This window comes from Pleurodeles waltl, chromosome 3_2, assembly GCF_031143425.1.
Source record: "Pleurodeles waltl isolate 20211129_DDA chromosome 3_2, aPleWal1.hap1.20221129, whole genome shotgun sequence".
Taxonomy (NCBI): Eukaryota; Metazoa; Chordata; class Amphibia; order Caudata; family Salamandridae; genus Pleurodeles; species Pleurodeles waltl.
Genome location: NC_090441.1, coordinates 61576479 through 62729911, shown reverse-complemented (window position 1 = coordinate 62729911; position 1153433 = coordinate 61576479). Strand labels below are relative to the sequence as shown.

At 46.1% G+C, this 1153433-nt stretch overlaps 1 protein-coding gene across 1 annotated transcript; it reads right to left on the bottom strand.

Moving 5' to 3' along the window:
• Window positions 1-262426: 262426 nt before the first annotated feature.
• TMEM132E (transmembrane protein 132E) lies at window positions 262427-1144190 on the bottom strand. The gene is made up of 9 exons (XM_069226765.1): window positions 1142888-1144190; window positions 561733-562639; window positions 486180-486320; window positions 429963-430155; window positions 401472-401615; window positions 359718-359923; window positions 302688-302967; window positions 274039-274230; window positions 262427-270101 (listed from the first exon to the last, which is right to left on the bottom strand). The coding sequence occupies exons 1-9, from the start codon at window positions 1142946-1142948 to the stop codon at window positions 269049-269051; spliced, it is 3177 nt and encodes a 1058-aa protein (XP_069082866.1). The 5' UTR covers window positions 1142949-1144190; the 3' UTR covers window positions 262427-269048.
• Between the last annotated feature and the right edge of the window lie 9243 nt (window positions 1144191-1153433).

The following is a 1153433-nucleotide window of genomic DNA, read 5'->3' as shown; positions in this document are numbered from 1 at the left end:
TGCAGAATCAGATCAGATACGGCCATCCTTCCGCCTCGAAACATGCTTGATTTCCTTCCAGCCACCATTCCGCTTCTGTAAAAAGTTAAAGCAGTTTTTATGTTTCTTTGTTTTAAAATAAAGTAAGCCGATTTTGGCTAAAAGCTTTATAAAACTCTGCCTGCTAATTCTTCCCAGCTGAAGCCTGAAGTCAGTGAGCACAAAACTGGGCGACCTTGATTTTAAAAGCTATCCATCCAAATCAGTGAGAAATTTTGGAACGTCATCAAGGAGGAATCCAGGAAGCTTCCTTTCCCATCAAGAAAGAGATCCATAGAAGAGCATTGCGAATTACTTTTTTTATTATGAAAGAACAATTCAAGTTTAGAGATACCAGGTCATAAAAGGATGCTAAATATTTGGGACTCTTCTATACATTGAGTGCGTATCTGCTTTTAGAAGAGGGAATAATAATAAGTGTAATTTGACCAGGAACATTCTGAAAAGTGTAATGAGCTACACCACATTACAGATGCAGCGTTGGTCGTAACCTTTGTAGCGAAAGAGGTCGATACTGGAGACCAGAGACGTTGTAGGTAGAAACAGGTTTATTTAGATTGACCCCAAGAAGCAGCTGCCACTTGCATGCCCAACATTCATCTGTCTCCAAGGTTAAATCTCAACAAAGACTCTAGAAAGGAACACACAAATTAATGGAACCAGCAGTGTGAATGCAAAACATACCCAGAACAAGCTACTTAAATTCTGCAAAGTATCCAGAAGTACATCAAATAACATATGCAGCATTTATAACAATCTTTGACCCATGTCAGCTTAACAACATGAATTTGTTGAAATCTACAAACTGTGACCAGATAATAAATTGGCTGTAAAATGTCTAAAATCCTTAATTTTACTAAGAACACTGTAACCAATATATCACAGAATTGAAATCACCTTGATCATAATCAAAGCATGTCATTAGGTTTGTTCTGCCCTGCAAGATATTTATTGTATTAATAGTTTTAGAGAGCATCTATGATTTCATGTTTGAATAAACACTTTCAAAGCTCACTACATGACCTGACATTAAAAAAAAAACTCTAGAGAAAATCGGTGTACTGGCAGAAAGGATAGGGACTGAAGTGTCAGCAAACAACTACAACATGTGGACCGAGATATATAAAATACATACAAAAATATGGGAGGCGGTCAGGAGGGTGGAAGCACAGTCATTGTTAAATGAAGGAATGGAGAAAGCAAAAGGTCTTCCAGGTCAGTAAACTCATGCAATATATGGGCCAGGCTTTCGGAATTGATGAACCAACACGTTTGCAGACAAGACGTGGGGCATGCAAGACCATTTAAAAATGCAGACCAGAGTTATCGATAAAGCATTGGGTGTATAAATGATACAATCAAAAATAATAAAGGAGATTAGATAAGCAGCAGCACCAACATTGACGGTCTTCTTTGATCACTCTGTAGAGGTCTGAGAGGTTCAGAAGGGTTGGAGAAGGGCAGGTGTGATCATATTCCAATAAATTACGTGTAGTATATGGGGACTGACAACCACCTCACATAAATGGTTTAGGGAAATAAGGGAATTGCTTATTTAGTCGAATACCTTGAAAAGAGATGACTCCCTGATGTTAGGTGATTGTATACAGCTTCACAATAATGAGACTTTCCAATGTTTTTTCTCATTTGAATAAATATAATTTGAATGGGATGCTCATTCCACAGATTGCAAATGTCTCCACGTACATACTCTCAAATGCACGGATATCAACAACTGAAGCACAAATGGATTCATTATAGTCACATTTAACCAACCAAAATGACACTCACAGAATGTAAAGTAGCTCCACAGCCATGAAAGAAATCAAGCCGTAAACAATATTGCTTAGATGTGCAAACCTACACATAATAAATCCAATTCTTCAGAACACAGAATGAATTCAGGAAAAAGCATCTGAGCTTCCTAAATTCTCAACAAAAAGTAACTCTACAGAGATGTAAGGTTGTCCAGTAAGGTTGTTTGCAACTGCTCAATTAGTCTTGAGGAGACCATGGACTAGGTTTACTAAGGGATTGCGTTGCCCATGTGTCATGCAAGGCAATGTAATCTCTTAAATCAGACTTACTAAGGGCTTGTGTTGCCCATGAGTCATGCAAGGCAATGTAATCTCCTAAATCAAATTTACTAAACCACTCAAAGCCACCTTGCATGGCTTTGCGTGGCTTAGGAAATCTAGAGTAACGCAAGGCAACGTAAGTCATTGCCTTGACTTATTCTGTGCTATGAAGGAGTTCCCTGGGTGAAGTGGGATTGTTCCTACCCATCTACCCATGGATTGTGGGGCATTCCCAGATGTACTAAGAATAGTAAAGCTGGAAAAGTGTCAAAATGCTACACCATCCCAACAGACACATTAAAAATGATGTTTATTTCTCCTCATTATTTAGTCTTTCCACTTGCTACATTCTGCAGCACACATTGAAAGAGGAAAATGCCTTGGAGGATTCTTTTTTTCTTTTTTTTGCATTAAGGTGTCCCTTCCTTCCTGCACAAAAATAATCCTGCATGTAATGCAGACACCCTTACACCATGGGTCAAGGGTTCCTGTGTTGGCACTAGGAAGCACTCAGTGCACCAGCAGAGAGAGAGCAGGAATACACCATATTTTAGTAAATATGGGGCATTCCTGTGTTCTCCACTTGACATGTTGCAACAAATGTTAGTAAATCTGCCCCCATGTTTCCAGTCCAGGGTTTTTCTCTTACATCTTGTTGTTATCGAGTTTGTAGTCCAAATAGTCCAATGGAAGCAACTGTTACCATCATTTCCAGAACACATTATCTCACACACCTAGCCGGTGCTGTAAATTATTTGGAGGCAAACAGCTAGAGGTGGTAGGAACCACATTGTGGAATAACTTGCCAGTCACCATCCTGCCCATTAACAAACTCATACAATACACAGAAGGAGACAACAGGATGCTTAAAATAAATCTAACCACTGGTAATCACTCTGTAGCACTCTAACCTGTTGTTCTTTTGCCCACCAATAGGAACAGTGAAGTCTGAGCTACCAAGCCAGGTCCTCTCTGAGCTAAGACAATCAACCCAAGGCAGCCTTCGCCCTGATTAGGACTCTTCAGTTTGGTACAGCTAAGTTTCAGTGGCACAGTGAGCAAGGGACCCTTGTCTGGGTATACCCTTGGCCACTTAGAGGGGTACATAAAACACACAAAAGGTGCTGAGAGGATGCTTGCAATAAGTCCAAACACTGCCAATCACTTGGGGTAGCATTTCAAACAATCTTTCTTTTACCCCCATGGCACTTCTGATTTGACTTGGGCATATGCAAATCAGCCTCAACCCTGCTCCAATAGGACCAGTCTAGTCCGAACTGCCAAGCCAGGCCCTTACTGAACCATAACACAAGCACCCCAAGACTAGTTTACCCTGATTGGGACTCTTCAGTCAGGTGTAACTTGGTTCTAGTGGTTTTTATTACACAAACTTAGATATTTTAAAGAAGCCTTGAGGTTTTTTTTCCTAAGGGATGATTGAGTTCAATTATGGGTTTAATTTATATGTGGATTTGATTTCATATAACTCTTTTATTTGTTTATTTATATTTTAGTTGAACATTAGAATGTCATCTAATTTACTTCCTTTAGCTTGAAGGTGAAAGTGAGTCGAAGTAATATGGATTTTGAAAGTCTGTATTAGGATCTTGCGCCTTTGACATAAGTCATCATTACGAGGTGGTCACTATTAGATTTAATAATTAATGCACCAATAAAAACCAACACCGCGATGTTTGCTATTTATTGAGTGCAACAATTATTGACTACCACAAGTTTTGGGGGAATAGCATGTGGAAGAGGGTCTTAACACATCAAAATCCTTATGTTCTGATAACTACTGGGCATTTTTCTCCTGAGAAATATTTGCAGTTTGACCAACTCCTATTTATCACAAAGCTCATAATTGCAATAAAGGCAGTAATAGGAGTTACCGTTTTGTTCAGTAGCATTCTGAGCAGTTTAAGGCATTGCATAGAGACACAATATCTTCATTTATGCTGCACAGAAGAACACCCATAGATGATATTCTAATCAGCCACATATTTGAGCCTGTTTACATATCAGGGTATACTCATGGCCTCTGGAATTAAGTGATACTGCATCCACGAGAATTTTTGCATAATTATGGATTCACCACATTTGCCAGGTAAGCCGTCATCTGGCACATAATCTGCAGATTTTAACAAGAAAATAGTTTATAGCTCAAACAGATCAAAAGTTACAAAAAATATGGTGACTCAGGTTCTTGTGCACTAGAAGGCTTTTTGCAAAGGTTGACTGGTCATCGTTCAGTTGCTAATTTTAGCAGTTGTGTGTTCAATTGGTACTAATTAAGGTTAACTCTTTTCTCCGACACTGTTACCAGGTGTAAAAATTACAAAATAATGAAGTAACACTATCACAGAATGTACTGCATAATTTGCCTTTTCTTGCCTCATAATTTAGTCAATCATGCTGCATAATTTGGTCGTCCCTCAGGACAATTCCAGTGGTCCTGGGTATAGTATAACATGTTTTCATGAGGAAAATCTTTCATGAAGCTATTGACTGGATGATCAAGACAATATGCAAAATGAGGTGGAAATGATCTTCTTAAACCTATTTCACAAGAAGATCTGAAAAGGTTAATCTGCTGTAGGATGCCAGGATAGTAAATTGGGCTGAGTGGGCTGGGCACTGTCTTTAGTACCTTGAGTTCCATCCCATTAAATGTAGTGCAGAGCGGAGACACATAATTTGGTTCCCTGAGGGTGCTCTGATCTGTTCTTAACTAAAGCTGCACTTGAGTAGGTTGACATGGTGTGCTTTTCTGTTTTTTTAAAACATTTTGTGTTACTGTATCTGTTTCAACAGCACCTACATCCAGTGGCGGCTCCTCCATTTGGGCATGGGAGAGTCGTCCCCCGTCAGCAGCAGAAGCTGCAATGGGGTGAGGAGCAGTGAGGGGAGTGCACTCCCCTCACTGAGCATGTATGTTTGGCCAGCCAAACATACATGCGCAGAGGGCTCTCTCCAGCTGGAGAGAGCCTGCACAGTCTCTCAGTCTGCCTGGCAGTGCCCTAACTGGGCGCTCCCAGCCAATATTGATGCTTTTCTGAGCAGCATCAGGATTGGCCGCAGGGCAGGCTGGGAGCCTGTGTCTGAACTGCAGGACGGAAGAGAGGAGCAGTGCGGTGAGAAGGGACGCAGAGGTAAGTTTATTTATTTTGTTTATTTTATTAAAATTCCTTTACCCTCCTGTCCCCCCACTCCCCTTGCTCCACCCCTGTAACCCTGGCGAGCCGCGACTCCCTAGGTCCTTATTTAAGAAGTTAAATCCCATTTGAAAAGAAGCCGTAGGGGTCAAACATCAAAAAAGCTCTCACAACAGAGCAAACTAAAACATACAGGAGAGGAAGAAAGGAGACGGAAAGGAGGCACGTGGGAGGCAGCAGAGGAGGGGGGACAAGGTCGGCTTCACTGACTGGTCGTCTTACACCTGATAGCATAGTCATACTTCTTGTGTGTGAGTCACACTCTTAGCAGCTGACTTCCACTCGGTATTTAAGGGCCTTACTCTGTGGATCACAACCTCACTCATTTGGAGCAGGTGTCACACCTTAGTGTCCCACACCATAATGTGCAGTCTCACTGGGTCTGAGTGTCATGTCTTGCCACACTGAGGGGCATATTTACAAGCCCCTTGCGCCTCCTTGCACCATACTAGCATCATTTATTTTAATGATATTGTGGCGTTAAGGAGGCAATTTCCTAGCGCCATATTTACAAAGTGGTGCAATGTTACAAAGTGGTGCATTGCATGCATTGCGCCACTCTGTGAACCCTTGCACCACATTATGCCTGCGTGAGGCCTAATATATGCATGGGGGCACTCCCCCACAGGCAGGCCTGAAAAACTGACGCAGTGAAATTTACAAGATTTCACTGTGCTATTTTTTCCATCATTTTAACACCTGCTTAGAGCAGGCGTTAAAATGGCGCAACCATAATAACCTATGGGAGTCTCTGTCCTTTGCTGCACTAGCATCAAAACTTTTTACGCTAGTACAGCAAAGTGCCACAATAGCATCACAAATTCTGAAGCTATTGTGCTAACGACTGTCATGGTGCACCTTATGACGAATACAGCGCAACCCTGATTGGCGGTAAGGGGATGCAAGAAAAGTGGTGTATTGGGACCGATGCGCCACTTTCTTGTAAAAATGCCCCGAGTGCGATTCTTACATCTTTAAGAGCTTTCTCATACTTAAAATAGACGAGAAAAAAACGGGATGGAAAACATCATTACCAAGCCACTGGTTCTAGAAGGAAGTGGAAGTACCCATAAACAGAGGAGCCTTCTGGGGTGGAAACCACCAGCCTCGATAACAGCCTTTGTCTGCCTCAAAGCTTCCAGTGATGCAGACCTAGAGGAGGTTGAAGGCAGCTGGGAGGCAACAGAGAGGTGGAGAGAGAACCAGGAGATAACTGAGCACCTCCCCAAAAACAAAGCAAAATACAACCTGTTGGGTGGAAGGACGCAGGCAATGAGGAACAATGAATGGGACATAGGAAATAACCTAATCCCACGAACACATCATGGCATTTTTAGCAATAACAAAGCAAAAAATAAAGGAGAGCAAACAAGTGGCAAAGACGAAACAGACTATGCCAGGGTAAAGATAGGCAGAGTGGCATCTTGGCTTTAGCATCTCCAGCGCCAGCTGTCGGAAAGCACTGGCACTGGGCAGTTGGGTGCCTCAGAAGCAATGAATGGGCAGTGACCAAGGCTAGCCTGGGATTGCGTTATGCAAGTGAAAATGCCCTGGTCTTCTACTTACAGGTGATGTGAAGAACCTTCTCTAATTGTATGGGAGCACGCCACTGTCACGTGAGCACCAGTCCTGCCAACTACATTATGGTATATGCAGTTCACTGTAGTGTTGCACTCACAATTAAAAGTATTCCTCGTCCAATATCAGTGCAGCCAGTGCTGGACATCTGTGGACACGTGTTTCATGATGGTCGCTGCTCATGAATGGAGCGCGGTCCTTTGGTTTGGAGGGCTGCTATAAGTCCCTCAAGTTAAGCAGCACTTCAAGCTCAGGTGCATCCTAGATGGCCCGTCAGCCACGCAGCCACGCTCCTCTACAGCTGATACCTACTGTGTACTGATAAACACGTGGCTCGAAATGAGTGTGGGTGGCTGAGGGGCCGTGTTATGTTATGTAACACGCCCGCTTCCACAGGCTTTTGGTAGTAATCTGGTATCCAGTGACGAGTGAGCACCCCAATGACAATACTCATTGTTTAGCGGGGGATATATGTTTTTGCAGGAGAATTTCAAGATGTCACACGCAGCTAAGGAGATCCATAGCTTGGCAGTCAGATCTTAAAAAAGCTCCTCATTCAATGATGCGGCACCCAGAGTTGATGGACGAATGACGACCCCCAAGTGAGAAAGACTATTGGCGAAGAGAATGGCACCACCTGAACAGAGATGCCAACGGGATTTATAGAGAGATGAGGATTCCATTTTACTCCTGAAGGTAAGCAATGCAGTGTGAGTGACTGACGCGGAGAGATTCAGCAAGAGGCAGGAGGACACATTTTGCATGATTGACAATTACGGATGGAAGGGACTGAGTGATGGCGACTGCGAGAGATGGTGATTCAGCCTGTGCGGAGTCTGATCGTAAGTGCATTTAGTATTCGACGAGTACCACTTATGTAGGCCAACAAATTAAGTGTCCCGGGTTGCTTTATGCCCAGAGGATGAGGACTGTGTTTCATATATACAAGATGTTTCAATTAACCTAAGGCCTGCCCATCAACAATGTCCTGGTTATACCGCCCTCATGGGAATACAGTGGAGATCTACAGAAGCGGTTTCTAGAGTTAGATTGGCTCTGACAATCAACTACTGCTACAGACAGCAGTTTTAGAGACCTACTGTAACTTTAAATAAAGAGACCAATACACACCGCCAGTAAAGGCTGTAATGGGAGTAGGCGACAGTATACCCAGCAGCTATATTGAGAGAATGCCTGCTAATTTTGTCCACATCATCACCCTTACTCCTGCAGCCTTTAAATACTAGAAGCATTTGCGGATGTTACCAGGAGGGTGCAATGTTTCCTTTCCACCTCATTGTACATTTCTGCAATTGTTGTAATGCACCAGAGAGAAAAATATGTTCAGTAACCTGGTCAGGAAAAAAATGTCAAGTACGTTTTTTTTTGTTCTGCTGCATTAATGGTTGTGTTCCGTTCAACATGACCCTGCTTAATGGTGCACCGCAACAGTTTGCAGTAGAGTTAATTGTAGGCACTCTCCTGGCCGATGTAGGGCTAAGCTTTGTGTGATGTGCATTCTACTTCAGTTTATTTTTTCTTGTCTTTTATCGCACATTGGCACTCGGAGTGGAACGCTGGGCAGCCACTGAGAATGCTTCCTTTGTGGATGATAATATAACTGTATAGCCCGCTCCTGAGGGCTCTACAACTTATTAAAGACTCTGAACCCTAATTATAGGCCCCAGCAACAGGCAAGGGCTTATAATGAGGGAGAGGGACAAGTTGTGTAGCCTAAAGTAGAAGGGCCATAAGACTATTAGGAGCATATTTATAAGAAAGTGGTGCATCAGCTATGATGCGCCACTTTTCTTGCACCCCTCCGCTTCCCCCTGAACATCACCACGGTAGCATCGTATTTACAATATGGCGCACCATGGCACAAGTTAGAGCACTAGCATCAAAAGTTTCGATGCTATTGTGGCGCATTGGTCGTCTAGTGGCAAAAATGATGGCCTAGTCAATGTGTCATACAAGGCACCTATTCTCCGCTCCATGGCCTCCAGCAGTCCCTGGCTGACATCGCTGGTGTCATGAGGCAGAGGCATGAGCAAATGCTCTACCAAAGTGGCACCTGCAAAGCTGCCAACAAGCTGGGGGCAATTCAAAACGTCTTGGAGTCCATGGGGCAGGAGCAGGATTCCCTCATTGCCAACATAGGTGCCTTCCAGTGTGATATTGCTGCTGTGTTGCAAAGCCAGCAGATTCTCCATGCTGCTGTATGTGTTGTCATAGATGAAAGCTGCCATGGGCACGGGATCCACATCTTCTGCCCCTCGTGTGTGTACCTCCCTCTACTTCTACACCTACAACACCACTGTCATGGGAGGCACCACATACATCAGAGGGGGAAGATGTGGGATGCACATCTTTCACCAGAAAAACTGCCCAGTAGCATTTCTCTACGGCACATACCCACTGTCTCCTTTGTTCTGTGCTTAAGATCATGCCAGTGTCCACACAACTGGCACTGTCCTCAGTTTGACTCTTCCTCTGTTAGAAATGGGGTCTTTGGTTGGCAGTCAGGTTACCCCCTGTCCAAGCAAGGACCCTCGCTGTAGTCAGGGTAAAGGAGAATCACCTTTAGTTAACCCCCACTCACCCCCTTGGTAGCTTGGCACAAGCAGGCAGGCTTAACTTCAGAGTCTAGGTGTAAAGTATTTGTACCAATACACACAGTAACTCAGTGAGAACACTACAAAATGGCACAACACAGGTTTAGAAAAATAGGAAATATTTATCTAAACAAAACAAGACTAAAACAACAAAAATCCAACATACACCAGTCAAGTTATTAATTTTAAAAGCAACAGTCTTAAATCCTTTTGTAAACATGTAAAACACTGTTAGCATTGAAAAGTACCTGGGTAGTGTCAAAATAACACGCACGAGCGAGTGTGAGTTGAAAAAGGTTAGCAATGCGTCGATTTCTCACCCGCAAGCAAGACCGTGCGTCATTTCTCCTTCTCCAGTCTGGTCAGCGTGTGTTGTTTTTCCTCTCCACAGGAGACCGATGCGTCGATCCGGGCAGCACTCGGGTCCGGGCAGGCATTGCGTCTTTTTTCCACACCCAGCAAGGTTTGCGTCAAAAATCCTGCCGCAGGGTATCAGCAAAACCACAAAATGTGGGTTGCAGCGTTATCATCCTCCGTCAGCGGGTGTTGCGCGTTGTTTCTCAAGCTGCATGCGTCGATTTTCCAGCCGCAATGCTGGTGAAGCATCAATTTCTGCTATGAAGCCGGCAGCGTGTCGTTTTTCAGCCACGTCTCGGAAGGTGCATCGATATTTTCCCCGCATGGCGGTCTGTGTGTGGATTTTCAGTCTTGGTCTACCAGCTTCACCTTCCAAGGCCCCAGGAGCCGGATAGGGCACCACTTGGCAGGGCAGGAGTCTCAGCAGAGAGTGCAAGTGCTGGCAGGAGAAGTCTTTGATGGCCCTGAGACTTTAACAACAGGAGGCAAGCTCAGGACAAGCTCTTGGAGACTTCTTCACAAGCAGGAATGCACAACAAAGTCCAGTCTTTGTCCCCATGCACAGGCAGAAGCAGCAACTGCAGGATAGCTCCACAAAGCACAGTCACAGGCAGGGCAGCACTTCTCCTCAGCTCTTCTCCAGGCAGAGGTTCCTCTTGATGTCCAGAAGTGATCTAAAGTCGGTGGTTTTGGGTGCCCATACCCATTTTGGCCTTTGAAGTAGGCTTACTTCAAAGGAAAGTCTCTCTTGTTTGTGAAATCCTGCCTTGCCCAGGCTCGGCCCCAGACAAAAACCAGAGGGTTGGAGACTGCATTGTGTGAGGTTAGGCACAGCTCTTTCAGGTGTCAGTGACCACTCCTCCCCTCCCTCCTAGCACAGATGGCTCATCAGGATATGCAGACTACACCCCAGCTCCCTTTGTGTCACTGTCTAGAGAGAGGTGCAAACAGCCCAACTGTCAAACTGACCAAGACAGGGAATCCACAAACAGGCAGAGTCACAGAATGGTTTAAGCAAGAAAATGCCCACTTTCTAAAAGTGGCATTTTCAAAGACAAATTTAAAACCAATTTTACTAAAAGATGTATTTTTAAAATGTGAGCTCAGAGACCCTAAACTCCACATGTCTATCTGCTACCAAAAGGAATCTACGCTTTAATCATTTTTAAAGATAGACCCCATGTTACCCTATGGGAGAGATAGGCCTCCCAACAGTGAAAAACGAATTTGGCAGTATTTCACTGTTAGGACATATAAAACACATTAGTATATGTCCTACCTTAAACATACAGTGCACCCTGCCCATGGCGCTACCTAGGGCCTACCTTAGGGGTGTCTTACATGTAAGAAAAGGGAAGGTTTAGGCCTGACAAGTGGGTACACTTGCCAAGTCGAATTGGCAGTTAAAATCTGCACACACAGACACTGCAGTGGCAGGTCTGAGCCATGTTTACAGGGCTACAAATGTGGGTGGCACAACCAGTGCTGCAGGCCTACTAGTAGCATTTGATTTACAGGCCCTGGGTACCTCTAGTGCACTGTACTAGGGACTTACCAGTAAATTAAATATGCCAATCATGGAAAGCCAATTACATACACATTTTATACAAGAGCCCTTGCACTTTAGAACTGGAAAGCAGAGGTAAAGTGCCCAGAGTAACAAAAATAGCAAAAACAGAGTCCAGCACACATCAACAACCTGGGAAACAGAGGCAAAAAGTTAGGGGAGACCACGCCAAGGACGTGACTTAACTTAACCTAACCTATCCTATACATTTAACACCACATTATAAACAACAACCTCCCTTAAAACATATCTGCAGACAATGACAACAGTAACTGTCTATAAACTAACTAAACATCTAGACCTCAACAAATATATATATTTATATTTTGTATGGTTTTATTTTTTTGTGTAATTTTTCATTTTATATAAACACATACCTTACATATCAACCCCACCAACTAAAAACTCCTAATAAAACCAAAACCCTAAAAATGTACCCACCCCTACTAAAAACTACAAAGTACTAAAACTAACCTATACTACACTAACATACCTAAATTAAGCTATCTAAAAAGAACTACAATAAAAACAACTATCTACAAGGGGAAGGTAAGAAAGGGTCCATTTGGCTCATCCTGCCCCTCAGTGTCTCTGCACGGCCTGCTTGATTTCCCAGAGTAGAACGTGCACGCTGTCCATCTTGTGCTCTAGGCTAGAGACACGAAACCTTAAGTCCACAAATTCCTGGCACAAGTCCTGATCAAAGTCATGGGAAAGTACTTGTGTTGGGTCATGGGAGACTTCTTGGGCCATGTGACTGCTGGTGGAGGTGGATGGTCCTGCTCCTGCAGACCCATCCTTGTCTGCATTCCAAGCCTTATTGGTGGTAGTTTGTCCCTTTGTAGGTACACCTTGGGGAAGGGCCCTCCAAAACCCCGATTCTTGAACGCCTTGTGCACTTGCCTAATGTGCATGTAACGTTCCTTCCTCAGCTGGTGCTTTTTTTCTGGGCTGGGGTCATGTTCCCTGTGTAATCGTAAAGAAAACATGTCATACAAAGGTTAACGTGGTAAACGAACATCAATCATGCCATGTAAATACTATCTCCAGGCATAACATGTTGCACTTTACATATTCCAAATACAGCTTGAAGGTCAACGTGCTTATACATCTGGACAATATCCATCATCTCACAATTCACTATGGTCACAATACCAAGGCTAAGCTAATGTTGCATATAGCAATGCACCGCCTTGAAACATCTAGGCATGACCATGTCAGCATTGGGTACGCTTGGGAACAGTGCTGTTTTGTGACCATGGTATGGCACACTCTTCATGCTGTATTGATCAACAGCATCCCATCTGCATCCTGCAATGCCCTTGATTCCATTGGTATTAGCCAAACTAAGTTGAGCAAGGACTGCAAGTTACTTGAATTGTGTCACAACACTGGGTGCCTGATATGGCAAGGATACATATTAGGACACATTGCTATATAGAATCTGCATGTGCCAGGTATCATATATGATAACGAAGTGTGGATAGCTCACTCACATCACACAGGGATATATGAGACAACTCCTTTATCAACTCCTGTTTGTACATGGTGGGCTGTTCCACAACTTCTTGTATAGTCCCCAAGTAACTGCATATGTTCCATTACATAGCCCATTAGCCCATTGCCTGTACATACGTGTCAGATATTCATGTCACCTTGCTGCACACCAGCACTCTGCACAACCATTTGATGAGTGTGCATGTATTCTCTACATCTCATCTGCACAGGGATCTTGGGATGGAAATGGCTAATGCTGTTCCTAGTATGATCTTGCTTGCAGTACATTTTGAGACTAAAATGGCCAGCACTATCTGAAGATGAATTGGACATTGGCATGTTGCATGGCAATGCTGTGCAGACATTCCTCCGGCCCAACACACATTGCCATATCTGTGAAGATTGCAGGGAATAGCAATGTTAATCCATCCAACAGAGAGAATGGGGCATCACAACACATGAGTGGGCAACTCAACTGCAGTCCCAAGTGTGGAATGGTGACCTCTGTCCTGCTACACTTAGGCCCTAATTCACAAGTCTCTCAGTCCTGTAAGATCATCATTTTCTGTGATGGCCCTGTGGCACACACACATAGCAGGAGCATAATGTGAAAACAACATGATGCCACAGTGCATGGTTTGTTGAGACCCTGTAATTCTGGCACATGTCCTTACTCTCATTACTGTGTTGTGACTCATCCCCCCGTAAGCTAGCCATTCACATCTGACATAAAGTGCACTGTGAGCAACAACAGCAAATATGTGCATCTGTGTTAGACTTGGCATCCTTGGCGTGGTCTCCCCTAACTTTTTGCCTCTGCTTCCCAGGGTGTTGGTGTGTGCTGGACTCTGTTTTTGCTGTTTTTGATACTCTAGGCACTTTACCACTGCTAACCAGTGCTAAAGTACAAGTGCTCCTATGTAAAATGTGTGTGTAATTGGCTTATCCATGATTGGCATATTTGATTTACCAGTAAGTCCCTAGTAAAGTGCACTAGAGGTGCCCAAGGCCTGTAAATCAAATGCTACCAGTGGGACTGCAGCACTTGTTGTGCCACCCACCTGAGTAGCCCTGTAAACTTGGCTCAGACCTGCCACTGCAGTGTCTGTGTGTGCCGTTTTAAACTGCCAATTCGACTTGGCAAGTGTACCCACTTACTAGGCCTGAACCTTCCCTTTGTATACCTGTAAGGCACCCCTAAGGTAGGCCCGAGGTAGCCCTATGGGCAGTGTGCAGTGTATCTTAAAGATGGGACATGCACTGATGTGCGTTACATGTCCTAACAGTGAAATGCTGATCAACTCAGTCTTCAATGTTTCAAGGCCTATCTTTCTCATAGGTTAAAAAGGGGGCTGCCTTCAAATAGTATTAAAGTGCAGATGATTCCCTTTGAGGGCAGAGAGAAATATGGAGTTTGGGGTCTCTGAACTCACAATTTAAAAATACATCTTTTAGTAAAGGTGTTTTTTAGGTTGTTCGTTTGAAAATGCCACTTTTAGAAAGTAGGCATTTTCTTGCTTAAGCCATTCTATGAGTCTGTCTGTTTGTAGATTCCCTGTCTGGGTCAGTTTGACAGTTGGGCTGTTTGCACCTCTCTAGACAGTGGCACAAAGGGAGGTGGGGTGTAGCCTGCACATCCTGATGAGCCATCTGTGCTAGGAGGGGAGGGAGGAGTGGTCACTCACACCTGAAAGGGCTGTGCCTGCCCTCACACAATGCAGTCTCCAACCCCCTGGTGTGTGTCTGGGGCCTGGCCTGTGCAGGTAGGATCTTGTGAACAGCAGAGACTTTTCATTGAAGTTGGGCAACTTCAAAGGCAGAAAGGGGTATAATTATTGGACCCAACCCCCCTAAAAATTAGATTACTTCAAGGATTCAAGAGGATCCTCTGCCTAGAGAAGAGCTGAAGAGCTGAGAAGTGCTGCCCTGGCCGGTTGTGCAAGGGAACAGAGACTAGACTTTATTTTGCATTCCTGCTTGAGAGGTATCTCCAAGGGCTTGGAGTGGAGCTTGCCTCCTGTTTTGAAGCCTCAGGGATGCAAAGGCTTCACCATCCAGTTCTGAGGCTGCATGCTGTGGACTCTTGCCAGAGGGTGTCATTCCAGTTCCTGGGCCCCTGGAAGTGAATTTCTGGGGAAAACCTGTCTAACAACACCGGACGACGCCATCCGACTTTGCTAAGTATGGCACTGCACGGAACCTACAACACTGCCTGCACCTGAAGCCATGGACCTCTCAGAAGCGCGGCGACTCCGCAGACTTTGCGTTTCCGGAGCCGATGACTCTGCATGAATTCGCTGACATTGGAGTGTCGTAAGTCCGCCATCTGTGACATCCGATGCCATCGCAGTGGCCCTGTAACATCATCGCGACCCTGTGAGATTGCCCCCAGCATCATGACTTTGCCGAACTTCTTATCTGCCAGAACCAAGGGACCAACACTTCGTAACCGATCCCGCCTCATCTCCCCAGCTCTGCAATAAGGACCCGACGCCACTGCGCGACGCCTCTGCTCCACAGCACCGGAAATGACGCTGCATCAGATTCAGTGATGCCTCACTCCCTAACTCCTTGCACCGACCTGTTTTCTACTTGTTTACTAAGATACTGTACCTGGGGGTTGTATGACTCGGTAAACGGTGCCAGTGGCGTAGCATTGTAGGAAATTACTCCCTCACGACGATGCTTAACATAAAATTACAGCATTTGTGCTTCTAGGCACTATTTTTGAGTTTTAAGTGCTAAAATCATATTTTTAACGGTGTATTGGGGATTTTTATTGTATTTGGCCTTGTTTATTTAAATAAAATATTTGCTATTTTTTTAAATCTGTGTTGTATCATTTTGCAGTGGTTCACTGTATTACCATGTGTTTTGGTACAAATACTTTACACATTGCTTCTGATTAAGCCTACCTGCAAGCTACCAAGGGGGTGAGCGACCTAGCAAGTACATATTCACACTTGCATTAGGGGTTGTAGGGGTTCTTCTTTACTTGCAGGATTGTATTTGTGTGTACAGGTGAACCTTCCCGCCAAGGCTGCTGTCTCAGAGGCATGGTTAGTGATGAATGTGTGTAGCATTACACCTCACACATGGGAGATGGGAGTGAATTTGGTGATTATTATACATTTGTACAGTTCTATATCACTTGTCCATGAGCTGTGCTTTGCCACCTTACATCTAGTTCCTGGTGTGGGAGCCATGACATGGCTGATGACCCATGTGTGTTGCATGTGAACACCCCTCAGTGGACATGGTACACCTCCCTTGCACATAATGATGTCAGCAAGATTTCCTGCCTGCCATGCATGGCTGTGTGCCTTTACATTATGCAACATCTGCAAGAATGGCTTCAGATGTATTCCCAGGTATGTCAGGGTAATTTGCACTGTATATGTAAACTGAAGCATGGTGCATGTACGTGGAATGGCCCTCAACCCTTTTTCCCTATCTGTGTAGGCAGACAGAGAGCTGTGTATTGTGTCCCCCAAATCTATTTGTTGTTGTGTCTATTAGGTATTTGCTGCTTATTTATCTACAAGTAGGCCATTCCCATATTGCCCATCATGGAATCGTTGGTTGATGATGGAGTGCCGGAATATGAATACATCATGCACACTGCCTGGGTATTTTGCCACCACATTTGTGATCAACCCACAATGGTCAACAATGGCCTAGATGCTGATGGAGTGGGGGTGTTTCCTGTTGTGGTAAAGATGGGCAGTTACAGCAGGAGAAACGAGTTGCCATGGCACCCAGCACATTGGAACCCAGCAATGGCATAGAATCCTTGCTTAATCTCCTGCTGAAGTTGCTGGGTGTTGAGAAACAAGATGTGTTGGCATGTGAGTTTGGATGATGGCATCCAGAACAGAGGGTAAGAATGGTGTGAATGATGGCTGTGAGATTTCGGACACTCGGGCTGCATCTGTCTGGAAGGACCCCGTGGCCAGCATGTGAAGCACAGCCGGGGGCTTTGTCTGTGTTGGAATGTTGGTAACCCTGTCGACTGTTGCCTGTAATCTTGGCGCACTCAGGTGTAGCAGTTGTACAATGGACTCCTTCCTCATACGGTAATAGGTGATTACCTCTTCCTCCATGAGTCAAAGTAGTGAGGTATGCTGTCAATACATATGCGCTCTGTTCCCTTGCGCTGCCTCTATGGTGCAGGTAGTGAGGATTGTGGTGATGATGGTGGTGGTTGTGGTGGTCTTCTTTGTGCTCTAAGCTGAAGTAAGAGAAGGTCCATGGTGTCCTAGAGCTTGCCAGGGTGATTTGGGTATGTTTTCCCTATGTACCTGTGCCTATGCAGCCTTTTTATGCCTGGTCTGCCAGGCGTTATTGTTTTGACGCATTGGACACTCTGCGTGACTTTTGCAAAGGGTGCATCATTTTCTAAAAAGCTTGTAAACTTGGCTGCTTCAGTCCTAGGTGATTTTTTAAAGGGCGAACGACTACCTTGCATATCCTCGTCTGTATCTGATGCAGCCAGATCCAACCCTATGAAAAATGATGCACAGGGGAAAAAGTGATGCTAGAGGCCGTTAGCGTCAGTTTGTAAATATGCAGTTGCTATAGCGCAGCTGCTGCATCAAAAAAAATTACACAGCGGAGGCACAAGGGCCTTGGAAATGACGCCCAATGTCTTTTGGTACTCAGTAACCTGCTTGAATGACTCCAAAATAGTGACGGAAGGAGTCAGAACCACACAGACAGAGTAGGCACTCTTGTAGAGTAGGCACTCATGGAGAGGATAGACAGGACAAATGGGTTTTGCTGCCAGGAGCATTGGATAGTAAAAACACTAGTTCCTAACAATAATTTAACCAGAACATCAACCATGTAGCCATAGCAATTCCCTCTTCAGGTGCTCTTCTGCCATACCACTAATTGTTGCACAGATTTCCAAAGCGCTGCAATATAATGACAGAGGCATCTTTTTCTCAATATGTATTGCACACTGAAGGCAGATATATGAAAGTGCTGTTGCACCGAGTGCAGCGCCACTTTCCCTGCGCCCCTTAGCATCCCCCTACTGCCACCATGTGTGTGCCGTATTTGCAATTAGGAATCTTAGAGATTTCCTTGCACCATTTTACCGGCTCCCCTAACAGGGGAACACCCCCTTTGTATACATTATGCCTGACGCAAGCATAATGTAGCACAAAGGGTTACAGAGTGGCGCGATGCATGCTTTGCGCCACTCTGTAAATCTGGCGTGGGGATTTTGACCTCGTTGGGCCACATTAACATCAAAATAAATTATGTTAATGTGGCGCAAGGTGGTGCTAGGGGCCTATAACTATGCCCCTGAGTTAGATGGCTCTTCATTTAAGTGCCCTAGGATTAACTTGTTCAATATTAATGTCCTCTTGTCAACTTTCACCACTACAAGCGGTAATCTTAGCTTTGGGCAATGAAATCCCTCAATTAGGTTTTAAATTGTGAGCCGACAAGAAGTTGAATACTGATATGTGACGATTTTAATTCCACTTTAACTGCGCAAGATCTGTTGCGCTTCATCTATGTTGAAGTTATGTCTTGAGGTGTACGTGAAGCTGACCTTTGCCTTAATAGTCTATCACAACATGGCTCACTTTAGACTTTCTTTATAGCTGATTGTGGAGGTCCAGCACCTTAAGAGATCTACAACATCAAAGTGTGCAGCAAGATATACTTTCAATGCATGCAATAAAACAAGTCTGATTGATTACATTCTACTTAATCTAGATGCATGGCTACCATCGCTATGGATATGGGAGTTTTTGAACACCCAGAAAGTGATCATAACCCATTAGAGGCAACTCTAGCACTGTTCACGAAAAAAAACACTTCACCCTTTTTCTCCCAGTTCCAGCTTTGAGAATAACTATATCTGTCCCAGCAATAGCAAGTAAGGTTCTGAAGTGGGAAAATGCTAATTTTACTCTACATGCTCCATCAATATTTCAATCAGTTATGAATTGGAAGGGGTTTTTCTCTCCAAAGGCAGCTCTAATACATATTCAGCTATCAATTTCTTTGAAAAAAGAATCTCTAAAATAGCGTAATTTTTCTCCTACATAAAAGGAGTGATCATTTTACTTCCAGGAATATTTGTGACTGGTACAATGACGAATGCAGACCACCAACATCTTCTTTGTGAATATTAAACAGAAAATGTTCTAGGTTCTCGTCGAGAGGTTGGGAAATAAGGTGCAGTAACAAACTATAAACAACTGTTGACAAGAAAGAAGCAATCACATCACAATATGATCTGGAAGGAATTGAAAAAGGCTGCAGATCTGAAAGATAGTAACAAGTTTTGGGAATTAGAGTTTTGGGTTTACAGGTGTCAGCAGATCATAGTGGAAGACCACTCAGGGCCAAACAAATGGGTTGACCTCTTTAAGCAATTATGGGCCAGACATACTGACATTAGGTATACCGATTTCCTAATTGCGATTCTCTCCAAATCCAGGTGGGTCACAAACAGACCTACCTCATGCATTTTATAGATGGTGGTCTGCTGGGGTCAGCAGACCACCTTGTCTGTGATTGCATTTTATTAAGCCAATCTTTTTTTAATGCAGCCTGAGAGAAAGACAGAATGCATTTTTAAAAAAGTCCTCTGTATATAAAGTTTCACCATGGTACCCTTCCCACATGGGAATATTTGGCCAAATGTTATCCATCTTAGTATCAGTCTGGAATCTGTGTCTTTGGTAGAGGCATTAAAGACACCATACTTCATTCTATGACTTTTTGGCGTAAATCTTTCTCTTTACGTGAAATGTGGTTGCTGAAGCTTTTTTTGTTTTTTAACATCTCCTAATACAAACTGGCCTTTGTCTTGTGTAACAGAAGGGATCTTCAAATAAACCATTGATCAGTTGCCTCAAGTATGTGGGGAGCCTGGATATTAACTGCCTTACAGTTACGAATTGCTGTATTTTAACTTACTGTGTTTTATATTGTATTATAATTTAGACTCTGTATGTTGAAATGGCATTTTATAAAGCTCTGTACAATAAAGAATAGTGAGTTTGTAACAGTGGTTGCCACCATGTGCAGGGAGTGTTATCCACTGTTAATGCTGTCAGCACTGGTCATGCCAAAGCGGTCTGTACAGATGGCGGAGTGTCCTCTCTAGGGACTGAGAGGTTTTGCAGTAGCTCATGTGGTGAGGGTGACCAGGGGAACGGTGCTGTTGCCGTGCTCGAGAGGGCAGGCACGTGCTTCACTGACTGAGGAGCGCTGTCTCAGTACTTCTGAGTTAGACTGGTTTGGGAGATGTTAAATGTATTTCCCGCTCTGTGAAAGAACTTCTGGCGAGGTTGCTGCATTGTTAAGCGAGCCCGGAAAGCCTTAGAGTGCACTGCACACCGTCTCCTTGTTGATTTCCTTGTCATGTTCCCTTTTTCTTTAGTTATATGAATTTCTTTTACTCTGCTGCCAATCCAAGCCGGAGGCAGTTGTGTTCTTTGATCCCTGGGGCCTCACACAGCTGTTACTTACTGTGCAGAGTGACAGTCGATGAAAGGTACAGATGGAGAAAAGAGCAGGCGGAAACGAGGACAGAGCGAAACAGGAGAGGCGAGGAAAATGAGGGGGAGTGAATGAGATGGGGAGAATGGGGGAGGCAGGAAGGAGGGAAAGTAGGGGACACCGGTGGAGAGGGCACGCGACAAGCGATACTCTGGAAAGAGAGTGCACCAAGTGGGCCTATCAGAAAAGGGGATTGGGAGAGACAGATGCATTGAGACATGCCTCTTCATCACCAGCCTAGCTTTATTGAGGCTGCCCATGGGTACCAAAGGGGCATTTCTTGCGATTCGAGTACAGTGGTACTGAGTCACTTATGAGATTGGCAGCCCCTCTTGGCTTGCAAGGGGCCTGAAAGGGGCCCATTCTAGTCGTCATAGTGACTCTTACCTGCCCAAATCTAGTATATGTTATTTCTATAGTGCTCAAACCCAAAAGACACCCAAGTGCATACCCATTTAAACCTTTAACAGACTTGAATCGCTTTGATTTTTTTCTTGAAATAATGCAGGGTCGTAATTGCTCAGTCTATGAATGAAGCTTGCTCCAAAGACTACCTGATTACTTTACCATCAAAGGTATTTCCACTAAAACGTATGACCTTGAGGAGTGTCCGTGTCCTGAAAGGAAAATGCTTCTGAAATCACAACCTTCAGTGGACAAGAGAGTTCTGATGATTAACAAGTAACAGCAAATGGACAAAGTATAGCCTTCAAAGACAAGGTAAGACATAACCACACCATACAATGCCAGCCACAACCCTCCTGTTGGAAATGGGTCTTGCTGCAGGATGACCCTAAACCTTTTGCCTTCTTCCTCCTATTTTTGCAGAATTATTTTTTGTTGGCGTTTGGACTCTTTATCACTGCTAAGCAGTGCTTAAGTGGATGTGCTCTCTCTCTCGCCATAAAAGACTGTACCATTTGCTTATACCCAATTAGCAGATTTAATTTACTTGCAAGTCCCTAGTAAAGTGGCACCATACATGCCCAGGTCCTGTAAATTAAATGCTACCAATGGGCCTGCGGCACTGATTGTGCCATCTCCTTAAAGAGCTCTTTAAACATGTTTCAGGCCTGCAAATGCAGAATCGGTGTGTGCAGTTTTAAACTGCCATGCCGACCTGGCAAGATAAACCATTTGCTGCGCTCAAACTGTCCTTTTTAATATACGTAGGTCCCCCCTAAGGTAGGCCCTGGACAGTCCAGATGGCAGAGTGCAATGTATTTTAAAAAGTTGAACAAGTACTTTTGAGTTTTACATGTTCTGGTAGTGAAAAAAATCTTACAATTGTTTTTCATGACTGCAAGGCCTACCTCTCCCATGGGCTAACATTGGAGTTGCCTTATTACATTTTCTAAGTGAAAATTTCAAATTGGAAGAGATGCTTGGTTCATGTTTGGTGTAGTCTCTGGACTCCTAATTTAAAATCCTAGTTTATTGTGAAGTTGGATTATAAAATACAATTCTGAAATCCACTTTTAGAAAGTTGTGAAAACAACAAGGTGATGGATGGAATGCATGAATTAATCTTAGCCACTAACAATCGCTTGGGGCCACATCCCAATCCATTGTTTTTCACCCACCACGTCACCTCAGTTTGGACCCAGTCATATTCAAATCAATCTTAACCCTGCTCCTCATGGGAACAGTCTAGCGTGCCAGTCCAGGTCCTACCTCAACCAGAACACAAGCAACCTAGGGCAGCTTTTGCCCTATGTAGGGCTCTTCAGCCAGCTCCAGCTTGGTTCCAGTGGCACAGTGAGCCCGGGACCCACGTCTGGGCATACCTGGTGCATTTAGGTGGTAAGATACAAAAACAACAAGGTGATGGATAGAAGGCTTGAATTAATCTCAGCCCCTGCTACTCATTCAGGGCTGCATCCCAATCCATTGTTTTTCACCTACCATGACACCTCAGTTTGGACTCAGCCATATTCATATCTGTCTTGACCCTGCTCCTCACAGGAAGAGTGCAGCCCGAACTGTCACAAACTGTCAGGCCAGGTCCTCTCTGAACCGGAACACAAGTAACCTAGGACTTGTTTCCCACGGAACTCTGTCTGCCCATAAAAAATAAAAGCAAATGTTTCATTTCTTATTGTTGAAACGCATCCAGTTGCATTTCAACACAAAAAACATTATTCAAAGGCAATCACAAACATGGTGGTTTTCTGACCCTAGCAGGCCACCATCCCTGTGATGGATATGATTCCTAATGAGTTGCAAACTGTGACCAACCTCATTTTTATTCATGATGATGTATTCATGAGGTGGATTTATGACCCACTAGGAATCACAAGTATGAAACAAAAAGTTTCATACATAAGGAATAGTAATTTCCAAATAGCAATTTGGATGAAATCTCTATTTGGAAATCACTATTCCTACTCTTTGTACAGGTGACCTCTGGTGCCTGTAGCCTGTCTCTGATCACATGACAGCCTGTCTCTGATCACATGACTGGGTGTAGTTTGCAGTTGGGCTTTGCGTATTCCTCCTAGACACCTACACACAATGGAAGGTTAGATATTACTACATGACTAAAGGAGGAATGGGACCCAGCCTCACTTACACTTGAACAGTGTTGGCTGGTGACATTTGAAAGTGGTGGGGTGTAAATGTCGAGAAGGCGTGTTGTAGCGCGAGCGAAGCAAGCGACGCTTGACAGTGGAGCTCTCCCCCAAGAAAATGTGGGGAAAAAAGTAGCAAATGGTGCAGTTTAAAGCAAATGTCAGACAGCAAGAAGATATATAAAATAATTGTAAACATGTAGGGGGTCATTACGACCCTGGCGGCCAGCGGTACACTGGCAGTAACATCGCCAACAGGCTGGCGGTAATCCGCCAGTGTATTACGACCGTGGCACATTAGCCAGGGCCATACCGCCGGCCCCTCTACTTGACCTCCATGCTTCCGCCAGGCGGTCATAATCCCCAACCGCCAGTCTGTCCATGGCGGTAAACACGGCCATGGAAAGGCTGGCGGTAAGGGGGACTCCGGGTGCCCCTGGGGCCCCTGCACTGCCCAGGCCCTTGGCATGGGACAGTTCAGGGGCCCCCAGGCACAGCACCATCATGCATTTCACTGCCCGAATTTTAGGCAGTGAAATGCATGACGGGTGCTGCTGCACCCGCTGCACATCAACATTGCTGCCGGCTCTATTATGAGCCGGCTGCAATGTTGATGTGACTTTTCCGCTGGGCCAGCGGATGGAAATGCTGTTTCCGTCCGCTGGCCCATGGGAAACGTCAAAATATGGAGCCACAAGTACTGCCAGCATTGGCGGTATTGTGTGCCCACGGTTTCTTTTTGTAAGACCGCCAAAGTCGTAATGAGGGCCGTAGTATTGAAATATTATTGCATTAGTTATGTTCCACAATTACTCTAGTGTGCAAATTATACACTGTGAAAAGTTTTCATTCCAGAGACTGAGGCCCTCTTTATGTTCTTGGCGGTCTGGACCGCCATGCCGGCGGTGGCGGGAACAATGAAGCCAGGGAGGGCTGCCATAGGTGGCCCTCCTCCACCGCCAGGCTGCCTCCGATAGGCAGCCTGACGGTGGAAGCCATCATTGTCCGACCGGTCAGCACTGCTGCCCCTTGGATAATTATCCCAATTCCCCCAGCCTTTCCCTGGTGGGTTTCCCCGCCTGAGAAAGGCTGGAGGAAGGGGTGCTCTGGGGCCCCTCTGGGGGCCCCTGCACTGCCCGTGCACTTGGCATGGACAGTGCTGGGGCCCCTGTGCAGTGCCCCATCGCGCAGGTCACTGCCCGATTTACGGGCAGTGATCTGCGCGGCAGGTGCAGCTGCACCCACCACACAGAGGCATTGACGGCGGCTCCATGTGGACCGCCGGCAATGTCCTGGCCAGGCATTCTGCTGGGCCGGCGGGCGGAAACAATGTTTCCGCCCTTCAGCCCAGCAGAATGTTTGTAATACGTCCAGCAGGGTCCCAGGGGGGCTGGCGGTTGATAGAAAGACCGCCAGCCTGAACACGGCGGTGAAAACCGCTGTGTTCATAATGAGGGCCTAAGAAATCATTGTCGCACTTCTATGCAAAACCTCAAAAGAAAATACAAATTTCTTTGTCGGTGTTTGTTTAAGCTGGTTTAAGATGGTTCTGTGTATTCCTCATTCCTGCTCAAATCCATGCCATCAATTTAGCCTGCCTGCAATATTTTAAAACGGCAAGGTTGAAAATAAAGGCCCCAATAGACATAACTCTTGATTTAGCAACACATAGGCCTCTCTTGATGATGCGAGTTAAAGAGAAGTAACTCAGGAATGCTATTGGCGCTCCCTGTAAACGCAAATCACCAACATTTTAAAGTGGCTCCTTTAGTGGGCCTTTCACAGCTTAGCTGCGATGCTGAAATGAAATGCTTGTTTTATTTGAAATGTATTAGTGTTGCACCAGCAGTGCATTAAGCGCTTTAATCATTGCCTGCCTACATACTGGCCAGTTTGCGATGGGCCTCTTAGCAGTGTATGTTGGCAAGATATTTATGGTGCTAGACTCAGAAGTATCAGCTGAGTGAGATAAAGAGCATCCATTCTCTGTAAAACCTGGGCTAGATCTGATGAAATATTAAGATACTCCTGACCCGCAGCGTCAAGGTGCTGCATCTGTCAAGGAGAAGTGGCTGGTTTAAGCCTTCAGATCCAGACAGCCTTACCTCAGGAATCTGATTATTTGGAAGCAAGGGAAGGAAAGGATTTGCAGTAGGCTTTGTGAATGATCCAGAACCTTGCTGGGGCACAGTGATAGCTCTGCACACCTCACATGAAGGAAAGACCCTCATGATACTTCAAGTGCCCCTAGTGACAAAAGCAATAGTCTTTGTCCACTATGCCACCTATGGATCCTACATGGAAAAATATGTATTAAGCAATTTTCCTCTAAGGCAAACTCCTGTAGTACTTTCCTCATGTACTGAGGATTTAAAGTGGCATCTCAAGACTGCAGGGAAAGCAAAAACCAAGAAACTAAAATACCACTGCCAGAAGTATTTTTGCTAGCCTGCCGCCATCGAAGACCAATTTTTATTTCCATCAGACACATGAAAAGTAAGCAACAGATTATGATGTCACTTTGTGGCTTTAATAGGCAAGCATTGCCAGCATCCTCAGCTCTCATTATTGCTTAAGGTAACAGATCAGGTGGCTCCTAAGCGCTGCTCTGAAAATGAGCTTTTTGAAACCCCTTTTTACAGTTCGTTTTCTTCTCACTTCGGAGAATTTTCACCTGTTACATTCCTGTTTTTTCAATAACCTTTTTGTGTTTTGTATTTTTCTTTCATGTTTGGTGAGTGGGGTTTTCTCATCCCTGTTACCTCTCGGCATTCCTCTTTTTGACCTAGTCATTTACTTTTCTTCTATGTTTCCTGTTTTGCACTAAAATCCTGATGCTCTTCCACCCCCCTCCCATCATTGCTGACCTGATTTCAGGCCAATTTATTTGCTTTAGCCAATGTACTTATCTTTCACCCTTCAGCACAGTGCTCAGTGGATTCACAGGACAACAGAGCAAGCATCTGCTAATTACCCCACAAATGACTGCACTCATTACATCTTGTAAAGATCATTGATTACATCAGTGTAATATTTGCAGTAACATTTTTGATGAAAAAACTGTGCCTGGTGGGGGTGCAAGTTATTGTTACTTGAGATAACTCTAACAAGTGAATTTCTATAGTTTTGTACGTTTAAAATGTGAGCCAAACTTAACGTCCCTGCAACCTTTGTTTTTTTGAAATTGAATTACTATGTTTTTTAAATTCTGTTTCCTAACTATAATGCCCCTGTAATGTTTAGTTTTTTCAGTAAAAAAAAGCGAAGGCTACAGGGAAGTTATAGGCCCTGCACCCAAAAGATTATAAGCTCCCAACCCCACGCCACACATGGCCTTTGGCCATGGGCAGCAGGAGTTGACCACTGGGTCTGTCTCTGTCAGTGGATCTGTGAGTGGGTGCATGAGTGTCTGTGTGGGTCTGAAAGTGGGTGTGTGAGTCTATGAGTGGGTCTGAGCTGGTGGATGAGTGTCTGAGTGGGTGTATGAATGGGCGCATGAGTTGCTGAGTGCATGTAGGAGTGAATTAATTAGTGTATGAATGAGTCTGTGAATGTTTTTTTTTTATTTCTTCTTGCTTATTCTTGATTAATCTCGATTAATCTCAAATATCACGCATGGTGAAGAAAAATAATTTGAAACCCATAATTTGACCCTCAAACACCCCTATATCACACCCCTGGGGTCAGGGTACCTACACCCTTACCCCTTATACTACTTTTCATTTTGTTTTTCAGGCCCAGGGACCGTCTCCAGGGAGCTTAAAATGGTGGCTGCAACATTCTGCTCAGCTTGTGGCCAGCCAATTACACCGCTTCTATTCGCATGCGCATTCATGAAAAATATTTGCAACCTCCGATGTACAAATCAATTTTCCCTTCAGTATCTCAAAAACTACTGAACAAATTTACACCAAACACCCAAAAGCACAATCTGCATACCAACAGCCAGCTTTCTGCCAAATTTGGGGTAATTCCACCCAGTGGTTCGAGCTGTAGTTGTGTTCAAAGGTCCTATGAGAATTAACATGAGAAACACAATTTTTGACGCCCTCTTTTTCTCAGCCCCCGCGTGATAGATCAAACTCCAACTTTCCATGCACAACAAGAATCACAGAGGCACTTTTTTTTAAACATTTCATCAAGATTCGTTAAACAGCGCTAAAGATATAGGCAATACAAAAAACGCTTTTTCTGTGGAAACATGGTCTGAACTATAACTACCTGCCGGCGACCGCCAGTATGATATATATATATATATATATATATATATATATATATATATATATATATATATATGTAGCTTTAAAAAAATTGTGATCGTACTACAAATTCCATGAGTAACACCTACCAACATACCCAGGTCCATCAGATAGTGATACTTGGAGAGACGGGATGGGGAGTTCTGTGCGCCGCAAAGAGGAAAGTATTTCATAATGCCATTACACGCTGTTCAATTGCTTTCACTTTTGGTTGACTCCAGTACCTTTAATCAAGCTGGCATTTATCTCTCTGCACAGATTCTATTTTCTATGGAATCATAATTCCTGTGTAGATAATGTTGTTACAAAAAAAGAAATTGTCAGCACCAGATGAGTAGAAGTACAGTACTCTATGGTGTGGAGTAACTGCTGGTGATTGCTTAAGTGAGGCGATTAACTCTGTCAGGCCACCTCTCACCCTAGGCCCTCATCTTTTCCACGTCTTTGCCTCGTGCATGACAAAGAAGAAACAATAGAGAGTAGAGCAATAGTCAGAAAATGGCCAGTCACTGGACGGCTTTCTAATAAGGCTATGCAGTGATTGAGGATATTTTGGAAACCCACGCACCTTCCTCCAATGCGCTGACTCTGTCATGTACCAGGCTAGACTAGGTCTACTCGCTTCCCTTGAGCCAATTCAGATACTGCTCTTATGTTGTTTATATTAGAAAACAGCATGAAAGCAGCACTAGGATTGGCAGGAGCAGGCAAAACCAGAGCTCCTAGTGAGACCGTGAAGGCTACTGTTTTAATCCCCAGCTTACTAGGTGTTTAGGTAGGAGAGGCCTCAAGTGCACATGTCAGGTTGGTCATAGAAAGACACCTGTCCAACCCAACATGTGCACTAACATTGCACTTAAGTGCAGACTCAGCCAGCCTCTCTGCTACCAATAATTAAGCCCCTCCTTCACCAGCAGTGCAGAGAAGGCATCTGTTTGCTGCATGCATACAACTCGCCTGCGTCAGGGCAGCTGCAATAAAAAAGGACCATGGCCAGAGGAAAACAATTTAGTTTTATTTGACATTTTTAATATGGCGCCATGGGCAGAGGGGCAACAAAATCAGAGAGGCAGCATCTATTGCGCCCTCATATAGGAACTGCCGCTGCACTTGAATAGACTATGGGGGTCATTACAACGTTGGCGGTAAAAGCCGCCTACCGCCGTGAAGAAGACCGCCAACACACTGCTGCGGCCGTGGAATTCCGCCACAGCTATTATGACCCACATCTCGGAATCCAACAAAATTCAGACACCCACACAAGTCCGCCACACCAAAGGTCAGTGATAAACTGGTGAAAACAAAACCAACACCATCACGCCAACAGAAATACGCCCACACTATCACGACACACGAATCCACATGGCGGTCTTTCAACCGCGGTATTCCATTGGCGGTACACACCGCTGCGCTTAAAATACACACACATCTCCAAAACACCACCACATTGGACAATTCGAAATACACACACCTGATACACATACACACACCACTCCCACACACCCAATTCAATATAAAACACACACCCACATCACCTACAAACCCCTACGACCACAATTACAGAGAGAAGGCCAGAGAGAGACACCACCATCAACAAACTAGCATCCACAGGCACACAACACCATCACCCACACAACTTCCACGCACAAAACACCACACACCACTACATATCCCCACACTTATCACCACACACACAACCCCACACATCACCTACACCACCCCATGGCACGGCAAAGATAGCCCAGGTTCTCGGAGGAGGAGCTCAGGGTCATGGTGGAGGAAATCGTCCGGGTAGAGCCACAGCTATTTGGATCACAGGTGCAGCACACCTCAATTGCAAGGAAGATGAAGCTATGGCGAAGAATAGTCGACAGGGTCAATGCAGTGGGACAACACCCAAGAAATCGGGAGGACATCAGGAAGAGGTGGAACGACATACGGGGGAAGGTGCGTTCCGTGGTCTCAAGACACCACCAGGTGGTTCAGCGGACTGGCGGCGGACCCCCACCTCCCCACCCACAACTAACAACATGGGAGGAGCAGGTCTTGGCGATTCTGCATCCTGAGGGCCTCGCAGGAGTCGGTGGAGGAATGGACTCTGGTAAGTCAAATCTTAACTATTACATCCCCCACCCTACCTGCATGCTATCACATACCCCCACCCTCGCCCCCACCCCTATCACTCCAACTCCTCACAAATGTACCAATATCACAAACCACACATCCCAACACCAAGCCCTGCATGCAACAACAACACATGGACACCCATCACTAAAGCATGCCCACTGCACATAACCATATACCCCCCCAAACCATCATCACACAAGCTCACACACAGGAATGCCAGCATTGGGGTACACGGTCACCCACCCATTGCACACCATGATACACACAGATGCAATAATCATGCCTTTCCACCCCTGCAGGACCACTACCCAACGTCACCAGACAGGAGGGTCCAGACATGTCCACTCCACCCAAAGAAGAGGCCCACAGTGATGACAGCACCTCTGTCCACCTGGATCTAGATGACCAGCCCGGACAATCAGGGCCTCGGGACAGTCGGTTCCCCTCACACAGGCACAGGCCACCAAAGACATTCCCCCTTCAGGAAACACAAGCACAGCACCCACCCAGCGGGCCCATACCTCCATCCCCAGGACACGTCAATCAGCTGTGTGTCCACCACTACAGGGAACCCAGGATAACCCACCACTCCAACAACAACAGGGACCTGGGGGCAGTAGCAGTGGGCACACAGGGGAACTGGGAGGGCTGCTGTGCGACAGGGGGCGGACAGGCCAAGGGAACCCACTCTCCACGAGGCCCTCTCCTCCATCATGGGAGCCTACCACCACTCCCGGGAGACGATGGCAACGGTACTGGCCAAGTTTCAGGAGACCCAGCGAATGCAGGAGGAACAGTATATGTGGTTCAGGGAGAAACTCAGAATCATCAGCTCCGCCCTGGGCACCATCGTAGGGGTGCTGAAGGAACTACTCAACACCAGAAGGGACACTGTGGCACTACAAGGGGCCCCTGACACTAGCATGGACGATGAACTGCTTACCACCTCCGCCGGCGCCAATGGACAGGAGGCACTGCCACAGGACCACCACACCAGCACCCCACCCCCTGCAGACGGAGAACCACCCCGCAACCGGTCCCTGAGATCCAGGAACAAGGCAGAGCACGATGCCAAGACCCCCGCCAAGAAATGAGACCACCCTGAATGTCATCCCACTGTCCCACTTTGTCACCCTGTCCATATTGAAACTGCCCCAGCTCCACTTCCTATGCCCATATGGGCAATGCACCTGTGAGACTAATAGACTGGACTCTGCCATGGACACTCCTCCGCCATCACCCCTCACCATTTAACTTCCCCCTCCAATATTTTGTGTTTAAATAAACACACCTAAAGCACTAACAGATCTGGAGTCTGTCTGTGATGTCGAAATAGTGAATTTGCAATTACAGTGACAAAATGTTCTTGAAATAGTAATGTCAACATACCTATGTCACACAGCTCTATTCCATGAGGAATTTAAGCAGATGACACACGTTGGGACACACACCTGTGAAACCGTAAGGGAAAGTGACAACTCAGTGACCATACACTGGGTGAAAACGACAGACAGGATAGAGGTAGAAGTGTAAAAGTACATGTAGTAGGCAGGAATGTATTCTCACCTGTGTTTCACTGGAAATATTGCTGGATCACTGAGTCCCTGTTCTGCATGTCTTCTTCCTCTGCTTCCTCCTCATCACTGTCCACAGGCTACACAGCTGCCACAACACCGCCATCTGGACCATCCTCCTGCAGAAAAGGCACCTGTCGTCGCAAAGCCAAGTTGTGAAGCATACAGCAGGCCACGATGATCTGGCACACCTTCTTTGGTGAGTAGAATAGGGATCCATCTGTCATATGCAGACACCTGAACCTGGCCTTCAGGAGGCCGAAGGTCCGCTCGATCACCCTCCTAGTTCGCCCATGGGCCTCATTGTAGCGTTCCTCTGCCCTTGTCCTGGAATTCCTCACTGGGGTCAGTAGCCATGACAGGTTGGGGTAACCAGAGTCACCTAATAGCCACACACGGTGCCTCTGGAGTTGACCCATCACATAAGGGATACTGCTATTCCGCAGGATGTAGGCGTCATGCACTGAGCCAGGGAACATGGCATTCACATGGGAGATGTACTGGTCTGCAAACATACCATCTGTACATTCATGGAATGATAACTCTTCCGGTTCCTGTACACCTGTTCACTCCTGTGGGGGGGGGGGCAAAGCTACATGGGTCCCATCAATGGCACCTATGATGTTGGGGATATGTCCAAGGGCATAGAAGTCACCTTTCACTGTAGGCAAATCCTCCACCTGAGGGAAAATGATGTAGCTCCGCATGTGTTGCAGCAGGGCAGACAACACTCTGGACAATACGTTGGAAAACATAGGCTGGGACATCCCTGGTGCCATGGCCACAGTTGTTTGAAAAGACCCACTTGCAAGGAAATGGAACACTGATAGCACCTGCACTTGAGGGGGGACTCCTGTGGGACGGCGGATTGCTGACATCAGGTCAGGCTCCAACTGTGTACACAGTTCCTGGATTGTGGCACAGCCAAACCTGTAGGTGATAATCAAATTTCTTTCCTCCATTGTCGACAGGTCCAGTGGTCGGTACACCGGAGGATTCCGCCATCTCCTCACATGTCCCAGCGGACGGTGTCTATGAAGGACTACAGCGACCACAGAGTCAAACAACTCAGAGGAATGTACCCACAGTCTACACAGAACACCATTCATACACAAAAAGTGGCCTGTATGTGTGTTGAGACTAGGCCTAGGTATGTGTGACGCAGTTGGTAATTAGGCCATGTGGGCCCCTGAAATGGCGGCTGCCTGACCTGTAAAGTGGGACAATGGGATGTGAGGTAACTGCGCTGGCGTTGTACACCGTCGTGGTAGGCGGTCGAAGACCGCGGCGCAATGCTGCATGGGTTAACATTGGACCCTATGTGTCCCAGGAGCCAATGACGATGTACGCCGGCGGTGATGGTACGCACTGCCGCGGACGTCACCGCCGAGGATGTGACCGCCATTTTCTATCTGTTGAATCACTCGATACCTGATCTTCGACAGGAGAGGACCTACACTGAAAGTGCTGCTGTGACCTCGGTCTGGAAGAGACAATGGCTCGTGCATCTGGGGAAAGGGCCCCTGCTTTCACATCGGAGGAGTTGGAGAAGCTCATCGATGGAGTCATCCCCCAGTACACGCTACTCTACGGTCCTCCAGACCAACAGGTAGGTACACAGGGAGCATGTTGTATGGGCTATGCCTGTGTGGAGAGGGCTGGTTGTAAGAAGGAAGGGGGCAGAGTTCTGCGTGCATGAAAGACGGTGGGTGCATGTGCCACATGGCAAGGGTAGGGATGGGGCCACTCATTTTGATGGCGCAGTTGGTAATGACTTCTCTTCTTCCCCTGTACATTTCATGTAGGTCAGCGCCCACCAGAAGAAGGATATTTGGCGTGCCATCGCCAAGGACGTCCGGACCCTGGGGGTCCACCACAGACGGAGCACCCACTGCCGGAAAAGATGGGAGGACATTCGCTGCTGGAGCAAGAAGACGGCGGAGGCTCAGCTGGGGATGGCCTCCCAACGTGGGAGAGGTGCCCGTCGAACCATGACCCCCCTGATGTTCAGGATCCTGGCGGTGGGCTACCCGGAGTTGGATGGGCGCTTGAAGGCATCACAGCAGACACAAGTGGGTGAGTACACTCTCATTCAGCTGACTTTGCGCGCAGTGGAGGTGTCTGGTGGGGAGGAGGGCTGTGGGTTTCCCTAGGCCAGGGCGAGTTCCGTAGGCAAGTCCCTTCCGTAAGGCATGGCCCTGTGGCCCCCCACCCCACCTCTGTAGAGTGCCAAGTACAGCTATTCATGCACCTGTGTCATCTATGTGTGCAGATGTTGTCCATAGCCTTGTAGGCCATTTCCTATGAATTGCACTGTAGAGCCCAACAGCGCAACGCAGTGCAGGGGGCTTCTGTGTCTTTCTTGTCCGCCAACGGTAGCGGTAATCCATGCACTCAACATGTCTTTCTCCTGTTCCCCCCCCTTTTTTGTGGTCTCCCTGTTCTTGTGTGCATTAGCATCATCAGGCGGAGGAGCAGTGGCACCGGAGCACGAGGGAGCTGCATCCCACATGGCCATGGAGGGCCACACTACGGACTCAGAATACACCAGTGGGATGGAGGGTGAGGGAAGCACCACGGCAGGGACAGGAGCTGAAACCAGCGACACGGACTCGTCCTCCGATTGGAGCTCCCTTGTGGTGGCGGCAACATCTGTGCCCCCGCATCTACAGGTACAGCCGTCACCCCCCCCTACCAGCATCGCCCACCCAGCAGCCCCTCAGCCTTCGCCCCGTGTCCGCTCACCCAGGAGGGTGGGCATCACCTTCGCCCCAGGCACCTCAGCCCCTGCCCCTGTCACCCCTGCTGTCCTCAGTGAGGAGGCCATTGACCTCCTCAGGTCCCTCACTGTTGGGCAGTCTACCATTTTGAATGCCATCCAGGGTGTAGAAAGGCAGTTGCAACAAACCAATGCATTCCTGGAGGGCATTCATTCTGGTCAGGCGGCCCTTCACCAAGCCTTTCAAACTCTGGCCTCAGCACTGATGGCAGCCATTGTCCCTGTGTCTAGCCTCCCCCCTCCAACTTCCTCTACCCAGACCCAATCCCCTGTACCTCTGCCTATCCCAAGCACACTATCAGACCAGCCTGCACACACCTCACCACACAAGGGAAGCTCAGGCAAACATAAGCACCACACATCCCACAGTCACTCACGCAAGCATCACACACATACAGAAACACCAACATCCACAGCCTCCACTGTGTCCCCCTCCTCATTGTCTCCCTCCCAGTCTCGTCTACACTCACACCTGCATGCACTACCTCTACAGCCACTACGTCCCGCACCAGCACACCCACCACCACACCCTGCTCACGTGCAGTCACCACCCCCACTATCATACACACGTCCCCTGTGTCCTCTCCCAGTGTGTCTGTGACGCCCCCTCCGAAGATACACAAACGCAGGCACAAACCCAGCCCAACAGCCATCCACCTCACGACAGCCTCCAGCGCATGCACCTGCACCCAAAGCCACAAAACGTACACCTCCTACAACCACCACCTCTTCCTCCACTCCCAAACCCCCTCCAGCTACCCGTCCCAGTGTGTCCAAACAACTTTTTCTGTCCAGCCTTAACCTGTCCCCCCCCCATCCAACTCATAGGTCCCGGACTTGCACCTCAGCCAGAACATCTCCGGGACCAGTGGTGCCTGTGGTCACAGGTATGTGGAGTGCACCGGCCACCAGGATAGCCAGTGTGTCACGGAGCCACAGCACAGCCGGTCCCCCACCGTGAAGCACCAGAAGTTGGCCAGTGCCCGGCGGGAGAGGGGGAAGACTCCAGCCACCCAAGCCGCTCCCAGGGGTCCCGGTGGGAGTGTGGACTCAGCTGTGACTCCCCCCAAGGTGGGGAAGGGCCACAAGAAACCCGGCAAGTCTGGGAGGAGCAGCACGGCGGAGAAGACCGCCATCATCCCCGCTGCCCAGGAGGGCCCCACCAGCCCCATCCTCGCTGCCCAGGAGGGCCCCGCCAGCCACAGCCCAGCTGCCCAGGAGGCCACCGCAAGCCCCATCCTCGCTGCACAGGAGGCCACCGCCATCCCCATCCTTGCTGCCCAGGAAGGCCCGCCAGCCACAGCCCAGCTGCCCAGGAGGCCACCGCCAGCACCATCCTCGCTGCACAGGAGGCCACTGCCAGCCCCATCCTCGCTGCCCAGGAGGGCCCCGACAGCCACAGACCAGCTGCCCAGGAGGGCCCCGCCAGCCACAGCCCAGCTGCCCAGGAGGGCCCTGCCAGCCACAGCCCAGCTGCCCAGGAGGGCCCCGCCAGGCACTGCCCAGCTGCCCAATGAAGGACCGCCAGCCCCAGCCCAGCTGGGCAATGAAGGACCGCCAACTCAGGCACCGCTGAACAGGGCACCGCCAACTCAGGCACCACTGAACAGGGCACCGCCAACTCAAGCACCGCTGAACACGGCACCGCCAACTCAGGCACCGCTGAACAGGGCACCGCCAACTCAAGCACCGCTAAACAGGGCACCGCCAACTCAAGCACGGCTGAACAGGGCACCGCCAACTCAAGCACCGCTAGCCCATGAGCGGCAGGGGCACCGACGCAACTGTGACCGTCACGGGGTGCGAGATGCACTCTGGGCACCAGTCCCCCTCCAGAACCAGTGGAGACATGCATCCACAACCTCTGTCCTTGGCAGGATGAAGCACTCTGGGCAGCAGTCCCCCTCCAGAACCAGTGGAGACATGCATCCACTACCTCTGTCCTTGGCAGGATGAAGCACTCTGGGCACCAGTCCCCCTCCAGAACCAGTGGAGACATGCATCCACTACCTCTGTCCTTGGCAGGATTAAGCACTCTGGGCACCAGTCCCCCTTCAGAACCAGTGGCGACATGCATCCACTACCTCTGTCCTTGGCAGGATTAAGCACTCTCGGCACAAGCCCCCCTCCAGAACCAGTGGAGACATGCATCCACTACCTCTGTCCTTGGCAGGATGAAGCACTCTGGGCACCAGTCCCCCTCCAGAACCAGTGGAGACATGCATCCACTACCTCTGTCCTTCACAGGATGAAGCGCTCTGGGCACCAGTCCCCCTCCAGAACCAGTGGAGAAAGGCATCTACCTGAGAGACTGTGGCTTTGCACTCCCTAGGATGAAGCAGTGGGCAAACCACCCACTGTAGAGACTTGAGAGACTGTGGCTTTGCACTCCCCAGGATTGAACAGTGGGCAACCCACCCACTGTAGAGACTTGAGAGACTGTGGCTTTGCACTCCCCAGGATTGAACAGTGGGCAAACCACCCACTGTAGAGACTTGAGAGACTGTGGCTTTGCACTCCCCAGGATACATCATTGGGCATGGAGCCCCCTCGTGGATCTGGCGTCGTGCACTCATCCGGCTGAGGTGCCCCCCCTTCCCTTCCCCCTGAGGTGCCTGTTGTATTTCTATCTGATGCCCCTGCAGTGTTCTCTCTGTTTTGATCTGGTATTGTGTGTGGGCCTCGCCCATGCATTTTGGGCCCAGTGGTCCACGGACTATAAATGGTGCAATACCTGGACTACTATTCTTGGTGTATATTTTGTAAATAGTGTTTATATGTATATTTTTGAGTACTGCATTTTAATGTATTCCAATGGTTACACTCATTTCCTTTTGTCTTTGCATTCTTCCGGGGGGGTTGGGGGGTGTTACTATAATGTATAGATATGTATTAGTGTGTGTGTTGTAGTGGGTGAGGGTGGGGGTGTTGCGTGTGTGTGTCCCTGTTTTTTGCCTCCCCTCTCCCCTGTGTCGTAGGTGCAGTATTCACCGTGGTCTTCGCCCCCGGCATTGGTGCTCCTGGTACAGGCACAGGAAGAGTATCGCGGGTAGGATTTGGAGTTCCGGGTCCATGGTGTCATCGTTCCTTGTGGAGTGTGTTGAGGTGAGCATTTTCCCATTGAAATTCCTGTTTCCGCCGTGTTTTTATCCTCGGTGAATCCGAAGGTGGCGGATTGGTAGGTTGTGATACTGTGGGCGGTACTTTGTCTTCCGCCTGTCTGTTGGCGGTGACCACCATGCTGTTAGTCTGTTCCGCCATGGCGGTCGGAGTGTTAAAGTGGCTGTGTTTGTTGGCGGTTTCCACCACAGTCGTAATTCCAATTTGTTTACCGCCGGCCTGTTGGCGGTCTTACCGCCGCTTTAACACCAACCGCCAGGGTTGTAATGACCACCTATGTCCTCTCTCCACACAAAAGGCTTAATGACCCTGTGTTGTCACTTCAGACTGCTTGGAGCCAGGGCAGGGGAGGTAGATAATCCCATGTGCTTTAAAGACACTGTCTAGAAGCCTCTCCAACTTTTCAGAACCAGAGCACTAGTGTATAAAAGAAGGACCTCAGGCACCACCACTTCAGTACACATCTGGACCTGTGGATACTCTGGCAGGAAGAAGGACTGTGGAGCTGTGCTGCTGAAAAAACTGCCACTTTGCTGGAATGCTATGCTGAAGGAGTTGCTGCCGTGCAGTGCTGACCTGTTCCATGCTGCGCTCTTGCCTGGGGATGAAGAACTGGACCTGCTACTCCGTCTTGAACCTAGAAGCCCAGAGTGGTTCAACGGATAGTCTGCTGGCCTCCTGATCTGAGCTTCAGGGACATAATATTGCATAGTTTCTACAAATTCAGTAGAACTGGGTAATGGATCTAGAAAACTTCATAATATGGGTACTAAAGGCCTGATTTAGATCATGGCAGAGGGGACTACTCTGTCACAAACGTGACAGATATCCCGTGCTCCTTATTACAATCCTATGATATCCGATGGAGATCGTAATAAGGTGGACAGGATATCTCTCACATTTGTGATGGAATATTTCCTCAGCTAAGACTTAAATCAGGTCCTTAGTCTTCTTATATAATCAGTAAGTGTTGGTTCGGCTAGCTCACAGTACCACATCTAAACTCCTAACCTTCCAAACTTATAGATCTTATCAGGAACCTCAATCGTGACCACTCTGCTGCCCAAAGAATTCATGGAAACAGATCTACCCTTTCATATTTCACCATTGCATGCCCAAAATTTCACAAAGCAAGGTTTATTGTGAACAGATAATCCTTATAATAAAAACATTAAACACCTGACATTAGACAGATGAGGCACATTACTGTAACAAGCATTATTAGAATGGTGAAAACCACAAATAATTCAACCATATTGTTTTGTACCTAAAATTACTCCTGCCTAGCACTAAGAGTCCTGTACCAGCGAGGGCATTCTGCCAGACTTAGCTGGAATGATCTAACCCCATACATTGTTGTAATGCCCCAGAAAGCCGGATTCTGTGCATTAACAAATGGACTCTGTCTCGGCGGGCAAATGGGGCCTGCAAGGCTGCATTCTCATTGACAGCTGTCTGCAGCAACATCCATGATAATTCTGGTGAGAAGTGCCTCTTGCTCGAATTCAGCACAGACATTGTTTAATTAATGAAATACTGGCCTTATCTAATTCTGAAAGAGGCGCAGAAGAACAGCTTTACTTAGTCTGGAGGAAAAGCAAGGACATTGTGCTCTAAAATTTGTTCCTGAAACTAACAGTGTAGGCTACAAAAGAACAATGTCTGAAATAAATGCTTGCATGGCATTCTCTTATGTTAGTGAAAAACATGTTCAAACCACCATCTTAAAAGATGCTAAGTTATAGGAGAAAACTAAAATGGAGACTAAACACAACCCCTATAACTCTCCCACAGCTCCTGCACCTGTCTTCATTGAGTAACCCACAGCTCCTGGACCCATCTTCAGTGAGTTCCTGACCTCCAAGGGGTGGTTATCAGGTGCTGGGCCCTTGGTGTGGTTCTCAAGCTCTTAAATTCAAGCTTTTGGGCTCCCAGCGACTGTGAACAGACCTGTTTGCACCAGAACCGCACTGCTCGCATGGAAAATCAACACTAGCTGCTGCAACCTTTGACCCTGCTTCTGCAGGCAGGTCGCTCCCCGCTCCACCTTCCGCGCCACCTCCATCCCGTTTCCTCCACCTGCTTCTTTTTCCAGCCGCTGCGTCCCGTCCCGCCTCCCCCCTCCTTCTCACCGTTTCCTTGCCTGCCTCTTTTTTCCCCGCGCTGTGTACCCTGCGTCCACACCCCCCAGCCCTCTCATTCGCCAGGCCCTCCCGCCTCCCAGCTGCCACTCCCACCTTCCCCTCCTCTTATGGCAGCTGCTGGTGCGCCGAAGGCAAGCCTGTCTGCGCCCGTCTGCGCCTGGACCGCGCCCAGCTCCAGAACCCCTGGCCCTGGCAACAGCCACCCCGTCAGCATTCGCTATAATGCCGACACCCTCCGCGCACTCAACACCAGCCGAGACACCACCTGCTTCCAGGCCTCTCCAAAGAGCACGCATGGACCCTTCTCCTGCGCAACTGCAGGTTCACCTGCAGCAGAGCCCAGACACCTCCAAGGATCAAGACCAACCACCTCCGTTGCATACGCCTCAACACCCGCTCAGCACGCAAGCATGCCATTGAAGTCTGGGACCTGCTCGACTCCACCTCCCCGGACGTGGCCTTTCTAACCGAAACTTGGTCTAACGGCTCTTCAGCACCTGACCTCGCCATAGCCATCCCGAACGGATACAAAGTTGCGCAACGAGACTGCACCAACAGAACCGGAGGAGGCATAGCCATCGTCCACAAAGCCACCCTCGAAGTCAAAACCACCTTGGACGACTCCTTCAGCGCCGCCGAACTCCTTCACTTCCAAGTCCGCACCGACCCCAACACCACGCTCAGAGGAACACTCATCTATAGACCCTCAGGACCCAGGGCACCTTTCAGCAACGCCATCGCCGACCTGGCCAGCACCCACTCACTCACCTCCACGGACTACATCCTCCTCAGGGACCTGAACTTTCACCTCGAAAACAACAATGACACCAGCTCCATCACCCTGACCGAAAACCTCGCCAACCTCGGCTTCACACAGCTCATCAACACACCCACCCACACAGCCGGTCACAACCTTGACCCCATCTTCTCCACAAGCAACCACATCACCTTCAACCATACCACCGAACTCTACTGGACCGACCACCACTGCATCCACTTCACCTTCAAGAAACAGACAGAACATCACCTCACCAAACACCCACCACGCTGTTGATGAGGCAAAGTCACCGAACTTCAACTAACCAACGCCCTAGCCCAGAAACCACCCGTCAACCCCACCGACCCTGACATTGCAGCACACACCTTAAGCTATGGATCAACGACTGCGCTGACTGCCTTGCGCCACTCAGAAAACCCTCCAACAACCACATCAACAAAAAAGCCTCCTGGTTCTCCGACGACCTCCAAGCCTCCAAACGCCACTGCCGAAAACTCAAGCAAATATGGCTACTCGAACGCACTCCAGACAAACACACGGCACTCAAGGATGCCACACGCAAACACCACCAACTCATCAGGGTAGCAAAAAGATCCTCCTTCAAAACCCGCCTAGAAAACAATGCCCACGACTGCAAAGAACTTTTCAGCATCGTAAATGAACTCTCCAACCCAAACGCCACCGTCAACGACATCACCCCCTCCAAAGACCTATGCGACGCCCTAGCAACCGCCTTCCACCAAAAAATAACGGACATCCACGACAGCTTCAACTCCCCTCACACTCCGGACGCTCCTACCCCACCCACCACAAACTCCACCCGCTCCAGCCGACTGACCTCCTGGACCAACATCAGCGACGATGAAACCCGCAAGACCATGAACTCCATCCACTCCGGATCACCATCAGACCCCTGCCCACACCACATCTTCAACAAACAGACACAGCCATCGCACCACACCTTCGGAAAGCCATCAACATCTCCTTCGAAACTGCAAGATTCCCGGAAAGCTGGAAACACGCCGAAATCAACACCCTTCTCAAGAAACCAAAGGCGGACGCCAAGGACCTGAAAAACTTCTGGCCCAGCTCTCTGCTCACTTTCCCGGCGAAGGTCATCGAGAAAATCGTCAACACTCAGCTCACTCGGTACCTCGAAGAAAACAACATCCTCGACCCCTCCCAGTCCGTTTCAGACGCAACCACAGCACCGAAACCGCCTTCCTCGCCGCCACAGACGACATCAGAAGCCACCTCGACAATGGAGAAACATCAGCCCTCATCCTCCTAGACCTATCAGCCGCCTTTGACACTGTCTGTCACCACACCCTAAAATTCCGCCTCCACGCAGCAGGAATCCAGGACCAGGCCCTCGAATGGACTGCATCCTTCCTCGCCTGCAGAACCCAAAGAGTCCGCCTCCCCCATACAAATCCAAAGCCTTCAACATCATCTGCAGCGTACACCAGGGCTCATCCCTCAGCCCGACGCTGTTTAACATCTACATGGCCCCCATCGCACAAGTGGCCCATCAGCACAACCTCAACATCATCTCCAACGCAAACGACACCAAACTCATCCTCTCCCTCACCAAGGACCCGCACACCACCAAAACCAACCTCCACGAGGGACTAAAAGCCATCGCCGACTGGATGAGAGACAGCCGGCTAAAGCTGAACTCGGCCAAAACAGAGGTCCTCATCCTTGGGTGCACCCCCTCTGCCTGGGACAACTCATGGTGGCCGTCGAAGCTGGGTCCCCCACCGACACCCACCGACAGCGCACGAAACCTCGGCTTCACCCTCGACTCCTCACTCTCCATGTCAAAGCAGGTCAGCGCCATCTCCTCCTCCTGCTACAACACCCTCCGCATGCTTCGCAGAGTTTACAAATGGATCCCAACAGAAACAAGAAAAACAGTAACCCAGGCCCTCGTCAGCAGCAGGCTCAACTACGGCAACGCCCTCTACACCGGTATCTCATCCAAACTCCTCCAACACCTCCAACGCATCCAAAACACCTCCGCCTGACTCATCCTCAACATCCCTCGCCACTGCCACATCACCCCCCCACTAAGAGACCTTCACTGGCTCCCCGTCAACACGAGGATCACCTTCAAGCTCCTCACCCACGCACACAAGGTACTCCACAACACCGGACCATCATACCTGAACAACTGACTCATCTTCTACACACCCACCCGGCATCTCCGCTCCGCTAACCTCGCCCTCGCCTCCATCCCCCGCATCCGACGCAAATCTTCCGGCGGCAGATCATTCTAGTACCTCGCCGCCAAGACCTGGAACACCCTCCCGCTGGATCTACGACAGACCCAGGACCTTCTTTCCTTCAGAACACTCCTCAAGACTTGGCTCTTCGAGCAGTAGCAGCACCCTTACCCCCCCCCCCCCCCCAGCGTCTTGAAACCCTCACGGGTATGTAGCGCGCTTTACAAATTGATTGATTGATTGATATCCGTCTCTTCCCACCGAAAGCATCAATCAGGTCACCAATGTGAATCTCCAGCCCACCCATCCATGACATCGGGCTGCTCCACACACCACACTGACCACCTCCAGCAATGCTCTCCTTACTCCTGGCGATCTTCTTCCACGCAAACGGGACTCCTGGCACAAAACTTGCAAAGGTAAACCTTCAGTGGCTCCAATCTGGGACAGTGTCTGACCCATGCTCAGTAGTGGTCGGCTTGAACTTTTGAATTTGATCCAGTCCAGCATGACCAGGTATTCCCGGCTGGCTTCATATGCTTTTAGGCACTTTTCTTTACAGTTTATTCTTAAAAAAATTATATCTCAGGTTCTACTGATTGGAGTTTTGGATTTTTGTTGTTTTGGTCTACACCTGGTGTGGGATTCTTTTGTGTGGTGTTTTTTCTGTTTTACTATTTGAAGTGTTGCACAGATACTTTACACATTGTATGTAAGTTAAGCCTGACCAGCGGGTTGATCCTAGGGTATTTTGGGGTTTGCTTGTGCCTTGCCCAGAGTAGATCTGTGGTTCTGGTTGACTGGGATGTTTGCACCACAGTGTTGCCACTGTACAATGCTTACAGCTGTATCATTTTCCGAGTATATTGTCATTTGTCACTGAAAAAGAAAAGAGAGAGCGAGAGAGAGCTAAAGAGAGAGAGAATCTTTGTGTGTATTCTTTCATTAAAAACACCAAGCGGGCCTGAACCCCAAACTGTGGACTCTTTCTCTCATGATCTGTCTTCACCTGCCAGGTTTACATCGCTCTTTGCATTCCTCTGACTCGCACTTCAGGCAGCAGATTTATAGGAGCAGAACTTACTTCTGAAAGCCCTCTAATTGGTCAGAAGGGAGCGTGGTGCATTCTTGCATTTCCCACGGTCCACTTAATGATGCTGATGTGTTAACTCATGGCCAACTGCTCATGACATGTCTTCTGCAGCAGAGCCGGGCGAACCTTGTTATTATCTGTGATCTTATACGTAGCTGCCTGTCTACCTTGTCTTACTCACCTGAGCCTGTACTGGCACATCACCTCTTTAGCCACTGTTTTTTTTTTTTAGAGGTAACAGAATTCTTAGAAGGTACAACTATCCTGTCACTTTTTCTCTTTCATAACATCTGAGGCGGAAAGATGGTTAAAAATGTGCAGCTTGTAGGCAGTTATAGTAAGCCAGAATTTCGACAGAAAGAGCATTTTTGATTTGCTAATAGCCTTGGCACCGTTTGACCCATCTTTGAGAAACTTTCCGAAACAAACTTCATCCATCTCAGCTCCTTCCTGGAAACTTTCAAGGTGATCTATCAAGAAGGTGGCTGAGACAAAAGGGGTTGGGGCTCATTCCAAAAAATTTTTCACTGCCATGCAATTTTCATAGGAAAAATTTGAAAATAATACAGAACAAGCATTGGCAAAGCCAATAGGTCTTGCCTAAGCTAGAGCCATTGGTTTTGCCAATGTGCTTTAGCTATGTTGTACACCAGTGTGACTGCTGTTCAGCATGGCTAAACGTTGTGGCATAGAGGAGCATTGAGTGTTTTAGAGTGGCATTGAGTTACATAGAGTGGGGTAGAGTATAGTGTCATAGAGTGGTGTGTCATAGAGTGGAGTGTCATAGAGTAGAGTAGTGTAGCATCATAGAATGCAAAGGTGCAGATTAGAGTGGTACAGAGTAGACTACAGTGGCCTATAGAGCAGTGGCATAGAGTGTAGTGGTGCATAGTGAAGTGGTGCAGAGCAGAGTGCAGTGGCATAGAATGCAGTGGCATTGAGTACAGTGACTTTGAGTACAGTGGCATAGAGTGCAGTGGTGCAGAGTAGATTAGAGTGCAGTGCCTTAGAGTGCAGTGGCTTAGAGTATTGCAGAGCAGAGTGGCATAGAGTGCAGTGTCATAGCTTGAGGTGGAGTAGTGTAGAATGGTGCAGAGTAGAAAAGAGTGGTGTAGAGTGTAGTGGCATAGAGTAGATAGGTGCAGAGTAGTGTGGCATATAATTTAGTGGCGTAGATTAAGTGATAAAGAGGAGAGTGGCGTACAGTGTAGTGGTGTAGAGCACATTGGCTTAGAGTGCAGTAGAGTGGCATAGAGTAGAGTACTGTAGAGTAGAGTGCAGACTACAGTGGCATAGAATGCATTTGCATAGAGTGCAGTGGCATAGTGTTGAGTGGTGCAGAGTAGAGTTGAATGGTGTACAGTACAGTGGTGCAGAGTAGAATGAAGAGGCATAGAGTTCAATGGTGTAGAGTTGTGTAGAATGCAGTGGCATTGAGCACAGTCGGCATAAAGTAGACCTGTTGTATAGTTGAGTACGGTGGCATAGAATGCAGTGATGCAGAGTAGAGTGGCAAATAATTCTGTGGCTGATAGTGCAGTGTTGCAGAGCAGAGTGGCGTAGAGTGCAGTGGTGTCGAGTTGAGTGGAATACAGTGCATTGCCAAGAGAGGCAAAGAGTGCAGTGGTGTAGTGTAGAGTGGTAAAGACTAGAGTAGATTGGCGTTGAGTACAGTGGTGCAAAGTAGAATAGAGTGGCATAGAATGCAGTGATGTAGAGTACAGTGGTGTAGAGTGGACTGCAGTGGCGTAGAGTACAGTGGTTTAACCTGTTCTGTGCCGCGGACGTAATGGTTACGTCCTGTGGCACAGTGCTTGTGTGCCCAGGACATAACCATTACGTCCTGGGCACAGAGCCCAGAGGGAGCACTAGCGCTCCCTCTGTGTTCTTCCCTCCAACCCCCCAAAGGCAGCCCCCCCAACCCCCACACCCCTCGTGACGTCAGCGCGTGATCGCGCGCTGACCATCACAGAGGCCTCCTGCCATCGCGCGATCGGAAGAGAAATGCTCAGCATTTCTATTCCGATCACGTGGAGGAGGCCTGAGAGGCTTCAAAGGGAAGGAAAGGAATTTCCTTCCTTTTGAAGTATCTCTGAGCATTTTACAATCCGGCTGCTAAAATGCCCACTAAACACCAGGGATTTATTTTTGATCAGAAAGTGGCATAAGGAGAGCGACTCCTTGGGCAAGGGTCGCTCCCCAGGGGGGCATTTTTTTAAGACCTTTTCTGCCCCATCAGCCTATTATTAGGCCGATCTTCCCCCGGGGGGGGGCAGAAACCTCTAGGCGCCAGGGATCTTTTTTTGTTTTTGTTTTTTTGTTTTTTTAGAGGTGGGGAGCGACCCCTTAGGCAAGGGTCGCTCCCCTAGGGGGCAAATTATATTTAGGCCAATTCTGCCCCCCTTGGGGGCAGATTGGCCTATTTTTATGAGGCCAATCTGCCCCAAGGGGGACAGAAACCACTAGACACCAGGGAGTTTTTTTTTACGTGAATTTCATGCAAGGGGAGCGACCCCTAAGGCAAGGGTCGCACCCCTGGGGGGCAAATGTATTTTAGGCCATTTCTGCCCCCCTAGGGGGCAGATCAGCCTATTTTAATTAGGCAGATCTGCCCCCAAGGGGGGCAGAAACCACTAGGCGCCAGGGATTTTTGTTGTTGTTTTACAGATGGGGAGAGACCCCTTAGGAAAGGGTCGCTCCCCTGGAGGGGCAAATTGTATTTAGGCCATTTCTGCCCCCTTTGGGGGCAGATTGGCTGATTTTAGGTCAATCTGCCCCCAAGGGGGGCAGAAACCACTAGGCACCGGGGATCTTTTTTTTTGCGCCAATGTCACGCAAGGGGAGCAACCCCGTAGGCAAGGGTGGCACCCCAGGGGGGTGGGGGGGGACAGAGGGGCAAATTTATTTTAGGCCATTTATGCCCCCCCCTGGGGGCAGATCGGCCTATTGTTATTAGGCGATTCTGCCCCCGGGGGGGCACAAACCTCTAGACGCCAGGGCTAATTTTTTTGTGTGTTTTTTTTTGGTTTTTTTAGAGATGGGGAGCGACCCATTAGGCAAGGGTCGCTCCCCTGGGGGGCAAATTGTATTTAGACCATTTCTGCCTCCCTTGGGGGCTGATCGGACGATTTTAGGTCAATCTCCCCCAAGGGGGGCAGAAACCACTAGGCACCGGGGATCTTTTTTTTTGCGCCAATGTCACGCAAGGGAAGCGACCCCTTAGGCAAGGGTCGCTCCCCGAGGGGGGGGCAAATTTATTTTAGGCCATTTCTGCCCCCCCAGGGTGGGCAGAAGCCTGTAGGTGCCAGGGATGAATTTTTTTTTTATTCTTTTTTTTAGAAGTGGGGAGCGACCCCTTAGGCAAGGGTCCCTACCCGGGGGGGGGGGATTTATTTTAGGCCTTTCTGCCCCCCCTGGGCAGATCGGCCTATTGCTATTAGGCCGATCTGCCCCCAGGTGTGGCAGAAACCTCTAGGCACCAGGGATAAAAAAAATGATTTTTTCTTTTTTTGTTTTGTTTTTTAGAGGTGGGGAGCGCCCACCTAGTCAAGGGTCGCTCCCCTGGGGGGCAAGTTGTATTTAGACCATCGGCCGATTTTTGTTAGGCCAATCTGCCCCCATGGGGCAGAAACCACTTAGGCACCAGGGATTTGTGTGTGTGTATGTGTGTTTTCTTTAGGGGTGCAGCCCCTTGGGTAAGGGTCGCTCCCTATGGGGGCACATTACTGTTGGCCATATCTGCCCCCCATTGGGGGCAGATGGGCTTATTTTTGGAAGGCCCATCTGCCCCCAAGTGCGGGCAAAAAGCCCACCAGAGGCCAGGGAAGTTTTTAAAAAACAAATAAGAGGGTGGGGGTATGGTCATACCCCCACCCCAAATAAATGGGGCCAAAGTTGTTCTGCCCACCAGTGGGCAGATGGGACAATTGCCCCTGATCCACACCCCGGGGGGCAGAAAGTCTACTAGATGCCAGGGAATTTTAAAAAAATTAAAAATATTGGGGTGGTGGCTACCAACCAGTATGGGCCTGATTACGCCCCTACCTCAACTGAAGGGGGTAACAGTCTTTCAGCTCTCCCCCGCACTCTAAAACATCTTATCCCACAGCAAGCAAGAAGACATTTGATTATTTTGGGTTTTAGTTTTGTATTTTTGGGCCATGAGAGCTTGGCTTACTCTCAAAATCGTCCCATTTGGAACGGTGAGGGATGCACTTTATGGACTTTGGGATGCTGCCATGTAGAAAAATCCACATGACCTAGACACATCTGAAAACTAAACATCTGGATGATTCCACGGTGGTGTGTTTCACATGCACCCCGCACCATTTTTGTACCCACAATACCCAGAAAACCTCCAACTTTCTTGGAAATCACACATTTTTCCCTCGTTTTTGTGATGGAACCTTCCGGAATCTGCAGGAATCCACAAAATTCCTACCACCCAGCATTGTCTCATCTATACTGATAAACATTCTGCTGCTCTTGTCAGCCTAAAAATGTTTTTTTGCAAACTGCCCTTTTGGGCCCCCTTTGGTTCCCCCTCAATTTAGACATGTTTTCACAAGCACTTGGCCCACCTACACAAATGAGGTATCATTTTTACCGGGAGACTGAGGGGAACATTGGGTGGTATGAAATGTGTCCCAGTGCTGTGAACCCACACAGAAATGTGGTAAAATGTGATTTTTTAGCTAAATTTGTGGTTTGCTTAGGGTTCTGGGTAAGAAAACATTGGGGGATCCACGCAAGTCACACGTCACTGGACTCCCTCGGGTGTCTAGTTTTCAGAAATGTCTGGGTTTGGTAGCTTTCCCTAGAAGGCTGCTGGGCCCAGGACCAAAAACGCAAGTGCCCCCACAAAAACAGGTAGTTTTGCATTTGATAATTTTGATGTGTCCAGATAGAGTTTAGGGGCATTTTCCTTCGCAGGCAGCAGGCCCACCCACAAAAGTGAGGTAACATTTTTATCGGGAGACTTGGGGGAACGCTGGGTGGAAGGAAATTTGTGGCTCCTCTCTGATTCCAGAACTTTCTATCACCGAAATGAGAGGAAAAAGTGTTTTTTGGCCACATTTTGAGGTGTGCAAAGGATTCTGGGTAACAGAACCTGGTCAGAGCCCCACAAGTCACCCCATCTTGGATTCCCCTAGGTGTCTAGTTTAAAAAAATGTGCTGGTTTGCTAGGATTCCCCAGGTGCTGGCTGAGCTAGAGGCCACAATCCACAGGTAGGCACTTTGTAAAAAACACCTCTGTTTTCTGTGAAAAAATGTGATGTGTCCACATTGTGTTTTGGGACATTTCCTTTCGTGGGCGCTAGGCCTGCCCACACAAGTGAGGTACCATTTTTATCGGCAGACTTGGGGGAACGCTGGGTGGAATTAAATTTGTGGCTCCTCTCAGATTCCAGAACTTTCTGTCACCGAAATGAGAGGAAAAAGTGTTTTTTTGGCCAAATTTTGAGGTTTGCAATGTATTCTGGGTAACAGAACCTGGTCAGAGCCCCACAAGTCACCCCATCTTGGATTTCCCTAGGTGTCTAGTTTTCAAAAATGCGCTGGTTTGCTAGGTTTCCCCAGGTGCCGGCTGAGCTAGAGGCCAAAATCCACAGGTAGGCACTTTGTAAAAAACACCTCTGTTTTCTGTGAAAAAATGTGATGTGTCCACGTTGTGTTTTGGGCCATTTCCTTTTGTGGGCGCTAGGCCTACCCACACAAGTGAGGTACCATTTTTATTGGCAGACTTGGGGGAACGCTGGGTGGAAGGAAATTAGTGGCTCCTCTCAGATTCCAGAACTTTCTGTCACCGAAATGAGAGGAAAAGTTTTTTTGGCCACATTTTGAGGTTTGCAAAGGATTCTGGGTAACAGAACCTGGTCAGAGCCCCACAAGTCACCCCATCTTGGATTTCCCTAGGTGTCTAGTTTTCAAAAATGTGCTGGTTTGCTAGGTTTCCCCAGGTGCCGGCTGAGCTAGAGGTCAAATTCCACAGGTAGGCACTTTGCAAAAAACAGCTCTGTTTCCTTTGTGAAAATGTGATGTGTCCACGTTGAGTTTTGGGGCATTTCCTGTCGCGGGTGCTAGACCTATCCACGCAAGTGAGGTACCATTTTTATCGGGAGACAGGAACACAGAAGAGCAAAACAAGTGTTATTGCCCCTTGTCTTTCTCAACATTTTTTCCTTCCAAATGTAAGACAGTGTGTAAAAAAGACGTCTATTTGAGAAATGCCTTGTAATTCACATGCTAATATGGGCACCCCGGAATTTAGAGATGTGCAAATAACCACTGCTTCTCAACACCTTATCTTATGGCCATTTTGGAAATACAAAGGTTTTCTTGATACATATTTTTCACTTTTCATATTTCAGCAAATGAATTGCTGTATACCCGGTATAAAATAAAAACCCATTGCAAGGTGCAGCTCATTTATTGGCTCTGGGTACCTAGGGTTCTTGATGAACCTACAAGCGCTAAACATCCCCGCAACCAGAAGAGTCCAGTTGACGTAACGGTATATTGCTTTCAAATCTGACATGGCAGGAAAAAGTTAAAGAGTAAAACGTGGAGAAAAATGGCTGTTTTTTTCACCTCAATTTCAATATTTTTTTATTTCAGCTGTTATTTTCTGTAGGAAACACTTGTAGGATCTACACAAATGACCCCTTGCTGAATTCAGATTTTTGTCTACGTTTCAGAACTGTTTAGCTTTCTGGTATCCAGCTTTGGTTTCTTGCCCATTTCGGTTACTAACTGGAAGGAGGCTGAAAGCACAAAAAATAGTAAAAATGGGGTATGTCCAAGTAAAATGTCAAAATTGTATTGAAAAATTGGTTTTTCTAATTCAAGTCTGCCTGTTCCTGAAAGATGGGAAGATGGTGATCTTGCCACCACAAACTCTTTGTTGGTGTCATTTTCAGGGGAAAAAACACGAGCCGCCTTCTGCAGCCCTTTTTTCCCATTTTTAAAAACAAAACAAAATTTTCACAGATTTTGGCTAATTTCTTGGTCTCCTTCGGGGGAACCCACAAAGTCTGGGTACCTCTAGAATCCCTATGATGTTGGAAAACACGGAGGCATATTTGGTGTGGGTAGCTTATGTGAACAAAAAGTTATGAAGGCCTAAGCGTGAACTGCCCCAAATAGCCAAAAAAAGGCTCAGCACAGGAGGGGAAAAGGCCTGGCAGGGAAGGGGTCAAAGTAGAGTGTGGAGGGGCACAGTGGCATAGAGCAGAGTGGTGCAGAGTAGAGTAGCATGTTATAGAATGCAGTGGCATATCGTGGAGTTGCACAGCATAGATTGAAATGGCGTAGAGTGCCGTGGCATAGAGTGTAGTGGCACAGATGGCAGTGGCGTAGAGTGGATTGTTTAAGAGTAGAGTGAAGTGGCATAGATTGTAGTGGTGCATGGTAGAGTGCAGTGGTTTAGAGTAGAGTGCAATAAGGTGCAGCGGCATGAAGTAGAGTGGTATAGAGTGCAATGGTGCAGAGTAGATTAGAGTGGCACAGACAGGAATGGCGCACAGTGACATGGAGAGGTACAGAGTAGAGAGCATTGGTGTAGATTGTATTAGCATAAACTGCAGTGGCATAGAGTTCAGTGGCATAGAGTGCAGGATTACAGAGTAGAGTGGTGTGGAGTGGCATAGAGTAGCATTGTGCAGAGTATAGTGGCATAGAGTTCAGTGGCATAGAATTTAGTGGGGAAGCGCAGATTGAAGTGACATAGGGGGTGATTCTAACCCTGGCGGTCGGTGTTAAAGCGGCGGCCAACCCGCCAACAGGCTGGCGGTAAAAAATATGGGATTCTGAGCCTGGCGGGAACCGCCAACACAGACAGCCACTTTAACACTCCGACCGCCACGGCGGTACAAACAAACAGCGCGGCGGTCACCGCCAACAGCCAGGCGGCAGCCAATGTACCACCCACACTATTCCAACTCACCAATCCGCCACCTTTTCCGGGGCGGGAGCACCGCCGATAAAAACACGGCGGAAACAGACTACGGACGGGAAAACGCTCACCACTACGCACTCCAGGAGGAAGGAGGACAGCATGGAACCCGAATTAAACATCCTACCTGCTCTCGTCTACCTTCTCATCTACCACAAGTACGAAGTCCGGCGCAGACGACAACGGTGAGTACTGCACCTACGACACACGGGAGGGGGAGGACGAAAGGTTACGGGCACACACATATGCGACCCCCCCCCCCAACTATGTACACACCAATGCAGAGCAACAAGTCACAGTGACACCACCCAAACACCCCTGAAAAATGCTAGGACATAATAAAATTTGGAATAAATATTTATGTACCAAAAAGCTCCAGAAAATTATCGTACAACCATGAAAGATATTCACAAGAAAACTAATGACATACACATCAGTGTATAACTGAAGTAACAAGTCCTGCACATCCTACGAATTCATCATGTCCGTGGGCCAAAGTCTTGAGAAATAAGGGCAAAGCCCACACAGGAGACCTGAGTCCTTTGGAGAGAACACTGCAGGGGCATCAGATGTAAAAACTACAGGCACCTCAGGGGGAAGGGAAGGGGGGGGCACCACAGCCACATGAGTCCACGACGCCAGATCCACGAGGAGCCACCATGCCCACTGTACCATCCTGGGGAGTGCAAAGCCACAGTCTCTCAATGTCTCTACAGTGGGTGGGCTGCCCACTGGACCATCCTGGGGAGTGCAAAGCCACAGTCTCTCAATGTCTCTACAGTGGGTGGGCTGCCCACTGGACCATCCTGGGGAGTGCAAAGCCACAGTCTCTCAATGTCTCTACAGTGGGTGGGCTGCCCACTGGACCATCCTGGGGAGTGCAAAGCCACAGTCCATCAGGTGGATGACAGTCTCCACTGGTCAAGGAGGAGGCATGGTGGGCACAGTGAACCATAAACAGTGATTGAGACAGCGGTGCCCAGCGGAGCGGTGCTTGAGATGAAGGGCCCAGCGGAGCGGTGCTTGAGACGGCAGTGCCCAGCGGAGCGGTGCATGACAGGAAGGGCCCAGCGGAGCGGTGCTTGAGACGGCGGTGCCCAGCGGAGCGGTGCATGACAGGAAGGGCCCAGCGGAGCGGTGCTTGAGATGAAGGGCCCAGCGGAGCGGTGCTTGAGACGGCGGTGCCCAGCGGAGCGGTGCTTGAGATGAAGGGCCCAGCGGAGCGGTGCTTGAGACGGCGGTGCCCAGCGGAGCGGTGCATGACAGGAAGGGCCCAGCGGAGCGGTGCTTGAGATGGCGGTGCCCAGCGGAGCGGTGCTTGAGACGGCGGTGCCCAGCGGAGCGGTGCTTGAGATGAAGGGCCCAGCGGAGCGGTGCTTGAGACGGCGGTGCCCAGCGGAGCGGTGCTTGAGATGAAGGGCCCAGCGGAGCGGTGCTTGAGACGGCGGTGCCCAGCGGAGCGGTGCATGACAGGAAGGGCCCAGCGGAGCAGTGCTTGAGACGGCGGTGCCCAGCGGAGCGGTGCTTGAGATGAAGGGCCCAGCGGAGCGGTGCTTGAGACGGCGGTGCCCAGCGGAGCGGTGCTTGAGATGAAGGGCCCAGCGGAGCGGTGCTTGAGACGGCGGTGCCCAGCGGAGCGGTGCATGACAGGAAGGGCCCAGCGGAGCGGTGCTTGAGACGGCGGTGCCCAGCGGAGCGGTGCTTGAGACGGCGGTGCCCAGCGGAGCGGTGCTTGAGACGGCGGTGCCCAGCGGAGCGGTGCTTGAGATGAAGGGCCCAGCGGAGCGGTGCTTGAGACGGCGGTGCCCAGCGGAGCGGTGCTTGAGACGGCGGTGCCCAGCGGAGCGGTGCTTGAGATGAAGGGCCCAGCGGAGCGGTGCTTGAGACGGCGGTGCCCAGCGGAGCGGTGCATGACAGGAAGGGCCCAGCGGAGCGGTGCTTGAGACGGCGGTGCCCAGCGGAGCGGTGCTTGAGATGAAGGGCCCAGCGGAGCGGTGCTTGAGACGGCGGTGCCCAGCGGAGCGGTGCTTGAGATGAAGGGCCCAGCGGAGCGGTGCTTGAGACGGCGGTGCCCAGCGGAGCGGTGCTTGAGATGAAGGGCCCAGCGGAGCGGTGCTTGAGACGGCGGTGCCCAGCGGAGCGGTGCTTGAGATGAAGGGCCCAGCGGAGCGGTGCTTGAGACGGCGGTGCCCAGCGGAGCGGTGCATGACAGGAAGGGCCCAGCGGAGCGGTGCTTGAGACGGCGGTGCCCAGCGGAGCGGTGCTTGAGACGGCGGTGCCCAGCGGAGCGGTGCTTGAGATGAAGGGCCCAGCGGAGCGGTGCTTGAGACGGCGGTGCCCAGCGGAGCGGTGCATGACAGGAAGGGCCCAGCGGAGCGGTGCTTGAGACGGCGGTGCCCAGCGGAGCGGTGCTTGAGATGAAGGGCCCAGCGGAGCGGTGCTTGAGACGGCGGTGCCCAGCGGAGCGGTGCATGACAGGAAGGGCCCAGCGGAGCGGTGCTTGAGACGGCGGTGCCCAGCGGAGCGGTGCTTGAGACGGCGGTGCCCAGCGGAGCGGTGCTTGAGATGAAGGGCCCAGCGGAGCGGTGCTTGAGACGGCGGTGCCCAGCGGAGCGGTGCTTGAGATGAAGGGCCCAGCGGAGCGGTGCTTGAGACGGCGGTGCCCAGCGGAGCGGTGCTTGAGATGAAGGGCCCAGCGGAGCGGTGCTTGAGACGGCGGTGCCCAGCGGAGCGGTGCATGAGATGAAGGGCCCAGCGGAGCGGTGCTTGAGACGGCGGTGCCCAGCGGAGCGGTGCTTGAGATGAAGGGCTCAGCGGAGCGGTGCTTGAGACGGCGGTGCCCAGCGGAGCGGTGCATGACAGGAAGGGCCAAGCGGAGCGGTGCTTGAGACGGCGGTGCCCAGCGGAGCGGTGCATGACAGGAAGGGCCCAGCGGAGCGGTGCTTGAGACGGCGGTGCCCAGCAGAGCGGTGCTTGAGACGGCGGTGCCCAGCGGAGCGGTGCTTGAGATGAAGGGCCCAGCGGAGCGGTGCTTGAGACGGCGGTGCCCAGCGGAGCGGTGCATGACAGGAAGGGCCCAGCGGAGCGGTGCTTGAGACGGCGGTGCCCAGCGGAGCGGTGCTTGAGATGAAGGGCCCAGCGGAGCGGTGCTTGAGACGGCGGTGCCCAGCGGAGCGGTGCATTACAGGAAGGGCCCAGCGGAGCGGTGCTTGAGACGGCGGTGCCCAGCGGAGCGGTGCTTGAGACGGCGGTGCCCAGCGGAGCGGTGCTTGAGATGAAGGGCCCAGCGGAGCGGTGCTTGAGACGGCAGTGCCCAGCGGAGCGGTGCATGACAGGAAGGGCCAAGCGGAGCGGTGCTTGAGACGGCGGTGCCCAGCGGAGCGGTGCTTGAGATGAAGGGCCCAGCGGAGCGGTGCTTGAGACGGCGGTGCCCAGCGGAGCGGTGCTTGAGATGAAGGGCCCAGCGGAGCGGTGCTTGAGATGGCGGGGCCCTGTTCAGCGGTGCCTATATCCACGGCGGGGCCCTGTTCAGCGGTGCTCTTCTGCACCGCGGGCCCTGTTCAGCGGTGCCTATCTCCACGGCGGGGCCCTGTTCAGCGGTGCTCTTCTGCACCGCGGGACCTGTTAAGCGGTGCCTATCTCCACGGCGGGGCCCTGTTCAGCGGTGCTCTTCTGCACCGCGGGACCTGTTAAGCGGTGCTCATCCAGCAGGTCAATGGAGCCAGACCTGGCCTGGACTCCCGTCTCAGTCGCCCTCGGACCGTGACGTTTCTGGACCCTTCGGGGACGGACTCCTGGCCTCCTTAGTGTCCTCCTTCCCAGCTGGGATGTGGCATGTGGGGTCCACCTTCTCCGCGCTCCTGCTGCCCTTCCGCTCCTTTGATGGGGCTCTCGGGCCCTTGCCTCCCCTAGATGGTGTGGGTGGTGAAGTGGCCGCACATTGCTCCTTGGGGGCAGCCCTGTCGGTCCTCGCACGGCGGCCCTTGTTTTTGCGGGTCCTCTTGCCGGGGGGGGGGGGCTGGACGTGTCCTTGCTGCTGATGGATGTGTCACTGCTGGCAAAGGGTGGGCTCCAGAACCCATGCACAACAGTGACACCCGAAGCTGGGCTGGTGGTGGCTGCGGTGCTCTTGGGACTCTTTGAAGATGGATGGGGGAGCTCATCGGGGGGAAAGAGGTCAAGGTTAGCCAGGAAAAGTTTTTTAGGGCCAAGGTAAAAGGGAGGAGAAGTGGAGATGGAAGTGGAGGTAGAGGAGGTGGTTGTAGGAGAGTCAGGTGTGCTGTCATTGGGTGAAGGTGCTGGTGCTGTAGGCTGTCGTGAGGTGGATGGCTGTTGGGTGGGTGGCTGCCTGCATTTGTGTGTCTTGGAAGAGGGGGTGACAGACACAGTGGGAGAGGACACAGGGGACGTGTAAATGGCAGTGGGGGTGGTGACTGCACGAGTGTGGACTGTACTGGAGGGTGAGGTGGTGATGGAAGCACTGGCTGATGTTGGGGTGCATGCAGGTGTGAGTGTAGACGTCACAGGGAGGGAGGAGGGAGACGAGGAGGAGGGGGATACAGGGGTGGGAGTGGCTGTTGGCATGTCTGCATCTGGGTGTTGCTTGGGTGAGTGTTTGTGGGATCTGTGGTGCTTGTGTTTGGATGAGCTGCTCTTGGGTGTTGAGGTGTGTGCAGGCTGGTCTGATGGTGTGGATGGGATAGGCTGAGGGACAGGAGACAGAGAAAGGCTGGAGGCAGTAAGAAGAGGGAGGCTGGAAACAGGGACAATGGCTGCCGTCAGTGCTGAGGCCAGAGCAGTGAACGCTCGTTGATGGGCAGCCTGACCCGAATGAATGCCCTCCAGGTACGCATTGCTCTGTTGCACCTCCCTTTGCACACCCTGGGTGGCATTCAAAAGGGTCGTCTGCCCAACAATGAGCGTCCTTACCAGGTCAATGAGCTCCGCACTGAGGGCAGCAGGGGCAACAGGGGCAGGGGCTGAGGTGCCTGGGGCGAAGGAGACGCGCGCCTTCCTGGATGAACCGGCACGGAGTGAAGACTGAGGGGCTGCTGGGAGGGCGGGGCTGGTGCGCTGGGTGGCGGCTGTACCTGTAGAGGCAGGGGGCACGGATGTTGCCGCCCCCGCTCGGGAGCTCCCGTCCGAGGACGTGTCGCTTTCGCTGCTCTCACCAGCGGTCCCCGTCGTGGTGCTCCCCTCGCCCTCCGGATCACTGGTGCCCTCGGTGTCTGTTCCTGGGCCCACCGGGGCCTTGTGTCCTGCAGCTCCCTCGTGCTCCGATGCCAAGTCTCCTCCGCCTGATGATGCTAATGCACACATGCACAAGAAGATGAAGAGAAAGGGTGGGGGGAGAAAAAAGAAGACCAGGTTGAGTGCATGCAATGTCAACACCGTTGGCGGAGAGGACAGACACAGGAGCCTAATGCACTAAGCCGCGCATTCGGGGTACACTACTCAGTACTACTGACTAGGACAACAGGCCAAGAGACGTCAAACGCGCATATGGGAGATGCAGGACCTTCAATGGCTGTACTTGTCACCCTACCGAGGTGGGGGCCGGGGGCACAGGGCCATGCCTAAGGGAGAGGACTACACTACAGAAAGCGCCCTGGCCTAATGTCACCCACAGCCCTCCTCCCCCACCCAGACGCCTCCACTGCGCAGAAAGATAGGAGAATGTGCTGATACTCACCCCCTTGTGTCTGCTGTGATGTCTTAAAGCGCCCATCCAATTCTGGGTAAGCCACCGCCAGGATCCGGGACATCAGGGGGGTCATGGTGCGACTGGCACCCCTCCTAGGTTGGGAGGCCATCCCCAGCAGTGTTTCTGCGGTCTTCCTTGTTCCGCAGCGGATGTCCTCCCACCTCTTGCGGCAGTGGGTGCCCCGTCTGTTGTGGACCCCCAAGTTCCGAACTTCCTTGGCGATGGCACGCCAAATCTCGATCTTCTGATGGGCGCTGACCTATTTGACATGTACAGGGTGGAAAGGAGGAATTCATCAATGACCTGCATGTTAGATGTGATTGGCCCCCCCCACCAACTTTGCCATATGGCACATGCTCTCATGTGTCGGGCGTTGCACTCCTCATTCGCCCCCCACCCCACCAACTTAAATCCACCCCAATCCACACAGGCATAGCCCATTCCATGTGCACCCGGTGTACTCAATTGTTGGTCTGGAGGACCGTAGAGTAGCGCATACTGGGGGAGGACCCCATCCACGAGCTTCTCCAACTCTTCAGACGTGAAGGCAGGGGCCCTTTCCCCAGTCGCAGCAGCCATTGTATCTTCCAGATCGAGGTCACAGCAGCACTTGCAGTATAGGTCCTCTCCTGTGGATGATCAGGTCTCGAGTGATTAAGCAGATAGAAAATGGCGGTCACGCCCGCGGCGGTGCGTACCGCGGCGGTGCGTACCGCGACCGCCGGCGCACTTCGTCATTGGCTCCTGAAACCCATAGGCCTCAATGTTAACCAATGCGGCTTTGCGCCGCGGGCTTTGACCGCCTACCGCCACGGTGTGCCCCGCCAGCGCATTGACCTCACATCCCATTGTCCCACTTCACAGGTCAGGCAGCCATCATTTCAAGGGCCTACATGGCTTAAATTTTGACTGCGACACACAGGCCTAGGCCTTGCATTGCCACACATACACGCCTTTCAACCCATTGCCATTCTTTAACTGTGCAAGCTGTCTGTACGTACCTGTGGTTTGGCTGACTCTGTGCTCCATGTTGTCCTTCCTAGGCACCGTCCGCTGGGACTTGCGATGAGAAGGAGGAATCCTCGCGTGTACCGCCCGCTGGTGGACCTGTCGACAATGGAAGAACGCCACATCATACTACGATACCGACTTGACCGAGCCACTATCCATGAACTGTGTGCCCAGCTGGAGCCAGCCCTGATGTCCCCCATCCGCCAACCCACAGGGATTCCCCCTCTGGTGCACGTTTTGTCAGTCCTCCATTTTTTGGCGAGTGGGTCATTCCAGACCACAGTGGCCATGTCATCTGGAATGTCTCAGCCTATGTTTTCAAAGATTTTGAGTAGAGTGTTGTCTGCCCTGATGAAACTCATGCGGAGCTACATCATTTTCCCAGAGGAGGGTGACTTGCCTACAGTGAAGGGTGATTTCTATGCCCTTGGACATATCCCCAACATCATTGGTGCCATTGATGGGACACATGTGGCTTTGGTACCCCCAAAAGACGATGAGCAGGTGTACCGAAACAGAAAAAGTTATCATTCGATGAATGTCCAGGTGGTCTGTTTGGCTGACCAGTACATCTCCCATGTAAATGCCAAGTTCCCAGGGTCAGTGCATGACGCGTATGTGATGCGAAATAGCAGCATCCCCTATGTGATGGAGCAGCTACAGAGACAACGTGTGTGGCTAATAGGTGACTCTGGTTACCCCAACCTGCCTTGGCTACTGACCCCAGTAAGGAATCCCCGGACCAGGGCAGAGGAACGGTACAATGAGGCCCATGGGCGAACTAGGAGGATCATCGAAAGGACCTTTGGCCTCCTGAAGGCCAGGTTTAGGTGCCTGCATATGACTGGGGGATCCCTGATGTACTCACCAAAGAAGGTGTGCCAGATCATCGTGGCCTGCTGTATGCTTCACAATCTGGCATTGCGACGTCAGGTCCCTTTCCTGCAGGAGGATGGTGCAGATGGTGGTGTTGAAGTAGCTGTGGAGCCTGCGGAGAGTGAAGAGGAGGAAGACTCAGAGGACGACACAGACAACAGGGACAGAGTAATAGCACAGTATTTCCAGTAGCACACAGGTAATGATCACCCATGCCATTTTACATTTCCTGAAAGCCTCCTGCATCTCCACTTTGTCGGTTTCCCCCCAGACCTATGGACATGATGTTTGAATTTCCCTTGCCTTTTCTGTGCTGTATGAGCCACTGCGTGACCTCGGCTTGGTTGGCCCATGGACTAATGCTAAGTTACCTCGGTATGTGTAATTCACAATGTTCACAATACGTAATTGATATGTAATGTGTCATACTTTTGTAAATAAGACAGCCAGAGTCCTGATTGATTTCAGTGCAATGTGTGATTTATTATTAGTGCATAGATATTGGTACATGATGGTGAAACAGTGATGGGTGGGGGTGGAGTAATGTCCATGGCGGAGTCCAGTTCTCAGTCTCACAGGTGCATTGTCCATACGCCTGTGGCAGGATGGAGCAGGGGCAGTTCAAGGTTTGACAGGGTGGCCATGTGGGACAGTGGGAGGACTTCAGGGGGTATGTGATGCTGGCGGGGGACTTGACATCCTACTCTGTCGTTTTTTTTGATCTCAGGCTCCTTTTGCGGGGCGGTTGTTGTTCAGCAGGAGGTGGGGTTCTGGGGGGCTGTCGTTGTGGTGGGGCCTCCTGTCCACTAGCGCCGGCGGAGGTGGTAGGCTGTTCCTGTTCCTGGGTAGTGACAGGGGCCCGGTGTGATGCCACATGGTCCCGAAACGTGTCCTCTATGCGGTTCAGGGCCTGGACTATGCTCCCCATAGCGGTTGAGATGTTGGTTAGTTGGTCGCTGAACCCCATGTAGCGTTGCTCCTGCTGTGCCTGGATCTCCTGGAACCTGGCCAGTACCGTCGCCATCGTCTCTTGTGAGTGGTGGTAGGCAGCCATGATGGTGGTGAGGGCCTCTTGGAGAGTGGGTTCCCTGGGCTTCTCCTCCCCCCCCTGTCGCACAGCAGCCCTCCGAGTTGCCCTGTTTCCCTGGGCCTCTGTCCCCTGGACGGTGTGCCCACTCCCACTGCCCCCAGGTCCCTGTTGTTGTTGGGTTGGTGGGTTACCCTGGGGGCCCTGTAGTGGTAGACACACCGCTGCTTGACCTGTCCTAGAGACAGAGGCATGGGCCCGCTGGGTGGGAGCTGTGCGGTTGTTCCCAGAGGGGGTTGGGTCTGCAGTGGCCTGTGTCTGGGTGAGGGGAACCGACTGCCCAGAGGTCCCCGATGGTCCGGGCTGGTCGTCAGGTTCCAGGTCGACAGAGCTGCTGTCATCACTAGTGGCCTGTTCCGGGGGTGGGATGGACATTTCTGGTCCCTCCTGACCGGTGTGTTGTCGTTCGGGTCCTGCATGGGGTAAGAGGGTATGGTTATTGTTTCTGTGTGTGCATTAGCTTGCGTTTTATAGGTGCCCTTGTCCCCCAGTGCTGGCATTCCCTTGGGGGAGGTGTTGTGAGGGTGTTTTGTGGGGGGGGGTGATGGGTATGTGCAGTGGTCATGCTTAGGTGATGGGTGTCCATAGTTTGGGGGTGGCATGCAGGGGTTGGTGTTGGGTGGGTTGTGCTGGGGAGACATTCTCAGGGAGGATGTGTGCTGGGGGGTTGGGGGTGAGGGTGGGGGTTAGCATGCTGGGGGTGGGGTGAAGTGGTTGGCCTTGTACTTACCAGAGTCCATTCCTCCGTGTACTCCAGCGAGGCCATCAGGATGCAGGATGTTGAGTACCTCCTGCTCCCATGTTGTGAATTCGGGTGGAGTGGGTGGGGGTCCCCCGCCAGTCTTCTGCACTGCGATGTTGTGTCGCGAGACCTTCGAGCGCACCTTCCCCCGTAGGTCGTTCCATCGTTTGCGGATGTCCTCTCTATTTCTGGGATGCTGTCCCACCGCGTTGACCCTGTCCACGATCCGCTGCCAGAGCTCCGCCTTCCTTGCTATGGTGGTGTGCTGGACCTGTGAGCCGAAGAGCTGGGGTTCCACTCTTATGATCTCCTCCACCATGACCCGGAGTTCTTGGTCCGAAAAGCGTGGGTGCCTTTGTGGTGCCATGGGGTGGTGTGTATGAGGTGTGGGGTGGTGTATGTGATGATGTGTGTGTTGGTGTGTGGTGCTTTGTGCTTCTATGTGGTGTGTGTGATGTTGCGGTGTGCCTCTGTGTGTCTGGCTATCTATTCTCTGATGTGTGTCTCTCTCTCCTTCGTCTCTGGTTTTTGTTGGTAGGGGTTTGTGGGTGATGTGGGTGTGTGTTTTATATGGTATTGGATGTGTGGGAGTGGTGTATGTATGGGTTTCAGGTGTGTGCCTTTCAAATTGTCCAATGTGGTAGGGGTTTGTAAAGGTGTGTGTATTTTGACCGCGGCGGTGTGTACCGCCAATGGAATACCGCGGTTGAATGACCGCCGCGTGGATTTGCGGGTCATAATGGGATGGGCGTATTTCTGTTGGCGTGGCGGTGGAGGTTTGGTCTTCTCCAGTTTACCGCTGGCCGCTGATGTGGCGGACTGCAGTGGAGGGCGGATTTTCGGAGGTTTTGCAGTTGTGGGTCAGAATGTCCGTGGCGGCTGACCGCGGCCGCGGCGGTATTGTGGCGGCCTTCTGACCGGCGGTAAGCGGCTTTTACCGCCGAGGTCAGAATGACCCCCATAGAGTGCAGTGGCAGATAGAGGAGAGGCGCAGAGTGGAGTGACACAGAGTGGAGTAGAGTGGCATAGAGTGCAGATGCATAGAGTGCAGTGGTGTAGATTAGATTGTTTCAGAGTAGATTGAAGTGGCATCGAGTGGAGTGGTGCAAGCTTGTGTGGAGTGGTGCAGGGTAGAGTGCAGTGGCTTACAGTGGATTGGTGTAAAGTGCAGTGGCATAGTGTAGAGTGGTACAGAGTAGAGTGGTTTGGCCTAGATTTGAGTGGTGTAGAATGTTGGGGCAAAAACTGCTTTGGTGAAGAGTAGACTAGAATGGTGTAGACTGCATTGCATAAAGTGGAGTGGTGCACAATAGAGTAGAGAGGTGTGAAGTGGCAAAGTGGCATAGAATGGAGTAGTGCAGAGTAGAGTGGAATGGCGTGCAATTGATTGCCATAGAGTGGAGTGTTGCAGAGAATAGTGCAGTGGTATGGAGTGATGTAGAGTAGAGTGAAGCAGCGTAAAGTGGAGAATGCATGGTGTGGTAGCACTATGTCATTACAGAAAAGACACTTTCAATAGAAATGACCATTACATGTGTCCTAACATACATTTTCACTGGTAAAGGTACACAGCACACAAACAATAATGTGTGGAAATGTCATCCCCTATGTCAGACTTACAAAAATGTACTTCATTTGTGCTTTGCTAATTCTGATATATTTTGACATATATATTTTGAAATATTTGCACAGTTTATTTACAGACATTTACAGACATTTAAATTTTGTTGTGTGCTAGAAAAAGCCTTTATTTCACAGCAAGCGTGTCACATCCTCTCACTTCGAAGTCAGAGAAAGAAAACTAAACATCAAGCTCCCTCGGAAAACAGAGTCTGGCATTTGACCTCTGTGTTGGAATGCACATTAAATGTAAAAAGATAAGAACAATATTTAAAGGCTGTTTACACAAAAAGAAGCACCCGAAAGAATGCAGTAAATAGGCAATGATCAACGAGAGGGACAAACTCAGGTCGGAAAGCCAAAAATAAATAAAGCCAGCAAATACAAAGCAAGCAAATGTGACTTGCAAACCACAAAGCCAATGACAAGTAATGGGCGCAATGCATTCCCAGGGAAGCTCTCCGAATTACCCCAAGATGCCTTTAGCATATCAGACGTCTGCACTGTCTGATAGGCTTTCACCAAATTACCAAAAAAGAACAGTTTCTGTGATTTGGTAGAAATCTGTTCAGATGTTTTAGAAAAATGTATGTTAAAAATATAGCAATATCCAGCACCATGAAACTCCAGGGAAAGTAATGTGATACAAAGCGGCAAAAAATAAAAAACATTCTGATTGGTTGGACCCTTGGGACTGAGACAAGTCCTATGGGAGCAAAAGCTGTGATTTGCTGTCTGTAACATTAAAAGAAGTGTTGCATCTGCTAGTACAACACTTGAGGAATCAGTTCCCGAGTCCCACAGACTGATGTAAAACAAATATGTGAGAAAGGCAGTGCAAGGATATCCTGCCACCCTAGCCCTTGTAGGAGGGTTGGGGGGCCCAAAGGGACACTCCCTCGGGACAAAATTTTTAAAAAGTGAGTTGTCACCATCCCCCAGGAGCCAGTGCAGCCCTTGTGTACTCCTGTAGAAGACTGTCAAAAGAAAGCTAAGCAAAAGCTAATGTGAGGTTGGAATCTGTCGAGTGTTTTCCACCTGCGGAGGTTAGAAATGCCATCTACCCCTGTTAATTAGTAACAGAAAACTGTAATTGGGATGAAGAAGCGCTCTCAACCTCTAAGTGCCTGGTGCTTATCCACCTCTCGATGAAGGTTAGCCCTTACAAGGGCTAGTGTTCTAACACTCTGGAGCAAGAACCTAGTAAGTGTGCCGATACGAATTAGAAATTCAATTGAACTGCAACCTGAATAGAACCCTCTGAGCAATACTTTGGTGGTAATGATCAGTGACAAGATAAGTTTAGGAACCCAGTGGAACGCCAAACCCTCTTTGTTTAATTAATAACACACTCAAGGATTGTGCTAAGAAATGGAATATGTATTTTAAATGTTTATTTTAAAATTCCTATCTAGTGCATAAAATATAAATGGTGACCACACAGAATATGAAAAGTAATGCAGCGAAATATGTTATGGATAATGAAAACAGCACTAACATTGCTATTGATTTGATATTAACAAAACACTCTCAAGCTCTCAAGTGTTACACTAAGGTTTATCTAAAGCCATAAATAGCAAGCCTGTTTTCGAGTTTTAGAGAATGTTCACACAGAATCCTTGTGTTTTCTTTATGAAATAGCAAATATTGCAGTTTGTATGAGCCTAAAGCAAACACAGCAACCAGCTAATGGCATCTTCTCTCCACTGTCAGCTAACTTCATCTTCATAGGATGGTCCAATATTTGGTTGATTATCAATCTTCCCTTGTATATTGAAAACAATGATGGGAATAGTAGACAATAAACTAGCCTTAGGACAAAGCAATCATAGCTATCCATGTTTCAGCTAAACCCAGAAACACGTGTCCAGAGATATACAGCACTAGCTGCACCTACTAAGGTGAAAAACTACAGACTACGTTATGGAGTAAAAACAAATTTGTAGTGCATTTGCCATGATGCAATGGGGCTGAATGCATGCTGGAGTATGAGGCAGGGTGCTCCCATCTGTTTCCTGTTTGAGAAGGCTCCCTTGAGCCAGCGAGTTGACGAGCTCTGGTCGAAGCACCTGTGTGCCAGTGAGTGGTACAGAAACCTGAGAGGACTTTTGGCAGCATTTCCAGCAACCCCACAGACAAAGCTGCTCTGTGCTGATGAAGGGCTAAACCCAGAAACACATGTCCAGAGATATACAGCACTAGCTGCACCTACTAAGGTGAAAAACTACAGACTACCTTATAGAGTAAAAACAAATTTGTACTGCATTTACCATGATGCAATGGGCCTGACTGCATGCTGGAGTGTGAGGCAGGGTGCTCCCATCTGTTTCCAGTTATGGGCCGTGCCTGTAATTCTGGCTTCCTTAATCCATTGAATGAGAATAGGATGTGAGACAGTGTCAAATGCTTCACTGAGATCAACCATAATCATGACGGCTGAGCTACCTTGGTCCAAAATGGCCAGGAGTTCCTCTGCAGCTATCAGCAGAGCAGTTTCAGTGCTGCTTCATGGTCAGAAGGATGGGGCATTGAATGCTTGTCTTAAAAGCTGAAAAGGTCCTGATTGACGTGTTTTTCCAACACTGTACCTGCTATGAGAAGTAGAGAGATCGGTCAATAGATTTCTGTCAGAAGCACATCAGCAGTAGGCTTCTTCAGTTAGGGTTTCACTTTGGAATGTTTCCATGTAGGAGGAACATTGCTGCTAGCCAAGGAACTGTTAAGGATTAGTAAGATAGCAATACCGCCTTTTAGCAAACAATCCGGTGGAGCTGGATCTAGCTGCTAGCCTGACTTTATAGAAGCTAGAATCCCTTCTGTATCTTCCTTGTTTAAGGTGGGAAAATAATTCAAATGGCCTGTGGTAATTGAGGCCCATATTTATACTTTTTTTGCGCCACTTTTTGACACAAAAGCGGCGCAAGCGTCCAAAATACAATTGTATTTTGTAAATTTGTGCCGCTTTTGCGTAAAAAAATGACACAATTGCGGCACTAAAAAAGTATAAATATGGGCCTAAGTCTCTAAAGCCGGTAGGGATTGGTACTTCCATTTTTGGCAGGGAGTTAAAGATGTGTATTACTTTATTAGTGAAGGCATTTGCAAACATATCACAACAGTTAATAGAAGGAAGGGGGCCTATTGTACAGGTACAGGTACAATAAGCTGTTTGCTATCCTTCACAATTCCTTAGAGGAATTGTTAGCCTTTTCTGTTTTTGTGTAAAAATGGGGGATTCTGGGCTATCTTATAGCATGTTGGTATGTATTTGTAGCTTTTCTGTAAATTTTGTTTTTAAGAATATCGTATGATTTCCTCCAAATTCTTTCAATTTTTGCCTCTTTCTCTAGTTCTGAAAGCTCAGTAGTACACCACAGAGCCTGGCCACTAGTCCATTTGGGCGTTTGTGAGTTTCATGGGACTAGGGAATTCAAAGGCTCCCTCAGCCAGCTTTCAAATGTTTTATACATTTCTGAGGTGCCTCCCTTCATGGCTGTGGTGGATTCATTAAGGATACTCGTCCCATCACCCACATCAAGTGTGGACCATGCCTGTTTGGCATTCAAGGGGAGGAGCTGTTTGTATGCTGTCCTAAGAATATCTAAACAAAAGGGAACTATGTAGTGATCTGACCATAACATAGGGGTTGCGTCTTCTGTGGCTATACTTGTTATGTTTGTGAAAAACGGATCAAGACGATGACCACTGCAATGTGTAGGCATTTTAATAATTCGGTTCAGTTGAAGTGCCACAAGATCTTGCACTAACCTAGTAGCTGTTACATCACTGTTATCCTAGAAGTCTAATTTGGGGTCTCCTAGCAAAGTAAAATTTGCTTTCTGGAGACTACGTTCTGCAACTTTTTCTGGACGTGTCTGAAAAAAATCCCCGGGGGATAATATGTAAGGATGCATGAGAATGTAAAAGTAGGAGGGAATTCAAGTGAAAATTGAAGACACTTAGGGGGTTATTACAACTTTGGAGGAGGTGTTAATCCGTCCCAAAAGTGACGGTAAAGTGACGGATATACCACCAGCCGTATTACGAGTTCCATAGGATATAATGGACTCGTAATACGGCTGGTGGTAAATCCGTCACTTTTCCGTCACTTTTGGGACGGATTAACACCTCCTCCAAAGTTAGAATAACCCCCTTACTATCCTTGAACTCAATAGGTACAAAAGATCTCTTAAAATTATCTTTAAAAATTATAATTAGAACTCCACCCCTTTTATCTTTTATGCCACTTCTAGTGATGGAGTAGCCTTGGAGGAGGGACATTACAATGTCTGTGGTTGATTCGTCTTTGAGCCGTGTTTCGGTGAGAACCTTATTGTCAGTTCTCTTGTCTTCTAGTAAAACAAATAGCTCAGAACAGTGACCTACAATTAAGTAAATACATGTGGACTAATGTTTATGCCTTGATGGTATATTCTGTTTCATACTAGTTACTATATTGACTGGTTTACCTTATTTCTTCTTGTAAAGTGTGAAGTGCTACGATGCCCCATGGCTAGTTTCACATTTAATTATTTCAATTAAATAAAATATCTATTAACCTGCCAGATAAAAGTGTCAGTGTTTTTCATTTTGTCACAATGCATACTATCCCCCAGTAGTTATCTGGTCAGATACTAAGGAGATGCCCTAACACAGCTCTTCCATGGTGCAAGCCTTATGTGTCCATGGTACACATCAAGGGCAGGAAGCTCTGATACAAAACGTGAGTTGAAAACCCCATTTCTGATGAGCAGGTCTTCTATAATCAACCTATCAAGGGCAGAATTCTGCCTGATTTGTAGAGGAGTGCCAAGGAATGGATATTATTCCTTTACCTATACAAAAAGTCCTGCAGGAAACAAGAAGTTGCTGAGGGGTTGGAGAGAGGAGTATAGGTGTGGAGTGAGGTGGCAGTAAAGGAAAGTAGGACAAGGAAAAAGGACAGATCACAGGTGGTAGAGGCGAAAGAGGAGAAAACGAGGAGGGCATCAGTGGAGACATAGAAGAGCAGAGCAAAGAAGAGAAGCTTATCAGAGCCATTGGAAGATGAGACGAGATGAAGAGTAGAACAGCGGAGGTGGTGGAATCAGAATGACAGTCTGCCTCAAATGTCAGTAGACATCAGCTGGCCTCCAACCAATGCAGTCATTTGAAGCACTCATGACCTATGTTGAGTACTCAGATCTTGGAGTGAAAGATATTCTCACTTGCTCCACTGCAGGCATAGAAATAGGGAAATATAGGTTCTAAAGACACAAGGAGCGAACACCAAGTGCATTAGGGGAGAGCTATCTCTTGCACATGGAAAAACATTACTCTAGGTAACACAAGCCCGAGTTTTCCTTTGAGGTTGTTTAACTCCAACCCAGGATATTATCTAGTACACTGTTGGTTGTTTTATTTTTTTTACAAAAGTTCAGTAAGGATCACTTTGAAAACCTGCCATTTCTTTATCCTTACCTTTTCTTTATTTTTGAAGGGTGAAGAGTGATGAAGACATTGGCCAGTGTGGGTTACCTCCAGGAAATACCAGCCTGTGACTGACAGCTGAGATCCCCAGATATAGGTAGGGATTACCAAGAAAGCTCGTCCCTCATTTATAAAGGTCCTTCTGTTTTACCTGATTTGATCTGAACTTCTAAAAAAACATTTATTTTATTCTGACTTCATCTGGTGTCTCCCTATTTATATCACCCACCATCCCCAAAGCGATGGAGCTGTAGATCATTAAATAGTATCATAAACGTTCTAAATGGTACAAGCAGACAGGAACCTTTGGAGCAAAAAATATCCTCTAGATATGACAGGAGAATAATTATCTGTACTTCACGACCTGCTTTCTGAGGAACTACATCTAATGGAAACACAATAATAGCCATTTTCTCCACGTTTTACTCTGTAACTTTTTCATGCAGTGTCAGATTTTTGAAAGCAATATACTGTTACGTCTGCTGGACTCTTCTGGTTGTGGGAATATATAGGGCTTGTAGGTTCATCAAGAACACTAGGTTTCCCAGAGCCAATAAATGAGTTACACCTTGCAATGGGTTTTCACTGTAAATCGGGTATACAGCAATTCATTTGCTGAAATATAAAGAGTGAAAAATAGGTATCAAGGAAACCTTTGTATTTCCAAAATGGGCACAAGATAAGGTGTTGAGAAGCAGTGGTTATTTGCACATCTCTGAATTCCGGGGTCCCCATACTACCAATTTCTCAAATTGTCTTCTTTTTTACACACTGTCTTATATTTGGAAGGAAAACATGTAGAGTAAGACAAGGGGCAATAACACTTGTTCTGCTATTTTGTGTTCCCCCAAGTCTCCCCGATAAAAATGGTACCTCACTTGCATGGTTAGGCTTAATGCCTGCGACAGGAAAAGCAACATGGACACATCACATTTTTACATTGAAAACTGAAGTTATTTTTGGAAAGTGCCTACCTGTGGATTTTGACCTCTAGCTCAGTCGGCACCTAGGGAAACCTACCAAACCTGTGCATTTCTATAAACTACACACCTAGGGGAATCCAGGATGGGGTGACTTGTGGGGCTCTTACCAGGTTCTGTTACACAGAATCCTGTGCAAACCTCAAAATTCGGGCAAAAAACACTTTTTCCTCACATTTCGGTGATCTGGAATCTGAAAGGAGCCACACATTTCCTTTCACCCAGCGTTCTCCCAAGTATCCCAATAAAAATGGTACCTCACTTGTGTGGGTAGGCCTAGTTCCCGTGAAAGGAAATGCCCCAAAACACTATGTGGACACATCAAAATGATCAAATACTCAACTACCTGTTTTTGCGGGGGCACCTGCGTTTTTGGTCCTGGGCTCGGCAGCCATATTGTATTGTATTGTATTGTAATCGTATTTATATAGCGCTTACTACCCCTGACGAGGCGTCGAAGCGCTTTTCGATGAGTAGCACGCTACTCCGGAACCCAACAAGAATTAGTGATGGATTAGTATCGTTTAATAATGAGTACAGTTTTTGTATTATTATGAGTTAATTTGAGCCGCGGATATGAGAGTTTGTTAGTTAGATTGACTGGAGTAATGGAGGGGTGGAGGAGGAAAGAAATCCAGAAGTGTTAATTGGGAGTATATCCTTCATTTACTCAACCCAAAGGCTTGGGATGAATAAAGGGGGGCGGAGGGGGAAGAGTATGTGGAAGGGTTAGGGAGAGCATAGTAGCAGGGTGAGATGAATGCAGGAGAATTTAGTAGGGTTGTGTGGGAGGTCACAGAGGTAGAGTGAGGTTTGGTGAGTTAGATGTGGAGGTGGAGGGAAGAGTTAGGCAGAGATATTTAGGAGATGAAAGTGGTAGAAGGGATTTGGGATGAGTCAGAGCGAGAATGGAGGATAGTTTGATAGGGACATGACAATAGAGTGATGAGTAGATAAGTGTGATAAGATGAGAGCAAGAATTCATAGATATCTAGTATAACAACCCAAAAACCAGGAGCCATGCAATGATCCACGAACATGCCAAGCACAGAAACAACATATACACATACATACACACACACATATATATATATATATATATATATATATATATATATACACACACACACACACATGAATACACACACATATGCACATACAATACATAATTAGAATCATGGGTAAAAAAATACTTAGTCAGACAGGTTTAAAGAGTGTGTGTGTATTTTATTGTTATGACAGTAGCAATACATCTTTTCCAAAGAAACTATAAATAAATAGAAATATACATATAATCTGAAAAAAATATTTATCCACATAGGCATATGCTGTTCATAGTTGTTTGAAAAAGGTGGTTATGAAGGAAAGAGCCAACTCTTGAGTAGTTTTCTGAAGACAAGAAAGTTATCTGTGGCTCTTATAGTTGGGGGTAATGAATTCCATAGTTTGGCTGCTTGGACAGAGAAGGATGTACCACCTACAGTCTTTTTCTGGTATGGTGGTGTTCTAAGGCGGGGTGCCAGTCTTAAGCGGAGGGTTCTTTGTTGGATGTATTTGGTAATTTTCTTTCTGATAAAAAGTGGTCCTGTTCCATGTGTAGCTTTGTGGGTGATACAAAGCAGCTTGAAAGTGCATCTTCTGGCAACGGGTAACCAGTGTATTGCTCTCAAGGCAGGGGAGATGTGGGCTTGCGGCTTTATATGTAGTAGTAGTCTGGCTGCGGAATTCTGGATACGTTGTAGTTTTTTCATAACAGATAGAGATGATCCATGGTAGAGGCTATTGGCATAATCCAGTTTGGATAGTACAAGCGAGATAGTAGCTTGCACCTTGTGTGGAAATCCGAGGTGGGGGAAGATGCGTCGTAAAGTCTTTAAGGTGATGAAGCTTGTGCGTGCTAATTTGTCTACTTGGGCGTTCATAGTTAGCTTGGAATCCATTGTGATTCCTAGGTTTTTAACTTCCTTGGATAATTGAGGAGGTGGTCCGAGATCGTCAGGCCAGACGCACAGAGGGTCATAATTTTTCCAGTCACCACATATGAGTATTTATGTTTTGGAGGTATTTAGTTTGAGATGGCTCCAGGTCATCCACTGATCAACGGCTCTGAGGCAACTGAAGATTTGTGAGTTTTCAATGTTTTTGGGGTCTTCTAATTTAAGTAGTATTTGTGTGTCATCTGCATAGTTGTAGCATGTGAGATGGAAATCATTGATCAGTTCTGGTAAAGATATCATGTAGATGTTGAAAAGCAAAGGTGAGATGATTGACCCTTAGGGAAACCTACCAAACCCAAATATTTAGGAAAACTAGACACCCGAGGGAATCCAGGGAGGTGGGACTTGTGTGGATCCCCCAGTGTTTTCTTACCTGGAATCCTCAGCAAAACTCAAATTTAGCTAAAAAATCCCAACATTTTCCCACATTTCTGTGTGTGATCACCGCACTGGGGCCTAATTCCTACCACTTAACGTTCCCCTCAGTCTCCCAGTAAAAATTATACCTCACTTTTGTAGGTGGGCCAAGTGCCTGTGACAGGGAAGAGCCCAAAATATTTTTAGCCTCACAAGTGGGCAGAATTTTTAACGGTATAGATGCAACAATGCTGGATAGTAGGAATTTTGTGGAGTCCTGCAGATTCCGGAAGGTTCCATCACAGAAATGTGTGAAAATGTGTGATTTCCAGCAAAGTTGGAGGTTTTCAGGGCATTGTGGGAAAGAAAATGGTGCGGGTGCATGTGAAGCACACCACCATGGACTCACCTAGATGTTTAGTTGTCAGATGTTTCTAGGTCTTGTGGATTTTTCTAAATGACAGCGTCCCTAAGTCCAAAAAGTGCAGCCTTCACCATTCCAAAAGGGACGATTTTGAGAGTTAGCCAAGCTCTCATGGCCCAAATGTAAAACCAAAACCACAAATAATAAAATGTCCTCTTGCTTGCCGTGGGATAAGATGTTTTAGTGTGCGGGGAGAGAGCTGAAAGACTGTTACCCCCTTCAATTAGGGTAGGGGCATAACCATGCCTGTACTGGTTGGTAGCCGCCACCACACTATTGTGGAGCAGAAATGGCCTAAAATAAATTTGCCCCTCTCAGGGGAGTGACCCTTGCCTAAGGGGTTGCTCCCCTTGAGTGAAATTGGTGCAAAAAAAAATCCCTGGTGCCTAGTGGTTCGGCCTACTAAAAATAGGCCAATCTGCCATCAAGGGGGGGGGGCAAAAATGGGCTAAAATAATTTTTCCCCCCAGGCGAACGACCCTTGCCTAAGGGATCGCTCCCCTTTCATGAAATTAATGCAAACAACAAAAATCCCTGGTGTCTAGTGGTTTCTGCCTCACTTGGGGGCAGATTGGCCTAATAAAAAAAAGTCTGGGGCTCAGTGGTTTTTGCCCCCCCAGGGGGTTAGATTGGCCTAATTACAATAGGCCAATCTAAAACAAATTTGCCCCATGCAGGGGAGCGACCCTGGCCTAAGGGGTCGCTCCCCTCACGTGAAATTGACAAAAGAAATCCCTGGTGTCCAGTAGTTTCTTGGCCTAATAAAAGTAGGCCCATCTGCCCCCAACGGGGGCAGAAACGGCCTAGAGGTAATTTTGCCCCAGGGGAGCAACCCTTGCCCAAGGGGCCGCTCCCCATGTGCATGAAAAAAAAATCCCTGGTGTCTATTGGCATTTCTGCTGCCCGATCGCACCGCGTTCGGGAAGCAGAAATCAGAGAGAGACATGAAAGGAGAGAAAAGGCCTTTCCTCTCCTTTCATGCCTATCTCGCCCCCTCCATGTGATCGGAAGAGAAATGCTTTTGCATTTCTCTTCCGATCCGAGGGGTAGGCCTCTGATGAAGTCAGCGCGCGATTGCACGCTGATGTCATCAGACACCACGGGGTCAGGAAGGGAGGGGTGGAAGGGGAAGCAATTCCCCTTCCATCCCTGCCCAGGGGAGTGGGGTGCTTGGCGCTTGGGGGGAGCGCTACCACTCCCCCAAGGGCCCATAGCAGAATGAGCTGATCTCGTCCTCGGCACCGGGCAACTCATCCTGGGCACCCGAGGGGTTAATTCATTTACAGCCACTCCCCACCCATTCAGCTCACTCTTGCAGCTTTCTGTTTTCTACCTTTGTGATGCTTTCCCTTTTACCTCTTCCTCCGTCTTTTCCATATTCGTCTTTTGCTCGCAGGAAAAGCCTGATGCAGAAAAATAAGTGCCGGTGCCCCGCACCGGAAACCACTGGCTAAACTTAAGTAATGTCTAAAAAGCCTATTAAACGTCCCATGCTTTCAACACACTCCACCACTGCATATGTAGTTTTTAGGACTGTTATGTCAGAAACTAGGATCTAGGCCAACAATTTTTTTCTGGGAGCAGGCTTTCGAAAACACATACTTTGTGGTGACATTAAAAATTAATTTTCCTGAACTCCCTATCTTTATCAATTGACACCGCAACAACCAAAATCATTTCAATTTGTAGTTGAGTGTGAATGTTGGTTTAGCTAGAACTCTGGCAATAAAACATTAAACAGTACATAGATTTTTTGTATTTTTTTAAACATTCAGAGTGTATTACAATATATTGTTAACATCTACTGTGTACATTTACAGTACGAATACTATTTAACAAAGTTTTGCTTACATAGAAATCACCTATTGCCTTGCTCAAACTAAATAGCCATGAGTGGTGCTGTGATAATAAAGGGGGGAAGCAATCAGGTAAGAAGTAGGCGACCACACAACCGGAAGACCAGTGACCAACTGACTCGGGGAACTACAACTGTCAACAATTCCAGATTACATCATACAGAACATCAAGGTAAGCATGTGCACAGCATTTTAAAGCTAACTATGATATGTTCTAACTATGTTATGTGTAGAAAGTATAACACATCTCTCTCCTTTAGACAACAAAAGTAAAACCAACAGAGAAACCAATAATGAAAACATTAATCAAGATAATATGCACAACAAAAAGTGGCATAAGTAAAAACAGTTAATTAACTGACAAAACCCGAATTAGATATAACTTGTAGAAACTCTTTATCATTCAAAGAATGGCTAAAGAAGTCAATCGAAAATAAAATCATTACATTTTTTCAGTGGAACAATGTCTCTTTTAGGGTTACCGTTTTGCTCTGAAGAACCAGAAATGGTATAATTTCCCTCTGTGGACGCATTGACCTCTTTGGCGATACTCTCATTAGTAACATCCAACAAATTTACTTGATCATAAAATAATGAGTGAGACTCGCATGCACTTACAGAATTATTTTCATAGTAAATATTGGGGTTGGAATTCGAAAAAAGGGGAAAATTAAACTAAAATCTACAACATCAAGATCATCAAGACTTTCACATTCATTATGATTTTCCTTCATTTCGTAATTGTTTTCACAACTAAACAAACTATTATTAACTTTAGCCAATATGTTCAAACACCAGTAGGAATCATTATTAAGTTTTGAAGATGATTTATCAACCTTGACAACTTTGAAAACTTGAACATTTTGATTGATTGGAAATTTAAATTTTTCACAATCTCCTATTTGCATTTATATTTCTCTGTGACTATTTGTATTCCTGTTACTATTTCCTGAACAAACATTCTTATTAGGCAAAATATTTTTCTTAGCAGCATTATACATATAATTATAATCCAAAATTGGTAATGCTTTTTTTATCCAAAATGGAACTTAAACAGTTCTAGGTACTCAGCCTTTGAGCATGAGTGATATTCCCAAATCGTCTCCTTAACAAACTCCCTAACATCAATTTTGTGAGCAATAGCAGCTTGGGTGGCTTCTACCACTACACTATTAAACCTTTCAACAAGTCCATTCATACTGGGAGGATATAAAAAAGTTCTCAAATATGTAATGTCATTCTTCTTAAGAGAGCTTTGGAATTTCCGGGAGACAAATTGCTTCCCATTGTCAGAAACAATGCTACTTGGTAAGTCTTCTTTATAAAAGCATTCTTGTAAAAATTGGACAGCATTGTGTGTGGTAGGATGAGAAACCCATTTGAGCCTTGACCATCCAGAAATCCAGAAAAGTAATCAATAAGACCAAAAGCATACCCATTTTCCGTGGTAAAAGTATCATAGGTTCAAGAAATATCCAAGGCCAGTTTATCCCATGGTCTAGATGGAAATTCTGAGTAATTGGAATTTATCTTGTTTGTGATCAACATTTTATCACAATTAATCAAGACAGCACACTGTTTAACAAATTCAGAAATCTCTGAATCCATGTAAGGCCACCAGAAACCTTTTCTGACCCTCTTTTGTGAGAAATAAAATTCACACAAGCCTAGATATGATCGTAACTGATCTTTATCAGTAGGTATGGCCAACCTTTCAGCGTTTTGAATAAGACTGGGTTTTGGTGAGATACCCTTTGCAGAAATGATGCAACCAAGATATTCCACTTCCTGAGTCTGAAACTTCCATTTTTCCATTTGCAAAGTCATACCTTTGTTTTGTAATATCAACAACTCTACTGGTAGCCTTGAGTTATGCAACTCTATCATCTCTGCAAACACTAAAATATAGTTTTGAAAAGCCATGACCTTTTGTATCCCCTTGAATAATCTAAACATGGGTTTTGAAAAACAGACGCAGCCGAGGCTAGTCCAAAGGGCGTGCAAACATACCAGGAGTGATAAACGTGGTATGATGTCTACAACTTTCTCTCAATTCAATCTGATAATATGCAGAATTAAGATCTAAAGAAGTAAAATACTTTGCACCCTCTAATTGAGCTAGTAACTACTAGATTTTAGGTAGTGGGTGACAATCCACTATTATCTCTTTATTGAGTAATGTTAAGTCTACACATAACCTCAATGATCTGGATTTTTTCCCTATTAAAACAATTGGAGAGACACATTCAGTTGAATTCACAAGTTCAATCACTCCATCTGCAATCAGTTGCTGCAATTCAAGACTGAGCTCTTTCTTGCACTTAATAGAACATTCCTAAGTTTATACTTAACAAGATGTGCCCCAACCTTCTATTTGGTTTCATGTAGAAAGCCATTCACCCTTCCCAGTTCTTCCCTACATATGTATTTATAACTAAAATGGCACCTTCAATACCTTGTTGATGAATAGTCCTACAATACACAGGAAACACAGAAGTGGGGTCCAGAATGGTTCCAAGATTTCCTTGATGCCTCTATCCTAGTTCATGTTGGCCATTTTTGGTAACATCATTTTTTCCTACAATGGTGAAAGATGACACTGAAATTGAAGTAATAAAATAACTGATGATGTTAATTTGAGCTTTGTCATTGCCATATGCTTTTATTTAATTTTTTTCAATATTTCTGTCCTTCCAATGTCCCTTGAAAAACGCTTCTGAAAACGGTGATCCAGAATCAACCAGAATTAGTAATTTTACTCCACCACTAGTAATTTCGCAGGTAGGAGCTTTGCAGCTATCAGAATCTACAAATGTGAAAAGAATATCCATTTCTTTTCTAGTGTTTACAACCATTACAATCATGTTTTCCTTTTCCAAAGACTCTTGTGGTTCCTCAATTTTTTTCTCCATCACTAAGTTTATACTGCTTTGCGACCTACAAATGCTTGAAAAAGTTCCAGATTTTCTGCATTTGAAGAACTTTTTAGGAAATGCTGGACACACCATTTTGGTATTATGTGCATTAGAACCACAACTGGAACACTTGGGTTTGTTAACTAATTAGCTTGTGTTTCCTCTACTGAATTTAATCTTCCTATTATTTCATACCAATGCAATCTCTTAATGAGTATCATCACTGAGCACTCTGCATGATCTTGCAGATCTCTCTATTCCTTTAGCAATTTCTATTACCTCAGTAAGTTTGGGGTTCTTGTGTTGCAAAAGTTGTTCCTGGGCCTTTTTGTTAGAACAGTGCATAAAAATATGACCTCTATTGTACTGATCAGCTAAAGTGTCAAAGTCAAATGTTGATGCTAGGATACCCAGATTTGCTACATAGCTTTCAATAGTTTTGTTAGTTAGCTGATGATGTGAATAGAAATATAACTCTCCATAACAACATTAGGTTTCACACAAAAATGTAACTTCGGCCTCTCAATTGCTTCATGGAACTCAATATAATCCTCAACACCAATATGTTAAAAAATCTCTTGTGCCTCCGCACAGTTACAGAGAATGAATTGGCATCAATGGCAATCATAAAGTTATTAAATAAACCTAACTATTTATTCCACTTCATTGGTTGAGCTCCCGGATTTTGAAGTAAGAGAGGTGGATGATTGCAGTACTTTTGAATTTTGAAATATTAATTAAATGTATGTACCACAATTAAAATGAGCTAAATGAAAGAATATGGAGAGACTAAGAGGGTATATGAGTAATATATTTAAATATTGCAAAGTTCTTGTGAATTAAATTTGCAGTCAATCAAGTAATAGGTAATATATTTCTGAATGTGCAACAAATACTTTTTTGGTTTAATAATAAAGTGAGTATCTTCAGCCTACCTCCCAGTAGTGATGCATAATGTGTGAGCCAACAATGTATGTATGTGACTACGGGCCATATGTACAAACACTTTTTCCCATAGACTCAGAATGGGTAATCACCTTTGCTACATCTGGCCCTACACGAGTACAACAACCTCGAAGTGCGCGTCACCATGAAATGATAGACAGTCTTGTAGATTTGCAAGATGGAGGCATGTAAACGGGTGAGCGCCGGGTGGCCCGAGGTGTAGATATACACCAAGAACGGCTGACCAAAGAGAAAAGCGTTCCTAGCTTGTTGAATACTCACAAAATGGCAATATGTTTGATGCCGAGTATTAGAAATCTGGTCTCTATCTCCCAGAGGCTTGCCCTCTGTCCAAGTAGGGACCACAATCCTAGTCATGGCAAGTAAGATACACACTAAAAGTTTACCTGTGCTCACCCTCTGGTAGCTTGGCACAAAGCAGTCAGGCTAAACTAAAGAGGCAATGTGTAAAGTATTTTTGCGCACACACACACACAGTAACACAGTGAAACATCACAAAAGGACTCCACAACAGTTTAGGAAAATAGCCAATATTTATCTGAGTTAAACAAGACCAAAATGACAAAAATCCAACATACAGTCAAGTTATGAATTTTCAAAGATCAAATCAAAATGCAGTGCTTAGAAGACAATAGCTCCAACCAGGCTATCTGGTCACGCTGGACCTGGCAAATCCAAAAGTGCAGTCCTACTGCGATGGAGCAATGGCCGCATACAGGAGTCACATAGACCCTCTGACAGTACCTTTGGAGCGTTGATGCTTGGTGAGGATGCGTTGATCTAGAGGAGGGAATGCCCCACACTTGCAGGCGATTGTGTAGTTTCCTGATCGGGTAACGGCATTGATGCGTTGATGTCCAGAAGCAATGAGTACTGGTTCAGGTGCATTGGTGCTATATCGGCCAAGCCCGGGCTGCGTTGTAAGTCGGAGTCATTGCGTCATGCAGTCAGTGAGGGTGTCTGCGACTTCGGTGCAGGCAGCAGCAAAGCAGCATTTCTGCACCAGCCAGAATACATCTGTTTTAAGTGACGTGCTGGTGTTGTTGCGTCAGTTCTTGTGTTGAAGCACCATACTCATCTCCAAAGGCACAGGACTGGATATGGCACCCCTTACCAGAGCAGGACTCATAACAGACAAGCCCAGGTGTTTTTAGCAAGATAGAGGTGAAGTCTTTGATATCCCTGAGAGTTCAGAAACAGGAAGCAAGCTCAGTCAGGCCCTTGGAGAAACTTTAGATTGCAGGATGTAGAGAGTTAGATCCATTGCTCTCACTCCCAGGCAAGAAGTAGCAGGCAAGAAGTAGCAGACAGCAGGCCAACACAGCAGAGCAACCAGCAAAGTGGCAGTCCCTCCTGATAGCAAAGCGGTCCTTCTTACTGGTAGAATGTGCTCAGTCCAGAGGTGCTCTGAGTACATGGTGTCAAAGGCCTTTGTTGTAGGGGTAACTTCAAAAGAAGTCCTGAAGGCCACAAGGTTCCCTTACAACCAGCCCTAGCTCCAGACTACCAGTAGAGGGTAACCTGCCCTTTGTGTGATGGCAGGACACAGCCTATTCAGATGTAAGTGTGAATTGCTTCTTCCTCTCCCTGCTCAGGATGAATATCAGTATGCAGATATATCTCCTGTCAAACGCAGCCCTTCCTGTTTGTGACTGGACCAAATGCACAAATGTAGCTGTCACCTAAACCCAGTCATGTATTCAGAGACAGGCTAAGGCACAGAATGGTTAAATTAAGAAAATGCCACTTTCTAAAAGTGTCATTTTCAGACCTGCAATTTAAAAAACAACTTTACCAAAATATGTATTTTTCTCTAGTTCAGTAGGACTAGAGTAATCAATAAATGGATATGTAAATACATAGTAAGGGAATATATGTGCAAGGAATATAATAATGGGTATAGTAATATGAGAAGAAAAAGTAGTATTGTATAAACACGGACTTTCAAGGTTTGTAATATTTGAAGTTAATTAATAAGTGTAATTTTCTAACATTCATTTATCTTTCCTCAATTTTTGAATAGTGAAATGCTTATGGTAATAAAACATTTTTATAATTGTGATATCAAAATGAAAGCAGGCATTCATTAGTATCAAATATAGCAACTTATCTAGGAGCTATGCAATGACCTATGAACATGTTAAGAATCGAATAATATACACATCTATATGTATATACACACACATATATACATACACACATGCACACACACACATACACACACATATATATATATATATATATATATATATATATATATATATATATATATATACACATGAGTAAATATACATTTGTTAAACAGGCTTAAAGAGTATGTGTATAATTTATTATGTGAAATAGTAACAATACATATTTCTTAAAGAACTATACACATCTAGAATATACACATAATCAGATTATAAATATTTATCAACACAGGCATATGCAGTCCATTGCTGTTTGAATATGGTGGTTATGAAGGAAAAAGCCAACTCTTTAGTAGTCTTCTGAAGGAAAGTTATCTGTGGATCTTATATTTGGGGTATTGAATTCCATAGTTTGGCTGCTTGAACAGAGAAGGATGTACCACCTATTGACTTTTTCTTGTATGGTGGTGTTCTAAGGCGAGGTGCCAATCTTGAGCGGAGATTTCTTTGTTGAATGTATTCAGTTATTTTGTTTCTGATGAAAAGGGGTCCTGTTCCGTGTATAGCTTTGTGGGTGATGCAAAGCAGATTGAAGGTGGATCTTCTGGTAACAGGTAACCAGTGTAGTGTTCTCAAGGCAGGGGAGATGTGGGCTTGCAGCTTTACATGTAATAGTAACCTGGCAGCTGAGGTCTGAATACGTTGTTGTTTTTTCATTACAGATAGAGATGATCCATGGTAGAATCCAGTTTGGATAGTACAAGAGAGATAGTAGCCTGCACCTTGTGTGGAAATCCGTGGTGGGGGAACATGCATCGCAGAGTCTTCAAGGTGATGAAGCTTGATTGTGCTAATTTGTCCACTTGGGCATTCATTGTTAACTTGGAGTCCATGGTAATTTCAATTTTTTTAACTTCCTTTGATACTTGAGGAGGTGGTCCGAGATCGTCAGGCTAGGTGCACAGTGGGTCATCATTTTTCCAGTCGCTACATGTGAGTATTTCTATTTTGGAAGCATTTAGTATGAGATGGCTCCAAGTCATCAAATGATCAACGGCTCTACGGCAACTGAATATTTGTGAGTTTTCAATGTCTTTGGGGATTCCAATTTTAGTAGTATTTGTGTGTCATCTGCATAGCTGTAGCATGTGAGTTGAAAATTATTGATCAATTCTGGTAATGACATAGGGGGTCATTCTGACCCCGGCGGTCTGAGACCGCCGGGGCCAGGGTCGGCGGGAGCACCGCCGACAGACCGGCGGTGCCCCGCAGGGCATTCTGACCGCGGCGGTTCGGCCGCGGTCAGATGCGGGAAACCGGCGGTCTCCCGCCGGTTTCCCGCTGCCCTTGAGAATCCTCGATGGCGGGGGATTCTGACACCCTCTACCGCCATCCTGTTCCTGGCGGGTCTCCCGCCAGGAACAGGATGGCGGTAGGGGGTGCCGCGGGGCCAATGGCATGGGCACTGCAGGGGCCCCCGTAAGAGGGCCCCACTATGTATTTCAGTGTCTGCTATGCAGACACTGAAATACGCGACGGGTGCCACTGCACCCGTCGCACATACCCACTCCGCCGGCTCCATTCGGAGCCGGCTTCCTCGTGGGGAGGGGTTTCCCCCTCTTAAATTCTTAAATTCTGTTAAGTTTGTGTAGCTGAAATTTGTCTTGAATACTATTTGTTTTGAGCCAGGTCTGTTGCAACCTTCTGATTTGTTGCTTTATCTTTTTAAGTTCTGTGTTTCTCCAAGGTGTTGGTTTTCTTTTGTCCTGTTTAGTTTTTCTGAGTGGCATTAGGATATCAAAAGCTTCCTGTAGCCACTCATACATTTTTGGAACAGCATTAATTGTATCTAGATCTGTGTTGGCTGTTAGTTGTGTTTCTAAGGGCCAGATGTAGGTACAAAAAAATTAGCGACTCGCAATTTGCGAGTATGTGCGACTCGCAAATTGCGTGTCGCTAATAGGAATGCAGGTACAATGTCCGTGTACAATTTGCGACTCGCACCCGGAGTCGCAACGCATATAGCGAGTCCGCTGTTTGCGAGGTCGCTTTCTGCGACCGCGCAAAAAACGAACTTGCAATTTGCGAGTGGGTGTCGCAAATTGCGAGTACCATGTAAATTGATTGCAGGTGCTGCAGAACACTCCAGAAACCACTCCAGAACACTCTGGAAACACTTCCTGGAACATGATGATGACATCACAACCAGGAAGTTTACAAATACACCTGGGAGGAGGGAGGACCACACCCATTTTAAACTGCTGAACTGCAAACAGGAGGAACAGCAGCTACAATGGCTGAAACACCTAGAAAACGAAAACTAAAATTCTCTGAGAAGGAGCTGGAGGTGCTGACAGAAGAATGCTGTCAGCACTATGATGAACTATTCGGAAAGGCAGCCCTCAATGTGCCAGAAGCCACCAAAAAACAACTCTGGCAGGAGATCCAAGAAAAAGTGAACTCCCTGGGGGTGAGCCACAGGAGTGTGGAAGAGATAAAAAAACGGTGGTATGACCTCCGCTCCCGGACCAAGGAGAGGGTGGCAGAAAGGCTCCGGGAGATGAGAGGCACAGGAGGGGGACCATCATCCGTACCCCCACCCACACCCCTGGAAGAAAGGGTGGAGGAGACCCTGGAGCAGGAGGCAGTGTCAGGATTTGGAGATCTGGACACCTCTGAGCCCACTACATCAACCGGTGAGTACCATGTGATATGCCTGTACCCCTATCAATGCCATACCCCCCACCCACCATGTACACAGGGGCATGCTCAACCAAGATAGCTCCATTTCAGGGTAGCAAACACCAGAATGATGCATTATGGGAAATGTAGTCAAGTAGGCAGTTCATAGGCAAATGTTTATTAGGAAGTGTGCAACAGATAGTAGACACTGACAGTCTGTTCCCCATGTCCCACAGGTCTCCCACAAGCCACAGCAGCCAGCCCCATGAGGACAGCACAGGAGCTGCCACCACTCCCACCTGCACGACCAACACCATCCCTGTGATGTCCACACCTGCTGCAAATGGGTTTCAGGAGGCTGCGCCAGCAACAGGCAGGAGTGCCACAGTAGAGCACACAGGGCATCCACCACTGCGCAGGCGACGCAGGTACAGGAGAGCAGGGCTGCAGGCTGCGTCCGGCTGTCCATCTACCACCAACAGCGAGGCACAGCTGCTCCGTGGTCAGCGCCTGCAAAACAATATATTAGGGCGGATTAGTGGTGTGCTGCACCGCTTTGTCAGAAACAACGAGGCCAGCATGCAGCAGCTAAATTCCCGAATAGACGTGATTGCCACAAACACTGGGGACCTAGCCCTGTCCATGAGGGATCTGGTGGCAGGACTACTGGCACAGGGCGAGGGTGGGCTGCGCATGGACCGTCAGCTGCTACAGAGGCTTGACAGGATGGCCACATCAATTGGCAGACTGGCTGTTAACACCACTGGCCAGTCGAGAAGGACAGTTGGCCTCCAAGTAGAAATGGGCCATTTTGCAGGGGATGTGGCTAGAGGCCTGGGCCGAATCACACACGTGATTGACTTAATGGAGGCACGGTATCTGTCCAGGGGCACAGGGGACACACCCCAGGACAGCGAGGAGGGCTCTACAGTGAGCAGTGTCTCTGCCAGTGACACTAGGGTGCTCCGGAGGGGGAGTACCAGGCAGAGCACTGCAGAACCACCAGGGACCAGCCAGGCTGGCAGAGGCCGCCGTAGGACATAGACAAAACCCTGTCCCTGATGTTGGGGCACATGACAGCAATGTGCCCCATGCATGGTTTGCATTTAGATGACCATGAACAGTTAGTATTTGTAAATAGTTGTATTTCTGCACATATTAAATAGTTTTTTTTTCCACTTGACAAATGGAGTTTTTGGTCAGTAGGTGAGTATGGTTGAAGTTGACACGTACCTTCCAAAGTATTGGTTTGCGATGTGTTCCCGTCTCAGTCTGCCTTGATTAGCTATACTCCGATCCCCATGAAGGCGATGTGGTTGCTCTTGCTCTTCATCCTCAGGATCTGGGTCTGCAGGGGTGAGAGGTAGCCCACGTCGGGTGGCAATATTGTGCAGGATGGCACATGCGACAACAATTTTGAAAGCTGTAATGGGGGTATACTGGAGGGCACCTCCACTGCGGTGGAGGCATCTGAATCTTGCTTTCAGTAATCCGAAGGTGCGTCCAACCAGGTTCCTGGTCCTCTTATGTGCACTGTTGTATCGCCTCTCTGAATCATTGCTGGGTGTTAAGAACGGAGTCATTATCCATGGCCGTAGAGCATATGCACTGTCACCTGTTGGGCACAAACATTACACTGTTAGAAAGTCCTGGTTGGTGTGCACAGTGACCTGTGTGTATGTCTGCAAGGTGTATGCAGCTCTACCTAGGAGATATCCGTCTCCAAACTCCCCACGTTCCAGGCGTTGGTGTATCTCACTGTGCATAAAAATGTAGGAGTCATGGGTACTGCCTGGAAATTTTGCAACAATGTCAGTGATGACATAATGGGCGTCACAAACAACCTGAATATTGAGTGAGTGGGTACACTTTCTGTTGCGGAACAGATGTTCCAGGTTTGCAGGGGGGCATATTTGAATATGTGTCCCATCTACACATGCTATGACATGGGGAAAGTTGGCAATCCGGTAAAAGTCCAGCTTGGTGCTGTTAATTTCTGCCTCATTCCTGGGTAGGTATATGAAGTGAGACATGTGTGTGAGTATGGCATCTAGGAAGGCCCTGAGGAACCTTGACACTGCACTTTGAGATACCCCATCTGCCACAGCAATGACCCCCTGAGAGCTCCCTGAGGCCAAGAGGTGCAGTGAGCATAGCACTTGCACATGCGTAGGGATGGCGCAGCCGCGCAGAGTCTGGTGTTCTAGCTGTGGTTTTAGTAATTCAATTAATTCTAGTATGGCTGCGCTGCTAAGGCGGTATTTATCGTATATCTCTTCCTCAGTTTGCTGGAAAAGAGTCTGCCTTGTTCTATAAATCTTCTCCTGTCTGTGGCTCCTCCTCCTCCTCTGCTGGGCTGCGTGGACTCTCCTCCTCACTGCTATCAGGTATATCTCCACCATCTTGAGTAACCCAGATGCCTTCTGGGTCTCCTTTTATACTTTGGTAATGATTACCACCTGCTCTGAGTTAGTGGTAAATGGGACATGCAAACTGGGCTTTTTGCGATTGCATATGGTTTGCGACTCGCAAATTGCAACTTCCTATTTGCGGGTCGCAAAATGGGGTTGCAAATTTTGCGAGTCGGAAACGGCTCGCATCGCTTTTTGCGAGTCGGAAATGGGATTTTTGCATCCCATTTCCGATTTTGCACAGTCGCAAATAGCGATTCGGGCCATTTGCGACTCGCAAAACTTTGCTACATCTGGCCCTAAGTCTTCAAAATTGAGTTTGCTCCATGGTCGATAGATGCATGTATGTAAGTTGCTATTGGGTGTGTTGATTTGTGGTGTGCTTTGTAGACCATGCAGAGGACCTTGAACCTTGCTTCCACCAGGATCCAAAGTAGCTAGTTTGGAGCTGGATAGATGTGTTCACATTTATGAGGGTTCAGGCACAGTGTACTTGTCTGGTTTTGTAGTCTTTGAGTCCTACTGACAAACTACTTTGGGAATCCAGTGTAAATGGCTTTGTAATAGCTAAAACATAGAAAGGCCAGACATCTTGGAAGGTTCAGTCATGGTAGGTTTGAAGAAGAGGAAGGATTTTCTGTAGAATGGTTAGCTATATGTCGACTATTTTAGCTCAGATATTGACTTTGAAGGCAATTCCTTGGTTTTAACCTGTTAGTGAGGGAGATGGATTCAATGGAGGCTGGGTGAAGAATATAGAGTCAGGTTTTTTCTAACCATGTGTCTGAAACACACCCCACACTTGCCAGCACTTGCTTGTCTGTCTAAAACTACAGCTAATTTTCTAAAATGTCTACATTAACTGTCATACGAGTTCTTTCATGTATGCCCTTGCTTATGTCTTGCTGCTAAGGTGCCAAACTTTTCAGCTGTCCAGTTGGTTCAACAGGTGGGTACTGTGCACCACTATTTCAATATTAGTGCCTAAATTTGCAAAATGCTTTATAATAGAACACTTTATTACATACTAAGCAGTCACCTTCCATCTGCTTGATTCCCTTCTGCCAGAACCTATGCCCGATTGGGTGAGGCAACTCAGAACTGGGCGATACAGAACAGGAAGCTTACTCACCCTGTGTATTAATGATGCCAGCTTTGTTAGCGCCATCCATTAGAGCCACAAAGGTGAATCCAATTCCAATACTTCACATTCTGGTCCTCCCAATCTTAGCTCTAAAGTCATCATTCTGGACCTAAGCATGTCTTCCACTGTTCACTTGTGACATTGTGATAATGTCAATGTAGTTAAACATTATGATGCTGCAAGGTGGTTAATTCACTACAGGCACTTGCCTATATGTCAGGAAAGCCCATATCTACTTTTCTATTGTCACTAGTAGCCGCAAACCTTTGGTTAATTTTTCTTCCTCCTTCAAACCCTTCTCTGCCTGCACTTCCCTGTTTACTAGTTTAAATATATGAACTAATTCCCCTTTCCATTTTTCACCTTTTTACCACTATCAAATAAGACCCTAATGGCTTTGTTATGCCCACATCTTCCTTTACTCGTCCTCAGCCAGGCTTTTCACTCTTCATGCAGTGCTACACTTTTTTGCAGACAGACCCAGACGTCTGCTTCTCTCTCTTCTCAGGAAAAGACCAACATCAATCTCTCTCTTAACGAAGCACACCCTGCAACACTGTTCTGTGTCCTCCAACACCTTGATCGCCCACCATAGCCACCTATCATTACGGTCTGCTCTTGTATCAGCTGCCCGCTGCCACGCACGGACTACCTTGGTCCTAATTTCTATTTCTTAAAAGGTGTCCCCGCAAGTCCCCCATCATATTCCTGGGTTTCCTTGTACTGCTGCCACCCTGCCACCCACTTATCCATCCATCAGATAGGTAGTATGCCCTCCTGTAACACCCACACTGTTTCCATCACTGCAACTGACATTTCAACCTCTAGCTCTACATCCCTCCCAACCACAAACCTAAGCCCCCAATCCAAAGCCTAAGCCTAGTTTGCAGTTTATAGGGCATATTTACAAGAAAGTGGTGCTTCGGTCCCCATGTGTCACTTTTCTTGCGTCACCCCTGGCCCACCTAATGACACCATGGTTGCGCCGTATTTTCAATACAGCGCACCATGAAGGTCGTTAGGACAATAGCATCAAATTTGTTTGTCGCAATTGTAGCGCTTTGCTGCACAAGGGTCAAAAATGTTGACACTAGTGCAGCAAAGCACAGGGAGGCCCATTAATTAAAATGGGTGTGTCATTTTATTGCCTGCACTGAGCAGGCGTTAAAAATGACAGAAAAAATGGCACAGTGAAATCTTGTAAGTTTCACAGTGCCATTTTTTTGGACCTTCCTGCATCGGAACGACCTGCCTTGTATATATTATGCCTGACGCAGGCATAATGTGCCGTAAGGGTTTGCAAAGTGGCGCAATGCAAGCATTGCACTTTTTTGTAAATACGTTGCAGGGGAAAAGTCACCTTAGTGGTGCTGTAGAGTAGGAAAAGAGTGCCGCTTTGGCAGTGCAAGGTGGTGCTAGGGGCTTGTAAATATGCCTCAATGTTCTTTATGTTCTGCTGAGTAGGTTCTTCTCTCGATCATCACGTCCTTAAAAATAAAAAAAATTCACAGCGATTTTCACCCAAAAAGTACATCCCCAAGTAATACCCAGTCATCTGAATGTATATGCAAATGGATTTTCCTGATGGAGTATTACCTCCCAAAGACACAGGGACCTGAATCTTATTCATAGAGCTGCTGTCTAAATTAATATATAGCAGGAGAGGGCCAGCTTTGCAGTTGTTCTGGTGAGAAGAGACTGTGATTGTTCTGCTGGAAGTCTGTGGCTTCTTTGATAAATGTATTTTGCAAATCTCTTTGTGGTGCCTAGTAAATTAAGGACTTCAGTGTAGATTACTCCTCCCTCCCAACTGTGTATTTTTCCCTTCAGTGCGCCTCTTAGAATCAGACTACTACTTTCAAAGTGTGTGCTGTATCAAAGGCTCAAGATTAGGCCGGCGTGAGATTCAGATTTTAGGACAATAATCAGGCTGGCATATAATGTTTAAATACATTATAGGACAAGCAGGGTGCATGAGAGGAGCCTAAGGGGCAGTGGAAAGGAAGAGGAATGTGGATTGGTAAAAGTACTGAGAGAGAAAACACAATATTTTGAGGTCTTTCAAAACAGAGAAGGAAAGAGTGTGTGTGTTTTTTTCTCTGTGTTTGTAAATATCCCTGTCGAACTTTTCTCTCTTTTTCACTGGGGATGAGCACCTGTTCCCAACTATGTATCAGAAAATACATTTATTAGGGTGTGTAACACCGTAAACACCCAAATGAAGCTACACCCCTGTCTGCAGGCAGCCTGTCTTCCAGAAGGCCAGGGGGGTGCTGTGACACCCTGTAGCAGTACACGAGGAATATAAAGGTCAGTCAAAAGCTGGAGAAGATGTGGCCTGGTCAGAGCTTCAAATTTTGGAAATAGGAAATCAAGTTCAAATCCTTGTGTCGGTCAGCTCAACATTGTACGATTCTGGGAAAATCAATTCATCCCCGTGCCTTTAAATAAAAATGATCATTTGACCTTACGTAATGTAATCTGCCAATTAAATAATGAATATAAGCTAACAGAAGGTGGGTGAGGGTGGGAGGTTTGGTGTCAAGGATAAGTGAGGTGACTTCCTGTACCCAATATGTTTTGGCACATCGCTGTCCATTTGCAGAGATCAAGGGGCATACTTATTAATCTTTGATGCAATGTAGGGCAGCAAGCAAAGTTGCTGCACTGTGTTGTGTGGAAGGGAGAGAGCACAAATGCTCAATATTTAGGAAGATATGGACTATTTCTGCTTCTCTGGTGCACTGTGTGCTGTCTGGCGCTAACATGGTGCAAGGATGCCTGTGATATTGTCAGGATTGTATTTTGTGGGGGAAGAGACACCTTCCAGCATGAAAGGAATGCAAAGAAATTTCTCCTCAATATGCCTCATTGACGAAGGCATAGCATGTTGATGCATACCCATATTTACTAGCATTATTAAACCTGGGAATTCTCCAAAATACATAGGTGGATGCATGGAAACGTCCATGCTCCACCCACGAAGCACCTCTCAGCTTGAAATAAAACATAATGAAGTGCAAGCACCTGCATCGTGTTGCATCTCTTTAGGGCATTATAAATATTACTGAAGACTGCATTGTCCTACGCAAGGATAACGCAAAGGCTTGATAAATCTGGCTCTAAAGATATTAACACTGGAGGCAGAGGCTGTTTAGAAGGGGATTGCCAAGAACTAGTGAGATCAGCGGGTCTGACATTTTCTTTAGCTTTTGTAGGCAAAAGATATCAAGACGTTTCCTCGTAGGTGGTACTGCTGGAGGCTTGTGTTGAAACATTAATGCTTTCAGTCAAAGCCTGTGACTATTCATGCATCATTCATTGATGGAATAAAAATGTGCCTTTGTTTGGGTTTGCTGTTATTCATCTATTTAATTTATTGTTGTTTTGTAAGGCTCTATTTTGCTTCCAGCTGCTTCAGAATGTTTTGCAGGGAAAAGGAGAAGTGGGCGGGATTCACAGGAGTGAACTGTGAAAAAATGGATGATACACCTAAGGATTATGTGTTTCATATCTTAATCATTTTTATAAAAACATTTTATTAAAAAATAATCCTTGTATGCCTTCAATGTTGATTGGATTAGGTAAACAGAATATCTCCATAGAAACATAAATAACACACAGATAAATAAGCAGGAGGATGCTTACACGTTTACTTACTTACTTGTTATATTGATTTGTATATTGAACTAATCACCTGAAAGGGTATCCAGGCGCTTGGGAATGTGTGTAGTTTTGTGGTCCCCAAGGTGCTCATACGAAGAGCCAAGTCTTCAGCTTCTTGAGTAAACTCAAGAAGTGAGGAGGAGTTTCTGATGTGTTGAGGGAGGTGTTACCATGTCTTGGGTACGTTGTAAGACAATGAACGACATCTAGTTTTGATTTTGCGGATGCGGGGAATGTGTGTGAATGAGAGTGACACAGAGCCTAGGTGTCTGGTGGATTGGTGAAAGTGTATTTGGCTGTTCAGGTATTTTGGTCTGTGTTGTGCAGGACTTTGTATGTGTGCGTGAGAAGTTTGAATTGGCTGCGCTTGTGAATGGGGGGCCAGTGGAGCTTCCTGAGGTGCGGTGTGATGTGGGTGCAGTGTAGGAAGTCAAGTATGAGTCTTTCACTGGTGTTCTGGGTGGTCTGGAGTCTGTGTAGGAGTTGTTTGGAGATTCCAGTTTAGAGAGTGTTGCTGTAGTCCAGCCTGCTGGCGATGAGTGGTTGTGTGACGGTGTGCCTAGTGTTCTGAGGCAACCATTTGAAGATTTTTCATAGCATGCGTAGGATATGGAAGCAGGACGGACACACTGTATTGATTTGAGCCATCATGTTGAGCTTCTCATTCAGAATAATCCCTAGATTTCTTGCATGGTCTGTGGGTGAGGGTGTCGGTCCTAGCTCAGACAGCGTCCAGGTGGAGTCCATTGAGGAGATCTTTTTGCAGAAGACCAGAATGTCTGTCTTGTCAGAGTTCAGCTGCAGGCAGTTGATTTGCATCCAGTCTGCTACCATGGTCATGCATTTGGTGAAGTTGGTTCTGGTGATTGTTGTTTTGTCTGTCAGGGAGAGGATGAGTTGGGTGTCACTGGTATAGGAGATGGCTGTGATGTCTTGTGATTGGATTATATAGGCAAGCAGTATTGTGTATATGTTGAAAATGGTGGGGGTGAAGGATGATCCCTGTGGGACTCTACGTATCAATATCTTGGTCTCTGATGTGAATGGTGGCAGCCTGACCTTTTGGGTTCTTCCTGTTAGGAAGGAAGAGACCCATTTGAGAGTGGATTCTTATATGCCAATCTTGCGTAGTCTTCTGATGAGGGTATTTATGGGAGACAGTGTTGAAGGCCACAGAGAGGTCAAGCAGGACGGGGCCGCTGTTTCTCCTCAGTTCCGGATGATTTGAATGTCATTGGTGGCCGCGATGAGTGCTGTTTCAGTTCTGTGGTTCCTTTGGAATCCTGATGGAGTGTTGTCTAGCAGATGGTGAAGTTCAAGGTGGGTTGAGAGTTGCTAGTAGATGGCCTTCTCAATCACATTGGCTGGATACGGAAGCAGGAAGATAGATCAGAAGTTGCTCAGTTGATTCTGGTTGGCTGTGGGCTTCTTGATGAGGGTGTTGATTTCTGCAAGTTTCCATTCATCCGAGAAAGTAGCAGACGTGATGGAGGTGTTGATGATGTGGGCCAGGGTGGTGCTGATTGGTGATGTTCCCAGGTTGTGGATGTAGTGGGTCCATTGAGGCCCCTAAGTGGGTGGTCTGCATGATTTCTGCTGTTTTCTTTCTAGTGAGGGTTGTCTATTTCATCTGGTGGCCATCTTGGTTGGTGGTAGGTAGGTTGACAACGTGTTCGCTGAGGTTGGGTTAGTGTGTAAAGTTGTTGTAGATGTTTACGATTTTTCTGTGGAAGAATATGGATAGGTTGTTGCAGAGTTGCTGGGAGGCAATATTGTTGGTGATAGCGGCTGAGGGCAAGATGAAATCCTTGACGATTGAGAAGATCCCCTTGCAGCTGTTGGAGCTTCCTTTGATGCGATCCACTAGTGTTTTTTTCTTGGTGGCTCTTATTTGCTGGTGATAGCGTCAGAGTGCAGCCTTGTAGGTAGTTTTGTTTGTGGTGTCATGCCTAGCTCTCCATTTCTTTTTTAGACGCTTAAAGTTTTGTTTGGTGTCTCAGAGGTTTGTTGTGTACCAGCTGGCCTGCTTGTGTGATCTGCTATGCTTGTTAGGTTTGATGGGTATGAGGGAGTCCCCGCTGTTCTTGATCCAGTAGTTGAAGTTGTTGATGTCCTTGTCGTGGTTATCTGTGGGGCTAAATTGATCAATTCTGAGAGCGCTGAGCCAGTCTGCTTCTGGGATTTTGCCCCAGCTGTGGCTTGAAATGCTCAACCTGCTAGGTGTGATGACTTGAGGTGTGTCGATTTGGAGGTGGATGATGGAGTGGTGAGTCCATATGAGCAATGTGGTGGAATTGTATTTGATGCTGTCGCTTGTGGTAAAGATAGAGTCCAGTGTGTATCCTGCGGTGTGCGTTGGGTCTGGCACAAGCTGGGCGAGTCACATGTTGCTCAAGCTTTTGAGGAGTGCTGTGGAGCAGGGGTTGTTTCCGTCTTCCAGGTGAAGGCTGAGATCACTGAGGAGAATGTAGGCTCTGGAGTCGATGGTGAGTGGAGCAAAGAAGTTGGTGATAAGGTTGGCAAAGGTGGCTCATGGTCCAGGTGGTGGGTAGGTGAGGGTTTCGTTCGGGGTGAAGTTTTCTGAGATTTACAGGTTGAAGTGCAGTTGTTCCACGAATTGGGCTGTGGCCTATGTGGATGTTGTGCATTTGATGGATTTGTTGTAGGTTATAGCTAGCTCTCCTCCTGGCTTGTGAAGGTGGCCCTGTTGCACGATCTTGTAGCTCACTGGGATTGCTGGGGAGATGTCCAGAAGCTGATGAGGGCTGATCCAGGTCTATGTGATAAAGAGGATGTCAGGTATGTCACTACCCAGCAAGTCCCATATTTCGGTTGTATGTTTGCCGAGTGATCGTGTCTTGAGAAGCATGCATACAAGTGAGTGTTGTGTGGGTTTGCTGTGGCATCTAGTGTAGGGTGGGGATGAAGGTGTTGTTGATGCTTGTGTGCTATATCTGTTGGGAGGTCATGTATAGGGTGTTATAAGTATTTGTATGGGGGGTGTCAGGGTGTGGCTGCTGGAGAATCAACAGTGGGTGCAGGAGAAAGCTCCTGCCCTGGTGTGAGGCTCAACACAGAAGCAGTTGGGGGAATGGCGTCCTGGGCATAGCATCCGAAGGGGTGCTGCTGAGTATCGCTGGGTGGTGATCAGACCAGGGTTCCTGGCGCTGGGTGCAGTCCAGGCACACACTTAGCCAGTCTCTTCCACATCAAGGCAGATGTGCATTGCCTTCTTGTTGCCATATAGCACTTTGTGTTTCCTCATAACATGAACTTTTTCCACTGAATGATTTGAAAATAAATGATGAAACATGATAAAGGATTATAGAAGACATGCTGAATCTCCAAGTCCCTCCTAACATTTCTCATGGCCTATATTCATCTACTGAAAAGTATTAATTCATCTTTTGCAGGCATCATGATAGACAGTGCATTTAATCAGCAACCCAGAGCTGTGAATCTAAGGTATTTGGCCATTCTCAGGTGTTTGCCTGGAACTCTGTAGATCTATATGGTAAATAAGACTCACAATTTTCAATTTGTACTGATTTTTAGGAATTAATACAGACAGAAAATTATGAATTTCCATGTATGTATTTTTTTTTAATACAGAAAGGAACGGCAAAATGGTCTTCTTCTGTCGGATTCTCTTTGCTGTAAACAATGATTGCCAGACCAATAACAGGGAAGGGGAGTTTTTTGGGAAAACAGACGTCGCATCAAATAAGATTTGTCTTCATTTTTAAATAAGCATTTTATAAACTAGTCAGTGAACAAAAATGTGCAAATTTAATGGTGAAATATGCAGTAAGGTCACCCCTTAAAACTTGCTTGGCACAGTTACATTTGTAAACTTTTTACGACTACTTAATTGATTCACGCCTAGGGTTGCTGGGCCTATGTTACAACCCTATGTGATTTAAAATGAAGAAACTTTATTGTAGGAGCCCAATAACTTTGATCTTCAGTAATCAACCTGCTTGTAGTTGTCAACGATGCCCAAAAATGAATTCAGTTATTTTTTAGAAAGCGTAGTGCAGATGTGTCAAACACCACCAGAGTTAATAGTAAAAGAAACGACTTTACATTTGGACCCAGCAATCTATCCTTAACTATAGAGGTGCTGCTACTGTCTCTGTAACATACACCTTTCACAAAAAGTTAAATGTTAGTTTGTTCATTCAACTGCGTTGTAATGTGTTCTTTTATCTTTTTGTCTGTCTTAAATTTTTGCATCAATCGAGTACCAAGATGCCGACTAGGTGTGTGTTTCTCATTTTAAGTGACCTTTCCTTCCTATGAATAAATAATAGAACATCTGCAGAATTCAGTATAATTGTAATAGAATAGAAAAATGTGGAAATACATACAAAAAATAACAAACTATGTCAAGCTGCATTTACTGTATTCATTAGCTTTCAGTTGTGCGTAGATTAAAATATTTAGGTTTCATGTACCTCACCACACATTCTCAGCCATTTCATTTAATTTCCCTGCGTCAAGGCCTCTGTCCACCGCGTACAGCTGCCCTCACCCAGGCACCTCTGCTCCCATTGGTGTGTTTCCATCCACAGAGCGCACACATCACGGTACGTCATAGGCGTCTGGGGACAGCATCCCCGCGGTGACTCTGGCGGATGGCTTCCTTGGAGCGGTTCATGGAGTGAGTGCCACTGCTCAGCCTAGTCTTCAAGTAATCTAACCTGCACTACAGTTAAATTATCGTATTTCATTTTATTATGTTGGTTTTATATTGCGTTCCTAAAGGGCACCAAAGCGACTCAAAGTAATTAATGAAATTTCTAAAAATCATTTAAGCGGAACTATCATCATTTGAACAGCTTCATTTTATTGATTTGACATTTCCTATAGTGCGGACCACATCACGTAGACGTCACAATAAAAAAATCAGCATTAGAATTTAATACCTAAAAAGAGCCACAAAATGTAGTCTACATTTTAAAAATTAATCATACCGATACTAATTTTCCCAGGAAATGGGGTTAATGTCGGCTTAAAATGAGCTTATAATCATTTTATTAAAGAAATCATATGAGTACAAAATAAAATACGGGATTTACAATAAATTATTTGCAATAGACAGGAACATTTCAGGAATGGAAGTGCATCCGCAGCTTTGCATTTACATTTCGATGGGTTTGTCCCAGCTATCTAAAGACATTACATGGCTATCCCATTCTGTATGTACATTTTAAAACATCCTTTACGATCAGAAATCTGATGTATCATTAAGGGACAAGGTCAGATTAAATTAATAAAATATATTTTCAGGTTGCATTAGAGATACAGGATACACTTGCGGGATTGCCAAGGTATTGTGCTAGAAGGAGCTTGTTCAAGGAGCGATGAATTGATAGCTAGAGTGGGCTAGTCTAATGGATAGGGGTGTCTGAGTTCTTCAATAAGTAAAGTTAGACCTGATGGTGCTGGTCTGACAGCTCTATCATATCCTGAGTCAATATGACATTGCTTTATAAAATGGTGTCATTTCATAAAGTGAGGCACTTTGGGTGAAACCACCCAGCAAGAACCAGAGATCTGTGAAACAACTTGGCTAATGTGGTTTGGTAATAGTGTTTTTTGTCAGCGTCACTAACTTTTACATAATTTTTTGATATCAGTCTCGCTGCTGTGGCCTACATCAGTGCTTGTCTGACAAGATTGTCCCGTCACAGCCCTTTGCCATGGACGGTGCACCTCAGTCGCACTAAAGTGCACATGTGGGTAGTGATATTCATGAGTCAGATCGCAATTTGCGACCCACTATGAATGGCTACAATCACAGGAATGGTGGTCTGCTGGGGTCAGCACACCACCATGTATGTGATTGCTTTGTCAATAAAGCAATTTTTTTCAATGTAATTCAGCCTGTTTTCCATAAGGGAAAACGGGATGCATTACAAAAAAAAAAACAAGCATTTGCAATGCAACGGGTCTCACGTTTGCTTGAGTTAGAGCTATTAGCGTTGTAAACTCCGAACCTGACTTTTCTTGCGACAAAAATTTAAAGAGAAAAAAGAGCGAGATCGCGCTATGTAAAACCCAGCTCAATCGCGCTTCGTGGAAAATAAAAAGATAAAGTAGTGCAGAAACCAGGCTGAAAACATGGAGCCTCGTATGTTGTCAGTAGTTGGCCGATGAGCTTGAGGAGGGCTAAACACTGGAAAAGGCGTGATGTATGCATACCTTTTCACTAAAGAAATCAAGGGGATTCTAAAAGGCAAGCCCACAAACCAATGAAAGCAACAGGCGTGACATGGGTGTGGTTAAAAGCCCAAAGGGAGATTACAACAGGGACGGATCGCTTGTGCGCTCGACCCAAATGAAAAGTTTTCTTTTCATTTTTTAAGAGTAGGCAGTGGTCTGCGGGACCACTGCGTACTCTTAAAAAATGTTTAAGAAATGTAAAAAATGTTTTAAAAAAGTGCTGGCAGAGAGAAGTCTTTGCTGTCCCCGAGACTTCAAACAGCAGGAGGCAAGATCAAAATCAAGACCTTGGAGATCTTCACAAGATGAAAGGCACACAAAGTCCAGTCTTTGCCCTCTTACTCTGGCAGAAGCAGCAACTGCAGGATAGCTCCACAAAGCATAGTCACAGGTAGGGCAGCTCTTCAGCTGTTCTCCAGGCAGAGGTTCCTCTTGGTTTCCAGAAGTGTTCTAAAGTCTGTGGTTTTGGGTGCCCTTCTTATACCAATTTTCTCCTTTGAAGTAGGCCTACTTCAAAGCAAAGTCTCTCTTGAATGTGAAATCCTGCCTTGCCCAGGCCAGGCCCCAGACACTCATCAGGGGGTTGGAGACTGCATTGTGTGAGGGCAGGCATAGCCCTTTCACGTTTGAGTGACCACTCCTCCCCTCCCTCCTAGCACAGATGGCTCATCAGGAAATGCAGACTACACCCCAGCTCCCTTTGTGTCACAGTCTAGTGTGAGGTGCAACCAGCCCAACTGTCAAAATGACCCAGACAGGGAATCCACAAACAGGCAGAGTCACAGAAATGGTATAAGCAAGAAAATGCCCACTTTCTAAAAGTGGCATTTTCAAACACACAATCTTAAAATCAACTTTACTAAAAGATGCATTTCTAAATTGTGAGCTCAGAGACCCCAAACTCCACATGTCCATCCGCTTCCAAAGGGAATCTACACTTTAATCAGATTTAAAGGTAGCCCCCATGTTAACCTATGAGAGGGACAGACCTTGCAACAGTGAAAAACGAATTTAGCAATATTTCACTGTCAGGGCATATAAAACACATAACTATATGTCCTATCTTAACCATACACTGCACACTGCCCTTGGGGCTACCTAGGGCCTACCTTAGGGGTGTCTGACATGTAAGAAAAGAGAAGGTTTAGGACTGGCAAGTGGTACACTTGCCAAGTCGAAGTTATAGTTAAAACTGCACACACAGACACTGCAGAGGCAGGTCAGAGACATGATTACAGAGCTACTTATGTGGGTGGCACAATCAGTGCTGCAAGCCCACTAGTAGCATTTGATTTACAGGCCCTAGGCACCTCTATTGCACTATACTAGGGACTTACTAATAAATCAAATATGCCAATCATGGATAAGCCAATTACATACACATTTTGTAAAGGAGCACTTGCACTTTAGCACTGGTTAGCAGTGGTAAAGTGCCCAGAGTAACAAAAACAGCAAAAACAGAGTCCAGCACACATCAACAACCTGGGAAACGGAGGCAAAAAGTTAAGGGAGACCATGCCAAGGATGAAAAGTCTAACACGTGTCCCCCCCAGCTGAAAGTGAAGAGCAACTACCCAACCTCATGGGAGTTCTCATCACTAAGGCGGAAGAACCTGGACAGACCATCAGCACTGGCGTGTTCTGTACCAGGACAGTGTTCCACCATAAAATCCATCCCCTGTAGGGAAATGGACCACCTCAACAGTTTTGGATTCTCACCTCTCATCTGCATTAGCCATCTGAGGGGCCTGTTGTCAGTCTGAACTCGGAAGTGAGTCCCAAACAAGTAGGGTCTTAACTTCTTCAGTGCCCAGACCACAGCAAACGCTTCACTTTCTATGGCACTCCACCTACTTCCCTGAAGGTTCCCTAGTAACCTCCTGCTAATGAAGGCTTCGGGTTGATCTAGGCCCCCTTCATTAAGCTGTGAGAGTACTGCTCCAATACCATGCTCTGAGGCGTCTGTTTGCACAACAAACTCCTTGGAGTAGTCAGGTGCCTTCAGCACAGGTGCTGTGCACATGGCAGCCTTCAGGGCATCAAGAGCGTTCTGGCAAGCCTCTGTTCAGATGACTTTCCTGGGTTGCTTCTTTGAAGTCAACTCAGTCAAGGGGGTAACAATGGTACCATACCCCTTGACAAACCTCCTGTAATATCCTGTGAGACCTAAGAAGGCTCTCACTTCAGTCTGGGTCTTGAGGGGTTCCCAAGCCCGAATGGTATCGATCTTAGGCTGTAGGGGTGCCACCTGGCCACTCCCCACCTGGTATCCTAAGTACACCACAGAACCCTGCCCTATTTGTCATTTGCTTGCCTTAATAGTGAGGCCTGCCTTCTGCAGGGCCTCTAACACTTTCCAGAGGTGTTGCAGGTGTTCCTCCCATGTGGAACTAAATACAGCAATGTCTTCCAGTTTGGCGGCACTGAACTCATCGAGCCCAGCCAACACCTGGTTGACCAACCTCTGAAAGGTGGCAGGGGCATTCTTCATCCCAAATGGCATGACTTTAAATTGAAAGCGTCCATCTGGGGGTAGAGAATGCTGACCTCTCCTTGCCCCCCTCAGTTAAGGCAATCTGCCAGTACCCAGATGTTAAGTCAAACGTACTGAGGTACTTGGCAGCCCCTAACCGGTCAATGAGCTCATCAGCTCGGGGGATGGGGTGTGCGTCAGTCTTGCTGACCGCATTGAGTCCCCGGTAGTCCACACAGAACCTGAGTTCTGGAGTGGCACAAGGTGCAGCAGCCTTCGGGACCAATACCACTGGGCTGGCCCAAAGACTGCTGGAGTGCTCAATAACCCCTAGGGTAAGCATTTTGGATACCTTATTCTTAATGCATGCCCTGACCCTGTCAGTCACCCTGTAAACTTTCTGTTTAATAGGTGTATTGACCCCAGTGTCCACATCATGTGTGACTCCTGGGATCAGGGAAAACAGTGAGGAAAACTGTCCCATCACATGGCGACAGTCACCTTGCTGCTCCTCAGAAGGGAGGGGGAGAGGATCACTCCCTCCATTGACCCATCTTTTTCTCCTGCAGACAGGAGTTCAGGAAGAGGCTCACTCTCCTCCTCTACCCCATCATCTGTCGCAAGGAGCATGGACAGTTCCATCTGCTCAAAGTGAGGTTTGAGGTGGTTGACATACAGGACCCTTAAAGGGTTCCTTGGAGACCGCAAGTCCACCAGGTAGGTGACTTCACTCTTGCGCTCCGCCACCTCAAATGGCCCAGTCCACTTATCCTGGTGCGCCCTAGGCTCCACGGTGCCATCAACCAAACTTTTTGTCCAGGTTGAAACTCGACCAGAGTGGCATTCTGGTCATACCACTGTTTCATATCCTCCTGGCTTGCTTCCAGCTTCTCCTGAACGAGACTCCTCAAGCGGGCAGTCTGGTTTCTCAAAGCCAGCATGTAACTGAATACATCCTGGGGGGTGTACTAGGAGCTTTTTCCAAAGCCTCCTTCACCAGACTCAAAGGTCCCCTCACAGGGTTGCCATAAATCAACTCAAAGGGACTAAACCCAAGTCCCTTTTGAGGCACCTCCCTGTAGGCAAACAGAAGGCATGGCAAGAGGATGTCCCACTTCCGCCTCAAGGGCTCTGACAGGCCCATGATCATGCCTTTCAAGGTGCGGTTCAATCTCTCAACCAGACTATTACTTTGGGGGTGGTAAGGGATGGTGAACTTGTAGGTTACCCCACACTCCTTCCGACAGGGTCTTCATGTATGTGGATATGAAGTTGGTACCGCTATCAGATACCACTTCTTTGGGGAACCCAATGCGGGTAAAAACCCCCATCAAAGCACAACCCACCACAGGGGAAGTGATTGATCTCAAAGGAATGGCTTCTGGGTAGCGGGTGGCATGGTCCACCAAGACCAGGATGAACCTGTTGCCCATGGCTGTCTAGGGATCCAGAGGCCCCACAATTTAAATGCCTACCCTCTCAAAGGGAGTACTGACAACAGGTAAAGGTTGGAGGCAGACCCAACTTCTTCAAGTGAGACCTGTGTTCTACCTCCTTCCAAGGGGAATCCTCCAGGTCATTGCCTAGCAAACAATCAACAGACATGGTTGGACTCACAGCTACCTTCGAGGAACCTGAGACCGCCCCCCATTCAAAGGGAATCTGTGCAACTCTGCACAGGTGCTCTGGGTTGTCCACTGCAACTACTTTGAGAAGTACCCGGGGATCAATCTGCTCGTCATACACCAGCTGACTCCACACTGTAGTCATGCTGGCTCCTGTGTCTCTCAGAGCCTCCACCCTATGTCCATTAATGGTCACCCACTGCCTGTACTTCCTAGTGTTTTCAGTCACAAGGGTTCTCTGGACCATCTCACTGTCTCCTAGTGAGACAAGGGTCATCTCAGCTGGTTCCCACCCACCTGAAACCAACTCCTCCCCAAGCGCTACACTGGCCAAACCCTGGGACGGCGCACAAGTTGGTGCCGATGTACTTTTGGGGCATTTGGGGTCCCCCCTCACATGACCCACCTGGTCACATGCATAGCACTTACGTGGGGGACTACCTGCCACTTGTTTCCCTTTGACGAACCATGGCTTCTTCTCACTGGGGGGTTGGGAATCCTTACCCTTGGAATCAGTTTGGGGCCCTTTAGAGAACTCCCCCAGTTTACCTTTACCCCACCCCCCCCATTTCTTCTGAGAGGGACCCTGCCCACCCTAGGTGTGGTCTCCCCCATATCTCTTTTGGACCCTGGTGCTCTCCCAGTGGTCCGCTTCCTGCGCAAGCTACCTGGGGTCAGTCAGCTTGCTGTCAATCAGGTGCTGGCACAGCTCTGGAAAACATAAACTGTACAAGTGCTCCCAAGCAATCAGATTCTAAAGTCCCTCCTATGTAGTTACCTTACTGCCCTTCACCCAACCATCCAGGGACCTGCAATAAGAATCAACACATTCCAACCATGTTTGAGATTCCTTCTTCTTGTAGGATCTAAACCTATCCTTGTACTTCTCAGGGATGAGACCATACCTTGTGAGTAGGGCATCCTTCATGCTAGAGTAGGTGAGATTCTGAGCATCCCCTAGGGCTGTTAGTGTATCCCTCCCCTCTACATGAAAGTGCTTCCACAGACCCGCCCCCCAATGAGCTTTAGGGACCAGATTTATATGGAGAGCAGAGTCATACCCCTTAAACCACAAGCATATGTTAGAACAAGATGGCCACAGCACACAGAGTATAAAGTCCAATGGTGTGACAGGGAAAATATTCCTGAAAGTGTATTTGTTGAAATGGAAAGTAGACTGGAGTCCAAGCTCTTGTTTTGCAGATGTAGCCTTTAATTGTAGATACCAGAGATCATTGTGTCATCAACGAGATACAGCCAACACGTGTTTCGTCACACAAGTGACTTCATCAAGGCTGGGCCGTCCGGCCAGAATGGTATGTAACAAAGGTAAGTAGAGAGGGAGCCCCGTGTTCAGTTAGCTGGGCTCCAGAAGGTCAATTGTAGCTTCTATGAGTTGAACTGTCATTAGTGTACCTGGGTAGGTAGTGAATACGTGAGAGGAGGACAATGGTAGTAGTAGACCCTGATAAGCCTATGGTCAAAGAAACCTGTAGGTCGAGGAGTATGGCACCAAGTAAGCAGAACGTATATGTTGTCCTCTCTTCTATAATTCTTCACAAGATCTTTAGGAATGTGCGCTCTCCTCTCAGGCTGCACTGTAATGTGGCTGCCACCATCCCTACTAGACTGTCTCAACTAATCTAGCTCCCTCAAGCTGAGCTTATGAGCCAACAGCAACTTTTTCTCTTCAATTGCCATCCTTATTTTCTCCAACTCCCTCTGGTGCTCCCTCTCTGCCTGTCTGTCCTGCAATTTTTCAGGGGTCAGACCCTTAGATGAGACACTGCTACCTGCCCTGGAGACCCTGTCCCTGGACATAACAGGCCCACTCACAATACCATTGTGTATGGACTGCCCTTCCTCCTCCTCATCCTCTGTGCGCCCTTCAGTGCTCTTGGCTGTCACCCAGGCCCTCAGTGCCTTTTGCAGCTCCTCTTTCTTGGATGAGCTCTTAATGGGACAGTCAAAACGTTTACAGAACTGCTTTAACTGAGCCTTGGTTTAGCTTTCCAATTTCTCCAGGTCAAAAGCAGCTCCAACTGATGCATCTCCAGATTGGAACATGATGAACAGTCAACAAAATTGCAAAGTTAAAAAAAGCAGAAAACAAGTTCCCAGATGAAGTTCTGAAGTCAATCAAAGATTACCACAAAAATAAATGTAGGGAAAAATCTAAGCAAAAGAGAAAAATCAAAGATCACCAAACAAGTAGTATGTGGTCACGTAGTGGTCTGCACTCAAAACAGTAGTGTACACTTAATTACTGTATGTCAAGTACAAATACAAGTCCAATCCCAACCGCTGATCACCAATGTTAAAAATGGGGTCTTTGGTTGGCAGTCAGGTTACCCCCTGTCCAAACAATGATCCTCACTCTAGTCAGGGTAAAAGAGAATCACCCTCAGCTAACCCCTGCTTATCCCATTGGTAGCTTGGCCCGAGCAGTAGGCTTAACTTCAGAGTGCTAGGTGTAAAGTAGTTGTACCAACACAAACAGTAACTCAATTAAAAACTAATAAATGACACAACACAGGTTTAGAAAAATAGAAAATATTTATCTAAACAAAACAAGACCAAAATGACAAAAATCCACAATACAAAAGTCAAGTTAACAATTAAAAAGCAAAAAGAGTCTTTATTTAGTTTAAAACACACACTAACATTGTTAGCGTGAAAATGTACCTTGGGTGCATCAAAAATAACCCCGCACGGGCGAGTGTGCGTCAACAAGGGCTTGCGATGCATCAATTTCACTCACGAGTGAGACCTTGAGTCGTTTCTCCTTTCGTCGGGTCGGGCATGTCGTTTATTCCCTCTACAGGAGAGCGATGCGTCGATCCGGTCAGCACTATCGGGTCCGAGCAGGCCTTGCGTTGTTTTTACACGCCAAGCGGTGCTTGCATCGGAAATCCAGCCGCACGATGATCCGAAAACCAGGCAGCACGGGTTGCGATCTCCCCAGCCTCCGTCAGCAATGCTGCACGTCACTTCTCCAGCTCCGTGCATCGATTCTTCAGTCGCATTACAGGCAAGCGTCGGTTTTCAGCCGCGAAGCCGGCGGCGCGTCGATTTTTCAGCCGCAGAACGGAGTTGCGTCGATCTTTTCCCCGCACGGCGTTATGTGCATGGATTTCTTCCTATTAGGCTGCCAGCTTCTCCTTTCAGGGTCCCAGGAACTGGATGGGCACCACTTGGCAGAGTAGGAGTCTCTCCAGGGACTCCAGGTGCTGGCAGAGAGAAATCTTTGCTGTCCCTGACACTTCAAACAATAGGAGGCAAGCTCTAAATCAAACCTTGGAGATCTTCACAAGATGGAAGGCACACAAAGTCCAGTTTGTGACAGGCCCTCTTACTCTGGCAGAAGCAGCAACTGCAGGATAGCTCCACAAAGCACAGTCACAAGCAGGGCAGCTCTTCTTCCTCAGCTCTTCAGCTCTTCTCCAGGCAGAGGTTCCTCTTGTTTCCAGAAGGGTTTCTAAAAGTCTGTGGTTTTGGGTGCCGTTCTTATACCCATTTTCTCCTTTGAGGTAGGCCTACTTCAAAGGAAAGTCTCTCTTGAATGTGAAATCCTGCCTTGCCCAGGCCAGGCCCCAGACACTCACCAGGGGGTTGGAGACTGCATTGTTTGAGGGCAGGCACAGCCCTTTCAAGTGTGAGTGACCACTCCTCCCCTCCCTCCTAGCACAGATGGCTCATCAGGAAATGTAGACTACACCCCAGCTCCCTTTGTGTCACTGTCTAGTGTGAGGTGCAACCAGCCCAACTGTCAAAATGACCCCGACAGGGAATCCACAAACAGGCAGAGTCACAGAAATGGTATAAGCAAGAAAATGCCCACTTTCTAAAAGTGGCATTTTCAAACACACAATCTTAAAATCAACTTTACCAAAAAATGTATTTTTAAATTGTGAGCTCAGAGACCCCAAACTCCACATGTCCATCCGCTCCCAAAGGGAATCTACACTTTAATCAGATTTAAAGGTAGCCCCCATGTTAACCTATGAGAGGGACAGGCTTTGCAACAATGAAAAACGAATTTAGCAATATTTCACTGTCAGGACATATAAAACACATTACTATGGGGGTCATTAACACCCTGGCGGACGGTGTTAAAGTGGCAGTGAGACCGCCAACAGGCCGGCGGTAAAAAATTTGCAATTATGACAGTGGCGGAAACCGCCAACAAAGACAGCCACTTTAACACTCAGACCGCCACGGCAGTACAGACAAACAGCTTGACGGTCACCGCCAACAGACAGGCGAAGACAATGTACCGCCCACACTATTATGACAGGCCAATCCGCCACCTTTTCCGGGGCGGATACAACGCGGATAAAAACACGGCAGAAACAGGCATTTCGAATGAAAAACGCTCACCTCTACACACTCCACGAGGAAGGAGGACAGCATGGAGCCGGAACTTCATATCCTCCCAGCGCTAGTCTTCCTGCTCTTCTACGAGGATCACCAACGCCGGCGGCGAAGACCACAGTGACTACTGCACCTACGACATAGAGGAGGGGGAGACAAAAAACAGGGACACACACACTCAACACCCCAAACCCCACCGACCCTCACCCACTACAACACACACACCAATGCTTATCAATACATTACAGTAACACTTCCCAAAACCCCCCCCCGGAAGAATGCAAAGACAAAAGGAAATGAGTGTAACTATTGTAATATATCAAAGTTGAGTAAGCAAAAATATACATATATATATATATACACTATAAACAAAATGTATACCACGATTAGTAGTCCAGGTTTTTCATCATTCATAGTCCGTGGACCAATGGGCCCAAAATGCATGGGCAAGGCCCACACAAGATACCCGAACATGACGGAGAGAACACTGCAGGGGCATCAGATAGAAATACAACAGGCACCTCAGGGGGAACGGAAGGGGGGGCACCTCAGCCGGAGGAGTGCACGACGCCAGATCCACGAGGGGGCTCCATGCCCATTGATCAATCCTGGGGAGTGCAAAGCCACAGTCTCTCAAGTCTCTCCAGTGGGTGGGTTGCCCACTGCTTTATCCTGGGGAGTGCAAAGCCACAGTCTCTCAAGTCTCTCCAGTGGGTGGTTTGCCCACTGTACCATCCTGGGGAGTGCAAAACCACAGTCTCTCAAGTCTCTACAGTGGGTGGTTTGCCCACTGCTTTATCCTGGGGAGTGCAAAGCCACAGTCTCTCAAGTCTCTACAGTGGGTGGTTTGCCCACTGCTTTATCCTGGGGAGTGCAAATCCACAGTCTCTCAAGTCTCTCCAGTGGGTGGTTTGCCCACTGCTTTATCCTGGTGAGTGCAAAGCCACAGTCTCTCAAGTCTCTCCAGTGGGTGGTTTGCCCACTGTACCATCCTGGGGAGTGCAAAGCCACAGTATCTCAAGTTTCTACAGTGGGTGGGTTGCCCACTGCTTTATCCTGGGGAGTGCAAAGCCACAGTCTCTCAAGTGGATAACTTTCTCCACTGGTTCTGGAGGGGGCTTTGTGCCCAGAGTGCTTCATCCTGTGCAGGACAGACAGAGTGGATGGATGTCTCCACTGGTTCTGGAGGGGAACTGGTGCCCAGAGTGCTTCATCCTGTGCAGGGCAGAGGTAGTGGATGCATGTCTCCACTGGTTCTGGAGGGGGACTGGTGCCCAGAGTGCTTCATCCTGCCAAGGACAGAGGTAGTGGATGCATGTCTCCACTGGTTCTGAAGGGGGACTGGTGCCCAGAGTGCTTCATCCTGCCAAGGACAGAGGTAGTGGATGCATGTCTCCACTGGGTCTGGAGGGGGACTGGTGCCCAGAGTGCTTCATCCTGTGCAGGACAGAGGTAGTGGATGCATGTCTCCACTGGTTCTGGAGGGGGACTGGTGCCCAGAGTGCTTCACCCTGCCAAGGACAGAGGTAGTGGATGCATGTCTCTACTGGTTCTGGAGGGGGACTGGTGCCCAGAGTGCTTCATCCTGTGCAGGACAGAGGTAGTGGATGCATGTCTCCACTGGTTCTGGAGGGGGGCTGGTGCCCAGAGTGCTTTATCCTGCCAAGGACAGAGGCAGTGGATGCATGTCTCCACTGGTTCTGGAGGGGGGCTGGTGCCCAGAGTGCTTCATCCTGCCAAGGACAGAGGTAGTGGATGCATGTCTCCACTTGTTCTGGAGTCCGACTGGTGCCCAGAGTGCTTCATCCTGTGCAGGACAGAGGTGATGGATGCATGTCTCCACTGGTTCTGGAGGGGGACTGGTGCCCAGAGTGCAGCACTCACCCTGTGACGGTCCCAGTTGCGTCACTGCCCCTGCCGCTAATGGGCTAGCAGTGCTTGCCATGGCGGTCTTTGCCCTGTTCAGCGGTGCTTGCCCTGTTCAGCGGTCTTTGCCCTGTTCAGCGGTGCTTGCCCTGTTCAGCGGTGCTTGCCCTGTTCAGCGGTGCTTGACTTGGCGGTTCTTGCCCTGTTCAGCGGTGCTTGCCATGGCGGTCTTTGCCCTGTTCAGCGGTGCTTGACTTGGCGGTTCTTGCCCTGTTCAGCGGTGCTTGCCATGGCGGTCTTTGCCCTGTTCAGCGGTGCTTGCCCTGGCGGTCCGTCATTGCCCAGCTGGGCTGTGGCTGGCTGTCCTTCATGGGTCAGCAGGGCTGTGGCTTGTGGGGCCCTCCTGCGCAGCTGGGCTGTGGCTTGCGGGGCCCTCCTGGGCAGCTGGGCTGTGGCTTGCGGGGCCCTCCTGGGCAGCTGGGCTGTGGCTTGCGGGGCCCTCCTGGGCCTCTGGGCTGTGGCATGTGGGGCCCTCCTGGGCAGCTGGGCTGTGGCTTGCGGGGTCGTCCTGGGCAGCTGGGCTGTGGCTTGCGGGGCTCTCCTGGGCAGCTGGGCTGTGGGTTGCGGGGCCCTCTTGGGCAGCGACGATGGGGCTGGCGGTGGCCTCCTGGGTAGCGACGATGGGGCTGGCGGTGGCCTCCTGGGCAGCGGGGATGATGGCGGTCTTCTCCGCCGTGCTGCTCCTCACTGACTTTGCAGGTTTCTTCTGCCCCTTCCCCACCTTGGGAGGAGTCACTGCCGAGTCCACACTCCCCCCGGGACCCCTGTGAGCGGCTTGGCTGGCTGGAGTCTTCCCCCTCTCCCGCCGGGCATTGTCCAACTTCTGGTGCTTCACAGGGGGGGGACCGGCTGTGCTGTGGCTCCGTGACAGACTGGCTGGCCTGGTGGCCGGTGCACTCCACATACCTGTAACAACAGGCACCACTGGTCCCGGAGATTTTTTGGCTGAGGTGCTAGTACAGGACCTATGAGTTGGAGGGGGTGGTGGGAAATAGGTTAAGGGGGGACAGGAAAAGTTGTTTGGACACACTGGGAGGGTAGCTGGAGGGGGTTTGGGAGTGGAGGAAGAGGTGGTGGTTGTAGGAGGTGTAACTTTTGTGGATTTGGGTGCAGGTGCATGCGCTGAAGGCCGTCGTGAGGTGGATGGCTGTTGGGTGGGTGTGTGCCTGCGTTTGTGTATCTTCGGAGGGGGCGTCACAGACACACTGGGGAGGACACAGGGGACGTGTGAATGGTAGTGGGGGTGGTGACTGCACTTGAGCGGGGTGTGCTGGTGGGTGTGCTGGAGAGGGACGTAGTGGCTGTAGAGGTAGTGCATGCAGGTGTGAGTGTAGACGAGACTGGGAGGGAGGAGGGAGACGACAAGGAGGGGGACACAGTGGAGGCAGTGGATGTTGGTGTGTCTGCATGTGTGTGATGCTTGCGTGAGTGCCTGTGGGATGTGTGGTGCTTATGTTTGCCTGAGCTTCCCTTGTGTGGTGAGGTGTGTGCAGGCTGGTCTGATGGTGTGCTTGGATAGGCAGAGGTACAGGGGATTGGGTCTGGGTGGAGGAAGTTGGAGGGGGGAGGCTAGACACAGGGACAATGGCTGCCATCAGTGCTAAGGTCAGAGTTTGAAGGGTTCGATGAAGGGCAGCCTGACCAGAATGCATTTTTGTGTTGCAACTCCCATTCTATACCCTGGATGGCATTCAAAATGGTAGACTGCCCAACAGTGAGTGACCTGAGGAGGTCAATGGCCTCCTCACTGAGGGCAGCAGAGGTGACAGGGGCAGGGGCTGAGGTGCCTGGGGCGAAGGTGATGGCCACCCTCCTGGGTGAACGGGCACGGGGCACACGCTGAGGGGCTGCTGGGAGGGCGGTGCTGGTAGGGGGGGTGGCGGCTGTACCTGTTGAAGTGGGGGGCACAGACATTGCCGCCACCACAAGGGAGCTCCCATCAGAGGACGAGTCTGTGTCGCTGGTTGCAGATCCTTTGACCGCCGTGGTCCTCCCCTCGCCCTCCGTCCCACTGGTGTATTCTGAATCCTTAGTGTGGACCTCCATGTCCATGTGGGATGCAGCTCCCTCGTGCTCCGGTGCCACTGTACCTCTGCCTGATGATGCTAATGCACACAAGAACAGGGAGACCGCAAATAAAGGGGGTGGGGGAACAGAAGAAAGACAGATTGAGTGCATGGCTTACCGCTACCGTTGGCGGACAATACAGACACAGCAGCCCCCTGCACTACGTCGCACTGTTGGGCTCTACAGTGCAATTCCTGGGAAATGGCCTACAAGGCTATGGACGACATCTGCACACATAGATGACCCTGGGACATGAATAGCTGTACTTGGCACTCTACAGAGGTGGGGTGGGGGTACACAGGGCCATGCCTTATGAATGGGCCTAGCCTACGGAACTCGCCCTGGACTAGAGGAACCCACAGCCCTCCTCCCCCACCCAGACACCTTCACTGCGCGCAAAGTCAGCTGAATGAGAGTGTGCTCACCCCCTTGTGTCTGCTGTGTTGCCCTCAAGCGCCCATCCAACTCAGGGTAGGCCACCGCCAGGATCCGGAACGTCAGGGGTGTCATGGTTCGACGGGCACCCCTCCCATGTTGGGAGGCCATCCCCAGCTGAGCCTCCGCTGTCTTCTTGCTCCAGCGGCAAATGTCCTCCCATCTCTTCCGGCAGTGGGTGCTCCGTCTGTGGTGGACCCCCAGGGTCCGGACGTCCTTGGTGATGGCACGCCAAATATCCTTCTTCTGGTGGGCGCTGACCTACATGAAATGTACAGGGGAAGAAGAGAAGTCATTACCAACTGCACCGTCAAAGTGAGTGGCCCCTATCCCTACCCTTGCCATGTGGCACATGCATTCACCGTCTTTCATGCACTCAGAACTCTGCCCCCTTCCTTCTTACAACCAGCCCTCTCCACACAGGCATAGCCCATACAACATGCTCCCTGTGTACTTACCTGTTAGTCTGGAGGACCGTAGAGTAGCGTGTACAAGCTTCTCCATCTCCTCCGGTGTGAAGGCAAGGGCCCTTTCCCCAGACGCACGAGCCATTGTCTCTTCCAGACCGAGGTCACAGCAGCACTTGCAGTGTAGGTCCTCTCCTGTCGAAGATCAGGAATCGAGTGATTAAATAGTTAGAAAATGGCGGTCAGGTCCGTGGCGGTCACGTCCGCGGCGGTGCGTACCATCACCGCCGACGTACATCGTCATTGGCTCCTGGGACCCATAGGGTCCAATGTTAACCAATGCAGCATTGCGCCGCGGTCTTCGCCCGCCTACCGCAACGGTGTACAACGCCAGCGCAGTTACCTCACATCCCATTGTCCCGCTTTAGAGGTCAGGCATCCGCAATTTCAGGGGCCCACATGGCCTAATTACCAACTGCGTCACACATACCTAGGCCTAGTCTCAACACACATACAGGCCACATTTTGTACATGATTGGTGTTCTGTGCATACTGTGGGTACATACCTCTGAGTTGTTTGACTCTTTGCTCTCTGTTGTCCTTCATAGGCACCGTCCGCTGGGACATGTGAGGAGATGGCGGAATCCTCCGGTGTACCGACCGCTGGTGGACCTGTCGACAATGGAGGAAAGACATTTGATCATCACCTACAGGTTTGACCGTGCCACAATCCAGAAACAGTGTAGCCAGTTGGAGCCAGACCTGATGTCAGCAATCCGCCATCCCACAGGAATCCCCCCTCAAGTGCAGGTGCTATCAGTGCTCCATTTCCTTGCAAGTGGGTCTTTTCAAACAACTATGGCCATAGCATCAGGGATGTCCCAGCCGATGTTTTCCAACGTGTTGTCCAGAGTGTTGTCTGCCCTGCTGACGCACATGCGGAGCTACATCGTTTTCTCTCAGGTGGAAGACTTGCCTACAGTGAAAGGTGACTTCTATGCCCTTGGACATATCCCCAACATCATAGGTGCCATTGATGGGACCCATGTGGCTTTGGTCCCCCCCCACAGGAGTGAACAGGTGTACAGGAACCAGAAGAGTTATCATTCCATGAATGTACAGATGGTATGTTTGGCAGACCAGTACATCTCCCATGTGAATGCCATGTTCCCTGGCTCAGTGCATGACGCCTACATCCTGCGGAATGGCAGCATCCCTTATGTGATGGGTCAACTACAGAGGCACCGGATGTGGCTATTAGGTGACTCTGGTTACCCCAACCTGTCATGGCTACTGACCCCAGTGAGGAATCCCAGGACCAGGGCAGAGGAACGCTACAATGAGGCCCACGGGCGGACTAGGAGGGTGATCGAACGCACCTTCGGCCTCCTGAAGGCCAGGTTTAGGTGCCTCCATATGACAGGTGGATCCCTATTCTACTCACCAAAGAAGGTGTGTCAGATCATCGTGGCCTGCTGTATGCTTCATAATTTGGCTTTGCGACGACAGGTGCCTTTTCTTCAGGAGGATGGTCCAGATGGCGGTGTTGTGGCAGTGGAGCCTGTGGACAGTGATGAGGAGGAAGCAGAGGAAGAAGACATTGACAACAGGGACTCAGTCATCCAGCAATATTTCCAGTGAAACACAGGTGAGAATACATTCCTGCCTACAAGTACTTTTACACTTCTACCTCTATCCTGTCTGTCGATTTCACCCAGTGTGTGGTCACTGAGTTGTCACTTTCCCTTACGGTTTCACAGGTGTGGGTCCCAACGTGTGTCATCTGCTTAGATTCCTCATGGACTAGAGCTGTGTGACATAGGTATGTTGACATTACTATTTCCTGGATATTTTGTCACTGTAATTGCAAATACACTATTTCAAAATCACAGACAGACTCCAGATCTTGGTGCTTTAGGTGTGTTTATTTAAAAGCAGAATATTGGAGGGGAAAGTTAAATGGTGAGCGGTGATGGCGGAGGAGTGTCCATGGCAGAGTCCAGTCTTTTTGTCTCATAGGTGCATTGCCCATATGGGCATAGGAAGTGGAGCTGGGGCAGTTCCAATATGGACAGGGTGACAAAGTGGGACAGTGGGTTGACAATCAGGGTGGTCTCATTTCTTGCCGGGGGTCTTGGCATCGTGCTCTGTCTTGTTCCTGGATCTCAGGGACCGCTTGCGGGGTGGTTCTCCATCTGCAGGGGGTGGGGTGCTGGTGTGGTGGTCCTGTGGCGGTGCCTCCTGTCCACTAGCGCCGGCGGAGGTGGTGGGCAGTTCATCGTCCATGCTAGTGTCAGGGGCCCCTTGGAGTGCCACAGTGTCCCTCCTGGTGTTTAGTATTTCCTTCAGCACCCGTACGATGGTGCCCAGGGCGGAGCTGATGGTTCTGAGTTCCTCCCTGAACCCCGGATACTGTTCCTCCTGCATGCGCTGGGTCTCCTGAAACTTGGCCAGGACCGTTGCCATCGTTTCCTGGGAGTGGTGGTATGCTCCCATGATGGAGGAGAGGGCCTCGTGGAGAGTGGGTTCCCTTAGCCTGTCCGCCCCCTGTCGCACAGCAGCCCTCCCAGTTCCCCTGTGTTCCTGGGCCTCCGTCCCCTGGACCGTGTGCCCACTGCCACTGCCCCCAGGTTCCTGTTGTTGTTGGGGTGGTGGGTTATCCTGGGTTCCCTGTAGTGGTGGACACACAGCTGATTGACGTGTCCTGGGTACGGAGGTATGGGCCTGCTGGGTGGGTGCTGTGCTGGTGTTACCAGAGGGTGGAAGGTCTGTGGTGGCCTGTGCCTGTGCGAGGAGAACCAACTGTCCAGAGGCCCACGATGGTCCCGGCTGGTCATCTGGATCCAGTTGGACAGAGCTGCTGTCATCACTGTGGGCCTCTTCTGTGGGTGGGGTGGAGATGTCTGGACCCTCCTGTCTGGTGACATTGGGTAGTGGCCCTGCAGGGGTGTAAAAGCTTAATTATTGCATCTGTGTGCGTTATGGTGGGCAATGGGTGGGTGACCGGTGTACCCCAGTGCTTGCATTCCTGTGTGGGGACTTGTGTGATGATGGTTTAGGGGGTTGTATGGGTATGTGCAGTGGGCATGCTTTAGTGATGGGTGTCTATGCGTTGGGGTTGCATGCAGGGCTTGGTGTTGGGATGGGTGGTTTGTGATAGTGGGGTATATGTGAGTTGGTGGAGTGCTGAGGATGAGGGTACGGGTAGGAGTTTGTGATGGCATGCAGGAAGGGTGGGGGATATATTAGTAAAGGTCACTTACCAGAGTCCATTCCTCCACCGACTCCTGCGAGCCCCTCAGGATGCAGAATCGCCAAGACCTGCTCCTCCCATGTTGTTAGTTGTGGGGGAGGAGGTGGGGGTCCGCCGCCAGTCCGCTGAACCGCCAAGTGGTGTCTTGAGACCATGGAACGCACCTTCCCCCGTAGGTCGTTCCACCTCTTTCTGATGTCGTCCCGATTTCTTGGGTGTTGTCCCACTGCGTTGACCCTGTCGACTATTCTTCTCCATAGCTCCATCTTCCTTGCAATTGAGGTGTGCTGCACCTGTGCTCCAAATAGCTATGGCTCTACCCAGACGATTTCCTCCACCATGACCCTGAGCTCCTCCTCCGAGAACCTGGGGTGTCTTTGCTGTGCCATGGGGTGGTGTAGGTGATGTGTGGGGTGGTGTGTGTGGTGATAAGTGTGGTGATATGTAGTGGTGTGTGGTGTTTTGTGCGTGGAAGTTGTGTGGGTGATGGTGTTGAGTGCCTGTGGATGCTAGTTTGTGGATGGTGGTGTCTCTCTCTGGCCTTCTTTCGGAATTTTTGGTCGTAGGGGTTTGTGGGTGATGTGGGTGTGTGTTTTATATTGTAACGGGTGTGTGGGAGTGGTGTGTGTATGTGTCTCAGGTGTGTGTATTTCGAATTGTCCAACGTGGCCGTGTTTTGTAGAAGTGTGTGTATTTTGAGCGCGGCGGTGTGTACAGCCAATGGAATACCGCGGTTGAAAGACCGCCGCGTGGATTCGTGTGTCGTGATAGTGTGGGCGTATTTCTGTTGGCGTGACGGTGGAGTTTTTGTTTTCGCCAGTTTATCACTGACCTTTGGTGTGGCGGACTTGTGTGGGTGTCTGACTTTTGGCGGATTCCGAGATGCGGGTCATAATAGCTGTGGCGGAATTCCGCGGCCGCAGCAGTATGTTGGCGGTGTTCTGCACGGCGGTAAACAGCTTTTACCGCCAATGTTGTGATGACCACCTATATGTCCTACCTTAACCATACACTGCACCCTGCCCTTGGGGCTACCTAGGGCCTAACTTAGGGGTGTCTGACATGTAAGAAAAGGGAAGGTTTAGGCCTGGCAAGTGGGTACACTTGCCGAGTCGAATTTACAGTTAAAACTGCTCACACAGACACTGCAGTGGCAGGTCTGAGACATGATTACAGAGCTACTTCTGTGGGTGGCACAACCAGTGCTGCAGGCCCACTAGTAGCATTTGATTAGAGGCCCTGGGCACCTCTGGTGCACTGTACTAGGGACTTACTAATAAATCAAATATGCCAATCATGCATAATCCAATTACAAACACATTTTGCAAAGGAGCACTTGCACTTTAGCACTGGTTAGCAGTGGTAAAGCGCCTAGAGTAACCAAAAGAGCAAAATCTGAGTCCAGCACACATCAACAACCTGGTAAACAGATGCAAAAAGTTAAGGGAGACCACGCCAAGGATGAAGAGTCTAACATGAGGTATCACTGTAAAAGTGATATAAAGTGTCTTTAGTCTTTAAAAAGCAATAAATGTGTCTTTCAAGCACAAAGTACCTGGTTGGCGTTCAAAATCTCCGCAAAGAACCGCAGAAAAGGAGATGCATGGAAAACAAGTGGGTGTGCATCGATTAGTTTTCACGCAGAGGTGGCTGTGCATTGATTTTCGGCGCTCGGTAGTGGATACTCTTCGGGTTGCGGGGTTTTCGGACGCCCCAGGGACGATGCGTGGATTTCGGGCGCTGACACGATGGTGGCCGTTGCGTGGAAATTTCTACTGCGGGTCAGGCGCTGCGTCGATTCCACTCTGGAAGTCGGGCTGCGTCGTTCCGGCTTGGCTGTGCATCGATCCAGTGGGTTGTGCGTAGAATTTCCGGTCACTACGCTGGCGCTACGTCGATCTTCTCGTTGCGAAGTAAGGCTGCGTCGTTCCAGTTCGGCGTGCAGTGAATTTTTCACAGCGATGGAGGGTGTGTGCCATTTCTGGCAGGCTGTGTGTTGAATTTCGCCACGCAAGGAGTCCTTCTTTTAGAGATGAAGTCGTTTTGGTCCTGAGACTTCAGGGAACAGGAGGCAAGCTCTATCCAAGTCCTTGGAGAGCACTTCTTCACCACAGCCAAAGAGCAGCAAGGCAGCAGGGCAACAGCAAGGCAGCAGTCCTTCACAGAAAGCAGACAGGTGAGTCCTTTGGGCAGCCAGGCAGTTCTTTTTGGCAGGATGCAAGTTCTGGTTTAGGTTCTCTTCTCCAGGAAGTGTCTGAGTTGGTAGGGGCAGAGGCCCTGTTTAAATACCCAAATGTGCCTTTGAAGTGGGGGAGACTTCAAAGAGTGACTTAGAAGTGCACAAGGTCCCCTTTCAGTTCAATCCTGTCTGCCAGGGTCCCAGTAGGGGTTGAGGCAGTCCTTTGTGTGAGGCCAGGCTACAGTCCTTTGACATGTAAGTGTCAGGCCCTCCACCCTCCCACCCCAGGAAGACCCATTCAAAATGCAGATGTATGCAAGTGAGGCTGAGTATCCTGTGTTTGGGGTGTGTCTGAGTGAATGCACGAGGGAGCTGTCAACTAAACCCAGCCAGACGTGGATTGTAAGGCACGGAAGGATTTAAGTGCAGAGAAATGCTTACTTTATAAATGTGGCATTTCTAAAATAGTAATATTAAATCCAACTTCACCAGTCAGCAGGATTTTGTATCACCATTCTGGCCAAACTAAATATGACCTTCCTACTCCTTTCAGATCAGCAGCTACCACTCAAACAATATATGAGGGTAGCCCCAATGTTAGCCTATGAAGGGAGCAAGCCTCACAGCAGTGTAAAAACAAATTTAGGAGTTTTACACTACCAGGACATGTAAACTACATAGGTGCATGTCCTGCCTTTTGCCTACACAGCACCCTGAGCTATGGGTTACCTAGGGCAAACCATAGGGGTGACTTATATGTAGAAAAAAGTGAGTTTTATGCTTGGCAAGTACTTTTAAATGCCAAGTCGAATTGGCAGTGAAACTGCACACACAGGCCTTGCAATGGCAGGCCTGAGACAAGGTTAAGGAGCTACTTAAGTGGGTGGCACAATCAGTGCTGCAGGCCCACTAGTAGCATTTAATCTACAGGCCTTGGGCACATATAGTGCACTTTACTAGGGACTTATAAGTAAATTAAATAATCCGATTGGGTATGATCCAATGTTACCATGTTTAAAAGGGAGAGAGCATATGCACTTTAGCACTGGTTAGCAGTGGTAAAGTGTGCAGAGTCTTGAAACCAGCAAAAACAGAATCTAAAAAGTGGGTGGAGGGAGGCAAAAAGTTAGGGGTGACCATCCTAACACTTTCAGGTCTAACAATTGGCATGAGATTTTCAAGTGGAGAAGAAAAATATGTATACCTGGTGTAAGGCTCCTCCCCTTTACTTGCGCCCTACTAGCTTTGAGCACATTAGAGGTCAGCTAGTGGACTACTTTAACTTACTAAAGTGGAGGCTCAGGACTTTTACAGCTCCTGGTGTATGATAGACTCACGGGAATAATGCAGACATTAAGGGCAACTTTATGCAACAGATAATGAGGCCAGGAAAAGTAAGTTATGTGTCACATTCAGTGTAATTATTATCCAACTCTTCTGACAATCAAACACATATTGAAAGAAAAGCGATCAAAACACTACAGAAATACAAAGGTGGCTTAAGAAAAATTAACTAACACATTTTGTAGATCCCATTCAAAATGTTATCCACCAAAAATGTCTAGAGTAAAAAAGGTCTGTGTAAAACGTAGAATGTTGCATTCAACAGAAGACAAACCAAGCTATCCCTGCTTCTTGTAGTCGAAGGAGTGACTCTTAATCTGCTCATCCCAAAAAGGTTTTAAACAGGTCTTCAGTTCTGGGTCTATTGTGCCTAGTTCATAAGCACCCCTTGGCATTAAGAAAAAAACAACACACAGAAAGGTTGTATGATGCATATGTACAATGTAGGTGTCTGACTAGGAGGTGATGTGAGATTCAAGATTTCAGACTTTTCAAGAAGTAAAATGTTTGGGACTTTCCTGCACTCTAAGGGCCAGATGTATCATTATTTGAAATAGCGATTACCTAATTGCGATTCTCTGCGAATCGCAATGAGGTAATCGCTATTTGAATGTATGAACCTCCATGGGATAGATGTACAAAGCGAAGTTTGCCATTTGCAACCGCTAAACAGCCTTGTTCCATGTACCAACCCTATTTTGTGAGTCAGTAATTTATTACCGACTCGCAAAATAGGGTTTACGACTTGTTATTAGAAAGGGGTGTGCCAAGGGCCTCCAATCCTAATAACGAGTAGCAGGGGGACGTATGATTGTTTTGCAACCAGGAATGTGGTTGCAAAACAATCACAGTTACCACCAATTTCAAATTGGTGGTAACCCATTTGGAAGTGGAAAAGGGTACCAAAGGGACCCCTTCCCCTTTGTGAATGAGGGTGCCAACATTTCTTAGAGCAGGCTGTGGTCCCCCGGACCACTGCCTACTCTGGAAAAATGAAAAGGAAACTTTTCATGTGTTTTTTTTTTGTAATGCATCCCGTTTTCTTTTAAGGCTGTGTTATCAGTTATCAGTTAAGGAATGCGCTTTCACTGCCAAAAACCCTGGCTCACACGAAAGCTCAGTGCAGCTCGGAGCTGTCTTAACCCCCTCATTACTGGAATGGGACAAGAAAGATTCACCTACAACAGCATTTTTATAACTTTCAGTCTTATTTCGAATTATTGTATCCTGGGTAATTTGCTCACGTAAATTCCTATTTTCATGTTCCAACTGCCTACATTTCTCCTGCATTTCTCTGTAAGCAGATAAAGGTATCCAGACCTTTCTGTCATCATTACTTCCAAAAGACACTTTTTCTACATATGTACAACAGAAATTATTTCTCAAAACACTATCAGGCATTTTAGCTACACATGCATTTTCAAAAATGGTCTGCTGTGCTTCTGTAATTCTCCAAACAGAAAACAATTCACAGTTTTTCTTAGCACCATCGGGCAGTTTACCAACACATGCATTCTCAGACATGGTCTGCTGTGCTACTGTGATTCTCCAAAAAAAAACAATTTCTGTAATTCTCCAAACAACAAAAACAATTACACTTTTAAAGTGTGCACTTAGAAATCTACCAACTCGTCAACACCCTCTTAATCACCTCTTAATGACCGACCCCACGACTCCTGGTACCAATTGTAGTGCTTTCCTCTTAGCTAGTTTTTAAGCACTAACATAACACAACAGAAATGCACTTCTGAGGTCAAAGAAGACTTTTATTGTTGTTAATTCTTCCCCAACCCCAATTTTTATGTATGACGAATTAGTAGCTTTCAAGTCCGCGTTAATCAAACAAAATATATCAGTTTGCAATATACACAGCAGGTTATATTTATAAGATATTGAATGCAAAGCAAAACAAATACTTCACTGTGTGGGAAACTATTTACAGCTTCATCTTTCTAAGGTCTGCAAGCTGATGACCCCTGTCAGCCGCGAGAAAGAGATTCATCTACCCACACAGGATTGCTGGCAGCTGGCGCCAAGCTCCAGCACGAGGTCCGGCAGATTCGAATCTGACTCTCTGCAGCCTGTTACATTCGTTACAAAGGTGTGCCCCCTCCTCTCAGACCTGGGAAACTGAGCAAGCCTTTTGGAGACTGGCCAGGTCTCCAAGACTACTCCTGTTCCCAAGCTCAAGCGAAGAAAAACAACACCCATGTACTCTCTCTTATCATGTCTAGTCTACTGTGAGAAAAACATCTTGGTTCTCTTGTGCAAAAACACAGCTTGGAAAAATACAGCTTGGATTCTCAACTGCAATGTCTAACTCCACGTTAAAGGCAATAGGCAGCTAACCTAAATATCAAATGCAATGTCTAGTGTCATGTCAAAGCCAATAAGCATCTAAGCTGAATACAAAATGCAATGTCTTATATCATGTCAAAGCCCATAGGCAGCTAAGCTGAATATAAAATGCAATGTATAATATCATGTCAAAGCCAATAGGCAGCTGAGCTGAATACAAAATGCAATGTATAATATCATGTCAAAGCCAATAGGCAGTTAAGCTGAATATAAAATGTAATGTATAATATCATGTCAAAGCCAATAGGCAGAATATCTAATCAAAGTCAATAGGCAGTTAAACTGAATACATCATGTCAAAGCCAATAGGAATGCAATGTCAAAGCCAATAGGCGGCTAGACTGGATACAGCATGTCAAAGCCAATAGGCAGAATACAGAATGTAATGGCTAATGCAATGTCAAAGCCCATAGGCGGCTCAACTGAACAAAACATACCATGTGCTACTGGTGAACATTGAGCAACTAATATGCGCAGTGGTGAAACACAAAGTCATTGGTCAAAACAAACTCCATCAAATGGCAGTACACAATGCAGTGGGTCTCTCATTTGCTTGAGTTAGAGCTATTAGCATTGAAAATTGATAATTGGGCTTTTCTTGCCACATAAATTGGTCAACCCTTCTTTATAATTTGGCCTTTTCCTGCCGCATAACTCCAGTGGCCCTGCATTTAACTAACGCACTTCCATTTACCTTCTTCCTCTATCTGCAGGAAAAAATGAAAATGTTGCCATTTAGCATCCTAATTTAAATCTGGCATGCTGATTCCAATAGAATATCACTTTCACCACCCCACTATCAGAGTTGCTGGCTTTGTAACACAAAGCATTATGAATGCTCCCTGAAAGTAGTCATGGTGATGTTTAATGGAACATTGTGATTTATATGAATCTGCTCAAAATGAAGGATTTCTTTTTTTAGCCCCGCCTTCTGGTGAGACAGTGGTACATTAGGAATCCACCCCTTATACACATCAGTATTCAGAGGACTCTTGGCTGTACATGTCTACAGCTGAGAATACTGCTGATGGTTAAAATGTTTCAGAAAGTATCACTGAAAAGTTCATCCTCGCGTCTGTATGAATTTCGGGACATTCTTAAAAGAACATGTACTAATGGGCGGTGCCATGCCGTCTCAAGCATCAGCTTATTTACCTGGCACAGGGCACAGCGTTCCCCTGGAGAGCACGGATACTACTGGCGCAGTGTACTGCGCTCCCATGGACAGCATTGATTCCATTATTCATGTATTCATCATGCAAACTGTGGGGAGGCAGCAAGTGTTGCATTTTGCATGGGTGTCCACTGTCAGCAAGGGATCCGTTGCCATTTAACATTCAAGCAGCACATCTGAAACAAAGCACCTCACCACAGGCCTTTTTCTCGAATATGTGTGCTATGAGACCTTACAACTGGCAGGAGAGCACTACACAAGCTGACCTGGTGTTCCAACTTTTTACTACCTAAAGTATTTCTGTTAGAAAGTTTTCCGATCTTAATTCGTGTGAACAAACGATTCCATAGAAACAAGGGTGACCTTTAGGGAGAGCAACTGTAGATAAACAGAAAGTCCCAGGTGTCTTTATGGAAAAAAATGTATCCTAAGCAGCAGCAGCACTTTCAACATGACCAAACAACGTACCCTGCAGCACATTCAGACCAAAAGCGAGGCCATACCAACTTTTACAGATATAAAGGGCATTGTAAAACTCGGCTGCGTTGCGCCAGAGAAGCATTTAACATTTTGAAGAGCTCTTTCAAACTCACCGCCCCCACCAAGAGAGACCGACATCAAACACTGGGCTTGTTCATCAACAAGAGGTGCGCGTACAAAGCTGAACTATGAAACTCCTGTAAGGTGAGCCCAAGGGTAGAAGAATTTAAGGAGCGAGACCCACATTCTAGAGAAACAATGAGCCAAAACAGTGTTTTGCACCATTGTTGTGTTTTTCACTCTCGGAAACTAAGTTAAAAACACTCCGGAACTAAAATAAGAAGAAATACGCAATATAGGCGCATCCAATTTAATTACATTCAAGAGAGGAGCACAAGGGGTAGAGACACAAACTGAACCAGATCATACGGAGAGGATTTCAAGATGCGGTGGGGCATTCCACATGATGATGGGACTCACCATGAAGATGACTGGGTATTTGTGTGATCACTTCCCCTTTTGACTGTCTGGTCTGAAACATCAGCTGACCTTTCAGCTTGGTTTCGATTCATTCTTTTTGGATTTATGCGATCTGAACCTGCTAAAGTTGTGCCCTGACTTACTTATTTGAGATATAAAAAGTACTGTTATGCCTTTTTCGTGAAAAATGTCAAAATTTCACAATTGTAACAATCTAAACACTTATACTTCCATGGATAGAATTGAGATGAATGAATAGGTGTCATCTAGGGTGAAAACCTGCATCAATTCCACTGCTTGCAACGTTTGTGGCTGCTTCACCCTCTGATCTGCCAGTGAACCATTCACGCAGCCAGGCAGTCCTCTCCATGCCATACCTAAACAGCTGCTAACCTGCTGTGCTGAAGGACAGACCCTGGGACTGCACTCTCTATTGAAGCTACTACTATAGATACCCAGCATTCCAAACTTCCCACCCCAAAACTGTCCACCACATGTGGAATACAGCTGACCTCTCCATCTCAGTCCTTTGGCAAGTGGGGTACAAGGCTCATTCATTCTTCATTCACGCCAACAGAGTATGCTTTGCTCTGAGAGACAAACATAAGCAGTGTCACATATGTACTGAAATTTAAAAGTTCAGAGACAGAGATTATAGTTCTGTAGATAATACTTTCCATGGAAATTCCATGCCTGGGTAGCTACTTGAGCTGCATGAAAGTTCAAAGAGCTATGGCTGCCATAAGCATGAGCGCAAAGTACACAGACAAAAGAAAAAAGGAGTTTGCTTGCAGTAAAGTTTATCAGCAATCGTGCAATTATCCATGAAACAGGGTCGGTCCCCAAGGCGGTAACAAAACAGTATCATGGCAGGGGCAAACGTAAAGCATTTACTAATGACACCAAGGGATTTTGAAATGCAAGCCCATGATCGAGTTAAAGTGATAGGTGGGAGGTGGGTGTGGCTAAAAGCCCACATAACTTACAACAGGTTGGAAGCGCTTGTGCGCTTGACCTAAAAAATTGCTTTATTTAAAAGGGAGTCACAGACTGTGATTGTAGCTATTCACAGTGGGTCGCAAACTGCAATCTGCCTCATGAATATTAATGCAGCAGATCCCTTGCAACCCATTTGCAAATTGCAAACAGTGTCTGAGACACTGTTGTACATTAGCTTTTGGGACTTGCAAATTGTGAGTCACTAAAAATCACAATTTGTGAGTCACAAAAGCTGAACGTCGTACATCTGGCCCCATGAGTTTCATTTAGCATTTCCTAATGGGTCGCAAATTGACCTACCTCATTATTATTAATGAGGCAGCTTACAATATGCGACCTTTTAGGAAACACTAAAATCACAAGGATGGTGGACTATGATTGCTTTTAAATAAAGCAATAATTTTTTTTTAAATGCAGCCCGCTTTCCTTAAAAGAATGCAGGATGTGTTTAAAAAAGAAAAATGAAAAGTTTTCTTTTCATTTTTTTAAGAGTGGCTGGCTCTTAAAAAACGATTTTCATCACAAAGGGAAAGTGGTCCCTACTTGAAGTAGGTGGTAAAATATGAATGTTTTACAACTGCATTCGGGTCACAAAACATTCCTTTGTACCCCTGTGATTAGGTATTGGGAAGGGATGCCCTGAACATTCCCTTTTCTAATACCAAATCGGTATGTATGCGCAGTTTCAAATTGCGATTCGGTAACATGTTACCAAATCGCAAATTGGAATTCATACATACCAAAAAGCAGTACTGCAGTCGCAAACGGCCAGATTAGGCAATGGAAAAAATGCATGATACATTTGGCCCTGAGTGACTTCTTGAAAGAAATGCTGCTGCAGGGCAGTGTCAGTAGTGTAGCAGGAATTTGCATGAACAATAAAACAAAACATTGCATTTGCAAAAATGAATCATTATTTTCACGTTTTTTCACGTTTTCAATTACAGTTAGCTACAAACTGCTTTTTTTCATCCTGCAGACAAAAACTCCTTTTCCAGTGAAAATTGGGATCTTTGAAAATATATAGACAACCAATATCTGGACAATACTTTCACCCCTTTACCACCTGTTTAATATGTTAATACATCACTAACCGCTAAAAGGTGACCGGCTAACCTTAGAAAGGTGTGTGTTTAGTAACTTTTGATCCGTTTCAGCTAGAAATTATTAGTGTTGAAATTTGCAAATGATACAGCAGGTGGCAGATTATATGACAATTGCGTAAAAAAACAACATAGTTACGCAGAAAAAAACAAGTCAAGCAGAACTGTTACTTTTCAGTGGCTTGCAAAAGTGGAAGTATAAAACAGGTCTTTAGAACCCAGGCCCAGATGTATGATAGTCAGCTTTTGTGACTCCCAAAATGTGATTTTTAGTGACTGGCAATTTGTGAGTCACAAAAGTTGATGTACAACAGTGTCTCAGACACTGTTTGCGATACGCGAATGGGTGGCAAGGGACCTCCCTCGTTAATATTCCTGATGGGAATGGCCAACACTCACAGGGATGGTGGCCTGCTGGGGTCAACAGACCACTAGGTCTGTGACTACTTTTTAAATAAAGCAGTTTTTTTTTCATGCAGCCGGTTTTTCTTAAAGGAAAACGGGATGCATTACAAAAAAAAAAATGAAAAGGTTCCTTTTCATTTTTTCGGAGTAGGCAGTGATCCGTGGAACCACTGCCTGCTCTGAAAAAATGTTGGCACCCTCATTCACAAAGCTTTGCAAATGGGTTACTATCAATTTGATATTGGTGGTAACTGTGATTGCTCTGCAACTGCATCCCTGATTGCAAAACAATCATACATTCCCCCTGTGACTTGCTTTCAGGAATATACGCCCTTGGCATGCCCTTTCCTAATATCGAGTTGCAAACCCTATTTTGCGAGTCGGTAATAAGTTATTGAGTCGCAAAATATGGTTGATACATGGTACAAGGCCATTTAGCGGTTGCAAACGGCAAATTTTCCGCTTGCGACCGCTAAATAGAATTGTACATCTGGCCCCAAGTTATTTGCAATAATGCCATAGTTATGGAAAAGAATTATAGCACCTGATAAGGGCCCTGGGAAGCATAACACGTGCAAACAATGTGCAAGGAAAATAACAAAGGCAACTGATGCAAACCTCGCTGACCACAACCCTCTCCATTACTTTATATACAGTAACACCTGTAATTGCACACCAGTCTGCTTAGTCTATATTGGACATTTGTAACATTTCAGATGCTCCCTGAAAGTTTCATTCCCGGACATGTGATAGAACTCGGATACAAAATACAAAGAAAGAACATTTAAAGTCGGCTATTTATTTTAATGCATAAAATGTGTTTTTACCTCCAGGCGCACGACAGGCAAACTGCAGCAGCACCTCAGGTGAACAGCCGTTCAGTAAAATGCCTGATCTTCAGAAGAAGGAAGGTGCTGGCAGGTGTGCGCTGTGCTTTTAAGAGGAAATGTTCTTATTTCACTTTCGTTTTGTATCTACATGCGTCTTAAAATGAAGGATGCGTTTCAAAAAGACATCCGGTTGCCTGTAATTTTGATTTCTGGCTAATTTTTAATTGTTGGGCGGGGTGGAAGCTTGCTAAGCTTTGGTGAGGAGGTGAGCTGCTCCAGTTGCCTCATTCTTCCGTCCCGTGCCTCAGTGGAGTAGCCAGTGAAACATCATGGACCGTAGCGCGAGAGCGGAAATGGCCCCTACCTGCCATTTGCATTGTAATATACAGCAATAATCAGGGCTCAGTGGGCCCCTCAGGCATATGGGAGCCGTGCCACTGCACCAATGGAAGCTACGCCCCTGTTCGTCCTATTTAGCCCACTCCCCCTTCTCTTTTATAACAGAGGACCCTCTTTGCCGATCGCCACTCTTCACTCACGCCCACATGCGCTCAGTCATTCAGAGGACAACTTGTCCATTGGTTGCACTAATGTGAGGCTGAAGGTTCTATGGGCCATATGTACCAACGCATTTTCCCATAGACACAGAATGGGTAAAACCCTTTGATACATCTGGCCCTAAGCCCGGCTCTGGAAACTGAATAACAATTATGCGATTCTGGAGCAAGTCACTTAATCCACCTGTGCCTACAATAACAAAAATGTGTAATATGTGAAATGTGCTTGAGTAATTCATAGGTAAAAATCCCCAGGTGATGTACAGTCTGTTCGATCTCCCGACATCACATATCACGTTTCTTCCCAGCTGGGTTTACCCTCTATAAAAGAGCAATTTATACAGATGCCTAAACATGGACATCTTCCTTTGCAGCTCTCAGGCCTGTTTGGCCTGTTTCAATTGGATCCAAGCTACTGAGGCTATTATTAACACCATCCCCCCTGTGGCACTCTGCCCTCACTTCATATTGCTCTGTTTTGCATTTTGCTATCTGCTACCTGCAGGAAGGATAGGGATTAGCATTTTAATACAGAAGCAGAGCAGTACCCAGGGCTATTAGGAGCCTGTGAGCCTCTTCCCTGGGGGCTGGCCTGCAGGCAGGAGCTTTGCTTCACCGGAGCCTCTCGCATTAAGAGTTTCGCCGGTGGAGTGGGTGCCAGAAGCAACATCATTTAGCCTTGTGAAGTAGTGATTCTGATTGACATCACTACTTTCAGCCCACTTCTAGTGGCTTTGCTGCCTCACGAGCCAGGTTGCGGTGGTGGACGGGGAGAACTCTCTAATTTGCCATCTCTGCACGTCTGGATTCCTAAACACCTAGAATTACCTCAAAGGTATTCCCATTGCTGCAAGCTGTCTCCTGATTTGATAAACTTGATCCCAGCCTGTTGACACCTCCCTTTGCTAAGACATTGACTGCAATATGTTTATAGAATTTTTTTTAGGTTGCAGACCCTGACCAATACTACTAACTTGGATCTTTAAATACCTATACTTTAGCCTAGAACTTCATTAAGGCCTTGGGGTGTGCTGCTACATTCATTATTTTTAATGCACTTTGTTTGGTATTGAGTAAAAAGAAAACAATATATTTCTAGTTCTCCACTGGGGAGTGACCTCCAGACAGTGGTGACTAGTGGACTTGAAAAGTGGTGTAGTGCAATGGTTCAACCAGTGTAATCAGGAGCGTATCTTTGTGGGGAGTGTATCAATCAATCAATCAAAAAAATTTATTAAGCGCGCTACTCACCCGAAAGGGTCTCAAGGCGCTTTGGGGGGGATAGGAGGGAGAGAATGCCGTTTACTGCTCAAAAAGCCATGTCTTGAGGTGCTTTCTGGAAGTCATGAGGTCCTGGGTCTTGCGTAGGAGGGTGGGGAGGGAGTTTGAGGTCCTGGAGGCGAGGTAGGAGAAGGATCTGCCTCCGGAGGTGGTGCGTTGGATGCTGGGGACTGTGGCGAGGGCGAGGTCAGCAGAGCGGAGGAGTTGAGTGGGTGTGTGGAAGTTCACTCGTTCGTTGAGGTAGGCTGGTCCAGTGTTGTGGAGGGACTTGTGAGCGTGGATGAGGACTTTGAAGATGATCCTTTTGCTGATGGGCAGCCAGTGAAGGGATCTGAGGTGAGCGGAGATGTGTTTGTGACGTGGGAGGTTGAGGAAGAGACGTGCGGCTGCATTCTGGATTCGTTGGAGTTTCTGCTGAAGTGTGGCTGTGGTACCAGCGTAGAGGGTGTTTCCGTAGTCTAATCTGCTGCTGATGAGTGCCTGAGTGACGTTTTTTCTGTTTTTTCTGGGAATCCATTTGAAGGTCTTCCGTAGCATGCGAAGCGTGTTGAAACAGGAGGATGACATGGTGTTGATTTGCTGGGCCATGGAGAGAGATGAGTCTAAGATGATGCCGAGGTTGCGTGCGTGGGTGGAGGGTGTTGGGGGTGGTCCTAAGGTGGTGGGCCACCAGGAGTCATCCCACACTGTCTTGTTGGGGCCGAAGATGATGATTTCTGTTTTGCTGGGGTTGAGTTTGAGGTGGCTTGCTGTCATCCATTTGGCGGTGTCGAGGAGTCCGGCGTGGAAGTTTGTCTTGGCGGTGAAAGGGTTCCTGGTGAGGGAGATGACGAGCTGGGTGTCATCTGCGTACGAGATGATGGTGATTCCGTGGGGGCGGAGGATGTTGGCGAGCAGGGCCATGTAAATGTTGAAGAGGGTAGGGCTGAGGTAGGACCCTTGGGGGACCCCACAGATGATCTTGGTTGCTGGGGACTGGAAGGGAGGGAGGCAGACTTTCTGGGTTCTTTCAGCGAGGAAGAAGGTGAGCCAGTCCAGGGCATTGTGTCGGATTCCTGCGTCGAAAAGGCATGCGCGGAGGATTTGGTGGCAAAAAGTGTCGAAGGTTGCAGAGAGGTCCAGGAGGATGAGTGCAACGGTCTCGCCCTTGTCAACTCTGGCTCTGATGTTGTCAGTGCAGGCGATGAGGGCGGTCTCAGTGTTGTGGTTCTTGCGAAATCCAGACTGGGAGGCATTGAGTGCGTTGTTTTCCTCTAGGAAGTGAGACAGTTGGGCGTTCACTATCTTCTCAGCGACCTTGGCAGGGAAGGGGAGAAGAGAAATGGGGCGGTATTTCTTGAGGTCTTCCGGGTCTGCTTTGGGTTTTTTGAGGAGTGCGGTGACCTCAGCGTGCTTCCAGGTGTCTGGGAAGGTTGTGGTGTTGAAGGAGCTATTGATTATGGCGTGGAGCTGGGGAGCGATGATTGGGCTGGCCTTGTTGAAGATGTGGTGGGGGCAGGGGTCTGTGGGGGAGCCTGAGTGGATGGAGTTCATTTTTATTTTTGGTTTCTTCGTCGTCGGTAGGGGTCCAGGTGTGGAGTTGGTTGGTGTGGGGGGGTGTGGTGTTGTTGGTCATGTCGGTGGTGGTGATGGTGGGTGCGGATGGTGTGAAACTGTTGTGTATGTCTAAGATTTTGAGGTGAAAGTAGTTAGAGAGGGACTTGCAGAGGTTTTGTGTGTGGGGGGTCGATGGTGCAGGATTTGGGTTTGGTGAGCTCTTTGATGATGGTAAAGAGTTCCTTGCTGTTATGTGAGTTACTATCCATGCGTTCTTTGTAGTAAGCCCTTTTGGTGGTCCAGATGAGTTGGTTGTGTTTGCGTATGATAGTTATGAGGGTGGAGAAGTTGTTCATGGAGGGCTCTTGGTGCCATGTTTTCTCAGTTTTGCGGCATTCACGCTTGGAGTTCAGTGGTGAACCAGGGGGCGGTCTTGATGTTGCAGGTGTTTTGTTACTTTTCAGTGGGGCGAGGGAGTCTGTGCAGGTTGTTAGCCATTGTGTGAGGTTGCGAGCAGCGATGTTGTGGTCGTTGGTGAAGGGGGGTGGAGCTTGTGTGAGCTTGGTGTTCAGGTGTTCTATGGGGATCTTGTACAGCATTCGGTAGGGTGTGGTGTGTTGTCGGTAGTGGGTGGGGGTTATCATGAAGGAGAAGTGGGTGCAGTGGTGGTCAGTCCAGTGGAGTTTGGTGGTGTGTGTGAATGTTATGTGGTTGCTGGAGGTGAAAATTGCATCCAGCGTGTGTCCTGCTGAGTGAGTGGGTGAGGTGACCAGTTGTTTGAGTCCTAGGTTTGTGAGCTTGTCTAGCATGGTTGTGGAGTTGTGGTTGTGGGTGTTTTCCAGGTGAAAGTTGAGGTCACCAAGGAGGATATATTCTGTGGAGGTAAGGGTGTGGGAGCTGATGGTATCAGCAATGGCGTCACAGAAAGGGGGGCGGGGTCCTGGTGGTCTGTAAATGAGGGTTCCTCTGAGGGTGGTGTTGGTGTTTATGTGAACTAAGAATTGTAGGTGATCTGCGCTGTCTAGGGTGTCGTGGGTGTTGGTGGTGATCTTGATGGTGCTTTTGTGTATGATGGCAATGCCTCCTCCTGGTTTGTTTATGCGGTCTCTACAAGAGATTTTGTATCCTAGATAGAACACCCTCCAATCACATTTAAGTGTCGGGTCACAGCTGTGCTAGCCAGATCGAATCATCAAAGCGACATCAATGCGGTGTGGCATTGCTTCATTTGAGCCTATGGTTTCCAGGGCTCAACACCAGCACTTGTCAACACCAGCACTTATATCAGTCTACCAGATGATGGTGCTGTTTGTCTAATTTAGAGATGAGCAGAATAACGGTTGTTTATGGAGTCAACATGCATCAAAAATTACTAATATCTGCTGCCCAATCCAAGCCTAGAATAGTCTGAACTGTCACACTTGTAGAAGTGTGAGGGTTAGTTGTGTTAGTACTGTCATTGATGGAGCTGGAAGGTTCAGTGGGTGGTGCAAGCAGCAATCGCCTCCTGCTGAGGGCCCTGGCACTTATTTTTTTTTACAAATTGGGCACAGCGGTCTTGTGATACTTCACCTACTTGTGCGATGTGCATACAGGGTTCTGTAGAGACCTGGTGTGGACCTGACTATAAAATTGTGCACTGTTCTGACAGGGTGACCCCAGTTTCCTGGCCTGATGCTCAATGGGGAGACTTCAGAGTTACACACTGGGGACCTCATTTACTAAGTTTTGGTGCGGGCAAGCCTTTTTGATGTGCCGCACTGCATCAAACCAAAATGGCAGGAATGCGCCATATCTCTAAGATATAGCACATTCCTGTCCTTGTCCCCTGTGCTGGTGCACAAATTGCTGCCTAGCACTAATGCACGCACCCTTAAACCATGGTGCATTGCAGGGATGATTGTTTATGTGCAGGAAGGAACACCTTCTTGCACATAAACAGTGGTGTTTTCCTCTTTCTATGTGAGCTATAGAATGCAGCACACATATAAAGAGGAAAAAACGGAGAGCAATAATGTTAGTTCTCCCTGTTGTGCCACTTTAACGCTACCCCTGAAGTGGCATAGGTCTCTGACTCATTCCCAGACTTGTAAATCTGGGAATGCATCAGATTTCATGGGATTCCACAGGTATTGCGTGGGAACACCCACAGCAACACTCATGGAATGCCTCTTTCAAGCTGTGTAGTATGTGAAAGGGGTCCATATTAACCAGGACATGAAAAACCATGCAAGGTGGCTGGCCTTGAAAACATGGGACGGCACAGTGCATCACTGGAACGTAAAAAGAAATGACGATCCGGTGTGCAGTGTGCTGCTAGGGCCTCCCAAATGAGGCCCTGCATGTATTATTTTTTGTAGAGATACTGCTCAGGTTGGTTCTCAGGTAGACATTGCTCCGGGCAGCCAAGAGATGTCCAGCCCTAGACTGATGCTCTGTCCCCAGCTCCTGCACCAGCTTTCTTCTCCTGTCCTTATGTGTAACTGTAGTTTTGAATTAGTAAGGGAGGATAGTCTGGCGCAGTTACAGGGCTGGCGGGAATTTGAAGAAGAAAAATCTCAACTGTTATTAGACTAGGTTTATGCTCCTGCAGAGCACTCCATTTCAAGGTGTCCCCATGTTCTAGGAGAAGTAAATGTGATAATAAGGCGAAAAAGTGAGGCTATTTAGGAGGCCATAAAATGCAGTAAACATAGCTTCAAAATAGGAGTGAAACTTTTGATTTTTTTAAAGCTAACATGAACATAATATTAAAACTTATATTTCTGCACAGTGTTTGACAAAGCAAGGAGCTTGTACACAGCAGAGAGATGAGGGATTTTAGCACAGCTGGAGCACAGATTCTCTCTTTTGAGGGTGTGCCATGCCATTTTGTGAACTGACGACTATTGGCTCAAGACCCAGACTTTAGCAGCTGAAATGACTGATTCTTTCAGAAGACTTTGCTATAAGTATCAGTGTGCAACTTTAAATGAGGTTGATTTAGTGGCTTTTCAGACAGGGAAACAATCCTTCCGTTGGGGTACATTAGGGGGGTAGAGGCCCCCGTTGAATCCTTCATCTCCTAGTCCAACAACACCCCACCACCCGGTGTGCCTAGTCCGCGGTAACCTAATGCACTTGGAGTCACAATGAATTCACTTTTTGGAGTCACAGTTCTGTGTGTAATCTCTGATCGCATGTCTGAATTCTCATAAAACTATTATAGGGTTAATGTGCCTGCTCTAGAGCATTCCATGTAATGTTAGGTCACAGATTGTATTTTAAATACAACTTGTCATTAGGTTAATACTTTCGTTGCAAATATAACTCACTGAGTCACGCATGCAGTGTAAATAGCTGACTGGAACGAGCAAAGCATACACTAGCATCTTTGCAGGTTTCTGCTCGATGTTTTTTCCAAAGGTTTAATACAATTGGCCCGGTTGTATAGTAATAAATATCAAATGAAAAATGTCAGCGTGTACTGAGCTGTGTGCATAGACATCAGTACAATAATGGACACATTTCTGCCAGTGCCACTGGCTTCCTAGCTCTGCCTGCCATTTGTGCGGGTTCCCTCTGGCATGGTCTGCAGAGGGAGCGGGATGGGGTACCTCATCACGCTGGCGTGTATTTGGGTGGTGGGTGCAGGGCGGGGAAGGTCTGTCTTCATGTTTAGATGGTCCTTGTTTCAGAAGTGGCGGGAGTTGCAAGTGTAGGTTCTTGGCTTGAAATCAATGTCTCCTACCTTTCCACCTCAGTTTGGTACCATCTGCACTTATTATTATCTGCCTAAAAGTTATACTCTTCCAAACAGGGACTGAAGCTCCTTATCCAGCCCTGCTCCATTGCTAGCTGGTGAGGAGTTAAGGGATATTAAGGCCCATATTTATACTTTTTTAAATGACGCAAATGCGGCGCTAAAAAAGTATAAATATGAACCTAAATCCTTTATGCATATTTTGGGTACACCTGCGAGAGATTGTGTTCAAGAAAGAACGCCTTGTGCAAATGAGTGAATGTATACAAATTTGCCAGTCTTCTGCGACCAAAACAGGTAGATTCTCTTCTTTTTCAGTGTTAAATATTCCCTTTAGCATTATATTCCATCACCTGTAATAACATCATGTGGCTCGGTACCGATGGTTTCATTATAGGATAATCCCATCACATGATATTGACCAGATTAGAGGAATGATATTAGGACTCTGATCCAAAATTACAGTATAAGGGATTAATCATATGACATAACTGATTGAGTCTGAGTACCATGGCTAGCCTTCACCTCATTTATATCTCTTTGCACCAGCACATATATGTGTTTGTGGATATAAGCAGTCCAGTGGCAGGTAAGCAAGGCGTGCATTTAAAGTTATTATATCCTCTTCGGAAGGTTGTATGTGACTTGTCTTTCTGCTTTGGTAGCTGTCGGTACCCTATTAAAACCTAAATTCACAAATTTCTCAAAATAGTAGGATACCTACAAAGTCAGCCTTCTGTAAAGTAATCTGTAGCGTGCTTCCTATATCAGTAGGCTTAGACAATATTTACTCTCACAAGTGTGACACCGTGTGAGCTGGTACACAGAGGCCTTTGATGGACCATAGCCGCCAGCTGCATTGTTTGATGCCCATTTCAGGGTCACCTCTACTGGAGCACTTGGTATTAAGATTGGCTGACGGTGGGGGCTGTCAGCCCCCTGTGGGATGGTATCATTCAGTGAAATGCCAATGTTACCTTTTGGATGAGTGAACTTCCAAGGCTATACTAGATTTTCGAGGGCTGTCATCATGGAAGGGAGCTTCCATCCAACGCTTCTAGCAGGCTGACAACCTCCTGCAATTCCTGTTAAGTGCTCTGAACATGCCACTTTTTGTATCACGCGGTCCTCCTGAAAGATTGCCAGCTCCTCTTCAGATGTGGAAGCAATGAAGAATTATGGAGCAATTGCATTTCTGAAGAGTTGGGTCCTCGGAAATGCCTGTAGAGCAAGTAGGTCCCACATTTTGGGTTTTCGTGTCTTGAATGCACCACAATCAAAACGAAGACAACCAATGTCAGATTGTTTAGTCTGTTTGCTTATGAGATCTATGTCCCGTTGGCCATCCTGATTGTATATCCTTTTTCCTTATGCTTCTTATCCACATGACAACCCTATACCTAACAAATCTAAGTGGTCAGAACACCTGCACTGAACTGACAGTATACTGCAGGGCGGCTCCTCCACTATGGCATAATAAACAGAGTTTATTATGTTTTTACTATAAAAGGGGCAGGGCCACGGGTGTGACAGGGACAGAGGGGGCGTGCACAGCACCACCCTCGATGCACATGTATGTTTGGCCGGCCAGCTTGGGCCGGCTAAACACACATGCGCACTGGGCTGTCTTCAACCCGGCACTGTGTTGCTGGGTTGGAGTGAGCAGGCAGAGACTCCCACTCTGCCTTGGTACGTCCTGGCTGGGCGCTCCATCCAATTCTAACGCTGCTTTCAAGCTGCCAGAAGCATGAAAGAAGCAGTAGGATTGGATGCAGGGCAGGCTGGGAGCCTTCGCCTGCAATGCAAGGCGGAGCAGAGCAGATTGGATGGAGCCTCGTGGCGCAGAAAAAAGGTAAGTTTTATTTTTTTATTATTATATATATTTTTTTGCCCCCTCATCCCTCCTGCCACGTGCCACGTCATCCTTCTTCCCTCCCGCAAACCGTGCCTGTTATACTGTAGATGGGAATTCTCATTGCAGAAATTCCTCCCCGAGTGTGGAGACTCCATGACTGCAACCCTCGCTCACCAGCTCAACTGCACATCCAGATGCCTTACTTGCACTTTGCATACAACAATAAAATACATCGTGCACAACTTCTGACACCAGCATGAGAATCTCATGTTACAAACCATAAAGTTGGCTAAGAGTTTGTCTCCTCCATGATCATACACTGATGGTATACTGATGCCTTTAAAGTTCATCACAAATCTACATACAAGGAGTCCTAGAGAAGTTTAGTTACACCTACCAAACCTACATACACATAGAATGGCATCAAAACAGCATCTTTCTGTTCACGCTCTAATATAACCCATCATGACTATACACTCTTTATAATATATAATATAAAGCACACACAAATACAGTACCAACACACCACTTAGACTCTGGTAAATGAGAATACCAGAATTGGAAAGGGTGCAGATTCTAAATGTGCTTCAGGGCAATACGAATGGTGGGACTGCTATAAAAATGCATATAACATAGCAGACCTGACATCAATGCCCAGAACACATTTAGCTATCTTACTTTGTTTGAGAAAATCAGAAAGACTTTCAAATGTACAACTTGTGATGTGACATGGTGAATGTGTCTTTGTTTTGTTTGATAGGCAGACCAGTCTTGTGACAAGGTGTGAGTCTCCAGCTGGACCCTGCTTGACCCCCGAGTGCTCCTAGTCAGGACCTGACACGGATGAATGTAATTAGTGACTGTCCTTAAGGTGAGTCATTTGCAGTTTGGCCACACTGAACAGTGAAATAATAGCCCTTCACTCCCCTATGTTTGTTGCTACACATGGTAACCACAATGAATGTGTTCTGACAATGCTGCAGGCGACAGGATATCAACATGCTGCAACCGGAAACACGTAAGCGGGTGCCACCCTCAACCTGGTGTTCAAGTGCAAGAATAACTGCCCGAAGCAGAAACTCTGGCTTTCATTCAGTGCGAGCATTGACCATTATCACACCACCCTTGCGACTTAAACATGGTATAGGAAGGCTTCCCATCTGTTACACATAGCTGCCAGGTGCCCTCACCCTGAATAGGATTTGGGCCATTGTCTTTTTCAGCGCATTCTTTTTAGCTCACATCATTTTGGTGTTTCTTGTTACAGAATTTGTTTGTATTTACTCTACACGTAGTAGGAAGGGTGGATTTTCAAATCCCACAATGCAGAGTTCTGGTGGCTTAAAAGCCATGTTGCTAAGCTATGAGACATGGGACCCGCGTGGGATAGCCCTCATATTCTATAGACATCATTCCACTGTCCTCTCAGTTGGAGCGATAGTCAGATCCGTGACGTAAGTAGTAGAGTTGCATTTCCACTAGGTAACCTCCTGATATCATGATGTTTGTAGCTGCTATGGCCAGTGGTCTGCGGTTACTTCCTTGTTGAAACAGGTGACTGGGTGTTTTCACATTTCAGTCGCCTCACAGCATACACAGTCAGCACCACCTAACAAGGGTAACACTTTCTAGACAGCTTTGGTGAAAGTGAGATGTGTTGTCAGGACGTCACCTCAGAGAAAGGTGATTGTTATAACTGTTTGAACGGCTGTGCTATAGAATGAGGATAAATGGGTCATTATTTCACTTGTAAATGAAGATTGAAAGATTGAAAATCCAAATGAAAAGGACCACTGTAAGGGCAACATCTATCAGAATGGTACAGCGCCCCCTGAAGGCAGTTTCCACTGAGGGAGCACACCCGTGAAAGGCTATGTCCTGCTTTGTGTGAGCGCTACCACAGTCGGACCTGGGATCATTGTCAAATCTGAGCTGTATGGCTTAGAAGTTTATCAAAGTTTAGCAGAAGTTTATCAATAAAACGTGACTGTCTTGCTGGCATGAAAAACCATAGAACGCTGCCGATGTGTATATTAAAGGATGCAGAATGACAAGAGATCGGTTGTATACAGAACATTGCCTCTAAATGCACAAAATATTTGAAGTTGCCAAATGAAAACTGCTGATATCTGTTTAGAAGTGTGCTGTCATGTTCTTATTTACAGGGTAAACATTTTTTGGTAATAGAATACTTCAGTATGCAAATACATAATATGTTATGTTAATTTCGGTTTCATTATATGCCTCTATGTGTATATTAATGCTACCGAGAATGTCACTACTTTCCAGTTATAAGTATAGCCCCTACATTGCCCATTACACCACCTTTGTCCCCCCTCACACTCCATTCCCCAAGACCCCCCCCCCCCTCCCCCCCACTATCCTTTTTAGTTGGGTATACAATGCAGTTTGTTGGGAAATCTCAGACTCACCCCCTAACATTATTGTCTAAGCTGCCCCCCTGATGAGGAGTTCTAAGTGACACAAAATGGGGAGCGGGGGTGGTGTTTAGGATGCCACCCACCCTACCACCGTTGGCTACTCCCTCACCTTCCTGACCAAATATTAAAACAAAGAAACAAATACCTGGATTTTACCACCACGACCACCTTCTAAGCCTCCCTCCCCACATGAAGGTTGTGATTTTCTTTCCCTGTGTGAGAGCAGAGAGCTGGGGCCTGCTCGCAGCGGCTCCAACTGCATCCTCTCATCGTAGAGCTGTATAGAGGGACCTGCAACAGACACAAGAGGTAGCGGTTTCTCACATGAGACAGTCAGAACCAGTGGCGTAAGGCAATATGATGGGGTCCACTTGCAGGATGGGCTCAATGTGGGCTACCTGAATAGTTGGACTCCCCCCCCTACATTGCAGCAACCTGCTCCGTAAAGCTGGTAGCTTTCCCGTACATTTAATTATTTCTAATTCCATACCATACAATCGCACACATTCAGCAAGGCATTCAATCGCATGTTTTAGAGGGTGAGTGACACCAGGGCCGGCTTTAGTGCTGGTGGCGCCCTGTGCGACTATTATATTTTGTGCCCCCCCCGTCCCATGACAACCTCCTCGGATTCCCTCACTACCACCCGGCAACAGTGCCCCATATCTTTCCATAGCCCCCCTCCCTCGTACATTTCATTTGTTTTAAAGCACTGGTAAAGGCTGTTTTTACACATAAAATACAGATCTGTTAATTGTAGCAGGCACAATAACCCTCTGCCCTACTTTATGGCAAGTCAAAGCTGCTGGAGCTCCATCACTCTCTCTCTAGCAGGAACATTAATCACAAGAGTTACCTTGACATTTTTATTGCTTCCTGAAGGCTGGAGCAGGAGGAAGTCTGCAGCAGGTGCTTTTAAATTGCACGTTTCGTGAATTATTGGTAAACACAGCGTGTCCCTGAGGTCAGCGCCCAACACCCCCATTCAGGTCAGCACCCGTTGCGGACCCACCGGTTGCACTGCCTTAAAGCTGGCCCTGAGGGCCCCTTCCAATATGAAAACACTGGGGATCCCCCCACAACCCGGGGCTGCGGGTGCCTTCTCTTAAGCTCCTGGTCCGCAGAGCGAAGGGGGATAGGAGAGGTGTGCTTCCCTTCCACCGTCTCCCTTGTGTATGTAGAGTCCCAAGAGATGTGGACAAAGAGGGGAGACCATTAACAGGGGTCTGACATTCGAGAGCCTTCTTAGGGGGCTCAGAGTTCCAGGGGAGTCAGCGGATCAATATGTGCCAGAGCACTGGTTTCAGAGCCTGCTTTTTTCACTGCTCTGACATAAGAGCAATGAAAAGCCTACTTGATTTTTGTTGCATTTAAGTCAGAGATGTAAATAACTGGGGGCCCAGATGTATGTCCATTTCATTTTACGAGTCTATAATTGCGGATGTTTGCGAGTCGTAATTAGAGACTTGGAAACCAGTGGCGGCTGGCAGCTTTAGGAGGGAGGGGGCTGGCGGGAAGCACACACACACTCATTTTTTCATACACACACACGCACGCACATCCATTAACAACACTCATAACATTCAAACATGCACGCATGCACCAAACATTCATTTTAAAAGATCACACACACACACATTCTTTCACACAAACACGCACGCAAGCACATCCATTAACAACACTCATAACATTCAAATATGCACAAACGCACCAAACATTCATTTTAAAAGATCACACACACACACACTCATTCTTTCACACACACACGCACATCCATTAACAACACTCATAACATTCAAACATGCACACGCACCAAACATTCAATTTAAAAGATCACACACACACACACTTACCTTCAGCCACGGAGGTCCCAGGAGGGTTGGGACTGCTGCCTTCCCTCACTGGCTGACCTTAGGTCAGCCAATGAGGGAAGGCAGATGTCCCAGCCTCGTCACAGAGTGGGATGGGGTCAATGAGACTGCTGACCCCACCCCACTCTGTGACGAAGTGTCACTGATTGACACTCGCCCTGGGCGCTTCAGGGCTTAAACCTGAAGCGCTCAGGTCGAAGTCAATGGGTGACGCTTTACTCGTCACTCAGGGGAGGGCCTCGAGGCACCTTTGCTGAGCCAAGGAGGTCACGCCCATAGGAGGTGTGACCTCCTCAGCCCAGCAAAGTTCAGCTCAGGCAGCCAAGGGTCTGCCCAAATCATGCATGTCTGCTCCTGGCTGCCTGACCTGAACATGAAAGGATGACCTTTGTTCAGCCTGACAGACACTTTTCATGAGGGGCAAAAGGTGGGGGGGTGGCCCCTCCGCCCTAAAGGACGTGCCGCGCCTGTTGGAAACTGAAATTTACAAATGTGTCTCAGTCACATTTAGCGATTCCCAATGGGGTTGCAAAAACCTACCTCATCAACATTCATGGGGTAGGTCGCAATTTGTGACCCCATTGGGAATGGCCACACTCACAGGGATGGTGGCTTGCTGGGGACAGCAGATCACCATGTCTGTGACTGCTTCTAAATGAAGCAGGTTTTTTTAAATGCAGACCATTTTCCTTAAAGGAAAACGGGATGCATTTCAAACAAAAAAAATTAAAGTTTTGTTTTCATTTTTTCAGAGTAGGCAAAAATATTTACGCTTCCATTCACAAAGAGGAAGGGTTTTCTGGGTTCCCCTTCCCGTTTGTGAATGGGTTACCACAAACATGAAGTTGGTAGTAACTGTGAATGTTTTGTGACTGCATTCACAGTTGCAAAACATACCAGTGCGAGGTATTAGGAAGCTACGCCCTGAACATGCCCCTTCCTAATACGGAATTGCAAAATGCGATTCGGTAAACAAGCTACTGGTACATCGAAAAATGCTTCGTACATCTGGCCCTGGGTTTTAGGCTTCCAGTGGAAGCAATGCACAATGCTTGACTTGCTTAAGAAAGCGAGTTATATAAATTCCAGCAAATATACCTTCGTTCATAAAAGCATTTAAAAGAAAAAATAGGAAAGATTTTATATTATGGTGTTATTAACCACGTGATTACTTATGAAGGTGTCCTGGCGCTAAGAGAGTGAAACTGACACTGATCAGCAAACGGCTATTACCCTAGGATCTGTATACAGGCACTACATAATTACAGTCTGTCCGGCAAAAATTATAGCACTAACATTCAACTATTTGGCAGCAGTCACCAAGAAAGCCCTACTAGATGTTATATACTGGCTAAGTGTTGTGGACTCATACATAGATCCCATTTTGCATACTTGAAAGACAAAAATAAAAAAAAGTAATCAGTTTGTTTCCTATGTGCCTTAGTGCAAATGTAATTTCTTCCATTGACTATTACTGAGAAGCAAAAATGGTAGAAATGCATTTGCGCTTTAAGGTAATGGTATTTCCTATCACAGATGCCCACCTAGCCTTACTTAAGGAAGTAAGTTCGAGTAACTGTGCACTTAGGATGCACATTCTCCCTAAACACTCTGGCATTTAGAAGGGCTGAAGGTGTGCTGATTTCTCCACAGTGAAAAACGTTTTTTAAATCATGTATGAAGAATGGGGCAAAACAAAAAAAGTGTAATTACACATTTTCCTGTAGCCCTAAACCTGTGGATATTTAGAGACTGCTTCACAAATAGCACCTTGTAGTAAGTTTGTAATATTACAGTAGTACTACAAAATGCATCACAAAGTGCTATTCACAAATTGCATTTTTGTTGTAACACACTTTAGAGTAAGTTAACTACTTTTCGGTATTCACAAACTGCACTTCTGCAGTATCTTACATTTTTGTAGTAACTTACACTTTGGTAGTAAGTCCCTACCTTGATTATTTTCTATGGGAGGGTGTTGCAGTACCAGTGGTTGGCCATGTTTAGTGCTGGGCTTACTACAAGAGTGTAATTGTACTACAAAAGTGTAAGTTACTACAAGAGTGCAGTTCGTAAATATTGAAAAGTAGTAAACTTACTCAAAATTGTAAACTTCTTCAAAAGTGTAAGTTACCTTTGTAAATCAGTCCCTTGTCTGAAGACAATCCACAGTACTGAGATAAGACTTTATCTGTGGCCTTTTTAGATTGCAATATCTACTTCTTTGAGTATTGTGAATCCACACAACTCTCAAAATCTTCACGGTTTAGGTATAATGCTTATGATGCATGGATTTATACATTGCTAAAAAATAGTAGCTCCTTATGGGGTCATTCGTTGAGGGGTATTATCAAAAGGTCAAACTCAGGCAGACATCTTCAAACAATTCTGTAATTCAAACAATTCTGTAATGCCTAATGTTGGTGTCAGGATGCACTATTCATTGTGCTCTGAATCCAATGGGAGTGATGTACTTTTCAGTCTCTCACATTTTCACAAGTGACCACATGCACGAAGACATGACAGAGATATGGGGACCAGTGGTAGCAATGACTCCAGAAAAAGTACAATAAAACAATGTTAGTATTCTTTTTTTCCCTAATATTTACCCGTTCTGTGTACATATTAGAAATCAAATGACTTGTATAAGCATTCACATTACATGAGCAACATAGTCCAATTTAAGATTTCTTCCTGTCCCATCACAGGATAAACCTTAGAAAAAGCTAACAATGCACATTCATACAAATGTTCATGAATTAGTAAAAGTCTGTTTCCATCCAATACCTCTTTAAATTACGAATTCATAGGAAGCAATTACTTTAGTGAGGAAATTTAAGATCTGTGTAGCAAGCTCTTGGTTGTAGCAACATTGTATCACAATTGCCTACCAAAGACATTGTGGGTCATGAGAAAAGTTATACCCAGGCATCCAAGATGGTTGCCATCCCTACAGAACACCTGAGTGCTCATGGGTTCCTGGGAATTGTTGGTCATTGTCAGAGCTCTGCTTCATAGTGCTTTCTCCAAAATTATACAGCCTCAGTCCCAAAAGTGGTGACACCTCATGGATATGACCAGGCTTTCTTTCCTTTAAAGGAATTTTGGAATATCGCTTCCCTCCACTCCCGCTACACTTCTTGATAGTTGGCAATTGTTAGCTGTGTAGGACTGGTACAGACAGCTGTTTTGTTTGTACAATGGAATGCACCGTTAATGTTTTGAGTAACTAAAAATGTAAGAAGAGCTGACATTTCAGTGGTTATTGTGTATTTCAAAGATATGTGTCATTGATACATTCATAACACATTGCTATAATTTATATACTAAAGAAACTCAACTTAGACCCCTCTAATCAGAGTCATTTTAAGCCAACATCTTTGCTACCTGGAGTCTCCGAACTCCTGAAGACATATGTAAATAAGCATCTCTCTAGCTTCCTTCAATTGAATGTGCTGCTGCATTACACTCAGATGGGCTTTCATCCTCTCCACAGCACAGAAACTGCCTTATTGGCACTGGTTCAGAAGCTGAGAAGTATTCTTGATTGAAGAGATTCAATAGCCATCATCTTGTTGGATCTCAGTGCTGCCTTTGACAATGTAGACCATCCCACTCTCTTGCAGAGGATCTCTAAAATCGGTGTCGCAGACAGAGCTCTTGATTGGCTCTCCTCCTTTCTACAGAACTGCTCCTTCCAGCTCCAAGATCAGCCTTTTCTTTCGACCATCCTCCTGTTAGGTTGTGGGGTGCCTCAGGGTTCCTGTCTGAGCCCCACATTATTCAATATCTATCTACTTCCTCTGGCTGAGATAGTCCAAACTCATGGGCTATCATTTGTGTCTTTCGACGATGACACTCAGCTGGTTACGTCAATCTCTCCTGACATAAACTCTAACTGTCCTTCTCTGACTTCTTGTTTTCAGGAGTTTGCTAGATGGATGTCAGACTGTAAGCTTAAACTAAACAAGAACAAAATGGAGGTTATGATGTTGGGCAACAATCTTAGCCATCGAGTTCCTCTTTGGATTATCTTAGTAAACTGCCCAGTCCAAAGACTCTATAAAGAGCCTCAGGTTCTGGCTGGCCAAAGGCCTGACTATGGATCATCATGCCAAAACTCTTGCTGCCAGTTGCTATGGTATTTTGAAATTATTGCAGAAGGTTCTTCACCTTCTTCCTGTTACCGCCAAGTGAATTGTCATCCGGGCTCTTGTGCTATCTCATCTTGATTATGGAAATGCCATGTTCTTGGGTTCACCATGCTGTGTCACCAGGATGTTACAGACTGTACAAAATACAGCTGCATACCTTTTGACAAACACCCCTAAACATGTCTCAGCCTCCAAGGCTTGAGAGGATTGCACTGGCTCCTGGTTAAACATTGAGTTCAGTTCAAGGCCCTCTGTATTATGTACAGGGCTCTTAATAACAAAGGTCCACTTCTGTTAAGATTTCTATCCTACCCGTATCTACCAGGAAGACTTATTCGCTCCTCGTCTGCCCACCTATTGAAGGCTCCTACGTTCCTTGGTTCGCGTTGGGATGCCGGTCTATTTCTGATTTGGCCCCGACTCTGGAACATGTTGCCACTGGGATTGCCCCTTCTGGAGCATGAGTTAGCTTTCCTTCAAGCCTTAAAGGCTTATCTTTTTGACATGTGAATCTCCTGTATCCTCTACCGACCACCTTAGTGTCGTTGGCAGTGCTTAGAAGCCTTCGGGTAGCCAGGCGCTATATAAGACTCCAAGAATAAAATGGAAAATAATATTTAAGCTAGTTAAAACAATTAAAAGTAGGCTTTTAGAAGTGTAATATTCATTCAATATTCAAGATGTTTGTTGAACATTTATTAGAAGGATATTTTCTCTTATATTTCTACTGCACTAAATACACAGGAGGCCATACGTGCACCTGCTTGTTTTTCCATACTTCTATTGTTTAACATTTATGAGCTAGTTCAAAATTCAAATCTTGGCTGGCAACCAGTTAGGAGTGTAACATTAGAAGTACTAGATGAATATGCCACTTGCACCTAGTTCTTGATTGCCCTTAGGTGAAGCATAGCAACCACCAAAGAAATTTTTTGTTGGAACAAGTGCTTCTCCACCATGTGGTGCTGTGGAAAGAATGGTAGGAGACTGTGGTCCTGATTGTCAGTTTGGCAGGCAGGGTACTCTGTCGTAACGGTGACAGAGTACCCTGTCCACCAAACTCTTGGTCTGTCCGTCCAATTCAAAGTCAGACGGACCCCCAGGTTTATGGCAATGAAGTAAAATTTATGTAAATGGAGTAAGGTTCACTCCATTGCATTTAGAGTGGGTGGCTGGATGTCTTTCTTCATGGTGTTGAGGCCATTAGTTTGTTTTTTGTTTTCCAAAAACAAATTCCTACTTTGGGAGGTTGTTTTTGGAAAAGAAAAAAACTTTAAGATGGCTTTGTATGAACGCTGTGACTGCAGTACATACAACCTGAAAGAGTTTACTGCAGGGCCAGCAATGAAGCCTAAATTTGGTGGACGGAGTAAAGTCATGGTGGTGGACGTAGTCCTTTGCCACACTGCTTCCTTTACTCCATCTGCCAAAGTGTAAATCGGGCCCCATGTAGTTTGAACAGTGAAGACAGCAGATTTACAAAGCTGTCACACAATGCAGTGCAGCATTATAGGAGTTGCTGTGCTGCATTATAGGAGAGAGAGAGAGAGCAGAACAGTGCCCTATCAACTGCGATTTGGAGCTGTCCTACTCGCTCTCTAGCGCAGGCACGCAATCAATAAGTGTCTGCCTGGCATCACACACAGAGCTAGTGAAAATAAAAAATTGTCTGTGTCTAGTCACAGCTCTCAGGAGTTACCAGGGGCGGTGTGGCAAGAGGGGGTTAATATTATTAATATAAAAATATTAATGAAAAAAACTTACCTGAGCACCACACGATCGCTCCTCCGGTCCCTTAGCAGGCACAGGGTCCATCCCTGCCCTGCGGCCAATCCTGACGCTGCTCAGATCAGCATTAGGATTGGCTGGGGTGCCCAGCCAGGGCGCTCCCAGGCAGACTGCGAGCCTGTGCCTTTTCTCTCCAGCCCAGCAACACAGTGCCGGGCTGAAGAGAGCACAGTGCGCATGTGTGTTTGGCCGGCCCAAGACAGCCGGCTAAACACACATACGCACTGTGCACTCCCCTCGTCCCTGTCATCCCACATGGACATGCCCCTTTAATAACCATCGATAATAAACATAGGAGCATATTTATAATGGCCTAGCGCCACCTTGCGACACATTAACGTAATTATTTTTTATGTTAATGTGGCCCAACGAGGACGAAATCCCCACGTCGTATTTACAGGGTGGCACAATGCATGCATTGCGCCACTCTGTAACTCTTTGTGCTACATTATTCCTGCGCCAGGCATAATGTATGCAAAGGGGGCGTTCCCATGTTAGGGGAGCCAGAAAAATAGTGTAAGGAAATCTATGAGATTTCCTTGTGCCATTTTGTACGGCACTTTTAACACCTGCTCAAGAGCAGGCATTAAAAGGGGGCTTCCTTTCTTTAGAATGGGGCCCTATGTACTCTGCAGGAGTAGCGCTAATTTTTGGTCGCTACTCCTGCAGAGTACATCAATAGCGTCATGAGAAATGACGCTATTGCCCCCTACCCTGTGCCGCCACGGTGTGCCATATTTTTTATACGACGCACACATGGCAGCGGTAGGGGGTGCTAAGGGGCGCAGGAAAAGTAGCGCTGCGCTCGGTTCAGCACCACTTTCCATAAATCTTCCCCATAATTTATTATCCTTTTGTTGTTTACAGCTGGTGCTGCTGGCGGGGTGCGACACTCCTCCGCCATAGCGGAGGTGCACCTGCTGTCTGCATCATGACTAGAATACATTTGGTTTGGAAGGATACCACTTCAGTACAACGTACTGTGCCTAAACTTTAAAACTTTTCCCACTTCGGAGTGTGCTGCATAGGGCAGTACACATGCATGGCAGAAAATGTTTGCTGAAATAAAAAAAAAAATCCTTTTGACGCCTGCCTCAAAGAGGAGGAATTTTTGGGTGCGAGACCCTGTCTACTGCTATTGGTAGACTGGGCTTTGCGTCAAAAAACACGGGTGATTGTAAAGGGAACGGCCATGTACCACCAACGGAATGCCCTATTGATGCAATGTAATGCAAAGTAATACAGAGCTCTACATTGTACTACTTTCCAGGAAACAAGTTGCGCGCAGGAAAATAAATTGCAAATAAGTAACCCTTTTTTGCAGCAAACCCAGCGCAAAACATTTGTAAACCTGCCATGCGGACTTTTTTATTTTTTGATACGTCAGCACCGTTTAAATTTGAGGCACAGGGGAAAGAATGATTTGCACAGAATCACAAACATATGTTTAGCTAAGTGAGGGTGCTGTGACACGAAGCCGGGTCCTACAGGTTCCAAGCAGAGCTTCCAGAACATGTGACCACATCGCCAGTCACGATGCTGAGAGCTGGCTGCTTCATAAGTAAATTAATATCCATGTTGATAGTCTAAGTGTGAGTTGTCCTTAGAGAAAAAGTATTTCTTCTTATCGTTGCCGGAGTTCTGTTCCAAAAGAGTTTTTTAAGCTACAGCCATGACCCAATCCATCAATTTGATCCCATTAAAACTCATATTCAAAGCCAAAATCATTGTGAAGAACGGACTATCCCTGCTTGGCACATTTGTCACATTTGTTCCTTCATTGCTATTAGGGTGCACTGAGCAGCAGTTGGTGTGCCTAAGTGCCTTTACGCCGTCACTCTAGTACGATCTATAACTATGTAGGAGCCAGCTGTGATGCTGAGTGATCAAGGTCTGGTTGCATATGAAGTTTCAGAGGCACAACAGGAGAAACATTGACTCCTTGCCCAAACTGGCTCTCATACAAGTGACTGGGCTTCTTACCCAAGTTCATACATAATGTGGTGACTTTGTAGGTAGAGGGGTAAAAAAGTGTTCATCGCTCCACAAGCAGTCAGTGCTCAGCAGTGGCCAATTTTCTCCATTCCTTTGGTCCCATGTTTACTGAATGCAGATTCATGAGATGAGAGAGAAAAATAGCCATCAGTGTTGTCTCTTCGTAGGCTTCACACTCACTTCATTCCTTCACACCTCAAGGTTTTCCGACTACTATGTTTCAGATCATCATTCAGATATACACATTTTCCTGGTCATCTCCTGGCCCATAATACTTTTCTTCTTGAACATGAGGGTAAAGGAGAAAACCCTAGTTGCAGGAAGATGTTCTCCTTCAGGGATCTCTCTTCATATTGAGTGGGATGTGTGAGCCCTGTAAGGCCAGTGACTGCTTTCTGCAAGCTTTGGAATTACTCCACACAGATAATAAGCACCAGGCTTTTCCTTAACATGATAGCAGATTTCAACAAACAGGGTTCTCCCAACCCAGCTGGAGAGACTTGTCTCCATGGCATGGTGAAGTGCATGGGATGCTTTCTTGATCATGGTCCATTGAGGATCCATCCTGAAGGGATGTCCTGTAACAAAGGCACACAACCATGGAACGTCCCACAAAGCTTCCCACTTCCCTTTTCATCTTCAATATCTACATGACCCCCACTTATTTATCAACCATGGAGTATCACACTTATCTTAATGATAGGTAGGCATCACATCCTGATGGTTCCTCTAATTTACTGACCATTTGATATGCACGATTAAACTCAGGATTAGTTTAGACAAAAATAAAGTATTTTTTTTAACTTAAAAGGGCTGCAGTTGTTCTCAAGACTCTTGCAAAATCCATTATTGATCGTGACCCATAACTTGTGTCCCATGCTTTAGCCACAGTATAACATTGTGCAGTTGACCATTTAATCTTGCTTGATATGGCCCCACTGTCAGTATTCAAACGTAGGAGATAAAGAAGGCGATAAAGAAGTAATGTTCCTCATGTCTTACAGTCTTTACAGACTTAGGACATGTGAAAAAGGAGTTTCAACCTATTTAATCCCACTGGATGTTTCTCTTTTTTAACCACCTAGTTCTAGGTGTCTGGTGTGAATCTCACTCACTGCAAGCTCTGTTATATTGGATTTTGAGTGCTAACCACCAGTGAAACACTGTAGGAAAGTACCATCTTGCCTGGCATGTTACCCCCGTATTTCACTGTATATACATTGTTTTACTCTATGTGTCATTGGGACCCTGCCAGGCAGGGCCCCAGTGCTCATAAGTATGTGCCCTGTATGTGTTCCCTGTGTGATGCCTAACTGTCTCACTGAGGCTCTGCTAACCAGAACCTCAGTGGTTATGCTCTCTCTGCTTTCCAAATTTGTCACTAACAGGCTAGTGACAAAATTTACCAATTCACATTGGCATACTGGTACACCCATATAATTCCCTAGTATATGGTACTAAGGTACCCAGGGTATTGGGGTTCCAGGAGATCCCTATGGGCTGCAGCATTTATTTTACCACCCATAGGGAGCTCTGACAATTCTTACACAGGCCTGCCACTGCAGCCTGCGTGAAATAATGTTCACGGTCCTGAAATCCACTGTTGTTGCATTGCTGGTGTTTGTTCTTCCTGCAGAAACCCCCTATCACGACTTCTGTGCTCTCTGGGGGTAGTAGGTGCACTTTACACCTACCTTTCAGGGTCTTAGGGTGGACTATTTTTCTAACCCTCACTGTTTTTTTACAGTCTCAGCTACCGTCTACAAGCTCACATAGGTTTGGGGTCCATTCGTGGTTCGCATTCCACTTTTGGAGTATATGGTTTGTGTTGCCCCTATACCTATGTGCTCCTATTGCAATCTACTGTAATTCTACACTGCTTGCATTACTTTTCTTGCTATTACCTGCATAATTTTGGTTTGTGTACATATATCTTGTGTATATATCTTATCCTCATACTGAGGGTACTCACTGAGATACTTTTGGCATATTGTCATAAAAATAAAGTACCTTTATTTTTAGTACTTCTGTGTATTGTGTTTTCTTATGATATTGTGCAAATGACACCAGTGGTATAGTAGGAGCTTTACATGTCTCCTAGTTCAGCCTAAGCTGCTTTGCCATAGCTACCTCTATCAGCCTAAGCTGCTAGAAACACCTCTTCTACACTAATAAGGAATAGTTGGACCGGGCACAAGGTGTAAGTACCCCTGGTACCCACTACAAGCCAGGCCAGCCTCCTACAAACACCTTTTAAGATAAAGGCCCTCATTACAACATTGGCGGTAAATCCCGCTTACCGCCGCGCAGAAGACCACCAACACACTGCCGCGGCTGCGGAATTCCGCTACAGCTAATACGACCCACAGCTCGGAATCCACCAAAATCCAGACACCCACACAAGTCCGCCACACCAAAGGTCAGTGAAAAACTGGCAATAACAAAACCTCCACCTTCACGCCAACAGGAATACGCCCACACTATCACGACCCACGAATCCACGCGGCAGTCTTTCAACCGCGGGAAACCATTGGCGGTACACACCGCTGCGCACATTTACAAAACACAACCACATTGGACAATTCGAAATACACACACCTGATACACATACACACAGCACTTCCACACACACAATATAATATAACACACACACCCACATCACCCACAAACCCTTACGACCAGAATTGCGACAGAAGGCCAGAGAGAGACACCACCATCAACAAACTAGCATCCACAGGCACTCAACATCATCACTCACACAACATCCACGCACCTCACACAACACATAAAAACACATCGGGAATTGTTCAGTTATGCATGCAGAATGCTTTAGTGTGTTATACACTAGAGGTGAAATCTGCACCACAGTACAGTTTCACCCTACTTAGGCCTAGAGATGAATGCGAAGCACCAATTCATTGGTAAAATCAGGATACTGAATGCAGATCTGACATTACTTTCCACACATCTTCACTTCTTGTGAACCTTCAAAATTTTTCATTTGTCTTTGACTCAATTCCTAATTAGATTTGGGCCTTTGAAACACCCAAGTTAATTATTTTAATGGATCAAAGGTCTGCCCACATAATAGGTCAATTAGCTAGTAATTAGGCATGTTGCTGGAAGAGGAGAGGGTGAGGATGGATGTCCCATGCGCAAATTACTTTTCACTTCACTTGGCCGGGAAAGGCTCACCCACACAGAAACAAAGGAAGGTAGCCAGACCTCTGGGCCCAGTCATAGGACGTCTGATCCTTTGATATTTGGGAAGGAAGGGACCAGGCAGCAGTGGCAGCTAGGGGCAAGACTTAGGGTGTCAGAGAAAGATCTTTCAAGATACCACTTAAGTGCACCATCTTAGAAATTCCTATAACGCTGAGCAAGATGGTTGGGGTAGGGGCGGAGTGATGATGCATCCCCCTGGTATTGGACAAAGGTGTCTACCTTCTGAAACTTTCCATCCTCACTTAAAAACCCCTGCAGTAGGGAGAGAATTTTGAGAGCAGTCTGGACCTGGAGAAAGTGAGAACGGAGGAATGTACAGGTGTTGGAGAGAAGATAACCAACCCCCACTGCAAAGATGGACTCAATGACTTCTTATATTCAAAACCCAGACCCAGGAGAATAGGCGCGTCTCCTCCTCTAGGGCGAGGAGTGTCCCCCAACTGCCAGCAGCAGCAAACCTTTTAATACAAAACAATAATAAATTACTTTTGTTATCATTTTGTAACAAAAGGGATGGGCACTGAAGGTGAGGAGCACTGTGGGGAGTGCACTGTGCACTCCCCTCATTGCGCATGTATGCTTGGCTTGCTGTCTGGGGCTGGCCAAACACACATGCGCATAGGGCTCTCCCCAACCCGGCACTGTGTTGCCGGGCTGATGAGAGCCTTCACAGGCCCCTAGTCTGCCAGGGAACGTCCTGTCTGGGCGCTCCCAGACAATCCTGATGCTGCTCTGAGCAGCATCAGGATTGGCCGCAGGGCAGGCTGAGAGCCTGTGCCTGCAGCCTGGAGCGACAACGGAGGAGCGGAGAAGCGAAGGTAAGTTTTTATTTTTTACTATTGTATTTTATTCCAACCACCAGAGCCGCGCCGCCCCGCCCTGCCCCTTTTACCTTCCACAAGCCGCCACTGCAGGAGAACCACCAGGAAATGGATCCTTTGTAAAGAAGGAGAGCAATAACAATCAGACTCCCTAAGATACCACCTTAAGCATCAAAAATTATCTCACAAGGCCAGAGAAATGGGGTAGAGTTTAGTGCTTTGGGGAACCAATCAGAATAGGGCAATTTCTATCAAATGTCTCCAGGTGCCCCATCTCCCTGGGGACTGCAGCAAAAGCAAGTGGCATGGGGGTGCACCTGTACCACCTCTTATTTACATTAAAATTGTTCCAGAGGGCCCCTATCTCTCTGGGGATCAAAGAACAAGACAGCAAGCTCTGTCGTGGTCTGACTAGAACAAGGCTCTTAATAAAAGCCAAACCCAATGGACCATCAATGGGGGCTCTCCCCAACTTCCTATGTCAAAGTCTGGAAATACTGGGAGGAATACAGTACATCAATGTCTACCTGGGCTGACTATTGGTGTGTTCTCCCCACCTACATGTATAGGAGTGCAGACAGAGGAGAGGATGTTGGCTCTGTGCTGACCCACAGCAGCTTTGTTGGATGGAAGGAGCTGGCCAGGACACGTGGAGTAGGCACCCACGTGGCCCACTTTTGGAACAAGCTGGGTGAGCCTTTGAAGGGGAGCAAAGCAAAAATATGGTGTAAAAAGAGAGGTTGCACCTGAGAACACATTTTGATTAAAACAATAAAACCGGAAAGAAAACAAAGTAATTGGTGCAACACGAGTTGAATATACAATGCCACAAGCAAAATGAACATTTATCTGGTTGTATGGAGCCTAGGGAGGACAGGGGCACCACCAATGGTTTCTATGTGTTTTGGGAGCTGCCGATGGTGCAGCAGGTCAATAGGAGTGGCTTCACGAATTTATGTAAATACACACTAAGGGGCATATCAATGGGTAAGTCATGCAGTGCAGCACAGAGTCACCTTACTGCGCCGCACTGTGTGACAGGGAAAGGGCAGAAATGCACCATATTTAAGGCAATAGAGCACATTCCTGTCCTTTCCCCTGCACTGGCGCCTTTTTGGCTGCCCATGGTGCAAGGGTGCCTGCGTTACATTCAGGAATGTTTTTGTGAGTGAGGGTCTTATTCCTCCTTCTATGTGTGCTGCAGGATTCAGCACACATAGAAAGAGGAATAAATGAGGAGAGATATGGATATTTCTCCTCGTTCTACTTCCCCTGGAAAAGTGTACGATTTTGGTGCATTCCCAGGTTTACAAGTTCTTGTAAATCTGGGAATGCGTCAAAACCATGGGAGTTTCCCAGGGCCCAGAGCAGGTAAAGCAATGCACCGATTTGTGCTGCGTTCAGTTACTCCAAATTTATGAAGCCACTCAGAGGCATGCAAAGTGGCTTTGAGTGGCTTCAAAAATCTGAGTTAGAGGTTTGCGTCACACATATATAATGTTGCATGGTGCAAATGCCACACAAGCCTCCCATAAATATTTCCCTAAGTTTCCCAGAGGATTGAGTTGGTGATCTGAGAGTATCACAGAGCTAACTCCTGGTGGAGAATCTTTGGCTATGGCTCAGCACAGTTGCCCAGGTTTCCACCCTTCTATTCTGCCACAGGTATGGACAACCCCTTTCAGCAACCACATTGCTTCCAACACTAGGTGACACCTTAGCAGGAGGTACCTTCCAGAAAAACCCTAAAATGGAGGAAAAAGGCCAAGTGCAAAAAACATCTGAGAGGACAACGAGGTTCCAAGACTTACATAGAGACAGACGCTCGAGGTTCGAGACACAGCTGGAGAAGAAGAGAATCTTCCAGAAAAATTCTGAAGAGGAGTCTGGAAAGGAATGGAGGACCAGGAGGAGTCAAAAGGGTGAAGGAAAAAGGATAGGAACTGAAAACATCTGTGGAAAAAACTGAAATTCAATAAAAAGTGGTAGAACATGGTGACAGGATTTCACAAAGCATTGTGGTGCAAGCAGTGAACCACTTTCCTTCCTTTCATAGATAAAAAAAAAACTGGAAATACCTAAGAGTTCATACTGGATTGGGATAATGCCATAGGATACAATACTATGCAACAGGCTATATATAGTTTCTCAGAAATTCTCAGTAATGATCCTAAGAGAGAGAATACTATTGAGACTCCAATGATGTCTCTTGGCAGAGGCCTCTCAAGAAGAAGAAAAGGAGCACAGACAACAGCACCAGTGGGTCAGCAGACTAGAGGTACATTTTAACTGAGAGCATAGTAGCCTACCATGAGGAAGCTGCCAGTCTCTTCCGCTCATGCGCTGACACCAGGCAGGATGCCAGCAATAGCACAACAGCATGCCTCCCTGTGGAAGCTCCTGATTTGTTTGGAAATCATCTGAAAAAAGTTGAACCAGCACTGTCTTATAAACAGAAAAAGAATCTCCGTAAGACATTTCACTAGAGGGACCACCCCGCTAGTTAATTATTTGTTTTATTTCTTCTTAAAGAAGAATGAATCGCAAATCTTTTGAACTTCAAATTCTAAATAATTTGTCAACAAACTAGATGGAGGCATAACAATGGATTTAGAAAAGGATTCACTCTGTAAGGTTTAAATTGAGAGAATGAAACACTGGATGTATCTTCCAACTCAATGGAACTGAACCTGAAAGGCAACTGGATTAATGATTTGGATGGTCTCAAATGGCCCATAGAACCAAGGGATACATTTGTTCAGGAAAAGATGAGAATGTAAAAACCTAGATGATAACAAAATCTTAATCTCAATATTATAATAGGAGAATGTTTATGGCACTGGCATAGAACTTAATTATCTTTTTAGAATCTTGAAGAATGAACAAAATCTAACGTCCAACAGTTTGTACCTGTCTAACAAAGTTTGCAGTCATAAGGACCATGATTGGACCTTGAAAACCAGAAGGCAAAACAAGAAGGGAATGTTCGGGGTGAAGCCCATAAAGACAAAAGAATGGTGAAGACCGAGTGAGATTATGAACGATGTTTTTATAGGAAAACTCAGTCAGGTTTAAAAAAGGAAGACCAGTCACTTTGAGTGTAATTACAAAAGCATCAAAGATATTGTTCCAGTCCCTGGTTAAGTGGTTCAGTTTGATCATTGGTCTGAGGGGGAAAGACAGCAGATTAAGCAACATCAATCTGAAGAGATTTGTAAAAGGACTTCCAAAAATGGGGGATATACTGAGGGCCACAATCTGAAACAATAACTTGAGGTAAACCATCTGAAACAATAACTTGAGGTAAACCATGCCAACAAAAAATGTAATGTAAAGAAATTGTCCCACGATTTTAACAGATGGTAATGTCTTACAGGCCATGAAATAAGCTGCCTTGCAAAAAGGAATCAACAGTGACCATGAGAACCCGATTTCCTTCTGAAGAATACAATAGTGCTGTTAGTAGAAATAGTATGCCATGGCTCTGGTGGTAATGATAAGGGCTGTAATAATCCAGAGGACTGAGAGTGGAAAATCTTTTTCTGGGCACAAATGGCACAGGACCTAACATAAAGTACAGTGTCACCTTGAATTGAAGACCACCAAAAAAAATGAAAAATGAACTCTGGAGTATATTTAACCCCTCTGTGACCAGAAGCAGGTGAATCATGGCACATTTTGCAGACTTCCAGTCTTAATTGTTTGGAGGGAATGAATAAAGAATTTTGTTTGAATGTAAAATTTGCTTCTTTATGGGTTTGTTCCCTCATAGTTTCCCAATCCTTTCTGGAAAATGTGGAATAACTGGCTTGGGATCTTTCAAGGAAGGATTGTGCGACCCCAAAGATCCTTTGTGGAGATATTTTGACTAAAAGTTGGAGGAGATTTGGGATATCTATGTGTGTGGCATGAGGACAAGGCCAGGAATGTGAGTAATAAAGAAGATTGTTCCTACACTGCATATTCGTGAGGCACTGCAAGTTCCGGAAATCAGTGTGAACTTTGAAGGGTTCACAAGCTCCCATCAAAAAATGTCTCATCTCAGACCAAGCCATTTTCATAGCCAGACAATTTCTCTATAAGACAGAATAATTCCTTTCTCAATCGGACAAAATGGGAGAGAGATAAACAATTAGAATGTTCTATCTCTCATCTTCTTGTATTTGCAAGAGTACAGCATCAATGGCCCAATCAGAGGTATCAGCCTCAAAAGTACATTTCTAAGTTGGATTTGGATGGTGTAAGAGTGGGGCTTGATTGCAGGTTTGTTTCAATTACCTGAAGTCTGGAAGCATTGGCTAAGCATCTCCTTCTTAAGTAAATGGGTAATGTTACTAATTAATTGAGCAAAATTACCTACAAACTGCTGATAGGAGTTGGAAAACCCAAGGAAACACAGCACTTCCTTGAAGCTAGAAGGGGTGGGCCAGTCCAGAATGGCAGATACTTTACATGGATCCTTAGAGATTACAGTGTTGTACAATCAGTAATCCAGCCATTCAACTTTGGATTGGTCAAACTCCTATTTTTGGGGATTGCAAAAGAGTTGATTCAGGCAGAGTCTGGTCAACACTTGACTGACATGCTGGTTATGAAACAGGGGATCACTGGAATAGACCAAGATATGATCGAGATATATTACAACAAATTGATTAAGCATGTCAGCAAAAATGAGGTCCATGAAACACTGAAAATTGGCTAGAGCATTGCTTAAACCAAAATGTATAACCGAATATTCAAATGACCCAGCAGTTTTCTAAAGGCAGCCTTCCATTTGGCCCCTTCCTTTATCCTGTGAATATGATATGCTCTATGAAGATCTAGCTTGGTAAATATCTTAGCACCCCTAACTGACTCTAAAATACCTATCAATTTCAAATTTTTTCGATTTTCAGCTTTACTTCGGCAAAAAAATACCATAAAAGCATGCTAACAGAATTCATACTTTTCTAATAAAAGAATAAAAACACTTTAAGAAAATCGATAAAATCAAACCCATCATGATATTAAAAAATCTAATCCAGGACTCCCCCAAGGCCATGTGATACAAGTAAACAAATTGCCAATATAAATATTGTAAAAATAAGCAATTTGTCAATAAAAATATTCTAAAGATACACAATACACATCACCATAAAAAAATTATGACATAACTATAATTACAAATCTTCTGTACAAAAAACAATGGGTATTGTGATGTTACTGTTGGTAGCAATAACTACGTTCTAGCAGATAAATTCACTTAGTCTCTAGAACTATGAGTGTGCACAAGTATGGTCCATCGTGAAAAATAGAATTTATGCTTATTTGGAAAGACATTTGCCTCTGACACACCACATAGCCTCTAAAACCCTTGCCAATGTGCATACCCCCATCACATATGGACTTGTTTTGTAATTTCTAAGAGCTGAGTGGCAATCCCTAATTCCCAACAATTTACATAATGGTCTTATCCAATAAGCCCTCTGTTTTTGCCTGGCAAAAAAATAAAACATGTGCAACACTCTCTTGGATCATGCATCCCATTGGACAAAGATCAGTTGGATTTTCCGTTTTTTCCCATCTTGATGTGAAAGCCCACAGAGGCAATGATCCAAGTCTAAGTCTAAAATAAAGTGCACGTGCTAAAGGTGAGGTAACTATGTCTAAATAATGCTCAAACTCATAGTGGTACTTAGTTAATAGAAAATCCTCTGTCAGACTGGAAGATGGAACTAATGCCATCTCTTCAGCTTATCGGCTCATCAAGTAAGCATCCTTCAAGATCTGGTTAGCATTCTTTGGAAGATGGATAGGATCGTACCAATACAGGCCTAGACCAAGTTTATGGAAGAGTGTTTTTAATTATTTACACCACAGGACTTTCTCTATGTGGGGGGGTGCTAACACTGCTCTAAGCCAGACTCTGTACGGGTCTAAAGTATCTATAGACATCAATCTGATCTAATATTGAAGTGGCCTTAGAGCAGCATTCGTATAGGCAAAATGGGAGAGCTAGAAGGCACTTTTAATAAAGCTTTTAAATACAAGTTTTCTGCTCTCTCCAAATCTTGCAGATTACAATACCCCCTTAACTCTGGACCATAGGTGACTCTTCCTCTAACCTGACTTTTATAAATTTCCATTGCCGGCGTAATGGAATATCTGGGTGATCTAGCAGCAAATCTCAGTATACCACCTGCTTTTTGTTTCAGTGACATAATAGACTTGAGCAGATGGGCTGGCCATTTGTGTGAATCATCCATCCTCATTCCTAGATAATCAAAATCCGTTACTCTTTCTAAAATTTTCCCATCAAGCATTATTGTTTTCCTCATCCTACAATCTAAGTCCCCAAACACCATCTATTTGGTCTTGGAAGAATTAATTTGGAGGCTGTGATCCCTACAGAACCCCCAAACATTCTCAAGAAGCCTAGTTAAACCTGTAGCAGTTTGTGAAAGCAGTAAGGTGTTGTCCACAAACAAGAGGCATGGTGTCTTAACTCCATCAAATTTCGGGGCATTGTTTTTACAATCAAGCAAGTAGGGTATGCATGCATTTGTAAAAAGTAAAAAAAAAGTGTGGGGGCTAATACGTATTCCCGTCTCACGCCTTTCTGTAGGGGGAATTCCTCTGTGAGTTCGCCATCTGTTCCCCATCTTATTCTGGCATAACTTCCAGTATATAATTCTAGGATCAATTTTAACAGGGGTCCTGGGACTTCTATCTTGCCCATAATTTCCCATAGTTTTTCTCAGGGGACCAGGTCAAAGGCGGACTTAAGGTCCACAAAAGAGACAAAAAGGCTCCCTGCCTCTAAATAAACAATGTTCCATTTTATTGTTAGAAAACAAAACATCTGATCTATTGTGCTTGTTTTCTGCCTACATCCTGCCTGCAGATGGCTTAGGGCGTCATTGTCCTTTATCCAATCCCTACGCCTACCCAAAACTTGATAGAAAAAAAATATTTTGTAAATTGTCTTTTGAGGATTATTGGTCTATAATTACCTGGAATGTCCTGTCTCCTTTTTTATGGATTGGGACTATTTTCGCACCTCTCCATGTTCCGGGAATTTGTTGGGACACCAAAATTTGGGGTCAGATTTAAACACATTGCAAGGAATTCCATCTAAACCTGGTGCCTTTCCTGATTTTTGTGCTAGAATTGCTTTCACTGTTTCCCTTGGGGTAAATGGTGTGAGCATGTCTTTATCCAGTATATCTATCTCTAATGTGCTCTCATTACATACAGAAGGAACCGTTTCTATTTGTAAAGATCTATAAAATATTGCATCCAATTTTCGGCAGGGATATGGCAATCAGGTCTAGGATTTTCATTGCGCTCTGTAGTAGCAATCAAAGACCAAAATTGTTTGGAATTGCTATCTTTTGCTGCTAGTAGCAGTTCTTGCCAAGTCTCCTCTTCCCAATTGGACTTGCAGATCTTTGTTGTGTGCACATACTTGCGTCAAGCTAAAATTAGGTTCTCTCTGTTATTTGTCCTTACTGCCTCCAAGAGTCTGCTCTTGGCCTGTCTACACTTGCTCCCCGTACACTGTTTTTCCCCTTGCAAGCACTGAAGAATAGGTCCCTCAAAGAGGAATTTTTTTTAAATTTAAAATGTTTATCCATGAGCTGCGTAGGTGGATATATAGACGGTACGACCACAGTGGAGTACTTAAGGGTTAAGTCATGTATTTTGGCCATTAACCCACTGGATTTAGCGAAGGTCTCTCATTTTATTGAGCGTTTGTTGTTTGCCACTGTAATAGGGAGCATACCTTCACATTCCCGCTGCGTTAGCTTTGGTCGAGAGCCAGCTCTCACACCATACTAAAGGGAGTAAATGGTCACTACTGCATTGTTCCCCCACCTTAAGATCTTTAAATCCATGCCAGATCCTAACATCAATCAGGACAAAGTCGATGGGGCTGTTGTAACTCCCTCTAAAAAAGGTCGATTTAGAAGGTATGTCGGAGGTAAACCGCCCATTTCCAGGATGAAGACAGTGCATTAACATAAAGTCAATCACCTGGAGAGCCCTAGTACTGCATTTAGGCTGGTTCCTTGTTGAAGAGAAAGGGGGAATTCCCCATGAGGAATCCTCTAATTGAATTAATTCAGAAAAAAGAGTGTTTGGCTCGAAGGACACATTCAAATCTCCAGCTACAAGAACGTAATGGATAGGGAGAAATTCCGAAACCAATGCACTCAACGTACTGATGTTAGTAGTAATTTGGTTTGGGGAACCTGGTCTATTATATACATTCAAAAAATACAGAATACACTGTTCCTAATAAAGGTAAACACTGGGCAACCCTTAGGTTAGAAGCTAATGCCCTCACACATCCAATCGGATGTCATGCTTCATCATCGGGCAAGCTCCTCGTCAGACCGGCGCTGGGAGAATATGCACTGGACCTTTAATCTCCCTGTCCCTCTTTCATTTATTTATCTATTATATACATTGACACATAAAAGCTTAGGGCCCTGAGTTAGCTTAATTGAAATTGCCAATATGTCACATGAATCAACATATATTTCCCTCATTTCCCCGGTAAGGAGAATGTTTATCCTTGTCATATGAAATAAATCCCTGCCTATAAATATTCGAAATAGACCAGGTCTCCTGAAAAAGACAGACATTGAAAGTATCAATGAACTGCCCCCACCCAGGATCAATGATCTTGCTACGGATGCCTGCTACATTCCATGAAATTAATTCAGAATCAAAAGTGCCTGGCCCCACAGAGTTACCCATTGTACGCTCGTGGATAGGTATAGTATTTGGCTGCTTATCAATGACTGCCACATTTGCGAGCTCTTTCTGATCTATGCTTCTGGATGATGTCTGGTCCAATGATCATTGGAGACCTGTCTCTGATGATGGATGGACAGTAAAGGGGGCAAGAGATGGGGACAGTCAGTCAATATCAGAAAGATTATCAAGTTGCAATGAAGCATGAGTCCCAGGGAGGCTTTTTCCCTCAGAGCCATACGCCTTTGTGTGTGCCATCGGAGACGAGGAAACACTCACAAGCCCTGTCTCATTGGGACCCCAATGCAATTCTCTATAAGCTCTCAGTGTGTCAAGCGATTTGGGACCTTTTCCAGAAGTCGTGAATTGCTCCCTCTCAAGTACCATAGCAGATGAATGATCCATGGGATCGAGCACAATGTCAGAAGCAGGGGGATCTGCCAAAGCGCCTGCATGACGCTCCAGACGGGAAAGGATAAAAACAATGTTCAAACTATTCCTAAGAGGATTTCGTAGCTCCAAGGATAGCAGCCCTTCCACTAGTGTAGGACAAGTAAATGTTATTTCTATTGTATCCCAATGCTCTGGGGTTTCTGTGTGACGCATGACGGAAATAATTTCAGAATGTATTATAGAATCACAATGCCTAATGTGTCTGATCCAATGCATGACTTTGTTCTTTAAAGACAAACTACTTTCACGTGTGGTAGATGGTACTGACGGTACATTACACATGAAAATTTGGTTGGTCTTGTCATGGATTTTAGTGGGTGGCTATACAAAAGGCTGTTTGGGAGATCTGCTCACTCGAGGAACAACCACTGTGTTGAATCTCTTCTGAACACTCGGTACAATAGCCAGGGATGATCTTGTTACAGCAGCCCAGCTTGGAGGGTGTTTGGTCATTGTGGGCCTCTAAATTTCATGGGTAGACAGCGTGGGGGCTGGGCAATCACTTTGAGTCCTTGGTTTCTAGTGCCCCTTCCCGGCTGTCATAACAGATTAAGCACCTCCTCCATCATTTGTCTGAGCTCACTGATTTCTTCTCTTAGGTTTAAAAAAGCATAACCCATGTCTTCCTGGAGGGGGACTTGAACGAGCGAATGACAAGATGTTTGCACGCCTTGATCCGGCTTGTCAATGCCCGATAAGTCATCAAGAGTCCCCAAGGGTAAAAAGAGATTTACGCAGGGGATCTCATAAGTGGTTGAGCTAAACAGGGGTGCGCCCCCCCCAATCTCTCAAGCAATGGATTGGTGGTCCCACTTTCAGTAATAAAGTTATCACAAGCCCCTGGGGTAGGCACCACAATTACCGTTATTGCTTTAGTACCCACTTCTCCCTTATTCTTTGGCTTGGGTTTGAAAAAGGAAGAAAGTGGGCCACTTTTTTTCCTCTCATAAGCATACTGGTCTTTCCCCTTCAACATAATCTCAACTTCTTCAATCAGTGTATCAATCTGGTTAGTAACACAGTTTTGTAAATTGCAGAAAGTAGTGTGGATTTTGGGAACTTTAGACAAAGCTGCACCCGTTGCAGGGCTCCCTTTAGCCTTACGCTTGCCCATGCCCAATTAAATAACAAAAATCAAGGAAGGTTTTGATGGACTGAAACACTCTAAGGATTAATATCCCGATTTTACCTTGTGTCAAAGGGGGGTGGCCCGCCCGCCCTCCTTCGGTCTCTGATGAGCGCAGATGGGCCCGTCTTTGGCCCGGGCTTCGCCCGGGTGCAGCCCACGCATGTTCCGTGTTGCAGGGCAGCGTGATGCGCTTTGAGGCGTTCACGGTCCTGGCTCTGCCACCCTCACGCCAGTAGGATCCTGGGACAGGGAGTCCCCAACGAAGAAGTGGTTTCCCGCGTTGCGGGGTGGCCTGATGCGCTTTGAAGCGCTCACGGTCCTGGCTTTGCCCCCCACATGACGATGGGATCCTGGGACAGGGGGTCCCCAACGAAGAAGTGGTTACCTATCAATAATCAAAGGAAATGAACCTCTCCTTTATTGTGACCTAAGTAGGCCCAGGTGGAGCATCTATGCACCTGATCCCACCCGACCCTGCTTAATGCTTCTGAGATCAGGCGCAAGTCTCCCTGCACACTTCCTTCCACCAACTGCCCTACTTCACAAACTTGCTACGGAGGGCCAAGCCCACCCCCTGTCTTGCACCATTCTTGCAATCACTTCCTCTGCACTTTAACACACAGCCTCAGACTGCCCTTTTTTTAGGACTTGGCACTAGTCAGCAGCAAGCCATCTCACCACCAGCAGCCTGGTGTTTTCACAAAGTGCTTAGCCTGCTCGCCACTGGGCTCTAAAGCACTCTCTCAGGCCACACACATCTCTGTCTGGCAGTGGCTGCCGGACTACCACTCAGCTGCTGATGCTCCCCCAGTCTCCAGCTCTCCCTCCTGGCCTCAGCACCGTACCCCATAACACCACTTCTTTTCCAAGGTACTCTGGGGAGACAGGTTGTTTTCAAGTGGAGCTCTAACTGCACTTTTACCAAGCACAGACCCCACCCCTTCATATGCAAATACTACTGTCCATGCCCAGTGACTGCCCCGTGTGCACACAGAAGAGAAAATGAACAAGGGTCTTGCCTGCTGGGTCTAGCGTCCAGGGTCCCCGTTGCCAGCGGCCTGGCTCTTTGCCTCTCTCTGCCCCCTAGCTGCTGTGGACAGTGAAAGGAGGAAAGCCTGGATCCGGAACCAACCCCAGTGCAGCTTCTCAGCAGCAGCTCCATGCCAACCAGCAGAATGCTCCCTCTGCCCCACGCTGTTGAGGACAGTGAAACGAGGGAGGCCTGGATCCAGAGCTGGCGCCAGTGCAGCCCATCAGCAGCAGCTCCACACCGACTGGCAGAATAAGTTGTGCAGCCCAGTTATGAGCCACACAGGGCAACTGTAGATTGTCTGTGCTTGCGCTGTGTAGCCCATAACTGGACTGCAGACTAGTTATGGGCCACACAGTGCAAGTGCAGACAATGTATGCTTGCACTTTGTGGCCAGTAAAAACTAGTGTGGTGAGCTCCGCTCCGCTCCGGGGCTAGCCGAGTTTTTGGCCAAACTCTGCACTCTAAGTAGAGCACGAAGTGCCAAAATCTCCGTTAGCACCGTGAGCAGGAGTAGAGCTCACCAGCCATGCTTAGACCTAAGACAAGTTTCAAATTCAAATATGATAAACCTACTTCAAGGTATGCCTGCTCAATACTAGAGTATGCGGAGCTCTTCAAAAAAAGGAGTTGATGCTGCCTTCCTATCTGGATTTTGATTTGTGCCATCCCTATTTAATCCAGAGCAACTATTTCCTTTGGAAGAATGCATTCTCTGTCTGAGTCTGAGAAAGAAGTCCTAAAGCAGTACTGCAAAAGAAAATTTATAGAACAGCCTAATAACATGATCTCCCTCTCCAGCCGGTGCTTCCATAATTTTTGTCCTGAAGAAATCTAATGAATTGAAACCCAACATACATTTCACATGGTTGAACACGAAGCTGCTTCTTTGGGAGTCCATTCATTTTCCAAAGAATAAGAATTGTTGTGGCAGAATTGAAAAGAATAGGAAATCGATCTTATCTCCTGGTTCATAAAAGGATCATGGCAGGTAAGCAAAGGAATCCCCAAAATTGCTGTTTGATTGGAAGAAGCAATGAGGTTAAATGATACAGTATCAAAAGTCATTCTTAAGGGCACAGTCATCTCCTTAAATGGACCGAAAAATAAGGGTGCCCCATACACAGTCTACACTTGCTCCAGAGAGTCCTTAGATATTCTTGAAATATTTCTGTCTTTTGCCCAGTTCTCATTTAGGTACAAGCCAGTAGCTCCACAATCTAGTTGTTTCCTTAAATCTAGAAAATCTACTAAGTCTGGAAAAATCAAAAGTGGAACATGAAGATCTGTGGACACTCCAACAAAAGGGACTTGTGGTGTTCCGGTTCTTCTCCCTTCCACAAAGAATGGATCTGGCATGTCCCAAAGGTTTCTGAGGATGGATTGGGCAAACCCAGATCAGATGTTCCATAATACATACATACTTAAGCCATACTTATGACAGTGTTCTCTTTCTGATTAGAAAAGGGAGCCACTACAGAAGGTTGAGTGCTCTTTGGAAGGAGCTTCAATCTTCCATTCAGGAAATTAGAGTCCTCCAGCTGCTGATGAGGGCTGGACTCTTCACCTTTCAGGCAGGAAAAGATCCCAACCTGACAAAGCAATCCAACTACTCTTTAATTTCACCTCTGAGGCCTCTGTAAACAAGAGTCATCAGAATTCTTTCTACCACAGTGGTTTTGGTTGCCAGCAGGTGATCTTGGGTAATGTAAGTCAAAACATCTTGTCCACCCTGTCGGGTTTTGCAGAGACCATCCTCAGCCAAGATTTCAAGGCCAGGTCTTTCAAACAACCATTTAGAGGTGGTCAGACAAATAGAATAATTGGACAACCAGGGATCTTCTACAGACACTAAAGGGGTTGCCCAAGCTAAGGCTGGTACAGGCAAGGGACTAATTAGATACCCTACCTTGACTCAATCTTGAGAGAACTAAGCTGAATGGAAGGCAAATAAGACAGTCAAAGAATCCAGGAATTCTTTCAGTTTATCTGGATCCCCAGAGAAATGTGGAGCAGCTGGAGAAACTACTGGAATGTAACCATGGGTGCTGACACCTGATATTTATCCTAGAGCTGGAGCTTCTTACCTGGAGGTTTGTTAGACCTATCATCATTAGGGTGGTCTTCCCCCAAACCTTTTGTTTTACTCCTCCATATATTTCTGATCTCTGTTTTGTTGGCTATAGTACTCTGTGTACTTTGTACTGCTACCCAGTGCTAAAGTACATGTTTTCACTCCTTGGAACATGGTAACATAGGCTTGTCCCTAATTGGTCTATTTAATTTACTTGTAAGCCCCTAATAAAGTGGCACTACCTGTACATAGAGCCAGTAAATTAAATACTAATAGTGGGCCTGTAGCACTTGTTCTACCCATTGAAGTAGCCTTGAAAACCTGTCTCAGGCCCGCCATTTCAGTCCATATGTGCAGTTTTGAACTGCCATGTTTACCTGGTAAAATAAACCTTTAGTTTGGCCCACACCTGTCTTTTCCTACACATAAGCCACCCCTAGACTAGGCCCTAAACAGCTCACAGGGCAGGGTGCAATGTATTTAAAAATTAGTCTATGTGATTTCAAGTTTTACATGACCTGATAGTGAAAAACCCTTAAATTAGTTTTTTCACTATTGAAAGGCCTACCTCTTCCATAGGATAACAGTACAGTTTCTTATTACACATAATATGGACATCTTCCAGATGGGGGAAGATAAACAGGTTGTGTTTGGTGTCTTTGGAATTGTAAAGAAAAATCTCTTTTATGGTAAGATAAGATTTTCAATTATAATTTTAAAAATGCCACTTTTAGAAAGTTGACATTTTCCTGCCCTAGCCATTTAGCTCTTGCAGACTGTCTCTGGGTCACATAATTGGGGTAGTTGGTAGTTGGTCTTTGTGTATTTGTCCTAGACAGGCCACACACAATAGAGAGCTGGGTGGGCCATCACTGGCAGGACGGGAGGGCAGAGTTAGGCACTACTCCACTTACACCAGTATAGACTGTGTCCTGCCTTCACATAAAGGATTGCATACCCTCAGTATTTGGTATACAGCCTGGGCAGGGGAGGCCGAAAACCTGTGCACTTCAAAGGGAAACCCCTAGTAGCTACTCCCACTCCAAAGAAGGCACCAGGGACCATATTATGTACGCAGCACACTTTCCCTGTTTGCACCATGGTGCAGCGTTCAAAAGGCACGCTGGGCACACACAGCGACAATGCACCATATTAGAAAGAATGCTGTGCTGCCCTATGGACAATGCATTCAAGTGAAATTTGGAGTGGCTGCTTTAAAACCACTCAATGTTTCACAGTGCATGTGGCATGCTGTCTGCACTTTGAAGAGGGAAGAGAGATCCCCTTTCAGGTGGGTGCAGTGAGTGATTGCAACTGCTTATAAGGGGATGTCTGGAGGTTTAGTGGTGCACCCTTTCTCCCCTGCAGAGGACTGCCTTTTGGAGGTGCACTGAAAGTGTGCCAGCTATTTGTGGCGTAAGTTCAATGCAATTCCTAAGGGCATGTTTGCCTCTGTATCTGATTCCATCATACGCCAGGGTCGCTGAAGCAAAACTATTCCCTCTTTTTGCATGGGGCCACCCCCCATGCAAATGAAGAAACGCTCTCTCATAATAGTGGTGATGCCACATGAGCACCATGGCTATAGGTATTACAGGTGTCTGCAGTCCCTTTTGTAAAACCATTGTGCCCCAGGTGCACACAAAGTAGGCACGAATGCCCATTGCCCCCAGGGGCACAATGTATAATACGGCCTCAGACATACATATTGGACCTCAGATACCAACTCTTCAGTACACTTCTGGACCTGTGGAAGACTTTGCCAAGAAGAAGGACTGACTGTTGCACTGCTGAATGGACTACCACTCTGCTGGACTTCTGCCCTGAAGGACTGCTGGCTGCTGTGCTGACCTGCTGCCCTGCTGCCCTGCTGCCCTCTTGCCTGGGTGAGAATGACTGGACCTGCAACCTGTACCTAGGCTACTGCAAGGGCTAGTCTCTTGTAACCAGCAACTGGGCACTGCAACTGCCATTCTTACCATGCCAAGTAGTGCCACCCCAGCCCTGTACCCTTGGACGTGGGTCTGAAGGTGATTTGCCGGCTACCTGTAGATCCAGCAGAACTGACAAATCTCTTCTGCTGCATTGCACACCCCGAGAAAAAACATCTAATTGCCTCTGCTGCACTGACTTTCCCAGCACCAGGACTTCGCAATGTAGCCCTCAGCTTTTTTGGAACCACTGCTGCACAACACACCCTCTATGCGAGCCGTCACATCAAAAGTCCCTTGTTGATGGCAGCCTTGATGACGACGCAGGACTTCGCATCACAAGCCTGCAACTTCTTCGGAACCAGATGGTGCACGACGCATCCTCAAAGCAGCACTCCACATCACAACCCACTCTCATTGACGGCTTCCTCAATGATGATGCAGGACCTCGCATTCCAAGCTCACAGCTCCCCAGAACCATAATCAAAAAGAAGAATGGAGCACACTATTATTAATTTACTTCCAATAATGATTGAAACCCTGAGTCCTTTGGTTCTATTTAAACTTCAATAGACAACCATGGTACAGTTCAAATACATAATGAGTTCTACATATTGGCTACACTATTTGAAATTCATATTTAATACAAATAGAAACACACCTATACAAATAAAACTAATAATTCAAAATAACAACAGAAAATTAAAGAAATAAATATCACAAATTTGACACAGCTCATCTAGAAAGTCCATATCATTGAACTCCAGAGACTTAAAAGTCAAAAGACACCCAAGTCCAAAAAGTCCGTGACAAGGGTGTATGTTGTCCCATATGTTGACTTGAAGCAATGCAGTTTCTTAGTATCCAATGCGAAACAATTCGCTGCAGAATCCGAACCAAATTCAGCCGACACGTGTTTCGTCCCTAAAGGGACTTTTTCAAGGCTCGTCCCTTCGCATTTGGTATGAACTTTTCAAAATCTGTTTATCCAGTAGGGTACAGGGGTGCTACACATCTGTACTTATATCATTTCCAGTGGAGAGAATCCCGATGAACCGTAATATTCTAACCTTACTGCAGGCAATCCCGTCGGGGAAAAGCGTCTTCTCGTGCCGAAACCGCAAAACCAAATGGGGTGCAACACATCTTCAGCCTGGACATTGCATCACCACGGCTTTATGATACATCCTTGACGCAGGACCACATTTGATGCTTCTCAATCAGGATTTAAGGTGCTATTGTTCAGCGGACCCAAGTGTGTTCCTGCAGCCAGCCCATGCTCCTTTGGGTTGGCCTGAACTTGTGACTTTGTCCCAATCTGATTGAACCGATAACCACAGTTGGTACTTTGTGCTTTTTGACGCTATTTTCATTTAAATCTTTAAACCTGCATATCTCAGATTCTACTGATTAATTTTTTGTTGTTTTGGTCTTGTTTTATTTATTAAAATTCACTCTATTTTCCTCAATTATTGTGGGCTTCTTTTTGTTTCCTGTTTTCACGTTATTACTGTTTAAAGTGTTGTACAAATACTTGACACATTGGCTCTAAGTTATGTCTGACTGCTATGTACAAAGCTATCAGAGGGTTGATAACAGGTTAATTTGGGGATCGTTGTCAATTCACACTGACAAGGATTGTGGTGACTTCTTGACTAGGATTTCACCCCACCTCAAACAGTAACCCAATTTCTTACAAGGTTCTACAATGCAAGGAACACCTGTTGGTGGGTCCTAATGCTGCACAACAGCAGATATAAAAGTAGAAAAAGATTCAAGCATCCAGTTTATTAAAAATCGGAATGCTTTATTGACAGTCACAAAGTCAGTAGTGGATCATTACATGGTTTAAAGTAAATGCTTTATTGAAAATCCTAGAGTTAACAGTAAGTCATTGCATGCCCTAATAAACGTAATTGTCAAATGGTACCATCCTTAGTGATTAGAAAGGCATTGCATTTGTATATTGTGACATATTTCTGCTATTATTAGTGTGGTGACCTTTTGACAAGCAAGTAAGCAGTAAGTTTTGATAACTTCACCACATATTTTGTGTCTGGTATATGTGAGGAGTATGGTGGATATAGGGTTCCGAGATATCGGGGGGGTGTGAACTGCTAGTATAATATCACCTGCAATCATGTATATATTTGTAAATTAATGTGTGTTAATGAGTAGTATGTGTTTCAAAAAGTACTATTAATTACATAATGTTCGCTGCTTGTCAGCAGACTGGGGTTGTAGCCCCTGCCTGCTCCCCACAGTAGGCCTTGGACCACTCTGCTTCTTTCCATGAGAGAATAAAGCCCTACAATCGGGGAAGTTAATTCCCAGTAGACGGACAACTACTCACATTATTTATTAGGTATATTTTTGCAACTAATAACTCACTTTCTTACAGGACACAACAGCGATATCCCTTCTCTCATACAGACCTTACAAGCTTGGAACATAGCAGACCTATCCCTCCTGTGTTTACAGACCTCACAGTCTTTGGACACTGCAAAGCCATCCCTCATTCTACTGATAATTTTACATCTTTGCTATATGTTCCTGTTAGATACTGGAATGTGGTGACATGTTTGTTGCCTAGTGATGTGGGGTAGAAGCTGGAATGTTAAAGCTGCTTGTTGGCAGCAGGGACTAAGAACTTGCCAGGGTTGGTTGTATCTTTGAAGCTGAAATAAACTAAGGCGATGTTACCCAGAAAACGACGTTGGAGTATCTTTTCAGTGGCGACTATGGTGGGATGCCTAAGTGTATACAGTGTACCAACCCTGGCAGTGTAAAAAACAGTGTGGAAGATTGTTGAAATCAATCACAGCAGCGCTGAAGTGTCGAAGAGGTCTGTGGCACGTTTTTGGAGGCGTGTAGAATCGAGCGCTAACTGGGACTGACACGAGTTATCGCAGATACATTGAGAAAATCAAGCACGGCAGCGCTGAAGTGCCGAAGAAGTCTGTGGCACATTCTTGGAGGCGTGTAGGATCGAGCGTGGGAGCACCGAAGAGCCGGAGAGGAGTGCAGGCATATTTGTGCATACAAAGTCGTACCTGGTGTGTGCGAGGAAGAAACATATTAGGTAAATATTGTTTATTTACCTGCAGCGGCCATTGAGTCGCGCGGATAAGCTGCGTGTGAGCGCGTGGATGATGTCCTGTCTATAACGTGCGCTGACGTAGGCACGTGGACATCTGGCGTCGAGCATCTCCCTGGCAACGTGTAAACTGAACTGGGAGCGTGTAGCGCAGTGGATCGGATCCATGCACAGCGGATCCATGTGTCAACACGCACATGTTTAGAGGAGGTGAAAATACAAAAGAAAATCCACGCGTCGGAGGATTGCCTGCTTCAAAGCCATTGTGAATGAGTGAGTGACTTTGGACAATATTTCAATTTTATTTTGGACAATATGTCGATATTCACTTTGGAAAATTTTCACTTTGGACAAAGTTTTTTTTTCTCAAAGTTTTTTGTTGTTGTTGCGGAAGTTTTGTTTTGTTGTATACAGCGTTGTCAACAGGATTAAAATAAAAAGGGAAAATTGTACATTTGAAGCAAAGGGGGTAGCAACAAGAAAAAAAAAGGAAGAAACACAAGAATACTGTAAATTAATTGTTGAAAGAACGATGAAAAATGCAATAGTACCACCTCCGGTATTTTTAAGTATGCCAGTTGAACCATGCATGCCTTGGGAGGATTGGCGTGAGGCATTCGAGACATATCTGAAGGCTTTAGGTGGGGCTATATTTCGGAAAAAAGGAAATTGGCCTTGCTCAAACATAATTTAGGTGTTGAAGGGAGGAAAGTATTGAAAGCATTACCCAGTAATGAGGAATCAGTAGCTAATAGGGATGTTTCGGACGAAGAAGATGAGAATAACGATGTGTATGCCAGAACTATGACAGCTCTGGAAGAACACTATTGTAGGAAATTTAGTATTGTTGTGGAACGACATCCGTTTTTTTCAAGAATCCAATTCCCAAACAAATCGGTGGATCAGTATGTGTGTGCATTACGAGCGTTAGCCAACACATGTAAATTTAAAGATTTACATGAAGAAATAATACGGGATCAATTAATATGCCATACCAAGGACAGAAAAATTCAAGAAAAATTGTTATCTCTTAGGGACCCATCGCTAGATGAAGCATTGTCAGCAGCGAGGCGCATAGAAGCAACATCTAACTATATAAAGGAATTCGTGGATGAAAATGGTATGAATGTTCAAAAGGTGGATAAGATTAAGTGTGGAAGTGAGCGACCACTGACCCTCGGGTAGGTCGCTCCCCTGCTCACGCAGCGCCACCAGTCCCTGACTGCCCTCCTCACCGTTCTCATCCTGTGAGTGTGTGCGAGTGTCCCCCCTCTTTACCCGTGTACCCCGAGTGCTTGTGCTGACTGACTGACCGGAATCCTCCTTTCTTCCCGTGTATCCCGTGCGTGTCCCCCTGAGTGCCGTGTGCCCCCTCCTGCCGTTCTCCCTCATTTTCAGCCCCTCCCTTTAGAGTTTTACCTGGCCTCTCGCCGTTTTTTTGCCGCCGTTCTTTTTGCCGCCTTTTTCGCTGCTTTTTCTTTTTCCCGCCTCCAGATTCCCCCGCCCGCCCGCCTCCCAGCTGACCCCTCCTCCCCGGCTACCCTTAAATGGCGGCCGCTGCGAGGCAGAGGTAGCGACCACTGACCCTCGGGTAGGTCGCTCCCCTGCTCACGCAGCGCCACCAGTCCCTGACTGCCCTCCTCACCGTTCTCATCCTGTGAGTGTGTGCGAGTGTCCCCCCTCTTTACCCGTGTACCCCGAGTGCTTGTGCTGACTGACTGACCGGAATCCTCCTTTCTTCCCGTGTATCCCGTGCGTGTCCCCCTGAGTGCCGTGTGCCCCCTCCTGCCGCTCTCCCTCATTTTCAGCCCCTCCCTTTAGAGTTTTACCTGGCCTCTCGCCGTTTTTTTGCCGCCGTTCTTTTTGCCGCCTTTTTCGCTGCTTTTTCTTTTTCCCGCCTCCAGATTCCCCCGCCCGCCCGCCTCCCGCCTCCCAGCTGACCCCTCCTCCCCGGCTACCCTTAAATGGCGGCCGCTGCGAGGCAGAGGTAGCGACCACTGACCCTCGGGTAGGTCGCTCCCCTGCTCACGCAGCGCCACCAGTCCCTGACTGCCCTCCTCACCGTTCTCATCCTGTGAGTGTGTGCGAGTGTCCCCCCTCTTTACCCGTGTACCCCGAGTGCTTGTGCTGACTGACTGACCGGAATCCTCCTTTCTTCCCGTGTATCCCGTGCGTGTCCCCCTGAGTGCCGTGTGCCCCCTCCTGCTGTTCTCCCTCATTTTCAGCCCCTCCCTTTAGAGTTTTACCTGGCCTCTCGCCGTTTTTTTGCCGCCGTTCTTTTTGCCGCCTTTTTCGCTGCTTTTTCTTTTTCCCGCCTCCAGATTCCCCCGCCCGCCCGCCTCCCGCCTCCCAGCTGACCCCTCCTCCCCGGCTACCCTTAAATGCGGCCGCTGCGCGTCTGCGCCCGTCCGCGCCTGGACCGCGCCTAGCGCCACAACCCCTGGCCCCCGCGACCCCCACCTCCCCCGCCTGACCCACAACTCCGCCTTCCTCACTGCTCTCAACCCCGGCCGCACGCCGGCCTGCTGCCGCGCCACCCCGAAGCGGACCCACGGACCCTTCACCTGCCGCAACTGCCATTTCACCTGCCTACGAACTCACACCACACCCAACAGGAACGACTCGCCCAGAAACAACCTCAACTGCATCCTGGTCAACACCAGATCCGTCCACAGGCACGCCATCGAACTGTGGAACCTCATCGACTCTACAAACCCGGACATCGCCTTCCTCACCGAGACCTGGATGAACCCCTCCTCGGCACCCGACATCGCCATAGCCATCCCCGACGGCTACAAAATCATCAGGAAAGACCGCACCAACCGCACCGGAGGAGGCATCGCCATCGCCCACAAGAGCTCCATCCGCATCTCAACCTACACCGACAACTCACTGCCCGACGCCGAGCACCTCCACTTCTCAATCAACAGCGACCCCAAGACCACCCTCAGAGGCACCCTGATATACAGACCACCAGGACCACGCACAAAGTTCAGCGAAGACATCGCAGACTTCATCAGCCCACACGCACTCCCGTCCACCAACTACATCCTCCTAGGGGACCTCAACTTCCACCTGGAGAATCGCACCGACAACAACACCACCGCCTTATTGGCCAACCTCGCCAACCTGGGACTGAAACAACTAGTCAACACCCCCACCCACTACGCCGGACACACGCTGGACCCCATCTTCTCCTCCAGCAAACACATCTCTTTCAGCCACACCACTGTACTCTCCTGGACAGACCACAGCTGTGTCCACTTCAGCTTCAAGAAAACCAACGTACACCACCACGCCCAACAACCACCAAGAAGACAGTGGAACCGAATCTCCTCGGAACAACTCATATCGACCCTCTCTCAGAACCCACCCACCAGCACTACAGACCCCAACGAAGCCGCCAACAACCTCACGAGCTGGATCTCAGACTGCGCCAACCTCCTGCCCCCCCTGAAGACCCAAGCAAACAGAAACAGCCACAAGAAAAATTCCTGGTTTACCCCCGACCTCAAGGACTCCAAAAAAGAATGCCGCACCCTCGAGAAGACTTGGCGCCTCAACCAGACCGACGAAAACATGTCTGCTCTCAAAAACGCCACCCGCAAACACCACCAACTCCTCCGCGCAGCACGAAAATCAGCCTTCCAGAACAGACTAGACAGCAACGCCCACAACAGCAAGGAACTATTTGGCATCGTCAAAGAGCTCTCCAACCCCGATGCCGAAAACAACTCCATCCCTCCCTCACAGGACCTCTGCGACTCCCTCGCAGCTTTCTTCCACCACAAGATCACCGACATCTACAACAGCTTCACCACAACCAACTCGAACCCTCCACCGGAACCCGCCACCGACAACACCACCATCCACACCTGGAACTCAACCTCCACTGAGGAAACCACCCGCGTCATGAACTCCATCCACTCAGGATCACCATCCGACCCCTGTCCGCACCACATCTTCAACAAAGCCGACAACATCATCGCACCCCACCTCCGAGACGTCATCAACACATCTTTTTCCACCGCCACCTTCCCGGAGAACTGGAAGCACGCTGAACTGAACGCCCTCCTAAAGAAACCAACAGCAGACCCCACCGAACTCAAAAACTTCCGGCCCATCTCGCTCCTACCGTTCCCCGCCAAAGTGATCGAGAAAATCGTCAACGCCCAACTCACCACCGCCCTGGAAACCAACGACTCACTCGACCCCTCACAGTTCGGCTTCAGAGCTAACCACAGCACCGAGACCGCCCTCATCGCAGCCACGGACGACATCAGATCCCTGACCGACAAAGGAGAAACCGTGGCCCTCATACTCCTGGACCTCTCTGCAGCATTCGACACGGTCTGCCACCGCACCCTGATACGTCGCCTAAGCAACGCCGGCATCAGAGGCAAGGCCCTGGAATGGACCACCTCCTTCCTCTCCGGAAGAACTCAGAGAGTCCGCCTCCCCCCCTTCAGATCCACGGCTACGGAGATCATCTGCGGCGTCCCCCAGGGATCCTCCCTCAGCCCCACCCTCTTCAACATCTACATGACCCCCCTGGCGAACATCGCACGCAAACACGGACTCAACCTCATATCCTACGCATACGACACCGAGCTCATCCTATCCCTCACCAACGACCCCACCTCAGCAAGAACCAGACTACACGAAGGCATGAAGGAAGTAGCGAACTGGATGACAGACAGCCGGCTTAAACTGAATACAGAGAAAACGGAGGTCCTCATCCTCGGCCCTACACCTACCGCCTGGGACGACTCCTGGTGGCCTCCTGCCCTAGGCAGCACTCCCCAACCCACCGACCACGCACGCAACCTCGGTTTCATCCTGGACTCTTCCCTCTCCATGACCAGACAGGTCAACTCGGTGACCTCAGCATGCTTCAACACCCTCCGCATGCTCAGCAAGATCTTCCGCTGGATCCCCACCGACACCAGGAAGACCGTCACCCACGCCCTCGTCACCAGTCGCTTGGACTATGGGAACGCTCTGTACGCCGGCATCACCATCAAGCTACAGAGGAAACTACAACGAATCCAGAACGCTGCTGCACGACTTATCCTGAACATACCCCGCCACAACCACATCTCCGGACACCTGAGGAAACTCCACTGGCTCCCAGTCAACAAGAGGATAACCTTCAGACTCCTCACCCACGCACACAAAGCCCTGCACAACCGCGGACCAGAACTCATCAACCACCGCATCTCCTTCTACACTCCTCCTCGCACCCTACGCTCGACCGGACAAGCCCTGGCAGCCGTACCACGCATTCGCAAAGCCACTGCCGGAGGCAGGTCCTTCTCTTACCTAGCAGCGAAGACCTGGAACTCCCTTCCCAGCCACCTTCGCGCCATACAAGACCACCTTCACTTCAGACGGCAGCTCAAGACCTGGCTCTTCGAGCATTGAACCCCCCCCCCCACAGCGCCTTGAGACCCTTACGGGTGAGTAGCGCGCTTTATAAATGCGACTGATAATGATGATGATAAATTGAAGGATGGAAAAAAATGTTACAGGTGTGGCAGTGGAAAACATTTGGGGGCATATTTATATTCTGTTTGCGCCGAATGTGCGTCAAAAATTTTGACGCACATTCGGCGCAAACACTGCCCCATATTTATACTTTGACGTCCGATCCCGCGGGCGTCAAAGTTCCACCATGTGCGTCATTTTTTAGAAGGGGGAACCAGCCTTGCGTTAATTATATGCAAGGTAGGCGTTCCCTTCCAAAAAATGACTTTAAGGCCTGTGCCCCATATTCATACTGTGACGTCATTTTGACGCACAGGAGGGGGCAGGCCTTAAAAAACGGCGTTTTTTAATGCCTGGGTCAGGGCAGGCGTTAAGGGACCTGTGGGCTCAGAAGGAGCCCAGAGGTGCCCTCCCATGCCCCCAGGGACACCCCCTGCCACCCTTGCCCACCCCAGGAGGACACCCAAGGATGGAGGGACCCATCCCAGGGAAGTTAAGGTAAGTATTTTTTTTCGTATTTTTTTTGTGGCATAGGGGGGCCTGATTTGTGCCCCCCTACATGCCACTATGCCCAATGACCATGCCCAGGGGACATAAGTCCCCTGGGCATGGCCATTGGGCAAGGGGGCATGACTCCTGTCTTTGCTAAGACAGGAGTCATTTCAATGGGGGTTGGGCGTCAAAAAGAATGGCGCAAATCGGGTTGAGGCCAAAATTTTGCCTCAGACCTGACTTGCCCCATTTTTTGACGCCCAAGCTCCATTTTCCCCTATGCCGGCGCTGCCTGGTGTGAGTCATTTTTTTGACGTACACCAGTCCGCAGCACCGGCTAACGTCATCCAATAAATAAGGCACCCGCATGGCACTTTGGAATGGCGTTAGCCGGCGTTAAACTTTTTGACGCACAACTGCGTTGGCGCAGTTGTGCGTCAAAAAGTATAAATATGGGCCTTGGTGTTCTCAATGAATTGTCCAGCCAAGAACAGCAAGTGTTTCAAATGTAATAGAATAGGACATTTTTCTAAAGTTTGTACCCAGAAGAAAGTAGGTAACAAGAAAAATTTGAACTATTTATGTGATGAAAGTACTTCAGATGTTGGTGAGTGTTGTGAACAAGTTGAAGTGCTGATGCTTCAAGATGTAGTATCGGAAGACACATCTGAATTTAGTGATGTGTGGATGATTGGAAACGACGATTATAAACCTCCAAGATGTGTGGTGGGATTGAAAGGAATACCAGTGAAGATGTGGGCGGATTCATGTTCCCCACATACCTTGGTTGATAAAGAAACGGTGAGGTGGAGTTGTCTAAATCCAAAGTAAGTCTGATAGGTTATGGAGGAAACCAGTATTAGGTTGTTTCAAGGAGAAATTGAGTTCAAACAAAAAAAGATCTCTAGTGACATTTATGTGGTGGAAAGTGGAAGATGTTTGTTGGGCTGGAGTGAACAGAGAACTCTAGGGGTTATACTGAATCCAAACACAGAAGAACAGGTGTTGCTGGTGGAGGGTGAAGATAAGAAGTCAGTTAGATGGAAGTCAGAATATCCTAAGTTATTCAGCGAGAAGCTGGGGTGTTTGAAAAGATTCCAACATAAAATCATATTGAAGGAAGGGGCTGTACCTAAGGTGCACAAGGTGAGAAGTGTTCCGGTAGTATTAAAGGAAGCTTTGAAAAGTGAGCTGAAAAGATTGTTGGAGATGGAGGTGATAGAGGAGGTGGAGTCCTCAGAATGGCTGAGTCCAGTGGTTTTGGCACGCAAACCTAATGGTAAAATCCGTATGTGTGTGGATTTGAGAGACCTAAATGAAAATATCTGGATGGATAGACACCTGATACCAAACATAAATGAGCTGTTGGCAAGTATTCAGGGTGGTGAGGTTTTTTCTACTATTGATTTGTCCAATGCGTACCATCAAATCATGTTACATCCTGATTCGAAACATCTAACGTCTTTCATAACTCCGGAAGGGGCGTTTAGGTATTTACGCATGCCTTTTGGTTTGGCATCTGCTTCAGCGGTATTCCAAAGAGTCATGCAAGGTTTGTTGGGTGAAATTAAAAATGTTAAATTCTTCCAAGATGATGTGTTCGTATGGGCAAATAATGTAGAGGAACATGATATGTTAATGAGGAAGGTATGTTCCATATTAGAGGAAGCTGGACTAACGGTGGAAATGAAGAAGTGTAAATTTGAATGTAAAACTGTCGAATATTTGGGTCACACAGTATCGGGAGGAGGTATAAAGCCGAAAATGAATTTACTGGAAGCAATTGAAAAGGCACCAATTCCTTCAAATAAGGACCAACTAATATCTTTTTTGTGTCTAGCGGAATATTACACTAAATTTGTAAAACATTTTGCTGATGTGGCCCAACCATTGCTTTCTATAATGAAAAAAAATCAGAAATTTGAATGGTCGAAGGAATGCCAACAAGCGGCCATGGAGCATGGAGTTATGTTTGTTAACTATAATCGTTTTCTTTTGTAGAGTAAATGGGGGAGATGTGTTAGATACTGGAATGTGGTGACATGTTTGTTGCCAAGTGATGTGGGGTAGAAGCTGGAATGTTAAAGCTGCTTGTTGGCAGTTGGGACTAAGGGCCAGATGTAGGTAGGTTTAAAATTGCGACTTGCAATTTGCGAGTCCGTGCGACTCGCAAATTGCAAGTCGCAAATTTGCCATGCAGAAAGGTGTCTCAGACACCTTCTGCAACTCGCAATGGGGTCGCAAAGACCCACCTCATTAATATTAGTTTGCGACCCCATTGCGAGTATGGGCACTCACGGGGAAGGTGGCCTGCTGGAGACAGCAGACCACCATGTCCGTGACTGCTTTTTAAAAAAGCAGTTTTTGTTTTATTTTCCATCTGCAGGAAAACGAGCTGCACTTGGAAAAAAAAACGAAACCTTTAGTTTCGTTTTTTTTCAGGGCAGGCAGTGGTCCATTGGACCACTGCCTGCCCTGAAAAAATATTTTTTTTTCCATTCACAAAGGTGAAGGGGTCCCATGGGGACCCCTTCCCGTTTGCGCCTGGATTACCATCCACTTCAAGTGGATGGTAACTGCGATTTCATTTGCGACCGCTTTTGCGGTCGCAAATGAAATTGCATTGCATTGCGAGTCGCAAATAGGAAGGGAACACCCCTTCCTATTTGTGAGTCGGAAATGCATTTTGCGAGTCGGATCCGACTCGCAAAATGCATTTCTGCATACCGGTGAGGCTTTTGCGACTCGCAAACGCCTTTTTACATCTGGCCCTAAGAACCTCCCAGGGTTGGTTGTATCTTTGAAGCTGAAATAAACTAAGGCGATGTTACCCAGAAAACGGCGTTGGAGTATCTTTTCAGTTCCCATCATCCTTACTCTACTTTCAAAATAGATCTTTCAAGATGGCTCTTCCAGAGCTTTTTTCAAACAAATTACTTTAATTAATTTTTTAATTTCCACCTATATCCACTTTTTGAATCTCTATAATAAGATAACATACGATCTGCTCTGAATTTGACTTTTGTCGTTTTCAGGTATTGTTTGTCAATGTTTCAATGAATGTCGGTATATTATGTATATACACACACCTGTAGCTTCAGAATATGTCACCCTTAGTTTTACTCTAGGTTTACTTCATTTTATGGGATCAATATCTTCTTGGCCGCCCTATAGTTTTTGCTGTAAAGAGATCTAATGCCCTGGGCCAGGCCCGCTAAATAAATAAATAAACTGGAAGGCACCTGCGGTAAGATGTACCAAACATTTTGGTACAGGAGAAATTATTTTTGCCATGTTCCAGAGGCAAAATGCGACTGGTAACTTATTACTGAATTGCATTTTGCTTTTGTGATTCAGTATTAGGAAGAGGCGTCTCTAGGGCGTCCATTCCTAATATCGAATAGCACTGGAACATATGAATGTTTTGTGGCCTGAATGCGGCCGCAAAACATTCATATTTTACCAGTTTTGCAGATGAGGTGATAACCCATTTGCAGGCGGCATAGGGACCTCAAGGGACCCCTTACCCTTTGTGAATGTGGAGGCCAACATTTTTTAAGTTTAAGAGCAGGCAGTGCCTACTCTTAAAAAATTAAAATTAAACTTTTCATTTTTGTTTTTGTAATGCATCACATTTTCCTTGAGGGAAAACAGGCTGTGTTACGAAAAACATTTTGGTTCATTTAAAAAAGCAATCTCAGACATGGTGGTCTGCTGATCTCATTAGGCCACCATCCATCCCTGTGATTGTGGCCATTCCCAATGGATCGCAAATTGCGATCTGCCTCATGAATATTGATGAGACTCATTTGGGATTCAAAAACAGTGTCTGAGACACTGTTGTACATCGTAGTTTGCAATTTCCAAATTGGAATCACAAAGATTTGCAATTAGGAAATTGCAAACTGGAATCCCAGAACATCTGGATCCTAGTTCTTGTGTACTGCAGATAAATACACGCATCCATCAGAAGCACAGCAGCAACTCAGTTGTTGGGGTTATACAGGTTCCTGTCAGAGTCAGGAAATGAAAGCTGTAAAGGCTCAGTCTTACAAAGCCCATATTCCTTTAGTGACACAGGGGGCATATTAAGCATTTTGGAATCTCTGCCGTTCTGACGTCTAGGCTATCAGGCACTGGCATAACTAAACTTGAGGGGGCTCCCCCTGCAAAGTACATTGAGGGGGTCTCCTCCACGGCCCACCACTTACCACTTTTGATGAGAGGCCTCCTGGAGCTCGGCCCCACCCCGTACTGCTATCAGGTTAGACAGCAGAGCTATCCTTCACACCGCGTGCATTTACCAGGCACATTTTACATAAAATGGTATGGCTGCAGATTAGGAAGATTACACAGGCATATCGCTTACTGAAGAGACATCCGTCAGGGTATGTTTCATATTTCACACTTCAGACCATTTTTCCCTCAATTTGAAAGCACTTACCGTTCCACCCAGACCTACATTTGTCAGACCTGATTGCCAGAGAACATATATAATTTAAATCAAATAGCAGTGTATAACGTAACAGCAAGTTCTGTAACTGTAGATTTTTTTATTAATGTTAACTGGCGTTTGAACGTGCGCCTTTTAGAACGTTATTGACATCTGTTGTAGTTGTGAACCATGACCGGCAGTATAATTCTGTCCAGTGGTGCTCATTTTATCATCCTCAGAAGAATGAATGAATGAATTAAAAGTATGTCTAAAGTGCAGCAAATAACCTATGAAGAGCAGCATGACGCTGGGCAATTAGGAGGTAATCAAGATGGTTATTTGAAAAGCAAGGTTTCCAACAACTTCTCACATTGCAAGAGGTTGGAAATTACCCTAAAGCAGTCACTGTAGGAAATTCCAAAGTTTGGCTGCAAAACAGAAAAGGATCTGTCGCCGGTGCTGCTGTGCTGGATATGTGGTACCGTGACTACCACCTGCTGATGAAGAACGTAATGTGCGAGAAATACACAGGTCAGTGTTAAGATGGTATGGTGCACATACACAGTGCTTCAAGTAAATGTTTTTCTTTTTATTGGGAGCCAGTGGATATCTTTTAAGTGTAGTTGGTGGAAGCCAGTCATGCTGATTAAATAAGAGCTGAGCAGCCAACTTCTGTACAGTTTGCAGCCTTTCCAAGAGGTGAGAGGAGAAACTTAGATAGAGAGAATTGTTCTAGTCAAGTAACGAAGCGGTGCGCGCTTGTCTCACCGTCCTATGGAGACTGGAAGAAAAGGAATCATTTTGTGAAGCATTTTAGAAACAAAGAGCAGATTTCCACCATCTGACTAACATGTCTAGCTGGCAGGACCATCAACACTGTATGCATAACTTGTGGTCAGAGTAGGAGAGGTTTTGTTATGGGAGGCAATCATAGTAGATGGACACAGGCATAAGGAACATTTATAGTTCCTTACATTTAGTCATTCAGAACATTCATTTAGTGAATATTAATTTCATGTAATATTAAATGCAGATTTAAATAATGTTCTATACTTTAAAATAAAAGCCAAAGTGGTGAGTGCTTAATGTATCATTTACAAACCAAGATGGCAGCGACATAGTGAGGGTCCCTTTCCAAAGGAGAACAAAAGTGAACTAGAATGTGACTTTCATATTTTAAACTCCAGTATATCAAGGTCCTTGAGAACCTTGTTTCCGAGTGGCCATTTTTGTCTGCTCATGTCACCCTCAGTTTGAGGACTGAATCGTGCTATGACCATCTCTGGAAAATCCTTTATGTGGCATTAATTGAATTTCTTACGTGGAATTAATTGTTGTTGAAGAGTCCCCTTCAGTGTTTATATAGACTTGGACATTTCTTTAAAGGTGTTATTGTTTAATGACTGATTCTATTGAGCAAAATCTATGTTTCATCTGCAGAGTGACAATCTCCAATTTCTTCAACAAGCTTTGAATGTGTACTTGGTTTGATTTTCTGAAAGTATAAACGGCATTAGATATTATTTCAAGGTGAACCATTTATGTTTCTAAGCACTCACAGCTGCAGAGTGTTACCCATCCCTAAAAGGGCTCGAATACTTGAGACAAATTCATACTAGGTAATTGAGTGGGTGCTACCCAGTGACAGGTGACTTTCCAAAATCTCCTCTCCCACTGTATTGTTAGGAGTGACATTTTAGCCTTCTCAGAGTACAAGAAGGTCAAGACAAACTAGCACTTAAGTGGAACTGTGAGACTGACACAATCAAAAGGGAATTTATAGGTAAATGTTTTTCCAAGATTCCTGGCTGATTGGACCAAAGAATGCAGAAGACCAAATAGAATCATTGCCACATAGTCTGAGGATTAACATCTTTTCCCACTTAATTTGAGGTCACTGAACTGCTTCCAGCTAGCAAATTCAGACATGCAGCTGGTCTAAGTCAAGGCAATATTATTGGATACGGAGATGACAATGTGTGTGCCATCTGCATAAGACTTATTGCCAAATCCATAGGCTCTAATCAAGTCTGGTAGAGGAGGGGTATAGCAGTTAAAACGTGTGGAGATAAGTAAGAATACTTGTTGGGCCCCACAATTGATTGTTTTGGATAGAGAACAGATATGGATATGGAGATGACAATGTGTGTACCATCTGCATAAGACTTAGGTGGTCATTATGAACACAGCGGTAAACACCGCTGACCGCCGCGGCAGCGTTGAACAGAAGACCACCGTTGGCGGTGAATAGAAACATATAATGAACCAAAATCCCAAACCCGCCAAAAATCACCAGTCCACCAGTCACCGCCAGGACCCTGTCTGCGGAAATGCTGGACCTTCCACCCCGCCACCGCCGAGCACACCCACATCCCGCCCTCACAAATCACCTTGGCGGTCAGTGGAAGTCGAATGACCATTGGCGGTGCCGACCGCCACAGGCGGCAAGTGGACCAACAGCAAGAAGTGCACACATTGGAGAATCTAGAAACCCACACACCTGACACACATCCACAACACAATAAAACACTGACAGACACACCCCACAACCCTTTGCAACGAAACTAGGCAAACGAAGACAGAGAGTACCAGAAGCAGACACCGAAAGCCACTATACACGAGACTCACACCGACCCACAGAAGAGCACCCTCATCGTAATTCCAGCCCCGACACCATTCACCACACACACCACGCTTCACAGAAAGGGAGCCAAGGACCATGGTGGAAGAGATCCTGAAGGTGGAGCCGCAAATATTCAGGGCTCAGGTGCAGCACACACCCATCGCCAGGAAGATGGAGGTATGGCAGACCATTGTCAACAGGGTCAATGCAGTGGGACACCATCCACGCACCAGGGATGCCATCCGCAAGAGATGGAATGACCTGCGTGGGAAGGTCAGGGCCATGGCATCCAGGCACCCCATTGCAGTCCAGAAGACTGGGTGAGGACCACCACCAACACCACCCGAATACAGACTGGGAGGAAAAGGTACTGGCCATCCTGCACCCTGAGGGACTCACTGGACTCACTGGAAGAATGGGCTCGGGTAAGTCGTCTACATCTACCACATATACATCACACCTGGAATGCATGCACCACCCTACCCCCTCCAACACCCACTAGGACCACTACCCCACCCAGGCCAAAATCACCACATCCAGTCCCCCTGCATGCCCACAAACCCACTAACAGGGCCACATCCCTCCCCCTGTGCACAGCCACCTACCCCTGCAAGGATTCACAATGCCACTACACCACCCACAAATGAACTTCACATCCTAAGCAAAATGCAGTGCAAACCTCACAAAGGCACGCTGCACGGCCCCAAAATGAAACACCTGCACAAAACAGCCCAGCCCTGTGCACCCCATCCGATCATGCATTTGTAACAGACATGTCCATTTCGACCAACAGGCACCACCACCCATGCCACCCTGACAGACAGGACAAGGAGTGCTAGTGCCCCCCAGGGAGACAGAGGCACCTCACAGGACACTGGGGGTGGATCCCTGGACACTGATGAACAGGCTGGCCCCTCACACAGTCCTGGACTGTCACCATCCAGCAGCCCCACCCAGGATACCACTGACACCCCTACCACCCAGGCAGGAACATCAGCCCACGGCAGCAGTCCCCACACCAGTGTATCCAGGCCACAGACTGGTGGAACACAGGTACAGAGGCCACAGTCACCCCCTACCAACAGGCAGGAAGATGATGGCCCCAGTACAAGTGGCACCGCCAGACCTGTGCAGGGGACACAGGCACAGGGGGCCAGGCCGAGTGAGAGGGCATCACTGGCCCAGGGGGGAGGCCACAGGACGGATGCTGCAGCCCAGGACGTGATATCTGAGGGCCTGGGGGCCCACAAGCATACCCATGACAGATTGGCCGAGATAGTATCCACCCTGGAGCATAGTCAGAGGATGCAGCATGAACACCACCAAGAGGCCATGGAGCAGTGGAAACTGCACAATGCCACAATGGCCAACATAGCAGGAGATCTGCTGCAGCTGGTACAAACCCAGTCTGTGGCCCACACAGGACAGGAGGCCCCCACTACAGCACAGGAGACAGACCGGACAATGACAGCATCAGCAGCAACGTTCCACAAACTACCCTTAGAGGAAACACAAGGAACAAGCATATCATCCCCTCTAGGTCAACAGCAGGCACCCAAAGGGACCCTCAGGCCAAGATATGGGACTGGAACCCCTGCCAAAAACAAGGCCCCCTCAAAGAAGTGACTCTGCAACAATCTGCCCACCAACCATCCCACACAATCAACCACCAAACAGTGCCAATAATCAATAAGAACTCATGTAAGCATACATGGGCCCATCAATACTTACAAGGCTGCCACCATGTTGGCATTGAGGACAACCACCCATGACCAACTGCCATCACTGTAATTTGCACTACTCAATCCCTGCCCCAAATAAAACACATATCACACCTGTAACACTGTCCCCTGTCATAATGTGTGAACAAAGTGAAGTATGGATGCAACTGGCTGATAAGTACTTTATTTGTATTGCATAGCATGAAAGTACACCTGTGTGCATAAATGTTGTCGAAAAAATAACCACTAAATTGTATTTGTTACCATGCAGACCTGGACCCAGTTGCAAATAGTAGATTCAATCCCCCCAGATGACAAACCACACTGACAGTATGTTTCACAAACACCAATGTCAGCCCTTAGTCCCATATAGTTACTGGAAGTAGAGTTGTATCAGTTGGGTCCTGGAATTGACATCTTCCCCTTCCTCATCATCACCATCACTCTCCTCCCCTCGCTGAGAAAGCTGGTCAGGATATACAGCACCATCCACCTCCAAGAGGGGGATAGAATTTCTCACTGCCACATTGTGCAGCGTGCAGCAGGCCACCACTATTCTATACACCTTTTCAGGCCCTTAGGCCAGGGAACCCCCAGAGATATGTGGACAACGAAATCTAGCCTTCAGGAGACCTATTGTGTGCTCTATTGCCCTCCTAGTACGTCCATGGGCCTCCTTGTAATTCCTCTCTGCATCTGTCCCAGGATTCCTTACTGGTGTCAGGAGCCACCGCAATTTGGGATAGCCAGAATCACCTAGAAAAATGTGCAAAACACAGCAGTCATTGTCAAGCCTCTGAGTCAGACAGCCTGGCTGTCTGCTAGGTGGCAGTTACTGACAGAAACACCTACCTATTATCCACCCTCTGTCGTCTTGTAGTTGTTCCATCTTGTGTGGCACACTACTGTTCCTCAGCACAAAGGAATCATGGACTGAACCGGGGAACATGGCATTCACATGTGAGATGTACTGGTCTGCAGTACATACCAATTGGATGTTCATGGAGTGAAAGTTCTTTCTGTTTCTGTACACCTGTTCGCTGACTCTTGGGGGTATGATAGGTATGTGGGTACCATCGATGGCACCTATCACATGGGGTATGTTTGCAAATGCATAGAAGTCAGATTTGATGGCAGGGAGGTCAGTACTTTGGGGAAACCTCACATAGGACTGCAGGTGTCGTACAAATGCATTTAAAAATCTTGTCAGTACCATGCTGAACATTGGCTGTGAAAATCCTGCACCCATGCCCACTGTCACTTGAAAGAAGCCCGTGGCCAGGAAACGGAGTGCAGAGAGCTCCTGCACTTCAGTGGGGATGACATGCTGATTACGATTTGCCGGAGTCAGTGCAGGATCCAGTAATGCACAAAGTTTGAGAATAGTTGCATGGGTGAGTCTGTAATTGATTATGATGTGACGCTCCACCATGGTCCGCAAATCAACAAGTGGTCTGTACACGGATGGAGCCCTTCCTCGCCACAAGGGTCGGTACCTAGGAGGGACTTGAAACACGTGTGAGGAACACACATACATAGGCACACATTGTCATTCATTGTGCACTGCTGACTTGATTGTAGGGACTCAAAATTAAAATCTGTTTGACAGAATTTCATCTAGACCATAATGAGTAAACAGGGTTTGTTATGTGTGGTATTGTTAATGGTCACATGCATAGGTGTGTTAGGTGAACAATAGGGCCTGCTTTGTGAAGATATCATTTTTATTCATGCGTAGTTAAGTCCAAAATGTCTGCCCCCTGTATTCCAGAACTGTCGTTGTGGAAGTGACCTCATACCACTAGTGGTTGATGTAACAGCGTGAGGCGGTGTTTACCGCCGTTCGCACAGTCATTGGTTAACATGGATGCCAATGGGGAATCCTGGCGTATCATGATCGCCTCCGGGGGTGATGGTGCACACTGCTGTGGTACGTACGCGAATTAGTCACCACAACTTCACTTGACTCCCTGATCTCATGAGAGCAGGTACTCCACTGAGTGTACTGCTGTGTCCTGCCTCTGGTCATGGAAGTGGATCGTGTTGCAGGGGAAAGGGCCCCGGCCTTCACCCAGGAGGAATTGGAGAGGCTAGTCGACGGGGTCTACAGATGGCCAGAGGTACAGGTGAGTCGGAGGTTTGGGGGCAATGGTTGTGTGTAATGGATGGTGTTGGAAGTACATATGTGTGCACCTCTGACTCTACATGGGCCATGGTTCATGCTATGCTGCGTGTGGATGTCCTGTAAGTCTGTTAGTACTCTCCATCCCATAGTAGACATATAGCCAGCTGTACAGAATTTCCAAGTGCCTGACCTCTGTGTTACATTTCTGTGTGTCCATTTTAGGTCAGCGCCCACCAGAAGAGTGCACTTTGGCATGCCATCGCCAAGGAGGTGCGGACACTGGGGGTCTACAACCGGCGGAGCACCCACTGCAGGAAGAGGTGGGAGAACCATGGGTGCTGGGTGCGAAAAATCCATGAGGCCCAGCTGGGGAAGTCCTCCCAACGTGGAAGGGGTGCCCTGTCGGGCACTGATCCCACTCATGCTACGCATCCTCGCAGTGGCGTACCCAGACCTGGATGGGCACTTGAAGGCTGCACAGCAGTTACAAGGGGGTGAGTACACATATCCTAATCTTAACCCTTGATGAATGTCTGTGTGGGCATTAGGGTTTATTCTGCTTAGTTGCAGGGACTCTGACTGAAGTCCATCTACATGATGGCCCCGTAGGGTGTAGGGGTGTTTGCGTCAGGTCTCCTACACGTCGGGTCCTTAGGTAGTTCAGGAGATGGGTGTAGAGCAGGGTTCTGGTCACTAGTCAGGGGCATGGCCATGGGCATAGTGGAAGGTGCTGCCTGTTGGGGGGGTCTTCTGGGTGGGTGCATGTTTGGCCACTATGTTCACTCCTTTCAGCTATTTACAAGTGTCTCTCCTGTTTTGTCTACCCATCCCTGTTCTCTTGTGTTGTTTGTGTACATCAGCATCATCTGGCGAGGGAGCTGAGGCACCGGCGAGTGGGGATGCAGCGGCCTACGGATCCTCGGAGGCAGAGTCATGTGACGCCAAGGGGACCAGTGGGTTGGAGGGCGAGGGGAGTACCACGGGGAAGACAACTACCACTGTAGGTAGTGACTCCGATACCTCCTCCGATGGGGGCTCCCTGGCAGTGGCGGACGCTAGTGGGCACACCCCTACAGTATCATCTTCTGCCACCCCCTTGCCATCACCGCCCTCCCATTTGCTCCCCACCAAGTTGCCTGTGCCCGCTCACCCAGAAGGGTGGGTGTCTCCTTCGCACCAGGCACCTCCTCCCCTGCCCCAGTCATCCCTGCTGCCTTCACAGAGGAGGCTAGAACCATCTCTGTAGGGCAGACAACCATCGTCAGTGCCATCCAGGGGCTAGCATGAGAGATCAGAGATGCAGCAGACCAATGCCTATCTGGATGGCATTCACGGTGCCATGTCTGGCCTACAGAGATCTTTTCTGGCTCTGGCCTCCTCTTGGACGGCAGCCAGTTTCCCTGGTCATTCTGTCCCCCCTCCAACCTCCTCTACCCCTTCCAGCACCCCAACCCCTTCACCCGTCCAAAGCGCACAATCTGACACACAGTCAAGCACCTCAACACACAAAAAACACACTTCTAAACACAAGCACCACACCTCCCACCACAAGCATTCACACAGCCAACATACATATGCACACACAGCAACATTCACTTCCCCTAGCGTGCCTACCTCTTCTGCCTCCCTGTCTGTCCCCTCTACATGCACGCCCCCAGGCACTGCACCTTCAGTCACTGTTGCTGAGCCTATTCCTGCACTCACCACAATAGCAGACATCCAGACATGCACCCCAGACACCACACCTGCACTCACCACAAGTACTGTAGTTGACACATGTAGCACACTCACCAGACTTGCAGACACCCACACAACATACATCTACAGTGGCAGCCTGTCTTCTCCCACTGCGTCCTCCTCCCCTCCTCCAAAAACACACAAATGCACCAAGACACCCACCCATCACATATCCACCACACCTCTGCATACTGTCCAGTCACCTGCACCCACAACACGCACCCCTACACCACTTACATTCACACCCTCTGCCTCCACTCCCATGTCCCTAAGCGTGCGCACCTCCTTGCCCTTTCCACTCCTTCCACTTCACAGCCCGCCCCTGTCCGCCCTTCACATTCCCATGCCCCTTCCCCAGAGATGAAGAAGCCCCGTGCAGAGCCAAGTCCATCTGGCTCCACCCAGTCGAAGCACACACCCTCATCTTCCAAGGCCAAACCCAAACCCCCTCCACTTTCCGAACGCAGGTCCAAGCCCCACCCCCGTCGCAAATCCCCACCTCCACCACCACCTGCCCTTGTTCCCTGAGGTGCCTTGATGCCCCATTGTTGCCCAATTAGATGGAGTACTGGGCACTTTTGGGAGTCAGGTTGGGGCCATTGTAGCCCAAACACGTCTGGCACTATGGACCGGCCATTGGCCTTGTTGTGAATAGTTAGCTCTGTGAGCTGCAATAAATATTTATGTGTGGCCTGTGTTTTGGGGGCATACTCTTGAACCCTGGTCTCATGTTTCATTGTTTGGGGGTGTGGGGCATTTTTATGTACTATGGTCAGGTTGTATTTGCCTTGTGTCGGGTAAGTACTTCTTGCTGTGGGATGTATGGATTTTGCTGCTGTGAAGGGTTGTGGGTACGTTGCAGGGTGGGTGGAGTGGGTGTGTATGTGACTGTGCCCTTTCTTCCATTTTTTAGTAGGTTGCAGTACTTACCGTCGTCGTCTTCGTCGGCGGTCTCGGTCATGGAGGTATATGGCAAGGAGCACGGCTGGCATGATCTGCAGCTCTCTATCCATGTCTGCTTTGGCACGTTGTGTGGGCCTCCGGTGAGTGTTTCCTTATATTAGGTTTGTTTCCGCCTGCCTTTGCGTGGCAGTGGTTCCCACCCCGGAACTGACGGCGGTGTAGTGGTTCATTATTTGATGGGCAAGTTGAGCCTTTCCGTCGGCCTGTGGGCAGACTCTGCCGTCTTCGGGACTCCTCTACTGGTGGTGGGTGGTTTTCAGGATGCCTGTGTTTCAGTTGGTTCATTATTTGGCAGTCCGGACCGCTCCTCTGCTGGCGGCTTTTACCGCTACCGCCGGCGGCGCGGTTTGGACCGCTGTGTTCATAATGAGGGCCTTAATGCCAAATCCATAGGCTCTAACCAAGTCTGGTAGAGGAGAGATATAGCAGTTAAAAAGTGTGGAGATAAGTAATAATACTTGTTGGGCCCCACAATTGATTGTTTTGGAAAAAGAACAGAATGTAAGTAAAGAGATTGGCTGGAATCTGGATGTTAAAAATGAGACAAACTGTTTAGGAGCAAATTGGCTGATGGCAGAGACATAAATGTTACAGATGAGATGGGGTGAGAAACATTGTCAGATGCTGTGGAAAGATCTAAAAGGAATGAGGTCCAGGATTCTCCTTAGATTATCTGTCACAGAAAGGAGAGCAGACTCCCTGCTGTGATGCGGATGAAAGCCAGATTGAGATTGATGAATTTGATCATCATTTTCAAGGTAGTTGGAAAATTAATAATTCATGGGTTTTTTCAAGTATTTTAGATGGAAAGGAAGCAGAGATATAGGCATATGGTTGGAAAGGACAATAGCGTCAGTTATTGTTTTTTTGAGTAGTGGAGTGATCACGTGGATTGGACGATGGCTGACTACAAAGAGAAATTACATAGACTAAGAAAAATAAAAATTACATCTGGAAGTAGTGAGAACATATGTGGGGGACATTGAAGGGAGAGCCAGAAGTAATAGAGAGAATTACTCTTGAGCCAATCTTTCATAGAGACTGACTCAAAATTGAACAGAGAAGATCCCTTAGCAGAGACAGAGGGAAAAACTGAGCAAGGACTAGCCCTCAGGGAAAACCGGCTTGGATGTTGTCAATTTCTCCTTGAAAAAGAAGGATAAATTGTTACAAAATCCCTGCTAGTAGCTACTGGATGAAGGAAAGTTTTGACAATCAAGAATCCTTTACTAGGAGAATTACCACAAATTCAATTTCGTTGGCAATGTAAGTCCCTTGCTTAGAGTGAATGAATTATTGATTATTCTTAATGGCTGTAAGATATGCCGCTTTGACATTGAGCTCAGAGGTGTGCCTATGTTATCTCACAAGGACTTTGCAATAATGTTTACTTTTGCCTAAGTCCTCAGTATATCATCGGGCAGAGAGAGTGACCCCCTGGGATTTAGCAATATTAAGATGCTGATGGCCATTGCCATCCAGTTGTGATAATTTCTGGCTGATTTAATGTCATCTTCAGATGCTTCAAGAGAACTGGCGCACAGCCAAACAATAAGGTTAGATGCAGTGATTTTGGCTCAGGTGTGCTTTGCAATGGGAGGTTTAAAAGGGAAGCCAGAAGATTTAAGAAAGCTAGACAACATAGAAAAGGGAACTGCAGTGATCAGTCCAAGGAAGAGGAAGAGGAGGAAAGGGTTTAAGCATATGTAAGTTTATAAACATAGGGTCCAACAAATATGCCTCTGAGTAGGTGGGGGCCTTGTAGGTTAAAGTACGGTCATGGGAGTTGAAGGCATCTCTGAGACTGGAGGAGTTGTAGGAAGATAGTGTATCTACATGATAACTCACGTTGACTAGAGCCATGAAACTGTTGCTTTTTTATGGACAGGGATAAGATGTCCTGCTATTCCGAACTGGAATTAGATCTATCATCTGCAGATTACATTTTTGTCTCAGATACAAGCCGGCTCTGTGCAATTTTACCTGTGATAAATTTCGAAGTTTAAACGTTTTTATTAAGTTAGTATTCACCGTTTTTGTCAAGGCTTTGTAATTCATACTTTTTTCATTGAGACTCTTTACAAACACAGTATACTTAGCAGTATTAACACCTCTGTTACAGACATAATAAATGGTCTGCATTATTGAAATATTTACCTTGTTAATTTAAAATGATGTCAGTATTGGAAGGCAAATGTAGAGCATGCACTGGAGAAAGCTTAAGGACAGGTGGTAGTAGAGCTTTCAGATTCATAATACATTTTATCTATAGTGCATCTTTTGGTTTATCAGCATATGATTCACCAGTGGTATATTTGCATATGATTTCAAACTGATCAGCCTCATATTCTTACTCTTTACTCAACGTGGGTAGCTCTGAAGGTCAATTCATGGTGGGCTCCTCATTGTCCGCCAGTTTGATGCAAAGTTGATGAGAAAGGTAAAAGGTATGAAGTAATGTTTTTCTGGACAATCACAGAACTTACTAAATAATACAAACAGAGTTTTTCTTCCTTTCTATTTATTCTATTGTGTACTTATTCAACTTCCCAAGGAAGCCCTTTAAAGGGGCCATCCATACTTGGTATAACACGCAGAACCTCAAAAAAACTAATCAGCAAACAAAATCCTAGATCTGGCATTGGTACTGGCAAAAAGAAGCCTAGCCATGACTTGGAAATCCCCAGTTTACCGCCGGCATCGAGATGGCTAACTGACTTGCACGCGGGGATGCTGGCGGAGCAGCAGGCACTTACATCATTGTACGCTACATTTGGCCCCCCTGCGGATCCCCCTGATTGGGCGGGGGTGCTTGCGGTGATAGAGGGCGAGTTGAGCCGACCGGCGGGGTGGTGGGGGGGAATCGCCTCTCCCCTGCCCCCTTTCCCCTCCTTTCTGCTCCCCCTCCCCTCCCCATGGGCGTGCTGATGGGCTACTGGTGTCCCGCCCGCTGCACCCTCCTCTGCCCTACTCATAAATAATAACTAGTAAACCGCTACCCTGTCACGGGGGTCCTCTTCAACGCTCCCTTGGCGGATCACTGCGGCACGCCTACTCAGTCCACTGCTGTTTATTGTAGATTATGATAGATGTTTTAAGGTTTGAGGTTCTATTGTGTTTTTTACAGATATTCCTGTATTCTGCTTATAGTGTAACATTTGCACAGTATTCACCGGGCTTGTAACTGTTATCCGGTAATTGTCTCTCACTGCTGCTGCCTTTTATTCCCAGTCCACTAGGACTGGCTACCTTTGTGTGTTGTATTGGATGTTAATACTCGAAATGGGCAGTATGTTGCTGCAGCTTCTTGTTTTTTTTGTCCTTATATACTGTATAGATCCATCATTTGGATTGTCTTCTTATTTACAGTAAAATACAATAAAGAAATATGGAGAAAAAAAGGGGCCATCCATTGTAGGGAAGAAAGCATTTCCCTTTGCCCGGATCTACATCCTTAAGAGTCCCCAACAACTAGCATTCTAGAATGGTCATCTGATGGAGATTTGATGCATACTATGACATTATTCACCAGATGGCCACTTTAGTGCAGTAGTTACAGCTGGGGGTAATCATTTACTCTCAAACAAGAAATATTTGTTTACAGCAACACATGATCATACTGATTAGCTGTCCATGCATGATGTCACTAAGATTTTAAAATGTGTTGATACCTGCTCAGAAATAAGTTCGCAGACTACTTTGAATAAAATGAAGATCAGTATCTTCTCGGGCATCCCTGTGGGAAGCAGTTAAAGAAGTTGTGAAAGGACATGCCAGGAGGCAAGAATACAGAGAGGGAGCAGGAAGGTGGAGGAGATGGAGGAGCAAATTAGATGACTTGAGATGCAGCCTAGCTGCCTGCAGACAGATTTACAATCCAGACAGCTCTAAATTCTAAACAAATCCCTAAAGAGGGGAATGCTAGACTCTGCCTACTATGCTTGGCTACATTCCCAGCACAGAATATAGGATTATGCAGATAAAGCAGGCAAATTGTTATTCTGGCTCGGTAGTACAGAGGTAGAAACAAGTCTGATTCATTGGATACAGAAAGAACCAGGACAACTAGTTGCACATGTTGTTGAAATTACAATTATCTTTACACAGTACTACACAGCTTAATATGCTAGGGAGGGTACCCACAGAAACAGCAAGCCCCACATAGCAACAGGTCCACTGATGGAGGTGCTGTCAAATACAGTCCAAATATAGCCTGACTTCCCAATTACAGCAGAAGAGATTCACTGAGCCTTCATAGACATGCCTTTTGGTAAGGTCCGCAGTGAAAAGCCAAAAGGATTCCCAGTGGAATTGCAGCCACATTTACAAGTGCTTTTTGAGCCGATACACCACTGGGAAGCTCCCGCAGGATCTGGGGGGCCCTAATTATAGTGATTCTGAAACCTGGTAAGCCCCCCACAAAGTACTGGCCCACGTCACTAATAAAAGTTACAGCAAAGCTTCTTGCCACAATACTTGCCACAAAACTGGCTAAAGTGATTCACGCTCTGGTGCACAATGACTGAAATGGCTTTATACTGTGTAGAAGCATTAGGCTTTACAGATGGTCCTTGGGCACTCATGCAATCTTAGTAGCCTGGCAATACTCTTGTCCAGAAGCATTTGATAGGGTCCATTGGTCCTTTGTACATTAGGTTTTGCAGAAGAGAGCCTTTGGTCTCCAGTACTCGAGGTATGTTGCATTGCTCTACACAGACCTCTAGGCTCATGTCTGAGTGAATTGAGTGCTATTCCATTCTTTTGCCATTGTGCATGGCACACATCAGTGTAGTCCACTCTTGTTGCTCCTCTTGCCCTGATGGTTGAACCCTTGGCAGAGTGGATACGCCATGACGCATTTGCTGATGACCTGCTTCTGTGTGTCCAACAAGCTGTTGAATACATCCCACACATAATTCAAATGTTAGATATTTACACCACTGACGTCCAAGTAAAATGGAAAACTACTGGGAATTAGACAGTGTATTTCAGATAATGACTTTAGATATTTGGGTATGGGGTGGCATATGAGGAGAGGAGATACAGGGAATTGAGTATTGCCAAATGAACCAATAACTAGCAGGGTGGGGAGCTCTACCATTATCTATAACGGGGCAGGGAGTGCTGTTTAAGATGATAATGCTCCATCGCTTTCTTTACATTACACAGAACTATTTCTACCCATTTGCAGTGCAATTTATCGGCCCATCCAGTCACTGCTCTCCAACTTCCTGAGAGCTGCCATTGCACCAGGATTCTCATTTGAAAAATGTGTGCAATTCCTTTCTGAAAGTAGGCTTGGAATATCTGATGTCCATCAACAGTATGGGTCCTTAAAGTCAATCAATCAATCAATCAATCGGGAATTTGTAAAGCGTACTACTCACCTGTGAGGGTCTCAAGGTGCTGAGGAAGGGGGGGGGGAAGAAACAGGGGGAAGTGCTGTTACTGCTCGAACAGCCAGGTCTTGAGAAGTTTCCTGAAGGTAAGGAGGTCTTTGGTGTGGCGCAGGTGGGTGAAAAGAGTGTTTTGGCGGCGAGGTGTGAAAATGATCTACCGCCGGGTGTAGTTCTGCAGACGCGTGGGACTGTTGCGAGGGTGAGGTCAGCGGAGCTGGGATGCCAGGTCGGGGTGTAGATGGAGAGTTGTCTGTTGAGCTATTCTGGTCCGGTGTTGTGCAGTGCTTTGTGAGCGTGGGTAAGAAGTTTGAAGGTGATTCTCTTGTTGACTAGGAGCCAGTGCAGGTTTTTCAGGTGGTCTGTGATGTGGCAGTGGCGGGGGATGTCCAGGATGAGACGTGCGGAGGCATTCTGGATGCGTTGCATTAATGATTAGCTCTTTTAAAACAGATCAGACTCTGCAGTATTGTTAGAATTAGATCTCTTAGAGCTGAATGATTTACATGCTTTATTGTAAGATGAGCCCTCTCCCTACGCTTTACCACCCAATAACTAGAACCCCACTGATATGCTGGAGTGTAGCTTTGAAACAGATCACATGGCAAGGAAAAGTCACTCATGAAACTCCATTGTAGCATGGAGCATAGTTTACACAAGTAATTTCCTGATATGTTTCCATTCATGGGACCCCATTGGCATCTTCAAACTGGGGGATGTGTAGACATAGAGCCATATTAAAGCTTTTGAGCAATTAGCAAGCAAGTTCACTCTTAACAGAACCTAATTCTCACTTTGCAGTGGAGCCATACCAAGAGAAATTAGAGATAGTACCCTAACTGAATCCACTAGATATCAAGATAACAATGGAACAGATAGGTAGACGGGGGCATCTCCAGGGTATATAAATCACTGCTACTTAATGCGCCCGGTCCTCTCCTGCAGTTGAGGATCAAATGGAAAAGCGATCTTGGGCAGCTTGAAGATGGTGAATGGGCAGTGGCAAAAATGTTTTCAAGCACTTCTACCATTTCCTCCTGTCAGGATTTGTATGGCCAGATTTATGACCTTGTGACACAGTGCAGCACAACACCCAAAGTTGTAGTGTTGTTGTGCGCTGTGTGACAGAGGGGAGGAAGCCACCCTATCTACACAGATATGGCACTATCCTTCTCTCTGCCAAGTGGTGGTGCACAATCAGGCTGCCAAGCACCATGCCCACACCTTTGCACTAGAGTGCCTGCTTGAGTCTAGCATAGGTTTTGTACTGGAAGACTACCTTTTCAGTACAAAATACTATGCCTAGAAAAACTTTAAAAACTCGTCCTACTTTGTATATGTACTCTACAGTACAGCACACATGCAAAGTTGGAAAAGAAAAGGAAAATAAAAGTATTTCCCCTTTTGACGCCAGTTTCAAAATGGCTTTTTGGCGTGAAACTCTACTATTGTTAGTAGTTAGGGATTTGCATCGTAAATCAAGGGTAGTAACATGCACCCATGTACCACCCATGTACCAACCCTCTGACACAGAGTAATACAAAGCAGGGGTTTGTGCTGCTTTACGCTACTTTTAGGAAACTTTCCAGTGCAAAAACACATTTTGAGCTGAAAAGTAAATCCAACAAAAAAAATTGTGCAAGTTTGCGTCACTTTTACGAGACAAACCCAGTGCAAAATGCCTGTAAATCTAACCCCAAGTTATGGACAGAGGGCCGGTGTAGTTATACTCTGGAACAATTGTATAGGTGTTGTAGAATTGTGAAAATATAATGGCTGAATTCTTTGTGTATATACATATATTTTAGTGAGGCAAAATAGTTGGATCTCTGAAGAAGTGGAAAGCTCTAGATGTTTTAACAAGGTTCATGCAAGTTGTGGTCATTGTGGCCATTTTGTCGTGCCTAATTTACTTCAGACGTGCTCGACGTAGCTGGAGCGCCAGTCGGCAGTTTGTCTATGGATTGACCAGTAAATACAACAACAGCCCCTGCAGCCCCTGTGGTGTGGAGCGGGCCCCAAGCTCCGGGGGTGGAGGGGGGGGGGGGAAGGGGGCTGTCAGTACAGTACACTGTGCAAGGGTGAAGGCCCCTCGCCTAAAAGATCCTGACTAGGTCGGGGTTGGGGGGGTCCCTCCATCTACTTTTCAAGGGGGGGGGACTCAATTTTCGTTACGTCCTGGAATTGACTTTGTACTTACCTGAAGTCCTCAGTTTCAGAGTCAAGGAAGGAGGACTCAGCCCCTCGTCCTTTGTTTCGAGCAGGATGTTACTTTAAGAAGCAAGCATTTTATTTTGTTAACACAAAGAGGACTGAGATGCTCAAGAAAGTGTTGGTTAAAGGTTTGCAACACTGTTTGGTGACAATAACTATTACTTCTACAAACGTTCACACTCTAGGGCAGTTACTTATTGGAGTCAGCAACGTATCCAAGTAGATGCTGTGACCTCTATGGGCTAGATTTACCAACAAATCACAGCACGCGGGCCGGCAGCCAAAAATGTTGCACTGCGTGACAGGAATGGAGAAGGAGCGTGCCATATCTATAGAGATATGACACTCTCCATATCTATAGAGATATGTCAGTATCTATAGAGATGTGACACTCTCCATATCTATAAAGATGTGACACTCTCCATATCTATAAAGATATGACACTCTCCATATCTATAGAGATGTGACACTCTCCATATCTATAGAGACATGACACTCTCCTCCCCTCTACCTAGTGGCGGTGCAGAATTTTGCCGCTGTGCACCACGCACACACCTTTGCACCATAGTGCAAGGGTTCCCTTCCACTACAAAATGCTATAATACTATGCCTAGACAAGTTTTGAAGCTTTTCCTACTCTGTCTGTGTGCCTTACAGTGCAGCACACATGCAAAGTCAGAAAAGAATGGAGAAATTAAAACATTTCTCCTCTCAACGCCTGCTTTCAAATGGAGTTAATTTCGGAAGCAAAACCCCGTCTTAGGTTTTTGGTAGATAGGGTTTTGCATCAAAAAGGCCTGGGTGGTTGCATAGGAACGTCCATTAAATGCCCCTTGATGCTAAGTAACATAAAGCAGGGTTTTGCTCTACTTTGTGGTACTTTTAGGTAATTTCCAGAGCAAAAAAAGCTTTGTACTGGAAAGTAAATAATATTTTGTTTTGCTGATTTGCATAACTTTTGTGATGCAAACACAAAATGTGGATATATCTGCCCCAAAGTATAGGAATATTTGAAGTATCTTTAGTGATGTTAATTCAAGATGACATAGGTTTGTGTTAATTTACATTACTAGAAAGGAGGCAGGTAACCATAGGGAGTTACAAAGGTTACATACTAAGTTTATGAGGACCCTCATTAAAACTGTCATTATTTAAAATCTCACAGATGGTGAAACGGATGGGCAGGTGGTGACATACACCGGAGCACTACATAATATCTGGCGGAATATCATCCATCGGGGAAACGGGGTACGTTGTAGGCGAGAAATACCAGTGAGGCCTAGAATATTTCCCAGCAAGTGTTTAATTAATTAAAAACACGTCATCAAAACACACGTTGTTTTCTTTTGCAGCATATGGCATAGTGAACATTAACCCACCTGAACATACTCCCGGGGAACTCCAGTGCGCTCCAGATAGAGAAGGGCACATCCATGCAGACATCTTTTTTGTTTCATCCAGTTCCCCTTTCCCCTGTTTCCCTGTTCCTCATCTTCTCAGAAGATGTGCGGGTGGGGGCAGTGCTTAATTTAATTTGGTGGTTTCAGGTGCAGGGCACTGGCACTTAATTTTGAGGGCTGGTACTTATTTTTCTCCTTCAAGCATTTACTGCGAGCAGAACACACATAAGGGAAAGATGGAGGAAAAGAAAAAGAAAAAAAGCGTAACAAGGGAAGAAAGCTGCAAGAGTGAGCTGAAGGGGCAGGGAGTGGCTGTAAATGGATTAAAGAGGCCAAAATGGCTTTAGGATTACGTTGCCTCAGTATTCCGTGCTCGCATATTTAAAAGCAGCACCCGCGTGTTTCAAAGGATAGGTTGGGCGCCGGCACATTTTTATTTACAAATTAAGCACTGGGTGGGGGTAAAGGAAAGATAGGACATAAGTGCATCTGAAGAGAACACTGCCTATGAAGAACGTGGGAGTACAAGCACTACCAGAGAATTTGGAGTTCATGCCAGCAAGAATGGGTCTCAGCTGATATTTTTTTTAAGTGTTAACTCTGACACATACTACTTACAAGACCTCAGCAAGAAGATGTAGATGTGTGGGGAGTGGGAGAAGGGAGGAACGGAGAGTGGTGAACTCGGTATACACTGCTTCATATACCGCATATTGTCGATTGTATGCACAATACCTGTATTTATTTTTTAAAGAAAATCATGGCCGAGTTATTAAAAAAATAAAAAGTAATTGTGAAATAATTTTGCTAGACGGATGAAATGCATGGAACATGACTTGACATATGCCTAAGGTTCCAATAATTTAAAGGCAATGCTAGAATACAGCTTATGTTGTTAGGGTGTCCATTGTAGGTCCCGGAGAGCCCGGACCATCCCGGATGTTTGTGGATATCGGCTGACTTTTTAAATGGTTACCTTTTGGATTTCTTTTATGTACATTTATCTTCTTTGGATATTCTGAAAACCTGCCATGGAGCTAGCCCGCCTGGACGTGTGTTAGATGTCTGAAAAGGGCATATCCTTTTTTTAATTATGAAAGTGCGACCAGTATTATACATATATACATTAGGTCATTCAAAAACAAAGTACATCTATAGTGCCCAAATATTCATATTAAACGCTATGTCGTTGATTGCACTCACACAGTTATCTAAAATCATACGGCTATAAAAGATCACAGCACTACAGTTAGGCCTGCATCTTGTTCATTGGCTCGGTGTACTCTAAGGTCCATATTTATACTTTTTGACGCTAAACTGCGCTAACGCAGTTTAGCGTCAAAAAATTTAGCGCCGTCTAACGCCATTCTGAAGCGCCATGCGGGCGCCGTATTTATGGAATGGCGTTAGCCGGCGCAAGCAGACCGGCGATGCCTGGTGTGCGTGGAAAAAAACCACGTAGACCAGGCAGCGCCGGCGTTGGGCAAAAATGACGTTAGGGCGTCTTAAAATGGGGCAAGTCAGGTTGAGGCAAAAAAATCGCCTCAACCCGATTTGCGCCATTTTTTTACGACGCCCAGACGCCATTTCATGACTCCTGTCTTAGTAAAGACAGGAGTCATGCCCCCTTGCCCAATGGCCATGCCCAGGGGACTTGTGTCCCCTGGGCATGGTCATTGGGCATAGTGGCATGTAGGGGGGCACAAATAAGGCCCCCCTATGCCACCCAAAAAAAATAAAAAAATATAAAAAATTATACTTACCTGAACTTACCTGAATGTCCCTGGGGTGGGTCCCTACATCCTTGGGTGTCCTCCTGGGGTGGGCAGGGGTGGCAGGGGGGGTCCCTGGGGGCAGGGGAGGGCACCTGTGGGCTCATTTTGAGCCCACAGGCCCCTTAACGCCTACCCTGACCCAGGCGTTAAATAGTGGCGCAAATGCGGGGTTTTTTGACCCGCCAACTCCCGGGCGTGATTTTTGCCCGGGAGTATAAATACGACGCATTTGCGTCGCCGTCATTTTTTTAGACGGGAACGCCTTCTTTGCATCTCATTAACGCAAGGAAGGCGTTCACGCAAAAAAATGACGCTATTTGCCAATACTTTGGCGCTAGACGCGTCTAACGCCAAAGTATAAATATGGCGTTAGTTTTGCGCCGAATTTGCGTCAAAAAAACGACGCAAATTCGGCGCAAACGGAGTATAAATACGGGCCTAAATCTTTTGAAATTGCTTGATTTGCGTTGAATCTATAGAGTGGGGTCGCCAATTAATTACAGTCTATATATTGTAAACCGCAGGTGTGGGGGGTTATGCCACTTAGTAGCAATGACGAACCTGGTGGTTTGTGGCGCCACAACACTGAATGTGTCACCCACAGAGGCAGACTGATGAATCGCCAACATATTTAGTTCATAGGTGGGTAATACTTGGATATAACATATGCAACTTAATTGTAAAAAAAGAAAGAAAAAAACTTGCCTTCAAAATTATTGTGTGAGTGGGCATAGGGCAAACACGTTTGTGCACACACATATACATTTTGTAAACCCGGCCCTAAATAAACTACTGATGTTGTGTTAAAGTTATGTGGTTTTGCCATCACCCATTGGCTATCTGCGGGACGTGGCGCCCCCTGGAGGCAGGGCCACCGCTGTCTCTTTGCACGGGCCTGCACGGTGATTCTCTATGTTTCTTCTCCCTTCCTCGCGCTCCCTTGTTGCCGCAGGTGTAAAGAATTAGTTTGTTTCTGTCTCATCTCCTGTATTAGAGTTAACATTTGTGAACACACAAATTAGAGCGGAAGGCGGAAATGAGCCTGAGCACAAAAGAGGCGCATTAAGCCGCCGCAGATGGGGATCTGAGCTTGCGAGACACCGGCACCAACGCCTTAACGTCTTGCAGGCAAGGCTTTGCTTCAAAGGTGTGAGATGAAAAGGGAAGCAATTGTCAGGACTCTTTGTTCCCGTATGATTGCTGGTGGGATAGTTATTAAAGCTGAGGCAGACCGAGAAGTCTGGAGACATTGGGTGGCACTATACTTCTGTGACGACTGACGAGATACACTGTATCTAAGGGCCATGCTTGTAAGCTATGATGGAGGACACCTATGCTTAATGTGTTAAAAATATATAAGTGCAAAGATTTCCTAGGAGGGCACCACTGTTGGTGCTGAATGCCTTGCTCTCCAAATACCAAGGCTGTCCAATTCTGACAACACCCACGTTTCTTTCTTCCATGACACCGCACTTCCGGTTCCTATGCACTGAGGAAAGTTTCTTTTCATCTCTGCTTCTCCCTTCCTCGCTGTTTTCGTATGTTTCTCCTCCTTCTTTTTCTCAAAGTGTTGCCTCTCCCTTTCCTACCTGTTTCCACCACTTGCACAAATTAAGCACTGGTGGGCGCAGCCATAGAAAGCCCAGAGAAAATGGCAAGAAAGGTTGTATGGCTCGGTACACGGAGGCAGATTGTCTCGTCTCTATGATTCCTGGCTCTGTAGTGTGAATATCAGACAGAACCTCTTTCCTGCAAGGCTTAGGAGACCTCAAAATTGGCAACGTTGGGGTGAAAGTGATATTCCAAAGAAATAATTAAAATAAATATCTATTCTTTTGCCACTGCTTCTGAACTTCCCCAACATTTCCCAACATTTTTGACATCTTTTTCCCAGATAGGTTGGGAAAGGTTCCCACAGATTCTGCAGATGTAGCCTGCCTCTGGCAATATGCAAATAAAGGGCAGGATACGTCCAATGAGGAGTCAGGAAAGACATGATTTCTCATGAGGATGTATAAGAATGTAGGAAGAGGAGAAGGCTAATTTCAGAGTCCAGGGAGCTACATTGGAAGGGGTTGGTAAGCAGTTGAAATAATATCAGGAGAAAAATAATTTGACATGACTAATTCATTTGTTTTTGCTACAAGCATGCCAGCTGCATGGTTGAGGCTCAGTACTATAATGGCGTTTTTGTTTCCTTTCTCCAAGTGTAAACTGTAGGGTCTTTTTCCAGGTGTTATGCACTGCAGGCAGCACCAGAGGCCTACAACATATTAATTTAGTTAGATTGACACTTCTCTGCTAGTGATCTTGTTGCTGGGCCATCACATCACTGGCAGAGAAGTGTCAGTCTAACCAAGTTAAGGTGCTGGAGGGATGCTGTGACTGCCTGCAGTGCAAAACCGCACCTGGAAGCGTTGTGTCCAGCACTATCTCAAGAAACAGCCTCCAGTGCTGTTCAGGGACAGCCAAGATACAACCTGACCACCAGAACGAAGAGCTGAACCACAAGCATGAGAAGAAAGTACAGAAGTTGCTTGACCAAAGGAAGACCTTCATTGGCCTTTTCAGTGGGAGACTGAAATGGGAATGGGATTTTGCCTATCAACTTTTTATGTTATTCGTATCTGTTTTTACTGTTAAACTCTGTGTTTATTTACTTCAGAGGTTTTTAATTTTTTTTTTTTTTTTGCTTTCTTTGCTGCAAGGTAACAACTTTTAATTAGTATCACCTAAAAGAGTCTTCACTTATATGGCAATTTCATATTTGTTTCGTTTCTGAAGATCTCTATTGAGTTGAATTTAATTTGCCATTGGGTCATCACATTTTTAATTCAGGTAGAAAGTCTCTGAGAACAGTGTAGACAGAAATGACAGGAGTGAATCATAGGTCACAGTTACCCATGCAAGAAGTCCTAATCAGATTATGTTGCAAACTAAGAAACTAATTTCTATGCAGGTTGTGATGCATATATCACAAGTATGAACCACTGACTGATTTAGTGCCCCTAGAAATGTTATACCCTGTGCAATAAACCTCACAATCAGAGAAGTGTGTTTGATGGGACTTGCGGAGTTTGAAAACTGTTTGGTTGGTGTCACACCACTCACACTAAGGCGCATCTGCACTGGATAGATGAATGTATACATATACTACAAAGTAATCAGTCACTGTTGCACCATAACTTTCATTACATTTATCTGTAAAGCAATTTGCACTATGAAACCAAATATGTGTTACTTTTACAACCTTAAACTTTGCTAATTGTTAGAAGATTTAACTTCAAACTGATGAAGTTTGTCATAATCCCGGATCCTGAGGAATCTCGGAAACTATTTGAACACATGCCCAGCTAGTCTTTATGCTATTTCTCATTGTCAATTGGATGTTAAATTATTGGCGTTCCCTTTAAGCTGCATGAGGAATTCTGCAAATCAAAAAACTGTGGGCTACCTGAAAAAGTAAATGAGAGCAATTATTGGAAAATGCAAAATGTGATGTCATGTGGGTGAATACGTTTTAAAAAATCCTCCTGCCACACATTCTAACATTCAATTAGACTTGACTAGCAGAATGGTAAGGAAACTGTAAGAAGGTAGTCCGTTCAGTGGGGGTGCAGGCTGATAGATGTGCGTATTCTTATTCCATGTTCTAGATTATTTGCATTTGTAATCTTTTAGGTATTTTCAGAGCTTTGCACCCATGCAATAATGTTTTTGCTATGGGTGACAATTAACTTTCAGTTTCCCTATTTACAGTTGCCCATTACACATTTGATATCAGTAAATGGTAAAGTTAGTAAATAGTAGAGATTTGAAAAATGAGCATCAGGAGCCAAGGATGCTCTGGTTCCCTCCACAGTGAAAACCATCACCATTTGTCTTCGACGTTCACTATGACAACGCTTTTGCTCATAGTGAACTTTAGCTCAAGAAGACAGCTATGTGTGGGTGTGGGCCATTTTATAATTTTATGGATGAAGAAACCTAATCAAAACAAGAGCTTAACAAGCAAATCAGAAGAATATGGCATAACTCCCAGGGCAAATATGATGTGTTCTTAAAATAGACTCAATAATTCATGTTTTTATTAAATCTATGTGCTTTTACATCAGACACTTGTGAACAATGACATTTTACTGAAGCAAGGGTTTGTCTGGAGGATAGTGAAGGTAGAAAAAAGATTAGGGGAAAATGTACACTTCCCCAGAACGATCAAATGAGTAAACAGAACATTACAACCTTAATCAGTAAATTTATTTGATTCTTGTGACAGAACTTCTGCATATTTACAAGGGTTAGCTACTGTCTACCCAGTTTCCGCACCAATAGCCTGTCTGACATTTTAGGTTGACAAACTGATCCATCTGTCAACAGTGGTATCCTCCATCTCACTCATAATACACCCAGACCATACACACACATCAAGCCGCAATATACATTATGTTTTATGTCTCCTTCACTCTGACAACTGCTCCAGGTTACCAAGCAAATAATGCACAGCAACTTGATCCAAGGCAAATTATGAATTTTCATTTGGATACTGCTTAAACTTTGCCTCCGCTGGCCTTTTCCATATTTTCATACATCCAATTTGGTATGAAGCTGCCAAGAATCCAAAGTTTAAAAAGTTTCCTAGTATGGTATTGATCTTTAAACTTCGGGATATGTGAGGAGCAGCTGCTACCTTTAAAGGCATGGATAGGCTTGACCTAACCATCTCATACTACTGACTGGTGGACACCACTTATGAAAGGGTGGCAGCAGTGATACGGGAAACGCTCTGTGCAGAGGAGGATGAGGAGGTGTTTTTCCTATTCTTCTAACAGCCTGAGCTCTAGGCCTCTTTGTTAGTAGGGTTCAGAATCGTCTTTTGGCGTTCTACAGCAATAGTCTCTAAACAAGGTGGAGATGTAGGTAATGTGGATTTGTAATATGGATCCGAAATATTAACACAGATGTGCTTTTTGGAGGCTAACATCCCCAGAAGTACTTAAGTGACTACAGCTAAAGCTTCCCTGTAACCAGTCTTTTAGTTGTTTGCACCTCATCAGCATTGAGCCACCCTGCAAGTTAACTAGAGAGGAATGGCATGGTTCATATTAGTGACTGACTGTGCAACAAATACAACTGCAGTGAATTACTTCAGGCTTAATTGATGTTGTTCTACTCTAATCACCTAATATCTCTTCAAAGCATTGTTGCGCAGTGTGAGACATTCTACTGGTAGCACCTCCCAACCACAGACTAAAATGCAGCCAAGTTTATCTGTGGGTTAAGAAATGATGCCAATAAGTTTCAATATTGCTCTCCATACCTCCTGTGCTTACATTAGCATGGAAGGTGAGGTTAGCACTCTCACGAGTCTGCTTAAGCTGCTTCACTGGCTAGCTTCAATATGGAAACTGTCATGTCTGCCAAGTATAACAAAAGATCTCACAGCATTTTGTTTGGCTGCCATGGCTGGTAGCCTCCTGAAGTGGCTGAATCACACGACACACATTGCTTAATAGATGGTACAGCCAGGTTTTAACTGCAAAGGTTTGGCGCCATGTGGAATGTGGACTTGAAGGAGATTGGCACTGCTGTTAATATAATGCCGCTGCACTAAGTTCAAAGTACTTGAGTTATTGCATGACTAACTAAAAGTTTTCCCCCTGGGAAGACATCATCCCCCATACCTGAGCAAGGAAGCCTGTTGTCTAGAACGATGCCCTCCCCAAATGGGCCAGGGATTCGGCATTCTAAGTAAGCAGCTGTAGCAAATACATTCAGAAACTAGCATGCAGTCATGGTCATCTGGCTGAAATCTCCCATAAAGCCTATCTTTACATCCATATACATTCTATAATATTTTATTGATCTCTAGTGCATGGATAGACAAAAACAAATTAAATTACACAAAATAAAGACAAGACTTAAACATTCAACATATTCTAAGTGCCTGCAAATAACTGGAGCATAAGTGATGCCATCAATGATGTCATTTGAGATGGCATCAGTGATGTCCTAAAAGATGTAATAGAAAATGTCATGAGTGATGTAATATGTGAAGTCATAAGCAGTGCATGCGGGAGTGCAAGTTATAGTTAGCTCTGCTAAATATTCCTTGTGAAGTTATGTGTTTTCTTCGTTCAAAATGTTGATGGTGTTTCTGACATATTCACCTAACTATATCGTTACTTAAACATTTGGGTGTTTCAGTGACTTTCTAGGTTTTTTAAATGTAAAGTAATATTTTATTATGAAACGTAAAGCCAACCCCCACTGTGCCCAGCCTTCGGCTGTGAGTGGTGGATGGTTGCTTTGAAAAGGGGGGAATGTGCCCCCCCGAGACCTCATCCCCCAGCTCTGTTATATTTTTAAAGTGGAAGGGGCCAAGTAGCCCACCTCCTCAAGCCTTACCACAGCTTGGGAACCACATCCCCTAGGGCCTTTTTGTATGAAAGGGAAGGAGGGCCATGTGACCCCCCTCCTGGAGCTTTATTAGGCTGTTGGGACCCAATCCTCAAGGGTCTTTTAGTTTTATGAAAGGAGTGGGGGCTGCTTTTTCCCCTCACATCTTCCAGGGCCATTTTTTATGCAAGGGGATGAGGGGCACGTGGTCCCCCTGCATGAGTCTTCTAAGGACCTGGGGACTCCACCCCCAGGGTCACTACTAAAATTAAAGGGGAAAAGGGCTGCACGTTCCTCTGTCTCCAAGCTTTTTCTTGCCCTGGGAACTCCATCCCCCAAGGCCCACTTTACTAAAAGGTGGGTGCCCTGGTGCCCACATTTGTTGGTGGCCATGGGAGGAGCCCCAAGACCTCTGTGGCTGAGCCAGTACACTGCATGCAGTAGGAGCCGGCATTGCTCCACCCCGCAGGGAGCAGCTGCTATTTCTGCTCCTTCCGGATGGAAGCAGTATTTTGATCTGTTAACCTGCCTGTAACAGTGCAGGGTGGGAAACACATCAAAAGTCTGCTTCCTGTCGGTGGAAGGATTTTTAACGGTCTTGTCCGCTGGGAGCAGGCTTTGTGTTTGCTCCAGCTTGGTGGAAGATTAAAAAATGCTCCTGCCAAGCGGGAACAAACACAGCTTTGTCTGCCCTTGCGGACTGGGAAACCGCTATGTCCTGGGGGTGTGCTCCTCGGGACATAGGTTGTGAGGGTGATAGGGTCCCTGGGCTTTATTAATGTCTCAGGGAGGGCGCTTCTCTTCCCATTTTGAAAAATGTCAGCTCTGGGGATAGGCTCCCAGGGCCTCTGATGGCTCGGGAGGGAGGCCAAATGGTCCTCCTCCCCATATTCAATTATTTTGGCCCCAGGGGTGGGCTTTCCTCCCATAAAAGGCTAGGGGAGGGGGCAATGCACTCACTCCAATTAATTAAACAAAGGGATGCTGGCCCCATTAAATTTTTTATATGATTCCACAGGAGTCCCACTTGACCATGGCAATTTTCGCCAAATTTAAATTTTGTTTTTGGCCTCTTGGGGTGGGTCCTTTTGGGTCCCCCAGGAGGACTAGGGGGTCGGGTTATCCCTACCCTGCCCCTTATATGTTTTTTTTAAACATATTCAGGACAACGGACTAAGGCCCATATTTATACTTTTTGACTCAAACCAGCGCCGGTGCTGGTTTGAGTAAAAAAAAGTACCGCCTGCTAACGCCATTCCAATACCCCAGGCGGGCGTCTTATTTATGGATTGACGGTAGCCGGCGCTGCTGGCCGGTTAGAGTAAAAAAATTACTCTAACCGGGCAGCGCAGGCATAGGGAAGAATGGGGGTTGTGAGTCAAAAAATGGTGCAAGTCAGGTTAGAGTAAAAAATCATGGCTCTAACCGGACTTGCGTCATTTTTTGACGCACAACCCCCATTGAAATGACTCCTGTCTTAGCAAAGACAGGAGTCATGCCCCCCTGCCCAATGGCCATGCCCAGGGGACTTATGTCCCCTGGGCATGGCCATTGGGCACAGTGGCATGTAGGGGGCCCCAGGTTAGGCCCCCCTATGCCACTTAAAAAAAAATTAAAAATGACTTACCTCAACTTACCTGTACTTACCTGGGATGGGTCCCCCCATCCATGGGTGTCCTCCAGGGGTGGGTGATGGTGGCAGGGTGTGTCCCTGGGGGCAGGGAAGGGCACCTGTGGACTGCTTCCATGGTCAGAGACCATGGGAATGAGCCCACAGGTCCCTTAACGCCTGCCCTGACCCAGGCAATAAAAAACAGTGCACATCAGGCTGTGCGTGAAAATGACGCAGGAGTATAAATAAGGCGCACAGGCCTTAAAGTCATTTTTTGGCCAGGAATGCCTACCTTGCATGTCATTAATGCAAGGCGGTTTCCCACACCCAAGCAATGATGCACACTGCTAAATTTTGACGTTCGCGGGGTCGGACGTCAATGTATAAATAAGGTGTTAGGTTTGCGCCGAATTTGCATCAAAAATTGTGATGCAAACTCGGCTCAAACAGAGTAGAAATATGCCCCTAAGTCCCTGAGTCCGGTAATGGCTGCCTGCAACATTTTCTTATGTTTGTGGCAGCCAATCAGAGAACTCGCTCCCGCAAGAGTCGCTGGAGCGAATTGGTAGGGAAAAAATATCCCCGGCCTTTCAGGACGCTCTATTTTATAAAAGTGGGCTTGAGGAATTCCTGTGAGAGACTCTTGAACCCAACCATCCAAATATCTACATTTTTTAAAACCTTACTATCTCAAAAACTACTGAAAGTATTTACACCAAATAGCTTCTGTATTTGTAGACCTGGGGAAGTAGCAATCTGTGGGGGCGGAAGGGGTCTGCAGGACCGAGGACGAGGCATGCCCCTCCTCATTTAATACACTGAAAAAGGACATTGCCCTGGGGAGGTGGCGGTCCCCGGTGCATGTGGGGGATGCGCACCCCGCATACAATACACTTAAGAGGACATTGCCCTGGGGAGGTGGCAGTCCCCGGGTACAAGCTTGTGTGTAGCAAATCTGTTAATGAATAGTTCAGTACTCTTCTTAGTGTTCCAGAGAGTTGTTTATTCGGACCCATAGTCGTGTGTCCAGAAATACAGTCAATCAAGCACAGCCAACAAGTGTTTCGTCACAACAGTGACTTTATCAAGGCTGTAGGAAATATACAATACAGAGGTTCAACTAAATGTATTAATACTGAAACGGTAGACATAAAGGAAAAGAGCTAAATAGTAAGTTTATTGACATGACAAAAGTGACCGAGTGTGTGAGCGTGAGGTACCAACACGTACATAATAATAGTGAAACTCGATCCAAGGGTGAGAGAGAGTGGAGACTGAAATAGCGCATGATGAACCGTGAGTATTAATCCAAGAAACTCCATAAGATTAAAGAAATAAAGAGACCGAAGTGTATTTAAAAGCAAGTAATTACGATATCAAGTGTATCCCAAGTAACTTCTAAGTGAATCGATAATGTAGAGTAGTCTGGTTGAAAAGCCTACCTCGACTGGTAATAAGTGGATGGAATATTCCATTTAGGAGAGGTAGGATAGCGCTGTGGGGACTGAAAAGAGAGAGAGGAGAGAAGGGACAAAGAATAAGAAGGGAGATAAATGATTTGGTAGGTGAAACCCCATGAAAAAGGGGAGTACAGAGTATAAGTATCCAAAGGTACGACTACCTGTGTCCTTATTGGATGGATAAGGAGGTCCATCCTTAAGTCTGCAGTCCTCGACAGGGCGTTATCGGATAACTTCCTTGCCCTTTAAATAATTTCCTTTACCTGACTCAGCCTTACTGCTTGGTATATGCATTCCGTTTTATTCCTAACACAAATGAGTTGGTACCTCATTTTGAATAAGTATTCCACAATTTACATATTTAAAATTCTAATAAATAATTTACAAATAATAATTAATGGTTAATTATTACTTAACTAACTTCCCACCTCATACCCCTACAAACCTAACAATGCATAATTAAAACATAAGTAAAATTAATCAGTTAACAATTAATATTAAATTGTTAATTATTACTTAATTACCTTCCAAAACAACACATCGCTACAAACCTAGCAGCCCGCAACTAAAATATGAGTAAAATAGAAACTTATTCTATAAAGTACATTATTTACAGCTAATTAAATAATTAACAATTCATAAGTAATTGTTACTTAATTATCACTTAACTTCCCTCCCTATATCACTACAAATGTGGCAGTCTGAAAATAACATATAATGAAAATAAAACAGTATTACACAAACTACGCAATAAATATTTATCATGTAATTATGTACTGTAAATTACTATCAAAATTTAATAAATGTCAGCTTAATCATTTGAAATTACAAGTCATATTTTAAATGCAATGAATACCATGTATCTAAACAATAGGAACACATAAAATTAATATATCAACTAAAACATATTAAAATAATTTTAAAACAATATTTGTAACCACTATATTAGTGAAAACATATTAAAACCATTCATATTATTTACAGCAATATTACTTACCTCAAAAAACAATATTTTTGGCAACAATATTTGTGCATCACAATATTTTGTCTAAACACCCCTCATGGGTGATTAGAGTGGTATACAAATACACATGGCATACAAACGTAAAGCCAATTCTCTACGTATGAGTATGGCAAGCGGTATGCATTAATCAGGCCTGCTCTTTTATTTTCTTAGAACATTTTTGGCCATCCTCTTTCATAAGAGCCTGGACAATTGATGATAGTTTTTTTTAATTTTTGTGTTGCACCTACTTTCGCTATTGGTACTACAGAAGGTGCTGGTGCTAAGCTGGGTCCATTAAATGATTGTGATTAGCTAGGCTATTAGTTCAAATGAGACCTGCAGGTTATTGCTTGGAGACCATCAGTTTGGGGATTTTGTTATCCCAAATGTGAGAGTAATGCCTCCTCATTTGGTTACGCATAGACAGGTTGCACAGATATGGCCCAGGATTCCTACAGCTTGCATTCTTAAGGCACAGCATGCAGATGAAAATAAACATCCTTTTCATATCCTGTATGAAAATGCATCACAGCCAAGAAGCACAGTGTGAATTAAGACGGGACCTCCTCCATTCTGCACTATTCGACAGACGCTGTAGGCCAGCAGAAAAGACATTCCCTGATCAGAAAGTGCATCACACTGTCAAAACAGTAGGAGTGAGAAGCACTGACCTTTCTCTTGATTTCCTGCAAATAATTCCTGGCTGTCTGCCAGACAGTTGAAGAGAGCTGGTTCAAGCTCTGGGTCAGATGCATTAACACTTTGTGCCAGTTTTGCATTATAAGTGACACCAACCAGTTCAACATTTTGTATTGTTATTTACTTTCCAGTGCAAAACTTGAAGCCCTAAAGTAACACAAAGCAGCACTATGTGCTATTTTGCAGTACTTTGAGTCACAGTCATGGGTGGTCGTGGGTATTCCCATACAAGCACCATGGACTTTGACACAAATCCCTATCCACGTGCATTTGTAGATAGTGATTTACATAAAATATGACTCCTCTTCAAGGCAGGTATAATCAGGGCCACAGGAAGTATGTGGCAGGGGAAGGCCAAATTATGCTGCAAAGTTGACTAAATTAAGCAGTAAGAAAAGGCAAACTATGCGACCTAATGCAGCACAGTTTGTGATAGTATTAAAAAGAAACTGATAGATGACCAGTCTACATTTGCATAGGGCTTTTGATCTATTTGAGCTAGAATTTTGTTGTTAAACTCTGCAAATTGTGCAGCTCATGGTGGACTATGTGGCAAATGCAGCAAAACCATAGGTATGCGGAAAATGCTGCAGAATCGCATGGAGAAATGTTTTCTCTTTTCCAAACCTTTCCAACTTTGTATGTACATCACACATAGAAACTTGGGAAATATTAAAGTATGTATACGGATAGTGCTTTGTACTGGAATGGTTACCCTTCAGTACAAAACGAATGCTAGACATCACACGCACACTCTTGCACTGTGGAGCAAGATGTGTGTGGGGCAAAACAGCCAAAAGTGTGCCAGTGTAGGGAGAGAGAGAAACAGCACCATATCTTAGTAGATATGGAGTTGTTCTGCTGTCTCCCTTTTGTGCAACACTGCACAGCAACTTTGGCTGCTGTGCTGCATTGTGTTGCTTCTTTGTAAATTTGCTATGGACCTCTGCCTTCCAGCACTCTTATTCACAATAATAGCACCAGTTCCTGCCTTCGGGTCTACAGGGTCTATCAGAGGAACTTACTCCAAGAAGCCAGAGTGCTAGGGAGGTGGCATGTTGAAAGGGGACAGGGAGGAATGTGCCTTGAGAAAACCGGGAGTTGATAAGGCTAAGAGTTTGTATTCAAAGATAACTGTCATGACAGAGTGCTAAAAAGGCGTTGGTTCAGTGAAACTAGCCCTGAAAAAACTTTAACTGTACTGGAGATTTATTAGCAGTCTCCTCAAGCCAACAATCCATTCAAACCAACCCCATTGAACCAGCATCAAGTCACTGCTAAAATATTTATATAAAACATTGCTTGAAGTACAAGACTTAAACCAACCAGCATCTGGTTTTCATCAGGTCTTCATCCCATAGTCATTCAACCTGCACTTGTCTCACCTTGCTGGAGCTGCATCTCCAGAGCAGAGATTGCAGTCCAGTGGTAGCAGGTGTTGGGTTACAAGCTCAACATGCGCAACCCACCCTTGGTGTTCAGTTTCCTGCCAAGTGAGCTTAATTTTACAATAGGCAAGTGACTTCTTTGAGCCAGAGTGTCAATGCTACATCCTGCATCCTCAAGCTTTTGAGCAAACCGGCCATCAGTGCTTTACAGCATCAGTGGATAAGACAGCATGTTTCAACCCATTGTTCTGAAGACTATATTCAAACTGAACGATAATGTAGAGTAACATTGCACTATTTTGGCCTATTTTAATGTCAAGTTTAAGTGCTGGGTCTCATGTACACTTTTAGTATACATCTTAGGTCTTAAAGTGATTTCATTTGTTGGTTGCAGTGTTCTTTAAAAAGTTTTGCTTGCTGGTGGTCAGTTCTGCCTTTTTTGCCCTCCTTTTTCTTTTCAGAGCAGTGACCAACTACTGTATTATTACACTTTGGTTTCTTTATCTGTTGCTGTGATGGACTTTTTTTTTATTTCTTTGTTGTTGCCTTTTTTTCACTGTGGGTGTTTTAGGCTGGTAGCTGCCTGTTTTATTGCAGCACCCTGTTCCTCCCACCTCCTCCCATGTCGCTTTTTTTGGCTTTATTCCAGTGCTGCCCTCATTTATCTCTGGCTCCTAAAATAACCTTATTTTACAAAAAAAACACACAGTTGTTTAGCTCACTGCTCACGAAAACCACAATGCCCTTTCTGGTAGAATGTAGCTAAACCTAAAAGCAATGATGTGAAACTTGCTTTGCCTCGCAAAGTCTCTCAGTCCTGGGCCCCTCCCTGCCAGTACTCAGGACATGGCACACAGGGCATTGCTTATCTCCTTCATTGGGGCCATAAATCTTCTCAGGTTGCTCTGCTATTGTTAACTTCATTAGAGCTTTGGTGAAATGCCAGGCAAGAACTCTTGCAAGACTTTTCATTCTGTTAAACTAAAAATAAAATACTTTTCCAGCCTTATTTTCCAATTTCCGTTCAGACGTTTCTGATGTCAGGAGCCGCCAGTGATCAGCAAAACATGACAGGAAAACACAAAATTATGAGACAGGGTTGACCAATTTATGTGGCAAGAAAAGTCCAGTTCTGAATTTACAAAGCCAATAGCTCCAACTCAAGAAAATGCGAGACCTATTGCATTACAAATGCTTGTTAATTTTTTGACCATTTTTAATATTTTTAGAAAACCACTTTTATAACATTTTACCCACAATTACTTAGTGTGTGATTTGACCTATTTTATTACATTTAAAAATGTTCAACTAACTCAGGTTTTTACCTTTAAATTCTTTATATCTTACACATGTTCCTGTATGGTTATGAGTTGTAGATTTACCACTCGTATTTCTTTGAGGGGGCCTCCCTATTTATGCTAACTTCCATCTGGGCCTGTATTACTTACAGGGCGTATTTTCCCTCTTTGCGCCACTGTTCACCTTTAAACAGGTGCGCCGGCTACAAACAGTGAAATTGCACTCTATTGTCATGAATGCGCTGCCCTAAGAGCAACAGCAAACTTGCACTGGCCTGGGGGCAGCAGATTGAAATATGGAGCAGTTGTTTAAAAGCTGCTCCTGTTTCATATTGCAGGCGGCAACCCGATTAGAGATCCCTTTGCAGGAAGGTGCAGTGAGTGCCTACACCCGCCTGCAAGGAGATGTCTGGTGGGTCCATGTGACCCCCTTTACCACTCAAGAAGAGGGCATTCAGAGGGGCGCACTGACAGTGCTCCACCTTTTTAAAGCGCAGTCAGTGTTCCACCCAAGAACATGGGTGCCTTTCCGCTCCTGTCAGTAATATGGCATGAGCGCATAGTCAAAGTGATTCCCTTTAAGCATGGGGCCACGCCCCCATGCTAAAGAACCAGCGCTATCAGTGTTACAGAAGGGAATGCACAAACATCTGCAGCCCTGCCTGTAATTCCAAAGTGCCCTGTGCGTGCACACAGCAGGCACACATCCCCTGAAGCACTGCCTGTAATATGACCCCTGGTTCTTTGTTCTTGCCTCTTTTGGTGTAACATATTGAAGCCAATGGCCCTGACCTTCTCCTCACAGATAAGCGCTCTTAAACTACGATGTCTTCCTTCACAGCGTCTATATATCACCATAGCAGGAGCTGTGTGCTACCTGATATCCATTTCTGGACAGAAAACTGGATTTGAAATTCACACCTATGAGGTACCTGGGTATGGAAAAAATAATCATTAGTACGAAATAACTCGATAATGTCTTGTTCATGGCTCTCAACATAATCTATTGAGAACATTTAACTATGTGTCAAGGGCCAGAAGTTATCTACATATCTTTGAAAATCTTCATGTTGGTGGACCGTTTGTGTGTGTCCTTGGCTCTTATGTGGCTTGCTTTAAAGTTCTAGTATAAATGCTGTTGAGCAAAAGAAAAATAGTCTACCCTGAAATAAATAGGGATAGACAGTGACTAGAAATTTCTGAAAGCCTCCAGATAGTGAGTCTTGGAGTTACTGGTAAGTAGCTACTACACACCACTTAATGTAGTTAATTCCTAGTATTGGGGACTTATTAGTCAAAATAATGTACTGTGAGATAGTGACTTTATAAGGTTTAGGTGTACGGTTTTCAACTAATAGCTGGTAAGTTGTGCAGCCACTCTGCTGCCAGCCTCCAAAGAAAAATACTACCCATGCCAGCCTCCAATAAATCATCCAAAAAGTCCTGAAAACAAAATGAGAAACAAACCAGAACTGCCAACAAGAGTAGCTCCAGACATCCTCTGCTTCAAACACTGCTTGCATATCACCCAGACCTACATGTGGAACTCCTCCCTGAACTCAGCCAGACGAAAACAGAATTTATTTTATTTACCAAGAAGCAGTACAAACCTGGCTCGACAACATGAAGCTTGATGGCTTCCAACCCCAACTGTCACCAAATTTCAAGTCACTTGGATTCACTTTGGACACCAACCTCATCCTCAAGGAGCGCTTTGGCAAAAAAATACAGATGGCTTGGTACCAGCCCTTTCTTCTAAAGAAAAAGTTAAACCAGTTCTTCCAGAAAGAAACATCAGAACTGTTTTTAAAGCCCTTGTAGCCTTGCATAGGGATAGTGTTTTTCATGGTTAGACCTGGGTAAAATTTTAATTATGGAGGCATACTTTGCGTAATTTGGGGAATGTTGTGTTACGCTTGTTACACAAAGTTCCATTATGCCAATTTGCATAATTATGCACAATTCATAATAAAAATTTACGAAAAAAGCCATTTATGGTAGACATTGACCACAAACAGAATGTGTGTAGCTGCTGTTCACAGTGCTTCTGTTAAATGCGTCCTTACACCAAAAATTGATGGGAGGATGTACTTCATGCTAAAATATAGCACGGAATGAGGTATTTGTATTGTGAGTAATTATGGATAATTTTGTCAAATGTTTGCATATTTACACAAAAAAATTACCTGAATTTCACATACACCTAATGGTGGCAATACCCTGTTCCATGACCTCCACATTGGCACCCCTATAGAGCATTCTATGCACTGTAGCATGTCTCATCCACCACCAAAAGAAATATGACTCCTTTACCACAATTCTGATGGAACTCTATTAGCCCTGCTTACCATCTCTGGTGGTTCCCGCCACCCTCAGCCATGACATCGTCAGACTGGATATTAAGAAGTGTTATAAAAAATCCAAAATAAGGCAGCAGGTTTTTCCTTCTATGTACCAAAGATCCTGAACAACACCCCCTATCCATAACGACTGCCCTAAAACCGCTGTAATTTGGGAGAGTTGAAAATGCACCTCTTCAAATAACACTACATCACAATGCAGAAAACATCCAATATCCAGAAAGCTCTCCTATCACTCAACTGTATGCTTACCTTTCACCTTGCCAAGTGGTCTGCTGCTTTTTTCGCTCGGTTTGCAGCATGCAATTGCCACATACATATATACAAAGCAGCTTCAGTGGCAGAGCGATTCCAAAAGCACAAACAAACAATGGGACTGGATAATTCAGGCATTCATAAATGGGGCGTTCACATGGGGCCTGTAGTGTCCTGCTGGACACGTTCTAGTGTTTGGCCAGCCTCTCTGCTGAGGGCTGGCCTCCCACATACACCCCACACCCACCCAACACAGGCGTCACCGGTCAGGCTGCTGGGGCCGCGCATAATGTCGTAAGAAGTGAGGGGAGGAAGCAATGTCGAGGCCGGCCGCCCCTGCCCCAAGAAGATAATGCGGGCCGCAGCGCGTGCCATGCCGCTGCGGCCGCGTGTGAGGAAGAGCATGGTGCTGCCACGCACCATAACAACAACTAAATAGAAAATGTCCAGGGCTACCCCCTCAAAAAAATGATCGTGGTTAAAGCATGGCCCGCAGCGTGAATAATGGCTGTTGCGGCCGCGGAAAGGAAAGGTGCTGTTGTGCACCGAAGTGAAATGCCCGGAGCTGCCCCCCCCCCCACGTGTCAGCTAAAGCGCACAAGAAAGAAAAATGCTACCATTGTGAAGCATGGTGCTGGCATGCACCAAAGACAAAAGAGAAAAGAAAATGCCCTGAGCCAAACAAATGCACTTTACCCAATCCTTTATAGAAAGAGATTCTGGATTTCCTAGTTGGAGGGATAACTCTTCGAGCAGAAATCTCGTGTAGAGGAGTTGCGCTAAACGTGAACCAGGGGAGATACTCTATATATCTATTTCTGATTACTTGAACCAATCAATCATAGAAGCGAGGTGTTCTATACCTGTTATTCAAGAGCCAACATGTCCTACAGGTGACTCTTTAGACCAAACCATGGGACGAGAGGCTCTGAACCCCTAGGGTAACCACTCATACAGATGAGAGGTCTGGTGGCCGTAAGGGTACACGACAACCCTGTGCCACTGTCAGGCAAGGGGATATGTGTCTTCAGGTGATCCGTCTATCCTCTACTGTGCCCCTAGACCGGTGCCCCCTTTCAGGACCGAAGTAACTGGTTGGGATGTTTGTATGTGTGCGAATCCCTCATTGTCTTAACATAGTCCAACCACAATGGTAACACCAGTAACTTTGTGAACATAAGATGCAAATATGGCTTGTAATAGAAACGTAATTAGAAGCCATAGCCAGCTTGTGCCAGGTCACAAGTTAACACTGTAAGTGTAATGGAATGCAGCTACATGTCTCTAAGGTTACAGCCAGTCTTGGTGTTAAGTGCTCACAGCACAAATCTAGCATGAGGGATCCTTGCCATGTTAGAAACATTACTTCCCCCCTATTAACATTGTAATTTAGCATGTGGACAGAGCAAATATGTCATTACTATAGCGTCATAGCACCTTTCAGTAGTTTAGGTATGCCTTTTGTAAGAGATTCGTTAGCATCTTCAGTGTGATTCGGTTTTGGGTGTGTGCGCAGTCAGTGCGTTGTGCCAATGGCAATGAGCTGTTAGGTTTAGGTGGGTGGGTCCGACAGGCATTGCCACATTGTTTATTTGAAGTTATGTAGACTCCGGTATGATTATATTTTCCTTGCAACTGTATGTTTTCTGTACCATAGATTAATCTAATAAACGTTAACACCGAGAATGTATAAACCACTGCCTAAAAGCATGATTTCTGTACTGTAAAATGTAATTCTTAACTAGTCTCGAAGAGTTGGGGGTTTGCTAGAACAATACTATCAATGTTATGTTTTTCTATCGGGAAATACCTTTACGATGGAAGATCTTTTGTTTCTTGGAGGAAATGTACTTCCTTCCTAATGGGGATGGATGAGTGGAGGCCTTCGCGTGTGTATCAACAGTCAGATTAACTTCAACATTTGAATAAATGACGCACAGAAAATAATCTGATTCCCTTTCAGCTAGGTGTTTCTCGAGCTTGTTGTAGTACAGTTGATAATATATTGTGCCTAGGACTAGCTATATGCTATTTTCTTTGACGTTTTCAAAGCTTTCAACATGATTGCTTGTACCACTCTGGATAAATTGAAGTTTTAGGGAATCCCTTCAAACATCCTAAATATTTTGGTATCTTTATATCCCACTGACTAGATTTGGGTATTGTATTGTTCAAACACTAAAACAAAAGTGTTTTTGCATCTCTGTTGTTCTTGTACACCACGGAATGTGGAATTTTAAACACTGTGAGAAGTTTCCTACAACTTTAGAGCGGGAGTTTAGTCACCTCTATCTGTAATTATGTAAGTGGGTGATGTAGTTCTGCTAGTCCTTACTAAAATAGGGCTCCAAAGACAGTTAAATGTCTTGGCTAGTAATGCCCCATAGAATAACCTGAGAATAATGCAAAAGACAAAAGTTATAAAGCTTTCACTGTATTGATGGTGGCTAAAGGGAGAGAAGCTAAGATTGTTTAAACAATATTGTTATCTTAAGGTTTTTCTATCAGAAATGTGTCTTCTATGTCACAATTAAAGATCCAAATAACAAAAACTATTTCTGTTGATATGGGTCCCTCGCGGTTCTTTAAAGCAATGGTTAAAAGAGATATTGAGGCACTAGCAAGAGTGTATTCAGTATCCAATATTGGCCCTTTATGGCATAGAACATCAGTTGTCTAGGGCTTTTGACTCCTTGTGTAAGGTCAAAGGAAAGCTGTGGTGCAAACATCTTTCAATTGGGGCTAGGATAGGTTGAGCTAGTTGGGGATTTTGTGGTTATGCATAAGTTATATAGAAATTCTTACGACCTTCATCATGTGCCATGGGGTCTTGGATGACATAAGTGGTAATTTTTCTTTCACTTTACTTATATATTATTCTCTCTCGTTTCTACAAATAAACAAATATGATGTTTTGTTGAAGGTATATTTAAGGCTGTGATTGAGACAGATTGTAAAATCTCAAGGTTTTGAAAGTGACTTAGTGCACTTCTTACAAATGAGAAGCTGACAAAAGAATTAATTTGGATCCTGAGGTGCAACACTTATTTGTTAATTTTGTTACTTGTGAATATCCTCTTGGTGAGAAGAACTGGAAATCTGTAACAGGCGGATTGATTGCTGAAAGCTGTACATTATGCAAATGTTAAGTTGAGGATATTATGCATTTATTGTCCAGAATCACATATCATCTGAAAAGTATTGTTTAGACCGTTGTTTATTAAGTGGGACATATGTAAAATAACAAATGCAATATCACAGTTGTAGTCACCCAATGTGTTAGAAATGGGTTTTTTTGGTTGGCAGTCAGGGTGTTCCCTGTCCAAACAAGGAACCTCACTCTAGTCAAGGCAAAGGAGAAACTCACCCGACTAACCCTCGCTCACCCTCCTTGCTAGCTTGGCATGAGCAGAAAGGCTTAACCCAGAGGCAATGTGTAAAGTATTTGTACCAACACACACAGTAACACAGTGAAAACACTACACAATGACTCAGCACCAGGTTAGAAAAATAGCTAATATTTATCTGAGTAGAACAAGGCCAAAATGTCAAAAACCCAACATACACAGGCAAAGTTATGAATTTTTAAAAGATTAAACTTCAACATAGCACTTAGAAACCCATTTGCTTCCAATTGGTGATATCACGGTGTTGTGATGGAGCCGTTCCCAACAATACGGTGCTAATGGCCACAAAGTCACATGGACCCCCAGGAACAGTACCTGGTGAAAATGAGGAAGCAAGCCGGTCCACAGAGTAGGGGGATCGAGGCGTAGCTGGATCCGGTGCAGGGGTCGGTTTCGGTGTTGTGTAGCGAAGGAGCGGAGGTGGCGTGCAAGACGTCGGGTCCTTGCTGCAGAGCAGTGGAGGTGAGGCGGTATCAGTGCAATGTGTTGGATCAGTGCATTTTCGGCGGGGTAACTATACGGCGGTCACGACGTGGTGCAGCAAAGTCGGGTTTCACAGAAGTCAGTGACACAGCACTTCGGGACTCACAGAGTCGTGGATTTCGGCAAGGGCTTGCGGGTCGTCACACTCCAGCGAGGACCATGGCTTCAGTTGCAGGCGCGTCGCAGAACCCGGCAGCTGCATCAGTCCAGGGTCTTCCGAAGTCAGTGCACTTGGTTCTTCTTGGTTTTCCACCAGCTTCTCCTTTCAAGGGCCCGGAGACTGGATTAGGCACCACTTGGCAGTGCAGGACTCTCAGCAGAGAGTCCAGCTGCTGGCAGAGGAAGTCCTTGATGGCCCTGAGACTTCAGAACAGGGGGCAAGCTCAGTCCAAGCCCTTGGAGATACATCACCAGGAGGACTATACCACAAAGCCCAGTCTGTGCCCCCTTTCTCAGGCAGAAGCAGCAACTGCAGGTTAGCCCAACGAAGCACAGTCACAGGCAGGGGCAACATTTCTCCTTCAGCTCTTCACCTGACAGAGATTCCTCTTGAATCCTTGAAGTGATCTAAAGTCTGGGGTTTTGGGTCCAATACTTATACCCCCCTTCTGCCTTTGAAGTTACTCAACTTCAAAGAAAAGTCTCTGTTGTTTACAGGATACTGCCTTGCCCAGGCCTAGCTCCAGATATTCACCAGTGGTTTGGAGACTGCTTTGTGTGAGGGCAGGCACAGCCCTTTCAGGTGTAAGTGACCACCCAACCCTCCAATCCAGCTCAGATGGCCCATCAGGATCTGCAGGCTACACCCCAGCTCCCTTTGTGTCACTGTCTAGTGGAGATTCACAAACAGCCAAACTGTCAGTCTGACCCAGACAAGGAATCCACAAACAGGCAGAGTCACAGAATGGTTTAAGCAAGAAAATGCCCACTTTCTAAAAGTGGCATTTTCAAACTAACAATCTAAAAACCACCTTCACTAAAATATGTATTTTTAAATTGTGAGTTCAGAGACCCCCAAACTCCATATTTCTATCTGCTCTCAAAGGGAAACTGCACTTTAAGCCCCCATGTAAACCTATGAGAGAGATAGGCCTTGCAGCAGTGAAAACTGAATTTGACAGTATTTCACTGTGAGGACATGTAAAAACACATAAGTACATGGCCTACCTTTAACATACACTGAATTCTGCCCATGGGGCTACCTAGGGCCTACCTTAGGGGTGCCTTACATGTATAAAAAGGGAAGGTTGAGGCTTGGCAAGTGAGTGTACTTGGCAAGTCGAATTAGCAGTTTCAAAACTGCACATACAGACACTGCAGTGGCAGGCCTGAGATATGTTTACAGGGTTACTCCTGTGAGTGGCACAGTCAGTGCTGCAGGCCCACTAGTAGCATTTGATTTACAGGCCCTGGGCACCTCTAGTTCACTTTACTTGGGACTTACTAGTAAATCAAACATGCCTATTATGGAAAAGCCAATTACACATACAATTTCACATAAGGAGCACTTGCACTTTGGCACTGGTCGGCAGTGGTAAAGTGCACAGAGTAACAAAAACAGCAAAAACAGAGTCCAGCACACAGCAACAACCAGGGAAGTAGAGGCAAAAAGTTAGGGGAGACCACGCCAAGGATGCCAGGTCTAAACCAATGTGACCAGTATCTGTCATTGATTGCATAAATATTTTAATTGTTTTTAAGTTGTAATATATTGTAATGCTTCTTGTCGTCTGGTATAGATCTATTGAATGGTATGCCATTCTCAAGTCTCATTAGACATTCTATTAATCACTGAAGTTCCTTCTATGTAGGCACGGTAGGTTAGAAATTGTGCCACTTTTTGCAGTTTTACCGTTCTCCATATCCTCTCACCTGCGTTCTTAGACTCTTTAAAGGATATTTCCGTTGAGTTTTCCTCTTTTCACCTTTCAGACTGTTTCGTTTCGTTGTGAAAAGCACCTCATCTCAATAAAACTAACTGTTGGTGCTTTAGATTTATGCTCATTTTTGATAAACGGTAAAACACATCTTATAATCTAACTAATTTTCACAGGGAAGCCTTAACATGACTTCATCAGAAGCTCTTCTACAATCATGGATACCAACTTGTCTGGAAAAGCCAGACTTAGATAATTCTTAAAAGATACTTCAATTAAATTAAATGGTCTACAATGGAAATAACTAACATTAGGTAGACCCTTAGTCGAAGATGTTGGGCTTACAGATGACAAATCTTCCTCAGGAAAGCAGTCTCATATTATCCACCATTAACAAGGCTTCCCTGTGGAAAACCTCAACATACTGGGGACAGAAATTTGTAAATGTGAGAAAAGTGTTGCCACTAGCAAGTAAGTGATGTGGGATTGTTTATAGCTCCTAGCCTTCTTACTGTTCCTACTTCTTCTGATAAGTATGTGCTGCCTATGAATCTTTTCACCCTAACTGCATGTCAAAGTTTAAATTAAGTTTACAGCATTATGAATATCCCCAAGGTGACTTAACATGCCCATTTTCTGAGACCTTCGGCATTGTGGTGAAAGAATATGTTGACCATGCTAGGTTTGTGGATGAAGCCAAGTGTGGCCATGGATACCATACTGCAAGCCATTCCAGCTTCACAAAATTTTCTGGAAAATAAGATTGGTGAGGTGGCCACAGAAGAATCTTTGAAAATTGTTTACCAGGTGATGACTGCAGGAGATGGAAGAACTGAGACAGAATTAGGTTTGTTACGCTCAAAGAGATAATGGCGTCTGGCTGGTGACAAATTATGAGTGTTGAACAGAGCATGGAAGAAGAGGAGAAACACACGAGGAGCAACAACTTGATAACTATAGAGGTTTAGGTGGAAGCAGGGGGCTCCCGGTCCACGCAGTTCTTGTGCTCCTGGGTTGAGTCACGGAACCCTAGAGAGGAGTTATCTGCCTGACTTTTGGTTGAGCAATTAAAATGTGCCCGAAGGCCAATCATTCCCAGACTGTTGAAGGTAGAAACAATATACTCCGGTGGCGTGCCATAAGAGTGAAATCCTTTACATGTAGTGATGCTCTTTTCTGACTACGTGAGTCAAGTCTAGGAGCAGAGGAAGACCTTAATAGTCATCAGAAAGAAAAACATTGTGTTGCACCTGGAGTATAACCTATTATTCCTTACCAAGTGATCCTATGTGGTAAATCCCACTTCTTTGACGTCCTGGAATCACCACAGAAATGGGATGAGGAACAATCCACTCTGTGCCCTCCAGGCAAGGACAAGGAACAGAGATATTTGAAGTACCTAGCGGTAAGGCCCCTAAAGACTGGGAGGTGCAGGCACGGTGGAAGGCAGAGGAAGAGACGACCAATGCAATGGTTTGTCTGGATAGGAAGGAGACACATGTACTACTGCCAGAGAACTTTCCTCATGCCTGTAACTAAAGAAACAGATGGCCTGGGAAACGACTTTTAATTCACAGTTGTTCTCAGACTCCCCCTTTGTTTTGCTCGTCAATTGACATTCTCATACATGGATTCTCTCTACAAATTTTTCTTGGGTTCATGTATGTCTTTAATGTGTGCCTAGTTGTTGTATGGCACAATATGAATGAGCCAGTTCTGGATGGAGAAGTGGAGAATAGGGGTTGAGGGTAGCCACTTATTTGTTCTGGTGGACAAACGACTCTTTCAGTTGGCTAGGTGTCATCCATTTATGACACACAAAAATTCCATGGCCCTTACACTCAATAGTACGTCAATGGGTGTCAAAGAGATTTGGGTAAATAGTCAGGTAAGCGTGTTGTGGCTGAGACCAAGGAAGATGGAGGGAAACAGTCTGGGGTCTGGGAGGGGGGGTGAAAGATTGATTACAACTGTGCTTGGAGTTGCAATAAAAGAGGGAAGGCAAATAATGCGACCTGGTTTTTGACCTGCCCAGTTGTCTGAACATTACTGAACTCTATAGGAAGGATTTGAGGGATAACAAGATGAACACCTGTTTTTCCAGCAGAAATTGCATGATTTACGACACACCATGGGGTGGATAGTTTGTTTTAGTTTGGAGTTTACGTAAAACATCTGCACATTTTGACAAGTTTTTACAGAGTTGGGGTACCGATGCTTCTGAAGAGAAACTGTAGTGTAGAACGGAGTGCAGGTGGGTTGGTTTTTGAGTCGTCCTCATGCATAGTGTTCATGATTCAAATTTTGGAACGCACATAGTACTTACACTGTGACAAACAGGCAATGTTAGATGAGAATGGTTAAGAGATAGCCCAATTCCAGATAAGATTGTAAAACGCTAATGGGCTGAATGACTAAGAGGAGGCATTCTAAAGCTTGTAATGCAGCATTCCTTTGTGGTATTGATGCTCCAAGAGACCCATCTCTTGGGAAACAAATTTATTTTCCTTGTTTGTTTTGGTTATACAAGGGTTTATCACACTGGATTTACCAGGAGTCAGCCTCCATCTCCACGGGTCATTCCCACTCACTGTCAACAGCGGACTCCAGGGAAGATTCCTCTCTGTTTCTGGGGCGCCAACCATGGACACTCATGTGTGTCTATGTCTCTCCACCTGCATTGCACCCTCATTTGGACAAGGTGATCATGGTAACACTAATCTCAGGAGCCCCACTAGAGGTTATTGTTATAGGTGGAGATTGTCATGCCATCATGGACAGAGATTCTCTTCCTACCTGGACAATATTCTTGGCTCTGTTGACATTACACCTGCTTCATTCTCATGCAGTATTTCCTGATTCAGCCCCCTCATATGGCCTGGGTGAAATCCTTCCCAGAGATTTGTCAGGTCACACACTGGTGGTGTTTTGCCTAGCAGAGAGCAGTGTACTGTTCTGCAGCATTTGAAGACTGAACTGCACACTAAGTCAGGGAAGACAATGCACTCTGGGTCAGGGAAGCAATGCATGACTTGGTACCTATGTTCAGGCCTTTGCAAAAAGCTACTGCAAGTTCGATGAAGTGCGCCCAACAATGGACTCAGTAGTATGGCACGAGATGGTGGCAGAGATGATACTCCCTCGCTTTGCAAATGTGATGCATGGAGAGCTGGACTTTCCCCTGACTTCTGAGAAACTATTGAAAACATTAGCTGCCGCAAAAAGTATTATGTATTATGACCCCACCCCCAGTGGCACACCACATTAATTTTTCAGTGGTCTGTCCTCATTCATAATGCACCACTTATGCCCATTAGCACACTGGTATTTTAAAAACCTTGGAAACAATAAACAATCCATTTAAAGATAGGAAAAAATGGAAGAAAAACAGAATTCCTAGGAACCTCATGTTAATGAAGACCCTCTGCATAACACACAGATAGCTCATCACATCAGCCAGGGCAAAACCATCACTATCAGTGAAGCCATCAATAGAAGCAGAACACTGTTCAAGACAATCAAGCTCTGTATTAACCCCCTGCCAGGCCAAACTAAGCAGCAGAGAATAGAAAAGTGGAATGCCATCAATCTCTTCTTCAGTGAAAAAATACAGAAAATTCAACAGCACATGCATCATCTGTCACATCTTCCCTTTCCCATAGAATCCTACAATGGAAAACCTCCAAAGCCCCCATCTCTCCCAGATCTGGATGACATTCTCAAGGCCCTTGAAGCATGATTTTACATCTTCATCCTTCACCAAGTCTCTCTGTGGATGCTCTATTGCCCCTATTTACCATTGCCAATGCCTCTCTCACTCACATCTTCCCAGAAGATCTAAAAACAGGCCAGACCCTTAAATTACTAAAGAAACCTACACTAGACCTTGATAACCCTGACAACAACCAGCTCATCAGCGTTCTACCATTCATTGGCAAGATCACTGAAAAGTAGTCCACGTTGAACTCCAGGATCACATCAGTGCTAACCATCTCCTACATGACTACCAGTTTGGCCTAATATCACACTGCAGCATGGAGACGCCACCTTACATATCATAGATGCACTCTTCACCACAGCCTGTATTGCTGGACCTCAGCTGATACAGTTGATCATACAATCCTCATATGCACACTTGAGTCATAAGTGGGATTCACTGGAAATGTTCTTTACTGGCTCTCCTCCTTCTTTCCAACCTGCACTAGTCTGTTCACATGGAAACAAAATATCTCGGTCACATGTGGCGTCCTTCAGGATTCCATACGTTCTTGTGACATCTTCTGACCTTTACATAGAGCTGCTTGGAGCTTTATACACAGATAACAGCATCAATAGTCACCTCCGTGCCAACCATACACAATTCTATCTGAAAATCTCATCTGTGTCAGACATCCAACGCCGCAAACACTGCTTGCACATCATCCATATCTGAAAGCCCAGAGCCTAAAAGAAGCGCAACGCAAGATAGAATTCCTATTACTTACCAAGAAAAATAAAAATGAAACAGTAAAAACCTGGCACAATGACATGCACCCTGACAGTTCTGAACCCCATCTCTCACACAATGCCAAATCACTTTGTTTCACCCTGAACACCAACCTTTCTTTCAAGGAACACATTGCTAAAAACACAAAGACAGCCTGATATTAGCTCTCAATTCTAAATAAAGTCAAACTGTTTCTTTCAGAAAGTGACTTCAGAACTGCTATTGAAGCCCTTGTACTCCTGCATATGGATGGTGGTAATGCCCTACTCCATTGCCTCGCACACTTCACACTGGAATTCCTTAGAGGCATCCTACTCACTGCAGCATGTATCAGCCATAGCCTGAAGAAATATGATCACATCACCCTCATCTGGTGTAACTCTATTGGCTCCCCTTGCTGTCCCGCACCATCTTCAAAACCAGCTGCATTATGTACAATACCAGCATCCCCACTTATCTTGCAGACAAAGTCACAATGTCTAGTGGTCCTTGGGACACCCATAGCCAGGGCACCATTAGACTATGAAGTGTTAAAAAGAAAAAGTAATACAAGCCTTTTTCATTTATTCACCCAGAATCTGAAACAACATTCTCATATTCATAAGGACAGCCTGAACGCTGCTAAAAGTTTGGAAAGAGGTGAAGACACATCATCTCTTTAAAGATCACAATGCATTAACCATCCACAGCTCAGCTTGGTATTCAAGAATGACATATCTGAGCACACTACAATGAGTTTGTAAGGGACATAAGTCTTAAAATATGGCACATGAGTGATCCATATACAGATGGTATTTACTTGCATATGATGGAGAATAACTTGGGCATGTGCCATTGATTGGAATGTGATGAAACATACCTTGGCAAGTGCCATCGACTGTCATATTTGGTGTGCCTGGGAACATGGCATTGACTGGCATACGATTTGGCATACCTGGCCATATGGCATTGACTGGTATTTGGTTGATGTTGGGTAGATGCCATTGACTGGACGTTGAAGGGGAATAAGTGGCCAAATGGCATCAACTAGTTTATAGAAAAATATTTGTGCAAATGCCATGGACGTTCATATGTTTGATTATACGTCATCTCATAGCACTTGATAGTAATGACTCACGTATAGTGGATGTGTGGGCTCATGGCATGACTGCCGATGTACCTGACACTGACAGAACATCTGAGTATAAGGCATTGACTAGTATATGTGAGATACCTACGACTCGATATTTCGACATGGACTAGAGTATAGTGGTGCAGACATAAGCAAATGAAGGGTTTGACCGAGATATGGAGAATGGTGGATGAAAGGGATTGATTTAATTAGGCATATCTAGACACATGGTATTGACTGCCTCCATTCTGTATGCCCCAGAGATGCTTTATTTTTCTGCACTGTGTTGCTTCTTTGTTAATGCAAAAATATTTAAATAAAAAAAGTTTGCAAGCCACTGTGACAGCCCTACAACATACACATGCGGGGCTTTCGTGTTTCCCTGGCTCATATGTAAGTTACTTATCCAGCCCAGGTTTTTTGTTATGCATCCCACTACAAGTTCCAGAATGCAAACAAAAATCATGGGCTGGCTACATGGGTTACTCATGCATGCATATGGGAAGCTTGTGCTTTTGTCTCTGTGCTTATCCCAATTCATACAATCCTAAAGTTGGAACGTTCTTAATGCAAATGCCCATTTCTGAAATCAGCCTCTATTATGAGTGGCAGGAAAACACATGCATGCCTGTTCCACTCCGTTGAGCTGAGAAGGCCTGAAGGTAAAATCAAACTATTTCCTTCGATTCATAAACCTCCTCTGCACACTTCCCCACAGGAGCACTTCTCTCCACAGCCTCGTCCACATTAATTGTTACATCAGCAGCAATAAATAATTTGATTTTTTCTTTCCATAAACACTAACAATAAACCAGCTCTCTAAATGAAGACAAATGTTTTCTATTTTCTTCCACCCCTCCCCTTAGCTGTAATCCCCCTCAAACTCAGATGGAACAGGAAAACCAGGCTTTGGAGACATGCATTTTCTCAGCCCGCGCCTGTAATTGCATTTTCCTCATCTGAAATGAAACGAGATTTCTACTGGGAAAAGAGATATGGCAAATTAAAAGGAGGAAGAAACAGGCGCCAGTGAAAACGCTGAGCGTGGGTAAAGTTACTCAAAAGGCCCAGTTTCCATTTCTGAATCCGACCAGGTTCATGATGGAATGATGCTTCCACTGGTACCCAGTACATCATCTTAGCCGCTGGCTGTTGGTGGTGGGCTCGGCGCTCATTTTTGAGGACTGGGCCAGCAAACTTTGACCCAGAGCAAAAGAAATAAAGGCAGAAAAAGGGGAAACGAGGAAGAGAAACAAGGGAAAAAAACGTGCAAGGGACGGAAAGTATAAGGCAGAGGAAGAAAGGCATAAGTTGGAATTGAGCAGAGCTGGTGGCAGGACCCTAAGAAACACTTTGTAGTTTGGATCTTGCACTCATTATGATTTACTTACTACTTTTTAAGTTTGTTTTTATGAACAAAGCACTATCTCTGAATAGAACCAAGCTCCTAAAGTTGTGTGAAGTTATCATTGTTCAGGCTCAGCCTAGATCCAGGTTCTTGTCAACATAGGCACAGAGAAGGAAAGCTGCTACTCTGCACAGGGTAACAGGTCTCAGATGAACATCTTAAAATCAGTTTCAAGTTCATTAGGGACCATATATCGCCTGCCCCCCCCTTGTTACTCTGGCTCCCAGACCCGAAAAGCACTGAATTTAACATTATGCATGTCATACCAGACGTTTTAGGGAATCGGGCCTGTTATTCTCCAGCAGGAAATTAATCATGACAGGCCGCAATGCAAGTCACGATTAACTACTGATCTCTACTTAAGTCAATGTAATTCAGTTTCCTGACAGATGGTTCTGGGGCCTAGGACCCGAACTTCTGATTGTTATGCCAACTGATATTCATGAAATTGGCAACTGAGTTGGGGAAACGTCCTTTATGCCGAAGTTTTGATAACAAAGTCGTGGTTAACGAAAGCGGGAACAACGCTTTCTTTAACCACGACTCCGTTATTTTGTGCCTTAACTACGCATGTTCTGAACAACAAACATGCGTGGTTAAGGTACAAAGAAGTGAGTCGGCTAAGGAGGACGACACAGGTGACGAGGGGACGACTAAGGTAAGTGGGGGGTTTTAGGTTTTGGGGAGGGGGTGGGGGTTCAGGGGCTTTTATGTTTTGGGGTGGGGTTGGGGTTGGGGGAGTGGGGCGTTTTTGGTTTTGGGGAGGGGGTGGGGTGTCAGGGAGTTTTAGGTTTTGTGGTGGGGTTGGGGGGGTGGGGCGTTTTTGGTTTTTGGGAGGGGGTGGGGGTCATGGGGTTTTAGGTTTTGGGGTGGGGTTGGGGGGTGGGGCGTTTTTTGTTTTGGGGAGGGGTGGGGGGTCAGGGGGTTTTAGGTTTTGGGGTGGGGTTGGGGGGGTGGGGCGTTTTCGGTTTTGGGGAGGGGGTGGGGGGTTTTAGGTTTTGGGGCGGGGTTGGGGTGGTGGGGCGTTTTCGGTTTTGGGGAGGGGGTGGGGGGTCAGGGGGTTTTAGGTTTTGGGGCGGGGTTGGGGGTGTGGGGCGTTTGGTTTTGGAGAGGGGGTGGGGGGTCAGGGGGTTTTAGGTTTTGGGGTGGGGTTGGGGGGGTGGGGCGTTTTTGGTTTTGGGTAGGGGGTGGGGGGTCAGGGGGTTTTAGGTTTTGGGGTGGGGTTGGGGGGCGTTTTTGGTTTTGGGGAGGGGGTGGGGGGTCAGGGGGTTTTAGGTTTTGGGGTGGGCTTGGGGGGGTGGGGTGGGGTGAGGGATGCAGGATCAATGGTGCCTATTACTAATGCTTTTATCAGGAATGCCTTTACAACGAAATATCATTGTTAAGGCATTCGTGGTAAAGGCATTAGTAATAACAACGAGGTCGGTGTTCCGACCTTGTTGTTAAGGCACTAGTTGTTTCGGAAGTCGGTGTTCCGTCGTATAACCACTAAGTTGTAGCCTTGAAGGAAGTGTCAAAAATGTATTGCCAAAATAGGGAATGTATGAGGTTGGTCAGGGGCAGTCTGTTCCCACTGTATACTGCACGAGCCCCACACAGCTTTCTGAGTGCGTATGCAAATAATAAATGCACTTAACAAAACATGGCTTGATAATCAGATTTGGTGGCCAAGTGGCTTAAGGCACAGGCAGATGTCCAAACAGTAGGGCTGCTATGTTGCCCAGATAACTCATTACAAATTTGCCTTAATTTTGTTTAAGGATACCACCATTATTTGATTTTCTCTGGTATACATACACCAAATTCTGGCTATATTAAGCTTTGTCCGCAGAATGGGGAAGAACTACACAGATCTGTAAAAAACAAGTCTTTTTCAGTGTCGTTCTCCACAATTCTGTTGAAAAAGCTGGCATTTTGCACCCGATCAGATCAGGCATGCCCTTGTGCTCTTGTATTGGATTGGGACTGCTCTTCCTTGGGGGCTAGCAAGGGGAAGAGAAAGCCTGTATTGGAGTGGGGGGTGCATTGTATGCTTACCTGTGAGCAGGGGCAGGGTGATGCTCCTGCCTTCAGCTTCTGCAATGGTTTCACCAGGGTCTTCGTTACAACCAGCACCCTGGTGGCGTAACAGGCATGTGCTCCTATTTACTTTGCCATCAGTGCACTATAGTATTGTTATAGATTCCTGATGTAGTAACAAAACTGCTGGATTTTAGGCAGCAGCACCACCGAGTATGGGGGACTGAGTCTGATACCACACCGTGTGACAGCTGTCAGCCTAAACTTTCTGGCTAGCTAGCAGCAACTCAGCAATACCAAAGGTAAAAGTGATTTGTGCCAGCCTATCGCATAACACTCAGACTCCTCAGGGAAGTCACAGTGGAACAGATTGTACCCCTTTCTTTCAGTTATATGAATCTCATACATGCAAGGACAAACAGAAGCTGGATCTTGGTTCAATATATATTTTATTGAAGCAACTTTTTTCTACGTAAAAAGGCACAAATTGTGATTATGGGGATAATTAAACACAGCGTTATCACAGCAGTGACCAGGAAAGTGAAACACAAAAAGAGCCCCACAAAGTTGTCACAGTAGTGTCCCCAATATCCCTACCTACACTTCTAAGTTTCCATAGGAGAGAAAATAGCAGTGACAGCCCTAATCTCCCCTTCTGGAGTCTTCCCACACAGACAAAGAGGAACAAAAAGATTTCTGCAGAAGATATGACGACGTGCAGCATGAGATGGCAAGCTAGCTGGAATGTCCCCTACACCCTGGTGTGGGCAGTGTGGTGTTTTATTATAACATATCTGTTATTCTAAGAATTGCCCTGATGTGACAACATGTATTTTTCTGTGTAGGTTAGACAATGTCCTCTTTGGACTGGCATTACTCGGCAAATATTGTAAACAGCCTTGGGTAGAGCACAGAATGAGAATGTTGTGCAAAGAAATGAATAACAAATTCTGCGTGAAAATGCAGCTGATAAAAGAATAAAAACATCTCCACTAAAATGAAGCTTTGCTAAAATAATAAAAGGACAGGGCTAGATAATGTGCCTGTGTAAATGCTAAAATACACTCACAACAGAAGGCGCTGGTGCTTGCGTGCCCTCTTGTGTAATACAGATAGCTCCAATGCACATAGAGTGCTGACACTCTCTTCAGGGGTCATTCACTCATTAGCATGGGGGGGATCCATGGTAATGAGGGAAAAACATTGCCTCTGCACCCACATCCTGTTATGGATAATGGCACAGAGGCAAAGAGGCATTCCCTGAGTGTGGCTCCTGTAAGGAGGTAAAGGGGGTCCCATGGACTCTCCCAGACATTCCCCTAGAGGGGGAGGGTGCAGTCCCTCACTGCACTTTCCTGCAGGTAAATCTCTGTCCCCTCTTTAAAGTGCAGGCGAATGCTGCCTGCACAGAGAAAGGCAGAGAGGATGATTAAAACAGCTGCTAAGTATTTCACTGGTGCACACATTTGTGGCTGCCCTGTGGCCAACATATTATTTGTAATAATAATAATAATAAACTTTATTGTTTTCAGCCAAACCGGCAATAGCAATTAGTATTACATTTTACAATTTAAAACATGATAATCATGGTTAAAACTCACAATTAATTCTTAAAATGTCCTCAATTAAAAGAAATACAATACAATCAACAGTCAGTACAGTAGTGCTAGTGCATTTTGCCTGTCCAGTGATAGGCCCAACAGCAGCTGTCAGAAGACAGAGTATTAGAGTGCACTGGACTTAGAGTGTTGGTGCTGCCGAAAAACAAATTATCAGCCCACCTTAACATTGGGACAAAAGTGCTGCCAATACATTTAAAAAGGCCATAAGGCCCATCTTAAACAACCTTCTTATGACAGTAAGGCATATGCAGCATAACAACTTTAGGAGTCAGTTGATCTCTTTCTTCTGGTCTTTAAAGAAACTTTAAAAAGTGCTTAAGTGCTATTTACTTGATGTTAGGACCGTGCTCGGGTTTTTGATGGAAGAAATGAATCAAAATTTGGCGTTCTAGCAACATGAAAGGCACAGTTACACAGTTTCCTGTAAGCTTTCATAGATGCCAAACCTAAGCTGGGAAGATTTAATAAACATCATAAAAACTATTTGCCCAGCCATGGTTTCATAGACATTGGCCCTCATTCTGACCTTGGCGGTCTTTTCGCAAGACCGCCGAGTTACCGCCGCGGTGAAGACCGCCGACCGCGGCGGTATGCCGCTGTGCGCATTCTGACCGCTGGGAGCGTTCCGCCGGAAAACCGCCAGCAGCCACACTGGCGGTCGGCGGGAAAGTGGAGACTGGTCAACCTCCACCGCCACGCCAGCAGAACACCGCCCACAGAATTACGACCCACATTTCTGTGTGGCGGTCTTCTGTTGGCGGTCTTCTGTTGGCGGTCACCTCCCCATGGCTCCCGTCGCCTCCCGGAGGACCAACGCACAAGGTAAGTTGACCGTCCGTGAGGGGAGGGGGTGGGGGGGTGTTGTGTGATGTGGGCGTGCATGGGGGTGTGCGTGTGAGTGTGTAGAGGGGGTGTGTGAGTGCGTGTATGCGGGCGGGGGGTGCTGCTGTGTCTATGGGTAATGTGTGCTGTTCGGCAGGTGCGCATGTCGGCATGTATGTGTGCGGGTATGTGTCCCCGTTGTGTATGTGTGTGTAGGGGGTGTGTATATGTGCATGTTGGGGGTGTGTGCATGTCGGGGTGCATGTATGTGCATGTCGGGGTGGGGGTGGGGAGGGGGTTCGTACCACCTCTGGGGGGTGGCAGGGGGGTGGAGGGTGTGGGGGGAGGACTCGGGTGGGTAGTGGGGGGTGGGGGAGACCCCTATCAGTGCCAGGGAAGGAATTCCCTGGCCCCGATAGTGCTTACCGCCATGGTTCGCACGGCGGTTCCCGCCCGCAAGAAACCGCGGCGGTAGGCAGGGTCATAATACCCTTGGCGGTCTTGGGACGACCGCCGGGCCGGAGTGCGCAAACTCCAGCCCCGCGGTCATGACCGCCGTGGCGGTCGGAGTGGAGAAGTGGCGGTCGGTCGCGGCGGGGACCGCCGCGGTCAGAATGCCATTTTTAATACCGCCGGTCTGTTCGCGGTCCGACCGCCGTCTCTCCGCCGACCGCCAGGGTCAGAATGAGGGCCATTGTCTGTCTGTGTGCAACTTTTTCAGCGCTTCTGCTCTTTGTTTCCATGCTGCATATATGTAGGATGAAACAACCAGCACAATGTCTCTGCCATCAGACCTCATACACAGACTCTCACCCTCGTTGCACTTTCTAACCTTAAACTTTAAGAAAAGTGGGTGTAGCTATTGCTTACCAAGGCATTGCATAAAGTGACACAGCAGGAGGGGTTTATTATAGACCTTAGAAGTGGTTCGCAGTTTCTGCTTTTGATTAAGGATTATATATTTTGTTTTCCCAATTTTGATGGTTAATCTTTTGGCAGTGCCGGTGCAAAAGGACTCGAACCCTTCCAGCAATGATGCCTCAATATCTCTGTTCTAGCCAACAGCACCGCATCATCAGTGAAAAGCAGTATTGTTATGCATTTGTTAGTTAATTTAGGCACATCGAGATTGAGATAATTCAAAGTATTTACAACACCATTTATGTGACAATTAAAGAGAGTCCGCGTTAAGATACAACCTTGTTCAACGCCTCGCTGTATTGGGATCTCTGTTGTATATTCCCTTCTAGTGATATATCTGATCCTAGTAGTATTGCCAGAGTGCAGTGCGATTCGCAACTTCAGAATCTTTTCTGGAACTCTCATCTTCCTTAAGATTCACCATATTATGAGGCAGTAGACGCTGTCGAAAGCTGTTTGGAGGTCAACAAATACCAGATATAATGGTGACTTTTTTAAACATTTATATTTTGAGCACATTAAATTAATTCTAAATACTTGGTTTACTGTACTCTAACCTCTCCTGAGACCTGCGTGGTACGGTCAAATTAGATCTCTTTCTTCCAACTACCGATCCATGCGAGTTAGTAGCAGCTTTCCAAATATTTCGCCAACGCCATCAAGCAGCAAAATGACCCGATAATTGGACACACGGTCTCTGGAGCAATTTTTGTGCGCAGGCACAATTATCAATTTTCTCAATGATGAAGGAATTTCTTCCAGGGACCAAATGTTATTATAAGAACAAGTCAGGATCGGTGACCATAGTGTTGAATGATTGTGATAGACATCTGAAGGAATATTTATTCGGATCAGCTGCCTTATGAGGCTTTTGAGCCTGGATTGCTTGAGCTACTTCCTTTTCACTAAATTCATGCAGTTGCTCTGGAATTAAATGATTACCAGGGATTATTGTGACTATCATAGAAAGTGTGTGGTATGAGATGTACTGTTTTAAGACTTTGTGCTCATTCATTATTGAATTTAAGTCTGATTTACCACTCAGGTCTTCTGTTTGAGGTGTCTCTTTTAGGTTGGGGTGCCCTCAGTCATCGCCTAATGTTGTGCTGGTAGATCGTTCAATCCATACAGCAGAATATCACCATCTCTCTGGTACAGAGTACTAAAGTGGTGTATCCAGAATTGTGGGCTAATGTTCAGCTCCGGGTTCTTCGTATGACCTTTGCAATCTCCATCTGATATTCTTCCAGAATTTCTTTGGCTTTCGTGAGGATATTGCATCCAACAGATCTTGCCAGAGGTTGTGTGAGTGATACTTCTTTTTCAACTTTAATAGCCACGTTATACTGCTTCCTGCTATCAAGGAAAAACTGTTTGTTGGTTTCAGAAGGATGCCGTTTTTCAGAGCTAGTGACAATGCTTTTTTTTGTTTCATGCATTCCTCATCAAATCAGTCCTAGCTCTCAAAAGAGGAGTGTTCAGGGACAGTATTGATTCTGTTTTTTCGTTCTACGGTTGTCTGTACCAGCAGCGTCTCAAACTTTTGCAACTGCTGCAGCTGCTGCATCACCTTGTTTCCCGGTAGGGTTGAGGTCGTGGTATATAATACTTGAGCATTTGTGACTGTTAGAGTAGATATTTAGGTCGCACTTTTCATAGACCATGACAATGTTTTTCCTGTTTGAATTTAAGGAACTTTTTGGGCTGCTTGCTTGTCGGCTGGAATTTGGCACCAGAGAACCCGAATTTGGATGCACAAAAAGTAATGGGCCATAGTTGTGTTCAATCCTACCGATTACTCCCATATCAACAACAAGAAGCCATGCTTCAATATGTATTGCCATGTAATCAATGATGCTTTGCCTGATGCCAATTCAGCTAGAGGTGGATTTAGGGGATTTGTCTGATGAAGCGTGGGCCATTCAATGGGGGTGTCCTTCCCTCGACTAAAGCTTCGAAGACTAATTCACCCTTCTATGTGCTAATGCAACACCCCCGTGGGTGGTAAAGGTATATTCCATACATTGTTTTCATTAATTATTGATTGGTCCCACAATAGGGGTTAACGTTTTGTATTAAAATCACCGCAGACCAGAGTACAGTTATTTTTAGACTGAGTAGGCCCTCCTGGCGTGATGTTGAGCTGGGGCTTCGGTGACTCTTCCAATCTTTTCATCAGGGGATGTTCCTCGAAAGGCAGGTTGTCAAGTTTGACTTGGCCCCTGCCGCCTCTTGGGAGGAACACATTCATAATCTCAAATGACCATGCCTTACTTCTTAAATTAATGATTTGAGTGTTCTTATTTAATATAGCATGAATTATTTCAGTATATTTAAGCAAAGACTTTCTTATCCAGGTACCTTTTTGCTGTTTAATTGCAAGTAGATTATATGCTGAGTAGCCATCTAGATCAATAGTATCTATGGTCCATGTTTCCTGGAAACAGCAGATGTCTTGTTGTGTTAAAAAAGACAGCCAATCCTTATCCTCCACCTTGGACTTTAAGCCTGTTCTGTTCCAGCTCATAATGCTTAGCTGCTTTTTTGACCTAGTTCCCAGTTTGAAAGTTTTAGGTTTATCCTACAGACTTTCTTGGTCGACCAACGACAGTCTTAAAACATAATGCAGTTGATTATGTGTTATAATATTTACTATGCAAAGCTTCAGATTTACCAAGATGGCCTGTTTAGGTAGCCGCTGATGAGAATTCGATGCATCTTGTAATACTGAACCTGAGTTTTGGTTACCCTCAAACTTATTTCATAAATATTTGTACTTGCTCATTTTAGAAATATAAGCAGGTACGATTCCTTTCTGGGAGGGGTCTATGCTAATGTCTCAAGCCTTCATTTAATTTGTGTGATTAAAGATTTCATTTGTTATCCATGTGCTAGGCCATACTGTCTGTGTAGGCTCTCTGTAACTTAGCCTTTTTAATTGGACAAATTTTACCACCAGTAGATCATTTGATCTACATGCTGCAAGCCAGGCAAGGAATTTATAAGATGCAGAATATTGCTTCTATTGAGGATGTCTCCTTCTGGAAGTGTATTCTGGAGTGATTATAATCATCCCCTGATCTTTAATGGTGCTTAAGGTATCTTTGACTACATTACATTGGGTGAATGCCTATGTATGGCGTTGCCTAGGTTCCTTTGTAGATTAGCTCATGGGATCTAATATGGATGGTTGCATTGCTAAATGAGCCCTATCATGAAACCAGTTAGCTGAGTTTACTCAGGACCATGCAGCCTCAGAACAGGCTTGGTCGGATGGCAAAGTTAAGCCTCACAGAGGTGAATCATCAGGGCTTCCATGAATACCCTTTCTGATGTTTAATCCTATATGTTCCAGCTTGGAACTCTGTTTTGGCCTCTGTTGTTGGTGATGTTCCCCCATTGTCGATTTCCAGTTTTAATATAGAGATTGACATGAATCCTGTTGGTATTTGTTTTTTTTAATGTGAGAGTGAATAGTGCATGATTTGCTGCACAACAAGCCTCGATTTAAGAAATCACCATCATTCTGATCGTTTTTTACTGTACTACTGACAAGATTGTTTATTCCACTTCCTTGCTCTTGGGTCTCTAAAGGCCAGATGTAGGTAGCATTTTGCATGGCGTAAACTGCGAAAATCGCAGTTTGCGCCATGCAAAACGCACATTGCGATGCTCATTCACACTTTGCAAGTCGGTACCGACTCGCAAAATGTGTTTGCGACTCACAAATAGGAAGGGGTGTCCCCTTCCTATTTGCGACTCGCACCGCTATGCTAAATTGCTTTGTGACCGCGAATGCGGTCGCAAAGCAATTTGCAGTTACCACCAGTGTCACACTGGTGGTAACCCATTCGCAAAAAGGGGACCCCTTCCCCTTTGTGAATGTTGCCAAAAATGTTTTTTCAGAGCAGGCAGTGGTCCAATGCGATTTGCGATTCGGAAATTGCGAGTAGCACCGACTCGCAATTTCCGAATCGCAAATTCGGGAATTGCTACATCTGGCCCTAAATCCGCTGTGGTTTGCATCTCAGTTTGAGATAGTTCTGTTGTCTTTGACTGGAAGGAAGGGTGTTTTGATTTTTTTAGAGCACCCGTTTTACTTTTGATTTTATTTCCGGTGGCCTTGATTTTTATTTTTGGATTGTTCCTCTTGTTTCAAGCCTTTCTTTTGGGAGGTGATGGTGTACACATAGGATATACTTAGGGGCATATTTATACTCTGTTTGTGCCGAATTTGCGTCAAAATGTTTGACACAAATTCGGCGCAAACCTAGCGCCATATTTATACTTTGACGCCCGACCCCACGAACGTCAAAATTGAGCAGTATGCGTCATTTTCTGGATACGTGAAACCGCCTTGCATTAATGACACCCACCCAAAAAATGACTTTTAGGCCTGTGTGCCTTATTTATACTCCTGCGTCATTTTGACGTACAGGAGGGGGCGGGCCTTAAAAAATGGCGCCCAGGCTGATTTGCACTGTTTTGTAACGCTTGGGTGAGGGCAGGCGTTAAGGGACCTGTGGGCTCATTTCCATGGTCTCTGGCCATGGAAGCAGTCCACCGGTGCGCTTCCCTGCCCCCAGGGACACCCCCTGCTACCCTCGCCCACCCCTGGAGGACACCCATGGATGGGCGGACCCATCCCAGGTAAGTACAGGTAAGTAGAGGTAAGTATTTTTTTTATTTTTTTTATGTGGCATAGGGGGGCCTAACTTGGGCCCCCCTACATGCCACTGGGCCCAAATGCTGGCTCTGAGCTAGTCGTACTTTTGACAGCGGGCTCTCTACTGGCATGTTGGGCACTTGTCAAGTTTTTAAGATTGTATCTGCAGTCCTCTGTGATGTAATTTATTATCATTGGAACTTCTAACAGTTTCTCGCAACTTTGGTTTTCTTTGGGCCCTTGAGTGAATTGCAGCCTTAGGTTTTTCTTTACGGCATCCTGCACTAGGGCAATCCTGCAGTCAATCGTCACTATTAAAGATGTAAATTGTCTGGTAAGCTCTAGTTCGGTGTCAAGTTTCGAGGATTGCGTCATAATCATGTTCACAATTTAATCCAATGTTGTGCACATAACCTTCATGATGCTTAATATCAGTTGATCCAGTGAATACACATGCTCCTTTAAGGCGTGGTCCAAGTGTTGGTTCCACAGCTCATCCCTTACATGAACTTGTTCATTTTTTTTCCCAAAAATTAAAATTATTCAATGTTATACTTTTCATTTCGTAATCTGTCCTGTTGCTGTCAATGTTATCTAATATGGAAAGCTCCAGGTTTAGGGGATCCAAGCCCTGTATGTCTAGAACATAGCAATAATTTTCATCTGGAAGCAGAGGAGACACTAACCCCTGCTGGTGGCTCTGATTCATTGTCCATGGTGTTTAGGACAGCGATTGGGGTAGCAGATTTAGGTGGATCTGATGTTAACAGAGCAAGGGACTTCCTTATTTCTATCACTTCTATGATGGAGCCTTTAGTGGATTCCTGAGACTGAAGTCTACTCCTTTCAGAGCCAGATTCATATTTAGATTTAAATTTAGCATTAGAGTAGAACGATGTTCCTGGAAGTATACCTCAGGACGCCTGGTTCAATATTTGTTTTCCTGTTGATTCTGATTCTCCTGTTACTTCATTGAACTTGAAAGAGCGTAGCGTGGCTGTGGCACTACGTCTCTGGGAAAAGAAAGTGAGAGGGTGATCATTTTCTGGTGGTCACAAGACGGTGACCACATTTTGTGTAACAATTAATATGATTCATTTAATTCTTGCACTGCAAAGCATGTGAGTGGAGTGCATCTTTGTGTATGGCATATAATCAACATTTTATGAATATCTTTTTGAGACTGTTTTAAAAGTATTATTTGCATACTCATCTTGTATATTCTTACATGTATTGTTTAGAATTCATTTAATTTGAAAGTATATTTGTGTTTTGTTAGCAAGGCCTACATATATCATTTTTTTCCACTTAACATTCATTGTGGAGTTGTTTTCTTAAATGTTTCTTTTGAGTAGCAGGTGTCAGGAGCAGAGACGGAGTCAACAAGAAGGTCATTTTGCGTGAAAGAAAAGAAAGCCTGGGACCAACTATGCAAAGATGAAGAGAGGAGTGTTCTGGAAGCTCGGTAGTCGTAACTCTTTTGAATTTGCTGAGACCGAAGAGTATCAGGATGGGATGTGCCAGGGGTTGGAAATTGTAACTTCCAATTCATTTTAATAAGGGTTTCATTTGAGAAGCTGCAACTGTGATGTTATCATCCTGGGAAATTGTGATTTAAGGAGGGTTTAGTTAGTAATGATTCAGACCCTTTCCTATCTTTAGAGCTGAACGGACCCTTCTGAGATATAGACCTCATACTTTGTGTGGCTTCATAACATCACACCTCTCTGAACAGTATATTATACTGAATTTCTGTTTGCAGACCTTTCACAAATATTTTAGTATTAGAATGGTTAGAGTTTAGTTTAAATGGTTGGGTGGGAGAGTTTGGTTCTCGTGAAAAAGAATCATATGCTTTTCCTGATCTTTTGTACCATTGCAATAGAAGTTTTAGTCTTGTATATGCTAACTAGGTTAAACATTGCATGACGCTTTAATTATCCTTTAGTGGTAATATATGTTTATGTTATGGATTTGAGATTCATTTATGTAGCGTTGACTTTGAGTCTGTAAAAAAGCCTCGAACCCTCTGAATTGACACCAAATGTTATTATGTGACATTTGGGTTATAAAGAAACTGTTTGATGAAATCAAATTTGTTACTCTTCACCTCTCAGAACTTAGAAGAAAAGATTCATCAGACCCCAAAATAAGTGAAAGGGACCCAGGCTCTATCAAACTCCTAATTGGGGTCATTTGAGTCTAGTGATGGTAAAGATATTGTGGACTGCTGTCTGCCATGGACGCTCTTGGTTACTTCAGCATATTGGACTTTCTCAGTAGTGAGCTCCCCAAGCTGCTGGACAGTAGCATTGTACAGAGTGTGGGGTGAAGCAACATCAGTGCTGCATAATAATAGCAATTCATTATGGTATTTGCTGGACTAGGGCTCTTAAAGGTGAGACATGATAGTGTCGTTGGTTGTGATTTTGGTACTATTTGATGGGAGCTTTTTGTCCCTTATTTCCAGGGATCGAGTAGATCCAGCGATGATGTTAGATGCAAGTTAATTACGATACTGCACTCCCTGAACCATACATCGCTGTACGCGGTCCTCTTAGACCTTACAGAAGGTAAAAAGTGCTGTGATGTGCATTATTGCCTGCAGCTCAGGCTGGGACCTGAGTCTTTAAACTCCTAACACTCTAAAAACAACACACAGCAGTGCAAGATTTTGAAGGTTTTCATTATTGTCAAAGAGTGGAAAATAATGTGCTTGAACAAAGATCTGGGGCCAGATGTATGAAAAGTTTTTGCACTCGCAAACGGTGCGAATCGCATAAATCGGCCGTTTGCGAGTGCAAAAACGTGGTCTGCGATGCATGAAAGGCATTCGCAGACCAAAAAAAAGAAATCGCAAAAATTGCGATTTTTTGCGGTGCGACTGGGTTTTGCGAGTTGCATTTTGCGATTCGGTATTTCCAGTAAGAAAATTGCTAGGTGCAAAATGCGAATCGCAAAATCCGAATCACAAAGAGATGCATCAAAAAATCGCAATTTGCGAATTTCCGCAGAATGGCATTTTGCACATGCAAAATACCACTAAGTGAAAGCAGGTGGTAACCAGGTGCAATCTATATAAAGAGGCCCAGAATGCCTCAGACTCTCTACCACATTGGCTGCACTCTACGTCATGGCGAGGAGGATGAGGATCCTGGCAGGTTTGAGGAGAGGAAGGAGGAGACAGGAGCGCATTTTCAGAGTGCGCATTACACTTTTTGACCTGACAGAGGAGGAAATATATGAGAGGTATAGGTTGAACTCAGCCATGATACTTGACCTGATAGCTGAGCTACATCCCATACTGCAGCGCAGAACACTAAGGACACATAGTATGCCCACCCATGTGCAGGTATTATGCTCCTTACACCTACTCGCCTCAGGGAGCTATCAAGGGGTTATAGCAGTGGCTGGGGGGGTGTCACAGAGCACCCTCTCCAGATTCTTTAATGCATTTATCAACGCCATGCTAAGCAAACTCCAACAGTACATCAGATTCCCCCACACCCCACAGGAAATACAGCAGACAAAAATTGACTTTTATCAGATAGCACAGTTCCCCCACGTCCTAGGTGCCATAGATGGCACACATGTGGCAATATGTCCACCTTCTGTCACAGAGTATGTGTACCGAAACCATAAACACCAACATTCCATGAATATACAGGTGATATGCAATGCCTCCTACATCATAAATGATCTTGTAGCCAGGTACCCAGGGAGCACACATGATTCATACATCTTTCGCCACAGCGGCATTCACACAAGACTGCTAGCTGGGGAGTTTGGTGAAGGATATCTACTAGGTAATGTCACTCTTTACAATGGCGCATAGATAACAAACCCTTTTCAGATGGCTGAGGTACTCATCAAACCTTCTGTCCCTTTCAGGAGACAGTGCCTATGCAGTGCGCACCTACATGATGACGCCCTACCTCAATCCCACCACACCGGCAGAATGGAGATACAATGCAGCACACAGGGCAACCCGCAATGTGGTGCAGCGCACATTTGGCCTCCTGAAGAGTCGCTTCCGTTGCCTCCACAAGAGTGGAGGGGCACTACAGTACAGTCCAGAAACCACATGTAGAATAGTGGCTACTTGTGCAATCTTGCACAATATAGCTACAACCAGGGGCATTCCTATAGAAATCAGTGACACTGAATCAGATGAGGATGACGATCCCATACCACCTCTACAGCCAGCAGACAGGACCAGTGCAGCAGAGGGACGGCAAAGGCATGCTGACATCACACACAACCATTTCAGACGTGAGTATGTATAACAAAACTCCACTGACAACTGTAGCTGTAGTGATAGAAATATTTATTCCCTTACGTCAGGTTATTAATTGTGATAAAAGAAGTAAAAAGGTGAATGATAAAAACGAAAATCAACAAATGAACTGAGTCCCACACTATTACTTCATAGTGGGGACACCAGAGTCAATGTGGCAAGAGTCACTTCCTCCTCCCTCGCACACCACTGGGGTGCCCAGTTGACTCACTGGCACCCTGAATGTCAGCCTCAGTGGCAATGCTGCGCCTGGCACTGCGCCGTCTGGTGTCTGAAGCAGGTACGTGCACACTACTGAGGCTCGAAGTGTCCTCCGTGTCCCCCAAGGCAACCTCACTGGGAGTGGCCGACCTCTGTCCCATTACTAGTTCTATCACATTGGTGATTTGGACAAGGCCCTGGACCACATCCCTGCTGGTGTGTGCAGCCTCCACCTGGGCTGCCACAGCACGACGGGCGATGAGGGCGGTGGAGTTGGCCATACGATTTGAGGACCTGCAGTAGTTCGCAAACATGGTGCGAAAACGGTGCTCATGTCTGCGTCGACTCACTCTTTCGTGTCTCAGCTCCTCACACAGGTCACGCACTGCACTGGTCAGCTCCCTAGTGTCCTGGGAGGCCTGCACCTGTCCCTCACGCAGCTGGTTGATATTTTCGTTCAGGGTGTCAAGTCTCCGATGCAGGCCAACCATATTTCTGTTGTGGACTCTAAGGTTCCTGTCCAGACTCAGTATTCTTCTGTTTTGCAGGCGCTGTTGCTGCAACATAGCAGCCTCAAGTCCACCAAACAGGGATGTACCCTCAGCTGCCTCCTGCAGTTGCTGTTGGGACACTGTGGCACTTCTACGATGCGCTGAATGACCCCTGTCCTCTGGTACCTGGCTGCGCCTCTCGGGTGCAGATGGTGTGCCTGGCCCCTCCTGCTGCACATCGGAGTCACCACTGAGGTCTGGAAGTGGCAATGGCCTGGGCCTGCGGCGCACAGTTGAGACATTGATGGACCCACTAATGTTGGTGTCAGAGGGCAGCTGTGTGTCCGTCTCCCCTACACACGCAATTTCTGTGGCTGCTGTGCCAGGCCCACCTGCAACAACAATATGCAGCATGTCAGTTCTGTATGTTACATTCTCTGTCCAGAAATGGGAATAAAGCTATAGGTACTGCTCTACATGGTGTAGTGTGTGTTGTGTTACCTTGGGTGTCACTATGCTTGCTTACATTATCATGCCACTGTCTGTACTAGTTTGTGGACCACGACTCCCATAATGCATTGTTGTGCTGCTACTAAGATGTGGAGTGGACTACTTCACACACTACTTCACATTACATGCTAATTCCTAAGGGGCTTTTATGCATGCACATATTGGGTTCACACAACAACATTGCACTTACCTTGGCTGGTACTTGGTTGAGCGGAGGTGTCTATATCTGTGACCCCTGTCACTGCTTCCGGTAGGAGTGTTGATTCCACCAGGTCCTCCAGTGGTGTGGCAGGTGGCTCGGTTGGTGGTCCTCCTCCTGTGCTCCTGGCCTCTGCAAGTGCCTTGCCACCCTCTCCTTTGCCCGGGACCGCAGGTCATACCAGCGTTTCATGATTTCTTCAATGGAGCGCTGTGCCACTCCAATTGCGCAGATTTTACTTTGGATTTCAAGCCAAAGTTTTCTCTTCTCACTCTCTGGCACCTGGAGGGATGAATTGCCAAACAGGCAGTCATGACTCCTCACCACCTCTTCTGTTAAGACCTCCAGCTCCTGCTCACTGAACTTCATTTTGCGCTTCCTCTCCTGCTTCTCAGATCCTGGACCTTGGGGCTCCATTGTGGCTCAGGTGATGCTGCTCCTTCACAGTGCTGCTCACAGTGGCTGGGCTGCTCTCACTCAAGATGCTGGTTTGGGTGTGGCACCTGTAACTGCCTGGGATGACTCATTTCCTGCTGGTGATGTCATCAGGCTCCTCCAGGTGTGTATTCTCGAACTTTCTCGCATTTTGCGATTTTTTACCGAATCGCAAAAAAATCGCAAATTGCGAGAATGCAAATTGAGATTCGGTAAATGGGCCTCGCAAACCACAAATAGCGATTTTTAAGAAATCGCTAATTTCGAATCGCAATTTTGTTACATGGCCAATTGCGACTCGGAAATAGCGATTTCTTAAAAATCGCATTTTGCGATTCGCAGACCCCAGTTTTCATACATCTGGCCCTTTGTTTCTGTGTTTTGAATGTGTGATAATGTGTTATATCATTTTCTCAGAGGAGTCAGTGTCAGATGATGTCACTTCCTGTCGTGTCACTGATCAAAGAGTAGTTATTTGATGTCACTTCTGCTACCCCTGGCATTTTGGTGAATTGATGCTCATGTCATAGCTAATGGCAATATAAATAGAGTCTCAGGGGCCTATTCACAATCTGCATTTTGCAGTACATTTAGTATTACTACTATTGTACTACTAACATACTACAAAATGTGATTCTCAAACCTATATGCTAAGGTCTCCGCCGCTGTCTTTCTGATCTTTCTGCCTCTCTTATCTTTCCAGTGCAGAGACCTCCACGCCAACAAAAGAGATCTCCTCACATGTACACATTTAGGCTCTCATTTTGACCCTGGCGGACGGCGGTATTTTGGAGAAGAGTACTGCCAACAGGCTGGAGGTACTCTTTCCCAAAATATGAAATTGGCGGTTTGGTTCAAGCCAAACCGCCAATGTAGCACTCTGTCCGCCAGGGGGGTAACAGCCGCCGTGCTGGAGACTTCAGTCTCCAGCCAGGCGGCCGTCACTGTCCAACCCGCAGGATTATGACCCCGCCTACCGCCATGGTTTTCGTGGTTCCCTTACCGCCACGAAAACCATGGTGGTAGGCACTATCAGTGACAGGGAATTCTTTCCCTGTCACTGATAGGGGTCTTCCCCGCCTCTCTCCCCCTCCCAAGAGCTCACCCTCCCACTCCAGACCCCCCACGACATACACGCACATTCACGCACCATCATACACATGCATACACACACTCATACCCACATTCAACCACGCATGCATGCATCCGTTCACACACACATCCACACACACTGACATGCATACATGCACCCACGCATTCAGACAACACAACATACACTCACACTCACAACCATGCATGCACACACGCATTCCACATGCCACACACCCGCATGCACCCACACACAACGATACACCCACACCCCCACACACACACACCACCCACCCCCCTCCCCTGTCGGTGCACCCGACTTACCTTTTATGAGGGGGTCCTACGACAGGAGACGGGATGGGGCGCGGCTGCCAGCAGCAGCGTCCACCAGCAGAACACCGCCAGGCCATATCATGTGTCATGATACGCTCTGTGGCGTTCAACTGCTGTGGTGCTGCTGCTGGCAGCAGTGTCACCTTACCACCCTCTGCCGCCATGGCCACAGCTGGAATTCCGCCATCCTTCTGTCGGAATTCCGGCTACGGTCATAATATGGCTAACGGTAGGTAGCCACAGCGAATGTGTTTTGGCAGCCATCGCCGCGGCGGTAGACGGTCAATACTACTGATGTTATAATGAGGGCCTTAGTCTTAAATGTGGGAGGGACTGAGGTGTGGCTGGAAAATGAGGTATATTTCCTACTAAATGGCTTTCTCACAGTTCGTGCAGCTTGGTGGGGGTTGTCAAGCTTCCAGTATTAGGAGACTTGGCGGCAAGAGCTGCCAATGCAGACACAGCTGCTTCTCTCCCAGAGGCACTACAAAGGGCTTCATGGCATCTCGCTGCACAGGTAATGCTCACAGTTCATGCACATTGGTGGGGGGCTGTCAAACTTCCAGTACCAGGAGCCTTAGCAGCAATGGCCGCCAACTCCGACACACCTGCTTCACACCCCAGAGGTTCTACAAAGGGCTTCACGCATCCCACTGAGTAGGACGTGCTCAGAGTTCATGCAGCTTGGTGGGGGCTGTCAAACTCCCAGTACCAGGAGCTTTAGCGGCAAGGGCCAACTTACACCAACACACCTGCTTCACTCCCAGAGACAATACAAAGGGCTTCACAGCATCCCGTTGAGTTGGATGAACTCACAGTTCGTGCAGCTTGACAGGGGCTGCCAAACTCTCAGTACCAGCAGCCTTATCAGCAAGGGCCGCCAATGCTGACACAGAGGCACTTCAAAGGGCTTCATGGCATCCTGCTGTGCAGGATGTGGCCAGGCCTGTGCCCGGGTGTAGATCGGGCCAAGACCCATCTGTGCCCATCCAAGGCTGGACATGTCTGGGCTGGGCCCACTCTCTTTCGCCTGGCAAATTTGCTTATATCCAGCTTTTTGAACCCCTCTACAGTTTGAGAAGGTACATTTTAGATAGGAACATTATGGGCAAACGTAAGACGGCCAGGGGCCCTGCAGGGATGTCCATTTCTTCATGTCCAACTACCTCCATTGAGAATATGTTGACTCAAGCAATAGGTATTATCTCAAAGGAGATTATATTGACTGAGCGGAGGATGTTGCTACAATATGGTCTCCCCTGACACTATGGGGGTCATTCCGACCCCGGCGGTCAAGGACCGCCGGGGTTGGCGGGAGCACCACCAACAGGCTGGCGGTGCCCCGCAGGGCATTCTGACCGCGGCGGTTTGGCCGCGGTCAGAACAGGAAAACCGGCGGTGTCCCGCCGGTTTTCCGATGCCCTGAGGAATCTGCGCCGCCATGGGGGATTCCGACCCCCTCACCGCCATCCTGTTCCTGGCGGTTCCAACCGCCAGGAACAGGATGGCGGTGAGGGGTGTCGTGGGGCCCCTAGGGGCCCCTGCAGTGCCCATGCCAATGGCATGGGCACTGCAGGGGCCCCCGTAAGCGGGCCCCACATAGAATTTTAGTGTCTGCATTGCAGACACTGAAATTCACGACGGGTGCAACTGCACCCGTCGCACCCTTCCCACTACGCCGGCTCCATTCGGAGCCGGCGTCCTCGTGGGAAGGGGTTTACCGCTGAGGTGGCGGGCGGCCTTCTGGCGGTCACCCGCCAGCCCAGCGGGAAACACAGAATGGCCGCCGCGGTCTTTTGACCGCGGTGCGGTCATTCGGCGGTTCCCGATAGGCGGGCGGCTCCCGCCGCCCGCCGGGGTCTGAATGACCCCCTATGTCATTTATAGGGATTCAGCTAACTTCCCATATCATTGAGTCGTTGGATTGCTCACAGCCCCAGGTTCAGGTTGTTGTTTCGGATTTAGCCAGCAATGGTGTAGATAAAGCTCTGTTTGTTGTAAATCCAGCCAGGAGTTGCTCAGAAACAGAACCTGCAGTGAACCAAAGGAAGCCCCTAGGAAGAGAACCCGCAGGGTGCAATAAACATTGTGCACAGCACCAGGGTCAGCTCTCCTCCTAGGGTTTCAAGCAGTATAACACTCGGGCAATGCAGACTGAGTTTGAAGCACCTTTGGTCAACAGCAAGCCCGATCTTGATTATCTTTGTGAGAAGCTTATTGAAACTCTGGAGGAAAACAGTGTCCCAAATTCGAAATCAATTGCAGCGCATTGAAAATAGAGTAACCGATTTCCATGGCAAATTGCCCCTCTTGGAGACTAAAATGATTGTATCATCAAGGATTGAGGCACCTGATAATAGTGGCAGGATTTTTCCATGTATTAGATCTTTTGCAGATGGAAGCCGTCCTTCCAACGACCCCCTGGGTCCACTTCTACGATATCAGCAGGTGTACTGAGGGGGCTGGCTGGGTCTTTTAAGAGCGGAACAGGGGTTAGCCCCAACGGGCAAGGCAAACATGGACTCGACCTTGAACCAAGCATAGATCGTTTAGACTTACTGCCTGCTTCTCGCCCTTATGTTGTGGTACTGGCTGGGGTTCCCCCTCTTAAGGCCTCTCAAACTGAAACCTGGCTGGAACTCCAGAATGTGTGCAGATTGGCTTGTCAAATATAAGCATTTCAATTTAAATAATATTAATAAGATAATAATGGCCCAGAGAGTTGGGTGGTTGGGTCATTCCAAAAAAGTTATAGCAGGGGATTGCATTGTAGTAAACTTTAGGAAGCTCTCTTTTGCAAAAAAAGTGTTAAAGTAGTTGGAAGAGTTTACTCATAAAGAAACAGGGATCAGTCCACTCTCTCTTTGGAATTTTTATAGTCCTGATATGGTGGTAAACTGTAGGGGTAGTAGTAGGAGACATCTGTCTCCCCCACAACCTGACTTTCATAGTAGGTTCTCTCCTTTGAATATTATTGATGATCAAGATTGACTGGTGGGTAGTGCTGTTGTTGACACATTCGCTGTACCAGTCACCCCAGCTTCAAATGTAGGTTCATCACAACACGATACAATTGTTGTTCCCAAGACTCCCCTGGGTTCCAGTGATACAATATTTAGGATATTGAGCTGGAGCATAGCTGGTCTTTACTCTAAGATTGCATTACCAGAATGGGTATCTTTTATAAGACGTTACAATGTAATTATGTTTCAGGAAACTTTGGCATTGCATGATTTGTCAATCGATGGGTTTGAGTGTTTTAGTATTTCAGCCACACCCTCCCATTCAGGACATGCTGTGGGTGACTTGTCAGTTTGGTTGAACCTTTCTGCTGGGGGGAGTTCAAAAGCTCTCAATACTAAATAGGAGAGTTTTCAGGTCGTTAAATGTAAGAGAGGAGTGACATTGTATATATTTAATTTTTATAATAATGATTTAGTAATATTCCGAACTCGAAATTTTTTGATTTTATTTAATCCTTGCAAAATAGGGTTGGTACTGAGGGGAAATCAGCAGGCTATTGTCTTGCGAGTGATTTCAATGCTAAATTGGGTATCCATACCAAGCCCATGGAGGGTCTTGCAGAAATAGTTCATGACCCTATGTGTCTGTGGGAGATGTTGATTCTTGGGAGCGGAGTTGTCGGGTTATCTGGCAGCCTGTGAATTTAATAGTGTGATGGATGTAGCCCCCGTTTGATGCGCTCTGTTACCAACTTTCAGGGGCCATGGATGCTCCTCAATAATTGATTACTTCTTTATATCATTGAATTTGGAAGATCTACTGTTGTATGGCAGGGTTGTTCCCTCCAATTGTGGGGATCATAACCCGATAGAAGTGACTTTTATATTATCCCCTAGACCCAGTTATAGACAGGAGCACGTAATTACTACAATCCAGCCATCCACTGATGCTCTGCGGCTTGTGTGGAGGGTGCCAGATCCCTGGCTACTTTTTAGGAACCTAGAAGGGGAGAATTTCTTTCTGGTTGAGGTTTGTTTGCCTGAAAATTGAGCCAACGTAAATAGTATCAATGCCTTCTCTAAGTTGTGTGGATGTATTAGAGCAAAGTTGATGCATCCTCTATGTGCCGTAGATACTTTGTCTGAGTGGTTTGACCAGGAATGTAGAAGGGCTAATTGTTATTTGCGTATGACATTGACACACCCATCCAGGGATCGGGTAGAGGTGGCCTTCAGGCTTATAAGCAGGCAGTTAAAAAGAGGAAGTCAATAGTTCTCCAGTCTCAATGGGACGTCCTGGCCTCAGCGACATCAAGAAAGGATAGTAAGCTTTTCTGGGTAGCTGTGAGGAACATGAAACATTTAAGTCAGGTTGCGCCTCCAGTTAGCTGTCACGTTTCTAGTGGGGCCTGGGAGTCTCATTTTGCTAAAATATTTGCTGCTCCCAAAGGCTCTAGCGGGTTTATGATTGCACCTAATTTGGGAGCTCCTGAAGTAACCTTGGACGAGGTACATGAGGCAATTGCCCAGAATTCATGGGGTAAGGCCCCCCGGGCCTGATGGTGTCCCAATCACTTCATAAAGCTTATCCCAGAGTTTTGAGCCAGTCTGTTGGTAAATGTTTTTAACAGTTTAGCTCACATCCCCCTAACAAGCTCTTGGACAACTTCTATAACAATCTCAATTTTTAAAAAGGGCTTTTGTTCGCAGCCGAGCTGCTACAGGCCCATCTCCCTGATTGATGCAAAATCTTGGGTAAAGTTTTGTTTACTAGGATAAGGTAGTGTGCTGAAGAGAGCCAGTATGGTTTTAGGAGTCATGCTGGGACTACGGAGCAGTGTTTAAACTTGTCCTTGGTGACTGGGAAGTAGCCCAACGTTCCCCTTTGTCTCTGGCTTTTATGGATTTGACCTCAGCATTTGATTGTGCAAACCATTCAAAGCTGTGGTCATATCTTTTAATTTGTGGGCTGGTGAAGCATTGGTCCACTTTTTGGCCTACCTGCATATGGATATGAATACCAGGGTCAGATTCAAAATGAATGGTGAGGTCACAAATGATATAGAGGTTCACCGTGGTGTGAGGCAAGGATGTGTTCTTGCCCCTCTTTTCCTCATTTTATACATAAATAGGGGGTCATTACAACCTCGTTGCGGGCGCCAGAATACCGCCATTTCTGGCGGTATGGCTGGCTCCCTATTTTGACTTTTCCGCTGGCCCAGCGGAAAAGTCACATCAACATTGCCGCCGGCTCTTAATTGAGCCGGCGGCAATGCTGATGTGCACTGGGTGCAGTAGCACCCGTCGCGCATTTCACTGACCGAAATTCGGGCAGTGAAATGCGCGACGGGGCTCTGCCTGTGGGCCCCTGCACTGCCCATGCCAAGTGCATGGGCAGTGCAGGGGCCCCCAGGGGCCCCCTGAGTCCCCTTACCGCCAGCCTCTTCCTGGCGGTGCAAACCGCCAGAAACAGGCTGGCGGTAGGGGAGTCATAATCCCCAGGGCAGCGCTGCCCTGGTGGATTATCACCGCCGGGGCTGAAATGGCGGTATACCGCCGGCCCCGGCGGTGCGACCGCGGCGCTACCGCCGCGGTCCAAATACACTGGGAGGCACCGCTAGCCTGTTGGCGGTGCTCCCGTCGTTTTGGCCCTGGCGGTCAAAGACCGCCAGGGTCATAATGACCCCCATAATCTTTATCCTTTTTTTTTAAACGTAACCCTTGATGTTTCGTTTATTATTGGTTCCCTGTTGCCTTTGTTGTTATATGCAGATGATATCGTGTTGATAGCTCGTACTCCCAGAGCACTCCATCTTTTAGTTAATGGATTTTTTGATTGCATGAGAGATTTAGATGTATTAACTAATTTTAACAAATCTTATATTATGGCTGGTGGTTTTAAGAAATGTCATCTGCCAACTATGACGATCATATCCAATACTTTGAAATGCACCAGCACTTTTTCTTATCTAGGGGTGTTATTTGCAAATACGGGCAGCTGCCCAATGCATATAGCCCACTGAAGGGCAAAGCTAGCGAGGGCAATTTCCTCCCTGTTCAATTTACCTCAACCAAGGGACAGAGGTGCTCTTGTCCCTCTTTTAGAAATGTATAATGTGCAATGCTTAGCATCTGTGACATATGGAGCAGGGATGTGGGGTCTCCAGAAATGTGAGGCAATTCAACTCGAGGGGAATAGGTTTTGCAGGAGGGTTGTGGCTGCCCCCATTTCCTCCTCTAATGTGATTTGCCACAGAGAACCGGGCCTTCATTTTGTGGAGGATCATATTGCCACTCGCCTGCCCCTGTTATGGCTGGCAGTTTGGAAGAACAAAGATGCACGTCTTATAAGGGACATTATAAAGGATTGACTTAGTTGTGACAAGGGCATGGAGATTCTCTGGATATCTTGTGTGGTGTCACATCTGTGTAAGTCGGGCTTTTATAATGTTTTTAAGCACCTGGATGTTGTCCCTAATATTAACAAAGAAGCAATTACATCGGGCATTGTTCGATTTGAGGGTTGCTGAGAGGCTGACCTAAGAGAAGGAAAAACCTACAGTAACCACCCATTTTGGCTCATTATGCCAAATCAGTTAGCAGGGTACATGAAAAGACCGATGGGCCGTTGGGTGTGGAGCCTGTTGTTCAGATTTAGGGCAGAGATGATGAAATATTTGTTATGCTTCCCCTTGGGTTACAATGCCAGTCTCGATCGTAGACGTTGACTATGTGATGGGTCAAACTATGATGCACTTTATGTTTTTCTGAAAATACTATTCTATATATTCCAGGCTTTTATTGATACCCCTTGTTAAGAGACATGAGATTCATAATTTTTGGGTAGCTTTTAAGACTCTTTCTGAGGTGGCTGATGATGAGGTAATCGCTCATGTTGGAGCCTTTTTGATAGAAGCAGCACGTGCCCGTTGCTCTTTGTATACGGACTAAGGTTTTCTGCAGCATTACATTTGAATAATAATTGATCATTGTTTGTTATTTTAAATTGTCTATTGTATGCTGTGACCCTTTTTAATGATAATATATATTGTGTTGTATTTTTAATATACTTTTATGGACACATTTCGAATTTGAATAAAGTTTAATCAAATCAAATTATTACCACTAAATGGGAGGGGTTAATGGACGAGCATGGAGGGGATTTGGGAGGGACATGCACGCACCCTCTAAAGAGTAAGCTTACTGCTATTCACAGACTGCCCTTCTATATTTTCTGCAGCCATGAAGGACCTAAATCAGTTGCAAATGTACAGCACAACACATGGCCAACCAGTGGTACTGCAGCACATTCCTATAGAAAGTAACTGAGGTAGGGACTTAAAATAAAACCTCCATAGCAAGTAATGTTAAAATACATTACAATTTTTAAACTATTTGAAAATATAAATACATTGAATTGAATGCTAACACATTTTCCTTAAATAAAGCAATTGTTCTTTTATTTTAAGAATGTTTTATTGGTGTTTTTACATTTTAACATTATTGTAAGAGTAATGTCTATTAGAAACAATTAAATTACTTTTGATTGATAGCATACACTACTTGTAATTATTTTTAATGCATAATAAAAATGTATTTTTTATGTTAGGTAGGATTTTTTTAATGTAAACTTCAGAACGATATTTAATATATTCAAAATAACTATGTTTTAAATGTATTAATGCTATATTTGTATATTGTTCTACATATAAAAACGATCTAGCAATAAATTATATTAATATTCAACATAAATATATTTGTATATATTTTTTAAAAGTTTAATACATTTTAAACTTTTCCTTATACTTTACCATAGGGAAATCACCACCACGATTGTAGAATGTCAAATGCAGTTGTAAAGTTACTACTGTTATCAACTTTACATGGTATTTGATATTTTTACTGACTTCACCCGCTATTTCAGAGGTGGGTACATTTATGTTTAAATGGTGAATAGCCAAAATTAGTACTTACTCGAAAGCATAAGAGTAAATATACTTGCATTAAATCTACAAGTGTAACTTTACCTTTGTGAATAGGCCCCTTATTATGTAGAACAGAGTGATCATAACTGGGGTGTATTGTAGTTCAGCATTAAGAGCTTTAAGTTACTCAGGGGCATATTTACACTCTGCGCTAAATGTGCGTCAAAAATGTTGACGCACATTCAGCGTAAATGATGCACCATATTTAAACTTTGACGCCCGAGCCTGTGGACGTCAAAATTCCTCCGTGTGCGTCATTTTTTGGATGCGGGAAACTGCCTTGTGTTAATGACATGCAAGGTAGGGGTTCCCACCCAAAAAATGACTTTAAGGCCTGTGCGCCTCATTTATACTCCTGCGTCATTTTGACGCAAAGGAGGGGGCAGGCCTTAAAAAACAGCGCACAGCCTGATGTGCGCCGTTTTTTAACGCCTGGGTGAGAGCAGGCGTTAAGGGACCTGTGGGCTCACTTCTATGGTCTCTGACCATGGAAGGAGTCCAGAGGTGCTCTTCCCTGCCACCAGGGACACCCCCTGCCACCCTCGCCCACCCCTGGAGGACACCCATGGATGGGGGGACCCATCCCAGGTAAGTACAGGTAAGTTGAAGTAAGTATTTTTTTTTATTTTTTTAAGTGGCATGGGGGCCTAATTTGGCCCCCCCTACATGTCACTGTGCCCAATGACCATGCCCAGGGACAGAAGTCCCCTGGGCATGGCCACTGGGCAAGGGGGCATGACTCCTGTCTTTGCTAAAACAGGGGTCATTTCAATGGGGTTTGTGTGTCAAAAAATGGCGCAAGTCCGGTTTGAGGCATGATTTTTGCCTCAAACCTGACTTGCACCATTTTTTGACGCACAACCCCCATTTTCCCCTACGCCGGCGTTGCCTGGTTTGAGTCATTTTTTTTTACTCTGACCAGTCTGCTGCGCCGGCTAACGTCATTCCTTAAATAAGGCGCCTGCATGGCGCGTAGGAATGGTGTTAGCCGGCGGTAAAATTTTTGAGGCAAACCAGCGCCAGCTCTGGTTTGCGTCAAAAAGTATAAATATGCACCTCAGTGTGTATGTTTATTCTTTAGTTCCTAAGCACAGGTGTCCAAAACTAGTCCAGGGTGGCTGAACTCATGCCAAGTTTATAGACTATCAACATGAACTATATTTACCTACAAGCAGTCTAAATAGGAATCATGTACATAGTCAGTGGTAATCTGAAAACCTGACATGGCTCTGGCCCTCGTTTACCAATACTCAACACCCGTAGCCTAGGAACTGGCTGCAGGGCTTAACATTTAATGCTGTGAATACATTACAATTGGTTGATGTTGTAGGAATATCTAAAGTAATTAGAGGTATTTGTGGTGTGAGGTAGATGACACTCTTCGGTAGGTAGAGCTGTGTGGCCCGTCAAATAAGGATTTAGAGATGACAAGATTTTGCTTTGGCTTAGTACATTGGATATATATGGATATATATGGTGTGAAGCAGATTCTTATATATTTAGATAACTATGCATCAGTGGTTTCTCGAGGATACTGTGCTTTGCAGGCCATTTTCAGGCACCAATATGATAAAGGGAAGCAAGAAATGGGAGGAAATACAGTAGTAGCACAAACAACCTTTCAAGTCCATATGGGTATAAAGACAGTTCTGATATCACAAAATGAATAGACTTAGCAGAGTAGCATGTTTTTCAAGTTCTTCCAAAGTTTATAGAGGTCTTACTGCTGTTTCTCTGCAGAGCATGGTTTGGTTCACGTTGGACAAATGATATGTCTCAGACAAATGGCCCCAAGATCCCCAAGTACCTTGTCTGGCTGAAGGTTGCTGGTGAGGTTGTGTATTCATTTTCGGATCTCAAGTGGGTTACAGGTGGGTAGATAGTGCCAAGTCCTTGTTCTGTGGCTAGTGTGTAATATAATAATAGATACCCTCTGTGCCATTGTGAGCCAGACAGTTAAGGGGACATAATTCACATGTGGTATGAAACCTAAAACAAGTACAACTGAGAGTTTGAATGAACTGGAATTGTTTTAGGTTTTGATAAGGAAGACCCATCTCTGTGCTATTAAGGTAGTGTGGGTTAATGGCACAAGAGCACAGACTAGATCCAAATAATAATGAAAGCCAATAATGAAAATAACCTTTTTTAAACAACTTGGCTACAGACACTGTTAGCCGCCTGTTACCAAGACCCATTGTTTCCAACACATTACACGTATTTAGATTGTGCTCTGGATTAGACACTTGCTTCTGATTGGGTGGCTTTGTTGTCAGTCTCACTTACCTGCTCTTGATTCAATGGCTTTCTGCCCTATTCTTGCAGTTGTCCTGTCCACTGACATTTCAGTTCCACAGTGCTCTAATTCGATAATGTAGTCTCCAACTGCTGAAATCAGACCTTGCTTTTCAGTGCCAGGGTGAGGCTATTTTCTCTCCCTCTAGCTCCTCATTCCCTTATTTACCTCTTATCCCCCCCATCCAGCATCATCCTGCCCCCCACCCCATAATTTTGACACCTGCTGTGCATTCATTGGGTAAATGTGTTAAAATGTTTTGGACTTTTGCAACATGGCTGCCCGTGAGTTTGAATGTGAGGTAGGCACCTTTCAAATGGTTTATTTCAACAAACCCCAATCAAAGAAGGTAATTGCAGAAGCACACACGTGCAAGGTGGCCATCCTTGAAAAGGATTTGTTAAAATAAACCAAAAAATGCATTTAAAAATGAGGATCCATGTCTTTTTTTTTTTAAAGAATTTGTTAAAACATGACAAATGCATTCAGTGATGGCTGCCATAGGTGCACACATACCAGATGTGACCATCTTTGAATACATGACTAATGGTTTAAAACCAGTTTTAAGATGGCCACAGTGGATGCAAATGCATTCACGGCTGCTAGCTAAGCCAAAATAAAACACTGGCAAAGTCAAAAGGTTTCACTGTCGAGACCTACCAACTGTGCCAATGCTCACTAATACAGCACCTTATAACACGCTCCTGTCATCTCAAAGTGCTTTCAGTAACAGGTGCTACTATTAGCTAACTTAATTATACTCAATTTACAGACCTTGGAAGGATGACAAGCTGAATTGGCCTTGAAGGGATTCAAACTTGTGACATGGAAATCACTGCATCGCTCAACTATAAATATGGAATAACCATTAAGGATTGAACAAATGCACGTGTTTCAGGACTTTCCTGATAGTGTTGTACTTTCCTAAAGCCATTCAACTGGCAGCTGGGTGGGATGGAAAGTGCTAAATGAGAGAATCTCTGTTTCGCACCTATTTGGGCAGGGAGTTTGCTCTCTCATCCATTCTCACATATGAGATATGTACGATTACATATTGACCTATTTTCTGAGGGTTTTTTCAAGCTGGAGCATTTATCTGTGCATTTGCAGCACATTGTTGAAAGGATATGTTGACTTCTTTTATGATACCGGGCAGCTTACATGATCAATAAAAAGCTGCACGGTAAAGGTTGATCTGTGAACCCTGACAGCTATCTCTCAGATTTCTGATGTGAATGAGTCAATATTTGTTTGCTGTATTTGCATCCATTATTACCAATCCTAACCGGGGTACTGCAGCGAGCTCATTGTAGTGCTGGAAGCTGGAGTGACATGCAGTGTTTTTTTGTGGCATTCATAGTCATGTGTCACCACAAGGGCCAGTAAAATAAGGCTGCTACTTTGTCTTCATCTCTGGCTCTTGGTACTCCTAAACTAAAGTCTGCAAGTGAGGTCTCCACACTCCATCCAGCTCTCCAATCTGAATCCCAACTGTGGGTCACAGAGGTAGGTGTTTGCCTCAGTTTTGTTGTTGGTTGGTAACTCCGCTAGCAAGTATTTTTTTCAGTTCGGCAGTATGATACTGTTTGAAGGTTTGTTGGGTCATGTATTTCTGCTTTGACGTTTGTTTTTTGGGGATCAATGATGGTGGAAAACAGAGTGAGGACAACACCCACCTCCACCACCCATGCCAAGAACCTCTGGATCGTCATCAACAGCATAGTCTAATTGACTACCCAAGTCAATGAGGTCGCCACTTCATGCTTCAATACCCTGAAGATGAGGATGATTTTCAAATAGTTTCCAATCAGCACCTGGAGAACCGTCACACACGTTCTGGTCGCAAGCAAGCCAGACTATGGGAACACTCTCTTCTGGTATCAACAAAAAACTCACTAGAAGGCTGCAGATCTTTCAGGACTCTGTGACCAGAATTACCCTCAACCTCCCATGCTGCGGTCACATCACACCACACGTGAAGGAGCTCCACTGGCTCCCTATACACAAACAGGCACAATTCAAACTCCTCACCCACACTTTCAAAGCCCTGCATAATACTGGTCCTTCCAGACACCTGCGTGCACACATCCCACACATATAAATAACAAGATCCGGTGGTCAGGACTTCTCCTACATCATTCCTAAAGCATGAAGAGACCTTCCACTATACAAAAAGAGCCTCCTGCTCACTTCTTGAATTCTAAAAGAAGATGAAAACCTGGCTTTTCAAGAAGTCTCACTAGGCCCTGGGTTTGTCAGGCTCACTCCTGCTCAGCTCTAGGATAGCCTCCCGGGTGGTAGTGATCTCTACAAATCTACCTAACATAACGACATAACAGTGATTAGTTTTGGTTTCGAAAAGCCACACCTAGGTACTTTTTTTAAATTGGTCTGAGTACTATGTCACATGAGTTCGAGAGTTTACGTGGACATGATTTTAAAGGATATAGCTAGTGACTGGAAATAGCTGTTACTTTCTTAAGCTCATAAAAATGGATACCAGGTCAACAGGTAGTTCTGACATAATACCACATTCTTTCTTGGCTCCATTTGATAATTTCTTGGTGTGCAAACAGTTCGGCAGCTTTATCAGTAACTCTGTAATTCTAGGCACTCTTCTTTCAGATCACTCCTCTTTGACATCTGTTTTCATTGATCATTTATTCACCATTTAACTTTGAGCCTTTACTGCTTTGTTTTTTGGAGTTGAAACTCTTTGTTGAACCTCTGTCAGTGCCTTAAACTCCAAATGTTATGTATCTAGGACAGCAGAGTAAAGACTGCCTTCAATTTCAGCATGCAATTTGTCCAAGAGCTCACCTCAGCAAGCTAGGATGGGGAGTGAAAAGTGAGCAGAGTGGTCAGGCTGACATTGCACAATCACCTCCAGATTTCCATCCTCTTCATCTAAGTTTTATATCAGATTGAGTAGGTAATTGTGTAGAGGTGATATGTTCCCTGTAGCAGCTGGGGCCGCCCAAAATTAAGAATCTTGGCTATTAAGATGTATGTACATATGTTTGTGGAACCTCCCACCTATTAATTCAAATCTTCAAGCATTAGGAATTGAAAAAATGGAGCATGCAGTTTTACACTTAAATGTAGGAGTATATTTATTTAATTCATTTTTAAAGCACTGGCTTGTGACACGTCGAGACTTGGTGGTACTAGAACTGTCTTAGTCAGGTGAACTTCTCATGGCATCGGATGGTGGATGGCGACTGAACGTGCCAGTGGACCTTGGGAGAGCTTGATGTATATGCTAAATAGAGGCCCGTCCCTCATGTTAGAGGGGAATGTTATCCACAGATGTCTTACAAACAGCAAAGGTCTCTTTGAAAAGGCTTTCTTGCAGGTTGTTCCTTGAACAGCATTAGGGCCAGGAGCTATCTTAGGTCTGGACTCAGTAAATTCAACAGGTATCCTCCTAGTTTTCTGAATGTGCGTTCTCTGTGGGATTGAACCATCAAATGTGCATGGCTTGACCTACGGATCCCATTCAGTGTGTAGGACATAGTTAGGTCTTATGGGTAAATCAGGTGTTATCCCTCGTGAGATTTGCAGAGTGTGCATTTGAGTTTGAACTTATTTCTCTTTGCCGCCAGGAGCCATGCGAGGCTTTTGACAGCTGGTGTGGTGTGCTCGGATTTCTTTGGACTGAAGCAGATTCTGACTGCTGTTTGTTGTATCCTCTGATATTTCTGTGGGTTTTTCAAATTAGATAGAAATGTTTTTCATATGTAGACAATGGTTCAGTAGTTGAATAGAGGCAGGATCTTGGCGTTGGTACGTTTGATCTGGTAACTACACTGGGGAAGAGGGGCGATCCCTCTGATCATCATGAGCGGTCTGTTGAAACTCTTGACAACTGTTGCCGCTTGGTATCATATTACATAGAGTACCCTGGGGATGCAACAGACATGTGTACAGATTTTTGTATGCCAACAGGGCACTGCAGTATTACACAAATGGCCACAGATGCTTAAGAGGCCCCTTCTGTAACACAGATTGTGCTGGTGCACATACAGCACACATGAAGGTGAGAGTCATGCAAATGAGGGAAGCACATTACCTATGCACCCTCATCGTATTATAGATACAGGCGCAGATACAAGGAGGATGTCAGAAGGCACAATGACTGCACCACAAAGAAATGGCACACAGTCACTGCATCCTCAAGGGTGTCACCTGGAAGAGGGGGAATAGTGACTCACTGCACCTGCCTGCAGGGTGATCTCTGTCTGGGTGTTGCCTGGACTGTGAGAGATGGAGTGGCTGCTTAAAACAATTGCTCCACCTCTCACCAATGCACTGCTCCTGGGGCAGCACACTGTCCATGTTTGCATCTGGCGCAACTTGTTAAAGGTGCAACCTGGTGCAACCTGGGACAGTGAGTCCTAACTGTAATTTACTCACTGGTATTTGAATGAAAGGCTTTTTGTCAAGCCAAATGCTGAGGCTTCTTATTAATTGATTAGGAGTTTGGGATGTGGAGGCGACACCTCGACTATCCTTCATCCAGTGGTAGATCTATTTTAAGCATGTTGACACGCTTGTACTTTTAATACAGGATACTTTTAATAAGGACTCATACAACTAGAGAACATAGGAAGAAAAATGGTTATGGTAAGTGGGTGTTGGTTTCATGAGTATTTAAGTATTTTAAAGAGACCAGTTAAGTAATGGCACTACACACACACAGGGCCAGATTTACAAACCTTCCGCTCTAGGTTTGTGTCAGAAAAGGGACGTAATCCTGTGCAAAGAGGGTCATATTTACAATAAAGTGGTGCAGGGCAGCACAGCAAGTGATCTTGCTGTGCTGCCCTGCATCACACAAAAAGGGCAGAAATGCACTGTATTTACAAAATATGGTGCATTTATGTCCTCTCCCCCTGTGCTGGCATCCTTTTGGCTGCCTAGCACCACCATAGGCACCCTTGCACCATGGCGTTGCATGCAAGACTGTTTTTGTGCAGGAAGGGACACCTTCCTACACAAAAACAATCAATGGAGGCATTTAGAAAGAGAGATATTTCTCCTCGCTACGCCTCCCCTGGGGAGGTGTACAGTTTTGACACATTCCCAGGTTTACAGAGCCTTGTAAATGTGGGAGTGCTTCAAAAGCCATGGGTGTTGCGTGGGAAAACCCCATGCAATGTTCATGATGCAGATTAAGGTAACGCATCGCAAGTTGCCATAGCTGCGAAGACATGAAAAACCACACAAAGTGGCTTTGCGTGGCCTCGAAGATTTAGGTCTGCACTCTGCGCCTCCGGCGCATTGGGCAAAACTTGTTGTCTGCACTGGATATTTAGCTAAAAGTAATGCAAAGCACTGGCTTGCGTTACTGTGCTTCACCTGATTGGTACACAGGTGGTCCTGTCCTGCCACCCATGCTTTTTGATGCAAAACCATATTTACTAAAAATAGTCGTGTTTTGTGCCAAAAAATAATGCCATTTTAAAGCAGGAGTTCAAATGAGAAATTATTTTCTTTCTCCTTTCTATTCCGAATTTGCACAGGTGGTGCACTGTGCAGCACACACGTAAAGTAGGAAACGTTTTACAGTTTGTCTGGGCACAGTAATTTGTAGCGGAAGGGTGCCCTTCCAGTACAAAACCGCTGCTAGAGCATGGTGCAAAGGTTTGTGTGGGCACTCGGCAACCTGTTTGTGCACCAGCCCTGGGGACAGGGGTGGAGAGAGCCTTATCTTTGTAGATGGCTCTTTGATCCCCTCTCCCTGACCTGCAGCAAAGTACAGCACAGTGCAGTAACTTTGGATGCTGCAGCGCGTTGTGTGATAGGGTCGTAAATCTGGCCCAAAGGGTTTATGCTTCTGTTAAAACACACCGGCAAGAGTTTGTAGAGAATACATGTAGACGTTAGAAACAGCAATTTGTTTTCATTTAAGTAATTTAAAGATTTTTTCATTGGTCAGATATTGGAAGCTCATTCTATTTTTTTTGGTGGGGGGGGGGGCAAATTGGGGAATTACCAAGTCTGTTTCAGGATCTTGGTATTATCGATTGGGATACTGTCCTGCAAGCCTAGACTGTCTGTACCATGTCCAGATGTATTTGTTTTTCCTTACTGGATATGTTTTTTATACTTTTGCACTGGTGGGGAGGGTGCTGGCATCGTGCCTCCCGGGTATCAGTACAGCGTTTGTCCATTTTGCCTCAGAATGTATGTAGTCATGTATTTTTGTTTGAAGTGACCTGTTTTTTTTACCCGGGAAAGCAAGTGGTGGTAGGGCAAGTTGACTGATGTGAGCATGTCCGGTGGGCCTATAGTCTGACTTTATGTTAGGTGGGGGGTTAGGAGTGGTACTGAGTTCAAATCTGTCCGGTGATGACGTATAGGATACTCTAAAGTTTTGTTTACTCTCATTAATTCTGGTATGATTATGGGATTTATGAACTAGATAGAAAGGAGTTCCCTGGCTGGCCTGTTTCCTTTTTTCATGGCCACTATAATTATGGCAGTGTTGTCTTCTGTTTAAGTCGACTTTCTTTCTAATATCGTTGTTATGGCTGTGCTGTTCAGCAGATGCATGGGCCGCCTTTATTTTCTGACTAGTCTTTCTCAAAGGTCAATGATACTTGTTGACTGGTGTTATTTTTTTCTTTTTTATTCCCTCAGACAACGCTCATTTGAAGTCTCTATTGAATGAGTTTGACCCAGGGTTCTTGTCTTGATCACGATTGTACAAAACCGGTGGATGTTTCTTTTCTATTGTGTTAGGTGGTAACAGCGATCTTTGAAACGACAAGTAATTTCCCACCTTGAAGTTGTGCTTTTGTACAACAACAGCAGAACCTCGAAGGGTTTCTTACATGCTGTTTGTGGATTTGCTGTTGTGACTGTCTTCTGCAAGCACTAAAGCGTAGCTCTCCATTATACACTTTTCTAGCATTACTTGATTTAGACGAGATTATGTATAATGTTTTCAAAACTTTGGTCTTCGAGCCATTTCACTGTAATGATATCTTGCCACTTTTGGACTGCTAGAGATAGTTTAGTTGATTGTGGTCCCTTGAACGGATCAGACAAGTGTCCTCTTTCAACGTCTGGAGGACGCAAGGAGGTGGTGTGACTGATGACTACTTTCCAGAGGAGAGAAGGAATATCATCACCCTCTTTGGTTTTCGGAAGCAAAAGAGTGAGGATGGGGGTGTTTATTCTTTTGAAGCTGATGTCTTCATCCTCCTACATGACTGAGAATATTAAGGGATGTTGACTTGGAGGTGCTCTAGTTCTCTCTGCCGTCTGCTCTCTAGTCACCTCTATGCTCTGCAGATACATGTATTAGTTTGGGAAGAGAAAGAGACAGTGCATTTCTATGTCCACTTCTTCGGTGCTAATCATCTTTACTTCAGTCCATCTTGCAAACCGACTTATTTCATTCTCTCCTCTAGATCTTGACCATGACTTCTACGATGAGCTTAGTTTTAGTTTCTTCAGTTTACCACAGTTTCGTTATAGTAACAGCCTATATTCTGCTAACCATGGAGGGGAGGGCATTGCCACAACAGAACCCAAAACTTTATTGTTGACTATAGGGCAGCTGTATGTATCTATGCATCTGTGTATGTCACTGAGACATCAGAGGTAGAGTGGGAGAGATTGAGAGACCATGGGAGAGGGAAAGGAGGAATATGATTGTCCTTCCTAGTTTTGGCTAGTCAAGTAGATACCTAGTGAATATGATAGAGGACCAAAAACTTCAAGGCAGCACATGGCTCAGTAAAACCCTCCAGGTCCATTGTCCTGCAGCATTTTCTTACACGAATGTGCATCTTTGTACCATCTGTTGATATGGCTTTGTGCTTCTGTGTGTCATGAATCCTCCAGTGTGGAGAGAAAGGATCAACAAATAAGAAAAACACAGACATAAGCTTGCCCAACACCCACCCTCAATCCAATTAAGCAAGAAACATACAATAAACTTACAACAATCTCAGGGCATGGCATCGCCCGAGGCATGTCCATTTTATTCTTTATTTAGGAAAAAGTAGACACAATAGTGGGTAAATTTAAACAGAGAAGTGTGAGGTCTTTTACAATGTCTCTCCTGCCACTCCTCGTTGCCTTCTCCCACACCAGCCCCTCCAGGGCATGGCCTACAACTCGCATTGCCAGCAATGGTGAAACATTTTAGTGAGGCATGGTGGCACACCCAACAGACGTCCATCAAAGATCTGGGGTAGGTTTGCCTTCGCTCCACCTTCGCAGTGGAGAAAAGTTCCAAGTTGATTATCAATGTTCATGCTAGTGTCACAAAAAGTCACTGAGATATTCTGGAGGCAGCAAGTCTTTAACACTGAGGCAGTGTATACGATTCACGGTGTTCATTGGATGTGGTTAGCATAGACATCAAGGAACATAAGGGAGAGAAAATATTTCAACTCTTCAATTAATGAAAGGATTTCATAGCTTTAACCGCAGTGGAGTCCCTGTTCTTCCTTAATGCAGCTGCCTCATAAGCACAGAGGGGGCTCTAAGTGAAGGGTGGTGGGGCATTACTATTAATAATCCCCATAAATGTGTGAAAAAACATTTAAGAAATAGGCGATACAAATGAACGACCTTATCAACTTATCACCTTGTGTTTGAGGGTGGTCAGCATTTACTCATTCTGTGGCGTATGGAATAAATGCATGCATAGACAAAAAAGTATTATGAGTGGAGCCTAACATTAAACACCGACAGACAAAAGCCCTCAACCATTTCCCAGGAAAGGCCGCTTCTTGTGAAAGTGACATGTAATGTTAGAGATTTCATTTTTGGATATTGAACCTGACATTCAGATGCAAACTGGCATATAACTTACTAAAGTAAGTTCTGAAGCAGAAGCAAGTCACTATGCTGTTTTCTTATAGGAGTCAAAGGCCAGAGACTAAGGTGTCAAAGGCAGAACACAGGGACCTTATGGAGATGGGGCATATAACCTGGAGGCCTTTACTTCAGACCTGGAGCTGGCATAAACACCATAGTTTAGTGGACGTTGTGCTCTGAAAGGTACAGTGAATATAAACAGCCCACACATGTTGAACAGGAGCCTCCTAGAGCAGGCACACATAACCATGAGGCATTTCATGCCATCAGAGCTTACAAACACAAGCTGCAGGGCAGAGTTGGACCTCTAAATTGAAAGACGTGTCTCTAGAACAAGGGGACACAGAGAGTCCTATGTACTCACTGAGATTCCTTAATCTAACTTGAAATATAATCCTTGATGATGTAATGCAGACACACGGTGCCCAATACTTTCACCTTGGAAGTCCTAGAGCGTACACAAAACTTAAAGATCTTTCCTAAGAGTCTTAAATCACATACACTGGCACAAAGGCCACAAGTTGAAATCTTAAGAACTACAGAGTAGATTTAGATAGGCAAGTAGTCACACCTTAGGAATGTGGAAAGTCACACAGAGCTGCGAGTTCTAATTCTGAGGGGGCTGATCAGGCACACTTAGGAGATCTCAGTCTGGGATCCTAGAGCAGACCCTACAGATCTTATTCCGAGTGTTGTGGAATAGAGTCAGAAAGTTTATTCTTCTAAGCCAAAGAGCTCATGTACATAGCATAAAGGTCAAATCATGTGAGTGGATGAAGAGTCTCAACTTCTTGTGTGAAATATGAGATCAGAACTTTGAAGCCTAAAGGTCTAGCCCTGTGTATTCTAGTGCAGACACATATATTCACATAGTTCATCCAAAGTGTTACAGAGAAGATACACTGAGCTGCGAGGTCTTATTCAGGGAGACATCAAGCAGGCACACATGCACCCTCATTGCCTCTTTCTATGAGCGCTGGAGTCTCATGTTAAGCGTCCTAGAGTAGATATAGAGATCACTTGAGATACTTTTGCAGACACAGAGGCAATGGCATTGTCATTAAGGTCGTTGAGCAGACATTAAGGGTCTAATTCAGAAAGATTTTTGTGGTCAGTAGTAGGGTGCTAATGTCGCACCACAGAGGAAGCCCATAGACTTCAGAAGTAAAAGGCCTGGTCTTAAAGGAAGACCCAACCCTCATGAACTTGAATCTGTTGTGGAATGAGTGAAAGAGCAAAAACCTGGACTGTTATATTCTAGTAAAGGCAGCGAAGGGAAGGGTTCTCAATTTTTTTGTGGCTTCTTTTGTTTCAAACTGAGCCTCAGAACATGCTTGGGAACAATTTATGTGGTGCAACCGACCTCGCTTATTTTCTACCCCTTCTTTTTCATGATGAAATTTTCTCTCTTTGCCTCGACTCTCCCGATACCACAATGAGGTGGAGGGAAATTGACTGAGACTGCATTATCCATATTTGGTCTATGTGCATACGAGCACTCCAGCTCACCAACAAATGCAAGAACATTGCATGGCCGGCTGACAAAGGAGGACTGTCAGGAAAGGTTCTACAAAGGGGGTGTGCCCTTGCAAAAACTGAACAGGAAAGCACAATTCACCACCCATGTTGGCTTATCTTTTAAGTTGGATCTACTAAGGTCTTTGCACACAGACCTTAGGGAATACATCCTCTTCAGAAAACGTGGGATGTCAGTGATTGGTATCCGGGCACAATGGAGGATTCTGCTTATTGGACAGTCCACTGTTGACCAGGATCTATTTCATGCAAGTAATATTGCTGTCCTTGCAGTCCTGTCGGAAAAATTGCAGTCTGTTGACGGGGAAGGGAACCAGGGAGTACATACAGGGGAAAGGCCAGAAAGGGGATTTCAACTTAAAAGTAGAACTTTATGGACTGACTCTAGTTTGAGTGTTTTTTCTTTCTCACATGTGGAATCCATTTAAATGTCTAAGTTGAATATGTTTAAATACATATGTACCATACAATACACATGTGAATCTCCCTGCCCAAGTCTTCCTGATCCTCCCAAGGCATCGGTCTGTTAGAATTGTTCCCAGCTTACGAAAACTCCGGCTCACTTCGGACGCAAGTCTGTATAAATTGTTATTCACTAAGATGGAAGTATTAAAAATGAAGTGAGAAACAGGGATTGATTTTACAGAATTGAAGTAAAAAAAAAAAACGTAGACAGAGCTAAATATAAGCATCCCGGATTTTATACAGCATGTAAAGATTTGCAGGATTGCCTGGTGAATGGTAACCCATGCTGCACCTTATTGACAAGGAGCGATCAGGCCAACAGGTGTGCCATCTGCTGTCTCATGCAGAGGCATCAATGTCCAGCAGCTCAGGTCAGATGTTTGTTTTTCAGCCAAGTTGGGCTGATTTACATGCGATTTATCTCCTGTGATGGTAGAGGGGTGCAAAAAAAAGAGTACAAGTACACAAAAGTATTCGAAGTTCAGAAGCATTAGCTCAAACACTTCCCTCCCATGTGTGTGCACAGCCATGTTGCAGCAGACAAAGCATGCGACGTCTGAGGTATAGAACAGAAGTCATGCTTCACTGCCGCCGCCCACCTTCTGCCGCTGCCATGAAAAGCTGAAAACAAACAGTGAGTCACAAAGGCCTTCCAGGGACAAATGTGCAGAGGAAAGGTTAGAGAAACACTTTCCCTCAACTTAAAAGCGAGGAGACTCATCTGACACACACCAAAATACAACAATACACATCCAGTCAGTTGTCAGCACTGTACAGTGTCGGACTTCTGCTTCTTGTCAGTGGTCCCACTGTGGGGGTGCGCCACCTGATCCCGGGGGTGGGCCCCGTCTGGTGACACACAGCTGTGGCCTAGCAGAGTTCCCTTCTGTGAAGCCTCAGGTTTCTCTTGTTCTTGTCCTCCAATTTTTGGGGGAACCCCTCTCTTGCTCCACCCACAAACCACTGGTCCCTTTTCACATTAGTGGCCTGTTTTGACTGTGCTAACAACAGAAGATAACTAATACCACACGCCTGGTTGTACGTTTTGCTGCACCAAGCTGTAGCCGATGGCCTGGGTGCAGGTTCTTTGAATCACCGAGGGCAGTGGCCTAACTCCCTCCCTTTGCTAGCTTGTACCTCCTGAAATGTAAGCCTGCCACCTAACCGGAGAACTTTACTGTTTCATCTCTTCTACATGCTCAAGTATTTTTTTCAACCTGCTTCTTCTCCTGGAAGTTTGTTTACCCCTTTAACTATTCACTTGCTTGCTCATCCTCACCCTGCTCAACTCCTTGCTTTGTACTTCAGGGCTCTGACGCTTCTTCTCCCTGTGCTTTCCCTACATCTCCTCTCTGCTGTTCGCCCATAAAGGCCAGCTCCTACTCTAGCAGGCGACGCTGCTCCCCTTGCTGTTGCTCATTTACATGTGGCTATATTCGCTCTGTTTCTCGCCAGTGGGGTTGTGGTTTCCTTGTTATTGCAGCCTCTAGGGTTTAACCTCGGGATACATCGCATCCTTTCTCTGTAATCAAAGGTCCTGCTGCTCTTCTGTGTCGTGTGCTTCTGCCTCTGGACCAATCATGACTCTCCAGCGTGTTATTTCAGGCTCTCTGCCTCCATTCTGCCATTAGCGCTTTGGTTTTAGGTTCTGTATTTATCAGTGGTTTTGGCTCTGTAACTCCTTGGCCTCCCTCTTTCCTTGGCTCACCCGACCCCCCAGCAGGCTAGGACTTAGCTGCTCATTGCTATTTAATACTGTGCTGAGCTGCTTGGTTTGGGCAATCCTCTTTACTCTATAATTTTACACATTTCAGCTCTACCTCCTACTCGATGTTTCCTCATTGCCCATGAGCTTGTACATTTCCAACTCTTCCGGGGCTGGATCTCACACGTTCATTGCTATTTCTGCTTGGGCCTGGTCATCCCCTTCCTTACCCTGTTATTCCTAGCATTCTCCTCTCCTTTCTCTCATCTGGCCCTTTTGCCTGGTCGTTTTAGGTTCTTCTAGGGATGGGCTTCACATGTTTTTTTCTAATTAATGCTCTGCTACCCTCCTTCGTTTAGATCAGCCACTTCCCCGTTCTGCTTCGGGCTCTGCATCTCTCCTTGGGCTTGTCTCCATTGTCTTAGGTTGGGCATCTCTTCTTGTTTCAGGCCTGGAGGTTTCTTTCGTTGTATCTGACTTGACAGCTTTCTTGAGTCACCTTTCTTCTGCTCTGCCAGACTCTGCCTTCTCTTTATTGTGGGCTTTCGCTGCCTGTTTGCTACTGGCTTTCATGCCCTGATGCACTACAGGGGGTAGGCTGGACTGGTCCATCCAGTACACCACGCTGCTGTCCCTGGATTTGCGTGGACAGGTCCATCAGGTACGCCAGGCTCTGTTACTCTCAGTGCAACTGCATGGACTCTTCCTTCCGGCTCTACTGCTATCACTAGGCTCGGCGTCTGCCTTTCCTTTCTCTTATATGACTGCTGCTCACAAATCTGGCTCTTATATTTGCTCCTTTTGGTCTTGCCAAGGGCTTTATGTTAGTAAAAGGCTCGGCACTACTTATTGTTTAAGGTAGCCAATGCTCCTGAATAAAAAAAAGTCCAGTCCTAGGTAGAAACATCATTTTGTCTGCTATTTTAGCTCCACCCATCCTTCAGGTATGCCACCATATTTCCCAGTTATATCGTTTTCTACGCCCTTCACTGGTTGAGCATATTCTGGATCCGCTGCACTCCCTGGTTCAAGCCTGCACCTTTTCACGGTTGTTTCAGGCCTCATTGTGCTCCTGGTTTATGCCTGCACCTCTTCCTGATTACATCATGCTCTGCTACACTTCCTGCTCTTGTTGGCTTTCCATTCAGTTTATTTTGAACCCTGATGGCATACCTGAGAAAGGCCGGAAACTTTTCCAGTTTAGTCCTACCTCTGTTCTTGTCCCTGGTCAAGCCCCAGCCTCTGTTCAGGGCTACCGTGGTGTGATGCCAGCTTCTCTCTACCCGCTTTCCATACACTAGGGTGCCCAATTTCCTGCTGCTCTCTCTGAGATACACGTCATTTCCTGTCCTCTCCCTGGGCTTGATGGATCTTCTTCTTGCTGCTTTCAACTGGCTAGCACAACCTTTCGCCTGTTGTCCTCCTTGGGCCAGCTTGGTGTATTTCCCACTGCATTCTTCACTGTTCGTCTCAGTGGCCTAGCTTAGCCTCTTTCCTGCACCTTTTTCTTGAGCAGAACTGGTGTTTTTCCATTGCTTCCTGAGTTATCCCAGCTTCTTTCCCACTACTCTCCCTTGTATAGCCAGGACTCTTTTCTGATACTCCCTTTGGCTAGCACAAACACATTCCTGCTGATTTTGCAGTACTGGTCTGGCCCTTTCCTTAATTCCTTTCTGGGCTAGCCTGGCCTCTTTTCTGCCGCCATCTCGTGGCTAGGCACCCACAGTTCTACTTGACTACTTCCTGGCCACTCATTTTGCACTTCACCTCGGCTTCACCTCTTAACTTTTTATAACATTTTTAATACATTCTTTTCTAAAAAAAAAAATAATAATAATAAAATAATATTTTGGGTGCTTGATTGAGTAGGGCCGTGCGACTTAGGCCCTTGTGCAAAAGAATGAAGGAATACAAAAAAAGGCGGAGCCACAAGTTAGTATATGATATTTCCGCAGAGTCTCTCAGTTTTAGGTCTGTTTCTGTGTTCCCTTTAAGAGTAAAAGCAGCAGTTTGTCCCTTGGCTGTCCATCCATGGGTGCTAAGCAATCTCCTTTATCCTTCGGATGTAATCATGCAACTGCTCTGGGTCCTGCAGCCCCATATCCTGGCACACCCACTCTAGGTCCTCCTCGTCGGCAATGGGGATGGAGTTGTAGGCAAGTTCTTCTGAGGGCAGTGTGGTAAATGTGGTAAACTTGACCCGTTTCCGCTTGGAGGTAGGGGAGTTCAAAGGGTCCTCGTTGTGGTCCCGGGTGGATCCCCCTGAAGATCCATCCCCTCTGCCATGGACCTGGCTCTGTACACTGGTCTGAGAGCTACCACTGCTGTGATGGTCCCCATGGCAACATGTCTGGACAGTCTCCAGTGGGTTTCCAGGGCTCTCTTGTTGAGGGGAAAGGTCATTCTGGGCACGAAGAGGCTGCCCGTTGCCCAAAAACACCCAGTGGTGTGAGTGGTCTGTGTTAGCTTGCCCCTCAGGTGGTATGCGCTTGTGTCTGTATTTCAACACAAAGACAATGCAGTTAATAAGGAACACCAGAATGGCCAGGCAGAAGACACCAAGTAGCGCGTACATACCAATCTCTAGATCTGTCAAGCCCCGGGCTACATGTACATAACCTGGAGGGATGGTGGGAAAGTCATCGGTTGCCTCGGGAACGGTGGGCACTCCACTGTCCTGACTGGGGTCTAGCGTCTCCTCCACAGCAGCCCTTGCCGTGGTGCCAGCTGCCCTGGAGCCCTTGTCTTCATGCCCACCTGGCATGTCGCTGCCCCCTGGGTAATCTACTTGCTGCCCATCTTCCTCCTCCTCAGAACCAAAATGTACACGCACATGGGCCATGGCGGTGGACAGCACGCTCCGTCGCTTTGTCTTCTGACATGCTTCACAGATAACAAGCTCCACGCGCAGCAGGTTGCCTGAGCCTTCAGCCTCGGATGCCACCACTATGGGGAAGGCCTTGTCTGGGGTGACTGACACCACTTTCTCATCCAGGCTGCTGACTACCAGGTTGTAGTCTTTGGGGTCATACAGAGAAAGGGGGGCAGCAGTGCCATCGCTGTAGGTGATCCACACATTCAGCAGGCTCTCCTAAACAAAGAGAAAAGAAAATGATCTGAGTAAAAATTCAACAAGAAGACAACTATCATCTCAGCGGTAGCACACCATATTTAGTATCAAGCGGTTGTCGACACTGGACTGTTAATTGTACTACAATACTGTGCACCTCTCCATGGTGTTAAAGGGCAGAGACATACGCTCTTGGAACTGGGTCATTCCCTGGCCTAATTTGATTGAACCCCATCTATTAATATAGAGATATAACTCTACCATTAGAGTCTTTTGCAATGAGTAAATGTTGTTTAACATACATTCAGAAAACAGAATTATTTTTAACTGTTTACTAAGGGTGTGGGAACGAAGGAACTCGACAGCGATGTACTCCACTCTGCCGGAGGACCACTTCTAACTGCTAATTCAAACATTTTAGAGAATTGGAACAGTGCTTGTTGTTTACATCTAGAGTTTGCTTAGCTCTTTGACCACTCCGTTGCCGGAGCAGGGCCACTCAATAATTTGCTAGCCTTTAAATTGCTTTCATTTCAGAAAGTAGAGTTTGGTTCTTTTTAAACTGGCCACACCGCTGGTATGCCTTTGATCAGATCTACTGATGTGGAAACAAGGAATGTCAGTGAGAAGAACTTGTGATCAGGAAATAAAATTATGTAAATCCCGCTATGAAAAAACAGTAGAAACAACACATTTTAATTAGGTGTGGGTGGAGTTAGTGACCAAAAAACTCTGCCGTGCTATGCGGCGTTCCGCAATCATGGAGTGCGTTTAATCATGCAGTTCGCTCTGATATTTGATGCCGGGTGTTTGTCTTGCACTGAAAAATCAGCGCAAACAGCACCACCTGAAATGCAGGAGGGTGTTCCTTCTCTTCTGCCACTCAGATAGTGTTTCTACTCGAGCTGCACTTTCCTCAACACAAAGGGAATGTTTCTCAACGTGAGCAGTAGCGACCATCCGCGACCGCCCGCACTGAGAAATCACGCTGGGAGGTGGTCTGAGTGAGATTTTCCTCGCTCGTCAACTTAACGTTGGTGAGCTCGAATGAGAAAAAAAAACTAGTAATAATGTGAAATATCTGTAATGGAAATAAAAATAACTTTGAAAAGATATTATGATTTATCAAGGGCATTATACCTGGCAAAGGGATATTATCTAATCTACCATATAATCCATTGCATTTTTTAGTTATGCCATCTGTGGTAATAGCATTATTACAACGAAATGACATCACAAACATTTTCATTTAGGAAACCCTTCTATATCGAATACCAATCTGAAGTAATGAAGAATGTATCATCCTATGTTGTCCCTTTTTAATGCACAAAGTATATCACTACATTAATTGTAACTTTTAAGTCATGCTTTATTTAGATTCAAAACAGGCTTTATAATGGAGCACATCAATATGTAGACATGCTACTGATGGGAGACTGTGCCTACAGTATCCTAACAGTATCTTTATTTCAATCCTAGTAAGTAACATCATCCCGGGTTACCAAAGGGATGTTTTGTATCTGTTTCTCCTGTTGAAGAGAGTAAACTCAGATAACGTGGATGTTTCTCCCATTGTAAATAATCAGAACATAAGGCCATATCATGCCCCCTAAACATACATTTTAATGTACTGCACTACTCATTTCATCTAACATTACTAAATAAAGATAACACATCTGCTAAATTGCCCAATCTTACCATGGCTGCTAATCATTTTGTCTTGCTATATTTCTAATATCTTTGTTTGAGAAGGCTCCCTTGAGCTAATGAGCTGACAAGCTCTGGTTGTTTCACTTGTGCCCAGTGAATGGTACAGAGACCTGAGAAGATTTTGGGCAGCATTTCCAGCACCTCCAAAACGATAAGTTGCTCTCTACTAAAAAAGCACAATTATTCAAAAACACATGTCTAAAGATACACTGCACTGGCTGCAACATCAAGTGTGAAAAACTAAAGACTGTCACTGAGGAGTGTTATCCTGCACTGCATTCACCATAATGCACTGGGCGAACTGAGTGCTGGGATGTGAGGCAGTGTGCTCCCTCCCTCGCTTTATATTTCTAATTTGTCATCATAATCTGTTGTTTTTCATACAGTCAATCACAGATTTGCCTCAGAGAAGGAATGATAACCCTTGTTCTCTGCTAGAATGAGCCAAACTGACCTCCTAAATCAAAGTGTCTCATATGCTATCTTCTTTTCAAAGAGTTGGGATTATGGTATTTAGGTGTGGCCAGTTTATTTTCAGTGGTGTATTTTACATGAGAGCCAGAACCAAGGATGAACTCAAGATAAAAAAGATACTTTTGTACTGGATAGTTCATACTGAAACTATCACATTGAAGGTTACATATTGTGAAATAATGATTTAAATGATATGTATCAAATTGTAAGATTGTTAGCTATTGGATTTACGATTAAGGATTATTTTGGCATATTTAAATTAATATATAATTTGTAGTTATTTTGTAATAATTTATCTCTAAATAGTGTACATGATGTTAACTACGTTTCAATTAATATTGAGCTCCAACACTTACCGGAGGTTTTACATTGTGTGTACAATGCATACAAATCAACATACAAACTGTAGTGTACATTTAGTTAGTATAGAAGATGGTGAATTGTGTTTCTACGTATACGATGTGTAATACTTACCATAAGTCTAACACTTTGAGGGGGAGGCTGCACTGACATGCATATGTAATTGAAATGTAATTACAGATCCAGATTCTTGCAGAAACAAGTGACAATTTGATATATGAACAGGTGACTTACCTTTGATAGTGCTCTTTCAGGTGCATACTCTATCTAATCATAGATTGCTCCTATTTAGAACATTACCATGACCTCAAACAGCATAGAGATATTTTCAAAGAAGTGCTTCGCACATCAAGCCGCTCCGCGTTAGCCTTGTTCTGATCTGAAAATGACGGAGTGGAGCCACATGTAGACGCCACCCCTGAGCGCTACAGTCAGTTTTGTGAATAGCTCTCTTTGTGCCATCAGACAGGGAGCCCAAAAAAGATTATTGGTACCAGTGTACTGATCTCTAATTTAGGAACTTTTCAGATGATACCGGGAGTGGGATCCCATGTAAATTCCTTACTCTCCTGCCACAAAGGCTACTGGAACACAGGCACTCTCGTGTTCAAGAAGTGTATGGTGTGTATTATATCTGTTGAGTTTCACTGGTTTTACGCATTTCAGCTACAACCATCTCATTTTAAATGTGTTTTCTAGTGAATGTCATTGTTTTTTTATGGTGTACTTAATTTCCAACCAACACAATGGATGGATGGCCTTTGGACTTGCTCAGCAGAGGTTGGCTTCAAGGCTGCTGCTAACCTGAGTAAGCTGCTAACCTGAGTAAGCTGCTAACCCTTGCTGTAGGAGACCCTGTGCTCAACCTGGTGTGGGCGGTCAAAAAATACTGGACACATTTACACCAAACTAGTGAAAGTGCGCTTTCCAGGTAAAGTTCAGCTTTCATGCCGAGTCAGGCGTAAATTCATTCAGTGGTCGAGCTGTAGACACAAGCAAAATTTCCTGTGAGAGCCACTCCTCCCCCTCACATAACTTTCTACCCTGCATAGATTCTTTATGAAACTTGTTGCACCAAAACATAGCTAAGTGGATTGCCAAATTCCATGCAAATCCGTACATTGGGTTAAAAGTTATACCCAAATCAAAAAATGACTTTCAATGCCAAGCGCAACCAAGACATAACTACACAGTGGCAACCACCACAGTACAGCTCATAGAAATACATGGAGTTAGGCATTTGACTTTGGCCTGTGGCACCTCAGGGAGATGCAAGGCTACTTCAACCTGCCCCATGGCTCAAATCTGTCTCCTGAATGGCTAGATGTTTCAGTGGATGCTTGTTAAATGTCCAGTACTCTCCCAGCATCATCCTGTCTGTAATTTCCTCACACTTCTTTTCTGTCTTACTCACCTGTTTAGGAAATTTCAGTGTTTGCTGTGCGGTTGTCTTCGCAATAAGAGTGTGGCTGTTTCCAGGACTGGGATGGAGGGAGAGAGACAAGCCAGACACCACCTGCGCCGTGAGATCTGTGATGCTGACCTTCTCATCGGAGACAGTGATGGGGGTCTCTCCAAGGATGGCCTCCATGAGGGGGGACACAACCTATTGAAAAAAAGACAGAGAAATGTAAAGTATTAGTACATCATATTGATGAATTTGCTTTGCAGTACATTACCTCCCTTTAAGATTTATTCTACTGAGGTCAAATAACCAGTCGAGGACATTAAGCCGGTCCTACAGCTGAACAAAAATTACATGCTACTCTTTGCAACATTCGTGTGTTTATGATATTGATACCGTGAGGCCAGTGTCCAATGTCTACAACTCAAACACCACACCCTGCAAAGCTCTCCCTAAATACCCTTTCCAGCCAGGCTCCATGGGTATGGTCAGTTAGAAGGCTGTCTGCCAGTATCAGCTAGGCACACCATCTACCAGTGCATGGACACACCCATTCATCACAGAACACAACCATCAGTCTGTTCCTTCCCATGTCCGGGGCCATTGTGTACTATCATACAACTTTCTCAGCTGGACAGTTTCGCCGAAACTATAAGGCACTGTCGTTCATTACCCACTTTTGCCATCAAAGCTGTGTCATGAAGAGTCAAAGGCGCTTTCTCCTGACTTTAGGTTCTGCTCACTCGAGTGAACAAACGTGCTTTCCTTTTTTCCTCACTCTGTCCAGAGCCTTTTACACGCTTTGTGCTTTCATGGTTTTCAAGTTCCCTGGAGGTACAGAGCTGGAGAGTAGCAAAGCAAATCTAATATCTAGATTTGGGTTCTCTCCTCTTCCAGACTTTGCTCGGCCCAGTTCCAACGTTCCCCTGCCACTCCTCGCCACGCTAGTGCATCGTCAGTGCGCATGTTATACACGCGTACTTCCTTTCCCCTTTGTCTCTTATGGGGAACTGGAGTTACCAAAGTAGGTTCAGTAGGGCCTGAGCCAGACAACATTTTCAGCTAACAAATTTGCATAATGTGAATTTATAATTAAGTTATTTACATAGTCAGTGGTTATCCTGAAAATCTGGTTGCCCTGGACCAAGGGTAGACATGTTCAATTGAGAAAATGTCCAAATGAGTTTCCCAAACAGAGACAAGTATCCATGTTGTACTTTACATGGATACGAGCCTGAAACAACAGAAGATTGATACATTTCCACCTCCTTTTGAGTATGGTATTTGTTGTACAGGTTATTTTCTCCCTTAGGGGCTCTTCAGTACAGGCCCGATTCTAGCGGGTGGGCATGGTGGGCCAGGCCCACCCAAACACAACCTTTGGCCCTCCTAGTTGACAGAAATGGCCATGGAGAACGCACCTGTGAAATGCTTCCTCATTGCGAACAGCAAACCCTATTATGCTTTTTCAGTTTGTTTACATTCATTATCAGTAAGAAATAGGGTCGCCACTTTTCTAAAAGAAAAATACCAGCCATTTTCTGTAGCTTTAAGAATGTGCAAAGGCCTGCCCATGATTCTAAATAGGACTATAAATAAAAACCAATGTATTCATTTGTAACATGATTTTTCTGTCTTTATTAGTCAGGAATCTTTGCAGCTCTAGAACACACTTCAAAGTGTTTTCTATTTGTATTTGCTATTTGAAGTATGTACAGGAAAGGGCTAAAAATACCGTCTTCTGGTGATTTTGGTTATTTTTTCAAAAATAATGGTGGTGCCAGAAGAAGAGATGCCAGGTGGCAACCCTAATCAGGGGTCATTAAAGAACCTCTAGAACACATTTTAAAGTGCATTATGTACAGAAATACTTTTTTAAGTATGTACTGAAAAGGGGAAAATGCAGGCTTTGCATGATTTTCTCTATTTTTGTACTGGCTGAGACGTTAAAATATTTATGTCGGAAGAAAATGGCCCCGTGGCAACACTAGTTCGTGTCTGAGGCAAGCTGCTGTTGGGCGGTGTGTACTGGGTGAGTAGGGTCAGGGTGTTACCTGCCAATGATGCAGCAGGTGCAGTGGCACCAGGGACTAGGGCTGCAAGTGTCCTTCTGAAACTCAATTATGTCTTTTTCTGTATGACATTTCTGAGAGTTTTTATCAAGACTTCGTGGCACTGAAAAGTCACACAAAGTGACACAAACAGGTGTAAAGTTTTGAAAAGCTATTTGCTTTTCAGTGCAAAACTACTTTTGCATTGGAAAACAGTCTCGAAGTAGAACAAATAATCATTTGTGCTGCTTTTCACTACTTTGCACTGTGTGAGCATGACATGGGCTCTATATGGGTGTTCTCACTCTACAACCTGGTGTTGTTGATGCAAAGTCCTGTCTACTAAAAAGGTTAGACAGAGCTTTGCACCAAAATAACATCTTCTTGAGGCAGGTGTTAAGTTGGAGGAATGTTTTAATTTGTTCTAACTTTTTACACTTTGCATGTGTGCTGCACTATAGAGTGCACATCCAATGTGTAAAAAGTTTTAAAATTTGTCTAGGTACAGTATTTATCTGTCAAATACAAAACTTATGCTAGACATCAAGCATATACTTTTGTACCTTAGTTCAAAAGTATGTGTGCATGATGCTAGGCAGCCAATGTGTGCACCAGTGCTGAAGAAGAGAGCATCAGTGCCATATCTTAGTAGATATGGCTCTACAATGCTCTCTTTCCCTAGTGCATTGCAGCATAGCAACTTGTGAATGAGTGAATATAAGTGAGTATCAGTGAGAATGTGGTGTTATGCTTAAGAGTGTGCCCTTGACCCTGGCATACTGAAGGTAATTGTTTACTTAAAGACACACTCATGGCAAAATTATTGCACTAGCATTCTGGAGGCAGTTTTTTGAATGACAATCACCTGAGAGAAAATGCTAGCAAACTAGGGCACACTAAACGTAAAACTTAGCATATGGGGAGACCTATGGCAAAATGCTGGCACCTGAATATTGGACGCAATTTGTTGGATAGGGAAAAATTGCTGTCATACTAAATAAAATTCTTGGCATAGGGACCCCCGTGTCAAAATACTGGCACACTAAAGGTAATTTTTGGCATAAAGGAGGACAACCATGGTATATAGGAGGGGGCAATTATGACAAAGTGCTGGCCCAGACAAACTAGCCTTTTGACATTGGAATCACCCATGGTTTATGGATGGCACTAATAGCAACATTCTGGCAGTGGCATATTGCATGTAATTTTTGGAATCAACGGTCACATGGTATATGTGGAGTACCCATGACAATATACTGTATCTGACACAGTTGAGGTCCTTTTTTTCTGTATGGAGCATCTCAAACACATTTTGGATAAAATGGCATGAACTCTTCTGAGCATCAAGCTAAATTGGCCTGGCACATCATGAAAGCCTTGAATATTTAATGAGAGCTGAGCCTTTGGTTTTTTAGCAAATGTATGTGAAGACCCTTCTTTAAAATGCACTATTGGTCCCATTTTTTCAAAATGTTCATCAGGGTAGCTTACCGGAACCATTCCTAGACGATGTCAGGCTCACTCACTTCATTCTCTACAATTCAGGGCAAGAATTACTACTCATCACTTTCAAAAATCACCACCGCGACTCCAAGGACAATAGGTAAACAGTGTCCTTAAGAGCACTGCTTACTTTTTGCAGCTTTCACTGGTATTGGGATATTACACGTTAGATTTAGTTAAAAAAAAAAAATCAGCAGTGCAATGTGCACTCTTCTGATTAAATAAAAATAAACTAAAAACAAACTTTTTTAAACAATTTGTTATGATGTTTCATTAATGTGAATACACTAAAAATTAGGTGCCTGGATAAAACCTTCACTTCTGTGTTTCACATGAGTGATAGAACCTTGCAGGAGATCTTTAATCAAAATGTATTAATAGTAAAAAATAATTTAGGGCAATATTCAATATATGGTCAACTCTACATCAATTAATACATGTGGACATGACTAATATTTTATTTAAATCCATGTTTTCCTCTTCTTATGATTTATCAATATATTTCTCATTGCAGTATGCAGTAGGGAAACTATAAAACAATGACAGTTTTTTAAGAAAATTCACATATTAGGGGTGTGTGGCACCAACAACTCCCACCCCCAAATCCCCTCTCGGAGCTACACCCGTGCACATCACGTTCAGTAGTGCAGCATCCATGGCATGGGAGGGGATGCATATTCTCACACAGCAGTCCCAAAAGTACTGCCCCTCGTGCCATGGAGCACCAGCAGTCGCCAGAGATCCCACCTGCAAGGGGACACTGGCATTCACCGCATGCCATGTCAGGACACGGAGAGTCGGTCGCGACCGCGCACTGTAGGCTGACATTCAGTGCACATCCATGCCAGGCGGACAGTGTTTCGCCAGCCGCGAAGCACTGACATTTTGCCATCAGTGGCGTCTCTTCCGACGCTGCACTGCCATTGACCACACACCATACCCAGCACCCCAGGGGACCCTCTCCCAGCACTAGCCTGTGCCAGTTAGAAGCGAGGCCCGGTTACCGAAGCCAGCAGTGCCATTCATTCACCAGGCATTGCAGCGCTGCAGCACGCGGCTCTGCCAGTCATCGCACGCCATGCACCACTCACGCGAGGCTTGTGCCTCCCATGTCACGAGACGCCTCCATTCGCCAAAAAACATGTTCACTGGCAGATGATGACGCAGAAAAAGAGGGTCCTACATATATTCATACATATTGCATAATCAAACTAATAATATAGAGTGATGTTAGTAAAAGAAATAATATACGAGGGAAAATGTGCCCTCGGGGTAGTTCGCCATCATTGTAAACGAGCTTTATTAATCATGAAGTATTGAAAATGTAGTAATCCGTCATAATCGCAAATGTATGCCATGATTTCTTGTTTGAAAACTGTTTTGCTTAGCTTAAATTTAGTATAGGCTTTGGCCTAGTTGCTTGGCTTCAAATTCTAACTGCGTGATTCTTTTTTTCCTTGAACTAATGAAACATATATTCTTGCTTGAAGTTGTATTTTTCCAGTAGAAACTGGCTGGTACACTTATCTCCAAGGTTTCGTGCTAGGCCGGTTACATCCCCTTTGATACAAGGTCAGTCTCTGCAGGTGTGGACAATGAAGGTACAGATACCAAAAATAATTGGCAAACCATGAGACAATTTGTGTTCCAAGGCTCCAAGGCTAATGTATGCACAAATAAGTTCTAGTAAAAGAGAATTTTTCATTGGACAATTTGAAGCCAACCTATGAACCCTCCAATGGAGGACCCTGCAGAATTTGGAATGTTTCTTACTTAAACCCACCGGACAAAGAGAAGTCAGCCATTTTCCTCGATGCCAGTTTGAAGCCTGATGCCAGACTCCATTTTGGACGACACCCTGATACCCCTTTCTCTATTCGAGAGAAAGAGACTTGAGAATTCGCACCCTAGAGACTTTAACTTTGACTTGCCCCGTCTTGCCTATGCAGTAACTTTGCCCCATTCTCCTTGCCGCTGCAAGGAAGTTTGCCTTTAACTTTGCCCCTTCGAAACTTGCCCCGTGCTGATCGAACCGGTACCTGAAGGACGAAGACTTTTCTTGAATGCTGATTGTATTTGGTAAATATGAAAGGATAAATGTATTATGCATTGTGTTTTTCCATTTAGGTACCAACTGCTATTTTGACAGGGCCCTAGCTAGAAGTTTTCCAAATTTGTGTGACTAAATTCGTTTCGCATGAAGCCCCACATGCCAATGCTAATTAGAGGTTAATCGAGGTATTCATTCAATGTATCATGAAGAATTGAAATCTTGTTATGCTGACCGAATGTATGCAATTAGTCAAATACAGTTAGTCACATTGGTGATTTGCATTGCTATAACAGAGTGTATCATCATCCAGATTTTGCGTAGATTGCGTTTCTTCCACCGTTATGGACAGCTAGTAATGTTCATATACATATATCAATTGGTGTTGAGACACATATATATCGTGCTAGCTTTGTTAATATAGGGAAATAAATTCACTAACTTTTAATAAACTGGTGTGGTTATTCATGACTGAAAGGTCATGGTGCGCCGAAATACCAACTGTTATTGATTTCTGATGTGCTATATTGACCTATTAATTGGGTATTGATTACCGATTACAGTGGTTATTGATTTATTGATCTGAGTGACTCGACTATTTTAGGATGAGGAGAGCCCGACTCGGTTAAAAGATTCACCGACCTCCAACGTGTCCAGGTACAGGTAATTTTATAAGGGCTGGACGCGTTACCAGTAGATGGTAGCAGAGATTGATGGTTTTGCCCTTTGGGACCCCATCCGAACAATAGACAGAGTCAAGTTAGAATTTTTCTTTGATAAAACAAGTCGGAGAGATGATGATGCCCTAAGTCCCCAATGACTTTCCCGGGATCTCGGAGCTTGCGAATGGAGGACATGGAGGTGTGAGAATGGTCTCGGCGTTTCTAGTGACGGTATGAGTGAAGTTAGGGTTTCGCGCTTGCACAGCTTATCGCCGCAGATTAATTGAGAAGTTTGTGAGGATTTAAGGGGTTAAAAGATATTAGAGGACTGTTCCTCCAAAGGTGTGAGAGTAGGGAAGTCGTTGAACTTCACGTGTGTGTAGCGCTTTGAGCAGAGAAAAATTGTCCACGTGGTTGTTGATGTTGAGACGGGCCCTGCGAGGTCAAGAGACTCCGGAGTATGTTGAAAAGTGTATGTGACACTTGTTTGATGTTGTGATCTGGTCGGTTTAATAGGTTGATCGGGCGTGGTCAACAAGTCGGTATGAATGTTGCAGAGTGAAAGAAAATTTCGACTTTGAGATTTGACGAATTCTAAAGTGCACTAGAATAGTTCATTGATCAGTTGAGAGTAAAGTTTGCGGGTCAAATTTTGCTTGCGAAAGTGGGAAACCGAGAAAGATGGAATAACTGCCGAGGCTAGTGAAAAATCCCTAAGGTTTCTGAAGCGATTGTATTACCTTTCCTGTAGTAAACTGACAGATCTGTTTTATTCTTTTGGTTAAGTGCTCGCGTTAAATTGCAGAAATTAGTTTATGAGTGAAGCCGAATGAAAAGAGGACAAGCCGCAGGACTTTGTCAGCCGCAGTGTGTGAGTGTGACGTCACTAGGAGCCGCGCTGGGATAGGTCGGTTGGTGAGAAGGGTCGCGCACGGATTGGACGCAGTCCGTGAAGCGCAATTGGAAGGGGAAAGGCAAGCGAAGAGTATTCCGGGAATTAAAGTCACTTATTGATCGCATATTTTTTTAGAAAAACAAAAGACGGAAAGATGAAATTTTTCAAAGCATTTAAGAGTGCCATGAGGGGAGATGTTTATATTAAAGCAAATGTAGGAGAAGAAACACCGCCTGAGGGTACACCAGCTTACATTGTCATTGAAGAAAAAGGTGTAGCGCCATGTCTTTGGCTAAAGCAATGGTGCAAATTGACAGAAAAACATGGAAGCGTAGCGTTCCCTATCCACGGGTCGTTTAACCTAAGGGTTTTAGAAAATCTGAGGTTTGCGCTATACGACATGAAAGTACCCCCAAGGCCAGCACAGTTTGAGGCATTGGCAATTTGGGAGCTAATAGCTAGAAACCAACAACAAAAGAAATTTGAGACAAGAATAAGAAAAGTAGAAAAGACACTAGCGGATGATAGATGGGACAGTACACAAAAGGTTTGGAGATCGGACGTATTGCAGGGAATTAAATTGTTTCCAGCGATTGCCGAGGAAGCGGAGACGGAAGGAAGGAAAGCCACCTGTAAGACAAACAGGAGTCAGTCCAGAGAGGGAGAGAGCAATAGAAACTCGAAAAGGGGAGACGAGTCAGATGATGAGGAGTTCATTATACAATTGCTGAATGATCGCCCACCGCCATATGTGGAAAGCGAAAAAGGCTCAAGCATTAGTACTGCCCCTCCAGAACCAATACAGGGTAATGTAACGCCAAATTTGAGAAGATCTCAGAGGCCGAACAGTTCTGACATGCCTTTCTCACCACGAATACCACGGGTTCAGAGGATGTACCCAGACGTGCCAACATTGAAACCTGCTGATAACTATCAGCCACAGGTTCAAAGGCACTGTTGTGATGAGCATAACATGGGAATGACTTCCGATTCAATGGCGCAGGGAGGGCAAAACTATCAGAGACCGACATTGATTCAAGCTGAATCAACACAGTTCTCGATGCCCCAAAAGCAGACACAAGAAGTGCGAGTAGTAGAAAGCCAGTTAGGTATGCCAGCAATGATGAACCACAATGTGGGGATTAACATGCCACAGAATTCGGGGAACAGACAGAATCCAGACGCAATATCCCTACCTATCACTGTAGGTCCACCAGTACCACTGTATATACAGGCAAATTCAAGCACCAGCGACCAAGGGTTAATGATACAGAATGGGACAGGGAGAAGATGCATAGAAACCACTCCAGAGACAACTCCAATAGCGGCACTGCCAAATGGATCTGGGTCCTTGTCGGAATTTAGCCCAATTCCAATTTGTGCTCCGTCAACCGTGGTAAGGTCACATCCACCACTATTAGTACCATTAACCTCACAGACTGAAACATTACAGAAACCGTCAGTGGCAGTTGATGTAACTGCTACACTGATGGGACTGAACGCGCAACAGCTAACACAATGGTTCAACAGCTTGAACTCCCCACAGAGTGTATCCAGCGGGAAGGGAGAAGAATACCTGAATAAAATAAGGTTGGGTATGGAGGCAGATGAACTGGTTGAGGGAACAATGGGTTTGAACAGATTAGAATCATACACGGAGGAAGAACTAAGATACATGTGCCCTAGGATTACAAGAGAAGTGAGCAGCATACATAAGAAATTACAAGAAATTGCAGACAGACACGAGATTGATATAGGTAAGACTAAACACCTGAGTAGGAGTTACAGGTTAGACTTCGACACAAAAGACTTTGAACACATGAGATCCGCAGGGATGAAAACACACCTTAAAGAGATACTGCAGAGTGCACAGGTCTGGAGATGTTTAGACAAGTGGGAAAGCAGGTGGGTCAAGAAAAAGGATAAAAAGAAGGAAAATACTTCGGAACGAAGTGAGAAAAAACAACAGAATGACGATCTGATAACCATATTACCAATGAGAGAGACAGCAGGGGGAAAACTTGTGCATGTACCATGGCACAGGTGCGATATTCAATCCTTTACGGACGACTTTCCCAAATTGAGAGAAAAACCGATCGAGTGGTATCAACAAACAGATAGATTTGTGAAACTCGCGAAGTGTCTCTGGGAAGACCTGAATACCTTGTTCGAGATTGTGGTTCCGGCTGATTTGTGGGAAGATTGTAAAAGGGCTGTAGGTTGGCCGACGAGTGAACCAGAGAGAGATAGGGACACAGGTGCGCCATCACCTACGGTAATGAGTTTGTACCACAAGGTGATCGAGCACTTGAAAACCAAGGTTGCGTCGAAAAATGTGGATTGGCAAAGGATTGACAGGACCGCCCAAGAGATTAAAGAATCTATACACGCATATTATGAGAGGTTGTTGAAAGCGTTTAAAAATGACAGTGGCACGGAAACGATTGAGCCAAAGGACATGCTTCATTTTGTGTTCAGGTTTGTGGAAGGGCTGAGACCTGAAATTAGCCAGATGATTAAATCGCATTTGATTTGTTGGCAGTCAAAGTCGATTGATGAAGTGTTGAATTATGCAAAATACTGCAGTGATGAGATTGAGACAAAGCAGAAAAGATTGAAGGAAAAGGTGATGGTGATGCAGCTCAGAGCAGCTCAGACAGGTTTACAAGGTTTGCAAGGGTTTCAACAACAGATGCCGCAGCAGCAGCAACAGGGAAATGCTATGTTTCAGCCGCAGATGAGAGGCAGAGGCCGAGGAGGTTTTGTGAATAATGGTCCTGATTTGAATACCGTTATGATTCCAAATGGTATACAGGCAATGAAGAAGGTGATGCCATGTCACACGTGCGGAATTGTCGGGCATTGGAAACGGGAGTGCCCAATGATGGTGCAGGAAGGTGTAGGTCAGCAAAACAATGATGTCAATGCATTTCAAACTATGAGAGGACCGAAACTGAGAGGTCCGAACCCAAATTTCCAAAACAATATGAACCAGATGCAGGGTCTACAACCCATGCAACCGCAGCAGGTGCAAATGCCCCGTGTGCAAATGACACAATTGCAGCCAATGCAACAGCAGTTTCCCATGGTACCTAATCAGCAAATGCAAATACCCTTAGCACCAATGAATCAGCAGCAAGCAATGCTTCCTCGACAGGTCACGGGTCAGGGAATGAGTCAAAATGACACAGTACACCAATTCCCACTACACAGCGAGAACGGAATAAACGATGTATGGGAGAGTGGAAGTTCAGATGAGGAGGGAAATTGTGTGCTTGCAGCATCTTTGGAAGTTGATCAAAAGGGTCCGTATGTGGAGGGAAGAGTTATGGGTCATCGCGTTTCATTCTTGGTTGACACAGGAGCTACACGTAATACTGTTAGGAGCATTGAAGTGCCAAATCTGCCACTTTCAGGGAGAACAGTTCAAGTAGTGGGAGTAGCAAACAGGTACCTGACAAACCCAATCACAGATCCAGTACAAGTCAGAATTGGCAACTATCAAGGGTCACATAATTTTGTGGTATGTGACTCGAGCCCGATATCACTGTTAGGGAGAGACCTATTGTGCAAATTGGGATGTTCGATTATGTGTTCGAACAATGGAATTAGAATTCAGACGAGCAGTGATGGGGAAGAGGAGGACAGTGTAGAAGGGGATGAGATGGAGACTGTCGATGAAGAGTATCCTCTGATTACCCTTTTTCCGATGATCACTGAAGCAGATATTCCAGCTGAGTTACAGGAAACAGTCGGAAAAGAAGTGTGGGATATGACAGGAAAAGAGGTAGGATTGGAACCAGTGAAAGTGACTGTAAAGCCCAATGTAACCTTTCCCCAGACCCCACAGTACCATATGGCACAAGACACCCTCATGAAAGTCGCCCAACTCATTGATGAGTTTGTAAAGCAGGGAGTACTGAAAGAAGTGTTAAGCAGTCCATGTAATTCACCAATTATGGGACTAATAAAGCCAAGTGGAAAGGTCCGAATTGTGCAGGACTTGAGGAAAATAAATGACATAATAATTAAATGCTGCCCTGTAGTACCAAATCCAGCTGTGATAATGTTTCAAGTCCCTTGCGATGCCGAGTGGTTCTCGGTCATCGACTTGTCACAAGCATTCTTTTCGGTGCCTCTTCATGAGGACAGCCAATTTCTCTTTTGTTTCAAATTCTTAGACAGAGTTTACAGTTGGTGTCGAATTCCTCAAGGGTTTTCGGAGTCACCGTCAATTTTCAATCAGATTCTAAAGAAAGATTTGGAAGCGTTGGAATTACCATTCGAGTCAACCCTAGTACAGTACATTGATGACTTACTGATTGCATCCAAGACAGAAAGTGACTGCACAGCTGACACCATTGCCCTATTGAACCATTTGGGAAGAAATGGACACAGGGTGTCTCCTTCAAAATTACAATTCTGCCGGAAGAAAGTGAAATATTTGGGTCACCAAATAGAGAAAGGGTCACAGAGAATAATGAAGGAAAGAATAACAAGTGTACTTCAAATGAGACCCCCAAAGACAAGGAAGGAAGTGAGGAAGTTTTTGGGAATGGTGAGCTACTGTCGCCAATGGATTCCCAACTTCTCAACTCTAGCAAAACCTTTACTGAAACTGACCCAGAAGGATGCATTGGATGAAATTGAACTGAAAGGAGAGGAGATGGATGCTTTTATTGAATTGAAAGAATGCATGTGCAGGGCTCCAGCTTTAGGTATGCCTGACTACACAAAACCTTTCACATTGTTTTGTCATGAACGTGATGCATGTTCCTTGTCTGTCTTGACCCAAGCCCATGGTGGCGTAAACAGACCAGTAGCATATTTTTCAGCTACTTTGGATCCGGTCGCAGCAGCACTGCCAGGGTGCTTGCGCGCCGTAGCCGCAGTTGGTATCAGCCTCACTCAGAGTGAAGGAATAGTGATGGGACACCCTTTAACAGTCATGGTCCCTCACTCAGTCGAGATACTTTTGACACGTTCCCGAACACAGCACATGACTGGTGCTAGACTCACAAGGTACGAAACAATAATTCTGGGATCACCTAATGTGCAGCTGAAAAGGTGCACTACGTTGAATCCAGCAACCTTGTTTCCCAGTGAAAATGCTGAAATTGAGAACGCTGAAGACATCGAGCACGACTGTCTTCAGGTGACTGAATTTTGCACCAAACCAAGACCTGATATCAAAGACACCCGATTGGAAGAGAATGATCAAATCATTTTTGTTGATGGTTCATGTTTAAGAGATGCACTGGGTGTATTGAAAGCAGGGTACGCTGTATGTACTGTAACAGGTGTTCTGGAAGCCTCTTGGCTTCAAGGGGTTTACTCAGCACAGGTAGCAGAATTGGTAGCCATTACTAGAGCTTCCCAACTTTCTGCATTGATGAAAGTTACTATTTACACTGACAGCCAATACGGATTTGGAATAGTGCATGATTTTGGACAATTGTGGTCACAGAGAGGCTTCATGACCTCTTCAGGATCACCAGTGAAAAATGGTGAAAGAATAAGAGAATTGTTACAAGCCATTCAGTTACCAGGGGAAGTAGCAGTGGTGAAATGCAGTGCACACTCGAAGGGACAAGACTATGGGGGTCATTCTTACTTTGGCGGGTGGCGGAGGCCGCCCGCCAAAGTAACCCCGTCAGAACACCGCACCGCGGTCGGAAGACCGCTGCGGTGATTCTGAGATTTGCCCTGGGCTGGCGGGCGGCCGCCAAAAGGCCGCCCGCCAGCCCAGGGCAAATCAACCTTCCCACGAGGACGCCGGCTCAGAATTGAGCCGGCGTAGTGGGAAGGTGCGACGGGTGCAGTGGCACCCGTCGCATATTTCAGTGTCTGCATAGCAGACACTGAAATACTTTGCGGGGCCCTCTTACGGGGGCCCCTGCAGTGCCCATGCCATTGGCATGGGCACTGCAGGGGCCCCCAGGGGCCCCGCGGCACCCCCTACCACCATCCTGTTCATGGCGGGTTTCCCGCCATGAACAGGATGGCGGTAGGGGGTGTCTGAATCCCCATGGTGGCGGAGCGCGCTCCGCCGCCATGGAGGATTCAGAAGGGCAGCGGTAAACCGGCGGGAGACCGCCGGTTTACCCTTTCTGACCGCGGCTGAACCGCCGCGGTCAGAATACCCTTCGGAGCACCGCCGGTCTGTCGGCGGTGCTCCCGCCGACCCTGGCCCCGGCGGTAAGGAACCGCCGGGGTCAGAATCACCCCCTATGTTTCCCTGGGAAATGGATATGCGGATCAAGTCGCAAGGTTTTGCGCATTGAACTGTATATTGCTCAGGGATGAATGGAATTTGATAAGTGAACCAGAACTTGAATAAAGCGAAATCTTTGCTCTAAAGGTTATAGATACAATGGACGAATTGAAATCCTTACAGAATGATGTCAGTGAGGATGAGAAACTCTTGTGGACCAAATCACAATGTGTAAAGAGACTAGATGAATTATGGGTTTCAAGTGAAGTGAAATTCGTTCTTCCAAATAGCCTTTTGACACAGATAGCCAGATTTTACCATGGACAAGCTCATCTTGGGAGGGATGCCATGATTAGGTTGTTTAAAACTGATTGGTTTAACCCCAAATTCCGTCAAGTTGCTGAAGCAGTTTGCCACCGTTGCGTCATTTGCCAACAGATGAACGCAGGGAAGGGAACCGTAGTAAATTTGAGCCACATTGGAAGAGCAGGGGGTCCATTCAGCAGGATGCAAATGGATTTCATTGAGATGCCTGTGCATGGAGGCTTGAGGTATGTGTTGGTGGTTGTGTGCATTTTTAGTCACTGGATTGAAGCATACCCTACACGCAGAAATGACAGTCTCACAGTTGCAAAACTACTCTTGAGAGAGTTAATACCACGTTTCGGATTCCCGATCTCTTTAGAATCAGATAGGGGAAGTCACTTCAATAATGAAGTAATAAAATTGCTTTGTGCAGCACTGAACATTGAGCAAAAGCTGCATTGTAGCTACCGCCCTGAAGCATCAGGTTTAGTGGAACAAATGAATGGCACATTGAAATCAAGAATGGCGAAAATATGCGCATCAACAAACTTGAAATGGCCCGACGCATTGCCTTTGGTGTTAATGTCAATGAGAAACACCCCTGACCGAAAGACTGGACTGTCTCCACACGAGATTCTCATGGGCAGAGCTATGAGACTTCCAGTAGTTCCTGCAAATGCACTTTTGAATATTACAGATGATATGGTGTTAGACTACTGCAAAGGTCTAGCTGATGTGGTTCGCTCTTTCTCTCACCAGGTGGAGGCAACCACCCTGCCACCGATCCAAGGTCCAGGACACACCCTGAAAGCAGGTGACTGGGTTGTGATAAAGAAGCACGTGAGGAAGTCGTGTTTGGAACCCCGTTGGAAAGGACCTTTCCAAGTGATTTTGACGACTACCACCGCTGTGAAGTGTGCGGGAGTTCCCAATTGGATTCACGCCAGTCACACAAAGAGGGTATTGTGTCCCACAGATGAGGAAGTTGAAGCGCTGAAGTTACCAGTACCTGATAACAAAGTGCCAAGCGCTGAGACAGAGCGAAAAAGAACTAAAAGCAAACAGGCAGAAATAGAGGAGGGAGAAATATTCTCTGAGGACGAAGCAACTGATTCACTTGGGGAAGACCAAGGAGGAGCCTCAGAAAGCGACGAAGCAGCTGAAGGTAACAGAGAGCCTGAAGCAGCTGAAAGTGACAAAGAGCCTGAAGAAAGTAACGGTGACAAAGGGCTCGAAACAGGTGAAGAAGCAGGAGAGCCTGATCAGAGGAGGGCTTTCCCAGAAGCAGACGATACAGAAAAAGAAAAGGAAAACCTGATTGACTCCCCAGAAGGAGGGGACAAGGCAGAACAGAACGAAACTGCTCAAAATCCTTCAGAAGAGATTGCAGGTCCATCAAGTGGACCCAGTGCGAAAAGAAGACCAAGCATATCGCCAGTAAAATTAAGAACTAGAGAAGCGTTGAACGACAGTGAAGGGCCAAGAGTGAAAGAGAAAAGAAAGGAAGTGTCTGTCGTAGTACCAACACCAAGTGAAGAAAGGGACTTGGCCAAAGAGGAAAGTACCAGTGAGAAAGAATCAAAGAGAGATGCAAAATTGAAAAGAAAAAGGATACCGAGCAGAAGGTATTCCGGTCCGGAGTGGGCATACATAGCCAATAACGACTGGTCAGACGAATTCGTATCCCTCAGTCTCGAGAACGAAGAAGCAGAACTACACTTTGGAAACAAAAGTTCTATGGACTCTGTTGATTGAAGACATTGGTCACCTGATTGACTTTTCAACCGGCTAAGACATTGTTAACCTGATTGACTTTGAAACCGATTTTGAGACAACGCTGCTAACCGATAAGAGACTAAGCTGCTAAAGAAAACTGTGTGAACATTGAACTCGTTCAGCTTTGTAAATATCTGCGAAACCGCTTTGATAGAGTGCCTTCAACTTTCTGATTCTATACAGATCATGACTAGTTTCACTACACAGGGGCGTAAAATGAAGTATTGTAAATACATGTGTATAGGTTTATTAATTGCATGCGTACTAATCATCGTAGTAATAGTTCTTGGAATGCATGGGAAGAATGAGAAAGAGACGAATGATGCTACTACTTCTAAACCTACTATTGTTACTGAATTAACCGCTCTGAAAAGACTCGAACAAGACGAGAGACACTTGCATGATAAAAAGGAACTTTCATCTAACGTTTTCTATCGCTTGCTGAGTGAGTATGTTGAGACCATGGATGCGAAAGATTGTTATGTGTGTACGCAAATACCTACCTCAGTAGTGGAAGGGGTAACATATCACAGCATGCCTCTTACATATGGAGTTACATGTAGTATTATAGCTTCCAGATTTTATGGTCAAAAGGATATTAATTATTTCTACACTAATTATGATGTTACTTTTGCATATGTCCCCATAATAGGGCATTTGAGTAAAATAGCTAGAGATTGGTATGCCAAATTAATGAGGGAATTCTTTGAACCAATGTCACCTTTTCACACAGCTCACGCACATAGAGAGAACCTTACATGCTTGCTTTCACCAGTAGAAATAGAATTTTTAGATCGCACTGATGATAGGAAGAATGAAATGAAGGAGAAATTAGAGAGGGAATTACACGAAAGGACGTCTGTGGATAATTATGCTTTTGCTGCAATAAAAACACAAGGGAAAATAGCTTTAGATACATTGCATGTAGGCAGATTTTGTATACATAGATTTCCATCATATTATGACACAGTTTTTGTGGGAACGAGTGAATGTAAACATACATATGCATTTCAGTCTAAGTGGACGTTCATGCTGAATGGACAAGATCCAGTTATTCCTGGAGTATATTATATTTGTGGACTCAACGCCTATTATCGTCTTCCCAAAGGATGGTATGGGAGGTGTTATTTGGGAATAGTGTTCCCAAAGGTTTACCAACTAGATGACTTAAAGAAATTTCCAAAGCTGTCTGAATCACATCGTGTTCGGAAAAGGGAGACAGCTTCTGGTGTGGTAGGAGACATATTTGGAGCATTGATTCCTTCAGTAGGAGTCATATTGAATTCAATCAAAATACGAAAGTTGTCTACTATTGTGGATAACATGCTGACAAAGTTTTCAGGAGCTATAATCCTGATGGATGCTGAACTTGCTGCAGAAAGAGCTATGACTCTTCAAAATCGGCTTGCCTTAGACATTCTTTTAGCAAAGGATGGCGGCGTTTGCAAAATGCTTGGTACACGTCACTGCTGTACTTATATACCAGACAGTAGTGGAAAAATTAGAACAATGCTTACGAACTTAACCAAAGAAAGCGTAGATTTGAAGGAATTGAAAGAGCCCGGAGTTTGGGAAAAGGTTGGAAAGGGATTTGCTTCTGTGGGAAATTGGCTCAGCAACGTTTGGAACGGATTGTTATTAAAGATAGTAAAGGGAATATTAATAGTAATAATTTGTTTATTAGGTCCTTGGGGAATATGGAAAGTTATTAAAATATTAAAAGCAAGGAACAAAAGGAAAAGAGAGGAGAAAATAGAGAACAAAATGGTGGAAATTTATAGAGAAAAATCAAAAGGGACTAAAAGAAAAAGGGAATTGACCGAAGTGCCAAATTACTATACAGAATTTTAATGGAATAAAATTTGTGGGTAGACTTGATGTGATGACATAATTAGTCATCAGAGGAGGGATTGATGACGCAGAAAAAGAGGGTCCTACATATATTCATACATATTGCATAATCAAACTAATAATATAGAGTGATGTTAGTAAAAGAAATAATATACGAGGGAAAATGTGCCCTCGGGGTAGTTCGCCATCATTGTAAACGAGCTTTATTAATCATGAAGTATTGAAAATGTAGTAATCCGTCATAATCGCAAATGTATGCCATGATTTCTTGTTTGAAAACTGTTTTGCTTAGCTTAAATTTAGTATAGGCTTTGGCCTAGTTGCTTGGCTTCAAATTCTAACTGCGTGATTCTTTTTTTCCTTGAACTAATGAAACATATATTCTTGCTTGAAGTTGTATTTTTCCAGTAGAAACTGGCTGGTACACTTATCTCCAAGGTTTCGTGCTAGGCCGGTTACATCCCCTTTGATACAAGGTCAGTCTCTGCAGGTGTGGACAATGAAGGTACAGATACCAAAAATAATTGGCAAACCATGAGACAATTTGTGTTCCAAGGCTCCAAGGCTAATGTATGCACAAATAAGTTCTAGTAAAAGAGAATTTTTCATTGGACAATTTGAAGCCAACCTATGAACCCTCCAATGGAGGACCCTGCAGAATTTGGAATGTTTCTTACTTAAACCCACCGGACAAAGAGAAGTCAGCCATTTTCCTTGATGCCAGTTTGAAGCCTGATGCCAGACTCCATTTTGGACGACACCCTGATACCCCTTTCTCTATTCGAGAGAAAGAGACTTGAGAATTCTCACCCTAGAGACTTTAACTTTGACTTGCCCCGTCTTGCCTATGCAGTAACTTTGCCCCATTCTCCTTGCCGCTGCAAGGAAGTTTGCCTTTAACTTTGCCCCTTCGAAACTTGCCCCGTGCTGATCGAACCGGTACCTGAAGGACGAAGACTTTTCTTGAATGCTGATTGTATTTGGTAAATATGAAAGGATAAATGTATTATGCATTGTGTTTTTCCATTTAGGTACCAACTGCTATTTTGACAGGGCCCTAGCTAGAAGTTTTCCAAATTTGTGTGACTAAATTCGTTTCGCATGAAGCCCCACATGCCAATGCTAATTAGAGGTTAATCGAGGTATTCATTCAATGTATCATGAAGAATTGAAATCTTGTTATGCTGACCGAATGTATGCAATTAGTCAAATACAGTTAGTCACATTGGTGATTTGCATTGCTATAACAGAGTGTATCATCATCCAGATTTTGCGTAGATTGCGTTTCTTCCACCGTTATGGACAGCTAGTAATGTTCATATACATATATCAATTGGTGTTGAGACACATATATATCGTGCTAGCTTTGTTAATATAGGGAAATAAATTCACTAACTTTTAATAAACTGGTGTGGTTATTCATGACTGAAAGGTCATGGTGCGCCGAAATACCAACTGTTATTGATTTCTGATGTGCTATATTGACCTATTAATTGGGTATTGATTACCGATTACAGTGGTTATTGATTTATTGATCTGAGTGACTCGACTATTTTAGGATGAGGAGAGCCCGACTCGGTTAAAAGATTCACCGACCTCCAACGTGTCCAGGTACAGGTAATTTTATAAGGGCTGGACGCGTTACCACAGATATGTGGCCTCCAGAGCTTCAGGTCTAGCCAATCACCACACTCTGTTCCCACTCTGCCTCCCATTTCATGAATACACAGCATTTCCTGGGCTGCGTCGTCATTGGCACTGAGAACAGCCTGCACACTGCAGCAGGGCTTTTGTGAATGTCACTTGGCACTGATACAGACAGCACAGTGCGGCAAGCCAGTGTCACTGGCCACGGACCACACACTGCAGCTGGACCTTTTTGTGTGTCACTTGGCACTGATACAGACACACTGCAGCGGGGATAACTATGCCACATAAGTCACTTGACGGTGACACGAAGAACACACTGAGGCAGGTCTGAGTCACTTGGTAGGGCCACACACTGCAGCAGGACCTTTTTGTCTGTGTCGCTTGGCACTGATACAGACACACTGCAGCGGGGATAACTATGCCACATATGTCACTTGACAGTGATACGGACAAAACATTGCAGCAGTACAAAAGCAATAGAATATTACATCCATCAGAACCTTTTGACTGCAAGGATACCTTGTGTTTGTAGGTTCTCTAAAACACAAGATACCTAAAGGCAACAGCTTATCTGCAGTTTATAAAGATATTTTGCTGTGTATCTACAGTGCGGCAATTCATACCGTAGAATGTAATGAATTAAGAATGGGCATGAATATTTGGTAACATCTAATTAGTGATAATGGGTATAACGGGATCAAATGCATTTTTTAATTGTGTCCTTGATACCGAGTTTAAGAATACTGCTTATTTGTACCGCTCTAAATTTGGGGCTCACTATTGTGATTTAGAGAGCATAATGCAAAATGTGAATTTTCTTGTAAATTAGCTAACATTTGGAACCAAAAAAGGAGAGAAATTCTTAATTCCCACGCTACTTCTAATAAAACACGGTGCCCTATTTTTGTAGATTGGCCTGTTGCTTGCCACATGAGAGGCTACAAAATGCAATGTGGAAAAGTAACATTTTCAGCTTCAAAATGGATCTATTTTGGCGATGTGAGTAGCAGCAGTCTTTGGGTCTGTGATTGGATGCAACCCAGGGATACCTACTAAACACAGGCATTCCTGAAAACTGGAAACACAGACGAGAACAGGGTGATGCGACATTCATGGATCCTGCTACATTTTCTTACCAAGAAGGCCCTGCAAACTTCAAACTTTGGGTATAATCACGCATTTTTGTCACATTCGTCCCGAATGTGGATAAGTACCGGCATCTGTGGGCATTCACTAAATTTCGAACATCCAGCATTCCCATACTTCACCCAGTAAAAAAAAAAAAAAACATAAAACGTGAGTGAAGTTCTTTCCTCAGGTCCGCAAAGCTTCTAGTACTTGAGCCAGAAGCATTTTCACCTGCTGTGAATTGGGCGAGATATTTGCATGCTTTAGTGAGGTTTCTAATTCACAGCAGTAGTTAAAGGAATCGGTGCTGCTTTTTCCCATTTGTGAGAAGATCTACAGGTCATCCACTCCCCACCTTCCACACAGGCCCCTAGAAACAATTCCTTTAGGAACCTCCCCTCTCTTTCGGAAATCAGTAACCTCCTCCTTTGAGGAGTCAGTAACTTTTCAATGGGTTGCAGCTGCTATTAGTAACTAACCACTGATAAATCTCATTGCACATAGCAAACTGAAGTAGAAGCCCCCGTCATATAGCTCCTAGTTGCAAATCAGAATTAGTCACATACCCTATTTTTTGCAATTTGGTAACCTTTGCAATTTGCGAAAAGGTTTTGTTCAGAGCAAAATGCAATTTTGCTGCTGCTCGCCTTCTGATTTTGCAAATTGCGGAGTTTGCAACCACAAGATGCTTTACTACATCGTGCCCTACTTCCGTGGTAGCAAAGCCTTGATAAAACACAAGGTAACAGTTTCAAGAAATCACAAGTGTGCAGTAACTTGATAAAAGTATGTTGAGTGACTCAAATGCATGAACAGTTCTAGGGATACCGCAGGCTGCAAACCATTTGGATAAAAGGCAGGAGAGAGGGAGCTTCTCGTACCATGTAATATTTCGGCCTCCAATCACTGACGGCCATTGTTGTAAGAATTTGAATATGCTTAGGTTGATAAGGTTGTAACATGGAATCCAACAATGATTGACAAAGACCGGATTCATGCCAGCTCGATTACAATGAACGCAAATAAGAACTCTTTATATATAGTCACTGGTTTTGCCTTGTCTTGATCCAGAGCTGGATACCACTGGTGTAGTGTATGTTTTTACAGTAAATTGCGTTTGTAACTTTTTAATGGTTTTGTGACTGCATTTGCGGCCACAAAACCATTTATACTTGTCATTGTGAATCACAATTGGGGGGACGTCCTTTTCATATCCCCTTCTACCTGCAATCAGAATGAGTTGTAAAAACCCTTTTGCAAACTTGACTTTAAAAAGAGGTTTAAAACACAGCCAAAGGTCATTTTGCTGTAGGAAACTCTGTGAATGTTGTGACTCACAGACTTTGCAAAATGGTTTTGTCTATCTGGGCTCTATGTGGCTTATGGTATTGCAGGATGTAAGTAAGGGATTCAGCTCATCATGTTAACATGTTCTATTCAGTCTAGTATGTGGCATACAACAGGTAAGAGCTGATGTGAGTGTGAGTAGCAAGCCATATCGCATCTATGTGATGGAGGTATGCAAAGCTTTCTGTCTAAAGTTTTCTGTGTTTTGTTTGAGTACTATCTCTTTTAGTCAATGTGGTTGTAAACTGTATGATAATCCACACTATATCAAACCAGGGCTGTGTTGGGTATATGACGGATTTTAATATGATCTGCTGGAAGTGTGTGTTTTGTTTCTTAGGGGCCAGTGATATTAAGTGCCACGTTACAGCTGGCTATGTATCATACCTGGACTGTGTTGGAAATATGTCGCAAATTGTGTACAACGTGGCCTGTGGTAACTGTCTCTTGCATCATAGTGGATAGTGGAATGACCCTTGGGAACAATACACACAGTATTAAAGACTGTATTGCTTGTTTGGGATGCTCACCAGGCTGGGCACCATATTGATTTACTAACTTAACAGCCATAATATTTATAGTATACCATAAACCGGAACCAAGCAGTGTCACTAATGTCACTGCACAGTGATTCTATCTGGACACTGGTTTTAGCAAGCCTGTGTAACCTGTGTCTCTAGGCAGGGACACTGACTACACTTAAGAAGCAGCGCTATGTTACTGGGGACTAACTACACACTGACAACTGCTTAGTTAGCAGGGTATTACTGACATGTTGTGTTCGGACTAATGATGCTGTGTACAACACGGTTTCTTTTTATATAACTTAGTGTTGTGTTCCCTTTGTTGTGGGGATAGTGCACCATGTGTGTTGTGCAAATGCTTTACGCATTGCCTCTGGGAAAGGCCTGACTGCTCGTGCCAAGCTACCAAGGGGGTGAGCAGGGGTTATCTTGGATGCGTAACTCCCTTGCCCTGACTAGACTGGGTGGGTTCTGCCTGGTTTAGGTGCATACCCTAGCCAACCAGAAACCCCATTTCTAACAGCAGTATTGCGATCCAGACCATAATGTGTAAGCAGTAGGCAGTGCTCCCTGAGTAACTTTGCACTAATACAGACCATGCAATGTGCGCAAAAGGGCTGAGCCCCCTGTGCGACTTGGTACTGACTAAACCATGCACTCGATGAAGAGGGGATGTGCCCATTGTGTTGCTTGCTGCTGTTTGCGGGCAGGATGCGTCACTCATATCACTTGGTAAAGACCCTGACCACAAACTGCCTGTACCAAAGCTGTGCCATCCATGTGAACACTGCCATTTATTTTCAAACTGTACCCAAACTCTCAGTTAATGCATCCCGGCGTCCTGCCCTGATATTCTAAATGGCGGGCCACGAAGGTCTTGGTTTCCTCTCGACCAGAGACGCCGTGCCGACATGACCTTTGACACAGCCCCAGCAGCGCCTGCACGCCCGCTCCAAGGTCAGTACATCAGCAGCGCTCGCGCGCACCAAAAAGCTATTTCCAAGATCCAGCCTTTTCAGCAGAAAACGCGCAGGGTCCTGCCTGGGTCAAGAGGCACTTAGAGGAAGGCAAATTCATTTTCAACAGCACTCTCTTACAGGGCCCAGTAACAGCACTGCAGTACATTTATTTATATGTGTATGTGAAGAAAAGAATGTGCGTTTTTGAGAGCTCTCACCCTGCAGGTGCAGATGATGGTGCACTTCACCTTGATGGAATCGAACACTCCATCGACTTGAGCTTTTGCTTAGAATTCAGTATGTGCACTCAGTGTGAATAAAGGATACAGGCTTAAGAGATCTGGAAACCAAAATCTTAATGTTTTCATAAACCATCAATGGTGCAAGCTTAAGTCCCATCAACAGAACAGACGTACCATAGGCAGTCGCAGTGCAAGACTCCCTTCCACAGACAAAGCAGGTGTAGAATAGGCGGCAGGAATGCAAGCTTCACTTCCACCAACAGAGCAGGTATAGTACAGGCAGTAAAGGTGCAAGCTACGCTTCCACTGACAGAGCAGGTGTAGTAAAGGCGATGTCAGTGCAAGCTTCACTTCCACCAACAGAACAGGTGTGGCATAGGCAGCAGAGGAGCAAGCTTCACTTCCACCACCAACACAGATGTGCCATAGGCAGTAGAGGTGAACGCTTCCCTTCTACCAACAGGATAGATGTGGCATAGGCAGTAGAGGTGCAAGCTTCACTTCCACTAACAAGACAGATGTGCCATAGGCAGTAGGGGTGCAAGCTTCCCTTCTACCAACAGGACAGATAAGGCATAGGCAATAGAGGTGCAAGCTTCACTTCTACCAATAGGACAGATGTGGCATAGGCAGTAGAGGTGCAAGCTTCACCTCCTCCAACAGAACAGGTATAGTGTAGGCAACTGCAGTGCAAGCTTTGCTTTCACCACCAGAACTGGTGTAGCATGGGCAGTGGAGGTGCAAACCTTATTTCCACTATCAAAACAGGTGCAGCATAGGCAGTAGAGGAGTAAGCTTCACTTCCACCATCAGAACAGGTGTGCCATAGGCAGTAGAGGAGCAAGCTTCACTTCCACCAACAGAACTGGTATAGTACAGGCGATGGTAATGCAAGCTTTATTCATACAGAAAAAAACAGGTGTAGCAATCGGCAGAAGCAGTACATGCTTCACTTCTGCTTACAGAACAGGCGTAGTATAGGCAACAGAGAAAGTGTAGCACAGATAGCAGCAGTGCAAGCTTCACTCCCATTAACAGAACAGGTGTAGCATAAGCAACAGAGCAAGTGTATCACAGGCAGCAGCAGTGCAAGCTTCACTCCCACTAACAGAACAGGTGTAGCACAGACACCAGAACTAGTGTAGCACAGGCATCAGCAGCGCAAGCTTCACTCCCACTGACAGAAAAGGAGTAGCACAGACAGTAGCAGTGCTAGGTTCACTGTCACTGACAGAAAAGGAGTAGCACAGTCAGTAGTAGTGCTAGGTTCACTCCTGTTAACAGAACAAGTGTAGCACAGGCAGTAGCAGCGCAAAATTCACTCGCACTGACAGGTGTAGCATAGGCAAAAGCAGGGCAAGCTTCACTCCCACTTACAGTACAGGTGTAGCATAAGCAACAGAACAAGCGTAACACCGGCAGTAGCAGCACAACCTTCACACCCACTGATAAACAGGGGTAGCATAGTCACTAACAGTGCAAGCATCACTCTCACCGACAGAGCAGGTGTACCATCGGCAGTCGCAGTGCAAGCTTCAATCCCACCAACAGAGCAGGTGTAGCACAGACAACAGAACTAGTGTAGCACAGGCAGCAGCAGTGCAAGCTTCACTCCCGCTGACAGAAAAGGAGTAACATAGACAGTAGCAGTGCTAGGTTCACTCCTGTTAACAGAGCAAGTGTAGCGCAGGCAGTAGCAGCACAAAATTCACTCACACTGGCAGGTGTAGCATAGGCAAAAGCAGGGCAAGCTTCACTCCCACTTACAGTACAGGTGTAGCATAAGTAACAGAACACGTGTAGCACAGGCAGTAGCAGCACAAACGTCACACCCATTGATAAACAGGGGTAGCACAGTCACTAGCAGTGCAAGCTTCACTCCCACCAACAGAGAGAGTGTAGCACAGGCAGCAGCAGTGCAAGCTTCACTCCCACTAACAGAACATGTGTAGCACAGACAACAGAACAAGCGTAGCACAGGCAGTAGCAGCACAAACTTCACACCCACTGATAACCAGGGGTAGCATAGTCACTAGCAGTGCAAGCATCACTCTCATCGACAGAACAGGTGTAGCATAGGCAGTCACAGTGCAAGCTTCACTCCCACCAACAGAGCAGGTGTAGCATAAGCAGTTGCAGTGCAAGCATCACTTCCATTGAAAGAACAGGTGTAGCCAGGGCCGGCTTTAGCGTTGGTGGTACCAGGTGCAACAGTTTTTTTGGCACCCCCCTCCTTCTCCACTCCGTAACTTTGAACCTCTTCTCTCTATAGCCTCTCTATAGCATACATTTAATTTTCGCTATTCGTAGTTCACACTCACTCAGTTGTGTTGTCTGCATGGTACACCTTCTTTGCAGCAGGCACATTAACCCTCGAGGGACTTTATGATGACTCAAAACTACCATTAGACAATATTTGATCTTTCACCAGTAGGAACATTAATCACCAGCATTATTGTGATGTTTGTATTGTTTCCTGAAAACTGCTGGACAAACGAGGAGTGCTTTTAGACCAATAGTTGTTTTCAAACACCGCGCCCCCCACCAAAGTGAGCGTCAGGTGCGGCTGCACCGGTCGCACAACTCTAAAGCCAGCCCTGGGTGTAGCACATGCAGCAGTGCAAGCGTCACTCCCACTGACAGCACGGATGTAGCATAGGCAGTCACAGTGCAATCTTCAAGATAATGTACGATCAATAGAGAGAGTAGTGGGAATCACGTGACGGGGCAAAACACTATTATCCCCGAGTCTTCGTGAGGGAGTACTCATAAGTCAGCACGTGTGGATCCAAAATCTTTTACGGTGCAATCTATAAACAAAACAGTTCTTTTGTGTAAATTCTTGTGTTGGGGGCGCTGTGTCTTGCTCCCCGATAATTAAGCTGGCGTGTATGTAGAGAAAAAGGACGTGTAAGCCCTCCGTCTCCTCTATCGGTCATGCCGAGGAGTTTCACACACACTCCTGAGACCTTACTCTGTGTCTCTTCTATACCTTATACTTCTAGATGAGACGGAGGGCTTACACGTCCTTTTTCTCTACATACACGCCAGCTTAATTATCGTGGAGCAAGACACAGCGCCCCCAACAAAAGAATTTACCCAAAAGAACTGTTTTTTTTATAGATCGCACCGTAAAAGATTTTGGATCCATACGTGCTGACTTATGAGTACTCCCTCACGAAGACTCGGGGATAATAGTGTTTTGCCCCCGTCACGTGATTCCCACTACTCTTTCTCTATTGATCATACATTATCTTGAAGAGTTTTACTTGATTAGGATAAGCCATTTATTCATGTTAACACTTTACTTATACTTTGCCCTGAGTTAGTCAATGAGATTAATTTCTCAGAGACGAAACACGTGTTGGCTGTTGGATGTTGTTGTGATGACCACATATGGAATCTTTCTGATGTGATGAACATGTATGAAAACCTCGCACAAAAATAAAGACACTGAACTTTAACTCTGTTTGGGTTATATATTGATTCTCTGAAGACCAAGAACCTAACTGCACAGACTCTTATCTTACTTCATACGAGTGCCCTGGCCTTTTGAATCAGTTTGGTTTTTCCTATTGGAGAAACACTGGAGGTGCTGGGAGGACCCTCCGTTCGGGAGCACCGTATTTACTATCTATTGTTAAAGAAATGTTTTGGTGATATTCTGTTAGCGCCTATCCCTATAATTTCCCCCCCTTTTCTTCACAACTTTACAGTGCAATCTTCATTATTGTTCAACTAGGAACCTCGGCTTGGTATGAAATCTGCAGAGGTTTCACGCCCACTGAAACCAATGAAACACAGGGGCCGATCTGTGAATGTGCATGGCCCCCAGGCTCTGCGACCCCGTATCCTCACCTGAGTCAAACGCAACTACATCCGGTTCAAAAAGTCTTAAAATTAACTCTTCAGCTCAGTCGCAAGAAAACCCTCCCGGTGGCCTGCGAAAGCCAGGGGGCACCCTCTGTTGTCCTACATGGCTCTAAAAGATGTTTTTATTCTGTTCACTGCATAGTACAAGCTACTCTATTCTGTACAGCTCAGAGCTCCACAGGTTACTAGAAGTGGACGTGTTTTTAAAACTTTCCTCGCCCAGGAATAGGTAGAGCGCTGGCGGCAGGATACCATCTCTGTCCACACAAACAGTGGGTGAAGCAGTGGAAGGGGCAGTGCCAGCTTCTCCCACACAGATCAGATACAGGACTGGCAGCGGCAGAGCCAGTTCCGCCCACAAATAGAACAGGCAATCACTGGTGGCAGTGCAGGGCACATTCTAGTGCTTGTTGCGCAGCTGCTCCCAGCCAGTCCTCGAGGGTTGGCCTTAGTGCTTAATTTGTGCTTGTTGTTTCTGGTGCGAGCCCTGGCACTTATTTTTGAGGGCCGGGGCTTACTCTTCTGCCTGAAGCATTTGCTGCGAGCAAAAGACACATATGGGAAAGAGGGAGGAAGGGAAAAACGAAAAAGCGTCACAAAGGGATAAAGTAGAAAGCTGCTAGAGTGAGCTGACGTGGCAGGGAGTTGCTTTTTATGGATTGAAGAGGCCCGAGATGGCCTCAGGATTACGCCGCCTCAGGATTCAATGCTCGCACATTTAATTGCAGCAGCTGCGTGCTTAAAAGGAGGGCTTTGGGCACCGGCACGTTTTAATTTACAAATTAAGGCCTGGTTGGCCTTAACATCCACCAACACCCATCCAGAACAGGCGTCACTGGTCAAATGACCCTGCCAATAAAAGAGCCCGAGTGCACGTGCTTGTGGCCAATTCACTACAATATCCACTGTCCGCGTATCGTTCTTTGTACCCCATGTGGGCCTAGGACCCATTAAACAGGCAGCAGAGGCAGGCCAGCAGCAGCATAGCCAGGTGAGGCCAAATACAGAAAAGGAAACCACTGACTGCCGGGTCCGTACACATCCAGACATGCACAACAGGTAATCACAGGCGGCAGCACAGCCAGGTCCGCACACACACAGAGTGCTGGGAGGAGCAGGGCCGGGTCCGCAGACACATAGAACAGGTACAAGTTACAACCACTGCACGTCTCCTTTACCCAGAACAGGAGCAGCACATGCAGCATCCATGCATGCACAGACAGACGAGCAGGGCCACTAATCGTGCACCTTTCTGCGCGCCTAAGATGTGCAGCACTTTAGAGCAATGCGGGCTTCGCTCACATGGCTGCAGAGATCCGCAAAACCGCGTGTAATCCCCGCTCCCTATCAGCCTCGGCGGTGCTGCCAGTGATAGTTTGGACCCCCAGCGAGCGGCAGATTGACAACAATAAACAATCCAGATCATACAATTGACCAAACAACGGGTGGAGATGCTGGAAGCAAGAGTACTCAAGTGCACTTATTGATTGCCCATCAGTAGTGACCCCGGTTGGACGGAGGCGGCGATGGAGAGGTAGAAGGTGTTTCTACGCTGCAATAAACCGCTCTATATTCAGCCGTGTCTTTGCAGCGCTTAAAGGCCATCGCGCGGTTCCGCAGCACTCACCTTGAAGCTGGTGGTACCAGGCTCCCGCCCAGCCAGGGTGTTGCTGTCGACCATCTGTGCAATCCTGGGGTCCTCCACCTTCATGAAGTCGTTGACTAGGTCTGTGACCTCCACGAGCCAGTCGTCGCCCAGCATGGTGACCACCTGGTCGGTGCCCTCGGAGGAGGTGGTGTGGAACTGGGTAAAGACCTGCAGGGTGGCATGTTGGTACTGCAGCGTGCAGCCACGGGTCAGCTTTTTATCGTCTTCATCATCGTCGTCATCACTCTCGCGAGCAGATCTAGAAAAAGACAAATATATGTTTACTACTGAAAGGAGGGTCCCTATTTTGCTGTTTACAGCATCAACTATGAAAAACAAGACTGTGCTTCCTTCTCTGGGGTGGAACAACGGACAGCCCGGCTCCAATGGGAATGGACATCGGCCAAGCGAGATACCAGGCAACATCTAAGTGACAGAAGCCATGCCTGCAGGCCTGAACTGCAGTGCACCCACCTCCGTACTCACTGACCACAACGCACACCTACCAACCTCAGTGCAAGTCCCACTGTAACTCGCACTTCACATCTACCAACCTCACTGCAAGTGGCAATGCAGGGGTCTCTTTCACAGCCCATCACCTACCGATCCCCACTGTACCTGTCAGTGCACACCTACCAACCTCACTGCAAGTGGCAATGCAGGAGTCTCTTTCACAGCCCATCACCTACCGATCCCCACTGTACCTGTCAGTGCACACTTACCAAACTCAGTGCAAGTCGCACTGTAACTCGCACTTCACATCTACCAACCTCACTGCAAGTGGCAATGCAAGAGTCTCTTTCACAGCCCATCACCTACCGATCCCCGCTGTACCTGTCAGTGCACACCTACCAACCTCAGTGCAAGTCCCACTGTAACTCGCACTTCACATCTACCAACCTCACTGCAAGTGGCAATGCAGGAGTCTCTTTCACAGCCCATCACCTACCGATCCCCACTGTACCTGTCAGTGCACACTTACCAAACTCAGTGCAAGTCGCACTGTAACTCGCACTTCACATCTACCAACCTCACTGCAAGTGGCAATGCAGGAGTCTCTTTCACAGCCCATCACCTACCGATCCCCACTGTACCTGTCAGTGCACACTTACCAAAATCAGTGCAAGTCGCACTGTAACTCGCACTTCACATCTACCAACCTCACTGCAAGTGGCAATGCAGGAGTCTCTTTCACAGCCCATCACCTACCGATCCCCACTGTACCTGTCAGTGCACACTTACCAACCTCAGTGCAAGTCCCACTGTAACTCGCACTTCACATCTACCAACCTCACTGCAAGTGGCAATGCAGGAGTCTCTTTCACAGCCCATCACCTACCGATCCCCACTGTACCTGTCAGTGCACACCTACCAACCTCAGTGCAAGTCCCACTGTAACTCGCACTTCACATCTACCAACCTCACTGCAAGTGGCAATGCAGGAGTCTCTTTCACAGCCCATCACCTACCGATCCCCACTGTACCTGTCAGTGCACACTTACCAACCTCACTGCAAGTGGCAATGCAGGAGTCTCTTTCACAGCCCATCACCTACCGATCCCCACTGTACCTGTCAGTGCACACTTACCAAACTCAGTGCAAGTCGCACTGTAACTCGCACTTCACATCTACCAACCTCACTGCAAGTGGCAATGCAGGAGTCTCTTTCACAGCCCATCACCTACCGATCCCCACTGTACCTGTCAGTGCACACCTACCAACCTCAGTGCAAGTCCCACTGTAACTCGCACTTCACATCTACCAACCTCACTGCAAGTGGCAATGCAGGAGTCTCTTTCACAGCCCATCACCTACCGATCCCCACTGTACCTGTCAGTGCACACCTACCAACCTCAGTGCAAGTCCCACTGTAACTCGCACTTCACATCTACCAACCTCACTGCAAGTGGCAATGCAGGAGTCTCTTTCACAGCCCATCACCTACCGATCCCCACTGTACCTGTCAGTGCACACTTACCAACCTCACTGCAAGTGGCAATGCAGGAGTCTCTTTCACAGCCCATCACCTACCGATCCCCACTGTACCTGTCAGTGCACACCTACCAACCTCAGTGCAAGTCCCACTGTAACTCGCACTTCCATCTACCAACCTCACTGCAAGTGGCAATGCAGGAGTCTCTTTCACAGCCCATCACCTACCGATCCCCACTGTACCTGTCAGTGCACACTTACCAACCTCAGTGCAAGTCCCACTGTAACGTGCACTTCACATCTACCAACCTCACTGCAAGTGGCAATGCAGGGGTCTCTTTCACAGCCCATCACCTACCGATCCCCACTGTACCTGTCAGTGCACACTTACCAACCTCAGTGCAAGTCCCACTGTAACTCGCACTTCACATCTACCAACCTCACTGCAAGTGGCAATGCAGGGGTCTCTTTCACAGCCCATCACCTACCGATCCCCACTGTACCTGTCAGTGCACACCTTCCAACCTCAGTGCAAGTCCCACTGTAACGTGCACTTCACATCTACCAACCTCACTGCAAGTGGCAATGCAGGAGTCTCTTTCACAGCCCATCACCTACCGATCCCCACTGTACCTGTCAGTGCACACCTACCAACCTCAGTGCAAGTCCCACTGTAACTCGCACTTCACATCTACCAACCTCACTGCAAGTGGCAATGCAGGAGTCTCTTTCACAGCCCATCACCTACCGATCCCCACTGTACCTGTCAGTGCACACCTACCAACCTCAGTGCAAGTCCCACTGTAACTCGCACTTCACAACTACCAACCTCATTGCAAGTAGCAATGCAGGAGTCTCTTTCACAGCCCATCACCTACCGATCCCCACTGTACCTGTCAGTGCACACTTACCAACCTCAGTGAAAGTCGCACTACAGGGTTCTCTACCAGAGCACATCACCTACTTACTAACCAGTGTCACTTGCACTATATATCTACCAGCGTCAATGGAAGTCACACTGCAGGGGGTCTCTGCCAGGTCACATCGCCTATGGACCTCACGGTAACTTGCACTGCAACCTCAATAATGGAAAACACGATTGTGCTTCACGAGAACGTGCAATTCACACTGCAGGGGTCTCTGCCAAAGCACATCACCTACTGGCCACTGCTGTCACGTGCAGTGCACATTAATCAACCTCATTGCATGTTACATTGCAGGGGTCTCTGTCAGATCACCTCACCTACTGGCCTCAACTGTAACTCGCACTGCACGTCTACCAACCTCGCTGCATATGACCTACTAACCCCTACTACCGCTCATTAAACTCATATACCAACTTCAGTGAAAGTCGTACCGCAGGGATCTTTGCCAGGGAACATCTACTAACCCCTGCTGTAACGTGCACTTCACATCTACAAACCTCACCGCAAGTCACACTGCATGGGCCTTCAACAAAGCACATCACCTACCAATCCCCAATGTATCTAGTACAATGCACACTGCAAGAGCACACCAACTGCTGATCCACACTGTAACTTGAAGTGCACAGCGACCAACCTCAGTGCCAGTCACACTGCAGGGTATCTACCAACTGTACATCACCTCTTTACGTACCATTGTTACTCGCTCTGCATATCTACCAACCTCGGTTCAAGTTTCACCCCAGGAGCCTCTACCAAAGCACGTCACCTACTGACCCACGGTGGAATTCGCACTGCACATCTACCAACCTCAGTGCAAGTCACACAGCAGGAGCCAGATCACATCTTCTATATATCCTACAGTAACTTGCACTGCAACCTCCATAATGAAAAACAAGGCTGTGCTCAGCAAGAATGTGTCTCTGCAGAGGTATCTGCCATGACATCTACCATACTCAGTTCAATCTGCACTGCAGGAGGTTCTACAAGAGTACATCACCTACTAGCTCCAGTGTCACTTGCAGCGCACATCTACCCACCTCAGTGCAAGTCACGCTGCTCAGGCATCAACCATTGTCGATCACTTACTAACCTCAACTGTATTATAATTGTATTTATATAGCACATACTACCCCTGATGAGGCTTTGAAGCTCCTTTCTACAAATCGCATGCTACTCTGGAACCCAAAGGTGGATTAGTAGTGGATTAGTAGGGGGAAAATAAATTGTTATTGGGAGTAGTAAACATGCGAGTCTGTTAGTTGGATGGATTGAATAAAGGATGGATAGAGGAGGGCAGAGTTTGGAAAGGGTTATTTGGGAGTTCAGAGTAGTAGAAGAGGTCTGGGATGAGTCAGAGTGGAAGACAGGAATCTTTTAGGAAGAGGAATGGGAGGAGTCATACAGTGGTATTTTGGTGAGGTTTGGGGAAATAAGCCAACTTTTTCTCTTTACAGTAAGAGGAAAATATGTAAATATGTAGATACTTAACCATACAAAAGTGTATATAGGTAGAGAGATATTTTAACATTATACACTTTTGGAAAATAATCATGATATATAAAATTGTACTAGATAAAGGCCCTCATTACGAACATGGTGGTTCAGATTGCCATGCCGGCGCCGGCGGAAAAGACTGGCCCAGGCATGGCGTTCTGAACCGCCATATAATTAACACAGGGAGGGCGGCCTGTGGCGGCCCTCCGCCACTGCCAGGCTACCACCGATAGGCAGCCTGACGATGGCGGATTACATTATCCGACAGGGCTCTCTGGATAATGTACCCTGTTTCCCCCAGCCTTTCCCTGGGGGGTTCCCCCGCCAGGTAAAGGCTGGCAGAAGGGGTGCTCCAGGTCCCCTAAGGGGGCCCCTGCACTCGGCATGGAGAGTGCAGGGCCCCCCGTGCAGTGCCCCATCACACAGGCCACTGCCCGATTTAAGGGCAGTGATCTGCGCGACAGTCAGTGGGCAGAAACACTGTTACCGCCCACCGGCCTAGCGGAATGTTCTTTATGCGGCCGGCGGGGTCTCAAGGGGGCTAGCGGTCTATAGAAAGATCACCAGCATGAACACGGCGGTGTTTACCGCCGTGTTCATAATAACCACCAAAGTCCCATATGTACATGCATGGAGAGCTATTTATAAACTCAGTTTTTCCATTTTTGCTGTAACTTAAGGTTTTTGTTGCACACTATCCACTAGGATTAGTTGAAGTCTGTGGAACAGCTGGCTTGCATATGGTAATTACATACATGGGGACCTTTAAAGGTAGTGTAATATTCTGCCTACAGACAGCACTTGTCACTCGCAGACATTATCCTAAAGTAGCCTTTGAGGATGGACGACAGTCTGGGGCAAATCAGCGAGGTCAACAGCTGCCTAGTATAGGAAGACTGCTGTTGCCCCAGCTTATCGGCTGCTATTGTTGCCGCATCACCGGGGATGTTATGGACTCATTAACAAAGATATCTGAGAGCACTAAAAGAGGTAGTACCTTTATGAGCTATAGTTCAGTGACATTATTGGCCCCTCTTGGACATGTCCACAAATTTCAAACACCTGTAGCAGGACCAAGACTGCACTTCTTCACTCACTCAAGGCAGACTTTCACTGGTAAAGGGCTTCCTGTCCTGCAGATTCAGAGATCAACAGTCAGCCTGGATGCCTGGATCCCTCCAGAGGCACTAGGAGCCTTAGGCCTTGGGCACTACTTAGAGGTGCAGGTCACCTGGCACCATGTTTTTGAGAGCACATTTTCTTCAGAACAGCATTCCTATGTTAATTTCTAAGATACTATAATCTGATGGTCACATTCTACTAAAACAGTCATTCTGAAGGTCTGTTCCTTCCTGTTTACTACATACAATGGCGTATTCCTCCTAACAACTTTATTCCGATCGAGATATTTCTTCTGATACAGTTTTAATGCCAACACTCCTCCTGGACCAACATTTCCAACATTGTTTTTCATTGCAATCCCCGTATTTCTGATGACACTACAGACTCTTGGGTAGCATTTTTCACAGCACACTATTCCAGCCCAGAGTCATTTTTAGTAACAAACTTTCAGCTGCCCACTCTTTCTCAAGAGTGCAATTTTGTTTATGATGGTTTCTGTTTTTGCTGTGGAACAAAACATCTGTCCTTAGAGTGTTTCTTCTGACATCAGCATCTAACAGATGGTCACATAAAGGGTATCCTTTGTGGCACACACAGCTTTGAGTTGAGTTGACTATCTAAATATCTCTCTTGGGCACCATAAGAAAGAAAGTCCAGTTACACTACTCCTACTACAGAGGTTCCCTCCTGCCATGGTAAACTGCCTTTTGTCATATTTTTCATCTGCTGTCTGCTGAAGAACATACAACATAAATGCCACCTCTGATATAGGACAAGGAAGAATTAGAGTTCTGGCTGAACAAGATCCTGAAGAACAGCCAAAGTCTTGTTCCTTCCTTCATCTGGGATAATATATTGTGCAGACCATGGGTGACACACTGGTTGGATGCAGTGTGCTTTGATATTTGGGCTGTAACTCTTTTCTGTAACCCAAAGGGTAGGATCCGCCACCCCCATGGTGGAAATTTGAGTGTAGGTATCCCTAGTTTATGGTACCAATCCTTTTTAGGTAGGGTGTGTGGATTTGTGTGCAGGCAGAGGTGAGGGTACGCAAGTAAATTTTATATTGCAGTGTTTCTGAAGTGGTAAAAGAAGCTGACTTGCCCTAAAATACAATATCCATTGGAGAGAATGGTTACCAAGGATATAGTCAGGGGCATGATCACATGATGGACATATGAAATAAAAAGAGGGTGTTTATCTTTTTCTCACTAAAGCTACAGAACTTTTCGATGCCTTTATCGACATGCTTGCACCAGTGCAATGATTCAGTACCATCGTTACAAGTGGAACAGAACTGAGAACTATTTCATACTCATCTTGGTAGAAGGAAAATTGAAGAGCTGATAGACCAAAGGGATATCTTTAGATGTTTAGGTTAGCCATCAGCTACCTTGATTCAAAGAGACAATCTACGGAACACTAAGAGGAGTGGATAACATACCACCCACCTTTGGAGTAAATAGTATTATCAACCGATTTTAATACTGAAAATGGGATCTAAGACCAAGTGATATAAAACTATGGATCAGTCGGTACTGGAGAACTAGATCGACTTGAAGGAATATGAGATACTTTGGTCATCCGCATAGCTTTTCCAAGGTCTCACCCATTTTCGGGAGACTGGGAGATCACTAACAGCTCTGTATTTCAATAAATCATTGTGAACCGATTGAACAGCATTTCAAGCATTGTCTCATCTCCAGAAGAACCATTCCAGCTGACGTAGGCAAAGGACAGATCTGCAAGCGGGTCAGAAAGAACCTAGAATAGGACAGTATACACGCACCAGTGTAGATAGCTTTTGCTAACCATATTACTAAGTGTAATATCCAGTGCCACTTACTCATAAGTAGTCTCTGGCACTGGAGTTTGAAGTGCATAAAATGTCAGACGTTGCTGTTCAAGCAGCAGTGCAGTAAAATACTTGGAGCAAGTGCCGAATGAGGGCATGTTCGAAAAGCACTGAAGACATCCTCTGTGGCATTCCGTCATAATAGAGTGCTTCCACAAACCAATGCACTGTTCAAAGCTATGTACATGCACAATGTGCCAGCAAGTGATTATCAAGAAAGGAAATATTTACTGTTGACATCTGGAGGAGGCCGTGTCTACGGCTACAGCCCAGCATAAAAACCTTTTAAAACCATAGAAAAGACACTTTATCAAAGGGATCTTCTTCAGCCAGACCTGAAACTTGTAGATCCACGTCCCTAGTACAGATGTACATGTCTAAGCTCACAAGGTGCTGTTAGCTAATACAACAAGCATTTGAAATGTAATGGGTCTTGCGTTTGCTCGAGTTAGAGCTATTAACGTTGTACATTCCTAACTGGACTTCTCTTGCCACATAAATTGAAAATGAAAAGTAAAACAGTTGACACAAGCAAGCCGATTCAAAGTGCCATGGTTGTCATGAGCATGAGCGCAACAGACAGACACAAAAGGAAAAAGAAGTTTGCTTGCAGTCAAAAGTATCGGCAAACGTACAATTCTCCATGTAACAGGATTGATGGCCAAGGCGGTAACAAAACTGCCCCAAGGAGGGACAAAAGTAAATCACTTACCAATGATAACAAAGGATTTTCGAAAGGCAAGCCCATGAACGAGTGATAGTGATGGGCATGCGATGGGCGTGGTAAAAATCCCAGATAGATTACAACACGTCAGAGCGCTTGCACGCTCGACCTAAAAAGGAAGAAGTAGGGAGGATGACGAAGACAGAAAAACAGTGACCGAGAGAGAAAGCAAGGGTGAAAAAGAGGCCCCCTGAGTGAGATAAATAGGCAGGAAGTCTGCTTGTAGATTAAAGAGGCATGAGGGGGAATCAAGACGACCCAGCCTTGGTATTCAACACCCAATAGTCGTCAGGGATGGCCACGGGGGCATCTGATCAAAACTTTGGGCCCTGGCACTTATTCTGAACAGTTAGAGCATGAAACACTGGATTGTTCCATTCACATAAGCATGGCATTCTTTCATTATACGGAACCTATTACAAGTGTTCAATTGTTCAAAAGAAGGAAAAAAACGCTCAAGATGTGCACAAAAGAAGGTGAGTGACAGCGATTAAAAAATTCAACAAAATGCAAATAAATTTAGAGGAGAATGTGCTGAAACGTACCCGTTTATTAAGTAAATAATGATCTAATCTTTTATAATTACTTCCTGAGAAGACAGCTGGAAAGGAGGACTCCCTCTATTTTGCTGACCATTTTGTCAATAAATGAAGCATTTCTTCAAGTTCCACCCTCTTCTCATTTTCTGATGATTAGGGAATTGCTGGGAGACCAACTCTCTCAGGAAATATTCATTGCAATGGGGCTAGTTGAAGCTAACCTGACATGTGGGCACCCTCAGGCTTAGAGAAATGAAAAAGCCTCATAGCCTCCTTCATAGAGCTTCAGTAACATGGTGTACTGGCCAACATATGTTGCATCCCGATTACGGTACCTTGTTTGACCTGTGCACAGCCACATCACGACATGTGCAGGAGCACCACATCTGTATTATCGTATCTAGAAGTACTAAAATACTGGTTGCCCATATTTCTGGGTCAAAGTTATATGAGCTAATTACAATACGTCACCTGAAAATGGGGAATAATAAGCCGTGATCAGTGTTATTCCCATTCACTGATGTCTTTTTTTCAGCCAGACACTTTGCCTACTTTGAGCGGGTGAAATATGCGGTTGAAAACTCATGAGCCATCATATTCCAGCAAATGATCAACGCCTGACGCAGCTGGTATCTTCTGTTACCGGCTATCTTGTAAACATGTATTGCTTCTCCTAGTACAGCTGGGAGAGACGTGTCACACTTGCATATCCTGTATATGATTTCATATTGATATGATCTTGAGGTTTCTGCTTCCTTTGAGTGCAGCCCAAAGGTCTTGATATTTCCCTACATATGCAATGAGCCATTACTTTGCACTTCAAGCTGTCCAGGCTGAAGCTATGGCCTAGCAGTAACCTAGCAGCAGAAAGACTATACCCCTAATTCTAGTGCTAAATACAGCACTATCTCACATGCAAATAATGTATCTTTCAATAGTTTTGCATGCTATTTCAAAATGTCTCAATAATATTCCCAAAATCCTTGCATGAAAAACTGACTTTGACATAAAAATTTAGATTGTCAACAGTCTTTTTTTGGTTCTGGTAGTTCTCTCTTTCTTTTCAATCCTCTACATACCTTCTCTCTATGAGCAGAATACCTTAAGTTACGTGCATGTTTGCCTTAATCCCTACTTTTGTATATTTACAAACTGCCCACACTTCATTTCAAAGGTCACATCCTTTCATTTGAAAGTCATACTCCAGCATCCTAACAATACTTAGGGGGTTATTACGACCCTGGCTGAAGGCGGAGAACCGGCGGTAAGACCGCCAACAGGCTGGCGGTCTCCCCTCATGGAATTATTACCATGGCGGTTACCGCCATGGTCATCCGCCAGTTCTCCGTTCCGCCCGCCAGGCTGGAGACCTGGGTCTCCAGCCCGGCGGCCGTCACTATACCGCCGGCGGTATTTTGACCCGGCTTACCGCCGTGGATTTCCTGCGGTTTGAACCGCCATGAAATCCATGGCGGTAAGCACTATCAGTGCCAGGGAATTCCTTCCCTGGCACTGATAGGGGTCTCCCCCACCCCGACTCCCTCACCTACACCCTCCACCACCCCTGCCGCCCACCAAAGGTGGCAGGGTCCCCCTGCCCACCCTGACCCCCAACATCACAGAATCTCACACACACACGACACGCACGCAGGCACCACCTACACATTCACACCCACATACGCCAACATATATGCCTACATACACACACACAGGCAGACACGCACCCACATTCACACATTCACGCACACATCCATACTGACATACCCACAGACATACACGCACTCATTCCCATACACACAACACCCCCACAAGCATACACGCACTCACACACCCCCTCTACATACACATACGCAACACGCACACCCCCATGAACCCACACAACACCCAACACCCCCCCCCCTCACGGACGATCGACTTACCTGGTCCGATGATCCTCCGGGAGGGGACGGGAGCCATGGGGGCAGCTCCGCCGACACCACACCACCAACAGAACACCGCCACGACGAATCGCAGGACGTGATTCGCAGGGCGGTGTTCTCTTGGCGTGGCGGTGGAGCAACCTCCACTTTTCCGCCTCTCGCTAGTATGGCTGTTGGCGTCTCTCCGTCCGAAAAAGGACGGAGAGCTGCCAACGGTCATAATAGGCCGAGCGGAAAACCGCCACCACTGGCGGTCTTCCGCACGGCGGTCCCTCGGAGGTCTTTCAAAAAGACCGCCGAGGTCAAAATGACCCCCTTAATCTCCTGTAACTCATCTATTAATACGTCAACCATTGCATGCAGTTACATACTGTTTCTCCATTTAAAAAATACATCTAATTCCTACTAATACAATCTACCCCATAGAGGCTGGAATAGTGCATAGGATGGTTCCCTAAAAAGAGCCCAGGACTATTACCAATAAACTCAAAAATAAAAAAGCTGTGTTCTGGAACAGCATGCTGCCAGGTGTAAAGCCCTACAACGCATCAAGAGGGGTAGATGAAGTTCCAAAACAATACAATATTTAACCTTCCTGACTCACACTAATACTAATACCACAACATTCAGTTGTGGTTGTTCTTTTTACTGATTGGCCCTCTTAGACTCACATAAGACAAACCACTAAGTGTCACGTCCATCACCCAGTGCTGTATCATTCAACAGCAAATATACCACCCATTACCAACTGGACAGGCATGCAATAATTGAAGAGATTTCCTACATGCCGCTGGACAACGAAGGACTTTATTTAGTCTACCACTGCAGGTTCCAACAAGCTACATGCTATGACCGCTTCTTGACAATTCACAATCTCAATCAGATATGGGATGATACAATTTAAACTCAATATCTCAAAATAGATAAAGTAGCACAGGAAAATGCTAAGTGAACTATGGTAATAGGAAATTCCATGACGAGACCTGCAGAGTTGTTTATTGCTGCCGTCTTACTGAAAACCCTAAACTTGATGTCAGTCTATCACCTCCTTATCCACCACACTGCTAAGCGCTGTGTTCCATAACATGATAACCACAACTTGGGGGTCAGCAAGCATGATATAGTAACATTTCCCACACAGAATCAAAACAAATAACACACACTTCCGGTGTATTATGCTACCTGTACGAAGCTGGCTATGTATGCAGTGTACCAAATGTAGGGGTACACTACGGAGATAGTACAGGCAACCCTTATTGGTTTACAGGGGTAAAATAATCCCAAAAGCTCTGTTTTGTTGTAGTGTAGGTGAGCAGTTAGGCTTATCAGAGGGCAGTGCTAAGCATTTGCTGATCACACATTCAATAAATGAGACACACACTCAAGAAGGAACTCAAGATCAATGTTTAGAAAAATAGTCTATTTGTTTATATAATGTTAACTATCTCTAAGAGTACTAAAACTACAGGTCTAACAGTACTCTCCCCTTGGACAACCCTTACTTTTCTAGTTTCTCCTAGTAAATACTGGTCTGGGAATACCAACCTGTTATGTACAATGGTGTGATTGGCTTAAGTATCCCTCAGTGTGTGGTTGGGATTCTATTCTGGATGTGATGAAAGTGTCTGCTTACCTCTGGAATCGCCAACTCAACTCTGGCCTTGCTTCTCAGTTAAAGGCTAAAAGGATGTTCTCATCTGAGGAGCAGTCCTCAAAGGCTATAATGACAACCCCAGTGCCTGGCTTTGTCTTGGGACAAGCTGAGTCCTCTCTGTAGTGCCCAACCTGCTGACAAAGCAGGGCCATAATTTTAGGGTCTTTTTAAGCTTAGAGTCCCACTACTCTGTTTACCACTAGAGTTGGGGTGGGATGTACTATCCTCTTTCTAGGGACCTGGATCCCTGAAGGAACTTGTTTAAAGGACTTATCACCTCCTTCTTTTCCCTTCTGTGGGTGGGATGTACTATCCTCTTTCTAGGGACCTGGATCCCTGAAGGAACTTGTTTAAAGGACTTATCACCTCCTTCTTTTCCCTTCTGTGGTTCTAACTCACCTTTCTTTTTGGGCATCCTAGCCCCAATCCATTCATCAGCTTTCTTAGCCAGCTCTCTGAGACTAGAAAGTGATGTATCTACTAGATGCTGATGTAATTTTTCTGATGTACAGTTCAGCAAAATGTGCTCCTTCATAATCAAATTGAAGAGTCATTGCTAGTGCTTCACGTGGTTACCTTCTAACCAGCCACTTAGTGTCTTGACTGAGAAGTCAACAAAATCTATCCAGGTTTGGCTCAAGGTTTTGTGAGTTTCCTCAACTTAATTCTATACTCCTCAGTGGTGAGTCCAAAGCCCTCAATCAGGGTATCCTTCATAAGGTCATAGGGCTCAGCTTCTTCCTTACTATGTATCAAAGTAGAGAGCCTGAGTGCCTCTGGTGAAGTCTTCCTCATTTTACAAGCCCTCTCAAAGGCTCCAAACCATTTTGTGATATCATCACCCTCTACATATGTTGCAACAATCCCTTTGGGGATTTTGGGATCAACAGTTTCTTCTCTCTCAATGTATATTTTGCTGCCACCACTTAGGAGTTTGAGACCCATCTCAGCCCTTTATTTGTCTATAGCCAAGATTTTGGCTTCAAGGGCTGCCTTTCTGACTAGTCTCTCAAGAATAACTAATTCATCCTGTAGCTCTTCACTGTACCTTGACTGGCCTGACCTACCCCCAGTAGGAGGAGGCACTCCAGGCACAGTCTTATGATAGAGGTGAGGGACTAACTCACCCTCTTCCCTAGTGGTTACCGCCACTTTCATGTTCGCTGTCCACCTCATGCTCAGGGGTGGTCTCAGCATCCTCTGTTATGTGGGAGGCTTCAAACTCTGCAAGTAGCTCCTAGAGCTATGTTTTTTGTACTGTTTGGGGCAGGTTTAATTTTGCTGGCCTTAGAGAAGTTCCTTAGCTGCTGCATAGTAGGCTGCAGGTAAGGGGTCAGGTTGAGTTCCTGAACTCTCTCCTCTGTACCAGACATGTTTAAGGTAGTTGGGACCTTTTAAGAAGCCTAAAAGAGAACCTACCCCGTTTTTACAGGAATAACTATCTAATAAACATTTTAAAATTCCTCACACAGTTGGACTGGGGGAACTTGACAAAATGCCCTAATATCAGCAAATGCAAAGTCTTCTATCCCTCCAGTGAACTACCACTGTAGGAAGTTGGCTATCTATGCAGTGAACCAAATGTAGGAGTACACTATGCAGATAGTACAGGCAACCTTTATTGGTTTACAGGGATAAAAGTAATAATCCCAAAAGCACTCTTTTGTGGGAGTGTGGGCGAGCAGTTAGGTTTATCAGAGGCAAGTGCTAAGCATTTATTGAACACACGGAGTCAATAAATGAGACATACACTAAAGAAGGAACTTGAGACTAATGTTAGAAAAATAGTTATTTGTTTATATAATGGTTCAACACTAGAATACTACTAAGATAGGTACTGTGGAATATATCAGCACTGTTGCAAGTAAGTAACACTTTTACTCAAATGCGCTTTTATGCGGTAAAGGGTTGAAAGTACTTTTACTGCAAGAGGGTCCCTACACACAGTTCATGGGGGTCCCCTGCAGGTTGAAAAGTGCTGGAGGGGGAAGATCACTAGGAACACCAGCAGTACAGTTGTATCTGCCCTGGGACATCTGGGTGCAGTGGTGCTGGTTGAGGTGGGTACCTTAAGCACTGCACAGTTGGTGATGGGGGTGGGGCACCTAGAAAAGAGCTGCAAAGGGGGACTTGGGGACAAGGCTGGGAGGTCCCAACTGGGGGCTCAGTTGGTGGGGATGGGAGTAAGGGAACACCTCTGTAGGTCATGGAGCCAAGCCAGGAAGCTCGGATGCAGTGGGTAGAGGTCGTTGGGTGCTCCTGCATTAAAACATCTAAGATTCTTGGGGAGACCGGGAAGAGAGGGACAGATAGGGCCTCTCACTGATGTCTTCTGTGTTGCTGATGTCCCTTGATGGCTGGTCCTTGGTTTTGGTGTTGGAGTCCATATTGGAGTACAAACAAGCTTTGGGTGGTGCAAGGGATCTGGTACACCCCTGGGGTGGGTGCAGGATGGCTCCGGTAGGTCCTGCTGTTTTCTCACATGGTGGGGAGACAGGTTTAACTTTCAAGAGCACAGTGACCTTCTCCTGGATGGCTGCTGCATCAGTGACTCCGGTAGTCAACAGATCTATGTGCCAGACATTGCGGCTGGTGCCTGCAAGATGCAGAGAAGTGGCTCCTCCACTCCAAGGGAGATGTTGGCTGGTTGACAAAGTGCTGGCAACCCTCGAAGACTTTTGGGAGATGCACAGCTGCCGGAGGTCTGGGTGATTGTCGGGACGGCAGCAGGTAGGCAGGGTTTGGTGCCAGAAGTCCAGGCTGATCCGCAGTTCTCGCTTTGATCAATTCTTCTTGTGCCCTACTTCTTCAGTCAGACAAAACTGCATTCCTCATATCAAGGGGCCACCTAAATACTGAATTTAGGGGTGTTAAGGGGATTGAAGGGTATTAGACAATGGGCTACTTACCCTTGTGGTCACTACACCCACTGTATGACCACTTCCTGTGGGAAGTGGACATACCCCTGTCCCAAAGTGCCTAATTCTACCACACACAAGATGGTGGAATGCCTATTTTCATGTTCACTTCAGGTAGCCCACATTAGGGATGTGACTAGCCTGGGAGTGTAACACGCATCTGGACTATCTAATTTCACACCTGTCCTGGTGCTAAATGGGTCTCGGGCAGGGGGTTGGTCTCCCAGGTCTGGGGGAGCTGGGGGTCACATATCAAGGTGGCAGGGACTTTGACGTCTCTGGCCTTGGTATGCAGATTTACTAGCTATCATGCTGGTGGAGGTTGTAACACCTTCTGCCAAAGCAGGCATTGTTTCTGGCCTCTGAATGCGGGACTCTCACCTACAAGGGGTCAGAAACTCATCTGTGGTGGCAGGCTGGTCGATGCCAGCCAGCACACTAGAGGACTAATAGGTTTCAGGGGCTATCTCTAAGGTATCAGTATTGATTTATTAAACCAAGGTGTTTGATACCAAACACCATTATTTTCCGTGCAGCCATCATGTAGCTGAGCCGCTCGTGACGGCCAAGGTCCAGTATGTGTTCTATGTTCATGCAGACATCACCTCACATGTATTAAAATGCACTCTCCCCTGGGGCTCTAAAGACCTGCTGTAGGGATGACTTACATATAATACATGCAGTGACTTTGGCATGGCACACAATTAGGGTGCCATGTTGTGTTTTCACTCAGGGCTTGCACCAGGACACACAGGCACTCATTATGACACTGGTAGTCTAGCTCTGCCATGCTGGCGGTAACACCGCCGACGGCGTGGCGGTGCTGGACTGACAGATTATGACCACAGCGGTGAACAGGCTGCAAGGCAGCCAGTTCACCACCTGTACTGCCAGGGCGGTCAGACCGCTGGGGCGAAGGTGGATTACCTTCGCCCCAGCGGTCCACCATAGACCGCTGACGGTATTTGGAGCCTCCTTTCCACCAGGGATTTCCTGGCGGCAACCCCCCCAGGAAATCCCTGGTGGAAAGGATACTGGCAACAGGAATTTACATTCCTGTTGCCGGCATGCAACTCTCCCCAGACCCCCCCCAACACAGCCACCGTCCCGCCTAAGCCCCTAGAGACCCCCACCCCATCCAAGAATGCACGCACCACACACACAAATGCAATCATGCATTCAAGCACTCATACAGACACACACATACACTCGCACACACCCCCATCACCTCTGCATCCATTCACGCCCTCACACAGACACTCACAATCACGCACATACACGCACACAAACACAACCCCCTCCAATCGCACAAACGCACACCCCCCAGGCACGCACACACCACTCATCACCCCCCTCCCCTATTGGATGGGCACTTACCTTTTCACAGTGGACATCCGGGAGGGGACGGGATCCTTGGGGCCTGTTCCGCCGGCACTGCCCTGTCACCACAACACCGCCACGCCTATCATCAACTCATAATAGGTGTGGTGGTGTTGTGATGATGTGGCGGTGCAAGCGGAGCAGCCTCCACTGCACCGCCGACCGCCAGTATGTAGTAACATGTAGTAAAGCCATTACCTCTCAACAGGATTGCCTCTAGCTTTAGCACAGACCTACACAGCAGCTGCAAGAGACAAGAGCAGCAAATGTGCACAGCAACATTTAAAAATGCAATGTCATACGAATAGGCTGAACAACGGTAAATGCTTACTGAGGAAACCACCCAACCGAGGTAATAAACAAAAAGGAAGCAACACAGAATATTAAAATCAACACCAGGAATATTAAAACAGTGTGAAAAAATTGCCAGACAGCATAGTATTAATAACCCACTTAACAAATGTTGCAGACAGACTTGTTTACAAGAATTTTATGTGCAGAGACTGGAAAGTGTTTTTCATTCAGAGTTGAATTTGAGACAGTGCAATATGTTGCCAATGCTCCGAAGTTTTTTAAAATTTATTTTAGACTAGAAATGGTTGCAAGCAATGGGTGATACTGCTGAGAGCAGGTACATGTGGGGATAAGGAGGGAGGGCCTTTGGGGTTCAGAGGAGAGAACAGTTGGTTTTGTCCCTCCTTTAGCTGTGTACAGGTTGCACTCTGGTCAGCAGGAACAGACTAAAAAAATTCAGTCAGGATTAGAAGGTTAGATAAGGAGAGTGAATATGGCAGGTCAAAATAAAAAAGTGATTGAGACTCTCCTCGCTCTTGAAGAAGCAGGGAGAGATGACTTGATAAAACCTGGGGTCACCAACCACACGTGTCCCCATGCACGGGAGGCTTTTGAGGTGGGTGGCAGTGGCAGATGTATTGTCCTGCTCAACACCAAAGCCTAAGCTGAATAGAGCGGGTTTTGGGCCAGGAAGTGCGGCAGGGTCAGATAATGTAACCGTGGCAGACCGCCGGGAGGCATTGCTAAAAGAAAAGAGGTGGGGTGGAAAAGTGGGTGTGGCAGAAAAACTGGCGCAGATGTCAGGCCACAATGTCGGCATCATGAGGCAGTGGCCTGGAGCTCACCTGTTTGCGGTGGCAAGGTCTCTACCTTGCAGACAGTATTGCCACACAGGCAGGAGGTGGTGCCATCAGGAAAGGAGGTAGCAGGGGCCATGGATGAGCAGAGCACGCCACTTGACCTCTACAGCCTGCATAGGCCTGCTGAGCCATGCGTGGGAGGCAACCTCTTAGAGCAGAGAGGCAGCAACACAGAAAGAGGACTTACTAGTACAGTTCCTCACATGGCTGGGGAAGTGGCTTTACCAGCAGACTTTGAGTATGCTGGGGAACGATGGTGTTGGGGGGGGAGGGGCAGGGGGCAGTCATAAGGCAGGCACCCCTAAAGTGAAAAGAAACTTGCTGTGGGGACAGAGGCAGGGCACAGAGGTTGGTCAAGTGGTGGAGAGGGGAATTGTGAGTGAAGGAGAATTTGTCAGGGGGATTGGAGAAAGAGGCTCCATGTTTGCTTCAGATATATGTAAACCTAGAAGGAACGCTTGAGGCCAAGGAAGTTGCAGGGTGAGCGACTGGACTCGGGCAGGTGCTATGGGTGCCTGATGAAGGTGCAGAGGCCAGGTGCGGATATGCACAAGGAAAGTTTATGGCTGATCAAGAGGGAGCAGTAAGTGCCTTCGAAGGCACAGGAATGTTCAGTGCTGCTCAGCTAGGCGAGCTTATTGCAGCTCAAAAGCCCACTCCAAAGTCAGAAACTGTGCCCATTCCGGGGCGTCGAGGGACAGTGGAGGACCGTCAGGTGGAAGGCTTTTATGCGGCCTCCTCCAGTCAGCAGCATTCTTACCAGGATTTAGATGAAACGCAGGTTAGTGAGGGCGAAGTGGGGAATGGTGAGGTGCCGGGTATGAGTGGGGGAGAAAGTTGTGTGAGGGTGCGCATGACAGATGATACGGTTTTAGATAATGAAGAAGAGGTAGAGGAAGGGAAAATACAGAATTTTGAGAGTCAAGAGCAATCGTGGTGGAGCGTACCTAATGATTTCTGTCATGACCACGTGGAGATGAACAGGGGAGACGAAGTTGGTGTTTTGTAGAAGGTGTTTTCGAGGCGAGGAAAATTGAGAGTAGTTTTGATCTAGACAGATTATCTTGGGAAAAGTATGGGGATAGACAAGGGATCGACACAAGTGGGGAGACAAAGAAGGGAAGGTCAAGTTGCAGACAACTGTCCGAGGATAAGGATGAGGGAGTGAAGGGCGAAGTAAATAGAAGTTTTTAGGCTTCTACACAGGAAAGGGAGATTGAAAGAAGGGTTGAAAGAAGAGGAGTATGAGCTGTCCAAAAGGCCTGGTGTGCCAGTTGACAAAGAGAATTGGATGGCAGTGTTCCTGATATAAATTAGTGTATATTGTGAAAAGTTACCAGAACATTCACTGGCTCTATTTAAATAAAAAGAAGTAGTATTAAAAGGTGGAGTTGACTTTCGGTAATTTGGCATGGTTAAGGTACGACAAAGAATTTTGGGCAAGACTGGCAGAAGATGCTGGCGGGGTCCGCTGGATAACAAGTTGTTTTTGCAGACAGTGACACCAGTGAGGCCAGTTCCTGGGGACATACACTGCCAGTGATTAACAAGCCCTTTTACGGTTGTCCTACCCAAGGAAGGGGTGAGTGCAGTTGGCATTGAGCAGGCAGGAGGTTCAGGTGCATTCTGGGCTTTCAATAGAGGTTCATGCATGAAGGAGTTTTGCCATTTCTGGCATTAATTCTCAGAGTGTGAGTGAAAGCACACAGTTTTTCAGTGCGGGTCACAAGCAGGAGGTGTTGGGTCGCAAAGTGGTACAGGAGGACAGTGGCAAGCCTTTAGTGAAAGACATAGGGGGGACAGAACACTCTGGGAAAGGGCTTGTACGCCAATTAAACTAAACAAGTTACAATACTAGACATCAAGTGGTAGTGCATTTGAGGAGACACAGTTGTTGTTGAAAGATCTGAATTTGGTTTCAAGTTAAGGTATGTGTAGGCCGCAAGATCGGCGATGGGCAGAAAATCTGCATTCAGTGCATGGCCATGAGGAATTGGTGTGTACTATACGTTATCAAGGAGGTCCATGAAGGATGAATGTAAGATCCCTTATTGGATTAGCCATTGCCAAACTTGATTATTTCGCCTGTTGGGGCAGTCCATGAGAAGCAAGTGGAGGAATACAGATTGATTCAGCACCTTCCGTGATCACTAAAGCAATCTGCAAACTACTTAATTCCAGAGGAGTTGGGCAGTCTTCACTGTGCATGGGTGGACACAGCCATAGTGCCCATCAACAGGCTGGGGTCTGGGACTCTAATGTCTAAGTGCAACATTAAGGGCCTGAGTTAGAACTTGGCGGATGGGTTACTCCGTCACAAACTTGATGGATATTCCATCTGCGGATTTACGATCTCCATAGGCTATAATGGGATCGTAATACCGTGGATGGTATATCCGTCATGTTCGTGATGGAGTAATCCTGTCTGCCAAACTCTAAATAAGTCTGTAGATCTGCTTTCAGACTGATAAAAGTGCACCCTTTGGATTCGGAACTGTCGTATGTTCAGTTTGCAGGTTTTTCATTGACAAACCGTTGCCTGGGGGCTGTTCTATTTCCCATTACTTGTTTGAGATATTTAGTACTTTTTTGCAGAGGTTGTTCCAGTTTATGCTGGAAACAAACAACATGACCCATTATCATGATGACTTTATTTATAGGGGGTTCCCCACTTTCAGATGAATGCAGAAAATTACTTGGTGTGTTACAAGGACTGATGCAGGAGCTTGGTGTGCCATTGGAACCATAAAAGGCAGTGAGCCCAACAGAAGTTATAACTTTTTAGGTTTAGAACTGGATTCCCAATAGACAGAAGAGTGGTTCCCTGTGGATAATAAAGAGAACTAGCAGCATTGTTAAACCAGATGCTGGCCTCGGACAAGGCACAGGTCAGGGATATACAGGTACTTCTGGGGCATCGGAATTTCACTTTCAGAGCAGTGAGAGCAGGGAGCACTTTTTGGCAGCGTCTCAGTCTAGCATTGTCAGGGGTCTCATTGCCCCACCACCTTGTTTGGCTGACTGCGAAATGAATGCAGATTTGCAAATTTCAAAGATTTTTCTGAAGGATTTTCATGGCATATTCATGGCAGGCCTAGGTGAAGAGGCTGAATGGCCTTTGGAACTTTTTTCTGAAGCTGCAGGTGGCTCTGGTTTTGGAGTCTTTTGGCAAGTAAAGTGTTGCGTGGAATCTTGCCCTGACGATTGGAAGAGCAGGGGCTGCAACATTGCTTTTTTGGAAAATTTTCCAATGGTAGTTGTAGTTTCGCCAACAAGAAGGTGATTTTCAACTTTCACAACATGACAGTGGCCAACATAGTTAACCGAAAGTCAGCCAGAGATTTAAACGTTTTACAGTTGTTGCGACTGTTTGTTTTGGAATGCCTGTGTTTTAATGTGATGTTCAGGGCAAAGCACATTGCAGGGGTAGACAATGACATTGCTGATGCTCTCTCCCGTTTGTTGTGGCAGAGATTCCGTGGGCTTGTGCGATGGGTGGACAAGAGGAAGACATCAATGTCGAGGCATTTGTGGAAGAATGGAGGGCTTGCATGATTCAGCTGATCACCGGTTCTTTATCAGATTCAACAAGACCGGCTTACGGTCTGGCGCGGCAAGTGTTTTTGCCTTTATGGTCACAGACGCGGAGTGTCAGCGAAGGTGAAGAGAAGAGAAAGGAGGATGTGATTAAATTCATTGTGCTGTTAATTAAGCGAAATTTGTCAGCAGTGGCCATCGCTGGGGCTTGGCATTCTCCAGGAAGTTTTACTGAGGATATGAGCCATTTGCAGGGGAAATGGGAAGCAAATACTGGAAGGTTGGGCGCGAGAAAGCAGAAGAAGGGACAGGGTGTGGAGACCAGTGGCTTTGAGCATTTTTTGGGGATTGTTGAGGAAACTTCTGAAGGTGTGTGTGTAGATGGGCAGGAATGTTCATTGTTCTCTCTGGTTACGGTGTGGTTGTTTTTTAGGGGGCATTTAGAGAGGCAGAAGTTGTGGGTTCAAAGAGGAAACAGGAGCTTTTAGTGAGGGCATTAAGGGTTTGGAGGTAGTAGTTCAAGTGTGGTTGCACAGGTTAAAGGCAGATCAATCATGTTGAGGAAAATATGTCAATCTGCTGTGGTACCCAGACAAAAGGATTTTTCCTCTGTGTTGGTGGGAGACATTTTTGTAAGGGGTGACCAGACATGGGGAGGTTTTTCAGCATGCAATTAGTGGTAAGCTTTCAGCATCCCAAGTTTTGGGAGTGATGAGTGAGGTTATGGTTGCAATTGGTTTGCCTGGGGGAATTTGGCACGCATTCATTTTGCACTGGGATGGCAAATCAGGTAGAATTGCAAAGATGGTCCAGTACAGGGGAGGTGGAGGTCCGATTATTATAAGAGGTATGTGAGGTTTGGATGGTCACTAAAGGAGGGTTACTCAGTGTAATATTTTTTGCTCATTGCAGGATGCTTTACAGGTGAGAATACATAGAGTTTAGTAACACAAATTGATGATGGATGGAATGCTGAACAATGCAAACACTCACCCCCAGTCACAGATCTGGGTTTAATCCATTGTTCTTTTGCTCACCATGCCACCCCAGTTTGGACCCAGCCATATGGAAATCAGTCTTGACCCTGTTCTTCATGGGAACAGTCCAGCCCGAACTGCCAGGCCGGGTCTTCCCTGGACCAGAAACAAGCATCCTGGGACCGGTTTCAGGGTGTCCCCCTTCATCAGCCAGGCTAGCTTGAATGCAGTGGCACAGTGAGCAAGGGACTCACATCTGGGCATACCCTTCCCACTTAGGGAAACTTTAGTAACACAAAAGGATGATGGACGGAGTGCTGAACAATGCAAACACTCACCCGAGTCACAGATCTGGGTTTAATCCATTGTTCTTTTACTCACCATGCCACCCCAGTTTGGACCCAGCCATATGCAAATCAGTCATGACCCTGTTCCTCATGGGAACAGTCCAGCCCGAACTGCCAGGCCGGGTCCTCCCTGGACCGGAAACAAGCATCATGGGACCGGTTTCAGGGTATCACCCTTCATCAGCCAGGCTAGCTTGGAGAATACATAGAGGCCTGGATTTGTGGTCACTCCTTAACCGCTTGGGTGCCTTGGACGAGATGATCTCGTCCAAGGCTACAGTTCCCCTGTGCCTTGGACGAGATCATCTCGTCCTAGGCACAGGGGAACTTGGGGGCGCGCTAGCGCGCCCCCCCCCGTGCACCTCCCCTCCCCCCCAGGCTATGCTAGCCACCAGGGATTTACTGTGTTCAATATTTTGGGGGCGACCCCTTGGGCAAGGGTCGCCCCCCCCGGGGGCAATTATTTTTAGTATTTCGCCCCCCCCTGGGGGCAGATCCGCCGTTTTTTAGGCGGATCTGCCCCCAGGGGGGGGCGAAAACCACTAGACACCAGGGATTTTATATTTTGTGTATATTTTGGGGGCGACCCCTTGGGCCAGGGTGGCCCCCCCAGGGAATTTTTTTTTGTATTTAGCCCCCCCCCCCCCCGGGGGGCAGATCCGCTGATTTTTTTGGCGGATCTGCCCCCGAGGGGGGTTGAAAACCACTAGACACCAGGGATTTATTTTTATTGTAAAGTTTTTTTTGGGGGGCGACCCTTTGGGCAAGGGGCGTCCCACTGGGGGACAAATTTTTTTGTATTTGCCCTCCCCCTCCCCCCCCCGGGGGCAGATTGCCAATTTTTGGGCTGATCTGCCGCCAGGGGGGGCGGGGGGGCAAAATCCACTAGACACCAGGGATTTTGTTTTTGTTGTTTATTTTGGGGGCAACCCCTTGGGCAAGGGTCTCTCCCCTGGGGAGTTTTTTTTTTTCTGTTTCGGCCACCCGATGGCAGACCAGTCATTTTTTGGACGATCTGGCCCCGGGGGGGTGGAAGCACACTAGGCGCCAGGGATTGTGTGGTGTGTGTGTAATTTTGTAGGCCCATCTGCCCCCAAGGAGGGCAGAAACCACCAATACGGCAGGGATTTTTTTGTTTTGTGCTGGGGGTGCCCCCTTTGGGAAGGGTCGCCCCCTAAAAGGGGGCACAGAGGTGTTGCCCATTTCGGCTAATTTTTTTACGCCCATCTTCCCCCGAGGGGGGGCAGGATCCACTTAGGTACCAGGGACAACTTCTAAGTTCTTGGTGGTGGGGTGTTTGTCAACTGGCAAAGTATTTGTATTTGTGATTATAACAATTTATTTCTTCTTTTTCTTCTAGTTCAACGCTTTTGCTTCCTTTGCTGTGGATCTTAGCGGTTTTGGCAGTAGTTGTCCAGTGGTTTGCATAGCTGCATGTTTTAGGTAAGTGAAAGCAATTTACTGCAAAGGAGTATTGTTGACATGCATGAATGACATGTTTGTAGGTGGTGTACTAAATGCAGTATTGTGTGTTTGACATTGTCCTTAGATTTGAGCACAGTAATGTTTGTGTTGTCATATGTCTAATTTGCTTTTTTCTTTTTAGTGGGATATCATTGGTGATTGCTGTGTCTGTGCAGAGTAGTTGCTTGGTGAGTAGCTATTTCAGGCAACTGAATGGTATAGTTTTTTGTAGTACATAACTCTTTGTGATAAAGCTACACTTTGTTTATTACTTATTTTAGTGCTAGTTGTTGTTGGCAATCCATTTGTTGTTAGGATCATGGCTAGCCGCAAAGTGACCGCTCAGCAGGTTGTTCGCATGCTCTTTGAGTCGTCTTCAGACCATGATTACGACACTGACTCTGCATCTGAGGCAGAGGAGGAAGCAGGAGATTCTGGAAGTGAGTTTTCTGTCCAAGAGTATTCTTCTGATGAGGAAGCTACTCTCAGTGCAGATGAAGGGCCTGAGTTAGAGGAGGACATTGATGTGCCAAGAGTGCAGCAGCCTGGGGCTGAAGGGTTTCCCATTAGAAGACCTGACACCTGGATTGCCCCAAACATGGAGCAGCCACAGTTACCTGCATTTACTAGTCTCCCAGGGTGTAGAGTTAATACGGAAAACTTTCTGCCTGTCCATTTCTTTCACTTGTTTATGGACGATGTATTTTTGGAAGAGATTGTGGAGCAGACAAATGTGTATGCAGAGCAATATTTGCGGGACAACGCTGCCAGACTTAAGCCTCAGTCTAGAGCTACTCATTGGGTTCCCACATATCTGGAAGAGATGAAAAGGTTTTTAGGTTTGTCTTTTTTGATGGGGTTGATCAGGAAGCCGTCACTGGCTTCTTATTGGTCTACTAGTCCCTTGATGGCAACTGCTATATTTCCTGCAACTATGACACGTAATCGGTATTTGCTTCTTCTTCGTATGCTGCATTTTGTAGACAATGCTTTAGCCTTGCCACGAGATCACCCTGATTGTGACCGCCTTTTTAAGATTAGGCCTGTCCTTGATCATTTTGTGGATCGGTTTTCAGAGGTCTATGTTCCAGGCAAAGAGATAAGTGTGGACGAGTCTTTGGTCCTTTTCAAGGGCGTTTAGTTTTTAAGCAGTACATTCCTAGTAAGAGGGCACGGTATGGGATTAAATTGTATCTGCTGTCAGAAAGCAGTACAGGATATGTTTATAATTTCCGGGTCTACACTGGTAGGGATTCCAGTATTGACCCTCCTGGTTGTCCGGCCACTTTTGGAGTTAGCGAAAAAATTGTGTGGGAACTTGCTAGACGGCTGTTTAACAAAGGTCACCATTTGTACGTAGATAATTTCTACACTGGAGTGCAGTTGTTCAAGGAGTTGTTTAGGGTGGACACTGTTGCTTGTGGCACAATCCGTTCTAACCGCAAAGGCTATCCAAGGGAGCTTGTCTGTAAAAAACTTGAGAGGGGACAGTGCAGTGCCTTGCGGAATAATGAGCTGTTAGCTATGAAATTTTCAGACAGGAGGGATGTGTACATGCTATCGACCATCCATGATGAGAGTACTTCCCCTGTGGCTGTTTGGGGTCAGGTTGCGGAAGTGCGCAAACCTGCGTGCATTTTGGACTACAATAGGCACATGGGTGGTGTTGATAGAGTAGATCAGAGGTTGGAACCTTACACTGCTCTTCATAAGTCGTATGTGTGGTATAAAAAGTTGGCCCTACATTTATTTCATTTGGCAACTTTTGATGCCTTTATTGTATACAAGGATTGTTCACCTGAGTCAAGGATGACTTTTGTTAAATTTCAGGAGTCGGTGATAGAAAGCCTTATTGTGGTGGAACGGGCAAGAGTTCCTAGAGTAGAAGTGGTGGAGGATGTGGCTAGATTGAAAGATCGGCACTTTCCAGATCACATTCCTCCCACTCCCAAAAAAGACATGCCCACAAAGAAATGTAGAGTATGTGCCCGGAGATCAATCCGGAGGGAGAGCCGGATGTACTGCCCCGAATGCCCTTCAAAGCCTGGGCTGTGTGTGCCCAGCTGTTTTAGAAGTTACCACACAAGGAAAAACGTTTGGGAAATACCGTGAGCGTAAGCTGTCTGTTTTATATTTTCATATGTTTCACGGTTGGCATCTGTCGTGTATTTAGTTTGAGGTTTTGTGTTTGTAGTTTTGTGCCTATTTTATAATTAGTAGTTTATTTGTTGTTTATAAATAAAAAAAAGTGATTGCGGTGTGCGTGGGGTGGCGCTTGGCTGGCGGTGTGCGTGGGGTGGCGCTTGGCTGGCGGTGTGCGTGGGGTGGCGCTTGGCTGGCGGTGTGCATGGGGTGGCGCTTGGCTGGCGGTGTGCGTGGGGTGGCGCTTGGCTGGCGGTGTGCATGGGGTGGCGCCTGGCTGGCGGTGTGCGTGGGGTGGCGCTTGGCTGGCGGTGTGCATGGGGTGGCGCTTGGCTGGCGGTGTGCGTGGGGTGGCGCTTGGCTGGCGGTGTGCGTGGGGTGGCGTTTGGCTGGCGGTGCCAGCCAAACGGCAGTCCACACTCCCATCAGCTGGTGTGATTCTTGTATCAGGCATGTGGGCGTATGTAAGTGATGGGCCCTTGAGTGGCGCGGTCTGTCAATGTGAGTGTTGTAATGTGCTGGGCCCGTGGCTGGCGGTGTGAATGCTCTTGTGCGTGTCATGTATGAAAGGTGTGTGAATGGACTGTAAAGCGGTTGGTGCCTTGTCGCGGCTTTACAGCTCACGAGCTGTGAGTCATTGGTTCACTTTTTTGCCTTTCAGTTATTAGCAGTGCATTTCATTTTTGTGAAATCTCTTGTTAATAAAATTTGATCCACTGAACCATCACTCACCCTCGTGCCAAATCCAACCAGTATGTGTTGTAAAAAATGACAAAACCTGCTCCGCTGTAATCAGGCGTCGCAGCACACCTGTGACACGCTAGGTGCCTCGGGTGGGACCCCGATGATGAAGCATGCCACCAACTTGGTTGGTGGGTGAGGGGTCTTCTTCACATAACCTAAGTGTGTTTCTTTTCACAATTTTAGTGTTTGGCACATCACGGACGTATGTGCACACATCAAAATGATATATTGCAAAAATACCTATCCCTTCTATCTCTTCGGGTTTTGGGCCTTATTCTGTTGCAGGCACCTGGCCCACCCACACAAGTGAGGTATAATTTTTATCGGGAGACTTGGGGGAATGCTGGGTGGAAGGAAATTTGTGGCTCCTCTCAGATTCCAGAACTTTCTGCCACAGAAATGAGAGGAAAAAGTGTTTTTTTGGCCAAATTTTGAGGTTTGCAAAGGATTCTGGGTAACAGAACCTGGTCCGAGCCCCGCAAGTCACCCCTCCTTGGATTCCCCTAGGTCTCTAGTTTTCAGAAATGCACAGGTTTGGTAGGTTTCCCTAGGTGCCGGCTGAGCTACAGGCCAAAATCCACAGGTAGGCACTGTTTTCTTCCAAAATTTTGGTTGTGTCCACGTTGCGCTTTGGGGCGTTTCCTGTCGCGGGCGCTAGGCCTACCCACGCAAGTGAGGTATCATTTTTATCGGGAGACTTGGGGGAACGCTGGGTGGAAGGAAATTTGTGGCTCCTCTCAGATTCCAGAACTTTCTGCCACAGAAATGTGAGGAACATGTGTTTTTTTAGCCAAATTTTGAGGTTTGCAAAGGATTCTGGGTAACAGAACCTGGTCCGAGCCCCGCAAGTCACCCCTCCTTGGATTCCCCTAGGTCTCTAGTTTTCAGAAATGCACAGGTTTGGTAGGTTTCCCTAGGTGGCGGCTGAGCTAGAGGCCAAAATCTACAGGTAGTCACTTTGCTAAAAACAGCTCTGTTTTCTGTGATATGTCCACGTTGTGTTTTGGGGCATATCCTGTCGCGGGCGCTAGGCCTACCCACACAAGTGAGGTATCATTTTTATCGGGAGACGTGGGGGAACGCTGGGTGGAAGGAAATTTGTGGCTCCTCTCAGATTCCAGAACTTTCTGCCACAGAAATGTGAGGAACATGTGTTTTTTTAGCCAAATTTTGAGGTTTGCAAAGGATTCTGGGTAACAGAACCTGGTCCGAGCCCCGCAAGTCACCCCTCCTTGGATTCCCCTAGGTCTCTAGTTTTCAGAAATGCACAGGTTTGGTAGGTTTCCCTAGGTGGCGGCTGAGCTAGAGGCCAAAATCTACAGGTAGTCACTTTGCTAAAAACAGCTCTGTTTTCTGTGATGTGTCCACGTTGTGTTTTGGGGCATATCCTGTCGCGGGCGCTAGGCCTACCCACACAAGTGAGGTATCATTTTTATCGGGAGACGTGGGGGAACGCTGGGTGGAAGGAAATTTGTGGCTCCTCTCAGATTCCAGAACTTTCTGCCACAGAAATGTGAGGAACATGTGTTTTTTTAGCCAAATTTTGAGGTTTGCAAAGGATTCTGGGTAACAGAACCTGGTCCGAGCCACACAAGTCACCCCTCCTTGGATTCCCCTAGGTCTCTAGTTTTCAGAAATGCACAGGTTTGGTAGGTTTCCCTAGGTGGCGGCTGAGCTAGAGGCCAAAATCTACAGGTAGTCACTTTGCTAAAAACAGCTCTGTTTTCTGTGATATGTCCACGTTGTGTTTTGGGGCATATCCTGTCGCGGGCGCTAGGCCTACCCACACAAGTGAGGTATCATTTTTATCGGGAGACGTGGGGGAACGCTGGGTGGAAGGAAATTTGTGGCTCCTCTCAGATTCCAGAACTTTCTGCCACAGAAATGTGAGGAACATGTGTTTTTTTAGCCAAATTTTGAGGTTTGCAAAGGATTCTGGGTAACAGAACCTGGTCCGAGCCACACAAGTCACCCCTCCTTGGATTCCCCTAGGTCTCTAGTTTTCAGAAATGCACAGGTTTGGTAGGTTTCCCTAGGTGGCGGCTGAGCTAGAGGCCAAAATCTACAGGTAGTCACTTTGCTAAAAACAGCTCTGTTTTCTGTGATATGTCCACGTTGTGTTTTGGAGCATATCCTGTCGCGGGCCCTAGGCCTACCCACACAAGTGAGGTATCATTTTTATCGGGAGACGTGGGGGAACGCTGGGTGGAAGGAAATTTGTGGCTCCTCTCAGATTCCAGAACTTTCTGCCACAGAAATGTGAGGAACATGTGTTTTTTTAGCCAAATTTTGAGGTTTGCAAAGGATTCTGGGTAACAGAACCTGGTCCGAGCCACACAAGTCACCCCTCCTTGGATTCCCCTAGGTCTCTAGTTTTCAGAAATGCACAGGTTTGGTAGGTTTCCCTAGGTGGCGGCTGAGCTAGAGGCCAAAATCTACAGGTAGTCACTTTGCTAAAAACAGCTCTGTTTTCTGTGATGTGTCCACGTTGTGTTTTGGGGCATATCCTGTCGCGGGCGCTAGGCCTACCCACACAAGTGAGGTATCATTTTTATCGGGAGACGTGGGGGAACGCTGGGTGGAAGGAAATTTGTGGCTCCTCTCAGATTCCAGAACTTTCTGCCACAGAAATGTGAGGAACATGTGTTTTTTTAGCCAAATTTTGAGGTTTGCAAAGGATTCTGGGTAACAGAACCTGGTCCGAGCCACACAAGTCACCCCTCCTTGGATTCCCCTAGGTCTCTAGTTTTCAGAAATGCACAGGTCTGGTAGGTTTCCCTAGGTGGCGGCTGAGCTAGAGGCCAAAATCTACAGGTAGTCACTTTGCTAAAAACAGCTCTGTTTTCTGTGATGTGTCCACGTTGTGTTTTGGGGCATATCCTGTCGCGGGCGCAGGGCCTACCCACACAAGTGAGGTATCATTTTTATCGGGAGACTTGGGGGAACATAGAATAGCAAAACAAGTGTTATTGCCCCTTGTCTTTCTCTACATTTATTCCTTCCAAATATAGGAGTGTGTGTAAAAAAGACATCTATTTGAGAAATTCCCTGTAATTCACGTGCTACTATGGTCACCCCGGAATTCAGAGATGTGCAAATAACCACTGCTCCTCAACACCTTATCTTGTGCCCTTTTTGGAAATGCAAAGGTTTTCTTGATAGCTATTTTTTACTCCTTATATTTCAGCAAATGAATTACTGTATACCCGGTATAGAATGAAAACGCACTGCAGGGTGCAGCTCATTTATTGGCTCTGGGTTCCTCGGGTTCTTGATGAACCTACAAACCCTATATATCCCCGCAACCAGAGGAGTCCAGCAGACGGAACGGTATATTGCTTTCGATAATCTGACATTGCAGGGAAAAGTTACAGAGTAAAAAGTAGAGAAAAATTGATGTTTTTTTCACCTCAATTTCAATATTTTTCTTTTTCAGCTGTTATTTTCTGTAGGAAACCCTTGTAGGATCTACACAAATGACCCCTTGCTGAATTCAGAATTTTGTCTACTTTTCAGAAATGTTTAGGTTTCTGGGATCCAGCATTGGTTTCATGACCATTCCTGTCACTGACTGGAAGGAGGCTGAAAGCACAAAAAATTGCACAAATGGGGTATGCCCCAGTAAAATGCCAAAATTGTGTTGAAAAATTGGGTTTTCTGATTCAAGTCTGCCTGTTCCTGAAAGCTGGGAAGCTGCTGAGTTTAGCACCGCAAACCCTTTGTTGATGCCATTTTCAGGGGAAAAACCACAAGCCTCCTTCTGCAGCCACTTTTTCCAATTTTTTTGAAAAAAACGAAATTTTCACTGTATTTTGGCCAATTTCTTGGCCTCCTTCAGGGGAACCCACAAAGTCTGGGTACCTTTAGAATCCCTAGGATGTTGGAAAAAAAGGACGCAAATTTGGCTTGGTTAGCTTATGTGGACAAAAAGTTATGAGGGCCTAAGCGCGAACTGCCCCAAATAGGCAAAAAAAGGCCTGGCCCAGGAGGGGGAAAAGGCCTGGCAGCGAAGGGGTTAAATAAAATGGTTTAGAAAACGTGGGATGCATTGGCACAAGCTTCTACCAAAGTTGGATCTGCTGATGAGAGCATCCCCTTGCCCAGATGTAATAATTATCCAATTAGGAGAGAACGATCTGATACACATGAAAGGTTTGGCCCTATTGAAATGTACGAAAGGGGAACTGTTGGAAATAAAATGATTTTGGTAGGGATAACTATTGCAGGACAGAGTTTTGCTGTATATGGAGTAGATAGGCGCCGAGAAGCCTGGTGCTATTGACAGGGCGTGGATGAAGTTTTACAGGGAAATTAGGAAGTTTTGCAGGGCTGAAGGGATTTTCATGATGGAACATCCAGAAATTAAGTACGAGATGGTTCACTCCTTTAGGGATGATGGAGTTTAGCTGTCCATTTTTGGAATGGAGCTCTATTTGGTGCAACTGTGGAATGTTTTGGAGGAATTGTTGCAGTTACCTTGTTACGGGGATTGAAGGGACAGAAAAACAAATTGGTTTTTCTGGTGACTTTTGGTTGAACAACGTTTCAAGTTATTTTAAACAAATTAGTCAAGCGGAGATCCAATTAAGAAATGTGGAGGAAGTGAATGAAGTTGGAAAGCAAGAGAAAGTCAACAGTTTGAGTATGTACAGTGATGGATGGATGTGTGAAGTTGCGAATAAAGAAAGGTTGTGCAACTTTTGGACATGTTAAGGGTTATTTGGGAAAGGGTAGTGTAGCAAACTGGGCTTCTTTGCATATGCTCCCACTTTATTCCCCTCATTTGAACTGCTAGATGCTGTTTTTTGGATTCTGTTAGTATACTGAGGCCTGCTAACCAGGCCCCAGTACCAATGTACCAGTGCTCTTCCCAATAAACTGTACGTCGAATTGCATAGGCCAGTTGACACGTCCCTAACCACCCCTGTAAGTCTTGAGTATATGGTACCCAGGGTACCCAGTTCAAGGGTGATAAGGAGTCACCAGGACTGCAGCACTGATTGTTCCACCCTGAGTACCCCAAGTAAAAGAGAGACTGCAAGCTGCCATGTCAGCATGCACAAGCAACCTGCTGCTCGAGTGAGACTCTGCTCACACCAGGTGCAGGTAGAGTCCCTGTTACTGCCCATGGACAGGTCAGTCACCCCTAAGGCAGGCCCCTATAGCCTAGGGGGCAGGGTGTTCTGTTCCATGAGCGAGGATATATGTGCAGGAGCATATATGTCCCCGTGCTGATTTTTGCAATGCGATGTCAACGCAAGTAAGTGGGGGTCCATTAAATAACATGGGCTGGCATCTGACCACTGCTCAAATGTCCAGCTCTGCAATGGCCCAGCCAACTCCTGTTGTGTTTGGTATCAAACACTGTGCTTTTAACCCTGAACATTATAGCCATGTTTAGGATTAAAAAGCAGATGCCCAGATGGCACCCTTAAAGGGTGCCCACCAAGTACCCGAGTCCTGTACTGTTTTGATGGTCTCTCCTGAGCCGCTGCCACCACAGACAAGGGTCTGACCTCCTGCCACTGGTGCTAGCACCTTAGCAGAACGTGAGACAAAAGGCCTGGGCAGGAAGGAGGTCACACCTCTTTCCTCACAGGCTGGCTAGTGAGATTAGCATCAGGGCAGTGAGCCTCAATGGCTTTCCTCACCTTTGATGCGCCAAGAGCTGTCCCCACAGTGGAGGACAAAGGCCTTCCTGGGCAAGTGGGAAAATAGCTATGCCAGAGAGTGCACCTCCCTCAAACTAGCCACACTTTTGAGGTGAGCTAAGTGGTCTGCACATCCAAGAAAAGGGTTCTGCCATCTTGGCAGGCCCTAAGAATAGTGGGTTCTGGGCAGAAAATGATGTACTCCCAAAAGGAAGTTGTCACTGCAGGGGTGGGCTAGCCACTGGTACACTGTCTGTCGCACCCCTAAAACACCCCCAAACCAGGATTAAAGGGGCTTCCCTGCCACCAGAACTTAGATCTTACTTGGAAAAAAAGAAAGTAGCATAAAGAGACATCTGCACCAACAACAGAACCTGGACCCCAGCCCCAGTGCAAAGAAGGGGACACAAGGTGACCTAGGGGGACCAGTACTGGAACCGAGTGCCCCACGTGTACTGGAGGTAAATATTCACTGGTCCCACCCAGAGGGACCTCCGTGGACACCAAAACCTCAGGGAAGACTCACCTGACTGGTGCCACCAGTCCCCTGTAAATTGCAGGAGTAAAGCAGGGCTGAGATTGAAGAACTGTGACCTGATGGGCTCTGAGTGCCTGAACCTAAAGACATGGTGTCCAGCATCTAATTAGTAGGAATGAGGCATGTGCCAAGCTTCAAGCCTCTACTCCCCACAAAATGACCTCAAGCCGCCAGAAAGCCAGTGATACACCCTTGCAGCTACCAGGGCTTGTCTGTCGCCTGGCCCGAAACTGACGGCCATGCGACGTTCACTGACTCCAGAGCACCCCCCAGCATACAGACTGACATCATCAGTGACCCCTATCCTGTGGGACTGCAGCCTGAAGGACGTGACTTTGACTGAAGCAGCAAAGCATCTTTGGTACAACCAGCCTGGTGATTGACAGCTGGGAGCTACCGCTTCACCCGGAGCCACTTGCCGAGGTGGTGTAGATCCAAGCGTCAAATCCTAGTCCTGGCACCCCAAAAAACCTTTACATCAGAAGGGTAGAGAGTGAGTCCACCCCCAGGTCCAGTTTTGCAACAGAGTGCAAAACGCACCAGCCACTGCGGACAGTTCAGCACCATGGACAGCCAAGTCACAAGTGCAGCCAGACTCCCTGAGCAAGGTAACAAAAGTCTGACTGTTAAATCTTGGTCGTGGTCCTCGCAGAACCTTAAGTTCCTGTTAGTTTGTCGGAACTCACCCTACAATTGACCGAGTGCACACTATTTTCCCCATTGACTTCAATGGAAGCCCTTTAATTCTACAAAGTACTGTATTTTCTAAAGACTTAAAAATTCACAACTCTGATTGTACAAAAGCTACAAAGTTTGTTTTGGTGTCTAAATTAACATTCAAATCTAATCCATTTTTCTAAGTTTGTGTTGGATTTCTGTTGAGTCGTGTCATTTACTTATCGTACTTGTTGGTAATGTGAAATGCTTTATACATGTTCCTCTAAGTAGCCTGACTGTTCTTTGCCACACTACCAAAAGTGAGCTAGAGTTTGCTGAGAGTGAATTAGAGGTCCACTACTGGGTATTCTGTTGGTATTCTATGTTAAGAGTACCTAGTCATACAATATAATACCTTCACCTTGCTACAGGTAGGTGGTAGTTAAGTTGTTTAACGTCTAAAGAGGAAGGGGTTTAATGCTAGTTTTGTACACTACACTGCCAAGGGTTGTTCAGCTGAAGTTTTTGCAACAGTTTCATTCAAGTGGCCTGTTTCACATCTATCATTAATTAGAACATTGGAATGTTGGGAGCTCCATTGCCTGCAATGGAGTGCTCCGAGCTTTTACTGGCTGGTAAAAGCCCGTGCGTCAACATTTCACTGTTCTCTTTGTTCACAGCAACAGCTGTGAACAAAGGCCTCACGGAGCCTGAGGGGATTTTAATCCCCACGGGCTCCATGAGGACTTTGTTTTATTTATTAGAACATTCTTCCCTCTAGTGTCAGAATGTTCTAATAGCCTTAGAGCCCGCTGTAGCAGGCGCTACCAGCAATTAAAGGCCCGCTCCCTTGTTAAAGGCCAGAGCCAAAGGCTCGGGCCTTTAATGCGTGAGCGGGCCTTTAATGTCCAGTAGAGCCAGCTATGGCTGGCTCCAAGGCTATAATAATGTAGTTTATGGCTGCGCCATCTCGCCGTTTGCTTTAATCGCTTTCTGTGAGAGCAATTTGCTTCCGGTTGATATCTTAACTGGGCCACGGCTGCTGCATCGCTGCTGGGAACCAGAGGACATGTATGGCCTCTCTATTGTGAAGAGAGGTGATAAATCACAAATCCTTTCGGTCTACTGGGATGGCCGAGATAAGACCACCAGAGATCCCCTGCTGAGATGCCAGGGAAAGCACACATTGAGAGAAGAAGCACACAGGGTTCATCTCAACACTGTCGAAAACAGAGAATATGTCTGGATGTGGAAAATGGAAGCAAATGTGTTGTGCTGGGAATATGTTCCTTTGAAAATGACCATGAAAGGCCACCCTATCATTCTAAGGCTGTGGGTTATATTCTGGAATGAGCCAGTGTTCTAATTTGCAGAGAAGCTGGAGGCAAGCTGGTCGAGGCCCATTGTCAAGCTGGGCTGGAATAAAGGAACACTTTGTTTGTGGTCTACCCTGTTGCATGCATGATTTCACTTCAAAAATGTGTCTTCACACAAGACGACTGTGCCTGCAGGCTATCACTCCAGGGTTACTGGGTGATGGAAAGGACAGGATCAGCTTGTAGAATGTGAAGGACACTCAGGGTCAGTGACTGAGGTAAAGGGGTTTATGAGAATATGTGACGTCACTCTTGGCTCAGTGGGTAATGTGAAGGGTCTCAAACAAGTATGAGACAGTCACACTGGCCTTTGTGAGTGCTGTGAAGGGGCTTCGATTAGTATGGGGTGGCCGGCCTCCACTCAGTGAGTGATGTAAAGGGGCTCAAACATGTATGTGACAGTCACTGTGCTTAGGGAGTGTAAGCAAGGTGTCGCACTAGTATGTCACAGTCACTCTAGGGATCAAAGAGTGATGTGAGGGAGATTACACAATTATGTGCTCAGTGAGTAGTGTGAAGGGGATCAGCCACCATGTGAAGTTTACTCTGTGCTAAGTGATGTAAGCGGGCCCCAACACGTATATGATATCAGTCTGTTTTTAGAGGGTGCTTTGAAGGCACTCACATAAGTACAATGCTGTAAGAGCATGCCATGGCGCCTGAAGCAAAAAAAAGCTGAGTAATTCCGGAAGTGAACAATACCGTACACACTTCTGTGTCCGTGGATGAACATAGACAACGTGTCATGAAGAGATGCTCGTTATTCAGTAAACACTGGAAAGAGGTAATGCTAAGTGCAGGTTAAGAAGGGCAATTATGAACAAGGTCACCTAGAGGAGCTGGCTAACCAATGGAGCCTTTATAAAGGAGATTGGATCCTGACAGCATTTCACTGATGTAGGTGTTCGGGACTCAGCAGTCTAAGTGTGCATTATGGAAGGATAACTGAGGGTGTCCTGGAAGCTGATCACTGATGTAGGCCTCCAGGACTCAGCAGCATAAGTATTCAATAGGGAAGGATACAGTGATTTCTGGTCACGGTGAAGCAGCCACGGCCTCATCACAGTGATATGTGTCTGATATGTGTCTGTCTAGGTTCAAGTGAGACTCCATTGAGTGAGAAGAACCTTGACCCCAGGGTAGGTCGCTCCCCCGTCCTCACAGCGCCACCAGACCTGTGTGCCTTCTCCCTATTGCTGTCTGCCCGCTTGGTTTTGCCTGTGTGTGCCCTTTGCTATCTGCTTGTTGTGATCGCGCTCCCCTCTCTCCGTGTACCCCGAGTGTGTGCCCTTTGCTGTCTGCCTGCTTGGTTTTGCCTGTGTGTGCCCCTCGCTGCCTGCTTGTTGTGATCGCGCCCCCCTCTCTCCGTGTACCCCGAGTGCCTGCCTTCGCCGAGTGTCCCCGCCGCCCCCCCGTCCTTCCGCCGCCTTTTCTCCTCGTTTTCCGCGTTTTTTCCACGTTTTTCGTACCTTTTTCTGTACTTTTTCGTTTATAGGCCTCCTCGCCACTCTCGAGGCTTCCCGCCGTTGCTTTCCCGCTTTTTCACCTACCCGCTCACCTCCCGCCTCCCAGCTAACCACGCCTCCCCGGCTACCCCTTAAATGGCGGCCGCTGCGAGGCCGCGCCGCTGGCGCGCCGAAGGCACGCCTAAGGCAAGCCCGTCTGCGCCCGTCCGCGCCTGGACCACGCCCAGCGCCCGACCCCCTGGTCCCCGCGCCTCCCGCCTGACCTACGACTCCACCACGCTCACCAAACTCAACCCTGGCCGCACGCCGGGCTGCTATCGCGCCACCCCGAAACGGACCCACGGATCCTTCACCTGCAACAACTGCCGCTTCACCTGCCTTCGGGCCCACTCCGCTCCCGCCAAGAACAACCCCCCCGGAAGCAATCTCCACTGCATCCTGGTCAACACCCGATCCATCCACAGGCACGCCATCGAACTGTGGAACCTCATCAACTCAACAAACCCGGACATCGCCTTCCTCACCGAGACCTGGATGAACCCCTCCTCGGCACCCGACATCGCCATAGCCATCCCCGACGGCTTCAAAATCATCCGGAAAGACCGCACCAACCGCATCGGAGGAGGCATCGCCATCGCACACAAAAACTCCATCCGCATCTCGACCCACACCGACGACTCACTCCCCGACGCCGAACATCTCCACTTCACGATCCACAGCGACCCCAAGACCACCCTCAGAGGCACCCTCATGTACAGACCACCAGGACCCCGCGCCAAGTTCAGCGAAGACATCGCAGACTTTGTCAACCCTCACGCACTCCTGTCCACCGACTACATCCTCCTAGGAGACCTCAACTTTCACCTGGAGAACCTCACCGACAAAAACACCACCGCCCTACTGGACAACCTCGCCAACCTGGGACTGAAACAACTAGTCAACACACCCACCCACCACGCCGGACACACGCTCGACCCCATCTTCTCCTCCAGCAAACACATCACCGTCAGCCATGCCACCGAACTCACCTGGTCGGACCACAGCTGTGTCCACTTCAGCTTCAAGAAGACCACCGTGCTTCACCACACCCAGCAACCACCAAGAAGACACTGGAATCGTATCACCACTGAACAGCTCGCATCAACCCTCTCCCAGAACCAACCCACCAGCACCACCGACCCAAACGAAGCTGCCAACAACCTCACAAGCTGGATCTCCGACTGCGCCAACCTCCTGGCCCCCCTGAAGACTCAAGCCAACACCAACAACCACAAGAAAAACTCCTGGTTCACCCCCGACCTCAAGAACTCCAAGAAAGAATGCCGCGCCCGCGAGAAGGCGTGGCGCCTCAACCAGACCGAAGAGAACATGTCAGCTCTCAAGGACGCCACCCGCCAACACCTCCGCGCCGCACGAAAAACAGCCTACCGGAACAGACTTGACAACAACGCCCACAACAGCAAGGAACTATTTGGCATCGTCAAAGAGCTCTCCAACCCGGACGCAGAAAACAACCCTATTCCCCCCTCACAGGACCTCTGCGACTCCCTCGCAACCTTCTTCCACCACAAGATCATCGACATATACAACAGCTTCCCGACCCCCAACGCAAACCCCCACCCGGAACCCGCCACCGACATCACCACCATCCTCACCTGGAGCCCTACCACCACCAAGGAGACCACCCGCGTCATGAACTCGATCCACTCCGGATCCCCATCAGACCCCTGCCCGCACCACATCTACAACAAGGCCGACAACATCATCGCACCGCACCTCCGAGACGTCATCAACGCCTCCCTCACCGCCGCCACCTTCCCGGAGAGCTGGAAACACGCAGAGCTCAACGCCCTCCTAAAGAAACCTACAGCAGACCCCACCGAACTCAAAAACTTCCTGCCCATCTCTCTCCTACCATTCCCCGCCAAAGTGATTGAGAAAATCGTCAACGCTCAACTCACCACCGCCCTGGAAACCAACGACTCCCTCGACCCCACACAGTTCGGTTTCAGGGCCAACCACAGCACCGAAACCGCCCTCATCGCAGCCACGGACGACATCCGAGCCCTGACCGACAAGGGAGAAACCGTGGCCCTCATACTCCTGGACCTCTCTGCAGCCTTCGACACGGTCTGCCACCGCACCCTGATACACCGCCTCAGCAACGCCGGCATCAGAGGCAAGGCCCTGGAATGGATCGTCTCCTTCCTCTCCGGAAGGACTCAGAGAGTCCGCCTGCCCCCCTTCAGATCCACAGCCACGGAGATCATCTGCGGCGTACCCCAAGGATCCTCCCTCAGCCCCACTCTCTTCAACGTCTACATGACCCCCCTGGCGAACATCGCACGCAAACACGGACTCGACCTCATATCCTACGCCGACGACACCCAGCTCATCTTATCCCTCACAAACAACCCCACCTCAGCTAGGACCAGACTACATGAAGGAATGAAGGAAGTAGCGAACTGGATGACAGACAGCCGGCTGAAACTGAACACAGATAAGACGGAGGTCCTCATCCTCGGCCCTACTCCCGCCGCATGGGACGACTCCTGGTGGCCCCCCGCCCTAGGCAGCACTCCCCAACCCACCGACCACGCACGCAACCTCGGCTTCATCCTGGACTCATCCCTCTCCATGACCAGACAGGTCAACTCGGTGACCTCGGCATGCTTCAACACCCTCCGCATGCTCCGCAAGATCTTCCGCTGGATCCCCACCGACACCAGGAAGACCGTCACCCACGCCCTCGTCACCAGCCGCCTGGACTACGGGAACACCCTATACGCCGGCATCACCACCAAGCTGCAGAGGAAACTACAACGGATCCAGAACGCTGCCGCACGACTCATCCTGGACATACCCCGCCACCACCACATTTCCGGACACCTGAAGAGACTTCATTGGCTCCCAGTCAACAAGAGGATCACCTTCCGACTCCTCACCCACGCACACAAAGCCCTCCACGACCTCGGACCCAAAATCATCAACAACCGCGTCTCCTTCTACACCCCTCCGCGCACTCTACGCTCGACCGGACAGGCCCTGGCAGCCGTACCCCGCATCCGCAAAGCCACCGCCGGAGGAAGATCCTTCTCTTTCCTAGCAGCGAAAACCTGGAACTCTCTGCCCAGCCACCTTCGCGCCATACCTGACCACCTCTCCTTCAGAAGGCAGCTCAAGACCTGGCTCTTCGAGCACTGACCCCCCCCCCCTCCAGCGCCTTGAGACCCTTTATGGGTGAGTAGCGCGCTTTATAAATGCGATTGATTGATTGATTGATTGATTGAATATAACAGTCTGAAAGTAATGCTCAGTGTGTGGCAGAGCTGCAGATGTTGAGCTATGAGAAACCCTCCACTGGTGCACGGCCTTCAATCCACAGGTGAGATGGGCAAGGGGTTTCCCTCAGGGCACTTCCTGGTGGGCAGAAAGTTCAGATAGTCACTAATGGTCTGCATTGGAGGCAGAGTGGTCATGCATGGACACATTCATGTTAGCACTGACAAAGTGAAGCAAGGGAAGAATTCTACTGTTCCTGCTGCAGATGGACCAGTGACAGTCTTGCTACTGCGGTCCCTGTCCTCCCTCAACACCCATCAAAATACTGGCGAAGGGGGACCAGATGGTCTCTCAGGCATACAAGGAACCACCTCAGCAGCACACATCTTCTTCATCTACCTGTTCTGTTTACCTTCTTCATCTTTCTCTGGCAACTACGGGCCAGATTTATAATCTAGCGAAGGGCCTGTTTCTCTGCCAGGATGATGGAGTCAATTACTCTGTCTCCCGGACAGAGAAACGGTTGACACGCAGCTGGTCATTTCTTACGGCACTGTGAAGACCCGCCATCGCGGTGCTGCAGGGCTCCGTCAACATGACAGAGCCCAGCAACAAATAGTGTTCTTTTTCATTTTCGAAAACAAAAACGAGCAGGGTTTTCTTTTTAAAAATTAAGAAGAAAATGTTTCCCTGGCCAAGCGAGTCCTCTCCTATGGCAAGGGGAGCATTTAGCAGTTTTCACCACCAAAATATAAATACGACTGCATATCTTTTTGATGCTTCTTCTCTCTCGTCCATCCCTTCTTTTAGTGACATCCTTGTTTTAGTCCCTTTGTCTTCATCTTCCCTATACCCCTTGGTGCCCCCTTATTTCCCCTTCCTTCCAATGCTCCTCTCTTTCTCCCATTACCCCTCACCCCACTCCCTCTGATGGAAGAGTAAACACAGTGACAGGTCCCAAGAAAGGTATTTAGACCTAAAGGAGGTTATCAGAGGGCAGGCTGGGGACCCTGGCACCCCGGGGCCCCGGTGCCATGCATCGGCTTCACCACTGGTGCCTTCTCCCCTGGCACACCCTTCACACATCCCTTCCCCTCCACAGTGCATTCCTGGGATTGGGGAGCAGACTTGATGCTGCAGGCTTCGACGGTGATGCTGTACACATGAACACTGAGGTACTGGCGACCTAGACCGGTCTAGACGGTCTTTCCCTCCCAGCAAAGCAGTGCTTAATTTGTGCTTATTGTTTCCGGTGCTGAGCACGGGCACTTATTTTTGAGGGCCGGGGCTTATTCTTCTGTCTCAAGCATTTGTTGCGAGAAAAAGACACACATGGGAAAGACGGAAGAAGGGAAACACGAAAAAGCGCCACGAAGGGAGAAAGTAGAAAGCTGCAAGAGTGAGCCGAATGGGCAAGGAGTGGCTTTATATGGATTGAAGAGGCCCGTGATGGCTTCAGGATTACACCACCCCAGTATTCCGTGTTCCTACATTTAATTGAAGCAGCCGCGTGTTTAAGAGGAGGGCTTTGGGCACCGGCACATTTGAATTTACAAATTAAGCACTGCGGCAAAGTGAAAGGATAACCGCAGTAAAAGCTTTCATCAGCATTCTTAAGGGTACCGACTTCCAAAGCCTCCATCACATCAGACGGAGCAGGCCTGATCTCTGCTTTACCTGGCTCAGGGGACGAGGACGAGGAGGGGGGAGAGGAAGGGCACGGCCCTGGTGAAGGATTGCCGCAGTCTGCGCCGGCCCAGCTCTCCCACTAGGGGTGAGGGAGACTGGATAAATGACAAGGCCGGAGGGAAAGCGATGTCTCTCATTCCGACAGTATCTGCCCGGTGGGAATTTAGGGCCATTCAAGCGGAAAGAGAATACTTCTGTGGCTAATTGAATCCCTCTCGGCTGCCTCTGATAAAGCTGTTCCTCGGAGGCAACTTTTTGGGGGTCACCTTCTTGCAAGCATCTCACTCATTCTTTATTGCTCTGGCATCTTTCGCACAGAGGAGGACAGCAGGGCTTCAACCGAGGACTGGGTTTGCTCTAAGCAACTTCACACTGCTCGGTACTGAGATTGAACCGAACACACATTAACCCACATTTTACTGTTTAACATCTGACCATGCTCTAATCTGCACCACACTGAGGGACACCAAGAACCACCGATGCTGAACCCACGCGCCACTCCTTACACTAACAGCCACACATGCTACACCCCACAATCCTGGCTTAACCTGCACCATACCAAGAGCAGAGCTTGCACCCACCTACACCACATAATTTAACACCAGAAACCGAGCATGCTGTAACCCAAACATCAGTCCTTGACTTTAACAGCCAAACATGCTGCGGCACACGATGTGTCATTCAACACCAAGAGCCAAACGTTCTCTAATCCACACCGCAATTATTGACATAAAAAGGGTAAACTGACCACAGTGCACTGCTTGTGAATGAAAACCACTAATGGCTTATACTGCACAAAACTGCATCATATCAAAAGCAGGGCTAGCTCCAAACCACACTACCTCAGAAACCAAGCAAGCTCTAACCCGGACCGCACTCCTTGAAACCAGGATTTGAGCATGTACTCTCCCACACCACCATACCTAACGCTAGAAGCCGAGCATGCTGGAATTCCCACCACACTGCTCGACAGCAGGCGCCGAGCGTGGTCTAGTCCACAATGAATGGCTCAGTAGGAAAAGCCATGCATGCCCTAACCTAACCAAGAGGAGAAGAAAGGAAAGCCGGAAGTGCAGCAACCATCAACAATGAGAACTGGGCATACTCGGACACAAGATGCTCAATAAAACAATATACCACATGCAGAAAACTAAGCATTCTCTAGTACACCAAGAGGTGAAACTAGTGATTACTGTAGTTACAGCAGTGTTCAAAACTCAGAACAGACCAATCTCTAATCCACATCACGAAACAAAACAAGACAACGCCGCAGATACTAAAAACAGAGCATATTCGAACCTGCAAGTTAAAACAAAGGAACACATCAGACGTGGACATGTTCTACATTGTAAACTGTCCATGCTGTAATGCAGGACAATGGGCAGAGAAAAGAAATACAGCAGAGACATCAGTGCCGGACTCCCAAAGTCCAGCATGCTCTAAACCAGATTACAAAATTGAAGAATTTAGGAGGAAAGCGCCAAAAAACAACACTTATTCAAACTGATCATGTTGTACCACAGGCCAAGAGTTTGAACAAAGGCTGGAAGCAGATACAGCACTGATTGCTATTGAGAACAAAGCCCTCTATAGACTAGGTGGTGCAATAAGGAAATATATTATGTATTACATTGCTGCGCACTGAGAGCGGATCATACGCCAATTCAGAACAAGTGGCATGAAAAATGTAGAGAGCAGATCACCAGGGAACACACATATAATAGAATTTCAAAGAAGATGCAACACTGTTCAACAACGAGAACAGTGTAATTTCTAACCAACAGAAAAATATATAATAAAAGAACACAGGCCCTACAGCCTGGGTCAGCCATGAAGACCTACCATGCAATACTATAGACAAATAGATTAAATAGATATCAGAACAGAAACAACATTATGAAAACTAAGCATGCTCTAATCCAGACTGGGAGATGAGATCATGGAGCGAGTGACCTACACCACTGCAAACTGAACATGCGTAAATACAGAGCAAGGGATGATATAAAGAAATACAGCAGATACAATACCGAGCAAACTTAGAACTGAACTGAGCTCATTCTAATGTAGACTAATATCCGAAATCAAGGAGTACACCAGATCATTGACTTTGCAAGGATGAGATCTAACCATGCTCTCATCCAGAACAGGAGGTGAAACAAATAAAGGCATCAGGCATCGTACTGCGTAACATGGAAATTTGGGCAGGGTCTAATCCAGACCAAAAGCCCAAGTGAAAAGGAAGCACAACAGCTGCAATGCTAAAGAAGACCATGGATGCTCGAGCCCACACCAAGAGATGAAATAAAGACATGCAGGCCAAATAGCGAGGACCAGGGCTAGGGACCGAGCATGCTGCAGCCAAGACTAAGGGGCACAATAAAGGAATCCAGGAGATACAGCATTGGTTAACAATGAGAACCACGTATACACCAAAGAGGTGGAACAAAGAGACAGTGAGATGAACACTAAACACCCTCGAATATAGGACAAAAGGTAAAAAATGCAGCAGATACTGAACACAGACCGTGCTCTAACCAATAAAGAGGTGAGATTAAGAGAGACCACAACACATGTTAATAATGATGTCTCAAAAACACACCAATGAATAATAACAAGCATTGGCAAACTCAACAGGTCTCGCCTATGAGAGGCTTTTGCTTTGCCAATTACAGTTAGCCACGTTGTACAGCAGTGCAGCTGGTGTGCAGCATGGCTCGTACATATTTTTTTAAACAGTACTGTGAGGTGGCTGCTGTATCATTTTGTAGGTGCATTTCAACATGTGTGTGTGTGTGTGTGTGCGACAAAATGATGTGGCCAATTTTTCTTTTTATTTACCAACATGGATTGGTAAATAAAAAGTAGCATCAAAAGCGATTTTTAAATTGTTTTTCGCAAAACCTCTTAAAAAGAAAAAGAATGGGGAAGTAAGGGAGGGACGAAGTAATACAGAGGCCCAATGGAGGCGAAGGGCATAGGCGAGAAGGAACAAGTGGAGAGCTGCAAGAGAGGACCAATGAAGCGCTGGGTGGGGGCAACAGGACATGGGCAAGAGTATCACGGGTGTAGTTTAGGAAGACTGGGGAGGTGTGAGCTTCAGATTTCCCAACAATTATGCTGACATATGATAATAAAATATATGAAAAGCAGGGCATGGGGGGCTTAAGAGGCAAGGGAGAGGAGTGCTAATTGTTAGAGGTATTTAATAGACAATATTTTGCAAAATAAGCAATATTTGTTAAGACCTATGAAAACCGAGACCAAAGAGAGAGTGCATGTGTGTGTGTTTTTGTCAGTGTGTGTGAGTACAAATAGCAGGTGAAATCCAGCAGACATCGCACCAAACCAGACTGAAGGCACCTGTACCCAACTAATTACTAGATAACACATTAGGAGGTGTAACAACCCAAACCCTCCTCCCCCCCCCCAAAAGCGCTACACCCCTGAAGAGGACAACAAGGAAGGATGTGGTGGGTGGAGGAGAGAAGGAAACAATGAGAAAATGTGGAACACAGTGTGGGGGGGGGGGCGCAGTACATGGTTGGGGTGGGGGCAGAGTAGCACACCAGGAAGACATCTGTAAAACATATGCTTTACGAAAAGGAAAAAAAGAGTTCCCGAAAAGCGAACAACTGTGGAAGAATAGAAGTAGCCAATCAGAGAGGTGGGAAACAGGTTATACTCCAAACGAGGAACAAAGACATGCCTGACGAGCTATAACAAATAAATGCAGTGAACAGAAAGAAAGCAAATGTGAGTAACAAAACACAGTTGTGAGCAATGGGAGAAATGTATTCCTAGGCAAGCTTGTCCTCAGTACATCTCTGTAACCTAACAGCTCGCTGGCCTGAAAACAAACTGCTATGGACAATACATCAGCACCGAGACCCAGGCATTTTGAAATCGACACCCATAGCTGAAACAGAGAATGCTACAGTGGGTGCCGCTCTGTCACTTAAGTATGTGGTACCATCAAAATCCTGACCTTCAGAAAGAGCCTTTAAAAAAAAACAATCCAGAAATTCAGCAGTACTTGCTACGCAAATAATGGTAACCGTAACCTAGGCTGCTTTTCCATCATATCTCACTTCTGATATGAAACACTATAATATTATTCCATTACTGACATTCATCACTCAGCGTTGCCTTTTTCTACACCTTTTCACCCAATGCAAGATTGCTATTGAAACAGTGGAACAGGCACAAAGTTCTTTCAACGTCTATTAATACCGATCTGTCTAGCTATGCAGTCATGACACACTGGCACCGTCCTGCTAATGCACATCGCGAATGGCTAAAAGCATTCCATGTTTATCCAGAACTCAGGCACTCAGACCGGTGCCCATACACACCGACCGTGGCCTGTACCCTGCCCTGCTCTTCTTCGTTCAGAAACGGAGCCTCCTGTGTTATTCCGCAACAGAAACTCATCACATACCACCTCTCACACCGCAATCACGACCCGAACCTCAACACTAACTTCAAATGCGTGCGTAACAACCAGCACTCTACCAATGCAAGTGAATGCTGAGCCAGCTCAAAAGCAGCTGCTGAGCCCATACACATCTACGCGGCCCACAGCATCAAATCCGATCAAATAACCGATGCACACAATTCCGCAACTAGACATCGATGCAGGTTTGGAGCACTTCCGCCGCCCAGCGTCTGGATCCAACAGCTGTGTTAATATAACCCAAATGTTGGTTGGGTGAGGACTGTCCCTTGCTCCCCAAAATCCCAGCTTCCTCTTACTGACTCATGGAGGAATCGGACGTCTTCGAACACTCCCGGTAAATTGCAGAGTACTAACTCATTCATTATCCTCAATATTGGGGGTTTTCAATCAATGCAGAGGATGGAGGTTAAGTTGCTCTTTACGAGAAGGTAAATGTGGAGCAGCCTACAATTAATACTCATTGTGCCACACTCTACACGTAAAACGTGATGTGAGGCCAGGGCTGGATGCATGGATGTGGACATGTTATCCCAACTTGATAGTGAAAGTCACAAGCTACCGGGTGGGCCAGCGGGTGAATCACCATGGATTATTACATCTCTGCATCCTCATGGTTCAGACGCCTACAACTCTGGTCCTTGAGGAACTAAACCAGGTCGGACATTCAGGGTATGCACGGTGAATATTCACAAGATGAAGCAGACAACATTGCGGATCCATCCACTGCACGAGGCTAGTCTAGAACCGGGTGCGGCATGAGTAGTGTAGCCCTGGCCCACATACAAAACCCTCTTGAGACGGTGAAAGAAAACTGAGTTAAACTAGGTGTATAGAGTGAGCTCACTCACTCTTCCATCGATCCTTTTTTGTATTTCCACAAACCACTGGAATATCAATAATCATGACATGAAGCAATAATCGGAACTGCAGCCTTCCTCTATACCAATGTTCTTTCAGCACAGTTATAGGGTACACTCGGTGTGTAATTTGTTTCTCAAAATCCACATTTAAATTATTGATGTACCCAGAAGGCATTTAAAAAAGCCATTAAATTGATTTGATTTCCTGGGAACGAATTAGCCAAATGTTAAAGCGCATACAGTAATTCCATCCTGTGTCATTTAACTCAAAATATATCCAATGGTTACGCTTTTCTTTCTCTAATAGGTACTTTCAAAAGTCCTACAAAAGGCTAACTGGGTGGCTCTCGTGATTAGCACCAGGATGCCGAATGTCTCTGTACTAGGACTGAGCAGCACGAGTGATGCAGAACCACACGTCGGAAACAGAGTGGCTCAAGGATTGGCCTAGACATACAGAACCCATCACCTCTGTGGTATGCTATGTTATGCTCACTATCGCGCACAACTCACTCCCAAGGAGTATCTCGGAGCCGGGCACAGCAGATGTGCATATAGGCTGCCAGGGCTTCAAAAGAGAGCAGTAAACAGCCAAGTCTGAAGCAACTTTTTGAATTTTGTGTGATCTTTACTTTGTTGAATAGGCATGGGGAGCTTATTCCAATAAAATGGCAGCGAGTAAGGGAAAGACCTACCACCAAATCTGGCTATACGAATACGAGGAATTATGAGGAAGGAGGTGTTGGAACATCTCAAAACTCGACATGGATGATATAGACATAACCGGGAATGTAAATAGGTAGGCAGAGCCCTAGTTATGGCTTTCTGTGTCAGACAGCATATCTTGCCTTTCTTAATGGGCAGCTAATGGAGGCCCATTAAAATGGGAGCCATTGGAGTACGACGTGCAAGGCTTTCTGTTTCAGGCAGCACATCTTAAAGTTTAAAAAAAATGTGTTTCTTAATATGCAGCCAGAGGAGGTCCGTTAAAATGGGAGCCAATGGAAATACGATGGGGCAAGTTGCAAATTAGCCGGGCAGCAGTTTTCTTAACTACTTAGAGTATAGATAGCAAGGTGTCATTTGTTGCTTTACCATAGTCCGGGTGACTGGTAATAAGAGTTTGGACAAATTACTTTCTATTTCCAGGGGGAAGCCATGGGAAGGCCTTCCTTAGAAACCTCATGGTGGCATAGCAGGTACCTCAGATAGAATCCACCTGGGATCTCATTGATAGAGATTGATCAATTTTGACCTCCAGGTTTTTTACAACCTTTTTCAAGAAGAAGTTAAGGCCAAGCTCAGATGGCACTAAGGAGCTTTGTGATGGTTTGTGGATACAGACTGGACGAAGTCTTCCACCTCCATTAAGGAGCAAAGTGAAGCACACTGGGATAAAGAAATGGTAATCTCTCCTATGGCATGGCTAAGCGGTTGGCACACGTACACAATCAGTCTCACCTCTACTATTGTGGGAACCTGGAGAAGGGGCTAAAAGACTCTCACCATTAGGAATGACCCCCTCTGGGATTGGCAAAATGATGCACGCCTTGGACTTGTGCTGTAAAACAGTGGGTGTATCCTTGAGAAATTCATGTCTCCGGTGGATGGCTCAGCGAAACAGAGAACATCATAGATCAAGGGCTAGATGGTTCAGTGATGGACTTGGTGCTGTGAGGCTTAGAATAGTTAGGGCTGGATGACTCAAGAACTAACACAGTGTTACAGACACTCACATCTGCAGCTTTGTGGCTGTCACAGGTTTGCAGCATCTCACCTTTAAGAGTATATTGGGCTCAAGAAGTGCATAGGCATAAAATGTTAGGGACATGCACAGGCAGTCTCGTGCGAAATAACAATATCCTTGTAGAGTGCACTCAGTCTCATAGCAAGGAGGCCTCATTTGTTGCCATTTGTAGAAAACTAGTCAAACTGGAGACCCCTTGTGATGACACCATAAGTCCACTGCCTACAGTGGCCTTCATTTAGCACCTGTGCTGTGCATAGCAATGCAAAGCCTCTTGTTTGTGACTGTACATCTCAAACTTAGGCACGTGCAAAGAAAAGCCCTTCTGCTGCGACTTGAAGGCTCGCTGGTTGACAAAGGGATGCACAAACTTGCACTTAATTAACTGGATTCAGGAAATGGTAAAGATGTAAGCACTGTGTGTGTTAGAGAGGTTTGGCATTCCTAATTTAGCCACCACTTGCACAGCGCATTTTACTAAAAGAAATGGAAGGTTTATGTATGTGCATAGTTATACAAAACCTGTCACCTCTGAGATGTGGCACCACTGAAGAAAGATTCATGGATACTAAGCCTGGCACTTGTTGGGTGGGGAGCGACGGCAGGACATGAAGTCTATCTCAAATAGGATTATCAGGCAATGGGACAATAGGATGCTCATATATACAAAAACACATGTGACATTCCTAAATGAGCCTATGCCTAAAAAACGGTGGACTAGGCTAGCATATGTCCAATGACTGCCACCTTAGTGTCCATCTATGGCGTCTCAATTAAGGATAAAAGACCCCTCACCCACTTAAGTGGCATGCTTCATCATTGGGTCAAGCTTCTACACTAGGTGAGTGCTGCAAAGCCTAGCAGGCACTATTACCCTCAAAGAAGGGTGGAGGCCACTTTTGGTGGAAGATCTTTTCACTGCCCAGTGCCGTAATCAGTACAAAAGTGATGTGGTGGGTGATTGTGAATATCCACAAATAGTGCAGCTTAAAATTGTCATAAGAATCCCTGGTCCACGTGCTTTACTTACAGCGATGGCAGCCAAGGTTAAAAATTATTAAGAGGACCAATAGAACATAATTCATTCGGTGGCCCTTCTCTGATAGTCTAAATGTTTCATGCCTGTCTGCCTTGTCAGGTCAACTGGTGCTTAGTCAGGAATACATTCTATTTCACCCCAGCCTATGGGGGCACCAGCTCTATCAGTTACCCAATAGGATGCTCACCTGCAGACAAGGGTAGCACAAAGAACTGACAAATGGGTACAGGGAGCATCTATGTCACTTCTGCCATCACTTTAGTAACCACTATCTCATCTAATGCCTTGTTTGCCATTTCAAAGACTGTGTATACAATACACTAAAATACCATTACCTTGGTATTATGATCTTGTTGTCTCATTTACCTAGTCCAGCTCTCCTTCCCTAAACCATAACCTTAAAACCCAAAACCCATCCCTAATGCTTAGTTAACCCAAACATTTGTTCAACCATTAGCCTAAGCTTATCCCTTAACTTCATACTAACCCTAGCAATACCACCCCCACCCCCAGCCCCTCCCTTACCCTAACCCATCTCTTATTCTGGTTATTACCTTAAACGTGATCCCTCATCCTAACCAACCCTAACCCTACTGTGTCCCTTTCTCCATTTCTACCACTAAATCCCTCCTTTTCCTTTACACTCTATCGAAACCCAAATGACTCCCATATTGTTGCTCTTTCCATACAGCTATTATAGTATGTATCACTCATACCTGCGCTCACCTCCCCTAACCCTCATACCTGATACCTCATAAATCTATCTCGTGCCACAATTTTCATTCATTTATCTCTGTTGAGATTAGGATAATGTCAAGGTAACTGTGTCACGGTAAGGGCAAGTGACAAGGTGAAGCTGATAATATAAAGGTCTAACAATGCAGAAGATGAAGCAAAGATACATAACTCACAGGCGATGTCGCTTCTGTGTATTATATTTTTATCGTTTGTGTGGGCACGTCCATAACATGGAGAAATTAGAGGATGGAGGAAATTAACCTAGTAATGAACAGGTGAACTGTGTGGAGGCAAGAAACAGATAGGAGGGTGATGGCTGGGGTAAAAGGAGAGGAACAAAGTACGTAGAACAACGACCAGGACAGAGCGGCAAGGAGCCACGAAACAGTAAAGATGAAGGAGGAGGGGAATGACTCAGGAAAGGCCAGTAACTAACCATGCACTGCAATCTATGCATTGCTCTCAGATTTAGAAAATTAATATTTGAGGGATGATTCTGTGTGAAAGTGTCACAGAATCCACAGTAGGCCACCAAATAAAGTTTCCTTGATACGGCAAGAGTATAAATGTGATACTGAATTCTGGCCGACACTTTGTGTGTACACCATTACAGTCCGCACACCTTTTAGCTTATTGCGATATTCCTGCATGTCTTTGTGATGCTGTAAGTATCTCCTTTTCAGGTTTGAGAGTGAAAAAAGACGCCTACATGTTTGGAAGATTGTGCACCCCTGCCCTGAGTTCATCATAGCGAATCTTATTGGCCTGCTCTGTTTAGATGTGTCTGTCAGTCCCTTACAGCCGTGTTGTTCGCTCCAATCATGTAGGAAAATAGATGTTGCATATATGCTTAGCCTATGAATGTGTAGGAGAATTAGTATGGAGCCTGTCTCCCAGGCTTAACTGTGGCAGCCAAGGGATCCACTGTGTATCTCCTCTGTGTGTGTGGTCTATAAGATGAAGGGTGTAGAGAGCAAGCCAGACAGCAATGTTCATGTAGGGCTTCTCAAAATCATTGCTGAGTCTCTTTGTAGTGGATAAGACTCTAGAGTGTGGAGAACATGAAACAGGTAAGTAATCAGAAGTGTAGGTACAGTCATTGGCCCCTTCCTGCTCCATTCTTCCTGTGACGTAGCTAATGGGGGAAGCATCTCCGTTTATCTGACGACTTATGTTTTAAGATCCCTTGATAAGCAGCTCTTGGTCCCATCCCATCTTCCTGCTGACACTAGAAGGCAAAGACTGTGGCTTGACTAGTCAGGAAGTAATATGTAAATGTCACATACAGCCTGTAACTGACCCCAGAGCACCATCTGTGGAATATACAACCATGTCTGCAAACTTGATCTAAGTATTGAGCAGAAGCCACCAGTTGGCAGTGTCATGATTTTCCACTCACTGGCACCAGGGGTCTCACAGAGGAGAGTGGGAAACACTTCTGTGTTGTGTTCCAGGGCTGGTGTTACAGACAACCAGCAGACCTTCAACAGGTTTGGGATTAGGAACCCGGAATTTCTGCAACCTACTGGAAGAGCTTCCTTGACACCAACTTGGGGCAAGAAGCCCACAGACAGCTGGAGAGAGGTACTGTAGCCATCCTTGCACTGTGTGTACCAGAGCAAGATCACTTGAGTCTGTGCTGGTGTATAAGTACTCAGGCCTCTTTTCCTTTCTGTTCTGCAGAGGATTTAGGGTAGCTCCCAGCAAGGTCCCCCAATGAACTACTAAGAACAAACTGGAACAAGGAGCACTCAAGACGACTTGGCACTAAGAGTAATCGCTACATCGATATCAAAGCCACAATCAATGGTTACCCCCCCTCCGAGTTTGATCACTGTTACAACATGGAGTGAGCTTTTCATTTTGTTTGGGAGATCCGCTTGTTTTTGGGCCCATGGAACATCCACTAAAGGGCGATCTCCTCACCTTGACTGTCACAAGCGGAGGGCAGACTCACCTATGTAGATTGTCAGCCCCACCTTCTCCTGTAGACGGGCATCTAAACAGCAGCAGAGTCAGTTGGACTGGGGCAAAGTCATTGCAGTTTCTCCCCTAGTTGATGGGAGCACTGGGTCCCCCGGACACCAACCAGCAGAAATGGCTGACATCTGCATGAACCTAACTTTAGGGACATGCAACAGTGAGACATTGAAGAGAAGGCATGACTTGAGGCATGTATTGATTTCTAAACAGCTTGTCTATATATGCCTTGGCAGGCAGACGCCTGGGCTGAATTGACTATAATCTAAGATACCCTTATATAAAGGAACAGTTTAGACAAACACAGACTGGTTGCCTCACTCAGTGATGAATCCCTAGGTATAGCTGTTTGCACTGTTTTGCCATCCAAAGTAGTTTTTCTTCATAAGTAAAGTACTTCCTGAGCAATGAACTGTTATTTCTTAATTTATTGAGCTCTGTCTCTGACCCACGTCACCTCACTGGGTAACGCTTGGACTACTCGACTTCGCCACCCTGAGATGGAAGTGTGAAAGGGGTGTACTTGGTTCTCAGTTTGGGTTCAACAGTAAGGTAACACTTAAGGAAACCAGTGGGAAACGTTTTCCATTGTTATAATTTGTTACAGAATGTCCTACAAAAAAATGTGTAACTCCTGATTGTCCTGAAAACGTTCCCACACATGGTTTAAATCTATGATTGAGAACCGAGAAGACAATGTATAAACCAGTGCGAACTGGTTAATGTTCAACAGGAGGGGGAGTCAGGAAGAAGGCAGGAGAACAGGAACTAACATCAACGAAGGGAAAATCAGGAGAAATCAAATGAAGAATTTGGAGACCATGGGTTCATTAACATCCTATTTATCACCAAGGGCTTTCATGTCATGCCATATTTCTATGAAATGAATGCCACCCACTCGTGCCACCAGAGATGAAAGTATCTAGCTATGCCAGTCAGGCTGCTTTTACCCCAATGGGAGTTTCCAAGCTGAGCTGCCACTCCTGCTGACATGGTCCATTCCTGGCAGCATCCCAGCCTCCTAACAAGAAGTTGGCACAAGACAAACGCCGTGTGACAGAGGGGACTGGTTTGGCAGATTGCTTTCCGAGCATGGCGGCTGTTGAACACATTGCAGATCTCTAAAGTGATCCCAGAACATGCGCAGAAAGGAGTGCTGCTCTGTGTGTGAGTGACAGGCCAACATAGCAGAAATCCTGCACCGTCCATGGAGGCCAAGAGCCAGGCTCAATGTGTGAAATGCATGTTAAACACCATACTTCACTTCTTTATGGTTACCGATGGCAACCAATGCTTGATTTGTAAAAGAATAAGTGCCAGGGCCCAAAGTTTGCTCAGAAGCCTGTGGCCTGCGCTACTGAAGGTGGAGTTGGCAAAGAACAAGGCTGCTTAGACTTGACTCCACCAGAAGCCTCTTTGATCCACTCTGCAGCACTCTCCATCTCTTTATCTCACTCTTTCAGGTTCTTTTCCATCTCTGCATCCTTTCTTTGTCACTATTTTCCATCTTTCTCTTCTTCCTTCTTTTCCCCATTTGTGTTTTTCTCTCTGTTGCTCTGCATCAGTCTTTTGAAGAAAAATGAGTGCCGGTCCCAATAAAATGAGTAGAGGTGGACCCCACATGCAACCACCGGCTCAAAATAAACACTGATGCCACCTCCATCCATAACACATGTCCTATCTCTGCTACCTATCCCTCAATGAGAGGTGTCCGGTACCTCCATCACACATTCCCTTACAAGTGCTGTCTCTTGTAACGTCTTTACACATAGCTCCTCCCACTGTTTATCAAGCTGCACCCCTCAGATACACATGGGTTCTCTCCGTTACACCCATACTACTGTGCGTTGCACAGGGAACCTCCTTTCATTGCAAATGACAACATCTAATGCACATGCAACAGCTTCCATGAAATATGCGACCTCCTACCCATGACACCTTCACCCTATAAATACAGTCCTCTTTTTAATAAACCACACATTGCTACGCCTGCTCCCTCCCTCATTATGTAGGGCGCCATGCTCTGTTACACATTGCACCTCTCTCTGTTGCACAAGAAACCTCTTTCAAATGCACCTAGTAGCCCCCCCATTACACCTTGCACCCCCCCTTCTGTGCACGTGGAGCCTCAATCTGCTCCACGTGCTGTCTTCCGGTGTGCGAGTCTCCCTGCCCCTCCAGTCCAGGTCTCTCCGTCTCTTACAGACGTTGATGTCCCCTCTGGCCGATATTGTCAGAATGCAACAATGCGGAAAATTGAAGTGTTTGGAATTTGTTGTTAAGGGAATGCACCTGGGGCTTTGCAGCAGAACTCGGAAAGGCCAACCAGGGGGAAGAGGTGTGCAAACAATGCCTCTGTGAGTCGTGCGCATGTATATGTAACAGCGATGCAGTGGTTATGTGTGGGGATGTGTATTTGTGGCTACTCCTGGAATGTGTACGCTCTTTCAGGAGCTGAACCCCGCACTGACAGTGTCTAGATTCCCCTTCCCTTCATGGTCACGGAAGTTGAAAAGGGTGCTGAAAACAGGTAGTGCATCCTTAACCTGGGATGCAGAGTGTCTACTTGTCTTTCTAGGATGTCAGCGCCATAGCTGTACCTGCACACTGCTTTGCGATCTACTGTTCTGTGGCAAGTCGCAGCAGAGAGTGAGTCTGGGAATGCACAACCCCTTTCATGTGCAGCCTCAACCACTTCAATGCTCATCACTGCTGCGGTGCACCCACTGAGGGTTCAATGCTCATCCCTTCTGTGATGGAGCCACTGCCACTTCAATGTTCATCTCTTCTGTGTCACAGCCTCCACAACTTCAATGCTCATCCCTTCTGTGTCACAGCCTCCACAATTTCAATGCTCATACCTTCTGTCGCACAGCCTCCACAATTTCAATGCTCATCCCTTCTGTGGTTCAGCCTCCACAATTTCAATGCTCATCTCTTCTGCGTCACAGCCTCCAGCACTTCAATGCTCATCTCTTCTGTGGCACAGCCTCCACATTTTCAATGTTCATCCCTTCTGTGGTGCAGCCTCCACAATTTCAATGCTCATCCCTTCTGTGGTGCAGCCTCCTCCACAATTTCAATGCTCATCCCTTCTGTGGTTCAGCCTCCACAATTTCAATGCTCATCTCTTCTGCGTCACAGCCTCCAGCACTTCAATGCTCATCTCTTCTGTGGCACAGCCTCCACATTTTCAATGTTCATCCCTTCTGTGGTGCAGCCTCCACAATTTCAATGCTCATCCCTTCTGTGGTGCAGCCTCCTCCACAATTTCAATGCTCATCCCTTCTGTGGTGCAGCCTCCACAACTTCAATGCTCATCCCTTCTGTGGTGCAGTCTCTCCCACTTCAATGCTCATCCCTTCTGTGGTGCAGCCTCCTCCACAATTTCAATGCTCATCCCTTCTGTGGTGCAGCCTCCACAACTTCAATGCTCATCCCTTCTGTGGTGCAGTCTCTCCCACTTCGATGTTCATCCCTTCTGTGGTGCAGTCTCTCCCACTTCAATGTTCATCCCTTCTGTGGTGCAGCCACTTCAGTGCTCATCCCTTCTGTGGTGCAGCCTCTCCCACTTCAACGCTCATCCCTTCTGTGGTGCAGCCACTGACATTGGTTTACACATCCCCTCTATCTTGCAGCCTTAGGCACATCAATGCTCATCCCCTGTATGGTGCAGCTTTTGCACTATAATGCTCACCCCCTCTAATATGCAGCCACTGTTACTCCAATACTCATCCTGACTGGGGTGCAGTCTCTGCCATTTCACCTCAATGCTCGTCATCTGTGGCTTGGCCTCTGCCACTACAGTGCTCACATCCTTCACAATGCACTCACTACTTCGTCACTGCTTATCGCACAGGAGGTGTACACTCTGCAACTAGAAGGTTCCCGCCCTTTCTGATACAGATTCGACCATATCAGTGTTCATCTCCTCTCCCTAGCAGCCTCAACCGCTTGATACTCATGCCCTATATGATGCAGACCCGGACACTTCAATACTCACCCCATGTGTGGTGCAGCCTATACGACGCCAGTGCTTGCCCGCTGTGTGGTGCAGACTCGCACTTCAATAATCACCCCCTGTATGGTGCAGACTCTACAATGTCAATGCTCTTCACCGCCTGGTACAGCCTGCACCACTTCAATGCTCATACACTGTGTGATGCATCCTATACAATGCCAATGCTTGCCCCCACTGCGGTACAATCTGAGCCACCTGAATACTCGTCAACTGTGTGGTGTAGTCTCTACAACGTACATGCTCATGCCTTTTATGGTGCAGTTTCTGCCACTTCAATTCTCATACCCTCAGAGGTGCAGCCTCTGCCACATCAATCAGTGTTCGACCACTACGTGCCAGTTTCTACAAAAGTAGCTAATTAAGAGTGGATTATTCCATGAGGGGATGAGTGCATCATTGGCGGGTGCCATCTATAGGACATCATCACAGTAAAGCAACCAAGCACCTACCTCAGTACAGTTTTGCACCTCTGTGACTGAACTATGGTCGATACCCTAGGTGACGGTTGAGGGAGGATTTCTAGCATCTCTAGTAAGTATCTGTAAACTACATGCTGCTCCACTGTATGCGCATGCACACACACACACACACACACACACACACCCACTCACCCACCCCAAAACCCAATCTAGTGTGCACAGCAGCCCATCCACACAGTGTAGAGATAGAGAAGGAACGTACCGTCTGTCCGGCAGGATTGGGACGCGCCATCCTTTGACCTGGCTCAGCTTGGCATCGGAGAGCTCGATGTACAAGGGTAACTTGGGGACCCAGACAGTCATTTCTAGCGGTGCACGGAGGTGCTCAAAGCTGAAGGTCACCCTGGCATTCATAGAGCCCCGGGACTCCTTCCCACTCACAAATATGTAGTCACAGCTGCTGGACACCTGGGGAGGAACAGAGGAAAGCAGAGTCAGCACCTGGGAAGTATCGAAACACTCACGACAACATTGAAGGAGGACGTCACACAGCTCAGCCTATAAGGTGTCATCAGAGGAGAGAAAGAACAAAGTAGACAATCCAATCAAAAGACCCGTAAGAACTGAGGAAGGAAGGGGCATGGGCAAGTTGAATATGAAAGCAATGGGGGCAGTCAGTGGCCCACTTCCTGTCTTTTTATAATACTGAATAAAGCCCTTCGCCCTTCAGTAAAAAAAAAATAGGTTAAACAGGAGTAATATATGAAGAAGAGTGTTTGGCAAAGTAGGCCACAGAATCTCACAAGGGAAATTGAGGTGTGGCCCCAATAACAGGTGGACACCCTAATGCGTTATGCTGTAATGCTCTGGTGGTGGTGCCCCAGAATATGTATCTATATATGAGGTATTGAGGTGTGTTGTGCAAACCTAGCTATTAGACCTGACAGCCTTAGGGTGGTCACTCCTAACTTTTTGCCTGCCTCCCTCCACTTTTTGGACACTGTTTTTGCTGGCTTTTAGACTCTGAGCACTTTACCACTGCTAACCAGTGCTAAAGTGCTAAAGTGCATGTGCTCTCTCCCTTAAAACATGGTAACCTTGAATCATACCTGATTGGACTATTTAATTTACTTATAAGTCCCTAGCAATGTGCACTCTATGTGCCTAGGGCCTGTAGATTAAATGCTACTAGTGGGCCTGCAGCACTGGTTGTGCCAACCACTTAAGTAGCCCCTTTTCCTTGTCTCAGGCCTGCCACTGCAAGGCCTGTGTGTGCAGTTTCACTGTCACCTCGACTTGGCATTTAAAAGTACTTGCCAAGCCCAAACCTCCCCTTTCTCCACATATACGTCACCTCTAATGTGTGCCCTAGGTAACCCCTAGAGCAGGGTGCTGTGTGGGTGAAAGGCAGGACATGTACCTGTGTAGTTTACATGTCCTGGTAGTGTAAAACTCCTAAATTCGTTTTTGCACTACTGTGAGGCCTGCTCCCTTCATAGGCTAACATTGGGGCTGCCCTCATACAGTATTGAAGTGGTAGCTGCTGATCTGAAAGGAGTAGGAAGGTCATATTTAGTATGGCCAGAATGGTAATATAAAATCCTGTTGACTGGTGAAGTTGGATTTAATATTACTATTCTAGAAATGCCACTTTTAGAAAGTGAGCATTTCTTTGCACTTAAATCTTTCTGTGCCTTACAATCCACGTCTGGCTGGGCTTAGTGGACAGCTCCTTGTGCATTCACTCAGACAGACCCCAAACACAGGGTACTCAGCCTCACTTGCATACATCTGCATTTTGAATGGGTCTTCCTGGGCTGGGAGGGTGGAGGGCCTGCTCTCACACAAAGGACTGCCACCTACTGGGACCCTGGCAGACAGGATTGAACTGAAAGGGGACCTGGTGCACTTCTTAGCCACTCTTTGAAGTCTCCCCCACTTCAAAGGCACATTTGGGTATAAAACAGGGCCTCTGCCCTACCTCATCAGACACTTGCTGGAGGAGAAACCTGAACCAGAACCTGCATCCTGCCAAGAAGAACTGCCTGGCTGCCTAAAGGACTCACCTGACTGCTTTCTACAAAGGACTGCTGACTTGCTGTTGCCCTGCTGCCTTGCTGAACTCTTGTCTGGCTGTGAAAGTGCTCTCCAAGGGCTTGGATAGAGCTTGCCTCCTGTTCCCTGAAGTCTCAGGACCAAAAAGACTTCTCTTTTTCACTTGGACGCTTCGTGCGCCGAAATTTTTGATGCACAGCTTGTTCCACGGCGAGAAAAACGCCGCACACCGAAGCTGATCGACGCGACGCCTTCGGGACGACCAGAACTTTGATGCACGGCCTCGCAAGGACAACGCCGCCCGACTTCCAGAGGAGAAATCGGCGCGACGCCTGCCGTGAGAGCGAAACTTCGACGAACAGCCCCGCAGTACGACGCGCAGCCGGAAAACAAGCAGGAGAATCCACGCACAGACCCGGGAAATCTGGTAATCCCCGCGATACACAGAAAGAGACTGACCGCGCGCCAGAAAACGACGCACGACTTCCCAGCGTGAAAAATAACGACGCAAGTCTGTGTGTGCTGGGGAGAAATCGACGCACACCCCATTTTTCCACGTATCTCTTCTTCTGTGGCCCTCTGAGGAGATTTTCCACTCCAAACCAGGTACTTTGTGCTTGAAAGAGATTTTGTTTGCTTTTTAAAGACTTAAGACACTTTATATCACCTTTCAGTGATATCTCTACAAATTCACATTGCAACTTCATTCGTTTTGACCTACAATTATCCTGATAAATATTATATATTTTTCTAAACACTGTGTGGTGTATTTTTGTGGGGCTATATGGTGGTATTGTATGATTTATTGCACAAATACTTTACACATTGCCTTCTAAGTTAAGCCTGACTGCTCTTGCCAAGCTACCAGAGGGTGGGCACAGGATAATCTTGGATTGTGTGTGACTTACCCTGACTAGAGTGAGGGCTTTTGCTTGGACAGGGGGTAACTTGACTGCCAACCAAAAAACACATTTCTAACACTAGCCAAAAGGCAGCAAAACACTTTATTAATGATGAGAGGTAGCTGGTTTCTGGGAGCAGAAGTTGGCTGTGACTGCACTGCGATGTACTGATATTGAAGAAGTGCATCTTCAACACTTAAGTAGAACAGCACTGGGGTGCTTGATGTGTATGGGGATGTTGTTCCAGAGCCTGGGTGCATGGAGGAAAAAGGCCTGATGTCTTGCTCTTTCCTCTGGTACATTTCTCAGTCTTCAGTTTGATGGTGTTGTGACTGTGAATGTGCTAAGAGCCACCCGAGATAGATGTATGTTACAATATGGAGGAGAAAAATATTGTCCCATCAAAAACTCATAGCCTAAGTCAGTGGTTCCCAACCTGTGGTACAGGGCCCCCTGGGAATCCACAGAGCCTCCTCAGGGGGTCCGTGACTGCTTGGAAAATTAAATAATATTAACAGATTAGGTCCCCAGCTTTCAGTAATGACAGTAAGGGGTGTCCCCGGATTCCAATAAAGAGTCAGTGGGGGTCCCCGTGACCAAGTAGTGATAAAGTGGGGGTCCACAGATGTCAAAAGGTTGGGAACAACTGGCCTAAGTTACATATTTATAGTGAACTTTACATTTACTGTTCTTACTTCCACACCTAAGGACCTTGATGATTTTTATCGCCAAAATATGTAGACCTGTAGATAAGAAAAGTACATTTGCTCCTAATTCTATACCCACCTGTTTACAAATGTACCTTCACAATGTTGAGATACTTGATATTTTAGCAAGATAATTCTGCAAACCCGATATCCATTACACCCAGAAACAAGAGCTTAATTGCACATCCGATATGGAGCCAGGGGTTTCTGAAAGGTGTGTTGTCTATAATGAGCCTCTAAGCAGTGATAGAGGGTCCTAATGGAGAAATTACAAACCAGAGCAACATGTGGAAATGCACACAGGATAAAAGCACAGCCAAAGGAGATTACCTACTGAACTCAGGCACCAAAAGCCCAGAGCTGCAAGGGGATCACAGCTGGCAGAAGGAGGCGTAAGATAGTGCATGTCTCTGTGATACACAGAGGTGAAGCTGACAATACCATGATGCAGCAACAACTGGCAGAAAACTTGAAGCCGTTTCACGGTGATGAGCACTGCTGAGTGCATTGAACAGGAACTGCCTGATGATCCTCTTATCCCTTCCTCATCCTTGCTTGAGTTCCTCCAGTAAGTACAAATATTCTTTTTTTGATATAATTACAGTTCTTGGTGCAACTTTGCTGGAATGGGATTTAGGCACTTGGAGTGATACAGTCTTATATTGTATTTGCACACAATCCCACTGGTTCCCGGGCTCCCTTTCAGACTCCAAACATGGTGCAACTGCGCACAGTGTTGTGAAGAGTGTGAGCTTTGAACATCAAAAGTAGAGGCAATATGTGAGAGCACTTGTGAGCCTGTTCCTTAGAATGTTTTGCAGAAATGCAAGGTATGGATGGGTATATGCGACTCAGGTATCTCAACATATGGAAAAACAGCACTTAATTTGAGCCAGTGGTTTCCAATGCAGGGCACCAGCACTTATTTTTGAGGGCCGGCACTTCTTTTTCTGCCTCAATCATTTACTGTGAGCAAAAGACACATATGGGAAAGACGAAGGGAGACAAAAACGAAAACGCGCCACAAAGACAGAAAGCAGAAAGCTGCAAGAAAGAGCTGAAGGGGAAGGGAGTGGCTGTAAATGCATTAAAGAGGCCTGGGTGGGGGGCGTGGCTAAGATGGCGACCAGAGTGGGCGCTTCGTAAAGAGCCCCGCTCGTGGCCCGACAAAAATCTGTTGTTTCTCCTGCTCTGCGCCGTCCCGGCACCTACTGTCCAGATGGTGGTGCCTCCCCCGGGCAGGGGGGAGTGCGGCTGGCCAGGAGCAAGTCCCCGTTTGTGAGACCACACGGACCTCGCGGTCGAGTCTGCAAGAGCCGAGGCCTTGCCTGCGGAGCTGGGGCGTGGCGGAGGTGTCCCCCGCAGGGCGGTAGCAGTGCCATCGAGCCCAATTTTTTTGGGCCAAGCGGGCCCGAGGGAGAAGGAGGAAGAGCACGCCAGTAGGCTGATCCAAGTCCGGGCATGCCGACAGAGGATAGCCGATCGCATGTGGGCCCGGTCACCCGGGCCCCCATTGAACACTGGGGTCGAGCCTCTCCGGCCGGGCAAGTTGCACTTCCTGTGGGGGGGCCACCATTAAGTGACCGGATGGTGGCCTGAGTGCTGGGCCAGTGCGTAGATGGATGGGGGAGGGCCCAGGACGGACCAGGGATGGAGGCGCCTCCCCAATAGGAGCACCGGACCGCCGGGCCCAGTGGACACCTGCCCGGTTGATTGGTGCAGCGGCAAGACCAATTACAGTATGAGCTGAGTCCCCTGTGGCCCCGAGTGTATACACCCAGTGCGAGACGCAGGATCTGTGGGGGCCAATGGGTAGGGCTAGCACGAAGCCACACGGAGCTGGTGTGACCAAACAGTGACATTAAGGTGTAGTGGCAGCCGCTGGGGCCCCCTCCTATCGGACTGGGAGCTTGAACTGAACTTGGGCTCAGTGAACAGTGACAAGTCACCACAGACCCCATTGCAAGTGCTGTACTATTGGTATGAGGTAAGACTTTGAGTGACAACTTCCTCTACCACACAGGCCCCTGTAGAAATACACACCCACCACCAGTATCAATGCGACCACAGGAAAGATAGTGCTCCTAGTACAGCCGCCCTTGAAGACAACTGACGCCGTGACCGGCCGAAGTGACGGCCTGCCCTGGGAGTCGGAGTGATGGGTCCTGGGAGCGCCCTAGCACAAACCAATAGAGTGAAGCCTGGAGTGGACTGAGAATTGGGGCTAGCACATACTACGCTGTGGAACGGGATAGGAGGCTGTAGTTCGGTGCGGTGTCAGGCCGGCGCGAAGATTCACCACAGATTGGAGCCACAAACGATCATGGTCAAACCTAAACCAACCAAGGCGCAGCAAACTGCTGACAGGGAAATGCCACCCCCTGCAGGGGCTATTGAAGACCAAGCTACTGCCCTTCATCAGGTGAATGAAACATTACGCACTCATTCTGCACAATTCGATAAGCTCCTACAAGCTGTGTTGGATACCAAAACGTCATTAGAGGGGAAAATCGACTCAGAGCGGATCACCTTAAACTGGTGGACAGAGTCACCGCAAATGAAACAGCGCTCGTTACAGTTCAACCCAATATCAGAGAGCTGAAAGACCAACTACAGCGAATGGAAACTGAGATCTTACACCTGCAACGCAGAGCAGAAGATGCAGAAGGCCGTTTACGCAGGAACAACGTCAGATTTCTGGGGTTCCCGGAGCAGGCGGAGACACCAAACGCCGAAGTGTTCCTAGAACAGTGGTTGAAAGACACAGTGCTATTACATAATGTGTCACCATTGCTTACAGTGGAACGGGCCCACCAGATACCAGACAGACCACCAGGCCCGGGGGCTCCACCTTGACCCTTAATTGCACGTCTCCTCAACTTCTGCGACAGGAACCAGATCTTGCAATGCTTCAGATCACAGGGCCCCATACGAATGGACAATAATGTTATCATGGCCTACCCTGACTACACTGTGAAGGTACAACGCAAACGGGCCTCTTTTACGAAAGTTAAGCAACTCCTATGAGAAAGCAACATCACTTATTCTCTACTGTTCCCAGCACGCCTCCGGGTGATAGACAGGAAAAGGACCCACATCTTCCCATCCCCAGAGGACGCCTGGACTTGGGTGCACGCCAAAGGTCTGGTGGACCCAGTCAAGGATGACACCAAGCAGGATGAATGGCTCACTTCCCATTCCCGCAGGAGGAAGAGAACCGGTGCCAGGGTGCGCCCATCCAGATCGCAAGCAGCGGAAAGCCAAACAACAAGCCTTAAAAGATGATCATTTGTTTGCAACCGCACAGTATTCAGCCCATCGGGAGGACAAAACTATGGACTCAAGTTCACCGCAGAGCCACTACAGTCCTCCCACTTCCCCATCAATATTTGGTCTAGAGCTTACCCCGCGCACAGCAGATGACATTTAATGCCGCCTTTCGGTACGGGTTGGGCATAATCTAACTGGATGATTTATGGAACAGCAGCGTGCCACAGTGGCGCACACAGACTAGCACGTGCCTGGCCCTGTGCTGGAGGGTGCTTCATGCCGGTCCTTATATTTCTACACCCGTCAGAAATGGACGACAGCAGGAGCGCAGAATATCCAGAGTGGGCCGTGGCCTAGGGTCCTTACACCTTTTCTATCTACGACTCCCCAGACCCATATGGGTCACCGTAGGGAACTGGTTCGGACAGTTGTTTCTTGTGGCACCTGTTGTGCCAACATGTTACAAGTCGGGCGTTGCCCCATAAGTTCTCTTTTCTTTAGTATTCTCTTCTTCTCTATATCTTCACTTTTGCTTGGTGGGTGGAGTGGGTGGGGTGTGTTGGGGGGGAGGTGTGCGGATGTTGATGATTGCTGTGATGTTCCCAGCCCAGCAACGACACTCATTAGCACCTGTCATGCTGCACTCTCCTACACTTAAAAATATATGGACACATATAACATCTTGACATGGAATGTGAGAGGCATGTCTAATGCCGCCAAACGTTGCAGGGTATACGCCTATATCAAATGACACAAAATACACATAGCTATATTGCAAGAAACGCAGATTACACTAGAAGACCTAAGCAGTCTCAATAAGAAATGGCCCGGACTAGCTTATGGGACCAAGACATCAGCATTCGTGAAGGGGGTGCTAGTGTGGATTGCCCAGGAGTCGCTTACACTGAGGAGCGTAATAGAATAGATGAAGAGGGTAGATATGTCCAATTAGAGGGGTCCCTGGATGGGAGGCCACTAGTCATTGTGGGGCTATATGCCCCAAACTCGAAACAGGACGACTTTCTACTGTCAGTCACCCCCCAACTTCTTCGGGATCCGTCGCTGAAAAGCATATGGGGCGGTGATCTAAATTGCATACCAAACATAGATATAGACAGATCCCACCCCCCACTTGACGGCGCCCCTAGTAGGAAAGCTTCCCTGGTGCTGTAGACTTGGAAGCTAGAAAGGAGAATTAGTGATGTGTGAAGATATCTACACCCATTAGATAAGGAATACTCCTTTTTCTCCCCGGTTCATCGCCTCCACACCCGAATAGAGTTGTTGTTTAGCTTCTATGGGCTGAGCCACACCTTTACCAAGGCTTCATATCTGGCGAAAACCATATCAGATCATTGCCCTTTGATGGCCTCCGTTCAGTGGGGCAGATCGCACACATGCATCCCTTCCTGGTGCCTACAACCGAGCCTACTACTAGATCCCCCATTTTTTCCTAGAACAGCAGGGCACAACAACACTTATTTCACACTTAACGGGGGGACAGCGTCCTCACGGGCAATGGAATGGGACGCTCATAAAGTGGTGGTGAGAGGCCTGTGTATATCGACGGCGGGGGGGTGCGACGCACGCTCGTACGCGAGCTGCTGCAGACTGAGTCGGAGCTTTGGGAGGCGGAACAAGGGGTGGCGTCAGACACAGTGGCTTTGGAGGCTCTAGGAGCGACACGTGCAAAATGGACAGAGGTCGACTCGCGCTTGGGTCAGTTCGACTACTGTCATTATGTCACCCGGACGCATTCCGAGGGGGACCGCTCCGGCAGGCTGCTGGCCTGGTTAATACGCAGTGAGCAACAGCACACTCCCATAGGCGCCATACGATTAGACTCTGGTGTCATAGTCAACACACAATCAGAAATAAATGAAGCATTCATGCAATACGATAGTACTTTATATGCGGCAAGACCCCCCCCCCCCAGCATCAAAGCAAATGGCGGACTTTTTCAATGCGCTCCACTTGGCTCACCTCTCTGCATCCCAAATGTTGGAATTAGAGAAGCCCATAGATCTCGAAGAGATTGAGCAGGCATTGCGCCAACTGGCCCTTAACAAAGCTCCGCGCAGTGATGGCCTACCAGCAGAGTACTATCGTACATTCTCCGCGCAGATAACCAAACCATATCTGGAAGTGCTAAAAGAGGCTTCACAGAGGGTTGGCTCCCGGAATCGCAACGGGAAGCAATAATAGTGGTTCTCCCTAAGCCAGGCCACGATCCACTAGATGTTCGTTCGTACCGACCTCTATCACTGTTAAACTTAGACTGTAAACTACTGGGGAAGATCTTGGCGAATCGCCTTCTCCCGCTGCTGCCGACTCTGGTCCACGAAGACCAGTCAGGCTTTATCCCCGGTCGGAACACCTTCATTAAAATACGATGCCTGATAAGGCTCATGTCTGCCCCGAAGTCAGAGTATGAACGTGTAGCGGTATCCCTAGATGTAGAGAAGGCATTCGATACATAAGACTGGCCCTTTTTAATGGAGGCATTGAGGCGCATGGGTTTCGGAAAAGCATTCATGCGATGGGTCACCGTCTTATACTCATGACCGACTGCCCGGGTTAAACCGGGCAGGATTATATCGGACGGGTTTGACATCGGTAGAGGCACGAGGCAGAGCTGCCCCCTCTCGCCTATATTGTTTGCATTGGCGATCGAACCGCTAGCGGCACGTCTCTGAATCAGGGCTCCAGAATGGGGCATACTTGACGGTGATACGCACTGAATTGTCTCCCTCTATGCAGACGACGTGCTAATATACCTACACAATTGCACAGAGTCCCTCCCGGGCTTACTGCGGTTGCTGGATCTATTTGGAGACCTCTCTGGACTGCACGTGAACTGGACAAGATCCTGCCTGTTTCCGATGACACTGGTTCCTGAGACTCGTCGTCCCACTGCCTCGACATACGCTCTACCATGGTGCTATACCACCTTCAAATACCTTGGGATTCACATACATCATAGTGAAACTGTTCTCAGGAAGGGAACCTGGGACGTACGATCAGATCCGTTAGAGGCACGTTACCTTTTTGGCGCTCGCTCCCGTTATCCCCATTGGGGAGAGTGGCGATTGCAAAGATGATCATACTTCCACGGCTGCTATATCACTTCTTTGTACTGCCGCTGATACTCCTTCGTGCCTTCTTTGGGAAGCTGAATAGTCTGTTGACTGACTTGATATGGGGCTGTGGATGTCGGCGGGTGGCTCTAGCCAACATACATTTACCGCTCACGCAGGTGGGACTAGGCACCCTGCACTACGAACTGTATTATGCGGAGGCGCAGATACATTGGATTGTGCGCTGGATGCAGGACCACCCAAGCTCAGAAGCAAGGATGGTACATGCCTCCTTGGGTCACACTAATGTGTTGCGATGGCTGCTAGACCGCAGTTGCCCTTCACACCGCCACAGCATCCTGTTAAATGCAGCTCGATGGAATTGCCGTCGCTTCATGCTAGATGGGAAGCGGGCTACACTCTACTCTTCCAGGATTCCCCTGCTGTCCATCCCGAATGCCTGGAAGATGGCTGGACAGCACAGACTGTCCTCCTGGCCCACAAAGGGCATACAGGCAATAGGGGACATTTTCAAAGAGTGTCAAGTTCTGACCTACACTGCACTCGCGAGTGCCCATGACTTGGGTCGGGGTTGGTTTATAAAAACACTGCGCTTTACAACAGCTCGTACGTAATACATGGCAATGCGGGGAACATGAGCCCCCGACCGCCCCTATCCTGCATGATTTATCAGCCGGTCTGGGTACACAACTTAGTACATCCTGGATATACAGCACTCTGCTAGGGAACCCGGAAGTGGCACATGCAAAATCAAAGGCTAGGTGGGACATGGTTGTCCCTACACCGCTGACACAGCAGGCATGGGACACAGCACTTAACTTGACACGCTAGGTATCATGTAACCCTAGATTCCCAAACACGCAATTCAATTACTTACATCAAACCTACCTCTCCCTGCATAGGCTCCGGCGAATGTTCCCTCAAGTTAGTCAGGAATGCCCGAGATGCGAGATGCTGTGACCCAGACGCTACCTTCTTCGATATGACGTAGGATTGACCCCCGGTGTTGTGGTCTAGTGCAAGCCATAACTTCATTGACTGCTGAATGGTTAGGCCACCCATTGTCTCCCACACCCGAATCCTGTTTACTAGGTATCCGCCTGAGACCCAAGGGAGGGAAGCAGGTGCGCAGGTGTGTAGGTGCATTGAACTCACGTTCGTGCTATTTAAACGCTTCTTAGCGATGCAGTGGAAGGCACCGAACGTGCTGGACACGCACCGCTGGACATGCGAGCTGTTGCACTGGGCAAAGGCAGAGGCGTAGGTACTGCATTCTCTCTGAGATAGGGGAGTGACGGTCAAGGGGGTGGGCATATGGGATTCCTTTGTTGTTTCAATTGAGAATAAAGATGACACTCGACCCCCTTGAGCTACCAGCAACATTATCTCCTACACAAAAAAAAATCATATATATACGGCAGAGGTGGGTGAGCCATCGCCGTTCCCTCCGCCCGCCTCTACCCATTTACTGCCCCCTCCTCCCCATGTAGGGTCACCCACAGGCAGTGTCTACACAATTTTTCTGCATGTTTCAATCTTTCTTTTCACCTCTTGACCTTTCATTACAGTTATTCTGCTTTCTCCAAATTGTATTAATTAATGTTGGTACAATTATACAAGCAGTGATGTTGCGCTCCGCTGCATACACGGACTGTTTTGTAATATATATCAATAAAAAGATTTTTTTTTTAAAAAGAGGCCTGGGATGGCTTCAGGATTACACTGCCTCTGTACAAAGCGCTTGCACATTTAATTGCAGCAGCCACGAGTTTCAGAGGAGAGTTTTGGACGCCAGCATATTTTTATTTACAACGTTTAAGCACTGTGGAAACATCACCTAGACACTTGATTTGCTCATGGTATAATGCATCCTTGAGCACCCTTAAGTTCCTGACTTGAGAGGAGCATGGCGGATGATGCACGGTCTCTGGAGGCCAGAATTTAAGGAGTTGTGTTTCACCCAGTTTGTAAGTCTCTGATTGCCCCACACTCCCCAAATCTGTCTATGCTGCACCTCCTGTAAGGATGCCCAAGCACAAGAATTACAACGTTTAGGGCCTCATTCAGAGCAAGGCAGAAAGTGTTAAATAGTTTTCAAGCCTGGTTTTCATTTTGTGTCCATTTCTTTATAAGTGCAAAGTACACTTACAACTAAATTTTGTTCAGAAAAAGTCCTCAAGGTGTTATGTTGAAGAAACTGCACCAGAAACAAAATGTGAATCAGAATGGTGTTCATGTGCTGAACTGGAATTATATTAATGTTATATCAACAGATGCTTTCAGAGATCACATTGTGCGACTGCTATGTTAAAGGTTATTTTTATAGCGCAGAATTTTCACCAAATCCCTAAACCTCAAGCTATTAGCAAAGTCTGTGAGTTCAGGTTGCAGGCTGTTACACATCACTGACGCTTGTGCAGGAAACATCTAGTAATTAGTATGTGTATTTTTAGGTCGAGCATAGCAGCACACAAACACTGTTCTTCTTGTAATGTAATATATTCTGAGGGCTGTAACCACACCCATCACTTTCATCTGTTCCTGGGCCTGCCTTTCAAAAATCCTTTGATGTCATTGGTAAACGCTTAACGTTTGTCCCGCCTTGAGGCTGTTTTATTACCGCTTTGGAGGCTGACCATGTTACATGGATTATTGCATGACTGGACAGATAGCTTTGTGTTGGCCCAGTATTTTTCCTTTTGTCTCGCCTCTTCACTCATGGTGGTATGTTTCTTCGTCTTCCTTGGTTTCCGGCATCTTGCTGTTTCTTTGCGATGACTGCGGAGGCTTTTTTCTTTTGTTGTTTTTTTGCTGTTTTAGGGAGCACAAACTCGACACAAAAGTATTGGAGTGCTTTATTTTTTTGCAGTTTTATATAGTGCAAACTTGATGCAAAGGCATTACAGTGCTTTACATTAGCACCAGTTACATTACACAAGAACACATTCATTTTTATTAGCAAGGAGAGATTAAGTGATTTCCCAGAATCACAGGATGTTGAGTGGGCGCCAAGACTCAAACCGTGTTCCCCAGCTCCAAAGTTGGCAACTCTGGCCCTTACGCCATATACTTTCCCCTAGGGTTCTTTGTTTGGTGTGTCTTGGGGCAGTCTGGGAATAACTTTTTTTTATTTATTTTTTATTTAGCACTTGGTAATAGAGGTTCTGCCATTTCAAAGCGCTGCAAAGCAGATGCCATTCTTAGCAAATCACTCAAATTCATTTATATCGGCTGTGCAGATGTGAAAAAGATGTGTCAGGAATATATATATATATATTGTAGTTTTATGTAGCACAAATTCAACATGAAGGTATTGGAGTGCTTTTTTTTTTTTGCAGTTTTATATAGCGCAAACTTAATTCAAAGGTATTACAGCACTTTACATGAGCAACAGTTACATTACACAAGAACACATTCATTTTTGGTAGCAAGGGGAGATTAAGTGATTTGTCGAGAGTCATAGGATGTTGAGCCAGCACTGAGACTTGAACTGTGTTCCTCAGCTCCAAAGTTGGCAGCTCTGGCGCCTACACCACATCCTCTCCCCTAGGATTCTTTGTCTGGTGCGTGTTGAGGCAATCTGGGAATAACTCATTTTTTTATGTAGCACTTGGTAATACAGGCTCTGCCATTTCACAGTGCTGCAGAGCAGATGGCATTCTTCACAAAATCGCTATAATTCATTTGCATCGACCTTGAAGAGATAAAGAGGTGAAAAAGCTATGTCAGGATTGTAAGTTGTGACTTTCTCATTTGGTCAAGACCTCTGCACTGGGTGTGTTAACCAACTGACTTGAATAGAGCGTAACACTAGGCGATAGCACCTGCTCTTGATAACCTCCGGAAGGTCACCAACCAAGCACACAGGTTAGTTCTAGACAAGAATTTGGCAAAAGGTGTTGTCTCCAAAACGGTGGAAAAGGAGTCATGACTCCAGACCCAAGCACTTCATAACCTCAAGCTTGATAACAAAAAACATCTAGCCGTCAATATAAATTGGGCCTCTTCAGAGTTCAGATAGCGTGAACTCATTTAAAGCTCTTTAAGTGAACACCGGTTACATTACACATACAGTTTTGGTAGAAAGGGGAGATTAAGTAATTTGCCCAGAATCACAGGATGCTCAGGCGGTACCGAGACTCGAGCTGTGTTCCCTTCCTCCAAGGTCGGCAGCTCTGGCCCTTACGCCACATCCTCTCCCCTAGGGTTCTTTGTCTGGTGTGTGCTGGGGCAGTCTGGGAATAACTCTTTTTATTAATATAGTGCTTGGTAATACAGGTTCTGCCATTACATAGTGCTGCAAAGCAGGTGCCACTCTTAACTAAATCGCTATAATTGGTTTGCAGTTAAACTGGCTCTTCTGTTATTCTCTTTGTATATAGCCAATGTTTTTAAAAGTTAGGCTGGTATTGTCATTGTAGAGGAATAATTCCTTTAAAAGTTTAACATACAGAAATATATGGCTGCCCCCTTTTCTTTGATCCTTACTCTTTTGATCCCCTCATTCCCCAGGAGGTTAAATGCCAGGAAGGTGCCTTTGTGTGGCTTGTTTGGTGGTATAAAAGTGTAGATAAACAAACTAGAAAGGGTTGCATCTCTATGTTATCACAGGCAGCCTGTAGGAATGAGGCAGAAACACTCCCATGATGGTGACCTTGTTGTGTCCTCTTTCCTATAGCGACAGGCCTGAAAGGGTTGCTGCAACTTCTGGCGTGCATCCACTACACTCCAAACCAAAACACATAGGTAAAATACATTGTCATTTACAACACCAATAGCTCTAACTCTCACAAATTCAAGACCTATTGCATTGAAAATACTTGTTTTCTATTTTCTCAGTTGCACTATAACAGTCTTTATTTGGAGCAGATCGCGAGCCATCTTGGAAATCCAATTGGTTACTTATTGGCAGTGCCTATGACTAGCTCAGTTTTATTATAGTCTATTACTTATGCATTGATTCAAAGCAGTTTGATAGAGAAGATCTATCAATAACAGCAATGCAGAGGTGTACCTCTACCAGAATCACAAATTAAGAGTGGATTCAGTAATCCAGTTTGAGAAGAACCTATGTTAAGTCAAATATTGTATCCACTTTCTCTCCCCAGGGTGATGCTGCTACAAGGAAGGGGCTATGTCCTTCACCACAGTTGCATAACTGAAGTCTCCCTAGGTGGCTAATGTCCTGGCTGCCACTATGAGACAGGTAAAGCAGAGGCATGGTCAATGCCCCCCAACTTCCCAATTTAGCAGCTGCAGCGGGGGTGGAGTCTTAATGGGCCTCTTCTATCTGCGACTCAGAAGACAAAGGCTCATAATTAAAAGTGAAAGTGTTGGTGGGGGAGTGAGTTGATGGATGATGAATCTGGAATGGTGGATGGATGGGTGAGTAAATGAATGGATGCATAGGTGAATGAGTGAAAGGATGGATGTAAGGATGGATGAGTGAAAGGGAGGAACGGTAGATGAATACACAGATGTATGGATGAATGATGACAGGAAATTTGGATGGACGGAGTGAAAAGGTGAATGGATGATAAGATAGTAGATGGATGACGATGAAAGTATAAATGGATGAGTGGATAGATGGATGGCTGAACGGATGACATGAAAGGCTGAGTGGTTGAATGGATGAGTCAAATGCTGTATAGATGGATGAGTAAAAGGATAGAAGTAACGATGGTTGAGTAAAAGAATGGATGGATGAGTGAAATTAAGTGTAGATGGATGGCTGGATGAAAGGGTAGAAGGATGGATGAGTTAAAGTGTGAACGGATGAACAGACACATGAAAGGGTGAATGGATGGACAGACAAGTGAAAGGGTGAATGGATTGAGAAGTGAGTGAAAGTATTGATAGATGAGTGAAAGGGTAGATAGATGGATAGATAGATGGGTGTGTGAGTGAAATGGTGGTTGGATGGGTGAGTAAAAGGGTGGATGTATAGATGAATGGATAAATGAGTGTGAGGATGGATGAGTGAAACAGAGGAAGGGTGGAGGGATGTGTGGGTAAATGGACAGGTGGTTGGATGGAGGATGAGAGAAAGGATGAATAGATGAGTGAGTAAAAGGATGGATGGATGAGCAAAAGGGTAAATGGATGAATAATGGATGCATGGATGATGGAGTGAAAGGCTGGATAAGTGGGCAAGTAAAAGGGTGGATGAATAGATGGAGTGAAAGGATGGATGGATGAGTGAAAGGATGGATGGATTGAGGGATGGATGAAAGGAAGGATGAGTGAGTCAAAGGAAGAGTAGATGGGTGGATGAAAGGGTGGATGGAAGGATGAGTGAACATGGTGAATGGATATGCATGAAAGAGTGATAGGTGGATGAGTGAGTGAAAGGCTGGATGGATGGATCAATGGATGGATAGATAAATGTGTGAGTGAAATGGCAGATGGATGGATGGGTGAGTGAAAGGGTAGATGGATAGATGGATGGATGAATGAGTGAAAGAATGGATGTAAGGACGGATGAGTGAAAGGGAGAAAAGATTAATCAATTGATAGATGTATGGAGGGATGTATGGTAAGATGAATGAGTGAACGGATGAATGGATGGATGGATGAGTGAGTGAAAGGATTAATGAGTGAAAGGAAAAAGGATTGATCGATGACTGGATGGATGGAGTGAAAGGCTGGACGAATGGACAGGATGAAGGGGTGGATGAATGGATGAGTGAAAGGATGTTTGTAAGGATGGATGAGTGAAAGAAAGGGTGGCTGAGTGAAAGGGAGGGTAGATGGGTGGCTGGGTGACAGGGTATACAGATGGATGAGTGAAAGAAAGGAAGGATAGATGAATAGATGGATGGATAGATGAGTGAAAGGGTGGATGAACGATGAGATGATTTTGACATGGATGGATGGAGTGAAAAAGTAGATGGATGATAAGAGGATGGATGGATGAATCAGTGAAAGGATGAAGATAAAAGGATACATATATGAATGAATGAGTGGATGGGTGGATGGATGACGTAAAAGACTGAGTGGATTGGGGTTAAAATGGTGGTTCAATGGAGAGTGAATGGCTGTGTGGATGGATGAGTAAAAGGATAGATGTAAGGATGGGTTTGAGCGGAAGAATTGATGGGTGAGTGAAATGAAGTGTAGCTGGATTGCTGGATGAAAGGGTAGAGGAATGGATAAATGAAAGGGTGAATGGTAGACGGACAAGTGAAAGGGTGAATGGATTGAGAAGTGAGTGAAAGGATCAATGGATGAGTGAAAGGGTAGGTAGATGGATAGATGTGTGTGTGAGTGAAAAGATGGATGGATGGCTGAGTGAAAGGGTGGATAGACAGATGATTGGATAAATGAGTGTAAGCATGGATGGAAACGGAGGACTGGTGGATGGATAGATGAGTGAAAATGTAAATGGAGAGATGGATGTGTGAAAGGGCAGATGGAGAAGTGAATGAGTGAAAGGATGGCTGGATGAGTGAAAGGATAAATGGATGGATCAATGAGTGTATGGATGAATGGATGGATGATGGAGTGAATGGCTAAACAAATGGACGAGTGAAAGGGTGAATGAACAGATGGAATGACGGGATGGATGGATGAGTGAAAGGATGGGTGGACTGGGGTATGGATGGAAGGAAGGATGAGTGAGTGAAAAGGAGAGTATATGGGTGGATGAAAGAGTGGACGCATGGATGTGTAATAATAGTGAATGGATGAATGCATGAAAAGGTGGATGGATGAGTGACTGAAAGGATGGATGAGGGAGTGAAAGGGTAGATGGATGGATCTATGGATGGATAGTTAGATGCGTGAGTGAAATGGTGGATGGATGGGTGAGTGAAAAGGTTGATCGATAGATGCTTGGATGAATGAGTTAAATAATGGATGTAAGGATGGATCAATGGATAGATTTATGGAGGGATGGATGGTTGAGTGAAAGGGTGGCTGGATGGAGAATGAGAGAAAGGCTGGATGGATTTATGAGTGAGTGAAGGGATTGATGAGTGAAAGGGAAAAAGGACTGATCAATGATTGGACGGATGGATGGAGTGAAAGGCTGAATGAATGGCCAGAGTGAAAGGGTGGATGGATGGATAAGTGAAAGGATGTTCGTGAGGATGGATGAGTGAAAGAATGGATGGATGAATGAAAGGGAAAGCAGATGGTTGGCTGGATGAAAGAGTAGACAGGTGGATGAGTGAAAAGTTGAATGCATGAACAGATGAGTGAAAAGGTGGGTGGATAGATGAGTGAGTCAAAGGATGGTTAAGTGAAAGGGTAAATGGATGGATGGATGAGTGGTTGAATGTGTCAAAGCGTGGATGGATGAATTAAAGGATGGATGGCTGAGTGAAAGGGTGGATGGATGAGTGAAAGTGAGGGTGGATGGATGAGTGTAAGTGTGGCTGGGTGAGAGAAAGAATGGATGATTGAAACGATAGGAAGATGAATGGATGGATGAAAGGAGGACTGTTAAGTGAAAGGGTTTAAGGCAATTGAAAGGATGGAAGGATGGATGGATATGTTTAATAGGTAGGTTTGAAGATGGTTTGGATCTGGATAGGCAGTCGGATAGATGAAATGGTGACGGACTGAATGTTGGATGAAAGACTGAATAGATGACAGAATGTCCAGGGGAAATGGTGGATATCAGTGGGTGGACTGTGGGATGAAAGGGTGAATGGATAGATTTTTGGATGGAAGAGACAAGCGATCTCTTTCATTTTCTGGCTACTCCCTTAAGGCAAAGCCACACGCCCCAGGCATTTTCAAGGATCACTTGATGGTGAGCGCACCTTACTGGTAAGCTGCTCTCTACAGCTCTGAGGCTGCATGAAAACACAAGTAAACATCTCAATTAAATCACGTATGTGCAGTATCCTGATGAGGAGCGACTAAGTATATGAGAATCTCTAGGGAAAGCGCACAGTGGAAACCATTTGAGTGAATGGCTGGAGAGAGCGCCCTCTTCATAGCATGCGAAAAGTCCGGCCTCCGATCAATTAATTAAACTTTTATAGAAGTTTGAATATTTTTAGGTTGATAAAGTTAAAACCCTTTCACATTCTCACCCGGTGCCCCATTACGATTTTGTACCGGAGAGCCCAGCGATGGTTGACGAAGGCTGGATTCACACCAGAGTGTCAGAATACTCACAAAACATAAATGTATATATAACTAACCTAAATGTAAAACTGTTATATACTCAGTCTGGATGCAGACAATGTAGTCCAGTCCTGTCTAGTGAAAGTTTTTTTTCCAAAAGACAGGAAATGATCTGGAAAAGTAAAGGCTGTAAATTCTTGAGTTCTTTGTACATTTTCAAAGATTTTTCACATTTCCTGAGTTAACTGAGAAATCGACTCTCTTCCTATTGTAGGTAGAAATCTCAAGCAGGATTCTTAAGATATCGCGAGCCTTCCAGAGCTCCATACATATCCCCGGGCACTGCAGGATATAAGTAATACATACATAGGAGGCTATAACTGTTCATAAATTAATGAGGCTGATTTCTGCTCTGAAGCCTCTCCTGGTTAGTAAGCACTCAAGGGTTGAACGATATCACTGGATCAATTTCGAGCTCAGAATATTATAAGGTGAATGTCGGAAATGACGCAATTTAGAAAAAGACATATTGGTATCCCTAACCTGCGGACGCTTCAAACACCCACTAAGTTTCCACTAAGGAAGCATGTAGAGCAGTAAAACAATTGATTAAATATAGCAAGACACAAACACAGAGCCTCGAGTTCCCGGTTTTAGCACTGACACATCATTGATAAAGTCACACTCGGAAGCAGGAACGGGACTGATGATGAATCCAGTACTCTTGGGAAACGATGGCAGATGGATGAACCTTTATCTCTGGCTCTCCCCGCACTTGCTGTTGCCACACGCACCACCGTACAAAGCAGACACAAAGGTGGCTGGGTGATAACCTCGGCTTGCCTCTTAAAGCATTCCTACTGGCCGAGTTCCCTGCTGTGAAAAACCTGGCATGTGATAATGCAGATTTCACAAACTAAGCGAATTTTGCGATCCAGAAAAAAAACCTGTCATCTCCTTCTCCCTAATTTCCTTTTCTGTCTTTACTACCAACATGTGTTGAAGAACTTAGGGCCAGATGTAGCAAGCCTTTTGCGCCTCGCAAACTGCGAAAAACGAAGTTTGCGAGGCACAAAAGGCTAAACGCGATGCAGAATCACATTTTGCGAGTCGGTACCGACTCGCAAAATGTGATTCCGACTCGCAAATAGGAAGGGCTGTTCCCTCCCTATTTGCGACCGCATTGCGATGTTGAGTTGCTTTGTGACCGCGAAAGCGGTCGCAAACCAACTCGCAGTTACCATCCACTTGGAGTGGATGGTAACTGATTCGCAAAAGGGAAGGGGTCCCCATGGGACCCCTTCCCCTTTGTGAATGCAAAAAAAAAAAACCTTTCAGACCAGGCAGTGGTCCTATGGACCACTGCCTACTCTGAAAAAACCGTAACTAAATTGTTTCGGTATTTTTTCTTTTTGCAGCTCGTTTTCCTTTAAGGAAAACGGGCTGCAAAAAGAAAGAAAAAAAAACTGCTTTATTTAAAAGCAGTCACAGACATGGTGGTCTGCTGTCTCCAGCAGGCCACCATCCCTGTGAGTGCCTAGACGCGCTATGGGGTCGCAAACTGCGACCCACCTCATAAATATTCATGAGGTGGGTCTTTGCGACCCCATAGCGAGTCGCAGAAGGTGTCTGAGACACCTTTCTGCATCTCGGATTGCGAGTTGCAATTTGCGAGTCGCTATGACTCGCAAATTGCAAGTCACAATTTCTTACTTACCTACATCTGGCCCTTAGAACCAGGAAAATCATCAGTGTTAAATCCTTCTTTAAGACTAGATGTTCACACGTTTACTGACTGACCAAAACTGAGTTTCGAGTCCATGTGCTAGTTGTTTTTGGGTCCATCATAGGTCAGGCAGTTTTAGATGTGAAACCACCGCCAGGTGAAGATGGCAGAGACAGTGGAGGGATTTCCTGAACCTCTCACACACCATCTCGGGGGCCATATTGCAGTGGCTAGATAATGCATATGTTCTCACCCTATAGGTGTGCATCCCTGGCCCCTTCACAAAGTGTTCTTTCTTAGCTGCCCAACTTATGCATGTGCAGGTTCCCCCAGCCTTGATAGGGATGCCTGGAGAACAGAGGAGCGGGCACAGTCATTGAACCCTCTCTTTGACAAAGGTTGGGGTTCCCAATGCTGCCTCAAATGCACCACCAGGCTCTGTGGCAGACAAAGTCGGCCCTGCTTTTCGGATGGGGTGCCCAAAGATTCTGCGTAACCACCTCTTCCCCTCCTAAATGCAAACTGTAGACTGTCATTCCAGTGATGTACAATCCTTTCATCGTCCAGAAGAAAGTTTTACCCAGGCACAGGGGTAGGAGAGGGGAAAAGGGGAGACCCTCGTGGACAATGAGGAGACTTTCATGAGCATGGCAATGCTCAAGTGTGAGAAAAAACACCCCAAACAATTGTGGCGCCCCAAAACGCCTCGAAATTCAGCACTAAGAGTTGAAAAATACGACAATGCACAAGAAACACATCAAAGGTTTTCAGGTGCGTTTGGAGCTCATTTTTCATATTACTGCCTCGTGTCTGATAGCTGCTATTTTTTGCGAAACATGGTTCACTGTCAACCTATGATTGGACTAAATTAAGAACAATGTAGAGCCCAGGGTGGTGCGCTCATATGTGCTGACCCTGCAAAGCTCTCATGTCCTTGTAAAATGAACTGCATGCATGCGGGCTGAGCACAGTGGAAAGATTAACGGCTCGTGGGATGACAATACAAGTATATTAAAAGCAATCACTGAAGTAGTGGTGCACAGAAGAACCAGAGAGGCTGAGGAGTCTCTGGTGAAATTGGAAATTGGAACAGCAGTTAATCAACTAGGGGGTAGGAGCTAATAAAGTCCAGCATCCAGGCTCCCATCTCATTGTAGTCATACAAAAAAAGGAGCTGTTACTATGAAAAGGTGCAAAAGTAATATCCATCAGGACCCCACGGAAAGGGGGACCTAATGATCGGAAGATAAACTCTGCACACACACAAATGGGTGTCATGCTTCATCATCGGGCTGCTCCTCGGATGGCGCTGCAATGCCCAACAGGCCCTGGAAAGGGGCTCTTTGTCGGAGGTCTTCTGATCTGCTGCACAGATGAATGTGCTTTTGGATATTGAGTGTAGGCTGGCGTGCTAGGTTGAGTGCTAAGTGAATTACAACTTTCTAAGGAGTAACTAGTCTATTTTAATGGAGTGGTCCCCTTGGCAGAGATAAAAGCAAAGACTAAAGTACTGTCATCTGGTCTCAATTGACCTTGCCAGCTTCACAGTGATTGTTGTAGGGTCAACATGTTTCACACCTTGTGGTCCAACTGGATCTTTGGTGTTTCTTCAGGACCAAGGAAATAATTATTTATAATTCACTTAGCACTCAACCTAGCACAAAGGGGGATCAATAGGACCCTGGCCATAGAGGTCTAACCGATAATGAAGTAAGAACAATAACGTGCACAACAGAATAACCAGTGGAGGACACTGAACAAAGAATACAGAGAGAAAACAAGACCTTCTGAACATGGAGAAAGAGAGGAAAGAGGTGTTAAACATGAAGCAACATTAGGTAAGACAAATGAGGTGTGAAACGTGGCTGGAGGATAGAAGAAGAAAAAGAAGGACAGCTGAACATGCAGCAAGAACTTAAGTTGGAAAAGAAGAACTTCTGAACACAGAGCAAAGGCATGGGAGACAATAGATCAAGGAGGAAGAGCACAAACGATGAACTGTCTAACATACGGCGAGGACAGAGAAAGAAGTACTGCTGAACGTGGACATTAGACAGGAGAGAGAGAGAAAACAACTACTGATTATGTAGCAAAGGCAGGGTGGGAAAAAGGAACTGTTGAACATGTAGGAAAGGCAGGAGAGAGAAGAGCTGATGTGTACTATAGTTGCCTCAGTACTTGCTGATCAGTGCATGTCACAAATTAAACTAGGGGTAGGTTGTAAAAGCACTGGTCATGCCAGAATATGATGCACTGTGAGAGCTCCATGTCGGTGTGTCAGTTCTAGGGGTGGGTGAAGAATTCCGCACTGCCGGCGGAGTTCATAGAGTTTTGCCCACTCCGCGCTACAAGTTCTGAAAAAATACACGCAGTGACGCGAAGCAGAGGTTTTTCTCTCACACGGCTCGCCAACTTTAAGTTGGCAAGCGCGAGTGAGAGAAATCGATATGTTGGCGAGCGCGAGTGATATTTCTGAGTGCGGGTGGTTATGGCAGGTCGTGCCAGCCTGTATTGAGAAAGCTGCAACTCGCATTGAGGAAGCTGCCGCTTTAGTAGCAAATCTACTCAAGTGGAAGAAGAAGTTAGCGCCATCTGGCGTTCTGTGTGATGTCGTTCACACTGATTTTATAGTGCGAGTGAAACTCTTGGCGCTGAAAATTAGTGCGAACAGTGCGACTTACCAAAACTCCACTGCTTGCAGAACTCCACATAGCATGGCAGAGTTTTTTAGGCACTTCGCGGAATTCTACGTATCCGAACTCTGCCCTGGCCTACTCAGTACTATGCTACAAAAGCATACTGCAGGTCATGATGGAGGTGTAGTTTCTGTGCATGTCTTAGTACAAGGCTACGAGTGCGCGATGCAGTTCAGGAAAGAGGCGTTCTGTGAGAGCGCCGAAATGTCTCAGTACCGGGATGTCAAATTATGGTGCAAGTCAGTATATAAATATATATTTTAGGAGGTCAGTTGTAACCAGTGCTTTAAATGGGAGAAAATAAGTGCAGGTATGCCTTAACATGAGCTAGTAGTGTCGTGGGTGGGGCTAGGGGCGGGGCTAAGAGCAAGACATGAGGATACTTTATGACTTAAATACCAGTTGCAGCACATACCAAAACACATGATAAATGTGTTTAAATAAAACAAGTTAACTTGTTACACACAATGAAAGCGAAACACAATTATATTTTAACATTTCTTTTGTTTTGTAATATTTGCAGCTTCTAAATGCTGCACTGTTATTTGCTGTCGTTTTGCACAATACTATATATTCTTGAGCGTGCACACACACAGAAAGAAACAAGCAGACACAAAGAATTCCACACTGTCCTCCTTAAAGTGTCCCGATTCTCTCCCTCTTTCATTCGCTTTTCTCTCACAGAAAAACACACACAAATACAAGAACGCAAACACACATACCTAAACAGACCCTCGTTCTAGAAGACTCAGGAGGGATTAAAGCCATATTAAACATTTTTCCCATGGCTTTCTTGGTTGTCTCTATTAGCGGGGCTGCCTCAATTCCTGTGTTTGCACATATGTACACAGTGGTATGATTGTGATTGACAGCACAGGGCCTGAATGGACCCTGTTCTGTCAAACACAGCATGATGGTGAATACCCAGACGTTAGGCACTTAGGGCCAGATGTTGGAAACAGTTTGCACGTCGCAAACAGCGATTTTTGCTATTTGCAACATGCAAACTGCACTATGCAATGCAAAAAACCCGTTTTGCGATTCGGTAACCTGGTTACCGAATCGCAAAATGGGTTTGCGAGTCGCAATTAGGAAGGGGAGTCCCCTTCCTAATTGCAAGACTCAGTGCAATGCCAGATTGCTTTGTGACCGCGAACGCGGTCGCAAACGAATCGCAGTTAGCACCCATTTCAAATGGGTGCTAACCCTTTCGCAAAAGGGAAGGGGTCCCCATGGGACCCCTTCCCCTTTGTGAATGGCAGTAAAAACATATTTCCAGAGCAGGCAGTGGTCACAGAGCAGTCACCAGCAGAGGTCTCCAGCAGGCCACCATCTGTGAGTGCCGCGAGTCTCAAGGGGGTCGCAAATTGCGACCCACCTCATGAATATTCATGAGGTGGGTATTTGCGACACCCTTGCAAGTCGCAAACAGTGGCAGGGACACTGTTGTGCATAGGGTTTTGCGACTCGCAAATTGCGAGTCGCTCTGACTCGCAAACTGCGAGTCGCAAAACCCAATTTACCTACATCTGGCCCTTAATCCCTGCTGAATAGCTCTGCGGGGCCGGCTCAGAGCTAGAGCAGCACCTTAGCTGTCAGAGGCAGGTTCAGCTCTGGCAGCCTAGTGCTCACCAGAACTAGCAGCTAATGAGCCTACCTTTCATGAGTACTGGTACTCTCCTTGGCAACAGAGAAGTGCCGGTACTCAGAGAGATAAAAATAAGAAGTGTCGTTGTTGTAACACAACATTGTGCTGTGAACCCAGTTTGTTTTTCAATGCCCCAGATGCACACCAAGAGTACACAACAGTGGGCATTAAGCCTCTTCTGGGAACCAGGAGGTTCATGTTTAATCCAGTATGATTTTAAATCATGTTCCACCTTTTGAGCGCTTAATCTAAGAGTAAAGCACTAGAATGCTTTACTCCTGGTTTTAGTTTCACTGGCTGATGGCACCTCCAGTAAACCAGATATGACAGTGCTTAGAAGTCCATATCATACTCTGTCACTTGTGGCTGCTGCCCAGAGGGGCGGGCGCGGATAGCTAAAACAGAGGTGTCTAATGCAGGTCCACCACGGCCGCATTCACACAGAATTTTACGTAATCACTGAATATCAGAATACTTGTAAGTGAGGGTCATTGTACGAAAATGGATGGAAAATCTGACGCGTGCACGTGCCTGTTTTAGCATAAAACTGAGAAACAAAAACTGGGCAGGTTAGACATAGTTAGACATAAAAGTAGGAATAAATCCTTTAGTCTTACTTGTTTGTCAGGCCTGTCCAGATTTTGCATAGCGCTGTAAATGTGTGCACATTTATATTTGTCCCCTCTCCCTGCTACGTTTAGATGATTAAATGACCTTAGCTATGATTAACTATGACCTTTGTCCCAAAAACCCGGACATGTATTTAAATTTAAGAGAGGTGTGGGGACGATGGGACAGTCCACTGAAAACCGGAACTGGTTGGGCAAATCCGGGATGTCTGATCACCCTACTTGAACCAGAGAAAGTGAGCACTGGCTGGGAGAGGGACATCTGCAGCTGAGGCGAGAGTGCAGACTCTGGCTCTAGCCAATAAATAATTCATTTTCATTGGAGTGTGTGTTTGTGTCAAGCCAGCTCCCCCAGGATTCGGGGACGCCTGGAAATGGATTTATGGACACGAGAGGCTGCGCATTAACCAATTTAACTGTCTTGCAGTCCATCCTAGACTGTATTATTGGGCCCCTGCCTGCCTCCCCGGCCCCCCTCTCTTTGTCACGTTGTGGAAACAGGCCTCTATAGATCAAGTCACATCAACAAATCAAAGGGCGATGGGGAAGACGCAGTGTGCGCAGCAGTCGCCTGGAGACAGCCTGCACCCAGCCTGTCTTCATTACGCCAGGATCACAGGAGGAGGCAGGGCACAGCTAGGAGCCCACTCGCAAGCACTACCAGATTCTCGGAGGCACCTTTAGGTGTGTTTAGTGGTACTAAGCAGCGTGCAAAGTTTTCCCCACTGGTCAAATTTTATAAACCTCCGAATTTTCGCCTTCCACAAAATCAACTGGTTTACACTTGCCTTCACCCAAAGATTTTCTCCATATGGCAAGATAATCTTAATCGAACATGAAAGTAATTGGAGAATTGGTTGAGGGGAGTGAGAACCCACCTCAAATAATCATGATCTTTGTCTGGGTGAGTCACAATTGTCACTAAATAAACCTGTGCTTAACCCTCTGCTAGCTTGGCACAAACACGCCAGGATTTACTTCAAGGCAATTTCTAAAGTATTTATGCAATACTCAAACAGTAGTAAAATAAATACAAGACAAGGAAAATCTCAAACCAATAAAAAAAAAAAAAAGAGAATATTTTAATAAATAAAATGGTGTCAAAATGGCAACAAAAAAAACAATTGGAGAAACCGGAGTTACGAGTTTTAAAGTTTAAGATGAAAATAGCACCAAAAAGGTGCGAGACGCCAAGAGCGGGTATCTGGTTGCGTTGTACCGGGGCAAAGTCAAAGGTTCAGGCGAACCATGATGGCGCGCCGCTGGGGTTGGGAGCCAAGTGCGGCTCACTGGGTTCTTGTCCTCGGTGTGAGGCTGCACAGTGCAGCAATGATAGGCTCTGGAACGCGCTGCATCGGATCCGGGGGAGCTGCCAATCAGGTGCTGCAAGGTACAGTGATGCGAGGCTCTGAGCTGTTCTGAGACATGCCAAGTCAGATCTGGTACAGCCACTGCTAAGGAGCTAAGAGGGGCTGTAAAGCAAGCTCCTGTGTCATTCAGCACTGCGTTGCATCAAATCCAGTCAAACTTTCAGTTTAGTAGAGAGGAGTACACTCTGACTCAGCCCTTGGCCTTGATGACAGCACTTGGGCATCAGGACTCACACCCACAGAGGCCAGCAGAGGAGATCAGGTGAGGTACAGTTGGGTCAGGTTAGCTAAAAAGTAGGAGAGGCCTTTAGAAGATGTTTGTGTTCCTGCCCCTCAAACAGGCCTTCCAACTGACATGTTGCAGTCACCTCTAAGGTCCTGGGTTTATGGCAAGCAGATCCACCTTCTTCAAACAGCAGGGCAGTCCTTCTTTTAAATCTTCTCAGGTCCAGGAGTATTCGGATGTCATGTACTGAGAGTGCCACTTTTATGCCCAGTGCCAGCTTTTGGGTGGGGGACACCCCTGCTTCTAACACTGAACCTGGTTTTGCTCAGTTCCCCCTTTCCCCTGGATTTGGCTCCCGTCTGGCTAGTAAAACAAAGGACAGGAAACCAAGGTGTGAGCTGTATTTGCCAATGACAAGGTAGACTTCTTCTGAAGTCAAGAAGGGGCTGGATACAGCCCTCAGGTTACCGTTTGAAGCTCAGGGATGGGCTGGGTACAACTCCCCCTGCCATCCTGCTCAGGGGAGGAATTCCCTTCCCTACACCCAGGCCCTTTGTCCATTGTCTGAATGAACACACATCACACCACAGGAGAACCATCAACAATCATGTGAACCTGGAGAATGGGTGAAAGGCACATTTGGTTTAGGCAGGAAAATTCCAGTGTTCTAAGTAGCATTTTCAAAATAGCAATTTAAAATCCAAATTTACCATCAAAAAGAATTTTAAATTATGGTAGAAATGTGTGGAAGAAGTATAAGTCTGATGGCTCCCATACTGAATTTACCACTTATTAAAAGTAATAGGGTAAGCCGGTGTTAGTCTATGGGAGAGTTAGCCTTGATACAGTGAAAAACTACTTTGTGGGTTTTGCAGAGTCAGGGCATGTAAAACATTAAATATAAATGTTCTTCTTTTTAAACATTGGTAGCTTGCTGTATGAGGCTTTAGGGCTTACATTAGGGATGACTTAAGAGGGTTGTTTTGCCAAGCTAAAACAGCAGTTTTAAAACTGCACACACAGGCTGCAATGGCAGGCCTAAGATGTTTCAGTGTGCTACTTTAGTAGCTGGCACAGTGAGTGCTGCAGCTCATTAGTAGAATTTCATTTCCAGATCCTAGCTACATATAGTATCAATGTAAATGTATCAATCAGGTGTACACCAATTTTACTATGTATGGATGGGAAAGCAAAAGCACATTACCACTGGTTAGGAGGAGTAAAATGTGCAGAGTACTAAAGCCAACAAAAATGGGTTCAGCAAAAAATAGGGTAGTGAAGGCATAAATCTGGGGTAATACAACACAGAAGATGGTAATTTCCAACATAACTCAAGAAGCTGGCCAATGAATGCATAGGTTTTGTATTCAAAACAGCAACCTACAGGAGAAGACCGAAGGCTGCTTCTCTAGGAGTATATCTTTAAACACATCCACTTTGCTATGGTCAAACTCTGAGGTTCTCCATACACCTTTGCAAAGGTATGCACACAAAAAAACTTTGCATTTTGCCAACTACACAGGATTGAACTGTAGAATTAGTGAGGTGTGCATATAATTGACAATATATCAATACAATTATCTGATTAAACTACAAAATCTACATATGAAAGCTTTAGAGCCACCAGACTCATAGGACGTCACATGCCAATGACAAATATCACAGAGAACTCTAGTCAAACGATCCAGCTTTGCTGGTTCCAGCTATGATGTCACCATCTAAGCTTTGTGAGCAAAGTTGTGCTCGTAGAGGTAGATTGGCAAATTAGGAATCATTGTTCAGCATAGTATTTTAGTTGGTCTGATATTTCCATGGATCAGTAGTGTAGGTAGGGTGACCAGGCATCCCAGATTTGCCGGGACAGTCCCGTTTTTTCACCAGCTGTCCTGGCAGATTCCAGGAAATTTAGCTCATATCCTGGTTTTTAAAGAGGGTCACCTGAAAATGGTGGGAGGTGCCTTTTTATGTTTTCCAAGACAGATATACTTAGCAAGTGTTATCAGAAAGCAGTTTAATTAACAGGCATCATACTGGCTTTAAAAACTGCATTTCATTTATGTTCCTAGTGTCTCTTCTGTAATTCTATGCGGCTGAGCGCTGTCATCCTGTGCGCTCGGTTGAAGTAAAATTGTAGTCTTTCTTCTATTTTTGTGAAAAGTCACGGTTTTTGGCTTCAAAAGTCTGGTCACCCTAGGTGCAGGGGCATGTCAGTCACAAAGGGGCCCCTTACCCGCAGGTCTGTGGCATAATGGTTTGTCCGTGTGACCACAGCTATAAAAATAAAGGGTCAGTGCAATTGCGGGCCTCCACACCGGTGCTGGCTGAATTTAAGCACTGGTGTGAACGTGTACCAGTTGTACTGCTGGCCTGAGAGGCTCCTCGACAGGTTTGATTAGATGGCCTAGAAGTCACCAGACCCTGATTTACCAAAGCACCGCAGAAGTCTGAGCTTGGAGACTCAATGCTAAATTGGAAGGTCATTGACATATTACAAGTATACAATGAGCTCTCTCTTCCTATGTAGCTTCCTTATCGCTCAGAACCCATTACTGGGCTGAGCAACAGGCATCCTCTTCTAAGTCAACTGACACTGCATGATGTGGACCTGGTCCTGGAGAGCCAAAGACCACAGTCATCAATGTGCAAGGTCAAGGCATGGCTAAGGCGCCTGGCACAGCGTGTGATTTTGGGCAGAAAACTTTAAAGTGCCTCCGTCTGACAGTCAGGCTGCTCGTCCTGTGGGAGTCGGCATAAAGCTTGAGATGTATTTATTTTACATTTTTATCTAGTATGGACAAGGATAGTCTTGGAGTTGGAGCATTGAACACATCTGTTGCATCAGGCTTCATTAACTACTTCCACATTAGTGGTGTGGACTGTAGACAGAACATGCCACCTGTGGTGTGTGCTAAGCATGAACCTTCCACAGGGCGCATGGATGGAAATGGTGGCATAAGCGTTGGGTCTGACCTGGAGAGCATCCTGCAGAGACCATGTACCGCTTGAGCCTCTCTTTCCCAGTGCTTCCAGGCTTCCCAGACCGAGCGGTGCCTTAAAGAAGGGCCTGGATGGGGAGGTCCCTCTAATTCCTACAGACATGAAGATAAGAATGAGCAACAGAAGTCCACGAGTACGCCTAAAAAATCTTTGCCTGCTTTCGAGTGCTTTCTTGAGGGTCCTTGTGGGGTCTGGAGCTTGCTGTCACCTTGCACCCGAGAGGCACACGAGCCGGAAATAAATTATCCCTGATGATGTAGATCCCTGATGGAGTGCCTCTGAGACTGAACTCCGGAGCAGCCTCAAAGCTCCATTTATCTCTCCCGGTGACTAATTACAAGCAGAGTCTGTCGGTAAGATGGATGGACCGGAATTAGTGCCACCCAGTCCGCTATATACCGCTGAGTGCGGCAGAGCCGCGGACCTCTCGAAGACCCCGCGGTCCGCGATGACGAGGAAGGTGACGCTGCCACGAAGCGCAGGGACCCCAAAGTCACTGCCTCTGCTCTTCCAGAGAGACAGTCAAGTGGGAAGAAGAGCAGCCTTCGAGGAAGCACCACCTCCGGTAAAGGCGACTTTGATTGCTGGGCCAACGAGCCACTGCCCTCCAGTGCTTTCAAAGACCATCATTTCTAAAGCAAGTTCGTCAAATTTTAAGAGATTACTTTCATGAAAGACAGAACAGGTGAATATATTCCTCAGCCGGAAGCTGATACAAATAGAAACTCTCGTCTCAGTAAAACAGACATCACGTGTCTGACGGCTGCTGCTGCTCTGGTGCCCTGGCCCACAACCTTCCTGGCATTTCCTAGAATATTGTCACAAGGACTGGGCTAAGATTCCATTTACTCTAGTCAAGATTGCAAGCGCATCATCAAGTGGGAATGTGATCTGTCAAGAAAGAAGACAGTGCGCCTGGGGAAACAACGTGGGACGGGACAGAACAATGAATTATAGCCTTCACTTGGAATGGCCCTTCAAACATTGCAACACACGCTGCAAATGCACTTCCGCCAGCTCTGGGCTTGGACAATTGGGGGAACAGCTTCAATTCGTATTCTGCTTTCTTAATGGGTTCATGAACAAAATCAAAAGATACCCCTACACTTTATATTTAGGCTTTCTCAAAAGACGCTGATTAGTTTTACACCAACCTAGTCACAGAAACAAAATTGAACCAGGCAGTGTATTTGTGGTCAAGGCTGCAGGGGCGACTCCTCCAGTAGGGCGGAGGAGCTTCGCCCCCCCAGCCCGCCAGGAGCGACAGCTGCAAACCTTTTACCAACAAATGACAATAAACTGTGTTTATTATTGTTTTTTGGTAAAAGGGGAGGGGCCACAGGCTGTGACGAGCACTGAGGGGGAGTGCACCCCCCTCACTTTCCATGTATGTTTTGCCGGCCGTCTCGGACAAGCCAAACACACATGCGCAGTAGGCTCTCTCCAACCCAGCAACGCAGTTGCCGGGCTGGAGAGAGCCTACACAGGCTCCCAGCCAATCCTGATTGAGCAGCGTCAGGATTGAACGTAGGGCAGGCTGGGAGCCTGTGCCTGCAGCAGAGGAGCAGATGGAGCAGTGCAGTGGCGGTGGAGGAAAGTGTTTTTTTAAATTATTTTTAATTTAATTTTTATTTATCCCCACCTGACCCCCTCACGTGCCGCCATCCCTTCTGACTACACGACTGCCAGTTTGATGTGAGTCTGTTCAGCGTTTTTAAGTAAGTGATTGAGCATAATTTTGTAGTACGGCAAATACAACTGTTGGAATACCCTAACTCTTACATTTTTCCCTTCTGGAGCAAGCTGGCTAAAACTGTACAGGATTCAATATGGGTGTATGCATCTCTTCTTTTCGAAAGTGTCATGTGCATTTGTTTAATCAGGCCGAAGTTAAAAGCAATAAAAATAATCTATTTGTCTATGTGCTAAGCAGCCTAATCTTAGCTTTACATTAAATACCTATGCAGCGAAACTGCACATGGCATAAACAATATATATAAATGCCCAGACAATAATATACAATTTTTGATTTTTAAATTTTTTAAATGGAAACAAATTCAAGCTTATGGTCTCACCCACCCCAGCTATGCACAATCGAAGGCCATGAACTAGTCCAGAATGTGTACATAGGAGATGGATTCAGTGCAACAAAAATAACAAATAATTCACTGCAAAACATGAAAACAACTAAAATTCCCCAGTTATTGTATGTAAAGCACAGCAGAACTGATGGCTTCAGTGCAAAGGTCAGATTCTGTGTTCTTACCATAGTACACCTAATAAGTCTCGAGATAGCAATGCTTATAGCCTCCATTATGGAAAAACTTAACAGATGAAAACAACTTGGGGCTAAACTCACAAAGCATGCCATTATGCTGCTATGACGACCTGCAACAACACTTCGTGCAGCAATACTACTATGTCGATTTAGGGCTCTACTCATATTTGAAAATAAGAATTAAAGTAATTAATACTTTACATTATGATACTTTATGATATATGCATAAGACCTTACTCAACATTCGGAAGGGAAGTATTATAACAAGGAAAAGATTAGGATAAGAAAATGAACATATATCTATATTTACATGTGTATGTATGTATTTATACACACACACATATCTACCTATCTATCTATTTTCACTTAAGAAACCAAGGGTTACAGGGATGCTATAGTTACGCTCACATTTGAAACGTCAAAACCATAGAAATTTGCCTGTTAGAGTTATCTCAACTAACTATAACTCGTGCCCTAAGGTAACTATAGCTCACCTCTCATAGTGTGAGAGGGTGTATCTGGGGGGTGAGAGTGGCTGTCAGATTGTCTGTCTGGGTGTGAGAGTGCGTACGTCAGTGTTTTAGTGGGTGCGTCAGTGTGTGCGCGGGTCTGTGAGTGGCTGCATGAGGGTGGCAGTTGGTCTGTGAGTGGGTGCGTAAGTGTCTAAGTGGGTGTGTGAGTGGGAGAAATTGATTGAAAGAGAGACAGAAATAGAGAAAGCAAGTGAGAGAGAAAGTTTTTTTAAGCTTTAATATCTGATATACTTAGACTGAGAAATTTGTTGGATTTACCAAAGAAATGTATTTAATATTTTTTTTTAATATAATTTTTTAAAATAAAATTAAAAAAAGTGAAATTAGTTTAGCTGGACTCGAAACCCCATAGCTCAGTGTAAAGATCTGCGACCTTCACACTGAGCTATGTTTTTTTTTTCCCCTTCTTTTTTTTGCCCTTTGTGGGCTATGTTCTCTGTGGTCCCTAATTTTTTATTTATTTATTTAATTTTATATTTTTATTAAAAAGTCCTTACGGGCTACCTGGCACTGCGAGGAAAGCCTCAAGAATTCCCTCGCAATGCCATTGCTTCAGCAAGCACTGAGCTGCTTTGACAGCAGCTCCCTGCTTGTGAAGCATTTCATCTCGGTCCTCTGCACACAGGAGACCGAAATGAAACTTCGGATTTTGACAGCAGGACCTTCTTTAAAGGTCCCGCTGTCAAAACCCACAGTGTTTGCTGTTGCTTGGCTGCAGCTGCAGTGCTGGAGCCAAGCCACAACAAACACCTATGTACTGGGAATGGGCATTCCTGGGACATAGCAGGAGCTGGTGCTGGGGGGTGGCCGTCCCCAGGGCCACCTATGGCTCCAAGAGGGGGGCCACGCAGCCCCCCTCTAACAAGAACTCAGCCCCGGGGTGTAGTGATCCCCGGGGGTCCCATAGGGACCCCCTTTGTTTTTGTAAACATTTGCCCGGGGGGAAGTAGTCCCTGGGGCAGTGGGTGGGCCGTGCACCCCCGCTCCAAATAACATGTTGCCCCGGGGGAGGTGGTGGATCCCTGGTGAGGAGCCCACTGCTTATTTTTTTTATTTTTTTTAAACCCAGGCCTTGGCCCACCTGGGGGCATTAGGCTAAGTAAGCATTGGAGATTGCTCTTTGTTTTTTTTTATTTTACGAGCGGTTTACGTGGATCCACCGTGCCTCCGCTCGTAAAATAAAAAAAACATGCTTTTTAGCCCACCACCAGAGCTAAGGGGTCAGGGTATTCGAACCCTGGTCCTTTTTCTTATTTATTTATTTATTTATTACTTTTTTGGGGGGATTTGGCTGAAGCCGAGTCCCAAGATGGCTGCCAACACTTCAACAGCTTCTGTTGTTGAAGTGTTATCAGCCAATCAGATCTCAGCACGAGATCGTTAGGGGTCGCAAATTCTTCATGTCTCTAGATATACACATTTATTTTCCCCTTAATTTCTCAAAAACTGCTAAACGGAATTACAAAAATCAAAAAAGCACTCTTTCTGGATCAGGACCTACCTTCCTGCCAAATTTGGTGTAATTCCGTCCAGTAGTTTTTGCGCTATAGCTGTTCAAAATCCCTATGGATGAATGGGGAAAACATGTTTTGGAACCCCCCTTTTTTATCACCCTCCCCCTGAACGGATCACCCTGAAACTTTCCAGGCAGCAGCTACAAGACTGGCAAATTATTTTCAGACGTTTCGTGAAGATTCGTCAAGCAGTGCCAAAGATATAGGCAAGTAAACAAAACGCTTTTTATACAGAAACTACGTCCTAACTATAACTACCTATTGATGACCGCCACTTTTATTCTTTCAACAGAAACGAGTGAAGGTGTTTGGGTTACTCGTTTCTGTTGAAAGAATAAAAATCAAACATAAGGATTCCTGTGAGTGCCGTGTATGACTTTGTGTCATTTGGTGGAGAATTGTTTACAGGGCTGGCCCGTCCCTGACACGAGCACCGACTTCATGGAGCACGCCAAGACAGGGGGCATTTGGAGAAAAAAAAAAAATATATATATATATATATATATACATATATATATATTAACTTAAAAAAAACAAAGGTTACAGGGATGTTATAGTTAGGCTCAACCATAGAAATTCAGCTATTACAGTTAGAGTTACTTCAAGTAAGAGAAATCTAGGCGGTGACATCACACATTGTTCTGATGCCAACATGCTCGTCACTGCCAGTGTGAAATGGCAATCATGTAAACATGCACCGCAAAGTAAAAATGCTGTTTATGCCCACATGATCACCATTTCTTTCAGAAATCTCGGCAGGCTGAGCAGTACCGGTACTCTCCTGTGTCCTTTCAACTTTAAAACGGTAAGTACCTTCATGAGTGACTACTTTTATTCTCACAATCCCTGTACCAACCCATGCTGTGTGCCTGATTTCAGACGCAAAATGCTTCCACTACATTGCAACCCTCGTGAACTTGACCCGATGTATCCCATATACACAATACCACAAAAACACCCTTTCAGCCGCGCACTGTGAAGGACAAAGAGCAACTCAATGTAAGTCGGAGCACTTCATGACCTAGATAGGGATACATATATGTTTCAATTGGACCACCCAGAAAAGTGCTTTGGGCTAAGCACTATATAAATAAACAGCAAAACAATTTAATACTCCGATATGATGTTGTTTCTGGCTCCATACTGCTCTTTCAGGCAGTTCTTATCTAGACAAACCCATAGTTTAAAACAGACTGATCTTCCTCTGGGATATGTAATCACCTCTAAGCATCGCTCCCTCAAGAACGTCTTTTAATAGTAATGTAATTAGTAAAGGATGCCTGCTGGGAAACAATTTTCCAATGTGTTCTATGGCGTTCAAGCCGGATTGTTGTCAGAAGTACATCCCTAAGCTCAAATTTGCTTCACTGGTTGCTTTCCCAACGATTCCCGCCTTCCCCTTTATTTGACTTCAGGGAGTACGTGTTGAAACACTGGAGCAAGGACATTTGGGTGACACTGGAGATTAGCGACTTAAATAGTTTGGTCGCAGGCTCCCTTCTTTGATGCTGTACTTTTAGCCACAAATCAGCTGATTTTCTTAGAGACAGCTTGCCTCTCTTCTACTTGAGGTGGTGACTACTAGTTGTGTGTCATCGTCTAACATCATCTGAACTGACCTGGTCATACGGAGAAGGAAACCCTCAGAACATAGGGCCATATGTACGAACACATTTTCCCATTGACACAGAATGGGAAAAACCCTTTGCTACATCTGGTCCTTAGTTCTTGTTGGTGCAGAGCCAAAGGTACAGTGGGGCTACCAGCTAGAGATCCGGGGCCACACATGGACAGCACTGCAAGTCATAAGCCATATTTTGAAGGTAATTCAAATTGAAATACTTCAGGAGAAGCTGAACAGCTTTTTTTCACTTAAAGCTGGAAAGGACACATCTTTTCAGCCTTTCAGCGAGGGCTAGATGCACAGGAAGTCCATCACACACAAGAGAGTGGCACTTCATACGATTGGTCAAAGACCGTCTGCATAGAGAGACAACAAACCCTATCCTGGACAGGTGCAAGAAGCTGCCATCATCAAACAAAGGACAGAAGATTGATTGAACTGAAAGGCCGGAAATACCGCCTGGTACTGAGAAATATCCACTTGCAGCAATGAAAAACAAGAGATACCACAACTCACCTGCATAGGAAAACAAGAGATCTCCCTCGATCAGTAGAACAAAGGAGAAGCAGGTGCTGCCCCAAGGGAGTGACAAGACTCTGGCACAGAGACAAACACAGAGGCTGCAGTCCAGCGTGGAGAAGAGACACCTGTCCTGACGCCTCTGGAGATAGGACACCAGCCGCCTCTAGAGATGAGACACCTGTCCTGAAGTGAGATGGCACGCACCTCTAGAAATCTCTACAGATGAGACACTTCTCTGGAAGTGAGAGGACAGAAGCCTCCAGAGGTGAGACACCGGTCCTGATGTGCGACGGCAGCTGCCTCTAGACATGAGACGTGTGTCCTGAAGTACGACGGTAGGCACCTCTAGGTATCTTAACAGATGGGACACATGTGTGGAAGTGAGAGGACGGAAGCCTCTAGAGGTGAGACACCTGCCCTGACGTGAAAAGGCAGGCTCCTCTAAACACCTCTACGGATGAGACACCTTTCCTCATGTGAGACGACAGCCACTTTTAGAGGTAAGACACCTGCCCTAAAGTGAGACAGCAAATGTTTCTAGATGTGACAACTGTCCTAAACTGAGAAGGCAGGCATCTCTAGACACTTGTAGAAGAGTGGCACATGTGGAAGAGACCACCAATGAAGAGAGACATCAATGAAGGAGACACCAGTCTTGAATGAGAAGACAGAAGTCTTTAGAAATGAGATACCTGCCATGTAGTGAGACCGCAGACTCATCGCCAACGAAAGCTTTACTTGCTACATAGAAATGTAAGAGGTGTCTTTCTTCATTGGTCCAAAACACTTTTCTCCACCGTAAGAGAAGCAAAGCATATTCTATGTCTTCATTTCACCCATCTTTATAAGTCTGGGATCGGTCGAGTGAGGAGTGGATCAGTACTTTCCCATCTTGGCTGAAAGGGCCTGCTTGATGTTTGAATCAAAGGCTCACTCTGGTTGCACCTGGACTTCAAAGCAGGCAACAGGTCTCAGCCTCTTTGCTGTGATAGATGAACATCGCAGGCTCTCATAAATTCTAACCCAGAAACCAGTCCTTTAATAGCAGTGTTTTAAGTGACCGTCACGCTCAGGTCTATGGCCACTAATGAGCGTCTCAAGCCAAGCCCGAGATTAAAGAGACACATCCCAGCAAGCTGTCATCAATTGCCAGGTGGAGCTTTGAAAACACAGCATTTGCACTTTCAAGGGACTGTGGAAGCGGCAGAAGATACGTGGCCTTCTGGGAACAGATCCAAAGGTATGGGAACATAACCCCGGGTAATAATGTACTATGCAAATACATAACATAACATCACATTACATAACACAAGGAACTGGGACATCATGTTAAAATCTGTGGCCCTCATTATTAATAGCTTGAAATTTAACCCCTGGAATTGCACATTGTGTGGAAGAGGGGGATTTCTGGATACTGCAGTGGCATAGAGAGTAACGGGTATTACATGTTTTTTGAGGACTACTCTGTTGAAAACAGACGTACTATGGCAATTCTCACGTCTCTCCTGGTATATTTCAGAGAAACTTTACACATTTCTTGCAGGTAAAGCCTCAGAGTAAAATACACGACATACGGGTTTTCTGCAAATCCTGGATTTCTCATGAAGCCTGTATTGGGAAAAACTGGAATGCGGGTGCAGGCATGCGCACTAGCAATGTGTAGATCAAGCAAGAAGTAACTACGCCCCAAGCGGCAACAATACAGGGTGACCAGGTTTCCTTCTGCGGCTGTCCCGGCAGATTTCGGCAAATGTGGCTTTTGTCCTGGTTTTCTGAGAGGGTCCACTGAAAAAAGTGGGAGCCACGTTTTTATGTTTCCAAAGCAGGACTAGTTAGCTAGCAGCTATTATCAGAAAACAATTTAATTAACAGGTATGATATTGGGTTTAAAATAGGATTTTATTTCTTTACTAAGAGTTTCTTCAGTATTTCTATGTTGACGAGTGCTGTCATTCTGTGATTCTAGGTTAAATGTAAAATTGGAGTGCTTCTTCTTTTTTGTGCAATGTTACAGGTTCTAGTTTTTATAATCTGGTCACCCGACAACATTAGCAAATTTGAGCCAGTGATAACCCATTAGCAGGTGGTCACATTATTACAAAAGATGCCCCCGTTTCTTAAACACACACTTTTCTCTGAGTATGTTTCTTTCATTAAAGGGCCATGGGCATCCTATGCCAAGGGCCTCTCTACTCATTTGTATAGCACCCGGAGAACCTGAGAGAAGTATCCGGAGGACTTGCCAAGCCCCTTTTAGCCATTGGGCACCCGACCTGATATGCTCGAGTGCTTCTTAAAGGGACAAAGTCTGCCCATCCAAAAGTCTTTTAAGTTGTGATGGGTCCTTGAGAAATAGGCACTTCAACTTGCAGCAAAAGCCGATGCACAGAGTCACATTCAAGACTCTTGGAACGTGAGCAGGATTGTGCCAGAGGGACTCCTTCTGATGACTGAGCTCTGTCTTCCAGAAGCATTCAGCACAATAGGGCAGAAAGACTATTGGAGGTTCAGAGGGCAGCCACGGTCCTCCATCTGCAAATGACACTTAAGGCTGTGCAAGGAAATATCAAAGAACCAGGTCCAATAATAGAGGATCATTTAGAATACCCAGCTCAAGCTTGGTCCACTTGTTGGACTTCTAGGCGTCTGATGCAGAAAGATAAAATAAATCAATCTGCCACCTTGACAGTTTCTTTTTAATCATTGTGATCATGGTTTCTCTGCATCGCTAAATGGAGCCACCATCGTTTTCAAAGACCTGAATGTGTAGATTGTAATAGTGAAATTTCACCATCTGGAAAGAATCCTGTACAGATTTGACTGAAAAGTACTTTGGCATGGATTTAGAGTTGGGAGGGACAGTATCTCTGTGGAAGGCGAGGGAACGGCGATACCAACGTGCACCAGTGCCAAACCACACCCAGTGTCTCTCTTTGTGTTTCTGTGCAAAGAAATGACGCATTCATGCACTCACGCACAGAAACACAGCCAGAAATAGGATAGCCAGCAGGAATGGGCCAGATACAGCCGGGTGCCACAGGTTATTCCCCTTTCTGGTTGGAAAAACGTGGTGCAACTAGGGGATTATACAACCCAAAAGGAAGATGGAGGGAGTGCTGAAACTTTTTCAACACTCACCCCCAGTCAGAGATCTGGGTTTGATCCATCATTCTTTTGCTCACCATGCCATCCCAGTTTGGACCCAGCCATATGCAAATTGGTCTTGACCCTGCTCTCCGTGGGAACAGTCTAGCCTGAACTGCCAGGCCAGGTCCTCCCTGGACCAGAAACAAGAATCCTGGGACCGGTTTCGTGGTATCCCCCCTCATCAGCCAGGCTAGCTTGAATCAAGTGGCACAGTTAGCAAGGGACCCACGTCTGGGCATATTCTGGCCATTTAGTTTGACTTTAGCAACACAAAAGAATAACAGAAGGAGTGCTGAAACTTTTCAAACACTCACCCCCAGTCAGAGATCTGGGTTTAATCCATCATTTTATTGCTCACAAGGCAGTTCGGGCGGGACAGTTCCCATGGGGGGCAGGATCGAGACTGATTCGCATATGGCTGGGTTCAAACTGGGGTGGCATGGTGAGCAAAAGAACAATGGATTCAGCCCAGATCTGTGATGGGGGTGAGTGTTTAGAAAGCTTCAGCACTCCAACCATCATCTTGCTGTGTTGCATTTAAGGATTTACCAGCCACAATAGGTGATCCCAGTCCTAGTATTTGTGGCCTGCCTGCACCATGCTACTTGTAATCAGGTCCTTTATGTTTGACATGGCAATTGAGTACCAGGTCACTCACTTGAGTGACCTCGTCCCACCAGCAGTATGCTGGGCAGATGATGCAGGTAAACGGCACACCTTGAGGGCGGTGTGGCACATTTATACATTAAAGCAAAGAACCAGCTAGTCCATGTTACTAGCATAAACTTTCAAACTCCTTCTCTTGGATCAATGGAAGTAAAGGTATTTTTAATTGGGATATGGTAATCTCTAGAGACGGTCGTATGTGGGCCTGGGCTTCTTTTTCATACCCATAGAAGGGGTGGTTCACAGTTGGTTGACCACTTCTTCATCCTCAGTAGCCAGGGTTGGTGGTTACATCTTTGAAATCATTAAACTGATGAAATAATACAAAACTAGTCATTATATCCGGAGGCAGTGGTAAATATGCGTGCATAATTGCAGAAGTTGCAGCCTTTTAATGAAACTCTTCTGTGTGTGCTCCTCATCTTGTGTGTGGTGCGTAGCCTCTGTGAGCTGGCCGGGCCATAGCCAGAAGGGAGTAGGCAACAGATGAAACAAGGAAGAAGAGTTCAGGTAGTGTGCCTAAGAAAGCTATGAAAGGCAAAGGCAGGACAAGACAGATGGAAGACGGACAGAATCAGGGCACATGCTATGGAGAAGGAGAAAAATTCTACCAAAGCAACCAAACATGTCTCTCTAGATTGATCTCCACTCACATGGGCAGCAGGGGTGGCTTCTCCGCAATGGCGGAGGAGCATCGTACCCCTGGCTAAGAGCCAGCAGCTGTAAAATTAAATATTTAATTATGGTTTTATTTTACAGCTGTTGGCTCAGCCACCAGCATATGCAGGGAGGGGTGGGCTGGGCCACGGGAAGGGGAGTGGAGTCTGTGCACTAAATGTGCATGTGCGTTTCACCGACCAAACACACATGCGCACTTAGGTTTCTCCAACCCGGCTGTGTTACACTGCCAGGTTGGAGAAACTGCAGAGGCTCCAGTGCACTGTCAGGCAAACCAAGCCACTCGGACCAATTCTGGTGCTGTTCTCATACTGGGTTTAGTATGAGAGCAGCGCCAGAATTGCTGGGAAGCCTAAGCTGCTGCCCCAGGGAATGCTGGAACACCAGAAGAGAAGAGGAGAGGAGCAAGGTGGCAGCGGTGGGAACAGGTACATTTAAAAATATATATATATTTCTCCCATCCCCATCGACCCCTTCCCCATCCCCTCTTTGATATTTGCGGGGGCCGCCACTGAGCAGGGTGTTGGGTAAAGAGATATAAAAAGGTGCTCTGTGCACCCTAGTGGAGTTTCACGTCATGATCAGAAGGAGTAGGGTACAGATGCTATGAAACAGACATAATCATCTTTCAGAAATGGCTCTAGAGACTCACCTTGATTATGTCTTCGTTGGCTGACTTGCACTCCACGACAGCGGACACGTCTGTGATGGCCCCGGTGGTCTCGATGGCAATCACCTTGACTGGGATGGCCACTGTCCTGCCTGTGAGGATGGCAGTGTTGATTATCTCTGTGTCCTGAATAGTGAGAAAACAAAAGGGTGTCAGTGCTAATGCCCTGGGCAATCTCACACTTGATTGAGGTTCTAGATATGGTAACATGTGAGACCCACCCCTGATGAAAAATGAGCCAGGGCTAAAATAACTACAGTAAAGAGAAGATGGAGAACGTGAATGGTTGACTGTGCACTTCAAAAGTGCCACTAATGACAGCACAACAGCATAACAGGCATTTAAATAACAAATAGCTCTTACTACGGTACAGGAGGTGAGCATATTCCAGCAGAAGTGTCATTGTGCAACAGGAGGATCCAAGTCAATGCTTGTTGCAAAGTCTCATGAGTTAAATGAGGTAAGATCTTGACTGGAAGAGTGGTAAATAATTGCATCTGCCATGCAGTAGGAGTGGTACAAGCAAAAACATTAACAGAATTCAAAAACTCCAGAGAAAGACAAATGGTACTCATGGTGTGGGAGTACCGCTGTGTGCCAAGGTGCTAGTATATGTATACTTACCCACTTACAAAATATGTACTGCTTAATAGGTGGCTATAGGTTGACTGAATCACCATGAGCGATTGCACATGGTTTTGTGTGTATGATGTGCCACCCTAAGTGGCAATAGTATGCCCAGACGTGGGTCTCTCACTTACTGTGCCACTGGACAAAAGCTACACCTCACTGATGAGTCCCAATCATTGTGACGCGGGTCTTGGGTTGCTTGTGTTCCAAATTAGAGAGGACCTACCCTGGTATTTCGGATGGACTGTTCTTACTGGAGCGGGGTCAAAAATTATTTCCAAATAGCAGTCTCCAAACGCATGGTGGGCAAAAGAACAATGGGTCTAAATGCTACCCGGAGTGATTGCCAGTGGTTATACGTATTGCAAGAATTCCTTCCATCATCTTTTGTGGGTATGATGCACCGCATCTAAGTGCCAAGGGTATGCATGACATGGGTCCAGTGCTCACTCTGCCACTGGAGCAAAGCTACACCTGGCTGATGAGCCCCAGTCAGAATTAAATTGGTCTTGGGTTGATTGTGTTCAGGGAGGACCTGACCTGGCAGTCCGGGCTGGACTATTCCTATTGGTGTAGGGTCAAAACTGATTTGCATAGGGCTGAGTCCAAACTAAGGTGGCTTGGTGGACAAAAGAACAATGGATTAGAATGCTACCCGCGAGTGATCACCAGTGGTTAGACTTATTGCAAGTATTCCTCCCATCACCTTGTCTGTGTTTGATATACCACTCTAAATGGCAATGGTATGTCTGAAAGTTGGTCCCGTACCCACTGTGACACTGGAGCCAAGCTACACCTTACTGTTGAGACACAAATAGGGGGAAACCGGTCCTGGGTTTCTTGTATTCTGGTTCAGGGAGGACCACCTGGGTAGTTCGGTCATGATTGTTCCTTTTGGAGCAAGCTCAGTACTGATGTGCATGTGGATGTGTCCAAACTGAGGTGGCATGGTGGGTAAAAGAATGATGGGTTGGAATACTACTCCAATTGACTGTCAGTGGTTAAACCTAACCTAAACCCCTCCTCATCACCTCTTGAGTGTTTGCTTTCTCCCCTCTAACCTGTCACTCCAATTCGATACAGCTGAAATTGGACCGGTATGATAGTTCCAGAATTGTTTAAATAGAATATGGTATGACTCTTCTAAAACTCTATGGGGAATTTGGCTGAGGCAAGTTCAAATACACGATGGTAGAGTACTGGCAGCCACCTCTGCTAATGTATCATTTTGAAACAAGAGGATCCTTTACTCAGCATGGATGATGTGTCTTTCTGCCTAGTGGCCCCAGTGAGCCTTGCTATGCTTACACAGTGAAGGAGGAATCTACTGGAGGCTCAGAACTGCAAAAGACACCCATCTCTGTACCTTCCACAAAATACTATACAAATGTAGGTACAATTCATGGTTTCATGTTTGTTCTCTGCTGTTTAAAGCAAGGTTCACTGTTGACGCAATGTGTACCCCTTTTCATGTACGTGCTTGAGATCATCCAGTAAAGGGTCACAAAAGGTAAGAGATCACTTGGTGTTATATAGAAGATATAGGCCAGATGAAGATTTACTGCAGAGGCATCAGCTTACAAATAAGCAAATGCAGATGGTGCCAAAAGAGTAAAGCAGAAAGAGAAGAATACTCTAGCCACAGATGAAAGAATTAACACTATTGGTGGAGATTCAAACAGGAATAGATTCCCATGATGACACAGAATTAATAAGGACCACAGATTAACTTTCAGTCTCCACTCATTTGGGAAAAATAGCAATGCAATGAAGATAAGGCAGAATGAGGACAAAGAAGCTAGGCTAGGTCCATGTCTAAAAAGATATGTGTGTTCAGCTCCCTTCTCTACAAAACCTTTGTGATAGTTCGAGTCTTTGGCACCAAGCGGAGGCTCTGGTGCATTCCATGAATGGGTGCAAGTCGGATGACACAGTACTGAAAACAGGCAAGCAGTAATACCATATGTTAACCTCTGCAATATGCACTTTCACACTGATGGGTGTGTAAGTTAAATCACACCAGGAGTGACTGGAGGAGTTAAACTATTATCTGTGCTGTAACAACTAGGAGAGAAAGCACAAATGTTGTAAGAAAGGCGATTCAATAACCCATCTGTCATCTGTTTTTTTCCAAACACAGCATTAATTAACTAATGAGAATATTGAGGACACATTTACTGATGCTAGGTATTGAATGTTGGATGGTTGCTAAAGCCCCGGCTTACTCCAACTTGTGTGGGTAAGAGATTTTATGGACAGGAACAGTCTCTACGTATGGAAATCACTCAACAGCCATAAAACAGTCAGTGGCGAGGTATTTGGTAATCTACTGAAGGACCAACAATCCACAAAAATATTTTTCTTGGGCATGATCCATGTTGTGGGACTCTCTTCCCAAAATCTTGAAAGGCGTGAAAGACCTTCTCTCCCCCAGAAAAGCTATAAAAACCTCACTTGCTTTGCAACACCTCCTTTAAACTCCAAATAGTGCTGTGTCAGCCAGAAGAAGAAATTGACTCATCAGAAATAGATAACAAACACTCAAGTAATACTATTTCCCACACTGCCTCATTTTATGTCATCATAGTTGAACATGATTTGCTGTTCTTTGTAACTGATCTTTGTCTGTCTAAAGGGCATTAATACCAAGGGCATTAATACCAAGCTATGAAGTAAGTGCTATATAATACTGTAAAAATAAAACATAAAAATATAAATCAGATATTACGTTGTACATAGCTTCACCAAAACCTTAGACTGATTGGAAACAGAAGAAAGCAAAACAATGGATATTTTCTCACTGCTGGCAGTGGCTACCGTAGTGGTGACCCATAGTTTGAATTTCAGAATCAGACATAGTACTCATGACAAGAACTTACTTTGTTATGCAGGATGTTCAGTTGTAACACTAACGAGGATTCTAGCTTTCTTGCATAAAATTGCGTAGCTTGCACATCTCTTTGAAACTTTGCTGCACTTTAATTTTAATATTTTAATTATGTTGGGGTGATTGTGTGACTGTGTATACTGGGAGTACTGGAGGTGATCACCTGTCAGATTGAATCACCTCTTGGCCGCCATTTTTGTTCTCGGTCTAGTATTCCTCACCAGCAGGAGACTATAAAAGTCTGATACTGGTGCGTCAGTGCAGCGGGCACGCACTGGCATTCCGAAGGCGCACCAAAGGCAAGCCTGTCTGCGTCCATCCATGCACTGATTGCGCACAGCGCCAGTCATGCTGTCACTTGGCCTTCAGACCATAAGGGAACTTCATGGGCCAGTATTCAGTATTCCCCAGAGAACAGCTAGTAGAAGTTGGTATGCAGGCTTCCTGCTCCCTTAAAATGTCAGGGTTGGGGAGGGGGAAAGGGGAACGTTCAATCCGGTCTATCCAGTAGCAATACAACTCAGCTGGCGACTACACTGAAATGCAAACTATTGAATGTGAGATCTTTAGTAAAGTATGTGATGGAAATTTACTTGCTTCTCCAATCCGGTGATTGGGACACGCTCTTTTTAACGGAAACCTGGACTTCCCCAGACTGAGCTGTCGATCTTGGTATGGCTTCCCCGCCAGGCTACAGTATCTTCCACAAACAATGTGCGAATAGGAAAGGAGGTGGAGTGGGCTTTATTTTTAAGGATAAGTGGCAGTTTGTCTCAATTAGTCTGGATGAACTTTCTGCTCCCAAACGTCTGGGCTTCTCCTTAAAAATGGAGGAGGCTGCCTATGTTCAGGCATTCTATGTTGTCTTTCCTCCAGGACTGTCAAGCTCATACCTACAGCCCCTCATTAAGCTCTTTAGTAATATGGCGCCTGCCGATTCTGATTTTATTGTTCTCTCTGATTTTAATCTGTGGTAAAATAAGGATCCGTCTCCCACACTAAGGGATTTACAAGGATCTTGTGACATCATGGGAATGTGACAGCTGGTTCATGCCCGACTCATAAGGGCGGCCACATTTTGGACCTTATCTTTGCCACAGCAGGGGTAGCCAGTGTGGGTAATAATCCACCTCTCTGCTGGACCAATCATGCCCTGGTATCTTTCTGACTTCAGGGCCGAGAGCCTTGCTCCAGTAAACTGCCTCCAGCCAGGCCACGTTTTGGCAGAGCTTGGAACAAACTTAAGACGCTCAGAACTGGCGAACCCATTTTTAAGCTACCCCCCTCTATTGACCCTGATAAGTCAGTTAAAGTTATTTATGCTGCTTTAAAAAATCTAATCTTGGAAACCTTGGATTCATTCCACATAAGGAAATAAAATCCTGTCAGAAACCCCCTGCTCCCTAGTATCACGCCTTGCTTAGGCTTCTAAAGCAATCCTGTAAGAAGCAGAAAGAAGATGGCGTACCGCTTATCAGGCCATTAAAGATGCCTTGCGTGTATATAAGATGGGAATCATGAAGGCCAAAGCGGAGTTCTATGCCAACGCTATTTTGGCTGCCCCGAATAGAGTCAAGAAGGTGTTCGAGATCACAACAGAACTGTCTAATCCAGCATGCCTGAATCAAGCTATAGTGCCCTTTGCAGGCTCTCTGAGATGATGTCACAGTACTTTTTGGGGATGGAATTAAAAACATTTTAGAAAGCATTAACTCCTCAAACCTGAGTCAGACGTCCTTGGAGGATCAGGTAGATTGTTCCAATCCTCCCATGTCTCCTGGTCAGTGGCATAACAAAGGCCCCCGCAGCTCCTGTGGATTGGGGGGTGAGCTCCAGGGTCCCCCCTCAGTAAAATGCCCTGGGAGCTCCTGAGTGGGTCCGTGGGGACCTCTCCATGTACTTTGCAGGGGATCCCTTTCAAGTTTCCTTACGCCACTGCTCCTGGTACTGAGAGTGGGACATGTTCAAGTAACACTTTGGACCCCTCTCGGAGGAGGTTTTCCGCACCATGGCTATGGCCACGTCTTCAGGCTCGCCTCTGGATCCTTTGCCACATAACATTTGGAAGGAACAGTCAAAGGAGCTATTTCCACTGCTCTGCCAAATTTGCTGTCAGTCTTTCCAGTCAGGTTTGGTTCCTTCCATCTGAAAAAAAGCTATTGTTCTGCCAATCTTGAAAAAGCCTTCCTTGGATCCCTACATCCCGGGTAACTATAGACCAGGGTTCTGCAAAGTCGGTCCTGGAGAGCCTGGTCCAGGCCAGATTTTTAGCATATCCACATTTAGAAAAATGTAGATTTCTAAAACATCTTTTTTCTGAATTTGGATATGCTAAAAATCTGGCATGGACCCGGCTCTCCAGGACCAATTTTGCAGAACCCTGCTATAGACCGATATCCCTGCTGCCTTATTGTGTTAAAATTCTAGAAGGGTTTGTGAGAAAGGCACTCTCTCAATATTTGAAAGCCAATAACTTGCTCGAGGAGGAGCAATTTGGCTTTCGGCCAGGCCACAAGGCCGAGTCGGCGTTACTCACAGCATTGGATGAGCTCAGAATGCGGGTTGATGAAGTGCAATCTGTAGCCTGATCTTATTAGATCTCTCAGCTGCATTTGATACGGTCTGTCTCAGTTCTGTCACCGCTGGCCACGACTGGGGTGAGTGGCACAGTTTTGAACTTTTTCTGCTGTTACTTATCGAACAGAAGAAAGCAAAACAATGGATATTTTCTCACTGCTGGCAGTGGCTACCGTAGTGGTGACCCATAGTTTGAATTTCAGAATCAGACATAGTACTCATGACAAGAACTTACTATGTTATGCAGGAGGTTCAGTTGTAACACCAACGAGGATTCTCAGATTTTTTGCCTAAAATTGCGTAGCTTACACATCTCTTTGAAACTTTACATATCGAACAGAAGTCAGGCGGTTGCTTTCCCCCCATTTCACTTGGAGTTCGGGCCATTAATCAGGGCATCCCACAAGGCTCTTCAACCAGCCCAATTCTTTTCAATATCTATATGGCCCCTTTGATCTCACTTGCTAAATCCCATAATGTAAGCTAGTTAATTATGACCATGACACCTAACTTATTCTGTGGCTGGCAGGCATCCAGAAGTTAACCACCTTTAATGACTTCATGAAGGGTATTGTTCTGTGGCTCAACTCTAACTCCCTTAAATTCAACAAGAAGAAGACTGAAATTTAATGTTGCTCGCCCAATAAGGAGTCGGTCATGCTTCCCCTTAATTTCTGGCCAGTCCCATCTGACTGAATCATTGTCCCTACTGACACGGTTCAGAACTTGAGGTTTACATTTGACAAAAAGTTCAGCATGGAGAGCCACATGAACAAAACGGTGGGCACTTGTTTCTCACTTTTAAGAGCCCTGCAGAAGATACTTCCAGTGCTGCCCTCCTCCATCAGAGCACTAGTGGTATGCAGTGTTATCCTCATCAGCTAGATTTTTGCAATGCTCTTCTGCTGCGAGCCCCTGACTATCTGCTTCTCAGTCTGTCAAGTGTTCGAGCTGCGGCTGCCGAACTCGCCTTAAACAGACCCAGAAGAGCTTCCTCCTCTTTAACACTGAAGGATCTACACTGGCTGCCGCTAAAACAAAGTATTGTGTTCAAATCACTCTGTATCGTTTTTAAAGCCCTGCAGGGGCTGGGACCAACTCCCTTACAAAAGAGATTAAGGAGATACTCTTCCAACAGGTGTCTTTGCTCATCTTTGGCCAATCTAGTATGTGTGGCCAAGTTCAGGAAATCCAGACAAGGAGGTCAGACTTTGGAATCCACTCCCTGCCTCCTTCAGATCTTTAACCAACCTTCTCCAGTTTAGAAAAGCCCTCAAGACCTGGGTTTTCCTAAGTAATCTGAGTGTGTGTCTCAGGACAGCTTGTCTATACCTATTAGCAGAAGTCTTATGTTTCCACCCATTAGTGGCTAGTGGTGGGATACCCGCTGGTGGCAGAGCACTTTACAAATGCTATAAATAAATTAAAAAAAATAATACAGTTGTAGCATCACTTCCTATTTCTAAAGCAGCAGCATCCTCTTCTCACACTGGATCTCCTACCTCCTACCCTAGGATAGCAAGATTGTGGGTGGGATGGGTTTCTCATAAAACCTTACCAAGCTGTAACAAAGTCTATATTCATGCTTGATGACAAACTGGCAAACACTGTGGCATTTCGCTTGTGTCCATAAAATCTCCATGTCTGCTCGCTTTATTATCCCTCCGTCCTCATCCCGACATTCAGTTTACTCCCCATGAGCCTTATCACACAACTCTGAGGCTACCCAATGGACGAACTGAAGGATGTTTAGGGACAATGGAAGTGTGCAGTGCTGCTCCCTGTGATGTATGTGTTCATCGGGTAGGAGGGCTGCTGTGGCCGTTGCTGTGCCTATTCTCCATGTGTGAAAGAATCTCGCACTGTTACTGCTGTGTATAATGAGCCTGTTTTGTGTGTTAGGAAACAGGCTACCACTGATTTCTATGTTGTACCTGTGCTAGTGAAGCCTGCTACCAATTTCACTATACAGATTCCAAAACAATTGCCATTGTCAGTGCTTGTTTAGCCAAGAAGGGATACCATTTCTGTAATGAGAGCTACTTGTGGTTACTGAAAATCATCCCCAGCTACTAATATTACTAATGCTGTAATATTACAACAGACAATATTATAGTAGTGGCCACCAAGTGCAAGACCACCAGTAAGCACACCTCTGTGTACCAGGCAGGGTTGACAGCAGTATTGTAAAAAAGGATTGGTTGATTTAGAATGCCTTTACATGAGTAGTACATTGCCAGATTAGATTAAATGTTGCAAGCACAAAGGTAATGATACTAGTAATAAGTGCCCCAGTGCTATATTATTTATCACTCAAATATCAACTTTAAATATATTTTGGAAATGTGAACATTCTTTTCCCACATGTTGGTGTGCATATATTTATTCAGCCAAGCAAAGCTTCAAAATTAGTAGGATGGCTGAGCAGCTGAGAGGTAGCTGGAGAGCTCCCAGTAGCTCACAAGCTACTCGTTGGAGATGCCTGTTCTTGAAGGTACTTGCAAGAACAGTAACAATGGGAAGAACTCCTTCGGATGGCACCTACACACTGTTTACTGATATGAGCCCAGCACAAGTTTTAAGGTTGTCGACTGAGGTATCAGATGGATTCTTCCCTTCTTGCCAGATGTGTCTAAGCAAGAAGGCTGGCAAATCTGAACAGGGACAGGTCTGGTTGCTAAACCTTTACTAATGATGTGCCAGAATTTCCTATTCTGGAGTAACAATTCCACAGGATGGAGTACAGCTGAAAGAGTCAGCCTATTCCTGCAGTAATCCGTGAGGGGTTCTCCAGAGACTTCGAAGTTGAATTGTGAAGAGCTAGCCTCAAAGCTCCAGCTTGAAAAACCTGTTTGACTGTAAGATTGGCAGGTTTCCTTGTTTTTTTATTTTCCTTCTTTTTTTCTTCAAAAAGGAATTAATTCCACTGCCATTGGGGCTTTTAATGTGTGCTTCGTTAGAGGATTAGTGATTTTGTATATATTTGAGGTAAGGACGCCTTTGGTTACTAAAGCTTGAAAATGTAGTGCTCGACCATCAGTTTGGAGTCTTAAGTAAGAAGATTTTTAGTAAGTGTCGAGCTTAGCAATGGTCACATCTAATCAGGTAGGCACTTCATGATAGCTCTCACTCACTCACTGGAGGATTCTTAGAGAATGGCATGACCAAAGTGAATTAAAATGTAAGGTTCTGATTGGTGAATCTAGACAAATGCGTGGTTATGTACACATTTTACTCCCACGTTTTGCTCTAAGAATCTGTACTTTTATGTGGTGGGTCTGTGTTGAATGATGGCCAAAGTCAAATTCTTGTGAAATTCCACCAGGACAGCAACCATATTGTGTAAATGATCATTAAAACAAAGGCGGAGGGCTCATGCGATGACAATTGTACTACCTTAGTTCGTTAACATGTGAAGTAAGTCTAGAAAATCAGCTTCAAGGGTCTTTGCACCATGCACAGTCTGAGCGCAAAGGAGCAGACGATGAGCCGAGATGAGTGGGCTAATCAAGAGGAGAGCTAAAAGTACAATGGAAACGATAGGCTTAGTTCTCGGTTGCTGATTACAGCACTGCTTTCGCCCACTCTCCCATGCCGGCAGTGACGTATCCATTTGCATAGTAACCTGTTGCTGCTTGTGACCAGTAGAACATCAGGGAAAGAGAAGAGCGAAATTGCCTCTTCAGCCATAATGAAGGTACTTGGAGGAAGCTGGCTGGCAGCCCAGGGCTGCATCCGCTGCAATTACTAGTAGGCCCAGTCAATTGTGGGTAGCAAAGGAATGCATTGGACCACTGGAGGGTTAGCTCTATCTATCAGCTACCACTGGTGATGCAGAGTGATCTCTGGCTTACTGTGCGTAAGTGATTAATAATGACCCACTTATGGTTGCAAAGCATCAAGATGCTGGTCTCAGTCAACTTCTGTCCACGCCTCATATCATAGACATTCTCAAATCCCTCTTTGTGTGTTTCATTCGACACAGCTCCAGCATATCAAGTTTGCATCAGAGCCGATGGTCGAGGTGGAAGTTGCTCTAAATGAGAATCCCAAATAGAAACTAGTTTATAAAATGGCTTTTCCTTTTCATATTTAAGGATCGTAATTCACAATAGCACTCTAAGAAGCACATTATGTTATCTGTTGGACAACATTCTAGATGGTCTAAAAGCACTCGGAAGAGCTCCTCAAAGGGCAGTCCAGCAGGAGTGAAAGGATGATGTCCCACAGATCATAGCTAGGGAGGTTGGAGTATAGGGACGATCATCATTTTTTAGGCTCTAGCAGTGACCAGTGGGTGATGCCATGGGCAAGAAAATGTACAGTTATGATGTAGAATGGCCAGGCGAATGAAGATTCGTTCACACAGCTGTGCATGGATACCATCAAGTATGTATGTGTAATGGTAATTCTATAGTGCACACCTAGCTAAAAGACAGCATAGATCTGTACATGATCAAAGGCAAGTATAAAGTTAACAAATGATAAGAGAGGTAACTGGGTTGTGGACAGTTAATGCACTGTTGTATTTAAAGAGGTGAGTCTTTACTCTTTCGCACACTGGAGCAGGGCTGGGCATCCTTGAGGGATAGGGGATGTTATTCCACATCCTGGGAGCATAGATGGAAAAGGCCTGCTGTCTTGTTTTCCTCTTTTGTACTCTTCTTAGTCTGCAGTCTGATGGTGTCATGGCCGTGGTTATACAGAGAACCACCAGAGATGATGAGCTTATCTGCAAGGTAAGTGGGGTACTGGTTGTGATGGCACTGTATATAACGCAGCTGGTTTTAAAGATGGTGCAGGCTGACAAGGAGAGGCAATGAATTCATATTTCTTTTGACCATGAATGAGACGTGCTGCGGCGTGTAGAATAACCTTAAGGGAAGGCCATGGAGCACAGTGCTATCACCACCCAGATGCAAGAGTGCTAGCAGTTTTGAAGTCACTTTCTGGAAGGAACGGTTTCACTTTCTTCAGAAGAGAGAGGTCTTTGTTTTTTGGCAATGTTTTCCTTGGCTTGGCAATCAGTGAAAAGTAGGGGTTGAAGCCATCAAGGCTCATGTCATTGAGTCAGGTTTGTACTTGTTGGAATGGAAAGGTCTCTGCATAGTGATGCATGTGCAATGCTATCCTGAGTACCCAAGCTGCATACATATCTAGTTCCCTGGTACAGATTTTTGGTCACGGGTGATGCATGTGACAAATGCTTGAATTAATCCTAAACACCAGCAATCATTCTGGGTTGCTTCCTAATCCATAGTTTTTTGCCCACTATGCCACCTCAGTTTGGACCCAGCCATATGCTAATCAGTTTTGACCTGCTCCAATGGGAGAATGCCAGGAAGGTGCCACTGTGAAGTAAGGACTGTCATCTTTGTGCAGAACAAGTCAGCGGCCCAGTGAGCCAGGAGGGAGCCACCGTGAAATTAGGGCCCTTGCCTTAGAGAAGGTGAAATCGGTGACCCTGACTGCCAGGAGGGGGCTCCCATGTAGGCAGGGCCGTTGCCCTGCATCGTTGTGTCCAGGCTGCTGAGCAGAACACTTAACCAAATGCCAGGTAACTGCCGAGAAGGACATCCAACACTGACTCGGGTTGTCCAGACACTGAGGAGTGACGATCATCAGGAAAAAAGACTGCAAGAGACACAGACCCACACCATTGGGAAACTGGAGTCTGCAGACATGTGTCCCAATCCTCCTGAACTTGCCGGCTGCTATCAGGTTAGGTAAGCCTGTTCGAGGATGGCAGGTCTGTTGGGGACTTGCACAAATTTAGCGTGTAGAGCTGCAGAAGTTGACAATTAAGGACAAATTTAAAACGAAGTTCCGAGGCGACTACTGAGGGGAGCATTTGAATGACACCTACAGTATCTGATGGGGAATACACAGCCTCAGTAGAAGGGACAGAGGGACACAAAGATATTGCTAAGGCCGACTCTAGCATGCTGAACTAAAGAGACTGTGGATATTATTTAGTGTGCTGTCTCTATGTTTTGTGTCCTTATATTAAAATATTACACTTTTAATAAAAGCGAGAATTTGACTGAACAATCAAACTTACTGTGGCTACTGTTTGTACTTTAGTCCTGCACCTCTGTATGCATCACACCTTCCGCCCCTTCATACAGCCTGGGACTGCTTGACACGCACGACCACTGAGAAACAAGTGCTGAAAGGGGTAATTCTTGGCCCAGTTATGCAAGACCCAGAGTAGGTCAGGCCCTGTAACAGCATGAGTAAAAGGCCACAACACTCACGGCTGGGCTGAATAACCCCTGCATCTCCATGGCTCTCTGAAAGGGGTTTTCACAGTACTCTACTTATTTGATGTATTTGGCAAATAAAAGGAATTTTGTTTTGGTTGGGTTGTGTGTCATTACGGCACTAGACATCCAGGTCTAGATGATGTGCTGCTTTTTTGGGGGGTATGGGTTGACTGAAGCAGAGAAGTATTTCAAGGAAAGTCGTGTATCGTCGGCATATTGGTGAGTCTTCATGGGCTTATCTGTGAGTAATGCACCAAGTGGTACCACACAGAGTCTGAAAATGACAAGGGACAATTTGACGCCATGGGTGACTTTGCAGGTGATAGGGCTCTTTTGGGGCCTAGAGGTGCCAATGTGAACAAACTGGTGTCAGCTGGAAAGATAAGAGGAGAGCCAGTGAAAGACATTGCAGGCACATCTCATTTGAGACTCCAGGTTGCATATGAGAGTCGGATGCCCGACTGTGTCAAAGGCAGCTACAAGGTCAAGCAACATCAGGAGGCAGGGGTCATCTTCATCCGCGGTCATGAGCTATCAGCTGTGTAGGGTAGTGGTCTCCGTGCTGCAGCATGATCTGAAGTCAGACTGCCAGTTGTGTAGGTGACGATCATCACTGATGTTTCTTGAAGCTGAACATAGACCTCTTTTTCAATGATCTTGCAGATGAATGGTAAGTGAGAAGTTGGTGAGGACTTCAGAGTCTAGGTGGTTTCTTTTAGGAGTGGGAGAATCTGGCATGTCTTAAGAGCTTCTGGGAAGAGGGCTGAGTGAGAGAGGCATTGACAATGGTGGGTAGCTGTGCGAGAGCTTCCCCTGGAAGAGCTTTGATGAAGGACGATAGTAAGATATCATCTATATAGGAAGTGCATTTGAGGACGTTGAGTTTTTGGTGGAATCTGTGAGAGACAGAACTTGAAGGCTGACCACCATGAGATCCAACAGGAAGAAATGGGTGCAAAAGATGAAGCAGACTTGAAGTTGTTGATGTGCCGTCGGTTGTTCTGTATTTTATCACTAAGAGGTTGATGGCATTGCATTTTTCTGTGGATTGAGGGATAGGTGAGTCTGGCATGGGGTTGATGCAGTGCTCGACTTTTTAGAAAAGTGTTCTGCTTCTGTTGGTGTCTTCATTGATGGAATTGGTATAGTACTTTGGCTGATGTAATGCTCTATCTGTGTGTTGCACAAAGGGACTTCAGTATTACGAGGATTTCTGGAGTTCTGTTTTTCTTATATTTTCTTTCTTGTCTCTGGATGGATTGTTTATTGTCAGCAAGGTTTTTTTAGCACCAGGGTGCTAAACACTTCTCTTGAATTGCATGTTTTAATTGGGGGATGGATAATTTTCCCAAAAAAGCGTTGAAGTTGTTTGAAGAGTGCAGGCGTTGGATGAGGTGCTGATAGGGTGGGAGCTGAGTTCAGGTATTAGGCTGTCTATGAAGAAATGTTTGAAAAATCTCATGGTTTGGTCTTCTCTTTTGTGTTGATCTTAATTTGTTGGTAGGAAGCTGACCAGGAAGATAGGGATAGCAAAGTGGTCGGTCCAGTTAAGAGGTATGTGTGGTTTCCAGTAGATTGCGGGTGATATTTAGAAGATAAGGTTGAAGATGTGGCTTTTGGAGTGTGTTGGTTGTGGTACATGAGGTATCACATTGAGTGTGTCGAAGAGGTTGAATGGGTTGCCTCTTGTATTTTTTTAGCCTGTGTTGTCTGGGTTGTTGTAATCAATTCCTGTGCAGATGGGTGATGGGAAATGCAGTGACATCATTTCCTGTGCAGATATACGATGGGAAAGCCAGTGATATCACTTCCTGTGCAGATTGATTCTTTTGTTTGGCTTCTCCTTTTAAAAATGGGTTTGGAGGGAAAACAATGATGTTACTTCACACTGTGGAATCATCCACATGGTGAGATGTTGGATTTGCAGGAAGATAACTTCAGAGTGTAGAATGGCGGGGACAAAGGAAGAGCTCTTCACACTGTAGTGCATTGGGGGTCACATAAATATTCCTTCAGAGAATGAAACAGGAGAGCCATTAGAAGATTACTATAAAGTGTGGTATTGTTTTGTAGTTGTAGCAAGATTCTTTCACAGGTTTGTATGGTTGTGGGATTGTAGGAAGATCCTTCCATAGTGTGATATGGCTGCAGATTTATAGGAAGATCTTTCAAAGTGCACTATAGTTGTGGGGTTGTAGGAAAATCCAATCACTGTGTGGTATTTTGTGGTATCATAGGGAGATCCCTTCATAATGTTGTATGGTGGCGGTGTTGTAGGAAGATCCATTCACTGTATGCTACAGTGGGGTCACCAATGAAGAGTTTGCAGGGAAATCTTGTACAACATGTTTTAGTGGGATGGCTGAAGAACCTTTCACTCTAGGGATGGCATGTCATAAGGAAATGCTATCACATTGTGGGATGGTGGGTCACAGAAAGATCCCTTTGGAATGTGGGTTGGGAGGGTCACAAGAAGATCTTTCACACTGAAGAATTATAAGGTGTAGAAAAAACCCTTTAACACATTGTGGAATAAGGTCACTGGAATACACATTCACTGTACAGGATGGTGTGGAAGTGGCAAAACATTCATTGATTGTGTAGCAAGGTGCAGTTACAGTGATGACAGCTGACAGTATGGGATGCTGGAGCCACAGGAAGATCACTTTATATGTAGGGGAACTGGAAGGTCACAGGAAACATGCTTTTGAAGTGAGCGATTATACTGTAGCAGTAAGGTACATTCATATTATGGGGTGTTGAGTTACAGGAAGATTCTTCACAGTGTGGGACATAAGGGTTGGAGGAAGTTTCCTTCACAGCACTCACAGGAAGATTCTATGGCTATGTTTTAAGTGGGCTCGCAGGAAGACCCTTGTACACAAAACGATCACTTCATATTTTGGGATGCTGGGAGTCAAAGTAATATCTTTTCACTGAGCGGGACGAAGAAGTTGAATTGAGATCCATTCCCCTTGCAGTTTGGCGGGGCCTCGGATAGGAAGATCCCATGATTATATTAGATCACAAAGAAGGGGAAGGTCCTCCACAAAGAACAGGGTAGGACAGTGGGTTGCTCAAAGATCCCCACAGAATATGGGATGGCCCAGTCAGTGGCAAACAGCTAGGCTGCATAAATGGCATGAATTACTTGCTGGTGATTCATTGAATATAACCCCTACCCCCACACTGGTTTCTCTGAGAGGCTACAGAGTGGGGCAATTTAAGTAAAGTGTGGGATGGTTGGGGCAGGCGGTGTCAAAGTGAATAGTGATGAATGATGTTTGCAAGAGAGCATTTCTGACACGCCATGCAGTGTGAGTCTGAAGAAACTAGAGACGAAACACTCGTAGGGTGCTAGAGATACTACCTTCAGATCTACTACATTGGCGATCACAGCTGTGGGTCTTTTGATAGTCTCAAAACTTTCCAAGTAGAGTCAACAATTTAATACACATGTTGTGTTTTGTACAATGGGAAGGTCAAAGGGTTATATTTAACAAAAATACACACGTCTGAAAAATCGAGGGATGCTAGCTGCCTCCGACTCCACTGTCCACGATGCTAGCTATTAGGGAGGGCACTGTGCAAGTCATAAAGACAGATTCATCCTCTAAGGGGTACCCCTCAGCTGACCTGTGTTGCTGCACATAATGAACTGTGCCAGGCCTTGCAACTTAGTAACATCAACTCGATTCAGGCCATAACTCCAGGCCAAGTGGACAAAGAAAGTGATCCATTAGCAGTGGAGCCTTCAAAACAGTCCTTACCAGTGCTTCAAGGGAGTCGTATCAGTTTCTGGGTCCTCTGCCTTTCCTGGAGTCACTGCCAACTTTACGTCAGACAGCTGTCCGCCAATATGGGTATATTTTGACCTGCTGGTACTGGGGTGCATGGATTATTTATTCTCCACTATAGAGAGAACAGTGCTTAATTTGTAAATAAAAAGGTGCCGGTGCTCAAAGCCCTCTACCTAAACACGCGCCTGCTGCAATTAAATGTGTAAACATGGAATACTGAGGCGGTGTAGTCCTGGAGCCATCTCGGGCCTCTTTAATCCATATAAAGCCACTCCCTGCCCCTTCAGCTCACTCTTGCAGCTTTTTACTTTCTCCCTTTGTGACGCTTTTTCGTTTTTCCCTTCGTCCGTCTTTCCCATATGTGTCTTTTGCTCGCAGCAAATGCTTGAGGCAGAAGAATAAGCCCCAGCCCTCAAAAATAAGTGCCGGTGCTCAGCACCGGAAACAACAAGCACAAATTAAGCACTGAGAGAGAAGTCTGAATAGCCTCTCTCAGACCTACCTTGTATGAGGGGAAAGGAAACCACCCTCCGTACAATAGAAAGGTCAGAGGTATATGTGTGTTATCCCTGGGCCACTGAGAATGGGGAACGCCTGATACTTATGGGGGTGGCACCCAAGAGTGGAAAAAAGACAGAGGTTTACCTGCTGCAGGAAGGAATTTGGGCCTCATTACCAAGAAAGAAGGGCCCAGTGGGCAGGAAATGAGGGTCCCATTGATAGGAAAAGAGCGCATGTAAGATCTCATGCAATGTGGAAGAATGCCCACTGTATGCAGAATTTTAAAACTGTGAATTCAATTTCAACTACAGTAGAAAATAAATGCAAGGGACAAAATAACCTCAGTGCTTTATGAATCAATGTTGGTTTGCCGATGTATTTCATTTCAATATTGAAGGCAAATGCTACCATAGCACTCACCAGACGCTGATATTCAGGCGCAGATGACATATTGCCTGTCACTTAGTCCTGATTTTCCACTACATTTGGAGTTTTTCAATTTCTGTCTTCTAAGTATTTTTTCCTGGAATTGTGCCCCATACTTATTAAGGTCTGCACTGGCTGCTGCATTGCACGTCCTTTGAAAGGGAGCGTGTTCTGGATCACTGCCACTCGTCTCGAGGTCAAGATGAAGGTCAGATTGCTGTGAAGGGAATGGTGAGCCAAGGCTGAATCTTTGGAGGGGAGTAGGGGATTCGGGGCTCTTTCGAAGGAGAGCAGTGACCCCTTCTGCGTTGTTCGAGATGCGGTATGACGCAGTACTAAATTAAGACCTCTTTGGGATGCAAGTCTCGTCTGGGCCTGCAGGATGCTCCCAGAAGCCATAAGCGCTGCTAGGAGGGTACATTTAACCCCTTTGCTGCCAGGCCTTTTCCTCCTCAGATGCTAGGCCTTTTTTTGGCTATTTGGGGCAGTTTGCGCTTAGGTCCTCATAACTTTTTGGCCACATAAGCTACCCATGCCAAATTTTCATCCTTTTTTGCCAACATCCTAGGAATTCTAGAGGTACCCAGAGTTTGTGGGTTCCCCTGAAGGAGACCAAGAAAATAGCCAAAATACAGCAAAAATTACGTTTAAAAAATAAATAAAAAAAATGGATATAAAAGGCTGCAGAAGAAGGCTTGTGGTTTCCCCCCTCAAAATGGCATCAACAAAGGGTTTGCGGTGCTAAAATTACCGTCTTCCCAGCTTTCAGGAACAGGCAGACTTGAATCAGAAAACCCAACTTTTCAACACAATTTTGCCATTTTACTGGGACATACCCCATTTTTACTATTTTTTGTGCTTTCAGCCTCCTTCCAGTTAGTGACAGAAATGGGTGTGAGACCAATGCTGGATCCCAGAAAGCTAAACATTTCTGAAAAGTAGACAAAATAAATAAATAAATATTGAAATTGAGGTGAAAAAAATAGCCATTTTTCCCCAGCGATGTCAGATTTTGAAAGCAATACACCGTTACGTCAGCTGGACTCTTCTGGTTGTGGGGATATATAGGGCTTATAAGTTCATCAAGAACCGTTGGTACCGAGAGCCAGTAAATGAGCTGCACCTTGCAATGGGTTTTCATTCTGTACTGGGTATACAGCAATTAATTTGCTGAAACATAAAGAGTGAAAAATAGGTATCAAGAAAACCTTTGTATTTCCAAAATGGGCACAAGATAAGGTGTTGAGAAGCAGTGATTATTTGCACATCTCTGAATTCCGGGGTGCCCAAACTAGCATGTGAATTACAGTGCATTTCTCAAATGGACGTCTTTTTTTACACACTGTCTTAAATTTGGAAGGAAAATATGTAGAGAAAGACAGGGGCAATAACACTTGTTTTGCTATTCTGTGTTCCCCCAAGTGTCCTAATAAAAACTGTACCTCCCTTGCATGGGTAGGCCTAATGCTTGCGACAGGAAACGCAACATGGACACATCACATTTTTATATTGAAATCTGACCTGTTTTTTGAAAAATGCCTAGCTGTAGGTTTTGGCCTCTAGCTCAGCCAGCACCTAGGCAAACATACCAAACCTGTGCATTTTTTAAAACTAGACACCTAGGGGAATCCAGGATGTGGTGACTTGTGGAGCTCTCACCAGGTTCTGTTACCCAGAATCCTTTGCAAACCTCAACATTTGGCCAAAAAACACCTTTTCCTCACATTTCGGTGACAGAAAGTTCTTGAATCTAAGAGGAACCACAAATGTCCTTCCACCCAGCATTCCCTTAAGTCTCCCGATAAAAATGGTACCTCACTTGTGTGAGTAGGCCTAGCGCCCACAACAGGAAATGCCCCAAAACACAAGGTAGACATCACATTTTCGCAAAGAAAACAGAGCTGTTTTTTGGAAAGTACCTAGCTATGGATTTTGCCCTATAGCACAGCCGGCACCTAAAGAAACCTACCAAACCTGTGCATTTTTGAAAACTAGACACCTAGGAGAATCCAGGATGGGGGGACTTGTGGGGCTCTCAACAGGTTCTGTTACCCAAAATCCTTTGTAAACCTCAAAATGTGGCCAAAAAACACTTTTTCCTCACATTTTGGTGAAAGAAAGTCCCGGAATCTGAGAGGAGCCACAGATTTTCTTCCACCCAGCGTTCCCCCATGTCTCCTGGTAAAAATGGTACCTCACTTGTGTGGGTAGGCCTAGTGCTTGTGACAGGAAATTCCACAAAAAACAACATGGACACATCACATTTTCCCAAAGAAAACAGAGCTGTTTTTTGCTAAGTGCCAAGCTGTGGATTTTGGCCTCCAGCTGAGCCGGCACCTAGGGAAACCTACCAAACCTGTGCATTTTTTAAAACTAGACACCTAGGAGAATCCAGGATGGGGGGACTTGTGGGACTCTCAACAGGTTCTGTTACCCAGAATCCTTTGTAAACCTCAAACTTTGTCCAAAAAACACTTTTTCCTCACATTTGAGTGACAGAAAGTTCTAGAATGTGAGAGGAGCCACAAATTTCCTTCCACCCAGCATTCCCCAAAGACTCCCTATACAAATGGTACCTCACTTGTGTGGGTAGGTCTAGTTCCCGCAAAAGGAAATGCCCCAAAACATTATCTGGACATATCAAAGTTATCAAATACAAAACTACCCGTTTTGGGCACTTGCGTTTTTGGTCCTGGGCTCAGAAGCCATCCAGGGAAATCTACCAAACCCAGACATTTCTGAAAACTAGACACTCGAGGGAGTCCAGGGAGGTGTGACTTGCGTGGATCCCCCAGGGTTTTCTTACCCAGAACCCTCAGCAAACCTCAAATTTAGCTAAAAAAAAATCACATTTTCCCACATTTCTGTGTGGGATCACGGCACCAGTACAAATTTCCTACCATCCAATGTTCCCCTCAGCCTCCCAGTAAAAATGGTACCTTACTTGTGTAGGTGGGCCAAGTGCCTGTGACAGGGAAGAGCCAAAAACATGTCAAAATTGAGAGGGAACCAAAGCGGGTCCAAAAGGACAGTTTGAAAAAAAACATTTTTAGGCTGACAAGTGGGGCAGAATTTTTATCGGTATGCAAGAGACAATGCTGGGTGGTAGGAAGTTTGTGGATTCCTGCAGATTCCGGAAAGTTCCATCACAAAAGTGTGGATAAAATGAGTGATTTCCAGCAAAGTTGGAGGTTTGCAGGGCATTGTGGGTAAGAAAATGGTGCGGATGCACGTGAACCACACCACCCTGGACTCACCCAGATGTTTAATTTTCAGATGTGTCTAGGTCTCGTGAATTTTTCTATATGGCAGCATCCCAAAGTCCAAAAGGTGCAACCCTCACCATTCCAAGTGGGATGATTTTGAGAGTTAGCCAAGCTCTCATGGCCCAAATGTAAAACCAAAACTCAAAATAATCAAATGTCCTCTTGCTTGCCATGGGATAAGATGTTTTAGTGTGCTGGGGGAGAGCTAAAAGACTGTTACCCCCTTCAGTTGGGTTAGGGGCATAACCATGCCCATACTGGTTGGTAGCCACCACCACACTATTTTATTTTTTAATTCCCTGGCATCTAGTGGACTTTCTGCCCCCCCAACCCCGGGTGTGGATCGGGGGTAATTGCACCATCTGTCCACTGGTGGGTAGAACAATTTTGGCCCCTTTTATTTGGGGTGGGGGTATGGCCACACCCCCACCCTCTTATTTTGGAAAAAAAATCCCTGGTCTCCGGTGGTCTTTCTACCTACCTTGGGGGCAGATGGGCCTTCTAAAAATAGTGTGATCTGCCCTCACGGTGGGCAGAAATGGCCAACAGTAAAGTGCCCCATGGGGAGCGACCCCTACATAAGGAGCTGCCCCCCAAAACAAAACACACACACCAATCCCTGGAACCTAAGTGGTTTCTGCCCCCCGGGGTCAGATTGGTCTAATAAAAATAGGCCGATCTGCCCCCAAGGGGGGCCGAAATGGCTGAAAATAAATTTGTCCCCTAGGGGAACGACCCTTGTCCAAGGGGCTGTTCCCCTTATGCATAAACAAAAAACAAAAAAAAAACTACCTGGTGTCTAGTGGGCATTTCAGCTGCCCGATCTCATCGCGATCAGGCAGCAGAAATTCTGAGAAAGACATCAAAGGAAAGGAAAGGCCTTTCCTTTCCCTTGATGCCTCCCTCGGCCCTCCACGTGATCATAGGAGAAATGCTTTTGCATTTCTCCTCCGATTCACGCTGGAAGTTGAGCTTGAAGTGTAGAGGGGTAGGCCTCTGATGAGGTCAGCGCGCGATCGTGCGCTGACTTCATCAGATGCCGGGGGTGGTCAGTAGAGGGGTGGGGGTAGAAGGGGAAACGATTTCCCTTCCATCCGTGCCCTGGGGGCACTGAGACGAGGCTCTAGCGCTCCCCCCAGGAGCTGGTCCAAGGACATAACGGTTACGTCCTTGGAGCCTGAGCGCCGCAGCCAAGGACGCAACCGTTACGCCCTCGGCTGCCAACAGGTTAAGAAATGTGGGTGGTTCAAACAGAAGTTGAAAACAGAGACATGAAGTAAGCCATGCCAAACTAACCAAAGGGAATCCCTTCCAAATGAAACACAGCTCGCCCCCGGGAAGGTAGCGCATTACTTGAACTCTATGGTAACTAGGCTTTCCATGAGATTCCCACACCAAGACGTTAATAAAGTGACTGGCTCATGTATGTTATGTGGAGCGACAACTGACAGTACCTTTGTCCTATCCCAGGCCATAGCCCCTTGCCTCAGGGTATCTTTCTCCATGTCCAAGGGCTCAATTATTCCATCCCCAATGTCTGATTCTCCCTTCTGAAGTGTCCATGGATGCATCTGAGAATCCCACCTTTTTTCTGCATTTACATGTCAGAGGCAAAGATCTTTGCTGCTGATTGTGAAACTCCTGATATAAATGACACCATTCATGCTGGTCTCAGAAATCAGCACCTTGCTCCTTTACTCACACCCTCACCATAGAAGTTATTACCCCACATATTACATCATTCATGACATCTTCTATGGCATCATTGATATTATCACTGCCTCATTTACAATAAAATTATGGATGAGAAAACTGTGAATGGTGGTGGAGCGAGTTATAGTTATTTTAGGGCAGTGGTTCCCAAACCTGTGGTCTGAGGACACCTGGGGGTCCGCAAAGCCTCTTCAGGGGGTCCGCGACTGCTTAGAAAATTAAATGATATTAACAGATTAGGTCCCCAGCTTTCAGTAATGCCTCAGTTGGGGGGGGGGGGGTCCCCGGATTCCAATAGTGATTCAGTGGGGATCCCCAGATTCCAGTAATGATAAAGTGGGGGTCCACAGAAATCAAATGGTTGGGAACCACTGCTTTAGGGCACAAATTATAGTTATTTGAAATAACTCTAATTATAACAGCTCAATTTCTTTGTTTTGTCCGTGTAAATTCAGAACCTAACTATTACGTCCCTGTAACCTTTGATGTTTTCAGTGAATATATATATATATATATATCTCTATATATATATATATATAGATATATATATATATATATACATATAGATAGATAGATAATCTTTCAAAATTACCTATAGTTTAAAAATAAATAGCATTTAATTGTAAAATATTGTAATAACCTTTTCTAATTAAAAAAATAAAAGTAACTTAATACTTTAAAGTTACTACTAGTAACTTTTCTCATGTGTGTGGAGGTCTTTGCGACTGGGGCGGACAGCTCCAGCTTCTAGGGTATATTGACAAGTGTAAAAATGTATTAAACTTTTTTTTTGCAAAAAGAAAAAAGATATTCCAATGCAAACTATTAGTGTTAGTTAATTTTACATGTTTTAGCTTGTAGAAAAATATAAAACTGTTACTGTATTAACAGCCTATTTTAACTATTAAATTTAATTATTTTGAATATGTTAAATATAAATTAATTTTAGAACTTTAAACTTTTAAAAAATCCTACCTAACTCACAAATATATTTTTTTACTATGCATTAAAAACATTAACAGTGATATATACAATTAAATTAAATGTAATTTAATTATAGTTTCATAAAAAAGTAATGTTACATATGTTTTGGCTTTAGATAATTTTATTTATATTAAATTGCAGTTATTTATACTGTTATAAAGTTTAAATAATTGAATTGAATTAAAAAAAAAATCCTATGGGGTTTCACATTAAGTCCTACCTCCATTATCTTTTATGGGAGGGTGCTGCAGAAACAATGGTTGGCCATGTGTGATGCTGGACTTACTCCAGCTTTGAGCTGAAGTACATTTACGACTGTTTTTCGGTCCTTTTTGGCTGTGGATACTTCAGAAATGCACTATGTGAGCAGGAATCGGTTTACTCTTTTGTGGGTGGGTTCACGTCCCTACCTTAACCCATTCATACACCCCCCTGCACCTCACCTATTCTATAGTATTTCCAATTTTCCAGCCACTCTCCTCTGTCCCTCCCTAATTTGCTACTAAAACATATACTTATGTATGCAGCGATTACGCAGTAGAGGCAGAGTTTTCCACACAAAAAGATAGGAGAGGCGGAGCCTCTGCAAGTAGGTGTGTGCACAGCGTTTTAGTACATTAGTAGTACTACTGTAGTACTATTAAACATTCTAAAGAATGCGCTTTGTAAATAGGCCTACAATGTGTAAATAATGTATGTAGCCCATTTATTCTGTCCAGGTCTTTCAACATCTAAGTTTCCATGAACCAACCCATGTGTCCGAGTCTTTCAACATCGGTCTTATGTGTCACCCACTATTTTATGCGTAACCCCGCAGACTGTACTTGCTCTTATACACAGACTAGGTAACAGTACAAGACAACCTTACTCTTCCAGAGGCAGCCACATGAAACACCTCATACCCTCTAACTAGGCCTCAGATGCAGAAGCGAAGTAGGCACACCCGAGAGCGTGGGCAGCACTTCAGACACTCCACCAACTAGGACCTCTAGTGACCACATTTATGTTGCTCTGCTAATCCTAATTTATGGACTGCATTTAGGATGCAAACACCTGTATCACTAATGCTTTCCTTTGGAGCCCCAAACATAGGAAGAACACCCGCTACATTGAGCTATCCAGAAGTCATTGATTTGGGGTGTATTAACTGTGTGTTTTCTCGGTTTTAGTGTGAGACGCCTGTAGGATTCAGAAGTTTTAGACAGGAGTTTGCATAAATCAAACACCTGCATGAAAGATCGTCAGGGGCAAACCTATATCGTAGTCTATCATGCAGGGATGAGGGCTTACAGTGGCAACAACATGCAGGAAATAAAACAAAAAAATGTTTTAGAAGAAAAATCGAAAAAAATTATTTTCCTGGTTGTAATTTAACTTGCCTCGTTGAAATGTTTAATCCGGGGCAGTAGTTAGAAGTTGAGAACTGCTACACTAACAAGGTTCTAGTGACAAAAGAGATGACGTGTGGCTGTAAACAGCACACTCTCCTCTGACAATTCATCACTTCAGTTCACAGTGCCTCGTCGTGCATACCTGAGAAGGTGAGCGCTGAACAGGGGACTACAGCACATCTTGTCTCAGATCCCTCTCGCCCTGAGACCGCCTCTGCAAACAGATGGCACTACGAGTGTACCTTCCCCGCTCGGAGCACCTCTAGGAGGGAGCTCACATAGAGTGATCACAGTGTACGGTTAACGTAGTGTGACTGGGTGAGTGTAACTTTATGGCTGGGTGTGATCGAGTGACTGTGGCTGTGAGCACGAGTTCCTAAATTAGTAACTTGTTGAGTATTATTTCTGGTTGTATCTGACTACAGAAGATCCAACGACTATGACAGAGTGACTAGTAGTATAAGTGTGAGTGACTAAATTGGTGATGGAGTGATTAAGTATCATTAGGTGTGTGTCACTAAGAAATGGAACATGACTAAGTATGACTGAGCACACGTGCCAGTTAGTGATCTTGACAGTGCAGGTGTTTTCTTGTTTCCCCGGTGGTCTCATGGGCATGAGCAAGCACATGTCTTCTACATCACTGAAATCACTCTTTGTTATAGGTGGGCCGGTCACATGTTCTAAAGGATGCAGACAGGTCAGAGGAAGATGTGTATTACCAACGCCCTTGCACAGGAACTGGAACATCCAGCAGAGAGACAAAAATTGCTCACTATAAGTCACAGAAGGGGTCCTCTCCATGACATTATTACAAAGGGAGACATGTTGAAAGTCAAATGTCTCTACAGTCAATCTTTCCCTCAACAAAATGGCAGTAAAGTCCAGCACATCTCTCATTTAACAAAATGTCATCAATATTCTCAGAGGGCCATTTCTAACTCAACAAAATGGCATCAATATCCTCGAAAGATGATGTCTCACTCAACTAAATAGTAACAATGTACTTAAAAGCCCACCTTTCACTTAACAAATGGCAACTATGTCTCAATACCCCATCTCTCCCGCAACAAAACTGCAGCAATGAGGTAATTCTCTTGCCTAACAACATTTGAGTGAAGTCCTAGAAATTCAGTCTCCCACTCAAAACACTCCGTTTCACAGTGAAACTAAACAAAACTTCTGGTGTGTTACAGGTCAGAACAGGAGAGTATGCTTTAGTGTTAACACAAATGTTTTTTTTATGATTGACAAACATACAACTCAGGGGCAGGTCAAATCCAGTGCATAATCAGCATCAGTTGTTGTCATTGATGGACACCAGCACCCATTTCTGATGACAGGGACTGCTGGCACCAGACGTTTCAGCTGCTTTGGTCGCATTATTCTCCCTTCGTCCTTGTACTATCATCATTACAAGTTTGGGGATTCAAACCAAGGTCTTTCGATTCTAAGGCCAGTGACTAAATCACTACACCAAGTCTTATGCTTTGTCACCCATTGTGGAGTTGTTCTATCACTGCTCTGTGGCCTACTACTATCTCTCCTCGTTCCAGGCATTTTGTTGTCTTTTCCACATTCCTTTCCTCTACTCAGGCTTCTTTGGCTTGGTAATTTTGACTGCTGATCCTCAGGCAGGTTCTCTTCTTTAAAGGTGGCAGTTCAAGTCTATCACCTGCCTCAGTGACATATTTTATGCAGGATTATTTTCAAAGGAGATATGAAGGGGATGTCTCGATCTATATTTGATTGCTTTTCTTGTCAAAAATGTTATTGGACAGACTGCTTTCCTTTATAGGAGTGTGATAGCTGAGAAGCCTTAAAAGATCTGCCCCTCAGATCCACTAAACAAAATTCTGTCCCTTTTCTTCACTGCCTCATCACCCCCTCCTTTTCTTCATAGTGATATAAGCAGATTAATAAGTCTGGAAGGTCTCTAGATCCTGGACTTCCAGGTCTGTGGTCTCTGTTTATTCCGCCCTTTCAAGGATGGCACCTCAGAGGTTCTTGACATATTTTTTTTAGCATCTTTGCCTTCTACCTCTTTCTGGGCTCCTCTCAGCCACAAGTTGTATCTCCAAGATAGATTTTCCAAGTCTTCTTACCTCTCCTGCAAATTGATGACAGCTTCATCCAGGTGTAATATTTATAATCTTTATGCCTGAGGATTCTTTCATGTATCATGCCATGTTGTAATCCTTCGTAGCCACTCATCCTCTTATTGTCTGAACGCATGACCTCCTATGGCCTGTAGAATGGCGCACCCAATTGTGTTTCAGATTCTGGGCACTGCTTCCAGACAGTGCACATATGCAGCACATTGATCTTCACAGGGGAGGCTGAATTCAGATTCAATAGGACAGGAAGTACTATAGTTACAATTCTGAAAAACTCACTGCAATGGAGTGGAGCAGCAAAAATGTGCAGCTCTCTAATGACCAGGCCATGGTTTGCTGGTCTATCTTGCCATCAGGTTTGTCTAATCTCATGTTACAAAAAAAGCATTCCGGTATTTATTTCATAAATGCGATGAGTGAATTTAAGAACCAGCACACTTGATGTAAGAGCTCTGGACTGTCAGTTGTACCACTATAACACCTTTCAATCCTCTGTAATTATTTGGCTGTTTCTTTTTTTCCCTTTATTCCCCTTTCATTGTTCATGTGTACAAAGCAGAGAAATCATTTCATAAACAGAGGTTATGAACAGAGTAGAAGCAAACACAACATCACATGCTCAACTGTAAAGCACTTGTGAATAATGAAATAAATGAGGCAGTGAATCTGTTAAACCATGAAGGTAAAAACAAACAGAAGTGGAAACACATTTATGGGAGAACAGGCTTCCTCTGCTCTCTGTGATACTCGAGTGCACTACTACTTAATTCACAGCTGCACCTCTAACAAAGTTGTGTATTTTTCTACGAAATACATGCCTAAAGAAAGTGATTCTGACTATTGTTTCTCATCAGACCTATTTTGACAATTTTTTATTTTGTTTACCTGTTGTAAGGTAAACAAGCTGGAGAATAACATTTTGAAGAAATATGTTTCTTCATCTTTTTACTGTTTAGAGGGTGTTTCACTCTACCACAACCCACCTTTTTAAGAGAGTTCCTCCCCTTAAACCACCTAACTCCTGCTTTACACTTTTTAAAAAACTTGTATTACTTCCCACTACCCCATTTAGATTCCCCAATCCTATACACCCTCCCTGTCACCTTCCCTCTTTTACTTCCTTCTATCTTAAGGTATTTTGTAGCTTTTCATTAGTGCCCCTTGAAAATCTCTGGGTTTCCAGCATTTTTGTGAATCGTGTGCTGTAAAATTTACCATTTGGAGCTGACTTTTCTCAAAATGTTCATGAGAACCCCAGAACACCTACGTTGAGTTTGCTCACTTGCAAGGTCCTCTTCATTCCAAGAACATAGAGCCCACTAGTCTGTATGTTCTCCAGTTGTCACTGTCTGCTGGTAGGGCTGGTGCTAGCACCGAAGATGCTGGACGGCACCAACGGAGACATAACCAGGGTAGAGGACGTGGACAACCCCAAATTTGGCAGTGGGCGGTGCCCTCCTTAGAAAAGTTTTAGGAACTGGCCTTTTTTTTTTTTTAAACAAAGTAAGCACTGGATAAACAAAGTGACATGGTGTACATCGAGCTGAGTTTACTGTAGCTGAGTCTAATCTTATCCACCAATGAACATACAAGCCCATCAATGCAACCTGCCTGGTTTTGGCTTTCAGCCACATCTGCTGGTTCACTGTTGCTGCTGTGAACAAGTGCTAGTTCAAAGAAGCTCCAGTGAACTAGTAGATATGGCTCAGTCAACAGAACCCTGCTTCGTCGACCTCAAAAGCATTCCCAGGTGTTCACCATTTAATTACAAGATCACTTAAGAACGCAAGGTGCATCTGTAAATATTTAATCTGCAAATAATTTTGCAATTACTGACTGATTAACACTTTACAGTCATAGCACACATGGAGGGAGGGTGTGGCTAGGCCCAGTGGATCAGGGAGGTACCACTCACCATCGCTAGTGGCACGATGGCACGAATGTCCTTCTGGATGACCGTCAACTCCGTCACCACCTTCTCAAGGTCAGGGGGAGGATTCCGGCCACGGTAGTCGATATGCCACATGATGCGGCGAGTCACCGATTGGCTGGTGAAGTTCTCCATCTCAAAGTCTAGTTGCATGATCTCGTAAGGGGGCTCGCTGTTCCTGGAGGGAGGGAGGGTGGAAGGCAGAGAGAGGAAGAGTTAGTTCACCTTGGCTGATCTATCAAATATGATGATTCCCACCAGACAGAGCACCCAAGGCATTTTATTTTAAGAGAAAAAGACGCACTTGGAACCGTATAGAAGCATGGTGTATTAAACAGGCATCATTAATCAATTATGTTACATAACATGTTTTTACTAGAGGGGAGAGATATTCATTTACTCGGGCTCTTGCAATAACAAAATTACTCTACACAGTCCTCAGCAGGATACCTTGAATCCCTGCCAAGAGAAAGCACATACCATTTAAAACAGTAAGCATTGTCCAGCTCACATTGTGCAGTAAAGTAAAGGCACACAATTTAACAGGGCTGGGCCCGAGCGAAAATGTATTTTCTTTTGCTTAATTTTGAATAAATTTCGGCATTTCACGTTATGATTATTACATGAAATTACTGATATAACACCATTACACCAGGTTCTGTAATTGAGATTTAGTTCATATAAAAATCCTATTGCGGGAGCACAGGAGCAACAAGATAAAACTGAATGCGTGTGCCTGTGCGATTCTGTGCTATTTTTTAGCACGAAATGCGCACTTGTGTCCAAAATAGACACCAAGATATTTTTTGCACTAAAAACAGTGCAACGTATTTCACACATTAAAGCGTAGTTACATATAAACTTTGGAGATTGTATATATGAAATGATGTGATGTTTGCCCAAGGTTAGTGCTAAGCCCCCACCATACAAGCCATACAGATCTCTCCATTCGGAGAGACCTACATTTAGGAAAGACTATTTAAGGGGTTGGTCATGCTGGTGGTGGATGTGAGCAATTTACTGTCGACAGGAAACCATAAGCTCTTGTGAGAAAAAAAAAAGAAAACTTGCTTCTTAAATAATCACTAGGAGAAGCTGATAAGATCTATGTTGTAAGGGCTGCCTCAACCATGCAGCCACCTACATGACTGAGTGCCACTAGCTTGTCAGCATGTTCTGTACACTGCCATCTGTAACACATCCAGCGCTGTGCCATGATGCTACCGAGTACATGCTGGACCGGAGAGAGAAGAGAAACATTTCATTTAGTCATAGGACCTCCTGCAAGGCCATGTTTCCATGGTTCTGCAGGTATGCGGGAGGAGGATGTGCTTTGTGGGGTGATGACGGGGAAGGCACTCAGCTAATCCAGGGCCAAGAGATCACACAAATGGCCAGAATCATAGAGACAGGGCCACAATTCATTCTTACATATGATCTAATGAGACCTCTCTGAGCCAATAATGAAACAGGCATTACTAATGCAACAGCATGCTGCTGACATCATGAAACCAAGCAAGGGGAGGGAGAGCTAGTTTCTCCAGGTAGGTATTTATCTCAGTTTGAGATGACGCTGTAGGCCGGGAGGGACAGCAGTTATTCGAGATCTCCTGTAAGTATGGAAAGTTCTGTTTCATTGTCAACGACGCTCACCATTTTCATCCTTGCCGAGGTTTGCCTGAGCAAAGATTTTTTGCACATTACTGAAGAATTTTCAAAACACAGCTAGATAGTTTTCATTCCAATTGAACCCCTTTCTCTGCGAGTTTACCTTTTGCTGAGCTTCAGTATTAACAATGGTATTGTGCTGAAGAACATTGTTTTCTGCATAATCTATTCATTTAAGAATTTTTTTACTGTTAAATAAGAATATACGTGAAAAACCTGCCACAATACTTTCTCGCAAACTGGACAATCCAACTGTCTTTTAGACCTAAAGTTATCCAATACTTAAAAAAATACACGTAGGGGTGCTTGGCTCCATTCAGAAGAGTATTTCTCTCTCACTTCATGCCATTGGCTGTTGTGTTTAACATTCATCCTTCCTCAGTGGTACTTATGTTATAATGCAAAACGGACTATTTTACATCTCAGCAGTACACCAAATCATTACACATTACATTGTTTATCTCATCATTGCACTGTGTACTGAAAGTAATCATTATTTGCTTTGCAATTTCACGGTGGCAGGCTGTTTATGATGTTTTAGTAAGGAAGGGATCAAACTGCAAGCCAGACCTATTGGCTTTGCTAGTGCTGTTTGCAGGAGGGGTGGTGGGAAGACACACAGATGTTGAGTGGCACAGGCACTACAAATATTCTGCTCTTTTTGGGTGGAAGAGCGGCATGCCATTGCACTAGTGCAATCTCCCATGAGGTCCTCGGGTCTTTGGAAGAAAAACATGGCGTTTTCTTGACCTGCCGATCTTGTCTGAAAAACCCCTGGTCACAAGAACGTATAGACGCAGTGGGTAGATTAAATAGGGAAGGTCTCTCCGATGCTTCCATTAGTCGGTACTTAGTAGTCATTTCTGTTCGCTGATGAGGATAGATTGCCATGAAGCAGTGTGACTAAGGGCGACGATCATTGACAAGCTGCATGGATACGGGGGCAGCTCCTTCGCAATGGTGAAGGAGCATTGCCCCCCTGGCTAAGCCAGGAGCTGAAAGATAAAACGATATTTAATTATTGCTTTATTTTTCAGCTGCTAAGTCAGCCAGCAGTAAGTTCAGGGAGGGGCAGGCTGGACCACGAGAGGTGGGAGGGGGAATGAGGAGAGCGTGCACCTAAGTGCGCATGTCCAGCCAGCCTGTGTTGAGCAGCCGGTCTGGAGAAACGGCACAGACCTCAGGGTTGTGTCTGAGTGGCAATCCAAGCTGCTCCGACCAATCCTGATGCTGCTTTCATGCTAGGTTTAGCATAAAAGCAGCACCAAGTTTGCTGGGGAGCCTGTGCTGTTGTCCCAGTGAATGCTGGGGAACCAGAAGAAGAGGAGAGACAGGAAGAGATACGTTTAAAAAAAAAAAAATTGTTATTCAACACCCCCCCACACCCTCTCCCAAGCCCCCCTCCCGTCTGCACCTCTCCTTGAGATTTGCAGCGGTCGCCGCTGCATGGGTACATGGTCCTTCCTACAGAAGGAGCATTCTTTCCTTGAGTTCTCTCACTTTCCACAGTATGGTTCTTTTGTGTCAGAAAGAACAGGGAGCGGCCAGCATGCTGCCCGAGAATTAAGTAACTGGAAACCCCCAATGTGCAGGTTCTCATGATAAAGACAAACTGCAACTGCTTTCTTCTGGATGCCCTGGAGTGGAGAGAGGGGCCTGCAGCGGCGTGAGGCACTCCGACCCCACACAATACTGAGATGATAAACACCACTCCCATGAGTGCCCAGGAAGCCATGCTTCACACGTCCAGTCCTTCTGAGCCCCAGCCAAAGGTCAGACAAGAGCAGGTATGTAATTGAGGGCGAGCAGTGAAGAGTGGACCTGCTGAGTGAAGCTGGTGGAGGCTCCTCTCATGTTCTTCACTCGCGACCACACCAGGTACTGGAAGGACTCAAGATGACCATAGACAGAAACCGCTTTACACAGATTAGAAACTGATGCAGGCTGGCCAAAAGGGAAATAGGAACATTTTCCACATAACGAAAATGATCAGTCAGCAAAAATGCCTGTCGACCTTCGACTAATAAAATTAGAAGGCAGAGTTTTTTTATTTGAAAATGTGTCTTTATTTAGAACAGCTATCTTAGACGGGTGATCTGACTTTGATGCTTAGAATTAAGCCTACTAAGGGGATGGGTTTCTCTGTACTGGGCAGTGCTATAATCAGAAAATTGTATAGAAAGACCTAGGACACCAGCAGCCAAGGGCTGTCAGGCAGTTCTTACGTCTTCATATTTGACCCCTAGCAGCAGCAGCAGAGGGAGTTGGAAAAAGGTCCCATTGTTTTGCTAGCCCTGTGGCTAGATCTGCATATTAGGAAAATATCTCGTTTTCATGTACCTTACAGGAAAACATCAATTTCAGAGGCAAATAGGCATTTGTTGTGTTGCTTGCGGCAATCATCACAGATCATCGCTGCATGTCTTTCCATAGGATGACTGCTATACTATTTCCCCCCAGTAATTTAGGATCTCATCCTTGAAATCCTTTTGGTGGACACTCACTCATTGTGCACGAATGCCAATCTTTACTGTATATGGACAGGAGAATATATGGCCAATATGGCTTCTGAATAACAGTGTATGTATACTTTGTCTGACAATCCAGGGAGTGTAATTATAAATACCAATGCAAGCTCTAGCTCACAGTAAACAGCTGGTTAAACAGTACGACGAGTTGTTACATAAACAGAGATGCTCTGCAAGACACATCATAAGATGCAGACTAGGCCTATGTAGAAAAACACTGCATGGCTTGAGCAGGCCTGAAAGGACAGTGCAAGACCTGGACAAACCTGAGATAAACCCTTCATCAACTCATCGTGCTCAAGGATGTCTATATTTGAGAACAACCCATCAGGAAGATTGTGGATTCATCATTCTATTTGCACAATTAGTTACTTCCAAGTACTATTCACAAGTGCGCCAAACATAAATGTAAAAATAATACATTGTTTCCAATTTTATCTTACCATTTTGAAACCCTTGGAATTAATTCCCTCCAGCGAGATTTGGAGCAAGCATCTATTGCAGTCCTATCATTTGGACTTGGGTATTTGCGATACCTTCTTAAGCACTTATCATTTGGAGTTGGGCATTTGCGCTACTTACTTAACACTTCGGCCAAAGAGAATGTAAAGTCATCAGCACAATCATTTTGAGACTAATAGTGCATAGATTTGTTCTGCCAACCTAACTAAACTGCTACCCAAAATACTTTCTAGAAGCTCCTGTGACACACTGGTGAACACCGGTGGTGTCCATGCCCATCACTTCGCAAGCCACTTTTGTCCCTCCCTAGCTGCCTGGCCCTTGCCTTTTCTAACTAGTTCCCAGGTGTTCGTGGCACCTGGTAGAGATACAATCAGCAGAAGATGACCTTGTAGAACTAGGTCACTCAAACCATTAAGGTGTCTGTGACCGGCAACGCCCCCTGCTCCCAGGATCATCCTTCTCCTGCCTTCTATTTACATTTACATCTGTTCACCTGGCTAGATACTCAATCAATACAAAGTTAACTTCAAAATGTAAGGTTGACAAGCACATTCATTCCCAGCAGGAAAACAACCCGACGAATCCTTCAAATATATCTCAATTTTTAAATCATGTGTTTCACTGCGTTAAGAGGAACACCCTGTGCACGAAGAGACACAAAACTGCAATCCTCGTAATGTGACGATCTGAGCTCAGCACCCTGCCCTAAAACTGGTTCAAGTTTGACTCAATCAAGCTCCAGCACTCTATTCTCTGAAAAAACATGAGTTCTTCAAACTGATCAGTGGGTGGATCTGATAGGTGTGTTCGTCATGGCAGGCCCACACTACAGTAAGATCATCTATATAGGCCTATCGTGGAAAATCTCCACTGCATAAAGCCAACAGAAACAGGCCACCTACGCTTGTGCAGAAGCCACTATTTTAAGCATGCCTTGAATGTCCTGCAGTGACTCCCAGAAGACATAAGGATTGACTTCAAGGTTCTGTGCAATGTGCACAAGGCTTCTTTGGGCAAAGGCCCAGAATGTCTGGGATTAAAATGATCCCTTACTATGCACCAGCTAGAGTCCTCCGGTCAGTGTCCACCCACTTCATCCATGAATGATCATTTCAGAGTCAAAATTCGGAGGCAGATCCCTGGAAGTGCAGAGACCCAAAATGCAGAATAGCCCTCAACTTCTCCCTGAGATCTAAACTCACCATCTAACAATTCAAGAAATTCCTATGAGAAAAATCTTTCGGACTTGCCTTCTAATGGGACTCATCATTTGTCCACTATTGGAATCCAACAACATCAGTTGGGTAACAGTCATCCGAATGGACCCAAACTTACCTTTCTTTGTGTTCTTTGAAGAAACTGCGTACTTACAGTTTCTAGTGCACTGAAGTGACCAAAGGGTGGCACATGGCACAATACAATGTGTTGAAAATTGCCCTTTCTTCAGGGTTATCCTAAACTTTTTGCCTTTTTCCTCCTAATTTTCTTACCCTCTTTTTGTTGGCTTGAGGACTCTGGGCACTTTACTACTGCTAACCAGTGCCAAAGTCTCTCCCCTAAACTTGTTATAATTGGTTCACACCTGTTTGGCTTATTTGATGTATGTGCAAATCCCTTGTAAAAAGGCATACCATGTACCCAGTGCTTGCAAATTAAATGATACTAGTGGACCTGTTGCACAGATTGTCCTACACACAGAAGTAGCCTTTCAAACTTGTCTCAGGCCTGCCACTGCAGCGCCTGCATGCACAGTTTACTGCCACATTGACTTGTCAAGTCAAACTATTTGCCAAGGCCTAAATTCCCTTTTTACTACACTTAACTCACCCGTAAGGTAGGCTCTAGATAGCCTTAAGGGCAGGGTGCTGTGTATGTAAAAGGTAGGACATACATTTATATATGTTACATGTCAAACAGCCTATTTCGTTTTTCACTACTGCGAGTGCTGCTCCTCCCATAGGTTAACATTGGGAATTCCCTTATATATGTCAAAGTGTCATTTTCTGATCTGTGAGGAGTAGCGTGGGCATGTTTGGTATGTTTCGAACAGTAGTTAGAGATCCTGCTTACTCGTGTAGGTGAATTTTACATTACTATTTTAGAAATGCCACTTTCAGAAAGAAGACATTTCTCTCTGTGTATAACTCTGGTGCTTTGCAGCCTGATTCCAATTTACATCCAGGACAGAGTGACGGCTCCACTTTGTACATACTCTCCAGACAGCCATCCATCAGGGAGGGTTAGGTGTAACAGGGTTACATCTGCATGCATCTACATACTCCTGGTCTTCCTGGGCTAGGAGAAAGGGAGGGTTGTTCACACTTTACACTTGAAAAGGCTGTATCCTGCCCTCACACAAAGGGATTGTTTACCCCCTACCTATGTCTGGAGCCAGAGTAAGGAGAAAGGAACTTCTTGGAAATTATCAGATCTGGCTGGAAACTTCTCCCACCTTATAGTAGCTGGGCATTTGGTAGTATAAGTACCAGGCTCTCTTGCGCCTCATAATTTTTAGAGCTCTTTTAGGACTGGGACCAAACTTCTATCAGAAGACCATAAAAGGAAATACTGCTGCCCTGGGCTCCTTGGCGGGCGGACCGGCGGTTGTGAAAGGAGGCAGCACTTGGAAAAGCAGCTGTACCGCATACTTGTGGCACCTGCACTCGTCCTCTCTATATGCAAGGGGATCCATCTGGGTCCCTCGTCAATCTCTGCACAGAGGGTGTGCCCCCATTTCTGCCTCCTATTCACCCATGTGGGGGTGCTTGTTCTGCAGGGCAGTCAGGCCATAATCGAACAGTCCAGTACAAGGAAATGTTGCATGTAGAAGATTACTAAAAATATTGTGTCACTCATTTTATTCCAGCCAACCAGTGCTTAATCGGTAAATATAAACGTGCTGGTGTTCAAAGCCCTCCTCTTAAACATGCGGCTGCTGCAATTAAATGTGCGAACACGGAATACTGAGGCAGTGTAATCCTGAAGCCATCTCTGGCCTCTTCAATCCATTTAAAACCACTCCCTGCCCTTTCAGGTTACTGTTTCAGCTTTCTGCTTTCTCCCACAGTGACGCTTTTTCGTTTTTCTCTTCCTCCATCTTTCCCATATGTGCCTTTTGCTTGCAGGATATGCTTGAGACAAAAAAATAAGAGCCAACCCTAAAAAATAAGTGCTGGTGCTCCGCACTGGAAACAGCAAGCATAAATTAAGCACTGCAGCCAACTCCATTGTTCAACCAGGCTCACCAGGATTATCGTAACCCTACTAATAGGGGCGCAAGGGTCTCTGCATCTACTTGGCCTGATTACTGCTGGTGATATGTTGTGGTCTCCACATTTTTTGTGACAGATGGTGATTTAGATATTTCTCTTTAAACAGTTTACTTTCTACGCATGGTATCCATGAGTAAGGTGTTCCCATCTCAGAATATGCTGAATTCCATGCCCGGATGTCCAATGTGTGGCATTTTTTATCCTTATCTAGCTAAAGAAAGAAGTACTGACTCAGGATTTGCATAACATGCATTGCTGAGACTGATTCCCTGATGGTTTAACCTATGTCTCTTTGCCTTGCATTGTGAAGATAACAAGCAATACTTCAGTATTGGCACAGAGCACACATATGAATAATGTAATTTGATTTATGTTTTATGCACAAGATACAATATATGTATATATTTTTCTATAACCCTGTGTGCATTCTCTTTTGTGGTGTACTTATTGTGACACTGGTGTGAGTGTGTTGCCCAGACGCTTTACACACAACCTCTCAGGATAAGCTTGACTATTCTTTGCCAAGCTACCAGGGTAACTTTCTTGCCTTGACTAGAGTGGTGGTTTCTGCCCGGCTGGGGTGCATACCGTAGCCAACCAGAAACCCCATTACTAACACAAAGGCTAATTTCCTATCGCCACTTAGGGACTGATTCACAAACTGCACTTTGCAGCATATTTTTTAAAGTAGTACTACAAACCTTACTACAAAGTGAAAGTCACAAACTGCACTAGTGTACTTACACTTTTGAGAAAGTTTACTACTTTTTGGTATTCACAAACTGCACTTTTGTAGTAATTTACCAATCTACATTATTTTCTATGGAAAGGTATTGGAGTACCAGTGGTTAGCCTATGGAAAGGTATTGCAGTACCAGTGGTTGGCCATGTGTAGTGCTGGACTTAATACAAAATAGTAAATTACTAAAAAATTGTAAATTACTACAAAAGTGAAGTTTGTGAATACCGAAGAGTAGTAAATATACTCAAATGTGTAAGTAACCTTTGTGAATCTTAGTAGCAACTGCTCAGTTCTACTTGATTGAGACCTGTGTACAGAAAATTATGGTTTTTGCTTTTCACTAAAGTATGAGGAGGAATTATCTTTAAAAATACAATAATATTATGACTATGTTTTAGCTATTGTCTGCTGGAGCAGATTTTAATAAAATTTTGAATGTGCAGAGATAGCTTTATATGTGCAGGGATGACTTTACCTCATTTTCTCTTCCTTAGCTGTATGCTTTTCACCTCTTGCTCCTCCTTTATAGCCGTGCTTGGCGCTCTTTGTCTTCTGTCCCTCCTTACATTTGTTGGTTTCTTCTTTGTTATGTTAATGTATGTATATTTTCATTATTATAAAGGATATAAACTAGACTTATTTGTGCTTTTTGCCTATTTATTGTATTTAAATATCTGAAGTATTCCTGTGCGTTATATGTTCGTGCTTTCACTTTTTGTTACTATTATGGTTCGATCCTGTGACTCATTTTTGTAAACAAAAAAATAAATAAAAACATATAAAAAGATCTTGTAGCATGACTTCAGGTCTAAGTGATTGAGGTTTGGGTGAGAAAAGTTCTGCTAAACTTTGATCTCACCATCAAAGTTTAGCAGAACAAGGTTTAGCAGAACTTTTGTAATTACTGAGTCTTATAAAAAAATAATGATATGCTAATGCCACACATGCTGTAGACCTTATTTCCATTTTGAGCTGCAAATCCTGTCACAGAATCTTGCACATAGGCTCATTAGTACAGACTTTAGTGCAAGGTTCAGAACCAGAAAATTCGAAATACACATACTCGATTGGCCCTGAGGATGTCTATCCTGCAAGCAATACGATTCCTTTCACATAGGGACATAGTTGTCAATAGTGCAACAGGTGTACCAGGGCTGGGGCACAGCACCCCAGTTATTGCTGACTTTCCGTACCCAAACATTGGTGGGGTCTATTTTCTTTGGATGAATTAGGGCTCATGGCACCTTTGCTAGCCAACTGCTTTCACATGATGCTATGCGCTTGGGATTTTTGATGAGAAAAATAGAGCAGCAAATTTTTGAAAGCATAATCAAAATGCAAATTAAAATGACAAAGAAAATGTCAACACATTGAATGCTTTAATGACGATGGCACAGAACTCACCCAGGGACAATAAAAATTTCGGTTTATGCAATGAAACTAGTGAAAGACAACGCCGTCAAAAGATCAGTAAGAGGAATACTTTATTTTCTGAAGACCAAAATAGGAAGCCTTTACATTTGTGCTGGTGATAACAAAATCCTACCTGTGTGCTCCCAGGGCTAGAATTTGGCATCTTGAAAACTTCCTGTGTCCAAAGGCTACTTCTTGCACACCTTGTGTTTATGGCCTCGCTTCTTGGACAGGTGGAGTTTGCTCCTGGGGAAGGATCTAGGTCCTTTTATGAACTAGGACTATATGGACATGGGGACAAGCCTTGCGCAACCATGCCAGCACTGTCGGAATCAGGAGACTTATCTACCTGTCCGGAGTGAAAGAAAGTTGGCACCCCCACAAGAGCCATGTCTATTTTCTATACAACACTGGGCCAAATAACTAAATTCTCACAATTCCTTGGTGTATCTACAGGAATAAAAACCTCCAGGGTCAGGACCCTGTGAAATATTTATAACTAGGCGTCATTAAGTGTATTGGATACTGGCACAGGGAAGCTATGAAATCTACCCTGGTAAAGAACAAGGCTTTGTGGATCTGGGAAGTCTGACGGCTCGCAACCCTGAGCAATTTTATTTCAAAGTTTTCGGTTTTGCTAATAGTAAAAATTAGAAAGTTGTTTTAACAAAAAGGCAAGAAGAATGTGGCTTACTGGGCAGGGAGTGGCAGTCAGTTAACAAGCTCTGATAGGAACACCTGTCTAATGTGTTCCCTGATCCCGTAAGTAGGACTTCCAGGATCGGGGAAAAGGAGATGATGTGGGCCAGTGCTACCAATGAGTGTTCCTGGTGTGGGTGACAGCTGTAAAACACAATCCCAGCTGCTCATTTGCGTCATTTCCTTTACCCCATCCCAGAAGCACCACTATGAGATCACCGGGAATAAGAAGACAGAAGAAGTGCAACACTGTCTAAACAAATCCCTGCAGTCTCATGGAACATCCCTCTGCGCCGCGACATACAGTTGCATGGATTGGTCACATTTTTAATTTCATTACTTTAGGCAAATTCTCGAAATTTCGTATTTCTATGTGAGGTATGACAAACTTACATTAGCGGAGTTTGCCAACCACACAGGCATAACTACAACTTTGCCTCGTCCATAGCAAAGGGCCATCCTAGAGTTTCATCTTTCTCTTACAGAACACCTCGTCGGTAGCGGAGTAGCAACTTTTAGCAAAATAGATCTTCAATGCTTTTATCTATTAATGATAGGGTGATGATCCGAAGATGAAGATGCAGCGGTAATCTGCTCCTAAAGTCAGCTAATCCAAAATTATTTCAAAATTCTAGAATAATTATTCACAGGACTTCCCTAAAGTTTGTTTGTCTGTACCCCGATTCCTAATGGGATACTAACTATTTGTTGTTAAATCTGAGTGAAGCACACCTTCTCATAGATGTAGTCTACATTAATCACTTTGAGGCCAACTCTTTAAGTTCTCTTTTTACCACTCCCCCGGGAGTGCCACACAGTCCCAGACACTAGCTGAATATCCCCCTTGCAGTGTCACTAGTGATAACATCAAAGATCATTGGATGGAGGGCTCGCCCCTCTTGGCATCCCACTTTCCTACTACATTTAGCAGCACCCTCTTTGGTGAATCAGTGATTTACGCAATTCACCACAATGTCTTCCGTGCCAATGATTCTCGACTCGCAAATGTGTCTTCTCGATGGAGTGTCTGCTCTCTATATTGTAAAAAAACAACTGGGCGTGTCTCAAGGTTCTTAAGAATGAGGTTCTCCATCAGGAGCTTGGGATTCAATTTGGATATGCTTTCCGGTTAGCCAATCAGAAACTACCATTATCAACTAGGTTCCATCAACAAATGTCTACCTTTGTAAGTAACTGGTCTTGAAACTCTATGAGCTTTCTCTAAAGGTGCTGAAAACTCGGATATTAACCATAAATACAATGTTCTGCAGATGGAAAATAAGTTTAAAGTCCGAAAAGGCTGATCTCTCATCCAAAGTTCATAGACAGTACCGCCATTTTAAAACCTCTATTGGGAGACACAAGTCAAGTGTTGGAATAGACCTCTCATGCTCAGCCCTCTGCTTCTTTGTGATTATTGAGACAAGAAAAGGTAAGAGAAGCAGCACAAAGATTTCAGGTGGAAGAGGTGAGGAATTCCTAACACAGGCAGTAAAGATCGTGAATTACTCAACAATGACATGTTTCACTAGTACGAAAATATAGTGCGTCAAATAGATTTGATGCATTTTACTACAGGAAATTATACTGGAGGCTTTATGGGGGGAACTTTGTGTGCTTTCACAACAAGGGTGCAGTGGAGGAATCTTACAAGAGACACCAGCTTGGAACATTGCAAACTACCATGTGTTTATTGTGATGGATGAAGTGTGTCAGTCAATTTTATGAAACTGGCACTTCTATAAAGTGAGACTCCGGGAGCTGCAGTGAAGTATTATTACTGTGGGGCGGCGTAGATGGTGAATACTTGACAAGGTTTGACTGTGTACAAGGGAGCACTGTTCACAGCTGAGCAAAAGGTCGACAGAGCAGGGGCGAAATATTTAACTATATTTAAAAAACAGTCATCTTTATTTCACTTAATGATTGGAGCATTATTAAGTAGGGTTCTCCTATATGTTTATGTTGAGAAACCAAATGACAGGGAGAATCCGCTACCTCTTGGATTTGCTCTGACATCAAAGGACAATAAACATGGGGCCTGATTACGATCCTGGCGGATGGAATATCCATCACAAATGTGACATATATCACATACGCCATATTATGATCTCCATAGGATATAATGGAACCAAAATACGGCGGACAGGATATCTGATCCATAGTAAAGAAGAGCCGCACACCACAGCAGGCCTTGAACCACTGCAAGACTGATGGCCTGCCTTCTAATTGCAGACAGTCCATGAAATGAAAAGCATCTGGAACAGAGACAGGGGCAGTGTCATTCTGAATGGCAGCCCATCAACAATCAGAATGGTGCAGACATAGACCCTATGATAGATTGGAAACAATAAATGAGATAGGTGGAAAGAATCTGCTGTGTTAAAATGTTTGATTGGCTTATATTCAACCAATCACAATAGTTCCTTGTGTTTTGTGTCCTTATATATGGCATGCTCTGTAATCGGTCTATTCTAGTGCTTTAAACAGACCGGACCTGTCAGGTACCAAGTTTCTGCACTTCTTTATTTTGAGAAGGAGAGTACCTGCACTTCTCAGCAGAGTTACAATACTTTCAAATGGGGAGTACCACCACTTCTCAAAACCAAGCATGTACTCTAGTATTGGGTGCCTTCTATATCGTTCCCGGAATGACAGTTCTGTAGACTCCAACTGCAAATCTGTGTTACCCAGGTTAAACTTCGCAAATGGGCTCTGTTAGATAAGCTGAACTCAAAGACTTTAATTCAGGGCTGGGAGAAATGTTAATTACACCAGAGTAATCAGAATAATTTCAGTAATTGCACATTGCTCTTGTGATGCAAAATTAATGATATTATGCAATTACACCACCTTGAGTAATTAAGAGTAATTTGGGGGTAAAAATCCTACTTCAGGAGCACATGAACCCCAAGCTAAAAGACAGCAAGAGAGTGAGTAGCTGCTGGCTTCTGCTGTTCATGTCCTGCAAAATGTTGTGCTATTTTCTTAGCGTAAAATGCATCCTCTGGTCCATTTTGGATGCAAGGGCGCACTTTGCACTAAGAAAGTAGTGCTAAATGCTGGATTATGCTTTTCACTTACTAATGAATAATTACAAGTAATTTATCCATAATTACAAGCAATTAAGCTAAAGAGAATTATGTCAGATACAGAGATCTTCTGTGCGTCTTAGAAACAGGTTTTCAATTGAGAAGTTCCCAAAAATAACATTAAAAGCCCTGAAAGGGGAAAGAAATTGCACCAGGCAAAATAACAAACGTTAATAAGAAGCCACTGCCTGCTGGTAGCGACAGTGATATTTTGCCTCTGACTCATACACCTCCTGAATTGTTCTAATGTCCTATAAAAAAGAAAGCAAGCTGACTGATAAATTTGGATAACAGTATAATATTGCCTATTAAAATCCGGACGACGTCTGGGAAATGCTTCTAATTCAGGAATGTCTCATTTCAGGGAGATAATGACCATGTACTGTATAGGCACTGTCTTTTTATGATTATAATATATCAGAGACAATTACCAGATATAGGGCCAAGTAGGCAAGCGGTGCCTCTGGCAGAGGTGAGGAGATGTATGTGGCACTTGCGCGGCTCCATCTTTACCGCCTTAGAGCGGGGATCTGCAGCCTGTGCCAGAGGGACTCCCCTTAACAGGAACAGTAGGTCAGGGTTCCAACCTCCAGGACCTGGGCTGGACACCCCTGGGTCACATCTTCATATTCTTGAGCAAACACGGTGACCTAAACCACTGGCCCAAAATGAGCACTGTTCTGATGCACCTTTCCTGACCTGTTTTTACTCTGGCTTTACAGCCTCCATAACCTGATCCTGATGAGACATCCCTAAGGATGTGGGCACTCCTAACAATTTCCTTTGTGTGGTCGTAACTTCATCTGTACACCGCAGTATCTTGTCGCACTGAGTCACCGTGCTATCACAGCCCCAAACCTCTCACTCATTTAGTGATGTTTAGAAGGTCGTTCTTGGAAGCATTTATACGTAGATGGTTTAAAAAGCCGAGCTGCATATCATCACTGCACAGTCAATTATGACTGTATCAAAGAGAGCTGGATGTAGGACTGCTTCCCTGGCTCCCCCCTTCCGTTCCGCTTTTACCAGCACGCTGCCACCTGTTGGCCACATTGGCTCCTCTTGTGACAATGTTTCTCAATCTGTGTACGTGTCACGCAGATGACATGCGTCTCACCGCATACTGTGGATGTCACAGGAGTAACATGCGTCTCGCCCCATAGTCTGAATCAGATGCAGTTTGTGCACATGTTGGCCCATCAGGGCACAGGCAGTGCGGACCTGAACTTTAACCCACTAAAAACCATAGTGCTGCCTCTCAGTGACAAACGCTTCCTTTATGACAGACGTGGCCCGTCCTTTAGGGCGGAGGGGCCACGCCCCCCCCAACCTTTTCCCCCTCAAGAAGAGTGTCTGTCAGCTGAACAAAGGTCAGCCTGACAGACAGCCTTTATGTTCAGGTCGGGCAGCCAGGAGCAGACATGCGCGATTTGCGCAGACTCCTGGCTGCTTGAGCTGAACTTTGCTGGGCTGAGGAGGTCACAGCTCCTAAAGGCGTGACCTTCTCTGCTCAGCAAAAGTGCCTCGAAGTCCTCCCCTGGGTGACGAGGAAAGCATCACCCATTGACTTCGACCTGGGCGCTTCAGGTTTAAGCCCTGAAGCGCCCAGGCCGAGTGTCAATCAGTGACACTTCGTCACAGAGTGCGGTGGGGTCAGCAGTCTCACTGACCCCATCCCACTCTGTGACAGGGCTGGGACTGCTGCCTTCCCTCATTGGCTGACCTTTGGAAGGCAGCAGTCCCAACCCTCCTGGTACCTCCGAGGCTGAAGGTAAGTGTGTGTGTGTGTGTGTGTGATCTTTTAAAATTAATAGTTGGTGCGTGCGTGCATGTTTGAATGTTATGAGTGTTGTTAATGGATGTGCGTGCGTGAAAGGATGAGTGTGTGTGTGATCTTTTAAAATGAATGTTTGGTGCGTGCATACATGTTGAATGTTATGAGTGTTGTTAATGGATGTACGTGTGTGTGTGTAAAAGAATGAGTGTGTGTGTGTGTGCTTCCTGCCCGCACCCCTCCCTCCTAAAGCTGCCGGCCGCCACTGCTTTGTGAGTATAGCGTACTGTTAGTTGGACAGTGCAAAGATTCATCCACTACAGGCGGATGATTATAAATGCCACAAATCTTCCCACGCCAGCAGGGAAAACAGAAAAGCCACCACTCGCAATGTTTATGCTGTACCGGGGTGTGAACGCTCCGCTATCCGGGCAGTGTAAACCTTCGACGTCTTGTCCACAGAGAGAAGCTGCCACGTACGTACGTGCAACAACGTGCAAAGCTCCACGGTCTCCCGCTCTTCCAGTGATCCAAATGCAGCTATGTAACTAATTCAGTGTTAGACAGAGCTCCTTTGTAAGTGTGCTGTTCTACTGCTCGGATAATGAAATCCTGCAATAGGACAGCTATTAGCACATAAAACAATTGCAGTGCCCAAGAGGCACTGATGTTGAGTGAAGTAACACTGTGCCAGGCAGACTTCCTACACTTAGGATTTCCAGTATTCAAGTGTCACTGCAGTGCACCTGTGTAACTCGCTGCCAGACACAGCTCCTTTAGAAGCAACTGTTCTAGTGCTCAGGCAATTGAATCCTGTAATAGGACAGCTAGTAGCACACTTGGGTTTTCCAGTATTCAGGCGTCACTGGAATGTACCTGTGTAACCCGGTGCCAGACACAGCTCCTTTAGAAGCGTGCTGTTGTCTTGCTCAGCGAGTGTAACCCTGTAATTAAACAGCTGGCACAGCCTAATTCAAATCCAGCGCCCAAGGGACACTACTGTGCACCCGAGTAGCGGTGCCGGGCAAGTCATGGTCCTGATTTCCCCCCGTGTATCTCTGTGGTAGAAGTATTCACCACCATACAACATATTCATGCGCTCCAGGGATACAGCAAAAGCCAGTACCCGTGCCCTGCAGGAGTACCCAAATGCCCACCTGCTTACTTTTGTGCCAGAGACGTTCCCCGCCCCCCACACTGCTCCAGGGGCACTGCTCACACTATGTGCCCATGTACCCATGCAAACATACACCAGGCAGAAGTACAATACCCTTAGGTTGGTTCGGGGGCGCTGCCCATGCTATGTGCAAACAAACACCAGGCAGACTTCCCTCACGCTGCTCAGGGTGCGCTGCTGGTACTGTGCCCATGAACCCATGATCACATGCGCCAGGCAGAGTGCTCCTATCCTCACAGTGGTCCGGGGCACTGCTAATCAGGGCTTTAACTAGGGTGGGTCCCTCTGGATCTCAGACCCACCAAAAACGGATCTTAAAAAGGGTCCCTATCGGGCCCTATCTTCGTTTCCCTGGCTTGATAAGAAAAAACCTGATTGTGAACAATCACTTTAAAAACCTTCAAGACAATTAACGTCGTAGTTATAGTTCCATTTCACGATTTACTTAATCGTGCACATCCTGTGTTGCTTTTTTCAGCATGTCTTGCTTCTATAACTGCTTAGTAAAGTGCAAGTATTGAACTAACAAAGTACCTCACGGGTCGCCCGCAGGTGGCGACCCATGAGGCACTTTGTTAGTGCAATGCTTGCACTTTACTAAGCATTTGAAACACATATCGACTTTTGTCTCTACCCTGGCAGAGACCACACACGCACTGCTCAGAGGTGCAGTGTCGGCCGGCATGCTTGTCCCCAGAGAGCCCTATCAGACAACACGAGGCCCGAAACTTCGACTGTTGGGAAGTGATTGCCTGAATGCAGACATGTTGTTGGACGCAGTAATCAATGATTATACCTTGGACTGTTTTATTCTAATGTACATTTTCAGACATCTCTTTGTTCATATGGATCACTGTGAGTGATTCACTCCGCTGCACTTTTTGAGCACTGTGCCGTTTGCACTTCACTCGATTTCGAGGACATGGATGTGGGTGTTTGAGAATAAAACTGAACAATGTTAGTGGCTGACGCAGAGATAGGATTTGGAGTCTTTTCGTATAGTTAAAAAGAGCCCCACTGAAGCACTGTTGTTTCTGTGTCACGATCCCCTGGTTCAGCGGGTGCACGTGGGGTCGGTCCTGGGTATAGGTATACAGAGCCAGAATAACAGAGCCTCCGAAGGCTGAATTCTCGATCTCCGTCATGACGGACAGTACTGATGACCAGAAGAGTCCAAGCTTGGGGCGTGACTAATGGATATATAATAATACAGTGCCCAGGTCTCCGCGCGTCTCCAGCAAGCAACTGGGCATGTTTTCCCCACAGTACACAGCACGAAGGTGGTCTCGCGCCACCTGATGCTCAATTTACTGACCACGGAAGGATGCTAGGCTCAGTCTGCCTGGCCAAGGTTTTAGTATTCAGCTCACTGAGCCATCCATCCTGATCCAGCTAGGATATCTCCCACGACAACGTGCAAGTTGTATCTGCTGACACTTCTTAGGCAAGTGGGAATCTCCACAGATGGAAGACAAAAGCATGCTCGTTCTCGACAGCTCCTCGAAGCCACACTTCAAAGAGCCCTGGGATAGTCCATCCGGGAGGTATGCGCAGTCTGTCGTGAGAAGAGGGGGCCCGACATGAGCTTCATACGCTCACGTCTGACGGTGAGCTTGTTCCTCGCCTGTCGCCATCAGACAGCGAATGACGTCCCAGCTGGTACAACCTGGAAGAGAAAGGAACGCCGGCTGCAGCCATCTCCCTGGTGCCATCTGCAAAAACCTGTTAGCGCGGGAAGCCCACTGTCAGCTCTTGTCAGAGCTGCATCACAAACCCCTCAGAGCAGGCTGCGCTGTCTGCAGCCTTCAGCAAACAAAGGCGGAGCACAGGCCTCGTGCTGGGAGAGGTGGAAGGGCGTGGAACCTTTGTGTGGTGGTGAGGCTCTGGTGGAAGTTTCTCGAACTGCCCTTCGCCACCCTTCCCATTTACTGGACAGAGAATCAGGGAAGCATGCTTCCCAAGAAAAGCTGAGTTTGTCACTGAAAACTGGCTGGTAAAGTAGAGAAATGCCACTCCCAGAAACACAAAAGGGAACTGCAGTGGTGTAGAGCACAGTGGCAGATCTATAGTGAGAGATCTGTTCGGATCTCCTGTGCAGGGCATGGCAAACTGGTTGCCCTTTGGCAGGAAGTCCATCATTTTCAAGAAAACCTGGAGGATGGGAGCCTTTCATTTTATGAGACTGGCACCTACACTGCAGCAAAGAGCTGGAACAACCTCCCCCTGCACCCCAGAAAAAGCCCATTGCTCACCATCTTCATGAAGAACCTCAAGCCGTGGCTCTTCGGATAAGGGCCCTCCACTCCTCCCTCCAGCACCTTGAGAGCTTCACGGGTGAGTAGCCGTGCTTTACAAATACTGATTGATTGATTTACATATCCAAAAAAGCAGAAAGAAGCGTTCACTGCAATAAAGTGCTGCTCATCCCAAATATAGCTATTCCCATTCCAAGAGGCACATACATCAAAACAAAGCCCATCTGCCTCACCAGAGCGCCTCCTGCCAAGGAGCGCTACCATTCTCCTAATGGTAACCCCACTCGCCCAAAGGCAACTGAAATCTTCTGCAGGGATCCTTGACCTCATAATGCAAGCCCTGGTCTTCTAATGCGAGCTTTGGCCTTCAAAAGAGAGCTCATATTTCCAAATAGAAGTCTGGCCTTGAAAGGACAACCATGACATTGGAAGGGGAGCCATGGCATTCCAGTCAGTGGCAAGATGTTTTAACCAGAGGCCCACACAGAGTTCTGTCTTTGTCAAGTGCACCCTTCCCGAAACAGACATGGGCATTCCCAAGTGAGCTTTGGCTTACGTTATATAACCCTCACCTTCACAAGAGAGCAGAAGCCTTCTGAAGACAGTCCTGGCCGTTTGAAGATAGCTCTGGCCCTCTGGGGGAAAACTGAACTTCCGTGGGGAGCCCTAGCTATCCAGGAGAGGCCAAGCATTCCTAAAAAAGTCCAGCCCTCCCAAAAGTCTTGCCTGCTTTGATGAAAGCCCATTATGAAGCGGGTACAACCCCTTCTTAAGAGAGTCTAATCCTTTCAAAAGAGAATCCAACTTCTAAATAGAGCTTCTCAGGGGTTGTAGTGGGCGGGCTTCATGAGGAACAATATGCCTTTGCTTTTTTAATCTAACCAAGGCAGTTCCCTTACTCTTTGTTAAAAATTAACTGCCCCCAAAAGATTGATGCTGATAGTTGATATGCCTTGGCTGAAAGGGAGAAGGTTCTGAGTTCTGGAGTACGTGCCCTTTATTCGGTACAGTCTGAGTGTGTGTTACTAAAATCTAAATTTTGAAAACACTTGTTTTATCTTAAACCTAAAATATTTTTACACATTTGGTGGCAGCCTATCTTCTAATGAGTTCAATGCAATTTTAAAATAATGATTTCTGCAGAGATACATGTTGCACTGATTATTTGAGCTTGTATTAATTTTTTTATTCAAGGTGTGTGCATTATTTTATTTACAGTTACCCAACAGCGAAAGACTAAAACAATTGTTACAGAATATTTTGTTATTTTCTGCCATGCCTTTCGGCCTGTCCCCTCACTCATGGGCGCTGCCCTCTGGCACGCAGGATCACAAACAAATAACATACTATTTTTCAGCACACTTCAACCACGGTCCCTTCTGAAAAGAGCCAGGCTCCTGAAGAGAGTTCAACCAATTCGGATTATGAAGTCCAAATAATTCCGAAGAGAATCCACCCTCTTTTGTAGAGAGCCCGGCCCATTCTGAAGAGTCCAGCCCCTTCCGAAGAGAGCTCGGCCCCTTCTGAAGAGAGCCATTGCAGAGTAATGGTTTCTGAAGAGAGCAGACACGCAAATGGATAGATCAGACGATTCTCATGAGAAGCTCCTCTTTCAGAAGAGAGCTGGGCCCTCATCAACAAAGGCTCCTCTGCTGAGGGTACTTCGGTGTCTAAAGATTGCTGTGTTTTTGGAAAGAGTTCTGCCCCAACCTCGCAGAAGGTGCCCTGCTCTACTGAAAGCAGGACTTCACCGTTGATCATTATAAATTGACTGCACTGTGGCCTATCACAGGCACAAACAGGTCTTACTCCCTTGGAATGGATGTCTCATGGAATTAGAATCGAGATGCATAGCCCCTCGCTGCTACATAAGATAGAACTAAGCTGCATGGGTTCTTCAGCGCAGTCTCTCATCTCTAAGGATCGATGGCTCAGGAGACTGATATAGGGAAACAAAGCTCAGTTATTGGTCAGAGAGCTCAGAGATTAGCACGCGGACACAGAGCCTCTCATCGTTGGGATTAGACGGCTCATGGCATTGGCTTAAAGTAAAATTGCTCATTGATTTAAGCATTCGCAGCACAGATCTTGAGTGTATTCTGTAGGTATTGAGTTTGAATTCCAGGGGGGCATTCTGAGCTCGTTCATCCTTCCAGGGATAATATTAACTTGTTATTCACACTGCAGCAAAAAATGGTAAAACATGATGCTTTGTCAGGAACTTCTATCTAGCACGACTGTTATGAAATGGTGTCCTGGCCTTAGTGATGCAGAATGCATTCAGAGGCTTTGGTGACGCAGAGGACTGGGAAGGAAGAGACGGGAAGCAGCATCTCGCTCCAGGATGGATGGGTCACTACATCAGGTCATGAATGCCTACAATTTGGCCACTAGGACAGGCTGGAATGCAAGCACTTCATCTCCAGGGCTGGATGACTTAGAAATCTGGCTAAAGGTTGCTCGCCTTATCGCTACTAGCTCAATGTAGGTCCTGCTTCGTCTCTGTGAGTGTCTTTGAGTGCTGGTCATCGCTCCCAGGCTCACAAAGACGACCTGAGACTTATTGGAGGGAGGGTGCTCTCAACAGTTTGTTGAAGCCATGTAAAGTCAGTTCTGTTCTGAAGTTACATGGAATGTCAGTGTCCACGCCGGGGTCACAGAGCAGCATCTACCACCAGGCATTTGCAGGGTGAACGACAGAACTTGCACAGGGTAATGGTTCGAGTAGACAACCCAGCTAACACTCACATGAAAGTGATAACGGATGTACAGGAAGTCACCTTTCAGACTTTACATAGAGAAACCCGTTTGCTTGGTCACTGTTGGTACACTTTCAGCCCTACATATCCCTGTTCTCCAGTCTGCCCCTTTCCAAGCAGATGCACTATGTGCCACGAGATACACGGAAGACGTAAACACACTCACTGGCATGTCACGCTTGTTTCACCAAGATGCAGTGGCACCCCATGGGAGACACGGGGCACAGATGCACCAGACAGGGTTTGAAAGGACCAAGTCATGGATGGGTTCTTCAAGTCCGGATCAAAGCCATCAACAATCTTGTGATCAGTAATACGTACATTTTTGGGGGCTCAGACTGCACACCGGTCCCCCATAGGGGTATAGTGTGTTGGGTGTCGGAGAAGACCTGCCACACCAGTGCTTGGGTTTGACATAAACCAAAACTGGCAACTAAATAGAAGGTCCTTTCTGATAGGATATGAACCACAATATTAGTAAAAGAAAACTCAAAACACGTGAAAACGACGTCCAAAGCAAAGAAAACACATGAAATTCAGAGGCCACGAAAAGTGATTCAGGGCATGAGGGTCTTGAATGCTAGTCTAAACTGAATTTATTGCCACCTTCCGACAACGGTGGTCACTTTACATACCAACCCTGCTGGGCCTCTCTTTGAAATGATGAGCCAAGAGACCAGTAAGTTAAAGTTTTGACGGTGGCATTCCATAAATACCTCAAAACACCTAAAATAAATCTTTAGTATAGCAGAGGCAACATCTCGCCTCGGTCGTCGTTTTATGTCCGAGCTCTGGCATTTTAGAAGACACAGGGGTGGGGGCAGCTGGCACTGTTATGGGGCACCTGTCCTGACAACCATAAGCTCTCAGCACACTGCTTCAAAACTCACCCAGGATATCTTCTCTTCGCTAACATGGCTGCCCTCGAGCTCCTCTAAGGAGTCACATGCCAACCACACAACAGAATAAAGTGCAGGCAGAAAAATGGGAGCCAGGATTAGGCCATGCTTTCATTAAAAGCTGCAAGCGCCAATCCAGCTGAGCTCTTGCATGAAAGCGCAAACCTACAGACTGCACTGATTCCCACGGGAGTGAGTGTAATGAACTATACTCGGGAAAGAGAGAGAGCAGTGAAGCGGGTAATTGAACACGGACCTTCCCTCATGGACTTACAGTGAGACGAGGCGCTGAGCAAAGCTTGCAAGAGTGCTGCGCGCTGGAAGTCTGCCAGAGCTATGCCGAGTGCCTAGACGCAGGAGGGAGCCGTGCAGTGGAGCACACGGAACAGAGGACTCCATAGCAGATAGACACCACTGCCATGGTTGTGGGGACCTTTAGGTGCAATCCCTAGGTGTGCTTTGCTAGATGACAACCCACGAGTCTAACCTTTCTCCTCTCCCATCTGCCAGTGCAAAAGAAATGCCAAAGCACTAAGATCACTCATTAAGACTTGGAGGATTTACACAAAATTCAAATTGAATACAGCATGAACAAGGGCAAACTCGCCACAAAGAAAGTAATCAGAAGGTCACAGAATACTGAACAGTCTGTAAAGGGGCCATCCAGTGAACGCAAAAGAACTGTTCTCTCTACACAGCCCTGCATCACTAACAATCACCAACAATAAACATTCTGGAGAGCTCCTTTGGTTGATGATGTCGGCTTGGGTTATAAAACCTAATGCGACATCATTGATTGGCTGGCCTCCTTAAAGGAAGGAGCAGTGATAAGGATGCTATATTTTATGTCAGATCCTATAGTTTCACAGTGAGATTTGGAAGACTATTCCGCCTTTCGAAACTCAGGTTAATAGGGCTGAATCCCGTCACGTTACTGCATTGGCCATCCTTTGAGAAATCAGCTCAGACTGGACAACTTTAGCCATTGTTTCCTTAATTCCTCATCCCAAGGCCATCTTCTTGAATTTCAGGATAAGAAGTCAATACCGAGCAGCAAGCCTGAACATGGGGAAGTGTCACTCTGGTGACACCTACTGTAACTTGTATTTCTAAATACAGCTTCCTCAGTGTGGGAGTGATTATGAAGTGCCATAAGTCCAGAAAGTGTCAGCGTATGAGAAGTTCCAAATCAATACATCTGATTATGTGGTCTTGTCACTAAGCCAGCAGTCGATGTTCGCAACAGGAAATTCTTCCCTGTTGATTCATACCGCTCAATGGTGCACGACACAAGGCTGTAATGCTGCAGTACAACCTTTGAATGGTGAGTGAGAATCAAATACTACACTAGAGATTATCCTTTATCATCTGAGGGGAGTGTACCTTTTAGCAAAGGTCCCGTAATCTCCAATGATAACAAAATCAGGGAAAGCAACTTCCCAGTTCAAAGACGAAAAAGAAGGTGCAACGTCTGTTAACATGTACACTTTGACTTAACACATCCTGTTATTGAAAAAATAATATTCAAATGATCGCAAAAGATTTAATCCATAACAAAGTGTATGTGACCATGGGAAAAATAATTTGGGTAAAAATAAGAAAAACAAATGTGGTCTCACCATGTGCCACTTTGTAGGGCTTCTTGTGATAGACTGGCATTGACCAACCAACAAATAGCTTATCCATCTCCCATTATTGACTTTTCTCTTAAAATAATCTGATGAATACACTAGTAGAGTCCTATATATCAATTACACAGATTTAGTTGTAAGACTTTCATGAATTTCTCCTGGGCCTAGTGGATACGGTTGTGGATCTTTGGCTTACCAGTAGGGCCCATCTGTAGATATATGTGAAACTTTAATTTTAAGCAGCTCATACTCTATTGGAATGTCTGCAACCTGTAGCTTCTTAATAGCTGTCCCTGTTCTTCAATATCCCCCAATATACATATCCCAATGATGTCCATCCTTTCAAGGTTGTGCGTGCTGTCACTTCCTTAGGCATCCTGACAGCCATGGAGGCACTCACGTGAAAGTTTGTTTTCCTTCTCCAGGACATTAAGTGCTGTTTTCAGCATCTGGCAGCCTATCCTTGTGCTAGGCACACATCTACCTTGCAAATCCTTTCAATTTACCATAAGGGATAGTGAGGTGCCTTCGATAGTGACCGATCATAGTAGTGCACAAGATATTGTGGGTGATGTAAGCAGTGAATCATTTATAATAACTATTTGTGACACTGAGTAGTGAAACTGATTACTGTCATCCCCTAAAGTACCACCATACATCTACAGAGTCGGCATCTCCCTTCCTACAGGTATTTGCATATTCCACCATGTGGAAATATTCCACTTATCATGATTCTCTTAGTGCGTATTCCGCAGAGCACAGAAGGAGCTTAAAAACTTTAACGTTTCAAACAATACTCCCCTTCTCAAGCCAAAGGGCTTGCTGAAGCTCCCAAATTTATCTAGAAGTGGGTCATGGTTTCATTTCCTTCACATGCATTTGACTCTTTTCAACTCCATTCCAAAGCACAAGGTGATGACTTATTTTCTTCCAAGGTGATCTTGCTGATATTATCGCTTCATCCTGTCTCTGCAATGGAAGTCTATCTCTAGTTGACAATATCTACCAAACTGTATCAACGCCGCCATTAGCCTCTATCCCGACCACTCTCCTTTAGTCAAAAATCAACACATGCTATGGTCACCTGTGCATCCATTCTCTACAAGATTTAATATAGAATTAGCTTATGTCTAGGCCTCCAAGGCACCACTTTGATGAAGCTACAACACATTCATAAGCTCAGTGTGAGGAAGGTGGTGTGCTAAAAAATGTCATCATCTGTACTGAGTAAAGCAAAAGATGCATTGATTACCACTCAAGTAGATGGTGCACTTCAAGGTGGGTCTGCACTGTGCATAAAGTGCACCATGATCTGGATAACTATTGCTTTAGTGCAAGATTTCACACTCCTCTGGCTGCATCCTCTGGTCTTAACTTGCGATGCTTTTGCCGGTTCTCTGGAAGCAGCCTTCCCGGCTGGGGGAAGATCTATTAGATACACAGGGCCACAACAGGCCAAAACTAGAAAGGTTTACCGATCCATCTACATTACATTTACACTCATGCATATTTTAGAAAAGCTGTCAACACCTTTCCATTTTGCTAATGCGCTCAGCGCATCCCTCTTTATCATTTCTGGCAGAGCCAATTACACTTGTTAGCACCAAGATGCCCTTTGGGACGGATGTGCGCTTGATAAACAAATAATAATGTTAACAACAGCAAAACAACAATAATAATAATAGCACTATGTAATAATGATGATGATGAGGATGATAATAATAATAATAACAATAATAATAATAATCATAATAATAATAAATGCATATAACTTACACATTTCAGCATTCAAGATGAAATAGCAATCAAACTAATTGAATAAGAAGGTTATTACCAAGTAGATATGAGGCCTTTTCTTCAGGTGTCTTTTGATGTTATATGTTTCAGCCTCAGTAGATTTGCCTAGCACCATCGCCCCTTGTAAATTCCCAGGGCCTTCCACTTCTCGGTTGTGTTCATTGCACATCACTGCAATGAAATTCCCTCACACCACCACCACCGAACATTCTGCATCATGTTTTTTAAAACTCCTTTATAATTACTGCAGTGATGGAAGGGGCATATAAATTAAGAATGGCCCAGGTCTTGCTACCTAATTTTCCTCATACCATCACGTATAGACAGTCATGGCTGGTGGCGGGGTAAAGTGGTGGGTGTGCATGGGGGGGAATGGGGTGGAGAAGACAAAAGAAGGACACAAAAAAAGAACTTACCTGAATTACACTGCTGCATCACCAGTCTGCAGGTTCCACTGAAAGCACAGGCTCCCAGCCTGCCCTGCGACCAACCTATTGCTGCTCTAATGCTGCTGGAAGCATGAGAGCAGCATCAGGATTGGCCTGAGCACTCAGTCTTTGCGCTCCTAAGCAGACTGGGAGCCTTTGCCTGCTGTCTCCAACCCGGCAATGCAGCTCGTTTTGGAGACAGCTCAGTGCGCATGTGTGTCTGGCCATCCTGAGATGGGCAGTCAAACACACATGCGCACTGAGGAGAGTGCACACCACTCCTCACCCGTCCGGTCATCCCCTATGGCCCGCCTCCATGAAAAACAAAATGATAATGGACAGCTTATTATCATTATATTTTTCAAGTTTTGCAGCTGCTACTGCTGGCGGGGGGGTGACACTCCTCTGCCATAGAGGAGGAGCCACCGCTGCGTATAGACCGCAACTATCTTGTCATATTCTTTCTAATGCCTGTTGAAGTTCTTAAGTTCTTCTTTAGAAGTATTGCTATTTGTCTGGAACATGCCACGAACCAGAGAGTATGACTTGTATAAAATAAGTTCCTGACAAAAAACTGCCCTCTTGAATAGTTACAGAACAAAATTATACTGAATTTTGAGTTCTAAGTTTGTCATTGAAACCACCGACATTTCAATACAAATTGCACACCAGACCTAAACATTAGTTAACTGACACACCTACTAACTGTGCCATACATATGATTTAAATCATCATTTGCCTTTCACGCAATAAGGATTTATGACTCTTGCTTGTTCCTCTCTGTTACATCAGTGCGCTCCTCTGATAACCTCCAAACTCACGCCTTAAAGAAGGCGCTAGTCGAAATCTGTTGGACTTTCTCAAGTCCTTCCGCCAAACCTCTTACCCCTCAATGTCTTGAGAATGAAAACTAGAACCTCCTTTCATGCACTATCACTCTTTCTAACGCCTCTCCTCTTTCCATGGTCTCCCCCCGCCTGCAGGGTCACTTTTGGATTGTCTAGGTTCAATGCAAGAGATCAAAACTCCTCTTCAATTTGGCACATCTCTGTCATTTTGTCTTTTGTTGCTGCCAGCGGTTTATTCCTATGTTCTCAGGATCCTCTAGTGAGTGAGTCCTCTTCATTTAAGTTTTATTTTCAGTTTTCTCAAACACAGTGTTTGTTTTCTTTTGAGATATTCATCCCTAAAGTTGGTTTTCTATATAGACTATGGGCTTTGGACAGTAAATTAGCATATATTGCAGGCTTATAGCTCAAAATTTTCTTTTAACTTTTCAGACATATTTACATTAATTTTATACATTTCCTGAATAGTCCAGAAAGATGAACACGGTCAGCTACTCATTGTGTAGTTGACCTAGATTCTTTGCACTATACCATGAGGTCCATCCTGGCCGTAACTGCTTAGGGGTCTCCCCAGACGGCTTCTCCGGCCTGAATGTCCTTAAGACATGTTGAACTACTAAGTACTTGGAGACACTTTATTCCCCATCAGAACTTTCAATCGTCAGATCTTTGAACCAGAGGTCAGTGATTTGAGCCAGGGGTGGCGACTCCCTCTTCAACTCATTTCCTTCATATTACACCCTGGAGCTCCCCCGGCTGCCTCCCAAGATGACGATGGGTGGGTATTTGTCACAGGTGCCCAGGTTCAGTCTCATCTGCTGCTGGCTCAGGTCATCGTTATGAGCCTCCTCACCACAGGCCCAGGGTTGGAAATCTGCCTCCACTCTTCACTGGGCCTCCAGCCCCATCCTCTGCACATTAGGTGTGCCGTCCCTCAGCTTTTGTGGTAGGTACATGTTGTATTATAAATACAGCCCAGCTGACAGTGGGGGATTTTCAGAGTTGCAGGAGGATACTTTCAGATTTCTAGAGGCATTGTGCTGGCGCTCCACAGGCGTGTGTCCGCCATGTTAGCTGCCAGGCCACCCTCCTCAGGGCACACACGTGTTTAATCCAACCGAAGCGCTTGCCACTTAAGCCCACAAAATGGGATACTTTCCTTTATGTCAGTAGAACATAATTATTTCGTTTCCTTATTAAATATCTAACCGTGAACTATTTATTTCTAAAGGTGCAGTGCTGGGACCCGTGATTTTTAACCCCTCCACCCGGAAGCACGTTATGAACCCGCAGAGGGGGCCTTGACTCTGGGGGTATCACTGAGGGGGTGCACGGTGCCTGGAGCTCTTGAAAGTTTGTTGCAGATAAGACAACCCACAGCTGAAGACAAGGCCGCAATCACAAGGTACCACAGTGATGAGACGGTGTAAAGAGACCGCGTGTTAGTTCGATTACCTGGCATAAATAAAAGTTGCAAACTTTGTCCGCTGTTGGCAGTCTACCTGAAAATGACACCTGCAAAAAGGTCTCCGTGCACTTTCGGCAGGCAGATAATTTCCTTCACATCTCCGCCCTCTGGTCTACCTCCCCTTTTACGTACCTCATCCTCTCCGCCCCACCACTCCACCCTTGGCTTTTACGTACCTCATCCTCTCCGCCCCATCACTTCACCCTCGGCTTTTACGTACCTCATCCTCTCCGCCCCACCACTCCACCCTTGGCTTTTACGTACCTCATCCTCTCCGCCCCACCACTTCACCCTCGGCTTTTACGTACCTCATCCCCTCCGCCCCACCACTTCACCACTTCACCCTCGGCTTTTACGCACCTCATCCCCTCCGTCCCACCACTTCACCACTTCACCCTCGGCTTTTACGTACCACATCCCCTCCGCCCCACCACTTCACCCTCGGCTTTTACCACTCCACACTCGGCTTTTACGTACCTCATCCTCTCCGCCCCACCACTCCACCCTCGGTTTTTACGTACCTCATCCTCTACGCCCCACCACTTCACCACTCCACCATCGGCTTTTACTTACCTCATCCTCTCTGCCCCACCTCCTCACCCTCGGCTTTTACGTACCTCATCCTCTCCGCCCCACCACTTCACCCTCGGCTTTTACGTACCTCATCCCCTCCGCCCCACCACTCCACCCTTGGCTTTTACGTACCTCATCCTCTCCGCCCCACCACTTCACCCTCGGCTTTTACGTACCTCATCCCCTCCGCCCCACCACTTCACCCTCGGCTTTTACGCACCTCATCCCCTCCGCCCCACCACTTCACCACTTCACCCTCGGCTTTTACGTACCACATCCCCTCCGCCCCACCACTTCACCCTCGGCTTTTACCACTCCACACTCGGCTTTTACGTACCTCATCCTCTCCGCCCCACCACTCCACCCTCGGTTTTTACGTACCTCATCCTCTACGCCCCACCACTTCACCACTCCACCATCGGCTTTTACTTACCTCATCCTCTCCGCCCCACCTCCTCACCCTCGGCTTTTACGTACCTCATCCTCTCCGCCCCACCACTTCACCCTCGGCTTTTACGTACCTCATCCCCTCCGCCCCACCACTCCACCCTTGGCTTTTACGTACCTCATCCTCTCCGCCCCACCACTTCACCCTCGGCTTTTACGTACCTCATCCCCTCCGCCCCACCACTTCACCACTTCACCCTCGGCTTTTACGCACCTCATCCCCTCCGCCCCACCACTTCACCACTTCACCCTCGGCTTTTACGTGCCACATCCCCTCCGCCCCACCACTTCACCCTCGGCTTTTACCACTGCACCCTCGGCTTTTACGTACCTCATCCTCTCCGCCCCACCACTCCACCCTCGGTTTTTACGTACCTCATCCTCTACGCCCCACCACTTCACCACTCCACCCTCGGCTTTTATGTACCTCATCCTCTCCGCCCCACCACCTCACCCTCGGCTTTTACGTACCTCATCCTCTCCGCCCCACCACTTCACCCTCGGCTTTTACGTACCTCATCCCCTCCGCCCCACCACTTCACCCTCGGCTTTTACGTACCTCATCCTCTCCGCCCCACCACTTCACCCTCGGCTTTTACCACTCCACCCTCGGCTTTTACGTACCTCATCCTCTCCGCCCCACCACTCCACCCTCGGCTTTTACGTACCTCATCCTCTCCGCCCCAGCAATTTCCCCTGCGCACTTCTACATAACTCACCCTCTCCGCCCCCACCCCCCTCCTCCTCCGCTTCCAGGCAGCTCATCCTCTCCTTTCCATCTCTCTCCCCCAGCACCCCCATCCTCATCTGCCTGACTCCCCCAACATTCACAGATGCCTAATGAGAGCTAAAGATGGCAGGCCCAGGAGCCTGGGTGGAATTGATCGGGCGGCTCGCGAGGCCCCTTGTAACGGTTATTGAGGAAACTGTCATTGATCTTGGGATGTTTTACACAGGCGGCTTCGGCCATAAATGTATAATGAGGGAGAGAACATGCTGCGCGCAGGCGGGTGGATAGGGGTTCCTGACGTACCGCCGGGGTGGGCAGGAGGCGCTCTCTTTCCAAAGCTCTTTCTGCAGCATATACCGGAAAAGCCAATCAGAAGGGGTGAGTATTTTTTCACCCCTCTTTACTCTGACCCCTTTGGGAGATGCCTGAGACGTGGCAACGACAAGTTGTCTCCATCAAGGGATGGTCAGGCCTGAGACACGTCACAGTGGGGGTTTCACAAAATGGCGTCTGCCGGGAGGGGCTGATAAAGGCACTTGGCTCTCTGACAAGATCCTCTGTAGTGTGGGGCGACTCCGGCTGAACCCGGCTATGATGCAGACAAAAATGTGATCCAAGACCTTTTCCTACGGCCATTGTGCCTGGAAACCCCTTTCATGCAGGCTCGGACTGCAACCAGACCATCCTCTTCAGTGACCCTGCTGGACGACCCTTTAATACAGACATAAAGTGCTCCCACAAAACTCTATCTGGGGGGCCCCGCAGGAAGTCCCTTTAATACAGGCACATAACGCTCCGAGGCCATTCACTTTGGTGACCCCTGCTGGGCGACCTACCCTTTAATGTAGACAGAGTGCTCCTACAAAATTCTCTCTGGTGACTCCTGCAGGAAAACCCTTTAATCAGGCACAGAGTGCTCCGAGGCCATTCACTTCAGCGACCCCTGCTGAAGACCCTTTAATGCAGGCACACAGTGCTCTCAGACCATTCTTCCCAGCGGCCCATGCTAAAGACCCTTTAATATAGCCAGAGTGCTCCAGGGCCATTCTCCCCAGTGACCCCTGCTGGAAGACCCTTTAATGCAGGCACACAGTGCTCTCAGACCATTCTCTCCAGTGACACCTGCTGAAGTCCCTTTAATGCAGGCACACAGTGCTCTCAGACCATTCTCCCCAGTGACCCCTGCTGAAAGACCCTTTAATGCAGGCACACAGTGCTCTCAGACCATTCTCCCCAGTGACCCCTGCTGAAGTCCCTTTAATGCAGGCACACAGTGCTCTCAGACCATTCTCTCCAGTGACCCCTGCTGAAGTCCCTTTAATGCAGGCACACAGTGCTCTCAGACCATTCTCCCCAGTGACACCTGCTGAAAGACCCTTTAATGCAGGCACACAGTGCTCTCAGACCATTCTCCCCAGTGACCCCTGCTGAAAGACCCTTTAATGCAGGCACACAGTGCTTTCAGACCATTCTCTCCAGTGACACCTGCTGAAGTCCCTTTAATGCAGGCACACAGTGCTCTCAGACCATTCTCCCCAGTGACCCCTGCTGAAGTCCCTTTAATGCAGGCACACAGTGCTTTCAGACCATTCTCTCCAGTGACCCCTGCTGAAGTCCCTTTAATGCAGGCACACAGTGCTCTCAGACCATTCTCTCCAGTGACACCTGCTGAAGACCCTTTAATGCAGGCACACAGTGCTCTCAGACCATTCTCTCCAGTGACCCCTGCTGAAGACCCTTTAATGCAGGCACACAGTGCTCTCAGACCATTCTCTCCAGTGACACCTGCTGAAAGACCCTTTAATGCAGGCACACAGTGCTCCAGGGCCATTCTCCCCAGTGACCCCTGCTGGAAGACCCTTTAATGCAGGCACACAGTGCTCTCAGACCATTCTCTCCAGTGACACCTGCTGAAGTCCCTTTAATGCAGGCACACAGTGCTCTCAGACCATTCTCCCCAGTGACCCCTGCTGAAAGACCCTTTAATGCAGGCACACAGTGCTCTCAGACCATTCTCCCCAGTGACCCCTGCTGAAGTCCCTTTAATGCAGGCACACAGTGCTCTCAGACCATTCTCTCCAGTGACCCCTGCTGAAGTCCCTTTAATGCAGGCACACAGTGCTCTCAGACCATTCTCCCCAGTGACACCTGCTGAAAGACCCTTTAATGCAGGCACACAGTGCTCTCAGACCATTCTCCCCAGTGACCCCTGCTGAAAGACCCTTTAATGCAGGCACACAGTGCTCTCAGACCATTCTCCCCAGTGACCCCTGCTGAAGACCCTTTAATGCAGGCACACAGTGCTCTCAGACCATTCTCTCCAGTGACACCTGCTGAAGACCCTTTAATGCAGGCACACAGTGCTCTCAGACCATTCTCTCCAGTGACACCTGCTGAAGACCCTTTAATGCAGGCACACAGTGCTCTCAGACCATTCTCTCCAGTGACACCTGCTGAAGTCCCTTTAATGCAGGCACACAGTGCTCTCAGACCATTCTCCCCAGTGACCCCTGCTGAAAGACCCTTTAATGCAGGCACACAGTGCTCTCAGACCATTCTCCCCAGTGACCCCTGCTGAAGTCCCTTTAATGCAGGCACACAGTGCTCTCAGACCATTCTCTCCAGTGACACCTGCTGAAGTCCCTTTAATGCAGGCACACAGTGCTCTCAGACCATTCTCCCCAGTGACCCCTGCTGAAAGACCCTTTAATGCAGGCACACAGTGCTCTCAGACCATTCTCTCCAGTGACACCTGCTGAAGACCCTTTAATGCAGGCACACAGTGCTCTCAGACCATTCTCTCCAGTGACACCTGCTGAAGTCCCTTTAATGCAGGCACACAGTGCTCTCAGACCATTCTCTCCAGTGACCCCTGCTGAAAGACCCTTTAGTACTCGTTCAGAGTGGTCATAGACCATTCTTTTGAGTGACGCCTGCGGAGGATCCTTTAATGCAGGCGCAGAATGCCCAAAAGAGATGTCGAAGGCATAGATTAATACAGTTATTTATCATACAGACATTTGTGTAAAGTGAGGGGCTCCACCAGTTGTATGTAGGCTGTAATGCAGGCACAGAGTGCACCCACATTGCTCCAACAACAACTCCTGTTACCCCAGGCTGTAATGCAGGCACATCGTACTCCAGGACTCATTACGGAGGATCTTGCTCGAACAGTCTGTAATGCAGTATTAGAATGTTCCCAGACCATGCTCTAATATGTTCACTGTAGAAGATCCTAACATGCAGGCAGCAAGTGATTCTGCACTCTTTCAAGTATTGACTTCGGCAGAGACAGAGTGCTTCCAGAGAACTCCCTACGGTCACTGTTGTAACAGCCTGTAAGGAAGGATCGGAATGCTCTGAGAACATTCTCTAATGTGTGCCTGCTGGAAGAGTCTGTAATGCAGAAACAGACTTCTCCTAGAGCACTCCCTACAGTGACCCTACTGGAATACCCTGGAAGCAGACACAGAGGTCCAACTGATCGCTGTCCTCAGTGTGCTCTGCTGGGGACTCTGCAATGAAGAAACAGAGGGCTCACAGACCCTTCTCTACAGTGAATCTGCCAGGGACCCTGTAATGCAGAAGGAATGCTCCCAGACCCTTCTCTGGAGTAAATCCTGCTTAAATACCCCGAAATGCAGACACAGAGTGTTCACAGTAAGTTCTCAATAGTAACTCCTGCTGGAATATCCTGAAAGCAGAGACAGAGTGCCCACAGACACTTGTCTAGAGTGACTTCTGCTGAAAGACCCTCTATCTCAGACACAGAGAGCATACAGACCCTTCTCTAGAGCGATTTCTGCTGGAATACCCAACAATGCAGACAGAGAGTGCCCACAAACCATTGTCTACGGTGACCTCAGTTGGAAGATCATGGAATGCACATAGTGCGCACCCACTGACCCCTGTCTTCAGTGACTCCTGCTGGAATATCCTAAAAGCAGACAGAGAGTGACCCCAGACTGCTGTCTGCAGTGACTCCTGGTGGAAGACACAGAGCACGCACGGACCCGTCTCTTATGTCACTCCTGCTGGACCACGCTGGAGTGTCCATAAATCATTGTCCAAAGGGACCTCTGGTGGTAGACCTTGTAATGCGGACAGAGTGCTCCCAGACCATTTTCCATTGTGACCCCTACTGACGAAATTGTAATGCAGCTCCTCCAGGGAAAGAGAAAAGAAAAGTTGTTGTTCCGGACTGGGAGAGGGCTGATCAACCGGGTATATGATTATTCGGAAGGGATTGCCCTCACACACCCAGATTGTTGTCATGGTTATCATTGGCTGCTCCTCATTGGACCACTGCTGCAATCCTCAATGAGCCCTCTGAGGGGGCTCTTCATCAGAGATCGTCTGATTTGGTAGCCGTAATGATGAGTGCAAGTGAGGAAACTGTGAGAGTAGGGTGAACCGTGATGAGAGTAAAAAACAAATGAATGATGTTGTAGGCACCAACGAACACTAACAGCTTAAAATATGTGAAGTAGGGTCAACATATTTCATACCTTGTTGCACGACTGGGTACTAGGCAATTCATCAAGATCAAATAGATGATGCCTACCCCATCCCTGACTGAGAATGGGGGTATGTTTGAATAAATGTGCTCAATCAATGTTTGTGGTCAACCCTACCTGCTCCAGTGCCTCTGCTGGAGGACCTTGTAATGCAGACAGGGAGTGCTGCTGTTGCCTACTGTGACTTCTGCTGGAAGACCATGTAATGCAGAAACAGAGAGCTCCCAGACAGTAATTCCTTCTTGAATACCCTGAAACCAGACAAAGGCTTCCTACAGACCACTGTTTACAGTGATTCCTGTTGCAAGACCCAGTAATGCAGACACAGAGTTCCCACAGACCTTTCTCTATAGAAACTTCTGCGGAGGACTCTGTAATGCAGACACAGAGGGATCACAGACCTTTGTCTACAGTGACCTCTGTTGAAAGACCCTGTAATGCAGACAGGGAGTACTCGCAGACTGCAGTCTACTGTGACTTCTGCTTGAAAGCTCTGAAATGCAGACAGAGATGGCTCCCAGTGTGTTCTCTAAAATAACTCAAGATTGGATACACCGAATACAAGCAACAAATGTCCTGTGGGACTCATCTGGGGGGTCACCTCCAGTGTTACTCAAAGGTAATCTGATCAATCATATAAGTTCATTTGTTATGTCTAGTCAAAAGTCATCCAATACAAAATTTCAGTACGGAACTCAATAAAGACCACTCTTTTCTTTTCTTAGTTTACGATTCAGTTATTCATTAGACTGGATTTTAGTGCATAATATACAGTGAAAAAATAGTGCAGATGACGCAGTGCTAAAAACTATATATACAAATACACTGAAAAACTCGGGGTTGACAAAATGTTTGCATGAAACTATGTAAAGTAATATACATAACCTCCTCATTAAATGAGTCATGAGACCACCAAGGGGAAGGAGTGTCGTCGTTTCAACCTGGTATTATTTATCGGGTCTCATCAGGGTGTGATCATCTGTCTAATTCACCTGAGCCGTGATTCCAAACAAAATGTTTGAAGTAAGAGCTGATCCCTGGACTTCCACGTAACTCCACAACTCATGAACGCTTTGGTAATAAAACAACGCATATACCTTATGCATTCATAGTGTTTCTTGAAAGTCCACGTGCCCTCATTTCTGATAAGGGAGTACACTTTGGATACTTTTACATGTTATGGAGACCAGGCTGCCCATAGCATGTTGGCAATAATGTATTTTATTACATTTTTTAAAAGATAACTAAATGTAACTGCAATGTTTGAATTGTTAAATATGTTTGCATCTGTCAATTTTGTAGAAGAATTGTAGAAATATATGTTCGTCATTTCGAAGGGCGCAACTACTTCTACTTTTTTTTTTTTTTTAGACAGTTGACCCAGCAGCAAAACGTTTGAAGCCAACTGCCACTTATAACCATACTGTACAGCGACCCCTCCTGTGGAACGGTGGCAGTGCAGGAATTTCGTGGTCCCACGCCATGCTCGACGACATTAGGCGCTCAAATACCTTTTTTCTAGGCGGATAAAATCTCATCAGCCAGCACAAAGGCACGCTTCCCTGCCCCTCGCGCACTGCGCTGAAGAAATAACCGCAAGGAATTTGCTAGCGTCGGTTAAACTGCGAGAAAAAAATGAAGCTGGCGAGATGGAAATGGCTGCGGGAGAAGTGAGCCTGTGTCATTCATTCTTTCCATTCCATTAATATTTGAGCAAGTTGTTTTCTAAAAGATGGCTTTAATCACTTGAAATTCATCTTCTGTTTCTAACCTTTGAAGAGCGATTTTAATCTGCATTGGAGATTGCAGCCGGCTGCACCTTCTAGCAGACAACTCTTCATCTTGTTAAGAAAATCCATACATTGAGGCAGACGGTGAGCTGTTCTCATCCTCCATCACCGCTCCTGCTTCCAGTGGGCCGGCTTCTCTCACAGCCTCCAGCGATACACAGACCTCTGCCTTTTCTCTTCCTGGCTTTCCTCTGTCTCGCGCTGCCTCTCCTTTCTCTCTCAGTTCCTCTCCCCGTCTCCATCTTCGCAGGGGCCTTCTCCGCCAGGCATCTATAGCTGGGGTTTCTTCGGCATCCCTCTCACCAGGCTTTATTTCTCTATTCTGACTCTGATAGCATCTTTCACTCTCTCATTACAGCAGCTTAGAGAGTCCCAATGATCTCCGTCAGTCTCTGCCTTCCTCAGTGCCCTCACCCTTTGCACACAACCGGCTTCCCCTGTGACTTTCGTTCTCATGTTCACCTTACAGCCCTCACCCGTCCTCGTCTGCGGCTTTTCACTCTTTCCCCAGCCCCTCACACTCCTTCCCACCTCTGACACACTGCCTTACCGCTCATTAAACAATCGCTCCAGGACAGTTTTTCACTTTAGATACAATTCCACACTTTATCCGCCTTCGCTCACTCTAGCCCGTGCCTCACTCCGCCCGCAGTGTCTCACACTCACCCCAGGGTCTCACTGAAGCCCCTTGCTTTGACTCTAACCCTTTAGCAGTGTCCTCGCTGAGAGCCCAGATCCTCAGTGTGGTACCAGTCTCTCACTCTGGTCTCACTCCTTTGCACATTTACCGGTCTCTCACTCCAGGCCAGGCCCTGAATCTTTCCTACGCCTCTCACTCAACCCGCTGTCTCTCACTCCATCCACAATCTTTCCAGCTAGCCCATCTCTCACTCTAACATCAAGGTCTCAAAGCACTACACTCGCATCCTTTACACGTCTGCAACTCTCAACTCCAGTCCACGTGCATCAACCCTAATCCCAATTAATCACTCAAACCTGAGGTTGTCACTCTTCATCGTGCCTATCACCCAGCCGCTAGTCTTGCACTCTACGTGCAGCCTTTCACTGTAGCCCATCTGTCACTCTTGCCCAAGCCCTCCTACTCTAGTCCCAGTCCTTCAAATGTCCATGTACCTCACTCTAGATCCAGTCCTCTACAGTTTCACAAGCCTCTCACTAATGCACCAGTTTCACTCTTTTGCACCATTTTCTCTTTCCAGCACCAGTCTCTCACTCAAGGCCCAGCCCTTCATAATTCCACGATTCAATCCACTCTCAGTCCTTCAGATCTCCACATGGCTCTCACTTTAGGCCTAGACCTCCACACTTCCACACATCACTCACTCTGGACACTTACACAAGTCTTTCACGCTAGACCCGGTCTCTCACTCTGGTCCATTACATTTCCATACGTCTCTCACGCTAGCCATAATCCTTCACACTGCTAAAAGTCTCCAACTGTAGTCTCAGTCACTCACTCGAGACTCAGGCACTCACTCTTCATCATGTCCCTCGCTCAATGGACAGTCTTGCACTCACTGTGGAGCCTTAAACTACAGCACCACTTTATCTCAAGTCTTAGCACTTTAGTCCCACTCTTTTACTCCTCTGCATGGCTCTCCCGCCAAACCTAGCCTTTAGCACTTGTGCTTCCACTTCCATTAGTCTGTCACTCTCGCCCCAGCCCCTCACTCTAGTAGCACCAGCCTTTCACTCTAGCACCAGCCTCTCACTCGTGCACTGGTCTCTCACTCTAGCACCAGCCTCTCATTCTAGCATCAGTCTTTCATTCTAGCACCAGCCTCTCACTCTAGCACCGGTCTCTCACTTGTGCACCGGTCTCTCACTCTAGTACCAGCCTCTCACTCTAGCACCAGCCTCTCACTCTAGTACCAGCCTCTCACTCTAGCACCGGCCTCTCACTCGTGCACCGGTCTCTCACTCTAGTACCAGTCTCTCCCTCTAGTGCCAGTCCACAGCTCTCTTACTCTTTCATCAGTCTCTCATTCTAGCACCAGCCTCTCATTCTAGCACCAGCCTCTCATTCTAGCACAAGTCTCTCACTCTAGCACCAGCCTCTCACTCGTGCACCGGTCTCTCACTCTAGTACCAGTCTCTCACTCTAGTACCAGTCTCTCACTCTAGCACCAGTCTCTCACTCTAGTGCCAGTCCACAGCTCTCTTACTCTTTCATCAGTCTCTCATTCTAGCACCAGCCTCTCACTCTAGCACCAGCCTCTCACTCTAGCACCAGTCTCTCACTCTAGCACCAGCTTCTCATTCTAGCACCAGTCTCTCACTCTAGCACCAGTCCACATCTCTCTTACTCTTTCATCAGTCTCTCATTCTAGCACCAGCCTCTCACACTACCACCAGCCTCTCACTCTAGCACCAGTTTCTCACTCTAGCACCAGTCTCTCACTCTAGCACCAGTCTCTCATTCTAGTACCAGCCTCTCATTCTAGTACCAGCCTCTCACTCTAGCACCAGTCTCTCATTCTAGCACCAGCCTCTCACTCTAGCACCAGCCTATCACTCTAGTACCAGTCTCTCATTCTAGCACCAGTCTCTCACTCTAGTACCAGTCCACAGCTCTCTTACTCTTTCATCTTTCTCTCACTCTAGCACCAGTCTCTCATTCTAGCACCAGTCTCTCACTCTAGTACCAGTCCACACCTCTCTTACTCTTTCATCTGTCTCTCACTCTAGCACCAGTCTCTCATTCTAGTACCAGTCTCTCACTCTAGCACCAACCTCTCATTCTAGTACCAGTCTCTCATTCTAGTACCAGACTCCCACTCTAGCACTAGACTCCCACTCGTGCACCGGTCTCTCACTCTAGTACCAGTCTCTCAATCTAGCACCGGTCTACAGCTCTCTTACTCTTATCAGTCTCTCATTCCAGTACCAGTCTCTCACTCTAGTACCAGTCTCTCACTCGTACACAAGTCTCTCACTCTAGCACACACCTTTCATTTTAGTACCAGTCTCTCACTCTAGCACCAGTCTCACTCTAGCAGCTACCTTTCCTTCTAGTACCAGTCTCTCACTAATGCACCAGTTTCTCACTCTAGTACCAGTCTCTCACTTGTGCACCAGTCTATCACTCTAGTACCAGTCTCTCACTTGTGCACCAGTCTCTCACTCTAGTACCAGTCCAGAGGTCTCTTACTCTAGCACCAGGACTTCACTATACTACCCGTCTCTCATTCTCACTCCAATCTCATGTTCTTACACATCTGTCTTGTTCTTACCCCATTCTTTCACACTGTTCCTTGTCTCTCTCGCCTTCTTGCCATGTCAGACAGCGCCCCGCTCCCTGTGCAGGCGGGCAGTACACTGCCCAGCAGCGGTTGCTTGGAATGATCGTCTCTCTCTGCCGTCTTAGCACCACCAGGAACACTTCCCTCGACTCTTCGGTGTTGAACAGTCAAGGCTGATGCTAGGATGTGATTACGGATCTGGGGCCAGGCACAATGCAACTTCACATAACACGATGGCTGTCTTTAACAAAGATACTTCTTTAAAACAAGGTTAGGAAAATTGAGTAGATCTGTGGCATCCATGCACAGAGTGATGGAATTGCAAGGTTCCAAACAGAATGTAAGGATTTCAGAATGATGGCTGTGACCAGAGAGACAAGACATGTAAAGCGGGTGTTGCTGAATGACTACAATAAACTTATAACTGAAGCTCCTTGTGTGCTCATTACTTTAAAAAACAGCCACGAAGAAGGGATGCTGAGGACAGGAGAATAAACGCTGAATGCGTCTTCAAGGAGTCTCGCGGATTTACTTTTGAAAACGACTGGGCTGTGTGCCCAGTGGGTGGAGCCTCACTCAATCAAGGAGAAGTCTGAAGTCAGCTGACAGCCGGGTGAGTCAACGTTTGTGATTTTACAACAATTCATGCGGACTTGAGGAGGATTGGCCTTATCAAAGTCCATGGCGACATTGGTTAGATGTAAACCGCATGTGCGTGAAGACTGATTTGACAGAGTGTGTGAGGGGAACATCTCAGCCCGTCAGCCCAACTGTGGTGGATTTCTGGGAGAGACGAGAGGCTTTAGCTGGGTGCACGTCTGGGACATACATAAAAAATTGAAAGACGCACGGGCATAGCAAGAGTGCAGAGCGTGCTTACCGGCGATGCTCGGGCTGCATCTCGGGCCAGCATTCTTCAGAAGACCCGGTGCGTTCCTCTTCTTGTGAGCGGCGGAGCGCGGTGAAGGGCGTGATGGCCTGAAGGGCGCACGTCGAAGTATTATTACATTTGCATGTTATGGTTGCCATAACGATGGGCGCCATACTAGATTGGGAGTATGGTGGCAGGCAGCGTATGCACGGCGCATTGTGGAGTGGAAATACTGGTGGCAGGCAACATTTGCCCGGCGTGTTTGTGGAGCCGAATGTCTGGCCTTTGATCGGTGGCACGATCGAGCCTCAATCTTTCACGGTGTCAAACAAAGAAGTCCACGAGTTCCCTGGTGGACGACAGTAGTTGTTTTCTTTCTTTTTAGCTTATTATTTTAACACTATGGGGCAACATTGTAATTATGTAGTACAGCTCACCGGTGATTCATTCTACATAAAAAAAAACACTCATTAGATGTGAGAGTAAATAAAGACGAATTAGCTTCTAAAATTAATAGTAACAGTGTAAAATAGTAACAGCTTGTCAAATTAATAGAGACGGTGACATTGGGCGCATAGCTATGGAGTCTTCGTTGCAGCTCTTACGTTTTTACAGGATCCTGGCACTGGCGAGAGTCCTTCGAAGAATACCTCTAAGCCATAGGCGGGGAGGTGTTTCAATTTGCCGCATGTTAGTAACATTAAAGCATAACCTAGGCATGGAAGGGAGGACATTGCACAAGCAAACACGCACTAGGCAAACCAATCAAGATGGGGAAGTGGACGAAACATCAGATTCAGAAGAGTGAAACAACCATTAGTACGGGGATGTCAGGAAGGCATCCGAAGACAACTATGGAAAAAAATTAACTTGGTGGTAGAAAGACATTGATTCTTTTCAAGGTCATAGCTTCCAGGGAAGAATGCTGAACAATGCATATCAGTGTTAAGGACATTAGCTGCCACGTGTAAATTTAAAGATCTACATGAAGAAATAATCAGAGACCAGTTAATTAACAGAATAAATAGTGTCAAAATCCAAGAAAAGTTGCCAGAAGTGAAAGACCCTTCTTAACAAAAAACTATAAACATCACAAGACGAATAGAACACATATGAGTATGTGAAGGAACTCAATGACGAGAACTGCAGGGGAAAACAGAATATGAGAAAGTGAATGTGGTACAGAAAGCAATGAGATATCAGGACGGATCAAGGAACGGTCCCAACAATAAGGTTAAAAAGACGTGCTATAGTTGTGGAAGTGTGAGACACATGGCGGATGAGGACGTTTGCCCAGCTGCAAAGGCAAAATGTTTCAAATGTAAAAGAATGGGTCGTTTTTCGTGTGTGTGTAAAGCAGATGGCCGCAATGCTAGTAGGAAAGTAGAGAGAGTAGTGAGTGATGGTTGTGATGAGTGTTCCGAGGAGGATGATGATGACAAAGTTGAAGTTCTGGTTGTTTGTGAAGACATTATGAGTAAAATTCAAGAAGGATAATGTCCTCCTAAGTGCATTATAAGAATTAACCAAGTGAAAATATGGTGTGCAAAGGCGTGTTCCCCGTATACCATAGTTGATAAAACAACATGGGAAGAATTAGGTGCCAATAAGTTACTTCATCCTGATGTCGAGCCAGAAGGATACTGATGAATGACGTTACTCTTGCAGAGGTATTTTAACCTTAAAATCATTTACAAGGGCAAGCGGGCTGAAGGAAATGTTTATCTTGTGGAAAAGGGGAAAGCACTGCTAGAGTGGAGAGAGCAAAAGGTGTTAGGCATCATCCTAAATCCCAATCATCCTGATCAAGTTTTGTTGATGGGGAATTCCAGTGGGATGAATGCTGGGGAGATAAGGAACTCACAGGAGTGTGAAGTATCCTATGTTGTTCAGCGCTAAACTGGGATGCTTGAAGGAATTCGAACACCGTATAGACTTGTAAACTGGTAGCTGTCTGAAAGTACACAAAGTGAGGGATGTTCCCACAGTGTTAAGAGAACAACTTCAAGAGGAACTTGACAGATTATGTGCTGTTGGGGTGATACAGCCCATATAATTATCTGAGTGGATTAGCCCCACAGTCCTTGCATGGAAGTCAGACAGGAAGTTATGCATGTGCATTGACCTGAGGGATTTAAATCAAAACATATGTATAGACTGGCATCCCTTGCCACATATCAATGAGATGATATCAAGTGTCAAGGGAGGCGAGTATTTTTCTTCCATAGATTTATCTAATGCATACCATCAGATGAGACTGCATCCTGAATCTAAACATTTCATATCATTTATAACTCCTGAAGGAGCTTTCCAGTTTGTGCAAATGCCGTTCGGATTGGCTTTGGCATCCAGTTTTTCAGAGGCTTATGGGCAGTGTGTTGAATGGGATAGACAATGTATTGGTTTTCCAAGACAATGTCCTGGTGTGGGGTGCTGATGAGGAAAGGCATAACAGCACATTGCTTACAGTGTTAGGGAAACTCCAGGTTGCTGGTCTGACCGTCAGCATAAACAAATGCAAATTTGGAGTAATACACATAGAAGCCCTAGGCCATACATTGCCAGGAGAGGGGATAAAACCCAAACTGAAATTACTAGCGGCCATAGAACGTACACCAGCTCCTGCAGATAAGGAACAAATACATTTCCTCTTAGGGTTAGCTGAATATTATTCAAAATTCATGCATTGCTCTGCTGAGAAAATACATGTGCTAAGACTATTGATGAAAAAAAGAATACAATTAGAATGAACCGAAGACTGTCAACATGCATTTGAAGAAATCAAAATAGCCAAAGTAAATGCTGTGGCTTGTAACCTTTTGACCTTCGAGATAGACCACTGTAGTGGTAGACGCCAGCGCGTATGGTTTATGGGCAATATTAATGGAGAGGAAAAATGGTTGCGAAAGAGTAGTAGAGTTCACTTCATGCATATTGAAGGGGGCTGAGGGATCACACTCTTTGATAGAGACGGAAGCATGTGCATGCTGGTGGGGTGTGAAATATTTCAAAACTTGTGTATGGGGAGTAACTGTCAAATTGTGAACTGATCACAGACCTTTTCCGGAGGTGTTTTCCAACGGAGGGGCAGGGAAGGCAACACCCAGAATGGCTGTACCGCCTGAAGTAGTACAATTTCACGGTAAAGTATGGGTGCAATGTCAAGAATGTAAATGTGGATTGTCTGTTGCGTTTGCCATTACCTTAGCAAGACAATGTAGAGGACGAATCTGAGCGTGAAGAACGGTTAGTGGCTAACATGAGTGAATCCTGCATAGGAGCCACAACTTGTGATGAGTGGACGAGTGCTGTGCGGGACAATGATACATTGAAGCAAATCATGGAATGTTTATCTCTTGACACCAGTCAGGTGGACCATGTCAAAAAACAGTTGACTGATTACAGGATGATATGGGCAGAATTATCATACGTTGATGTGCTGTGAGAAGGAATGAAAGATTGATAGAACCCACAACATTGACACCCACGTTATTGGAACTACTGCATGAAGGTCATGGAGGGATTTTGGGGAGGAAGAAAAGAGCCCACATGGAGTTTCGGTGACTTGGGATGGACAAAGACATAGAGAGATTTGTGCATCAGTATGTGGCATGCATGTGAAGTGACAAGTCTCACAAGGTTGAGGAGTTTCCTATCACACCTACAAGATTACCAGAAAAGCCTTGACAAAAAACAGCAATGGGTATATATGGAACCTTCCACAACAGAGGTATAGAAGGAAAATATGCTTTAGTTTCAATTGATGTTTTTACCAAGTGGCCGGAGGTGGCATTTGTTAATAAAAACCAATGCAACTTGCGTAATACGTTTTTGCCTTGAAATCTTTGGAAGAAAAGGCTATACTGAATGTGTAGCCAAGGACAATGGTCCACAGTTTGTTGCCAATGAACTTCAAAAGTTTCTATAGTAGGAAGGGGTACTCCATCACTGTACAGCGGCTTACCATCCCAGGGAGAATGGTTTGGCCGAGAGGTTCATTACAGTATTAGGAGTGCAATCAAGTAGCCAACAAGAGTAATATGGACTATAAAAAGTTGGACAAAGATATGTTATGGAATTACCAAAACACGCCCCATACAGTCACCAAGGAAATGCTGTTTTTTCGTACTCAACTGAAGATTGTCGTGTACGAGCATTACCTCTGCTTGGATGAATAGGTCTGATTAAACCATGACTGACAGGGTGGAGTTGGAGCAAAGGGTGTCAGAATACATACCAGAAGAAATATATGCTAAGACACAATAGCAAATTAAAGAACAAATCGTGCAAGTTTGTCAAGGGAGATTTGGTGAGAGTCCAACTAAAGGGCAAACTAAGAGTGGGAGGTTCGAAATGGTTGATGCTTAAAGTAGTAAAGGATATATTGGGAAACAACGTGTGCTTGGAAGATGGCAAAAAAAATGGAATACATGAAAAGTAACTTTATTTGGAACAAGAAATCTGGTTGGGAAGTGAGAATGGCGTGTTACCTGAGAGGCGTCTGGAGTTTGGGGATAAGGTACTAAAGGCAGAAAGAGACAGAAGATCCAGACAGAAACCATGCTAGCATAAAGATTATGCTTTGTTGTAAAATGATATGTTGGTTCTCTGCCAGTGCTAGTTCTCTATAATTACTAGATGTTTTAAGTAAATGGAAGGGAAGGGATGTGTTGCATCTATACAATCTATGCACGGAGTGTTGGAATCGCAGTGTTCCATGTAGAAAATGTAAGGGTGTCAGAATGCGACAAGACTTGTAAAGGGGTTGTTGCTGAATGACTACAACAAATTTATAACTGATGCTCCCTTTGTCCTCACTACTTAAAAAGATCATCCCGGAGTCAACACTGATGGCCTCATTACGAGTCTGGCGATCACTAGACCACCAGACTCGCTGTGGCAGTTGGAACGCTGCCAATGAGGCGGGCCGACCGCCACATTACAACCCTGGTGGTCGGGCTGCTAGGAAACTGCCAGCTCTCTCAGGATCACAGATGCCAGCAGTCTGTGGGTTGGTGGCAGTCCTAATTTGCCAAGGCAGCGCAGGGGATACAACCCCCTTCTCCACCAGCGGTTTCATTGCTGTAGCACTGCCATGAAAAGGCTGGCAGAGAACGGGTGCAGGGGCCCGAGGGGGGCCCTGCACCTCCCATGTACTTGGCATGGGCAGTGCAGCAGTCCACCCTGGCCAGCACCACTGCAATGTTGCAAGGGTGCAGCTGCACCCTGCAGGCTACAACATTACTGGTGGCCCGATTACGAGCCGGAGACAATGCTGTTGCCTGTTTTCCACTAGGCCAGCGGGGGGAAACCTCTGACCTAGCGGGAAACTCTTAATAACACTGACGGGGAGGCTGCCGCGTAGGCGGCGGCCACCATGTTGGGAGGTTGGCAGACGGGCTTTCCCGTCCACCAAACTTGAAATAGGGCCTAGAATCTTCACTTATAGGGCCCACCTAAGGTAACACAAACCTATTAACTTATTGTGCTAAATGAAAATGTTCAAAATAATTGAGACTTCAGTTTCAAGCACTTTGTGCACAGGGTTCAGGATTACCACAGTGTGCTTCTAGGAGACACCCAGTCAATGGGTGAAGGGTGCACTACAGGTTTAGGTGCTAGCCTGGTTTAGCACGACAGTCTGGCTCTATTTGGTTTAAGACAGCTCTGCAGACTGAGAGCTCCGCAGTTTAACACTAGAAATCATCAGCTTAGAACCCGTGCTGGGAAAGCCACAAAGGGTTTAGAGGAACCTGACTTTCTTCACAGGGTCTTCAAGCAAATCATTATGCAACAGTTTTCATTTGTTCCAGAGATTCACTTGCCACTCCCTCAATGGTTCTGGCTACTGTTAAATATCTGAACCATCTGTTCTCTAAAATGTATTTTTACATGTAGGACAGTGGTGCTTAAGCCTTCACAACTTTTTTTCCACAAATGATAACCAGGCGATACGTACCTCCTTTTCCCTGCAAGTGTGAGTGTAAAGATATCAACTGGCTTTTGCCTATGTTTGTATTACTTTGGAAGAACTAGAGGAAATAACAGAACAGGTGAAAAACAGCAGATTTTAAGACTCTACAGGGTTCATAAAAAGAGATGATTGCTGGTTTTCAGCCTTTTCTTTGACCACCCTCTAGAACCTTTAGCAAGCTGCAGGTATAGCTCAATCTTGCTGAGATCAGTACTAGCTCCTGAAGTTAATCTAAATATGGTTTTGTCTATCTTAATAAAAACCGAGTTGGACAGATAAATACATACCTGTGCCCAATGTTGGAGTGTTTTGGAGGTGAATTCTGAATGGTATGGTGTCCTGCAAGGGGTGCTAAGAGGATGAATATACCCATGAGGGGCACAATGTCAGGGGCAAGGAGTATCCTCTACAAGTTAAACCTTGCATCTGACATTCGGCGTCTCATGGATAAATCTACCCATTGAGTCCGCCTTCCGGAAAGCAGCACCATTCTGAATTGGTACTGATTTGGGAGGAACTGTTATGGACCAAATCCAGCTTTCTCGCTCCCCTTTTCCTTACGGTACTGTGAGTGCTCTGGAGGTGTAGAGGAAGCCAACAATAGCTCACACAGTCTGGAAAGTACCTCCTTCACCAAGCTGAGACTTACGGCCTCATTATGAACCACCAAAAACGCAGGGAGGAGGCCACCGACATGGCAGTGGCATACCCCTGTGCCCTACTGCAATGTTCCCACCAGTCTGACCAGTGGGAACACTGCAACAGAGGGTTCCCGCCAGTCAGATCGTCAGGAACAGTGCTATGAGATAGCACTCGGCTCCCCCCATGGAAAGGCTGGGGGTGAGGAGAGTTGTAATCAGCCAGGCGGTGCCTGATTTCAGCGCCGGCCTATCTAAGTACAACTCTGACCACTGTCATGCCGTCTGAACCATATTCCTGGTGGGGACGGTGGTCCCCTGGCAGATTCACCCACCAGGGTTGCAATTGGGCAGTCGGACCGCCTGGAGTGCAGCAGTTCGACAGTCAACGCAAGTGTGAAAGTCCTCGGACCGCCACACTCGTTATTGGACCCTTAGTTATTTGATCATGGTGCTAGTCTGCATGCACACATCAGACACATCTTCTACAATTTAATACATTTCAGCTTTGTAATATTTCCATCATTCGTGCTTATTTGGAAGTCCAGCCAGGTTTAGTACTTTAAAAAAATGACCATATCAACAAACAACTTAACTATGTGAAAGAGTAACAATTGCAATGGGCAGTGAAAGAATGATTGTATACAGTAGCTGTTATCAAGTAATGACTGCGCCTCGCTTTGTTCGGGTTCAAGTGGTGGTTTGAGAACAGTGGCTGAAATGATGTTCTATGTAGTTTCAGCACCATGGAGAGCGCCGCAGTTCTGCAGCGCGATGGAATGATTATTTAATATGGACGCGTATGGAGAGACGCCTGCAGTACCGTAACAGGAACACAGAGTTCTTGATTTTAATAAGTTTTGAGATAAGGCCCCAGGGAACCTCCAAGTGATCTTCCCACGGACCTTTTGACTACTTGCAGAGTTGTGTTCTGAAAACAGGAAGATCAAAGTCAAATTCAAAGTTGAAAACTTCACAATTTCTGCTGCAGCCTCCCCGGAGAGTTGTAATGAAGCAGAGCGCTAACATTCTGTGCATGTCAGTGCAAGGCCCTCGCAAAGACCACGCTGTGGAAAAGAAGCCTTCCCAGGAGCAGGCCTAGGTAAAGGAACGTTAAGGAGTTTAGGCAGACATAAAAAGGAAATTAAAAGAATAGGGAGGGGAGTAGGAGGTATTAGGCAAATACTGCATAATACACTTTCAAGGGGTATTTGCAGTAATGAGACATCATTAACTAACTGCACCATCCCCTTTCCGCATCTGTTTTCTCACACTCTCCATCCTTTATTTCGCTGAACAGCTTCCAATTGTTTTAATGTTACCATTTTAGTAGACATAGAAAGACTTAATTTAAATGCATGCGAGTAGATTACTTTAGAGATGTGGGAAGACGTTTCCAGAAAGATCTCATGTTTACAATTAATCAATGGGTAGTGAGACCCTCAAAATAAGTTCCTGTTTGAAAATTTCAATTTTATTTTTATTTTGCCCTGATCCTTTCCTCAATAGTTGCATTTACATCTGTGCACTGGCTTTAAAATTAATTCCATTTTGAGTTAACTATAATAATGCGATAAACCAGGTTTCAGCATATATTCTGACATAAGTAACACGTTAAATCAGAAAACCGAGGCAACTGTTTTTAAACACCATGAAAGCTTTCGTGTGTGGCACACTTTACACAAGTGGGGACACTCCTTATATATGTAGTAGTAAAGACTGGGCAAAGGGAAACATTCCTGTACATGTTCAGCCTTGTGCACAGGAAAGTGAATGAGCACTACGTCTCACGGTTTACGTTCACTCCACGACCTGGGCACACGCTCCACTGTTTGTCACAAGACCCAGATCTTCACAGGACCGTCCTCTGTTGATAAAAAGATGATTTGCTGTTGGCAATGATTCGCGTGACTTCTTTTTTTAACGTTGAATTCCAAAGAAGAATGAAGATAAGGAGGTTTTTAGCCTTCGGTCTCTGCTGCAAAGCGCTTCATATCACATGTGACCTGCTTTTAAGCGCTGTAATTAACAGATGTTGCTACTGCTCAATCAATGGAACTCAAGTTGTGGACTTTGGAAAAATAGAAGCTTGGGACCCCCGTGCTGGGATTGGAAAGTGAGACCGTGAGGTTTGTTGGTCTCTCGCCCTTAATGAAGAGAGCAAAGAATGCCCCCTGCCCCGAAGCAGCTGAAATCTTTTGAAAAATGTTGCACATTAAAGAAACGAGAACCGGATGAGGCGAAAGTTTCTTCTAGGGGGAAACGCCTATGTCCACACGAGGTGATGCGTTCTGATCATTTGCTGAGAGCCGCTGATACATTTGATTAATTGGATGATAGAAATGAATAAATAGGGAAAATGGTCCTACCAGCTGGAGAAGAGCTCTCAAAGACTGATGAACTCAGCACAGGTGCTAGCGGCCCACAACTGAACCCTGAATGAATGAGTGACAAAAACTTCACAAAGTGAATTTGGCGGAAGGTTTTGCCACTGACTGGATGATCTTCATAGTAATATCTAAACAAGGCCACAAGGCCATGTACATCGTGGAGATCGGGAAAGTTGTAAATTAAATGAGTGTGTAACCCCCAGAGTGACTTCAGAATGACTTGCTCTGATGTACATTTTGAAATATGAATTAGGTAAAACTGTCAGAATATGCAGTTGTTAAACCTGTGTTATTCTGGGTGAGGATCGGGGCAAATCCTGCTGTGTGAATATATCAATATGGTTTACTTACACTCCTTGCTTGGGACCACGTTCTTCCTTTAGCATGGGTCATCCGTGTAAGGAAAGACATGTTCAGTTTGGGGCAGAACCTGGTCAGGGCTGATCCAACAACCACTGCCAGTGACAAAGATGTGGCCTGGTGTCTAGACCTGCTGACCTTTGAACCTGAAGACTCAGGTTCGAATCCCAGCCACTGCGCTTGGCTCAGCATCTTCTGATTATGGACAAATCAGTTCACCTCCCTGTCACTGAAAAAGAACAGAAATGTTTGCCTGTACCAATGCATACATTAACAGAGCCTCTGTGAACTTGCTTGAGTGAGACAAGACATTGCACACACCTGGCCTTGACTAGATTAGCATAAAGCCCACATTGAGCAGAGGCCATGTTGCGTAGATGAACAACCCCTCTATATAACGTTAAGATGAGGTAGAACACCCCTTGGATAGTCCTCTGTTAATTACTACCCACTCATTCAGGAGTTTGATTTTGTTGGGACAAAGTAAGGGAAGGTGAAAGACATTTTCTATACTTTTGCAGTTTGTATAAGAGCCATAGAGGAAGCATGCAGAGACGGCTTCGTTTAGCTCTCGGTGTGACTACCACGCGTGAGGCCTTTAAACTGCGTAAAGGCATTGTCAATGATCAGGGACAGGTTTGCACGGCTAAATTTATTTCTACAGCTTGCAAATCTATAAAAATTAGTTTAATTCCGTGAAATCTGGCGAAGACCCAGTGCATTTTGTAAACTGTCGGGTTAACTAGCTCTTTCCAATTTCCAATATACGCATCCCTTATGGGCTTCGTGACTTCATGTAAAAGCACTTTATTAGCATGGAGCACATATTTTATTAGGACTGTTTTCCTTTTATCTTGGCAGTTATTTCTTTCTAACTCGAAAATATATTTAAGCTAGTTATGTGAGAAATCACATGTTAACAGTATTTCTGAAGAGATGCCACGAGATGGATATTTATATTGACTCGTGTGGTTTTTACCTATTTGTTCGGATTTTAAGAAAGTCTGAAATAGAATGCTCAAATAAATAAACAAAGCAGACAGGTTCAAATCATAAACAACGCAGACAGGTTTAAATCATAAACAAAGCAGACAGGTTCAAATCATAAACAAGGCAGACAGGATCAAATCATAAACAAAGCAGACAGGTTTAAATCATAAACAAAGCAGACAGGTTTAAATCATAAACAAAGCAGACAAGTTCAAATCGTAAACAAGGCAGACAGGTTTAAATCATAAACAAAGCAGACAGGTTCAAATCATAAACAAGGCAGACAGGTTCAAATCATAAACAAAGCAGACCGGTTTAAATCATAAACAAAGCAGACAGGTTTAAATCATAAACAAAGCAGACAGGCGAGAAAAACTGAACCACACTTGGGAGGTGACCGTGAAAGAGCCACGATCTGTTGGAAGATATAAACTAAAGAGTCAACACAGGAGACTTAAGAGTCAATTGTACGGGGACATGTTCTTGATTTAACCAATAGCAGGTTCAAACATGTTCCTACATCGCATCGAGTGGCCGGGACTAGCATGAGACTTGAAGATGCAAAGAGACATATCCGAGAGGGCCACACTCTCCCCATCTGGCACATCCCACATAATCTACACTCATATTACCACAAAAAAAGAACGATTGGTGGCATTTTCAAAGCCTGGACTTCGCATGGTGCCCTGGGCAAACGAAAGACAACTAAACGAGGAGGTATAGACGAAGCACTGGACAAACAGAATTCCACTGGACAATAAGGTACAGACGAAACATTAGGCAAATGAAACGCCACTGGACCAAGGTAGTGACGAAGCGTTGGATAAACGAAATACCACTGGACTCAGAGGTATAGACAAAGCATTGGGCATCAGAATGCCACTAGACGCCGAGGTCAACACAAACCACTGCGCAAACAAAACTCCACTGGAAGCCAAGGTATAGCTGAAGAGAAGGACAGGGATCTCCTAATTCAAAGAACCCGTCTCTTAGGACAGATCACTGAATGTAATCGGAGGCAGGGCTGGGGAGAATGGAGGTACCTGGATCAGTGCAGTCTTGTGGGTTCACTGCCAGAAAGGAGGCTCCACCCCCTGCAGAGGGCCGCTGACACTACCGGGCACTGAAACTCACCTAGAGACGCGGGCAAGGCCGGTCAAGAACCTGGGCAGTCTAAGTCATGAATTTCTGATGTTTTTATTTTTTTATTTTCAATGTTCCGGGATGTTTTAGCGCTGCATGAAAAGAAGCTTGTGTCACCCGAAGGAGCCCTCTTAAAGAGCCTCTGAGACGACAGGAGTAGAGGTCATTTGGAGTTCCTATTTGCCTCCTGCTCACCGAGGCTCTTTTGGGGGGGGGGCAGGGTTTTCACTCCTGATTTAGCCTCTGTGTCTTTTCAGCTATTTACCTATCTTGACTAATTTAATTCTAGAGAGTGACATGAACGACCACTCAAGATTGACTTAAAGCCTCCACTGGAAATGCGAGCCCAAACAAGGGCGGGACACATCTTCTGCAACCTCTCTGGAATTACCTCTTGTAGGGGCAATGCAACAGTTCTTCCTCCGAGGGTGCTCTGGGCTGCAGACCACGTTCACAGAACTTCTCTGAGAGGTGAGACGCGTCTTCAAGCCCTTTCCATCCATCTTCGCTTCCTAAGGGCATTCCACCTAAGGCCAGTGGTCACACCTTTGATGACTGTTTTCACCACTGGCTTGATACCAAGAAGAGGAACTTTTTCATTGGATCAGTGGCGTGGTGCCAGCCTGCATGAAAGTGCACTGGCTTTAAAATGATTTTCATTTTGATTTGACTACAAGACTTTGCTGAAACATGTTAAATGGCTATTTTTAAATAAATGACATTTAAATTTGGATATTGAGGCAACTTTTTAAAACACGAAAGCTGTCGTGTGTGACACACTTTTCATAGAATGGAGACACTTTATACATGTAATAAAATACAGAAGAAAGGGGAACGCTAATGTACCACTTCGGCGTTAGACCACATTAGTACCACCCACGCTGGTGGTATAGGGTGCAGAGGGCATATTACCTCACTGCACTGGCTTGTGGAGTAGGAGTGAATGGCAGAGTACTAACTTCAATTATTTTGTTGCCTCCTCTTGCTCTCTGTATCCCTCTCTCACCTGCTGGCACCCTGTAGAAGGCAGTGAGGGTGACACCTATGGAACAACCAATACAGAAAATGAATAAATGCTCGCAATTACCAGCAGCAAAGCCATGTGCTGCAGAAAAGAAGAAAAGCTGGCATGCGGTACTAGAAAGATAAACTTTAAGATCCCATCAATGTAATTTACTGGGAAGGGAACAACAATGAACATTGGTCAGTTGGGGTACGTGGGGCACAGATTTGTTTGTTTACGATATCCGGATAGAGATCACTTGGTACCCATGACTCGCCTATGACAAAATGGAGCAGATATGATCGCTGTGTTTGGGTGAAGTTTGATTCTGACCTGTGTCCTCACTTTTCCACTGAGCCCGTGGCAGTACTTAACCAGCCTTGTGGCTCACAAACAGTGGCTAGTGAAGAAAGAAGGGGCTAGAGGAACAGCTGCAAATTCCTGCCAATCACTAAAGCCACTAAGCCCTCAGGAGAGGAATCATTCTCTCTCTGACAACAGTTCACCAACAAGGTCCTCAACCTGCTGCTTCCCAGGAGATTCCAAGGCCCGGCTTTCGTTGACTTCACCTCTGAAGAAAAGCAATTTTCTTTCCCCCCTCAGGTAGTGAGCTTGTAATACAATCTCTGCACTGGTTACGGAGCAGCAGGCGGCTCTGTTCACATCGCTTCCCGGCAGCTCTGCGCGTCTCAACAGCAGCTCGAAAGAGAAGCTTAGCAGTTATTACAGAAACGCTTTGCTCCTCAGGTCTCGTTGGATGGGTTGCGGGCAATGATACCGCAGACGGAGATGTCATCGGACTACTCACAAGGCACATACAACTGTTGAAGTACAATTCAGGGAGATCACTCTGCTCTTGCAAACTCAGGCCTTAGATCATCAACCTCCAAGCTGGCTGCTGTAGCACATCAACCTCCGAGGACATCACCTCCCTCCCCCCGCAGGAGAAGGCTCCAGTCAAGAAGGTAACCAGGGGCAGACAAAGCAAACACTTCCTACTCTTTCAGTACCACAATATATGCCAAGGGCTAGGGTTTCCTGATCACATCAGAACATTTTAAAACCCCATTTACCTAAAACGTGATATGGACCAACACTGAACCAGTTCATGTGTTGCACAGGCCTTGCATTTGAGGGTATACTCCTCAATTCGACCTCAGACTGTAATTGTCAGATGTAACCCTGAAGAGAGCTGACTGGATACAACCAGCAACAGCTTGTATGTATGGGATGAGGGGCCATGCCCCCCACCTTTTTACAAGCAAGATTTTCAGCCACTCTTCTGATTCAGCTCAGGCAGCCAGGCCCTAGATATGCGCTAAATGTGCAGGTGCCTGGCTGCCTCAGCTGAACTTTGTGGGGCTGAAGAAGTCACAGTTCCTGTGGGCTTGACCTCTTCAGCCTGGCAAAGGTGCCTCAAGCTCCCTCCCCCAACTTCTGACAAGGGAGAGCGTCACTGATTGCCTTAGACCTGGGCACGTCATTTTAAGCCCTGAACTGCCTAGGGCCGAGTGTCAGTCACTGACAACTCGTCACAGAGTGGGGTGAGGTCAACAGTCTTATTGACCCCCACCCCACTCTGTGACGAGATTGGGAGCACTGCACTGCCTTCCCTCATTGCCTGATCTTCCCTGTCAGAGCTGCTGCTGTTGAGGTAAGTTTTATGTTTTTTATGTTTGGTGTGTGGGTGCATGTATGAATGTATGTGTATTTGTTAGTAAGTGTTCTGAATGGGTGTGAGTGCATGTGTGAATGAATGGAAGTGGGTGAGGTGTGTGTGTGTGTGTGTGCCCCCCACCACCCGCTCCCTTGAAAAAAATTATCGGCCTCCACTGAAAACAACATTGGCTGATCAAAGTGTGGCGCAAAAGCGGTCTTAACAAACATGAAAACCAGGGTGCACATCAAAGAGTCCCTCTAAGCTACCTAAATATGATGGAGCCTGTGAGCAAAATCCAAAATTCTGCTCACAACAGTATGGCCTGCACTTGTGAATAGGCCCTTGTATAGTTATCTAAAGCCTTCTAGCTGCTTAATGGTACCCATTTGTGATATAGCAAGTGACTACCAGGATGTTCCCTTTCTGATGCTTAATGTCCTTTTATGCATCAATGATGGAATTTGTTTCTTCTACTTACCAGTAGCAAGGCATGTTTTTCTGATGACATCTGCCACGCACTTTTTCACCGAGAGTCCTGGCGTTCTTTGCAACGATAGCCGAACACGTCTCTGAAACCTGACCATAACCCGTCCTCTCATGGCAGCACACATGCCCCTGGGGACATTACATGTTGTACCACTGGATGCACATGTGCTAAAAGGAGGCACGCACACCTCGATGAGAGTCCACTGTTACATTTTCCATTTGCACAAAATATAACAATGTGGGCATTCATGTTGGCGTACCTGCTCGTGGCAGCCGAGATCCACCATAACATTGGATGCACACATATTAGAATATTTCACTCATGTCTGCGCCCCAAATGCATCCCACACTCTAAATGCATCCCCTATGTTCTATTCAGCAACACTGGAATACATTTTTAATGTTGCAAAAATGAGCATTTCACACACACACACCAACAGTGGCGCACTTACCTCTGAGAAGACCCTTGTATTTTGGCAACATCCACGGTGGCAGTAGAATGCTTGCCACCAGTTAGGAGCTCAGAGTTCACCAGCCACTGGGGATCCCTGGATTTTGTGTTCAGAAGATTCACCCCTTTCTTTGCCTTTACCCTGTCAGGAGAAAAGAAGAAAACCTACATCAGGTAAAGTCATGGTACAATCTGCATGTCTCTATCAGCAGTCAGAAGCGGAGGCCCTCACAACTCAGACACCCCCAACCTTTACACGAGGGCTGGGGCAAGGATGTGCCTGGCCACAGGCACCTGTAACCTGGCATTTAAAGTATTATTTTGCTGCTCTGAGAACATTTAAACTTTTTTTCCACAACAGCCTGCCAGTGTTTCGCGGGAACTCAGATAGCTGTCCACAGTCCTCCTCTTGTCATGTGGATCTCGACACCTGCACATTTTGCAGCTGCTATGATAAGGCACCTAGTTATTTTATCTGGTAACCAATAACTTTTTTTTTGTTTTATCACTTTGATAGATTTACTTATTGCTTCTTACAAGTATCTATATTGAGGTTCCATTCTCTGCCTCATGCCTCCTCAGCAATGCCTCAGGAAACATGACTGTTCACATGCTTAGAGCACCCTTCTGAGTCCTGAAGGCTGCCCTTCTATAACGATATCAAAGTAGTACAACAATCTTTTACAGCGCCTTGAAACAATCTTGGTAGCTTGAAGCACTCTACAAAGCACCACACACAGAAGAAACAATTCTCACACCTGTATCCCTTCCCAGAGTGCCAGTTTGTCCGGCGTCACCCCACAGCACCCCTCTTGTTTTCACTAGCCCTCCTCTCTAGCTTCGTGTCCAGCTTCTAATTAGTTTGTTTCTAGCGCATAAAACGCCTTCTCCTATTCAGTTTCCCTTTTCCCTCTCTACCTGATCTTATTTTCTTCCCCTTTCGGCCTTTCATCCCCTCCCATTCACCGATCCTTCCTTCCACGTCACTTCCAGTGCTTTCGGGGCCCATTCCTCCACATCGACTCCATGCTCCCCTCTTTCTCCGTGAGCGCAGACCCCCTCCATGCCTCTCTCCTCCTTCTGGTCTTCTTTTTTCACTTCCCTCCAATCTCCCGCTATCGATCCCCCGTTCTGCCGATGTCACTGGCTTTGGCTCCGCGCGCGCCATGTGCCACGTGCGGTTCCCGAAGGTGTCATGCAATTTACTTTTACACATTTTGAAAATGAAACATGCTGACCTTTTAATCACAGCCAGCCCTTCTCTTTGTGGGATTCATTTCTCCGACAATGGCAGCCTTCCCAGGCTGGGACGCGGTGCCTCACCGAGCTTAGAAACACCAACAATTCAGATACCGATTGCAAATCAATCAATGACCCTCAGAGAGATCACGCATTAACCTGCAACCTTCTCACTCAGATTGCAAAACGTCCAATGCCCCGTGAGAGAGAACAGAATATAGGCTACAATCTTCATCAACAGATCGCAAGATATCCAACGACCCTTCTACATGAGATCACAAATGAATCAATAATGTTCTCCTACAGACCAAAAAATAACCAACAGCCCTGTAAGATCACCACTTAACTTGTACTCTTCTAATATAGATTGCATTATGCTTAATAACCTTGTGGGAGAGGACACGATTTAACCAACAATCTCCCCCTACAGACAGCAAAAGAACCAGCAACCCTCTAAGTGGGATCACAAATTAACCAAGAACTTTCCCCTATATAACAGGAAATAACTAGCAACTCTTTCAGACCTCAAATTAACCCTTAACAGTATCTAAGAGCAGACAAATTACCAAATAGTCATGTGAGAGAAATAAAGAATAAACCATGGCCTAGTCTTACAGCTCAGAAAATAACCAAGCACCCTGTAAACAAGATCATAACTTAACTTACCTTTTCCAATACAACGCAAAATAACCAACAGCTCTTTAAAACCACAAAGTAACCTCTAACTGCAGTCTCTAAAAGATTGCAAAATACCAAACAATCTCATGTGAGAATTATAAAATAAACTCAAAGCCTACTCACATAGCTTACATAGAAACAAAGAGCTTGCTAAGCAAGATAACTAATTTAAACATATTCTTCTCCTCCATGGCACAAAATAACCAACACCATATTAAAAATGATGACAAACTAGCCATCGCCCATCTCAGAAAATGACAACATAATCAGTATCACTGTAGGTTTTTAAAATAACCAACTAACCAGTGCTTAATTTGTAAATAAAAATGTGCCAGTGCCCAAAGCTCTCCCTGAAACTCGCGGCTGCTGTAATTAAATGTGTGAGCACAGAATACTGAGGCAGCGTAGTCCTGAAGCCATCTCGGGCCTCTGTAATCCATTTACAGCCACACCCTGCCCCTTCAGCTCACCCCTGCAGCTTTCTCCCTTTGTGAAGCTTTTTCTTTTTTTCTCTTCTTCCGTCTTTCCCATATGTGTCTTTTGCTTGCAGTAAATGCTTGAGGCAGAAAAATAAGTGCCGGCCCTTAAAAATAAGTGGTGGTGCCCGCACCAGAAACTACAGGCTCAAATTAAGCACTGCAAGTAACACTCCAATATAGTGCTCAAACTTATCATTCCTCTGATACAACGAAATAAAATTAAGAAAAAAAGTCTCCTATATGAAACCAATATGCAAAAACACTGGTGGGTGATGCAACATTAGTCAATCAAGTTCTTTTATGGAACTCAAACTTATCAGTTGTTTCATTGAACCTGCTGAGTCCACACCAAGCTACTAAGCAATCACATGCTGAAGGTAGACCACATGAAACAGGCTATGTCCCCACATGTGCAAAATCAATGTTTTGACATGTGGTCCTTTAACATCTCAAGGCTCATCCTTTTGAAACTTTCTCTGTTGACCCTGTGGCTTGAGGTAAATGTTGGAAAACAAATGAAAGGTCTAAAAACCCACCTCTGCCATCACACACAGTAATAAGCCCATGCATAATTTCACTATTTTTCAGCTTTTTCTTCACTTCCTTATGCCAGCTGCACTGTGTTCATCCTATCTACATTTCCAAGCAAGCACTATGAAGCGCCCAAGTTGAACCATGGAAGTTATACAAAAACTGAAGGTACTAAAAAATATATAAATACATACACACATATTACCTACTGGTGGCTGCCAGTAGATTAGTAATAGTTAGGACCATGTTTCCATAGAAGTGTTTTTTGACTTGCCTATATCTTTGGTGCCGTTTGAGGAATCTTCACGAAATTTTCAAAAAAAGTGTTTGCAAGAATCATGTTGTACATGGGAAGTTTCGGGGTGATCCGTCAAGCTGGGGCTTTTGGTCCAGAAAGAAGACTTTTTGTTGTTTGGTGTAAATGCTTTCAGACGTTTTTGAGAGATTAAAAGAAAACTAAATATAGATCTCTGGAGGGGCGAAGGCTTCACCAGTACTCCCCATCTTGTGCAGAGATCTGACTGTCTGCCAACATTTCAATCAAAAAGTGTTTGCAGTCATTTTGAGACTCGGCTCCAGTTGAGTCTAAAAAAAAAAAAATTCAAAGGGGGCTGCATACTGTTACCCTACCCCTCTAGCCTTGGCGCAGGGGTTTCCCAGGGATCCCCCCCAAAGGCTTTAAAGTATTATTTCTTCAAATCACAGCAAAAATTGCAGCAGATTAGCAAATTTTGCCATGATTTTTTTTTAAAAAGCAAGCATAGTCTCCTGCGCTTGCTTTTATTTTTGCCTCCGGGTGTGCCATGTCCTTGGAGCATTGGGGAGGTGAAAAAAGAAGGGGGGCACACAGGGCTCCCCTCCTATTGCTTTGCTTATATTAGCCCATAGGAACACCACCTACCTGGGGTGATGATGTTAAAATATGGTGAGATCACGCGCCATCTCCCTCATGCAATCGATTAGAATTAAGGGGGGACGTGTTCCCACACCGCCCTGGGGACTTCCACCTCACAGGGGCTGATATGACATGATGAGATGGGTCTGTTTTGGACCCCTACCCAGGGACCACCACCTCCGCGGGGCTAAATTAAAGTTTGGAGGGGGTCACACCGCCCTCCTCATGGAGCCAATAATGGCTCTGGGGACCCCTCCCCCCCCAAGAGCCAGCACCTGCTATGCCCCAGGGAGTTCGAAGGGTGGGTTATAGTTACCTTATGCCGTGAGTTATAGTTACTTGAAATAACTCTAACTATAAATGCTGAATTTCTATGGTGTTGTGCAAGTAAATTCAGAACCAACAGTAACGTCCCTGTAAACTTTTTTTTTCATATATATATATATATATATATATATATATATATATATATATATATATATATTTATATATATATATATATGTATATATATATAAAATAATGAGAAGGCACTCGCTCTAATTGCCAGTGCTTGCAATCACAAAACTTAAACCAACCAATATCACTCTCTTTCTGCAAAAATAACATTTCAATTAGTGCTATAATGAGTTGATGCTATTGTAATATGAAAGATAAACAAACCAACAGCTTGTTTATACTGATTTCAACTTGCTCAGTAACCCAAATCAACAGTGTCTTTTTAATTTACATACTACAAACTCGATCTGCAGCTCATATAATATTTATATATTTTTTAATATACAAAAAATGTGTCAAGAGCATAAGAATCATTCCATGTTTACAGGTTTATCAATAGAGCAACTATCGCCTCTTGCCACAGTTGTCTACTGCTGCTAAGCTGTGATATTAAATCATATGCGATCAATATCTGCCATTTGAACATAGCTGCAGAAGCAAATATTCAATGATTTAAGTCTCCATAACACAACTCCTGTGAAGGCACAGTCTCAGTGTTCAGATAAAGCCATCCCAACACCCAATCTATTGCAATAAGGAGAGAGACCTAGGGCCAAGTCAGCCTTCCTACCGCTAGGTAAATTGAGCAAAAGTACATTGGGTAATATTATTATCTGTTGTTTACAGCACTTAGAAGTGGCAGAAGTAAAGCCTCAATATACAGACAAATTATTACCTACTGGCAATAGCAAGTATATAGTTATAATTAGGACCAGCTTTTCCCATAGATGAAGCATTTTTAGGTCGAGCGTGCAAGCGCTTTGACCTGTTTTAATCTATCTGTGGGCTTTTAACCACACCCCATCACTATCACTCGTTCATAGGCTTGCCTTTCAATAATCCTTTGTTATCATTGGTAAATGCTTTGCATTTGTCTCTCCTTGGGGCAGTTTTGTTATCAACTTGGACACCGACCCTGTTACATGGATTATTGCACGTTTGCCGATTCGTTTGACTGCGAGCAAACTGCTTTTTCCTTTGGTGTCTCTCCTTCGCACTCATGCTCAAGGTCCTTTTAATTGGCTCGCTTATGTCAACTGTTTTTACTTTTCATTTTCAATTTATGTGGCAGGAAAAGTCCAGTTAGGAACTTACACTGCTCATAGCTCTAACTCGAGTAAACACAAGACCCGTTGCATTGCAAAAGCTTGTTGAATTTGCTAATAACTTTGGCACGGTTTGAGGAATATTCATGAAATGTTCAAAACTAGTTTGCCATTCACTTTAGGTGCTGTGTGGCAAATTTCGAGGTGATTCGTTAAGTGGGGGCTGACAAAAAGGGGGGGGGTCCCTGAACACTTTTTCCTCAAACAATGTCTATGGTAATTTTGCAAGTTTTGAACATCAGTACAACCCCAACCGCTGAATGGAATTACACCGTATTTGGCAGAAGGCTAGATCTTAGTCCAGAAAGATCTCTTTATTTGTTATTTGGTGCAAATCTGTTTACTAGCTTTGGGGTTGCAAAAGAGAAAAATATTTGCATTTCTATGGACACAGATCCTTTGTAGATCCACTCATGGGGTTCTGCAGATCCCGATCCAAAAGCAAAGTCATGATTATATTGCCATCCACAACCTGGAAGGAAGCTGTATCTGCCATTTTGCTTCTCAGGTGGGGCACCGGGGAGAAAACATGAATAAAATTAAAATCTCACATAAGGGGTCAGGATAAAAGTATTGTGACCCCATAGGACACATGGAGGAGCCTCCAAGGGACTCCTCATGGGCAAAAATGTCCCAAATACTTTTTTGGGCTGACCCTTGGATCCACACCATCGCTCAGCGTGGCTCCCAGGGTAACTTTGAGATGGATCTGTACCCAATGGAAAAAAACACCCATTCACATACCAAACCCCTGCCGCGCACGGGCAAAGGCTGTGCGCATTCCAGGATTGGGTGCATGCAGGGAGTGGGGGGGCTGGTCGCCGGGCCTAGCCACAGGTGCACAGGGCCCTCACCGGTGGCCTAAGGCCGTTCATGGCGTGGGGTTGCGCGTGCATGTGTCCATAGGCGGTGGTGGTTGTATTAACATATGGTAATCATATTTTTCTTTACATTAAAAAACATGGAAATTCATTGAAAGCACCTAAGGTTACAGGGAGATTATAGTTAGGTTCATGTTTTACAAACACAAAAACACGGAAATTCAGCAGTTCCAGTTATACTTATAGTCATACATATCTGAAGAAACTATAACTCATGCTGTTTAGGCCACAAGATATAGCTTCTTAATGTAAGTATAGCTATAAGGTTAACTACAACTGCTGAATGTCCATGGTTCTGTGTGTATAAAACATGAACCTAACTATAACGTCCCTGTAACCTTTGTTTTTTTCAGTGAATGATTATTATAATCATACCTATACAGCACATAAAAAATGTATGTTTAGCTTAATTTCATTCCCAGGGTGTGGATGATACACCATGGATTTGTAACTCAAGGTTTAAACAAAATGTATTTCCCAACCAAGTCCGCATATTCGGACTGCAACGGGGCCTTCACCAATTTTTTATAACATGGAAACATCAAAGGACCATCTACCTTCTTCTAGTTATTTATTTTGGAAATTGAATTATTTTGTGACAATTCTGCTCCAGTAAATAATATTAAGGAAGCAATACTGAACTCAGATGAGGGAATCTGCCACTATATCCCCCGTCTGTAAGGAAGTCTGAAGAACCAGTGCTTCTTTGACATGACAATAGTGTCACTGTCGCAAAAACTAACATGAAACCATTACCACTGTCATGTTAACACGAGCCAGTGCTTGAACGGATTTGAACTCAAACCCATGCCACTCTAATGAACCTCAGGTGATGACAAGCCCCTCACGATGGAACTCAGGTGAGTCAATGAATCTATGTTAAGCACCTTGTGTGAGCCAATAGCACTCCGATATAGAACTTGTTTGAACCACTGCTTCTCTGATAGGAATCAAAATAAACCAATGCCCCTCTGATATGCACCGTGTATGAATGAATGGCACTGTACTATAGTTAGCGCCTTTAGATTATGGAGCTCACAGAAACCCACACCACTGTAGTATGCACTGTGCCTGAACTAATGCCGGTCTGATTTCATCTCAAATAAACCACTGTCCCTCCTATATGACGCCAAATAACCCAATGCCACTCTGATATGGACTTATATAATCCAATACTGCTTGGATATACACCTCATTTGAATCAATGCCCCTCTAGTATGCACCTGGCATGAACCAAAGCCCCTCTGATATGAACTCACATGAACCAATGGCGGTCCAATATGAATTCAGATACGCACCTAGCATGGGCACTGCCCCTCTGATATGTACTAAAAAAACAATGCTACTCTGCTGTGAACTCAGATAAACCAGTGCCACTCTGATATATACACTGGATGGAATAATGACACTGAATAAAGCATAAAGAGACTCTGCACAGCCTATGTGCTTCATAAAATAGTATAACGTGTCAATATTTGCTTTTCTTTCAAGTTGAAATCAATTCCTCACTAGATGTGCCCTGTTTAAATGTCACTAAGAGCCCTTCTCCTCAAGGACTTGTGCCTCTTGTCCTCTCCTGTCCTCCACGGTAAAGACAGGCACGCACCAATGGCGACCCCAGGCTCTTACACACCCCCTCAACTCTGCTCAATCCATGATCAAAGATCAGACAAAGCTCTGCAGTGGAACTTCACACGAGCACGCACACAGCTCTGTACAATCCGGGGATGCGAAACTCAGCTCCGCACTAGACAGACGGACACATACACACATCCATAGGTAAGCAAATACAAACACTAAACTACACCGAGTAACTCAAAGCAAAGGACAAGTCCACAAGTGAATGACTGAGGCCACACCAGTTTTGTTTGGAGAAAGATATGTTGCAGGGTTATTTGGTAAGGTAATGGGTTAACTCACAGGTGATCCAAGTGCAGCAACTGGCAGTCTGACCTAAGCTGAGTGCCCTCCTGATTAGCCAAAGAGGACCAGGAATACACAAAATCTGGTGCTGAATCTTTGGGGGTTCATCCAGCATCTGGACACCCTAGTCCAGGGAAACAACTCAGGCCAGATAAGGACCATAATCAGGCTTATAGCTGCCTGTATAAGTAATAGGGCGCCATCAATTTCATCCTGCGGCCCTGCTGTAAAAACTCTCCAACCAAGGAGTGTGTGGCTGATGGACAATATCTTGCAATAAATAGTACCTCTTAACAGCATTTATTATGATAACAACCCATAAAGTATCAACTTCATTAACATAGAAATGTTTCAAATACTTGCAGGGCAATGTGCATTATAAAACGCGACACCTGTTACAAATGTCTCCAAACATCCTTTGGGAAGAATGACCATTCTCTCTATTATGGCTGTTGCTAAATGTAAAAGGGACAACCTTGAAAGGGGCACAAGAGAGACACCAGGAAGACAGCATGGCACCAGTTTGTCACCGTAATGCTGGAACAAGCAGTGTGCAAAGTAATGTTTTCATTGTGAAAAACATTCACACTGGCAAGATAGTATACACAATATCATAATTGGGCTGCTTTAGACAGGCCCAGTGTTAGTGTTACAGCAGAATAAGGTTTCACAGGCATTTTGTTGTCACACTACACAGTTTTAAGCGGCAGGACATAGCGATGCAAAGCCTGCACAGGGGAGGTTCTGGTGTAGTGACTCTGCATAAACAAAATACCGGAGAAAAACCATCAAGGCACATACATCTGTCTTACAATGCTCTCTGAGAAATTGGTCTTAGAAGTATTTGCTTTAGGCAGCAGCCTCTGGTTGGACATAAATTATCTGTAAAAGCTGCACACGGTTTAGCTATCTCTCAGTTTTCACACAGGTTGGCAGTGCAGTAGCCAGAAAAATAAAACACCCCTCATTTCGAAGGATATGTGAAATAGAGCTGAGAGACTGAGTCATGTGAGTGAGCCCAGAACTTATTTGGTGTGTGGGGAACTGAAGCTGCCGTCCTTCTTTTTTCCTTTCTGCATTTCTTGATTCTTTTTTCTGTTATTTTTTCCATATACACATCTATCCTTTCTTTATTCTGTCTTTATTTGTCTTTTTCCATCTAACCTTCGCTAAATCCATCTTTTTTTCTTTCTTTTACCCTCCTTTCATCCCTATATCCCTCTATCCCTTCACCCATCATTTTTCCTTCCTTTTCCTACATACATACATCTCTCAATTCTTTCTTTTACTTATCTTTTTCCAAATCTGTCCTTCCTTTCATCATCCATTCATTCATTATCCTCCCCATCCTTTTCTCCATTTACCATCTATCCTTCTATCCTCTCATCCAGTCACCCTTCTTTCCATCCATCCACTTATCTCTGCATCTATCCATCTTCCTTTTCTCCATTTATCTCTCCCAGAAATCCAATGTCCATGGATCCATCTCTCAATCTAGCCTTCTCTCCATCCATCAATCCCTCCCCACCTTCCTTGTGTTCTCTCTTGTTCCATTGGTTCCTCCAACACCTATCTCATAAAACCAACATACTATTTCTCTTTTAGCAGATCCAATTAAAATCAAAGGTACTGTAAACGACAAGTTAAGTATTTTATGTGCCTCTCCACACTTCTTAGATCAAGCTGCTAAAGTGAGGGGTTCATGACGTCCGTGTGAACTAGATACTAAGCTACAGCTTAGGTGACAATGCTTCACCTGAGGCAAAGTGCCAGAACCCATCATTTCTGCTTGATTTCTTCTAAAATTGACACAGAACTTGCATTTCAACATATTTAATGGGTGCCTCAAGCAACCAATAAATATTTTGAAAACCTATACGTGCAGGATATGAGTAGGGTTGTTACATATAAAGTGCAACAAATACCCTAAGGCACCCTGGCACTGAACTGAATAACAGCATCCAGAAAAGATAGAAAGATAATTAATAAAAATTATGAATTTTAATAGCCCTCTCAAACACAGAATGTTGCTCTTTTTTACAAACTTTTTTTTTTGCACAAACTGCTACCAGTGCAACCTATGAGAATCTTGGAGAACCTATCACATTTCCTGAAATGCATGACAAGTCAGACTGCCATATTCTGAATGCCTTGAAGCTTGTAAATAGATCGCTGAAGAATCCCACTGTAACCAGCAATGGCATAATTCAATCTAGAAATTATGGTGGCATCAACAGCACAAGGTTTCAAGTCGCACAGAATACAAAGAAGATTTTTCTTCAAGACCCTCACTTGGAGGTAACAGAAAGACATACCTGCAACAACAGGATGAGGCACATGGAAACAGCATCATTTTAATCATGTGGAACATCATTCTATACAGCACCGGGGCACAGTCCCAGTGTTTAAAACAGGCCTTAAACTCATACGTCTAATATCTAGTAACAGATGCTCTTCAACATGTCTAGAAATCCACTGAGCCACAACTTCTCATCAATTTTAGTGACTGCAGGCAAAAGAAAGATAAGTCTATAGTTTGCGTCTACCCAGGGATCCAAGTTTGACTTTTTAAAAAGGGGTTTGACAATGCCTTTCTTCCATCCACTAGTGACAGTGCAAAATAGAAACAGGCACTAAAGATGAAGCTAAAATCAGGTATAATGAACGCAGATAAAGATATTAGAGTTCTGAACGGCCATGCATCGTTTGGGGAGGGAGTGAGGATGAGTGGAGAATGTTGTTGGCTATCAGAGAGAAGCATGGAATGCTTCCTCCTATGCCATGTCTGAGGGTCAAGAAGGGATAATAAAGGGGGCCCAGGGTACAATGCAGCCATTTACCACAGTGATCTTGCCTACTGGATTTTGTGACTGGTAAAATGAGTTTTGACATTCCTGCACCAAGTAAATCCAAGAGCAAGAACATCAAGCCTCTTATAATTTCGGGTAACAGAAATCCACACTGGAATTTTACTCTGCATACATCCCAATCGGGGCGAGTGCCTTTTGTGGGCACCTTGTAAGTGGGCTGATTAGGCAGAGAAAGTGGGACACCCTGAGACACAAGAAGCAATGAAAAAGAAAACAAAGCCTCCTCTCCCTGGAGCTGTTGGGAATCATATTACCATTTTCTAAAAAAAGTTTACAATAATACTTCCATACTTTGAAAAAAAAAAAAACACAACCATTCGAGAATGGTTAATGCCAACAGTTAGGTGCATCTGGCTGAACAGGAAGGGAGGTGGTCATCAGTTCTGTGAAATTGGCAAACTGACCTACGTACTATTAGATCAGTTCCCAAAATGCGGAATGGTAGTGGATCACAACCTGACCCCCCTCATCAAAATTCATGAGTTAGAAAACAAACTTCAACTCACACAATTGGATGCCATCATAGAGATGGGTGGTGACTTCTGAAGTCAGCAGAATACGACATCTGTGGTCGTATATAAATTAAAAAAAATATATAAACTTTTTTATAAAAATGCAGCTCGTTTTCCTTAAAGGAAACAAGGCTGCGTTTACATTTTTTTTTTTTTTTTACGATTTGAGAGTTGCCAGTGGTGCGCTGGACTGCCTACTACGCAAATATTTTTTTTACATGCATATTTGCAAATCTGTTACTACCCCATCTCTGGAGTCGGTAATTTTTATGTACCATAAAAAATTGCTATTTTGAAGGGGTGCCCTAAACATGTCCGTTTTAAATGGCAATTTTGTATTCCATTCTAAATCCATTTTGTGATTCGATTGTGAATCGGTTACCTGTTACTGAATTGTGAAATGAGTTATGTACACTAAAAAAGCCGTTTTGCGGTCGGAAACCATACGCTTCTTTAAACCGTAGGCTTTGTGACCAAAGTATTGCTCTAAATTTTGCCCAAAATATCTTTCTACATTTTGCCACAAACAATGCAATACCGTGTGCCAAGCAATTTTAAAAGAAGACTTGCATATTCACAGTGCTTTCAGTCGGAAGCTAGGACCTCTTAGCACTATAAATACATATGCGACTATTACCCAGGGCACCAACCAGGATTCACTGGTTACACACACTGACATCTGCAGTGATCGTATGAACTAATTCAGGTTCCCCATCATAAAAGAACGCATTTCCTACGATTATTTGAACTTCCATTTATTTTTCATTGTAGGTGTTTGTTATATTTTATAGGTATTTTCATAAAGGTGACAAGGCAGCAAAATAGATGTCGAATATTTTGGTCATTTTGAGCCACAACTCTGGCCACACCCGTTGCACTCAGGGTCACAGTTGCATATTTTGCATGCACTTCAAACTCCTGATGACCTGCGACATCCGTTAAACGAGGCCCTCGTTGAGGCCGTACCCGCCTCCAGCGCAGTCCGCTTCATGCCGAGGCCACAGGCGCAGTTCTGTCGATGATGCTCAGCCCTGACCCGGAGCATCCTTGGCGCTCCCATATGATGCCTTCAGTGGAATGTGTCAATACTGCCTCGGACGTCGCTTTTCTCGCCGCCTGGGCGGCCCTCTCCTGTGCATATCACTCCTAAAACAGGCGTGCAGCGAAAACAAGCCCGAGGCTCGGAGGGAGAGTCCAAGCAGCGCCGATCAATGGAGGTTAATGAGGTCGCGGCGCTAGGCGGAGCTGCCCGTCTCTGAGACGCTGATTAATTCATGCACTCGGGTGGTGGTTGTCATTAGAAATACAACTTTCAAATGTGTGTGTCCTTGGCGCACGGCGGGACTCGTCAATGGTACCTGGGAGCGACAGCAATCCCTTCTAGACCATTCTCTGTTCTCTTCCACACCGCCGGGTGGCGCTCACTCCCGCTCGGTGCCACTGTCTGTGGCTGGGACAGACGTCCCCGCCCCACGACGCAGAGGCGCTGCTCGGTGCCTCCCCGTCCCTGCGCGGTCCAGTCTCACTCCCCCAGTGTCCCGTGGACAGCGTTGACCCCATGTGCATAAAATACAGTCTCACTCAGACGGTGCAGACTTCCTCCTTCTCTGCACACTGCTCCGTTTCCATCCCACTGTACATACTCCTGTCTCACCCCTACTCAACCTCTCTGCACAGGATACTGTCTCACTCATACGGTGCACGCCTGCAGTACACGATCCGCTATCACTCTTCCAGTACACATCATTCAACGTCAACGCCCTCTGTACACGAGGCAGTCTCGCTCCAACAGCACCCAATGCAGTGACCATCCCCTGGGCACAGTCTCACTCCCACATTAAACACTGCTCGCCTGTCCATCCCGATGGCACATGGTGCAGTGTCTGCACTAAAGTACACACTGCTCTGTGTGCACTGCAGTGTACACCAGTTTCACGCCCACATATGCATTACTCCTTATTGTAATTGTATTTATATAGCGCTTAGTACTTTTCTAGCCCCTTCCTTAACCTTTCCAGTCTCACTCCTTCGGTGCGCATTGGCCTGTGTTCAAGCCATCCGTACACGATTCCATGACAGAGTCTCACTCCGACAGTGCACAGTGCCCGGTGCAAGCTTCATGTGCACACTTAACAGTGTCACTCCTACTGACTCTGACTGCTCAGCAGTGCACTCCCTCCGTAAGTGGTACACTTTTAGTTCTAATGTACGCATTGGTCCGTGTGCATGTCACCTGCACATGCCTCGAACCTCCACATGCATTACTCGGTGACTTCCCTCTATGCAGTCTGTCACATGGTGCACCCTGCTCAATGCACACTCTCTCTGTACAAGATACAGCTTCACACATTGCTCAGTGTCAATCAATCAATCACAGTACCTGTAAAGCGCACTACATACCCGCTAGGGTCTCAAGGCGCTGGGGGGGTGGGGGGTGCTGCTCCTGCTCGAAGAGCCAGGTCTTGAGGTGTCTTCTGAAGGTGAGCAGGTCTTGGGTTTTTCTTAGGTTGATCGGGGGAGAGTTCCAGGTCTTTGCGGCGAGGTAGGAGAAGGATCTTCCGCCGGAGGATGTTCGTTGGATGCGGGGGACGACGGCAAGGGCGAGGTTGGAGGAGCGGAGTTGTCGGGTGGGGGTGTAGAAGCTGAGTCTGCTGTTCAGGTAGGCTGGCCCAGTGTTGTGGAGTGCCTTGTGTGTGTGGATGAGGAGCTTGAAAGTGATCCTCTTGTCGACGGGGAGCCAGTGAAGGTTTCTCAGGTGGGGGGTGATGTGGTTGCGGCGAGGTACGTTGAGGATTAGTCGAGCGGAGGCGTTCTGGATGCGTTGGAGGCGTTGCAGGTGCTTGGACGGGATGCCGGCATAGAATACGTTGCCGTAGTCAAGCCTGCTGCTGACGAGTGTCCACCACATCAGTACATTCTAGTCTCATCCCTACAGTACACATCACCATCTGCACATAATACAGTCTCACTTCAATATTCACATTACTCAGTGTCCACCCCCATCAGTACACTTTCCAGTATTGCTACTATGGTACACATTACTCAGTGTCCACCTCTATTGGTACACTTTCCAGTATTGCTACTAGGGTACACATAACTCAGTGTCCACCTCGTCTTTTTTGAAGCATTCTGTAATGGTTGTATAAAGAAGCAGCTATGCATACAACATGGTTCCTCAAATCATAGGTCTAGACAAGCCAGGAACATTCCTTGTGGTGTCACCAGCAGATGGCATTATGAGCATGTGAGTCCTTCACAGTAAGAAGTTCAAAGAAACATTATGGATTAATAGATGATAAACAGCAACACTCCTGACAGTATAGCCCCGCCAGCTTCCACTGGCTCCATCTCTTATCTCACTGACAGTGAAAAACATAAAATAGAACAAAATAAAACAAAATAAAATATGTCGCCGCAGGTCAGAGGGGAATAACAATAAGGATGCCTGCAATCTATATACTGTACTCAACCCACGATTTGTAGTCTCTCTGTCCAATTCAATAAACTAAACAACCAGTGAGAGACAATGCAATGCTCACACATTACTTCACATCTGGGTGATGATAAGCTAGTTCTGATACAGTCTCATGAGGGATATATTGTATCTCAATCAATCAATCAATCAATCAGGATTCTGATAAAGCGTGACTACTCACCTGTAACGGTCTAAAGGCGCTGGGGAAGGGAGGGAATCTGCGATTTAGTTGAAGAGCCAGGTCTTGAGGTCCTTCCTGAGTTGCTGCAGCAATGGTGATTGCCTGAGGTGCAGATGCAGGGAGTTCCAGGTCTTCACAGCGAGGTAGAAGGATCTACCTCCAACCATGGTCTTGCGGATCTATGGGATGGTGGTAGGGCCAGTTGGGTGCAGCGGAGATGTCTAGTGTAGAAGAAGAGGCGTTGGTTGAGGTATGCAGGTTCGGCATCGTGGAGGGCTTTGTGGGTGTGCATGAGGAGATTGAAGGTAATTATTTTGCTGATAGGTAGCCAGTGAAGGTCTGTCAGGTGGTGTGGCTGTGGTGTTGGATGTTCAAGATATGTCTGTCGGAGGCGTTCTGGATGTTCTGCAGTTTCTTTAATAGTTTCTGGGTGGTGCTGGCATACAGTGTGTTGCCGTAGTCGAGTCTGCTGCTGGTGATCGCATGGGTGACCATTTTCCTGGACTTGGTGGTGATCCACCTGAAGATCTTACGAAGCAGGCAGAGCGTGTGGAAGCAGGAGGATGAAACAGCATTGATTCAGCGGTTCATTAAGAGCAAGGAGTCGAGGATGCTGCTGAGGTTTCGTGCATGGTCCATGGTTGTGGGGGGTGGTTCGGAGCACTGCGGGCCCCTAGGATTCGTCCCAGATAGAGGGGGTGGAGCCAAGGATGAGGACTTCGGTCTTGTCGGAGTTAAGCTTGAGGCAGCTGTCCTTCATTCAGGTGGTGACTGCCTTCTTCCCATTGTAGAAGTTGCTCTCTTGCTCTTGACAGCTGTGGGTTCGTCTGTGAGAGAGAGAATCATCTGGGTGTTATCAGTGTAGCAGACAATGTTGAGTCGATGGCTGCAAGCCGGGCCATGTAGATGCTGAACCGGACGTGGCTCATGGAAGATCCCTGAGAAACTCTGCAGCTGATCTCTGTGGGTTCTGAGTTGAACATTGGAAGTCTGACTCTCTGTGTTCGGCCAGTGAGGAAGGAGCAGATCCATTTTAAGGCTTTGTCACGAATGCCAGTGTCGTGGGGTCTTGCGCAGAGGGTGTGGTGGGAGATGGTGTTGAAGGCAGCTGAGAGGTCCGAGAAGTCCAAGAGGATGAGGGCAAAAGTTTCTCCTCTGTCAAGGAGGGTGCGGACGTCTTCTGTAGTGGCAAGGAGAGTGGTCTTGATGCAGTGGTTGTTTCTGAAGCCCGATTGGGAGAGATCCAGGATGGGGTTTGTTTTGAAAAACTCGGGTGGTTGGGGGTTGGTAGCTTTCTCAATGACTTTGGCTGGGAAGTGGAGCAGCAAGATGGGTCTGTAGTTCTTGAGGTCTGTCGAGTCAGCAGAGGGTTTCATCAGCAGGGGGTTGATCTCTGTGTGCTTCCAGTCTTCCGGGAAGGTGGCAGACCTGATGGAGCAGTTGATGGTACAGCAGAGTTCGAGGGCGATGGCGGTGCCAGCTTTGTTGAAGATGTGGTGAGGGCAGGGATCTGAGGGGCTCTGGAGTGGATGTTCTTCATGATCCTGAGAGTGTCATCAGAGGTGAAGGTGGTCCAGTTGGGCAAAGTCTGTTGGGGTCTGGAGCCAATGGATGCGGTGGTTGGGGGTGGCGTGGGTGGGTCTTGGGTTGTGAAGCTGTCGTAGATCTCCTTGATCTTGCAGGTGGAAGAAGGTGGCGAGGTTGTCGCAGAGGTTTTGAGAGGGGGGAATGTCTGCTGTCTCTGTGTTGGGTTTAGCAAATTCTTTGACTACAGGGAAGAGTTCTTTGCTGTTATGTACGTTGGTGTTGATGCATTCCTATATGGCTGGTTTCTTTGTTGTTCTGATGAGGTGGTGGTGTGCGGTGATGGTGGTTTTAAAGGCTGCATGGTCTGCCACAATTTTGATGCTCCTCCATCTTTTCTTGCACCGTCTGCAGGTGCGTTTGGATTCTTGAAGGGTGGGGGAGAACCAGCTGGCTTTCTTGGAGGGCTGCTTGTCTGAGGATTTCCTGTGGGCATTTGGGTGTTCCAATGTACTTTGCTATGTCCACATATTCCTTCAAGTGTGGGTGATGATAAATCAGCTCAAGTAAAGTCTCCTGGTGGATGCATTCTATCCGTGTACTGCAGAAAGGGAACGATTGAAGGAATGTGATTCGTTTATTGGTTGATCCCTCTCTTGCAACATTTACTTCTTTATCTGTCATTTTCATTGATCAGGAGTGATCAGTAGGCTTGAATGTTGCGATCGATCCTTTAGGAACAAATACCATATCTGTAGAAAAATATCCATTTGGTCTTGTGTCTTGTATCTGAAGAGACCAATCGAAACTTATAGGATACTCCGAATATTTGCCAAATGTTGTGAATATCTGGAAGAGGGAGACAACTGTTGCCTCTTGCTCAACTATATAGTGAAAGATATCATTTGCGTACAAGGAAATCTGCTCATCTCATACCACCACAAGCCTCACTCCAGTGCATGACCCCAGCCCAACAAGCCATAGGCTCCAAAGGGAATAGTATTGGGGATAGCGGGCATCCCTGACATGTCTCTCTCCCCAGTATACATGGATCCAACATGGTCCCATTAGCCTTCACTCTGGCCAGCGGTGCAGGATAGAGCAGCTTTAGCCATGCTGTCTGTTGTGGACCAAATCACATTTATCCAGCACTTCAAACATATATGGCCACTCCACTGAGCCAAATGCCTTGTTGGTATCTAGTCACAAAGCAGGAGATGGCTCCTATACATCTCGCATGTAGATCAAGCAACCAAAGGGAGGCCTGAGGTTAAGTTGAGTGCTCCTGTCAGGCAGATGTACTAATGTGGCCATTCGGAGATTGCGGGGCAAAATCCCATCTGTCCTGGCCCTTTCAAACATTTTTCGGAGAGCAGTAGTTAATTGTCATTTCCTTATAGGGCTCCACTGGCAGCCCATAGGGCCCAGGGTCTTCCCAGCATGGAGTCCCTTTAATGCTTCCCAGAATGTTTTTATTAAATGCAGCCTCTGGCTTATTCCTTCTGTCCCTACACAACCCGGGCAGGCTAACATCCTTTAAAAGGGCTTGTAGTTCATCCTCTCAAGCCCTAGCTTTCATCTAATAGAGGGATGCGTTATTCTCTGCAAATGCCACTGCAGTATGGTAATTTCCTTGGATTATAATACCATATTCCAACCTTAAATCCTGAACCCAACTATTTCCCTGATACCATTTCACTAGCCAGGCTAATAGCCTTCCGGCCTTATTCCTGACATCATAAAGCTTTGTTTGAGTGGCCAGGAAGTGATTCCAGGCTTAGTTTTTCATTGTGTCTTGGTTTCCTGCTAAGCAAGGGGGCTATATGATCATCGTTTCCTGAAATGTACTGCACTTTCAGGCTCAAAATATCCCTCTATACAGGGTCATCCTTCTGCCTTTTGACTTTGTTCTTGGCAGCCAAAAGTGATATTGCTTGTCCACTAATGACTGAGTTATAGGCCTCCTACAGTGTCACTTGTGATTATACTGTATGTCTGTTTTCAGTGAAGTACTCCTCAGTTGCCCCTTTTGATTTCAGCATGAGCTCCCTATCTTTTAATACAAAGGTGTCAAGTCTCCACCCATAGCACAACCTCACCTCCCATCCCCAGAGGTCTACCCACAATGGAGAGTATTCAGATATTCCTCTAGCCATAACGTGAGCACTGTTAAAGCTGCCTATAGTGTCCAGATGTGTGAACAAATAGTTAATATGTTAAATGGTATTGTGGGCCCCTGATTAAAAGGATTATTGCTTACATTCTAGGTGTTGGCCGATCAATCAACCACCAAATCAAAGACATCCATAAATCTTTGCCGCTCTGATCCCTCTCCCATTCCTCCTGATTTTGCCTATCTAGATTTTGCTCACCGCCGTGACTCGCAGCTTTGCAGGAAACATCATCATGTTAATGATTCCCCTGTTTTCTGAATTTATTTTTACCGCTTCAAAGCTGTGTCTCTGTCTTTGCACTAGTAAGGCAAATCTACAGAAGATCCTGATGGTGGCCTTTCAAATTGCAGTTGTCCCTGTTTCCTGGCTGCCTTGTGTTAACACATCCCTATGGTGAAGGCTGAAAATGTAGACTGAGGTTTATCAGAGGGCCCCAGGCCTTGGTGGAGGCATCAGTGCTCTTTATCTTGTCTCCATGTATTAAAAGTTGAATAATCCTTTTAGCTTTAATGTGTTTAGGATCCAATTCATGACAAATAGTTTCACAGTCTGGCCTTCTCCTTTTGGGACTCAATCTAGTCATATGTTGTTCCTCCTGGATCTACTTTTGGAGTCCTCCAGCCTTGTTTGTACTATGGTATTCTCTTTCAGTAGTTTATCTGACACCCCCTTGAGGGTTCTGACTTCTCCCTTAAGCGTAGTTACTGTCTGTTCATTTTGCACAAGTCTCTCACTCACTTTCTGTAATCTTTTCTCAAAAGACTGACCTTCATAATAACAGCTACGATTTTGGACTCCAGCATGCTTTTAGTACCTCAAACTGCTGAAAGAATGTCTCTCAATGTAGACTCTGCTTCTTCTTTGGATCCTGGGATCTCTACCGGCCTACACACTCCCACCTCCATTTCCCCTTCATCCATACCCCAGTGATGCGGGAAGGCATACCTGTCCATCTTTCTCTGTTGGGTTCAGATTCCAGGCTTTGTCTCACTCCATTTCTCCAGTCTCTCTACAAGGTTGTGCTTTCAACCCCTTCATTGGTACTGTCCAGCTGCCACGTATCCTGTTGGTTTATATAGATCATTCATCGTTTCTGGGCCTCAGTGGGTGGGGATTATTTTCCTTTTGTTCTACTTGTGACCGCCAGACCTTCCCTTGTGGTCCCGAACAGAAAAAAATACAATACTTGAGAATGTTAGCTCTATATACAGAGGACATTCTTATGTACTTATACCGATGACCCTAACCAAGGATTTCCACTGGCAATGCCAGCAGGGGCACTGCCCCAGGAAACATGAACGTTTTTCCGACAATGAACAGAGCAGGCGGACCCTCAGTTTCACAGACAGCCTCACTCCTACAGTACACCTCACTTAGCATCCAATCTCTTCTCTTTTCGAAAACGTCTCACTCGTACAGTCAATCAATCAATCAATCATGAAATTTATAAAGCGCGCTACGTACCCGTTAGGATTTCAAGGCGCTGAGGGTGAGGGGGATGGAGGGGGGGGAAGCTGCTATTGGTCGAAGAGCCAGGTCGAGTAGTCTCCTGAAGGTGAGAAGGTCTTGGGTCTGCCGCAGGTGGGTGGGGAGGGTGTTCCAGGTCTTGGCGGCGAGGTAGGAGAAGGATCTGCCGCCGGAGGTCTTGCGTTGAAAGCGGGGAACGATGGCGAGGGAGAGGTTGGCAGAGCGGAGTTGGCGGGAGGGGACTTAGAAGTTGATTCTGTTGTTCAGGTAGGCGGGTCCGGCGTTGTAGAGTGCCTTGTGAGCGTGGGTGAGGAGCTTGAAGGTGATCCTCTTGTCCACGGGGAGCCAGTGGATGTCTTTCAGGTGGTGGGAGATGTGGCATCGGCGGGGTACGTCAAGGATCAGTCGGGCGGAGGCGTTTTGGATGCGTTTAAGTCGTCGGATGTCCTTTGCTGGGATGCCCGTGTAGAGTGCGTTGCCGTAGTCTAGTCTACTGCTGACAAGGGCCTGGGTCACCGTTTTTCTGGTTTCCATCGGGATCCATTTGTAGCAGGCGGAGGGTGTTGTAGCAGGAGGAGGAAACTGCGTTGACCTGCTTGGACATGGTGAGGGCGGAGTCGAGGATGAAGCCGAGGTTGCGTGCGTGGTTGGCTGGCTTAGAAGCGGGTCCCAGTGCAGTGGGCCACCAGGAGTCGTCCCAGGCCGAGGGGGTGCGTCCGAGGATGAGGACTTCCGTCTTGTCGGAGTTCAGCTTCAGGCGGCTGTTTCTCATCCATTCGGTGACGGAATTCAGACCTTCGTGGAGGTTGGCTTTGGCGGTGAGTGGGTCTTTAGTGAGGGAGAGGATGAGCTGGGTGTCGTCGGCGTAGGAGAGAATGTTGAGGTTGTGCTGGCGGGCCAGTTGTGCGAGGGGGGCCATGTAGACGTTGAACAGCGTCGGGCTTAGAGAGGAGCCTTGGGGTACGCCGCAGATGATGTTGGTGGCTTCGGAGCGGAAGGGTGCGATTCGGACTCTCTGGGTTCTGCCGGAGAGAAAAGAGGAGATCCAGTTGAGGGCTTTGTCTTGTATTCCGGCTTTGTGGCTTTCCCATTTTACAGTAAGCTTCCCTCAGTGTCCACTCTTTTCTGTGCATTCCCCAGCCTCACACATGCTGTACACATCACTCACCGTCCATTTGCTTCTGCAAATGACACATTCTCACTCCTTTAGTCCATGATGCTCAATGTCAACCTCACCCCTGCGTGTTTTGCTAGTAGGACGCCACGAAGAGCAGATTCTGGCAAGGTATTGCACTTTCTTCACATTTTTTTTAACCAGATGTTGATTTGGATTTACGAATAAAGGACTCTTTTAGATATTTTTCTATCATGAATGCAAAACGTATTTTACAAAACAGAGTGAGGACACATGGAATATTGCCTGAACCGCCACGAAATGAGAGCCAAGTGCACTTTGCTACAGAAAAACAACACAGCGTGTGTGGACTGTCTGTTCCCACCCATGCGTGATACATTCTCGCCCTAACAGCACATGTTCATGGGCTTAGGAAGTGTGGGGGACGTGGGGAATTTATCCCACCCAGATTTTGGAGTCGAGGGGACATGGGGGACAAGCGTTGGGGGACGCAGGGGACAAAACATATCTCCTCCACACTGTCACTGTTTGCAGGACTATTGGACCGTTAAAACACTATCTGCATTTGAAAAGATAACCTGCCTTCAGTCCGATTTTGAGGGCTTTTAAGGCCTTTCTTTCAGGTTGGTGGCAGGCTCCCCATTTAGCACTAACTGAAGGCTGGCTATTGTCATTCTACATATAATGAGAATGTGGTGCGCCGCCTCCTATCCGGGCCTGAGGGCACCGCAGGGAGGCCTCTGGTACTGCTGCTTCCGAGTAGCACAGTTCATACCCCCTGGCAAAGGAAAATGCTGTGATCCCCGGAGTGGGTAGCTAGCCCCACATTCATGGTGGTCAGGTGAGGCATTTTTTATGCAACCCACTGCAAGTACAGAAATATAGTGGAAAGCAAACCCGTTCCTCACCTATTTGTTGTAGATGTGCCACTTCATGGAAGTGCACTGCTAGCAGATGCCCTGAGCAATGTGTTTGCTGTGCCTTAAGCCTTTCGATTACTTTAGTCCAGCAAGAGGCCCCCAGGGAAGCTTTTCAAATTTATCAAACAGATAAAATGCTTCATCATGCACTCCTTTTTGTGGAAAAAGGTGCTTTCAAACCAAACAAGTGAAACAGAAAGTGTTATGGCCTGCAGTTTAACAGTTAAAAAATCACTCTGATTTAAGTGCTTTCTGCTCCGGTGTGTTGGCATGGTCAGACTGGACTGTAGGCGGCCTGGCACTGCCAGAGGGGCAGGTTTGACAGGTCAATGTATGGGTGTTAGGTTGTTTTTGGGACAGTTTATGGTCTGTGGGTTGGTCTATACTGTTGATTTGCCTGATTTTATCACAAACATTGCTTGTAGCAAATGCACATGCATGCAGGCTGCCATCCCCACGGATGCTGGAATCATGTGATTGTGCAACCGCTGCATTTTTCATATAATGATGGATTTGCCACATAAAGCATCATCTGCTGCATAATCTGCAGATTGATTTTAAGGGGAAAAAAATTCTAGCTCATATGGTTCAAAAGTTACTAAGCACAAAGCGACACGTGTTGCAGCACAGTGGAAGGCCCTTTACAAAACTTGACTGGTCACCTTTCTGTTGCTTATTGCTGTATTTTAAAACTGGATATTAAACCGCAATTAATGAGGTGCAACCAATGCCCAGAGAGTGTTAAAAAGTGTAAAAATAACAAAAAAATGAATACTATGTAAAAATGTGCTGCATTACGCTGCATAATTTGCCTTTTCCTGACATAATTTACTCAACTCTGCCACATAATTTGGCAGTCCCCTGCTCGCAAAACACCTACGCAGTGGCTTTACAAGTTTGGTCCTGCCCCGATCTGTGGCCCACATTTTTAGCTATCTGATTTGCTAACAGGGTCACTTTTCTTTTGGTGCCTGGGCCTATTTTCTTTTTCAGTCCTACCCTGCCTCAAGTACTTATGACCACCTTGCAGGTCACACAATGAGGCTGCTATCACAAAGATCCCTCTCAATTTTGTGCAAACTATGGGAACTGTGATCCTGAGTACAATGGACATTGAGTCAGAGATGTGACTCTAAAGGGCTTGCATCCCTATTTCGGCAGCACCACAGAAAACCAGGCACTTTCTACCATGCACCTTCCCTAGGCCTCCCATTGCACTTACGCAATGCATTTTTTATCTACATAAGCTCAGGGCTAGCCCCACTGCTCTTCGGCAACCTTTGAAAGGAATAAGCTGATGGGCTCAGACATCCTCACTCTTTCCCAACACACACCATACTGGTATGAAACACTGCCCTTCCTTACCTGGCTGCTCCACTTCATGATGCCCTACTCCACTTGAAGCAGACTTTTGGGCAACATGAGGTGCTGGCTTCTCTGATTGCCCCAGTCCGTGAGAAAAAAATACCATAGAAAAGAGAAAATATATCTGTTTCAGATTCCCATCCCCATATAACACTCAGACACATTTTTGAAGGAACTCTCTGCTCTCTGCTTTGAGCCATATTTAGTACATGTTTTGTTTAGTATCCATCTAGTCTTTGCTGCCACTTCAGAGCACTTTGACATAATCAGTGTACAGTAAGGCAAGTTGCATTTTTCTGACCATAAATCCAGTTAGGAGAGCGTCCTGCTTCCTAGAATATATTTTGTTGAATTTTATCTAAAGGAGGGGATGTGGTATTATGGCCAGAGATGCTGACTTTAGAATTGGGAAGCAGGTTTGAGTCTTGGTGTTGGCTCAACATCCTGTGACTCTGAGCAAATCACTTAATTTTTCTGCACCAAAAAAAAAATGAATATGATCTTGTGTAATATAATAGGTGCTCATGTAAAGGTCTCAAGTAACTTTGGGTCAAGTTCCTGCTACACAAAACTGCACAAAAATAAGCATTGGACAAAAGATCTTGCCTGTACAAGAGTTATTGGCTATGGCAATGCATTTCTGCCATGTTGCACACCAGTGTGGGTGCTGTTCAGCATGGTTAAAAGTTAGTGGCATGGAGTGGCGGTTAGAGTGTAGTAGGGGGAGTAGAGTGTCATAGAGAAGAGTAGAGTTCAGTGGCCAAGAGTATCGTAATATGGAATGGAATAGGGTGGAGTGGGTTGGATTGGATTGAGGTAGTGAATACAATTGGAGTAGAGTGGGGTGGATTGAATGGAGTTTGATGGATTGGAGTGGGCTGGATTGGAATGGGTGAAGTGGATTAGAATGTGGTGACTAGATTGGATTGGGGTGGGTGTATTGAATTGAAGTGATAGGACTAGGGTGGGTGGATTGGGGTGGTTTTGAGTGGGGTGAAATGGAAGGGCGTGGATTAAACTGGACTGGGACGGGTTGAATTTGATTGGATTATAGTAGGGTGGATTAGACTGGAGTGGGGTGGATTGGATGGGAGCGGATGTTTTAGAGTGGGGTGGATTGGATTAGAGTGGGGTGAATTTGAGTGGGGTGGGGTGAATTGGACTGGGTATAGTGGGGTGGGTTGGACTAGAGTGGGGTTGACTGGATTGGATTTGGGTGGGGTGGACTGGAATGTGGTGGAATGGAGTGGGTGGGTTGGATTGGAGTGGGATGAACTGAACTGGGGGTGTTTATTGACTTGGGGTAGAGTGGGGTGGACTGGAGTAGAGTGGAGTGCAGGTGAACTGGAGTAGAGTGGGATGGATGGGAGTGGGGTGGATTGGAGTAGAGTGAGGTGGGTTGGAGTTAACTGGACTGGATGGGGTTAATTGGAGTGGGTAGATTGAAACAGGGTGGGGTGACCTGGAGATGTTGGATTGGGGTGGGGTGGATTGGAGTTGAGTAGGTGGATTGGAGTGGGGTGGATTGGAGTGGGATGGAGTGGATTAAGACGGTGTGGGGTGAACTGGATTGGAGTGGATTGTATTAAGGTAAACTGTGTTGGACTGGGGTGAATTAGCGTGGATTGGATTGGAGAGGGGTGGACTGGAGTGAGGTGGGTGGATTGGGTTGCGATGGATTGAAGTGGGGTGGAATGGAGTGGGTTGGAGTAGGGTGGAATGGAGTGGGTTTGACTGGAGTGGGGTTGATTGTGGTAGATTGGATTGGAGTGTGGTAGATTGGATTGCAGTGGGGTGGATTGGATTAGGTTGGATTGCGGTGGGATGGACTGGGGTGGATTGGCTTGGTGTGGGGTGGACTGTGGTGAATTAGAGTGGGGTGTATTGGGATGGAGTGGTGTGGATTGGATTGTGGTGAGATGGACTGGATTGGAGCAGGGTGGACTGGAGTGGGATAGGTTGTTTTGGTTTGGAGTGGAGCAGATTGGAGTGGGACAGATTGAAGTGAGCCAGATTGCTTTGTATTGGAGGGGGGCAGACTATTTTGGATTTGAGTGGGGCAGATTGTTTTGGATTGGAGTGGGGCAGGTTGGAGTGGGACAGATTGGTTTGAATTTGAATGGAGCAGATTCTTTTGGATTGGAGTGGAGCAGATTCTTTTGGATTGGAGTGGGACAGACTGTTCTGGATTGGGGTGGGGCAGATTGTTTTGGATTGGAGTGAGGCAGATTGGAGTGAGGTGGGTTGGGAGGATTGGAGTGTGGCTGACTGGGATGGAGTGAAGTGGGCTGGAGTGGGATGGATTGGACTGGGGCAGATTGAAGTGGGACAGATTGTTTTGGACTGGAGTGGGGCAGATTATTTTGTATTGAGTAGAGCAGGTTGTTTTGGATTGCAGAAGGGCAGATTATTTTGGATTTGAGCGGGGCACATTGTTTTGGATTTGATTGGGGCAGATTGTTTTGGACTGAGTGGGGCAGATTGCAGTGGGGCAGATTGTTTTGGATTGGAGTGGGGCATACTGTTTTAAACTAGGGTGGGGAAGGTTTATTTTGATTGGAGGAGGCAGGTTGGAGTGGGGCAGATTCTTTTTATTTGGAGTGGAGCAGATTATGTTAGATTAGAGTGAGGCAGATTTCTTTTGGATTGTGGTGGGGCAGATTGTTGTGGAATGGAGTGGGGCAGATTGTTTAGAATAGCTGTATTGAGGGGGTCAGATTTCTTGGATTGGAGTGGGGCATATTGGAGTGCGCTGGGAGGATTGGAGAGTGGTGGATTGGAGTGGACTGGGGTGAGTGGTTTGGATTGAAATGGGGCGGATTGGACTGGAGTGGGGTGGATTGGGGTATAGTGCATGATTATGTGTTAAAGCATAATCAAAAAATATATAAATCAGAAAGAAACAATGTTGGTTTGCAATATTTAGAACAGGATAAGTCATCTTTTGAAAACAGCACCCACAATCAAAAGCAAATCAAAACAGGAGTGCAAAGTGAGAAAAGAAGACTTGGCAAAATAAATAAAAGTTAGCTATAGAAAATAAAACTTTGCAATTATGTTTGCCCCGCTAGGCATGTTTTTGCCAGTCACATGCCTTATGGTTGATGGGCACAAGAAGTTAAAAAGTACAAAACAGTACCTCAATCACCTCAGGAGAAGCGGACTGGCACTGATTAAGTTGAATCGTTCAGTGCTTGGTCTCTGCTCCATGGACAGGAACAGAAATGATGCTATGCCTGCATTGACCAACTACAAGGGTGTAAAGAAGAGTGCCATGCAAGCCAACAAATGGCAAGCAATGGACGGGTTCCAAGCCCTTTTTACTTAACAACAAAGTCTCACAAGCGAGACGCATGTGCTAGCGCAGTGGTTCACAACCTGTGGTCTGGGGGCCCCTGGGGGTCCGCAAAGCCTCCTCAGGGGGTCCGCAAGTGCTCAGAAAATTAAATAATGTTAACAGATTAGGTACCCAGCTTTCAGTAATGACTCAGTGAGGGGTCTCCGGATTCCAATAATGATTTAGTGGGGCTCCCCGGGTTCCAGTAATGATAAAGTGGGGGTCCACAGAAGTCAAAAGGTTGGAAACCACTGTGCTAGCGCATGCTATCTCAGGCTAAACCCTAAATACACAAGATACCTGCCTCTGCTTATGACGTGCTTCCAGCCATGTTTATGCGGCCTCATAAAACTGAAATATGCAGGGGTTAATATCATACCAATTAAGAAGCACTCATGTTAGGAATCTCCGAAGTATGAAAAGCAGATCCTGCAGTCTCAAACCTGCGACCTCCAGATTGCGTTTGACTTTGGCAGCAGAAGCCTTGACTCCCTGACCTACCATACATTAGACTGTGTTTGATAAAACTGCATCTGAACTTTGTATAAAAAATAGTGCATTTTAATAACACCATTTCACTTCGAATCTCTGATTGTACAGGTTTATTGGAGTCAGTGGTGTGAAGCCCATAGAGAATTTTTTTGGGTCCCCGAGGCTGATACTGTCCCCCCCAGAAATTCAGTGTCTCCTAAGCCCCTGCACATGGTGCTCAATTTTGTCTTCCCTTCAGCCGTTCCATGAATGATGCAGTTTTACTCTACGGCCCTCTACTCAGTGCCTCCCCATCCATACATGGTACAGCCCTGCTACCCTGCGCTCCCTTATCCACGCATGGTACAGTCTCACTCTAAAGCCCTGCGACCCCAGACTCCCTTATGCGTGCATGGCGCAGTCTCGCTTTGAAGATGTGTTGCTACGCGCCCCCTTATCTATTTATGACACAGTCTCACTCCAAAGCCTTGCTACTCCAAGCCCCCCAATCGGTACATGGTTCTTTCTCACTCTCAGGCCCTGCTACATCCATGCACGGTACAGTGGGGTGTCTGGGCCACTGGCAGGCATGCCACGTTCACTGACTGACGAATACAGTCTTGAGAAAGAAGGCCTTCCAAGCAGTAACAGTGGGAGGAAACACGTGCCTTGCAACGCCCTTTATGGTAAGGCTCCCACTGCTGTTACCAGTGCTCACCTGATGGCATCCCTCCACTCTACTGATTTGCTCTCATTCCTCAGTTAATCTTTTTATTGCGGTTTTCCTGATGTCAGGTCAATCAGCTCCTTTCCATGACCAGTGAGAGAGTCTAAGATTACCAGCTGCTTTTAAGAGAGGTACTCTGCCTAATGTGCTCCTTCTCCAGTGCTCCAAAGTTTGGGGAGATACTCTTATGGCTAACACATCGGCTTCTTTAATTCCAATAGGGATGGTACCCGTCTTGGCCTTTTATGTCCGACGGGGCTGGGGCGTTACCAGCCCCATCGGAATTACATTGTTTTTTACTTAACACAGATATTTTGGCTGCTTAAAACAGCCAAAATCTGCATGGAAAAGTCTGGGGGAAAAAGAGGAATTACCAGACGAATCTGGCCAAGAATTACTGATTCCTGCTAAAATTCCTCATTTCCTAGTGGACACCCAAGGTCACCTTGTAATCAGCTGGATTGTCCCCATCCCTGGAGTTTCTCGTATTAGTAGCTTCAGGGGTGGCGAAAATCCAGCCCATTTTCAGGACCACTTGTAATGAAGTGCAGGTGTGCAAACTTATTATAGGGATGTGTGTATCCACACTTTGTCACATTGAAATATCAGTAAACTACACTGAAAGACCTTATTTCCTCGATGGTAGATAAGCAGAGCACTATCAAGTGTTCTCTTTCTCATCACTTTTCCAAGTTTTCCCTAATGTGATCATGTTATACAGGTTATGCTAAGTGTTCATAAATACTGGTCTCACAGAGTGGACAAGTGGAAGATTGGTATCTTCGTCCCCGCATCATCCTCTCCTTGAGTGTGAGAAACATGGTGCATGGGTATCTTGTGGGTGATTAGCCACGCCCTATAAATCCTGATTCATTGATTGATTGATTTTCAAGTTCAGCATCACTTGAGCTGATGAAGTTTGAATATATGGTGGTCTTTTTATTGCAGGACAGGAAGGCACAGGTTGATGATATTTCCAAAGATCAACCGCGAAGACAAACAGGCGTTAACCACATCAGTTGCTGGAGGATGCAGATACAACTTGAGGGTTTGAGGAGCGGTCTGCATCAATCTAGATGTCTAGGTTCTTAATATTTGTTAAAAGTGGTGCGCACAGTTTCAATAATGTCGACCACATCAGAGGTGGCCTGAGAAGAAGGTCTGAGGCCTCAACAATATTTAAGGCTTGGTATGATTTGAACATCCGCCTATGTATGGCAGACAGTGTGGCTCTGATGCTCACCGAGGTCGATTGGAGGAATTTTTAAAACTCACTTGAAGCTGGGTGTTGTCTGGATGCATAAAACACTTTCAGCTGCACATGTGTAGAAGGTTAGCCAAAAATCTAAAGTATTAGTTAAAAATAAGTTACAACACAGACTCCCTTTTATTGATGGATTCATAGTTACATTAGAAAAGTCTGAGACAAAAAGAGGCAAAATAGAAGCGTTCCAAGTCAAACTGTAACTTGAATGCTATCCCAATGTAAAGTCACAATGGAACAAGCTTATGAAGGGTTTCAAAAGTCACTGACTGATGTCATACAACTAGATTTCTTAAGCTATCATCATCCACATCCATAATAAGATCATCCAGCAGTGAGTCCATGATCTCGGAGTTCACTCCCGGTCAAAATAACGTCTAAAAGGATCTAAAAAAACTGTTGCTTCTGCTGAATGCCTGCAGCATGGCTAGCACTGTCCCTTCAAAATGTTGTGCCAGAGACAGACACTCAGATATTGGCCGGCCATTGTCCAGAGGAGCTGAATCCAGGGACACAGTCTTCAGCAGAGGTCTAACCTTCACAGAGTTCAGGGAATTAAGAAAAGAACAGAGATGCGTTGACGAAATGGCAGAACCTCGAGACAAAAGTCAGCTGGTTCCTTTGTGATTATGGGACCAGTGGTGACATAGATGAGGCCTGCGGGGTTTACTTGAATTCATTACCTCATTAAATGTAGAGATAATCGGTGGTTTACATACTGGGGCAATTCACAAAGATAACTTACATTTATGAGTAATTCACCTGTGTAAGTCTACTACTACACTCTGCAGTAACATCACTATCTTGGGTTATTCACAAAATCCAAGTGTAAAGTTTCTAGAAAGTTTCGAGTTACACATCGCCGTCCCCTGAAGAAGGAGGAAAGTTACTACTGCCAACATTTACATTAATATTTAACACAAAACATTTTACTAATTTTTGCCAAGTTTAATTAACTTTTTACAATTTCCCTATACTTTACCATAGAGAGCTTTCTGCAACATTGGCAAAGATCTCCCTATGGTAAAATATAGGAAACCTTTCCCTATACTTTCAGATGTAGAGGTTTACACCAAAGTGTGGGAAAATGATAAAAAACATTTAATGCTAAGTATTAATGTAAATTAATTTTAGATGTTTATTTTAAATGTAGAACAAAAGAATAACACCACAGCTCGATTAAGTTAACTCTGAATTAAAAAATGACATTACTGTAAATGTATTAAATTAAATTAAAATTATTTAAATTATTTTCCAGATGTTTTCATTTTGGAAAAATGTCTTCTTAAAGGGACAAAATATTGTCATTATTATTAACTATTAATAAGTACTTTTTACTAATAATTACTAAAAGTGATGTACAGAAGTAAGTACAAGTAATTAAATTATATTGTAATTTAAATTGTTGCATTCGTTTCTAAATTAAAAAAAGGTTATATGATAAAATATAAAATGTGTTTAATTTTTAGATAACTTTTGTCACATTAAATTCAAATTATATTATGAACTATTTTGGTTAATTAATTTCCGCTAACGTTATTGACTATGGGTGTCTACTTTAAGTCCCTACCTTCATTATATTCTATGACAGGGTGTTGCAGTGCCAGTGAGTGACCATGTGTGGTGCTGGACTTACCCCAGATATGAACTGGAGTACATTTACTAATGTTTTGGATTATTTTTGGCAGTAGTAACTATGGAAGTGCAGTTTGTAAATAGAAGTGGGCTTACTCCTTTGTGGGAGGGTGCATGTTCCTTCCTAGACCCCTCCCGAGTCCTCCTTTAACCTCTTCTACTCCTTTAGACATACATATCCCCGACTTTCCAGTCACTCCTCTCTGTGCCCCCACATTTACTACTTAAGCGTATACCTACGTGTGCAGAGACTCCGCAGTTGGGACAGAGATATCTGCAGCGGAATAGATAGCAGTTTGTGAATTCCATTTTGTTGTGCATTTCGAGCACTGGTATAGTACTATGAAAAGTACAACAAAGTGCAGTTTGTGAGTAGTATATCTTCAGGGCCTCAGAACTCCAATACCTGCTAGCTCAGTGGCTCGAAGGTTTTTTATAGCTACGTCAGGCCGCATGTTTTGTACTTAGTCATAAAGAACAGCCAACGTTCACACGTTCAGTTAGTGGGTTGTCGAGTAAAAGCTGCCAAAGAGCAGGTCAATTCTCCAATGATTTTGAATCGTTCTTTTGACTTGTTATCTGATGGGAAAATTGGATTGCATTACTTGTATCAAACCTTCATTGGTATTATCAGAGACTTATATTTTATGCATCATAGACAACTGACAAGGATGACTGGTTCCTGGGTTCTCAGCAAGGACCCCAGAGAGGCCCCTCACTGCTCTGGTGCAAACAACAGAAATGATCAAGAGCGGTACTTTGAAGAACGGGGATGGCAGAAAAACTGTCTTGGTCTTGTTCTGGGAAAGGAAGAAGCATGTCGGGTAAAACGATGTGAGAAGAATGAGAAAGGATAAAACCAGCAAGATCAGGGGTTTTATTTTTCCCCTCCAGGAGGAGAGCAGGGTGGGGATGGTGCTTACTTGTAGTGACTGCATTCTAGTTCCGTACAATATAGCAGAGAAGTTGTGCTTAGAAGGAGGGAGGAGCTCTAGCACTAAGGAGGGGGGCTGTGTGAGATGCATTTCGGAGTAAGGGACTTTGCTGGGAAGAAATTCGTGAAGGATGCTAAGGTGACAGAAGCAACAATGGGCCTGTAATGGGAGAGATAGACGTCAAGACGTTCTGCACCCCACGGCTCACATGGTTGCAGAATGTAGGGCTCCCTTCACAGGAGCAAAGTGCGCTTTGGCTAGATTGTTGGGAAAAGGGGTGTCCATAACAATCATGATAGAGAAAATCTGGGAAACAGTGCAGAACCTAGTTGAAGGAAGGACATTACTTATAATTGGGATGCAGCAGGGGCGCTGGCTAGTCTTTCGCCAATGATAGGGAGCTGCCAAAAGTCAAAACTAGCAATTTGGCTTCACCGACCAGGTTTATTTGGCAACTTGGTATAGTGAGTGTTGACAAGGTTTATATTTGAGGGTTGGACTTGAAAGCCTATGAGCAGGAACTCAGATTTTATAGGGGTGTCATGGACAGTGGATGGTAGATAGTCCGCTGTTTGATCTCTGCAAGCCAGCCTTGAGTTGTGAAATCAAGCCTAGTTTAATGTGCTAACATACTGAGGTCTTCTGTTTTGTAATTTGTCTACAAGTTTGAGTGCATTGGTGCTAGAAAAAAGTCTTGGAGGATGCTCAACTGAGATGGAGTTGAAACCAGAAATCACTTGTATCTGAACCCTATCTTTTAGGAAGGATTCAACCAAAACACAGGATAATGTTTGAAATGTTCTTCATAGATTTCAAAACGTTCAGTAATATTTTGAAACTAGATCTATCCACGAGGGCAGCAGGCAGGTGTACTTGTAAGGCTGGGGGGGTCTGTTTGCAGTGGTCTTGGTGATGCAATGCAATGAGAATCAGATTAGGTTTCTTGACATTAAGAAGATTTGCCCATGTGATGCAGGACTGCACTTGGATAATGACCACTTGACTAGCGCTTTTCCAAGAGATGGTAGGCTTTGATAGGCCTGTAGTACTGTGGTTGTCTGGGCCCAGTCTTGTCTTTTAAGAACATTCATTTGGCCAACACAGAGGCTGGCAATGTTATGCATACGATACAGTAATACGCCAACCATCCATTTTGTCCCATAAGCTATTCATACATTACACTATTACACATAACCTCTACTACACCACGTCTGCACTTTGTACATTCATTCCTGTAGTGTACACTGTTCACTGACTCCTCCCTCACAACTTTCCAGTGGTAGAGCAGTGTGCCCTCCATCACTCACAATTCACTGTTAATGAGTGATACAGCCTCCGTGTTACAGTACGCACTATTCATCCATACATACATGACACAGTCTCACTTCTACAGAACACGCTTCTGTAACTCCTTCATCAACATATAATCACATGTGACCGTCTCAGGTATCCGATACATTCTGCTCCCATGCCTGTACACACCGGTGTGGCATTTTCATAGTAAAGAGTGCCTTGTACCCCCACGGGCCATAACAACCCCCGCTACTAGACTCAGTGTTGTTCTTGTCAGCCCATCAGCTGTACTGCACACTTTGATACCCCTCAGGTACACACTGCTCCGCGTCCTCTTATGTACATACTACAGTCAAACTTCTACGCTACTGTGCACAGTCACATTCCTAGATTTCACTGTGTTCTGTGGCCCATTATGGCTCGAAGCACAATCTCAGCCCGGAATGCTCCTGCACTCAGCCCGCCAGCTGTATGTAGCATATACTCATCTGGTAAACACTGGAATACCTCCTATGTACACACCATAAATAGCTCCATTACTGCGGTACTCGGTCGAACTCCGGCCACCGCAGTCTTATTTCTAAAACACACGATGCCCTGCACCCCTGGAATCCCCTTTATTCTTCACACTGCCCTGTTCCTCCACCTTAGGAAAGACACACATAGATTGTTTATGACTCGAATCCTTATGTTCTCTTGGCAGAGGTGTGCAGAGGGTCATATGTCACACAGTGGCTCCCAGAGCTATCAGGAGCATCCCTCGCGCACTGGGACTCGCGGGCCTGGAAGCCAGGAAGCCATATTTAAAATGGAGGCGAGGCGGAGTGACGTGGGCCCCGTGACTGCAATCAGCATGCTGCAGCGCTCTGTGATTCTTGCATACATTAAAGGCCTCCTAGTCATGCACCCCGCGTGCTAATCAGGTGCTGTGCAGGGGTGAGGGCTATTAATGGCAAACACAGGTTAGCATATGGCTGGCAATCCTTGTGCTAATAGCTGAAGCAATTACAGCGGAAGTTCTCTGGTAAACGCAGGTCTCAGAGGAGTCGTCTCGCTTCCCTTCAGTAGCGAAACCTTCCGTCTTGCTGGAATTATTCCACCTGCGCTCACTCTTGGCGGTTTACTAAAGCATGGTGAGTGTGTAAAACATTCCGATGGAAATGCCGCTTTAGAACGCTCAGAAAGGCGTTCCTGCCCTGGTTGTCGGACGTGGGAAAAATGTAGGCGTGTGCATCTGAAAAGTCTATGGGGCTAAGGCTCCCAGGCCCTGCACACTTGGCCTTTTGATCCTTGTTGTTTCTTGTTAATGGTCTCCGTTTGGCTTGCCTTTTTACGCTAATGCATATTTTGATATATTGATAGATATTATTCAGTTTTTGATTGTGGGATCAGGAGAACAAAATAACATGGCTTTAATCAAAGGATGATCTCTGCAAAGAGAGTCTTGGACTGTCAATAGCTAAGTTCCATTTGCATGTTCACCCCCACATTTTTGTACTGATGTTGCAGGTTTTCGACTCTGGGAGTGCACTCAGTCCTGACAACCAGACCTCAGTGACAGTGTTCTGACCCTATACAAACTGCATGTCGAATTGAATACACTAACTAGCAAGGCCTGACTTACTTATAAGTCCCTAGTGTATTGTACCCATGGTGCCCACAGCATGTAAGGCAGAGGGTCAACTCAGGGCTGCAGCACTGTTTGTGCCACCCTGTGTGTGACAAGCTACAAAACGGCCCCCATCCTGCCACTGCTGACTGGAATGACAGTGTCTCACTGCCAGTTTGACTTTGCCATTCATTCCAATGCAAAGCCACCCTATCCCTTAACATTGTGTACAAGTCTCCCTAAGGAAGCCCCAAAGAGCCCTAGGGTAGGGAGCTGTATTTTGTTAAGTAAGGCATATATTTTGGATATGTCTTAACAGCAACACTTCCAAAGTGCCATTTTGTTGTGGATAAAGTTAGTAGCCCCACTGGCTAACACAGGGTTACTGGTTGGCACCCCAACCAGGCAAACCCCTGAATGGGACTACCTAAGTGGGTCATGTAAGGTATCAAATTAATCATGGTATTAAACCTGACTTTATGCCCAGGCCCAATTTAATACCACTAATAAAGGTAAGCAAGTTTTAGAAAGTTGCCTCTCTATGCTCCAGCTAGCCCAGTGGGTTCACAAAGACTTTGGCACTAAGACAGCTTTCTGACTGCCAGGGGTTACATGTGAACAATTCCCCAGCACAGGAAAAAAAGGTAGTTGTCACGGAGAAAGGTGTCACATCCTCCCTCAGGATGGCCACTCAGAGTGTGAGCCCAAAAGGTGAGCTTCAAAGATGAAGCTGCCTTTGTGAGCAAATTAGTGCCAACACCCTGAACAGGATTCCTGCAGACAAAGTGGAGACAGGGTCAAGGAGGGAAAAATCGCAACCAAACCGATTCTACAGTGGGTGTGTAGCCCTCTTGTAGCCACACCTCTAGTGTTGGCCACCAAGCTCCTAGCAACCAAGGAAAGGTTCTGCCATCTTGAAAGGGGCTTGAACGTGGCACTCTCGGGTAGCCAGATGTCGCACATCATAGGAACTTCTTCCCTAGGTAGGAGGGGACCCATTAATCCATTGGCTAGGTAACACCTGGTCACGTTGGGGCACTTTCCAGGGATAAATATGGCACCCCTGGCACTCTGACCTTCAGATCATGCTGGAATTAGAAAAAACAAAACAAAGAAGGACTGCCCAGCTCCCCTTGAACCCACACAAAGAGAGGCTGCACTGTAGGAAGGACTGCACTTTGGTCTAGCAAAATTTAGACTGTGCCTGCGGCTCCTGGCTAAGGGAAAAGTTGATTCCTAGACCCAGCCTAAAGCAGTGACCCCAAGGATCAGTTGGTTGATCAAACCAGCTACAGGAACACAAGAGCAGAAGTAGCCCGAACTGACAAGTTGGTAGCCACCGCAAACGTTTTGCCACTACCAGTTGCCAGGCACCCAAGAGTTAGCTGACCCAGAAGTGCAATCCAAGTCTGGATTTGTCGCAACCAAGGGACAAAAGCCTTGGTTGCGACAAATCCAGATCGAAGGATTTTGCCCCAACCGCAGTGCAGACTGACCAGTAGCCCAACATCGGCTGGCCTGTTACTGCAACACAGAGGAATTCAAGGGACCCCGATCTCTGTTGCCAAGTTTGCCCCACTTCACTTGTGGACGGAGAAGCAACCACAAAGACACCCCTGTTGATCACACAACAACTAGAGCATCGTCTGAGCATCGTTTGCCTGCATCCCTCAGCATTAGGACCACTCCTTTAAAGTCTATGGCGGTTGTCTTGAAAAGTTTGAATTTTGCTTCAAAAATGCTCTCATGGCCAGATAACTGTCCAAAGTGTCCACTCTGGCCTCCTAGACCTTTATCCTGCTGGAACTGGTTGCACAACCCAGCCCAGAGTAGCCAAATTAACTGTTTCAAACTTTTTCAAACTTTTTGTTGAACAGTCCTTGTTTGCGGTTGCATTTAAAATTGATATCTTCTAAAATATGTATCTCCAAAACCCTCCAGTGGATTGTGTTTATCAAGATCTGTAAAAATTCATAAAAATGTAATGTATTTTCATAAATTGGTGCCTTTTTTCTTTCATGTGTCGTTGCTTTCTTATTTTGTTGTTTGGTGCTGTTAAATGCTTCACAATAGTTCCTTTGCTAAGCTTTACTGCTCACAATCACAGCTACCCAGGGTTGAGCCTGACGTTAAGTAAATGAGCCTGACTGGACTTAAGATGGTATTTGTGAGAATACTGTACAATAAGGCCCCAGAGCCATATCATATAGTACACCCAAATCCTCACACAAGACCTCGCAGTACATCAACCATAGTATCTCCACTCGCTGCTCCTGCCTCAGCTTGTGCTTCAACTCTGATATACTTCGGAAACCTGTGACTTTCGATGATCTATAGGAACTTGTTCCTCCTTTCATCTCACTCCTTCGTTTGAACGCATGTCTCACTGAGCTCTGAGGCAATGAACCTTGGAGTCCTCAGACGTCAATTCAGCACATCTTTATTGCTATCTTCTATTCCCCACATTTTCGCTACGTGCACCCACCACAAATACTTAGCTCCATGTAAAATAAAACTAAAATATTGAACAGAGCATAAAACAAAAAACAAAATTTCCCAAATGCAAGTTCAAGAGCCAGATTCCAGAAAATGACTAATTTCTCGAATTTCTAGAATTAGTTTGCTAAATCAGTTTCTGGTTTGGCATGCCTTGAGGGTGGATGCTACGCAAGGAAAGCCAGATGGTGATGCAATAATCATGAAAGTTGAGTAAAATATTTTGAGAATATGATCTGACAAGGAGCATCTCCACACATGTTTTACTGTCGGAAGTCATTGGAGCAATATAACCCGACCAGAAATATAAAAGGAGCCCATTAAAGATAAACCATTTGTAAGAGTGCTTTAATAATTATGCAAAATAAAGAACTGAGTTATGGGATCTTTCCAGTTTAGGTGGAGAATGCCTACAGTAAGGACAGCAGTTCACAAGAGACACTCACAACTGCCTAAGGAAATGTCTCTTTTACGAGTGAGTCGTATACATGCATAATAGTAAATACATTATTATTAGTGCTAATTGGGCTTTAAAAGACTGACCTATCTTGAGAAAGGCAGGGCATAATGACTTGAGCGTAGGTGTGCTATTCTGATCTTTTCCTGGTATAGACTAGAATTCTAGACTGAAAGGTGGCAAGGGAACCTGAACCGTGGTGATGATTTGATGCTTGAAATTGATTATTGTAGGCAAATTGATTATTTTAGGGGCATGTGCTATTTATTCAAAAAGTAATGTACCCTACAGTCCCATCACAAAAATTGCCACTTCTTACCGCTACACACCCACATCCCAATCTCCCCTACCAGAGACATCTTCTGCTCAAGTTTTGGAAGACCTTGGGATTGAAAAGTGTCCCCTGCATTTCATGTGAATGCCCATGATCACTGTCTGTCCCTCCTGTAACAATGTCTCCTTGGAGCTGATGCCAGTGAACATCATTGCCTAAAGGGAGGCCTGCTCAGAGGAGACCATGATTGCTACAGTGCTTATCCTCTCGCTCACAGTACTACAGGAGCACGTGTGGCCCTTCCCTTTGGGGCACCTGATCTAGCAGCGGTTATAGCAGGTGGCTGACTGGTTCAGGGGAATGGTCTTCTCCCCGAACGGTCAAATTGTCAAACTAAAGGTCCAAGCCAAGGATTCTCCATTGACCCTGGCAACATTCCTAGGCTTCGCTTAAAGGGTAGTTGATGTTTCTGTGACTCTCCCATTCCTGCCAGGAGAACTGTTCAGACATTCACTCTGCTAATGCTCCCACGAAGCACCTTGATTGATTTACTGTTCATGATGTGTTTGTCACAAATACTAATATTACCGCACCATATGATTCCTAGAAACATTTGTGTTTGGTTCTGATTTACCTCTTCAATCCAATACTGCTTGCAATTCTATGTTGTTTATACTTCAAGCTAATTGCTATTGCACTTTCATAGAACATATGCTCATATCAAAACTCTGCTCCCGGGTCTGTATGTATTTATAGAGTGTGAAGGGATTTTTGGAAGCTACAAGAGCCTTGTTTTTAATGGGGCAGAAAATGATTAGGATTATGTAATAAGATGATTAGATGCACAGTCACTTCATTGAGAGTCTCCACGAGAAAGATGTAGCAGGTGTTTTAGGGGTCAATCTGATTATTCTTAAAATCCTCCCTAAGTGCATAAGCAATGTGCAGAGTCTGATATTTGGAAGGATGTTGATACAGATCCTCGGTTCACTACTTGTGAATTCTAGGCTTCTGGTCTTTCAATTAGGTGCTCTGCTGAAATTCCCAAAATGTCCTCTGCTGAAGTTACCTGTGTTACCTATAGGAGACCTCCCTAAACAGATTCCAAATCTCACATTTACTAACCCCACGAGGCACTACTTTTGAAATTCTACATTTGCTCTGTAGAATGTACGGATAAGTCATGCATCCTGTGAGGGATTTGGAGGATTATCAAGCTGGGAGGATGAAAGTCCAGTGTTCTCTATGACGCTTATTAAATATTGGACTTTTAAGGCTCCCTAGCAGACCTTATGATTGGTGTGCTGGATATGAGTCTACTGGATATCTCAGAGTGCTGGTGCACCAAAATAACCCGCCAGGGTTGCAAGGAATGGGAGGATTTTAATAAACTTAAGAAAGAAAAAGCACTTCCACTCCGCTTCTCGCCGTGCCGCCGCTCCTCTGTCTTGCAGCACTGGCACAGGTTCCCAGACTGCCTTGTGGCCAAACCTGGCTCTGCTCAGAGCAGCGTTAGGATTGTCTGGGAGCACCCAGCCAGGGCGTTCCCAGGCAGACTGGGAGCCTGTGCCTGTTCTTTCCAGCCCGGCAACACAGTGTCAGGCTGGAGAGAGCCTACTGCGCATGTGTGTTTGGCCTGCCTGAGATGGCTGGAGAAACATACATGCACACTGAGGGGAGTGCTCTGTGCACTCCCCTCATGGCTGTCATCCCCAATACCCCACCCCTTTTACTACAAACCAATAATAAACATGGTTTATTATTGTTTTGTAGTAAAAGGTTCGCAGCTTCTGGCGGGGGCGACGCTCCTCCGCCATAGCAGAGGGGCCGCCACTGGACCCATTCCTAATTATTGGTTTGTTAAGACCTACTGCCTTGGAGGCACCTAAAATTCCAAACCGTGACAGGTCAATCCAAATATACTGGCTCCTGAACCTTTACCTGTAGCCCAAACTGTTGCCGAGAGCCAAGAGAGGCCCAGGAGAGCTGACAAATCAACTGCAACAATAGTTATTTGAAGACCCTCTGAAAAAGCCTAAGTCCCTCCACCCCATGTAACTTTAACAATTGAGTTTATTGCAAACAACACAAGCAAGTGCGCTACACAATGATAAGAAGCAACATTTCTGCTATTGCCCAGAAAAGGGCTGATATTCTTTACAGAGGGGGTACACATGCAATTATGTCCTGTTATGTTTTGTTCTTGCCATTTGGTCTAGCACACAATCATCCATTGCTATGTCTTGTACCACTTCTGGTAGTCTATGGGCGCTGTTCTAAATGTTTTTTCACATTTTTGATCCCAGATCAGTCTGATTTGGCTTTTTCCTCCAACACATGAGGTTTTCAGCTGCAGAGAGTCCTTGGTGTTGGAAGGCTGTTCCAAATCACATATGGCTCTTCTAGGACGGTAGGTATGGCAGAGGTGTATGTGAGTAAGGCAGTTGCTGGTGACCAGTGATGTTGGAAGTCAAAATAACCACCTAAAGGCGTGTTTGGGCTGTGTAGGTTGTACATTTATGCTCTAAATCTGTTCTGCTGTATGATAATTCATGCTGTCTCCTTGTGAAGAGTGCTTTTGTTGCAGACACTGTCCTCACAAGAGCACATAAGAACATATGGCTCACCACTGTGCTCCTTGATGTGCATGGTGTGTGCATAACATCTCTAGATGCACTCCAACAAGCATTTCCAGGCCGCATCAAACCACACCCGCTAGCCAGGAACAGCATCGTCACATTAGCACGGCCAGAAGACAACTATCCAGGCAACATCAGTCAAGACAGCAATAACCAGGCCACAACAGCCAACAAAGTCAGCTACTACCTACTTTTAAATACAGCTCACATTTGCTGTCACTTGAAAACAGTATTGCTTCTTAATCTGAAAAATACACTTTGCTAAAATGAAAACAAGTGAAATATAAGGAAGGGTGTCTGAGGATAAAAAATGGGGGTGTCAGAAAAAAAAGGGGTAGGATAAAAACAGACACACAAACGCGTCAAAAACTATGACTGAACCTAAAAAATAGTACACCAAAGCAGGACCGTCTCTTAACAATGTAGACTGTGCTTCCCTTTTGAATTAAAGATGGCATGTCCACATTACAGTGAATTTTAACCGCTAACAAATGAACTTAGATAAAGTGATTGAATGTGATTTGTGATAAAGTGGTAAAAGAAAGCAACTGCACGCTTTTAACAAAAGTTATCAACTTTAATTCTTCCAATCGCCAGACTGTACAAAACAGTGATTCCAAGTAATTTAGGTAATTTCGACAATTACAATTTTCAGTCTGCTGCAACTTTTAATTCTTACTTAGCTATTCGAAGAAAAATATATCTTGCGGTCTCACGACAGCTTCTCTACTGGGTTTGCAGTCCTGCCGTTCAGCCCATAGCTGCCAGGTTTGCCGACGTTCAGGGGACTTGGAAATAAGGATAATGACACAAAATATGCAAAAATAATCGTGCTCATAAAATGATTGCTTTGCCACTCAGCACCAAATGATGCATAAGTTGCTTATTGGAGCTGTGCCTTAAAAGTATATTTTCGCAACCTCAGAATGGTAATAGACAGTGTGTGACAACTGACGAGGAAGCAATTTCCAGGCATGTTTTTCTTTTGAATAAACAAATACATGTTTATCCAAAAATCTACACATTACTACTCAAAGGCCATATGTTAATCCCATCCCCCACTTGATTTAATTGGGCAGAACTCGTGTGCCTCAGCTAAAAAAGAGTGTTTGTATTATTCAGACTGTGCCTAATACAGTAGGTCTGAGCTGCTGATGACAACGAGGAAACCACCGAGGCTGCAGGCTTGATTAGTCCATTGGGAAAAGTTATTTCACATGCTGTAGGTCGGACCTGTTATTATAGAAAGTTAAGAAAGGGAGTAAACCAGAACTGTATGTTGTGAAAGGCATATGTTAAAGCCAGTAGGCCTTTATGGGAGGATTGTTATTGCACTGTTTTGAAGATGTAGACAAGAATTTTCTAACTCAGACCCTAGGTCAAAACCAATAGAAAGGGGGTTTGCATAGTTGCAACTATATAGCAATATAGTGAGAAGGAGCTTCACATTGTGAATTTTCTGACAGATACTATAAGAAGGGGTTTTCATTCAACTGCTTGGAAAGAAAGAACCATACAAAAATACAACAGGGAGGAGTTTGTGCATTGTAAACTCCTTGTCAGAAACTACAGGAAGGGGTTTTATTGAGTCTTGATGTTGCTATGTTCTGGGTTTCTTTTCCACATCACCCCCCCTCAGTCGGCTTTGGACAGCTATGCAGAGCTACAGTTAGAGACACGTGTTAAAAAGGACACTTGGTTCCCAGTCTGAGGGTCCTTGGTACGCAGCCTATAGGACAGCAGAGATGAAAGACTCCCATTGACAACATTGGGGTTAGTAGCTAAGTAAACAAATCTCTCCTGTACAATATGAAGGGGTTTTAAATCGTGAACTCTCCGACAACCGTGAAATGAAAGGACTTTACACTGCAAAATCCTTGCCAAACATCATACAACAGGGTTTTACGTTTTAAACCCTCTGACAAATGCAATAGGATGGAGCTTTAGTTTGCGAACTCCCTGTCAAAAGCATCATCAAGCGGTTTTACATTACGTACCCTCTGTTAAATAAAATAGGAAGGGTGTTTACACTGTGAAGACCATGATAAACACCATAGGAAGGGGCTTTATGTTTTGAACTATGTGACAAATACAAAAGGAAAATGTTTCCACTGTGAACAGACAAATGCAATAGACAAGAGATTAGTAAAGTGATTCCTTGTTTGGTCCAGCCACAGTAAAGCTTTTGTTTCAATCAGGACTTTATGTTCATGACAATGTATGCTTTGGGTCTGTCTGAAATATTTTATGGGTCTCTCTAGGTAGAAATCACATAGTCATGTTTCTGTTTAAGTTAAAGCCAACAGGCTTACTCAATTATTTTTTTAAGTGTGGTGACTAAGACAGTAAGCCTCTCACTTTACATTATAAATGATTTCACAAAGCCTATTGGCCTAACTGTTAAATATCAAATGGTTTGTATTTTGCAATTGGTCGATGTAAGGGCATGGTGAGTTTGTATGGTTAAGGCATTTTTGTAAGCAGTTACCTGATACCACACATGTAATAGGAACTGTTAGGATGTGCTAGGTAGTTGCCCCTTGTGATGTTTCTTTGGTTTACTTGATTTGCATCCTGCAATTCTGTAAGACCCATCTACGCTGGTTTTCAAATTGCAATCCTTCTTGAAAACTTGTTAATATGTGTAATGTTGTAAAGTTGTGCATCATATTTAGTAGTGTGTTCATTAAAGTACTTTTACTTTTTATAGAAGCATTGGCAGGGCATTAATTTATTGTAATTTGTGTGTGCTGCTAATTTTTGATTATCTAGCCCACATCCCATCCTTGAGTAAGCTGAAAAGTAGGAAAGAGAAAAATGTTCTTGGAAGGAGGGTTACAGTGTAATCAGGTTTTACATTGAGAACTCTGTGACAACTATATTTGGAAAAACCTACTTTGATGAACACCATAGGAAAGGGCTATACAATGTTAATCACTAAAAGACCTTCTGACACCAATGTTTATCTGAGGTGCTGTTACAGAGGACTTGATTTTATTTTGCGCATTCATAATGTTAGATTTCACATTTAGTTGTGAATGATTGAAAGAGCTTTTTCTTTTAAAAAGTAAAGACCTGGACACTGGTAAACCCTGACTAATTAGGAATTATTGTGCCTTAATTTCTATTTAACACTTTACTTGCTAGAATTAATTTAATTTTTTGCTTTATTTTATTTACTACGCTGTAAATATGTATTCTTGACACAACTAAGTGGTAGTAACTCTGACCTTCCCCTTAAGCCTTGGTAATGTCTTGCTTTAGTCTCATGGATGATGACCAATAAACCTTTGATGCTGAATGCTGAAAACATGGAGGTGTTGGTTGTAGGGAATCACCCTCAGACCTCTAACTATTTTTGGTAGTTACAGGCTCCTGGCCCCCTCCCAGTCCCTGCTGCTATGACCTACAATGTTGGAATTACTCAACACTGATCCTACGTTCTGCTTGCATCTCAACAAGATTGCTGGTACTTTACTCCTTTTTTTAAGAGCTTAAGTAACATTATTCCTTGCCTCTTAGTTAAAGAGGGAAGGTCAGCAATCCAGGCAGCTAACTCATCCTGTTTGGATTATAGGAGTGCAGTCTTGCTTCACTTACCTAAATATCTCATCGAATATGTGACAGAACAACTAGGTCCTAAACAACGATAGCCTAAACCACTACTGCTAAACAACTAAAAAGTCTCTACAACGAAGTACTGAACAATTACTGTGTAAACAACAATTTTACCTGAATAACGATTGCCTGAACAACAAATTTTAAGGTACATTTTTCTTTTTTTATGGTTTATTAGTTGTTTAGAATGTATCTATATATATATAAATATATACGTTGTTAGTTGTTTAGTTGTTTAGAATGTATATACATTTATAAAAGGTATTTAGAATGTATATATATATATATAAACATATATAAGTAGTTTAGAATATACATATATATTCTAAACAACTTATATATTTTTTTATATATACATTCTAAACACCTTATATATATTTATATACATATAGAGAGCCTTTAAGAAAATGACTGGATAATATATATATATGTATATATATATATATATATATATATATATATATATATATATATATATATATTGTTTAATTCTAAACAACTAATAAACCATTAAAAAAAAAAGAAAACGTACCTTAAAATTCAGGTTCAGGCAATCGTTATTCAGGCTAAATCGTTGGTTAGACAGTAGTTGTTCAGTACTTCGTTGTAGATACTTTTTAGTTGTTTAGCAGTAGTGGTTCAGGCAAGTAGTGGTTTAGACCTCGTTGTTCAGGATGTTTCCCTATTTCATCTCTCATTATTAGATTGTACAAAACGCAGCTGCTACGTCAGTTACTTAAATGACCTCAACACACGTATGCTAAATCTCAGTTGGACTTCCTCCACAGGTTTCCATTGAATAAACAGAGCTTATTGAAGACACTTTGAATGGTGATAAGCCACTTGCTGTTACTTGCCCTCAGCATCTCAGTTCTAGTCTTCAGCCATCCGGGCCCTCTCACTTGCTTCGTTCCTCTTTTCATGCACTCTTGGTTGTGCCAATCGTTTTTTTGGCTCACAGCAGGCAGACTCCCTTTCTTAGTTCTCCCTCCTATACCCAGTTTGCTGCCCATGTGAGTGCAGGGTGAGTGATTCGCCTGTGGGAATGAAGAGGGCAGCACATGAAAGGCAGACTTATTGACATTAGCAGTTCTTGCTGGTTCATACTGCCCAAGGAAAACTTCAAAATAATTTCATGATCTAACGACCATTATCAAAAACAGCAAATACACACCAGTATGGCCACAACTAAGTGACACAAATAAGACAACTATAAAATAGCTACACAGACACACTAAATCACCCGATGACATAGCAAGAACATGTGTTCTATTTGGCTCCAGGGCAAGAATGGGCATGTGAAGCCATTCTTGGGAAACTTGTTTCCTAGAGGTTGTTATCAATATCAAGAGCAAGCATTTAAGTAAAACTGTCACCAACTTAGTTACTGCATGCCATAAGCACTTGTGATGCTTGTTTCTTAAGATAGTTTCCACTTCTACGTTTTGTACTCTATTTCCACGTTCAGTGCATATAGCTAGTGTAGCACACGCTTATAAGTTATTTGACATCCAGCTCGCTGGCCCTTCGATTCTTCTCCAACGGGGATTAATCTGGTTCAGTGTCTAGCATTTCGGAAGTAATACTTTCTTAGGAATCAGAAAATCACTGAGTTACAATATGGCAAATAAAATACATGTGGACCAAGTGGGTCCAGGCATAAGACTAGCAGTAGCATTTAATGGTGAAAAGATACCACAGGTCAACTCCTGATTCAGTTGAAACATGGTTGAGTCAGTGGTTTCAATGAAGGCATATCTTTTCAGTACCAAACAGTAAAATTATAATATTTAAACAAGATTGCCACAGATTTGCATCTTAAATCTTGAAATTGGAAATTATATTCTGGAAACAGCAAGAAGATCATCTGATCTGATGAACAGCAGCTTTAGTTTGTTGGTCAAACTGGACAAACTGGAAGATAAGAACCTTGCAAGTGAAGAAGGCAGCAGCTATCCTCTTGTAGTAAAGTGTGCCTAGAATGGATGCAGGGGATCTGATAATGCAAGAGCTCATTTGCCCACTGCAGAGTTCATTTGTGATTGCTCCTGGTTTACATCCATTTTATCATCATATAAACATACCAATATACCTCAACAGAATATGAATTCCAATAAACATTCACCTTAATTTGGTAGTGGGTGGTTGAATTTGTCTAATTTTTGCCAAGTTGGCAAATAAATGCTATGATCAACTATGTCAATTCAGCAATGTCCTTTTCATCTATGGTCTAAATGTCCATCTTTCTTTCTTTGTTGTTTCGTTTATTTTTTAGCAATGCCAATCTTCATCATACAGTATGCATTAAAAATTTCACATTCTGGTTCATACATAATGCTTGATACAGCCGACTGAAACAAAATGTCTCCATGTTAGACCTGGCATCCTTCATGTGGTTTTCCACATAACATTTTGCCTTCAGACCTTCTGTTTTTGCGGAGTTTGGTTTTGTAGGCTCTAGGACTCTGCACACTTTACCAGTTCTAACCAGTGCTAAAGTGCTCGTGCTCTCTGCTTAAAACATGGTAACACTGGCTTATACCCAATTGGTATATTTAATTTACTTATAAGTCCCTAGTAAACTGGCACTACATGTGCCCTGGGCCTGTTAATTAAGTGCTACTAGTGGGCCTGCAGCACTGATTGTATCACCCACTTAAGTAGAACTTTAAACATACATCAGGCCTGCCATTGCAGCCTACGTGTGTGCAGTTTTAAACTGCTATTTTGACCTTGCAAAGTAATCCTTGTGTCACTTCCAAACAATCCTTTTTAATACATACAGGTTACCCCCAGGGTAGGTCCTGGATAGCCTCAAGGGCAGAGTACAGTGTATTTAAAACATAGGACATGTGCTTTTAAGCTTTAAATGTCCTGGTAGTGAAATACTCTAATTCTTCACTACTGCAAGTCCTACCTCTCCCATAGAATATCATTGGAGTTACCTTATTACAATTTATAAGTCTAATTTCCAAATGGTAACAGGTTATCAGTTCATGTTTGGTGTCTTTGGAATTGGAATTTGAAATTCTAACTTATAGTGAAGTCGGATTTTAAATAACATTTTGAAAGTTCCACTTTTAGAAAGTTGGCATTTTCTTGCCTTAGTCATTTGTTGCCTGCAGCCTGTCGCTGGTTCACATGACTGGGCGTAGTGGGCAGTTTGGCTTTGTGTATTGCTCCTAGATAGCCACACACAATGGGGAAACTAGGTGTGACTGGATGGGACATCATTGGGATGGGAGGAAGGAGTTGAGCCCAGTCCCACTTACACTTGAATATACTGTGTCCTGTCTCCAAACAAAGGGCTGCATACGCCTGTAATTAGTTTGGAGCCAGGACCAGGAAGGCAAGGAAGATGTGCACGTCAAAGGCATGCCTCTAAAAGCAACTGGGTGTAAATATTGGACCTCAGACACCAACTCTTCAGTACACTTCTGGACCTGTAGATACTATGTCAGGAAGAAAGACAGCTGTGCTGCTGAAAGGCATGCCATTCTGCTGGACTGCTGCTCTGAAGGAACTGCTGCCCTGCTTTGCTGACCTGCTTTCTGCTGCACTCTTGCCTGGGTGAGAAGAACTGGACCTGCATCTCTTGAACCCAGAATGACTCCAGGGGCTATTTGGCTGGCCTACTGATCTAAAGGCTCAAAGACATGACATGCTTTTAATCAACTTGAACCTACACCTGGACTCTACCATCTATAAGGTTACCCTACCAGCTGGTGCTGCTCCAGTCCTGGACCTTGGAAGTAGGCATAGGCTACTCAAGTCTCGAGTCTCCAGAGGAACCGATGCATCTCCTCTGTTGCACATTGCAAACCCAAGGAGAATAAATGCATCGCTGCTGCTGCGTGGATTGGACCTGTTGCAATGACCTGCATCGCAAAGCAGCTCTTCGGAACCACTACATTGCCATGATTGTGTGATGTATTCCTCCTCCATGACAGCCTAGACAATGACACTGGACTTCACATCATAGCCTTGTATCTTTTCGGAACCAATAAATCACCTAGACTGCATGTCATACCTTCGATGCCAGACTTCACATCACAAGCTCGGTTGATGGGATCCTCCACAATGATACAGACCCTCGCTTTGAAGCATCGCCACATCGCAGGAGCAATACATTGCTTCTGCTGCGCAATACATCTTCAACGCAGATCCTTGTGACACTTTGCAACCAGGATTTTAGCAAGCCTAACTGGATCCCTGTAGCCGGCCCACACTCCATTGTGATTGGCCTGGACATTTGACTTTGTCCTGATCTGGTGCGACCAATTATGCAACCAGATATATTGCTATTTTCACTAAAATCTTCAAAATTTAATATCTTTAGTTCTACTAATTGGATTTTTTGTTGTTTAGGTCCTGTTTATTTAATAAAGAAAGTTCTATTTTTCTAACTTAGTGTGGGATCCTTTGTGTACAGTGATTTTACTTTATTACTGTCTGAAGTGTTGCACAAATACTCTAAACATTGCATCTAGGTTAAGCCAGACTGCTGCGCACCAAACTATCAGAGGGTTGAGCACAATTTTAGGGTTAGCTTATGACAAAGCCTGTAAAGGACTATGGTTGCTGTTTGACCAGCGCTCACACCCCAGTCAACCAACAACCCACATTCTCACACTACACAATTATAATAACAAAGTATTGGTTAATTATTAAACCCTACATAGCATGTCCTACGGATGGACAGCAATTAAGAAGTTTGTACAATCAAAGCACAATACATCATCATTTGGTGTAAGGAAGGCATCAAATTCACCCAATAATGGTGAACAAATATTGCTGGAGAGTTGACCAAATATCCCTAGGTTTTGCTAGCAGTAGTGTGTTTTGTGTGTATGTTGAATGCTAGTACTGATAAAGCCAAATTAGTCTCTAACTTTCTCAAGAGTAATAAAAGTATTGTCTATAAACAGGTCACTCATGCTCCTCATGTCCAGTCCCTCGAGCAGGGAGCCAGAACCAGCCTCCATGGACAGCCACGTGAACCAGAGTGTTCCGACGTCTGGCAAATAAGAGTGAAGCAAGTGTATCCTTGTTTTTTCAGCCAATCCATGTTTTTATGATGGCTCCCACTGGGGCAATAAACATGTGTGTCCTGTATGTCAGGCCCAACAGCCTGGCTACAAGGAACCCAGATTTGCAGGCTGAACAACCTTGAAATAAGAAGCCCAGATTTGCAGGCCTCCTGCTCAAGCGTAAGACTTGGCAAGTGCTGAGGCCCACGTATCCAACAGTTTGCAAACTGAGCATGCACAACGTGATCATAGACCTTCAGGTCTGGAGAAGCCAAGACATCCCACTCAGTCGGCAGGGTTAATGTAGTTCATTTGATCGTGAGTTGCTCACCAGCCCAGGTGAATGTAATGAGCAGGCTTTCCAATCTGTTTTAAAACGCCCAGACAGGTACAATGAGAATATTGTGGAACAAATACAACATTCACATTCTGTGTAAAACTGACATCTTCATGACAATGACTGTCCCAGACAGCAAAAACGGGAGTTACACCCATCTTCTCTGTATTGTCTGCTAAATCGTCTATAGCCACACCATTATTGCAGCAAAACAGGTCCTCAGGACTTCTCTACACCTTACAACCTAAATATCGAATGGGGTCTGATGTTGACCCGAGTGGGTAGTCCAGTGAGCATCGCTTCATGGCCTTTATGAGAGGGGAGATAATGGATTTGTTCCAGTTAACCTTCAACCTTGAACGATCCCCAAAACAAAGGATTTGAGAGAGGTTTTTAAACAGGATCTCTTACATAGCATAGGAGGTCATCTGGATCCACGGACATTATTAGTCTATGCCCACTGAACATCGATCCCCTCTACGCATGTCTCTCCCTGAGAGCGCAGGCCAGCAGCTCCGACACCAAAGCATGTAATGGCGAGAGAGGGCACCCCTGTCTTGAACTCATGGCAACTGCAACTGGAGCAGCAGTGTGACCGCTCACACAAATCCTTGCATCTGGGTCAGAAAATAATATTTCACCAATATGAGAACAATCTCTCCCGCCCGTACAAAGATATAATCCCATACAACTAAGTCAACCGTCTTCAATCACCTTGGCTGCCACAGAGGACCAGGGCAGCCAGACCACTCTGTGCTGCCAGTTCAGATGCAGATTTAGACTGCAGCTGCTTCGCACCATCAGTGAGTTCCCTTTTTTTCCATGTAAAGTTCAGCTGCACTGCTTGCAGTATTCCACTGTCTGCTGGAGGACAATGAGTTTTTTCTTGAATTAGTTTAACTATTTCTTCCTTACATTTATCCCCGCTGCCATCTGTGATATCAACAGTTGCAGCTTCTCCACTGGAGCCCCAAAAGCCCCAGAGATGAAAAATAAAAGGGTAACTTATTACCCTTCCATTTTGCATCATCCCATCTTGAACCGAGTGTCAGGACGGGGCGAGGCCTGCTGAGTGGCAGCAGGGAGGAGTGGTGGGCAGAGGGCTCCCCCTGCACTGTTTAGAGTGCCTATGTCTATTTGGCAGGCCATCTTGGAACCACCGGCCTGACAAGTGCACTTTAAACCTCTCAACCCAGCTGTCTTAAGACAGCTGGCTTTAGACCAAGTGCAGGCCTCCATTGCGCTGGGGAGCACCGAGACAGGCTGCTACCTCCAATCAGGGCGCTGCTTTCATGTTGGTTTACAGCATGTGAGAAGCACCAGGACTGGTCAAGGGAATTTGCTTTCGCCCGCACAACACACTTCAGTCTCAGCAGAGGATGCCCGGTGTGAGGATGACTTGCTGTCTCGATTCAGTAAGTGTTTTTTTATTTGTTTCTTTAAATTTTATTTGCGTGGCATCCACCCATTTGACCACCCCCCTCTTCCGTAGATGCCAGCTGTCAATGGATATTATTATATTGTTTGAATCATAGATAGAAACTTTAGTAAAGCCCTCATATTAGCCTCACTTACCCTACAAAAGTGACCAATATCACTCAACATCGACACCGTATGCTGTCATTTCAGGCAAGAGAATTGCAGTAAATATTCTTCTGTAGGGCCCTATCACTGTCCAGGCCTGCAAACTTAGTCTGTAAACACTGAGGGCTCAGGCAAGTGCTATGTGGAACTGTGTGGTCTCAAAGCTACCACCAACTACCAGGGATGCAAAACATCTGGTTATCAATTGCTGGAAAAAGGCTCTCTGGTCAGTTTGAAAGAGTTTTACGAACTCTTGGTCGTGCTACACAACGACTTTAGATGTCCAAACAGAACTAAGATCTCTGAACTTTGTTGCACTAGTGTCAACATTTTTGACGCTAGTGCAGTAAAGTGCCACAATAGCAATAAAAACATTGATATTATTGGCCTATTAACCGCCATGGTGCGCCAGATTTTAAATACAGCGCGACCATGGTGTCATTAGGTGGCCGTAGGAGCGCACAAGAAAAGTGGCGCATTTGGACCGATGCACCACTTTCTTGTAAAAATGCCCCTTGATCTTTTAACACTAGTTTACAGGAAGTTTCCTTTTCCCCAAGTCCAGCGATACCAGATTTCTCCAACTGGACTACAATAGGCTCATCTTAAAAAACATTCTTCCCAAAATCCTTACACTGCAGCACACGTGCAATCTGTGAACAAACCTGGGAAAGTGCACCCCGAAGGATGCCCCAAACTCCAGGTTCTCCTTAATGGCCCTATATAATATTTAGTAAGGATGACATAAAATCATAAAACATATTTTGAAAAGCGTACCAAGGGCTTTGTTCACTGCAGTCAGGCACATTTCTCTCCTTGTACTAAAACCCAACATCGTGTCATTTGTAGGTCACTGTGTCTTTTCTCTGACCTTGCATCAAGAGGATCTTTGTCCGCTAATACATGCAGCACCGTGTCAGAGAGTGAAGTACAGTGCAAGTGGGGGTACTTATTCAACAGCTGCAAAGGTTGGCTATTGTGTGAACTACATACAAGATCAATTGGCTAATTTTATTTTAACTGATTGGGGTAGCATGGCACATTGTGTACAATTTAATGGCGACCTTACCACGGCAAATTGTTAGAATTTATTAAGGCTTTTTTAAATTTGAAAGTTGCAAGATTTATATACTTTTAGAGCTGGGGCAGGGAGACTCTGAGAATTAATAAATAGAGTTCAAATATCTTTCTGGTTTTGCAACTTGATGTTAAAAGCTGTGATGCAGAATTACAATTATCCTGCAAAAGTGCAAACATGGATACACAGTTTCAGTTTAAGGCCTGGTGTTGACCAAGACCTTTAAATTTTCCTAAAATCAGCCAACCCACTTCATTCATTCAGCATTCTGCCTTTTTATAAAGAGCTCATCTACACACAAAGTAGCTCTCGTAAGTGTTAACCAACAGTGATTTTCCAGAATCTAAAGCAAGCATTTGCAATGCAATGGGTCTTGCATTTGCTTGAGTTAGAGCTATTGGTGTTGTAAATTCCTAACTGGACTTTTTTTGCCACATAAATTGAAAATGAAAAAATAAACAATTGACATAAGCAAGACAATTCAAAGCACCACGGCCGCCATAAACATGAGGACAAAGGAGACATACAAATGGAAAAAGAAGTTTGCTTGCTCTCAAACGTATCGGCAAACGTGCAATTATCCATGTAACAGGGTTGATGTCCAAGGCGGTAACAAAACTGTCCCAGGGACAAACGTAAAGCACTTACCAATGATAACAAAGGATTTTTTGAAAGGTAAGCACATGAACTGATTAAAAGCCCACAGACAGATTACAACAGGCCAGAGCGTTTGCGCGCTTTTCATAAAAAGGTGAGTGTATTTCACCTCCATTTGAGCTTAATAAAGTGAGGTAGTGGTGTAACACAATTTTTGAATTACGTTTCTCCGACATTGTGAATGTTGTGTACAAAATGGGACAAATGTTGTGTATGGCAGATTACTTGGTTACCAGAGTCCACTGGTGACATTTGGACTGGTACTGCATTTTCGGAGATAGATAACTAAGCATGGTGTTGCATGGTAATGATAACATGGCATTTATAGATAGCACATATTCCATGTGAATTGTTTGTTTTGCAACTAAATCACCCACCACAATCACTGAATCGGCTACTCAGTTTTCAGTGAGAAAGAACAAGTTGCTTATTACTTCACTACAGTGGATTTCCTGTTTTAATTATAAACCTCAATAATCTGGATGTCTTGTCAGATGTTTGTATGTATAAACACTGCTCTATAAAGCTTTCCTCCAACATGTTATTGGCCCATGCAAACATGAGTACTAGGACAAGGAGGTCTCAGGTAGACTCCTGAGTGCATTCTCTTGCCTATCTGGGTATTAGTGCAACTCATCACAAAAAACTCCTCGACAATTTGGCATGCTCCCTTTTGCTCCACCTTTCTCGGTCTGTCTTCCAATTTGTGACACCTGCCTCCCCAAAGAGAGTCTTTCAGTTTATTCAAGAGGGTTTAATTTTAGCAAGGGGGAAGTACTTCCTATTGCCGGCACAATCATGAAAATGTTTTTTCCTAAATCTATGTCTGTTGCTGTTAGTGTGCTAGCATTTAAACTTTACAACATGACCTCTCTACAGCATACAACCAACATTCCCAAAAGGTAAAAACATAACAGGTCTAATAGTCAGTGCTTTAAATGGAAAAATAGAAGTGCGGGTACTCTCCAATTAAAAGTATTACGTTTTTCTTGAGATATGCCGGTACTCTCCCTCTCAAAATAAAAAAGTGCCGGTACTCAGTACCGGGGAGTACCGTCCCATTTAAAGCACTGCTAATAGTGACAATGAAGAAACAACCATAACCTCATTGTTATCATAAAGGCTCAGATGCCCTTAGGTCTGACCAAATGTTTATATTTTCATATGAAACTACTTGTGCTCAGAGTGTGAAACGTCTGAAATTGTCTCCATCAAAAACACAAAGTCACAGCAGAAATAGTGTATCACGGGAAGTAGTGTCACTCTAAAATATTGTGGTACTGTAAAAAACAAAAAAACGCTAAGGCCTATTGTGATAGATAACTTCTGCCATCACAGTCACTGTCGTTCAAACAAAGTCCCACAGTTCTGCACTGCAATGGCATAATATGGCTTAATACCACACCATGGAAATGTGCTCTCAGAATATCAGTTCAAAGCTAAGCACAAAATATTATGTGTGAGAAAACTGGACTGACTGCAGAAACCCCTCACTTTTTACCCCCATTTGTAACTGATACTAGTGTTTTCTGACTCTGATTGTGCCTTGGACACTGCTAACCAGTCCCAGGGCCTGTGTTCCGATTAATGCAAGATGCAAATTAGGCATATTTATAATTGGCTCTAACAACCTACCTGTAAGTCCCAAGTATATGGTAGGACATGGAGGCTTAGGGACCCCATTGTAGTTAGGCAACCCTGAGTGCACTGCTGTGGTCTCTGAAGGCATTGAAATACAGGCATGCCTTACAGACTGCTTGTAAATTAAAGGTAACCTCAAATTCGACTTTGAAATTAAAAGTACTTCCAAAGTCCTAAACTACCTTATTTTTACATATGTCATCCCTAATGTATGCCATAGGTGTTGCACTAGCTGGGTGCAGTGTAAATATAAGCATGGACTTTATAAAAGATGCTTTACAAGCCCTGGCAAAGGAGAAACAGCCAAGTTTGTTTTTCCCATTGTAGTACTTTATCATCATAGGCTAACATCGGGAGGTTTTATTTAAAATAATAAGTCTCATTTCCACTAGAAAAAAGCTTAATCTGTCATGTTTGGTATCACCCGCTTCCTCGAGGAGAACAGCACTCTGGACCCTTCCCAATCCGGATTCCGCAGAAACCACAGTACTGAAACTGCCCTCATCACCGCCACCGATGACATCAGAACCATACAGGACAGCGGGGAAACCGCGGCCCTGATCCTCCTGGACCTCTCGGCCGCGTTCGACACTGTCTGCCACCACACCCTATGCTCACGCCTCAGCAATGCAGGAATCCGCAGCAGAGCTTTGGACTGGGTCACCTTTCTCACGGCAGAACCCAGAGAGTCCGCCTCCCCCATTCTGCTCAGAAGCCACCAGAATCATCTCGCCATACCCCAGGGTTCGTCCCTCAGCCCGACCCTCTTCAACGTCTACATGGCCCTGCTCGCTAACATCGCCCGATTCCATAACCTCAACATCATCTCATACGCCGTCACCCAGATGATCCTCTCCTTCACCAAGGACTCCGCTAAAACCAGCATCCATGAAGGAATGAAGGCCATCACCGAATGGATGAAAAACAGCTGCCTCATACTCAATTTCAACAAGACGGAAGTCCTCATCTTCGGCTCCACCCCCTTCGCTTGGGATGACTGCTGGTGGCTTGCCACTCTCGGAGCCGCTCCGACTCCCACCGACTACACACGCAACCTAGGATTAATCTTGGACTCCTCATTATCCATGACCCAGAAAGTTGCCATCTCCTCCTCCTGCTTCAACACCCTCCGAATGCTCCGAAAGATCTACAAATGCATCCCTACCAAACCTCACGGGTGAGTAGTGCACTTTACAAATTTCCTGATTGGTGGATTGATTAAAAGTTAAATAAATCCAACAAAATGCCAGGATTGGATTTATTATGGCTACTAATTCAGGGAAAGAGTTTTAGAACTATTTCTGAAAGTTACCAACATCAGCCCTGGACTGGAGCGGACTCATTGTAAGCTACATGTAAGAAGGAGCTGACCAGAGTCACTTGCATCAAGTCCTGCAAGAAAAGCCCAGCTGACCAGTATCCAGTGGCCATTTGAGGATTCTGACCAGGTGCATTCTGGGAACGGTAGTCCCAACTCCCAAGCAGCAACTCAAAGCTTCTGGAACCTTATATCAAGTAAAGGACCCAAAAAGGACTTCTGGAAGAAGATTCAGAAGTTTAGAGAAGTTTGGAGCAACTTTGTAAAAAAAGATCCATAAGGTGACCAACCCGTCAATGGGTCAAGCCGGCAAAGTTGAACCACAACCAGGCCTGAATTTCAGGTTTGTCCCACTGAATCTCTGGAGTTTTTCTACATCGACGTGACTTTCAGTAGTTGACCGGGACCTCAAACTGAGCCAAGCTGACGACATCGCTTCATAAGCCGGCCTGAAGAGGAGCCTTGCCCAAGGACGAGAGAAAAAGCTCCCGAAATAATTCTAACTGTGAAGGTAGAACTTTGACTGAGACCTCTCGCTCAGTGTATCCGAGCAGGGCTCCATTGCAGGCAACCTCAACTTTGAACTTTCCCCAGTCAAATGCAGCTAGATGTCTCTGATTGGTGCTTTTGGCTTTTAGGCACTAGAAAGCTTTTTTTTACATTTAATCTTTAAAACTTCAAATCTCCAGTCATGTGGGTGCCATTTTAAAGATAAAAATATTTCCTATTTTTATAAATTGGTGTTGGATTTTTATTGTTTGCTGTGTTTTACTTATATTCTATTTTGTTGATATTAAATGCTTACACATCTGTCTCCTAATTTAAGACTAACTGCTCATGGGCAAAGCTACCAAGGGTTGAGCAAGGATTAATTTATTGAGACCTTGACTGGAGGATTGTGGCCTTTTGCTAAGTGTGGGTACCTACCTGCCCTTACCAAAAACCCACCTTCCATCATTATGCCACACCCAGATTGCAAACAACTGGAGGTTTGTTGCCTCTGACACCCCATACTCTCTAACTAGTGCATTCAAATGTTCAAATTCCTACATTTCAGGAAGGCATTTTGTTGGCAGTCATTTCATTTTACAAATCATTATTGTCAGGGGCATTAGTCCAAATGATTCCAGTGACAGCCAATAAAGAATACAGCTTGCAGAATGCAATGAGTTGCCAAGTGAAAGTGGAATTAAATCTGGCAAAGCACAAAGCAACCTTTAGCGCTGCCAAACGCAGATAGAGAAGACATAGGCAGACCCCTTGCAGCTCAACTACTTTCATTGTCACCACTGTCCACTCATTTAGATTGGTAGCAGCAATATCAGAATGTTACAGACCTCTGTCATCGTGACATACGCTGAACCTAGCCTGACACTTACCAATTTACTAAGCCTTCCCACACCACCTCTGAGTTTGATAGATGCATATTAGGTGGTTAATGTAACTTTCTGTTGGGTAGTATCTACACTGAGATTAAATATCAATTAGTTTTGCATAAAAAATGGGAACTTGTAGTAACTTAATCTTTGTTGTGTTATTATGCAAATTATTAGAGTTGTTAATAATTGAGTGTTTTATTTTTGTAGCACTTAAAAGTGTGTTGAACAGTTTGGTAGGCACTATCTTTATGAGAACCCATGCACAAGAAAGAGAATATGGTTGAAGGGCCAAGAGACAACTATTAAGCAACAGTTGTGGGTCAATAAACGGAAAGTAACATGTTTATCACAAGCCTTTACACATTTTTACCTCAATGTTCACCACAAGTGTCTTCAGGTTTCGCTGATGCCATGCTGATGCCATGATGCAGTTTTATCTGACCACTGCTGTGTAAAATGTTTCAGCAAGCATTTATAAAGCTAAACTCAGTGAGTGCAACAGTAACGTGTGCAGATATTGGCTCTCAGCATATATTATACGCCATTCTAAGCGCTAGTATGCATGAGAAAAATTGACAAATAATATACTGGACTTGCCTGTTAAAGTAAAAGTACAATTTGGGGTTTCATTGGAGAATTATTCAAATAAATCAATCGACAGGCAGGAGGAATAAATCAGAACAGCTGTAACTGTTTATATCACATAAACATCATTTAAAAGGGTTTGCTTTGCATTATGAAGCATTTTCTCCCATCACATTTCTGGATGAAAAAGTAAATGAGGCTCGTGTACTGCATATGCTGCTGGGACAGCCTCTAAGCCTAAGGTTTAGTTTGTAGAGCAATATATCTTTGAAATGTTGTAACTTTCTCATGGACTTTCGGAAACCAGTGAATGAGCCACTAGGAAAAGAAAATGCAAAATCTCTGCACTTTGAAGTCAAAGAAGGGAAACTAAAAACATAAATCTTCATATTAAAATAATTAGCAGCAGTTTGTCAAAAGAGGGTGACTGATGTCTGATATTGTGCCTTTGACGTTTGGGAGGGAAGGCACCAGGCAGCTGGGGCAGCTAGGGGCTTGACTTAGGCTTTCAGAGAAAGATCTTTCAAGATACCAATTCACTGCACAATCTTAGAAATTCCTATAACGCTGAGCAAGAAGGTTGGGGCAGGGGAGGAGTGAAGATGCATTCCCCTAGGATTGGACAAAGGTGTCTACCTTCTGAAACTTTCCATCCTCACTTAAAAACCCTTGCAGCCAATGCTGCCAGAAGAAAACACTTCAATTTTGTCTTCATAATATTTGCTCCATCTGACATACTTTAAGATTATTCGGGGGTGTTGAGGCACCTCTACCACCCCTAGTTGCAACGCCACTGACAATCTCACGTGGGATTCAGCCAGCTAAAACAAAGTATAACACCATCCTGAAAGTGAAGACTATCATAATCCATAAATGTGCCTTTTTACTCTGCACCAAAACCACCTAGTTGTACACAATGGCTCTTATCACGACTTCAGGGCCTTTTCCAAAGACCTCCGAAGCCCCCGGCGCCAAAATACCGCCAGTGCTGGCAGTCTTACAACCGCCCTAATAAGACTGATCTCTGAATTCCGCCCGAAATCGGGTGGAATTCCGAGACCCGTTCTGAGGGCGGTCGGCAGTGCAGAGGTAGTACCGCCACCAGTACCACCATGCCAAAAAGAGACCGTACACCGTATTTCAACCTGTAATACGCTGTGGCGGTGTCCAGATGGCGAGGCACTGCCAGCAGTGGAAGCGCCAGGACCCATACCCTCCCGGACTACCTCCTCGACGGACGAGGTAAATGGATCATACGACAGGGGAGGGTGTGTGTGTGTGCATGTGTGCCTGTCTGCGTGTGTGAGTGCGTGAGTGAAAACTGAGCGAGTGGAAAGGGTGAGTGCGTGTATGTGTGTGCATGTGTATGTAAGTGGATGGGGAGGGGGTGAGTGTGTAGGTGGACGGGGGTGCGGGTGAGTGTCTGTATGCGGTGCAGGGGTAGGAGGGTGTGAATGTATGTATGCACATGTGGAGGGAAGTGAATGTATGTATGCACCTGGGGGAGTGGGGAGTGAATATATGTATGCGCTGGGGAGGGGGGAGTGAATGTATGTATGCGCTGGGAGTGAATGTATGGTGAGTGGGGGTGTATTTGTTTGTATGTAGGAGTATGTGAGTGCATGTGTGCGGGTATGTGGACGTGTATGAGAGTGTATCCTGGCAACAGGAATGCTTATTCCTCTCGCCAGGGTGTAAGACCGCCAGCTTTTTCTGGGAAATGCTGGCGGTCTCCTGCCTCATGATACCACTAGACATATCATGCCATCTGCCGTGCTGGAGGTGCTCACCTCCAGCCTGGCGGGATGCGGCAATGTGGCGGAACAGGTGGCGGCTCAGTGGTTTGGCTTCAGTCAAACCGCCAAACTCCCAATTTGGCAGTATTCACTCCCAGCCCATCGGCGGTGACACTGCCACAGTGGCCCTGGCAGTCTTCGGACCACCAAGGTGGTAATGAGGGCTAATATACTCCCTTACAGCCATGGAATCACTACTCCACACAAACACTCTTCTATCCCAACTGGCACAAGTTGCCCGGTCCATGCTGTGATGAAGTGTGACAGAGCCATTTGTCACCATAGGTTGGGTGTCTTATGCAGTCCTTTCCTTCAAGGTCTTGGAACAGAGAGTGGGGATAACTTGCAAGTCTTCGGGGTACTAGAGTGGCAGCTGTTTCGCATAAGGCTGCGGTTGGTTGCTTGTGGTTTTCTGGTAAGCAGGCTGCTGTGTCTGAGGGATTAATCAGTTTTGACTTGTGAGTTAAGGGCACAAAACTCAGAGACTTATTTCTTGAGGTCTTGCAGATGGTAAAGTGGTTCTGAATTCTTTTGATGTACAAGGGCACGGAATCGCAAAGATCTCGGTATGGACTGATAAGGACTGACCTTACAGTCCTGATTTGCTAAAGTTCGGAATTTTAATTTGTAGCAAAAATTGAAGCAAAGGCTGACGGGAGTGTTTACTTTGCTTGAGAAACATTGGCCTGATTCCTTAGCAGGATCGGTGCATTACGCATAGCGCCTTAAAGGAAATCCGATGTAAAAACAAAAGCCAGTGAAGGAAGGGTCAGGGGCACTGAGGTAACGTGGCCCCACAATTTTCGATGCAGCAGAAATCTTTTCATTGAATTTTGGCCCCATAGTAACTTGATTAGGAGAAATTCTGGTGCCCTTCAGTAAAGCTCATTTGCCTGGTATAGGGGGCAGGGCAAGGGGAGTTGTGGCTTCTACCCTGTGGAGAAAGCTAAGGTAGGTAAAAATGTGTCACAAGGATTCTGAGCATACTGATAGAATGTTTGTCTACTGTATCTGGTTAGTGGTCAAATTCAGGTCTGTATGTAAGATGGCCCCAAAGCTTTTACCTGTGCCCTCTTCACAGGCAGCAATTCATCAGTTTATATTGATTACATTTCAGCACGTTCAATGGTGAACTCTCCATATGGTAAGGCAAGGACCCTTCAGGTGCCATCTTACTGACATGTCTAGGCAGATTTTCACCTTACAGCAATGACATTTCTTTCAGTGATATTTCTGCTCCCACATGGATATGTTTTAAGTGGTTTTCGGATGTGGAATTAGGGAACTGCTGATGACCACTATCAGCAGGTGTATACTAAGCGCATGTGTGTGCGGCTTCTCAGGTCTCGCATCTGTTCGCTTGAGGGATGGGTCTTAAAATACCCATTTTCACAAAAGCAACCCACGAGGATGCGACAGTGGCCTAACATAGGCCCCCGCAGCCCCGAGTTCCAGGCTGCCCCCTCAGCACAGTACCACGACCTGAGAGCTCCTGACTAAGCTCAAAGGAGTTCTTCCTCCATGTACTTTGCAGGGGGCCCCCCTCAATTTGTATTACACCACTGGGATGCAACAGAATGGCCTTTAGCTGAGAGAATCACTTTCCCACGCAGTAAGACTGGGATTATTCTGCAGAAGGAGTAGGCTGGGCCCTGGGGTGGTCATGGTAGGTGCAGCCAGAAAGTCTAAAGGAGGGACTTCTTTCCACAACCAACAGTAAACGTAAACGTAAACTTTGCACTTGTATAGCGCACCACTCACCCGTTAGGGTCTCAAGGTGCTGTACGCATACCGCTGTGGAACCCCTCCTGGCTTTTCCCTGTGAGGTGCCCACTCCTGGGCAACCCCCAGGGGGAAGCCAGGCATCCAAGCGCTGTCAGGGCCGCTGTCAGGACAGTTGATCACACAAGTCTGCCACACGACAGTGCTTGGCTCATTCCGCATGCCTGCCAGAGAGCGTTTGTGAATGGCTGATAACAACGTGTATGAGAAAAAGAACAGCAGGGAGAGGAGTGTGACTGATTGAAAACACACCTTGAACACATATTTCCAAAGCATCCACGGCTCCTCGCATCCAGGGTGCAACTAATTTATGATTTTCCCCTAAATCCGCCATGACAGAATTACAAGGCGTTAACTTATTCTGCGGCAAATCGCAAAGGCCAGGCCTACAGTCCCTTGTATCCTTTTGCAAACAGCCATTAAGAAACAATTATGATTCAATGATATGAGAAAACTGCGCAAACATCACAGCTGCTCAGCCCGGGCTGGTGGAAGCCTTTATAACGTCGCCTCTCCCAGCTCTTCTTAGAAGATTGGGGCTGTTCACATCAATTTGCCTTTCATCCCTGGAAAAACAACTGTTGCAAGACTTAATTTATTCAAACATATGCAGAAAGAGAAGCGGTGGAAACTACAAGCATGCTAATCCACTTCCTGCAGAGGCTGCAGGCAGGGCTCCCGTCTTCAAAGACAAGGCAGTGTAGAACTAGAGTCAGCCACAAACGGGATCTAGGATTGACAAATACATGCACAACCCCATTCAGAAAAGTAACAAGCATTTGCAATGCAACGGGTCTCGTGTTTGCTCGAGTTTAGAGCTATTAGTGTTGTAAATTTCTAACTGGAACTTTCTTGCCACACAAACTGAATATATAAAAGTTGACATAAGCGAGCCGATTCAAAGTGCCGCCGTGAGCACGGAGGATAGAGACAAAAGGAAAAATGTAACAGGGTCGATGGCCAAGGCAGTGATAAAACCGCCCTAAGGAGGGACAAATGTAAAGCAGCTACCAATGAAAACAAAGGATTTTTGAAAGGCAAGCCCATGAACGAGTGATAGTGATGGGCGTGCGGTGGATGTGGTTAAAAGCCCAGATACATACCAACATGTCAGCGCTGCTATGCTCGACCTAAAAAACTTGTCTAGTTTGCAGATCCAGCATTAGTTGTTCTACACTTTTCTTTAAAATTAATAGCTATAAATGATACCTTTAATATGGACACTCAACAAGGAGGATCCTCCCCAAAGCCCAATGTGTCTCTTCCCATGAAATCTGTGCTTGTGTTTCAAGCATCTTCCTGCATTTTATCCATGCTCGTGCCAGTAGAAAAGGTTCTGTAACTGAAACATTTTATTGATATAAGCATAATGTCACGGTCCTTCTAAAGGTGTCTATTGAAACTGGATTATTCTCCTGACAAGTAGAACTTTCAAAGAGACAACACGTGACAGCATCTTTTCGCAATATGGAAGTGTTTACTTAGATCAGAACAATGACACAAATTTCCAGCTTATCTCCATGAGGAAGTGCTTATTACCTAATGAATGATATATCTACAGTCTTTCATCATGTTCCACTAAGTGGAAGCAATTTCTGCCGTTGGAACATTCCTCTGGAAAGATTCCTACATTTTTAACATGTCTTCCTACAGATACAATGCTTGATATTTATTGAACGCACTGTCCGGTCAGATCTTTTTAACAAATTCCAATGTCAATAACATCTTCCAACCATTCAGTCATATTCAGCACTAGAGACAGAATTTCTGTCATTTGGGCATTCCCTTGATGAGAAAATCTTTCAACACCCAGACAAATCTCTCTTTTTGGGAGAAACCCCTAAGGTATAATAAGCAATTACCCAATACCACTGTCCTACAATCTCAATACCTCCCACATGTTGAAATATTTGGGGTTAGAGCAGTGCTTAATTTGTAAAAGAATGAGTGCCAGTGGTTAAAGCTCTGTCCTGAAGCCAGTGGCTGCCAGTACTAAATGCCACCATGCCAAATACCAAAGCTGCATAGTCTTCAATCTACCCCAAGCCTCTTTAATCCAACACGAGGTCCTTACTGCCCCTTTATCTCACTCTTGCTGGTTCCAGCATTTTTACTCTGTGATAGGTTTTTCAATCTTTCTCTTCCTTCTTCTTTCCCCTTTGTATGTTTTTCCCTCTTTTGCCCAAGGAAAATGTCTGAAGAGTTAAAATAAAGGCTGATCCCCAAAAATAATTGTCAGTGGCCCACACCAGCAACTACTGGCTCAAATTATGCACTAGGTTGAAGGAATATGGCTTTTTCTGGTAAACCTTTCCCCAGCCCTACTGGTCCTCAGATCAGCCAAGCAGAAGCAGAGACTACTAGCTGTGAGCATTGAAGGCACATTTTTAAAGCCAACAACAAACCCTCCTTGACTACAAAGCCAGTTTCACTTCACCCAAGGAAATCTTTCAGCACAAGGTGTTCTACAAGGACTTGCCGTAGGACACTACGCGGCGCATGAAACTACAGTACTAGACAGCAGAGCTCAGAAGCCATGCAATCTCAATTTTGCAAACTGTTAAATTTTATTGGTGGGCAAAATCTTTATGGAAACTCTCTGTGGACACTACGGGAAAAAAGCAATAAAGGAAAGAAATGGAGAATCGACAAGTATAGAGAGATAGTACAAACTGAGAGGCACTCAATAATATGCACATAAAAAGGATCCGCTCTTTGAGAGACACATGAGTAATTTTCAACAGAGAGACACGGATCCAGCAATAGAACAAACCAAGATAAATAGTGTAAGTGGTTTAGATAGAGCTCATTGAAGGGAGATGCATCTGAAACATGAGCTAAAATAAAGTGTTTCATATATATGCACATTATGAGTGATTCGTAGAAAGACTGGATGAAAGACAAAAAGCAGAAACTTGCAGAAAGAAACTGTAGCAGGTGGTAAAAGGAGACGAAAGACATGGGCAAATAAGCAAACAAAAACAAAAGAGTGAGAAGAAAAGGAAAGATGTGAAGGTATATGGGATGATGGAGCATCAGGCCCTCGTTGCGACCTGGCCAATATTTAGATGTGCTGATACCACCCAGGGAAGTATTAATAAATAGATGAAGGCATTTTCTCCTTTGTGCAATATTACCTCTTTATTATAAGCTCCACAGACTGGCATGAAGGATAATCTAGTGAAAATGCATGTTTTCCTATGTTCAAGCTGCAAACATCAGCATTTGTTGTTTTTCCAAACTGTTTTCTAGCTAGAATGGAGGGTTAGAAGAACACGAGAGGACATCAAATAAAGATAAGAGGATAAGAAGTAAGTTAGAGAGTAAAGCAATATGCAAATAAGAAAGAGAAGAAGATGAAGGAGAAAAGGACATCAGAGGTGATAGAAGATGGGAAAAGAAATGTGAAAGTATAATGGAAGAAGTAGAGGGGAAGACAAACGAACCTGTAACCCGTGTGGTCCCCCAGAGCTCAATACTGTCTCCTGCCATCTTCAACCTGTACATGGAACCATATTGCTACAGGCCCATGAGTGTCATGTAATTTACAGGCCCTGAACACTCTAGTACCCCATTATTAGAGATTTGCAAGTACATTAGGTAGGCCAGTTGGGTGTGAGCCAATTCTACTATGTTTTAAGCAGTACACACACTTTAGCAGTGGTTAGCAGTGGTAACATGTGCAGAGTCCTAAAAGTCAACAAACATGATTTCAGACCTGAGGAAGATGAAAACAAAACATTTGGGGATGATCCTGGGGAAAAGGCCAAGTCCAACAATCACTGCCTGGCCAAGATAATATTGTGTGCCCTACATTATGTGCAATTGCCTTGCTTCCCTTTTGTGACAGTTGTTCTGTTTCTGCATGCCTTCCCATTGTATAGTGTGGTGCTGAAATAAGTCTTCTCTGTGCTACTTGGAATGCCCTGTTACCCCCAAAATAGTTTTTTGTTCTTTCAGGTTTTCTGACTTTCTCCCTTTGGATTTTCTATGCTGTATTTTTGTGTCTTCGACGCCTTGTGGATTTCAGTTGCTAGAGTGAATTATAAGATTCAGTATTTCCTACATTTTATCATCTGTTGTGTGGAATGGCAATTTTCCTGCAATATCCAGTTCATATCTTCTTCCATATCTGTCTTTCACTTCACCCAGATGAAATAGTCAAATGTCTTCTCACCCCCCAAACACCCCGCTCCCAACCTCTGTGTTGAAGATTTATGGGTTGTTTCTTTAAAGTGCATTATTGAATATTTGTTGGCATTTTTGAACCTGGTGGTCTCTGGGGCTTTAATTTCATTGTTAGGTTCATGTATCATAGTTTCTGTGCATCACAGTTCCTGGCAGTGACCAAAGCATTCCTGATTGCACGCCATATCTTTTCACTTACAGGAACTGAGCTTTTTTGTGTGATTGATGAACAAAGACATTTATCAGTAGGTGGAGCAGTACTCCAGAAGTACTATTCAACTTACTGACAAATTCCTTTGTCAAGTGACACACAGTTATGTCTATTTGTATTACATTTATATGAACATTCTGTGGTAAATTTATTCCATTGTAAATTCCAGGGAGAAGGCCTTCGTGTTTAATGTAGATAATGAGGACTTAATTTCAAATGCTCAATTTGCAGATACACATCTCACTAATTCCACCAAATATAATTGGCTTTATTCCTAAATAAGACAAAATTATATCAAATAACAACACAGGTTGGCAATATATTTATATGATATGTCACAATATGGCACTGGAAAAATAATATAGCAAACGTGTATGGCAAGGTTTTACAAATGGATTAAGATTCGTCTGTATTTCAACTATTCAGCAAAAAAGCATGCTATATGCACAATATATATGCGCACCCTGTACACATATTACATATTTTGCTGTACTTTCAACATATTTAATCAATGCAGGATATGACAATTATCCTCCTTAACTAATGACGTGAGACTATACAATAATGTGTATTTCTCAAGCAAATAATTAAGAAGCCTCAGCATTAAGAAAAAAAATCTCAATATGTCAAAAAACAATTTCTTATAATGAGCAATTACTTGTTTAGACACAAAATATACCATTCTCTGTTTTTGAAAGGCATGTTTAAGTTGTTAGAAACACTATTGCATGCAATTTGTCACAATTATGATTGTTTCGCATTGGAAACATTGTATTCCTTGACTACTTGCTTTTTAAGTGCTAAAGTTTTCTCAGAATTAAGCAATGTCCTATCCACTCAAAGGGTTAGTTGGCTGTGCAAATTAAAGAGAGGAGTTCAGTTGACTGTTTCAGAGAAGAGAACATTAAAAGTATGTGTCATTGGACATTGCCCCTCAGAATGATATTTTTTATTTCACTCACACACTATGGATTAACAAGCATTGGTAAACTCAATAAGTCTTGGCTGTGAAACCTATTGGCTTTACCAATGTTTTTATTTAGTCCTGTGCATCCACAGCAGCCATCTTTAAAAGCATTTTGTTTTTATTTAAAAAAAAAAAACAGTTTAAAGCTCAACAGTGGCTATTTTTGAACAGGATATGTTGAAATTAAACAAAAGGCATTTGAAGATACCTGCAATTCATGCATGTGCATGCACACAGGAGAGCGGCCATCTTGAAATGGCCAAAAACAGTTTAAGATGACTGCCTGCCAATAGTTCAGTGGGGGGTGAAAATCCGCACAGAGACTGAAGGGCAGTAGGACACTGGTTGGGGAATGGAAAAGGTGGGATAAAAGAGAGGGGTTTGGGTTTGAGATGACAGGGGAAAGGGTGCATGGAGAGAGAGGGAGAGAGACAGAAATAGGCACTCCTGTATGCATCGTAATGCAAGGTCTTACATCAGCAGAGGAAGGATATATGATCCAATCAAAAAACTGTGAGGGAAGTGAGACACAAAGCAAAGCCATCACATCATGAGTAAGCGACTGACCCAAAGCCCACTCTTATCATATGTAATAAATATATTGGAAACAATAGGTCCCCAATACCTACTAGGGACACTGGGTTGAGCTCTTACTCAGACTCGGTACCCTGCCAAGTGGAACATTTTTGCAAACAGATTTTACACGTCAGTTTTCCAGCATGTACCTACCAAAGCACAGATACTCTGGCATTTATCACCAATACAATTCTGTACAAAATGGTGTACACTTCTAAACATATATCAGTGAAAGGGATGCAGTAAATGTGAAAGAGAGTGCACTAAGAGCTCTTATTTCCACATAAAGCCTGGGAAAGAAAAGACTATCCGAGGAAGACATTTTTCTATAAAGGTAATATACAAAAGCTACTTTATATATAGCTCTTTTCTACACCTAAGCATCAATTTTCATGAGAAGGTTTTCCTTGCTCCACGCCCCACTTTAACAAAAACCTGTAAACATCCTAAATGATGATAAAGGCTGACAGACCTCAGCTATGAGATTGTAGCAAAAACAAATTACTACTCTGGCTTACTGGGAATTTCCAGCCTAGTTACTGGATGCTGCGGAACAAGCACAGCCACATCAAACAGACGGGCATACCAAGAGGAAACAATGAGAGGTAGGAAGGGTGTCTAACATGCAAGTCTAGAGGCTAAATGAAACAGATTTACAGAAAGCTAAAGCAGCAGCCATCCTTCAGACTCTCCAAAGGCCGCCCACCAGGCCCAGGTCCTTTGCCCCTTCTTTTCTAGATACCTTGTGTTATTTACCAACTCTTTCACTGATGGTAGAGTACACCATGGAAATCCATGATGGTGAGAACCCTTCTGTGGAAGCTCTCGTTGGAACCTGATGAGTTAAGCACCTATCATCAATATATGTGCTGCCATACCTAGGGTAGGTGCCAGAAGTGGTTTGGTCTCAACTGCAGGCCCTTGAAACAGGAATGCCCTACTTAGCACCTATTCCGTGGCCATTAGAACAGGCCACAGCACAGAGCTAGTTATGTTATCAGTGCTGGATTACCTACAGAAAAACACAGATCACGTGTTTTCGGCCCTAATATTGTTAGATATTTCGACAGCCTTTGACAACCTCAATCACGCCAACCTAGACAGCTGGAGAGGCTCGATTTCCTGGCCTCGTCATAAATCGCCTAAAATAATTTGTGGGGGGCAGGTTTCAGACAACCTTTATGTGATGTCCCTCAGGAGCTGAGTTTATCTCCCTTCCTTTTTAGGAAACTAATTCATGTTGTGGAATCCAATTTGTGTTGCCCAGCTGAGTTGAGGGCTGTCCAAAGCCTCTGTAGGCAAAGCAGAAACAAACAACCAAGGCATCATGGAAAACTGTCTCTCCCTCTTGGAGGAGGCAAAACTATCTTAAACTAAACAACTATACAAAAATAAAGTTACTCATCATCTGTTGAGGAACAGAGACATAGGAGAAGGCTAATTGGCCTTGTGCTGAGCTAAATCGGCGTGTAACCTAGATATTTAAGTGTAATCAGAATACCTCTTTAAACTGAGGTCTCTAAAATTGCTAACACCTGCTTTCTGTACCTAAACATCCTGAAAAGGGTGCACTTATTTATTGTCTCCAAACGGCATAAGATGGCGATGAGAATCCTGGTCCAATCAGTTTTAGACTGCAGAAACGAGGGATACCTGGCACCACCCATCACCTACAGTTTGTCGAGAACACGCATCAAGACTGCTCAGTTAACTGACAGAAACATATTACACCAGTCCTTAGAATTTTGGACTGGCTATCAGAACAGAAAAAGGTCTCCTTTAAGGCCATGACAACAGTTTATAAGGCTATTGTTAAGAAGGGTAAATCAGCCACGACTACATCGGGTAAAGAAGTTAAACTCTTTCAGTTAAGTATAAAGGAACAGAGACCCTAACGACAGCCAGAGAGTGTTACAGCTCCAAAGCAGACTTCTACCAACTGCCATCTCACAATTCCACCTCCTGCATTCAGTGATGATGTGCGGGTTGCAGAGCGGCACATCACCACATGGTTACACAACCCCATGTTCTGCAGGTTCTGTAACCTAAGATACCACATCTATCCATACTGTGTGTTGTAATGTTGGGTAAACATCACAAGTCACTATGTCTGCTCAGCCCTCCACTATCTCTTGGCCATCCAGAAGAGTAGGATGTCTTCTGAGTGTATCCCTGCTTTTTCTGTAGCCGTGACAAAGAAATGGAACTTTCCTTCAAGATTTGGGATCTTGAGCCAAAACTTGTTACTCTTCATGAAGCGGTTTAAAACCATTCTTTTTAATCAGAAATACCCTGATTCTTATTCTTTCTATTCTTAAAGTGTATTCATTTTTTATTTTATTTTGTCCTGTAAAGTTTTTAAAATGTTACTTGACAGCGCCATGAAGCTCTTACTGACATGTGCTAAATAAACAACATAATATAGCTTGTAAATTGTTGCAGCCTGAGTTGACACTTGAATGTTGCGTTGCCAACTCCATACCAACAAACTAGAAACAGGAAATTGACATCTAGCATTGAAACGGACAGGAAAAGGCAGTGCCTAGTGGCCACAGAAAATCAGCAGAGCTAGAAATTGACCCGGTAAAACCTAGGATTGGTAGGTAGAAACAGGCAGTGCTCAGCATGCCCCTAGGCAGACACTCTTGGCCTGGCACAGAATGTGTAAATTACTAGGCAGAAGGTAGGACAAAACAACAGAGGTGGGAGAAAAGGATGTCACCTGCAGGAATGTCTTCACACAAATCCATTACTAATGCTGGCATTCCTTCACGGTAGCACTAGAATGCTATCTTTAGGTTTCTTGTGTTCCCTCTTGAGACTTCATGTCTGAGGATGAAGAATTATTTCAGCAGGCAAGGTTTTCATAAATGTCTTTACAATTCTAGGACACAAAGTACCAAAACGTTGAGAGGTAAGATGAGAACATTCTGCCAAACACAATTGAAAAGGCTTTGATGACAGAGACTTTCTCTACTCTTGAGAGCACTTCAAGAGCGGATGGAAAATGGGGCACAGTGAGCAGGCAAGAGGGTGTCTCAAAGAGGTATTTTTAGAATCCTGAGAGCAGCCAGCTTGAGTGGCTAGGGCAGCTTGAGATAATCGTATGTTTTAACACGATCCTGCAGTATACTGGTCAAAAGCATATGTTGTATGACTTGCTGAGCCTCATCTACAGTGTGTGTGATGTGACCAGTGGCGGCCTCATCACTATGGCGGAGGAGCGTCACCCCCGCCAGCAGCAGCAGTTGCAAAATGAAAAATAACACAATAAAAAACAACATTTATTATCGTTTTCTTTTTTCAAGGGGTGGGACCAAGGGGGATAACAGACAGGGCGGATATCAGGCAGGGAGGGGGAGTTGTCCGCACTCCTGTCAGTGTGCATGTGTGTTTGGCCGGCCATCTCAGAATAGCCAAACACACATGCGCACTGAGCTCTCTCCAACCCTAGCTGTGTGCCAGGTTGCAGATAGCAGGCACAGGCTCCCAGTCTGCCTGGGAGAGTAAAGCCAGGGTGCTCAGGCCAATCCTAGCACTGCTCTCATGCTGCCAGCAGCATGAGAGCAGCATTAGTATTGGCCACAGGCCAGGCAGGGTAGGCTGGGAGCCTGTGCGTGGGAGCCTGATCTTGCAGTGAGTGCAGAAGAGCGGAGTTGCGGCAGGCGTGAGGTAAGTTTTTTATTTTTTTGTTTCTATTTTTTGTCTTTTTGTTTCATGCCCCCCATCCCACCACTTTGCCCCGACAGCAACCTCTGCTTGATGCGACCATGCCCCTGGTCCAAAAGCGGAGAACATTATATTGCTAATTATGCCATTCACAGCAAATACAAAGAAACTAATTTTGGGATAATGTATTAAGGAAACAAAGCTGAGAGGTTGAGATGGTAGAGGAAAATTTGCACAAAATGAATGTCATGGGACACAGAACCAGGCCTTGCTTCAGAGAGATGTCTGAGTGTAATGTGCTGTGCACGATGGGTGGTCCTGGGGTATAACTGGTGATGGAAAAACAAGAGCAGGGAACACAAACTGAAATGAGGTTCGGCATCCAACATTAGACACACAGTAAAGATGTCCTTCAGCTGAAACGAGACTGTCAGAGCCAACATTTTTGTACACCGAGCCTAACTTAAGAGGTTCAAGGGGAAGGGGAGCACCTGTGGCGTAACAAAGGCCCCCGCAGTCCCTGCGGTGCGGGAGAGCCTCACAGCACCGCACCTGACCTCAGAGTCTGAAGGCCCCCCTCAATGTTCTTTGCAAGGGGGCCCCCTCCGGTTTCGCCTGCTACTGCATCAACAAGCAACTCTGAATGTTCTCAGTACCTCCGGTGCCTTAAATGTGGGGTTCTGAGTCGTCCAAAAGCTAGTGAGAAGTTGAAAAGAAAGCGCTAGACATCCAGATCGCAGTAACGATGAAAAAATAAGATTGCAGCTCATTTTTAAGTCCATAAAAGTAGTCAGCAAAGACTGAGCTGTGGCGTGATGATCATGGGGACATGAAGCGGACAGGAGATGCCTCGATGAGGAGCCCTCGCGCCCCAACACCTTACATGTCCTTTTAACCTGGATGAATTGTCATTTGTCGCCTCAAAAACATTCACCTGATCTACATATCACTTGCATCAGCTCATGAGCACACTATCCTGGGTGGGGGGGGGGAGGGAATTGTGGGCTTGCATAGGAAAGGAATATGAGCTGTGATCGTTAGGACCACGGTGATGAAAGATCGACATGGTAATTCTACATGACTGCTGTCATGAATAATTCACATTTCGGGTGGTTATTCACAGTTGGATTTTTTGTTCATGAGTTCTTTTCATTTTTTGTTGCTAAAGGTGTCCACATAGACTGAAATCCACGTGACTGGAGGTGGAGTGCAATACTCCGTAAAAGGCATGGGGTTGCAAGAGGTTTACATAGCAAGGGGGAGGGGCGGGGGCAGGAGATGGCAGAGAGGGGCACCTTGAAGCCTTTCCTGCAGCGTTGTGAGGGAAGCGTCTTCGGAACGCTCTTTCGGAGACTTCAAAAATATAATCAGAAGCCCGTGCTTCAAGAACCTTCTTTAAGGCCAGGGGACTTGTATTTTAAGTCTAATTTGAGTGAACGTTTTAAAGAATAATATCCTTTAAAAAAATTACCTAAGTAAACCTGTTTTCTAAAGATTCAATGTTTCAGAACTGTGTAGTGACCGGGTTCATCTTGTGTTTTCATGAATAAACCTAAAGTACCTTTATCTGTATAAATCCAGTCGTCATGTCTATTATATTTCAACAACGCATTCTGGGGACCACCATACCACGGGTACACAAATAAGTGAATCACCCCTTCAGCGTCTTCCTGCTAGCACGCACCAGTGTCTTCTGTTGGATGTGCTGTGTGGGTGTCTTTCTGAATGGTGTTCGGGTTGGAATGTGGAATGTCGGTACCGAGGGTTCCGATCCCAGGTTGGTCGGCTGGATGCGGAGGGGTAGAGCTGCTGGTGGGGGTGGCCACTGTGCTGCCAGGCTGATCTGAAAATAAACTTCCACACAGATTTTATAAGTGTCTGTCACGTCTGTCTGTGCCGCTCAGAAGAACCCAACAATGTTCTCTGTCTGTGGTACCACAACCTTAAGGGACATGATTGAAAAACCCAAGTTTGGAGTTTGCAGGCCCCGGCTTGTGTGATGAGTACAACGCAAGGACAGGTTGATTGTCTTAGACGCCTCCCTCTTGCTTGGGGTCCACCTATCCCAGTATATCACCCTCTACCGTCCTTTCGGATTGACCCTTTACATTAATATCTGCCCGTACTACACTTTCGAAGGTTCTTGTATAGGTACTCTAGGCACACCCTTGACAAAGAGCCGACCCTTATGCTTACACAATTACTCACTGTCACTTTGATGCTTACAAACCGCGTTCGGGCCAGAGGGACTCAATGGGAGACGGCCCAAGAATGTATTGTAATTTTCTTCAAGAGAGACAACCAAGTCTACTTTATGAGGGGACTCCTTCCTCTGTGGCTCGTTTGAGTTCTCCTCATGTTTGAAACTACACACCAACATAGACGGAATTTTCGATATCAGATGCCAGAATGGTGAGCACGTGTTGGCTCCAAGTAAAAACTGACTTCCTCAGACCAGGGGCTTGGCATCGAGGTGCTATCGTTCTTTGCATGTTCTGTAATCCGAGACCAGTTGTTATCTGGTCAGTAATGACATGGTAGCTCGTTCCTTGGGAATGAGGGGGGGTGACTGCTGTTCTGTACAGTAATCTTTCTCCTGCAGGGAAACGCAAGGCAATATATGCTTGGGCTAAGAACCAATATCAGAACCAAACAAGGTTCCACTGTCTTGTTGGACAGCATGGTCCACCGAGCAGGCCAGTCTATAAAGTCATAAACCCCACAAAAGCTTACAAAACAGCAAAATACCCAACTCTCCTATGATGATCCAGACCTCCAGGTAAGGTGTGTCAAAATACAATGCTGGTTTACTCTACATACTCAGGTCAAGAAACCATCCTTGGTCAACTGATGTACATTCTTCTCCGTCACCCAGCCCTTTAAGCAGTAGAGTGCCAGATTTGCAAAATTCTCCAGATACACCAATCAGTTAAATAAATGTAAGTAATGCACACTCCACTCCGCAACCATTTTTGTAAATTGCCTCTATTTGTGAGCGGCCCCTCCAGAGAGGAACATTTTTGCTGTGGACATCCTTCCTACCCGAAGACAGGAGTTATGGAAGCTGGCCACTACCGAGGTCTTAATTTTAGTACGTATATGCAAATGCTGCCTGAATCCAGCACCAATTATTTTGCAGATCAGGTCTCCAGTAGTAGTCATTTTGTTCCTTTAAGCTATCGTAGCATTAATTCATACGCTGCAGAATTAGTTTCCTCAGAAAGCTGCTCTACAGCTGGGATGTCCAACATTGGCCCGGAAGTGTGAGATCCAGACCAGATTTTACAGCTTATCAACATAAAACAGATCGGTATGTATTTAATTCAAACGAAAATCATTCACACAGTTGGTGTTTATAATGAAATATGGCAAGGATCCAACCCTCCTGGAGCTTAGCTGGCAATACTACTCTAAAAAAATGACGTTTATCCTTTTTCTAGGAAAAGGAAACTGCAGGATGGCACCTACACGATTAGTTGTAGTTCATTTTGATTATTGTATACATCATATTCAAGTACTGAATATTTGAAATGATCATGTAATCTGGGTATTAGCATCCCTTTTCAAGGACACTCTCTCATTGTCCATAAGCCAGGAGCTCTCTCCATATTGCACCTCATATCTGGTAAGCCAAAAACCATGTGAAGGTTTCTGCTGGTGATCCAAGCACTGCACCTCTTCTTGACATTCCTCCAGGATTCTCTGCATACGCGTAAGGCCAGTAGTTGCCAAAGTCAGTGATATTGACTGTCCATTTCTAACCTATGTAGCTAGAAAAATATATTTTTTAAAACATCAAGAAAAGCAATGTTTCACTCGGATCACATTTTCAGTCCTGCACTACACCACTAAAGGAGAAGTGCTTGTACAATTAAAAAAAAGGAAAAATTACACTTTACAGAAGTATTAACTCTGAAAATACTCTACTCAATGCGCCAGTATTTATTTTTGCTCCTTGAATACACTTTCTGGAGTTCTACTGTGGAAGAACAGTTCAGAATTTGGGAGTGGAAGACCTTCAGATGCAGCATCAAAGTGGTGTTCTACTTCTATACATGACAAAGTTCCACCGATGGAGCCAAGACATCATGGCTGACGCATAAATTATTACTAGTGACCAAACATGCAGAATGAGAAAGGTCTGACCTACCTGAGAGTGAAGTGCTCCACGCTGGAGTTGGAGGCCAGGAACAGGATGACACTGAGGGTCTCACCAGGTTTCAACGGACGATCCGGTAGACGGATGTAGACATTGCTGTCCAGTCGCTGCTCCTGCATGGCCTGCATCGGGGGTGGCTGGTAGAGGCTGATGCTCCCAATCCGTAGTAATGGGTGCTGAGTAGGGCCCTCGGGCCGGGCAGCTGATCCTCTGCGGGTGGTAGGCTCACTCCCACACTCTCCTGCTGAATCTGGGGTGTGCAGTGTATAGAAGAGCTCTGCCTGCTGACTCTCAGCATTGCCATCAAGGCTCTCTGGAGCCTTCCTCCTGCCCATAGGGATTGCACCGGGTCCAAACCAGGTGTGCGGCAGTTCCATCTGAACCAAGCATGTGGCCAGGCTCCCCCGCAGCCGGCATGAGCTCTTGATCTCTCGGACATCACGGAAGGCATGCAGCTGCACACAGGGCAAGCGGTCCACCACATCAAAGTCATCCCAGTCCCGGCCGGCCACATAGAAGAGGACCTGAGCCACAGGCTGAGTAGAGGGCACGCGCTGTTGAATAATGAATGCCCGTACTTTCCAGTTCACTGTCAGCCGGTCAGGAATCTCCAGAGTGCTAGAAGGTTGCAGCAGCTCCCGGGGGAGTACCTGACCAGTGCTAAAGGGCCCTAGTGACACATTGAGGACCGGCAGCTCCTTTGTCTGGAACACCACAAAGGGCTCAGAACGCTGCATAGTCCCACTGCTGCTGTTCCATGGGAGAGTTTGTTGGGGCTCCTTCAGGAAGAAGGCTAGTCGGGTGTTGGACAGACGGTAGCTCACAGGCAGAAGAACTACTGGAGAGGGTATCGTGGCAGTCGGCTGAACGGATCCTGTAGGCAGTACCTTGGCATAACCTGGAAGAGATAGGAATAATGCTCTGTAAAACAATGCTCCAGCACAATGTTTTCAACAATACAGACAATGCATTCCAACATTCTAGAACATACTATGCAGCAACTGAGTCTACAAATTAATAATCAGACAGAATGCCTTATTCAGCAATGGCAATCCCACATCCTAGAACATAATAAGCAACAATAGAGAAAACAATTTAATACTCTGACAGCATGCTCTAGTCAGCATTGGCGACCCTACAATTCACCATTCTAGAACATATTATAAAACACTACAAGCTACAAATTAATAATCAGACATCATACTGTTCAACAATGGGGACACTACAATCGAAAATTCTAGAACATACTATGCAACAATTGAGCCTATAAACTAATATGACAGCACTTGATGCTCAACAATGGAGACCCTACAATCCACCATTCTAGAACATACTATGCAAAAATTGAGATAATCTGGCAACATACTCTGTTTAACAATGGGGACCATCCAACAGAACATTCTAGAACATACTATGCAACAATTGAGCCTATAAACTAATATGACAGCACTTGATGCTCAACAATGGAGAACCTACAATCCACCATTCTAGAACATACTATGCAACAATTGAGATAATCTGGCTACATACTCTGTTTAACAATGGGGACCATCCAACAGAACATTCTAGAACATACTATGCAACAATTGAGACTATAAACTATTACAACAGCATACTGTGTTCAACAACAGAAACCCTACAATTCACCATTCTAGAACATACTATACAACACTACAGACTATAAATTAATAATCTGACATCATACTGTTCAACAATGGGGACCCTTCAATCGAAAATTCTAGAACGTACTATGCAGCAATTGAGACTATAAACAAATGACTGCACCAGCTGTTTAACAATGGAGACTCCACAATCCACCTTACCAAAACATACTATACAACAATTGAGACTACAAATTAATAATGACAGTGCACGTTGTTCAACAATGGAGACCCTAAAATCGATCAGTCTAGAGTATGAGATACAATGAAGACTCCAAATTCAAATCCCACCAAAGACTTTAATCAGCAATAGGCACTCTTAATCCTTTGTTATAGAACATAATGTACACCAGTGGTTCCCAACCTGTGGTCTGGGGACCACTGGGGGTCCACGACTGCTTAGGAAATGAAATAATATTAACAGATTAGGTCCCCAGCTTCCAGTAATGACTCAGGGGGGGGGGGGTCCCAGGTTCAATTTATGATTCCGTGGGGGTCCCCAGGTTCCAGTAATGATAATGAAGGGGTCCACAGACGTCAAAAGGTTGGGAACCACTGATCTACACCAAATAAGATTGCAAACCAATAACCTGGCAGTGAATCCCTATCATAATGAAGTCTGATAAAAAACTAGCAGTCTAGAACAATACATAGTGAAGGAGACTCTGCATAGCAATCACCACCATCGACAAGTCAAGTATTACAAGGGCTAGAAGTTATGGCGATGGGGTTCACTCTGCTGCACCCCTGTGTGTTTAACTCATCCGGACCCATGCCAGTAACGGACATTTTTGACTCCTCTGGGAGAGTGGGGGTGCGGGTCCTACACGGGCTGTTCCTGTGAGGTCAGGCTAAAAAAGGCTGTGTCCTCGGGCTTCTCTGTGCGCTCATACACCTTTGTAAACACAAGTGATTGTCAGATGTTTGGTTTCTCCTAAGACAGGCGTCACTGTCACCATTTAGTAAACAGTATTGTCTTTGAAATTCTTTGCTTTTGCTGCCATTTATGACCTAGCTAGCACACCTCTTGTGTGTGTTTGTATGTTTTTAATAGCGGTCGCTCCACGAGTAAGCAGAGACCAGGCAGAAACCAACGGGGCTGATCTGCTCGGGCTCTTGTTCCACGCCACAGCGTTTCAATAGGAGTCACTATGGCTTCTGCCCAGCACGGATGTCCACCGACCGCACACTGGGAAGGGGTATAAACAGTGGTAGGCTAGCAGTGCTTGGTGGGGGCTCACCTCTAGGCCACAGAGGACTCTATCTAAGGAACCTGCTGCACAGTGGCGAGGCCTTTGGCCTCCAGTGTGAGTGAGAGGGTGGGCACAATGAAAAGTGGTGGGTTCTGTGGTTCACCAAGAGACAGGCAGTACCACTAGGGGGTACAGGGTGCTGTGGAGCACCAAGAGATGGTAAATGTGTGCTCGGTCCTTCGTAAACCCCTGGGAAACCATGTTTCAACCAGGGTTGGACTACACAGAAAATAGGCATGGCCCTAAAATAAAAGGGCCCCATTAGCGAATAAGAAAGCTAAAAGCAAAGTGGGCCACATTTTGCAAATAGGGTCGATTTTGAACTTCTAAAGAGCTGTATAGCTGTGTTATAATGTGCTAAAGAATGCATGCACTTCTGCTTGGTGCAGGCAGTGTTTGTTTTAATATCAGAGAAATCGACAGTAAAACCTAGGTCATCAGACTGTAAAAAGGCACCCACAAACAGCCAAGAAACCAGCCCATACACTGACTTATCAGAATAGTCCTACCCTTACCATGTAGGCCAGTCTGACCTTAGTCAGAATATGCATAAAACAGCATTACAATATGGCACTCACTCCTTCCATCCACACCTCTGTCATTTCCATCCATCGTCAAACAACATACTGGCCTCATCTACGGGATATCCACTAACTTTGAATGGAGAAATTCAAACACTCCATGGAAGCGCCCCAATACTTTATTAGGGCAGTGTGAGCACTCCTTGACAGCGTCCCCATACTTTAATGGGAGCAGGGTAAGCACTACTAGCAAAGACCCCCATACTTGAATGGTGCAGTTTGAGCACTCCTTGGCAAGGCCCCCAAACTTTATTAGGGCAGTGTGAGTGCTCTTTGGCAGAGTCCCTGTACTTTAATGGGGACCGTGTAAACACTTCTTGGCAGGGCCTCCATACTTTAATGGGACAGTGTAAGCACTCCTGGCAGAGCAGTGGTGTGGGATTTAATAATTATCTACTTGTCCATTGGACAGGTTGCTTCTTAAATCTACTTGTCCCTGGAAAAAAAAATCTACTTGTCCCTTTGGTGCCATGTAGTGAGGGGACAAATTATGGCAGCAATCTCATTATGTAAGAGCTATGATAATAGCCTCTCTGATTATGCTAGGGTTACTACTATAGAAGGACTTGTATACTTGCAATTGTAACCCCTACTATAGCAATTTCCTTATTTTGCCACCTTTCCGCAGATCTACATACTGAGGCTGGAGGAAGCAGTAAGCCAAGCAGTAAGGGCTGGAATGCCTTTGAGTCTGCAAACCTACTAACTTGGATGCTTTAAGGATTTTCACCAGCTCTTCCCTAATCGTTTCCCATAATGAGAAAGGTTGGAAATGTACTCCTCACAATGGCAGACGTAGACGTTTTTCCAGGGTTGGGAAAAAAGTGGTCAGAGGGAAGGCGAACTTGTAAAACGCTCAACAGATTTTCACACGAGCAAATCTACACATGCATATTTGCTCGTGCTAAAACCAGTTCACAAATATTTTCTAGGAGTACGATTTCCTGGTCTACTTCTGTAAGTTCTTGTGAATTCATGAAAGCCACTAATTCAAAGACATATACCATGGGTGCAATTTGTGACTTTCTTTAAGAAATGGGTCCCTAATTAGGTCTGCTGTTAACAAAGACATTTTGTTTGTATTAAACTTCTCTTTCTCTCTTTCTCTATCTCCTGGCTTTACTGTGAATGATCGCATTCTGCTCTTCCACATGGAGCATATTGGCACACAAAGTAGTTTTGTTCTGTGTTAAGAACTACTGTGGCAGTCAGTGGCGTAATGAAACTGGAGCCCCCCCCCTGCAAATAACATGGAGGGCTCCCTTTTCAGACTCACTCATAGTAGGTGCTTTGCTGAGTGTGCCCCCTGGAGGGGGGCTGTGGGGCTTTTGTTATGCCACTAGTGGTAAAGTGTGCTTGTTGAGGCCAAAACTTTTTTTCTTTCTTTTTGCCAGTGTTTGTTACAGTGATGAGGGCCTGGCAGCTCCCACAACAATAAAGTGTTACAAAAGCCATGTCAAAACAAGCCACGTATTGACGAAACCAAAAGACTCACAAAAAATGTCGGATCGGTTGGCTTTCCCAGTGCTTGTTTATTTGCATACGTCCCATAATCGTGTTGAAAATGGTTACACTGATTTTCCATTAGAAATATTTGTGGGAAATTTTAGCATGGATCAATGGTTGTATGATGGAAGCATGCACGCCTGAACAACACGGTAGGAACAACGACCGCGTTGTCTCCACGCATGCCTTTACCACGAATGCCTTTACAACCATTTTTCATTGTAAAGGCATGCCTAGTAAAGGCATGTGTGGAAACGCCATGCGTGGTTGTCGCATGCTACCCCCCACCCTAAAAACAGAAATACCCAGACTCCCCACCCTTAAAAACTACCCCGATACCCACCACCCACCCTGAGCCCTAAAACCGACCCCCACCCCCAAAAATAAAACCCAACCCTTAAAATCTAAATTACCCCAAACCCCCCACCGCTGACCCTAAAAACAGAAGTATCCCGACCTCCCACCTTTAAAAACTACCCCGATACCCCCCACCCATCGAGCCCTAAAACCAACCCCCGCCCCAAAAATAAAACAACCCAACCCCCAAAAACAAAATTACCCTGACCCCCGCCCCTAAAAACAGAAGTATCTCGACCCCCACCTTTAAAAACTACCCCGATACCCGCCACCCACCCTGAGCCCTAAAAATGATCCCGCCACCCCCCAAAAATAAAACTATCCAACCCCTAAAAACAAAATGATCCCGACCCACCACCCCATCCCTAAAAATCCAACCCCCGCCTGCCCTGAATACAAAATAACACCAACACCCCCACCCCTGCCCCTAAAAACCCGGCCCCCTACCTGCCCTAAATACAAAATTACCCCGACCCCCACCCTGAAAACCCTGCACCCCGCCCTAAATACAAAAATACCTGACCTCCCCACCCCAACTCCTAATAAACCAGCCCCCCACCCGTCCTGAATACAAAATTACCCCAACCCCCACCCTGCCCCTAAAAACTGCCCCCCCCACCTGCCCTGAATACAAAATTACCCCAACCCCCCACCCACCCCTAAAAACCCAATCCCCCTCCTGCCCTGAATACAAAATTACCCCAACCCCCACCCCTAAAAGCCCACCCCCTCCTACCTAAAAACATAATTACCCCAACCCCTCCAAATACAAAATTACCCTGTCCCCCACGCCACCCCTAAAAACCTGACCACCTCCACCCGCACTAAATACAAAATTACCCTGACCCCCGCTCCTAAAAACCGGACCACCCCACCCCACCCACCCTAAATACAAAATTACCCCACCACCCAACCCCCACTCCTAAAAACAAAATACCCTGACCCCCCGACCCAGCCATAAAAACCATAGTACCGACCTCCCCACCCCGCCCCTTAAAAACATTAAAATAACCTAACTACCCAAATCCCTTCACCCCCACCCCTACCACTAAAAACTACCCCAACCCTGCCTCAGCCCCACTTATCTGACCACATCTTCTCCCGATGGATCTTCCTTTTCATCTGCCTTAACCACGCATGTGCGTTGTTCAGCACATCCGTGGTTAAGGCAGAGAAAAGGCCTGCGTTGTTCAGCAAAGCTTCTTTCCACTTGCGTGAACAACGCAGGCGTGGGTCCGGACACATTGTTCCAGATCTTTCCCTGTATCAACACATTTTACTAAATGACGCTTCAAAGAAATAGCACCTAAAATTTCATAGTAGCGAAACATTTTTTTCCTACTTGCATTCTGTTCTGAACATTTTATTTCGAAAGCAAATAATCATCAATCTTGCTTACAAGCTACTGCAAACATATGCATCTAATCAGAGAGCATTCTGGGAGCATTACACTTAGCCTCACCGGCTGCAAACCTTTTACTGAAAAACGGCAATAAACTATGTTTATTATTGTTTTTTAGTAAAAGAGGCAGGGCCACGGGCCTGAGTGACGCGGGTTCACTGCCCAGGACTATTAGAGTAAAAGTCTAGTTTTCTAATTGTATCAGGTGCTAGCGCCAAGCGACTCCTATGGAGTGACTGTGCGCTTCCTACAAATATTCTAAAAAACATCGAAAGCCAAGTAATGGAGGGGTTCAAAGGCGACATGGGTGGAGGGGGAGCGCCCTCATCAATCAACGCAACTCTCTCCACTGTGTATAATCACCTGATCCACTGATCAGAAAAGTCAACACTGCTGCTGAATACAATAGACTGCAGACTCCACTAAACGACCTCTGTGCGTGCGAGGGTTGGGCGCCACCACCCAGCTGAGCTTGGAACCCTTTGCTGCGACCATCCACAAGGTAAGTACTTCGGCTTTAGCAATTTCCGTCACATCGTTGCCACCTCTCCCGTTACCCTATCAATTTACTAGTCTACTGCCAGACATCACAAGTAATCTACTGTCTCCCTAGACCCTGTAACTTTTCAATCTTTAGATTTCCGCTAAGACCAAGGGACACATATTGTTCTTTGTTAAGAGTTAGGCTAGGAGCTTCTGAGTTTAACTGTCATAGCAGACCCTTTTTCTCCAAGATCATCTGAGAACTGACAAAACATATTGCAGGGTCTAGCTGAAATTAATTTTACCAGAATTGGGTAAAAAACACAACCTCATACTGCAACATCAGCACGTGCACAATAAAATGCTGAGACCTAAAAAATTACATTAGACACTGCTAATGAGGTGAGCTGTAGTACACACACTACACACGGTAAGAAGGTAGCAATCTACATTACCCAACAGAAATTGGTACTTGGTAGTAACTGAAACTAATGTGGAATAATGTAAAAAGCCAAAGAGAATACCAAAGGGAAGACCTACCTAAAGTCGATCTAAAGGAAAGCACTGCGTGTTTATATAACTTGTAGAAAAGTCTGACAACACACAAGAGGCGATTAGCTGACATGGGTAAGCAGTACCGACAGCTAAAATGGCTCTCTCTGTGAAGAAACAACATTAAAAAGAGGCAAAACTCATTAAACACAAGAAGCAGGCAGTAACCTCTTTACTGGCCCACTCTAGTTTATCAATAACAAGTGCAGCGAATACAATAATGGTTGTATTGGCTTTAAGAGAACCTGCCTGGGCAAATATTCATGACCCACTTAGGAGTGATATAGGACAGAGAGAAAGGCAGCTAACATAATGGGATAAAGGGAGACTTCCTAAAACAACACAAGCTAAAAATAAAGACTAAGAAATGAAAACGTAAAAAGCAAGCATTACCAAGCAACAGTGAGAAAGCTTATTAAAAGCAAAGTCTTCTCTTTTCATACAAGATTTTATATTATTGCTTTGGATCAATATAGAATCTGCTGAAGGCAAAAGTTTCTGGAAAACTCTCAGTCTCGTTTTAACAAACTGGTCCAAAGCCAGCATGACAAACAGATATTCACTTGATGGTTCACCGAGTACTTGACTACACTCATAAGAACAAATATGTGAAATAAATCATCCTAGAGAATTAATCAATCACAGCAAACCACAAAAAACACCACGCACCACAAAATCCCAGTAAGCTATCTTCACAAGGATGCAAAAATGCATTCCTTCAAAAACACCACAACAGAAAGCACAGCTTTCAAGAGCGTATCCAAATTGTGTATTACACATTTAACTTTACTTGCTGAAGAACTCCACACAACATCAAAAGCAGTGCAGCAAATGTTTGGAATTTGTGCAAGTATATTTTTGTACCACAAACACTTAAGATGCAAGGTGTTTCGGAGTAGGGGTTCAATAATTCTGTCATCACTAATATTCACTATAACAATGCATAGAACCTTAAAGCCCATCACTTTGACATGCGAGCAACCCCAGCCCTGCCAGATCCATGAGTAGTCCTGAAACTCTCATTCATGAGCATTAGCACTCGCACGTCCAATGACCAAACATTACTTGGTCTTTGGTGCTGCACATTAACCATCGGAACTATCCCACCAAATGTTTCGAAGTTCCACAGACAACATATATGTCCCCCTCAGATAAGTCACCAGGCCTTTTTTCCCCAAAATACAACACGTTTTCACAGAGAAGATTGCCAGCATCTACAAAAAAAGGACAAATACCACCCATACTCTGTCATGTAATAATTCCATAGATGCGTGTAAGCCAAAAAATAATATAAATATGCTTAATCTTCCTGATCAACTGCATCTTTTGCACTCATCCTGTTTCCAGAATCTGCAGCGCTCAAAATCTTGAATTATGCTCTCACAGTGATTGTCAGAGGGAGGGATAGATGCCTCCGCGTGCAGCTCTCAACAAGAGAGATCACAAGGCCTTGCTTTGCTGTTTGGAATGTCCAAGAGTAGCCGACCCCGCCCTCCTTTTCCGACTTGTTCTAGCTAGCAACTAACAGCAAACTTAAACCGCAGGCCCTTAATGTCTGATGTTCGACTCGAGGCATTCAGAGGTACTCAAATATTGCCCTTGAGACTTGTACATTTAATCACCTACGCCCAAGATCCCTTACGTCACCAGTGTCAAGGACCTCCTCTACAGCACCTGTGAAGATTCCAAATATCTGTCTGGGCACTACAAAAATTACCAAAATCAAATCAATGGCTTCCTGGAAAATTACCTGACCTCTTCTTGGTGCTTCGATATTCGGGGGGCTCTTCCTAATCAACGGCTTTAAAATATTACTATTGTTCCACATCATCAAACTAGACCACTGATCAGTCTCATAAGTCTTACGCTCAACTCATCAAGGACACCTGGCAGGGGGCTACAAAACCTGGATCACCGAACTTCGTCATGCCCCTTGGCAGCATGATTCAATTGGCAGCCATTTCATGAATCCTGGCCTTGCAGCCGAATCACCACAACTGCCTGTGAGGAACACGCCAGACGAACCGCCTTGCCGGTGCCCACTTCCTCCAAGCTCCAAGAGTCTGCACTGCACGGTTGGCCTCCCACAGCATGCTGCCTGCAATCATATTAGGAATGTAGGCGTCCACCTGGCTGGGCGTGTTCCTGCAATGAGTAGTGTTCTCCTAGGTGTAACGCTGCAGCCTCTCCCCTAGGCCCACCGCCATGACAACAGAGAGGAGACCGCTTGCATCCTCGCTATACTGGTAGGACACTTTGCTGCCACTGCACCCTATATGTTAGCTTGGCAGACCGACTCATCTCGACATAACACCCACACTTTTGCTCTGCCTCTTTCAGGCTACTGTTCTATTACTGCCTATATATTGGGACATAATGCTCTCCAGCACCCCTTTTTTTGAACTCTACAAGCCTGCAAGTTGTACTAAGGAGGCGGTCCAGCCTCTCCTGTGGATGCTGCCCTAGAAGCCACCAACCTCACCTTGGCTCCTCCATACCAGGCCATAAGAAACACAGGCATCCTCGCCCCTACTCTAGGAGCTAAAGGTGGCTCCCCACCCCCTCCTGGTCCAAACACCCGGACCAGACTGACAAGCTGTATGTGTGAGGGCAATTTGACTACAACTTGTACTATCCATGGGCGCACATCAGCCCACGTCACTGGACCTGCTCTGTAGACACAGCCTGCAACGTTCTTTACAATGGTCACTTTAGCCTCAGATGCACCCACTGCACTCCCACCAGTCATGGTGCAGGGTGACCTCAAGCAACGCAAATTGCCCTTTGAAAAATCTAAGGCAACCAACACCACTGAGTTACCACCTGACTTGGTGACTGGGGAAACAGGGGGCCTGTCCGCTGAACAACATTCTGGGATGGATGCCGTCATGGCGGAGATTTGGGCCGTCTTCAGTGCCATAGACACATGAGTTGATCCCTCAATAATCCCTCATTGGATCAACCACATCAGGGAGCAAATGGACAAGCAGAACGCACACCTTGACAACACAGAATGCCACATTTCAGGGATGGAAGATAGCGCTGCCACCACCTCTAAATGCTTGGAGAAGTTAGAATCCCACCTTTGCACAGTCACTATCAAGAACAAAGAACTGGAAGCCCGTGGCCGACACAAAATTTTGGGAATACCAGAATCCACAAATACTGGCTGCCTCGATCTGTTTGTCAATCACCTCCTCCCCGAACTTTTAGGCCAGCAAAATGTCATGCCTACCTTTGTTGTGAAGAGTGCATACAGATCTCTTGGTTCCCCCCACCCCCTGCTCCCTGTTTCCAGGTGCTCCACCACAACCAATAGTTGCCTGCCTCCTCAACTTCAGGGACCGGGACACTGCGCTGCGGATGGCAAGAGAGCTGGGTCAATTTCAGTATCAAGGCACGAGTATCTCCATCTTTACAGACTTTAAGATGGAGGTCCAGGAAGCATGCTGCAAATTCAAAAACACTAAGGCAACACTACTTAAACTGGGCTTGCGCTATGGCATGCTCTACCCAGCTCATCTCTAGGCTGACGTTAATGGCAAACCCTGCTTCTTTGATAACCAAGCCGATTCCCTGGCGTTTTGCAAACAAATGGACACAGACCATTCCTCATCTCAACACAACGTGTCAGACCACTCACTCTCAGGCTCTCAAACCACTATCAGTGATGACTTGTTCCCACCGGGCTGATGGATTCCACAGAAGCAGGTCACTGTCACATGACCCTCCACCATATTCTTCTTTGTGACAATTCCACACAGCCGTGTGCACTTTGCTCAACTGCTGCACATCTTTACCCTTTTTCTAGAACTCACCAGACCCAACCCCTCGTCATTCTTCTTAAATCAAAGATTGTGACAAATGGGGCTATCCTCTAAGGTGTTGTTACCCCTCGCCCCCAGGTGTAGGTCACATAGAAATCTTTGAAGGTTTTTCTTTTGCTACTCAACTGTTATATTTGGAATTCACCGGGAATGTTTCCAGCCAGGTGATGGAGTGGGGGGGAGGGGTTATGATTTTGGTTTGTTGCAATGTCTAGTGTCATCACAGACATCTCTTACACTACAAGCACAAATCCAAATCAGGTTGCTGAATAATGAACAGACTAAGCAAAGGAAAGTCTATTGTCAATACCACTTTTTTGTCCTGGAACATCAGAGGCCTCGATAACCCACGTAAGTTTAAGCAAGTATAACGATACCTCACCAGACATGGCACACCGATAGTCGTCTTGGAGGAGACACAGTTAACCCTGAGCACTACCCACACTTTTGCTAACCCCTGGGGCCCGCACCAATACTTTTCATGTTATAGCCCCTACTCACGAGGGGTCTGCACCCTCATGCATAAAAGTCTCCATCCCCATACCGTCACTATTGATGACGATGGCAGATATATATTGGTGGCCGGGACTTTAGGAGGGCAGCCCATTTTGCATGTCAACGTATATGCCCCCAACACAAATTCCCCAGAATTTTTTCAAATGCTACAGACTCAGATGGTCTGCCTTGATGCTGACCATGTCATACTGGGGGGCGATCTCAATTTGTTGCTAGATCTGCTTTTAGACACCACAGCTACCTACGCATGCAAGCCATGCTCCTTCATTATTCTCCTTGACATTTGAGATGCCCATACACTCTGAGACCCCTGGTGTCTGCAACTCACCTCTACCCCGGCATATACCCTTCACTCCACAACACACAATACCTGGTCTCACATTGACTATTGACTTGTTTCCAGAACCTTAACTCTATGGTTAGACTCAATTACGCACTCACAGTGCACCACCTCTGACCACGCACTGGTCAAGATGTCCTTACACATACCCCTCTAGACCAGTCTCAAACGACAATGGCGGTTAAACACCATGGCTGTCCAAAATAAGCTGTTCAGCACTGAACTCTGCACTATCATCATAGAATACTTTAAATTCAATAAAGACTGTTGACCTAATTTAGAGTTTGGTGCTGTTTCCTCACAAGCCATTCAATGGGAGGTATTCAAAGCTTACATCACAGGCATATACATTGCCAAGCACTCTCGGGTACTGCGTGACATTCACAATAGTCTAGTGAGCCACAAAACAGCTGACGCCCAGTCTTCTCATAAGTCCAGACCATCCTGACTGATTCCATGACTTGGAGGAACAAGAGATGTATAATCAGGGCAAATATGCTAGAGCACGCCACAACGGTGAGGTCGAAAGATTGGGGGACACATTGGCTAGACTTCTTTCGTCCCCCTCGAGACGCTTTGTATATACCGGAATTACAGCTTGCAGATGGTACCACGGTAGACATCCATGCTGAAGTGCTCAGATATTATTCACGCCTCTACTCCTCTTGGCTAGAGAGCCACTGGACTGGCCACGTATCTCACTGAGATAGCTATCATCTGGCTCAAAAATGTGCAACAGCAATTTCTCAGTGAACTTTTTACTTTTAAAGAAATAGTCCTAGCCATGGATTCTTTAGATGGTTTGAAAGCCCCCGGACTAGATGGCGTCACAGGTAATTTTTATAAAGCTTTCAAGCATATCTTAGCACCACAACTACTTGCCATGTACATGGAGTCCCTCAACACCAAGATTCTACCACTAACATTGCGGGAGGCAGTAATCTCACAACTCAAGCCCAGCAAATATCTGTGGTTAAGCAGTTCATACCGACCACTGTCACTACTTAATTTAGACAACAGTTTTTTTGCTAAGATGCTCGCCACCTGCCTCTCCCTCCTTATGGACAAGATTATATCTCCGGCCCAGGGTGGATTTGTTCCCCACCACTCTACACCCTAAACTTACATACAGTTTTCTCAGTACTTAACAGAATTGTCCCTAACACCCCGCTGCAGTGGCCTTATTAGACGCTGAGAAAGCTTTTAATTCATTAGAATGTCCCATTTTGCAAGCCACACTACGTAAGTTGGGCATGCCACGTGGCTTCATATCCCTTTTCATGTTGCTATATTCTCAACCCACGACTGGAATCCGTGCCAATAGGGAGGCTGTCACCCCCTTTTGCTGTCATGCGAGACCCTTGAAGGGGGGCCCACTGTCGCCCTCACTTTCCACTATAGCAATGGTCCCTCAGGTACACCAATTACAGGAAAAACATCGACATTGCAACTTACAATTTTAACCTGGCCCCCTATTACTTTCCTTATACATGGAGGATATTCTATTATTTGTTCAACATCCCAAGGAAAATGTGGCAAAGCTACTTTGTGAAATTGTCAGATTTGGAGGTCACTATGGCCTCAGTATAAAAAGGAGCAAATCCAAACTATTCCTGCTTACTGACAAGAGTGAGCCGGAACAATGAGAATACCCTCTTGTGTGGTGATGTACCTCGGTATCTATCTACATCATGACAAAGAACAGATGATACAGAACTGCGGACCAGCTGTGTACAAATTCACCACACAAGTGGAGGGTTGGATCAGTCTCTCTCTCTCTCTGGCATGCCATATTGCCATTTTAACATTGATCCCCCTCCCTAGGTTCCTATACTTTTTCCTGAACACTTACATCTCCTTCACTGACTCCTTTTGTTCACACCCTGCGGGGGTTCCTATTACCGCTCATATGGGCCAGCAGACAGCCTTGAATTAGCTGGGACACCTTGGTGCTCCCTTACAAACGTGGGGGATTTGGGGTCCCACATTTCCATCTGTATTATTTACCCACTCAGTGCCAGTATGCTTACCACTGGTACCATGCTGATGCTCGCCTCCCCTACTCCAAACCTGAAATGGACCACACCGCTCTCTTACCCTTAAACACAATACTTTCTGCAGGCCTACCTCTCAATGCCAAAGACATCCAAAGCTTGTCCACCAAAGCTGAGCATGGCAGAAGCTTAACCTCCTAGGGGATGAGCTTCTCTACTACCCCGCCATTCCACTGACTGGCAATCAGTGGCTCCCAACTCGGGAACAAATTATTCAACATACAGTAACACACCTCGCACTCCACACTTTCGTGGACCTTTTGCTGGAAGGACACATCTTCTCCCATACAGAAGAAGCCAGGCTTTTTTCAGCAACTCACATGGACCACTTCGTGTTCTGCCACCTCAAGAATGTCCTATGAGCTCAGATTCCCTCGTACCCACTAGCCGCCATAGAGTTCACCCCACTTGCCTTGGCAATTACAGATCATGATGGGAGTAGACTTACCTCTACATTGTACCATACCTGTATAGGCCTTAGGCAGACCCATGACGTGAAGCTTAGGTATTATTGGGAGGTTGATCTGGGGCGTCCCCTCTCTGACAAAATATGGCAAACATGCTGCGTTCAAACGTTTACATTTTAAATTTCTCCATGGGTCCTATATCACACCTGTCTTGCTAGCACGATTTGACCCCACATGCTCATCAACTGCCTGAAATGTCATACTGAAGGTTCTGATTTTGCACATATGGCATGGACATGTGATCACATTGCTCCGTTCTGGAGAACGGTCCTCAACCGCTTGTCTCCGATGATAGAGCTGTCTTTAAAAAAAACAATGAAAACATTAAGGCTAAGCGAGAATGACATAAGAGATATTATGTTGCATTATTTTGCCAGGTCTACACCAATGCATTAGCTTAGCTTCCCTGTTCTTTGTCTGTTTTTGCCGTTGCTACTATTTTTTTGTTACATTTTTAATATACATGTGATGTTTGATCCTTTGCTTTTCTTCTCTGCGACAGAATTGTGCCAGATTCAGGGCCATTACTGTACTATGTATGGAATGATAAAATCGATAAATAAAGGTTCTAAAAAATAATAAAAAAAGTAACAAGAACATCTGCCGTCTAGAGGAGATTGGTGGGCAGTACAGCTCGCCACCTAATTATCTGCCAGGTGATTCCCCCCTCCCCAGAAGGCAAGTTGGGGTAGCTGTATCAACCACAAAGTCTGCCTCTGCTTTACAACAATCCTTCTACGGGACTCTGATACAACACCAGATCACTCATTTGGAAGAAGCCCAGAGTGCTGCAGTCAAACTAGGAGCTGACAAACATGATCCACCCGAACATTGAAGGGAACATTATTGATTATTAATTATTATTATTATTATTATTATTAATAGCAAAGCGACCTTCGAAGACCTCTGCATCAGCAAAAATGCATCAATCCTATAACCAGTGTGACGTCAAAAAGCACCTAGAGGTAGTTTAGGTCACTGTTACTGTAAATATATATCAATAGTTGAGCATCTAGGCTTACATATTTCCTAAAATGTCACCTGTAGATTAGCTTTTACAGTTTCTGCTCATCTTTTACCTCATTGATTTCAGGGGCCAGGATCAGTTCTTGTGATTCTGATGAGCTTTAGGATTGGAAGTCCCAGCTCAGACTTAAAGGTGACCATTTCATGTCAGTGTGTAAATCTTTATTAATGAGCAGTCATATCAAACTGGGATCACAGCCTCAGATGAATCCTTAGTGGATGTGTCTCTAAATGAGATGTCTTTCTATCCTTCACATTGCGCGGTCTTGTGACGCACTACACCACCTGCTGGGACATGCGGAGCAGGCTGGGTTATTATCACCGCGGGCCAGAAGGCCACTCCAGCCTGGCACTTTTGGAGGAAACACTGCAGTAAAGAGATTCTGCACCAGGCTGCTGATGGTCCTGGGAGTCCCTCAGCTCCCATAGCTTCTTAATTTGGGCATCTGGACAGGCAGATCCCTCTTTCCTAGAGCAGAGCAGGCGGAGAGCTTTCCTCCATTGTCAGCGCCTTGTGGCATCTGTCTTAATTTGTATCCTTGATGTCGAAGGACAGATTAAGGTCCTTGGAGGATGGAAGGAGACAGGAGTGGTACTGTCATTGCAACTGAGCTGCTTCCTCACAATGAGAAGGATAAATGGAGTCTGCCAAGTTGTGCAATCACACAACCTTTGAGTCACATGGTGCATGTACGTGTAAACCCCATGGAAGTGAGAACTAGTTGCTCAGAAAGAGACAATGCATGTCGCAGTCGAGGAGTAGCAAGGATGCCCTCTAAAGGGGGCTTAATGGGGGCTTACAAAAGTGAAATATCATGCCTAGATAAATGGCAGAGAGATAACAATGCCTCAGTGACGAGGAATAAAGATAATGCGTGTATAATTGAGGGTGACAAAAAAGGACCATTATGTTCCATTTCGCTTCCTGCCTCTTTGCTCCCCACTCTCTTGTTGTCATTAACAGGCCCTGTTGAATTGTGGGATTGATATTGCCACAACTGCTCCTGCTGGAAGGTAGGGACAACCATACGCTTCTCATCCTGTGCAGTACTTTCTGCTGTTACTCACTAGGTTACACCAGACCAATATTATCTCATGACTCATGGGACAGTGGTTATTGTGGATTCATTTGATTCTCTCCAGTATATTAACACCTGGGAAGGACAGTCCGGCTGCACATTCTGCCAACTGCATCGTCATTAAGTGTGGCCTGCAGAAGGAGGGACCAAGACCGGATGGAGAAACCAAGGGTACCCTCCTTACAGTGCTTACTCTCTAACTATACTCACATGTCTCATCATAAGATCTTGGGTGCAAATATTGTCTCTTTATTTCCTTCTGAGGGTGTGGCGAGGGCTCTCTTGGTGGTTTCCTCACTGATGCATACCTTAGCGATATGCCTTTATTTCCCTTTCTAGTTAAACCTCTGTCTGTGACCTTCACCATTGTCCTGGCTTTCTGCACTGCTCGGTCACAAGTACCAGGGTCAATGGATATGATGATTCCAAGATTCCTTTCATGTATGATCGCGTCTAATTTTATCAGGTTGGACTATTGTTCCTAACGATAGCTCCGACAAAATGCATGGCTATGCGCTTGGCATTTTTAAAGCTGATGTGTGACCACTGTGAAGAGTGACCACTCTCCCATCTTTCTTTAACAGAAGAGTCCATCTGGCAAGGGCAGCAGAACGCCAGGGGCGTGCGCGCCTGCTCGCTGTTGCGCGGGCAGCACTGAAGGCAGTCAGCCAATGAACCAGTGGAGGCTGGAGAGAGAGGGAGGGAGCTCACCGCAGACACAATGACAGCATGGGACTGTCGCTGAAGCTGCACAATGACACTGACAAGAACTAATGATGTCTTGATGCCTGCACCTTCGGTCACCTGCGCTACCTGAGGAAGCCTGACACCAGCCAGAAGGCTCTACTGGTTGAACAGTAGACTCACACTGTCAGAGGCACACAACTGAAGCTGTGGATGAGACAGCAACCTATGAAGCCTTTCAGACAGAGACACCATCCGCGCAGTGACCACCTCGGACTTATTATCCACTTCCCCTGACCAATTTAATTCATACATTTGGATACAGTCCCCCTCTGGTCTCTCCTCATACACAAGCCTGCTTGGGGATTGCTGGAATATGCATATTACTTGTGTGCTTGAGGTTGTGGAGGAAATAATGATTTCATTAAGTATGTAACAGTCAGTTGTTCGATCCAAGGAATTTCGTGAATCTTTAAATTCTGTAGACAAAAATAAAACTAACGGCAATTTGAATAGTATCTACATTTCAAACAGTCAAATTGCACTATTCAAATGTGCACAAAATATGAGATGCCTTAAAAAGTTTGCAGTCACCTTCACAAAAACGATAATCAAATAGCATCCAGTACAAAGATAACCTTTCTAGCGGTCTTAACATATGATTTCAAAGCACATATGAAAATAAAATGAAGCTAAATCTGAGAGCGGTATTTGGTCACTGTCTGTGTACAAGGGGAGAGGCATGGCTATTAAAAGGTTCCAGCGGTGAAGAGTCAGTTCAGGGCTGCATTTCAGTCCCCCCCCCCCCGCCCCCCCCCCCCCCCCAAACGGTCCCAGGGTGGTTTCCTATGTCTCGCTGACGCATCGCCTCTGCTCCTTGGCCTATACACAACTCTTCCACAGTAGCTCGTGTGTGTTTCGGTGATCCGGCCCTCGAGTTCGGCTGTGGCCTTGGACACTACCTGATCAATCAGGTGTCCTGATCCTTTGTTTACTTCCCTGAATAACTTGATGTTCCCCTTCGAGGGGATGAAGTAGAATCCCTTCTCATGGAGAGACTGTTGTCAAAACATCCGAACACGGTCCTGAAAGGAACACTCACAAATACTGCAATGATTCACCGGGTCTCACTCTGAAGAGTCGACTCTGCCCTACCCCAGAGAGGCTGAGGTGGTGAAATACCGGCCGATGCAGTCTACCTTGAACTGAAGCAAAGCGGCAGATGGTCCCACGGGTCCTGTGTGCGACAGGAATAATCGAGGAACTCTGCAGGACAGCGGCGACGGGTGACATACAGAGGCCACAGCGCACGAAATCCGGGGAGAACCTTTATTTGGTGCAGTGTTAGAGCACCTGCGCAAGTTTCACATATTCATTCTGAACAATACGCTAACAGGCCCCAACTCTGCAACAAGGCCCGTTCTTGCCAAGACATTAATGCATAAGAAAGCCAACTGGGAGGCGCTGCCCACAGCAAATCCCTCTGCGCAGCTCTGCTCGGCTGTGCTGGGGGGTGGAGTCCCGCTGCACCGATCAACCACATGCACAACCCGTGCTCCCACTGCAGTTAAATGGGCACTTAGCAGCTCCAGGAGGCTCGCGTGAGCATCTGAGCCCTCGTCGGGTCTGTCAGGAGCGTCCCGGAGACGTCGACAACCGCTGTGCTCAGCCGAGCGGGCCCCGCGTCGCCTGTCAGAGGCAATCCTCGTCCAGCGTCTCCCGGCGTCTCCTTCCAGTGCAGCCGCCGCTAAGCAGGGGGGGCGGCGGTCAAAAGCCGGGGCCTTGATGCGCGCGATCCCGACAGAAAATCACAGCTAATAAACACGTGCGCGTCGTGACATATGATGTTCCATCGGAGGGGCCCACAGAAGCCTACTGAAGGCCAGAGCAAGAGCACTTCCCCTGAGAACCAGGCGGACCCCCCTGGTAGCCGCCTTCTGGCTCTACTGGGCCAAACCGACTGCTAAAGCCTGTCAAGCTCAATCACTTCCGCGGTCTCCTGGCACTGACCTGGCCCAATACTATGCCACAAAGAGCAGATACTGTCTCACTCCAGCTGTGTCTATGTTCTATAAGGCCCAAAAATGTGAATGAGAGCAGTCATATGTTTCATGCCTGCTGTCTGGTAGCTAGCACCAGTGTCACTGGAATAATGCAGCAGGAGACGGCCAAATTAGGCTGCAGGATTGAATAAATTATGCAGCAAGAAAAGCCAATGTATGCGGCATAATGCAGCACATTTTGCAATAGTGTTACTTCATTATTTAATCATTTTTAGGGTCGAGCGCAAGCACTCTGTCCCTTGTGTGGCTGCTTTTAAACACGTCCATGTCATGTAAATCAGTTTGGTTGGTTCGTGGGCTTGCCTTTTAAAATTCACTTGATTTAATTAGTGAAAGGCATGCATACGTCAACCCTTTTCTGGTGTTTAGCCCGCATCAAGCGCACCAGACAACTACTGAAAACATACAAGGCTCCATGTTTTCAGTATGACTTCTGGACTACTTTTTCTCTTTATTTGGTAGGCAGCGCGATCTCTCTGGGCACTAGTCGAGTGCTTTGCATGACATCAACCATGTTACATGGATATTTGCACTTTTGCCAGTTACAGGGATAATTGCATTTTTGCCAATTCGTTTCACTGCGAGCGAACTTCTGTGTCATTTTGTGTGTCTACTTTGTCCTCATGGCGGCCATCGGCTCACTTATGTGAAATTGTTTTACTTTTCATTTTCACTTTATGTGGCAAGAAAAGTCCAGTTAGGAGTTTACAACGCAAGCAGCTTTAACTTGAGAAGACGCAAGACCCAATGCATTGCAAATGCTTGTTAAACTTGGTAACGCTTTCTGGGCATCGGTTGCACCTCATTATTACCAGTTCTGCAAAGGACCTTTCACTGCGCTGCAACACCTGTCTGCATTTTTAGTAACTTTTGAACCATTTGATCTGCAAACAATTTTTTTTTGGTTAAAATCTGCAGATTATGCAGCAGATGATAGATTATGTGGCAAAAGCGGAAAATCTATAATTATGCAAAAAATGTTGCAGCTGCACAATTGCATAATTTGTGGCCCTGGCTATGTCGCAATATATAGCCCAGTACTGTGAAACAGAGCATGTGATGTATTACACCTGCTGTCTGCTGGGCATATGCTAATACTCGACACAATACTGGGCTATGTTGTGTCGCACCAGCTGTCTATTGTTAGTGTGCTGCTCAGTCCAATACTGCGCATGACAACGATTATCTGTTGCACTACATCTGCTGTCTCCTAGCTGTGTAATAATTTATGACTTATGTAATAACTTATGGCACAATATTGTGCTACTCAGAGCCTGTGGTGGAACCTCTCCGTTCTCTATTAGCAGTGCAAGTGAGGCCCAAAACTCTGACACAAAGAGTGTATCACACTTGCCGTCTCCCATTGATATACCATGAGGCCTAAAACTGTGCTGCAGTGACCGTACACTCTATTATCCTGTCCCACGCCCTCTTTTCTCTCTTGTGATGGTGTTCCTTCTCTCCTTCCACCTGTCCTGAAGGCTCCTCAGCAGATATTCCAGCAGCAGCACCTGGTAGCTTGTTGTTGGCGCTGCTCTTCTTCTTTTGGATTGGCAGAGCCTACTGTCACCACTCCACCCACTGGACTGTACTTCATTTCTATTCTCCTTGCTTTTATTTTCCCCACCCTGCTCTTCCTCATGTTTTCAACTGTAAGTACTGTCCTGGCCATGGCCCAGAATGGTTGGTCAGACGGGGACAAGCACAGCACAGAGCCTTCAGTCAGGTAAGGCGCGCTTCTTAAAAATAGTAAACCCTTATGGTACCACAAAGGGTAGGCAGGTGGGCAGCAAAGAGTGCCGCATTGGAAAATGGAGTTGTAAAAGGCCCTGTTATTAGGGTGAAAGCGGATATGCTACAGGTAAAAAAAACATTGTTTGGTCTGGTGTTAGCCATGAACTTTTGACTTTATGAAAATTACATTTTTGATCCACTCCTCTTTGTTCATTGGTCTGCTATTGTGTCAGTCACATTTTCTTCTGCTCCCTGCAGCATACAGCAAGGAGCAGTGGGTCTGGCCACTTCAGCCATTGGCCAACTTCACTGTAAGCGACAAAGTAGATCCTTAAGTGCCAGGGACTACTATGGCAGTGGGTGCTTTTTTTTTAAGATCAAAAATATTTTCAGTTCTTGTCAATATTTTTTTTTAGATAGATGATGCCCTGGCAGCTTCCTCAACAATCAAATATTGCCAAAAATCATGACAAAACCAATGGCTGACAGGCAATACCAGAAGTATTGGCTTTGCCAATGTTTCTTTCTTGTACTGCTGCAAATCCTTTACCACTCCCAGCTCCAACTGAGCCCTTTTTGTCACATACAGAGACTGTGGGGGCTTCACTGTGGATGGAACATGGTTTTGCCTCTATGCTGGAAGCAGGCATCTACATTTCAAATACAATGTAGATATAGATACATACAGTACATATAGATGATATATATTTTAGCAGTAGATGTGCTTGAGCGTTTTCACACGGGGAACTAGAAGACACAGGGACAAACAAAAACTCTAGTCAGAGGGGTCATGGATTTCAAGTCTTCGATTAGAAAGTCCAATTATGATAGTGGATGAGAGAGGACCACTGCCATTTCTGTGACCAAAGAACCCACGTCTGCGTAACTCCCCTCCCACCTTCTGCCACTTGTGCTCTAACACATGACTTCTCATACTCCTCTCTGAGCAGCGGTGTAAATTGTTCCTCCTTGATAACCTAACTTGATCAGACATCAACATTCAAAACCCCATTCACCTGCCTTTCCCTCCTGTGAAAGGACCTAGAATGTACCAGCTGGTTAAGGCTTTAATCGATCACTATACTTCAATACTATGTGATATATGTTTTGAAACCAGTGCATGGTAATGCAATACAATATAGTCGCCAAAGATGATTGCAAACAGAGCTATCCACTCCCCGCACATACCACCGCCCGCCATGACAAAGGGCACACGCGAGTGCATGGCACAGCATCAAAACAACGTGGGGTGGCAAATGATCACTGACCAGTAGACGTATTACAAATAACAACTCTTACAATCACAGTACATCATACTAGCTGTGTCACCAATAACCCTTGTTGCTCTCCGAGGCACCAGAGTCGTGTAGCTGCCGAGCATTGCCTTGGAAACAGGATAACCCACTCATGTTATGACATGTTTTATTTATGTTTTTTAAAGTGCACAAACGCAGAGCATCTTGGCACTAGGAGAGAACGCAGTGACTAAAAGTGATAAATAAAAATATGCCACACAACAAAAAAGAAAATGGACCAGGCTTTCCAGGCTTTCCTAAAGTAGTTTAGTTGGCCTCCACACACATATTCGCAGGAAGGAAGTTTCAGATTTTCGGCTGTAATAGGGAACACTAGCCCTCCAAAGGCTGCAATCCTGGATGTGAGTCCATCAATGAAGATTTGAGCCGTGGAGTGAAACGATCTGCCAGGGTGTAAAATAACAGACTTTGGTGCCAAGAAACTGGGGTAACTCTAAAGTACTGGAAGCCAATCAAGGTCTTCAGCATTGGTGATATTTTGTCACGTTTTGATGCACCAGAGACCAGGTGGGCAGACACATTTGGCACCAAATGAAACTGATGGTGCTTTTCTGAAGCAACCAGATAGAGTTTGCATGGTCAAAGCTAGACTGAATTAGGGTGTTGACAAATGTAATATGCAAGTTGATGTCACATGAAAGGAAGGATCTTTTTTGCGTACCGAGTAGACCAGAATAGTCCTTTTGCACGCTTGGCACATCTGAGTCAAAGGCCAAATCCCAACCCATACAGATACCTAGGATTCAAATGACTTTCACTGAGGGCGAGGGAGGTCCCATAGCTTCAGCCGATGGGTGTTCAGCCAGGCACAGTGGTTTAAGGACTGAGCGGGATCTCAGTCTCGGAAGGGTTCAGTTTGAGGCAGGACAGTTGGCTAGATTGCTAGGATCCTGAGTAGAGTGTCCACTACCAGTCAAAATTAATACACAAATCATGAGCTGGGTGTCATCCACATACACGTGAACTACAGCCTCTTGACAATAACAACAGGTGGCTGCTCTTCATTCAACTCAAAACTAACATTAAAAAGTTGTAAAATAAATGAGCAATCATTTATTTAAAGGTTAATTGCAAATAAAGAAAGGAAGTAACTAGGGCAGCAGTTCCTAGCCTGTGGTCCAGGGCCCACTGGTGGTCCGCAAAGCCTCCTTAGTGGGTCCACGACTGCTTAGAAAATTCAGTAATATTAACAGATTAATTCTCCAGCTTTCAGTAATGACTCAGTGGGGGGGTCCCCGGATTCCAATAATGATTCAGTGGGGGTCCCTGGGTTCCAGTATTGATAAAGGGGGGGTCCACAGAAGTCAAAACGTTGGGAACCACTGAAGTAGGGTATCCTGCACCGCTAATTTTAGGAACACCTTTAAAATGTAAAACTAAGATAACGTCTCTTCAAAATTCAAAACGTGTATTTTGTTATCATGCAGAACTATTTCACCTTAGTAAATCAGATTATGTCACTGCATTGAGAAGTACTTTTCAAGCATGAATTTAGAAACATTAGTGCTTCCCTCCCACCATGACCACAATGCCAATGGTTAACTAAGAGGCAAGTCAGTTTTGTGCAACTTTTGGCTGGGCGGGGTTGCTATTGTACATGAAGAACATTATAGTTCATTAAATCCCAGGAGAAGTTTTTGTGCAGTGTAGATCCTGAAGTCATATATTTTGAGGTCCTCTTAAATGTGGTAATGAAAAAGAAGTAAAATAAAACAATTGCCTAGGATCACACAGTTTGGTCAAGTGGGGAATTCGGGATGGACCCCAGGTTTAGTGGTTCCACATTGTGCAATTCATTTCAGCCACTAGATGTACATGCCTCACTTCCCCCACACTCACCTTACCTCCTCCCCCCGCCACTACCCTGCTGGCTAGAGTTTAGCCCTCACTCACACCGCTAACCAAACTTTTGGCCTCTGGGAAAATGTTTGCGAGTGAGTACCCATGCTGTAGCAAACGGAGTACTGAGGCGAGCAGCCGTATGTTGAGACAGACCAAAAAGGTGAAAGAATGAGCCACTGTAGAATGCTACAGCTCAGCAGCGACGGCTCCTCTGATATGGCGGTGGAGCATTGCCTCCCTACCAGCAGCATCTGCAAACTGAAAAATCAAAACTATTATAAAAAGTGCTTATCGTTTTTTTCAGGGGGCGGGGCCACGGACGATGACAGGGAAGGAGGGGCAGTGCACAGCACTCCCCTCAGTGCGCCTGTGTGTTTGGCCAGTCGTCTCGGGATAGCCAAACTCACATGCGCACTTGGCTCTCTCCAGCTGACAGTCAAGGAGAGCCAAGCCAGGGTGATCTGGCCAATCTGAACGCTGCTTTCATGCTGCCAGCAGCACGAGAGCAGCATTCGGACTGGCTGCAGGGCAGGCTGGGAGCCTGTGTCTGCAGTGGAGGCAGAAATGCAGCGCAGCTGCATCGGGGAATCAGGTAAGTATTTTTTTTAATTATTTAATATTTCTGTTTGTCGTTGTCCACCGATCCCATGTCCTGCCGCGCACCACCCTGCCCTTTTTCCGCATGGCAAGCCACTCCTGCACCTCAGTAATCTAGATTTGGATGAGAATAGAAGTACAGCTACAGGAAGGATGTAATCCCTTTTTAGGGACTGACCATCAAACCTTGAATCTGATATGTTGTTAGCATTTTGTGGTTAATGGGGTCAAGAGCTGCTTATGGGTCTACTAGAATCCTGGCCCTACTCCATCTACATGTTGCAGTAGCTCATCTATCACCACCTCGGTCCTTTGTCCCGGACGAAAGCATCTTGAAAGGAGGGCAGTAAGACAAAATCGTCGGCTTTTTAAATTCTGGACCTAATACAAGACAAATCTTTCGAAGAGTTTGTCAGGAAAAAGCAGCAGAGAAAACAGGTGAACAAAAATACAGAACGAAGGGAGTATTGTAGTGCAAAGTATACCCCAATTGTCACTTGAATTGGCTTTTAAACCATCAGCCATGAAGGGGCACCCATCAGAAATTCAAGCACGGTCTTTGTCCATCACTTGCCTAAGGGACTCCTGGGTGGGAGCGGCAGAGCCTCGCCATGGACTTGCAGTTGTACAGATTCTGATCACAGAGTCTCAGCTGGAAGAAAGTGTCTCTCACAAGGTGATCAAACCTGGACGAGACAGACTCTCACTTAGAATGTTCAAATGAAAGAGACAGTCCTAGGGGCACAGCCTTGTTAATAAAGGGCAAAAAATGAAAAGATGCACAGCACCTGAACTGTTAATTCGGGCGTTCCGCAGCATTTGTTTGGATTCATGACACTGTCCATAACAAGGGTTTTTAATTCCAGGCTCCATTTACCAACCTTGATAGGATGAATGGTTGAGCTAGCCCTAGCAAGAATGAAACCTGTAAGTGACACGTACATATCTCAGCAGAGATCACTCTACTCGCTGAGCTGGCTTAGCCATTACACTGCAAGCCATAGTCAACAGCTGTCAACAGGTGATAAAAGAAAACAAGCATTGGCAAAGCCAATAGGTTTTGCCTATGGAAAATCTATTGTCTTTGTCAATATTTTTTTACATGGTGGGCAGAGTGAAAGATTACAGGAGCATCATATTAAAAGCCCTTATTTGCCATATTTATGGACGAGGACAAAGCCTGGGACATGCACAATGGGCAGCTTCAGCTGTCTGGCAGGGCTGCGGGTTTCATCAGAGCAGGCTGTCCGACCAGCTCTCCAGTTGGAAGTGCGGAAAGTAGGCTATGTAGCAGGGGCGGCTCCTCCTGTCTGGATGGCGACTGGAGGAGATGGTGGGGGAGGGGTTTTACCTTGAAGGTTGTGGTCGTCGATCTCCAGCAGGGCAGTGGGAGTCATGTTGCCCGAGATGACTGCAGACAGCAGTGGCGAGCATTCATCCGCCCAGTCCACTGCCATAACTGCTGCAGCGACAGCTGAGCCTGCTCTGTCAAAGGAGGGTGGGGGGGACAGAGGCAAGGCCAGGAAACAGCCCAACTCTTTATGGTCTTACTCTTATCGCAAGGGCAGCCGGAGGTTTCGGGGGGAGGCCTGGCCAATAAACAACAACGTTGATGCCCAATTTCACGTCTGTGGACAGATACAGTGACTCCCGAAAAGAAAACAGACGTAAGAAGCACAGCGGCACAAATCACATGGAGTTAGCCAACATGCTTCACGCAGTCCAATGCCTTGTGAAAATAAAGAAAAAAGTACCTTTGGAAGTATATGGTCAGTTGAAGGACACTGACCATTAGCCAATTGCAGAGACCGGAAGGAGTACTTGGCCCCGACTCCACACAATGGCAGGACGGCAAAGTAGCAAGCAGCAGAGAACAGGAAGTGAAAGCAGATGATGTGCTGGTCAATTAGAGCGATTTAGGACGAAGCCAATGGTAAATTCAGGTCGGTAAGGGGCGGGTTCTAAGCCCATTTTACGTTTTTTTTTTTTATTCACATAAGATTTCGCAAGCAGCGAGCAAGCGTATGTGCAGGAAAAACCTAATAATATATACTATACTCCAAAAGCTAACGGATTTTCCAGCAAGCATTCTGCTGCACACAGCAGAAACAGGCTTTTTCCCTGTTCGTATTTATTAGCAATAAATAGGAACCGCTGGGCAAAAATGAAAGGAGAAAAAAAGTTACGCTTTCTGTAGGAGGTGTGAGGTGATTCATGTAATAGGTAAAGCTAGTCTCTGAGGAATATAAAAGACTACAGTAATCAACCAAAAGGATAGCTAGAAAGTTAGTAACTGCAAACAAGATGAAATGTCAACCTAAGGAAGGAAATGTGGGTATAAAAACCATCTAGCTTTAAATGAAGCTTGCAGTGATTACGTTCTACACACAGGCCAGGCCGGGGTCAGCACACAGAAAGGGCAGTTGTCAGTACACCCGTCTTCAGTGTAGTGCCTGGAGCCTGGCATGTTTAGATAGCTCCAAGCGGGTGGAGAGCTCCCTCAGAGAGACAGGAAGGCAGAGGACTTTTCTCTTTGAAGGACCTAGACCAGGAATGGTGCGCTGGTCTCCTACCATTGTCAGACCACGGGGAGAGCAGAGACTGGTGCAAACATGCTGGGTCAAGTTCTACTGGGGACAGGGCACACTGCCCACGGTTTACACAACATTGATGGCGTGTGCAGTACGAACCCACCAGCCAGAAGCCTTCTGCGTAGGTCTCGTTCCGACCTCACTTAAACCGCCCGTCTCCAATAGCACATATAATGGAAGGCAGGTCAGCTAAGTCCAAGGACAAGCGTGCTGCATAGGTGCGGTGCAGTGACATCACCAGACATGTACAGTGACGTCACCAGGCCAGCACAGCGTAAATGCCTGGCTTGGTCCTACAGGCTGCCTGGAAGGACAGGAAGATTTGACCGAAAGCATTTTTTATATGGACTGCCATCAACAGGAGGGTCAAGAAGTGCTCTATGTCCACCATGAGTGTCACTGGGCCAGACTGATACCCACCGGCTCAAATTACCACTGGTAAAATTAGCTGAAAAAGGAATTTTCTTTGCTCGAATCGTTTGTTGGGCCATCGTGCAATATTCCTTAAACAAACCAACAGAGAACACGAACAAGACCACCTTCCACCCTCACAACATAATAGGCTTAATGTTCCCATAGGGCAACTCCGTGATGTTCCATGAAACCAACAGGAACCGTCATTAACCACTATATAGAAAACACATCTCAATCACTGTACAGAACAAAAACACAATTGATGCCTTGCCAGCATGGATTCAACGCAATCCAGACCTGGGTAAAATGGCATCTCTGGCCTTCCAAAAACACAGTGAGGTCATACAAATGGCAGAAATGGCTATTCCAGTATCCGGAACATAATGTAACAAAGGGTCCGGACTGTCTCTGAACATCGCAACAAACATTACAACCAACATGTATTGCAGCAACATATGCTTCATCAAAAATAATGTTGGCGGTAACATAGTTTCTCAACCTGTCCATGTAACCTCAGTATATTTGCAACAGCCATACTAAAACACAAGGAAAATGACATACCCAATCACAAGCCTCTATTGATGGTCTATCTATAGGAAAAGCTTTGCCAACAAGGGCCAGAGAAGTTGTTTTCTACAAGTGGTCATGAATTTGTTGAATATACACTGTAATATGAATGTTGAAACTCTGGCACAATAATTTCATCAGCTGAACCAAAAATGTCACAGTAAAGGACAACCCTGTAATACGTTTTTGGCCACAGTCCAGCTAGAGGGGTCGTAAACAACATCAGCATAGCAACCCTGCACTGAATATAGTAGAGATAGCCTAGACAACATAGCAACAAGGTAAGAGGATCACAAACCCAGACCTGCAGGAGCATTAATCAAGATCTAGACATTCATGGAAATGACTCAGATGAAGCGCGCCCAGTCAGTGTACGCAACAGCTCCTAGGCTGCTGAACCAGCTCATTATACTGTTGCGCGGTCTCTCTGTGATTGACACAAATGGTTGCAACCTGGCAGTTACCACCTCCAGCAGCCCCACATCATCAAATAGCTTGTCCAGGAGGGCTGAGAGAGAAGGAACAGGCCTGCTCTCATCTGTGCGCAACAGAAGGGCTCTGCGCGGGAGCAGGCAGCTCCGCTTCCTACGCGCTCCTCAGGAATGCTGCGTACCATGATGGTCCTCCAAGGAAGTCCTTTGATCTGTCAATACTATAAGTGGGGGGACTTGACAGGCAGGACACTTAGCACTGATGTTCTGACCTCAGATTGCCTCCCCCTCTCCATCACCATATGCACACTGCTCCAGAATCTGGAGGAGGCAGCACCGGGACGGCGAGGACACCTGAGGAGCATTCGGCGAGCTTGAACTGGTGATGAAGACGCTAATTGCTAAGGAAACCGGCCTGTGGCAGATTGAGAAAGGGAGATTGCATTTAAATGATCAAAGAAACAGGAACAACAAACAGCGGCTTCGCTGCTTGAAATCCAGACCAGTGCCTTCCAAAGGCTGTCAGGAGCTCGTTAGCACCTTCATGAAAGAGAATAAATTGGATCAGAAAATCCAAGAGGCCAGAATTAAAAGGGCTGGGACTGGTCCATTGTGGCCAGCAGATGCAGCGCAATACAAAGTCAGGCAGGCACACGTACTCCAGAGGTGCAGAAAGGCAGGAAAAATAAGGCAAGCAGGATGAGAAGCCCACCTGTGCAGAGAGGGAGTGACGTTAAGGCAGTAGTATAAACTAAGGCAGGTACACTGAGGCCACCAGTACAGCATGCCTTAGGTACGCCCCAGTTGGCAGTATATGCTGCGGCAGGTATAGTGAGGGCAGCGCTGCAGAGAGACAGCTACTGTGAAGCTAACAGGCTACCAGCATTTATGAAGTATACATAGGCTATGTGCATGGCCTTGTAGAGCAGTCTGAAGTCCAGAGGATGTCTTCCCATGCAGTTCTGGGTTTAGTGGGTTCTGTGTTTGGTCTTTGTATGCCAAGGCATGTTCTGAGCACTGTAGGTGGTTCCCAGTTAAGTGAAAGATCACTGCAAGATCCCAGTGACTCAGCATTCATAACTCTGCTGCTCAGAGAAACAACATAGGTCCAGACTGGCATATGAAACACACAATAACAATTGCCAGTCACACAGGGTAGCATTCCAACTCATTTTTTTGCTCACTGAGCACCAGAACACAAGCAACCCAAGACAGGTTTCTACCGGGACTGTTCCTACTGGAGCAGGACAAAGGCTGACTTGCATATGGCTGGGTCTAATCTCAGGTGGCATATTGGGCGAAAGTGGATTGGTTGGATTGCTACCCCGAGCACTTGTCAGCGGTCAAACTACTTGCAAGCCTTCCTCCCATCAACCAAGTGACCTTGGTTATGTGAGGTGAGCAACAGAGAAAGAGGGGGGTCAGAATGAGATCAGAAGTAAAGACTAGAAGGTACAGTGCTGTCAGAAGTATGGGACAGGCTTGGTACTCCAAAGCCAGAGGCACAAAGAATAATTGGTAACTTGTATTAGGGTATGTTGTTGGCGCTCTATTTTCTCTAATCCCTTTTGCAACAGTCTCAAACACCACCCCGCCCCAAGTCAGGTTTAAGTAGTACTTTTGTGCTTGCTAACTAAAAGAAATGAATTAAGCTCTGCCATAGCTCATGTGGGCTTTCAGAAAAGTTCACAAACCCTGTCTGATATCAGACTGAGCCGTTTGCCACGTTCATGAGCTGAGCCTCCTCAATCAACCATTTTCAAATAAAATTTGTATGAAAATTAAAACAAATACAATAATGCAATGTATTTATGGGTGAATAATTTCATGCAAGATTAACACTATGAATAAGAGATCAAGGTAAACGGCAAATCATTCTAAAGACATCACAACATCAAGGCACAGGTAGCGGAACACTGTAAGGCGCTACAGGCTGCAGGGATGTCAAACTGAGGGATCTATCCAATCTGGAGACTGGGAATTGGGAATCTTTGAGGTCATTAACCCGTACCACATTGGGTAGAGAGTCTAAAGGATGGTGCTCATCAGACGGGTCTAGGTGTCAAAGTGCTGTGATAATGTTATTGTGTGTGCTTGAACGAAGTGGCCATCTTGTTGATTAAGTCCATTCCATCAGGAAAATTAATTCGACAGTGTGAACATGACACATCAACTCATCAGGTGCAACCAGAATCTAGAATTCACTAACTCCAAACCTATGCACAACTACCTCACTGATGACTTTCAAAACAGACCTAGTAGCCCTTCTCTTCCAACTGTATTTTAGCTAAAACACCGTATTCAATTATTGACACAGACGTCTATTCTATGTCAAGGGCCTTTATGGCTGTATTCTGCCTCAACCTTTTTATGGCCATATACACCTTTTGCAGCATTTTGTGGCCTGTACCCACTGTCTGATGTAATGATCTACTTGTAATTTCAACGTTCATAATTACTTATAGCTGTACTATCTATCTTAAAAAATCTTTAAATTCCATATATTAAATGTTTCTCCTGCAAAGTGCACTAGCACCTTTTGGTAATGTCCGCACTATCAAAATATGCATAATTAAATAAACAAATAAATAAATAAACTTGATGCTCTTTTCTCGTCAATGTCTTTTCTGGTGGCGAGTGCTGGTGTTCACGCTATTGGTGAGTGCTCAATTTATTGCCAGACGAGGGGACTAAGGCTGGGTGAGATCAATTGACTGAAGCTCTGTGGGCAAGCGGTAGAACAGGGATTAGGACTGAAGTCTTGTGCTGAGAAATAAAAACTAAACCATATCTCCTTCCCCTAAGGCTAGCCAGGGGCAGGATGTAGCCGCCCCCTTGAAGGCTTTGGATCTATGTGGATGTGTCTAGGGATGTGGCACGGCAGGGATGATTGTAGTCCATGTTAACATTCCCTCTGAGATGGTGGGCCGCTCAAAAGCGGATCCTCCATCATTAGAGGAACTGACAGCTACTCCCCTCGCTTGGCTTACCATGCTCTCATCTCCTCCCCTCCATATTTAGCCAGCACACTGCAGAATCCAAGCTCCATCCTAATTAGACAGGCTTGTGTCCTTCAGAGCAGCTCCCAGAGGGACCCGGCTGATTGACACAAAACCACTTCCAACAAGGCCTGGATAGGGAGAGGGCGGGAAGGACGGCGGCGAGGCAGCATGCCAAGGCTGATGCTCACATTTTCTAATTGTGGATTTGGTTCCCTTGAAATGTGGCTGAAGGACGCTGCAAGTGCCTAGGGTACTGCACATCTGCACAGCGGCTAGAGATGTGCAGTCTTAAAGAACAGCCGTGGCTTCCATGGTCAGTGGGAAGGCCATCGCGGAAAAGAGAGCATTTGTCGCTTCTTCTGCGGTCCTGGCCTACTCTCTGCGGATATTCTCCACACCCACGTGCCTTGGTGCAAGGGCAAGGAGGAATCAGCTCTACTGACAACCAGTTGCAACGTGCTTTCAGTTTTTGGCTCCAGAAAGAGAGCAACTTCCAAATGTGTTTTTGGTGTGGGTCCACAGCGACTGACAGTGCTACATTTTTTAAATGATCTGCTGGGCTTTGATCACGAATGGCCCTTACTGCCTACAGGCATTACAATGAGATAAATTAATATTCTTATTTTCAAGAGCTCCCAACATATACTAATATTTAAACGTGTATGCAATTTATGAAAAAAATTGCAAAGATTTTGTTTCTGATTTATACTTTTATAAAGAATATAATGATTGATTTAACTCATCGAATACAGAACGTCCTGTCAGAAGTTGGCTTCTTCCAAGTTACCACCATATAAATCGACCTCACTTGGAAGGTCTGAGCAAACCCTCAATGGCCCATTAGTTTGTTAACCCAAGTGGTGAACAAGCCCTAAAAACATTGAGAATGCCAACAGGCCTGGTGTTAAAGTGCTGCACCCTGCCCACACAAAGGTACACAACTTACTTACCCTGCACTCACAAGGGCACCGGCAGTAAACCGGGCACACTTCCCACCCCCACTAATACAGCGACACTTGGGACACTGCACTCACAGAAAAAACATTCTGCACTCACTCAAGCACCCCGACCACTCTGCACTCAAACAGGAACACCATTCACAGGGGCAAACCTCTCACGCTGCTCTCAAAAGGTCACACCCTCACCTTCCAATCACCCTATATTCACATGCGAGCACTGCTCACTCTGCAGTCACACACGGGCAACTCTCATCCTTCACTCACAGGTAGAAGTGGGCGAGCTACTGAAATCCCGAGCCAGGCTCGAGCCCGAAAAGAGCCGAGCTTTCAAGTGGCTTCTGATTGCCATCCCCCCTCCACCTAGGATGTGGGTTAAGGCCAGAGCTGGAGATTTTGGAACTGCGTGCCAGGTTTGGTTCTTGGTGTCGGCTTGTCTAGTCTGTGCAAATCACAATCTCCTGGTGCCTATAAAAAATCAATGTGACTTTGTGTAATGCAACTGGTGCACCTCTAAAGCGCTCCACCACCCTTGGGTCAGTGGTGTATCGAAACTTGAGAGGGGCTCCCTGCGAAGTCCCTGGATGGGCCCCCTTCCCCCTGGACCCAGTCAGGGGCCTACTGCCCATGCACAGTGCCGAGGGGGACCCCTGGATCTCGGCAGCCCGCTGCAATGCGGGGGTTACAGGGGCCTTTGTTACGCCACTCCTATGGAAAAACTACAGAAAAATGCACAAGAGCTGAAAACAAAGGGGGTTATTCTAACTTTGGAGGAGTGTTAATCCGTCCCAAAAGTGACGGTAAAGTGACGGATATACCACCAGCCGTATTACGAGTTCCATAGGATATAATGGACTCGTAATACGGCTGGTGATAAATCCGTCACTTTTCCGTCACTTTTGGGACGGATTAACACCTCCTCCAAAGTTAGAATAACCCCCAAAGTGTTAACATGCAACAAGAAAGACCAATAGATACTTATTTAGGTGCTGATTAGTACAAAGTGAAACCAGAAAACCTGGATACATTATTTAAAATGTGTGATCTTGAGCAAATATTTTATTTCACCAAAACTCCTTTTTATGGGCGAGCACAAAGCGATCCATCCAATTCTGTAATCTCTCTTTGGGCTAACAACCACGCACATGTCACATCAGTCACTTACACTGGTTCGTGGGCTTGCCTTTTAAAATCCGCTTGTTTTCATTTGTGAAAGGCATGCATACATCATGCCTTTTCCGGTGTTTAGCCCACCTACACAACACCGCTAAACTACTAAAAACATACATGGCTCGATGTTTACAGCATGGTGTCCTGACTACTTTATCTGTTTATTTTCCACGCAGCGCGATTGCGCTGCGTTTTTTCTCTTTACAATGCTAATAGCTCTAAAATGCGAGACCCATTGCATTGAAAACGCTTATTCTTCATTATCACTTATGAAAGGACTTTCGAATAGTGAGTTCCGACTAACAGAGATGTGCAAAAACATACTGTGTTTGCTATAATAGAATATAATGTTGCTGTATGTAAAACTGGCCAACTTGCAGAGTTTACATGACAACTGTTTTGTTTCTTAGTTCACTAATGGTCCATCTTTAAAAATGTTCACTTTTAATAAGTTTAACTTAGTGAAGTAGGTATTACTAACAAAGATTCCACCTGTTAAAGAAATACATTTTTTGAATTTTGAAAATACTTTTTCATATTTTAGGTGAAGTCTTGTATGATATACACCGCAAATACTTTCGGGGCTTGGCTCGTGCATCGGCTCGAAGAGCCGAGCCAGGCCCTTAGCTGTGCTCTCCCTGTTAATTTGTTGGCTTGTCCACCTCTATTCCCCCCGACACATCCTTCATGCAGAACAGAACTAACTGCATGCACACGGGCACACCCCTAACCCTGCACCTAATTGGTTGCACCTTTCACCTGACACTACTTACCCTATGCTTAACAATGATACACCACTCACAGTGGCATACCTTTCACACTGCATCTGCAGGGGGACAGCCCTCACCATGCATTCATGCAGGCACAACATTCACCCTGGACTCACACAGACACAACTCTCACACACACTCACATGGACACACCCATAATGCTTGGGGCACTGGAGCACTCATGGCACACACACGGGCACACCACTCACACAGACACACTCCTAGCACAGAACTCACATGGACACAACTCTCCCTGAACACTCATATAGACAAAGTCTTCATACATCAGTCACTGGAGCACACCACTCATTGCACACACACATGCACAGCACACACACGGACACTCCCCTAGCACAGCACTCACATGAGCACAACTCTTACACTGGCAGACTGCTCATCCGCCAGTCACAAGGGCACACACTGCTTAGCATGCACTGACGAAGATACACCTCTCGCTCTGCACTTACACAATCAAGTTCCAGGGCTGGGAAATGTATCATTTTAATGCACAACAAATGGACTGCTGAATGGCAGCTTCACCAAGTGACCCCCAGTGAAATGAACATGTGCTGGCTGGCTGCACGTCCAGCCCTAGAGCTGCCCCTGCAAACCCTGACGTGTATCGCGTCTGATCACGGGCCATTTAATGATCTTCTGTTCACCGTATAAATGCAGCACTCCCCTTCATTGACATGGTGCACTATCATTCCTTTTTAGGTCGAGCGAGCAAGTGCTTTGACCTGTTGTAATCTATCTGTAGGCTTTTAACCACGTCCATCACACGCCCATTACTATCACTTGATCATGGGCTTGCCTTTCAGAAATCCTTTGTTATCATTGGTACATGCTTTACATTTGTCCCTCCTTATGGCGGTTTAGTTACTGCCTTGGACACCGACCCTGTTACATGGATAATTGCACGTTTGCCGATACATTTGACTGCGAGTGAACTTCTTTTTGTTTTTGTGTCTCTCCTTCGCTCTCATGCTTATGGTGACCATGGAGCTTTCAATTGGCTTCCTTAGTTCAACTGTTTTACTTTTCATTTTCAATTTATGTGGCAAGAAAAGTCCAGTTAGGAATTTACAATGCTAATAGCTCTAACTCGAGCAAACGAGAGACCCATTGCGTTGCAAATGCTTGTTCACCCCTATTTTGAGTCAAGTTGGTCATATAATTTCTGCAGGCAGGTAGTTACATGTGATAGGATTAGGTGACTGCGTAGTATACCTTTCAAAACGACAGCAAAAAAATATAAAATTTTAAGTTGCACGTGTTCGCAGGGGGGAATTCACGCAAGCTCAGCAGACCGAAAAAACACAATTCACGCACGTAATGCGAATCTAGGTGTTGGCAAGAAACATATGGGCAAGCAGGTTGGTTGGAATATATTAGACAACTTTATACGGGTGTTGCAGATTATTTATTTATTCATAAGGTCTGTGAAGTGCTGCGCACTTACTTTCTGCTGCTTCAGCGGACATAGAGTTTACAACCAGTAGTTAATATTGGACTTTAAATGCATATCCGAAGTACACTAAATGAACTGGGTAGGTGCTATGCTCATACTTAAAGTGAATTATTCTATAAATGCAGTGAAGGAAATGGACTGTGTCATGGTGGACAATCAATCAAAATAAGTCGATTTATAAAGCCAATTCTAGAGTGTAGCACAGTATATTGTACTTACAACGAAGGCTTGGTCAAGTTTTCCAGTACACAGGATAGGTTACTGCAGCCAAGTGAAGACTCAAATGCAGGCCCATCAATCACTGCAAAGTCAGCTCAGCTCAGCAAGCCGAGGAGAACCAGACTAGAGTTAGCAGCAGATATCAGACATGTATTACTAGCCGGTAGCAAGGCAATGTCAGCACGAGTATCTGCTTATTGATTATCAGCTCTGCCATGAGGCTTCATTCAGCACCGGTCAATGCCTCATTTATATATATTGTTCTTAGGAGGCTTCGACCGGCGCTGTTACCGGATACCCAGAGTGCCTGCTTTTGAATCCACCTCATGCCTCTTTCATGTGCCACCCTCCACCTTCAGTCTGTCTCCCTCTTGCAGGTTCCTTTCGCTCCCCTTTTCCCTTTATCACTAGCCTCCCATCCTTCTCTTCCTCCTTGCCTCTCCTGTTGCTGTCTTTCTGCCTCTCTCTGTCTGATGATGAAAGGTAAGTCTTGGTTTGCAAAAATGAGTGCGGGTGCCCACCACCTGCTCAAATTAAGCATTAGCTCCAAAGCATTTTGTGCCAGCCTGGCATGGTGTCCCCCAAAACAAACCTGATGACATACTCAGGGTATCCTGGTGCCCGCTGGAACATTATTTTTAACTCTGCCAAAAGACAAAGTGCTAGCCCCTGTAGACACACATGCGTGACCAGTGGAAGCCGGAGAATAGGCACGGCGTCAGCCCTAGCATAGGCACATCAAAGGCCCGGGTTAGGCATGGGCCAGAGGAGACACAGCATCCGTCAAAGACACTGCGTAGGCTTCAGGACAGGCATGGTGTCAGTCCCAGGACACGCATGGCATCAGTCAAAGGTCAGGCATGGTGTCAGTCCCAGGACACGCATGGCATCAGTCAAAGGGCAGGCATGGTGTCAGCCCCAGGAAAGGCAAGCCATTATTCACTGGACAGGTATGGCGTCAGCCCCAGGAAAGACATCATCAGCTACAGGACAGGCATGGTAACAGCCCCATGACAGACATGGAATCGGCTAAAGGACAGCCATAACAGCCCCCGAAAAGATATGACATCAGCTACAGGGCAGGCTTAGTGTCAGCCCAGGATACATATGGTTTCAGCTACAGAACAGGCATGGTGTCAGTCCTAGGACAAACATGGCATAGGCTAAAGGACAGGTGTGATGTCAGCCCCAGGACAGACTTGGCATCGGCTACAGGACAGACATGGTGTCAGCTCCAGGATAGTCATGGAATCATTCACAGGATCGCCATGGTGCTAGCCCCAGGATAGATAAGTCGTTGGCTACAGAACAGGCATGGTGTCAGTCGCAGAACAGACATGGCATCAGCTTCAGGACAGGCATGATCTCAGCCTCAGGATGGGCATGGCATCAGCTACAGGACAGACATGGTGTCAGCTCCAGGATAAATAAGTCATTGGCTACAGAACAGGCATGGTGTCAGTCGCAGAACAGACATGGCATCAGCTTCAGGACAGGCATGATATCAGTCTCAGGATGGGCATGGCATCAGCTACAGGACAGACATGGTGTCAGCTCCAGGATAGTCATGGGATCATTCACAGAACAGGTATGATGTCAGTCCCAGGATAGACAGGGCTTCAGCTGCAAGACAGGCCTGCTGGACCACCACAGCACTGAACTTGGAATACGTCTCTGAATGATTACATCACAATCCCCAGGACACGTACAACACCAGACCCGCGACACACACAGTATAGGAGGTCAGAATAGCACAGCATGAGCCTTGCGATAGGTGCGGCGTAAGCCCTGGATCCACGAAGACTCAGAAGCAGAATGGTGTCAGGCCTGGGATGAAAGCAGTAGCAACCCTGGAGTTAATGATGTGACAGCACCCTGATTTAATGATTAGCATGGGACAGAGAGGTTTTAAGGTATGGGCAAAGTAGGCAACTGCCCAGGTCCCCCACCTTCCAAGAAGCCCCCTGGGAAAATGAACTTTCTCTCTTTGACCTCTGTCTATTCCACTTCTCTATCTAAACCTCGCTCCCTCTCTGCCTAATCCTTCCACTCTCTCCACCCCGTGCCATTTTTGGAGGTCCCAGATAATAAATATTCAACTGTTTTTGTGTGACTCCGTTAAAGTTTAGCATATCATCTAGTATTGTTTGGCATAATGTGGGCTTGCGGTAGCAGGAAACAGGCAATAAAATGTCAAATTTGTTCCCTAAAGGTGCCCCCAAAATATTTTTACCAGGTCCTCCCCTCAATCCTCAAAATGACCCTGAGCATGGATCTAACCTTGGGATTAGCGCGGATCTAGTCCTCAGATTAGTGTGCATCTAGCCCTGGGATTAGCACTGATCTAGCCCTGGGATTAGCACTGATCTAGCCCTGGGATTAGCATTGATCTAGCCCTGGGATTAGCACTGATCTAGCCCCGGACTTAACATGGATCCAGCCCCCAGTTTAGCCTGGCTACAACCTCGAGAACAGCACAAAATCGGTCTTAAATTTAGCAGAGCAACAGCTTGGAGATTGACAAGGCATCAGCCTAGGGCGTGAATAAAACTGGAGAGTACCACACAATGGTTACGATTTCTAATGGGAAATTACATACCAGCACATGAGACACTTTCAATGCATAGCCTTGCTGGAGGAAAAACTACACTTAACACTATTTTAGCCTCTTTTGTGCCACTCCAGCTGACTTGTGTGATGATCCAGGAGGCTCGTGACAGATATCTCAACTAAAGAGCACCTTTGTGAACACATGCACCCTAGAATGTGTACCTCACAAGCCACAGAATGCATCAACCAGCTCTATACAATAGTAATTCTTAACCTTTTGTCTTCTGTGGACCCCCACAGAATAATTACTGGAATCCGGGGACCCCCACTCAGTCATTATCGAAGGCCGAAGACCCCCATTGAGTCATTATTGGAAACCAGGCACCACTGGCCTAAGCAAGTTCTCTGATTTAAACTTGAAAACAATACACAAAAATACAAAAACAAGTAAACACCAAACAAAAACCCAAACATTGAAATATATTATGTTTAATTCACAATCAGTTTTGCTTCATTTGATTATATTTTATTAATTTTAATTTATTTATTTTATTATTATTTAATTTTGAAACCTACCCAACCGACCCCTTGAGCAGGCCTTGCGGACCCCCGGGGTCCTCAAACCACAGGTCAAGAACTACTGCTCTACAACAAATAACTGACCACTAAAAACAGCAGTTAACCATGAAATAAACCAGAGTGCTCCTGACTGCTCACTTGTGAACACTGGCAATTCCTGCAATGAAACGAGCAGCCATGGACGGTACTACTGACCTTGTAGGGCAGCCTTGTCTGTGGGTACAGATGTACCAGTCTAGCTGTGAGAACTTATAATCTCATCTACTGTTAGGGCACTAAGATGGGCTTGGAGGGTTGGAGAGGGAGACGTGGGTGAGGAAAATGATTTGTGTGAGGCAATGGGTTAGTACACATCCTACTGAGAGTGGGTGGGAGGCGCTGGGGAGGCCAATGAACAGTGGTTGGTGGGTGGGAGGAGATGGGGAACCAAACGGACCGTGAAGGGTGGGCAGGAGGGTTTGGGGCAGCAAGCTGATTATAGGGGGTGAGCGAGAGGGGATGAGGGAGCAAGCTGACATCAGAGGCTGGGAAATAGAGGCTAGGGAGTACGCTGACACAAGGGAAAGGACAGGAGGGGATAGGAAGGCAAGCTATCAGCATATGGTAGGCAAGAGTGGCTCGGGAAGCAAGCTGATAATCAAGGGTGGGGGGACTGAGAAGCAAGAGTACAATAAAGGGTGGGCAGGAGGGGCTGTGGAAGCGACTTAAGAAACCAGGCTGACAACCGAGGGTGGTGGGAAGGGATGTTGCAGCAAGCTGACAAAAGAATCTGGATAGGAGGGCCTGGGGAAGCAAGCTGACAGAGTGGGCAGGATGAGCTGGGGAAGTAAGCCGACAATGCTGAGTGGATGGGAGAGCCTAGGAACCAGATACACAACAGGGGGTGGGAGCGGATAGGGAAGCACACAGACAACACAGGATGGAACAGAATGGGGAATCACACGGACAATAGCGACCAGATGGTGATGGGGAAACACAAGGACAATGGAGGGCGAGCAAAGAGACAAGGGAGAGATGGGTAAGTAAGAACAGCAAGGGAAGTTGGGTGGGGAGCAAGCAAGAATGGCAACTAAGGGAGGTCAAGAAAGAGCATTACGGAGGGGGAGAAACAGGTAAAAAAAAAAAACCACACACTTGCATAGATTGCTTTAACAAAACAAAGTAATGCATGAAAAATAAGAGCAGTGGAAGGACACAAGTAAGAGGAAGAAAAGAGTATGGAAACCAATTAATAAAAGCACACAAATGAGAGTGACAATGAAGCAAACCAATAGTAAGCAATGGGGCGGGGGCTCTAAGTCTACTGTAAGATAATAATGCCTCAACACCAGAAAATTGCTAAAAAATAAAAGTGTACTTAGTGTCAGGGGTTATTTAGGGAACACAATCAGATGTGCTCAGTCCATTATTACTGGATAAGATAGCTGCATGTATGCACAGTGCCATGAAGGATGACAGGCCAACAAAGGGCCTTGTTCAGGTTTTGGCCGAGCTGTAGCACTGCTGTAAACGGGCTGTCCTCCTTCTCCACCTGCCCCACGGTTCCTCCGTTCCCTTTAGCATTGGCAGTACCACCGGGTTACTGTAGCAGAGCATCTGCTGCCTATGCCGCGGTAGCCACTGAACCATTGGTCTGCTCGCCAAATGACTGATGTCACAGTGATGGTAGTTCCATCTTCCTGAACACAGGGCTACTGCACTCATTTTCTCTGGCAGAAACAGGAAGGGAAAATGTTAATTAACTCTCAAGCACAAGTATTATCGCAGTGTAAATACCCTTTTTGTTCCCTGTTTGGGAGTTTGTTTTCTGTGAAAACAAAATTTGCAGAGTAGGCGCTTTAAATATGGTGCCCATTCAGCAAACTTCTCTGCTGTGCAGCGGCTCCCTTCACAGCGGAGAGATCCCCACCAGTTAGCCAGGGATCGCTACATACAGGGTTGGAGGACAAGGACTAAATGAAGCATTAAGTATTCGTAAGGAGCAGTAAAGGAAACAAGAGGTACAAAGTTGTGGAGCATGGATAAGCACGAGGGAACATTGACTAAAGCTCTCACCATTAGAGCGCCAGCAAGAGAAGTCCCGCACCAGGGAAAACCTGCTATTGTACTCCCACCGCCACCACCACCGCCACAGCCATAAGACACAGACACTACTGGCCATGCACCCAATACTGGCATTTGATGCATGAGGCCCCACAAAACACTACAACCACACCTCCTTGCTGCTTGGGGGCTTCCCTTGGAAGACAACCACATACCAATACATTAGGGCTGAGCAATTTCCACTGTCTCCCAAACCCCAGAGGCAAAGGAAGTGACTGCAAAGGAAGAGCAAGGTTGGTAGTCCCAAAAGAGTGGGCGGCAGAGCAGGAGGTGGAGAGAAAAACCTCCCATCTGAATCTTTCATTAAACCACAGCAGGATCACATCAACTCTGCTGAAGAAGGAATCATTAAAGATGCTCTTTGATGATACTGCTAATTCACAAACTCCTATATCCACTTGGAGGGCGCAATGCGCCTTGGCCGGTTCCCTGTAAGAGCTTTAATTCCTCTTGATAGAGCAGACAAGAGGATACCATGGCTGAAAGAATGGGAGGAGGAGGGTGCCTCTAAAGGACCAAAGGAGATGTATAAATAGCACAATGTTAGAACTATTGCCAGGAGAGGGCTTATGGGAGGCTGAGATATGAAAAATTCACCAGCACTGTCGAGGCTCATGGGGTAGACAATGCATTCTGAGTGCGCTTCTGATAATATTTGCTCTTGGCTCTTCAAGCCCTCAGCTGCATTGCATGGTTATGATGTCTGATCAATGGGAATTCTGCATCTTCTGTGCACATCAACAACCACCCCGCCAAGCACTGGGTTCAGGCTTGTGGTCTGTTTTCTTACAGGACAAGTTAACACCCCACATTTTGAATTAGTCATGAGGTTCACTAACATACAATACAAATTCTTACAAAGAAATGGGAAATCGAATTTTAAACTCCACTAAATTACAATCAAGATAGTAAAGCATAACAACTGCAAGCATTATCTGCTTGTGACATAAGGTTGGTTCTTAAGTACTCTCTGTGCTATGAATCCTGAAGAAGACCTGTACATTTTCACCAGCACCCAAGCTTGGTGCACACCATGATCCTTCATATGGAAGGTCATGTTATACTAAACTGGCAGCGGTTGGGCCAAGCTACCAAACTGAGTAACAGGCAGGCCTGCACGAACACACTTAGGGGGTTATTCTAACTTTGGAGGAGTGTTAATCCGTCCCAAAAGTGACGGTAAAGTGACGGATATACCACCAGCCGTATTACGAGTTCCATAGGATATAATGGACTCGTAATACGGCTGGTGGTAAATCCGTCACTTTTCCGTCACTTTTGGGACGGATTAACACCTCCTCCAAAGTTAGAATAACCCCCTTAGTCTGCACGATCAGTTTCAAACTTGCAGCATGAGTCTGCCCTCTTTATCCAGTACTTATTTACATAAACATTCATGGGGTTCACTTACCAAAATGACAGTGTCCTCTGAGATGGGGCTCCTTGACTGCACCTTAGTAAAGAGGTGCTCCTAGAAACACTTCTGGTAAGAGTAGTAGTGAAAACACCAAGTGCAATGGCATCCATTAATGTCCTGCTTCAGTGGGAAGGTATCCTATGACTCTGCTCCAGTGAGTTCTACCGAAAAAAAGGAAGTCCAAGCGCAGGACAGTGAATCTAATCCCCCACAGCCCTCCTGAGGCGTACCCCTTTGGGAACACTATAGCTCTGAAATCTGCTCTCCTTATGATTTATCTAAAGGTAACTGACAGAAACACTCAGCCTTCCTAAAGCAATCAGCTTTACATACTGTATGTCATCTCTACCTAAAAGAACAGAAGCTACCATCGAGTAGGTCAGTTAAGTTCCCCTTCTCATGCCAAAGCATTGCTATTTTAGGTGCAGCAAATTCTTTGAGTATTTCATACACTATGAAATATGACTTTTAGTTCTTGAAAAAAAATAAACAAAATAGGACGTGCTGCTAATACTTAAGCTCCTAGGACCCTCCTGTGACAATATACCACCATAACTGTGATATCTAACCCAATCTGCCCTGCAGAGAGATTCACCCATCAGACAGACATTGACCAAAACAGTCCTTAAGTTATAGGGCCCAACTTCCCACATATTACCCCGTACACCCAATTGGACTTCATGAGTCCAACTACATCCCAGTGAAGCATGAGACCAGTTGACACTGGATTTCAGAAACCACTAATCCCTCTTCTTGGAAAGAAAAACTGCTTATCTCAATGGCCAAGCTCACCAAGTCTCTTAGTCAAACACGTTTCCACACTACAGCTCTTCTCATTCTTTGACCCTGTAAACTAGAACAACAAAAGTAATATATCCTTCCCTTATCAGCCCTAGGCTCTGGGAAAGAAAACCATCAAATCTCAGTCAAGAAGCCATAGGAATTTAAGAGGCTCCTCTAAACCACAGCACTCAGATATTTCTCAATGCACGGAGCTAGGTTTACAAATTCCAGGTACCTGACCTACAGCTGTTATATAACGTACACCTACCCAATGTCCCTCTGCCTAGATACTCCTTATGTACTTGAACCCACTTCCATCTGCAATATCATGTGAACCACTCTGTTGTGTGGCCTGGATAGGCCCCACTACGATGGCTGTGCCATGGATAAATCCATAGAAAGAGGCTGTCTCTTTTGTCTAGTGTTTTATATGAAGGAACTAGTCCCATAGTCATTTCATTGACAGCTTTCTTTAAATGCAGGGATATGAATTTGAGGACCTATTTTTTTTAGGTCAGGAGAATAAGGGAGACAATATAAACTACAATATGTTCAGTCTGTATGTCAGATCACCCGGATACCTTGGGCACCTGCGTACCAAGCTGCCCTCCCCGGTGGATAGAATCCATCATGATTGATAAGATTTTGAGTGTGCATGAGGTGTCGGCACCAGAGGTGTGGAATTTATTAAAATATCTACTTGTCCATTGGACATGTTGCTTCATAAATCTACTTGTCCTGTAAAATAAAATCTACTTGTCCCTTTGGCTCCATGTAGTGTGGTGACAAATTATGTCAGCAATCTCATATTAGAGCTCTGATAATTGCCTCTCTGATTATACCAGGGCTCGTTCTATAGTAGTGCTTGAATACTAGCAGTTTCTTTATTTTTCTACCTTTCTGCAGATCTACATTCTGAGGTGGGAGGTAGCGGTAAGCAACAGTTCCAAGGTTGGAATGCCTTTTTTAGTCTGTGCAAACCTATTAACTTGCATGTTTTAAGGGTTTTCAATAGCTCTTCTCTAATCATTCCCCATTCTGAGAAAGGTTGGAAATTTACTCCTGGCAAGGGCCAGAAATAAAACTTCTTCCTGGGTTAGAAAAAAAAATGGTTAAAGGGAAAGTGAACTTATAAACACTCAACAGATTTTTGCATGAGCATATCTACACCTGCATATTTGGTCATGCTAAAATACATTTCACAAATATTCTCTAGGACTACAATTTCCTGGTGTACTTCTGTAAATTATTGTGAATTCATGAAATACGCAAATCTGCACACATGCAAAGACATATATCATGGGTGCACTTTTGTGACATTTTTTAGGTCTTGGCCCCCTAATTAGGTCTGGAGTTAACCAAGACCATTTGTTTTATTAAAATTCTATCTCTACCCATTTATCGGCTGGCTCCACTGTGACTGATCCTACTTGCAGAACCTGCTCCTAATCTGTGCCTGGATACACTCACACAAGACAAGTTCCATGCTCTACTAATTCATCTTACATGACACTAGAATGATCGCAATCTGCTCTTTCACAAGGAGCATACCAGCACACAAAGTAGTTTTGTTCAGTGCCAGGAGCTTCTGTGGCAATGTGTGCTTAATGCAAGCAAAACATTTTAGCTTTTTGCTAATATTTGGTACAATGGGGTGGGGCCAGCACCTCCCACAACTAAAGGTTTTACCAAAGCCATGTCAAAAAAGACATGCATTGACAAAACCAAAAGACTGACCCCCTATGTTGGACCTACTGGCTTTGCCAGTGCTTGTTTATATTCATGTTTCCCATAATCTTGTTGAAACTGGTTACACTGACTTTCTATTATGAATATTTTTTGCATGCATAAATACATTTTACTAAATGTTGCTTCAAAGTAATGAATGGTACCTACGTTTTACAGTAGTTTAGCAAAAAAAAAATTATAGTTGCATTTTTGTGAACATTTTATTTTTCAAGCTAAAAATTGTCAATCTTGCATTCAAGCTTCTGTGCAAATCTGCATTTAATCAGAGAGCAGTCTGGGAGGATTATAAGTAACCTCATATTTTAAACTTTGCAAACTTTTGTAAATGTTATTTTTACTGGAACCACTGTCAGTAGTGCAGTCCGAGCTTACAACATTTACTTAGAATGCTCACCCTAATAATAAAGGCTTTACATTAAAGAATGTTACATACAATTTTTAACAGCATTGACATATGGACACATATTATCTCAACTGCAGACAATTCCTTTCCTTGCTCTTTAATGTGATACTGTTAATTGGCAGCCAAAGGGTTTGTGCAGCAGAGGTTTGGGCCTACTTGTCCCAAGGACAAAATAAACTTGAAAACGTATTGTCCTTGACCCCAAACAATATGTCCTGTGCGTTGGGCTATAGGAATTCCACACCCGTGCAGCATAAACTGTCACAGACTGTAAGAGGATGGAAGGTGATTAACACTACATCACTTGGACTGGAGCTACCTGCATAGACTTTAAGTTCGCAGCTGGAATCGATAATCTCAACCAGAGGATATAGTTGGTGGTCAGCTGTTCCATGAGGCACGAGCAACAGGGAGTAATACTCGGTATAACAGCTGTGCAGAGTGTGATAGCCATTTTCCTGGGCACCACTTGGCTTTCTTTTGCTCTGAACTTTATGAGGAGATGAGCATGCAGTACTTGCCCAAGTGTGAGGCGCAGGATCACACCCCACAAAACAGAAAAGAGAAGCAGGAATATCGCGCTGTATCGTGGAATATATTTATAGAACAGAAAATGCAGCAAATACAATTTATATCACTTCGTTCATCACTGAATAAGAACTTGCACCCATTTTCTAGTTGTGGACAGAACTAAAATGGAGGGATCCTTTGCCTTACTACCGTGTATTAATGCACAAAAAGGTATGAAACTTTATCTTATTTCTATTTCTTCCTAATGCAACGTTTTGTAGGCGGAATTGGACAATTGGAGTGGAGAGTCTTCAGGGACACTGGAATCGGAAAATACCCATAACTCCCCACTAACACTGCCCAAAAGACTTTCTAAGGTATATTATGCCAAGTAAGCAAGTCTGAAGGAGGGTGTCATTTGTTCGTGTGACCTTCACATATTATCAATAACATGCAAAGGTAGCGAAGGTTTGTGAGAGTGAGACATTTTCATGAAAACTGGAACTTAATATCACATATTCCTCATATTTAACAATGTGTACACAAGTGTTATTTGCCAGCAGCTTTCCCTCAGTTAAACTGAACTATGCACAAGGAAAAGATAAGCAAATTGTGTTCTCTCTTACAAAATGCTCGCAAGTTACCAGCCAACACATTTTACATTAGAAACAAACAGTGGCAAACCCAACAGGTCTCACCTATACAAGAGTTATTGGCTTTGGCAATGTGCTTTTGCCATGTTGTATAACAGTGAGGCTGCTGTTCAGCATGGCTAAACGTTAGTGGTGTGGAGTGCCCTAGAGTGAAGTGGGGGAGTAGAGTGTTGTAGACTGGATTTGTTGGAGTAGAGTGCCATAGAGTGAAGTAGGGGGAGTAAAGTGTCAGAGTTGAGTGGAGGGGAGTACAGTTCAGTTGTTTGGTAGCAGAGGGTGTTGCAGTGTTGTAGAGTGGAGTGAATGAGTGAAGCGGTGTAGAGTGGAGTGGAGAAAGCTGTAATAGGATGGAGTGGGTTGGAGTGGAATGAGGAACTGGGGGTGGATTGGATTGGAGTGGAGCGGGTGGATTGGAGTAGCATGGGGTAGATTGGAGTGGGGTGATTGGAGTGGAGTGGACTAGAGTGGGGTGAACTTTATAGGGTGGATTTGATTCAAGAGGGGTGGATTGGATTGGGGTGGGGTGAACTGGAGTGGCATGGATTTGAGTGGAGTGGGGTGGACTGGATTGGATTGGATTGGTATGGGGTGGGTTGGATTAGAGTGGGGTGGATTGGAGTGGGGGTGGATCGCATTGAGGTGAAAGGCAGATTGTGGTGAAGTGAAGTGGGGTGAATTGAGATGGAGTGGGTGGATTGGGGTGGGAAGGTGTGAGTGTATTCAGGTGAGTGAGGTGGACAGGATTGGACTGGGGCAGACTGGAGTAAAGCAGATTGATTTAGACTGGAGTGGGACAGATTGTTTTGGATTGGAGTGGGGCAGATTGTTTTGGAATGGAGTGGGGAAGATTGGTATGGGGCAGACTGGAGTGGGGTTGATTGTTTTGTATTGGAGTTGGGTGGATTGTGAAGGATTGGACTGTAGTGGGGTAGGGTGCATTGGGGTGGATGGGATTGGAGTGAGATGGACTGTGGTGAGGTGGATTGGCATATGGTAGATTGGATTGGGCTGGATTGGTGTGGATTGGTTAGGTGTGGGGTGGATTATGGTGGATTGGAGTGGGGTGGATTGGGATGCAGTGGGTTGATTAGGGTGAGGTGGATTGGATTGGGGCAGTTTGGAGTGGGGCTGACTGGAGTGGGGCTGATTGAAGTGGGGCAGATTGAAGTGGAGCAGAATGATGTGGAACAGATTGGAGTGGAACAGATTCGATTGGCATGGACTGAAATGGGGCTGATTATTTTGTATTGGCGTGAGGCATATTGGAGTGGGGCTGATAGGATTGGGCAGATTGTTTTGGACTGGAGTGGGGCAGATTGGGGTGAGGCAGATTAGAGTGGGGAAAACTGGAGTGGGGCTGATTGTTTTGGATTGACATGCAGAGGATTGGAAGGGGCAGATTGGATTGACGCAGATTATTTTGGATTGTAGTGGGGCAGACTGGAGTGGGGTAGATTGTTTTGGATTGGAGTGGGGCAGATTGGAGTGGAGAAGACTGGAGTTAGGCAGACTGTTTTGGATTGGAGTGAGCAAATTGGATTGGGTCAGATTTTGGATTGGAGTCGGGAAAATTGGAGTGGAGAAGACCAGAGTGGGGCAGATTATTTTTCAGTGTAGTGGGGTGGGTTTGGTGTATTGGAGTGTGGTGGATTGGAGTGGATTCGGGTGACTGCTATGTGATGGAGTGGGGTGAATTGGATTGGTCGGGGTGGACTGGATTGAGTGAGGTGGATTGGTGTGGGGTGAGGTGGAGTGGATTAGAGTGGGGTGGATTGGGGTGTACTGCATGATAATTTGTTGAAGCATTATTTCAGAAATTACACATAAAAAGGAAGAACGTCACTTTGCAATATTCAGAGCAAGATAATCCTCATCTTTTGAGAACATCACCCACAAGCACACAAAAAAAAAAAACAAGTTCAAAGTGGGAAAAGAAGACTTGGCAAAATAAAAGAAAGTTAACTATAGAAAACAAATCTTAGCAATTTTGTTTGTCCTTCTGGGCAAGTTTTTGCCAGTCACATAATTTCTGTTTGCATGCCACTAAAAGTTAATAAAAAGAACAAAATAGTAACTCGATCACGTAGGGAGCAGAGGACGGGCACAGATGAGCTGAATCCAGCTTGGTCCCTGCTCCACTGTAAGGACGTAAACTGGTTAATTAGAAGGCTGCAAACAAGAAGGGCACTGATGCGAGCAAATGGTAAACAACAGGCGAGCTCCAACCCTTTTTATGGGCGAGCACAAAGTGCTCTGTCCATTCTGTAATCTCTCTTTGGGCTTTAAACCACGCCCATGCCACGTCAGTCACTTACATTGGTTCGTGGGCTTACCTTTAAAAATCCGCTTGCTTTCATTTGTGAAAGGCATGCATACGTCATGCCTTTTCCGGTGTTTAGCCCACCTACACAGCACTGGTAAAGTACCAAAAACATACGAGGTTCGATGATTTCAGCCTGGAGCCTGTTATCGTCACTGCCAGAGTGCCCAGTTCCCCAAACCCAACTCAGTATCAAGCCATCCCAATGACACGCAGCTTCTGATATACTGAAGACAGGAGACATCAGTGATGTAACAAAGGGCCCCGCAGCCCCTGCGTTTGGGGGTGGGGGGCAAGAACTCAGCAAAGTACCCCGCCCTGAGAGCTCTTGAATGAGTCTGGAGGGGTGGCCCTCCATGGACTTAGCAGTGGGGCTCCCTCAACTTTTGTTACGCCAGTGGGAGAAATACGGAGTTCACCATTTTAGGGATGAGCTTTGGTTGACACTTAAACACTGCAGACCAGACCCCAATCCTTTAAGGGTGAAAGCGCAGTAGAATATATCACTGGACTGAGTGAAAAGAGCATTCTAGCACTCAAGCTTAGCGGAAAGGGGATTATTCAAATATTCTAGAGGTAGGACTGTGATACTTGATCTAAAGGAATATTTCACGATATAACACAATTGGAAGAATATACTCAGGAAAGATTTACATAAGCATTCCATGCTAATATGCAATAGTCCTCGTGTTTTAAACAGATTTTCAACATTATTGGATAAGTGATTCTCACTATTAAAACTGGGATAGATCAATACATTTAAGTGTATTCTAAGAAGGAGCCTCTTTTATCATCCACAAACAATGTGTAAATCTCTCATTTGGAAGCCAGCCAACAGTTTCTGTCTAAGGAGAGGCTAAAACCATCAGGGCCCACTGGTCCAAAGACCCCCCCTCAGAGATGCACTGCCTGGATGTGTTTCAGGGTTCCACTAAAGACAAGGGGTGCAGTACATGGAGAGATGGAAAACTTAATCACAGCCAAAGCTGTCCTCTGCTTGCACGGGGGGTGGGGGGCTTCCCCGGCAAGGGGGCTCACACGCAGCTCTCCCTTACTCCTGATGGCACTTCCGACTAGCGCTCCGACTTAGTGCTTAGTGAATGTGCTCACATCATAAAGAGTCACAGAGGTCAGAAAGTCCTTACAACATCAAAAAGAGACAGCTGGACGCAGGTCGGACAGTCATTACTATATCAAAAAGAGACAGCTGGGTAGAGGTCAGATAGTCCTTACTACATCAAAAAGAGACAGCTGGGCAGAGTTCAGGGGGTCCTTACAACATCACAAATAGACAGCTAGACAGAGGTCAGAGAGTCCTTACTACGTCAGAAAGAGACGCCTGGACGGAGGTCAGAGAGTCCTTACAGCATCACAAACAGACAGCTGGACGGAGGTCAGAGAGTCCTTACAACATCAGAAAGAGACAGCTGGACGGAGGTCAGAGAGTCCTTACAACATCACAAATTGACATCTGGACGGAGGTCAGACAGTCATTACTACATCAAAAAGAGACAGCGGGCAGAGGTCAAAGAGTCGTTACTAAATCAAAAAGAGACAGCTGGAAAGAGTTCAGGGAGTCCTTACAACATCAAAAATAGACAGCTGGACGGAGGTCAGAGAGTCCTTACTACATCAGAAAAAGACCAATGAGCAGTGTTCAGGGAGTCCTTACAACATCACAAAGAAACAGCTAGACGGAGGTCAGACAGTGCTCACGACATCACAAAGAGACTGCTGGGCAGAGTTTAGACAGTCATCCAACATCATAAATAGACAGCTGGACGGAGGTCAGAGAGTCCTTACTACATCAGAAAGAGGTATCTGGACGGAGGTCAGAGAGTCCTTACAGCATCCCAAAGAGACAGCTGGACAGAGGTCAGAGAGTCCTTACTACATCAGAAAAAGACCAATGAGCAGTGTTCAGGGAGTCCTTACAACATCACAAAGAGACAGCTAGACGGAGGTCAGACAGTGCTCACGACATCACAAAGAGACTGCTGGGCAGAGTTTAGACAGTCATCCAACATCATAAATAGACAGCTGGACGGAGGTCAGAGAGTCCTTACTACATCAGAAAGAGGCATCTGGACGGAGGTCAGAGAGTCCTTACAGCATCCCAAAGAGACAGCTGGGCAGAGGTCAGAGAGTCCTTACTACATCAGAAAACGACAGCTGAGGTGTGTTTAGGGTGTCCTTACAACATCACAAAGAGACAGCTGGACGGAGGTCAGACAGTGCTCGCAACATCACAAAGAGACAGCTGGGCAGAGTTTAGACAGTCATTTAACATCATAAATAGACAGCTGAACGGAGGTCAGAGAGTACTTACTACATCAGAAAGAGACATCTGGACGGAGGTCAGAGAGTCCTTACAGCATCCCAAAGAGACAGCTGGACAGAGGTTAGAGAGTCCTTACAACATCATAAAGAGAAAGCTGGACAGAGTTCGGAGAGTCCTTAAACACCACAAAGAGACAGCTGGACGGAGGTCAGAGAGTCCTTACAACACCACAAAGAGAAATCTAGGCAGAGTTCAGAAAGTCCTTACAAATCATGAAGATACTGCTGGACAGAGTTCAGAGAGTGCTTACAACACACAAAGACACATCTGGACAGAGTTCAGACAAACCGTCCAACATCATGTAGAGACAGCTGAACAGAGTTCAGACAAACTATTCAACATCAAGTAGAGATAGCAAGTCAGAGCTCAGAGACCTTCTAACATCGTGAAGAGATCCCCTCAGTGGTCAGAGAGACTGAAGGCCAGAGTTCATTAACATATTCTCCCACCATACGGACACTGTTCCTCAGGGATCAAAGAGACTTTCACACAGCAGGAAGAGACAACTGTCCAGAGGTCAGAGACGTTCCAACAGCATGAAGAGACAGCTGGAGAGAGTTCAGAGAGACGTTTCAACATTGTGAAGAGAGAGCTGGTCAGGATTCAGGGAGACCATCCAACATGGTAAAGAGATAGCTGGACAGCAGTCAGAGACAGCTTCCAATATGTAAAGAGACAACCAGCGAGAGTTCAGCGAGACCACCAACATAGTGAAGAGACAGCTGGACAGAGTTTAGAGAGGCCTTACAACATCATAAAGAGACACATGATCAGAGTTCAAAGAGACCAAAGGCCAGAATTCATGAAGATGTGCTCACACCAAGAAGAGACTGTTCCTCAAGGGTTAATGGGACTTTCCACATTAGGAAAAGCAGGCTGGACAGAGTTCAAACACCTCACACCATCATAAAGAGTGCTGGACATAGTTTGAAAAGACCTTACAACATCAAGAGATAGCCGGCCAGTGATCAGGGAATCCTACTGCTAGAGTTCAGTCATAGGGACTGATTTAGACTTTGGCGGATAGGATTATTCCATCACAAATGTGACAGATATACCGTCCACCGTATTACGATTTCATTATATCCTATGGACATCATAATATGCGGACACGATATCCGTCACATTTGTGACGGAATAACCCATCTGCCGAACTCTAATTCAAGCCCATAGTGTTACAAGCAGTGGTCGAAGTGCATTAAAAAGTATGGGAACTGTGATGCTGCAAGCAATGGGACAGGGTCAGTGACATGGAAGCAGTCCAAGGTGTGGTTAAAAAAACAAAATATTCCGTAAGTCTTTTTGATCTTTCACCATCCGGTAGCCACATATAAATTAACATGCAGCTTAAATGAAAAATGAATTTTAAAAAGTTGCTACTCAGTGGGAAATGCACTATAGTACATTATGAAACCTCTATTTATTAATGCACTGCAGAGGTCTGTGTGTACCCAGATAGCCACAACATTAAATCTTGGCTTGTGCAGTGGAGAATAGTGATTTGTGTACAGTGCTATGAGGTCAGATCCTGTGTAAATATGTAAGTTATTATTTTAAAGTTGCATTACACACAGTATAATACAGACTGCTACAAAATTCACGAAATGTTTAGGATAAAATTGTGCTTCCTAAATATAGATTTTAGAAATACCCAGACTGTACATAATGACATTTTTTTACATACCTGTCCCTTCAACTACCACTCAAAAAAAATATTCTGTCACCCAAATCTTTGAGTGATTCGATCAATTAAAGTCAGTACCAGCACCCAACAGTCCTTTACATTTGCAGAGTTACTTGTCACGCATATTTGCTTTTCTTTCAGGGAAGCATGCACCCTGGGAAAGAGGCTTGTTTAGCTGTCTGCCCAGCTTCACTTTAGTTTTACAGCACAGGAGACTCACTGAATGACCCTTCAGCTGAAATGCATTTAAAACATATGAATTACCTACTCATGGCATCCTCCTTGCCCCAGTCCTAACAAATGAAGGGGTTTTACCCTGGCCACAGACCTAGCACACTTTTCCCCTTTCTACGTTTGATTTTTTTAAAGTTCCGCCTTAAACCCTCACCTCCTCCTGTTTTTGTTCCTGTCGCGGCCGTGCACGCTGACCTCGGAGTGCTTCGGGTGAGTGTTCCACAGTTCTTTTCTTTTCTTTCGTTGTTCCGATGCACGCTTTCATTTCTGTAATGCCTTCGACCCTTCTGAGCTGTGGGAAGCGCCTTGTGCACCAGCAGTTGGTTGCGCTCCCTACTATGTGCTAAGCTAAAGCAGGGAGCATTTTTGTTCGCTCCTGCATGCTGGGCTGTTCGGGAGCTCGTATGTCGCTTCCCGAGCTCCTGCTGAGTTTTTTTTCCTAACACTGTGCGCAGGGTTGGCTGCACTTTTTTTTCTGGAGTTCTGGCGTTGCAAGATTTTTGGTTACCTGGTTACCATATAAAGCAGAATGCTTCTGTAGTTCGGTGCTGCTTCCTGTTGTGTGTTTGTGCATTATGGATCCTGCCAATGCTGACAAAAGTGCTCCAGTTCAAAGGAATGTGGAGGAGTTCCTACATGTTTCTAGGGGTGATTTGCAGACCTTTATTAAAAGTGCAGTGGCGATGCTCTTCAAGAAGTGATTGCTTCTAAACGTCCTCATCTTGATGAGGATGCTGATGAGTCTGATGACTCCAAAGAGAGATATATTCAGGGTGAACAGCTCAGACATTTTGGCCCAAATTAGAGTCCTTTGGAGGTTTGCATCTCCAGCTGCCGTGGAAAAGGACTTTCTGATTCAGTACCATTCTGTGTCTCATCATATCCTACCCCTTTATGTGGCAAACACTCCTTGCTGCAGGAGGAATGGAAGGACACTGATGAATCTACTGTTCCTTGTTTTCATGCTAGGTGTTACTTGTTGGAGGGGTTTGATGAGCAGTTCCCACAGGCACGTAAGGTGAATACTGTTCTGGCCTTCGTGTCTTCTTCATCGTCCTGGGCTTCGGAGGATGCTGTCCTCTCTAATCCAGTGTATAAGCGTGTTGAATCCACCTTGAAAAGGGCTATGCTGCCTCCAGTTATGGCATGTGGGTGGCCATGTAGGATGCCTATGCCACACAGCCACTTTTAAGGACATCCACGCTCTCTTTGACTGTTTTTGAAACCAGGAAGATCCCACCACTCTTCTCTCTAATATGGAGATGCTGTCCAAATTTTTGTCAGATTCCGTGTTTGATTGTCTTTGGGCTTCCACCACACCAGCAGGTGCTTCCATTTGTAGTCGATGGTCCCTGTGGTTAAAGTCCTGAAAGTTAGAGTCTTCCCAGCGGTTTATGATTCAAAAGCTTCCTTTTTGGGACCACAACTGTTTGGCTCTAAGTTGACTAACATGACGAAGAAGGCAGAAGAAGAGATGATGTTGCAGCATTTCAAACAGGTGTAGGAGAAGAAGCAGTTTGGGTTAAAGTGGCCTACTTTTCAGTTGGCTGACTGGCATCCCTTATGTGGGTGGGCTTCTGGTCAAAGGGTGTCTTTTATACCAAATCTCAATCTTCCTCCTCCCATACAGCTGTCGTCAAGCAACAACAGAAGTGACTGATGGTGGGAGGTCGTCTTCGGCTGTTTCTCCCTCAGTGGAAGAATGAAGTGTCAGATGCATGGGTCCTTTCGATAGATGAACATGGTTAGACGATTCCATTCGAAGGTCCCGTTCCTCTTCCTCACATCGGACCTATGCGTTCTCCAAGGGACCCTATCAAGCTGCAGTGGCTCCAGTTGGGAGTTTCCTCTGTGCTTCTCAAGGGGGCGATTGTTCCAGTTCCAGTCAGCCAGGAGGGTTTGAGGTTTTACTTCACTCTGTTTTTGGTCCACAAGCCAGACGGATCCTTGCATCCCATTCTCATCCTAAAGGCCCAAAACAAATTTGTTCTGTTGGAACATTTCCAGATAGTGCCTCTCCAAGTCCTCCTTCCCCTGCTCATGAGGGGGGATTTCCGAGTGACTCTGGATCTGTAGGACGCATATTTTCACATTCATGTTCATGAGGAGAGTCAGAGGTACCTGAGATTTGTAGTGGAGGATCTTAATTACCAGTTTCAAATTCTGCATCTTTGATCTGGCCACATCTCCCCGTGTTTTTACCAAGGTACTAGTTCCGCTTGTTGCTTTTTTGCATTTACAGGGCGTTGTTTTGAATCCTTAGCTTGATGACTGGTTGATGTCAGCTCCTTCTTTTTCAAGGCAAATCCGAATGTGGCTCTGGTCCTTTCTAGTCTGCAGGGCTTCTGTCTTCTGGTAAATGTGTCTAAGTCACATCTCACTCCATCTCAAGTACAGACTGTCATTGTTGCTCATCTGGACACTCAAGTGGGTGCTGTTTTTCTCCCGGAGGACACAAAGCTCTCCCTTCAGTCGAGGGTTCTGACTTTGTTGACACATTCAGGAAGTTCTGCACGATGTTGGTTGTGAGTGCAGGGTCTCTTGGAGACATCCACAGCAGTGGTCCCGTTTACATTTAAAGCCTGTAGTAAATCACATACTACGCCACCTCACAGTGCTACGATGTGTTGATTTCCATGACCGCTCAAGTGGCTTGGTGGCTAGTTCGGGACAAACTGATGAAAGGGGTCTAGTTCCAATTGCCGCCTCTAGTTCTGGTGATGCCAGATGCCAGCATGTGGGGATGAGGGTGGTGTTGGGTCCTCTGGAACTGTGTACTCCTTGGTGCCCGGGGGCGAGCCTTTAATCCTCGAACCTGAGGGAGTTGATGGCTGTCCAGAGCACATTGGTGGGGTTTCAGGACATTTTACGGGGCACCAATGTGGTGGTTCGCATCAATTGGCAAGGGTGCACTTGAACAGGCAGGGAGGTATGAAGTGCTAGTCCCTCAATCAGATTGTGTCTCTGATATTTCATTGGGTAGAGGAATTCGTTCTGGTCCTGACTGCAGTTTACATTCAAGGGGGTTTGAATTTTTGGGCCGACAGCCTCAGCAGGTACATCCCTTCCTCAGTTCAGTACCATCTGTCTCTTCCTCTCTTCCGTCTTGTCTGTGAAAGGTTTGGGAGTCATTGGCTTGACCTGTTTGTCTCTCCAGACAAGGCTCTGTGCCTGGCGTTTTGCACAGAGTCTGTCTCCTCAGGCATGGACGGTGGATGCCCTGTCAGTCCCTTGGCCTCAGGGGCTCCTTTATACCTTTCTCCGATTTCCCTCCTGAGTAAGGTTCTCCAGACAGTCCATCAGGAGGTTTGAGTGATCCTCATTGCTACTTTTTGGCCCAGACGCCCTTGGTTTTCTCTCCTTTTGTCTTTGTCCCAGAGTCGGGTGCTCCATCTTCCTTGAGTACCCTCTCCTCTTCAGTTTCCATGTCTGTCTCTTCATATGCTCCTCTGGTTGAATCTGACGGCTTGGCTCTTGAGCGTTTAGGGTTGGAGTCTCTGGGTTGTTCCTCTAGGTGGCCTTAGACATCCAATCGTCCCGTAGGCAGTATACCCTTAAGTCCTATAAGAAGCACTGGACTTCTTTCTCCAGGGGGTGTTTGGCCCGCTCAGAGGTTCCTAAGGCTATTGACTCGTTTCAAATTCCTGACTTCTTGCGTGATGGTTTTCCAAGGGTCTGACTGCTAGTACTCTTTCCGCTCAGTGGGCTGCAATTAAGGCATTCTGTTCTTTTTCTACTGATTTCTCTGCTCTTTCTCCTTTGGTTTTCAGGTTGCTTTGGAGTTTCCAACTGCAGTGACCCTCTATTTGGAAAGAGGATCCTACTTGGACTTGACTCTTGTTATCAGGGGCTGCAGGAGGCTCCTTTTGACCCTTTGGACGAGGCAGAGTTGGTGTAGCTTTCAGCAAAGGTGGTTTCCTTGGTGGCCATTATTTCTGCAAGATGCCTTGGTGTGATCAGGGCTCTCATGACAGCTTTTCCTTATCTAAAGTTCTTTCAGGACCATGTGGTGCTTTGCCTGGACCCTACATTTGTTCCTATGGTGGCTTCTTCCTTTCATTTGGCTCAGGTCATTTGTCATGTTTTTTAGGACTCCTCTTCTAACCTTCCTTCTCTTTATGTCAGGAGGGGTCTTCTAGTTTATTTGAAGCGCACAAAGCTCTTTCAGGTGTCTACCTCTTTGTTCATTGCTTACGGCTCTGTCACAAAGGGTAAGAAGGTCTCCACTCAGACTGTTCGCTGATGGGTCTGTCAGGCCATTGCCGGTGACTATGAAGTGGTTGGGGAGGTTCTTCCTTTTGCTGTCCTAGGCATGTCCACTAGGGCAGTTTCTACCTCTTGGGTGGAGGCTTCGGGTTGTCCCTCTTGAAGATTTTCTGGACAGCAACTTAGTCCTCCCCTCATCATTATCGTCTCTCTGTTGGTGCTGATTTGGAGGGCACTTTTGGGTTCCAGGTTTTGTCAACTGCTACAAAATGATGTTGTGTTGGTTTGACTAATAAATCCTGTTCTGCAAGGCATCTTGTGTGCTTGTGTTCTTTTGAGCTTGTTATGTCCTCAGTTGTTAGGACTGGGATGAGGCGGATACCGTGAGGGGGTAATGGCATTCTTACTTACCGGTAATCTCCATTACCCGGATCAGGTGTGCTCTTCGTCCCTGTCCTCTTCCCGCCCTCCCTCCCTGGATGTTCTCATTCTTGCTTGGTTACATAACAGGAGGAGGTGAGGTGGGGGGAGGAACTTAAAAAAAAAATCAAACATAGAAAGGGGACTAGCATGCTAGGTCTGTGGCAAGGGCAAAACCCCCTCAGTTGCTAGGACTGGGAGGAGGAGGACCCCTAATCGGAGTAATGAAGATTACCAGTAAGAAAGAATGTCATTAACTGCCCCGGGATGGTTGTCTTTTTTTAAAGAGTAGGGGAACCGTTTTTAATATATCAGAAAAGCAGGGGCACTTCATGCCTCTCCGATCCCGCCCATTTCGACCACTGGTTCAGAGAGACCTTCCAACACTTTAGAGAAATTGAAGGGCACAGTTCAGTAATGTCTGCTCCAGTCATGAAGAGACTGCAAGCCAGAGCTCAAGGAGACCTTCCGCTATCATGCAGAAGCTGCCTCTCAGCATCATGAAGAGGCTGCGGGTCAGAGCTTGGTGGAAATCTTCAAATACTTTATAGAGATTGAAGGTCAGAGATCAGTGAGATGGTCTCACATCACGAGGAGATTACATGTCACAGCTCATAGATCCTGTCCAACATCACAGAGAGACCATAGGTCGTATTTAAGAGTGAGACAAGGCCTTCCAGCATCATGAAGAGATTGCTGGTCAGAGTTCAGTCGGAACTTCCACCAAAAGAGACTGCAGATCACATTTTAGTGAGTCTTTCGTTCAGACTGCGGGCTAGAGTTTAGAGAGTCCATGGAACAATATGTAGAGACTGTAAATCCAGTTTCTGAGTGATCTACTTGCGCCATAAAGAGACTACAAGTTAGCGTTCAGAGGGGTAGGGTGCCCAGCTCGCTGCATCTCATTGCAGACACGGTCTGAAGTATAGGGCTTTTGCATCTCAGCCCAATGCATTCTGGTTGTTTTCGTCTCAGCTTGATTCATTTAAACTGGCATACCCATAGCTGCCAAGTTTCCCAGGTTCGTATGTGATGTGCTGCTCAGTCTAACAAGACTACAAGTCCCAGAATTCAAAGAAAAACCCTGGACTGGAGCAGCACATCACACAAGGACTTGAGAAACCCTGCAGGGCTGCATACCAGATCGCAGTAATGTGATGTTCAAGACTGGAATTAAGCTTTAGGACTGGAAATTGTCCATGACGATATGGAGGGAGTTGGTCACATTGCAATGACTCCTCGCATCATCACGCACAGACAGGCAGAGCAGATCAGAGACGCCAGGCAGTAGGTACACGACGCCGGCCACGGAGGGGGCGCTTGTCTCCTGCACTGCGGAGAGCCTCGCTCCCTGGAGGGAGCTCTCCATGTCCATCTAGTGAGGAGAGGCATCGGGCAGCACAGCACTGCACAGCCCGCTTAGTGCTGCTCGACTGCTCTGCTCTCCTTAATTCTATCAGATCTGATTTGCATGCTAACGAGCCGCGGCCTCCATCTGCGTCTCGGCCACTCGCAAAGCCAGGCCCAAAGGCTAGCAAATGAGCCCTCTCCGCCGCAAATTAAGCAAGATCCCTCATATTAATGCAATAGAACTTCTATCAGACTTCAGACGAGCCTTTGAGAAAGGCAGCCGCACGAGAGGGTCCGAGAGGTGGGAAGTGGCGTGCACGTGACACAGGGAGGCCAGGGCTGGCAGTGTTTGTAAACTAGGAGGGACAGAACACAAGGACGTAGTGTTACTTGCAGGGCACACTGTTATACGCGAGGGGCTAGCACTGTTTGTGACGTAGGTATAGCAGTATACAAGAAGGTTGTGTTAGATGTAGGGGCCCGCTGTTCTATGCGACGGATGACCGTATACAAGGAGGTATTGTAACATGTCTGCAAGGAGGTATTGCAACTTGCACGGTGTTATACACGAGGGCTGGCAGTGCTTGTGAACTAGGGGTGGCAGGATACAAGAAGGTATTGTAACTTGTAGGGTATGCTGTTATATACGAGGGATGCCAGTATACAAGGAGGTTGTGTTATTTGTAGGGCACGCTGTTATACACAAGGGGCTGGCAGTGTTTCTGAATTAGAGAGGGCAGTCTACAAGGAGGTAGCCCTGGGACCTAGAAGTTAAAAAAACACATACATCGTAGCCAGGGAAGACCATCAAAGACACTTAGGGCCACATATACAAAACATTTTTATGGATGCAAATGGGCCGATTCGCAGAACTAGCCCATTTGCAAATGCTATATGGCTTTTTTAAAGGTATAAAGACCTATTAGGGATTCAGTAGCTGATTACAGTTCACAAATTGGGTTTGCAATTCAGTATTAGGAAGGGATGTGTTTAGGGCATCACTTCCTAACACCAAATCACAGTGGTATGTGTTGGACGTGGCACTTCTTAGGGGATTTCCCTGAAACTGTTTGCTTTTTCCTCCCAGTTTTTTTCTGACTCTCTTTGCGTGGCATGAAAAGTGAGCGCACCCTTCCTACCCATGCCAGGAAGGGGTGCTTATGTGATTGGTTGAGGTACCGTACCCAAGAGTTCCTTGTAAAAAGCTCCCCTATATATCCAGGGCAGGTACAGCCCTGGCCACTAGCGGGATGCTGCAGAGTGTGCCACCCACCAGGGTAGCCTGACCAACATGTATTAGACCTGATAGTGCATGCCTGTGTAGGCGCAGATGCGCCTGTGCTCAGGGTGCCATCTCCCCACCTTGCCAACACTGAGTAGGCCTTCTGCTACCCCTAGAGCACCCCTTCCTCCTGGAGGATAGAGCACATGGTAGGCAGAAGGCAAGGCAGGTATACAAGTGTGCCCCATGCCCTGGTAGGGAGAACCCCCATGTGGGTTTCCCTACCTAAGAAGTCAGCTCTTCCCTGAGGTTTTGATGATCCTCTTGGAGATGCCTTAGGGCCCTGGATGCTTTTGCACTGTAAGTACGGTGTGAAATTGGGAGCACCTTTCCCACATATGTTAGGAAGTGGTGCCTGCCAGGATGTGCACACTTACACATTGGTTTTTTCATGTAAGTACTTGAGCCTGGCACAGCTTACCAGAATGTGCACACTTGTACACTGGTGTTTTCATTCATATACTGAGCCTGGCATAGCTTATCAGTATGTGCACATTTGCATAATGGCATTTTCATCTATATACTGAGCCTGGCACAACTTACCAGGAGGTGCACACTTGCACAAACAGGTTTTCATGTGTATACTGAGCATGGCACAGCAGACTTGTATCAGCGCACTTGCACCTTTGTGGTGTTCTTAAAAATGGTGTCCAGACTGCCCCTATGGGCTTGTTCATGCGCCAGGCCATATGTGCCCAGGGAGTGAAGAATATCCATGTGTGTTTTCACTATCATTGAGAGCTGCTTTGCCCATAGGTTAATATAGGGGAACGTTTACAATTATTCCTAGCTGCAATAGGAGTGGCAAAGCCTCATAATGTTTACTATTCTTGAATTCACAATGAGAAGCCCTTTCCAGTGCTAGAGGTGACTTTGTCAGTAATGCTTTGGAAATGCCACTTTTAGAAACTGGGCCTTTTGTGTGCCTTTTTAATTCAGCTTCATTCCTCTGGAGGATAGTGAAAACCACATTTGTGCATTCCCCAGCGACAGCATTTTATTACTTATTTAAGTAGGTGGCAACCCATTCACAAATGGGAAGGGGTCCGCCAGAAACCCTTCCCCTTTGTGAATGTCTGTGAAAATATCTTTTAAGAGCAAGCAGTGAAAATGAAAATAAAACTTTTCATTTTTCTTTTGAAATGCATCCCGTATTCCTTTAAGGGAAACAGGCTGCATTTCAAAAACAAAAATAGATTGCTTTATTGAAAAGCAATCACAGGTATGGTGGTCTGCTGACCCCAGCAGGCCACCATCCCTTTGATTTGTAGGTTTCCCAATGGGTCGCAAACTGAGACCTACTTCATTAATATTCATGAGGTAGGTCTATTTTCAACCCGCTGGGAATGGCAAAATGTGTAAAACACATATTTGTACATGGGGCTTTGCGATTATCAAATAGCGAGTCTCAAAAATTCTCTATTTGGTATTCGCAAATAGTGACCCTTGTACATGTGGCCCTAAGTTCTCTGTGAAAACCAACATTCTTCAGACACAGAACAGCGAAACCACAAGGACAGAATCCGTTTTTAATGTGATGGAAATTAACATCACACAAGTTCTGCTACATACACAACCCACATGTACACAACCTAAACCAGTGGAAAAAGTTGTGCCATGTAGAAACCACCAGCTAAACAGGCATGCATTGTGAAGAATGACATCTCCCAGCTTGTAGAAAAATCCAGGAGACCGTGAAATGGATGGTTTTGGATGCTGAATGGTCGCTGCATGACATACTAGAGAGTTTTGTGCATGGACCGACTGTTGGGCTAGGGCCTGGGAAGTGGTCATCTGGGGAACCTGTGTTGCTAAATTTTTGGGGAAAACACTGTGGTTAGGAAGTCCTTGATTCAATCCTTGCACTGGCTTTGCTACTTTGCTGTCATGCCAGAAGAGATGGCAGCATTCCATGCATGCAACAATCACTGCAGCACAGACATTTTTCAAACTCCACCGAGTGTGCACCATCAGGAGGTAATGACTGAAGAACATTATTGGAAAACAGACGGTGCTACCAAGACATTTATTGGATTGCATTTGTTTTGCATCAACAAACTTCACAAGTAGCCCCAGCTCTGTGTTTCTTTTATGCTGAGGAGTGTAGATATACAACAGTAGTCGGCTTGCGTAAACGGTTGCTCAGTCTCCATCGTCAGAGATGGGATTAGCTCTACACGCAGGGGGTAGGTTTTCTGAAAGCAGTTAGCTGCGAGGGTCAGCAGGGGCGTAGCAGCGTGGTCAGTATGATTGGGGGGTGATGAGCTCCAGATTTTCCGGCAATGAGACTGGCATGTAATGTTTGAATATATTATACAACAAGCAGGGTGCATGAGAGAGGCAGTGGAAGGAGAGACAAATTCGGATTGGTAGGAGTACTAAGAGAGAAAACAGAATATATAGTAAAATATCCAATATTTTTGAGCAGAGAGTGTGTATGTGTGTGTGTGTACAAATTCCTGCTGAAATCCAACTGACGTCTCACACTGAATACACCTGTACCCAACTATTAATCAGAAAAAATACTTATAAGTGGGGTGTAACACCCCAAACAACCCCCTGAAGCTACTCCCCTGAGGGTCAGTGGAACCAATGCATTTATCAATTTACTTTTCCTCCATAATTCAATATATTACCCTGAAATGTGCCACAGCATGATAAGCCAGACTAAAAACGGAAACAGGCATAACATGCTGTGGACTTCACTGCAAGATGGAACCTGTCAAGCAGAGACAGGCTGATACTCGAAAGCTGTATGCAATGAAAGGGTCTGTCTACGTGCAAAGTACCCAAGTGAGCATAAAGGAGAAACCTGGAGGGAGAAAGCTGTATTGATGCCACAAAGGCAAACAATGCCTTAAACTGGATAAAATATGCCAACTGGAGCCAGTGAGGGTGCCCAGAGACAGGTGTACCTGACCTTTACAGAATACACTTGAGGATATAGGTATTTTGCAGTTTTATATGGTACTGCCTCAAGATTATAGCCCACTAAGAGGAATAAAGATTGTTAAAGGCCCTGACCCTGAACCACATGCAAGGGCCTGTAACGAAAGGGTCCGTAACAACCGGTATAGTCTGAGCCAGAAGGGCTATAATGCTATTAGAACATTCCACACAGTGAGGGTAGAAGGTTGTAAAATAAAAATGGAGAAACAGAAATTCTAACACTGGACTGTTGGAGCAGAACCCGGACCTGAGCCATTTAGGCTGCAAATAATCTTTCAAAGTTCCAATGTTTTCATCAGAGTTGGAGTGGAAGAAATGAAGAGTAACTTGTGGTAATTACAATACTACATGTTTTAGCACATTACTTTCCCAGTTCTTACTACTAGATTTTTGCAGCTGGGAACAGCATGCAGTATTTCGGAGATGTGATACTCTATTTCTGCATCACCCAGTGTATGCAAGGAGGGCCAAAATGAGTGGTACCCAGGTAATGCACATCATAGTCCATGCGTGGGACTGGGGAGCCTGTAAAGAGGCTCGTGCAAAGCACGGAACATGCACATAATGATAAAACAGAGACCTGCAATGGGAATCTGAGCTTCACTGAAGCTGCACATGCACTGTAAGCAGGAAATGCCCTCTCCCGTGCCCCGCCATGTGGGAACATGAATGATGGCGAACCCCCTTAAAACGGAGTGAGTGATCGCCACAACAGAATATATTAACGGGCTTTTTTTTAAATCAACGTTGGTGGTGAATTCAGTGCTGTAGTGTATCATATTTTAACATTGCTCCATAAAGAGGTTTATTTTTCAATGTTGTCAAAATATCAAGGTGTTTGACTATGGTATGAACCATTTAAAAACAGCAAAATAAAAGCCATCATTTTGGAACGAGGAACGACAATAACCCGAAGACACGATCATGTATTAAGTATATCAATATTTTAATGAGGTTATTTTGAGAAAAAATATTGTTTAACTTTTTATGATATAAGTTTTCCAAGAAATATGAAATGACGTCTGTGCTTTTTTCTTTATGCACTCCTTTGGTTGATATCAGAATCAAATATGTTTTAGGAGGATGTTTAATTCAAATAAGCAATGTTCTTGTGTGCAAAATAACAAGGAAATAAAGGCGTAGCCGACGCTACACATAATCCTTAACATACCACTGTTCTACATATCACTCATAGAATCCATAAGGTTGACTGAGGTGTTTTAAAACCAGGGTCAAAATAATTCTGTCTTGGTCCTCCTCCTGAAAAATAAAGTACGTTCTCATCCAAAAATACCGATGGGTATTAAAACTAAACAAAACTCGAAGAATGCCAGGATCCAACTTTTACATACACATAAAAGCACAAGTTAACAACCCAGTGAGCAAATGCAAGTTATTTCTTACCGCTTTCAGAGGCATTAAAAGAGGGGTGCAAAGTGCTCTACTGCTCTGAAAATTGCATACATAGATCTTTTGAATTACAAATGTTCAGCCACCGGTTGTGGGCCTGCTGCATGAAGGTCGTTTCCTATGAATATGAGATGATCGTAATAAAAGTGTATTTAAATTGCAGGTCCTGCATCTACTACGGAATGTGGCGTGGTCTGGCACAAAGACAAATCTATACATCTTCTTTAGTGGGGACCATCTGCACAAATGTTTGCTTGATTGCTTAAGAGATGGAGAATTTAATGCAGTCAATGCAAAGTATAAACTTGCAATGACAGCTCTAGGTAGACCGGCTGGAGGAGGTAGCAGTCCCTGCTTGAAAAGCCCTTCTTGATAACACAACACTCTTCTGCACCTGCAACGCAAGCTTCCTCGCCAGCACCGCAAGCACCATCTTTATTAAAACAGTCTTCATCGCAAGCACCATAGGCGACCATGCGAGCACCATAAGCTTCCCCGACAACACTGACAGCTTTCACATCTACAGAGAGTTTTTGCTCCTACGCTGAGCAGCTTGCCACCAGCACTGCCACCCTTCTCTATGCCACTGCAAAACTCCTGGAAAGCACTGAAATCTTCCTCCCTACAACTGTAAATTCCTTCATCATCAACACTAACTTCTTTGTCAGCACTGCAAGTTTCTTTGCTAGCACCACAAGTTGCCTCGCAAGCATCATAAGCTTCCTCATCAGGAATGCAAGCTTTCTCACAAGCACCTTGAGTATTCTCACTAGCAGCGTAAGCTTTCTCACCAACACCACAAACTTACTCATCAGTATTGCAAGCTAACTAATCAGTACCACAAGCTGTCTCACCAGCACCACAAGCTTTCTCAGCAGCACCACAAGCTATCTCACCAGCACCACAAGCTTTCTCACCAGCACCACAAGCTTTCTCAGCAGCACCAAAAGCTATCTCACCAGCGCCACAAGCTATCTCACCAGCACCACCAGCTTTGTCACTAGCCCCACAAGCTATCTCACCAGCACCACAAGCTACCTCACCAGCGCCACAAGCTACCTCACCAGCGCCACAAGCTACCTCACCAGTGCCACAAGCTATCTTACCAGCACCACCAGCTTTGTCACTAGCACCACAAGCTTTCTCAGCAGCACCACAAGCTTTCTCAGCAGCACCACAAGCTATCTTACCAGCACCACAAGCTAGCTCACCCGCACCACCAGCTAGCTCACCATCACCACCAGTTAGCTCACCAGCACCATCAGCAAGCTCACCAGCACCATAAGTTTTCTCATCCACACCTCAGTCTATTTCACCAGTGCTGCAATGCTCTCCGCCAGCACTGCACAGCTTCTTGCCAGCACCATAAGCTTCCTTAACAATACCACAAGTAGTCAGCTTGCTTGACAGTAACTGTGTCATTACACTTCAAGAGTACCACATTTCCTTCCAGAAGTGTTGCCAACCTATTCTGATAGCTGCCTCTGCAGCGCTGCTTCCTGATACCTTCCTTGGTGTTCTCGGTGATCTCCCTTCCACCTTGAAGAGGAGTGAGACGTTGCATAGAAATAGACACAAGACAGAAAAACACAAGCAGGCAATTTCCAATACCTTACTTAATTATTGAAAGTTTTAATAATGCACAAAGGCAAGGAGAGTAAAATCCAGAACACCAGAGTCGTCTGTGTTCATTGAGAAACCTGTGTTTTTTTACGGAAATATCTGCACCCTTGAAGTGGAAAAGATTTTGGACACAAGGACAATCTGGTAATTTTGTTACCTCTGGGAACAGACTGAACACGCACACTAGAGCTCACTGAATTACAAAATCGACAGGAACGTGATTTTGTAGCATGCTCAAACCTCTATTTCTCGCCTCCTCCTATATTGTGCTTCTCATCTTTAAATGCCAAGCCCATACTTTATTTACCTGCATTGCATATGAATAAGACTCACACACAGGAAGAAAGATAACAATGGGAGCCCCAAGGCTAATGTTACACTAGTAGCCCCAACACCCTGGTTCCTTGCTCTATGCAGGAAGGTGATGTTCTGACCATCACTACTGAGATGGCCTTCTGTGCAGAGACCACCGAAACAGAGAGAGGGTGAACTGAGTTCTATCCCCCAAAGTGACTTCTTCCTTGCATTGCACCAGCCTCACCCTCAGTCTAACCTTGTTACTGCTCTTACGCAGCCTACCCTCTCCTGGCGTGCATCACAAGGCTTCACTGAGGGGAAGATGCTGTGTTTACCCACATTTTACAGATGCAATTGAGTCCGAAATGGCCAATAGTCAAAACTGACCAGTCCCACAAATGGTGGTGGGAGTGGCCAGCGCTGCTTATGCTCATATCTGTAAATACTTTATCCTCCCACATTGTTCCTTTTTCCTTCATGTTACTTGAATGTGTGATGAGCATACTTGTTTACTTTTTATTTGTGGCATATGTAAAAAAAAGTTATAAACTACCTCTTCCAAATGAGTATTATTCCTTGCCTCAAAAATGGATCCAATTAGTTAAAAGTATATGTACAATATATTCTTTTTATTATCCGTATCTATCCATAGTACCTCATACTGCATGAAGAAACCACAGTATCTCAGCAGTAGCTCCCCATGGGGAGATGAGGCCTTTCCTGAAGGCAATTGGAGTCTGATGCTGCAGACCGCCTCATGGCCGGACAGAGGACTGGAAGGGAGGCTTCTGTTTAAGTCAATGGACCTTACAGCCATATGCACCGGCTTAGGACCAGCGTTGAGATTGGGAGGTGAAGCCTTCCAGAAAGGCTATAGTAGCTTCAATGCTAAGAATCGGCTCATGCCTCACGGGGAGACTGGGTGGTGAGGCCTTTCCTCTAGCCCATGCTAGTTTAGTGCTACAATATGGCTCATGCCTGGTGAGGAGATGGTGAGACGAAGCCTTCAAGAAAGGCTATGGTAGTTTTAATGCTAAGAATCAGCTCATGTCTGGTGAGGGGATTGGGCGGCGAGGCTTATGCTCAAGTCCATGGAACATTGGACTATACAGACCAGGCCTTGGCTGGAGAGAAGGCCGAAAGATGATTACTCCCTCACGAATGATCCTTTGGAGAGTTCAGACTGGCTTATGGCCTGAGCATAAACTGTGCTCTGAGACAGCCAGTCTGGTTTGTACACCGCACCATCTCAATGTAAGCAAAACCACTTAACTGGAGCTTGCTGGGCACCGTATTGTACTGAAACATGTTGTTAAATATCGTATTGTGGAATTCTGTAGTATGTCATAACCCTGACAAGGCCACAGCCAGCTCCAATTTGCATCTGTTTCCTAGGGGCTTTTACCGCGCCACAAGGCTTCTACATTGCAATGTATGCTGCTTTTATCCTGCCATGTTATTAAGCACCCCAGGGGCAAATCTCTGGCAAACGCTCTCTCTGAAAATAACTGGAGAGAGAAACCTCTGCAGTTGTGCTGATGGGAGAGACACGCCATACACACCCACTAACAGAGGGAACCAGACTGCTGCAAGGGGAGAGGGCGCCAAGAGAGGTTTAAATCATAACAATATTGGGTTTTAGGGACACAGGGATTGACTCATTTGCATATGATTTCGTCTTAGAAACCATGTGTTAAGTCGTGTGAAAAAAATATGCAAATGAAGTGATAATCAGTATACCCTGAACGTTTCTCTGAAGCATGTAATTCATAATTGGCTGCTTGCGTACCCTAGCCCCAGGCTGGGTAGCCCCTTCCCTCCCTGTGTGAACTTTAGCCACGCAACCACCTCATCTAACCCATTGTTTCAAGATTGGCAGCTATTCCACCCCTTAGGACCTCCCCAACTCACAATCTCTCATGCTCCCTCCCTACCCTATGCAGGTTTCAGCTAACATCATCGAGCCCAGAGTCAAACCCAGAAGACCTCCTCCGAACCCTCGTTGCTAGCAGCACTGGAGCAGTAGGCCCCTTGAGGTGCATTCCCCTGGTATGTGCTGCAGCGCACCTATCACTGGGTGTGCTAGTCACAGACCAGGTCATTGAGCCCTACTGCAATGAATGTGCTGTCACCATCGCAGCCGCAAACTCATGTCTGCCCTAGGGCAGGGTTCTGCAAAGTCGGTCCTGGAGAGCCGGGTCCATGCCAGATTTTTAGCATAAATGTAGATTTCTGAAACATCTTGTTTCTACATATGGATATGCTAAAAATCTGGCATGGACCCGGCTCTCCAGGACCGACTTTGCAGAAACCTGCACTTGGGGAAGTGCATTAGTGAAAAGTGGGCCTGCTGTTTAAAGACACTAGTCCACTCTTCATTGTGCGGATGGCAATCAGTCTGCATTTGAAAGGGCAGAGGCCCCCGACAGGTGGGTGCAGTGAGAGTGTGACACTTCTATGTGTTGCACTGTTGGGGAGTCTCCTGGCAGCCTCTTTGCTTTTGCATCCAATTCTAAAATATAGCGCAGGCATAATGGCAATGAGTACTTTCATGTGCATGGAGCCACGCCCCCATGCAAATAAGGAAATACGCCCTTGAGACTGGTGTCTGGGTGGCGGAAGTGCACGCAGCTCTTTCTGTAAAGCCCAGTTACCCCAGGGACGCGAGAGCCAAACGCACACATCCATTGGGCACGTCTGAAAATCCACACTTTAGGTGCCCAGTGAAGCTGTTCATGTATGACACCTTGGGCCAGTCCTGGCTTTGTTGCCAACAATAGGCTGCTTTCTAAGACTTGTAACTTTTAATAGTATGCAAAGATGCAACTCTTTTTCCACAAACGTCTACAATCAAGTGCCAGAAAAAATAATGCTAAGTTTCAGGCAATTCGGACTTTAGCATGAAAAGGAGACTTTTGTGAATGTTTTGAACCGAGTGTAATTTGTGTGACAACCCTCATGAGAAACAACTGAGCAAGAAATGCATTAGCGTAATGTATGCTTGCGAGTTATCTGTGCAACACGGTTTCAGTGTGCAGCGAAACAACATCTGCAAGGTATGCGCTGACAAACGAAATGCTTCAAAGTCCCTGACGGTGTCTAACACTCGCAAGGGAGCACGTAGGAGTGGCAATCTGGGGGTATGCCACTGTAATGCACTGCTTATTAGCAATACAAGTAATGCGGCGGTAATTAAATAAATGAATCGAGGGACACAGGATCGACTATTTATGGGCCCACGTGGTCTTCAGGGGCACCGTCAGTCCGAGCACATTCGTAGGGGCTCCGCCGATCGGGACACACGTGGCTGCCACTGCCCCATCAGACCACGCCCCTGTTTATTTATACTCTAGCTCTCTAACCCGAGAGCAAACCATTATACATCGGGAGAGAGGTGAAACGCACCTCAGAACATCCGTGGCTCACCAACTCGTAATGAGTTGGACTCACCCTCGTCATGGCTGCCGGTGTCATGTGGTCTGTTTTGTCACAGACCTACGACACCACATTCCTCCAAAAAGATAACAAACAAACAAAACAGCGCATACAAATTCAATCATCGACTAGATGGTCACGTAAACGGACGGATGTGCAAGGATTACTGCGTAGATTGTATCTAGTGGCTTCAGCCCGACCCAATGCCGGAACAGGATCCACAGAGTCCTTTGAGGATTCCACTGGCTCTGAAATGGAAGGTCCTTCGTGACCTCTTACTTGAACTGGATGACCATCACCACTCGGGGTGGGAATTGACGATGGAGTGTCATCTGGGTGGTCTAAAAGTTCTTCTGGCGGTACGTCACCCGACGGGAAGAATCGTTTAAACAGAGACACATTCCTAGTTATGATTTCTACTCCTCGTCTGGCCACCATAGCAGACCCATTCCGGCGAATTATCACCCAGGGAGTGGGGCTGTAGGTTGTGCGGAACTTACTTCCAGTAGAATTGTTCTTTAGCAACACAGCATCACCCACGGTGAGATCAGAGTAAGCCGATTGCCAGTGCACACTGGCACGCTGGTTAGAAACCAACCGTCGTTCTTGAGCTTGATCCGGACTGGGAGGCGAAGGCATCCAAGACGGGTGATGAGGTATCAGATCGGTCAAAATCCTCCCAAATGCCACATGATTCAGAGATCGGTTGGTCGTGGAATGAGGTGTCTGCCGGTAATTTCGCAAGAACGAGTATATTGCATAATCCATCGTTTGGTGGTTGGCATGGGCAATGTGAATCACCTTGTTCAGGGTCCTCATGAACCTCTCCACCTCACCGTTGGCCTGAAGCCATCTTGGGGTGATCCTCCGATGACTAGTACCAATGTTGGTTAGATATTCTGAAAATTCACGACTTTGGAACAGAGGACCATTGTCTGTCTTGATCTCTGAGATTAGGCCATGGGTGGCCATGACTTTCTCTAGACTAGAAATCATCACATCGGCCGTGAGGGAGGAGATAATCTCCACTTCTGGATACTTTGAAAAGTCATCAATTATGACCAGGGTGTGGCGGCCATCCGGCAGACTGCCAAAGTCAAGACTCGCCGACATCCATGGACCTTCTGGAGCGGGCTCAGTCTCGATGGGCACGGGCCTTGGCGATTCTCCTGTGGCTTGGCACCAGACGCAGGACCTCACCACTTTCTCCACCTGTTCGTCCATGATAGGAAACCACACTTTCAATCGTAACCGACTTTTGGTTTTGACCATACCCTGATGGCCATTGTGTGCCAGTTCCACAGCCTTACCGGTGAGAGACGACGGAAGAACTAGTCTACTGCCGCGTAGCAAGCACCCTCCATCATCGGTCGTGAGTTCGTCTCTCACATGAAACAAACTTTTGAGAATGCGCTGGAAGTCAGAGTTAAACAGAGGCAACTGCTTCATAAGTGAGTGCCACTTGTTGTGTTGCACAGCCATCCGCGCCTTTTGGAAACAATCATCCTCCTTGGTGGCTTGGACGATGTCGGCCATTGACATGGGTAGTGGTCGGGATCGGTCAGTCACGTACCGGACATACTCTTCCGTTTCTTGTGCGTCAGACATCTCCATCTCCGAGGCTGTCCTGGGATGACGAGACAAGTAATCCGCAGGATTTTCCGACCCCGGGTGATATTCCAGCCGACATCGGTAGTCTTGCAGCTGTAGCATCCATTTTTCTATTCTCGGCGGTGGCTTTGAAGCGGTGCCATTGAATAGAGGCAGTAGAGGCTTGTGATCCGTGGTCACAACAAATGGGCGGCCATAGGCGTATATGTGATAATGTTTACAACCCCAATGCACCGCTATGGCCTCCTTTTCTATTTGTGAATATCGTTGCTCTGTTTCGGTAAGCTCCGTTTCGGTGAGCGACCTGCTGGCATACGCGACTGGGGACCATATTCCTCCAACCTGTTCTTGGAGCAACACGGCACCCAAACCCTTCGGTCCCGCGTCAACAGCGATCTTGGTGTTCTTTTTCGGATCAAAATACCTTAGAGTGGTCTCACTGGATATCTCTTCTTTAATGGCTTCAAACGCAACTTGTTCGTCTGACCCCCAGTCCCACGATTCAGAGGCTTTGGTTAATCTCCGAAGAGGTTGGGTAAGATTCGACAGATCTTTAATGAACTGGCCATAGAAGTTGACCATCCCCAAGAAGCTCCTGACTTCGGTGACGCTATTGGGAGGTGGGGCAATTTTAATATCATTCACCTTGGCCGGATCCGGAGCAACGCCGCTTGCTGAAAAGATGTATCCAAAAAATTTAATTCTGTCCTTCAGGAATTCGCATTTGCGCCAGTGCAAGGTAAGTCCTGAGTCTTGTATGCGCTGAAGCACACTCTGAAGGCGAGAATGGTGTTCGGCAATTGTGGGAGCATGGATGAGGATGTCATCACTAACGTTGATGGTCCCCGGCAGGTCAGCCAACAACTCCTGGATGACATTTTGGAATACCTCAGCAGCGCTGGATATCCCAAAGCTCAGCCGCTTGTACCTCCTCAGCCCGACATGAGTGGAGAATGTCGTGATGTACCGAGATTCCTTGGCTAGTACCAACTGATGGTACCCTGATCGAAGATCGAGCTTGGAGAACCACCGCGACTCACTGAGTTCTCCCAGGATGTCATCAATGGTGGGGGTTAGGTACCTCTCCCTTTTGATGGCGGCATTAGGGAGGCGCATGTCCACGCATATGCAGACCTCCCCCGGCTGTTTGGGTTTTCGCGCTACCACGATGGGTGATGGTGTGGCCCCCGATACCTTCTCAATAATGTCGGCTTTTTCGAGATGATCTAGCTCCTTTTCCAACTGTGGCCAAAGGTGGAAGGCCACTCGTCGGTGGCGGAGAGCTACCGGCTGATTAGTTTTGTCAATGTGTAGTTTGACTTCACGGCCCCGAAGGCACCCAATCCCTTCTAATACTTCCTCGTATCTGGCCAACAGGTCCGCCACAGATTCTTGATGAATGCTGAACGCGAAAGTAACTATTCCCAGTTCTTCTGCCGCCTTACAGCCAAGCAGCATTCCTTGTCCCTCCTCCGTTACATACACTCTGGCCGGGATGGATTGTGAGCCATGAGTGATGTTGGTCTGGAACGCCCCTAACAGGGCCAGGGGGGTGCTTTGTCCGTAGGCATAGACCTTTACTTTGGCTTTGGTCAGGGTCGGGGCTGGCACCATTCGACGATACGCCAGGAGGTTAATTGACGCCCCCGTATCTACCACTGCAACGGTCTCGTGGGTGCCAATATGGACCTGGCACCTTGGCAGTTTCGCCCTCCTACTGTCAGTGTTTCTCACCGTGAATATGGCATGGACCACATGCACGACGTTGTCGTCATCATCCATGTCGCTGCCATGTTCTGATTTGCCTGACGCTGCATTGATTGAGGCGCTTCCTGAACTTGTTTTCTTTGATCGGCACACTTTAGCAAAGTGGTTTGTTTTTCCGCAATTGGAGCACGTTTTACCTCTCACCGGGCACTCAAGAGGTTCGTGTGGAATTCCCCCACAATATCCACACTGTCTCCGTTGCGGTCTGTTTGGCTTCATCTTTTGTCTGTTTGCGGGTGTCATGACTGCATTGGCGGCCTCTTCCTTGATAGGATGCTGCAGGGCTGCCTCCATGTGGGATGTCCGAGCCTTCCATAGCTCCTTCGTTCTCCCCATCTGCAGAATATTGGGCAGTGATTTTCCTGACTCTTCCAGTATGCGTTCCCTGAGTTTCAAGGAAGCGCAACCTTGTATTATTTGTCCCCTCACCTCCTCCGTTTCATCATTGAACTTGCATGTACTTGCTAGGTCTCTGAGCCGCAAGTGGAATGCATCCAGCGATTCCTCTGCATGCTGCCTGGCCTGCCGGAATATGAACCTTTCGTAATCAGTGTTGGCCATAGGTTCGAAATGCCAGTTCAGCGCGGCAATGAGTGTAGTATGTGTTTTCGGGGGCATCCTTGACCAGGTTCTTCGATATTTTGTTGATGTCCTTTCCCCCCCAAGTGGAGTAACATGGTGCGTTTTTCGGCATTTCCAACCTTCGTGGCTTCAAAGAAGAGAAGCACTCTCTCTACCCACTCCTTCCATTTAGGGGCTTGCGCTGAGGGGGCACCTTTGACTATGAATGGCTCCACTGGCGGTATGGCAGACATGGTGGTCATGCTAGCGTTACAGTGGGTGGCTCCAAAATGTTAAAGTCCTCTTTGATGGCAGAGGAGGTGTTTAGCGTGTCTGCACTGCGAACTCTCTACTGTGCCAAGTACAGAAACTGATTAGAACGGGGTGGCTTAGGGTATCCCTCATGTATAGTCCCAGAATTAGATATGTAGACAGACTCACTGTGCCGGTGAGGGTGCTAGCTGTGTCCACCTTTTCTTTTCAATGCAGGCAGTGTTCTTTTTTTTTTTTTTTTTTTTTTTAGCACTCCTACCGCTGGGGCAGTATTCTGCGGGAAAAGTCTTGATATTGGCAGGAGGCTGCACACCTGTACGGCACGAGCACCACTGGATGAGCGGCCGCCGTCCGGGGTGCAGCGTGTTCCCGCCTGGAGAAATGCCTCGCTTTTTCTGCGCACGCGCGGCACGATCACCACGTGTATTGTGGCCGCTGCCTTGCGTTGATCGCGATGAGCGCTGTCAGCACACTCTTCACGCGAGCACTGCTCACCGTGCAGCCTTTGTGGACCAGGACGATTGAATAGCGAAACAGTGCGGCTCCGCCCTCACTCGTCGCCAATGTAATGTATTGCTTATTAGCAATACAAGTAATGTGGCGGTAATTAAATAAATAAATCAACGGACACAGGATCGACTATTTATGGGCCCACGTGGTCTTCAGGGGCACCGTCAGTCCGAGCGCATTCATAGGGGCTCCGCCGCTCGGGACACACGCGGCTGCCACTGCCCCATCAGACCACGCCCCTGTTTATTTATACTCTGGCTCTCTAACCCAAGAGCAAACCATTATACATCGGGAGAGAGGTGAAACGCACCTCAGAACATCCGGAGCTCACCAACTCGTAATGAGTTGGACTCACCCTCGTCATGGCAGCCGGTGTCACGTGGTCTGTTTCGTCACAGACCTACGACACCACAGCCACTAACTGGGAACTCCGCCAGACCACACCCCGTGTAGCTTTGGTTATAACCAGCACTACATGGAAAGATAGAAGTGCAGGGACTCGCTCTTTCGAGTACCTGTTTTCTCCAGAGAAGTGCCAGTACGCTCCCATTCAATGTATCGCAGCGATGGTAAGAAGTGCAGGTATTCTCCGTTTCAAATTAGAGACTTGCAGGTACTCAGTACCGGGCAGTACCTGTCCATCGAAAGCAATGCATATAATATTGCAAGAACTAATTCAAAGTTTTCACTACGGCGAGGTCTATTGGATACAAAACCAGGACTTGTATAAGGTGTCCCTCGTGAGAGGGCAGAGCGAGGCGGCCAGGACCACACTCCCTCAGAGGAGAGATGCAGGAGTCTGCACATCAACAAATAGGTGCGGAGGGTGGGGCTATGATAGGGACATTTGTATTCCTAAACAGGATAAACAAAGTTTATGGAGTGACCAGGTTTCAGAGGACAAATGTGATGAGATCTGGAACATAAGACAAGATGGTGAGAGAGTCACAACGTTGAATATTAAATTAAAGTACACCTATGCCAGTAAAACCACAGAACAGACTCTTTGCGACGGCTAGGAAAGAGTAAATTAATTCAACAAACTTAGAATTGGCATGTGGAAGTAGGCCTGCAGGGTATTTTTACAGGGGCAGGAATAAGGAGAAAGGTATTTATGAGCCGGCGTGCGGGCATAGAAGAGATGGAATCCACACTTAAAGCTCAAACTAGACACAGCAGGCACGAGGGCACACACCGGGCCTGTGCAACACAATGTATGGCGACCCTTCAACCACTGCACACACAAAGCAGGGCTACACAGGCACATGACGAGGAAACCTCGAAGCACGTATCAAGCGCTTGTACAATAATGTGACAAGCGCCGAAAACACTTCAGGGATGTCTTTAAGGCACGTAACGGGCCCGTTTAAAAACACGTATGACAAACCCTGAAAGCACACGTCAGGTACGTAAACAAAGAAAGGATACCCAATCCTAAAGCTCCTTATGAAAAGAAAGTGTAATACACCCCGAAGGCATGTGTCAGGCACATATCTAACAAGACTTTAGAGCACATATTAGATGCTTGGTGAACAAACCATGACAGCACATTTCAGGCACATGTTGAGCAGACCTTTACAAGTACATGTTGAACAAACCCTAACAGCACGTCAGGCACATATGGAACAGTAGCTACCTGTACGTTTGGCACATGCTGACAACATATATCAATCAATCAATCAGGAATTTGTAAAGCGCACTACTCACCCGTGAGGGTCTTAAGGCGCTGAGGAGGGAGAAGGTGGATGGGTGGGGGGGGGCAGGTGCTGCTACTGCTCGAACAGCCAGATCTTGAGAAGTTGCCTGAAGGTAAGGAGGTCTTTGGTCTGGCGCAGCTGGGTGTGAAGAGTGTTCCACGTTTTGGCGGCGAGGTGAGAGAATGATCTACTGCTGTTCACATGTTAAACGCTACAGGCATATATCAGGTATTGCTTAACCACATCCTAACAGAACACATCAAGAACTTGTTCAACTAGCACTGTAGGCATGTGTCTGGTACATGTGAATGAATCGTGAAATCACACATGTTGAACAAGCCCAGACATTACATATCAGGACGGGAACACAAAGTAAGTAGCAGAAGGGTCTTTCATTTCTAAAATACATGCATTACTATTGTCCTGCCGTAGGTGTGACAAGGGTGGGGTATCACCCCCCATCAGGGTCACATCACCTCAGCCCGGAAGGAGAAGAAAGCAAAAGGACTGGGTGAGGAAATAAAGGATGATGTAACAGCCAAAGAGAGTTGGAGTGAGTGTATTTATTACAGCGGCTAGTGATGTGTAATAAAGCTCAAACTTATCACAGCAGTGAATTACAGGCTTGTGATTTATTGGGGAATAGGGGCCATGTTTCACAGTCACTTGTGCCAATGGGTTCTTGATGTATGGGGACAACAATATGCTCTCCTGCCAGTCCAGGGCTTTTCTTACCTATAGTTCAGCTACTTCATTTCATAAACGCTTCATAGGTGCCACCCCTGGAAGGCCTTTCTCGCTTCCAAATCGCCATCATTCCTTCTGCGTTCTTGTCAGGCAGGGAGATACGTTTTTGAGTCCTGTGCAGGCCCTCGGACTCAACAAGCCGCGCCCTGGTCCTGCAGACAAGCAGGTGTGCCACTCCTTCTGTTCTTGCCACATTGACACCTAGGGGTCTCCCTTCAGGACTGAGCCTAGTGTCCTACTCCATGGAACCTAGGATCCTCCAGCCAAGGCACCCTATTTATTAGGGGAGTTAGAGACTTTAGCCCAGCATACTCATCTCCGTGCCCTCCATTTCACATCCTGAGGTCCTACCACCTCCCTTTACTCCACTGCATTTCTGACTTTGGGAGCAGTTTTTGGCCTCTGTCCTCTTTTCCTCCTGTCCTAGAGATATTGACATCTCTTTGGATGCTCTCTCCACGTCTTCGTGCTTTCTTTGAATATACTGAGTTCATAGAATCTTCTTCAGTCTCACTCCTTGAGGTCATGGTGCCCTGTTCTGTCCTCCTGAAAGCCCTTGGGTAGGTTTCAACTTCCTATTCTGTAGATTGAGACATGCTTATATTTGGCCTTGGAAATGACAACCACTCATCCGGTGATGATAAAGTCCACCACGAACATCAGAACATCTTTTGTAACTTACTCTGTGTTTACTTCAATTATATGTGCATGAGCAAAGGTTAGGCCATGCTTCAGCTAACTTCAAGGAGTTGTTTGCATCGTAGTCAGCTTCTCTTCTTGAGGTCCCAGTGCTTCCTCTGTCTCTTGTCAGATCAGTTCTGCTAGACCCACTTAAACTTGCTGAGATGTTTTCTTTTGTGCTCTTAAATTAGTTTAAAATGTAAACTAAGATGATTATTTCGATACAAAGGACCCACACCTTTACCTCCATCCTTGCACTGAAGATACTCAGATTCTGGCTATTGACCACAGCCACACCTCTTGTATCATGATGGCTTGGCATTTTAACTCCTTCTTAGAAATGACAGAGGTGCGGCATTAGCCCAGCGCCATTTCCTGCAGCTGAACTTCAATGGAAGTGTACGGGCCACTTTGAGGAAACAGCAAAGTCTCATGTCCTAGTGAAATAGATCTAACAGCTTCTGTCCTAATCCCTGAACAAAATCTGCCTAATCAGGGAATCTTGTCTTCCTAGGCATTTCCTCCTCACCCGACCAGAGTAGATTCTTCTTCTTCTAAGGTAGTGGAGCAGGGGGCTTGTCCTATGTGGTGTCTGCCTGAGATTCTCCCACTTCTCTTAATTCAACATCTCCAAATATGTAATGATCTTCCTGCACAGAAACAGTTTGCCCAAGTCTACACATGACCAGAATTTGTGTTCAAGAAGAGATGAGTCAACACATTTTTCCTCTTTACTGATTATTCAGTATTGTAATATTGACCTTTTCTTCTGTCAGCACCCAGGGTCTCTCCTGGGATACTTATCTTCACTGGAGGAGACAGGCTACTGGGTCAACGAACGAAATTTTACTAAATCTCTACCCCCTCCTTGGAAAAGAGAAATTCTAGAAGGGTCCAGACGTCAGCCCACACATCCGGAAACAGTCTGTGCTCTGATGCAGATGAACTCACCTTTCACAGAGGATAGGATGCAGACTCTCACCATGGTGCCTGCATGGGTTAAATGTCCATTCACCCGAGGCCATGGTTTGGGAGAGCCCCAGAGGTTAGGTTTTGCAGAGAGCTACACTGACGAAGAAACGGGGATGAGGGGTCTTGCAACGATTGGTTCCTGGCATGATGTAGGCACCTGACAATACTAAACTTCTCCAAAACACTCTTTCCATTGACTCAGAATTAACTGATGAAAAGGCCACCACTTTGCAGGGGATTAGCAGTGGCCCTGGAAAGAGCTGAGCATACAGAACCCTGCATCAGAGGCTCACTCTGTGCACGCTCCTTCCAGCGTTCATAGTGTTTTTAGAGTCATCCTCGGGGTATCCATCCCAGAAAAGGTACAAAGCAGTTTATCTGAGTTGCTGAAGCATTAATTGGGGATGTAATATGGGGCATTCCGAAGTACGAACAGCAGCTTTGGTAATGTAAATATTTTGTAAAGGGGAGCTCTACACATATTTGTCAATGTGAGTTTGTGCCGCCTTTCCGAGATGTGACGGAAGCCTACTAGGACCCTTTCTAGGTTTAGCTCAAAAAATCGATCACGATCCGGTGTGATCTCAATGTCTAGGTATCTGAAATCCGAACTCATCAAATTGAGATTGAGCGTCACGCCCCTCAGGCCCGCCTAGTCTCCGAGTTGGTAAAGAAATAATATGTCCCAGTTAATGCAGTATCTGGAGTAGCACTCAAAGGCATAGAACATAGACAGCACCAATGGGATTGACAGTACCAGGTTTGTGAGTTACAGCAGCTCATCATCGGCAAAGAGTGATATCTTCTCTGTGTCGAGTGACGTCTGGGGGAAACCCAAGATCTCTGCTCTACAAAGCACCTACGAGGCAAGATGCTCTAGGCACAGTCAAAATAGGAAAGGTGACAAAGGCCAGCCCTGTCTCATGCCTCTCCCTAGTGTAAAAGAGTGAGAGGCCATCCCATTCACCCTCACTGCTGCCGTGGGCCCCCTGACAGCCACCCAACTACAGAACCTGGCCCTAAATCTGAGCCAACTCATGGTCCCAGATAGATAATCAATGGAGTCAAATGCTTTATCTGCGTCTAGTGACAATTTCCCCCTGGATCAGCTATCTGTTTTAATTTTATCCAGCCACAACTATAGGTGCCTAAGATTCAGTCTTGCAGCTGTCCCCAGCATAAAACCCTTCTGGTCTGCATGTATCAAATTGGTTATCATGCCACCCAGTCTATTCACCAGGATCTTGCCTTGTATCTTGCTTTAAATGTTTAACACTTACGTAGGCATGTACGAGAAGCATAGGCTGGGTGGTTGCCTGTATTAGGGATAACCACAATACTAGCGTGATTGAGATACAGGCGCAAACACCTCTCCTCTTTCATGGCTCTGAACAGGTCCAGCAAGAGATGATTGAGAAGTGTAGTCAACTGTTTGCACAGCTCTGCTGGGAAGCCACTGGTGCGTGGCGTCTTGCCAGACTGAAGGGCCCTCAATGCCTCCCTCACATTCTCTAGTGTCAGGTCAGCTTCAAGTGTGTCTCTGTCTACCTTTCCAAGACAGGGACAGGCACCTTTGCTAGGAATTCCATAAGTTCTTGCTCCATACGGCTGTCACAAGCTGTAGAGAGCCCTTGATAGTACTCAGCAAACACGTGGGCTATGTCCATGTGCAAACGGGTGAACCTTCCTGCATCCGTCCCCACTTCAGACACCCACTTCGCAGACTTCTCTCTCCTCTCTATCCACGCAAGAAGGTGGCCTGCCTTGTCACCCCTGTTGTTTAGTTTCTTTTGCACCCCTAAGTAATGTCTGTGGGCAGCCTGTGTGACATGTTTTCCGGCATTGGTCTTGTGTTGCCTCCAGGAGTAGGCAGGATGTCTCTACCCCGGTGTCTGCCCAGGCCCACTCCAGATGGAGGAGGCGATGCCACTCCAACAGTTGGGTCAACCCCTCCATATGCTTATTTTTATTGCTACTGTAGTTTGGTGCTTATCTCTAAGTACTCCCTTACAGACCTCCAAAAGGTTAACCAACGAGGACACTACCCTTCGTTCTCCTCAAAGTATACTTGAGTATCCACACTCAGGGACTCCACTCTGTCTGCATCTGCAAAGGCCCAAGCACATATCCACCAGCTATGTTCTCTCCTGGAGTGTAGGGTACTCAGTTTGACCAACAAAGGTGAATGGTCTGATATCCCTTGGGCCAGGTATTAAGTGCTGCCTACCCAAGGTATCTCTGTTTCGGGGACAAATATATAGGCTAATCTCGACAGGGACCCATGCACCCTCGAGAGAAATGAGAATTTTCTCTCTAAGGGGTAAAAAAAACCTCTAGATATCGCAAAGGCCCACCGCATGGGTAAAGGGTGCAAGCACTGTTGACACACTGGGCTGTGGCAGCCAGGGAGTGTGGCTGTCTAACCCTTGGTCCATAACTTAATTGAAATCCCCACCTATTATATGGAGTTCATTGGAAATGTCTATGAGGATTGGGCCCAAGTTCCCTAGTGCCTGCTTCAGGAGCTGTGGTAGGGCATGCACATTAATGATCAACACCTCCTTCCAGTACCATCTGCCCTTAACTGCCATGTAACGACCATCCGGGTCAACCCACTTTTTTTCACTTGGAACTGGAGGCTCTTCCTAGCTCAGATTGCAACTCTTCGGGGGTCTCTTGTGTATACTACGTTGGCCAGCACCACTTATCCACCATGTTGTAGACACTTCAGGCGTTCTCATGCAGAAGAACCACATCACGGAAGTGCCTACAGAGATATTGTGATACTACCCCTCTCTTGACTTTACAGCCTACCCCATTCACATTCCACGAAAGAACCATCAGTGGGTCAGGACGTTGCCCAGCCGAGTGCTCTGCTGTCATTCCTATAGGTATAAATGTGTTGGCTATGCCATGGCATATCCATTATGTCGTGTGTGGCTGCATGTCATGCTGTGCTCTCCTCTGAACAACTAAACTTAACAACCCCAACCCATCACCTCACCACACTTTTCCATGACATGAGTTTCCAACTCCCCAACTTGGGAAAGGTCTGTCGTCCACCTCCCCCATCCACCCAGCTGCTTTGTACCTTTCACTCAAGCTTCTCCCTCCTTTAGCAATAATCTGGCCCTCCTGGCCTTCCTTCCCACAATACTCACTCAGTTGCAGTCCACATATAAAGCATTTCTCTGTGGGGCACTGTCTAGTCTTCAGTGTACAACGCCTTTTCACTGGCTTCCTTCCACTGTTCAGCAACTGGTGCATCACCAATGTCTGTGCCTGAGAATTGAGCCTCCACAGCCGCCTCGCGGGCGCCAACTGGTATTCTCCTCTGCATGATCGTGACACTCTTCGGTGGCCCTTTATGACCAATGTCGCCGTTACAGCTCCCACCAGCCTCCATCCATGACTGGGGTCCCCCTGGAGGTGGCAGCTGATTGCCTCAGTCACCTCGGTGGTTGTTCTTCTAGCCACTTCTATCCACTCCAGGGCCCGCAGTTCCTGGTCCACCAGTTCAAAAGTTATCTTCTGCCATTTGACCAATTAATAAAATCAGGGAATATAAGGATCCTTCTGGATTCGTGTCTGACACCCCCCAGCTCTTGGACTGTGGAGAGCACCAAGTCTTTATTATGATAATTCAAAAATAAGGTGATCAGTGGACTGAGGACCACTCCTGGCAGAGGTTTCTGTCCTAGGGCCCCATCTGCTCAATCTATCAAGAAGCATTTTGAAAGCTAGTCTTGTGGGAGGAAGGTGTGCAACTCCCTCCTCTAGGAAGTGCTCCAGCCGGAAGCCCTCCACTTCCTCCTGGAATGCCCAAGAACCACAGGTTGTTATGCCAAGAGAACCCCTCAATCTCTTTAACTTGGGCTTCCAGCTCACCCGACATGACCTTCACCTTGTGGGCAGATTGGCTCTGGTCCGGTATCATGCTCTCCAGCATTGCAATTCATGTTTTGACCTCCGCCCCCTGACTAGTAGTTTTGGTTAAGTCCTGGTGGAGAAGTGTGACTTCTATACAAACTCCCCAAATTTTTGTCTCTAGGGTTTGACAGGACGATTTGATTGCTCAAAGGATTGCGACAGTCTACTGGTGTGGTTCCCCATCTGCCCCACCTGCAGGTGGCGGTGCGGGCCCTCCGGCCTCTTTCCTCTACGGTGGCTGTGCCAAGGATATGGAAAATCTATTTAGCTTTCCCTGTGGCGGTAGGGCCTAGGCTTTGGCCATGGTGGCAGACAGCTCTAGGTGCCTTCACAGCCATACGGTCTCCGGTACCCAGCCCTGTTACTTTGGGGTGACGGAACAAGCACCCGCAACCTCTCTGTCCCTCGTCATCTCCCAGTCTCAGGGCCTCTCTGGTGGGGTGGCAGCATCTCCCCTTCCTGGGGCCTTTATCATCTAGCTCTAGGTGAATCTTTGCCATTAACAGGCTCTAAAGAGAATGGCAAAGGCTCACCCAAATCGGGGAGTCACATGTATGGTGTGCCTCGCAGAGCATGGACTCTGCATTTCTTTATCCTGACAAGGGCCACACAGCCGTCTCCTGTCTGTGGGGCACACAGGTTCGAGCCTAGCTCACCTGACCCGAGTACCTGCTTACTCCGTGGTGGCTCTGGTTTGGGGGGGGGGGCACTATGGCTACAGGTAAGGGGGGCAACTTTTGGGGCAATTATTGTTTGGTGGTCTTTGGTGTGGGACATTAATGGTAGCAATTTGCATTCTGTACGACCTTGGGTGCTACCCATCACTGACTAGAGCTTGGCTTAGACAGCCCAACACTTTTCAATGTTTACATGGCTCCCCTCGCCAACATCGCTCGATCCCACAACATCAACATAGTATCCTACGCAGACGACACCCAGCTGATCATCTCCCTCACGAAAGACCCCACAACAGCAAGAAACAACCTCCACAAGGGACTTCACGCTATCGCCAACTGGATGGAATCAAGCCGCCTCAAGCTAAACACAGACAAAACAGAGGTCCTCATCCTCGGCAGCAACCTCTCCGCCTGGAACTACTCCTGGTGGCCTACCTCCCTCGGAGCCGCCCCCACACCCACCACCCAAGTATGGAACCTGGTAATCATCCTTGACTCAGCACTCAGCATGTCTCAACAGGTCAACGCAGTCTCCTCTTCCTGCTATAACACCCTCTGCATGCTAAGCAAGATATTCAAGTGGATTCCCGTAGAAACCAGAAAAACAGTCACCCACGCCCTAGTCAGCAGCCGACTGGACTTCGGCAACGCGCTCTATGCAGGAACCATGGCCAAACTACAAAAGAAAATGCAACGTATCCAGAACGCCTCCGCCCGACTCATCCTTGACGTCCCACACCGCAACCACATCTCAGCCCATCTCAGAGAGCTACACTGGCTACCTGTATCGAAGAGGATCACATTCAAACTACTCACCCACGCACACAAAGCCCTCCACAACACAGGTCCGGCCTACCTCAACGACAGACTCACATTCCACACCCCTGCCCGCCAGCTCCGCTCCGCCAGCCTCGCCCTCCCCTCCATCCCCTGCATTCACCGCACCACAACCGGAAGAAGATCCTTCTCTTACCTTGCCGCCAAGACCTGGAACTCCCTATCCCTCCAACTACGCCAGACCCAAGACCTCCTGGCCTTCAGAAAACACCTCAAGACATGGCTTTTCGACCAATAGTCCCCCCCCCCCCCAGTGCCTTGAGACCCTAACGAGTGAGTAGCATGCTTTATAAATTGTTTGATTGATTGATTGCCATCAACATTTGTAAATAAAGCTTTAAATATGGAGGATTACTGCATACAAACATTGTAAATGTTGTGTGCTCTAAATGCAAAAGTTTTGTTTTGTTATGTTTAATAAGTATACCTGGGGTTCCACGGCCCCCAATCCCAAAGCTGTGAGAAGTTTTGTCTAACAGGTATGGTGTGGCTGGAGGTGTTGGTGGGAGAAAGGTGTATTGAAAGTGGTGGAGGCTTCGGCGATAACAAGCCATATAGATAGGTAACGCCGTAAAGGCTTGCCATAGGATTTGAGTCTGATCGCAAGAAACATTCCACTCAGTTGGATGAAGATGTCCACAGAGACAGTCACTTTCATGGCAATGGTAGTGGCAACTGTAAGGATAGTTATAAAAAGGGAAACACAGCTCCCAAGACGTTCCAATTTGGAAAAAACAATAATCAATTACTGGCTGAAGCACATAAAACAATACTTAAGAGCCCGGAGCATGGATTTTGTAGATTTCAAAGCTTGTATTCTAAACATGTGTTTCTCAACACCAAAAGGAATTTTCAGGATCATGGCCTTGATACAGAGGTAAAATGTTCTTGCAAAATCCTTTACCCATGTAGCGCATTGGTGCAGACAGAAGCCGCGACATAACGCAGTTACATAACACAAAATGGTGGGGCCCCCCTTGCAGAATGTGATGAGTTGCATTTAGTCTCCCATAACTTACATTCATTGGTTTTAGGCTAAATAAGGGGAGGGGCTGCAGAGAGGCAGCATACGTCAGCAGTAGAGCACACACATGCAGGCTGCTTGGGGGGGGATGCAACAATGCATAAGCTGCATGGAGGCAAAGGTGCAAACAATACGGCCTGGCACACGCAGGAGACCCCTTGCCCCCCTCTTTTACTACCAAACAGCTGCACTACCAGAAAAGCTGCAAACATGTGTGACTCCATCTCCTGAGGGCTTTCTGGCTGTTCAACAGTTCCCTAATGAAGATCCGGCACTTCGTGTCTATCACTAATCACCACCAAATTACAACTAATCACTTGCAAATTAACAAATTCCTCATCAGCACTTTGTGTACTTAAATAGGCTGCAGGCGCCACACTCTGAGCTCCTTGTTGCCTTCAGGGTAAAAAGAAAGGCGAGAACTACTGGCAAATGTACCCAGATTGCACACTGGACATCCTATGATTATTAAGGAGGTGCAGCTGGGACTCGCTCCTCTTATCCAGGACCTCCGGCCACTGCAATTAATACGGTGCCATAACCCCAAATGATTGAGAGCGGCTGAGACTTTTGCAAGAATTACATTCAGGACCCGCTGTTGCCCTAACACATGACTTTGAAGCACATTCTTGGAATCACCTATGAAGCACATTCTTGGAATCACCAATGATGACAACCTGAAACTCCGATGACTACCTTTGGGGGTCTCTAAATCACGCAACTAAGATTATCTTTCTTCAAATTCTCGGAAAGACGAGCTAAGCGTTTTGACAACACGTCAAACCCTATTTGCCTCATAACCCAAGACCTCAGGGCTATTTTTCAGCTATTGCAGGATCTCTGGGGCACACATCCTTACAAACATCATGCAATAATTTCTACTAGCACACATTTTAGTTTATCCTAGCAATTTTTAACACACGCTCACACACAGGTTCATCCTAGACTTTCCATAGCACAGGTCTGATTATATTTTAGGATTCTGAGACACACATTTGATTATCTCCTAGGATATCGAAAGTAGACACCAATTATAATGTAGGATTTTGTTGCCACACCTGTGATTACATTTTATAACTTCTAAGTCCCTTGTCTGATAATATCCTAATTCCTGAAGCAGCTGATTTTTTCATTGCATTCGAAGACTTACACTTAAATGAATGCTTGAATGTATAAGGTACATATCTAAGTGATTTATAGGAGAACAGGTCCATATCTCTACTAGTACCTTGGGAACCAGTACCACTTGGGTGATACAGAGAATGCTCCATATATCCATAAGAGTATGCGTGGACCTTTCATTTCAGTCCCTGAAAGCATCCTGGGATCATCCAAACCAAAATCCTTAGGGCCTAATCTCTGCATGTCTAAAGGCCCTGATGAAGACCCCCTGAATTATTGTTGGGCTCCGAATCACACTTCCCGAAAGGGAGCCACATAAGTGTTTCTTTTCTTAACCGAATTACCACAAACAATACACACTTGCATCCTAAGGCGAGAAAGTAAAAATACTGTAAAAAGATCGCTTTAGCAATGTGGCCCGCCAAAGGCTGCACAATTCCTCATTATGAATTATCCCGCTGCTAGCCAGAAGATGAGTAATCGCGTTAATTGCATAGCAACCATGTGCTAGCTCCTCTAGTGATGCCACACATGTAGATCCCACCTCACACCATGCTCTCCTCTGCGGCACAGCTGGTGTCACAGACAAAGAGCATCACCAGAGAGGGACTGGGTGGGAGTCGGCTACAGCTGAATGGTGAGTTCCTGCTCTGTGAGGACTCAACCGTGAGTTCTGAGCGAGAGATACAACCGAGCGCTCTTTGTGTGGGATGGTATAAAGATGCTGGCCACAGAAGATGAGTAGAAACAGAGGATGCATGGATTAATGAAAGTGTTCACTTTGTGAAAGGGTTCGAGCGCAAAAACAAGGAAGTAGTAAGAGGGCTAGGGCTGTGTGCTAAAAACCTTAACTAACATTTAATATGAACCAGTGCTTAATTTGTAAATAAAAAAAGTGCTGGTGCTCAAAGCACTCCTCTGAAACACACGGCTGCTGCAATTATATGTTGGAGCACAGAATAATCCTGAAGACACCTCGGGCCTCTTCAGTCCATTTACAACCACTCCCTGCCCATTCAGCTCACTCTTGCAGCTTTCTGCTTTCTCCCATTGTGACGCTTTTTCGTTTTTCTCTTCCTCCCTCTTTCCCATATGTGTCTTTTGCTCGCAGCAAATACTTGAGGCAGAAAAATAAGTGCCGGTGCCCCGCACTGGAAACAAGCACAAATTAAGCACTGATATGAACTTGTCATAAAATACGTTTTAAATTCTTTCCAGCTCAGCTTGAGTATATTGTGAAAAGGGTTCAAGTAGTTTGCAGCATGCGTAGCAAACGTGTACTTACCTCTCTCTAGAGAGGTAACAGGCTGGCATGAGTCTTTTCTTTTAAGAATGTCCTGTTCCAATTTCTTTGTCATGATACACCTAAGGCGGCTGGTGCATAATCTTAAATGCCCTCAAGTGATTAGGTCACACCTAACCAAAATTCCTGGACTCTGGCCAACTGAACTATAACCAACAACCCTTCAAAACTGGCTGAGTCTTCAAAGGGGGGGGGGTTAAGTGGCGGGATGATTAATCTGTTATTCTGGTTTATGTCTGGTGGAGGATATGAGGGAGGGGTCGGAGAGGTATATAAAGGGCAGGCATATTTTGTTGCTCAGGTTTTTCTTTTCTATCAATTTACTGTTGTGTTTAGGACACATGGGCCATGTTGAATATTGCAATCTCAAATACATAAAATGTGTTATAAAAGAAAATGGACAAGTCCGTTTGAGTCAAACAAACCTTCTGCTGACTATTTTGTTTCTGAAAAGCAGTCCTTTCAACTGACCATGTCGCTTCTAAGCAACAGTCCTTTCCAGTGATCATGTTGTTTCTAAACAATCGGTCTTTTCACTGTCCATGTTGCCTCTAAACAACAGGCGAGTTTCTCGTTTCAGATTAACAGTCCTTTCCTCCCTCCATGTCACTGAAAAACAACAGGCCTTCCAAATGTCCATATTATTTCTATTACTAAGAAGAGGCCTTTCCACGTCATGTTCCTTATAAACAACAGGTTTCCTGTCTATAGCTCTTAAAATGTTTTCACTTGCCATGTCCCTTCCAAAGAATGAGTCTTTCCACTGACCATGTCGCTTTTCAGCTTCAGTCCTTTCCACCGGCCATGTTGCTCCAAATAACAGGCCTTCCCACTCTCCCTGTTGCTTCCAAACAGGTCTTTCCTCTTACCAAGTCATTTCTAAGCAACAGGCCTTTCCACTGACTATGTCGCCAATAGGTATTTCCCTGACCATTTTGCTTCTAAGCAACAGTGGGTTCCACTCACCATGTCAATGTTAAGCAGTGGGTATTTCTCTGACCACCACCTTCCAATCAACAGGCCTCTCCACTATCAATGTCAGTTCCAAAACAGCCCTTCTCACTGGCCCTGTCGCCTCTAAGCAACACACATTGCTTCTACGCAACAGTTCTTTCCTCTGCCATTCCCGCCTAACCAACTGAGTATGTCAAGGGTGGGTGTGCACCTAACCAGCAGGCCTTTCTACCGGGCAGAATGTTTATATTCAACTGAAAGCCACTTTCTACCTAAGTACACACCCTATTTAAAGAAGCCCCCAGAACAGCCAGATAAACCACAGAAATGTCTTCCCTGAAACGAATCTTCTTTTATTTAAGGATAATAGCCTTGCTGGAAGATGCTGGATCTCGAACTTGAAGTGCACTCAAGAAGATTGCCGCAGTAGATTCCATGCACAGCAGCGGCAGACCTCGTCTACACAGTGATTTGATCAGGATATGTAAAACCCAAAGTTACTATCAGAGTGCGCTTCTTCAGCTTGTGGTCTTTGCTTCACAGGTGCACAGATAACAGCTTCCCTGAAAGCAAATTGAATAAGGTTTTTCTTAGTGATGTTTGGGACAGAATCTCCTCTACTTCTCACTTTCCTCTGCAGTCCCTGACCTTGTTCGGAAAGTTCCAACATTCAGCTTAACTTTCCTCTCTTGGTGAGCGTCTTATAGTCCCTTGAAATGGTACTTAGGAAGCAGGTGGTGCTTAACAAAGGGGCACTTCACATAACAAGAGGGATATCTTTGCATAATTGGTTCTATTTAGCAACATCACAAACAATTAAGGTATTAAAACCGCCTCAGAAAACAGGAGATATATAGGGGGGAAATTCTAAACACTGATCATGTCAGCTGTTTGTCCACTGATTAGCAGAGGATATCTTGTGCACAGCATCAAGCATGGCTGAAACGGCAGCATCACTGATCATCAGGCAAAGCACATTGCACAGCAGCAGGGTTAAGGCTGCAGCATCTCTGATCTCCAGACAATGCACAGTGCATAGCAGCACAGCGGATTGTGGGGCACCACTGATCTTCAGACTAAACCCAGTCCATGGCAGCAGGGCTGAGGCATCACTGATCTCTGGACAATGCACAGTGCATGGCAGCAGAGAGTGCAACCGCACCACTGACCCCCAGGCAAAAACCCTAGTTCATGGCAGCAGGCCTGAGCCTGCAGCATCGCTGATCTCCAGCTCAGACAATTCACAGTGCAGTGTTGTAACGTAACTTGAGGACTCCACCCTGCAAAATACAGGCAGGGCCCCCCTCTGAAGTCACTCAGGAGCTCTCAGGGCATGGTGCTGTGCAGAGTGGGGCCCCCTGGAGCTTGCACCCCCCACCCCCACCACACTGCATGGTCCTTTGTTACGCCAATGGCACAAGGCATGGCAGTAGAGCAGCGTGTACAAAAGATCCACTGATCTCCAGACTAAACTCAGTGCCTGGCCGCAGGTCTGAGGCTGCAGCAGCACTGACCTCCAGCTCAGACAATCGTCAGTACATTGCAGTAAAGCGGAGAGTGCAGCCACACCACTGATCTCCAAACAAAACCCACTGCATACCAACAGGGCTGGGAGTATAGCAACACTGATCTCCAGCTCTGCCAATGCACAGCTTCAGACAATGTACGGTGCATGAGAGTGGCGGGGGGGCTGCAGCATCTCTGGTCTCCAGAAAATGTGCAGTGCATGACAGCAGAGCCAAGTGTGCAGCACTAATGATCTTCAGACAAAACCTAATGCTCGGCCACAGGGCTGAGGCTGCAGCAGCTGATGTTATGTTCTACAGATCTGCAGATCACACTGTCACCCGGAAGGAAATCCTGGCGCTGAGCAGGTGCGAGTCTAGCCAAACCTTGGGCCTGACGGGACTACTTGTAGAGCCGGGTCTTCCGCTTCTTGTGAATTTAGGAAGTGAGGAGGCTCCCCAGACAATGTACAGTCAATGTCAGCAGAGCCAAGAGACCAGCATTGGTAATCGCCAGACAATGCACAGTGCATAGCAGCAGGACAGAGACTGATCTTCAGACAATATACAGTGCATGGAGGCTGAGCCAGGGGGTACTATCACTGATCTCCAGGCAATGCCCGTTATATGGCACCATAGTCCAGGCTGCCACACGACTGATCTCCAGGCAAGGCACAATGCATGGCAGCAGGGCCGAGGGAGAAGTATCACTTCCCTTTCTCCTTCATCCTGACAATATGGTTGCAACATAGGAGAATGGCTGTGGCTGGAGTGTCACTGCTCGCCCACTGCCTGTCCAAAGCTGAGTCCCATTGCAGCATCATGGCAGAAGGGCTAAAGCAGCAGTGCAGGTCCATTTTTAGCTTGTACTGTGGCACTACCCTTCGCGAACAGTAGAACACGTTTTATTTCCCTCCTTGGTGGTATGCAGATAATACCCCTTGGGTGCGACAAGGCAAAAAAGCTAGGGGCTGCCGTACACCACCCTCCCCGGTTGCACCTAGACAACAACCCCTTTGTTATGGATAAGACAGAGCGGGAAGGCGAGGGGCTGTAGTGTTGGCACCATCCCTGGTTGCATCCGGGCACTAACCTTCGCTATGGATGTGACATGGCTGGAAGGCATGGCTGCAGTATCACCACCCTCCCCGGTGGCATCTAGGCCAGTGGTTCCCAACCTGTAATCCAGGGACCCCTGGGGGTCTGTGATTGCTTAGAAAAGTAAATAATATTAACAGATTAATAAAGGCTATATTAAAAAAGCAAAATGTAAACGTGAACATTTTAAAATGTTTTATAAATGTGAAGGAATTTAACATTGGAAGCTAAAAATTAAGTTGATGTCCTCTTTTTGATTCGTGGAAGCAGTGCAAGTGCATCCAGCAAAATGTAATAGGATGGCCTCGATCGGATTTAGAAAAGATCCAACCTTCCCATTAAAATGTTGATTTTTTTTATATTTGTTTGTGAATTAAATATATGATTAAGTATTTTATGTATTTGTTTGAAAAAGGCTTGTTTCTGTATTTTCTGTGTATTATTTTGTGGTTCAAATGATCACAAATACTTAGGCTGGGGACTTGCACTTCGAATAATGACCCAGTGGGGGTCCCCGGATTCCAACTGTGATTCGTTAGGGATCCTTTGGCTCCAGTGATGATTAAGTGGGGGCCGCAAGATTCAAAAGATTCTAGACAAACCCTCTTTGCTACGGATGTGGCAGGGCAGGAAGGCCAGGGGGTGTAGTGTTGTCACTATCCCTGGGTGCATCCAGGCACTACCCTTTGCTATTGATGTGAAATGGCAGGGAGGCAGGGGCTTCAGAATCATCGCCCTCCCTGGCTGCATCTAGACAACACTCCCTTTGCTATGGATCTGACAGGGGGTGGGCTGTAGTGTCATCAGACTCCCTGGTTGCATTCGGGCACTACCCTTCGGTAAGGATGTGACATGGCAGGAAGGCAGGGGCTGCAGTTTTACCGCCCTCCCTGGTTGCGTCTGCCCTTACCATGGGCCATTACTAAGTCATGGAAATACCCAAAAATTCAATTTGAGAAATAAGGGGATTTGAAGTAGAAATAATGTCCACACTTCGTTATTCACAATAAATTATTTGCTGCACGGAAGAGACGAATGCATGCAATGCGCCATGATAAAAAACAAACAAACAAATAAATAAATAAGGTAGCGCAAACTCCTTCACCATCATAGCGGGTCTCCATCAGGCCTAGAACTGGACAAAGAAGGCCGCCTTGCAATCCATTCCGAGAGGCACAAACAATGCACAAGATTTGCAGGGCCATTAAGTCCGGCGAGAGATTTGCGGAACGGCTAATTAGGATGCTGCGCTCCGTGTTATGGAAGGAGGCTGTAAAATGTGTAATGACCATGAACCTATTTTCCCCGCCATTGCGCTCACGGCCGTGACTCACCGAGGTGCGTCGCTGCACTTCCGGATGCTGCCCTCGGGGATTTAGCGTTGCGGCATCTGATGCTGGAATCAGAGGGCGAGGGGGGAGGGCGGTGGGGCAGGTGTGCCAACTGGGTCACTGATCCGGGTCTTTAATACCTTTTCTGTAACACAGGGAAGCTTCCATTTTATAAGGCACCTTCTTCAATTGGAGAAAAACATACGTTTCCCTTTGAGGACCTTGAGGGACAGGTGTGAGGCGTGGGAAGAGAGGGTGTGAATAAAAAGCAGAAGGTTTGGGAATTAATATTTAAACATTAAAAAAACAAAATCAAAATATAAGCCAAGCACAACAGGACGAGCAAAGCATATGAGGGCTATCTAGTAGGAAGTTTCTCAACAGGACAATGGGCCAGATGTACAAAGCCTTTTACCAGTTCCAAATGGCCCATCGGGCCGTTGGCGACCGGTAAAATACTTTTTGACATGTACCAACCCTATTTTGCGAGTCGGTAACCTATTACCAACTTGCAAAATAGAGTTTGCGACTCGCTATTATGAAAGGGCGTGCCAAAGGCGTCCCTTCCTAACAGTGAATCGCACTGGTATGAAGGAATGTTTTGCGACTGGAAATGCGATCACAAAACATTCGATGATTACCCCCAAATTCAAGTTGGTGGTAACCCATCCGCAAACGGGAAGGGGTCCCCAAGGGACTCCTTCCACTTTGTGAATGTGGGTGAAAACATTTTTTAAGAGTAGGCAGTGGTTCCAGGGACCACTGCCTACTCTTAAGAAATGAAAAGAAAACTTTTCAGTTTTCTTTTTATAATGCATCCCATTTTCCTTTAAGGAAAACAGGCTGCATTACAAAAAAAGATTGGTTTATTTAAAAAGCAATCAGACATGGTGGTCTGCTGACCCCAGCAGGCCACCATCCCTGTGATTGTGGCCATTCCCAAACAGGTCGCAAATTGTGACCTGCCTCATGAATATCAATGAGGCAGGTCTCTTGTGACCCATTTGGGAATTGCAAACAATGTTAAACACACTGTTGTACATAGATGATTGTGATTTCCTAATAGCCAATGGCAAAAATTAGCTATTAGGGAATCGCAAACGTCAAGCTACATACATCTGGCTCCTAGTGCTTTAAATGGGCAGGTACATTTTGAGTATCTTATTTCTTAAATTTGAAATGGATAGTGCCTGCTCTTCTCAGAACTGCTGCAATACATTTAATATGAGAGTACCAGCACTTCTCAGGAGCAAACAAGTTCTGTGGACAGCGAGTACTACCATGTATGCTACCGCCAAGGAGTAGCTCTACTAGAACTCTTGGTAGTACTCAGTCGACTCATCTTATCTCTAGCCTCCTTTGCATGTTTTTATTGTAGGCCATGGCAGGGACTGTTCTAGGATTTTGCAGGGCCTGAACAGAAAGGGAATGTGCTAGGCCCCTCTAATTTACAAACAACCTGAGGCATTCAGGGCTATTTGCATTCCAATAGATGTCCCTGCTCTCATTGCTGTTTTTTGCAGAACCCACCTAGGTTGCAGCCTCTCACCTAAAAGCACCTCTTAGCAGCTCATAAAGGGCTGAATGTGTGAGTTGCTTTTCATCAGAAAAGGTTAAAACGTCTGCGGGACAATGGGCGTCCCACGGTGCCTCTGAATTGGCAGCAGGCCTGATTGCAGGACAAACCTTCAGAATGTTTCTCCTTGCAACTAGGCCCATAGAAGGGCTGCCCCACTCCTAAGTCTCTCTCACTATACCATGGTTGCAAGCCCCATGAAAGGGGGCCCCTCCCGTGTGTACAATTGCAAGGAGACACCTTGCGCACAAATTAATTGAGCAGGGATCAGGAGAGGACCAGTGTGTTGTGGCCTGGCTGTGACTTACTGGTGCGGGCCCTGTGTTCCTGGGCTGAGAGCAGGGACCTGGGCAGCGGCCCACACTGCCCATACTTAGTTTGGCCTTGGGTCAGGCAAAAAGCAGACTGTGGGGTTGTCTTTTATGCAAAATAAGATGTATATATTTCCTTCCGTGTGCATGTGAGCAGGGCCGTCTTTTGGGCGGTGCGAGGGGTGCAACCGCACCCGGGCGCCGACCTCAGGGGGGTCCGTGTTTATCAATAACTTCCAAAACTTGCGATTTAAAAGCAGCTGCTGAAAACTTCCTTGTGCGTTTAAGCTTCAAGAAACAAAAATGTCAAGATACCTCTTGTGATTAATGTTCCTGCTGAAGAGAGAGAGATGGAAGTTTTGCCTAGTGTCAGATTTGACTCAACATAAAGTAGCATAGAAGGTTAATATACCTGCTGCAAAAAACAGAAATATAGGGCATATTTTAGAAAAGTGGTGCTGCACACAGTGCAGCACCACTTTTCTAGCACCCCTTAGCGCCCTCCTAACGCCACCATGTGTGCGTCATATTTAAAATACAGTGCACCATGTCAGTAGTTAGGGGACAAGCGTGAGAATTTTTTACGCTAGTCCAGCGCTTTGCAGGATTAGCATCAATTTTGACGACAATTTTGCAAAACACCCACAGGTCCATTGTAACCAATGGATGCCTCCTTTTAATGCCTGCTTTGAGCAGGCATTAAAAGTGCCGAAAAAAATGACACAAAGAAATCTAACAGATTTCTTTGCATCATTTTTTTTACCCCCTTAATGGGGGATGCCCCCTTTGCATACATTATGCCTGGTGCACGCATAATGTAGAGCAAAGGGTTACAAAGTAGCACAATGCATACATTGCGCCCCTTTGTATATATGGCACAGCATTTTTGGCCTTCTAACGCCCCATTAGTGTAAAGAAATGACACTAATGTGGTGTTAGAGTGGCACTAGGGGCTCTTCAATATACCCCTATGGCAGTGCTTAATTTGTGCTCGTTGTTTCCGGTGTGGAGCACCAGCACTTATTTTTGAGGGCCAGCGCTTATTTTAATGCCTCAAGCATCCACTGCGAGAAAGACACACATGGGAAAGATGGAGGAAGAGAAAAACGAAAAAGTGTCACAATGGGAAAATGCAGAAATCCACAAGAGTGAGCTGAAGGGGCAGGGAGTGCCTGTAAATGGTTTGAAGAGGCCGAAGATGGCTTCAGGATTACGCTGCCTCTGTATTCCGTGTTCACACATTTAACTGCAGCAGCCGTGAGTTTAAGAGGAGCGCTTTGGGCACGGCACCTTTTTATTTACAAATTAAGCACTGCCCTATGGGGCATATTTTAAAAAAGTGGCCTTGCACACAGTGCTGCACCACTTTTCTTGCACTCTTTAGCACCCCACCTAACGCCACCATGTGTGGGTCATTTTCAAAATATGGTGCACCATGGTGGTAGTTTGGGGATTAGCGTCAGAATTTTTTATGCTAGTCCGGCGCTTTGCAGGATTAGCATCAAAAATGTTGACGATAATCCTGCAAAACACCCAGAGGCCCATTGTAACCAATGGAAGCCTCCTTTTAATGCCTGCTGTGAGCAGGCATTAAAAGTGCTGAAAAAAATGACGCAAAGAAATCTGTTAGATTTCTTTGCGCCATTTTTTTGCCCCCATCCCCCACTAACGGGCGGATGCCCCCTTTGCATACATTATGCCTGGCACAGGCATAATGTAGCGCAAAAGGTTACAAAGTGGTGCAAGGCATGCATTGCACCACTTTGAAAATATGGTGCAGCGTTTTTGGCCTTCTAACATTAACTTCTCACATTAGCTTAAAGAAATTACACTAATGTGGCGTCACAATGGCACTAGGGGCTCTTAAATACGCCCCTATATTTTATGTGGCTAGCTGAGTGGATTAGTGAAGCCAGCCTTTACAAGTGCTTTAAAACACATGAATGTATGTGAACGGGAGTGATGGAGAGATGTGTGGCACATTTGGCGGGTGGTAGTGAGTGAAACCGAGGAGGAGGTCATGGGGTGGGGGGCACCACAATAAACTGTCACACAGAGCACCACCAGTCCTAAAGCCGGCCCTGCATTTGAAGTGCTATAATGGGACCTACAATTCTTACTGTGTGCATGGAGGGCGCTTTGATGGCACATACATTTCATACTATGAGCATACAAGGCACTACAGCGGGACAGGTTTGGATTGTTTTTCCCAAAATGCTTTGCGAGAAGCCCTAATTGGGCTATCTTTCTAAGACTTCTCACAAGCTGGTATATGAGACAGGATTCTGTCCCCCCTCTATTGTACACTAATATTCAACAATCACTAGGGCCGGAAGAGCAGAGAAGTAGCTATTGTAACTTACACGGGTCACCAGCTGGGCGACACAGGCCTTGAAAGGCACGCATAAGTGGCGGATCCCGGGCTGGGAGCGAGAGAGTGGCTTGACGTGCACGCGGGACAGCAGCAGCTCAGCAAATTGGTGCAACGTCTGATTAACCGCCCAGATAATTTCACAGGCGAGAGAAGGAGCGGTGCGCAATGACTTCCGGGGAAGTGTTAGTAATTATGAAATGGCTGGGCTAAGTGTTGTTTTTCTCGTTTCAATGACAGGGCGAATGCTTCTCGGTGGAAAAAAAACAGGACGCCAGCACTGAGCCACGGAACACGCACGCGACCGAGGTTTCACGCGCTCGCGTGGCTGCGTGGATAGCTGCTGCGCGCGCCAAGATGCTGCAGCTGCTGGAGAGAGGGCCTCATTAAGGGATGGACATTACTGCGTGCGACATGCGCCCCTCGCCCTCTGTGCGGACAGCTTGGAACATTAAATGTATAGCTCTGACTATCAATATGCTGCCAAGGAAACCACATGCTTCGAAGGCCTGCAGCACAACACAAAACAGACAGAACTAGCGTGCAGGAGAAAATCTCAGCTCCTCTAAGAGCAAGACCCACACCTCGCGGGCTATTTCCACACACTGTTCACTTGCATGGTCTACATACTGCTCTATCGTATCCCAAGGCGCACACGCCTCCGTCTGCCACATCACAGGGCAGTAGCACGGTCAGAAGACCCATCCTCTGCTCTGCTAGTAGAATAGCTGCTCACTTTATTCGAAAGGCCCACACATTGCACACCCAATCACCAGGCACTCGGGGACGTAGCTTCAGTGGTGTGTGTGGGGTGCTACACCCCCTAATAATGAAAATGTCACTTACCCAGTGTACATCTGTTCGTGGCATCAGTCGCAGTAGATTCGCATGTTCTGCAATAGCTCGCCATCTGGTGTTGGGCCGGAGTGTTACAAGTTGTTTTTCTTCGAAGAAGTCTTTCGAGTCACGGGACCGAGTGACTCCTCCTTTTGTCTCCATTGCGCATGGGCGTCGACTCCATCCTCGATTGTTTTTCCCCGCAGAGGGTGAGGTAGGAGTTGAATTGTAGTAATAGTGCCCATGCAATGGAGTGACTAAGTATGCACTTATTTAAGGTTGAGATGATACATATATAAATAATTGAAGGTAACTTCCAAACTGCTACAGGCTCCCGGGGAGGCGGGTGGGCACATGCGAATCTACTGCGACTGATGCCACGAACAGATGTACACTGGGTAAGTGACATTTTCAGTTCGATGGCATCTGTCGCTGTAGATACGCATGTTCTGCAATAGACTAGTAAGCAGTTATTTCCCCAAAAGCGGTGGATCAGCCTGTAGGAGTGGAAGTAGTCTGAAATAATGTCCTTAATACAGCTTGACCTACTGTGGCTTGTTGTGCGGATAACACGTCTACACAGTAGTGCTTGGTGAATGTGTGAGGCGTAGACCATGTGGCTGCCTTACATATTTCTTGCATTGGGATGTTTCCTAGAAAGGCCATGGTAGCACCTTTCTTTCTGGTTGAGTGTGCCCTTGGTGTAATGGGCAGCTGTCGTTTAGCTTTAAGGTAGCAGATTTGGATGCATTTAACTATCCATCTGGCTATACCTTGTTTTGAAATTGGGTTTCCTGCATGAGGTTTTTGAAATGCAATAAAGAGTTGTTTAGTCTTTCTGATGTTCTTTGTTCTGTCAATGTAATACATTAATGCTCTTTTGACATCTAATGTATGTAGTGCCCTTTCAGCTACGGTATCTGGCTGTGGAAAGAACACCGGAAGTTCCACTGTTTGATTTAGATGGAACGGTGAAATAACCTTTGGCAAAAATTTAGGATTGGTCCTTAGGACGACTTTATTTTTGTGTAGTTGTATAAAAGGTTCCTGTATAGTAAACGCCTGAATCTCGCTTACTCTTCTCAGGGAAGTAATGGCGATGAGAAATGCCACCTTCCAGGTTAGGAACTGTATGTCGCAGGAGTGCATGGGTTCAAAAGGTGGACCCATAAGTCTAGTTAGGACAACATTTAGGTTCCATGAAGGAACAGGTAGTGTTCTTGGTGGTATAATTCTCCTAAGGCCCTCCATGAATGCTTTAATGACTGGTATTTTATATAGGGAAGTTGAATAGGTAGTCTGCAGGTATGCAGATATTGCTGCAAGGTGAATCTTAATGGAAGAGAAAGCTAGGTTAGATTTTTGTAAGTGAAGCAAGTAACCCACTACATGTTCTGGAGTTGTGTGTAATGGTTGTATTTGATTAATATGGCAGTAGCAAACAAACCTCTTCCATTTACTTGCATAGCAGTGCCTGGTGGATGGCCTTCTTGCTTGTTTTATGACTTCCATACATTCTTGGGTAAGTTGTAAGTGCCCGAATTCTAGGATTTCAGGAGCCAGATTGCTAGATTCAGCGATGCTGGATCTGGGTGTCTGATCCTTTGGTTGTGCTGTGTCAACAGATCTGGCCTGTTGGGCAATTTGATGCAGGGTACCACTGATAGGTCTAGCAGCGTTGTGTACCAGGGTTGCCTTGCCCAAGTTGGTGCTATCAATATGAGTTTGAGTTTGCTTTGAGTGAGTTTGTTTACCAGGTAAGGAAGGAGAGGGAGAGGAGGAAAAGCGTAAGCAAATATCCCTGACCAGTTCATCCATAGGGCATTGCCTTGGGATTGTTTGTGTGGGTATCTGGATGCGAAGTTTTGGCATTTTGCGTTCTCCCTTGTCGCAAACAAGTCTATCTGAGGTGTTCCCCAGAGTTTGAAATAAGTGTTCAGTATTTGGGGGTGAATTTCCCATTCGTGGACCTGTTGGTGATCTCGAGAGAGATTGTCTGCGAGTTGATTTTGTATCCCTGGTATAAACTGTGCAATTAGGCGAATTTGGTTGTGAATTGCCCAATGCCAAATTTTTTGTGCTAACATGCTTAACTGCGTGGAGTGCGTCCCTCCCTGCTTGTTTAGATAATACATTGTTGTCATGTTGTCTGTTTTGACGAGAATGTATTTGTGAACTATTATTGGTTGGAAAGCTTTTAGTGCTTGAAAAACTGCAAGAAGTTCTAGGTGATTGATATGCAGTTTTGTTTGATGTACGTTCCATTGTCCTTGTATGCTGTGTTGATCGAGGTGTGCTCCCCACCCTGTCATGGAAGCATCTGTTGTTATTACGTATTGTGGCACTGGGTCTTGGAAAGGCCGCCCCTTGTTTAAATTTATGTTGTTCCACCACAGAAGCGAGAGGTAAGTTTGGCGGTCTATTAACACCAGATCTAGAAGGTGACCCTGTGCTTGAGACCACTGTGATGCTAGGCATTGTTGTAAGGGCCTCATGTGCAGTCTTGCGTTTGGGACAATGGCTATGCATGATGACATCATGCCTAGGAGTTGTAATACCATCTTTGCTTGTATCTTTTGTGTTGGATACATGCGTTGTATGATGGTGTTGAAATTTTGAATTCTTTGTGGACTTGGAGTGGCTACTCCTTTTGATGTGTCTATTATGGCTCCCAGGTATTGTTGTACCTTGCGTGGCCGAATTTTGGATTTTGTGAAATTGACGGTGAACCCTAGTTTGAAGAGGGTTTGTATGATATGATTTGTGTGATTTGAGCACTCTATTAACGAATGGCCCTTGATTAGCCAGTCGTCTAGATATGGGAACACATGTATTTGCTGCCTTCTGATGTGTGCAGCGACTACCGCTAGACATTTGGTAAAGACTCTTGGTGCGGTTGTTAATCCGAAAGGCAGTACCTTGAATTGGTAATGTATTCCTTTGAATACAAACCTTAGGTATTTCCTGTGCGATGGGTGAATTGGTATATGGAAATAAGCATCCTTGAGGTCTAAAGTTGCCATGTAGTCGTGCAGCTTTAGCAATGGCAATACTTCTTGTAGTGTGACCATGTGGAAGTGGTCTGATTTGATGAAAGTGTTGACTACTCTGAGGTCTAGGATTGGTCTCAGTGTTTTGTCCTTCTTTGGTATCAGAAAGTACAGTGAGTAAACTCCTGTGTTTATTTGTGTGTTTGGCACTAGTTCGATTGCATTCTTTTGCAATAGTGCCTGCACTTCTATCTCCAGGAGATTGGAATGGTGTGTTGTTAAATTTTGTGCTTTTGGTGGTATGTTTGGAGGGAACTGTAGAAATTCTATGCAGTAACCATGTTGGATAATTGCTAGAACCCAAGTGTCTGTAGTGATTTTCTCCCATGCTCTGTAATAATGACCTATTCGTCCCCCCACTGGTGTTGTGTGGAGGGGGTGAGTGACATGTGAGTCACTGTTTAGTAGTAGGGGTTTTGGGGCTTTGGAATCTTCCTCTATTTCTAGGGAATTGCCCTCCTCTATATTGTCCCCGAAAACCTCCTCTATACTGTCCTTGGTAACTGGACGGTGTGGCTTGTGAGGTGCTGGCTTGTGTGCTTTGACCTCGAAACCCCCCTCGAAAGGGCGTTTTACGGAATGAGCTGTAATTCCCTCTGCTCTGCGGGGAGTAGAGTGCGCCCATGGCTTTGGCAGTGTCCGTATCTTTTTTGAGTTTCTCAATCGCTGTGTCCACTTCTGGACCGAACAGTTCTTTTTCATTAAAAGGCATATTGAGAACTGCTTGTTGAATCTCTGGTTTAAATCCAGACGTTCGGAGCCATGCATGCCTTCTGATAGTTACAGATGTATTAATTGTCCGTGCAGCTGTATCTGCAGCGTCCATGGAGGAGCGGATCTGGTTGTTGGAGATGGCTTGTCCCTCCTCAACCACTTGTTTTGCCCTATTTTGGAAGTCTTTGGGCAGATGTTCAATGAGATGTTGCATCTCGTCCCAGTGGGCTCTGTCATAGCGCGCAAGTAGTGCCTGGGAGTTCGCGATGCGCCACTGGTTTGCAGCTTGTGCTGCGACTCTTTTACCAGCTGCATCAAACTTGCGGCTTTCTTTATCTGGGGGTGGTGCATCTCCAGATGTGTGAGAGTTGGCCCTTTTCCTAGCTGCTCCTACAACAACAGAGTCTGGTGGCAGCTGTGTTGTGATGAAAGCCGGGTCTGTAGGAGGCGGCTTATACTTTTTTTCCACCCTTGGTGTGATTGCCCTACTTTTGACCGGGTCCTTAAATATGTCTTTTGCGTGCCGGAGCATACCAGGGAGCATAGGCAGGCTTTGGTAGGAGCTGTGGGTGGAGGAGAGTGTGTTGAACAAGAAATCATCCTCGACCTGTTCTGAGTGGAGGCTTACGTTGTGAAATTGTGCTGCTCTAGCCACCACCTGAGAGTACGCGGTGCTGTCTTCTGGTGGAGATGGTTTTGTAGGGTATGCCTCTGGGCTGTTATCTGACACTGGGGCGTCGTATAGGTCCCATGCGTCCTGGTCTTGGTCACCCTGGCTCATGGTGGTGTGAGCTGGGGAGTGTGATGGCGTTTGTGCTGGTGAAACGTTAATCACGGGCGGAGGAGAGGGTGGTGGTGTAACTCTTTTCACCACTTTTGGTTGTGGTGCTTGTTCCGTCTGGAACTCCAACCTTCTCTTTCTCCTAATGGGGGGAAGGGTGCTTATTTTTCCTGTCCCCTGCTGAATGAAGATACGCTTTTGCGTATGGTCCGCATCAGTTGCTTGTAGCTCTTCCTCAAACCTATGCTTCTGCATTTGGGAGGTTAGCGAGTGCTCTTCTGTATAAGAGCCTGAAGCTGGGTCGCTTGCAGTTTGTTTCGGCGTCGAAACTTTGTCTGCGTGTTTTTTCGGCTCCGAGGTGACTTTTTTCCTTTTCGGGGCCGAAACCTCTCGGCGTCGATCTGTTTCGGTGCCGCTGTCTCGGCGTCGAGCCGTGTCCACACCGGCATCTCGGTGTCGAGGCTTGTCTCCAGCACTTTCTCGGTCCCGAGAAGGCTGCGTGCCGGTGTCTCGACCGGAGTCGGACGATCTCGGCACTGTTTGGGCCTTTTTCGGTGCCGACGGTCGGTCACCGATTTTATGGGTTGAGCCATGGCCTGGTGGCAGTGGCGTTCCCTGGGCCTTGTAAATGTTTCTTTGTGTGGTTTTCGACGTCTTACTCACGGTTTGTGTATCGTCGAATCCTTCGGAGTCTGAGTCTTGGATCGAGAAGGTACCTTCCTCTTCCTGTTCCTCGAACTCCCGTCGGGCTGTCGGTGCGGACGCCATTTGAAGTCTTCTGGCTCGACGGTCTCGGAGTGTTTTTCGGGACCGGAACGCACGACAGGCCTCGCAGGTGTCTTCGCTGTGCTCAGGTGACAGGCACAGGTTGCAGACCAAGTGTTGGTCTGTGTAGGGGTATTTATTGTGGCATTTGGGGCAGAAACGGAACGGGGTCCGTTCCATCGGCGTTCTTCAGCACGCGGTCGGGCCGACCAGGCCCCGACGGAGGATCGAAAAATTACCCCGAAGGGCACCGGAGCTCTTCGATCTTCGATGCGGTGTTGAATGTAAGTATGCCGATCCCGTACGCAACAATACCGACGAAAATCTTCCGAAATTAACTATTTTTTCTGTTCCGAAACTCGGAGCGACAGGAACACGTCCGAACCCGATGGCGGAAAAAAAACAATCGAGGATGGAGTCGACGCCCATGCGCAATGGAGACAAAAGGAGGAGTCACTCGGTCCCGTGACTCGAAAGACTTCTTCGAAGAAAAACAACTTGTAACACTCCGGCCCAACACCAGATGGCGAGCTATTGCAGAACATGCGTATCTACAGCGACAGATGCCATCGAACATACATTTTCTGATAACTAGTTGGGTAGAGATCATTAGAGTCGGGTATGGTAAGATGTCTGCCGGATCTCACCAGGAATTTTTACATACATTCAGACAAAAAGGCACACACTCTTGCCCTCTTATTTTTTTAATTCGCCAAAACTATCGGTAATTTTACAAAATATTGTGTTTTCCCTCAGTATCAACCCTACCAATCCACATTCCTCTTGCTTTCCACTGGCCCTACTTGTGGTACAATGTATTTAAACATTATATGCCAGCCTGATTGTCGGGAAAGCTGAAGCTCGTAGCCCCCTCCCCTTCTCCCCATATTAGCGACCAAGCTACGTCTCTGAAGGGGCTTGCAGCATTCTGCCCATTCACAAGGGCCACACTCCAGTCTGCCAGTCACACAGCTGCTTGGTTCAGTCATGTTATGCTGCCATTCTATTTACAGAGCTCATCGTTCCCTAAAGCTTCTTGGAGCTATAGGACTCACTCGGACAGAAAACCAAGCAAAACATACTGAATCAAGTCTTTGTCACATTACAACACTTAAACGGACAGGATTTCTTACACACTTGGAGAGAATCCCAGAGCTCTCTCCCACCGAATTGGCCATTTAAATGGAAAGGCGAAAAAAGTGGTGAGTGTATTTTAAATCCTACACACGGCTGTGCCTAATAACAAGGCCCACACACTGTCTTCCCATTTACAAGTCCAATGCTCCGATTATGCCAATAGCAACATATTTACCATCACTACTGATGTAAGCAGTACTTTACTTCATTTCTGTTGCAGCCCATTCCAAAGGCGCATCCAAGTCATTATCTGTTTTTGGGAAAGCTGCAGGTTGAACCTGTTAAGAGCTCCACCTCAGTTCCTTGACAGTGTGGTTTCTTTCTAGGAACTATCTTAAAACTTTTTGTGTAGAGGACATTTCCCCACGAGTACCCAGGCTCAACGTGGTCTGCTTAAGAGGTATTCACTCATCAGGGGTCATTCTTAACATTGTCAGCTGAGGACATCTCCATCACTAGAACACTCACAGAAAAAGGGTATTCCAGAAAGGTTTTCCTTCTTAACGGCCTGAGCTCAGCCAGGTCTGCAGGAACCAGACATTTACTAAGGTTCAGTAAAGTCTGCTGAAATAGGTTACCCATTCTCACTTTCAGGAGCCAGCCCCTCAGGCCCTTAGCAGCCCTGTGAACACTCAAAACACAGCATCTAGAGCTCGACACAGCATACTTGGGGTTGTTCCCCATCCATGATCAAGCACCTCAGTTCAGCACTCAGGACACGCAGTCTGCTCACGTGCATGTTCCGGTCAGAGCAAACGCCCTAACTTGAGGCTCATTACCGTCTCACGCTAGGACTGATGTATTATTGTACTCACCAATATGCTAATTAAAGCTCTTGCCAACCTTACCCAAAGACCCACTGAACATTTCTCCTCAGTATTGCCCAGTGACAAGAACAGACACATTTTCCCTAGGGATCCGAAATTTACAGATGAGAGACATGTTCTACTTCTCCAATCCCTTGCCCTAGAGCGCACGAGAGGCGTCTTTTTTTTCTCAGAACACGTCTCAACCCAGACCCACTATGGCTCAATCCATCTTGCTACTCAGGGTTATTTCAGCTCATTACCGTCACGCGTCCCTTATTTGCAGTGATATTGTTTCTGCTAATCTGTTTGAATCTAATGGGAATCGTGACCATTATAGCAATTTGTCACCAAAATTGCTCTAACAGTGTGAGAAAACTGAAAGACCTCAGCATCAGCTGCAACTGCAGAGCAAGGATGGTGCTTCCATTAGAATGCTTCTCCTTCTGCGGGTGCGATTCCCTGTCCCGAAGAGCACCGGGAGTCCAGGTGTGCCGCTTCAGCATCATCAGTAAGGGACCGGGCCTGCCTGGCCATTGGTCAAGATGCTATCAAGGTAGGGTGCCCCGCTCAGAGCTTTTACTATATACCTTTTCATTGTACGGAACAGTATGTTAAGGGTAACAACTGCTGTCTAGAGTTACATCATTATGGATCACTAGTTGTTACCCTCCCACAATGTCGCTAAATGTTCCCAACTCCTGTGTACCTCCCTTCCTGAGTAACACCAGCTTAGAATAACACTTCCCTATGAAGGAGCACAAGACTGGAGTATGTAAAACGACAAAAAACGCAGATAAACATAATTACAGGTAAATAACACGTCGTTCTCCATATCTGATCTATAGACTCACGTGTGTGCGACATGATATCAAAGAAGGAAGGCACCGAGGAATGCGCCTCCATCTACAAAGTTTGAGCAAAAAATGTCCAACTTGAGGACAAGCCCAAGCACCTAAGCAGTCATACCCGTGGACAGGATATCAAGGGACGTAATCTGGTGAAAGGGAGAATACCCCAGCAGGAAGCAAGGAAGAAGGCAGTTCACCATTGGATAACAAAAAGAAACCGTGCTTTGAAACACAGGGCATTTGACGCCCAACACTTTTGCTACAATTGGTTGCCTACAGTGTGGCTTGTTAGGACCAACCTGTTAGTAGCCTGTATTCCATTTAGTATTAGACTATGCAAAATCTCTGTAGGTTCCCGAAGTTACATGTTCCACACTCGGGGACTCTCGGTGGCTGCCCCTCAAAAGCGGACCTCTCTTCCTTTAAACATGCAATCTGAGCCAAATTTGCAAAAATCTATAAAACCTTTGAAAACTTGGCTCCCCCCCCTGCCTTTGACCTGATCAGGCTTGTTGTTGCTGGATCTTCTCTTTTCATGAGTACTTGTTTTTCAGCACCAAGATACCCTTTTCGGTGCACGTTTGCACTTTATACATGAACATATTGAGGATCGGAGAGATGTGCTAGAATTAAAATCGATTGACTCTCAAAGACAAGGACACACTTTAGTATAAAAGCTGGATGGCATCTGTCTCCATGAACTACAGTCAACAGCACATCAGATGGTAGGGAATGTGTGACTGTGTGCATTTCTGCAGGTTTTCAAACCATTCAAATAGTTCATAATAATGCTAAACTCCCGAGCCAAAGCAGGGTGTTATGTGTATATTGTTTCTCTAGGATGTTTCTACCCCTGGTGTGTTCCCACAGTCAGCCTTTCTCGTCTGTTTACATGCCGTGTCCGACCAGGTTCAGGTCAGAGTCTACATGCCATGTCTGATCAGGAGCAGGTCAGAGCCTGCATGTCATATATGATCAGGTGCAGTTTAGAGAGTACATGCCCTGTCTGATCAGGCGCAGGTTAGATCCCATATGCCATGTCTGATCAGGTACAGGCCAGAGTTTGCATGCCATTTATGATCAGGATAAGAGCAGAGCCTTCATGTCATGTCTGATCAGGCACAGACAAGAGCCTGCACATCACATCATGTCTAATCAGTGCAGGCCAAAGCCCACATGCTCTGTCTGATCAAGTGCAAGCCACAGCCTGCATGTCATGTCTGATCTGGTGCAGACCAAGCCTGCATGTCATGTCTGATCTGGTGCAGGCCAGAGCCTGTGTGCTATGTCTGCCTAGGTGCAGGCCACAGCCTGCTTGGCGTGTCAGGTCAGGTGCAGGCCAGATACTGTATGACATTTTTGTTCAGGTGCAGGTCACAGCCTCCATGCCATGTCTGGTCAGGTGCAGGCGGGAGCCTACATGCTATGCCTGATCGGTTGCAGGCCAGTCTGCATGCAATGTCTAATTTGTGAAGGCCATATCCTGCATGTCATGTCTCCACCAGTGCAGGTCAGCGTCTGCAAGCCATGTTTGAATGGCTACAGGCCAGAGCTTGCATGCCACGTTTGATAGGTGAAAGCTGGATTCTCTATGAGTGGGTTAAAGTGTGTAAAGTGTTACCTGTTGGGATTGTTTAGCCTTTCAAGGAAACCTGGTATTAAGTATCTAGAAAACCAAAAGGTCATCTTGCTTCTTCTAACAGAATAGCACTGAAGACCTGAATTTGCTTTCACTGTGGTTGTGCAGGCTGAGTACACAAAGAGGTAAAGACAGTGATCCTATGGCCAGCTGCAGGCTCCCTCCAATGTCAAATTCAGAGTGTGCCACTTATTGCGGCATTTTGAGCTTTGGCCTTTTAAGGAACAGCGGCCACTATGCTGGCACATTGAGAATGCGAAAGCTAGAATAGAAGTCTGCTGTCCCATGCAGTTTTCTGCCACAGCATTTGCAACTGTTTGCAATGAGTTGGAAACTGATTTCCTCACTCATAATAAAAGCATTGGCAAAGCCAACAGGTTTCGCCTATGGGTGAGCTATTGGCTATAGCAATTGGGTAGGGGTGGAGAAGGGGAGGTCAGGTGTTGGTGGAGGATGGGAGGGCGAGTGGGAGTTCAGAACAGGACGGTAAAAAGAACAGCTACGGGAATGGTGGGTAGGGAGAAGCAACAGAGTCAGGTTAGGGTGGGGGAGAAGAAACAGGGACAGGGTGGGTGGTGGGAGAAAAAACAGGGCATGGGGATGGGATAAGAAGCAACATCGACAGGGTGTGAGGGACAAGAAGCAACACGGACGGGCTGGGAGTGAAAAGCAATTAGGGTGAATGAGTGTAGAAGAAGAAATGCAAGCAGGGCAGGGGGTTGGTATAGTCAGGAAAATAAGTAACATGGATAAGTAAAGAAGCAACACCGAGTGGGGAGGTAAGGGAGGATAAGAAAGAAACTTTAAGGAAAAATAGTACCACAATCACAGCAGTGGACGGGCCTTAATAAATCTTAAGCAATCAGGCCTTGGTCCATTCTCCTGCAGCAAGAAGAGGAAGTGAAGACGGCTTGCACCGCCCATTTAAAAGGCAGAAAAGGAGAGTGACAATGAAGCACATGAATGGTAAGCAGTGGGCAGGCTGCAAGCCCCTCATTGATGACAATATCTTTCACAAGCGAGAGCTCATGTGCTAGTGCACAAGCACACACACATGCGAGAACTAATAAATGAGACAGTGAGGCAGGAGGTTTGCACCAGACTGTGAACAGTTTCATTGTGCTGTGAAAGATTTGAGAGACACCCTGTAAAATGAGAGACTGATAGCAGAACAATGTACAAGAGCATTGGTAAAGCCAATAGGTCTTGCCTGTGCAAGCTGTTGGCTTTGTCAATGTTTTTAGCCATGATGAACAACAGCATGGTGGAACGTTGAAAAAAGAACTACGGCGCGGCCAGCACTGACCATGTTATATTGCTTCTTTATTGCTGGTGGGAGGGTGAGGGAAGCATCTCCAAGGCATGCAACACGAAGGGTGTGTGTCTATAAAAGCACTATAATGCGTCCAGCAGTTTCTGTCTCATACCACTTTTTTTTTTTATGACTGGTGAGTGGGGGAAAAGAAACACAATGGGGTGGGGGAAAGCTATGACGATGGGAGGGCGGGGTTGGTGCATGGTGTGATTTTTTTTTGTAAAGGAAAAACACTAAGACATGGCCAGAGCTGGCAGATTGTATTACCTTTTTTGTCATGGCGAGTGGGGGGCAGAAAAGGCAATGGTAGGACGGCAGTATAGTCAAGCAACCAGATAGACAGTAGAAGAGGCAAGCAACAGGACAGAAAGTTGGAGTGCAAGCAACATGCTGAACAGCAGGAGAAATTTGTGAGGGACCAAGCAGCAAGACAGACGTGGAAGGAAGGTGGGAGGGGCCATACAATGACAGGAATGGAGGGAGGGTTCAAGTAACAACAGGGAGGGGGAAAGCAACAATACACAGGGAGGGCACAAGCAACAAGGTGGGCAGCAAGAAGGGGCAAGCGACAACAGGGTGAGGAGGTGTGAGCATGCAACAACAGGGATGGTGGGAATGAGCAAGTAATATCATGGAATGGGGAGTCAGACAAAAACACGAACAGCAGGTGGGGGCAGGGAACAACATGAACAGCAGGAGGAGGGCTTGAAGGTGCTAGCAACAAAATGGAGAGTGAAAAAAACACACATGTATGAAAAAGCAACACATTAAGGGGGAAGAAGCATATGGAGGAGGTAGCCTGCAAACACATGCACTCTTATGGGGTGCTTCAACAAAAAGAAAAAAAGTAGCTCCAAAAGCTTGAGCAGCAGAGGGACACAGGTACTTAGGCCATGCTTCAGGGGAGGGCCAAACACAAAAAACTGACTAAAGAGAAGCAAGCAAATAAGGGTGATTTTGAAGTCAACCCATGGTCAGTTACAAATGTCTTGCTAGCAGCATAACGTGCTGTTTCAGGAGAGACCTAAAATTTTTGCTGCATCCAGACTCTGTGCATCAAGCCTGATGTGTTTAGAGCTAGAAGGATGAAATACTTCACATGGGCAACTTGCATTTGTAAAGAGGTAGGTGTGTGAATACAAGATGGTTATGAGGAACACTACCACCAGTGCCTAATTTGTTAAAGGTTTTGTGCAGGGGTCAAAAGTTTTGGTCAGAATGTGGCCAGCATTATTGAGGATTGGGTTGACGAACATCAAGGATGAGTAGTCTTGATTCCACCTCCTGTCTCTTTAATCCACCTCTAGACACTCCCTGACCCTTTATCTCACTCTTGCGGTCTCTTTTTTCATCCCTGCTGTTTTCCTTTGCCACTGTTTTCCTTCTTTATCTTCATCCTTCATATCCCCATTATGTCTTGTCTCTGCTCCTCTGGATCAAGCTGTATTGAGGAAAAGTAGTGCCAGTCCCTAAAAATGAGTACCGGTGGGCCCTGCAACCACTGTCTCAAATTAAGCACTGACTACCCCAAGAAGCAACCTAAAGAGCTACAGCGAGTTGGGAAGGAACAAGCGTGGAGGAGGTGAGACTACTGGCGGAACTTTCCCATCCAGCATGCTACAGTAAAAAATGCTCTTGGCCATCTGCACAGTGTATGTGTTCTATAAAAGTCGAGGGAGGAGGTGCAGTAGAGCACCTGTGGGCATGAGCCCCCTCACACAGCAGCGTAAATGTTACAAACCGCAGCAAGCCTATCGCTTCGCCTCACGGGCCCACCACACTGAGACGCAGACTGCGACAAGTTCACGCAGAGGCGACTGCTTGATCCCTTCTCTCCCTTGTTCTCTCAGGACGCACAGTGCAGAATTGGAAATGAGAAGGCAGAGCGGCAGCAGTGCCCGATGGGAGCAGACGCAGTGATGCACATACGGGGATACACAATGCAGGCACGCTCTGGATCAACGACTCAAGCAGCAGAACTGAGGGGAAGCGAACAAACTGGCACACACATTAATGAGGAGGACACGTGACAACACAGGCCATAACAAAAAAAGGCATGAAATACACACGGCCGTCAAGGGAGAGAAACACAGACAGACACTAACAGGCAGAACATCTAAAACAGCATGCACATAGCAGGACCAGATTAGCCATTTGGGTTTTTTCACATTTCTGGTGAGCTGCAAGGAAGGAGGCTGCTTTTAGGGTTGGATGAGCTGCTGAGGAACTTCCAAGATACCATGTGTTGGCTCAGTCTAGCTATGAACCTCTTGCCAGTGCCTGCGCCCAACCATTACACGCAGCCTCTGTGTCAGGAAGAGGGATGTAAGACGACCTGTATGACACTGCCACATTGTATGTGTATGTATGTGCACGTTGCTTGGTTCACACTGCTCATGGATAGTCACCTGCTGTCAGGTGTGATCATTGTGCCGTACAGAGATCACTATGGCTCACTGTGACCTGAGGAAGACTGCTGAGCCGATGAGCTGCTATTGAGGATGGTTGAACTGTGCCCTTTACATGTCATACAGTTCTAAGCAGCACACATTAGTGGCCTCCACCAAGCTACAGTTATAGGGGAGGTGTCTCCTGCTGGACTGGTCAGCAGTGTCCTAATGTGTTTTACCCTCTAACTCTTATTGTCTGTATGTCTGGTGCTTAATTTGAGCCAGTGGTTGCAGGTGGGATCCATATGCACCTTTTTTAGGGGACCAGCACTTATTTTTCTTCATCAAAGATTGACATGGGCACAAGAGAGAAAAACACACAAACAGAAAAGAACGAAAAAGAGAAAGATGAAATAATGGGCACAAAAGGAGAAGGCAGAGACTGACAAGAGTGAGATAAAGGGGCACAGTGTCTGGTGGAAGATTAAAGAGGCCTGAGGTGAACTCAACGTTACACAGCCGTGGTATTTGATGGGCTGATTGCTAAAAACCCATTCGCTACAGAGCTTTGGGCAAAGACACTCATTCTTTTACAACTGAAGCACTGGTGAGCCCCTCAGCTGATCACAAACGGATCCCGGCACATGATCATCACTGTGGCCCCGGCGTGGTTTCAATGATGATCACTATGAACGGCCAGTGAGATGCACTTTTTTGCCTTTCCCTACACATGTATACAAACAGGGCCTCAGTGCATGTAACACTGACCACACTATTACAACATCAAGCTGGTAGAACATAAGGTTGAGGGTCCATGACTCTGAAAGTGCCAAGCCGTTGTCAGTGGGACCTAGGATAGTATTTAGTGCAACACTATTGGTTCTGGTGATTGGACACTTCCCGTTGGTCTCAGGACTGAGTTTAATATTGATAACTTCTCAGGCTCAACAATGAAAGGATAGAGTTGCAAGAGGTACTTGTCCAGCGTACCGGAATGGGATCAGTATCTCATCAAATCAAGATGGCTCACAGTTCGAGGCTCCTGTTTCTGTGTGCTTGAAAAATGCCCACTAAGGGGGGTAATGCATTGTTCTTAGAGTTTTCAAAGCAGTGCTGGTACCTCTGTGCCCCCAAGCTTCGCTCAGTTCTTGGTAAGGATTAGGGATAACTGAAGGTATGGTGTGGTTGGCATTTCTAACTTCCAAAAATACCAGACCTTCGTAGACGTATCTCAGAGCAATATAGTTATGTCAAACGTTCGTATCCCAAGAATCCAGTCACTCCAGTAGGGTAAATGGTAGTGAGGAGGTGCATGGAGAAAACTTTATAGGCCGATACCTTGGGATTCACAAGTTACAATAAAAATATTACTTTGATGGGGAGTTCCATAGGTTTAAGACTCATTGAAAGGCTTCAAAGTCCCTAGAGCAAAAAAACCTGGAGCAATCACTGGATGCAACAGGTCTCATGTCAGGACCTAAGAAGCGTACACAAGGATTATGGGGTGTTTAGGGTACCAAGTGCTAAGGAGTTGCCCTGGAACCTTTGTATATCTCGAACTATGAGGTTTGTTTGCGTGCTGAGTGTAGCTGTTCGGAGGGAAATTTCTCCTTATGGACTAGGTGGTCTCACATACTATATAGTGTCATGCTTCATCATTTGACCACCTAGCCCAATCCAGGGAGGATAGTACCACCTGGAAGGACTCAACCTCACTGTTAAAAGAACTCGGAGGGAGTGCAGAGATTATAGTTCTCTGGATAGAAATGGGATCCAGTTGTACTACAAAAAGAATAAAAACACCTAATCAGTCACCTGTGTTCTAATACACCTTTATTCGTGGTGACTGCTGGTGTGGTTAAAAACAAGCGGTGGGACACCTACAGAGGGTAATGACTCGAAGGGTCACCTACTCTTCACTGGCCAACATGTTTCTGCCCACTACTTAGAGCCACTTGGGGAGATAGTATGGGGTGGTGCTTCCTTCCTTCTCCCTGACTCTCCCTTTTGTGTTAAGAGGACCTAAGAAGCCCCAAAGTGCCCACACACACCCTCAGAGTCCACAAGAATGATGGCCCTGCATCTCCATGAAGCACAGACGGCAAGAGCCAGATGTGTTGGTTTCACTAGTACCGTCACCATGGAAACCTGGTCCACACTGAAATTAACTGAGAAGCAGAAGTTGTGTATTCTGCCCCCAGAGCCCCACATTTACACAACAACGCCTTTAAAAGGCACAATGGGGGCTAGGCAACGGGAAAAGGAGGCTTTTCCGGAATTGGCGAGGAAACCTGAGCTACAACACATGGACACTGAGACAAATACACCAAGGTAATTTCTGGGAGAGTGAACATGACATAAATATTTTACAACAGAAAAATAACAGGGGAAAGATTTTGTAGGGTATTAAGCAGTGACAGGAGCACCAGCTTTTGTTTCTTCCAGGAAACCACTTTCTTTTTAATTATGAAGTTTTCAGTTTCGACAGTGACAGGCGTTTCTGTTGCTACTTTAGATCAATCCGTGGGTGGTTAGACCCTAGAAAAATCGGATTTTAGCCTGACTTCAGAACATCTCCTGGTGTTGATTTCGAAATTTCCATTCACAGTCGAAACATATTTTGTTCTCTGTCAGACTGTTTTGCAGCGCTCTATCAAGGCTTGGAATCAGAGGTTGCCTTTGCTCAAAAACTGTCCTGGACAAATCAAAATTTGGCACCACCTCCACATAGTTTTTTTAATTGTCACTATGTTGGGAAAATGCGAGGTCTATTGGGGAGTTGGGGGGAAGGAGAGAAAGGAAGGAGAAAGACAGACTTCAGAATAGTGTTTACTACCAGCGGCAGCTCCTTTGTTATGGTGGTGGAGCGTCGCCAGCTCCTTTGTTATGGCAGAGGAGCGTCGTCCTCCTGTTGTGAGCCAGCAGAGGGTAAAGTGAAAAATAAAATGATAATAAAACAATGTAATTATCATTTTATTTTTCATAGGGCATTAGAGCCCACTGACACCAGGGCAGGACTTGCCATAGTGGCAGCAGGGGGAGGCAGAGTTGTGTGACAGTAAATGCATGCGTCAGTTTGGCCAGCTGGCCAAGCCCGGCAAAACCAACGTACACATTTAGATCTCTCCATCCCACTGTGCTGCAAGAGCCGGGTGGAGAAGAGGCACAGGTAAGTACATTGTTATTTTCGTATTTACCCCCCCATCTCCTCACCCTCCCGCTTATCATCACTATCAGCCTCCACTGCTTACTACACTTTTCTTTAGAGTCAGGTTTGAGGAAAACTGCTGCAGGCTGCTCCAGCACGCTTTAGAAGGTCTTTGCTCCGGAGCGTGGTCCCGTTCACCAATGAAAACAGCCAGCCCTGCTTGCAGTTGACAAAGGTAAGCCTAATTGTAAACCATGGCCTTGCAATCAAAACCAGAACTAACCCACCCTTCACACAAGCACGAGCACACCTGCTCCTATTTCCAGCGAAAGTCATTGAGAAAGCCATGAACAACCAACTCGCCACTTTTATTGAAGACCAGAACATCCTCGACGCCTTCCAATCCGGATTCAGAAAAAAACATAGCACTGAAACAGACCTTCTGGCCCCAACAGACGACATCCGCTCCATGCTGGACAAGGGAGAGACGGCACCACTCATCCTGCTAAACCTGTCGACGGCCTTCGACACAGTCTACCACTGCGCCCTGATACGCAGACTTCACAAAGCTGGCATCAGAGACAAGGCCCTCGACTGGATCCAATCCTTCCTCTCTGGCAGAACTCAACAAGTGAGACTCACCCCTTTCCTCTCGGACCCCACATCTACCACATGCAGAGTTCCCCAGGGATCCTCCCTCAGCCCCACACTGTTTAACATCTACATGGCCCGCTGGCTGCCATCGTCAGAAGCTACGGAATCAACATTGTCTCCTACGCCGACGACACCCAACTCATCCTCTCCCTATCCAACGAACCCAACACAGAGAAAAGAATCACCTTCAAGATCCTCACCCACGCATACAAAACCCTCTATGACACCGGACCAGCCTACCTGAACAGGCTACTTAACTTCCACATACCCCACAGGTCCCTACGCTCAGCCCAGATCTCTCTTGCCGAAGTACCCTGCATCAAGAAAACAAGAACAAGGGGACGCTCTTTCTCCCACCTCGCAGCCACCGCCTGGAACGCCCTTCTGCTCCACATCAGAAAAACCGCCCCCCTCCTCAACTTCACAAAGGAGCTGAAGACATGGCTTTTTTGAAGAACAATCTCACTGCTGGACACTACACCCCCCCCCCCCCCGGTCAGCACCTTGAGACCCTTGCAGGTGAGTGGTTGCGCTTAATAAACACTGATTGATTGACACCCTTCCACGCCATGCAGAAATAGAGCTCACGCACAGCCTGCCTCTGTCAGCTACCTTGCTTCTCAGTGAGTTTTACTTGAGAGGGTGACATACGTCTAACAGGCCTCCGCACTCAGCATACTTTGTGTTGGTTGAAATAAACGGTTTGTTTTGACTTCCCAACAAGAGCGAAGGAGAAGTTTTTTTTTGTTTATTGGCAGCAGTTGGATGCCGCTCAGACTCTGACGTTTTCATACAGAGCTGGTGTCTGATATTAATGCCTATGCCGGTTCCAAAATCTGAAACTGCATTGTAGAATTGTCTCTTACACTGCTCAGCAGGGACATTCACATGAATTGTTTCCTGAACTAACCCTATCTTTACTCACCATAACTCAAATTGTGCTGCTGGTTCTCATGCAAACCCGGCCTGCAAACGCCGCACAACCTTCCCCAGCCCACCCTACATGCCAAGACTGCACGAACTTCCCAGCCTACCCTCCACAACAAGGTCACTTAAAAACCTTCAGCTCACCCTTCATCCCAAGGCTGCTCAACCGTCTTCAGTCCACCCTGCATGTAAAAACCTCAACCTTCTGAAGCCCACACTGCAGGCCAAGACCGCTCAACCTCACCGGTGCGTGTGCATGGCAAGGCTGCAGGCCTCTCCAGACTTTCCTGCAACCTAAGGCTGCCTAACCTTGCCTACCCCACATGCCAAGGCCAGTGAACCTCCCCCATTCCACCATGCATGTCAAGGCCTCTCAGCCTCGCCCAGCCCACCCTGCATGTCAAGGCCATTCACCCGCCCTGAGGCCATACTGCACGCCAAGGCCACTCACCGTCCCCAAGCACACCCTGAATACCAAGACTGTTGAACCTCCCACAGTCAGCCCTGCATGCCAAGACAACATCCCCCAGTCAGCCCTGCATGCCAAGGCTGCTCAGGGACACATAGGGACATTAAAGCAATATAAACATGCGCAGAAGCAGACTACAAAGAGAGCCTCTGGATGAATGTCGCAACACCTATTCCAAAGCAAGTGTGGCCCAGCGTAATTAACTACTGGTCAAAGAAGTGGGGAATAAAAAAAACACAATTTATTACATTTGTTACCGGTTGAAAAGGTTTCTCATCCCAGACGGGACTGGCACATAAGGAAACTGTACGATGTCCACACATGCCAGTGGAAAGGTGTACTATGGAATGCATATAAATGTCCATTTCAGGTTGATGTCATCCAAGTACGGAATCCGGAGAGAGGCAGTTGCTGAACGATGCAATGTGCTTGCGTTGGTGATCTTCTAGAGAGTCAGCCAATAAACTTGGCAACTTCTACAGTCATGCAGTGGCACTCATTTACGATAACAGGGTTGCTGTAGAAAATCCATCTTTTCTCTGGGGTCACCCCAAAATTTTCACCTTTTATTGAACTCTGTATTTTAGCATGCGTCAGAACTCTATGCACTTTACCCAGGCTAACTAGTACTAAAATATGTGTGCTCCCCCTTTAAACATGGTTGGTTTGGCATAAGTCTAATTGGAGCATTTAAATTGCCGATAAATCCCTAGTATATGAAACGAAGTGTAGCCAGGGCCTGTAAGCTAAATGTCACTAGTGGACTGTCGCACCTATTATTCCATCCAGTACTGTGGCAGTGCAAACGTGGGTTCAAGCCTACCACTATAGCCTGACTGTAGCAGAATAAAAACTGCAATTTGAAAATATTCCTTTTGACAGATAAAAACTTTCCTTTTAAATATGTTACCCCTAAGTAGCCTTGCAGCCCACAAGGCAGGGTGAATGGCATTTAAAATGTGGCTATGTCCAAATTAAATGTTAACATGCCCTTAAAGTGTTTGTGACAGACACATACATTGATGTGAAAACGCATGCGGATGCTGTTTGTACATCTATGTAAGACAGTACGCACTTCTGTGTGCAGTCATATATGTACGAGTGCAACGGGGATATGTCACCATGGCAGGTTTTAGTTGTTGGTATGCCAGAGTGTGATTATCTGTAGGCCTGATTTCACTGCATATCTCAGTGCCAGGGTGTGCATGTCTGTGTTAAGGTGCGTATGTGTCTGTGTAGCAGTGTGGGCTTGTTTATGTGTGACCATGAGTATTGTTTGTGTGTGAACCCGTGTATATCTGTATGTAGGCCCCAATAATTCTGACTTATGCAGGGTTTGCAATGAGCTGTATGGCATGCGCTAGCAACTACTGCTCTAATTTTCGATGATGGATTTTGGCAAGTCAGACTTTTAAACAAGAAACGTCATAGGGAGGAAAGATAGAGAAATTAAAAATAAGCATTGGCAAAACCTACAGTTTGCACCATTGGGACCAGTTGGCTTTGCCAATGATTTTTAGCCATGGTGTACAACATCCCCTGGAAAAGATGCTATGTTGCACTGGCCACATTACTGTGTTGGTGCGCACGTGCACTTTTTTTTTTTGAAGCGAGGGGTGAGGAGAGCAACCTAAATGGCTGTGGTGGAAGAAAGCATGAAAAGAGGACCTGGGTGCGGGAAGCACCATAAAGGATGAGGCTGTGCAAACCACATGGAGGGTGCAGGTGGGTGGAAACAACACTAACAGTGCTGGTGGCAGGAAGCAACACAGAGGAGGGGGTCAGAAGCAACACAGACGCTGTGGGTTTGGGGAGAAGCTACAAGTGTGAGAGGGTAACCTGGAGCATGTGGGGGTGAAGCACATGGGCGAGAAAGCAATGTTTGGAGGCAAGTACATGAGGGCAAGTGCAACATGGAGGGGGTGGCAGAGAAGATTATGGGTGACAGAGAGCAACATGGAGTGCAGCCGGGGAGAGAAGTACATGAGTGAGACAGTTGGAAAACACATGCACTCTAATGGAGTGCTTAGCCCAAAAGTAAAAGAAGCGCTTGAAAAGGAAGCAGTGGAAACACACAAGTAATTTGTCCATGCTCCAGGGGAGGGACAAACACAAGAACAGGAAGGTAAATCTACACAAGGTAATGAATAAAAAGCAAGCAAATAAGAGTGACACTAATGCTAACCAATGGTAAGCAATGTGCAGGTTCTAAGCCCATTGTAAGCTGACAGCAGGTATTTTTGCTGTGAGACGGTCTGATGGGCCCACTGCACCCCAAATATAACTTTTTTTTAGCAACCAGCGAGAGGATGGGGGCCTATTTTTTTGTTTGAATTGGGAACCCTGGCACCATTGCTATGTCATCATCTCAGAGCGTCGGTTACATCTGCTGCTTGTAGGCATCCCACCACAAGTCTCTTACATCTGAACAAAAACTATGAGGCGAGAAACCTGGTTTCAGAAAGCACGGAACAGGGTCAGAGTGTCTGGGTATTAAGGCCTTTCATTCGGATTGCACATACGCTGTTTTCCACTCCCTCTGTAAATTACTATTAACATTTTCTTTTCTCCGGTACTGTCTTGTGCGTGTTTGAAGCCTCAGCATTAGCTGTCAGTTTATTGAAAACTATAGCGTCTAGGGACTTCGTGTACGACGCTGTTTATTGTACTTACATTTTCTTGAAACTTTTCCAAAGCCTCCCACGAGTGAGAAAATCTTGGGAGGTGACCAGGCAAACATGCGTGGGGGCTCGGATAGTCCAGGCAGAGCAGCTGGCTCGTAGCAGGCTCATGACTTTCTTGCTCATGCTACAGTCAGGTATTGGGCAGGCGGTTACCCTTACTTTGAGGGAGTTATTACGCACGTGATTGATGAGGTGTGGTCTACAACTGAGAAGGTGTGGCTTTCTGCAGAGGTGGAGTACTCTACCGCTGAGCAGATGGAGCCTACTGCTGGAGATGTGTGACCTGCCACAGAGGTGGCGCGGTCTCCTGCAGAGGATCAGTCTGAAATACTACTCAGGAGATATGACTTATTGCTGCACAAGCAACTGTTCTTGATGATAAAGTGTGCCTTGAGGAGCCTCGTGGCCGACCTACTTGGCTGCTTTGTGGGGTGAAAGACCATAAAGGTCGCCACAACAAACACTTTTTCGATCCCAAAGTCAGCTAATCTACCCAGAAGACTACCCGTGCTCCAGTCACTAAATACCATGATCACAGATCTCCGCCTGTGCTTGTTGAAGTAGCACATCTGAGGATGCGCACTCTCAGGTCCAAAGGCTGAGGCTTGCACAAAATACTGACATTTCAGCCTGTCAGACCTTTTCCTAAAGTGGATTTGTAAATACTCCTTTACCCTTGGCACTTCTGCCATTTAGCTCCCTAAATACACTAATATTTTCCATTCTCAGTAAATCACAATAATTGATATTTACCTTTTCTTTCTAATCTCCATTTTAAAAGGTAACCCTTGAACTTCTTATTGACTTTCACAGTTAAACTGTTTGCCTCCTTGTTTCAGAATTTTGGATAAGCCAATCCTTTTGTGTATCAGGTAGAAACAATCCAAAAGATGCTCTCTCCAGATCACGTGAAACGAAACCTACAACAAAATCCCATTTTAGCCACAAATTATGTGTAGACTATGGAATTAGGGTGAGGTGTATTGAGGCTTCCCCTTTGAGGAGTACCCAGTCAAGACAAGCAGTGTGACTGTGGCTAGTTTTCAATAGTTATAATTCGGTTTATAAATGACTTTTGCTTGAAATTGGTATCTATATATTCATCTCATACTGTTCCTTGCTATTGACACTTCTGTTTTCCATGGTTTAATCGCATATGGAAGTGGAACTGCACAAGTATGAGAATTAAGGCTTCCATCAAATACTAGAACTTTACTTAGGAAAAAAAACTAAAATACGTTGTACAGTACAGCGCTGATAGAGCCCTTTAATACCATTGAAATAAGCAGCTGTTCTGGCCTCTAGAGTACCACTGACAATGAACATCCTGTTCGACAAGGCAACTAGCAGCCGACATTTGAATTCAAGTATTAGCGCAAATGGTCCCTGTCTCAAACGTGTGTTTTTTATGTTTTTATAACTTGTTTTAATACAAGTGAGATTACCAGGATAGCCAGAAGCAGAGAGCCGGCTGATAGATCTCAAACAGACCCCTTGCAAGGAATCTCGCCTTAAAACTGGGCCTTGTCCAGTGCAGTTGTCTCTGTGAGAACCCATGTTCCTGTCTCTTCTCTTCCTAGTCTTAGACTGGTCAAACTTTACCTTCAGCCTCTTCGATGAAGTGTGCTTTCTGTAACTCCTCATCTCCAGATGTTACATCAATGGCATCATGCTGTATTTTTCCTCTTTCTGATGCCGTCTGCCTTTCTCCTCTCTCACACCCCCTCCAGTTCACATTCTCCCTCCATCTTCAGTTCTGCATCCTTATTTCATCTCTTCGCTCTTTCTCTTGTTCTTCCTCTCTGCCTCCTCTTTCCTGCTGCTCTGCCTATGTCCTGTTGTTCCACCTTCCTGGTATCTTTGTTTCTTGATGTCCACTCCTTCGTGATGCTGCCCTCTCCTGTGGTTGTGCATCCCTTGCCCTACTGTAGCCCTCCCTCAATATTCCCTCTACCCAGCCCTGTTTCCTGTCCTCTCTATTTCCCCCACTCTGACTCGCTCTTCCTCATGCTGCACAGGACAGCTTGTTCTTTCATTCCCGGCTCTCCTCCATATGTGCCTTCACTTGCTGCTGTCCTGCCTCCCATTTTTCTCACATTCTGATGTCTGCCTCCCAATCCCATTTCTCCTGCTGTTTTGCATTCTCCTGTACCCCATGATTTTATGTCTTTCTGTCCTCTTCCTTCCTGTGCCTCACTTTCCGTTCCTCTGCCTTCCTTTCTTCTCACTTCCTCTTCCCAATTAACTGATTAAGCGGGTGACTTGGACCTTGTGGGCAGCCCGAGAGAACCATCCGCCCTATTCAGAAATCCCTGCTGCCTTGCAGAATCCCTGTGCTGTCAAGGATACTGCCAATGATTCATTAACATTAATATGATATTGCTATCCCATATGGGAACGTTTAGCCATTTGTGACTGTGTAGATTTGAGTTAAATATCCAAAAACTGAGGTATCTGTACATGCAGTTGTTAAACATTATTCAATCCAGCAAAGCAGGGACCAGTCAAGAAACGTGTGATTTTGCACAATTAATCTCTGGAACGAAGTGGACGTAGAAGAGTAATTCTTCACAGGCGCAATTCAGTTCTAAGCAGTGAAGTGCACAGTAATATAAAGTGCTCGAGTGAAAACTGTGAAAGTGCAACACAGAAACTAAAAGTGAGATTATGAGATGATTTTTTAAGTACTGTTCTTCAAGTCCAATGATATGTCAAAAAGGCTTTTCCTGTATTTGAAAAGATGTATCTTTAGTCCTGTCAGGGTCTGTCGATATTTCCGTTTGGGTGGAAAACGTCCATGGGTCTTCTCAGGATCTATCACCAGAGCACTCACTATCAAAAACATATATATATATTTTTTAAACTGCTAATAGGGGTCCCTTTGAAAGTAGACATTGAGAATGCAGACCATTTATACAAACATCTCAGAGAAATCAGAAAGAAATCTAAGAAGTATCAAATATAGTTTTAGTACACCAGTAATTTAAAATGTACAACATCTTTTGCATATTGGATGTGATAGCAAGCAAGAGAATTGAGGGCAAAAGTTGGGAGCATCCCCTCTGATTCCAAGAGTGATGTCTATTATATAGCAAGGACCAGGATTCTTGAATGAATACGTAACAAAAAGCGTGCCAATGGACATCCATGCCAGGTATCTGACCTCTTTTTCTTTACATGTCACCCACTAGGGCATTTGATACAGAGCAGTTATGTCCTGAAAAAGCCCACAACACTTACTAAAGGGCTACCCCAAGGGCTGAGATATCTCGACCAAGCATTCAAGATAGAATTATTCCCCTCTTCTTTTAATGATACCTAATGTGGACGCTAATAAAATTATATTGGTTTTTGGAAGGTATTTTTAACAGCTTCCCTCTGTGTTTGCCTTAGAGGAAAGAACTTTCTAACCCCCCCCCCCAACCCCACACCAATCATCATAGGCCCCCCTGAAAAATCTGTCACAGGGTTGTCATTCGAACTCAAGAGCTCCCCTGTTCTTCAGGGTTGCATCCCACACTGATAGCTTTGCTACCAATGTGAGGAGGAGTCCTATGAAGAAGTATGCCACCTCTGGGTGGTGAGGACTTTCATCCAACAGGGAATTCATCCCAACTGGATTTATCCCAACTGGATACACCACATTTCCAACTTCTTGAGTAACGTGGTACATATAAAATATGATTCAGAGGATGTCCCCTTGTAGTTAATTCCCCTCCCCTCCTGTAATGAGTATAATGGTAAAGAGCCATAATTCAAATTTTACACTCAGAGCAAAACGTCAGGAGATTGGCAATCAAAACGTGAGTAGAGTAAAGCTGTAACAAAATGTTAGATCTCATAATATGGAAGAATAGGGCTGGTGTGCTAGACAAACATCCAATTGATTAGGATCACCATCAATTCAATGTAAGATTAGTCAAAACAATAGCAGAAGTGGGGCCCTTGTCTGATAGCTTCATGTGGGTGATGTCAGTGAGTACACTGGACATTCCGCTTAAAACTGGCACAAGAAGAAAAATGGTCGTACAATATGGTGGCAGTTGGAAGACTACATTGTCCATGAGTGTGATGCGCGTACTCTGAGAAATCAATACAGGTTCCTAACATTGTGTGACATTATGAGTTCAACAGTCAGTGGAATCATAGTTTCCTGTGATAGAAATAACGCCGAAAAACCCCCAAAAAGGGAAAAGTAAGGAAAAAGTCCATAAAACATATCAATCAGTCCATGGATGGTCCAGTGAAACTTGTACTGAGAACACCGTTCATGGTATGTAAAATAGGATATAATGATTGGTAAGCTATTTAAACATTCATATACATGTGTGTAAAGAATAAATAAAAAATAGCGAGCGAATATATAGAAGACATCAATACTCATACCGTACCTGAATGTTAGCACCCTAATTTATCACTGGATAGCATAAAACAGTGTTTTATAATCTCTGGTGTCCTAATGTGTTGTACAATAGTTACAGCTATGCACAGTTGTTTATTGGATATGATCGATGTATAGGGCTATTTCGCTGGATAGCATAAGCAATCATATGTAGGGTGTGGCGCCCTACTCTACGATGCAATATTTTATTGCGGAGCAGGTGTAGGTGCTAATGGCAGCCGTGATCATCAACCAAGTAAGTGCCCCTTTCCCGAGCCTTATATTTTATTGATGGCATCCATCATGATCCTTACCTTGGGAGAGTTTGGCTTGCTTTAGATGTGTTTGTTAACCTTTTGGTGACGTAGTTTGACATGTGTATGACGGGGGCGTTTTCGATCTGCCCTAGATATATTTATCACACCCAGGGACCCCTTGTTGTATTACCAACAACTTTATTATGACACGAGTGGTCTGCACATTTTACTTCCGGGTTACATGTACCAAATCATGTGGGGCATATATTTGTTAATTTATGATGTGAGTGTACCGATCTTGAATCACGTGTGATTACGGGACACAGCGGGCCCCACATTATGATTGCCTCTTGACGTTCAGATTATCTGATGTTCTTAACACTCAGGATTTATATTAGTCCTTGGTGGGAGCTGTCAGTTCACACAGTGGACAACACTGTTATAGCGCAACAGTGTCAGCCTAATGTTTTACTCATATGCACCTTTGTGGGAGCTGTCACCCACCCGACATAAAATAATTTTCCCTACTTTTTTGAAGTTTATTTATACAGACTTATGTTACATATATCCAGTTTACCTAGATATGACCATCTTGTTTTTTGACATACAAACAATCACGCAGATGAGTGCTGATCATCAACATCATATTTGACTACCTAACCCAAGGGCTACGACAATTCCCGATCTCCATCGACTGGGAGGGGTTCTTACTCCAACTATATAACACGGAAGCACACCCGACAGGGGAGGGACTAGACTAAAGCGGACTGACATCCACAAATGAAAAGATCACATCACATAGGGGAATAGAACGCACAGCACAATTGAGCAAACAAAGACATTGAGAACCGAGAAGGGCATACACAACGACTTCCACAAAAGACCCCCTCCCCTCGCCTGCAAACTAATTCGTCACAATTGCTCTCCAACCCGGCATGAAAACAGCGAAATTTTAAATAATCCCATAGGTGTGAACCTCGACCAATGTTATTGTTACACATGTTCCTCTTTTCTTTTACTCTTCTTCACTTTAAGGTTAATCTATATAAAAATCATATTATCTGCTCCCCCTATTTTTCTCAACCAAGCCTAACAATCTGACACTTGTGACAAAATAATGTTACCCTAACAAGAACCGCAACTGTGATGAACAACTGAACAATTGCAGTAACATAACGTAGCGAATGTCGTATAAATGTGATGCCACTGTATTAAAAATTATGTAACAATAGGAACATTGTGCGCTAAAATATATAGTATTGTAATAATCAATCAAGACAAGATGTGAAATGTAAGCTAAACAAAAAAAAACAATAATAAACAGATTTATGAAGAAAAAAAAATATCATATTCGACTACCTAAGATTTATATACACCATGTATTGATCACATTACTTTATAATTCTAGATCCTTGGTTTTTCCTTGATACATTTGGTTCATGTATAGATGAGTACTTTTGATTCCTATTTACGGTCCCAAGATATTCCATGATGATATGCATTGACTATTGTTCTTCCTGGTACTCCAGATTTGCTGATTATTATATTGGCGTGATCACATAGGCTCTGCGCTAATTCTGTTGGGGCCCATCCTTTAATTTGAGGAAGGTAAGAACCTCAGCCTTGTTGTGATTTTTAAGTGTTGATTCACAAGTCACATGAGCAACCCTAGAGATCCTCACTAGTGTTTACACTGGCATGTTACTAGATTATTGTGTTCAGGTTGAATTTTTTCTTTACTTTTAGGTTCTTGTTTCACAAACTTAACTTATTACAGCTGTGAGGAGTAGGTATGATTAAATTTAGCTCCTGAGGAATCGCACCTAGATGTCTTTAGACTTATTTTTAGCGAGAAACGTGTTGACCTTTTTCTATCTAGGCAGTGTGGGGGTATCCAACTCCGCCTTACACATAATTGATTCCTAAATTATACATTTGACACTACATTTTGAATAGGGTAAGACTGACATTATTCTTTCTTCCCCGTATCTATATTGTTTTTAATCTTGACAGAGGCCGATATCTTCATTAAACATTTCACTACATGGTCCTTCTACTCAATTTTAACACATCATGTTCACTACACCAGTCTCACATTATTGCATTCACTCTCTGCATTTTTCTTCAAAAGATCTCTGGCAAAGAGCCCCCACGAGGGGCCCGTCAGACATTGCAGTGCCAGTCTGACGAGGAGCAAAGCCCGATGATGAAGCATGTCACCTATTGGTGAGTGAGGGCACTTGGTCCTTATTCAGCATTACTCACAGGAACCATAGCTTGATCTTCCCTGGACTAGGGTTAGATCAATATTTACTAGATCTCTTTGGAACTGTGCAATCATGTTTTCTTGATTTATATGGGAGTAGTATGCACATACATGAGAGTAATATGCACAGGACCAGTTCTTTCTTACATCTCCCACTACTTAAGCCCTCCTATTTGTTTTTGACATTCTTGTTTTAAATGCTTCATTTTTATTGGTGAACTTTGTGAAATGGCCGTCCTTTATGTGCTGAATTCCCTCCCAAGCGATTTCACTAAGTGAACATTTTTGTTGGCTATCACACTGCATCACACTTCCTCCTGTTACAGTGTGTGATGGCCCCTCCTCCAGTTTCGGTTTCCCTTTCATCCCAGTCGCGATCCTTTCACACAGGGAGCCAATAATTCTCACACTAATGGCGGCCGTGGCGCTTTGATTTACTTGCTTATGTCAACTGTTATACTTTTCATTTTCAATTTATGTGGCAAGAAAAGCCCAGTTAGGAATTTCCAGCGCTTATAGCTCTTACTTGAACAAACGTGAGACCCATTGCATTGCACATGCTTGTTCTCATTCGTACCATTGTCTTCATCTTTATCAAGGGGGGGTGAACAGAGGAAATAGTCATGTTTTTCAGTGTGCGTTATGCAAGTAGCTCACTACAGAAGCAAAGCTGCCACTTGTCAATTGTGTGTACTCAAAGCTGACGGGCAATACAAATGTGGGAAAAAATCAAGACCCAATCCGAAAGAAACTTGTAAAACGGCAGGAAAACTCAGCACAAGTCATGACAATTATTCTTAATCAGATTAGCTGTCCTTACCAAATGGCAATCTCTACAGCAACACCCCCATCCACATTGTCACCCAACCTACTCTCAACATCCCAGCCAGTGACTGTCCTACTCAAGAGCAGTGAGGAAGCCACATCCCACTACTGCAGGCACCATTGTTTTTGATCAAGAACTTGGTGAGAGTAGCACAATAAGCTCAGATGAACTGAGCAGAATGTATTCCATGGAACAAATGAGGCGGCCACATAATCATCCCAGATTCAGCACTGAGCATATCTACTCCCAGTACAGCATACAGAACCTGTACGCCAACCTTGCTTACGAAGCCCATGAAGAATATGTTATCACATACCTCCTCTGCCGGACCACGCTCGCTGCCACAGTGAATAGATACAAAAAACGCAGCAGACATAAAAATAATTTACTCCATAGTGAGCAATTAATCCAAAATCAAAATAGGTGCTAAAGTACATCTGGGCTTCCTGGACTCAGACGTTCTTCTAATTTAATTTAAGGTACTGGGCTCCGTTTAGACCAACTACTTCTACAGAGCCAACACGCCGCAGCCCGCTGGAAATGGCCGCCTCCAGAGGCCTTCGCTGTAACTCTGATTACACAGTGTTCCACATCTGTATTTTGAGACAGCACGGCTGCCCCAGTGCCAGCAACAGATGAGGTGGGATTGAAGGAGACAAGAAAACAGAACATAATCAAGTCTGCTGGAGAAGAAGTCTGCGCAAAGTGCTCGACCTTTCTGATGAAAGTGTGTTCTCCTCCTGCTGCGGGCAATTTCTTTCCGTGGGGAGGTTTTTTCATATTTAATTTGAAAGTCCACAACATTCCTCCTCATCAGCAAACACATCAATTGAAATGAGAAGCTGCTGGTGCCTGCCGCCCGTGCTCGCTATGCGAGGAAGCAGACCTGGAGGGGAAGAGAAGCCTTCAGTGCTCGTTCCCTTTCATCTGCATACCCAGAATCCTCACATTTGCATGAGTATTTGCCAGCCTCGGGAGGATGAAAATGGAGCTTGGGACTAGGAAATTTGTCAGTCTTGGATTATCTGCGCTCTCTAAGAATGTCGCCTGACCAGTCGTGGATCCGAGACACCTTCTCTCTCCAAGATAAAGGAGAGACCTCTGCATCAAGAGTGTGTAAACCCCCCTCCCCCTGCTAAATTTCTATAGATTAATAAACGAGTATCTCCTCAGATTGAATGGCCCGGGATATTGAAAAAAAACCTATAAGAGGTCGATAAATTTACAAAGGTCTCCAAATGAATCCGAGGACATATTTATGATAGTTTGGCGGACATCACATAAGTGAAAGGTACTACAATCTAAGTCCTTGCAATCATTAAGGAAAATCCTCATGTATCCTACTTGTTTGGTTAAGAAATGACCAGCATAAGGTCCAGAACTGTTATTGTAGTATAGGGTGTTGCATAAATTGCCTCGCAGAGCCTTGTATCATTACTTTATATGATTTGACTCATCTTTTATATTCTTGCCAAAAAGTAAAACAATCAAAATAATAATTTACTATAATTTACTATTCAAAATACATAACACGTTTACAATCAGATACATCTAATGTATCTTTAAACATAAGAAACAAGGTGTATTGTACTCAGGGTACCAAGATATGGATGAAGGCTGATGCAGAGACACCACAAAGCCTAAACTTTGCACCCAAAGTCGACAATATACAGGGAGTGCAGAATTATTAGGCAAATGAGTATTTTGACCACATCATCCTCTTTATGCATGTTGTCTTACTCCAAGCTGTATAGGCTCGAAAGCCTACTACCAATTAAGCATATTAGGTGATGTGCATCTCTGTAATGAGAAGGGGTGTGGTCTAATGACATCAACACCCTATATCAGGTGTGCATAATTATTAGGCAACTTCCTTTCCTTTGGCAAAATGGGTCAAAAGAAGGACTTGACAGGCTCAGAAAAGTCAAAAATAGTGAGATATCTTGCAGAGGGATGCAGCACTCTTAAAATTGCAAAGCTTCTGAAGCGTGATCATCGAACAATCAAGCGTTTCATTCAAAATAGTCAACAGGGTCGCAAGAAGCGTGTGGAAAAACCAAGGCGCAAAATAACTGCCCATGAACTGAGAAAAGTCAAGCGTGCAGATGCCACGATGCCACTTGCCACCAGTTTGGCCATATTTCAGAGCTGCAACATCACTGGAGTGCCCAAAAGCACAAGGTGTGCAATACTCAGAGACATGGCCAATGTAAGAAAGGCTGAAAGACGACCACCACTGAACAAGACACACAAGCTGAAACGTCAAGACTGGGCCAAGAAATATCTCAAGACTGATTTTTCTAAGGTTTTATGGACTGATGAAATGAGAGTGAGTCTTGATGGGCCAGATGGATGGGCCCGTGGCTGGATTGGTAAAGGGCAGAGAGCTCCAGTCCGACTCAGACGCCAGCAAGGTGGAGGTGGAGTACTGGTTTGGGCTGGTATCATCAAAGATGAGCTTGTGGGGCCTTTTCGGGTTGAGGATGGAGTCAAGCTCAACTCCCAGTCCTACTGCCAGTTCCTGGAAGACACCTTCTTCAAGCAGTGGTACAGGAAGAAGTCTGCATCCTTCAAGAAAAACATGATTTTCATGCAGGACAATGCTCCATCACACGCATCCAAGTACTCCACAGCGTGGCTGGCAAGAAAGGGTATAAAAGAAGGAAATCTAATGACATGGCCTCCTTGTTCACCTGATCTGAACCCCATTGAGAACCTGTGGTCCATCATCAAATGTGAGATTTACAAGGAGGGAAAACAGTACACCTCTCTGAACAGTGTCTGGGAGGCTGTGGTTGCTGCTGCACGCAATGTTGATGGTGAACAGATCAAAACACTAACAGAATCCATGGATGGCAGGCTTTTGAGTGTCCTTGCAAAGATAGGTGGCTATATTGGTCACTGATTTGTTTTTGTTTTGTTTTTGAATGTCAGAAATGTATATTTGTGAATGTTGAGATGTTATATTGGTTTCACTGGTAATGATAAATAATTGAAATGGGTATATATTTTTTTTTGTTAAGTTGCCTAATAATTATGCACAGTGATAGTCACCTGCACACACAGATATCCCCCTAACATAGCTAAAACTAAAAACAAACTAAAAACTACTTCCAAAAATATTCAGTTTTGATATTAATGAGTTTTTTGGGTTCATTGAGAACATGGTTGTTGTTCAATAATAAAATTAATCCTCAAAAATACAACTTGCCTAATAATTCTGCACTCCCTGTATATTGTCAAATGGGGATCAAGAAGCCTTCTTGTACCAAGGGTAACACTTAAATGTATCTAGCAAATCAATTGAAAATGTATGTAACGGTGCAGTGAGGTATGAATGAGATTAGAAATAGGATGGGCCCCCGCCAAGGTAGATGCACAGCCGATGTGGAAGGGGCAAGTTCTGCATGTGCACCATTGCAAGATAGCAGACGAGACAATGAAAGTCACTGGAGAGCGTCAATTCGAGAAAATGAATCTTATTACTTATTGTATGTACGCATGATCTCTGGGAACCTAAATCAGTCGGAGCTCGACAACCATGGCACCAGTTCCTCATAATGCACATGGAGTGCACCACAATTACCAACGTCAGTGCACATTCTGAGATGCTTTTGTTCATGAGCACTAGTCACACACGCACCCAAGAATGGACCTCTCCCGAATTATGAATGCCATGTCAGAATCAGGGACAATGAACAGCAGCATCTCATGCCACTGCCAGGTAGGTAGCAGAAGGAAGGGATGTAGAAGAAGAGCAATACAAACCAGAGAGGTGCGTACTCTTCAAAGAAAATAAAGGAAGTGGTAGAGTTAAAGTGAAGGAGGTCACAAAGGGTGGGAAAGTGGGCGAGGAAGAGACAGGGAGGATGGATAATGAGTGATGGAAGAACTGTCACTATGAGGGAAGATGGATCAGGGTGGAGAGCAGAGAGGCTCTGGACCACGTGGTTGGACCAGAGCAGAGGAAGTTGGGTCAGGTTAGGGGGATGTGGGCAAGAGAGAGAGTGCCACATGAGAGGAGAGACTTCTGGATACTCAGGAAGGAAGGGTGGTGAGGAAGGGAGGATCAGTGTGAGGCAGTCAACCATGGGCATAGTGGGGGAGTGGGGGCTAGTGTGAGGGAGGTGGTTTTTGGGGTAAGCAACACCGGTTCAAGGAGAAGGAACTGGGTGCAGGATAAAGGAATGTGGATGTATGCTAGAGGAAGGTTGATCAAGATGATGGTAAGTAGTTACAAATGAGGGCATAACGAAAAATGCGTACTGTTGTGTAGTGCTGGGCTACACAATTGAACATGTCTAGACACCTCATGCAAATGTGGGTGTTTTTAAGACACTCAGAATTTTTGACTCACATCAAACTGGGTATCTTTTAGAAGCAAATCCTTTAACATGGAGACAAGAAACCCAAAGCACTTCTCTCTTGCAGTGATTCACAGTGATGATAGAAACAAACCGGTGTTTAACTCACTGTATCTGGAAGTCCAGCTTGGAGGCATAGACCTCACCGTGGAGATGCACGGGAGCATTCCAATGTATGTTCTTTTGTGTTGTACACTCAAATTGAAAATAGTAATTATCTGACTTGACCGGCAAACAACTGAGTAAATAAAGTCCCTGGTAGTCACAATCCCATTTCCTGATCCCTAAGGGTGGGCAGGCTCCAGTGTTTTGTGCTCAAACAGTTTGGAGCACCCAGCCTGACATCCCAGCATTTAATCAGCCCCATTGCATCATGATAAATGTAGTTCATGAAAATATCGTACTCCGTTACTTTTTAAATATTTCACCTCAAATAGGTGCAGCCATTGCTGAACATCTCTGGACACTTACGTGTTTCTGGATTAATCCCTTCTTCAGCAGAGTGTTTTGTGCTGACAGCTGAGCTACTAGTTTCTTATGCACTCTCAGTTATAGCAAGAGGCAAGTCCATACTCAAACTTGTCCTGGATCAATGACCACAATTCTAAGAGCCATTCGTATAAAAGACAGGATTATTTTCTGATACAAAGGGAAGGGAACATTTCAAACCACTTCATTAACTTGAGTACAAAAAATCTGTTTGCTAACCATGGACAACCTAAAACTCTTTTTTCTTATTTCTTTTTCTTGCACTACTATTTAATAGATATTTGGAACACAAAAAAGGAACAACTGTACAATTCACGAGAAGCGCTATACTGGATTGGGCACATACACATGAAGTGGTGTTGTGGATGTCCGCTTTCTTCTTGAGGTGGTTCCTCATAGTTGAGTATACTCACACTCTTTGATAAACTCAACATATGCAGTTTGTAGACCACCAGAAGCAAATTGCATTTTAGAAAGTCTTAAGCACCAGTTGGTTTCTTCAAATGGCCACCAATACAAGCACTAGAGTATTAAGTATTCGTGCTCTTTTAAAGTCTCGCCTAAATCGCTCCCTCTTGGAGTCAGCGCCAGGTTAGCTAGTGCTGCCCGATGCCACTTTTTGCTCCCATGCAAAGAATCCTAGCACTGTCTGCAGGGTTGATGCCACTCGTTGATGCCACTGAGAAGAGGGTGGAACGTCTACATCCTGTCTCTGAGCTTAGAAGAAAGGAAGAGGCAGAGTGAGGTTCTCTAAGGGAGAAATGGTTCATGGTGGAGGGAGACGTGCTGTGGTGTAGGAAGCCTGTTCATGGGTAGGAGAAGGTGAGTCGCTTTGGGAGAAAGACGATCGTGGTGGTGGAAGGTGGTCACAGTGGAAGGCTGCCTTTCAGTGGGGGAAGTTGGGTCATGGTGGGGGAAGTCAGAAGGCAAGTACGTGTGGCAACGGTGAAGTCAGGGTGGAGGAAGGTAAATCAGGGTGGAGGAAGGATAATTCGGTGTGGGGGAGGATGAGTTGCCAAGGGGGAAAGCTAGTTGTGTTGGTGTTTAAGTGACTCAGGATAAAGGTGAGCAAGTGGGAAGGGAGGCTTGGGTGATAGAAAAGGGTCTGGCGGGTGCAAGGTGGTTAACAGAGCTGTGCAGTTATTTAAAGAACTGTAAAACAGTCTTTCTTTGCACTTTTTCCAATGGACACTGTGTACCTGAGCGTATGAAGTGCAGGCTCAGTGCGCAATGCCATGTTCCACCTTTATCAAGCCTCCCTGAAATAGCTGTCTTGCTGTAAACACTTTTCCATGCATTTGTTTATGCGCCCTCGAGCTCAAGGCTCGATTGAAGGTCTACAGCTGTAACAAATTCAAACACAAAGGCCCCCGGTGACTGCTGTACTTTCATGCTCCTCCCGTTGACGCTCGCACTACATGGTCTGTGATGCTAACATTGATTGGCAGGTCTGCCACTCTTCAAGGTCCCACCATCAGAGCATCCAAGGAAGGAGCAGCTGCCCACAAGCCACAGATATCCCTCCCATTTCAACATCACATGCATGTCAATCAGCTTTGTGCAGAAGAATCCCTGTAGGAGGGAGGCTGTGAAAAAGCAGCTCCTGAAGAGAGCAGCTGGACTGTAGGCAGAATGTGATGGTTTAATAAACAGTGTCTTGCCCCTTAAGAAGGTCCTCTTCGGGAGCATCTTTCCTTGATTGCAGCAGTGGAAGGCATGGGATTATTTGTTGTGATCAGAATGAACTGCTGGGAGACCTCCGATAATATGGCCAAAGGGATGTAAGGACCCACTCCAGCCTAAGAGTGTGGCCTGGGAGCATGGGCTGTGGGGTACCTTGCTTCGAGAATCAGATTATACGGGGAAAAAATGTTATAGCTCCTCATTGACACATGCTCAGGTACGAGAAGAGCTGTGGTGAGGTTCCTCAAAAGTCTCTTCAAAGAGGTGAACCTGAGATAGGACATTAGAGGTAAGAAGGACTTTGGGGCAACATATCCCAGAAGTACTTGGAAACAAAGCTTGTTGTATTTTGGATCCTTCTATAATTTACTTTTGCACGTTTTTAATTCTCCTTTTGAATAATAACAAAAAGCAGCCTTGAACACCACTTAGATACACCGTCAGAGCTTGGTGTACCAGTGTGGTGAAGGACATGATCCCTGTGATGCTGAGACTCAGATTCTTGCCTCAGTTCTGAAGGATGGGACACATCTCAACACTATACCCTTACCATTGATACAACCCAGCTTAGGGTTTCCATAAAGAAATCCATCATTTAAGGTAGCAGAAGGCCTGCCTACCTCAAGCACTGGCACCGTTCTACATAGGCCTATGCCCTACCCGCAGCTCGTGTCAATACCTTCTCCTCCATGCCCTGGCACAGTTTACTTTTTAGAACGCTTCATGCATCCATGTCTTAGAGGAAAAGTCAATGTCAGCACAGCAGGCTGGTAGGCTTGCCATATGCCAACTATGTTATTCTAGTCTTGGATGAAATTTGATTTATGTCACTGTAATTTTCTTAATGTCGGGAATTTTCATATTACACTTGTCATGCTAAATTCCCCAAATTATGCCATTACTCCACTTTGTGTATTTAAGTGCCATTCGTGGTAAACAATTTTTTACAGCAAACGCACAGAAAGACTTGAACGTGAGCAGTGGTAGTTCACTGTACCTTTGTATTTTTTGCATTTTCCTTTAGCAATATGCATCCTTTGGTCAAAAATGTTCACAAAGATGCATTCCACACAAAAATATAGTGCAAAATTACAGATTTGCATTTCAGGTAATTTTGCTTCTTTTTGTTGAAATTTCATGTAATGACATGAAAGCAAATTACACAAATTTCGCACACCCCTAGTTAAAACGACATTCAACAATGATCCTACCACTTTCATGCACAAATGTCTCCAGCTTCTCATCCATATCCACACACACACACAATTTAGCTAGTGCCCAACACAATCTTTTCAGTTATAATCAAGATCCCAGAACCGTCTGAGACAGTAGGCGCGAGTTGGTCACCTCATCCACAAAGAGGAAGAGAGCACATCCTTAAATGAACCACTGGCACTACTCCAAGGTTCCTTACCCACTTCACAATTCTTGATGATGACAGTCCTGTAGAACGGATGCTCAGGCGAACAATATTTCAGCAAGAAGCCCAGAGTCGCTTTTCAATTGCTCAAGGCCAACATCTGAGTACTCAGTGAAGACAACACCTCATGCATGAAGGTCACAGGCTGAGAGCTCACCATCACAAGCCAATGCTCTCAACACAAAGACAATGAGGCAATCTAAACACTCCAGAAAGCGATGATGCACATCTTCTGCACTTAAACACTCGAGAATCGCTTATTAGCTCACGAGTAACATGTAAAGGAGAAGGAAAGGAAGCAACAGATATCATACAAAAGCACCAGCAGTGGTGGAAAGAAGAGGTCCCAGAGGAACAAGGTATTGTGCGAAAGGAATACATAAGAATACACTGACAAAACAAACACAAGGAATGGGTACAAAACAGATGGGCAAAGAAATGTTTAGCATAATTGTATTGTATCCTATTGCAACATTTATATTTTTGTAGCACTTACTACCTGTATGGGGGGCACTGATGCACTTGCCTACATGGGTAGCACAATACGCCATGAAGGGTGTGTGGATGGAACAATGCTGTCTTTGTTTTCACTCTATGGGGAAGTGTTTCCATGTGATGCATGAGGAACACTGAGGAGCCGCTATTGTGTTACAGGACACAGTGCTTAGCAGTGCGAGGGATGAAGAAAGTGTGAGAGACAGGCACACAATTTATGGTTTCAGTAAGGTGGCAGCTTTGACCAGATCTGAGGGTCCCTTGTGGAATTTTTTATTTTTTTAGTCCACTAAACTGAATACTACATTAGGTTGTCCATTCTGAGATATTTTGTTTAAAGTTTTAAAATGATGGTCCTAAGCAGGAATAGATTGAAGGGAGACATGGATCAGAGAGCTGCGGGATGGACTTTGTTACTATCATCTCATATCTAGTTGCCATTGTGAAATGTCAAACCGGTCAGAACATCTAGCTAGTTGAAATTCACAGTGGTGAACTAAATTAAAGTCCTCCAATGGCCAGTGGCATGTGGCAGATCTCTATATTTATTTCATGCCTGTTCACTTGGTAATGGGTGGTTTCATGCCTTGGACTAGTGCAGTACTGAGTGATGGACATAACCCTTAGTAGAGTTGTCTTATGTGAGTGAAAGAGTTTCAAGCAGAATAAGGAGATTATTATGCAGTCTGCATGAACTACTATTGACTGCACACCCGCTGTGTTGAGGAATTAGTACGAGGCAGATAGGTTATATATGTTATTGTATTGTAACTTTATTTATATGTCACTTACTAACCCCGAAGAGATACTGTAGCACTTTACAACAGACAGCACACTGCTCCGGAACTCAAGGTTAGTAGTTTTTTTTGGTTATTTTTGAATATTCGGATTAGTCTTGTGCTCTTAAAGAAACCATGCCACACATTTACTTCACTTACTACACAGTGGAATAAATTAGGAGGAGTTGTGTACGATTATTAGGCTTTTTGAGACTGCATGCAAACCCGTAGCAAGAAATATGCATGGGTTGCAATATTGTTGTGGGCACTGAGAAAACCAGTGCACACAATACCATCACCTATGGTTGAACAAAATGGTTTTATTTTCCAATAAATCCATTGCAAGGAATACACAAACAGGAATGTTGTACGTTAAATGTTTGTGCTACAGATGGGCCTCCTGTTTCCCCTCCGACGATCAGGGTGGGATGAATGAGAACAGCTGTTTTAATAAATTTGTGGACAGTAATGCTTCTCATGACAGGTAGCACTGGGGCTGTGTCTAATCTGAAGGACCCACAATATAGACACAATAAAGTGTGAGATGTTGCATCTGGTTGTCATCCAACCTTCCTGGAGCAGGAATCAGATTCACAAAAGGAAAGGACCTGCTTAGAGCCTTCCTCACAGGAATAATACAAACTGTTGTCGCACCCCTCACACTATGTCCCAAACTTTCTGTGCTGCGGGAAACAAGTAATCAGCCTTCACAGGCCTTCACTGGATTTATTAGGAGGAATCCTGTCTCCCTTTTCCTGACTTCAGTGGCTGGCCTGGAAGTCTATCTCACTTCTTTGCTGTCCATGCATGGTACTGTGTCCCTCCGTGCAGTGTACTGTCTTTTAATGTTCTGAGCACACCTGTGTTTTAAGGTGATGCTGTGAATGGAACAGTATGGTTTATGAGATCTAGCAGAGGCCACATTACAGAAGCCTGGGTCTAATGATTGGTCCAAAAACTTCAGAGTCACTGTAAACAAAGGGGCTTCCGGGTCCTGCCCTTTGCAGATTGAGTGCTGGCCCTCTGGGTCGACTCACCTTGAGGGCCCTGGACAGACCCTCACAATGTTTAGCTGGAATGGGCATTGAAAATGCACCGATGACGTCTTATGAGGAGGCCAGCTAGCCACTGTGGCATCACCAGTCGCCCCTCTTACCCTGCAGTTTGAAAGCTGCTATTCTGCTGCTAGCATTATGGCGGTCCCCGAAAGGACCTTCATTTCTTGATTCATAGGGTGTGACCTTTCTCTAAATAAAAGTGAGATGTTTCACACAGCAGAACTAATGGGTTCACTGGGGCTTTCCCTTTAATTCTGTGCACCTCCCGTTTAGAGTGTAAGCCTGTAACGTTGGTTCCTCCAGAACAACAATGTAATTGCTGGATATTCCTGGACAACACCTGGATCTTCTTAGAGGTTCTTGCCTTTCAGTTACAATACTTCTTTGTGGGTTCGAAGTGATTTATTTGACGCAACTGTCAAGTATTCTATGGAAGCCACGTAAAAGTAGCATCAAGAAGGTACATAGACAGACCCCCAAGTTCATTGTTAGACATTTCTGCCCTCATTTTCTCATGCTTCTTCAAACACATTTATTCTCTTAAAAGTGACTCGCTATTAACTTCCTGTGCCACGTTTATTTTTTGTTAATATGGATAAAGTTTAATTAAATCAAAAACAAGTCCACGTCATAAAACATTGGCCGTGTTGTTAGAGCCTCAGTGGTTATGGAACAGATGCACGGGGGGACATGCACAACAGCTGTAAACAGCCTGCAGTAGTTGATATCCCCTACTAGTATTCCGCAGACCTCCACCAATTAGCTATTTCACCCAAAACCATGCACCACTAAAATGCTATGGTGATAGTAAACAAGCCCCCTAACCTGTCATTGTGCCAGGGTTCATACCCCATTATTTTCACTGTACCAGTATAATACCACAAATGGCAGTCTTTCTGTAGGCACGGATGCCCAGCTAACTAATGGCTTCAGGCATGTATTGTGTCAATAACTGGAGTTTCACCAAATAGTTGCTTTGTTCAATGATCATGAACCAGACACTGTTTGTGCAGTAACATTGGTCCCAACGAATAGTGACATTAACCACGACAGATTCGGCAATCAGAGCTTCACCTGTCACTGTGCCAGTGGTGAGACCACATCAAATACACACTGCTGGGGATTCCAACGCAGCTCCCACAGACAGGTATCTTTGATAGATATTCAGGGAACCCACTGGGCACACATTTTCCATTTGGAGCACTGTATGTACATGTATCTCAATGCCAACAGTATGCACCAGACACAATGCTTGGCACCATTGCTTGCACTTAACAAGGCTCCAAGCTACATAGTTCATTAAGCCTTTGCCACCTTATCTTCATTAAAGTTACACTGGCACATAATGCATCGTCTCACCAAACTATAATTCGACCACCCTGGAAAAGTTATCATGAAAGGGGATAAGAACACCACGCGCAGCACACACCAGGCATAGGTGTTAAGGTGGGGGCCAGGAACACATGTGCAAAGACCACAGCAGTGACAGTTCATGTGGAGGGGGCCAGGAGAACACTGGCGAGACCCCCGGCCACGGTCATCATGAAGCGTGGATCTGTACAAGTACACCAGGCACAGTCACGGGGTGGGGGGAGTGTGGGAACGTACCGGCGAAGACTACACCAGGCATAGTCACAGCGTGGGGGGAGTGTGGGAACGCACTCGCAAAGACTACACCAGGCATAGTCACCATGGACATCCGGATATGAACACACCAGCAAAGCATACACCAGGTATAGTCATCAAGGAGGCGGGATAGGAACACACCAGCAGAATTCACCAGGCACAGTCACCAAGCACGGGAGACAGGAACCCACACCAGCAACAAGCAGACCAGCTATAGTCACCAAGGAGGAGGGACAGGAGTACGCCAGTAAAGAAGACACCAGATATAGGGCCTGATTTACATCTTGGCGGAGGGGGATAGTCCATCACAAACATGACGGATATCCCGTCCACCGTATTACGATCCATTATATCCTACGGGAATCATAATATATCCATCACGTTTGTGACAGAGTATTCCCTCCGCCAAGGTCTAAATCAGGCCCTGAGTCACCAAGGAGCGTGGATAGGAACCAAAGAAGAATACACCAGATACAGTCATCGTGGAGGGGATCCACCAGGTTTAGTCAACAAGGATCAAGGATAGGAATGTACCAGCAAAAAATAAACCAGGCATAATCACCGGTGAGCGAGGATTGGAACGCACCAGCAAAGAATACAGCAATTATACCAGCAAAGAATACACCAGATATCTTTATCATAGATTACCAATGACTTCTGCTCTGGGTACCCCTCCTAAAAGAGCCTTATACATTAATGGTCCCAAATTCTTAGCCAACCTCACCACTATTTCAGGTGACCTAAGGGAGTGGAGAGGAAAACCATTACAACTCAATTTACTCTGAGTCACAATCATCTTCATAATAGTAGGGCGCAGTAGGGAGGAAGCTTTTACTTACAGAGTTTAAACCACGCCGTCCCTATTTATTAATGGCAAGGCAGATAATATTTCTGACTCCACTAGATGGTGCTAGATCCTGCAGCTGCCATGTTTTATCCTCTTCTGCATAACATTTTCCTTTAAACCGTGAGGCTGTTCCTTGTCCTAGAGGGGCCCCTTTTTAGTTCGTGGTGCCAGGCCCTTCGATAGCTTCTGACATGCCTGCTGACAACCTCTCCATTCTCTGGTAACATCCTCTCCCTGGAATTACCCCCAACCTGGTAGCAAAATGAAAGCCACCCTTCTCAAATATAGAAAACACCGAAAATACACCTTATAAACCTCTAGCTGAATTAATTTACTTTGCCACATCAACCGAATTGACTCTTATGTGTCACAATCTTCCATAGTTACTTGTTGTGTCCTAAGATGCTGTAAGAGTTGTTTCCACTGTGGTTAATGTTAATCATCTTCTCAGTTTTATCCTGCTTATTGCGATGCACTGTGTTGCTTTTAAGACACCTTAATACCACACGTGGTACAGGTGCAATATATAAAACATTAGATAAATAAAATGGTGGATAGGAACACACTAACAGAAAAATATACCAGACATAGGGCCTGATTACAACTTTGGAGGACGGTGTTAAACCGTCCCAAAAGTGGTGGATATACCACCTACCGTATTACGAGTCCATTATATCCTATGGAACTCGTAATACGGTAGGTGGTATATCCGTCACTTTTGGGACGGTTTAACACCATCCTCCAAAGTTGTAATCAGGCCCATAGTCATTATGGAAGGGGTAGTGGTGCACTGGCAAAGAATACACCAGGCACAGAGGCCATGGAGGAGGAATGGGAAACACTGGCAAATAATACACGAGCGTAATTGTCACTGAAGGAGACAGGGACAAACTGAGAAAGAAGAGGTAGAGTCATACTGCAGAGGGGCAGAAACACATTGAGAAAGAAGGTACCAGGCTTAGTTATCAAGGAGAGGTGATAAGAACTCATTGCAAATAATACACTAAGACAAGTTATCATATAGGGGGACGAGGCATGCATCAGCAAAGACTGCACTTGGCATAGTGATCATGAAGGGTGACATGGACATGCCTTAAAAGAAATTGTACACTACGTGTAGTCCTCAGGAAGAGAACACTTTTCCAAGTTCAACAAACGTTTTTACTTTTCCCCATATTTTACCAGATGACATCTATGCGGAACTGCTGACTCTCCCCAAGGTAAAGTATGGGGAAAAGTGAAGAAGTTTATTTAACTCGAAAAAAATAGTGAAATATTTTTAAGTTAAATATGAATGTAAAATTACTTCTATGTATTTATTTTAAATGTAGAACAAAAGAAAAAATGCTGAAACATATTAACTTAATTCTGGATTAAAAATGTAATTAATTTAAATATATTAAATTAAACAAGTTCTGAAGTTTCAATTAAAAAACAAATTCCTACCTAAATTAAACATTATTATTTTATTATACATTAATAATTATTAAAAGTGATGTATAGAATGAATTGATTTAATTGTATTTTATTAAAAATAAATGTTACGTTATTTTTTTATTCCGAAAAGTTTATTAAAATATTTTATAACTAAATTATAAATGTATTATTTTTAGACGTTTTAATATTTACCTATATTTTTAACTATTTGAAATAATTAAATGTAACATTATTTCTTATGGGGTTTTATTTTAAGTCCCTACCTTCATTATTTTTAATGGGAGAATGCTGCAATACCAGACATTGCCCTTGTGTGGTGCAGGACTTACTCCAGCTCTGTGCTGGACTAATTTACTACTTTTGTGGTCTCTTTTGGGTGTAGTAACTTTGGAAGTGCAGTTTGTGAATAGCAATGGGCTTGCTCTTTTGTGATGGGTCCCTCCATCACTCTCGCTAAACCCTGTGTTTAAATCCTTTCTTATGAGCTTCAAGATATCGTTTAACCCTTTTTTAACTGTTCCAATGAGTTGCTAGAAATGAGAAGTGAGACACGTCTAGATAGAATTTTTCCAAGGATCACAAAATGTGATCAACTAAGAAAGTAGTATTACAACATAGCTCTCCTTCTACAGATGAAACTTCATTGGCAAGTTTACATTCCCCTGGGTTCACCAATGGGTTCAGCTACTCTGCTTTGGGCCCCTCACCTTCACTCGGGCGCTATTTCACCTGCCTTCTGCACATTTATGCATAGCCTAACTGCTCACTATCTGCGTGAACAATGGGCCTGCCTCATGGTGCTAGCACACACGGGGGCGCTTGGCTGCCCTCTCCTCTGATGAAAAGTTTCCTGTAAAGATGGGACTGTCCTCTCTTTAAGCGCCATGCAAGATAATTTATTGCAACTACATATTAAGGCCATTCCAGGCAATGGCGTAGCCAGAGCCCCATGGGCCCTAATGCAGGAAAGAAAGTAGGCTCACCATAGATCCTGGTTGAGTAGAAAAAGACAGCTATAGTTGGAGCTCAATTGTCCCTTGCCCCACTGTACCCCGGTGCCACTGCACCAGGTGCACCACTGGTAGCTGCTTTGTGTCAAACAGTCACAAGAACCTTCCTGACTGGAACAAACGGCCTTAAATTGGCCTCCATGCTAAGAGAAAGGGAGCGCCCAAACAGGAAAATCTAATTTTGCCTGCGAGTCTGAAGATCTGTGCGCCGAGCTGCACTCGACGGCCAGGGAGAGGGACGCCAGGGGCTGTGCAGGCTCTAGTCAGCTGGTCTCGGCAGCCCTGCGAGGCAGCTGTGCCCGGCCTCAGATCTGGGGGCTCACGCTAACTGCGTCCACGGCCCTCCGGCGGCCTTTGCCACCTGCTTTTCAGGCTCAGTCAGTCGAGCGCCGCGCCGCCACCGTCCGAAAGCCAATTAGCCAAGCCGTGTTTGTTTACCCCTTAAAGATATTTGTTCAGCGAGAGAAAAAATAATCTCGCAAAATCCCAAGGCTGGCTTCCAACGAGCCCTGGTTTTTTGTACTTTACTTTCATTCCCGAGAAGAAAAATGTTTTATCATTAAAAATAAACAACGGCACCTCTCGCCGCCTCCGGGGAGCTAAATCCGTTCCCGCGCACACTGCCTCCGCCGCCTGCAGTCTCTGGCAGCCACTGGACGTCCAGGCAGAGAGGCTGCGGAGGAGAAAATGTCAGTCGTGCTCAGGAAAAAGCCTCCCTCCTCCTCACAGATAAACAACAGCGACAAAAACATAGTCCCCGCGCACTAATATCACAGCGATCGCCACCCCCTGGAAATCAACGAAGGAAGCGCCTCGCATGCAAATTACGCCAGGCTCACTGTCCACTGTGGGGGTGTTCTGAAATAAGAAGTTTTAAGTTTGCCAAGGTGGAAGGGGGTGGGCTAGAATTATGTAACAGAGAAGGACTACGCTATGCAACAGGGTTAATTAATCATACAGCAAGGAAAGGCAATCCGTGCAGCAATTACATACATCAAAATATAACAACTGCAACGTTGCATATTTGTATGTTCCTCCCTCAGTAAGAGGTACTTTATGATTCAAGCCCCAGAACGTGAAAATGTGATGCAACATAATTCAGGTTCTTCTAACCTCTGAATCCTTAATTAACATAACAGGATTTGGGGAACAATGTGTATGATGAAAACATGAATTTAGGTTGTAAAACAAAAACAAGTCATAACTAAGAAACAATCAGTCTATTCAGCCTGGTTTTGTTTCATTTACACAAATAAGGCTTTTATTTTCTTCTGTAGACCTAAGTCTTATCCCTAGCCCATCAAATGGGGGTGTTTACACCAGCTTGGCAACATTGTTGCATCTTTCAGTGGGCGATTACAGCAATCACCAACTGGGGGTGTCCAGTGAGTTTAAGTACAGTGTCCAGAGGGGCACAACTTCATGTGTGCAGCAGTTTTATTAACTTTTGATATGTTTGAGTTAGAATTTTTTTTGTCAAATCTGCAACGGATGGAACAGATTGTGGATTGTGTGGCGAGTGTAGCAAATTCATATTTAAGCAAAGCAAAAAAACAAAAAATGTTGCATTCGTACAAGCAGGTTTTCCCAGTGGCCTTGGACGTGGCAGCAGCAGGTGTCTTCTGAATCCTGCAGTAAATAATAAGCATTTGCAATGCAATAGGTCTTGCATTTTCTTGAGTTAGAGCTATTAGCATTGTAAATTTATAACTGGATGTTTCTTGCCACATAAATTGGTCAATATGCCTCATAATGTCGTTTTTGTTCTTGACATATAATTCCAGTGGGCCAGCATTTACCTAAATCACTTCCATTTACCTTCTTCCTCTAGCTTAAAACATATACAATTATCATATAAACCTTTAGCATAAATAAACTTCGGTCATTAGAATGTAATGCTCAAAACACCATAACAAAAATACTATTTGGGACAGATTGGAGGGTGAAAGGGAAGATGGAGTCGGGAGTAAAGATGGAGTGGACAAGTGCTGTAGTAACGGTGTCACGGGCCCTGGAGTAAGAAAGCAAAATGGTTGACTGGAATTTCAGTAGGAAAATAGAGCAGTAATTAGAGTTGCGTAAGGTCCGTGGGTCTCTGGGCCCCAGTGCCACTGCGCCTGTTGCTCCAATGACAACTACGGCTCAGGATAGAAAGCGGATGGGGAGAAAAAAAGAAGCGAAATAAATACAACAGACAAAAGGAAAAAAGAGAAGGGGTCGCAAAGAAATAAAAGAAAGAAGGGAAAGAATGAGAAAATGAAAACACAACTAAGGGAAGAAATAGAGCAAACGTGTGACACAAAAGATAAAGGGGACAGAAGATAGCGAACAAAAGATAAAGAGCAACAAATAATGAAAGAAGTGTGAAAAGAAAGAGAAAAATTAACATTAAAGAAAAAAAGAGAGATGTGTAAGAAACAAGCAGCGAAAGAACAAGGGCATCTATGCACTGACACATTTCCCACGGACACAGAATGGGAAAACCACTTTGACACTTCAGGTCCCGACAAGTAACCTGTGGCTTCCACATACAGATGGGAAAAAGAGGGATTTATAGTAAAACGTGAATTGATAGATGAAGATAAGAAAAACACCAGAGAAAGAAAGGAAGGAAGATCTAAAAAGAAAAGTGAAAGGACACATACCGAGGCAAAGGAAAGAGCAATTAAAAAAGGCAAAGAAATAATGAAGGGAAGAGAAAGAAAAAGTAAAAGAATGAACACGAGTTTGAAAGAGGAGGTAGGAAGAGAAAGAGGGAAATAAAAAAAAGGGAGAGGGGCTTGGAGTGTGTGAATTGAGGTGCACTGATGGAGCTGTGCCCGAGGTTCCATTACTGGAACAAAAGTGTGTACTGACTATAACAACTGAAGTACTCTGGCAGACAGCATGTGTGGGGTTCTGGCATGGCTCAGGAGCTTCAGGTGTGTAAACTGAGGTGCACTGATGGAGCTGCGTCTGAGGTTCCAGTACTGGAACAGCAATGTGTACTGACTGTAAGAACTGATGTGCTCTGGCAGACAGCGTGTGTGGGGTTATGGCACGGGCTGAGGGGCTTGGAGTGTGTGAACTGAGGTGCACTGATAGAGTTGTGCCCGAGGTCCCAGTACTGGAACAACAGCGTGTACTGACTATAACAACTGAGGTGCTCTGGCAGACAGCATGTGTGGGGTTCTGGCATGGGCATAGCTGAGGGGCTTGGAGTGTGTGAACTGAGTACACTGATGGAGCTTCACCCTAAGTTCCAGTACTGGAGCAGCAGAGTGTACTGACTGCAAGAACTGAGGTGCTCTGGCAGACAGCGTGTGTGGGGTTCTGGCATGGACACGGCTAAGGGGCTTTTAGTGTGTTAACTGAGGTGCACTGATGGAGCTGTGCCTAAGGTTCCAGTACTGGGACAGCAGTGTGCCATGTGTGGGATTCTGGCACGGCATGGCTGGGGGCTTGGAGTGTGTGAACTGAGGTGCACTGATGGCGCTGAGCCATAGGTGCCAATACTGGAGCAGCAGAGTTTACTGACTGCAAGAACGGAGGTGCTGGCACACAACAGTGTGTGTGGGGTTCTGACGCGGGCACAGCTGAGGGCTTGTAGTGTGTAAACTGAGGTGCACTGATGGAGCTGCGAATGGGATCCAAGTATGGAGCAGATGTGGAAACTGTAAGGATTTCAGAGCCCTGGTAGAGCTGGGTGCCTAGGCTAAAAGTAATTACAAACAATCCTCTGCCCTAGGGACCACAGGCAGGCACACTTGATAAAGAAAATCCAAGCCAAGGAGGAGCAGAGCCAGGCAGCTGAGAGAGGGTGCAGACAGCCCACAAAGACCAAACATGACCAAGATAACAGCCTGATTTATAGCCTTGTTTACATCTAAGCTCAGAGCAAGAAGGCACTGCAAATAAAAAAGGGAAGCTTCCCTAGACAGGAGGAAGAAACAAAGTTTAACAAAAAAGTCCTCTACAGACAAGATAAACAAGACAAAGCATAATTATAAAGTAATTGGTCCCTGCTCCCACACAGAAGAATGAGGGAGCACAGATTTTTGAATGACACTGAAATTGTTGGTAGCCCACAGAAGAAGTGTACTCAAAAGTACACAAGAGGTCGTACGCTTACCCTGGTCCTAAAAGCATCCTTTGAGGATGATTAGAGCAATTAAAAACATATATTCGATCACTGAGCTCATGTAAGTGAAGGAGGTAGGACAGCACTCAGCATCAGCAACAGAAACATGAGCTTGAGATGCACAGAGTAAAGGGTAAGGGACACCCAGGCTCACAACTTCACCCACAGAGGTCAAGGCACAAAACGCTGTGCTATCGCTAACCAGCTGCGTGTCTCACCCACAGAAAGGCGACACTGGGTGTGTGTCTCCTCTTATAGGTTAGGCACCAACCAAGGTAATCCATCGGCTTGTGAAGGTACACTGTTCATAGCGCTTAGAAACCACAGTACTATAAAGCGCACGCACAGGAGAGCTCAGTACATCTTTCCTCCCGCTGGGGCCGATGACAGGCCCATGAAGGCCTCACTCCCTAGACAAGGCATTCGATGCCGGCTGCTGGTAAATCAACATTGTACTGCGCCACGCATCATCAAAGAGAAAAACACAAGCACGCACAATTTACTTCAACATCGTAAACAGAATATGAAACAACATAATTGTGAAGGTACGTTAATTTTCTTAAAGTCAAATATAAATCTGAGCGGCACAAGGAATTGTTTCCAAACAGCCACAAGGATCCCTGGATTAGGCCGGCCCAGGCTCATACGCTCTGAAGTAGGAATAAAATAAACACGGCTACTCTTTTGTAGCGCACACTAGGTAACTTGTGTCGAGGCGCTGACGAGAGGTGTGGACACTCAAATCAACGCTAGCAGTTTGGTCAACGGCGAAAGGATGAAAGGAGGAGAGCCCACACTGGGATTTGAACCCCTTACTTACCTTCAGGTTAAACACAGATCGTTGCAGAGGCCCACAGAGGCCAAGAACCCCCAGAGCTGTGCGTGCCCACCCCAGCCGCGAGCCGAGACCGAAGCCATCCCACGCGGGCCGCATGTAAGACACGTCAGAGCATTCTTTAGAGAAAACGAGAACACGTTGTTTTGGTCAGGGGAGGTCACTAACACCGCCATACTGTAATCTCCATCCATTTGGAAGAATATAATAAATATCATCAAGATATGAATCTTCAAAAGTTCAAAGTGTGAGTTTCCCCACAGTTCCTCTCTCCTGTTTTGGGGAGCGTGCAGGGGATACCGAAAACTATAGACCGCAGCTCAGATCTGACCCCCATTCCCATAGGAACATGGGTACTCACAGACATTTTCTGAGGGGCCAGCAACTTCAGTCTGTGTGTGACCGAGGGCCACATTGATGCCAGTGGTGTGGTGGTCAGGGGGTGGGGGGCGTTTACCGAAGTGGGGTGGAGGTGTAAGATAAGGTAGGAGTAGGGAAGCAAGGCATGTGCATATAGTAGTTGAATTGCACCTGGGACCAATCCTGGCTTCCTCACTTGACTAAATTGTGTGATCCTAGGCAATTGTTTTATTTCACTTTGCTTCTTTATTCTTCATTTCACATATGAGGACCTCGAAATACAAAACCTTCTTGTGTTTAATTCAGTAAGCTGTAATGTTCTCTATATATAATAGCAACCCAGGACAGCCAGAAGGTGCACATAACAACAGACTTGCCTCTTAGTTCACTATTGGCATTGTGTCGGGTGTGGGGGGGGGGGGAAGCATGCATCTTTCTAACTTCATGTTTGAAAAGTATCACTTTAAAAAAAAAACACTTCTCAATGCACTGATTACATCTGATGTACTAAGGTAAAACGCTTTTGCATGTTAATGAAATATACTTTTTTGAACTTGGAAGGGACTTTAGTATATTTTTACACATTTTTTCCAAAATGGCTTTAAAAACAAAGGTGTTCTTTAAGGTAAAGTAGGACAAGAGACATTCTGTACATATTTTTTTTTCACTTCAGTTCGCCTGTAAATAAGTGCTTGCCCTGCATTTAATCTCTTTAGGAATGATAGTACTTTTTAGAGTAAATAGCAGTCTAGTGCTGCTGTTCAACTGGGGACCGCAAGTAAAGGTCAAGAGACCCCAGGGCCATACTTTGAGTATCACTGTCATAGAACAAAAGGGTTGTTTGAAAGGAACTGACTCCTGCCCCCCCCCACCCAAAAAACAATCCGACCCCCAACCGTCTGCCCAAATTACACGCAAATAATAATATTTTTTAGCTTCAAAATGCATAGTTTACAGAAAAGAAATTAACAAGCATTGGCAAAGCCTACTGGAGTGGTGCATATTTGATTCCCAAGTAAAACATTAACAAGCACTGGCAAAGCCAATAGGTCTCGCCTATTGGCAATGTGTTTTTGCCATATTGTACATCAGTGTGACTGATGTTCAGCGTGGCTAAAAGTTAGCGGCGTGGAGTGTCATAGAGTGGAGTGGGGGAGTAGAGTGTTGTCGAGTGGAGTAGGGGAGTATAGTGTCATAGAGCTGAGTGAAGAAGAGTAGAGATCAGTGGCAGAGTATTGTGGTGTGGGGTGGAATAGGGTGGAGTGGGTTGGAGTGGCTGGAAGTAGTTGGGGTATTTTGGATTGGAGTAGAGTGGGGTGGATTGAATGAACTGGGGTGAAATGGAGTGTGGTGGATTGAAATGAGGTGAAGTAGATTGGAGTAGGGTGGATTGGAGTGAAGTGATTACATTGGATTGGGGTTGGTGGATTGGACTTCATGTGACAGGGCTAGGGTGATGTGTTTGGAATGGGCTGGATTGGATTGGGGTGAATTGGAGTGGAGTGGATTAGACTGGACTAGAGTGGGGTGGACTAGTCTGAAGCTGAGTGGATCAGACTGGAGTGGAGTGGATTGGACTAAAGTGGATGGAGTGAAGTGGGGTGGACTAGATGGATTGGACTGGGGTGGATTGAACTGGGTTGGAGTGGACTGGATTATGATAGAGTGTGGAGGATTGGACTAGAGTGTAGTAGGTGGATTGGAGAGGGATGGGGTGGAAGAAAGTGGATTGACTGGACTGCATTAGAGTGCAGGTGGACTGCAGTGGGGTGGATTAGAGTGGGTAGATTGGAGTGGGATTGGGTGGATTGGAATGAGATGGGGCGGATATTTTGGATGTATTAGGGTGGGGTGGACTACACTGAGGTGGGGTGGATTGGAGTGTGGTGGAATGCACTAAAGTGGGGTGTATTGGAGTGGGGTGAATGTGACTGGAGTTAGCTGAATGGGACTGGAGTAGGGTAGACTGGAGTGAGGTGGGGTGGACTGGACTGGATTGGAGTAGTACTGAGTGGGGTGAAATGGAGTGGGGGAATTTGGATTGAGTGGGGTGGACTGGGTTGATGTGGACTGGTGGTGTGGATTGGATTGGGGTGGGGTGGATTGGTTTAGGTGGACTGGATTGGGGTGGGGTCGATTGTAACAGAGTGGATTGGAGTGCGGTGGACTGGAGTGGAATGGATTTGAGTAGGGTGGGTTGGACTGGAGTGGGGTGTACTGGATTGGAGTGGGTTGTACTGGATCGGAGTGGGAAGGATTGGAGTGGGGTGGATTAGAATGGAGCGGGTGGATTTGACTGAGTGGGGTGGATTGGGGTGGATTTGATTGGTGTGTGGTAGATCTGATAGGTGTGGAGTGGATTGGATTGGTGCGGGGTGGATTCAATTGGTATGGGTTGGGGTGGGTTGGATTAAGGTAGTTTGGAGTGGGGTAGGTTGGATTAAGGTAGTTTGGAGTGGGTGAATTTGACAGGAGTGGGGTGAATTAAGGTACACTGTACTGTACTATACTGGAGTAGGGCAGAGTGGATTATAGTAGAGTGGGGTGGTTTGGAGTACAGCAGGTTGAGGTGGACTGGTGTGGGATTGAATGGGTGCAGTTAATTGGATGGAGTGGTGTGGATTGAAATGGGATGGGGTCGCTGGATGGATTGGATTGGAGTGGGGTGGTTTTGAGTGGGTGGTTTGGAGTGAATGGAGTGTGGTAGTGTGGATTGGAGTGGGGTGAAATGTATTGAGGAGAGGTGAATTGGAGTGGGGGAGCTAGATTTGGTGGAGTGAATTGAATTGGAGTGGGATGGACAGGAATAGAGTGAGGGGGATTGGATTAAGTGGGGTGGATTGGATTGGGGTGGGGAGAGGATTGGAAAGGACTGGATTGGAGTGGGGTGGATTAGATTGCTGTGGAGTTCGGTAGATTGGATTGGTGTGGAGTGGGGTGGATTGGATTGGAGTGGGGTGGTGTGGGGTGGATTGGATTGGAGTGGGGTGGGGTGGATTAAGGTGGATTGGAGTGGAATGGACTGTAGTGAGGCAGGTGGATTGGGGTGTGGTGGATTTGAGTGTGGTGGATTGGGTTAGATTGGATTGAGGTGGGTTAGATTGGAGTGCGGTGGGGTGGGTTGGATTGGAATGGCTTGGATTGGAGTGGGGTGGGCTGGATTGGATTGGACTGGGGTGGGTTGACTGGAGTGGGTTGAACTGTGGTAGATTGGAGCGGGATAGGTGGGACTGGATTTGAGTGGGGTAGATTGGATTAGGCGAACACGTGTCCAAAGATACGGCACTCGCCGCACCAATTTATGGTGAAAAACTTTCAAAACTCTATTCAAATTCGTGCTAATGACTGCATTTACCATGATGCCTTGGGGTCACAAATGCTGGAATGGAAGACAGGGTGCTCCCCATTTTCACTGTTGTAATTAAGGCTCCCATGAGCCTCTGAGCTGACGAGCTCGGGTGAAGCACCTGTGCGCCTTCTTGAGTGGTACTTAAACCTGTGAATACTTTCAAGGCGGCATTTCAAGCAACCCCGCCAGCTACACGTTGCTCTTCGCTGATGACGGCCAAATAGCCAGAAACACGTGTCCGAAGATACGGCACTCGCAGCACCAACTTATGGTGAAAAACATTCAAAACTCTATTCAAATTTGTGCTAATTACTGCATTTACCATGATGCCTTGGGGTCACAAATACTGGAATGGAAGGCAGGGTGCTCCCCATTTTGACTGTTGTAATTAAGGCTCCCGTGAGCCTCTGAGCTGACGAGCTCGGGTGAAGCACCTGTGTGCCTTCTTGAGTGGTACTTAAACCTGTGAATACTTTCAAGGCGGCATTTCAAGCAACCCCACCAGCTACACGTTGCTCTTCGCAGATGACGGCCAAATAGCCAGAAACACGTGTCCGAAGATACGGCACTCGCCGCACCAACTTATGGTGAAAAACTTTCAAAACTCTATTCAAATTCGTGCTAATGACTGCATTTACCATGATGCCTTGGGGTCACAAAGGCTGGAATGGAAGACAGGGTGCTCCCCATTTTGACTGTTGGAATTAAGGCTCCTGTGAGCCTCTGAGCTGACGAGCTCGGGTGAAGCACCTGTGTGCCTTCTTGAGTGGTACTTAAACCTGTGAATACTTTCAAGGCGGCATTTCAAGTAACCCCGCCAGCTACACGTTGCTCTTCGCTGATGACGGCCAAATAGCCAGAAACACGTGTCTGAAGATACGGCACTCGCCGCACCAACTTATGGTGAAAAACTTTCAAAACTCTATTCAAATTTGTGCTAATGACTGCATTTACCATGATGCCTTGGGGTCACAAATGCTGGAATGGAAGACAGGGTGCTCCCCATTTTGACTGTTGTAATGAAGGCTCCCGTGAGCCTCTGAGCTGACGAGCTCGGGTGAAGCACCTGTGCGCCTTCTTGAGTGTTACTTAAACCTGTGAATACTTTCAAGGCGGCATTTCAAGCAACCCCGCCAGCTACACGTTGCTCTTCGCTGATGACGGCCAAATAGCCAGAAACACGTGTCCGAAGATACGGTACTCGCCGCACCAACTTATGGTGAAAAACTTTCAAAACTCTATTCAAATTCGTGCTAATGACTGCATTTACCATGATGCCTTGGGGTCACAAATGCTGGAATGGAAGACAGGGTGCTCCCCATTTTGACTGTTGTAATTAAGGCTCCCGTGAGCCTCTGAGCTGATGAGCTCGGGTGAAGCACCTGTGCGCCTTCTTGAGTGGTATTTAAACCTGTGAATACTTTCAAGGCGGCATTTCAAGCAACCCCGCCAGCTACACGTTGCTCTTCGCTGATGACGGCCAAATAGCCAGAAACACGTGTCCGAAGATACGGTACTCGCCGCACCAACTTATGGTGAAAAACTTTCAAAACTCTATTCAAATTTGTGCTAATGACTGCATTTACCATGATGCCTTGGGGTCACAAATGCTGGAATGGAAGACAGGGTGCTCCCCATTTTGACTGTTGTAATTAAGGCTCCCGTGAGCCTCTGAGCTGATGAGCTCAGGCGAAGCACCTGTGCGCCTTCTTGAGTGGTACTTAAACCTGTGAATACTTTCAAGGCGGCATTTCGAGCAACCCCGCCAGCTACACGTTGCTCTTCGCTGGTGACAGCCAAATAACCAGAAACACGTGTCCAAAGATACGGCACTCGCCGCACCAACTTATGGTGAAAAACTTTCAAAACTCTATTCAAATTCGTGCTTATGACTGCATTTACCATGATGCCTTTGGGTCACAAATGCTGGAATGGAAGATAGGGTGCTCCCCATTTTGACTGTTTAGTTTGGATTAGGCTGGACTGATTTGGATTGGGTGGGATTAGTATGGTGTGGGGAGGATTGTGGTGGATTGTAGTGGGGTGAATTGGGATGGAGTAGTTTGACCTGGGATGGAGTGGGGTGGACTGGATTGGGGTGAGGTGAACTATATTTGAGCAGGGCATTCTGGAGTGGAGAGGACAGGAGTGGAGCAAATTGTTTTGTATTGGAGTGGGCCAGATTGCTTCGACTGGAATGGGTCAGATTGTTTTGGACTGATGTGTGGCAGATTGGAGTGGAGTAGGTTGTTTTGGATTGGAGCAGATTGTTCTGGATTGCAGTAGGGCATATTGTTCTACATTGGAGTGGGGCAGATTTGAGTGGGGCAGATTGATTTGGTTTGCAGTGTGGCAGACTGGAGTGAGGCAGATTGTTTTGGATTGAAGTGTGGCAGACTGGGGTAGGGAAGATTGTTTTGGATTAGAATGGAGCAGATTGGAGTAGGCCAAATTGTTTTGGCTACCAGTGGGGCAGATTGGAGTGGGGTAGATTGTTCTGGATTGGAGTGGGGCAGACTGTTTTGGATTGGAGTGGGGCAGATTGTTTTGGATTTGAGTGGGCCCGATAGTTTTGGAATGGAGTGAAGCAGGTGGTTTTGGATTGGAGTAGGGTAGATTGGAGTGGGGCAGATTTTTTTGTATTGGAGTGGGGCATATTACTTTAGATTGGAGTGGGGCAGATTGTTTGGTACTGGAGTGGGGCAGATCGTTTTGGAATGGAGTAAAGCAGGTGGTTTTGGATTGGAGTAGGGTAGATTGCAGTGGGACAGACTGCTTTGGATTGGAGTGGGGCAGATTGTTTTGGATTGGGGTGGGGCCGATAGTTTTGGAATGGAGTGAAGCAGGTGGTTTTGAATTGGAGTAGGGTAGATTGGAGTGGGGCAGATTATTTTGTATTGGAGTGGGGCATATTACTTAAGATTGGAGTGGGGCAGATTGTTGTGTACTGGAGTGGGGCAGATCGTTTTGGAATGGAGTAAAGCAGGTGGTTTTGGATTGGAGTAGGGTAGATTGCAGTGGGACAGGCTTCTTTGGATTGGAGTGGGCAGATTGTTTTGGATTGGAGTGGGGCTGTTTGTTTTGGATTGTAGTGGAGTAGATTGGAGAGAGGCAGCTTGGAGTAGGGTAGATTGTTTTGAATTGTAGTGGGGCAGATTGTTTTGGATGTAGTGGGGTAGATTGTTTTGGATTGTAGAGGGGCAGATTATTTGGACTATAGTGGGGCAGACCAGAGTGGGACATATTGTTCTGGATTGGAGTGAGGCAGATCAGAGTGGGGCAGATCGGAACGGGGTAGATCGGAGTGGGGCAGATCGGAATGGGGAGGATCGGAATAGTGTGGATTGGGGTGGGTCAGACAGGCGGTGGATCAGAGTGAGTTGGACAGTCTTGGAGTGGGGTGAACTGGATTAGAATTGGCCGGATTGGGTTGGTGTGGGGCTGATTGGAGTGGGGCATTGTTTTGGATTGGACTGGGGCAGATTGTTTTTGATTGGAGTGGGGAAGATTGTTTCAGATTGGAGTGGGACAGATTGGGACGGCACAGATTGTTTTGGATTGGAGTGGGGCAGATTGTTTTGAATTAGATTGTGGCAGGTTGGAGTGGGGCAGATTATTTCAGAATGGAGTGGGGCAGATTGTTTTGGACTGGGGTGGGGCAGATTGCTGTGGATTGGAGTGGGGCAGGTTGTTGTGGATTGCTGTATTGGAGTGGGGCAGATTGTTTTGGATTTAAGTAGGGCAAATTGGAGTAGGGTGGGTTGGGAGGATTGGAGTGACATTGATTGGTATGGAGTGTCGTGGATTGGATGGAGTGAGGTGGATTGGAATGGGGTGGATTCGACTGGAGTGAGGCAGACTGGAGTGGGGTGGACTGTTTTGGAGTGAGTGGGGCACATTGATTTGGAGTGGGGCAGATTGAAGTGAGGCAGATAGTTTTGGACTGCAGTGAGGAAGATGGAGTGGGGCAGATTGTTTTGGATTAGAATGGGGCAGATTGTTTTGGTTTGGAGTGGGGCAGATGAACAAGTTACTTACATTTGGTAACAAATTATTTGGTAGAGACATATTCTATTTGCAGATTCCTTATCTTAAAATTTCCCCCAGGCACCAGTCTAAATCCGGAGATTTTTCTCGAGCAGTACACCCCGTGTGCTGTTAGGTGGCATCGGTCGACTCCACGTCCGTCATTGGCATTGTGTTCCCCGGATATGACATCGCGGGTTGTATATAGGAGCCACTCTGGCACGCTGACATCAGTTTCTTTTCACGACTTTCCACGCCAGAAGTACGGAGCCATGAAGAATACTGATCCTGGTGAGTCAGAACTAGGGCCCTGAAAGGGAAGTCCCTGTTTCTAGAAATCAGTTTGCAGAGCGGGGAGGATGGGTGGGTCCGTAAGGAATCTGGAACGCGGAACTAAAACATGTCTCTACCAGATAATTTGTTACTGAAGGTAAGTAACTTGTTCATCTGATAACAACTTTCCCAGAGGTGGGTCTGCAAACCAAGATCATACTAAGAAGTCCTGCAGGATCGCACAGGCAAATTACCTGTCCCTTCAAGCCTGACTGTCTAGGCAGTGTGTTTAGTGAACAAGTGCAATGAACCTCAAATTGCTGCCTTGCAGATGTTCAGGACTGGAACACCGTGTGCTAACACCCTGGTTGCAGCTGTTGCTCTGGTGAGCACGCAAACCCTCTGGGGGCTGCTTCTTTGCCAATACATAGCACATTTTGATGCAGAGAATGACACATCTGGAGATGGTCCTCTTCTGCACTGCCCAAGCTTTCTTTGCACCCACATAACACACAAATAGTTGATCATCCACCCAGAACGTTTTGGTATGATTAAGATAGAATGCCAATGCTCTTTTTTGGTCCAGGCGGTGGAGTCTCTCCTCTTCCTTAGAAGGATGTGGGGGTATGTAAAAAGCAGACAAGATGATGGATTGGCCTACATGAAAGACTGGGACAACTTTAGGTAAAAATGAAGCCCTGGTATGAAGCACCAACTTGTCAAAATGGATAGAAATGAAAGGTGGCTTTGAGGAAAGGGCCCTCAGTTCACTCACCCTGCTAGCAGAAGTGATGGCTACAAGAAAGGCTGTCTTTAGAGTAAGAAGCCGAAGTGAATAGTTGTGAAGTGGCTCCAAATGAGCACACATTGGAAAAGTAAGAACCAAGTTCAGATCCAATTGAGGCATTATGAACAGTGAAGGAGGAAACATGTGCCCTTCAGGTATCTACCAACAATAGGAGATTTAAACAAAGAGGGTTGGTCAGGTAATTTCAGGAAAGCAGAGATGGCAGACAAGTAACCCTTAAGGGTGCCCAAAGCAGCGTTCTGCTGGGCTAGAGAAGGAACAAACAAGAGGACCTCTGATAGACGGGTAGAGAGGGGATCAACAGCCTTGTTTGTACACAATGCCACAAATTTGTTCCAACGACAGGCGTTTGGTGAAGGGATGCCTGGCTGGCAAGATAATGTTACAGACTTTGGGCGGAAGATCAAAAGCTATCAACTGCCATGGCTCATTCTCCATGCAAGAAGGCGGAGACTGGACAGGTTTGGGTGGAGAACCGTCCCCTACTGCTGCGACAGAAGATCCTCCCAAAGAGTCAGTCTGAGTGGAGGATCGATGGCCATGCTCAAGAGCTCGGGATACCAGACTCTTGTGCGAATTGCTTGGGCCTGGTTGTTGTTGATCTTTTTGAGAACTCTGGCCAGCAGTTGTAGTGGTATAAAGGCGTAAAGGAGGCCCGACTCCTGAGAGAGTGCCGACTTGGAAACTGCAGCTCGCAAAACAGCTGATATTGCACGTTCTCTGCGGAGGCAAGCAGATCTAACCAAGGCTCTCCCCACTGCTGAAAGAGACCTTGCAACACCTCCGGATAGGGACGCCATTTGTGATCGGCTAGGCATTGATGGCTGTTTGTTCGCTCTGGTGTTCAGAGAGCCCGCCAGATGTTGAACCACCAGGGGGATGCCCTGATGTTCCAGCTATGTCCAGAGTTGCAGAGCCTCCTGACAAAGGGTCCACGACTCCACCCCGCCCTGCTTGTTTTAGTCCCGCATAACATTGGTGTTGTCCTTTAACATCTACAGCACTTTCCATTTCAGAGAGGGATGGAATGCTTTCAATGCTAGCCTGATCGCTCGGAGCTCCAAACGATTGCTATGGAGCCTGGACTCCGCTAGAGACCAGATGCCTCTAATCTCTACCTTTCCTATGTGGTCACCCCATTTCAGGAGTGACGCATCTGTCACTACTGTCAGATCTGGCTGGGGAAGGGAGAGGGGTCTGCCTCTGACCCAATAGCAGTTCGAAAGCCACCATTGCAGATCTTTCACAGTTCCCTTAGAGATCTGGACCATGTTGGAGAGATTCCCTTGATGCTGCGCCCATTGGAACTTCAGGTGCAACTGCAGAGCCTCATATGCCATCTGGCATGTGTCTCCAGCAGGATGCAGGAGGCCATGAGGCCCAGTAGCCTCAGAGTCATTCTCACCGAAATGAAGGATAGAGGCTGAAACATTGGTATCATAGCCTGAATATACAGGACTCACTCAGGAGGATAGGCCCGAAACTGCACTGCATTCTGAACAGCTCTGATGAAAAGGAGCCTCTGAGAGGGAGTCAGGTGTGACTTCAGCATGTTTATAGTGAACCCCAGTGAATGCAGTAAGTCCGCCGTAGTCTGGAGGTGGGAGAGGACAGTCTGGGGTGAGCCCACCTTCAACAGTCAGTCATTGAGGTAGGGGAAGACTGAAACTCCTGACCGTCACAGATGAGCTGCGACCACTGCCATCACTTTGGTGAAAACCCTCGAGGGGTGCTTTTAAGGCCAAAGGGGAGCATGGTAAACTGAAAATGCTTCTTACCTACTGTGAACTACAAGTAACGTCTGTGGGCAGGTAGGACAGGAATATGGAAGTATGCATCCTGCAAGTCCAACGCTACCATCCAACCTCCTGGGTCCAGGGCAGATAGGACCTGAGCCAGAGTGAGTATTTTGAACTTCTCCTTTAGGAAGAGATTGAGGGACCGGAGGTCTAGGATAGGGCAGAGGCCCTAGTCCTTTTTGGGCACCAGAAAGTGGCAGGAATAACAACCACAACCTACTCCTGGCCCAGGGACCCTATCTATGGGTCCTTTGGCCAAGAGATGCCGTATCCTCCTAGTGGAAAAGTGTCAGGTGATCTTTTGTCATCCAATCGTAGGATGGTGTCATGGATGGAGTGGTAGTCACAAAGGAGAGGGAGTAGCCCCTTCGGACTATTTGTAAAAACCCACCTGTCTGATGTGATGGATTTCCAGTGGATCAGGTGATGGCGAATCCTGTCTCCAACTGGTCCTTGATGGGGAAGCATCAGCCTAGGAAGGTTTGAAGGCTGCAGCGGGAGAGGTAGTGGATTGGCCCGACCGCTGGCCCCCTGATCCACGAGGATGTTGGCTCCCACGTCCACACAGAGGCTGGGCAGCATGTGCGGGACAGTGGCTGGATGGAAAGGGATGTGGTTGGGTGCCTAACTAAAGGGACTAAAGGGGGGCGAGGGCCAAGGACCAGCAGTAGCCCAGGACTCCTTAAAGCGCTCGAGCGTCAAGTCTGCTTTGTCTCTGAAAAAAAGGGTGCCATCAAAGGGCATCTTCATAAGTGCAGCTTGGACATTCTCCAAAAAGCCAGACATCCTTAGCCAAGTATGGTGCCTCAAGGCCAATGTTAAACCAACCGATCTACCCAGTAAGTCAGTCATATCCAATCCACATCACATTGTGAACTGTTTCTCTTTCATCAGCAACAGGGAGAGAATGGCTCGGGCTTCCTCCGGGACCTGTGCTGCCATAAAGTATCGGAATAATGGCCAAAAAGGCATGAGGGGTGCTCACGGACCGCAATGCCAGACTGAAGGAAGAAAACATCTTCTTCCCAAGCTGATCCAGTCTTTTGGATGCCCTATCTGAGGGTGCGGCAGGGAATGTATCTGGGGATGTAGAGGTCTGGACAACCAAGCTCTCAGGGGTGGGCTGTTAGGTCAGGAACACTGGGTCATTAGGCACAGGCCTATGATGGTGGGTGATTGTCCTATTAACAGGAGCCCCTGTGCTGGTGTTGGACCAAGTCCCAAGCAGGACATCAGTGAGGACCTCATTAAAGGGAAAAAGGGGTTCTGAAGAGAAAGCCCCAGGCTGAAGCACCTCAGTCAGGAGGTTGGCCCTGATGGCCACTGAAGGCCGCTAAAGGCCCAGGACCTCAGCCGCTCTCCTCACCACCATTGAATAAGATGCCCCCTCCTCCATAACCACGGTAGGGAAAGAAAGCATGCCATAAGGGGAAATGTCCAGACCACTGACTTCATCCAGGTCCTGTGTCCTGTCTATGGGGTCATCAAGCTGGTATTCTAAAGAGACCAGAGACCCCTCCATACTCTCACCATACCTGTACCCATAAGAATAAGGGTCAGGATCCGACCTAGGGAGCAAGGTCCCGTTGAAGTCGGAATCGGTGTCGAGCGACCCTGGTCCAGCTCTGTGTCAGAGTTGGCAATAAGTATGGGATTGACGCAGACGGCAGTCCTGGGAAGCATCAGGAGCGCTGTCGTCTGCACCGTCATTGGAGAAGGTTGTGGTGGCAGAGACGACGTGGTGCAAACCTGGAAACGGATCCCTTGGCATCCTCCAGAGCCAAAGCCAGGGTCCGGCTCCCAGAAGCTTGGTGCAGATCCAGAAGTAGGCTACGAGAACGTAGGCTTAGAGTAAGGATGCTCCTTTTCCATCGTCGTCTCTTCCGACTGACGGTGTGAAGTCGAAGAACGTTTGCTCTTCTTGGACTTCTTTTTATGTTTACCCAAATGTCCAGAAGACTTTGAATGGGATAACGAAGAGTGTGGGTTCCGCGAGAGGTCTCAGACCTTCCTCTTGTTGGAGACAAGGAGTGACTCAGAGCCGAGCGCCGGGCCGCAAGCAGCTTTAGGGGCCGCTCCCTGAAAGCCTTCAGGTTCATGGCATGGCACCCGCTACATGACTTCAGGCCGTGGTCACACCAAAGACACTCAAAATGCAGATCCGTCACAGACATCATACAATGACAGGAATTGGAGGGCTTAAAGCTGATCTTCTGTGACAACATCTCGATGCACCAGAATGTCAAAATACTTTAACTCAAAGTTGAAAAGAACAGTCAAAAAGTGACAGTGAGGTAACTGTTGTGCAGATCTGCGCATAGGCTGGTGAGGACAGAAAAGATCTGACATCAGCACGCCGTGGTGATGCCTATATATGACCCCCGATGTCAGTTCCAGCAAACACAACACCAACGATGGATCTGGAATTGGCCAATGCCACCTAATGGCGTGTAGGGGTACTGCTCAAGAAAAATCTCCGGATCCAGACTGACACCTGGGGGAGATTCTATGGTAAGGAATCTGCAACTAGAAGTCTCTATCCGATAATTTTAACTGGAGTGGTGCAGATTGTTTTGGATTGGGCTGAGGTAGATTGTGTTGGATTCCAATGGGGAAGATTGTTTTGGATCACTGTACTGGAGGTGGCAGATATTTTTGGATTGAAGTGAAGCAGATTGTTTTGGATTGGAGAGGAGCAGATTGAAGTGGGATGGGTGTAAGGATTGGAGTATGGTGAATTGGAGTGGAACGGGCTGAGTGATTTGGATTGAAGTGGTGAACATTGGACTGGAGTGGGGTGGATTGGGGCATAATACACAATTATATGTTAAAGCATAATTTTGAAAATAACACATAAGAAGGAAACAATGATGCTTTGCAATATTTAGATCAAAATAATAGTCATCTTTGGAGAGCAGCACTCACAAGCAAAAACAAAACATGAGTGCAAAGTGAAAAAAGAAGACGTGACAAAATAAAACAAAAGTTAACTATAGAAAATACAACTTTGCAATTTTGTTTGTCCTGCTGAACACATTTTTGCCAGTCACGTGCCTCTTGTTTGCAGGGCACTAGAAGTTAAAAAGAACAAAATAGTACCTCAATCACGTCTGGAGCAGTGGGCGGCACTGATCAATTTGAATCAATCAGTGCTTGGTCCCTGCTCCACAAACAGAGAACGGAAATGGCGATATGCCAGCCATGACCATTTACGAGGCTGCAAAGAAGAGTGCCATTCAATGCAACAAATGATAACCAATGGGCGGGCTCCAAGTCCTTTTCTAAATGCAACTGCATTTTGCATGCAATACGCATACGTGAGCACATGCTATCGCAGGATCGACCCTAACAGGCCCTTTTCTAAATGCAACAGCGTCTCACTAGCAATACACATGGGCGAGCACATGCTATCGCAGGCCCGACCCTAAAAAATACTGCTGCAGTAAAACAAAATAAAACGATTGACTTCTGTATAATACATTTGTGAGATAACTAATTAAATAAGTGATGATTCGGAGCAGCTTGGGAATATAAAATAGACTCTAATAAACTGCAATGCAAGCACTCCGTAGGAAGTATCAAAAGGTAACAGAGCAATGTTCCTCTGGGTAGAGTCAAAACCCACTGCAGTTTTTATGAAATTAGTAACATTAGGTAAAGACAGAATTGCATTGTCATGCCAGACTTAAATGCAGCAAAACTACCAAATCAACCAGGTTTCAGACCTGCCAAATTAGAAATATTACTCACTGTTTAAAAGAGGGTGGGGCCCGAAGAGGAAGGTAGGGCTTTCAGTCTGTCACAGCCTGAGCACCATGAAGGGATATTAGAGGGGGCGGGTCTTTAATGGGCAGAGCTTTGTGCTTGAGCAGCTACTTCTTAGATTATAAAAATAGGGCTCCTGATGGACGCTGCAAAATTTGTAATGGATTTGCCCTGCACAGTGACAAGCCGGAAACCAACCCTGTGTAGTGGTTTCTAGCTCACCAGGTGCCCACAGTGTGATATCAGCTCTTCATCAGGTTGACCGTGTGCCGAAGGCCAATATTGTGTGACACACGGTGGCACCATGTATGTTGGCAGGACTGAGGTTTGTCAAACATAACAAAAGTAAATGTGTCTAGCCTTATAAGAAACACAGAAACAAGACATATACAACGATTGAAAACCACACCAACAGCTTGGCCTAAAATATACAGCAGGTTGGTAGGACATGGACATGCAGAGCTGCTACTGGGAGGAAACAAAGAGGTACAATTGCTGCACTGTGTTGAGCTGGGGAGAGACAGCAGTGCAGAGCCATATTTACTAAACGCGGCCGGCTACTGCTCTCAGCCCCTGGAATGGTGCACAAGCTTCCTAGCACCATGCGTGTACCTTCACTCCAGGCTCCCCAGAGGACATACATCCAGCTAGGCAAAGACCCCACCAAACAACACTAAGTTCACACTACACAGAAAAATTATTGACATGAAAGCAACAAACTACTGATGATGGAGATCAAGCAATCAAAAAAACTTTTTGTCTCTGATGACATCCTGAGGATGCAGGTAGGGGGTGAATGCACCTAAGTGCTGTAGAGCAGAATTAATGGCAATTCAGTGCTATGCAAACATCGGTAACATACCTGGTAAGCAAGTTGGTTGGCCGTGCTTATTATACAAAGACCATTCATTAGAAAGCAGTGTGTGCTTGCCTGCTGTATCTGCGTTTGAAGGCTATCCCTTCAATGTGAAGATTAGGACTTGTTGCCCATCAAATAGTGCACAGGTGCACACACAGAATGCTGGGCAAGCAACAGAGTATCCGATGATGGCTGAGTAATGGAATACTGGTGCAAACATCTCAATACTAAGTATTACATCATGGTTCTCCAACGAGCCACTCGTGAGATTTTGGTAGCTCTCCTGGTCCTGTCAGTTGCTCTCCTGTGTCTAGCGAAGCCTCCTAAATTGGAGGTTTTCGCTTGGCTGAATGAATACATGCAGCCTAAAATTCAAGATGCAGTCTAGACAACGTGTGTTTTTTCACAACTCATAAACCAATGACCTAAAGCTGACATTTGAGTAATAAATCATGTGGCATTTGGGAGACTAATTGCTAATGTTTTTGTCTTGGTGTCAGGGGGATTTCAACTATGGCTGTTATGCATTACACATGCAAAGACATTCCAAACTGACAAAGCCTGCATTGCATTACTACTGGCAACCCTGCCTCATGCACTGAGGTGATCACGGATTTCACATGGTAGTCTCTAACGTAACCTTGTCTGATGTGGCCACTGTCACAACACTAATAATATTAGCAGCTTGGATGATTTGTATTGAACATAAGTGCCTATTATTGCAGAAAAGGTTGGAGGCCCATGATTTACATCAAATGGCAGTGGCATTTGCAGACAGATATTCACAGTATTTGCAAGTGGTAAAGCCTGGTGGTGGGTAGGGATAAGTTCTGCTTTTACATTCTCGCTATGGAACTGAATTTTCCATAAAACACAGCAAGATGGCTTATCGGATTGAATGCTCGCTGATGACAAAAGCAGTTGTCATCAAGTCAAAAGTCTGAATTCCCACAAGGCCAATCCAGACTTCCATGCTTCTGAAATCAGTATGTTTAGTGTTATTAAATTGGGTATAGTACTTAGAACTAACAGAATTGAAGGATGGAGAGCTATACAAAAACAAGCACTGGCACAGCCAATAGGTCTCGTCTACTAGACAGCTATTGGCTTTGTTAATGGTTTTTAGCCATGCTGTACGGCAGTGCAGTGCTATGATATGTCCAGCATTGGCCGTGTCATAGCACATTTTATCTTGCTGGTGAGAGAATGGAGGGGTAAGAAGGAGGCACAGAAACAGTCTTTAGGGGGCAGCATGGACAATGGATGTGGTGGGGAAAAAAGCACTTTGCTGTGGCCAGCGCAGACTCTGTCTAGCAATTTTTGTTTTTTATGGGGTGGGAGTTAATACGGAGGGAGGGTATGTTGGGGGCAACACAGATAGTGCAGGGTGGGAGGGAGATGCTGAGAGCAAGCACACAGCCAACAAAGTGTTGGAGGGGATGGGGCAAGCAACAACACAAACAACAATGGGCGGAGGGTGGTTGGGGTGAGGAACACCACAAACAACAGCACGGATAACAACAGAATGAGGGAGAGTGGGAATGATGCTGGGAAGCAATAATACGGACAAAACAGAGTACAAATACAAGCAGAAAGCCTATAGCAGCTGACCAATAAGAAGCAAGCAAATGAATGAATAATAATGAAGCAAACCAATGATAAGCAACTGGTGGGCTCTAAGCCCCCTGATAGAAAACAAAAGGTCACAGGTGCTGAAATTGGTGCCTTCCCGGGGCTCACATCTTCATATTCACGGTATGTTTAGCAAACTGCCTCGGGTGGTACACGTCTGAGTGAAACACTGACTTATAATCAAGTCAGGAATTCAGATTTGTGCACACCATAAGATTGGTACGGGGCAGAGTAATGTCTTCATTCATGTATTCAACGTTTTCATACAGGTGCTGTGCTGAGAATCTGATTAGAAAATTATACATAAATAAAATCCAACATATGACTTGGCGATTGTAACCTAACCACGTCATATAATAACAGACCATAAGGTAACATAACATGAGATGTATAAGTAAAGAGCATATTCACCCTTGGGGCTACTTTGGCGCCGTATGAGAAACGTTCATTGTTAACCATCTCAGTTAATCGATGTCGGAAAGATGAAAGGCCGGATTGAATGACCAGCAGTAGATGCATTGGCTGTGCCACTGAACATTGGCTGTACCACTGTAGAAGGCGTCTAAACCATTAAGCCAAATATCCTGTGAGACTGCTGAAAGAACCAGTGATTCCAGAGCACACGCCCCAACATTCCTTTTAAAAGATCATACACACACTCATTCTTTCACACACACACGCACATCCATTAACACACTCATAACATTCAAACATGTACACACGAACCAAATGTTAATTTTAAAAGATCGCACACACACACTCATGCTTTCACACACACACGCACGTACATCCTTTAACAACACTCATAACATTAAAACATGCACACACGCACCAAACATTAATTTTAAAAGATCACACACACACACACACACACACTTATTCTTTCACACATGCACGCACATCCATTAACAACACTCATAACATTCAAACATGCACGCACGCACCAAACATTCATTTTAAAAGATCACACACACACTTACCTTCAGCCTTGGAGGTCCCAGGAGGGTTCGGACTGCTGCCTTCCCTCATTGGCTGACCGAGCCAATGAGGGAAGGCAGCAGTCCCAGCATCGTCACAGAGTGGGATGGGGTCAGTGAGACTGCTGACCCCACCCCACTCTGTGACGAGGTGTCACTGATTGACACTCGCCCTGGGCGCTTCAGGGCTTAAACCTGAAGCGCCCAGGACGAGTGTCAATGGGTGACGCTTTCCTCGTCACCCAGGGGAGGGCCTCAAGGCACCTTTGCTGAGCCGAGGAGGTCACGCCCATAGGAGCTGTGACGTCCTCAGCCCAGCAAAGTTCAGCTCTGGCAGCCAGGAGTCTGCGCAAATCGTGCATGTCTGCTCCTGGGTGCCCGACCTGAACATGAAGAGTGTCTGTCAGGCTGACCTTTGTTCAGCCTGACAGACACTCTTCATGATGGGCAAAAGATGGGGGGGCGTAGCCCCATCGCCCTAAAGTAGGGTTAGGGAAATAAGTGCACAAGACACTAAGGGGGTGATTCTGACCCCGGCGGTACTAGACCGCCGGGGCCAGGGTCGGCGGGAGCACCGCCAACAGGCAGGCAGTGCCCCGCAGGGCATTCTGACCGCGGCGGTTCAGCCGCGGTCAGAAGAGGAAAACCGGCGGTCTCCCGCCGGTTTTCCGCTGCCCTTCTGAATCCTCCATGGCGGCGCAGCTCGCTGCGCCGCCATGGGGATTCAGACACCCCATACCGCCATCCTGTTCCTGGCGGTTCGCCCGCCAGGAACAGGATGGCGGTATGGGGTGTCGTGGGGCCCCTGCAGTGCCCATGCCAATGGCATGGGCACTGCAGGGGCCCCCGTAAGCAGGCCCCACTTTGAATTTCACTGTCTGCATTGCAGACAGTGAAATTCGTGACGGGTGCAACTGCACCCGTTGCACCTTCCCACTCCGCCGGCTCAATTCTGAGCCGGCGTCCTCGTGGGAAGGGTTTTTGCACTGGGCTGGCGGGCGGCCTTTTGGCGGTCGCCCGCCAGCCCAGTGCAAAAGCCAAAATACCCTCAGCGGTCTTGCGACCGCGGAGCGGTATTTTGGAGGGGGGAAGTCTGGCGGGCGTCCTCCGCCGCCCGCCAGACTCAGAATGACCCCCTAACTGCTGTACAACCACAGAAACTGGTATTTGAGGAAAAAAAAAAAAAAACTGCCACACAAGAAGGGAAATGGGGACAAGAACGGAAACTGGCACACAAGAGGGGAACCTGGAATGTAAGAAAATGCCACCCTCACAGTCTGTGTATTACATGTATCAATATATGCTGACCAGTCTCTAGGTTTTCGCTTCAATTTCCCATCACTCCCGTGCATTTTCATCAGGCGCCGCTTCGCTCATCTAGGGGCTAAAGCTGACCCCCCTCCCACAATGGTTAGCCAAGAGCCGACAGACACAACGTTATAAATAATATATAACATCAATTCATAAGTAGCAGCTCTTGGTGAAGGCGACGCAGCCGTCACAGGGAAAGTACGAGGGCATTCTCTCTGCTGCGCATGCTCCAAGCACACAGCCTGAGCCTATCTAAAACACAATGACCTTTACTGCTGAATTGTTCGCAGGCACTTCCAGTAGACCAAGTACCGTACGCATGTCCAGTATGTGACACATGCTTGACATTTTTGAGTTATGCGCCTAAACAAAATGCCTTCAACGTTGTTTGAAACGTAGGCGGTGCAGGCTGTCACTCTCAAAGCAGACCTGGAACGACGAATTTCAAGCAGATTAGGTGCTTCTGCTAAGGGAGCATCATTTTTAGCATCAGATTTGAGTCCTTTTGTACCAGAAAATTAAATTGCTACTTAAGAGGGCATCATTTTATTCCTTCGAGATGTGCGCCTCAAGCAGCTATGAGACAAGCCCCATCTGGATTAGTGAGGCTGGAAATTACGAAAGGGAGGGAGACCACATGCATTCCAGGATGCGTGGAGCTTTGCCTGGTCTGCTCAGCTGCACAAGCCAAGTGGACGGAAGGGCATGGCCAACTGTCCTGATGTACAAAACGCAACTAGCGATGCCTAGGCCCACACCCTGCAATGTCTTAATATCTACTCTAGCTAACTTACTAGGTAAAATCGAAGATGACCACTCTTGTGAGTGTGAAAGATTGACGATCAATCTCTGCATTCATGCCACTGCATTCTGCACTAGATCGATCCTTGTCTTAAGGGACAGGGCGCTATATCTATGCAGGTCACCATATGGGAAGAGTCCACCCATGATAGTCATTGAGAAGTTTATCAAGATAGGTTCACAGTGTAATCAATCAATCTGCAAAGAATCCACTCGAGTATGTCACACCTCACTGGATTCAGATCTTCAGAGCTGCTAGCGTGCACCTATGACATGACTAATGATTTCAGGTATGGACCCATGAAGAGTACGCACAAACCCTGAGTGTCTTTAGATTAAAAAAACTGCTTCTTTAAGCATGCTGTAACACCGCTATCTCTAGAATTTAACTGTCAGAAGCTCATGGTCCTCTTGATCCCAGTCGATCTCTGAACCTGCAATCACTCGCGCCTCTTGTGTGAGCTGAACCAGCTTGTCTCCATCCAGCTAGACCCGAAGCCCAGGTGCTGGAGTGAAGCAGCGATTGTCATCAGACCCTATCTCAAGAGGGTATTAACAAATAACATACTGAACAAAAAGTCGGGCACACTCACTACTGCAGACCCCAAAAATGACCCCGGCCCTCTGCAGCCGTATATTTTCCTTGGGGACACAAAGGGCATTTTAGTCCCCTCTGTCTCCAAAGCTGTTGGCATGAATTCATTCAATTAAGAACGAAAGTCCCAGTCAATGGGGTAATCAAAGGTGGGATCTGTGGCTTCCCTTTTCTGCTGCTTTGTGCGAATGTGACCTGGATCACAGGAAGATGTATTGTGAATGTTCATTCTGGGTGACCTCATGTTGAAGAGCCGTGCCAAACACCACTCTATCAATAGGTACAACGGAGTGGCTTAGATAAAGCCAACGTGGATGTTTGTCTTACCAAGTCAAGGATTTCTTATACTGTTCCATTATAACAACCAATGAAGAAGATTGGGATTTGGGACTGTGAAAAATGTAAAGTGTTTTCTTGGTCGCCCTGAAAAGGATACCCATCACCAAGGACTTGGCAAAAAGATGTAGTGCTTGGGATGTTGATGAAGGTGGCAGCCTTTCTGGCTTCTGAGACTGAAACACGCATCAGCAGACATTGGGAAATAGGGGAGCAGCACAGACCAGGACACCCAGTTTTTGTGAAAAAGGCTACTTTATTGAAAGGTTAAAGAAACCTTCTGGCCTTACAAAACTACACCTCACTATACAAGGAAGTTATCTATGTTAAACCACCTCCCTAAATTCCCCCCTAAGTGTATGACCTGCAAGTTTGTACCATCCTTTGCTAAACTTCCCCACCTGAGGCCTCTACCCTCCCTGTTTTGCCTCCTGTAACTGAGTTAACTTGTTAATGAACCTTAAACTTCCCTCCTTGTCCGGGAGTGTGCTTATCTACCTGTTCCCGTTCAGCCTGGATTGCCCCTGTCAACAGCAATAAATTTAGCTAACCCACGCCAACCCAAGCCAACTTCTCTGGCAACCACCACCCAGAAAAAGGAGGGGTACTGCTCCAACTGTTTCTGACTCTTCAATCTCCCTACTTGAGTCTCTTAGTCAAGATTGAGGGCCCTACCTACCACCTCACGTAACTGCAACAAATACAGCTCCATACCCATAAATGAAAGGTGAACACTGCCCCTTTGGAAGAATTCCACTGCCTCGTATGTCAAATCCTTATGCTCTACTTTTCCTATCCCCTTCTGTCTGAGGAATGTCCTCATCTCCTTATTCACCTTCTTCCTTATTCTCAATTTCCATTGGCTTCAATGCCCCTTGCCAAACACCCCTCAGAATGAATTCCATCCACATTACATGAGTACCCACCCACTGCATTGTTATTTCCGACTGATCATCCTTCATGGACCTCAATACTGTTACTCCTTTTATAACAACCAGGTCATTTTCCCCTAGATGCAGTAGTAAGCTATCCGGCCACTGGCTCCTGACCATCAATTTATTCAAATAATGAAACAATCCTGACCATCTCATACCCCCGTTCCATGCCAACAAACTTTCAGCTTGAAGGGGTCAAAATTTCCAACCGCACTCTCCTTTGCTTGTCTCTCTGCCCATTTAACAAATGAATGTCCTACAGTCCAGAGCGATAGCCCATCTGTTTCAGGCCTCAGAACTGAACCTGAAATACACAAAAAGTTTATTAAAGGACACATCCTGCCCTAATTATGCAACTCCCTCCACATATAGCATTGAAAGCAGTCTGACACCCATCCACTAAGGCCCATGATGCGCTCCTTACTCCTTCCCCTCCTCCCTGCTTCCATGGCCATCCCTATGAGGAATGAATGAGTACCATATTCTTTTGCTTCCTTGCCTATATAAGCCAGTGCCTTACAGAGTACTACCAGAAGCTGAAACGCCGTAACTAGCCTGCCTGATTGTTACTCTGGTCTGCCCTTTCTCAATGAGTGACAAAATAGACTGCACTACATCCTCAATCCGCTCTTTTACCTCCCCCTGGCACAGATGCTCAGGAACTCCTCCCAAACCTGCCTACAGGCCTGTCTCGTTCATACCGACAGGGACTCTACCACCAGCTGCAGCATCCTCGCTCGTCTACTGTCCATACATTTTAAGGCATTCTGTTTCTGACTGTGTCCGCCTCCTTGACCACCCCATGGAATCTCATCCACTGTGAATGATATAAAGCATCCGCAGAGTCATTGTCCAACCCTGGTACAGGTTGTGCTCTAAACATTATGTCATACTTCAAGCAGTGCAGCACAAAAACGGGCAGCAGTTTTAACACCTGAATATCCCTTGCAGATCGCCTGTACACTACCTTCACCGCCGCCATGTTCTTTAAGCGGAATAAGATTTTCTTATGAGCTAATTGCTTTCCCCATAATGCTACAGCCACAACCAAAGGAAAAAAACTCCAAGAAGGCTATACTCCTCCCTCCATGGTTTTATGTCAGCGGCCAGTCCTCCGCACAACACTGACCCTGCCAATTTAAGCCAAATCCCATGGCTCTTGCAGCATCTGAGTAGATTTGCACCTCCCACTCAAATTCAGACAGCCCCACCAATGGCACTCCATTAAAAGAGTCCAAAAAGAACCTCCACATGCATAAGTCCTCCTTTGTTCCTGCTGACAATCTGATATGGTGGTCAGGCAATGCAGAACCCATTAGCGACAACCCTAATCTTCTGCGGTTTATCATCCCTGCCTGAGCCACCCTGCAAGCAAAATGAAGATGTCCCAACAGCACTTGCACCTCTCTGACCATTACCTTTCATTTACTAGCATTGTATCCAGCAAGACCTGCATTGTCACCTTTTGATGCCCTAGAATGACAGTACCATGCTGGGTCCCACTATCTTCTCTGGTGCCAAGGGGACCCTTAAGTCCTTCATAATGGCTTGCAGGGGTGTGGAATTCCTATAGCCCTACGCCCAGGACATATTGTTTGGGGTCAAGAACAATAAGTTTTCATGTTTATTTTGTCCTTGGGGCAAGTAGGCCCAACCCCCTGCAGCACAAACCCTTTGGCTGCCAGTTTACAGTGAAGAGAACAGTCTGCAGTTGAGGTAGTATTTGTGTCCATATGTTAATGCTGTTTTCGCTTGTATTTACAGTTAATGCTGTTTGAGCTTGTATTTATAGTTCATTAATTCAAAGCCCTTGTTATTAGAGTGAGCGACCTAAATAAACGTTATAAGTTCAAACTACACTACTGGCAGTGGTTCCAGTAGAAAAAAAGTGTACAAACTTTTGGAAAGTTTAACAATATGAGGCTATGGATAATGCTCCCGGAATGCTCTCTGATTAGATGCAATGTTTGCAAGATTGATGCTTCTTTGTTTTCAAAATAAAATGTTCAGGAAAAAATGTTTTGCTAAATTACTGTGAAAGTTTAGGTACTATTTCTTTGAAGCATCATTTAGTAAAATGTGTTCATGCATGCTAGTATTTCGAAAAAATATTCATAATGGAAAATCAGGGTAACCATTTTCAACAAGATCATGGGAAACATGAAAATAAATAAGCACTGGAAAAGCCAAAGGATCCGACATTGGTTGTCACTCTCTTGGTTTTGTCAATTCGTGTCTTGTTTTGACATTACTTTTGTAACATTTTATTGTTGCTGGAGCTGCCAGGCCCTTACCATTGTAACAAACATTCTCAAAAAACAAAATAAATGTTTTTTTGGTCTCAGAAAGCACACATTGCCACAGTAATTCCTGGCACTGAGCAAAACTACTTTGTGTGCCAATTTGCTCCTTGTGGAGAGCAGAATGCTATCACTTACAGTAAAGCCAGTCGTCAGATCGATAGAGAGAGAAATAGAATTTTAATAAAAACAAAATGTCTAGGTTATTGAAAGACCTAATTAGGGGCCCAGTTCTTAAAGAAAGTCACAAAAGTGCACCCATGGTAAATGTCTTTGAATTAGTGGTGTGCAAGAATTCACAAGAATATATAGAAGTAGACCAGGAAATAGTACGTCTAGAAGAAAATTGTGATCTGTATTTTAGCACAAGCAAATATGCATGTGTAGATTTGCTGATGTGAAAATTTATTGAGCGTTTACAAGTTCACTTTCCCTCCAACTACTTTTTTCCCAAACCTGGAATAACTTCTACTTCTGCCCTTGTCAGGAGTAAATTTCCAACCTTTCTCAGTATGGGAAATGATTAGAGAAGAGCTGGTGAAAATCCTTAAAACCTGCAAGTTAGACGGTTTGCACAGACTCAAAGTCATTCCAGCCCCTGAACTATTGCACACTGCTTCCTCCAGCCCAAGTATGTAGATCTGCGGAAAAGTGACAAAATAAGGAAATTGCTATATTAGGGCTTGGTATTGCTAGTATTCAAGCCCTACTGTAGTATGAGCCCTGGCTTAATCAAAGAGGCTATTATTAGAGCACTTACATAATGAGATTGCTGCCATAATATGTTGCTGCACTACAAGGCTCCAAAGGAACAAGTAGATTTTTCCACAGGACAAGTAGATTTAAGAAGCAACCTGTCCCATGGACAAGTAGATATTCCATTGAATTCCACACCCCTGGGCTGGGAAACTACTCAGCATGCTGTGATATTCTCCTTTCCTTGGTTGCCCCACAAAAATGAAATAATCCAAATAATATGTCACGTGAGAGTACCCCGTTTTCCGTGAAAAGGTCCACTGGAGGAATGTGCTAAAGTGCTCAAACATTGTATATGAAATGGAACACCCCATGGGCAGTGCCTTATCCACATACTATTGACCCTCAAACTGTATGCCCAATAGCTGGAAATCATCAGGATGCACCGGAAGCAAACAAAAAGCTGATTTGATGTCGCACTTTGCCATAAACGCGCCCTTCCCTACCCCTTTTACGATTGCCATAGCTACGTCCACTGATTAATATTTTATGGAAGCCTGCGCCACACAGATGAAGTCATTAATGAAGGATCCTTCTGGCCATGACAAATGTTGGATAAGCCTGAACTGCCCTTTTTCCTTCTTAGGGGAAATTATCAAATCCTCCATGGGCCAGTCATTAAACGGGCCAGCCATCCTCCCTTCTTTTATCTATTTTAGTAATTTGTCTTTTACCATGTGTTTTAGAGGATCCACCCATTTAAGATTGGTGGTGCATCTCCTCATTCCAGGCCCCTGGTAGCCTAAACGAAACCCCCTCGTGAGACCCTTGTCCAATATTTGTGCTTCTACTCTCTTATCGTATTGTGCCAGACAAAACTGTAACCAATCCAAATTAATGGGAGTTCGAGCTCTTGCCCCCAGCTACTGGCCCCTTCTTCCTCCTCTGAAACTGGCAGCGTGTCCTGACTGCTGAATCCCATATTGTCCCTGTGCCTGTGCCCACTGGCCTCCTGGAGCCCCATATTGCCCCCTGTCCCACGCATTTGGAACACTTGTGCCTAAACTTGCAATATTCTTCAGTGCACAGGCCTTTATTAAAATCCCTGCATGGTCCCGCCTGTCCCTTTATGCACAATGTTACCAGCCCCCACTCCTCCCTGGGTGGGGTGTCCTTAAAAGGGTGATAAACAATTGGCAGCCCAATCACCGTAAAGATGGTCTTCCCAAATTTGGAAGGACACATAGTATGATGCCACAGGTCAGAGTCCACTTCCCCCCACTGTACATCAGGATCTGCTGCCATGTATGCCTGAAAGTCATCATCGTAATGGGCCCATGTATATCCCCTATAATTGATCTGTGCTTTCCTAATGAGCTCCATGTACTTAAAAATTTCCACACACCATTTTGTGTTCCGCTCACAGTAAATGCTGGCATAAATTAAGAAGGCTTCTGTCCAATTCTTGATGGTCAGTGGAACTTTAAGACGCTTAGCCAATTCATATTCCTCCTCCTTAGATCCCTCTTTTGCCATTAGTTCCCTATACAAGAGCTTCAATAGCTCCACATATTTCCCATTTCAGATTTTCTCCTTAGTTGCCTGCATCAGGTGAGCCTCCAGAGGCTTTGATACACCCATTTAGAGCATCTTTTTGATCTTCAGCTCCTTGATCTCTAGGGGTTCCGGCTTGTCTTTCCCTGTAGCCACCTCCCACTCCCCCTTCTTGATAGTACCTGCTGTCTGTACCAACTCTGTCCCTGTCCTCCCATCACCACTCTGCCCTGTCCCCTTAGTTGTGTCAACCCCTGGTTTCAGCTCCCCATGTTGCAGCCCCATCCCCGTCTGCTCCTTGCCCAGCCTCTTCCTCCCATGCTGTAGTTAGTTTGTTATAGTTCACTCACCGTTTGGCAAGATATGGTGCAGGAGAAAGTGACCAGGGCCCTGCAGCTCCTACATGAGGCAGGGTGCCTGGACTTCGTAGACGGCAGTGAAGTGGTATTGGGCCGCCCGATGATTAGTGCATTGGCGGTGGTGGCTGCAGCAGTTTTTGCTTGCTCACCGTCGTGCTGGGCCCCTGCAGCGTCGAGAATTGAGGTAGGAAGATGGGGCCGCTCCAGAGGCACGAGAGAGGCCCAGAGAGTGGGTATAGCAACCTCGGGGCTGGAGCTACCGCCTGGAGGGTGGAGGGGGAGAGAAATGAGTGGTGGCATACAGCAGATACAGTGGGGTAGTGGGGAGCAGTTGCAAGGAGCAGTAACTGCTCAAGTTTGGCAGGGGCACGCTGAGGGGGAAGTCGGACACAGGAGGGGAGGGGCTCAGATTAACACTAGGGGTAAAGAAGGGGAGGGGAAGGGGTAGGGAGGAGCCTCTCACAGCAGGGGACAGGAGGCAGCCAAGAAGAGGGCAGCGAGCTGTTCTGTTGAGAGAGGGGGCCACTTAAATGGGGCAAAGTGGCACGGGTGCAATCTCTCTCGAGAGGGAGGGTTTAATGGACTAGGTACCAGCAGGGCCAAGGGGACAGTTGGCCAGGATGGTACTATTGGCACTGGAGGCACCAAGGCCCAAGGTGCCCATTGCAGCCAAGGGGCTGGAATGGAGCAAGGGCAAGTCAGATGTGGATGGGGGGATGGAGATAGCCAATTTGGCGGATGAATATTTTGAGGAGTGAGTAAGAAGCCTGGCAGCTGCATTTTGCACTCTTTGCAGCTTCTTTATAACATAAAGAGGGGAGCTGAGGAACAGGGAGTTTCCGTAATCCAGCCGGGTAAGAATTAAGGCTTGGATGAGAATTCTTCTGGCTGTAGGAGGAAGCAGAGAGAGAATTTTTCTGAACATGCGCATAAGACCAAAACAGGTAGAAGAAACTTTACAGGCTTGGGAGTCCATAGTAAGCCTGGGGTCAAGAATCACACCTAGAGTTTTAACCTGAGATTTAGGGAGAGGAAGAGTGCTGAAGGCATCTGAGAGCGAGGGAAGGGGAAGAGCGGGGGGACCGTTGCCCAAAACCAGGACTTCCGATTTTCCATAGTTAAATTTGAGTTTGGACTTGGTCATCCATTGGCGATGTCACTCATACAGCGGGAGAGATTGGTCACCGGCGAGTCTCCAGAGCTGGAGAGGGATACCACTAACTGGGTGTCATCTGCATAGGGGACCAAGGACAGATTATGAGGGGCAACTACTCTAGCTAAAGGTGACAACTAACCGTTAAAGAGAGTAGGGCTAAGGGACGAACCCTGGGGGACTCCACAAGCCAAGGGGAAAAGGCCAGAAAAGAAGGTCCGGTCCAAGACTTGGAAAGATCTATCTTTAAGGAAGGAGGAAAACCAAGAGAGGGCGGAACCTCCGACTCCTACATCTGATAATCTCCGAGAGAGAAGATCGTGGTCGACAGTGTCGAAAGCTGCACTTAGGTCAAGCAGGATGATGGCTACGTGAGACCCTAGGTCTAAGAGCTGGCGGGCCGACTCAGTTACTGTAAGGAGAGCTGACTCAGTGCTGTGCAAGGCTCTAAAGCCCATTTGGGTGGGATGAAGTTCATTGCTTTCGAGATAGTTGGTTAGTTCAGTGTTGACATGTTTCTCAAGGATTTTTGCGGAGATAGGGAGGAGGGCAATAGGTCTGAAATTTTCCAATAAAGTGGGGTCAAGTTTGGGTTTCTTCAGAAGGGGCTTAACCACAGCATGTTTAAATGACTGGGGAAGGGAGCCCGAGGATAAGGAGCTGTTAAGAATTTTAGTGAGAGGAGGAGCAATGGTGCCTGCTACCTGCAAGAGAGCAGAGGGAGGGGCGGGGTCCAGAGGGGAGCCGGATTTAATTTTGGACAGGAAGTTAATGGTCACCTCCTCGGTGAGAGGGGGGAAGGAGGTTAGAGAGACTCCTACAGGAAGGGAGTCAATGTCATTACAAATAGAGGGATTATTCATATAGGCGGGAAACCCAGAGTATATACTGATGAATTTGTCCTGAAAAAAAGATGCCAGTCGATTACTGTGGGAGACAGAGGCTTCCGTCATGGGGGTAGAAATGGGAGGGGAGGTCAGATCTAAAAAAATGTGAAAGATTTCTTTCTGAGGACATGAAGAACATTCTATTTTTTCACCATAAAAGGTAGACTGGGCAATTTTAATATTGTGGTGATAGGTTCTGACTGATCGCTTGTAGATCTCTCTGTTCGAGAGACTGTAGTTTTTACGCCACAGTCTCTCAAGTTTTTTACAGTTCTTTTTGAGTTCAAGCAGGTAAGGGGAGAACCAGGGTTTAGATTTGAGGCGTGAGGGAACTACTCTGGTTCTGATGGGTAGAACAACATCCAAGGAGGATGAGATCCATTTATCAACAGAGGCTGCAGTTTCTGGGGCATATGAGTGACCGGTTTTGCCATGGGTCAAGAGGGCCTTACGCCATTCTTCCGGGTCCAGTTTTGGCCAAATACGTCCAGATGTGGTAGTACTGGGGAAGTGCCCTTGGGTGGCCTCATACGGGAAAGTGAAAGAGAGAAGGGAGTGATCGGTCCAGAGTAATGGCAGGGGAGGGGCCGTCAGCAAGTTGGCAATATTGCTGACCCTTCTGGTGGGTTGGACCAGATTCATGCTGAGTTAGTTGGAGTGCTGCGAGAGAGGTTGCCAGTAATTTAGCCGAAGGGCAGTCGGAGTTGTCGAGATGAATATTAAAATCTCCTAAAATGGTTAAGTTGGAGAGATTGATACACAGATGGGCTGGAAAAGCACCTTCAGGCCCACTTTCAAGGGTTGAGGACTGGGGTGGTATGACTTGGCAGGTTAGCACTCACTGATGGTAGAGTTTGGGCACTGGGTGCAAAGTTGTTGGAGCCTTCTGTCCCTGAGGCTCTAGCAAGGAGGCAAGCCAACTTTCCCTTGGAGTTACTTTGGGGTCCTGGGTTCAACAGGTGCAGGTCTGGTCCTTCTCACACAGGCAAGAGGGCAGCAAATCAGCATAGCAGAGCAGCAGTCCTTCAGAGCAGCAGTCCAGCAAAGTGGCTGTCCTTTCAGCAGCACACAGTCCTTTCTGGCAGAGCCTGACAGTTCCAAAAGTGTACTGAAGAGTTGGTATCTGGGATCCAATAGTTATACCAGGGCCTTCCTTTGAAGTGGGAGAAGCTTGTAGATGTTTCCCTTTGAAGTTCCCATGCATCCATACTTCTCTGTCTTGGCTCCAGACTAACTACAGTGAATATGCAGCAGCTTTATGGAGGCAGAATACAGCCTATTCAAGTGTAAGTAGGGCTGTGCCCAGCTCCACCCTCCCATCCTGCTACTGATGGCCCATACAGGCAAACCCAAGCTCTCAATTTTATGTAGTTGTCTGGGAAGAATACACAAAGCCCAAATGTAAAGTACACCCACATCATGTGACTCGGAGACAAGCTTCGTGCACTAAGTGGCTATGACAGGAAAATGCCAACTTTCTAAAAGTGGTATTTTCAAAATTGTAATTTAAGACTTCACTGTGAGAGAGGATTTTTCATCACAGTTTCAAAGACACCAACTAATGAATTGGTTACATTCTCCCATTTGGAAATTATTACTTATTAGATGTAATAAGGTACCTCCAATGTTGGCCTATGGGAGAGGTAGGCCTTGCAGTAGTAAAAAACAAATGAAAGACTTTTTCACTAGCTGGACATGTAAAACTAAAAAGTGCATGTCCCACCTTTTAAATGCACTGCACCCTGCCCTCTGGCCTGTCCAGGGCCTACCTTAGGGGTGACTTACATTTTTGGGCATGGCAAAAGTTTTATTTTGCCAAGTCAACATGGCAGTTTAAAAACTGCACACACAGGCTGCAATAGCAGACCTCAGAAATGTTCAAAGTGCTATTTAATTGGGTGGCGCAATAAGTGCTGCAGGCCCACTAGTAGCATTTAATTTACAGGCCCTTGGAACAGGTAGTATTGCTTTACTAGGACCTACAAGTCAATGAAATATGCCAATTGGGTATAAGCTAATTCTGCCATGTTTTAAGCACTGTTTAGCAGTGATTAAGTGGGCACAGCCCTAAAAGCTAACACAAATCGGTTCAGAAAACAGGAAGATGAAGCCAAAACGTTTTGTAAAGACCCTGCAGAAAGGCCAAGTCCAACATGATCCCCCTCCAGCCAAAAGCCAGGGTAGACTAATCAATACTTAGATGGACTTCTCTGCCTAGGCAGTAGAACATGGACGAAGGCCCTGTTATGCAGGGGCACGTGTCAGTTCTATGCCCAATTTCTCAAAATACCTATGTCACCAGTATATGCCTTTGAGTAAATGCCTTTCTCAAAGCTGTTCCTTTGGAAAGAAAGTTCATTTTAGGGCGTGGCTTGACGCACGCGAAGATGGCTGCCATTTAAGCGAGCTCCGCAACTTAAAACTCATAATCCAGCGACATGCTGCCCTATGAAAAAGGGCTCGAAACGCTGAGCAAGCGACTGCTGTGCATGACCCCGTGGGGGCTCGAAAATGGTCTGGAAGGCCCGCTGTGAGAGGAGGTGCATCGCGCCCCGGGAGCGAAGCGAATTGGGAGCCTGTGCCGCGGGCGGGGCAGGCGCTGATCCCCTGACCAGGGGCAACAGGGAGTGACCCGCGGTGGGGACTCACACTGGTGAGGCGATAAGGGGGACTGCCGGGTGTCCGGACCCCGAGAGGGGGAAGCCAGCAGCGAGAAGTGGAGAGTCCCGGGGCTGGCGGGTGAGACATCAAAGTGGCTCGGCCGCCCCCACAGGGGAAGCAGCAAGCGTGCTGTGGCCTAAGAGGAGTAGAGGAACTGGAGAGGCCTGCGCGATGAGCGCAACTTCTTGGCTGCCAGGAAAAGAGTGGTGAGAGGGGCGACCATCGAGGGTAAGCGAAGAAGAGAGCAAGCCCGGAGTGGGGACAGAGGGAGGTGATGTGCTTGCGCCCCCTCGTCTGGGCGCCAAAGAGGGGCACTAGTGGCAGTGGATGATTGGTGCAGTGAGGAAGTCCAGAAGTCCTACATATGGGTGGCCCTGGAAAGAACAGTATGTAGCGAAAGGGCCTCTAGAGGGGTGCACAATCAACTGCGGCCTCAACAGCAGAGAAACTTTGAAATAGGAGAATAAGCTAGAATAAGCAAGGAGGCTCATCAGAGCCGGGTAGACTTAGGAGGCAAAGAGTCGACACAGAGAGGCATTCCGGAGTCCTGCGTTGCCATTGATCATGGTGAAACACAAAACTCACGGCCATCAGCAATCAAACAAAATGGACAACTATGCAATAGCCAGGCAAGCCTCGACCCAGTCGGGGCAAGACTCAGCCGGACCTGGTGCATCAGAACCTTCGCTGGGAGCTATAATGGCAGCAATTTCAGATCTCAAGTCCGCCATGGAGCTTAAGTTAGACACCGTGACAGCAGATGTCGTCTCCCTGCTGCGTGCGGATCTACAGAAGATGCCGGAGAGATGTCCGCAGCGGAATGCGACATACAGACACTTAGGTCAACCTCCAAGAGCTTGGACAAACAAGTGCGAACCCTCACTGCGTAACACACAACAATGGCGGCTAGGCTGGTGGACCAGGAATGGCGCGCAAAAAAGAACAATATCAGGGTAGTCGGAGTACTGGAAGGTGCAGAGGGAACAAGTGTGGACCCCTTTTTGGAAGATCTTATATTAAAAACCCTCTGCCCCAAGAGACTGTCGAACTTCTTCTCGGTGGAGAGGTCACATCGGACGCCAGGGGTGCCTCCAAGAACAATCATTGCCAGAATTTTCAACCACTGGGATCGGCATGGCAATCTACAGGCAGCTCGCACCCACGGGGACCTGCACTACGAAAATGCGATTATTAGGCTCTTCCCGGACTACACACTTCAAGTGCAGAAACAGCGCTGAAGCTTTGACGAAGTTAAACAAAGCGCTGCGTGCCAAGGAACTCAAATATATGATGCTATTTCCGGCAAGACTCCAGGTGCTTGCAGAGGGCAAATCCTGGTATTTTACCTTTCTAGCAGATGTGTGGGACTGGATTGAAGGCTGGCATCAGAGAGACCGGCGAATCCGAGAGAAAGGGAAAGGAGAGCCCACGAGAACTCAACGGCATGCTGGCTCTCCCGGATCGCCCCAAGACCATGGTGGTCCAGGGGAAATGGAGAGGGTCAGACTACCAGGCTAAGATACCGAGTGACAGCGGGCAGGATGTTGCAAAGTAAACTGACTGATTAAACTGGCGGGAGAAGATTTATTCGACCACTGTTCGGCATGTCTGAGCAGGGCCAGCCAACCCTTAACACATTTCATGTTACAGTTGGGGCGACAGGCACTCTGCAAGTTGGGGGGTGGGCAATTTTGAGCCTACTATGCAAGGTATCAGGGAGGATAGGATCTAATTTGGGAACTGGAGGGGTTAGTTATTTCGTAATTGTTAATGTTCATCTACAGAGAGCTCAGAGAACTGGTACTCAGGAAGAAAGTGGTAGCCTTGGCAGGGAGGTAGGGAGGTTTGGGGGGGAGATCAGTCTACAGGTACCAATGATAATGAATCATGAAGACACTGGATCCGCCATGATGACCACTAAGTCGTTGCCATTAAAGGTCATGATGTGGAACGTAAATGGCCTCGGCAATAAAATTAAATGCACTATAGTCTTACAGTACATCAAGAGACATACACCAGACGTAGTTTTCATGCGAGAAACCCATTTGAAGGAAAATCACTATAAGGCCATAGACAGAATGGCGTACTATATGTTGGCACACTCCGGCTTTACTGCCACTTCGAGAGGCATAGAAATCCTAATGAGGAAGGCAGTGCCGTTTATTCCCGGTCCCATATGGACCGACCCACTGGGCAGGTTTGTGGCCTGATCTGGAACTTGGCACGGGCGGGCCATCAACTTGTTCTCTGTATACATTCCCCCTCTGCTACACTCAGATACTTTTACGGCCCTTGGGGCACTGCTGCTGCATCTGCAGCTGCCCCCAGGGACCTTAATCTTACGGGGGGCATGAATGGTACCATAGACCCGACGATGGACCAGTCAAATCAGATGGGAGGGGCTGGGGGAGAGACATTACTGAAATCTTTTACAGAGTCAATGGGTCTTACAGATCTGTGGAGAGCCCATAAGCCCAAGTACAAAGCAATATACCGACTTGTCTGCATGTCACCAAAGCTTCTCACGCCTCAATTATTTATTCACACACCACTCCTGTGTAGGTAGCTTCCATGGGGCGACACATCTGGCAAGGGGAATTTCTGATCGTTCTCCGGTGGAGGCTATGCTAAGGGAAGCCTCGTGGGACTCGACACAGATGCCCATACTCAACCAGGGGTGGTTAAGAGAGGAAGGTTTCCCCGACCAGGTACGGGAAGGAGGAAAGGGATATTTCTCTGAAAACTGTGGGACAGTACGCTCGGCTAGTACACTCTGGGAGGCATTCAAGACAGTACTCAGGGGGCATGCCCAGGCATTGGTAGGGGGCCACAAAATGGAGCGACATAGTAAGTATGTGGCTCTGGAAGGGGAGGTTTCCGACCCAGAAGGGAGGGGTAGTTGACCCACACAAGTTTCACAGGTTGTGACTAACACAAAAAGAAATGCATGACTTGGGGACCAATGTGGCACAGGCCCATGAACAAGCTACGCAGAGGCGGATCTATGAAGTAGGAGACAAAGCGAGTAAGCTATTAGCGTGGCTAGAAAAAAAGGGATAGCAGAAGGAATTGGGTTGCAGAGATCTGTGAAGAAGGGGGAATAAGGTGCTTCAAGAGTGAAGACATAATAGAGTCCTTTGCCACCTATTGTGAGCGTATATACTCTTCCCAGACGATCACTACCCGAGAGGACTGTGAGGAACTATTGTGAGATCTCCTGATAGAGGAGTTGTCAGGGTCCTATAGGGAGCTGTTAGAACAGGAACTGACAATGGAAGAAGTGCAACAAGCCTTGGGGGAGATAGCATCAGGGAAGGCAGTAAGTAGGTCCTAGTGGACTCCCGGAGGGGCTCTTTAAGGGCATGAGAGGTATTGTGGCTCCCTGTATGCTGGAAATGTTTCAGGCAGCTAGGGTGGAGGGAGTTCTTCCAAAGGACCAGAAACCCACCAACATTGTGGTGATACATAAAGAGGGCAAGCCCCGACATCCTGTGGCTCTTACCGTCCAATCTCCCTTTTGAACCCAGAAGTCAAGGTGTTAGCCAAGATTCTGGTCAACAGACTGCAACCCCACATGCCTTAACTCATACATAAGGATCAAACTGTTTTTTTGCCACATAAAAGCACTAGGTTGAATCTGAGGCACCTACATAGGATCCTGAGCACTACAGGAGTCCTGGGGGCAGAGGAGGCAGCGGTACTCTTGCTGGACACCAGGATGGCTTTTGACAGCATCGAGTGGTCTTATATTCATACTGTCCTAACCAGGTTGAGGTTTAGACCCGGATTCCGTGCTTGGGTCCGTCTGCTCTACACGGCCCCTCTGGCATGGGTCAGGGTGAATGGGATACTGTCCCACCCATTAACGCTTCATAGAGGAACTAGGCAGGGTTGCCCCCTGTCGCCATGGTTGTTTGCCCTGGCAATGGAACCGCTGGCCACATGAGTACGCCAGGATCCCCTGGTATGGGGCATACATGTGGGGCGCTGGGGAGAAGCCCGGATATCCTTATACGCTGATGATGTTCTCTTGTGCATCACTAGGCCCCGCAGGTCCATAGATAGACTACTGCACATTGTTCAGCTCTTTGGCACCTACTTCGGGTATCAGATCAACTGGGACAAGTCTCTGGTCTTTCCTCTGACAGCCGAGGACATCTCTCTGCAGGTGCAATGCTTGGTCCCGGTGAGCGCCGAGGGGTTCTCATATCTGGGAATTTTCGTGACGAGGGTCCCAACTGAGTTCCTCAAGAGGAACCTGTATCCTCAACTGGACCGACTTGGAGCAGATGTCCTGCATTGGCAAAAGCCCTCCCTGTCCCTGATGGCCCGGGCTGCCCTGTTTAAAATTATGTCCTTGCCTCGCCGGCTTTACGTGGTCCAAAATACCCCATATAGGGTACCTCCTGACTTCTTTACAAAGCTCAACAGTGAACTACGTAGGCTCCTGTGGCAGGGAAGAAGTCCGCAGATCTCCCTGGTGAAACTGCAGAAAGGAGTATATGAAGGGGAAATAGCGGTCCCTAATATGCAGGCGTATTACTGGGCGGCCCAGCTTCTCTCGGTGGGAGACTGGGTGTACGCAGACGTAGCGGAGCCAGCCTACAGGATAGACAGGGAGTCAATGAGAGATGGGGGATACCCCTCGGTGCTATACTCCCGGGAAGGGGAGGGCTTGCTGCCTCCCCACACGCAGGCAGTGTTAAGGGCATGGAGAGAGGCCACTAAATATTTAGGCTGGGATGGTAAACTAACAGCCGAGACGCCACTTTGGTGTAGTGACCAGCTACGCGAGCTTCGAGCTTTCGAGCCTGTGGATTGCTGGGCATTGATAAGCTCTGAGACGTCTGGCCGGGGGCTCCTTAATTGCGCTGACAGACCTACTAGCTGAATATGACCTGGGACCCTCTGAGAGTTTTAAACACCTCCAACTAGGTCACGCACTAGGGAGACATATCCGTAGGGGGGAGAAAATCCCCGATTTCTTCCCCTTAGAAGATCGCCTATTGATGGACCCCTTGCCGAAGAAATCAATTTCCCTAATATATAAAAAACTGATTAATAACAACACCTTCAGGAGGCATGGGAGCGAGATATAGGGCGAATTGAGGATGATGAATGGGAAGACGCCCTTCAGAGCATTATGACCTTGGTTACGGGACTCACAGTCCCACTGGACCCCAGGTGGCTGGTACTCCAGATCTCAGGAGAGGAGAACTGGCTGAGACATCTAATGACTTGGTTGATGCTAGCGGTGGGGGTAGCCAAACGGGATATTGCCCGGTCATGGGGGGCCTCGGAGCCGCTGGAAGCCCAAAGTTGGGAGAGAAACATGGCCTGGTGCCATCACGCGGAATGAGTGATTTACCAGGGCAGGGGTTGCCCCCGGAAGTTTGATAAGATATGGTCAGTATGGGGTGAATATAGAGGACTGTAGGGGAGGGGCCTGGGGCCTAGGCTGGCGATGGGGAACAGGGAAGGGAGGAGACCACTATGTGGGGATAGAGGGTAAATGCAGAGAAACAAGGCATGTTATGAATAACAGAATTTAAAACTGCGATGATATACTGTGTAGACAGGATTGTTCTAATGGAAAATGATACCTGTGACCAATGTGTGTGTGTGTGACCATATTCATCAATGCTACACTGTACTGAGCCATGATTTAATAAAAAGATGTTTAAAAAAAAAAAAAAGAACGTTCATTTTAGCAGTGAAGGCGGCAGGAAAAAAAGACACATCAGAAGTTTAAAGAGATAAAGAGAGGCTGTCATGTCCTACATTTAATGGGGGTGTTCAAAGGAGACAGAAAACTGCTCTGGAACTACAAGCACCTATCAAAGAATAAAGGACATGACAGGCTGCCTGAGTAGAAGGACGGAAGTACCAGCCCAGGAGAAGCATCATGGCATGCTCTAGAGATCAGGGAAGCAAATATTTGCCATGGTACCCTGTGGCCCACTCATAACCCACTGAACGCAGGTCTAGATACAAAGGTACGTAAAAAGGATGAAGGGTGCAAGAAATGTACCTCACCTAGGCATCAACATGCCTTGAGGCCGCCCTTGCGCTATTTTATATTCACCTCGTCATCCAAACTCATAGATGCTGAAAAAGAACCCTAATCGAGGTTAACGTTACTGCAGGTCCCCGGAAGCACTATCTCTGCGGGAGAGATGAAGGCAAGTAAAACCCTTACAGCGCTGAGGAAAATAATATCCAGGGCATAACATAGGCAGAATATATAGGTCCGATAGCTGAAGGAAAAAAGCTCCCGTTTTTTACATCACACCTCCGCAGACGAGTGGATTGTTTGGTCTGGGAATTAAAAGAAACACCCTAAAATGCATAGGAGGACAGCCGATGTCTGCCAGCGAGTTGTTTTATGAGCCAATTTTTGCCCTTTGTCGTGTCTGTTTCTTTCACCGCAGTCATTTTTCGTCGCCTTTCTGCATTGCTCTAATTAAAATATGAATTTCGAGCATACACACTCATAATGAAACGACTGCAGTGGTTTTAATTGTACTTGTATATGAACGACATTGTAGATACAAATTGATTTGTTTTTCAACCACATCATGGTGAAGCACAAATTCAGCTATTGCTCTCATATTTCACTTTGCAATACACATATTCTACATTCCTTGGTTAATGCCTGATAACTCTTACAGTATTTCTGCTCGTTTTATTTATTATGATATAAAATATTTTATTTCATTTCAACTCGTACTTTAGTTTATGAATGGTGCTTGATAGGCGTGACATGTGTTTTTCTGGTTGAGCACATGTGGCACCCACTGGCTGGCACAGCTTTTATTTATACAGGGAGGTGCAACAATAAAACAAAATCTTTGAAAGAATGGCAATCGATTCTGAAACTGGCACTGGTAACCTGCAGGCCTGATGTACCAGACCCGTTATGAGCATCATTACATCCGAATAAAAAAGCAACCCGCCAAGGGGCGACTTGTTTTTAGATCAAAATATTTAGATCTGCAGTCTGAAGTATTCCTCTTATTAAAAGACATGAATTGGTGAATTTTGTTTTTGCAATTTGTTTTTTAAATCCCCCTTTATGCAATGGTGTGAATAAATAGATTTACGTGGGCAACAACTTAACACATCTTCTAAAGCTGATGAAGGCTTCCAGCCCCAGGCACTGTCTTTGTTCTTGAAGAAACTCATGCACATTATATTGAGAACTGATGAATAAGGATAGATACACTGTGCTGTGGATATTAAGTTGACCTTCCGTTGCTACGATGAAGGAAACGATGGAAGTGCATGGAAGTTGCTCCAGATTCATATTCACTGAAGATATGTTTATGCATTTTTATGCACTGATATATTTAAATATGGGTATATTTGGGTAATTATATTAGTGTAACTTCCTAAATCAGTGGGTATGCCAGATTCTCTGTAACTATAAGCAGTGCAAATCATGCAATCTGTTTAATACGGAAAACATACAGCCAGCAAATTAATTCTAGATTCGCTACCGATTAGTGCAACTGCTGTAGAAGGTAATACATACCTGAACAATGATCAGCGCTCTTGGTTTGCCCAAAGTGTGCGCAGTCACTGGGATGTTTCTGTGGCTGCTACATTTCAATGGTTTCTCTTGCTCAAGGCAGCCATGAATCCCTTGGCTTTACAGAAGACATTCTCCAAGGTAGGCCTCTTGATCTCTTCTTATTCCTTGGGCTAGAAGACCTCCACCCGGGTGGAGCAGGATATCAGCCCTCGTGCCTTCTCTAATCTCTGCGAATGTCTGCCTCCTTCTCCATGTATGTTATGTTGTGTTGAATTGCAATGAGCCAGACATCATGGAGATGCCTTCTGTGCTTCAGCAGGACAGTGCATAACAAGCATGTATGAACATGCTGCAGGGCTGCCCTCTCTTGATTCACATATGCAATTGGACTTCTTGAGGGTGTGAACATCCAAAAAACATGAGCAAGGCATCATGCTCCTTTCTTGTTTTTGCTACCCTTCTCCTGCAATTTATGACCCAGGCATGAAGATATAAGGTGAATTTCACTCAGGCATGTCTATACTTCTTTACCAATTACACACTTGATGTGGCCTGCATGTGGATGGCTTCACCCTTCCTTACTGCACTCACCCATCTCTTGTGGATCGCTTTACTCCGCAACACCCACCACACAAGCGAAGACAGGCTTCACTCTGCAAAATTCCTCCTCACTAACATTCTTGTTGACATGGCCTGCTGTGGATGGCTTCACCCTTCCTAACTTTCATTCACTCATCTCTTGTAGATCGCTCCACCCCTCTTTGCAGCACCCAACACACAGGCTAGAATGAGCTTTACTCATGCAGATCTGTACTTCCTCTTCACAAACACTCTTGTTGTCAGGGCTACCTGCGGGTGACTTCACCCTTCCTCACTGCACTCACCCATCTCTTGTGGATTATTCCACTTCACAACACCTACCACACAGGCTGACTGTCTTCACTCGTGAACATCTGTACTTCCTCAGTGCCTGTGAATGACTTCGCCCTTCCTTCCAGCACTCAGCCATCTCTTTTGGATCATTCCACTTCACAACACCTACCACACAGGCTGACGGTCTTCACTCGTGCAGATCTGTACTTCCTCACCACTAACACTCTTGTGAGATGGCCTGCTTGTGAATGACTTCACCCTTCCTTCCTGCACTCAGCCATCTCTTGTGGATCATTCCACGCCATAACACCCACCACTCAGGATAAGACAGGCTTTACTCATGCAGATCTGTACTGCCTCATCACTAACACTCTTGTGAGATGGCCTGCCTGTGAATGACTTCGCCCTTCCTTCCTGCACTCAACCATCTCTTGTGGATCATTCCATCTCCCTCCGCAACACCCAACACGCAGGCCAGTATCGGCTTCACTCATGCCAGGGACATCTTACCGATTTTGAGGCCCTGACAAATTTTGGGGGGCCCCTGTTCTGAACAGCTTGGAATTTTTGATCCAGTTTCAGCTTCTTCATGCCCTCCTTGTTAAGTTCACTGACACTGCACAGGCACCCTGGTCCACTTTTTAAATGTGTTTCCACTAATATCCAGGGAGAGTGATGTGTTTTCAATGTTGTAATATAGCAGGAACTCACTTATATTATTGCAAATAAACTCTGCGACCCAAAGCCATTACTAATGTGTGAGGTTCTGCTTTGCTCTAATAGGAACTTTACGTGGATGTTGCTTGGTGTTGGAAAACATAAACACAAGATCTCTCTGCCAAATGCCTGAAAAAGACTCCCACGCTCACCCTTATTGAAAATAAATGAAAGGAAAATGGTATTTCAATGAATCTATGTTCAAGAATCATTGGAGATCACCAAGGCAGGTCTGTGTGGGGAGTGATCTATCAGGGGGCCCCACTGACAGGCTGGGCCCTGGCTCATGCAGGTCTGCAGGTCCAGCCTGCCACAGGCTCTTGCAGGAGAGCGCTGCATTCGTGCTCTGCCCCCTGCTCTCCCGTACGTGTTCTCCGTACCCTTTGAGCACGGCTCAGCGATGACGTACCTCACGCAGACCCGACGGCACGCTTCTCCCTGTCACGCTGCAATGGTTTCTACTGAATTTATTTAACACGTAACCTTTCAGCAGCCTCCTAGGCGGGATCTTCCATCAGGTGATCTGCCAATATCACATCACCAAAGAATATATGTACCAGGCAAGGCGAAGAGCAGAACATATGTCTGCCTACTGCTCATGCTGCACCCTCCTCGCCCCACCACAGGACAGATCAATACCCCGCGGACCCTGGGACTGGCTGAGGAGACATCAGCGCAGCACTGGGCGCACTTTGTTATCCAGTCTTTTCCAAGAGTATGGATGCTAAGGGCAAGATTTAATGTAAGAACGGCGGGAGAGTAGCACAGGATACTGCACAGGACAGGAGCACGGCATGCTGCACAGGACAGGAGCAACGGATACTGCATAGGACCGAAGCACAGGGCACTGCACAGGACAGGAGCACAGGATACGGCACAGGATACAGGACAGGAGCACAGGATACTGCATAGGACCGAAGCACAGGGCACTGCACAGGACGGGAGCACAGGATACTGCACAGGACAGGAGCGAATGATACTGCACAGGACAGGAGCAAAGGATACTGCATAGGACAGGAGCACAGGACAGGAGCACAGGATACAGCACAGGACACTGCACAGGACAGGAGCACAGGATACTGCATAGGACCGAAGCACAGGGCACTGCACAGGACGGGAGCACAGGATACTGCACAGGACAGGAGCGAATGATACTGCACAGGACAGGAGCAAAGGATACTGCATAGGACAGGAGCACAGGACAGGAGCACAGGACACTGCACAGGACAGGAGCACAGGATACTGCATAGGACCGAAGCACGGGGCACCGCACAGGACAGGAGCACAGGATACTGCACAGCAGAGGCGTGGATGATACTGCACAGGACAGTTGCACAAAAAACTGCACAGGACTGAATGATACTGCACGGGACGGGAGCACAGGATGCTGCTCAGGACAGTAGCACAATATACTCCACAGGATAAGAGAGAAGGATACTGCAGAGGGCAGGAGCAGAGGACACTGCATAGGACAATAGCGCAGGATACTCCACAGCACGGGAGCACAGGATAATGCACAGAAAATGAGCAAAGGATAATGCACAGAAAAAGAGCACAAGATACTGCATGGGGCAGGGACATAGAATGCTGAACAGGACCAGAGCAGAGGATTCAGCACAGGGCAGGAACACATGATACTGCACAGGACAGCAGCACAAGATGCTGTAGAGGACAGGAGCAGAGGATACTGCACAGAACAGGAGCAGAGGATACTGCACAGGACAGGAATTTGTGATACTACACAGGACAGGAGCAGATGATACTGCACAGGACAGGAGTACATGATGCTGCATAGAACAGGAGTACAGGGTACTGCACAGAACAATACCATAGGATACTGCGCAGGAAAGCAGCACAGGATTGTGCACAGGATACTCCACAGGACGGAAGCACAGGATGCTGCACAGGACAGAAGCACAAGATGCTGCACAGGACAAGAGAAGAGGATATTGCACAGGACAAGAGCAGAAAATACTGCACAGGACAGCAGCACAGGATACTGCACAGGACAGGAGCACAGGATACTGCATAGGACCGAAGCATAGGGCACTGCACAGAACAGGAGCACAGGATACTGTACAGGACAGGAGCACAGGATGCAGCACAGGACAGGAGCACAGGATACTGCACAGGACAGGAGCACAGGATACTGCACAGGACAGGAGCACAGGATACAGCACAGGACAGGAGCCCAGGACTGCACAGGACAGGAGCAACAGGCACTGCATAGGACTGAAGCACAGGGCACTGCACAGGACAGGAGCACATGATACGGCACAAGATACTGCAAAGGACAGGAGCACAGGATACTGCACAGAACAGGGGCGCAGGATACTGCACAGGATAGGAGCACAGGATGCTGCACAGGAGCAGAGGGTACTGCATATGACAGGAGCACAGGATACTGCACAGGACAGGAGCACAGGATACAGCACAGGACAGGAGCACAGGACTGCACAGGACAGGAGCAACAGATACTGCATAGGACTGAAGCACAGGGCACTGCACAGGACAGGAGCACAGGATATGGCACAAGATACTGCACAGGACAGGAGCACAGGATACTGCACAGAACAGGGGCACAGGATACTGCACAGGATAGGAGCACAGGACGCTGCACAGGAGCAGAGGGTACTGCATATATTACAGGAGCACAGGATACTGCACAGGACAGGAGCACAGGATACTGCACAGAACAGGGGCACAGGATACTGCACAGGATAGGAGCACAGGATGCTGCACAGGAGCAGAGGGTACTGCATATGACAGGAGCACAGGATACTGCACAGGACAGGAGCACAGGGTGTTACACAGGACAGGACAAAAGGACAGGAACAGAGGATGCTGCACAGGACTGAAGCGCACAATACTGCACAGGCAGAAGCAGAGGATACTACACAGTGTAGGAGCACAAGACAATGCACAGGACAGGAGCAGAAAATATTGTACAGGACAGGAGCCGAAGGCTCTAAAGCTCAGAAAGGAATTGCCGTTGCCCAATTCTCTGAGGTAGGGGTGATGAGGTCCCTCCTCAAACACAAGGGGTGATGCATGTCAAGGCCGCAGGTCAGTGCTGGCGGGCATTGCCAGAGCTAACTGTGCAAGCTGAGGTACAGAAATTGGCAGAGAGTCACAGGAGCAGAGGTAGGGTACACTTAGGCTGCCTTTCCTTGGTGAGCTGCACTGGCAGAGTCCAGGCTGGGCGTCGGCAGTGGAACAGGGAGGGCTACTGCACCCCACGGCAGAGATGACGTGGTGGCTCTGTCTTTGGAGTTAGCCAGGGGCGGTTCCTCCGTGGGAGTGGAGAAGTGTCACCTTCCCACAATGCTGTACAGAAAGTGGCAAAAATAAAATGGTATTAACATTTTTTAATTACCATTTTATTTTTGATGCTTTCTGACATAAATGGAGTGTGAGGGCAGAGTGGGCCAGTGCGTCACTGCGGCCAATAATTGGCAGCAGTGAGGAGTGGCCACTTAAGTTTGAAGTGCACGTCGGTTTGGCTGTCTACCTTGCTATGGCCAAACGGACATGCGCAATACAAACCTCTCCAACCCGGCTGTCTTGGACAGGTGGGTTGGAGAGCAGGCACAGGCCTACAGTGCCTTTTGGAGGGTGGAGCCGGCCCGCTCCAGCTAATGAAGACACTTTACTCGTGCTGTCTAACAGCATGGGAACAGCGTCTTGATTGAATGAGAGTTAGCTGTGGGCTTTGCGCTCAGAGGGCGTGCTGCAGAACAATGAGGATGTGCTGCAGAACATCGAGCAGCAGTGTAAGGTAACTGATTTTTATGTTTATATTGATATTAATGTGTATATTATTGTGTATACTGTTATGTGTAGCTTTTTTTGTGTATATTTTTTGTGTCCCTCCAAAGTGATTTGCCAAATAACCGTCACTGGTATTAGCAATGAGTAACTAACATTGTTCTGATTGGACAATCTCTTGCACGAGGGGGGGGGGGCTCATTAGCATACAGGAGATGGTGTCAGGGTAGCTAGCACTGGCAGCAGGGCATGGAGTCCATCCACTTCATGAACCGTCGGGGGGCACTGCACTCCACTTCTGCATCAGCTTGCATGGTCCCCACTCAAGCGGCCTCTAGGCAGTGCTTATTTTGTGCTTGTTGTTTCCGGCATTTATTTTTGAGGGCTGGCGCTTATTCTTCTGTCTCAAGAATTTGCTGCAAGCTAAAGACACATATGAAGAAGATGGAGGAAAAGAAAAACGAAAAAGCGTCACAGTGGGATTAAGCAGAAAGCTGCAAAAGTGAGCTGAAAGGGCAGGGAGTGGCTTTAGATGGATTGAAGAGGCCCGAGATGGCTTCAGGATTATCCTGCCTCAGTGTTCCGTGTTGCCACATTTAATTGCAGCAGCCGCTTGTTTAAGAGGAGGGCTTTGGGCACTGGCACGTTTGTATTTACAAATTAAGCACTGCCTCTGGGGTTATTGGACTCCATGGGGTAGGTAGGATGGAAGCTACCATTGAAGGACCTCTGGGGGGTGTCTCCACGTACGGGAACTACCATTTTACAGAAGCAAGCGCACACGGATAGCTGGAATGAGCAGGCCCGGTGACGCGCACTACATTCGTCAGAGCTGAGGTCCCCACCAGCCCAGGGTAGCACCTGGCCTGGCACGTGTGACTGTAGAAGAGACACGTCATCAGAGGGCACACAGCTATATGTCCGGACTGTGTACCGGCTGCACCTTAGCAAAGGCACGAGCCCTGACTATGTACCGGAGGAAAGACACAATGGGGGGGCCCGTGGAGAGAGAGACTCGCTCTAGTCTCTCCGCGGGTCTTTTCGGGACTACAGGAAGTGGCGCGGGTGCGCCATGATTGGGGGACAGGTGAGTAGGGGTGGGGTTTTAGGGAGGGGATAAAAGGGTTGGGTTGGGTGGGGTCGGCCTCTTTCCAGGCCGACCATTAGAGGGAGGAAGGTGTTGAGGGAGCGGCAGGTTAGTGTAGCGAGGTGAGGTTAGGTTTAGGCGGGTTAGTTAGGAGCGCGCTGGGTGGTCCCGGCGCACACGCAACCGGCCGGGGCGTGTTTGGGCAGGCAGGGAGCCAGAGTAGGAACGGTGCGCAGGGGCCGGGCAGGTGAATTAGGAGGCGGCGCCCCGCCGTCAAAAAAGGACACACGCGGTCTCGGCCGCGCCCCCTGGGCGTCCCCGGCAGACTCCGGGAACCCGGTTTTGGCGGCCCCGGGAAGCGGACGGTGAGGACGCAGGCGCGCGGAGGCCTGCGGGGGTTTCCGCGATTGCTGCGCGCATCGCGGCAGAGCCGTAATTGGTGCTGGGAGGCCGCGGGAGCAGGCAGGCTCGGGGAGCACACGAAGGCAGGCAGATTAGGCCACGCGGCCGCGGTGCCTGGGAGACTCGGCCCAAAAAAAAAAAAAAAAAAAAGGGGAGAGAAAGGGTAAGAGCGGTAGGGATATCAAAGTGAGGGGGCCAGACACACGGGGCAAAAGGGGTGGGGGGCCACAAGTAGGTGGCCAGGCCATATATATACTGCACAGTAACAAACAGGGAGGCATATCAGGGCAAGGTATTGGGGGACATGGCTAACGTTCCTGATGCGGAGGCGGTCAGGGCAGCGCTACGGGTAATGGGCGAGGCGGGGAGGGCTGATTTGCTTAGGCCCGGGGTATTGGAGCAGGCGTGGGTGGGTATGACACGCCCAACACGGGCTGCGTCAAGCGGGGTAGCGGCGGCAATCGCGGCATGCGATTCCCAGGTTTCAGAAGGGGATACAGAGGCAATACCAGTGAGACAGGAACGAGCCGCGGAGATAGGGCCAGAGACTCTTAACGTGGCGAGCCCGCTGATGTTTGGGGGGGAATCTCAGGGCACTCAGGACCCGGGCGCAGGCGATATCGAGGCAGGCTTCGCAGGCTCGCCGCACGGGGGGCCCATAGGCAGAGCAGGGGATGACATGAAAGGGCAAACCCCGGGGCAACAAGGGGACGGGATCGAGCAGCCAGCGCCGGGGCCCAGTGGGATGCATTCCCCATTGGATCTGTCACGCCCTAAGAGCGGGAGTGCCTCACACATGGGCCTCGGGCCGCCAGCCAGGAAAAGAGGTAAATACTTGGGGAAACCCAAGGCAAGGGCGGGCCGGGTCCCCCCGGCCCCACGCCAGGCGAAATTACCTAAGCAGGCCAGGGAAGGGGTTTTGGTGGGGGGGCTGCGGGGACCAGCCCCACAGGCCAGTTGGGACCAGTCAGAAACATGGGACCTAGAAGCTAGAATTCGAGAACAGCGCAGGGCTGTGGCAGAAACCGAGGCCAGATGGATGCAATTATGCAAGGACAGGGAGGAGCTAGGGAGGCGACACGAGGGTACTCAAAAGGTCGGAGAGGTCACTGACAAGAAGGGGACTCAGACAGCAGGGGTTAGCGAAGGTACTTGGGTTTGGATGCCACAGGCAGGAGAGGGTAGGGTTCAGGAGGCTGTTGCGGCCGAGGGGCAGGTTGGCTTGGGAAGCTCCGGTGGTTCAGGCGGCCACAAGGGGAGAGGCAGCACAATGTCAGCGTTGGAGGTTGACAAGAAAAAGGTGGCACCAACGGGGCGCAATACGGCCCTAGCGCGTTGGAACGAAGCAATAGAGGGCTCTACGGCGGCCTTCTCTACACCGCGGGAACGGGGACACCAGCAGGTTGGCGGACGCCATGTGGGTCAAAACACAACGGAACCGCCGTTAAATAAATCTCAAGTATATATGGAGAACAAAAGAGGTGGGGAAGAGGAAGATGAGTTGGAATTGGATTATGACGAGGATGAAGGAGAGTGGGAAGATGGAGAAGTGCGTGAGGAGGAAGTGAGCGGGTTTAAGAGAGGGGGGGGCGGGGGCGCAAGTGCGGCGCAACCCCTGCCTCTGCTTTTCTTTTGCAGGACAACGTCATGGCGGAAAGACCGTCAAGTGGAAGGCTAATGAGGCCACGTGGCGGAATGACGAGGCGAACGCCGCGTTATGGGGATGAACCAATTGGAGGTAAGGGGAGATGGTGGTCGGTTTGGGGGGACGGAGGAGTAGCTAGCACGGTTACTCGCACGAGCAAGTCAATAGTTGTGGGAGATGGTCCCGAGAAACCATGGGGGGACGTAGATCCGGAATTATGGATGCAATGGATGGCATCAGCACAGACAGCGGCATCCACTCATACGGCGAGCGGATTGCCGGTAACATATAAGCCTTTTCAGGCGCGCCCCGCCCTGGGAGGGGCGGGAAATACTACAAAAACGCAGGCGAGTAACACAGGGGCTTGTTGGAATTTCAACAAGGGTTTCTGTTCCAGGGCTCAGTGTAGGTTCAAACATGACTGCTCCAAGTGCGGGGGTCGTCACCCAGTCATACACTGTTTCTCCCTCAACAGCCCGGCAGAGCAATGGAGGGCGTCAAGAGGAAGGGGCGCACAAGGTGCTCCTGCGCAAAAAGGGGCCTACGCCAGTTAGATTAGAAGTATTGTTGCCATGGCTGCGCAGGTATCCAGACAAAAATAGGGCCAGACAATTGGAATGGGGTTTTCGAGAAGGTTTTAGGGTAGGGTATCAAGGTCCTCGGCAGAGGCGATGGGCAGACAATTTACGGTCGGCAAAAGAACAGCCGCAAGTAATACGCAGCAAAATAGACAAGGAGGTGGCACTCGGGAGAATAGCAGGTCCATTTTTTGACTGGCCAACGGATCAGTTAATGATATCCCCACTAGGAGTAGTACCCAAGAAAGCGCCAGGCGAATTTCGGCTTATACATCATCTGTCATGGCCGGAGGGGGCGTCGGTAAATGATTTTATCGCGCAAGAGGATACCAGAGTAGTTTACGCGTCGGTGGATGATGCAATGAAATTAGTCCTGAGGTGTGGGTTAAAAGCGGAAATGGCGAAATGCGATATACAGTCTGCTTTTAGGTTGTTACCAATTCACCCAGCAGATTTTGACCTCCTAGGCATGCAGTTAGACGGAGCCATATACGTAGACAGGGTTCTACCTATGGGTTGCGCGATATCATGCGCGCTATTCGAAACTTTTAGTACCTTTCTGCAGTGGGTTTTTGTGAAAACAAGTGGCCACAAAACGGTGACACACTATCTGGACGATTTTCTGTTTGTAGGGGAAGCGGCATCTGGGGCTTGTGGACGGGCCTTGGGAGCTTTTCAGAGACTTATGCAGCAGACAGGAGTGCCATTGGCACCGGAAAAGACAGAGGGCCCGATGTCAATCATGACCTTTTTGGGCATTGAGCTAGACGCGGAACTAATGGTAGCAAGACTGCCAGCAGCAAAAGTGAAGGAAATCCTAGAATGCTTAGCATGTGTGCGAACACTGCACAAAATGGAGTTACGGACTGCACAGAAACTACTAGGCTATCTCAATTTTGCGTGTAGAGTGGTGAGGGGAGGACGTGCTTTTTGTAGAAGACTTGGGCTGTCCATGTCAGGGGCGGTGTTACCTCACCATAGGATAAGAGTGTCTTTGGCCCTGAGGGAGGACATAAGGGTATGGGTGATATTCCTGAGGGAGTTTAATGGAGTACCAATGTCTTTTGGGGATGTGGACACAGTATGGCAAGTTCAAATATTTTTAGACGCTGCAGGCGCGTCGGGTTTTGGCATATACTGGGATGGGAGGTGGTGCGCGGAGTCATGGCCTAGGCAGTGGTTGCAACAAGGAAGGAGTATCGCGTTCCTGGAGTTTTTTCCTTTACTGGTGGCGCTGGCGGTCTGGGGACGGGAACTGGCCAACCGGACGGTAGTCTTCCAAGTGGACAATATGACAGTAGTTGAGTTGGTGAACAGACAGAGAGCCAGGGATCTGAGAGTTTTGCGCTTGTTGCGTCAATTCATGCTGCAATGTTTATCTCTTAATGTTATTTTTAAAGCTGCACACATACCAGGGGTATACAACGAGATTGCAGACTTCCTATCTCGTTCACAGTGGCGGCGTTTTCGCGACCTGGCGCCAGGAGCGGAGCAGTCCAAGACTACGGTCCCGGCAGACATTTGGGAGTGGGGGGCAGGATGATCTCGGGGCTGGTGGAAATGTCTTTGGCAGTCTCTACGCGGCGAAGTTACAGGCTGGCATGGTTGGACTTTCAATCTTTTGAAGAGTTTAAGGGCAATTTCTGGGCTCAGGGGTCTGAGTGTTTGGAAGCACGGGCTTTACGCTTTGTGCTGTACTTGATTAAAGAAGGGCTATCCCCGGCCACGATAGGTGGGAAATTAGCAGGAGTGTCATTTTATGGGAAGCTTTTCTTCGGTACAGATCCGGCACGGAATGATTTGTTTGGGGAAAATGTTGAAAGGATGGGGCAGGTTTAGGGCCGGGGAGGGATTCTAAGGCAAGAGAGCCCATTACGTTTGGGATACTGAAAGAACTTTTGCATGTTTTGCCAGTATGTTGCACGGATGAACACGAGGTAGGACTTTTCAGGTTGTGTATGGTTTGGATGTTTTTTGGGGCTTTTAGGGTATCTGAATTGCTAGGCATAGGCAAGGACTGCGGTGTGAAGGAGAGGGAGATCTGCATGCATCAAGGGAGATTGGGCATATGGCTCAGGAGGTCCAAGACGGACCAACTAGGAAAAGGGAAGTGGGTGTGGTTGGACAAAGGAGGTGATGAGCTAGCATGCCCAGTGAAGGAGTGGATGGATTTCAAAAAGAAGTGGGGGCAGGCGGGGGAAGCAGGGGTGTTTGTACATGCATCAGGAAAGAAACTTACCAGCTATCAGTTGCTACAGGTTTTTTGGATGGCTTTGGGCCGGACGGGGCGGCAGGCAGGGGATTTTGGCACACACTCCTTTAGGATTGGGGCAGCAACAGCTGCAGCCCATTGGGGATGGGATTGGGCTAAGATTAAAGCAATAGGTAGATGGAAATCCCGATGCTGCGAGCGCTATGTTAGGCCATAAGGAAACCCAGGTTGAGGGAGGGGGGTTTTTAGGTTGTATTACATTTGTTACAGTGTTTTTTCCTTTTAGGGTGCGTGGCCGGACCGCGGAATGATAAAACAGTGACTTGGCTGGTCGGCCATTCATTCGTACACTGGGCGGCAAAATTTGCGGAACAACAGATCTACGGCAGATCAATGGGACTGCCCAGCAGACACCACGAAGTGCGTTGGTGGGGAAAGAGCGGAATGAGGTGGGGGAGTTTACTCCCATTTATCACAGGGATGTTGCCACAGTGGGGATGCCCGGACTTGTTGCTGATACACTTGGGAGAAAATGATTTGGTGAGGCAATCAGGGCTTACATTGATGCAATTCATGCAGAAAGATTTGGAGCTGTTGAAGCGGAACCTGTGCGGGACATGTTTGGTATGGACAGAGTTTGTACCCAGACGGGTATGGAGAGGGGCAATTAACCATGGAGCCATAGAACGGGCTCGGAAAAAGTTGAACAGGGCAATGAGGGTGTTTTGCTGGGCTCAAGGAATTAAGGTGCTGAGGCACGAGGATATTAAGGAACGAGAGGGGTCATTGTTCAGAGATGACGGAGTTCATTTATCGCAAATGGGAAATGCGTATTATTTAATGGGTTTGAGGCTGATGCTGGAGAAGTTGTGGGGAGAGGATCTGTGGATTAGGACATGAGAAGGAGCCAGGGGGCAAACGAGGGTTTGCCGGGTGGGGCAGAAAAACGCCACATGGGTTTTCCTGGGTGGCAGGAAATGGGGGAGGGGGGAGAGCCAGATGCAGGCTTGTTCCCCCCTTCCAAGGGGAAAAATGAGGTGAAGGATCAGAATGGGGGGGGAGGATTGTTTACAAACAAGGAGGGCATGGAAGGAATGGGGGAGTGTCTAGGGGAGGGGATTTGAGGAGAGCTATTAGAAGAGGAGGAAGGGCATAAGGAAGCTTCTAAGTTCAAAGATGGGTGAGAGGGATTTCATACAGTTCAAAGTTGTTGTTATTGATGTTAAAATCCTGTCCTAAATAAATGACCTTTTGCACTAGAAAATGAGTGTCAATGTATGTTTGTCCCGATAGTCAGTAATCACGGTCACAACGGTTTCCCGCGTCACGTCATTAGCCTTTCATTAGAAATGGCGCTCAGGACCAACCCGCCGCCGGCAAAGTGCCGAGGAGCTCAGTGAGCCCATCCCCGGGGCCAGGATAGCCACTAAAGGGGGGCAGCGGGGTCTGCAGACGCTGGGGCCTCACCCCCACCACCCAACAATGCAACTGTCAGCCGCGGAACGTTGACATCAGGTGCGAACCAGCTTCGGTTTTTTACTGTTTAAAAAAAACTCGACACGAGAACAGTTTGTTTTCTGTCTGAATTCACCTTTGAAAATCAGTAAAAGAACAGTAAAACCTGATCCCCGGGAGTTTTAATTATGATGCCCTACAGTTATTTGCGGCAGTAATAAACTGGTAGATGTATAATGTATTTCTCCCAGTTCTGAATCTCCTCAGCTAGATGGTGGAGTTATTGATTGGCTGGCACCAAACCTCCTTGCAAAGCGGTATAATGAAGTTACATTACATCTACCTCACCCACCATATTCCATGACGCCTCCATAGTTATCAGAGCTCCCTGCAGTCAAGACGCCCTTCCCATCACTTTTTAACGCCTGTCAGTTTTTTTTTTTTACCGTGATAGTATTCTCAGCACCAATGTCTTCCTACTTACGTATGCAAACGATGGGCCGTGGGCATATTTCTGTGTCTCACAGAATGTCCTTTGGGGTGACAAAACATATTTTTAGCCCACAAACCACGCCCCTTAATCTGAAATGCTCACAGTAAATAGTCTTAAAAGTTGATTTGATCTAGTGCGTCTTGCACAATTATTTGTTGAATGATTCTTCAAATATAAAACTATTTTTGCACTATTTAATTATAAAACTGACTCATTTCCCAAGAATGCGTTGCTATGGGTTACATTTGTGTCCTCTTCAGCCTCACAGTTATGAAAAAAGTTACCTCTTCCTATGGTGCGCGCTTCAAATTTCTAAATGCACCCAATTAGCCTTCCATGGATCAGTTTCCGGGTGTAGCTGTCAATCACTGCGTAGATCTTGACACCCACAATAATACAAACCCGTTGCCATTTCTGTGTGCACGTCAACCATTCGTTCATAACGACTCACGTGTTCTCGAATAACTCAGCGTGTCAAGACCTTCCCTATGAGTCCATAGGCCTCTCAACCACTGCGTGTGTACACTTGTGTATATAGTAGTCTGAATCAGCATCCACGACAGACTCCTAGTGTTGGGTCTCCACGCCTTATTCTTAATCAAAATTATAACCACAGACTGGATGAGAAGGGACACTACAGATTATTCTGAATCACTAGAAATGATCATAGACTAGATGTGTGGGGATTTTAAACCTTACTCTGGATGTATAGGTTTGCATTGCATTATTCTGAATCATTACCTCTGCAATTCTGGATCTTTTCTGAAGAAATGAAAGATTGCACTTATTGCCTTCTGCAAGAGGGAGAAGCTTGCTTTGCTATTACCATATTATCCCCCTTCGTTGAGGAACTAAAGCTTGCACTGCTGTTGCTCAGGTTGTCCTCTGAAAGAGGCCTACCTGCACTGTGCCCGCCCAAGGTGTAGATGTTTTATGAAGAGGGGTGTTTCTACTGCTGTTTCCCCAGCTCATAAAACAAGCATTTGCAAAGCAATGGGTCTCGCGTTTTGTTTGAGTTAGAGCTAATAGCATTCTAAATTCCTAACTGGACTTTTCTTGCCACATAAATTGAAAATGAAAAGTAAAGCAGTTGACATAAGCGAGCCGATTCAAAGCACCACGGCTGCCATGAGCATGAGCGCGAAGGAGAGACAAACATATCGGCAAAAGTGCAATTATCCATGTAACAGGGTCGATGGCCAAAGCGGCAACAAAACTGCACCAAGGAAGGACAAACTTAAAGCATTTGAGAAAGGCAAGCCCATGAACGAGTGATAGTGATGGGTTTGTGGTGGACATTGTTAAAAGCCCACAGAGAGATTACAACAGGCCAGAGCGCTTGTGCGCTCGACCTAAAAACAAAGGATAATTGAATGCCCTTACATAAAATGCGCAAGCCAGTCAGACAGGTTTTTTTTTACCCAGGGAAAAACTAGTTGAGGGTCCTGACCTAGAGAGCCTAGTTTCAATCAGAACTTCCCAGCTTGACGAAACTGTGTGACCCATGGCAGTTCCTTGTCATCACTTTGTTTTCTTTTCAGTGATCATCATATTTGAGAGCAGCTTTAAGTGATTTAGTTCAGGGTGTGCACTGTACAAAACCCCCTTGTATGGTTTTGACAGACCATCATGTTGCTCATTGATGAAAATAGTAAGGGTCTTATACAGGAGGCATAAGACAACCAACTTGCCTTTTGGGTCACTAATAACATTTTCATCTGCGCATAAAGGGGAAAGAATACAATATCTATGCAGGATCTGAATTGAACAATGTCTAAAAAAGAATCCTTGTTTCAATCTCAGCTTCCAAGCTTGACCAAACAGTATGACCCTAGACAATTCATTTTTCTTACTGTGCCTCCTTTTCCACGATCACCACATTTGACAGCACCTTAAAAAAGTTCAGGATGCACGCTTTACAACAAACTCTCTTGTGTTTGGTTTAAAAGACCATAATGTCGCTCAATGATAAAAATAAAAGGATTACATAGCAGGAAACAAGATAACTGACTTGCCTCTTAAGTAATTAATAACATTGTCACAGCAGAAAGGGTGTAGTTCACTCATTTTAACGAAGGCTCCTTACAGCAGTGATATAATCTGAGGTGGTAAGGTGAAACAATCCAAAATGCCAGTGGGGGGTGGGCGGGAAGCACACTCACACTTTCACACACACACACACACACGCACGCACATCCATTAACAACACTCATCAACATTCAAACATACACGCACACACCAAACATTCATTTTAAAAGATCACACACACACACTTACCTTCAGCCTCAGAGGTCTAAGGAGGGTTGGTCACGCCCATAGGAGCTGTGACCTCTTCAGCCCAGCAAAGTTCAGCTCAGGCAGCCGGGAGCCTGCACAAATCGCGCATGTCTGCTCCTGGCTGCCTGATCTGAACATGAAGAGTGTCTGTCAGGCTGACCTTTGCTCAGCCTGAAAGGCACTCTTCATGAGGGGCAAAAGGTGGGGGGCGTCGGCCGCGCCAGCAAAATACACTTTTTTATGTAAAGTTAGTACCTTGGCTATAAATACTGGGGAAGTCACCAACATTTGCAGAAGAGAGGGAGGATCAGGCTTAGACAAGAGCTCCTCAACTAAGCATCCACGGCATCCAGACAGGATATAGCACAGATGGGGCTGCAAAGAATTATGGGGCTCGGTGAGCCCCACCTCACTACCACTACCTTATGGGCGCTAGTAGCGAGGCAAGAGATTATTTGGTGTCGGGCATACAGTTTGTGGTCTCAAGGCCTATGCACTCGTGCTGCCCGTTTCCAGTCAGTTGCTAGTGTGGCTTGGCAGCATGGATGGGGTTGGTTCATAGTGCGGACTGCGATTACAATGACTCATCCGGGGAAACATGTGCCATACTCACTTCCTCCCCAATAGCTTGCTGTGAGGCTTGCCCCATCACCCCATCCTTCTGAGGTTGTGAACATGCCCTATGAAGCAAGGGTTTTTTGATGATATTTGATGTTAGGTACCTATATTCCTAGGAAAGATAAACTTTGAACCAGTTTGCGTTTTTTATTGTTTTTGAAAATAAATTTGACAAGAGATCAGATTGTTTTCTGCCTGAATTGAAATGTAAAAATCAGTAAAATAAAAAAAAGTAACATCTGATCCCGTGGAGTTTGAATTATATGTCGTACAGTTATTTCCTCCTGTAGTAAACTGGTAGATTTATAAGGTATTGCTGGTTTCCTACTTTTTAATGCCTGTTAGTTTTATACGATAATAGCATTTTCAGCACCAATCTCGTTGTAAGTGTGTAAAAGATAAGCCCGGGGCACATTTCTGTGTCTCACGGCATCCCTCTGGCGGTGAGGCGGTTAAATACCTTTTTAGTCTACAAACCACGCCCCTTAATCCGAAAGCCACACAGTAAATGATCTAACAACATGACATAAGAAAATTTTTTTCAAACAGCACACAGAAAATGTTTTAATGGCTCCCTTACTCTCAATCTGGTGATGGAATTAGACTGTTGGAATGTCAACACCCCATTGAAACACCCTTTCCATCGCTTACTTGTGCAACAGCCATAAGAATCCAGATTTTCAGTCACCGGATGTAATAGCTGATTTCAGTTCCGGCCTCTTGCACATGATTAGACGAATGATCCATTGAATAGTATAAAACTAGCTGCAACATTTGTGTCAAACTAAGTCACTTTCCAAAAATGCGTTGCTATGGGTTACATTTGTGCCCTCCTCAGCCTCAGAGTTATAAAAAGGTAACCTCTTCCTATGGTGCCTGCTTCACATTTCTAAATGTACCTAATTAGCGTTCCACGGGTCAGTTTCCGGTCATAGAAGTCAATCACTGCGCAGATATTGACACCCGCAATAGTACAAACCCACTGCCATTTCAGTGTGCACGCCAACCATTCATTCAGAACGAGTCACGTGTTCTTGAATAACTCCGTTTGTCGAGATCGTCAGTGCGATTCTATAGGCCTCTAAACTCGCAACCATGGACCGCATGCGTACCTTTGTGTATACGTTATTTTGAATCAACATCCATGACGGCTTTAGGGAGGTGACCTCGGGAGAGGCGCTGTGTGGAGAAATAACTTATGGTTTTAAAAGCACCTGCTGTCCAGCAGATTTCAGGCATCAATGAAAATGTCAAGATAAGGTAGGTGATTGTTTCTGCTGGAGAGAGATGAAGTTTTGTCTGGTGGTGGTTTAGACTCATCATAAAGTAGTGAAGAGTGTTAATATGCCTGCTGCAAAGAACGTGTACCATGCAGATCACAGAGGGGTATTCCTCACTGCTTTGTGTAACTTTTCCTATAAGGTGATATACACAACTAAGATTCATTGCCTCTGCTTAGCATGTGTGCAGCCATGGCCCTCCTTTGGGGCTGAAGGGCCACGTCCTCTCGCTGTTTGCCCCTCAAGAAGAGTGTCTGTCACGCTGACAGACACTTCATTTTCAGTTCAGGCACCAGGAGCTAGACTGCAGGCTCCTGGCTGCCTGAGCTGAACTTTGCTGGGCTGAGGAGGTCACAGTTCCTGTGGGTGTGACCTCCTCAGCTCAGTGAAGATGCCTCGAGGCCCTCCCCCTCGGTGAGGAGGGGCAGTGTCACTCATTGACTCCGACCAGGGCGCTTCTTTTTAAACCCTGATGCGCCCAGGCCCAAATGTCAATCAGTGACACTTCGTCACAGATTGGGGTGGGTTCAGCCGTCCTACTGATCCCATCCCATTCTGTGACGAGCTTGGGACTGCTCCGGTCAGCTTCGGTCAGCTTGAGCTTCGGTCAGCCAGTCAGGGAAGGCAGCAGTTACCACACTCCTGGGACCTCCGAGGCTGAGCTGCAGGTAAGCGTGTGTGTGTTTTTTTCTAAAATTAATGTTTGGTGCATGCATGTATGTTTGAATATTTGGTAATGAGTGTTGTGATTGGAAGTGTGTGTGTGTGAATGAATGAGTACGAGTGTGCATGTGTGTGTGTGTGTGTGCCCCGTCCGCCCCCTACCTCTTAAAAATACAGGCCACCACTGCGTGTGTGTGATATAAAGTGCTTTGACACCCTAGGGTTTATATGAGGAGCGCTATAAAAACAAATGAATGTGAGAAAAGGGCTGTGCAGAGATGAGTGGCACTATAGGAAGTTAGTAGTGAGGGAATCCATGGAGATGGGATTTATTGGGGGCAAGGGTGCTAAAAATAAGATTGTCGCACCAGGCGCATCTAACTTTAAAGCCATCCCTGCATGATGGACTGGAAGTGTTTGGTCCCTATGCATTATTCTTAATCTTACTGACAACCACAGACTGGACGAGTAGGTTTCCTATGGATTATTCTCAAACAGTACCGATGAGAACAGACTAGTTGTGTAAGGGTCTTATACATTATTCCGAATCAGTACTGATGATTACAGACTCAAAGTGTAGGATTCCTATGCAATATGCTGAATTCCTACAGATGATCACAGACTAGATGTGCCATATCCTATGGATTATTCTGAATCATTACCAATGATCGTGGACTAGATGTGTAAAGGATCTTATACATCATTCCAAATAAGTACTGTTGATCACAGACTAGATGTCTAGGGATGCTGTAGATTATTCTTAATCAGTACTGAGGATCACTGATTGTAGGTTTTCTATGCATTTACAATAGGATTCAGGCCATGATTGTACAACACTCTCAATGACTTTAATTCTTGCAAGATTTCTAGATATTGTTTCTTTACTCAACACATGTTCATACGCTTTCCTCAACAACAAGGAGGCAGTACCATCAGAGATGTCAGACCCTTACTGCCGCCTTTATGTGACACCATCCATCGAAGGAGACTACTGCACTTCACAGCTAGACTTTCATTCCATCTCATGGGGCAGTAGAATGTAAATAGCCCACAAGCCTCTTTCTTCATGCAGGAGAGAGCTGTGCCAGATAAGTGCTTCCTCAAGATGTAACAGATTCTCCAGCAGTGTCTGCCATCACTGTCTCTCGTCTGCACAAGGTGTCGGCAGACAAAAATCAGGAACGTATAGAGATATTGCGCCCGCTTCACTTTCTCCCCAAGAGGCGGCTAACAAAGGGGTAAAAAGGAAGACGGCAGGTGGGATTGTAAAATACTGCCCAGGTGAATGCATCAGCCCAGTTCATCTGTTCCTCTAACCCCTTTCAGGGTGAGTACAGCAGGTCCCACGACCTGTCGCAGGCTCTCAGGGGAAACTGTTCATTAATGCATTAGTGGTAAGACCAGAGAGGAGCCATCATGGACATTGTGCAGCCCCAGTTCTTAATTTCTAAAATATTAAGAGCCAGGACCCTTGCCAGGAGGCCACCGCAGTTTGCACCACATATTGTCACGGTCAGCGCTGCCAATGGCTATGCTCCCAACCATCACACAGCTACAAGTTTACAGTCATACTGTTTGAGGCCCCCAAAGCTAGAAGAATGGCTTGGGTGGCAGGTATTAGTTGTATATTGAATTAGTAAACAATTGTTGTTCTGCTCTCATCATTAAATTACAAAAAGCAGCACCATCATGTGGCAGCTGTCAAGTGCAGGTGTTGGCAATTAAGTGCCAGTGCTGAGCACTGGAAACCACAGTCTCAAATTAAGAACAGTGCTTGGAATCAGACTGATGAGACAGAAGGGATACAAGAGGAGGGAGATGACGGTCTTTCCAGGTGCATGGATATAGTACAAGGAGGAAGGAGGTGGAATGGGAAATTTGCACCCACGTGATTGGGGGTAAAGGTCCCAACTTATTTTACTACAGAGCACATTCCACCTGCATCTTGTTATTATTTATTATGTGGAGAGTGCGTAATATTTCAGCAATCAAAAATCATCATCAACCCAGAAGGTCCTCAAGAGAATGCGTCACAGGGTGCCTGTAAGACGAAGGGATCAAAAGGAAAGGGGCATGCACTAAGGTGGCACCTGGTACTGCAACGTCATGTTCACAGTGATGACAAGCCATGGCTTCACACGTTTTGTAAGTTTTTGAATGCCAAGTCTACCAGGAAAGTTCAGCTTCTCATCTTCGGTGGCCACAGCAGAACAGCCTATCCAGGACTGCTGCCAGTGTGCATGCAGTGATCATCAAAAGAGCATCTAGCTTGGGTACCACCAGACAGCCTGTAGACCCCGTTTCACAGGCCAAACAGAATAATGTTAATAATAAAACTGAGCTAAAATACTAAAAACTAAATATTATCTGGAGGCTCCAGTAAAATGGGAGAAGATCAGAGAAGCTAGTAACTCACTATGTATCATGTGATTGTCCTTTTGTACCGATTATGGGACCAAACCGATGCTCGGAAACAGAACCATTCTCTGATCCCCACCCAAAGTCATCATCTGACAGCATCTCATTGAAATGGGGAATAGAGGAGTCATTGTTTGTTATTCTGGGGGTGATGCATATGGGGTGCTGGAAATTGAATGGAGGAAGAAGCAGAGCTGCTGTGGATACTTTTGCCCTCCCAGCAAATATAGCCATCTGCATCTTTCTATTCACCCTCTTGCCCCATGAAACTAGTCTTTGAAGAAGGCAACTATGTGCAGCGGTTTGGGCAATCCTAACACATCCTGCCTCATTCCAGCTATACTCATGGATGGATGGTCAGTATCTTATCATCAATTCCCGGCAAACGTCATCTATGCACACCCTGTGCAGAACTTACTGTCAACCCAGTGGACAGTAATCAATCTATCTATCTATCTATCTATCTATCTATCTATCTATCTATCTATCTATCTATCTATCTATCTATCTATCGATAGATGGATAGATATAGATGTATAGACTGTTAAATATAGATATTCTAACACACAGAGATGTGTAGTGTAATATGCTGTTTAACCAAATCCAGGATGTCAGGGTTTAAATGTATGCATCAAGGTAAACTCCCACTGAAGAATACCATGACTATCAGGGAAGTTGTTTCCTTGTGTAAACTAATTGTTACATGTGAGCTGTGAGGCAGTAAAGGTGGTTTTCTCATGTTGATATTTCTGTACTGTGGCAATAAGCTCAAATGTGCCCGTTGCACTGCAGCAATTAATTTGTGCTCTTATTAAGACAGTTGCTCAAAACCCAATAACATGTTTAGGGCAACTTTTATTACAAATGCATGCATGTATCTATCTATCTATTTAGGTCTGGCATCCTTGCTGTAGTTGGCCCTAACCTTTGGCCTCTGACCTCTTGTTTTCTGACTTCACTTTTGTTGGATTTTTAGGATTCTTGGCACTTTACCACTGCTGACCAGTTTTAATTTACTTGTAAGTCCCTAGTAAAGTGCACTACATGCGCCTAGGGTTTGAAATGCTACTAGTGGGCCTGGAGCACGGATTGTGCCACCCACTACTGTAGCCTTTCAAACATGTCCCATGCCTGCCATTGCAGGGACTAGGTGGGCAGTTTTAAATGGCCATTTCGACCTGGCAAGTGTATCAACTTGCCAGGCCCAAACCTTCCTTTTTATTACAAGTAAGCCACCCCTAAGGTGGCCCTGGTTAACCCCAAGGGCAGGGTGCAGTGTATTTAAAACACTGGACATGTACTTTTAAGTTTAACATGCCCAGGTAGTGAAAAATTGTTAAATTCATTTTTCACTACAGCAAGGCCTGTCTGTTCCATAGGTTAACATTGGGGTTACCTGGAAGCATCCTTTAAGTGTGACTTCCAATTGGGAGAAAATGGGAATATGGAATTTAGGGTATCTGGACTCACAGTTTTAAATCACAACTTATGGGGAAGTCAGATTTTAGATTGTAAGTCTGAAAATGCAATTTTTAGAAAGTTGGCATTTTCTTACTTTAACCATTCTATGCCTCTTCCTGTCTCTGAATACATGTCTGAGGTAGATGACAGCGGGGCTTTGTGCATATGCTTTAGACAGTCACACCCAAAGGGTGCTTGGGTGTGAAATGCATCCTGATGGCCTATCAACTGGCTGATGGGTCTTCGTGGGCGGGAGGAGCTGACACCTACACCTGAATAGGCTGTGCCTCTCCTCACACAAAGGGCAGCACACCCCCCTGTAGAGTGTCTGGAGCCAGGGAAGGAAGGGAATGGACGTTGTGATCATCAAAGGCCTCTTTTGAAGTCTCCTCCACTTGAAAGACACATTTTGGTATAAGTACTAGATGCCAAAACCCATCAAATCAGTTCACTTTAGGGTCCTGAGGATACTCTGAAATGAAGAAGAGCTGTGCTGCCAGGAGGGACTGCCACTTTGCCACTTGCTTTGCTGTGCTTGCCAGCTGATTACTGTGCTGCCAGGAGGGACTGCCACTTTGGAACTTGCCCTGCTGTGTTGGCCTGCTGCCTGCTACTTCTTGCAGTGAAGAAGGGTTGAAACTGCCCCTCTACAACATCTTTAACTCAAAGCTCCAAGGGCTTGTTGGCTTGCCACCTGTTGTTTATGTCTCAGGGCCATCCAAGAGTTCACCAGCATCCCCAAAACCGTAGACGCCTCTAAGGATCAGCGCTTACAACTTCCCTGGTTGGCATGTGCCCTGAACTCGTACTAAGCTTTATCCACGGTACACACCTCAACTCTGGGCTGCTCCCCACCTGTGTGTATGGCTTCCCGGTGCACCACCTGCAGCCGCTAACTTTGCAGCTGTCAAAGAATGCAGTATCGAAGGAAGCTCTCCTTCAGCACGGCTCCCCCCTCCCTGTGTTGCTGGAGCAACCAGAGTGACGGCGCAACTCTTGGTCGCTTGGGGAGGCCCCTGGTATTTGGATTGCATAAGTGCAGTTCCTCCACCCCTGTGTTGCCAGGGCATTTCACATGATGCCGTAGTACCCAACCCTAAGAAATGTACTGTGACTCTGTGACCGCATTGTGCTTTGGCAGACCGCAGGAGATGTGAGTTCACAATTGCAAGGGACAGAGAGATGTATTCCATGTGCTAACCTCTCTAGGGACTTGTGGAGCATTTTTGCATCATGATTTAATTATCAGTAATCTAATTGCCAAACCCTGAATGGGACCACTGTGAATCTAAGAAACTTACCATACATACTTGAATAGGAACACACAGGCACTCCCACATGTGCTTATTGCATATATGTTTTGAATACCTATAGCTCAACAAATATTTATTGGATTCTTGTCATTTTGGTCTCATTTAACTCAGATAAGTATTCTTTATTGTTAGGTCTAGCTTCTAAGACCTGTTATATATACTTTAGTATATACTTCTTTGTGGGCTTACAGCCTGCCCACCGCTTTTCATTTGTTTGTTTCAGTGTCCTTTTACAATCCTTGCTTGGTAGTGGTCAGTCCTTCCTCTTTGTCCCTCCTTTTTGTCTTTCATTTCCTGCAATGGAGCAGGGACCAAGCACTGTCTTTCTTTTCCTGCTCATGTTACACTGTGGGTGCATGTTCAGCTTCAGTGACCGTATGTTATTGCATCTTTGCTCCCTCTTTCACTTCTGCTCCATTGCTTTTTCCCCATCTGAGTGCTGAATTTGTATAATTACAACTGTTGTAGCAGCTGCTTGTTTGTTTAGTTGCGGTGGAGTTTTCTGGCATTTTTCAACTGGTGTTAGTAACATTACAGCTTTCAATGAAGTCCTCAAAAGTCAGGCACTTATGTGAGGCAAAACCAGGTGTAAGTGCTTGCAGAAAATATCTTGTGATAGCAGAAATCCCCTTTTGGAACTACCCAGCAGTCTTGAGTGGCAGGCCTGATGCTCAGGAAGGGCTTTTTTACTGTTGTCTGACCCCAGATGCCTCGACCTCCCCTCTGAATGAATAAAAGTGTTCTGCACCGCCTGCAGCCTGCTCGGAGGGAACATAGGTGCTTGGCAGATGTTTGCTGCTTCCTCAAGGGAGGAGCAACAGAGTGTTTAATTTGAAGCATGGTGACTTCAGGCACGGAGCAGGAAGCTGGACTCTCCTGCTGATATGTACTGGTGTGTCCGCCACGCACTGGTCTTTTTGTGTGGTGCTACCTGCTGCCAACTGCCTGTATAGCAAATGTCTGCCATGTGATAGCAGCCTATCATATTGCTTAGAATTCTCATAGTCCTATTCAAGATGCTGAGGGGGTAGAGAAGGGATGAAACTACATATCATGTTATATTATTTGATTTTTGCATAGCAGACGTCTACTACTAGGGTGGCCTCACATTTTAACCTGACATTATGTCATTGTCATGTTGTTTGTGTAGGGTTTAAAATGCTAGTGGTACTAAGGGAGTAGAGAAAGAGTGAAAGTGCCCTGTTTGCTATGTTACTCAGTTTTCGCATAGCACACTTCTGTGACTGATATGGCCTTGTAACGCTAGGAACTGCTGCCTCTTGCTTTATACTGATGTAATTATCTCATATTGGTAGGAGAGTGCTTAGATAACTCATGACCCTTTCCAAAGCACCAAGGGAATAACAAGGGACATTAACTGTCAGGTTATTTCATTGTCTGTTTCACACTTCAGCCATGGCTATAGCTCCATAGTACTGCATGCGGTTTCTCAATTTATACTAATGTTAGGACATCCTGGTGCCTGAATAGCACTTAGACTGTTCTTAGACATTTTTAAAGCACTAACAGGGAACTGAAGGAGGTGAGGGAAGCATGAGAGATAATGTGAAAACTAGAACAAAGGAAACATACTATATGGAAAGGGAGCGAGGCAGAGCCATGTTATGCATTGTCTACACTTAAAATACCCAAGGGAGCTTCACAGCACTAGGGAAGAAAGGGAACCTGAAGGGGGAGGGAGAAAGGACACATATTAGTGTTTGACGTCTCTCTTGACAGAGAGCTATGAATATACAAAAATACGAACACAACTAAATGGTATAGTAGAAACATTGCACACAAACCTTTGATATATACATTTACAGTGAGACATAGACCGCAATGAAAGTAAAGTAGCATGGCAAGTTATGCAACCAATGTTGGCGGGCAGCTATCAGTTTTTCAAAGCCTTACCTTGATATGTTACCTTTCATCAGTGCATGTTTAAAACAGATAAGATAAATGTGATTGGATACTTTAGACCGTAATATTTCTTTACATGGGCTCTGTCAAGTTGCATCCTGCTCCCACTCGTGAAACTGTCTAGCAAGCTGTCAGACTCATAGCTCAATCGGATCAACCAGCATGACTTTAAGGACTTCAGATTGTGTCATAGCAACACTTCCTATCTACAGTGCTGAAGGAAAAAATACTAAACTCCCATTATTAATAGATGCTACTGTCAATGTAGGTGTATAAGGGAGACGGGTCCTGTGGTGTCTGTGAAAATATGCAATAAATGCTGCTCTATTAAAGGTTTCAAAAGGCTCAACCAGTGCAGGCATTGGTTACAGCAGCAAAGAATCTGCCTCTAACCAGCTGAGCCCCAGGCAATCTAGTCTAACATTAACACTTAGTACATACGTTAACTTAAAGTTCTTGCTCAAAGCCTTAACTATAGCACTAAGGGCCTGATTTAGAACTCGGCGGACGGGTTACTCCATCACAATGGAAAGCCGTGCGTAGTGTGGGGTTGTATGGGTATAATGGATGGCCACAGGGACCTGCTGCAGGGACAGACTGTCTGCGCTTGTGCTGTGTGGTCCATAACTGGAACTGAAATGGCAGCTTTCACTGCCTTTGGTCCTCTACAGAATGCGCCCGATCTCGCAAGAGCTAAGCAGGGTCCAGGCCCAACCTGACACTCTGCGGCTCACGGAACTCCACATCCACCGAATTCCACTGAGTTTTCCAAATCAATCATACCAGGATTTATAGAGCGCAACTACTCACTTGAAAAGGTCTCAAGGCATTGAGGTGCTTTGTCCTCTGTGCTTCAGTTGAAGAGCCAGGTTTTCAGGTCCTTCCTGAATCGAGATAATAATGGTGACTGCCTGGGGTGCAGGGACAAGGAGTTCCAGCTCTTTGCCGCGAGGTAGGTGAAGGATCTTCCTCCAGCCAAGGTCTTCCATATGCAGGGCACAGTGGCTAGTGCCTGTTGAGTGGAGCAGAGAGGTCTGGTGGGGGAGTAGAAGGTGATGCAGTGGTTGAGGTAGGTGGATTGGAGGTCATAGAGGGCCTTGTATGCGTGGACGAGGCGTTTGAAGTTGATTCTTTTCTCGATAGGAAGACAGTGGAGGTCTCTTGGGTGACTGGTGATGTGTTTGTGGCGGGGAACGTCCAGGATGAGTCTGGCGGAGGTGTTTTGTTTTAGATGTGCTGTCATTTTTTCAGGTTCTTCTGGGTGGTGCCAGCGTACAGGGTGTTGCCATAGTCGGGCCTGCTAGTAACCGGGGCATGGTTCTGCGGCAGTCCTTTGGGATCCATTTGTAGATCTTCTGGAAAAGTCGGAGTGTGTGAAAACAGGAAGATGTGACTAAGTTGACTTAGCAAGTCATGGTGAGCGATGAATCCAGGATGAAGTTGACCCAGGTCTTGTCAGAGTTGAGCTTAAGGCAGCTGTCATTCATCCAAGCAGCGAAGGCTTCCATCCCGTTGTGGAAATTCTTTTTGTCAGTTGTGGGGTTTCCGGTCAGTGAAATGATCAGCTGGGTGTCGTCGGCATAGGAGACAATGTTCCGCCCATGGTTCCTGAAGATGGATGTGACCGGGCCATGTAGATGTTAAAGAGTGTGGGGTTTAGGGAGGAGCCCTGTGGAACTCCGCAGCTGATCTCTGTAGGATCTGACAAGTAAGGCAGGAGTCTGACTTTCTGTGTTCTGACCGACAGGAAGGAGCGTATCCACTGTAGGGCCTTTCCACGGATGACAGCTGCGTGGAGTCTGGAGCAGAGGGTGTGGTGTGTGTAAAACTGTGTCGAAGGTGGCTGATAGGTCCAGTAGGATGATGGCTGTTGTATGGCAGCTGTCGAGGAGCAAGTGGATGTCATCTGTTGCAGTGAGGCGGGCACTCTCCACGCTGTGGTTGCTCCTGAAACCTGATTGGGAGATGTCTAGGATGTTGTTGTCCTTGATGTGCTTATGGAGCTGTTTGTTGATGGCCTTTTCGATTACCTTGGCTGGGAAAGGCAGCAGAGAAATGGGGCGGTAGTTCTTGAGGTCCAGGGGGTGGGCCATGGGTTTCTTCATGAGCGGGTGGATCTCGGTGTACTTCCAGTCCTCCTGGAAGATAGTTGTATCTATGGAACAGTTGATGCCGCCATAGCCATCCCCGAAGGCTACAAGATTTCCAGGAAAGACCGCACCAACCAAGTAGGAGGAGGAATCGCCATCGTCTTCAAAGACTCCATCAGCGTCACCACCTCCACCGAAGACACCCCCCTCGCCGCAGAACACCTGCATTTCCAGATTCGCACCGACCCCAGGACCACCCTCAGAGGATCCCTCATCTACCGTCCCCCCGGACCGCGCACCCCTTTCAGCGACTCCATCACCGACTTCGTCTCCCCGCACGCCCTCGCCTCGCCGGACTACATCCTCCTAGGCGACCTCAACTTCCATCTGGAACACAACGACCCCAACACCACCGCCCTGCTCGACAACCTCGCCAACCTCGGCCTCAAGCAACTGGTGAACACCCCCACCCACATCGCCAGACACACGCTTGACCCCATCTTCTCCGCCAGCAAACACGTCTCCTTCAGCCACGCCTCAGCTCTACACTGGACCGACCACAGCTGTGTCCACTTCACATTCCGACGCGAGACCCGCCACCTCCGCACTCAACCCATCCCTCGTCGACAGTGGAACAAAATCCCCGAAGAACAGCTCTTCTCTGCACTCACCGTCAACCAACCTACCCTCACCACCGATGACCCCAACGACGCAGCCCACAGCCTCACGAACTGGATCACCAACTGCGCAGACAACCTTGCTCCCCTCAGACGCACGCATCGAAAGGCCAACACCAAAAAACCTCTATGGTTCTCTGACACCCTTAAGGAATCGAAGAAAACCTGTCGCGCCCTCGAGAAAGCCTGGCGCAAGAACCACACCGCTGACAACATGACCGCCCTCAAGAACGCAACCCGCGAACACCACCACCTGATCCGCGCAGCCAAAAGGAATTTCTTCACCGACAGACTGGACAAAAACAGCCACAACAGCAGAGAACTCTTCAGCATCGTTAAAGAGTTCTCCAACGCCAACGCCATCACGCCCTCACAAGACCTGTGCAACTCCCTCGCCACCTTCTTCCATCGCAAGATCACCGACCTCCACGACAGCTTCGGACACCAGACCCAGCCAAGCAACACCGAACCCACACCCCCTGCCATCACCCTCAACGCCTGGACCCACATCAACACTGAAGAGTCCAAAACCACCATGAACTCTATCCACTCCGGCGCTCCCTCGGACCCCTGCCCTCACTTCATCTTCAATATAGCCGACGACATCATCGCCCCGCACCTCCAGACCATCATCAACTCCTCTTTTTCATCTGCTACCTTCCCCGAAAGCTGGAAACACGCTGAAGTCAACGCACTACTAAAGAAACCTACGGCTGACCCAAGCGACCTGAAGAACTTCCGCCCCATCTCGCTCCTCCCCTTCCCTGCCAAGATAATAGAGAAGACCGTCAACAAACAGCTTACCAACTTCCTGGAAGACAACAACCTTCTCGACCCTTCACAATCCGGATTCCGAACCAACCACAGCACTGAAACCGCCCTCATCTCAGTCACAGACGACATCAGAACCCTGATGGACAACGGTGAAACAGTCGCCCTCATCCTCCTCGACCTCTCGGCTGCCTTCGACACCGTCTGTCACCGCACCCTAATAACCCGCCTCTGCTCCACCGGGATCCAAGGCCAGGCCCTGGACTGGATCGCCTCCTTCCTCTCCAACCGCTCTCAAAGAGTCTACCTCCCACTGTTCCGCTCAGACCCCACTGAGATCATCTGCGGCGTCCCTCAAGGCTCCTCGCTCAGCCCGACACTCTTCAATGTCTACATGAGCCCCCTCGCTGACATCGTACGCAAGCACAACATCATCATCACCTCCTACGCCGACGACACTCAACTTATACTTTCCCTCACCAAGGACCCCGCCAGCGCTAAGACCAACCTACAAGATGGCATGAAGGACGTCGCTGATTGGATGAGGCTCAGCCGTCTAAAACTGAACTCAGACAAAACGGAAGTCCTCATCCTCGGCAACACCCCGACCGCATCGGACGACTCCTGGTGGCCCACGGCCCTTGGCACCGCACCAACCCCCTCAGACCACGCCCGCAACCTCGGCTTCATCTTGGACCCTCTGCTCACCATGACCAAACAAGTCAACGCTGTGTCCTCCTCCTGCTTCCTCACCCTCTGCATGCTCCGCAAGATCTTCCGCTGGATCCCCACCGACACCAGAAAAACCGTGACCCATGCCCTAGTCACGAGCCACCTGGACTACGGCAACACCCTTTATGCTGGGACCACCGCAAAACTCCAAAAACGTCTGCAACGTATTCAAAACGCCTCCGCCCGCCTCATCCTCTACGTACCCCGCAACAGCCACATCTCTGCACACCTGAGACACCTGCATTGGCTCCCAGTCAGCAAAAGGATCACCTTCCGACTTCTAACCCACGCACACAAAGCCCTCCACGACAAGGGACCTGAATACCTCAACCGACGCCTCAGCTTCTACGCCCCCACCCGTCTCCTCCGTTCCACCGGCCTCGCGCTCGCTGCCGTCCCTCGCATCCGCCGCTCCACGGCGGGTGGGAGGTCTTTCTCCTACCTGGCAGCCAAGACCTGGAACACCCTCCCCACCAGCCTCAGGACCACCCAGGACCACTCCGCATTCCGGAGACTCCTCAAGACCTGGCTCTTCGAGCAGCAGTAACCCCTCTTCCCCCTAGCGCCTTGAGACCCGCACGGGTGAGTAGCGCGCTTTATAAATGTTAATGATTTGATTTGATTTGATGCTGTGGCGCAGCTTAGGTGCAATGGAGGTATTTGCTCTGTTGAAAATGTGGTATATCATCCTTGAAACCTTTGTTTTTTTCAGTAAAATAATATATATATATATATATATTCACTGAAAAAAACAAAGGTTACATGAACATTTTAGTTAGGCTCACATATTAAATGTACAAAACCTTAATAATTTGTCAGTTATAGTTAGAGTTATCTCATTAGTGTCCAGTAGGTTCTGATCCAGATTGCGAGCATTCCTACAAAGAACTAAAGAACGAATCTGGTTGGTTTTAGGAGTTATAATACCTGCATAGTCTTTGTGGTTTTGTGTGCAAAAAGTTGCGTTTGGATATCTGATAACATGAAGGTTGGAGGGCCTACCAAGGCACTTAGGAGCTATCTGGCTCATTTTGTGTGCCAATCGATTATCGTGATGATGTGTGAAATTATCATTGGAGTTAGTACTGGTGATGTGTGGCTGTGATACTGTTCGAAGCTGTGTTTACAGTGAGGCTAAGGAGTTGGGCATGCTCTGCTGGTTGGTTTTCACATTGTTGAGTAGGGTGCCTGAGGCTACGAGCCCAGGGATACCCAGCTATTTAATATATCTAATGTGGGCTTCAATCGCTCAGTGTGCTAAGGAATGGCCTGAAGGGATCTGTGTTTGTCCTCATGGTCATATGCTCAGATCTTAGCAGGTCCAATTGGCTATTCATCCTTTCAAGGTTGATAAAATGACCACCAATGAGTTGGGTATCAAGAATCATCTGTTAATCGGTTCAAGAAACCCTTCTGGGTGAATGTGCTCTTTACGGAATACACCAAATGATTTAATGTATGTTACTATGTTTATTTACCATACACCTAACTTGGGAGCACTATAAAAAGATGCCAGTTATTGGTTCTGGCTGAGCCCTAGCTATCCCTACACAGTTTGTTTTTTGTATACTATATCAAAGGCGCTTCTTTGTTTTTTAACATAGCTCCCACGGATTCTTGGAACATGCTCCACCAGCCCGTCGGGGTCCCCTACTCAGGAACAGCACAAACACAAGTGCATAATTAGCGATCCTTGTTAACATAAAATCTTCAGCAAACGTTCCCCCACAGCCGCGCTCGCCTCTGACCTGTCCACGCCGTACCTGCCAACTGCGTCAACCCTTTGCTGCTAATTAGCTTTTTAATAAGACGGAGGCACGTCGGAGGCCGGGCGCCTGCACGCAGATCGCTCTTTTGCAATCATACTTGATGAAAGTATTTTGATTCCCCCTCTGGAGAGAAGCTGTTTATACTTGAAGCATCGCCAGAGATGTGTCTGTGAATTATGAAAGCGTGTACATTGGCAGCACCTGTGCGGAGAGCCAGGTGCTGCCTCGGGCAGCTCCTCGAGTGTCCACCTTGGTTGTGGAGAAAACCTTCTCACCTCATGATATTTAGAATATCATTACGTCTTTCAGTAAGTATTTCCACTGGATTCATGATGTACTATTTTACACCAGAACAGTACACACAATCATCATACTTTATATCATATTCACTACTTTATTGTCTACAAGCATCCAAGAGGGAATGGAATCCTTGTTGCTAATTTTTCCCAGAATTGGCAAAGCCAGTGGGGCAGACTTTAATGTGATGAACAGCACACATGTTTACAAGCATTGGCACATTAAAGGTAGACCTATTGGCTTTGCAGCACACCTGTTTGCAATGGTTGGCACATAAAGTTTAGACCTTTTTGGTTTACCAATGATTGTTTTGAAAGCTAATAAGTTCAAAGATCAGCTTTAGATTTAACAATTAAACTGGAGTGGGGTGGACAGAACATGACTGCAGGGAAAGAGTCCCATTTCTGGCATCCTGTGTATCCTTCACATCTGGTTACCCCTTTGTCACCCTAGAAAATTTGTTCACTCTCACACAGCTAGAAGCAAGAAGGGGTAATCCGTTGAGAAAAAATCTCACAGCTTAGCACTGCGAGGTGGTGTATGCCGTCATCCTACTTCTGCCATCTTCAGAAAGATTCCTTCAAGATGGCACCCTCTATATTCCATTTGTGTTAGGCCTGGCATCCTTACTGTGGTCTTACCCCAGTCTTTTTGCCTTTTTAACTCCTAGTTTGTTGTATCTTTTTGTTTGCCTTATGACTCTAAGCACTTTACCATAAAGTGCATGTGCTTCTCCCCTAATTATGGTAACACTGATGTATCCACAAATGGCATATTTAATTGACCTGAAAGTCCCTTGTAAAGTGGTATATCATATACCCATGGCCTGTAATTTAAATGCCACTAGTGGGTCTGCAGCACTGATTGTGCCACCCAGTTAAGTAACTGTAAAAATGTCTCAGCCTGCCACTGCAGAGCCTATGTGTGCAGTCTCACAGCCATCCTGACTTTGCATCTAAAACCTCTTGCCAAGCCCAGAACTCCCTTATTCTTACATATAAGTCACCCATAAGGTAGGTCCTAGGTAGCCCATAGGGCAGGGTGCCATGTAAGCAAAAAGCAGGACATGTACCTTTATGTTTTTCATGTCCTAGTAATGTAAAACTCCTAAAGTCATTTTTTATTACTGTGAGGCCTGCCCTTCTCATAGGCCAGCATTGGGAATTCCTTATAATATCTTTAAACTGTAATTCCTGGTATGAGAGGAGTAGCTGCATCATGTTTAGTACCATTGGAATAGTAATCATAAATCCTCTGTACTGGTAAAGTCGGATTTATTATTATTATTTTAGAAATGCCTTTTTTAGAAAGTGGACATTTCTCTGCACTCTTTGCCCTGTGTGCCTACAGCCTAACTCCTCTACACGTCTGGCTGGGCAAGATGACAGTTACCCTTGTGCATTACCTTCAGACTCTCACAACACAGGATACTCAACTACATCTGCATTCACATCTGCATACTGAAGAGCCTTCCTGGGGAGGAGGTTGGGAAGGGCTCACACTTACATCTCAAGGGGTAGTGACCGGGGCCCATACAAACAGGCTGATTACCCCCCACTGATATTCTGGAGCCAAGGCTGTGCTGAAAAGGGGGCCTGTGCACTTCACAGAAATCCTTTGTCATCCATCCCCACATCAAAGGCTCTTTCTAGAATAAGTACTGGGCCTCTTGACTCATTAAGACAGGGCTCTACCGAACTAACAAGAAACTTTGCTGGAGGAAAGGTTGTTGCATCAAGAGAACTGCCACTCTGCTGTGACTGACTGATGCCAGGAACTGCTACCATGCTGTGCTGCCCTGCTGCCTGCTGAACTCTGACATCTAAACGGAAAACTAAAGTCCCCTCCAGAGTGACTACAAGGACTTGCTTGTTTGCCCCTGTGCATTATCTACTTGAGACAGCAACAACCTTAAAAGTGGCTTGCCCCCCGTAGACCCTGAGGTGTTACGGCGACCTAGACTTTGTTGTCAGCTGCTTCTTACTGGCATTCCCACACCGGGGCCGGTCTGCAGGACAAGCTCTCCTTTCAGCAGGAGCATCTCTGATTGCCAGTTGGTGCGAGTGAGAAGGAAGCACTGTACTTCACTTTCCAACATTGACGGCTCTACAATCCCTGCAATCAGCCTGAGCTTGTAATCTGCACTTTGCTTCACGAGCGGCCCTGCCCGAGAGGAACACGCTGTCTTTGGCCTCGCCTTCATCCACAAGAAACAGTGCACCTTGATGCGGACCCTGCGTCTGAGGCCACCAGCACTGCTCCCAGCTCAGCCCCAGCCAAACCTTCATCCACGGGCAGTGAAGCAGCTCGACTCACTGATCAGCAGTTTCAGCTATGATCACAGGAGCTGTGTGGTCTCTGTCGCTGACCCCCATGACATTGCGGGCAGCTGGGAGGGGGAAATACCTGGAGGCATTTCAGTCTCCTCAAGACCTACAAAGGATGCTTGGAGTCCCATTTCCAGCTCTGACATAGCGCCATTCTTGCCAAGAAGTACTGTGAAGGCTCTAAAAGCCGCACAATTTATTTAAGCACTGCTTCCACAGTTATTCGTGTAAACCTATCTCTTGATCTACTGAATGGATTTTTGTTGTTTTAGTCTTTTGACTAGAGTGGTGGTCCCTTCTTGGACAGGGTGCAAACCTCTGCCAACTAGAGACCCCATTTCGGCCATAGTGTTGACACTGCAGGAGGAAGTTGAAGCTGATGGTTTCTTTCCCTCTTAGTAGGGGCAAACACCCAAGGTTTGTAGGGACACACCATAGTTCTCTGTCCAAATGCACTCGTAATGCTGAGTAATAGAGCCACAGAAGTCAAGTGGGGAGTAAACTAGGGTGACTGGCCCAGTGGAGCTGTCCTCTCTAAGGAGCTGCAGGCTAGGAGCCATGTTGTGATTACAGGAACCCTGAAGGCGCAGAAAAGAGCGGTGAAATGAGCACAAAAAAAGTTTTTTGCATTCTGAAATAGACTGCAACCGTGCATAGAGACAGCCACAGCCGCCATTTTGGAGTGGCAAATAAGCGTTAGTTTCCTGGAGGCTCCCGCTGGAGGGAGGTGTAATGGGGTCGGGGCTGCTGAACTGATTCGAACAGCCCTTCTTTTTACACGAGTCACTCTTGAAGCTGCTGGGTTTCCCAGCGCCAGTCACAGCCTCTGAAGGATGGCCACAACATGTGGCTCTGTAGGCAGATGCCCCTAACCCGTTAAGCCCTCAAAACTCCGATTTAAAACTGTCTTCCACAGTTACTGCTTTTTACGTCTCAATAGGCGACTCGTTTCCCAGTGTGCGCCTGAGAAGGCCCAGAAACGAGTAAACAGATAAATAAAGCGGAGTTGGCGCGCGGTACCACTGTGGCCCAGGCTGCACAGCTGTGGCGCGCGCTGCTCCTCCGCGCGGCGTGGAATCTGGCGAGGCGCCACAGGATTAGGCGTCGGAGGAAAACACTCATTAGGAGATTCTTCGGTCGTGTACAATTAATGCACCCCCCCCCCGTCTCTCCCGCTCTCTCCCTCCTCACTGGACTTTGTTTACTGACAACGCGCACCCACTAAGACGTGTCCAAGCGCACGGCTCGAGCTCTAAAATCATACTAATTACTGGGTGAATATTGGACAGTGCGCGTGGGGGCCCCGGTTGCCTTGTTGTGTCTGCATGTACAGCCTGCGAACACACGGACAGGGGCAGCGTCCCCGTCGCTGTGAACCGAGCAGTGGGGCCTCCTTGTGATACTGAGGTAAGGAGTGTTTCACACTCCCTGCGAGGACTGAGTCCTTACCTACAGGGGAAGCCAGGTGGGAGTGTTCACAAGCGTGCACGCCTGGGTGTGGAAGAGGAGAGGGACACCCCGGAGCGAAGGCTTGCGATACCTGGGGGGGGGGGGGGGGGGTGAAGAGGGAGGGAATGCGTGAAGTAGGGATGCAACAGAACAGCTTCAGGGCTTTAAGTGGGATGAAAAAACTGGGGGCGGGTCTCTCCAATGGCAGAGGCCTGTATAATTAGGGGCGTGGCTTAAAAAACCTAAGCTAAGAATCTGTGTTTAGATAGTGTGCCGCCTAACGGGTATTGTTGCTTCTTTCTGTCATTGCGTGCAGATATATAATGAACCAACTGAATTTGCACCAAAAAACACAGCAATGTTGGGTTTGTCGGTGGTGGTTAGTTGCATAATATACACAAGTACAGGGATTTGTTGTATATTGAAAATCCTTGAGTTATGAAAAAATGAGACTATGAAATAACGATAATGAGTCTCTTTGAAGTTACATCAAAGGCAGTCAAGGGTGCACCGCTCCTGAGTTAAGATTTTTTCACACAGACGGTGAGGGCAGTTATGAACACCTCGATAGGGACCCGTCTCGGCATCTGCTTTTTAGAACTGATGCACTGCTTAATTTGTACTTGTTGTTTCCGGTGCTGAGCACCAGCACTTATTTTTGAGGGCCGGCGCTTAGTCTTCTGCCTCAAGCATTTGCTGCGAGCAAAAGACACATTTGGGAAAGACGGAGGAAGAGAAAAACAAAAAAGCATCACAATGAGAGAAAGTAGAAAGCTGCAAGAGTGAGCTGAAGGGGCAGTGAGTGGCTTTAAATGGATTGAAGAGGCCCGAGATGGCTTCAGGATTACGCTGCCTCAGTATTCTGTGTTCGCACAATTAATTGCAGCAGTCGCATGTTTAAGAGGAGGGCTTTGGGCACCGGCACCTTTTTATTTACAAATTAAGCACTGAACTGATGTGCTTAGCACCGGCAGGACCCGGCCTATTTAAAGCCCTGGACAACAACAAGCAGGCACCTCGAAGGATGCTTGTGGTGAAGAGAAATGTGAAACCCGCTCCGAGGAGTGTGGAACCCAAGCTCACGCTTACAGTAACGCCCCTTAACGAGCGAGGAGCGGGAGTGCAGGCGCGTGAAAGTGATGGATGCGCAACACTCCTGCCACCTCCAGGACTGAGGGACGCCACTTTAGGATTATTTGCACAGAACACGGTCTGCCCCAGTGTGGCCTCATAGTGGGAGTAGCCCCCCATGTTCCCGAGTTTTCCACCCCCATATCAGACTCCACGTCATCTAGTGATGTTGGTTTGATTATCGAGTTATAGTCCTTCTTTAGGCTGAGAAGCAACATCTTCTGCAGTGACTTGTGGGGTGTGATTTTGGCGCAGGAGACCTATGGACCGAAAGTTTAACCATTTACCGATGTACATCTTAGCTTAGTACACAAGCCTTGCCAGTTGATTAGAAATTGTCAGCATAGTGCTGTTCACTATGTGCCATACCAACAATATCAGATTTGGGTTCTGTGACGTGTTCTTGGTGCATGTTAACATGCACGTACGTAAAGTGTCTAATGTCTTCTTGGAGTCCTAATGCAGATGTCTCCAGAGCAATTAGCACTGCTGGTGTTTCCAAGTTTTGTGGTTAATGCCCTTCTGGCATCTACTGTGTTCTGTTCGGTGTTGTGTGCGGCACCTCATGGCGTCTAGTGCTGTTCAGTGCCCAACGAAGGTATCTCTGAGCTGTAAGACGTGTTTTATCTGAGGCATCCTCCTCGATGTTTGTGTGTGGCATAACTTGTGGCATGAGATCTTGGGAGCCCCTTGGCAGCCCGCTAGAGTGCACACCTAATCTGTGTTGCATGAGTCTACTATGTCCTCCCTAATGTCCTGCACATCTTTGTGTGTGGCATATCTTGGTGACGATTAGTGGTGGGGTACCTACCATAGTTGAGTGGAAAACTTAACACATCTGAGCTGTGGTTAATGAGGATGATATACTCTGTCTCATGTGTTATATATTTGTGTGACATGCACCTTGGTGGCAAGACTTCCCAGGAAGCCAATGATGATACAATACGGCGTATCTGAGCAAAGTCACAGGTACGTGATAGGATAGACTGCCAACACAATTCACTTCTAGGAGCCAATGGCACAAACGAAATGTATGGCCCAGTGCTTAATTTGTAAATAAAAACGTGTTGGTGCCCAAAGCCTTCCTCCTAAAGGCGCGGCTGCTGCAATTAAAAGTGCGAGCAGGGAATACTGAGGCAGCGTTAACCTGAAGCCATCTCGGGCCTCTTTAATCCACTTGCAGCCACTCCCTGCCCCTTCAGCTCACTCTTGCAGCTTTCTGCTCTTCCTCCATCTTTCCCATATGTGTATTTTGCTCGCAGTAAATGCTTGAGGCAGAAAAATAAGTGCCGGCCCTCAAAAATAAGAGCCGGTGTCCCGCACCGGAAACAAGAAGCACAAATTAAGCACTGGTATGGCCACCATTCAGTAAAACAGTATAACCAAGTTTTCAAGAAAATACCAGTGAGTGCCACAGTTTTGAAGGAAAAGAAATGACATGCCATGACGCATCAAAATTCAAACATGAGGGCAGCGGCAAGCGAACGTCACTGAGTGGGTATGTGTGAATCCAGTTGAAACCAGCCAAACGCACAGTCGCTGGTGGTTGCCAGTGGGGGTCTAAGGGCACACATTTTTGGTGACCGGCACTTATTTATCTGCATTAGACTTTTACTGAGAGCAAGAGACGAAATATAAAAAACAAGCATTTGCAATGCAACAGGTCTTGCGCTGCGAAATCAAGAGAAAAAGTAGTCCAGAAACCACACGGAAACATGGAGCCTCGTATGTTTCCAGTAGTTCACCGGTGCTCTCAAGGAGGGCTACACACCAGAAAAGGTATGACGTATGCATGCCTTTCACAAACCAAAACAAGCGGATTTTAAAAGGCAAGCCCACGAACCAATGAAAGGAGGAAAAGAAAGACAAAAAAACCTCCACAAAGGGAGAAAGCAGGAACTTGCAGAAGCGAGAAAAAGGCGAATGGTGTGTTAGCAAATTAAAGATGGACTTAGGACTACACAACCTTAGAATTCAGTGCGCGCACATTTTAATTACACCAGCCGCATTTCAGAGCAGCGCTCTGCTTTAGGCACCTGTACTTTTTCATTTACAAATTAATCACTGCCTAACGCGTTTAAGGAAGACTGTGACAAGAGCCACAATGTCTCACAAAGTAATGTGTAGCACCAGTATAATACAAATTAAGTAGTAGGTCACCAACATGCTTCAAAACAGTTTTAGTTTTTTCTTTTGAAATTTTGAAGGTATGTGACCCTTCTTGTTATGTTTAGCTTTGTCAATGTTGCTTTTTGGGTTCCTTCGAGTCAAAACATTTGCTGACATATGAATATGAAGAACCTGGTGTGCAGCAAGGGGAAGCCCGAAATCACCATGCATTGCACTTGGGAGGTATGCAATGCACATGGGAGGTATGCAATGCACATGGGAGGTATGCAATGCCCCTGGGAGATATGCAATGCACATGGGAGGTATGCAATGCCCCTGGGAGGTATGCAAGCTTCTTGCTTCAATAATGAAGGCCTCATACAAGGCTAGCATCGCATTTCGTGTTTGGATGGTGGAACTGAATGACATTTTTTTGTGAAGCCAACACTTAATTTTTAGGTAGCCGTTTGTCCTCACAGTTTTCCGCGACAGTTTTGTTGTGACATTTTTTTTTTCCGTTTTTACTAACAGTTACATAGAAATGAAGACAGAAAACAATGTGTTCATAATATCTAAATTTATTTACTAAAGTGGAAAGTCTGCAGTTGAGGTCAAAACTGGTGCATAATATCAGCATGCAAAGTGCCGGAAATACATTGGAAATACTCTTGCATGTAGCCTGGCTCTGTGGTAATTGAAATCCACTTTCAATTTACCATTTTTTCCAATTTTCCGCACCAATGAAATTCTTACCAGCATTATATAAAGCTGCTTCTGTCACTTCCTGTCTGACGTCACACCCCTTATTAATACCTGACAAAATAAATGTGAGGTTCTCGAGGCCTCTGCAAACATTAGTTGATCTTTTCTACCAGGTGATTTTGAATCTTGTAGTCATGCTTTAACAACCTAAATTCTGATGCAGGGAGGGAATCTTGCAGCATTGCAGCAATGGCTGTCACAGAGCTCCCTAGGATAAAGCGATGTGAAGAGACAAGTTATATGCAAGAAGATTGTGACCCAACACTCGCATTCACTGCCACTAGTAGATCCTTTCATGAAATGGATACTGCACGCTCTGCGAGCAGGCCGACGTGCGCGAGCTCTGGCGCCAGCAGCGTCCCCCATTATCCCACCTGCAAATGATTAATGACGGAGCCTCTACTGGAACCCGCTGAGATCGACGGTGGAGCTAATGTTCTAACACTATGCTCTCCAGTTGATGACTTGTATGCATACAAAGAGGACGCCGGATGTCATCCAATCAATGGCGAACAGTCATTTTCAGTGAACACATTATGTCTGCCCGGAGACCCGCATGCAATCATTTGCAAACATGACCCCATATGCATTGAAGGCACCTCAGGGGTCGACAAGTCTATTTTGCATATGCCACAACACAACCATGATCGGGTTCATGAAATGTGCTGCTTGATTGGATCAGCAGTGCGATACGTCCCTCAGTGCTGTCAGGAAATATCATCATTGGAAACCCAGTAATGGCAGCGGTGAGATAGGGAGGCGAACTGCATTATTACTCCCAGTCACTGTCAGCTTTAGAAGAGTGCCACCTCATGTTACCTCTCCAGTGCAATAATTGTACCGCATGGGATCTACCTCTCTACAGTGTCAGCATCAGAAGAATTGTACTATGTGGTGGAGCCTGAATTAACAGGCCCGTACCCACTGAGGTTGCACCTGCAGCGTCTGCATAGAAAGAATTGTGGCACGTGGTAGCATCAACATTGCCCATATAGTGAGTGCATTGACCAGATTGTCCTGAGTTCCCACCCAACATGGCTGCATTTCATATTGGTACCTACTGAAACCACACTGTGATGTCATCAATGAAAATATCTTAAATCCCTTATTACTCCCCAGTAGTGTTACTATTGGAAGTATTGCAACAACCTATTCTAATACTGGATTGACCCTGAAATGGTAGCACCTCAGTGTCCACAAGAGGGATGGCACCTCCCATGTGTGACCCCACAGGATTAACTCTGGAAGGACAGCGCCTCCTCTACAATTTAGCCACAATGTCAAGATTGGAAGTGTGGAAAACCGACGCTACTGCGCTACAATGTCAACACTCACTGGAAGTATATCACGCCCTTGTTACTGTGGTGCACTTGGAGTGGGGCACCTCCCTCACCACTGCTCTGCAGTGCCATCTTTGGAAGGGTGGCACCTCCCCTACTACCCTTGTCCACTCTCAGCAGGGGGACAAGGGCTCCTCGCCTCCCATCCATGCACACTACTGACTCTGGATGTACGCTCTCCGGTGTGCTCTCACAAGGATGCCCCACACATTCCAGCTGTGCAGGTGTCACTATGCATTCCAGAGGCAAACAACACCAAACCCGTGAGCAGCTGTGTACACACGTTTAATCTTACATTAATCCTGATTATTGGGCTCTGCATACCCACACTTTATTTATGTTTTCCTTAAACTTAAGGTGACAGCCTCATGTTGGCTTGGGGTAAGCTTGGTTAAAAATGTCTAGTGGGACCTGTGAAACTCAATGTGTGCAGGGTTCCCTGAACTAGCAAAGTTCTACTTGTTACCTTATTAACTGTATGGATATCATATTGAGCTGGTGCCCCTGGCACCTATTGTACACAAAGGGGATACCAGGCATACGATTTTCTTGCAGAAAGCTGCCAGTACGTAATGAGTAAAACCCACAATTCTTGCAAGAATTCTAAATGGTAGGTACAACAAAAAATATACAATGTTGCTAACCCTTACCCAGAATCCCTGTGTTTGTAAGCTGAACATACGTTATTTAAATGGCATTAAATGCACTTCTGAGAGATTCAAATTTGTTTTTTAGTTCATAACTTAGAAGTGGGAAGAGTGCCCAAAAATACATCAAATCAGTTGCCTTAAAGGCAAAGAAATTGGAGCGCAGATGTTGTAAGTGAATGCTGACAGCACTGCAAAATTTTCTATTGCCCTCCTATACACCACAGATTTGTTGGCACTGCATTAGAATTTATTATCCAGGACCTCCAATGCCTAAGTATGCGCCCTCAAATCTGTTTCTCACGTAGTTCCAATCCTGCCAAAAGGCTGGGAGGACATTGTTCATCCTTCTAAGAGCATCATTTTGCATCCCAAGGGCCTAGCGTTTCACACCTTGGAGGCTCTACTAAACATACTCATGTCTTTACGTGGAAGGTTTGGAGTTAATTCCTGAAAAACATCTGACACCCACCTTGGGGAGAATGTTCCTGTGGAAAACCAGGCGTTCAAAGGAATGAAATACAGCACAGCTTCATGAAGCCAACAACTGAAATGGTAAAATTCCGTACTCACTTTAGTGAAAGAGGCCAGATCCGCAGTGGGTGTTGGAAAAGGTTGCCTGGCAATGAACAAAAAGTGGTAAACCACTGCACAACAAACAGGAAACAAATATAAAAAGTACTCATGCTTGTGTGCCAGATTTTGATAGTAATATGCAGTGGCAGCTGCCCCAAATCTCAAGGGGGGAGGTAAGAAGAGGGGAAGGGGGAAATAATAAAGTAATAAAAAAGAAAATGTACCTGTCCTGCTGCCACCATCCGCCTCTCTCCTCTTCTCTCCTGATGGTGTCCCAGCAGTCCCTGGGACAGACGCACAGGCTCCCCACACAATCCTGGAACTGCTCTCATACTATACCTAGCACGAGAGCAGCGCCAAGATTGGTCTGAGTGGCTTGGTCTGCCCCTCAGACACTGCATGGGAGTCTGTGCTGTCTATTTAACCCGTCTGTGCAACACAGCTGGGTTGGAGAAACCTAAGTGTGCATGTGTGTTTGGCCGGACCAAGACAGCCGGCCAAACTGACATGCGCACTTAAGTGCCCTCCACTCCTCCTTACACCTCCCATGGCCCATCCCTGCCACTCCCTGCACATGCTGACTCAGCCAGCAGCTGAAAAATAAAACAATAATAAAATATTGATTTATTTTTCAGCTGCTGGCTCTTACCCAGTGGGGTGATGCTTTTTCGCTCTTGCGGAGGAGCTGCCCCTGAATTATGTGAATGAATGAGTAAAAACAAGCTGAAGCTGGGGCCCTTAGATACAGATATCCTGTCCTGCAGATTTTACTCAGTAATAACCCCATGCTGTTCTTTGCCCCAAAAAGCAGAAGTCATCTTCCGAAAATGGCTCGTCGGCCCTCAAAGACAAGGAGATACTCAGTCTGATTAAATATTGGACATAGAACTGCCACAAACCCTTAACATCCCTGTAATGTCTCCAATTGACTCCTGGTCACCTCGCAGTTTCCGCTAGACAGTGACCACCATTCACTTTTATTTCAAGCCACCCCCAGAATGAGGGATTCTCTGACCCCCTTGTGCGGGTCACCGGTCACTGCTGATGCTAAATATTTATTACTATAGCAGTAACCAGATTTAGCGAGGCTTATAATGGAAGAGCTACAAGAAAAAACTATTATTAAATTACAAAACAAAGAGAGGCACACAATACTGCAGCACCACAGGGATACCGACTTTGAGAGCCTTAGAAAATATCCCAAAATACACATAGCTCAGCAAAACCCCGGAATAACCTAGAGCCATCTGACGTGAACAATTCAGCAGTAACTGCCTGGACCCCTCATCCCACATCTTTCAAGAGCACTTTAATCCAAGCCACAGCCAGCAGGAGATCAGACTTATCTTCTGGACAGCTAGGACTGTGGGATCTCATGTCCACTCTGTCGACGAAGGGCAGAACCAGAATATGGCATGTCACCTCTGCTGGGAGTGGTGAGGCAGCCTGCTGTCTGTTGTTTGGCAAGAGTTCAGGAGCTCGAATGGCTGTGCTAAGACCCCTAGTGCCAGAGGAGAGGAACAGGAGGTACTCCAATGACCACCAAAGCAGTAGCCCAGTATAGGAGGGCGTGCCGGTATGTATCGACGATTATTTCATCTGTATGGATGGATTGTCCTGAGCCTGCCGGCATGGGATAACCTATACATTACCTTTTATAGTTTAAAAAGGTGTGTTGCATCACTAGAAGAGTACATGCGTGATGCTTCGACCTCAGCAAGTATTTCCATATTTCATGCATTACCACATATGCCTTTAGTGTAAGTCTGCGCTAGGATTCTTTAGAGTCATGCGTTTCTCTTCCCCTATTAATCCATCTGGGCGGAGTAAAAATGACCAGGGGAAGTTCCAAGTTGTTTCTCTACATTCCATTTCGTGGATGTCATTACATTCATTGAGGGGAAGGTGTGAAACAAAGTCTCTGAGTTTCTGCTCCTTTCACCGAGGATCCAAAAGAGACCACCAGAGCTTAAGGAACAGACTTCCTTAGCATCATAGACAAGGAGAGACGTTTCCTTAGCACCAGGAGTGAGGAGACTGACTTTCTGAGCACCACAGGTGAGGAGACAGACATCCTCAGCTCCGGAGCAGAGTGAGGTTCTGGGTGAATGTACTTGCGGGTTTGCGCCCTCGGTGCACCACAATGTGCACTATGAGCGGTCTTTTTCCGTTTACTCTTCGGATGTAACTGCTCACATCCGGTTTTATTATCTGCACGTGGGAATAAAATGGCTGTGTTTTGATATTTCCCTCCTCCTTGTCTTTGTTTTGGTTTTATATTGGTAACTATACAAAGTCTTTAGTACATGCACGTGTACATGAGCACAGCCGGGGCAGTGGCAACGGAGCCCTGGAATGTAAGGGCCTAATCGACCCCAATATTAAACACAACTTTTTCCTTGCACTTAGCACCCACTGTGAGAACGCGACAAACTGGGCAACTCTCTCTAGTTTCTGCTGAGTGTCTGGAGAGACCAAACCAGCCTAGAAAAATACATAATTTTCATTCCATTCTGATCTGTTACATTACTTTGGAACATAAACTGGATTCCTACACTTTCCTTCCAACTCTGTTTTTGTCTTTCTTACTCACTGCCTGCGCCGACCTTCACTAAAGCCCAATTCATAAAGCAGGGAGGCTTGCCAAAGTCAAATCTACTCCAGTAGATTTACCATTAGTTTGGGATTATATTTCACAAGAAATTCCAGGATTACGTATTATAATCTACATCTCTGAAATATCTCCTAGAGAAAACCTCTATGCAAAACATACTCATGCAGGTTTTCTACTAAATCGTGTTGAAATGAGCATCTTTAAGCCTTTTTTTCTGTCCCTGGAAGAAGATATTTTCTTTGCATGAAATCCTTCACCTACCTTACATCTTCGTGGGATATACGATTGTTCCTTCTCTTTGTGACTCTAACACTATTTAAAACCAAACTAATCTTTTTAAAGTGACTGTCTTCACTTCGCTCACCTCATCGCAGGAGTATAGGAATGTTTCCAATTTCACTTTACCTCCTCTCCAGGGGTCACTGGTGTTCATGGGCAAAAAGGGTGTTGCCCTGCCCCCCCCCCCCCCGAATCTCCTGGGTGAACACTAGTGAACTTTGCAGACGTCCTACTACCCAAGTGCCAGCCCAGAGTTTCTTGCTTTCCCCCCACAGACACAAGCTACAGCAGTGACATCATCAGAGAGGCAGTGCTGAATTTGAACGCAATTGATCTTGTTGCTTTTGGGGTGCAAAAACAGTGGCCCTGGGAGGAGGTACAAAACTCCTTCTACTTCAATGGCTGGAGTGGGGCAGGCCATGAGGACAAGGAGGGAGTGGGTGGCAACAATCTGTTGATCATCACAGAGGGGCAGGCTGTAGGAGGGGCGCAGGGGGCTGCTCTCTTGGTAGTAACACTTTAATACTGCATTTGGTTTCACTTTGAAAAAAGACATTATGGATCTGAGCAGAGTGCTCCTTATCTTCACTCCATAGAGGCTCTAGAGAAGGCACGAACCAGCTCACAGCAACTGCACTGGTTGACTAACAGGTAAGTGTTCAGTTAAGCTTCTGCTTAAGGGGCATGGTCAACCCACCCCCCCCTTAGGAGCTACAGTGGGGAGGAGTTCTTGATGGGCCTCTTCTTTCTGCAGCTTGGTAGACAAAGGCTCATACTTAACTTGGGAGGGTAAGTAAAAGGAAGGATGGGTGGATGGATGAAACTGGATGGACAGATGCATGGATGAATGAGAGAAAGGATGGACGTAAGAATAGAAGAGAGAAAGGGAGAGAGGGTGTTTGAGAGAAAGGGAGGATGGATAGATGGATGGATAGATGAATTGAAAGGATGGTTGATGAATGATGAGAAAAAGGATGGACAGTAGAATGCATGAAAGGATGGATGGATGAATGGAAGGGTAAATGGATGGATGTAGTGAAAGTATGGATTGATGAGTGAAAGAATATATGTCAAGATGGATGAGTAAAACAATGGATGGATGAGTGAAAGGTAGGGTAGATGGCTTTCTGGATGAAATGATGGATGAATGAGCGAAAGAGTGAACTGACAAATGGATGAATAGATGGATTGATGGATGATGGAGTGAAAGGGTGGATGAATGAGTGAAAGGATAAATGGAGGGATGGATGGATGGGACGAAGGGAGTATGGGTGTAAGGATGGATGGCTGAGTGAAAGAATGGATAGATGGATGAGCCAAAGGAAGGATGATAGATGGATGGAGTTAATAGATGGATAGATGGAGTGAAAAGTTGGATGGATGAGCGACAGAATGGATGGATGGCTGGATGGATGACTGAGTGGATGGATTGGTTTGATGGGTAGGTGTCCCTGGAACAGTGGCAACTGTTTTTCATGGGCTCCACAGCTACACTACACCCTGTTTTGTGGTCTGTTTTTATTGTATCAAGAGTGAATAATTGTTCACTCTTGATATAATAAAAATAAAATGCAGACCCGCTTCGGGTCCAGCAACAAACTGAGGCAGCTAGTGACATTGTTTGATTGCTGACACAGGTGCATGAAGGTGCCTGCACCACTCAAGCACTGTGAACATGTCTGTGTGACTGTGTGTGTGTGTGTGTGAGTTAAAGTGAGAGAGAGTCACTGAAGGAATGAGTCTCATTGAATGAGAATGAGTGAGAGAGTCACTGAAGGAATGAGTCTCACTGAATGAGAATGAGTGACAGTAAAGACCAGTATGTGTGACAATGAATGTTAGTAAGTGAGGAAGAATGACAGTGAGTGTGGCTAAGTTTTATTGTGTGTGAGACGGAGTCCCAGTAAGAATGAGTAATTCAGAATGAGTGGGACTGAGTGAGACAGAGTGGGCCAGATTAGAACGAGTGAGACTGTGTGAATTTCTGAGACCAGGTGAGACTGAGTGAGTCAGAGTGAGACAAAAAACATAGTGCAAGAAAGTGTGAGAGAAACATTGAAGAAAAAGCTCTTTGGGATGTGGGCCACGGATTACGTCCCAACACAGTAGGATTAAAATAGTAATGATGAGAGTGAAGCACAAGAATAAGGCTATCATAGTGCAACTAGATTAGGTCCTCTCTAAGTTATATTCTGAGCACAGCATGTAAAGCTCTAAGCCTGCCTTTCAGGTTCCCCCGGGAGGACATAAACCCTCATATCTGAGCAAAGGCCTGTAATCTGCATCAGCATCTGCAAGGGGGCAGTCAGCATCTAGTTGTAGGTTCCTGGTCGGAATCTCCCTCTAAAAAAGAATATGCCTTGAATATTCCCATTTTATTCTAATTTTAGATGTTTTGGGGCCAGTTCACAAAAACATGTAAGTGTACATAAAAGAGTGCAAGAGGAGTAGTAGTTTATGTACTCCAAAGTGTCAATGTGACCAGCACACTTAATGAATAAATGGAAGGATTGAAACTTCTCAGAATCAGAGACAATAGTTCTCAGAGTAAGCCTTTGGCTAAACTTACTGCAATGGGTAAAAAAAAAAGAGAGAATATCACCCAATCTCTTTAATCCAAAATAGAATTGTTAATCATGAGATGATTCATGCAACTAGCTACATGGGAGAAGCTGTGCACTGCGAGCATTGCATATCACCTGTTTTCACTGTCTGCTGATTGGCTGTCAGAACTGTGCAACAGTCTTGTGGTCTCATGGGTCCTTTAGGTGTTTAGGCCTCAATCAGGCAGTACTGCCTGTTCACCCTCAAAGGACACCATATTTTATGTCATCGAAAGCCTGGAGAGTTCCTGAAGAGTGAAGGGAAGGATTCGTTCAGAGCAGTCTTTAAAGCAGGAACGCTGCAGTAAATTAGCTCAAGAGAACCCACAAGAAACCACAGCGAGGGAAATTTGAAAATAACTTTTTAACATCCAACAGAAAAAAGATTATGAAAACAAGTTTCATTTTACTAAAAAGAATTGCACTTATTAAATATTTGTACATTCCTATTGATCAGAATATCATTTTTGTGTTGAAATCTATAAAGTCTCCTCTTGTTAGCTGTGTCACTGATAAATGTTAATATGATACTGACATCCACTATAACAAAGCATCTGATGCAGCACAGAGATGCGACTCTATGCCTCACAGTATGGCACTAAAAATGTAGAGACACAAGTGGCTTCAAGGGGTAGGTGGAGCTCAACTGCAGGAGCCTGGATCTGATAGCCACATAGGATTCCGTCCCAGGACTGCTCGTGTACGAAGCTTCTTCCTGAGCATCAGTAAACCAAGTGTGGTAGATATACAGGGGCACTACTGACCAGTGCCTGAGGGCATTTACACTGGGACGTATCATAAAACCATTGCCTGGGGACCACATAGCCGTCTTTTTCAAGATGTATGACCTCTCCCCCCTAGCACACCTTGGACTGCTCCTCAGCCCTGAGAGCAAGAGAAACAGTGACTGATGTAGACTGAACAATGACCGCAAACAGTTCGCTGTCATGGACTGAAGCTGTGTGTCAATGACACGCAGAGACACCAGTGGCAGAACCGAGCTGACCTAAATGGCCCTCTGTGTATCTATATGGATATATATTTGTATTTTGATGTGTGTATTATTTATTGATTTTATTTGTAAATCTTTTGCCATAGGGTTTGTCAGAGGTGGAAGCCAACAACCAAGTTAATCTGTGACATTTTGTGTAACAAAATACCTTAATGTATGCTTTAATACAGAGATATATATAAAACCACCCTTAAATTCCTACTGACTTTAACATATGCTTTTCACAATCAATTTATCAGGCCTACTCTCTTTATCATATTTTTCATTATCCACAATCAAGCCTATAACCTTTATCATTGGCTTGTTACCATAACCAACCCAGACCTAATGTGTTAGTCATAGGCCTTCCCATAAGGCAACCATGAGGTATACCATAATAAAATTAGAAATACATACAAAATTAAGTTGTCAAAACAATATAAAATGCATACTAGTAGAGCCTAATAAGGATTACTATTACTATTATATTGCAAATCGTCTATCTCCATCGTTTTCTGGGATGGATCACCAACAACAAAACCCTTGTCTACTATGGTAATCTGTGAAATGTAACAAAGTACCCCCCTCTAGCTTTTTGCACAGTGTAATAACAATCCATCTTCAAGAAGCTATTGTCTTCAACGCATGCTTGTCACAATAAGTGGGCATGCCTACTGGCTTTGCTATAAAATGTAATATTAAACAGATCAAACTTATGAAGTCTGGCATTACTTTTCCCAAAGAACAGCAGAATCCTTCTCCCTTTACCATTAACTGTACACCTTACCCAACACTGGCCTATCCAAGAGCACATAACACACAATCATCATGTGTAGTTATACAAATGCAGCTTGCAAACAAAGTACAACCCCTCTTAACAGGGACCTACAAGAATCATCACAGTGAAAAGCCTCAGGGTTTGTCAGAGTGGATGGACAATGCCAAAACCCTTGCCTATTATGGAAATGGCTTTAAAAAATGCTTTTCACAGTTAATAAGCTATACTAACTGCCTTTCTCAAGGTGTTACATAATAAGCAAACAAGACATGTGGCAACAAACATAGCATTTCCCAGGGCACCAATCAGGCATATAGCTTGTCATCATAACCAAAGCAGGCCTACAGTTTTGAGCTTAAGGTTTTACACAAGGCAACCATCAGAGACACAGTTACACATTCAGAAAGGTATGCAAAATTATAGTTGACTTAGCAAAGTACTAGCTCTCCTAAGAGACCCCAACAAAGAATTTTGCAGGAGAAAACCTGTATCCACGGTTTGTCACCGGGGTAACCAACACAAAAACCATTGACTACTGAGGTCATCTATTCTATGTAACAAAATACAAATCTGCATGCTTAAATATAAAGCAATAGCAATCCACACCGAAATGCCTATTGAACTTAGCATATGCTTTTCAAAAAAGTCTCTGGCCTAGTGCCTTTATCATAACAATTAAAAATGAACAGATCGGGTCTATAGCTGTTATCATTGGCTTGCCACCATAACCAACACAGTCCTGCTGTATTGAGTAAAGATTTTGCCATAAGTCACAAAATGCAATACAAGCAGCCTTTTTCAGTGGAAGCACACAAATTAGTCCCAATCAAATCCTCTACTCGGGGGAACCAACATGTGGTTGGAGCCTAAACCCCTCTCTTGTAAGTACTCTGAGAGCTCTTTTTTGTTGATCACATAAAGTTGTGCAACCGTTGCCCTGTCAGGCCAGTCCTAAAATCCATGTAGATTAATGTTCCCTAGGATTCTCATACAGCTCCTAAACACAGAACTGCACTCTGAAGTCTAACATTAATGATGAAAGGGGGGTGCATGACTGCCCTTCTCCCATCTGTGCAGTTGTCAGAGAAAAACAAACACCCTAAATTATCTGATTATCTGAGAAAGTTTGACAGCATTACTATGTCATGTGTGTGCCACTAAAAGTTCAGGCTCAGGTAGAAATAATGCAACTGGCCCAGGCAGCTGGATAAATACACAAAATAATCACAGCATCGTGGAGGGGAAGCACTTTTTCTATGGAAGCACACAACATCTGCTCAATTAAAACATCTACCAAGATATGGGTGGAGCCAAGTCACTTTTCAGTAGAACCATTGAAAGGATTTGTTCTACGTTGATTATATTACGTCTGGCGACAGCTGCATTGCCAAGCCAGACCTAAAAGGGAAAAGAAAGAAGAAGAAAAGGGCAGAAAAAAAATGACAAAGGGAGAAAGTAGTTATGAAAAAGAACCTGCCAGACTGATATAGCGTAAGCAGGAGCATATAAGTGTGGATGAAAGAGGTAAGAGATGGTATTCACCACCTCCAATATTCATAGCACCGACCGTGGTGTTCTGAGCAAAACTTTGGTCCCTGGCAGTTATTGTTTTACAAATTAAGCACTACCCTTGGATCAAAGGGGATCATAAGAAGACATCTCGGAAAACATGTACAAGGATGGACTTTCTGGTTTTAGTGAAAAATCTCTCCAAAGTAAAGAAGGATGAAATTCAGGTCATTCGTCTCGATAATGTAGTGTTTCAGAAGGCTATTGGTCACAGACAAAATTAATCTGTTTTGCCTTTGCTTTGTTTCTCCTGTGCCCCAATATAACACTGTCACACTACAGTCATTCGTACGTACCAACGATGCTGGATACAGGCACAGTTACTGTTTCTACTGAAGTTGTTCTTGTCACGCTTACAAGGGACCATCACTAAGGGTAAGTCGTGGCTAAGACTACAATATTCCACATGTGACAGAATTTTGTGTCGGCCTTCATGGTGAGTGGAGTATCACACATTGTCCTACCTCCCCCATGGTCTCCTCAAGGTTTTAACTTTGCGTCTTCTGTTCAACATACCTGCTAACAACTTAGTAATGAGCTCACTGTAGTGTATCCATTCAAATAGCACCTTCAAAAACAAGATCAACCCACAAATGGTGTCAAAGTGTGTTCTTCCAAACAGCCAGCAAAGTCGGAGGAGAAAGTTTCTGTCTCCATCATTCAATAATCTCCCTTCAGTACTTACCCCCCTCTGCATTCAAGAACCCAGCTAACATTCTCTGTGACATCAGCCAAAATCCCATAGTTAACAACATGAGTGAAGCGACATCACATACTGTACAATGCTTACATAATGCATATACATTAACATCACACAGTGTACAATACATATATAATACATATACCTTATACTACACAACACCCCACCGCTTTTAAACATTTTATTAAATTGAAATACAAATAAAAAGAACAAGCTTACCCAGGAGAGGAAGGGCAAGTGGAAGGGGAACAGGAAAACAAAAAAACATACCTAGAGAAAAAAAGAAAAACAAAACAAATTAAACATTAGCAGAATCCGCAAAGCATGGGGCAGAGAACTAGGAGTAAAAACAATAGACAGTGTTACATATGTACAACATAACCTTCCAACTTCTTCGAATGCTTAATTTTCCTGCCAGATTAGCTGACTTTGTCAGGACTTGCAATCTCTGGGCTATCTGGAGTCCTATTTGAGTCAACATGAGCCTGCTGATTAGCAACAGGACCTTCTTCAACCTGAAGATCCTCAGAAGAATATGTGCCCCTCCCCCCACACACACTAGAATTATCAGATACAGGTCTGTTCAATTCAGTCTTGCAAGTTCCAGTTTTATTCTAAACCTCAGCATCCTCTACAAGACACTGAAAGAACTTCCAACAGTTGAGTCCATCCATCTCATTTACTCAAACACACCTTCTAGCAATAGCAATCTCACTCATATGCCATACAGACCTATTGTCTAGTTTCACTGTATTTTACATAACTTTGACCACTTTCTTAGGTTCACTCAACCTATTCTCACCTTTGGATACCTTGCACCCACGCTTCACCCATACTTATTGTCCAACACAGACTCATATATCGCTGACCCCATGTCAGGTGTCATCACACATTGTCTATTTCAACTATGAAGCTTAAATGGTGAAGCTTTTGAACTTGAACCTGGTCCCACAGTAAATTTATACTCCTTTTTATCCAACGAGAATTGTTCTTAGAATACGGAACCCGTCCTCTCATGATTGCTCATGGGCTCCCACTTGTGGACTCAGACTGGGCTACACTATATGCTCATAACATTGTCTCCAGTTCAGAGGTGCAGTTCTTCCTCACGGCCCTAGCTAGTTGGGTGGAACATTTGACAATACGGTTAACTTTCTCCACAGCATTGTTCCCTATTGGATGATAAAGAGAGGTGAATCAATGCGCAATCCCTAACACTCAATCATTTTACTAGATTTGAAGTAAGCACCATTGTGTATCAAAATGGAGGTTGGAAAACATTCACATATGTATAATTTACTCATGTTCACACTATCAACGATTTCAAGGATTTTCATCTCAATTATTTAGAGAATGAGCCAACCAAACCAATAATATACTCATGCAAACCATTCTCCCACACAATCGGCCCATTATGTCGAGAGCTACATCCTCCCATGCTGGGATTTGGTCCTGTATAGGATATAATCGAGGCCTCATTGTTACCTGTGACCGATGAGCATTTTCACATTCTACAGAATCTACATAACTTGCCAGTCTACAAATCATTCCTTGGCCCCCAGTATAACTCTATAATTCTCCTTTCTGTTTTTTGTTCAATTCCCAAGTGGCCTTTGTGACATAAACCAAATATTCCACTTCTCGTGGAGGGAACTACCCTATTTCCTCTTTAAAAAATTACCTCAACTTCACTCACCCGACCCCCCAAAATGCAGTCAAACTGGAATTAGATCTGCATACCCGATTCCAATCACCACTCACACATCTCTTGGCAGCTTTCCACCAGCCTCTAAACCCTCACACCATTTCCATTACATAATGGCTTGCTTACCACTCTGAACATCAGAAATACACAAAATTTACTCCAACCACCCGCATCTACCTTCACCAGAAAAACAGACATTCTACTGAGAACATTTGCTGTCACGTTTTGCCTCAGGAACATGCTGGACGTAATACAAGAAATCCTGATGTGTGGAAAACATTTCAATACAGAAGACACCTTAGTCAAACCATCAGTCGTAGGCAACTTTGTTAAAGGTTTATGATCACTCCTGGGCATGAATCTTCTTCCACAAAATTACTTACAGAAATATTCCAGTGCCCTGTACACACTAGCATCTCTCTTTCTATCACTGAGAGAGATGCAAAGGCAACCACTACTTCCCCCCTTCATTGAGTTAAAAAGCACAGGGCCTCGTAGGTACCATTAGCATCTGTAGTGTCCAAAACAAAGCATCAGGACCAAAAAGTGGCAAATTCAGAGACTTGATAACGGATTCCTTGGTCACCTCCACCGACGCTTGACAATAAGTCCATCCACATTCGGGTTTGTTTTAGGTAACAACCTCAGCTATGTAAGGAAAAATCTCAACAAATTTCGGATAAAACTCACCCATACCCAGAAAAAAATCGGATATCCTCCTTTGACACTCCCTGTGCCAAAGCAATCCGAGGTCATCTTAAAATAATGAAGTGAAAGTGCTATAAGGCAGTCCGATCATCATTGAATGAACACAGGATGCCATATTTCTAGTTACAAAGTTCCCTTGCACAAATTGCATTTATCAGATGCATTCATGTGAACATTTCAGCATACACAAAGGTGCGTTAATCTCTTAAATAAAGGTCGAGTACTTTAGCCATGGTTCCCGGCCAACATGATGTAATCTAAGTGTAAATGCACAACAACGAGGTAGCGTTCACTTTGTACTCTTTTCACTCCCTGAAGATAGAGGCCTGGATTCCCTCCTCTCTTTTCACCTAGACGCACAGACCCAGGACATTCCTCCCTAGACTGCCCTCGACCCTATCAGAAATAGAGCCCCCGGAACACATATCAGCATCTTCTGAACCTGGGCAGAAAGATGGAGGTCCAAGCTCAAGGTATTTGTGAGTACAGATATGGAGGGCACATTGTACTGAATAATCCCAAGAGACTGTCGTCAACTGAGAAAGAATGATATAGTTTCCCAAACGTAGGTCGATAGGATGAACATACATTTGATAAGGTTTTTAGATAAAAACTATGGTGCCTCGTTAAGTGAAACTGCATCTTAACTGTTACCCCCTGTGATGCTGCGGGATGTTGATGGAGAAGGGGCAGATGCTGCCCTAGTACCAAGGTTCCAGTCCCAAATTTCTCATCCGTGAGGATTCATAGCTGCACACGCGCAATGTGCTCTCTGAGGTTACCTGTCTCCGGAAGATGTCTTAGCACGGCCTAAGAAGTTTTGCTTTTCCAATTACAAGCCGGCTTTTCTACCTGGTGTTACTGAATCTTGCTTATCATTTCATGGATTTGTTCTTGGTGAATTTAAATGTCTGCTATCATAAGTGTATCAAGACCAAGCAAGAAGTCTCACCCTTGGGCAGAATTCTCAGCTATGTCCATTCAACCCCACAGTGATTTTAGGAACACAAGTTACCTGCGCCCTGTGGAGAAAATGATACCAGCTACCGAGCCGCAACGCTTCGTTGCCATGGAAACTAGGTATCTAGCAGAAAGTCTTCACGACTCCTCCCGAGGCGCGAGAAGTGTACTGGACACAAAATTACGTGTTTTTAATACACCTGATTGCTGCCAAGATAGGGCTTCCAACGGAAAACTGCTGTGCAATCTGCCCGGGACAGGAAGCCATCGACGTCTTGCACTCTCCCCAGACTTAGCGGAAAGAGTGCTGTGCAATGACACCATAACCAAACTAGACCACTATTCTCTAGCTGGACCCAGCTCTTGACCCTCCTGCTTTTCAATAAGTCTCACACTGGTGGAAGCTTTTTTCAGTTCAGACAGCTAAGACATGGCACTCGATTACTGGTTGAATTCGAGGAATTAGCAACCACCTTTAATTCCAAAGAGCATTAACATCAGCTGCAGGCACACGCGCATAATTGTATGACACAGGCAACTCCAAATAAAAGAAAGCAGTAAGAATCCGCATGTGACACTCAATCTTATGCGCAGTGACAAGTTTGCCCATCAAGGTTTACAGCATATCTTGAATCTCACCCAACATCTTTCGTAGAGGTCTAACTATACCCAACGCCCATCTATCATGAACTCTGAAAACGGGAACCAAGATCCCAAAGTGGGAGTGCTTTGTAGCCTCAAAGTGGGAGTGCTTTGCAGCCTCATCCAAGGTATGATTCATTGGTAAATTCTCCAATAGAATCCCTAAGTGCCCTGACGCTATACCTGTATTTAAAGTATTTGGGCTCAGTGCTTCCAGTTCAGAGTTCTGCCATGCATCTGCACCAGTCTGAGAAGTTACCAGCTGCACTCTATAGTTTCACAACGTGCAGGCACACACCGATGCCAAATCGAGGTGCAGCTGCAAATGGGGAATCCATCACCCAGAGACAACTTATACAATAGTATTCACATTTATTAGAGCATATCCTGGACATCCCCCGCCACTGCTACATCGCAACCCACCTGAGAAACCTACACTGGCTCCCCGTCAACAAGAGAATCACGTACAAACTCCTCACCCACGCTCACAAGGCACTGCACAATAGCGGACCAGAATACCTCAACAGACGGCTCTCCTGCTACACCCCGACCCAACAGCTTTGCTCCGCCGACTTTGCCCTCACCACCGTCCCACGCATCCACAGAACGACTGATGGTGGCAGATCATTCTCCCACCTCGCCGCCAAGACGTAGAACACTCTTCCCACCCACCTGCGCCAGACACAGGACCTACTTACCTTCAGGAGACACCTCAAGACATGGCTGTTTGAGCAGTAGCAACCCCCCCCCCTCCATCAGCGCCTTGAGACCCTCACGGGTGAGTAGTGGGCTTTACAAAAGCTCTGATTGATTGATTATATTAATCAAAGGCATCATCTACAACTGTTTTCAGTAGTCGGGTGACACTGCATAACCTGGAGAATAAACAGTGCAAAAGGAATCCGCATTATGAACCAGCATCACACAGGTGAGTAGGAGCTACGGTTCCACTGCCACCTGGTTCTCACAACTCTCCAACAGAGCTCAAATCTTTATGTACTTTGCAAACGTTTCTTCTTCAACATCCTGCCCTAGTCTTGCCCTTTTTGTGCCAAATCAGGAGTGAGTCAGTTTTCTTTTATGGAAAGGTCAGTCAAAATGGGAAAAAGTCTTCTAAATCCCCCAAATCACGTATCATAGACCAACTAGCAGCAATGTCGCCGTGTAATTGAGAGCCTCTAAAAATCTATTCGATTATCCAGGATTCCTGATGTCACTGCTGACCAGAATCTTGCAGAAATTGATTCACAATCCACATTAGTTCACAATTCGGGATAACACTTGAAAATTCGTTAATCAAAAGATTCAGACTAGACACGGCCATTCAACAAACTAGTAAATCATACAATGTAGAAGTGTTGTGCGACCAACCATGTCACTATGCAAGGCAACGGGTGGGTCTAGAGAACGGTTACACGCCGAGTCAGACACACCACCCAGAGGCAACCCAAGTCACACAAGCACTGGTCCAATCAGCAATACTCATGCAACGGCTACTGTTCCACGAACTGAAAATTACCAGCCACACACCTTTCCATTACCGCGCAGCTTTTAGCTATAATCACGGAAACAGAATTACAGATGGGAGCTCTGAGGTGGAGGCAGCAGAAAACAAACAAACAATACTTATTGCAAGAGAGATGCTGACAACCAACTATTATAAAAACAGGGTTTTACTTATCCAGCCACATGTGCCAGGTGGATCTCCCAATTTCAGCAGTGCGAGAAAGATGGGTAAAAAACACCCATCAGTGTCTGGTGCGAATTGACGATGCAAAAAGATCACATTTTATACAAAGGGTGCTTGGCATTTTTATAAGAATCAATGGATTATTTAGCTCGCATGTTCAGGTTTCTACTTCACTGCTAACAACATCTGGGGTGTCTTCACAACAAGAACACCCTTGAAAGATAGCTCCCTTAATCTAACACACACTCTATGTTGTGACTATTGTCATTTTAGCTGTGTATGAATTTCCCTAGTTTATGAATTTATTCATCATTAATATACATGAATATATATATTTCATCCCATTATGCAAGAATGCCTTACGGGGTCGTACTACGTGTTCAATATTCAGTAGCTGAACATACTGCAGATTAATTGGAAGTATGCACTGGTGCTGAAAGTGATTCTAACAAGCTTTTGTGTGTCATTCTGGAAGATGGTCTGCGCAGTACTTGACCTGAATGTGATGATTAACTGGGGTCGCCAACTGAGAGGAGTGGCTCCCACACACGATGCACATTTGTTTAGTTAATTCAACCTTCAATGTCCAATCAGAAGATCATTATATACGAGCTCAGGGGAGGGGCTCTCCATCCTGAAACCCATGGATAATACTCATGCATTGGTACCACTGACACACCAACCCCTAAGAGCATCCTGGCCGGTCCAGTAATGTGTGCAAACCTTGTCGCTGAGAACTGGTGGAAGAGCTGAGCAGTTGATGGTGGAATTGGAAAAAACAGTCCAAAGCTCAGGCCACTCAAGCAGTCTGATTGTAGTGCACAGATTTCACAGCTGATGGCTGCTGTCTGCCTGTGGTACCCACAGTCCTTCTGTGCATGAACAAACCTTGTATGTTTAGCGACTGTGCTGGCGATGAAAGATGTTGAACTCGCCTAGCACCAATGGTCTTTCCTCTTGGAGCCACTTCTTAGCTGCGGTCTTGGGATTGCCCTGTGTGGGCGAACCTATGAATGATGCGGCTCTTCCCTGGAAAGAATACACCAAGAGTAACCACACGAAAGGCAATGCTGACTGAAAACAGGTGTAGCCGTCTGCCAGATGTCATAACAAACCATAACAATAACTGTAGGGACACAGCTATAGTTAGTGCAGTAGGAACAGTTGTGTCAAAACCTAGGGGTGTGAGGTGCTCACTGATCCTCAGTCAGGACCACCTTCACCTACCCAGGCAGAGACCAGATGATCCTTACTAGCATTGGATAAAACCATAAACCCTCCACCTGAGGATGAGCTGAAGCAACAAACTGCAGGCAGTTGTCTGGTCCAAAAGTCTGAGTCTCTTGTCCTTCAGAAGGCACTGAAAGCGTGGCCAGTATGTTCTCAAACAGACCAGCCTACTGCTACAGAAAGGTCAGTGCCTAGAAGCTGCAGCTTAGTGCTTTCCTCCTCCTGTCGTAGAACACGTAGTTATAACAATATACCAACAGAACAGGTGATTGTCATGTTCTTCCGACCAGAGCTACAGCGTCTGAGTGAGTGTAGACGTTGTCAACTCATGCCACTGAATGATGTACTGATGTAAGCAAACGAAACCCTGTGCCCCTGTGGGAAGAGAAAGCAGTACGCATGATGTCTCCTAGAAGAGCCTAACCATGCCACGAGTCTGTCCTTTCACAGCTCCGGGTAGAGCTTCAGTCATCCCAAATACACTGATATGTTTCAAGCATCTGAACAGGGCTTGTCTGAAACCTGAAGAGCGGACTCCAAGAGCTAAAGGTCTCAGCTGTGTCTCCTGCTACACTTTAAGAAACCCCGGACTGTCCTGGCCCCTGAGGCCTCTTTGTAGCCAAAGTGTGGCTGTAAGTGTCTTGAAATACTGACAGTGAAGGGCCCTCTCTGGATGGACACCCTGCTGCGCTCACACGCCCAGAGTGCCTAAGATGGTGGGCAGCAGGCAGACCTTCCTGGGCAAGGAGAAACCAGTCTAGATGCGCAGCCTGTTCTAACCCCTCTACCAGAACCCAGCGCACAACTTGCCTATGATGTATTTTTAGATTACATATTTGTTTTGCTTCAATTACCTTGAAACTAAAACAAACCATTGTATATGAGCAGCCTGTTCTCAGCTCTCAGAGATGTGTGAGGCTTCTCTGTCAATGTTCAAACAACAATGGACTCAGGTTGCGATTTGAATGTCTTGGTTTTGTTTTTGGTCTTTATAACGAGATTACTAATGAAATAATTGGCAGTGGTGAGCTGTGAAGAGTCTGCTATTGAGATTTCACCAGTCATGACTCGCGGGCGGAAAAAGGGGCGGGACAGCGTCAAGCGTGGCAGGGGAGGGAGGGGGAACCGACAAACGAAAACAAATAATAATTTTTAAAAAACATACCTTCCTCGCTGCGCCGCTCCTTGGTCCTCACTGCAGGCATAGGCTCCCAGCCTGACCTGTGGCCATTCCTAATGCGCCAGGGCGCTCCTAGGCAGAGTGGGAGCCTGTGTCTGCTGTCTCCAACCCGGCAACACAGTGCCGGGTAGGAGAAAGCCGAGTGCGCATGTGTGTTTGGCCAAACACACATGCGCACTAAGGGGGAGTGCTGCGCACTCCTCCTCTGTCCCTTTCACGCTCCATGTCCCCGCCCCTTTTACAATAAAACAATAATAAACAGTTTATAACGTAGCTGCTGCTACTGGTGGGGGGGTTGACGCTCCTCCGCCATAGCGGAGGAGCCACTGCTGGATTTAATTTACGTGGAACCTAGAAAAGATGTCACCAGCCCCTGTAAACTAGTGAACTACGGGTTTTAATCCCCAGATGGTAGTGGTAGGGGGGGGTGGTTATGCATATGTGCAAATAATAATAGACTAATCATTACTATTTTTCATACACAGCATGGTGTTTGTAATAAAGCCCTGCTCCTCCTGCAAATATGGTAAGAAAACAGCATATTATTCTCTGCACACCTGCATATACGGCTTATTCCACACTGTTACGTTTCTTTATACAAGTGAATTAGTATCAAAGCTGGTATGTAAGAAAACCCAGGCCACAGTCTCTTTACACAGGCCCATGTTGTAAAACATTTTTATTTGAAAATACCTGCACACTGAATGTGCAACTATGTATGTGGATGAACTCAATGGGTATATGTAAAGTGTGTACCTGGATTGTTAGTTAAAAGGAATATGTGACTGAACAACTAGGTCTTAAACAACTATAGCCTAAACCACTGCTGCTAAACAACTAAAAAGTCTCTACAACTAAGTACTGAACAACTACTGTCTAAACAACAATTGTGCCTGAATAACAATTGCCTGAACAACTAATTTATATATATATATATTCTAAACAACTAACAAACCATAAAAAAAACAAAAAGAAAACCTTACCTTAAAATTAGTTGTTCAGGCAATTGTTATTCAGGCACAATTGTTGTTTAGACAGTAGTTGTTCAGTACTTAGTTCTAGAGACTTTTTAGTTGTTTAGCAGTAGTGGTTCAGGCAAGTAGTGGTTTAGACCTAGTTGTTCAGGATGTTTCCCGTTAAAAGATCAGGCTTGTCTATAGGGCTTTCATATTATTGTAACTAAGAAGAAAGTAGACATTTAATGTTAGGTTATTAAATATTCTCAGAAGCTAAACCTGGTAAAGAATCCATTTATTTGGGCCGGCACTCCATTTATGTGTACATTCTGTGCCCATTGTCAGAGGAAAACAAATAATAGTTTCTGATAATTATATTATATCTTAAGAAGGTTGAATCACAAAAATTCATTTAAAAGAAATACACCAATGAAAACTAACCCCCAAAAATCAATTTGTTAGTTCCCCCTGATGATAGTTCAGTGAGTTGCGCACCCGTCGCTGACATCGGCACCAACTGAGCTGAAGCCCCTGTAAGGTCATCACTTTACACCATTTTTTTATAAAGCTTTTTATTCGGATTTTATGACGAAATGAAACACAAAAAGTCACTATACTGCAGTCATATGATCAGTGAGGGTCGTACACCATTAGATCAATCAATAAGACATGTTTAAAAATGACGTCATCAAGGGCACTGAGTAGTTAGGAACAATACATTTGCAAACTTGTTAGTCTCAGGCTCAATTCTCCCCAATTCTCTCCAAATGTTAAACCCCCATCCCTCGAAATATTCTCCACGGAGACCAGATTTTCTCAATTTTCGTGGGCAGCCTCTACCGCATAGATTGACTGTTCCTCCAACCTGCCAAGTCCATGTCTAGTTTCTAATTTGCCACCTCTGGTGCATTCCGTGCACCCCACACGCAAGCTAAGTTACATTTGGCCACCTCCAGACCCAAGGACAGCCAAAGCTTATTGTATCTGGGTGGGGGCTGTCTCCCAAATGTGTAGGGTGCAGTTTTTGGCCGTGTCAGGAATCGCCCGGCCCAGGACCTCCCGCATCAGTACCTGTAGTGCCAACCAATAGGATCATATTTTTGGGCAGGAAAAGAGCCTGTTTAGGAATGTGCCCTGTTCCCCACATCCCGGTAGGCAGAGGCTTGTGGGGGTTTTGCCCATGGCATGTATCATCGTGCAGGAATAATAGGATCGGTGTAGGATGCACAGCTGGATAAGGTGAAATCCTGTTTTTACAACTCTCTCCCTAAATGCTCCAGTGGCTTCCTCCCATTCACCATCTGCAAAGTCCCCCACCTCGGTTCCACATTTGGCCTTCAGGGTATTCAGGGTATTCAGTATATCTGGCGAGTTGTTAATTACTTTCCACAATTCTTAAGGCGGTAAACTGAATATCACTATGTCAGGTACTTTTAACACCTGTTCTTTACAGCGCTGAGATAAAAAAAATCTGCAGTACAAAGTGCTATATAACAAACGAACAGCATAAACTTGTTAGTAGTACAACTAGAAAGAGCATCCAAGGCACTCATTTATCACACTCTCTAATTGTTTGCCCAAGGTAAGTCAAACACTTTGGTGCATCCCATAAAAGGATTAGTTTCAAACATTTGATTAATGATTGGAAAAGTACTCAAAAATCAGCAGTAGTGCTGACATAAAAGAATTGGGCGTCACCAATTTTGAGTCCTTTTCAATAGAGAAAATTGGGAAATCTTGGAAGATGAAGAATGCTAATCTGGTGGCAGAGGTAGGTGAGCCATTAAATCAACAGGGAGAGCCCAGCAAAGGGTCTGGCTCAGATCTTAGAGCCCATGCACGAGCTGAGCCCTGAAAATATGTGTTATCTAAATCATACAACAAACCACATAAAATATGATAGTCTCTTCAAAGTTCAAAAAGTGTAATTCTTTAACATGTCAGCTTTGAAATTAATGGGGCACATAATGTCACTGCACTAAGAAGTACTAATTAAAATTGATACATCTATTTGTCTTTTCTTAAGTTAAAGGCTTGTTTTCAACTCAGTGCATTCTTCAGCCGTTTGTAAAATATAACACAAACCCTACAGGATGGTATTACAGCATTTTTGCAAGAGCACCAGTTACATTACACAAGGTCACATGCATTGTTTACAGGCACGGGGAGATTAAGGGCCAGATGTAGCAAGCCGTTTGCGAGTCGCAAACGTGGGTTTGGCATGCTCGCAATATGCATTTGCGACTCGCAAATAGGAAGGGGTGTTCCCTTCCTATTTGCGAGTCGCTGTGGGATGCAATACCATTTGCGACCGCGTACGCGGTCGCAAATGGCATCGCAGTTAGCATCCACTTCAAGTGGATGGTAACCCAATCGCAAATTGGAAGGGGTCCCCATGGGACCCCTTCCAGTTTGTGACTGGACCCCAAAATATTTTTTCAGGGCAGGGAGTGGTCCAAGGGACCACTCCCTGCCCTGAAAAAATACCGAAACAAAAGGTTTCGTTTTTTTTGCAGTGCAGCTCGTTTTCCTGTCAGGAAAACGGGCTACACTTCAAAAAAAAAAAACTGCTTTATTTAAAAGCAGGTCGCGAACATGGAGGTCTGCTGACGTCAGCAGGCCTCCATGTTAGCAAGTGCCTATACTCGCAATGGGGCCGCAATTTGCGACCCACCTCATGAATATTCATGAGGTGGGTCATTGCGACCCCATTGCGAGTCGCAGTCGGTGTCTGAGACACCATACTGCATAGCAAATTGCGACTTGCAATTTGCGAGTCGGATGGACTCGCAAATTGCAAGTCGCAATTTTGCTTTTTGCTACATCTGGCCCCAAGTGATTTTCCCAGACTCACATGATGCTGAGCGAAGGCCAAGACTTTAACCTGGTTTCTGAGGTCCATAGATGGCAGCTCTGTCCATAACACCACATCCGGGTAGATGGGGTAGGCGGGCAGCAGACGGAAGCCACAAGAAAGCTCGGCTTGCTATGGGCTTGAAGTTCCTACAGGATCTCGAGCTGGGCCAGACTTCGGGCACTTCTACTTTTGCGTAGACTGCCAATCATTAAGCATTTGTTTTAAACTCCTTCCCAGCTTGGCACAAAGGTGAGACCCCTTGTAGGTAGTAGGGCTGCGTAAAAGTAACTAATAGAGTGTCAGTACAGTTTACCATAGAGGAGGCTGAGACAACGAAGAATGAGCAAGAAAACAGACGCCATACCCCATAACTTCAGGCAGAATCGGAGAATCAGTCAAAATGAACATAAAAATGTATATTGCTAAAAAAAAGCAAAGCAGAAAATTGATGGCCCACATTGCGGGTAGACTGGAGAAGTTATAAAATCTCTAAGTGGCTCCCAGCACAAATCTTTAAACTGATGTAGCATTTTTTTCAGAATGTATATAAGCCATTATGACACCCCGGAGAGCATAGCTCATTTTGATTCCATAAAATGCGGTAAGTGTGGAAGCGTCACATATGATGTCGTCCTTCTCAATCCCGAATGAATTGTGACAGCCCATATTTATATTTTCTCAGCAAGCTTCTGAGCAAGTTAAAATCCTTCGATTTCTGTGATCAATAGTAGGATTTTTAATATACCAACTTCATAATATGCAATAAATGCATACATATGCGAGGGGTAACAGGCTTTCTTAAAAGCCTCAAGGCAACAAGTAAATTAAATCTCGGAAGGGGTGGGTTTTATGATGTGCTCGGAGACAACACAGTAGATTCTGTTTATGAAATGAAAATGAAACCGAATCACGGCTCACCTCACTTAGGTTCCTGTTGTCTCGGTGCAGCGGCGTCGGGGCTTTAAATTGGTAGGGACTGTCCGGTAATGAGTACCTGCACTTCAAACAGAGAGACCTGCACTTCTCGGCACTGTTCAAATGCATTTCATGCGAGAGTACCTGCACTTCTCAGGAGTAAACAAGTATCTAAATGGTAAGTTCCCCCACTTCTACATTTCCATTTAAAGCACGGTGTCACAATGCAAAATGATGGGGCCCCTTTGCAGAATGTGAAGAGGGCCTCCCCATATCTCACAGATAGTCATTCATTGGTCTTTTTGGGTTCAATGGGGGTCCTCAGATTGGCTAGGGGGAGGGACCTGCACGGTCCTGCATTAAGCCCCTGTATTGGTGCCCTCTAACTCACTCTCGGGCCTCACCAGGGACCTCTTGCCCACTTTTACGTTCTGGTGGCGCAGGCCAGGCCGTTACGTGTCAGGACGCATGCAGTGGACCATCATAAGTAGGAACCGCAGGCATGGAAGTGCCCCTTCTTCCACCTTGGCTTCCTATCTTCCTGTGAAACTTGCCCTCCTAAAAAGTAGGCCTTTCATTGGCACACCAAAGGCTGCTGCAAGGACAGTGATTTGCTTTGCATAAGCGAACACTGCTATGTTGACACGGGGTGCACTGTTTTCAGCAGCATCCATTAGACTCCTCTGAGTACCTTGGTGCTCTATCCTTTTCAGCTGCCTTTGTTTCATTGCACCCTCCATGGTCATCTATTTATTTCGTTTACATCTCGTCCCAATATTTAATTTGAGCAGGTGCTTGTCCGTGGGCACTATGGGTATTTATTTCCGGGGGCTGTGACATTTTCACACCTCTTGCACTAACCAGGCCTGCAGCTGCCTCAATTTAAAGACAGTGTGAGGCAGCTGATCAATGCTTTACTTATTTGCAAACAGATTCATGGAAATAGGAGGACAGTACATGCAGTGATTCTTCACCATCCAGTGTATTGGCAGTCCTTCTTCTGTTTCAACAATGGAAGTAAAAGAAAGACGGTTGTTCTCCTTCCAAGATGCCATGGTGGTATGCATGATCGTATCTAGTTACTCTAACCATAAAACGGACAGAGGGCAGCTGTTAGAGGTGCCCAGGGGGCTCCAGGGGAGTAGCAAGACAGCAAGTCCTGCCACGAAATTTCAGGATAAAAAAGGAAGATAAGTTTTTCCTCAGTGGCCCACACCAACTTCACACTTAGCCTTGGAATATTTTTGTAACCCAGCGTTTATTTATTGACAAGTTAGGCATGGCCCCTCCTCCACATCCTGCCTATGTACCTTTTATCTCCAGGCTTAAATACAAAAAGCACATGAGATACTTGCTATTTAATGAGTACATTTATCAGTGTTCATCTCAGTGCTGTGGTACTAGAGGGTCCAGTGACATGTGTGTAGTCCTACTGAACTAAGGAGCCCTTCGCGAGGTGGGCTCAGTCTGACTGAACTCTGCCAACAGTATCTGCACGACTGCAGCTAAGAGACATCTGGCATTTTACTGACTCGCAAGTATGGCACCTCCTGTGGTCTGTCTATCCCTTCTTGCTTTTGATCCAGGCCCATAACAACTTACATCCTAGCCCATGCTGAGGCACCCTCCTTGCCTCCTAGCCCAGGCATCTCCGCTTGCCTCCTAGTCCATGCTCAGGCTGCTCCCTTTGTATCCTTCCCCATGACCAGGCATCTACCATTGCCTCCTATCCCATACCCAGGCATCTCCCCTTGCATCCTAGCCCATGCCCAGGCATATACTCTAGCCTCCTAACCCAGACCCATCCTTCACCTGTTACCCCATGCCTAGTCATCTCCCAGTGTTGCTGTTGCAGCGTCTCTTGAGTGTGTAGCTCAGATGACTCCCACAACTCTGGCTTGCTGAGTCCCTCCCAGGCATACTCAGACCCCTCTTCAGTCCCTCACGGCAAAATAGAGCTGCTGCACATGAGGCAAATGTGACACTGCCCCCTTGTGGTGTGTGTCAAGGGGCTCCAATGTGTTCTGCTGATGACCTGCCGTATTTGGCAGGTCTTGAGGGTTTGTGTACGTGTCTTTGTGTGTTTGTGGAAGCCTGCATTGATGCCCCTATGGTACTTGGCAGGGGTGTGTGTGCTTGTGTGAGTTTCCCTGTGGGTCTGTACACAAGTGAAGGAAGCTTGCATTGCTGATTCCCATGTGGTACTTGGCAGGGGTATGCTTGTGTAAGTGTCCTTGTGGGTCCATGCGCATATGATGGAAGCTTACATTGATGACGACCATGTGGTACTTGGAAGGTGTGTGTGTGCTTGTGTAAGTATCCTTGTGTGTCCGCACACAGCTGATGGAAGATTGTATTGGTGATGCCCATGTGGTACTGGCAGGTGTGCTTGTGTGAGTGCCCTTGTGTGTCTGCCCACAAGGGAAGGAAGCTTGCATTGCTGATTCCCATGAGGTACTTCGCAGGTGTGTGTGTGCACTTGTGTGTCCATACAGGACGGAAGGAAGCTTGCATTGCTGATGCCCATGTGGTACTGGACAGCTGTGCTTGGGTGAGTGCCCATGTGTGTACATACACGAGGGAAAGAAGCTTGCATTTCTGATGCCCAGGTGGTACTGAGCAGCTGTGCTTGTGTGAGTGTCCTTGTGTGTCTGCACACAAGGAAAGGAAGCTTGCATAGCTGATGCCCATGTGGTACTGGGCAGGTGAGTGTGTGCTTGTGTGAGTGCCCTTCTGTGTCCGTGCACAAGGGAAGGAGCTTGCATTGCTGATGCCCATGTGGTACTTGGCAGGTATGGTGGCGCTTGTGTGAGTGTCTTAGTGTGTGCCCGCACACAAGGGAAAGAAGCTTGCCTTGCTGAAGCCCATGTGGTTCTTGGCAGGTGTGTGTGTGCTTGTCCTTGTGTGTTTGCACAGAAGGGAAGGAAGCTTGCATTGCTCATGGCCATGTGGCACTTGGCAGGTGTGCTTCTGTGAGTGCCCTTGTGTGTCTGTACACAAGTGTGGAAGCTTGCACTACCGATGCCCATGGGGTACTAGGCAGGTGTGTTTGTGTGAGTGCCCTTGAGTGTCTGTAAACAAGGGCAGGAAGCTTGCATTGCTGATGCTCAAGTGGTACTTGGCAGGTGTGTGTGCTTGTGTAAGTGTCCTTGTGTGTCCGTGCAATAGTGATGGAAGCTTGTATTGCTGATGCCCACGTGGTACTGGGTAGGTGTGCTTTTGTGAGTGCACTTGTGTGTCCGAACACAAGGGAAGGAAGCTTGCATTGCTGATGTCCATGTGGTATTTGGCAGGCATGTGTGTGTGTACTTGTGTGAGTGACCTTGTGTGTCTGTGCAAAGCGTAAGGGAGCATGCATTGCTGATGCCCATGTGATACCTGGCTGGTGTGTGTGTGTGCACTTGTGTGTCCCTACACGAGGGAATGAAGCTTGCATTGCTTATGCCCATGTGTACTGGAAAGGTGTGCTTGTGTTGGTGCCCTTGTGTGTCCGTACACGAGGGAAAGAAGTTTGCATTACTGATGCCCATATGGTACGAGGCAGGTGTGCTTGTGTGAATGCCCTTGTGTGTCCGTACACAAGGGAAAGAAGATTGCATTGCTGATGACCATGTGGTACTTGGCAGGTGTGTGTGTGTGCTTCTGTGAGTGTCCTTGTGTGTCTGTACACAAGGGAAGGAAGGTTTCATTGCTGATGTCCATGTGGTACTTGGCAGATGTGTGTGTGTGCTTGTGTGTCTTAGTGTGTGCCCGCGCATAAGGGAAGGAAGCTTACATTGCTGATGCCCATGTGGTACTTGGCATGGTGTGTGTATGCACTTGTGTGAGTGTCTTGTGTGTCCCTGCACAAGGGAAGGAAGCTTGCATTGCTGATGGCCATGTGGCACTGGGCAGGTGTGCTTCTGTGAGTGCCCTTGTGTGTCCTTACACAAGTGGTGAAAGCTGGCATTGCTGATGCCCATGTGGGACAGGGCAGTTGTGCTTGTGTGAGTGCCCTTGTGTGTCCGTAAACAAGGGTAGGAAGTTTGCATTGCTGATTCCCATGTGGTACTTGGTAGGTGTGTTTGTGTGTGCTTGTGTGAGTGACTTTGTGTGTAAGGATAGAAGTTTGCATTGCCGATGGCCATGCGGTACTTGGCAGGTGAGTGTGTGCTTGTATACGTGTCCTTGTGTGTCCAGGCACATGTGAAGGAAGCTTGCATTGCTGATGACCAATTGTTGCTGGGCAGGTGTGCTTCTGTGAGTGCCCTTTTGTGTACGTACACAAGGGAAGGAACCTTGCACTGCTGATGCCCATGTGGAGTTGGGCAGGTGTGTGAGTGCCCTTGTGTGTCCATAAACACGGGTAGGAAGCTTTGTTGCTAATGCGCATGCAATACTTGGCAGGTGTGTGTGTGCTTGTGTAAGTGTCCATGTGTGTCCATGCACATGTGATGGAAACTTGCATTGCTGATGCCCATGTTGTATTTAGCAGTTGTGTGCTTGTATGAGTGCCCTTGTGTGTCTGTACACAAGGGATGGAGGTTTGTATTGCTGATGGCAATGTTGTACTTGGCAGTTTTGTGTGTGCTTGTGTAAGTGTCCTTGTGACTCTGTGCACATGTGAAAGAAGCTTGCATTGCTGATGCCCATTTAGTGCAGGGCAGGTGTGCTTGTTTGAGTGCCCTTGTGTGTCCGTACACAAGTGATGGAAGCTTGCATTGACAATGCCCATGAAGTACTGGGCAGGCATGCTTGTGTGAGTGCCCTTGTGTGTCAGGTCAGAAGTGATGGAAGCTTGCATTGGCGACGCCCATATAGTACTGGGCAGGTATGCTTCTGTGAGTGCCCTTGTGTGTCAGTACAGAAGTAATGGAAGCTTGCGTTGGCGATGCCCATGTAGTACTGGGCAGGTATGCTTGTGTGAGTACCCTTGAATGTCCATACACAAGTGATGGAAGCTTGCATTGACGATGCCCAAGTAGTACTGGGCAGGAATGCATGTGTGAGTGCCTTTGTGTGTCAGTACAGAAATGATGGAAGCTTGCATTGCCGATGCCCATGTAGTACTGGGCAGGAATGCATGTGTGAGTGCCCTTGTGTGTCAGTACAGAAGTGATGGATGCTTGCATTGGCGATGCCCATGAAGTACTGGGCAGGCATGCTTGTGTGAGTACCCCTGTGTGTCCGTACAGAAGTGATGGAAGCTTGCATTGACGATGTCCATGTAGTACTGGGCAAGAATGAGTGTGTGAGTGCCCTTGTGTGTCAGTACAGAAGTGATGGAAGCTTGCATTGACGATGTCCATGTAGTACTGGGCAAGAATGAGTGTGCGAGTGCCCTTGTGTGTCAGTACAGAAGTGATGGAAGCTTGCGTGGACGATGCCCATGTAGTACTGGGCAGGTATGGGTGTATGAGTGCCCTTGTGTGTCAGTACAGAAGTGATGGAAGCTTGCATTGCCGATGCCCATGTAGTACTGGGCAGGAATGCGTGTGTGAGTGCCCTTGTGTGTCAGTACAGAAGTGATGGAAGCTTGCATTGACGATGCCCCTGTAGTACTGGGTAGGAATGCGTGTGTGAGTGCCCTTGTGTGTCAGTGCAGAAGTGATGGAAGCTTGCATTGACGATGTCCCTGTAGTACTAGGTAGGAATGCGTGTGTGAGTGCCCTTGTGTGTCAGTACAGAAATGATGGAAGCTTGCATTGATGATGCCCATGTAGTACTGGGCAAGAATGAGTGTGTGAGTGCCCTTGTGTGTCAGTACAGAAGTGATGGAAGCTTGCGTGGACGATGTCCATGTAGTACTGGGCAGGTATGGGTGTATGAGTGCCCTTGTGTGTCAGTACAGAAGTGATGGAAGCTTGCATTGCCGATGCCCATGTAGTACTGGGCAGGAATGCTTGTGTGAATGCCCTTGTGTGTCAGTACAGAAGTGATGGAAGCTTGCATTGACTTGCATTGACGATGCCCATGAAGTACTGGGCAGGCGTGCTTGTGTGAGTGCCCTTGTGTGTCCGTACACAAGTGATAGAAGCTTGGGTGGACGATGCCCATGTACTACTGGGCAGGAATGCATGTGTGAGTGCCCTTGTGTGTCAGTACAGAAGTGATGGAGCTTGCATTGACGATATCCATGTAGTACTGGGCAGGAATGGGTGTGTGAGTGCCCTGTGTGTCCATACACAAGTGGTGGAAAGCTTGCATTGACGATACCCATGTAGTACTGGGCAGGAATGCGTGTATGAGTGCCCTTGTGTGTCCATACACAAGTGATGGAAGTTTGCATTGATGATACCCATGTAGTGCTGGGCAGGAATGCTTATGTGAGTGCCCTTGTGTGTCAGTACAGAAGTGATGGAAGCTCGCATTGACGATGTCCATGTAGTACTGGGCAGGAATGCGTGTGTGAGTGCCCTTTTGTGTACGTACACAAGTGGTGGAAAGCTTGCATTGACGATGCCCATTTAGTACTGGGCAGGAATGCGTGTGTGAGTGCCCTTGTGTGTTCGTACACAAGTGATGGAAGCTCGCATTGACGATAACCATGTAGTGCTGGGCAGGAATGCTTGTGTGAGTGCCCTTGGGTGTCAGTACGGAAGTGATGGAAGCTTGCATTGACGATGCCCATGTAGTACTAGGCAGGAATGCTTGTGTGAGTGCCCTTGTGTGTCCGTGCACAAGTAATGGAAGCTTGCATTGACGATGCTCATGTAGTGCTGGGCAGGAATGCTTGTGTGAGTGCCCTTGTGTGTTAGTTCAGAAGTGATAGAAGCTTGCATTGACGATCTCCATGTAGTACTTGGCAGGAATGCGTGTGAGTGCCCTTGTGTGTCCGTACACAAGTGATAGAAGCTCGCATTGATGATACCCATGTAGTACTGGGCAGGCATGCGTGTGTGAGTGCCCTTGTGTATCAGTACAGAAGTGATGGAAGCTTGCATTGACGATGTCCATGTAGTACTGGGCAGGTATGCTTGTGTGAGTGCCCTTGTGTGTCCGTACACAAGTGATGGAAGCTTGCATTGACAATACCCATGTAGTACTGGGCAGGCATGCTTGTGTGAGTGCCCTTGTGTGTCAGTACACAAGTGATGGAAGCTTGCATTGTCGATACCCATGTAGTACTGGGCAGGCATGCTTGTGTGAGTGCCCTTGTGTGTCAGTACACAAGTGATGGAAGCTTGCATTGCCGATGCCCATGTAGTACTGGGCAGGAATGCGTGTGTGAGTGCCCTTGTTTGTCCGTACACAAGTGATAGAAGCTCGCATTGACGATACCCATGTAGTACTGGGCAGGAATGCGTGTGTGAGTGCCCTTGTGTGTCAGTACAGAAGTGATGGAAGCTTGCATTGACTTGCATTGACGGTGCCCATGAAGTACTGGGCAGGCGTGCTTGTGTGAGTGCCCTTGTGTGTCCATACACAAGTGATGGAAGCTTGTGTTGACGATACCCATGTAGTACTGGGCAAATATGCTTGTGTGAGTGCCCTTGTGTGTCCGTACACAAGTGATGGACGCTTGCATTGCCGATGCCCATGTAGTACTGGGCAGGTATGCGTGTGTGAGTGCCCTTGTGTGTCCGTACACAAGTGATGGAAGCTTGCATTGACGATGCCCCTGCAACACCTGTTCTGTGCCTGGGTTAAAGGCTTGCATGGAGCTGTCCTTGAAGTACCTGTCCGGAGTGTGTTGGAAGGGTTCGTACTGCAGATGGGAATGTAGTGTTGTGCGTGGGGTGGGAGGAGAGTGAGTGTATCACTGGTGTTACGTGGGCCGTAGTGTTTATGTGTATGCAAGTGAAGTGTGCGCTCGGTCGCACCCTGATTCCTTGCCTCTTGTTACCATCGTTCACGAGTTGTTTTGGATTTTGTACTGTAAAAAGGTGTTCACGAAGCCTCACTGACGTGCAATAAAGGTACAGGACGAGCAAGCTTGTCTAACCCAAAGAAAGGTCACAGGATACGTGGGAGCAGTACGTCATTGGTCATACATGTTACTGGTAACACACATAAAGGAGCAGGACAAGATTCCCTATGTGTGGGATGTATGAATCAGCTCTGCATCCCCACGGGCTTCGTCGCCAGGTGGTTTACTCAAGCTTGCAAGATGTTGTCAATATACAAACTTCAAAACGATTAAGTTTGCCAAGGCTTGTTTTGCTGCGTTTGTTGAATTGCGTTCTCCATCGCTTACTGTGACCTGGAGAAAGGGAATTGAAAATTGACAAGTCCACCGATTCCCATTTTTTTCACTGCATGTAAACCTCGGGAAGTAAAAATAACGTGCATTACCATATGAATAAGTAGGGGGCGTCGCCTGCGGCCCGTTGTGGCAGGGGCTCTGCTAGCACTTAGCAAAAGTCCCCCATGAGAGCCCACGCCCGCGAGAGGATTTCCTGCTATACTAGGTGCTGTTGTTTTACCACCCTCAACCCCCCTTCACACACCCATACCCCCCCACCCTCCAGTTCCCTGGACTCCAGAGCCCCCCCAGACTCCAGCCCTCACCCCTGCCACTTTCCCCGCGGCTGGGCGGGAGGCAGGCGTGCGCGGCTGTGGTGGGGAATCTTCCGACTGGCCAATCTGTGTAAAGTTGTAAAACACAGACAAATCAACATTTCCAAATTCATAGGCAAATATTTTACCTTGATCCACTAATCGGGCCCTTTTTGGTCGGTGCACGAGCTCAAGAGCTATGATAATAAGCTCTAAATACTCGAAGGTAAAACACAACCGCGCACCACTGAGAAAGGCGTTCAAACATTTAAAACAGCAGAACTGAACATGGCAATAACTAAACCACATCTGGAGCTTGGGGATTTGGTTTGCAATAGGACGGTTAAAAATCAAAGCTGCCTGTATGTACTATTGTTCGGCATCTTTCAAAAACACATCTCTAATTTGACTGCTAGTCGGCATCCTGGCTGCAATGAGAATTCAGCGAAGCAGACAGAAGTTTCTCAAAACTCGGAATTCTTTCTCAAGTCAACATGAGGGGAAGAGTTAAAAACTGGCGCTGAGGATTCAGACTGAAGGGAAGCAACACACAAGGGAGGCGTGTCTTCACAGGACAGACTGCCACTCCAGGGGAGGCCCATAAAGCCCCACGCATCTGCCACCTGGGTATCAGGGAGCCACAGCTATGGCCCCAAATGGTGATGGATCAGACTGAATGATAAGCAGATGAGCAGCTAGTGAAAAATAAAACAGAGCTAGCTCAAAAATACTGTGAGACAGTGCAGCATGAGAGCAGCGCCAGGATTGCTTGGGAGCCTGTGTTGCGAATGCAGCGACACCAGAAGAGCAGAGGAGCGGGCGGCAGGAGACGTCATCGTTGCCAGCGGCAGGGAACAGTATGTGGTTTTTTTTGTTTTGTTTTCCCCATCATCCCCCCTAGCCCCCCTCTTTGACATTTGCGGCGGCGGCCGCTGGTCAACGGGTGATAGGAGTGGGAGCTGAATTGTGGATGGTAAGGCGAGTCTTCAACCTTTCCTAAGTTGGAGCAGCGTGGATACGGGCATGTTGTTCCAGGTCCTGGGTGCATAGATGGAAAGGCCTGCTGGCCTTGCTTCCGGCGCCTAGCTGCACCCGCTGTACAGAGGGAATGAGCAGTGGGAGAGTGCATGTCCTCATTGGCAGGCGCTGTGTATACACCCAGAATGTACACTCCCGCTGCCCCTAGATGCTGACAGTAAAGCACATTATAAAAGATTGCCGCACCGAGGCCGCAGGGATTTCAAATCCTTTACTGCAACTGGACACTTTCATAAAACTTGGAAATGATTTACTGCTCGCAGTACAGACCGTGTCGGCCTTGGCATACATACTAATGAACCTGAGCTAATTACAACTCATTAGGAGTCAGAGGAGGAACGAGTTGAGAGCTAAAAAAAACACAGCCCAACTGGAAGCGTGGTGGGAACAAAAACAGCACATAGGCATTTCACACGCACCAAAATCCCAAATTCTGCATTTCAAAGTTGCAAATGTGAGTCCGGCAGAGACAGGCCCTCCATGTTTGTCTGGCTCCCAGGGCTGCTTGCTTCTATTCAAAACAAGCATTAGCAAAGCCAATTAGTTGGCTATTAACTATTTGCTTTTGTGGCAAAGCTTGTTGCCTTTTTGTTTTTGTCATGGTGTTTGTCACTGTAGCTGGAGAGACCTCAATGATATAAAAAAGCACAATGGCTAAAATGAAAAATATTTTGGTCACAGAAAACACGTTGCCACAGTAACCCCAGGCACAGACGGGAACTACTTTGTGTGTGGATGTGCTCTGGTGAAACAGCGGAGTTAGCCAATGGCCTAAGTGGCACACACACACAATTAGTGAAATCATAGGTCGTGGCTATCGCCAGAGGTATGAATTATGAAATAGAGGGGGAGAGCAGAACCATTTTTTGTTCTCTGTGTCCAGGTGAAGTGGAGCACAGCAGAAAGCCATGGAAAGATTGGCATTAACTAGGGCAGTGGCTACCCTGGCCTCCCCTGGCTTATTCTTTGCAAACCCTCTTATCAGGGCTCATGAAGGTGGCAACAATCCATTTCCCTTCTTAGTCCATCCATTGGTTCATAAGCAGCAGCAAAAAAGGATAATGCTGAGAGACCAAAAATAACATAAGGGATCAGCCTTTTGATGCCATCGGGTGGCACGTGGTGCATGATGTCACTTACGGTACCCCTGGTATGTTCCTGGTATCGCACATGGATGGGACCAGGATCACTGTCAGCAGAAAGCAATATTTGTGCTGAAACTGCGAGTGCCACGCTAAGCTCCCTGGAGAAAAGCATATTTTTAGCTATATTGATATGTATAGAATTAAAAACAAGCCCATTTAAAGCAAAAAGTACTGGAATCATTTTATAAGCAAGCAAACGTTATGCAAATTCATCTACTTCAAATACATTTCATATTGTCCTAAAATCCAAATCACATTCTTTTTTCATGCTGAAGAACTGGTGATCAGATTCTGTTAAGACTATAGACGTTTTATTAGTAAAATGCCTCGAAAACATTGCATGCTTCAAGCCTCTTGGATCACCTATCCTGAGGGGATGCCATGCGATGTTACAGATTTATACCGCACACACTGCATGGAACCATCATGAGCCCTTGTTCACAAACTTGGTGATGTTGAAGTGCTCCTTCGAACTGAATGTATGAACAAGAACTTCTTGGGGTCTTCCTGAAACAAAGAGAAAGTAAGGGACCCAGACTCAGGGACGGGAATTAAGGCTTTGGTGCTCAACTGAGCACCCGCTTTCATGGGCTATAAGGCTGGACAGTGGGTTCTTGAGCAGCAAGTTGGCTGGGTGGAATTTGCAAAGGCCAAATAGTTAGAAGGTGGATCCTTCATGTGACACAATGCCGGACAAAGGCGAAACATGGAGTCCCCTTCTGCAGCATCTCACGGCAATGTGAACTTCTCGATGTCGGTCACGTGATGCTTTGGTATGCAGGCTTAAGTGACTGTGGCTTAGTCCAGGAAGTTGATAAACAAACCAACCACACAAGAGTGGAGGGGGGGGAAATTAGGGATTTGTTGCTGAATTTTCTCAATTGCAATAAGGTCTTTTCAGCTGCCCCCAAGAGTGACAGCTCCGAGGAGATCCACAGAAGGGAATATTAATTTCACCCAGCCCAACCACTAGCTCCAGCACTCTGCAAAAACAAGAAACCCTTCAAATTGCCTTTTGACAATTGTTTTTGAAGCAGTATGATTATACAGAAGGCCTTTGTGTGCCAAATAAAGGTACCACAACAGAAGAAAATACTCTGCAAAAACAAGGAACCCTTCAAATTGACTTTTGACAATTGTTTTTGAAGCAGTGTGACTATACAGAAGGCCTTTGTGTGCCAAATAAAGGTACTAAGACAGAAGAAAATACTCTGCAAAAACAAGAAACCCTTCAAATTGCCTTTTGACAATTGTTTTTGAAGCAGTGTGACTATACACAAGGCCTTTGTTCGACAAATAAAGGTACTACGACAATCACGGGGAGTCTTGCAGCTGATCTGGCCCAGATAGGCTGAAGTGGAATATTCACAGAAACCATTAGAATATCCTGCACTTGAGAAGAGGGTGGGTTACAAAAACCTACTCATTTTAAAAATAAATCAAGCGCTTATCCACGAACCAGTGTTACAGTGGGGTCTTAATTCCAAAACAAGGCCAGTCAGTTGCAGCCACTGAACAGCAGGTGTGGCATATACATCTAGTAACATATTTAAAGCTACATTTCAGTTTGGCCAAATGCAAAATTGTCAGCATTCTTATGAGGGGTTTTTAGGTCGGTGGTGAAGTCTAACTCATTGAGCGAGGATTGGCTTTACCATTAGCTTGCCAGTCTGTGATTGATGTGTGCCCCATCTGGAGGCTGGGGTCAGTCTTTACATAGTTGAAGTACAGAGTGCTGGTGATGTGGCGTGTATGAGCTCTGTAAGATGTGAGTGTGTTATGATGTTCTGTCTGCAGTATTCTGTTGTGAGCAAGGACTTTGCTATGTCCTGTTGTACTTCTGTGAGGTGCAGCTGGAAGCTAGTGCTGTGGCAGATGAATACAGACTACATAGCTTATTTGTGCTGCGTTGGGTAGATGTGGGTGTGCAAATCCATCCCAGCAAAACAAATGTCTGTGCTTTCACCCCAGTTCTGATCCTTGTGCAGATATGAACTTTCCACTGTCCTGGTTCAACTCTTCGCCCTAGCTCTGATCCTAGTGAAAGCTATGAGCTAAGCACTCATTCTGACTCCAAGCACCAATCATATGTTTGGTGGTGGGAATATTGCTTATCCTGGACATAGCTATGTTTCTAAGTGTGATCCTGTCACCACCATAAGTGCCAACTCTAATATTAGCAATAATCATGTGCCAGCTCTAATCTCAGCTCTCTGATGCCAGCTCTGAGCTGGGCATGCTCCAGCTCTCATCCTAGCTCTGATTTCAGACCCAGCTCTAATGCTAGCTGACATCCAGGTGGCAACTCAGATTAGGATGGAGCACGGACAAAAAATCAGAAACGAAAATACTGCGTGGACAGAATATGGAGTCAAAAATATCAAGGACCAAAATATTGAGAAGGTAAGTTCAAATAGGTAAGTATAGTTTTACTATTCTTAACCCCATATCTACATACCATGAAGATATATGTATATATATAGTCAAGGTACCTATATGTGGAGTTATATACAGTAAAGCTTTGCTTACCATTAGAAACTTACCTTCCCAATATTTTTTCTTCTATAAATATTTTGTCGCACAATATATTGGTTTCCTTCTGCCTAAATACCGATTTGGAGACCAGTTCCTGATCTATCTCTGATCCTGGTACAAGTACCGGCTCTGATCGTGGTGCTACATCTGAGCTAGATGCCATGTCTTTCTTAGCTTGAATCTTAGTTGCAACTCTGATCACATCTCACATTCTAGTACCAATCATTATCTGGATGCCAGTGCTTGACCTGTCTCTAATCCGGGTTCTTGGTCTAATCTCAACTGCCCTCCTAGTGCCATCACCAGGCATACTCTGATCCTAGACCCAATTATGGTGGTAGATCTAGTCCTAGTTCCAAGTATGAGTTCTCATCCTAGCTGTGATCCTTCCACCGGGTCTGATCCTGGAGACACACATGTAATCACTGCTTGTATACTGGGCACAGGGATAATCTGGGTGCCAGTTCTTATTATAGCTGTGTTCCTGGTATCAGCTCTGACCTAGGGAACAGCTCTTATCCTAGCATTGATAATGGTGCCGGGTACAATTATGAAGGTATCTCTTATCTTAGTTGCAAATGTCAGCTTTCAAGTAGCCTAGCTCTGATCTTGGTACCAGTTCTGGTCTGGGTACCAGCTTGAATCCCTGCTCTAACAGTGATGCCAGAGATGATCTGGGTGTCAGCTCTCATTAAATCTCTGATCCAGATGTCAATTCTGATCTAGAAAACTGCTCTCGTCCTAGCTCTGATCCTGGTACCAGCTCTAATCTGGGTACTACTTTGAATCCCTACTCTCAGGTTGGTGCAGAGGTGAACTGGGTGCCAGTTCTCATAGCTCTGAACCTGGCACCAGCTCTGATCGAGGTACTAGTTTCTCCCTTCTTATACCAGAGATGTGCTAGGTGCCATTTATTATTGTACTTGTGACCTTGATGTCCGCTCTAATTGCAGCTTTCACCCTGGAAGCATCTCTGGCCCTAGATCTGATTCTGATGAGAGGTCTGATCCTAGTTCCCGGTGCCTGCTCTGATTTTGGTGTTGTTTCCCAGCAAAGAATTCGTCTAATCACTTCTCAGACACTGGTGTTGTCTTCTATCCTGGTGGTATCTTTACTCTTACTGCCATCTCTGGCCGGAGTCAATGTAAGCGCCCCTCTCCCTCGAACTGTCACTTCTGCTATAAATATTATTTCTGTAAAATGGGCCTGTGTAGGGCCCATCTAGGGCTTCTTCCCCAAGCAAGTGCCTACTCAGCAGCTGCCTCCACAGTGCCATCTCTACCCATGAGCCCAAGGTGTGCCCAAAGAGTCTTAGCTCTTCTTTACTGCTCCACAATTGTCAAGCCTTGCCCTGGTGCCAAGTATTCTGCGGGTTTCCACATCCTCCCACGTGTCAAATCTGATTCTACTGTGACCTCGTTTGGTATCAGAGCATTGCTGACAGGGGCATAGCTCCCAGTGGTGCAGCCGGTGCAGTGGCACCGGGGACTAAAGGTGAGATTGAGCCCCTCCCTGCCCTGCACCGGCTGCAGTTGTTCATAACTTTTCACCCAGGGCCTTCCTGGGGACTAGCTCTCTATTTACACTTCATGGGCAGGGGCACTTGAGGAAAATGGAGAACTGGAGAAGAAAGCGGTAAAAGAAAGTGAGAGGGGGGAAGAAAGGGGAGGAGCAGTGGAAAAGTGGCAGAATGGAAGAAGTGGACACTAAAATGGAAAGGGAAATAAGACAAGAACAAGAAAAAGGGGCAAGCAAGGACAAAAAAGGCAGAAATAAATATGTCAGGGACAAAGAGAGAAGATATCATCTAAAGAGAAACAGATGAGGGGATAGGAGGGACAGAAAGGGATAGGAAGGAGAGAGTTAAAGAGGAGAAGAAGAAAAGATGGAGATACGGAAACAGGGAGGAGAGAAGGACAGGCAGGTAAAACGAGCAAGTGGGAAACCTATCCGCAAAAGTGTAGCTATTATTAGCGGAGAGGGTGCAGTCATACTAGGTTCTTGGTGGGGGGGGGGCTGCTGCACTGCAATTAGATCAGCATTTAAATACCACTGCGGGCGAGGAGTCCATTTTCCTTGCTTGCATTGGGGCCCTGGATAACCAGGTTGTGCCATTAAGAGCTCTCGTCTCTGTGGTACACAACAAAGGTGAGGGTATTCTCTGCTGCCATGAATTGATCATTTGACATACACTATCTTCCCCTGCCACCGGGTGGTAAATAGAATACTTGTCCACATTCCTCTGACACAGACCTTCCTGGTCCATCAAAAAATGTTATGCTGCTGCAATGTAGTTTTTTTTTTTTTTGCCACTCCTGTAAATAAAAGGTCTACATTCTCGCCTGCGGCCTTGTTTGCGTGACGAGATGTACCTGACTACTGTAGCAGGGCTCCTGCGGGAGAAGTCTGCACTGAAATCAAAGGGTCCCATGGCTTCAGAAGGCCAGGAGCACAGTCTGATGCCTTCTATGGGGCTGCTTGAGAGCACAGTCCCCACACACAAACAAAGGCCGCGCAAAGCACATCCCTGCCATGCAAATCCGTGAGCATTCAAGGGCAGGACTCGGCTCCTCTCCATCAGTATGCACTGCTGGCTATACACAGGACTGAGTACTGAGGGAACATCCACTCGCTCTGCCCGCAGTGATGGACTGGCATTAAATAACACTGCCCATAGAATAGCACTGTCCCCATAGTTTCTCCAATGCTCGTCATCGCCAGCTTCATCCTCCCTGTTGAGTGTCACCGCTCAAGAATCGTTCTTGCTTAACATTCCGGATTTGTCGTGGGTGCCTAAAATGTATATCTGCATGGTTTGTAAAGATATGTTCCTTACAAAGTAAGGACATCTAACTGGACACACAATTAAGTTTCCTGATAACTGTGTTCTAGTGTGGTATGAGCGAGTTCACCCGCTCCAGAGCCATGGGATTGGTTGAATGGACCCCGCTACCACTGGTGAGCAATGGCACTAACAGCGCATTTGTTTGCTCTCTGCATTTTCAGGATCCAAGGGTTAAGTGACACTGTCCTAGGCTGTGTTGACCATTTCTGTGTCATCGAGCCATTCATTCATTCATTACAGCTCACGCCCTCCTAAACAGGGCTGGTGCTCGGGCTGTACGCAGATAACAGAGATGTTGTGTAGCCTTAACAGAGGTGACAAATCATTGTCCGACACATCGGCCTACATTGGTTAGGGGGTGAATGGAATCCATGTCTTCAACTCAACCAAGTAGGGTTGCGCTCCCAGTTTCTGGTCAGGATCCTTGCTTTGGCCGCCAATATAGCTCAGTTTCCCACATCCACAACGGATGGGGCCACCCTTCACATTATCATTGACCATATTATGCTGCATGCACAGGTCCCAGCGCTGCTATCGCCGTTCTTCGGTCTGAGGGTGGGTATAAGAATTGTTATTTTCGCTAGCGCCGAGAAGCACTGGTGTTCGAGTGCACCATAAGTAGAAATGAACACAACCGGCCCCTTTCACCTACCGTCACATTCCAAGCCCCTAAAACTGAACATTGCTGCTCAGAGGGAAAATAGTTACTTATGCACATTTTATTCATAATTGACTAATTAAACCCGAGCTCGCGGCATGCAAAGACGCCAAGGCCGCGCGTGCTTCGGAATATTTCAGCTCTCACTAACTCGAGGATCACAGGGTGAATTTGCAGCCACGGCGATGGCCTTTGGCTCGTCCGAGGCAGATACACTGAGGGCCAATTATAAATCTCTCCAGCGCCGCAGAAGCTCGATTCATCAAAGCAGAGGCGGCCTCCCAAGGGCGGTGAATCACGGCGGCGGCTGGAGTGGCTGGCAGTGGCCGTGGCCCCGCGCCACGCCGGGCACTGCCAAGCCAGCCTTGGATCCGGCGGTCTTGTCTGATCGCTTAATTGTGAGGCATCGGATGCCCTCGTGCAAACAAACCGAGCGAGGCAGTTGCCAATATCCTGTGTAGTACACACCCACCTCCAGGCAGGGCGATAAGGGCGGGAAGCCGCAAGGCCCAGGCGGATATGGGCCTGGCGCGGCTAGACACGATGATGGTGGGAGGGGGAGCAAAGGAGGAGGAAGAGACACAAGACGGGAAGGGAAAACAGGGTAAGACTGAAAAAGAGAGGCCTGGAAGCAGTATAGAGGTACAGAAGGAAAACATGAGGGGAAGGATGTGGGTTAGGGATGGGTAGGGAAAAAGAGACTGGGAGCTGGGGAGATAGCGAGCGATACTGTCTGCGAGCTCGCTGTCCTCTCTTTCAGTAATGTGTATTGTATTGTATTGTATTGTAATAGTATTTATATAGCACTTACTACCCTTGAGGAGGCGTCGAAGCGCTTTTCGGCGAGTAGCACGCTACTCTGTGCATCAATCCACTCTGCCTTAGTTTCTACCAGGGGAACAACTATCATCAGTTCAGCGGTGCCGGGGCATGGGAGGGCGCTACTTCACCCATAATTATACCCAGCACTTGAAATGGAAAAATTGAAGTGCATGTACTCTGTGCCAAAGTACCTGCTTGGTCTGAGAAGTGCTGGTACTCTCCAATTAAAAGTATTACGCTTTTCTTGAGATGTGTCTGCACTCTCCCTCTCAATATAAAAAAGTGCAGGTACTCAGTACCAGACAGAACCAGCCCATTTAAAGCACTGATTATCACCAGTGCTTGAAATGGAAAAATAGAAGTGCAGGTACTCTGTACCAGAGTACCTGCCTGTTTCTGAGAAGTGCTGGTACTCTCCAATAGAAAGTATTACATTTTTCTGGAGAAGTGCAGGTACTCTCCCTCTCAAAATAAAAAAAGTGCCAGTACTCAGTACGGGACAGTACCGGCCGACTTAAAGCACTGATTATCGCTGTATTCTACTATCAAACCAGGGAGTAGGGTGCACTCTGGTTCCAGTTGCGGCTGCCACTCAACGGGGGTGGCGGGGTGGGAGAAGGGACTGGGCAGGGGTGGTGGGGGGATTGGGTGAAGAAAACATTTAAAAAAGCTTACCTGTGGGGGAGACGTGTTCATCTCTCCTCCGTCCTCTTCCTGTTCCCCGGCTCCAAGGCTCCAGCTAATCGCAGTGCTGCGGTCACCAGCAACAGCAGCGTCGAGATGGGTCTGAGTGGCCTGCTTTGCCACTCAGACTGGGAATAGGAGCCTGGGCGTGTTTTCCACTTGGCTGTGCGATACAGCCGGGAGGAGAACATGCAAAATAATATTTTGGTCACCGGGTCCAACCAATCATTGCATCGTAGATCAACGCTTTATGGAATCTACTGCATAGAACCATGAGAAATTGACCAGATAACTTCCTCAGAACAGTCTGAACTCTACATCAGCATACCATGACAATAGAGAAGAGCCTTCACAAAAGCTAAACAAACATTTACTTGCAAAAAAGCACCAATGACTCATCCATGGACACCTCAGCTCCACGTCCCACTTAAATCCACACCCAGCCCACATTGGATCGTGCCATGGGGGCCCTTTGCTTTAAATCTGCTTCTGACTAACCCAGTCCAATGCAAGTCAATGGATAGTTCAAGGGTAAGATCTGGGAGGTGCACAGTATAGGGGAGCAACTGAACCCAAGGGCCCCCTGAGAATGAAAAAAAGATTAGTTTCTCCTCATGAACTGGTGGAATTCTAGGAAAAGATGGGGTCCGAGAGAGTGTGGCTCTTGCTAAAGAGTGCACGCCCAGCCTACATTTTTAAGTAATATATTCCATATTATTCAGCTTCACAAAGGGAAGCCCGGACACAACAGCAGGTTGAACTAAGAGCCCAAACAAAAAATGTGTAGCCCCACAGACTCATCTATGGAGTGATACCTTGAACTTATGGACGTACTAGAGGCCTCTGCATTTCCCTGCAGCGCAGGGTGAACAGCCCGCAAAGCCCGCACACATATGGTGCCAAAGTAAAGGGTGTGAACTACTAACCTACAATATCAATATTTAAATAACTGTTAAAGAAGAAAGGCAAATCCTGGACAATTGCCTGATCAATTATACCTTTTCAAAAAGCTATGCTGAGCAAAAAGCTGCCCATGAGCCATCTTTCTTAGGTTCTTGATGCCCTACTTGAAGGTACCCAAGAGGGGCTAGCTGCAATTACTGATTCCTGACATTCAAGGTGCAGAGAACACAGAACTGGATATGAACTAGTGGATCCTAGGACTGGAGGTGGATTCGTAGATTATGAGTCTTGAGGTGGGCTAATGGATCACGATTGCAGGTGAGATAGTAGATCCAATTACTGCAGCTGGGCTTGCAGATTCCGTGGCTTGAAGACAGCTATTGGATGCTGAGACTGGAGATAGGGTAGTGGATCCCAAAAGTTGAGACCAATTGGTGGATCTCATAAGTGGAGGCATATTAGTTGATCTCATTCCTGAATTCAAAGACCGTGACAGAAGGCCTGAAGGGGCCATCCCAGGATGATGGCTACCAGGTATTGTGGGCAAGATGGTGATTACCATGAATAGAGGACAGGTGACGACGGCTGCACGGAGAGGTTGGTAGTGGAACATATATTCAAAAGAGAGCAGGTGAAGATGGATGGAGAAAAGGATGGCTGATGGATGTAGGGAAGAGTGAATGGATGGGAAGAAAAGATGGAAGGAAACAAGGAATGGATGGATAGCAAGAAGGAAGGATGGTGAGAAGGATGGATGGATAAAAAAGAAAGACAAATGGATGGAAAGAAGCCAGGAAACAAGGTGGAAGAAGATAAAGTAGAGTCAACAGAGAGAAAGACATAAGACTGAAAAAGGGATGTATAGAGAAAGGAAATTAAAGACCTTCAGAGTTCCCTTCGGGAGAACATTCTCCCCAACAACTGCTGGATGGCTTGCCCGCTCCTCGCTTAGTGCCATTTGGGACATGATTCAAAGTGGGTGGTATTTTATTTTTCTGGCTCCTTCCTTGCTTCTGCCCATTTGTGCAGCTTGTGGCAATCCATTCTAGCAACAAGCTCAGACTGGCCTACCTGGCAATAGGGAAATGCCAAAAAGACTGGCCCATAAATTCAGTGTAGGCTGTTTTTAGAGCAGCACATGCAGGCTGTGTGACCACCGCACACTGATTTCATTATGGTTAGTGAGTAACTGCTGTCACAGCTGCAGGCGAAGGAAAGTGCCAGATATATGCCACACTAACACCTATCCTGATGCACCCCCACACCATACATACCAGCACCCACCCTCCAATCACACACACCTGCTCACCCACACCCTCTGCCCCAGGACTGGGCAGGCTCATTGAAAAGCCTTAAAATGCACATTTAGCCACTGACTGAGGCCAACTTTACTGGCTAAGCCCTATAACCTTTGTGAAAGTAAAACCCAGTTTTGCACAATGTTACTGATCAGTGCTTAATTTGTAAATAAAAACGTGCCGGTGTCCAAAGCTCTCCTCTTAAACATGGGGCTGCTGCAATTAAATGGGGTAATACAGAATACTGAGGCGGCGTAAACCTGAAGCCATCTTGGGCCTCTTTAAGCCATTTACAGCCTCTCCCTGCACCTCCAGCTCACTCTTGCAGCTTTCTACTTTCTCCCTTTGTGACACTTTTTCGTTTTTCTCTTCCACCGTCTTTCCCATGTGGGTCTTTTGCTCGCAGCAAATGCTTAAGACAGAAGAATAAGCCCCGGCCCTCAAAAATAAGTGCCGGTGCTCAGCACCGGAAACAACAAGCACAAATTAAGCACTGTGACTGACCCAATGTGCTTTAGAATGCATCACTTATCACCAACTGCACGTGGGCACCATCACAGGTGATTAGCCACACTCTACAAATGGAAATAGCGTAACATATCCAAACAATTTCACCGAACGTGAACTGACCGGTACCACTAGAACAGCGTGGTGCCCACTCCCGTGTCGTGAAGGTGCATGCGTACCAGTGGCGTAAGGCAAAGTGATGCCCCCCCTGCAGCAAAGGGAGAGTGGCCACTGATTCTCCTATAGCTCAAAAATAGTCAATGAACTTTGCTTTAACGGGGGGTGTCTGACGGGTTGGCCAGGGATGTCTGAAAGGCTGAGGTCGCTCAGAGACCCCGAATACGGCGCAGACATAAGAAACTGTGGAAACATGTGACCTATTGTGGGCTGAGTTCAAAAGGTTTTACTTTCCCCTTTTCGAATGCAAACTCTTTTTAATTAAAGTTTAGCGCGTGTCAGAAGGTAGTGAAAATCTTTCCAATAGACTCTATATGAAAATTAATGAAAGTTTCCAATAGACTCTATACGTAAATTAAGGGAAGTGCCGTCAGTCCAAAGGCGCGACGTGAGAGCCGCTCCCGGCGGCCGGACACCCGCTGCTGTCTCCTCGGCTCTCAGGGGCCGATTAGGAACAGAATGAGTGTCCTCGGGTGACCTTCGAAAGTGCTCACTCCAAGACTCAGCCGCAGGCTGAGGAACAGTGAGTAACTTTACTTCTCACCAATAAACAGGAAAGGACGAGACCTTCCTGCAAAAGGGAGAATGACTCCCATCTCATTGCCTTGAAAGACTGGGAGAAAGAGAGGGAGAGAAGCAAGAAAAATAGGAGAAAAGGAAATGTGAGAGTGAAGGAAGAAGAGAGATAGAGAGAAAAGGGATATGAGAGGGAAGGGGAGAGAGAGGAACGAATTAATGAAAGGACGGGCATATACAGCTCTCCATTCTTCCAGAGAGAGAGTTAGCCAAGAGTCGAGTGGACAGAAAGACTTGGCTCCCACTCACCTTCCAATGGATACCCACCAGGGATGGGCTAAGGAATGAATGAGCATGGAATGATTGAGTTCCACTCCTATCTTGCAGAAGAGATTTCAGGAAATGGGCCAGTCGCTGAATGGGCGTGGGGAATTGCCTCTGCAGGCACCTAGACACCAAGAGGACTCACCATTGAAACTAACTGTGTGCATGTCCTCTTGTCAGTTCCAACCGCGAGGCACTAATCTGATATTCTTTTCATCTTTGTGTGCTCTCTGATGCAACAATAGGTGTCACACACAAAGCTCAATTTCAGCACACTGAGCTGGCATACATATTCCATGTCCGAGCCCTCTCAGGGATGTTGAGTACATTTTAGGACACCAGTCAAGGTCCTCATCAAATTCCACATATCTAGATCTGAGGGTTTGATGTTTTTTATGTTGAGAGTTCTAGCCATCACCGGGCCACTGGGTATGAATGACATTTTGTGGGCCTATCAATAAAGCTGGGGGGTTGCAGTGAGCCATTGCTTACCATTGGCTTACTATTAGTCTCATTTACCTGCTTCTTATCCAATGGCTTGCCTTGTCCATCTTGTGTCTGTCCCTCCAGTGAAGCACTGCTGAAGTCCCTCCCAACGCTGCTCCAATTTAGGAAAGAGATGAAGACTCCTCTTTATAAAGAACACTATTTCACCATACATTAAAGTTCCACAACTTATCTTCCTCTCCTTTTACTCACTGACCTTAGGATTGCCATTGCCCTTTGGTCTGCTCTAGACAAATAGTTCCTAGGTCTGGCAGTTATTTCTGAGGCCAACCCAGGATTCAGGCTGCTCCCAATGAAATATGCTCAATTTGTTAGGGAGTAATTTGCCAACATCAGGATACATTCATCAATGCCCCACATTTTGTCTGATTTTTGTTCCAAGCAGCAACCTGAAGGTGGTGAACAAGCTTTCCTAATTTCAATTTCACCTAGGCTTAAAACAAAAGGTGAATTTAAGTGACCATCACCATCCTGTAGTTCAAGTATTATTCTGGCTGGGGGTTATCTGGAGTCTAACACCTAGATTCCAACGCAGTTGAAGGAAACAAATGCACACAGCTTGTTATCACTTCCCAAGTATTTAAGAAAAACTACGATTTGGAGGCAGGTGTTTGACTTTGTTCAAGCCTTGTATATAAGTTATGCATGCACTGTAAGAATGTCAGAAGTATTGGTCTGTATAGATAGTTACACAAATTACAATACAAATAGCATTTACTATTTTTTTTTTAATTTCTTTCCTGGTGCTACCCATCCCAAGGTAGGGTGTCAGTACGCTTTACATCACATACATGTGTAAATCAATGTACAGGATGTGTTCTATAAAGCAACGAGGGTTACAAGGTGTAGGAGTCACATAGTGTCCTTACTTGCATGCATTATATGTTATGAGTGTATTTTCAGGAGAAAGACAAAGTCAGGATTTAAAACGTAATGCAGTGATTGTGACTGTCTGTCCTAATAAGACTTTATTACTAACCAAAGGAACGCTTTTTTAGTGCCCTTACAATAGACACAGATTGAGGAAAAATGATAAAATTCAAAACTGTGCAACTTGATTAGAATTGCAATTTATAACATGCAAGCAACAAAAGGATCTCTGTCTCAAAAGCCGTAACCCGCTGAACTATCTACATAAAATAAAGAATTGTGATCTGTATATCATACTATTTGCTTTGCACGAGATACATTTACTGTTACGTGTACCCTTGTTGCCAGTTTCCTTGTGGCAGAGTTTTCAAACAAGAAATGTACATCTTTACTGTCAGAGACGACTTTTCTGTCTCCGTCTTCTTGACTCCACACCCTTCCTTTGCCACATCTTGATCCCAGTGATTTTAAATGGGGAAGCGGCCTTAACAACATGGGCTAAGTCATGCGTGCCGTTTCCCCACAAGCGTAACAACGCTTGCCTAAACACAACACTCCCTTCTCTGCCTTAACCACGCATACCCCTAAACCACGCATATGTGTGCTTAAGGCAGAGAACGGTCTTTGGTCTAGCCGTGCAGATGAGCAGAGAAGAACAGAAGAGGAAGAATCGGGAGAGGTAAGTGGGTCCAGGATTAGGGGGGGTAGTTTTTAGGGGTCAGGGTGGTTTTTAGGGCTCAGGACAGGAGGGGGGTCAGGGTAGTTTTAAGGGGGAAGGGACTGTTTCCAGGGGTGGAGGTCAATGTTAGGGCTGAGGGTGGGGGGGGGGGGGCTGGGGTCAAGGTAGTTTTTAGGAAGGGGCCAGAGAGAGGAACAGGAAGGCTCAAGAGAAGTGAGTGGGGCAGAGGCTGGATTTCAGGGGTAGTTTTTAGGGGTCTGGCGGTTTTAGGGCTCAGGGTGGGTGGTGAGGTCAGGGCAGTGTTTCTAAAAGGGGCAGCGTTTTAGAGCTCAGGGGAGTCGGGGTAGTTTTAAGGGTGGGGCCGGGTTTTAGGGCTCAGGATGGCAGTAGAAGGGGCAGTGTTTAGGGGTGGGGGTCACTTTTAGGGCAGAGCGTGGGAGGCCTGGGGTCGGGCTAGTTTTTAGGAAGGGGCATGGTTTTAAGCCTCAGAGTGGAGGAGGGGAAGGAGTAGTTTTAAGGGCAGGGTGGGTTGGTTGTAGGGCTTGGGGGTCGGGATTGTTTTAAGGGCAGGGTGAGGTCAGTTTTAGGGCTCAGGGCTGGGGGTTCAGGGAACTTTTAAGGGCAGGGAGGGGTCAGTTTTAGGGCTCAGGGTGGGAGTGGGGTAGTTTTACGGGCAGGGCGGAGTCAGTTTTAGGGCTCAGGGCGGGGACAGCAGTAGATTTACAGGCAGGGTGGGGTCAGTTTTAGGGCTCAGGGCAGGGGGGAGGCTACTTTTTGGGCAGGGGGTCAGTTTTATGGCTCAGGGTGGGGCAGAAGGGGCAGTTTTAAGGGGTGGGGTTGATTGCAGTGCTGGGGTAATGGCCATTAGGGGCCGGATGGGGAAGGCGGCTTGGTGCGATTTACCAAGCATATTCCTTTACCAAACATGATTTTACAACGAAATTCATTATAAAGGCATGCCTGGTATAGGCATGTGGTAGCGACCTCATTGTTTAGGCATGCGTGGTTCAGCCATACATCCCTTAAAATGGGTAGGCAGTGTGCTGTACTTAGTACCTGTACTTATTTAATAGGCACTGTTGAGTACCTGAACTTCTCAGCACTTCGGCAATATATGTACCGGAACTTCTCCGGGGCAAACAGTTACCCTAAATTTTGAGTACCTGCAATTCTCTGTTTCCATTTAAAACACTTCTTGATGCCCATGTTTGTATAGGTTCCCGAATCTCTGTTTTTCAACTCCAGCACCGGTTTCAGCACTCTGTTAAATCACACATAGACTCGACCATATAGCGGCCTTGCCTGACCCGTCATACATAGCTCACTCACTTATTTAAACACGCTGTGATTGGCTGAGGACAGCCGCCCAGCTCGAGGCAGGCGGAAGCGCACGTCGTGCTAATGGAAGGTCTGGCAGTGCCATGGTGCGCACGGCAGAGGACATAAAAGCAGCCGGGGCAGTGGTTGTAAATCACACTACACGTCCCAGTTCCGCTATAAATCGCGCTGTTTGGTTTTATAATATCTTATCCGCCTGAAATCCTTCCGGCCTGACACTTGGCCTGCGAACCAACACGCACCGACAAGCCACTTTGTCCCGAAGAATTGCTGCAATTTCACGCAACCATTAGTTATGGCGGCTTGGGATGGAACCGGCCTTGAAGAGCTTCCGATGCACCGACTACAAAGAAATTCACGGCAGGGGCCGCTGTGAGAAATGGAGGTGTGTGAGAGCGCGCGCAGGAGGCTGAGCGCTCTCTGCAGAAGTGACCATATGAATGCGGATTTCTCCTCAGCGCTTCAAATCCATTTGCAAACAAGCTGCGGCCATGGCTTAAGTACGCCGTGCAACGGGCCACTCCGAGTGCCTCCACCGGTGACTGGGGAAGGACGCGTGGTATACGCCACTCTGAGTGTATTCTCCTCGCAAGCAGGCCGTGGAACAGGTCACTCTCGGTGGACCCACAACAGAGGCGCATTGTGCAAAGGGGCCAGTCCAGTCCAACTGCGTCCACCAGCCACTGTAGAAGCTCAACTGTGTGCCTCCACCGGCTACCACAGAATCCCGCTGTGGGATAGCACACTCCGAATGCCTCCACCAGTGACTGGGGAAGGACGCGTGGTATACGCCACTCTGAGTGTATTCTCCTCGCAAGCAGGCCGTGGAACAGGTCACTCTCGGTGGACCCACAACAGAGGCACATTGTGCAATGGGCAAGTCCAGTCCAACTGCGTCCACCAGCCACTGTAGAAGCACATTGTACAACGGGCCAATCTGAGTGCCTCCACCGGCTACCACACAATCCCGCTGTGGGATAGCCCACTCTGAGTGCATCCACTGTGCATGCACACAGTGGAAAGGGTCACATTGAGCGTATCCACACCAGAAGCACACTGTGCAACAAGTGCATCTAGAAGCCACCATAAAAGCACACCTGCAACAGGCTGCTCCAAGCGTGTCCACCGTCTACCAGAGAATAACGCTGACACCAGCTGACTGCCCAACACAGCAATGCAATATTGTTTGAATGATGGCTGTAGCTGGTGTCCTGTCAATTTTGTCCTTTGAGTATTGACCACAGCCCATGTTTTCCATGTACTTTAGGTTGCAGAGGAGGTGATTGGTGGTATTGTCACCTCAAGGTTTCGTGCAATGACAAAGCCAGTATATTTGGCGTTTTTAAAGTAGAAACAGATATACAAGACACACATCCAGACAGTGCCACATCTACCGACACCATTGCAGACTAACCAGTCGACATACAGGCATCCAAGCACATAGACCACAAGATGTGCAGTCAACCATACACACACACCAAGAGACTTACAGGCACCCATGCACACACATTACCAGAAGTAGAAGTTCCCTTGCAAACAGAGGTCTATTTACACACAAGTAACACATATAAAGGCACACATTCAATCTCTGAAAACACAAATACACAAAACAAGAAGGCACAAATTGAAGAAAAGAGAGACAAACAAACATGAGATGCAGAACGGATGGATGCAGCCTTCATCTTCTCATAATATGTACCTCCTCTGTACCGGAAACCATATTCAATGGGGAGAAAAGTGGGGTGTCAATGTTCATTCAAACCTTGGCCTCTTCTTTGGGAAATCACTCTTACTGGGGGATAGAACGCTTCAGTCTTCATGCTCATGCCCACTTTCAATGGTTCCCTAGAAGGTACCAACCCAGGCACTCTACATACCTGTTGCAATATTGGTCTCATGCACTGCGGCAGGCCCATTCACCACCTTCATCTCTCAAGTTTTAATATGTGGGATCTCTACTTACCCATCCAGTGGAAGATGTTAATTAAATGCAAAACTCAGCTCTACCTTTCTACTCTAGGCTTAAGCACAGCTACAAGTTCACTGTATGACGTTTGGGTCTCCCTTCCTGATCTCACACTCAACAGTGAAACTCTACCACCAAAGGCTGCTCTATAACACCACAATCTTTCAACCGGATGCTCGAGATGTTTGGAGTATCCCTTGAAACTACATACACCACACCAAAGCTATTCCAAGAAGGTTCATTCTATGAACTAATACTGCACCAATCGCGCACGAAAAATTGAGTCCCTCCTTAGTCCTCCACTCAAAAGGGCTCACGAGTAATGAGGCACTACACAAAAACTTCAGAACAATAAAATGCAGTGGCATGCATAACACAAAGAGAGTGCTTCATGAACGGCGGCCACTGTGTATCAACTCTTGCTCTGTCCCTTTAGTGTCACTGTAACAAGAGTCTTGTCTTCAACCGAAGCAAGAAAAGATGACAACTTCCCCAATGCATTGATCTGTTACGTGAAAGCCGAAGACCAAAACCATGGTCCTCTGCATTCAGAGCACCATCTGACTAACTTACCCGCACAGCAGCATGCATTGTTTTTATATTTTACCAGCTTTTTTTCTTGTTTTTAAGGGAATTAAATCAAATTTCCTTTTGCAACAAAACAGACCAAAAAGCATACTGTCTACACACATTCCTTAGCATTCTTTCACTCTGTGACGCTCTCAAACTAATTAAGTTATCATGCGGTTTAATTGCCTTGCAGACAAAGGGTACTAAGCAAGATGTCTCTGTAGGGAGGCATTACTCCAAGGATGTAAGATGCTGAGCCTCTTTGAAATTGATGGCCTGTTACGATTAGGTAGTGGAATGACGTATGCTACAAATTACTGTAGCAAATGCCTGGGCTCAGAAAGGTCAGGGGATGCTTGGAACTCCCACCAATGAAAACAGCACATACCACACACCTACATCTAAACTCGGGTGCTGAAGCATGGGGGGTTGTCAACCATTGCCCAACAAACAATATCTATGCTAGCAGTTTACCATAAAGCACCGTAGCCCCTTCTTGAATCTCCAAAAGATTTGACCTAAATGAATGCCACAAGCTCATTCATTAAACCAGATATTGCAGATAACGTTTCCTAGCATACCATCCAAAGTCAAACACATTGAACAGTTGTTTTGAATTCATTGGTGGGCCCTTAAATTGTTATTCCCACAGGTGCATTCAATAAACAGAAGCATAAAAAATGCCAAATTTCTGGTCTAAATATAGTCTTACAAATCTGTGGCCTATGTATTTTAATGATGTTGACTGCAAAAAACATATACAATAAATATTAAATAAGTATGCTCAGGCTTTTCAAATGCAGCCAAACACCGTCACTGAGGGTGATTTGCAAACACAAACAACACAACCTCCAAAACAAATTTACTGCATTTTAGGCAAGAGTTTTGTGATGTGACCCTTCACACATGAGCTTAGTTCCTCTTAGAGTAAGTGTTATTTTAGTTTCATTCGTTTCTTTGACATGTGCTTGTGGGATCAATAGATCATTAACTGTGTTGTTCTGTGCACTATTTATTAAGGTTTAAAGCGTGGCAGTGATGCATCTGGAAACATAACCTTTATTAAGCAGATGATTAAAAAGAGGGGACCAGCAGCAGTTATTCTGAGCTAAAAGCAAGTGTGTTTAAGCAGTGGGTTTTCCAAAGCATAGAGTGCCATGTTCCGCTTTTAATCGAAACTTGTAGCCTCTCTCAGCGCTGGCACAGGGGTCACTATTCTGCTCTGCAATTATGGAGACCCCTCTTTTAAGCCCATTACCACTGCTATATGCGTGAACCTCAAATTTGTACTTTAAATAGTGATTGAAACTTAACAAGTCACTTTGGAAGAACTCATTTCTTCAAAGTCTGTTGTCAACATCTAGGCTAAGTCTCATAAGGTGCAGAGGTGAGAGGTGTGACAGTAATGCTGCACAAATGCTCAGGCCAAAGGTGCAACACAAAACCCAGCACCATGAAATAAATCTACAGACCAGGCACAGCAGACAGGTGGTATGGAAGCTGAATAAGAAAGCACTCTGGCTCCTGCTTTTCTGAGCTACAGTACCAAGAGGCCATTATCACTTCTTCACCTTTGAAGCTGTACAGTGCACCGCTGACCTTCAGCCAGGATCGTGCTATCCAGCCACCACTCAGATACATAAATAGAGCTTTGAACTCCACTCAAGGACCCGAATCACAATCAGCCTCTGCACTCCTGGCAGAGACTCCGAACACATTTTCTGATTGCAGAGCCTCTGCCACAAGTGCAGAGGCTCTTTGTGAATCGGGTCCAAAATCTCCTGTTTTGTTCGTAGGGCGGCAGTGCTTAATTTTTAAATAAAAAAGTGCTGGTGCCAAAAGCTCTCCTCTGAGACACGCAGTTGTTGAAATTAAATGTGCAAGCCGAGAATACTGAGGCAGTGTAATCCTGAAGCCACCTCAGGCCTCTTTAATCCATTTACAGCCACTCCCTGCACCTTCAGCTCACTCTTGCAGCTTTCTGTTTCCTCTCTTTGTGACGCTTTTTTGCTTTTCTCTTCCTCTGTCTTTCCCATATGTGTCTTTTGCTCACCCAAAATGCTTGAGGAATAAGAATGTGTCAGCCCTCAAAAGTAAGTGCCGGTGCCCCCCAAAGGAAACCACCGGCTCAAATTGAGCACTGTGAGTGCCATTTTGTTACACAACACAGCTCCTGGGCAGCATCGCAGACAGCCGTGCTATTTCGTATTATGTGTTCTTTGCATAAGGCTTGTTCACACCAGTTACTTTTGTGCCGAGCTTGTCTGTGGGGATCCATGTTGGGGCTAACTGTCGACAACCCTGGCAAAATAGTGGTGTGGAATGAGTGAAGGGTGGTGATTGTGTGTGGAACCATGCGGTGAGGGATTTTAGGAGGGTGGCGTTAGTCATGCTACCTGCAGTAGGGGTGCAGGTATACGACCCTCTGCCGAAACCCCAGTTAGCTGTTGAAGTGTAGTATTTCCCCACAGTAGATTCAAGACAATACCCGTACCCTCTTCCCTCACTGCGGGCCCTTGTCTGAAGGACACACAGCAGCTTCTGATGGCAGCTCTCCTGCAGCAGGAGGCCTTTCCTTTTCATGGGTGTCCCCCTAGAGTGACATAACTTATGAATCTGTTTTCTTTCTTGCACACCGGTGGCGCAGAGCAGCTGTGGCAGCGGTGGTGAGGAGCGATGTGCAAGTCCTTACATGGCACTGCACATAAATTTGACGAATAAAACTTGCTTTATTCTCAGAGACAGTGTGTTATGCTAGAGTCAGGAAACTGACCGCAGCTGTCAGAGAAGCACTGGTAATACAGAACTTCTACCTTACAACAAATTACCGTGCTCACTGCATGATCAGAATGCGCTTAGTACGTGCTTGTGGTCAGGGCCGGCTTTAGTGATTATGGCGCCTGGTGCGACCATCTTTTTTCGCACCCATCACCGTGACCTCTTCCTCGAATTCCCTCACTACCACCCAGCAAAATTGCCCCTCTCTCACATACATTTCATTTGTTTTAAAGCGCTGGTAAAGGCTGACTTTACTGATCCACTCAGCTTGCCACATAAAATACAGATCTGTTCTTTGCAGCAGGCAAATTAACCCTTTAATTTATTGTGAGTCAAAACTGCTAGTAGACTAAACTCTGATCTCTCTCTCTAGTAGACACATTCATCACAAGAGTTATCTTGCCAGTTTTATTGCTGCCTGAAAGCTGGAGCACAAGAACTCTGCAGCAGATGCTTTTAAAAGGTAAGTTAATACTAAACACAGCCTACCCTCCTGAGATCAATGCACCCATCCAGTGCAGCCACACTGGTCGCACTGCCCTAAAGCTGGCCCTGCTGATGGCAGAGGTAACACATCTATCAGTGCTTAATTTGAGCTGGTGGTTTCGGTGGCACTTATTTTTGGTGACCTGCACTTATTTTTCTGCATCAGATATTTACTGAGATCAAGAGTAGGAAAAACACCCACATCAGGAAGACGGAGGATGAGAAAAATGGAAAAACGTCCAAAAGGGAGACTCTGGAATGTGCAAGAGTGAGGTAAAGTTGCAAGGAGTGTCTGGCAGTGGAATAAAGAGGCATCAAATCAAATCAAATCATTAGCATTTATAAAGCGCGCTACTCACCCGTGCGGGTCTCAAGGCGCTAGGGACAAAGGGGGTGGTTATCGCTGCTCGAACAGCCAGGTCTTTAGGAGTCTCCGGAAAGCGGAGTGGTCCTGGGTGGTCCTGAGGCTGGTGGGGAGGGAGTTCCAGGTCTTGGCCGCCAGGAAGGAGAAAGATCTCCCACCCGCCGTAGAGCGTCGGATGCGAGGGACGGCGGCGAGTGCGAGGCCAGAGGAGCGGAGGGGGCGGGTGGGGACGTAGAAGTTGAGCCGTCTGTTGAGGTATTCCGGTCCCTTGTCGTGGAGGGCTTGAGGCGGACTTAAGCCTATACAGCCTTGATATTCTGCCTGCCGACGTTTAATTGCACCGACGTGTGCTTCTAAGCAGAGATTCGGGCACCGGCAGCTTCCTTTCACAAACTAAGCACTAATATGCATGCTACTGAGGGGAACGCATGTTATGCCTGCCCATGCTCTGCATGCTCCTGGCCGACACAGGCTGCAGTCGAACCAATAATGTTATGTTCTTTACATTTGCGTCGCACCACCTACCATTGCTATATCATCGCAGCCTCTGTAGTCTTAGTAGGGCTCTGGGAAGGCTATGGACTGATTCGGTCTGTAGTGTGTCGGCACTAGGTATGAGATTGTACAGGGGGGCTCAGATAGCGACCCCACAGGGAAGAGTTCAGTAATAACGCTCCTTGCACTTGGAAGGCTCTTGTTCCCCATTTCATGTGCTTTTCTTGGGGGATCTCTAAACAATGCCTTGTTTCGTGAGGTTCAGGATGGGCGTGTACTTCCTTAATTTAAATACAAGACATTTTGTGGCACTGTTTCGTGTACATTGTAAGAGAAATACAGGCTGATTTCAATGGGATCAAACGTTAAAAGGCACTGCAAAACCTCCTTAGCCAATTGGGATATCATTTCCACTGAAACTCAATAGTCCCTGGCCATTCTTCCCTGAATGCGGAGCGCGGTATTAGCCCAAAAAAGGCTAGTTACCCAGGCACCAGATTTCTGGACCACCAAAACTAACATAAATTAATTTTAGAGCGGCTGGTTTCTTGAACAAAATAGATCCATTGCTGCCTCGTAACATTAATTTCACATTTTTTGGCCATTCCCCTGCTCCGGCTTTTGGCCATATGGGTTGTGTACTCCCGAATTGAAAAGCTAGATCAAACTTCGTTTTTTAAGTATGAACACTGCCAGGTCAGCTGGTCCAGATTAAAATGACCTCCAATGGAGAAGAACGTACACACAATCCTGCCACAGCCCAAGCTCACAAGATGGCGGAAATGCTTTTTCTCCAGATGACTTCTGGGCACCCATACGGTTCACAATATAAGGTAACCGGTGCGCGTGATGTCTTGAGAATGTTTAATGTCACACAACCTAAACAACTGTGGTCTCATCAGACAAATGTATGCCTCCCATAACAATAAATGATATGCACCACCGTGCGTGCATCTGCATTGCCTTTTTTACACTCATCCTTGCTCCTCAACAGTGAGACCACGTGCACAGTCATTGTTTTCTGCTTTGCCTACATTGTTTAGGAAAAAATATGAATTTCGAGACCAAATTCCACATTGTAATCTCTTTGATTTATGAGTTTTATTACACAACTGGTACTTTGCACGTTTTAATAATATGGCTGATTGTTTACATTATATACTTGTGTGTTGAACAAACAAAACAAGTTCCTGGAAAGGCGCACAATCCGTTCTCCCGCCTTCCCTGTGTGACACAGAACCATTAGCTGTACTGCGCTAAAGGTGCAGGTGACCTGCAACCACTTTTTCCCTTTGACTTTCGCAAGCAGGCAACCCAAAGACTTTAATTAAAACTATTCATCTTATTTTTTCCTTTCTGCTCAGCCAAGAAAATAAAGTGGACATTTTCTGAGTTAGTTGGGGAGCGGAGGCTGAGAGGAACAGACAAAGTAATTGTAGTCATCTACCCACAGTGCCTCGAGGGCCCATCCCTCGCTGAAGGGGTGGCTTCAAGTGATCCCATTAATTTCCACTGAGTGCCCAGTTTGTGTTTGTTTTAAAGGTGTGCCCCAGAGGAGGCAGAGAGCACTCAGTGATGGGACCCTCGTTACCACCAACCATATCTGCGTTGAGGGACTTGGAGACGTCATAAATGGGGATAATTGCCCCGGAAACAAAGACTCCATTTTCTTCTCACGAGAGAAGACATATGGAAAGCCCCTTCCAGCAAGTGGATGGGACTGAGGGTGGGCGCGAGACAGGAAGTGGATTAAAGGGAAGGCCGTGAAGCAGCGAACAGGACTGAAGAAATACTCTCGACGGTAACCGCATTTCTTTCCCTGGATAACAGCTGTACCCACTTGGAATGAGCTGTAAAAGTTGCCTGTAAAGCAATTACTGGAGCTGACATAATGATAAAAACCCTCGATAAATTCATCAGCCGCGCCAGGCTTTGGTACCAGGGGAGCAGGTTACTTTGTTAGGCGTCCTCCTCACGGCAGCTGGCTGCGGGTCTCTCGCTTCAGATAAAGCGCGGAGTCGGTTTTGCCGCTGCAGCCCCACGCCTCGTCCGCGTAGGAAGAGCTGTGGCATTGAACGTGCAATAGTTAGATACGGAGGCATATGCTCTAACGGCTTGTATTTTTTTCATTTAACTGTACTAGGCCCATAAGGGGACCCCTTCTCCTTTTGGAATGTTAACAAAAACTCCACTGCTTACTCTTAAAGTTTGCAAGTTGAACTTTCCCTTTTTGGTTTTTAAAGGCGGCTTGCTTGCTTTTTAGGAAAACGTGCTGCATTTTTTTTAAAAGACTGCTTTATTTTATTATTATTTAAACGCAAGCAAAAGCAAGGTGGTCTGCTGCCATCCCTGTGATGGTAGTGAATCATAGTTGGCCACAATTTGCAAGGTACCTCATTAATATTCATGAGGTAGGCTACGATTCTTGTTTTGTGAATCCACCTATTAACATATAAGTCGGTTCGCAAAAACAGCATGGATTCTGTAAAAGTCTGTGAGCTGGTCACTAGGGCATGTATACATAAAAATCACTTTGTTACTTTCCTGTTCGTTCAACTTCATCTTTTGCAAGTTAACTACAAATTAACTACTACAGCTTGTGAGATTGTACTTGTCAACTGGTCACTGGAATACATTTTTATTCTTTTTCATTAGTCCAAAATACTTTTCCATCTACTAGATGTATCAGGTGGGCAATTGTTAACTCATATTACAGCAGAAGGGATGGGAGAAACAGAAACAGCCCATAAATACAGGATTTGTAAAGCGCTGCAAATCACCCATGAGGGTCTCGACATGGTGAATTGTAGGCACGGGGAGATTAAGTGATTTGCCCAGAATCACAGGACATTGAGGGACACTGGTTCCTCCAGCTCCGCACACAGTTTCTCAGGCTGTTACGCCACACCCTCTCGCCATAGGAACATGGGTATGGGGAAACATGGAACCAGATAGAATACTGCTCAGCGTCATAGAAAGAATTAAATACCATAACCAGGGTGGATATCTAAGGAAAATTCAAGCCTTTCTGTTAATATGCATGCTCTACCACCAGATGAAGGGCGATACCCTGAAACCGGTCCTAGGATGCTTTTTAATGGTCCAGGGAGGACCTGGGCTGGCAGTTCAGGCTGGACTGTTCCCATAGGGAACAGGGTCAAGACTGATTTGCATATGGCTGGCTCTAAACTGAATGGCATGCCAAGCAAAAAAACTGATGGATTAAACCCAGATCTGTGACTGGGGGTGAATGGTTGATTTGCTCTGCATTCCGTCCATCATCTGTTGTTTTTTGTTTTTGTCGCCCCAAGTGGGAAGGATATGCCCAGATGTGGGTCCCATGCTTGCTATGCTGATAGATTCAAGCTTGCCTGGCTGATGGAAGGGTAATACCCTGAAACCGGTCCCAGGATGCTTGTTTCTGGTCCAGGGAAGACCTGACCTGGCAGTTCAGGCTGGACTGTTCCCATGGGGAACAAGGTCAAGACTGATTTGCATATAGCTGGGTCCAAACTGGAATAGCATGGCAAGCAAAAAAAATGATGGATTAAACCCATATCTGTGACTGGGGGTGAATATTTGATTTGCTCTGCATTCTGTCCATCTTCTGTTGTTTTTTGCTTCAACAACAAGATGGAGCACAACTCTATAAAGACTAATAGCAACTTGCATCACACTTCAACCACCAACATAACCCGCACCAAGACATAAAGGGAGGCAGAAAAGCAACCCGTGCAGGATGATGTTCAACACAACGTAACGATTGCCGTACACCCCAAAGAAACAATCTAAATGTATATCTACTCCACATAAGTTTTTTATGAGAAGTTGCAAGACCCATCTCCCAACAGAGCCCACCTGTAGAGAAACATATACACTCATTCTAAACTAACTTACGCATTGTTCCAGGGCATACTTGAGGCCACTTTTCTTGGAGCCCCCATCTCATTACCAAGCCCACAACAGCAGACAAACTCTGCACCACAGTGCTAAGAGGGCAAGCAATTGGTGGGGGGTGCACTATAAAACTGCTAAACATATCATAACATACTGTACCAAAACTATCCATATTTAGGAACGGAACTCGAAAGGTGTCTGATCTGTCTCAATGTCGATAATGTTTGTGGCTTCCAAAGTCTAACATTTCTGAACAGTGCCTTAACACAGTGAAAGGATGATGCATCCAGAGTATCAGTCATATATGAAATGTCGGTATTAAGGATTCAAGAAAAGCAGTGTTCCTAAAGAACACCCCAAATGCATGGAAAAACAGTCCAAGTTTCAAATCAAAACTTGAATAGGGGATGGTACTTAGCGGACGGCCAAAATTCAAAGTTGATTTGTATTCTACATGCTCCCATTGTAATAATTCCACACAGATGGCTCTGTAGTATTGAAAGGGTAAAGGTTTTCTTTGGTTTGTCATTCCACGCATTTGGGGTGTTCTTTCGGAACACTGGTTTTGTCGAATTCATAATACGGAAATTTTGGATTCTGGTCATATTTGTACATCTGGTATTTTTACATTGGGGATCTTATCATTAGCCCTGAAGAAGTTGTGTTTGACGAAACACGTGTTGGCTGTATACCTTGTGCACATCATATGTAGTTGCATCACGCCATGCTGTAAACATCAAAGTCAGGGAACCAGTGGGGCACTTCATTGTGCCGTTGCTTTGTTGTGTTTTGTAATATTTACATCATATATTAACTGGTCCTGATGCATGAGGATTGCATACATAACTTTTTGTGTCCTGGTTATTTCTTTGTTTTAAAAACAGATCATTGTGAATACATTTGATATATATGTACAAACAAACATTCTGATCACAAAATATTTGTGTGCTCCAGAGAAGCAGGTGTAGGAGGCTGGACTGGCTTGTAGTGAGTACCTAGGGGTACTTGCACCTTGCACCAGGCCCAGTTATCCCTTATTAGTGTATAGGGTGTCTAGCAGCTTAGGCTGATAGATAATGGTAGCTTAGCAGAGCAGCTTAGGCTGAACTAGGAGACGAGTGAAGCTCCTACAGTACCACTAGTGTCATATGCACAATATCATGAGAAAACACAATACACAGATATACTAGGAAAGGTACTTTATTTTTATGACAATATGCCAAAAGTATCTCAGTGAGTACCCTCAGTATGAGGATAGCAAATATACACAAGATATACGTACACAATACCAAAATATGCAGTAATAGTATTAGAAAACAGTGCAAACAATGTATAGTTACAATAGGATGCAATGGGGACACATAGGGATAGGGGCAACACAAACCATATACTCTAAAAGTGGAATGCGAACCACGAATGGACCCCAAACCTATGTGACCTTGTAGAGGGTCGCTGGGACTGTAAGAAAACAGTTAGGGTTAGAAAAATAGCCCACCCCAAGACCCTGAAAAGTGAGTGCAAAGTGCACTAAAGTTCCCCAAAGGACATAGAACTCGTGATAGGGGAATTCTGCAGGAAAGACACAAATCAGCAATGCAACAACGATGGATTTCCAAACGAGGGTACCTGTGGAACAAGGGGACCAAGTCCAAAAGTCACAAGCAAGTCGGAGATGGGCAGATGCCCAGGAAATGCCAGCTGTGGGTGCAAAGAAGCTGCTACTAGACAGTAGAAGCTGAAGATTCTGCAGGAACGACAAGGGCTAGGAACTTCCCCTTTGGAGGACGGATCCCTCACGCCGTGAAGAGTCATGCAGAAGCGTTTTCCTGAAGAAAGACCGCCAACAAGCCTTGCTAGCTGCAAATCGTGCGGTTAGGGTTTTTGGATGCTGCTGTGGCCCAGGAGGGACCAGGATGTCGCCAATTGCGTCTGGGGACAGAGGGGGCATCGAGCAAGACAAGGAGCCCTCTCAGAAGCAGGCAGCACCCGCAGAAGTGCCGGAACAGGCACTACGAAGTGGAGTGAAACGGTGCTCACCCGAAGTTGCACAAATGAAGTCCCACGCCGCCGGAGGACAACTTAGGAGGTCGTGCAATGCAGGTTAGAGTGCCGTGGACCCAGGCTGGACTGTGCACAAAGGATTTCCGCCGGAAGTGCACGGAGGCCAGAGTAGCTGCAAAAGTCGCGGTTCCCAGCAATGCAGTCTGGCGTGGGGAGGCAAGGACTTACCTCCACCAAACTTGGACTGAAGAGTCACTGGACTGTGGGAGTCACTTGGACAGAGTTGCTGGATTCAAGGGACCTCGCTCGTCGTGCTGAGAGGAGACCCAGGGTACCGGTGATGCAGTTCTTTGGTGCCTGCGGTTGCAGGAGGACGATTCCGTCGACCCACTGGAGATTTCTTCGGAGCTTCTAGTGCAGAGAGGAGGCAGACTACCCCCACAGCATGCACCACCAGGAAAGCAGTCGAGAAGGCGGCAGGATCAGCGTTACAGAGTTGCAGTAGTCGTCTTTGCTACTTTGTTGCAGTTTTGCAGGCTTCCAGCGCGGTCAGCAGTCGATTCCTTGGCAGAAGGTGAAGAGAGAGATGCAGAGGAACTCGGATGAGCTCTTGCATTCGTTATCTAAGGAATCCCCAAAGACAGAGACCCTAAATAGCCAGAAAAGAGGGTTTGGCTACTTAGGAGAGAGGATAGGCTAGCAACACCTGAAGGAGCCTATCAGAAGGAGTCTCTGACATCACCTGCTGGCACTGGCCACTCAGAGCAGTCCAGTGTGCCAGCAGCACCTCTGTTTCCAAGATGGCAGAGGTCTGGAGCACACTGGAGGAGCTCTGGGCACCTCCCAGGGGAGGTGCAGGTCAGGGGAGTGGTCACTCCCCTTTCCTTTGTCCAGTTTCGCGCCAGAGCAGGGCTGAGGGGTCCCTTAACCGGTGTAGACTGGCTTATGCAGAAATGGGCACCATCTGTGCCCATGAAAGCATTTCCAGAGGCTGGGGGAGGCTACTCCTCCCCAGCCCTAACACCATTTTCCAAAGGGAGAGGGTGTAACACCCTCTCTCTGAGGAAGTCCTTTGTTCTGCCTTCCTGGGCCAGGCCTGGCTGGACCCCAGGAGGGCAGAAACCTGTCTGAGGGGTTGGCAGCAGCAGCAGCTGCAGTGAAACCCCGGGAAAGGCAGTTTGGCAGTGCCAGGGTCTGTGCTAGAGACCCGTGGGATCATGGGATTGCACCAACAATGCCAGGATGGCATAGAGGGGGCAATTCCATGATCTTAGACATGTTACATGGCCATATTCGGAGTTACCATTGTGAAGCTACACATAGGTAGTGACCTATATGTAGTGCACGCGTGTAATGGTGTCCCCGCACTCACAAAGTCCGGGGAATTGGCCCTGAACAATGTGGGGGCACCTTGGCTAGTGCCAGGGTGCCCACACACTAAGTAACTTAGCACCCAACCTTTACCAGGTAAAGGTTAGACATATAGGTGACTTATAAGTTACTTAAGTGCAGTGTAAAATGGCTGTGAAATAACGTGGACGTTATTTCACTCAGGCTGCAGTGGCAGGCCTGTGTAAGAATTGTCAGAGCTCCCTATGGGTGGCAAAAGAAATGCTGCAGCCCATAGGGATCTCCTGGAACCCCAATACCCTGGGTACCTCAGTACCATATACTAGGGGATTATAAGGGTGTTCCAGTATGCCAATGTAAATTGGTGAAATTGGTCACTAGCCTGTTAGTGACAATTTGTACAGAGAGAGCATAACCACTGAGGTTCTGGTTAGCAGAGACTCAGTGAGACAGTTAGGCACCACACAGGGAACACATACATATAGGCCACAAACTTATGAGCACTGGGGTCCTGACTAGCAGGGTCCCAGTGACACATAACAAACATACTGAAAACATAGGGTTTTCACTATGAGCACTGGGCCCTGGCTAGCAGGATCCCAGTGAGACAGTGAAAACACTCTGACATACACTCACAAACAGGCCAAAAGTGGGGGTAACAAGGCTAGAAAGAGGCTACTTTCTCACAGTAGGTTTTCTGTTGTAGGGGTTAAGTAGCCCTTTCCCCTAAATGCACTTGGAGGTAGCAGGAGCGTTGTCTGCTGAAGCACCACCTTTTTTTTTTTTTTTTTACTTCTTCCGGGTTTTTAAAACTCTCCACACCTGCAGGGGATTGTGCGGTTATTTTATGCCTCCTTCTACCTGTTGTGACGGTCTATTTCAGTCAAATACGTTAGACTTGGGCGAAAGAGGGATCCTATATTAGGCGCAGCCATACGTGGCTGAGGCTTGTACCAACGTCCCTGCAAACCTGCAGGCTAGGCCTACACTCAGCTGTGGTGTAAAGCAAAGTGATTCAGACGCGTTACAAAATACGTTGAGGGACTTCTGAGATTTCCATCACACGTGGCACAGCCATCAAGCATACTCCCTTCTACCCAGAACATCTTCTCTGGGAGTGTGGGTGCTACACGTTCTGGGTCTTACGTTTTCAGGACAGTTGGGTTCTTGATGCCGGCAGCGTTTGAGGGCCGAATTCACAAAGGGACTTACGACTTGTAAAGTTATGAATGCAGAATCTCAGCACTTGTGCCAGGGCTCAGTGTGGAGATTCCCCTACTGGTGCAAGATTCTGTACTCGTAACTTTACAAGTCCTAAGTCTCTTTGTGAATCGGGCCCTCAGTGGAATGTAAGTGATGTTCTGGATTTCTGCCCTTAGTTTTGTTGACGTTTACGATGTAACTGTCTGCCAGCTGAGCTATTATCCTCAAGGGGGTGGTGTTCTGATCCGCACAGGGAGGCTGTAATAAGAACTCGAGGCCATGTTTGTGCACGCTGAGGCTCCATTTAGCATTTGTTTAATCCCAGGCAGGCTGCACTGGACATATACAGCTAATGTTGCACATGGAGGGGAAACATCAGGCATTAGAGACTATGCACAGGCATGTAAAGTTTGCTTTGGATATTTTGTGTGAATATATAGGGGGTCATTCCGACCCCTGCGGGCGGCGGGTGCCGCCCGCCGGGCGGAAGCCGCCCAAACACCGCCCCGCGGTCAGATGACCGCGGGTGGCATTCTAACTTTCCCGCTGGGCCGGCGGGCGATCTGCAAAAGATCGCCCGCCGGCCCAGCGGGAAAGCCCCAGCAAAGATGAAGCTGGCTCCGAATGGAGCCGGCGGATTTGCTGAGGTGCGACGGGTGCAGTGGCACCCGTCGCGATTTTCAGTGTCTGCCAAGCAGACACTGAAAATCTTGCTGGGGCCCTGTTAGGGGGCCCCTGCACTGCCCATGCCAGTGGCATGGGCAGTGCAGGGGCCCCCAGGGGCCCCACGACACCCGTTCCCGCCAGCCTCTTCCTGGCGGTGTAAACCGCCAGGAACAGGCTGGCGGGAAGGGGGTCGGAATCCCCATGGCGGTGCTGCTTGCAGCGCCGCCATGGAGGATTCCTTTGGCCAGGGGAAAACCGGCGGGAAACCGCCGGTTTCCCTTTTCTGACCGCGGCTTTACCGCCGCGGTCAGAATTGGCCAGGAAGCACCGCCAGCCTGTTGGCGGTGCTTCCGTGGTCGTTGGCCCTGGCGGTCAATGACCGCCAGGGTCAGAATGACCCCCATAGATTGGTAAACTTAAGCTGCACTGTTTTTTAGAGATTGCTCGGGTAGAAGCTGAAAATATGAATGAGAATGATGATCGGACATTGCATTATGAGGCTGCACTGGTCTTTTGAGAATATCGTGGTGCAAACTGCATACAACAATTACATAGGTTTGTTGCTCATGGGATTAATATGGATGTGTGCTGGGCATTTTGGGGTGTTCTTCTGCAGTTAAGACGACACTTTTCCATCTGCGATTATACTTACAATATATAAAGTGTTTTGCATTTGTTGACTCTACCTAGGAATGTGAGGATTGCACCCAATTTAGTTACAGTGGTAATTAAACAAAACATTTTGTGATGTCATAATAACAAAGGTCATATGATAATTTGTTAGCATACTCCTTTTCATCTTTTTAGCCTTCTAAATAATTGGTTTACTCCGACATGCAAGTGGGAATAAGTAACACTGAGCGTATGAGTCTTTCCATTTGTGAGACACAAACTGCTGTCTGCCACATTTCATTAACTACCCTCTTGAGGGTCAGCGCTCTAGCTCTTCTTGAAGAGAATTTTGTGTTGTGCACCCAAACTCCACTTAATGGTCCAGGAAGCGTATTCACGCGGATTGCACTGGTTTTATTAACTGAGGGCATTAACCACGGGTATCATGACCCCCTTGAAGGTTGCGCCTGTCATGAATCATGGTCCTTTATAAACTGGGCAATAGCAATAAATGACATGCAACCTTGAGCGCATCTGCATAAATAGCATATGTCTATGCAAAACAATGCAATTTAAATCTCTCTACCCAAACATCAACTGAACAATGCTATATATATTGCTATTAATTTAAATCTGGTTTCAACAGAATTCACCAACCGTATTGTATGTCAAATCAGCAACTTTGGTCAGTGGCAGTCAGGATTGATGCATTCTACTTATCTGTTTCCTTCTGCGAGGGGTCGTCAGGATACTGTGGGGAGCTGGCTACGACCATACCACCACAGTCAGAATGACGACTCAAACGCCTGTTCTTTGTACGGCAGTGCGACGGCTCACAGCACGGAGAGTCACAGCCATGGTTGCTTAATCACATTTGATGAACCAAAAGGCATTGAGATTTGGCCTCCTGGGAGGCAGTGGCGTGATCAGCTGCACATCGTATAGCATGTGCCCAACAGTAACCAAGCCATCTTTGATCATGAAAAATAAAATGCAGTCAGTTTCATGTTTATGATGGAGCCTGCATCCTCTTGGGGACATCAGCATGTTTTTTATCTGCTATCAGGGAGAAGTTACAAGCAATCTGCACCACTCCAATCAAGCAGCTGCTGGTTGCAGCCATCATTTCGCGCTTCTTACTGCAAGGTGAGTGGGAGGATGATGTGAAAGCGTAGGAATTGCCTGAATCAGAGGCCCTCTCCTATTAGGGTGAACAAAGGCACTGGCCAGGCTCAGGGAAACCTTGAACCGCTACCTCAAACCGCTACCTCAGATCACATAAGCACACAAGCCCAAGGTTCTTTCTCCACCATCAGAGAATGTTCATGAGTATGTATTCCCTGCCACCCTCAGCCCATTCACGCCCTGAGGCCAGATAAAAAAAAGCACTAGCAAGGAGAAGGAAACCATTGTTTAGGGTTATCTGCAAGAAAGCAGATGAAACAATTACTCACAATGGTGGTCCTTTGGGCATCTTCCATTATAGCAGCTGTATCAAGAGTTAACCTTTTCACAGCTGTGCAAGATACATCGTCCATTGGTGTAATCTTTCAAAGTGGCATGCCCTTCAGGGCAAAAGTGGAAGAGGTCTCACCCATCATAGCAACCCATGCATGAGGACCCCAACCATCATAGCAACAGAAGAGAAAATACTGCTTATCATGATAGCTGTTTTTTGTAATATTTGAGCTGCGTACGAGTCTTCCATGTATACTGAGTTTACTAGTATCAGGATCCATGTGTTGTTGTCTGGAGGCCAGATAATTTCCATCTGTCCCAGGAAGAACATCATGAGGAAATCACAGGGACACATTCCAAGCTGTGAGCATGCTTGGTTGGCTTAAAGGTATACACATAATATTTCCTCAAAACACGAGGTGAGAACAAAAATAAAGAATGAGATATTAAAAAACAAAGAGGAAATAAAAATAAAACAGCTGAGAAGGGTGCAAGAAAAGAACAGAAGGAAAACCACCCCATCAGTGTACAAAGTCACTCAATCATGTGGGAGGCCTCCTGGATCTACAAGGATTATGGCCTTCATACCTAACATGGAAAGGCCTGCATACACCATCAGCATGTACACCCTCCATACCAACGACCATGCTCTCCCACATATCCATCCACAGGTCTAGTTTCATAGAGCCCAGCATTATTGTTGGTAGTACCAGATTATTCACTATCCATCATCATCATCATCATCATCATCCAACCATTACAAGAATCATCACCAAAGACCTCACAATAGGCTGATACAAAGCCACACACCTTAAGTTCCATTTCTGCCCATTCGCAAGTTCCACCCAGGTACCAGTGGCCAACTTCACTCTGAAAGGTCCCTTGAACTTGGAAAAATCTCAGGAGAGTCTCCGAGTCTGAACCTAGACCAAATCTCCTTTCTCAAGCATCCTATGATATACACTTCCACCGCCCACGTTGCTCTTTTATCCATATTCCACCATCACTTCCTTCAACCAACAAGTCAAAATCCTAGAGCCAGCCTTTCTCACTCTCATACTGGCGAAAGGGGGCCAAAGTTATTAACAGTGATGCAATATGCCAAAACAAAACTCTTATTGCATCATCAACCCTAACAGCCATTTTCAAGGTTCCCTTAACCAACCTATTGGCTCTCCTAAACTGACCACTGGATTGGGAATTGTAAGAAGAGGTTCCGATAAGTTTAATGCCTAAGACATTCAAGAATTCCCTCATTTCACTTGAAACTAGTTGCGAACCATTGTCTATAATTAGGTATCATGGCAAACCTTCTCTGGCAAAACTCAGCACTCTGATTGTACCGAGTTGTTATTGAACTCATGAAAAGTACCACTAACCATTTGAAATGGACATCCACTATAACAGCAGCGTAATGCCAGGACTCTGGCAAAGCAGCAAAAGATCAAATGAAGTCAAGACACACCGGGAACCATTTACTCTGGTAGAATTACAGTCTAGCCATTGTGGCCATGTGATCCGTTCTTCAAGTTACTGTACATGTCTGAGGATTGCTCTACAAACTTCTATGTATTCTGAGGTAGAGAGGTAGTGTCTCTCCTTTGCACTCTCTCAGAGAGCTTATTTTTTGACAACTGTCGTCAGCCATGACTGTTTACAGCTTAGTAGTGTGAATAAAGTATCTAGAGAGCAGTAGTTTGTTCAGGCTTGTATAAGCCTCAGGGTGTTTGGTATTTCCAAGTATCATTATCTTCATCCGTGGTGAAGAGGAAATCAAATATTATTTTTCACTAAGTGGTGAGTGATTCTTCACAAACTTTTCCAGAAAAATTGTGCCGGTGATTCTTTTTGTGCATGGAACGTTTCAAGGTGATCTGTAAAGCGGGGGCTGAGAACCGGGGGGGGGGAGAAAAAAAAGGTGTTTCCCATGTTAATTCCCATAGGAGTTTTGAACACAACTACAGTCTGAACCGCTGGATGGAATTACACAAATTTTGGCAGAACGCTACATTTTGTTCCGCAGACTGTGCTTTTTGTTATTTGGTGTAAATTCGTTCAGTAGTTTTCTAGATATTAAAGAGAAAAGAAATGTGTATATCTGGGTGGAGCCTAAGCACAGTTTCAGGGTAAGATCTGATTGACTATCAGCACTCCAACCAGAAAGGCGAAAGAGTTGCAGAAGGCAGAAGCTAATACATAAAAGACTGGCCGCCGTGCTTCGGGCCGCAAAAACGGGGGATAACAAGGAGACCAAAATACAACAATCAAACAGAGCACAGGGTACCAAACAGGCGACCTCAAAGTGAACTCTGGCTGCTGTGGGAAAGGCAGGAGAACAGCAGTGTAGCTCTTCATGGTGAAGAAGGTGCAATGGTACTAGCGTCCAGATAGGTGAAGGGCCTTCTGCAACTCAATTCTGGATGCTCTGTGAACAGCCAGCAAGGACGACATGTTCTATGATTGCATTAGGGCCCTGCGCACCCTTTCTGAGCCAATGCACGACAACATATGGGAAAGTGTCATATGGCTCCTGCAGCAGCAGGCTGTGTTACATGAGACTATTAAACCTGCACGTGGATTGAAAGAAGGTCTTATAATCACTGATTTAAACCGATATCCGTCACAGATTCAACATCCCACCAGTGTTTAGCCAGTGGTATGCTCTTTTAGGCTATATTATCTTAACACAGATTTGTGAAGAGTCTTACTCTCTCTCAGAATTCAATGCATTCCCCCCTTTCCTGAAGAAAATGTTGCTTAAATAAATTGCAGTATTTGACGAACGTTGTTAAATAAAATAAGAAAGCAACAAAACCGATATGAAATGATAATAACATTAGTAATGAACATATGCCATCTTGAGAGAATGCTCATGACATCCCTCACCGCTCCCTATCTTAAGAATGGAAATCAGTCCACAATCAAATCATGTTTCTCTTCTTGTCCATTAGGGTGATTGATGGAGGGTGCCATAGCTACACTCTTCATCCCACTATACTAAGTAACGCGGGTGATTGGTGTGTGTCTGTCTCTGAGCGATGAATAAAGCAGCCAATGACACAGGGAAATATATGACAGAATATGGGTACAGTAATATACAGCTCCCGACGCCAATCAATCCACCCAGGGGCTTGAGGCTGAGATTAGTTTGAAGAGTGATGTAGAATATTTATGAGAATTCCTCGAGGGTTTGTCATTATAAGGCTAAGAAAGCCAATGTTATAACATCTCAGGTGAAGGTGTTTTTGTTGTGTTATCGCTTTCAGTAGGTACTATTCTAGGGTGTAACAAGTCTTCACTAGGTGTGCTGACTTGAATGTTTCCTGCATAAATTACTGAGCTATTTTTCACATTCAACAAAAGAGGTGTGTGTAGTAGTTTGAAACCTTAGTACCGATAGAAGGCAATACAAGAATTTACAAAGGCCGGCACCAAGATGTGTTTTGGCACTGACAATGCATTATAATGCGCTTAGAAGCCATTATAAACTCACAACAAGTAATTGAACGTAAACTGCAATTCACGAATGGTATTAAAATGTCACTTCTCCATCACATGCTGGCGTCGTTACCAATCACTATCTCTTTTCTGCCTTTTCCTATTAGGTAATGTGACCTTAAGAACCAAAGATAAAACCATGTGGTGCATGTCATGAAGGGAGTTTGTTTTAGTAGAATTGTAGTTTTAACTTTTATTGTAGAGTCCATATGTTCTTGAGCATCTCATTGAGAAGAAGGCAAGATCTGCAAACTACTTAAGTAGTGTTGTTACCAACAGTGCTTGATTTGTGAAAGGATAAATGCAAGGGCTCAAAGTTTTGCTTCGACGTTGGCGGCTGGCACTTCTGAATCTCAGTGTGCCGAATAACAAAGCTGCGTTGTCTTCACTGCATCTGATGCTTCTTTAATCCACCACCAGACACTCTCTACCTCTATACCTCACTCATTCAGGTGCTTTTTCATCTCTTGTTTTTTTTTTTTGCCACTGTTTTTTCATCGTTCTGTTTTTCTTTCAATTTATTGGGTTTTTCTCTCCGATGGTCTGATCAAAGCCTGGTGATGCAAAATAAGTGTGTCCCAAAAACTGGGGCCCACCTGCAACCACCAACCCAAACGAAGCACTAGTTATGAGTAACTGGTTAAAAGATGTAACCAAAACATACCTGGATCCCACACCCCGCTACTTCGCCGGCCTTAACCTAAGATGGAGTAAAAACACAGTTTCGGATGAGATTCAATCGTAAGAAGTATGAGTTTACTGCCCTCAACTCTTAGGCAATGGAGTCCACAACACAAGGACCAATCCTGTGAGCTACAGGGACATCTTAAGGATTTGGGGACCCTGGGCTAAACATATTTTGAGGGCCACTGTTCGGAACAGCTTTGAATTTATGATCCACTTTCAGCTCTTTCTTGCCCTTTTTGGCCAGGTCACTGGCAGTGCACAGGCACATTGGACCAAATTCTAAATGCGTTTGTGTCTAATAATAAGATATCTGACGTGTGTTTTCAATATTTTAAAACAGCAGCAGCTGAGTAATACTATTGCATATAGTACCTGTGACCTTCTCCCATTTCTCTCATGTGAGATAAAGGATTTTGTTTAATTGGTGTTGCATGAAACATTAACACAGTATTTCTCTGAAAAATGTGTGTAATAGGGTACACAGGTCAACCACACTGAAAATAAATGAAAGGAAAAAGGTATTTAAAATATATTGTTGAATATAGATTCAAGGACACCAGGACAAGACTCTCAACTGAACAGAGCTGGCTCTATTACTGGGGGGCCTAAAAGGCAAGGGCCCCTTAAAAGGCTGGGGCCCTGGACCAGCGCCCAGTTTGCCTATACCTTAAAACATCTCTGGAGCGCTAGTCTTCAAAAGAATCTGGTCCAAGAAGACTCCATCTCAAATTAAGTCAAAACACTGACCAGATCCCGCAATCAACAGTACTCAAGACTAACCACTCATATTCCATTCATGTTCCATATTCTAAGGCCCATTCACGATTTTAAACAGTAAACAATCTACACTGTACATGATGCTTCAGTGAAGGTTTATATTGGAGTCTCATAACTAATGACTTATTAAGAGCTCTGAAGTGGCCTCCTGGCGACAATCATGAGCTATTAAAAAGGTTAGTTAAATAAATAAATGGATGCAATTAACAGTGGCAGCACACCACACTTAAAAGTTCAGAAGACGCATTAAGCTATTTTTCCATATTTCCATCATGCTTCATGTAATATCTATCATGGCATAGAGACGTCTTCAGGGTAAGGCAGTTGCGCTTGTATGTTGATTTTTTTTTCCAATTGACTTGGCTCTTAGCAGAAATGTATCCAGAAGAATGCAATCTGTACCACTGGCCAACTGTAGAGTACCTGAACGAATGCAGCGGACCATCACCTGAGAAGGGAATAATGTGATCCGACAATATTGTGCTATGCAGAATGGGTAACTGTGGAAATGAGAACACAGGGAGGTGGAGATGAGGACAACGCTCGCATAGCCGCCCGCGTGAGCCAAGTGCACTATATTCCATACGCATTTCCTGTTAGAGCTTACGCCACTGAATCCCACACCTAATGTAAGGTGGGTCACATATATGGAGCACTTCCCAGGAAGTGGAAATGAAGAGCTCGTGTCACACTCGGTCTTTGGATAATGAGCTATCACGGTAGCCAGGGAGTTTACATATAGTCGCCACATCCCTGTGATCTACGAATGAAGAATAACACAGGAGAAATATGTGGGTCTCAGGGAAGAGTAATCCTGAAACAAAACTGACAAACACTTACGTTTATTTGTATACATTTCTAAGATTATCTCTCGATCTAAATTTCAGTGGTAAAACTATTTGAGCTGAGTAAATGCTAAAAAATGCAAAACAAATAATAATCAGAAAATGTGGTTCTTTACGGTGCAAGGCAACCTACCATTTAACCCCCACAACTCTGGTGCACTGCACTTAGCTTTTCGAAAATCATAACCAGTGCCATTGGGTACGTATCTGTATGTGCCACCAGCAATGAAGTACACCCCCAGACATGTAAGCAACATGTGCGTACAACAGTACAGGGGGAGAAACATGGATACATACATTGAAAGAGAAAGCTATTAAGTCTTCAACACAAGTGTGCTCAATTCTACCTTTGAGATAGTAATTGAAACCGAAGGTAGATTTAAGGGGTAACACGGGCGACTGCAAAGAGCCGTGCTTATAGCAGGGATGTCCAACCATACACTGTGGTCACCCTAAAAATGAGGGATGAAACCAGTCCTCCTGGACCCATTAGAGCGAAGCAAGATATGAAATTTAAGCTTCTGGCAAGAATATGGAAAAAGAGACACGAGGGTATCAGAGAATCAGTGGAAGAAAGAGGACAAATAAAAAAGAAGCAGAAAGGTTGACGTTGGGGGTGAATTCAAAAGTATAAGCTCAAAGGAAGAAATAAGGGTACAGAAAGTAGTTTGGAAGAAAGGTTAAGGGCAATTAATTGTTTTAATGGTGCTACAAAGAAATTCAGAAAGAAGCCCTTGAGAAATTAGTAGCCAAAGAAGTGGATGTAGAAGATCGAGAACATAATGAAAGATTAAAAAGCAGGTGGGTGGTGTGCTGGAGAAATTGGAGAGGAACAAGTTACAGTACCAAAGTAGACAGGAACCCTTGCAGGACCGTACAGCTGCAATTTCCTATGAAGGAAATGTTGAATTTGCATAAGGTTTGAAAGCTGAAACTAAAATGTGTGAGAGGCGTTCGAATTGGGGGCAGAAAACATTGTAAAATTGAATAACATTTGTTATGTTTGAATATGATTTTTAATCAATGCCCTGATTACTTTTGTATCACATTTTGAATAAAACAGTTAAACAAAACAAAAAGAAAGTGAAGTGTCAGATATTGTTTAAAGGCTGCAAATGAAGAAAGAAAAGGAGAAAGAGGATGAAACGAAGTAGAACAGCGCGAGGCGAGGGGGCAAGAAACACGCACAAAGAGGTTAATCTCGGCGTTGAAAGTGCTTCTAAAAAGAGATAAATCCAGAAATGATGAGCAAAACAATCAGCTCAAATCTAGAAATGAGGAGAGTCTGAGAATGATGGAAAAGAATTGAAGACCTATAAGTCAATAGAGCATGATGGGTAATCATGAAGACCATGAGAAGAGAGTATGGGTCTGTATCCCCAATGAAAAGGTGACATTTGCATGTATCCTTAATTGGAGAGGAACCAACGTAGGTGTGGAACCAAAGGGCTGCAAACATCTTGAGATTAAAGCATGAAAATGTACTACAAATGGATTCACAGCAAAACACCATATCTTTCACCAAAGAGTATGGAAAGGTATGTTAACGTGTTTGACGTAGCTGTAAGGTGGCATATTTGGGACTTTAGGAAACAGTACTAATAAAATATATGTCTAGTGTTTTGGCAGATGGTCACTCTGGCCAAACCTTCAGAAATAAATATTTATATGCCTAATAGGTTTACAACATGGGTGTGCTCTCCAAACAGAAGCACAGCCTGGGGATAAAGTCTGGACAGGAAGGGATCTGTACATATTCACCTAATGAAGCAGGAGAGTACATAGACATGCTTTCAGGTTCCTTAATTGTGAGGTAATTGCACATTTTGGCTGTGGTCAGTCTATGTTCAGAGTTCTGTATTAATGATTAATTATTAATGAGATCTGTCACAGGCTCATGTGTGGTAGGCATGGCTGATGGCCACTGCTGGAGTATGCACGAAGACCTAGCTGGCTAGGCAGTAGTTCCTAGCCTGTCATCCAGCACCCCTGCATAGTCAGTGCAGTCTCCAACTTGGGATATAAACCGATCTAATTATGAAATTCTACACTCATATACACGAAATGGCAAGAATCATAAATATGACTTACTTGCAAGCCACCTTGGCACATCACTCTCATGGGACTCTTAACTCTAAAACATACATCCAATAAACTTCCAACCTGGCTATATACCCTTAACTCTGCGGCTGATTCGACATGGTGTCCCGGTAAGACGTGTGTCCCTCTCCTCCGCCTGTGCCTACAGCTGTGGTGCACTGTGAGAGGATGCCTGGAAGCTCCTGAATGGAAAACAGGGACTAGAATTGGTCCCGGAGCAGGGGTGCCCATTTTGGTGATCTCCGCATATGAGGAGAGCAGCCTCCGACCCTATTGAGAGCCGGATACCTGCCCAAGAAGGCTGAAACTACAGGAGTGCCCAACACTGTCAGAGAACCCTGGTGGCAGCACCTGATGTTCCAGGATCACTTTGAGAAGGCAGTGACTGGGTGGCCAGGGGTAGACTGTGGTGCTGAGGCAGTGACCCTGGCGGTCCAACAGCACTGAGAGCATCGGTGCCCCTGGTGAGGCCTACCGGTCCTTCGGTGTGGCTGCAAGCCCTCGCTAGACATAGCAACTACCCAAGCAAAACAACTGAGACCTGAGGCCTCTCGAAATTAGGGCACGGGCAGAGAGAGTATCTGGTGGCCACTGAGTGATGTCATCTGAGAAGGCCCGGGTGTCACTTTCTTGCCCACAGCGCCTCAGTGAATTACTGAAACACTGGGATGGGCCACATGGCAAATGGACCCTGTGAATTCGGTTTTAGGTGTCACTGATGGAAGCAAAGGACATATGTGGGGGTCCCTCATGCAACAACAGTGCTGACATACCCTTTGGTGGTAAACAAGCATATACACCACCAGTACTAGGCATGAAGCATCAATTCAAAAGGTTTGGGAGACAGAGGGGATAATCTGTTAGCCTCCCCTTCCTACTCACATACCTTTTTGGAATTCACTGGTGATGAAATATGAAGGTGAGGCCCTCAAATGGTAAAAGCTTCGCTCAGCTGGAGCTTTTGTGACACCACTGAGTGTAACTGTCTGAGATTATGACAAGGGCCTCATCTAAAAACAAGAAGAAATCTGCATTGAAGGAAATGCTCATAAGGGCTGGAGCAAAAAAATCCGATCTCTATGTGCGGACTGTTCCCTCGAACTCTGGGGGTGAGTTAGAGAGTAACAGTGGAAGCGTGGAACATGAACCCGTAATGCATTCCTTCATGGAGGACCTGTGCCGGAGTATCTGCTATGACATCACACATCTTATAAAGGTCATCTCTAAAGGCTTACAAGGAATTAAGCAAGAAATGGTGGCTCTGGGCCACAGGATAGAATCTTTGGAAGAGACAGGAGAAGCTAAGGACAAGCTGGAAGCGCTGGGCCAGATAGTCGTCACGCTCAAAGACCGAAGCTTGGATCTAAAGGCATACCTAGAAGATCAAGAATCAATTGAGATGCCACTACGCTAGAATCAGAGGAGTGCGCGGAATGCACAGGGTGAGGATACTGAACCTACATTAAGACACTCTTCCTATATGTGCATTCTAGCCTTGTTGAGGGGGATATCATTGTGGGCCACACACATAGAATTAGACCCGACGTGCAGAAATAGCAACCCAGCTGATATCTTAACTTGTGTGACCTATTTCCAACAGAAAGAGGCTTTTGCATCAGGGACAAGAGCATATGGCCCGATCACTTTCGAGGGACATTATCAACATTTACCAGAACATAGCAGCGATTACTTCCCCAGAAGAGTAGAAGTTACTACATTTCTGAGAAGCAAAGGTATTACATAATGGCGATGCCACTCCTTCAGGATTGCTTTTCACTGGGAGGGGTTCACAGTGTATTTACTCATGGAAGCACAGCAAACTCTGGGCCTCGAAGGAGACCGAGATCTTTCTGACCAGGGGCGCATCTTTCTGCTCTGCAAGTTGGAGAGAAAAGCAGCATTTTTGCAGCTCCAAGAAGCACGCTCCTTGCTGTAGTCACAGGAAAAATGAAGGACTCCACGGACTGTGTGGAGGGTAAAGAGCCTTTTTTGAGGGGAGGGCCTGCTGGTCCTGAGTTGACCTGAGATCTTCCTGGAGCTAATCTATGTTGGTCTGGAAGGCAGATGGGGCTGTACAAACGACCACGATGGAGATGGCTGGCGAAGGGTTCTTCTGCTGAAATAGGGAAAGAGTTTGCTCAACTTGGCATCCAACGACGCTGAGGGGAGGACATTTGTTTACTGTTGTTTTAGTTTAAAGCTAGGCACTGCTATGGTGAGGGTGTCCCTGTATGGGACAAAAGAGAAAAAAAGGGTTCTCCCCTGTCATAAGGATTGAAGGGGTCCCCACCAGCTACTTCCGGCATGATGATCTACTGAATCTACACACTGGGATGCATGCATGGAAGTCATTTAGGGATTGTCAGTGGTCGCAGAGTCAGTGCCAGGGGTCGCAAGGGGCAAGCCAGGGGTCGCATGTGGCCCCTGTCTAGGCTCTTGCGACCCCTGGCACTGATTTCACGACCCCTGGCCTCAAGGGTGGCAAAATTACTGCCAGGAACACATAGGCAGCTTATCCTTAGTCCTTATGGATGTCGGCTGGGGTTCCACTCTGTTTCCTCTCATTTTTTTATTGCACTAATAGTGAATAATGTTTCACTATTAGTGTAATAAAAAATTATGTACAATTAGCTGGAATATGACCTTCCCTGGCACCTGAGGTAAGTAAAAAAATGCTTTTAAATGTATGTTGTGTGCGTGCTTGTGAGTTAGTGTGTGTTTACATGACCGAGAGGAGGGTGTGTGTAAATGTGAAAGTGTGTTTAAGTGTGTGTGTATGTGTAAGCAGGTGAGAGTGAGTGAAATTGAAGTTCACAGGGCATGTGATGTGATATCCGTTACCCTTGGCGTTTTGGTGAATTGACTTTCGTGGATGCATGGCCTGTTGGGATATCCCCCATAACTTAATGAATGTTACAATGGGGGAGCTACTGAGCATACCGAGTATAGATATAAGAGACGTGAATTCCCCAGCCAAAATGCTGTGCTCTGCTGCTGCGGGATTGGGATAGTTATATTTGCCTTTTGCAGAAGACACATTTGCCCAAAAAGACTGGTCACACTTATGGTCAAAATAGCTCCTGCGCCAATATCTATCCTCTGATTACAAGAAGAAATGGGGAGAAGAAACAAAGCTCTGGTGAACAGAAACTTTCAGTGGCCATGCCCTGCTGAACACATGCTCAAGGGGCCATGTGCAGTGCCCGGGGCGACCATGGACAGTGAGGGCAGGGCAGAGGAGAGTACTCTAGGATCATGGTAGTGGGTAAACTTTGGGTTTGTAGTTTATAGTGTTGGTACTCTACAGCCGCATTACATCTTTTCATTGTGTAGTGCTATTTTACAGCGCTTGGAAGACTTCATAAGGTTAATTCACACGAACAGAAAAAAATAAGTAGACCAAGGGATTTGTAGTCTGATTTTGATTTAAATCAACTTTCTTTAATGAGCGCAGTAACCTTTGGCGCGCACAGTTCTCTCTATTTAACTTCACTTCGTTTCTCAATTGTACAGCGGGAACGCTCATGCGGTGTGGGGGGCTCTCCAAAGCTTGCTGCTATGGCAATGCACTCATCTAAAATAGAACGAATAGAAGGCAGCCCCCACCGCCAAAAGAGTCAAGAGAGAAACTGTAAAGAAAAGGTGTTCAGAAATAAATCTCGCCACTCTACATGAAGTGACTGCTAGCAGCAGACACCGCCGGTGCCGGGATGTTATTATCGAATATGAACACCCTGAGCCCTCGTACGATTAATAATTGCAGAGTTTAACACTGCTGCCCGGCCATCCATCACGCGGCGGACCAGCGTCACGCCATCAGTAATCTCGCGCTCCGCAGACGAGCGAGCGCGAGCAGACAGCGAGGAGGGAGGGGGTGCAGAGGTCAGGAGCGGACCACGGCAGAGGAGGCCCAGCGGGGTGCCCAGGACCAGTCCACCAGCAACTCCAGCCTCTTGCAAACCGGCATCAGGAGGGCAGGCACAGCGGGACACAGGACCAGTCCACCAGGCATTCCAGCCTTCCGCAAGCCGCAGTGGCATAACAAAACTTGAGGGGGCCCCCTGCAAAGTACATGGAGTCCCCCATCTCCTGACCCACTCAAGGGCTGTTAGGCCAGGGTGGTGTGCTGAGGGGGACCCCTGGAGCTCGCCCCCGCCCCGCGAGAGTTGCAGCAGCCTTTGTTATGCCACTGGCAAGCCAACAACAGCAGGGCATGCACAGAGGGGACACAGGGCCAGTCCACCAACCACTGACTGACAGGGGCTGGTCTGACAGGTCAATGTGTAGCACTCCCACAATCTAGTGATCGAGCCTCAGAGACTACTACAATCCAGTGCAAACATCTGAGATGCTCCTACAGCCGGGGCACATGTCAGCACCCCCACAATCCAATGCATGAGTGTCTGACACTCCTACAATCCAGGGAAAAACTCTTAGACATCTTACAGCCCAGTGCACTTGTGAGCAACCCTACAATCCAATGTACTTGCAAATATACAAGCCTCAGACACTCCTACAATTCACTGCAAGGATCTCAGGCACTCCTAGAATCCAGTGCACGTGTCAGTACCCTACAATCAAATGCACAACTGTCTGACACATCTTAGACTCGCCTACTGCCCAGTGCATGTGTCAGTACCCCTATAATCCAATGTGCAATCCAATGTACAAGCCTCAGCCACTCATACAATCCAGTGCAGACATTTTGCACCTCCTACAGCCCAGTGCATGTGTCAGTAGCCTACAATCCAATCTCCATGTCTCTGACACTTCTACATTCTAGACTGCCATTGTACGATACTCCTACAATCCAGTCTGGAGGTCTCAAACTCTAGTACGGAAGTCTCAGGCACGCCTATGATACAGTCTGCACAAATACTTTAGTCTGCAAGTCTCAGACACTCCTGCAATCCAGTCTACAGATCTCAAACAATAGTACTTTCCAGAACATAAGTCTCAGGCACTGCTATAATCCAGTCCGCAAGTCTTTGACATTGCTACAAAGTTTTGCTGTGGTGTGGTTTGGAAATCACACAGTTGATTTTCAAGGGTTTTCGCTTGAAGAAGAGAAGGATGCCTGAGGTGTCATCACAGCAACATCGTTCAAAATGCAAGCCTAGGTGTTTTTCTAGGTAGGCTCCATACATTACCACACAACACGTCCACCCATTCATAACAGTTGTGACAATATTGGCAGTGGGCCTGCGGCAGGAAAATATGGAGAATTGTTAAGCCTTGAGCCAACCATGTTATCTGTACCACTTAGGAGGGGGGGGGGTTAATATGATTTATTGACAAGGTATGTACGTCTAGAGATGGAAAATATGTGATAGTAAGTCATACCTTGATATAAATGGAATTGATTTCATAATTTTTATTGTTGTGAATTTTATTATTAAAAAATATAATTACAGTAAATGTGATTATAAGAATTGATAATTATAACAGCAATTATGATTAAATTAAGTACACCAAGTAAAATTTCTAAGTTTTTAAATTCATTTAATTTTCCAGAGCTGGTGGTGAATGACCGTGAAGCATCATGAAGAAGAGTGAAACAAGCACATTCTGTCCCTCTGATCCCCAATGTGTAATTCATTTATGGTCAAATGTCCAACATGGAGGTATGCTGACAAACTAGCAAGACTACTCACCATGGAAAACATTGTTAGAGGCAGCTCAAGTAAGGAACCACATTCCACTGTTAGACATTGTGAGAAATGTGGAAAGCAACACAGTTCCCCAAGTATTTTACTCCAGGAAGTGCAGGATCCTGTTCACTATGAAGAGAGATTTACAGACTATTAAGCGAAAAGCTGAAGCAAGTGTCAGTGATGATGCTGGAATGAGTGAGTGCACGAGTAAACGCTTAAACAGAAGAACATCATTTAAGTCAAATGTGTATGCTGAAGAATGTATATTTTGTGGAAAGATAAAATGCTACAAGGGAACATCAACGTGTGAGAAATTAATCAAGGCCATGAAGCTTAGAGTTGACAAAAGGCTTCATGAGTGTGCAACCATTAATTGTGATTCAAAGATCTTAGCTGTTTGTAGTAGGGACACAGAGGCTGCAGAAATCCATTATCATGCATCTTATTATAGGAACTATACAAGGATTGAAGCAAAGATGGAAGAACATGTATCTAGCATTTAAACCGATGATCACTACAAAAATATGAGAGATGAAGCATATGATGAACTATTTCAATATATTAGAACTGTGATTAGTCCTAACAGAGAGGTAATACGTGTGACGACTCTCACTGAAAGGGTTGAAACCCTCATGACATGCAAAGGAATACAGGGAATAGATGAATCAACCAAGAAGCATATTAGAAGAAAATTGGACTCCGAGTTCAGTGACAGCCTCCACATATTCCCAGACAACCAAGGAAAATTATTGGGCCAACCTGATAGTGTCCTACTACAGGATGTTGTAAGAGAAAATTGGAGTTTATAAAGAGAATTATCAGTTTTAAAGGTTAGGGCAACAGACTTGAACAAGATCATTGATCAAATATAATCACACATTAGAACAATGATTAAAAGAAACTTGACATTAACACCATGGTCATATCACGCATAGAAATTTGATAAAGATTTATTTACAGTGCCTAATTACCTTAAACAGTTCCTATTAGGACTTCTGACTTGAGATCCAGAAAACACAAAGCTGTCCAAAAGGGTCACCTTAGTTATACAATCATTCAAAAAGGACATTATCTATGCAGTCACAAATGGCCAGCAGAAACCCCCCAAGCAATTGTTGCTCCGATACACTGTAAAAACAGTGACAGGAAATGTTGAAATCATTTGCACGCTAAACAGACTTGGTCATGGCATTTCATACTCACAAATGGAAGAAAATAATACCACCGTGTGTCTTCAGAAACTTGCTGGTACCTTAAATGAGCAAACTTTTCTTACAGCCAACATTGAGCCTTGTGTCTTCACTAACTTAGCATGGGTTAAGAGACTGGAAGAGACTCTTACTAGTAAGGGGACAACTCATCGAGTCAACTGTATAGCTGTGCAGAGCAGGTTGTTTGGACTGCAACCTTTTAAAGCTATTCTTCCAAGCATTGAGAAACAAAACCAAAGAACCCTGACCACCACAAATACTGAAGAATTGTTCATGCATGTTTCTAGTGAACGAGTTGGGTCTCAGCCAGTGATGACAAGTACCAAAGCCCTGCCGAAATGTATTTCCCAACTGAAGCATGCACAAAATAAGATCATACTCTGGGTTGTTACAATACAAGAAGCGAGTCTTGCACAGATAATACTAAGTTGGACAGGATTTCGCATCAGTACTAGAGACCTAGTTAGTGTTTCACAGGATTCCATTGGCTTCTTGCCAACCATTAATGCTACTGCATCTGATGAAAACTATAGTGGTCATGGATCAAGCTCTCTACGCATAAGCAGCTGTCTTGGTAAAAAGGTTTGTCGAGCTATGGTAGGTCTCCATACGTTTACCAGTTATGACACAATAAGCGCATTTGCGGGAAAAGGGAAAGTAAGTGCATTCAAAATCCTGTCTGCCAACAGACATACACACAAAACATCTGTGCAGCTCAGAAACAAATGGGATCTCTCTGAAGAACTAATGGGCAAATTGGAGCAATTCTCGTGCTTGCTGTATGCACCAAAATCTACGGTTCATCGAATGAATGACTTGAGATATCACCTATTCTGTGCAAAGAAAGGGGAGATAGATAGTCATCAACTTCCACCTTGCAGGGGCTGTCTAAAGAAACATGCCGAACATGCAAATTATCAAGCCACTATAAGCAAGAGGTGTCTTCTGAATGATCCACAGACACCTAGTCAGTTGAGAGAGGGTGGAAGTTGGAAAAACATGAGGTAGCAGAGCAACTGGAAGTGGACTGGATAAAGGGGCAGAGAGTACCTCGGGCTATGGTAGCTCTACTAACTTGCAACTCCAAATGCCAACATGTGTCTGCAGTCTAAATGACTGCAAGTGCACTGACATGTGCAGACTTCCCACCTCTGAAAATCAAACAGACGCAGAGAATGATGACACCTATTCAGAAGAAGAAGATGATGACGATGAATGTGAATGATAAAATTATGTTTATGTTCACTCGACATGCATTGCCTATGTAAGATGTGATAACTATTATTTGAAATTGTAAGTGAAAATTATGCATAAATCTATATAAATATGAGAAATACAATTACTTTTTGTTATTATTTTAAGGACTATATTGTTATCACAATTAGTAATCATAATTATTTTTAAATTATAATGAATGTAACCAATATGGTGGAATTAGATTTATTTTTTCCACATATTATGATGAATGTGTATGGTATTTAAAAAAAGAATTGAAAACTATTATTTTATTTTGGCTATGGTTTCTAGTCCAATAAAATGAGACAAAAGGCAAAGAGTGATGACTTGCTATCACATATTTCCAACTCTAGGCATCCATACCTTGCAAAAAAATCATATTAGAACCCACCCCCCTCAGTGGTACCAATGACCTAAATTTGGGGTCCTGGCTCATGGCTTATTAAGTTGAATGCTCGGCAGTCCAATGAGGAAGCTCTCAGCAGTCTTTCATTAGAGCTCCATGCACCCTGGCTTCACCCCTCATGAAAACATCATGTTGTGATCATATGCACTGCACATTGCAAAATGAATGCAAGAATACACTACTCTAAAATCTGTAATTTCATGACTTTGCATATTGAAGACATCTACTGAGGATTACATGCAAATAGCACACAAAATGCATGGTGCTCCTAAGTGAAAGATGGTGCATAAACTAAAATTAGTCCAAGAAAAAAGTAAAATCAATTATTTCATGGTCTTCAGCTGAATACTTCGAATAACAAGTTAGTCGAAAAACAAAGGGCCTGATTTAGAGTTTGGCGGAGGGAGTCACTCTGTCACAAACATGGCAGAAATACCATCCACCTTATTACAATTGCATTATAGCCTATAGAACGTGTAATATGGCAGAACGGATATATCTGTCACGTTTGTGATAGAGCAACCTCTCCACTAAATTGTGAATCAGGCCGAAAGTGTCTCAGTGGGCAGCAAGTATTCCAGCAGGCTAGAACTATGAAACTGAGAGCCGCCATTCTGAAGTCAATGTACAAAAGAGACACTAATTGGCAGCAATATACAACAGGCTTCAACATGTGCATTTGGAGTAATTTCCTCTTTTTAGGGTATTGGGGGAGGGTAGGATAGGGACAGGAAAAGCCTCTCTTTTTACATTCCTTAAATGCCTTCACTGCATGTAAATACATTAATCTAGTGTATTTCCACTGCGCCTACCATATTATACAGTCTGTTATAATGCATTTCATATCTTACTTGTTATAATTCCTTGCTTTTCCTCTTGCACTGACTTAGATTACTATTCTCTTAGTATTTGGAAGTCTGGCATGCACATACTCTTCCATCCTCCATCCCCCTTTACTCATCCCAAGCCTTTGGGTTGAGTAAATGAAGGATATACTCCCAATTAACACTTCTGGATTTCTTTCCTTCTCCACCCCTCCATTACTCCTGTCAATCTAACTAACAAACTCTCATATCTGCGGCTCAAATTAACTCATAATAATACTAAAACTGTACTTATTATTTCCCGATACTAATCTATCACTAATTCTTGTTGGGTTCCAGAGTAGCGTGCTACTCACCGAAAAGCGCTTTGACGCCTCGTCAGGGGTAGTAAGCGCTATATAAATACGATTACAATACAATACAATACATTGCTACCCTTTCTGGTAATAAGAGTTGGCTTTGCCATCCAACATCTTTGAAGCATGGCAGCATGTCCCATTAAAGGGGCGCAAAGGAAGTTGTCCAAGAGATCGTCCAAAAAGAAAAAACCAGGGGACGATTACATAAAAGTGACACTGACACAAAATATGAGCTGCTCAAAATGTCACATCTAATAAGGGCCACTAAAAGTTTTGCCAATGCGCTGGCCTACTTTGGTATATGGAAGGCACACATTTTACCCACTGCGAACCTTCAATCGGCAGATGTTGTACACGTGATTCACATTGGTCCAACGGGTCTGAGATCTATCACAGCATCAACAGTATACCATCACTGGGGGGAAAGCTCCTACAATTTGCATGCATTTGAGATGACCAAATGACTGAAGATACAACAGGAGTACACTTTTCATACTCACACTATCCGGCTCTATGTTCTGTGCATAGATCCCCCTGGGGAGCCTATGGTGCTTGTTGGAGATTTAAAAGGGCCTACATTTTATATTTCATTGTCTTCTGTCTTCTTGCATCATGAGCAAGTATAGAACTCATCAACACCAGTTTTCTTGGTTCTCTAACCTATCCTGGTCTGCCACTAAAGGCTTCACATTGGTTCACCTACAACTCTGCTGCAATAAGGGTCAAAAGTCACAAATTAAGGAATACTACAAAATAGGTTTCAAAGTATTCAATCGCTCATACCACACAGCAGATATTTCGTGCCAGAAGAAAACAGGCTAACAATGATCACAGCACCATGGGATTTGGATTCCGTCCTTGCCTCTCCACACCAACGATATGTGATGTAACAGGCATTACAATGTCGTAATACAAATGTGTACTATGAAAGGATGAATTTATGTCTGTGAGGTGAAAACATTGACCGAAGTCTGTTGGGAGGTGTCAGCCTGGTGTGTACACCTGCATCTCCAAAGTGCCACCTCCAGCACATCCTTCAACAGAACCTAGGGTCAAGTTACAAAGTTCCTTATTATTCAACCACTCACACCTAAGAGGTTAAAAGATCATTTCTTGTGTGATTTTGTATTCCATAGCTTATTCTCAAAGCATGGCCTGACCGTTAACATTTATATAGGCTAGAAGAGGAGAGTTACACCTTCTAGGAAAGGATAAAGCCGTCAAGTGAAAAAGACCGTAATTTGCTCTTATAAACTTGTTCCAACCAGTTCTTCTTAATCTTTCATCATCTTGCCACCCCAAAAAATGTGACCTAGGACGAGCCCCTCCTAAAAGAATTGCTAGTATAAGGGATTAGCCAAGTAGTTCTCCTGGCTTTTAAGAAGACACTCATATACAGTGTGCAGGACCAGATCTTTCTCCAACTCTGAGTTCCGTCAATGAGAAAATTTATTTTTTTCACGCTAAAAATATTTAAAATAAGGTAGGGGGGTCTGCAAATGAGACAGGAGATCCACACAGACTCACTGCCCGATTTCCCGTCTGAACCAGTTCCTATTACCTTCGAAAATCATGCATTAGGAAAGGCAGGACGAAGGTAATCCTGATGGGTTGCCTACATCATTCTGTTGCCAGCAGAAGTGAGTTGGCTCTTGTGCTGTTCACAATCGAGTCCTTATTAAGAGCAGTGGCCCTGGGAGTTACCCTCTCTCCCTCCACACTCTGCCACGATAGTAGGGCAGCATCCACCAAAGCTCATTTCAGCTTGATGTACATTGAGAGCTTTAAAATATTCTAAACTAATCAATAATAACTTATTTAAGGATTATGGATCTTTACATCTTCCATGTCTTCTCGACTGATGAGAGCACTGAATTCTCAGCCGGTCTTTAAAAAAATGTTTAATGCAATGATGCTTCAGGCTGCGTTCCTTACCCTTGATCTGTGCCTGATTTCCACTGTTACCTTTGACCTCTGCCTTAACTGGCAGGTAGATGCCACGCCTGGCATCAGATCCCACACACTACTGCATAGTGTGTGCCAAAGAGGCTATCTGCTGTCACACAATGTTAGGTTGGTCTCTTCTCATACCAAACAAACCTTGTCTCCCATCTTACAAGCTGACGCCTGTCTCCACACATAGAAAGCGAAGCATGTCTGTCAGTGCACATAGCTAGTCAGCTCTCAAACACAAGGCTTGTTACTTTGGCCGTGCGCATTGGGAGGTGGTTGCAGGACCTGGTCTGTGGCCAGGTCCTGCAGCCAACCCCTATAACAACCCAACCCCACATGGCCTCCCTTCCCCAGGCCAATCTCGGCCCTAGCAACCCCATCCCTAGGGCCCAGCCTAACTATTACATTTTTGGGAGAGGGGTGCCACACACTCCCACAGGCTGATCTCAACCCCGGGGACCAGCCTAAACATTTTATTTTTTGGGGGGGAGAGGGGCCGCGCTTCTCCCCCCCAGGCCGATCTGGTCCAGGGATCCCAACCCCCAGGGCCTGGCCTAATTATTTAAATTCTTTGGGGTGGAAAGGGGCTAACTGGTCCCCCTCTCTAAGGCCGATCTTGGCATCTCTGCAGGCAGGGAAACAGAGGAAACCTCCGCTCCCATGAAGTGAGAGCTGTTTGACATACGAGCAGAGTGTTTGTTGTGACTTGATGGGTGCTGTTAGCTTCCACCAAGTCATAGCAAACAGCTATGTCCCAGGGGTGGGCACCCGAGGACATAGCAGGAGCCAGCCCTGGGGAATGGTGGGCCCCAGGTCCATTATTGGCTCCTTGAGGGAGGTGGCAATCTCGTGGTGTGTAGGGGGCCTGGTGGCCCCGCATATTACTTTTCTTTAGTGCCCCAGGGTGGTGACGGTGCCTGGGGCTGTGGGGAGGGGCAGGCAGTCCCCCACATTAGTTTCACTTCAGTCCGTCTGGGACCCAAGCACCAGAGCTAAGGGGTCAGGGTGTCCCTACCATGGCCTCTTTTCTTTTTTTTCGCTGTCATCACTTCCTTGTTGAAGTGTTGACTGTCAATCAGATATCAGCACGAGATCAGGAGGGTTTGCAGAGCCTTTACGTCCCTATATATCCAAATTTGGATTTTCTTTAATATCTCAAAAAACACTGAAAAGATTTAATCAAATAACAAAAAGGCCTCTTCTGGACCAAGAGCTACCTTTCTGCCAAATGTGGTGTCATTCCGTCCAGTGGTTCAGTCGCTATTGCTGTTCAAAATCCCTATGAAAAAAGGAATGGGGGAAAAAGCATTTTGAACCCCCTCTCATCCGCCCCCTCCCACAAACACACTTTTTCTCTGCCCCTGTTTGGTGAATCACAAAAACTTTCCAGACAGATGCTTAAGTGAGCATCGTATTTTCTAGGAAATTATGTGAAGATTAATCAAATGGCGCCAAAGTTATTAGCAAAACAAAAAACGCTTTTTCTACAGAAACTAGGCCCTAACTATAACCTATAACTACCTAATTCTTGTGTCCTCTTAATTGAGCATTCATTTAGAAACCAGATATCGTAAGGTAGAAATCCAAGCTCTTAGTATTTGAAAGTTTCTTTCAGATTATGACCTGTGTGCAAACATTTTAATTTCGATTTAATGCAAACCGGCACCACAAGTTATGCTACATAACTATCTTTTTTTATATTATATTTATTGCATTTTTTAGAAGCAAAGAAATACACATTAAAATCATAGCTAAAACACAAAACCAAGCCACAAAACACTCTGAAGTTTACAGTAAAACAAAGGAGGTTAGGATAAACACATATGAAATAGACAAAGCAGTGACATGCAAGCAATGATTAGACAGATGAAAAATGGGTCACTGGCGATGAAAACTATACAATAGGCATAGTCGCTCAGGAGTCAGGGCTTGGAGGGGGGACATCAGAAGCCGTCCGGGCAGCCAGGTAAATATGAAAGGGCTTCAAATATCCTTAGGGTGAGATCTGATGGCTGTTAACGCCCAGTAGTCCTCTAGATGGTCTGCGCAATAGGCAGCATCAGTAAGCCAATCAGAGAGTTTTGGGCTGCCACTACGACCCCAATGAACCGCAACTCTTCTCTTGGAGAGGAGTAACATCATTGCCATCAGACGGTGGACACCTGCCGGGACATGTCTGACAACCCAAGTAGGGAAACGAGTGGAGTATGAGGTACAAAGTTTACTACTACTGAGTCAATACAATGCAGTAAGGCTGACGAATAGCTGGCAATTGCGGGGCAGGACCAATCAAGGTGTTGAAAGTCAGCATCAGCATCCCCACAATGCACACAGCTTGTATCAGACCCATCAGCTCCGAAGCCGCCGGGGTATGATACATTCGGTAAAGGAATTTTACATGTATAAATCTCAATCTGTAATTTGGCAACAGCAGCCTAGTTAGGGAGCAGCAATACCTCCAATTATCCTCCTTCAGGTCCTCTCCCAGATTTGCCGACCACTTTAACAAAGCCATTGCCTTAAGCACAGGGGCCTTGTATTGCATAGTAGAATACAAATGGGTGATAAGCCTCCTGGGGGAGGGAGTAGTGAGCACATAAGCTAGACCACGCAGAGTAGCAAAATCATGGGGTAAGAAGCCATGCTGAGCTCTGCAAGTGCTGCGCAAGCGAAAATATAGGAATATGTCAAGCAGTGAACATGCAATTAGAGCCTGCAGATCCTGTAATGGTAGGAACTCAAAGGTCGCACATCTTCAAAAAACCCAACATGCACAGCTGACACTTAGTGGGTTCCTCCATCGCAGGACGTAAGATCAAGTAGTCAGCCAGAGGAGATTAGCAGAGTAGAGGCAGTCCAGCACAGCCCTTCAACACCGGTTCTGCCAGGCTCAGACTGTGCATTGAACGGTACTGATGTCCCCTCACGGGCATCCAGGAGCGGTACAAACCGCTGTGCGCAGGAGGCGCCCCTCGACTAGGTCTGCCTCTCTCGCAGTGTGCAGAAGGTGTGGGATGGGGTGCACCCAGTAGTAGGCAAAGTGTGCTTGGGTTCAAAAGTAGTAAAGCTCATTCTCCGGGGCACAGGACACACACGCCTCTCTACTGAAAAGGAGGCGTTGGTGTCTCCCGAGCCAGCCCACAGCACTTGGATTTAAAGGGAACAAATGTGACGAAGCTACGCTAATGGAGGGGCAAGCATATTTACAAGCAAGTAGAGCAATTTCGGAAGACCCACCATTTTGGCAATGGCAACGCAACCATTAAGAGACCGTGGAAGTCTAGACCACATCGGTAGGCATCCCGACAACCACTCCACCACATCCCTCCTCATAACAATCCCTAAGTAGTACACATTGTTGCTTGGCCATTTAAAAGGACACTCGGTGGGAAAGCATTCAGTGCACTCAATAAGTGGAAATAATGTTGATTTCGACCAGCTGATCGCTATATACAGATGCTTACAGGATAAACTTTCGCAGGATTTGTGGTGGAGTTCCTCACTTAGAGGGTGACATTGTCGTGCAGAGGGGCACCACCAGCTGTCATGACGTGTACCACAGGCCTTAATCAGCATGGTGCTGCTGCAGGTGCGTCACCACGGGCTCCATGGCGATGGCATAAGGAATCCAGGCAACAGGGCAGCTTTGCATAGTGCTTCTCTTTATGGCTATGGATTCAGGTATTCTCCCACTGATGCCCCAATCTAGCAGTTTAATCCACCCAAGGAGGCCATGACTGAAAACCCATGAACTGCAGGATGGGTACTAAAAACAACCACTCAAGAGAATCACCTGCCTTAGTGGCATCTAGAAAGGCAACCACCGCCTACAGCTGCGGATTTAAGGAGTGAATTAGGGCAAAAAGAGCACAAATATTATAACTTGTCAAGGGACCAGGAACCAAATTCGACTGATCTTGGTGCAGTTTCACAGAGAGGAGGGGCAGGATACAGGCCGCAATCATTTTGCACGTATTATGTTGTCCATATTTACCGTAGAAAGCGGATGATAAGAATCGCAGCTATTGGCTGGTTCATCAGGTTTAAGGAGCGTGACGAGAAGGGCCTCCCGCCGAGAAGGTGGTAGATAATCGGTTTCCTGGGCCACCTCATACTTTGCAAATTGGTGGAGTGACAGAAGCTCAGCGTATTCCTTATAGAAATGGATCATAAAGCCAGCCCGGCCTGGGGCCTTCCCGCCAGCCATGCTACTAATGGCCTCCGTGGTGAAGGGGCTATCTAGATAAAGCCTGTGATTATTATCAAGACAAATTAACTGAATGGAATCAAAGTGTCCAGTAAGTCTATCAACTGCACCTTCCCCTGGGAGGTATACAACTCATCCACCTATTGAAGCATGATCTGAGTGATACCAGAGGAGCAGTGGGGCTCACCGTCCGGATCCAGCAATTCCATAATATAGGATCTTCACCAGAGCTTTCTAAGAAGTGCCACAAGCGTGTAACCTGCCCTGCCACCTTCACCATAACAGCAAGCCACAGCCTCCTTATGCAGGAAGCACACCTCGCTTTGCGCACACTACTCATACTCTGACAGTTTTTTATGGAACTGTGCGAAGCATAACACATCAGATGAGTCAAAGTAGCCCATCTCAAGCTCACGTTGCTCACGCTCCCCAGTGCCCAGTGAGTGCAAAGGTCTTGCAAAATACCAGGTTGTTTAGAGACGCAGGTGCCCCGCACATAGACCTCGAAGGCCTCCCAGAGCACTCAAGGAGAGTCAACAGAGCCCGAATTGTGCTCAAATTATTCGGCAATTGCCGTACAAATCACTGAATGAAATGGGGGTCACTAAGTGCATTAGGAGAAAGATGCCAAGAAAAGGCACAGGACAATGGCATCCCAAAAGACAAAGTCAATAACACAGGCGCATGATCAGAGAGGGTCGGGGCTAAATCTTCAACCTCAACCACACAACCAAACGAATCTCGAGTAAGGTGCCAATAGTCAATGCGTGACCATGCAACCTTAGAGGTAGTGGCACACGTTCCCTCAGCCACATGCGGATGCCAGATGCATCACACCTCCATCAGATCATGGTCCAACAGGAGAGTGTTGTAGAGTGGGGATGTTGATGCCAGCAGAAGTGAGAACTATTGACATGAGGGTCTAACACAACATTAAAGTCACCACCCCAAATCACCCTTGAGTAGCCAAAAGCTACAACTTTATCTCATACATTTGCAAAGAACAATGAAGTGTCAACATTAGGACCAGAGATACAGACTTTAGTGATGGGCTTATCCAGGAGCACCCCATGCAATATCACAGTGACCCCCCACGTCCGCAAGAGATCTGAGTGCACCCCTCTGCAGCGCACGTCAGAGTAAACAAACAACCTCACGGGGGTAGGATAAATAATGGGAGAGGTATGCCTCCCCGATCCAACCGGATCACAGGCGGTCATGAGCATGAGGGGCAAGATGAGTCTCATGTAATAACAATGTCCACCTGATGGCGGCGAAGATAGGCAAACGTGCATATTTCAGGCCCTTTTCAGACCACGGACATTCCAAGTTAGCAGCATGACCCCAGTCATAACCAAGGGTGCCCAACCACACCAGCATAAGAAAACCAAGGAAGCATGTCACACACCATATCACCAAGTTAGAAACCAAAGCAATGGCAGTGTATAAAGGTAGCATGCTCAGAACCTTAATGAGTGGCATGAAAACTTCAAACAGACCCATTTCCAACTCCCACCCACTTCAACCACCCAAACCAGTTGAAAAAGATTCCCCTTCCTAATGACTGCACAATCGATAAAAATTGTAGTACATTCGGGAAAGCCAGAGAGGCAGATGGTCTACTGATCCCGCATTTGGGACAGGTAGCCTGGAGTGGACATATAGAAAGCTGCAAAACAAAACAAAGGAATGCTAGTTGTTTTCATTGAATCAATAGTCCGCTTGTGCATCCGCCAAGGAGTCTACAACTGGAGGTCTGTGGGAGCACCTGCAGCAGAACTTGAGAGCCTGTTTGGGATCCATAAAAAGATGTGTCTTTCCACAAAGGCTGACCCAAAGCTTGGTTACACTTTGTGTAATAGGAGCGTGAGTGGAAGATATTCTTTACGAGCCGACAGCACTGTGGAGATGAAGTCCAGAAAGAATGACAGTCTATTGCCCTTGTATTGGAGTTCCTTATGTTCACGAGCGAGGTGAATGACTGTATCCATGTCTCAGCAGTGAAGCAGTCTCACTATAATGGGATGGGTCGGGCCCCTGGCCAAGGGCACAGGCCCAAGAAGCGTTGGGCTCATTCCTTTAAAATAAACAAATGAGATGTTCTCTGAACAGGGAACATACAAGAGACTCTAAGTAGGTTTCTACCAAGGTTTTGGAGATGTATTCAGGTAGGCCAAAGACCATAATTTTGTAACACCTGGAGCGAGCCTCCAGGTCCTCATTTTTGGCTTTGGCCACCGTGAGCACCTTTCCATACATAGGAGCTGCTCCCTTTGTTTTACAGCGCCATCCTCTGTGAGAGACGCACTACTCCAAATGGAAAAAATGGTGATCATGTTTTTCCAAGTGATTTCTCATGCTGTCCACCATCTATGCTGCTGAGGATATTTTACACCTCCGTCAGCAGGTTTGCAAAAGCCCGAGCATGTGAGGAGTCCCCCAAGGGCCCATCATGGGGGGAACCCAAAGTGGTGCCATCATCAACAGGTCTCTGGGTACGGCGCTTATCAAAGAGCAACTTGGACAGTTGCTTGTCCAACTTTCCCAATCCTAGGCCTGAGGCAAGGCAAGAAGAAAAGCTGAGGCACTAAAAGAAGCAGAAGAGATAACGAGCACTCCTGCTCCACCCAACAACGACCTAATGATAAAATCCTGAGGGACGGTGGGAAGGGAAGGCCTTTCTACTGGTAGCCTGCTCAAGGCCATCCAAATGGCCTTGTTCAATGCCAAACCCTCTCTTGGGTAAGGGGGGAGGACACGTCAAGTCTACAAGGTCAGTGGCAGCAACTATATAATTAGGGCAAACATCCACATGGCAGGTAGAGCAGGAGTCCAGTGGCAGCCCTGCCACTCTCCAATCCATGCAGGGGAGCAGGCCATAAAGAACATAAGGCAGCCAGGAGCCCCAAGAAAAAATGTCTGTCCTTAACCCAAATGCCAGGCCAATGGAAGAACAAGCAGATGCACTATCCTCAAAGGCAGATAGGTAGAATGCAAGACAGCAGATCTCCCGAGGCACAGGTGTCTAAAGTCAGCACTTCACACCCGCAATGTTCTGGCATCAGGCCTCACAATTGCAGTCTGTGCCAGGTCGGGGGAGGAGAGTCAATATGGCATCCCCAGCAGGCAGGAACCACGGGGAGGAACGCCCCAGCCCTCCGTCGAGGGAGCTGCAGCGTGAATCCTAGTCCCTGTAGTAAAAGAAGGTCGCTGTGCCACCATGTGGCCTCGGTTTTCCCAGCCCATAGCAATTGTCCCGGGCATACCCACAGTCTTGAGAGAATGCCTCATCGGGCCACTGGTGCCACAGGATCACTGGGAGGCAGCTAAAAAATATACCAGGCATGGAGGCGTCCAGGAGGCCACAGCCGCACAACTCCCCTGAGCGCTGCAGCTAGCCACGCTACGGCCCCCAAACCGTGAAGAGCAGATACGGGCAACCCACCAAAGAAACCGCAGCAGGGATCCAGTCCCTGCAGGAGCCATGACCATCGCGTTACAATGTGTTGATCGGAGTCCGCCACAGTCGGCCCATGGACAACCTGCAGCCTAGCTAGTGCCTGACCTGGTCAGTGCATTGCTCTGCCTCCTGTGGCTCCACCGTCTAACTAGAGCCCTTTCCCTGGCTCCTCTGAACTCCTGACCCCTGTCAGGTGTTCGAGGCCCTCATCCAACTGCAGGTTTCTGCCTGCGCCACATCCCTGGTGTCTAGTAGGAGAGCTCTGCTTTCCTACTAGGCTACCTTCTGCCTCTCTCCTTCCTTTGCTTTGCTCTGCTGTCTGCTCCACTACTATCCCTTAGTGCTCCTTTTCCTTGTTTCTCTCTCACTCCGCTCTCTCTCTCACTTTCACTCTCCCCGTCTTTCTCTCTTCCCTGCCGCTGCTGCCCCTGCGGCTCTGCCCACTTTTTCGTCTCTGCCTCCTTTTCGGCTCTGCCCCCTTTTCCGGCCCCACCCCCATTTTCACGCAGTTTTTTATCCCCCTCCTGCCTCCCAGCTGTCCTCTCCTCCCCCAGCCTCCCTACTTAATGGCGGCGTGCGCAGCGGGTGAGCTGCTGGCGTGCCACTGGCACACCAAAGGCAAGCCCATCTGTGCCCGTCTGCGCTGTCACCGCGCCCAGCGGCAGAACCCCTGGCTTCCGTCCCCCCCACTGCCGCCACGCATGTCTTCGCTACAACGCCCCTACCCTCCGCGCCCTCAACACCGGCCGCTCTCCCGTCTGCCTTCAAGCCTCCCCGCAGGCCACCCGCAGACCCTTCTCCTGCCGGAACTGCACCTTCACCAGCCTCCCCGCCAACAACACACCCACAAAGGGAGGACGCAACCATCTCAGATGTATCCTCCTCAACAACTGCTCCATCCACAAGCATGAAGTAGAGCTATGGAATCTACTCGACTCAGCCTCCCCAGACGTCGCCTTCCTGACCGAGATGTGAGTGAACCCCTCCTCAGCGCCTTACATCGCCATAGCCATCTCGGACGGCTACAAGATCACCCGGAGGGACCACTCAAACAAACCAGGAAGAGGCCTCGCCATCATCCACAAGAACACCCTCAGGATCACGACCAACACCGAAGACACCCTCAGCACTGCCGAACTCCTGCACTTCCAAATCCACACTGACCCAAACACCACCCTTTGAGAGACCCTTGTCTACAGGACCCCCGGCCCACGACAGCAGTTTAGCGACTCCATTACCAACATCATCAGTACGCACGCTCTCGCATCCACTGACTACATACTCCTCGGAGACTTAAACTTCCACCTCGAGAACACCAACAACAACAACACCGCCACCCTGCTTGACAACCTCTAAAAACCTCGGCCTCAAACAGCTCGTCACAACACCAACCCACTCTGCAGGTCACACACTCGACCCTATTTTCTCCGCCAGCAATCACATCTATTTCAGCCACACCACCGAACTCCACTGGACAGACCACTGCTGCATCCACTTCTCCTTCAAGAAACCCACAACACACCATCACCCACAACAGATCCCCCACCCCAGTTGGAACAAGGTCACCAAAGACCAACTTATCTCAACCCTCTTCCAGAACCCACCCATCAACACCACCGACACTGATGCAGCTGCCCACAACTACAGACAATGGGCCACCACCTGTGCCAATACTCTTGCCCCAGTCAAGAATCCCTCCAATAGACGCACCGACAGAAAGGCCTTCTAGTTTACCGCCGACCTCCACACATCTAAGCAAAGCTACCGAAGACTCGAAAGAAAGTGGCTCCAAGATCAGATTCTGGGCAACCACACAGCCTTCAAAAACGCCATCCGCAGACACCACCAACTCATCCGAGCCGCCAAAAGAACCACCTTCAAAGACCGAATCCACAACAACGCACACAGCCACAAGGTGCTCTTCAGCGTCATGAAGGAACTTTCCAACCCCAGTTCCAACGTCAATGACATCCCCATCCCAAGACCTCTGCGACTCCCTAGCCTCCTACTTCCACCGCAAGATTGCAGACATCCACAACAGCTTCAGCACCCATACTCCCCCGGCAACCACCAAAACCACAGATTCACCTCCGACCAACCACCTGCTCTCCTGGACCCCGTCAACGACGACACCATTGAAATCATGAACACCATCCACTCGGCTCTCCATCTGACCCCTGCCCTCACCACATCCTCAACAAAACAAGCTCTGTCATCGCACCCCAACTACGGAAGATCATCAAGAGCTCCTTTGAGTCCGCCACCTTCCCGGAGAGCTGGAAACATGCAGAGATCAAAGACCACCTCAAAAAACCCAAGGCAGAACCAAAGTACCTCAAGAACTTCCGGCCTATCTTCCTGCTCCCCTTCCTGGCAAAAGTCATCGAGAAGGCCGTCAACAGACAACTAACCCATTTCCTAGAGGAGAACCGCACCCTGGACCCTTCCCAATCCGGATTCTGCAGCAACCACAGCACCGTAACTGCCCTCATCGCCGCCACCGACGACATCAGAACCATACTGGAGAGCGGCGAAACCACGGCCCTCATCCTCCTGGATCTCTCGGCCATGTTTGACACCGTCTGCCACCACACCCTATGCTCACGCCACAGCAATGCTGGAATCTGCGACAGAGCCCTGGACTGGGTCACCTCCTTTCTCACCAGCAGAACCCAGAGAGTCCGGCTCCCCCCATTCTGCTCGGAGGCCACCAAAATCATCTGCGGCGTACCCCAGGGTTCGTCCCTCAGCCCGACCCTCTTCAACATCTACATGGCCCCGCTCGCTAACATCGCTCGATCCCACAATCTCAACATCATCTCATACGCCGACGACACCCAGATGATCCTCTCCCTCACCAAGGACTCTGCCAAGACCTACCTCCACGAAGGAATGAAGGCCATCGCCGAATAGATGAAGAGCAGCTGCCTCAAACTCAATTCGGACAAGACGGAAGTCCTTATTTTCGGCTCCACCCCCTCCGCATGGGATGATTCCTGGTGGCCTGCCACTCTCGGAACCGCTTCGACTCCCACGGACCACGCACGCAACCTAGGATTCATCTTGGACCCCTCACTATCCATGACCCAGCAAGTCAAAGCCATCTCCTCCTCATGCTTCAACACTCTTCGCATGCTCCGAAAGATCTACAAATGGATATCCACCAAAACCAGAAGAACAGTCACCCAAGCCCTCGTAAGCAGCAAACTGGACTACAGCAATGCCCTTTACGAAGGAACCACAGCCAAACTCCGGAAGAGGCTGCAACGCATCCAGAACGCCTCTGCACGCCTCATCCTGGACATCCCCCGCAACTGCCACATCACAGACCACCTAAAGACCTGCACTGGCTCGCGGTCAACAAGAGAATCACATTCAAACTGCTCACCCACGCTCACAAAGCACTGCACAACATCGGACCAGAATACCTCAACAAACGACTCTCCTTCTACACCCCAATCCAGCATCTCCGCTCTGCTGACCTCGCCTTCACAACCGTCCCACGCGTCCGCAGAACTACAACCGGCAGTAGATCATTTTCACACCTCGCCGCCAAAACGTGGAACACTCTTCCCACCCACCTGTGCCAGACAAAAGACCTCCTTACCTTCAGGAAACTTCTCAAGACCTGGCTGTTCGAGCAGTAGTAGCACCCCCCCCCATGTTCTCTACCTCCCCTCCTCAGCACCTTGAGACCCTCACAGGTGAGTAGTGCGCTTTACAAATCCCCTGATTGATTGATTGATTGATGGATCGGACCGCCACAGGGGCCGCAAGTCCAACGGGAGGCAGGCAACAGAAAAAAAAAAAAAAACACTCCAGGGTAGAAAGTGGCCGGGCAGCTGTAGCCACCTAGCACCCCCAAGAACCCCAGCCGGCAGTGCTGAGGCCTGTAAACTCAGTTGAGCGGCCTCGCAGCAAGCCACAAGCAGGCATCTCGGTCTTTAAAAGTACTACCCCGGCTTCAGCTCGGGGCAAATTCGGTGCCCAGGGACATGGAGGGGAGCTGGTCCAGGAGTGTAAATCGGGCTTGCAGAAACTCACAGGTTAGCAGCCAACTTGCAGCCCAGCTCTCTGGCGCCCCCATGCTATATAACTATCTTTAACTGCAAGAATTTTGTAGAGAACACATTTTGAAAACAGATCTTTCATTTTTGGCAGCCGAAGTATTAAAGATTCTCTAGGTAAACTTCTTTTTCACAAGAATCCCCGATGACAGAAATGTATTTATATATTCATGGGTTTTCCGTAGCAAAGGTATTATACTCAGTTGGGAGCCCAGAGTGCTTCGCAAACATCTATGGGGGTAGAACACAGAAAACAACACTGTCTGGCTCCCGCTCCAGGTGGCATTTTAGACTTCAACCTGATATTTTGTAGTCTTCTACTAATTAACCATTTTACTGAAGAACCTTGGAGATATCAAGATTTTTGGTTTCACGGCCAGCCTGGGTATAACTGAACATTATAGCAGAAATGGGGGAGCAAAGGAGTCTGACGGGTGCCCCATACTCATTAGCATACTGGATATCTCAACTAAACGAAGGTGGCATATGTCTCGATATCAGTAAACCAACCAATACACCACATTGTCCTATCTTGAAGACTCAGACTTTATATAAAAATTTGGCAGAATGAATACTCCATCACAAAATGCAGAGGAAGTCCCTTCTGCTGTATTACATGTACTTTAAAGCCTAAGGCACCTGTATATAGTGGATGGGATATCAACGTAGATTTAGAGTGTCCTGTCTGCAAAACTCTAAATAAAGCCCTTCATCATTTCTAAGCCTAGTGTCTGTACTTCAAATAGTAGTGTAGTGGACTAGACTCAAAACAATTGGTGTTTCTATGACTATGCTTGTTGTAAATATTGATGCAAGGCAAGTCCAAGGAAGCTGGGCACCCTCAGTGCTCTATCCTTGCCCTTCAGATGCCTAGTCCAGTCAGGACAGCTGCATGAATGAAGTCTGTGACTCTTGTGTGCCAGGTGGGGGCCACTGCAAAGTAAGAACCATCACCCTTGTGTAGAACCAGTCGAGAACCCCTGTATGTCAACTGGGAACCTCCGTAAAGTAAGGGCCTTTGCCCTTATGTAGAACCAGCTGGTGATCCCCTGTATGCCAGGTGGGGGGCCACCGTGAAGGGCCGTCACCCTTGTGCAGAGCCAGTCCGTGACCCCTGTGCACCAGGAGGGGTCCACTATGGAAGCAGGGCTGTAACACTGGATCATCATGCCCTAGCTGCTATAAGGAAGTGTTACCAATTGCAAGGAGCCATGGGGGAGACGTATAACACCAATGCGGCCCACCCACAGACTGAAGGAAACATGATGCATCCTTAGAGAAAGACCGGAAGAGGTCAAGGACCACCAGCATCAGGAAACCGGTGCCCACAGAGATGGTCCCCGGTCCTCCTGCACTTGCCGGCTGCCATCAGGTTGGGTAAGACTGTTTGAGGCCAGCAGGCCTGTTGGGGATGTGCATGAACTTAGCACATAATGGTGTTGAAGCTGACACTTACGTCCAAAGTTAGACTTTGTTATGTAGGGACTAACGTACCACATCTGGGAGTCGTTTCCAGTACTGAAAAGGGAAAAACCAGCCTCACTAGAAAGGGATGTGGGGACTTGAGAATAATGCTCTGGATGACGCTAGCATGTAGACCTTAAGAGGCTTTGGTCATTATTTAGTGTGTTGCCTCTGAGTTGTGTGCCTATATTATAATACTCCTTTTTTCATAAAAACAAGTTTTTGACTGGAAAATCTCCTTATTGAGGTTACTGTTTGTACTTCAAGTCTTTCTCCTGTAAATGCCTCACACCTACCTCCCCCTGGAAGGGCCATACACTGTTCGACCTACACTACCACTGAGAGTCAACTGTGGAACGGCTAGTACTTCCCACAGTTAGTCAGGACCCAAAGTACGTCAGACCCCGGACATCACTAGTAAGAGGATTCAACCTGCAAGGTTGGGCCCAGCAACTCCTGCTTGCCCTGTGGCCTTATTAAAGGAGTTCTGACGGTCAAACATCAAAAGAGTGTCCAAGCAGCTGCACACAGAGGCAGTGCCAAAGTAGCTGCACAAAGAGTCAGTGACAGCAGCTACAATCAGTGCCATTCCCAGAGAGACCCTGCATAGAGGCAGTTTCTGAGCAGTCACTCACATGGACAGTCTCAGGACAGCTGCACACAGTGGCATTTTCAGAGCAGCCGCAATCAGAGACATTCTCACAGCAGTCTTGTATAAAAGGAGTCTCAGAGCAGAAGCACCTACAGGCAGTTTCGTGGCAATTAGAAATGGAGGCAGCCTCCGAATAGTTGCAAACAGAGGCAGTCACAAGAAAAGCTGCAATCACAGGCGGTTTCAAAGCAGCTGTAGGCTTCAACAGTCCCCGAGAAACCTCTCAGGGGGGCAGCTTCCAAACCCCCGCTAAGGGGCAGTCTCCAAACAGCTGCATAGGAAGGAAGTCTTTGGAGGCCAGTCTCTAAGCAGCCACATACAGTAGTAGTCTTTGAGCAGTCACTCTTGGAGGAAGGGTCCAAGCAGACACACAAGGGTGAAGTGTCAGCTGCTACACACGGAGGCAATCGTAATGGATTGCAGCTGCATAGAGAGTCAGTTTTAAAGCAGACGCATGCTGAGGCAGTCTCCAACCATCTGCTAAGGGAGGCAGACTGCTAACACTTGCATAAGGAGGATGTCTCGAAGTAGTAGGTCATTGATGCAGTCTATAAGCAGCCTCACAGAGAGGACGTGCCCAAGCAGCTGCACAAAGACGCAGCCGCACAAGGACAGTATAAGAGCTGCCACACACTGGGGGTGGGGTGGGGTAGAGCACCTGCATTCATAGGCAGTCTCCGAGCAGCGAGACACAGATTCACTCTCAGTGAAGCTGTATACAGAGGTATTTCCAGCCAACTGCACACCAGTCTTACAGCAGCAGCACCCACAGAGGCAGTCTCAGGGCACCAAAACATACAGTCAGTCTCAGAGCAGCAAAACATATGCAGTCTCAGAGCAGCACCACACAGCCAGTCTCAGAGGAGCAGCACATACAACCACTCTTAGAGCAGCCGCACAGTCAGTCTCAGAGGAGCCACACACAGTCTCGGACCAGCCGCACAGAAGCCAGTCTCAGAGCAGCCGCACAGAAGCCAGTCTTAGAGCAGTCGCAAAGAAGCCAGTCTCAGAGCAGCCGCACAGAAGCCAGTCTCAGCAGCCACACAGAAGCCAGTCTCAGCAGCCACACAGAAGTCAGTCTCAGAGCAGCCGCACAGAAGGCAGTCTCAGAGCAGCCGCACATACAGTGGCAGTCTCAGAGCAGTCGCACACACAGCGGCAGTCTTAGTGCAGTCACATATAGGGCCAGTCTCAGAGCAGACGCACACACAGGGCCAGTCTCAGAGCAGCCACACACACAGTGCCAGTCTCAGAGCAGCCACACACACAGTGCCAGTCTCAGAGCAGCCACACAGAAGCCAGTCTCAGCAGCCACACAGAAGCCAGTCTCAGCAGCCACACAGAAGTCAGTCTCAGAGCAGCCGCACAGAAGCCAGTCTCAGAGCAGCCACACATACAGTGGCAGTCTCAGAGCAGTCGCACACACAGCGGCAGTCTTAGTGCAGTCACATATAGGGCCAGTCTCAGAGCAGACGCACACACAGGGCCAGTCTCAGAGCAGCCACACACACAGTGCCAGTCTCAGAGCAGCCACACAGAAGCCAGTCTCAGAGCAGCCACACACACAGAAGCCAGTCTCAGCAGCCACACAGAAGCCAGTCTCAGAGCAGCCACACACACAGAAGCCAGTCTCAGAGCAGCCACACAGAAGCCAGTCTCAGCAGCCACACAGAAGCCAGTCTCAGCAGCCACACAGAAGTCAGTCTCAGAGCAGCCGCACAGAAGCCAGTCTCAGAGCAGACTCACAGTTTCAGAGCAGCTACATACACAACCAGTCTCAGAGCAGTCGGACACAGTGGCAGTCTTAGTGCAGTCACACACAGGGCCAGTCTCAGAGCAGTCGCACACACAGGGCCAGTCTCAGAGCAGTCACACACACAGTAGCAGTCTCAGAGCATACGCATAAAAGGTCAGTCTCAGAGCAGCCACACGCGCAGTGGTAGTTTCAGAGCAGCTGCACAGAGCCAATTTCATAGAAATCACAAACGCGGGCAGTCTTTGAGTAGAGACACACGCAACCAGCTTCAGAGCAGCGGATACAGGTGCAGTTTCATAGCAGTCACACGAGGAGGTGATCTCAGAGCAGCAGCACATACAGCCAGTCTCAGAGCATCCATACACAGACACAGCCTCAAAGAAGTCAGAAAAAGCAGCCTCTGTAGGGCCACGCATGCAGACCCACACAGTACACACACACATATGCGCAATCACACAGGCAGGAGCGACATAAAAGCAATTTGAAAAGTGATGTACCACGGGGTGGCGTCTCAGAAAGGCCATTTAGTTTATTCTCATTTGACTTTTCTGCTGACGGACTTCTGCTTTCATTGCTCATATTCATGTGTCTAAATGTCAGAACTGCAAGGACAAAAATATCAACCTGTCAAAATATTGTGGCAAAAATATTGTCTACCAGAATACTGTGAAGGTGGAGGTATCTAAGTGTACACACCTATATGTCTAGAACAGTGGTTCCCAACCTGTGGTCCAGGGACCCCTGGGGGTCCGCAAAGCCTTCTCAGGGGGTCCGCGACTGATTAGAAAATGAAAAAATATTAAAAGATAATGACAAATTAGGCCCCAAGCTTCTAGTAATGACTCAGTGGGGGTCCCCGGATTCCAATGATGATTCAGTGGGGGTCCCTGGGTTCCAATAATGATACAGTGGGGGTCCACAGAAGTCAAAAGGTTGGGAACCACTGGTCTAGAAGATATATGTATACATATGTTCACAGTATTTTGACAGACCACGTTTGGCTTCACTATATTGGCAGGTGTACATTTAAATCTCAGTATTCCAGTATTAAACGCTCAGATCTGTGCAGGGCCATACTTAACAAATATTCTCTTTGCAGGAAGTATTAACTAATGAAGATTGACCTGCGCTTTCAAACCAAAGACCAAAGGCATTTATCGGCTTCAGTCTGAGCCTTACAGGACATACTGTCGATAAAGACTTGACCTCATCCCTAGGTACACACCTTCCCATCCCCCAAGGGCCAGACCCTTCCTGGAATAAGGCGGTCACCACCTCTGCCAGGATTGATCAAGAACCGCAGAAGGAGACTTTGAAAGCGGGGTTGGTGGCAGACGCAGGATCAAGGAGGTGAGATAAAGACTGGGCCGAAGCCCTCACCCCACCCGCCCCACATCCATGTTTAAGCACGGGGCACAACTGTTATGAATGCATTGAAACGTCACATATAGTCGATAGTTTGCAGTAGATACCCTTCCTTCTGTTATCATCCTTGATGCACCCCTCCCTGGGACCGCCTGACTCCATCTGGTGCTTCTGGGCAGCCCGGCATCTTTTACATTTTAGGATTAAACTGTAAGAGGAGCACAGTCCTACAACATTAGGGGCAGGAGTCATCAGTTCTTCACTCCCTATGGAAGCTGGACCTTCAGTTTATACATTTATTTGTGTATTTTTATAGCACTTACCCGAAGGTGCTAGAGTGCTTTACATTATAAATGGGTCTTTACATTAAGTACACAATTATAGAATCCAAAGAATTTGGTACACTACAGTATAAGAGCAGATCACATGGACATCGGAGTATAGTATATGTTGTGGCAGTGATAACATTTGCATAGGAGGTGTTGACTGCTGCCACGTTGAGGATGGTGTGTAATGAAATGGAGGTAGTGCAGAAAATCCCAAGGCAATGATCACTTCTGAGACTAAACCAGGCAGGTAAAAACTGGGGAAGAGATAACCTTGGAAGAAGTGGTGGTGCGCAGGGTCGGAGGCAAGGAGATCCATATTCTGCTGAGGTTTCCTGAGGAAGATCGCACCCTGAGTACTTGTCGGGCGAAGCCAATAGTGAGAGAAGGAGGAAGGAGTGATGTGAACTGAATGTTGCCCTTACATCTCACCACACACTGTAGTAACAATGGGTGCGCACATAAAGATAAACATGCCACAGCACACAAAATTAATCTTGAAGTCATTCAGCCACAGAAAGCCTCCCAGACCCAATCCTCCATCTCCACGGCCCTTTTTGCATGGATTCTCCTTCCCTGGGGGCGCGTGGTGTCTGTGCACTTAGCTGAGCCAATGTGCACTTGGCTAAATGTCAGATCCCATTACTTCCCTCACTTCCTCCTCTAGGAGACTGCAACAGATGTGCACCGGGCAGCCAGACTGACCATATGGCGAGACGAACCCCCCCGGGACGCGGGAGCACTCCACTCATCTCAGCGCTCTTCCTTGTCTGAGATATTTTAATGTTACGGCCCCTGTGGGGCGAGGGCGGAGCAGGAGGCGCCCCTTAATGTCACTGGAAGATGGGCTGTGGCTTCTTCCTCCCGGTGCACAACAGACAGAGGTCATTAAATATGTCTTCAACAAGCAAATGTGACGATCCAAGCTCCTGTTCGAAGTTAGTAGTTTACAAATAGACCCACGAGGGAACCTTGTATACTGCATTCTTCTCAGCCTTAAATGTTGAAATATCACAAAAGAGGGACCACAGGCGTCTCCGAAAATGAGAACTTCATGGTTTCGAAAACAGAACTATGTTTTTAAAATAATGAACCGTCTGAGTCAGTCAGAATATTCAAACCGAGAAGTATGATTTTCTGATGAAATACAGAGTCAATTTCCGTATTACACAAAATAACTCTGAAACCTGGGCTCTTAAAATTGATATGTGTGTGTGTGTCTATATATATATATATATATATATATATATATATATATATATATATATATGCTCCTTTCTGTAATGTTTTGGGGTGATTTCTCAGACAGGGGGCGAGAAGGGGTGGGGTGAAAGATAAAGTCAAAATGGCTGAATAGAATTCCACCAAATGTGGGAGAAAGCTAGACGTTTATCTGCAAAGTGAGCTTTTTGTAGTTTGGTGTAATTGAGTTCTGCCACATTTGAGACATGAAGGTTCAACATTTATAGATGATTGTTGCTGTGGGAGTCCCGGAGGACCAGGTGAGCAAGAACAGCAATATATTTGACTGGGCCTGCGGATCTCCCTCGGAAATCCCACAGGATCAGATGATCTGATTGGCTGGCCGCAACAGAGAACAATGTTGAGGATGCCTTTACATTTCTAGGGGACTCAGTCACTGAGGGGGTTATTCTAACTTTGGAGGAGGTGTTATCCGTCCCAAAAGTGACGGAAAAGTGACGGATTTACCACCAGCCGTATTACGAGTCCATTATATCCTATGGAACTCGTAATACGGCTGGTGGTATATCCGTCACTTTTCCGTCACTTTTGGGACGGATTAACACTCCTCCAAAGTTAGAATAACCCCCTGAGTCCTTAAAAAAAAGGATTTAAGAGGGAAAAGTAGGGATACCCTGACCCCCGAGCCCTTTGTGTGAGAGCAGGCTCCTGTGTAGACCCTCAGGACAAAAACATTTAAAAAGAAATTAAATAAACACCAAGCGCTACTACGCACAGCCTTCACCTTCTACAGTGGTCTTTGTGGAGAGGCCCCTCCCGCACTGAACCCTAATACACACAGTCTACGCCCTGTGCAGAAGTTTTTTTGACAACTTACTGGAAGCATTAATATAACCGGAAGAAAAACGCTAGATAGTCTTGGGATAGTGATAAAAAAAATCAAAATTAAATCAGGCTACGACTGGAGGGTTTGGGAAACAAGCAGTGGGCAATGAACAACTCAATGTACCAGAGGGGGGGCAGAAGAGGATATCCTGGAAAACTGGCTTTCCAGAAGGGCGTTTTGGAAAGTTTGCTGCTACAGATCCTAAGCATTCTACATTGCTTGCCAGAGCCCCTAAGCATACCAGAGAAATGAGCAACCACAGGTGTTTACAGGTTGAAGACAGATGCTCAAGGAAATGGTGATTATAGAAATGTTGAAAGACAAACTAACAACACACTTTCTGTGGCTGTTCTTTGGAAAAAGGGAAGTGTGGTTGGTGTTCAGAGACTATTTCACTCTTTACTCAAACTCCAAGCCTGGTTTGCAGAGAAAGATGAGAGACACGGGTGAGGATTAAGAAGGTGAGCATGACACTGGATGGGAAAAGACACATAGGGAGTCATTTTGACCCTGGCGGTACGAGACCGCCAGGGCTAAAATGATGGAAGCACCGCCAACAGGCTGGCGGTGCTTCCTGGGCACCGCCAGGGCCGGCGGTTTTCCGCCACAATGGCCCCGGCGGTAGTAATCTGCCAGGGCAGCGCCGCTTGCAGCGCTGCCCAGGGGATTACGAGTCCCCGACCGCCATCCTTTTTCTGGCGGTTTGAACCGCCAGGAAAAGGATGGTGGTACAGGGAGTCACGGGGCCCCTGGGGGCCCCTGCACTGCCCATGCCACTGGCATGGGAAGTGCAGGGCCCCCTGACAGAGCCCCATGCGGCTTTGCACCCGTCGCACGGCCGCAACACCGCCGGCTCCATTTGCAGCCGGCTCCATGTGGCGGCCCACATCCCCCCTGGGCCGGCGGGCAGAAACTTGGTTTCCACCCGCCGGCCCAGCGGGGATGTCAAAATGGGCACCACGTGAGTGCGGCTGTATTGGCGGCCGCCCGGCGGTTACAACTTGCCGCCCGCCAATGTTGTAATGACCCCCATAGTTCTCATCTCCATGAAAGATATAAGGGGACGGGGTCAAGAATTCCCAGGTTACGCTTGACATGGAAACAGAAACCAGTTTATGGAAACACCATCAGACCTGCTTCACAAGGTTCTTATAAACAAGCAACCACAACACACCAGCAACATCACATGCAATGGTTGGACATGAGATCAGATGCTTATCAAACTCAAATCGTTCCATGTGAAGTGATGTGCTAGCATACGAAGGACCTTGTTGGAACCAGGCCATCAAAGCATCTTTGGGCAGAGGCTACTTTGCCATATTAGTGATTTATTGGAGAGGACTCATGTGCTTTTCTGGTCCTTTCCTATGCCCAGATTCATTTCACTTGAGATACTAATGACAAAGCAAGCCAAACCTGGTTACAGTAGGGCAGAACATGACTTACTCGCATACATCCGCCCACTTAATTCCATATTCAGTTCTCACTCCCTGTATATTTACTCAATGCTTTTCTATTTGTTTCCGCCCCCTCTGAAATCCAGTAACTCCACAGAGGGAACACTGGCAGAAGCATGTCCTTGCCCTCTCCCTCGTCCACCCCCCAAAGAACTGCTTCCTCTGGAATGCATGAGAGACTATTTTACATATGAAAAGTACAAGCATTACACTTTCGACACTTCCAGTTCTTTGGGTCACATGAATTGTCTATAAAAAGCGTTCCCTTTTGTTATGCTTTTCACTGCCAGGCACACGGGTTCACAAATGAAATACCAGGGGTGCCAAAGGGTCGTTCCTCTAATGATTTCCATTACATGAACGACCCTTTGGCATTCTCAGCTACAGCATTCAGCCGCTGCCAATGTCTTTGTCATTATTATGCGGGTTGCTTTAAGAATTAAAGGATGCTTTGCCAACCTCCCTAGGTGAAGTCCCTGCTGCGAAAACACAGCCATTGCCTTTTTGCTGTTTCCATCACCTCAGCCAATACCATCTGCAAGTGCAACTAAGGCAATGGCCTTCAGCGGGTGCTTGCATTATTTAATGCGTCTTGTTGCTGGCCTAATAATCACAACACATGGCTGAGTCTCACCCTGAAATAAACAGCAAAGTATAGTGGTGCAGGTGTCTGCACAACCTTCCAGCCGCAGCGCAGCGTATACGGACAGAACACAGAGCAGCACAGATCAAATGTCACCCAGATCTTCACAGGACGCACCCAGATCTTCACAGGACGCACACAGATCTTCACAGGACGCACACAGATCTTCACAGGACGCAGGGCAGCACAGATCAAATGTCACCCAGATCTTCACAGGACGCAGGGCAGCACAGATCAAATGTCACCCAGATCTTCACAGGACGCACCCAGATCTTCACAGGACGCACACATATCTTCACAGGACGCACCCAGATCTTCACAGGACGCACACAGATCTTCACAGGACGCACACAGATCTTCACAGGACGCAGGGCAGCACAGATCAAATGACACACAGATCTTCAAAGGACGCACCCAGATCTTCACAGGACGCACACAGATCTTCACAGGACGCAGGGCAGCACAGATCAAATGTCACCCAGATCTTCACAGGACGCAGGGCAGCACAGATCAAATGTCACCCAGATCTTCACAGGACGCACCCAGATCTTCACAGGACGCACACAGATCTTCACAGGACGCACACAGATCTTCACAGGACGCAGGACAGCACAGATCAAATGACACACAGATCTTCACAGGACGCACACAGATCTTCACAGGACGCAGGACAGCACAGATCAAATGTCACCCAGATCTTCACAGGACGCACCCAGATCTTCACAGGACGCAGGGCAGCACAGATCAAATGACACCCAGATCTTCACAGGACGCACACAGATCTTCACAGGACGCACACAGATCTTCACAGGACGCAGGGCAGCACAGATCAAATGACACCCAGATCTTCACAGGACGCACACAGATCTTCACAGGACGCAGGGCAGCACAGATCAAATGTCACCCAGATCTTCACAGGACGCACACAGATCTTCACAGGACGCACACAGATCTTCACAGGACGCAGGGCAGCACAGATCAAATGACACACAGATCTTCACAGGACGCAGGGCAGCACAGATCAAATGACACACAGATCTTCACAGGACGCAGGGCAGCACAGATCAAAAGGGCACAAAGAGAAGCACTGGGCATAATGAGCGGCACATGGCATATACAACAGTACAGATGACAGAGCACATGGATCAGCGCAGGACACATAGATCAACAAAGATCAAATGACCCAGATCACATGGCACATAGAGCAACACAGTTTTCTCTGTCTGACATGCTTGCCGGGTGAGGAGTGGCTCGCTTCTTGGCACATTAGTGCTGATTGGACGCCCGCATTTGCGCTGGTGTTTTGCACTTCTTCGAGGCACCTGTTTTAAAAAATAATAACTGAGCATTTTTGCTGAAAAATACAGGCACATGCTACCCTTTGACCACTGGTGCATCCCTGCCAGGCCTGATCGGCGAGACAGTCCCCCAGTGTCATGTCTGGGCTGCCCGTGAGCGTCCGTAAAAATAAATCTTCTATCCTTCTGCGCAGCAGTGAAAGGGTTGCCCGCCTCTGCCTAATCAATCATGCCAGACCCCAGTTGGGCAATTCCTTTGGGGGCACTAATGACTCATGCTGAGGTTAGATGCAATAATGCAGCCCTCCCTGAAAGGGCAGCATATGGTGGCTGGTGTGACCTCAGTCCCAGGGCGCCATCTTAGACAGCAGGCAGCGACTTCAACATGTAAGTGCTGGGGAGAGAGCGAGCGCTGCGTCTATGCGCATGCGCAAAGTGCACTTGTGAGTTCTAATGCCCAGGGCTTTGTACAGTGTCTAACATTAGCATTAGACGGTTTCTAATCCCCCCCAAATGTGGTTGTTAATGAATTACCGCCCATTACCGCTGTCTTTTGTTCTCCTTCATTCCTTCCGTGCTGTCCTACTCCGTGCTCTTCGCCTCCTCATAGCTCTCTCTTTTGCTCTCCTCTCCTCGTCTGCACATTCTTACTCCATATTCTACCTCTCCTCCTCCTTCTCTTCTTCACTTTTTCTCTCTCCTATCTTACCCCTTCATCCTTCTGCCTTCCCCGCCTTCCCCTGTCCCTTGCCTCCCTTGGTTTCTCCATCTCCCCCTTCTTTCTCACTCCTTGCCCTCTATGCTCTCCTTTAATCCAGGCTTCCTACTGCCTCTCTATTCTCTCCAAACCTTTCCTCTCGTCTGCTCTATCTCTAGTTCATTGTAAGATCTCTGTCACTGTTACTAAGGAAAGCGCATCTATAATATGCGGCGGGTCCTCGCAATGGTGAAGGAGCGCCGCCCTGCTGGCTGAAAGCCAGTAGCTAAAAAATAAAATGGTACTTCATTTTATTTTTCAGCTGCTGGCTCAGCTGAGCCAACGTGTGAAATGAGGGGCGGGGCTGGGCTATGGGGAGAGAGTGCATTACGTGCGCATGTTAGTTTGGCCGGCCATCTTAGGCTGGCCAAACTGATATGAGCACTTAGGTTTCTCCAAACCGGCTGTTACACAGCCGGGTTGGAGAAACTGCACAGACTCCAATGCAGCCTGGGCGGTCTGAGCGGCAGACCAAGCCACTCAGACCAATCCTGGTGCTGCTCTCATGCTATGTATAGCATGAGACCGGCACCAGATTACGTGGGGAGCCTGTGCTTGTATCCCAGGGACTGCTAGGACACCATCAGAAGAGGAGCACGAGGTCAGTTTATTTTTTATTTATTATTGTTTTTTCATTTTTATTTATCCACCCCGTCCCGTCCCCTGCCCCCAACCCTCCCTTCAGAGTTGCGGTGGGTGCTCCTGATCTATATACCTCAAAGTGACTATGAATTAAATACATAAATAAACACATTGAGCTAGAGGGAGATCTAGTGATTTACCTGAATCTTAATTGCGCCTCCTGGGGAAGGCAAGCATTACACACATGGCTGTTGGCTCCATGCTGGAAAGATGAACGTAACCAGCTTCTCAAGTCTCACTGAGCAATGTTTTTTAGGTTGAGCATGCAAGCACTCTGGCCTGTTGTAATCTATCTTTGGGCTTTTAACCACTCCTACCACACGCCCATCACTATCACTCGTTCATGGTCTTGCCTTTCAAAAATCCTTTGTTATCATTGGTAAATGTTTCACGTTTGTCCCTCCTTGGGGCAGTTTTGTTACCGCCTTTGCAATCGACCCTGTTACATGGATAATTGCACGATTGTTGATACGTTTGAATATAAGTGAACTTCTCTTTCCTTTTGTGCCTCTCCTTCGCGCTCATGCACATGGTGCTCGTAACGCTTTGAATCGGCTCGCTTATGGCAACTGTTTTACTTTTCATTTTCAATTTATGCGGCAAGAAAAGTCAAGTTAGGAATTTACAACGCTAATAGCTCTAACACGAGCAAACGCGAGACCCACAGCTTTGCAAATGCTTGGTTCCTTTAATATTCTTCCAATGATCCCCTCCATTGTTTTGCTTTTTACAATGTTCAAGAGTGCCCCAATAGGAAGAGCCCTGGAAATGACTCCTATGCTTCCCACAGACAGGCTTGCATAGGGGAAACCTTTAAAGCATCTCTGCTCGCTCCTTGCTCTTGAGAGGCTAAGGGCCATATGCACTAAAACATTTTATAAGGACACAGAATTGGCGAAACCCTTTGATACATTTAGCCCTAACTCCCTTGACATGCTTACTAATGGATTCTGGTTGGAGACTGTAATAGTGGCTTTGGGGGAGCACCCAAAGACTGCCCACTTGTTAAATTCCTGACTTTATCAAGTATCGAGGACCCTCTTCTCTCCAGTTTTTGTGAGCAGAGGAATGATTGTTTAGAAAGGGATGACATGTACACCACCATGTGCCCCATTTCTGCTTTGCGAAATTGATGGCTAGAAAGAAAGGTTTGGGGATAAGAGTGGTTAAATAGAGATCAGATAATTAACATAAGCAAGCAAAAGGGAAAACCACCCACCACTCCATGCAAGAGTAGCCTCGTCATGAGTGATACCTGTTTAACTGCACATGTCTATCGCAGTCAGGTTTGCATAAGGACAGCTGGACGTGACTGCTCTACTCAGGAACGCCATCTCCAGATGGATCCAGAATAGCTACGAGTTTGCAAAATAATCTGGCATTGTGGCATCATTGGCTGTGGCCTGCTGCCCTACTGCCACTGGCTGAATAAAAACTCAAGATGACCAAACCTTCAGAGACCCCAAACATCGCCTTCCTGGATGTCTTGAGGATGCATGATGATCAATCATATCGCCAGAGCTGGAATCAAGCATGCAGCTCCGTCCTGACTCTAATCCCGCCTCTGTTGAGTGTTTCTACCCAATCAGTGAAAGGAGTAAGGCTGACCTATTGTAACCATAAGCCCTCTAGGTCCTTTTCAGTATCTGAAGAGAACTTCACAAGACTGGAGGTGAGCTGAACCAGGAGTCTACCTGGTCAGCATGTTCAACAGCACCATTGTATTGTTTTGCTACTGGTGTGGCGATTTCCCCCTTTTGCATTATCCTCAGCAGCCACTAAACACCATTTATCATGGCCTGAGTACATAAAGGGCTCATCATTAGCCTCTCCAGTATGGCTGGTAGAAAACATGTTCTTAGGCAGCACTTAAGCAAGCTTCCAGCTTGTGCAGTGGTCCAGCACCTTGTTAACCTCTGTGTTATCCAGATACTGAGCTTGTGCACTGGGCCACAACATATCTGTGAATGGCATTGCCCATTGAGATACAATCTAAGCAAAAGTAATTCCCCCAGCACCGGAACTGTTGATTCCCTGTCGCTTTTTTGAATGGGTCCGAAGTATCAAGGTTTCAAGTCCCACAGCATCCTTAAACCAAAAGTCACTAAAAAACGACCATTGGGATTTTTACACTGCAAAACGAAGACCCATATAATGTAGGCTTTAACGTTTCTGGGCGACCAAACCGAGTTGATTCAATGGTCCAAGACCCTCTTGGGCAATTGGAGTCTGGAATGTTTTGACTGCAAGAAGTGGATTCCAAAATATCAATATGAGAAGTCCAGGGAACCAGAAGTAACTGCAACTGGTTGGAAGATGTAAAGGTTTATTAAGTGTAATTAAGGTTTAATTCAATTTTGATTTGACCCTCGCCCAACTGTTTTGACGCCTTTAACTCCACATGTATATATACAGGTGGCAAAATAACTGGTGCGAAGTTTGGTTGTGGGTCCAACTGGAGACCTCTGGTTTTCTTTTCAAGATACCTCAAACCAAAGAAACCTCCACAGACTCCCAAGTTAAGCTCTTTCAGCACCCTGAAGAGCTACAGAGCTACCCGTGTAGTGAAACTGCCTCGGATAACATTGGGCCGGTGTCCCCTATGAGAGTTCCTGAAGCAGACTAATCGGACTTGAAGACATCTCCAACCAAGTGCTAGTACCTGAGACAGATCTCGAATCCAAAGCTATTAAGGGTCATCTATTCGAAACACCTAATGATAGAATTATGTAGCAATTGCTATTTGCTGAAATGTGAGGGAATTGGAGAAAAATGCTATGCGTCTATCCAAATCACCACCCCACCCTCCCCCCGAGGTACAGAGCAGATCAAAGGGAGGAAGCATAAGGAATGAAAGTTAAGGGAGCAGGCGAGGAAGAAAGGAGTGAGAGAGCTGGTAAAAGGACTGCAAAGAGGGAGGGCAGAAAACAGAGTGAGTAGGGGAGATGGAGAGGAAAACAGAGAGGGGGGAGTTCTCATTGGAAAAGAGAGAAGAGGGAGAGTAAGAAATGGATTACAACAGAGAGGGAAGGAGGCAAACAAGGAGAGGTTGAAAGACAAAACCAGCGTGCAGTCAATACAATTAGTGTTTTTATTGGTCATGTAGCTCATTTTTGTTTCTGGTGACCTGAAGTTGCCCACAACATGTTTTGCACTGCTCCAGTTGTCACATTTCTAAACAAGGAACAGAACTCTGGTGAGAAGACGTCGGCGTGAATTAGAGAGCAGGAGCTGTGGTGCACGGTGCAGGGCACATTACATTTGGGACACAGTCTGGGATGCAGCAAGAGTTCTTGTTTGGGGGTGACATAGGAGGACCTTGCTTAGGGGTGATGCAGTGGGGTCGGGTCTGGTGCTGGGTGAATAGTCTGTGGTAATGCAGTGGATCTAGTGCAGGATGGTCAGTGGGGTGTCGTTTGCAGATCGTGATGTGAGGAACAGTGTGGGATGGTAAAGTGTGGCAGAATCTGAGATGATGCCGTGTGGGCTTTGATCAAGTTGGTGAAGGTGAGAGCATGGTAAAAATGGAGCCAATCTGTGTTGGTATAGTGTGGTAGCGTACAGATGATGTGCTTCTATAGTCAAATGACTAGAGGTTAAGACTGACGTTGATACATCTTCAACAATTTCGATACAAATATGGGCTGAAGGCAGTGCTTAATTTGTAAATAAAAATGTCACAGTGCCCAAAGCTGTCCTCTTAAACATGTGGCTGCTGCAATTAAATGTGAAAACACAGAATACTGAGGCAGCGTAATCCTGAAGCTATCTGGGGCCTCTTTAATCCATTTACAGCCACTCCCTGCCCATTTAACTCACTCATGCAGCTTTCTCCCATTGTGATGCTTTTTCATTTTTCTCTTCCTCGTCTTTCCCATATGAGTCTTTTGCTCACAGTAAATGCCGGAGGCAGAAAAATAAGTGCTGGTGCCCAGCACTTGAAACAACAAGCACAAATTAAGCACTAGCTAAAGGTAAATGTGGAAAATGCATATCTGTATCAGTGCAGTCGCCAAAATAATTTAGTCTGGCAGATCTCCTTAGTGCCAAGTTGCCATGGGAACCAACGACTTTCAAATATTAGGCATAAAGATATATAACACATGGACAAGGCTCCATTTGAGAGGAACATGTTAGTGGCACACTTGAGGATCAAGAATTCGATGTTCTTCTGAAGTAAGCTGCCCCTCTCAGGCATCAGCAAGACGGCTATAACTAAAATGGGGGTGCTGCTCCCCTTCCTTTACGTCTTTAGCACAATCCCACAGCATCTGCCAATGCATCACTTCACTGAAATAGACACCACACTGAAGGAACTCACAGGGGAGTGCACAAAGAATCCCTCAATGAACTTTAATGCTGACCCTATGCACATGTTCTGAAATTACAGGGACATACCACAATATTGGGAAAGAATCACCCTGGAGACAAAATACCTGACAGACAGATTGGTCGTGAACATCCTCAACACGTTTGCTGGGACTCATGACTGAAATAGAAAATGTTAATGCAAATTTACAGATCGGCCTTGCTATTAGTTAAAAGACAAATTGCATGCAGTGGACTTCAGACTGAGCACCACAGATCATAAAATGGAGAGAAAAACTTATCAAATGGGGGCGGCAGAAAATGCAGTACTGGGGACAAGCAAAACAAGGGGAAGGAGACTTCCCGAAAAACCAACTGGGACATGATCTTTCAGAAACTATCAGCCAGGAATGATGACAAACCACCCTGAGTTATAAGGAGATATAAGTAGTTTGTCAGAATGTTGATATGTCAGGGAGATGACGCAACACATACCTAATGTGTAACATATCTTATTGTGCGCTACACAGTGATAGCAAACACGTCCGCCCAATGCACACAAGCAAGGAAGGGAGAACGTGTGGAGATCTTATCCCATGGTAAGGACTCTCACACATATTTACGTGGAGGGCTCTCTTAATAATCCAACCACGAAAGGGCAGTAGTGAGCACTGGTGAAGTGTCTGCAGAGCACAACAAGCACTGGAAAATAACAAAATGTACAACATCACACAGGATGTTCTATTATGTGTTGCATATTGCGATTCAGCATGTCTGAGCCCCGAACTTCATAATGCCCGTACTTTATTGATTATACCGACTGTATAAATGTTATGTTAAAAATTCAATAAAAAGATTTTAAAAAAATAATGTCTGGAAAGCTTTTCTAATGGGAGAATGTCATGTATTGTAATGCTGATTGTGGAAGAATTTTGAATGCGAGATCAAGGAGAGTTTTAAAATGTTAGGGCTAGAATAGTTCTTGCCGTTGGGCTTAGAAGAGTTTTAAATGCTCATTCTAGGAAAGATTTAAAAGTAAGATAGGACACTTTTGGGAGGTTTTATATGCCAGTGTGGGAAAATTTAATATTGGTTCAGGAGTTTTAGACATTGGACTTGAGTTGAGTTTTATAGAGTGGTTCTGTGAAGAGTGGTCAATATTGGGTTTGGGAGAGTTCTTAAATACTGGGCTGAAGAGAACTGGAAATTCTTGACCTGAGAGACTTTTAAACATGGGGGCATTAAAACATTGCCTCTAGGAGAGATTTAGATGCTGAGCCCAGAAGTGCTTTGAATGTAGGCTTAGAGACACCTTGAAATATTGGGGCTGAGAGTATTCTTAGATAGTAAGGATTGGCCTGATAATTAATAAATACTTGCAACATAAGAAATAGATTTCAGCTGGGGGAACAACAGGCGATGACAAACACTGGGAAAGTGCATGTTTTTAAGTACTGTTATTTTAAATACCTATTTATCCAAACAATACTTTTAGACCTTCAGGTGCACCCAAGCTATTGGCTTCTCCAAGTGCTGCCACAATGGAGAAAAACAGCAAGTTGAAGACTCGGTCCAAGAAAGCTTCTCCTTGCAAAAGGAAAACATGATGCAAAGGCTGAATCAAAAATATAACTTTCCCAGATTGACTCATTACCAGCAGCTGCTGCCTTCCACAGCCTCTGCTGAAAATTGTCGTCTCCACATCAAAAAGGGCAAAAACATAAAAAATACTCTGCAATTTCCATGTAGTTATTTGGAAAGAACAGAGAGGAAGAAAAAAATGGCTGAATTGTACCACACAGTAGAAAAGAAATACCCCCAGGGCTGAATTGGGTGATTTGCAGAGACAGAATCAGCCAAAAGTCATTGAGGGTGCAAACAGAGGCTCCCGGGGCTCAGTTATCAGGGTCAGCTTCCAGGTTCCATCTCCCATTAGACATTGCAATTTTAACAAATTAAAAATAAGCATTCACGCTAAAAGGAGAAGGAAATTAAATATGTACAAACCTGCATATTATTCCAAAACCCAGTGTGTGTGTGTGCAGAAAGAGTGGGGCAGACAGAGGGATGATAAGTGGAAAGATAAAAGAGGGCTGCCTGAAAGGAGCAAAAATCAAGGGATCCGAAAACAAGTGGGAGAAAAAGTTTTATAAAAGTGAAGATGGTCAAAATAAAGGTGCAGCTGGTGGGAGTGGAAAAAAGAGAGCAGGGATAGAAACCCTAAAAGAAGAAGAATGGGAATGAGAGACCGGGTGAGAAACTTAGTGACTGTCAAGAGGGTGAAGAAAAGCAACAAGAATTTGAGGAAGATGGGATGGACTAAAGTGAAATATAGTAGCGTGTTCATAGACTGGAGTATAGTGGAGTGGAGTAAGGTGGAATACAGTGGAGTGGAATGTCGTAGAGTGTAGTGTAGTAGAGTTGAGAGGCATAGAGTGATGTGGCATAGAGTGGAGTAGAGTGTCATAGAAAGGAGTGGAGTGTCAAAGAGTGGAGAGGAGTAGAGTGCTGCAGAGTGGCATGGAGTGGAGTGGCATAAAGTGGAGTAGGGTGCCACAGAGTGGAGTGCCACTGAGTGAAATAGAGTTGAGTGTGTAGAGTGGAGTATAGTATCGTAGAGTGGATTGACGTAGCGTGGAGTGACATAGAGTGGAGCAAAGTGGGTTAGTGTATCACAGAGTGGAGTTGGGTAGAGTGGCATACAGTTTTGTAGAGTGAAGTGGCACAGAGTGGTGTATAGTGGCATAGAGTAAGTGGCATTAAGAGGCATAGAGTGGAATAGAGTGGAGTTGAGCATTCATACACTGGAGAGTTGTGGAGTGGAGTGGTGTGGTGTGGAATGAGGTAGAGTGGAGTGTAGTAGTGTTTAGGCATAGAATGGAGCAGAGTGGCCTAGAGTGAAGTGGCATGGAGTGGAGTATAGTGTCACAGAGTGGAGTATAGTGTCAAAGAGTGGAGTGGACTAGAGTGTTGTGGAGTGACATAGAGTGTAGTAGTGCACAGTGGCATTGAGTGCCACAGAGTGGAGAAGGGTGTCATAGAGTGGCATAACAGAGTGGAGTGCCGCTGACTGAAGTACAGTGGAATGGCATATTGTATAGTGGAGTAAAGTATTATAGAGTGGAGTGGTGTAGCATAGAGTGACAGAGTGGAGTAAAGTGGCATAGTGTGTCACAGAGTGGAGTGGGGTAGAGTTGCATGGAGTGTCGTAGAGTGGAGTGGCACAGATAGAGTATAATGGTCTAGCATAAAGTGGCGCAGAGAGGCATACAGTGGCACAAAGTGGAGTAGAGCAAAGTAGAGTGGAATGGAGTAAAGTGTCAGAGTGGAGTGTTGTGGAGTAGAGTGGAGTGTCGTAGAGTGGAGAGTAGTAGAGTCAAGTAGAGTGTTCTACAGTGAAGTGGCATAGGCTCTACGCAGAGTGGAGTACAGTGCCACAGAGTGGCGCAGAGGGGAGGAGAGTGGATTGGAGTAGAGTGTCATAGAGTGGCGTTTCATGGAGTGGAGTATGGTGGAGTGGAGTAGAGTGGAAGAGTGTGGAGTGTTGTGGAGTGTAACATAGCGAGTAGAGTGAGTGGCGCAGAGTGGAGTACAGTGGCTCAGAGTGAAGCTGCACTTAGTGGAGTACTGTGTCATAGAGTGGAGTAGAGTGTTGTAGAGTAGCATAGAGTATAGTGGCACAGAGCCCCGCAGAGCACAGTAGAGTGGCATGAAGTAGAGTGGAATGGCATAGAGTGTTGTAGAGTGGAGTAGAATGGAGAGGTGTAGAGTGGAGTAGAGTGGCGTGAAGTGGCATAACGTCAAGGGAGGTAGAGTGTCAGAGTGTTGTGGAGTAGAGGATCTGGTAGTGCTCCGCTATTGACCACAACACGTTTTCAATTGAAATGGCCATTGCATTTGCACAGACATATAGTTTTATTGATAAAACGATGCAGAGCCCAAACGACAATGTGTGGCAATAGCCTCACCTAGTGTACTGATTTGTTTTGATAGTATTAAAAGATTTGTTTCAACCACACTTCAGATGTACAAAAAAAGAGCTTCATTAGTGCTTTCCTAATTCTGATACATTCAGAAATATTTGCATAATTCATTTAGACATTTCAATTTTATGGGCTACAAAAGCATAACAATGTGCAGCCTTCCTCCAGCACATCCCCAGTACCCAGCATGATTGTCGCATAAAGTTTCTCACTTGGAAGTCAGAGAACGAAAAGTAAACACAAATCTACCTCAGACGACAGAGCCAGACATTTGACCTATGTCTTTGAATGCACAGCAAATGTGGCAACATATGAACACAATTTAAAGATCTGTTTACAGAAAGCAAGCAAATAAAGCAAGCAAATGGAAAGCAAGCAACTGTGGGTTACACAACACAAAGCCAATGGTAAGCAATGGGCAGAACATGTTCCCAGAAAAGCTTTCTAAATGTCCCCTAGAAGTCTTTGCAAACCAGGTAGGCTTCAACCTAAATGGAGGACTGGGAAGATAGAAAGGGATGGGGAGGTAAAGAGGGTATGAGAAGTGTGATTTATTTATATCTGAAATTATTGGAATGTCTAGACCTTTAATACAGAGACAAAAAGTGATGGAAGGAATGCTTAACTGAATCCCAGAGACTGGTAATTTCTTTTGACAAACCAGAGTCCATATTTTCTGTCAAACCAGACAGGAATCAGTCATATACCAATCAGTATTAGTTCTGCTCCTACAACAACAGCCCAATAGGAAATGTCAGGGCAGGTCCCCCTGATCGGGAACACAAACACCAGATTAGTTTCAGCCTACTTAGGCCTCGTCAGTAGGGTTCAGCTTGAGTTTTGTGCCACAGTGAGCACAAGATCCACGTCTGGGCAGATCCACTGCGCTTAGAACATTGTATAGAGAAAAGCTTTAAAGAGCTGGGTGAAATTCTTGAATTAACCCCAGCCACTGGATGACATCCCAGTGCATTTATTTTGCTCACCTTGCTACTTATGACATGTACCAGCCATACACAAATCAACCTGGGTCCTCCTCCAATAGGAAAAAGTCTACCTGAACTGCCTGGCCATGTCCCCTCTTAACGAGAACCCAAGCAACCCTAGTTTATTTGTTGTTGTAGATTTTATTAACACCAAGAGGGTGGTTAGTATGTAGGCTTAGGCAAAATTTCTCTTTTGACTGACGTAATCTCATGTAATGCTGTGTTACGCTTATTACAGGAAATTCCCCAAAATACACTATTATGCAACATTACATAATTATGCACTGTTTGAAGCAAAAAGTTAGAGCGAGCACATGAAAACACCACAAACAATCACAATGTAGGGGACTTTTGTTTGCAGAGCGTGTGTTTTTTGCACTACTTGAACACAAGGACGGATTTAATGCTAAAATGTAGCTACAGGTACCAGTTTTGCATTTCTTATAACTACACAACATTTTGTGTACATTTTCTGAAATGGCGCATAATGGTGCAAAAGCAAATGATGTAAATTTCCAATTTTGCATTACATATAATTATACATCATTTTGTGTACATTTTCTGAAATGGCGCATATTATAAAAAAAGAAAATGATGTGACTTTTACACACCCCTAGTGGTAAGCAGGGCAAATGTTTGCTGATAAACACCCTCAGAATGTCATTCCATGGGCTCACATCATTTCCTAAGGAGACATTTGGACTAAGGCAAAGAACTGCAGAAGGAAACAAGCATTGGCAAAGCCAATATGTTTTGCCTGTGGGAAATCTTTTGCCTTTGTCAATGTTTACATGCCACCTCCCTTCACCAGCCTCTGTGGAGCAGCGGGTGGGGGGTATAACTCTTCAGGGAATATGATCTAAGAACACTTTAGTGGCAGGGGAAAGACTTGATCCTGTTCATTGCAAGTTTATGCACCTTTAACATCAAATGGTCGGGCCATATGCTATCATCAGTGAGCACCCTTTGTTGCATTTGTATTGGGTGTGATTCTGAATTCTATTTTTTGCAGATAGGTTTATTTAAGGTGCAGATTTTGCACCAGTAACTTTCAGTGGTACTCTGCCTCTTGGTAAGCAGCTTTATGTTGGTGAATATAGATGAAATGCAGAACTCATCACCCTATGAATTCTCTGAAATTTGTCACGTCATAGGCTGCTGCTTAAGTCAGACTGGCATACTGTTGCGCCCTATAAGGCTATAATAAACAAACCTTGCATGGCTGTGCTGTACCTGTTCGGTGCTTGCAGGTGTAATTTCAGATGGGTGCTGCCACTACTGGAACTGTTTTGTGTACATTAACATTTTGCACTTGTGTACATCGAACATGAGGGTATGAGGTGCAGACTGAGGTTTATGGGGTCACCAATTTGAGCCCAGGGCATATTTGGTGCGTACGCGCTTTGTGGTCTTTCTCGGACATGACGACGTGTGTGGCACGCTCCCGGTCACGTGTGTCGGGGCTTCCATTGCAGACATGCGTGCATTCACTACACTCACGGCAGAATTGTAAGTCTGGCTTAAAATGATGTGCTTTTAAGTGTACCGGGACTGCATCATGAAATGGCAAGGTACAGTCAACAGGCACTGCATTACAACACAGTGGCAGTTATTAATAAGGGTGGAAGGAGTAGGATGAACATTTGTTAATTGAGGAATGTATGTCTGTCTAAAGCACTGAAGATATGTGAAGTGGTCATCCGTGAATAAAAAAAAAGTACCTGTGGAGGAGAAGGAGACTGGCCTGTAGCCAATGGCAGGGACGGGAAGGAGTACTTGGTCCAGAATCAACCTGGCATGGATAGCAGGACGGCAAATGAGCAGAGAGCAGGAAGTGAAGGCAGACGATGTGCTGGCTAATCGGAAACCCGTAAATATGAGCGATGTTGGAATAAGCCAAAGGTAAAGTCAGGCAAATAAGGGAGGGGTTTAAAGCCCCTTGTAAGATGTGTTTTATTTACAAAAGATTTCACAAGCACAGCGTGCAAGCAAAACCTAAAAAAATGCAACACTCCAGCTCCTCAGTACTGCCACCTGAGGTGAATGTGCGAGAATCAAAAGTGGAAGAAGAAATGAAGGTGAAAAGGAATGGCTGAGGGAATAGGATAGAGGTGGGCTGTGTGGGAAATACCATGGCCATGTATGAGAGAAAGGAAGGCGCAACGTGTAGAAGAACTGACAGCTCTGTGTGGGGATAAAGGAAGACACATCGCAATAGGAGAATCAGAGGTGTAATGGAATGGAAACATCATGGATTATGTGGGTGAAAGTGCGGTTGGATGGATGAAAGAAAAGCAAACTACAGGAGAAAGTAACGAGGACTGTATGGAAAAGAAAAATCAAGGGTACGGGAGAAAGGAAATCAGCACGCTAAATAGAAGGATTGCAGGTGTATGGGGTAAATAGGGAAGACTGAATGGCAAAGTAACACAGCATGAGAGAAACAGGCTGGCTGTGTAGGAAAAAGGAAAGCAAACTGTAGGAAAACGAAGACAGAGTATGGAAATAGGAAGGCAGACTACGAAAGGAGGGATGACGATGAGAAATGAAGACAGACTGTAGTAGAGAAAGGAAGACACGAATAAGAGGCAAAGCAAGGCATTGGGATTGGGAAAGTTAAGAATACTGCATGGGAGAAAGGAAGTCATACTGTAAGGGAGATAGCGAGGTTTTTTGTATGGGAGATGGGACAGCCTATGGTATGGGAGAAAGGAAAGTATAGTGCATGGGAGCTAGGAAGGCTTACAGCATGAGAGATAGGAAGGTATGGTGTATGGCAGAACAGAAGGTACACTGCCTGGATGAAATGAGGCATCATATATGAGGCAAAAACAGGTAGACTATAAAACAGTTGAAGGCAGAGCATATTGGAGAAAGAAAGTATGATTGAATAGGAGAATAATGCAGCCTATATTGGAGTAAGGAAGGTAGGTTGCATGGGATAATGGATGACAGAGTGCATGTGTTAAAGGGAGATTGAGTGTATGAAAAAAAAAATGTGTGTATGAAAGAAATTTAGACCTTTGTAGAAAGAAGAGCAGTTTCTGGGAGAAATGATGATAGGCGGCACAGGAGAAAGGAAACTGTTCATGTGAGATAGAAAAATGACACTACTGTATGGAGCAAAGGATGAAAGACCTTGAAAGAAGCAAACATAGACCTTAAGGCAAACTAAAAGGCAGTGTGTATTCAAGAAAGGAAGGTAAGACTTGCAGGCGATAGGAAGGCAGGGTTATGGGAGAAAGGAGTGCAGAGAGCAAGGGTAAAAGGAAGGCAGGCAACAGGAGAGAAGGAAGACAGGGTGGCTGGGAGAAAGGTAGGCAGGCAGCTTAGAAGAAAGGAAGGCAGAGTGCACTGGAGAACGGGAACAAGGCGGAGAGCATGGGAGAAAGAAAGACAGAGTGCATGGGAAAAAGGAAGGCAGAGAGCAAAGGAAAATGAAGGCAAAGTGTGTGGAAGAAAGGAAGACAGATGTGGTAAAAAGGAAAGCAGAGGCCAATGAAAAAGGAAGGCAATGGAAATGGGAGAAAGGCAGGTGGAGTTCACGGGAAAAACGAAAGCAGACAGCACAGGATAAAGGAAGGCAGAGGACATGGTACAAAGACAGGTAGAATGCATAGGAAAAAGGAAGGCTGAAAGCATGGAAGAAAGTAAGACAGAATGCATGGGAGAAAGGAAGGTAGAGTGCATGGGTGAAAGAGGAAGGCAGAAATGGAAAAAGAGGAGGAGGAAAGCATAGGGAAAGGAAAGCAGAGTGAATGGGGAAAAGGATGGCTGAGAGCAAGAAAAAAGATAACTGACAGGAAGGGAGAAAGGAAGGCAGACTTCATGGGAGTAAGACAGGCATAGTGCAAAGGAAAAGGAAGCCTCAAAGCATTTGGAGAAGGGAGGCAAAGAGCAAGAGAGAAAGGAAGGTAGAGTGCATGGAGGAAAGGAAGGCAGAAATGGGAAAAAGGAAAGCACAGAGCAAGGAAGAAGGGAAGGCAGAATGCATTGGAGAAAGGAAGGCAGAAGGCATGGGGTATGGAAGTAAGGGAAAAAGAAGGAAGAGTGCAAGGGAGAAAGGAAGGCAGCTGTGGGATAAAGGAAGGCTGAGACCAAGAGGTAAAAGCATTTGCACTGCAATGGATCTTGCGTTTGCTCGAGTTAGAGCTATTAGCGTGGTAAATTCCTATCTGGACTCTTCTTGCCACATAAATTAAAAATGAAAAATAAAACAGTTGACATAAGCAAGCCAATTCAAAGCGCCACAGCCTCATGAGCATGAGCGTTTAGGAGAGACATAAAAGGAAAAAGAAGTTTGCTCGCAGTGAGACGTATCAGCAAATGTGCAATTACAATGTAACAGGGTCGATGGCCTAGATTGTAACAAAACTGCCCCAAGGAAGGACAAACATAAAGCATTTACCAATGATAACAAAGGATTTTTGAAAGGCAAGCCCATGAACGGTGACAGTGATGGGCGTGCAGTGGGCGTGGTTAAAAGCACACAGATAGATTACAGCATGTCAGAGCGCTTGCACGCTCTACCCAAAAAAGAAGGCCGAGTGCATGGGAGAAAGGAAGACAGACATGGGCAAAGGGAGGTGGAGTGCAGGGGGAAAGGCAAGCAGAGTGAAAAGAAAAAAGGAAGGCTGAGACCAAGCAAAGAAAGAAGGCAGAGAGCAAGGAACACAAGCGTTAGCCAAGCCAATAGGTCTCACCTATGCAAGAACTATTGGCGCTGGCAATGTGTTTTACCCATTATGTACACTAGTGTGGCTGCTCTTTAACATGGCTAAAAGTTAGTGGTGTAGAGTGTTGTGGAGTGAATTTGTTGAAGTAGTGTGTCATAGAGTGGAGTAGAGGGAGTGTAGTGTTATAGAGTGGAGTAGGGGGAGTAGAGTGTCATAGAGTGGACTTGTAGGAGTGTCAGGGTGGAGGGGGAGTAGACTGTAGTAGAGTGGATTTCTTGGAGTAGAGTTTTGTGGAGTGTAGTATGGGGTGTACAATGTCAGAGTGGAGTAGAGGGAGTAGAATGTCTAGAAGGAATAGAGTGTCAGAGTGGAGTCGAGGAAGCAGAGTGTTTTAGAGTGGAGTAGAGGAAGTACATTTTTGTGTAGTAGGGGGAGTAGTGTTGTAGTGTTGAGTAGAGGGGAGTAGAGTTTAGTGGCAGAGAGTGTTGTAGAGTGTAGTGTTGTAGAGTGGAGTGGGGTGGGGTGGAATAGGGTGGAGTGGATTGAGGGACTGTGGCAGATTGGATTAGAGTAAACTGTAGTGGACTGGAGTGGGGTGGATTACGTGGAGTGGGGTGCGGTGGGGTGGATTGGAGTAGAGTGAGTGGCTTGGAGTAGAGTGGGGTGGTTTGGTGTAGATTGGCTTGGGGTGGATTGGACTGGAGTAGAGTGGATTAGAGTGGAGTGGGTGGATTAGATTGGAGTTGGGTGGATTGGAGTGGGCTGGACTGGATTGGAATTGGGTGGATTGAACTAGGGCGGGATGCATTGGATGGGGAGGGTGAATTATATTGGGGTGGATTGGAGTGGGGTGGGTAAACTGGGTTAGAGTGATTGGACTAGGATAGTGTGGATTGGATTGGGGTGGATTGGATTGGGGTGGGGTGGATTGGAGTTGGGTGATTTGGAGTTGGATGAACTGGAGTGTGGTGGATTGTATTGGAGCGGAGTGGATTAGAGTGAGGTGGGTTGTGGTAGATTGGATTGGAGTGCAGTGCTGTGAATTTGACTGGAATTAGGTGAATTTGACTGAAGTGAGGTGGATTGGACTGGAGTGAGATGGAGTGGATTGAGGTAGATTGGAGTGGGGTGGATTGGATTGGAGTAGATTTGATTGGGTGGAATGGGGTGGATTGGATTAGGATGGAGTGGATTGGAGTGGGATGGTTTGAGTTAATTGAACTGGAGTGGGGTAGACTGCATTGGAGTGCGATGGATTGGACTGGAATGAAGTGGGTTGGATTGGAATGGGGTAGGTTGGATTGGAGTGGGGTGGATTAGATTGGAATGGGGTGGATTGGACTGGTGTGAATTGGAGTATGGTGGACTGGACTGAAGTGAGGTGGATTGGATTGTTGTGGGATGGGTTGGATTGGAGTGGGCTGGATTGTGAAGGACTGGATTGGAGTGGGGTAGAGTGGATTGGTGTGGGGTGAGGTGGGTGGATTGTTGTGGGATGGGTTGGATTGGAGTGGGCTGGATTGTGGAGGACTGGATTGGAGTGGGGTGGAGTGGATTGAAGTGGGCGGAGTGGATTTTGGTGGATTGGTGTGGTGTGGACTGGAGTGGGCAGGGTTGGGATGTACTGCAGGATTATGTGTTAAAGCATAATTTCGGATATTACACATACGAAAGAAACAATGTCGGTCTGCAATGTTTAGAACAAGATGAATGTCATCTTTTGAGAACAACGGCCAGAAGCGAAAACAAAATACGAGTACAAAGTGAGAAAAATACATTTGTCAAAATAAAAGAAAGTTAACTATAGAAAATACAACTTTGCAGTGTTTGTCCTGCTGGGCACGTTTTTGCCAGTCACACACCTTCTGTTTGCAAGGCACTAGAAGTTTTAAAAAAAACACTACCTCAATCACATCAGCAGCAGCGTTAGAGCACTGATTAAGTTGAATCAATCAGTGCTTGGTCCCTGCTTCACAGAAAGGAACAGAGATGATGCTTGGCTTACAGTGACCAATTGCAAGGCTATAACGTAAAGTGCCACACAAGCCAACAAATGGTAAGCAACTTGTTGGTTCCAAGCTCTTTTTGTTAACAACCGTGTCTCGCAAGTGAGACGCATGCGCAAGTGCATGCTGTCACAGCTCGACCCTAAAAAGAAGACGGGCAGTGAGGGAGAAAGCAAGGCTGAGTGTATAAGAAAAATGAAGGCAGAGAGCAAGGGAGAAAGGATAGCAGCGTGCATGGGAGAAAAGAAGGCAGATTGCACAGGAGAAAGAACAGCAAGGTGCATGGGAAACATGTGGCAGAGTGCAAAGGAAAGAATGTAAGGTGGACTCACAGAAAGCAAGGAGTATATGTGAAAAAAGAAGGCAGCTTATGTGGCAAAAAGGAATGCAAAGAATGGCATTAAGGAAGACAAAGAGTCCAGAGTTGGAGACCTTAGTAAGCACCTCTCAGACAGTGAATTCTTAGTCTTGCATGGCAATGTCCCAGAAAAGGACTGACTGGTACTTGGACCAACATTTCCCCTTCTGGCATTTTCAAGGTGGTACTCGTATTCAGTTCGAAACCTGACCTATTTGACGTACGACGTCCAGGACCATTTATATATTTTGCTTTTTGCTGGTACTACTTATACTGCCAGTGAAACTTTAGAGTGAAGTATGACACCATCAGTTTGGATCACTTCTGAATGGTCCATTTCTTAGTTGAAGAATTACTTCTGTTGTTTTTATCACTGGATGCGGACATATATCTCCACATAGTGGTTTTCCATGGATTAACGTACTACCTTGAGACCTCCATATGGTACTATTTTTGGGCTATTTAACTTGGAGAGCGATCGCAACCGGTTATCATTTTCCATCTGTCCCATCAACGATCCATCATCACATATGGGGTCCGTGTTCACTGGAGCCTTCGTATTGATTACCTTCGTTCCTCTCATTATTTAGCCTTGAGAAAGTCACCTTGTGACGAAACACGTGTCAGCTGTTGTCCAGTTATGAATATTGTGAAGACTAGAGACTTTATCATTTGTCAATAAACGTTCAACAAAACTATCCATATGAATCCTTACTTCATGGACTTTCACTCTCCTCCGTACTATTGAGTGCTGTGGTATCTTTTTGTAGATTCCAAGGGGGTCTTTAGAACCCTCACTATCAGCGGTGCTGCTTGCACTCATACCCCTCTATGTTGGCACTCGCAGCAGCAGGTCTTCTCCCTGACCCACTACATGCCCTCCTTTATTCTCAAAAGACCCGCTCTACGAAGGGGCATATGCGGTAAGGGACGGCAAGCACAAATGCATTCAGTAATAAGGGGTGTTCAAACTTGTTTGCTGTAGCTCCCTCGTGTAAAAAATATTGTCTGCCCCCCCACTCCCCAAAATGACAAACATTCTTTCACAATTATTCTACAAAATCGGCAGCTCCGAACATACTTAGGAATACGAACATTGCATATATGTTCTATTACCCCTTTTAAAACCCAAGCATGTCCATGACTGATAGTCCACCGGAGTGGCTCACTGCCCTTCTCTTTCACCAAAAGCACTGCACTGTTTTACGCATGATGTTACCCTCTGTTCCCCATGGACATCACAATGCTCCTCTTGGCTGCAGCATGGCACCCCCTGAGCTCACTTCACTTGGCCCCTGACCAGCGGCAGCTGGGAAACTTTAAAGCCAAAGTGGCGATGAGTAAATGCCCACCCCAAACTGCACCTGGTAAACACACAGCAGTACTTCCTTCATTCCTCCCGTCTCCAAAGGGGGCCCCGGGGTGACCTCATTCCAAGAAACCAACGGACACAATTGTTTTAAATCTGACATTCAACAGCACCATTTTCCAAATAATTTGTGTAAAACCTAGAGGTTTCTAGATAGAATTGAAGGTACCCTTGTGAGAGAAGCTGCCCGCACCCACATCAGTGAAGTAATTAGTCACATTATTAACTAAATATATTTCCGAACTTGCTTGCACTAGGACCGAAATAGTAGCTAAAAATGTTCTGTAAATTCACTTATTTTAGATCTAAAACTGTAGCTGGTCATTAGCGGTAAATAATCTGATGTTATCCTCTAGTGACAGCTTTCCATTATTAGTAGACAAGCTAATTTTGTCCCAACCATCAGCTCATCATTCTCAGATTACGCAGGTGCGTCACAGATGTACCGGGACCATGGCTCCCTCCTTAGCGCACATACCTGGCACCTGGCAGGGCTACTGCTTACTCCAGATCACCAGCCTCCTTTCTTCCGCTGCCTTGGGGTCAGGGTTTCAGTGCACCCTGAGTTAAAGTCGCCAAAAGTGAGGCAGAAAGCAGGAAACAAGGTTTATTCGGAGAATCAAAGTACTCATAATTGCATCCCACCAAGACCACTTGTCGGGTCCCTCACATGGCTTCTACATCCCAGATCCAACAGACAGAAGTGGCACGTGCATGGAAGACCTTAAAGATAACTAAAAATGCTGCAATTAACAACTACTGTGATGATTCACCAAAGGGCAACAGCCACCCACAGGGCCCGCATCTGTGCCAAGGCCCAGATTTGTCTTTGAGAGCTGCGGGGAAGCATAGGCAAAGCAAAGCCAATGGCAAGTTGCGGTGTGCTTGCGAGCCTGTGGTTTCTACGCCTTCCTTGACTCATCCAGTTACGTTTCCCCACGCATGCGCAGTTTGCATCAAGGGAGTCTGCCAAGTTACTGAGGTAAAGGCTGGTGGCTGGGATTCCGCACATCGACGCGTACACGAGTTAGTGGCGACAACCCCTGCAGAAGGCTCTGATTGCCATTGGCAACAAAGTGCAATCTGTGGCAAAGGGACCGGCGACGAGAGAAACATGGGCTAGTGTGACTAGCAAAGTTGAGGCAGTGACTGAGGCAGAAGGCTTTGGGAAAGAGGCCGCGGCCTGCTCAGCAGTGTTCAGTTAACATTCTATAACTCTCTTTGCACATAGCTCGCACGTGCTCTGACGTGATGCACGGCGCTACATTAATATTAAAGCGGCGAGTGCAGAACGTAGGAAAGAGGCACTGCTCTCGTCCAGGGTGAACGGACACAGAAGGGTCCTGGCTGGCTTGAAAAGGTTTTCATAAAAGGGGCAAATAATCGAAATACAGCGCTGTCCTGCTTATTCAAGTGACGCTCATTTGGTAAAATAGTGGGGACTGCTATCACATGTTATTATTGCGTTACGGTACCAGGCAGGGCCTTCACACTCTGCGTTCCTTATCCAGGTGCCTTCAGGGGAGCGTGCCCCGGGTCACCCCTAAAGGTGTTTGGGTGAAGTGGGTGGGCGAGGGAATATGGTGGGACCTTGTGCATCACCTGTGGAGAAGCAAAAATAAGAGACAACCCCCGGGCCTGCACACAGTCTAATGGACGAGACTGCTCCTAAACAATCCAGGTAAAGCAAACGCGGTTTTCCCTAACCCTAGACCAGAGGTCTTCAAACTTTTTAATGCCGCGCCCCCCCAGTTGAAAAATAAAAATCACTGGGCCCCCCTTCAGAATGTTTCACAAATATTTTATAAAGATGGCAATGTTTAAATATGTCTAGATATATTTAAACATTGCAGTTAAGTACTGCTGCCATTTTAAAAATGCAATAGCATGTTTCTGCTTAAAACAAAACACTGTTATCTGTGAAATGCCTCTTTTGGCCAGAGCCTGGCGCCCCCCCCAACCCCCGGATCACTTGAGGCCCCCCTTTTAAAGACCCCTGCCCTAGACAAACAGGTTAGATTGCAAGCTGTAACTTCAGACAGAACCACTGCAGTGTTCGATAACGACAACCCATTTGTTATACACGCCCAAGAGCCAATCCCTGCCCTCGTGTCGTCTAAGGATGCGAAGCTGTGCCAATCCCTGCCCTTCCTGTAGTGCAAATTCTAATTTTTATCAGAGAAGGCCAGTGTTTAATCCCACATTCTCCTTCTCGAGTGGATTTGCTGATCTCTGTATCCTCTGCTCTCACTCAGCAATATTTACTGCTCTTTAGTCTTTAGCGTCCTTTCAGATTCACGAGATGCTCTCCACATCACCATGGCCTCCCTCTTATGGTCTCTCTTGCAAGCCTTGCTGCTTCCTCCTTACCAGCAGATTCTTCTCTCTATGGAGTCTTCTCCCTCTCACTTTGGCCGCTTCTCTTGGCTTTTCGATGCCCAGTTTTCGTCCTCGTTCTTCAGCAGCGGTTCCTGATCTCTGTGCCCTCTACTTCTTCCAACCTGGAAGCATTTCATGTTCTCTTTACCCTAGGCCTGGTTATCTCTCCTTTGCAGCAGGTCCGGCTCTGCATCCTCAGATCCCCTCTCATGTCACCATGGTGTGTCCTTCTAGGCCCAGCATAGGCCCAGGACCTCACCCACGTTCAGCAACAGTGACCTTTGTGCACACACTGAAATGGCACAAAGTCAAAAACCAGGATACCAGAAACTCTCAATCGGGCACTCCGGGTGGGGGGAACCTCATTGTTCACAGACAGGGGATGTTCCTGTACCACAACTGAGCTTCCCCTCTCACCTTTACACATGGTTTGCTCTATTCTGCATCAACCATCGGTTTCATTCATTTATTTAAAAAAAATCCATCTAAAACCGAGTTAGTAATCTCTCAACCTGGAGACCTATCACCTGAAATGCTAGCGTGGTCACACAGGGGTCCATGTTTGACTCTGTCCCAAGAGGTACACAATTTGGGTATTATTGGCTAATGTGCTTTCTTGATACACAGGTGATTAAAATAGCTAGTACCTGCTTTTTTTCAGCTAAACCCTCTGCAGCACATTCTGCCATTGGTTGATAGAAGGTTTATTGTGATGGTCATCAGTGCCCTAATCCAATCTCACTTAGCCTATAGCAATTGCATTTATCTGCCCCAGGATTTTTTTAAACCTTTTCCGGTGATTCAAAATGCAGCTGCTCGACCTATTACGAATGTCTCAAGAGGTCAGTACGTCTCTGCTTTTTAAACACGCAGAGTGGCTTCCTATGCAAAGTAGGGTAACCTTCAGGTCTGTGGTGATCTTTAAGTCCTAGTACATCAAGCTGTCCGGCAAAGCTTTCTTGATTTGCTGAGACATGTCTGTTGTGGATTTAGGATCCACTTCACAATACCTTCTAGGTGTGAAAAGAGCAAGAGCCGTATCCTTGGGAGGCCGCACTGTTTCTACTGCTGCGGCTAAAACACGGACTTCCTTGCCATTATCGAGGCATCACAAGTCTGTCCTTACCTCCTTCAGGAAGCTTTTTAACATGCTTTTGTTTAATCCAGAGGGTATGCGCTGTCATGTTAGCTCCTGGTTATCTAGCACTTTGAAACTACGATATATTGTGCACGCTATAAATAAGCATTGCCAAACATCATGGCTCCCCCCTCTCCAATAGCAGTTATGTGCGCCTTGCCTCAGATCATCACTTCCTGTTCTTTCCACCACCCCTAGCCCTTCGATTCCAGGTGCTCCCTTCTCTCTTCTCTACTACTGGTGCCTCAGCCTGGCCTCTCCCTGGATTTTGTGTTACTTGTTCAGTGCTCCTTGTCTCTGATCATCACTTCCTGTGCTTTCCACCACCTTAGCCCTTCCCCACAGCCCCTCCGCTCTGTTCTACTACTGGCGCTGCTCGTCCCAGCAGTTCCTGCACTTTGCTTCCCTACCTGGAATTTCGTGTTATCAGTTCTGTGCTCAGCTTCTATGCCCTGCTGCTCTCCTGAACACCTCCCCTTTCTCAGTAGTACCTCCCTTCGCACCCTCCTCCTCTCAGCGGGTACTTGCTCTGACCCCCCATCGCTGCTGGAGCGTTAACCCTGAGTCCATCATCTCTGCAGACCTACTCCTGCTACTGCGGACCTACCCCTGCTCTCTGTGGACCTACCCCTGCTACTGCGGACCTACTCCTGCGGACCTCCCCCTGCTCTCTGTGGACCTACTCCTGCTACTGCGGACCTACTCCTGCTCTCTGCGGACTTACTCCTGCTGGTCTGCTCTGCTCCTAGTCTGGCACTGTTCTTGGCCAACAACAAATGAGGGCGGGGGTGGGGGGCGTTTCAGATGTCAAAGCCCTTCCTGGAGGAAAAGCCAGTAACATGGTCCCTTTTCTGCACCAACCATAACAATGGAATCATGGTAAATGGCGGGAACATAATAGGACCCCCTAACCCCACATCCTGGAGGCACCTCACCCCCAGTGCAGGCTAAACCTCAAATTATGAAAGTCCTTCTGTTTCCCCACTAAATTTCATTTTCTCTTTGCAGTTGCTTGGCTGCCAGTCCTGACGTTGTAGGCAACAGCAGTTTACATACTGGGACTTGTAGTTTCCCTCTTATAACTGGGGGCTCAATAATCCCAGCATGCAGAGTGCTGTTGTCTTAAAGGCCAGGACTGGCTGACGTAGTCACACGTGACCCGGGGCCGTCGGCGGAGCGGCTGCTGCTCTTCCCACGAGCTCACTCAGAAGCTCAGTGCAGCCCGGACTTCGAAAGGAGAACCCCGAATTTGTCAAGAGACTGATTCAGAAATGTCCCCTGTACCCGCTCCATAAACAGGTCCAGACCTGTCCCGGCCAACACCTCCAAACAGCCCCCAACATAAAAACTCACCAGCTCCCACCACAGAGGCAAGAATAACACGCCCGTGATGTCAGTCACACACCAGAAGCAGCAATAACACAGCGCCAACAAAAAAACCTTACAAACACAATGAAGCAACGAAACAGAATCCCCAGTCCCATCAGGATGCGTGGTTGATGTGAACACCAATTGTTGCCACGCGTGACCCCCGGCATGCCAGACACCAGCAGCAAACCGTGCGCGTCTGGGACAGTTATCTACCTAACGAACAGTGCTGCCAGGAGCAATTTACCGCAGACTGCTTTTTCTATTAGAAATATGCAGATAAAGCAGAAAACAGATATGCATCACAACAGGTTTTCACAGCAGAGGGATGGTGCCCCCAAAGGCAATGATCTGTCACAAGCAAACAGACAGAGATTGCCTGCGAGCCCAGAATCGGCTCTAATAAATTGCTTTTCTGTGCTGTGCAGTACGACGGGCAGGCACGTAATAGACAACGTTGCAGGTAACATCACCACCCAGGGATTAATTCGGAATTTAAGTTACATTATCCGCAACACGACGCACAAGTCACATTTGAAATGATGGCAGTCACACTGAAAAGAAACCTAGAGCTGTCTAACTGGTTATGTTACACTAACTGCATTGATATAGCACATTCACACCATTTATATGGTCTCAAAGCACTTTGGAAGCAGGGCACCCTTTACCCTTCTGGGACTGCCGTTGACCAGAGCAAAGGGGGGCGTCTGGCTGTGTTTCTTGTGGTTTAGATGCGAGTCATAGCAGGCAGTGGCTGGTAATGGTGGTGTAGACGCTGGTAGTGTGTAGTGGTGGCTGATATTTGGGTGGTCTCTGGCTCCACAGTCTATGTTGTGTGTGAGGAGCAGCATTATGTCCACGGCTGTGGTGCCCGACGATGTTCCCGCTGTTTTGTTCAGCTGGGGTGTATAGCTGCCCACTTGCTTGGCATCAGGTCTTATGCGAAGATAGTCTTAAGCAGGCCTCAGTGCTCTGGTTCACGGCCTGTGATGGGGAACAAGCTGCTCTCTGCCTCTTTACAACAGGTGTTTATGTACAGGACTGCAGATTTCACAAAGGTAATGAGTGATGCAAAGATTGCTTCGAGAACCACCCACCCCGCCCTCCTAGCAGAAACAAGATGTAGGATTTCTACATATTGCTTGTCCACACTCCTAGACACACACCCCCCGACCAATCATAGGAGTCCTCATTAATTCCAGCATGAGTCTAGTTACACCACAGCTCATATCCCACCTGAAGCAGCCATATCCCAGGCATCCAGCTGGGTCACTTCCACCTCCTGCTAATGGGACTACCCAAAGATGACAAACCCATCAGCCACTGGGAAACTGGCTAGCCTCCACAGACAACCTCCCCCCTTGACAAACAGGTACCAAGCAGGTGGCTACTGCTGAGAAGAGTGCACTACAAACTACACAGCTACGTCGACAAAGTCATCCTTCACCTAGCACCGCCCTACCGCTCACAGCTGGTGCCACGTCACACTCGTATGTGCTTTCTTCATTCTACCACTCTGCATCTCTTCACTGTAAATAGTCCCCGGTGCCACCTCAAGGATCTGGTCCTTATAGCTGCTTGGACGCCTACTACGGAAAGCGTCACAAACCATACCAAGGCTACACCTGCTCAAACAGAACACAGAGTTACCTCTTCACTCGTGAGGGGCCTAACCACCTATCCATGATCACGCCACCACCTCCACCACCAACACGCCAATATGTTGGTACCACTGAATGCAGATAATCAGCAATGTTTTACCCTATGCATTCTCATGTTTGCACAAACGTCTCACCATCTCTACGTCAATCATCAATGATGGCATCTGCCTATTGTTCACCCAGATGTACAGACTGTTTGCGCCCCTTTACTGCAACCATGAGTAGCAACTCTTTTAGTAAGTATACTTATTGTTAAACCAATGAAAATCTGGAGAACAGGACGTGGTGGAAAAGAGCAAGGCATTAAGGATACTCAGAACACCGAATGCTGCTGACCAGACGATGGGGAAGTTGAGGAGAAAGAGAGCAGGAAATGATGCTGAGGAGAGAGAGGAATTAAGGATGGATATAATATTGAATGCTGCTGGGGAGAAATAGAGATCGGAAGCTAAGGCATAAGAGCAGGGAATACTGCTGAGGAGAGAGAGAGGCATTACGGATACATAGAATACTGAGTACTGCTGAGGATAGATAGAAATTGAAAGCTAAGGAGTAGGAGCAGGAAATACTGCTGAGGAGAGAGAGGCATTAAGGATCAGAGAACATTGAATGCTGCAGAGGAGAGAGGGCAGTGAGAAGAAAAAGAGCAGGAATTGTGGCTGTGGAGAAAGGGCCACTGAGGACATAGGGGGCAACGAACGCTGCTGAGGAAAGACGTGGCTCAAGTAAATAGATCGGGAAATAATGCAGTGGAGAGCTGGGCACAGATTAAATATAGTGCAGTGAATGTTGCTGATGAGAAACAGTGGTGTAGAGGACAGAGAGCAGTATATACTGCAATGGGAAAGCCTTACTAAAGTGATAGAGCAGGAAATGCAGCTGTGGAGACAGCGGTATGGAGGGAGGGCAAGGAAAGATGTTGAAGAGAGAGAGTTGCTGAGGCGCTGTAGATGCCAACAAATACTGCTGAGGAAAGATGGATAGTGAGAATATAGACAGTAAGAACTACTGCTGTGGAGACACTGGCAGTGGCAATATAGATAGCAGGAAATGCTGCCATGGAGTGGGGGGTGTCAAGGATATGAAGAACAGGGAATGCTGCAGATGAGAAGGGTAACGGAGGATACAGAGAACCTTTACTGCTGCTGAGGAGTGAGGGAACTAAGGGTATAGAGAACTGAGTGCTGCTGAAGAGAGACATACTCAGTTTGATTTCTGCTGAGGAAATGATGAGAGGTTGAACTAAAGATGCCCCAAGGATCCTCAGTCAGTGGATGTTGCCATTATGTCTAGAAGACACTTCACCACAATTGTTTGCAAAGTGGGCAGCAGACTTCAAGGATACAACACCCAACATGTAGATGCTACTGATATAACCCATGGGGAACAGGGTCAAGACTGATTTGCATATGTCTGGGTCCAAACTGGAATGGCATGGCAAGCAAAAGAACTGATGGATTAAACTCAGATCCGTGACTGTAACTGGGGGTGAATGTTTGATTTGCTCTGCATTCCATCCATCATCTGTTGTTTTTGCATTTGTCACCCCAAGTGGGAAAGGTATATCCAGACGTGGGTCCCATGCTTGCTATGCCACCAGATTCAAGCAAGCCTGGCTGATGAAGGGTGATACCCTGAAACCGGTCCTAGGATGCTTTTTTCTGGTCCAGGGATGACCTGACTTGGCAGTTCGGGCTGGACTGTTCCCAAGGGGAACAGAATCAAGACTGTTTTGCATATGGCTGGGTCCAAGATGGAAAGGCATGGCAAGCAAAAAAACTGATGGATTAAACCCAGATCTGTGAGTGGGGGTGAATGTTTGATTTGCTCTGCATTCCGTCAATCATCTGTTGTTTTTATAGATGTAAGATGGACACAGCTACTGCCAGGACTAGTGGGGTAACAGTAAAGGGTTACAATAGTCCACACAAACATGATACTTAAACCATTGATAGTTCTTTCCCTGCACACTACTTTCGGTCCACTACTCTATAGTGAAAGAACTGTGGAGCACATCATTAACAGGTCCTGAACAAAATTTATGAAAATCTGAATTTAGTGTCCTGCAGCTTCTATTGAGTCCATATAGATGTACTCACCATACAAAGTGATCAAGCGACATGATGTTCCCAAACACAGACACAGCCCCAATTAAAGAGAACGATGAGCAAATTAAGTAACATCGGCAAATTTCCAGAAGAGGCAGCACCTCAACAATCATCGCTGTGTTTGTAATAACTGCAACAGACTGTGAGATTACTTCAAGGGGGTGGCAGGACACAGAACTCTCTTTGAGTGCCATGTACTAGCAATTGAGGATGTACATGCGCTGAATCCGAAGGTTGGTCTGCAGAGAATCTGCAAAGAAGGGCAATATTGTCGGATTTTTGTGGCTATCGGGAAGTGCCCAGTTCATGATCAAATATTTTGACCTCATGTCAAGTTATGATGTACAATACAGGTAATCGCCTGCGAAGTCTGCAATATTTCCTTACAGGGCTAAGGTGCACCCGCCTGTCCATGTGGTGAACATTGATATAAGCGAGAGGTGCCTACTATCCTCACTCGTTGTTTTGAATAAATATACTCAACAGTGATGGATGCATCTTCGTAAGCTATTCATTAGTTCAAGTATGTCTAGGGATGAGGTGGATGTGGGAAGAGGAATGGAGTGCGGACAGCAAGAGGGAGGACTCTCTACTTACCTCTATTCACTGGGTTATTCTCTTATGGACATTCAAGATCTACAGTTGCTGCTAATTGGCCTATGTAAGTACTTAAAGTAATGAACTGATATTTAATATAAACATTGCTGTTCCACAGTGTACATTACACTAATTCATTGTTCCCTCCCCCAAGCCAATGCCAGAGCTGTATGTATGGTCTGTTAATTTGTGTTAATGTCTCTTTTAGTTAAGATTGTCTTGTTTATTGCGTAATTATTTTTAAAACTGAAAAATCCGTGAATAAAAAACAGCCTCATCCATTTTGTCTCCTCCGTGGGTTTCAGTGCACGGGCCGACTCTCTCCCTCTCATGAAGGAGTTTCCTTCTTCTCAGAGGGCCACCACTTGCATGGGAAGCAGACTAGCATTGCTTGTTGAAGCACATAATGACTGCCTGAGCTGCCAGTGCAATGTGATGCCTGCACCACCAGGGCTCGGAGTGGCGCCAGAGAGCAAGTGCAGAGCAAGAGCGGTCACAGGTAGGGCTGTGTGAAACTGTATAGTGTATCCATGTGTACCGCCAGACATTTTTGGAAAAAAGTAAAACATTCTACAGTGCTCTCTTCTCTCTAGTCAGTTGCAAAACGAAAGACATGGACAGGAATATAATTGAGAAAAAATTGCTTGTACATTTGTGGCGTAATGAAACTTGAGGGGACCCCCTGTACAGTACAGGCAGCCTCCCCCTTCGGAGTCACTCGGTAGCTCTGAGTCCAGGATACTGTGCGGAGGGGCCCCCCTGAAGCTTTGTGAAACCCCTGCATATTACCTACAAAGATCTGTGGCAGGAGAAGAAACATGTAGAACATATCCAGTGGCAGAGTTTCTCGGGCGACATTTCTGATCTAAAACAAGCCTCCTGAAAGAAAATATACACGATTGGCATGGGAGTAAAAAAAATGTGAAACCACTGGTATATTGACACATAAGGAAAAAGAAGTTTGCTCTCAGTCAAACATTTCGGCAAGCGTGCAATTATCCATGTAAGAGGATCGATGGCCAAGGCGGTAACAAAACTGCTCCAAGGAGGGGGACAAACGTAAAGCTTTTACCAATGATATCAAAGGCTTTTTAAAAGGCAAGCCCATGAACGAGTGATAGTGATGGGTGTGTGGTGGGCGTGGTTAAAAGCCCACAGATAGATTACAACAGGTCAAAGCGCTTGCGCGCTCGACCTTAAAACAGGCCTCCTGCACCTTGGTTGAGTAGCACAAGACATCCATATATAGAGGTGGCATGAGCCCTTACCACCCTGGGGCTGTAGGTAGGTGCAAAAGCTCACAGTTGTGACTGGTCAAGACCACAAATTTCAGGAAAATTAGATGAAGAGCAGCAAGAACGATCTTTGTGTATTCTGAAAAGCTAGAGTGCTCTGAAGAGACTCTATAAGATAATTAGGGAATCAGTTCTTTCTACTTTGACAGTCTGCTCATCAAAAAATATTTTCACCAATGTTGGCAGTGTGGGTGTTAAAAGCCCATTCATTCATTCATTCATTCAAATCTCTCTCTGAAAAGCACATTTATTTACAAACAGGATCCCACACCCACTGCTGGAGACTCTTTCCTGCAAGAGGACTAAGGAATAAACTATTTTTTGGCTTAGAAACTTGCATCGCTGGATGGGAAAAATTACCCCAACAAAGTCCACAAAAAAAGGCAAGGTCTTCCCTCCATGTCTCCGTCTCTAGCCATGGCTTTGAGTCCTTAGACCCTGCAGGAGGCCTTTGTGCATCTTGCTGGATGCAGGCCCCCTCACGCAATTGCATGCTTAGATGAAGAGGTCCTCAAGTCTACTGATGCATTTGCTGTCTGAGTGTATCTCTCACCGGAGGTCATCTTCTCAGGGAGGACCTGTTTCTTTTCACCTCTCTCCATGTACACACTTTCAAGACAGTGAAACTTCTGCTGATAGTCAAGTGGATAAGTTTGCAAGCTGTGACTGTCCGAACTCTTAGCTCCGCTTGAGATGCACAAGTCTGGTCCACCCCTGTAGCTGTAGGCTCATGACTCTGTTTTAAGTTCCAGTTCATGGTCATAAGGACCAAATGATCAGGTGTACCAAAGGAACAGCTCAATAAGACAGGCTAAGGACCTGCCTTGTCCATGTGGAAGATATGTTTGTTCCGACGAAGAATAAGTCACAGCTTACTGAACGTTCTTGCAGAGGCATGGCCCAAAAAATAATGAAAGGATGAAAAACACCAAATACTCAAAATATAACACAACACTAAAAAAGCAAACAGAGGCTTATATCCTGGTGCGTAAGGTTCTTTGACCAGACTCTTCCAGAGGTCTGGAAGGACTGGATCACTTCCAGTTCTTATGGGCAATGTATCTAGCTCAGTAATGACCAAGGTCGACCTATGAGGGCCAGATCCATACCAAAGTTGCAAGACAGCCACATAAGACACATTAAGATTTGGACATTAATAGAGCTCATTTACATTGGGCACCCATGCTAAAGCTTAACAAATGCCAAAAATGAGCTTGTGCCTAAAGTGAGATCCAGGTAAACAGGTTCTCGCGGGCCACCTTCTGGGGCCCTTACAGATAATGACGGAGCTGGGCAGAGCCACGCTCTCATCAAAAGTACATCCGTGGAGACTCATTAACTGATAAATAACCTAAGAATGAATTCGTTCCTCCATTTTCTCCATTTCAAGAATGACAAGACACAAAGAGGAGCATTTCCTCACTTTAAATTCCAATCGCAGTAACAATTTGCAGCTTAAGGGGATCTGTGAGTTCTTTTTGACAGCTTCCAGGTTCACCAGATTAGAGTCAGATGTGTTCCAATGATGAGCCACAATTGTTTCATGTGCCGAGGTACCACCTTCAAGGTTTTTGGCAGGTGCGAAGTATTTTCGCGGCTTCTGAGGGAGAAATAGGGTTCCCGCGGAGATAAATTATTCCATCTCTAGACAGGAACAGAACACATCATGTGAGAGCGAGGAGAGGGAGGCAGTGCGGTGCCGAGAACTTATATATCCTCAAGACAAGACCTTTTTATCTACCTGTGGAGGGTAGGGTGTTTCATTATAAAGCACTCGATCAACTGGGCCGAAATGGTAAACTCATAGTGCTTTAATTCTGCTTTAAGTGTAACTCTTAACAGCGCTTTGGACATCAGGTGTTTTATATTTAGAACCCTACAGTATCTCTGACTGCCCCGATGCTGTATCTAAGACATTTTTCAAGCGAAGTAAGCAGGTTGATTCTAGGAATTTCACATTTTGCTATTATGTACGAAGTTCCCCATATTTGCCCCTGAGTGGTAACACCTTGGCAATTCCACCAACCAGATCTCCCGCCGAACGTGAATGAGGCGCCAAACATTTGTGTTACCTTGCAGCCGTTAGGCCCTGGCTGCCGTTCGGCCATATCCTTTTTCCCCGGTCACCATTGTCCCGCCAGTGGTGTAACAAAGGCCCCCGCAGCCCCCAGCGGGCAGGGGTGGGGAGGAGCTCCGCGGAGCCCCATCAGCACAGCACACTAGCCTGAGACCTCCCGAGTGAGCCCGGAGTGGGGCCCCCTCCATGTACTGCACAGGGGGCCCCTCAAGTTTTGTTGCGCCACTGTGTCCCGTCCTAGGATTTTCAGCAGCGCGGAAAGGAAACGGAGCCCGTGCCACCAACGGTAAAGGTAAGCTGCTGGTGCACCCAGCCACAGTGTGCCCTGGTTTAGCCCCAGGTGTCCAGGTTCACTGCAGGCATGGCTTACAGAGTAAGAAAAAAAACTATTTCACGTGGCGAGGCGGCCACTTTCACAATGTTGCCTCCCACTAGCATGCATGTACGGCTCATAAAGGCCTTTTATATGACTTTTGGTCTTACAAAATCGGGTCAGGGAATGAGAATCAGGGCACGTGGCAGGTAAGATAAGTAAGGCTGTGGCAGTTTTCGGTGGGGGGGGGCTTAATCAAGAAGGACAACTATCCAGGTTTTCTAGTCTGAAGAAGATAATTTTGAGGCGTCCCTGAGCTCCAGGAGGGAGAAGGCAACTCGGGGTTGACTGGGAGTATTATTTGGAAAAAGACCAATCTCACTGAGTGACGGGCAACTTGAATGGTCAGAAGATGGTCGTGGTATAGTTGGGATATATATATATATATATATATATATATATATATATATATATATATATATATATATATATATATTTATTAAGGTACGGCCAAGGAGTTCTGGTTGGCACATGGGTTTAGACTATTGTGATGAGGTTCTTATTAGCTTTTGGCCAGTCGGGATGCAGTCAAGGTTCTGGCAGATGGATGGTCAGGTTTGAGTCGGGGTGTTCTGGTACTTACATGGGAGGTGCAGCACTAGCCAATAGGTTCTGATAGGTAGCTAGTTGTTGGTGACATTGTCAAGAGCTGCTAATCGGCCAATGGGTATCTAAGCTATGGTCAGGAGGTTGTGATCGGTCTATCACTTGTGGGGTGTGGTCACAAAGTTCTAGCTGGCACACAGGTGATTAGGGTATAGTCAGGGGGTTATGATTGACAGATGGTAAGAACCCGTACAGATGAGAAATGCCAGCAGCTGGAAAGTAGTGAGGTGCCATGTCATGAATCACTTACTACTAAAGGGAAAGTAAGCTGTACTGGGCTTTTTACTCAGTGCAGAGTACATCATTTGAACAGCGTTGTCTTTGTTCAAATGCTGGTTGATTCACACATTAACTCATAATAATACTAATACTGTACTCATATTTCCCTATACTAATCCACCACTAATTCCTCTTGGGTTCCGGAGTAACATGCTACTCACCAAAAAATGCTTTGACACCTCTTCTGGGGTAATAAGCGCTATATAAATACAATTGAAATTACAACACTGCTTCAACTTCCAGCACCCACGGCCCGTTTATTGGCTGTGTTAGACGGCACTCACAAAGAGCCTCATGATGCATGCAGGATCATTTCCAAGTGGATTTTCATGATACATGGCCTCTAATATGACCTTACGAGACATTAATCTTCCTGTCTCAATGGATGCATATGGACTTGTGTCATCAACCATCATCTCGTGACTGTGCATACGAAGGAGATCTAAGTTTTTCTTTGGCAGTCTCCATCTAAATGCATACCATCTGATGGTGATCATATTCATGTGCCTTCTTTTTTTAACGAGACGCTCTTCGTAATAGATATACGATTTTTAATTTTTATACGATGAATGCGACTCAGACACATTTTTGTGCTTGGATGTATTGTGCATTTTTCATTGTACAGTCTGACAAAATGTTATTATTGTTATTGTTTTACCACATGCGGTAGTGACACAAATACCTACTTCTTACAAAGAAATAACAAGCTAGTAGTAGTGAGCGTGAACTCATTAATCAGAAGCTCACTCTGGGAAGGCTGTACAAAAGGGGTCATGGGAATTATTCTTACAGAAGATATCAAAACCTAAGCAGGCATCATGAAACAATGGACTATACTTGGATGCCTGCTGGTGATTGTTAGCAGAAGTGGATACGTAGAGCAGGTTTTTTTCCTCTACAGTGGATGGAGTCTCTACGGTACAAGTGTAGAGAGGATAACATAAAAAATGGATTGATTATGAACATTAGGAGTTACTGTGCTCGCAACTAGGGGCTTTAGTTTAGGAGTTTTAATGTAAAGTGTATCATGTATGTTTTAACTTTTTTATTTTGTTTTTATTTAAGAAGGAACCACTTAATAATATCGGATATGGACTCTCATTTGTCATCGAACTGGTTTCAGAGTTACACTTACCTTGTAATGGCATAAACTTTACAGATGTGTCCCCCGTGCTCGCAAGTGGCCGGAAGGTGACTCGCAGTGATCTAAGAAATTTCCTAGTAAATAAATCACCTTCACCGTTCCCATGAAGATCTTAAGTAAAGTTTCTTTGTCCCTGGAATACTGGTGAACCTAGGACAATTCAAATTCTGATTTCGTTTTGTAACCCTTCCCTAATTTCAATCATTGAAATGTGGGAAAAACGCACATTTATAACTCAAAGTAAGAAACAACGGGGTTTTTTTAACACCACATTACATTTTTTAAATGATATACTCTGCTCTGAAAAAGCCCATCTATGGAACATAAGGTTCCGCTGCCAGGGGAGTATGGCGCTAAGCATTAAACACTTATATATGCTACTGCATGGCATTTTCGTCATACAACTGAAAATAAATAACAAGGTAGCCAACTAACCTATAGTTATTTAACACCAACTACTAACTAGACCCATAAACGCCCACTTTGCCTCACCAAGCGCTTTGCTGCGCTATTTGCCTGTACTACGACGCCATTCTGCACAGCACTACCTTTTCAGCCAGGAAATTGCAACTGGCAAAAAGTGACTATAATGGAGAAAATGTAGCAGGCAGTCACTTTTCCAATTCGCATATAAATAGGACTCCAGCGAAAAATAAGTAGGCAGTTAAAGAAATAAAATCCTTCCTGAGCGCTCAGGACTTACAGAAAACAACTTGCCGTTTGCATGGCGGTAAGTGGGTCAGCTGAGCGCAGTAATCTTGGGGGTTCTATAAGGACGAATGGGGAGGTAGCATCCTTATGCCTTCTATGTCTAATATGGAGGTGCGAACCACGACACTGCATCGAGGGCAGGTGACACAGAAGACGGACAGGACAGGCGGTGCAGTCCGTGTGCTGTAAACTGGTGGTAAGTCTTTGTGTAATAGAAAAGTGTCATGTTGTGTTACTCACTTTATGCCACCCTAAGGCCCATTTATGACCCTGAGAAGAGAGAGAGGAAAGTGCTAGGAGGGAAAGGGCAAAAGTAGAGGAGTGAGCGAGACAAAAGGAGTGATCTTCCCAAAAGGGCCGGGCCGTGGTGTGATGCATGCAATTAAACACAGACATCTAGTTAGATGGGGTAGGTAAAGGCGGTCAGACCGCAGGAGAGTAACAGGGAGGAGTAGAGGTGAGCAGGAAGGAGGTAGAATTAAAAGCAAGGAATCTAGGCCTAAATAAGTGAAATCAAGGAAGAATGCAGGAGATGACTGGGGCAAGCATGAAGCACCCGTGGGATTCGCAAGCTGCCCCTTCACAACAATAACAACTGCTGAGAATCAAGCAGGGAAAGCCAGCACCAGCCCCTGAGATTCACAGACTGCCTCGTCTCCACGATCAACACTGCTGGAGATCTACTGGGCAACAATGCTTAATTTGAGCCGGTGGTTTCCGGTGCTCAGCACCAGCACTTATTTTTGAGGGCCGGCACTTATTCCTCTGCCTCAAGCATTGCTTGCAAGCAAAAGACACATATGGGAAAGACGGAGGAAGAGAAAAACAAAAAAGCATCACAAAGGGAGAAAACAAAAAGCTGTAAGAGTGAACTGAAGGGGCAGGGAGTGGCTGTTGATGGATTAAAGAGGTCCAAGATGGCTTCAGGATTATGCTGTCTCAGTATTCCATACTCACACATTTAATTGCAGCAGTCACATATTTCAGAGGAGAGCTTTGGGCACAGGCATGTTTTTATTTATAAATAAAGCACTGCTGGGAAAGCCAGAGATAGACCCTGGAATCCTCACCTCATTGTTTGGAATCAGGACATTCTCCTTGTCTCCTCATGATTAGTATATCCATCAAATCCATTAAACCCTCAGCTGAAGAGGGAATTTGTTGAAAGGAAACCAGGTGACCTACTAAATACACTCTCTTCATTTCTGTAGGTGATGGCATTCTGGAAGGGGAGCATGATCGGGTTCAAGGGGAGCCCTATACATGATGCTGACGGGCCTACCGTGGCACTCCCGTAGCTCAACCTGAGCTGAATTTCGAAATCTCATTGCCCTGTCCAAGCTTCCCAGAGTGGCTTCTCCGGCGGAGCTCCTGGGCCCCTGGCCTGACTAGGGAGTGTGCCTGACAAGTGCTTATTCTTAGAACACCTTAAGTGGAGTTTGAACATACGGGGGAAGAGCCCTATCAGTATCACTAAAAAACGTAGGCCCTATGATTTGAGGACTGGTAGCACAAAAATGGAAGAGCCAGGCTTTTAGGCAGCATACTTCTTCTGTAATTACAAATGGTGCATGCCTAGAGGCAGCTCTTTCATATCTTCCATGGTTCACTCTCTATGGACACACAGAGGAGCTGAAATGCTGCATTCTGGGGCAGGATCATAGTCTCTAGAGGGCAGCTGATATGACACAAAGGATTTATGAGCTAAAGAGATACAACAGGTCTTCAACCAACTCGTTTCATGTGGTTCCAGTAGCCCTCCTTCAGAGGGAGCGCCGGTAAAGTTGCCCTTTGCTTGACTCACGTGTTATGGTACATCTCTTTTTTAAAGGAATCTCAAGGATACCAGTTCATTTAACTTACTGGGCTCCCTACCTGCACCAGCCTCACATGCATCACACCCTGAACGGCCCTTGACACTTCATCACTTTGTCCTTCCCATTGACCCTCCTTTCCTCCATGCATGCTTCAAAGCACTAACTGCATGCCTCTAGCAAACGACCCAAAGTTAATAACAACAGCAAAACAATATCATGGAGACTGGTGGGAAAGGCATTTCAAGCAAGGGTGGTGTGTTATCTGCAGCAGGCGATGTAAACATGAATTTCATATTGGGAGGCGGGGTTGACCCTAAATTCAATTTCTCTGTGGTCACGTAGCGATGAGCGTATGCAGCAAATTTGTGCTTTCTGATATGTGACAATATATTCGAGTATCATTTTTACTCGGATACATGCGAAAACCTTTGCCAGCAAGGGTCCATACATCTACATACATTTTACATCTCGCCTTGGGGTTGGTGCTCCTCCCAGAATGAAGGCGATTTGAAGAATAGGAGCTATATTACATAGAGCATATTTCCCAGCTACCCCATTAGAGTGCGCCTTACTTACATTTTTCCATTACAGTTGCTCAAGTGAGTGCATTATAAGTCCGTGAAAAGACCAGGAATGTCATTTACTACTGGGAAAGAGACGTGGGCCAGTGAGCAGGCGAATGACACCCACCGCTCAGTCACTGAGGCAAACTGCTACACAAGGTTTTTTTCCCCATTAGTCCTGATGAATGTTCCCATCTCCCCCAGACTCCCCTGCCCTACACCTCCCCCCCAGAGTTGTCCCATAAAAATGATGACAATGTTGGATGAGTCCCCACAGAGCAGCCGCGCGCTTGGAGTCGGTTTGCGCGGTATCCGTCTTCCACATAAATGAAGCTGTCCGCTGATGGGAAGACCAATTTCATTAAAAGAAAGGAAAAAAATACAAACGGCAGCCTCATTTCATTTTTCCCCAAGCCGCGGTTTGTGTTTGCCGAGACCTATGCGAACCCTTTTTGTAATCCGGCGCAATTTGGGAAATTACTAGGTTGATGTAAGATTCGCATTTCCTGTGCTTGTGATGTCCCTATCAAAATAGGTCAGGGATCGTGGCCGGGTGGCTCACCTCCAGCTGGAACGCTACAGGACCTCCGCGGCAGCGCGGGCAGCCCCCGTCCCCCCAATCCGCTACTTACAGGCGAAAGAGGGCTGTGGGCGGAAGCCTGGGGGTTAAAAAGGCGTGCCAGCTTCCGGAGAGGCGGGGCCTTGCTGCCCACGCCCTTCATCGTGGGAGGTAACCAAGTTGCCATCACACCTGGGAGTCAATTTTTAGGGGTGGGGTGAGCCGATAAGCTGCACAGAGCGCTGCATTCCACTAAGAGGCCTGCCCCCATACATCCCACTAGGGGGACGACTGGGTATGAGACAGGACACCCTCTAGGTTCTGTTTACTGCATGCCATCTACGGACTGCTCTGAGCCTAGCAGCAATGCCCACACTCACTGGTGCCACTCTGCACGGCGTGCAACAGCCCTATGAATTCCTGTACAGGCTCAGTGCGGACCGAGCTGAGTGACGGGGCATAGGCAGCAAATACGCCACAGGACTGGGTGTCGCTAGGCCCGTGGTATTCCAGAACTGCCCTTGCTCCCTGATTTAACTGCACGTGTGGTGTCTGGTGAGAACAAGTGAGTGCATGTGGACCCCGCGACATCTGGACTCTGCGCGATGTTGAGGCACGAACCCCAAGCATGCCCTCGATTGCGTCTAGGGGACTGCTTTTCCCAAAACCTTGCATAAAGAGGGCAGGTTTCAGATCGGTGATAAAGCTGTGGTATAGACATGGTCACCGGAATTATATGGGCTGAGGAGGACCATATTATACAGTATTTTTGACTAATTATAGAGCAAAAAAAGGCAAATACCCGGAACACGCACCGGCCACAAAATCACATAGAACAGTTACCCGGAGCGCTTCTGGGCCAGCTGTTGCAGAGGAGAGGTCTTTGTCCAATGAAAACACCTCCCTGATGGTTCTTTTGCCGGAACGTGCCCTAGCTTGAAAACATGCAGGAGCCTTCAACGCCTTCCTTGAACCGCTCTCTCCTGGAGCAAATCCAGTCTTATTGTGCTATGCACAGGGCCCTGTTCTCCCTTCAGAAAGCAGCACTTTGCCGTCTGGTGACAGAAACTCGGTGCACGTATGCATTTATAATTATATAAGGTAAACCTGGGGTCTATATGGAGCACTGCGTGGAGGGAGCGGATTAAAGAGTGCAAATATTAAGTGCGAGTATTAACATATTTGCATTACATGCTTTTATATTCTGCATACTTACAATTTAAGGCGTATGGAAATTACATGTTTTACCGAGAATCATACTATTTCCAGCGTGAAAGCCGGCTCTCTAATTTAGTCCTTCCATGCAGCATAATTCGAATAGAGCTGTTTTAGCCTATGTAATCTTTAATGGTCTCATTCTTAAATGTACCTGGCTGAATTAGACAGTCCACCTACACGATCGTGTACACTTGGCCTGTGGGGGGGCGTAGCGAGAGGGGGTCAGCGGGTGAGTAGGTCCAGGGTGTGTGTTTGTATCAGTGAGTTTATTTGTCCGCAGGTGGCTGGGTCACCTATGCACGCACAGAGATAAGCTTGCATCTGTAAGTCCACGTTGGTGCCTAGGTGTCCTCCCTCGCAGGCCAGTCTTGGGGTGTGCGAAGTTCAGAACCTCAATGGTCACACCTTTGCACATTGTTTTCTCTTAAGCGTTTCCGGCATGACGAACCTAGAAGCTGTCAAAATGAAAAAAAATCATACCACGCACAAGGAAATGCACAGCCTTCTCAAGATGTCAGCCTATTCGTTGCTACAGGGGCCCCGTGCATGCGGGAAATAGAAACTCAGTGGGTTAGGAGTTATCCAGGGACCCAGCTCATGACACTGGCAGGTTTGAGTGAAATAATACTAGGGCTCGTGTCAAGCCCATTTGGATTGGTGCGCAGTCTTGAGACCCTCTCTGTGCATTGCTCATGGACCGCAACAGACAAACTATTCACTTGGATGCAAAGTCTCCCCAGCAGGTATGATCATGATTCATTGCACATTCACAGCTCTGTCCACCCAAATATTTAAGGATCATAAGATCTAATGAGCCAATGAAGGCCAAGTCCTGGAGGAAAGAGCGGCGGCCTCCTTAGCGAAGGTAAGCTCTCATGCTTGCTTCAGAACCCTGCTGCATCTCATCATTAGTGGTACTGGAGCAGAGTGCCCCATCGAGAGACATTCCGCGTAAAGCAAACCAAGATAATACATTGTTCTCCTGTGACCGTTCACAGTGAAAGGGATTTCTTAGAAAAGAAGAAAAAGAAGCTGCTGATGCCCACCAAAGGCCATCACAGATTACAAAGTGACCCTTCTCCAGGCATAGAGCGCTTACCAGGGAGCTGAAGTGGAAATTGCCCCTGATGGAATCAAGCGAGCTTTTCTAAATTGTAGAGGTTTACATTGGTGCAGCCACTGAAGATCAGCATTGAAGCTAGGAAAGAAGGCATACCCTAACAACACACATCCGTGGAAGGACCAGATCTTGGTGAAAATCAGGCAGTTCTGCAGGGATTCAGAACCCAGCTACCCTTGGACAGCAGGGAGTGCTTAGAAGAGGATTTATATACCGTTTCATAAGGGCAAGACCGGACAAGCATACAGGATCTAGGGAAGTGACCTAGTGTGATGGATTAGGACAGGCTCTGATGACACCAGTGGTACCCAGTAGAGAAGGTTCAGATGGGTGAAATGTCACCTAGCATAGTAAGTTTTGATCAACTTTACTGGACGTTATTGGGACATTCTGATGCTGCAGGGCAGGTTTTCAAGAGCTGTAGAGTTAATGCTGGTAGATTCCAATTAAATTGTTGCAATTTAGTGGAGTGGTTACTGTTAACCTCAGTGGGTTCAAGTAGGGTTGGTTCTGATTCAGCCCAACAGAATTTCTTCGAGACATCTTAATGAGCTCCAAGAAATACAAGATGGTAGGTTCTGATTAGCCCAGAGGGATTCATTGCAGTAGATTCTGAGGAACCCAATGCAATCCACTAGTGGAGATTGTGATCAACCAAAGGTACAGTAGATTCTAAAGAAACCAATGAGATCCGGAGGCAGACTCTGTTAAGTTCAACGGGATCCACTATGGTAGATGCTGATTCATCGGGTGGAATCCTGTAGAGCTGGTTTTAATGAGCATATCTGGATCCCTTACACAATGTTCTGATGAGGTCAATGTGATGCAGTAGAGAATGGTTTGAGGAGAACAGTGATTAATAACTTGTTTTCATAAAGCACAGGGCTTCATGCGCTACTTCTGCCATTACTAAACATTGTACATATTTCCAAATGTAATGACATTGAATTCACTGACCTCAGAGTTATGCCATGGTGAATTAGCTTTGCAATGATGCAAATGCTTGACAAGCATATTACCAAACTTTTCAGTAGCAAGTGTTTATCTTGCTGAGCCATCTTACAAGTGGATTGTATTAGGACAGCTTTGGATACGCCCATCTGAATTCATGAGCATTTGTTTTAATCTAGAGCAGTGGTTGAAGTGGACAGCATCTGAAGGGCATGACACTCTCATACTTTTTTTTAATTTAAGAAGCAGAGTTCCCCTACTTTTTCTGAAAACACAACCATCCTGGGACAGTTAATTCCGATAACTGAAATGCTTCAGCTGAGGTGTAGAGCAGGGAGTGTTATGTGCTGTAAAAAGGGAGGGAGGGCAGACAGCTAAACAAGCCTTATTGCAAGGGTCCTGCTTCCATGAAATAAATATAATTGAGCACAACTGATTAATCTGCAACCGTATAGGATGCTTGGAAGATGTATCGGCTTTAATTGATGGAATCACTTGAAGATTCCTGATGACACAGATGTATTATTTTTGCCTGCTATTGCAAGGTAGTACCCAGCTGAACTGTGTGCTTTTAAAGAACAGTTAAAAAAAAAAAAATACTATGTAAAATCTGGGTATTACTAAAATCTAACTTCTGGAAGCACTTTTTTCAGATCTTAAACATTTTAGTGCATTATATAGCAGCCTATCTTGCACTGTGTGTAATGCAAGTTTAAAATGATTTACATATGCACAGTGTTTTCTGTCACAGATCGGGCCTCGCAGCACTAAACATACACAAGTCACTATTCTCCACTGCACCAGCCAGGATTAAATTCTTACAGACAGACCTCTGCACTGCATTAACTAGAAGAGGTTTCATAATGTACACTACTACATTTCCCACTGATTAACTTTACTTGCATTTATTTTTTATTTTTAGCTGTATGTTAGGACCGAAAAAAAGGGACAGAATATTTTTTCTTTTTTAGCAACACCTTTGACCCAGCCCCCACGCACGGTCACATCGCTGCCATTGTTCACAGCATCCCAGTTCTCTAACTTTTTTTAAATGCACTTCGACCGCTTATCTAGAGAGGTGTGTTTTATTAACTTAGCTGGATCTTGTGGGAAAGCTTCTGATGAATCCTATGGGATCCACGAGGATCAGTTATTATTAAGATAGTAGAATCTCTGGGGTAGTCCCTCATGCCAAAATAGAATCCAAAAGACCAACAAGTCCATTAACAGAGGTTAGTAGGAGCCAGTGGGGTCCACCAGGATAAGTTCTGATTAGCCCTGTGGGAATCTATATGGTTGTTTCGTGCGTATCAAGTGGGTTCCACTAGGACAGATGTTAATACGCCCAGTTAACAATTAAAGAAGCTAAATATCTCATCAGGGAGGGAGGTGCCCAGCATCAGTGTACTATGTGGTAGAATATGTTGACCAGAGCCAATATGTTGTATGGTGCAGCAAGGTGACCAGAGCCAGTGTGCCGTGTGGTAGGGTAAGGTGCCAAGAGGCAGTGTGCTGTATGGCAGGATAAGGCCCCAGAGCCAGGCAGGGTGAGTTGCCCTCCCAGCCTGCTGTGTGCAAGAGGTGAGGTTCTGAGACAGTCTAGTCTATGGTGGGAGGGAGGTGCCCTGAGGCAGTGTGCTGTATAGTATCGGTCAGTCCCCTGATCCTCTTTGTTGTGTGGAAAGGGCGTGGTGGCATCAGCCGGTGTCCTGTATGATAGTGGTGAGGTACACTTTGCCACTGTGCTCTATGTTAGAGGTGAGGACCCTTGAGCTAATATGATATATTGTGCAGTCTGGTGCCCAGATCCCGAGAACTACATGGTGGAGTAGGGGCACAGACCCGATATGCAGCACGGTAGGGTAAGGTGCTTAGAGGTACTGAGCTGTATGGCAAGGTAATGTTCCCATAGCCAGGGTGCTGTAAGGCAGGGTCAGGTGTCTCCTGAAGATGCTCAGACCCAGTGTGCTGTATAGTAGGGGAGAGTTGGTCTGCTGTATGGAAGAGGTGAGGTCTGCAGAAGCCGTCGGCTCTACAGTGGGCGGATGTGCTATGAGAGAGCGTTCTTTATGGTACTGGCCAGGTTTCCCGAGTCACTGTGTTGTTTGGTAAGGGTCAGGTGCCTTTAGCGAGATTGCTGTGTGGTAGGGGCGAGGCACATAGTCAGAGTGCTATATGTTAGAGGGAAGGTTCCTTGAGCCTGTGAGCTGTATGATAGCGATAAGTTGTTCCACTGAAGTTTGCTGTATGGTAGGGGTGAGGCACAGTTACTCAGTGTGCTGTATTTTACGGGAGAGGTTTCCAGACCTAGTGTGCTATATTGCAGGGGCAAGGTCCCTAGAGCCAGTGTGTTGGACAGTAGGGGTGACGGACAACGAGTCTGTGTACTTCAATGTGATGCACCTCTTGGCAAGTTTCATTTAACAGATTTCAAAGTCCATACGCCTGGTTTCAAATGTAGGAAACTTTATGAATAGCCACCATCTGTGTCTGAGTGTAAGGGCCTAAAACAAGAAAAAGGAAACTATAAATGAGCTTTACACGAGAACTGGGACGTGAAGGTGGCAGACGTTTGAATGTCCAGAAATGAGACCACACTATGATTCTTTGGACCAGCTTCAGAATTTTACCACGATACTGCAATTATCAGCTTCTTTATAAGGGGGAAATACACACACATGCACATCAGTTGGACCCCACCCACTGCAGTACGGGATGCCTCACAGTCACTTGAATTACTGGTAAATCGTGACACTGACTGTCTGACGTTGTCAGAGGATGTAGTGGTCTCCCAAGACAGGCAGACCAGGGGGGAGGCAGCAACATTTAAAGGTGTATGTGTATGGTGAGGCAATACCTTTGCAACCACGGGGTCACCTTCCTTGGCTGTACCCTAATACCTTTGCAACCACGGGGTCACTTTCCTTGGCTGTACCCTAAGCACCTTTGTCTCTAAACCAGAAGCGTTGCCTAATGCACCTCTCATCCAACCCAAACCCCCCTCGATGTGTTGACATGAAGCTAGGATCTCCAGGATCCTCCTGCATGGAGGCCATTCAATAAAAACCTCACTCCGCCGGAGCACATAGCACAGAAGTCAAAGTGGCAGCTCCGTGAGGCACCATCTGAGTGATAACACCCACCCAGAGAGCGGGCAGAGTCTGGTGTCAGCAGACAGCACAAAACATAAGGGGTGGAATACATGAATTAATCTCTGGTAATAACTCTTAAGCACAATCCATTCTGTTATTTTTGTTATAGCTTCCTTGTGCCATTACGTACCATGACAAACTATATGCAAACCTGCTATGGTCTGACTCGCATGCGAACAGTTCAGCCTATACTGCTACGCCACATTCCTTCTGAAATGGAGCCAAAAACAACCACAGATGGTTTTAGGCATGCTATGCCCCATCAGCAAACTACATAAATATTATATTGCAACAGTTACATACCAGTTATTACCCCTATGAGCCTACATGGGCAGCATGCTATACTGTGTGAGGTGGGTGGCTGGAAGGATGCTGTCTTTAATTTTGATCATATGTTGGAAAAGTTTCCTTGTCCTGTGTGATGACTACTGAGGTGCAGTTAGCAAGATGTGAAGCACATCCGTCTTATGTGAGTGTGAGGGAGTTGTTATGCAGCTATAATAAGATCTATAATCAGCTGCGGACCACTGAGTGTTGTGGTATTAGTATGGGCCAGAAAGATTATATATGAATTGACCTTTCAATATAGTATCCATACTAGGCCAGCCCTTCATAACTTTAGATGAATAAAGAAAGTAGCGTAAACTGTAGATTTTCTTGAAAATACGATTATCATTCTTGGATCTATCCCAAGGTTATACTCATTTTTAGGTCTGATCTAAGGACATCTCTAGCTATCTTGCCAGCCATATGTTTTTCAATAAGTTAATAATAAAATTACACTCTATTTTAGGACCAGAGCTGGTGGACCAATCTGCTTCTTCAATTCTATTTCCATTTCATTCTATTAAATTAATTTTTGCAACGGGTCACTTCTTCATTTTATTTTGTTCATTACACCCTTATACACACTGAGTTTGAATGGCAGCATTTCATTTGTTAATAATGTTGAATGGCTATTCAATATGACTGTGAAATAAATCAATATATAAGTAAATAAACAAATCAAAGACTTGTCAGGACAGGCCTACTGGCTTTGCCAATGCTTGTTATTTACTGATAGAACTGCATGCGACACAGCTAGACTACATACTAAAGGGACAAACCTTTACTCCAGCCTGATGCTGTAGGTCAGCTTGCTTTAAGAAAAGCCAAAAGGGAGACCAGGTGGTAAGCAGTACTAGTGCAGTCCAGGGCACAAGTCGAGGACACATGCGGGTAGAGAGCATCTACCCACTCTTTTCACAGGGTCTATGCTGCCAAGAGAAATATGCTGAATTTGTCTCATGTAATTTTCAGACACTGGGACACATTCAGCAGTGCCTGCACATTGTCCGCTTTTGTTTCGAGCAACAATGTGCAGACGGGGAGGGGGCTTATCAGATTCCAGCTGGGCACATAACAAAGGCTGACGTTAAGGGGCTATCAGGCCTCCTTTTCATGGAGTGTCCTGACTGGGACCTACAGGGAGACTCACAAATAAAAGCAATAGAGGGGAAACAAAGGCACACAGGTTATCTCTTCACAGGCACTTAAGAGAGTCATGCGTTTAACTTTGTTCAGTCCCTGTCTATAAGCCATAGAACGCGCTGTAAGAATGTGAGATGTGTTGGTCTGTTCCAGTATTTACACAAATAGAAATTGAAAGACCACTATTTTGTTTTATTTCTTTTATAGTGCTACTCATCTCAATGCAGGGTGTCAGAACACATTAAATCGCAGATGCACATTATGCATTGACAGTAAATCATGTGTGTGTCGATCAATGTACAGGATGTGTTACATAAGACAGTGAGGGTTACAAGGCGTAGGAGCCACATGTTTTTCATAGATTATTCTGCTATGTTACAAGGATTACAATTTGTAAACTGCAACTAACAAAAGGTTCTCTGTGTTAAAAGCACTAACTGACTCACCCATATACATAAAATAAAAATCTGGCATCTGTGTGTTACATGCTATGCTTTGCAGGAGACATTTACCCTCTATGCGACTTTCATGCAAAACTGGGACTAGAAAAAACACGGATCTCTGCATCAAATATGTCAACCAACAGAGTTATCCTATTATTACTGTTATTCCCTGAGATTTAGTTGGCACTCTGCAGCAGGTGCCTTATCCCCATCAGATAATTTAAAATGCAGACTTTGCAACCAATTAAGAAGAACAGGTTTACTGCCACGATTGTCAATTTCTTTGTGGAAGGGTTTTAAAAAATAAATGTATAAGATGAGGCCCAGGTTTTACATGTGAGTTGTGTCACTTTTTTTGGCACAACCCTGATGCAAAATCTCAATTGTTACATTTTGAAATGCCCTCAAATGTGCTCATGATAAACCTGCTAACCTTATTTGTGAGGTCTTAAGATCTGATGTCGCTTCCTGTGAGATCATGGGTTGTGACGCCACTTCCTGTGAAGGCACGTGCGATGTCAGGCACTGTGATGTCACATGTCATGATGTCAGGTGCATACTGCCTAATCTGGTTAGTCCTCTGCTTCTTTTTTAGGACTTGAGTCCTAGTGCAGTCGATGGAAAACTTTGCATTTTTCTAAGGCTTTCAAGGATTTTTGCTTCACATTTTAAAACGTGTAAAAATGGTGACATTGGCTCAATTAATGTTGCACAAATCTTTGCTTATCATTAATGGTTTTGCATAATATGCTCTAGACTTGTACAACAGTGCTCTAGACGTGTGCAACACATTCAGAAACACTCTGATAAACATGAACTTTGCAGAGAAATGTCTGCAATAGCGTGTCATTATGCCTGCACCGTCTCGCAACAGGTAAACTTGCCGAGGAACACGACATATTTTGTCCAGCTTGTCTGGGCTCCATGTTAGAAAATTATCTAGAACTGTGGGAAATGTATTCTCTTAGATGACGGATAACAGAACCTCGCAAAACTTTGCTGGCAAACAATAAAAAAAAACTTTGACACCCACAGTTAGAACTGGTCACTGACGTGGAAGGCCCATGAGAAGGTCAAAGTCAGGAGTAGTGCCGAGGTCCATGTGCGACCGCGTACCAGTGGCTCGGGGTCTTTGTGGATACTTCCTGCACGGCTCGCTGACCACACTCCCCGCATACCAATGTCTCCCGCTTTGTAGGGCCGCGCGGCATTCTGGGATACTCCTGCTTACATCCCCGCGCGAGATGGAAGCCTTCTAGCAGCAGCGTCGCCAGGGGCAGTTTTATGCTATTCAGTTCCCGCGGCTGGTGGCGGAACAGTGCAGAATGTAAAGCCGCGGGCCGCGGAGGGATTAATTACACTCACTTCTATATTCCGGTGCATCGGGCCGTGCCACGGCTTCCGCTCCTGAACCATGCATTGTGCTGCCGCACAACACTGCGATCTGCAGCCAGCGTGCTGTGTTCGGGGCGCTCCGGCGCCTCTTCTGGGGCATGAAACGCTACATACATGCACCTACAAACAAATCTGACTAATTAGTGTTGGAGGGGGGGTTATACAGGAGTTCCGCCCCCTTCGTCTAAGCCCTGGAAAGGGACGTTTTGGGAGTAAAGCGTATACAAAACTAGAGCTCCTGTGTAAGGATTGTGGAGAGCCCCCCAGGAAAAGTAATAGTTTGCCTTGTGGGCGCTCTCCCTCCACTAGAAACGGGGTGATTCGTGGGAGCTTGTGTTGCCATTTTACGTCCCCTGGTAGCGGCGACCAAAGGAGGCTACCTACAACCGCCTTAATATTGTGCACGTTCAGTCACAAGCAGGAACGGATATGTGATCAGCACTACCTGACCAATCCATTAACCTACCAGCCTTGAGACACATTCTGCAATCCTATGCAGCAGCATGCAAGGTTCCAAGGGCACGCAGGGCTTGCAGGGCTCACAAGGGCCTGCTATGCACATTACACACTGCCCAGACGTTCTCGGATGCTGCTGGCGGGCCTACATTTGGCATAAGCGAGGTAGCTGGATATATGCGGCAGCAGAGGACCACATTATATGGTAGGTTCAACTGATACATACAGCAAGAAAAAGCAAATTATGCGGCTTAATTCAGCACATTTTATGATAGTATCATCTCATTAATTTGTCATTTTTAGATCGAGCATGCAAGCATTCTGACCTGTTGATCTGTGGGCTTTTAACCATGCCCACCGCACGCCCATCACTGTGACACGTTCATGGGCTTGCCTTCCAAAAATCCTTTGTCATCATTAGTAAATGATTTATATTTGTCCCTCTGTTGGGCAGTTTTGTTACCGCCTTGCTCATCGACCGTGTTACATGGATAATTGCACGTTTGCCAATACGTTTGACTGCAAGCAAACTTCTTTTTCCTTTTGTCTCTCCTTCGCACTCATGCTCATGGCAGCCATGGTGCTCTGAATCGGCTTGCTTATGTCAACTGTTTTAATTTTCATTTTCAATTGATGTGCCAAGAAAAGCCCAGTTAGGAATTTACAACACTGATAGCTCTAACTCGAGCAAACGTGAGACCCATTGCATTGCAAATGCTTATTTATGCATGGTAACACTGCCTGGCAAATATTTAATGTTAATAGAAACAGTTCATAAAAAAACACAGCAACAAGCAATTGACAGAAGACCAGTCAGCCTTTGCGAAAGGCTTACCCATATGAAGAAACATGTGTTGCCACATGTTTAGCAACTTTTGATCTTTTTGAGCTAGGGAAACAACATTTCTTTTTTTGTATTATGTGGGAAATGCAGCAAATCCATACTTATCATGAGAATGCCACAGCTTCAGAATTCTATTGCCCTAGGCATAAAACAGGTGCGAATACACATTATGCACAGCGATGTCCAGAGAGATAGACGTGTCTATTTTGTGCGTACAGAGCTGAAAGTAAGTTGTTCAAATTGAAACTCACTCAGCCTGTTTGTGCAGAAATGCATTTTATCATTATCAAAATCTCACTCGTGAAAAATGTTTTGGAAGCTCGAATGGGACCAACCCTCTGTGGGTGGTATCCTGGTACAACATACACCGAACACGGCCCCTCTCCAACCACCCTCCCTGGCTGAGGGCTGCAGCTCCTGGAAGCAGGAGGAAGCTGCACACTGGACTGGCCTGACACCCAGAGTGATTTTGTTTCTGCAAAAGGAAAAGTAGCAACTGCATCACCTAAGTGAGGAAGAGGACGGCAGACCGAGAGATGCCCCACCCGAGAAGCTGTCTCTTTCCTAATCAACTCCAATGAAAAACATTGAAAGCACTCTATACTAAACTCACACAGACAACAAACTCAATCAACTGACTGCACTCCTAAGTCTGCACAAGTAAGAAGCGCTATGATGCCATAAAACACGCAACTGTCGACTGTATAAGGACCCGCACAATTAAACTGCGGGCCCATTAGTGAGCCACACACGTGCTCATCCAAAAAGACCACAAAGGCACGCGATCTAGTGCTTTGTTACCGGGGTTGGAAGCAGGCACCCATGCCTTGGCTCGTTCACTTGACAGACCGATATACACAGCTCGCTGGCGCTGATCTAAAGTTAATGGTTGTTAGTTTCCTTAGACAACTAAACGGGGCAGATACAAAGAACAGTTGTGATCACTGCTCCATTTGGCCCATAATTGTTTGGAGTCAAACGAATAATTCGCGGAGGCATTGCTATCATTGTTTCAGCAGATGCAGTAGCACCGGGGCCCAGGCTTCCGAAGGGCTTTCTGCACACAACTGGGGAAAAGTGTGCATTCTTCACGGTTGCATTGGGATACACGGCGCCCATGCTACAACTTCTGAGCGCTTGTGTGTCAGGAAGCGAGTCTTCAGATGTCAGGCAAACAGAAAAGTGAGAAACAGGCTTTCAGTAAATATACACAGGACACCCCCAGCCGCACTTCAATACTGCACCCAACCAGATTACAACACACAGACATTTCTTTAAATATCTGTTTGTAATGGCACTGTCCTCCTTCACAGACGACCCCCCTTTCAACTTCTAGAGTTAGTTCTGTTTCTGTTCTGCACGGGGTAATTTGATTCTGATAAGATTTCAATGGTAATTCGGTTTCCCGTGACCTAATTCACTCGCAGAGGCTATTCTGCTTTCAGTAAAGTTTTGCAGAGATGTGTATTTCAGCAATTTATGTTTTTGACCCCATAGCTCCCTGGAATTTGTTTCTAGCACAACGAGTGGTCTATTTTAATTCGATTTCTCTCACTTTATATTTCCGATGGCACAATTTACTTGCGGAGCTCGTCTACTTTCACTGATGTTTCGCAACATCAGTGTGTTGCTTGGGTCTTCATAATGCTCTGCTGGTCTTTGTTTCAGGATCTGGCGACATCACTTTCACGTGTAGTTGACTTTTAAGTGAGGTGTTTGGTTTTCTCCTCCATGCTCGGATGGACCAGCTGCACAATTTATTCAGAGGGATCTCTTGCTCACTCTTTCACGATCTGGGGTTAGTTCTTCACTATTTATGTAATGTGATTTTTGCGTGGTGCAGTGTTCAAGAATTCTGTATGCACTTGGTACTTTAGGTTCTTATGACAGACTGATGTTCATGTTTGTGGATTTACCTTATATAGGGAGTCTTATGATGGGGAGTTATGGGTTAATTCACGACTATGCCTTGTTTTGTGAAGATGTTCGCTTGGATGGTATTCAATGAGTTTTCACGGTGTCATGGGTAAGCAGTTGGTACTCTTTAGGTGGGTTTGGGAGTTACTTGCAAGCCTCCACCAAACATGTGCTAGTTGTACCACTGCCATGTGCCTGTTGTGGAGTCTACACGGATTGCTGCATGGGTGAAGTTTGTTACGCTCCCATAGCGACCAATATGGTGCATGTCAGAGTCTTCATAGTGTGGGGGCTTGACTCTTCTGTTTCTTCTCTTGTGGGAGAGATCCTGAACCAGGTTCTAAAAGACCTACCATAATGTCTCTTTTTAGACGTCCTCTTCTTACCCGTTTTTCATAACTTTTCTATTCCCTTGTCTTTCTGTTCTTTGTGTGCAATTGCTGTGCTGAACAGTTTACCCGACTCCATTACCTCTTTCCATTTGCCTCCTTGTCACCAGGGTTCTTACCTCTGCAGGGTACTGCAGACCCAACCCAAGCCTTGTGGGCCCAATGGTGCACGACCATAAACCTACAGAACAAATATAGTAATACCCCATGCATTACAAAGCGGTATGATTGATATTGCTTGTGAAAGCCATAGAGAAATAACTGCGACAAAACACTTTTACAACCAAATTGAAGAAATTGTTCAAAATTGTCCCACTGTACAACAAAGAAAACATTTCCAGAAGAACTTAAAATGTTTGAATGACTAGTGGCCGTCTGGATGGCACCAGCAGAGAACATCTATGGTCTATGAATTCAGGACATTGTCATCATATATGGGTTTTTGAGATCTCTGATAATAGAACACGTCCCATCAACTTTGGCATCTTTTGTACTTCAAATTCTAGATGGCATATACATGTATTGGTATTTATGTACTGCAAGCTTAGCTAGGAAGCAACAAAGCACTGTACATTACACAGGGGTGGGGTGGTAGACAATTTCCAATATTGTGTACATCATTTGGGGATTACACACATTCATGTCACACACTACAAGCACAAAGGCTGGGATTTAAATCTGAGTTTCCCAGGCTCCAAAGTCAGCATCTCCACTAAGCCACACCTACTCATTTCTACATGGGGAATACTAAATGTAATAAAAACCAGATAATTGCCCACTATTTAACAGAGAAGAGTTTAAGAAATTTCTCAATTATATGGGAGTAACTCATAGGACAATAAATCCATGCTGGCCATAATGTTGGGGCTATGAGTATCATGGTGAGAGAGGTCTGACGTCGTTTGTTGTCCAGAAAGGGAAGTAGTGGAGAGGGGGGAAAAGTGTAAGCAAATATCCCTGACTAGTTGACCCACAGAGCATTGGATAGAGGATGTGGGTGTCTGGATGCAAAGTTTTGGCATTTTGCGTTTTTGCTTGTTGCGAATAGGTCTATTTCTGTGATCCCCACTTTTGAAAGTACTGTTGATGTACCTGAAAATGAATCTCTCATTCGTGTGTTTGTTGGTGTGTCCTGCTTAGGAGATCCGCTAACTTATTGTATATTCCTGGAATGTATTCTGCAAATAGATGAATGTTATTGTGAATTGTCCATTTCCATATTGTTTGGGCTAGAAGGAACAGTTGAGATGAATGTGTCCCGCCTTGTTTCTTTAGGTAATACATGGTCATCATATTGTCTGTTTTTATCAGAACAATCTTCAGTGTGAGAAGGGGTTGAAACGCTTTTAGGGCAAGGAACACAGCTAATAATTCTAAATGGTTTATGTGAAAATATTGTTGTTTTGAATCCCATTGCCCTTGAATGGTAAGGTTGCTGAGATGAGCTCCCCAACCTATCATTGATGCATCTGTCGTTATTGAGGTCTGAGGCGCAGGGTTTTGAAACAACTGCCCTTTTATTAAATTGCTGAGATTCCACCTTTGAAGGGACTTGTGCGTTTGGCGTTCCAACAACCCTAGATCTTGCAATTGGCCCTGTGCTTCAGACCATTGGTATGAGAGGCACTGTTGTAGTGTCTTCATTTTTAGTCTTGCATGTGGTACTATTGCTATGCAGGATGCCATCATTCCAAATAGTTTCATTATAAATCTTACTGTGTATTGCTGATTTGGCTGCATTTGTGGTATGAGATTTTGGAAAGCTTGTATTCTTTGTGTATTTGGATAGGCTAAGACTGTTTGCATATTTAAAATAGCACCTAGGTAAGATTGCATCTGTGCTGGCTGAAGATGGGATTTTTGGTATTTGAGAGTGAGCCCTAGTGTATGTAGGGTCTCCATTACATATTGAGTGTGTGGTTGGTATTGTATAAAATTGCTTGATTTTATTAGCCAATCGTCTAGATATGGAAACTCATGTATGTGTTGCCTTGTTAGGGAGGCTGTCACTACTGCTAGACATTCTGTGAATACCCTTGGAGCTGTTGTTACACCGAAGGGTAGAACTTTGAATTGGTAATGGTTTCCTGCTATCACAAACCTTAGGTATTTTCCGTGTGCTGGATGGAAAAGTATATATAAATACGCATCTTTGAGGGCTAACGCGGTCATGTAATCTTGTTTTTCTAGTAGTGGGATAACGTCCTGCAGAGTTACCATGTGAAAATGTTCTGACAGGATATATAGATTTAGGGATCTGAGGTCTAGGATGGGGCTGAGAGTGCCATCCTTTTTGGGAATGAGGAAGTATAGTGAGTATACTCCTGTTCCTTGTTGAGAATGTGGGACCAGTTCTATTGCCTGTTTTAGTAGTAGCGATTGTACTTCTTGTTGTAATAGAACATTGTGTTCTGGGGACAGTCTGTGGTAACATGGAGGTATGTTTGGAGGGGTAGAAATCAATTCTAGGCAATAGCCATTGCAGATAATTGACAATACCCAATTGTCTGTGGTGATATTTTGCCAATGGGAGTGGAATTGCTGCAGTCTGCCGCCCGGAGGAGATGTGTGGGTTTGAGGTATGGTAAATAAGTCACTATTTAAATGGGGTAGTGGGTTGTTTTGAGGTTTGGAACTTGCCTCTAGTTTTAAAGTATTGGCCTGTATAAGACCCTCTAAATCCCCCTCTCTGGTACTGCTGTTGCTGTTGCCCTTGTTTTGCCCGGGAGGTAGAAGCCTCTGTGGATTGTGGCTTAAATCCTCCTCTGAATTGTTGTCTGCAAAAAGAGCCTTTATAGGGTGAGGTGTATAAGGCTCCCATTGCTCTGGCAGTGTCTAGAGTCTTTTCTCAGTTTTTCTATGGTCGTGTCTACTCCGGTGCCAAACAGGTGCTTTTTATTAAAAGGCATATTCAGCACTGCCTGCTGGATTTCTGGTTTAAAACCAGAGGAATGTAGCCATGCGTGTCTGCTTACAGTAATGGCAGTATTGATGCTTCTAGCTGCCGTATCTGCAGCATCAAGGGCAGTCCGTATTTGATTGTTGCTTATCGCCTGACACTCTTCCACAATCTGTTGTGCCCTTTTTTGATGTTTGTTTGGCAGGTGTTGTAGGAATTCCTGCATCTTGTCCCAGTGGGCTCTATCATACCTTGCTAGCAAGGCTTGCGAATTTGCAATTCGCCATTGGTTGGCCGCCTGTGTTGCTACCCTCTTGCCAGCAGCTTCGAATTTTCTACTTTCCTTGTCAGGGGGAGGCGCATCCCCTGATGACTGGCTATTGGCTCTATTTCTTGCCGCGCTTACTACCACTGCGTCTGGAGGAACTTGGTGGGTAATAGAATCAGGGTCTGTAGGAGCGGGTTTATACTTTTTATCAATGCATGGTGTTATTACTTTAGCTTTGACTGGCTCACTGAATATTTGATCTGCATGTTTAATCATGCCAGGTAGCATTGGAAGGCATTGATATTATGGGTGTGTGGAGGATAAGTGTTAAAGAGAAAATCCTCTTCTAGGGGCTCAGTGTGCATAAGCATCCGATGGTACGCTGCTGCCCTAGAAATAACCTGCATGTGTGCAGTAGTGTCCTCTGGTGGAGAAGGCTTAAAAGGGTATAAGTCTGGGTCGTGTCAAGAATAGGATCTGGATCGTAGAGATCCCAAGGATCAACCATATCACCATGTGGATATTGTAAATGAGTTGGTGAAGGCAAAAGTGGTGGGCTAGTGGGTGAAGGCGAAAAAGAAAGTTGTGGTGAATGAGGGGGAGAAGTATGGGTAGGTACTGGCTTCTACTTCTGTTTATACATTTTTGCTGGTGGTGGAGCAGTATCTAATTGTTCTTGAAAGGCCAACCTGCTCTTGGTTTGTAGAGCAGGTGCAGTAATTATTCTGCCAGTCTCTTTACGGATGTGAATTCTTTATTGTCTTTCATCCATAAGCTCAAGGATAGGTTAGATCTTAGTGTCCTTATCATAAGGTCTATAAGACTGTTCATCCAATGATTCTGAGCTTTGTTTAAGATGGCTCGAAAGTCCTTGCTCTTCTGAATAAGAAGATTTTTTCGGCTCCGAAGATGGTAATTTTTTTGGGCCCGAAAATGCAGCCGGTTGTTTCGGCTCTGAAGCAGGGTGTCGAGGCTTCGACTCGGAGGAGTGAAGATGCTTGCTCGAGTCGGAAATAGAACTCTTGATGGATTTAGTCGACTCTGATACTGACGGAGGAGTGGCCTTTTTCGACGCCGAACCGGAAGGACGGTCGACGAAAGTCTTTTTTCGGGTCGAACCATGGCTCTCTGGCAGTGGTGTACCCAAGCCCTTTGAGGATTTTTTATAAGTGGGCGTAGAGAAAGATGTACTCATGTGCTGACCAGCAGTGAAAGGGCTATATTCTTCCGAATCTTCTTCAGAGTCGGTGTCCCTGATGGAAACCGCCATCTGCGCCTGTTTCTCCTCCATGATATCGAGATGTTACGTACTCCTCGACGCCACTTCCAATCTTCTGGCTGTCCGATCATGCAGGATCTTCTTGGATCGAAACGATCAACAGGCCTCGCAATCTTCTTTGTGATCCGGAGAAAGACACAGATTACATACAAGGTGTTGGTCTGTGTAGGGAAATTTTGCGTGGCATCGGGGACAAAATCGAATTGGAGTCCGATCCATCAGGCTTCGACACAGTAGGTCCTTACAGGCCCGAGTTGGGCGCACGCGCCCAGAAGGGCAAAATTTAGTTTCCAGCGGTAGTATCGGTTCGAGGTAAGGTGGAAACGCGATCGAAAGAATACCGACGAATAAGGGAGTTTTCTAAAGTTTCTTATTCAAAATCTCAGAGCGAGAGGAAACACGTCCGAACCCGACAGCAGAAAAAAAACAATCTAACTACGGAGTCGCTGCCCATGCGCAGTATGACTGAGAGGAGGAGTCACTCGATCCCGTGACTCCAAACAGACTTCTTAGAAGAAAAACAACTTGTAACACTCCGAGCCCAACACTAGATGGTGGAATAATGCATAGCATGTGTATCTGCAGCTACACATGCCATCGAACATATATATATATATATATAATCAGGGTATCAATATATTTATATTCACTGAAAAAATCAAAGTTTACAGGGACTCTATATTTAGGTTCAGATTTTACACACACAAAACCATAGAAATTCAGCAGTTATAGTTATAATTATAACTATAACTCCTTCCCTAAGATAACTATAACTCACACCCCCGCCATGCACAGCTTTCTCATTAGTAATTTTATCGGAAATGTTGCAGTGATATTATCAGTGGTGTCATAGAAGATGTGATGACTGATGTGAGGTAATTAGCAATGCAAAGTGAGGGTGCGAGTGATAGTTACCTTAGGGCATGCAGTCAATCCCACACCACGAATGGCCTGTGGCCAACCCCTCAAAGTCAGCCAACCCAGGAATGGGGCATGCAGCCCCCCTCCCCAGGACGATATCAGACCCGGTGAACCCATTCCCCCAAGCCCGGCACATTTCTTTTAGGGGAATGGAGTGTGTGGCCCCTCTCCTAGGCCATTTTTGGCTTCGGGGACCCCATCCCCGAGGCCCACTACTGGATTTATAGGGTTTCGGGCATGCATCCCCCACTGGGCCGATTTTTGCACCTGGGACCCCATATCCTGGGGCCCAGCCATATTATAAGGGGGGAAGGGGCATGCAGCCCTCCTCCCTGGCTCAAATTAGCCCAGGGACCCCATTCCCTAGGCCCTCTCCCTTAGCAAATATTGGCCCTGGGGACCCCATCCCCCAAAGGGCCTGGCCAATTACTAATGAGGGGGCACTACCCCCTTCCAGGGTGAAATACTCCAGGGAGAGGGGGGCAAGCAGCCCCCACGCTCACGCCAATTTGGCCCCGAGCACCCCTTCCCCAGGACCCTCTACATTTTTAAATGGGGAGGGGGCACGCAGCAGACGTCCCTGGGTGAATATTGGCCCTGGGGACCCCATCCCTCAGGGCCTGGCCAATAGAAAGTAGGTGCCCTGAAGGCCACCCAGGGCACCCACCATCACCATATTCTTGTTGGGGGCCGCTGGAGACCCCCAAGGCCTCCGCAGCCACACCTGTCTCCCTGCCTACAGTGGGAGATGGCAATGTTCCAGCCCACAAGGAGCAACTAAAAATGCTGCTTCCTACGGGTGAGAGCAATATGTTCATTTGTTTCCCTGCCTGCTTCATTGTGGGAAGAGAAACAGATGAAAAGCCCACTCCCAGTGGGATGGAGCATTTTTCATACTCCCGCCCGCTGAGAGTGAACTAGCGTTTGCTCTTGCTTTGTGGGAGCTTTGAAATTGCTTCTGCCAAGCAAGAGTAAACCCAGGAGAAACTGCTATGTCCCAGGGGTGGATACACCAGGACAAAGCAGGAGGCAGCCCTGTGATGGGGTCTCCAGGGTCATTAATGGCTCCAGGAGGGGGGGAGCCGCACGGCCCATCTCTCTATTGACTGCACGGCCAGGCCCATGGGAATAGGGTCCCTGGGGCTGAATGTGGCCTGGGGAGGAGCCACATGGCTCCCCTTCCCCTTTTTTCATAAAGCCCCAGGGGCTCAGGTCCCTTGGGTTGAAATTGGCCAAGGGGTGCCGAGTGGCCCCCCCCATTTTCAAATCAGCCAGGCCCCAGGGGATTCAGACCCCAGGGCTGAAATTGGCCAGGGATGGGTGTCCTGCAGCCCCTTCCCCATTTTTGTCTGGGCCCTGGAGATGGGGCCCCCCAGTGCCAAAATCAGCCTGGGGAGAGGAGCCACATGTGCCCCCCTCCTCTGTAATACAATAAAATCAATTCCCCTTGGGACCTGACCCACCCAGGCCATTATACAGTTACCAATTTAATTACCTCCAGAACAGAAGTGCACCTCTGGGGCGTGTTGACTTGAGCAGCTCTTGAGCAGCTGCACACCCAGATTTACTAGGCCTGTGCCCCCTGTACAAGGAGGCAGTGTGTCTGGTGCATGAAGACTTGAGTTGCACCAGTCAGGTACGATCCCACGTGAAAAGTGCTCAGTGCTGTATCTCCACCAAAAACGAGGCACAACGTCAGGGGCCCGATGACCTGGGTCGCCCCCCACCATACGATCACTCAAAAGACAATTTCCAATGTGGTATCTCCTCGGAAAGAGTCACTAGTCAGGTGTTTGATGACTTGAACCACACCCGACAATGCTGGGTGCTCCCACAGAGAAAGTAAATCCTACGCACCCCTGGAATAAGGTGTAACGTCCAGCACTCAATGACTTGAGTCAGTCTAGACAATCCGGTCACATGAGGAACTTTGTTTTCGTACCTCCCTCGAATGAGGCACAATGTCTGGTACACAGTGACTTTTGTCGCACCAGACTCCTCTGTCACACACTTCAACGCATGTTCGGTTGTACCATACAAGACAGAGTGTACCACAACTCGGGTGGCACCCCTACCTCTGAGGGTCTCCACCTATGATTGGGACACAGCACGCAATGCGCGTGCTGCTGATGGTTACATGTGTGAAATACGATGCACTCAACAACATTGGGCCACGTGGGGTCCCGGACCGAGTGATACAGTTGACAGCACAAGACATTTTGGCGTGCAGTGGTCCCACAATGATGAACTACTCACATGAAGTGTGGGCAGTACTTAGCAAGCTCCGCACCAGGCAATTCCGGTCTCCAGACACATTAGTTAGTCCACGTTCACGCCGCTGCTGCCCGGTGACTTCCAGCATACGATATAGGTGCAGAAGAAGGCACTGCTCTCCAGATGATACTGGTGGGCAATGTAAGTCCCTTGCAGGAGGTCTTTGATGCCCATGAGACCTCTGAAGTGAACTGGGGGCAGGCCCAACCTGCCGTAGGAGAGCACACTTTGGGTTACAGCATGGGAGCAGGCAGTCAGCTCAGGCCAGCCACAATACAGGAAGGGTGAGCGGATCCCTTCCTCATACAGTTATCCTCCTGGGCACAGCAGGCTCCTTTGCCCATGTGCACCATGCGGTCCAGCAGTACCGGTCCCGTGTCGTCGTATACAGGACTCTCCCTGCTGACGAGTTGTACCCTAGTTATACTAAAGTGTGCCTTTGAGGTTCGGGGTGGTTCAAAGGTTTTCCCTTTGAACCACAGATGTCTCCCCTAAATCACTATTGCAGCCAGACCTAATAAGACTCTTTCTCCCATGTTACCTTATGGGCAGAGCAGTTCTCATGGGGAGTGCGAGCACGCATGGATATTCCGCACTCCCTGGGCACATGTGCCCTGGCGCACACACACAAGCCTGCAGAGGCAGGCTGGATACTTAGGTTAAAACCATCACAAGGGGCAAGTGCGCCTAGACTGGCATGCGCTAACAGGCTGAGCCCTTATATTAGAATACTCCTGTGTAAGTGTGCACACCCTGGCAAGTGATGCCAGATCCAGTATCTATATTGGGAACCACATCTGTGCCATTATGCATACATGGGCAAGTGATGACAGTCTCCATTTACACATAGCAACACCTGTGTGCAATTATGCACACACTGGCAAGTTGTGCCAGACTCACTATATGTATGACGCCCTTGAGCAGCTAGGCACCTAGAGGCCAGCTATGCCAAGTGCAGCAAATATATGAACACCAATGTGCACATGGGCACGGAGAGGCCAACTCGACCAGGCTCAATATATATTTAGATACCCCTATGCAAGGGAGCACATATTGGCAAGCTAGGCCTGGCACAACATACAGAAAACCATCATCGTGTAGGGGGCATACCCTGGCCTCTTGTGTCAGATTCAGTGGCCCCAAAGGCCCTCTGGAGCAAGTGTCCACCCCGGAGCCTGCCATAGCTAGTCCCGTCCAAGTTGGTCAGCGCCACCTCATACCCAATAGAGGACAGGCATGTGCACCTCCACCCTGCACATACAGGGCAACAGTGCCCAGGGCCCAAAGACCACTACTAGAGGACCGACCCATCCCATGTGGGGGTTCTTGTCTACCAGGGCAGAGCACACCTTTGTATACCTGCTCTGCCTTACGCATACCACCTGCCCCATCATTGGGCCCTCCAGGGGATGCGTAAGTCTGGCTCTGGCATGGCCCCTGCATAGGGGCTGCCAACCGGAGCGCAAGCGCCTACGCAGACTCATCCTATCGGGCCTAAGACATGGTTGACAGGGTCCTCTGGGGGTGGCGCACACAGTGCAACGTCCCCCTAGTAGCCAGGGCCATACCTGACCCGGGTATATGGGGTACCTTTTTTATAGGGTCCTCCTGGGTATAGCACATCAACCAGGCTCATACCCTCCCCTTCCTAACATAGGTAGGAAGGGCGCATGCACATAACTCTACTCTTCCCTGTGTATACCCACCCTTATAATATGTGGTGATACTGGCCAGAATATTTATTTCGCAGCATGATATTTAAACCTTGATATACGCCCTCCTGGTGCTTGTTTTCACGCTGCTAGAGTCCGCTCCACAGGTATTTGGCATTTCCTGCGCGGTAGCTAGATTACCTTCCTTTTTTGCATTAGAAAATGCGTTTTGACAAATGTACAGTGATGAAAATCAGAAACATACTTAAGGATGCCCAGATTGCTTGATTTGAATGTAATTCGGAGCACTATTTTCTCTCATTGACAATTTTACTATTATTTTGCATTTTTACGGCCTCTCCTATTGAAGGAAAGAAAGGGTAATAAAAGCCAGTGCTTTGCGTGCGTTTCATCGCCTCGACACATTTTGAAATCCTAACTGTTACAGAGCAGGTCTGCAGGGAAAATCTGCATTTTTAAATTATTTTCTTTAGTGCATAAATTTTGAGTTTGCCAGCATTTCCTCGCCGGGTGTACTTCATTACATTTAAATTAAAAGCATAAAATGAATTGGTCGCCATATTATTCCCTCGTAATTTTCGAATGTTGTGTTAAAGATGACAGAAAGAAATATTTGTGCATCTAAATTCACTCCTTTGTTGTGGTTGCAGAGCCGTGAGCTGCACAGGATTACTCTGTCAAATTAGTCTGTCTGTTAATTGCGCACAGACCCGGAGCGCCCTCATCCCCTGTAGCGCCTCCTGGTCCCTGCTTTTCTTTCGGAACCCTACCATCTCCCTTGCAATGATTGAACTCCCTGCATTCTTCATATTCCATCCTGCATGAACTCTCTGCATATCTCAGATCTCACTTTACTCTCTCCTGCGGTTTTTGCACGTCCTGCACATCTGTCATACACCATTTCCTCCCCTGCAGTACCCGAACTCTCGGCATTTCCCCATATTCCATCCTGCCCCGAACCCAGCATGAACCTCCCGCATATTTCAGATCTCACTTCAATCTCCTGCAGTCCTTGCATGCCCCGAACATCTCTGATATTCCATTCTCACCCTCTGGAGTCCTCGAACTCACTGCTTTTCTCCCATATGCTCTAATTTCCACTCTCAAGTTCCAACAGTGCAGGTCTGCAATAAGCCCTTATTTAATCTCTGCAGGTGCTGAAATCCGCATTTTTCCTACATGCTCTTTTTATATCTGGAATAGGGGTTCAGTACCCCTGAAACAACAACTTGACAGAGCATCACGGGCTCACTTGGGTGATACCTTTACTGAAGCTGTGGGCAACAGATGGGTATCTGGAGAAACAAGGTGCTTAAGATTTTAGGTCGAGTCTATCAGGCTGCACAAGCTATTGGAACCAAAAAAAGATATTGTGGACTTACCAAGCACAGGCTTGTAGCCTGCTCATTGTTTACCATTGGTTAGCTTTACTGCCACTCTTATTTGCTTGCTTTTTAGGTCGAGTGCGCAAGCGCTTTGGCCTGTTGTAATCTATCTGTGGGCTTTTAACCACGCCCACTGCACACCCATCACTATCACTCATTCATGGGCTTGCCTTTCAAAAATCCTTTGTCATCATTGGTTAATGTATTACATTTGTCCCTCCTTGGCCATCGACCCTGTTATATGGATAACTGCTCTTTTGCCAATACGTTTCACTGGGAGCATACTTCTTTTTCTTTTTGTGTCTCTCCTTTTCGCTCATGGTGGCCGTGGCGCTTTGAGTTGGCTTGCTTATGTCAAATGTTTTACTTTTCATTTTCAATTTACATGGCAAGAAAAGTCCAGTTAGGAATTTACAACACTAATAGCTTTTACTCAAGCAAATGCAAGACCCATTGCATTGCAAACGCTTGTTATTCCATGGTTTTCCTTATTTTTTCAGCTTGTCCCTTTTGTGTTTGCCCCGCTCCTGGAGCATAGCTTCTTTACAATCTATTTTTTTTTGGCTGACATGTGCTTCCTCAGCTCATTTTTAGGAAATACCTTTTCTCTTTCTTTCTCTCTTGCCCTTATGGTTCTCTCCTCTATCTCACACACATATTGCTCTCTCTTTCTCGTGTACTTTCGTCACCCCGCGCTCTATGCTGTTCTCTTTCACTCATGTTCTCTCCCTCGTTTTGCCTGTTTCAAACTCATCTTCTTGCTTCTCCCCTTACTCTCCATGTTGCTTCACCCCCCTCCAGCAACTCAGTCTTCTGTTTTTTTTTTTTTTAAGCAGTTTTGCACTTCATTTTTTTAAAGTATCGATCCACCACTAATTTGTATATATAAAAAAGGTCAGAGTCCTGTCATAGGCATGAGCATGTGTTGAAAGCAAGCGTGCACCTACAAAATAACACAACAGTCACATCATTACAGCTTCAATTTCCATAGTCATGCTGCTCAGCACCCATGATGCTGTATAGCATGGATAGAAAACATTGGCAAAGCCAATATTGTCTTAAAGGCAACACCTATTGGCTTTGCCAATGCCTGTTCAGTCCTAGAGTCAAGCAGCTCTGCTCATCATGAAAAACTAATGAACTGGGAGACCAGAAATACCCCCGTAACAAAAATGTTCAAATTTTGTGGGCTGACCCAAAAGTACTAAGGCCTGGGCAGTGAAGAAACAGCAAAAAGAACGAGTTACTTACCTTCGGTAACGACTTTTCTGGTGGATACATTAGCTACCTGTGGATTCCTCACCTCATGAATACTCCCATGGCGCCAGCATTCGACGGAAATCTTCTTACCAGTCTCTGCACGTCGACGAGGACGTCACTGTCTCGCACGCGACGCCGTCTGACGTCATACAGGCAATAAGAGGTCCTCGACGACGTGCGGACGTCAGTACCAATCATTTTTTACGTGCATGAGAACAACCAGGCAATGCAATGAAAGAACAAAGCAACATCCATTATATTGTAAAAATACACCACATTGTATGAATAACTGTAAATCTTTTTATGTACATATATATATATATATATATAAAACTCTCTCTTTTAAAATATATACACACACCAAGTATATACATAAAGATATATACACATATACCCATATATATATAAATATATTATATATATACATCTATTGCACCCTCAAAGATCAAGAGGAGCGCACTCAAGGATTACTTGGCAAGACCATAAAGGCAACGGGGAGGCGGGTGGGACCGTGAGGAATCCACAGGTAGCTAATGTATCCACCAGAAAAGTCGTTACCGAAGGTAAGTAACTCGTTCTTCTGATGGATACAACTACCTGTGGATTCCTCACCTCATGAATAGAGTCCCAAAGCAGTACCACGCCCGGCGGTGGGTGCCTAAATGGTCAAACCAAGAAATCCTGCAGCACTGACCGTGCAAAATGGCCGTCCCTTCTAACCTCAGAATCTAAACAGTAATGTTTTGCAAAAGTGTGAAGGGACGACCAAGTTGCGGCCTTGCAGATGTCGACCACAGGAACACCTCTGGCTAAGGCCGAAGTGGCCGACTTAGCTCTGGTGGAATGAGCTCTAATGCCCTCAGGAGGATCCTTCTTTGCCAAAGAGTAACATATTTTAATGCAAAGAACAACCCACCTGGATAGTGTTCTCTTGTGGACTGCCTTTCCTCTCCTCTTGCCCACGTATCCAATAAACAGCTGATCCTCCAGCCTGAAATCCTTTGTTCTATCGATAAAGAAGCTCAACGCTCTCTTTGGGTCCAGACGGTGCAGTCTTTCTTCCTCTTTGGAAGGATGAGGCGGAGGATAGAACGTGGACAAAGTAATTGCCTGAGCCAAATGGAAGGGTGAAACAACCTTCGGGAGGAAAGCAGCCTTGGTCCTCAACACCACCTTATCCCCATAAAAAGTTGTATAAGGGGGTTTTACTGATAAGGCCTGCAACTCACTCACTCTCCTTGCTGATGTTATAGCTATCAGGAAGACTGTTTTTAAAACCAAATACCTCAAGGGGCAAGAATGCATAGGTTCAAAAGGGGACCCCATAAGGAAAGTCAGGACTAAGGACAAATCCCATTGCGGCATAACGAATGGCTTTGGAGGATATTGATTTAGAAGACCTTTCAAGAATCTGATAACAATAGGGGATTTAAATAAAGATGGTTGGTCTGGAAGACATATGAAGGCTGACAAGGCCGATAAATAACCTTTAATGGTAGCCACTGCACAACCTTTCTGCGCCAGAGATAGAGCAAAAGACAAAACGTCCGATAGATGAGCATGTAAAGGATCAATCTGCCTCTCTCCACACCACGCAACAAATTTAGACCACCTATTAGCGTAGATAGATTTAGTGGAGTGTCGCCTGGCCGCTAATATAACATCCACTACCTCAGGCGGGAGAGAGAAGGAACTCAGGTTGCCCCGTTCAATCTCCAGGCATGTAGGTGCAGACTCTGGAGGTTGGGGTGTAGAACCTGCCCCTGCGACTGCGAGAGGAGGTCTGCCCTGAAAGGGAGACGGAGCGGCGGGCACGTTGAGAGTTGGAGAAGGTCGGAGTACCACACCCTCCTTGGCCAATCCGGAGCTATTAAGATTACTAGAGCCCGGTCTTGGCGAATCTTCCTCAATACTCGAGGATTCAAGAGTATGGGAGAAAACGCGTAAAGCAACTGGCCGCACCAGGTCATTTGAAACGCGTCCCCCAACGCTTCCTGCATCGGATACTGAAGGCTGCAGAACAACGGACAATGCGCGTTCTCTCGAGTGGCGAACAGATCTACCCGAGGAAACCCCCACTTCTGGAAGATTAAACGGACTTGATCTGGATGGAGACGCCACTCGTGGTCTGCCGAGAAGTGGCGACTGAGACTGTCCGCACGCACGTTCAAGACTCCGGCCAGATGGTTTGCTATCAAGCAAATCCGATGGTCCTTTGCCCAGGACCATAGTCGAAGAGCTTCTCTGCAGAGAAGGTACGACCCCACTCCTCCCTGCTTGTTTATGTACCACATCGTGGTAGTATTGTCCGTTAGGACCTGTACCGACTGACCACGAAGGGAAGGGAGGAAGGCCTTGAGAGCCAGACGTACAGCCCGTAACTCTAACAGATTGATGTGAAAAATCTGTTCCTCTGGAGACCAAAGACCTTTGATCTCCAGATCCCCCAGATGAGCTCCCCACCCTAGAGTGGAAGCATCCGTTATGACTGTGGCCACTGGTGGCGACTGCTGGAACGGTTTTCCTTGTGAAAGATTGTTGCTTGCAATCCACCACTTCAAATCCACAGCAGCATCTCTGGAGATCTTGACAGTACCCTCTAGATCCCCTCTGTGTTGAGACCACTGCCTTCGGAGGCACCACTGAAGAGCCCTCATGTGCCAGCGAGCATGCGTGACCAACAGAATGCAGGAGGCAAAAAGACCGAGCAGACGAAGGACCTTGAGGACTGGAACTACCGCTCCATTTCGAAACATTGGAACCAAATCCTGAATATCTTGAATCCGCTGAGGCGGAGGAAAGGCCCGACCCAATGTCGTATCCAGTACTGCCCCTATGAACAGGAGGCGCTGAGAGGGCTCCAGGTGAGATTTGGGCTCGTTCACCGAAAAGCCCAGGTCGAACAACAACTGGGTTGTTGACTGCAGATGACGCAACACAAGCTCCGGGGACTTGGCTTTGATCAACCAATCGTCCAAGTAAGGGAATACTGCTATCCCCTTCCTTCTGAGCTCTGCCGCAACCACCGACATCACCTTCGTGAAGACTCGAGGTGCTGAAGTAAGACCAAACGGAAGGACCGCAAACTGGTAGTGTTGCGATCCCACCACAAACCGGAGATACTTCCTGTGTGACTTGAGTATCGGGATATGAAAGTAAGCATCCTGCAAGTCGACAGACACCATCCAGTCTTCCATGTTCAACGCCAAAAGCACCTGTGCTAGGGTCAGCATCTTGAACTTTTCCTGCTTGAGGAACCAATTCAAGATCCTCAGGTCCAGAATTGGTCTCAAACGACCATCCTTCTTGGGAATCAGGAAATACCTTGAGTAAACTCCTTGACCCCTTTCCTGCTCCGGGACCAACTCCACCGCGCCCTTTAAAAGGAGGACTTCTACCTCCTGTTCTAGCAACAGGAGGTGTTCTTGTGAACAATACGAAGGGCGGGGCGGGATGAGGGGCGGAAACTCCCGAAAGGGAAGGGTGTAGCCTTTTCCCACAACACTGAGAACCCAAGTGTCCGACGTAACAGTCTCCCATTTGGTGAGAAAATGCTGTAATCTTCCCCCTACAGGAGAGGAGTGAGTGGGAAATGGTGGAAGCCTAAGGCTGCTTCCCCTGCTGCACCCCGCCAGAGGATGAGGAAGAGGCAGAGTGCTGCTGAGAGGCTCCCCTGGTGCGGACCCTACCCCTCCCCCTAAAAGATCTATAGGGATGGGAAGAGGCAGGTTGCTGATATCTTCCCCGAAAGGAAGAGGAGGAAGAGCCACACCCAAATCCACGAAACCTCCTGAAGAATCTGGAAGAGGCCGTGGAAGAAGGAGCTTGGAGTCCCAACGACTTAGCCGTGGCCCTGCTCTCCTTAAAACGTTCCAAGGCCGAATCAGCCTTAGCCCCAAACAGTTTGTCCCCATCAAACGGGAGATCCAACAATGTGGACTGTACATCTGCCGAAAAGCCCGAGTTACGGAGCCAGGCCTGTCTCCTTTCCACCACAGTTGTGCCCATTGCTCTGGCTACCGAGTCGGTGGTATCCAGTCCCGTCTGGATAATTTGGGTCGCAGCAGCCTGGGCATCAGAGACAAGATCCAAAAGACCCTGGGGAAGCTCTGTAAACGAAGAGGAGATGTCATCCATCAGAGCATGAATATACCTCCCCAGGATACAGGTCGCATTAGTGGCTTTTAACGCCAGACTGCAGGACGAAAAAATCTTCTTCGACTGCGCCTCTAGCTTTTTTGAGTCTCTGTCCCCAGGCACCGTCGGGAAAGAACCAGGCGCTGACTTGGACGAACAGGAGGCCTGCACAACCAAGCTCTCCGGCGTAGGGTGCCTAGATAGGAAACCAGGATCAGTTGGAGCCGTCCGATACCTCCTGGCCACGGCTCTGTGAACTGCTGGGGAAGATGCCGGCTTCTTCCACACCTCTAAAACCGGATCCAGCAGAGCGTCATTAAAAGGTAATAGAGGCTCCACCGCGGCTGAGGCCGGATGCAACACCTCTGTCAAAAGGTTTTGTTTCGCCTCCACCACCGGCAAAGGCAGGTCCAAAAAACTAGCTGCCTTCCGTACCACTGTATGAAAGGAAGCAGCTTCCTCGGTATATTCCCCCGGGGACGAAAGGTCCCACTCAGGGGAAGTGTCCAGCCCACTGGCCGACTCCAGTCCACGCAGCCCATCACCCGAGTCCTCTAGCTCTCCTTCCTCTAGGGCTCGTTGGTACTCCTGCTCCTCTAGTACCCGGAGAGCACGCCTCCTTGAACGCAGTCGTTGCTCAATCCGCGGAGTCGACAACACCTCCGCTGAAGTCGGAGATCGGCGCCGATCTTCCGAAGCCACCGACGCCGCATCTGGCGCCACAGGTAACTTCGGCGCCGACTGAAGAGCAGATGAAACGGATGGACCCACCGGAGTCACAGGCCGAAATCTCGACGTCGACGGGATGGAAATCCCTGGGGCCAATCTCTCCGAAGCCATCGGAGCGGCCACCGGCACCGACACTGGCGCCGAGCCCACGTTCCCAAACGGGAGAAAGGGCATAAAGGGTGCCGGCCGAAGAGGCGCAGGATCACCCAAAGAAAAGGCCAAAGGCCCAGCCGGAGCACCCCCTGGAGCCATCTGTTGGAAGATGGCATACATCGCATTCAAGAATGCGGAACTATCGGCTCCAGGGGTGGGAAAAGCCGGATACTGGGGTGCCTGACTCGGAGGCGACCCCGACGCCGGCCTCGGCGTCTGCGCCGGAGAAAACACCTGAGGCTCCAATACCTCAATCACCGACGCCTGTCCAGGCGAAGTTGGAGACGTCGGAGAGAGCAACGGCGTCGAAGGATGCGGCGTCACCGTGGGGCTGACCTCCCATGTCCTCCGGCGCCGATCCGGAGACCTGGAACGAGCCTCCCTTGAATGACGCCGAGATTCTCTACGGCGCCGGGATTCTCGATGACGCCGATGTCTTGGAGAAGACTTTTTCTTGTGATGCTTCTCCTTTGACTTGGCCATAAACAGCTTCGCCTCGCGTTCTTTAATGGCCTTCGGATTCATGTGCTGACACGAATCACAAGTCGAGACGTCGTGGTCGGAGCTCAAACACCAAAGGCAATCGGAATGAGGATCCGTCACCGACATCTTGCCTCCACACTCACGACAAGGCTTAAATCCAGACTTTCTCTGCGACATTATTTCCACAGAGAAAGAGTACGCAGCAAGATATACACTGTAACCGCAAGAGTAACAGTTGCTCCCTCGAAGATAACCGTTTCGAATGCACGGAAAAAAGGGAACTGACGTCCGCACGTCGTCGAGGACCTCTTATTGCCTGTATGACGTCAGACGGCGTCGCGTGCGAGACAGTGACGTCCTCGTCGACGTGCAGAGACTGGTAAGAAGATTTCCGTCGAATGCTGGCGCCATGGGAGTATTCATGAGGTGAGGAATCCACAGGTAGTTGTATCCATCAGAATATAAGAAGCAGGTATTTTTTGTCACGTGGATATTTTTTCCCAGTAAGAGAAAGTCCACAATAGAAAGACTCCAGGTGGAGCATAAGAACTCAGTATGAGTGAGTGAGACACATGAATGGCTTTGTTTCCACTCTTGTCCCATCAGAATGTCACACCATATCAGACCCTAGCCGAGCAGCCTCCCTCTCTAATGCAGTTTTGGGAAAAAAATCAGCATCCTTCTCATGGATAGACAGGTGGCAAGTATGCAGGAGCGACTTGCGGGGACCGTGAGTGGGGGGAGAACAGGGGGAAATAAATATTAAATTGGTTAAAAAAAAAATTAAAAACCACTTACCTTCTCCGCCACCGCGCCGCACCTCTGCTACAGGCAGGCACAGGCTCCCAGCCTGCACTGCGCCCAATCCTGAAACTGCTCAGAGCAGCGTCAGGATTAACTGGGAGCACTAAGCCATGGCGCTCCCAGGCAAACTGGGAGCCTGTGCATGCTCTCTCCAGCCCGGCAACTGTGTTGCTGGGCTGCAGAAAGGCTACTACGTATATGTGCTTGGCCGGCCCGAGACGCCGACCAAACACACATGCGCTCTGATGAGGAGTGTTGTGCACTCCCCCTCACTGTTCGTCACCCTCGTGGCCCGCTCATTTACAAGAAAACAATAATAAACAAAGTTTATTATCATTTTCTTTTAAAGGTTTTTGAAGCTGCCGTTACTGGCAGGGAGGAGACTCTCCCCCGCCCTAACGGAGGAGCCACCCCTGCAAGTATGTAAGCCATGAGCATAAACGACATATAAGATTTATGTTTTCTACTTTGCCATCTTACACTGAAATTGCAGTTTAAATGCATAAGTATGGAAAGACATACAGAGGCTGCAGCCGAGCTGAATGCTCTTCACAGAGCGGTATCATTAAAAGCCGATAACCTCAGAGCAATTTCTATGGGCACTTTGTAACCTCAGTGTTTTGCAGGTTCTTTTTATCCTTTAATGAGGTGTTCGGATTCTGAAATAGTTCAGTTTGAGTCAGAGAGGCCTCTGATATTAATATACAAATGGAGTGTTCTACCTTTCTTACAGCCTTGTACTATGGAAAAGGACAGACCCATTTTTAGGTCTGGTTGCAGGCAGCCCTGCATAGAAACGTAATGGTATCCATACCATAAGAAAATACAATAAAAAGAAGGTTAGAGAGAGGGGGCTTCTGGTCACCCCCTTTAGGTCTCTGCTTTCAAGTAGTCCTCGGGTTTGTCACTAGTTACATGAGTAGTCCATGGCATTTGGTGGAAGATTCCATTTGTGTTTCCATTAGGTTTTGCGACTGGACATTAAGAAGTCCTTTTGTTAGACTGCAGACAGAGAAACAAACTCATATTAATGCATACCTCTGACGGACTTGCTAGCTCCCCTGAGGTAGCTGCTGGACCTTTCTTCATTCAGTCTCCTACAGCCTTGCTGGAGCTCTCACACAGGAACATGCTCTCTAGCATGTACCTGTACCTAGCAGGTTGCACGTCTTGCCATCCCAAAGTGTCCTCAAATACACGGCCACATTGTAATTGACAACACGCTGGTGACTTGCCTACCATGGGCATGCATAGCTGCCATATTGTCAATGGGAAGATACACATTTCTTCTCGTCACAATAGTCCAAGCCAGAGTGCATGAGCAAACTCCCGCAAACCTGCACACTGCAGGAGTTCACTTTGTTTGTTTTGCAGGAGCTTGTGCTAATGCCATAGACAACATTGATCTGATATTTCTCTTGCTGTGATGTTGTTTTTCAGCATGCCCAGTGGCTCCCATCATTTGGCCACTGCCGCAAAGACTGTGTTTCAGCATGCCCCATGGCTTCTTGTCACTTGGTTGCTGCTGTCACCAAGAACACCAGTAGCTTCCAGTCATCAGCCACTGGGCCACTGGTTGATTTCTGCACTTGTGCCTGCTATTAGATCCCGGGTCACAATAACAACAGTTGCGACCACAGAAGGGACAACAGAAGCAGCCTGAACTGCAATCAAGCAAGAAAAACAGTAGCCACAACAGCTACAAACACATACTCTACCACTACAGTAGCAAGCACAATCAGAAGAGAAACCAAAGCAGTGACAACACTTTCCACCACCGATGGAAGCACAGGGGCCACAGGAGTGATCACAACTGCCAACACGGCAGGGACAACAGCAGCACTGACAGCTTCCACGACAATAGAGACACAAGCAGCAGCAATAATCAAAGCTTTTACCTTTGCAGGGACTACAGCAGTGCCAATCGTTGACAATGGCCCAGTACGGACAACAACTGCAACAGTAGTTTCCAGCGAGGCACAGACAACTACAGGAAAGCCAGCAGCTGCTAAGACTGCACCGACAATGGTCCTGACAACAACTGGCACAACAGCAGAAAATGACAACAGGGAAAATAGCATTGACTACAGTTGAGACCAACGGGGAAAGCAAACCAGTGATGAGTGGAATGCTTTAGGTAATCTCAGCCACTCGTGATTACTCTGGTCTGCAGTTCAGTTCATCTTTATTTTGCTTACTTGTTCACTATAGACAGCGACCAACAATATGCAGTGAAAACATGCTCCTGCTCCAACAGTCCAGTCTGAAATGATAAACTGAATGACTTTTGAATTGGACCACAGGAAATCCTAGGTCAATTTTGGCCTTGCTGTGGCTCATCACTTTTGTACAGTTCAAGTCATGTGTGAAGCAAACACTGAACCCACTTCCTGGCATATGATAGGCCTGGCTTTAAAGTGCTAACACGTGTAAATATAGCTATGCACAAATGCACAGACAATGTGTGCCTTGTTTTGAGCAACCTGTCGCTTTCTGTGTCCTGCTATTTTGTTCCCCCAAGCCCTTACTGCCATACATCAGGTTAAGCAGTGACACAGCACTTGACAAAGTTTGTTTTTACATGCATTAGCTCATTAAATTCACACATATTGGCATAGCCAAAACTTATTTTAAATAGTTTAAACAGGTTCTTTCATGTGGTGAGTGTGGTTTCTCTCACACACACACACACAGAGTCAACATTGGATTATTTGCATCACGTTTGTATGTTTGATGTAACATACTAAGTGGCAAAGAGTATGCCCTGACATGGGTCCCACACTCACTGTCCCCCTTGAACCAAGGTACACTTGACTGAAGATCCCCGAACAGGCCAAAACCTGGTCTTTGTTTGCTTGTGTTCCAGTTCAGAGAGGACCAGGCTTTGCAGGTTGGGATGGACTGTTCCTGCTGGAGCAGGACAAAGACTGATTTGCATATGGCTGTGTCTAATCTGAGGTGGAATTGTGGCAAAAAAGATGGGTGATAATGCTACACCGAGCGATTGCCAATTGGCAGACTATTTGCAAGCACTCCTCCCATCACCTTTTGTGCTTTTAGTGTAAGAATACACCAGTAGAGGCATGGAGTGATACAATCAAGGACCTCCAGATGCACAAAATCATGACATTCACAACTTCCCTGGAGGTGACATACTGCCATTCCATTGAACCTCATATTTTTACCACTGCATGGAGTAGCTAGGAAAACGAGTGTTGCTTTTTGCCTGGCCTAAAGGTTAAATATTTTGATAAAGATTTATCACTGTTCAGAAAACAGCTAAAACACAAAAATGTTGTACTTCAAACAGAAAAACAAGCCTGTTTGTCTTCAACACTCTGGAGCATGAGCAATAAAAATTCAACTAAATCTGAACACTAAATCCACAAAGAGAACACTTGAGTTATTCCCTATGTAGTTCATTTATCTGCGCACTCTGCAGCTGGCGCAGCTTTGTTACAAAACCTTCAAGGACAACTTCCTGCCTGTGATCCCAGAATCCACCCGCTGCACCGTCGGCCTTCAGTGGCATGGTACATGTGTGCAGCATTAAGGTGCGTCCTCGAGGTTCAGAGATCGCACTGCACGCCACCCGTGACCAGCTCCTTGTCCTCTGGGTGCTTAGTTGTTGCCATTTGAACTGTGGAAACGGAAGTGAAGACCAAGCCTCTTCCCTGGCGCGTGCTCTCACGCAATGTTGCTCATACGTACCGATGCGCACTTTTACGTAGTGACGCGTATGCATACGGCTATAGAGCACCGGGGCCCAGAGTGGGCGGTTGGTGGTTTGTGGCTTAAGCAGGGCCGGCCTTTCAACAGACAGCGACCCGAGTGAAAATAAATTTGGGACCCTTAAGTTGCTAAGCTGAAGGTGATAGTCCGTGAGAGGGGTTGGGGTCAGAGGGCGATGGAAGGTAAAATGGAAAAGATTTAATTAGAGGGAGGCTAAGAAGAGGGAAGAAAAGAAAATTTCAAAGCCAGCCTGAATGTAATGAACCAATGAAAACAACATTTAGAGCAACTGGAAAGGTCAGCTGTGTGCGCCCCTCTAAATCTTGGCGCCCCGGGCCTGGGCCCAGTTCACCCATGCCAAAAGCTGGCCCTGGGCATAAGGGTACATTCAAGACTGTATATGACATGCTTCCAAAGCTCTATGCAATGCTGCTTCCCCTCTGCAGTACCCAACACTCCTGCCATGACACCGCTGCACAGATTCTGGTCTACAACATGGAGTGCAGGGGTTGGTGGATGAAGTCCCAAAGGATTTCAAATGGAAGCGAGGAGAGTGGCGCTTGAATGCTGCCAGGGTCTGTCACATTTTCCATTCTGGAAGAGGCGTCACCCTTGTGCAGATGTTTCCAGCTGTATCGATATGAACAGATGTGTTTTCTTTATTTAAAAAAAAAAAGAAAAACAGAACAAGATGTGCAGGTGCAGGTTTGTAGTGAGACCCTCTCATGACAATGATGCAAAGCTGCCTCTGAACTGACAGATCTGACATGATCCGTGTTAGTGGCAGATGCAAACCTATGTGGGCTGCTCATCATCCTGCCAGGTATGCCATGCGTGCCAGCGTGCGTGCGACTGAGGCACTCAGGTGTCAGTCAGAGGCCTCTGGTGATTGTGTGAACATCTGCTAATACGTGCAAGGCTTCTGCCACCTCCCAGCCAGTGTGTTAGTCCAACAAGAGCTTTTAATGACTTCTACTTCTGGTGCATTGCAACCCTGAGATACTCTTGGACCATACGCTATGTCAAGTCAACGAAGTCCTCAGGTACATATTCCATCATGTATGACGACTAAGAGTGACGAGGAGGGGAAGCAACATTGCTTCTCACAGTGGTAACACCTCACTTTGAGTACTGTAATGGCATCTACCTTGTTCTCCCCATGGAGACACAATTCAAATTCATAAAACACTTTAATAGGAGCCACACATTTGGGCATCACAGGAACTCAGTCATAGCGGGCATTGCAACTGCTTCCTCTCTCATCCCAGCTTAGCAACCTAGTTTCCACACGGTATTTAAGTTTTTGTGTCTTTCAAGTAATAATTTCACATGCACATTCATATTTATGCTGTACATATTAAATATATTTTGGTTATTCAATTCAACGTCTCTGATCTGGGCATGTGTCTCGTCATCCTCTCAAGAAATGTGGTTGATACCCTACTGTACGAGATGGAGTCTGGACAAGTTACAGGAACCACTCAGTAGCATCAGGTGTTAGGCTGCATGTGTTTGCTGCTGAAAAGGATGCTGGGTACACCAGCAGAACCCATAGAAGACAAGTAACAAAATAAAAGTAAGAATGCATCCTAGGTAACAGAGACAGAGCTGACCTATTCTAAGAACGGTAGGTGAAAAGAAGAAAATCAGGTCACAGATAAGAGGCAATACAGATCCCAAACAGGACTGATATCAAATATTAGAAAGTGTAGAGAACAGATTCCAGAAACAGAGGAAAGAAAAGACTCCAGAGAGAAGGAGAACCAGTTCCATAAAGGGAGTAGAACTGAGGGCCAGATGTACGACCTTTTGTTTTGCGACTCGCAATTTGCTATACGTTTGTGAATTACAAATTATGAGTCGCAAAACAAAATGTACAACAGTGCTAAACACACTTTGTGATTCTCAAATGGGTCGGAAGGGACCTGCCTCATGAATATTCATGAGGAAGGTCGCAATTTGCGACCCATTTGGGAGTGGCTGCACTCATAGGGATGGTGGCCAGCTGTGGTCAGCAGACCACCATGTCTCCGATTGCTTTTTCAATAAAGTTTTTTTTAAATGCATCCCATTTTCCATGGGACCATTGCGTGCCATGATTTTTTTTTATTGCTACCATTCACAAAGGGGAAGGGTCCAGTGGGAACCCTTTCCCGTCTGCGAATGGGTTAACACCAATTTGAAATTGGTGTTAACTGCTATTGTTTTGCAACCGCATTCATGGTTACAAAACAATCATACACACCCCTGCAAGTCGCAGTCACCCCTTCCTAATTGCAAGCTGCAGTCCCTATTTTGCAAGTCGGTAACTGGATACCCACTCGCAAAATAGGGATGGTACATTGTACGAGGCCATTTTACGGTCACAAATGGTGATATTCGCCTTTTGTAACTGCAAAATTGCATCGTACATCTGGCCCGGAGTCCATAACGGGAGCTGAAGATATCCCAGGAACAAGAACAGACTAAAGGGAAGAGGCAGAATGGATCCTAGAAGGGAAGGAGAATTTATTGCATACAGCATGAGAAAGCAGATCCCAGAGAGAGAAAAAAAGGAGATCCTTGAAAGAGAAGACAACAAGTTCCAGAGAGAGGAAAATAGATGCCAGAGAAGGAGAAAAACCTGGTCGAGCAAGAGAGCTGGAATCATTCCAGGGACAAAAACACAGATTCCAGAGAAAAGAGTAGAACACATTCCAGACACAGAGAAAAGTAACAAATGCCACTGAGAGCGGAACCCATTCCTTCCCGGAAGTGTTCTAGGTTTGACTCCCACGGATGCAAACACCAGGTTCCTGACTGGTGGCCTGATCGTCTTTATTCCCATAGAGGGGAATGGGGTGGCAGACAAGACCGTCACACTTGGTGGAACAGAACTGGGTGGCTTCCATGATTCCCAAGATGAGTGTCGGTTTGGCCATGGGAAGGAGCAGGTGGGATTCCCGTGGGAGCAAACTTAAGGTTAAACCGTGCTCACATGGGGACAAGTGAAGAGAACAGGACGCAAAGGTTGATGAATGAACATGTTAGTAGGGCCAGAGGAAAAAAGAGCACTTCTATTCTTACCACTATTATAATTAGTAATTGTAGCGGGGAAATATTTATGGGCACATTACAGAGATTTTCGATTTTCTCTTAGCAGTGCTTCAGAGTGGAATTGATTGCAGTTTTTATTGTTTTCTTGCAAAGTCATTTCACTTTTAAATTGGGTTTAAACGTAGGGCAACCTGATTTGGTTGGCAAGAGCTTTGCTGTCAGATTTTACAGCTCCTGCAGCTTTGAATTAGTGGATGGTGCTTCCAGGGGTCACTTTGGAATTCTCACTCCTTCACTCACTTTTCCAGCATTATGGGAGCAGACTGGAACTCCCATCACTAGCAGGAAATGTAGAGCACTGCCGGGACTGCCTAATAAATACTTAACCAGCTTCCAGAATGCACCGAGCAACACCATCTTTGGAAGAGTGAAATCAAAAGACCGGTGCTTTCAGTTTGAAAATTATCGCACGTCAGAGCTCTGAGATTGCATCAAACCATCCCAGGTGAACCTCTATGAAGTATAAAGGAAAAACAGAATCCATTCTAAAGACCTTTCGCTATGAAATCAAGCCCATCATTGTTTCAGTGTAAGGTCACCGCCAGAGCATTTAGAATAAAATGTTAGTGTCTCTTTAATTTTGGTTAGCGCCCCCTAAAGACCAACAAAAACCCTTTCCTTTCGCTAGGAATTCAAACCCATAATTGCTTCAGGTTAAGATCACCCTCAGAGCATTTAAAATAAAGTGCTGTCTCTTTAAGTTTGGTGAACACCCCCGCAAAAACCACCAGAAGACCTTGGTTCTTAGCAATTTGTGGTCGCAAAAAGTCAACCTTGGAGTTACCTGGTAGTGCACATGGGGGACTAGGGGTGCATAATTGGCAGATCTGGTATTCAGTTTAGACCATGGTCAAGGGAGCAGGTTTTCCAGATCTCACGTAAACTTGTGGAACTCTGTCTCACGCTTAATGTGTGATGGCATTTTATTTCAGTAGTTTTGTCCCTGAAGGCGTGGGGACCTGCCTGCCATTTGTTTGTACCTAGTCATGTTGAAAGCAATCAGTAGTGGAGGCCATCCTTAGGCGTTTTGTTGGATAGTACATTTTCATGACATGGAAAATTATCCCAGTGCAATATTTTGATTGTATCTCTTTTTAACCTCACCAGTAAACAATGCATGGCCTGTAAAGCTGGCCATGAGGTCGTCCATTTGATACACACTTAAGATGCAGCAGACTACATACATGGCTTTATTCCCTTTAGAATCTGAATTGTTGCTCCATCAGGAGACCCAGCTAGATGTCAGTGCAATACTCCAGGTGACTTGTTGGTACCGTGAGAAGCAATGTGGCTTTATGAGTTGAAGAAGGCATAGGATCTCCTCTTTGTCAAGTGCAGTCATCATACGTGTTTGCATGAGTATCTGATGACTGTGTTGGCTTGACAAAGGTGTCACAGTATCCCAAGTTTGCACTGCTTCCCTACTGGTGAGTGGTGAGTTCCTGTAAGTGGTGGCAGTTCCACAGGAACTACCACCACTTCCGGGAACTCACCAGTAGAGAAGCGTGACCTTGGCCTATAATCCACTGAGGAAGAACCAGTTTGGTATAGCCATGGTCATGTATTTCATCACTGATTTGCGTTCTGGGGATCCATATTGCAGACTCCCAAGGATGGACCTACATGTCATCACATACATGTATCAACCCATATTGTGGGTAGCGAGGAGCTAGGCCACTGAGGTTATGTATGTAATGGAAGGAGTCAGAACGATGCACATTACTCCATATGTGATTATGGTCAATTTGAAAAGGAAGGATGCCCATTTGATTCGATAAAGAGGGGCAGCTCAATAGCACTATGTAAATACCCATCCCTCAGACTCCAGCAATGCCATCCATGTGGTTTAGTAGCGCTTAGTGCCAGTAGTTGAACCAGTTTCATTCACCATTGCACTTATTGGACCTCAGTGCTTAATTTGCAAAATAAATACTAAGCACAGGGCCTCAAAGTTTTTCTTAGATGCTCACAGCCAGCATGGATGAAAGCCGGTGCGAATGCTAATACTGCCTAGCCTTGATTCCACCTCATGCCTCTTTGAACCGTCACAATACACTTCCTATCTGTTTATTTCACTCTTGCATGTTCTTTTCAATCCCCGTTTCTCCCTTTGTCACTTGTTTCTATCTTGTTTCACCTTGTTTCTCCTTTTTTTTAATCCCTTTCACAATCTGTTGGGCTTGGTCACAGTTTGATGAGGATTAAAACGAGTGCCAGGGCCAACCGTCAGCAAGCACCAGCACAAATTAAACACTTGTTGGTCTCCTTTCTGTTGCTGTAATTAAATGTGTGTGCATTGAAGGAGTACGCTTGCAGCACACTTATGCTTAGGCCCTAACTCCAAGAGGTTTCCTGATGGATGGAAGGTTGGTAGATGGATTACAATAATTATGGAGAAAACTAAACGAAATGAGCCAGATCTGTTCAAATCGAGTAATCCTTAGACAGAATGTTGGGTTGGATGGATATTTATGTTTTCTGTATGGCACTGAATCAAATTCTGCTGAGGATGTCTCAGTACATGAGACTCATGCTCAGAGACCACAAGTAAAGAGGCATTAAGGCAGGAGTAAGTGGCTTCGGCACTGCCCGCACCCCTCCACTCGCACAATATATGATTTCAGGTAAATAGCTTTCTCCTGCAGTACTCATCACCACTAAGCTGACGAAAGGACCCGGGAGCACGGCTTCAGTCTGAGCCCATTACTGCTGAATTGAAAAAAACTACCTCAGTCGCGCAGGAACGCGGAGAAGCCAATATCTGCAGTGCCTGCTGACCCCTGACGTCCTTCCCACCCAGGGAGACCTGCTCGTGAATGGGAAGATTCATTTGCCCAACTCCTTCTTGGGAACCGGAGCGCGCCCACCCTCAGGGACGCGCATCGCACACATGGCAGTGAAGACTCCGAGCCAGGTGCTCGCCTCACCCCTCCGAGTCATGTTGACCGCGCTCCCTTTCCTTTTATTAAGCACATATATTACCTCTGCCGGCTTCTCCAGGGTGCTTGATGGCAATGAGGACCACATAGCAACACCACAATTAGGTATTTAGAGTCTATTGTCTGTTTCTACACCTGAGCCTGCAGAGGCGCCCAGCATGCAAGAGGCCTCCTTCCCCTAAGCGCAGATGAAGGTCAGTGGTGATTTAGAGCTCATGCACTCATTTAAGGAAGTGTTTTACTCTCTGCTTTTAGTGCTAAGGCGATGAACAGCAATTTGAAGATGCAGCACACTCACACAATGTGGGAAGGACAGAATGAAGCTTCATGCAAAAGAAAAAAAGAGCCATCTGTGGCAGGCACTGTATTGGTGACTCGCCTGCGATGTAAGTGAAGAAGTAAGGGTTGGTCAATGAATGAGGAGAGATGGAAGCAACAGAGGAGAGATAACGGTGGTGGAGCGATGGTGGAGGACAAGTGGCAGTGTCGGACGAAGGGAACAATGGGTGAGGGCAACAGTAAGGAAGTAACAATACAAAGAGCAACACAGTAGAGCAACAGTGCAGCGAGCAACACTGAGTAAAGCAACACCAGTTTGAGGGGAAGCGATGGAGGAGGGGAAGGTTGAGAAAAGACTAATGAAAAGTAGGAAAGAAGGGTTGAATCAATGATGAGGGTTCAACAGCAGAGGGAAGTAGGATAATGGAAACGACAACTGTAAAGGAGAGCAGGTGAGGTGAGAAAACAGAGTGGAAAATAGAGATTAAGACAAAGGGGAACAACAATTGAAAACTAAAGTCTGGAGGATAGGAACAACTAAGGAGATAATGGATGGATGAGACAAGATGAAGGGAACATTTTATAAAAGGAATATAGAAGGATTATGTACACCTAGCGCCGATTTTAAAGATGTAGGACATGCTATGAGTGCGCATTTGCATTAGTATGTGCCTTAATCACAGCCTGCTCCATCTTGGAAAGCATACACCATCCAACTGAAATGCAGGGGCTTGGTATGTTGAAGAGTGTTCAGGTCAGAAATCCTAGGCTATTTAAGGGAAACAGTTACCTTCCAATGAAAGATCTGGGATGTTACTGCTTTCTCTGTAGTGGGAAAGTACTGGTGTACCTCACCTTAAGTCTTCTGCAACTAGGATTATTTGTTATAGATTAAGTAAGGACGAGTGCAGGAGCATAAGTACTACCTGTCAAAGATAAATTCATTACCAGATTTTCACCTCAACACCAGCCACTTCCCGAAGACACCCACCTAAATTAGAGGTGATTAATAAAGCAGGCAATCTATGAAGTCCACTGGAAGGTTTTATTTGTGATTCTGAGCCTAATTTTATATCATAAATAGATTGGCAAGAGTGAATGAGTTGTCATATGTGACTCCAAAAGAACAGTCAACATAGTTGGTGGTGAAAGTTGGCTTAGACGTGCATATATGCTCAACAGCTTCGGCACAAACAAAAGCTAAAATAGCTGCCACAGTGGGTTGACTTATGAACTCATATGCGTCACCACTCAAAAAAAATCCAGAAAAATGCTTGAAACCGCACTATAAAGAAAGGAGCAGTCTGTGTGCTAATTGCACCTGCGAGGTTTGCTGACGAAATTAAAAAAAAAAGGTAAATAACAGGATTGGGAGGAACGGGGGAGTGACACAGAAGCCTGTTGTGGGAGGTGGGATTAGGGATTTATGGTGACCAGATTTTGAGGAGCAAAAACCAGGACAAGTCAGACATAAAAGAAGGGCTAAATACTTTACTCTCACTTTTATATCTGGCCTGTCCCGTTTTTTGTGTAGCTCGGTAAATGTGTGTGCCTATACATGTGTGATTTTTTTTTTTATATATAAAGATATATATATATATATATATATATATATATATATACACACACACAAACACATAGACACACATATATACACACACACATTTACAAGACTACATATAAAATTAGTTATGGCTTGAACTCCCACCCTGCACCCCCAAAACACCTCTGTCTGCTCCCCAGTCCCTCTCTCTGCTGGGAGCAGACAGGGGACTGTGTTGCCTGACAGTAACAGATAAATGACTTTAATGATTTCATACTTTGTGGGCGTCTTTAACTTGTGCTTCCCTAGATGATCTAACCTTTGTCCAAAAAACCGGGACATTTATTTAATGTTCTGACCTTTGTCCCAAAACCCGGGACATTTATTTAAAATTAAAAGAAGCGTTGGGACACCAGGTCAGTCCTCTAAAAACCTGGACCCTCCGGGGAAATCCGGGACGTCTGGTCACCGTAGGTGGGATGGGAATGTGTGTGAGCAAAATAATGTCGCTATCTTGCAATTGTTGCAAATGGATATTTAAACGTCAGTCATGTGGAACCACATCAACCCAGCAGGAGCACAGCATCCCAGATGAATATAGCTACTCATCTGCTTCAAAGTTTGGGAGGTAGGGGGCTCCCAAGCCCAGTTGCTGGATGTCTGAAGATTCCCTTGACAGATTCAGGTTAAGGATCATGGGTGATCATCACTGATACAGAAAACTCTCTGTGGTTCTCAAGCTGCCTTTCCATAGATCCAGCTTCTTCTTCTTGTTCAAGTTTGAATTTTGCCAAAAAAGGAGAAGTGTCTAGTTTCGATCCTTCATATCGCCCTCTACGTCACCACTGTTGTGAATGTACCAAGCATTACTAACGTATGACCATTGTGAAACCACAATGCATACTATCAATCCCCAGCATGAAGATGGTTTCAGTGATTAAAGGGCCACCTGACAGCCAGAATTTTCACCTCACTGGCTCTTTCACCCTAAAAACAAACACGCCAAAGAAGGCCAGCAGCAGGGATATGCAAGGATCGGTGTTATATCTCAATATATCTGCAAAATTGTCGACCACTATATAAATTCATTATGGTTTGTTCTTTCTTTGAACAAGCATAAAACAGTATTCTTCATCACCCTTTAAGCTATGATGGACTTCCAGACTCTGATCCACCTACTTGTGTATGTCTGTCCTGTAGCAGGATGCTCTGCGCCCAAACTGTCACAGGATCAAAGGACATTTCATGCAGTATCTTGTGTTAATTATGTATATAATGTAAATGTTTATTGTAGGAAGTCCTGATGAAGTCAAGGGGTATTCCCCAGACGAAACACGTGTTGACGGATGGAATTTGAGCAGTTATTTATGGTTGGAGTTTTGAACAAGTATTGGAAACTATTTTTTCAAAAGGAATAAAATAAGATTGATTCAAGTTATGAAGTTATTCGGAGGAAGACTGTCCTTAAATATTGGCAAGGATATGAACTATTGAAAATATTGTAGCGTGTGCCATTGCAGTATGATTGTTGAGTGACAAATTTATATTGTCATATGGGACCTTTTGGGGTGAGGTCCTAGCTATTGGCACTGCCAGAACATTGTGATAAGAAAATATTGGGGTTGAGCGCCGGATACTCACACATTCACCCTTAGGAAGTTGGTATACATTTCATAGCTCCCCCTGAAGCTTAAAGATTCAATACAATCCTCCTTAAACACACCCATAGACACCTGCCATCTAAAAGTTACTCGATGACGTAAATCTCTGGCACGTAATGTAGCCTGTTCATGAGAGGCTGGTCAACATCAGATTCACATTGCTTTGTTCTGTGCCTCTGGGCTTTGACGACTTGCAAGTCATTGACCCTTTGTCCATAGCATCCAATTACCTGAGTGCTTAAAGGTGAAACCTTATGCCCCCAACATGCATTGTTTACTAATCTGAGTTTGGATCAAACTTATTAAAGGGTTTAATAAACTTGACTTGACTAGCACTGAGTAAATTAATGTGATTCGTGGCTTAAAATGAAGGGTCCATCTAGGATGTATCTTGTGCTTAAGTATTTATGCAGCCCTTCCCGCCAGTACTCAATGTAATAGGGAAGTAGGTGATCATGATGGAAATTCTAGATTTTGCAAGTTCAATTACATATTTTGTCTCTTGGGTGTGACCTACGTCAGTTAGCAGGCCGCAGATCTGAGAGAAACAGACCAAGAAATCAGCATAAGCAACGCAACGTTAATGAAAGAAGAAGCTGCACCACCAAACTCTGCACAAAGCATGGTCTCACTGGCTTCTGAGATTCAAGTTTTACTTTATTATACACATTTCTTTATGGCAAGGATCACATTCCAAGTGAGAAATGGATCGCTATCAATACTCAGACCCACCTACAAACTAAACAATGTTTTGCTTGGTTATCACCTAATTCATTTCTAAATGTTTGAATTCCATTTTTATTAGGAAATACCAGATTTAAGCTATTCTGCCATTTCCCGAGAGATGCAGTATGCACATAACAAAACATGGAGATTTGAGAATAAGTGTAGGAAGGTGGCTTTCTTCTAGTATGGTTACCCCCATTTTTGGCCTGTTTGTCAGTGTGTTTTGCTGTTTTTGTCAGTATGCTTGACTGTGTCACTGGAGTTCTGCTAACCAGAACTCCAGTGCTTATGCTCTCTCTGTTGTTAAATTTGCCACTACAGGGAGTGCAGAATTATTAGGCAAGTTGTATTTTTGAGGATTAATTTTATTATTGAACAACAACCATGTTCTCAATGAACCCAAAAAACTCATTAATATCAAAACTGAATATTTTTGGAAGTAGTTTTTAGTTTGTTTTTAGTTTTAGCTATGTTAGGGGGATATCTGTGTGTGCAGGTGACTATCACTGTGCATAATTATTAGGCAACTTAACAAAAAAAAATATATACCCATTTCAATTATTTTTCATTACCAGTGAAACCAATATAACATCTCAACATTCACAAATATACATTTCTGACATTCAAAAACAAAACAAAAACAAATCAGTGACCAATATAGCCACCTTTCTTTGCAAGGACACTCAAAAGCCTGCCATCCATGGATTCTGTCAGTGTTTTGATATGTTCACCATCAACATTGCGTGCAGCAGCAACCACAGCCTCCCAGACACTGTTCAGAGAGGTGTACTGTTTTCCCTCCTTGTAAATCTCACATTTGATGATGGACCACAGGTTCTCAATGGGGTTCAGATCAGGTGAACAAGGAGGCCATGTCATTAGATTTCCTTCTTTTATACCCTTTCTTGCCAACCACGCTGTGGAGTACTTGGACGCGTGTGATGGAGCATTGTCCTGCATGAAAATCATGTTTTTCTTGAAGGATGCAGACTTCTTCCTGTACCACTGCTTGAAGAAGGTGTCTTCCAGGAACTGGCAGTAGGACTGGGAGTTGAGCTTGACTCCATCCTCAACCCGAAAAGGCCCCACAAGCTCATCTTTGATGATACCAGCCCAAACCAGTACTCCACCTCCACCTTGCTGGCGTCTGAGTCGGACTGGAGCTCTCTGCCCTTTACCAATCCAGCCACGGGCCCATCCATCTGGCCCATCAAGACTCACTCTCATTTCATCAGTCCATAAAACCTTAGAAAAATCAGTCTTGAGATATTTCTTGGCCCAGTCTTGACGTTTCAGCTTGTGTGTCTTGTTCAGTGGTGGTCGTCTTTCAGCCTTTCTTACCTTGGCCATGTCTCTGAGTATTGCACACCTTGTGCTTTTGGGCACTCCAGTGATGTTGCAGCTCTGAAATATGGCCAAACTGGTGGCAAGTGGCATCGTGGCAGCTGCACGCTTGACTTTTCTCAGTTCATGGGCAGTTATTTTGCGCCTTGGTTTTTCCACACGCTTCTTGCGACCCTGTTGACTATTTTGAATGAAACGCTTGATTGTTCGATGATCACGCTTCAGAAGCTTTGCAATTTTAAGAGTGCTGCATCCCTCTGCAAGATATCTCACTATTTTTGACTTTTCTGAGCCTGTCAAGTCCTTCTTTTGACCCATTTTGCCAAAGGAAAGGAAGTTGCCTAATAATTATGCACACCTGATATAGGGTGTTGATGTCATTAGACCACACCCCTTCTCATTACAGAGATGCACATCACCTAATATGCTTAATTGGTAGTAGGCTTTCGAGCCTATACAGCTTGGAGTAAGACAACATGCATAAAGAGGATGATGTGGTCAAAATACTCATTTGCCTAATAATTCTGCACTCCCTGTATAGTCTAGTGACTACATATTCCACTCCAGATTGGCATACTGGACACCCCTTATAAGTCCCTAGTATATGGTACCCAGGTAACCATGGCACTGGGGTTCCAGGAGATCCTTATGGGCTGCAGAATTTCTTTTGCCACCCATAAGGAGCTCAGACAAACACTCCTTCAGGACTGCCACTGCAGCCTGAGTGAAGTAGTGTAAGCATTATTTCACAGCCAGTTTCACTGCACCAGGTAACTTATAAGTCACCTATATGTCTAACCTTCAGTTCCTGAAGGCTAGGTGCAAAGTTACTGTGTGTGAGGGCACCCCACTAGCAGAGGTGCCCCCACGTTGTCCAGGACCAATTTCCTGGACTTTGTGAGTGCGGGGACACCATTATAAGCGTGCACCACATATAGGTCAATACATATGTGTAGCTTCACAATGGTAACCCCGAATATGGCCATGTGAGGTGTCTAAGATTGTGAAATTGTACCCAATCCAATTATGGTATTGGGGGGGAGCAATTTCATGCACACTGGGGGCTCCACCATGGACCCTCAGTACTGCCAAACCAGCTCTCTGAGGTTTCCACTGCAGCCCCAGCTGCTGCCACCTCACAGACAATTTCTGCCCTCCTGGGGATTGAGCAGCTCAATCCCAGCAAGGCAGAACAATGGATTTCCTTTAGGAGAGGGGTGTTACACCCTCTCCCATTGGAAATAGGTGTTACAGGCATGTGAGGGGTATCCTCCAGGAGCCTCAGGAAATGCTTTGAAAGGTATAAACGGTGCCCTCCTTGCATAATCCAGTCTACACCAGTTCAGAGACCCCCAGTCCCTGCTCTGGCACGAAACTGGACAAAGGAAAGGGGAGTGACTACTCCCCTGTCCATCACCACCCCAGGGGTTGGACCCAGAGCTCCTCCAGAGTGTTCCTGGCGTTAGCCATCTTGGATTCCAAGGTGTGATGACCCTCTGGGAGCATCTGAGTGGCCAGTGCCAGCAGGTGATGTCAGAGACCCCACCTGATTGGTCCATACCTGGTTAGGTAGCTAATCCCCCTTTCAGGGCTATTCAGGTTCTCTCCTCTGGGTGTTTCCACAGATTCGGTTTGCAAGACTCCACCAGGACTCCTCTGCATCCACTGCTTCAGCTTCTGACTGCCGGATCAACTGCAGACTGCTCCAGGAACACTGTAACTGCAACAAAAGTATCCATGAAGGCTACTGCAACTCTTTAACTTCAGTTCCTGCCAGCAACTGCAACAGTTTCCAGGTTGTGCACGCTCTGAGGACTGCCTGTCTTCATTCTGCACCAGAAGGACCGAAGAAATCTCCAGTGGAGTGACAGAGTCACTTCCCTGCTTCAGCAGGCACCCTTCTGCAGCGGCGACCGGTACTCTGGGTCTCCTCTCATCTCAACGAGTGTGATCCCTGGACACAGGTTGTGGACCGAAGTGACCCTGACTGTCCAAAGGTCCAGCTGTCCAAATTTGGTGGAGGTAGGAGCTTGCCTCGCTGTGCCAGAGAGTACCCCTGTGCAACGCGTGTTCTGCAGCTCCTTGTGCTTCTATGCACTTCTTCCAAGAATCCTTTGTGCACAGCTCAGCCCAGATCCCCAGCACTCTATCCTGCGATGCTCAACTCCCTGAGTTGTTCTCTGGCGGCGTGGGATACCTTTGTGTAGTGTTGTGACGACTGCCATTTGCAACGCCTTTGTCCCTGTGTTCTGGGACTCCTGTGGGTGCTCCCTGGTCTTCTGAGGGCTCTCTGAAGTGCTGAGAGCCCCATCTGTCTCCTCAGTCCAAGTTGAGACACCCAGGTCCCTCCTGGCCCCAGGTAGCACTTTTTCCCACCAACCGCAACATTTGTGTTAGCCAAGGATTGTTGGCAGAATCCAACGACCAAAACCAGCCTGTATTCTTCTACTCGACGTGGGGCATCTCCTACACCAACCAGGAACCCGCAGCTGTCTCCTTTTGTAAATTTCTGACTTTTTTCTTCCAACCAGAGAATCCACTTTTGCACCTTCGTCATGCTTAGCAGGGGCTCTTGTTCTTCCTGGACTCTTCATCAACTTCTCGACTTGGTCTCCTCTCTCCACATGTCTTCAGGTCCAGGAATCCATTGTTGGTGTCTTGCAGTCTTGCTTGGGTTTTGCATAAGCCTTTACCACGACTTCTAGTGTGTTCTGAGGAAACTTGCTGTACTTTACTCCTGGTATCCTGGGCTCTGGGGTGGGGTATTTTACTTACTTTTGATGTTTTCTTACACTCCCAGCACCCTTCTACACACTACACTTGCCTAGGGGGGGGCCCCCGACATTCGCATTCCACTATTTTAGTATATGGTTTGTGTTGCCCCAAGGCCCATTGCAATCTATTGTGTTTTTCACGGTTTGCACTATTTTATGACTGTTTACTTATCTGATTTTGGTTACTAGTGTTTATATTGAGTATAATACTTACCTCCAAAGGGAGTATAACCTCTAAGATATTGTTGGCCTTGTGTCACTAAAATAAAGTACCTTTATTTTTGGTAACACTGAGTATTGTCTTTCTTGTGTATACGTACAGTGTTACTATAGTGGTATTGCAAGAGCTTTGCATGTCTCCTGGTTCAGCCTTGACTGCTCTGCTACAGCTACCTCTAGACAGCCTAAGCTGCTAGATACTGCCTACATTTCACTAAGGTGGATCACTGCACCTGGAATAAGGTGTAAGTACCTCTGGTACCCACTACAAACCAGGCCAGCTTATCACAATAAGTGATTTAATAAATTACTAGGAACCTATGGTCAGCTGGTGCACACCTAATTCACCAACAAATCTGTAAGCAGCTTAAACATTAAAGCAGATCCTTGGGAGTCCACAATCCTAGTTTGCAGTATATCTGAACTCAAACATGAAAGCCAAAGCAAAATACACGTGGTTCACAAAGTACGCATAAATGTCAAACTCGATAAGAATTAGAATCCGACAGAAGGATACTGTTGAAGGATCCCATGTCACCTGATTAGACTTCACCTCTCCAATCGCTGATTAAAGACATTATTTGCCGACCTTCTAGTGCTCTAAGTAACAAAAAATTGAAACGCAACACTTTAAAACCTCCAAAATAAATGTATATATACTGTTGGTCACACTTTGTGCAAGAAATTGGTGCTGCTGGAGGTCCAAATGCCAGTTTCAGAATTATTCCTACTGACAAAATTGATTGATGTGTTAAAAACTACTTACCACTTCTGGCCCTCAGAGAGGGATCGGTTGTTTTTTTATTAAACATTCCCCTATTCACGATGTGCTAAAGATGGCTGAACTTCAAGGGGAAATACCTTTTGAAGGATCTAGGAAAGTTTTGGAATCACCCTTGGGGGTGACTATAACCTCCCAACTAGCCCAATCCTGTACATATGTTGTATGGTAAGGTTTAGGTTCTTGGTATTGTTCATAGTATGCTAAAACCTCTACCTTCATTTAGCTATACAACTCGTGTAGTGTTGCTTTTCTATTCAAAACACAGCAGTGTTGCTCCTGCTTACCGTACCCAGAATCAATCAATTTCCCACTGTCATTTCTTCCCATCCGTTCATTGATGATTCATCATCATTCGAGTCCCTCATCTCCTAGTCACGGCTCAGCACTTAACTCTTTTTCTGATCTAGGATGTGTTTCACAAACACTAGTTTTCATCATCCACATCCTGCTGCTTGACTTCTATGAAAACATTTCTGGGAAAATATTATCATGGCGCTCAACCAAATTTCCGAGGAGGTAAAATCGTCGCCATGATCACAGTTATAAAACAAAATACTTACTTAACCAATCCAACTCCAAATGAGTAATTTAGATGAAACAGTTGTAAGTCTAGAAAGAAATCTAGAAAATTGTTAAACTTGCATGCAACAACTTACTATGCGATAACATAGGGCTTATGTATATAAAAACATAGGCTGTTAACTCTTGAGGAGCGGCAGAGCAATTACCATCAAACCAGGCGAATTAGCAGTTCATTGAATTCTCTATTCAATACCAACTTTGAAATTGCTGTTCACTAGCCTGGATCTTCTTTAGAGGCAAATCTTTGTAAAGGATTGGAAAGTATGGTTCACCAGACATGCAACTGACTGTGTCCCAACTTCAAGGGCCTCTTAGAAGCGCTACCACAAGCCTCGCTCACAATATTTGAAGCTTGTTCACATTATTGGCTTGGTTGCGCTACTATATTTCAGGCTCCCACATATGCTTAGAGCCGTTTGTTCTCATTTCCTATCGCCTTTGCAGTTCAATCTCTTGAGCTCAGGAGAGGAAGCAATCCCGCATAACTCCCCTACTCCTTCCGGCTGAGCTCTTTTTCCAACAAAGAGAAGAGCATCACTCAGAACACAGGACCGGCCCTGGGTCTGCTCTGAGCCAGCATCTCCAGACTCAAGCACAGCAACAGCAACTGATGCCTGAATGCACTATCTATCAGCAACTGATGCCTGCATGCACTATCTATCAGCAACTGATGCCTGCATGCACTATCTATGGAGTGAAGGTTAACCAGAGGTCGGCCGAGAGAAAGACACTGTAGACTTACAATGTTAATTTATTCAACTGGAGAAAAAAAGGAATCGGTTACTACCACTTCCTGATCTCTTGTTCCTAACACAAAGTGTATTAAAAGGCTGCATTTGGTCCACAAAACTTTTTCATCAGACGTCTCTGGATAGATCAGTGGGACATCACAGGATAGATCAGTGGGGCGTTACAAATGTCGAAATCGTGTGTGCCTTACAGGAGAGTTGAAACTCTATTAATTGTATTACCGTCACTATTCTGCCTTTTATATTTAGAGTTTTGTAGAGTACATTGTGCCTCTTTTGGTTACTAGAGTGTGAGTTGGGCAAACCTAATGCCACCAGTCAGTGCCCAGAGTGTGTGCCATACCAATATTCACCATGATTTGTTCCAAGTCATGACTGGGCCATTGCTGGAAGAAGAGAATACTGCTACATCCACCGGCCTGCTATTATTATGTCTGACTTCCTGGTGGTTATTTCAGTGCACTCGCAGTCTTAGTTACAAATACGGATCTCTAATGTGAAGTGACATTAGAGTGTGATTGGAAGGTGGAGCCTTGCCTGAAGTCTTCATCTCAGCCACTTTCGTGGCTCAGTTGTAAGCACGTTCGGAGAACTCGGGTTTAAATAGTTTCCATCGATGTAAGTAGTTCAGTTGGGCTCCAAGGAAGTGTTTCCTGCACCCCCAAAAGGTTCCCCTCCATGCTTTAGCCACTGGAGCGTGCATTGGTTTTGAGATTTGCGTTTGTGGAGCAGAGGTCTGTGGTTGGTAGGTTGAGTGGTACAGTTGTAATTTGGCCCTGTCCCCTTGCACTCTTTATTGACCATGCGCATGACCTTGACCCCTACTTGCACTGAGAGCTAAAACCGTTCTTTGCCTTGTTTGGGAGGATTGTATTTACGAAGGCTGAGAGCTGAAGGCCACTACCAAGGCTTCCTTTTGCAGTTTTTGAAGCCTGCCCATGAGGCGGTTGTTTCCGGTGCGCGGCAGCAGCACTTATTTTTGAGGGCCGGCACTTGTACTTCTGCCTCAAGCATTTCCTGCGAGTAAAAGACACATGTATGGGAAAGACGAGGAAGAGAAATACGAAAAAGCTTCACAAAGGAGAAAGCTGTAAGAGTGAGCTGAAGGGGCAGGGAGAGCTGTAAATGGATCAAAGAGGCCCAAAACTTCAGAATTACACTGCTTCAGTATTCAGTGCTCACACATTTTATTGCGGCAGCCGCGTGTTTCAGAGGAAAGCTTTGGGCACCAGCACGTTTTTATTTACAAATTTAGCACTGCATGAGGCACCTTCGTGGCACAGGGTGCAACATATTGCAGTAGTCAAGGCCTGATAAGATCAGATCTATGGTTTTTTTGTTTTAAGAATGGGGAGATTTACAAGTCCTCATCCTCTAAACCAGCCACTTCTTAACTAAACAGGAGTCTGCAACCACCAACCAGATGCTACCCCTCTGATTGCCGACCAGGCCAGACATCACAAACGTAAACTTCACACTTTAGGAGGGGTAGTGCCTAAGAACGCCAATCTTTTGCTATGAATTACTCCCTGTCACGTGGGTGGAGGTTACTTTAAGCACATATTCTTTTACAATTAAAGCCAGACATGGTGTTGTGTGGTTTCAGCCTGCTGCCTGCAGCGGCTGGTCCAGTGGCATCACCTGTTCAGAAGCCAAAGGCTTGGAGTACCCTAGGGCATCGTTTACACTTGTGCACCTCAGCTCCTAGTTCAGTCGCAGCTAACCACCGGGGTGCAAAAACCAGGCTCAGCCCTCAATAGCTGAACCCAATGGTCCTGATTGCCTGTTACTTACCACTCCGATAGGTACCGCTGCCGTGACACGGAACCTCAAGCACTTCTCACAGGCAAGACCCTTGCATTACCCTTCCATTAGTTTAGCTCACCCGGGCCCATCTCTGTGTTCCCTGCGCCCCCACTTACTATCTTGTGTGTTCCTCCATCCTCAGCATTCTGCTTCCTTGGCAGTCTTCTTTTCACTTTACCGCAGACCACCCCGCTTAGTTTCCCGACCCACCCTTCTCCCCAGCCTGGGTTTCCTTCTCATCACACTAGGGCATTGTGCCCGCACTCCTCGGTTGCCCCCGTTCTGTTGCCCCAGTTGCTCCATTCTGGTCCTTCCCACCTCCCAGTTCTACAGGGGAAGAGATTCACGTTTCATTGGGCGCGCTGTGTAAGTCTGAGGGCATCACACTGCTGTGAATGTGTGGGCACTGTGTGTGGGGTTAGTGTGTGGCGCCGGTGAGGGCTGGGTGGGTGTTTGGAATTGAACTGAGATCAGCATCTGCTTGTTTCACAGGTGTCAGCTGGATCAAACATGCACAACAGTCGCAGGAGCAGAGATGTTCCCATTAGAAGTAAGAAGCACGGTTACATGATGCTCTCTCTGGGACCGGCTGCCTTCGTGTCATCCTACAAAGGTACAAATAAAGGATCTTTCTTCCAGGTTATCTTTCTTACAAGATAGTTTCTCGCTCAGCAATACTTTGCAAGTGTTTTCTGCAGGAGAAGCCACCACGCATCACTGGGAAATGTGCACTTGTCACACTTCGCAGGCATCTGATGTACAAATGTTACGGTGTGCATGTCGCGCCACACACAATGGTGATTTCCATTACTACTCCGTGTAGGGAACAGCCGGTCCCTTCGGTCATGCTAAACCTCCAGCTCAGCTCCAAACCCACGCCAGACAATCGATTGGACACAGCACACATGAAAGATAAAATGAGATGGAACGTACAACTCACGGGGCGGGATTAGGGGTGGTCAATGTGAGGCTGATACCGCATGGGACATAAACAGCCATGTGCATACAGTGGAGATCATGGGTTTGCAACTCGTGCAAGCACCTGTTCATGCTAAAATGGCATAGCTTGTAACAGATGGGGAACATTTGATGAGCTGAAGTCTTTGGAACTGCAGGGCTGCCCTAGACGCCATCACATGAGATGAACCCAGTGGAGTTGTAAGGGCTCTACCTGGTGTCAGTACAATGGGCTGCACCTACTGACACAGCTGCAGTTGTACTGAAAAGATTGCATAGGCTTTACTCAGTGGGGCAGTAATATATCTACCCCACGAGTAACTGGAATGGCTGTAATCGATGGCATTGCAAGATTTGCTCTTGAATGTAGTAGGTCAAAAATTAATGTACGTGGATTCACAGTGCTCCAGCACATCAAAGGGACTGCACCTAATCAAATCACTTGCATCTCAGGGGCTGTACATAGGGGCCGCACTCGGGGAATAGGGTCTCTTCGAAGGCAGGGCAGAAGATGTATTCAACCACATCATACTAACTGTACTCAAGGTCACCTTATTCACACGTGTATATTGCTAACCATCGTTGCTATGGCAATGTAGAGCATTCTGGACCTGGCACCCTTTCCTGTGGTTCTGGGAAGGCCATCAATCGAACCGGAGAAGCCGCTGTTTGACAATGGTTTGTGTTTAGTTGTTGTCCGGTGCCCTACTTGTCACATCGTTGTGTCTGTACCCAATGACAGACAGTGGAGGTGCTTGATGGAACTGCAGGGGCTGCATTCTGCATTGCAGACATAGATCTGCCATGTTTTAATGCTGTAGCAGAGTCTCTATGCTTGTATTTCTGTCTGGGTAGATTTGCCTCCAGTACGCCTTGAGAAAGCATGGGTGCTAACCAGGACTGTATAGGAGGGCCTAGTCTTTTACCCCATGTACATGGCACTTGAGCTACAGGGGATCTTTTGCATGCTGAAGCTGCATCACCTCTCTTCCTCTTGAACTGCATTTGAGTGACCTTCACACCAGCTATTGTATAGTTGGCATCAAAGTACTTTCTGGGGGCTTGTACAATTGTTCTTTGCATTTCTTTAAACCTGTAAGGAGTGTCATTAGCCCCCTGCCTGACCCAGATATGGCGAGCATGGTCTGTCCCCCTTTGCTAGGACCAGAGTCTCTCACTTTTGGGTGCTTCCAAGCTCTCTGAGTAGCACTCGGCATGAGATTTAGAGGTTCACCGAAAGAGCCCAAGGCCAGGGAAGTCTCCACGCAGAGCCACCTCAAACAATATATTTTTTGCTTCAGGCATAAGCCCTGCAATGAAAAATGTTATTCCAGAGAATGGAATGCAAATGAGGGCCATGCAGCCGCATGTGGCGGGCAGTGGTGTACTCCGCAGGACACAGAGGGCTTATTCCTGTGAAGTTCAGATAAGCGCCTCCGCCATCGCTGCGGCGCCCCATCACTGCGAGTAAAGTGGAGAATACAGAAAGCAGGCATGCTGCAGGTGACTGTCTCTCTTCTGAGAGCTCCGACTGTCAAACCGCCACCTCCATCATGCCCCGCTGTCCTCAGTGACTCATGTCAGGCGCAAGTACCATTAGCGCATGAGGCACTCACAGCAGGACACTCTTCTTCTGCATTTCATGGTCTGGCAGAGCTGATAGCACCGGAGGTGGGACTGTGCTGGAACAGACAGTCTGCACGACATCCGCATCATCAGGCGCGGGGTGCCTGCTGGATCCTCACTGTGGCTCCTGCGTTCCAGATAAGACAGGGTATGGGGGTGGGGGTTGAAGAAAGACCATTTTGCAGATAGCCTTCCAGAGCGCTTGAGATGGGGAGAAACAAATGAGGGCTGCTTGTTTGTCTAGCCTGGTTCCTTCACTCAAACTAACTACTCTCCCTGTCCCACTAGACGGCCAACACTCTTCTGCCTCAATATCGCATACACTATACTCACTGTTTGTTCAGCACAATCCCCATTTGCACACGACCTGGAAAGCATAAAATACAATCAGAGGTCACGATTGGCCCACACAGCTCATTAAACTGAAATGTACATGCAATTGACCACCCCAGTAAAATCTAAATTAAACAACTGTTGGATTTGTAAGGCTTTGGAAAAAAGTATGAGATGTGTCATTGAGCGAGGTCTTGAACTTAAGTTCTGAACAACTCTCAAAGATGTACGGGATTGAATTATCAGACCTCACAGCATGACAACAGACATGCCAGTTCTCCTAACCATCCACAGGGAAGTGGGCGATCTTGGCAATCATGCCAACATAAATAATACTTATAGCTTTGAATAAAGTAGTCAGCGCAATTGGCAATCATATGTCCCCAGTAGTCAGTCTAGCACCTGATTTCTGGGCAAAGTGCGCCAGGGTGTTTCCAGAACCACATGAATAGCAGAAAGCAGGAAGAGGCAGGAGGAGGGAATACGCAAGATATCCTGGTCTTCATAACGTGGGAGGACGCGTGTAAGCATATTTATCAGCATTTTGCAGAGTGAGAAAATGGAAGAGTTAATGCCCTACTCATTGCTTGCTGAGCACACCATTTCATTTCTAAAAACAGAAAGCCAGTAACACGGCTCAAAATGTGTTAGGATTAATTACTCATTTATGGGGGAATGGAGAAAATTAATGGCTTTCCCCTGCAAGAACAGAAGATTTTTTGAAAGATTGTTTTACAAATGCTTACATGTTAAACACACAAGAATACCAGAAATTATATGCGTGAACAGAAAGGTTAAACAGAGATGTGTGGCAAGACCAGGATAGGTCAAAGGTAAATAAGTGAATTCTGATTCCTCTTCTAACCAGCAGTATCAGCAAATTAGCATTCACAAATACAAGTTTGGCAAAAACCTAAGTCTTGAAACTACCAGGGTAGAAATCCAAAAAAACATGCATTACCTGTGGTAGTTGACTCATCACCACATCTGTTTACACCACTAAACAGTTGTAAGACTGTGGCAGCGAGCACAACAAATATTATAAAAGCCCCCATTCTCTTCTAAACAAAACAACATTAAACCAGGAGTAAAACAAAGGCTCAATTATCTCACCAATGCTTTTCAACATCCACATGAAATCATTACCAGATCTGATCAATGGGTTTAACATCACATGCTATAACTACACAGATGATGTACATACTCCTCAAATTGGAAAGTCCAAATGCTTTTAACGCATGAAAACTCTTTGTTTGCCTCTGGGCTGTTGACCATTGGATGACATGGAGCCACCTCAAATTGAATGTCTATATAACTGATATACTCTCATGTGATGGCTGGGAAATATACGTTCCTCTCTGTGCCTGGTCTGATGATCTAGGATCACCTCGTAAAATCTTAGGAGCTAAAAAACCTTGGAATTACCATGGACGCCAAACTGTCAATGAATCCACAAGTGAATAAGGTAGCTAAATCAAGCTTTCTCACAATGAAAACACTACAACACATCTTCCTGCACCAAGGATTCCCACACAAGATCTAAGCTACCATCTCTCATGTCCTATTGAAACTGGACTTCACTAATGGCCCGTATCATGGCTCAACGTTGTCAACTATGAAAAGACTACGAAGAATTTAGAATGCTGCCGCAAGGCCTCGCCTACATGTAAAGCCACAACCACACATCTCCCCCACTTTGAGGGCGCTACACTGGTTACAGGATGCAAGAAGATCCTCCTTCAAGTTGCTTTCACACACAAAGCGATACATGGCAAAAGACCACTCTTCAGTAGGAAAAAAAATCAACAAATACATACAACAAAGGAATTTACGCTCAAGAATAGCTTCCCACCTCATAATTTCTACATACAAAAAGACATGAGTAGGACATTTTTCTGTGTTCAAGCAACCAAATTATGGAATTCCCTACCCACAAACATAAGATCCACAGACAACCATCTCAACTTTAGAAGATTAGTCAAGAGCTGGCTCTTCCCCACATGACAACTATATCGACAATTCAAGAATATATAACAACATTATATGCAGACATGACAAACCATACTTCTCACAGTAAAGGAAAAGAGCTGCTGCTCCACAAATACATGCCATTGTACTTTGAATTATGACTCCTATTATAAGGAAATATATTTATATAAGGGGAAAACTATATATTGCACCAAAGAATACTTATGTATATCAGACCATGGCAAATGTACTGTTCCTATGTACATATAGGTGCAATATATAGCGGGTTATGCCTGTTGCTAATAACTTCAATAAGTAGCATGTGTATATGTATGTATATATAAGTTAATTACACTTATTTGAAAACATAAAAATGTACCATAAGTTAAATGTGGACAGCAGACCATGTAAATGTTGCTGGTTTAATGTACTTATGGGTATTTATATAGAGGGGATTAATGAAGCTTAATTACTTTACCAATCATCATTTTTTTTAAATAGCAAGATTATACATCCATACATACACACACACACACACACACACACACACACACACACACACACACACACACACATATATATAAATATATATCAATCAATCAATCAAACAAATTTCTTAAGCACACTACTCACCCGGTAGGGTCTCAAGGCGCTGGGGGGGGGGGGGGGTTACTGCTCGAAAAGTCATACTTTGAGGTGCTTTCTGAAGGTTAGAAGGTCCTGGGTCTTGCGTAGGTTGGTGGGAAGGGAGTTCCAGGTTTTGGTGGCGAGGTGGGAGAAGGATCTGCCACCGGAGGTGGTGCGTTGGATGCAGGGGACTGTAGCTAGGGCGAGGTCAGCGGAGCGGAGCTGTCAAGTTGGTTTGTGGAAGTTGATTTGTTCGTTGAGGTAGGCCGGTCTGGTGTCGTGGAGGGCTTTGTGAGCGTGGACAAGGATTTTGAAAATGATCCTTTTGTTGATTGGCAGCCAGTGTAGGGATCTGAGGTGGGCGGAGATGTGTTTGTGTCGAGGGAGTTTGAGGATGAGACGTGCGGCTGCGTTCTGGATGCACTGGAGTTTTCTCTTAAGTTTGGCTATGGTCCCTGCGTAGAGGGCATTGCCGTAGTCCAGTCTACTGCTTATGACGGCGTGGGTGACCGTTCTTCTTGTTTCTAAAGGAATCCATTTGAAAGTCTTGCGTAGCATGCAAAGGGTGTTGAAGCAGGAGGATGATATGGCTTTGATTTGCTGAGTCATGTAGAGAGATGAGTCCAGTATGATGCCGAGATTGCGTGTGTCGGTGGTGGGTGTTGGGGATGGTCCAAGGGTGGTGGGCCACCAAGAGTCGTTCCATGCTGTCTTGTTGGGACCGAAGATGATGATCTTGTTTTTTTCTGAGTTCAATTTGAGGTGGCTTGCTGTCATCCAGTTAGTGATGGCGAGGAGTCAGGCGTGTAGGTTATTCTTGGTGGTAGATGGGTTCCTCGTGAGGGAGATGATGAGCTGGGTGTCGTCAGCGTATGAAATGATGGTGAGGCCGTGGGGGCGGATGATGTTGGCGAGTGGAGCCATGTAGATATTGAAATGGGTGGGGCTGAGGGAGGATCCTTGGGGGGACCCCACTGATGTTCTTGGTGGCTGTAGACTAGAAAAGAGGGAGGCGAACTCTTTGGGTTCTTTCGGAGAGGAAGGAGGTGAGCCAGTCCAGGGCTTTGTGGCGAATTCCGGCGTCAAAGAGGCGTGTGCGAAGGGTTTGGTGGCATACGGTGTCAAGAGGTTACGCAGAGGTCTAGGAGGATGAGGGTGACGGTTTAGCCCTTGTCCAATCTGGTCCTGATGTCGTCTGTACAGGCGATGAGGGCGGTCTCTGTGCTGTGGTTTTTGCGGAATCCAGACTGGGAGACGTTGAGTATGTTGTTGTCTTCTAGGAAGCGAAACAGTTGTATGTTTACTATCTTCTCTATGACCTTTGCAGGGAAGGGGAGTAGAGAGATAGGTCGGTAGTTTGTGAGGTCTTCAGGGTCTGCTTTGGGTTTTTTGAGAACAGCGTTGACTTCGGCATGTTTCCAAGTATCTGGGAAGGTTGCGGTCTCGAAGGAGCTGTTGATGGCGGCCCGTAGCTGGGGATTGATGATTTGGCTGGCCTTGTTGAAGATGTGGTGGGGGCAAGTGTCTGTTGGGGAGCCTGAGTGGATGGAGCTCATGGTTTTGCCAGTTTCTTTGTCATTGGTGGGGGTCCAGGTGTTCAGTATGTTGGTGCAGCAGGGTGCTGTGGTGTTGGCTGTGTCGGTGGTGGTGATGGTGGGTGATGTGAAGCTGTCATGTATGTCTGCGATATTGCGGTGGAAGTAGTTGGAGAGGGAGTTGCAGAGGTCTTGGGAGTGTGGAGGGTCGATGGCGCAGGATTTGGGTTTGGTGAGTTCTTTGATAATGGCAAAAAGTTCCTTGTTGTTGTGTGCGTTGCCGTCTATGCGCTCTTTGTAGAAGGATCGTTTGGTGATCTGGATGAGTTGGTGATGTTTGCGCATGACTGATTTGAGGGCGGAGAAGTTGCTCACTGAGGGTTTTCGGCATTCTCATTTGGAAGACTGAAGTTCTGCGGTGAACCAGGGGGCTGTCTTGTTGGTGCGGTGTTGTTGGTTATTTTGAGTGGGGCGAGGGAGTCTGCACATGCTTCTAGCCATCGTGTGAGGTTGAGGGTGGCGGCGTTGGGGTCGTTGGTACTGGGAGGTGGAGCTTGTGCAAGGTTGGAGATCAGTTGTTCTTTGGAGATCTTGTTCCACTTGCGGTAGGGGATAGGATGTTGTTTGTGGTGGGTGGTTGGCTTCAGAAAGGAGAAGTGGATGCAGTAGTGGTCAGTCCAGTGGAGTTCGGTGGTGTGAGTGAAGGCGATGTGGCTGCTGGAGGTGAAGATGGCGTCTAGCGTGTGCCCGGCTGAGTGGGTGGGTGAGGTGACCAGTTGCTTGAGGTCGAGGTTTGCGAGGTTGTCCAGCAGGGCCGTGGAGTTGCAGTCGTGGGTGCTTTCTAGGTGAAAGTTAAGGTCACAGAGGAGTAGGTAGTCCGTGGAGGCGAGGGCGTGAGAGCTGATAGTGTTGGTGTATATATGTATATATTCACTTAACCAAATCAAAGATTACAGGGACATTATAGTTAGGCTCACATTTTAAACGTACAAAAACATAGAAATTCACCTGTTATAGTTAGAGTTAATTCAAGTAGCTATTACTCGTGCACCTAAGGTAACTATAACTGGCAGCCTTGCCATGCACAGTTTTCTTAGGAATAATTTTACAGCAAATGTTGCAGTGATATTATCAATGATGTTATAAAAGATGTCACGAGTGCTGTAATATCTGGGGTAATTAGCAGTGGCTGGTGAGGGCTATTAAAAAAACTTCAATCCTCCCCATACCTCCCCTTTCAGTCTCATCCCAAAGATTTCTCACAGCTATGAACTCCCAAATATCCTTCTAAAACATTCACTTCATGTTTAGCCATTCCATCCAACTGGCAAGCACACACAACCACTACTTACAAAAAAGTACTACTTACCTTTTTATAAAATCCATTCCTGTCAATCTATCCCTACTCCAAACTCTCCAAACTCTTCCTTTTCAAACCCATTCCTATCATTCTATCCCAAAAGCTACTAAACATGAATCAAATCAAGAGCATACACCTAACAGAGCCAATGCACTAACAAGGCAAAAAAAAGTTTTTACTAACCTACCAATTACTAATCTTGGGGTCCGGAGTAGCGTGTTACTTGCTGAAAAAGAGCTACAACCATCATCAGGGGTCATAAGTGCTATATAAATATATAAATACATTTACAATTAATGGTCTCTTCTTGCAACTGTGACATCATTATGGGTCCCATGTCAGCCCACTGCCTTCACCTCAATAATCGTATTTTTGTGTGGCTGTTGCAGAACTACTGGGCTCTTTGGGCAACTGTGAAATCACTACCGGTTCTATTTTGTAGACACAACATGACATCATGCCCCGTCTTAGAACTGTCAGCGTCGCTTCTGGCCCCTTTCTTTTTTGTATCTGTAATATCACGTCCAGTCCCTTTTTGTGCCAGTGACATCACTACTGGTCCAGTCTTGCTGATGTGGCATCATTGGAGTTCTAGTCTACTACCCACATAATCACTACTGGTCTCTCTGTGTACAACTGTGGCATTAGCAGGAGTCCCTTCAGATACTACTAGTCTCTGATCTGGTCCCCTTTTGAAGCTTTGCCATCCTGTAGGTCTTCTTCCTGTAGCTCCGACATTGCAAATGTTCCTTTCATCTAGCCATACCAATCTGTCCTCTTCTTGCAGTAATGGCAACGCTTATGGTGCTCAAATGTCTTAACAGCTGATCACTGTTGATGTGAACCGATGTTCCACCAAGCAGTCAAGAACAATCTTTTAGAGACAGTAATTTGCCCAGCATCCTACAACAGTCAAGCAAAATAGGCCAAGGTACCCTCTGCCCAGTAACTTTTGACTGCCCCCTGTCTACGGTTTATTTTATCCCCCTGACTCTCTGTAAAGCCATTAAGAGACACGGGACGTAAATGAGCTTAAGAAAATTAAAAGTAGGGACGCACTGCACTTTGTAGCCTGACACGATCACCTGCAGATTGATCAGTCGCCAGGCTCCAAGCAGACCAAAGAACTATGCTAGTATTCTAAATGCACCTCATAAACCAATGCTTCTGATGTAAGAAGCAGAGGAAGAGGAGCTGAAACACTTGACAGCTGAGAATATGTCTCTTGAAAGAACTGACATATTGTACTTTACACAACATTGAAAGGCTAAAACTAGTAACTAGTCCTCTTGTCAAGCGAGCAAAGACAGATGCCCAGGTGGCCGGTACACTCTGTACCACCATTTGTTCCAGACCCACAGGTTCTAGGGGTGCTCCCTCACCGGCCTGTGAAATTGTAAGGGAGTGAAAGGAAGCAGAGATCCTAATGAGGAATAAATATTGATGGCTACAGAACTTTTCAACAAAGTATACTACAAGAACATTATAGTCTGCTACTGAGAGCTATTGGAGCATTCCACCCACTGAGGGTAGACTATTCTAAATTCAGAAGGGATAAATAGAAATACAAACATTGGAATGTTGGAGCAGAAGGCTTAGACCAGCCAGCATATCGACTGTGAAAACCCTAGGAAGAGAAGTCTATATTGACAACTATAATTGTTCTTCAAAATTTCCCAAATAAATGTATTGTGACAATACATCTACCTTCAAGGGACTTGGATAAGACGTTAAGTATAGTAGTAATTCTATTACTGTTTATATAAATTATTCTTCGCAATGATTTGGTAGATGCCGATAGAGAGTCTCCACTGTTCTCTTTCAGATGTCCCCAGCTCTACAAATGCAGAGGGAAGAGAAAAAGCCTAGTCACCTCCTCACATAGCCCACCCCTTAGCGCAGGACAAATGTCAGTGACTTCTGGATTCCCAGGACACACTCGTTCCAGAGGCAGTGCGCATTTGTCTTTGTGTATGTTGTTTGAAGGAGAAAACAACCCCAGCAGCAAGCCAACCCGCCAGGGCGCGCTGCAATCTGGACCGACGCCAAGGGCTCCGGTAAATCTTTAATTACCTGTAGTGTGCAGACGGTGCAGCTAAATCTCTGTCACGCACGGTGTAAGGCAGCCCTCCATTGGATTCCGGGGTACAGCGAGGGCAACTGAGGCGCCCAGAGAGATCCTGCTGCGCAAGCAAACTCCGGCTGGTACTCCTGGGCTACGATTAATTTAGCAAATGCACAAAAACAATCGTGCTTCCACCTCCCAGGCACCCCAAGGAAACAGTGTAGGCTAAAACGTGGCGTAGATGTGAACCAGGCAATCAAGGCTGGCGCGCGGTCCTGTGCGCGTGGACGGGTAGTCGCGAGGGAAATCAGCAGGACTGCACTCGGGCCGAAGTTAGAACTGATCCCCTGGCCATCAGTGACTAAGGTCACAGACCCGAGACCGACTCTGGGGCCGTTCCACACGTGTCGCGCTTTAATGCCTGCACGGTCACCCTCGTGGACAAGCACATGTATTCAAGGCCTGCACACACTGATGTGAGGACAGCAGAAGGGAGGAACGGAATTAGCCTCTCGGAACTTGTGAAAGCTGATTGGTCTGGACGTCTACTTTGGAATCTGGAGGACAAACGGACATACACTTCATTGTGATGGAATACAAATATCAGTGCTTTAAATGGGCCGGTACTGTCCGGTACTGAGTACCGGCACTTTTTTATTTTGAGAGGGAGAGTACCGGCACATCTCAAGAAACCCGTAATACTTTTAATTGGAGAGTACCGACACCTTAATTTTTCCATTTCAAGCACTGAATACAATATGAGGAGACAAACACGATGACGCTATGTGAAATTTGCAGGCGTTTTCACATGGTTACTCTTCGTTTTTTTGTGGTAATACTTTGTATATTCCCATGCATGGCGGGACTTTTGTAACAGACACGTCTTACATAAGGCCAAGAGAAAAAGGAGGTTGATAGAGCGGCAGAAATGATAGGCACCACGCGGTGGGTGAAGGAGGTATTTGTACAACAATGTTGATTTTAATATGTAATTAGGTACAACACTCTGTGGAAAAGGTGCATAGTACAGTTTTAACAAATAAACATTTCCATTTAGTGCACTGTGTCTTCTTGTTCCTTAAAATTGCATTTCAGGCTGCTTTTGAGCTCACTGAGCGAGAGGGAGGCTCGGCTCCCAGAGGACACGAACTTACAATGGTAGGGCCTAGAATGTTATGGTGTGGTATAGTATGGTATGGTACCTTATGTTATGGTGAAGGCTAGTGGACAAGAGGAGCCTGGCAGCGCCTTGATTTTCACATTATTGGTCTAGGTGCAGTGATTGCCACTTTGCTGTAGTCTGTTGCCCATTTACTTTCCCAACTAGTCTACTCTTCAGCAGCGTTTCACGATCAACTGAGGTTGAATGGGAGCTACTGAACAGAATCTCAGTGTGAAAAATACCACAGCCAGGTGACATTCAAATGTCTTACCTGAACGCTGAATTACACATACCTACCTGACCGCTAAGCGCCAGCACCCCATCCAATGTTCCTGAATTCAAAAGGATTGAAAAGCACCAAATCAGGCTTGGGAAAACGCACTGCCCAGGAAGTCAATCCGTGTGATAATTTCCACTCAACCCACTTTTGTGACTACCAACCTGCACACTCACCCCCACAGAGGTCAAACTTGCCTATCAGACACAAATAAAATAATACATTTGTGAGGGGGGTCTGGCTACTACTCAACCCTTGCTAATCTGGCTTGCTTTTAGTCTTTAAAGTGTGGGGGTGGTCCATCTAGAGTGCCAAAAGATGTCCACGGAGGAGCGAGGCTTCGACAGGGAGAGTATTTGATATTTTACATACAATCGATTAAAAAACAGAACACTTTAGTAGTTTCACTACATGGAGTTAGGAGACAGAATCAGTCATGTTTGAAGGCAAGATGGGCTCAGCATAAAAAGTGTAAAATGGTTTCTTACATGGCACAAGTAGATATTGTACCTTTGTCTCGTGTGGCGACAGAGCTTCAAGCTGAACACATCTTATGTGCGTTCCTCTAGTAGATGTTGATGTCTGTCAGATCATCAATGTTTCCTTCATCATCCCTATGAAACAGTCTGTATTGATATGAAAAATGTCTGCACACTATCGGATTCATATGTGAGCGTAATTTCAAGACCAGCCACATCTTATGATCTAAGCAAACACATCTTTTAAAAAATGAGAAACATCAGTAGCATGCATCGCTCAGTACATCGTGCCCAGTGCCTACAAGGAACACCGAGCGTGATGAGACCGAGTGAGTGTAGCAAAAAATAAAAAAAATAATAGTAATGATAAGGAGCACTAGGCAATCAGAATCGAACCGACACGTAAAATAAAACAAAAATTCAGTGGCTATTACTTGTGCTACATGAGATATCCTCTGGGCACCAAGTCAAATTTGAATTGAATCTGCATACATAGCGGTGCTTATGAGACACTTAGAAACTATGAAATATGATGGGGAATGTCAAGAAAAAAATAATACGTCTTTGGAAGGGTTTAAGGACCATAAGAGGTTGTTTTCATGCAGGTGACACTAAGGGGGTGCTATACATGTAGTTGGAGGACTAATAAAATGCAGTAGCCCACAAGATCCATAGATCTTGCAATCTCTCATAGAATACGAAACAAGTCTATTCTCTTTCGATGAGTGAAATCGAGTCAGTCCCATTTCACAAGTCCGCTTGACCTCGATCATCACTAGCCATACCCCAGGGAAGAGGTAACTATATACAGCCCTTCAGCTAGGGGCTCTCGCTCTATTGTTGTGCATCGAGAAAGATGGTGAAGTGTGCTACAAAGCTGTTCTCTAGCCCTTGAAGCCCACCTCATGCTGTGGGCCCCATACTATGATGCGTGCCCCGGGGGGACCATGGTGGTAAACCTACAGCTGTATCCCTCTATGTGAGCAATCTGGAGTGTGCTTGCTTCCCAGTCCATCAGGTGCTGATGGGTTTCTGCATTTCTGTGATTTATTCCCTCTGTCAGAGCAAAAGGCTGCAGATACTAATGAGGCTTTGAGGCGGAGCTGATCTTCCTCGTCCTTGTGATAAGATTCACGATCTAAGTCACCAAGTGGTTCATGGCAGAGGTCAAAGAGCATGGGAGCAATTATAGACCCCTGGAGTACACCTTCCAGGCGGGCCTTGGCTTTGAAAAGGGAACAGACCTTAGAATAGACAGAGCAGGGATTTTTTTTAACAGAGGGGTCTTGGTGTATAAAATATACAAAAGGTGATGGGGAAATGCTTGCAAATAGTCTAACCACTGGCAGCTACACAGCGTAGCATTCCAACCCATCGCTTTTCACCTACTGTGTCACTTTAGACAAAAGCCCGCCGTATGGAAATCAGGACTGTCCCTGCTCCTCTTAGGAACAGTCCGTCCAGAACTGCCAAGCAAGGCCCCCTCCAAAAGCAAACACGAGCAAACACAGACCAGTTTCAGCCCTGTTAGGTCTCAGCGTGAGGTATAACTTGGAACCTGAGGCACAGCCAGCAAGGGGCCATGGCTGGGCATACACATTGGCACTTAGCTGTTTCATAAAACACACACAATGTGATGTGGGGATGCTTGTAAATAGTGTAACTACTAGCAATCACTCAGGATAGCATTCCAACTCCACTAACACTCTAAGTGCGATGCCCAGACGTTTATCCTGTGCTCACCGTGACACTAGAACCAACCTGCACATGACTGCGGAGACCCAACTAGGTCAAAACTAGTCTTGCGTTCTTTTTTTTGCTTGGTTGAGAGAGAAACTGGCTAGGTAGTCCGGCTGGACTGTTCCTACTGAAGCAGGACCAAGGCTAATCTGCATACGGCTGTGTCTAATTTGAGGTGGCATGGTGGGAAAAAATGATGGACAGGGATGGAGCCCAAGCTATTGCCGTGGGTGATATTAATTCAAGCATTTCATCCATCACATTGTTGTTCCTTGCAGTTATGGATTTAAGTGTGTGGGTATGCCCAGACATGAGTCCTCTGCTGACTGTGCCATTCAAACTCGGCTGCCCCAGACGAGGACAAAATAGGCCAAAACTGGTCTTGAATTGCTTGTTCTTAGATTCAGACAGAACCTGGCTTGCAGTTCTGGCTGGACATGTTCCTATTGAAATAGGACCAGGGATGATTTGTAGATGTCTGAGGTGGCAAGGTAGGCAAAAAAACAGTGAACTGGGACACAGCCTCGAACGTCTGCCAAGCATTCCACCCATCACCTTGTTGTTCATTGATCTTGGTGTCTGCCTTAATGCTACGGAGGGTGGCATGGCAACAGATTAACATTGAATGTTACAGATATGGGAACAAAGTTATTATGACACTTCAACTGCGAAGAAGCATCAGGTGCTGAAAACAGAGGGCAGCTTTCGAGATGTCAGAGTCATGGAACACACCACCTGGTGTCATTACTTGTGGCTATTAAATATGGAGACTGAGGGATAAGTAAAAGGGGGGGAGGCTGTCGCTGTAGCATTATACTCATAAAAGCAGCTGTCCTCAGGTCCGCAGCCTCAGCACAGGCGGGGGATACAGATGCCGGCAGTAATCACCCCTTAAAAGTTAATTGTTCATGTGTTGAAGCTTTACTTGTTCGCAAGCAGATGTTATTGTATCGTCACCTGCATAGATACATGGAGTTTAGTAAAATGCTCATTTAACAGCTAATACAGTTTTCGTCTGTTAGCTTATAGTAATGGCCTTCCAGCAGTTTATTGCGGAGCGCCATATTGCTTCTTTGTTCCAATGGAGAGAAGGTTGAATGAGATGGGGCGCATCTTGTATGGAGTAGGAAGCATCTCTGTGCAGTTCCATAAATTCTTTTACTCATGCACCAATTTTAAAGTAGACCATTCTGGAGCATCTGTGAACTGTAATTCAGGGTATGATTTAGATCTGGCAGAGGGAATACTCCATCACAAATGTGACGGATATCACATCCGCCGTACCACGATCCCCCTAGGCTATAATGGAATAGTAATACGGTGGATGGGATGTCTGTCACATTTGTGACGGAGTAAACCCCTCCGCCAGAACCTAAATACCCACACCCACTGTGTAATATCAGGTAATCATCTTACCTGCATCTAGTCTAGTAAGCATCTCTGGGCAGTACCATGCCTCCTCATAGCCGTGGTAGAATCTCAGAGCTGCAGCATGGCACCAGACTCTCAAATGAGCATTTCACAGCAGCACCACACCATGAAATACAGCAACCCTGTAGCCATTGATGCGTATCAGATCAGCAACGTCCTACAAGTCCAATGAGCAATACAATACAGACTATAACCAGATGCAATGTACTATAATGTAATCAGGTCAAGCATGGGTACCATTTACTTTTCTACCAAAGTTGGACATTTTTGTATATTTGAATTTTTTTTTATTAATCTTGCACTTATTGCATACTGTTTACCAAACAATTAGTGGTGCAATTTCCTGTGATGTCATCAAGGTGAAAGGTCATGTGACATTACTTTCTGTGGTGTATTAGGGGTCAAAGTGCATGTGATGTCACTTCATCTACCACTGGAACATTGGCGAATTGATTGATGAACTCCAAACTTGTTGCAGCAATCTGCCCATGATCTGCCTATCAGTGTGCAATAGAGAGTGTGAATGACCACTTTGCCCGCAACATACTATTTGAGGAAATCTGTGTCACATTTTAAGAAACACACACGTCCGTGCTGGTGATCTGAATACTGGTGGTTCTGACAATTATTATTCTTTTTGGTGGACAGTTACAAGATTTGCCTGATAGGACAAGAGAAGCACTTCCGCCTGGGCCATAGTCAGAGTCCACCCCAGAGTGATAGGAGCCAAAACATGGAGGCACAATTAAATCCCCAGTGAATCACTTTATGGGGGCCATCCATGAGCAATAGGAGCTCAACCTCAGGAGGCACAGTTAAACCAGTAGTAAATTCCTTTATGGAGTCCTCCCAGGAGTGTTAGAAGACAGACTTCAGAGGATGTAGCTAGGACAAAGTGGAATAATTATCACATATCACTTTGAAATCCAATTTCATTGCATGCACTCTACTTTTTGATTCAGCAGTTGAAAACGGTAGGGGGCAGAGGGCAATACTTTCGACAGGAACATGATTCCACCAGGACATCTACCATAACACAGTGATCACCTCTAAAATACGCATTGGCAAAGCCAAGAGGTCCTGCCTATGCAACAGCTATTGGCAATATGTTTCAGCTATGTTGTACACTAGGATGGCTGCTGTTGAGCATGGCTTAAAGTTAGTGGCATAGAGGAGAGTGGTGTGGAGTTGCGCAGAGTAGAAGGGCAAAGAGTGGAGTAGAGACTTGTAGAGTAGAGTGGCAGAGAGTGTTGTTTATTGGAGTGACAGTGTGGAGTTGTGCAGAGTAGTATACATTAGCGTGATATAAAATAGAGTAAACTGATGTAGGGTGCATTGGCATAGAGTGTTGCAGAGTATAGTGGCGTAAAGTGCAGGGGCCTTGAGTGCCGTGACACTGAATGCAGCTGTGTACAATGCAGCATCGTATAATACAGTAACACAGATTAGAGAGGTGCACAGAAGAGTGAAGTGGTGCAGAGTGGAATGAGGCAGAGTAGAGTGGCACAGAGTAGAGTGGCATAGAGTGCAGTGGGGTAGAGTGGCGTAGAGTGGTGCAGAGTGGAGTGGCATAGAGTTGAATAATGCAGAGGGCAGTGACACAGAGTAGAGTCACGTGGCATAGAGTGCAGTGGGGTACAGTGCAGAGACGAGTTGAATAGCATAGAGTGCAGTAGCGTAGAATTGTGCAAAGTAGAGTAGCATAGAGTGGTGCAGAGTACAGTATACTGCCATAGAGTGCACTGCCATGGAGTGTAGTGGTGTAGCGAGGAGCAGCGTAGAGTACTGCAGAGTGGAGTGTCATACAGTGCAGTGGTGGAGACTGCAGTGTTGCAGAGTAGAGTGTCAAACTGCAGTGGTGTAAGGTGCAGTAGAGTGGCAGAGAGAGCAGTGGCATAGAGTACAGTGATGCAGGGTAGAGTGCAGTGGCGCAGAGTGCAATGACAGTGCAGCTGTGTAGAGTGCATTGGCGCAGAGTGCAGTTATTAAGATCAGAATGGCTTAGAGTACATTGGCATAGAGTGGAGTGGCACAGAGTGGAGTGGCACAAAATGGATTAGAGTGGCATAGAGTGCAGTGACATAGAGTAGATTGTTTCAGAATAGAGTGAAGTAGTGTAGAGTGTACTGATGCAGAGTAGGGCGCAGATGCTTAGAGTGGCATAGATCGGAATGGCATAGAGTAAAGTGGTGTAGAGTGCAGTGGTGCAGAGTAGATTAGAGTGGTGTACAGTGGATTGGCATAGAGTTGAATACTACAGAGTAAAATGCACTGGCATAAGATTTACTGGCACAGAGTACAGTGGTGTAGAGTGCAATGTTGCAGAGTGACACAGAATACAGTCGCATAGAGTGTAGTTGTGCAGAGTAGATTGGTGTGGCCCAGACTGGAGTGGTATTGATTGCAGTGGCAAAGAGTGCAGTGGTGTAGAGTAAAGTGCTGAAGAGTGCACTGGCATAGAGTAGAGTGGTACAGGGTAGAGTAGAGAAGCATAGTGTGAAGAGGCGTAGAGTGGAATGGCATAGAGTAGAGTGGAGGGGTGCAGAGTGCAGCAGGGTGGAGTGGTGTAAAGTAGAGTGGTGAAGAGTAGAGTGGAGTGGTGTAGAGTGAAGTATTTACGGTGTGGGAGCACACTGCCATTACACACAACACATTTTCAACAAAAATGGCTATTACATTTGCAAAGACATACCATTTTACAAATAAAACTATACAGTGCACAGATGAAAATGTGTGGAAATTGGATCATCTAATGTAATGATTTGTTTTGATCATGTTAAATTATTTGTTTCCAGCGCACTTCAGAAATAACAAAAAGTCTGCTTCATTTGTGTTATTAATTCTGATAAATTCTGAAATACTAACACAGTTCAGAAAAAACAATTTTCTAACCCCAGTATCCAGCAAGTTTGTCGCACAAATCTTCTCACTTTGAAGTCAGAGAAAGAAAAGTAAACAAGAACCCTCAGAAGACAATGCCTGACAATTCAGCTTGGTCACTGAATGCACAGCAATTGTGACGAGATAAGAACAAGATTTACAGGCCTGTTTATAGAAAGGGAGCACTCAGAAGAATACTGTAGACAGGGGTTGAGCAAGGGAAGGTACAAACTCAAGCTAGATGGCCTTAAACAAATAAAACCAGCAAATGGAAAGCAAGAAAGTGTGAGTTACAAACCATAAAGCCACTGGCAAGAAAAGACAGAATGCATTGCAAGGTCAGTTTTGTTAATGTCCCCAAGGTGACTTTAGTAAACCAGACAGCTTGCTGTTTGGTAGGCTGCGACCTTGTTAAGAAAATGTGTTCAGCAGCAAAATAATTATAAACATCACACTTACCAACTTTTACAACAAAAAAAGGATTTTCAACTTTATACACAACACAATTTTCAACGTATGCATTGAAAACACTCCCTAATGCAAACTCCAGCGGTATTACATAAAAATGGATTTAGGAAACAAATAACAGTTATGTCTGCTCTTTGTTAAGTGGAGGCTGGGAGCACAGAATATTTCCTCTATCCTGTCAGGTAAGCAGTGCCACACTACTTTCTAGCCAGCAGAGCACCTTACACCATCATAGCCCAAACTGCCAGGTGAGCACCACAAGTCAGAAACATGCACCCTACAACCAGGCAGAACCTCAGAACAGCACTGTTGCAATCTGCAGTGAAGGAAGCATCTCAGAGCAGAGGTGTACTGCTTTATAGCTAAGAGAGCATGTCAAATAAGTAGTGTACCACTGTATAGCTAAAGGACCATCTGTGAGCAGCAGGGTGCCATTTTAGACCTAAAGTAGAATCTAAGAACAACAGTGTGTCACTCTGCGGATAAGGGAGAATCTCCGCATAGCAGCATGACACTCTATAGCTAACAGACCATCCATCTCCCAACAGCAGTGTGCCGCTCTATAGTTAAAGGAGCATCTCAGAGCAGCAGTGTGCCGCTCTATAGCTAAAGGAGCATCTCAGAGCAGCAGTGTGCCGCTCTAAAGCTAAAGGAGCATCTCAGAGCAGCAGTGTGCCGCCCTAAAGCTAAAGGAGCATCTCAGAGCAGCAGTGTGCCGCTCTATAGCTAAAGGAGCATCTCAGCGCAGCAGTGTGCCGCTCTAAAGCTAAAGGAGCATCTCAGAGCAGCAGTGTGCCGCTCTATAGTTAAAGGAGCATCTCAGAGCAGCAGTGTGCCACTCTAAAGCTAAAGGAGCATCTCAGAGCAGTAAGGTGCCACTCTAAAGCTAAAGGAGCATCTCAGAGCAGCAGTGTGCCGCTCTATAGCTAAAGGAGCATCTCAGAGCAGCAGTGTGCCGCTCTATAGCTAAAGGAGCATCTCAGCGCAGCAGTGTGCCGCTCTATAGCTAAAGGAGCATCTCAGAGCAGCAGTGTGCCGCTCTATAGCTAAAGGAGCATCTCAGAGCAGCAGTGTGTCGCTCTACAGCTAAAGGAGCATCTCAGAGCAGCAGTGTGCCGCCCTAAAGCTAAAGGAGCATCTCAGAGCAGCAGTGTGCCGCTCTAAAGCTAAAGGAGCATCTCAGAGCAGCAGTGTGTCACTTTACAGCTAAAGAAGCATCTCAGAGCAGCAGTGTGCCGCTCTAAAGCTAAAGGAGCATCTCAGAGCAGCAGTGTGTCGCTCTACAGCTAAAGGAGCATCTCAGAGCAGCAGTGTGCCGCCCTAAAGCTAAAGGAGCATCTCAGAGCAGCAGTGTGCCGCTCTAAAGCTAAAGGAGCATCTCAGAGCAGCAGTGTGTCACTTTACAGCTAAAGAAGCATCTCAGAGCAGCAGTGTGTCGCTCTACAGCTAAAGAAGCATCTCAGAGCAGCAGTGTGCCGCTCTATAGCTAAAGAAGCATCTCAGCGCAGCAGTGTACCGCTCTATAGCTAAAGAAGCATCTCAGTGCAGCAGTGTGTCGCTCTACAGCTAAAGAAGCATCTCAGCGCAGCAGTGTGTCGCTCTAAAGCTAAAGGAGCATCTCAGAACAGCACTGTGCCGCTCTATAGTTAAAGGAGCATCTCAGAGCAGCAGTGTGCCGCTCTAAAGCTAAAGGAGCATCTCAGCGCAGCAGTGTGCCGCTCTATAGCTAAAGGAGCATCTCAGCGCAGCAGTGTGCCGCTCTATAGCTAAAGAAGCATCTCAGCGCAGCAGTGTGTCGCTCTACAGCTAAAGAAGCATCTCAGCGCAGCAGTGTGTCGCTTTACAGCTAAAGAAGCATCTCAGAGCAGCAGTGTGCCACCCTAAAGCTAAAGGAGCATCTCAGAGCAGCAGTGTGCCGCTCTAAAGCTAAAGGAGCATCTCAGAGCAGCAGTGTGTCACTTTACAGCTAAAGAAGCATCTCAGAGCAACAGTGTGCCGCTCTAAAGCTAAAGGAGCATCTCAGCGCAGCAGTGTGCCGCTCTAAAGCTAAAGGAGCATCTCAGAGCAGCAGTGTGGCGCTCTATAGCTAAAGAAGCATCTCAGCGCAGCAGTGTACCGCTCTATAGCTAAAGAAGCATCTCAGCGAAGCAGTGTACCGCTCTATAGCTAAAGAAGCATCTCAGCGCAGCAGTGTACCGCTCTACAGCTAAAGAAGCATCTCAGCACAGCAGTGTGTCGCTTTACAGCTAAAGAAGCATCTCAGAGCAGCAGTATGCCGCTCTAAAGCTAAAGGAGCATCTCAGCGCAGCAGTGTGCCGCTCTAAAGCTAAAGGAGCATCTCAGCGCAGCAGTGTGTCACTCTACAGCTAAAGAAGCATCTCAGCGCAGCAGTGTACCACTCTAAAGCTAAAGGAGCATCTCAGAGCAGCAGTGTGTCGCTCTAAAGCTAAAGGAGCATCTCAGAGCAGCAGTGTACCGCTCTAAAGCTAAAGAAGCATCTCAGCGCAGCAGTGTGTCGCTCTACAGCTAAAGAAGCATCTCAGCGCAGCAGTGTGTCACTTTACAGCTAAAGGAGCATCTCAGCGCAGCAGTGTGTCGCTCTACAGCTAAAGGAGCATCTCAGAGCAGCAGTGTGTCACTTTACAGCTAAAGGAGCATCTCAGCGCAGCAGTGTGTCGCTCTACAGCTAAAGGAGCATCTCAGCGCAGCAGTGTGTCGCTCTACAGCTAAAGAAGCATCTTAGAGCAGCAGTGTGTCACTTTACAGCTAAAGGAGCATCTCAGCGCAGCAGTGTACCGCTCTAAAGCTAAAGGAGCATCTCAGAGCAGCAGTGTGGCGCTCTATAGCTAAAGAAGCATCTCAGCGCAGCAGTGTACCGCTCTATAGCTAAGGGAGCATCTCAGCGCAGCAGTGTACCGCTCTATAGCTAAAGGAGCATCTCAGAGCAGCAGTGTGCCGCTCTATAGCTAAAGGAGCATCTCAGAGCAGCAGTGTACCGCAGCATAGCTAAGGAAGGATCTCAGAGCAGTAAGGTGCCACTCTAGAGGTAAGGGCAGTAGAATGTGCAGTGTACCACTCTAAAGCTAATGGACCCTCTCAGAGCAGCAGTGTACCACTCTATAGCTAAGGGATTATCTCAAATCAGCAGCGTGCCACTGTGTAGTTGAGAGAGTATCCCAAAGCAGCAGAATATCACTCTGTAACACTGGGCACATCTTTTAATAACAGGGTACTACTCTACAGCTAAAGGAGAATCCCACAGTGACGTCTAACCATGGGTGGGGTTCATGGTGATACACTATCATTCGTCTAGATGGAAGGTGTTCATGACAGATGACATCCTTACTCCAGCCCTGAGTGGATTTCACAGTGATGCCTGCGTGTCCACCAGTCATGCTAAACGTCTTTACAGACAGGAATCCAATACCTGTGGGGTAGGGGCGGCTCCTCCACATGGGCAGAGGAGCCTTGCCCCCCACCAGCAGCGGCAGCTGCAAATCTTTTTCACAAAAACTATAACAAACTATGTTTATTATAGTTTTTGGGGGAAAGGGGCAGGCCACGGGGGTGACGAGCAATGCTCCCCCTCACTGCGCATGTATGTTTGGCCGGCCATCTCGGGCTGGCCAAACACACATGCGCAGAAGGGTCTCTCCAGCCCAGCAACACAGTTGCTGGACTGGAGATAGCCTGCATAGGTGCCCAGTGTGCCTGGGAGCACGCTGGCTCTGCTCTGAGCAGCGTCAGGATTGGCCGCAGGGCAGGCTGGGAGTCTGTGCCTGGAGGGATCGAGGGAAGAGCATAAGAGCGTAGCATCACATCGCGGGAGCAGAGGTAAGTGTTTTTTTATATTTTTTTATTGTTGTGTGTCTCTTTCCTCCCCCCCCCACTCGCTTGTCCGCCCCAACCCCTCGGCAATCCATGGGCCAGGATTGCCGTGAGACAGGGTTTCAGAACTGGTCCTGTCCAACATCTTGCTCAAGATTGGTCTCATGCTTTTGTACCAGCATCTAACCTTCCTCTAGCTGGAGGGGTGATTTGGCATGCCACAATACTACCATCCAGCTAAAGATGGGTCCCAAGGTGAAAAAAGCCAGAGGCGGTGCTCACGGTGCCAAAAAACTCCTTATAGTCAGAGTTAGAGTTCACAGCGGCACAGTGCCCATTCCAGTCAGAGGTGGATCCCAGTGTGGCATAGGACATCCTTCCAGCCAAAGGCGGGGGCCAGGGTGCCCAAAGGCCTGCTTGTAGACTTTTGTGGTTCCCACGGTAACACAGAACCTTTCAGCCAGAGGTGTTGCCCAGAATGGAACAGATCCTCCTTCCAGCCTAACGAGGGGCTGAGGGTTGATGGAACCTCCTTCTATCAGGAAGTGCGTTCATGCTATCACAAAATCTCTTTCCATGCCAAGGTGGAGCTCAAGGTGGCATTTTAGTTGCACTGGACTGCATTTCAGGTTTTCCCTCAATGTCTCTCCTGTACCCCGTGTGCTATTATATCAAAGTTATTGTACACCCAATACACCTCACCCCTGAACAGCCCTGTGGTTTCTAACTACGAAAACTTCCAAATATCACAAGTGACTGCGAAATTAATGATAGATGGTCCATCCAATTGCAGGAGTTTGCAGAGACTGGCAAATCGTGAATAAGTTGCATTGCAGCTGTGCATCCCTGTAAATCTTTTTAGCACGCTATAAATGTTTTTACAAGGCTATGGAATAAAGGTCCATGGAGTCGATCAAAGGTTATGCCCAGTATGGGTTGAGTGATGGAGGGTCCATCCAATTGCAGGAGTTTGCAGAGACTGGCAAATCGTGAATAAGTTGCATTGCAGCTGTGCATCCCTGTAAATCTTTTTAGCACGGCTATAAATGTTTTTACAAGGCTATGGAATAAAGGTCCATGGACTCGATCAAAGGTTATGCCCAGTATGGGTTGAGTGATGGGAGTCTCTCTCTACTGAAAGAGCCAGTGCGTATCCCCTTTCAAACAAGATATGGGGATTTAAACTGCAGTTACCTAGTGAATGTGTAATTATGGAAACGTCATTGTGTCTTAGCTTACACAGCAAAGTAGCCCTATAAATAAACAAGAGAGCTACATCAAAAATGTAACCCAAAAAGGGGTAATTATAGGTTATGCACATGAAACAACCTATGTCAAGCCTGAACTGCACTAGGGATGAAAGAGGAATCCATTATACCATGGCTTCAGCAATTTCCTGTGCTTTCCTTCTACAACCTAATGCTTTCTTGCAGTTGTTGTCAAATAAACCAATTCATCTAAAGTACCAGAAGGTAATTTTCTGTTAAATGAAAGCCCAGGACAAGAAACATGGAGGCCTGATTTCCAAAGGTCTTTTGAAGTCGAAAAAAACAGTGAATTGCAAAACAATAGGGTTTGCCACAGCAAAATAACTTTTTACAACATACATAAGTCTTTTTCTTGTTGAAATTTATTTTGAATCATAAAATAGTTTTTTACAATTTTTTGTCAATCACAAAGAGGAGGCGGCCTGAAATGGAAACAGATTTACTACGTGGCATTTAACACAAAATGCCAAATGCCTTTACCACGCATCCTTTACCATGCAATGCCTTTACCACGCATATACTGTTACCATGCATGCCTTTATAACGAAATGGTTATATATATATATATATATATATATATATATATTTTTTTTTTTTTATCTACTGGCGTTTGCCTATATCTTTGCCACTGTTTGTCGAATCTTCACAAAATTATTCCAAAAAAGTGTGGCGGTGATTCTTGCTGCGGATGGAAAGTTTCTGGGTGATCTGTCAAGTGGGGGCAGAGAAAAAGGGGAGAGGGGTCAAAAAAGTTGTGTTTCCATTGTTAATTCCCATAGCCCGAACCGCTGAACAGAATTACACCAAATTTGGCAGAAAACTAGCTTTCGGAACGTAGATTGTGCTTTTGTTTATTTGGTGTAAATCAGTCTAGTAGTTTAGGAGATATTAAAGTGAAAATAAATTTGCATACCCATGAATAAATTGCCAATATTCACAAATTTTGCACATGTACATGCGAATAGAAGTGCTGTAATTGGCTGGCTGCAACCTGACTAGAAAGCTGCGACTGCCATTTTATGTTATCGGAGATGGTCCTCAGGGCTGCAAATAGACATGAAAAGTGGGTCAGGGTGGAGGGCATATATGCTATCATGCATGCCTTTACAATGCAGTCTCTACAATGACTGGGTCTTTACCATGCATGCCTTTACCACGCATGCCTTTACAATGCATGCTTTTACAAGAAATGTCATTGTAAAAGCATGTTTGGTAAAGTAACATGCGTGATAAATTCTCCTGCGCCCTGCCCCCTTACACCTGAAACCATACTCCACCAGCCCCAGCCCTTTAAACTGTCCCTTCCACCCCCTGCCCAGAGCCCTAACACCCGCCCTGAGCCCTTAAAGTAATCCTGCCCTCTCCTACAAACAACCCGACTCTCCACTCCCAAACCGAACCCTAAAACCTACCCTGCCCAATCCGAAAAAATACCCTGACCCCACCACCCCCGCCCTGAACCGTAAAACCTATCCTGCCCTGTCCTAAAAACTATCCTGGCCCCCCACCTCCCTGAACCCTAAAACCTACCCTGCCCTTTCCTAAAAACTATCCCACCACCCCCTGCCCCCACCCTCAACCTTAAAACCTACCTGCCCTATCCCAAAAACTACCCTGACCGTGCCCCCACCCTGAGTCCTAAGACCTACCCCACCTTGTCTAAAAACTTCCCCACCCTGGGCCCTAAAACATACTACGCCCTTTCCTTAAAACTACCCTGACCCCCCACACCCACCCTGAACACTAAATCCTACCCCACCCTGTCTTAAAAAACTACCCCAACCCAGCCCTGCCCTGAATCCTAAAACATACCCAGCCCTGCCCTAAAAACTACCCAGACCCTTAAAAACAATGCTGTCCTAAAAACTATCTGACCCCGCACGCCCCTTCCTGGAACCCTAAAACCTACCCCACCCTGTCCTAAAAACTACCCTGATGCCCCACCCGCCCTCAACCTTAAAACCTATGCCACCCTGTCCTAAAAATGACCCCAACTACCCACCATGACCCATAAGACCTACACTGCCTTGTGATAACAACTACCCCAACCCTCACCCTCTACTCTAAAACCTACCCAGCCCTGTCCTAAAAAATACCCTGACCCCCTGCCTCGAACCCTAAAACATACCTCACTCTGTCCTAAAAACTAACCCGACACCCTCACCTGAACCGTAAAACCTACCGCCCTGCCCTAAAAACTACCCATACTCCCCTGCCCCGAACCCTCAACCTATCCCGTCCCGTCCTAAAAGCTACACCAACCCCCCCACCCTGAACACTAAAACCTACCCTGCACTGCCCTAAAAACTACCCAACCCCTTTGCACTCACCCTCTACCCTAAAGTCTACCCTGCCCTGTCCTAAAAACTACCCTGAACCCCCACGCTGAACCCCAAACCTACTCTGCTCTGCCCTAAAAACTACCCTGACCCCGTACTGAACCCTAAAACCTACCCGCCCTGTCCTAAAAACGACCCTGTGCCCCTGCCTTGAATCCTAAAACCTACACCACCCTGTCCTAAAAACTACCCCAAGCAACCCACCACCGCCTTGAACCCTAAAACCTACCCCTCCCTGTCCTGAAAACTACCCCAACCCCGCCCCACCCTGAACAATAAAACCGTCCCCAACCTGTACTAGAAACTACCCCGACCCCGCCGCCCTGAACCCCAAAACCTACCCCGCCCTGTCCTAAAAACTACCCCGACCCCCTGCCCTGAACCCCAAAACCTACCCACCCTGTCCTAAAACTACAGCAAACCCGACCCTGTCCTAAAAATTACCGCAACCCCCTCCCCCAAACCTGGTCTCACTTACCTGTCTCTCCTTTGCTCCTTCCTGTTCTGCCTGGACTGCTCTCTCTGCTGCTACCGCGCATATGCGTGGTAAAGGCATGCGTGCAAAATGCCTGGATAGTAAACACATATGCGTGATCAATGCATAGCGTTGCAGTGACTGCGTTGTAAGTAATGTTTCCGGGTGGAGGTACCCTGACCCCAGGGGTGTGATTTAGGGTCAAATTATGGGTTTAAAATTATTTTTCTTCCTCCTGCACGATATTCGCGAATATGCGAGGATATTCTCTAATATTTGAGGATATGCAAAAAAACAACAAAAAAACATTCACAGACTCATTCATACGCTAATTCATTCACTCATACATGCACTCAGAAACTCATGTGCCCACTCAGATACTCTAGCATATGTATATAACCCTGCTGGCGGTTGCCAGTAGGTAGTTACAGTTAGGAGACTATTTCTATAGAAATAATTTTTTTTGACTTGCCTATATTTTTAGCGCAATTTGACGAATCTTCACAAAAATTTCCCCAAAAAATTTGCAGGTGATTCTTGTTGTGCATGGAAAGATTCGGGTGATCTGTCAAGCGGGGGAAGAAAAAAGAGTGGTCAAAAAGTGTGTGTTTACCATGTTACTTCCCATAGGAGTTTTGAACACTGCTACAGCCCGAACTGCTTGACAGAATTACACCAAATTTGGCAGAAAGGTAACTTTCAGTACGCAGATTACACTTTTGGATATTTGGTGTAAATCCATTCAGTAGTCTACGAGAAATTAAGGAAAATCCAAATTTGTATATCTCTGGCTGTGAATAAATCGTGAATATACACGAATGTGTGCGAGAATAGAAGCGCTGTAATTGGCTGGCCACACCCTGACTAGAAAGTTGCTGACACCATTTTATCTTTTGGGAGAGGGTCCCGGGGCTAAAAATAGAAATTATAAGTGGTATAAGGGGTCAGGGAGGAGGTACCCTGACTCCAGATGTGTGATATAGGGGTGTGTTAGGGTCAAATTATGGGTTTCAAATGATTTTCTTCACCATGTGCAATATTCATGAATATCCTCAAATATTAGAGAATATTCAAAGATATTCAAGAACATTCAATGATATTCGAGAATATTTGCAAATTTGCCATTTTGTTAAAATATAAATTCACAGACTCATTCATACACTAATTAATTCACTCATACATGCACTGAGACTCATTCGTCCACTTACACACCCACTCAGACACTCATGCACCCACTCAGACCCACTCACAGACTCACACACCATCTTTCAGATCCACACAGACACTCACACACCCACTCACAGATCCACTGACAGTGACAGGCCCTGTGGCCAACCCTCGCTGCACATGGCCAAAGGGGCTTATAGTTACTTGAAATCACCCTAACTGTAACTGCTGAATTTTTATGGTTTTGTACCAGTAAATTCAGAAATTCAGTACCGAACCATAACGTCCCTGTGACCTTTGTTTTTTTTCAGTGTGATATATATATATATATATATAATATTACCTACTGGCGGTCACCAGTAGGTAGTTATAGTTAGGACCTAGTTTCCATAGGAAAAGTGTTTTTTTGTTTTTGCCAATAAGTTTGGCGGCATTTGACGAATCTTCACAAACAATTCAAAGACAGTATGCCACTCACTTCAGCTGCTGTCTTTAAAGTTATAGGGAGATTTATCAAACGGGGATGAGAAAAAGGCGGAGTACCGAAACACTTTTTCCCCATGCAATTTACCATAGGCATTTTAGACAAGCCTACAGTCCAAACCGTGGATGGAATTACACCAAATTTGGCAGAATGCTAGCTCTTGGTCCAGAAGGCGTGATTTTTGCAATTTGGTGTCAATCTGTACAGTAGTTTTGGAGATATTGAATGGAAAAGAAATACAAATATCTAGGGATGTGCCAAAGCAAGGCCCTGATTGGCTGGCAGCAACCTGAGAGAAACGTTGCGGCTGCCATTTTATCAGCTCGGTGTGGGGGAGGAGGGATAAAAGTGTAAAGTGAGATAAGGAGTCACAATAGAAGTATTCTGACCCCATAGGTCTTATATATATATGTTGCACCCTAGGGTAATAATTATAACTCGCGGCCTCGCCATGAACTAATTACCTCAGATATTATATCACTCTTGACATTTTCTTTGACATCATTTAAAATATCCCTGTAACATCTGCAGTAATATTATTGATGAGAAAACTGTGCATGGGGGGGGGGCGAGAATTATAGTTACCCTAGGGCGCAAGTTAAAGTTACTTGAAATAACTCTAACAGATTAATTTCTAATGTGTTTGTACATTTGAAATATAACCTTTGTTCTTTTAAGTAAATATATATATATATATATATATATATATATACATAGGTAGCAATAGTTAGAACCTAGTTTCCATCTGAAAAACATTTTTTGACTTGGCTCTATCTGTGGCACCATTTGACGAATCTTCATGAGTTTTCCAAAGCAAGTGTCATCTAGGGTCTTGCTGTACATGGAAGGTTTCGGGGTGATCTGTGATGCGAGGGTGAGAACAAGGGGGGGGTTAAAAAAAGTGTGTTTCCCATGTTAATTCCCATGGAGATTTTAGACATGACTGCAGCCTGAACCACTGAGCAGTCCAGAAAGCAGGTTTTTTGTCATTTTGGTGTGAATCAGTTCAGTAGTTTTCAGGATATCAAAGGAAATCCAAATTTGTATAGCTGGATGAGCCTAAGCATAAATCTCATGGTGAGATCAGACTGGCTGTCAGCACTTCAACCAGGAAGTGCTGGCAGCCACATTTGGACCAATATACATGATAGCACTCCCACTGAAATGCATTGTAGTGAATGGCAATATTTGAGGGTCACAAAAGGTGGGTTTTTAGTTACAATATAAATCATTTCTTGATGGTACCATACTAATTTTAGGAATTGTGGTGTGTTCTAAGGTGATTTTACCCTGTGAAAAAGTCTCTGCTGGGATTTCATGACTCATGTTTCAGAGAAAACAGTTTTTTTTCATGATTTTCCAATAGAGGTTATGGAAGATGCTCCAGAAGCTAAAATGAGAGCACATTTCCTGTAAATTCACACTATCTTTCTCAGCCGTATGAGAATGAAGTCTGACATTCTCAGCAAAACATGTACTTCCAACAGGAGTAGCCTGTAAGTTGATTCCCCTGTGTTCTACTGCAGCCTCCCAGAGTGGTCTAAAGAACAACTAGAGTGCTAAGAGTCTTACTTATGACAAAAGTGTGGCACACCTGAAGCCACCTTGATTGAATCAAATGGGTAAAACTTAAAACATTTCATTTAGAAAGGATCCAAATGAGGGGGTTCATTTTGTCATAGAAATTATGGTTACCGCTGTACAAAGAAAAGTTAGGACACATTTTAGGTGAGTTCTCAAATATCTTACTCTTCCATTCATTGAAACATTCTACCATGCGGACTGAAGCATTCACTTTAAACACCACCAGCAGGCTGCCAGTTAACTTCTTGATGATCAGTGGCTTACAGTGATCTATGTGCAACTAGAGTGCTAACATTCTGACTGTCTGCCAAATGTATGGCACATCTGAATGGCATCTTGATGGAATTGAAATGGAAAACTGAAAGTGTTTTCTACTTGAGGATACTGCAGTAAATAAGAAAATTAGGGAGCTTCATAACAAATGAGTCTCCCAAAATGGACACCAGACAAACAAAGAACCCAAATGTAGCAGATATATCACCCAAATGTAGCCCAAGTATAGTACAATGACAGAAGTGTGCAAAACTTTCATTTTTTACAGTTCTTTATAGCACAGACTTGACCCAGAGGTATTCGAGTGCTTTACATAAGTTACATTACTCAAGGACACATTCTTTGTGGGTTTAGGCAAGGGGTGATGTGATTGACCCAGAATCACAGGATGTCAAGCTGATGCCGAAACTCGAACCTGGTTCCCGAGTTGCAAAGTCTGCAGCTCTCGCCGTAACACCACATCCTCTCCCTTAAGTGTAACAAACAATCAAGCGATCAACTGGATAAAAAAACATAAAGATAGCAAATAATTTAAAAGTGCTAAACTGTCATTCGAGAATTCATAAACTATGTCCTCATTTCAGTTTTTAGAGCACTATCCATGATTTCTATGGGAATAAGACCCTCTCATTTTTATAATTACTAAATGAAATGCTTTAGGTATTACAGTTTTGATTACATCAAGATGATGTCGAGAGTGACAAACTTTTGTAATAAATATAGAATATTAGCATTCTATTTGCTCATTAGAATACTGTGGGGAGGCAGAGGTCAGGGGCACGGACTCACATAATTGAAGGGAGGGAGGAGGGTGCAGAGGCAACAAGTTGGCCACGCTGGGCAGGAGGGAGGGGCAGAGGCAGTACAACAGACCATGGAGGGCAGGGGAAATGGGGGCAGGGGCAACAAACCAACCATGCAGGACAGGCAAGAGAGGCTGTGGCAATATAGCAGAGCGTTGAGGGCAGAAGGAAGAAGCAGTGGCAGTACAACCATACATGCCAACAGACATGATGTAGGCTGCGACTCCCAATGTTTTTAAGCCTAAAAGAACCTTATTTTATCTACCTCCTGCCTGAGGTCTCCTTTTTTTCAATGTAAGTCACTGGGGAAAATAATTTTTCCAAGTTTTTTTTCAGAATCTCCCTCTTACCAAGTTAAAAATGTTGGCAAGTGTGGTACATTGGATCACGGGGGCAGGAGGCAGGGGATTGGGGCATGGACTTGGATAAAAGAGTGCAGGAGGGAGATGGAGAGGGGCACCTTACAGGCATAAGGGGTTGTAGCAGCAGCACAATACACCACACAAATCGACTGGGATGGCAGTGCAGCAGAACGCACCATGGAAAGCAATAGGGAGGGGACAGCACCAGGTGCATGAACAACAGAGAGCATAGGGGGAAGAGGCAAGGGCAGCAAGCTGACCATACTAGACAGACAGGAAGGACAGATGCAGCATAACAGACCATGACAGGAGGAGGGAGGGGGCTGTGGCAGCACATAGGACCATGTGGGAGGGAGGGTGCTAATGTATGGACTCGGACAACAGAGGGCAGGGAGGAGGTGGATGAGGCAGCAAGCTAACTGGTCAGGGCAGGCCGGAAGGGCAGTGGCAGAACAACAGCCAAGCAAGGCTGTAATGGGGGAGCAGAGGCATGGACTTGGACAATGGACGTCAAGGAGGAGGGGGCAGGAGCAGCAAGCTTGGGTGGAGGCAGCACAATGCCAGGCCACGCCCTACGTCAAAACCCCCTCCTGTATCATGCATTACGATGGACATCTTACTTAACGTAAACAAAAAACTAGAAATTCACTGAAAAAACAAAGGTTACAGGGATGTTATAAATTCGCGGCTCACTGGAGTTATAAGGGGCGGGCGAAGTATTATTAATATAAAAATAATAATAATAAAAAAAAAATATCTGAGCACCGCTGTGCCTCTATCCGCTTAGCAGGCACCGGCTCCCAGCCTGGCCAGCGGCCAAACCTAACGCTGTTGGAGCAGCGTTAGGATTGGCTGGAGTACCCAGCCATGGCACTTCTAGGCAGACTCGGAGCCTGTGCCTTTTCTCTCCAGCCCAGAAACACAGTGACAGGCTGGAGAGAGCACAGGGCCCATGTGTGTTTGGCTGGTCCAAGACGGCCGGCCAAACACACATGCGCACTGAGGGGAGTGCACAGTGCACTCCCCTTATACCCTTTATCCCCAATGACCCGCCCCTTTAACAACAAAAGGATAATAAACATGGCCGGGGTGGGGGTTGCGACACTCCGCCATAGCGGAGGAGCCACCACTGATGTTATAGTTAAGAAATAGAATTTTAAAAAACCTTAGAAATTTACTAAAGAACGAAAGGTAACAGGAACATTATAGTTAGGTTCAGATTTTACACATAAAAACCATATAAATTCAGCTGATATAGTTCAAGTTATTTTAAGTAGCTATAACTCATGCCCTAAGGTAACTTTAACTTGTGCTCTCGACGTGCACTGCTAATTACCCAAGAAATTACATCACTCATGACATCTTCTTTGACATCATTGATATCACTGTAACATTTGCAGTAAAATTACTGATGAGAAAACTGTGCATGGTGGGGGGGACAAGTTATAGTTACCTGAGGACACAAGGGTTAGGACACATGCTTATAGAAGGTTGAGCGCAGGCCAAGCCCTGGGGCCAGCCCCCACCGTACACGGCCAAAGGCTGTACATGGTGTGTGGTTTGGTGCTTATGGGGGTTGACCACAAGGTCTGACATCAGGACGGGCCCTGCAGCCAACCCCCGCCCCTATAACTCGTGCCTTATGGTAACTATATCTCGTGCCAACCCCCACCCCTACAACTCATGCCCTAAGATAAGTAGAACTTGTGCACTCACCATTGACTGCTATTTACCCCACATATTACATCACTCATCACATCTTTGATAACATCATTCCTAATATCATTGTAACATTTGCACTATAATTGTTGAAGAGAAAACTGCATGGTGGGGTGCGAGTTATAGTTACCTTAGGGACGAGTTATAGTTATTTGCGCTAACAATAACTATAACTGCTGAATTTCTACAGGTTTGTGTGAGTAAAATGTGAACCTACATATAACATCCCTGTAACCTTTGTTTTTTTTAAGTGAAAATCGCTCTAGGATGAAGCACTAGTGTGTAACTATTGATGATGCTGTAAACCATTGATCAATTGCTAATTAACAAAGGGGAAGCTGTACCCTTGGAATTGTTTTTCCTTAGGGAATTGTGTTGCACAGCCTTGAAAGGAGCAGACACTGGTGTAAAGGACCAAAGAATGCTACCTACGACATCTTACTAGCATGTCAATGTTTTCTTTTTAAGTAGCACCTGCCCTTTAAAGAATAAAGATTGCTTTAAAATGTTGACATACTGACAATGTGAATGGATGGACAGAGGTCTGCTGTTCCTCCTTAGCACCCATCCTTCTGTTTGCTGCTTTTTTGTCCAGGACTGCAAAATGTGCCCAGCCTCATTAACATTCAGGAGGCAGGAAAATTTGCAACCCTCTAAAAATATACATTTTGCAATGAAACTGATTAGTGCGCCAGATGTATCACAAAGGCTGGGCTGGTCTCAAAACGTAAGTGCACCATTTGCAACCACAACTTACAACCAGCCTAATTATACATCTGGACTATGGTGTCATATTAATGTGGAGTTATCTGGTAACCCCATTTTGTAACCCAATGCCTCTCTGAATGAATAGGAAGGCCTTTTACACATACAGGGGAGAACATAACCTAGGAAGTTAATGGGTTGAGCATGACTTTCACTTACAGAACCCTAACTTCAAACCCAAACTATAAAAGGTGTGATGACACCAGACAGTGAGAATGCCAAAACAAGGTAACCAAGTTTCTATTTCACACTTCAAATTAGTGTGGGGCTGTTCTAATTTGTTTTTCCAAATCTCTGTATTGTTTCCAACAGAGAACAAAACACCCTCCCCACCCACCAGTTGAGATCACAGTCAGCACTGTAAAAATCACAATTGGCCACTGGCAATGTACATACTGTTGTACAGTCACCGAATCATTGTTTCACAATCTTTGCTTGTCAAAAACACTCCATACATCCCTCTGACAATCTACTCAACATCTCTTTGTGGGTCACTTTCCCCATCCGGTTCCTCCATTGCGTGTTGTATACTAATGTCCAACATGTCACACTCCATGACGCTGCCCTGTCAGGGTTCCTATAAATTAATTTGTGGCGCACCCCACATTCTGCCCGCACCAATCAGGCTAGTTCCATCATCCATCGCCGCTTAGTGGGAAGTCTGCGTGTTGTCCACTTTAATGCTGTACACCTTTTAGCCACAACCAGACCTAGCTCAGCCACCTTGCCCATGATTTTAGTGTTTTTGGTGCAGGGCACCAATCTCAGTAAGCACAACTCTACCATGCATCGCAGTGGCAGCCCAGTGAGGTGATGCAGGGTGGTGACCACCTCCTTCCAAATATTCTGCGTCCCAGGGCACTCCTACCACATATACATGTATGTGCCCACTGCCGTCCTGCATTTCAAGCATGTTTCTGATTTAGAAGAATCGAGTTTGTGTTTCCATTAGGGCGCTACATAATATCTGTGGACACATTTGTAGAGGATCAGTTTCAATCTAGCATTACGTGTAATTAGCCTGCAGTAGCCTATAATGTTTCCCCATTCATGGTCCCCTTGTTCCTCCCTCGTGTCCCTTTCCCACCGTGTCTTAAGTGAAGTAATGCGGGCAGTCGTCCACGGAAGTAGCAATGTATAGCGTTACAATATTATTTTTGCACTGCCAGCAGATCCAGCAGTGTCTGGTTCAAGACATGAGTGTCTGGCTCCTGTGGGAATCCCAGCCATGCCTGTTGCATCGGTGCTGCCAAACCAGCGTATGCCAAGAAGCACCTACTGCCCGTTCCCCACCTGTTGCAAAAGGCAGCATACCCAATCATTCTGCCATCCTCATACAAACCCCGTGGTGAATGGGGGTTGCACTCCCTCCCCTAGTATGGGGGTCTCAGGGCATGGTCCCACATTCCAGTGGGTCAACTAATGCATGTAAATGTAGGCACCCCCTCCTCCTTGAATACTTGTTTTTAGACCTCTAGGATCATCCGGATCTGCGGCGGTAGGGAACCACTTATCTTCTGAGCCACCCAGGGAAGTGTCAGCAGCTGTATGGGATGCAGAAGGTGTCTCAGGAGCTGAACCACAGGGTCCGTGCTCTCCTCCACAAACCAAGGGCCAACGTGCTGCAGCTGGGAGGCCCAGTGATACACCCTGATATTTGGCACCCATAAGTTCCCCCATCCCAGGGGAGCTTCAATACATCTAGGCAAATCCTGGCACTACCAGTGCCCCAGTATAACTGTTGAAGCAAGCTCTCCCTCCAGCCTACGAAAGCATGCCTCTGGTATGCACATTGGCATATGCTACAATATAAAGCACTCTAGGCAGAATTATCATTTTATTGATTGCTATGTGGCCCATTAGGGACACCGGAATGATCTACCATTCACAGACACTACGTTCTAGCCCCGTCAAGAGGGCATACACATTCGCTTCATACACCTCCACCATATTGGACCTCAGGTAAATACCTACATACTTGACTGGAGCTCACTGTTGTCTAATGTTGGATAGGTCCTCTGCCACTATGTGGTTCTATGCGACAAGGTGTATGACCGACTTATCGGCATTCAGCCGGAAACTAGAGTGCTCCCCCACCTCCTGTATAGTGCACTCCACAGCCCTCCATGTGCCCTCTGGGTTTCTGAATGTCAATAAAATGTCATCGGCACAGAGGGAAATCATCTCTTACTGTCTCCCACTAGTATACTGTCACCCCCGTGCCTGTAGCGTATCACTTTTGTCAGTGCCTCAATCACAAAGGCAAATATCAAAGGGGATAGGGGACAGCCTTGCCGCATTCCTCTTTCCATTGCCCAGCTGTCTCACAATCTATGCCCCACTTTCACTCTAGCTTTACTGCCAGTATACAGGCCCCTTCCCAGTAGCCTGCCCCAAAATTGAGCCTCTGTAGAGCATGACACATAAAGAGCCAGTCCACTGCATCAGATGCCTTGTGTGCATCCAAACTAGCAAGGAAGCACCATTTGCCTCCATCCACAGCCTGCTCCAGGAAAATAAATGCCTTATGTATATAAGTAGCCCGTACGACCTCCCTCCTCTCCCCCACAAGGAACCCAGCTTGATCTGTGTGAAAGATCACCTCTGCAGCCCTTGCTAACCGGTGGGCCATTATCTTTCCCAGGATTTTTACATCCATGTTGATCATGGACAGTGTCTGGTATGAATCACAGTCTGCCTGATCCCTCCCTGGCTTAGGTAATACCACCACAAATGCTTCTTGCAGGGACTTCGGTAAAGTACTTGTCTCCAGTTGCTCTCTATACATGGGCAACTATGGGGCGCAAAAAGGTCCACATATTTTGATACAATTCAACTGGCAGTCCATCATGTCCAAGTGCCCTTCCAGTGTTCATATGCTTAATCACCCATTTTACATCACTCTCATCTATAGGGGCATTTTAATAGAGCCCTTATATCAGCATCAATTGTCGGAAGGCGTGCCTCATCTAGCACTCTCACAATGCCCACCTCATCCCTCTGCACCTACTGCGTGTAAAACTTTAAACAGAATTCTGCAAACCTCTATAGGATTTCGCCTGTGCCAGGAGGACCCCCTAATTCCTATCTTTAATGGCTATTACAGTGTTGCTTCCCTTCTTTGCCAGCAAATGACCTGACTTGTCCCCCGTTCGTGTAGCAATTCAGTGTACATTCTCTAGTCATACTTCACTGGCGTGTCCCTCGCTTCCATGAAGTCCTCTACCAACTACTGACCTGTGACCCAAGTCTCTGCAGTGTGTAGAGCCTGTCTGTCGAGCTCTTCTATACTGTTCTCCAGCTTAGTAATCATGGTCCCAAGGGATTTCCGCACGCTGTAGTTGGCACTCATACACGTGCCCCTTATGGTAACCTTAAAACCCTCCCGCACTGTGCCAGCCAAGGCCACTAACCCCATATTAACGGCAAAATACTCTTGGATGGCTTCCTTGACATCCTCTATAAACGCCTAGTCAAGCACTACATCCCATGTGGTGGCAAATAAAGAGTACCCCCTCGACTGGCCATATCGGGTCCTCCATAGCTCCACCACATTTAGCGTGTCCATACCCTGTAGCAGAGCCCGGGAAGACTTTCGTAGTGGCCTAGCAGTAGCTCATGTGCTGTCCAGCGCTCGGTCAAGAATGAAGTTAAAGTCACTCACCCACAAGAATTACAAGAACATCCTTGTCCCAGACAATTTCTTCTGGCTCCCTATTTGACCCAATTTATCCCAGTACATGGAAGTCTGGGCAGATGACTTATATCCTAGTTTATTAAGGATTTGTAATTAATTCCTGTTGAGAGACACAATACCTGAAGCTTGTAAACAAGGTTTAGTCACTCCTCTTTTGAAAAACCTATTGTTGATAGAAACAATCTCAGTAACTATCGTCCCATCTCATTACTCCCTTATCCATCAAACATAATTGAGAAATATGTTAGTGAGAAGCTAGATAGCTACCTAGAAAATCACAATATTTTGGAGAATGAACAGATGGGCATTAGTCCAGCACATAGCACAGAATCCGTGTTGATCTATGCAATGGATGAATTGAGACTGTGGATAAGATAACAGTTTTTATGCTGCCCCCCTCCAAAGAGCCTTACTCACTCCCAAGTAATTTCTGGCCTTGGACCAATAATTAAAATCTTTAAATTGTACAGGTAGCAAGGAATCTAGGAGTGCAGATAGATGGTAAGTTATCCACGGAGAGTCATGGTAAAAGAAAACTGCAGCTACCTGCTTTGGGTTACTCCCGTACCTAAGAAAATTGTACCTGTTACCTCAGCCAGCAAAAAAACTACTGGTTCAGAGTATTATTCTAAGCAGGATTGAATATTGCAATGCACTCCTATTGGGTGTACCTGAATACTTGATAAAAGGACTGTACAGGTTCCAAACAATAGCAGCCAAGCTTGCACTAAATAATTTGAGATATGATTCTTATGCAAGTACTTTGAGAGAACTTCATTGGCTTCTAGTAAAAGAGCGTATAATATTCAAATCATTGTGTGTGGTTTATAAAGCTTTGAATAATTTAGGACCTGTGTTGGCTCAGCAACAATTTAGACCCTATAGGCCTCAGAGGAATCTGAGTCGGCTTCTGCTTTCCTCCTCTGTGTCCCAGACTTTAGAAAATCATGATCCAGGGGTAAATCTTTCCAGGTTCTGGCAGCACAGTTGTAGAACAAGTTCTAAGTCAGGCTCCGAGCAAGAAAGGTCAGAGATTGGTCGGCTAAAGATAGCACTCGAGATAGGCTGGCAAAGAATCTTTCTGTGTAAGTAGTGTCTTGCGAGATTGTGATAACTCCAAGATACCTGTAAGGTGTATGATTCGCTTTACAAGTGATTGTTAAGTTTCATTACATTGCACGAGGTCATAATGTACATATGGCGTGAGCATACTCACTATCCTATCAAAGAAGACTGGGATGTATATATTCAGGGCATAAGTGTTGACGAGTGCTGTGGGTTTCCCACCAATACCACCTGCCACTCGTACATGGTGCCCATCCATATCCCTGAATGTCGTGTCTACTCTGCGGAGGCAAAAGCTAGCATACCATAACATGCCCCCCAACTTGGCACTCAGTTTCTTGTGTTCTGCAGGGAGTAAGTGTGTTTCCTGTGGCATTGCTATATATGCCTGCTGTTCTCGGACACAGGACCACATTCTCTGGCATGTAATCGGGCTCTGGATCCCCTTGGCATTCCAAGACAGAGTGATCACCCCCGTCCTTGCAGTGGAGACCACCCCTATGTTCCAAGGCCTAATGTGTGGTGTTGATCGTAGGTTTGCTGATCATGTGAGCGCTACCCCGAACTAATACCTGTGACCCAACTCCACTCCCCTTCCATGTGGCCAACACCAATCTGGCCTATACAATGGATACAATCAGTGTCACCTCTTCCACAGCATAATGCACTTATTGATACCCCACCTAGTGCGTAGGCCCATGGTTCACAGGAAGGATCACCGCAGAGACCACTGTCACTAGCAGTCAGACACACGAAGTAAATGAACACAGGTAAGAACAAAAAACAAAGGTAACCTCTCATAGCCGACATTGGAAACATACTTATTTCATCTGGTAATCACCCTTCCCTGGGCTACTACATCACAACAATGGCATTTCCACCTTATCAGGAGACATGCAACATCATCAACCCAAAATATAAGTGTCCCCACCATTATGTCCATTCATTGGCTTTCCACAAACTGTATAGCATCCTCTGCATGATCAAAGAAGTGCTGCTTCCTTTGTAGGTCAATCCAAAGGCACTCCAGGGGAAGGAATGCACAAGCAGTTCCGTGATTCCTCAGTGTTGTCTTTGCTACCACAAACGTCTTTCTTTTCTTCTGAGTTGCAATACCATAATCCAGATAGAAGGACATTCTGTTTCTATTGCATTCCACTGTATCTTGCTGGCAGGCCGCCGCCAGAATCTGCATCTTGTCCTTGTATCTGAGCATCCTGGCCATAATCACGTGTGGCAGCGCCTCCGGAGGCGGTCTCTTGCCCGATGTCCACCTGCCACCCTCCATGTGCTGCAAAATAGTGGAAAACCAACCCTCAAATATTGTTTCACAGGCGAAGTTTAAGTTCCCACTGGCAGGCCCAGAATGCCTACATTGTTCCATCTTGACCTATCTTCGAGGTCCACCTGCTTGGTTTCCTGCCACTGCAGTCGCTGTTCTTGATCCGCAAGACGGGAGTGGGACCCCACAAGACCCTCAGTGTCATCAGCCGTGGTACCAAGCTCCTTCACACAATCCCTCATTTTGTCCACGTACTGGCGCACGAGCGCCAGTGTGGTGGCCACCGCATTGATCTAACCCGTGATGACCCAACTACCCTCTACTGATGAAATGTTTAAATTCCAGAGTGAGGAGTGACTCAGTATCCCAACTCCTGGGGTTCATCTGTATGCGCACCGCTCTGCGCAATCTTTGCACGCCCGTCTTCTATCATATGGTACTATTTTGGGGCAGCCCCCAGACCACTCTGCGGCTTTGGCAGCATCCATAGTGCCAGCCTCACCCCCTCTAAACAAGTGCAGTCCAAAGTCCAATGCACACCACCTCAATATGACTGTGTCCATGGTGACATTGGTTCCACACCGCCCAGTGGGTCTGGCTGCAGCACACCACGTGGCAAGGTGAAAGCCCAGAGTCTCTGTTGCTGTCAGAGGTGGAGAGGGAGGGGGCAGGCAGAAGGAGAGCACCCACCATCACAGTGTTTCCACTGAACTATGTCTAGGGGATAAGGTATCCCATTGGGGACGGACACACCGCAATCCCACTAGGCGCACTGCTCCCCCCCCCTGCATGCAGCTCATAAGTATTGTTTCTGGAAGTGAACAGCTCACGGGGCAAATAATTGGCTCCATCACCTCCAACTATGCTGCCATTAAGGAGACACCAGATGGAAACGCCTGGGCCTCACCCCGCGCGCCTCAACGAGATGCGCCCAAGAAAGTCCCCAAGAGTGCTGTTGACTCTGCTCTCAAAGGAGGGCAGCACCCCTTCCACTAGTATTCTGCCACCGACAATGCGGTCATTCTCTTATAGTCTGCCACGACAGCCCAGCTGGTAGGCACCATGCTGTCCTACTCCTCGATCTTCTGATCAGCCCCAACGGGAGCTTCCGGCTAAACCTCTCATGGCCTCCCAAATCATATCACTGCCCCTTGTCTTCATGCAGGGGGACGCCCCCTCATCGTCCATCCCAGTACCAGCTATGCAGGACTGCTACGAGGCCCCAGAAGCAAATACAGCTATCCAGAGCTGCCATGTCCAGTAGCAAAGTCCTCCACCCGGCCACAATGAAAGCCGTCCATCGCTCATCCCTGCTCAGCATACCTTTCTGAACTCCAGGTCCAGATTGACCCAGAAGTCTTACCTGTGATCCCCCGAATTCTTACCCGCTCCACCAGCTCCCCAGTACCCCTGCTCTGCGCAGATGACCCGAGCGGGGGCCTACGGCCTGAAATTTGTCAAAGCAACGAGGAGATGCATCTGCTCTGGCAGCCAACCTGGCTTCTCTCTTGTGCCATTCTACTTTGCAACCAAGGGATTAACTTAAACTTTGGGCCACTAATATCCACAGATCTCAGGGAATTCTTATTATAAGAATGCATCAGCCCTTAGCCACCTAGGTGGCATGCTTCCAACTTTGGCTAGCTCTTTGCTGAGTGGGCGCTGCACTACCCAGCGGACCCCGAGAAACTGGCGCTCCTTGTTGGACATCTTTTCCTCTCCCTCTAGCTTGGTTTTACCCAGAGCTCATGTCACTGCCCTAATTCTGGGTGTCTTTAAGAATAGGTGGTAGATTGGGTAAATGAGTGGTTAAACTGGCCATAGGCACTCTGCCTTACTAATATTTATTCCTGGCGAGTGACCATGTCAAGAATGAAAACATGACTGAGCCAAAAAGGAGTTGTAATGAGCCCTTGGTTATGTTCAATAGGGTCAACATGTTTCATGCCCAAAAGTGCCAGAGAGGTCAAGGCATTTTGTCAGGACAATGGGTAGACCCTAATCTACTCAGTAATATTTTTACAAGAAAATCCAAAACAGAATATTCAGTGTTTCATGGTAAACTTTACACTGAGGGCCCCTTAGGGAAAACTCAGAGTAGCACCTCCTCCAAAGAGGTCTCTGAGGAGGCGCGGTGGGAATCCTAGCCTGTTCTTGATTTCCTGACTCTATTTGTAACCCAATGCCACTGTGAATGAATGAGAAGGACTTTTTGACATAAGGGGAAGAACATACTCAAGGAACTTATGGGCTTGAGCGTGACTTTCACTTACGGAATCCTTACTTCGATGCCAAACTATGAAAGGTGTGATGGCACCAGGCAATGAGAAAGCCAAAAGCTGGCCACCCAGTTTCTATTCCTTAGGCTGTAAAGAAGAGTTAGTGGCCTATGCTGAAAACCAGATGGTAGATGGTTCACCTTCTGTAAAAAAGTAATCCATCAGTCCTCATGATCTTGACTCAACTTTCCTTCAACCATTCATGATGTAACCTCATCACCAACGGCGCTATGTTCTCCTCTGACAGCCTGACCAGGCTTCCCTATTTGACATCCTGTGATGCGGAAACGGAATCAAGCTATATCAATCCGCCAAAGTTCACCAATTTTTAATTTGTAAGTACTTATAAAAAGACAAATAGAACATTAGTAACTCTATCAATCTGATGTAGCTGCGAAGAACACTTCACACCTTCCACTCACTGATCCAGACCCTCGGCGCTTTGCATGCGGCTAATCAGCGCCTCTCATATTATGCAGCCCTGGCGACCAGGCCAGCAGCCTAGCATACACAATAATAACAATATTAATAATAATAAGTGCTGTATCTCGGTTCTGCTCTTCCCCGGGGCGCAGGTCCTGCCTTTGAGACAGGAAGAGCCCGTGCCATGTCGCCGCGGGCACGCAGTGAAAGGGCAGAGAGTGCGCGATCCCTCGCAGCCCTGCAGAGCGCCTCGACTGCCGGAGTCAAAGTGCCAGCCGCACAAATGTTAACAGTATTCCTCCCCTAATTGCCTGCTGGTTTTTGCTTCTGATGGCGCAGCAGCTCCTGGCAGCCAGGGTAGGAGCCTCGCGCGCATGTTAACATGGCGCGCGAGCCACCCTTCCTTCGCCCGACGCATCTCCCGGGCACGAGGGAGAGGTGGCGGCCTCCTGTCTGTAACCCTTTTGATCCTATTCCTAATGTCACCGCCATATTGCCAGGGGCCCAAAGACTGTTGCTTAAAGCACAAACAAAAGAAATGGCATGTCTCCTCGCATTGCTTTCAGCAAACAGGCTATTTAATAGTGTGCTCTGCGGATACATGGGATGGCGGCTCCGGTTCAGCCCTACCTGAAAAACAATTCTGTGTGAAATCTCACTCCATTATCTGCTGGAAACAGAGATGCGTTCCGCCGCGGCGGAACTACCATTCCTCATAATACTCGAGACAGCTTGTAATTCCTGGGCCTTGTCTCAGGCTCGCGGCCCCGCCGGGCCTCCACGGCGCGGACCGAGCTCACATCACGCACTACCAGAAAATGCCAGCTCTGAAAACGGCTGCCCCGAGCAACGTTTCCGTAACGCTGGATCGGGAACGGCACAACAAAGGCGGGAGGGGAGCACGGGAGAGGCCTCCAGATTCACAGCCAAGCCATCCTGGACGGGAGGCGCGCCAGCTCCGAAGCAGGCTGTGGCAACCTGTGAGAGGGCGCGCACTTCCACGCACACATTTCACCACTTATGTTCAGGAAATACTATTTCACCACTAAACAAGCAGTTCGGCGGGTGCAGCGTGCTGGAAATGAACAAATAAATACTCATGGAAACCATAAATTGGGCATCGAGCAATGGCAGCAAAAATGGGGGCGGATTCACAAGCAGATACATTTATCTGTTTTTTAAACTCTGCTCCAAATAAATTGAGCACAGGGACAAATGATAAAGTACATCTGTTATGATTTGCTTAATTTGTCACAAAAGCTGAATTTTAAAATATCTTAGTACTTAAGGGACCTGCTGCAGAGATCGCTGTCTACCCAGAAATTTTCAGACTATGATGACTGTAAGATAACTCTGGGAGTTAATGCACTTGGATATATTTACGAGTGGACTGGTGACAGGATTGACTTATTAAATATAATTTAGGGTTAATATGCCTGCAGCAAAGCACACCTTGTGATATGCAGGTTATTGATTTGTTTATGTAGATAGCTCAGTGGGTTACTGCGTCTCTCGCACATATTGTGTTCCATGCAGTTCATAACTTACAATACAGCTGAGTTAGCTATGAGCCGGCATCAAGAAACTGCATGCGACCTGCAAGGCATGTATTTTAGAACCTTATCGTTATTTTCTTATTTTTTTTTATTCTAAGGCTGCTAAAATGTTTACTTTTGGTATTAAATACACTTATTAATAGACAATCACAACACAACCATGGTTTTCCGTACACCCAACTTGTTTATAAATCCTGGCTTTGTGTTTCTCCAAACCAAGTACTTTTAACATGTAAAGACTACCATTATGGATGGTACGTGGCACCTACATCTTGGTGGGACCCGGGGGCTTTATCCGTTTGCCTACAACTTACTTAGAACAGTAGGTTGCATGTTGCCCAGCAGTTAGTTATTGTGTGCATTGTTTTCCTGTCAATATGACATGCGTGAGCTATGTTGAATGTTTCTGTGATGTTCTAGTATGGAGTATGGTGTTTGTGATAGAGACGTCTCCTTCATATATCTGCACTGTGTGCACAGAACATCACAGAAACAGTTAAGTGCCAATGAGTCATTTCTCCAAAGTATACACTTTCCTGCTGATAGATGGCAGTTTTCAAATTTTAAATTTCTTTGTGTGCTGCCTTGTTTTGGGTTCTTCCTTTAACAGATGTGTATGTGGCATGCTACACTTCTGCTATGTATGGGATGTGCTGTCTTGTGTTGCCGAGTGTACAGTGTTAACATCTTTATAGGTGTGGAGGGTGGTGAATCATGGAATGATTTCTCCATTTGTACAGTGCACATCTACTACCAGCATGGCCGAAGAGCCCTACGGGCTGGCTATTCCCCAAAGGCTGCTGTGTGTGTCATCATATAATGTTTTTCAGCCATTGTTGCCTGGCTCATCTCTTCACAACTTCCTACAAGTCCTCTATGTAATTTGAGCAACAACACCCAAGAACTGAACCATCGAGACTCCACACTGAACTTGTTCTTGCAAAATGAACAGTCATGTACAAATGAACACACAAATGTGTTCCAGCGCTCCCACATGAGCACCCTAGCTGACAATCCTGCTCATACAAGTAGACAGTCAGGATCTCACAAATTAGCAGCGAGGCAGCAACAATTGCAAATCCAGACTCATACATGAGCACTAGGACTCGCAGAAGCGAGCACACTAGATTTCACAAATAACTAACTATTGCATACAACTCGTTTACCCCTTCTGTCTTTGATCAATAACTCCTCTACCAGGGATATGGTACGCTTACAGCACCCTTCTCATTTAATATCATCTAATTCCCTAATGTTCAGTAGGTGAACGAATTACGAACGAGTCACTGGGAAACGGTACATAGGTGAGTCATTGGCCTAGAGTAAGTCTCCCTACCCACCTGCTGGACTGGCTAATCCAGATCTTTTAAGTCAACCAAACCTATATGAGTCCAGACTTTAAGAAGTTTTTACAAAGTCAGAGATCAAAACTTTAAATGGGGTTTTTTGGATGCTTCTTTCAATTGTGCCAGATGCTACAAGCATCTATTTCTATGTATAATAGTATCTAAGTATTAGAAAATGCATTGAGAAAAATATGGCATCTGGCACCATTTAGTGGCCCGGACAAGTGACCTGGCTCAGTAATAACAAAGGCAGCAGTCTTACCTGCAATTAAAAATCTGTAAGTAAATATTGCTGATGGTGAGCAGGGCCCTGAAAAGAGCAAGGGCTTGGGCATGATGCTCAATCTGTCCACCACATTACGACAACCCTGAGTAGGTCTCTGGGACGAATGGCAGTAAAGCAGGTCATAATGAAAAAAGGGATGAAGGCCAGGCACCTCCATGCTGCTGGGCTCTGCAGTATAGAGAACAGGTGGCGCAGACAGTGCTGATTTTTTGTGGGGTGCAGAAGGGTTTTTTAGAAGATATTGAAGTCAAGGTCCATTGATCAAGTGCATCCGATTCAGTTCATACCCACTATTTGTGTTAATTCAGAAAGCGGTGATCACTCTCCTTTCCGAGCTGTGTCACCATTTAGTAAATGTATATGTGTGGAAGGTTATGGGGCCCCTATCTACCAGCCTTCATGGCCCAGTGCATCAAAAGCGGTACATATGTCTTGCAATACTAAGGGAGGAGCCTCACCATGCATTGTTTGACAGCGTTCGTCCCATAGGTCTTGTGCCTCTAGGGCTAACCCACCTAGGCAACAATCCCCGTCGGAGGTCAACAAGACAGCTTTTGCTTTCCATCCAGACCAAGTTCTAGTCACATCTCACACTTACAGTTCACACTAGGCATCCCCTGGTACCAGGAAGTGAACACCATGGCTCCCAGCCAAGAATGCTCCTGAATATTTGCCACCTGAATGATACAGTTTCAAGTTCTGTTGGTCTGCATCCTCTCACCAATGCAACCCAACCATCCTCAGTAGCTAAACTTAAAGCTACAATACACACATACACAGTGTGGTGTTAAACGTCACACAACGGGGAAGATGCTGCAAAACATACCTTCAGACAAGATAAGTGGTGGAAGTTATACATAAGTGAATCTCACCAAAAAGCAACTGCTATGAAGCCAAGCAATGGACAAATCTACACCAGCAGCATAACAATGCAAACGGAAATGCGCATTAATACACAGCGCGCTAACAGATCTCTTACACCTCTAGCCCACCACTTATCCAATATAATCCATCACTAAACAATAGTCTATTCCAATCTTGCCAGCGAGTGTCCCATGCGTCAAACCTCTAAACAATACCATGTTAGGGTGGCCAGGCGTCCCGGATTTGCCGGGAAAACCCGTTTTTTCACCAGCTGTCCCAGCAGATTTGCGGAAATTTAGCTCATGTCCGGTTTTTAGAGAGGGTCACCTGAAAACTGTGGGCGATGATTTTTTTGTTTTCGAAAGAAGAGATAGCAGGTGTTATTAGAAGACAATTTAATTAACAGGCTTTACAAAATGCATGTTATTTATGTTCTTGGTGCCTCTTCGGTAATTCTATACTGACATTCTGTACGCTAAAATGGAGTAAAATTGTAATCCTTCTATTTTTTTGTGAAATGCCCCGGTTTTTGGCCTTAAAGTTCTGGTCCTCCATACCATACGTAACAACCAAAAACAATATTGACAGACCACTTTGCCTCTGGTGAAAGGCAGCCAAGAACAATACAGTGCCTCTAGAAACGAAAAGTGCCTTGAGCCTATATACAACATGAGGAGGCCGTCGTGCACACTCGCTCTTACTATAGGAGTCTAGAGAAGCACAAACCAGGCGCAAAGGCCTGCTGGGAAACCCCGCGGGAGCACGTGCCGTCAGCGCACATAAGCACCTAATGAAGGGCTAATTCGCTCTCCTGTCGCTCGGGCTCTCCCGGGAGGGCCGCCAGTGACACCTTGAGCTCTAACCTTCCTTCTATGGGAGGGAGGAGACAGGTCCGATTGCCTCTGCTGCTAAGCATCGCTAAATATCCCAGACTCCTCTGCCCTGTATCCTGCACTCATTAGTGCGTGTTATCTCGACTCCCTGCCTCGGTGGGAAGGGTGGCTTCCTGCGGTCTCCTGGGGCAGCGCTAAGTAGAACAGATTCCATTGTACGGCGATGCCTTCAACCTGATCAAACGGGATGTGTCAACATGCGTCCCCTCCGAGGCTGCGGTGATGCACTCCCGCTCCCGCAGGCACACACGGGCAGGCGGCGGGATGTGACAGATACTCGCCTCCCTGCGAAGCTGAGTGCCGGGCTTCTGTCGCCAGACTGTGCTGCTTCTGCTGTCCGACTTCCGTCTGGGGTCAGCTGTCCGAAGTCACCGAAACAATCCCTGCTTACGCAGTGCTTAATTTGTAAATAAAAAGGTGCCGGTGCTCAAAGCCCTCCTCGCAAAACATGCGGCTGTTGCAATTAAATGTGTGAACATGGAATACTGAGGTGGCGTAATCCTGAAGCCATCTCAGGCCTCTTCAAACCACATAAAGCCACTCCTTGCCCCTTCAGCTCACTCTTGCAGCTTTCTACTTTCTCCCTTTGTGACGCTTTTTCGTTTTTCCCTTCATCCGTCTTTCCCATATGTGTCTTTTGCTCGCAGCAAATGCTTGAGGCAGAAGAATAAGCCCCGGCCATCAAAAATAAGTGACGGTGCTTAGCACCTGAAACAACAAGCACAAATTAAGCACTGTGCTTACGCAATGGCGATGTCACAGAAACAGGGTCGGACTGGCTGTAGCTGTAGGGCAGTGGTCTTCAAACTGGGGAAAGGAGATTTGGTAAGGTTGAACCAGGCTTTGGCCAACAGAACATTATAGTGAGAACAGGACTTTTTTTAAACAGAAAAAAATGAGCAGCACTAAACCTCTCTCTAGAAGGCCATGGCTGACATGTTTTGTCATGTACATCCAAGCTGAGAATATGTGTCTAAAGGGAAGGGACACGAAATACTCTTCAAAGCTCCCACCCCCACTTCTAATACTCACACTGTGGATACTTTTACATGTTAGTAAGGCCCATCTGATCAGAATAGTATCTTTGGCATCATGTATTTGACTACGTTTTTCAAACAGTAACAGAATTTAATTTGAATGTCTAACTAAATTGAGACATATTTAAAAACTGCCAATTGAGTAGAATAATCAAGAAGTAATCGGAGGGGGACCCATGTTTTTTTTTTCCACTGGTTGGGGGGGGTGTCATCATTAAAAAGTTTGAAGAACACTGCAGAAAGGCCATTCAGGCAGTGCCAGATGGGCTAGTCTGACAGGTCCGTGTGTGGGATTTTGTTTAAGGTGGTTTGTGGATTTGTTTTTGGAGTGGTGGGCCTGTTTTCACTATTGAATTCCATTATATTACCAGGGCCGCTAGAATTACGCAAAATGGGAGGACCAAGTTATGCATGAAGGTTGACTAAATTATGCAGCAAAAAGGCAAATTATGTGGTTAGTGTGCCACATTTTGTGATAGTATTACTTCCTTATTTTCTAATTTTTACACATTAACACAGCCTGGGCAAAGGCTTTCCCCTTATCAGTAACATATTAGCGCCTAAAGATAGCAATAAGCAACTGAAAGGTGACTAGTCAAGCTTTGTGAAGGGCCATCTAATGTGTGGGAACACATATTGCCTAATTTTAGTAAACATTTTGACCCGTTTGAGCAAGAAACAACATTTCTTGTTCAAATCTACAAATTACGTGGCAAATCCATAATGATGAGGAAAAAGCAATGGCTGCAGTTTTGCGTAAATCTAGTGGCCCTAATATTACCACATAAACTCCCTACAAGTGTGTGCAGTCCCCATACTTTGCAAAAGACCTACACAACAAGTCTTTATAAGATCCAAATCTGCCCTAATTTGCAAATTTGGGCAGGGAACCTGTTTTAGCTATCTAATTTATTTTGGTGCTCAGGCCTATTTTCTGCCCCAAACCGACCCATCATGGACCTATGTGCTTGTGATATTGACCGCTTCCTATCTGCTCGGTGCCCTGCGCCTGTCACATCACGGTACAACACTTTACCTGTGCATGTGATGCCACATCACTTCTGCGTGCCCCTAGGCCAGGGCCTGCACCTAAGCCTGTGGCATCATATCCCATCTCCATTCCCCTGCACCTGTCACACCATAGTGCTACCCTGTGTCTGTGACATTACATTCCCTCTCTGGGCCAGTGCAAAACTGTAGTCACGTCTGTGACATCACATCCCCTCTCGATGCTTCTTTGCTGTCACAATAGAGTGCGGCTCTCCGAATACACCTGTAATGTCACTTCACCTCTCAGGGTCTCCATGGCTGTTGTTTCACTGTTCAGCTCTGCAGCTCTATAGTCACATCGTCTTTCGGGGCCTACGTGCATTTTACACCACAATGCTGCCTAACACCCTGCCTGTGCTATTACATGCCATTTTGGTGCCCCGTGCCTGTTACATCATTGTGCTGCTGGAGTGCCTCATAAACACTGATAAACATGTTTTGGTAAGGCCAACGTGCCTTGTTTTAATACACCAACATATGCATGCACAAAAGATCTTAGTCGTGTGTTGTTGTTAGACTTGACATCCTTGGCATGGCTCTTCCCCTAACATTTTGCCTTCCACCCTTCTGTTACGCTGACTTCGTTTTTGCTGGCTTCAGGACTCTGAGAACTCTACCACTGATGACCAGTGCTAAAGTGCTTGTGCTCTTCCCGTGAAATATGGTAAGATTGGCTTGTATCTAATTGTGCTATTTAATTTACTTGTAAGTCCCTAGTAAGGTGGAACTACCTGTGTCCAGAGCCTGTAAATCTATAGGATACTTGTAGGCCTGCGGCACCAATTGTTCCACCCACTCAAGTTGCACTTTAAACATGTCTCTAGCCTGTCATTGCAGCCTGTGTGGGTGGAGTTTTAAACTGCCGTCTCAACCTGGCAAAATAAACCTTTTACCATTCCCAAACTTTATTTTTCAATACATACAAGTCACCTCTAGGGTAGGCCCTGGACAGCCCAGAGGACAGTGTGCAATGTATTCAAAATGTAGAACATGCACTTTTAAGTTTTACATGTCCTAGTAGTGAAAAACTCTTAAATTCAGATTTCACTCAAGCAAGGCCTACCTCTCCCATAAGATAGCATTGGAGTTTCCTTATTACATGTAATAAGCTGTAATTTCCAAATGGGAGCAGGTAACCAGTTCATGTCTGGTGTCCCTGTAAGTGTAATAAAAAATCCGAACTTATGGTGGTCAGTTTTTAAATTACAATTTTGAAAATATTTTTTTTAGAAAGTTGGCATTTTCCTGACTTAGCCATCTGGTGCCTGATCTGAGACCCACAAGTAACAAAAGTGTAAGAAGGCTGACCAGGACAGGCACAAAGATGAGGTGTTTCCTATCTTAAGATGGCACCGGGCACAAAGGGAGTGCAGGTTGCACAGCTTGGTAAGTATCCCCTCTCTTCCTTTTTCTCTAGTATCTCAGCCGGCAGACCCAGCAGTGAATACCAGGTTCGCTCTCTGGACCAAGCTGCCAGGATCTCCTTCTCCCTCTAGTCCCTGGTGTGTGTGTGGGGAGGGGGTGTTTGAGAAATTTGGATCAGAGACGTGATGTCTGTAACCTTACAGTTGGAGTCACCAGTGGTTCCCGCTACATTCCAGGTACGTGCAACACTACTCCAAAATTGTCCAACAACGCAAACACATTCCAAGAGCACAGAGCCTGGAGTGGATTAACACTTGGTCTACACTGCTATGAGTGCTTGGATCCAGTTTCATTAAAAGTTACCTGCTTACAATTTCCCAGGGAAGCAATGCAACTACATTTTTTAAAGCCATCCACAATCCAGCCTATGCCCACACAACCTCCAAAGCAGAAACGTCATGGCTCATTTTTGATAGGTCTATCAGGCGGCCACCTCTTAGCCTCTTCTGCCTGGACACACCTGTGCAGCGACTTTTTAAGCACGGTTCGATGTGTGAAATGTCACTGCACTCCTGTCAGACCTTATTATTTAGGCCGCTGTGACTTGGGACGCTCCTGGCGATGGGGAAGCAGGTAAATTTGAGGTCACTCTTCTCACAACCACATAAATAAGGGATGAAGGAGGAGGAGGTGAGCATTGCCAGTAAAGGGAGACTGTGCACCCCAGGATGAAGACACAAACCCTTTGCACCAACGGCCAACAACGAGGAAACATGCCAAGTGCCTTTACCTTTCACGTGGAGCTCAAGTTGCCTGGAAACCATTTTTCTAGAAGTATTATGTTTTCAGCAGGAAAATGTGACTGCCTTTATTTTACAGTTTGTTTATGAAAATCTATCACATTTTGGCACAATGTCACGAAATGGCATTCAGATATTTCGCCCAAATGTTTTGTGATTCATCTATTCTCATGTCACACAATCTCTGCACCCTATTGCTGATTGCAATGACAAGACCTACTGCCAGAGGAGCACACAAAAGGTACCAACTAATGATTTTTTAGGGTCGAACCTGCGTTGCATGTGCTCGCGCATGCGTATCGCAGCGAGACGCTTTAGTGTTTAGAAAAGGTCTCGGAGCCCTGTCGACGTCACGTCAGTGTTTTTGATTGTTTCGTGGGCTTGCCTAATAAAATCTGCTTGCTTTCATTAGTCGAAGGCATGAATACGTCATGCCTTTTCCGGTGGCTAGCCCTCCTCGAGCGCATCGACCAAGTACAGAAAACATGCGAGGCTCGCTGTTTTCTGTCCGACTCATGGACTACTTTTTCTCTCATTTACTTGCGCGATTTCGCTTGGCAGAAGTCGAGCGCTTTACATAGTTAATTGCACTTTTTTGGGTTACGTACATAAATACACTTTTGCCGATATGTGAAAAGTCGGGTTAGGAGTTTACAACGCTATCAGTTCTAACATGAGCAAACGCAAGACCCGTTGCATTGCAAATGCTTGTTTGCACTTGTGATCGAATTGAGGAACAATTTTCTTTTAACGTACACAACATTATAAATGCATTTGTAAAAAAAACTATGTGCACAGTATTGAACCTCTAAAGTGGGTCAAGAGAGCACCAAACCTTGATGCAAACTGTGACTCAGCTCTTACATGGCCCAAAAACCTTGACCTACAAAGATAAACTTCTATAACTTTCTATAAGGAATCCCTGGAACATCCTTGGCAGCTTGACACAAGTAGTAAGGACATCCTGAGAGAAAACACAAGTACTTTATGTGGAATAACTTACAAACAGCATTACGGTTGAGAAATAAATACTTTAAAGGTCTAAAACAACCTAAATAAAACAAGACCAAACTGTAATAAGTAAAATGTCACCAAAACGCTGAAAACTGATGCAGGGATTAGAAGTTATAAACAACAGAAAAACACCCCCTTAGAAAAGCACTGGGAAAAGGTGATCATGTCATCCATTGGAAGATGCAAAAAAAGTGAAAATATAACAAAGTGTTGTCTGTGAGGTTGACTGGAATTTGAGGACAACCTGTGGTCAACCCACAAACAAACATGGGTGGATTGAAGCTGGTGGTTTCATACTATTCAATTTTCACATTTCATACCCGGAAAGATTTCTGGAGGTTGGAGATCAAGGTAAATATGGACGTTGTAACAAGAAAACGGTCCCCAATCACATACATTACATAAAAGGCCCTTCTGAAGCCTCTGTCTTCCCTCTGCTGTCAGTTGGTAAAACACAAACTTGAATCTACCAAGACTATTTTTAGGGAGGTTTGACACCTTGTCCAAGTGCTTTAAGGGATTGTTTTTTTCCAAGTCCAAACTGTTTCCACAAGTTCTGGCGTACTGGTGGCTTGAGCAAAAGTCTTCCTATCTTCAGATCTAATTCCTCTGACTCCTGTCCATTTCTCTGCATTACAGGAGAGCGCCCAAAATTGTGCTTTCCACAAGAAATATCCAGTACCATGGGGTCCACTATTAGGCAGGTAGCAGGGTCTTGGTCCCTCCGACTGCAGAAGAGACACTTCATAGGCGACATGCAGCTTCCCTGCCCAAACAGTGATGCACTTTAGCATGGAGGTCAGCAGTAGGGTCGTTCTACATGTCCTGCAGCAACATACTGGGATGCATAGATTCAGAAGAGAGCTCACAATCATGGAGGCCTTCGGTCTTCCTTAGACTCAGGCAGATCCTTTCCTTGGAGGGTACTTTAAAGTGGTGTTGAGACCCGGCTCATCCCCATAAAATTCGGAGTCTACCAACTCCCAGGTTTGCAGAAACATGTTGCACTCATTTTTCTCTGGCCATACTTAGTGCATCAAAGCAACTCCAGAATTCCATGCACCAAAGTCCTAAATGGTGAAACCCTAGGTCAGCTGTAGACACCCCCCTTCTGCATCCCAACTCCACCCCTGTCCCTCTCAGCTCAGCCCACGGCACACAGATGAAATATCGTCTCTCGGGCCACTATTTAGCCCAGTTCTGCTTTGCAGCCTGACTCCACTGGATCTGCAGGGCCCTCTTCTCTGAATGAGTTGCAGCCCCTACACGTCCAGTAACTCACAAATGCTCTTACTCATTAAGTGACCAGTCCTTTGAAGTGACAGCTGGAGGCCGAAGCCAACAAAGCTATGAAGCACTGTGATCAGAGAAGGTTGAATTTCATCTGGAAAGTACTTTAGGCAGAATATATTTCATAGCCGGTAACTGAAGTAAAGCTAACATGTAATGCAGATTACTTAAAGGGCCTTGCTGCTTCATAAGCCAGTCTAAGCTAAGAAGCTAGTGTTAAAAAACACTATTAGCACTTTTATTACTCATCCGTTTTTTTTATTACTTTCATAACAATATTATGCTCATGTTGCATAATAACCACTGTGGAAACATCCTACAACTTCAGATTCACTGAAACTCCTCCACCTACGTGTGTGGCTCAGATCTTGAAAGGAAGTTAAACAGACTTGTCTTCCACAGAGGTGTGCCCAGAGTGAGTGCAAGCCCTACTGAAAGTCTTCAGGAGAGGGTGCCTGCTTGCTGATCTACAAGAGAAGAGACGCCATCAATATAAAATAAAAACAAACAAGCACACTCAAGGCAAGGGCATGCACAACCCAAAGGGAAACAATATGAGTAACAAAGCCACATGCTCTTGAAAAGCGCACACCAAAGGAGAGTGCAAGCATAGACAAGAGTGCACAAAGCAAACCCTAAGTGTGCCCTCTAGACACAGATGTCCACAGCTAAGATGGGTCAATCCAAAAACACAAGAACAACAAGAACAGGTTAGCACCCAAGACCCATCAGCACCACGCGCAAATCAATGCACAGCACACCCAAGTGACAGCAAGTGCTCCACGCTCAGTACACACAACAAAACAGGTTAACCCCCAGGACCAATTAGCACAGTGCATGAATCAAAGAACAGCACAGCCCAGTGGCAGCAAGAGGACCACATTAAGTACAGACAAGAGACAGCGCATGAATGAATTTGCAGCACACTCCCATGCCAGCAATTGCACAACGTGGAATACGCAAACCAGACAGCACATGATTCAATGTACGGCACACCCCAGTTCCAGCAAGTGGCCAAGCTGAGTACACACAAACAGGTTAATAACTAAGACCCATCAGCAGGGCGCATGAATCCTTTCACAGCACACCCGAGTCCCAGCAAGGGTACCTCGCTGTGTACACTCAACCAGAAGGTTCACGACCAAACCGAGCAAAGGTCTGAACTGAGCTAGCCCCAAAATGAAGTACATGAGTTGAATAAAGGATCAACATGAGCAAACAGCAGAGCTAAGCAAACGTCCAAGCTGAGCATGTCACAGACTAATCTTTGTTAGAAATAACTCAAGCAAATGTTTGAGAGAAGTAAATGCTGGACATAAACAGCGACGAATGTACCTCTTCTGCCAAAGAAATCACCCTTGCAGCTACCTACGGCAAGGAGCAACAGCACCACTGCCAAGGGTAACATTATTTCCCTATAGGATTCCTCTTTACTGTACGCAGGTGGTGTCATCCTGCTCTGCTGACCACCTTCCTTCCCTGGTGCCTCATCCTTTCAATCACAGCAAGGTGCCTGCCTCTCTCCGATACCGTACTCCCGGTATGAGAACTACCTGCCTGGCATTCTTACCTGCCACTGTGTATACTTGTGTGCACTCACAGTGTGGGAAGTATCTGCCCCGCACTGTTACCCACCACTGTGTGTACCTGTGTGCCCTCACAGTGTGGCAAGTACCTGCCCCACACTGTTACCCGCCACTGTGTGTACCTGTGTGCCCTCACAGTGTGGCAAGTACCTGCCCCGCACTGTTACCCGCCACTGTGTGTACCTGTGTGCCCTCACAGTGTGGGAAGTACCTGCCCCGCACTGTTACCCGCCACTGTGTGTACCTGTGTGCCCTCACAGTGTGGAAGTACCTGCCTGGCATTCTTACCTGCCACTGTGTATACTTGTGTGAGAAGTACCTGCCCGCTCTGTTACCTGCCACTGTGTGTACCTGTGTGCACTCCTCATATGAGAAGTACCTGCCCGCTCTGTTACCTGCCGCTGTGTGTACCTGTGTGCACTCACAGTGTGAGAAGTACCTGCCCGCTCTGTTACCCACCACTGTGTGTACCTGTGTGCCCTCACATTGTGAGAAGTACCTGCCCGCTCTGTTACCTGCCAATGTGTGTACCTGTGTGCACTTCCTGTTTGAGAAGGACCTCCCCACTCTGTCACCTGCCACTGTGTTTACATGTGCGAACTCCCTGTTGAGAAGGACCTCACGCTTTGTTACCTGCCAGTGTGTGTGTACTTGTGTGCACTCCCTCTATGAGAAGTAACTGACTCACTCTGTTACATGTCACTGTGTACTTGACCAACCCTGTAACATTTCACTGTGTATACCTGTGAGCACTCCCTGTATGAGAGGTACATGCCCCACTCCACCACGTCACTGTACATAAATGTGTTCACTTTGTGTATGAGAAGTACTTGTCCCCCTCTGTTACATGCCACTGTGTACACTTGAGTATACTTTCTGTATGAGAAGTACCTGCCCCACTCTGTTACCTGCCATTCTCCATACTTTTTTGGACTCCTTCTGTGCAGAAGTATTTGCCCCCACTTTCTGATACCACTCTGTATACCAGTGTGTGCTTTCTGTATGGGAAAAGCCTGCCCATAATTACCTACCAGTCCCTGGGGGCACTTCATCTGTACAGAAGTACAATTTCACTGAGGCAGCTGCCACTGTCTATACAGGTATGAACTCCCTTTGTACATAAGTATCTGTCCCACTCTGTTGTAAGTGGGGGTCATTGCCTCACGCATTTGGCGAATGGTGTCTGCCCCTTTGGTGCAGGCAGCGGCAAAAGCAGTGTTTCTGCAGCAGGATGTGTTAGTTCTAAGTGACAAGCCGGTATTGTTGCATCGGTTATTGCATTGCAGCACCACACTCGCCTCCAAGGGTCTAGGAATGGATTTTTGCACCACTTGGCAGAGCAGGACTCACAGCTGAGGAGCCCAGATGCTGGTGGCAAGATGCGGAGGAAGTCTTTGATATCCCTGAGATTTCAGAAATAGGAGGCAAGCTCAGTCAGGTCCTTGGAGAAACTTTAGATTGCAGGATGTAGAGAGTTAGATCCAGTCCTCTCACTCCTAGGCAAGACGTAGCAGGCAGCAGGCCAACACAGCAGAACAAACAGCAAACTAGCAGTCCCTCCTGACAGCCCTGTGGTCCTTTTTCCTGGTTGAATGTTCTCAGTCCACAAGTGTTCTGAGTATATGGTGTCAGAGGCCAAGTACTTGTACCCAAATATCCTTTTGAAGTGGGGGAGAGTTCAAAGAGTGGTTTTGAAGTGCCCCAGTTCCTTGTAGTTAAGTCCTGTTTGCCAGGCGGTCTGTGGGGGGTTATCAGTCCCTTGTGTGGAGTCAGGCCACTACCCTTTGAAGTTTAAGTGAGAGCCCCTTCACCCTTCCTGCCCAGGAAGATCCATCAGTATGCAGATGGAATGCAGGGGCGTTTGAGTGTCTTGTATTGATGGCTGTCTGGATTGAATGCACAGAGGTAGCTGCCACTTACCCTTACACAGATTAGGCATAAATTGGAGGCAGGCTAAGGAAAAGGATGGTAAAAGTAAGAAAAAGCCAAATTTTCCAGCACCCACTCCTGGGCAACCCCCAGGGTGAAGCCAGGCATCCAAGCACTGTTGGGGCATGTTGTGGAGATTAAGCTAGCTATTGCCCACAGTTACAGAATTGGACCCATTAATTAGATTAGGCATCGAGGCAAGAATTATCTGGTCCAAGGGAATTGAGCCCAAGACCCACCGAGGTGGGAATTGAACCCTGGTCCCAGGCCAGATGTCTGCATCAGGGTCTGCCACTCTCACCACTGTGCCACACTTCTCCACAGACACACACAGGGCACTCTACTAGGGACTTACTAGAAAATCAAATATGCCAATCATGGAGAAGCCAGTGTTACCATGTTTTAGACACAGAGCACATGCACTTTAACATTGGATAGCAATGGTAAAGTGTGCAGCGTCATGAAGACAACAAAAACAGGGTCAGAAAAAGAGTAGGAGGAAGGCAAAAATTCGGGATGACCCTGCAGAAAGGGCCATTTCCAACACAACTCCTGATGTGGATGTTTTTGTCATTCATACTGTTTTCTTTATAGTTTTATAGGGGATGTACTGAGCCACCCAGCAACCACAATACTTTCTATGGAGCCTGCATCAAAAGGGCCGGATGTGGCCTGAAGGCTTAAATAAAGGTGATGTGGCTGCTGGAGGCTACAGGACATAACCACCACATTGCGGGCATATGTCGTCAGTGTCTGAGTCCCTGAAGACCTCAGTGAGGCCTATGCATGTGAGAGCCCGAATCTAACACCGCCCCCGCTGTTACCTGCCAGCAGTGCTTAATTTGTAAACTAGGAGGTGTCAGTGCTCAAAGCTCTTCTCCTAAACACGAGGCTGCTGTAATGAAATCTGCAAGCACTGAATACTGAGGCAGTGTAATCCTGAAGCCATCTCGGGCCTCTTCAATCCATTTACGCCCACCCATGCCCCTTCAGCTCATCTTGCAACTATCTACTTTCTCCCCTTTATGACGCTTTTTAGTTTTTCCTTCTTCCGTCTTTCACATATGTGTCTTTTGCTCGCAGCAAATGCTTGAGGCATAAGAATAAGCCCCGGCCCTCACAAATAAGTGCTGGTGCTCAGCACCGGAAACATCAAGCACAAATTAAGCACTGCCTGCCAGTCTCCATAGCCCTGCGCACCGCCTCCATGCTGAACCTTCTGGCCAAGCACCATCCACCCTCCTCTCATCCGCCTCGACCTGTACCAGTGCCGAGTTGCCTGACTTCTATAACTGGGCAGGTTCCCCGCGCTGCGCACCGCCCCGGGAGCACGAGTACATCATCTTGCTCAAAGGGTAACATCCTCCGCCAGAGAGGAGAGAACTCAATACTGAGTAAATAAATGAGCAGCTCCTGCCGCTGCTGCAAATCAATGCCACTCTCCGGGGGAACACGGGGATTATCGAGCTCGAGGTCTGACAATGTAAACAGGGAGTGTGGCTCGAGGGGCGGATACAGTCTTCCAGGCCAAGTCCAGCCCCGAGGGCATGCCCAGGGCGGGGGTGCGGAGAGTGCAGCCGGAAACAGGAGCGTTCGGTGAAGAGAAGAAAAGCAGCCCTCTTGATCGACTCCTGCACTGCTAGCATCGCCAGCAGGAGGCATTCCAGGAGGCCCCTTTAATGATGTCCGTTGTAGGGAACCCTGTGACGTCAATCTTCGGATGCCTCTCTTACCGGAAGTGAGTGTTTGTACCTGGTGCCCAGGCCTTTAAGTGGGATGGAAAAGACTGGGGAGACTCTCAAAACTGCGTGGCCGATGTAATTAAAGGCGCGGCTTAAAAACACGTCAGATAAAACGTGCTTAGCTTAAAGTGCCGTCGACTGGTATTTTGTTGCTTCTTTCTGTCGCAGCATTCAGATTTATAATACAGCAAGTAACATTACATCTACGTAAGCCAGGACTGTTGGCTTTGTCAGTGGTTGTTAATTGCACAAGAAAACTAAGCAACAACTTCTGTGTACACGTTTAAAATGCTTCAGTTCTGAAATGAGACTGTGGAAGAACTGTAACCAGTCTCTTTGAAGTTACATCAAAGGCAGCGCAGGGGGCACTGCTGCCACGTTAAGATTTGTTTTCACCCCGAGGCAGAGGGCAACAATGGAGAGCCCAATAGGGACCCGTCTGAAGCACCTGCTTTTAAGAACTGCCGGTGCTTAGCACCGGCTGGACCCGCCCCACTTAAAGCCCCGCCCAAGATTGTACCAATCCATAAGCGAGCCAGAATAAAGAGAAAGGCGGGGGTGGGGGCACATTAAAAAAAGGGCAAAAAAGACAGTAATAACGAGGAGTTCGACCTTTGTTTGCACCGCAGGGTGGAAAGGGAGTAAGGGCCAGATGTAGCAAAGGATTTTTCCCCATTCTGTGTCTATGGGAAAAAGTGTTACTACATATGGCCCTGAGTTCCTTTATTAGTAATCTTAATAAAACACTGTGCTTCACGGGATAACATTCATTTTCAATGTTACAGTGCATGCATTCACACATTGGGGACAAAGCATAATTGCGAAAGGCCATGTTTTGATTGTAGTGCAATGTACATGACTTGAAAAATCAATGCTTCCTGGTGTGCAAATTCCATGTTGCAATCTCTCCACACAGGGAAAAAACGAAGCCGTGAGCAAAAGTCCCATTCAATGAGATGTTATCCCTGTGCACAGATGCAGAGCCTTTCCAATGCTTCTGGTTAAGGTCCTTTAGTTGCAAATAGAGTTGGTGTCCACACAAGGGGAGGTCAGGCAGCGCCTGAAAGCCCTACGTCTATGTGCTACCAAATTACAATAAAGGTTTGAACATTTTTAATTAGTGGGTGGGAAGTGCTCCAACAGCAAAACGATTTATGCCTGTAGCATCAAAGTTCTTACACCTTTGCAATTTATAACGTCAGCACATAAAACGCCATAGACTAAACGATACATGAGGATGCTACAGTGTGCTGTGCTATTTATTGTCATTGCTGAGGGAGGACATCGGCATCGTGAGCCAACCGAGGCTTAGTTCTCATGATCCATGGTGCTCCTACACACACCTGCATATCCACAGCTCATTTAGTATACCATTTTTCAATTTTCCCCTACAAGTTGTGCTTTCTTTTTGTGTGAGAGGTTTGGGGTTCCATAGGTGATGTTAATTTTCTGAGAGCAGAAATCAGTTATGTTTTTTATCGTCTTACACTCTGCTCTCTAACTTATCATGGGCCTGACACAACGACTTTTACATTCCCCTCCACGCTTCTTTGTATCCACCGCTGTCGTACCACTCTTCAGCCTCCACTGCAGGCACAGACTCCCAGCCTGCTCTGCAGCCAATCCAAATGCTGCTCTCATGCTACCAACAGCATGAAAGCAGCGTTCAGATTGGCCAGAGCACCCTGGATAGGCACTACCAGCCAGACTGGGATTCTCTGCCTGCTCTCTCCAACCTGGCAACACAGTGCCGAGTTGGAGAGAGTCCAGTGTGCATGTGTGTTTGGCCAGCCCGAGACGACCAGCCAAACACACATGCGCATTGAGGGGAGTGTTGTGCACTCCCCCTCCATCCCTGTCACGCCCCATGGCCCCACCCCTTTAACAATAAAACACGAATAAATATAGTTTATTATCGTTTTATTGTTAAAGATTTGCAGTTGCTGCTACTGGCAGGGGAGGGGACGCTCCTCTGCCATTGCGGAGGATCCGCGCCTGCAGATGAGCCATTTTGTCGACCCACCCGTGGCCTGACATGTCCTACCCCGATGATGCTCAGTGCGTGGCAGCATCTTGTGCCCCACTTGTTTATGCTGATGTGAAGCTGCAAGCCTGAGGTAGAAAGTTTTGCCTAAAACCATATTTCAAGCTTTCCATAAGGCTTGAACCATTATCATAATCACATGGCCTCTAATCTGCATGGAGCATGCACACTATCCAAGGCACAGACCTCGGCTGCCTTTTGGTTAGGTTTGCACTATAGAAATACCATATATTTACATACATGGGCTGGTAAATAACAAACCCCACACACTAGATATTTACCGGATGTGCTATTTGCATTATGGAGGCCATGCAATTTATCAGGGCCTTAGTATCATTTATCTGCCCACTGCAGATTATCAAGCTGGCAGGGACCACTACTTACCTCTAATCTATGCTTTTCTAAACAAGCCAGTCGGAGTCCATTACATGATATATGTCAGTTGTGGTGGAGAGGATGGTCTAATTAATATCAGCTCTACGAGTATCCAGACTTTTTGTCCAGAAAGTAATGAAGTCTAACAGACTCTCAGACATCACAGTGCCGCAATCCTGAAACTGTATTAAATACAGGGGAAGGAAAAGAGACGAATATGCACTTGGAGAATAATTCAAGTGCCTCATCTAATTTATATTACCCAAGAAGCCATCCAAATGCATTTCTTCTGATTTCCTTAATTGGATTACTTCAATATTTTTTTCTGAATGGATCTGATTTTGAATCTAGGTTATAGGGCTTGCCAGATGCTTGCCTGACTCACTTTGTTCTTGAAGATCAAGGTTTATAGTTCTACAATTTTTCCCAAATATATTCAAAAATGTAAAGGTTGATTCGCAAAGGGTCAGGGGAATGTGAGTAACATATCTCACACTTACATTCGCCCTGGTCCGTTATACAATTACAGTTTTTTCTCAGTTTAAATACAATACATTTGAATACACAAATCAAAAACACTTGAGGCCTCATTCCAGCTACAACACAATAGTAAATGCACAAATTAGCAACCCCACAGCTTTCCCTATTTATATGATACAGAATTTTCTAGGAATTCTGAGCGGTCCCTCAATACATGGAGCAGTGTCATGGAAATTAAGGATACTGCCCTGAATTCCGCCAGTAGTTCCCCAATACTGGGCTTTAATTAAGGGACATACTGTACCAGATTTGAACCTGCACATGAATCCCTGAAGCACCAGAGGTGTTCCCATCTGCAAATTTAATGAATGAGTCGGAGTCACCAAATCAGTGTCTATCCGAAATGGAACTTCCAACTCACTCCTAATAGGAGATTTGGTGTGAAATGTTCGTGCAAATGTATGAGTTACAAACATAAGTCCAGAGAAGGGATCTTTCACCACAAAGGCAATAAATGTGAATTATTTCATTAGTTTTGCCTAAATGACAAACACACGGCCCTGTTAGAAAATACAGCAACACATATAGATTTTAAAACTTTTCCAAGTGGATAGCATTAAGAGGCATATTTTCTCTCTTCTTACCAAATTCGACATCTTAAATGAAGGAACAGTTTCTCTTTTGGAAAAATTAATAAGAAATATTTTTCCCCTCTATATTTATCCAGGTATAATGGGAGTATTACATCACGTTGAAGCAGGAGAACTTTACTAAAAGGAAAGGAGAGAAAAAATCTTGGGCTTAAATTTGGTAACTCTGCTGACTTCAGACTATAGAAAAGCGCCCCCCCAACATGGGGGGAGCGCGGACCCTTAGGGGTCGGGGATGCCGGGGGCCGGACCCTTGCACTAGTTGTGCGCAGGCTGGCCTGCGGCTTCCACTCACACGCCTCGCGAGGCGTAGGAGCGTAAGTAGCGTCACTTAGGGGAACGTTGTTCGGATGACGGAGCCAGACCAGTTTGGGCCGCCGCGAGCCAGTGGGGGGCATAAAAGCGCCCCCCCCAGAAGGTTCGGCCTTCTTCTTCCTGGTGCGCCGGCCTCAACGGTTGGGCGTTTTGTTGACCCACTCACCCTCTCCTTTGTATTAGGCGGAAGAAGACTAAAGTAACCTGAAGCAACAGAGGGGACCCCAAGGGTGGGGCCCTGGTATAACAACAGAGATAGGATCCTGAAGTCCGGACCAACCTGCGGATGGACACACCAGATTGGGGGTAGGGAGCCCAGATCACTGGGTGGTCACGGGGCTCATGCCCTGGGCCGCCCCGGTACATCCCTTTGCTTATTGGTGTTTGGAGAGGGGGCGGAACCCTGAGCATGGGGGCAAGGAACAGAGGAAGCAGGGGTACCGCCCCCCCCTACGGATACAGGTGACAACCAGTCCCTGTGTGGTCCAAAGGAGGTTCAGGAAAGATTTATGATTACAAAGGAAAAAGTACCTATAACGGTATTTATTAATTGTGGAGTTGCAGTGAAATGTTTAATAGAGTAATTTGCATAAGATGATTTGCATAAATTGATTAATGGTATTTGATTTTAATGAAAGTATATAAAATAAATACTTCTTCCAACGAAATAATTGTCTTGTCGGTTGGTGTATGACCGGTGTTGGGGTAAGGGCCTGCTGTCGGCTTCCGATTCCTATCATTTTCCTCATATGGAGGCCATCATCTCTATGGCTTACACTGGAGTATTTACCTGAGTGTGTCCATTTTGTCTTGTGTAGTTCACACTTACAAACATACTAACACGTTTCTTCCCTTTTGTGGATTAGTTTAACTTTATTCATGTGAACATTTTAGATCAACAATGGATGCACGCACTTGCGAGCACAGGTTTTTGTTTTGTGAAACAGAACCTAAAACATTTCTACTTTAAAACTCCTAGTGCATCTGCTTTGAGAAATACTAGATTCATGTGTCACAAGTGGGGCAGGAGAACCAAGGGCCAGATGTACAAAGCCATTTTGCATTTCTAAACAGTCCAAACTGCTATTTCGTGCCACTTAGAAGTGTAAAATTGGCTTGTCAGATGTACAAAGCCCTTTAGGGAATCGCAAATTGCAATTTCTACACAATAGAAATCACAATTTGCGATTCTCTGTATAGGAACTCGCAAACAGGAATTTCTATTCAGATGTACAAAGCATTTCCTAAATGCGAATACAGCTTTTCGGGAGGCCTTTTGCCCATAGCCATCCTTGGTTCGCTATTTGAGAAATGCAAAACCACCCCAGTGTCAAAAATGGCATCGGATTTCTTATTTGCGATTTCCTAATAGTGATTCCTACTTTGTAGGAATCACTCAGAGGAAATCGGTATCTTGGTACGTAGCGTTTTGCATTTCCTAAATAGCAATTTCTATGCAGTTGCTATTTAGGTAATGCTAAATTGCATCTATGTACATCTGGCCCTTAGAGGGCGCCAGGGCAGGTACAGGTGGCGTGAAAAGGATGCACATGCACAAATTTACTCTTGTCAGCTTCGGAAGTTGTTGAATGCAAGTTTCTGGTACTTTTTCACCTTATGGGCCCTACAATGGAAGATGTGAAGGAAGCGGGTACGGCAGTTCTCTAACCTGTAGATACCTAGAGGCACAGTGAGAGAGTTGCCATTCTCAATGGAGCCTGGAAATTCCCCACCTTTTGTAGCACTTGTGTATCTTACTCCGGCACTGGCATTTCCCCGGCTTCTTCTACCTGTTGGACACCCTTTTGCATCAAAGACTTTTTAAAGTCTATTACACAGGAGGGTGACTGTGGTTTGCATTCAGTATAAGGAGGCACCCCCACTGCTCCTGTATCTTACATATTTCAAAACCTACCTGAATTTTCTTTACTTCTCCTTGTGAAGGCCTCGTGACCAACTGCAGAGTGTCTTCTTTGCACCTCCTGAATACTCTAGAATATGGATTATATCAGTCCCGGGTGAGCTCACTATGGGTTCCAGTTAAACACCCGTTTATGGGTTTCTGTTCGAGAGATCCCTTTCCCATAGCAAAAATAGGAGGCCATTTTAAGGTCTCTCAGGCTTGAGCATGCGCTAGCGAACGTGCTCTTGCTTGCACAATTCTTGTGTTCTATAATGGGCTTGGGGCCTGCCCATTGCTTACCATTCCTTTATAGCATTGTCACTTTTCTTTGCTGCCTTCTGATTGAGTAACTCCTGCCATGTATCACTTCCTTTTTTTAGGTGGTGCATGGACCAAGCACAGAACAATTAACTTTCATTATTGTCCCACTGTGGCCATCTGCTGCTTGCGCTGTGATTCGGGTACTATTTTAAAAAAAACCTCTATGGCGGGGTCACTTCTGGCTGCATCACAGCGCTTTCGTTTGCCTCCCCCACCCTGTTTCTTCTACCCCCCTCCACCCTGTCATGTTTTGTCACCCACACCTACCCATTCTTTCTCTCTGAGTCCCCACCTGCCCCATCCTGTTTCTTCTCCCACCAGCCACCCACCCTTGTTTCCTCTCCCCAACCCTGTTTCTTCCACCCACCACCCTCGTTCCCATCTGTTCTTCTTCTCCGCCTCCCATTGACAGAAGTAAAAAAAGCGCTATGAAGCAGTCATCACTGACCTCTTGCAACTTTTTTTAAGTTGAGCATCCCGTTACCCATCCGCACCTGCCCCCATTCACCATGCACCGACTCCCCTTATCCCCTGTTACCCCCCTCACCCTGTTGCCAAAGCCAATAGCTCGCCCATAGGCAAGACCTATTGCCTGCAGGTTTCTCGGACAGATTCCTGGTCTCTTGCTCAGCGCTTGTTATGGAAGCAGGGGTGTCCAATGGGTCATCTTTATGGCAATGGGGCGCTGCCTGGGAGGTACCTCACCTCTGAGCCCACTGCGCAGGATGGATATTTTTGAAGAACAGATATGAAAGTTGTTTCTCATTTTTTTTCAAGCCAGCCTGTTTTTATACCACAACTCGGTGTCTTCTATCGTTACCACTTGCAAGTCATTTTAAGTTCTCCATGCCGGTGCTCGGGTTCATCTTTCCCGACCTCCCTTGGCCAGTAAGGCTTCTTGTGGAGTACCTAAGGCCACTAGGTCAGTCAAGGGTGCAAACATTGCATCTGCCCCGCGCAGCGCTGATTCACAACCATTAATGAAGATTGTCAGTTTTTGCTTCTTAGTAAGAGTGTCAAAGAGCTTCTGGTTATGAAAGCCGTCCTAGCTTTAGTAGCACTGGCTGCCCTGTGACAATCCGTTTTTAATTATTATTTTTAGTATTATTGTTACTAATGACACTGATTATTATTATTTTATGTAGTGATTTTCTCTATACTTCTAAGAGCTACAAGACATTGATGCTACTATTATGGGTATTGGGTTTACGGTCCTTAGAAGGATGGGGGGCTGAGCCTACCCTGCCAGGATTTTAACTCGCGGCTTTCGGATCCCACCACCCGTCGGCGGCGAGCGTTCATCTCACTGAGCCCCCCAGCCAGCCATGGCAAGTCCGCAGCCATCCCCTATTAAACGAGCTCGCTCCACGACTGCCCCTCCCGGTGAGTGCATCTCCGCCTCCAGCCTCTTTTTCAGGCTCAGCTGTCTGGATGTTTTCGTCGTTCCTGACAGCAGATTCTGGTACACGGGGTCAGAAAGGAGCGTGCTCCCCCCAAACACAACACTTCACAAATACTTCTTTTTAAAGGGATTTTCAACATACAGTTATGGGGGTGCGTCCTTGGAGACGCAGCAGAACTCCCACACATTACGGGTAAAAAGCAAGCAGAGGCTCCGAGGAGACCGGACTGAAAGGGAGAATGATTTATAGGCCGGACGTGCGGGGAATGCAGGAGGAGCCCCGTGGCAGATCCGTACAGGCCTCCTCCGCTCGGCACCGCCTGCTTCCCCTCCGCTGCATGCTGCTGTCCGGCACCCCTGCCTGCTTCCCCTCCGCTGCTGTCCAGCATCCCTGCCTGCGTCCACTCCGCTACCCCTGACTGCATCCCCTCCGCTGCATGCTGCTGTCCAGCATCCCTGACTGCTCCGCTCCCCCTCCCCCAGCTGCATGCTGCTGTCCAGCATCCCTGACTGACCCCCTCCCTCCGCTGCATGCTGCTGTCCAGCACCCCTGACTTCTCCGCCCCCCCCAATCTGCATGTTGCTGTCCAGCATCCCTGACTGACCCCCCACTCCGCTGCATGCTGCTGTCCGGCACCCCTGCCTGCTTCCCCGTCCGCTGCATGTTGCTGTCCAGCATCCCTGACTGACCCCCTCCCTCCGCTGCATGTTGCTGTCCAGCATCCCTGACCCCCCCCCCGCTGCATGCTGCTGTCCAGCATCCCTGACTGCTTCCGCTGCATGCTGCTGTCCAGCATTCCTGACTGACCCCCCCCCCCCTCCGCTGCATGCTGCTGTCCAGCATCCCTGACTGCTTCCGCTGCATGCTGCTGTCCAGCATCCCTGACTGACCCCCCCCTCCGCTGCATGCTGCTGTCCAGCATCCCTGACTCTTCCCCCACCCTCCCCCGCTGCATGCTGCTGTCCAGCATCCCTGACTGCTTCCGCTGCATGTTGCTGTCCAGCATCCCTGACTGACCCCCCCCTCCGCTGTATGCTGCTGTCCAGCACCCCTGCCTGCTTCCCCGTCCGCTGCTGTCCAGCACCCCTGCCTGCTTCCCCGTTCGCTGCATGTTGCTGTCCAGCATCCCTGACTCTTCCCCCACCCTCCCGCGCTGCATGCTGCTGTCCAGCATCCCTGCTGCTGAACCACCCACCGAGTGCAGCCAGAGCGGCGGACAGGAGAGGGCCGGCCGTGAACCCGTTCGGGCTAGTGCCGGGTGGGCCTGAAGGGGTTAAAGGGCATTGTACCTCCTCAACCTCCAACGCCCCCCCCCCACCGGTATCTTCACGTGATCCCTCATTAACATCTCTCGGTGTACCACTCGTTTCCAGGACACCATCGGCGTTGAATTTCCTTCATTCCTTTTAGCTTGGAAGTAAACATGGCCCGTTGGCCCCAGTACCCCCCCAGACCCCTGCCCAGCGCGGACGTGGTGCAGTGTGCGCGGGAGCAAGAGAGACATCCCTTTGGAGGCCTCCCAGTAGGTCCTCGGTGGGAGATGTGGCCTATCCATCAGCAGGACGTGCGCAGGAGGGAGATCCCCTGGGTTTCAGCACTTAAAGCTCAATGGATCGGTGAGGGTAAGGGCCCTCGTGAAGTGTGCTACACCACTATTAGAAGCCCCAAGGGGTGGCTACGGCAGCAGCTGTTACCACTCCCCGCTGTCTCTGCCGCTGCTCTCTCTGCCCGGGTCACAGGTCTCATGAAGGTGGCGGAGGGAACAGACAGAACTAAGCAGAGCTGGGGGCCTGTTTATTTGCAGACGTTTCTACACCTTGCCCTCCCCAGCTCATAAAAGCAATTAGGATCTTTTTGAGGGGCCAAGGGTAAGCCGAAGGACCAATACTGAGGGTCGAAGGTGCATAATGTTATTTCGGCTAAACCTGATATTTTGATGGTGCCTGCGATCACATCCTGGACTGCAACACTTGTAAGACCAACATATGCAAGGTCGGGCGCATCCGCAAGCATCACTGCGTTCACACCTTTACAATATGTTACATAGATTATCTCCCAGTACTCAGAGCAGTATCAGGATTGGCTGGGAGCACCTAGCGAGGGCACTCCCAGGCAGACTGGGAGCCTGTGACTGCTCCCTCCAGCCCAGCAACACATTTCCGGGCTGGAGACAGCCTACTGTGCATGTGTGTTTGGCCAGCCCGAGATGGCCGGCCAAACATACATGTGCAGTGAGGGAGAGTGCTGTGCACGCCTCCTCTATCCCCATCGCGACCGTGGCCCGCCCCTTTTAATACAAAACGATAATAAATATAGTTTATTATCATTTTGAATTAAAAGGTTTTGCAGCTGCTGCGGCTGGCGGGGGCGACGCTCCTCCGCCCTAACAGAGGAGCCATGCCTGCTGAGGGGCCACTGATTGAAGCTGGAGGAAAACTGCTGTGACACTGGAACCAAGCTATACCTGACCGATGAGCCCTAATAATGGCAAAACCAGTCCTAGGTTGCTTGTATTCCAGGTTCAGAGAGGACCTGGCTTTGCAGTTCGGGTTTGACTGACCCTAATGGAGCATATGGCTGTGTCCAAACTGAGGTGGCATGGTGGGCGAAATAAGAGGGACTCCAATGCGGCCCGAGTTATTGCCAGTGGTTGAGAATAATACAAGTAATCCAGCCATCACTCTTTTGTATACTTTGCTAAACACATTACTAGCACGAGCTACACAAATGTTGTTTTGGCGGTACAAAGGTGAGTGACATGGCAGTGAAGCAAGGGACCGGAGAGAGGGATGCTAGGTCCTGCTTCTGAGAATGCACTAAGAGGTATTTAAACCCCTTTCATAACTAAGCACCTTCCTACGTGGGGCCTTCAAAGCAGATGTATTTGATCCCTCACAATTTTGCGCGAGAACTGTCTCCTACATCAGTGTTTGGTTTCAAAAGCGCCAAGCCCCTTTTCCCACAATTCTATATTGTTAAGTAGCATTTGAGACAGATGTGGTAAACATACATATTTCACATTTTTCATCATATCAAGATTGTTTGTACTTGTAACATGATTTCTAAGTTGCACTTCAGTTGAGACTGAGAATGGCGATGGCCCACATATCCAGAATTAGGAGACCCACAGGATAAGAGTCACAGGATCATAACACAGCACCCTCCTCTTTGTTTATTAAAAACATGTTCATCAACCAAGAAGAACAACATGTAACAGCTGCAGCGCAGTTGTGTTTGCTTTAGTCAACATATGGTGTCTGCATTCACAGGTAGGGCCGCTGGCATCACGCGGCAGTGCAGGAGCATGGTTGGTTAAATTATGTGGCACAGAAATGCTAATTATGCAACACATTCAGGTGGCATTACTTATTGTTCTGCTATTTTCATATTATAACACACTGATAGGAAAAGGGTTTGCAGTGCTACAAAAATACGTGCATGTCTTAAGAAAACAATTCCAACTCAGCAAATCCAAATCAAGATATCATGCAGAAACTATTTATACTTTTACCTTTCATAACAGCATCGGAAGCCATTTTATAAAGAGCGTCCTTTCTCGCTCCCAGAGTAAAAGGGATTGTGCAAAGAATAAACGAGGTTGCACTCAGCAGAAAACAAGCCCACATGTACCCTCCTCTTGTAATACAAGCTGCGCCTCGTGTATTCAGCTCTTGCTGGTTGTGTTGTTAAACTGGTGGCCGGTGTCAGATTTCCTTTCTGTCACACTACAGGGCCTCGGGGTGCACCCACTGTACATTAAAATCAGCCCTGCAGAACAGTGTAGGCCAGACACATTGTGTAGGAACGGATCCCGAAGTCGGGTATTAATAACATGCAATATGTTTGGGGCTCTTCTAAAGTCTTGGAGGCCTCTCTGAAATGTAGCTGTTATTTTTAGAGTAGAACTCGGGTTATACAAATTAATATATCAGTAGCGAAACAAAATCACGACAAATAAGGAACGATTGTTCTCTTTCTGCTTGAATTTGTAACTAAAAGTGGCAACCTAGCTTAAACGATCAAATATTACACAAACTGCCGCCGATGAGTCGCACCTAACAAACTGCAAAAGTCCGTTTGTCAACTTTGACCTGCTGCGTGCTGTCTTCAGACATTTAAAGCCGCAGGTGGATTTTAAACGGGCCCAATCAACAGGCTACCGGACGGGATGCTGTTAGACCTAGAGTCAAAAGCACATACACGAGTGTCATCCAGGCATGATGAAAATGTTTCCATCACACCCACTGTTCTCAAACTAGCAAGGATTTAACGATGCAACAATGTCTGTGCCTCACACAATCTCGGCTTCTCAGACGGGTGAGAAGGTCAGTGCTAAAAATGTTGCTCCCTTCCTTCCATGAAAGAGAAAATGACCCGGGACCTGTATAAGGCATCTATGCATAGTTTATAACACCGTGACCCTTTTAGTGTTAATAAGAGTTAAAATGTCAAATTAGGTAGCTCAGTCCGCCAAAGAATACGTTGCATAATTTGTTTTGTTTACATAATATTTTGCACAGTTTGCCTTTCCTTGCTGCATAAATTGGCCAACACTGCTGCATGACGTCAGTGGACTCCCTAGCTCCCCCCCTGACACCTCCTATGAGCCTGATGCCTCCTACAATGGCTTCCTCCATGCCAAGCTCACCCAGTGATGAAAGTAGGCCTGCCTGCTGATTTATCAGGGAATGAAAAGTCAGGTTACTAGCTTAAGCTAATTTATTTGTGCCATTCACCGGTGCAAACGCGCGTCATGTGTGCTACTGGAGCTGTAAAAACCGACGGAGCGGGTATGGAGAAGGCAGATAATGGCGGCTGCAAAGGGGCAGACCTGACACTTAATGTCGCCATCGGAGCGCATCCCCGCTCCGGCGGGTTTTATCGCTCTGGTGCCACAGCCAAGAGTTCACTTGTGGTGAGGCGGAAGAGACGGCGGTGTGCGGTGGAGGTTACGGACGGGCGGCAAAGCTGGAGGGTCAGAAAGAGGGAGAGCCGCAGTGCATTCTGGTCTGTGCAACAAAATGGAGCCCTCAACCGCTGAGCTGAGACCATTCCACACATAGGACCCTGCTGGTGGTCCACAGGACGCCTCTTGTCGGGGTGATGCTCGTGGACCCTAACAACATGGCTGAAGCTACATCAGCATCCAAAAAAGGGGCCGAGATGTCCAAAAACATACTGGACACGTGCCAAACAAAAAGGGAATGGTAGAAGGCGTGCCTTAATAACAGTTACTGATGTTCTGAGCTGCATTCCAATCCGTCATTTTTTGCTCACTCACAACTACAGACGGTGACCAGCTACCCTGGGTTTGGCCTTTCTGGGACACACAGCTACATCCAAATGCCATGGATATGGCCCGCCTTGTGTCCTGTACCTCACCTTGACCCCTTGGCCAGGATGTGCCTCACCGAGGTGTCCCCTCCTGGCTGCGGTCCCTTGCACAGTCACTCAGTTCGGACGTAGCATGGCACTTGGGTAGCTCAGTCTTATGTGAATTATATTTCATCCTGGTCTGCGGTATAATTATAAAAAAAACTTAATGTCAGTCTACAAATATATTTGTACACATTTGTTTCCATTTCAGCGACAGCATAACCAGAAAAGAGACAGAACAATAGAGCTTTTCTGTTTTTGAATTTCATAACATCACGGACACAATACGTGTCGTTGGAGTTTTACAATGACAGACAAAGGGCACAGACTGCACTGATGGAGAAGTGCGTTATAAATACTTTGATGACTCAAGAAAAATATAGCTTTACTTAAGAACTCGAAAGCCGCTTCTCATTGGAATGCAGGTGAATACTGGAGCTCACAACCAGGGGCATTCCTAAGGAGAAGAGGGGAATGAAGGGTGCCCGTACCCGAGATGTCCTTTGGAAGTGAGTTCAGTGTCCACGCACACTCACTCCTCTGATTACAGTGAAGGCTCACCTGGAGCTGCATTCACCATTCACGCACTGCTAGGGATAGGAGGTGAGGTCAGCGCTCAGGCACATTCAGACCAAAGTTTGCTTGTTATCATCTCATAGACGTTAGTTTTGCCCTCCCAGAATATCGTATCCAAAATATAGACAAGCAAAATACCGTCAAGGTTAGTATATGAAGACAGGCATAGATTTATAATCCTTAATTCCACATTTACGTACAGTAAAAATATACATATTGTAGAGGTACATATATGTAGAATTAAGTAGAGTAAAACAATACCTACCTATATACTTAGCTTGATGATATTTTGGTTACAGAATTCTCGAAGGAGAACATTTAATCCACGATATTCCTGTACGCGCTACAGTTTACGGTGAGAGGTCGCTTGGATGCACGTCTAATGCTGTCAACACGCATTCACCATGCAACTCACAGGAAGAGGTCACTTCCATAGATGAGGGAAGTTCATCGTCTGTCTCCATCCCAACCCAATTTGCAGTTGCAGGAGATCCCCGAGAGTGTGTGGGAGACATGCTAGGCCTGGTGTGACGTACATTCAAACCTCAGCTCACACTAGGAAGTCACCCCTAGAGGGTCACAGCTCATCAGGTAATACTGAAGAGTCACTTCTAGAGCCTAGGTGCATTCAAAACCCTGTGATACTGATGGAGGGTGGACGACAAGGGTCTTCTCACATTTCGAATTACACTAAAAACTTAACTTCTAAGGGGTAACTGTTCAACCTCCATGCACCATCAATCCTTATTTTGTACTAGAAACATCACATCTAGGTAGGAGAGGTGGACAGGCGTGAACCCTTCAACCTTATCTTAACTCAAAGTCCATCTCTACAGGCAAGAGGACCTCAGTATGTCCTTCTGCTGAGATATCACACTCTGTCTTCAGAGTGAATGCCGTGCTGTGAAGCTGACTGTCCATCTATTGGTGTTTGGGAAGATCAGAGGTCTTTGCTGATGTCCCCAGGCAGCCATCTGAATGGCACTGTTTCAATTAACACCCAACCACAATTCTCTCTGAGTGGATTATCCAAGAAACACTGAAAGGGGCTGTGTGGTGGTGTCTTTCCTACTGCAGTTAGTGCCTCCTTTCTAAGCCTCTGTGCGGGTCAGGAACCCAGGAGGAAGAATACAGCACATAATGCTGTACCAAAGTAGCAGCAGTAAATGAAATATATTACAATCACTGTTGGTTTCAAAGCGTGGGAACCCAGACAAAGATCACTGATTGTTAGAAATTGTGTTTCTGGGGTTAGGGTATGCACCTAAGCCAGGCGGAACCCACCACTCTAGTCAGGGCAAGTAAGTTACACACCAAAGATAACCTGTGGTCACCCCGTGGTAGCTTGGCACAGAGCAGTCAGGCTTGTCCTCAGAGGTCATGTGTAAAGTATTTGCACAACACACTCATACCAGCAACACAATAAATACACCACAAAAGAGACTCCATACAATATTATATAAAAATACAAAGAATATTATACATAAATCTTAGACCAATACAACATAAACCAGTGATTACTTGGCCAACTAGGCAATTGTCAGACATTACAATACATACACCAAGAAGTAGGTTCATAGGCTGCTAGCCTCACGACATGCATCATAAATCCGCTGCATATTATGCCATCACTTGTATCACATTTGCTATCTTGAACATAACATATGCCAGTGGGTGTTTGGGACATAAAATGCAGCAGTTTGGTCAGGCGTATAACACATACATTTGCCAAATATCACTAGTACTACATAAATCATGAGGTCTCACCAGGAACCTCAGCCCCAATAAGCACCAGGAGCACAGATACCCCTGTGCCCCTATTAATAGGCTTGTGGTAATTTTCTAGTTAACCTAGTGGAAAAGAAGTATCAATGAGAACGCTGGTCCCCAGAAGTCTCTGCGTGTCTACTATATGTAATGCCGTAACTTTTCTGGTGTGGGCACCTGAAACCGCAAACCAGTGAAAGGGGACGGGGGGCCCGTCGCGGACGCACCCCACCAGGAGAAAAGAGGAGTGGGATAGGTTTTGCCAGGGGAACACACACCTCCAGGCTTAACGGGAAGATCTCTCCCTGTACTGCCAGTGTGCAGGATCAACTGTGATCACACTGGGCGGTGGAGTCGAGTTGTTGGGGGTCGGACTCTGCCCACACCGCAGATGGTGATAGGTCAGCGGGCCTCGAGAGCAGGGCCCGTGGTGAGGAATCTTCCTATATCTGGCACTCAGGGGAGGTGCCAGTGCTGCCTTGCCGGCGCATACACAGAGCCCACAAAGCTCTCCTCTCTCAGCTGCCTTGGTACAGGGGAATCCTGAATGCCATGGCAACGCAGGGGGTAGAGCCACTCCTGGAGGGTTTACCTTTAGCGGTTGGGTGCTCCAGCCAGTCTCCTCGTACCGGGCCACTACTAAGATGACAGAAGCATTTCACCTGTGCTAGTCAAGAACATGGAGGTGAATCCCTACAGCGCTCACTGGGCTCTAATATTACCAAACAATTGTAAACCAGCACTCTCCCCAGGCACTAGGACAGGACCATACTTTTTAGTTCCCAGGACAAAGTGTTGGGACATCGAGAGGACCAGGGAGCCACAGAACCACAGTAGCCCCACAATGGCTCCTGGAAGAACACTAGAACAATGAGTGGACTGTAGGCCAGCACATCAAGGCACAACACCGGTTCCTCCTGGCAGACCCAGAGGATCTGGTAGCCACCCAGTCACAGAACAGCTGGCATCAGGGCAACAAGCAGAAAAGCAAACCAGATGAGCCCCTTCTGCAGCTCAGCAGTCCTTCTGACAGAGATTCAGTCCCAATTCCCAAAAGTGCTCTAGAAATCATGGTGTGAGAGCCCCTATATTAGTCTCCAGGTGCCCAGCTTCTAGAAGGAGGGAAAAGGCTACGTCCAGATCTGACCGGTTCCAAGAATTTCCCTTCTCACCGACTCTGGCTCCAGACTCCAGTAGGGGGTAAACAAATCCTTTCTGTGAGGGCAGGATGCAGCCTATTCAAATGTTAAGTGTGAACGCTCTCTGCGTCTCCCAGCCCAGGAAGACCATCAGTATGTAGATGAATGCAGATGTAACCCTATAACACATAACCCTTCCTTATGGATGCTTGTCTGGAGAGTACGCACAAATTGGAGCTGTCACTCTGTCTCAGACGTGGATTGAATTCAGGCTACAAAGCACTAGAGTTATAAGCACAGAGAAATGACCACTTTCTAGAAGTGCCATTTCTAAAATAGTAATGTAAAATCCAACTATACCAGTAAGCAGGATTTCTCACTACCATTCGAAACATGCTAAACATGCCCACTCTACTCCTCACAGATCAGAAATTACCGCTTATACATAAATAAGGGAATTCCCAATGAAAACCTATGAGAGAAGCAGCACTCACAGCAGTGAAAAAAGAAATAGGTTGTTTATCAATACTAGGACACGTAGCACATAACAATATATGTCCTACTTTTTACATACACAGCACCATGCCCATAAAACTATATAGGGCCTACCTTAGGGGTGACCTAGGAGTAGTAAAAAGGGAGTTTAGGCCATGGCAAGTAGTTTGACTTGCCAAGTCAGCGTGGCAGTAAAATGCACACACAGGCGTTGCAGTGGCCGGCTTGAGACAAGTTTGAAAGGCTATCTCTGTGAGTGGCCCAATCCGCACTGCAGGCCCACTAGTAGGGTTTAATTTACAAGTTCTGGGTATATGTTATACCACTTTACAAGGGACTTACAGGTAAATTAAATACGTCAAATAGGTGTGATCCAATTATACCAAGTTTCAGGGGAGAGAGCATATGCACTATAGCAGTGAGCAGTGGTAAAGTGCCCAGAGTCCTAAAGCCAACAAAAAGAGGGTCAGAAAAATTGGAGAAGAAAGGCAAAACGTTTGAGTATAACCCTACGCAAAAGGCGATTTCCAACACAGATGAAAGGTGAAAAAAACACCCAAGCTATTGCTGGAGTTGAGCAGTGTTGCAAAGTGAGTGGAGCAGTGTTGCAAAGGCTTTAGATTGCACCTTTCACAAAACTCTTCAGAACATTTTTTGAATTGTTTTGCTCCAAGACTTTTCCCTTTCTGACAAATTCATGCCACCTGGATCTTTACTTCTGCAGAGAAATATTTCTTAGATAACTGTTAATGTTCTTTTCCTCTGTAGTGTCATTGTGCAGACAAAGGTTAGCTCTGCCTTCACTGAGATATACGTGGTGTGATTCAAATACCACTGTCATGTTTGGTTTGTGTGAGTTTTATGAGCAGGTACCCGGTCTGGCAAAGCAGATACAAAAAAAAAAATCACATGGGTGAATACAGAGGTAAACTGGGAAGCCACACGGCAGAATGACTTCTGGATGGAACTAAGCTTAGTTCTTTGAGTTCAAAATGTAACTAACAGACAATATGCATTCTAAGCAACAGTAAATGAGTTAAGTTTTTTTTGGAAGTTGAATGTTTAAAAAACAAAAAGGATAATGACATATAAAATCTCAAATACGTGTTTAAAATCCAAGATAAAAAACCAAAAATGAGCCACAGAAGAGTCTAGAGTTGGGGTCTCCAAACTGGGTATAGATCTATCAATAGCTTCTTTAGTATTGGCTTACACACCGCCTCATCCTAAGCATGGTCATTGGTCTACATGTTCCTAGACAAGGATACATGGTCACTGGTCTGTACTCCATAGAATATTAATCTTTTCCAGTATTAAGGGAAAGGTCCAGGAAAAAGACACCCCATCAACATTCCACCATCTCTTGATGCAACCTAAAAGCGACTGCAGCTAGGGCTTACCTTCAGCTTATCTACTGGTTAATCTTAGGGAAGAACCCCCTCGTACACAAACCAACCAGATATGTGTCTTACTGTTTGCTACCTATAGATTGCTGCATGAACCCATTCAAGGCAGGGCTGCTCTTTCTGGATATCCAGATCTAAAGGCAGGCGGAAGACATGCTTTTCTGAAACCTCAAATGGCTCCATCAGTCCGTGAAAACCAACCTTCCAGCAATGCACACTTTCTGAAAAGGCCAACTGTTGCTAGGAGGCAGCAGAAAAAAACATCTTGTCAAGAAGTGTAGCAATTTCAAGGCACATGCCATTAGGAGAGCCGATCGTCCTGTCACAATGTGAAACCTTTGATCTTGGTGAAGTGCTTCATATATATGTATTATTTGAATGGGTCAAACAAGTGCATCAGGGCTACAGGGCAGAGAAAGATAAGACATTCAATGCATTAAGAGTGATGCAAATATGCCTTTCACCCTTCTGGAGAGAAGTTCGCCTTGTGATACATGATTGCAGAAAGCCCCACCAGCCAACAGTAGGGTCTCCTCCTTAAAGGTGAGGAGAGGTAAAAAAACATACATGCACCAAAATACAGCTAATATTATTCATTCATTGTGTGACTCCGTTTTGTATAGCCCTTGTCATGGCATCAACTGGCTGCTTCATATGACTTGTAGGATTGCATTGGTTGAAAGGAAACTATATCCTAACGGCGAGTGGGTCCAAGGTAGTTACCTAACTCTCCGGGAAGGTACTCTCCTGAACTTTTGAATTCCTAGTTTTGCTTAGATAAAACACTTCAAGTGTTGGATTAACTGAGATCATGTGACAGCTTGCTCCATGAACTCTTAGATACAGCATACATGTGCAGGCTTGACCACAGCCGTTTCCCACATAATGAGGAGGATTCAGGTCTACTAATGTTCTCACTAAGGGTGGATGCAATGAGCTTAAAGTCTTGCTTGTGGACAGCAGCTCAGATAATGGGGTGGTCCCGGTGAAATGCGGATACACAATGAATAAAACGGTTGCAGACTTCAGATCAGTGCCTTGAAATAGGTGGACCTGTGTCAAGTGTTGTACAAGTATGTGCACACTCACCATAATACTCTACAACAGAGTAAGATCAATAAATTGAAACCTCAGGACTGTCTGGATATTTCATTTGATGGGGGCCACCTCATCAGGACCAGCTGTGCCCTCGACAAACCCTGTTCCTGTGGGGTGATTTAACGAGGCTGAGATATAGTTAGGGCAAATGTTGGAAAATATCAAGTTAGTCACAGCGACGACCGGAATAGGCTGGTGCAGAGGGTCACCATTTATAGCATACTACCTGATGACATGTTGGTATATGTATGCATTACTGCACCTATCTACTATATGGCCAGCAAGAAATGCAATAGCAGATGCCAAATACCTTAATGGGGAGTAGGGAATCATCATCAACATCATCATGGGGAAGAGGCAGAACAGGGGGGTGCACTTCGAGAAGAAAATGCACAGCATACCATCATGCAACGCCGAAGTAAGCGAGGGTTATTACCCGGAAATTGGAAAAAAACAAAAAAACAATAATTCATGCTTAAGTTTGGAAAGGGAAATTCATGTCGGAGTAAAACTCTACTACCATGCTAAACAAAACACTACAAAGGTCTGAAAATCAGGATACCAAAATGTGCCTGAATGAGACCATAAAAAACCAGCACTGAACCCGCTCCATTTGGTTCAGGTGGTTAAAAACAGCACGACAATGTCCTGTGCACCATTCTCAGGGTCTGTTTGGGCAAATGGTTAATCTACCGGGAGGCAGCACCCCAACACTCTTCTATCAGGAAGCTGAGCTCGGCAAATGCACGCCTGGTTACCAAAGGAGCCTTCCAACCGATGGGACCCTGAGTCAGGCTCAGAGTCCAGTGTTATGGTGCCTATGAACCCATGCAAACACAAGATCCAATAGATTCAGTCTTAAATTGAAATGTTCTATTTCGTCCTAAACTGAATTCCATGAAAATCGGAGTCATTTTTGAAGAATGCAAGGTTTAGCTTCTCACATTCTCAACAGGACACCGGACAACCTATTAGCTCTGGCATGCATGTATGCTTATATCTATGTATGCATAGGAGCAACTGAGAGCAGAGCACAAAGAGGCTGTTACGGGACACGTGGCTGTAACAAGGTGCGGGGAGGACACGGGAAGGAGAATTCTAGGGGATATGAAGGTGGAGAAGGTGGTTTGCGGGAAGATGTTAAGGTGTGGCGAGATGATCAGCAAAAATAATAATCTTCATTTGCTTGCAGAAAGGTCGAAGGAGGGTGACAGCCGAATCCGGGCTCGGATCCTGTTCCAGAGTCTGTGCCTCAGCAGGAAAAAGCTTTAAGCCTGATTTTATCCTACTTGCATCTCTTGGTGGGATAAAGGGAAAGGCAACACTCTGTCAACCCAGTTAACACATAAACAACACGTGATGAACCCCCGGGTCCTGGATGCCAATGGGCGGTGCACACTGGCCAAACTCTGCATCTATCTGCCAGTCTTCAAGGAGCAGGCAGGAGCCAGGGTATCTAGCGCACAGCCGTTTAGGGCATGTCACGTCCTCTCATCTGGGAATGTTCCCTAAGTCAGCATGTGGCCTGCTCCACTCAGGCTGTCACGTGACCTGCCGCGCGTCATCAGATGCTTCCACGCCATGGTGGCCCCATTGGTTAATGCCCGTCACGCCGTCTCCCTTCGGAGACCTGATAAACACTGGACCCTACAGGTCCCTCACCTGTAAAGCTTTTGATGCCTTCACTCCTACACGACAGGGTGTGCGAATGGATCTGCAAACAATGAACGCGCCGTATACTCCACTGAACATGTTTTGTCATTACACAGACAGGCACTGATAATCCTGTGCTTATCCTGCTATAATCCTCTATTTTCGTTAAAACGTGAACGAAATGTGCAGACAGCAGTGAGCGCGGACAGTCACGGCGTAGGTCCAGTGATACAGGGACCCTGCGGATGCGCAGGGTGGGAGCAACGGCACAGTAGTGCTGCAAGGGCCCGGGGAGGCTGCACAGAGAGGCTGCAGGTGCACAGGGAGGCAGCGTGATCACAGCACTGCTGCAAGGGCCCGGGGAGGCTGCACAGGGAGGCAGCGTGATGACAGCACTGCTGCAAGGGCCCGGGGAGGCTGCACAGGGAGGCAGCGTGATCACAGCACTGCTGTGGGAGGCTGCCACTGCACAGAGAGGCTGAAGGTGCGCAGGGAGGCAGCGTGATCACAGCACTGCTGCAAGGGCCCGGGGAGGCTGCACTGCACATTGAGGTTGCAGTTGCACAGGGAGGCAGCGTGATGACAGCACTGCTGCAAGGGCCCGGGGAGGCTGCACAGAGAGGCTGCAGGTGCACAGGGAGGCAGCGTGATCACAGCACTGCTGCAAGGGCCCGGGGAGGCTGCACAGGGAGGCAGCGTGATGACAGCACTGCTGCAAGGGCCCGGGGAGGATGCACAGGGAGGCTGCAGGTGCACAGGGAGGCAGCGTGATCACAGCACTGCTGCAAGGGCCCGGGGAGGCTGCACAGGGAGGCAGCGTGATGACAGCACTGCTGCAAGGGCCCGGGGAGGCTGCACAGGGAGGCTGCAGGTGCACAGGGAGGCAGCGTGATGACAGCACTGCTGCAAGGGCCCGGGGAGGCTGCACAGGGAGGCTGCAGGTGCACAGGGAGGCAGCGTGATGACAGCACTGCTGCAAGGGCCCGGGGAGGCTGCACAGGGAGGCAGCGTGATGACAGCACTGCTGCAAGGGCCCGGGGAGGCTGCACAGGGAGGCTGCAGGTGCACAGGGAGGCAGCGTGATGACAGCACTGCTGCAAGGGCCCGGGGAGGCTGCACAGGGAGGCAGCGTGATCACAGCACTGCTGTGGGAGGCTGCCACTGCACAGAGAGGCTGAAGGTGCGCAGGGAGGCAGCGTGATCACAGCACTGCTGCAAGGGCCCGGGGAGGCTGCACTGCACATTGAGATTGCAGTTGCACAGGGAGGCAGCGTGATCACAGCACTGCTGCAAGGGCCCGGGGAGGCTGCACTGCACATTGAGGTTGCAGTTGCACAGGGAGGCAGCGTGATCACAGCACTGCTGCAAGGGCCCAGGGAGGCTGCACTGCACAGAGAGGCTGCAGGTGCACAGGGAGGCAGCGTGATCACAGCACTGCTGCAAGGGCCCGGGGAGGCTGCACTGCACATTGAGGTTGCAGTTGCACAGGGAGGCAGCGTGATCACAGCACTGCTGCAAGGGTCCAGGGAGGCTGCACTGCACAGAGAGGCTGCAGGGGCATAGGGAGGCAGCGTGATCACAGCACTGCTGCAGGGGCCCGGGGAGGCTGCACTGCACAGAGAGGCTGCAGGGGCACACGGAAGCAGTGTGATCACAGCACTGCTGCAAGGGCCCGGGGAGGCTGCACTGCACATTGAGGTTGCAGTTGCACAGGGAGGCAGCGTGATCACAGCACTGCTGCAAGAGCCCAGGGAGGCTGCACTGCACAGAGAGGCTGCAGGGGCACACGGAGGCAGCGTGATCACAGCACTGCTGCAAGGGCCCAGGGAGGCTGCACTGCACAGAGAGGCTGCAGGGGCACACGGAGGCAGCGTGATCACAGTACTGCTGCAAAGGCCCGGGGAGCTTGTGCAAGTCCAGAGACTTTAAGGGTCCAGGAAACCTGCAGCCACACAGAGACTGCAGGGGCACCGGAGGCACCATTGGTACAGAACTGCTGCAAAGGACTAGAAAGTATATACAGGCACAGGGACTTCAAGAGTACAGGTTGGGTGACCACCTGTATGTAAATTTCACGGACCATCCATAATTTGGGTATCATGTCCATTGTCCATGACGATCCCTATTAGGGACACCCTTTGTCCGTAATTTGGGGGATTTCAGCAAGCTGTGCTGCTCCCCTGCAGAAACTTCAGAGTTCTGCTGAACTTTCTACTGGGGCAGCTCAAACTCCTTCTCTGCTCACAAGAGCACAACTCCCGACCTCGCACTGATGATCAACCTGCCCACTGTCAGTCTGTCTGCGGCTGAATGTCACATACAGAATGACAATGGGCCAGTCTCAGCAAGTGTTGAGCCTCCTCCTACACCGGCCCAGGGCAAGTCATTGGGCTGCATGAAAACAGTGAGAGGCAGCTTTTATGTGTTCCAACACAACACTAGTTACCGACTGTAATCAGAAAGCAAGTTAATGATTAGGTAAGATGGTGGGCTTAAAAAATGCATTTTATTCCCTTAGTACCTTGCTGTGTGTGCTATTTATTATGTGAATGGGCGCTGTCATTCTGTGCCCCTGGGGTAACGCAACATTTTGGTCCTTCTTCTATTTTTGTGAAATGTCCCTTTTTTTTTTTAATAGAGTCACCCTACACCAGGGGCCAAACTCTGGGCAAGAAGGCTTGGGGGAGAGTTTTACATTTTGAAATACCTTCCATGGACTTAAGAGTCTATGTAGCATAGCGCAGTGTCTAAGTAGTGCAGTGGGATAATCGTGCAAAGAAAAAGGTGTGACATTCAGGTGAAACAAATGTTTTTTTTTAATGTAGATAGCTCAGTGGTTTACTGCTGTTGTCACATAGTTCTTTTTGTTAGTAGCAGTTGTTTCTCCCCCACCTTTCATTATTCCAAGAATGATAAATAGGGTTCTTTAGGATGCTAATGAATAATTAGTAGTAAAAAAAAACAGCCACTGGGGGTTATGTTTTTAATCCTGAGTTTGTATTTCTCCAGACCAGGCCCTCTTAACATGTAATGTCTACCAGTATGGATGACCTGTGACTCCTATACCTTGTAGCCATCATTATCTTAAGTAACATTTCCTACACGTTGACTTACACATTCATGAGTCATTGTCTACATATGATATGTGTGCAATGTAATGCACATCAACACCCTGCTCTATATACCTGCAATGAGTAGTGTTACAGAATAAATTAAATACACATGAGACGTCTATGCAGAGATGAGGAACATCATTTGAGGGTGGTGTTAAGGGAATCTCTGGGGAATTTGGTCTTTTGGTGGGTGGAACCATCAAAGATTGTAATGCCGGCTACCACCAGCAGTAAAGCTGGCCCTATGAGGGATGAAGCTAGAGGTGGGTGAGCCGATGGGGGTAGCATTGGGAAAACTACCCCTTATGTGGGCTGTCAGATTCAGCTTTGTGTTATATCTTTGCTAGTTTTTCATCTTTTAGTACGTCTAGTTATGTGTGAATGTTTGCTCAATAGTCCATTGTGAAATATAAACTAATGAACATAAACTTATTTTAGCTTATACTTCTTCTAGATGTCTGTTTTATGATTGTGGACATTCTCAGATATGTCAGTAAAAATGACCTTTTGTCCTAGACGTTTGTCCTGAATTTTCACCCTTTGTCCTGAATTTTTACCATCACTGTCTAGAATTTGCCTTCTTTCCAGGTGGTCACCCTAGGTCCAGGAAGCATCCAGCCACACGGACACTACATGGCACAGGGTTGCGTCAATGGCACAGGACTGCTGCAAGTGCTCAGGGAGCCTGCCACTGCACTGAGAGACTAAAGGTGCGCAGGGAGGCAGCATGATCACAGCACTGCTGCAAGGGTCCAGGAAGCCTGCAGCCACACGAGAGACTGCAGGGGCACAGAACTGCTATGAGAGCCCAGGGGAGATGCAGTTGTACAGAGACTGCAGGGGCCCTGGGAGGCTGAACGGGCACAGAACTGCTATGAGAGCCCAGGGGAGATGCAGTTGTACAGAGACTGCAGGGGCCCTGGGAGGCTGAACGGGCACAGAACTGCTATGAGAGCCCAGCGGAGATGCAGTTGTACAGAGACTGCAGGGGCCCTGGGAGGCTGAACGGGCACAGAACTGCTATGAGAGCCCAGCGGAGATGCAGTTGTACACAGACTGCACGGGCACAGAGAGGCTGAGAGGCAACTGAAGGCTCCAGGACACAGGGAGCCTGCAGGTGCTCATCGATGCTACTCGTGCACAAGAAGAAGACAGAGGCCCAGGGATAATTCTCAGGCAGGGAGCGTAAGCAAGGCTACCAAGAATATTCAGGGCCATCTAAAGGCTGCAGAGGCTCAGCAAGGCTATGGAGACCGGAGAGGCACAGAGAGGACGCAAAGGATGCAGAGGGCAGAGCCACAGAGAGAACGCAGAAGCAATGAGATGCCTCAGACGCACAGAGGTTAGAGAGACTCGGAGACTGCAGAAGCACACAGCGTTAGATAATGAGAGAGACGGAGCCACCTGCCCTTTTCCACGATCCCTGGGGCATACTCTCTCCGGGAGTCTCCCTCGATGTTTCAGCAAAGAAATTCCTCCTGCTGAAAGCATGAGCAGTTTATTCAAGGAAACAGGACCTGAATCCGAACTCCGCGGGGCTCGTGATTCCGGGTTCAGTTTGTTTGTACACACTCCAGGCCCATGCAACTAACTGAAGGGGTGAAATTAGCGGTCAGAAGGGTCCCCCAACTTGGAGGTGGGGGGCGGAAAAATGGCAACCAGCCGTGGTCTGGCCCAAGCGGCGCAGCTAAAGCGGCTGCAACCCCGGGGTAGGCTCGCGATCGGTTTGGCTGTCGGATGCGCTCCCCGAAAGCAGATGAATGCTTCCGGGGTCATGAAGGCGCAGCCTGACCCCACCCCTAAAAGACGGTGCGAGTTGGGGAGCGGGTTCTTTCCTGCTCGTTGCCTTCCACAAGAGGGCGTTGGACCCTCGCTGCCACCCCCTCAAGATTAATAGTTTTCTTTTTTCCCTCTGCTATGCCTTTCGAGTTCCTTCACAAGCACGCCCTGCTGCAGGCTCTGCACCTCATCCCCTCAGCACGTGCCTCTGGGAGCCGCAGTGGTCCGAGAGCCTCACCTGACCCGATGCGTAATTAGGCCTGTCTTGCACTCTGAGGCAGCTTCGGTATCTCACAGGGGCTGTGGCAGTGAGGGGCCATAGGTGAGGGGGTGGGGGTCATTTGTTTGTTTGTTGGGCGCAGTGTGCACCCATTTAGGGTATTTTGAGCTTTGGTGGCTGGAATTTTCTGTGCAGGTTTGGTGGCAACAAATCGCCAGTGACTGGCTGATTAATACAGTGCTGGGGAGAGGGTTCTTTTACAGGGCAACTGGCTTGCATTTTGTGGTGGGTTAAGTAAGTTTGCCCGACATTTATTGTGGGTCCAGGATTGGCTAAAAGGGGTTTGCCTCGAAGTAAGCTGGTTTTACGGGCTCCTTTTACTAGTGCACTGTGTGGCTGATTCAGACATCTTAGCCATTTATTCACGTTGCTGGAGTTTTGGAATCTTTGTAGAAAGGATTTTCAGGGCTTTATTACTTGTGGCTCTTTCCCTTAACAGTGGCTTACGTTTTGTGGAATCGTGAGTATTCTTCTGCCCTTAGTGCCAGAATTTTTGGTTGGTGTCTGTTTACCGTCACGCTATAGAGAGTTTTACGCTGTGGGCTATGGTGGAGGTTGTTCTGGGCAGCATTTTTTTGGCTGCTATAAGGCTAGGTCCGTGTGGTAGAATGCCTTGTGGTGCAATGAGGGGCTCCATGCGCGCACAGGCTGAGGTCGATATGGAGGCACTGTTGAGCAGGATGGATGCAGTGGATGAGATTTTGGCCCTTTTGCACCCTCAAGCCACTGGAGGTCACTCTAGTGAACCGGCAGCCCCAGCGGAAAGGCCTAGGAGACCGGGGGTGGCACCTAGGGCAGCATTCCCCCGTAAGATGCAGAGGAGAGGTCAGGGTGGGGAGGAAACTGCGGCCTCAAGGGTCCCTGAGCGAGTGTCACCAGCAGCCAGCGCACAGTGTAGTTGCCCAAGGGGGGGGTTTCTGCAGTGATGGTGCTGGCTGCCAGAGGTAATGTTGTTCAGAATGGGAACAGTTGCATGGCTATTAGGGTTGCTCCTATGGCAAACAGTAATTAGCCTGATCTGATTGCTAACTTATCAAGTGTCTTATTTTGGTTGTCTAAGGTAGGGGTCTTGTCCTCCCCGATAATGGGTGGTGCGTTAACTGGAGTAGCAGAGGGTGATAATGTTAATAGTGGCAGAAGGTTGGTGGTTCACCTTGAGGGCTCGGGGGTCTGGGCAAGTAGGCTCAGGCAGGCAGCACGCCCACACTGTGGGCCAGTGGGGCTGCACCTGGGTGTATTCCGAAGCCGGCAGCAATGGGCCAAGGTATCTTTGTGGCCAGGTGCGTGGACCCCACAGTACCCATGGTGGTGGGGTCCCCAACCCCTCCTCAAGACTTAGCTGTAACAGGTACGGGGGCACCACTGCTGAGCAACGGGCTGGGGGATGTACATTCTGAGTATGACCAGTTGGGTAGGCATGTGTCATTGGATATAAAGGAAAAGATTTGGAAGAGGGGCTATGTTGATATGTTTGAACTGATTGTGGTTAGGCCTGAAATAGAAGAAGGTAAGCAGTGCAAGGAATGTTCTCACTCTAGGGTTTACAGCCATTGGCTGTACAAGAAGAAGGTAGAGGAGACATTATTTAGTTCGGTGAAAGGTTTCACTATTTTCAAAGCTATCATAGCTGAACATTTTGCAAACACTGGGGTGCAGCTGGCATGCTATCAGAATAGAATAGTGTTCGAATGAGTTTGGTGATACGGCCAGGAGGGATTATGATAAGGAATTTTGTAGAATCAAAGCAGCGAGGCCTGCACTGGCATGGGATCAGATGAATGTCTGGTTTTAAGAAGCCCCAGCGCACTGATGCCACCCCTAGCCAGCCACTTCAGGCATGAGCAAGGGTTTGTGCTAGCCCAGTCAGGGTGCAGTGAAAGGCTCTTGCTGAGATTTTAATAAAATATCCTATACCAGATCCCCAGGACAGGCAAATTCAAGCACTGCTGTTCATTCTGTAGCTTGCCATCCCACCCAGAGGCAAAATGTTTCAAAAAGTCTAGGGCCAGGAATGCAAAAAAGCAGGACTGCCCACTCTCTGTTGATCAAAACTCCCTCTCCAGGTTAATTAGTAGCCAATGGTGGCATGGCTTAATGTCTATAATAACCCCTAAGTGGCGCAGGCTCTGTTTGAAGGTTTTAAGGATGGTTTAATGATCCCAGCAGCTGGGTGTGTAGGGGTCCCATATAGCAAGAATCAGCAGTTGCTCAGCTCCAATAGCAGCGTTGCCAGGGCAAAATGGGTATTGCGTTACTTGGACGACTTCTTGTTTTTGGGCCCTCCCTGTATGGCGGAGTGTATGAGGGTTTTGCAGTCCTTTCAGGAGCTGATGGGGCCCTTTTGGGTGCCCCTGGAACAGGTTAAGACATGTGGCCCTGGCACAACTATTGAAGTCTTAGGGATTGAGTTGGAATCAGTGGCTGATGAGACTTGCCTTCCCTTAGAGAAAGGTAACTCTTTTTTGCAAGCCTTCAAGGAATGTTTGGGGGCAAGGAAGGTGACTTTACATCAGTTGCAAGTGGAAGTTGGAAAGCTGAATTTTCCTCTCTGCATCATTCTGCTGCGCCACCCATTTTACAGGTCAATTGCACAAGCCAAGTCTGACTTGAAAGTTAAGCACCACCATACCAGATTGTCATCAGAGGTTCACTAGCATATGAGGATCTGAGAGGCCTTTCTGAAGGATTTCAGTGGGACTGTAGTATGGCCCAGCCCTGCTAGGACTAATGTGGAGTTAGGTTTCTTTACGGATGCAGCAGGCAGAGAAGATTTCAGTGACATTCTGAGTCCCGAGTGGTGTGCTAAGCAGTGGCCAAAGGAGAAGGTTGAGCCAGGGCTTGTGACAAATATCGGGTTTTTTAACTCTTCCCCATTCTAGGGGTCTTCATGGTCTGATCTCATCAGTTACGCAACCAGCCGGTGGTATTCAGGTCAGATAACATGACTGGTTAAATGCATCAATCGGTAGGTAGCCAGGTACAAGATGATCCTTAGACTCATGAAAGATTGTTTTGTTGTGCTTAAGACTGAATATTACTTTGAAGGCTAAGCATGCACCTGGTGTACTGAACAATGCAACAGATGCTCTATCTTGTTTCAAGATGCCGGCTTTCTTGTAGCACCACCCAGGAGCAGCGGAGTTCCCTACACCTTTTCTAGAGCGACTATTGCAGCTTGGTGCCCAGGCTTACCAGACCTCATGTCAGCCAGTTTGGTTTCTGAGTCAGTGGTAACGTGTCTTGGATCCCTGAGACAGGAGGGATGGATAGTTTTGTACGCTAAGCGACATATTGCTGCGGTATCATTCTTCACAAAGATGCTAGGGCATGCTGATGGGACAAGGGCTTTTTTAGTTCAGAGGGCAATGAAGGGTTGGAAGTTGCTAGAAGGGTCTAAGTCGGACTCGAGCCTCCCCATCAGCACAGTTCGGCTAGCGGTCATCATGTCCACCCCGGGGAGCATTTACAGGTCACATAAGGAGGTTCGTGTCATCAGGGTGACATTTGCCATAGTATTTTATGGAGCATTAAGAGTGGATGAACTGGTGGCCAAAAACAAGAAGGGCCAAATGGCTCCTTAGCTATAACACTCTCCTGTTTTAAGACTGACCAGATGAGATGGGGAGAACACATTCTGCTGCCTAGGGCCCCAGGTAATGAGTGCTGCCTCCTGGGGAATTTGAAAAGCTTTTTGGTACAGTGCACTCAGGGGTCCATGGGTCCCCTATTGGTACATGCAGATGGCACACCACTTACCAGGTTTCAGTTCTCTGTGGTGTTGGGTAGTGCCTTAAAGGGAGCAGGTTTAGATCCCATGGAGTACGGCTCGCATTCATTTCAAATTTGGGCCGCAAGGGAAAAGGATCGGCAGGTGGAGATGAGACTGTTACAAACGCTATGTGAGAATGCCTTTCTCCCACCCCACCACCTTTTTTCCTATTTCTCTTGTTGACGCAGGTAGACAGTGTGAGGATGTGAGACAGAGCTGGATACCTCAGTACCTCATTTACCCACACAGCTGCGGTGGAAGTTACAGAAGTGCTGGTGCGGGGCCGCTCATATGTGAGACTGGCAAAGGTTTTTTATTCAGCAGGTGGCTACGCAGCCAGGGCCAAGGAAGCTGGATATCAGTTGATGTTCTGTGGTCAAGGAGGTTTGTACTTAGCTAATCTGAGAACTGCTTTGGACAATTTTTTGCCCCTGGGATTAACGTGGCCAGGGATTATAATTCTGCACCTTGGTGGCAACGATTTAACGGTGATTGGACTGAAAGACTTGTTTGAGCTGGTTATCTCAGAGATGGGTTGCTTGTGAGGAGGTTCCCAGATTCTGTACTGGTGTGGTCTAACTTTGTTCCCAGGTCAAAATGGAGAGGTAATAAGTTGGTAAAAGCCATCAACGACTCTGTGAAACAGGTGAACAACAAGATTGGTAAGTTTTTCAGGTCAGCTTTGTTGTCATCCATAGCTCATGGTTGCATCAAGGGTGTGCAGTTTTTCTTGCAGGATGGGGTCCATTTGTCTAAGACAGGTAACAAAATATTTCTTGAAGATCTGCTGGCCTGTCTAGTCCATCACCTACGCCATGGTAGGGAGAGGGGGGCCAGATAGTAGGTGAATTATGCTGGCCTGTGGTGGGTGGAGTCATGATTGGTGAGATAGTTCAGGTCAACATAAGTCATTTTTTTAGATCAAATTAACAGTGGCATCAAAAAAACTTCCAAGGGGTGCTAACAAGTCTAAGAAGGTTGCAGAGGTGCGGGGGTTGGGAGTGGTCACTGAAATGCAGTCCTTGCCTGGCAATCACCCATACAAGCGCAGTGGGCACAAGCTAATGCTGACCCTTCTGGGGAGGGATTTGGGTGTAGGAGGTGGCCGGGCTAGGTATCCTAACAGGCAAAAGGGCCCCTTACACCAGAACATCCCAGTATGAGAGGTCAGTGGGTGGGGTCCTCCCATATGTAGGGACCCATTCAGGTTCAATGTTATTAGACAAGGGGTTTTAAAAGGACGGGACACTGCTACCGGTCATACTCTCACTCAGAAAATATTTACCTCATTGGATGTACACGAACAATCTTAGTTACGAATAGGTAACTCCTACATACTAGCATCTCTGTTAAGGCTAGACTCGATCTCTGTGAGCAAAGCTGTAAAAAAGTTGGGTTACTGTGCATAAAATGATTACAATGAGTTTTGTACATAAATGTAAATAAATACAGCCAGGGATCTTTTTACCCCTAGTCCAAAGATTGCGATTGATGGTCTTGTCCGTGTCCTTCACATCAGGGGTGTTGTGCATGCTGTAGTGGCTATAGTGTGGGCTTGTTTCCAGGGGACATGAGCAACTGCCTGGCCAAATCACAAAGGCTCCCCAAACTTGGGGGAGCCGAGAATATGCTGGCAAGCCGTGGTCTGGTCCCAAAGGCACGGTGAAAGCCACCGCAGACCTGGGGTAGGGTCCCGATCAGATTGGCTGTCAGGGGACGGCCCTGGAAACAGATGAATGCTTCCGTGTTGTGGAGGTGCAACATGACCTGGCCAATAAAAGACAGCACTAGGCGGTGAGCGGATCTCTTTCTCGCTCACCGCCATGCAGAAAAGGATATTGGACCCTAGCTGCCCCCCCACCAAGATTACGAGTTGTTCCCCACCTATCCTCCCCAGAGCAAGGGTACCAGATGGGGGGAGTGCATGGTTGTTTTTTCGGGAGTTCTGGAGGAATTCTCATTTATGGCCATATGACAATGTTTGGCGATGTTATAAGAGATCTTGTAGAGTACATTGTAATGGTTTTTGTTCTGTCTAATACGTTTTCTCCTACAGGTATGGATAATGTCATTTTGTGGAATGTAGTGTAATGACTTGTTTCTGTCTAACTGTATTTTGTCTTACAGGTATTGATAATGTGTCATATTTATTGTGATGTGGTAGGTGAGGTCATAAATGGTGGCAGTGTTCGGTTCTATGTAAGGTATCCTTTACATCAAAATACCAGCTGCGTTGCTTGACCCTCCAAGGGGTGCTAGCTACAAGTCAAAGGAAATTGCAGGAGCACAGGGGTTGGGGGTAGTCAATGACATGCAGTCCTTACCTGGCAACCACCCTCCCAGGCACAGTAGGTGCAAACTAGCACTGGCCTTTGGGAAGATAGAATATGGATGTATCAGGGTGCCAGATGTAGGTATCCTAGCAGGCAAACCAGCTCCTTGCAGAGGAACATTCCGATATGGGAGGTCGGTGAATGGGGTCCTCCCATCAGGAGAGATCCATCCAGGTTCATTGTTACTGGACAAGGGGTTTAAGAGAAAGGGACACTGCTAACAGTCATGATCTTACTCATAAAATATTTGTTTCAATGGATACACAGGAAGAATCTTAGTTATGGATAGGTAACTCCAATGTACTAGCATCTCTGTTAAGGCTAGGACTCAATCTCTGTAAGCAAAGCTGTAAAAATGTTGGGTTACTATGCATCACATGATTGTAATGAGTTTTGTATATAGATGTACATAAATACGACCTAACCCAAAGAACAAGATTGATGGTGTTGTCTGGTCTTGTCCGTGTCCTTCGCATCAGAGGATGTTGTGCGGTCTGAGGCAGGTAAAGTGTGGGCTTGTTCCCAGGGGACATCAATGACTGCCTGGCCATTTTGATGATTTTGGCTTGGCAATTCTGGAACCACTGTTCCGAAATCTGGCCCACAGAGGCTGCTAATGCACACCCTGACCACAAGTGGCACAAGGTCAAGCCATGCAATCTAGGTGGGTTTGTCTTCAGAATGCTGACAGGGGGGCTGCAGTAGAACACTGTCAATTTCATGATTAGGAAACATGGCTGGAGAAGCAGAAACTCTTATTTAGAAGGAGATTTATGCACATGCACAATGATTTACAAGACTGCTGTGAATGCCAGAAGTAACCACCACATACAGATGTTCAACCTCTTCTTACCTGCTACATAGGAACTCAAAGAGCAAATAGCAGAAACCGAGGGAAGTGTAGAGGGCTATTTTATGTTCCTGCCACTGACTACACGATCCTTGATAGCATAGGCAGTAAGGGCAGTGCCAGTGAAATAAAATAAAAAGTCAGTTCATGCTGGTGGACGAGGGGTTCTGAAAGCTCCCACTTGTCTCAGTAAAACATATGTTCTTGCAAACAAACTGTTTATTTCACAAGTGTATTGCCGCAGATCCCTTGTTAAATTCACAAGAGTTTCAGCTGCAACGATGCATGAAGGCAGAGTACATGGTGACCCCATGCTCCCAATGCCCGCCTGTTCCACTCTCAAAGACCATGGGAAATTGGAGCCTGCACTGGGGACCCAGGGACAGGCGGCATTTCCACAGAATCCACAGGAGCATTTACAGGCCCACCCAATGGATCTCAGCACATAGGAAGAGAAGAGAAACATTACCAGGCACCCTTAATGGATTTGAACATCCAAGCATAGGGGAGGTGGAAATGTACACACTACAGCAAAGGAAAACTGTTACTAGGATTCAAAGGGAAAACTATCTCATTGAGTGAGTCACATATGGTCATTAGGACAGAAAAGCCCCTTGTCACATTACTGAGGAACAGGCTGTGCTGTTAAATCTCCACAGACATTGTTCCCCTATTGTTCTTTCAAGTTTACTGTACAAATGAAAGAAGTCTGGCAAAGCACTCGATGTGCAGAGCCTACCCATCTTTCTTTAAGGTCGGTCTCTGTCTTTGTTTAGCTTCACTCAAGGCTCAGTGCTTACACAGTGTGTTCCCTGCACTACTTCCTCATGATAAATATAGCAACTCCCCCTCCTGTGACGTCACAAGCCTTCTATCTCAGGCTTCAAATCTGTATGCACTTAGCTGGAAAGGTGACTACACCCCTTCCTTCTAATGACTAAACGGCAACAGGTTCACCTCTGGGGTGACCACTAAGGTGGCTGGCACCAGGTGCCCACTACAGAAAAAGGTTCCATGGCAGAGGAGTTTTACATGACATTGGGTGGACTTAGCCTATCAGGAACGACGCATGAGCCAGTATCATGGGCCCCACAAGGGCAGCCCAACTGCAGCACTGTACTACTTCAGAGGCACACAAACTCACATGGTGGTATTCTGATGAACAGCAGAAGCATCCTAGACGTTTCTGTTTGAAAGATGGATAGCATTTCAGAGGACCGGATCAACTGTATCTTAATCTCTAGATCTGCTCTTGTTATGAAAACTTGTACTTTTTTGCGTTGAAGTCACTACAAAAGTTGTACTTGAGGAACATCAACAGGAATCCTGGATCACTTCTGAAATTTTGAAATAGTATGAGGATAAAATGGACGATGTGAAGCTGATGAAATAGCATTGTCCCTAAAGAGAACCAGTTCTTTCCCGTCATAGGAAGAAAGCAATGGACATTGTAGTTAACTCATAAGAAACGGTCTGCATGAAGAACTCACTTCTCTTCTACAGTTCTGGTTCTCAAGAGTGTTACATCAAGCAAGAAAAAAGAATTCAACCAGAGGAAAGTAAGACCATGGTTTTGACTTGAAATGTGAAGACAAAGTCAGAACTACAAGAATTGCAGAGAGAGACGCCTCTATAACTAAAGTCCTTTAAAGGGGGGAAATGCAAAAGAACTAGTCAAAAAGAAGAAAGTAATCTATGGGTCAAACAGATTATCCTGGTTGAGGACTGGGGACAAAAACATACACTGGTTTTCGATCCTGACAGCAACAGCTCAGAGCTACGAGTGAAGAACATCAAAGCTAACGTCACAAAGGTAACTCAGCTACATTTTGGCTCAATTTTTCACTCAAAGTGTCAACTAAACAAAATACTATCACCATAGACCAGGTTTTAGAAGCTGCAGACAATCGGATAGCTACAAATCGATTACTATAGCTTTAGAACCCGCGGTAGCGGGCTCTACCGGCTATTAAAGGCCCGCTCCCGCGTTAAAGGCCCGAGCCGAAGGCGAGGGCCTTTAACAAGGGAGAGGACCTTTAATAGCCGGTAGAGCCCGCTACGGCGGGTTCTAAGGCTATTAGAACATTCTGCCATTAGAGGGCAGAATGTTCTCCTAAATAAAACAAAGGCTTCACGGAACCGGAGGGGATTAAAATCCCCTCAGGCTCCGTGAGGCTTTCTTCACAGCTGCTGTGAAGATTGGAATGTTGGGCCTGCAGGCTTTTACCGGCCAGTAAAAGCCCGGAGCACTCCATTGTTTTCAATGGAGCTGCCAACATTCTAATGTTTTAATATAGCGTTAGAACCCGCCGTAGCGGGCTCTACCGGCTATTAAAGGCCCGCTCCCCGCGTTAAATGCCCGGGCCGAAGGCGAGGGCATTTAACAAGGGAGAGGGACTTTAATAGCCGGTAGAGCCCGCTACGGCGGGTTCTAAGGCTATTAGAACATTCTGCCACTCAGGGCAGAATGTTCTATTAAAAAAAAAAAAAACGTTCACGGAGCCTGAGGGGATTAAAATCCCCTCGGGCTCCGTGAGGCTTTGTTCACAGCTGCATGGAATGTTGGCGCTGCGGGCTTTTACCGGCCAGTAAAAGCCCGCAGCACTCCATTGTTTTCAATGGAGCTAGCAACATTCCAATGTTCTAATAAAAGCTATAAAATCATACTGAAATAAGGAAAATGCCCTGATGAAATATCCTCCGTCGTTTAAGAAATGTATAAGTAGGTAGATATCAATATTGGTAACCAACTTCTGTGATGCTATGTATCATAACAGATTTCCAGCATCATGATCGTCTAGTATGAGGGCCCGCATTTAATCATGATCATCAACTTTGTTGCCACCTTTTAATCATTGTCATCTAATGTGTTGGTCTCCCATTACAAAAAAGGCCAATTGTGCCAATCAAGAAACCTATACACGGATCAGTGTAAACTGAATTGAACAGAAAATACTTTGTAGTATCGCTCTGTCACACACTAAGGAGTTGAAGGCTAGCTCCCAAACTCTCAACACCAGTCAGGATGGAGTTCGGGAAAAAGTGCCTAATGTGAGCCAAGAATTGAAGTTCCTTCAAATCATTGGGAACTATCACATAAGGCACAAATAATCTATATATACAATGTTTCTAGAGTTCTCTGGGGCTTTTGACTTCGCTACTGGACCTAGAATATTTTAAGAGTTAGGAAAGGCAGACAAGCAGTGAAGGCTGCTAGACACCACCAAAAGTATGGACGCTACTACAGTGATCCAGGTCAGACTCCGCACGAAAATCAAACTTTCAATGAAATTCACTTCAGGAAGAGGAGAGAAGGCAGGGTGCAATTTGGCTCCCACTCTGTATAACCTATACAGAAACTACATCTATTTGTTCGAACTTGCAGCAAAAAAAGACAGCCAATAGTCAGACATTTACTAGCTCCAATCATACTGTAGGAAGGCACTTCAATCTTGTTACCAAGAACTGCTTAATTTCTGCAAAGCCAACCTTGTACAATTTTGACATGCTGCTGGAATACCAAACGTTCAAGAGAGCACATCAAAGAAAGTGTGATGGGCAAACAAGCTCAGAAAAAACACAAATTATTATTTCTTCTTCAACAATGACAAATTGAAAAGAGTAAAATCTGCAGAAAACCTATGTTAACTGTGCAGGAGGGAAGGGGCATGGGGGTGTACTTAAATGCTTGATACAACCGAGTCATAATATTCATCCATGTATACACATGAAATTCCAGAACAAGATCACCCGCATTATCACCAATGGAAGCAAGCATTGAGGCAAGCCAAACATCCATGAGCAAAAATGGGAGCTGGTCTTTGCAATCTAAGGTGCATTACATCGTCTAATAGTTTCAAACTGGGTCCAAAAGAGAAGAATGTTTTGACACAGCTCTTGATTGAGGAAAGCTGGGTCTTCATCAATGCCAGATACAGGTTAATGGAGTTGTATGCGATATACTAACCTCTGAAAAACAACTCCTCCTCCCTCTGCCTTTCTATCAGTGGTTAAATAGCAGACCTGTCTCATTTTCTCATACACCGATCACAATACCCAGCACTAAGGAAATATGGGATCAACCCTATCCTTGGAGATGACATCTTGTATCAGGATGCAGACACTCATCATTTTGATGAGCAACACTGACCAGTGGACTACCAAGATAATACTTCAATACACCCGGGAAGCCAAGAAACTATTATCTCTAAAGCCATTAGTATTTCTTGCACTCCAGCTACAGAGCAAGGATTATTTCCCCTAAACAGAATTATCTTTCGAGGAAAGCAGGCTGCCGAAGATTCAACCCTGTAAATGTGCAGCTACTTACATCAACGTGCACTTTTGGATAAGCTTCAATGAAAAGAATAGCTAGAAAAAACTAGAACTGAGTTATTCCACAGTCCACGTGAAATCGAAATATTACTTATTCTTCCCAGCCTTGTATTTTTTATACTTCGCTTTACATTTTCCATACTTGTTTGTTTCTAGATATTATGCGGAGCTTAACATAAACTAACTTTGAATTATGCGCATTATTTGAATTATCTGGATAAAATGTGCAAATGTTGAAAATGCTCAAATTACATAGTTGAGTACGTAAGTCAACACCGCCAACCTTGTGATCACTGCTTCACTGCGTTTATCAAACCCTTTATCCTTTTCACAATCTCCGAAACTAGCCTACAGTGCACTGCGGTGACTGAATCCCCCACACCACGTCCTTATCTTCCACCACCACTGCAAAAAGTCTATCTGTTCAGAGCTTGCCTTTTGCCTCTAGCGTTGCCTCCTCTGCTCCAACACGTCTTCAAATCTCCTGCTTCATATTTTTCATTGGCCCTCCCCAATGGTAAAAACGGTCTCCAACCACACTCTTGCATTGTCACACCTTCTAGAGCCTCTACTCACTGATTCGCAATCTCAAGATGACCCATCAGCCATCTCTTCTAACAATGCTCCTTCGTTATAACCCAAGACCTGACTAGCACCGTTCCCGGACCCAGAACCCCACACACTGCGTGGCCTTACTAAAACCCACTCCATATTCACCACTGACCAGTCCACTCTTTCTTCCTAGAGATTATAGTGCCCTGTTCCTGTTACAGTTGTAGCGTTCTGCAGCATTTTGCATTATCCCCTCACAGGTTCTATTATCGCAGTGCTTTTGCCGGATAATCATTAATTTCCAGAGAAGACCTGCCCTGCCAGTTCTTATTTAGAATCAGCAAATGTTAGGCCCTGCTGTGTTGACAAACATGGAAAGTTTATCTCCTTTTAAGTAATCTTCATGGGGGCACTACGTAGGACCTCCTAGTCAGTGGCACTGTGATTGGGAAATTTGGAGAAATCCTCTTTGTGACCTTGTGTAATCCTGAGGAAGAGTGGTCCCAACCTTGTTAACTCTAGAGAGCTCAGTCTTAGCTGAATAAGTTTCAGACACAGTGTGTATGGGTAGGCAGTAAATATGGTTTAAATAGGCACGTGTGACTGTGTTCTACCACTGTAGGGCAAGCCCTCGTCTTATTGTGGCCCTTTGTTGTGGCTATGTTACCATTGTTCCCTCCAGTCTAGTAAGGACTTCAGTGTTTTTAAGGTCCCTGTGCCTTTACCTCAAGTTCTACCTCAACATGAGGCAGTTGTGAAAGCACTGCCTCAAAGGTGGACTCAATCTTCAGAATCAGGTGACAGTGCTTCTGGCCTCTAGCTCAAGGTAAAAAAACATAAAATCCAGCTTTGTCCTTCATCAGCTGAGGCTGAATGTTTTAGGCCCTTGATTAGAAATGGACCCATGCTAAACTCCCCATATCAGGATATTTAATAGCTTATTTAGCTCCATTGACAGTGACCACACATTTCTCACATGGGCCCTGTTCAATTGCTCCATAGGCTGTAGACCATGTGGTCTCCAGCAGGGCCTAAACTGAGATTACGCTCTGTCTAAGAGGACTGGCTGTATGCTTAAGAGGTGAAAGGCAAGCAAAATGCACTCAAGGCATGAGGACCACTGCCCAGTCCAAGAGCACTTGCCCTCCCAGCTGACAGATAGCAGGTCCTGTGCCACAGGACAAATGACTGTAGAATAGTGTATCTACTGGTCCAAGATCAACACTGGCAATGTTCTTCCAAAGTGGAGGCAAGCAGCCTTGGTGTAGTGACTCTATCTAATGGACCTATTTCCTTTTGGAAGGCTATTTTTGCTTTCTACTGGGGGTATCCTCTTGCATTCATGTTTGTTATTACGCTCTGTTATATTACCCCTCATGAACAGTGTTCTTCTCTTTGTAGCTAGGCAGGCACTCTATAAATCACTTACACACAGAGCCTCTTATCTTCTCTGTCCAACTGGACTTTAAAGTCATCCACTGTGATAGTGACACCTTGGGCGCCACAGTGGGGTTTAAATTGTCAATGGTCCCACGACAAGGGATTTGCTCGACCAGAAGTAGTGTTTACTGGTCCCTGCGTCATTTCCATGTTGCCAGTGGTTGATCACTTGTCTGTCAAAAATAGGGCCCTGCCTGTGGGGACCTGCTAGCAAAACTATTTTGACGATGATAGGCGTGGCTTTGACATGTATCTGGTAGTCCACATTGTCAGCAACTGGTCTTTCAGGAGCCCTAATTTCACCGGGCCACTGAAATATTTTTTCCTTGACCAGCCTGCCTGGCGTTTTTACCCACGTTTAGCAACAGAAGCCAAACCTAAACAGTTTACTAGAACCCCGAGCTTTTGCTACTGTGTATCTACACCGTGGCTACAACGTGGAACAGAAATGCAGTGGTAACCCCAAAGACATGAACCCGTTGAGAAATGCTCAGAAATCCAGCCACTGACACTTGCTTTGTGTTTTGGGTTCTTATATACCTGGGGTCATGAGCGGCCCTGAGAGCCAGAGACTTTAGATTTGTACCACTGTGTTCCGCTTAACCTGTCCTATGCCCCCATTTATACACACAAATAGTGCTCCTTCGGATAGGAAAAAGTTACCCTGGCTGGACTTTCAGTTTTATTGAGTCCGGCTACTGTTTTGTTATCTTGAAACTGAGCCCAAACTCCTAACTACCTACGGGAGTTAACCTCAACTGTCCAACCACACGAACCACTAGAATGTCATGGAATTTGGCCTGAGACGGTCTGTGCACGGATTTCTATGGAAGCAGTGTGCAGTCGGCCAGGGGTGCAGCACGTGCTGCTTGCACCTCATTACCATACAGCACGAGGCCTTGGCAATGCATTAGATGTCTCTTACTCCTCACAACCAGAGAGCCAAGGCTTCGGGGGAACAAGTGCTAGTTACACTGGGGCCCCGCTGTGTGCCATGCATACAGAACCGATTTATTTTAACCGTGTACTGCAGCCTCCCCTGGCGCTATAATTAAAACTTAATGCAAGCAAAGGATTTAGTTTGTTTCCAGCAGGCGAGTGCTGTAGATTCATTAGGCAGTGTGTGCAAACAGTGCATTAATCCCACCATCTCCACCAAGAGAGCCCGTCTCATTAGCAGGTGGGACGATGGTGTGCGTGGGGGGCGCAGCACAGAGCCAGTCTAGTCTTTTACAATGTAATCACTGCCTCTTAGCGCTGCCTCCGCGTCCGTCTTCTTGAATCTTCCCTGAGACGGGCTGGTATTGATTCGCTTCTGGAATCCGCTCCTGCGCGACCGGCATCCATTAGCTCAGGGCTCAAGCAGTATGTGCAGGGCTAGAAGGTCTCTGACCTTTAGGTTTTTATACATTTAAGAGCTCCACCTGCCCCAACGACCGTGTGCGTCGATTCACTAAAGTGCCATGGGTAGCAGAAGTGACATCACGTGCCCTTTGGCCCGATGACATCATAGGAGGTGACATAATTTCATTGTGACCATGGTGATTTCACAGGAACTGATGTCACTCAATCAGTTTCATTAACAACGGTGACCACTGAAATTAAAATAAAACATGCAATACCAGATAAATAAAAACGAAAGTATACAAAAATAGATAAAAGTGTACTTTAGTATAAACCACATATTGACTAGTCAATTGTGATGACGTGCAAAGGACGCAGTCAAGACAAACCATCAGCATAGACTAGAGTTTTGATCAGACACTTTATTTAGTAGCCAATTTTGTGCAGATGCTTGTTTCAGCCGTGGTTTCAAAAGTAGTTAAATAACAATCTCTTGCAACTCCTTCTTCCAGTTACAGGCATCTAAACAACACTTGTTGGACTTTAATCTGGGGCACTGACGCCCTGTATCACAAAATCAGCATGTCTTTAATCACTAGATTTGGGCGGGGTCACCCACATAGGAAAAGCTTGCTTGATGCAAGTTCGGTAAGCAGAGCATCTTTAATGAATAAAACCAGACTCCTTTTCCCAGAGTGCCATTAAAGTTTACTGTTTAAATGTGCCCTTCAAAGTCTTGTGTGGTTACAACCAGATTAAAAATAAAACACAGAATAAAACGAATTTCATTTTGAAGACAGGAGTCGCAAGCAACTTGCCAGAAGTTCCAAGCTGAAGTCTGGGGGTCGCAGGCAGCTGCGACCTCTGGCGACCCCTAAATGACATTCATGTGTGACACACAACAGACTTTTTGCTTTACTGTTTGCCACATTTTTCCCCAAGTGAAGGCATTTTGCCTATTATAGTATTTTAGTACATATATATACATCTACACCGTGTAATATGCTAATTATTACCACTGTTGAATGTAGGGACGGGCCATGACTCATGAGAAACGAAGCCCAGAGTGAGTCGCCAGCCTTCCTCGCTCTCAACAATGACAATAAATGGCAAATTACACTCTGCGCACCATTAGGAGAACTGTTTCCCTGTGTAAAGTAATTGTTACATGCAGTCTGTGAGGTCAATGTCGCTGCACTATGGTAACCACGGTAATAATCTCGAATTTGATCTCTGCAGTGTATTAATAAAAGTGTGAACATGTGCTCGCTCGTTAGTACAATTGCTGTAATTAAAACATTATTGGGCCATATTTGTTTTCATTGCCATGGAATGCATATGTACAGAGAGTTATACATTGTTGAATGTCCAGGGGGCCGCGATTCACTAGAAGTAACGCCTCTAGTAGGTCTTGCTACTCTAGGCTCCATCTAAAATCCCAATAAATAGTATATATTACACCTTGTACACCTGCATGTATGGTTTACGCCACGCTCCTCCATCTGCATACGTTCTAAAAACGTGTATTTAAGGACAGGTAGAGGAAAACCTCATTGCAGATGACCACACTGTGAGCAATAATTAATACATGACTCTCTATGAGCGGGGGGGGGGGGGGGGGAGGCATTCCAGATTGGGTATTCTATGTCCTGAACGAAGAAACACTAAGTCCACAAGTACTTTTTTATTTACTATGGTGACTGGGAGCAAGCATAACTGTCTATCAAAAAAACAGCAGAAGGTAATCTCATAAAATGCCTGTGATAGATCCAACACCATCATTGTGCAGAATAATCTTGTTTCAGGCTTCTTTTTAGGAGCGGTTGTGCTTGTTCTGGGAAAACATATTTCCTATCCTTAAGAGCTGGGTCCAGGTTTAGCATCGAGGTGAGGTGGGACCCATCAGCTCCAGAAAGGCAGCTCAAAATGAAGGTGCAGTGAGTTTACCTACTGCAGGCTACCGAGAACGAGTCAGTCATATATAAGACTCTGCCCCAGCACAGCTAGCCTTTCAAAGGCACCAGGTGGTTGGTAGTGATTGAATTGAGGACTGTGATAGGAATAGGCAGAGGCAGGAGTGGTAGTGGTATGCAGCAAAAAGAGTGGGGCATTAGAAAGCGAACGGGGTATTGACGGGAGATGAACAGTGACAGGAAAAAGGGAAGAGGTCAGGGGCGGCTCCTCTATTAGGGCAGAAAAGCATCACCCACCACCTGCCAGCAGCAGAAGCTGCAAAACTTTCACAACAGGGGATAATAAACTATGTTTATTATTCCCTCGTTGTGAAAGGGGCGTGGCATCTGGGATGAGGAGCTGTGAGGGGGAGTGCTCGGCACTCCCCCTCACTGCGCATGTATGTATGTTTGGCCGGCTGTCTCAGTACAATCTTCACTTGGGCCAGCATTAGAATGAGATTTCATCATTGCTTCATCATCCAAAATCCCCATTCACCAAAGTTGGAGGGGACCTTGACACAAAATTATTTTGTACAGGGTGGCTCTATCGTACAAAGTTTGAAGACCACGGTTTTATAGACACTTTACTATTTTGCCCATGGTGAATTAAATGCACAGTGTTTTCCTATTTATATAATTAATGTGGATCAGGTCTTCCATTGAACACATGCTTACAAAATGCCCTTCCTGCTTTCCTGTTGACTGAGGGCAAGTAGCATCCTTAAAGAATCGGCACAGCAGTAAAGCATTCCTGATTGACTGAGTAGTGCATAGGGGGCCCACGTCATGTGTCATAGCCTCACCAGTCCTGGATCAGAGCCAAAAGTACAGCTTTGATTATAACTTTGTAAAGTACGAGTTCATCACCCCCAGCATGTAAAGTGTGGATGGCTTTAAAACAATGACAAGCTGAAGGTGTCACACATGGCATGGGGTCACCTGGCAGGTATGACACTGATCTTGCCAGGTATGACGCTGATCTTTCAGTACAGCTGGGGAGACGTTTGCTGAATTCTAGACTGCTTACACTGAGGCTTTGCTGTTCTGTTGGAATTCTGCAGAAAGTTGCACTTCAAGTCAAAAGGAACTTTATAGGAAGGGTTTTGTCCGGCCACATAAGAGGCAAAAGGGATACACTTCGGATCCTATCAGTAAGTATGTTTATGTGGGTCTTTAGCACGGGCTGTCCAACGTAGGTCCAGAAGATCCGGGTCCATGCCAAATTTTCAGGAGAAACACTATGTAAATGAGGGCCTTTGAAATCCAATGAATGTAAATTCATCTCATGTGGAAGTCCTGAATACGTGGCATGCATCCATCCCTCCTCAACCTACGCTGGATCGTTAATTTAATGTATTAAGACACAATCTTTTCTTTCCACGGGTATTAAATTAGAGGGCTTGTTGGGAATTATACTAGCTTTAGATTGAGTGAGCAGTCGGTTTAGTTTGAGATGTTTAATTAATGGTAAAAGCAAGGTGTGTTCAATGCAGATCTACACATGCTGGTACAGTGGGATCAACCAATGTTTTCGAGGAGGACTTTTAAAAGCTATAAGATGCTGTGCAACACATGATCTACTGGAAGAACTGGCCGTGCACTCACCCAGCTCAAGCCAGTCTTCATGGTCTAAAGCAGTGCTTCCCAACCTGTGGTCCGGGGACCCCTGGGGGTCCGGAAAAGCTCCTCAAGGGGTCCGCGACTGCTTAGAAAATTAAATAATATTCAATACAGATCTACACATGTTGGCACAGTGGTATCAACCTATTATATCAAGGAGGACTTTTAAAAGCTGTATGGTGCTGTGCAACACGTGACCTACTGGAAGAACTGGCCATGCAATCACCCAACCCAAGCCAGTCTTCATGGTCTAAACAGAAAAGAACTTAGGGCCAGATGTATGACTGTTTTTAGAAGTCATAAAGAGAGATTTGGTATGTTTGCAACTGCAAAAACGGACTCTGGCATGTGAAAGGGTATGAGGTCAATGTATAGTAGACTAAGGAGTGAGTGGTCTCAATATGAGACGGGGCGGGCTGTGTAGTAAGAGGAGGAGAGGAATGCTCAAAAGACAGTGGATGTAGGAAACCTAGAACTAGGGTATGCAACTGGGCAGGGTGGACACAAGGGACTAAGCAAGCACCAAGTCCGGAGAGTGGACCTTTACTACTTGCACAATGGCCAATAAACCATCATCTTAACATCTGCAGCACCAGTAAGAAGAGTTTCATCAAGGAATCTGAAGACATTGACACGGAGACCAAATTTAGCAAGCAACCACCATCCAACACACCTGCAAGAGGTAGCAGTAAAACTGCATGACCAGCAACCACAGGAATGTTTGTAAAACCAGAAGCTAGTAGTTGGAGGGACAAGGAATCTGAAAACGAGAGCACGGAAACACGATCACCTGTCAAGGCACATATACAGGAGCAAGGACACATCGGACTAACAGTACTGAATGTTCCACAGATTCAGAAAACCCAACAAAACCATTAGTGTGAACTCACAAAGCCTAAGGCTGAGGGTCACAAGACCTAATCACTCACTCACTATGGACGCTGCTCTAATGGACCAACACTAGAAACCTCCTCATTCCTCCAATGGCAAAAGCTGTGCGACCAAAATTTGCAAGCTATTAATGCCCGTTTAAAAACAGGCAAAAATATAAACTAGTAAAAGCTGTGCTGTTTAAGGAGTTCAGCTTTCATCCCTTCTTAATGGATCTTTCCGGACCAGGGAAGCGCACTGCACTTTTGATTGGTTTACTTATCATGTCCCAGGAAAACATCTCACGCAATCACGTCAACACAAGCTGTGTTATTATTTTGTTTTTTTCGACTTGAAAAGAAAAAATAAATTACATTTTGTACCAGGATCATTAATCTCTTATTAAAATTCTGTATTTGTGTTAAAGAATGGGCGGGGGAGAGGTAAGTCATGTGTGAGAGACAATTCCTCACAGACAGCTCCTCTCAAGATCGCTAGTACAGATTGTAGATGGACCAGAAAATTCTTTCTGTCAACAAGTCGCTTCCACCCTCTCGTGCTAGATTTCTTTTCTGAAGGTTCTTGCTGAAAGCACGGGTGATCACAGCTACTCCGCTGTCATTGACGCCTGAAAAGTCTATCCTAATTTACAGCGCATGCCATCCATCCACTTTGCTCCTGACACACAACTATTACCCATACCAACTAGGATCGGCCATATGTTTACTTATTGAGAGAAAACACTCAGTCATAGCTTTTGACACAAGAGCCTTGGTTATCGATAACCAAAAAGAACCAACCCTGAAACACCACGCCAGAGCATGCAATCAGTAGTCTATCATCCATAGAGGCAAACATATCTCACTTCTTAGGGAACCTCACCTTGGGATTCCTTGCTAGAAACAATAGTTAAAAACACTTCCTGCCAGGGATTAATAACCTTCATCCATAACTCTTGATAAACCACCCTCACGAGAAACACTTCCTAACAAAGACCCCATCTGCATCCATAGCCATCGAACCACAGGCATCAGCCAACCGCTTGAGGAACCACATCCACACCTATAAAAAAACTGCAACTGCTCACTTCATATCTATTGATAAACAGTACTCAGCCATAACTCAGGACAAAGGCACCATCCTCATCCATAACACTTCTCTATCAAGTGAGATATAAAAATTCTCTCAGCTCTACTTTCCAACACACACTGTGGTCATGGAAATTGAGCAAGAAAGAACTCTCTGCTACACCTCATGAAAAAATACAATAGTCAATGCTTAATGTAAAAAAAACAATACGCTCATCCATAACCCTCCCCACTCAGACCCTCTCTCATCCACACCGAATGACAACCCTCAGTCATATATCCTGAGATACCACCTCATTCCTGCCTCCTGGGTCATCAGCCTCATTTACACGTAGGTGGGAACAATGCTCACTCAGACCTTGTGAAACAGGTAATACCCTAATCCACATCACGACAGACACCACCACTATCATAATCCATGTTTCCTTTATTATACCTCTTACACCTCTGTCAATAATCCTGGGGCACTAGTCATGTATGTACCACCAGACAAGTCATCTTGATTCTCTTCTACTGAAGTAACAATCATTTCCATTCCTTCAGATACAGTACCCTCACCCATACCTCACAAACCCTCTCATCAGTTCTTTGAGGCATGACTTGCAGACATACTTTCTGAAACACCACCCTCAATCATACCTCAGGAAATCAACCTCCTCAGACAACACCTCCTTCCATACCCCCGGAGACTAACCTCCTGAGAAGCTTTAGTGTTTGGAGGTCAAATAATCTTGCAAGTAGACATTTCATGGTTCTGTCAATTTATTTCTAAACAAATCTTAGCAGTCACATGCTGGGCTTGGGCTCACATTATGCCAAGGTGCATTCTCAAGGCACAGCATATTGGTAGTGTTATGTCACACGGAAGTTACTTTGTATGGGTAATAACAATATACTGGTTAGATATCAGCAGTATTCACGGCAACATCCAATAGTGGGGGTCAGTCTCTCTGTGCAGGGCTGACATGAGAGGCCAATCTCCTGCAACAACACCCTTCTCCGTCTGTCCTGAAAAACGAACCTTCTGAGAGGCGAACCTGACTTCCTAAAACACCTCATTCATGGGTACATCCTCACTAGTCTGTCCGTCGCTGTCTTCCAAACACTATCTTTTAGTCCCTGTTTTTGCTGCCCTCCCTCATTCATCTTGCCCCATCAGATCCTAAACACTGCAGCCTGGAAAACAAACACCATCACTCTCTCGCGAGACCGCTACCAAATGAACTGAATTTGCACCCAGAGCCTGTGGTGCCCTAGGACAGGGACGCGGGGTGTGGGAGTGAACACTGAATAAAGCTGCAAGTAATCAGCTGTTTCCATTACGCACAGCTTAGCACGTTGACAACCATATGTAAATCCAAGGGATTATCCTCATTGTTATTAGAGGATTCTTTTAATATTGATCCTTGACAGCAATCTGGATTCTGATGTGTAATGCAGAAAAGGAGAGCCCATCACAAGCAGGAGGTGCTGCTCGGTGGCTACTGTTATCGTCAATCACTCATGTTTTTTCCGTGGACTGTTCGCGATCATGGATCTACCAAGCGGTCCCAGGGTATTGCACCTGCATTTATTTGTTGCTTTCTCCTTGCGCTTTCCTTCCGGCGTTTTCTCCTGTTTGCCTAACCTGTGTGCTACTTGCACAGCACTCGGCCACCCTGAAGGGTCGTGTTCGTGCCATAGCTCTTGTATTTTGGTCTTCAGTGCTATATGTACAGTGCTCTGACACCCTGTAGGGTCACGTTCACGTTATATAAAACTCCATATATAAACGCAAAAAATACAGATGGCTACTGGAAGAAAAACACAACCGCGAATTTGTTGGAGGGGCTGCTGCGTACATCACTGGATTATGTGTGTGTTGACTGAGTAGTGCATAGGGGGCACGTAGAGGCACCTGCAAGTGTAATTCTTCTGAGGGGAGGAGCACCACGCAGCTATCAGATTAACAGTGCATGAAGGACTGGGGAGGGTAGATGCCATATTCCTCTGCAGGAAGGAGATGCAATTTCCGGGACTAGATTAATCTAACCAGCATTCAGCAGTCTGCATGGAATGAAAGTGGGAAAGTGGACAGCCACAGTTTACACCGTCTGCAGCGTGACCTGCATGAATGCATCTCCATGCACCTCATCCGACATTTGTGACCGTCATTTTATGGACGGTTCAATAATTACCGCCAAGAACCCAAAACTTAGCCCAATTGTGGTGCAGAGAATGACTTCAGTTACAGCTCAGCAAGGAAGACTATGTAAATAGGACTTCTAGGCTTTTGTTTTGTTGGCTGTAATTTTGTATGTGGTTTACAAGTGAGAAAGCAGGAACTGCATCTTTGCCCTTCCTCTTCCTGGCCTCAAAAGGACTACCTCTCTCTCCAAAGAAACTATGGAAAGGCTATAAAGAAGTATAATATGTTCAATGTGAACTGTGCACTTCCACAATTCATAACAGGCACTGATAAAATTCAAGCAACTACCTTACCAAAATTAGGATTTTTTTTGACAATATAGCACTACCGTAACCTCATATAGGCACAATTTCCTCCACCCATCTTAGATGCCAAGGAGGGGAAATGGTAACATTTAATATGACCAGCAAAGGCGGGGAAGGGTATTTCAACCTGTCACTTGCAAACGATGCTTAGAAGATGAGATTCTTGTTGATGTATACTAGGTCACGAGTCATCAGTTACGTTCTGTTGGCCACACCCCAAAATAAAAATAATTTCTTGATACTTTAGCCCCTCCCCTTCCCATGGATGTCAATTGGGGGTAAGTCATGGCTACGAGGTGCTATCTCTTACTGCCCTGGGCACCTTTGTCCCAGAAACTTTCCTTGTGACTGTGCTCTCAGGGGGACACAAACGCAGCAAACGGATTTGAAGCGCTCTCTGTCCTTTCTGGAGTTCCCAATGCTTGCCCCTATTTCACCAACAACAACATGAGGCAGTTGATGATCACACGGTAGAACTGCAGAACAATCCAGTGATATCTTTGTGGTCAAAGGTTGTGTGGTGTCACCTCCACTACTCCTGATGTTTTGGTGACTCAATGTCATGCGCTTTCATCCTAAGTAAAGCTCTGGGCTCAGCAGACGTAAGTCCACAGTTAGGGGGCTGGAAACATGGATGTGCATTTTCGTGCAGTGATGGGTGCACCGGAAGTCCCCAGAACAGTGCAGGGCCAGGTATGTCCATGCGTCAACTCCTCCATCAGATCTCCTTACAGCACAAGATGCCGCTGCAGTAAGGCGGTCTCAGTGAGAGCCATGCTTCTTTAAAATATAAAGAGACTGGTATCTGCCATACATCTCCTCGCATCCGGCCTGTGGCATGCAGATGATATAGCTGATGAAAGGTTTTCAATAGGAGGTTTTTTTTTCCCTTGTAGTTTTAGTTGCAATATTTTAGCAACATGCTGAGGTTATTCATTAGAAGCATTCCGTAAAAGACACCCTGGAGGATGAAATTAAATTAAGAAGCCTGGGTAATTAATGCTGCTTCAAACACTGCTAAACCGGAGAGTAGGGAAGAGGAAAAGCAGGCTCTCTGTGCCTCTCTGCTGGTGACACACATATCCAGGGATCTGTCTACCTCCACAATATGTTATTTTACGTTTTCTGCATTTGTACAGTGCACATTCACGCCCTCGAAGCATTTTCAGTGTGGACCCTATCCACATGGTTCACGGGTTGCCATCGTGGACCAGAGTCTGGATCGACTTGTGTTATGTGCTATAGGTCTTGTCTTCGGTGGTTGGTTTAGTGAGCTGTGGGTGCATACTTTGGTGTGTAAGGCTTTAGGCTGAGAGGCTTCGACAATTGTTCATGCATCTTCTTGATCAATAGTTATGCCCATTGCCCAATTGGTGAGAATGTGTTTGTGGTGTTTCTTGGCGGGAAGTGCTGTTGGCACTATCATGACAGCTCGCTATAATGCATATCTGACCATGGTGGATCTATGTTTGGCATGCTGATGATTGAGTTCTTACTACAGCTAAACCCATCAGCTATCCTTGCATCTCACATTGACTCCCTGTGTAGCTATATATGGGCTAGACACAATCGGATACCTCACTCTAGTTAACTTGCAGCACGATTCCCTCATTATATGTAAACATATGCAGGGATCCCCGGTGTCTCACTATGGATAACCAGGTATCTGCATGCCTCATTTTGGCATCTGTCCCCTTCTATGGGTAGGCCTAAGCAGTAATAGTATTATGCTGCCATGGCGAAACAAAGTCAGAACGCTGTACGCCTCACTATGGGTAAATACAACCAGAACCTATGTCCATTAGTGCAGCTGAACACCAGCATGAACCTCTTGTGACTAACTCAGATTTGAATCTGTGCATCTCACAGGACTAAATGTAGCCAGGAAGCTGCCTACCCAATTATGGCGACCTATGTACCTCTATATGGACTAAACATAACCAGGGATTAAATTACCTCACTACGGCTAAACAAATGCCATTATCTCTGCAACCACAAACACGACCAGTTGGAATCAGCCTCAGCAGCTATACGGTTGGCTCCCTGCTCCCAGCTACATGTTCCAAAGCCAATAGGTGTAGTCTTGGCAGGTTAGTGCGATGGTTATTTCTTTTTTTAAACACATGATTGCTAACATGTGCAACAAAAAGAAAAAGGAAAACAGAAATTATGCTGCCACTTAAACATGGCCACCATACGCTTGTAATAAGAAGTCACATGTAAAAAAACACTTGGTGATGTGGCTGCTTTACTAGTAATGCATTGCAAATAAAAGGCCTTCCAGCTGCTGCATGCATTATTATTGTGACAGAGACAAAGATAAATTACAACTTAACCAATCACCCAAACCGCGAGTAGCTACAATGTTTCAATGTCACTTAAAAACTATAAAACAGCCAACAAGCCCAATCTAACTGAGGAGCCAAGGCTCAAGCAAATAACTAGTCAATATTAAATGTTTAAAAACACACACTGGAGCCACCCCTTCCACTGTAGCGAAAGGGACTATTTTTAGGAGGATGTGAACAATGTGCAAGGGCTTTTTGGAGTCACTCATAGTGAATGAAGGAAGGCAATGGGTTAAGTGGGCTGACCCATTGCCTTATGCTGTATGCTGTGGCGGGTGGAAGTAAATGACCAATTACTTGTGACCATGATTTCCTGTATATATGCTTCTATTTATGTATGTTATGTATTACGTTTTGGAAAAACAAAGATCTGAGAAGACTGATGAGCCAGACCTAAAAAGAAGCGTAAAATGCTCCTGTTTCAAGGACCCCCTGCCTGTGAACTGCGTCTACTCTTCTAATAGTTAAGCCCCATTGCTCAAATCGCTGATAGGCTGCACCTCACGCCTCTAACTTTCCTGGCCCAACAGCCTCACCGCTCTCATTACGCTATATTCCTTCTGTGTACCTTCTGGTTTCACCTTCTGATTCTTTCTTGTCCTTTCCATTCTTTTGCCTTTTTTGTTCTTACTGTCCTCTCTATTTTGTTGGCAACATTTTCTACTTCAGTTCGTCGCCTGTGGCTGATTTTCAGCCCGTATTTCACATGCTAATAGTTTTTTTTTTGTATACATTATTTATTCTTTGCTCATTTGTGCAGCGGCTATGTGCTCTTGGCATATCCACGCTACAGAAAACTGATCAGATAACTAGATAAATACTTATACCTGTGTAGCTTCTGCAGGACTCTCCAGGTGCTGGCTGCAGAAAATAGATACGTGCTAGGAACTCCAACCAGCGACCCCCTAGGTGTCACCTACCATCAACCGCTCCAAGGATTTGGCTGCAAACCACATAGACACTGAAATTACCCAACTCCCACCAAGAATTTCCAAGTAGCTGAATGCAAATTAAACCTTATGAGCAGATTACCAGCAGCAGCTTCCTGGAATCAGCTCTCAACCATACCTTTCAGAAGTCTCTACACCCCAGACCAGCCATGGGCAAACCTACCATCATTGCCCCGATGAATCAGCTCCCATATTAACACTCCAAGGATTCAGCTCCCACCCTCCTTTCCCAGGAACCAGTTATCACTTAGTCGCTCTGAGATGGCTCCATCTCTCTCAGGCTGCAGCTCCCTGTAGCATCCTCTTAGGAGGCAGTGTCAGGCTAGAACCTTTCAGGAGTAACTCTCAGGTATCACCGCATCTGAACCAGGAATTAGATACCAAAACACCCAACCAGTAGCTGTCTCCACTGCCAGGAACAAACTCCCATGATACACTAAGAGGAGCTGCTTGCCGTCAATGAATGTCCTACCAGATGACGCATCCAATTAACACCCTACCAGGAGCTGAGTCTCTCCAACACTCTATGATCTAGTTCCTAATTCCCCTCTCCAAGCAGCCAGAGTCCAATTACATCAACCCCTAGAGACACCCATCTAGAAGCTAATCCTAATGACTATTTCCAAGTAGCCAGAGACAAAACATTACCCTCTGTAGAATCCACCTCCTATCGGCACCATTCTAGCAGCTGCTTCCCAATGACATACGCCAAGCACCGGACCCTCCTTATGAGACATCTACCAATGGCACCATTGTGCGAGCCAGTTCCCAATGATGCTGATGATACCCTCCCTCCAGCAGCACCATCTGGGAGCAGTACTCAATCTACAAACATCCAAGAAGTACAACTAATATCCTACTTAGAAATGGTTCCAGCTCATATGCCTTCAAGAGGTGGCCTTTTGAGAAATCTAGGCCCCCTGGCACAGAGGAGGCCCCAGGGAGTGTCCTAAAGACACATTCACAGTCCTTCAGCCATTGATGAACAGCTTCAGCATGACCCCACAACAGTCACGTTTGTATGAAGCACAGCCACATATGTATGTGGTGTGCGCACAGACAGCCACGCATCACACCCTTTGCCCAGCATGCCGGAACAGATACGCTTGGATGATTTGAGGCGTGAGCAATCACTCTCAGCTGTTTCACCCTTTCAAACACTCGACTGGCTTCTGTGCTCAAGTCATACATGTAAGATGACAAACTTAAACCCTGGCCGACCTAATGGGTGACTGCCTTGTAATCAACAGGAGCCCAAGCAAACCTTCTGCCTCCTCTGCCACAGGTGCTAACATGAAGAAGTGCAAGGCGCAAGGAGCTAGTGCACTAAATCAGACACAAAGTTGAACACAGTATAATCAACAGCATTCCATGACAAAAGTAGCCTTCAGTCAGACAGCTTCCACACACATGCAACCACCTACCAAAAATACACCAACATAAAGCACGGAGCAACAGCATAAGACATTAAGCCACATAGAAAAATGCTGAAATACAAGAATGGACTGAATCCAACAATGGCGTATAGTAGGAAATATAAGAATTATTCCCACATCAGTGAAAAAAACTGAATTAATCACTGGAAGATACCTATTTCTTCTGCCTGGAACTCTTTTTATAATTTATTCTTATCTCATACAATTGTGTGAGATAAGAATAAATTATAAAAAGAGTTCTGAAAGATGGTGAATATCTCTATGCAGGATTTTAAAAACAGGCATTGGCAGGGCTAATAGGTCTGGTTCTCGTATGCCAAAGCATGTAAACGTAAGCATTCACACATGCTTTTTACATGCATTGGACCCACAAGTGTTGTTTATCATTAAAACCTGACCAACGGGCTTTGCTTGTGCTCAGGAAACAAGTAGCAAAGCGGCTTGTTTTCTGCTTAGAATGCACAAAGGAGATAAGAAATTGAATGTGACACACAGCGTGACAACTGGACATATATTTTTCAGATGTAACACAGTCCTTATGCATTGGATTGAAAGCACTTCATGATACATGAAATAGCCAATAGCATGAGGCGAGAGGATAATACTCCTCTACATGGCACTTAAAGCGAACTCTATGTATATTTTTAAAGTACTCGTAACAATTCGTGAAGCAACAGCTGCAGCGTCAAACCAGACCTAAAAGTCACAGGTTCTCTGGGGCAAAAACTAATGGGTTGGGCCTCTCTGTGCCCCGTACATCCTTTCTATCAAATAACCAGTCTCAACCCATAGCATTACAAATCAATAGCCACTTTATTAGACCTTGAATTGTTGGACTTTTCCACCAAAGCAAAAAGATCCTGCAAACAAGTCATTTAAGAGGCAGGAGGTGGGCTGTGTTTGCGTTATGGTTACAAAGCTGATGCTTTTTTTTTTAACATAAAAAGTATCAGGGACCATCGGGTACATAAACTGTTCAAGTCACTGGGAACGTCTTATCAGAATCTAGCGAAAAATACAACAGTCACACTCCTTTTAAGCCACAAGCCCTTGCCTGTGGCAGCAGAGCTCTCAAGTTAAGGCAGGGATGTGGTTCTAGCAGTCAAGGCGCTCTTTTACTCCAGGAACGTGTATCTCTAGCGGCTAATGCTCGCGTTTGATCTGCTTCTGGCAGCTGTGCTATCTCGCTGAAACAGGGATGCGCTAGCAGCCTGCACTCTCTTTTTAAGTCTGGAATGTTGATCTATAGATGTCAGTGAGCTCTTTTTAAGTCAACTGTATGGGCTTCCAGCTATCTGCGCTCTCCTATTAAGCCAGTAATGTTTACATGCAGATGTCAATGCTCTCTTTTTTAAGACACGCGTGTGAGCTTCTAGCAGCCTACACTCTCTTTTCGAACCTGGATTGTTTATGCGCAGATGTCAGTGCTCTCCAATGAAGACAAGTATATGTGCTTCTAGCACTATACACTCTATTTTTAAGCCTGGAATGTTTATACGTAGATGTCAGCGAGCTCCTTTTAAGACAACTATATGTGCTTCTAGCTGTCTGTGCAGTCTTTTTAAGCCTGGAATGTTTACATGCAGATGTCAGTGCTGTCTTTTTAGGATAACCTTGTGAGCTTCTAGCAGCCTATGCTCTCTTTTTAAGCCTGGAATGCTTATACGTAGATATTAGTGTTTGCTGATGACGACAAGTAAATGCGCTGCCAGCCACCTACACTCTTTTCTAAGCTTGGAATATTTATACATAGCAGTCTGTTCTCTCTTTTCAAGCCTGGAATGTTTATACAGAGAGATCAGTGTTTTCTTCTGAAGACAAGTATATGCGCTTCTAGACGCTTGCACTCTCCTTTTAAGGCTGGAATGTTTATACACAGCTGTCAGTGCTCTCTATTTAAGACAGGTGCATGAGTGTCTAGCAGGCTGTGCTCTCTTTTTAAGCCTGGAATGTTTATGCGTAGATATTACTGTTTGCTTATGAAGACAAGTTAATGTGTTGCTAGCCACCTACACTCTTTTCTAAGCTTGGAATGTTTATACATAGCAGTCTGTGCTCTCTTTTCAGGCCTGGAATGTTTATACGAAGAGATCAGTGTTTTCTTATGAAGACAAGCTTCTAGATGCCTGCACTCTCTTTCTAAGGCTCGAATGTTTATACATAGCTCTCAGTGCTCTCTTTTTAAGACAGGTGCATGAGCGTCTAGCAGTTTGCGTTCTCTTTTTAATCTAATACCTTTTTCTAGCAGACAACACAGATATTCAACTGCAGCCAGAAAACCAAGTGGCCAAAATTGACCAAATCAACTTTTTTAATGGAAAGACTGTGCTGTACAAAAAGTCAAGAAGGGTCTATCAATCCCTTAGCTTAAATACCAACAGATAGACTGCATTTTAACAGAGCAGCTTCAAAGGCTTATTATTGTTAAAGATGAAAGAGCAATGGCACAATGAGTGGCTCTCCAGTCTGGGCTCAGAGGCTTGAATCCATCGGAACACTCGACAGAAGCTTTCCCTTCAGTGAGCTCTCTAAATGGATTTTTTCTAAAGTACAGTCAACCTCCTCTCGGCTAAAGTGTTCGAGTGATAGATATGGGAGAGAACGACATTTAGGTCTGCCTATTACCTGTTTCCAAAATATCCTAAATCTGTCTCTCTTTTGTTCGCAGTAGTTAGTGAATTAAGGGGTGAGATTTTGCAGGTTGTGACTTCTGGGACGCTTTCACAGGTACTGAATTTGAAGTTAGCATCCATGCAAATACTGAAGTTGGTCATCGGTCTAAGGTGAGAGTGTTCAAAAGAGGGCTGGGATAGCCTACAGCCATGCTAGACATTAAATATATCCACAAAAAAATGCAAAAACAATTCACTGAAATTGGAATACGTCTAAGGTTGGGAGGTGTTCCAAAGAGGTGCATGAAGGCCAAACCAGGTCAGATTTTTAGGATCTCCACGAGACAAAATGATATGCTATGAATCAAACTACGAGTCATTGAGACACAAGTTATTCTGAAAATGTGTTTTTTTTATCCTCCTATAGCTTTGGTGGACATCCCATGTTTATGGTATACTACAACGGAATCATTCAAGCCGAAGGCCAGGGCACCTTCTTGTATAGCCCAGTGTAATTATCTAGGTGCATAACTCAGATTGAGAATGCACCACCATTTTTCATTAAAGTATTTTACCACAAGAAGACAAAGCAATCCAATGTAAAGTGCTGGTAGGCATGCAAGTCTTCCCAAAGCCTCCTCCAGAAGTCTACAGAGCAAAGATGGTGCAGTGGACCCACTTAACTGTTTTTTAGCCCACAAGGCACATTTGTGGGAAGGCCGTAGGCACAGGGATACACTTAACCCCTTATGGATTTAGGCCAAACACTGGACATGGAGACCCCAAACTTATAGGCAAAGTTAGAGAATGGGGCACCTCAGGGACTCCAGTGGGAATCTCCTTCCTAAGAGGATGGAACTGTTGATGATAGTCTGCTGATAGTCAATAAATTCTATGACTCACATCTTGATGACCAGGATCTTAATCATGAGGTCGGCTGCTGCTCAGCATGCTCAAACATCAAATAACTGCTGCCCAACCAACTGAAACATCAAAACACTTCTGCTCAGTCTGCTCAGGTATCAGGTCACTTTTGCTTGGCCTAGTCAAACACCACATCACTGCTGCTGAGCTTGCTCACACATCAAATCCCCTCCGCTCAGCCAGCTAAAACATCACCTCATCATATCACTGTGACAAGAGTCAAAAACCATCCAAATTAAAGTAACACGCAAGCAACTGGTCCACTTGGCACAGACTCGACAAGGAGGGCGATGGGGAAAAATTGGACTAAATGGAGAAGTTAAACTAATCTAGACCTCTAAAAGGAGAAGTTAAACGAATCTAGACCTGTGGAGCAGGCACAGACAATCCGGGAATAAGGCACATAAATGGAAAGCATGAAAGAGATGTGTGTAGTCAAAATCCAAGAGGTGACATCAGCAACTAAAATTTTCTGACTGGCCTATTCATAATTATTTTATTGTACATTTTCCTATAGCTTGACATATTCTTTTTTTTTTTTGTGACTTTTGTTCGATAAAGCATTTATTTTAATTGAGTCCAAGCTCCTTAACACAATTTTATTTTTTAAATAGCATCATCGCGTATTATTGGTAGCTGTTTCTCCAGGGCAACATAAGTCTATCCAACGTGCAGTAAGATAGCCTAAGATCACCCCTAACTAAAAGTTTTAAAACACACAAACCCATACGAAGGCTCAAATGAGAGAAACAGAATATGAAATCAAAGACCAGGGTAATGCATACAAATCCTCTCCGCGAAGCCAGTTTTCATTACAGCAGCACAAGCCAACTGGAATTTCCAGAAGCAGTACTGCGGGTGAAGAAATGACACAGTGCTGCCAGTGGCGGGAGCCGACTGCACAGGGACATGCACACTGTGGAGCACAGGACTGCTCAGTACTTGAGTTGTGCCCACCGCCCACAAAGACCCTCAGAGACCATGGAGCCATTCAGATACCAGAGAAGCAGCCGCACACAACCTGGGTTCATTCAAATACTGGGCTGCAGCGCTACATGCAAACACCCATACACCCGATGCATTGCAGTACTCAATTTGTGAAACAATAAGTGACAGGGCCCTCGTCAGGAGGTCCCTACTGCGTGCACCACCCACTGCCCCTGCCAGCACTGCCAATGACACTACCAACACAACTACTAACCCTCACATTCCTACAAGTGTGACAATTCAGACTACTCCTGGCCCCTAAAGCTGTAGGAATGGCTTGGGTGTAACTTTTCATATGTATTGAGTGAAAAAACAACTGCTGTCATGCTCCATTCTAAATATGACAAACAGCGTCACAATGTGGCAGGCAGTCACAAGTGCCAATGTGGACAACTAAGTGTTAGTACTGAGCACCAGAAACCACTGGCTTAAATTAAGCACTGATGCATTCATGAAATTACTTGAAGGGAAGTCATACACGGCCGGCTACACACAAGCAAAGACAAACACAATGCATTCATTCAAATGCAAGCATACCCAACAAGGCAGCCATGCACAGTCACACACAACCTGTGTACATACACACAGCATTCATTCAAACACGGAGGGGCAGACACACATGGCCTGTGTTCAATCAAACACTGGTGTGCAATGCCTCTCTGACGCTCTCGGTCTCTGTCTCTCTCCCTCTAAAAAAAACAACAACAAAAAACACACCACCACAGCAACCCCCCACCCCCCATTTCATTCAAGTGCTGGAACGCTGAAAGTTTATTTTCACACACACTCTGTATTTACTCATACTCCGGGAGTGCAGCGTTACCCAGACCCTGTAACTCATTCAAACACTGGGGAGTGTTGTGTCAAGCAAACACTGCAACTAATTCAAATACTGGGACTGCACTGTTACACAAAGTCTGTACCTAGTCAAACACTGGAGTGTATCGTGACTCGCATACTGAAATCAAAGCCTCCATCTCATTCCATTCCATTCAAATACCTTTTGCAGAGTCACGCGCGTTCTGCATTCATTAAAATGCTTGCGGTGCCCTGTCAGTCACGCATGCTTTCCATTCATGAAAGGAAGGCGAGTGCCGCGTCACGCACACCTTGAATGGGACACTGGAGAGCACAGTTACTCACACACAAACCCCCGCTCCCTTTGGGGCACAAAGAATGCTATGCACAACATATATTTAGCCAATGTAAACTAAATACAATTCAATACTGGTTGGCATCATGGGCTTGAATTACCAGAAAATAGGTGCTAATATTCAAAGTTGTTCCGAACAGAGGTCCCCAACATATGTCTTGCCTAGGGCCCCCAAAATCCTTAATATGAAACTGCAAAAATAAACAAGACGAAATGAAGCTAGAAAACATCCTTCCAGAGCTGCATGTGGGCGCAGGCTCCTATAGAGACCCTCACAGACAGAATGCAGATATGTAATCAAAACACCGAGCTTCAGGGCGTCGGGTGGGATCAGTTCTAGAGCCGGAGTGCTGCAATCCCGATTCTGTATATTAAAGTGTCAACCAGCATTCGCAGGGTTCCAGCTTCTCCACCCAAGATGGGCTGTGAGCAGATATCGCCCTGGGCAAAACGTAATGTGGCGCCCACCTGCAGGGAACTAGGGACATGAGGCAAAAGACTTCAGAAAAGGGTTTACTACTCTTCTCTTTAGGGCCAGGTTGGAGGGAGGTTCCTGTGAACTGCTCCGCGCCCTTCTGAAGGCCTGTCCTGTGCGTGGGCCCGGCTCACCCGTGCAGAAGGCCGAGCCTGTTTTCCACTTTAGGAAACTATTTTCGGGAAGTTGTTCTTGGAAGCATCCAGCTTGGCCAAGGTAGAAGAATCTACAGCGGAAACTGAGGTGATTACCAAATTTTTAATGCACTTCACCAGTTACTGAAAAAATGGTGCTTCCCAACAAGGTACACAACTTTGGTTAGTAGTGGACTGAAACCTGAATCCTCGCTCCCACCTATCTGCCGTGGAAGACAGGGCTTGGAAGGCTGGCCTCCACACCCTTTGGAAGAACAGGGGGAGGAACATAGGATGCAGCAGCACACAATGTGCCAGCCAATGTGGCAGAAGTCTTCAAGCAGCAGTGCAGAGGACCAGTAGCCTCCACGTACCTTCATATTCAGGCCAGGCTTGCACCGTAAAGAAAAGACTTCCCGCAAATAGTCTGCAGTTTCCTCTGAGAAGGTGCCAATAACCATTCAGTCGATATACGATATTCTTTTAAATGTAGGTTCACAGTCAGAACCACGAAATACATAGTATCTAATGCAGGCGAATCAAGCGTAACATACTATGTTTTCCATTGCTATGTAGGGAGGCGCAATAACTCACAAGTGATGAAGCCTCGAGCGAGCTTCTCTTAAGGATGTAAATAAACTGGACAATACTGGACACACATCCGCAAAAATGTTTTAAGCGTGGTATGTTTTTATATGTAGGAGCTACAGCTAAAGGTATTTAAGCAAAACTATGGCACAAGTGACCAAATCCATGTAAAGCAACAGAATATAAATATCTGTAAATATTTCTAGTGAGTACGGGTTCAGTCCTTCTCTTCTGTATGGCAGGTCTAGCATACATGAGGCAGGCAGCAGTGACTGGTCAGTCGATAATTATTGTATTAATCAAGAAAACAAATACAATAGGTGGCATCATCACTAAAAAGTGTAATTATCGAACACGTGATCTATCAGGGCAGGGGCTGCTAAAAAAAATATGATAAAATTTGGTCCCAATGGAGTATGTACAGTGAAGAACCGAGTACTGATGATCTTGATAAGGGCAAATTTTCTGTGCTGAGCACTTGTTTGATTCTAATAAAAGAGTTTAAAAAAAAGGTATAATTGTAAAGTAAAAGCAAGAGCCGCAAAAACCCAAGTCATCATTGCAAGTAACACAGGTAGGCTGACTCTCCTTAGAGAACCTAAAAATGAATTATCCACAGCCTAATTCACATCGTGCAAATAAGCAAATCTTCAGATAAGTAAGTTACTAATAACAATTGTCACAATGTCAGAGTCAAAAATTATTTAATTTTATAATCCTTTCGAAATTGATTATTAGCTGCTGTACAAAATTTTACAATGAAGCCCACTGATTTACTAGAGGTGCCCTTCAAACAACACAGTGTCTCCTCCTGTGCCGTTTTAGCACCATTGTCCCAAAAGAGCGGGCATAAAAACCTTCTCGGTAAATCTAACACACCCGGACAAAAACATATTACATGTTCTACAGTTTCATGTGCCTCAGACCATAGACGACAATATCTGATTGCTAGCCAACTTAAACCAGATGTCTTCCACTTGCACTATCTGGAGCTATAGAAGTTTCAATCTTAAATAATCCAATTTTGTTTTTGCCTGGAGGCTGGAATCTATGATAGACCGTCTATTCCTCGTACATGTGGGCTAAGCGTAGTAGGTCGAGTTTTTATAGGCTAGAGACAAGCACACCTGCCAACTTAACCAAAAACCTCACAGTGTGAGTGGGTGGGGCTTTTGAGGGGGCGTTGTCCCATGCCGAGAAGCACCTAAGAGACACTTTTTCCCCCACCCTGGCTCCAAACCCTCTCATCTAAAAAAACATAAACAAAAGCTTTCTAAGACTACTGCTGATGTCCTGGGATGTTTTCACACCCATTAATGGACATTGTCAGTTAAAAGCCTCCAAAAACCGGCTGAAAACCACTGTTTACCTCGTTTTCCATACCACCCTGTGTTAATGGCTTCTCACCCGGAGGCTGTGTGAGAGGAACCACTATCCTGAGTCACACAATGGCACCGTGAGATGGCAGGTCTGGACAAGGTTACGTCAGCCAGGTAGCTGGCACCTTTAATGTTAGTTCTTATGAGTTGCTTGTGTTGTACTGTACTCACAGCAGTGCTTAATTTGTAAATAACGACGTGCTGGTGCCCAAAGCCCTCCTCTGAAGCACGCGGCTGCTGTGTTTAAATGTGCAAGCACTGAATACTGAGGCAGCGTAATTCTGAAGCCATCTCGGGCCTCTTCAATTCATTTAAAGCCACTCCCTGCCCCTTCAGCTCACTCCTGCAGATTTCTGCTTTCTCCCATTGTGACTCTTTTTCGTTTTTCTCTTCCTCCGTCTTTCCCATATGTGTCTTTTGCTCGCAGTAAATGCTTGAGGCAGAAGACTAAGCGCCGGCCCTCAAAAACAAGTGCCGGTGCTTAGCACCGGAAACACCAAGCACAAATTAAGCACTGACTCACAGTTGGTAATGCAGGGTGACTGTAACAGAATCTGTACAGCAGTAAGCAGAAATGTCTCAATATAACTATACTGTGGTAAGACACTGAATTTGACATTTGCACTGTAGAAATAAATACATGAAAGTATGTTTATTAGCATACTTGCTTCAGATAAGTTTTATTAGCCTACATGTACCTTCACTGACATGGCGTAGCGTGCAGTGTTCAGTTGCGGCGGAACCCGCACGTGCGACGGAAGCATGTGAGCAAGTGTGCCTCAAGCAGACACCGAAGAGAACAGCGAATAGACTGATTCCCTTTGATGCCGTCTCGGGCCCGTCGAGCGTCCTGCTGGAACCGACCACTCCTGCCGAGGTGAAGGGGAGCGAACGGAACATAAAGGACAATGTGTCACTCCTCTGCATCTTCCCGCCACCCTGCAACCTACTGCGAGCTGGCAGACTGGATTAGTCATCTCTGGTACCGTTTCTTCTACGAAGAGGCTGGAGGCAGCGGGGAAGTGACAGCGGACTAGCTTCAGATGCTCCAGCAAGCTTTGAAGCCTCACAGGCGAGCCAGCACAATCACTTGCTTTGCATCTGCGCGGGTTTACATTGCTCCATGGCCACGATGTGCTTAAAATGCTCTGATCTTTTATCTGTCACTCTGAGTTGAGCTGACGCCAGCCCGATTGACGCTAACCGACTGCCAGCTTACAGGGAGCCGTCCACGCATTCTATGCAATGGTAGGCAACGTCTTCCGTTTGCTCCTCTACATAGCAAACGTGGAAGCCAGAAGTGTCTAACAAATTCATCTAATTAAGCCACATTTCTTGCCCTCCTGGCAAAACCTCTCGGAAACCAGTTCTGGCTCTGCTCTGTGATGGAACCCTCAAAACTGCTTGCACTAGGAATGTCACACAACAATGACATGAGGCCTGTGACAAAAGAATTCAAAGCCCCAGGGGAGGTTCATCCATCCGCCGCTCTGCAGTAGGTGGTACAAAGAGTAGAGCCCAGAACATGACCACCTCTGATGATGAAATAGTTCAGATGCTGCTGCTCATTGTGGTCCATCGTAGGAGTACTGTGGGATATGGGCCAGCACCTAATATGCCATATTGGTCCCATAAACACATAGGCTCAGGAACAGAGCTATTTCCTCTGTTTGTTGTGGTTCAACATAATCAGAACTTTTTATTTTTGAACACAGAAAGTATAGAGAAGGCCGTGGAACAGCATCTACTGTCCTGGCACTGCATCAGTAATCATTTATTCAGGGGAAACCAAGCTGGGACTCAAAGGAGCTCTGTACATCATGGGGTTGTTGGCAGACCAGATCATGTACTTTAAGTATGGATTTAGGTCGCTTAACTACACAATTACATTTTGTACACAGGAACATTAAGTGATGTGCCCAGAATCCCATGGGTTTTATTCATGTGTGGAGCTGGGATTTAAACTCAGTTTCCCAAGTTGGCTGGTTGGCCACCTGAGGGGTAGACTGACCAATATCAGTAAACAGCAGGCAACCTGTCACATCACAAAAAATAGGATTAGTATCATGAAATAAATGAATGGAAGAGGACAAGTTTAACAAATAGTAACCAGAAAAGCAGAAAAGCGTTCTGAAGAATGCTGTGTGACTCTTGAAGAAGACGTCCCCATTTTCAGTGCAATGTTAGCAACTTCCAGCATTTGCCCTCAAAGAGTAATTGAAGTGCTCTGAAAAATCGGAAGGGGAGAGATATGTAAACGTAGAGGCAAAGGCAGAAGATGGGAGAGGGCATCCGAGACAGAGAGAGACTGTCTGTTTCTGGTCTAGCAGTGTCAGCCTTTGCCCTTCTTGTCTGTCAGAAGCATACACCGGCAGCACCTTTGCTGTGCCTTGCCCTAAAAGGCGAATTGCTACGCTCTTCAAGCTAAGTTATCACTTAATGCACTCTCCCAGAAAAAAAACCGTTTCTAAGCGCAACCTATACCTGAACAAAAGCTAATCGCGTTGCTGTACACAAACCAGCCACCCACAGCTCGGTCACCTCACAGAATCTTGAAAAGTTATTTTAAAAAGGCAGTGATGTAGCATGGGTGCTGTGGACTCAAATACAGTACTTAATTTGAAAGGTGTTTGCAGGTGAGGCCCACCAACACTCATTTTTAGAGAACTGGACTTACTTTTCTCCATAAGATTTGGACCAGAACAAGAGAATGACAGGTACACAAAATGTACAGGAGGAAGAAAAAGACTGGGGAACAGTAACAAAATGAGACATCGGGAATGAAAACCTGCAAAAGTGACGTAAAAGGGCTGGGAGAGAATGTATGATGGAGGAATCAGATGGAATTAAGACTAGAAACGCTAGGTATTCAGCAACCCTGACATTCTGCAGCCCTGGGTCGGGCTTCTGAGAAACACTTAGGGCACGGCATTTTTTTTTTTTTTTTTTTTTTTTAGAAATTAAGCACTGAGAAAGAAAAAAATGGCCCTATGACACACGTTGTGAAAAAGCCACATTGAGTGAGACTCCCTAACACCCCCCTGCCAACCACATCCTCCCCACCACCACCTTCTCCACTGCCCCTGCTTCTCCAAAGACAGCTATACCACTGATAAAGCACTGATATCAAAATGAATGCCCCAGAGGAAGTAGCAGAGATACACCCAGTAATTGTACCTGCAGGTGCACTTGATGGAGGGGTCAGAGACTTGAGCGGCTTAACTCGCCATCTGCATGAAGCATGGCTCGGGAAGTCTTCTGCTTCCAGCCTCCCCAAAGATCCATCTTTGTATAAACAGAAATTTATCGAGCGAAGACGGCGAGGAGGAGCCATTCATCAGGCAGGCAGCCCGGACCGATGGCAGAGGAGGCTGCACATCCGTACTCAGCAGGAGTAAGGATGCAGGCGACCGGAAGTAGGCATCCTCCAGCTGAGGCAGGGGTTAGAATACCAGAGACGGCCAGAAACTCCAGTCCTTTCCTAGATAACACTTCCAAGCCAACTCGTTTTAAAAGCGGTGCAGCCACTTTCAACAGGGTTTTTTATTAGGGTTTGCTTTGTAGAGTGCCCGTCTAACAAAGACCCTTGTCGAGGGGCACCAGATGGCCTGGTCTGTGGTCCTCAAATACTAGAAAGTCTGGCAAACTGGCATGCATGAGACGATTGTGAGACTCTCACAGCATTCCTTTGGCCAATAAACAAAGTCATGAACGTTGCCACCCGGGGTACAGTGCAGCAGGTGCAGTGGCACCTGAGACCAAGGGTGTGAGGGTCCACTACACCTCAGTGGTAACTATCTGTTACCACCCAATCTGCAGTATGTGGGCTGCTTTATCTTCTTTGCAGAAGGGCCCATGACACCCTTTCTACGACACTGGTTGCCATCCATGCCCTTTATAATTTGCCCTACCCCCCCATCTCCCAAACACTGCCTTCAGGCTACATGGCTATCAAGTAAGTACTGCGCTCACTATGAAGTCCTCACTGTGGTTCAGGGCAGCCTCGACACATGCCCTCCTCCCAACTCTGAGACGCTCAGCCGGTTCCTCCACCAGGACGGTGAACTCTCTGAGCCTTCCTGTCCCTTTTCTGGGGCTGTGAGTCGCCCCTCAATCTCAACACTCAAAGCGGGTCTCAACCCGTATGCTCCAGCTGGGAACTCCAAGTAGCAAGTACCCCTGCCCTCGGATTACCCGTCCGAACCCTGTATGTTTCGACTTAAAGCCTGCTATTATTAAAGGCCACACATCTCACACACCCTATGCACTGCTTCCCATGTGCAGGTCTGTCCGTGTCCCTTTAAAGCCCACTCTTGCTCACCAGCTGTAGTCAAAGGTAGTCCACTGAAGACCTGTTGGTCATTGCTATCAGCACCGCTTCTCAGAGAAACACTATTCTTTGCACCAGGAAACAAGCATTTTATATAAACGCCCATACAACAAATAATTACCCAATGCTCTCGTACACCCAACTTCAAGTATAGACCACTTTCCACAAATCAGCAACACGTGTTTTTTAATATCAAAAATGCAAATGGCTATTTTCCCAGTGCAAATTGTTGTATTTTGTTAATTTTAAGGCGCCGCTTGTGTGCACCTTGTCCCAGTGGGCAGTGGCGTAGCGTGGGTTGTCAGCACCCGGGGCAAGGCAAGTAATTTGCGCCCCCTAACCCGTGGATTTAGTCTCTTCCAAGATGTTGCGCCCGGTGCGGCCGGCCCCCCCTGCACCCTCCACGCTACGCCACTGCCAGTGGGTGGAGTTTATTTTTGGTGCTTTTTCTGAGACTTTCTTGTGGCAGAGGCCTGTCAATGTTTTGATAGCACAGGCCTGGTGAGCCAATGTAGCCAGTCCTCCTGTAGAAATATGAAAAGTTCCCACAGAGTGAAGGGGGCTGTTACAAAGGTCTATTGTAAGTTGCCAAGTCCATTAATTAATTGCAACATGCAACGTTCAGTGAAAAATTGGAAACTTCACTAAGTTATGACATTTTACACGGGACATCTAATGCAGAGAAAAAACAGTCCTCTTAAACCAGTCCTGCGTCTCTGACAACAGGCGTTCTAGAAGCTTAATTTGTATGATGATGTCTGCAGGCGTGTTAAGGTGTATAACGACGCCATTCATCCGATGGTGACAATGCCCACCACCATATTTGAGTCAAAGTAATGAGTTTTGAGACAAATTATGCAGTAAAATATGAACTCACGCTTGAAAAGTCTGCAAGTATTGCCTACCTCGGCTGCGTTTTATTAGAATAAAAACGATTTTGCAGTGAGGTGGAAATTATCTTTCAATGCCCAGAAAAACTTCGCACAGGCAAAGGTGAACTTACGTTGGAAAACTCTACGAAATATGAAAACAAAGGAGCATATTTACAAGCCCCTTGCGCCATCTTAGCATCTTACGCTAAGGCGGAGTTAAGGAGGCCTTTCTTCCTCTAATTTACAAACTGGAGCGATGATTGTATTGCGCCACTTTGCACCCCCTTGAGCCACTTTATGCCTGTATCAGCCATAATGTATGCAAGAGAGGGCGTTCCAGTGCAGGGTAGCCCAAAATATGGCGCAGTGAAACGTACATTTCACTGAGCCATTTTTTCAGTAAATTTTAACGCCTGCTCAGAGCAGACGTTAACATGACGCACCCATTATTTTCAGTGGGCCTCCCTGTGCTTTGCTGCACTAGCGTCAACATTTTTCACGCTACTGTAGCAAAGCGCCACAATAGCGTCAAACATTTTTATGCTATTGTGCCAATAACCGCCATGGTGCACCTTATTGTAAATACGGCGCAACCATGGTGTAGTTAGGTGCCGGTAGAGGGACGCAAGACAGGTGGAGCATCATCTATTATGTTCCATTTTCTTGCAAATATGCCCCCAAAAAGCTCACCAGCATTTGAAACATGCATGTGTTTGCTTCCCGGCAGAAGAAATGGGAACAAAACAGTGGGAAAAAAAATAAAAAAAGGTCAACAACAGAAACTAGAGAGCAACTGTGCGAAAAGCAAGAGTGATGTGTTCTTGAATTTTTCCAATAGGAGTAGTTCTTAAATGGACAGCCTATCTGGCAATATGTCCTGTTTATCTGTCTTCTCTCACCTGTGAACCTTTCCCGAGCCTTGGCGTGTCACACAACACAAGCCCCATCGTTTCCAGAGACTGAAGCTTTTAAGGCAGAAATGCACAAAAGAGAGCGTCGTTCGGCCTTCAGCGCCTAAAGATTACCTGTCGAGAATGATATAAATATAATACATAAAAAGCAGATTTTCAGGGCCAGCTGTGAAAGTAATTTAACAGCATATCTCCATCTGCCGGTCTCACCAATTCACAAACTTACTCAATATACCCGGGATCGAAATCTTCATTCTCTAGATAACATCCACGGCAACAACAACACAAAAAAATGTTTTCCTGTTAAACTCCTGCAGATAACGTCTGTGCAATTATTCCCCTCGTTTTTTTAATACTCGGCACGCTTTAATTCGCTCCACGAGGCCGACAGCTCCCAAACAACGGCGAGCTAAAGTCTGTGTAATTGAAAATGTAAGTAATGTTTTAAACATGGGATGCCTACCCGAGCAGCATTCTCATCAGCAGAGGGCCTGTGATGCTGGGCGGACCCCATCCGGAGCTTTAGGCGGTCAGGGACAATAAAATCGGGCCTGACTGCGCCCCTTGCGTCCGAGGTACTCCTGGGTGTGGTCGGGCCGTGTACGAGCTGATTACCCTCCGTACTGCCTTGGCAAGGAGCATTCTTTTAATCCATATTGGTTTTATGTCGCGGCTATGTGCAGCACAAGGTAACTTCAGGGCTCTCGAATGCCCAAGAGAGTAAGGAAAGTCCATGCTTGTACCATAGCAGGATTTAGTTCCTCGTTACCAGTTCAGATTTGTCCAGAAACCAGATTTGGTAAATTTCAATTTTCCCCAAATTCATCTGTGAGTGGAATTTATCCAAGAAAAGGGGCTTGGAATTGTGTTTTAAAAATTGCAGAAATCAGTGCTCAAAATGATCCGATGGCTTTTACGCATACCAAGACTATAAAACCTGTTCTGGTAATTAATGTACTCAAAAGTAGTGGCTATCCTGAGTGTGGTTTTACCACATCGTTTTTAGGTCGAGCGCACAAGTGCTTTTCGTTCTGTTGTAAGTATACTGTGAGCTTTTAACCATACCTATCTAGCGCCCATCACTTTCACTCTTTCGTATGGGTGCCTTTTAAAAATCCCTTGATGTCACTGGTAAATGCTTTACATTTGTCCCGCCTTGGGGAGCTTTTGTTACCACCTTGCAGACTGACCCTGTTACATGGATTATTGCAAGACTGTTGATATACTTCAGCGTGAGCGCACTGTTTTTTTTCTTTTGTCCCTCTCCTTGCTGCTCCATGGCGGCCATGGCGCTCACATCACATAGAGCGCAGAATAGCATGAACTCCATTGGCGGTATTGAAGCGCTGGTCACATTGTTCACACTGTTACCTAATCAGAGTCATTACTTTTGGATCTCCCCTTCACGTTCCATAGCTTTCCCAAAAACACTTGTAAATGCTTTGCGTAAAAAACACAGAAATCCTTAAAGTAGCTCTTCAGACACAGTGGGAGAGCCGATGCTACAATATTCACTACATTCAGGAAACTCGCCTCATAATGCTTTGCAGGTCATTACTTTTAGATTTTTTTTTGCTCATAACTCAGCCTGCGGTGGTCCTAGGACAACAGGGCCACCACCAAAACATTCATGACACTGTGCTCTTTCTATCTACATCACCTCTAGGTCCCCACACTAGGTTAGTGGGTATCCCAAAATAATAATCCCTCCCACCATTCAGTGCCTATTTAAGCTCTCTTGTGGTTGGAACTTTTGCTTTATGGGGGGAGTAGTTTGTGTTTTAAAGGCCTTGTTGTTGATATCATTGCAGTAGGCCTATTAGCTCAGAAAATATGTAAGGCGCTATGTCCTCTAGGAGCTAAATATACGATTACATTGCATTACTTTCAGCCATGTTCTTTCCAAGTGGTTATGCTCTCTAGGAGCTAACTATATGGTTACATGACCATCTTTCATACATACGCTATTTTCATTGTGGTGTTCTTGAGGGGCTGTTCTAAGCATTACAGTCAACATATCAACATAGTAGAATATTTGTGGCAAGGGAACTCGTCCCATAATGCTTTGCAGGGCATTACTTTTATCAAACATTTTTGCTCATAACTCAGCTTGTAGTGGTCCTAGGATAATGGGATCATCTTCAAAACATTAACCACAACGTGTTCTTTCTGTCTACATCAGCACTGGGCCCCCACACTAGGTTAGTGGGTATCCCAAAATAATAACCCCTCCCACTATTTAGTGTCTTTTAGGTGCTCTCCTGACTATAACCTTTGTTTTACAGTTGGGAGTAGTTTGTATTTTAAAGACATTGTTTGTAACTTCACTGCAGTAGGACTGTTAGCCCTAAAAGTATGTAATTCCCTATGTCCTATAGGAGCTAAATATATGGTTACAATGCATTAATTTCTGACATTTTCTTTTCATGTGGTTATTCTCTCTAGGGGCTAACTATATGGTTACATGGCCATGTCCCTTACACATGCTATTGTCATTGTGGTGTCCTCTAGGGGCTATTCTGAACATTACAGTCTAATGCCAAACATTTATTTCTGATAAAGGTTTTTATTGGGTTTACCTGATAATTGTATATGTTTTATTAATCTCTCCTTATTGCAGTTATAACCAGTTATAACCATGATTCAGGCCAACTTAACGTCCTTAACACATTATGACTGTTTGAACACTCTTGATATGTCTGGTTGACCCTTCAAGATTATTTCTCTCTTTACTCCTCCATGGCTGTCTTGTGTCTTTTTTGGGAGGTTTCTGTTAGCCAGCCAGCAACTCTAATGGTGGGGTGGTGAAAGTGGTATTCTATTGGAATTAGCATGGCAGATTTAAATTAGGATATTAAATGTCAACATTTTCATTTTTGGCTGCAGATAGAGGAAGAAGGTAAACGGAAGTGCTTTAGTTATATGCATGGCCACTGGAATGATTTGGCAGGAAAACACAAAATTATGAGGCAGGTTTGACCAATTTATGTGGCAAGTAAAAGTCAGGTTATGAATTTACAACGCCGATACTCTAACTCAAGCAAATGCAAGAGCTATTGCATTGCAAATACTTTTTATGCTTACATTATAATGAGGGCCTGAAGCAACTTCTAACATGCTGATCAGAATACAATACTTTCTAGTACTCTAGTGTGTCATGAACATCAATTCACCAAAATGCCTGGGGTAGCAGAGGTGCCCTCATAGGCCATTTAACCTTTTCTTTCACTCACACATGCAAACTTACACATACATACACACATAAACACACGTTTTTTTCACGTAAACACACTCTCATCCGTAAGCGTACATACAACATGCATTTAAAATAATTTTTACTTGCCTCAGCTGCCAGGAAGGGTAATATTCCAGCAAATTGTAATTTATTCTTTATTACAATAATTGTGAATAATAGAATATTATTCACTCTCAGTGTAATAAAGAATTGACAAAAAAACAAGGAAGTGGCCTTGTGTGCCTGGCACTGATTTTGCCACCTCTGAGGCCAGGGGTCGGACAGGCAGTGTCAGTGGTCGCAAGGAACAAGCCAGGCGTCACATCTGTAACCCCCGGAGATCCCTAAATGACATCCATGTAGTGTGTTGCTGAGCATTGCGCAGTACGGTGCCTAGCCCTGTGAGCGCTGTGCCTCAATGTCTCTGAGGAAGCGCAAGATGCAGGGATATTGACAATGACCGCAAGACAGTCACCTCTGCCAACTCCAGAGTAGATGACACCACCACGGGCAAATGAGATACAACCAGCCTGCGGGGAAGAAACAGTCATAGTACGAGGGAAGGCTGTTGCCAGGCTTAAGATGATGATAGCACCAGGTTGTGTAAAATTACAAGGCCTGAAAACGGCTCCTCTCATCTCCTCTCATCTTAAAATGTCAGCACTAAACGGTGTCAAATTACACCTAAAACGGCTATGTGATCGCAAGATAAGTTTTCAGCACTAAGTGGTGCCAAGTGACAGCGTGAAAACGTCTATCTCATCTCAGCACAGAAGCTCAGCACTAAATAGTGTCAGATTACAAGAACATGCCTGAAACGACTATCTCATCTCAATAGTCAGCACAGAGTAGTGTAAAAAAACAAGAAAAGGCCTGATAACAGCTATATGATCTCATCTCATCAAAAGATGTCAGCACTTAGTGGTGCCAGATTACATGAAAAAGCCTGAAAATGGCCATTCCATCTCATCATGAGATGTCAGCACTTGGTGGTCTCAAATTACAAGAAAAGGCCTAAAAATGGCCAAGTTGTCTCATTATATGATTTTAGCACTGGGTCACATTAAAAGAAAAGGCCTGAAAAAGGCTATCTTATCTGGTTTCATCTCATCATAGGATGTCAGCACTAATTAGTGTAAAATTACAAGAAATGGTCTGAAAATGTCCATGTCGTATCGTCATAAGGTGTCAACACTAAATGGTGTCAAATGAAAAGAAAAGGCCTGAAAACAGCTATCCCTTTAAGTGCCAAGGCAATGCATTCACCAAGAGCACAATGAAATTTTGCCTGGAAAGGCAGAAACCCTTCTGCTGTTCGCACCCACCTGATATACTCCTTAAAAGTAACTTATTTATTGTGATATCTGCAGAAGTTCAACACAAGAGTATACAAGATGTCAGCACTGCCTCACAGGACGCTGTTCCTTAGTTGCAGAGACCTGAACGAATTATAGAGGATTGGTGCTTGAACAAAACAATTATCACAGTTGTGTAAGAAGAGTTACTTTATTACCTGTGAAAAGTAGAGTACTGCCTCCCATTCCATTCCAAGATGTTTTCTGGAGCCCAATATGACATTATCGCTGAAGTTATTGTTGTGGCTGATCACTCACAAATAGGAGGATCAGGGGAAATTTATAGACATGCAAGTGTTGACTCCAAGTCTAATCAACACCATGGTCAACAGGGAGAGGGGCAGGGGAACACAACCTAGCAGAAGGGGGAAATTCCCATTTAAGGACTATATTCCTCACCCACCAGAGGTGGCATGCTTCATCATCGGGAATCTCCTCACACCATGACAGCTGATCACGGTGCAGGCTACAACTCCCTTATTGTGAGGGAGGAGCTCAACGGATGTTTTAGAGAGAGATTGTAAGTCACTATGGTGAGCTAAAAGGTGATGAATTATGCAAAGCGTGCAGGTAATAGTAGTTAAAACTGACTACAGTGTGTGCAACCAACTGTATTAGTGCACACATGGGTCAGGGTTAAAACAAATGGACAAAGCAGGAGGTAATTAGTCTTGCTTCAATATGTCACATCAGAAGGTCAACATGTTTCTGCCATTTTACCCTCAACAGAGGTGTGTTGGCATTGTTCAGGACCTGTGAACAAAAGTGCTACTGCTCAAAAAGATGTGCACAAAGGGAGCAATACAAAACCACACAGTGCCATATCCAGAGTGGATTCACTGTCAACCAACATGTTGGAAAATTAAACACAGCTGGGTTATAGTTTAGATGGATGTGGCATTTATCAAGTTTGGCCACCGATTACCCCAGCAGATGTGATACAGCGCAGTACAGTTCACGCCTCCTTACAATATTGTCTGGCTAGCAGCTCCTGGACCTCGGAATGTCCAAGGTAAGTCTGGGCAAACTCATGTCAATTTTTCTGGATATCTCCTCACATAAGTGTGCATAAAATGAATCTAAATGGGACTATGTGCATAGTCATTGGGTATCATAACATTCTGGCATGGATCAAGCTGGCCTAGACCAGCATTAGTCACCTCTGATGTACCTCCACCCGGAGCTAATGTTTATGTACAAATACATGGCACCCCTGAGGGCCTAGTTTGACTTTATCACACGCATTAGTTAACAAGGGTTTTTCAGATCATGCAAAGAAACAGGAAAGTGGAGGGAGAGCTTCCCCAGGAGGGAGCTTGCACTGAAAGTTCAATAGACTTCATGGCGTCAGCCTCAGTGGTGACGCATGGACCATCATCAATAGGAGCTCTAGCAAACACCAATAAAGGCTGCACCTAAGGGACCTGCACACAATAGAATCTGATGCAGGATAAAGCATCATGCGCCAGTGGCGATGAAGGATGAGCGCAGGCTAGAATCACTGGAGCGACTGTATCCTAATTACCTCCTACATTTTTTATGATTATTTTTCTTTTTCATGCAAAGCAGGCACCGAGGAGAGATGCAAAGGGCTTTGTACAGATCCTGTCACCATGAAGGCCAGGGGAGACATGCCGTGGCCGGATCCTATTCCGCACCACTTCACGACCCACCCAAAGGAGACAGGGACAGAGGGCCCTAAAGCCACTAGAAGCCGCTGAACTGTCACATTACACATTATAGGCCCATGGCGCCCATTAAATTGCTGTGCCGCTGAAGCTGATACGTCAATTCTTGTACCATCTCAAGCAACACTGACAAGTCCACTACATACGCATGTTGAGTCGATGAAGTGATTGTAGCCCCTTGCCCATGCCAGAGGGTGGACGGCAGCATGAAGGCATCCCCAACTCAAGGATCAGCATCTCTCAAGGACTTTAAGGATTCTGAAACATTGCCAAGTAGAAGAAATTAAATCCTTTTAATTCGCTGAAAATTAGTTATCAGCTCCTCAATGTTACACTTCCCCAGGGCTGCGTGGAAATTTTGCAACTAAAGCATAAAATTAGTAGGAGATAAGTATAACTAGGAGAGTGCGCTAGGCAGATATAGGCACCTGTAACAAGTCATGATGCAAGCATGCAGCGCACCCCAGTGCGTCTGCCCCGCTGAGCAAGGCTGATGTATGCGCATGCTAATGGCCTCTTACAGGGCTTTTTATCTGCAGTCCATAATATTAATGATGTGTAGTTCTGTATTACCACCGCGTACATCTCCGCTATTTGACTAGCACTGTATGTGACATACTGTTTGCTTGGAAAACAATAAACATTTTATATTGGAAAGATAAATAAGATCAGAGCAGTTGAGGCTCCACAGCAGCCGAACGGATGAGGAGGACTCCGATCCAGTCCACTTAGCTCCGAGGCCCTGGCAACCAGATTACTGTCACGAAAAATGTGTTTTGGCAGGAAGAGCGGGGCTTGTTATAGAGGCAAACCCCAATGAACCTGTCCACCTACATAAACCACCTACACATGCCAACCTCGCCTATATCTACTAAAACTGATCCCGTACTTCAAAGGGAGCGAGGAGGGTCTACCATCAATTGATGCCATTTGCAAAATCAGGGCCATAACAACAGATCACCATAAAGATGTAAACAGAGAATATAAAGAGTCAATATACAATGCCTGAGGGGACCAAGTACTAAGTGTTAAAGGAAAAGTTGCCCAAGGCCAATGGATAAGGATGCATGAACATTAACACGGCCATTGAACTTGTGGCACCATAAATAAACCTTCCCTACCTTATGTCCCAGCTCCCCCATGCATCGCACGACCTCTGACACACGGGACACTGAGGAATCATTCTTTACAGGTGGAGGGGATCTGTTCATGAACCTCTCTCTCCCAATCATAGTGAAATGCTAAAGGTAACGCTTTGGCGTTCTCCGATAAATAGCCTTGAAAGCTGATGATGAACCTAATATGATCAGGCTGCACCAATCTCTGCCCATGGTCCACAGAACATCAGCCACTACACAAACCAAAGCTATGCCGAGGCCAGACGCAGACTCAGCAACAAGGAAGGAACCAGTACCCGCTGTGCAAGTCTGTCATTTAATATAATGACTTTACTTCGAACCTTCATACAAAATTAAGGATCTCAGCTGCTTTTAAGATGTGATGGATTAAAAAAAATTGGTTTTGTGTAATTTATTGGAGAGTCATGTGTTTCTCTTTGTAATTTATTATTTTAGTGTACCCCAGTCTATGATTAAAAACAAAATATCTTGATTTTAAGGCAGCACAGCATTTCCTCTTAAGGAGGAGTTGTTTAGATGGCCCACTGCTGTTGCAAATGTCTCAAATGATTTTTATATGGAGTTTTTGGTAAGTGCTACAAACCAGCCAATGTTGAACTCAGATCCCTTTGCTGTAGTAGAACATATGAGCAGGCAGGGCAATGTGCATCAAAGTGCATTTGCCCAAATCAAAGGTGGAGGTCTATGTAGCAATATACCCAATGCACTCTAGCTGTGACCAGATTCAAGTCAATGGGTAGAGGCGAAGTTTTGTTCCCTAGGACTGCACTGCTAAATATCGAGCCTAAGAATATCGACATACAAGAATATACTGGAGATAATATTGAGGGACAAAACACTGAAATGTAAGTCCATATAGGAAAGTATAGATGTACTATTTCTAACTCCACAGCTACATCCCTCCAAATAAATAAATATATATATATACATATATATATATATATATATGTATATATATATATATATATATATATATATATATATACACACACACACACACACATACACTAGCCAAGGTGCATATATGTGGAGTCAGGTAATACAAATCTATGCTTACATTTAAATATGTTGGATTCTATATTCTGTCCTCAATATTTTCAAGCCTCGATACTTTGGATTTAACATTCAAGGTGCACACTGTTACCTAGACCCTGGGTGCAGGGTGCTCAAAACTAAAAACTAAAACACTAATTGATATTTTATTTGCATGCCAGATCTAAATATTTCACATACGGACACAATAGAAACATATGCCATAGTCTCCTATTTCAACAGTTTAGAGAGCAAAGAAAACAAGGGCCATCTAAAAATCAGAAACAAGTATTTCAGAACACTAGTTTGCAAGTTTGTCAGTAAAAGGAGTACAACAAACGAGTGCCAAAAATAGGATCATTTATTAAATTGCTCATGTATGAAATATGTATCCAGTTTAACTATTCTCTCCTTTTTTATCTACCCAGCTACCTGACATCAGAAACATTATTTTGAACATTAATTGGAGCTGAACCATCTTTATTTCCTGTGGCACCATCAGCCTGAAAACAGTACTTTTTTCAGATTTCGGAGTAAAAGGAGTTTAAAGCAAAGTTACATTAGATGGTAATTGACTACCATAACATGTTTCACATTTCAGTTTTGACATAAAATTGTGCATTTCAAAGTATCCTTGTGGCACTGTTGTCATGGAGAGGGTGCTAATATATAGATACTGAATACAACTGCAGGAGACCACATTTTCGAAAGGGAACCAGAATCCTACTTAAGCTCCACAGGAATCAGACAAATTTGCCACCTACCGTTTCAGGTGCAGTTTATGTCGCTTTTCAGTTCCTTAAGTGGAAGCCTGCTAAAAGTCTGTTTCTATACACATACCGACATGTAAGAGGTCTGCAGCGTCAATAAAATTGTGGGTGCAATGACCAGAAGACACCAAGATCAGCAATGGCATGGAGTGTACTATTTTTAAGGATCAAAATACGTGGTCAAATAAACTCCAGGTAAATCGTATCGAAAAATTAACAGGTGAAGATACAAACGCTGCAATTAATCAAAGAATTCAACATGATGACTCATCACCGAGATATCAAGCCCTCATGTTTGGTCTTGCTATGGTTTTTGTACCCGGCTATTACAGCGCCGGGAACAGTTCACGCAGAAATTCAGTGCCACGTGGTTTGATGAGACTACTAAATTGAGAGATGTGTACATGCCATTTCCACAGCAGAGTCTCATCTCACCGGTGCATTCAATACCTCACTATACACCATTCACCAACGAGTGACCAAACTCTCCACAGTCTACTACCACTACGATTATTCTGAAATCCGCCACCAAAAAAGTATTTCCATTGCAAGCTGCTATGATTTTAAACTGGGTGTAAACTCAAATGAGGCAACTAGATTGACCACGTCTACTCCTATTGTCCTGTCGAAGAAATGATGCGATAAAGAAAAACAGAAGCCTTCTTCATGACAGCCATTAGTCAGCATGGTAAAACACATGTACAGGGCAAAGGGGAAAGGACCGAACCCATGGAACACAGGCATAAAAGAAGATTAAGGGGCAAAAGAGAGGCCGACTGGAAGATGCAACGAGTCCTTGAAACCTGGCGGTGGGCCACGCGGATTATGAGTAAGTATATCAGCCCCATAAGGATTTAAGGGCATGAGAAGGCCATATCGAAGATCGACAAAGTATGATCCACTGAGCCTCAGAAGTATATCTCATAACCTTACATTACAATGTATATTGCATGAATTAACGTCTTCAAAGCCCAACCTAAGAAATTCTAATAGACTTCCAAGGGAACAAACATGACCTGCGTTTGTTTGACGTTTTCCTGATCTAAAGGGGCACTGAGCGTATGAAATGGGGTCACTGGACAGGCTTCTGACTCTTTAAGCACTTTACAGCACTATAATTATTGATAACTTTACTCGCGAAAGTATTTTCACAATCACAATTTTTTTAATGTCTTAAATGCTGCATGTCCTAAGTGTGTACGTCAACAGATCATATAGGAAGGAACAAACCCCTTGCACGCCCTGTGCGGAGAGGACCAATTTAACTGCAAAATCTACTCAGTCTGCAGTAGAAGGCCACACTTTCCTTTAAGAGCCTCTGAAAATATGTATTTGCTCTTTTTGGGATTTGCTATTTCAATTCCTTTACAGTGAAATATAAAATAAATCAGATCTAAGGGCATCTGCTACAGAAATCTGCCTCCGAGAATCTCTCGCAATACAGTGACTGGAAAGGTTACAAAATATTTCCATGATAAACTACCTGTGAGTGCAAAAATATAAGATTGTATCAAGCAACCAAGGAGTTTTTGGCAATAATATCAGAGGTGATTTATTCGGAATAATACCAGATACACACAGATGCTGTTCTTAAACAACTTCACTGAGCCCAGTACAGTGGCTCATTCCAACTTAAAACCTGCGTAGAAAACCCAAGCCCTCCATTTCTCCTTCAGACTTCAGGAACCCTTAAGGGTGACCTCTGTGCAGTAGTTCGACCCCTTACTGATGCAGTGAGGTTAGGTCACGGCCATACTAAAAGGGCTTCAAGCCAGAGTGGCCTACATCAGCCTTAAAAGCCCGGGGCGGCTGGTACCCTTTGAAAGTGATGGGATGAGTGAAGAGCCCCATCACTTCCTAAAAAAATAATTAAACAAAACACCCCCTCCCTCCAAAACCCAAAAGTAAACCACCCCTCCCTCCCAAAGCCCTGATCTTTTCATCGCCATTTTATTTTGGGCCACTGTTAAAAGCACTGCACTCAGGCTAACCCATTTACCTAAAAAGATAAACCGAGACCAATGAGAGAGAAACAGTAGATGAAAAGTTAGAATACTTCTCGAAATACTGAAAGCAACAATACAAAACCCAAAGCAAGCTTTTTTTCTTTAGCTCCAAGGCTGTGGAATAAAATGCTCAAAGACACCAGACCCAACACTAGCTCCCTTCCATTCCTGGAAGAAGTGAAGAGTCATCTTTTCAAAATGCCCCTTATAACTTTTACATCTGTTTTACCCTCTCCAGCTTGTTGGACTGGGACACGTGTTCATGCAGACAATGCACTAACCCACTAAGCTCCCTTATGGTATAGCTACCGGAGCCTGGTTGATCATTCCCTGGGGCAGTTTGATCAAGATGGCTTGCTGCCTAGCAAAACGGAAACACACGTCATTTGAAGCACCACGGTTTAAATCAATCATACATTTAACACCAGAATGAACGTATTGACGCTGGACGTATGAGTTATTGTAGGGGGCCTGTGAGGGCAGTCTACTCTCGTAGGCTTGTGATGGTAGAACAATCTAGGAACCCATTAAAGGCAGAGCTAACCATTAGCCCATAAGGACAAGATATCTTAGGCTCTGACTTAGGGCACACCAGTCAAGGAGCCAAGACAGTGTATCACAGGTGGACCACCAACTGTGTCCATCCTAGAAGGCCCAGAAAGTCAGTCTTGGAGCGCTGGGAGGGCAGTTAATTCTATGAGCTGCACAAAGGCAGCCCATCCCAGGAGACCTGCGAGGGCCGTTCATCATCAGCTTCATGAGACCAGGTCATCAGTAGGAGTTTGATCAGGGCAGACTATCGAAGGATGGCAGATCGTTCTAGGTGCTTAGGAATGGCAGTTTATCCTGCAAGAGCTGATGATCCTAGCAGACGCAATTGGGAAGTCTAGGAGCCTCTGAGGGTAAACATTATTAGGAGCCTCCTGAGGGTGGTTCATCCTTGGTGCTCCATGTGGGTTTTCCATCCTAGGAGCTCTCTGAGAGAGATCCATACTAAAAGCCAAGCGAAAGCAGCTTACTCTAGGAGCTCAGTGAAGGCAGTTGATCCTAGGACATCCAATCAGGCAGGCCATTGTAACGGAGGGCAGTAAATCCAAAGAGCCAGTCACAGTTGCTCATTCTAGTAGCTCATGAGAGAGGACCATGCTAAACCCCAAGTGAAGGCAGGTCATCGAAGGAGCCTGTAACGGTACACAATGCAAGGAGCAAGGAGTGTGCAGTTCATCTTGCACGGCCCTGAAAGGGCAATTCACCCTAGGAGCCTGAGGAAATAGACCATAATAGGCTCCTGCACGGGCAGTCTATCCTAAGAGCTCTAGTCGAGCAGTCCGTCTGTAGATGGTCCAATTGGGCAGTCCATCTTAGGAGTTATAACTGGGCAGTCCATCCTAAGGGCTTAATGAGGCTTCGCCATCTTGTTAGCCTTCAGGGGTAGACCATCCTAGGAGCTCCACATGGGGTTTCCGTCCAAGGAGTTCATAAAAGTACAGCAGGCTGGGATCCGTCACAAGAGCTGTCTATCCTAAGTATCATAGACCATCCTCTGAGCTCAGTGACGGCATTCCATCCTAAAAGTCAGCAACAACAACTCGTCTTAGGAACTCTGCCAGGGCAGTCCATTGAGGAGCTCCATGAAGGCAGCTCATACGAGGAGCTCAGTGAGGGCAGTTCAATCTACAAGCTCTGAATTAAATATACACCAATTCTGTTCAGTTCTGTTTGGCTTCACCAACCAGTATCTCCACACCCACAGTGGTTGGGTGTGACACCGGGTTGGCACCCATGATATTTGTTAACATACCAATTAATTTGTTACAACGGTTGCTTATATGATTGGAACTGGATGTGCGAACTGTAAGGCACTAACCACCTGAGGCTTTTTATGTATGACAATCTACAAGCTCTAATAAGGCAGCCTATGAGAATAGACTGTCCTTGGAGCTCCACCTGGGGGTTTCAATCCTAGGAGCTGATGCGATTAGATCATCCTGGGAGCAAAGGCATTTCATCCTAGGAACCCTGCAAGAAATGATATTCCTAGCACTGCAACCAAGGAGTCTACACTAAGAGCTCCATGAGGACAGCCCTTCCTAAGAGACCAAGAGGGTTGCCCAGGACAAGGGCACTGAGAGGGCGGGAGTCATACTGCTCTCAATCTCATTCCACTCACCAACAACCACTTCAGGAATACTGCAGCGCACTGAGAGTGTTGATGTAGCTCACAACAAAGCTGTGACGGGAAGAGGCAGCCTCCCTTGTCCCTCAGGAACTAGGGCGCTTGGAACAGCCAGCGAGTCACATCATAAGCTTTCCGCTAGTGAATCACGAGTGAGCCCTCAGTGACACTGTGTTGCACAAGCACCAGTAAAGGTACTCCTTCCTCATGATAACTTCTAAAGCTCGCATTGGTTTTGATTAAGGTTTGGGGGTCTTTCTGTTGTGCAGGATAGGAGGGGAGGGCGAGTGATGCCTGCCATGCAATTGTAGGTGCAAACTGTGATTAGCGTTTGAGTAAGTACTAATTAAACCATGTGCTATAGTTTAGGTTGCGGCTTACAAAGAGGATTATTAGATACTGCCACCCTGGTTCAGAGAGTGTACAGGCTGCAGGGAGCACCATTCTTTAGGTGAGGAGAGTTGTGGGTAAAGTGGAGACTTTGAAGTGGCTAGAGCACCTGCAAGAGATTGGTCGGTGTAAAACTCACCAGATTGTCAGGAAAATAGTATAGCCGACAGGGAATTAGTGCTGAAATGGACAGATTGATTTGGTCAGCGAGCAAACAGCAGAAGTAGGGGAGGTATGGAGATGCCTGTCCATTGGTTTGAAAATTAGGAGTTTAGGTTAGTGTGTAAAAGCAAGCATCCGATGACCATTGCTTAATTTGTAAAAGACTACGTGCCAGGGCCCAAAGTTTTGCTCAGAAGCCCAAGACTCTATAATCTTCATTCCACCTCATGCCTCTTTAATACACCACTTCACGTTCCTTGCATCTTCATTTTTCTCCTACAGGATGTTTTGATCACTGCTTTCTTCCTGTGTCACTGTTTTTCCATCTTTTCTTCCTCCCGCGTTTCCTCTTTTGTGTTTTTTCTCTCTTACTTTAGATCAGCATCTTTTGAGGAAAAATAAATGCTGACCTACAAAAACCAGTGCCGGGTGGGGAGGGGGGTAGTTGACACCTGCAGCATGAGTGCGGACCTGCCTGGACAATGAAACAACTTAGTATCCTCTTTTACAGAAGTTTCTGGTCGTTTTCCACCATGCTCCCTACCGATACACTGCAAAAAAGCCACCCTAAACTCAGTGGCGAGCGGGAAGGTCCCCCGAGCTCCAGGGCCCCCCTCAGCACAGTACACTGACTGGGTCCAGGGAGAAGGGGGCCCCCCTCGAGGTACTTTGCGGGGGGGGGGGGGCTCAAATTTCGTGATGCCACTGCCTAAACTGTGCTAATGTACCACTCAATGTCGACCCCTTGAATGTGTACATATCCAGTCAGTGTCAACAGTTCACAGTCGCCGCACTCGAGGAGCACACGCCCCCAACCGCACGCATGCATTCAACAGGGAACGCGCATTTATGCAACGTGCGCGGGCACCGCAGTAACCCCTGTGGAAAAGATCCAGACTCAGGGACCCTGGTTCGCGCCAGCTGTCCGGCACCCCACCGCCCCTCAGCTGGGATCACGCTACCCAAGTGCCATTAAATACACACGTGTACACTGAGCCCCTTCACAAGCCCAGCGCATTTTCGTGCACGAGACATCACTGCTTTCCAGTTGACAGGTCGTTTGTATCTGCAGATGCTGCAACAACGCCGGCAATCAATCCTGGCAGCCCAGAACCTTGCGTCTGTGGAAAAGGCCGCTCTTGGCCAGCAAGCGGTTGGTGTCTGAATCTGTGCCGGTGGCAGCCTCTTGGACATTACCTTGCCGGCCAGTCACAGTGGGTGTCGCCATCACAGGCAAACGATACAGTGCGCGCTGCCCTGGTGGGAGCACTACAAATCACATTTCTAATCGTATTTCGAGGCTGTTGAGACGGACCGCTGCTTTAGGGTTTCAACCCATAATACCAGACCATAGGCGGGACCCTTCAGTGCCTATGGAAGAGTGTGGGTTAGGGTGTGGTGCACGACTGTGGGGGTGGCACGGATACCACGCTAGTCACACACGTCGTCCGAAAGAAAGCTTTTGCAGGCAGGGGCGTGACAGAGAGGGGGAGGCTTAACATACTGCAGTGGGCTCCCACAGCCCCTTACTGATGAGAGTGTAGGGGTCCCTTCAGCATATCTTTCCGGGTGGATTAGGGGGTCATGTTTTCTTACGCCACCAGTTTGCAGGGATGTCTGGATGAATGTCTTCTGTAATAAAACCGAGTGTGCCTAGGTCGCTCGTGTTTGTACTTGTGCAAGATACAGTATACATGTCCCTGGAAGGATTAGCGGCACAGCAAGCAACCTTTGAAAAAGATAATACAATTCTGACAGAATGGGACAGCGTGGTCTGAAAAAACAAGCAAGGGTCGGTGCTCCCAGTAGGGCCTTCCTGGAGCACCCGGAGGCTGAGAATACTTGCTAAAGCGGGAAGGGGTCTTGCAGCACGCGCAATCCTTCCGGCTATTCCGTGCGCACGGCGCGCGCGCCCCCTGCATCCTCGCAGCGCCGCCGCCGCTCGCCTGCAGGAAGGAGCGGCTCCTCGACGAGCTGGACTGGTGAATCGGGGGTACTTCTCTCCGTCAGCGCACAAAGGCATAGCCGGGGGCGGACAGGAAACAATAGCGCCCTCCCCGAGTTAATGAAGCCACCTGCTGCAGAGATGTGCCTGTGACCTGCAGGACAAAGGCTCAGTGGGTGCGTGCGCCTACTGCAGAACTCGGAGTGCGCCCTACATAGGCGTGCAAGTATAATGTATGTCAGAGAGGATAATAAAGGTACTAGTTGTTTAAGCACCGATAGACAACTACCAGATGCCGTACACCAGTGCAGTGCTCCTTAGGTAATATTCCAAGACAAAGCGCTTTCATTGCCACTCAGAGGCAAGCACATCTTTAAGAAGGGACCTGAGAGAAGGCCCTGTAAGAATGGAGCTGAGAGGAAGGCCTGTAATAAGGGACTTAAGATGGAGGCATGTAAAAAGGAACCTAAGAGGCAGATCTTTAAGTAGGGACCTCAGAGGCACCCCATATGCTAGAAGGGAACTCAGAGACAGGTCTATAAGAAGGGACGTCGGATACTGGCCTGTAAGGAGGGACATCAAAGGCACCTGTAAGAATGGACCTCAGAGGCAGACCATAAGAGGTGACCTGAGAGCCAGGCCTGTAAGGAGGGTTATTAGAGACATGTCTGTAAGAAGAGGTGTCAGAGGCATGTCGGAAAGAAGGGGCTACTGAGTATGTCCTGTAAGAACGAACCCGAGAAGCAAGCCGTCCCTCAGTTTTGTTGTATGGGAAGGGTTGACTCATAAGCCGGTGGCCACTTGGGGTCAGAAAGTCACAATCAGTCACAACCACCAGACCACAGAACAAGCTCCGGGGAAGTAGAGTTTAGGAAACTAATATGTGCATTTGACGTGTTCCAGAGGACGGACTGACCATCAGTTAAACGGACTAGGAGGGGTTGGCTGTTCCACAAAATGGGGCCTGGTCCGAGAAGGGGCTTCTTCAGCCTGTCTCAAAAAAGGAGCGAAAGGCCGGGATGGATTGTAATGTAAGTGCTGCTAGCCACGGAAGACATTAGGAACCTGGAAAAACTGATCAATTCTAGCAGTTCTATTTGGGCTCACTGAAGTCATGAGCTCAAGAAACATGTGACTGGGCGTGGCCTAACACGGTAGCTCCCGCAGAGGCCCCGCCCTGGCGTCAGGTCCCCCGCACCCACGCTTCCCCCCGATTTGTCCCGCCCCCGTGCAAAGGACGCGCAATGGGGGTAACCTCTCGTGAATCCCACTGGCAACCACAGACCCCCAGTCAGCGAGCACACAATCGACGCTACCCAAAAATCAGCTCTGCAGAGGGCAACAGACAGAAGCAACACTCAAGCTGCGCTTTGCCTCTCGTCGACAACACGCGGAAGCGCTGTTTGCACTAATTGAGCGTCTGCCTCACTTTGCTCCCAGGCTTTCCCAGCTCTTTAACAAGTCCTTGTCAGCTTTGTGCGTCGAAACGACAGTTACAGCAGCTTCACGGAAGTGCCGAGGAGCATCCCGAGAGGTTGCATCCCCTGACATCCCGTGAGATGGCATCCCCTGGCATTCCGGGCATCCCGTGAGGTGGCATCCCGTGAGGTGGCATCCCGTGAGATGGCATCCCCTGGCATCCCGGGAGGTGGCATCCCCTGGCATTCCGTGAGGTGCGTGAGGTGGCATCCCGTGAGGTGGCGTCCCGTGAGATGGCATCCCCTGGCATCCCGGGAGGTGGCATCCCCTGGCATTCCGTGAGGTGCGTGAGGTGGCATCCCGTGAGGTGGCACGGGGACTCTGCTCATTACACAGCGCCTGTCCCGAATATCAGCGTGCAGAGAATAAATTACACGATAACCGCGATAAGCACATACACAGAGTATAAGACAAATACCGGAACAGAAAAACAACAAATACTCTGTACAGGTGACGTGCCGATACACAGATGACAGAAGAATATATGAAAATCATCATAAGAGAAAAAAAATACAGATAGACCCTGTACAGAGCATGTCCCAAATATCAGCAAAAACAAGTAACTGATAAAAAGATAGGCCGCGACTCACAGCGCACATCACTGTACAAAAACATGTCGAGAGATACGGCCTTCTTACTCGCAATGCTGCCTTTCCACGAGTATGCACAAAATCACGTTTAAACTCAGACGTTAAAATTACTAACTATTGCAAACTTCTTATGGAACCCTGTCAATGGAAGAGGAGGCCAAATTACTCAAATATAGTGAAAGAACGTAAGATTATTGGACACATTTAAAAGACCAAAAAAATGAACTTAATAAGCCGGCTTCGCAGAACTGGCCTCACCCTACAGTGCTGGAAACAGGACCACTGGGAAAACACTATTGTATGTCAGCAAAAATATGAGTTTGCTGCACGAGCGACATAATTCATAATCTTCTGCTCAATTAGCAGATTTAAAAAAAAATCACAAAAAACATCTAACACAAAAGTACCAAATGCTATTAAAAGTGCTGCGCGCGAGGTGCAATATTATGCCAGATATTCCAGGAAAGTTAGTTACCTTCAGCTCATGAATGTTGTAGTGCCAGTTTTGCCCACATGGTGTAAATATCGCCGTTTGATGGTCTGAGGGAAAGGCCTTTGTCAGCAGCAGCACATGAAAACCTTAAATACTTGGATATAATTTTAACAGAGTGGACATAATTAATTCTGTCTCCCATGATTTTCTTTGTTAGATTATTAACACCACAGGGCACCCAGACTCTATATCACATTCCGCATCCCTTTATGGTCCCAAATCTTGAATTATAAGTACCTCATAGTGACACACGTACATAGTACATATGAAATGTACTGTAATCAGTGGTTCCCAACCTTTTGACTTCTGTGGTCCCCCACGTTATCTTAACTGGAACCCGGGACCCCCACTGAATTATTACTGGTATCAGGGGAGCCCCCACTGAGTTATTACTGAAAGCTGGGGATCTAATCTGTTAATATTATTCAATTTTCTATGGAGTCGCGGACCCCCTGAGGAGGCTTTGGTGGACCCCCAGGGGTCCTCAGACCACAGGTTGGGAGCCACTGTACTATACGCTTCTACAGCGCTGTCTTAACTCATAGAGGTGCAGCGTAACTCCCCTGCCCTGGTATGATGTACTCAACCCTCCTGCAGAATATGGTACTCCGGACCACATCATTTCAGTGGCCCCCTTCTATAAGCCAACAAAGCACACCCAAAACACACAAAGAACCGAAGTCAGCTGCAGGAAAAATGTGAAAGGCAGATTCAGACAGATTTCACCCACCACATTCCAGACTCAACCGTGGCTGCTGTGGAAGGTCTCGGAAAAATAAATATGCCCCATCACATTTTTGTCCCTTTGGCACATGCAACACATTTCTGATTCAAAGAGTTGTTGATGTTTCGACAAACGACCCTCACACTATTCGGCTAAAGGAATAGGATGCTTCAAAATATTCCGCACCAATTGTAAACCCCCACAAATGTCACCAACACGTGTTGATCCCAAGGCTGTGTTTCTTACAAATGCTTTCCAACACGTCTTCCCAGTCCAGTATGAACAACACTATTTTGCCTGACGCAACACACACGAAAGACACCAAGACTGCTCAGTGCATGCTTGCCCCTAAAGAGGCACGAGGCAAACCATGACATTTAATACACCCCTGGGACCCTTCACCAGTTGAAAGTCAGAGAATGAGGAGACGCATCACTGTGATCAAGGCCCACTTAGTTTCTGCAGCCAATGGGAAGCTTTCATTTACCCTCTCATACCAGCCACCGGCTGATCACCAACCCTCCAGGTAGCACCCCCAAAACACGGGCATGCATTCATTCCGAAACCGCAAAAGAATATATTTCCTCAGAAACCCTACAATTAGGAGGGAGAGCAGGAAAGGAAATCAAGTGTGAGAATGAGCAAAGGCGTTCGTGTGGGGTTCTCTCATCAGGAACCAAGAGTCTGAGCAGAAATACCTGGGCGCCCTTCTGTCGTGTGCCCAAGCAGTCCCTCCCAACAGAAAGCCATTTCACACATCATGCACAGAGCATCACAAGATGACAGGGCTGTGGCTCGGATGCTTCTGGTATTCATGGAACTGAAAGGACTGTTCATCAGATGCAGAGGAAAGAGGGAGGGGTACACTTTGATTTCAGGCACACCGAACAATCACTGCGCTCATGGAAATGCGATGGGAGCACAAGTGCCTCTCGGCTCCGGCGGCACACCGTGCATGCATTCGATTCTATGAGCTTATTGAATGAATTAATGAGATGATCTCGCCGGTGAAGGCTCATCTTAACTCCAGACAGCTGGTTGACGTGCATCGTGGACGATGGACGGACATGGTTAGGAATAACTCTTGCTGTGGAGGCGAACAGCCTTACAAGGACCTCTTGAGGTTGGGTGATGGGCTGGTGGGTCTGGAAGGCCTGGGGGGCTTGGCTAGAGGTAGTTGCCTGTCCAGTCGCTTAATTTCCCTTATTTCCTCATAGGTCGGCCTGCCTCAAAGCTTGAGGGCCTTTCCCGTTTCCCCTCCTCGGTTTCTGGAACCGAGCCACTGCGCGCAATCTGTCGCTTATTTTTAACCCAAGATTCCTCTGCCTCCCACGTAGAGACAAGACATTCCGGCATGCGACAAATTACCCTGGCATGAAACTTCAGGGCGCAACAGCAGGTACTGAAAATCCAAGATTCTGTGAAGATGTGCCATAAATAACGACGCGTGCACGCGCCAGTGGACAGACCCACTCACTCAGATGGTTTAGTCCCACTCCGATGGAGAAAGGTTCTCGGCTCAGGGGCACTAGTCCTCAGTGATCCACGAAGCACTGCCCTCGGCCGTAGTGGGTTCACCATAATATTGCAATGCACACTGTTGCCTACTGGGAGCAGCTTTTCTCTGCGTGCCGAGAAGGCAAGAAAAAAAGAGCTACATTTCACAGTTTAATAAATGTAGTGTTAATTAGACAGCGAGGTGATTACCGCCAACTGCAGACGTCAATGTGTACACAATGTATATTTTTGTACGTGTATTTCATTACACTGAGTAGATTTTGAATCTGCGCTATATTAATATGTAGACTATTGTAAAGAAGGGCTTTAGAACAAACAATGTACACACAAATGTCTAATTGCTGTTTTCCACCAAACTGCTCAACGGTCACCATTTCTCCTAAAATGCCCTGAGCTTTAAAAGCGCTTTGTTGCTCCACTGTGGTTCCAGCGATAAATACAACATGTGATTCATTTAGATGCACTTGCTCTTTGCGCTGATACTTGTTCTCTTATACATAATGCAGATTTACAAACCTGTGCCGTGGGATTTAACGCTGTGTGTCATCCAGTGATCGCCTTCACTGAGAGATGTTGTTCGTTTTTTGCAAATCTCCTGAGATTTGAAAAGAGCTCGGTGCGGGGGGCGCAAGCATTATTTTTAGATTTCTGTGGATGGATTAGCCGAACATCTAGAGCTCATGAACGGTGGGTATTCTCTTGGAATTGAAACGGACCTGTCCAAAGGTGGGCACTTGTGGGATTGGTCGTCCACACTAACTGTGAGCGTCATTCACCCGCCCATCATCTCTGCCGGGGACCTCACGGACAATGTGTCCAAGAAAGCGAAAACAAGACACAGGCTGGGGCTGAGTGAAGCACGCACGGGCAGCTGTTGGGAGGATCATTGGGAAAGCAGCACTCCTCCCCTTGGACCCAAAAGTGCATCACAGTTATTTCCAAAGATGCGCGACAGAAGGGTGCCATGGACTTAGCCAGCAGCATCCATTATTAATAAAAGCCAAGAGAGATCGAAATCTGTGGAGCTAATTTCACAAAAGGCTCTGATCTGGGAGCGTGGAGTTCTCCGCTGATCCACCACTGGAAACATAAATGAACCACAAGCAACAAATTCACAGAGAAGCAGCGAGCGGGCCGAGAACTGTGCAGTGAATGCAAACATCATGGGTGCAAGAGCAGGGCAGGATCTGGTCCCTTGAGTGAGCCTCTGTGGCGCCTCACGCTTTACACACATCCATTCATACTCGTCTATCGCAATGAATGAATCCAGTCTCACTTCTAGGGAACCTTCTCTTTGGGGCCATCGGGAAGTAGCGTTTCAACCTACATATAGGGCATAAGAAAATGGCATCTTCCCCATAACCAACTATGTACACTCACACACGCTGACCTTTTAATGAGAGATTTCACCCAGAATCAAGCACAAGCAGAAGCTGTTTGTGGGCGTGTCCTCATTGCAGCACTGTTCAAGAGCCTCCCCATCCCCTAGTATGATTTTAGGTCTATCCCCAAACAGTACAGTTTTCAAAGAAAAACTAGGCGACATTTAGGTGGGAGACTAAATCACCGAGAATGAGGCCACTAGGGTTGGTGAACAGTGATGCTGCCTAATAGTATGGTTGCTGAAGGAACGAGGTTCGTAAACAGTGAGTACGGCTAACCGTAAGGTCGACAAAGATGTAAGCCTCGTCAATAGAGAGGCTAGCTAACATTAAGGTTGCTGAAGGTGTCAGGCTGGCCAATGGGCACGACTGCCCAACAGAAAGACTGTCGAATAGGGCGACTAGCGAGGCTGCTAATGGTGTGCCTGTGGCAGTACTTGATTTGTCAACAGAGGAATGACTGCACTTTAGTTTCAATGATTTGAAGTACAAATATTAGACTAAATATAGATTGCTCAATCACCAGGGTCAGATGCTCACTCACCAGTGTGGAGGCAGACCGTGTCTTCCCAGGAGTGATGGCTGTCCTACAGCTGGCTACCTCAACTTCAATGCTCCATGACCTCAAGAGGTAGACTGGGCTGCAGTGAAAGTGAAGGAGATACAGTCCAGCTGAGTTGGGTCAAAGCCCACTGAATACCCACAAGGCTGTGAGAGGCAATGACCTAAGTGGCATGCTCCTAAATGACATAAATGTTTTCCAAGCTTGTATTACCCATTGATTTGTGAGCCACGGTTGGCCCAGCAAGGCCCAGAACACAGAAAAACAGACTTCTGATTAACAAACCAAGCTGATCACTCTCACCAACTAAATATATGTTTAGCTAGATTCCATAAAAATGTGGCAAAGAACAGTTTTTTAAAAAATCCAGTGCGGTTTACTTCCAAAAAGAGAGGAAGTTTGGAAGGGTACTCAGAAAACCCACATTTGCCCAATAATCCATCTTGAAATTGCATGTGCCTTTGCAGTGGTTCGAAGGACATGGCGGTGGTGCAGAGACCAAGCTTAAGAGTGGGTAGTACTGGTTCACAGTGCCCCTGATGGTTATTGTTCATGTGATAACACTGGCCGACAGTGTATCGAAGTGGAAACAAAGGAGTATGTGTGGGCAAGGTGGCCATCCTACAAGGCCAAGAACAAGAATACATATCTACTGGACATCCAAAGCAGACATGCACACCACAAACAAACAGATAATACCATGCACGATGGACTGTGAGGTTTAGGCACACTTGAGTGCTGCAAGCATCATGCATATTGTGCCTGCTGGTTGGCCCGCACTTTGACGAAGGGTGGCCTCACTGTCTATCTTTCCAAGGCCCTCACAATTAGTCACAAAACAGACCGTGGCACTGACCACGACTACATTACTCAGATTTAATCATCAGATACCGACTACCCATGTGTTCAAGCTTGGTGAAATTGATGTTCTTGGCCACCTCTTTTTTCTACAGGTGAGATTTTTTGGTGGTGCTTTAGTGGGCTTGTCCGGCAGCTCTGAAATGCCCTTTTTGGTAGAATCCAGTGTAGAGATTCAACTCACCTTCCCAAGAGCTCGAAAGACTACTGTGTACCCCAGATTCCTGAGAAGCGGAGTACTGGCAGCTTGAACATGCAGGTTGGCCTCTCCCAGCTTAGCTTTTGCACAACCTATGTATATTTTCCATAGCCATTCAGTGCCTTCGGGGTGGCTATCTCCCAGACACCGCTGTCAATAAAAAGAGCATCTCTCATAGATCCTGCTGCTGTCTTCATGTCTCCGCCTTATGCACCAGGTACATCCATCGCAGGTGTTGCTTTCAGTGAGTGGTAGTTTACTCTCAGACCCCACACTTACGCATTGAGGCAATCCTCTCAGGCCCTATGTTTAAATGACGATGCGCCACGCCCAGGATTGTCCCCTGGGTGCCAGTGGCATCCACCCATGACCCACCCTAAGGAGCTGGTTAATCTATCACAGGCCTGCCTTTAAGACGAAGGCTCATCTTTTCTTAGTTCTGGCCTTCCTCTACAGGTGGACCTCAGCCGCCGAGTTCCTACGGGAAACGTCATCCTCCGGTAAGGCCTACCTTAAACAATAAGTGTTGCTGTCAGAGATCCTGCCCTCAAGAGACTGATGCATCTCCTACGGCTCTGGAAGAGCCCCTCATTCAGCACAGAGGTGCACCAGCCACAGGCCACACCCGTCTCTCACAGAACCGGCTTAAAAGTACAGGTGCACCCCTCCCAGGCCAATGCTTCACCTACAAATGGGTTTCTCAGCCCCCCACCTTAAGCACAAGTTCATCTCCTCCAGGCATCATTCCTCCATGTAGCCTGGAAATCTATGGTTGTGTTTTTCAGCTGAGATTGCATCTGTATGCTTTTCCCAGGATATCTAGTGCTTGTGAACACATTCTGTCTGGTCCCCGGCCCCCAGGTGCAGGGATAACCTGCTATATAGTCGGATTCGGCGGTTGCATAGGGTGGCAGGTTAAGTGGGGTGCCAACTTCAAAGAACAGAAGTCATGGAAAAAATGGTAAGGGTGTGTGTGGACTGCCTGTTTGGCACAGGGCGCCAGTCGATGATGAGTAGTTTTAAGAGCATCACAGACAGAGGAGAGACCACTCTCAGTGTAAACCCTTCTTACTCTCAGAAGTATTGCATGTGAAGCCGAGCACAAGAAATGGGACAACCTTTGGGGTACAGGTGAGCCCTACACGCCCCTACAACTGAAGGATGTGCCTCTAGGCACCCAGTGAACACCATTCTTCGGCTTCCCACGGAGTTGTATCACACAATAATCACTATATCGTTTGGTGCTGTGCCGTCAGCTCGCACACACACATACGCATGCACTGAATGTATATTTTAAGGGGAGATGAGGTATTTACGAGAATATTTCTCGCGTGCGGAAGACCGAGCGCAGCACGGTATGACGAGGAGACATCAGTTTGTGGATCAGTGCGGGCAGCAAACTTTCAGCAAGTGTTCATATCGTGGGCATGGACGATTTATACGGTAAACATAACCTGGTTGCCCTAACTGAGGGGCTGATAACACTTCCATCAAGTGGGTGGGGAGGTCACACCTCAATCCCGTGTACATCAGACCCTGCTTTCCTTAGGCCTGGCGCGCGGCTCTCTTACCTGTGCATAGCGCCGTCACAAGAAACCAGCCGAATAGCGCCGAATCTCCAGGGCGGCCCATCCTGACCCAAGGCAGAAGGACAATAATCCAAGCAAAGAAGGTGGTGCCAAGAAGTCCTCGAGGGGCCGCGTCGATCCGCACGGGGCTGCACGTGTCTCCCGCCGTCAGTTGTGGTGGGCGAAGCAGAGGGGGTCCCTTCCTTGGCACCGCAATCTCTGCTCTACATATTAATTGTTCATGCCCCCAAAGTGGGGCAGTGATGGTGAGGCAGCAAGGCGTCGATCCTGAAAATTTGGGCAGAAAAGGCAACTAATCCAAGGCAGGAGAATGGCTGAGGAGAGGCTCCAGGGGCAATGCCAACGATCACAGCCAGGCACGCGAGGAGAGCTCCAGGGCACTGCAGTGATGCCAGCAGTTAAAGCTCTTGTCAAGGCAGGGGGTGGAGGCTCCAAGTCACACAGAAGCAAGCTGGCAGGAGATGGGGGACTTCCGGGTCAGTGGCCCTAGCCCGGGCACCACAGGGTTAGAGGAAATCTAGCGCCGCCAGACTGCTTCACAATTTGCATCAGTCTCAGCCCTCTACGGAGGGATGCCAGACCTCCAAGCACTGGCAAGGCAGCGTGAGGGCGGTGCTCAGGAATGCCAGCAGTCACTGTGCTGGCACGGTGGCACCGGGACCTCCCGGTCGCAGTCTTCTGATAACGAGGGAGTTGTCTCCAGATCACTGCAGGAATGGCCAAAAGTGACTCCTTCACCGGGGTGCTCAAATCAATGCACACTAGAGGTGAGAGGGTTGGCAGGCTCGTTTTCCCCCAGACGCGAGCCGAGGGGGCTCCAGGTCACTTCAGGATGATAGAGGGGCTGTCCTGATATGTGACTCCTCTTCCCAAATGGGGATCCCGGTCACTGATGATGTCGGAGACACTCCCAAGCTCCTACTCGTATTGGGAGCTCCACGTCCCAGGAGCTTAAGCTCCAGCTCACGGCTCAGCAGGTGTGCGCTCCCGGGTATCCTGCGTGTGGGGCGGCAGGAGGGCTCCTGGGCATCCCCCGCGCCCCAGCGCCGCTCTGTGCAGAAGGTGCATGGAGCCCGGGGCTGGAGGGCAGCATCCCGCAAGAGCGCGCGCGCCTCTCACTCCCCTGCTCCAGCCAGAGGACTCTTCGCACAGCCTCAGCTCCTGCGCTCCGCAGCTGCACACTGAGCACTCAGCCCGCGAGCTGCTGCGCGAGACTCCTCAGCGCGCGCCGCTCCTGCCCCAGCGCGAGCCTCTTGGCGCGCGCGCCGCGGACTTCGGGCGCGTCACTCATACCCGGCATGCTGCTTCTGAACACCGTGAGAGGGCGGAGGGGGGCGCTCGACTGCCATCTCCAGCTGAGGACGGGCGCGCGCCCCCATCTGCCTCCCACCACGTGCCTGCACGCGTCTCGCGGACACAGCGGTAGAAACGCTGGCTCGAGGTGGGTCGAAGTTAAGCAGACCGCAACGTGAGCGGGTGGCCCAGAAAGATGTGTTCTGCTGTGAAAGGATGGTCGCCTCGTGCGTGAGCAGGACCCAGCGGCATCATTGTTCTTTCAGGAAAGAGACTGACCTGAACGAGAAGGAACAGATCCGAAAAGTAGAGTTGGCAAGAACAGATGAGACTAAGCGGACCCTAAAATATAGATACATATGAAAGCAGTACTATAAATAGGTAGGTACTGTCTGTTACTGAGTGCCCGCACTTCTTTAATTTGAGAGGGAGAGTACCCGCACTTCTCAGCAGCAAACAGGTACCGCGGATAGTGAGTACCCGCATTTCTATTTTTCAAGTTTAAATTATTGAACATGCACACAAATTAAATAAGTAGCAGACTGGGGATTAGTAATCCCGAAGAGAAAGAGTAGCTATAACACCGAAATGCGCATCAGAAAAGCAATAAACACGGAACAGCAACAAAGATAAGGTACTACAGAATAATGAGGAAAGTGAACAAAATCACATAAAAAAAGTAGCCAGGCAGCTAAAAAAACACAAACCAGAAATTAGAAAAGATACATTAAATATTAGGAATGAAAAAGCATATATTTCTGGCAAGTCTACACAAACATTATCAAGAACATCCGACAAAATAAAACAGAGCATGGAATAAGGGTGGGACAGAAAAACAGACAAGAAGAAAACAAAATCTGACTGAAATGTAGTTGCAAAAAATTAGCATTTTACCACCTACTTCAAGTAGGTGGTAACCCACTCGCAAATGGGAAGGGGTCCCCAAGGGACCCCTTCCCCTTTGTGAATGCATGCAAAAACATTTTTCAAGACCAACCACTGCCTATTTTAAAAAAATGAAAAGAAAACTTTTAATTTTTCTTTTTTAAACGCATTCTGTTTGCCTTTAAGGAAAACGGGCTGCATTAAAAAAAAAAAAAAAATTGCTGTATTTAAGAGCAATCACAGACATCGTGGTCTTCTGAGCCCACCAGGCACCCATTCCTGTGACTTTAGCATTTTCGAATGGGTCGCAAATTGCGACCAACATCATGAATGTTAATGAGGTAGGTCGCTTTGTGACACATTTGGAAACGCTAAATGAAACATTTGACTAGCGATTCCCTAATTGCGATTCACAGGTAAACCCGATTTAGTATACATCTGGCCCCATGTTTTCCAAAAGTTACAGCGAACTTTAGGCTGTTTGTTTCATTCCAATATCTGCTTGGTGCATTCATACCGTTTGGGGAAATACCAATACTGTGCAAATAATTTTCCCTCCTTGCAGTATGACAGTATCTTTCGGATTTCCAGAGCTAGGAATAGGGGTTAACACAGTAATTCCGTATGGATTGCTTCAGTCCGAGCTGTAAAACTTGGAATATTGTACGCTTGCCTCAATCAACATTTTTGTTAGAAAAAAGGGCATTAATACAGAACGTAGCAAACTTCCATTTTAGCCACAATCAGAATCAAGGGTATGGTGACAATAAATCCCTAACTTGTCTCCTTTGCTCCGTCTTATATTGCTCATTTTTAAAGGATTTGTATGCTTTTATGCCTGCCTCATGTAATTTTGTCTGTCCAAGTGTTTCATTTTTTAAAATTCTACATTATTTTAAAGTGTTGGTGGTCAATACTGTCTCTTAAATGTTAGGGTCTTTTATGTTGTAATTTATTGCAAACTTCATTTTTCTTGATAATACAAATGTTTATAAGATACTATCTTTACAGTGAGAAGACTCAGTTCAGACTAAATGAGAGCAAAACTGGAAGCAACAAGTTCTAACTACTTCAAAAACAAGACGAGATGTAACAATAAAAAATATATGCAAAGAAAATTCGTCTTGCCTTTAATATGTAGCCGCCAAACAATTAGCATTGTCAGTGCTTGTTTGCTTTAGCAAATTTTATGACAAAAGTTATTCAGAGGCAACCACTTACATGCACATATTCATGCACGTGTCACCATCATGGATTTTTTTGTCAGAGCATGATCTTTAAGCATTGGTCAACTGCGCATCAGCACGCATGTGCACACACTGATAGACAGTGATTTTGTTTCACAAACAAAAACAAGGAAAAACAATCCAAGACGGCCGCCTGTGCATACCCAGTCATGTTTGTTAGGCTTTTGTTACAGTTTACAACTAAAAATATAATTACCAAAAAGTTGCCACCATTGGTGGCTTTGCAAATGCTGGAGCCACAATTATATCAGCAGGGGTAGGTTGAAATGGGATCATACATATAAGCATAAAGAGAGAGAGAGAGTGGGAGAGAGGCAGGAAAAAGGAAGACATCAATAAGAGGAACAGAAGGGAGAGCTACTGCAGAAAGAGAGATAGAAAGAAAGACAGTAGGGATAAAGCAGGGTACGGAAATGGAAGGGACGTAAGAGCGCTGGGGAGGGTGGGGTTGGGAAGCAGGGAGAGAAAGCAAAGAGTGGGGAGGCGCAGGGGGAATCCCTGTGGGACATCTAACCTCAGAGGCAACAGTATAAGCCGCCAAGCTTTGGAACTCACTACAAGACAACATTAGAAACACCCAGGAGCATTTCCACTTCTGAAGACAGTGGAAAACATGGCTATTTCCTAGGTAACTGCACCATTCATATCTCGACAAGAGAGCCCAGAAGACAGTCACATCTTCAAGTGCAGTCCTAAGTTTACAACCTACAAATTGCAAACAACTCAACCAGGTAACTGCTTTCAATATGCAGGTAAGCAAAGAAGGGCTGGCCTATAGTTCGCTGTGGCATAATATAGTTATATACAGTAATACTAAAACCATAATACACAGCAGTCAGCAGCAAATTATAATTTATACCTCTTAAATTCACATCGGCCATATGTGCCATGAGGGTTGTCCATCAACAGCACAGTATAGCAAAAAACACAAACATCACCAAATGAACAGGCATGGATAACTGAAGAGATCTGTTACATAGTGCTGGGCATTTTGGAGGACTTTAATATAGTCTGCCACCACAGGTCCCAAATATTACGGTGCCTCCCCACTCCTCGGTCTTCACGGGGCCCCGGGATGGGGTTCGGGGCCCCAACCTTGCATCTTCGCGGGGAGCGCGACGGTGCTCCCCGGCTACGCTTCGCCGCAGGGGGCCCCGGGATAGGGATCTGCAGATTCCCACGTGCTTCATAGCTGCTTTTTCCTGGGATATCTCGGGCCCCCAAGGGCCGATTTTCATCATTCTTGTGTCGTTCCGCTCCTGGTGACAAGCCCTTGCCACCAGGAGCACTCTGCTTAGGCCTTCTGGCCTCGAAGGGTCCCAGATCATAGGGAGCCAGTCCCACTGACTCCCTGCGCCAGCCTTTCCTCTGGGTTCCCTCTTTTCCTTCTGGGCTGCGTGGTCTCCTTGCACTAGCCCAGTCCGTCCCCCAACTAGTCCTCTGGGGGGGTAAGGGGACCAGCTTGCTTGGCCCTGGCTTTCGCCTCATTGGCCTTGAATCCGTTGCCTGCACTGTGGGCACCAATCGTTGCATCGTCCTGCTTCGCACCACAGCCTGACGCCATCCACGCCAGCGCTTCTGACTTCATCAGCCCAGAGTCGATCTGCAATGTTTGTGACTTCAAGGCCCTGACGACCCCCGAACTGACCCCTGGAACTGACACCACGACGCCAGCGACGCCGATCTCCTGATCTCATAGCAAGGATCACGACGCCCTGCAATTCCAAAGGCACTGTTTGCGGGCCTTCCCAACACAGTAGCTGGCCCGCAATGCTGCGGCCGGCCTCAACTGTTGGTTTTGTTGATCAAGAAGCCATGATAGCCCCAGGTGGAGCTATCAACTTCAAGGAACTGTCTTTGTAAGTAATTCTTGCAAAATTTGTATCTTATTTATTGCATGATGGATTTTTATCATATTTGGTCTTGCTTTATATATAAAAAATATTGGCTATTTTTCTAAAACTGGTGTGGTGTCCTTTTGTAGTGTTTTCACTGTGTTACTGTGTGTTATGTGCAAATGCTTTACACATTGCTTCTGAGATAAGACTGACTGCTCATGTCAAGCTACCAAGGGGGTGAGCAGGAGTTATCTGAGCTGGGTATCTATCTTATCCTGACTAGAGTGAGGGTCCCTACTTGGACAGGATGCAAACCGACTGCCAACTAGAGACCCCATTTCTAACAATCGCCACCACCTATAACAACTTTGACCTCCAATCCAGGATCTCCAACCTCAGCTCCTCGACCCCCCCCCACCACATACCAACAGAACAATCACCACATTGACAAAGCTCACCACACAATCCACCTTAGCCATCATATCATCCATCTGTCCTGGGGAACCCACTGACCCAGGCCCCCACCACCTGTTCAACCTTAAAACCAACCACATCAGAACCAAACCCACCAGCATCCTCAACACCTCCATCACCCCAGACCTTTTTCCGGACAAATGGAAACACGCAGAAATCAGACCCTTCCTAAAGAAACTCTCCACTGACCCCAGCAAACTCAAAAATTACTAACCCATCTCTCTGCTCCCTACCCTGCCAAAGTACTCGAAAAGGCCATCAATCAACAGCTCACCAACTACCTGTCAGAAAACATCTTACTGGACATCTCCAAATTAGGATTCCATATCAATTATAGCACTAAGACCGCACTCATTGCTGCCACAGACAACATCAGAGCATGCCTCGATCACAGGGAAACTGCTGCTCTGGTCCTCCTCGACCTATCAGCTGCATTCAACACTGACTCCCACCACACCCTCATCAACAGACTCCACAGCATTGGCATAAAAGAGGATGCCCTCAAATGGATCACTTCCTTCCTGACAGGATGCACTCAGAGCATTTCCCTGCCTCCCTTCACCTCCGCAACCAATAACATCATATGCAGCGTACCCTAAGGATCATCCCTCAGCCCCACATTATTCAACACCTACATGACTCACCTGGCTGACCGTCAAATCCCATGGACTGAATGTCATCTCCAACGCAGATGATACTCCGCTCATTCTCTCACTCACAGAAGTCCCCCCCACCACCAGAATAAACTTTTGCAACGCCATGAACAATGTAGCCCACTAGATGAAAACAAACTCTTTTAAATACAACTTTGACAAAACGGGAGTGCTGATCTTCAAAAGAAACGCATCCATATGGGAATATTGCTGGTGGACAGCCGAAGTCAGACCCACTCTCATGCCTACAGACTAAGAACACAACCTTGGCATCATCCTCAACAGCGAACTCACCATGAAGCGGCAAATCAATGCAGTTGCCTCCTCCTGCTTCAACACCCTCTGCATGCTCCGCAGAATCTTCAGATGGTTCACAGTCAACACCAGGAAAATCGCCACCCAGGCCCTTGTCACCAGGCGACTCGAATAAGGCAATGCACTCTACACTGACATGTCCTCCTAGCTCCTCAATAGACTCCAGACCATACAGAACGCGGCAGCAAACTCATCCTGGGCCTTTCTAAACGTAGCCCCATCAACCCCACCCCAAAAATTTCCACTGGTTCCCCGTCCAGGAAGAGATGCCAGTCCAAGCTCCTCACTTGTCTACAAAGCCTACATGACCAACGACCAGCCTAAATCAACCACAACTAAGCTTCCACCAACCCTCCAGACATCTGTGCTCCTCCTTGCTGGCCCTCGCACAAACAGCCAGAATAAGTTGCAGCCGCAGTTGTGGCCGGCCTTTCTCCTAGCTCTCCGCCAAGTCCTAGAAAGACCTGCCACTCCCACTCCTAACAGTGCCCTCAGTTGCGGACTTCAGGAAAAAACTCGAGACCTGGCTCTTTGACAAAGACATCGCACCGCGGTCTACAAATACTGATTGATTGATTTATCCTTCATATTCATGACTTGCAGGACTTGCAAAAGCTATACTCCAAGTTGGGAATACTATCCTGACTTGAAAATCACCTTTAGTACTATGAACCACTCTCCTTTGCAGTATAACGCTTGTGATATTATGCCTTTAGTACTTGGTACCACTCTCATTTGAGGTCACAAGGCCTGTGATATAGGGAATCGCAGGATTTGTGATGGCAGTTCGTATCAAGCCTAAATTCTCCAAGATGTCACCAGTTTCATTTTTCAGCGCAGCACTTCCAGGTTTGCAATTTTGCGGGACATAAGCATTTTTTGAGATGGCTGTCTAAAACATTTTTGTCTGCATCTGATGTTAGGATAGTCCATTTGTTGATGCTTCTCATGCTATTTCATTTCAGCAGAGGAAACACATTTATTGAGAGCGATGTAAACACCTTGTGTGTTTCAAGTGACAATGTTTCTGCGTCAAATTGTAAGATTAATTTTATAATGGTTTGTTTTGATCTGGTAATCCAATAATCAGATATTAAAAACCAAATTAATGTGATCTACCTTGTCACTGACTCTTTCTCGGCCTCGTGGCTTTTTAGCGGCAAGGGACTGACAATGAGATTACTTCCCCCAGTCACCTGAGACTTAGGGTGCAACTGTCTGATATACCAGACAAGCACATGGTGTTGTTTGCATACATTTCCCCCAATCTTCACTGTGTTTCTCCTGTTCTTACTCTCTGTGCCATGCTTTTCTCCTCCCATGCACTGCAGCATCCCTTAACGTCTTTGTCTGAATAGGACGAATGTAGAAATACTGCATTGGACCACAGGTTGGGAACCACTGACTTAGGGCACTCTCAGGAATGAGGAATTACAGTGGGAACTATTTTTGCTGCCTCCAATTACCACAGTAAATACCCATTTACATCCAGTTATCCCACTCGGACTTCTCACCACCTTTGAGTTTATCTCACACTCACTCACACTTTCAGCTGCTTAGAAGTCCAGGTGTGAGATACCTTGAGTCTTGATTTCCCGTATTTATTGTAATCCTGATTAGGCTATTAACTCCGTTTGTCACTGAATGGGGATTACTGGGCCACTCATAGTGAAGGCCTAGATTTCTTTTACACCTTCTTCGTGAGCTAAATAGTAATTTGGTACCCAGAATTAACAACGCCGCAGAACACGGTACTACTGTTTATGTAGAATTATAGACAAATTATTGAGTTATTTACAAATTAATATATAAATATGTACATATATATTTATATATATATATATACAGGGAGTGCAGAATTATTAGGCAAGTTGTATTTTTGAGGATTAATTTTATTATTGAACAACAACCATGTTCTCAATGAACCCAAAAAACTCATTAATATCAAAGCTGAATATTTTTGGAAGTAGTTTTTAGTTTGTTTTTAGTTTTAGCTATGTTAGGGGGATATCTGTGTGTGCAGGTGACTATTACTGTGCATAATTATTAGGCAACTTAACAAAAAAATATATATACCCATTTCAATTATTTATTATTACCAGTGAAACCAATATAACATCTCAACATTCACAAATATACATTTCTGACATTCAAAAACAAAACAAAAACAAATCAGTGACCAATATAGCCACCTTTCTTTGCAAGGACACTCAACAGCCTGCCATCCATGGATTCTGTCAGTGTTTTGATCTGTTCACCATCAACATTGCGTGCAGCAGCAACCACAGCCTCCCAGACACTGTTCAGAGAGGTGTACTGTTTTCCCTCCTTGTAAATCTCACATTTGATGATGGACCACAGGTTCTCAATGGGGTTCAGATCAGGTGAACAAGGAGGCCATGTCATTAGATTTCCTTCTTTTATACCCTTTCTTGCCAGCCACGCTGTGGAGTACTTGGACGCGTGTGATGGAGCATTGTCCTGCATGAAAATCATGTTTTTCTTGAAGGATGCAGACTTCTTCCTGTACCACTGCTTGAAGAAGGTGTCTTCCAGGAACTGGCAGTAGGACTGGGAGTTGAGCTTGACTCCATCCTCAACCCGAAAAGGCCCCACAAGCTCATCTTTGATGATACCAGCCCAAACCAGTACTCCACCTCCACCTTGCTGGCGTCTGAGTCGGACTGGAGCTCTCTGCCCTTTACCAATCCAGCCACGGGCCCATCCATCTGGCCCATCAAGACTCACTCTCATTTCATCAGTCCATAAAACCTTAGAAAAATCAGTCTTGAGATATTTCTTGGCCCAGTCTTGACGTTTCAGCTTGTGTGTCTTGTTCAGTGGTGGTCGTCTTTCAGCCTTTCTTACCTTGGCCATGTCTCTGAGTATTGCACACCTTGTGCTTTTGGGCACTCCAGTGATGTTGCAGCTCTGAAATATGGCCAAACTGGTGGCAAGTGGCATCGTGGCAGCTGCACGCTTGACTTTTCTCAGTTCATGGGCAGTTATTTTGCGCCTTGGTTTTTCCACACGCTTCTTGCGACCCTGTTGACTATTTTGAATGAAACGCTTGATTGTTCGATGATCACGCTTCAGAAGCTTTGCAATTTTAAGAGTGCTGCATCCCTCTGCAAGATATCTCACTATTTTTGACTTTTCTGAGCCTGTCAAGTCCTTCTTTTGACCCATTTTGCCAATGGAAAGGAAGTTGCCTAATAATTATGCACACCTGATATAGGGTGTTGATGTCATTAGACCACACCCCTTCTCATTACAGAGATGCACATCACCTAATATGCTTAATTGGTAGTAGGCTTTCGAGCCTATACAGCTTGGAGTAAGACAACATGCATAAAGAGGATGATGTGGTCAAAATACTCATTTGCCTAATAATTCTGCACTCCCTGTACATATATATGTGTGTATATATATATATATATAATATATATATATATATATATATATATATATATATATATATATATATATAAGGTACACATCATTATTTCTACTAGACCGTGCCAGAATAGGGGAGCACACGAAATTCCTCAGTTGGAGGTATACTGGACGCCATGTTAATACCTGATCCCTAGGGAGAACTGTCCCCTGTCACCACACCTGAGTTTGTGACAGCCAATGGAAAAAAAACAAGAAAGGGAGAGTGCCCAGCAAGAACATGGAAATATGAGTAAGTGACCTGAAATTCTTCAGAAGTCGACACCTGACGGGCAAATTCCAGATGTCTTTCGCAGCTTGTCGATGAACCATAATATCAAGCTAGAGTGCCACAAGAATGGCTTCAGTGAGTGCCACAAGGTTCACT

What these genes read in the sequence shown, in the direction of transcription:
- TMEM132E (XM_069226765.1), bottom strand. Translation starts at nt 1,142,948, where the DNA reads ATGGGCCGCCCTGGAGATTCGGCGCTATTCGGCTGGTTTCTTGTGACG. An exon ending in CCATCGTGCCACTAGCGATG is followed by an intron (nt 401,616 to 429,962) that starts GTGAGTGGTACC and finishes CTCACTATTCAG; the next exon opens with GACACAGAGATAATCAACAC. An exon ending in CACTGAAATTTCCTAAACAG is followed by an intron (nt 270,102 to 274,038) that starts GTGAGTAAGACA and finishes CTCTTTGTTTAG; the next exon opens with GAGAGCCTGCTGAATGTGTG.